The sequence below is a fragment of the Hesperophylax consimilis genome, chromosome 19 (genome assembly GCF_061612785.1).
Source record: "Hesperophylax consimilis isolate HC1 chromosome 19, BYU_Hcon_1.0, whole genome shotgun sequence".
Classification (NCBI taxonomy): Eukaryota; Metazoa; Arthropoda; class Insecta; order Trichoptera; family Limnephilidae; genus Hesperophylax; species Hesperophylax consimilis.
The window spans coordinates 17014785-18147605 of record NC_142854.1 but is presented as its reverse complement, the minus strand read 5'-3'; the positions used below and the strand labels follow the sequence as shown (position 1 = coordinate 18147605).

The following is a 1132821-nucleotide window of genomic DNA, read 5'->3' as shown; positions in this document are numbered from 1 at the left end:
AGGCTTGATAGAAGAGAGGATATTTGTTTAGAGAGGGACAACCAAAAAATATGTGATCTAAAGTTCCCACTTCTAGACCACAGAATGTACAATCTGAGGAGTCAACAACGTGAATTTTAAAAAGATGGGAAGGAACGGAACAATGTCCGATCCTCATTCGAATGAGTGAATAAATTTCTTTTTTGGAAAAATGAGGGAATTGCTGAAACCACGGTTTTGATGGAATAGTCCTTTGTATTGAGGCATAGCAGGCTCCCTTGGATTGACTAGCAATGTGCCAATACTCTGCCCAAACATTGCGGGATCTATCTTTGATGATGGAAAAAATGTCAGATAGGGGAATGTGGTTTACGAGGGTAACAACAGGGTTGGACGCTCCTTGTTTTGCCAAGGCATCCGCAATATCATGACCCATGATACCAACATGTCCAGGAATCTAAATCAGAGTTACAGTTTTACCAGAGCTTTGAATGGAGGCTATCATCTCTCGAATAAGGCATACAAAGTGATCATCAGGATGAAGAAGAGGACTGGATTTAAGTTTTTGGAGGGAACTGAGAGAGTCGGAGAGAACGAGGGAATGTTCGAAATTATTTTTGATTATATATTTGAGAGATTCTATTATTGCAATGCACTCGGCTGAAAATATTGAAAATTGATTTGAAATTGAATGAAATATTCTGTCATTAGAATTATTGTGGTAAACGTTAATACCTATACCACAGTTAGGAGAGTCGGGAGATTTGGATCCATCAGTAAATAAAAGAGAAAAGTTGGGCCATTTAGATGAAATAATGTCATTGAAAATATTATTGACAGTTCGGGCCGGGAGATTGGAATGACTTTTAAGGATTCCGATCCCTTCAAATATTGTTGGGGATAGGGTGACGTGACTATATTTTAATTTGTATAAGGGAAGTAGATCATTTTGGATGATGTGAAGCTCTGAGAGAGACTTAAAATTTTTACAGATGTCAGGAAGAGGTTTAGTTGAAGCTCTGATTGTAGATGAATGGGTTGAGTCAATGAACAACGAGACGCTGGGGATAATCTGATGACATTTAGAATTTAAACATTTAAGAACAAATTTGTCAGCAAATAGTTGACGCCTTAAATAAAGAGGAGGATCAGAACATTCTACTTGAAGGGAATTGATGGGTGACGATTGCATCGCTCCAGTTATAATTCGCAAAGATTTAGATTGAATTTTGTCTAATTTATCAAGTACATTTTTTGAGGCAGTACTAAAAAGTGGGCAGGCATAATCGAGATGGCTTCGAATAAGTGCGTTGTAAAGCAACTTAATGCAAGTAGGGTGAGCTCCCCACCAAACGCCAGATAATGATCTGATGATATTTAATTTTTTTTCGCATTTAGTAACTAAATTATTAATATGGGAAGACCATTTAAGTTTCCTATCAAATGTTACTCCCAAAAATTTTACTTCAGAAGCGTTGGGGATTGGAGAATTTTTAAATAAAATTTGAACGGGGGGTTTTTATGGCGGTTTGAGAAGGTGACACACTGAGTCTTTTGGATTGAAAGTTCAAAACCATTTAAGGTGAGCCATGTGCAAAGGGCATTCATGGCTTCGTTAAGATATTTGACGGCGAGAGGGATGATTTTGGATGATAAGAAGAAAGCTATGTCATCTGCGAACTCAATAACTTTTACTTGTGGGGGAATAGTGACATGCATATCATATGTGTATATATTATACAGTAAGGGGGACAATACATCGCCTTGTGGTAAACCCTTCCAAACAGACCTACTTTGAGGAGAAATATCTGGAAGTTCAATGAAAATTTTTCTATCTAGAAATAGATTAATAATAGATTGGACAAACATGGGGGGAAGGCCAAGGCCTAGAAGTTTTTTTTTCAGGATTGGGATGGAAACATTGTCAAAGGCGCATTCTATATCTATAAAGACGGCAAGACAAACTTCCTGTTTAGAAATTGATAAATTAATATCAGTGCTGATGATGGCAAGGTTATCTTGAGTGGATTTTTTTTTCCTAAATCCAAATTGAGATGGAGAGAGAAGCTGTTTACTCTCGACAAAAAATTCTAATCGGTTTTTAATTAATTTTTCATAAAGTTTACTGAGGGTGGATGAAAGAGCGATCGGCCTGTAGTTGGATCCAGAATTTGGTGATTTGTTTGTTTTTAAAATAGGGATGATTATTTGACAACTCCAGTCATCGGGCATTATACCAGTCTGGAAGATTTTGTTTAAGATGCTTAAGAAGTGGTTTAGAACATTATCATTACTATTTTTGATTATGCTGTAAGGTATACCATCTCTGCCTGGAGATGAGTCCTTGACTATTGATAAACAATTTTTTAGCTCAATTAAGGTGAATGGAGAGTCCAGCCAATGATTAGACATAGGAGTATTATAGATAGGCGTTATTTCATCTAAGTTAGGTACAGAAGGGGGGGCAATTTTGTCCAAGAATTCATCGATCCATTTAGAATGAGACGCTCGAGGAGATAATGAACTGAAAGAGGATCGAAATCTTCGGATCATAGACCAAACTTCCGAAATTGGAGTGTTCGGAGATACTGAACTGCAGAAGTTGTACCACCCAGATCTTTATTTTGACCTCAATACCCTTTTGGCATTGGATTCAGCGTTTTTGTATATAAGATAGTTCTCCATAGTCATATTGTAACGATAGGAAAGAGATTTAGCTTTCCGAATTCTCACTACTTTGGAACATTCCTCATCCCACCAGGGAGTTGGAGGGAGTTTTTTTAAAAGAAATTTAGTTTTAGGGGGAGGATTTGATTTATTTATTGCAGTTATGAACATTGATTTGAAGTTATTATAGTCATCTTTGACGGAAAATATATTGGTGTCGGGTAAATTTAGTAGGAACTTGTCCATATGAGAGTTAAATTCATCCCATTTGGTGTGTTTCGTTTTAATCTTTGTCGAAATATGAGACTTGTCCGATTGGAAAGAAGTTTGATAAGTAATGGTGATCGGGAAATGATCACTGGAGCAAGGGTCGGGGGACACCACCCACGAGGAGAGAGAAGCCAGACTAGTAGAACATATCGAGAGATCCACTGCACTGGGGTTTGTGCTGGGGCGTGAGATCCTAGTAGGAGATCCGTCATTCAAAAGGAAAAGGTTGGATTGATCTAGGAAATCCATCACACTTCGACCATCTCGGTCTGAGAAAGCAGAACCCCAGACGGGGGAATGGGCATTAAAATCGCCTAATATAAAGAAAGGAGGGCTTAGTTGACTTACAATTTGCAACCAAATTTGTTTATTGAAGTGGGCTGTTGGGGGAAGATAGACTGAAATAAAGGATGTGTCCTTTATTTTAGCTGCAACCATTTGGAAGTCAGCATTGGGGGGTTTGATATTATTTATTGGGGAAAATGATATGGATTTCTTAATAAAAAGGGCAGCACCGCCGCCCGAACCTTCCGGGCGGTCGTCGCGGAGACAGGAATACCCTCCCACATTAAAGTGGGTGGATGGAGTAAACCAAGTCTCCGAGATAGCAGCCAAAGAAATAAAGTTGGAATTTAATAGGTTAAGGAGATCAGATTTGTTAGAAATAGCACTTCGGCTATTCCACTGAAGTATTTTGAAATCTTGAAGAGTCATTTTGAATAAATGATTTTAATGTGGAAATAATAGTAGCAGCGTTGGACGGTAGATTAGTTTGAGAAGAAATAAGGTCAATTAGAAGCATAATGAGAGTTTGGATAAATGAAGAATTGTCTTGGGAGAGTTTTTCAGAAAGTTTTAGAGAGTTCATTGAGGACGGATTATAATTATTTGCACACCCATTTGTGGCATTTGAAAGAGGTGAACCATTGGGATTTAAGAGCAGTGAGTTGTGTTGTTGCTGATCGTATCCAGGAGCCGGTTTAGAGATAGCGTTTTTGTATGTGAATTTAGTTGAACGAGAAGAAGTTGTTGTAGAAGAGGGAAGAGGGTTGGATGAGGAGTTGCTGGATAAAGCCTCAGCAAATGATTTTTTGACAGGCGGGAATAGTTTAGAAGCCTGCAGAAAAGACAAGTTCTGAGAGGCCATAGAATTTTAATATTTTTTTGGCGAGATTGTTCTGGGCAAGAAGTGTTGATAGCTGTATGTGAGCCTGAGCAGTTAAAACATTTGGGTGAGGAGGAAGAAGGACATTGGTCAGCTGCGTGGTTTTCTCCACATTTAAAACATCTGGGTTGAGATCTGCATGCAGCTTTGGTATGACCAAAACGGCAGCAATTGAAACATTGAGTGGTGGGATAAGTATACATTTCAACTGGTAATGAGTTGAAGAATAAATATATATGGGAGGGAAGAGATTGACCTTCAAAGGTGATAACTACAGATTGGGAGGGCTTCCAGGAAATTATACCCTCAGAGGAGTCCTTGTAATTTAGCCTCCTGGCTTTTATGGGATCGCCAATGTGTTGGGGGGTTGAAAGTGAAGACAGAATTTCTTCGATGGACAGATCGGTCGAGATACCTCTGACCAGGCCCATGCGAGTGACATTGAAAGTAGGGATATATGCCTTGAACTTTGAATTAGATGAAATGAAGATATTTTTGATGAAACTGTTGGCAGCTGACCCTGAGAGGAATTCGACGGAGATTCGGAAGCGACCCTCGGCTTTTACACCTCCAGGCTTGATTGAAAGGTTCTTGCTATTTGATAGGAATTTGCCAAATTCAAGAGGGTGGATGGTTTTTCCTTGCTCAGTTTTTTGGGCGTATACTATGAATGGGCCACGGGAATGATGAGAATAAAAGTTTGTTGGAGGAAGTTGAGAAAGTGCTGGTGGGGACTGTGAAGTCGAAGGAGAGTCAAGTTTTATTGGGGAAGAAGGAGTAAATTTCCTTTTTTTGGTAGAAGTCAAAATGACAGAATCACTGTCAGAAGTTTCTCCATTTTCCCCGTCTGGGGGGTCTGGAGAGGGATCTGGGGGCTTTGTAGGGGGTCCAGGAGGGAAATCTTCCTCCATTATTCACAACAGTAAACAACTACAATAATAGTATGGAAAATGACAGAAGTAAAAAAAGTTTATAAATATCTGGAAATCAGCAGCGAAAAGTGACTCCTGGAAGATCAGGAGGGAGAAGAAACCTCAAGGCACAACACACTACACTTTTTTTTTGCCAGAAAACAAAAAAGAATGGTAAAAAATTAATTTTAGATAGAGCAAAACAAAACAACTGATGACAGCCAAATGTTATTGTTGCAATCGAAGTTAACCCATTGGCCCAGACTTAATTCCCCATGAACATTCAAATTAGTTAATAAAAATCGTTTGTCGAATTTGTTTGTCAAATATTATTTATTTATTACTCTGTACATTGTTTGATGAACACGTCAACGCTGACTACCAAATTATTGATTTATTACTCTGTAGATTGTTTGATGAACACGTCAACGCTGACTACCATATTATTTATTTATTACTCTGTAGATTGTTTGATGAACACGTCAACGCTGACTACCAAATTATTTATTTATTACTCTGTAGATTGTTTGATGAACACGTCAACGCTGACTACCAAATTATTTGACAGAATGTAAAATTTGTCAAATTGCTAGAGCGTTTTTATAAGCTATTAAATTGCTTGTAAGAGAAAGGGTCCTTTTTGGCCCAGAGCTCTTTATGCCATTATTTCAAAAAGTCACCCAGGTGTTACTTTTGTACAAAAAATTGGAAATCATATTGGTGCACTAAATCTAATATAATTTAACCAATTTAAATGTATTCATTACATAAAATTTACTTTTGGATTGGATCAAGGGAAGTAAAATAAAATATTTGGACCTAAAAAATGGGCGTGTAAAATAACTTTTACATTTTTATTTGTAAAACCACAAATACACCCTGTATACAGGGTGCACCGGGGTAAGATGCACAAACTTCGGGAGGTGATTCTAATGACAGTACAAGTAAAAAAGATATATAATTTTTTTCGGAATTCCCACATGTCTCAATACAAAGGACTATCCCATCAAAACCGTGGTTTCAAAAATTCCCCCATTTTTGCAAAAAAGAAATTTGTTCACTTATTCGAATGAGGATTGGACATTGTTCGGGTCCTTCCCACCTTTTAAAAATTCACGTTCTTGACTCCCCAGATATACTTGCCGTGTGTTGTGTCAATGTCTTTTATTTTATTCTAGATCTGATAATTTAATGTACTGTTTGACTTAACAAGTTGATGGTTATAATCAAAACAGGAAAGACTCGAGGAAGTTGTCGGAAACAAACTATAAATATTTATAGTGATTTGTTTTTGGGGTACGCTACCTCCTTCTTTATCCAACGTTTCGGACAGCATTGCAGTGTCCATCATCAGGGCAGATGTGTAATGTAAGTGTCATTACACATCTGCCCTGATGACGGCGAATTAGGATAAATCCCCATAAAAGTGATGCCTGCTTTTTCTCACGTAGATACCCTAAAAGGCCACCTAATGTTTTGAGAAAACGTCCTGTGACCCTCAACTGTAGACTAACTAGGAAAAAGCACATATAAATCAACTATAAGGCCGAAACTAACTTATGCAAGCCCCATCTGGGCAATGAGCGGGCTGATGGACTAGCAAGGAAAGGGGCGAAAGCACCACTTGCGGGATCCAAGCCGGCCGTTGGAGTAGCAATTGCCACACCAAAATACATATTGAAAGGTAGGCCAAATTCCGGCACTGGGAGGAATAGGAAAGGGCACCCGGAATGAGGCAATCCACAAGTACTCCAAACAGACCAGACCCAAGATGAACCAGACAACTACTCAATATGGACAGTGCACTCACTGAGGGAACTGGTAGGACTACTAACGGGACACTGGAGACACATGCAGCTGTAGGGAGTGGAAAACACCAACAGATGCAGGAAATGTGAAGAGGATGAAAAGACTCCAATTCACTTTTGGTACCAATGTCCCGCTCTGTTGGGAACAAGGCTCAGATACCTGGGAAGACACATTGTAGAACCAGAAGACATAGCCACATATCCAATGACAACCCTGGTGAACTTTATTAAAGGGACCGGATTACTGTTAAAGGAATGAGGTAACACGGGAGTTGGCACAATGGGCTAAGTGCTCATGGGGGAACTATATGTAAACCGTCTCTGCTCTTTTTACTTATTTATTTTATTTAATAATTAAACAGTTTACAATGTATAATAATATTTGCTAACAATAATGATATATAAAAATTAGTTTTCACCATTATTTTTTTTAAATTTTTTGATATTACTCTTTTATGGAAGCAGACGCTTCTGTTTAAAAGAGATGTTGAGTATCGAGATGAACATTATTTATGTAAGTATTCTTATTAATAATTTAAGGAGTTAAGAACATTAAAAATATAAATGTATATCAACAATGTACAATTTAACGATTTATAACGTTACATTATTTATTTGACGAATTTCGTTATTTTGATTTTTTTACATTGAAATGTTCTTTGATCGCTTTGAGTAGGGTTTTGTCCTCTTCGATTTTTCTGATATTATCAGGTAGGTTATTAAAGTATTTTTTGCCTAGAAATGTGTAATGATGTTGTGCAAATGAGGTGTTACATTTTTGTATTGGAAATATATGTTTTTGACGAGTACGTTTTTCAGTTGAAAAACTGTGATTTTGTTTTTCTTTTATTATTTGAATTATTGTTTTTTCGGATAAGATCATTAAATTTTAGTACTAGTACGAGTTGGATAATCTCTCGGTTATAATTAAATTAAATTTTTAAACACAAAAAATACCTATTAAACATTTATTTTTAGATTGCTTCCCGGTTTTAGCATGCTAGGGGTCGAGTATGTTGTCATTGTCAACAATAAAAGTTTATTGACTTATTATAAATGATGTGAAATTATCTCGGAGTAGTCAATATTTTGTAGCAACGGCCTTTGCGGTCAAGGGGTAAGGCTCTCGACTGACAATCCGAAGGTCGTGGGTTTAAATCCCTTCATGCGCAAGTAAATTTTATTTGAGCAATTTGGTTTATTCAAAATTTATTCATTTAAAAATAATAATTTAGTATACGTTTGCGACTATTGAGTCTGGAAAACTCCAGATTCGACGTAATGTGGGTGCGCGTCAATCTTGCCAGTACGGCAAGATTCTACGCATGTCTATACCGCTCACCGAACCATAGCGAATCAGACACTTCCGAGCTCTTCAAACATTTGAGCGATACTATTGATGATCTCTTGCCCCGCTACCCTTCGGCCGAGTTTGTTGTTCTGGGGGACTTCAACGTTCATAACGAACCATGGTTGAAGTTCTCAGGCCCAACGGACTCGGCTGGCCGACAGGCGGAATCCTTTGCCATTTGCTACGGATTAGAGCAATTGGTTCAGGAGCCTACAAGGGTTCCTGATGTCCAGACTCACCGCTCCAATCTGTTAGACCTATTCTTAACTACTGTGCCACACGGTTATAAGATTGACGTCACAGCGCCTCTGGGATCATCTGACCACTGCCTAGTGACGACATCAATCCCCGTTAGCCTCAGACCAACCAATGAGAGGCTGAGGAGAAAAGTGTGGCACTATAGGTCAGCAGATTGGTTCGGTATGCGGGCCCATTTCAACGCTTTTCCGTGGTCAGCTGTTTGTTTTCGGACTTCGGACCCTTCAAGATGTGCCCAGGAGATTGGTGAAGTCATCAAATCGGCGATGGATGGCTTCATACAATCGACTACTAAAGAAACTGGTGTGGGTTCAAAGCCGTGGTTCAGTCGACAATGCTCCGAAGCAGTTCGACGAAAAAACGCGGCTTACCGAGCCTACAACACATCTCGAACGCCCGAAAGCAGATCAGCATACAACAAATCGGCAAAGGAATGCAAGAGAATCATCAATAGGTCAAAATTCGAACACGACCTGCAGATCAGCAAAAAGCTGGCTGCCTGCCCGCATGGCAGCAGAGCATTCTGGTCGCTTGCGGGCTCAATAGGTCGAAATTTTTGCAAACCCAGTTTGCCACCTCTTACCAGACCTGACGGCTCACTAGCAAACACCGCCACCGAAAAGGCAAACCTATTAGGGAAAATGTTTGCGGAAAACTCGACCCTCGACGACGGGGCTGCTGTTCCGCCGTCGGTTCCTCACTGCGGCTTCTATATGAAAAAGCTGAGGATCCGGCATCGGGATGTACTCCACGTCATACGGGGGCTCGATGTTAACAAAGCTAGTGGACCTGATGGAATACCTGCCCTGGTATTGCAGAGGTGTGCTGCGGAAATAGTTCCAGTTTTGACAAAGCTCTTCAAAATGTCCCTGAAGTGTGGCACTGTGCCCTCTGGTTGGAAAAAAGCGGTCATTCACCCTATTCCCAAGAAAGGTGACCGCTCCAACCCGGCCAACTACCGCCCCATAGCGATCACATCAGTTCTGTCCAAAGTGATGGAACGTGTGATCAACGACAAACTGCTCACATACCTCGAGAAGAACAAAATTATAAACGACCGTCAATACGGATTCCGGCGGAACCGCTCGTGCGGTGATCTTCTCGCGTATGTGACGCATGTTTGGGGGCGGTGCCTGGAACGTCACGGTGAGACCCAAACGGTCGCACTAGACATATCCAAGGCCTTTGACCGGGTCTGGCACCGAGGACTTGTCAACAAATTGCATTCTTACGGACTTCCCGCATCCCTGTGTACGTGGATTGCTGACTTTTTAAGGGATAGGTCGATTCAAGCGGTTGCTGACGGTTTCACCTCTTCCTCGCACTCCATAAATGCTGGCGTCCCACAGGGATCGGTTCTGTCTCCGACTTTGTTTTTGTTGCACATCAATGACCTTTTGACATGTGCACCGATTCATTGTTACGCGGATGACAGTACAGTTCATGATAGCTTTTTGTTTGACAAGCCCCCAAAGGGCACACAAACTCCAACGGCTCGGAGGGCTTTGAAGCAGAGAATGGACGGTTATCTCGAGAGTATTTCCTCCTGGGGTAAAAATAATCTCGTCGAATTTAATGTTTCAAAGACCCAATCCTGTCTGATTACGTCTAAAAGGGATCCAAATGATAATCTAGTCTCCTTCAACGGAAGCAATTTTCCGAACAGGCCTTCCATTGATATGCTTGGTGTAACTATAAGTGACCAGCTCAGGTACGGGGGCTCCATCGAAGCCAGAGTAAAGTTGGCCTCTCAGAAGCTGGGCGTACTGTACAGGGCCCGCAGATACTTTAATAGTACACAACTGCTCACCCTGTACAAATCGCAAGTGCGCCCTACTGTCGAATTTGGCAGCCATCTCTGGTCTGGAGCCCCAAAATACCTGAAAAAAACCCTTGACTCTGTGCAGAAACGGGCGGTCCGTTTGATAGATTCCCCAATCTTAACAAACGGACTGCAATCTTTAGAGCACAGGCGTCAGGTAGGTATGCTGTCCTTGTTCTATCGGTATTACAATGGAAGATGCTCTGAGGAACTAGCGTCATTGATCCCTTCGGCACCGGTGCGTAGTCGGGATACACGCCAAACGCGCGCCCAACATTTGTACACAGTTGACACTTGTCACATGAGAACGGGTCGCTTCTACGATTCGTTCTTAAGTTCAACAGCTCGGCTGTGGAACGAACTGCCGGCCTCTGTGTTTCCTCCCTCCTACAACATGGGACTCTTCAAGACCCATGTTCACTCCTTCCTCTCCACAAAAAGACCCTCCACACAGCATCCCCAAAGATGACATAGGCCCTGAGGGAAATTATTTTCTTCAGGGCCTCCTGTGTGGAGTAAATATAAAAATAAAAAAAATACTTGCGGCACGTTCCATTATTATTTATTATTTTATGTGTGTACCACACAGGAGTCCCAACTGCTCCCAACCTTGAGCCATTGAGACCATGACATCTCCAATTGGGGAATGTTGTCAGACTGAAGGTAGTTGGGAGGGGAAGAGGAATGTGTGGAACAATGCCAAAGCCATTTGAAGCAATGTTTCTTGAAATGGCTTTATCCGTGTTTCAGCATTCGCCATACGGTGTTAGGTAGTTTATGGCGAGCGATATGCTGATACAATGACTAGGCCACGCCATGGATGCGTAATGAGTCGCCTACCTTATTATAGTACCTACCTGCCTGAAATTGTATAAAATTGACTTTTCTTTTCGTATCAATTATAACAAGATGTTTGAATGTGGGAGTCGAATGGATTCATAATAAACTATGTATTGGCTATTTATACCAATCGCCATTACATTACATTTCTTATCTTTTTTGATTAGAAATAAGTACTTTTCTTGTTCACTAAATTCAGAAATTACCCTAATTAACGTGTTACTAAAAATCCCCTTTAAATAGTAAAGTAATTTCCTTATCGGTACATGGTTTATAATCACAATTACAGCTTCAATTACAGTTTGCACAAGGTTCAATTTCTGAAAAAATTATCTTGAACGATTTTAATAATCGAACGATGACGGATAGGGTACAGAAGGGATGCTGAACAATCAATAGGTAGGTATATATTTACTATTAAATATACTGACTAGCCCACGAATAAGTTGAAACTGAAACTAGTTTTTAAACTGGCAAAAATATTATATCATCTAAATAACTAAACGAAGGATATTCAAGGTTTCAATAATGTTCAACTACATTCAAGGAACATTGTTAAATCTACCACGCAAACACTAATATACTCCATTCACACAGAGCGATTTTAGTTGATCAAGTCGAAGTTGAATGACACTTGAATGCTAATCGACAAGTGTGAACAGAGTTGATCAAGTTTTTAGTTAAACGATGAAAGTTGAAAGCCCGTCTACTTTTGTTGTTCAAGACTTTCCCGCCGAATCGAAACGTGTGAACATATGTTTCAAGTCGCTTGGGATTTTTAGTTCCCTGCCATTCCCTGCGGTCAAAGTAATTAGACGTCCCTACTGAGTGATTTATTTATGCGTACCTAGTTCCTACCATAATGGCATCTACTTCGACCTAAGTAATAAGGTATGCTATTCTGTGCATTATTCGCACAAGAATTAAAGTCGTGTTTAGCATGTTGGATGCTCTAGGACTCTAATATGCATTTGGCCTTGAAATGCCCAGGCAGGCGGAAGTGACTGATTTACATTATTTTAATAAATTTTCTGATAAAAAATCAACAATTTGGATTGTGGATGCCCAAAAGAAAATTACTACGACTGCTGTGAACGGCTATCAAAAAACATTTATTTCGATTGCGCGATGTACACTTTCACTCGAAAGAATTTTGTATGGTACGGCTACTTTGATTTTTTAGTTTCAGCTTGCCTCGAACCATTTAATCAACGTAAAAGCCTTTTTTGTGGTTAGAAAATGGATTCTAATACAAATTTAATTAGGTGCGTATAATACTATTTCTAGAGAATTATATTCCTAAATATAATGGTCTTCTTTCGCTAGACGATGCAAGGAACTGTTTTCAGACGTGTCGATTCGGTGTAAAACTCCAACGAAGACACACTTGAACAGCAAAACTAGACGGGCTTTCAACACGCATCGGGCCGCCTTCAAGATCGTGACCAGTTGGGAGTCCCAAAGGAACGATCTCTTTCACCTTTCACAAGGTACAATACGTAATATTATTATTTTTTTAGTTGATTTCCCCTTACTTATGTTTGTACATATGAGTCGAATTAAAGTTGCAAAAAAAATGTGGTAATCAGTAGTGAATGGTCGAAAAATCCGGGACACACAAGGAAGACATAAGACACTGGAATGATATACGGAGACTAGTTAAAGTCGATATAATGTGTTATTTTAACAGTAACAATATAGTGTACAGTAATGAAAGGTAGAAAAAGTCGGGGACGACTGAGAAAGACATGGCGCGATCAAGTGAAACAATAATATTATGTATTTCCACCTTAACTACACCTTTCCTCCAAACCATTAATAACCCCGAGCAACCCAGGTACACGTCAGTTATATCTTTATATATCTCTTTCCAGGCACTGTAGGTTTGTACATACCACTACATACTTTGAAAATATGACCATTACATACGTTTAACCAATGTTAAATTTGGCAGCCACCTCTGGTCTAGAGCCTCAACACACTTGATAAAACCATTGACTCAATGCATAAACGGGCGGTCCGTTTGATTCATTCCCTTGTCTTAACAAACGGATTGCATTCTTTAGAGCACACTCAGGTGAGAATGCTGTCCTTGTTCTACCTGCATTTCAATGGAAGATGCTACGAGGAACTAGTATCATATATCCCTTCGGCAACGGTGCATAATCGGGAAACATAACAAACGTGCGCCCAACATTTATACTTGGTTGACATTATTTTTAACATTCTTTAGTTCAACAGTTCGGCTTTGGAAAGATTTTCGTGTTTCATCCCTCCTCCAACATTGGTCTTTTCAAGAACCATTTTCACAGAGCCATCTTCTCAAAAAGACTCTGCGAAATGCACCTCCAATTCTCATTTTCATTGGGGCCTCCTATATGGAGGCCCCAATGAAATGTTGAAATTTGGCTTATTTCTGAATAATTATGTTGTGTTATAAATAAATTGTATTGTTTCATTTAGATGTGCTGAAATGTTAGCTGGCTATTTCGGTATGGGAAGGAGAAGGAAATGGGGAAGACATAGGTGGAGAAGTACCTGGTCACCAAATACGGATAAAGCCATTTTAAGCAACGCTTCGATTCCGAATGGTTATCTTTCACAACTTTCACCAAGGCGATACTGAAAGTATTTACCACCATGTGCGACTCTTTGTATGAATACAATAATTATTCTCAACACTTTCCCTCTCATATCCTTGTCACGATCGTTTACCAAATGAGACTTCAAAGTAATGATGTCTTCAAAGGCAATATCTACAAGACGCTAATAAAATAAATAACCCCGATTCTAGATCATCAAAGCATAAGGAACACTGCAAATATTCCTGGGATTTTCCCCTTTTATTCTTAATATTAGTTCTACTATGGTAATTAGTACAATATTACAAATGCATTATAAATAAATAATTGCAAATGCATTCTGCCACTTGTATTGCAGTAAATTCAAATCTCCCAGTGGAAATGGGCTTCTACTACGTCACGATTATCTAGCCAATCACCCATCAACATAAATATACCCCCATCATAGACATATCTGTGACCCCCATCCATCCCCATCAATCACCGCTCTATCCCCTCGACATAAATGTTTGGTGTTGTCTGTTGTCACGGAAACGGATGGCTGATGATCGGTGTTGCCATGCAATAAAAAAGTAAAGGTAGTTACACACGAGGTGCATAATATGAAAATATGTATCTCTCTATGCTCTTGAGACAGATATTGCGAATGTCGGCGCCAAGGCTTGGCCAATGTGGTATTTTCACAAACTATGAATACCGTTAAAAATATGTGGAAGATTTAAAGTTTATTTTCTCATTACGATTACTAAATCACAACGATTTTAGTGATTTTAAAATTTTCATTCATAATTGATTTAAAAAAAAAGGATCCAAAACCTCACATTCCGAAACAGATCCAACTGGATACAAAGTCATTTCCGCATCACATATAATAACCGCCACTGGCTGGTAAAATCGCTGTCACCACCGTCGCCTGGCGGCAACGCCGCCGAATTCACAAATAAAAACAATCACATCGTTTAGGAGGCAAATTGGAAATGGAAAATTTAAAATTCATATACAAACAATATTCTAGAACATAAAAAAATTAAAAATAAATACCTTCATTATCGTATTTTTTTCGGAATAAAAATTAAATAATGAAAATACCCTATGACGCACTATTCCCCCTTCCCGTTGCTCCGTGCCCCTCCCCCCTCAGCCTTGCAAGTCTTCAGTAGTATAAATAGCTTCTCATTGTAGCGTGCACATAATCCTATCTTCGCTATGAGAGATATTTATTTCCGTCAAGTAGTTCCATGGTAGGAGCCCTATATTGTGCAGAAAAATATGTATGATTATTACACCCCTCGTGTGTTTTTTCATCTTTATGTTTTCGGGAGGAAAAAACATATCAATTTAAAAAATATATATTAACTGGTTTATTATTTTAGTAATGTAGCATCATGTTTTTAAGCTTAGGAATTCATACTATTTGTACTGCGCCCTTAAAGTTATTTTTCACAAAAACAGCACTGTACAAATTCCAAATATTTTTTTTTACTGGCAGCCCTAACTTTTTATTCTACGCACGCGTCTTGCATTCATCTGAAGTGAGATACTTAACAAACAAATTGGGCATCCGAATAAAAAAGTATAAAACATTTTGTAGATATCTTTAATCAATGCTATCACCTCTATCGACTTTTTTACAAGATTTTTTAAAAATTCCACCAATCGAAAAGAAAGCGGAGGAAAAGGCGGCTAAAATGTGAAATTCTTACAAACTTTATAAGAGTGGTATCATTGCTTTAAAACGAAAACGCCGCTAAAACCAAAGCTATCGTCGAGGCGGCTCCCTTTGAAAAATATCGCTGGAATGATCAATTTTTATAGTAAACGTAGTAAACAGTGGTTGTATGGTGGTTGTTTTGATTTGAAGTGCTCAGATGTGCGTTGGGTTATCAGTTCGTGCAGTTTAAATTGAATTATCACAACAGTTTTTATACGCAAATAGCATCTTATCGCTGCTTTCATCAAGTAACCGGTTTTCAGTGAGTTTTATTTTAGTTTCTTGAACATTATTGTGAAACTGTCCTTGAGAGTTATTTTGTTTTTCTATTTCTTGTATTTTGACATCGTAGCTAAAATTGAATAATATTTCAAATTACGTGCCAAAATCTAACCCGTTAACGGAACTGAAATTTTGAAAAATTAAAAAAAAATACTCTGAGTATTGACGATTAAGTATTAATGTGTTTATTTTAAATACGTAGGTAACATTAATTTTATCTACGTTTATTTTGTCAGATAATAATATTATGTTTTCAATTAGTTCATCAATTTGTTTATTATTGTGGGCTGTTATTATTGTAGGTTGTACGTGAATAAATTCATCACCACATCGAAAAACGATAATTTATTCTGCTGGAGTGCAAAACAATAACATCGGATTGTAGATTTTCAATTCGTTTAAATTAATACAATGTGTTATTCCTCATGGTTTTTATTTTATTTTTTATTATTTAGTGAGTTAGTTTATACATTTGAATATAAACTAATATAAACAAGATCATATTTCATTTTGTAATTTTAATATTTTTACAATAAATATAACATTTCTTTTTAAATACATTCATTCTTCAGACTTTCAGGCATTTCATCATACATTTTTAGTCCTTTGTACATTAGGCAGTTCTGTGATTTTGTTTTTTTCATATGTGGCAATCTAATCCTATTTACATTTCTGGTTTCGTAATTATGAACATCTCTATTAAAAACAATTTCATCCTTAAAATATTTTGGCATTTGGTTGTTCATGATTTTATGTACAAAAATTAACACATTAAATAATAGTCTCTTTTTTATAGAAATCCAATTTAGCTGTTCTCTCATTTGATCTATGCTTGCGTATTTTCCTTTTCCTAGTATACATCTCATAGCTCTATTCTGTATAACATCTAGCTTGTTCAAGTTTCCTTCATTGGCCAAATACAACATAGTAGAGCAATAATCTAAATGTGGAGCAACTATAGTTTTATAAATCAGCTCTGTAGTGTTTCCATTTAGTTTATTTCTTAATCTTCTAAGAAAATTGACTTTTTTAGATACCTTCTTTAGCACATATTCAAAATTTGCTGCGAAATTTAGTTTTGAATCTAGTATCACACCCAGGTACTTAATTTCATTTACTTTTTCAATTTTTTCGCCGTTAATTGTCAATTTTAACTCTGTGTTATGCGTTTTGTTGCCTATTTCCATATATTTTGTTTTGTTGACATTCAGTTTTAATTTTTTTAATTTCAGCCATTTCGCTATATTTTGTAGGTCTTCATTTAATTTATTGATTGCATCTATGTATTCTTCACATGAAATATAGATTAATGTATCGTCTGCAAATAATCTAATTTTGCAATGTTTTATGGTTTTAATTATGTCATTAATGTAAATAATGAATAGAATTGGACCTAATACCGACCCTTGTGGAACACCGAGGTTGTTTTCTATCGGTTCTGATTCTGAGCTTTCCACTTTTGTTACCTGTTTTCTTTCATGGAGATATTCTTTGAAAAGATTTAGAGCTACTTCAGAAAGACCTATATCTTCTAATTTTTTCCAAAAGTTTTTTCCTTTCTATCGTTTCAAATGCTCTTTTAAAATCTAAAAATGTGGCAATGGTGATTTTTTTATTATCTGTTTCTTTCTTCCATGTATTAATCACAATGTTTATTGCAGCTTCACAAGAGTTATTATTACGGAATCCTGATTGTTCGTCACATAATATATGATGTTTTTCCAAATACTCAACGAGTTGTTTCTTTATTACAATTTCTAGTACCTGTTCGTATTTTGGTAACATATTTATAGGTCTAAATTCTTCACATTTTCTGGTATTAACAACTTTCGGAATCGGGATCACAATAGATGTTTTCCATGTGTTTGGAAATTTTCCACTTCTTAACGATTCATTTATTATGTTCAGTAGATGAGGTCCTATCACTGGCATTGCATCCCTTAAAACTGTAAAGCTTATTCCATCTGGACTCTCTTTTGATTTGGTGCTGTTTAGAATCTGTAAAAGATATGTTTCATCAATCTCTTTAAACACAAGTTTTTCTCGGTTTAGGGGAACATTTCTCACGCGGTTGTCTTCCTTCAGTATTGGTATACTCTGATGTAATTCCGTTATGCTGTTTACAAAATATTTGTTGAAGCAGTTCTGTATGCTACCCTGTATCTGATGTGAAAATTCAATGTCATGTTTCATCCCTTTATCTTCAGTTTGCATTAATCCTTTTATGGTTTTCCACATTTTTTTAGTGTCTCCTTTTTCACAGATAATTTTATTTTTGAAGTAATCGTTCTTACAAACTTTCAGTTGTTTTGAGTATTTATTTCTTGCATTTTTGAATGCTTTCCAGTCTTGTGAGTTTCTTGAGATTTTTGCAATTTTGTACAGTCTATCTCTTTCATATTGTATTGATTGTAGTTCTATGTTATACCATTTATTTTTTCCTCTTATTTTAGTAGTTTGGATTGGTATTAACTGGTCGATTACTTCTTGAAGGTTATTTATTAATGATTTAGCCTTTTCATTAAATTCCATTTGATGAAGTTTATTCATATCACCCAGAAGTTCAATTAACCTTTCACTGTTATATTTTTTATAATTTCTGTATTTTATTACTTTGCTGGTTTTCGTATTAGTTCTTTTTGTGTTATCTGTAATGTGGATAAGGTTATGGTCGGTTATTTTTGGCTCATCTAGAACTTTTACATTCAAATCTAATCTGTTGGATATGACAAGGTCAATTAACGTCCTGGATTTATCCGTTATTCGTGTCTCACTTTTAACAAGTTGTTTCATTCCCGATGCTTGCATAATTTTTTTAAGTCTTTTAGTATATGTATCATTCAAATTTTTGAAATTTATATTAAAGTCACCAGTTAGGATATTATCTTCTTCCTCTTCTAGGTTTTGGGTGCACCAGTTCTCTATAAATGATAAAAAGTCTTTTTTACTTGCATTTGGAGAATGGTAAATTACTCCGTATACTCCTTTCTTATATCCAGAAGTTATCCTGATCGCTAGTATCCAGCAGTTCTTTTCGTATTTTGTGTTAGAAATAACTTCAAATATTATGTCTTTTTTGATAATTATTATTGCTCCCCCTGTGTGTCTACTGTAGGAATCACTGTAGGTTGGAATAATTAAACCATATTTACAATACTTGACTCTAGTTTAGAGACCATCTCTCGTTTGTTTTTCAACAACTCGATAGTGAAATGTATTCACTTAGAGAAATTCAAGTGAGATTCAAGATAGATTTTTTTACCGAGAATTCGAAAATACTAAAGAAATAAATGGTCAATTTTTCATTATTGAAGACAATATTAGCGATTCTTAAACGAAAATTAGAGGGATCTTTTCAAAAGTTAAATTTTGAACTTTGAATAAAAATGGAATTGACGTAAATCGTTATTTCTTGAAGTAATTAAGTTGAAACGAAGTATTTCCAATCTGTGTCTATTGAAAGTGCGGTCGTTTAGGAAAAAAGAACCTTTTTTATTTATTTTTTGGAATAACTGAATGAGTAAAACCTCAAATTGTAATATTTAATTATTGAAGACAGAATTTAAACGAAAATTTGGCACAGAAAACGATGCGGTCACATTTAGGAGATGAACCCAGGTCCCTTGCCTTGCCGGGACGCAGCGAAAAATAGAAGAAAAATCAGATACGATATGTGACCGTATGTGTCCTAGATTTTTACTTATGAAGTTATTTTTTTACTGCTGAATTATATTTTAAATTCACAATTTAAAATATAATTCAGCAATATTTCTTTCATTATTACACTTTTAAAATAATATCATAATTCTCTAAAATAATATTAGATATCGTTTTTTTCTGCTTTCTTCTTTTTTTCTCTCCTCTTTTTTTTTCTATTATTTTTTTACAGCAATTGTCTGTAAACTGTATTTTATTTTTCTTTGTTTAAAATATGTTAAAATAGTAATTAATTACGTTCCCCAGCTCTTTAACACAAGCGTTTGCTCAAAGAAAAGGTGTGTTACTTTACTCTTTCTGATATTTAAAAAAAAAACAACTTTGTAATATGTATACATTATAACTGTACCTATTTAACCAATAAACCAAAAAAAAAACTTTATAAGTAAAATCTCAAATTGTAATATTTAATTATTGAAGACAATATTAGCGATGATACAGAAAAATCAGATACGATATGTGACCGTATGTGTCCTAGATTTTTCTCTGAATATCGTGATGGAACCTAATTTCAATTTAACATGTAAGTAATACACACGTTAAATTAAATCACTTATTATATTTATTCCCATGATAATTTTGTTTAGTTTTCGGATTTCTTAGCATTGTTGTATTCTATTTACTTGCCCTAGAAACCTGAACAAACACAGCAGAACAAACATACTAACGTTGACAACTTAGGATTTCGTATTTTTAAACTACGATTCTCTTTAAATTCTCACATAAAAATCTTAAAATAAACAATTAACAACTAGACTCTTTCGACACCAACTTTTCACCACAGATAATAATATTACGCATTAGTGTGGTTTTATGTTATGTCTATGTTGTAACTCATTCTTAACTCAATTAAATATCTCGAAAGAGATAAGTATCTACCTAAACTCAGCTATCCTTAGGAGACATATACCATGGCCGACTTTTTTGTAGGCCTTTTTAAGATATACTATTCCATAGTAGGTAAATTATTTTGATATATCTCATAGGTTTTAGCCAGCTTTAGCAATGTAAGCGCCCGAAAAAAAATTGTTACGACTTGATTACAATACATCAAATTTTCTCTACTTTCTATAAATATAATATGCTTGTATTATATACATAAACCTTCCGGAAGAAATTTTCTAAATGATAGTTAAAACGTTATCAAAATTCGTTGCGTAGTTTAGAAGAATAAAGCCCACAAACTTTATTTTTTACTATTTAGAGAATTTTAAAGAAAACCTCTGTACATTTGCCCAGTTGAAAAATTGATTATATTTAACAGAAAAATCTCAAAGTATGCTCCGAAAATTATAAAAAAAACTCATCCGGTTCTAGGTATGAACAAACTCAAAGTGTTTCTTTAAATGCTAGTTTCATTTTTATATTATTAACATAGAAAGATATTTTATACTAGCTGACGTGTACCCGGCGTCGCTTGGGGACTTATAAATGGTTAGGGGTAAAGTTTTGAGGTTATGAGATCATTTTAAGATATAAAATTCCGTAGTACATTATTTTGATGTATCTCATAGGTTTTAGCCAGCCTTAGCGATGTAAGCGCCCGAAAATAATCTTTTACGACTTGATCACAAAACATCGACTTTTCACTACTTTCTATACAGGGTGTATCGGCACGTACCCGACAAACTTTAACCAGCTATTCCTTAGCATATTTGGAGTAGAAAATCTTATGTGCACTTTGCTGTCCGGTAACGTTTTTTTAAAATAAAAAATTTACTATTCATATTTTCACCACATGTCACCACTGTTTTATCCTTTGTCAAAGTTTGAAAACCCATCTGGCAAATATTTTATTCGAATTCCGTTGAATAATGCACGTGTGTACCTATATTGGCGCACTTCTACAATCACAACGAAATGGCACGGCACCATTCGTCTCATTTTAACTATTATTATTTAGTGTGTGCGAAAGAGCGAAGACGCTTTTTGTCATACTTGCTTATAACAGCTGTTGAACACGAAACGCAATGCCAATGACAGTGATGTAGTGTGGAAATTTTAAATTTTTTTGTTTTTAATTGAAAAAAAAATGCTACCGGACAGCAAAGTGCCCATAACATTTTTTACTCCAAATGTGCTAAGGAATAGCTGGTTAAAGTTTGTCGGGTTAGTGCCGATACACCCTGTATATATAGTATGCATGTTTTATATACAGGATTTTCCAATAAGAGGTGTTATTTTGATATTCAAAGAAACTTTTCCCGTAAAAGATCAATGGTTTCGTTGCTTGTGTGGCAAGTAGCGCCGTCTTGTTGAAAGTAAACGTTGTCCAGATCAATACCATCCAATTCGGGCCATAAAAAATCACTAATCATCTCTCGATAGCGCCATCCATTCACGGTAACTGTAGCTTCAGCCTCATTTTCGAAAAAGTAAGGTCCAATGACTCCGCCGGACCATAAACAGTCACACGTCGAGGATAGAGAGGCTTTTCAACAATAACTCTTGGGTTTTCCGAGCCCCAGATGCGAAAATTTTGCTTGTTGACGAAGCCACCGAGGTGGAAATGGGCCTCATCACTCAAGATGATTTGCATTTGATTCACTCAAGTGAATTTTAATAATTTCATAGCGTTGTTGAAGCGTGTATTGTTACATTTTTATTGATGGCGTAGTTTCTACTTGTCAAATGTTAAAAAATGACATCTTCAAAAGTAACATCTATCGAAATAGCGGGATATTCAAATTAACACCTCTTATTGGAAAACCCTGTACTATTTAAAGATTGTGACTTTTCAATGGTAAATTACTCAATATTAGCGGTGGACTTTAAATAAATAGTGTACATACCTACATATATAAAATGGTGAACTTTAAATTTAGTTTGACTTTAAAAGAAAAATAAACAAGTTTTAAGACAACAAATAATTATAAGCAATAATTAGTCGCCAGAAATATCAATACAAATTGAAAATTATTTCCAGCCCGCCAAATGATTCAATATGTAACCTCAATCAACAATTACTGCTTATTATATTTTTTCCGAAATTTATTTATTTGTTATATTTGAGCCGACATAGCTCAGAGGTTTCAGAGCACCTGACTGGACATCAGAAGGCACGGGTTCAATTCCCGTCGGCGGCATTTATTTTTACTCGGGAGATATTTTCAATTAATCACACACAACCACAAATTTTAACTTCCCTACATAGAAGGCGGTCTGTGGCAGGACAACGTCTTCTATTAGAAAATGCAAGTGGTTGAGTTAAATTCTAACTGGTTTATAATCTTAATATATAAAAAATCATCTCATGCTCAATAAAACTCGAAAAGTAGTCAAGTAGTATTTCAAAGTTTGTTCTTATTAGTGTTTAGAGATGTTTAAATGGTAGAAGAATTCTGGGATTCCCGAGGAATACTTAACACAATATCTCTGCACTGGAATGAGATACAGAGTGGAATTAATGTCGTTGTAATATAGTTTTTAAGGCGATCTCATATTCCAGGTGACCTTCGAATTCGGAAGGGGCGCGGCCTATTGGGGTTGGTTATAGAAAACTTGAGAACCAATCAGAGAAAGCCGAACGCCAGATTTATATCTACCCAGTTACGCCCATAAACGCACACTGGTAAAATTTAGGATTTTAGAAAAGGTAGAAAAATTCGAGAACACATTAACAACCTCAAAACTTTACTCCAAACCATTCACAACCCCGAACAACGCTGGGTACACGTCAGCTGGTTATTTTAAAAAACATTTATATTTATCGCATGTTTAGAATAACACTACTTACCTGCTACTAACCGGTCTCGTCCTATGAAACATGATCCTCGCACTTCATATGTACGGTTTCTTTTGATATCATATGACAATTTTATATCTTCAATCGGGACTGGACCCCTAAAACCTGTATACCTGTCCTTAGAGTTTATTTGGATTGTTTATAAGTTTATTATTTTAAGATGTCTTGCTTTTAATTAATAAATAAAATAAAATAAATATATGTCACCTGTGACAGGTAAAAACATGATGTTTTTTAAAAGTACTATTGTCCCTTTATCTGCACAGACAGACTGATCTACAGCAAGGTTACAGCTAGTTATCACAATATAGAGATGTGAAGACAATTTTCCCAATCATCTAATCTTATAATTTTATTTCCCAAGATAATTAAATTTAGATCGTGCTGATATTGTTATGTCTGGACGCCGCGTGGCTTTTTGCTACGCAGTTATTTTCTTGACCTTGTCTTCCAACATGATATTAGCTACAAAACATATAAACGCGTTAATATATTATGTACTGCTGACATAATGTGGATTTTGTTATGTTTTCCTGGGGGCCGGACTTACCTTTTCAAATATTAAACTAAGGACGGGTTGTTTCGGAGAATTTGAACAATTCATCAAATTTCAACGTTCATTTTCAAGTTCTGTGAAAGATTTTTTCAAGTTCTGTTTTTATTTCAGTTTTGTCAAGCAACCAGCCTATAATGATATAATAACAGAACTTGAATTGGACTTTCACAGAACCCGAAAATGAACGTTGAAATTTGATGAATTGTTCAAATTCTCCGAAACAACCCGTCCTGAGTATTCTAAGAACGGGTTGTTTCGGTGAATTTGAACAATTCATCAAATTTCAACGTTCATTTTCGGGTTCTGTGAAAGACTTATTCAAGTTCTGTTTTTATATCATTGTAGGCAAAACTGAAATAAAAACAGAACTTGAAAAAGTCTTTCACAGAACTTGAAAATGAACGTTGAAATTGGATGAATTGTTCAGATTCTCCGAAACAACCCATCCTTAGTGTGTGGCAATCTGTACGGGCTGTGTAACTCAATCATAACCTACGGTTGCATTGGGTGGGGTGGTGCAGGAAGAACAACATTAAACCCGTTATTGAAGGCACACAAATCTATTTTACGTGTTATTATGAAGAAACTTTTCAGATATTCGAGTGACGCTCTCTTCAAGGAATTTAATGTACTAGATGTCCGACAGTGCTATATAAAAAATGTACTCCACGTTCATAAAAATAAAAACAAAATGAAAACAGCCGAACACAAACATCAAACCAGAAGTAAGGGAAGGAATGACCTTTCCGTTCCAACAAGCAACAGAGCGGCTTATCAAAAAATATTCTCATATCTCGGTCCTAAAATATATAATAAAATCCCCTCTCAGCTGAAACTGTGTGAATTGTCATCCTTCGGTCCAAGAGTGACAAAATGGTTGTTGGATCTAGGCAGGACTGATTCCGAAATGATACTAAAAAATGTAATTTGAAATCACGAACGCCTCTATGTATCTTTATGTATCTTTTTATGTATCTTCGTTTTAACATACTTATTTTAGCTAGTCTTAAATCCTGTATTCGTCTAGGATAACTTGAAACCTGTAAATTTGACTGTCCTGAAACCTTACTAATTAATATAAGTTTCAAAAATAAAATGTTATCAGATTATACGTTAAAAAGCGTTAGTATTAATAACACTTAGCTGCAACGATTTCAAGCTTCCTATGATAAATTTATCGATAATATTAATTATAAAGGTTTTAAAATGTTCAATGTACTCCATTTAAATGTTAATGCCTGGTAGGAAGCGTTCAAAGATGGTTTGAAAGAGAGATATGTAAATACGAATGTTAGAGGGAGCGCGCTAATATATAAAAAAAACGATAAAGGTGAAAATATTTAATACCACACTGCTCGTTTGAAATAGAGCAAAAATCTCTCGACAACTGCATTAGTTGCATTTAAAGATACACTGTGATTTTTTTCATGCCCAAAACATAAAATAACAGAACCAAACGTGTTTTTAATAATATTCCTAACTTAATTTGCAACATTTTTCTATCGAGGGAATTTCATATAATTACCGTTTCGGCGTAACAAATGTATAGGATATTTTCTTCAAAAATGACATACCTATATATTTTTTTTTTCTTAAAAAGATGAAGAGAAATACATTATAAATTAGTAGAAATTGGGAATGCAGGGTTTAATATGCTAGGTTACGTTAATTTTCGGAGCTTACTTCGTGATTTTTTTCAATTATAACAAATGTATAGATATTATTTTCAAAAATATATTTTTTTTGTGAAGTTCCGGTACATATATGAAAAAAATGATCGTCTGCTGACAAGGCCAAGATGTGTTCTACTTGCAGTATTTAATTAAGGCAATGCCGTAGTAATGCAAAATCATGTGTTTTTGGTTTGAAAATTTGGTCGCCTAGAAATGTTTCAGATGCTTTAATGAAATACTGCGAGTAGAATACATCTTGGCCTTTGAAATAATCGAGTATTTTTTAAGGCCAGATAAAATAATGTAAAGGCCTATGAAAACTGCTTTAAAGTTCAAAATCTCCTACTTACGAACCCATTTTCGGTTATGATTTTATTGTATGATGTGGCAAATTAAGTTATTTATAAAATGATCAAAAAAAAATTAAATTTTATGCCTGAACATCCACAAAATAAAATAAAAGGCACTTTTTGGCCATGTTTTTTTCTTGCATAAATCAAAACAGGCGGATGCTGTTAAGCGGGAATTTAAACCTTATCGCCATCTACGTAATGGTTGTTATTGATAGCGGCTCAATTTAAAATATTACACGACGTAGTGCATCGCCTTAAAGTATCTGTAGTATTTCTAAGCAATCAAATGTTCAAACCAAAAACACTTGATTTTGCATTACTTGATATTGGATCGCCTTAAAGAGTTAACGAGAAACTCCGTAGAAATTGGGTATGCGGGGTTAACATTTTTATGAATCATCATTATCTCCGGCAATATGCGGTTTGAGGCGTGACACACGATAAACCAATCAAATATTTGTGGAAATTAAAGAGAAAGAAACCAAAAAGATAACATGGAGGTTTTCAATAAAATCAAGAAAAAAATATGAAGGTGTGAATACACACTGTATACGTGTACGTTCACTGAGTATACAGGGGCCTAGACACTGATCTCTAATAGTCACGACGCCTACGGTGAGCTATTTTGTTCAAATATAATTTATTTGGTTAATCAAGTTCTTGTTATTTTTAGATGTTGATATTTTTGATAAAATTCCGCTACAGTTCGAAACAAAACTAAATTACGAAAATAATAATAAAAACTTGAACAATGATTTCGATAGTGTCATTATAATGTGAAAAAGTTATTGTATTTATGTTTTTAATGGAAAAAGGGAGTTCAAGCAAAACAATACTTGATTTGGTTGTTTACTAAATTTGATACCAAAGATAATGCTGTTTTACTTAGAGGACCTAGGGCAAGAAAGGAAAGAGGAAAAGGTTCTGAGAAGGTAAAAGGTATGAGGGTTGGGTAGGACTAGGGAATGCAATCCCGGTATACCGGGATCCCGAAATACCGAGATCCCGCAGACATTTTGCGGGATCCCGCTGGACTGGCGGGATTACAGAGAAGCTTCTACAACTGCATCGACGTCCAGTTCTTCCACATCGGCTCATTGTGAACCTCAACCATCAACAAATAAAATCACTGACCATTTTTCAAGCGAAAACATACCGTCGAAAAGAGGGTATCACGAATGGTGTCTAAAGATGGTTTACCATTCCGAGTTTTCTGTACCTCGTCGGATTTGCGAGATCTTTTTAAAGCCGGGGTTTTAACTTACCAACATCGTCCAATTTAATCAAATTAATGGTTATGAATTACGGCAAGACACTAAAAATGATGGTTATTCAAGATCTTTTAAAGCTGAAAGAGAGCAACTACAGATTTACCCTCACTTACTCTGAATTACTTCGAGTCCGGTGGATTAAAAGGCACATACCTTCAATTCACTTACAATGCGCTAATGACTATTGTGCCAACCAGCGTGGAAGCTGAACGAGCTTTTTCAGCCGCTGCAGCTGGCTACCTTGTGTCCAATATCAGAAGCCGTTTATCAGATGACACAATTAATACTTTAACTTTTTTACGAAGCTATTTCCAAAATAATGTTTAGTTAAACTTATGATTTATGATGCTCATTGTACAAGAATATTGTTTATCGTGTGAACGTTATTATTTAAATTTAAGTTTCAGTTCAATTTCAGTTTCAGTGCCGGCAATCCGGCGTTTATTTTATTTTCATTTGGGTACATAGATTTCTTTTACCCACCTCACTAGACAAAGTCTGTTCCGAGGTGGGTATGTTATGTAAATGTATGTCTTATCTTATTCTTTGCCAATTTATGACTTAGGGCGGCTTGCACCAACTATCGCAAATTTTATCTGAAATTGTATTTAACTAAACGTATTTAAGACCCTAAAAGGGCGGCTTGCACCATAAGTTAAATTTGATTTAAATATAATTTTAAACACATTATTTGATTTAAGTCGACTTGGCGTCTTGCACCACAAAATTTAAGTCGTTAAATGCGTTTAAAGAACTGTCAAAGTTAAATACCCAAAAGCGGCCGTTTAACCGAGTTAAACGTGTTTAGCCCCACTCTAAACAGTACTGTCAAAATTTTTTTAGGTTCTTCGATTTCTGATTGTGGTTAAAATCTATCTCATTTTAATTTGTATTCACAGTGAACATTTGGGATTTGTATTCTCACGATGATGAAGAAATTATGGAAATTATAAATAAATTATACTTATATATATAAGTAGACCGTTTATAGTCAGAGAAGTAAACACAAGAACAAATTTATTTGAAACACTCAGTGCCAAGAAGTTTCAAAGAAGATTTCGTCTCAGTAAAGAAACGACACCATTATTAGTGCAAGAAATTGAACCTCAGTTAAAATTCAACGCCAATAAAAACATCAGCGAGGTGCTCGTCACTGGAGCTAACGCTCCTTATCGAGGAGTACTTTGCAAGGTTGTAAACTTCTAATCATACCTACAGCATTCTTATAATACTTTAAAACAATATAGTATGTAAAAGAAATAAAAAACAAAATTACTCGGATAATTGTTTTATTTTTAATTCCAACAACATAAGCTCTTTTTGTCTTATTTCATCATTATGTCTATTTGCTTTAACTTTTTCTTCATAAAATAAATGAAAACACTATTACCACACACACAATCACAAAATATTTTGACACTTCAAGCAAAATGAAACATCGTAGCTGTTTTATTTACGCGTTAATGGCGGTAACCACGCGGTAACTGTTTTACCGACGCGTTAAACACGTTTAACTAAAATTGCCACCGAACTGCGTGGTGCAGGACGCAACTAAACGCATTTAAGTTAAATGTATTTAGGGTCTTAAATACGTTTAGTTAAATACAATTTAAGATAAAATTTGCGATAGTTGGTGCAAGTCGCCCTAAATACATTTAACTTAAATGCGTTTAGTTGCGTCCTGCACCACGCAGTTCGGTGGCAATTTTAGTTAAACGTGTTTAACGCGTCGGTAAAACAGTTACCGCGTGGTTACCGCCATTAACGCGTAAATAAAACAGCTACAATGTTTCATTTTACTTGAAGTGTCAAAATATTATGTGATTGTGTGTGTGGTTTAATAGTGTTTTCATTTATTTTATGAAGAAAAAGTTAAAGCAAATAGACATAATGATGAAATAAGACAAAAAGAGCTTCTGTTGTTGGAATTAAAAATAAAACAATTATCCGAGTAATTTTGTTTTTTATTTCTTTTACATACTATATTGTTTTAAAGTATTATAAGAATGCTGTAGGTATGATTAGAAGTTTACAACCTTGCAAAGTACTCCTCGATAAGGAGCGTTAGCTCCAAGTGACGAGCACCTCGCTGATGTTTTTATTGGCGTTGAATTTTAACTGAGGTTCAATTTCTTGCACTAATAATGATGTCGTTTCTTTACTGAGACGATATCTTCTTTGAAACTTCTTGGCACTGAGTGTTTCAAATCAATTTGTTCTTGTGTTTACTTCTCTGACTATATTATAATTTATTTATAATTTCTATAATATAATTTCTTCATGATCGTCAGAATACAAATCCCAAATGTTCATTGTGAATACAAATTAAAATGAGATAGATTTTAACCACAATCAGAAATCGAAGAGATAACCTAAACAAAATTTGACAGTACTGCTTAGAGTAGAGCTAAACACGTTTAACTCGGTTAAACGGCCGCTTTTGGGTATTTAACTTTGACAGTTCTTTAAACGCATTTAACGACTTAAATTTTGTGGTGCAAGACGCCAAGTCGACTTAAATCAAATAATGTGTTTAAAATTATATTTAAATCAAATTTAACTTATGGTGCAAGCCGCCCTTAAACTTTACCTATGTCTAACTTAAGGAATACCTATTAATAAATCATTTAAAATGTCCCAAAGAACTTGGTTAAAGTGGTTAAGGTATAAATTTAAAAGTCTAAAAGCAAGGTTGGTAGATCGAGGTCTTTATAATACGATTGATTAGATATCTAAGTCCACTCTGCTGGATCCCGCAAATACCTGGATCCAGCGGGACTAAGATTGTTCAGTCCCGCAAATACCTGGATTGACATTTTCTTGCGGGATTGCATTCCCTAGGTAGGACGTATGAATCTATCCCTCTCAATGCGGAGCAAGGCGATGGGTCGAGAGAGAGCCCGGCTGGAGAGGTCAAAAGGTCTCCCTCAATCTGTCTCTCCCGATCCGACCCGCCACGCAGTAGGTGCGCAGACACAAGGGCCGCCAAGATCAACCTCACCCCATGAACCCGACACCCATGCTAAGAAGACACCAAACGTAGCGAACGACATCCGATCGAGCTGAAACTCAGCAGATAAACTCGTTGTCGACGACAACGCATTCTCATCAACTTTTGGCAAATTGCCTAAATGCTTTAGTTGCATTTAAAGATACACTGTGATTTTTTTCATGCCTATAACATATTAAATAACAGAATAAAACGTGTTTTTAATAATTTTCGGAGGAATCTATAGTATAAAATAAAGTCGCTATTTGCGTCTGTCTGTTTGTGCGCTAAGTTCTTCTAAACTAGACAACGGATTTTGATATGGTCTTCACAGTCGTTTAGAGTTTTATTCCGGGAGGTTTATATATAAAATACAATCATTTTATATTTATAGAAAGTAGAGAAAATTCGATGTTTTGTAATAAAGTCGTAAAAAAATATTTTCGTGCGCTTACATTACTAACGCTGGCTAAACCTTATGAGATACATCAAAATAATGTACTACGGAATTGTATATCTTAAAAAGGCCCACAGAAAAGTCCGCGATGGTATATGTCTATCTCTTAAGGATAACCCCTAGCAACGCTGGCAACACGTCAGTCAGCTAGTATTATACATATAATTAACGTTTCGGCATAACAAATTTAATGTATAGATATTATTTTCAAAAACGTTTTTGGAAGAGTTAACGAGAAACTTGTTATAAATTGGGTATACGGGTACAGGAAGCTATAAGCCAAACATGTGTATATTCTTGGTATACCTTATATTGTAGGTAATAGGCATTCAAATCGCTTGACAAACGGAGTCAAGAATCGTTCGATTTCAAGCAAAAAACTAGTTTTTATTTATTTTGTAATTTTTTTTATTTATTAATTTTTATTTTAGTAATTTGTACATTAAAGTTTACAAATGACTAATTAATTTTTACATTTTAATATTCTATGTTTTTTCTTGTTTTATATGGTTTCCAAACAACATCTTGAATTTTTCAATTGGGGCAGTCTTTAGGTTTTCCGGTAGCGCGTTATAGTATTTCATCCCTTTATAGAATATACTGTTCTGTGTAATCGCCTTGTCCTTTTTTGGTAGCCTGATTTCATTGCACGTCCTAGTTTTATGTTTGTGTATGTCCTTGTTGTATACAATTTTATTTGTATACAACAAGGAATTTTTTGTTTTCTTATAAATAATTTTATAAGAAAGCAAAAAAGTTAATCAAGTGAAACTGTGACAGATTATCTTAGCTATAATACTGTATTTTTTTAAAGCTGTTTCCTTTACACTTTTTATGGTTAAATTCAAGATACTAAACAATAACGTACAACAACATTTTTGACCAAAATACAACGAATAAAAAATAATGGATGCTCAAAATTGAATGATAACATATTGTTAAAACAGTAATTATTTAAAATCTTGCTTAGAATTAAAATTTGGCATAATGTTTCTTGAATGTTGCTTGGCGTAAATATAACCTTTTCTAGCTTTGTAACCAGCAACAGAAGAAGACGCCTCTGTGGTCAACTTCAGACACCTTTCCAGTACTTTCCACTAATTGTGTGTGGCAAGGAAATTTAGGAAAATCGAACCTTTTTACATTTCCTTCATCGCACAATTTAAGTAATTCGTCAGTTTGTACGTTGCTCAGGTGTGGAGGTTCTGTCAGAATTAAATCTGTGGCCTGCCAGCAGAGATGTGCTTTATTTCAAATAAATCCATTTCAAATGGAAATGCAAAATGGGTATTTTCCATTTTGCATTTTAAATGCTTTTCTAAAAACCATTTTGCATTTTGCATTTTAAATGCTTTTCTCAATGCATTTTCCATTTTAAATGCTTTTTGCAACATTCTTCCTACTATCTCCACTCATCTTTTTTTCAAAAGCCCCAAATATCAGTCGGTCCTCAACCTCGCTATGAGAGATAATTTACATTTGTCAAGTTGCTCCCTGGTAGGAGCCCTGGCAATTGAGTGATACCATTACAAAAAATACTGATTCAAATACTGGACATGGGGCCATGACGCACAGTGGGCTAAAAATCGCCTTTCATAGACATAAAGACTTGAGTTTTCAATGGTATTTTTTTTGGCTAGAAATGGATTCTGCTGATCATTACTATGCTATAAAATTTCATACGAAGCAATTGCGTGTACAAATGAAGGAGTTATCATTTTTTTAAGAAAAAATTGTATGGCACTGACATTAAAAATGAGGCTATCTCTGGAATCATAAGGTTGGCCATTCTATCCTTACACACAGATATACTACTATTTATTTGTATTTTTTGACATACTTCGTAATGTGGCGCAACTTGCGATTTTTTTTTTAAATCCTCAAGTTGAAATTTTTTTTATGTTGATGATTCATTTTAATGCTTAACATATGAGTATGCTTTGTCTAGTTTACTATATGTTATTTACACTGCAAGCCAAAACACTGTGCACAGTGGGCTGAAAATCGCTTTGTTAATAATGATAATAAAAATGTTAGATAGCAGTTTCTATGTTTTTACGTTAGCAACATTAGTCCCGCGCAAATTTTTTGTGGTTTCATAATCTGTAGTCGTGGTGTTTTTGGATTTACCATCATGTAATATGTTTGTTCTACATTGATGTTGATTAAATGACAAAATTGTTTAAAAAATATATTATTGTTTGACCTGAGAAACCATTTTTCATTTTCAATGCATTTTGAAAATAGGTATTTTGCATTTTGCATTTGAAATGGTTTTCTAAAAACCATTTTGCATTTTGCATTTTCAAATGGAAAAGTTTTGACCCATTTCCATTTTGCATTTCAAATGGTTTTGGGTACCCATTTTGCACATCTCTGCCTGCCAGTCAATTAATTCTATGCAGCTATTGCAGTTGAAATTAATTTTGGAATTATGAACTCTCTCACTCCTGAAGTTTGAAGGGCCCTATATTTAATGATCCTTCTACATCCTAGCTCCCTTATACATTAGAATAATGTTTTCCGGGTGTGCAAAATATGCGTTCTGTTGTGATCCCACTTTTGACACTGGATTGACTGGATGTTGTTGATGTCGAGCTAAGTGAGATCTAGTTTTTAGCTCCTTCTTCAAATTTTATTTTATTTTATTTATTTGGGAAAATCAACAGATTATTTACATATATAAGAATAAACTAAATAATAAAGATAAAATCCAATAACAGATTTTCACTTAAAATTATAATAATAATAAAGAATATTAAAAAAAACTAAGGGTTCTGTACCCGTGGCCTGAGAGATTTACAAAAAATACAATATTGTAAATAATAAATAAAAAATAATAACAGATCTAGGAACACAAATAAATTAAAATTTAAAGTTAACTGATATACTAATAAGCAGTTAATTTCAAAAATTTAAATTTAACTGATATACTAATAACCAGCTAAAATTCAAAACATAATGTATTGTAAAATTTCAACACAGCAGCAATCAATAAAAGCACTACACAATAGCAATAATAACAATATAATAAATGTATACCTACAACTAAATTGAACACATGCGTATAAATTGGAAGGTAAGTAACTGGAAAGGATTCAAAGCAACAACATGATAACTTCCAGTAGAATATTTAAAATTATTTAATAGTTATTACATATCTTTTAAAGGTTCTTAAATTACATGTGAATATGTCCATATCATTAAAATTCTTATTAAATATAGGTAATACAGGCTCTGAATATAAACGCATTTTGTCTGATATTAGTAGAACATTTATGGAGATGAAAAAGTGATTTTTCTCTAGTTCTAACGCTCGGGACTCTAAAATTAATTTCAGACAGAAGGGGAGAACAATCAATAAAGCCATTGATAATTTTATGGAGATATATTATATCTGCGGAGTCTCTTCTAGTTTTTAATGGCTTAAGTCCATAAAGGTCCATCGAGCTGTTTACGTCAAGGTTTGAATTTAATTTGAAATTTAGATGATGGACAAATTTTCTTTGGATGGCTTCAATGCGATTTATGTAAATATTATATTGAGGATTCTCCTATCTAGATATCTCCTGATATTTGTTAAGTGTGAAGAGGCTGCTTTTTGGGATGTGATCCACAATAAGTAAGTACTTTATTAAAGATGTAATCAAGTTTATTGAATTTACAACAATTTACAATTGACAAGTTTCAAAGTTACAATGGTTATGGTATAACAGTGAAAAGGTGAATTACCGTGATTCGTGAGTTTGTATGGCTTATATACTATTCAGTTTTATTGCGTGTCAGAATATCCTTGAATATTTGTGGTGAAATATAATATTTTACTGGGATGTGGTTTTATAGTCATATGCTTTACCTAAGTAGCTTAACTGCGAAGTTATTTAATTAGATCATCATTGATAATCCATATTGCACATTATTAGGTAAGCTAGGTACATTAGTATGTTGGAGTACATAACAGTTCCTCTGATTCACGGGGTCGACGATAGCTTTCAATTCTGCTGAAAGATATCTGGAAATGCTAACCATTTTCTAGAGATTACGGGCTCCATCTATACAAGAACTATTGCACTTTATGGTAAACCATGTTAGAGCATATACTCTCAAAATAAAGGTGGCCAATATCTGCAAATTTTCTGTTGGGTTTTCCGTTGCAACATATAGCCGTAATATTCTGTTTGCAGTTGTTAGCCACCTGGCATGAGACATTTTCCCTGGTTGTTTCCTTGCCAAATCTACAGTTATCATACCTTTTGACACAGCCAGACACATATTATATAAATAATTTTGGTCCGTGCTTAATTTTTCTGTTATATTTTTCAGTATGGATGATTGAATGGGAACAAACCGAATAATGTTCATGTTCTCACAATTGTTTCTTCCGATTGGTCCCGAGAAAGCTACAGGTCCGCTAGTCGGTCCATCTAATGAAGATAGCAGTTCATTGGCGTGCAGCTGGCAGATAAGCCATTGCAATGACTTTCCAAGTCTCTGTTCCATTCTTGAAATGATTCCATTTTTCCGGCCAGTGTTTGTATTTCTTCCGTCACAACCAACTGCAACAATTTTCTCCATTTGACGATTTTCCTCTTCCAAAAGAGAACATATGGCATTTTCGCTGTCTTAGCAGTACCAGATGATGGCGTAGCGTGTCCGAGATACACTGATCCTGGCTCCTGCACAAGCGTTATGTGTTATTCAACTTTTATTCGTCGATAAAATTTACTTCCTTTCTTGATAATAAACATTGTTTTGTCCTTGCGCCCATCGAAAAATAAACCTTCGATATTTCGTATATTTTGAGGAGATAATGTATCATGAGCCACTGCAGATTGACGATCTTCACTTAGCGCTGGTTCCTCATCAGAATCTGAAAAACTGTTGGAAAGAAGCGGAAGAAGAGTAGATGGTTTTTCTAAAGGTCGTGACTTATTCGGATTTACAATCCTTTGCGCCCTTGTATATTTTTTACGAAGTTTTTGCGTAGTGTTGAAATCGATATTCCCCATAATCATTAATCTTTGACTACGTTGATCCTCAAAAAAAAGACGTTCTTGTTGTCGGACTGACACATTTGCAGATGGAATAGTTTGTACATTTACAGGCTGCAATATCAAAAAGTTGTTGACCCTTCACGATGAATGCATCTAGTTTATTGATGTATGCTTGGGACTTGCTGGTACTTGTTTTTAATTTTTTCAATAGTTGTTTGTATTCAGTTTTGTAGGAAAAAACAAGGAATTGTATTCTTTGAAAAGAAATAATAGGAATTGAAGATTTCTGCCATATCTCAGTCAACACTTGGGATACCTTTGTGGAGATTTCTGCGGCAAATGGCTCTTTCAATGTTGTCAGCTTCATTTTATACCGCAACCACTCGTAATGCCTGATGACATCTTCATAACTTGGCAGAGTAGTCCACTTCATTTCTGCAGGAAACTTGTCGAAAATACTTAATTTGGTACATAATCTAGTGTGGACCCCCAGGGGTCGATATCGGCATGTTGGGGGTCTATGTCAGCGAGAAAAAAATTTGGGGGTCCACTAGATTCAAATGGGGGTACATACGAGCGGACCCCTATTTACCTCAAGTCAACATTTATAAACAATACAGACAACTGCAGCGGGCGACCATCGGGCGACTAACAACTTAAACTTGACAAAAAACAAACATCTTATTGTGGCAGGAGTAGGGGTACAGTGGTAGGAGAAAGAGGTGGTGGAGCAGACGAAAGGAAAGGGGAGATGTTCATTTGAGTCTTCAAATATCAAACCAAGTCCAATACTTGAAAATTAAAGCAAACTAAATGGATTTTTTTTATTTTTTTTTATCATTGACAGTTTGATAATGGCCTCAAAAGCCGAAACAGCTGTCACATTAAAAACTGTAAAAATAACAGAAATACTTGCAGAACTTAATAATTATTATAACATTATTAAATTTGATTTATTTTAAATTTATTTAAAAAATTAAATGGAGTTCTACGAATTAAACACCAAAACAATAAATAAACTAAATGGCAATGGAAAACGTTTTAGTGGATTTTTATCATTTTTTTGTTAATTTCGGTATTCTTGTAGATTTACTTGCATTAATAAAATTGATTTTTTTATTTAATTTATGTCAACTATACGCGGTTTTCAATAATAAACAAACGTTAAAAGGTTAAATTATTGTGAAGAAAATATTAATTACCATTATTTAAAAATACATGTTTTAGGTTTTTTTCTGTTTTTCAATGCATTTTAGTGAGCTAATAACCATTTTTTTAAAAATAATTTTAAATGTAGTTCTCATTTTCTTTGTAAGACGCAACTTTTGAGACATCATGCGTTTCTGAATTCAAAAGTTGAAATAATTGACACACCCTAATGTACACTCCTCTTCCATCCACAAGCAAATGCTTTTAATGCTAGAGAATTGTATACAACAAGGAATTTTTTGTTTTCTTATAAATAATTTTATAAGAAAGCAAAAAAGTTAATCAAGTGAAACTGTGACAGATTATCTTAGCTATAATACTGTATTTTTTTAAAGCTGTTTCCTTTACGCGTTCATACATCTCTATTGAAAAATTTTTTTTTTAGTAATTTACATTAATATTTTTTATTGAGTAATTTTTTTTATTGGTATTTTACTCAAGCGAAACCATAGAAAAACCTTTAATTTATCTTAAGCATATTTTTTGGTATTCATAATGTACACCAATTCGTTATAAAGATTCATAAAAATAATGATTTAGCATTAAGTCTTGCAGTTGTTCGTGTTATTTCTCAATGTTGTGAAGAAAAAATATTAGTATGTAGGTAATAGAATATTACTATAGTAGTTTTAGAGTAGATGAAAAAATTTATAGCTCAATAAAATATACTAATAAACAATAAAAAAAAATAATGACAATATGAATGCCCGGTGAACGGAGTACCTATAAATGGCGAAATGAGACATGATCAATGAGATAAGATCAACCTCACCCCATGAACCCGCAACCCCGCTAAGACACCAAACGTAACGGACCACTTGGAGTGACCTATGGCAGCGGTGTAGGTTATCCAATAAATATATATATACCCGCTTCCCAAATTGAAATCATTTAACAAAACATACAGGGTCTCCGGGGGTAAAGTGCACTAACTTCGGGGATTGATTTGAATACATGATTTTAGAAGTAGAAAATATAAATAACTTTTCGAAATACGAATTTACGTTTGCTGAAAGGTGCCGTTTCATTCTAAATACGCACAGGTTGTTTAAATAACCCAAACTAAGAACGTTATAACCTATTTCGTGCGTGTCCCCGACGTAAATAGTTGTTTCTGTTAATTACGAGTACTTCAATAATTTGGACGTATTTAGCAATAAGCGTAGAACGCGGAATTTACCGCGATTTCTAGTTTTGTTTTTCTATTTTCTATGTTATATTTGCGCCTACGATCCGGCACTGGTTTTTGTTTTACCCAGTTAGAAAAATCAATCATTTTGGCAGATTGAATTTACACGATAAGTAAACTGACAGTCATAAATATATATTTTAGGATTGTGGCATGTCTTGGATGCCAGAAACGTTTCAAAATGCCGCTATTTTAACATGCCGGATTTTGTGAATGTGTTTTTCGATGCAGTAAATCTATTGCTATTTCCGCCAGGCCAATATAAAGAGACAGAAAGTCAACTGTTCGGGAACGTTTTTATAGTCACAAGCTATAATAAATATAACACATTTTTTTTTGTATAATAGAACTTCGGAAAGAGTCGTAAAAGAAACACGCGCTATTTTTTTAAATTTTATTTTTTTATTAATTTAACTTTTAAATGTAATATTACAATTCAGGTTTTACTTAGCTTCTGTTTGCTATTTATACTACTCTAGCATTAAAAGCATTTGCTTGTGGATGGAAGAGGAGTGTACATTAGGGTGTGTCAATTATTTCAACTTTTGAATTCAGAAACGCATGATGTCTCAAAAGTTGCGTCTTACAAAGAAAATGAGAACTACATTTAAAATTATTTTTAAAAAAATGGTTATTAGCTCACTAAAATGCATTGAAAAACAGAAAAAAAACCTAAAACATGTATTTTTAAATAATGGTAATTAATATTTTCTTCACAATAATTTAACCTTTTAACGTTTGTTTATTATTGAAAACCGCGTATAGTTGACATAAATTAAATAAAAAAATCAATTTTATTAATGCAAGTAAATCTACAAGAATACCGAAATTAACAAAAAAATGATAAAAATCCACTAAAACGTTTTCCATTGCCATTTAGTTTATTTATTGTTTTGGTGTTTAATTCGTAGAACTCCATTTAATTTTTTAAATAAATTTAAAATAAATCAAATTTAATAATGTTATAATAATTATTAAGTTCTGCAAGTATTTCTGTTATTTTTACAGTTTTTAATGTGACAGCTGTTTCGGCTTTTGAGGCCATTATCAAACTGTCAATGATAAAAAAAAATAAAAAAAATCCATTTAGTTTGCTTTAATTTTCAAGTATTGGACTTGGTTTGATATTTGAAGACTCAAATGAACATCTCCCCTTTCCTTTCGTCTGCTCCACCACCTCTTTCTCCTACCACTGTACCCCTACTCCTGCCACAATAAGATGTTTGTTTTTTGTCAAGTTTAAGTTGTTAGTCGCCCGATGGTCGCCCGCTGCAGTTGTCTGTATTGTTTATAAATGTTGACTTGAGGTAAATAGGGGTCCGCTCGTATGTACCCCCATTTGAATCTAGTGGACCCCCAAATTTTTTTCTCGCTGACATAGACCCCCAACATGCCGATATCGACCCCTGGGGGTCCACACTAGATTATGTACCAAATTAAGTATTTTCGACAAGTTTCCTGCAGAAATGAAGTGGACTACTCTGCCAAGTTATGAAGATGTCATCAGGCATTACGAGTGGTTGCGGTATAAAATGAAGCTGACAACATTGAAAGAGCCATTTGCCGCAGAAATCTCCACAAAGGTATCCCAAGTGTTGACTGAGATATGGCAGAAATCTTCAATTCCTATTATTTCTTTTCAAAGAATACAATTCCTTGTTTTTTCCTACAAAACTGAATACAAACAACTATTGAAAAAATTAAAAACAAGTACCAGCAAGTCCCAAGCATACATCAATAAACTAGATGCATTCATCGTGAAGGGTCAACAACTTTTTGATATTGCAGCCTGTAAATGTACAAACTATTCCATCTGCAAATGTGTCAGTCCGACAACAAGAACGTCTTTTTTTTGAGGATCAACGTAGTCAAAGATTAATGATTATGGGGAATATCGATTTCAACACTACGCAAAAACTTCGTAAAAAATATACAAGGGCGCAAAGGATTGTAAATCCGAATAAGTCACGACCTTTAGAAAAACCATCTACTCTTCTTCCGCTTCTTTCCAACAGTTTTTCAGATTCTGATGAGGAACCAGCGCTAAGTGAAGATCGTCAATCTGCAGTGGCTCATGATACATTATCTCCTCAAAATATACGAAATATCGAAGGTTTATTTTTCGATGGGCGCAAGGACAAAACAATGTTTATTATCAAGAAAGGAAGTAAATTTTATCGACGAATAAAAGTTGAATAACACATAACGCTTGTGCAGGAGCCAGGATCAGTGTATCTCGGACACGCTACGCCATCATCTGGTACTGCTAAGACAGCGAAAATGCCATATGTTCTCTTTTGGAAGAGGAAAATCGTCAAATGGAGAAAATTGTTGCAGTTGGTTGTGACGGAAGAAATACAAACACTGGCCGGAAAAATGGAATCATTTCAAGAATGGAACAGAGACTTGGAAAGTCATTGCAATGGCTTATCTGCCAGCTGCACGCCAATGAACTGCTATCTTCATTAGATGGACCGACTAGCGGACCTGTAGCTTTCTCGGGACCAATCGGAAGAAACAATTGTGAGAACATGAACATTATTCGGTTTGTTCCCATTCAATCATCCATACTGAAAAATATAACAGAAAAATTAAGCACGGACCAAAATTATTTATATAATATGTGTCTGGCTGTGTCAAAAGGTATGATAACTGTAGATTTGGCAAGGAAACAACCAGGGAAAATGTCTCATGCCAGGTGGCTAACAACTGCAAACAGAATATTACGGCTATATGTTGCAACGGAAAACCCAACAGAAAATTTGCAGATATTGGCCACCTTTATTTTGAGAGTATATGCTCTAACATGGTTTACCATAAAGTGCAATAGTTCTTGTATAGATGGAGCCCGTAATCTCTAGAAAATGGTTAGCATTTCCAGATATCTTTCAGCAGAATTGAAAGCTATCGTCGACCCCGTGAATCAGAGGAACTGTTATGTACTCCAACATACTAATGTACCTAGCTTACCTAATAATGTGCAATATGGATTATCAATGATGATCTAATTAAATAACTTCGCAGTTAAGCTACTTAGGTAAAGCATATGACTATAAAACCACATCCCAGTAAAATATTATATTTCACCACAAATATTCAAGGATATTCTGACACGCAATAAAACTGAATAGTATATAAGCCATACAAACTCACGAATCACGGTAATTCACCTTTTCACTGTTATACCATAACCATTGTAACTTTGAAACTTGTCAATTGTAAATTGTTGTAAATTCAATAAACTTGATTACATCTTTAATAAAGTACTTACTTATTGTGGATCACATCCCAAAAAGCAGCCTCTTCACACTTAACAAATATCAGGAGATATCTAGATAGGAGAATCCTCAATATAATATTTACATAAATCGCATTGAAGCCATCCAAAGAAAATTTGTCCATCATCTAAATTTCAAATTAAATTCAAACCTTGACGTAAACAGCTCGATGGACCTTTATGGACTTAAGCCATTAAAAACTAGAAGAGACTCCGCAGATATAATATATCTCCATAAAATTATCAATGGCTTTATTGATTGTTCTCCCCTTCTGTCTGAAATTAATTTTAGAGTCCCGAGCGTTAGAACTAGAGAAAAATCACTTTTTCATCTCCATAAATGTTCTACTAATATCAGACAAAATGCGTTTATATTCAGAGCCTGTATTACCTATATTTAATAAGAATTTTAATGATATGGACATATTCACATGTAATTTAAGAACCTTTAAAAGATATGTAATAACTATTAAATAATTTTAAATATTCTACTGGAAGTTATCATGTTGTTGCTTTGAATCCTTTCCAGTTACTTACCTTCCAATTTATACGCATGTGTTCAATTTAGTTGTAGGTATACATTTATTATATTGTTATTATTGCTATTGTGTAGTGCTTTTATTGATTGCTGCTGTGTTGAAATTTTACAATACATTATGTTTTGAATTTTAGCTGGTTATTAGTATATCAGTTAAATTTAAATTTTTGAAATTAACTGCTTATTAGTATATCAGTTAACTTTAAATTTTAATTTATTTGTGTTCCTAGATCTGTTATTATTTTTTATTTATTATTTACAATATTGTATTTTTTGTAAATCTCTCAGGCCACGGGTACAGAACCCTTAGTTTTTTTTAATATTCTTTATTATTATTATAATTTTAAGTGAAAATCTGTTATTGGATTTTATCTTTATTATTTAGTTTATTCTTATATATGTAAATAATCTGTTGATTTTCCCAAATAAATAAAATAAAATAAAATTTGAAGAAGGAGCTAAAAACTAGATCTCACTTAGCTCGACATCAACAACATCCAGTCAATCCAGTGTCAAAAGTGGGATCACAACAGAACGCATATTTTGCACACCCGGAAAACATTATTCTAATGTATAAGGGAGCTAGGATGTAGAAGGATCATTAAATATAGGGCCCTTCAAACTTCAGGAGTGAGAGAGTTCATAATTCCAAAATTAATTTCAACTGCAATAGCTGCATAGAATTAATTGACTGGCAGGCAGAGATGTGCAAAATGGGTACCCAAAACCATTTGAAATGCAAAATGGAAATGGGTCAAAACTTTTCCATTTGAAAATGCAAAATGCAAAATGGTTTTTAGAAAACCATTTCAAATGCAAAATGCAAAATACCTATTTTCAAAATGCATTGAAAATGAAAAATGGTTTCTCAGGTCAAACAATAATATATTTTTTAAACAATTTTGTCATTTAATCAACATCAATGTAGAACAAACATATTACATGATGGTAAATCCAAAAACACCACGACTACAGATTATGAAACCACAAAAAATTTGCGCGGGACTAATGTTGCTAACGTAAAAACATAGAAACTGCTATCTAACATTTTTATTATCATTATTAACAAAGCGATTTTCAGCCCACTGTGCACAGTGTTTTGGCTTGCAGTGTAAATAACATATAGTAAACTAGACAAAGCATACTCATATGTTAAGCATTAAAATGAATCATCAACATAAAAAAAATTTCAACTTGAGGATTTAAAAAAAAAATCGCAAGTTGCGCCACATTACGAAGTATGTCAAAAAATACAAATAAATAGTAGTATATCTGTGTGTAAGGATAGAATGGCCAACCTTATGATTCCAGAGATAGCCTCATTTTTAATGTCAGTGCCATACAATTTTTTCTTAAAAAAATGATAACTCCTTCATTTGTACACGCAATTGCTTCGTATGAAATTTTATAGCATAGTAATGATCAGCAGAATCCATTTCTAGCCAAAAAAAATACCATTGAAAACTCAAGTCTTTATGTCTATGAAAGGCGATTTTTAGCCCACTGTGCGTCATGGCCCCATGTCCAGTATTTGAATCAGTATTTTTTGTAATGGTATCACTCAATTGCCAGGGCTCCTACCAGGGAGCAACTTGACAAATGTAAATTATCTCTCATAGCGAGGTTGAGGACCGACTGATATTTGGGGCTTTTGAAAAAAAGATGAGTGGAGATAGTAGGAAGAATGTTGCAAAAAGCATTTAAAATGGAAAATGCATTGAGAAAAGCATTTAAAATGCAAAATGCAAAATGGTTTTTAGAAAAGCATTTAAAATGCAAAATGGAAAATACCCATTTTGCATTTCCATTTGAAATGGATTTATTTGAAATAAAGCACATCTCTGCTGGCAGGCCACAGATTTAATTCTGACAGAACCTCCACACCTGAGCAACGTACAAACTGACGAATTACTAAAATTGTGCGATGAAGGAAATGTAAAAAGGTTCGATTTTCCTAAATTTCCTTGCCACACACAATTAGTGGAAAGTACTGGAAAGGTGTCTGAAGTTGACCACAGAGGCGTCTTCTTCTGTTGCTGGTTACAAAGCTAGAAAAGGTTATATTTACGCCAAGCAACATTCAAGAAACATTATGCCAAATTTTAATTCTAAGCAAGATTTTAAATAATTACTGTTTTAACAATATGTTATCATTCAATTTTGAGCATCCATTATTTTTTATTCGTTGTATTTTGGTCAAAAATGTTGTTGTACGTTATTGTTTAGTATCTTGAATTTAACCATAAAAAGTGTTATTTTCCCCTTTTATATTTTTAACAAACACATCACATATGTATAAAAAAATATTTATTTTTCGTTCTTTGTACTGCAGTTATGGAAATAAAATTAAGTGTGCTACAAAATATAAAATATGGACCCATTGTTTTATTTTTTTCCCAAATCACGAAAACAAATTTTTTTCAAAACTTCCGGCCATTTTAGCATGAAAAAATTCATAGTGTATCTTTAAATGCAACTAAATCATTTGTCAAGAGATTTTGCTCTATTTCAAACAAATCCATTTTCGCTTAGTTATTATCGTTTTTTTAATATTAGCGCGCTCCCTCTAACATTCGTATTTACATATCTCCCTTTAACGCCATCTTTGAACGCTTACTACAGGGCCTTGGGAGTTAATAGTTAATTACCATTACTCTTGGCTATTACGTAAAATTTTGGCAAAATGATGTTTTTGTAAATTATACCGTTTTACCCATAGACATATGAATATTAGTAGACCTGCCCTAAGTGATTAAAAGCGTATTATCCCCACTCCCCATACCGGTTCCATTGGAGCCGGCTGGGCTCGCGTATGGCCTCAAGTGAAATTTGAAAACGTGACGTCATCATTCTTGTGCGAACTATGGTCGAGGCATCATCGGTTCATTTTACGAAATAACACGGCAAAATATTGACTTGTACTATGAAAACTTGTAAAAATAGATGTGAAAAAGAGAATAAACCCAATTGTCGTATTACATTCCATATATAAGCATTATTTTACTTTATTTTAAGCATATTCACATCGTATAATATGAATCAGTTGTTACTATCACATCGAGAAACGTCTGGACGCGAAACACAAAGCTGGTTGGTTGCTGGGAAGTAAATTATGAACATTTATAAAAGTGTCTTAACTAAATACAAACGAAATATTCGACTCTGAAAATATAACCGAATTTTTTTACCGAATTTGGACTTCGCAAATTTGTTCATAACGTGGCGAGTAATTTGCGCTCCCATGTAAAAATGTCTATTCATTCAAAAGCAGATTTTACTTTTAAGAAGTAAATGGTGATATTATAATGCGAGATGCCTATTTACTGTCAGATTGATTTATTGACGAATCACAGTCAGCTTCACTCCCTTCGTTCTTCAACAGTTGATTTTACCCCTCGCCATTATCTTCTCGTCTATTAATTCCTATGTCTGTGGTTTTACCTATTTATAAAAATAGTATATAATGTACACCACGATGTTTTAAGGAAAAATTAGCACAACCCATCCTCTATGTCCAAGTATGAAGTGAATGTTTTTCGCATCACAACTGTTTTCAATAATTAGTGGTAGATATACATATACTTCCAGAAATGAGATGAGTTTTTTTAATAAATATTTCATACATTTTTACCGCACAAGAGTCCCAACTGCTTCTAACCGTCTGGACCAGTGAGATTATGGCATCCCTAATCGGGGTGTGTTGTGAGGCTGAAAGTAGTGACGAGAGGACCTTGCTATTCAGATCTCTTCACCGAACACGGCCAAAGCCATTTCAAGCATGTTTCAATTCTGAATGGTGGTATTACACTAGGGTGATACTGAGAGTATCTTCCACTCTGAAACGTGCCGCAAATATATTATTTTAAATAATAAGAGTAATTTGTGAAATAACACAACTTAATCAAATAAAATTTCCTTGCGCACGCCAGGATTTGAAGCCACGACCTCCAGCTTGCTAGTCGAGAGCTTTACCCCTCGACCAATATCGAAGAAGCCATTTATTAGATGTTAAAACAAATAAAAATTTAGGAACCACCAAAAAACGTCAAGAAAAACGGATTTTTCCTGTTCACTTTCCAACTGTAGTATTCGCGAGTCAAACATAACCTCACATTTGAATCTACTTGTTATAAAATCGGCGGTACTCGGTGTCGCCATCTATATATACTTTTAGCAATGAGAATGTTTAGTTCCATTTTATTAAATTTCTTCATTTTCTTTTTTTTTTAGAAGCTGTGCAATGGCGGCAGACTGTGAAATAAACTTGGAGATGGAGTTCTCCCCCAGTATGTGGTCTAAGAGATTTTCACACCGGGATGAAGTTATTCAACACCACGTGAGGCACACCGAGAGAGGTGAGACATATTCTCAATAGCATTTAATCTAGAAAGCTTGAAGCAAGATGGCGCTAGTGTGGTTGGCGGCCATTTGCATGACATGACATCTAAGTGATACGGTTTTAAAGTTATTAAAAAGGAGTTGAGAAATGTAACTCGTTCCGCATACAAGCTGATTTAAACAAAAACGAGTCGAAGAAACAACCCATTCTTATAAAGACAACATCAACTGTGAACAGGTGTTCCGCTCGAGTCCGTCAAGTTTCACACACATGCACCGGGGATCAATGCTGCTAGATCCTTGGAGAAGGTTCCATTAAAATATCTATAGAACAGACTATCATACCTACATTGCGTCTGTACATCAGAGACGGCCTGCCCTCCTTTGTACAGAATCGTGTAGGTTCATCAGTTATTTTGGGGTCTCCAGACCAGAGGTGGCTCTCAAATTCAACTGTTAGGCATACTCGATATTGTACAAGATGTCCATTTTCTTAAAAGCCAGATTTAATCAGACCCCGATACTTAAGCCGGTCTGATATATTCTTGTGGTAATTAAGTTGAAACTTAGCCCATCGTCCCAAGGGTCGGTAAACAATCGACATAAACCAAATGCTGATAGACCTGCATTGAAAAGTTCCACACTGAACTGCGCTGACGAACCTTTCTATAACAAACTTAATGTTCTGCGCAGGGTCTTACAGCACTCAGTTTATGTCGATTGCTTACCGACTATAATGTGAGCCTAGAAGTGTGGCAGTTATAAAACATTTACCAAAACCATTTATTCGAGGTTTAATAAAAGTAAGTCAGGTTGAGAAAAAGGGAATATTAACTCCTCTAATTAATATATTTATATTGTTGTTCTTTCAGCAAGCAAAGAGGTCCTGTCACTCCTGAAGTACAAACTTGACATACCATACGGCGATAGTGAAAACCAAAAGCTGGACATTCTTGGAACCGACTTACCAGCAGGTAATAATGTATTTATCATGGTAACCGGGTAATTCAGGACAGTGACAATTCAACACACATTTTTTGAAAAGTAATATTAACCCTTGATAACTAATCTATCGTCGAGGCGACGACGCGTTACTCGGCGAAATTCGAAATCACCTACTTCCCCCCGCTCCCCGACCTTGACTCTTTCATTACCTTCCTAATTTGAGTAAACAGTGCAGCACGTGACGCGATTGCGGCCACACGCATACTAGGACGTGCCCTATGACCGTCTCGTCGTCCGCTGGACGAAACTTTAGTTATAACAACAATTTTTATTATTAAGATACGTACATTCATATATTCTTATATTTATTGTTAATGTTCACAAATCTTCTACAGTAGAAGCTCCGGTTCCATCTACGTCAAACGTGTGTAAAATTAGCTACCTGTGTCCATCCAAGGCCCGAAGGATGACCAAACACCGTTGCACCAGATGTAGAAAGGCTATTTGTGGTCCACATAATGTTGACATGTGTGGTCACTGTGTAGACTGATATTTTTATATTAATTTGTTCATTATAAACCTTACTTTTGTGCCATGTAACAAGTTCCTATCTAAATTAAATATTTTTTGATTTATTTCTAGTGTTTTATTGCAGTAGTCCACTCGACGAAAGTGTAGATACAATGAAAAAAGTTTAGTTATCTAGGGTTAAGTAATTAAAAGTGATCAAAACAAGACTAATTTAAATAGGTTACATTAGGTTAGGTTTATAGGCCTTTTTTTCATCACTCTTAATAAATTTATAATTATTACTTTTCAAAAGTGTGTTGAATTGCCACTGTCCTGAGTTGCCACGAAACCACTTATTATAAACTATTGCCATCACCGTAATATAATCGATATTAGTGTAAGAGCTCACCAATAGATGGCACTAGATTAATCTGTTAGGTTCCCATAGATGGCGTTTAGCTGTCGAGTATTTAGCCATTGAATATTTTACTTATTTATAAACATATATAATTTCCTGCTAAGGAGATTCCGGCCGTTTCGCCTGTATTTTTTATTTCATTATATCTACGACCGGACCTTCACAAACTAAATCAAGGCATAATCAAATTAACAAGTTTCTACGTACAGCACCGCTTGGAACGTGCTCATTGGTTCCCGGGTTTGCTCGAGTGGGCGCCCGGGCCATCCCGAACACGCTGGGCGAAGGAAAGCGGGACGTGGACAAGCAAGACGTCGGTATCGAAGCCCCACATAAATTTAAAACCTCCCCCGCTCCCCGCATCGTCCATTCCATAGTGAGAGCTAGAGTTACCCAACTGGTACAGAGTGTTTTGTTGGAGGCGAAGTTTTATTTAATAAGAAAGTTTGTGAGTAAACCCGAATATACAACAAAAATCCACAAACAAATTTTCAAAAATCCACAAACATTTAAGATTCTCTACATATCTTACGTCAGAAGCCACCTAGAGTATGCATCAACAGTGTGGAACCCTCATAGTTCTACATATAAATCAAACATAGAAAGAGTTCAGAAAAAGTTTTTGAAATATGTCTCTTATCGCATGCGAAATGATGAAAACAATGTGTCCATGAACCTTAAAACTCTTGATCAACGCCGAGATATCAGAGACCTAGTAATGCTATATAAGATAATCCACTATTTTATTGATAGCCCATACCTTTTACAAAATATTCATTTCAGATTTCCATTAAGAGTAACTCGATCTCCGGACACATTTTATATTCCTAAGAGCAATACTAATTATCTTGAAAATGTATTTATAAGAAGAAGCTGTAGCACCTTTAATAGATTATGCACAAATATCGATGTGTTCAATACGAGCCTCGCAGGATTCATAGCATTCCTAAGAGAGTAGCGTTCGATCGTTGCGGGAAACTTAGTAGTGTTAGTGTGTGTATTGTTTTTGTATGGGTTGAATCTGTAGTCTTTTTATTTTTATTTTTTTGGAGATTTTCTTTTTCTACTAGTTAGTATTTATATTGTATTGTATTATTTATATTCATATGTTTTTCTACCTATTTATATAATGAATCTTCTGTGGAAACTTTACTGGTTTATGCAACTTGGTAAAAATGATTTGTATTAAAATATATTTGTATAACTGTTTGTTTCCCAAATAAAATAAAAAACAATTACCAACTCTCAAATTAACCTTTTTATCTTCGTACTGTTCATCTAATTTATATTTTTTAGTATTTAGTTTCAATATAATTACACAGAAAATTACTTACATAGTTAGTAGGACTAAACACAATTAGGACAGCGATCCGTTACTTTTTCAATCAAAGAAGGTTTTGTCAGCGACCCCAGAAGAAACAAATTGCCGAATTTACAAAGGCCTTGTATAAAAATTAGAATTTATATTAAGAACAATTAAAAACTTTGATTCGTTAAAAATAATAAGACTGGTGTACACATCCCCAGTCAGAAGACTAATAGAACATAACTCCGTAGTTTGGTCGCCCTTCTATAAAACTCATATTCATTATGTAGAAAGAGTTCAAAGGAAATTGCTACTTCATCCATTTAGAGCCCATAAATTACCGGTCGTAATTGAATATTTTAAATATTCTAACTTTAGAAAACAGACGAAACTAACCTAACCTTTTTATTAAAATTGTTAAACTCTAAACTCGATTGTTGTGAACTTCTGCATTTAATAAATCTATATGTACCTATATTTGGTACATTTTTCAATCAAGTCAAGATGTCCGTTAATTATAACTATAATATATTATATTTTCATCGTAATTTTTCATAAAAAGATGCACTTATGTAAGCCCTTTGGGCGTTTAAAATAAAATAAAAAGTTATATTTAGATGAGACATGAAGCGAAAAATACGTTCCGCTCTTGTATGTCTAATCAATCAGATTTGGCCTCCAACACTCTTACGCCGAATGATCGCAATCTACGAAATCCGGTCTACTCTCACCGATTATCGTGTTCTAATAGTGGAACACGTTTCATTATACCTCAATAGCTCTTCTAATTGTATAGCTCTATGAGTTTTAGGTAGACGTCAAGGTTACAAGGAAACAGAGTTACAATCGAAGACAGATCTGCGACCAAAATTCGTATTTTATTCAAGTTCAAGATATAATTCCGATATTTGAAAATGTTTTAAGTGAATTGAAGTATGAAAAAAGGTGATGTAACTTTTTGAAATTACAGACGCCCCTATCCTCGTGTTTATCCACGGAGGCTACTGGCAGGAGCTCTCCCGGCCGCAGTCCCGCTACCCCGCGGGGCCCCTCTACAGCGGAGGCATCAAGACTATCGTGGTTGGCTACGATCTGTGCCCCCAAGTCACTCTGTTCGAAATCGTCAAGCAAATCCAAAAGGCTGTCAAGTTTGTGTTCGAATATGCAGCAAAGGAGAATTCTAGGCAAGTACCTACTTAAGTGTTGAAATTGAAATGTAATATTGTTACTAGATGGCCATTCGGCGCCATTTTGTTTATTTGACAGTTTTTTCAATTTTTATTATTTTTAATTATTGCTAGAGCAATCCCGATGAGTTACAAAACTCATGGTAAGCTGAGAGGAACTTACAATACATAGGTGGGAGTTAATAGGTACAATTTTACATTGGTATTTTGATATCAAAATTATAAGTTTCACATACAAAACAGTACACAAATAGAAAAAGGGAGGTTAAGTAGAACAAACAAAAACGAAATAGACAGGGATATACACATAAGCACAGAGGCAAGGTAGGAATTTATAAAAAGGTACTTACCCACTAATACATTGGTAAAAATAGATTATGCTCAATTACAAATACAGGGGATAGAAAAGGAGAGAGAAAGAAACAAAACAAAGTACAACACGACAAGAATTACGTATTTTCGTTTTTGTATTTTTAAAAAATATTCTGTTAAGGCCTTACTTTGAATTTTCGGATTATGCTGGCTCTTTTTATACATATCTGCAGAGATGTGCAAAATGGGTACCCAAAACCATTTGAAATGCAAAATGGAAATGGGTCAAAACTTTTCCATTTGAAAATGCAAAATGGTTTTTAGAAAAGCATTTCAAATGCAAAATACCTATTTTCAAAATGCATTGAAAATGTAAAATGGTTTCTCAGGTCAAACAATCAAAATAATTATATAATTTTTTAGCCATTTTGTCATTTAATAATGGACATCAATGTAGAACAAACATATTACATGATGGTAAATCCAAAAACACCACGACTACAGATTATGAAACCACAAAAAATTTGCGCGGGACTAATGTTGCCAACGTAAAAACATAGAAACTGCTATCTAACATTTAATATTACAGCGTCATGGCCATGTTCAGTATTTTTTGTAATGGTATCACTCAATTTCCAGGGAGCAACTTGACAAATGTAAATTATCTCTCATAGCGAGGTTGAGGACCGACTGATATTTGGGGCTTATGAAAAAAAGATTAGTGGAGATAGTAGGAAGAATATTACAAAAAATCATTTAAAATGGAAAATGCATTGAGAAAAGCATTTAAAATGCAAAATGCAAAATGGTTTTTAGAAAAGCATTTAAAATGCAAAATGGAAAATGCCCATTTTGCATTTCCATTTGAAATGGGTTTATTTGAAATAAAGCACATCTCTGCATATCTGGAAGAGAGTTATAGAGTGTGTAGGCAGTTGAAGGGTCCCCGTTAAATGTCTGATTCTAAGTCCGTTTGAATAAATTGTGATCAGCAGAAGAGGACAACTATCATGTTATTAGCTTGTCAGCTTATTACAATTTGATAAAAATATTGCCCCTCTAGAAATGCTTATTATTTTGACGTAGTTTCGTTTGGAACGCACATAAACATGATATTATTGTTCTGCACTGTTATTGGTGTTTATTCCTTTGTAATTTTTAACCTTCTGTCTGTTTTGTGCATTATAAATAAAATGAATTTCAGGGGAGTTTACTTTGCCGGCCATTCTGCCGGAGCACATCTGATCGCATCCGTCCTCAGCGCGGCTCCATTCCTGAACTCCATCCCAAACATCAACATCCTGCAAGGCGCCATCCTGGTGTCCGGCGTCTACGATCTGACCAGCATCACCGACACGTCCGTCAACAAGAACCTGCAGCTCACCCAGCAGGATGCCAAACTCCTGTCTCCGCATTTCCGAAGTTACTTTCATCTGAAAGATTACACGTTTCGTCTGTACATCATCGCTGGTCAAGATGACAGCTTCACTTTCCAGAAACAATCAAGAGACTTCTACGATATGCTGCAAGAGTGCTGCAACGTTGACAATATCAACTTTCAAATTAAAGAAGGCATGGATCACTTCGAAATCATGGAGACCATCACCGAAGAAGAGAACTATTTTAAAGCCATCCTTTTAGAAGATATTTATAAGTACTTAAGTCGGTAACCTTGAATTTTTGGTTGCATAACAAAATAGCCCCGCTAATGCCCTTGAGCTATAGCCACCCAAATTTGGGAAACTGTAGATAGGTTAATTTTATGAATTAAAATGAATTTATCTTTAACTTCTCGCAAACAGATAATGTTTTTAGTCTATCGACAAGTATTATTATTGGTTTAGGAAAACATTTATAAAAAAGAAAGTTCATTATCTCACAGTAGGAAGATCAGAAGAATTTTTTGTTGGTCTGCATGGAGAAAATTTGTCTTCCAGGAAGTTCCTCCCAACGCTCAATACTAGCTTTGTGAAGATCATTTTTCAAACACGAAATTTTGCCAGTTAGAAATATTTTAGGTAGTGGGTACTTTATCATTAATAATTTAATCAGCTATATGAATATTTAAAAATATATATACCTTATAGATTGCTTCAAGGCGGCGTATAGATAAAAATCTTACATTTCTTTCTAGCAAAACAACTATGTCACGCAATAAATTACGACACAACTTTTTAATCAAACTTATGAAAACTAGCCATAAATTAACGACACACATACATCGGTCACGGATGCCGGCATCCAACTGATAAGTGGTGCTAACCCTTGTCAAGGGCACGTGATACGTGAAGGTCATGCATGATGCACGTGTTCGGAATCAACCGCCCTGTCACCTCATCTTACGGTACTTATTTAGCACGCCTCAGTCCCAACCACATATGGTTGGGACTGATATATCATAATGACTAAACAAGAGTCCCAATCATTTTTCATCAATCAACTCTACTAATTATTAGGAATGAGTAAATTAAATTTGTAAGAAAGGAATATGAATTCTAAAATTTATTCACTAAAGATTATATAAAATGAAAAATTTACAAAACAAAACATTTATCAATACATTTATAGCCATGGAGAGAGGTTGTAGATATAAATCAAATCATAATAGAAATATAAACAATAGAGACATAACATTATTCACAAACCATCAGAAAAATATTATTTTATGGACCTCTTGTATTTGGTAAGTTCGCAACTGAAAATATCCACCTTGGATAATACGCTATTGTAATTATTGCATAGTCTGTTCAAATCAAATCGTTTATCAAGTATTGTGGGTCTCCAGACCAGAGGTGGCTCTCAAATTCAATTGCTGGGCATACTTAATTAGCCATATACAAGACGCCCAGTTTTTCCCCTTGTTACTATCATCTGTTGTTAAATTGTATTAATTTTTTCTATTCTCGTATGCATCCACCTGCTCTTTGAGCATTGCCAATAAATATAACCCATTTTTATTTAGATATGTCATTTGCCACTGAATTCTATTCCTGTATTGCTTGTTTATCTAGGTTAAGGGTTCCCCATACCAAAATATGTCCATTTCACAATAAACTCTTATAGAATTGTCATTGGCCTTATTATTTCATCTGTCATCACTAACTTATAAACACCCGGTCAGACTAACAAGTCAAATAAATATTTATCAGCTTTCCCAGTGAATCAAATTAAATTATTGAAGACAATATTAGCGATTCCTAAACGAAAATCTGAAACAGAAAAAGATACGGTCACATCTAGGACTCTCTTTTTCTCACAAATTTTAAAATAAAAATAAGATATGTTTATCTAAAGACATTGTCTAGATTGCATATAGTTCGGGCTGAATCTTGCGATCATACATAAATATAGTTGACAATAAAAATGAAGACAATGTTGGTAGTTCTTATTCGAAGTATGATACAGTTAAATATGACCGAAAGAGATAGGGTCCCATTAGCTCAGTTGGTAGAGCGGAGCCCCTTGGGTTGAGCCAAGTATATTGAGCCCCTTGATAACCCTTGAGCAAGGGTCCTTGGGTTCGAGTCCCAGTACCTTATCTTTTTTTGTTTCAGATTTTCGTTTAGGAATCGCTAATATTGTCTTCAATAATTTAATATTACAATTTGAGGTTTTACTCACCAAGTTATTCCAAAAAATAAATAAAATTAAAGATGTCAAACCATAAACATCCTAATTGATACGAACTGGAGGCAAAACACTTGACCATATTTTTGGCACCAGGAGGGTTTGAGAATGCTTTGGATAAACTATGACATCAGTCGTACATTGACCACCGAAGAGCGCACATTGAAATAACCAGAGCCTGCGCAAAAAAGTAAGGTTCGCTAAAGAAAGGCAAAGGTTTGCAGCGCTGTCCACTGTGGGACTTTTCTGCGCAGGATCTAGATGTTCGTTCTTAAACGAATCGCCTGGTGTAGCAATGCTAAAATTGAGCGTGATGGGTAAATTAAAAGAGTAAAATTAAGTTAAAAGAATGGAAATAATTCAGAACAGAGGTATGAGGTCTATATTGTGCTGTAGCAGATATATTAGAATAAAAACAATGCAACAGATTTCTTCCCGTTTCCCTGATTGGCTCATCGATTAATTTGACAAACATACTTTAACGAAGTGTATTAAATATAAACAGAGAGTGACAATATTGATTACCGCAAACTCACCGGAAGTTCAGCATTTAATAGATTCAACTTAATAGTTCTATGTCAAGAATCATGAAATTTATTAGATTGGAAAATAATAGAAAGTTAATTCTTACATAAAGGATACTCACATTTTAAAGAATATTAGACGTTATATATATATATTGTAATTTTAAAATAGACAAGTCAAAAAATGAAGACATTATGTTTGACAGAAGCTTCGATAATACACAAGACAATTTTTTTATTTATTTATTAGTCAATGGGCTGTGTTCGTAATGTAAAGTTGCAGAAAAATAAATTTATAAATACATCTATTTTGTTTTCTTGATTGAATGAATAAATTAATGAAATGGAATCCTCGAAGTAAAATAAACCCACTTCCCAGTATCCAATTGAGCTGAAACTCGTTGTCGATGACAATGCATTCTATCAACATTTGGTGGCACTCATGCACACACACAGATTTATCAGAAATTGGATGACATTATATTGAGCCCTTGAGGTGATTTTTCACAAAAATGGCGCCATATAAATCAGCCAAATATTATCATTATTTATTTAAAAAAATTTACAGTTGTTAACACATTTCGACCAGGTATTTTTTGCTAGTCCGGGCGAAAATAAAGGTCCCGTGGGAATTTCTTTAATTTGTCTTAAATCACTACATATATCTTCGAAAATAATCAAAATATTTCAATAAAAATTTCTGCATAGTAACTCAGCATATCCAAGCTATAAAAGTACTAAACGAAAATCGAATATTATTTGAAATGCAACTCAATTAACCTTGTAATATGTTTATTACGGTCCGCCTATCGGTGTTTGCCCATACCTGCTTTCTTTAAATACGCCCGACATCTCTCTCTCGCTTTTACATAGGAGTTGAGTGGGTGCGAAATGGAAAAAGAGATTCGAATCGGGTTTCAAGGTCATAAAAACCCTCATTCCAGGAATTGAATTATTTCACTAACAAATAATATACTATCCTTTTGTTTAAATACCGATGTAAACGAAAGGCACGAAAATAAATTTAAAAAAAGACTTGCATTACGATTCGATAATTATGTACATATAGTTGGGACCTTTACAAAGAGATTGGTATATAATATACGTGTAAAAACACTGAATAATTCTGTCTTTTCTGCCATTGAAATGAGGCCGGCGCAAAAGGTAGAACTACCCTTCCCGGCGTTAAGCATTAATCGACCGAACGGGTAGAACTACCTTTCCCGGCCGAAGAGTGTTAATATACGAAAAAAATGTCAGTATTATCCAATTGACTCAGGTGTTAGCTGTGTCACCTCCAGTCCCTGGGGAAGAAGATTCAATCCTCAGTCAAACTAAAAATATATCTTTTTTTTTTTTTTAAAAGAAACACAAACATTCCCGGGTTACGAATAACCTGACAATATTTGAAAATCTCCTACTACCACAACACTAAGCTGAAAATGTTGCTTGTGTTGTGATGGAGGACTTAGCCAGCCGAGGAATTGAACACACTACTTCTGGATGGCACCCAAACGCGATGTCAACTCGGCCACCGACCGGTCTATATAAATAAAACTCTTTGAAATTGGCTACTACCCGGCCAAGAGACGTGGCAACTAGATCCAAAATAAATGTGTTACAGTAAAAAAAAACATTATTTTTACAGGTTGATTTATTAATGCCTTGTAAACTTTTACATACAATTACATTATAATAAATTAAATACGGTAACAGCCAAGTTACCTGCATTTACACTTCTTTCAATATATCTATCAGCCTTTCCATCTCTCGTAATCACACTTCCCAAATACACAACTCGTCCACCTGCTCCAAGTATTCATCATTCACAATTACATATATTGCAAATAAATATAAGCAATAATTATTCATTTCCACCATTATAAACATTAGTATATCAAAAAATAAAAATAAATTATAATATTTGACAAGTCAAAATATTTCACCAAAAAATGTAGATATAATATGTCTCGACGCCATCTAGTGGGAAATTTGGCACTAACAAAGCCTTCCCTACAAAAATAAAGTTGGTTGTTTACAGGTGAAAAAATATAATAAGCAGTAATTTTTTGATTGAGGTACAATGTAGTACATATTGATTTGGCGGGTTGGAAATAAGCCGACATAGCTCAGTGGTTTCAGAGCACCTGACCGGACATCAGAAGGCGCGGGTTCTATTCCCGTTGGCGGCATTTATTTTTACTCGGGAGATATTTTCAATTTGAATTGATATTTCAGGCGACTAATTATTGCTTATAAATTTGTTGTCCTTTGTGCTATGCATAAAACCTTGTCTTATAAACATTAGTTTATCATTAAAATAAAAAAAATAACATACATTGCACACTGTTTTTATACTATCTCCCTCAAACACAATTAAACTATGAATAATTCAATGTTTGTATTTACCTGTAGTGACCGGTAAGAATATTCAATAAATAAAAATACATTTTTATCAAGTCTAACGTGTAAATCTCTAAATAAAGTCGTTATCCGCGTCTGTCTGTTTATGTGCTTAGTTCTTCTAAACCATGCAACGGATTTTGACACGGTTTCCCCGTTATCATTTAGAGAATTTCTTCCGGAAGGTTTACATATTTAATACATGCATATTATATTTATAGAAAGTAGAGAAAAGTCGATGTTTTATAATCAAGTTGTAAAAATTTGTTTTCGGACACTGTTACACTGTTAACGCTGGCTAAACCTCATGAGATACAATAAAATAATGTACCACGGAATTGTTTGTCTTAAAAAGGCCTACAGAATAGTCCACGATGGTATATGTCTATCTCCTAAGGAAAACCCCCAACAACGCCGGGTACATGTCAGCTGATAAAGTGACATTTTGATTTTTGTGTTTAACAAACCCAGTAGAAGTAATATCCAAAGGAAAAATCATTGTATAAGGTCGACACTGCAATTGCAGTGCTTTGTAACGAGCATTGGGCACAATTCTTCAACACTGCAAATGCAGGGCTCCGGTTAGGGGGTTAATACTGAGTCTTGGGATGGGATGATGTAATTTAAGAGGCAAGTCACAATAATAAAGACCTCTTATCTAATCTATATATATCTACTTATCTCATCCAGACTAATCCCTTTACATTTAGCCACAGATTTAATAATTCTCTTCAGAGGCTCTTGCTGTTCACGACTGTTCCTGTTTCGGTTGCTCAAGCGTTTGATCTGCATTCTCTGTTCTTTAATTGTTTTCTTGGCTAACTGAAAAGCAAGCGTGGCCAAAACTGGGTCTTTCATGTCATCTTCATTAAAATCGAGCACAGATCTGTAACAGAAGAAATAATTCAATTTAACTTTTTCGGACTGTATAGACTCTCCTCTCCACTTACAGCGAATAAAATTTGGTAGTTTTGAAAAACATTATTTATTATTACATTTTTTACACTAAAAACATAACTAAATGACGCAACACTGACTTTAGCATCAGTTTATGGAGTCGTATTACAAAGTACACATTAATTTCAGATAATACTTATATGGCTTGGGTATAGTGACGACTTATTTTAGTAAGAGCGGGGCCACGGTACCAGTTCAATATTTTCGTACGGCTCGAAGAGTCGAATGGGATTGAACGGGAGCCGTGAGCTCAGAGCGCATGAGCGATAAGAATACTGTGCTCCCAGATACGTTTCACCCTCGACGGTTCCCCCGATATGGCTCCCCGGATACGGCTACCAGCGTAAGCATATGAATGATAGTAAGACTCTTGGTACCGGTATGCCGTCTTTTACCACGAGAAATATAAGATACTAGGTATTTAGTAAGTGTAGGTACATATGTCCAGAAGTCAGACTGTCAGTTTGTTTGTTTGTCTGTTTCTATAATAACAATTAATACTACCGAGAGTCCTACAAATACGGTTCGATTTTGGGGCTCATTTATGAACGACTCATGGTGAGTACTATGTAAACAAAATTCACTCAAATATACAAATTATTTTAAAAGATATAGCTGTTTAAAACAATATCCATTTTTCCTAAAGGGACCCTTGTTTTCACCAGCTTGCAGTGTGTTACGTAAAACACACCCAAATGAATGTATCTTAGTTAAGTATACTCTTTCAGTAATCTACCGCTCGATTATTCGACAACTATTATAATGTGCCGTTATTTTTACTAGTTGAAAGCACAGAATCAATTCAGTAGTCTACTGAAGACTCGAGACTCGAGCGCCAAGCTTTATGCACCGACAGGTTGGGTTATCGTACTGTTACATACTCATTTACTATACCGCCATCTAGCGTGCTAGAGCTGCATGTTTTAACAGTCACCAGGGTTCATTATTGTTGTATTGCTCTGCCACTTGTTTTGTTTGAATAGGTTTACAAAATAGAGTCCTCTCGCAAGCTTAAACTTGACACCTTAACACTAAATTAAAAAAATGGATTTTACGAAAGATCGATAGCGGTATTCGTTTGTTTTTACAAAATACCTGTACTAATTTTGAGCATATTTAGTATGTATACACCATAATCTGCCGCTTTCACTAATTGGACATTCGCTCAGTTTTAGGGCTGACGGATTAGTGAGAGAGCATCAAGTATCAAACATTTTTAACCACTGCCAGTTTTAATTCTGGTCTGAAAGGGTTAAATCTTTGTACCTTGATGACCTCAATAGTAGAGTTGTATGTTTCTGACTTTGGACCCTGAGGTCAGAGATTCAAAATATTCAACAAAATAAATAAAATATTTAAAAGTTTATTACTTATAATGTGTGGTTTCATTGTTAGACGACGCTGTGAGAGATTTTGTCGATGTTTCTGCAGCAACAACAGTAGGTTTCTCACTGTAAATAAACAAAAAAAATCATTAAAGACTGCAAAAGTTAGTTAGTCAGTTAATGCGGAGTTTACACTTTACACGGGAGTAAATAGTTGATCCAGCAGGCCGCAGGCTACTTTGGCATTTGAAAACTCAAATGAACATCTTTCAATTTTTGCCGTGCAGCATCAGGTCGCATGCGGCTGACGACTTGTGTAATTCCCCCATAAGGGAGATATGAAAAAGTGCTGACTGTCGCCAAGCTATGACAAAACTGCACGCACTATCAAAGCAGCTATTCAAAGAAAGTTTGCGTTTGGTGCGTAGTCAGAATCAAAAGCGGCCGCCACTGTGCGTAGATGTGATTTGCAGTAGTATAGGTGAAAGATGTTGTAAACACTTTAGTAGGTGTTATTTTATAATTTTATTTTATTTTATTTATTTGGGAAAATCAACAGATTATTAACTTATATAAAAATAAACTAAATAATAAAGATAAAATCCAATAACAGATTTTCACTTAAAATTATAATAATAATAAAGAATATTACAAAAAAAACTAAGGATTCTGTACCCGTGGCCTGAGAGATTTACAAAAAATACAATATTGTAAATAATAAATAAAAAATAATAGAAGATGTAAGAACACAAATAAATAAAAATTTAAAGTTAACTGATATACTAATAACTAATAATTTCAAAAATTTAAAGTTAACTGATATACTAATAACTAATAATTTCAAAAATTTAAAGTTAACTGATATACTAATAACTAATAATTTCAAAAATTTAAAGTTAACTGATATACTGATGCATGGAATTATTACGGAACAAAAATTACTAAGAAAATCTCACACAAAAATGTACATATTAAACCATGGATTACACAGAATGTTATAAACTGCATAAGAAAAAGAGACGAGTTACACAAGAAACTTAAAAAAATTCCATACGATATACACATGTTAAGATACTACAAAAGATACAGAAACATTTGCAAAAAAGTTATTATGTGTACAAAAGAAACCTACTATAAGAAAAAAATTGTAGATTGTAAACAAAATCCCAGGAAAATGTGGCAAATAATAAATGAAATAACCAGTTCTAAATCTGCCAACGTTACATCAATTGACGTGCTGAATATAAACAATGTTCCCAGGACATACGCTGATAATCCTGACCAAATACTTGAATACGTCAATAATTTTTTCATAAATATAGGATCAAATCTAGCTAAGCAAGTTACAAAATGTAATGAAGATGTACAAATAAACGAACCACCTGAGCAAGGAAATCAGCTCAATTTTAAACAAATTACAGCTGACGATATCAAAAACACAATTTCTTCTTTAAAATCAAATATTTCTTCGGGGGAGGACACAATCTCAACCAACGCAATAAAATATCTCTGTAAAGAACTTATCGAACCACTTACATACTTAGTCAACATGTCTATAACGAATAGCATATTCCCTACAGCCCTCAAAAAAGCGATTGTTATACCAATATTTAAACAAGGATGTAAAAATGACATAAACAATTACCGACCAATAAGCCTACTAAATGCATTTTCAAAAATATTGGAAAGAATACTAAAAAAACAACTCTTATCCTACTTAGAAGACAATAAAAAATTATCAAAAACTCAGTATGGATTTAGGGAGAACTTAAGTACTAGTGACGCCATAGAAAAAATTACCGATATGATCACTAAAAGTTTAGACAGTGGAGAAAAAACTTTGGCAATCTTCATAGACTTACAAAAGGCTTTTGACACAATAGATAACAAAATACTTTTTTCAAAACTTTCAAAAATTGGTATGTCATGTACAACACTAAACTTACTAAAAAGCTATATGACGGAGCGTACACAGAGCGTCCAAATTAACAAGAGAAAAAGCAAACCTCTCCTAATCAACCATGGAGTACCACAAGGAAGCGTACTAGGTCCGATATTATTTTTAATATACATTAATGATATCTGTAACCTAGAAACAAGAGGAAAAATCATTAGTTTTGCTGATGACACAGTAATTTTATTTAAAGAAAAAGATTGGATAAATACCTACAAAGAAGCTGAACACGGACTTGGTCTCCTGCAAAACTGGCTTAAAAGAAACTCCCTGACGCTTAATGTCAATAAAACAAAATATCTGACATTTTCTAAAACAGCCAGAGGGCAGCCGTCAGAGGACCTTAATCTCAAATTACATTCATGCCAAGGAATTTATCAAAAAAATCAAGGCTTATCATGCCTCTGTCCCACTATAGCACACTCCAAAAGCATCAAATATCTTGGAATTGAAATTGATGATAATCTCCGTTGGAACTCACATATAGATGTAATTACAAAAAAACTAACCAGGTACATATACTTCTTTAGAAACATTCGCAATATCCTCAATATAAACGATATTAAAAAAGTATACTATGCTTTGTGTCAATCACAAATAGAGTACGGAATAACTGGATGGGGGTCTGCCTTGAGCACTCACACAGAGCGGCTCAATATAGCACAAAAAGGAGTATTAAAGACTATACTAAAAATTCCGCTTAGAACTCCGACAGAAGAAATATTCAAAAACTTCAATGTTTACAATGTACGGAAACTATATTCAAAAAATATTTTATTTAAACTGAAAAAAAACATATCCGATTACTCCACTGCCCAACATAAATACACAACCAGGGCAAAAAGCGAAAATATCCTGATTACTCCCAGTTTGAACACATCCTTTGGACAGAGAAATAATAAATTCCATGCTATAAAATTGTTCAATGCTCTACCAAATGAAACCAAAAAAATAAACGAAATGAGTATATTTAAAACAAAAGTCAAAACATGGCTTAGAGATCAAAGTAATAATCAACTTACAAACATTATGAAGACAATGTAAAGACAATTCAAAACTAAATACAAAAATTTAAGAAAAACTACAGGCCGCCTCAGAACAGGAAACCCTAGTGAGGAGGACTGTGAAAAAAATACAAAAAATATACTTATATTATACTTTAAACCTACATAATGTACAAATTTTGCTATTGATATTAATAAAAAAAAAATAAAAAAAATACTAATAACTAATAATTTCAAAAATTTAAAGTTAACTGATATACTAATAACCAGCTAAAATTCAAAACATAATGTATTGTAAAATTTCAACACAGCAGCAATCAATAAAAGCACTACACAATAGCAATAATAACAATATAATAAATGTATACCTACAACTAAATTGAACACATGAGTATAAATTGGAAGGTAAGTAACTGGAAAGGATTCAAAGCAACAACATGATAACTTCCAGTAGAATATTTAAAATTATTTAATGTTAGTTATTACATATCTTTTAAAGGTTCTTAAATTACATGTGAATATGTCCATATCATTAAAATTCTTATTAAATATAGGTACTACAGGCTCTGAATATAAACGCATTTTGTCTGATATTAGTAGAACATTTATGGAGATGAAAAAGTGATTTTTCTCTAGTTCTAACGCTCGGGACTCTAAAATTAATTTCAGACAGAAGGGGAGAACAATCAATAAAGCCATTAATAATTTTATGGAGATATATATTATATCTGTCAATATGTCTAATAATAATCTATCAATAATAATGGTTTGTGGCCCATCTCCCTTGTCCTATTATCTTGCCCGCACAAAGGCGTGTTACTGTTGCATGAATTAGAATTGGGAACTGACTTACCCCTGGTCTTCTGAAACACGTAAGAGCACATGTAAACACTCTCGGTTCTCTTAGCATTCTCAATATTATACACCCAGACGGTCACTTAACGTGTACATTGTACACTGCACAGATTGTCTTAATAGAGTGACAAGGTACCGATAAAATGTTGCAATTATCATTCATATCAGACAGGGACCGGTAATTGAGTAAAGGAATGCAGGAATTTATGTTAGAGTGAAATGCATAGTTGCGTCAACAGTTATATTATATACAAAAAATAATGAAGAAGTTATGTACCTATCTGCTTCTGTAGTATGACTCATGACTGATTTTGATTCAGAAATGAATCTAGGCTTTGGATTAAACAGAGTTGAAGAATCGGGAGGTGGCGTTGGAACAGCTTCTATAAAAATAATGAAAGCATTTGACAATAAATTATTTTTGAATGAATTATTTATTTAATACTAGCTAACGTGTACATGATGTTGCTCGCAGGTGTGGATGGTTTGGAGTAAATGGTTTGTCATTAGAAAAAGCAGTAACCTAAAAAGAGTATAGTATACTACACACTAATCCAGTTGTTAATTCAATATGGAATTATTGGATGGGGGAGGGTTATACAATAAGATTCTAACCCCGATCAAAGTGGTCCAGAAGCTAATCATCAAAGTAATCCTCAAGAAACCCTTCAGGTATCCAACAGAAACGCTATTTGCAGATTTCGGGGTGCCCCGAGTAGAAGATATCTTCAAGAAAAATGCAATTATCCAAATTTATAAAGATAATATAATCAAAAAATTTGAAACTCACCTATCTAAAAGATATCAATACAATATCAAAATTCCAAAATGTAATACCAAACAAATGCAAAATAACTATACCTATTTAGGAATAAAGTATTTCAACAACCTTCCGATTGAAATAAAGAAATTAAAGGATATTAACAAACTTAAACTAAAACTGAAGTTATACTTGTCAGAAATAATTAACTAAATAATTGCCTGTTTTTCCATTTATTGATATTTATTATCAGTCTATACTCATCTCCACTGTATTTAGATGTTCCTAATTACTCAATAATTAGTATGTAACAGAATACTATATATGTACAACTACACATATAGATAATCCAGAAGTTTCAATTGTTCCTATTATATATATATTTTTACATATACCATAATGGTATTCTATTTTTCTTATAATTAGTGTAACTCGTTCACCAAGCACAAGAACCAGTTTCTTCATTGGTGAGATTGCGAACATAAATATATTTTGTAACCATATGTACTTATATAACATCCTGTACCCACTTATATGTATTAAATAATAAAAAAAATATGTCTTAGATGTAAGTCACTAGTTTTAAGTCAGTAGTTATAGGCCTTAGTCGTAAGTCACTAGAAATAAGTCTTAGTTGTAAGTCAGCTGTATTATTTTTCTACAAGCAATAATTATTCGCCTGAAACACTCATCCACATTGAAAAATCTCCTGATAAAAGATACATGACGCCAACGGGACTCGAACCCGTGTCCCTTCGAATTCCGGTCGACAGCTCTGACCACTGAGCTATGGCGGCTTATCTCTTATCCGCGAAATAATTCAATATATACTAGTGTTTCATTCAACAATTACTGCTTGTTACATTTTTTCACTTGAAAACAACCAACTTTATTTTATATGAGAAAATTTCTCATATAGTATATGTAGAAATGAGATCCCTGCAAATGGTAGCAGAAGTCGGGGACGCCCGAGGAAGACATGGCACGACCAAGTGAATCAAATACTCGAGTCGGACCATGTCAAGAGTCAGAATAATAGAAGAGTATGTATGAGACGATGTATGAATGTGAATGAGGCAAGAAGTGTGTGCCAAGACCGAGTTGACCAAGAAGACCGCGGGAAAACGGCGTGATGGTTAGTTAGTTCTTTTATTTTTTTTTATTTTTTTCATAAAAATTGAACTTACTACTATTAAACATAATATCGCTGGTTCCAATTTGGTTGAAAGCGATTGTTGTCACTTCAATTTGACTGTTTTACATCGGCGTTTACAAAAATAATTCAGTAATCAACACTTAGAACTCTGGAATAATGACAGATAAGAAATCAAAACAAATTTTGTCAGATGTCAAATGTCGGAGTTACCAACCATAAATCAACTACTGCCAACTACCAACTAAATAAAAATAATGACATGTAGTGATGGGCATAATCAGGACAATCGATACTTTGGTTATTGGAAATGCCCGTTTGCGAAACAAAAAATATTTTCAATTTAACGACAAAATATTTTAAAAACACTTTCAGAAAAACAGAAAACCAAAAAATAATCTATTTGATTGATTCCTTGAAATCTGAACTTGTATTATTGTTGAAAATTTTACAACCAAAATTCTCTGAAGGGTATCTAACTCAATGCGAAGAACTTGTATTATTTATAATATATATGATACAATGCAAGATACAAAATTCTCTGAAGGGTATATAACTCAATGCGAAGAACTTGTATTATTTATGATGTATATGATACAATGCAAGAGACAAAATTCTCTGAAGGGTATCTAACTCAATGCGAAGAACTTGTATTATTTATAATGTATATGATACAATGCAAGGGACAAAATTCTCTCAAGGGTAACAAACTTAAAGAACTTTTGAAATTATAATGGATAGAATACAAGGCTATATATAAATATATATATATTTGTCCCTAGCCTAAAATAAAATTGTCACATCAACAATATTGGTTGGACGACTGCACGGTGCTCATTAGCAACAAAACTATTCCTCAGAAATAATCTCAGCTGACGAACAAAGTCATTAGATATAACATATATTTTATAATAATGATTGGAAAAGTTCAATATCAAATACAAAAGCTCAGATTGTGACAGTCAATATATATAGAGATGGGTTATGACACATTTAAGCGGGAGCCACGGTACAAAATGAATATTTTTTATAATGCTTAAAGGGTTAAATCAATTAACCGACGGCTCAATTGAACGGGAGCCGTGAGCTCAGAAAGTATGAGCAATTAGAATATTGTGCCCGCCTGATACGGAATCAACAACGAAATCCAGGTAATGTGGCATTTGTGAAAAAAAAATCGTCATTCTAACGGGCACAAATGCAAGACATGGGTTCAAACTTTGGAAGCGGTTTTCTCAGGATCTATAGTGCCGAAATACTGAAATTTCGGATTCCTACTAAGAATTATGTTCTGAAGTGGAATTAGAATCAAAATATCGGTTATAAGGTATTTGTGAAAAAATCATCACTCTTACGAGCACAAATGCAAGACTTGGGTTCGAACTTTGAAAACGGTTTTCTCAGGATCTATGGTGCCGAACGGACTGAAATTTCGGAATCGTACTAAAAATTATGTTCTGAATTGAAATCAGTATTAAAATATTGGTTATAAGTAGGGGTACGTAAATTTCGCAAATAAAAAATCGTGATTTCGCATTTAAAAAAACTCAAAATAGAAAATTTCGCATTTATTTTGCAAAAAAATACAGTGTTAAAAACTCAATTAAAGGCTAGCATTGTTGTAATTTCCTTGTTTGCCTGCGATCAGTTACGACAATGTTGTAGATACTAAAGTACCTCTCGGCATCAACACTATTGACAGGGTAATTGAGACATTGAATATCTGCTTTTGCAAATCCAGGGTAGCAAGATATAACTAAAACTTGCATTACATCCACAGGAGCTTCTTGGCCGACCAATCGAAGTAATTGTCTGTGAAAATGAGAGTACCCGTCAATTAGTTCTTCTTGTGGTACACTTTTGAAAAACGGCATTTTTGCGAAGCTTTCCACTATGGAATTTGAATTGACAGAAGAAGAGGGCACATTTGCTGCTTCCGATGGACAAAATAATCTGCCAATGTGCTTGTAGCACTCATTTGTTGGATTCGCCCCCCCATGTGTACCAACAATGTGCTTGTAGCACTCATTTGTTGGATTCGGCCCCCCATGTGTACCAACAATGTGCTTGTAGCACTCATTTGTTGGATTCGGCCCCCCATGTGTACCAACAATGTGCTTGTAGCACTCATTTGTTGGATTCGGCCCCCCATGTGTACCAACAATGTGCTTGTAGCACTCATTTGTTGGATTCGGCCCCCCATGTGTACCACCAATGTGCTTGTAGCACTCATTGGTTGGATTCGGCCCCCCATGTGTACCAACAATGTGCTTGTAGCACTCATTGGTTGGATTCTGCCCCCCATGTGTACCAATAATGTGCTTGTAGCACTCATTGGTTGGATTCGGCCCCCCATGTGTACCAACAATGTGCTTGTAGCACTCATTTGTTGGATTCGGCCCCCCATGTGTACCAACAATTTATCCAAGCTCTTTTGAGCTGCTGTCTTCAACATCATGCTGTGATCGATAGAATTTTCGGTTGATAAAATATTCATTGTTTTTTCGCCAAAAGAGCCTTCACATTGACGCTGAAGAGAGGACTTCAAATCTTCTAATTTACTCCACAAAATGTGTGCAAACGAATAGTTTGAACCGTCTAAATTGTCAATTAGTTTCATAATTTTCGGACAGAATTCTGATACGAATGTAAGTTGAACTTGAATTTTACTGGTTAGAATGCCATTTTCAAAACATTCTTTGAGGTAAATAGTGCTAGAATTGTCGTCTTCGTATTCATTAAGAAAATCGATAATTTGCTGCATATACTCATTCAAATAAATCACAGATTGAAACCAAGAATTCCACCTGGTTACAACAGGCGTAGGGTAAAGTTTTGGAGTTAATTGTGGAGCATGCTGTCGTAGAAAGTTTAAATAGGAACTTTTCATTTTTCTAGAATGCAAAAAGGCTGACTTTGTCTTGGCCACGATAGAGTTCAGTTCCTTAAATTCTTTTATAAAAATGTCACCCACAAGATTCACTTTGTGCGCCCAGCATTGAAAGTGCAGTGCATGGTCACCCAGTAGTATTTTTAGCAAGTTGAAACATGCACCCATGTACCTTGCAGAGTCAGACACTAAACCATGTACTTGAGAGTATTGAATTTCGTACTCTTTCAAAGAATCAATTATTGCTTGAGAAGAAGTGGAAGCATTGGCAGTGTCTAAAAAAGTTTACACTTGCTAAGAAACAAGACTGCTGTGGTTCTCAAGAGACAGTTTTAAGTAAAACTGCAAAGACACATCTGCCTTGTTTGTCAGAAGTTTCGTCGGCCACAACTACAGGCTGATCCTTTAGTTTTTGTTTCACTTCATCTTTATCCGAAACACCGCACTGTGGTACGTACTTACGTCTCAAATTATCTCCAAAAGGCAGTTTACCCGAGCAAGGCACATATTTTTCCGATACCGAAACACGATCCTGCAATCTACACAACTTCTTAGCTTTGCAGCAAACCAGAACTCGAATTTTACAATTGCTCGCGCCTACCAAAACACGATCCTGCAATCTACACTGCTTCTTAGCTTTGCAACAAACCAGAACTCGAATTATACAATTGCTCGCGCCTACCAAAACACGATCCTGTAATCTACACAACTTCTTAGCTAAGCAGCAAACCAGAACTCGAATTTTAAGGCTCAATTGCTCGCGCCTGCCAAAACACGATCCTGCAATCTACACTACTTCTTAGCTTTGCAGCAAACCAGAACTCGAATTTTACAATTGCTCGCGCCTACCAAAACACGATCCTGCAATCTACACAACTTCTTAGCTAAGCAGCAAACCAGAACTCGAATTTTACAATTGCTCGCGCCTACCAAAACACGATCCTGCAATCTACACTACTTCTTAGCTTTGCAACAAACCAGAACTCGAATTATACAATTGCTCGCGCCTACCAAAACACGATCCTGTAATCTACACAACTTCTTAGCTAAGCAGCAAACCAGAACTCGAATTTTAAGGCTCAATTGCTCGCGCCTGCCAAAACACGATCCTGCAATCTACACTACTTCTTAGCTTTGCAGCAAACCAGAACTCGAATTTTACAATTGCTCGCGCCTACCAAAACACGATCCTGCAATCTACACAACTTCTTAGCTAAGCAGCAAACCAGAACTCGAATTTTACAATTGCTCGCGCCTACCAAAACACGATCCTGCAATCTACACTACTTCTTAGCTTTGCAACAAACCAGAACTCGAATTATACAATTGCTAGCGCCTACCAAAACACGATCCTGTAATCTACACTACTTCTTAGCTAAGCAGCAAACCAGAACTCGAATTTTACAATTGCTCGCGCCTACCAAAACACGATCCTGCAATCTACACTACTTCTTAGCTTTGCAACAAACCAGAACTCGAATTATACAATTGCTAGCGCCTACCAAAACACGATCCTGTAATCTACACTACTTCTTAGCTAAGCAGCAAACCAGAACTCGAATTTTACAATTGCTCGCGCCTACCAAAACACGATCCTGCAATCTACACAACTTCTTAGCTAAGCAGCAAACCAGAACTCGAATTTTACAATTGCTCGCGCCTACCAAAACACGATCCTGCAATCTACACTACTTCTTAGCTTTGCAACAAACCAGAACTCGAATTATACAATTGCTCGCGCCTACCAAAACACGATCCTGTAATCTACACAACTTCTTAGCTAAGCAGCAAACCAGAACTCGAATTTTAAGGCGCAATTGCTCGCGCCTGCCAAAACACGATCCTGCAATCTACACTACTTCTTAGCTTTGCAGCAAACCAGAACTCGAATTTTACAATTGCTCGCGCCTACCAAAACACGATCCTGCAATCTACACAACTTCTTAGCTAAGCAGAAAACCAGAACTCGAATTTTAAGGCGCAATTGCTCGCGCCTGCCAAAACACGATCCTGTAATCTACACAACTTCTTAGCTAAGCAGCAAACCAGAACTCGAATTTTACAATTGCTCGCGCCTACCAAAACAGGATCCTGCAATCTACACAACTTCTTAGCTAAGCAGCAAACCTGAACTCGAATTATACAATTGCTCGCGCCTACCAAAACACGATCCTGCAATCTACACAACTTCTTAGCTAAGCAGCAAACCAGAACTCGAATTTTACAATTGCTCGCGCCTACCAAAACACGATCCTGTAATCTACACAACTTCTTAGCTAAGCAGAAAACCAGAACTCGAATTTTAAGGCGCAATTGCTCGCGCCTGCCAAAACACGATCCTGTAATCTACACAACTTCTTAGCTAAGCAGCAAACCAGAACTCGAATTTTACAATTGCTCGCGCCTACCAAAACAGGATCCTGCAATCTACACAACTTCTTAGCTAAGCAGCAAACCTGAACTCGAATTATACAATTGCTCGCGCCTACCAAAACACGATCCTGCAATCTACACAACTTCTTAGCTAAGCAGAAAACCAGAACTCGAATTTTAAGGCGCAATTGCTCGCGCCTGCCAAAACACGATCCTGTAATCTACACAACTTCTTAGCTAAGCAGCAAACCAGAACTCGAATTTTACAATTGCTCGCGCCTACCAAAACAGGATCCTGCAATCTACACAACTTCTTAGCTAAGCAGCAAACCTGAACTCGAATTATACAATTGCTCGCGCCTACCAAAACACGATCCTGCAATCTACACAACTTCTTAGCTAAGCAGCAAACCAGAACTCGAATTTTACAATTGCTCGCGCCTACCAAAACACGATCCTGTAATCTACACAACTTCTTAGCTAAGCAGAAAACCAGAACTCGAATTTTAAGGCGCAATTGCTCGCGCCTGCCAAAACACGATCCTGTAATCTACACAACTTCTTAGCTAAGCAGCAAACCAGAACTCGAATTTTACAATTGCTCGCGCCTACCAAAACAGGATCCTGCAATCTACACAACTTCTTAGCTAAGCAGCAAACCTGAACTCGAATTATACAATTGCTCGCGCCTACCAAAACACGATCCTGCAATCTACACTACTTCTTAGCTAAGCAGCAAACCAGAACTCGAATTTTACAATTGCTCGCGCCTACCAAAACACGATCCTGCAATCTACACAACTTCTTAGCTAAGCAGCAAACCAGAACTCGAATTTTACAATTGCTCGCGCCTACCAAAACACGATCCTGCAATCTACACAACTTCTTAGCTAAGCAGCAAACCAGAACTCGAATTTTACAATTGCTCGCGCCTACCAAAACACGATCCTGCAATCTACACAACTTCTTAGCTAAGCAGAAAACCAGAACTCGAATTTTAAGGCGCAATTGCTCGCGCCTGCCAAAACACGATCCTGTAATCTACACAACTTCTTAGCTAAGCAGCAAACCAGAACTCGAATTTTACAATTGCTCGCGCCTACCAAAACACGATCCTGCAATCTACACAACTTCTTAGCTAAGCAGCAAACCTGAACTCGAATTATACAATTGCTCGCGCCTACCAAAACACGATCCTGCAATCTACACTACTTCTTAGCTTTGCAGCAAACCAGAACTCGAATTTTACAATTGCTCGCGCCTACCAAAACACGATCCTGCAATCTACACAACTTCTTAGCTAAGCAGCAAACCTGAACTCGAATTATACAATTGCTCGCGCCTACCAAAACACGATCCTGCAATCTACACTACTTCTTAGCTTTGCAACAAACCAGAACTCGAATTATACAATTGCTAGCGCCTACCAAAACACGATCCTGCAATCTACACTACTTCTTAGCTTTGCAACAAACCAGAACTCGAATTATACAATTGCTAGCGCCTACCAAAACACGATCCTGTAATCTACACTACTTCTTAGCTAAGCAGCAAACCAGAACTCGAATTTTACAATTGCTCGCGCCTACCAAAACACGATCCTGCAATCTACACAACTTCTTAGCTAAGCAGCAAACCAGAACTCGAATTTTACAATTGCTCGCGCCTACCAAAACACGATCCTGCAATCTACACTACTTCTTAGCTTTGCAACAAACCAGAACTCGAATTATACAATTGCTCGCGCCTACCAAAACACGATCCTGTAATCTACACAACTTCTTAGCTAAGCAGCAAACCAGAACTCGAATTTTAAGGCGCAATTGCTCGCGCCTGCCAAAACACGATCCTGCAATCTACACTACTTCTTAGCTTTGCAGCAAACCAGAACTCGAATTTTACAATTGCTCGCGCCTACCAAAACACGATCCTGCAATCTACACAACTTCTTAGCTAAGCAGAAAACCAGAACTCGAATTTTAAGGCGCAATTGCTCGCGCCTGCCAAAACACGATCCTGTAATCTACACAACTTCTTAGCTAAGCAGCAAACCAGAACTCGAATTTTACAATTGCTCGCGCCTACCAAAACAGGATCCTGCAATCTACACAACTTCTTAGCTAAGCAGCAAACCTGAACTCGAATTATACAATTGCTCGCGCCTACCAAAACACGATCCTGCAATCTACACAACTTCTTAGCTAAGCAGCAAACCAGAACTCGAATTTTACAATTGCTCGCGCCTACCAAAACACGATCCTGTAATCTACACAACTTCTTAGCTAAGCAGAAAACCAGAACTCGAATTTTAAGGCGCAATTGCTCGCGCCTGCCAAAACACGATCCTGTAATCTACACAACTTCTTAGCTAAGCAGCAAACCAGAACTCGAATTTTACAATTGCTCGCGCCTACCAAAACAGGATCCTGCAATCTACACAACTTCTTAGCTAAGCAGCAAACCTGAACTCGAATTATACAATTGCTCGCGCCTACCAAAACACGATCCTGCAATCTACACTACTTCTTAGCTAAGCAGCAAACCAGAACTCGAATTTTACAATTGCTCGCGCCTACCAAAACACGATCCTGCAATCTACACAACTTCTTAGCTAAGCAGCAAACCAGAACTCGAATTTTACAATTGCTCGCGCCTACCAAAACACGATCCTGCAATCTACACAACTTCTTAGCTAAGCAGCAAACCAGAACTCGAATTTTACAATTGCTCGCGCCTACCAAAACACGATCCTGCAATCTACACAACTTCTTAGCTAAGCAGCAAACCTGAACTCGAATTATACAATTGCTCGCGCCTACCAAAACACGATCCTGCAATCTACACTACTTCTTAGCTTTGCAGCAAACCAGAACTCGAATTTTACAATTGCTCGCGCCTACCAAAACACGATCCTGCAATCTACACAACTTCTTAGCTAAGCAGCAAACCTGAACTCGAATTATACAATTGCTCGCGCCTACCAAAACACGATCCTGCAATCTACACTACTTCTTAGCTTTGCAGCAAACCAGAACTCGAATTTTACAATTGCTCGCGCCTACCAAAACACGATCCTGCAATCTACACTACTTCTTAGCTAAGCAGCAAACCAGAACTCGAATTTTACAATTGCTCGCGCCTACCAAAACACGATCCTGCAATCTACACAACTTCTTAGCTTTGCAGCAAACCAGAACTCGAATTTTACAATTGCTCGCGCCTACCAAAACACGATCCTGCAATCTACACAACTTCTTAGCTAAACAGCAAACCAGAACTCGAATTTTACAATTGCTCGCGCCTACCAAAACACGATCCTGCAATCTACACAACTTCTTAGCTAAACAGCAAACCAGAACTCGAATTTTACAATTGCTCGCGCCTACCAAAACACGATCCTGCAATCTACACAACTTCTTAGCTAAGCAGCAAACCAGAACTCGAATTTTACAATTGCTCGCGCCTACCAAAACACGATCCTGCAATCTACACTACTTCTTAGCTTTGCAACAAACCAGAACTCGAATTATACAATTTCTCGCGCCTACCAAAACACGATCCTGTAATCTACACAACTTCTTAGCTAAGCAGCAAACCAGAACTCGAATTTTACAATTGCTCGCGCCTACCAAAACACGATCCTGCAATCTACACTACTTCTTAGCTAAGCAGCAAACCAGAACTCGAATTTTACAATTGCTCGCGCCTACCAAAACACGATCCTGCAATCTACACAACTTCTTAGCTAAGCAGCAAACCAGAACTCGAATTTTACAATTGCTCGCGCCTACCAAAACACGATCCTGCAATCTACACAACTTCTTAGCTAAGCAGCAAACCAGAACTCGAATTTTACAATTGCTCGCGCCTACCAAAACACGATCCTGCAATCTACACAACTTCTTAGCTAAGCAGCAAACCAGAACTCGAATTTTACAATTGCTCGCGCCTACCAAAACACGATCCTGCAATCTACACAACTTCTTAGCTAAACAGCAAACCAGAACTCGAATTTTACAATTGCTCGCGCCTACCAAAACACGATCCTGCAATCTACACAACTTCTTAGCTTTGCAACAAACCAGAACTCGAATTATACAATTGCTCGCGCCTACCAAAACACGATCCTGTAATCTACACAACTTCTTAGCTAAGCAGCAAACCAGAACTCGAATTTTACAATTGCTCGCGCCTACCAAAACACGATCCTGCAATCTACACTACTTCTTAGCTAAGCAGCAAACCAGAACTCGAATTTTACAATTGCTCGCGCCTACCAAAACACGATCCTGCAATCTACACAACTTCTTAGCTAAGCAGCAAACCAGAACTCGAATTTTACAATTGCTCGCGCCTACCAAAACACGATCCTGCAATCTACACAACTTCTTAGCTAAACAGCAAACCAGAACTCGAATTTTACAATTGCTCGCGCCTACCAAAACACGATCCTGCAATCTACACAACTTCTTAGCTAAACAGCAAACCAGAACTCGAATTTTACAATTGCTCGCGCCTACCAAAACACGATCCTGCAATCTACACTACTTCTTAGCTTTGCAACAAACCAGAACTCGAATTATACAATTGCTCGCGCCTACCAAAACACGATCCTGTAATCTACACAACTTCTTAGCTAAGCAGCAAACCAGAACTCGAATTTTACAATTGCTCGCGCCTACCAAAACACGATCCTGCAATCTACACTACTTCTTAGCTAAGCAGCAAACCAGAACTCGAATTTTACAATTGCTCGCGCCTACCAAAACACGATCCTGCAATCTACACAACTTCTTAGCTAAGCAGCAAACCAGAACTCGAATTTTACAATTGCTCGCGCCTACCAAAACACGATCCTGCAATCTACACAACTTCTTAGCTAAACAGCAAACCAGAACTCGAATTTTACAATTGCTCGCGCCTACCAAAACACGATCCTGTAATCTACACAACTTCTTAGCTAAGCAGCAAACCAGAACTCGAATTTTACAATTGCTCGCGCCTACCAAAACACGATCCTGCAATCTACACAACTTCTTAGCTAAGCAGCAAACCAGAACTCGAATTTTACAATTTCTCGCGCCTACCAAAACACGATCCTGCAATCTACACAACTTCTTAGCTAAACAGCAAACCAGAACTCGAATTTTACAATTGCTCGCGCCTACCAAAACACGATCCTGCAATCTACACAACTTCTTAGCTAAACAGCAAACCAGAACTCGAATTTTACAATTGCTCGCGCCTACCAAAACACGATCCTGTAATCTACACAACTTCTTAGCTAAGCCTCAAACCAGAACTCGAATTTTACAATTGCTCGCGCCTACTAAAACACGATCCTGCAATCTACACAACTTCTTAGCTAAGCAGCAAACCAGAACTCGAATTTTACAATTGCTCGCGCCTACCAAAACACGATCCTGCAATCTACACAACTTCTTAGCTAAGCAGCAAACCAGAACTCGAATTTTACAATTGCTCGCGCCTACCAAAACACGATCCTGCAATCTACACAACTTCTTAGCTAAGCAGCAAACCAGAACTCGAATTTTTCGCGCCTACCAAAACACGATTCTTCAATCTACACAACTTCTTAGCTAAGCAGCAAACCAGAACTCAAATTTTACAATTGCTCGCGCCTACCAAAACACGATCCTGCAATCTACACAACTTCTTAGCTAAGCAGCAAACCAGAACTCGAATTTTACAATTGCTCGCGCCTGCCAAAACACGATCCTGCAATCTACACAACTTCTTAGCTAAGCAGAAAACCTGAACTCGAATTATACAATTGCTCGCGCCTACCAAAACACGATCCTGCAATCTACACAACTTCTTAGCTAAGCAGAAAACCAGAACTCGAATTTTAAGGCGCAATTGCTCGCGCCTGCCAAAACACGATCCTGTAATCTACACAACTTCTTAGCTAAGCAGCAAACCAGAACTCGAATTTTACAATTGCTCGCGCCTACCAAAACAGGATCCTGCAATCTACACAACTTCTTAGCTAAGCAGCAAACCTGAACTCGAATTATACAATTGCTCGCGCCTACCAAAACACGATCCTGCAATCTACACAACTTCTTAGCTAAGCAGCAAACCAGAACTCGAATTTTACAATTGCTCGCGCCTACCAAAACACGATCCTGTAATCTACACAACTTCTTAGCTAAGCAGAAAACCAGAACTCGAATTTTAAGGCGCAATTGCTCGCGCCTGCCAAAACACGATCCTGTAATCTACACAACTTCTTAGCTAAGCAGCAAACCAGAACTCGAATTTTACAATTGCTCGCGCCTACCAAAACAGGATCCTGCAATCTACACAACTTCTTAGCTAAGCAGCAAACCTGAACTCGAATTATACAATTGCTCGCGCCTACCAAAACACGATCCTGCAATCTACACTACTTCTTAGCTAAGCAGCAAACCAGAACTCGAATTTTACAATTGCTCGCGCCTACCAAAACACGATCCTGCAATCTACACAACTTCTTAGCTAAGCAGCAAACCAGAACTCGAATTTTACAATTGCTCGCGCCTACCAAAACACGATCCTGCAATCTACACAACTTCTTAGCTAAGCAGCAAACCAGAACTCGAATTTTACAATTGCTCGCGCCTACCAAAACACGATCCTGCAATCTACACAACTTCTTAGCTAAGCAGCAAACCTGAACTCGAATTATACAATTGCTCGCGCCTACCAAAACACGATCCTGCAATCTACACTACTTCTTAGCTTTGCAGCAAACCAGAACTCGAATTTTACAATTGCTCGCGCCTACCAAAACACGATCCTGCAATCTACACAACTTCTTAGCTAAGCAGCAAACCAGAACTCGAATTTTACAATTGCTCGCGCCTACCAAAACACGATCCTGCAATCTACACAACTTCTTAGCTAAACAGCAAACCAGAACTCGAATTTTACAATTGCTCGCGCCTACCAAAACACGATCCTGCAATCTACACTACTTCTTAGCTTTGCAACAAACCAGAACTCGAATTATACAATTGCTCGCGCCTACCAAAACACGATCCTGTAATCTACACAACTTCTTAGCTAAGCAGCAAACCAGAACTCGAATTTTACAATTGCTCGCGCCTACCAAAACACGATCCTGCAATCTACACTACTTCTTAGCTAAGCAGCAAACCAGAACTCGAATTTTACAATTGCTCGCGCCTACCAAAACACGATCCTGCAATCTACACAACTTCTTAGCTAAGCAGCAAACCAGAACTCGAATTTTACAATTGCTCGCGCCTACCAAAACACGATCCTGCAATCTACACAACTTCTTAGCTAAACAGCAAACCAGAACTCGAATTTTACAATTGCTCGCGCCTACCAAAACACGATCCTGTAATCTACACAACTTCTTAGCTAAGCAGCAAACCAGAACTCGAATTTTACAATTGCTCGCGCCTACCAAAACACGATCCTGCAATCTACACAACTTCTTAGCTAAGCAGCAAACCAGAACTCGAATTTTACAATTTCTCGCGCCTACCAAAACACGATCCTGCAATCTACACAACTTCTTAGCTAAACAGCAAACCAGAACTCGAATTTTACAATTGCTCGCGCCTACCAAAACACGATCCTGCAATCTACACAACTTCTTAGCTAAACAGCAAACCAGAACTCGAATTTTACAATTGCTCGCGCCTACCAAAACACGATCCTGTAATCTACACAACTTCTTAGCTAAGCCTCAAACCAGAACTCGAATTTTACAATTGCTCGCGCCTACTAAAACACGATCCTGCAATCTACACAACTTCTTAGCTAAGCAGCAAACCAGAACTCGAATTTTACAATTGCTCGCGCCTACCAAAACACGATCCTGCAATCTACACAACTTCTTAGCTAAGCAGCAAACCAGAACTCGAATTTTACAATTGCTCGCGCCTACCAAAACACGATCCTGCAATCTACACAACTTCTTAGCTAAGCAGCAAACCAGAACTCGAATTTTTCGCGCCTACCAAAACACGATTCTTCAATCTACACAACTTCTTAGCTAAGCAGCAAACCAGAACTCAAATTTTACAATTGCTCGCGCCTACCAAAACACGATCCTGCAATCTACACAACTTCTTAGCTAAGCAGCAAACCAGAACTCGAATTTTACAATTGCTCGCGCCTGCCAAAACACGATCCTGCAATCTACACTACTTCTTAGCTTTGCAGCAAACCAGAACTCGAATTTTACAATTGCTCGCGCCTACCAAAACACGATCCTGCAATCTACACTACTTCTGAGCTTTGCAGCAAACCAGAACTCGAATTTAAAGGCGCAATCGACTCGCGCCTAGCAAAACACGATCCCGCAATACGCTCGCTCCTCATCTACGCAACAACTTGGCCGTCTCTGTCTCTTTTGAACAGAGTTTTAATAATTGTTAGCGCGTCTGATCAACATTTGAAAGCACGTAACGTAAAACGGTGCGAAAGTATTTAATTTTCAAATTTCGTTTTTATCGCAAATAAAATGCAGATTTCGCTTTTATCGCATCTATTTCGTAATAACGAAATTTACGTACCCCTAGTTATAAGGCATTAGCGAAAAATATATCACTCTTACGGGCACAAATGCAAGACTTGGGTTCGATCTTTGGAAGCGGTTTTCTCCGGATTTTTTTTTTGCCGGTGCCGATCAGACTGAAATTTTGGATTCGTACTAAAAATTATGTTTTGAAGTGAAATCAGTATTAAAATATCGGTGTTACGGCATTTTTGAAAAAATCATCAGTCTTAGGGGCACAAATCAGAGGCGGATTTGCAGTCTTGGCCGCCCTAGGCCCCAGACCATGTAGCCGCCCCTTTCTCAGTACCCATCATATTGACCCGGAGTATTCAAACTTTTCAGTAAGTTCCTAGGGTCAAAACCGTTTTAATTTTCCTGCCATTATCATTCATGGTTCATGGGGTGAGATTTGTCCAGGTCTTGGCGGCGGATACGACTGCCCACCTGCTGCGTGACGGGGCGAATCGAGAGAGACTGGGTGAGGGAGGTCTTTTGACCTTTCCAGCCGGACTATCTTGACCCATCGCCTTGCACCGCAGTAGGAGGGATGTATCCATACGTATGTCACTCCTAGACACACTAATCCCCAGATTCCTACCCACCCCTCATACATTTTCCTTTTCAGAACTTCCTATCCTTCCCTTCCTTAAAAATACCCTCTACACAGCATCACCTAAGATGACATAGGTCGTGAGGGAAAATATTTTCCTCAAAGCCTCCTGTGTGGAATTAATGTGAAAAAAATACGCTTGCTAAATTCGATAGTTCAATTACTGTATAATTGTCGATTGTCGCAGGCCGGATTGATAACATTGGCGGGCCGTTGTTTGGAGACCCCTGATATAAACTATAGACTACATAATGAATTTACTTTATTGACAACTTTTATCGAAATCGATTCAGAAATTTATTTAACTATAATAGCTGCTAGTTTGTAATACTTTCTAAGGTTTCAAGGATTTGAATAAAACATTTAAAACAGTTTTAGGTTTAATTTATTTAACTAGTTTCAGGTTTATTCTCAAACAATAATATATAAGTGTTTCACAGTTACAATTAGGGTTGCCAGATACGAGCTGGATCAAAAGTTATTATTAAGTCTCCAAACAAATGAAAGAAATCAGCATCTCTTTTAAATAAAAATCAACTTAAGGTACATATTCGAATATAATAACTAAACTTAAAATACAAATTAAAACGTTGGTAAAAAAATTTACGTAAAGCATTATCTAACATAAAAAAAAACTGAACTCAAAACAAAAATCTGGCAGTTAGAATTCTCGTCTGCACTTAAGTGCAGCAAAATCATTAATTAGATCTTCGCAATCCAATTTCCTTAAAAAATCTGCCTCTATGTTAAGCAAAGCAAGATTGTTCAGCCTTTGCTCCGCCATTGTTGTGCGTAAATAATTTTTTACACGTCGTAAACAAGAAAATGATCGTTCTCCAGAACAGTTACTGCTGTGTGTGAACACGCTCTTGCATATCGTATTTCGTACGTAGAATATTTAGGTACTTAGGAAGTAATTTCTTGTTATCATCTGTGACTTTTTTGTCACGATTGGCCGCCCCTAATATCTGGCCGCCCTAGGCCCGGGCCTACATAGGCCTAAGGGCAAATCCGCCTCTGGCACAAATGCAAGACTTGGGTTTGAACTTTGTATGGCGTTTTCTCAGGATCTATTTTACACATATTTGACACAAATTACATATCGTATTTGCTACGAGAATGATTACGATTTTCAAATCAACTTCCTTCAGAGATAGTCATGTTTCAGTCAAACCTCAATAAATTCAAGATTCGAATAAGTATTCTTTCGACATGATGATGCATCGCAACTGATTAAATGTATGTAATATATTAACGTACTCGTAGGTATATGATTATTGTAATTGTAAATGTTGTGAAATGTTATTGTAATCACCGTTTATTACAAATAAACAATAAATAAATAAATATTTTTCTTTTGGCATGATAATTTTTGTTATCAATAATTAGTTCTGAAAATACGATCGTAAAATTAAAGCACTTCATATTTACTGGGACAAAAAAAAATTGTGTGTTGGAAATTTTATTTTATTTTATATGGTAGTATACTTGTTGCGTTCCCACAAACAGTTCTCCAACTCTTCGTGGAAGGAGATTTTAAATAATAGGTTATTTTTGATGGATTTATTAATACTTCGCATATTACAATGGTGGCTCCATAGTCGACCTTACTAGAAGCTGGCTAAATGAGATCTGAAAACACCAAGTTTGTCTTGGAGCATTCTAACTGGTCCTGGCGACTACTGGATACTAGCTGCCATCTTGCGGACTTTCAAGCAAGCTCTATGCACTGCCCTCTATGAGTGCATCTATGAAGCTCTTACCTAACTTACTTCCCAACCATACTTAAGAGAATTCATAATCTACTCTTTCATAGATGGTGCTAATTTAATTATTTTAGGAAAAAAGTTTCTTTATATTAGCATGAATTATTCGTTTGCACCCGTACATACGCAAATTGGAATAAATAATTTTGTCTGTTTTAAGACTCAAGTCTTTCAAAAAACTGCACACAAATACAATATTGGATGCTTTTCTTGAAAGAATTAATTTTGTATATGGACAAATTTGGTAGGCTGGTTTGGGTAATGCCGCCCCACCGCTCCACACTCACTGTGTGGAGTTATTGCAAAAAAATGTATGGGCACAAACCAATAATTCATCATTGATATGCCAGAGAGAAGATAAAAATTAAAAAAGTACCCAAACATAACTAAATTTATCATTCTAGCAACACTTCAATTCGGAATGGCAGTCAGAAAAACCAACATAAATTTTAAAATATACTTACACATATTTTTCCCAGAATTGAAACTGCAAACTCTGACTCCAAAGCATAGATCTTACAGCTCTGCTATAATAAATATTATGGCATGCTTCAGCCCTCGATGACAAAAAATATATATATTTTCAATTTAAAGCTAGAACAACGATAAAGATAGAAATCTACGTTGCACTGGCATAATATTACACATGATTAACTATCTAACGGCACACAGTACAGACCTTTCAATTTGGTTGAGCGGTTTTACCAATCTGGTTGAGTTGAACTGTGTGGAGATGTGTTGTATGCGATAAGGGGATGCGGTTGTCAAGTTGAATGGTTGTACTGCCAGAGCATCCAACCATCCAACTGCCAACCAAGTTGAATCGTCTATAGCTTGGTTGAACTAACTTTACTGTAGTTGTTTGTGAGCGTACATTTAATGAATAAAAATAGATAAAATGACAGGCGCGACTAATGATCGTGAACATAAACCAAATGCTGTAAGACCCTGCGCAGGAAAAACCGTACTACGCTGCAGACCGTTTGTGATGAACTTAATTTTCTGCGCAGGCTCTTCCAGCACTTGGTTTATTTCGATTGCTCACTGACCCATGGGACGACAGGCTAAAATATGAGGATTTAACTTGCTTGTGGGATACTACAAGCAAGATGTACTCTGATAGAGACACTAGGAACGTAGCGCTTGTGATCCTTTTGGAGCGGTTCAAACATATAGAAAAGGATGCAACGAATGGTCTATCGTCTAACGTGTAATTGTAAATACACAAAACAGAAGGAAAATTTATCTTTAGGGATGCTTTATGAGGGGTTTTTCCAAGGAAATGAGAGTGATTCTGAATCTTTAAGCCTGTCACCCCACTGGCTCGGTAACAGTACGAAATCGACAAAAATCGGAGACCGTGCGCATAAAATAAAGTTCACTACTGTTTGCAGAGCAGCCATTGTGGGTTTTTCTGCACAGGGTCTCCGGTTTTTGTCGATTTCGTACCGTTACCGAGCCAGTGGGACGACGGGCTAAGATAGTCTACTGTAATAATTAAAAACACAGCATTGTTCTTGAAACTCTAGGAGGATACTGTGTTTTTACTTATGATGGCAGTATTGTTGTAGGAGGGAGGAAACACAGAGGCTGGCAAATCATACACAATAACTAGTCATAAAGAGATCATTTCTCGTATGACAAAAAATGTCATTGATGTACAAATCGTTGTTCAATAAAATTCATGAAATTTTAATACATTTTTTTTTATTTACATATAAAATATGTACATGATTATTACATTTGATAATATTATTAAAAATTACACTTCATTATATTGAATTTCAGATCGCAAGCTGACAATATAAAACTTATCGAAATTCAAAAAGTGATTACCTAAAAGACTGCACTTACTCCCCGTAAGCACTATAAAGCATGCATAAACACATCGTCTGTAGATGGTTATTATTTATCTGTGGATAATATAAATGTTGCCACAACTATCGTTGAGTATTTTTCCCAGAAAATAAAGTAGGTACTTTATATTTATAACTACCTACTTTATAAATTTTTAAATAAGTGGTAAAAAAAAATGTCAGATCTGTGTGAAAATGGTCTATGCTGTTTTCATAGTACAGTCTACCAAACGGGAGCAGTAAATAATTATGTATTGATGGCTTCAATTAGTATTTTATTGGTTACAATACATAAAAAGTTACTTCATGTTTCCAGTAAAAAAAAACTAACAATATTACTTACATAATCGATAATACGGGGGTATAAGAACGGGTTAGTAGAAAACGTTACTCATAAACATGTATAAGAAGCCAACAGATGTTTAAACCACCCGATCCCCAGGAATAGGAACGTATTACGATCGTATTTGGTGGAAAATCTGGCTGATTTGACAAATATCAATCTTTCGCGTAATGAAAACGTAAAAAAGCAGAAATACCCATTTGCAGCACTATCGGATATTTTAAATCAAATTTTCAATTTACCAGAGCAATTTGGCCAGATTTCGATGCAATTAAAAATGGACAGGGTCGATGATATTACAAGTGTCATCTGAAGAAACATGAAGTTAGCAAAAAATGCGAAATTGACCGTGTTTTTGAGATTTGGAACAAATTGGTAACAGACTAAAACAATCTTACTTATTATGAGTAACGATTTCAACTCGAGCAGTAAACGGTCCTCTTCACCGTATAACTATACCAACGCTGTAGCGGCGTATTAGGGAATCTTTATAAGTAAGACTGTTAATGTTTAACAACAATGGATTTATTTGATGACCTTTCCTTGTTTACAAATATTATATATGATACATCAAATAAAAAACTAAAACAAATAGGTTTTTTGAATTTAAAACAATTTTATATTGTTAAAGAAAAAAAATTGACTGCAAGATTTTTAATTTAAAAAAAGGGCAAGTGTACAGAAAAATGGGACAACGTTAATAACAATGAGAAGCAACTATTTCGTTAAATGGAAAAAAAAAAAATTTTAATAGCTATTTTGTTAAAAAAGTTGTTAAATTAATTTGACATATTTTCTTTGAGCCACGTTTTGACAAAATAATATTAAATTTGCTGCTTAGGCTAGTTTTTTTATTTATAATAATTTTATTTTTAATCAAGCTCAAAGGTTCAAAGCTCAGGATAAATTTAAAAAAAAAAACTAACCTTAAAATTTTCACATCAATAACAATGGCCGCCAAATGAACAATAGATTTTAATTTTAACGAACAACTATTAAAACGACTAACTTTCAGGTGAAATAAAACTTGTTTTTTATTATTATCTAACAGCATCCTACTTATCTGTACATTCACAACAAAAAGTGTTTATTTAAAAGAATTCAAAATCTGCTCTTATATAGATGGCGCTAATTTAATTATTTTAGGAAAAACTTTTTTTAACTTATTCTTTAAGATATTAAGACAAATTATTTTACGTACGCCGTGCGTAAGCAATATAAATAAATGGTTTTGACAGTATACAAACTCAATTCTTTTAAGAATGGCATAAAAATACAATATTGGATTGAATCACCGATATAATATTGTATTATAGCCATCTAAGAAAGAGCATATTAAGAATTATTTTAATTAGACCCTTTACATTGCAGTACCCTTTTTTTTTAGGATTATTTATGAAATGGGATTTTCTGTTGTGGCACAATTCTAGGGTGTTTTGCACACTAAATTATTTAAAAGAAAACATTTGTTACCATATTGACTATTATAATAATAATGATAATATAAAGTACTTACTTACAAAATATAAAAAAGGGATTAACTAGTTTTGTATACAAATGTCTAGCAACAATAATATTACAATTTGAATGTGTGTTTTAACTAAGTCTTTTTTATTTAATATATACCACACACCAAATGATTTAAGGTGCACAGAAACAGAAATGTAATATCACACACATGGATTTAAGCCTTCAACCCTTTCAATGCCGCTGGTAGAATAAGAATAAAAGTTTATTTAATAAATAATTGATTCCAACAGTGTGCATACACTTGTAAACCTTTTCAAAGGTTCCACGATAACTCCTCAAAATGACAATTCAACACACCTATAAAAAGTGCTATAAAGTTATGAAAGTTGATGAAACAAAAACTAGGTTAAATAGGTTGCATATGTACTAATTTAACCTAGTTTTTGTTTGATGTGTTATCCGGTCACCCTTTTCAACGCAAGCCTTCAACTTCATGCGGCATGTTTCCACACCATATACGCGTTTTAGTGAATCATATATTATGCAATATCCACGTAACGTAGAAGTGTCGTTCCAGCCGGAACGAATCCGGATTCACTTTCACTCATTCCGAACTGTGGGTCAACTAAAATCCACCCACACCTAAACCTTTACCTGTATCGGCTCCGATTCCTTGTCCAGATAAGTAAATTTGAAAACTTTGTTAACTCTTGAAACTCCTATCGCTTCCCAACATCAAATTTTGTGAGTCCGGCAGAATGAATTCAATGAGTCCATTCGGCTGAACTCGGAATCAGACTTGAGTCCGTGAAATAAGTGGATCGATTCACCTCTAACGTACGGAGATAGCTGCCAATGTATCACATGTGCAACAGCCGCGTAGATAAGTTTAATACATGTTTTGTTACGACAGTCAAAAGTCAATAATGTAACACAAAGATTAACATCTCAAACTTTGGTAATAACGACTCAAAGGCAAATGCATTTACCATAGATAATAGAAAAAATGAGAGATAAGGCATGGAAGCGTGCTGACAGTCACTGAGCTTCGAACCAAAATGCACAAACTATCAAAGCGGCTATGCAAAGAAAGTTATGCGTTCGGTGTGTAAGTAGAAATGTGATTGGCAGTATTATGTCTGAATGACATTGGCGACATGCATTGTGCACATTCATACATGGGCATCTCCATTGTTTCTATAATCTATGCCTAATCTAACCTTCTATTCTTCGATAATACAACGAAAGTTGCCTTAAATTCACAAGATAAACCCTGGTACAATGTATAAGGTAACTTCTTAATTAATTTCTAATCACATAATCATTTGCACTGATTTCTGATTATTCTTTTGTCTCATACTACAATATCTAAATCAAAGCTAACTAAAGAAATAATTTCTTGATTAAAAGACTTTTAAAAACAAAATCAATATTATAATTTTTTTTTTCTTTTTAAAAATTGAAGCTAAAATAATAATGCTGCAAGAAAAAAATTACATTTGGAATGCTTAAAATATTTACAAATTTAAAATGTGGTTATTTATTTTATTGAGTTTAAATCTTAAATGTGATTATCTTAAAACTAGATATCGACTGTTCCAAGTCAAAAAGGTTAAGTTTAGTAAAGAATTTGTCACTTTTGCCCTTTATCGTGGGACAGTTGGTATTTGGACTTGCATTGGCAATGCACCGACATAGCGATATAATAAGATACAGTATTTTAAAAGCGGACTGTATTCAATTCTTCACAGCTAATCTGGCCGGCAAGAAACTACAATAAATCAACTTGTAGACAATACCATACTTGATAAAGAGAAATTTTTATTTTTGTCTTTAAATAAACCCAGTAGACGTAATATCTGAAGGCAAAATTAATGTATAAGGTCGACACTGCAATTGCAGTGCGCCGTACCGTGCATGGGCAATTGCGCTCGAACAGGGCCGGGCCCCGATTACAATAACATATAAAGAATGATTGTATGCTATCACTGATTTAGAATAAAACAGATAATATGCATTCTTATTAAATTAGATCACTTGTTTAAATTTATTTTCATGTTAAATTATCAGAAATAATAACAGCAATTGACGAATTGAAGAAATAAAGTCACATTCAAGAAAGACCAACACAAAGATGATTCACTTTTCCATAAACACCAATAATGCACAGTTTGATAGCACAAATCAATACCACAGATAAAATTAATTGATGTATTTTAGAAGTACCTACTTGTGGTGGGTAGTTACTCTCATTGTTTCATATTACTTATTTTAATAGATGGTAATACCGTGGCATTGAAAGAGTCGGAGGTATTGGCAACACGCAAGAATCCTAATTCCTGCTATATATATTTTTTTGGTTTTTCTAATAAAAATGAAAAGAATTATCAAACATTCCAATCGTACATTTCACATTTGTTTAATGTTAGAATAATATTTAGTCCGTAAGGTAAGGAATCTCTTATATTTGTAGAAAGTTATATTATTAACATTACACCTTTTATGAGAACATCACTGTAGGGCTTCAGAAGACTTCCTTCGACATAATGCTATGAAATTTAAGCTTATTAAACGGATTTTTATTATCTATTTGCGTAAAAAATGTTGTAACCAAATTTAAATGGTGTTGAATCATTGTTTGGTAAATATACAGAAAATACAGATACTCTTAATATGCGAATTTTATTTAAAAAAACACTTTGTAACAGTGAGATAATAATGAGAAGTAAGTATTACAGTTTCAGCAAATGGAAAATAATGCAATTCAGTAGCCAATTCTTAAAAAAAAAGGATAATTTGACGTCTTTTCTTCACGCCGTGTTTTGGCATAATAATATTAAAATTGAACCAAAAGTAAGAACCTATTTTAGGATCCTTGGTTAATATTTTAGTTTAAATAAAAAAAGAAAAAAAAACTAACTTCAAAACATTGACATCAATAACAATGGCTGCCAAGTGAACAATCTATTCTAATTTTAATGAAATAACTTTTAAAATGCATTATTTTCCATTTCCGGAAACTGAAATACTTACTTCTGATTATTATATAACTACTACAAAGTGTTTTTAAAATAAAATGTGCGTCCCTATGTTCGGTATATTTACCCTATGTTTTTGCACAACGCACAAATACAACAGTAATTGAAATACATTTTTGCATCATGATCTCACAATGTTATTATTTTGTTTGAAATTCGTAACAATATTTATTATTGCCAATTTTACTAGTTTAGTACAAAAAATATTTACAATAATAGAGCAGTGTAGGAAATGGGGCACTACTTCACTACAAAGTAAAATATGACATGTGTTAATCTGTGTTTGCAATAACATTGTGTGGATGGACATAATTACTGAGTCATGAACATTGTTATAATTTGATCACATGTTTAAATTCTATAATGAGTGAATGATTGCATTTTATTAGACTGGAAGTAGCTTTCCTGAAGCCAGAGAAATGACATAATTCGCTTTCCAACAAAAACCAATAAAACAAGTGATAAGGCAAAGCAATAAACCTCTTCCTTGGCCAATTCAACAAGCGTCAGACGCAGGAGTCTCCCAGCTCCAGCTCCTGGCTGGGCGGCGCGGTGTCCAGAGATTTTAGCAGGCGCAGTTGTCTCCATCCCGGCCCCTGCTGCCCTCATTGGCGTTGAGTTTTATCTGATCCGGGAACTCGTTGTACAGTTCTACTTCTGTTTCCTGGGCGAGAGCGTTGCGGGCGATCGTCTGGAAGGCCAGCTCCACGTTCAACGCCTCCTTAGCACTAGTCTCAAAGTAAGGTATTCCGTTTTTGCTCTGACACCACTGCTGGGCGCGCTTGGCAGACACAGTTCGACTCTCAAGGTCGACTTTGTTGCCCAGAATGACGAACGGGAAGTTCTCAGGGTCACGGGGCGACGCCTGAATGAGGAACTCGTCCCTCCAGCTCTCCAGAGATTTAAAGGAGGTGGGGGCGGAAACGTCGAAAACCAACACACAGCAGTCCGCCCCTCGGTAGAACGCGACTCCCAGAGACTGGAATCGCTCCTGCCCCGCGGTATCCCAAATCTGCATAGTCACCACTCTGTCGTCAACAATCACCTCCTTGGTCAAGAAATCTGCTCCGATCGTAGCCTTGTACTGATTTGAAAACTTCTTATTTACGAATTGGTTCATCAGTGAGGTCTTGCCAACGCCACTGTCTCCCAATATTATCACTTTGAGGAGGACCTTTTTTCTCGATGCCATTTTGCGAGTTATTCACGGGCACTGATATGAAAATATAAAAGAAATAAATCGTCTTTGTTTGTCGGTTGTCGATGACATAAAACGAAATTGATGAAATGCGTCACCTGTTTACAGTGCTGCCATATTGATAAATGCACTTTGCTTCTAGCTTAAGAGTAAGTACCGAGGACAAAACATAATATTAGCAATAATTACAATTCACAAAGCAATTTTTATGTTTTAAAAAATAATAACTTTATGTCATTGGGTTCTAAAACGATAAAAAAATCCGAACGAAATCATAATAAATATGAGTCACCTGTTTACTGTTATTAATAAATGCTCTTTGCTTCTAGCGAGTAGGAACTGTGCACAAATCAATTCAAGAAACTTCTGTTTTAATGTTTAAAAAGAAAATTATGCTAGTAAAATAAGTTTTTAAAAATAATATCGTTTTTATGTGAGTTCTCAAATTGAAAACTAATAAATAATAAAAAATAACACGAAAATAATGTCATAATATTGTCATGTAAAATAATTTCACGTCTGATTGCGCCTGCGCACTGAATTACGCCAGCAAGCATTTTTGGTTATGGGCGTATGTGAGCGATAGTAATTAACATTTTAACTCGAATAATGTTTTAATCACACCGCGAAAGCTCGCAGCGGCTTCTGGCTGCGCTGTGGTCTTCGTTGCGCCTTTTAAATTATTCATCTTTACAGCCAGAGCCAGGTAACTCGCTTTAAAAAAAGAATGGTTTTGACGTTCCGTTATCTGACATCGTTTCCGAATCGCTGACTGTCAAAATTGCTCTTGAAATCGTAGCTAGAAATTGTTGCAGAATGGAAGATAACTTGAGCCGAAGCGGAAGTCGGTCGAGCTCCGTGTGCGAGCTGGAGAAGGATTTCAGTGACATGGAAATTCTGAAAAAGTCACGCAGAAGCGTTATATTGAGGACGCCGCCGGCTAGAAAAGCAAAACGGGTTCGTTTTTTCCGGAACGGTGACAAGTTCTACTGCGGTGTCGTGATACCAGTGTTGGCCGAACGCTATAGGTAAAGATTAGTGGAAATACATATTGCTCCCATTCAAAGTTAATTCTATTTGTGCACACATAAAGTTTAGTTACTAATAAATGATGGTTAACAGTGATACAGTGCGAGGTGTGGTGGTAATCGGCTAATTGGTTTGCAGGTCGTTTGATAGCTTAACAGCCGACCTGACCAGGGTGCTGGTGGACAATGTCACACTCCCCAGTGGCGTTCGGACCATATACTCACTGGACGGTAGAAAGGTATGTACATTTACATTTCTAACTGCATGTTTGTATACACTAGATAAAGTAGTTGCTTATACACAGAGCATAACAGCAATAGCTGTTAATCTTACAACTCAATTAACTTAAATCCATATGAAAGTAATATCATTTAACCTCTGGTGTGCCGGAGTTGCATATCAGATACGTCATTCAGCATTATATTATCATAAGTTTTTATACTTTAAAACCTATACAAAATAACCAATCAGAAGAGGGGTTGGTAATTATTTACCTACGACTACCGTTTGAGAAAATATTCCGTACATGTTAGGTTAGGTTGGATTAGGTAGAATTAAATCACAAACCAGTCTATACAAACCTAGCGTAGCCCACAAACTACTTGAAAACTGGGATATAACTCTAAAGGGGACGCGAGCAGGCGTTATTAAAGGGGCAATTTTTTGTAGTAGTAAAAACGGTAGTCGTAGGTAAATATTTACCGAGGGGTTTTGCATTGTTTGAAGTTCGCACAATTCTGGTACTTTTTTTGGGTTAATTAAGTAATTTATGCATATTTAGATTGAAACGAAACTTTCGCAAGTCTCACTCTGTACAAAGAAAGTCCAAAATATCAGCAAAGGGATTGTTTTGTATGCTAAATTTTGAACTTTGATTGAATAAAAATGGAATTACAGTGGATATTTTACCATCTAACCTGATGTAAGTCGTTGTTTCTTACAAGAAACAGTAATTAAGTACTAATTACTACAGTGATTAAGTTAAAACAATGTGTAATTTCTATAATGTGTAATTTAAAATATTTATCTCTTTTAATTTAGAAAACACTTATTTAGCCTTAACTTCATCACCACTGATCCAAAATTTTCGCCATGCGCCAGCTGTCTATTTTCGTAATAACTCACTTGTTTTTTACAAATAGATGTTTTTGTAAATTGTAACGTCTAACCAGATATTGTGTTTATCTATTTACAAATTTGGTATAACAATCTGCCTTCAGTAGTTTCCCCAGAAAAGCTAGTCATATTTAGAGAAATGATTTTTTAAATGTATCCTTAACGATACGCTGGCATTTAAGAGGTTAACGTTTGGTGTGCCGTAGTTGCCTATCGGATACGTCATCCAGCATGATATTTTTATAGATTTCATAAATTAAAACCTGTTGGTAGCACAATATTTAGATGTACCGTAAGCGCTTGTCAACAAAATAACCAATCAGAAGAGGGATATTGCATTTAAAAAAATTTATTTAGTGATAATATATTACAAAATAATAGCAACAATATTTATAATATATTATTTCCAGTGAGTTTAAAAAAACTCTTTCGGGAAAGACAACTTTAATAAAATAAACTTATTTTTACATAAGAAAACGAATTTAAAAGGGAGTTCAATCAACAGTGTACATAGATTTTATAACAGACTAGACAGACTTTATAAAGTTAAATGGAAAATATTTCATAAATACATTAAAAAAAATAAACACAGAAGTTATTTGGGAGTTCCAAAGAAAGAATGTGTCACTCATTAATAAAACTGCTGAGGAAATAGCTTTTAAGAGTTTTTGCCAATTTTTTTTATTCGTTGCCGAAAGTTTTAGGTTACTAGGTAATGCGTTGTATTGCTTATATGCGATGTATTGTAAGAAGTTGATTCCAAATTTAGTCATGTAAGTAGATGGCGATAAGTATATTTGATTTCGTGATTGCGTTTTGTGCTGGTGTATGTCGGAATTAAAGACTATTTTAGTGTTGGTGTGTGAGGAGTGTTGAATTATTTGTAGAATGGCAGTTGTGATGTTATATTTTGGCGGAATAGTAAAATGAAGTATTTGTGTCTTTGACATGTATATCCCATGGTAGATGATATATATTCCTTACGGCTCTATTTTGAATTACTTGTGTTTCGCATCTTTGTGTTTTGGTAATGGTGCCCCAGATACTAACTAGATAACTCAGGTGGGAGTGGATCATAGCCATAGACATATGAATATTAGTAGACCTGCCCTAAGTGATTAAAAGCGTATTATCCCCACTCCCCATACCGGTTCCATTGGAGCCGGCTGGGCTCGCGTATGGCCTCAAGTGAAATTTGAAAACGTGACGTCATCATTCTTGTGCGAACTATGGTCGAGGCATCATCGGTTCATTTTACGAAATAACACGGCAAAATGTTGACTTGTGATATGAAAACTTGTAAAAATAGATGTGAAAAAGAGAATAAACCCAATTGTCGTATTACATTCCATAAGTAAGCATTATTTTACTCTATTTTAAGCTTATTCACACCGTATTATATGGATCAGTTTTAGAAACATATACTATCACATCACAATGTAGCGATTCTCAAGTGTGCTCATCGTTGTTTACTGGGGTAAGTAAATTATGAAACATTTGTAAAAGTGTCTTAACTAAATACTCTGAAACTAACTACGACTCTGCAAACAGAAGAAATTTACTTTGCCGAATTTGGACTTCGCAAATTAGTTCATAACGTGGCGAGTAATTTGCGCTCCCATGTAAAAATGTCTATTCATTCAAAAGCAGATTTTACTTTTAAGAAGTAAATGGTGATATTATAATGCGAGATGCCTATTTACTGTCAGATTGATTTATTGACGAATCACAGTCAGCTTCACCCCCTTCGTTCTTCAACAGTTGATTTTACCCCTCGCCATTATCTTCTCGTCTATTAATTCCTATGTCTGTGATCATAGCATAATATATGGGGAGCAGCACACCTTGAAGTCGATAGAGTACACCGGTTATCGGGTACTTGGAGTACATTGCTTGGAGTTGAGCACAAGTCAGTTAATAAATATTACAAATTGTTACGCGTCATAACCGGTGAAAGTAAGTTACAATTACTGTTTGTTTTTATTGAAATACTGGCACATTTTTAAATGTCTTTAAAAATAAAAATATATATATTTTTTTTATTTTGACTGAAGATTGTACCTTCATTGCCAGGGACTGAAGTCAAATTCAAATTCAAAAAAATATTTATTGCACAAAAATACAGAGTACAAAGGGTATAGCTTATAGGTTACATCCTATTTCTTCCAACTAACCCAACAAATACACATTATATTACATAACCCGACAATTACATGTTAACAAATGTATGTAAATAAAAAATAAAAAACAGAGGTATTTAATTTATGTACGGTATTCATTTAAGGTGTAGTGACATTTGTTTAAAAGAAATGTTTTTAGTGATGATTTAAATTTGTAAGTTGTTAAATTTAAGTTTTTTTTCTCTAAAATTAGCTGTAATGTCAGTTAATTTTAGAGAAATGCGTAATATGTCCGCGTGTGTGTATGTGATTGCCACCAAAAATGGATTGAATGCATTGTCATCGACAACGAGTATATCTGCCCAGTTTTAGCTCGGTTGGATCTCAGGAAGTAGGTTAGTTTTCACTTCCAAATTTGTATTCCTGAAAACATAAATGAAATTCAAGTAGATGTTTTTAAAAATAGAAAAAAATCATAGACATATGAATATTAGTAGACCTGCCCTAAGTGATTAAAAGCGTATTATTCCCCACTCCCCATAGCGGTTCCATTGGAGCCGGCTGGGCTCGCGTATGGCCTCAAGAGAATTTAGAAAACGTGACGTCATCATTCTTGTGCGAACTATGGTCGAGGCATCATCGGTTCATTTTACGAAATAACACGGCAAAATGGTGGCTTGTGTTATGAAAACTTGTAAAAATAGATGTGAAAAAGAGAATAAACCCAATTGTCGTATTACATTCCATATATAAGCATTATTTTACTTTATTTTAAGCATATTCACATCGTATAATATGGATCAGTTGTAGAAACATATACTATCACATCGAGATACGTCTGAACACAAAGCTGGTTGGTTGCTGGGAAGTAAATTATGAACATTTATAAAAGTGTCTTAACTAAATACGTAAACGAAATATTCGACTCTGAAAATAGAAGAAATTTATTTTGCCGAATTTGGAATTCGCAAATTTGTTCATAACGTGGCGAGTAATTTGCGCTCCCATGTAAAAATGTCTATTCATTCAAAAGCAGATTTTACTTTTAAGAACTAAATGGTGATATTATAATGCGAGATGCCTATATACTGTCAGATTGATTTATTGACGAATCACAGTCAGCTTTACCCCCTTCGTTCTTCAACAGTTGATTTTACCCCTCATCTTTAATTTCTAGTCTATATATTCATATGTCTGTCAAAAAATATATATTTTAAATTTTTTAGTAACACGATAGAGCAATAAATCATTTCTCCATTACCACTTGTATTATAAACATGCAGTTTTGATAAATGCGTACACACTGTATCTGTTGAGATGGTACAAATTACAGTCAGCAAAGGAAAGTTGTAGCTCAAAGGTTAAATTTAATTTTAAACTAAAAACTGTTTAATTAGTGACTGAATTAAGTAAATAGGTAAGGATCTCTGCTAGCTTAGAAAACTAAGTATTTACTCTTTCTGTATTTAACTTATGTAGTGTTGTCATTATCAAAAAATCAACATTTATTTTAACGGTGGCAAAATAAATATTCTAATATTTTTATTGGTACTCTTTACAATTTGGTTAACTAGTGCTAACACAGAAGGTCGAAGTTTTCAAAACATGATTTGAATTTCCGGAGTAAAAATATATGCCGCCAACGGGAATTGAACCCGCACCTTCTGATGTCCGGTCAGGTGCTATGGACCACCGATCTACGTCGGCTTATTCCTAACCCCTTAAATAATTTTGTACATATTGAATCACTAGAATATATTTTGTACATATTGAATCAATACAATATATTTTGTACATAATGAGTTATTTGGCCAAATAATTTTGTACATATTGAATCAATACAATATATTTTGTACATATTGAATTATTTGGCGGGTTGGGAATAAGCCGACGTAGCTCAGTGGTCCAGAGCATCTGACCGGACATCAGAAGGTGCGGATTCAATTCCCGTCGGCGGCATTTATATTTACCGTGGAGATATTTTCAATTTGTATGGATATTTCAGGCGAGTAATTAATGCTTATAATAATTTGTTATCCTTTGTGCTTTACATAAAAACCTTGTCTTATAAACATTAGTTAATCGTTAAAAAATAAAAATACAGCAAATTTATCTGGTATCGAATGTAATGCGAAAATATTTACCGAGCAATTTGCATTTTGACAGTTTGCTTAGAAAAAATGCTGTGCAAAATGTAGATGCTCTAGGAATTCAATGATTTAATTTTTTCTTCTATATACGGGTTTTAATTATTTATGTTTTTTATAAGCCAATTAAAATTGCATGCAATATGCTTATCGCAAGCATGAAGTGAGAAATGACTAGAGAGAAATAGACAGATTTCTCTCTCTACTTAACTGATTTCTTTTCAACTGAAATGTAAATTGGTTTAGATTTGCCTATCTGTACTAAATCGCTTATTTAGTACCCATAAATGTTTGGAACGAATCAGAGATAAACTCTACAATCATAATTTACGACCTGAGTTCTTGCTTTCAGAATGGTTTTTTTTATCACACAATAAAATCGTGGGGTAGTATTACTGCGACTAGTCAATTCCGATATCGGCTTTTTAGATTTACACGTATATATCCTAGCCCGTGTATGCCACAACACATATTGATGTGTTTTAAATTTTATATTCTTCTGTGTAATATATTGGTGATTTCTTGGCAATACAAGGACTGACTTCTGACGAAATTTGAAACAAATAATTTCTGTTCTATCAAGCCTAATCTAAAATTGCTTCCTTTCTTTTCATTCAACATTTCTTCTCTTCTAAGTCTGAATTCGACTCCAGTCTTCCATATAAGTTTGAATTTCGACTCCAGTCTTCCATATAAGTTTTAAATTCGACTCCAGTCTTCCATATAAGTTTGAATTTCGACTTCAGTCTTCCATATAAGTTTTAAATTCGACTCCAGTCTTCCATATAAGTTTGAAATTCGTCTCCAGTCTTCCATATAAGTTTTAAATTCGACTCCAGTCTTCCATAGAAGTTTGAAATTCGACTCCAGTCTTCCATATAAGTTTGAAATTTGCCAATTTAAACAAAGTTAATATATAAATTCACCTTCCCTCTCTCCATAATTTGAACTGATGGTCTAGAACACCCTTGAAGTCTGAAAGCCAGAAGTATTTGAATAAAATAAAAACTATATACGCAGCATAGTGAGTGTGAGTGAGTGAGCACGCACATCTGCTCTGTATCGCGCTGTGCCGCGATACGAGGCTAGAGGTGTGTGAAAAAAATAAATTATATGTTTTTGGCATACATGAGCGAGGAAATAAAGGTATTGTTTTGTGTGTAACTCGAAGAAGCTGGTTTCGGAGTTACCAAGATGTAGTAATAAATTACCCCTCAATATTATTGTAACAAAATTAGAGTAGGTATTTGTTTACTTCAAAATTAGTGGAATTTTGAATAATTCCGACAGGTTTATTTGATTGTGGTTGAATACAAACATTCCCGGGTTTCGAATGAGGCCATTTGCACACGTAGATACTTACAGGCGACTCGAGTTTATACGCGCTTCCTGTGAGTATCCGCCATACTATTTTGCTAGTGTTCGTGTACAACGCATCAACAACAATGTCAGTTGCAAGCTACTGACAGTGCTGGTAGCACGCTACACGAGTTGCATTTCTCGTTTGATAGAAATGACGTCCAAACATGATTTAAATGTTAAATTTATTTTGTAGGTGGGGAAAATATTCTTATTTATGTAACTATAATATACCAGAATACGTAAGAAAGGATTTAGCAGAGTAGGCGTGGATTGAGCTTGTGAATAAATGTTCTCCGAAGGGGTAGGCAGTGAGGAAGGACCGCCAAACAACTCGGTCTTGGCACACACTCCTTGCCTCATTCACATTCATACATCATCTCATACATACTCTTCTATTATTCTGACTCTTGACATGGCCCGACTCTAGTATTTGATTCACTTGGTCGTGCCATGTCTTCCTCGGGCGTCCCCGACTTCTGCTACCATTCGCATTTGCATCATATATCCTCCTTACACTCTTTTCTTCGCTCATTCGCTCTACATGCCCAAACCATATAAGCGTCCCTTTCTTGGTCTTACTCATTTCTCACACGATCATACTTGGTTTTACCACACACACGCCTTAGGGATCTCATTTCAACAGCATCCAATCTACTTTGATCCTTTCTCTGTCAGTTCCATGCCCCACTTCCATACATCATGGTACCAGAAAGTAGATTCCATTTTTCTAATTGGGTCACTTCTGGTAAGCACTATCTAAAGTTTAATCCGCCATGATTCATCACCGAATTAAATTGATTCACTTGTAAATAAATCACTACATTCTTGTATTTCTTTGTGACACATTTCATTGGAATAGAGTCAAGCTATGATTCATATGAAAGATATAAATTCTTAGCAAATATTATCATTGTACCATAATAATTATAACTGATAACAAATCCCTGGACTCCCGTATGTGCAAAGTTTAAGCTAAAAAAAATTATGTACTGCTCTCATTCTTTGTACAGTCGTATTATATTCAAGACTAAATTAGAATGTTGCCTCATTGAAGCGTTATAGACTAGGTTAACCCTGCGTTAGTATTTTTTTTTTTTTTTTAAAGACGGTTTACACATAGTTTCCCTGAGCACTTAGGCCATAGGTCCATTGTGCTATCTGCCATTTTACCTCAATCCTTTAACAACAACCCAGTCTCTTTTATAAAGTTCACCAGGGTTGTCATTGGGTATGTGGCTATGTCTTCTGGTTCTACTGTATGTCTCCCCAGGTATCTGAGCCTAGTTCTCACCAGGGTAGGACATTGGCACCATCGGTGAATTGGAGTCTCTTCATCCTCTTCACATTTCCTGCATCTATTGGTGTTTTCCACTCCCAATATCTGCACGTGTCTCCTGAGATGGCAGTGTCCCGTTATGCGTTAGTGTTAGGTTGTCGTTTGGCATCTAAAACTGCAGATGGACACTTTCCCAGGGCGATACTGGTTATTTTTGTGATACACACAGGAGACCCTGAGGAAAAAATTCCCTCGGGGTCTATGTCACCTTTCTGAGGGTCTTTTTAGGGAAAGGAATTTCTGGAAAAAAAGTATGAGGGGTTGGTAGGAATCTGGGAATCAAAGTGTCCAGGAGTGACAGACATACAAATCCATCCCTCCCGCTGCTTTGCAAGGCGATGGATCGAGAGAGTCTGGCTAGAAAGGTCAAAAGATCTCCCTCAACCAGTTTTTTTCGTTCAGGTTCACACGGTAGGCGGACAAACGCATCTGCCTCCAAGACCTAGAGAAACCTCACCCCACGAACCCAGGCACCCAGTCTAAGTCACCAAACGTAACAAACCACTTTGGGTGACCTATGGCAGGGGTGTTGGTTATACAATAAATGGTTCTCGGGGCAGCGGTTCCCGCCTGTGACAATAGATAATAGAAACAAGGGAGATGGACCATGAATCATTACTAAATTCAATACAGATGTCTCAATTTGGTAGGTTCAACCGTCGAGTGTTGTGTACAGACGATGTGATGGTTGGTTCAATTTTGTCAGTTGCTACTTTATAAAAAACACTAAAATTTGCAATCGTTCTACCAGCATCGTTCAGCATCGGCAAAAGACAAACCTGGTCTGTCATGTGAATCAGCAAAAAGATTTAAATAGTGATTATATATGATCGTAGTATCTCAAAACAAATTAAATCGTTATTTATCAAAAAGTACGTTAGAACTCCCGTTCATTACTCATGTCTAACATTTTATTTATTTTTATTCGTTTACACACAGCTATGCCCGACGGCTTCCTAGGCAGACTGAGTAAAGTTGATTCCACTGCTCAACCACGCTACAGACGATCCAACTTGGTTGAGTGGTTGGATGGCGCTTGTATGCTCTGGTGGTACAACAACATACAACGCATGTTGCCAACATTGTTCACCATAATGAGTTCATTGCATAGCCGCTTTGATAGTATGTGGAGTTTGGTCGTAGCTTAGTACACTGCCATTCCGTGTCTCCACTTTTTTCTTTATATCTATGAATGATGGATGTGACTTTTTCTAACCACGACGGCCACTCTTGCCTGTCCTAAATCTGTGGGGAGAGTTTTTTTGCAGTCGTTGTTTGCAAAGACACGGTTGACAGCACAACTGTTATTTGAAACTAGTCACCTGTGTTTTATTAATACGCTAAATGTAATGATTTTACACTTATATTGTACTGAGGAATGGGATAGCGGAACATTAGTCAAATGACTTTAATCAACTCTGCTCAAAAAATGTTCTTCCCAAATTTAAATAAAAAAAATGAATACCTTACTGATCAACACACCTACAGTACAAGGACGAAAACCTCAAATCTACTGAACATTACAAAATTAAATACATGTTTTGGACAGAAAAACCATTACTTCCATGCTACAAAACTATATAATGCCCTTACAAATGAAATTAAAAACATCACGAAGATAAAAAAGTTTCAAAACATCAAAATATCGCTAACTAAAAATGAAGAAATCATTGAAATTATGAAGTAACTCGAACACAACTAACAGTCGACAAAAATGAAGACAGCCTACAGTCCGCCTCGGAACAGGAATACCTAGTGAGGAGGATTGTTAATAAACTTGTACATATTTATAAAATTAAAATTATGCATCGCAATGCACTACCCTACTACCCTCGCAAAAACTGTTCCGCTATCAATAGGTTAAGGTGCTCCCATAGCCGCTGTGCCCACATGATGCACAGATGGGGCCTTAAAGAGTCGGCGATGTGTGAATGTGGTGCGGTCCAGACCACCGAACATGTGATCAACGAATGCCTGCTCCATTCATTACTTCATTCATTTGGCAGGCATCTCTGGTCCGGAGCCCCAAAATACCTGAAAAAAACCCTTGACTCTGTGCAGAAAAGGGGCGGTCCGTTTGATAGATTCCCCAATCTTAACAGACGGACTGCAATCTTTAGAGCACAGGCGTCAGGTAGGTATGCTGTCCTTGTTCTATCGGTATTACAATGGAAGATGCTCTGAGGAACTAGCGTCATTGATCCCTTCGGCACCGGTGCGTAGTCGGGATACACGCCAAACGCGCGCCCAACATTTGTACACGGTTGACATTTGTCACATGAGAACGGGTCGCTTCTACGATTCGTTCTTAAGTTCAACAGCTCGGCTGTGGAACGAACTGCCAGCCTCTGTGTTTCCTCCCTCCTACAACATGGGACTCTTCAAGACCCATGTTCACTCCTTCCTCTCCACAAAAAGACCCTCCACACAGCATCCCCAAAGATGACATAGGCCCTGAGGGAAATTATTTTGTTCAGGGCCTCCTGTGTGGAGTTAATATAAAAAAAAAAAATCCTTGGCGGGATTGATGAGGTCCACATGGCGACGCCTGAGGCCCTAGACTGGCTCGCAGACCTAGATGTCCCCCTCTGACCCCCCACCATACGAAAGAAGAAGAATAATGCACTACCTCGAATGATCTTACATCACACATAGAAGGGGCTGGACCTCTGCATTTGCAGTGTTGAAGAATCATGCCCACGCCCGCTACGAAGCAATGCAATTGCAGTGTCAATGTTATATATTCATTTTGCCTTTGGATATTACCTAATGGGAATCTAGGGATCAATGTGTCCAGGAGTGATGGACGCACAAATCCACCCTTCCCGCTCAAGGCGATGGGTCGAGAGAGTCCTGCTGGAGAGGTCAAAAGGTCTCCCTTAACCAATACGGCCCACGCGGTTGGTGGACAAACGCTTCTGCCGCCAATACCCAGACAAACCTCTTGGGGTGACCTATGACAGGGATGTTGGTTATCAGCGGTACGCAAACCTGCCTCCATTATAACATGTTTATTGAAACAAGGGAGATGGACCTTGAACCAATTCTAAATTCCCTACAGATGACTCAATTTGGTAGGTTTCCTTGAACCAATTCTAAATTACCTGCAGATGACTCAATTTGGTAGGTTTCCTTGAACCAATTCTAAATTACCTGCAGATGACTCGATTTGGTAGGTTCAACTGTTGTGTGTCAACCGTCGAGTGTCGCGTACAGACGATGCGATGTTTGGTTCAATTTAGTCAGTTAAAAAAATCATCAATCGTTCTAGCATCATCGTTAACTATTTACACGAAACGAAAAAGACAAACCTGGGTTAAAAAAATGGTTCACGGATTGAAATAAATTCAGTTGTATGATGCTACAGAAAGATTTAAATAAGTATCTCAAATACGAAAGAAGAAGAAGTATCTCAAAAGCAAGTAAAATCCTTATATATCAAAGTAGGTATCCTAGGTTCATTAGTTTGTCGATCTCCATAGTCGAGGGGTACGGTTTCAACTAGCAAGCCTATCGGTATTGCCCTGGTGTAAGACCACCATTCAGAATTGAAACTTTGCTTGAAATGCCTTTGGCCGTGTTTGGTGACCAGATCTGAATAGCCAGGTACTTACTCACCTTCCCCGTCTCCTTTTCCTCCCCACTACCTTCAGCCTCATATAACATACCCCATTGGGGGATGCCGTAGTCTCACTGGTTCCAGACGGTCGGGAGCAGTGAGACTACAGCTCTCTGGGACACTTGTGCGATTTCACATATTTCACGACTCCAAAAGCTGTTTTTAATTTTATTTTTTATTTATTTATCTATTCACTTATACATACAGTTTATAGGTACACATATTGACATTGGGTGCAAGTAATACAGATAGATGTTCCATATATAAAACATGGTAGTAGAACGAAATGTGATATGCAACTGTATATACATGATTGAAGCTTAGGTAGTAATGTTCTGTGATCACCTCACTAGGAGAACCTGTGCCGAGGTGTTCGCACGGGTGTTATTCTGCCGTCATAAGTGGAAAGACAATATCCTCCTTGGGAGTCTCCACCATAGTTCCACCCATGGTGGCAATATTTTACATTATTAGGTTAGAACTTAGAAGCTGTACATGTTGACATGTTTATAATAATATTATATAGACACAATGTAGTAATTTGAGATACGTATCAGGACACACTGAAGTACAAGAGTACAGATACATTGTGCAAATGTAGAACATGATTTAAACTTCATAATATTCAATACCTGTTTTAATTTTTATCATATTTTGTATGTACGCACTCTTAAAGAATGCTGTAATTCGACAATTTATATAGCGCCGGTTTTGTTAAACATCACCTAAAGGCCACTGTACAGTTGCATATCTCTAGGCTTTATCTACATCTGAAAATCATCATTAAAATTTATTACTGTTAAGAGGAAGCTATAAGCCAAAAATGTGTAGATTCTTGGTATATCTTATATCATATGTATTAGGCATTAAAATCGCTTGACAAACGAAGTCTAGAAACGTTCGATTTCAAGCAAAAAACTGGTTTTTATTTATTTTGTAAATAATTTTATAAGAAAGCAAAAAAGTAAATCAAGTGAAACTGTCACAGATAATCTTAGCTATAATCCTGTATTTTTTAAAGTTGCTTCCTTTACGCGTTCATACATTTCTATTGAAATTTTTTTTTTAGTAGTTTGCATTTATATTTTTATTAAGTAATTTATTTTTTTATTTGTATTCTACTCAAGCGAAGCGATAGGAAAACCTTCAATTTATCTAAATTTTGGTATTCATAATGTACACCAATTCGCTATAAAGATTAATCAAAATAGTGATTTGGCATTAAGCTTCGCCTTAAAAATAACAGTTGTAAAAATGTTATGGTTGATTTAGTAAAACAAATTATTCACTTTATTTTTTCATTTAAAGAAAGTATGATGAATAAATTCCAATGTTTAACCGGAGGCTGTAAGAATTGTATTTTTTAAATAATCGCTTACAGCTTGACACACTTAACTTTGCAATTGCTAGTCTAGTAGATTTTGTTACATAGTTTTTTTTTTATTGTGTCCCAGAGAGCCATAGTCTCAATCAGACATGTACTTTATTTCAAATGGAAATGCAAAATGCAAAATGGGTATTTTCCATTTTGCATTTTAAATGCTTTTCTAAAAACCATTTTTCATTTTGCATTTTAAATGCTTTTCTCAATGCATTTCCATTTTAAATGCTTTTTTGCAACATTCTTCCCACTATCTCCAATCATCTTTTTTTCATAAGCCCCAAATATCAGTCGGTCCGCAACCTCGCTATGAGAGATAATTTACATTTGTCAAGTTGCTCCCTGGTAGGAGCCCTGGCAATTGAGTGATACCATTACAAAAAATACTGATTCAAATACTGAACATGGGGCCATGACGCTGTGATATTAAATGTTAGATAGCAGTTTCTATGTTTTTACGTTGGCAACATTTGTCCCGCGCTAATTTTTTGTGGTTCATAATCCGTAGTCGTGGCATTCAGTGCGCCCTACTGTCGAATTTGGCAGCCATCTCTGGTCTGGAGCCCCTAAATACCTGAAAAAAACCCTTGACTCTGTGCAAAAACGGGCGGTCCGTTTGATAGATTCCCCAATCTTAACAAACGGACTGCAATCTTTAGAGCACAGGCGTCAGGTAGGTATGCTGTCCTTGTTCTATCGGTATTACAATGGAAGATGCTCTGAGGAACTAGCGTCATTGATCCCTTCGGCACCGGTGCGTAGTCGGGATACACGCCAAACGCGCGCCCAACATTTGTACACGGTTGACATTTGTCACATGAGAACGGGTCGCTTCTACGATTCGTTCTTAAGTTCAACAGCTCGGCTGTGGAATGAACTGCCGGCCTCTGTGTTTCCTCCCTCCTACAACATGGGACTCTTCAAGACCCATGTTCACTCCTTCCTCTCCACTAAAAGCCCCTTCACACAGCATCCCCAAAGATGACATAGGCCCTTAGGGAAATTATTTTCTTCAGGGCCTCCTGTATGGAGTTAATATAGAACAAAAAAAAAAATTGTATTACCATCATGTAATATGTTTGTTCTACATTGATGTCCATTATTAAATGACAAAACTGTTTAAAAATTCTTTAATTATTTCAATTGTTTGACCTGAGAAACCATTTTGCATTTTCAATGCATTTTGAAAATAGGTATTTTGCATTTGAAATGCTTTTCTAAAAACCATTTTGTATTTTGGGTACCCATCTTGCACATCTCTGGTCTCAATGCTCCTGACCGTCTGGAACCAGTGAGTCAATGGCAACTCCAATAGGCTGAAGATATCGGGATGGAGAAGGAGATGAGGAAGATTAATGTGGGGGAGTACCTGGATATTCAGAACATGGCTAAAGCCATTTCATGCAATGTGTCAATTCTGAATGATGGTGTAACATCAGGGCGATACTGACAGTATCTTCCACTCTGGAACATACTGTAAATATACTATGTATTATTTTAAATGATTAAATTTTTTATATGAACCCACTATCTCCGGCTTACTATTAGGAGGCCATTAGTTATTTTTATTTCTTTGGCCGCCTGAGCACTTGCGGATGACGAGTGCTGGTATCATGAAATTTGCTTAGATTTTTATTTATTAGGTTTACAACTATTTTTAGCTTGCATCTTCGTTTCCAGCATGAGCAACGGGGCTTATGAATAATGTCATTTCTTATTAGCTTTACATTTGCCAGAAATTTATTTGTACAGCGACCTTGAGGTGATTTTTCACGAAAACGGCGCTACACAAATTAATTAGCCAAATATTATTATTAGTAATTTTTTTTTTGCCAGCCAGTATGGATCTTCACATTTCTCACACGATCATGCATGGTTTTACCAGACGCACGCCTCAGGGATATCATTAGAAATAACATACTTCCTAAATACACAAACTCATCCACCTGCTCCAATTTTACTATCAAAAATAAACATATAAATTTTACTATCACAAATAAACATATAAATTTTACTATCACAAATAAACATATAAATTTTACTAAAACAAATAAACAGATATTTTACCATAAAAAATAAACATATAAATTTTGTATGCAAACATAAAAAAAAAATTAAATGGTAAAATTACTGATAATGGAAAATTTATTTTGTTATTTTGTTCATTTAATTGGGCAAATGTATTACAAAAGTTAGTCAACTTTTTTTATGGTTTCGTATAAAAATAATTAAAAAATTCACAAAGTGTCATAACTTCTTTTCGAATTGTGGTAGGAACTTTTGGTTTCATAAAGGTGCACATTGTAATTCTTTTGTGGTTAACTTATAGATTTTAGTATAAAGTTTCGTGTTTTCTCTTTATAACACCATTTAGATCAAACTAACTAATGTGTAACCGGCGTTGCTCTGTGACTTATAAATGGCTTGGGGTAAAGTTTTAAAATTGTGAGGATTTTTTAAAATATACAATTCCGTAGTATATTATTTTGATGTATCTCATAAAGTTTAGCCATCATTAGCAATGTAAGCGACAAAAATATATTTTTACGACTTGATTACAAAACATAGATTTTTCTCTAACTGGTAAGGAAAATCCTATAAAAAACCGTTGCCTAGTTTAGAAGAACTACTCGCACAAATAGACAGACTCGTATAGCGACTTTATTTTATACTATAGGGTTTTCTAATAGGAGGTGTTATTTTGATATTCAATCGTAAAAGATCAATGGTTTCATTGCTTGTGTGGCACGTAGCGCCGTCTTGTTGAAATTAAACGTTGTCCAGATCAATACCATCCAATTCCGGCCATAAAAAATCATTAATCATTCACAGTAACTGTTGCTCCAGCCTCATTTTCGAAAAAGTAAGGTCCAATGACTCCGCCGGACCATAAACCGCACCAAACAGTCACACATTGAGGATAGAGAGGCTTACAATAACTCTTGGGTTTTCCGAGCCCCAGATGCGACAATATTGCTTGTTGACGAAGCCACCGAGGTGAAAATGGGCCTCATCACTCAAGATGATTTGCATTTGATTCACTCAAGTGAATTTTAATAATTTCAATGCGTTGTTGAAGTGTGTATCGTTCCATTTTTATTAATGGCGTAGTTTCTACTTGTCAAATGTCAAAAAATGACAGCTTCAAAAGTAACATTTACCGAAATAGCGGGCTATTCAAAATAACAACTCTTATTGGAAAACCCTGTATTTAGAGATAAAGATTTCTCGGCATGACTGTATGACGACATGAGTTGTTCTCATAAGCGAAAAAATTTGCCTGAGGGACTAAGTAGACGGGAATCGCCCCTCTGGTCTGTGTCGCGGTGACTTTATTCAGACATGTCTACAAATAGATTTTTAATATTAGCTTATTCAATAAACCTTTAAAATACGAATTATTCTCAACGATTTCAATATTTGCTATCTTAAATGGGGTCAAACGATCGTGGATGTTTACTGAGGCAATAATCGTCTGTCTGCTCCGTAGGTTTGTGGGCTGGTGGAATAGTGGGCGGGATGCCGAGACGCCTGCACAAGCTAAGGTTACACTACCTAACTACCTCCGCTTGTTTCCTTGTAAAGTATTATTCTACTTTGAAGAGGACTTTCTGATTCATATTCAGTTATGAGCAATCTGAAAGTGTGTTGTCTGTTGTATTCAGATGATGCGGTGTTGATTTATAACATTATGGAAGATGTACCGTCTTTTATGTCCAGGATGCACCAATTATGTACGAAGTGTTAATGATGAATGTAAGTAAGTCTAAACTCATGATGTTTGAAAGAGAGAGTACGAAAACAGTCTGCAATTTAGTTGTGAAAATTGACATAAATACTAAGACGCATTATGTTCATACTAATCGAACAAAAAATATAACATGTTCTTTTTTTAGATGCAAATCGAATATTGAAACGCATTAGAAAGGGATAGCTATTCAAAGATTGTGTGTGCATGGGTGAAATAGCTATATTATTATGAAAGCCCCCCGTTTCTGCATGCGTAACAGTCTGGAACGAGTGAGACTATGGCATTCCCAATTAGAGTATGCTGTGTGTAGTAAGGAGGGCAAGGAGATGGTGAAGAAGTGTTGGAGTACCTGGCTATTTAGATCTGGTCACCAAACACCGCTAAATCCATTTCAAGCAACATTTCAATTCTGAATGCTGGTCTTACACCAGGGCGATATTGAAAGTATCTTCCACAGTGACTAAATAGTGAAATAACACAAATTCATCAGATAAAAATTATTGCGCACGTCAGGATTTGAACCTGCGACCTTCGGATTGCTATTCGAGAGCCTTGCCACTCGACCATGGAGACCTGAAATTGAAAAGTATTTATTTAATGGAAAGAAATTCTATCAGATTGGTTGGTTTTTACTCGAGAATGATTTGGGCATTTCTCAAAAGCGCAGAAAGGCATTGTTTTCACAAAAAAGAGTCTAGAGTGACGTGTTTGTGGCAGTTGTTGACCAACAGCTTGTCTGACCAACGAACTTATGTGCGATGCTAAACGCAGTAAATCTCAAGTATGTCCACTGGACAGTTGTCTAAGTAACCTATCTTCTTTTTTAATTCATCGAAGCTTGTGGATGATGAATACTAATAGTGCAAGTGGGTCAGTTTGTGTCAGTATATTATTGAGATACAACATTTTAGAATTGCTTTAGATTAGTAATAAATAGATATTTTTTGAATATCGGTTTGCATTTAAAAATGACTTCATTCATTGATCTACGGGTCATATTAAGTTTAGAGATAGTGCAAAATAAAAACAATGCAGATAGCGCGTATAGTGTGCGTTCAGTCTTATCAATGCGAGCTGCAATTTACTATCACTGCACTATAAATTGCATTTAATTAGTTTAACCTTTGGATGTATATTAAACTGAGTTTTTGATGTTTATGGGTAAGACGTCAAATATTAATCATTTTCTTTTAACTAAATAATTTTGCATTACAGTAAACTCTTATAAGTTTTTCCAAGATAAATTTACATGCAGCTTGTTAAGAGATGAACTGGACTTACTTTAACCAGTGATTGACTGACATTATTTGTATTTACATTTTAAAAGAAATTTCGGTCTCCGGCGACTTTTTTCAAAATTATTTAAACTCTTGCAAACTTTACTTTTCTGCGCAGGATCTGAATGTTCGTTCTTAAACAAATTGCCTGACGTAGCGACGTTAAAATTGAGTGAGGTGTATCCGACGTTTCTCGACTTTTCTCTACTTTCAATAAATATAATATCCATGTACATATTATAAATATATAAACCTTTTGGAAGAAATCCTCTTAAATAATAGTTAAAACCCTATCAAACTCCGTTACATAGTTTAGAAGAACATAGTTTAGTTTACATAGTTTAGTTTACATAGTTTAGTTTACATAGTTTAGTTTACATAGTTTAGTTTAGACTTTGTTTTATACTATTTAAAGATACCTTTGTATAATAAACCGAATGTTCCATACTATTCCCGAACATTCCACAACTTTTCAGAATTTTCCGGGATGTTCTGGAATGCTCTCGAATACTCTCGAATGTCCTGGACTGTTCTAAAAATTTATAGAGGGCGAAACTTCCAGCCCTTATATCTTCAAAAGCACGCCCTTCAGGTCAAATTGGGAACCTTCTTCATGGATGGGGGATAGAGGACTACCACACCATATAACTCCCTTGATCGTACCGGGACTCTTTTCTGAGATTTAACGGCACGCACATTTACAATATATATTTGATTTTTTAAAAGTGTCTCAACTAAATAGTGTAACAAAATTTTGGAAACGAGCCTGAATTTTTGTTTCCCGATTTGGGATATGTAGTTAAGTTTTTACGCAGCTAGCAAAATGCGCGTTATTGTAAAAAGGACTAGTAATTCGTAAGCAGATATTTTTTTCGAGGACTGAATAGTGTGACTCCTGTACTCCGCGCAAGTTTCCCTGATTGGCTCGTCTATTATTTTGAATATCTGTGCATATAATAATAACAATCATATCGAACCTTCCCAAACTTGTTCACTGCTGGGAATACAACTAGATGCAAATACAAACTGGAAAGAACATGTATCTAAAGTTGTAGCAAAAATCAGTAGCTCTTCTTTTATTCTAGGCACCCTTAAACATATCTTAAACATCGAGTCAGTAATCACCGCATACTATGGATACGTATACTCAATGATAAAATACGGAATAGTGTTTTGGGGAAACTCAGTAAATGCCAAAGATGTTTTTATCATCCGGAAGAGGTGCCTATGAAAAATTACAAACTCTGATCACCAGGATTCATGTTTACCAATTTTTTTAAATCTCAAACTTCTCACAGTGACGGACATATAATTAATGGAGTTATATAGGTTAGTTCGATCATCTCCATAAAAGTTCCCACAAAAAACTCAACACATAAACACGCTACAAGGTTCACAGAAAACTTATTAATCCCAAAAGCAAACAAAACTATATTTCAAAAAGGACCACACTACATGGCCATTAAAGTATATAACAACCTTCCACGCAGCATCAAACAAATAACCGACATACTTTAATTTAAATCATCACTAAAAACATTTCATTTAAACAAATGTCACTACACCTTAAATGAATACCTTACATGAATTAAATACCTCTGTTTTTTTATTTATTATTTACATACATTTGTTAACATGTAATTGTTGGGTTATGTAATATAATGTGTATTTGTTGGGTTAGCTGGAAGAAATAGGATGTAACCTATAAGCTATACCCTTTGTACTCTGTATTTTTGTGCAATAAATATTTTTTGAATTTCGAATTTACACAGAAGTATAGTTCTTTCACGTTATTATAACTGAATCCTCAAACGGTAAACATTAATAGAACAATTTATTCTGTGACGAGAATACTTAATTAGAAAGGGGCCGTGTTTGAAATTCCTATGCTAATAATGATGATTAATATTGTCCACATTGTACTACGTTTTACTGACGTTGCACTATTTCCAGGTTGACTGTACTCTTCCGTTATAGTTAAAGGTCGGAATCAGTGGTGGCTCGAGCACTTTTTCAATGGTGGGGACTGACATTTTTTTACGTGTGCTGAAATTTTTTTATTTTTCTGGGATAGTTTTAAGTGAATAATCACTCGGGGTTAATATTATGTGATATTCTCGGGGTATCATATTATGTGATATACTCGGGGTTAATATTATTATTTTTTTATTATTTTTTATTGTTTAACTTATAACATTGTTACATTGTACATAAAATAAGTTAAAAATAAGTAATAGTGTAAAACATATGTTGTTGAATTTCTACTCCAATGAAGAGTGCTAGCTCTTGAGCTTGGCGTAGGAGTTATTTGACAATTATTTCATGTTTATATCAGTAATTAACATTATTACAGTACAATAAATATAAACTTAAAAGAGGATTGTGACGTTAATTTTGGTTGAAACATGAATTGAAGTTATAACATTTGATAGGTGATATTAATTTTTTTAAAGATAAATTTGACCTTCTTTTTGAATAAAATAAAATCTGGTATTTTTTTCACTTCTTCGGGAAGACTATTAAAATATATTATGCCTTTGTAAATGTAGTTATTGTGCATTTGTTGTGTTGAAAATAGAGGAATTTGGATGTTAAAATTATGCCTTAAGGATGAGTTAAATTTAAGTTTTTTTACTACAGTTTCTTTATATATTTGTAATATTGCATCTTTTTTATAGAGGTCTTCAATTTTTGGTACTTCGAAAATTTTGAACAATGATGCTGAAGAGAAAGTTGGTTTTTTTTTCAAAATTACTTTGATAATTAGTTTTTGTACCACTTTAACAGAGCTTAAAAATTTTTCATATGCACCTCCCCACCCAATGATTCCATACTGAAGTAATGATTGGACTAGTGCGTAATAGACTTTTTTTAGGTTGTTTATCTTGAGAACATTTCTTAATCTAATGAATATATAGATACATTTTCTAATGCGTTTAACAAGTTCACATATGTGTCTGTTCCATTTCATATGTTGGTCTACAATTACACCGAGGTATTTTATTTCAGTTGTTTGGTTTAGTATGGTACATGATTCATTACAAACATCTTTGTTACATTTTTTGTTGTGTATTATTATATGAATGTTGGGGTTAGTTTTGAATTTATTTATTGTGAATGGTATATAAACTGTTTTTTTTGCGTTAATTGTAAGTAGATTTGTATCGAACCAGTTTTTTAGGATTTGGATGTCATTATTTGCATTTTCATTTACAATTTTCCAGTCATTACCCTTAATTATGATAATTGTATCATCTGCGTAAGATATAACTGTTCCACTGAGGTTTTGTTTGAAAATATCGTTTACGTACATGATAAAAAGTAAAGGACCCAAAACAGTACCTTGTGGTATCCCAAAATCACTTGTAGGTGGTAGACTAGATGCGTGATTAATTTTTACAACTTGTGTTCTTTGGTGAAGATAACTTTTTAGCCAACTTAATGCTGTGTCATTAAAACCTACGATCTTTAATTTTTGTATTAGTTTGACATGAGATATGCTGTCGAAGGCTTTTTGGAGATCAACAAAAATACCAACACATTTTAATGATTTGTCTAAAGCGTCTTGTATGGTACTAGATAATTTAGCAATGGCGTCTTTTGTGCTTTTGTTTTCCATGAATCCAAACTGATTTTCGTGAATTATATTATTAATCTTTATGAACTGAGTTATTCTTTTTTGGCAATTTTTTCAAATATTTTTGCAATGTTTGATAGTAAAGAAATAGGGCGGTAATTGGTTGGTTCTTCCGGATTGCCGGTTTTAAATATTGGTATAATTACAGATTGTTTGTACATGGATGGAAAAACTCCGCTTTGAAAACTTGTATTGATTATATGAGTTAATGGTTAATATTATGTTAATATTCTATGATAATCTTTAAATGCAAATTCAATTGACTGTTAGAAATGATGAATAATAAGAAAATTCAACCATCTTTATTTAAAATTTTGACAAATGAGAATGTATTTGAAAAAAAAAGGTTTTCACAAAACAAAATACTAATACATTTTAGTTGCACAATAAAATGATTGTTTTTGATAAAAACAGTAAAACAGTTTGCGTAAGAGCTAAATATGGGGAGGCTCTAGGGCAGGCTTTCCCAACCTTTTTGTACTCTAGAGCACATTCTAAAATATTGGTAGAGTGGCGGGCACCACCTATTTTTAATCGACAAACTTGGGGCAGCAATCGCAATCAATCAATAACAACAACGCGTGCAATACTATTTGCACATCACTCCTTGTACACGCCGAAAACCCGAAGTGAGCCGATGATCGCCGAACCGATCGGGACGGTACGAGCACGTGACGTTTGGCTGTCGGAGCCATGCTTATTGCTTTCACTGACAGACAGAACTGGCAGAGTCATGTGCCATGTGTTTTGGCGCCTTCGGCGTTCATCGGCTCAGTTCGTGCCGTTCGTTCACTTGGGGTTTTCTGCGTGTACAAGGAGTGATGTGCAAATAGAACTCTCCGTTCCAGGCTAGCGTGAAGAGTGCAGTCTGGCTCACCGCTAGACAGGTTGCGACAAGTACTGTCAGCAAAGGAACCACTCATACATACAATATCGCAAATATACGAACATATTTAATAAACCTAGGCACTCAAAAAAAATAAAACTCTAACAAATAAATTTTAAAAAATCACATTTTTAATTAATGTTTATGAAAAAATTATTTCACTGTCGATTAGTGGGGGCTAGGGCTTAGTAAAGAATTCATTCATTTTGATAAAGTTATTTTGACAGTTCGAGTAAAAGCTTAATATGGAGGCTGTAGACGTTAATAAAGAAAACATTCATTTTGATGAAGACAAAGTTTCAATAATTTTTTTCTTTTAGTAATATCTGGTAGGAATCGTCCCCATTGTCCCCCCCTTTGAAGAACCGCCACTGGTCGGAATCTTATTAGTATTCAAGCCACTGCTGTTTATTTACTCAGCTGAGGAAGTCATCAAAGTGATTGAAAGGCATTTCAGGTGTGGATTTAATGGATTATTCATGGAATTAATGGGTGTGAAATTTGTAGATTGTTAGTGATTAGAATGTTGTTAAGGGAGGTTAAGAACACAGACAAAATGTTATAAATCCAATTTATGCTGCTAATGTATATTGCATATATTTTATTTTATTTATTTACTAGCTGACTGACATATACCCGGTGTTGCTGGGGATTATCCTTAGGAGATATACATATACCATTTGAGACATTTCTGTAGGCCTTTTTAAGATATACAATTCCGTAGTACATTATGCTGATGTATCTCATAAGGTTTAGCCAGCGTTAACAATGTATCGCCCGAAAATATATTTTTACAACTTGATTATAAAACATCGACATTTCTCTATTTTCTATAAATATAATATGCATGTATTATACAGGGTGTATCGGCAAGTACCCGACAAACTTTAACCAGCTATTCCTCAGCACATTTGGAGTAAAAAATGTTACGGGCGCTTTGCTCTCCGGTAACATTTTTTTTTCCATTAAAAACAAAAATAAATAAAAAATCCACACTCCGTCACTGTCATTTGCATTGTTTCTCGTGTTCAACAGCTGTTATTAGCAAGTGTGTCAAAAAGTATCCTCGCTCTTTCGTACACACTAAATAATAATAGTTAAAAATGAGACGAATGGTGCCGTGCCATTTCGTTGTAATTGTAAAAGCGCGCCAACGTAGGTACGTACGTACATTATTCAACGAAACTCGAACAAAATATTGCCAGACGGGTTTTCAAACTTTGACAAAGGATAAAACATTGGTGATATGTGGTGAAAATATGAATAATATATTTTTTATTAAAAAAAAATGTTACCGGACCTCAAAGTGCCCATAACATTTTTTACTCCAAATATGCTAAGGAATAGCTGGTTAAAGTTTGTCGGGTACGTGCCGATACACCCTGTATATGTAAACCTTCCGGAAGAAATTATCTAAATGATGGTGAAATCCCTATCAAAATCCGTTCGGTAGTTTAGAAGAATTAAGCGCACAAACAGACGGATGCGGATAGCGACATTATTTTATACTATTTAGAGTTTTGGTTTACGTCCGGCTGCTCTGAAATAACAGTAAACCAATAAACTAAATATGAAACAATATTATTAAAACATGTAACAGTAATTTAAAATAAAATGGAAACTAGAACAATACTACATATTAGACAAATCACTAAAACTACATTACTAACGCTACTATAATTTGTAGGATTCAACAAAGTGTTGGTATAGATTACGATTAATTCTATAAATGGAATCAGTAAAAATATCAATAGTATCCCCAAACTTGTTGCCTATTGTTGAGTGAGTGTTTCTGATAGTTTTTGGGTATTTAAATATAATTTTGAAAAATTTAACCGTAAAAATTTTTTTATTTTTTTTTTACTATAATTTAAAAATATATATATTGTTTGACTGAAGATTGAACCTCCCTCCTCATTACTGGCTTTTAACTACTGTGAACTTTAAAATGTCTTTTAAAACAAAAAAATTGATGGGTTGAACCAGGGACTGGAGTCAACCGCGCTAACAACTGAGCCAAATCCTGATTGGATAGGACCGACATTTATTTTTTATATGAACTGCTGTAACGTCATCCGATTTCAGAGAAATGCGTATTAGTCCGCGTGATTGCCACCAAATGTTTATAGGATGCATTGTCATTGACAACGAGTCTATCTGCCGAGTTTCAGCTCAATCGGATGTCGGGAAGTGTCTGTAAGTGACGTTGAAAATGTCAATGGTCAATGCAGCATCTTTGAGCCGCAGTTGACTCGCTCTTTTGATTGGTACATTCTGATAGGCAAAGTCATCGCTGTCTGAGCATAAAAGGCACTTGGGATCTCCCACGAGTATACTCAACCTCTTAGGCACATACGTATAAGTTAACCCCTTTAAACATAGGTGGATCAAGTACAGTTGCAGATATTAACCTTTTTTTTACCTATTAAATGCTATTGTTTTATTTTACCTCTGACACTGACTCCCTGGCTAAACAACACTCAAAATTCTGAGGAAAATGGCTTGAATAATTTTATTTTACACATTGAAATTAGGGTTCTCCTTGGAAGAGTCTAGTTCATAACTCATTTTCATTTGCGTGCTGACTGTCGCCGAGCTACGACCAAACTGCACGCACTATCAAAGCAGCGAAATCAATCAAAGTTATGCGTTTGGTGTCGCTGTGCATAGATGCGATTTGCGGTAGTATGGGTTAACAATGTTGACGACACTTTTGAGCCCATGTTTTCTTTGCCTATCTTCCTCGTTTCTATTATCTATGACCTTTAGAGTTCATTATTCACAGTATAAATTTATTAGTTCTTTGCAAATTCCTCTACGATATTTCAGATCACAAAAGCGTAGAGTCAAATTTATTCCAAGCAGTGTTCTCACTTAATCTCAATCATTCCAGATCGCCAAACTGGAAGAGCTGGAGGATGGCAAGTCTTACGTCTGCTCCGGCAAGGGTGAGACCTTCAAGAAGCTGGATTACAACTCGCTGGCGACGCCCCGTCCTGAGAACCCCACCGGCCCAACGACGGAAAAGGTCGCCTCCAACCGGCTGTCGCGGGTCTTCAACGGGACTGGTTCGCCGTACGCAGCCGGCAATGGGACCACCCTAGCGGGCAAGGTTGGAGATGCATCGGTGGTGCAACCACGGATCGTGACAATCATTCGGAATGGCATTAAACCCAGAAAGGTAATACATACATATTTTCATGCATTCACGTCTTCTTCTCTAGTCAATTCCTCATCGCTGAGGATCGTGATTCCACTACGAATTTCCTGGTGGATAAGGTCCCTCTGCTCCTCGCGGTTCTGCGCTGCGTGGAGAGCCACAGACACCGACTTTCCAGACGCTAGTAATACTTGATCACTCCAGCGCATCGGTGATCTTCCTCTTCCACACCTGCTTTCCACTTTGCCAGCGACTATGTCATCTCTAATGGATTCACTTATAAATTCGCCCGTTCGCCAGAATTGACTTTTGGGGATCAATGGTGAGAGGCACAAAATAAAAGTCGTGACGTGAAGGTCACAGTGTTTATTGATGAGTCAGGTGGCCGTAATGAGAGTGAGGTAGGACAGATGTGGTATTCTCCAGACGCTGCGGTGATTTGCTGGTCAAGCGCGGGTCAGTGAGTCGACGCCGGGCGCTGGTGACCGGGACTCGTTGACTGTCAGGCACTGGCGATCTGGGGAATCAATACTCCAGTGCTGACGGGAAGGCCGAAGGTGCGGCGGACCTTGTAGGCGATTGAGCGGGAGCTGCGTAGACCAGTGAGGATGCTGCGTGTCCTCGTGGTGGTCATGATGCGTGGATGAAGCGCTGGTCAGAGACGCTGGAACCAGGGCGCTGTAATCCGTGTAGCGCTGGCCAGGGACGTGGCCGAGACGCTAAGATGATGTCCCGATGGAGTCCATGATTGTACGGGCGAAGTCGGGTGTCTAGTCCTTCGCGGGGGGCGCGGGGCGCACCGATCGTCACTCGTGAGATCAGTAAATCGTTGGCGGCAGATTGATGACTGACTGACTGACTGGCTGCGTCGGGCTTATTTATACTGTTCGGCCGGTGACAGCAGTAGGTAGATGAATGGCAACTAAATCGAAGCCACTCGCTCGGTCTGGGCCTTTCGCGAAGTTTCGGCGGCGCGGCAATTATGCCTAGGCGGTAGACTCGAACCTTCTGGCGAGTTCTCGTAATGTGCCAGACGGACTGCGACGTATTGTCGCCGGTAGATACTTGAAGCAGGTAGGTTGCTTTGTTTTGATTTCGGCTGCAAGTACGTACCTAAGTAGCGTTGAGCTGTCTATTATAAATGAATTAATCTGGTTTCTTCTTGATACTACAAACTCATTTGCTTGCCACCTAGCTACCAAATCCGTGCCCAGGGTTGAAAATTGTTGATAAAAATGTGGCGCCATTTGCGTCTGTTTCTCACCCATGCGCCGTGAGTTCAATTCCTCGGCTGGTTAAGTCCCCCATAAGGACACGAGCAATATTTTCCGCTTACCGAGGTGGTAGTAGAAGATTTTCAAATATTGTCAGGTTATTCGTAACCCGGGAATGTTTGTCTTTCTTTTTAAATAAAAAAAATAATAATGTATGAAACCATACCGCATGCTATTTTTGCTTTACGACTAATGTCAGGGGCCGCGGCAGCGATCGACCGAGTAAAATAGTACAAAAGTGGCATGCTTTAAATGATTAATGCGGTAAAACGATCGATGATTTCTATTTTTGTATTCAATTAATTCGAGACTGGAAGAACATACACGTTAGGCCTGAGAGTGATATACAGAGTATGAAAACGGTCTTATGGTGTAAATTATTTATTATATTATATATTTATAGTGCAGACCCATTAAAAAGTGTAGGATTTGTGAAGTTGAAGAGTATTTATAAAAATTTTTAAAAGTCTCGGTATTGCTGTTCAAAAGAATAAATTTACCTTTCGAATGTTGTAAACTTTGAAAAATATCTATAAAAATACATGTACAAACGAAATACACATTTCAAATTATTAATTAATAAAATTATTTTAGTACCTACTTTATCACTTGTCTGACATGAGTTGTTATACTTATCAGTTCCAATTTTGACAATAAAAAATTTCAATACATAATATGAATAACTATAATACGTAAGAATATTTTACATCCAACGTGTGTGCACTGATAATCGAAATTAGTATGTTTAATATTACGACTTATTATACAAAGAATCTAAATTATTTAATATTCGTAAATTATTTATATTACAAACTATGAAATATGTTTTTAAAAACAAAAATAATTTCAAAATAAATGAAAACAGAATGAGCAAAAGAACAAATAATATATTTTACACCCCCCAAACCAATACTAATTAACGCAGACACATAGCAGTTTCATTGGTCCTCGTACATTTAACCTTCTACCACTGCAAACTCAAATGATAAATAAAATGTAAAATAGGTAAAACTATGGCTTAATGATGCAGATATTGAAACACTTTTTCTATAAATTTATCTATCCTTCTACAACTCACTTGCTGTAACTTTCTAAACTGTTGTACATTATGTTTTCTCTTTACTTTTTATAAAAACAAAAAAAAACTCTTTCCCTTATTCTACTTATGTATTTAATACTTTATGTACTTGGAAATATATTAATCGTTTTTATATTACCCACACTCAGGCAGTGCCGTAGTGGGTTTTCATTTCTTGTTTATACTATTTGTTATTATATATTATGTTATTATATACTATTTGTTATAATGTATTATATGTGGAAAGAAATGAGTAAAAAATAAAATAAAAATGAGAAAATCGCATTGTTTTGCAGGTGTTCCGTCTGCTCTTGAACAAGCGCAACAGCCCGAGCTTCGAGCACGTGCTGTGCGCCATCACGGAGTGCGTGCGGCTCGACACGGGCTGCGTGCGGCGCGTGTTCACGCTGGCGGCGCGCCCCGTGCTGCAGCTTGAGCACTTCTTCCTCGAGGAGGACGTATTCTTCGCTTACGGGAACGAGAGGTATCCTTCGCTCAACAAAGTGTGGAGCGCTGCCATCGTCTAACTATATAAAATAAAAAATAAACTAAAAGATTTGTCAAAGAAAACACAATGCAACTTTAATAAAATACTATTGTATATTTTTCACATCAACATCAAACAGTAATCAGGTATTACTGTCACTTTTTAAAGGAGATATGATACCATATCATATTCTAAAGAAATTTAATATTCGAACTTGTTGTTATTTTTAAATACACTTTTTTGAATTTCATTAATTAAAATTAACCCACTTCCAGACATTCGATCGAGCTGAAACTTGGCAGATATACTCGTTGTCGATGACAATGCAACTGTCAACTCTTGGTAGCAATCACGTACACACATGCAAACATACACGCGTTTCTCTGAAATTGGATGACATTAGCTAATGTCAGTCCTATCCGATCGGCATTTGGCAAGGTTGATAGCGTGGTTGACTCCGGTCCTTGGAAAGGAAGATACAATCCTCAGCCAAACCAAAAAAAAAAATATATTAAGTTTTAAAATAAATTTGTGAACAGGTCGTTTGGTCTTTTAGAAAATGTTATGTCTCCCTTACTGTTATGGTGAGAAATATGATCTAAATGGTGTTAGAAACAGAAAATCATGCTTTATATTCAAATCTAGAAGTTAACCACAGAAGAATTCAAATTTGCACCTCTAAGGATGGGTTGTTTCATAGAATTTGAATAATTCATCAAATTTCAACATTCGTTTTTGGGTTCCATGAAAGTCCTATTCAAGTTCTGTTATTATATCTTTATAGGCCAGATATTTGACAGAACTTAAATAATAACCAGAACCTGAAAAGAAATTTCACAGAACTTGAAAATTAACTTTGAAATTTGAAGAATTGTTCAAATTCTCTAAAACACCGTCCTAAGAAACAAAAAGTTTATGAAATTGAATTTTTTATCAATTATTTTTTTTTTATATGAAACGACGAAAAAATGAAGTAACTATGACATTTGTCTAATAAAATGCGTGTGTTTTTTTAATTATTTTTTCGTTATCCATAATTTTAGTTAACAAAAAACGTGAGAAATATTATATGTTTATTTCTAATAATAAAATTTGAAAGCATATTTCATCACCTTGCTAAAACAGTTTTAAGTTTTCGGACATATTCTATTGCATAGTGAAAATACTTCGACCTTCTGAGGGAATATGCCAGAGGCCTGAGGAGTTAGCTGTTTAACACTTGGTAGCCTATTTTCAAACATTCTCGAGGAGCACAAAATCAAACTTTCGTCACTGCATAGGAATAAACAAAGGTGGACGGCTAGTACATACTCAGATCATTGCAAATAAAATTAGGAAAACAATGCATTTCTTCAGATCCACAAGGAACTTCCTTAAGAGCGTTGTTTTCGCGGACGAAATTTCGACTCCCGCAAAAATAATTATTGTCCTGTGTCCCTCTCTAACGGAGCGTGCAGCGGGGAACGGAGAGGGAGTACCTGGCTTTTAGTACGGCCGACGTTGCAAGCGATCAAAAAAAGTTAGATAATATGTGATTAAATAAAAAAGAAATTAAGTTCAATGCTTGAATATTTGCACGAAGTCGGTGAAATGTCCCTTTCGTTTAGTTCATTCCATTTGCAGACACAAGGGCTTCCGACCTATTCTTTAATAGTATTGGTATATGCGCATGTACACGTTAGGCACTGACAATATCACGCATTGAAGCCCAGTAAAAGAGAAATGCTTTTTTTCTTTTGTGCGTGAATATATTTGCATCAAAACGGGGAATCACCCTTTTGTTTAGTTCATTTAAATTAGCAGATACGTGTATTATTGTAGGAGATACGGAAATTGTACACGTGCATTGTACATGTGGCCACAGACGAAATTATAATAATAGTAATAATAGGTGTATAAGTTTATAAATTAGATAAGTACATAGAATTAACAGCAGTAAATAATATATGAACAGTAAGTAATATAATTGTAGAGAATAGAAATATACACTTACTTAAAATTTGTGTAAGTGCACCGGTAAAGGCCTTACCGTTACTGTTGACATAATCTTTTATTTTTTAATTTTTACATTACCTTTGAAATTTTTTTGTGAATAACATTTTATTTTATTTTATCTGGAAGAATGTTATAAAGTCGTGTCGCTGTGTATATAATTCCGAACACGCACTGACTTTATCACTGGGCTTTTGGTCGAGATTATTTTTAAGTGTTGTGTAAGAAGAATATTATGTGAACAACAAAATTAAGTAATACAACTATAAATAAAAATAACCACAAAAATAGCAGCACAATAACAGCAAGAATAATAGCAACAAGCATATTTTATTAAAAATGTTCAATGAATCGGTATAATTATTTCCGTCCATTCTAGGCAGTGAGGAATACATTTATGGTAGTTAGTCCCAGATTTTTTATACTGAAAAAAATCCTATTTTATAATCTACACAATACATGTGCACAAGGTGAAAAATAAAAAAAAAGTCGGACAGGTAGTAGTTGTATAGTAAGAACAGACTCCAATATAAATAAGCAAATAAATAATTACATAAATAAAATTTAATTAAAAATTTAATTTCATAAAATTTGTCAGTCAACCACAAAATTTTCAAAATTTTCTAACTAAAGGCATTACTTATAATATGTTATATAATATCGGGTGATACGTCTGACATTTTCTGCGACGATATTTCGGGTTCAATCACATCGGTACTAAAAGAAAAAAAATCAGGCATCAAACCGTGAAAACAAAAGACCGCATATTATACTATCAAGGTATGATCAATATGTGTAGTGATTACACTTACAAATTCGACAAAATAGTACAAGCAATTATAGGCAAAAATGGAGGACGGTTTTTATTCTTAAATTTAATCACTTTTAATTAAAGATCGTCGGTGTAATATTGAATTGTACCAATGTGTAAAAACACTGTCATCAAAACTAAAAGCTGAACGGCAATAAAATGAAACTCTCACTACTAACCAAAAGATGGTATCTTGATGTTATTGTGTATATTCTCGAGAGTTTGTTCTTGTGAAAATAAAATTATTTGCTTACCGTTTGCTCAAAATCCCACAATTCACATCGATGTTAGCATCGAAAAAATCCTTGTTGGCAAATTTAGCCTGACAATCTTTAACATCATTTACGGAACTGAAAACAACAAAAAAACATTACATTTTTACCGTAAAAAATAAATACTTATAATAAATATTGATTTAAATATTGCATTTAATTTTCACCTGTTCCGAGTTCTTTCTGTCTTTTTGACATTGCACTTCCTCTTTTTCCGGTGCATACTGGGTGGCTTACCACGTATCCATTTTCGACCTAAAACACAAATAACATTTTATAAAAATCAATAACGTAAGTACCCTAATTCATAACCTAATTATCATTGTTAAAAATGCTCAAATAATGATTACTTACCCATGTTGAATGAAATAAATTATTTGGGGATGCTTCGGTTAAAAACTGTGGAGTTTAAAAATAATATTATTCGTAAACAAAGTAACAAATTCGTCAATTATATGTCCGCGCGGGCTGACTGCGAATGTCACATATACATACACTAGCAATAATAATAAAAAATGAAGGACGATTGACGTAGGAATGTATGCATGTATTTGTTAGGCAGGCGATCTCTCCGAGGCCCCTGCCCCCCGGCCCGTGCTTCACCTACTCTAGCCAGCCCGACTCAAGAAAGTGCGAATGAGACAATAACAAAAAAGCTAGTTAAATATACGTTGAATTTGTGGCCACCAAATTCGGCTTTTGAAGCAAATAAAACTTTTTTCAGTGAAGATTCAAATTTTATTGTATAGTTCATTATATGCCTGAGACGGGATATGTGAGATTTTTTCAAAAAATATCTTCCATTTGGTCACAAAAAATTGCCAAAGATGCCTCGTAAAATCATGTAAAATCGTCATCTTCTGGGGCCTATATTCTATAATTTAAGGCAAAAATCGAAAATCTGATCCATATGCGTACTTTATATATACCATGTCTTTTAACTAAAAAAAAAAAAAACAGTCTACTCTAGTATTTTAGCCGTAAATCCAAATTAAAATTTTGTATGAAACAGGCACCGCAGCCGTTCCTCTTAACTTACAAATTCTAAAAACGATTTATTTTGCAATCACACAATCCATCATTGAGTATGGTATCATTGCATGGGGAGGGGGAACTTCATCAGCTCTAGATCCTTTTGAAAAGGCCCAGAAAATAATTATGAAAATTATTCTCAAACTGCAAGCAGTAACTTAATTTTCCACATAATGAGAGTATTTGATGTTCGACAGATCGATAGACAGATGTAAAAAATTGTCATTGATATTTATTATAGTATGTATGGTGCTAAAACTTGCTGTATTTGTATTGTGTATATGCTAATAAAAATGTATTGCTGTATAGGAACCTATATTAAACATTTATAAGTAAACCATAGACAAAATACAAGAAATAATTAACTAAAAAATCTGCCTCAACACAGGTTCGCCTAGTGAGGCAGGTTATGCACAACTTAAAATATAGTATATTATGCCAAATGTTTATAACACTCGTACATATTTACTTTTTCTTCTATTAGAAACTGTTCTATTATTGTAACATTAGTTTTTCAACAATGTCATTGTTACTAACTTACGTATAGGTATTTTACTTACTAATGATATATTATATATTCTGTAATTTTTTTGATGAAAAAAAAATAATAAAAGTATGACCGCCAGCTCGTTAAGCGCTGGCGAATCAGGCAATGACTGATTGGAGCATTCCAGATTACCCGCAATTGATTCATATTGTGTCGTAATGCTAAATGACTATTTTCGATTAATCTTTACCACGGATAAATTAAGCTTCGGATAAATTATAGTTTTTCCTATATTTTCCCTTGAGTAGAATTAAAATTAAATTGTTAATTACTTTATAAAAAAATATAAGTGTATGCTACAAAAAAAAGTATTTTTTCATTAGAAATATATGAACGCATTTAAGAAAAAACTAGAAAAAAATACTCTTTTTGGCGAATATTATATGTTACAGTTTCCCTTGATTATTTTTTTTCTTTCTAATAAAAGAATTCACAAAATAAATAAAAATCACTTTTGCACTAAAATCAACCGTTTCTAGACTCAATTTGCCAAGCGATTTTTATGCCTATTATGTGGTGATATGTATAAGGAACACATTATTTACAATAAATAAAGAAAAATAGAATAATTTCTAGTTACATGTTTTACTTTTCCATTTGGAATCAAGTTTTGCCGAAATCAATTCGTTTTACATGTTTTTCGTACTTTACAATTCGTCTCATATCTGTAAATGAGTTAGTTCCGAGACCTCTATCGAATAGCGGGATGTTGATTTTAATAATTGATGCATTTAATTTCTTTCCAGATATACGCAGGAGGATTTCGAATTAGAATTTGAAGAGAGCAAAGCGATACAGCAATACAAAAAAACACACATGATCAGAAATGGAACGAGGTTTGTTCAACACTCTTTACAAGATGTCTTTGACACAATGATAATAAAGTTACACCGATAATAGAAACATACAAATGCAAATAGATAAATAAATATAGTAGTTATCGGACAATCGTGTGGTTAAATGCGACTGTATTTTAAGAAGTTCCTGGTGTATGGACAACCAACCTATTAATAGAAGATACATAATTTCCTTTGTCCCTGTAAAATATTGTAAAGATGAATAATTTTCTTCTTTCTATACAGGGTGTATCGGCACGTACCCGACAAACTTTAACCAGCCATTCCTTATCACATTTGGAGTAAAAAATGTTATTGACATTTTGCTGTCCAGTAACATTTTTTTTTAATAAAAATTTACTATTCATATTTTCACCACATGTCACGAATGTTTTATCCTTTGTCAAAGTTTGAAAACCTATCTGGCAATATTGTATTCAAGTTTCGTTGAATAAAGTACGTACGTACCTACATTGGCGCGCTTTTACAATCACAACGAAATGGCATGGCACCATTTGTCTCATTTTTAACTATTATTATTTAGTGTGTATGAAAGAGCGAGGAAGCTTTTTGACACACTTGCTAATAACAGCTGTTGAACACGAGAAACAATGCCAATGACAGTGACAGAGTGTAGATTTTTTATTTATTTTTTTTTTTAATTGAAAAAAAGTGTTACCAGACAGCAAAGTGCCCATAACATTTTTTCTCCAAATGTGCTAAGGAATAGCTGGTTAGTTGTCGGGTACATTCCGATATACCCTGTATACAATAACATTTAAATAATTGGGAAGCTGGATGCAACAACAACTTACACGCGCACAATTCGTTGTTGCGCCCTTTTGGTACCTCCAATCCCTTTTTATCTACTGTGTAAATATTTGTTGTGTAGGTTTTTTATTTTATTTTATTTATTTATTTATTTAACGCCCAGAGGGCTTTTACATGGTTGGTAGTATAATTTTAATTTGACAGATACTTTGAAACATAAAAAATAGAATAAAATTACATTTGATAAAAGCTATGCAACAAGTCATACACACACAAGAAACAAAAACAGAAAATTACAGCTATTTGTACGTTTACATGATGTGTTTAGGAGTATTGTTGAAATAAATGTTTTGAATGATCCACAAAACTTGCCAAGTTGGTATTGAATATGTCAACATCACCCAAGTAATGATTTCCCATGGTGTGAAGTCGTTGTATCGGAGAGTGGGCAATGTAGTTACGCTTATGTGTGCTGCTGTAGAATATTGTATTTTGTCGTGTTCTTACTGTGGGTGTATGTATGTTTATAAGTTGAAGGAGTTCACAACAGTCGAATTTAGAGTTAAGTATTTTGAATAAGAACGTTAAATCGTTTATTTTACGTCTATCTTCTAATGTATGTATTTTTAGAGTATTTAATAATAAGAAATTGTATTTTAAGTTTTCGACAGGGATATTTAATTTAAAATTTTTTTGTATTCGCTCAATGTTGTTAATGTGAATTTTGTAAGATGGAGACCAAACTACTGAGTTATATTCAATTAGACTTCTTACTAGAGATACATATAATAGTTTAATGGCTTGTAAAGAATTAAAGTTTTTAGTTGTTCTTAATACGAAGCCCAGTGTTTTCATACCTTTGTTCACAATTTGATGGATATGATTGGTGAAACTTTAAAAGGTTTGACACAGACGGAGTTTGAAAGGTTTGACACAGACGGAGCTATGCGCAAAAGTTAGAACACTAGTTACAAGTAAATACTACACATTTCAAAAAACTTTGAAAGCATTTTACTCGAGACTTTAAAATTTATTTTAAGAGTAATTAAATAATATCTACTGTTTTAGAAATAATAAAACCATTCCTCTTGATGTACTAGAATGTCTATTCTGCCGTGGGGTATCTTTAACAAATTGGGCATGTGAGAGTATGGAGAAATTTTGACTTCTCCGAGTGCTTCCAATTCGAAATCTGTCTTATACCGAGGGATGGATCAAATTTAGGAATATGAATTCTGATCAAAACCTTGCACTCGGGTACAGCCCAGCATAGAGTTTGCTTTTCCTTTCCTAAACACGCTCATTAAAGAACATAAATACATATTATTAAAATAAATACCGGAAAGTCCAATTTTTTAATTATGTTCTGTGCGTTCGAACCGTATCTAGATTTCTCTAATAAACAATAAACAGTGTAAATCTCAATTATATTATCTGCCTGTATGAAATGTAAATAAAAAATAATAATAACGTATGTACATTCTTGCATCACGTTTATCAATGAAATGCATTGTACATATGGCTTTGTATTGGTGATCAACGAACTGGTGGATGCAATCTGTTAGACATAAATTGATAATATTTTGACTAGTCTATAGTTAGTAATAACATAGATAATTATAGAAATATATTATATATTTGTACAGCGCCCTTGAGGTGATTTTACGCCAAAACGGCGCTATACAAATCATCCAAATATTATGTATTCCAATATTGAAGCTTCAGATGTCGCTCAGAGTGATTGTTGTGGTTATACAGGGTTTTCCAATAAGAGGTGTTATTTTGAATAGCCCGCTATTTTGGTAGATGGTACTTTTGAAGCTGGCATTTTTTGACATTTGACAAGTAGAAACTGCGCCATTAATAAAAATGGAACGATACACGCTTCAACAACGCATTGAAATTATTAAAATTCACTTGAGTGAATCAAATGCAAATCATTTTGCAAATCCCATTTCCACCTCGGTGGCTTCGTCAACAAGCAAAATTGTCGCATCTGGGGCTCGGAAAACCCAAGAGTTATTGTTGAAAAGCCTCTCTATCCTCAACGTGTGACTGTTTGGTGCGGTTTATAGTCCGGCAGAGTCATTGGACCTTACTTTTTCGAAAATGAGGCTGGAGCAACAGTTACGGTGAATGGATTGCGCTATCGAGAGATGATTAATGATTTTTTATGGCCCGAATTGGATGGTATTGACCTGGACAACGTTTACTTTCAACAAGACGGTGCTACGTGCCACACAAGCAACGAAACCATTGATCTTTTACGATTGAATATCAAAATAACACCTCTTATTGGAAAATCCTGTATTATGTATTCCAATATTGAGGCTGCAGATGTCGCTCAGAGTGATTGTTGTGGTTATATATTTACTCATTTACACAATATTCTTGGATCGAAAACTAAATGAACTTATATTCCTGACACGGGCGAAGATGGACTAAAGGTATTCGTGCTGGAACTTGAAGTCTTGAAGGTTGAATGCGTTACAATATTAGTTAATGTTGTTGTTCCAGAAACGGCCCCAAGCCCAAGATGCCTGTGAAAGTTGGCAAGGAGCGAGCCAACACCATCAAGAGCGGCTCCCCCGACCTGACTTCCAGCAGCGAGAGCAGCAGCCTCGTGCTGCCGCAGCCACTCAGGGTCAAGTACTCCGTGGGGAAGATCATCGGTGAGCTTCATACTTACTATGTTATGTACGGCAGCCAGATTTGCCCACTTCTCTTCTGTACCCCCATTTCATTATATTCATATAGCTTTGAAATACGAGCAATATGAACTGATGGCAATATGCTACACTAGAACCCCTAGTGGCACAAGTTGTGAGGCTTGGTTTACTTTCATACATTGTAATAAATTTTAGGTGTGATTACGCCATGCTAAATAGCGGCCAGAGTAAATACTGACAATATTAAATCTCCGTGGACAATAAACAGAAATGAACAAACCACCTTTTACATCGAATCCTTGCAAATAGAGTAGTGGATGGATGGAACAAACTTTCACTATATGTCATCAATACTACTAATAATATAAATCAATTTAAAGCTCATTCCCGTTTAGTTTTTCTCGAGAGAAGAAAGGATTAATTTATTTTTTAATTTAATGGACTCAATTATTGTAAAACTTATTGTGAAACCAAATTTTAGCGCATCAGCAGAGTACTGCCTTGAAAACTTCAACAGTTCTTTTTGAAAATAACAGAGGGTGCCTGTTTGATGATGATTGTTTACTACAATCCTAAACTGTATAGACATTAAGATAATAGATTGATTCTGTCTTCCAGGCGACGGTAACTTTGCCGTGGTGCGCGTGTGCCAGGACCGCGTCACGGGCGAGGAGTTTGCCCTGAAGGCCATCGACAAGGCCAAGTGTCGCGGCAAGGCGTACTATGTGGAGGCGGAGGTGCGCATCATGCGCCAGATCAGACATCCGCGCATCGTCACGCTGGTGGCGGAGCAGGACAGCCCCGACTGCCTCTATCTCATCATCGAGCTGGTCAAGGGTATGTAAATCATATCTTTCCATATGTTAGGTGGTTGTGAATTGTGATAGTTCAAGCTACAAGACATAGATGGCTCTGCTGTAGATAGATCTTAGAGGTTATAGATTTATCCAACAGAGATGTCTTAGTATTTTATATTCGAAATTATTCAATAATGTATACGGCATTATAGGTTGGGGAGGATCTTACAAAAACAATCTAAACTCAGTAAAAGTTTCACAACGAATTGTCCTAATAGTAATATTTACAATAAACTCGTAAAAAATGTAAATCAGTTTATTATTGTTTAAATTTTCAAAGCCACAAAAACTACAACCAATCAGAACAAATAAATAAAATTAAACAAAAACTTAATTTTTTTATACCAAACATATTATAATATCAACCTACGTAAGAATCATGGCTTCCTTCACAGGCACAAGAGTTCCTCTTTTTTGATAAGATATAAATAATAATAATATTTGGCTAATTTATGTAGCGCCGTTTTCGTGTAAAATCACCTCAAATGACCTTAAATATAATATTTTGTAAAATAAATGCAAAATATAAAATATATATAAGTATGATAAATATACATTTAAACACTTATTTATGAAAAATTCAATTATTCAAATTATTAAAGAAAAAGATAAATACTCATTCATAGCTGAAAATCGAACCAGACTTAAATATATATTTGCATGCCCTAAACTACACACTTCTTTTGCCCAGCACCATTATACCCACCAAGGAAAACATTTCTTTAATAAATTACCAGAAGAAATTAGAAGCATTTGATAAAAAAACAAATATAGAACCATATAAACAAATATTTTAGGGAAATCGTTAACAAAAAAACTGATTCCCCTAGTTTCACTTGAAAATCTCACAAATTATCTTACTATGTATACTCTATATATCCTTCATAATACAATAATTTGTATGGATTTTAATTTTGTAATTCTTTTTACTTTGTAACCTAGTTATATTATTTTTTCGCAAATGTACACTCCTCTTCCATCCACAAGTAAATGCTTTTAATGGAAGTGTAGTATAAGTTAAAACAGTATGACTTGTAAACATTGTATATTTATTGTAAAAAACACAAATATAGTAGTGAATATTATCTGCCTGTACAAAATATGAATAAATAAGAATGTAATAACATGTGTACATTTGTAGAAATGTATTATATATTTGTACAGCGCCCTTGGGGTGATTATGCACAAAAACAGCGCTATACAAATCATCCAGATATTATTATTAGGTTTGCCCCTCCATGTTCAGAATGGAGGTGGGTTAGCAGTTAGGTTTCTGGAATCAAATAGATTTTAAGAGCGTAATAGAAAGGACATAATAACCTCCACGCCTTCCTACAAACTCATTCCTAATTGTAAGAGTTTTTACTCTAAATAAAGACCAAGTGTTTTGCTGTGAAGAAGGCGTTACTTATTTCAAGAAGTGTGTACAACTGTGCATTCATCATTCTCGTTAAATTAGTTTTCCATTATTAAATTGGCCGGGTATATTTTCCCAGGTGGCGACCTCTTCGACAGCATAGCCGCCGCCTCCAAGTTCAGCGAGGAGCAGGCGCGCCTGATGACCTCCCACCTGGCCTCCGCCATGACCTACCTACATTCCATGTCTATAGTGCACAGAGACATCAAGCCAGAGAACTTACTGGTAAGTATGCTCACTGCAAAAGTGTTGCTGTTTTTCAAAAACAACCAACTTTTAGTTCAATGAATCAGTTTAGATATATTTTCATTTATTCTTGTTTCTAGGTGGAAATGGACGGAGAACGGATAGTGGGCCTGAAGCTGGGAGACTTTGGGCTGGCGTGCGAAGTGACGCAGCCCCTCTTCACGGTGTGCGGCACCCCCACCTACGTGGCCCCTGAGATACTGCTCGAGACGGGCTACGGAGTTAAGGTATGTGTGGTACCCTAGATATCAGAATGAGCTGTTATACACAGATGTCACTTGAAGGAGTAATGTAAAGCTGTCGATAAAACAGAGATTCAGGGAGAGATAAATGCTATTGCTAGCAAGATCAGGGGCCCTGGCCTGCGATTCTGGAGTTAAACGATCAATCGTTTTCGTATGCGCCGTCTTCGAGTGAAAAACTACTAGTCGTCGCGACTAACTTTTTCCAATGTTTCAATTTTACGTATTCTTGAGCGTCGAACGGTCGAAGTTGGTAGAAGAGATGATTATATTGGCACCCCTGTAAATATTATCTATGTTCCTGATGTTTTTGGGATTTCTATGGTGTGACTGTCAAACAGACAACAGTTATTCGTTATTCAAAACAGAAATGGCTGCGGGACATATTACAAATTGCCAAAAGCAACTCTTAATTGAGCTTGTAAGCTCCGATAAAGACTTAGTAAGTGGGAAATTTTCACCCACTTTTACATTTGCGGAATCCTTATGAAGGCTTCGTCTGTCGTATCGGCGAAAGAATCGACCCTCTGATGAAACGTTCTTGCGGGTCTCAAAGCAGCCGCTTCAGCTTGCTCAACATGGTAAATTGTAGCCAACATCGCTGGTAAATTAGCCATTGTAAAATTGTAATAGGATTGTATAACTTTATAAACCTCTTTGCGGGTCCGAACGTTCGCGCGGTAAAGCAAAAATTGACAGCTAGACTAGATTTTGACAGCCAATTCCATAGAAACGCCAACAACCTACCACTCACTGCCCTGTTTCTACTGGTTATACCCAGTAGTTGTTGTGTGGAATGACTTTTGACGTTTGGCGTCGAAGTATGTACCTTCGACCAATTTCGGGAATAGCAACGACTACCAACGTACGTACTTTCGACGGCGATTACGAGCGCCCTCGATTCAGGAATAGAGCCCCAGAATTATCACTACCGCCTGCTTATTATAACCTCTGGACCGTTTTTTGAGCACATGTTGGCTTATGATATAATTTACGTGCCAATTTTTACGACTGTCCTCGGCGTTTGCGCACATGTGTGAGCTCTAATACCATCTATGCTGGAATTTTTTTTTAATGCGCTTTTAACCTTTATGCTTTGAAAACTGTATAGAGGACAAATTCAGAATCGCTTGCGTTGATGTCACTGTAGATTGTACTGAATGTGTAACCTTTTTGGCAGCTTACAAAATAATTTATCTATGAATGTCAAAATTTATTTACGTAAAACGGCGTTGCAAAAGTGAAAATATTTGAGTTATAAAAGTAGTGTAAAGGTCATTATTTCTTTGAAAACACCTTTGATTGTTATTTTTCATGTAGGGTATGTATTAACCACTCGGAACATTAGAACGTCAAAAGACGTAAATATGATAATAGCGGTCAAGACATTAGTACGTCTTTTCACGTAAACGCGCGAGATTTTACAAAAATCGATTTATTTCCATCACTAGTATACGGATTGCCATGATTTAAAAAACAGAGTATCGATAATGAATAACGCTACGCGTCTACATTCAAGAATATCTATGGAATGTAGAGGTGCTTTATCTGAGTCAATTGAATCTGTCATCTTGTTCGTTCATAATTTATTGCGTTTTTAAATAATTTATTATAAATATTTTAGTTTGGACGGTCAATATTTTGAGGTGACTAATAGTTTTTAATTATATTTCTTCAATATATAAAGTGTTATTTCTTTATGATACTCAGAAAAAAGTACATTTTTCACAGCTTTGAAATAATGGTCAGCGATTTTTACATATTTTTGACGTTTTCAGAAAATGTATATTTAGACACGCAAATATTTACGTATAACAAAACAATACGATAGTGAATTTCATAATCTTTCCAAAACATTTTTTAGAATGAGGCTACGTTTCCCAAAACGTGAGTTATGAAGCTTTTAACAAAACTCGTGAATAACACAAAAATTTTCGCGGTTTGACAGTTCGCAAAGGAACACAAAGTAAATAAAAGTCCTTTTCTGAGAGGTTAAGGTATATGTAGGAATAATAACACCGATTTATATATTCATGTAAATATATTTTTTTTACAGTTTTCTCCCTAATATTTTTTTTTTTTAGATAAAATTAGCTATTCTGGGGAAATGTCTTATGATACGAAATATATATTAATAATAAGGGTGAATGGATAACTCATCAAAATGACAATTCAACATACCTTTAAAGAGTGATGTAAAGTCATGAAAAGTGATGAAACAAAAACTAGGTTAAATAGGTTACGTATATTAGATTTATGTTAGTTTTTTTTCATCGTTTTTAAAGACTATATCACTTTTTCAAAGGTGTGTTGAATCGTTATTGTGTTGAGTTATCATGGAACCAATAATAAGATACGGTTCGGTGATAACAAAAACTAACCTATAAACCTAACCTATTAGACTTAGTTTTTTGTCCGGTTGCCATAAGATGGATTATCTGGTAAACCGAAAACATTTGCAAAAAAACATAAATTGTTGTGTAAGTTTTTAGATTCTCACGGCCAAAAGTAAATCTTCGGATCTACCGGATCTGCCCTGATGATGGACACTGCAACGCTGTCCGAAACGTCGGCTAAAGAAGGAGTTAGCGCAACACGGCATAACACCCCAAAAACAAACAACAAAAATAAATTGTTGTATTTATTCTGAAATTTGATCAAAATCATCTAGGTAATTTTTGCGCAGTTCTGCAAATTTACACCCAATTTAATTTTGGGTGTTTTGACTTTTTCCTACTCTGACGTTCAACATTTAAATGACACTGGCCTAATGGCTGTCCATCACTAATAAAAAGTCCAAATATGTTATGTTGATTTCGGAGTTTTTATTCATGAAATGAATAAAGACACTGATGGCCGTTGTTCCCAACATTTCGAACGATCAATCTCAGGGTCCGATCAGCCAAGTGATTTATTCAGTAACGTTCGATTCATCTGTTTCCAAACATCTTTACTGTTGGCCATGCCCACTTTCATAGACAATAAAATGACATCAAAGTTAAAACTTTCAATGCTAAATTAACATTGGCGAATTAATTATTGTATTTATTATTTGCATATATTTTTTTAAGTACTGTAATACGTAAACCGATATTTAATATTTAAGCGTATGAAATATGTTAAAAATAAAGTATTAGCTTGACTTTAATGCCACCGTGCCTTGGCCTCGCAAAAATGTTTCACTCTGTTGACACTTTTTATAAGTAGTCATTTACTGAGGCAAGCTTAATCCAGTAGTTTGGCTTCCTTAAATTGGTTGATCACTCAGTTGTCACTTTTCCGTTGGAAAGAGCATAGTTGTGCGTTTGAGCTGTGTTGGGCCAAAATTTCGGCTCAGCAGTTGATCAGTAGGATTGGGAAGAACGGCCGTGAGAGTTACATACGGACAACACTTGTGACATTACAACAAGATGTCGTCTGATGTCACACAGTTGCTACAATAACAAACTAAAAGTAACCTTTCCTTTAACATTTCGTTGCAGATTGACGTGTGGGCCGCTGGCGTGATCCTCTACATCCTATTGTGCGGCTTTCCGCCGTTCGTGGCGCCCGACGGCAACCAGGACGCGCTGTTCGACGCCATACTGTCGGGCCGGTACGACTTCCCGCGCCCTTACTGGTCGGGTGTGAGCCGGGGGGCACGCGACCTCATTGCCAACATGCTGCAACACTCACCGCATCTCCGCTTCGGGGCCGAGGACGTGCTGGACCACCCCTGGCTGAGCGGGACCTACATTGTGAGTATAAACTGACTAATTATAGTTCAACCAAAACAAAACACCGTTTCCTAGCGTTGTCTGAAATGGAATGCGGTGTCGGAAGCAAGTGCAGCATGGTATCAAGAGGAACGGCTGCACTGTCTTTTTCATATAAAACTTAAATTTGGGTTTGATGCCAAAATACTAGATCAAACTTAAAAATGATTTTTTTAATCAAAAGATATTGCAAAGATCTAGTACGGATATGTGCTATATTATTTATTTAAATTCTAGGAAACACTTACATACTTGCAAATAGAGTATTGGAAGCATGGAATAAACTTCAACAACATGTCATTGATTCTACTAATATTCTAAGCTCGATTAGATTCTTATTTGGAGAGAATAGATAGACAGATATGAGTGCATCAGCAAAATGCTGCCTACTCATCTATATAAATTAAAATGTAAATGTTTGTTTGTTTAAAATATTAAATCTCCGAAATTTCACACAGACAAACTGAGCCACAACAATGTGTGGCTCAGTTTGTCTGTTTGTCATCTCTTCTGAACTTTAAACATGACCCGATGCCTTGCTATGCCTTCCTCGGGTGTCCCCGAATTCTTCTACCATTCGCCTTCATGTCATATATTCTCCGTTCGTCTTCTATGTGTTACACCGTGTGTAACTAATCTTTTGTTGTTTTTCCAGGATAATCAAGATACTGACGATTCAGCTCCCGACGATGACAACGGCTCCGTCTAGCACAGCATCCAATAGCAATATAAAGTATAAGGTCTGCGCTTAGTGTGATAATTACCAAATAATGACTGCGACGGAATGTATCAATGAGGCTTGTTAGCGAGCCGACGCTTTGTAGCGACAGTCTATCCAAAATGATTCCAACACATAACCTCAATCAATCATCACTGTGCTAAATAAGTCTTAGGTTTGGGTTGTGTCAAAGAAATTTAAATGTACAGAGCTTGCAGATAGTGACGGTAACGTAACTGTGACCCTTTACAAATCGCAAGTGCACCCTTTTGTTGAGTTTTAGCATGTGTTTAGATTGGATATTCTATTTGATAAGTTCCCTTATCTTATGAAATGGAAATGCTGTTTTTGTTCTATCGGTATGTCCTATGAAAGCAGCCGTTCTGTAGGTTGGTTAAACACGACAGACGCTTTTCAAATTTTGTGACCAATGCAACAGGATTTGAATCTGAAACCATTAATGGAGTCCATCAATTATTTATTTACCTGATGTTTTCAACGCCATGTACGCTATCACGTTGCATGTTTTGACACAATGTACATATGTGATTTAGTGAAACCTCGCGGATCATCGGCATACGGCGATAGCCGCCAATCGATCGCATATGCAACAGCAGCATTTGTCAGGTTAACATTGGAAGGTTTTCGTCAGAATGATTTTGGACGACACGGTGTTTTTGGATAGGCTGTCGGGAAACCTAAGCTAAGTGTGCATGCAGCCGTGAAATGAGAGAAATTAAGATTTTAAAAGACTTATTTAAATTTTGATTACACGTACCTACTACCTTCGGCGCCCGAATTCATAATAATTTTGTAAATGGCCGGGTCCGATAATAAAAAAAAAAAACGAAAAGGAATCTAATTTACATTTTATAATATTCTTTAATTGTTTGATATTTTGTCGAAACTAAGTTAATCTACCATAATGTAATAGCAAATTATTAATATATTATTTAGTTTAGTTTGTTTAATGTAAGATTATTCTTAAGGAGTGGCCTTCTGATAAAAACATTGTTGCTTTTTTATTTTATACTTAATGCAATATTTATTTACTCTTAATAACACATTGAAATACAAATCTATAGTGAAACTCTCTTTGTAAACTGGTCACTTCAAAAACCTTAAGTTTTTCACTGTATGTACGTTAACCTCTGAGGTCTTTTGCGATTTTGTCATCAACCATTATTTATTTAGAAATATTTCCGTTTAACATTAATTTTCAAATAGATTCGCTGTTTTTTAACATATCCCAAATTGAAATACAGTTTTTGAAAGCAGATAAATGACTCTTTCCGATTATGATATTACAAAAGGACATACGCCATTAAAAATATTAAAATTTTGATTTCAATATTAGAGATTTTTTTGTGATTGTTTTGTCGCTTGCAAACTGTAAACTGTAAAAATATGTATGTACCACTTTATATGAAACTAAAACACATATTGATTTACAAACGTATGATAAAGTTTACTGATTTTCACCTTTTTTTTCGTTTCGTATTGTAAAAATAATTCATAAAAAATTCACAAACTTTGACACAACATGAAAGTCTATGGTTAACTTTTAAATGAAAATACAAAGTGTGGTGTTGCCACTTCAAAAAACTCTTCAGGCTAATTTGTTCAATTTTGAGAACAAACAGCAAGTACCACTAAAGTCAATTTGTTTTTTTTTTTGTACAACTCATATGGTCTTATAGAAATCGTTGCTTCTCCTTTACCGTCATGTTTATAAATATGAATTAAACGGTGTTAAAAACAAAAAAAACACCAAACTTAAAATATGAATATAGAAATTAACCATAGAATAATTAAAACGTACACCTCTATCAAACCAAAGGTTCCGATCATAATTTGAGAAAAATTAATGAAATTTTGTGAATTTTTTATTCATTATTTTTATATAAAACGACAAAAAAGTGAGGTGGCTATAATATTTAAAAATCATGAAAACATTTGTTTATTAATAATAATAATAATAATAATAATAATAAATTCTTTATTCCAGGATGTGGGGAGGTTAGTGCAATCCCACACATCCCATAGATGAGATAAGTACAAATAATATTTACATAGAGTAACATAAATAAAATAAATAAAAAGAGATTAAATAATTAAAAATGAAATTAAGTTAAAGCAGAGAAGCACGGGAATCCAACGGATCTAAGATTGTGGGAGCAAGTATCTTTCTCCAATGGTCTTCAATGCTTAATTAATTAATTTATTAATTAATTATTAATTTATTTATTTTTTATCAGTAATTTTCGTTCAGTGTTTTGACAAAAAATTGGAAAGCGAGCCATTTTTAAAACTTTAATATGTTTGAATTCAAAATTTTAATTTTTCAAAATTATATGGTTATTTCTAATGATAAAATTTAAAAGTATATTTTATCACCTTTCAAAAACTGTTTTTAATTTTCATATACGTTAGAAAATGTGCTATTTATTTGAATTTTATTGAGAAGCTGAAAAACACACAGCTTCTTTAAGAAGTCTTTCTTTAAGTCCTGGAGGCTAAATCATATTTCTCACAGTAATACAAAAAGAGACACGACTAAGTCCTTATCAGCTTGAACGGATACTCTAGTGCTATCGGTGTTAAGCAGGGTACTCACCTAGAGTGTAGCATGTAATGTATCTGATACTGTATCAATCTGCAAGTGGGTACGGCTCGTCCACGGTAACCGCGTATCCAGCTACGACCTCCCGGATCCGCCATTAGTGCATTATAGTGAAACCGCCGTCGGCGGGTCACTGCGAGCACACTGCGCTCCACCCGCGAGCGGCTCGCAGTAGACTCGTGCCTACGTACTCACTTGATACAGTATCAGATACGTTACAGGTTACACGGTTAGGTGAGTACCCTGCTTTATGTGTACAAAAGGACACTAAAAGACCCAACGCGTTCAACGCTGAGTTTTGTTAAATCAATTATGTACTATGAGAAAGATATGACGTGTGTACACTAAAAGAGGCATCAGTGTTTTTGTAGGATGACTGTCCCATCAACCAATAGTTTAAATATTTGTGTATCACCTGTAGTTTAATCCGTGGTTTAAGTTTATGTAAAATATACAGCTTTCTATCACTAAGTAATAATTCGTTATTGTGATTCAAATCCATTACTCTATAACCAATAATGTAAAAACTACTTGGGCGATAGCTACCCAAATTTTGGTTTACGAGCCATTTTTATAAATTAAAATGAATTATAATTTTTTTTCATCTTACCGCAGTAAGCAGTTCATATGTTTCTGTTTGATATTTGAAACACCTGCAAATCTCCATCACTCGAGCGGATAATTTCAAAGGAAACATTTAGAATTATGTAATTTCACTTCACAGTTTGCTGAGAAAAAAACTAAATTACATTGTGGACGGGTTATCAGTTGCAAATAACAATTTAGCTTTCGTTTCGGTAAAAACAGGTTTTGAAAATATTATGCTTTATGATCGACTCCTTTTCAATTATGTGCAGGGATCATTGTACAGTAATTCTTCTATACATTTATGAAGTAATGTGTTCTTTGTTTTTAAATCATGGTAATTTTCTAACTTTTATAGCATTCGTATAATGTAGGTATGTACATAGTCTAACGAACGAGGAAAATAGTTTAATATGTTAATTTATTTCACTGTCGTATTAAAAAAAAACACACCAAATTCAACCATTTTATTCCGTTTAATTTATTATTCAACTGTTCTTTGAGTATCTTTTAGTAACGATTAAAAGTTTCTCGGTGTTTATTTATTTTACGTCTACCAAGTCGTTGATCACAGTTTCCATTTGAATAAGCAGGCAGCCAACATAATGATTTAAAAACCTAACAACAATATCTTTTTTTACTGTAAAACTGCCATGGATACTTTCCGTTGCAAAAGAGCTACAAGTATTATCAACAGTCGTATCTTCAAAATAGCGTACGGTTGGCAGCAGTTATCCGTGAAGTGTGTAGTCACCGCCATCTTTATTTCTCAGGCCGTACAGTAGACTTGGCGGGAACAAAAGTTTCAAAGAAATATTTACCCGACGAGGCAAGAAATAAAAACAATATTCCAGTCTCAACAAATAAATTATAATTAAATATTGTATTAAACTTTTAGCGACACATAAATATTATTTAAACTATGTTATAATCGTAAATATATTCAAAATATCTCGTCTTAATGTTTCTACATCACCACAAATGCGTTTTTAACAATATGGAATACAAAATATTACAGAAACGTTTTGAAAAATGTTCGCATGGTGAACCCATAGAACAAACGGTTCAACGAAGTCTGAAAACAGAGAGCGTAGTCTGTATCTTTCGGGTTAACAAACCAGTAAGTTCGTGGTTTAACCTTTCCTTGCCGGTGCTGTCAAGGAAAGGTTAGGTTTTCCTACCGAGTGTATAGCATCGGAGGACGTGGATTTTTTTAACACTGTAAGGGAAGGGTCAATACGGGTTTATGACGTGACTAAACCGGCGGCAGGAAAGTTTCCAAAGATACAGAGTTTAACTGTCAGTGCATTTCGTACAGCTAGGCTTGAGAAAAAAAGATGGCGGTGGTGTTGCCAGGCTCTAAATTTTACATAATTGCCATATCTAAACTTAAAATTTGACATGAAACTAATATGATAAACCTTAACATTGATTAATCAAGGAATAATTGTGCCTTTAATTACCGTTATTAATTTTTTTAGGATACTTTTGGTCGAAATAAAAAATAACAATTTCACATGAGAGCATATTTTTTACATATTTTCTTTATGGAAAATATCTTTCTGCCTAAATATGTGTTCTCATAAAATTAAATTGTTGTGCAAGGTTTTAATATGGTTTAGTTTGGTCCAACTTTTAGTTTAGTATTTCTAACATTTCCAGAAGTTTTGTATGTGGCCAATGAATTCACAAGAAATAATACACTGCCAATCAATAAAATAACATATTATTAATATATCTAGAACTTATGCAACTATAACCATTATGTTTTAATATGAGTTTGAACCTTGTACAATTAATTTCCATCAATGCATTCATTTTCTAAAAAAAATTTAATGGCGGCCATCTTAGAGTCTCATCTTTATTTTTTATCTTGTTTGTTTTATTAGGCTGTTAGGTTATATCTAATCCAAGATGGAGGAAGCATAATGTGCCTCAACAACAACCAATAATTATTGAACATTCAGATGGCGGCCATTGTAGGGTCAAACTTTATTTTTTCTTAAGTGAAGAAAGCATAACATGTCCTAATAATGCCATCTAAGAATCAAATTTTCATCTTTGTTGGTTGTGTTTTTTTTATGTGCTAGTGAGGTTAGGTTTGGACTACACAAAGAGGAAGGAAGAATCGCAATGTAAATCAGTATGTTATAATTAAAACAAACATCTTGAATTGCATAAAAATGTCAAAAAAAATATATATCAAGTAACAAAAATGTTTTCTATATTTTAAGTAGATTAATTCAATTATTCGGTTGGACTTGATCTAGCCTACTTTTTCAACATTTAAAAATAAATTCTTATTCTTGGCTCTAGATTACAATTTTTTTTGGAAGTATGCTCACTTAGACTATAATAATTATCGTGTATATATTTTTTTTGTATTTGTGCCGTCGTCCGGTAAAACTTTAATAACTACTGTGAATTAATTATGTTAAAGGTTATCATTATTTATTTTAATTATCATAAATTATTTCTTAGCATAGGAATACCAATAATAATTACTCACGCAACACCAATTATTAAAGTTGGTGATTCGCTCGTAAGACTTGTAAATATGTTTTAGATATTGCTATACAATAAATATAAATAGTCCAGGAAAAGGTTTACCCTGAAATTATTTTTCATACCAGTAAAAAAAACATTAAAAAAAAGAGTTAGAACATAGAAAGGTACTTAACCTAAGATAACAATGAATTTGCATTAGAAAACTTTGTCTATGGTACCATTCTTATTTAGAATTTATTTGTGTTTTATAAAATTTAATTATATTTCGATATTTTTGTCATGAAATCTTTTGAGAAATTCATACCAATGTCATGTCGTTGAACACTGAGGGTTATGAAGAGAAAGAATTAGTAATCTTTGTGAGGCTGATGGTATTGTTAGAGATAATGAGGTGAAAGTTATTTGTAGGCCTGGCTGAAATGCCCATTGTTTTTTTCTAAGAGCCTCTTGCAGAAATATTTATTGTGGATTAGTGCGCCCATAGACACGTCTGACAATTAATATTATATCTAAAATGTTTCAATTTCACCTGAGAGCTTAATTCAAAATCTTTGAAAATTTATCTGTCAAACGGTGACCATCTTAAAACAGTGATTTTGCATATTTATAATGAAATTCAAAATGGCCGATGATTTTCTGAAATTTGGAAAACATCTGAATGTGTTCTCTAGCGTAACTTAGGACGGGTTGTTTCGGAGAATTTGAACAATTCATCAAATTTCAACGTTCATTTTCGGGTTCTGTGAAAGACTTATTCAAGTTCTGTTTTTATATCATTGTAGGCTAGTTGCTTGACAAAACTGAAATAAAAACAGAACTTAAAAAAATCTTTCACAGAACTTGAAAATGAACGTTGAAATTTGATGAATTGTTCAGATTCTCCGAAACAACCCGTCCTAAATATTCCAATCTCTTTTATTTTATTAAATGTCAGACGTATTGAACGCAGACCTACTTGAAACAACGAATTAATTAGTTCAAATGATAATTTCTTTAGGCATTAAGTAAATTAAGAAATGAAATATGCATGCTATGAAATTAAAATGCAAACATAGTTATGTATTACATATTTGCATTCGCTTCCATTATAAATATCCTGTAAGTACATTAAATGTATCTCCGGCATTTCTAAATAAAAATTGTTTTTAATTCTAATTTAAACGTTTGATACATAAAAGTTCAAAATGGCTGTAATATTGCCAGTGAGTAACCATATCATCTTTTTATACTTCAAAACATATCTGCGAAAAAACTAACAGAATTGTACGTGTAATTATTTTCATTGATGGATACTTATGTAATTCTTATTATTAACTATGGACCACAAAGCATTATCATTGTTTGATTCCGTTGAATCTAATCACCATTTGCATTCGAACAGTTACATGTTTTAATGAATAAAATTACAGCCATCTTTATTAGTACAAGCCATGCTGTAGAAACAGTGTAGTTTCTACAGCATGGCTTGTATTAATAAAGATGGCGGTGATAAAATGCATTTTCTGACTGGGCCTAGATTATTTCATGTTAACCGCACTTTGTTTAAAAATAAATTGACTATTAAATTAAATTTACTACACTGTCTAATGTTTCATAGTCTCTGAGAAACTTCCACTAAGTTAGTGTACGTGTGTAGATGCCACTTTGTAATGTACGTATATGTACACAGCTTTAGTGTAAAAACATTTTAAACAGTAGAACTTTTTCGTGTTGTGATTAGATTTGGCCAGATAATATATCGTGTCGGTAAGTCACCGCATCTTTTTATGGCACATTTAGCATCTGGACATCTTCGCCAACATTTCCACATGTCTTCATCATTTTTATATTTCCCATTATGTTTTATTTGTAAGTTTTCACCAATACCAGATTATTAGAAGTGAGGATTTTCTTTTTAAGTGCAGAAATTCTGGGACTAACTACCATAATAATAATATGTACTCCTCATTGCTCAGAATAAATACTATTGGAGGGTAATAATTTGGTTTCTTTGGTGGAGATCTTTAATTTATCACTTAACTTATTTTAAAAAAACAGTACAATAGTAATATATATTTTTAAACTATTCCAATGCAAAAGCCCCTAAAAAAGAATTGATTCTATATCAGAAACTTTAAACTTGATTTTGTTCAATGTTGGTCAAAATTTACATAAAAATTGCAAATTTTCAAAAAATATATTATGCTAAGATATTTAAGAAATTAATTACGTAATCAAACTTTGTTTCATTGAATGTAGAAATGGGACATGGTAAAAACACACTAACCCTCTGATCTAAATAATTGATCAAAAATATATACAGGTTAAATTTACAAACTTTGGCAAAAGTGCCCGTCTATGTATTATTAAATATAAAATTTTTAGCTTCACAAAAAGATATCTTTCCAGATGTCATAACTGGGTGCCAATTACAAGGAATGAATAATTTAAATGCCAAATTTTGACTTCAACCATTTTAATTGTATGTTTTGGTGATTTTTTCAAGTCTTCGTCGAGGTGTCCCGAATTATTGTTGTTCAAATTGAATAATTTTCATTTTAGCTACTTGTTCGTTGGTGAGATCTTATTATGTGCGCAGATGAAATTCTTCTTGATGTGATTGTACGGATAAGTTAGACTGTCAAAATGGTGCGAAAACATGTTGTTTTTATTAAATAACGTCAATAAATTATGTAAAAATGGATATATCAAGGAGTAAGGTTCAAGATGTCCAATCAATTTTTTAAACCCCAACTCTTTATATTGATTTCTGAACTGCGACTTATGAGAAAAGAAAGCAAGCAACCGCAGATGGTACAAAATGCCGCATTTGGTTGCTTCGTTCTTTTCTGCAATTCGTTGCGCGTTTTATCTCGTGTTTATATGCAGCATTATAAGGTGTATCTTGGAGGGTTTTGTTGTAAATAGCCGTTAAGTAGAAAAACAATATGAAATTGTAAATTCATTTTGGTTGGATCTCTGAAATTTATTTTGTATTTACCTTATTATTTAATATGTACGGATTATATTGTGAAATATCGAACCTTATGTCCTGAATATTTTTAAATCAGAAATATTAGTGTTATGTAATGAATGCCTTAACGTAAGAATTATTTATAATAAATTAAGCTTTTATAGAATACTTTTGCACTTTTAAGATGAAATTGTAAAACATGTAATATGGCTGTTTATAAAAACAACAATATTTCAGCGTCAATTGAAATTTATTTTAAAATTAGATGCTTTGCTATAATTATGTATAGCATTTAAAATAATAACCTCTGTGCTATGTTTGTAAAATATTGCCAGATCGTGTTGTGTTGGAAAAATCAAAATCATTTTATTTATTTTTGAAAGTGTAAGGTTTTTTTATAAAATGTTTGTAAATAAATTAAAAGTGACGTTTTGTAGAACTTTCAGAGTTATTGAAAATTAGTACCTATTCTGGTGCCAATATGTATGTAGGTATACATTTCGTAAACAGATGTTTTTATAAATTTTCATTTAATACTTTACGAATCTCAATAATTTATTTCCGCACAAAAAAAAATCATCACAACAATAAATAAAATTATAATATTGGTGCCAGAACATGAAAAATTTAATACATAAACATTCTTAGGTATAAACAGGTAAAAGTTAACTACTCAAATGAACATTTATACAAATAATGAATGTAAATAAACCCTGGAAGAGCTTTTGATCAATTTTACAAACAAAATTCTGGTTGTCGATTTGCATTCAAGGCTTTAAATGTTGTTTATTTTTATAAAATAGCCAATAAACATACTACAGCAATTTGCATTTTCATTTCGTTCCCATCTTTAGGTTCTGCGCTGATTCTGCCCCGGTTCTGTCCTCGAGAGGCCTGTAGATACAGATAACTTACTTTAATTAGTTTACTTGAAGTTGAATATGTATTATCCCCTTTACTAATAAACGTGTTTTAAATTTTACACAACTGCTAAACAACAATTAAATTTTACACAAATTGTTGTTTAGCAGTTGTGTAAAATTTAAAACACATTTATTATCAATTAAAAGTTTAACAGAGATATTGCTGAGATTTCAACCCATTGTGAAATGTATCTGTTTGTGTGCTTAGTTCTTCTAAACTAGACAACGGATTTTGATAGGGTTTTTACCATCATTTAGAGAATTTCTTCCGGAAGGTTTATATAAATATTACATGCATATTATTTTTACAGAATGTAGAGAAAAGCTGATGTTTTGTAATCAAGTCGTAAAAAAATATTTCAGGAATAATATTCACTACCTCAAAACCTTTGTCCAAACCATTCTCAACCGCGAGCGACGTCGGGTAATCGTCAGCTGGTATAACATTAAGAAAACAATAAAACAAATGTTTTCAACAAATAAATGTCTAGATACCTGCCTACGGTAAATAGACAACATCAACATTAACCTCTTGAACGCCAACGTATCTTCAAGGATACTATTAAAATAGACAACATCAACATTAACCTCTTGAACGCCAACGTATCTTCAAAGGATACTATTAAAATAGACAAAATCAACATTAACCTCTTGAACGCCAACGTATCTTCAAGGATACTATTAAAATATATATTATTATACTATTAATTTGTACCGATGGCTAGTTTCATACCTAAACGGACGCTCCCAGATAATAGCAGTAAACGGTTTCAATTCTGAGATTGTCAATGTACCTTCAGGTGTCCCTCAAGGATCTCACCTGGGACCGTTGCTTTTTACTATATTTATCAATGACATTGTAAAATGCTTTAAGCATGCTAAAGTTTTACTTTTTGCTGATGACATGAAAATATTTCTTTCTATTAACTCTATTACTGAATGTTATAAACTGCAACAAGATCTTAATAGGCTTAATGATTATTGTACTGTCAACTATCTCCACATGAATACTGCCAAATGTTATGTAATAACCTTTACAAAAAATAAAAATAAAATTGAATATAATTACCATATTACAAACAGTCAACCACTCAAAAAAGTCAATCAAATTCGAGACCTCGGTGTACTGATTGACGACAAACTTTCATTCAAGGCACATGTGGATAAGATTGTCAAGAAATCATTGAGCATGTTAGGATTTTTATTCCGTATTGGAAAGGAATTCAACAATATCCATACACTCAAAATTTTGTATTACTCCTACGTCCGTAGTCATCTTGAGTACGCTTCTGCCATATGGAATCCTTTTTTATAACATTCACACAAAACGCATTGAAGCTGTTCAAAGAAAGTTTGTACATCACTTGACCTTCAGGAGACAATTACGTTATTACGATATGGAAAGCTCTATCAAGCACTACGGACTTAAAACATTAAAAAGCAGGAGAGACACTGCGGACATGATTTACTTACACAAAGTCTTGAGTGGTCATATTGACTGTCCAGCCCTTTTGTCATCAATCAATATTAGGACGGGTTGTTTCGGAGAATTTGAACAATTCATCAAATTTCAACGTTCATTTTCGGGTTCTGTGAAAGACTTATTCAAGTTCTGTTTTTATATCATTGTAGGCTAGTTGCTTGACAGAACTGAAATAAAAACAGAACTTGAAAAAATCTTTCACAGAACTTGAAAATGAACGTTGAAATTTGATGAATCGTTCAGATTCTTCGAAACAACCCGTCCTTAGAGTCCCAAGTAAGAAAACTAGAGACAAATCATTGTTTCATATCGAAATTGCTTCAACGAGTCTCAGGCAAAATTCTTTCTTACTAAGAACTTGCAATCATTATAATAAAACTTGTGTTGATGCTGATATCCTGTCGTGTACCTTAGGAGCTTTTAAAAAAATTATTAACAGAGTATTGTAATAATTAACCCTTTTCTAAATTTAATACATTACATTCATCATTTATTCATTATCACTCTTACATATTATTTGTATTTAATATCAAATGTACGTGTGTGTATGTATGTATGTATGCATGTATGTATGCGTATGTATGTATGCGACTATGTATATGTATGTCTGTACGTATGTATTTATATGTGTATATGCATGTGTATGTATATATATGTATGTGTTTATACGTGTATATATATATTTATACATTTTCTCTTATTATTTCCTTGTTTTTAACATTTCTTTGTTTTAACCTTTCTTTGTTTGTTTATTGCTTTTTAAACTTCTCTATCTTTATTGCATGATGTGAACATTGGTTATTGGGTTGTAACCTAATTCTTTTACTTATTTTTTCTCTCTCTCTATGCATGTTATGTTATAAACCTGTTAATGTTCCTAATGAAATAAAATAAAATAAAATAAATAAATAAAATAGACAAAATCAACATTAACCTCTTGAACGCCAACGTATCTTCAAGGATACTATTAAAATAGACAAAATCAACGTTAACCTCTTGAACGCCAACATATCTTCAAGGATACTATTAAAATAGACAAAATCAACATTAACCTCTTGAACGCCAACATATCTTCAAGGATACTATTAAAATAGACAAAATCAACATTAACCTCTTGAACGCCAACATATCTTCAAGGATACTATTAAAATAGACAAAATCAACGTTAACCTCTTGAACGCCAACATATCTTCAAGGATACTATTAAAATAGACAAAATCAACATTAACCTCTTGAACGCCAACATATCTTCAAGGATACTATTAAAATAGACAAAATCAACATTAACCTCTTGAACGCCAACATATCTTCAAGGATACTATTAAAATAGACAAAATCAACATTAACCTCTTGAACGCCAACATATCTTCAAGGATACTATTAAAATAGACAAAATCAACATTAACCTCTTGAACGCCAACATATCTTCAAGGATACTATTAAAATAGACAAAATCAACATTAACCTCTTGAACGCCAACATATCTTCAAGGATACTATTAAAATAGACAAAATCAACATTAACCTCTTGAACGCCAACATATCTTCAAGGATACTATTAAAATAGACAAAATCAACATTAACCTCTTGAACGCCAACATATCTTCAAGGATACTATTAAAATAGACAAAATCAACATTAACCTCTTGAACGCCAACATATCTTCAAGGATACTATTAAAATAGACAAAATCAACATTAACCTCTTGAACGCCAACATATCTTCAAGGATACTATTAAAATAGACAAAATCAACATTAACCTCTTGAACGCCAACGTATCCTCAAAGGATACTAACCTTAACCTGACCTATTATTTTATCATGTTCTGTTTTGTGATTGTTATTTTTTTTATCCGGTTACCCTTTCATTTTGCATTGATAATTTTGCCATCATCAAATCTCTGATATCTTATATCTGTTCACTGAAAATTACGTATTAACCAATCAATGTCTTCCCAAACTAGTTGATAACACCCTCTAATACTTTCTGATAGAGTTATTTCATTATCTTCATAGACTTCCAAATTGATAGACTTGCCCTAACATGAAATCTGGGTATCATTTCGACGAGCTGGAGGCAAACCATGTGACCATTCAAGCTTTTGGCACCAAGAGGCTCTGAGAATGCTTTCAATAAATTATGACATCAGTCATAGATTAACCGCCGAAGATGAATTAACCAGACCTGTGCAGAAAAGTAAAGTTCGCTAATGTGAGAGAAATGTTTGCAGCGCAGTACATTGTGGAACTTTTTCTGTGCAGGATGTGAATGTTCATTTTTAAAGTAATCACCTGGCGTAGTGACGCTAAATTGTGGTAAACACATTTGTAAAAGTGTCTAATCTGCACGCCATTGTAAAAATGATTAGTAATTCGTAAGCAGATTCTATTTTCGAGTACTGATTAATGATTTACAATGCGGGTTGCCTGTATACTATAAGCTTTATTTATTGACAAATTACAGAAAGGGTCGCGCGGTCTCCCGCGCTCCTCGCACTTGGTTTGTTCCCCTTTCCCTGATTGACTGGTGTGTCAATTTGAATGTCTGTGATTTCTCTCTTTTAAACTATGGATCTATTTAATTTGTTTGAAAATTTGGCGTAACATCTATCTATCCTCTGGTGATTTTTGTCTATGGGTGGAAAAAATTGTGTTTGTCCGCTTATTTTTTGTGGGATGCGTGCTTATAATGGTAGTGTCCAAAAAATAATCACATTTACTAAAAATTTCTGTTTTATCTGTCCATTTTTATTTACTTACTCCCCTAGATGTTTATTTAGTTTAAATGTTATTTTTAAAGACATCAAAACCTATTCCTAAATAATATGGTATCTTTATTTTAATTATTTTTTTATCTGCATCAAGTGTTGCATTCTCAAAATTTTAAAATACTTATTTTTTGAAAATTTTCATTTTTCATCCTTTCTTGTCTATTATGGTCATCTCACGAAAAAAAAAAAATTATATCGGCGATAAAATATTTTAGTTTAAAATAATAATGTTATAATGTGTGTGGGGTATTCTTGCGTGATAACTTTTACATTTAAAATAAAATAATTATAACAAATAACAATGTGATTGATGTCTTTGAGAAATTTATGTATTAGGCTTCGTAATCGTGAACTAATTTCTATTAAATAATTCACCCTAAAAAAATTATATAACTTATTTTCTTTTCTTGTGTTTTATATCTTTATAAAATATATAGGTATATATCTATACCTACACACGTTTTAATTTTGGGAGGGGTGTTAAAAAGGGGGGTTAAATCATTCATTTTGGGAGGGGAGCACATACTCATATGGTGCACTCCTAATAACAACTGTTTATGGTGGAAGATTATTTCTTTTTTTGTTATTTTTGGTGTTTCCAGCGCTGTGACTTTTGGTTTGTCATGTCAATTTCAAAAGCGACAACATGTTCACACATTTTTACCTCTGGCTAGAAAGTATAAACAACTTTATAGCCACAAATTAAACTTTATTGATGTGAAATCATTCGAATGAAACTTTTATTTTCAAAAATAGAATGCGTATCGCTTGTGATTGGTTTTTTACTTCCAACAAAAATGGTGACACATATTTTTAGCTGGTCAAATTTTGATGTGTGTATATTAAATTCTAAAGTTACCGAGTTGTATAATATATCACTAACACGTTATTTTTATCTTCTATTTACGGCATGCAATATAAAACTCAAAGAAATGAGATAGGAGTTTTTACGGTGATTTAACATTACATTGTATTTATTATATCTATTTAATTTATTTTTATTATAATATATTAAACTGTTGAAGTTCAAAAGTCGTTTTAAAATGTTCACTTTGCTTTTACTGCTTTAATACACTGAACGTCAATGCATTGCTTTTCTCTTGCATTTTATCAGATACGTTGATCGTACAGTTCATTAGTCAGACATCTCCAAATATTGAGGTAGCAATATTCTAATAGTGATCATAAATCGAATGTTATTACTGCGGGCCTGCGTTTTACCAAGTCATTTTGTACCATAAAATAACACGCGGAGGCGTGTGGTCTGGTACCATTCGAGGGCTCAATGTCAAACAACGTTATCTACAAAAAACATGCAAGCAATTCAAGTGCTTAAAAAGTCAAGCAACGTTACCTACAAAAAAATCAAACATAAAAATATCTACATAAAAAAAAACGATACGCGAAAGTAACGACATTATCGAAATAACGCTGGTTTTTATTTTTTTGTGCAGATCCGTTCAAATTACGCACTGTATATATCCTTCTTTATTCACAGAAAAAACTGTTTTAAAATCTCATCAGTACAAGGCCTATGTTGACGACCAGTGGTCAACAAGTTATCAAGACAAGTCGGCCATCACTTAATTGAAACTGACGTTTTGTGCGATCGGCACTTGGTATATTTTTTATTATCTGGCGATAAAGTTATATTTTTGCACTGTGCTATTTATTATTGTGTTGTAACTAACTGGAGTAAAGTTTTGTTAATATATTGATTTATGGAAAAATGGCATTATTTATTTTTTCTTTCACGTGTTTCTAAAACGTGATATCTGTTATTATACCTTATCTATAAATAAAAATGTAATTGTTCGTTTGTTCAAAATCTTAAATCACCGAAAGTTCTTCACCCATTGCTTTGAAATTTTGACACAACTTTGCATTCGAATACGCTTATGTTTTTATATATCTATATTATATAGATGTCACCTGTGACAGGTAAAAACATGCTGCTATGAAAAACAGCATAATTTATTAAACATGCTTATAAAATGTTCATAAACATGCTTTTTTCATACAGCGCCATCTGTTGGACGCAAAAGCAACATGCGTGTTTGTTTTTCTATTGACACAGGCAGACAAACATAATGCGTGGCGGGGTACCGCTAGTTTCAATGTGTATATGGTCCCTGCAGTCAAATGATATCTTTAACAACCAATATCTCACGACGCACTTTTCAAATGACGCTGTTTTTCCTCATAAGGGCTCAATAATTATTGGTATGTTTATTTGTATATAACGTTGTTTGACATTAAGCCCTCAAATCAATAGCGAGATATTTCAAAACCCGGACAACATGAAGATTTTTGCCATTTATCTGCGTTGTAAATTATTCAGATGAGTGTTGAGCCAGATAGAAACTACCACTTTCGCATATATATTATTATTTAACTCAAATTTCGCATTTGTCTGACTAATGAAATGGACGATCGATACACTGTACAAATCAATTTATTTATAGTCATTGAACATTCTATGAAATTAACTTACTAAAAATGATACAAATTTGAGACTTGTTTATGAAACATAATTAAGCCAAAATATTGTATTTAATACATACTTATTTGTGAGTAAAAAGTCTGTTTTGATTCCTGGCTAACTTTTCATATACATTTTTTCATTTTAGTAAAAATCTGCCAAAGTCAATGTCGTGATCTACTTTTTCATAAATTGCACGTTATTATATTATTTAGAAAAGGAAATTTACGTAAATAATTACTTTATTTATATGAACATGATTTGGGAATATCTTTTCAGATATCACATAACTCGGGCCCTAGCACAGTCAAATCGATTTCAATATTGGATCGATAGGCTTAACTGATGACAATTTTATATCCATTTGCTGAGCAAAAAAAAAATATTTCAAAAATTATATTTTTATTTCTAATAATAATGTTTGAAAGCGTATTTCATTACCTTTCAAAAACAGTTTTTTTTTTCGGATTCGATTATTCCATTTATTTGGATTTTATTGCAATACTCCGACCTTCTGAAAATACGCTAGAGATCTGATATGAAATTAAATAAACATTCAACATTTCCACGTAATATAGTTAAGTAAAGCAATGACAAACGACAGATGTCAAATAATGTCCACCATCTTAAACTGAATGAAAATCGGTACCAAAATTGAACACATAATTTTTTTCATCCCGAAAAGATAACTCATGGAAACTGGATGAAAAAAAGCAAAGTGTAAGACGTCCATTAATTTTGTTGCCAATGATATTATGTGCTCTTTTATTCACAATTATACAAAAATCCTCATTTTCTTTAATATTTTAATGAAATCAGTTTGTCGTTCACTATTCCAGTTGTCGACGGAAGTGAGGTTAGCAGTTCGTAATGGATTTTTTTAAACAAAGTCTAATTTTTATGAATGGCATTTCAATATGGAATTGAAAGAGAAGAAACAGAAGTAAACTAAGATCTCTGAGGCCTATGTACAACTAATGCAAGACATATGTTATGCGTGATGAATGAGATTAAGAAAGAGACATTTGAAAGTTTGGTGCATGTTGGGTGAATGGACGAAGAAAAGTGTGTCTAGGGAAAATATGACAATTAAACGGAAGGGATAAGAAATCCATTGCCATTGTCAAGTACTCAAATTAGAGCTGGGTCGATTGATTATTTTGCATGACCCGGGTCGATTACGACCCACTGATGAAGTACTAAAGTACCGCATTTGATGAAAAATTCCATATATAGATCGATACATCACTGATGAAGTGAGGGTCTAAAGTACCGCATTTGATGAAAAATTCCATATATAGATCGATACATCACTGATGAAGTGAGGGTCTAAAGGTAAGGGTATCGCATTTGATGAAAAATTCCATATATAGATCAATACATCACTGATGAAGTGAGGGTCTAAAGTACCGCATTTGATGAAAAATTCCATATATAGATCGATATATTACTGATGAAGTGAGGATCTAAAGTACACCATTTGATGAAAAATTCCATATATAGATCGATACAACACTGCCAGCCACCGGGTCCAAATCGAAATTACCCAAACTTAAATAGGGTCTTTCGTTTGACGCAGGTAGAGAGTAGGTAGGTAAGCCTTTCGAAAGTACCCGACCCTTTGTTAGTTTCTTTCATTTGCCGTAGATAGGGAGTAGGTAGGTAGACCATAGATCTATAAATTGTGTAAACCGGGCGTCTCGAGTCTCTTTCTCGCGACACAGAAATCGAGATGGTTAATCTGATATGGACTCTCACTGCGTTTCCAGGTTCCAGTTACCGAAGACCGACATGGAGCCTATTCTTTATACAGTTACTTTTAGAACCGGTTCCCAGTAATAGGAAGTTTCATCATTAATACTAATTGCTAATGATCCGTTGTGCATACTAGCTCCAAACCTACCATGCTTATTTCTCTGTCGAGAATGAGATTCGAGACGCCCGGTCTACAAAATTTATACATCTATGGTTGCTCGCAACGCCCATCAAGGCAAAGGATGCTGACAGCTCATCGATCAAATGATTGAGTCTTTTTTGAAAAAATAACCCGATCGATCGTTGGTGGTTCGTGATCAGGTTAAAATGATCGGGTAGTTCACGATCGACCCGGGACTAAATCAAATCAAGTTGAGTTAGGTCACGAATTGAAATAACGGAAGAGTTGATGTATGAATGTTAGAAGAATTGATAATAGAAGAGTAGATGTATGAATGTTAGAAGAATTCCATCCTCTAGGTCCTAAGTAGAAATGAGATATACGTTACTAATTTGAGACTTACGATTATTTCAATAAATATATATGAAATTAAGTTTGAAAAAAATTAGCAAAAGTCGGAGAAACGCCACTCTGTTGGCAACTGCATCTTCGGTTAGCAAACTTTAATCGTACGGTTGGATTGCTTAACTTATTAAGTATCGGCAGAAGTTAAGTGCAGTTGCATTGGGAGGAGCATAATTGAGCGTGATTGGGATCAATGGCGTCCGTTCTCTCTTCCTACCCTTGAATCAAACACCATAATGTTAGTCAACAAAAATATATTTTTCAAGCTGCATGTCAACGACAAAAATTAGCACAATAGGTATCTATATAATGTTGAATATTTACTAACATTTATGTTTTTGTTTTTATTCACAAATTGTTTATGTGAATAACACGTACACCCATACACCATAAATAATTATTAATTCAATAATATACTCATTGGCCCTCCGCACAACCGACCTATTCCTAAAGTTTTACAAATTCTAAGATTCAAATGAAAATTTAAGACATAAGCAGCAAAAATAATCGTATTCTATAGATTTCCATTTTTTTTCAATTTATTTTGAACACTGAAATGAAACAATGAAATTACAAACTTGTAGACATGTTATTGTCTCACAAAATTAACATAAAATGTAGCAAGTAACAAACACACTTACTTTTCCAGTAAATTCTTAATTCAAACATTGGTCATGTTTGAGAAAGATAGGCTATCAATTACATAGAAACTGCACAGAAAACGATCTTAAAGGTAATACTAAAAAAAAAATAGACTGACTGATACAGACCAAATATTTCAACAGCTGTGACGTACTAGATATACGCCAATTATACGTAAAAACACTACTAAACTACATTTTTGACAAAAAAAATCATTTTCAACATACACAAAATAACACTAACAGACCAGTTAGAGAAGCGTACAAAGAAAACTTAAAAACTCCGACAGTAAATTCAAGCTTTGGACAAAGACACTACCAATACCATGCTATAAAAGCTTTCAACAGTGTAAAACTTGAAATTAAAATTGAGGAAAATAAAAATAAATTCACACACAAAGTTACAAATTGGATTAAAGAACAAAAAAGACAATATTACCAAAATGTCATAGCATAAAATAAAAATAAAACCTACACGTAACACACAAAACCAATATTAACACACATTACTCACAAACACACAAGATTATTTTCAATGTCATTATTTTTTAATTTTAAATATATTATTATGTATTATGTAGATTATATTTTCATATTATAAAATGAAGGCCTCAGCACGGACAAAGCCACCCAGTGAGGCCTACATTACTGCAAAACTTATAATGTAAAAAATATTGTACCAAATAAAAACAAAAAAAAAATAGACATTCGAAGAATATGTTAATGAAATAGATGTGGCCGAGCAGCGTTCTTTCCCTCCTTTCCCTCCTTTCCCTCCTTTCCCTCCTTTCCCTCCTTTCCCTTCTCCTTTCCTCCTTGTCTTGTCTAGAATAAATGAAAAACATGAGCATTTACATAATATGGCAATTAGTGTGGGAGAGTGAATGGGGAGGAGAGAAAGAAGGAAGGTATTCAGATCTCGACGACAGAGGCCGAGACAGAGACCACAGAGGCCACAGAGGCCGAGACAGAGACCACAGATACCACAGAGGCCGAGACAGAGACCACAGAGGCCGAGACAGAGACCACAGAGGCCGAGACAGAGACAACAGAAACCACAGAGGCCGAGACAGAGACCACAGAGACCACAGAGGCCACAGAGGCCGAGACAGAGACCACAGAGTTAATTTGTAACCGGTGGTTTGATCTTTGCATCCATGACTTGTAGTAATTTGTAACCGGTGGTTTGATCTTTGCATCCATGACTTGTAGTAATTTGTAACCGGTGGTTTGATCTTTGCATCCATGACTTGTAGTAATTTGTAACCGGTGATTTGATCTTTGCATCCACGACTTGTAGTAATTTGTAACCGGTGGTTTGATCTTTGCATCCATGACTTGTAGTAATTTGTAACCGGTGATTTGATCTTTGCATCCATGACTTGTAGTAATTTGTAACCGGTGGTTTGATCTTTGCATCCATGACGTGTAGTAATTTGTAACCGGTGGTTTGATCTTTACATCCATGACTTGTAGTAATTTGTAACCGGTGGTTTGATCTTTGCATCCATGACTTGTAGTAATTTGTAACCGGTGGTTTGATCTTTGCATCCATGACTTGTAGTAATTTGTAACCGGTGGTTTGATCTTTGCATCCATGACTTGTAGTAATTTGTAACCGGTGATTTGATCTTTGCATCCATGACTTGTAGTAATTTGTAACCGGTGGTTTGATCTTTGCATCCATGACTTGTAGTAATTTGTAACCGGTGGTTTGATCTTTGCATCCACGACTTGTAGTAATTTGTAACCGGTGGTTTGATCTTTGCATCCACGACTTGTAGTAATTTGTAACCGGTGGTTTGATCTTTGCATCCATGACTTGTAGTAATTTGTAACCGGTGATTTGATCTTTGCATCCATGACTTGTAGTAATTTGTAACCGGTGGTTTGATCTTTGCATCCATGACTTGTAGTAATTTGTAACCGGTGGTTTGATCTTTGCATCCATGACTTGTAGTAATTTGTAACCGGTGGTTTGATCTTTGCATCCATGACTTGTAGTAATTTGTAACCGGTGGTTTGATCTTTGACTTGACACAATGCAACAAGGACTAAAACAACATTAGTTGATCTATGACTTGTCACAATGCAACAAGGACTAAAACAACATTAGTTGATCTATGACTTGTCACAATGCAACAAGGACTAAAACAACATTAGTTGATCTATGACTTGTCACAATGCAACAATGACTAAAACAACATTAGTTGATCTATGACTTGTCACAATGCAACAAGGACTAAAACAACATTAGTTGATCTATGACTTGTCACAATGCAACAAGGACTAAAACAACATTAGTTGATCTATGACTTGTCACAATGCAACAAGGACTAAAACAACATTAGTTGATCTATGACTTGTCACAATGCAACAAGGACTAAAACAACATTAGTTGATCTATGACTTGTCACAATGCAACAAGGACTAAAACAACATTAGTTGGACATAATAATTACCTTTCTTCTTCATCAATTTTCTCCAGCTCCTCCCTCCTTTTCTGTCTCCTCCTTCTCTCCTCCTTTTCTTGTTGTCTAGAATAAATGAAAAACATGAGCATTTACATAATATGGCAATCAGTGTGGGAGAGAAAGAAGGAAGGTATTCAGATCTCGACGACAGAGGCCGAGACAGAGACCACAGAGGCCGTTCATTGCCTTCGCCCACATTTTAAGTAGAAGGTGTTAATTCATGTCACCTTGGTTAAATATATTTTAATGGCCAATGGTAAAAGATACGGATGAAATGGTATCTCAATTATACGGCCAGTTTGAGAGTGAAATTTGTAACCGGTGGTTTGATCTTTGCATCCATGTCTTGTAGTATTTTTATTGTATCATAATTGGCAACAATGCAACAAGGACTAAAACCTAGAAACAACATTAGTTGGACATAATAATTACCTTGCTTCTTCTTCAATTTGCTCCATCCTTTCCATCCTTTTCCTCCTTTCCCTCCTTTCCTCTTTGTCTTGTCTAGAATAAATGAAAAACATGAGCATTTACATAATATGGCAATTAGTGTGGGAGAGTGAATGGGGAGGAGAGAAAGAAGGAAGGTATTCAGATCTCGACGACAGAGGCCGCAGAGACCACAGAGGCCACAGAGGCCGAGACAGAGACCACAGAGGCCGAGACAGAGGCCACAGAGACCGAGACAGAGACCACAGAGGCCACATCTTGATCTTTGCATCCATGACTTGTAGTATTTTTATTGTATCATAATTGGCAACAAGGACTAAAAGCACATTAGTTGGACATAATAATTACCTTAGCATTACCAGGTCCTCGAACTCCTGTTTGAGGGCGATCATCTCCTCTGGGCTAGCTGAGGTCATCTTCCGGTTTAACTCTGCAATCCGTTCCTGAGAACATAATTGATACCAAACTAGTTTAAAACATGACAATGTACTATTATTTGGAATTAATATGTGAAAAGGAAAAAGCAAATAACCCATATTTAAGAAATGAAAAGTCGTTAGATAATGCTCCCGAGTTTGGTTTCTCCAATTAAATGAATAGGTGTTAATGCAAAATATCAAACATTATATTTCAAAACATTGTTCTTATTGTCTTTATTACCCTCCACACAGCATCCCCAAAGATGACATATCTCCTCCTGTGTGGAGTTAAGATAAAAATTATATATATATATATAATTTATATATATATATAATATATATAATGAAGAAAAAAATGTTAATAATGCAAATTTTAAAATCTTATCAATTATATGGAGCCATTTGAGTAAAAGCCATTGCGCTGTCCTAGTTCTTGTATGTTCAATAAGCCTTTTTTATCAAAACTGAGTTATGAATGCCATTGTGTTCATTAGCCTATTACGCATTAAAGTAGGTAAAAAAAAAACAAATTTTTCGGTTTTTAACTGCTATTTTCAGCATTTCTCGAGTGCCAATATCCACTCACGGAACAATGTGTTAGTTCTTGTATGTTCAATATTCTGTATATTGAACGTTCAAACACTCAAAGTTATGCATAGAATAGTTTTAAAAAAGTTCATACATATTTGTTCAACATTCTGCCTAGTCGTGCCGCAATTTGAGTTCTTGCATGTTCAATATTCACTTTCAACCAATCAGGAGTCGGCTTGTTACGGCTTTAGGATTGTTAGCGGCCATCTTGGTTTTTTATTGTTTTCGAACTGCCATCAGAGCTGCGCATTGTTCTATTAAAAATACGTTTAATTGTGAATAAACTGCTGTTATTGAAGTGAAAAATGACTTCACCGACTCCAGAATCAACAAACCTTAGACCAGTGGCTCAAAATTAGTCTTAAAATTATGTTATTTATACGCATTTCCAATATATTTTACATGTACTTTTTGAACTTGCTAGGCATGTACACAGGATGCTCCATTTATTATTTATTAATTAAACTATTTATTACACCTTTCGTTCTTTACGTAAAACAAGTCATAATAAATTAGTTATTTTTATTCGTAATTTGTTTGTTTTAATACGTTTTAAATATTCTAAAGATAAAATTAACCAATTTGTGGACTTTATCATTAAAAACGTATTATGTTAAATATGTGGTCAATAAATAAATTGTGTTGAACAAACAATGTTCAGTTATGTGTTTTCCGTGAAATGTTTCAAACGACTGACGGCCTCAGGCCCCTCCACCGAAACTAGTAATTTTAGTAGCTTATAATTTCGGCACATTTTTTTAAATTTTTTTTATTTCAGTGTCTGTTCCGCCTTTCCATAAACTTGTTTGTCGTATTATATCTACTCATAATGTACACGCATGTCCGCGGGAGCTCAAAGTTCTAAAATCCCGCGGGATGTTAGAAATTTGAGCTCCCCCTAGTTTATCTTAATATCTACATATCTAGTTTATCTTAATATTATACTTTTTTTTCAGAATTGAAGAAATAAAAAAAAAACTTACTTTCGATGATGACGTCGTCATAATGAATCCGGAAGAGCTTCAATATCCAAATGAATTCATTATTATAGATGATGATATAATCCGTATACCAACTAGTGATACTTCGATCGATGCAATGTTCCAAGATTTACACTCACAAGTCGCAATCCAGGAAATCACGCAAGAACAAAAAAAACATAACAAGAAAGCGACTCAGAAATCCCGAAACATGGCCGAAAAACGTCAGAAAAAAACAAAGAGAAAGCGGTAAAGAGTACATCGATGTGAAAGGAAAAATCCATCAAGCTAAAATTGTCAAACCTGGGTGAGTTAATAAATTTGTGTCACCAAAACTTTAATGAAAATGATCGGGAGCAAATTAGGGCAGAATTTTACACTCTTTCTGATGCAAAGAAGAAGCGGTTCTACGTCGCATATACCAGCAGAGAAAAATCGAACAGAATCAGAACTGATGAAAAAGAAAGCCGGAAAAAATTTTCGTTTAAGTACTTTTTCTTGAGGAATTCGGAGAAGCTGCAAGTGTGCAAACGATTTTTTTGTGCGACTTTAAATATTTCTCAAAGGAGGGTTTATCATTTCTACGAAAACTGGACGCAGAAAGGAGGAGCGGTGGCACCAACACCAGCGAAGGGAAAATACGTCAAGAAGTGCATTGACAACAAAAAAGTTGATGAAGTTATCGACCATATTTCGTCCTTTCCAACCGAGGATTCCCATTTTTGTAGAGCGTCATCTCAAAGGAAATATTTAGATAGGTCGTTGAGTATTTCTAAAATGTATGCGCTGTATGCGCAAGGAAATTGTGAGCCTGTGAAGGAACATATGTACCGAAAGATCTTTAATGAAAAATTTAATCTTTCGTTTTTTAAACCAAAGAAAGATGCTTGTGATTTGTGTGCTGAGTTCCGTGCTGCAATAGTTTCGGATGAACTACGTAAGCAATTGTATGAAGAGCATTTATTAAAAAAGGATGAAGGCTACAATGAGCGTAAACAAGACAGAGATCTTATCAGCAATCCATCATCGGCAGTCATTACGTATGACTTGGAAAATATTTTTAGTCTTCCAATGGCTAACTTATCATGTATGTTTTATAAGAGCAAATTAACTGTATATAATTTGACTGCCCATTGCAGTTCAAATAATGTTATTTATAACAGTATCTGGGATGAGACCTCAAATGGCAGGAGTGGAGATGACATAGCCAGCGCATTGACGAAAATACTTAAAGAGGTAGTGAAAAGTTTGCCGTCTCAAGTAACCAAATTGGTTTTATGGTCAGACAGTTGTGTGCCGCAAAATAGAAACTCACATATGAGCATGGCATTGCTGTCTTTTTTGAAGTCTGCTCACTCTGGCAACATCACAGAAATCCAACAAAAATTTTCAGAGCCCGGACGGACATGGAAATGTCCAAGAAGTTGACACTGCGCATAGTCTTATTGAAAGGCATCTACGACACATTGAAATATTTAGTCCGTTATCATTGCTAAGATCGCTGATAAAAATTAATTTCAAATCATTCAAATTTGAATTCATTCAACTAAAAGGTTCTGATTTTTTGTCTTTTCACGAAGAAGCAATGAAATTTTCATTTTCTCAAATCCCTTACTTTAAAACTAAATTCATTGCTTACAATAAAAGTGCTTGGAATATTATCTCTTATAAAACACGGTTTTCTGGAGACACTACATCCAGGGATATACTGGACCTAAAAAATTCTATCAAAATTTTGTCCAGTATTCAACTAAAGCCTTCTACCAGTTCTATTTCGAAAAAGAAAATAGATGATATAAAAAGCATGTACAAAGCATGTACATGCCAGAAGTTGACAAAATATATTTTCAAGCATTAAGAAAGTTTGAATTTTTTTTTTTTTATATGTGTATATTCAGTTTTTTTTTTTGTACATTATTTTCTCTTACGAAACTGATCAATCAGTTTAATTGTAAGAAATCTCTCACTTTTTCTATTTATTAGCTTATAATAATATATTTAATTTCAACTTGATATCTTGATCCACAATATTAATTATTTTTATGTTTGACGGAGGTAGAACGATCTAATTTTCGTTTTTATTTTTGAATAACATGTCTCATTTTTAATATCTTCTGGTAATGAGTTAAATAATTTCGGAATTTTATGTCTTTTTGTTCTATCTCCGTATACATTTTGCGATATTTTAATAATGAACATTTGTGCTTCTCTATGCCTAGTAGGGTAGTTATGGTTTACAGGTTTTTTGAATTCTGTATTCCAGAATTCATCTAGCGTTAGTTGGTAATCTATCCTACTATGTATAGAGAGCACATTACACAAAGAAAACATTTTTTTATAATCGCCTTCACATAATTCTATTTTTTTTGCCTGATATCAATTTTAGGAAACGGATTTGTAATTGTTCTATTTTATTTAAGTACGTTTTATATGTTAATCCGTAACTATTTACTCCGTATCCTATAATTGATTCCGCTAATGCATTATATATACAGTATAATATATTTTTATTAACAAAGTTTTTTAGGTGATAAAATTTCCCTAATATGGATCTTAATCTATTACATACATTTTCAATGTGATTTGACCAGTTAAAATTGACATCTATTGTAAGACCAAGGTATGTATATTGGTAAACTTTTTCTATGTTTGGGCATTTACATGGCAGAGATTGGTTTTTTGTGTGAAAACAATCGTATGAATGACTTTTTATATGCAGTTCTTTATCCTGATAACTTGCATATGGAGAGTGTATAAGCATATATTTTGTTTTTTTTGCGTTAAATAATAATTCCATTGTCGTGGGACCATTTAATTATGTTATTTAGGTCTGTTTGTAAAAATTCCTCAATTTTCTGTAGATTTCTGTCAGCACATATGATGCAAGTATCATCTGCAAACATGTAACATTTACAACGTTTTATTACGTTAGGTAAACTAAACAGTTTAACAAGTAAACACTTGCATTATATAACACGCAGGTCCCGATATCGACCCTGTTGCTACTCCAGTGTCTGTTAACATTTCATCACTGAAAATTCCGTCAATTTTAACTTTAATTTTTCTATTTAACAGATAATTTTTAAACATTTTATTTAAAGGACCTCTAATACCACATTCTTCCATTGCCTTTAGTAATGTTTGATGGTCCAATGTGTCAAAGGCCTTTTTAAAGTCTATAAAAATTATACCAACGTAATATTTTTCATTTAAATGACAATTTATATGGTCAGTGAAATTAGAAAATAGTTGTGTAGTACTTTTTTCTTTTTGAAATCCGTACTGTATGGGATTTATGATTCTGTTTTTTTCTATAAAAAATTGTATTTGGTTAAAGATAGCTCTTTCAATAATTTTATCAATACACGAGAGAATCGCAATTGGTCGATAGTTTGTGAAATCTTTGTGATTTCCTGATTTATAAATAGGTCTGATGATGGATGTTTTAAGTTCGTCAGGCATGATGCTTTTATTTACACAAAGGTTAATTAATTTAGTAAGGACTGGAATTATATTATCAGTATAATTACTTACTTACTAGAATTAAAGACCTGAAGCTAATGCTTCAGGTCTTTAATTCTTATTTGGTCGTTGCCTTCTGACTTTTTAACATCCATATCATTAATTATTTTTTTTTATATCTTTTTCTGTTACAGGTCTAAATCTCATTGACATAATAGCAGGAGTTGTATACATGTTACGATCTAAGAATTTTGTAGTACAATTGTGTCTTATGTCTTTTATTTCATTTACGAATGTTGTAGCAAATTTATCGCATAAAAACTTTGTGTCTCCTTGATTTCCCATATGTTGAAGGATTATTTTATCTAGATTTTGTTTAGGTTTTCCTATTAGGTTGTTTATTTCGTCCCAGAGTTTCCTCGGGTTTCCGTTTACGCTATTTATTACATTTTTGTGGAATGCGTTTTTAGTAATATTAATATGTTTGTTTGTTTTGTTTCTATATCGAGTATATTCTAAACGAAATACCGGGTTATTTGGGCTATTCTTACATTTTCGGTAAAGATAATCTCTTTTTTTAATCATGTTCTTAATTTTTTCAGTAACCCACGGATTGCTGTGCCTAAGATTATTTTCAAATGATATTTCTTTCTTCGAGGACGAATAAATATTATCAAATATATTTTTCAAAGTATAGTACAGTTCTGAGGGACATTCAGTTTGTAATAGTTTTCCCCAATTTACTAGTTTTAATTTAGAATATACCATTTTACTATCAATGATTTCCCTTTTTTTTATTTAAATCCTTTGTAAGTACCTCTTTCCCGATTGCTACTCCTGTTATATAATGGTCGGATATTTTGTTAGTTACAATACATGAAAATACAGTGTTACAACGGTTACGTATTGCAATATGGTCGATACATGAATAAACATTTTTACCGTTTAATATTTCATCCCGGGTCACATCTAGTATTACACTTTCTAAACCATTTTCACTGAGTAGATTTTGATATTCTGTAATTACACTATTTTTGGTATCCAATAAGTTCAAGTTAATGTCACCACAGTACAAGTAATTTGAATCAGATGAGGTCATTTGTAATATTTGCTTTAGTTCCTTCAGATATATATTCTTGTTGCTGCTCAGCGGACGATATACTGCAAGGATGTTTATGATATCTTGACAAACAGTGGTTATTTCCCCGCAGATTGTCTCGCAGCTTTTAAAAGAAATGTTTGTTTCTTTAAAAGTATGATGGTTTTTTAAGTACCTGATAAGTCCTCCTCCTCTTCTTTTTTCTCGAGTATTTGCAATCGCGATGAAGTTTGGAATATTGAACATAGATATTGTTTCGTTTTTAGTATTTATTTCAGTTAGAAAGATTACGTCAATTAACTGCAGAACGTCATTAATTTGTGCAATAAATTAATTAAAATTCTTTTTTAGTGATCTTATATTTAGGTGAATAGCCACAAACCTCATTTTGATCTTTGTATCATTTATCCAGCTATCCAAATTATAGCATTTTAAAAATTTATGAGTTTGAAATAGTGTTGAATCTTCCATGACGTGAATTTATAACTGATAAAATAAGTGTTCCGAGTCAAAAGGTGTTTTTATTTTATTGTTAAATATATCTGTTTATATCACTCTCATTTTTGATGTGGATGATTTTGCCTTCACCTTCACTTCTTACTAATATTTTTGCATTTTGAACCCATATATATTTAAATTTTGTTTTCATTTTTTGTTTTGTGATGTACAGGAGGTTTTTTTTTTCTTTAGTGAGATTTTCGTTGATGTAAATTCGGCCATTATTTCCATTTTCGTATATATCATTGTTTGTCAGTATGATTTTCTTTTTTTGTAACCACTCGTCTCGGTATTTTTGACGTAAGAACTTCACTATTACATTAGCCGGTTTGGAGTCTGTTCTATTCGGAAGTCTCCAAATTTTTTCAATGTTGTCGCAATTGGTGTTTAGTTTTTCCGCAATTTTTTTAATGGGTATTTCAATGTTTTCATTTTTTTTCATTTCCAGACCAAACAATTCAATATTACAGTTTTTTTCTGCTAGTTCAATCTCTTGAATCCTATATTCCAGTGCTTTGTTACATTTTTCTAGGTATGTATTTTTGTTTATAACTTGATGAAGTTTGTTCTCGTTTTCTTTTAGTTTTTTACCCAATTCCAAGTGTAGCGATATTAGCTCCTCGTATTCTTTGGATAGAAATTCAGTGGACTGTGTGAGGGTCTCCATATCTTCTTTCATACTGTTTTGATTTATTTCATTTAGAATATTCTTCATTTCTGGGATATTTTCTTGGTTTGAACCTTGTGACCCGCTATATGTATGTTCACGGCTGCGTTATCACCTGCGTTCACGTTTATCGATCGTTGTGTTTCACATATTTCGTTGTGTTGTTTGAATTTATACATAATTGATGTAATGTTCCACTACAGACGTTGCACTTACTTGATTCACTGTCTTTAACGAGATATTTTTTGCATTTTTTGCACTGCACCATTTTTGAGCACTTTGAGCGCTGCCCGTTTATTTATTTTACTTTTACAAGTTTTATTGTTCGCACTATGGTTTACACCGTACGTGTTCGCTGAGAGACGCGAGACGAACTGATTAATTAAAGTAATGATTAGATGATTAAATAAATTAATAGATGATTAATTAAATTAATTAATTAAAGACCCCGAACCAGAAATTGAAAATATTTCGGGAACATCTATAAATTCTCATAAAAAAATAGCAAAAGTGAAACATAATATTGAAGATCTCAACACGAAACTTCCAGGGACCATCTTTATAAAGACCCAGACAAAAGTACGTAAAGAAACAAATAAAAGTGCCAAAACAAAAAAAAAATGAGCCAAAAGAAAATAAAAAACCAAGAAAAAAAAGAATACCCCGGAATAAAAGTAAACAATTTTAAAAAGTCAACTTTTCCAGGTACACTTAAATTATGTTACTTCTAATAAAAAAAAGTTAGTGTTTGTTCACTTTTATGTTTATTCCTTTTTTACTTTCAACGTTTCTTTTAATTTATTTATTTATTTATTTATTTACGGACAAATAGTCCATTAACAACATATTAATTACACGAATAAGTTTTATAAACAGAGATGACAGTGAAAGGAGAGCATATATAAATGTGGAGCGAAGACAATAACAATGACAATAATAATATAAAAGTAAGAATGGGAGATAATAATAAGTCAAAGCATGAAGATGGTTCAAAGGGCATTAGAAATTAGACATTGCGTATTGACTGTCGAAAGTCATTTAGGCATATACCACAAAATTCAATGCTTTGACTTGACAGTGAGTTGACAAGTCTCGACATTCTGGACAAAGGAGAATGGTATCCATAATTGGTAGAATGTTGATTGACGAACAGCAATTCATTATTTCGGAGTCTACGGGAAGGGATGTTGAATTGGATAAGTTGCAACAAAGCAGGTGAGTCTGTAATACCATTGATAATCTTAAATATGCAAATCAGATCAGTGTCCCTTCTACGTTTCTCCAAAGAAGAAATGTTTAAAGTTTGTTCAACTTCATCATATGAGTACTCTCCTCTTTCAAGACCCAACCTCCAAGCGATTCCTCGTAGGAAGCGATGAATAATGATTTAATTAAAATATCTGTTCACTTTTATGTTTATTCCTTTTTTACTTTCAACGTTTCTTTTAATGAATAATGATATAATTAAAATATCTGTTCACTTTTATCATTGTTCCTTTTTTTACTTTCAACGTTTCTTTTAATGAATAATGATATAATTAAAATATCTGTTTACTTTTATGTTTATTCCTTTTTTACTTTCAACGTTTCTTTTAATGAATAATGATATAAGTAATTAAAATATCTGTTCACTTTTATGTTTGTTCCTTTTTTTACTTTAAACGTTTCTTTTAATAAAAATATAATTAAAATATCTGCTCACTTTTAATTTTATACCTTTTTTACTTTTAACGTTTCTTTTAATTAAAATATAATTAAAATATCTGTACACTTTTATGTTTATTCCTTTTTTACTTTTAACGTTTCTTTTAATAAAAAATATAATTAAAATATCTGTACACTTTTATGTTTATTCCTTTATTCCTTCCTGTGAGGAGTCAGATAAAAAAACCAAAAAAATATAAATATTTTTTGTTTTTACATTAACTCCACACAGGAGGCCCTGAGGAAAATAATTTCTCTCAGGGCCTATGTCATCTTTGAAGATGCTCTGTGGAGGGTCTTTTTGAGGAGAGGAAGGAGTGAACGTGGGTCTTGAAGAGACCCATGTTGTAGGAAGGAGGAAACACAGAAGCCGGCAATTAGTTCCACAGCCGAGCTGTTGAACACATGAAGAGTCGTAGAAGCGACCCGTTCTCATGTGACAAATGTCAACTGTGTACATATGTTGGGCGCGCGTTTGGCGGGTTTCCCGACTATGCGCTGGTGCCGAGAGGATCAATGACGCTATTTACTCGGAGCATCTTCCATTGAAATACCGATAGAACAAGGATAGCATTCCCACCCGACGCCTGTGCTCTAAAGATTGCAATCCACTTGTTAAGGCGGGAGAATCTATCAAGCGGACCGCCCGTTTCTGCACAGAGTCAAGGGGTTTTTTTAGGTACATTGGAGCTCCTGACCAGAGGTGGCTGCCAAATTCAACCGTGGGGCGCTTACTAAAAAATACAATCTTATAAAAGAACTACAATAAAACTAACTAGGTACACAACTAACAAGTTATTACTATTCTGGCGCGGACCCATGACCCAAATCACGGGTTATTTATTATTTATAAAAAAATAAAAATGTCTTCACGTTGTAATATAATGTCATATAAAAGGAAAAAAAATACTATTCGAAAATAAGTAAACTTGAAAAATAACAAACATAATTAAAAAAAAACAAAGCGAAAGCCCTCCAAATATATGTATGTATATAATTTATAAAATAATTTTGGTACCCACATTTTCGTTTTAATTTTAAAATGAAATTTGAACTTGAATAATTTTTTGTTTTGAAGAGTTTTATTTTAAATGTAAATGTACATTTAAAATAAAACTCTTCAAAACAAAATGTCTAGAAATTGTTACACAGTTAATGCCCAAGAAATACAAAAAATTGAATAATTTTACCTATGTTGTTACACATATGAATATTTCACATCACGCATGCACCGACAACCGAAATTAGTATGTTTGATAATGCACAGCTTACTCATACGAAACATCATTAAGACGTATCTTTGTACATAGTTACGCTTTCAAACTTATATAACCTTAATCATAATATTTGAATGATTTAAAAAGTGTCGCCTTTGTTGACAATTACCTGAAGAACGCTGTTTGTGTACATATTTCAAAGTAATAATTTAGGACAACTACTACTTACAAGATAAAATTAAATTGTTTGAAATCTGAAAATCACCCTGTACGTACAATTTACCACTATTTGGCTTATTGAATATAAAATATCTCAAAGTTTTGCACGCCGAATTGTTCAATATTCTAACAATGTGTTCAATATCCAAAAGAATTAAACATTATTTTCAACCAATATTCAATATCCACCTTTAAAGTCATAATATGGGCATATTATAGCTTCAAACTTCGAAATTAGACGTTTCAACATTTCCTGTAATGCATATGTATAAAATGAAATGACCAAAGCCGAGAATTATTTAGAATTTGCCTGTAAAAACAAAAAAAACGTCTCCTGTAAAATTTGCAAAATGGTTTATTGAACATACAAGAACTAGGGCAGCGATTGGTAAAAAAGTAATTGGTAATTACTAAAAAAATAATTATATTTAGTTTGGTCAAGTATTTTGGCTTCAAATCCAAATTAAAGTTTTGTATGAAGCCCTAGATTTACCTATTTGGAGGATTTCAATCAATTTACCTTTAAATTTGGTTCCGGCTGCAGGAACGATTGCTCAGCATCTTTATTTGCTTCCATCTTCGCTTCGGAGAATTTTGCTCTGGAATTTTCCAAACAAAAGCACTCCAAACAGAAGTTTATTGTTCGAAATTTAAAATCCTTTTCTTGCAAGGCGATTAGAGATAAGTCGGTACTGGAAAAATAACATAGTTCCTGCATAGTTATGCATTGTCGTTTCAAAACCAAACAGCTAATAAACATTAAATTATAAGTTTGGCACTATTATAAAAATAAAGTAGAATAACCATTTGAGAAAATATATCAAAGCCTTTGTTTTATCAATTTTTAGTGTTTATTTTATGAAAAATGAAGCAGGTACTGGCCATAAATAAACCACTCTCGTACTGGCCGAAAATGCCAAAAAATCTAGCTAATAAAATTTTCGTATGGTTGGCAGAATTGGAAGATGGATAATATCCTGCGGGTGGCCACACTGGACCGGCCGGAAAGGGTAGGGTGCGCCTGTTCTCACATTGCTGGAGGATTGGGGGCGGAGCTACGAAGTTTGCCGAGTGAACACGAAGGCTCAAAGCGGCTCGGAACTACGAAGTTTGCCGAGTGTACACGAAGGCTGGCAACAATCAACTTGATTTTGAATAATTTGTTTGAAGTCTTGAAGTTTGACTGTAGTTTGACGTTCGAAAATCTCTCAAGTATGAGGGAGATTTTGAGTTGAAAGAAACGAAACATGGAGGTCGTTATTAGTAAACATTTACAAGACATAATCAACCCTACGGACGAAAATAAGTATTATTCTGGATACAGGAGAAATACGCTGCATTCAATACTGACTTGAAGGCTTCAGGGTTTTCATTCTCAACCAGAACCAGTTATGGTAGAAAAGGTATGTAGCCCTACCCTACTACAATCACAGAGCGTGCAGCGTCTAGCCCTGCCCTTTTGGCCAACATAAACTAATTTGTATTCCATTTTTTTTTTTAACCTAACCTAACCTAACCTTCTACTTCCTGGTTACGAAACCATTAATAGGATAGGTTATTGTACTTTTTATTACTAACCTCCAACTTACCTAGCTCTGGTAGTTTGTATTGATATTTGAAGGTTATGTTTGTATTATTTAAGCTTTCTGCCAGAAGCCTGACCTCACAATTGTTATTTAATCTTATATATTCTAGGTTTTCCGAATAAAATCACAAAGTAGAAGAAATTTGTGTTTAATCCGTGACTGACCTATCCTGATATTCCTTTACGATAGGCCTACTTCACTAGTAACTCTTAAGATCATTTAAACTTGAATGCACTACTTGTATTTTTATGACAAAGTGCCTTCTTCGATGTAATTGTTATGCAGTCTTATGGAGAAATAACAACCAACCAAGAAAGCCAAGTTCTCATTGTCACAGGTTTAAATTTGCCGGGCAGATATGAAGTGAAATTCGGATTTCGTAGCTCCGCCCCCAATCCTCCAGCAATGTGAGAACAGGCGCACCCAGCTACTTCCCAACATGGTTCAGAGCAGTGTTGCCAACGTAGGCGATTTATCGCCATTTAGGTTACCCAGAACGAGAATCGGCGACGAAAAAATTTAAAAGAAGGCGACTGGTCGCTCATTAGGCTACTTCGGAGAAAAGTTAAAGGGAATCAAGCTCACGGAGAATATTTTTGGGGAATATGTGGGCAGAATTTATGCGAGTTCATTAGAATTACTGCAACTGAAATTCTGCTATTTAATGTTTGAAAAACGGCGACATTAGGCCAAGATCCGTTGGCAACACTGCACAAAAAGGTTCTCCCCGGATAATATTGCTGACAATCTAAAATTATGAGATTTCATACAAAATTGCGTTGTTATAAAGGCTATTTCACCATGACAATGTGCGGACGCAAGGCAGTAATCTGCCGTAAACTTAAATATATGTAGAATCTCTAAATTTTTCAGATTTAATACTAAATTAGCGTTATTAAGGCTATTTTACCGTGACAACGTGCATTGATTGCAGACCAGTACGTAGTCACAAAAGAAAAGCTGTTTTACCGGCCGCTCCACTCAAGTGACGTGTATTTTGACATGACGTGTTGGACATTTAGAAACAGTCGTTTGTTGTTTTCGTTTCCCAGGTTTATGTAGCCCGACTTATATATTTGTGAATTGTTGACAGTCCCGAAAAGCATAAAAATGGTTTTATTAACGATGATAGCGCGGATAGTCGACGGGCTCCCGTTGGCGGCAACAATCCAGGAAGACGAGCAGGTTGTGCAGATTTGTATTAATTGCACAATTAATAAGTGTCATTGCGCTGAACGAATGTCCAATAATTAACCTTTATAACTTGTTTCATGTTACAGTCCGGAAGAAATATGCTGGAATATCAAAACCAAGCTAAGATGCTATTTAGAAAGTTGGGGCCGCAATCTCCTAGTCGGTGTTCTATAGAAACTGGCGCTTATTTATTCCAGTGAGTGCTCGTTAATTACCCATTATTGCAAACATAATATGATATTGGTTGAAACTTATTTAATCATAGTTTTCTTTCTCTTTTAGCTACCTTATTGAAAAGGATATCTGTTACCTGGTACTCTGTGAAAGAAACTTTAGCAAACGCCTGGCGTACAGTTATTTGGAGGATATAGCTCAAGAATTTCACAATCAATATGGAAAACGGGTAAGTTACTGGCCTAAATGCAATTGGGAATTTTCGTTGGTACATTGCGTTTTTATCATGTCCCACCATTATGATTGGTTTTTGCAGTAAACATACAGAAAATGGGGACACACTTAACACACTTTAATCGGGAAGGGTATTTCTACCCGTTTCGTCGATTGATGCTTAACGTCGGGAAGGGTATTTCTACCTTCTGCGCTTGCTTCATTTCAATGGCAGAAAAGAAGAAATTATCTGATGTTTTTATATGAATATCATATACCAATCTCTTTGTAAAGGTCCCAACTATATGTACATAATTATTAAATTGCAATGCAAGTCTTTTTTTTGTATTTATCTTGGAGTCTTTTGTGTACATCGATATTTCAACTAAAATGATCTATATTATTGAACACCTGACACTTGATAGGTATTGCGTTTGAAGATCAACGAAATAAGTAATTTAGATAACATATTCTGAGATTCTAATAATTCAATTCCTGGAACGAGGGTTTTTATGACCATGAAACCCGAAACAAATCTTTGTTCCGCACCCACTCAACTCCTAGGTGCGAGCGAGCGGAGAGTGTCAGGCCCATATAACAAAGCAGGTATCGGCAAACACAGTTAGGCGGACCATAATAAATATTTACAAGTGTATGCCAGATTTAAAAAAGCAAATTGTCCTACGGTTGTGTTCCGAGGAGATAATATTTATACAGTAGAACCCCGTTAATTCGAACCCCGATAATTCGAAAAAACGCGTAATTCGAAATTTTCGCCAAAAAAATTTCCGCAGAAAAAATTTTTCATACAAATTTTTTTTTAATTCGAAATTCGTTAATTCGTAATTCGAAATTTATTTTTGTCTGCGCGCGAAAATTTGTTCTTGTAATTCGAAAAAATCTGATTTTTGCGAAAATAAATCATAATATTTCGTAAATCTGAATCTAAAAGTCAGCTGTGGCGGTAAAACGCCGAAAAATGTATTTTTACGTGGTTATACAACGTCCTAATTAGTATTATTATTTTGTAAATCTGAATCGATTTACACTGGAATGTTGTATTTTTTCAAATTTATTTCGAATATCCGAGTTTGAAGGGCCGAGAAAATACGTTTTACGCGGATATATATCGTAGTTTTACGAATTTACACCAAATATCTGTATTTAAAGGGTCGGCCGCGACGAAACTCGGCCGCGAAATTTCGATTTACGCGTAAATGTATCGTATATTTACGAATTTATTTCGAATATTTGAATTTAAATGGCCCGCTGCGACGGAAATCGGCGGCGAAATCTCGATTTACGCGTAAATATATCGTATTTTTACGAATTTATTGCGAATATCTGAATTTAAAGGGCCCGCCGCTACGGTAATCGGCCGCGAAATTTCAATTTACGCAGAAATATATCGTATTTTTACTAACTTTACTTCGAATATCCGAGTTAAAAAATACGGCGCGACGGAAATCGGCCAAAAAATTTCGATTCACGCCGAAATATGACATATTTTTACGAATTTATTTCAAATATCTGAACTTAAAAGGCCGGCCGCCACGAAAAACTGCCGATAAAATTCGATTTACGCGGAAATATTTCATATTTTTACGAATTTACATCAAATATCTTAATTTAAAGGGTCGGCCGCGACGGAAATCGGCCGCGCATTCTCGATTTACACGGAAATATATCGTATTTATTTCGAATATCTGCATTTAAAGAGCCGGCCGCGACGGAATACGGCCACGAATTCTCGTTTAACGCGGAAATATATCGTATTTTTACGAATATCTCAATTTAAAGGGTAGGCCGCGACCGAAATCGGCAGCGAAATCACGATTTACGCGTAAATATATAGCATTTTTACGAATTTATTGCGAATATCTGAATTTAAAGGGCCCGCCGCTACGGTAATCGGCCGCGAAAATAAAGAAATAATTGGTATTATTACGAATTTACAGCTAAAATACCACCCGGATTTGAAGTGGCGGCCGAGAAAATCGATTTTCGGCGTTTTTTTTTTTCATAAAATTTCGAATTACGTGGGAATTCGTTAATTCGAAATTTGATTTTTGATGTCCCGTGGATTTCGAATTAACGAGGTTCTACTGTATTTGCTTTTTCAAACCTTTCAAAATGGATTCTGAAAATTACGAAAATGATGACAAAATCGTCGCAGATAATTTATCTGCCTGTTCTTGTAATTATTTGCCTGAATTCCATAGTGAAAGAGAAGAATCTAGTGGAAGTGAAGAAATTCCTTGTAGAAGAAGAATGTCAGTGATGCCAAGTAGTTAGATAGTATTGTGAAGTATTTCAGTTTCCGAAGATGGAAAATAACCTATTTTAATCTATCTATATTATTTATTAACTACTGCCTGTACCCCGCCACGCATTGCTGTGGCTCAGTCTATCTGTGCAGATAGAGAGACAATAGTGCTCAAAAAAGAATGTTTGTCCAACAAATGGTGCTGTTTTTTTTAAAAAAACTTTTTTTACCTGTCATATGTGATATCTATATAATATAGGTATATAAAAACACATGCGTATTCGAATGCAACATTGTGTCAAAATGAAATTTAAGATTTTGAACAAACGAACTTTAACATTTTTTTTTATAAAAGAATATATTATCTAGATATACATTGAATTGTTTAAATGTACACTTAATGGAAGGTTGATGTAATTTAATTTGCTCTATCCGCGCTTCTAGCGTTCAATGAAGTTCCCAACCAATAAAAAATGTTGCTGTCAGAAGAATAATAATAAATTGACTGTAATAATATATTGGACATTTTGCACCTTTGCTAATGTTCAACTATTGCTTGAAACTTGCTCGAACTCATGCGTCACACCCTTCACTGTGTCAGAACGGAGCTATTGAGTAGTTGCATCGCCATGTTTTAGTAACTGTCTCTCTTGTGGTTGCAGGTTAACACCGTGACCCGTCCGTACACCTTCATAGAGTTCGACACCTACATCCAGCGTGCGCGCAAGGCCTTTGCGGACGGGGGCCGCGCGCGCCGCAACATGACTGCGCTGGCCCCGCAGCTGCAGGATGTGCAGCGAATCATGGTGCAGAACATCGACGATGTCTTGCAGAGGGGTGCCGTTCTTTCTGGTAAACAAACTTGTGAATATTTACCTTAAATTTAACAATAAGATTGTGCACCACTGCTCTTAATATGGCTTGTAATAATTAGGGATATAGCCTCGGGCATTCGATAATGTCTACAAACTAATTCTAATTATGTACAACGGATTTAACGTTTCGTTTCTAACTTAACTTTTTTATTTTTACACTGCTAAAAGAGATATCATGTAGGTGCAGATAATATTGTTGTATTTTCCAGGAATGTTAATATAATCTTTTTCTGTTTCAGAACTGGACACGAAGACACAAAACCTTTCAATGCTCTCTCAGAAATACAAGAAAGACGCCACCTATCTGAACACCAAGTCCATGTACGTCAAGGCCTCCGTAGGCGCTATCCTCGTTCTGGTCATCGTCGTCTACTTCTGGGTCTTATAAGTACGTCATCTCCCACCTCCCTTCAACCCACCCCTCTCATACAAACATTGTGCGTAATCCCCAATAAACATAACCCAGTGAATAGAAAATCTCTAGAAGTATTATACATATAAGGGAAAACCATTAAAAGCATGAAACCGCGTGCACAATGTGTGTGGCGCCCCGCATATATACCAAACGCATAACTGTTATTGCGTACAGGGCCGCCCCAAGCCAAACGGTGCCTAGGCCCTAGGTAGTAGGTAGGTGATCACTGTAATCAATAATATTTGTATGTTTGTGTAGCGCTGTTTTATGAAAAATTATCTAAAGAACAATGTATTCTGGGTCAGGTATTATCAGCGCCTTGGCGATTCGGCGCTCGGAGTGGAGGGTTCCAATTGCGCCCGATTTCGTGGCTGCTTTGATAGATTTTTCGAATTCGGGGGCCAATGTTACACTAGAAAATAGCTTTGAAACTTGCTAAAAAGAGAAAATTCTACATAGGCCTCACGAAATTTGAAATTCTGACATTGTCCCTTTTAAAAGCGAGCCACATATATTATACATCATTCACGTTCAAATTGATAGACAAGCCAATTAAGAAAAGGGAAACAAACCAAGTTGCGCGAGAGGCGCCGTTACCTTCGCCCTTTCCGTGATTTGTTAATAAAACTCGCATTGTAATAATCACTATTCATTCGAAAATAAAATCTTATTACAAATTACTAGTCCTTTTAGCAATGGCGCGCAAATTGCTGGCTGCGTAAAAAACTTAACTACAAATCCCAAATCGGGTAAACAAAAGTTCAGGCTTGTTTTAAAAATTTTGTATTTTGTTACACTTTTACAAATGTCTTATTATTTATTCACCTCATTCATTTTTAACGTCGCAACTCCAAAGAATTTGGTTAAAAACGATTCTTTGACTTCTCATAGTACTAAAGACAAGGAATCTAAACTGAAGAAACTGAAAAATGCTGTACAAGTAGAGTTTAATAAAAAAGACAATCAAGATACAATACTGTCTAAATCAAAGAAACCAAGGAACGGTCCAGAGAAAGAACCTTCTGTTCTGTCAAAAAAAGTACTTCAAAGTCTGTGAAAGACGCTAGTCCTTCTAATGCAAAGAAACAGAAAAATAATGTTGTTGAGCAAATATCTTTAGATTCTAAAGTGAAAAATGCACCTATAACCGAGAATAGTTCTTCTAAGACTAATAAATCTTCAAAATTATCAGAAAACGAAACTTCAGTTTCCAACAACAAACGCACTTCCCTGCCGTTCTCTGTTTCCTTAGACAAGAGTTCTTCCAAGACCCAGAAAACAAAGAAGTCCGTAGATCAAAAACCTTCTGAATCCAGTTCCAAACGCACCTCAAAAGGTGACCTTAACAATGGCTCTTCTAAGGGAAAGAAATTAGAAGTTCCCGAGAAAGATCCTCCCTTTTCCAAAACCGAAATCGACCGTTGTCATACTTTAGCAAATTTTAATTTTCTGCGCAGGTTCTAGTTATTTCAATATGCGCTCTTTGGTGGTCAACTTACGACTTATGTCGTAGTTTATTCAAAGTACTCCTGGCGCCAAAAATATGGTCACGCGGTTTGCCTTCAGCTTGTCGAAATGATAACCAGATTCATTCCCAGACATTCTCATCCAACAGTTTTTATGTTAGGGCAAGTCTGTCAATTTTTATATCTATGCTATATGTACATCCATTTTATAAAGTTAGCCAAAAATAAAAATATTAAATGAAACCAAACACAAAATAATTAATAAAATAACATATAATAAACAATAATGTGATGATTATAACTTAGGCAGTTTTAAAAGTGAACTAGGTAATGTCTAGTTGGAGAAATAAAATTAATGACTTTCTCATTTAAGATTATATTTAACATACACATATATGTAGGAATTAGAACAACTCCCGGTGTCTTGTCTGAGGCTGTTTTTGGCTAGAAAAACAACCAGAGTGTTTTTTTACTTCTATTGTATACAGGATATCACCTTTCTTCTATCAGTTGCTAGTTAATTTGAACTCTATTGTCTTTGATCAGAATTATAAATGCATAGAATAGTTTGTCACAGGTAAACATGAAACACATAGCAAGACAGTTGTAACAGATAACCATCAGTGCAAAGCGGGACAGTTGTAACAGTTCCTACTTGTGCACTCATAGTGGGATAGTTGTAACAGTTTATACTGGTGCGCTCATAGCAGTACAGTTGTAACAGATAATCTACAGTGCAAAGCGGGACAGTTATAACAGTTCCTACTTGTGCACTCATAGTGGGATAGTTGTAACAGTTTATACTCGTGTGCTCATAGCCGAGACAGTTGTAACAATTTCTACTACTCTTAGCGAGACAGTTTTTACTGTGCATAGCGGAACAGTTATAACAGATTCTGCTTATGTACACATAGGGACAATTGTAACAGAGCATACATTTGCGTGTTACAACTGTTACAGATAACCTTGTTTGCATAGTGGGTCAGTTGTAACATTTCATTCTTGTGTACTCATAGCGAGACAGTTGTAACAGATTATACTACTCGTAGCGAGACAGTTTTTACCGTGCATGGGGGAGCAGTTATAACAGATTCTGCTTATGTACATAGAGGGACAGTTGTTACAGACAATACATTTCCTTCTTGTGTGCTCATAGCGAAAACAGTTTATACTCGTGTGAGATAGCTGTAATAGTTTGTACTACTCGTAGCAAGTCAGTTGTTACAGATACACTTGAGTGCATAGCGGAACAGTTATAACGGATTCCACTTGTGTACATAGGTGGACGGTTTTAACAGATGGTGCATACGATTTCGCTAGTACCACCTACTGTATTTTTAGGTGGTGGTGATGTATCAGAATAATTTTTTAATATAATAAATCACTTTTTAAATGTACACGTTATTGATCGGGTGGCACCGTGCAATTATTTACATTACCTGCTTTTATATTAATAACTTTAAAATATTTGGTTTCCTCTCTGATGGTAATGTACAACATCAGTCAGTCTTTTGATAATTCTGTCCATTCTCTAATATAACAGGGTTTGTTTGTTTTAATGCTTATTCTTGTATTTTATATATGTTATGTAAGTATTTTAAAATGCACGAAAGTGGTATGTTTTGATGATGATATTATTCAATTGATTTCAAACCTGTCAAGTGCTTCATAATGACATTAACCCAGAAGAGACGGCAAGAATATTCATATGTAGACAATACCATGCTTGATAAAGTGACATTTTTGTGTTTAACAAACCCAGTAGAAGTAATGTCCAAAGTCAAAATTAATGCATAAGATTGACACTGCATTTGCAGTGATTCGTGACGTGCGAGGGTACAATTCTTCAACACTGCAAATGCAGGGCTCACGCTCCTAGATATTAAAATGTTGGGAATTTGGTAAGGAGACAATGAAAACAGGTAGGTTGTGATGTCACAGCGTTTATTAGAGTCAGTAGCTCAGTTGTGAGATCACTCCGAACCGATGCACACGTAGTTGGTGGACGTAGATCGACGTGAATTCTCCGGGCCGAAGATCTACACTGTCGGTGGATGTTATCAGCGGCGAATCCTCCATGTCGAAAAGCAACACCAAGTGTGGGCGGTGGAGGGGTCGAGGCGATAAAGTCTGTGGCTCGACACCGCATTGGTGGAGACCGGACTTGTGGATGTGTTCAGCACTGGCGAAGACGTTGAGTCTTCCAGGCACTCCAGTGTGAAGTAGGATAGCCGAAGGTATAATTGATCTGGTCGGGAGATGCAGCCAAGGTGCAGACCGGTGAAGATGTCACAGGGTCTAGGCGCGTGGGGAGCGCAGGCCATGGATGATATCCAAGGCCAGGGCGCTGATGTAATCCTGCTTTGATTTGAGTTGATGATTATCCATAGCCTCTTCTTTAAGGTCCGAGCAAAGCCAGGCGTAGTATCAGGCCACTCGCTTGTAACTGCTGATTATTGACTGACTGACTAAGTACCTTCATGCTGTTGTTTGTATAAGCGCGTGTGCATCGAGAATAATCCAGCGAGTATGTAGAGCATATCTACGATGCTTCGCTAGTAGGTTCTAATACAATGCGTTTTGCATGGCTGAACATTCTAGTAACGCGCCGCTACAAATTGACCACAATTGAATTTGTTTACCTAGAAATTATTATTGCGAGCTGTCTGCATTTGACAACGGTATAAATTCATGCCAACCATTGTATCAACGTATTACAAAACTAATATTTATTATTTTTGTTAGGTTTCCTTTCACTGTCTTAATACCGACAGCCGTCTCACTGCTGGGTGTGTAACACGCAAGGACCGTACGCAACATCTGCACGTCTGTCTCACTACTGGATGTGTATTCCACAATTGCACCTCTGTTAAATAACAATCATGTATTTTACAAACATTCAGTGCCAAATCTGTAATGGATGCGAATTTATTTAAAATATCTTTTGTAAAACATTCCCACTTTAATTGTGTTCCCGTTAGTTGTTTTAATTCGTGTAGGCAGTGGTAAGAAATCTAAGATTCAATCATATATTGCAAACAAATCTAAAATGCACTACATTCTAACATTCAATTTTTCCTGGCTACCTCGAAAAACTATTCAGCTATTGAAAACATTTTTATAGATTTGCGATTGAATCTGAGATTTCAGTTGCTAGTGTGGACGGCTATTAAGGGTAAACGTAACGTATGTTATAATCTACGCATTAATTTATGGCGTTAATTTAATCATTTAAAAATATGAATTATTTGTTTGCCCGTAAAATACGTAATATGAATATGAATAAATATTTTTTGTCAGTATACAAACTCAATTCTTTCAAGAGAGATGCAAACAAATATAATATTGGATTGAATCATTAATACTATATTGTATTTGTATGCCTTTCTTGAAAGAATTGAGTTTTTACATGGAGAAAACTATTTATTCATATTGCGTATATATTTTTTAAAGCATAACTTGCGAAAAGTGTATTTTCGTAAAATAATTAAATTAGCGCCATCTATAAAAGAGCAGATTATGAATTCTTTTAATTATTCCCTTAAGACTGTCATCTGAATGTCCCAATGTGGCCATATTCTTTCAAAAGTAAATGTATTGCTTATTTTTAATTACATTTCGTTGTTGCGAATATAAACTCGACAAAGGTCATATTAAATATTTGTATTTTGAAATCTATTTGGATATGAAATCTATTTTCATTGGTAATTATATTGAGATTTGTAAACACATTTGAATTTAAAATCAATTGGTATTTGTAATCATATTTTGATTTGGAAACACATTCTTGATTCAAAATCAATTTGCATTTGAAATTATATTAATTTAGATTTGGAAACATATTTGGAATTAAAATCAATTTGGATTTAAAATCAATTTGGATTTAAAATCAATTTGGATTTAAAATCAATTTTGATTTGGAATCATATTTGGATTTGGAAACACATTCTTGATTCGAAATCAATTTAGATTTGGAATTCAAATCAATTTGGATTTAAAATCAATTTTGATTTGGAATCATATTTGGATTTGGAAACACATTCTTGATTCGAAATCAATTTAGATTTGGAAACATATTTGGAATTCAAATCAATTTGGATTTAAAATCAATTTTGATTTGGAATCATATTTAGACTTGGAAACACATTCTTGATTGGAAATCAATTTGCATTTAGAATCATATTAATTTAGATTTGGAAATACATTTGGATTTAAAACCAATTTGATTTTGGAGTCATGTTACGATTTCACTCACTCGTGGCTGGGTAAATTATAGATTTGAAGCTACACTCTTGTTGTCATAGAACCATTTCCTTCTATGGATTCCCAACAATGGTATAAGAACTCATTTTATTTGTGCTTTGGTTTACTCTACAGTTCTAAAAATGCTCCGCACTTGCCAATTATTTCCTTTCTGTACTGAATATTATATTATTTATTAAATGCACATTTTTGTTAATAAATTATTATTATTATTATTACTGTTGGTTTGTACTTTTTTTATTAAATCAAATTGTTCTAAACATTTCAATAAAAAATGTTATTGAATAAACAAAGTTTTTCATGGACCTATCTATACCTTACAACTAAAAACTAAAATGCAATTCCTAGATATTTTTCATGTTTTATTTTTATTTATACCGGGCTACCATAAGATATGTTTTCTTTTTGCTGGGAATGGCCGCTTGTGAAAACTATTAAATGTCTTGTAAATTATGTAAGTATACAATAATTATTCTTAATAATAAAATTATTTATGATTGTTAATTCAATGTCTTTACTTTTCACCTCAGTTTTGCATTGTCAATACTGGAGGTTGTTATCCACCCTTGTGTAAGTAACAGATGGTTACTCCTTCAGGACCCTCACAAAAACTCTATTTTTTTTTTAATAAACTATAAGCTACATTATGGAACCTCCGACGTCCCTGCATAGCAGGAGTTAGTATCCTTTAACAAGGTGATGTTCTTTCTAAGCAACGATACTAAGGTTAAATACGTTTTTTTCAAGGTATTGCTTTACAATATTAAGAAGAATTATTTGTTTGCGCCCGTATATACGAAATATTAAAATGAATTAATAGTTTTATCCGCATAAAAACTCAATTCTTTCAAGAGAGGCATACAAATACAATATTGGATTGAATCACCGATACAATATTGTGCACTTGAAAGTCGACAATAAATAAAAGGTTTGCATCTACGTAAAGGCGCCTGAGAAAGATAGATTCCGCAAACTACATAGCTTCAAAGTAATGCAGATTGCGGAAATTCCGTTGGGAAGGCGCATGTTTAAATTATGATTCAGCAATGTACAGAGTTGTGAGGGTTGCATAAATTTTTTTATATTATAGAAACAAACAGTACATGATTTACAGATATGAAACAATATACAGGAATAAAATTCTTCATGTTGGGTACCTATGATATGTTTCCTTGTAATGTCTGCTAAGTGGTGTGTTTATTCCTTAATTACCAGGTGACGTGTGTAGTATATAGGTGTGTGTGTATTGTATAAGTGAGTGTTTGTGTGTGTGTGTGTCTGTATGTATGCGCATTGAACAGTTTAAATTATTGACATGATGCCACATTTGAATTTGTGCAGTGAATTTGAAAAAATGTCAATGTTAGAGAAAAATATGACAAATATTATTTAGAGTATGAAGAGCTCGGGTAATTGGTGAATTAGATGCTGCAAATGAAAGGTTTAGGCGTGTATTTAAAACTCAAAGTTTTAGGTGCTGGTTTTTCCTTCATTTTCGAACTGAGCACTTGAGAGTTGAAAGTTAATCATAGATAAACGGTTTATATCTCTCTACATCAGCAGAGCAGCAACATCATCAGCTGTAGGCAGACTGATGGAACCTAAGCGCAAGCCAAATACTAAGTTTGGTGATCGCGCTTTCGGAGCATCTGGGCCAAAGAAATTAAGATCCATAACAAGTCCAACACAATTCAGGTCTAAACTAAAAACTTTAAGCTGTCATTCCATTAAAATAAATATATCATTCCTGAGAGAATAATACAATTATGTCCTAAATCCTGTATCTAAATTTCGCTAATAAACGATTAGTTAATGTTAATTAAGTGTTAATCTCAAGTGACTTACCAGGTAAGTATTGTACTGTATATTATCTCAATATATAGTTAGTAGATGATTGTAAAAGTATTTGTACAGCGCCCTTGACGTGATTTTTCACAAAAACGGCGCTGTATAAATCATCCAAATATTATTATTATTTTACATACGGGCGCCTGTGAAAGACAGATTCCGCAAACTACACAGCTTCAATGTAATGCAGATTGTGAAAATTCCGTTGGGAAGGCGCATGTTTGACGCCTGATTAAGTTATGATTCCGCAATGTACATAGCTTCAGAGTTGTAAGGGTTGCATAAATTAAATTTCTAGGCGTATATTTAAAAACTCAGCTTTCTTTATAAAAGATGAATGATTAGTAATCACGTAAGAGTCCCTTGTGAGAGGTTGTCTGGAACCAGTGGGACTATGACTATGATGGGAGTGTGTCACCCCAGTTATTTGATTGTGTGTTTTAGGGTAAAAGTGGAATCAATGAAAAAGCTATTATTTTGTAGAATAGACATTTTTAATAACATTTTACAATCATATACGCCGGTACACTTTTCTTTTTTACAATTATTACTATTTTTACACAAATGACATCTAATCCATTATGAAACAGTAAATGAAATCATTATAATAATCTTTAACTTAAGAATAACTTAGATACAAAAAATAGTACAGAATTAACATTAGAAAATATCTATGAACAGAACAGAACAGAATAGTAAAATATGCTTATGTTATGTACAGACACTAATATATTACTATGAACATAATACCTAGTCGGTAGTTGTACCTCTCTTGTACCTGGTGACGTTGCTAACAACCAACCAACCAAACAAACAAACTATTGAAGGAGCAAATACAAAATTACAAATATTCCGTTTTGTGAAAAAATACTCAACTCTTTAATAATTACCACGTTTTATAGGAAAGCTATTTCTCTCTACTACTTCCTCGTATTAGCAAAACTATTTCATCTCCTTCTTATCACAAATCAATGGACGCACTTCTTATTTGTTGATATTCAATACATCTAACTTACTTACTTACTTACTTACTCTACTCTAGAATAGCTCCCTCAACTCTCAAACACAGTCACATCTATTTTTAAGTTACATAAACAACACACTTCCAAAAGTTGAGCGTTAGAAATCATGTATTTTATTACGCAGGTAAATGTATTGTTATTTACAAATTTCCTAGAATGTATAAAGTAAATAAACGGAGTGGAAAAACGAGCGCAGGCACCAACAATTCAATCAGCCTTTTTAATTTCTCCACGGCTAGCCGCAATCCAAACAAAATTATCAATTTCAAAAGGAAAAAATCACAGAAACGTTACATTTTTTTTGTAAAATATCTCCTAGTTTTTTTGTACATTTAATATCTAGACAAAGTTCATGAGCCCAACGTAGTTTATTCTCCAATTATTACTAACATAGATTGTGCTTTAAGTACGAGAAGAGACTGACGGCATTTGCAACAAACAAACATACATATTTAGTTATCTCCCTGGAACTATCCACATTACATCACGCAGAGAGCTTCCTAGGAACTAGTCAGGATTATTAAAGAGATATTGCGTTATATTCAATACAGGTATATAGCTGCTCACACAGGACTCTGACTATTAAACCACGATGAAGAGAAGATCCTGTTAACAAGAGGAGTTGTGTTCAAATTCCCTTAAGCATCAATTTACAAGAAAATAACATTGGATTACATTTCCCGACAACACATTTTACACTCATCATTAAAGTTTAAAAATTTGAGCTACACAAATTAAAAAAGAAAAAGCGGATTCAACAACTGGAATCCGCTCTGAACAGAATAATATTAAAATAAATAAGTTAACTATCTACAAAAAATAAGAAAAATCATTTCCAATGGATTTAACACAATGATGTATTGTAAAATATTTAGCTATATTTATAAACAGGCAATATATTCATAACTTTTAAAAATCTTCATTTAGTAGTTATTTGTTTTCAATATTTTCATCTCAAACGTTGAGATTGCAAAACAAGTTCGATATAAATTACTAAAATGTAATCAGATCTACAGAAACGTTTAAGTCGAGATAGAGATTTAGACAGGTTATAGGAAATGAAAAAGAAGATTTAAAGAATCCCTGGCTTGTGGCTTAGTGTCCTAAGCAGTAACCTTACAATAACATAATAACATTGGACCTCCAGTAATATGAATCAGGTAACGCGTCAAGGTTTCAAAACAAAGTTGCCGCAGATTCCCCCCACTAACGAAAACAAAACAATGCTTTTTCACAATAATTTATCAATTAATTCGCAATTTTGACATCAATTAAAAAACATTTATCGATCTAACATCAATAAATAATTAGTTTAAAATGTTAAAATGCACAGATATAATATATATCTAAGTATTGTTAATTTGGGTGGGTGAATTTGAATTAGCCGTTATATCTGTGTGATTAAAAAAGAAGTACATAGATTGTACTATAAAATTTACACATAATATAAATCTATCATAAAAAACTGTTAACTTTCTATTTGATTGTGTAATATATTATTATTATTTATAACAGGAAAACAATGGGATAATATAAATTTATTTGAAATATTTTTAAAATATCTGTAAGGAATAGGTACATATATATAATTATTAACAATTATTTGTTTTTCTGTTTAAATCAAGTTTCAGAGCACCAATCCTTATATTTTATACATATTATTTTAATTCTCATTTCGTTGGTTGCCAGTGAGCTTTTGTCTTCTTAAATCTAAGTTGGACATTATATTATTTATGCATCCTTCCGGTCTCCCAGCATCTCCCGGAAACGTCTATACGGCTATATATTTACAAAAACACAACACAATGAGTTATTCACTAAACTAAACGTCACATCCACCTCCCATCTCCACAATTAACACTTAATATTTATATTATTAAACCGATATATTGTGCTCGTAGCCTATTTATGTATTAAATTCACACTTAAGTGCTTGACAATGAAGTTACACAAATGTCTTTTAACTTGGTACTTAGTCAGACAAAGTAAATATATTAAATGTGAATTATATTACAGTTTGTAGTTAAATCCCATCAAGGACAAACAAAGGCATTAGTTGTACTACAATTGTATTATTTGAGAAACCAGTCATTGAGAAGAGATACAGATCTGACAAAGATTGTTTGCATTTTACAACATTACTGTTAAATCTGCTGAAAATATTTATATATTGATAAACTCTGAAACGACTAGGTTTGTAAAACTGTTGGCTTTGTCAATATCGAAGTAACAAACACGCAAGAACTTTTGAAGTAATTCCTAAAAATGTTTTAATACATCTCTTTAAATTGGCCACATTTTGGACAGAGTGTGCTCGCGGGTGTTTGCAAATTGGCCATAATATGGCCAAAAACGTAGTTAAAGATTATCTGCCTGATTTATGTCAAAATGCAGTTGTTATAAAACGCGGTGTATAAAGAAGAAAATTTATCAAATATTAAACATTTTATCGAGCTAATTGAGGTGTTAACATTTATTATGGAATATCCTTAAGAGTAACATACAGATTTTATCATTATTATTACAAATGGTTAAAATTTAAATCTCCTTTTAGTAATATAAATATAAATTTTGACCGTTTCAACTAATTTATAGAAAATTTTACTTGAGGCTCTGAAAGTTGTACTTTTGAGAATATTGAATATTTATTAATTTAAGGCAAGATGATGCAAAACGCAATTTGTTATTATTTTGTAAAAATCAACCAACAATCTTTTTATTAATTAATATTATATAATAATATGTAGTGTTTAGGAATTATCTTTCACTTCTGTATAATATAGACGTCATTATTGTTTAATATCATTCGATAAAAGTGAAACGTTAAAATATTTCACAAGATAAAAAACAAACAAAAATTAGAAATTACGTTCTATGTAAATATGTAGGAATAAAGTTTATTTAAAATGTTCTCAAAAGAGCGGAAATATTCACAAATTGTTGATAAATAATTATATACTATTATTACTCAGATTCCTTTTTCTTAACATTATAAAATTTGAATAATGTTAAAGACAAGATTTAAAAATACAAGATGAGTTATTCCACGGTTGATTATTAAAAATTCAAATAGAATAAATGAATGTAGATTCTTAACATTGGTATACATATAATTTAACATTGACGCAAGTACCAGAGTATAATGCATACTGACGGACTATCCTCGGAGTTCAGTTCCCAGTCACCAGTCAGAAAGTTAGACCACTTATGCAATATTAACCGGCGGTAGATCGGCTCAATCGACTTGTCTTAATCTAAAGGAGATCCAGTGTTGCCACGCACACGCGAGCTTATCCGCCAGTCAAATCACGTCAGCGAACAATCTATCTCCACAATGTCTTTCGGCACGTCCACAAACTGGTAAACCAATCTTTGGCCGTCAACTTTGGCCAGGATTCCTCGCTGGTAATAGTAACGAAGGGCTCGTCCCATGGTCTCGTAGTTCATGTCCGGTTTGTTCTTGTGAAGACCCCACAGACGGGAAACTGCCTTGGAGTCGACAAGCTTGAAGACTCCTTTTTCTCTGTTGGTCCACTTGATGTATCGTGGACAGTACTCGCGGTCCTGTAAGAGTTTTAACAGGAATTCCCAAAGGTACGTGGTTGATCCCTCCCTTGATTTGCGTTTGACTCCGGTGGGCTGATCTGGGTTCTTTAGCTTCTTGATTTTCTTGATCTTGTGCTGTGCGCGATTGTGGTAGTTGAGGTCCAGCATGTAGGAGAGGTCGTCGTGGGAGGGGTTGGAGTGCGGGGGCGGCGCGGGGGCGGGGGGCGCCGTGAAGTGGTGTCCCCCGTAGCCGGCGGGGCCCCCGTAGCCTAGGTAGCTGCCGTACGACTCGTTGGAAACTGAAAACAAAAACGACATTGATTAATCCCGAATTACTTTGATACAAGAATACTTTCATATAATTACAAAAATTGGAACGGAATGATTATATATTTATTAATATTATATAAGTAAGGCATACAAATACAATATTGGATTCAATCACCAATACAGTATTGTATTTTGTTGCCTTTCCTGAAAGAATTGAGTTTGTATACAAACTAATAATTCATCTTATCTTGCAAATAGGGTTTTTAATAAAATAATTAATTTGGCGCCATAAGATAATATGTTATTATAGCCTTCTTGTATGGAAGCTTGATACAAAAGACAATATTGTCTAGAGTTGGTACATCAGAAAATTATTTTAAAGACCATATGGAGCAGCTACTACAAAATAATTATTGAACGTTAAATTCCCCCTAGAAATGAAAAATTAAATTGGTTTGAACATCGGTGCTAAACAGATTGCAGATATCAGGCGTCACCCAAGCCGAAATTAACTGACTAGTAAGTGTTCAAAGATGGTTTCAAAGATATAAATACGAATGTAAGAGGGAGCGCGCTAATATTTAAAAAAACGATAATAATTAAGCGAAAACGGTGAAAATATTTAATAAAACACGACTTGTTTGAAATAGAGCACAAAATTTCTCGATAAATTCTTTAGTTGCATTTAAAGATACATTATGAGTTTTTTCATGCCTATAACATGTCAAATAACAGAACAAAACGTGTTTATAATCTCCGGAACTTACTTTGCGATTTTTTCTATAGAGGAAATTTCATATTGTAATTAACGTTTCGGCATAATAAATGTATAGATATTATCTTCAAAAATTACTTTTTTTTTGGAACTTAAACAATTAAAGAGTTAGCAAAAAACTTGTTATATTAGAAAAGTATTTATGCGATTGTAATATTATTACACACGAAAATTGAACCGAAAATAATCAATCAATAATGATTGTGTTTTTCTAGGAGATTCCCGACAACGATGTCATTTTCAATACATTGTAGAATAAAATTTTAATTTCATTACACAGACATGCGTTCAGATAAAGACTTAATTTTTTCTTACAGTAACATCTTGCTATTTATAGTTTATTATAGAAATGCCTGCTCTGCAGTATAAAGTAAACATCTTTTTAAAATTCTACAGCAAATTGATGCTTCACACAAACACAGTTTCCTCTTTTTAACAAGCTACAAAAAAGTGTCAAAGACTGTTTATTTGTCTCTAAACTCTCGAATGTTGATTGCAAAACTTTTTGTGATTGGTATTTCTAGGTTAAAATCACGACAATGTAACCTTATATAACCGTAAAAATTATTTCATAAGAATAAAAAAATTACACTGAAATCTCAGGCGAAACTTCTGATATAACTAACTAACAATCACGCTGTTTCCGCAGGGGTAGGCAGAGATGGCGAACCGCCAATCAACTCGGTCTCGGCACACTCTCCTTGTCTCATTCACATTCATACATCGTCTCATACGTACTATTCTATTATTCTGACTCTTGACATGGCCGGACTCGAGTATCTGATTCACTTGATTTCACACATTTATCATATTATTTAAATAATATCATACTTAAAAATAATAACGCGATGCCATACGTAGTAATTCAAAATCATGTGTTTTTGGTTTGAAAATTTGGTCGCCTAGAAATGTTTCAGATGCTTTAATTAAATACTGCGAGTAGAATACATCTTGGCCTTTGAAATAATCGAGTATTTTTAAGATAAATCTTTTTATAAGCCCAGAAAAAAATAATGTAAAGGCCTATGAAAACTGCTTTAAAGTTCAAAATCTCCTACTTACGAACCCATTTTCGGTTATGGTTTTATTGTATAATGTGGAGAATTAATTTATTTATAAAATGATAGAAAAAAATTAAATATTTACGCCTGAACATCCACAAAATAAAATAAAAGGCACTTTTTGGGCCATGTTTTTTTCTTGCATAAATCAAAACAGGCGGATGGTGTTAAGCGGGAATTTAAACCTTATCGCCATCTACGTAAGGGTTGTTATTGATAGCGGCTCAATTTAAAATATTACACGATGTAGTGCATCGCCTTAATATGAAATCATTCGAACAGCTTGTTGCGGTCTAAAGTCAATGAATCTCTTAGTTTTTTGGTTCTATAAATTTGGCATATTATTTCAAACTTGCCATAATATGTCAGAAATCGCTCGAGTGGATATATAAGAATATAATGTGTAATAAACATAGGTATGTAAGATTGAAGTTGAAAGTAAAAAAGCCAAGGTACCGCTGTTGCTGCGCGCATGCGCCGAGCGGGATGCAACAAACAACATGGCCGCGCTGCCATTGTAGTGGTATTGTTGTGTAGGAAATGCAACGTGCAATGACCAGGAAATGACAACCTACCGATTGACCTTCAGACCGACTGAGCTCACACACACACTGCTGATCAATCCACTATGTATTGCATACCACGCACACTCATAAACACTACCTACTTAGGTTAGAATTCGCTTCGTTCGCTTTTCGCTTTCGATTCTCCCGCGCGCGCCATATTATTATTTGCAAGTTGGTATGTGTGCTGGTTTTTATATATTTTTTCTTCTACTTTCATTCTTTCGCGCTTGTATCTTTTGTGTTACAGGTTTTTCGCTGCACTATGTTGTGAATTGTGATTAATAGTAAGCTATGTTGTGGACACGCATACGCGTTGTTGTTGCGTTTCGCGGGAGTTATCGCGAAATCTTTTTTCTCCGCTCGTTGCGGCGATAATGATTATTGTGAATTTTACAAGACTTTATAAGAAAGGGGGCTGGGAAATTGGCTTATTGTTTCAAGCATGGCTAGTCGATGCAAAAAAAAAACTTATAATCTCGGTACTTGTCTAATAAAGATTAACATTTTTTTGACCATATAAAGGGTTTTCCAATAAGAGGTGTTATTTTGATATTCAATCGTAAAAGATCAATGGTTTCGTTGCTTGTGTGGTACGTAGCGCCGTCTTGTTGAAAGTAAACGTTGTCCAGATTAATACCATCCAATTCAGGCCATAAAAAATCATTAATCATCGCTCGATAGCGCAATCCATTCACCGTAAATGTTTCTCCAGCCTCATTTTCGAAAAAGTAAGGTCCAATGACTCTGCCGGACCATAAACCGCACCAAACAGTCACACTTTGAGGATAGAGAGGCTTTTCAACAATAACTCTTGGGTTTTCCGAGCCCCATATGCGATAATTTTGCTTGTTGACGAAGCCACCGAGGTGGAAAATGGGCCCCATCACTCAAGATGATTTGCATTTGATTCACTCAAGTGAATTTTAATAATTTCAATGCGTTGTTGAAGCGTGTATCGTGCCATTTTTATTAATGGTGTAGTTTCTACTTGTCAAATGTCAAAAAATGACCGCTTCAAAAGTAACATCTACCGAAATAGCGGGCTATTCAAAATAACACCTCTTATTGGAAAAATCCTGTATTTAGCCGCCGGATATGTTTGGTGCATCCTGCTTAATGGGATAATACGGAAGTAATGACAAAAAGTCGGGAGTCAAAACACACCCCATCCGGGATGTTAATTTATATTCAATTAATAAATAATTTGTCCAGACAGTCAGTGTTGCTATTATCCTTGTGATAATTATACAAATATCAGAAAACAAACACGTTGCGGATCTATACGGAAAAGAGGAACTAACAAACGAATAAAAAAACGTTTTTTAAATTGAAGGATTATTTTATTTTCACAAAATCTGCAGTAGCGACGTCCCCAACTGTATAAATTGACACAGGTAACTTTGCAGGAGGCCATAAGAGTAACTAAGGAACGAACTAGGTTATTTTTTTATCAAACATACTTATTTTTGATTGCCTATGTTGTGCGTGAAATCTGATTCAATTAACTCAAGTTTGCTATGAATTTGAAAGTGCCATTTCATAAATTCGAACTGATTGTTTGCAGAAATCATGCGAGAGTTAAATTACTTACCTATAATATAATATTTTTAACAGAAAATAATCTGTATTGTATTTCAAAATTAGAAATGAAATCTCGAGAATTCAGGCTATCCCATGATTTTTCAAGTAAATAATATATATTAAAAAGAAGAATGTCTGTGGGTGGGTTTGTTTTTATACAAATCTACAGTTTTATTCAGAGATTGATGAAATTTTGCACACTTGATTTTCAAAGTAAGAGGAAGGTCACTACTGTATATATGATATTTCGAAAAAACCATCCAAGAATTTCGATACTTATTGATGAAATTTTGCACACTTGACGTTCAAAATACGAGGAAAATTACTAATTCGAAAAACATCTGACATCCTCATAACACATTCGTATTTAACTGATAGTTTTTTTTTAAATCTTTCAATTCATTCGTTAAAGGTCTGCAGTCCTGTTTTTAACAGGGATACGAATATTTGACCAGATTAATAATGAATTGGCAATATTTCTTACGTGTCGATCTATATCGTAGAGCAAACTTTAGGTTAAAAATTTAATATTGACAATGTTTAGAATAGAAAACAAAAGCATTTTTTTAATTTAGTTTCCATCATATTTTTTGATTCGTATTTTATTCTCCATGTGAACAAAATTATGGTAATTAAATAAATTCGATAAGAAAAACATCATGTTGTTGAAATATGAAATATTATTAATAATATTATTTACAATTCGAACAAATTAATATCAATTGAAGTTGATAAATATTAATCTAAGCACTTAAAATATAATCGGTAATTTAAATATGTTTAATTAATTAGAATTTATGGCTCTATAATTAGGACAGAAGACATAATTTAGATGTTCTACTAGAAATTGAAAAAAATGCGTAATAATTGTTGTAAAAATAACAAAACTATATCTTGGTCACATCATAGAGAGCAACAAATAAAAATGTATATTATATAGACAATAGACAGTATCTACAAATAACCATTTTAACACTTTAGGCCTCTGGCATATTGAATGTTACATTTCTTAAATATGCTGTCAGAAATTCGAAGAATTTGTGTGTATTTCCTCTTCTCAATAAAATCTTAAAAAATGTTATATTTTTGAACGTATCCGAAAACTAATGACTGTTTTAGAAAGGTGATGAAAAAAGTATTAAAATTTTATTATTAAAAATTAACATACGATATTTTTAAAATATTAAAATATTTAAATAAAAAAATAAAAGTTTTAAAAATGATTCACCTTACGTTTATTGGTCTAAACACTATTATTAAATTACTGATAATAATTAAAAATTACTTATTTTATAAGACAGATGTATTATGAACATTACTGTCACTTCAGTTTTTATCGTTTCATATAAAATAATTTATTAAAAATTCACAAAGTTTCATAAATTTTTCTCAAATTGTGGTCGGAACCTTTGGTCTCATTGAGGTGTACATTTAAAGACATTTGAATGTAAAGTTTCGTATTTTTATTTCTAACAGAACCTTCATCTTCCCCATATCTATCTTTAGCCTCACAACATACCTACCTGAATTAAATTTGTCATAGTCCCACAGAATGCAGACGGTTGTGAGAAGTTGGGATTATTGTGCTATTCATATAAAAAAAACATTGACGGACTTATAAAATATATTAATTTGTGACAATAAGAAAGCACGTCTACAAAAAATCGTTTTCGATGCATTTCGAAGCGTATAAAACCGACCACACACGACAAACCTATTTCCTGAATCAAATATTCTAAATAAATTAATTTGAATTTTTTTAATCGAGTGCGTTGGGTGCAACTCTAATAAGCGCAGTCTAGACAAGAAGTTTGTTAGTACCTACCTACCCACTTATATGCACTGTTGCAGTTTGGTGCACCTCTCGGCTGGCACTTGAGAGAAACAATGGCAGGATGCAGGGTACGTGTCCGTCCCATATCAATCTGTTTGCATCATCGGGATATTTAGAAGAATATTTTCACCACTAGTGTGTTCATAGCTTTTGATGTGTAGATTTAATGTCCAATGTGATTCCCTAACAGAATAGTGAAGAAAAAGAGCAGACAAACCTAATCAACTTTTCTAACTCAGGAAAAGAACCAACAACCAACTCACCTAACCTAACTGAACCTCACCTAGAAAAATTACAAACACAAATAACCTAACTTTTCCTAACCTTATGGGATCTAACCTAGAAAAATAATGAACAAACTAATCCTAACCTAACTTATCCTAAACTAACCGAACCCAACCTACATTCAGTGTTGTATACATATATTATTGTGTATACATTGTGTTAATTATTACAGTATTTGAATAATATTCCGCAATCTTTAACTATTTCACAGTGCAATAAATACTATTGCTCAGATAAGTAAGTCCGTAAGTCTGTTTATTTAGGTATCGAACCCGTATCCGTCAGATTACTAGCCGAGTGTCCTATTCACCGTGCAAAGAAACGCGGAATCTTGTAATCTGAAGGAAAACCTTCACCCATCACTGGGTACAGAACGACCAACAATGATGAAATTTCATACAATATTATGCACCCGAAATTACAAAATGCTACATGCAATTTCCTTTTGGTCGACGTGAAATCAACATCGATAAATTAAACGTTATATTATATTAAAGAAGTTGGGTAGGTAGCTGCGTTTGAAGAACAGAATAAAAGTACAAACGAATATCTTATTCCTAGCGCAATAAAGTAAATACAAAAAAAACAAATCGCAGCGAGAATACTATTCGTCGTGTACCTACCTCAACTGAGAATACAGTGTTCTCGGTCGACCTTGACATTGGTTATTTCTGTCCGCGTGTTTTAATTCTGTTTTTCTGGCGTCCGCTTCTTATCATTATTATCCATAATAACACAAGTGCTCGAGATTCTTGTGCAGTACCCAACACGGTACGCACACATGCGAACACTGCGTCCAGGATTCAGGGGCGGATTGGTAAAGTAAAATGTTTCTGTTACCAAGCGGATAGTCCGCATATTTATTCCATCCACAAAAATTACATCAATAGTGACTTACTCAGGTGACAAACTTCGTATCTTCTGAATAGACTTCAATGTGTAAAAGTTGAGGGAATAAGTTTAGTGTTTTTCAGTGTCCTTCGGCGTACCTCAAGGTCGTCATTTAGGGCCATTATTATTCAATTTATATATTATATAACAAGATATTCAATTTTTTACACGCTAAAATATAAGTGATTTGAAGCTTTTTTTGTTGATTGTTTTCTTGATAAATATTCGTTGCCATTAGCTACTAGTGGCATCAAGTTCAAATCAGTAAAAAGTGCCTGTGTTATTGGATATCCACGCAAATTTTTTGTCTGGGGGACATTTGAGCTATCTTATAATACATCTTTGCGTGTGGACTAGTTATACTAGACAAATGATATTGTAGTAGATTACTACTGTCAAATGTAATTATGATTATTGATAACTCATGTCGACTAATCACCAATATTGTTGATAAATACTTAATCGATGTGTTGATGTTGATTTAATGCAAGGCTCCAGAACTCTTCAAGAGAGTATAACGTCAGTGGTTGTAGCAAATTACAATGCATGCATATAAAATATTTTTAAATATGGTTATTTTTTAAAATTTATAATACCTAATAATTTATGAGAAAGTTTGCCTCTGTTTTTTTTTAAATGATCTTTTGCTCTCCGTGTATTTTCTCCTCTGCACAAATCAATGTCACAGATAACCGACGAGAGATTAGTTACTAGTTGGGTACTGGAAATTGGGAAACGGGAGAACATTGTTAATTACGAAACATAACTATATCATAGCTATTTCATAGAGCACTAGAACGCTGGACTAACGATGCATTCATTCATTATTCATTAATTATATTAATCGTATTTTTGCTGATTAATTAGTAATAATTCTATTCACAGAACTATCGACGTGATTAGTATTCAATTGAATATATTATTTATTACTGGCTTGTATTGTCACAAATGTAATGTAAAACGAATGATAAAAAAGGAGATAAAAATATAATACATATGTTTGTGCTTTACAATGCTTTGTGCTCCTGGGTGCTCCTTTGGGTTGATTGATATAATCCTTAGTTAATACTTATAATACAGGGTTTTCCAATAAGAGGTGTTATTTTGATATTCAATCGTAAAAGATCAATGGTTTCGTTGCTTGTGTGGCACGTAGCGCCGTTTTGTTGAAAGTAAACGTTGTCCAGATCAATACCATCCAATTCCGGCCATAAAAAATCATTAATCATCTCTCGATAGCGCAATCCATTCACTGTAACTTTTGCTCCAGCCTCATTTTCGAAAAAGTAAGGTCCAATGACTCCGCCGGACCATAAACCGCACCAAACAGTCGTACGTTGAGGATAGAGAGGCTTTTCAACAATAACTCTTGGGTTTTCCGAGCCCCAGATGCGACAATTTTGCTTGTTGACGAAGCCACCGAGGTGGAAATGGGCCTCATCACTCAAGATGATTTGCATTTGATTCACTCAAGTGAATTTTAATAATTTCAATGCGTTTTTGAAGCATGTATCGTTCCATTTTTATTAATGGCGTAGTTTCTACTTCTCTCTGCCGAAATAGCGGGCTATTCAAAATAACACCTCTAATTGGAAAACCCTGTAGTTGTAAGTCACTAGCTATTACAAGTCTTATATCAAGTCACTAGTTATAAGTAGTCTCAATAGTTAGTTGTTAGCTATAAGTCTCAGTTATAAGTCACTAGTTATAAATCTTAGCTGTAAACTATTAGTTATAAATCAACGAAGAAGAAGAAAATACTAATAAATCTAAATGTTACATGAAACAGAACAAGACTCATAATAAAGGGCAACGGTCTCAACTGGCAATAGAACCCAGGATATCTGTTTTACCGGGACAACGTCTCTAACCATTCGGCCGTTACGGGCAAATTAAATTAAGTTATTATAAGCAATAATTAGTCGCCTGAAATATACATACAAATTGAAAATATCTCCAGAGTAAAAATAATGCCGCTGACAGGAATTGAATCCACACCTTCTGATGTCCGGTCAGGTGCTCTGGAACACTGAGCTATGTCGGCTTATTTCTACCACGCCAAATAATTAAAATATGTACTAGTACTTCAATCAACAATTACTGCTTATTGTATTTTTTCACCCGTAAACAATCAACTTTATTTTACGGCAATAATTTTTATATTTCAGGCGACTAATTATTGCTTATAATAATTTGTTATCCTTTGTGCTATGCATAAAAAAAATCTTGTCTTATAATCATTAGTTAATCATATAAAAATAAAATAAAATTAAGTTGTGAAGCGCTTTTGAATTGATTTTTCCACGCAAACAGCGCTGTAGAAATAATCCAATCATTAACTGTTGTATTAAATTTGTTTGTGTGTTCTGTGTCCGATCAATATTGTCAAGATGGTACCTATATATATATAGTATTTTTATATTTGATAGTATTTTTTTCCGACAGATTGCTTGAGCGTTGCTAAATCACTATTTTGATTAATATTTATAACGAATTGGTGTACATTATGAATACCAAAAATATGCTTTAGATAAATTGAAGGTTTTTCTATCGTTTCGCTTGAGTAGAATACAAATAAAAAAATAAATTACTCATTGAAAAATATAAATGTAAAATACAAAATAAAATATTTTATCAATAGAAATGTATGAACGCGTAAAGGAAACAACTTAAAAAAAATACAGTATTATAGCTAAGATTATCTGTGACAGTTTCACTTGATTAACTTTTTTGCTTTCTTATAAAATTATTTATAAAATAGATAAAAACCAGTTTTGTGCTTGAAATCGAACGTTTCTGGACTCCGTTTGTCAAGCGATTTTAATGCCTATTACCTGCAATATAAGGTATACCAAGAATATACACATTTTTGGCTTGTAGCTTCCTCTTAAGCGAATTACACTGTTCACATAACTGCCAGTTATCATTATTGAAGCGAGTAATTTCCACTGTGTAATTAGATGTATAATTGTAATTATTACAGTGAGGTTGCACAAAAACGTCGCTATACAAATCATCCAAGTATTATTATTTGTATTATTTTCAGAGAGAGGCATTTGAAGATGTATATACAAAATAAGATGAAAACAGGAGGAAAAACAAATTTGAAATATTATAAATAACTACCTAAATATGAAAGTGATCAGTATAGAGATAATATCGCATAAGTGTATCGTGTTAGACTTGGCCTTTTAATCAGTGTATTCGTCTGTAGTCAAGAGAACTTTTTTTCATCTCAATTATCACTGGCTATTGCAGAGAAAGGCAACATTTTCTCTCAAAGAGAGTCTCAAAATGCACTAAAACATGTTTTTATGCCACGAACTATCATTAGTATTAATTGTATTAAACAGCGCGTACAAAAAAAACATATAATTATTTTTTAATGATAAACTAATGTTTATTAGACAAGGTTTTTTATGCATAGCACAAAGGATAACAAATTGTTTTTACTCGGGAGATACTTTCAATTTGTGTGGATATTTAAGGCAAATAAAAAAAAACATAGTTCAAACATAATATATATATTACGAATTTCGCCTTTTCTTCTACCTACAAGGCTTCTGCTTCTACGTTGAACAGGCATCCCTAATCGAGGGGTGGGGCTGTCGACTAGCAAGCTGGAGGTCGCGGTTTCAAATCTCAGCTTGCGCAAAGTAAATTTTATTTAATTTATTTCACAAATATGATGGTATATTTGCGGCACGTTCCACAGTGGAATATACTCTCAGTATCGCCCTGGTGTAAGATCACCATTCAGAATTGAAAAGTTGCTTTAAATGCCTTTAGCCGTGTTTGGTGACCAGATCTGAATAGTCAGGTACTTGCCCACCATACTCTTTGCCATCTCCTTCCCCTCCCCACTACATTTAACCTCACAACATACCCCAATTGGGGAAGCCATAGTCTCACTGGCTCCAGATTGTGGGGAGCAATTGGGACTCCTGTGCGGTAATCACATAAAAAACACACACCCATAGAATAAATAAGAACGCAAGAAAATTGATGTGGGTTTGTTTCGTGATCCAAAATGCTGGAAAACTGGGTCTTATTTTCAATGTGATGGCGATATACGATGTCCGACAAGTATAAGAGAGTCAGAGCGCGTGTTAAATTGGCTAGAATCAAAAGGTATTAAGCCAGTAGCGACATGGGTTTCTACTGAAACGTTTGTTGTTATATCTGCCTTTCTTTGCAGATTTAAGTGTTGGGAACTCTTTGTTAAAAAGTAAAAGGTTTTACTTATAATTGTGTTTATTTACGTTACAATAAATAGGTCTGGATTTAGCTACACTGTTCATTACCCGAGGGTTTGTAATTCTGTGGTTCAAGAAGCTTGTTCCCTGTCAATCTCATCTCACAATTAATGGTTACACTCTAGCGACATCTGTCGGACTCTGGAGTAAGCTTTATGTTTAGCGCCATCTATAGCTTAAACACTCAACTTTATTACCATACATCAAAAAGCATTTGTAGTGTGTATTATCTATTTATGAAACATACTAAAATATAAAACCCTGATGGAGATTCAGGTCTAATCGAAATCGGTTGCTATATATATTATACTCACATATAGTGTAGTAGTAAGTTATTTTATTCTAATTATAATTATGTATTTAAGTAATTTCTACATGTGAAAATATCTCATTATTATTATTAAAATACACTTAAAAATATATTTTACTATTAAAAAACTAATTACTAATAAAATGAAAATGGCTGATTTATTAAAATCATGTTAAAATGTGATGGTAGGCCAATTCCTAAAAAAAATACTAGCACATTCAGAATATATAGGAACACGTGTTCTGACATCCTCATAATACATTCGTGTTTTACTGATAATAATTTGTTAGAAAATCTCTCAATTCATTCGTTAAAGGCATATAATACCGTTTTTAACAGTAATACGAATAAATTGTCCAGATTTCAAATAAATTTGCGATATTTGATATCAGTAAGTTTTCTCGGCCCGCACAGAGTTTTAGCAGCCGGGCGGAAAAAACCCGACGAGTCACGAGGCTGACCGATTGAATCCGTGCAAAATATGTCCCACATAAACAATGGTTTAGCGTTCCTGCAATCCGGCACCGGTTTAAAACAAGTAGGTAAAAAGTACATTATTTTTGTTGTTTTGTAATTTGAAATCGGCAGCAGATAAAATAGAAGTCACATTCACGCATCGAAAACAATCGCCGAATAAAATATTGCTTATTATTTTCATAATAAAACATAATCTCTGAAACTGGAGATTACCGGGGAGCTATCTCTCGGCGGTCTAGACCTTTCTTCGGAAGCAATTCTCAAACAACCAATTTCATATTTTGTGTGTAATGAAATTTTGTGTGTAATGAAATTTACCTTTTAAGGGGAAGCTACAAGCTAAAAATGTGTATATTCTTGGTACACCTTATATATTTAGTAGGTAATAGGCAATTTTATAAGAAAGAAAAAAAGTTAATCAAGTGAAACTGTCACAGATAATCTTAGCTATAATAGATACAGTCTTTTTTAAAAGTTGTTTACGCGTTCATACATTTCTATTGAAAAAATATTTTTTTTAATAGTTTACATTTATATTTCTTATTAAGTAATTAATTATTTTATTTGTATTCCACTAAAGCGAAACGATAGGAAAACCTTCAATTTATCTAAAGCATATTTTTTGGTATTCATAATGTACACCAATTCGTTATAAAGATTAATCAAAATAGTGATTTAACATTAAGCTTCGAAAGTAAATTACTTTGGATACACCACTGTACATACAAATAATCGACATGTTTCATAACCAATGATTATATCTAAGAATAGACAAACTAGTATAGACAAATTTTAGTACCTGTAGACAAAAAAAAATTACAATCGGCGGTGATTAATTATATATTACTATTAAAAAAATTATATAAGGTAAATAAAAATTATTTTAAAATGTGTTTATTATAAATTAAGGATTGTCTAATAAAAATGACGAAAATTGGTTTGTTAACTATGTACTTCAAATCTTTCTTGTCACTTTCTCACTTAGGTCACCCTCACAACCAAAAATAATAGTAACAATGGGAGATATGGCATGGATGCGTTCCAACTGCCGCCAAGCTACGACTATCAAAGCGGCGATGGAGTGAAAGTTATATGTCTATTGTTTGTTCAGTTTATTAAATGCTAAGTGAGGTTAGGTTAGGTTGATATATTATAACACATCAAAACGAAGTAAAGGTAGAAAAAAGGCTAGACATTATGAAATTGTGTTTTTCTCTTTAACATGTTAGGACTATTATATTTCAATTGAAAATTTAAGATAAATAAAAATTTTAATGATGGTTTGTTCAAAATCTTAAACTAATCACTGATTGCTTTCAAATTTTGACAAAACGTTGCATTCGAATACGCGTGTATTTTTATATACCTATATTGTAATGTTTTTTTTTTTTTTTAAACAGCGCCATCCGTTTGACGTAAAAGTAAAACGCACTATTGTTTCTCTATCAGCACAGACATACTAAGCTACAGCAACGCGTGGCGGGGTACAGCTAATATTATTATAAAATTGGAACTGATTGTATTCAAGATTTCAGACAAGCGATAAAGTAGATAAATAAAATTTAATATTTTTGCAGAATATTATTTTAACATTGTCATTTTTCAAAATTGGAACTGATGTGTTAAGAATTATGACAATTGATAAAGTGGGTACCAACTTATAATACACATAAAAAAAAAATCTATATTTTAAATGTGTACTCCTATTGTTTACATTTCTTAGGGTTAATCTTGACAAGTGAGAGTTATATCTCAACTCGTAGCCTAATAATAATAATAAAGTTTTGGTTGATTTGTCTCAGATGTAATATTTCCCTTACAAAACGTTTGACAGTCTGATCTGCTTGATGGTTCTGCGTTTGAAGTTTGAGAATCCCTGTTCCAACTGCAAGCAGCACGTGAGGGTGTGTGTGTCTCTATCAGCGGTACACACACGCACTCAATGTGCATATACATAACAATGATGCACATATGTGTGTATGTATGCGCTGAGCTATGCCGGGACAAGTCGATGGTCAATGACTCTGTCGACATTGCGGACTTCGAAGGTCAGAAACTTAACTCGACGTGAAGGAGCAGCATTAGTTTGTGGGAGCATCTATATCATATAGCTGTATCATTTTCAAATGTGTGTGTGTATGCGTTTAGTTTGTTCAAGTACCTAAATAATATGCAATCTGTGGCTGTGAGCGTAGAGTGACGGACTGACACCCAGAGGGAGTGTTGCCAGTTGATAAATAAATATACACTAATTTCCCGCGCTGATTTTCTAGCTTGAAAATTGTGAACGTTGATGCGCGCCAAATGACCATTTTCCGTATTTAAGCTGGCATTATCGATGCTAACAGCAGTGCAAATGTTTGAAAACTAACAGACATGATAATTATCTGAAAAATCTGCAAAGTAAAGTAATATTTACTAACTATACGAATAACAAGTCATAATATTTCGATAATGGCAAGACCATCCCTAGCTGATATTTTCGGAACTAAAGATTTACTAATTTTTATTTTATTATTCTCACGGGAAGGTATCTATATGAAATGACATTAGATTTTATAGTTTAAAAGATTTGGCTAAAATTATTCCAAATCTCTAAATGATATTAAAGTCGCTATCCGCGTCTGTCTGTTTATGCGCTTAGTTCTTCTAAACTACGCCGCGGATTTTGATAGGGTTTTCACTATCATTTAGAGAATTTCTTCCGGAAGGTTTATATATATAATACATGCTTATTATATTTATAGAAAGTAGAGAAAAGTTGACGTTTTGTAATCCTAACGCTGGCTAAAATAATAATTAGTAGGTACCTACAAGCATAACTCGTATCATTTTTTCATCGTGGCAAGACCTTCCCCTGGCGGATTTTTCCGGTACTAAAAGGAAAGCATTTTTTTATACTTTTTATGGCAAATCAATTTGGTCCTCTATTCCTAGTTCAACAGAATAAAACGAGAAGTCGTATTTATTTAAATAATGAGGATGTATGTAATTAAATTGGAGATGATATCTTCATATTACTGCTTGTAGTGTCCGGTCCTGCTGCTGTAATGAACATTGGCAAAATACTGGACGGGAATATAATATTTGATGTTTGCGTGTACGTAACCACCAGTTCAGATCTAGGCATTCTAGGAGCCACTTAGGATAATGGCGCCATCATCCGCTGTCAATCAAAGTCATTAAACTCTTTTAACTAGTATTTGAGATGCGCCATTATGCCTACAATTTAAAATCGCTCCCTGCTAATGGTTATTTTACGTGTTGTGTAGTTTACTAGGCAGGTCCCTACCTCCAATACGAGTATATATACATATTTTTTTTTTCATTACATGGCAATACCAACATGGCAATACTCTTTTTTAACACCCTTAGAAACAATTATAGTAGATTCAACAAATGTGAGGTTGTATTTAATTTATGATCGATTCTAGATTTAGTTCAGGTCTTTATCAAATTTTAATCAGCTGCAAATCATAACAAAATAACAGTTGTGCATTTCTGCTGGTCAAAATTTATTCAAAAGCCGAAATGAACCTAGAATCGGCGTTTAAAAGGAATCTTTCAAAAAACCAAAATTGCGCTGATTGGCCATGATTTTCTATGTAACACATAAACCTTACATAAATAGTAATCGTAATCAGAAAAAAAATGAAAAGCGAGTTATAATCTAAAATAAATAATGCAAGTGATTTGCAAATGTGCTTCCATTCCCATGAAAATGACAAATGGATCAGGGAGGAAATGAAAATTAAATTAGTATAGGGAAAAATAAACTTTAAAAACGCCTTATTCTCGATTTTTAGATTTCCACATTAAATGTGCTACGAACGAGCACTAGGAAAACATATCAAAACTGTAGATAGTTTGTCTAATTCTATTAAAACTATTTTGTGATAACAATAAAAATCGACAATACAGTTAGAAAATTCTTTGTAAAGCGGGGGAAAAAGAAAAAAAGCGGCCATGTTGGCGGCCATCTTGAAAATTACTTTTCTACTCTCCAATTTTATGCACATTCATTTTAAACCCTTGGGCAATTTTGCGAGATATTCGTCAAAGACAAGAAAGAACAAGTCTTTTTAAGAGATATATATCCCAACCTGACAGGGTTTCATAAAATGTATGCTATTTCATATTGTATTATGGTCAGAAATACGATTTAAATAACGTTAGATAACGCGATCAGTTTGCATTCAAAATTTTATCATTAAAGCTCCCGAATTTTTTGAAATAATTCTATGAAACATCTATCAATGTTTGCCAAATTAAAAAAATAAATAAATTATAAAACCTTTTGCCTAATTAAATATGTTTTTAGTTTCATGTAAAGTAGTAATTATAAGATTTTAAAAAAAACATCGAGAGACTTAAAAAACTTTATCATTGTTTGCGTTCAATTTTTTAATATTTTTAATAGCATATGTCGATTTGTAATACTAAAATCTGAAACAGTATTTTATCTGCTTTCGAACACAGTATTTTATTTTGAAAAACGTTTAAAAACAGCGAAAATATCTGTAATCAAATGTAATTTAAAAATCTGTAATCTGACGGTTCTCCTTATTCAGGACATTGCAAAATAGCGATTTAAAAAATAGTAACGCGTTCCATAATAGTGATAATATTATGATGTATGGGTAGGTACCTACTTTGATAATATAATTTAGTAGTATGCACCAGGTAGCGACTTGAATACCTAATTTCAGGTAGCTACTAACTGATAAGATATGTTGAACTAATTCGTTCGCATTTCAACTGGCTACATATTATGCACATAAATGTAGTGTATCCAGTTCTAATGCCGTTCGCAAAATGACCCACATAACGAAGACTAGAAAGACAAATACGAGAATCTGGTGCAGCTGCATTGTTGCGTTCATAATAATAAATAAATATTATATTATTACTGCATTACAAAAACTAAAGGGGTTAGTTAAGACAACATTTATTATTCAACAAGGAAAAGGGCTACAAAATTATATAGGTATGTTTTTTAAATTTATTGTTCGACAGATTAATTTTATCATCCACTACCTGACGTTTACCTGGCGTTGCTCGACTTTTCTCTGCTTTCTATAAATAAAATATGCATGTATTATATATATATATATATATAAACCATCAGAAAGAAATTCTCTAAATTATAGTGAAAACCCTATCAAAATCCGTTGCGTAGTTTAGAAGAATTAAGCGCATAAACAGACATGCGCGAAAAGCTACTTTATTTTATATTTATTTATTCATTTTCGGGAAATCGACCGTTTACATTTAATCAGTTTGTACATAAGTATTATATAGTACAATAAAACCAATTATGGATTTCCTCCTTGTGACTTTACCTCTACTGAGACAGCATAATATGGAAAAAGTTATTTAAATTTGTGAGAAAGAAATATGAATTAAAAAAAATTATACAAAACAAAAGATTATATAAAACGAAAAATTTACAAAACAATACATTTATAGCCATGGAGAGAGGTTGTAGATATAAATCAAATTATAATAGAGATATAAACAATAGAGACATAAACATTATTCACAAACCATCAGAGAAATATTATTTTATGGACCTCTTGTATTTGAAGTTCGCAACTGAAAATATCCACCATGGATAATACGCTATTGTAATTATTGCATAGTCTGTTCAGGCAAGAATTCTCTTATTATACTATTTAGAGATTTAAATTACCTACAAAATTTTTAATTTTAAAGTGCTTAAAATTTTAGAATGTATGTATCTAACTATACAAAAAGGTTATAAGGTTTTGTATCTATTACTTTAGAAATTATATTTATTTATTGAATACAATATTAGCGATTTTTTAAACGAATATTTGAAATAGAATAATCAGAAAAAAGATAGGTTAGTTTCTATGACTTGAACCCAATAAAATGAGGTAATGGGACCCGATTTCCTTCGGTCATATGTAACTGTATCTTACTTCGTATAAGAACTATTTGTATAATGTTTGAGAGTTTTCGAGAAGGTTATAGAAATAAAAACATATTATAACCTCACTTTTAAATGAATATTTGCACGAAAATAAGCACTGAAAACGTGGGAACTAAACAGAAAGAGGGGTAAGTTATAATTAGTTTTAAGTCACTAGTTATAAGTAGTGTTAGTTGTTAAGTCACTAGCAATAAATCTTAGATATGCAAATCAACATCACACTACTTAGTTGCTCGTTTATGTTTTAGTCGTAAGGCGCTAGTTATAAATCATAGTTGTAAGTCAATAGTAATAAATCTTAACTGTAAGTAATTAGTTAAAAAATGAAAAATAAGAAAATACACAGATTTAGGAAATGAGATAAAAAGAATTTGGCATTCTCAGACTATAAAAATATTACCATTCGTTATTTCGGCTACTGCCATTATACTTAGCTCTCTCATTCAAAATTTAGGCGTATTAGATCTATCAAAAAAATTATATATAAAGATGCAAAAGTCGGTCATTTTGAATACATGTAGGATAACGAAAGATTTTTTAAATATTTATGTTGAGGGATCAGTAGGATTTATAGGCCCTGTTAGGAGTTCTACCGAGCCGAACCCTCTGATATGAAAATATCTGGAGTCGGTGAATTATTTTCCCATTTGATCTCTGGTGAGTTGACGTGTTGTTCTTGTATTGTTTTGTATTTATTTTGCTTATATAATGCACTTGAATAATTTTGATTAACTAGATGATCATTTGTGGAAAAGTGTGTGGAAGGGTTTAGTTTTTCCTATGTGGAAGATTTAACCCGGACATAAAATCGGAAAACAAAAGTTACAGGTTAAATAAATTAATTTGAAAGCGCTCTTGTGTTGAATTTCCAACCAAAACGGTGCTATATAAATAATCCAATCATTATGAATACAGTATCTAGTATTTATAAAATAGCAATTAATACCATATTATTATTTGTTTTTAATTTATGTTGACGTCTTTCCACTGCATTATTATTTTTTATAGCATTTGATGTAATCGCGATGACCTTAAAGTTTCGACGGAAGATATTGACTTTATCTGTGGTTGCATAAAAGTCATTTATCTGTGCACTTTCTACCAATAATTTAACCGAATAACGCAATATAAGAACACATCCATCGTTTATACTTTATAGGGTTATTGACTTATTGGTTATTTAAATAAGATAAATTTAATCGAATGTTTTTTATTTAATAAAAATAAAATAAATCTACTTGGATATTTTATACTTAAATAAGGTACGTCTTTGAGTTTATCACAAATTTTAAACAAATAACATTTCTCACGAAATTGCAAAGTCAAATATGTTGATAAGACAAAAATGATCGACTGGGTATGTTGTGAGGTCACCAAACATGGCTAAAGACATTTCAGGCAAAAATTCAATTCTCACGGAGAAAAATAAGTAATGCTGATTTATTAAAACGGGATTGCAGACCGTTTCCTGATAAAATTTTAGTAAATTCTCAATATGTGTTCAAGCACCTGAATTTGCTTTGATAATATACAATGACGAAATGTGGAAATATTAGGATCTTTATAAACCTATGAATTCGTTCTTTAATGGCCTGCAATCCCGTTCTTAACCGGATTATGAATAATTTGCTATATTCAAAATTGGCCATTTTTTAATTAACCAGGGCGATACTGAGAGTATTTTCCACTCCAGATCGATGTGCTGATACATAAAACATACTAATGTTTCGCGTAAATTTTATTGTGATAATATTACTTAAATTTATTCAAAAATTACTGAAAACTTACATGTCGCAAAATAAACTAATTTATAAATACATACTTAGTTAATAAATTCTCAACCGTCGCATTTCACAAGATTAACTTGGATTGAAAAATATCGTTTAAAAAGAGTTAGCACGAAGATTAAATAAATTATCAAAGAATGTTGAAAAATTTCACACGCTTTTTCAAAACAATTCGACAGCCAAGTCAAAATTATTAGAATAGTTCAATTTTCTTATAAGAATGTTCATTTTAGCTATATGCAAAAATTACAACATCGCCGTTCCAAAATGAATAATGAATTTCCGCAATAAATTTCACACTCAGAGCACCGAGTTCTAAATACAAACGTGATTTTGTAATTCCACCTCGAAGGGAAACTGACTCAGAATTAGTAGTTGCAACCGTTTAAAAATAAAGACTTCCTTTGCTAATAAAGAATGCCGCGTGTAAGACAGAGATGCTGCTACATTTTATATAGCTGTGTTCCTTTCGCGCGTAGTAATTTTCATCTGGGCGGGACAGGGTCAATGTCGCCGTCTCGCTCTGTCGCACGGCGATACGCGTGCCTCTCGCTCTGATTCATTTCCCTTTCTGCCAGACAGACGACGGTGCATCTGCCACGCGGAATTCACACGGTATTATAAGTTTTTAAGCCAAGTTTCAAACCATTATTTTTACTCCCGCGGAAAATGTAGAATGTTCACATCATTTTCTAGCTTGAATCATTTTATAAAACTACATTATCTTTGGGTTTAATTTCTAATAACTGTATTTTTTTAAATGAAATACACAAAAATGAAAACAACTTCACTTAAACGAGCCTATTCCATCTAGATGTTAAAAATAAACTTATAAAATATACAATTCATTTACAATAATACCGTGTTCACATCGTGATAATATATTCGTAATTTACTAAAAGTTTACCAGAAATCCAGTTGATTCAGCCGTCAGGCCTGCAATTGCATTTTTAACCGGATTCCCAATAATTTGAAGAGATTCTTAACAATTTTGCTTTTTTTTCGATTGCTTTGAAATTTTGACACAGCGTTGCATTATTACCTATTATATATATATGTTACCTACGACAGGTAAAACCATCTATCTGCACAGACAGATTGAGCTACAGCAACACGTGGTGGGGTACAGTTAATTCATAATTTAAAGAAGCCGTTTTTTTTTTATTAAAATCTATCGATAAAAATAATAGCCGGTATAAAAGAGACACCTAATTGCCTTCTAAATGATCTGTTTTTCTATGGAATTCAAGATTGACGCAGTTAAATTTATCGCAATCGGATAGATTGATATATGATAAAAATCTTCAAAGCAAAACGTTTTCTCGTTTCCGCGATTTTTGACTTGACCCAAATATCTGCTCTGAGAACTGAGGAAAGATTACAAAACCATTTTCAGTGCAACAATCTACATGCTAGAATAAATTATAGCTCCTCTATACAGTTTTACATGTTTTTTGTCGACTTTATGTGTCAGTGTGGTTTTATAATTCTTTAAAATTAATTTTCCCATTTCCTTTATTATTTTTGAACGACCGATATGTTCTGAGTTCTGACGTGACGAAGAAACAATGTTTAATGTGACATGAATATTAAGAAATTAACTTGAATCTTGTTTAGGTGGGAACTTTGTAATCATTGGGAAAAAATATGAAAACAGAACAAGACTTAGAAAATAAAAAAATGTAACGTCGTCTTTAACTAATTTTTTAAATTTATTTTGTGAATTTCCAAAGGTGAAAGATCGCCATTCAGAAACGAAAAGATGTTGCTTAAAATGACTTAAGCCGTGTTTGATGAACAGATAACATACCAAACAACATACCAAAATCGGGCATGCAATAGTCCCACCAGTGGCGGCTTTGTGCGTTATAGAATTAGCACAAAATACTTCATACAAAATAACTAAAACAACACGATCCCGGTAAAATCTTATAACCTACGCCAAAATAAGACGATCTTTGTGCGCCGCGAGAGAATGTTTGATGCCAAGTGACTTCTCTTGATTTTCTGAACCCCAGTGAAATAGATCACGAACCGCCGCCGAGTCCCACTGCAGACGAACTGTTGGGAATCATAAAGTTAATTATTTTTAGTTATATTTAGACGTTGTAAAAAATCATAATGACATAAATTAATGTATTCTAGTTATGTATTAGAAATTATTTGCCAACTGTATTTGATTTATCTACAAAAAATACCGGATACACGGAATGTACGTTTTAAAGCAATATTTTTGCAATGGAAGCACAATCTTTTCAAAATCAAGTTTACGAAATATTTTGTATGAAGCAACGTTACTTTGTATTGTTGAAAATTGAAATATTATTTCCTGACAAGTTACTTTTTATAATAAATTAATATATTATGGAATTAATTTGTTTCTATTCGGCTTCGACCGAGATTCAACACACATTGATACTATTACAAAGCTTCATAACTCAACGTGGAAAATAAAACAGTCGCGTTGACGTAGAAATTTCTGATAGAAAGTGCAAATTTCACTACGCCATAGTTCACTATACGTCTGTCTCCATAACAGCTTCCCCACGCCCTTCAGCCCAACAACATATATCAGTTTTATAGGGGATGCCACAGTACTTCTGGTTCAGGAATGTTAAGATTGAATTTATGTGTATAATATTGCAAAATCAAATGCTTTGACGTGTAAAATGTCATATTTACGAAACGCTTTTGGGATATTGATTTATTGCATAATGTGGAAAGTTCTTTAGATAATGATAGGAAAACCTTTTTTGAATTTTGTGCGTGAACATCACAAAAACAATAAAAAACGTGCATATTAGCGATGTTTTTTTGGGTATTTATATCAACATTGCCGCCATCTGTGTAAGGACTGCGTGATTTCGTCCGATTTCGAATGATGCACTTTAACCGGGACGAAATTGAGGGAATCTACAACTATGGTTGCAATGAAGCTATCGGCTGTACGGCGATATGTCTTAAGGATTGGTATGAAATAGCATATTTAGTAACATCCCGCCATCACAGCGATTTGCAAAGAATCCCGAAAAGAGGAAGCCGACGTCGCGGCAGCTCGTGTCGCAATACGAACGCCGAGCGAATAATCGGCGATTGCTTGTTGTAGTCGAGTTGCAAAAGAACCACAGCGTTGTGTAATGCGCTAACGGGGTCAGTGTTAGTTGCCCGCGTCCCACATCGCCCAAGCCAAGAGGAAAGGAGACAGACGAGAGTAATCTCCTTTGCTGTTATCCTCTCTTTAATTGCCACTGAAATAATATGTAATCATTACGATACACAATATAATAGTTAAAAAGGACTGAGATGGTTGAGAATCGACAAGAATCTACAAAGCACATATGCCCCAAGTTGGGCGCCAAAAACGAAAGAAGAAAGCGTAAATTACAATTAACTGAAAAAATAAAGTAGTTTAATCTATACTTCTCAACTGCCATTAGTTTACATAAAACCTTTCGACTCCTAGGACCCAGACCTGTCAGTAATTTTGATTATTATTTGTTTTGAAAGAATGTCGATATTTTAAAATGTTTGGTCAATTGAATTTTGAAAATTTGCTCTATTTAAAAATGGTGATTGCCATTTGAGTGGATTTTTTAATTCGTAATGGTACGCCATTTCCTCCAAGAGGAAATTGGCCCACTAAATAGAAATACAAGCTAGAAGTGTCTTCTATGTCATTTTGAAAGAATCCAACTGTAGTCTTTTGGTTTTAGCCCGTTTAACACGCATGTTGCAATTCCATTTGATCGAAATGAAAAATTCTAAATGTACGCCCTACAAGCGGACTGGAAACCAACAAGAAACCAATAGGAACAGTTCCTATTCATAAGATTTTGCCTGCATTTCATCTACAACAGCATACCTTCTCAACTTTTCTATTATTAATAAAATTATTTGCAAATTTTACATTGTAGATACCAAGTTGGGTACTTAATGACTAAACGGTCACCCTTCAGCGTTAGGTAGGTTTCTATGGTTATATACAATAATTGTCAAGTGTCTTCCATCTTCAAAATCTACGAAAAAAGATAAAATTAATTTGTTTCACAGTAGTATTCCAAAATGGTGTCTGTTTTGAAATCCGCGTGTTCCTATAATCGTTACGATGTACGCATTCCCAGTTACTAGGAAGGTAGGTACTGTATATGTTTAATGCACCGGGGTAGGTACTACCTATACCTAGTCGGTCAGTTAGGTTAAGTAAGGTTAGGTTTGGTACGTTTTTAGATCTGTTCCAAAATGGCGTCTGTTTTGAAATCCGCGGGTTGGCATGTCATCATTTCTAAGACGGACGCATTCTCAGTCACTAGGAAGGTGGGTACCTATCCATTATGCAGCGGGGTAGGTGCATACAGTCGGTCGGTTAGGTAGGTATTCTGTTGCCCACCTAACCCATACCGCGGTTGCAGTCGACGGAAAGCGGGTTACCAACCCGCACCAAGGACACACTGACTTGCGCACACAGACGCGCGCTAAATTCACGGACACATGCGCAGTGCGCACGATGCCGAAGTCTGCGTGCGAGTGTGCATCAAATCGCTAACGTTTGTATATTGCACGCGCACTGCTGCAGCGTGCAAATGTGCATACAAGTTCGCGAGTGTGTAAATGCACCGGGCAGACGAACAGAGGCAGGACAACCAAAAAAAAACAACATTAGAATATTATAAATTATATTACACATATCATTTTTAAAATGCATGTATTATAGGTATCTAATGTTATGCACCGTATACAGAATGCATAAAGAAGGCTTGTATTGGATTTTCGCCTTGTAATGTTGGGTGATTGCTGATTGTATATTATTATTGTTTTCATGTTTATTTATTTATTGACGCCCTATTGGGCTTTTAAGTACATAACAATTACAAATTTCATTTTTAACAACAGTATATAACAAACAATAGAAAATCGAAATAAAATATAATGATTTCTCATACATTATTTACATTTAAAAAGTGGTGGACTAAGTTGACTTTAAATGTATTAAAGTTTAAATTAAATATGTCAGCGACATCACTTAGTTCATTGCCCAACCTATGTATTCTTTCTAACACAGAATACGTAGCGAAGTTATTGTTGTAGAATAAAATATTCCGCCTAGTATATTTTGGAGGTATATGTAAAGATAGCAAATTTATATTGTCAGGGCAGTCCAACCTTGATTGAACAATTTTATATAATAAAAGGAGATCAAATATTTTTCGCCTTTCAGATAATTTCGATAGGTTAAGTTTATTGCGTAAATTGACATAATTGATTTCAATAATAGGAATACCAATTTTAAAATTAATACAACGTAAAAATTTATTTTGAATTTTTTCTATTTGTAAACAATGAGAGTTGAAATGAGGACACCAAATGGTTGAATTGTATTCAACCTGACTTCTAACCAGAGACGTGTATAGTAATTATATAGTTTTATGTTATTAAAGTCTTTAGCGATTCTGAGAATAAATCCAAGCATTTGTAATCCCTTACTGGTAATGCTATTAATGTGATTCAAGAAGCGTAATTTGGAGTCAAAGATAACTCCAAGGTCATTGAATTCAAAGACTCTTTTTAGATTGGCATTGTTAATTGAGTAGTCGAATAATAAAGGGGTTTTAGATCTATGGAAACTGATTGTTTGGCATTTGTTGATATTAAGATGTAATTTGTTATTTGTTTTATACAGGTTCTAAGACTTTCCGGGAAGGCGTGGAATTACCAAGAGAATTCGTGAGACGGTATTGTACACGGTGTACGGAAACTAGTAGTACGAGCGGGAAACTGGTGAATGTAAAATCGACTACAAATATGATGTAGATTCAGCAGTTTACCGCTTATACTATGAGTTTCAGAACCCCATGTATTATGGACGAATGTTGGAAATCTAATCCCAAAATGTGACGTGATATCGTACGACAAGAGAGAAAAAAAATTGACCGATGGTATAATTTTTTTCTTTCTCTGTATGTTTTTATATCGGAGCTTGATTATCATTTAGTTAAACATGATTTTTTCGGCGCTCATAATATTACTAAGATAATAAAGAGAAATATAACGAATGAACTTATGAAATTAATTTAAAAAAAAGTTTTATTGCCCCTTTGTACGAGTCAGCACTGCTCCCCCATTCGCGGTGCCTACTCCCATGAAAAAAGAAGAAGACGAAGAAAAGCGCGGCTGAAAATGGCGGGAGGAAGTGCATAGGTCTATTATTATTCTGTGCTAAAGATGGCGTCAGGACTCGACATCCGGAAAGGCCGGTCATATTATAAAGTAAGTACCTACTTACAGATTAGTGATGGGAAAATAGGGATATAGCCACATTTCGAAATTATCAGTACCTACCTATTCTAATAAATGATTTTTTAATGAACCATTGAAAATCATTTGAATGAAATTACTCACTTTGAAATATTAAGAATCCACGGTTTTAAAACAGTGCAGTTCCAGTGAGAGTATTGCAGACTGCACCCTGCACCGTTCACCAATGTGGTGAATACTTATGTAAGTTAACCTCCGATTGAAGAAACTAACAAATTCACAAGCATAACAAATTCATCTGAGTAGGCAATAAGTCACCAGATGTTAGTATTAGTATCGAACTCGGTCCGTCCGATTGCTAGCTGGTAGCTGCCGACCACGTCGGAAATCACACCAACTCTTAGTTGATTTATATTTAAAAGAAAGACAAACATTCCCGGGTTACGAATAACCTGACAATATTTGAAAATCTCCTACTACCACCACTGTAAGCGGAAAATGTCGTTTGTGTTGTGATAGAGGACTTAGCCTGCCGAGGAATTGAACACACTACTTCTGGATGGCACCCAAACGCGATATCAACTCAGCCACCGACCGATACCGATGCCACGCTTGTGTGGTGTTGTTTATATTCGAAACAAAGTTTCGTAATCTCAAAATTGCGTTTTGCCCATCACTACCCATCTACCCATAGACAACTAACTGATTATAGGTATAGATTGGTGCATTAAAAAGAGGGTAAATAAATGCGTGAGAAATCGCATAGGGTAATTTGTAATCTATAACCATAATACATTATTTTGCAAAGGATAATTTTTATTATATTATCGTGTCTATAGCAGACTATTTTAAACGCGACAAGCATTGTATTATTATAGAATCGCGTGTATAGCAGACTATTTTAAACACGACAAGCATTGTATTATTTTAGAATCGTGTCTATAACAGACTATTTTAAACACGACAAGCATTGGATTATTATAGAATCATGTCTATAGCAGACTACTTTAAACACAACAAGCATTGGATTATAGAATCATGTCTATAGCAGACTATTTTAAACACGACAAGCATTGGATTATTATAGAATCATGTCTATAGCAGACTATTTTAAACACGATAAGCATTTGATTCGTTTTCGATAAACACGCATTTTATCTTTAACTTAATTTATTTATTATTTTTTAGCCATTTGTACATCCATGTTTACAAATGACTAAGTTAATATTAATTACATACATTATAACATTTTTATTATTTGTCACATTTTCTTTTATGGTTTTCGGCAGCGCATTATAATAATGCATTCATTTGTGTATTGGCTTTGTCCTTTTTTGATAGCCTAATTTCATTGCACACTCTTGTGTTATATCTGTGAATGTCCATGTTGTATTTAATTTCATCGCACATTCTTGTGTTATATCTGTGAATGTCCTTGTTGAATATAATTGCATTGCACATTCTTGCGTTATATCTGTGAATGTCCTTGTTGTATATCATTTCATTGCACATTCTAGTATTATATCTGTGAATGTCGTTGTTGTATATAATTTCATTGCACATTCTTGTGTTATATCTGTGAATGTCCTTGTTGTATATCATTTCATTGCACATTCTTGCGTTATATCTGTGAATGTCCTTGTTGTATATAATTTCATTGCACATTCTTGCGTTATATCTATGAATGTCCTTGTTGAATATAATTTCATTGCACATTCTTGTGTTATATCTGTGAATTTCCTTGTTGTATATAATTTTCTTTGAAGTATTTTGGTTATTTATTATTTAATGTATAAATATCATCGCGTTCGTTAGCATCTCATTACTAGACTGGTAACCCTACTTTTTTATATGAAACCTATATAATGGAGACCTTTGTGAGGGAGCGGTAAGATAAACGTCTTCTTCTTCGTCTTTTGACCTCTCTAATCAGAGGATGTGACCAACGATTAACTAAACAATTTTGTGTCTAAATATTAATTATTGTTAATAATATTTGCGTAGTCATATGTAGGAACACCCATATCGGTCATGGAAGAATTTGGCCAAACAACACTTCTTATATGATTTGGGTAAACCAGTTTAAGAGCGAGGATATCGAACTTATAACCTTCAAAAACACAGTCACTGCTCGCATTACTTGGCAGGAGAAATGCAAAAGAAACTCTGGTCTGTTGCTAGCGAATAGCTTTTACTATTTTACGTAGGTTGATACACAAAAAAATTAAGAATTTTCTATGATATTTACAATTTCACATTAATCTACTCTTTCCGAGTCGTATTCAAACATTCTGCAATGTGGTAAAATTTGAATAAGTTTTGGTCTCTTTTTTAAATGTATTTAATCTGTGTAATCCAGCTTTATCCATTTCAAAATCAGCGATCGTAACCTTTATCTCATGTAAAACGTCGGTTGAAAACAGTCGTAGAATTTATAATACAGTATTTTTTTTAAATTGTGGATGCGGCATTGTTATTGAAAAAAAAGTATATTACCGGCTTACCACAAGAATCGTAACTCAAAACCACAGTATTCTAACAATATAACTATTGAAGTAGGCACGCTATGTCTTGAATATGTAATCGATAGTATTATAAATTTAAAAATAATGATGAGAAGAAATTAATGAATACGTTAAAAATACATAGATTAAATTGAATTCCATTTTAAAGAGGTATTCAAAAGTGAGTGATGTGGCGGTATAATCTATCGCTCTTATCGAATGAATGTTTCGAACGCAATCGAAAAGAAAACAAAACTAAATTTGAATCGGTAATGCTTAATCGTTGTGTAAATTATACGCGATATTTGAGAGCGATTATTCACCAGGGAAAAATTTAGAAAATCTTCTTCGCTGGATTTAAGAGCCAAGAAGTGAGAATAATGTTTACATTAGCCAGATAAAAATAATAAGTACATCAAGTACTTGTCGCCGGGAGTTTGAGAACGTATTTTATATTTGTTTACGTCAGTGCAAGAATAAAAAAAATGGCCGAAGACGTTTGACATTGTGGAAGGTCAGTATCGGTTTAATTGCGCGCTGTTTTTTTCGGTGCCCGCGAACGGCGCGGCGAGGAGAAGGGAGGGAAGACAACCTAGTGGACTTGTAGCGATTGTGATTTTTAAAGTACATTAATTTTAATAAATAATAATGATTGTGTGCTTCTTGTTATTGCACGGAATTAAACGACATTTTAGGAGAGTGCTGAGAATATTCTGACAAAATACATGATTAAATATGGGGAATTAATTCAAAATTCAAATGGTGATATTTTGAAACCAGATTAGAATTCTTCCTTGTCGCAATCTTCAGAAATTAAAAACACTCGTCACTATCAACTTATTATTTATCATGAAAGGAAACTTTAGGCATGTAGAACGAATGAGCGAAGAAACGAGTGTAATGAGGATATATGATGCAAATGTGAATGGTAGCAGAAGTCGAGGACGCCCGAGGAAGACATGGCACGATCACGTGAATAAGATACTAGAGTCGGGCCATGTGAAGAGTCAGAATAATAGAAGAGTATGTATGAGACGATGTATGAATGTGAATGAGGCAAGAAGTGTGTGCCAAGACCGAGTTGTTAGGCAGTCCGTCCTCTCTGCCTACCGAGAAAAAAAAGCCGAGATGTTTTTCAAGGGAAATATTTTATATTTAACTTTATTATGTAGGTACGTAATAATAACATAATTGAAAAATATCGTTTATCATTGAATTGAGTAGGGTTATCTTAGTAGATACTTAAATAACCTGTTTATAAAAATAAGCAGGTATAAGGTACTTATCACTTTTGGAAAAGCATGTCAAGTGTTCCTATTTATGGATGTCAAGTAGCTACTCGAAAATACAACTATCACAATAAGTTTTACTCTTTCTACAGCAAAAAGGATTCTATATTTAATCTTATCAGAAAATAAATAAAACACAACTTATCCAATTTTAAAAAGAACTGAGCTATGTAATTTTGTGAATTTAATAATAATAGTATTGAATACATAAAAGAAAAACCAAAAAGTAAAATCGATTAATCGTTAGGTACTCAAATGTATCGTTATTTGTAAAAATAATCGAACTCAACTGGTTTCTTATTAGGTGGCCCACGTCTAACTCCCCTTTGCCCGGCATTATTGTCTATGGCCTGTGGAACCGCTATGTATATAGCATAATACGCTAGCGTTCGTCTATTCACGGTCAAGGCCGTTGCGATCATAGACACTCTCACTTACACCGATAGAATAATAATAACAACATAGCATAGACACAGCGCACTAATACCGATATAAGTACCGATAGAATGTTCCCAACACTAGCGGAGAAGCTAGAAAAACATCATACACTCACCAACACCAATGGAATCATTCCATAGATATGGGTACATTCCCACTAATACCACCATTAGAGTGACCAATATACGAGAAGCTAGACTCGCCGCGGGATAGCGGGAAGCTAGTACCCAGTTAGAATATAGAACAAGATGATAGGTTAGTTAGGTACCTATCTAGCCGCGCGTGGCCTACCGAAAATTGCGCGCCGAAAGGAGCTGTAAAAATGCATTTCACAAAAGGCGATTATTCCAGAGATATTTTTAAAATAATTATGAGTAGGTACTAGAGGAGATAAATGTATACATTTATTATTTGCATGTTAGAATGTTATTTCAGCATTTATATTTCCGCCTTCGTCATCTGCTGTTTTGACCAAATTCAGAGTCACGGTCAAGGTCACCATCTTGTCTGATTCGTTTTTTAAATTCGTTCGATTTGGAATTTGTATTCAAATAGAACGGCCAAACTTGCAAATCAGGATTCAGTTACACTGTGTTATTTTTTTCTGGCAACACTATTATTATTTTATGACAGACTAATGGATTTTGAAGAATTGAAACTTGGATATTTATGATTTCGTAGGTTATTTATAAAAAAAAACTGTATTAAAAACCCTTTTAATTCAGGCACCTCTTCTGTTGATGGTGACAGACTTCCGTGAATAGGACAAAAATTATAAAAAGTAAAACTAATGAGAGTAAAGTGAGGTTAGGTTAAGTTTTCACAATTATTACAAATCATAATGCTGCAACAAAAATTCAATCGAAATGTAATTCATTTGAATTTTCCTTAGCTTAGAAAACGTGTATTTCTAATGAATAAAGAAAATTTGCTACAAATTGAGGAATTTTCTGACGTTCTTCCACACAAGCTGATCGTGCTTTTTTTGTTTGTCCAGCCGTTTGGCTGCCATATTTGTTCACCTTTTCTAAATAGGAACTGCGACGATGTTGCCACACGCAGAATGGTCCTTGCAAAACAATTCCAAAAGCGCAAACAGTACCTACCTAAATAATAATAGGTAGATACTCGTATACGTTGATGATTGATGAACAAACACGTAATACTGTAAGTTACAGAAAAGGAATATGCAATTTGTTTTATCCACTTTGATATTTAAAACAAGAGAGATAATTTAAATTCAGTTAAGCAACTCTGTAACATAGCCAAATAAGCACTGATTGACAGGATTATCTCTGTATTTCCACGCTAATCCATCGCTAGCTTAGATTTGGTGAATTTAAAAAAAAATCGTTAGTTCATCTTTTGGCCGTCTGCAGAGATATGTCTGTCAACCTGTATGTACCTACCAGAAAACGAAGTAGGTTGTTGGAAGTCTAGCACGAACAGGCGATGCCATACGTAGTAATGCGAAATCATGTGTTTTTGGTTTGAAAATTTGGTCGCCTAGAAATGTTTCAGATGCTTTAATTAAATACTGCGAGTAGAATACATCTTGGCCTTTGAATTAATCGAGTACTTTTTAGATAAGTCTTTTTATAAGCCCAGAAAAAAATAATGTATAGGCCTATGAAAACTGCTTTAAAGTTCAAAATCTCCTACTTACGAACCTATTTTCGTTTATGATTTTATTGTATAATGTGGCAAATTAAGTTATTTATAAAATGATCGGAAAAAAATTAAATATTTATGCCTGAACATCCACAAAATAAAATAAAAGACACTTTTTGGCCATGTTTTTTTCTTGCATAAATCAAAACAGGCGGATGGTGTTAAGCGGGAATTTAAACCTTATCGCCATCTACGTAAGGGTTGTTATTGATAGCGGCTCAATTTAAAATATTAAACGACGTAGTGCATCGCCTTAATACGATATTGACGAAATCCGTCATCTATGGTCAGATAGCGATATTTGCGAGCACGGTTAGAATATGATTCCGGCAGTCGGCAGACAAAAGCCGCTACTTTTAGCGCTGGTGTCGGCTAAACTGTCAATGTGCACAACTTTTTGGATAATATCGTCCGTCATACTAAATAACTGGCTTATTAAACGAGTGTGAACTAACTAAGTTCTTAGAACTGAAAGAAATCGTATACACGATCCATATACTTAATTAATTCATAAATTGTGAAGTACAGTATTTTTAACTTTTACGTAGCCGTTAGGAATGTCAATACATAGAGAGATGGACTAGTGTTGCCAGTTTTTATCGAATTCCGATTTTTTGCGTTATCGACGTCGGTTTGGATATCAATATTGTGAGTTGGCTCCGGAAATCGGTATAAAATCATCGGTGGTTACGCCTATTGATCCGACATTGTAAACTTATCAATATCAGCGTGCTAGACAAGCTCGGTAGATACTGACCAAATGTGTTAGTTATTAGTTACTACAGAAGCCAAACGTTTGTACAGATTGACAAAATATCTACAATAACGCTGCCACTGACTTAACAGATAGATATGATTCATTCGACTTACATTTGCAGTCGGGGCATCGTTACCGTATACTGAAATTTCCCAAAAATCATTACAAAATATCTATACAAGTGTAGTGCTAAAAATACCTAGCCTAAAAATTGCTAAAAAGCCAGAATTTACAAAAAATTAAATAGCACCATCTACAAAAGATCAGTTTTAAAAACACCACACGTCTCACAGACAATATTTACGTTAATTATTAAAATAATCGCTTTTAAAACCGATTTAGCGCATAGATATCAAATTTATTTGACAGACCATTTGTCAAATTAACCTGTCCGCCATCTTGGATATGGCCAAAAAACTAAACAAAATATTTTTCGATAATAAAACATACGATTTTGAAGCATTTATTGTGCTGTACAAATAGATGTACAAGTGTTCACGAATTAATTGTTCCTGTGCACAAAATGTACACGAACGCACACAAATTTATTATAACATTTGTTTGGTAAAATGTTAACTTACGTTTGTTTACAGACCGTAAATCATGGAAAGACAAATTAAAATTAGCGAAAAGCAAAAGAAAGTGAAGATAAATATTCGTTTTTAAAATAATTCTAGTTGTAGGGAAGTACCTGGTTATTCCGTCTGGAGGTGGATTCCCTTTCGTTATCCTTAGCTATGGAACATACCTATCCCTCTAATTTTAGCTTTGGCATAAACTAGAAATACAAAAAATATATGGAAATTTACACGGATATACGGAAACTATATCGGAACCCACATAAAAATCTTTGGTTTGAACTTTAAATGATAATTATTTGTCCGTGGTGACGTGATTTTATACAGATTGTTGCCATTGGAGAAGAAATGTTTTGGGATAGTACTGAATCATCAAAAATGGCAACACGTTAAACACAACCATAGATCACATGAAAACATCAAATTGCTGTCAACAAATCGTCAAAACGATGGCCTAGCGCAATTTGAAATTTCACTTTATAAGAATACTCCAGGTTATCAAATTAAAAGATGTGAAGCAACAAAATTAATGTGAATATCCTTTTTATCCATTCAAGATGAAATAAGTCATGTAAATTTCACAAGAAACATATATTTATAAAGTAAGTAATCTTTATAGATGCTTTACAAAACATGTAATTGTTTTTTACTTTCTGTGCGCTAGGCCATAGAAAAATACGCCCGAAATTCACAAAACTGAGCAGTAATACACGTTCAGAATCAGTAATAAACACATTATTATAGTATTTATTATTATCATTTTAAATGTACACGAAATAAACTTTTAAACAACAACACTTCGGTCCTCATGATAATTTTTTACGTAAGACAATGACAGACGACAGATTATGTCAAATAATGTTTGCCATCTTAAACTGCACGAAAATCATTACCGAAACATGTCTTTTTTTAATCTCGAATCCATAAGAATAAACGACACGTATGGAACTGGATGGAGAAAACATCGTGTAAAACGCCCGTTAGTTAGTTGTGTTTATTGGTGTGACTCTTGCTGAGTGACTCTGAGTGACCTCGCATTCACCGAGAAGTCAATCACTCTGCTCTTGCAACGAGACGATCGTACAAGAGGAAAAGCAGGATTTTTCAATGAAGACTTCAAGTAAATCGTTGAACTGAACGCATAGAGTCAACAAACCCTCACTTCAATGGATCATTTCAGCACGAAAAATAACAAAACTAAAAGACAAAGTTATTTTACTACAATTTATTAAAACGTCTTTTAAAGGTAATTTTGTTTGACTGCGGATTGAACCTTTCTACCAAGTGACTGGTGTCGACAATTGATTACTTAATTGGACCGATATTTATTTCGTATGCTGCAAAATACGTGTGTGTAAGTTATTTCTGAACATTTTAAGAATTTTGCAGCTTAAGGCCCCGTAGTAAGCGTTCAAAGATGGTTTGAAAGGGAGATATGTAAACACGAATGTTAGAGGGAGCGCGCTAATGTTGAAAAACGATAATAATTAAGCAAAAATTGTGAAAATATTTAATAAAACACGACTCGTTTGAAATGGAGCAAAAATCTCTCGACAAATGCTTAAGTTGCATTTAAAGATACACTGCAAATTTAACATATAAAATAACAGTAAAAAACGTGTTTTTAATAATTTTCTTATTATGCCATTTTTCTGTCGAGGGAAATTCATATAGTTAACGTTTCGGCATTACAAATATACAGTTATTATCTTCAAAAGCAACATATATTTTTTTGGGGATTTAAACACTTAAGGCGATGCACTACGTCGTGTAATATTTTTAATTGAGCCGCTATCAATAACAACCCTTACGTAGATAGCGATAAGGTTTAAATTCCCGCTTAACACCATCCGCCTGTTTTGATTTATGCAAGTAAAAAACATGGCCAAAAAGTGCCTTTTATTTTATTTTGTGGATGTTCAGGCATAAATATTTATTTTTTTTCGTTCATTTTATAAATAACTTAATTTTTCACATTATACAATAAAATCATAACCGAAAATGGGTTCGTAAGTAGGAGATTTTGCACTTTAAAGCAGTTTTCATAGGCCTTATACATTATTTTTTTCTGGGCTTATAAAAAGACTTATCTAAAAAATACTCGATTATTTCAAAGGCCAAGATGTATTCTACTCGCAGTATTTAATTAAAGCATCTGAAACATTTCTAGGCGACCAAATTTTCAAACAAAAAACACATGATTTTGCATTACTTCGCATGGCATCGCCTTAAAGAGTTAACGAGAAACTTGTTATAAATCGATAGAAATTGGGTATTCGTGGGCATAAAATCACCGAACGAATCTAAAAAATATTGTTATGTACTTACCTATATTAGTATACTTAGTTGCTTGTACATAATATTATTATAAAAACGTATGTGATGTGTATAGAATGGACGGATATGTAATTGGCCGACAGTAAAACATTAATTACATTGAGTGTACAGTGTACATCCTGGGATAAATGATTATTGTCTACGTTGGCAGTCGGCAGGGGAAGTTTAAATTTTATACAGGGTTTTCCAATAAGAGGTGTTATTTTGAATAGCCCGCTATTTCGGTAGATGTTACTTTTGAAGCTGTCATTTTTTGACATTTGACAAGTAGAAACTACGCCATTAATAAAAATGGAACGATACGCGCTTCAACAACGCATTTAAATTATTAAAATTTACTTGAGTGAATCAAATGCAAATCATCTTGAGTGATGAGGCCTATTTCCACCTCAGTGGCTTCGTAAACAAGCAAAATTGTCGCATCTGAGGCTCGGAAAACCCAAGAGTTATTGTTGAAAAGCCTCTTTATCCTCAACGTGTGACTGTTTAGTGCGGTTTATGGTCCGGCGGAGTCATTGGACCTTACTTATTCGAAAATGAGGCTGGAGCAAGAGTTACGGTGAATGGATCTCTATCGAGAGATGATTAATGATTTTTTATGGCCGGAATTGGATGGTATTGATCTGGACAACGTTTACTTTCAACAAGACGGCGCTACGTGCCACACAAGCAACGTAACCATTGATCTTTTACGGTTGAATATCAAAATAACACCTCTTATTGGAAAACCCTGTATACAAGATACAAAGGTAGGTGACACTCTCAGATATCGCATTGCTGAAAATCCACCATTAGGAATTGAAACGTTGTTGTTTGAAATGGCTTTAGCCGTGTCTGTTGCCAAGATCTGTATTACCAGGTACAACTACACGGAGAAAAATTAGATCTATTATTTATAAAGAATCTCCTCAAATTATTGCTAATCCAGTTAAAAACGGGATTGCAGGCCGTTTCCTGATAAACTTTTATTAAATTCCTAATAAAATATATCAGAACACGTGTTCACGCAACTGCATTTGCCTTGATAATATATAATGAAGAACTGCGAAAATATTAAGATTTTTGTGAACACGTGTTCCGACATCGTGATAATATATTCGCATTTTATCAAAATTTTAACAGGAAACCTTTTAATAAATTTTTTAAGGGCCTGAAATCTCGTTTTTAACCGGAATTACCAATAATTTGAAGAGATTCTTAATAAATTGGCAATACTCATTTTTCTCCGCGTACATTCACTCTCATAACATACCCCAATGAGGTTATCTTTTAATTTTTATTTTGATGCAGTTATATTGTATTTAAAAATTTAAAAACGAGAGTAAAATTAGTTTTTCGATATCTCCAAAAATGATGAAGTTACGAGCTTTCAAAGCGAACATTAGTAAAATATATGCAATTTTTGCTCTTGACTCGTGACGTCATACGTAGTTCAATTCAGAATCTGAATGTGCTGCAGTAGCGTGATGCCACACGCTTTTCATATCAACGTTTGACGTCTTATAACTTTGATACTATTACGTATGTATTAAGATTTATCCTCATGCATGAAATAATTAATATGCTACATTTGTAAATAACATGAAATTTCGTTGTAGGAGACAACCTCATTATTGGGGATTCCATATGGGATGTGCGGTATTTCTAAATAGTATAAAAGAAAGTCGGTAACCGCGTCTGTCTGTGCTCTTAGTTCTTCTAAACTACGCAACGGATTTTGATAGGGTTTTTAATATCATTTAGAGAATTTCTTTCGAAAGGTTTACATATATAATACAAGCATATTATATTTATAGAAAGTAGAGAAAAGTCGATGCTATATAATCAAGTCGTAAAAATATATTTTCGGGCAATATATTGCTAACGCTGGCTAAACCTCATGAGATACATCAAAATAATTTATTTATTTATTTCTATTCTTGAATACACATTTTACAAATGATTACAGTGGTTTATATTGTAGTACAGAGAAAAAAGTACAGAAAAAAGGTATAAAAAATAAAGAACATAGGTTGATATAGGTAAAACTGTGTGTGGGTGATATTGTATGTTACGTGAACACCTCACTAGGAGAACCTGTGCTGAGGTGTTTGTGAAAAAGTGTGACAGGTATTTATGTGTTGTAGTAGAAAGTTAATTTTTTTTCAGACATATATTGATACGTGAAAACACACATTTATATGTGAATGTATGTATTTTTGGATAATTCTTGAAGAACGTGTATACTGGTAAGTTTTTAGATTTTCACAGCCAAAAGCATTTTTGTTGTTTGTTTTAGGGGTGTTATGCCGTGTTGCGCTAACTCCTTCTTTAGCCGACGTTTCGGACAGCGTTGCAGTGTCCATCATCAGGGCAGATCCGGTAGATCACACATCTTCGGATCTACCGGATCTGCCCTGATGATGGACACTGCAACGCTGTCCGAAACGTCGGCTAAAGAAGGAGTTAGCGCAACACGGCATAACACCCCAAAACAAACAACAAAAACGTGTATACTATTTAATTTTACTTATTATATTTTGGTTATGTTTGGTTTGGAATTATAATCTTTTGAATAAAGTGAATATCTTGATTTTTTATCCAGGCAAACATATCGTAATGTTTTTTGAGAAAGTTTGTAGATGTATTTGTGGTCATTAATTGTTTCAAAGTAATGGGCATACTGTTAAAAAGTTTGGTTGCGTAGTATTGAAAGTGTCTTTGTCCGTGTGTGGTGTGTGTTATCGGAATGTTCAGTGTTTTATTTGTTGATGACCTGGTTTTTATTATGGTTTTGGTTGATCTGTAATATGAAGATTATTATGGATGAGATGTAGGAGAGCAGTTTTGCCGTAAAGTTGTCTTATTGACATGACGTCTAGTGTTTTGAAGATTTTGTTTGAGTCTGTGTAGAATGGTACTTGCAGTATGAGTACCACGGAATTGTATATCTTAAAAAAGCCTACAGAAAAGTCTGAAATGATATATGTCTATCTTTTAAAGATAACCCCATGCAACGCCGGGAACACTTAAGCATCATTTGTTTGGCTTTAAATTTATTATGTATTAAGTATTATTATTATTATTTGTCCCCAAGTGGTTATTCCATATCTTAAAGTTGATTCCGCGAGTGACATGTAAATAATTCTTAAGGTATTCACAGGAACGAAACACTTCAATTTGTTTATTCTACCCACTATCGCCCGCAGCCGTTTACAAATTTACAAATTTAACAGTTTTACCGGTGCAGGCCTTATTGTGGTATAAAATATTGATTCAGCACATATCTGACTCTGAGTATAAGAGGAAAGTTGAACATGGGCACAATACTAGGTTCTCAAAGAATGAAGGCATGCTTGTACCTAAACATAATAATAAATACGGACAGCGAACCCTTGAGTATAATGTGCCTAAAATATATAATATGCTACCTGGTAATATTAAGAAATGCGAATTTCCAAATAGAGTCAGATATTTGCTGAAAACATGGCTACTAGGTAGAGATAATTTGTATTAGGCGATTAAATGTGTAAGTTTATTGTTATTGTATAAATTAAGGTCTAAGTTGTAATCTGTAAAAAGTTGTAATAAAAATCTTGTTTGACAAACTACTTAACTGAAGTTTAACGGGATATATATGAAATAAAAAAAAAATAAAAAAAAAATTAGTCAAAACGACTCAGTTGAATGTAATATATATCGTAGGCGACACGTGTCATATAATATATATTCTCAATCGTCGATTTCGTCTCGTTGTTATATAATAATTTTTAATTTTTCACAACAGTTCTAAACTTATGTTATTTATTACGATGTGGAAATGTGGCGTCATCAGACGAGGGCCAGTTATTTAAAGTGAAAAAAGTTAAAGCATATTAAATAATATTTGAATGACTTGAACTAGACAAACAATTATTAACTTTTATGTCTAACAGATTGCATCTACCGGTTCGTCGATCACTAATACCAAACTATATGTACAATGCATTTGACCAATGAACGTGATGCGGCGTTAGAATGTACATATATTATTAATATTTTTAAGGCCACGCATACTCACTTTCTACAGATTTATAACAAGTTTCTCGTTAACTATTTAAGTTTTTAAGTTACAAAAAATATGTATGTTATTTTTTAAGATAATATCTATGTATTTGTTATGCCGAAACGTTAATTTTAAGAAATTCCCTCCATAGAAAAACAACGCAAAGTAACCTCCGAAAATTATTATAAACACGTTTTGTTCTGTTATTCAATATGTTATAGGCATGAAAAAAATCACAGTATATCTTTAAATACAACTAAAGCATTTGTAGAAAGATTTTTGCTCTATTTGAAAGGAGTCGTGTTTTATTAAATATTTTCATCATTTCGCTTAATTATTATCGTTTATTAAATATTTTCATCATTTCGCTTAATTTTTATCGTTTTTTTAATATTAGAGCGCTCCCTCTGACATTCGTATTTACATGGGGCCTTCAAGTCAGAATCAAAGAAGAAACGATGAAACTGACAAAACCAAGATAAAGATAAAAATACTGACTAGAAAGATAGAAATCTTCGTGTCACCTGTTCATGTTCTTCATTTTACTTAACTTCACTTTATTTTTTAATATTTATATTTTTTGTAATACCTGCATCAACTGTAAAGCGCCCCTGAGGTGATATCTCACAAAAGCGGCGCTATACAAACAGTCCAATAAATTAATTAATTAATAATAGAAAGCCATTTAAATGTGGCCATAGACACATCCTCAAAAGACGTTAGACAAATAAGGTAACTTATGAAAAATGTAATATTTCTACAATAATAATCTAATTAAATTCACTAATTTCGGCTGTAGGTCTGTCTGTAACTGTTTGTAACTCTGGTTCAATGAGTTCGGATTTGTTTTGAATTTAAGTGTGATTTTTACAATTGGAATGGATTACGTCAAGAATTCAGACAGGCGATGAAGTACATACCTGTAATATAATATTTTCCATTTTCAAAAATTCAGGCAAGCGATTGAGTTTTTTTTAAATGTGATTATTTTTGAAATTAGTATTTCTTTTGTTTAAATTTCTTAGTGGTAATCTTGACAAGTAAAGACAGATTTAATGAGTTAACAAGGGTCTGCGCTTTTTTCCATTTTCAAGAAAACGTTATTTAGTAACTAACTAGATTTAGGTAATTACAAAATATCCCGTGATTTTTCACGAGTCTGCGCTGGTACCAGATATAAAAATAAGATGTGAAGAATAACAATTGTTTGGTCTTTTTTATTTCTTATTTATAAATATTTTCTAAGTTGAATCCTTCACACGGAGAAAAATTAGTATAGCTGATTGATTAAAATACTGTTAAAAACTTGATTGCAATCCATTTCCTAATAAAATATATTAGTTCATTCGGAATATATCGGGACACGTGTTCAAGCAGGTGCGCTTTTCCTGATAAATATAATGACGAAATGAGATCATATTAAAATTTTTATGAACACGTGTTACGACATCCTAATAACATATTCCTGTCAAATCATTCATTAAAGGTCTGCAGTCACCTTTTTAACAGGATTATGAATAATTTCACCAGATATTTAATAAAATAGCAATAATTTATAATCAGTAAGTTTTGTACGTGAACCACTGAACATAACTATAACTAACTATACATAACTATTATTAATAATTTTACTGTAGGAAAAGTATGCGATGCGATTTTTTAAAAACGGTTCCATCGGCTGTAAGTTAAGAGGAGAAAACTGGGAATGCGAAATATTTTCGGACTTGCAAAATAACAAGTTATTTTTTAGAGTCGTCTTTCACAGTATTTTCGACTTGGCACCGTCGGCCGGAAGTTTGTCCGCAAATAGCTCGCACAACCAAAATAATAATAATAATATATATTTATTTCCCCATACTTCTGTTCGCGGCTAAGCAACGATGATCGAATTTCTTTCGTGACAGCTTTAATTTTAATGATTAGTCATCTATAAATCTGCAAATCTGTGCTTCTATACGTTTGATGTTTATTTCTATTATATTTATGTCTGTTTATCTATGCATTTGTGATTTATTTCTTGTTTTTCTTTTATTGTGACAGTTTCCCTGAATAATTAACTTTTAACAGCAATGTTTATTGATATATGTAGACAAGTGTCTAGGGAGCAAACGGGCCTGATATCCTAAAGATATTTTAGTCGATGTTAACTGTCAAATGCAATTATCGTCCTCCCAATCTCGACTAGTAACCAATATTGATGATAAAGCCTTATCGTGATGATTTTATTGATATATGTTGTCAATATTATGTAGACAAGTATCTAGGGAGCAAACGGACTTGATATCCTAAAGATATTTTAGTCGATGTTAACTGTCAAATGCAATTATCGTCCTCCGAATCTCGGCTAATAACCAATATTGATGATAAAGACGTATCTTGTTGATTTTATTGATTGTTATCAATATTATGTAGACAAGAGTCTAGGGAGCGAACCGGCTTGACATGCTATTAATATTTTAGTCGATGTTAACTGTCATTTGCAATTATAGTCCTCCGATATATGGCCTTGAATATCATGGAAATTGGAGTGGGGAAAACGATAAAAGAAGAATGATTGAGACTCACCATGAGTCCTGGCCTGGAAGGCGTGGTGCTGGTGTTGATGTTGGTGCTGCATGTGATGCGGGGACTGCGCCAGTTGGGCGGGTCGCTGGGGCGGCTGCGCAGCGGGAGGTCCCAGTGGTGAGTGGTATTGCTGCTGGGGCGGTTGCGGCTGGTGGGGCGGCGGGTAGAAGGGCGGCAGCAGCTGATGCAGGCGGGCGGCGGCCAGGCGGGAGGCGGCCAGCTCCTCGGCGGAGGCATGTCCCGAGCTGGATGAGTCCACGTCGGACACACCCGAATCGGCTGGACTCGGAGGCAGAGATCCTGCAACAGAATAAAACGTTGAAAAAAGTTAACAAAAATACTTAATTTAACCAAACCTAACCTAAACTAACCCAACCTGACTAATCGACGTTTTGCACTACACTTTCTTTTGGTCCAGTTTACATACGAGTCATTTTTTAACGTGGATTTGAGACGAAAAACAAGACGTGTTTTATTTTGGTGCCGATTTTCGTACAATCTAAGATGGCGAACGTTATTTGACATTGTGTCCTCTATCATTGTTTTACGTAAATATATTACGTTTAATATTAAAACTTTTGCATGTTTATTTCGTTTTATATTTAGGATATTGATGCAAAGACATTCGTAATGTGTTTATTACTGATTGTGAATGTGTATTATTCAGTATTATGAATTATTTCGCATGTTTTTTTTAAGATTTGTTGACGGCAACGACAGAGGCAAATGACAGATGCTTACACGTGATCTATGGTTATGTTCAAGATGTTGCCATTTTTTGACGATTTAGGTACGTCCCAAAATATAATTTCTTCGGCGTTAGAAACGTTGGTTTAAGAAGACAGAAGTGCAACACGGCATAATAACCCCAAAAATAAATCACGACAGTGTTGATTGATATTTTTTTCCTGAAAGAAGAGAAACCTTAGGGTCTGTTAATCTTTATTTTAAATTTCCCTGTAAAAAAATCTTATAGTGGGCAAACATCAAATCAGCTTCAATATATTAAACAGTTTACAAAAGAGAAAAATCATTCTTCCAATCAGAATTCTGTTGGAAATGATTAATAACATTGTTATTTCCATAAAACGAGATTAACCTCCCTTGCTTTTCAAAATGGCGCACCCCGTCGCAAAACCACCCCATTTAATAACGTTTCGCAATGCACCCCACGAAAACAACACAGCATCAGACATCCCCATTTGTCTATACAGTGGACCAATCGAGGCCCAGCATCCCTCACATCTGCCAATAAGGCACGGGGGTTGAACAGTTGAACATCGCACATCTGTTACGTCACACCCTGCTCGGATGTTGATGCAATTTGCTAAAATTAAAAGGGTGAAGGGAAAGCTGCGCTGTCCATGTGTGCAATATGCACATTGCGAAAAGCTTGCGCTCGTAATTTTGAATTCTACGGAATTTCGAACCTAACCCAGGTGGCACTATTCACGAAATGTTTCCAACTATTAATCTGCACCATTATTCACGATTTTTTTTCCATCACAGTTTTCAGAAATGCGTAATATACCAAGGTACGTATCTATCAAAAGAAGGATATATAAGCAACCCTTACGTACCCAGTTTGCAGCGTGTTATTGCGCTGCATATTGTGGATGATTGCATTTCTGCTTGATAATGCAACAATGCAGAATATAATAATGCTTAGGTACCTACTTAATAGCTGTCAAAAGCCAGCTGATGGATGTGGCACACATTTTTGGAAAACAAGGTTATAAACGGGGTGATTTTACACAATGTTGAATACACGGGGTAAACGAAATATTAGATGTTAGGGTAAAATATATATATAAAAGTATGATCCAGTTAAATATGGGTCGAATTAGCTCAGTGGTAGAGCAATGTCCCGACAAGTCCTGGGTTCTATACCTAGATGCGACCGAATCTTTTTATGATTTTTCCATTTTAAATTTTCGTTTTGAGACTCGCTAATATAGTCTTAAACAGTAAATAAACAATAAAGAAACTTTTTATACATTCGTCAAGGTTCCGCTATCGAATATTGAAAATCACATTTGCAAAAATACCTGCTTGCAAATCTAACAAATTAATAGTTCTGCACCTTTCAGGCTATTTCACGGCATTAAATAGTGATTGGAATGGGTTTTATTGGTCGATTTATAGGTAGTAATAATTGAAAAACCTTTTCGCACCCCGTAAAAACCCTCTTGGCACGTTGTAAACAATTGCTACAAATTTCACGGCGGATTTTAAGTGCATATACTCGTCACATTTACCGAAATAATGCATCTTTAATCCGTGAAAATTGATAAAATTGATTTTTTATTGGAATTGGAATTGAGTTGCAATCATTTCTCGATGTTGATGTTTCCTGAACGACTTTCATATTGCTCAACGTATATATTTGACGGCGATCTTGCAATTTTTTTTTGAAATTTAAAATCAAACGAAGATTTAAACTATCTTAAGAAAAAAATGGAAAATATGTTTATTTCCGTATGGCAATGAAATTCAAATAATCAAACATAATTTTTTTTATTTTTTATAGTGAATACCTCACAAGAGTCCCAACTGCTCCCGTCTGGAGCCAGTGAGACTATGGCATCCCTAATTGGGGGATGTTGTGAGGCTGAAGGTAAGTGGGGAAGGGAAAGAGGAAGGTGGGGAAGTACCTGGCTATTCAGATCTAGTCACTAAACACGGCTAAAGCCATTTGGAGCAACGTTTCAATTCTGAATGGTGGTCTTACACCAGGGCGATACTGGTAGTATCTTCCACTCTGGAACGTGCCGCAAATATACTATATATTATTTTAATTAATTTTTAATTAATTAATTGTGAAATAACACAAATTAATCAAATAAAATTTATTTGCGCACGCCGGGTTCGAACCCGCGACCTTCGGAATGGCAGTCCAATGCGTTGCCACTGGACTATGCCGGCCGTCAATATGTAATAATATAATAGTTTTATAAAACAAAGTTGCTCTCCGCGTCTGTATGTTTGTGCGCTTAGTTCTTCTAAACTACGCAACGAATTGTGACAGGGTTTTCACTATCGTTTAGAGAAATTCTTCTGGAAGGTTTACATATTTAATACACGCATTTTATATTTTAAGAAAGTAGAGAAAATTCGATGTTTTGTAATCGAGTCGTTAATTTTTTTTCGGGCACTACATTGCCAACACTGGCTAAACCTTATTATATACATCAACAAAATGTACTACGGAATTGTATATCTTAAAAAGGACTAAAGAAAATCTTATAATTATAACTATATCTCCTAAGGATACGGCAGCTAGTTACAGAAAACGAAAAGAAACATATTTTTTATTTTTTTTATTTTTTTTTATTTATTAAAAGTATACAATACAGAATATAGTATATTATATAAAGCATTGTACTCCCAGGAGTTAATAAACTCATTGCGGGAATGATACGCATTACATTTTATTAGACAACCTTACTTTTTTGTCGTTTCATATAAAAACCAAGATGAATTTGTCATTCATTTTGTGAATTTTTGTACAATTTTACGTGAATTATAATTTGATACAATTTACGTTATAGTGTTGCAAAGCCTAAGCATCAACAAATTGATTTTTGGTCGTAAAAACAACAAAGTTACTTAATTATTATTTCAAATATCGATCATAAAGATATCGATTGCATATAATATTACGTAGACTGTTGTAGACCATAGACAAACAACTCGCTTTTCCACAGAATGGACAGATGTGAGTGTTGTTATTATTGCGTCGGCGATCGATGTACTAAAGACTTACTTACAGCGGTCTGCTAGGGATGTCCGTTAATTACAATGAAAATTTAAAATAATAATTGAATAATATAATTGGTGAATATTTCATAAATATATTATAATGAAGCAAGTATTGTGCGCTGAGACAGAGATGTTTGGCGGTCTTTATAAGCGTAATAAAGGTTTGCTAAATAAAAACATGCTCTACGACCAACCGTTCATGTTTATTTTTATAAATATCAACAAAAATACTACACATTAATCTGTAACTACTTTTATACTACCTTATTATAAGTACTTATTTTCTACTCTCGTAATTATAACTCTTTTGCACAACATAATTCTCTATGACAACTTGTATTGTACCTGTTTAGTTTATTATGTTGTGTACTATACACTTATTATTGTACTACTGAACAAATCACCTAAAACAATATAGGTACACATGTAAAAGCCTCTAAGGAGTGTATAACGGAAAATATTATAAACTCTGTTTAAATTAAGTTAATGGTTGACTGAATTCAGATGGCGCTAACAAAAAAATGTCCAAAGAAGCGAAGTTAGCAGTCCATAATGGAGTGCTGATACCTACCCTGAATGTATGGAAGTGAGGCATGGAACTGGCAGAGAAAGGATTAAAGCAGATTGAATGCTGTTGAAATGAGATCCCTGAGGCGTGTGAGATTTATCGTGTGAGAAATGTGGAGGCTGATGTAAGCGTAATGAGTAACATTAAGAAAGGTACGCTTAGATAGTTTGGGCATGTAGAGCGAATGAGCGAAGATAGGAGTGTAAGGAGGATATATGATGCAAATGCGAATGGTAGCAGAAGTCGGGGACGTCCGAGGAAGACATGGCACGATCAAGTGAATCAGATACCTACTCGAGTCGGGCCATGTCAAGAGTCAGAATAATAGAAGAGTATGTGTGACACGATGTATGAATGTGAATGAGGCAAGAAGTGTGTGTCAAGACCGAGTTGTTTAGCGTTCCGTCCTCTCTGCCTACCCCTGAGGGGGAAACGGCGTGATGGTTAGTTATTTAGTTAAAATTATGTACATTATCAATTAAAGTAACAATAAAATTATTATTTATTGTACGTTCGAAAAATTACATCATAAGAGAATCCTTATTTCCGCAGTCAATTCAAATAATATAAATTATAACAATATCGAGATTTTAGTAGGTATCGATTGACTGATTCATACCATCTCTATGGTTCGAAAGTATTGCACCAGAGAAGGATGAAAAAAAGGCACCTTGCACACTTCAAAGGGGTTCGTTCGCATTGTTGTTTGCACAATGCGGAGATATGGAAATGTGGATGGACGGAGTACCTACCCAAATAGTAATAGTCATAGAAAAAAAATCAGGTAGGGATATATTGCCGCCAAGAAAAAATCTAGGGTTATGTTCCAAATTTCGGACACTCATGCAATGTGGTGCTTTAGGATTGATTTTCAGAGTTGGAACAACTTTTATAATATTATCATTTGAATTTGAAACATTTGGAGAATTTTATCAGTTTATGAACACAAGCGTAAATATTATTCGATTTGAATTTGGAACATTTGGAGAATTTTATCGGTTTATGAACACAAGCGTAAATATTATTCGATTTGAATTTGGAGAATTTTATCATTTTATTAACACAAGCGTAAATATTATTCGATTTGAATTTGGAACATTTGGAGAATTTTATCGGTTTATGAACACAAGCGTAAATATTATTCGATTTGAATTTGGAGAATTTTATAATTTTTGAACACAAACGTAAATATTATTCGATTTGAATTTGGAGAATTTTATCAGTTTATGAACACAAGCATAAATATTATTCGATTTGAATTTCGATTTTGTTTTCGTGGATGAATGAGTGCTGCTAATCTTGGAAATGGAAATTAATCCACTTCCCGATATCCGATAGAGCTGAAACTCTGCAGGTAGACTCGTTGTCGATGACAGTACATTATATCAACTTTTGGTGCCAATTATACACACATGCATTTTTCTGAAATTGGATTGTACATTATCTTTTAAAATTTACAGCAGCCGAATACGAATTAAATGTCGAAACTATCTATATATGTAATATTCTCCTCACACTTTTTTCTTTTTTCATACGCTTAAATCAACCATTTATTTGCGAACCTCTACATTTCACACGATCATACTTGATTTTACCATACATACGTCTCATGGATCTCATTTCTACAGCATTCGGTCTAATTCAATGCCTCACTGTAATACATCAGGGTTGGCACCAGCACTCCATTGTGGTTTGCTAGCTTCGCTTCTTGGGGAATTTTTTTGCTAGCGCCAACAATTTAATAGAATATAATTTTATAAATAAGACGAATTTTTCTGTGGTTCCGAACCCCTGGGAGTTAAACAAAAAAAGATACATAACCAATAATAACAATGGTGTATTTGTAATTTTTTTTCTGATTTGCACCTTGTCTATGCGTAGGTGCGCGCGCATTCTACATACACATATGGAAGAAAGTAATGCACACAAATAAATAAAAAAATGTAAAATCCACTATGCATTTACTGCATTGTAGGTATCTATTAAGGTGTACACAAGTAGCTAATTCCTCGTCAAAATATGAAGAAAAAACTGACCAAAAGAAGTAAAATAATAATTATGCTAAGATTAAGAAGGACAAACTCAGATAGAAGAAGAAGAATTGTTTGATATCGTTTTCTTTCTTTAATTTTTCTTTGGAAAGACAACCACTAACGATTACATGACTGTTAACCCTATTTTTCTTGTCTTATTATTCGACACTTAAATTGATCATTTAAAGCTTTGTAGCTCATAATGGAAATAAAATTGCGAGTTAAAAACATTTGCGTTGAACTGACAATTTTAGATGGATAAAATTGGGAAAATTTCATAATGCCAGTTCTCGTAATCAAAGAAATTTGGCTGTTTAAGCTCCAAAAAAACTCCAAATCGGTTTATTAATTTGCGTCTAACTCTTGACAGGCCAAGATGCCAAATAAAACGTCTGTAACCAAGTGGGTCTTCCGACGACCCCATGCTTTTTTCTGTCTTATGGGTTTTTACTCTATAGAAATCCCAATTATTCAGTCAATTATTAATGGTAACTTATGTGTTTGCGCAGAAATACGTAAAATACTAAAATGATATGTCAAGTATTTAAGCTAATGTAAGGAGGATAGTAATTTTGGTTACTACCTACTCCCCCACTTGGCTGCGGGATAGTTAAAAAATTCTGTATTACCGTCGATAAAATTCATCAGATGTGAATAATACAGATAAAAAATAGATAAATTAAATACATCCCGGCTTCGTGGATTCAATTCGAGTACTGGCTAAGTAAGAGTTTTTCAAATATTGTCAGATTATTCGTAACCTCGGAATGTTTAACTTTAATTATGATTATTTTTTTTAAACAAATTGACCATTACTTTCGGATAGCGCTGTATAAGGGTGCAAACAAAGTTATCGAAACTTTCGAAGGGGTAACGATATTGTGTCACGGGCATTGAAGTATTGTCACGGGACAGGAAGAAAGTGAAGTGAACACCTTTCACCTAGTATTTGCATCCACACCACTTTACATCTGCCTATAATTACCTATCTATCTGGCAGGTATAAACGATCCTAAGTAACTCAAATTCAAATGTATGATTTTAATGATTAAGTTGAAATTTGAAGTCGATAGCACCCATTCAAAAATTTCTAAAAAACAAAAAATTATATAAAACGAAAAATTTACAAAACAAAACATTTATCAATAAATTTACAGCCATGGAGAGAGGATGTAGATATAAATCAAATCATAATAAAAATATAAACAATAGAGACATAACATTATCCACAAACCATCAGAGAAATATTCTTTTAAGGACCTCTTGTATTTGGTAGGTTCGCAACTGAAAATATCTACCTTGGATAATACGCTATTGTATTATTGCATAGTCTTTTCAGTTCTGTTATGATGATAACTTCACGCGGTAAAAGAATTGGATTTGACAATGATAGTGATGATTTTAATGGTGTAGTTTTAATTCCGCCACATCTGCATATCTCTTACTAACTTCATGTAACCTACCTAGGTTTGAAATGTTCAGTCCTGGTATTGTTACAACATTTAAACATGATTTTGGAAAGAGTAGCTCTCGTAGGTATATGAAATTCAATAAGGTTAATAAATACGGGCTGTCTATACAACTATATACAATTTTGAACATAAATATTAAGTCAGATATAATTCTTAGATCTTAGAGTTTTGATACATTTAATTAATATAAAGAGATATGGTTGTCACCAAGTCAGACGAAAAGAACTGCGAAAGTCAGAGACAAAATTTCTTATATGTTGGATCATCTTAAAATGAAGTGAAATAATCCCCTCGAACTGTCAACATTTCGCACAACAACACGAGTTCGTGTTATTTAATATAAGTCTTTATTCTGTCCGATTTCATTGACTAATCACCCTCGAGTCCGAGCGGTTCCCACAAGCAAAGAATGCTACAATTGGGATTCGAACCTCGATCTTATTGTACAATGGCCAATGGGTCAAGCGAATTGCTTCATGAGGTCCACAGAGCTGTATGGAACTGGTTATAACTGATTATACAGTAATGTATGGCATGTGGTCTGAAATATAGGACAGTTAAATCTTCACATTATGTGCTGGTTTTTGTGAATTACATATGATGTAACTACGTTGTTTTTTTACTCTCCACAATTCAATGAAGGTGAAGATTTTAACGTATTAGTTTATTTATATACTAGCTGAGGTGTACACGGCGTTACTGGGGGTTATCCTTAAGAGATAGACATATACAACCCCTGACTTTTCTGTAGGCCTTTTTGAGATATACAATTCCGTAGTACATTATTTTGATGTATCTCATAAGGTTTAGAGAGCGTTAGCAATGTAAAGCGCCCGAAAAAAAATTTTTCGACTCGATTACAAAACATTTTCACGATTTTTCTCTACTTTTTATCATTTATCCACCAAAACATATTTGTATGAAATGCACGTTGAATGTATCTTTAAAACCTCCATGCTCGATATGTCAATATGTTTAGTTTTAATAAAATTGCTTCCTGCACTAATGCCGCGGTTTTTCTTTCTGAACTTTTGTTCAATACTACATTCCTTATTTTTTTTAAATAATTTAATATATCAGTGGACCCCGTTGTTTAAAATCTATCCACGAAGATTCCCATGCTAAGTAAACTAATAGCCGAATAGTGTCGTTATTTTTAACTGTTTAAATGTTTGACCCTTTCGTTTAAAGCATCCCGGTTAGAAGATTACAATAAATAACATTAAAATTTTTATAGGAATACCGGTTATGACATCTTTGATCCCTTAAGGGTAACCCCTTTGCTGCCGGACAATAAGGGTCCGTAACTCATTTCAATGATACGTCAGATGACCCTTGGTCGAGTGTGACCCTTGGCGACCTAAGACTTTCGACACCGGTCTATTCGGCAACCCCAAGATGTGGAATATATTGATCCCGTTGTGCGATTGTATTGACACATCAATGGGATTTCTCGATGAAAATGAAGCTGTTTTGTATTATCACTGAATAGTCGGGGTCAGGGTGATAAAATAATTACATTTCTGGCATATTGAGTGTCATTTTTGTTTACTTTTCAAAGATTTTTAGCCCTTTTACTTCGTCAATAACTGTAACAAATTTGCTACGGACATCTTGTATGAGAGAGATGATGGAATCAAAGACAGACAATATAGTTACTATAGAAGAGCGTGCAAGATTAAGATTGTCCAGTGTCTCTTCGTTATCGAGACAACATCTTGTACGAGCGAGATGGCATCAAAGACAGACGTAGTTATATAAGAGCGTGCAAGATTAAGATTGTCCAGTGTCTCTTCGTTATCGTGACAACATCTTGTACGAGCGAGATGGCGTCAAAGACAGACGTAGTTATATAATAGCGTGCAAGATTAAGATAGTCCAGTGTCTCTTCGTTATCGAGACAACATCTTGTACGAGCGAGATGGCATCAAAGACAGACGTAGTTATATAAGAGCGTGCAAGATTAAGATTGTCCAGTGTCTCTTCGTTATCGTGACAACATCTTGTACGAGTGAGATGGCATCAAAGACAGACGTAGTTATGTAAGAGCGTGCAAGATTAAGATAGTCTAGTGTCTCTTCGTTATCGAGACAACATCTTGTACGAGCGAGATGGCATCAAAGACAGACGTAGTTATATAAGAGCGTGCAAGATTAAGATAGTCCAGTGTCTCTTCGTTATCGAGACAAAATCTTGTACGAGAGAGATGGCATCAAAGACAGACGTAGTTATGTAAGAGCGTTCAAGATTAAGATAGTCCAGTGTCTCTTCGTTATCGAGACAACATCTTGTACGAGCGAGATGGCATCAAAGACAGACGTAGTTATATAAGAGCGTGCAAAATTAAGATAGTCCAGTGTCTCTTCGTTATCGAGACAAAATCTTGTACGAGAGAGATGGCATCAAAGACAGACGTAGTTATGTAAGAGCGTTCAAGATTAAGATAGTCCAGTGTCTCTTCGTTATCGAGACAACATCTTGTACGAGCGAGATGGCATCAAAGACAGACGTAGTTATATAAGAGCGTGCAAAATTAAGATAGTCCAGTGTCTCTTCGTTATCGAGACAACATCTTGTACGAGCGAGATGGCATCAAAGACAGACGTAGTTATATAAGAGCGTGCAAAATTAAGATAGTCCAGTGTCTCTTCGTTATCGAGACAACATCTTGTACGAGCGAGATGGCATCAAAGACAGACGAAGTTATATAAGAGCGTGCAAGATTGTCCAATGTCTTTTCGTTATTACCTGTCTTCCGAGATAACATCTTATATGAGAGAGATGGCATCAAATACAGAAAGCTTATTAAAAGGCTCGTCTGTTTATATAGGCCTGGAAACACATTTATCGGAAATGCGACCTTAATTTGCATCTTGTGTCGGTTTGCGTTACTAATTCACATATCCTGATTTCTACCGATTTATAACATATTCCTCTAAAACTGTTTAAGTTTTTAGTTCCAAAAAAAAAAATATATATATATATATTTTTGAAGATAATATTACATTTGTTATGACAAAATGATAATTATAAGAAATTACCTCTATAGAAAAATCTCGCGAAACAACCACACTTTTAGTGCTGTTATTAAATATGTTATAGGCATGAAAAAATAAAAATGTATCTAATGCAACTAAAGCATTTGCCGAATTTTTTTTTGCTGTATTTCAAACGAGTCGTGTTTTATTAAATATTTTCACAATTTTCGCTTAATTATTATCATTTTTTTAAATATTAGCGTGTTCCCTTTAACATTCGTATTTACATATCTCCATTTCAAAACGTTTTTAAACGCTTACTACGGGGACTTAAGTCACCATAATGTAATATATTTCTCCAACGAACATATTATCTTGAATAATTCATTTCCGAGAAGTCTGGAAAAGTGTCAAGAGGTGTTTATTATGCAAGGAGGCTGAAGGTCTAGGGTCCAATATGACCAATATGTGATGACCAATAAATAGCCACCATTACAATTACTATTATTATAAATTGAAATTTTACATTTTGGACGGTTACTTTCGAATTTAGAAGAGGCGTTCGTCGTCCGGAATAAAGCGAAGCATCAACCACCAACGAAAGCTAGCGAACTACTTGGTGATGAACTGGCTTGTAAGTAGCACAGACCATCAGGGAAATTAATTCCCTATGAAAAAAAAATGGTTGATTATTAGATTCACTCTGCAGGAGAAGTAACAACTTATAATCCAGCCACCAATTACATAAAAACAGAAGACTCACCAGAAATATCACTCGCATTGAGTTTAGCTCCTCAATCTTCAAATTCGGCAGCGGACTGGTGATCGGCACAATAATGTTTGCATTCGCAGTATGAAATTATAATCTGTCACCACCAGCTCTCAAGAGAGTGAAATTTAGAATAATAAAAGAATCAACACATTGTAATTCTAAAGTACTGTCACATAATTGTGACAAAAAATATTTTCATCATTTTAGTCTTAAATCGACCTCTTTTGACAAACGATATAATTCGGATGAATCCATCTGATTAATGCAAAGATGACTGTAATTCGTTATCACTCACCTGCAGAGCAAAATCTATACAAAACTGACCAGAGATGTCTCTTCTGTCCATTATTTTTAATTTTTAATTTAAAAAATTTAATTCAAACTAATTTTAAGTCGACTGCTTCTCCACTACTTGTAAATCACGCCCTTTCTGCGCATGGTAAGAGGCGAGCGACTGCGCACTTTTCTTTTGCTTGCGTTCTCGTTAGACCCGACTTCGCTAGAATTTCAACATTACTTAAAAAACAATTCAATAATTTGATGTCTGTTCTAATCTCATTTTCTGTCATGCGGGATTAATACAGTTTCGCTGACCTAGAAATTACCGATTAAAAAAACTATGAAAATTTTATGACGCCAGAGCTCAATGTTTGAAAGTTTTTACTGCTTCACTAAACTACAGATATTTGGTATCATAGTAAAGAATATTATTTTTAATAATCAATGAATTCCATGTTGACGCATGATGAATGTTTCGCCTGTCTTTGAAATGCATAGATAAAAGTCACAGATGCATATTTAAAAATAAACCGTTAAAAAGCGACTTAAAAAACTGATTAAAAAAGGTTTAAATAAACTACCATAGAACGAGATTACGATTAAAGCAATAATTGATTCTCAAATGAAAACATTATTAAAAATTACGCGTGTAATGAACAAATCAATCAAAAATGTAGTTATTGCACAAATTTAACACGCAACGCATTAATAATTTTAACAAAGTTCACTGCTAAAAAAACGGCAAAATATTCCATTAACGACTACCATAGGAAATATAAAAATACTTGAATCTTAAACATCCTGATGTTGCGTGTATTGGGTTGAAATTCTCTATAGGCAACCTGTTATGATGCACCAAATTATGTACGTAAATAGCACTGAATAGAGAAAAGATACTAGAAATGCCTTCCGTGTCCATTTGAATGGTAACTGATGTTGCCTCTGAACCTTATGGTTCTAGCACATTTAGCAGGCTCTATGTCTTTCTTGCACTTGCCAGGAGGCTTAGCACGGATGATCGATAAAGCCCCATTATCAATACGATATTGACGAAATCCGTCATGTTCAGTTGGCGATATTTGCGAACACGGTCACAATATGTATCCGGTAGTCGGTAGACAAATGCCGCTTCTCTTAGCGCGGCCTCCAAGGTGTCGGTTAAGCTGTTCGGATAATGACGTTAACTGGCTTATTAATGAATGGGGGTGAACTGAAGCTCTTAGAACTGAAAGAAATCGTATGCACGATCCATAGACTTAACGACAATGACAATTAATTGCGGACTGCCAATGAATATTAAAGTTAAAATTTCATTATTTTTTGGAATAACTTATTGAGTAAAACCTCAAATTATAATATTTAAATATTGAAGACAATATTAGTGATTTTTAAACGCAAATCTGAAACAGAAAAATCAGAAAAGGAAACGGTCACATCTGGGACTCGAACCCAGGACCCTTGTCTTTCCGGGACAATGCTCTACCAACTGCGCTAATGGGACCCTAAAGGGTCTAAAGGGTCCCATTAGCGCAGTTGGTAGAGCATTGTCCCGGAAAGACAAGGGTCCTGGGTTCGAGTCCCAGATGTGACCGTTTCCTTTTCTGATTTTTCTGTTTCAGATTTGCGTTTAAAAATCACTAATATTGTCTTCAATATTTAAATGTTAAAATTTCAATTCGAAATTGTCGATTTATTAGTATTTTTAACATTTACGTAGCCGTTTGACGTTTAGGAATAGGCTCTGTCACACGTACTCTTCGGAGCGGCGGTACCCAGGCCGACGCGCAGAAAAGTCTCACATGGACTTCTCTGTAAACCGTTACCTGGAGTGGCGCGTGGTACCGCAGAGCCTATTGTCAATTCATAGAGAGATGCGCCAGTGTATATCGAATTCTGAATTATTGCGTTATCTACATCGGTCTGGATATCAATAGTGCAACCGTGCAATCGATATAAAATCATCGGTAGTTACGCCTATCGATTGAACCGTGCTTAGACTCCTGACATCGCATATCGCCACCCAATTTGATCCAATATTAATATTTCATATTGATGATGAACACACAGTTCTGTACTTGAAATTTAAGCAAAGAATGGTCAGACTATTGGCTTACGAAATACGCCCACAATACATTTCTTGTTATGTCCTTTATTCTGTGGTAAATAGCATGCAGGGGTTGGAGTAATGTCGGTAAGCATAAATCAGTATTATTGCTGGACTCTTGCTTTTTTTGCAGGATTTTTTCTTTTTATTTAACGGCGAAGAGACCTTAAAACCCAGAAGCTTTCAAATTGAAAAAAAGCTAAGTAATATGTGATATATATGCGTTACTTTTGAAAAAATTTGAGTGATCAAGTATTTTTATAGCAGATAGAAGCTTTTAAAATATAATTGTTCTGGAGTACCCTCAAAATAAAGCCAAAAAACAACATAAATTTAATGCTCCGTTTTAAGCGTTAAAAAAGAAGAAGAAGATGGTTTGAAAGGGAGATATGTAAAAAGGTTGATGGAGGTAGCACAATAATATAAAAAAAATTGCAATCAAAAGGCGTAAGCGACTGTTGTTAAAATCTTAAAGAAAACACGACTTAAATCGAGATATGACTTGAGATTGCAGTAAGTTATTTTTGGTGTACTATGACGTGTTACTCTACCTTCCACTTTGGCCAACGTTTTGGACAGCATTACAGTGTCCATGGCAGATTTGTAAAGATGTTGGTGAAGTTTGTACTTATTAATGTAGATGCGATACCGTTTCGCCAACTCCAATCCTCCAGTATAATTCAAATTGATTTTCTGCGTTTAGTTTTAGTGGAGCTGTCAAAATTTGCTGGACACCAAGAAATATTGAGCTTAGCCACGTCGTTTTTATTAATATTAACAGGATTTTCATGAATTTCAATCGCCTACGTAATTAGGTGTGCTCTATGTGTTTTGGTTCTTCCTAGGACAGGACAATCCAAAGTAAGGACGGTTTGAATTAAATTGCTTGCCTTTTCTAGACGTGGAGGTGACGTGAAAAAGAGATTATCTTAAAAACAGCATAACATGTATTTTAAGAGCATAAAAACTTAAGGCCCGGGAGTAAGCGTTCAAAGATGGTTTGAAAGGAAGATAGGTAAATACGAATATTAGAGCGAAAATGGACAAAATATTTAATAAAACACGAATCGTTTAAAGTAGAGCAAAACTCTCTCAACGAATGCTTTAGTTACATTTAAAGATACAGTGTGATTTTTTTCATACCTAGAACATATTAAATAATAGAACAAAACGTGTTCTTTATAATTTTCGGAGCTTATTTTGGGATTTTTTTCTATCGAGGGAATTTCATATAATTAAAGTTTCAGCATAACAAATGTATAGACATTATCTTAAAAAATAACATGTATTTTTTGGAACTCAAAAACTAAAAGACTTAACGAGAAATTTGCTATAAATACGTATGCGGGGACTTAATGGAAGTTGTTGAATTAAATCCGGTTCGAAGGACCAAAATAATATAGAGAAATTTGTTTTAAATCGAAAGAAATTAGGAATGTGGATTCGTAACACAAACCGAAACAAGATGCAAATTAAGGGTACATTTCCGATAAATGTGTTTCCGGGCCTACATAAATAGGCAAGCCTTTTCATCCCTTGTTGAATTCCCGGAATAGGGACACAAGGTGAGGGGTATTTAAGGGTTGGTGTGTAGGCTTGGATCGAACAGGTTCGGATGGAGATACACCGGTCGCACGGTCAGTCTGCACAAAGGGAGTGCACATTCTTGAATGCATTAGCAGTTTGCAGCTTATATTGAAATAGGGGATGATTTCTTTACCGTGGAAGTAGGATGTTGGAAAGGATACAGGAAATAAATTATCGGAAACCTTTTAGGACAATTGTAGTTGGGTTTCTTATCTAGTTATGTCATTTTTGTTTGAGTTTTGTTTATTTTTCACCTATCCTAACAATTAACTAACTAACCATCACGCCGTTGCCCCACAAGAGTAGGCAGAGAGGGCGGACCACCAAACAACTCGGTCTTGCCATATTCACATTCATACATCGTCTCATACATGCTCTTCTATTATTCTAGCTTTTGACATGGCCCGACTCAAGTATCTGATTCATTAGTCTTCCTCTGGAGTCCCCGACTTCTGCTAACATTCACATTTGCATCATATGTTCTCCTTACAACCTACTTTAACAACATTTCCTTTTATTTTGATGTGAATATCGCATAAAAGTCCCAACTGCCCTCACTCGTCTGGCACAAGTCAGACTACGGCATCTCAGATTGAGGTATGTTGTGAGACTGAAGGGACTGAGAAAGGGAAGGAGATGGGAAAGATGAAGGTTGCGACGTGCATGACTGTTCAAATCTGGTCACCAGACACGGTTTAAGCCATTTAAATTAACGTTTCGATTCTGAAGAGTGGTATTTCACAAGGGCGATGCTGAGATTACCATCCATTCTGAATATGACTTTTATCTGTTTTATTTTTATTTAGTTAAGGTTATCTGTCCTGATTATGGACCTTGTACCGCTGTCAAAAACGCGAATCGCATCACGGAACGATACCCCCAAATTTAGCCGTTAAATACTCCCATATCATATCTATTTAGGTTGTGTTAGATTTAAAAAGTGATAAGAATATATAAGAACATAATTTTGTTATTGTCATTATTACTATGCACGTGTACTTTATTTTCATACGAACAGACAACAGTTCACAAAGTCTATGGACGGGTTGTTTTACAGAATTTGAACGATTCATCAAATTTCAAAGTGGATTTAAAAGTTCTGTGAAGATTATATTAAAGTTCAATTCCTATACAATTACTAGCCAGTAGCTTCACAATACTGAAATAATAACAGAACTTGAAAATCAACTTTGAAATTTGAACAATTCGTCAAATTTCAAAGTTAATTTTCAAGTCCTGTTCAAGTTCTGTTAATACACAATTATGAGCCAGTTGCTTCACAGTGCGAAAATAATAACAGAACTTGAATAGAACTTGCAAATGAACTTTTAAATTTAATGAATTGTTCGAACTCTGTGTAACAATTCGTCCTGTGTGTGTTCTTAATTTATTGGACTTGAACTATTGTTGGTACGTTAGAGATCTGTGGTCGAACTCGGGAACGATGTCCAGTTTCCGAAATTATCGAAAAATCCTTTATCTATCGACGATGCTTACTTAGATTACCCAGGAAAATACTTTACCAAATCAAAATTTGTAAAAATTAAAGCTAACCCATTTCGCAGCTGTCAGACTTTAGGATTACTTTGACGGGGTATTATAAAAATAACATCCCATAATGGTGAGCCCACCCCTTTGGTGCAAGAGCTAACGCATACCGGACACACAAAAGTGCATCAACACAAAAGGAGGTTAGAACTGCATTTTGCATAAAAGTCGTGTCGCGGCGGTCAGTTTAGCCCGAATGTGAGAAAATAGCTGACAATGGTATAGGGTCAAATAACCGGTTCCTTGCCGGACCGGTCATTTGAACTTGCATTGCTTCCTTTAATAATAATGATTATTCTTCTACTAGACTTCTGTTGTTAAACGTTTTTTCGTATCAACCCTTCTATTTAATGCATTAATTTATTCAGATAATAAAATTAAAACATATAAAAGTGTGTGTAATCATTAAAATGGTGAGGGATAAATAAAGAAAACATTCCCGGGTTTAAAAAAAATCCGGCTCGAAGGACCAAATTAATGTACATTTATTTTATTATTTTAAAGAATTTTGAAAGTAAATCTGACAATATTTGAAAAACTCCGTCTTGTAATGATGGAGTACTTGGCTATTTTTATTTATTTTGATTTTTTTTGTTTGTAACCTTAATTTTTGACAGAGTTTTTAATACAAGTTTTTAGATTTAATAAGAATTTCAAAGCGATTAACTAAAAGAAACCAAAAAATTAAAAAAATATCTGAGATGTGATATAATATTCGCGCGGCAAAATAGTATCGTGGTAGTTACTGACTGTATTGTGCGCTTCCTCACCTTATTTGTGCTAACGTTTCGGACAGTATTACAGTTTCCATGATCAGGTCAACGCTTCTTAAATTAACTGAATTAATGAGGTCATATTAACGAAAAAACATTAATATTAATATAAATTGAAAAAATCTTCCGAGAACAACTAATAAATTTATGCGGCCGACGGGAATTGAACCCGCACCTTCTGATTGCTTATATTTTATTTGTTGACTAGTTGAAGTCTCTGGCGTTTCCCGGAGCTAATACGGAATTTTTCTAAATCAGATTCAGACAGTAATTTTCCTCCAAATTTGAAAGTCAAGTGTGCAGAATTTCATCAAGAAAAATCGAAATTCTGCTGCAAAATCGTTCTAAGAAATTGACCTCTTTCCCGTTTTGAAGGTCAAAAGTGCAAAATTTCATCAATCTCAGAATAAAAATGTTGATTTTTTGAGTGTTACATTATGCCACAAGCGGCATTTCCACTTTCTGTAATGGCAGTTGGATGATTTTTAAGTATTGTCAATTGGTTATTAGTGGTACGGAAATGTTTGTATTTCTTTTAAAAACAAACCCAGGGGGCACTCGTTTTTATATAACGTATAAAGATTCTTTGCTGTGAGCATAAATTAAATTATTAATTAATTCCATGAGAATCAGATCTGACCCTAGCTAAAATAATCAAAATCTAGTCTCAGATTCCAAGGAGCACAGAAGAAGAAGAAGTAACTTCTAAAACCAGTTCAACGGTTTTCCTTATAACCAGCCGGTAATAAAGACTCAATACAGTGGAGAATGGGACGGTCCTTTTAATCGAGTCGGTGTGATGTAAAATGACGAGATGAATGGACCAACACAATGGGAAGGAAGGTGACCGTTGGTCATAGATAGAAGTACACTGACCGTCATTCGAGAAGGAGGGTGCAAGATCATTTCATATTCACAAGAGATTTTCACACGCTCTGAAGATAGAGTTAACATATATAATATGAAAGGAGGAAATGGTGTGTAACTAACTATCTAACTAAATCACAATAATAAAAAAAAAACTCGGTCATAGGCCAAACAACACTCTTAGCCTCATGCAAATTCATACACCGTCTCATACATCAAATCACTCGAGTATTTGGTTAACTTGATTGTGCCGTGACTTCTTCAGCGTTCCCGACTTCTTTTAACATCCACATTCTTGTCATATATTCTCCTCACACTCATTTTTTTCGTTGAAACCATCAGCGTCCCTTTTGTAATCAGACTTGCAATATTTGCAAATATCACACGTACGCCTCAAGCGATCTCATTTCTACATTTCTGCATCATCTGCCAGTTCCACGACGCTACACATGACATATTTCAAGGTAGGTACCAGCACTCAATTGTGGACTGCTAGCTTTGCATCTTTGGAAACATTCTCAATCATTTAACTCCATTTACCCTTCTTTCAATATCTCTAATCTGGCGAATATGACAACTGAATCTAGACGAATTGCTTGGACAGTGGTATAGAATAATATATATGAGGTGCACTCACCATTGGAGCCCTGAGTGTACGCCTGCGGCCTGTGCTGGTGCTGATGAGGGTGGTGGCTGTGATGCTGCGCTAGATGAGGGGGCTGCTGGTGCGGCGCGCTCAGCAGATTGTGCAACAACGCCTTGGGCAGCGACGGAGCGCCCGGAGCGGCCTTCTGCAGTGGCAGCACCGTGTCTACTGCAACAGGACGAGATTTCTTTAGCAAAGGAACAAGGGACTACACATATAGGAAGGAACAAATTATGAAATTAAATAGTGAATAACCGGAGAAGGTATGATTACATTTCGATTCTGATTGGTGGTCTTTCAACTGGGCAATTCTGAGAGAATCTAACAATATGGATCATGGGGATAGCACATTTTATAATACGATAGACGTAATAGATACATAATGAATATATCATTCCGGGAGTCGAAACAAACACTTTTTACTACAAGCATAAATGAACTAGAAGAATAAGGAAAATGCGTGAAGGAACAAGAATAACAATATGACACTAAAAGGAGCAAGGAGAAGCAACTTAAAAGTAGTTAGAAACAAAAGAGAAGCATAAGGAAGCCACAAGGAGAAAGGAGAAGATAGACACAAGAAGAAGATAAAAGCAAGTAGAAGAAAGAGGAAGCGTGTATGCAAGAAACCCATTGCTTTTCCACGTGTAACTTCCCACCCAAGTCTCCTTAGGGCCCCGTAGTAAGCGTTCAAAGATGGTTTGAAAGGGAGATATATAAATACGAATATTAGAGGGAGCGCGCTAATATTAAAAAAATAATAATTACTATCAAAAATGGTGAAAATATTTAATAAAAGATGACTCGTTTGAAATAGAGCGAAAATCTCTCGGCAAATGCTTTAGTTGCATTTAAAGATACACTGTTAATATTTTCATGCCTATAAATAACAGAACAAAACGTGTTTTTAATAATTTTTGGAGCTTACGAAGCTTGCGGGAATTTCATACAATTAACGTTTCGTCATTACAAATGTATAAATATTATCTTGAAAATAACATATTTTTTTTAGAACTTAAAAACTAAAAGACTTAACGAGAAACTTGTTATAAATCGGTAGAAATTTGGTATGCGGTAACTTAATGGAAGTCGTTGAATTAAATCCGGTTCGGAAGACCAAAATAAGTTTTAAATTACTTCAGCAAAGAAGTGCGGGTGAGCAATATTATGGATCGAATAACATTAAATTGAATTACAAAAACAAAATAACCTAAACAATTTTCTATTGTTTTGTTACGTCTTACCGTATCCGGTAATTGTTTGTTATTTTCAAATAGAAATAACTATTTACTCAGAGCTTTTAAAAGAAGCCTTACAAAAATAAATACTGTATAAATTAAATTAATCATTGAACTGTGTAAAGTCTATAGACGTTTATTGAACTTGTCTGGAGTAAATGCTGTCAAATAACTTTCAAAAGCATCAAAAGATTTCCGTAAACACTTTTATTTTAATAGCCCTTTAAATGAGACAAAGAGGAAGCAAGGAGGGCCGGAAAAACTAAAGGGAGATTGCTAGGCACCTATATACTTCTCGGGTAGGCACTATATTCTGGAGAGTTCATTTCAGTGCCTTCACCTCGGTTCAAACCCGTGTTTTTAAATAGGGGTGACAGAAATTTTCCTACTGGAGCGGAGGCAAGTTTTCCATCAAGTTTAAATACAGACAAGTAAAATTATTAGTCATCTATGAATCTGTTTATCTGTGGGTTTTATGCATTTTAAGTTTATTGCCCAATCTATTTATCTGTGCAATCTATGAATTCGGTTTATAAATTTATTTGCTAGTTGTAACCTTGTTACTAATAGACTTTTCTCAAATTTTCTCTCAAAATACGGCTTGCAAATCTTTAATGCACAGACGTCAGATGGAAATGCTGTCCTTGTTTTACAGGTATTTCAATGTGAAATGCTTCGATAAACTAGCGTCATTGATCCCTTTGGCACCGATGCATGGTCGGGAAACACGTCACATGAGAACCGGTCGTTTATGCTGCTCATTCTTCAGTTCAACAGCTCGGCCGTGGAACGATTTGCCTGTGTTTCATTTTCTTTTCGAGGCCCTCCACATAACATCCCCAGAGAAAATGAAAATAGCGTTTACTCTTGTTTTTTACAAAGTTCAATAGGTAAAGACGAAAATTTCGCATACAAAAACGAAACAGCTTACAGATTCAATTAGGATAAGTAAAAAAATACTCTGTTTTCTCTTCTTATTTAATCTCTTCGTTGCTAGTCGCAATGTTACGGATTTTCAGAAAAATTACGATTTGTTGAAGAATTGAGAGTCCCTGACTATTGGGATTTGAGACCTTGGCAACCTTGAAACTTGTGTACACGTGTGAACCGAGGCGACAAGGTCGAGTTCAAAGGGAGGGCGGAGAAATGGCACCCGCTTCTCGAGGGGTGGAGGTGGTGGCCGTCGTGAGAGAGGGTTGAGGATTATACAGTTCGAGAGGAAGACCGGGGGTTAGAGGGAAACAGAGGGTGAGGGAAGTAGTCGAGGGATTGGGAAATGAGAAGCAGAGTGAGGAAAACCCCTTTCGTGGTGTATGTAATGGTTTTATATATTCAAAATATTCCCTGTAACTTTTATATGTTGCGTTTTGAGTGACTTTCTTCAAGATATTATAGAATAATCTCAGTAATGTGTTAGTAAAAGTATAATTTTACATTCCTAAAAAAACAACCTAACCTAACCTAATAGAAAAAAAAAAGATTCGGTCACATCTAGGAAATGAACCAAGGACCTCATTCTTGCCAGGAATTTGCTCTACCACTGAGCTAATACGATGATATCCCCTAAGGTCAAATTTAACTGTATCATACTTCGACTAAGAACCATCAATATTATCTTCATTTCATCATTATACATGATTTTAAGATCCTACCCGAATTTAATTGCAATCTAGATAGTATCTTGGAAAAATGTATCAATTATGAATTTTAAAATGAGACAAAATCGACTTAGATCAAAGAACCGGCAATGCGGAAGTCGTGGGTTCGATTCATAGATTACACCGATTCTTTTTTCTGATTTTCTGTATCACATTCTTCGTATGAGGGCAATTTGAGGTTTTAATTAATAACATATGTAAATTATCTGTAAAAGTTTTTCGAAGCTTAATACAATATGTCCTAGACAAAGCTAAATACGAGATTTATACTAAAAGCTTTCTTGTTATAATGGCTATTGGTTTTGAAGGGTAAATTTTAATATGTAGGCAATCAAACCCAAACTATATCGATTGGAGTCCTGTGGTTCAAAGTATACAATTCCAAGAAAGGATATTATTCCATAATATCCTTTGTTACAGAATCACGAAGTTGACTACTAACCGTGATACATTTTAATACATAAAACCACCTCGTGATATTACATTTATCCAGTAGGAAGGAAAGGCAAGCCGGTATATTCTAGGAAGTGAACAATTTAGTTTGTAACCAAGTAATATTATGTATAAGCCGGGAGATTTGCAGTGGAGATGGTAGCTACCTAGCTACAAGACTTTACTGGGAAATGTATTAAATTGTACCCCTACATGGGGGTGAGAAACCCCTGACTCCTTCGATACATCCTACCAAGAAAGTGTGGTAAACACAAGATAATTGGAAAATATTATTAATTTTTGGATCGAATATCGTTGTGTTGTCCGCAAATCCGTACTTAATGTTAGCATATAGAGAAATAATGTGATAGTGAACATAAGAAAAAAATTGAAGGTCCTCGTTATACGCTGATTATATTATATTAATCAAATTTACATTTAAGAACATAATAGTTGTCCTCTTCTGCTGATCACAATATGTTCGAAAGCTGGAACGGACTTACAATCGACATTTAACATGAACATTTCTATATTTGACTTAACTCTATATAGAAGGCCCGATGAAAATGATTTCCCTCGAGAGTTGTGTCGTAGACAAACCGTAAGAATAATTTTAAGAACATGACCACCAATACTAAATTGCCCTTTTGAGATTCTTATAGTTATGCGCCCTTGAAGAGAATTGACATTAAACTGCGTTAAATAAACGCCATGTTATTATTATTATTAGTGAGAGATCGTTCATTCATATCAAATCGCATCTACGAACAACGACCCCGCCTTTGTTACGACCTACACGCCAAACGAATAACTGTCATTGAATAATCTATATTTGAACGACGATACGTTTGGATATTTAATTTCTATTAAATGAAGAAAAATCCAGCCAAAAATGTGAAAATAAAACATGTTTTTTCTTTCCAATCGGGCTGTGGAAAAGACTATAGATTCTATCTATATAGCCACCCCGAGCGGCGTCCGGATTTAGCTGTAAGTGGGGGTGGGAATTGGGGGGTGAGATCCGCTGCGGAAGGTATTTCCGGGGGGGAGGCGCAGGGGGTGGTGGGTGGGAAGTCTGCTGAAGGGTTTCCGGGTGGTGCGGCGGTCTGCTAGCGGGTCTAGACGGATCGATTTCCCGGTACAGCCTTATTCTGTGCCGCTTTCACTTCCGCAAAAATTCCGTATGGATTTTCTATGGCGGTTTTTAACGAAGGGCGTTTCATGGTAAATTGTAATTTAGGTTTATCAATGTCAAAAAATTGTTTCGTTGTAAATATGACAGCACACTTGTTATTAACATCTAATTGTGAATGATTGAATACGAAAATTCAACGTTTAAGGCGCTAACAATAATAATAATACTTGGCTAATTTATATAGCGCCGTTTTCGTGAAAAATCACCTAAAGGGCGCTACAAATATATTTCTTAAATAGTTAATACTACAACTACTGACTTAAAACTAATGACTTACCTCTAAGACTTTGTTATGAATCGAAGCTATGTTATGTTTTAATTTACATACAGGGCGGGGAGAATTATATAATAGATGCATGACGTTCGAAAGGAAGTTGCAAGGTTGTAGAATGAAAGTAATCTGGATAAACTTTGGACTGGCCGTAACAAATTATATTTGATAAATTTCACAGAGAAATACAAAAAAGGTGAAAACTTACCCCCATCGACCAGAACGTAGAATCTATCTACCCTGTCTAAAATAATAAGAACGTATTTAGTTATGAGGAACGAACACTGAGTGCCGCGAATGGCGGAGTAGATGAATCAGCCATGTAGCTAGAGGACGGCAGCATCAGGATGTGGCTGGCCGACGGCCCAGTGTGGTCCAGCCAGTAGGAGTAGACGGCATCAGAATGTGGCTGGCCTACGGCCCAGTGTGGTCCAGCCAAGAGGAGTAGACGGCATCAGAATGTGGCTGGCCTACGGCCCAGTGTGGTCCAGCCAAGAGGAGTAGACGGCATCAGAATGTGGCTGGCCTACGGCCCAGTGTGGTCCAGCCAAGAGGAGTAGACGGTTAATCCGTAAGTTGCCCTTCCACGAAGGCAAGGTGGAACTTAATAATGCTCTGAATCAAAATGCACACGGCGAAAACAGATTATCGGCAGAAATAATCACCGATCGCTTGAATAAACTCGGATTACCACCATGGCCACGCATGGTAAAAACGTTTTCATTATTCACGCCACCCGGGGCGAATTCCACTCGCGGGAAATATGACTAGACTTCTAATCTCGAAGCACAAACTGAACATTTCGGTATTAATCGCAAATCCATGAAATAACTTTCGATTAGAGCCTCAGACCTCCAGAAATAATAATTGACCCCCCGACCGGACAGCCTGTCTCTCCTGTCCGGCCGGGAAGTGCCACCATCTTGAATTTCTTCTCACTTCCTGTTAAAGTTCTAAGTTGCCAGAGCATAAACAATAGACAAGATAAATCACAGATTTGACAGGTTCTTACTTAGAGTGAAAATCATATGTTATTTTCATAACATTACCCCGGTCGCCCCCAACGTGTTTGCCCTCAAACACAAGGAGAACAAAATAAAAGCCTGAGCTAAGAGATACCCTAACTTGGTCTGATGGGTTCCTAAAACATACATGATATAATAACATAAAAAAACGAGTTATATAGCAGAAATGTACTAAAAGTAATAGTATGCTTGCAGAAGGGTGTGTCACAAAATCAGTCGCGCCCATCATGCGTAAGACATGATGGATGAGTCTGCGGCGCATCCAATTAAAGTTCAGAGTATTAGATATAACAAAATCAGAACTTAGAAATAAAGACCTTAAATTGTACACAATTAGCAGTAAGAAGATACGTGGACGGGGCCCGTAATCACCCGCAGCATGTACGACGCTGGGTGATGTATTCTGACTCTCGTCTGGGACTACCGTAGACGTAGCATCTATAACAGAATAGAACTTAAAATTAGTATACAAATATTATCACTAAAGCATGACATCAATATACATCAAAACATTAAATATGCACAAAGCATCACTGTTCAGATTCACTTTTTTAAATAAGCCAAAGTAGGCTACACTCGTAGATGGTGTACCATCTGCACTTTATCACTGATTCTAAATCCATTTTGGAAAAGAAGAGTTCCTCTATAGAAGAGTATTCCTATCTAACTCCCTAAACTGGTCTCGTGGGTTTAGTTTTTCTGACAGTTATACAATAGAAAACAACATATAAGTTTATTTTACCATTGGTATATGAAATACAGGATATAACCAACCATTGTAAATGAATGGTGTTATGAATAGTCTTACAATCATCGCAAAAATGATGCCACATTATTTAGTAAACAACCATCGTTAAAAATGGTGCCAATAGAATTGTTAGCGACCATCGTAAATAAATGGTGCTATAAATAGTCTACAACCATCGTTAAAAATGGTGCCAATCAATTAAGTATTCGTCTTTTGTCCCCGAGGGTTCAATTTGTAAATTGTAGTATTAGTGTAACTAATTACCGAGGTTCTCACAGGAACCAATCAATCACTAATTTATTTTTAGGATTGATTTACATTTTTCAAATGATGAAGTTTTAATATTATTTAAATTTATTAATATTAGTTCAGTAGTAACTTGTTTATTTTCTCCGCCCCGAATTTTTTATTCATAACATGGCGCATCAACGTGGTTGGTTCGTATTTGTTCTTATTATTTGATTTTGAGTCGAAGTTGCAAGCATTTTAGTAATCATGTGTATTTGTTTTGTTTCGACGTGTCTCACATAAAACATAACCTATAAATGTTATTAGGTACATAAATGTCAGTCAACAGTGCGAACTTATTAAAGTGCCATCAGTGCAACCAACATAAATAACGATTTGTACGCATTATTATAATTTATTTTTATTTTACGGGCAATATTATTTTATTTTACGGGCAACACAATACTATGTGTCAACTTGACAGCTAAGAATGTCAAGCGTAAACAAACATCGCGATTTTGACAACAACTGTCAAAATAATAATACACTTTGAAAGTTTCGATAATTATGTTATGCAACCAATACTATACAGTGCTTATAAGTGCATTTAATTATATATTTGCCTCGCGGGAGTACAATATATTCATAGCTATCGTCATTAGCTAATTTATAATCATTTTGTATTCAATACTTGCAGTTTCATAAGTAAACTTCAAAATGTCGACAATAATAGACAACATCAATGAGAAAAGGAGATGTGTCATACTGAAACAAATTCCTCAGGGAACAATATTTATTATTATATCTAGTGACTTACGACTAAGGCCTATAACTACTATCTTAATGACATATATATTTACATATGTAGAAACTTACAACTAGCATTAAAATTAACAATCTAATTTTACTAGCGCTAAAAGAAGAAGGAAGTTCTATTATATAAGGGTGTTTTTATCATTAATTTTAGAACACGGGTGCAAAAAGGGGCTAGCTATTGAGCAATCCTCACATACAGATTGCAGCAGGCGAAGCTTAATGCCAAATCACTATTTTGATTAATCTTTATAACGAATTGGTATACATTATGAATACCAAAAAATATGCTTAAGTTAAATTGAAGGTTTTCCTATCGCTTCGCTTGAGTAAAATACAAATAAAAAAGTAAATTACTCAATAAAAAATATAAATGTAAACTACTAAAAAAAATATTTTTTCAATAGAAATGTATGAACGCGCAAAAGAAACAACTTTAAAAATACAGTATTATAGCTAAGATTATCTGTGACAGTTTCACTTGATTAACTTTTTTGCTTTATTATAAAATTATTTACAAAATAAATAAAAACCAGTTTTGTGCTTGAAATCGAAAGTTTCTAGACTCCGTTTGTCAAGCGATTTTAATTCCTATTACCTACAATATAAGGTATACCAAGAATACACACATTTTTGGCTTGTAGCTTCCTCTTAAAAATATATGTTTATCACAACATTTTTCAGTACATTACGTTAAAAAGAGACGTCAGATACATTTTCAGCATGTGGGCGAGAGAAACAAGTAATTTATACAAGTTGTGAGGGGGAACATTGCGTTAGAGCGGGAAAAACTTATGCACTTTCCTCAAAGTCGGAACGAGACAGATATATTATTATTAGCATACTATTATAACTCGCTGTGAAAGAGACAAGTTGATGGCGGTTAGCGAGGGAGCGAGCGAGACGGATATATTCACCACGTGATGAAACGATAAAAAGAGAACTTTTGCTTTCGATTGCGGCTGTGACCTTTATTTTGCGGTCGACAAGAGGCCGGCAACGGAATTCAATACAAATATTAAATTGATAATAATAAAAGTTTTATGTAATAACGCAGACCCGTCAAAAATCACGGGATAGTTTGAAATCTCAACAAATCTGTTCCAATTTTGATAATAAAATAAAAAATAAATACAAAATAATTTTCTTTTAAAAATATTATATTTAGGGTAGGTTAAATTTGGTGTGACACATCACAAGACCACAGTGTAAAGACTGAGGAAATTTGTCACCGCCAGGTTGGGCAGCGTTGTGAGGTGGGTTAAGGCAGGGGCTGTAGGAAGGAATTTAATAATGCGGGTCTTGAAGAGGCTGACGTTGCCACAAAGCCAACATCAACAACTGTGAACGGGTTTTAAACTCATGTCCGTAAGTAGATTTAAAACTTTTAACAGTTTTTACCACACATACGCCTCAAGGATCTCATTTCTGCAGCATTCAGTCTATGGTTAATCTAACTGACTAACTTATCATCACCCCGTTTTTTATGCAGGGGTAGGCAGAGAGGACGGACCGCCAAACAACTCAATCTTGTCACAAACTTCTTGCCTCATTCACATTCATACATCGTATCATACATACTCTTCTATTGTTCTGACTATTGATATGGCCCGACTCCATTATTCGTAACCCGGTTAGAAACGGGACTGCAAACCGCTTCGTGATATTTTTTTAGTAAATTCGTATTAATATCGTAACAAGTGTTCATGCAACTGCGTTTGATTTGATTATATAAAGTGACGAAATGCGAAAATATTATGATTTTTACGAACACGTGTTCCGACATCGCGACAGTACATTCCTCGTTTACTAAAAGTTTAATTTGAAGAGATTCTTAAGAAATTAGCAATATTTTACCGGTCGATGGCTGAGTTGGCATCGTGAGTTCAATTCCTCGACTGGCCTCCATCACGACACAAGCAACATTTTCCGCTTACTGTAGTGGTAGTAGGAGATTTTCAAATATTGTCAGGAATTCGTAACGCGGGATTGTTGAAAATGAATGAAAAAAAAAATTATTTCCGTAAGTTTTTTCTGTGTCGATGGTTTGACCACACAAATGCCTCACGGATCTCATTTCCACAGCATTCAGTCTCAGTAAATTCATCGTACGTCGCCCATTGAGAACGAAAGTTAAAAAAAAACTCGGCCAAACGCACTCAACATTACTGAGAGAGAAAAAACAAGTACACAACACGTAAGAAACAAAGTTGTGTTCGTGTATATATACATTTCATATGTAACACTACAAGTACTGTATCTATGTATGTATATTTGGTTATCGTAACACCGAAATATAAACCGGCACAGAGCAAGAGTGACGTCATAGCACCGTGCAATACATTCGCACGGTAATTGGTCCATTGGGCAACACGACGTGCGCATTGGGTCATTCAAAAATGGAATGACAGGTAAAAAAAAAAGATAAAATATGTACCCGTCTCGCTCGTGCTCGTTACGGTTATGTTAGCGCTGTCGCGGTCTGAGGGCGTGCGAGCAGTAGTACGTTTTCGGAATTTGAATCTGCTAATGTTGCCATTGTTGAAAAATATATGTGTAATAAAAAAATAGGCATTGTTTTTTTAAAGTTTTTTCTGTGCAAAAATTTAAATCATAAATCAAGACAAAATGGACAATATGTGATTATTTGTTTCTTCTTCTTCTGGGGGCGCTAGTAAAATTAGAATGAGTATTTATTGATGTATTTTAAATGTAAGTATATTTGGTGTAAGTCTCTAGAGATGTAAATATATATGTCATTAAGACAGTAGTTATAAGCCTTAGTCGTAAGTCACTAGTTATTATGAATCATAGTTGTAAGCTAGCTGTATTTATTATTTAATAAATATATTTATACAGCGCCCTTGAGGTGATCTTTCACGAAAACGGAGGTATATAAATTAGGCAAATACTATTATTATTGTGATTATTTTTGACACTCAACGTGGAAAACTATTGTTTTTTTTTTTGGAGTTACCCTCAACAAAAATTATTTAAATTTTGATATAGAGTAGGTACCTACTAGTAAAATTATTTTATTTGTGATTGTTAGATATGAGGGAAGACGCAAATAAAAATACATTTTTATCGAACCTGCCTGATTGTTTGTCCCGGTGAAATCTGGTTCGATGAACTCAAATTTGCTTGAATTAATTTTCTAAATTGGAATCAGTTTTGTAAAGAATTAACACTGAACTTAAATTACTGATAACGAAAAAAACACCCATTTTATTACTAAAATACAGCATTACTGCCACCTCACTTTATTTGTCGTTTGTCTTATCTGACTATTTGTGCGCCTAGTTCTTCTTAACTACCCAACGTATTTTGATAAGATTTTCACTATCATTTAGAGAATTTCTTCCGGAAGGTTTATATATATAATACATAAATATTATATTTATAGAAAGTAGAGAAAAGTCTATGTTTTGTAATCAATTTGTAAAAAAAAATATTTTCGAGCGCTTACATCGCGTTGGCTTAACCTTATAAGATACATCAAAATAATGTACTACGGAATTGCATACGTCTATATTATCTCTTGAGGATAACTCACAAATTATCATAAATATTTTTCAAATTGTAGTCGGAATCTATGGTTTTATAGATGTGCAGATTTTAATTCTTCTATGGTTAATTTCTAGATTTTAATATAAAGTGATGTTTAGATCATATGATAGAAGGAGAGATACGACGATATGTATGATAGTACAAGGTTTTCCAATAAGAGGTGTTATTTTGAATAGCCGGCTATTTCGGTAGATGTTACTTTTTAAGCTGTCATATTTTGACATTTGACAAGTAGAAACTACGCCATTAATGAAAATGGAACGATACATGCTTCAACAACGCATTGAAACTATTAAAATTCACTATTATTAATTATTAGAATTCCATCGAAAAAATCATCTTGAGTGATGAGGCCCATTTCCACCTCGGTGGCTTCGTCAACAAGCAAAATTGTCGCATCTGGGGCTCGGAAAACCCAAGAGTTATTGTTGAAAAGCCTCTCTATCCTCAACGTGTTACTGTTTGGTGCGGTTTATGGTCCGGCGGAGTCACTGGACCTTACTTTTTCGAAAATGAAGCTGGAGCAACAGTTACGGTGAATGGATTGCGCTATCGAGAGATGATTTTTGGTGATCTGGTGAGGAGGCACGGAATGAAAGATGTTGTTGTGAAGGTCAGAGTGTTTATTTGTGAATCAGGTAGCCGTGATGAGAGTGGACGTAGGACAGATGTGGTATTCTCCGGATGCAGACGGTGATGACAGGTCAAGCGCGGGTCTGTGAGTCGACGCCGGGCGCTGGTGACCGGACTCGTTGTCTGTCAGGCACTGGCGATCTTGGCAATCAGTACTCCAGTGCTGACGAGAATGCTGAAGGTGCGATGGACCTTGTAGGCGGTTGAAGGGGGAGCTGGTAGACCAGTGAGGATGCTGCGTGTCCTCGTGGTGGTCATGGAGCGTGGATGAAGCGCTGGTCAGAGACGCTGGAACCAGGGCGCTGTAATCCATGTAGCGTTGGCCAGGAACGGCGATCTGGGCCAAAGCGCTATGATGATGTCCCGATGGAGTCCATGAGCAGAGCCGTGATGAATGTCCTTCGCGCAAGTGAGGTGCGCGGATTATCACTCGTTGAGCACCTTGTTAACTGATGGCGAATTGATGACTGACTGACTTCTTCCTGCTGTCGATTTTAAAAGGTGAAGAAGCTTCTGGAACAATTTGGTTGCTATGTAGAATTTTCCAAACAAATAAATAAAAGAACATCCAAGAAGTTTGTTTGGAACAATCGAGACTTCTAGAATTTCGTTCGAATGAAGTAGTTGCGTACCACTACAGATTAATGATTTTTTATAGCCGGAATTGGATGGTATTGATCTGGACAATGTTAACTTTCAACAAGACGGCGCTACGTGCCACACAAGCAACGAAACCATTGATCTTTTACGATTGAATATCAATATAACACCTCTTATTGGAAAACCCTGTATATGAGCTGCTCCGAAAAGCGAACAAATTAACTCTTCGAGTAATAGGTGTTTGTTCCCAAAGCCGAACAAATTAGCGCCTCAATTAGCATAATTCTAGGAAATATTCAGTAATATTCACGGATACATTGAGGTTATGATAACTGAAATCATTATACAGCAATACTACTTAATTCTTCGTGTGCCTATTTTATGCCGTCGCCCCATATGGCGAAAAGCGCGCGCCTTTTGTGTCCGTCATTGTACTTTTCATTTATTTCTCGGTTTGAATTTGGAACGTGATTCGATATTCAAACAATCGGCGCGCGTTTTCCTCTCTGTCTATGGCCGGAAGCGGAAATGCCCGACGACAATAAATAATGATACTATTACAGGATATCGATCGAACAAATTATAATTATTTTTATTTTATGGTTTCGATTTGACGATTATTGAGAGATCTACCATATTTGGATATGTTATTTAAACATTATGTAAATTACGAAGTCGGGAGCTAAGAACTTTGTAATATTACAAGTGAAAAATCACGGGATATTATAATTGTAGACTTGATAACTGCGATTTAGCTAAAGAATCCTTGAAAAATCATGAAATAAGATTAACAAGAAGTCGGGGACGCCAGGGGAAGACATGGCACGATCAAGTGAACCAAATACTAGAGTCGGGCCATACAAAGAGTCAGATTAAGAATATGTATGAGGCGTTGTATCAATGGGAAACGCCCTGATGATAAGTTAGTTAGTTAAATTAACCATAAGAAATTTAAACAAAAGAAAAATACATTTCAAAAATAGAATCAAAATAATTTTCTGGTAAAAAATAACATATCTTAGTTAGGTACTTTATCTGTTGTCTGAATTCTTCACGCATCAGTTCCAATTTTGAAAATAGGAAAATAAAAATAATTTTGTGTTAAAATATTATATTATATGTATAAGTAGGTACTAATGACAAAACAAATCCAAGTTCATTGAACTAACAGTCAGACCCATAACCGAATTAGTATTTTTATTCAAAATTTCGATAGGAAATCGTGGAAAGTTGTTGTTATATAGGAAATTTATATGTGTAGGTACTTACTATATATCTAATCAATAGTTATAGTTGATTTTGGATTTAAATGATTTGGTGCTACTAAGAAAGGATTATAAAATAGTTAGTCCAATTCTTCTTCATAATCAACTCTTGTTACTCAAGATAAATACGATTGAGTATTATTATATTAATGACTGTACATTTTAGGATTATTGTAGACGGAAGTGGCGCCATCTGTTATTTTCAAAAATAACCGTTGAAATTTTCTTAAACCGCGGCAGCGTTTTTTTTATTTGCTAGTTACAATGAAACGTATAATTTCTAATGAATAAATAGATATTATTAAATTAATGCTAAATTGTAAGAGTACAACATATAAAATATGGCCGATCCAGGAACCATAGCTATTTGTTAGGTACACCAATAGACCTATATCACTAGATGTGTAGACCTACATGTAGGTACTCTAATATATTTGTAGACCTAAATTTATAGCAGAAACCTTGTACCGGCTTGGCTCGGGCTAATCTGGTATTATCTGTTCAAGTTCCGATGCAACAAACTAATCTTGTTGAGAGGATGTGTCAAATTTGTTATTCAAATACAATAATGCATTTACACCTCATTCGGAGTTGCCGAATATTCCCAGCGTGACCAGTCATTGATGAATTGAAACGACGATGCTTGAACTATGTTTTGTGATCTAATTTTAATTGCCAGTGACTTCCCAACCTTAACTTTCCCATCTCCTGACCATTGCATTTACCATGCCATCGTTTCATTAGCTCCGCGATATGAAATAAAAATAAACACTAAAACTGCCAATTCCCGTATTCTTTTAAATATTGTCTGATATGTGCACCTACTAGATACGAATGCAGTATTTTTAAGCTTAACCAATTTCGAATTAGTATTTTTACAGGTTCTTAAATCCCACATTAGTAGGTTTTACCGCATACTAAATTCCAAATTATCGCATTCACTACAGTTCCAAACACAGATCGCAGCCTTTACCGCCACATTAATGCTATTACCGCTTTTTAAATCCCACATTAGTGCTTATACTGCTTATACTGCTTATTCAATCCCACATTAGCGCATTTACCGATTCTTCAATCCAACATTATTGCCTTTACCGCTTATTAAATCCCACATTAGTGCTTTAACCGCTTCTTCAACCCCACATTAGTGTTTTTACCGATTCTTCAATCACGCATTAGTGCTATTACCGCTGTTTAAATCCCACATTAGTGCTATTACCGCTGTTTAAATCCTGCATTAGTGCTTTTACCGCTTCTTAAATCCTACATTAGTGCTTTTACCTAATCTTCAATTTCACATTAGTGCTTTTACCGCTTCTTCAATCGCACATTATTGATATTACGTCTACTTCAATCCAATATCAGTGCTTTAACCGCTTGTTTAATTCCACATCAGTGTTTTAACTATTTCTCCAATTACACATCCCTATTATATATCTTCCATCGTTCAGCTGCATCCATTTGCACTAAACACCAACGGAGAGCGAACTTGCTTGCAGTTTGCAATGCTAATGTATTTACTACGCTCGTCGCGTACATTGCATTAACATCCTATATCCATGCATCTACATCATCCTGCCGCATCTGTATGCATTCTACATGGGTGCAGTGTTCTATGCAGTTCTGTTTTGCATTCTGAATCGTTGATCCGATTCCAAGCCTAATCAGATCTAGTCCACAGCTGGGCGCCAAATTTTTTCAGCTTTAATTGGGACAGTACGCATTGAACAGTGATGGATTCCCTGCGAACGCATACAATGTAGATCAACAAGTATATCAAATTTAATATTCAAATAGTATATATTACACGAAGATAAATCGATTTTTGCCCTCACAATAAATTAACAGCATTCTTAATAAAACATCATTTAAGAATATTTCAAATCGATATAAATCACGACGGTGCAAATAATTTTCGTTGTAAAGCAAAAATATTAGGATTTCATGACAATGTATTGGTAATTTACTGAAATTTTATAAGGTTATTATTATTGATACATTTGTGAGGGTTGAAATCCCGTTTTTAAGGCGATGTACTACGTCGTGTAATACTTTAAATTGAGCCGCTATCAATAAAAACCCTTACGTAAATGGCGATAAGGTTTAAATTCCCGCTTAACACCATCCAACTATTTTGATTTATGCAAGAAAAAAACATGGCCAAAAAGTGCCTTTTATTTTATTTTGTGGATGTTCAGGCACAAATATTTAAATGTTTTTCGATCATTTAATAAATAACTTAATTTGCCACATTATACAACAAAACTACAACCGAAAATGGGTTTGTAAGTAGGAGATTTTGAACTTTAAACCAGTTTTCATAGGCCTATACATTATTTTTTCTGGGCTTATAAAAAGACTTATGTAAAAAATACTCGATCATTTTAAAGGCCAAGATGTATTCTACTCGCAGTATTTAATTAAAGCATCTGAAACATTTCTAGGCGACCGAATATTCAAACCAAAAACACATGATTTTAAATTACTACGTAGTGCATCGCCTTAACCGGAATTACCACTTTTTATCTGCGGGAACACAGTGAAAACTTACTGATAAAAAATATTGCTAATTTATTAAGAATCTCTTCAAATTATTAGTAATCCGTTTAAAAACGAGATTGCAGGCCCTTAAAGAATAAATTGAAAAGTTTCATTTTTAAATTTTATTAAAATACGATATCGGAAAACGTGTTCATAAAAAAATTTTATAATATTTTTGCATTTCGTCATATTATGAAAAGCAAATGAATTTGCATGAACAAGTGTTCCGATATGTTATGAATTTACTAAAAGTTTATCGAAAATCAATACCAATTATTTGAAGAGATTTTTATTAAATTAGTAATAATCATTTTTCCTGGTTTGAGATGTGGTGCAAACGAAAAACCGCACACATAATAATATACGTCACCCACATTGGATCAATATTATCGCTGAGATCTCAAAAACAAGACAATCAAAACAGGATGTTCCCAAACTGTGATCCTTTTGAGGAAAAACAATATACGACACCGCAAACAATCTTCACGATCTAAACAACATATTTATTATTTTTTTTTATGTTTTCCGCGGCGTAAGGTAAGTACTGACATTTTCTTTTTCTACAACCGCAAAAATCGGAAAAATAAACAAAAACAAACTAGGTACAATGCCACAAGTAAAAATATGTCGAACTGAAGTAAATTGTGCAGTTTTATAAATGTGGATATAAACATATTCTATTATTTTAATGAAGAATAAGATAATATTATTAAATCTAAACATGAAACAGAACAAGACACAGAAAAATAAAAAGGTAACGGTCTCAATTGGGAATCGAACTCATCTTATTGGGACACCGCATCTAACATCTCGTTCATTGGGACTTAATTATTATACGTCATTTTTATCGATCTCGTATTTGAAAATCAGAATTAACAATATTATCTTGCAGCTAACCAATGGCCAAGTGGTTAGAGGCGTTTTTCGGTAAGACAGAGATCCTGTGTTCGATTCACAACAATAACTGAAGATATTTTAAAATCTCCCACTACCACCACAGTAAACGGAAAAAAAATGTTGCTTGTGTTGTGTTGTTGTTGTTGTCTTATCGCAGAGATATTGCCTTAAGAGGAAGCTACAAGCCAAAAATGTGTATATTTTTGATATACCTTTTATTGTAGGTAATAGGCATTAAAATCGCTTAACAAATGGAGTCTAGAAACGTTCGATTTCAAGCAAAAGAACTGGTTTTTATTTATTTTGTAAATAATTTTATAAGAAAGCAAAAAAGTTAATCAAGTGAAACTGTCACAGATAATCTTAGCTATAATACTGTATTTTTTTAAAGTTGTTTCCTTTATGCGTTAATACATTTTTATTGAAAAAATGTTTTTTTTTAGTAGTTTACATTTATATTTTTTATTGAGTAATTTACTTTTTTTATTTGTATTCTACTTAAGCGAAGCGATAGTAAAACCTTCAATTTAACTTAAGCATATTTTTTGGTATTCATAATGTACACCTATTCGTTATAAAGATTAATCAAAATATAGTGATTGAGCATTAAGCTTCGCCTTAAGTGTTCCTCCGGCTTCCCCGACTTCTTATATCATTCAAACTAATCTCTAAGCACTTCTGACACTAATAAGTATAAACTTTGAAATTTTCAGCGATATCAGTCCCATTTTTATATATATAAAGATTATTTACGATGTGACATATGTCTTTGTCCACGTTAGTTAACTTTTACACGTCTGCAATTCTGTTGAACGTACGTCGCTTGCGTTCACCTGCGATTGTGTTCCATTTACGATCGATTTTTCAAACTGACAGCAAATTTGGCGGGATGAACGGTGTTCGAAAGTTGAACAAACTTTCGAAGGTTATATATTATATTAGCACGTACGGCAATTTTTAAAAGCACAATACTCAGTTTTTGTGTGCCAACGAGATTGTGCAAGAAGTCATTATGAGGCAAATTGCGTTGGTTAAAAATAATAATTTATTTTAATAGAACCGTTGGAAATGTCATGTTGTTCTATTTTTGAAATTAACACATTTGAATTATGCATTCTTTATTTAGCTTAAGTTGGTATTTCAAATACATGTTTATTAATGACGTAGTATTCAATAATTTTTGGATTAATATTCTATGTACCTACAGGAAAACTTCATATTAATTTAATGCTAATATTCAAGCAGCATTTTTTGCAACACTAATCATCAGAAATATTCTGATTATGTAATAATTGGTGTTATAAAAAGTAGTTTAAAGATCCTACGTCATAGACTCAGAGAAGTCTAATATCGATAACTAGCTGACGTGTACCCGGCGTTACTAGGAGTTATCCTTAGAAGATAGACAAATACCGTGGTGGAATTTTCTGTAGGCCTTTTTAAGATATACAATTCCATAGTACATTATTTTGATGTATCTCATAAGGTTTAGCCAGCGTTAGCAATGTAAGTGCCCGAAAGTTTTTTTTTTACGACTTGATTACAAAACATCGACTTTTCTCTACTTTATATAAATATAATATGCATGTATTATATATATAAACCTTCCGGAAGAAATTCTCTATAATTATAGTGAAAACGCTATCAAAATACGTTGCGTAGTTTAGGAGAACTAAGCGAACAAACAGACAGACGCGGAGAGCAATTTTTATTAACAGATGTAAAATTAAAAAATATTTTTGTTGGGTTTGAATGAAGATTGATCCTTCCTCCGCAGGGACTGGATTCAACCGCGCTAACAACGGAGACAAACCCTAATTGGGTATGACCGACATTAATTTCGTATATTAACTGCTTTAATATCATCCAATTTCACAGAAAGGGATATATGTTCGCGTGTAATTGTCAATTATCCGATTGTCATCGATAACGAGTCAATCTGCCGAGTTTCAGCTAAATCGGATGTCGAGAAGTGGGTTTATTTTAACTTCATTCAAAACCAAAATTCAAATACAAATGTGTATTTTAAAAAAAGTCCGCAGGGGTAGGCAGAGAGGACGGACCGCCAAACAACTCGGTTTTGAAACACACTTCTTGCCTCATCCACATTCATACATCGTCTCATACATACTTTTCTATTATTCTAACTCTTGACTTTGCCCGACTGGAGCATCTGATTCACTTGGTCAGATTCCATCTCCGATCTCGATCTCTTGATCTCATCTCCGGAAAGATCAGATTTTTAATATTGCATAGATATTTACCCCACCTAGAGACTATATCATCCCCAATTGGGGTTTGTCGTGAGTAATGGTAATGTTAAGAATTATCTGCCTATTTAAAACCACCAAACACAATTAAGGCGATGCCATACGTAGTAATGCAAAATCATGTGTGTTTGGGATGCAAATTTGGTCGCCTAGAAATGTTTCAGATGCTTTAATTAAATACTGCGAGTAGAATACATCTTGGCCTTTGAAATAATGGAGTATTTTTTAGATAAGTCTTTTTTTAAGCCCAGAAAAAAATAATGTAAAAGGCCTATGAAAACTGCTTTAAAGTTCAAAATCTCCTACTTACGAACCCATTTTGGGTTATGATTTTATTGTATAATGTGGCAAATTTAGTTATTTATAAAATGATCGAAAAAAAATTTTATATTTATTCCTGAACATCCACAAAATAAAATAAAAGGCACTTTTTGGCCATGTTTTTTTCTTGTATAAATCAAAACAGGCGGATGATGTTAAGCGGGAATTTAAACCTTATCGCCATCTACGTAAGGGTTGTTATTGATAGCGGCTCAATTTAAAATATTACACGACGTAGTGCATCGCCTTAAAGACATTTAAGGCAGCGTTTCTTCATTCTGAATGATGTCCTAGGTGGTACGGCCAGGGCGATACTGATAGTATCTGTCTACTACTCTAAATGCCAATTTATCAATAAACAAAAGAGCCTTGGTTAAAGTAAATGCATTGAATAAATAATTTGAGTATTTACATCATAAAAAAACAACTCTGAAAAATTGTGTCACACTCGTCAATGATTGCAATAATGATTCCTGTCCTTCCGTATAAAATAGCAGTAAAAATGCGCAAGCAAAAATAAAGACCCAGGTAACAAGAGACCTGTTACTTTTGAGGGGCACACATCTGATGTGGTAATGAAAGATCACCTTTCGACGTGTGCCAAATTACTCGCACTTGCACTTGTATAAATGATTGCCGTATTTACCAACCTATAAATACAATTGCTCAAGTTTTTGATACAGTAAGTGGCACTTTGTCAAAATGTTGGTTTGGCAGGTAAAACAAGTTTTGTAACGCATGAAGAGACAAGAATCAATTCCACAATAAAGCCTTAATTTTATTTATATAACAGTTGATAAAGGAACACATTTTTTTTACTTATTTTTTACTATTGTCTTTAAATTTCAACGAGAAATTCCACTATTCAGAACTTATTCAGAAACGAAACAGAAGTATCTTCCTTAATTTTTGGTTTATTATGCCGTGCTGTCCTTCCTACTTATTTAGCCAACGTTTCGAGAATGCCTAGAGGCAATTGAAATCCAAAAACGACTGGCATAAGCTTAATAGTTCTTGGTATCCAGTAATTTAAGCTACACCAAAACTAAACGCCGAAAACCACATTTATTTAAAAATTATGAAATCTTATTGATTTTTGAAAGATGACTGAAATTCTGCGCAGATACCATTTTAAAATATTATTTTTGCAAATATTATAAATACATAATTTCTTATCACAAGACATTGTAATTCCGGTGGTCTGTATGTCATTGTAACTCTGGTTCAATGAACTCTGAAGTGTCATACCTACAACTCTAATATTTTAACATAAAAAATTGGAACTGATGTGTCAAAAATTCAGATTATTCCGTGATTGCCACCAAAGCCGCCAGTTGAAAGAATGCATTTTCATCGACAACGAGTCTATCTGTCGAGTTTCAGCTTGATCGGATGTCGGGATATCATTATTATTATTAGGAGTCGAACTCACGATCTGATGTCTTACCGGAACAGGCATCTTAACCACTCGACTATTGGGAACTGTTTATTAAACGTCATATTTCAAATTTAGAAATAACAATGTCATCTTGTCAATTGCAATTTTTTTACATTTTTATTGATGGGCTTATTTTATCGCGAGTTGTTCTGTTGCCGAGATCGGATATTATACAATCAGCAGAGAGCGAACAGCAACAGAGTAGCAAGTAGCAAGTTTGCCACGAATGGTAGTTCACTAGAACGTGCGTTGAGGTAGTCGAGTCGCACGGCGAGCACCTTGACCTGATTAACCGCTAGTCCGCTTGCAGTCTCGCCATCGCTGTGTTGTGCGCCATTATCTAGTATGGATGTACAATTGTACACTGCTGCGTTTGGTACAGAGATATAATAGAAGCAAGAGAGAAGAGGCTTTAAAAGTTATCATTGTCGCCAACATTACTGCCCTAAAGACTCTTGGCTTTGTTTTGAGAGCTGCAAAAGATTTCAATAATTTAGGAAAATTTATTATGTCATATAAAACCCTTGTCAGATGCCAACTTGAGTATAACTCTACGTTATGGTCTCCATTTTTCAATATTCATTCAGATAACATTGAAAAGATTCAACGGAAGTTTCTAAGGTTTATAAATTATAAATTGCATATTCCTATACAAAACATAAATTACAATTACCTCTTGGATAAAATGTCTCTATTGAAACTTTCAGAAAGAAGAATAAGCACAGATTTAACACTGTTACAAAGAATACTACATTTTAAAATTGACTGTCCCGAATTACTTCAATGTATCAATATCCATGTTCCCAAAAAATCATGCCGACATTTCTTACCTTTTTACTTCAATAACACTAGGACACTAGCTTACCAAAATTGTCCGATTCCGAGACTTCACAGTCTCGGAAACAAATATTCTGATCTGGGTGATATATTTCATTTGAAAACTAATCAGTATAAATGTTGTATATTCTATCACTTTTATTCTTCTAGACACAAATAGACCTATGTACCCATATAACTTTTCCGCTTCTACTATTTTGTTTTGTTGAATCTTTTAAATTCAATTATATGCGTGAGGATTCATTTTTGCCATTATGTTTACATTCTTCTTTATTGTATTAATTTTTAAATGTTTACTCTGATACAAAATGCTTGTATTTTTTTTAAGAAAAGCCCACTAGGGCGTGTAATAAAGAAATAAATAAATTGGATCTATGCAAAGACTCCACTTATTCCCACCTGCACACAAAACGCTTCAATGTAAATTTGATTGGAAGCCTATGTTGACTGACTTAGGCTCTGTGGTAAGGGTTCAACAATAATAATTAAAAATGAGAATGTTAGACGGAGCAAGCTTTGTCTTTAGTAGCATTTAAAGAAACACTGTCATTTTTTTCATCCACATAACATGTGAAATAACAGAATCAGATGTGTTTTTTTTTGTAATTTTCGAAGCATACTTTCATAAATTTAATTATTTTTTCAAATGGGTAAATACATGTTGTCTTAAAAAATAACATAATATTATTTTGAATTATAAATTCGGAAAGCGGTGTCTTAATACATTTTGTTTCTAGAACATTTAGTACGCGCTCTGTCTCTCTTTAACTTGCCTGACATCGTATATGATGCATTTGACAGTCCAGAATTGCAGAGCTTTCGGATTCTACCAAAGTTCAGAAATTCTGGTATTAACTACCATATGTATTACTCATTATACTTATGGATGGGAATAATTATACGGAGTTGGTGGACATCTTTAATTTATCACTTAAAAAATTCAACAGATTGTTACTGACACAGTTTAGTTAATAATAATAATACTTGGATAATTTATATGGCGCCGTTTTCGTAAAAAAAACCTTAAGGGTGCTGTACAAATATATTTCTTAAATAATAAAATGCAAAAGTAGAATGCATTGTCATCAACAACGAGTCAAACAACAAGTATTTGTAATTAATGATATTTTTAAAAGGTTACATTTTTAATGCATTTGTAATGAACGATTTTTTAAAAGGTTATATTTTTAATGTATTTGTAATGAATGATTTTTTAAAAGGTTACATTTTTAATGTATTTGTAATGAATGATTTTTTTAAAGGTTACATTTTGAATGTATTTGTAATGAATGATTTTTTTTAAAAGGTTACATTTTGAATGTATTTGTAATGAATGATTTTTTTTAAATGGTTAAATTTTTAATGTATTTGTAACTAATGATTTTTTTTTAAAGGTTACATTTTGAATGTATTTGTGATGAATGAAATGCAAGTTTCAAAGTTATTAGCGCGGAACTCGGTATATACACATTTAGTTTGTATCTATTTCATCGTCGTTGTCTTCCTCTACATTTAAGTATTAAATGCGCGATATCTCACAACGGCTGCTTTTCGTATTCACTGTACATTATTCACGGATATTCTGCCATAGAAAAAAAACACACCGTGGAAACGAATGTCGAAATACAGCGGCCATAGAGCAATACCCGTTTTTGGCTGTTGTTGGCAATAGGTATAATTTGCCAACTTATTTCGGGTATTCTAATTTTTGCAACGAATTATCATCGCAGTTCGTGTTGGTGTGTAGATGTGGATTACAGAAAAATATTTGCCATGGGATTACTTATTAAAATTAAAAAATATATATTTTACAAGACAACATTCCAAAATCAATACATATATACGAGTATATATGTAAGTCTGTGATATTAACAAGCTGGAGTACTCCGCGTACTATATTTTTTTTTTTAATTTTCGGTACCTATTTCTTTAATTTTAGGCGTAGTGTGTTCAATTCCTCGGCTCGGTGAGTCCTCCATCACAACACAAGCATCATTTTACGCTTACTATGGTGGTAGTAGGAAATTTTAAAATATTATCAGGTTATTCGTAACTCGGGAATGTTTGTCTTTCTTTTTAAAATTAAATATATATATCATTGAAGAAGTATTTTTTAGACTTTTTTACTGCAAAATATCAAACTAAAATATATCACCGCTTTTCCTAAAAAAATAACGCGAATTAAGCTAAAATAACGCTAATTAAGCCAAAATAACGCAAATTAAGCCAAAATAACGTGAAATAAGCTAAAATAACGCGAATTAAACCAAAATAACGCGATTTTTTCAGATCTCTATATGTTGCGCTATAATACTTAATAATAGATGAATCTGCCCATTCCTAAGGAGGGCGATTCAGTTGCCCCTCCTGATGTAGGTTGGCCATCATTAAGACAATACATACCATCAGGCTGTCAGTTATCAGTGGAAGTCATCGACGATGTCAGCTAAAAGCGTTTCCATGACCAAAACGATGATTTGTTCACTTATTTCGAAAGATTTATATATTGCCTTTCATATTTGCGTGTGTTAATCTTTAGTCCACGCAAGAGATTTTCCATTCAGCACTAAAAACTATCCACATTCGTCTCAAGCTAGATTTGGTAACAAAACGTGAAGTTACACAGGTTTCTTTATATCTTGATATACTTAAGTTTGCATTATGTTTACATTTTGTGATTACGAATACATAGTTGGTTAGTTCTTGCCTCATTTGAACGTCTGCAAAGATAAGTTTGTTAAGCTGTACAATAGTGCAAGGAGGAGAGATACATTTAATGGACAAGCTCGTCAAAAAGCAATCGGTGTTAGAGCTATCAAAAATAATAAGTAAAGTGACGTTTTGATAGTTTTGAAATGTTAGATAGACAGAATTCCGAAAAGTAACCACCTAATTAATCTTACATAAACATTTCAAAAGGTGTCCGTATAAAGTAAGAACTAATTAACTAATTCAACTGTGACCTTTCTATTGTTTTGAAAGTTAAGTGTGCAAATTTTCATCAATCTCGGAATAAAACTGTAGATTTGTAAAAGAAAACAAACCCATCCACTCACAGGCACACTTAGGACTTAATTCTTTAAATTTCTAAGTTCATTTTCAAGTTCTGTGAAAGATTTTTTTAAAGTTCTGTTATTATTTCAGTTCTGTCAAGCTTCTGTCAATAATTATATAACAACAGAACTTGGATAGGGCTTTCACAGAACCCGAAAATGAACGTTGAAATTTGATGAATTTTTCAAATTCTTCCAAACAACCCGTCCTTATTAATATATTTATACACAAGTTTTTCAAAATCAGATGCACTTTCCTCTCTCTCTCTTGTGCAGTATTCATCAAGAAGTATCAAAACCATGCTTTATGGGGTATAAAAAGGGATGAGGGTGGTTTACCATCAAAATTTTGAAAAACAAATAACTACTTTCATATTATAAACTTAATTAAAATAGTTTTACGAATTTGTAAATATTCGTTTTTATCATCTGCTTGTAATGTTTTCATTTTGTGGCTTGATGGGTTTTACCAAACCGCCGTCGATAAATTGTGACCGTAAGTATCTAACAAATAATTATTTATCAGTCTCTCGTGTCTAGGATGAACGAAGTATGTATGAAGAATGAGTTAATGATGAATGTAAGTTAGTCTAAAGTCATGGTGTTTGAAAAAGAGAGTATGAAAACAGTGTGCAATATAGTTGTGAATGAGGAATACTCGGAGCAGGTGGTTGAGTTTGTGTATTTAGGAAGTATGTTTACGAGAGTTGGGAAGGCTGACAGAGATTTTGAAAGAAGGGTAAATGCAGGTAACTCTATTAATGGAGCACTAAACGCAGTTGGCGCTAATAAAGAATTGTCAAAAGAAATGAAGGTAGCAGTCCACAATAGAGTGCTGGTACCTACCCTGAGTGAATTGGCTGAGGAAAGATGAAAGTAGATTGAATGTGTGGTAAAACCATGTATGATTGTCTGAGAAATGTGGACATCCGCAGATAATGCAATGCTGAAGTAAGCGTGATAAGTAATATTAAGAAAGGGACGCTTAGATGGTTTGGCACGTAGAGTGAATGAACGAAGAAAGTAGTGTAAATGGTAGAAGTAGTGTAAAGGAACGCCCGAGGTAGACATGGCACTATCAATAAATACTTGAGTCGGGCCATGTCAAGAGCCAGAATAAAGAAGAGTATGTATCAATGTGAATGAGGCAAGAAGTGTGTGCCAAGACCGAGTTGTTTGGCGGTCCGTCCTCTTTGCCTATCCCTGAGGGGAAACGGCGTGATGGTTAGTTAGTTATTATTTATTTATTTTTCGGTATTTACATTCAAGACAACGGTTCCAGTTGACCGGGTTTACGTTTTGTTTACATTTTTACTTGATATTGCGTACGCTTTTGACCTTGGCAGAGTTACAGGTATCTCCCAAACCGATAGGTACCGTCGGTAAACAACTACAGTTTTAGTAATCACGTACTTTCAGTAAGGTTGTAGGCGAAGACGTAAACAGGCTCATGTCGCAATCCTATCTGGTCAATTGGTGTTTTGTTGTCTAAACCGAACTACTTGAATATTATAGTATTTTCAATATGATTTACTAATAAATGGGAATGTACGGAGAGCGATATGGTGAAATAGGTCAAGCACAGATTTATTATTATGACGGTATGGCGCTCGATGGTGTGAGACTAGCTTAAAAATTCAATTCAAGTCCATACCCCGAACCTTGTGGGATTCTTTTATTGGTATATTCAGTGACATTGACGGTGACAGTGACGAAGGGAGGATTCTACCAAAACTGGTTCACAGTAGTTATTAAATAACGGTTTAAGTATGCTAGTCCCAGCGAGAGATCGTACATAACGTCATCTTTCTAGCATCTTCTGTCTTTTTGGTCTTTTAGGAGGTCCGTACGAGATCTCGCTGGGACTAGTTTATGTAATAAAATATCCAACAGACAAAAATTATTGAAAGTGGATGATTTTTTTTTCTTAAACTACAAAAATCGAACGACGAATTCTGGTGTAATGAAATTTGCACAAATTTTCTGTCTGGAATTTCAAGGTCAATGAAACAACTCACACTTTGCTTTTATCCGTAACTGAAAATAAGAGGAAACGCAATACCATTATCAAACCTTTTTTAATAAAAAATAAATGCAGATTATTCAACATTCATTATTTGGTAAAGTACATAACAGCGTTATACAAATTATCCAATTATTATTATTAAAATCTTCAAAATTAATTTGTATCTACGTTAGACACATAATTATTTGAGATCAGGCATGACATAATCTACTAAATTAAACACAGTCATATAAATCATGTTAGCAGTTTCGTATGACATACGAAAAAACCTCGCAATTTGTAATCGAGCATTTAACGTTGAACCACTTGAATCTATAAAGATTTTAAGTAAAACAAATATGGATTATGTATTCTTATTAAACAAATAACAATAAAAAACCTGAAAAGACTGTTAGAACAAGCGGATTATTGTAATAGTCGATTTATGTGGATGTTTTGGTGTTTCTGTCACACGTAAATTAGTTTGCACAAGTTGAAAACTTGACAAATTTGAGGAATTTTAGTTTTAAACGATCTAATACAATTGTCAATATGTATATACCGATATAAAATATTCTTCTTTGAAATTCGCAAGGCCGAGCGATTCTGTAAGAAAATGTCTGGTTATTCAAAAATTGATTCCTGATATTGCATATTTTCGTTCTGAAATGAAATTAATATTTCATGATGTAAAATAAAAATACAATATGTTTGTCGCTAAAAATTGCTAAACGAAACGCTGTTACTGAACTTTTTTTAAAATTTAATGAAAATGATGTCACTATTAAATTAGGGATCTGCCGTCGTCATGCAGCTATCAGCTGTCAACGTGACAGATCCATATTTAATCAAAATAATCGATATGTTTCGAAACCAAAAGTTTCTTCGTCAGGATAAAAGTATGATGAAAATTAACAAGTATAAAAAAAGACAAGTATGTTAAGGAAACATAATTAAAAAATATCATTTGATAATATATAATATAGATATAACGGGTAGTTATATCTTCGCTTTTAATGCCTTTCTATTAAAATTTAATTCTTTTAGTTCATTTTTTTCATATTTTTAAATTCCGTAGTTCATTATTTTGATGTATCTTATAAGTTTTAGACAGCGTCAGCACTGTAAGCGCCCGAACATATTTTTTTTTAAGACTTGATTATAAAACATCGATTTTTCTCTACTTTCTATAAACAAAAAATGCATGTATTATATATTTAAACCTTCAGGAAGAAATTCTCTAAATGATAATGAAAACCCTATCAAAATCCTTCGCCTAGTTTAGAAGAACCAAGCGAACAAACAGACAGACGCGGATAGCGGCATTTATTTTATACTATTTAGAGATATTTGAACTTGTAACTCCTATTATCATTATAATGAACTCGAGGTATTTATCTTCTCAGCTACTGAGCGGATAATGATTAACACACCAGATACATTCGAAAATTAACTCAAGTAAGCGATAGTAAAAATCTTCAAATAAAAAAACTTGATAACATCGCATCATCACGCAAGAAGTTCCAGATAAATCAAAATATATGCCAGATTAAATAAACTTACAGCTGAGTTTATATTGCAGGCATTTCAGGCCCAGATCCGCGTTATTACAGCAGATATAAAACACAGTGTTTGACCGTGAAAATTTCAAAGTCAAACGGGCCATCGCACCGGAAGAACGAGGTGGTGGGTGTTGTACACTTCGAGGGGAGTACATCCGGCGAGGGGAGGTTTCAAACGAGAAATTCACTCAATTTATAAAGGGTGTTCTCCCCCCTGAAGAAGGGGTTTGGACTTTGCGAAAGAAAGGGAAAATTCTCTTTACGGAAATATACAGAAAGGGAATTTGGATTGTATAAATAATACTACATTAAAAAAATAGCGCATTCTGTGGAACTGCGATTTTATTTGGTTTTATGCTGATGAATCGACGGCAAAAACATTTGATTTTTAAATGAACATCTATTTGAATTTGTACGATAGAGAACTGATAGAAAAGAGATAAAGACACGGATAGAGATAGAGACACGGATAGAGATAGAGAAGAGATAGAGAAGTGATAGAGAAGTGATAGTGACATGAATAGAGATTGAGAAGTGATAGAAAAGTGATAGATAGGTAATAGAGAAGAGATAGATAAGCTATATAGAAAATATAGAGAAGAGTTCATATATTTTGTTTCATATAGCCTCATTGTAAATAAATTTTGAATTATATTAATATTTTTACACTGTATAATTGATTTGAAATCCCATTTTCGTAAAATATTTTTATTCCGTGTATTTAAAGGTAACTTGATGGTCTGATTCGTAGATAAAGTAGAAATCTATGTAGGTGAAAGAAATTAATAGATGTTCCGTGTAAGCGAGAGAGATTCATTGAAGAAGAACGTGCCAGTTAATAGAGTCGAAAGTGGCTTGAATGAGATAATGTACTCGATACAGGTATCGATTACAATCTTCACGTAAATACGAGAAAAACTTTTGCTGGGTTTGTTTCGAAAATGATCCTTAATGAGCTTCCCAGTACTGATGAAAATGTACCGAGAGAGTAGTAGTGAAAAATCACGGGATATTATAATTGTAGGATTTGTGAAGCTGAAATAAAATATTGACTCAGGACTAATAATTAGAGAGACGATCAGAAATTTAGATCTGGCAAAAATTTTAACAAAATAAGTGCACATGTCAAATACATAATTATTATGGTCAAGATGTTTCCCAATCAGTTTAAATTTTGAAAATTAAAAGTTCATTGAACGCGAATAATTTTACGCATTACATTACGCGGGAACATTTCAATAAATAAAAACAGTACATATACATTTTTGTCACTGAAGCGTCTAATTTTGTTGCATGAAAATATATATTTTTTAAAGAAAGACAAACATTCTTTTACGATTACGAATAACCTGACAATATTTGAAAATCTCCTACTACCACCACAGTGAGCGGAAAATATTGCTTGTGTTGTGATGAAGGACTTAGTTTTGGTGGAACCCAAACGCAATGCCAACTCAGCTACTGACCTGTTACCTCTAATTTATTTTTTTATATTTCAAATTTAAGGTTGTTGAATATTTTTTTCAATATTTTCTTAGCCCGATTTAAGGATATCCATGTTTTTTGGCTTATAATATATGTATGTTATACATATATTATAGGATTCATATGTCTTATACTGATTTATAAATGTGGAAATACTAACTATACAATTGTAAATGTTCTCCAAAATGCCCTGGAAAGAATCTCAGACTTGTGATGTCCCGAAAGAAACCATTCATCTGTTCTGAATGCAATTACTAATGTTATCCAAATTTACCCTGGTAATAAATTACATCTTTGCGATTCTTTCAAGGATAAAGAAACCATCCTGTCACTTCGAATGCAATCAACAATGTTCTCAAAAATTGTTTTGACAGCATCGCCATTCCACTGTAAGAATATTATGTATTAAATACACAATTTGGCTGTCCTGAAACGGAAATCCTTCCCAGTTGGACAGACAAAGGTTCATTTTGTTTTGTATTGTTTGTAATTTATATATAAATAAATAAATAATAAATACCAAAAATCACAAAACGATAGTCAATAAATACTTAACAATAACTTCTGGTTCAATTATGTCATCGAGAGAATACATAGACTGTGAAATGACTAAAAGATATCGATTTAAATTTTGTAAAACCAAAGTCTAGTTGAGCACTTTTTAATTAATGTATATATCGAGTAATCATAATTTACGCTTGTGATTAGGTATTCAAAATATCTTTTTAATTTTTAATTTATTTTTTAATTTCTCGATTCTAAATTTCAAGGGTTCTTTAAAGTTAGTGTAATAATAACTTAAAAATCATATTGTATTTAATGCTTTATTTTTTTTAATGTTATACCGTTGATTTAATTTAAACTTATTGCCGTTATGTTAGTCCAATAGGACGTTTGATTTTAAAAAGTGGCTTAGGTATGAAGGAAACCAACCAACCAAGCAGTCAATGCCAAGAGATGTTGAAAAGGTTTGGTTGATAGCTTTGTATCGATTTCACAAGACAATGGTAGAAAATGGCACAGATTTTAGTGTCATTATCATTGCGAAATGGTTAGTTAATTCACGTATTTCCTAGTGTGACTATTTCGCGGTCTAGAAAATGAGTTTTTGCTCATCAAGTTGTGAGATTTGACAATAAGTTTTATCCCTTAGGATTTCCGAGTAGCCCACCGTACTTGACTCGATTTTACGGTATTTTTAAACATTTTTTTTATTCGCGTGACAAGGAAATACGGCATCTTAAGATTATTCTAATTTGTCGTTTCGTCACTTGCAAATATGTTTATTTTATCTGTGGAAATATGAGTCACAAAATTGCATGTGAAATATCCTAATTTTTCATCAAGTCATAGTAGATACTGTTTTTGTTTAAAGGAAAATCTAATACGACTTAATTGTATTGTAAAAAACGCTTGTTCAGCAGATTTTTTTCTGGTGGTATTCATTGATGTAGTATTATATTTAGATGAGAGATGAAGCGAAAAACTAGGTTCCACCTTTGTACCTCCAAATAACCTCCAACGCTCCCAACTTTCTAACTAAATCTAACGAATTCGGCCAACGCGCGCCGCTTATCACGTTCTAACAGTAGAACACGTGTTAACGAGGCATTAGTATACAATACCGCCTCTAATTGTATATCTCTGTGGTGGTATATTAGAGTTAATGTTAACCTCTCAGAAGTTGGCCTCTCAGAAGCTGGGCGTACTGTACAGGGCCCGCAGATACTTTAATAGTACACAACTGCTGACCCTGTACAAATCGCAAGTGCGCCCTACTGTCGAATTTGGCAGCCATCTCTGGTCCGGAGCCCCTAAATACCTGAAAAAACCCTTGACTGTGCAGAAACGGGCGGTCCGTCTGATAGATTCCCCAATCTTAACAAACGGACTGCAATCTTTAGAGCACAGGCGTCAGGTAGGTATGCTGTCCTTGTTCTATCGGTATTACAATGGAAGATGCTCTGAGGAATTAGCGTCATTGATCCCTTCGGCACCGGTGGTAGTCGGGATACACGCCAAACACGCGCGCCCAACATTTGTACACGGTTGACATTTGTCACATGAGAACGGGTCGCTTCTACGATTCGTTCTTAAGTTCAACAGCTCGGCTTTGGAACGAACTGCCGGCCTCTGTGATTCCCCCCTCCTACAACATGGGACTCTTCAAGACCCATGTTCACTCCTTCCTCTCCACAAAAAGACCCTCCACAGAGCATCCCCAAAGATGACATAGGCCCTGAAAGAAATTATTTTCTTCAGGGCCTCTTGTGTGGAGTTAATATATAAAAAAAAACTAATGAATGCATTACTTAACCCATACAAATTATCGTGATAATATTGTAGGATAGAAAATAAAGCAATTGTTGCAGGGAAAGATATCGCTAAATAGTATAAAACAAATTCACAATCCGCGTCTATCTGTTTGTGCGCTTAATTCTTCTAAACAATGCAACGGAGTTTGATAAGGTTTTCACTATCATTTAGAGAATTTCTTCCGGAATGTTTATATATATAATACATGCTTATTATATTTATTGAAAGCAGAGAAAAGTCGAAAAACTAAGTTCGTCTAAATATATTAAAATTCAGCTTTCGTATGTTTGTGTTTGCAAAACTCGAAAAGTGGTCGACAGACATTGCTAAGTTTCAAATATTTCAAAGCTTATTAGTGCCGGGAGTGTTTATAAAGTGGTTTTGATGGTTTTAATGGTAGAATAAGTCGGGGATGCCGAGGAACACTTAACGCAATATCTCTGCACTGGAATGAGATATGGAGTCGAATTAAAGAAGATGTAATGTAGTTTTTTAACAGTAACATTGTGGTATACAGTAGTGAATGGTGGAAGTAGACGGAGATGCCTGAAAAATAAAAACATTAGCAATAACGAAGCATCGCAGAGTACAACAGTTATTAATATTGAAAAGATTTTTTTGAAAAGTATTTTTTTCAAGTTAGGACTAATCTAATAGTGGATAACCCCTTTTGCCAAACATTTGTTAACGCATTGACAAGCGATTCTAGGAGATTTTTCATTTTACAATGAAATTCTCAAGAATCAGCTGTTTTAGAAGCATAAAAGTATTGTATTTCCCATTTCTTGTCGTAGAGGGCACCCTGTATAATCTGACAAAACCCCTTTTCTTGTAGAATCATCCTGAAATGCTGAAACGACGAAAACAACCTCTGAGCGCCGTACGATGAAAGGGAAAGCCAAATAACCCTTCCCCTCTGCCTGCAGAGAGAACAACATTTAATACTGCTAGTCTCGCAGCAAACTGAGATAAGTCCGTGATAATACATTCCAACTTCGTGGTAATATATTCCAATTTCATGATAATACATTCAAATTTCATGATAATTAATTCAAATTTCGTGATAATACATTCCAATTTCATGATAATACATTCCGATTTCGTGATAATACATTCAAATTTCATGATAACACATTCAAATTTGGTGATAATACATTCCTTTTTTTTGATAATACATTCCAATTTTTTGATAATACATTATGATTTCTTGATAATACATTCCTATTTCGTGGCAATATATTCATAATGTGGTAATAATACATCCTAATTTCGTGATAGCATTTTCTAATTTAATGATAATGTATTCTAGATTCATGATATTTATTATGAAATAATTATTTTAAGTATTTCATTTCACAGTATCACAAAGGTAGCACAATTTACCAAAATAACGCTATATACATATATTTTTAGTATCACGAAGGGTATAAAGATAAAACAAAACAGAAACAGAAAATGATAAAATAATAGGTAATGTTAGATTAAGTCAGTTTTCATGACTTTTCTTAAATGTTCTGTTTTTTTCATGGACCCATCACAAAGTTCGTTTACTCTTTGTCAGTATCACGAAGTTAGCTCAGCTTACTCACACACCGTTACAAAGGAATAGCAAGGGGTGCGATGGGGTTAGTGGAAGTGGGTGGCAGCGACGAATCGATGCCGGCGTCTGGCCGTGACGTCACCGCGCCTCGGCGGTGGGCGTCGGACGGGGAGGGGGTGGCGGGCGGCGGGTGGCGGGTGGATTGTCTGACAGTAGGGGTGGGGAGGCTTCCGGGGGAATTGTACGTGATGCCGGAACGGCTTCAGCGAGTCTCGCTGAAAGAGCACCAGCCAAATTGCCATTGTTCGACTTGGTGAAAGTTTGAATATCATAAAATAATATATGTTTTAATGAAAGTTGAATGAAAATGAACTTTTTAAGATTTTGAAGTAAATGACAAACTAACCTAACCTAACCTGAAAATTCCAGTTCATTTCTTAACCTTTTAAGGTTAAGAAAGAGACGTCTAGAATGTTCTCGTGTGTATAGATCACATTACAGTGGCATTAATAGCTAATTAGAAATCATGCTAACGTCTGGTCTTCGAGTCTCCCTCGTTTAAGCTGATATTTTCTGACGGAAGTATGAAATGTGTGATTTATACTAACAGCAGCTGACAATATTGCTAAAACTTCGAACTTGTACAGTAGGCTTGATAAAAGAGTGAACGCGAAACGGCGAAGTAATGCAAAATCATATGTTTTTGGTTTGAATATTTGATAGCTTAGAAATATTATAGATGCTTGAATTTAAATACTGCGAATACAAATCTCGGCCTTTGAAACAATCGAGCATTTTTTTGATAAGAATTTTTATAAGCCCAGAAATAAATAAAGAACCAGGCCTATAAAAACTGATTTAAAGTGCATAATTTTAATTCTACTTCGAACCCCTTTTCGGACATGGTTTTAATGTATAATGTGGCAAATTAATTCTTAAGGCGATGCACTACGTCGTGTAGTATTTTAAATTGAGCCGCTATCAATAACAACCCTTACGTAGATGGCGATAAGGTTTAAATTCCCACTTAACACCATCCGCCTGTTTTGATTTACGCAAGAAAAAAACATGCCCAAAAAGTGCCTTTTATTTTATTTTGTGGATGTTCAGGCATAAATATTTTTTTTTTCGATCATTTTATAAATAACTTAATTTGCCACATTACACAATAAAATCATAACCGAAAATGGGTTCGTAAGTAGGAGATTTTGAACTATAAAGCAGTTTTCATAGGCCTTTACATTATTTTTTCTGGGCTTATAAAAAGACTTATCTAAAAAATACTCGATTATTTCAAAGGCCAAGATGTATTCTACTCGCAATATTTAATTTAAGCATCTGAAACATTTCTAGGCAACCAAATTTTGAAACCAAAAACACATGATTTTTAATTACTACCTATGGCATAGCCTTAATTTCAAATTTAAAAAATCAAAAAAGCGGCTGGCGTCAAGCGGGAATTTCAACCTTATCGCCATCTACATGAGGAGTGTTATTGTTAGTGGCCTGCTTCCGAATGTTGTTCAAATTGGGAATTAGTGGCTACACGGGGAAAAATGACTATTGCTAGTTTATTAAGAATCTCTTCAAATTGCAGCCGTAACGAATTTATAGGTTACCTGATAATTATTTTGTGAATTACAAATACGTTATCATGATGACGGAACACGTGTTCCAATTAGAATTTACAGATAAGTATTTCTCGCGTTAAAATAGTCAATGTGTATTTTTGAGTGCTGACTTATATTTTCAACCAGCGTTTTTCGAGTCGTCAACATGATGGTCCGTTGTATTAATATACTGTCGGAGATTTTCCCTGGCGACCTTCCCTTGTCCGAGTCGCGGTTAACGTATATTAATTATTGTGGAAATCATTCCCACCTCTTCAAAGGAATACTTGTCCTTGTTGTATGAGGTAACTCTATTTGTTTTTTCTCAAAGAAAACTCATTTGATTTCCTGGATTCAAAAATTGAGAACACTAATTAATATTTGATATTTGCGTTCTTTTTAAAAGTAACTATGCACGAAGTGTTAACTTAGCCAACATATAAAATTTCGTTCTGTTTTTGAAAATTGATTATGCACGGAGTGTTAACTAAGCCAACATTTGAAATTTGCGTTCTTTTTTTGAAAAGTGACTATACACGGAGTGTTAACTAAGCCAACATATGAAATTTGTGTTCTTTTTTTGAAAAGTGACTATACACGGAGTGTTAACTAAGCCAACATATGAAATTTGTGTTCTTTTTTTGAAAAATGACTATACACGGAGTGTAGTCGAGGATTTTAACAATTTTTACAAATTTAATTTACAACCATTCTTAAATGCAAGAAAAAAATACTATTAAAGTTAAATAATTTGATTAGGTAACTGATTATTGCCCATAAGAAATGAAAACGTTAAAAAAGTTAAAAAAAATGATTTGAAATAAAATGCTAGACAGAATAAAAGTAACTTAGGACAAAAAAAGCTAAAAACAGTCAAAGAACAAAAAAAATCCCCATTTATTTCGCAGAGTACAAAATTCAATGTCACGGTCTAGGGGAGGTTTTAGGCAGAGACGGGCGGGTCTAAACTCACACTCCAACCGCCGACTGGATATCTAACGGCGCTCAGAATGTGCCCCCACCCTTAAAACAGCTGATATTACCACCCGGGAAATGCTGTAGCATAACCCAGACCGTGAATTTGAAAGCAAACTTCGCTATTTTCACGTTTTTACGCTCTATTGAGAGCAGCGATGGTTTTTGATCAAATTTATTGCTATTTTCGTGTTCGTTGATTTTTTTCTATTTTTTTTTCGGTAACGAATGAATGAAAATCTTGGAAGCGAAAATAAACCCACTTCCCGACATTCGATCGAGCTGAAACTCGGCAGATAAACTCGTTGTTAATGACAATGCATTCTGTCAACTTTTGGTGGCAATTACGTACATATATTTCTTTGAAATCGGATGACATTACATCAATTAATATACAAAATAAATGTGGTCCTACCCAATCGGCATTTGGCGAGATTGGTAGAGTTTTCGACTTAAATTCCTGTAAATAAAGTTTTAAAATACATATTACAATAGATGTATTATGGCAAAAAAAAACTTTGTTATTAACGCGTTGATTTTTTTTTTGTTTGTTGTGTGATTCTGTGCAATAGTTTTGACTGCACTAAACCTGTGCGGTCGAACGATGGAATTGCTATTATATTTGGTGGAGTGTTTGGGAAGGTAATGGTGAAGGTTTGGAAGACCTGTCTAGTGAAAACTATTACCATATTATAAAATATACTACTATAATAATATACATACACAAAAAATCCTATCAAAATGAAGGTTAGGTATATTTTTAACAGTTCGTGACGTGACTTTACTTCCGATATGCATTAAAAAATATTCAAAACCCAACCAAAAACATCAAATATTATTTCTTTTAAATATATATTTGTCTTTGTTATTTTATCGAGTAAATTATGAAAAACAACAGCTTCTGATCAATTAGCCAACGTAAATATAAAGCAGAAACAATAGAGTACTACGTGTTGCGAAAAAAACAATTAAATACCTGAATTCAAAAAGTATTATTGTACCTGCATTTTAATGCTGGCGAGTTCGTTACACTCGTAGTATTTCGGCCAAGAACTCTCTAGTCCTCAATTCGACCTTGTATCCAAAGCGCACTCCCAAAATACTATTGCCAACTTAACATAATACATTATTATGTTCATGCAATCATTTCAAAATTACGAAATTGGCGTCAGTCATTGATAATAGAAACAGAGCGAGATATGGCATAGAAGCGTGCCGACAATCGCATAGCTACGATCAAACTGCACAAAAGGGTATATATTTGAATTCTAGCACGGACGATCGACAAAGGCCTGTGTCAAAATCCGTTAGCGATAATTGCGAGCACAGTCAGAATATGATTCCGACAGTCGGTAGACAAAAGCCGCTCCAAGGTATCGATCGGATAAGCTATCAATATGCACAACTTTTTGGATAATATCGAGTTTTACAAAATAACTGGCTTATTAATGAATGGAGGTGAACTAACTAAGCTCTTAGAATTGAAAGAAATCATTTAAACGATCTATAGAACTAATTAATGACATGACTAAAGATCTCATGAACTAATGATAAAGCCTTGTGTCAAAATCCGTCATCTACGGTCAGTTAGCGATAATTGCGAGCACGGTAACAATATGTTTCAGACAGTCGTTGGACAAAAGCCGCTACTTTTAGCGCGGCCTTCAAGGTATCGGATAAGCTATCAATGGTAACCGGATAAATCATAACAATGATAATTAATCACATCTTTAAAAAGTTATATAAAGTCATGGAAAGTGATAGAAAAAAAAAACTTTCTTAACTGGGTTATGTAGGTTAGGTTAGGTTAAAAAAAAATATTTTTTCAACGTTTCTAATAACTTTATATCACTTTTTAAAAGTGTGTTGAATTGTCACTGTGTTGATTTATCATGGAACCGCTATCAATATGCACAACTTTTTAGATAATATCGTGAGTTTTTCAAAATAACTGGCTTATAAATAGAGGTGAACTAACTAAGCTCTTAGAATTGAAAGAAATCATTTAAACGATCTATAGAACTATTTGATTCATGAGTAAACTTTTTAGTGTCAAAAAGTACACGCGGACTGACAATGTATATTAAAGTTACGGTGACCGGATAAATCGTCACAATTACATCTTTAAAAAGTTATATAAAGTCATGGAAAGTGATGAAAAAAAAACTTTATTAAATGGGTTATGTACGTTAGGTTAGAATTTTTTTTTCGTCGTTTCTAATGACTTTATATCACTTTTTAAAAGTGTGTTGAATTGTCACTGTGTTGAGTTAGCATGGAACCTAAAATTACTAATCGACATTCAATTTATTAGTATTTTAAACTTTTACAAAGCCGTCTGGCGTTTAGGAATGTCTATTCACAGACAGATGCTGCAGTGTTGCCCGCTTATGTCATTTTGCATGATCAATAACGGCATGGATATCAATAACGCGAGCGTGTTCAGAAAATCGGTATAAAATCGCCGGTAGTTACGCCTATCGATTCGATATTGTAAACTTTTCGATTTCACTGTGCTAGACCTTCTGGTCGAGTTATTAGTCGAGGATTTTTGCTAAAATTTGGTTGGACAGTCATTTATAGCAAACCAACTAGTGAAGGGTTTATGAATCTACAATCGTATTAATATGAAATACCTACCTATTTCTAGTTTCGAAATAAGTTTGACTTTACACACTGGATAATAATTATACAGGCCCTTTCGCAAGAGTCCGAATCGCTCGGCGTATATCCGCAAACTCTACTCTTCAATGCGATTTGCGATACTTTCCATAGCAAACTTTCGACATATCCAAAGAATTATTATTATTATTGTACTATAACGGATAATTCTGAATACCTCAACGATACGTCGGATACCTCCCGGAGGTGATTTCGAAACCTCCCGACACTTCCGTCACATTTTGCAATAGTATTCATGACTATTTTTGATACTTGATCATTGTTACTTTGTAAAGTTAAAAGACGACCCAGAAAGTCAATCAAATGTCACGAACTAGAAGCCTATTTAGATAAAACGCACGGAGGTTTCGATCTAGAATATGTATAGGAAGACTTCTTAAAGCTATAAAGGTTATCCTATATAGAAAATTCATATCTGTTCCCTCTCATAAAGTATTAGTTACATCATTTTGAAAATTATTTAAAAAATCGTGGATTTCTTTAAGGATGTTGGGTGAAGGATCTCTTTAAAGAAAGGAAGAAGTTCCGGAAAGGAAAAAGGTATTTAGGGTGGGGAATCTGTCCAGGAATAACGGACATATGAATCCATCTGTTCCACAGGAGAGAAACCTCGGGAAAGTCCTGCTCGAGAATACAAATGGTCTCCCGATCAGTGGCGCTTTGTTCATATATCACAATATTAAGAAGAAGCTACAAGCCAAAAATGGTATACCTTATAATATATTATAATAAAACAAATAAAAAAACTTTATTCCACTTAATTTTATTTTGACCGTAACCGGTTTCAGCTCGTCAAAGCCATCTTCAGACTGGTACACAAAATTCTTAGTCTACGGTTTATATACACAACATATGGGGGAGGGGGGAGAGGGGTAGTTTATAGGGTTTTAATCAATTTTATTTGTTACTAAGTCGTTTAAGATTGTCGAATTTCTAAATATTTGGTAAATCCAGTAAGCTAATTACCTTGGGTTTGTAGCTCATTTCAATATTTATTAGGGAAAAAACCTCACAGGTAATATGCATTATTAATGACCTAATTTTAATGTCAAATCATTATTTATGATGGGTATACCTTATATTGTAGGTAATTGGCATTAAAATCACTTGAAAAACGGAGTCTACAAACGTTCGATTTCAAGCAAAAAACTGGTTTTTATTTATTTTGTAAATAATTTTATAAGAAAGCAAAAAAAAATTAATCAAGTGAAACTGTCACAGATAATCTTAGCTATAATACTGTATTTTTAAAATTTTGTTTCCTTTATGCGTTCATACATTTCTATTGAAAAAAAATTTTTTTAGCAGTTTGCATTTATATTATTTATTGTATTTGTATTCTACTCAAGCAAAGCGATAGGAAAATATTCAATTTATCTAAAGCATATTTTTGATATTCATAATGTATACACCAATTCGTCATAAAGATTAAGCTACGCCTTAATGAAATAAAAGAAAATATGTCTCATTCCGATATTCAAGACACCGCTATTTCGAATAAAAAACTTGAAAAATTACACATTACCTCCAGCGTCAGAATTTTTTTTTCGAATTGTACATAGGGTACTTCCTTACACCCTCAAATAAAATAATATTATTATATATAACTAGAACAGTTGCTTTAAACTTTTTCTGTACTTCTCCGTCTAGCATTTATTACGGTAAAAGTTGTAGGGGTAATAAACAAACCGTTGGGCGTTTGGTTTCCTGGAAATGGTTTTAAAACGTTTTTAAAAAAGTACCGCAAACAAACATGTGCTTCTGTGTGACAATGGATACCGTTGCAATGTGTTGTTGTTTTTGTGCGAATTTGGAAATTTGCGAATTCGTTTTTTGCACAATTACAGGGATGCAATTTTATTATGTTCATTGTCAAAATATCTGTATACCTGCTGTGTTTACAGTTCTCGAGGACATTACTTGTGCATTTGCTTTTTGTTGTTGTTATTGTATGATATTTTTAAAACGAGAATATGTCTGGTAGGAGTTGACATTGAATTTAGTTGTGCAACTTTAAATAAGATATTTTTTAATATGTTGAGATTTTTACGAGAGTTAAATACCATTTTAGTTTGATAGATTAGTCCGTCCTAAGGCAATGTTAGAAACAAGTGTATGTCATCTTTTGGGATGCTGTGTGGAGGATATTTTTGAAGGAGAGGTAGGAGTGAACATGTTGTAGGAGGGGGGAAACACAGAGGCCGGCAAATCGTTCCACAACCGAGCTGTTTAACTCAAGAACGAGTGCGTGTACATATATTGGGCGCGCGTTTGCCGTGTTTCCCGACTATGTACCGGGGCCGAAGGGATTGGAAGCATTGCTCGGAGCATCTTCCATTGCAATACCGGTAAAACAAGGACAGCATACCTGCGTGACGCTTTAACGAATGCAATCCGTTTGTTAAGAGGGGCAAATCTATCAAATGGACCAACCATATCTGCACAGATTCAAAAATTCTTACAGTTGTATAACTGAGAGGCTAACTTGACTGTGGTTTCGATGGAGCCTTCGTCACCTGACAAATACCAATAATTTTCAAAGTAAAAATGTTTTCTGAAGTAAACGCGTTGCGAAATTTTCCTACTATGGGTCATCTATTACGTGCGAATTTCCTTTCCAGCGACCACAATACATTTTTTCTGAATCGGTCACGGCAGCAGAACTTGACACAGATGCACTTTTTCACAACTAAATCAATTATGCATAATATGATTTATGCTGCGGTGGAAATAACATTCAGCTTCATTCGTGTCTGAACACCGACATCAATTAAACAGTGTTAATCTCAAGTGACCTCCCAAGTAAGCATATAGTTAGTAATAAGATAATATATTATAAATTTATTTAGCGCCCTTGAGGTGATCTTTTCACAAAAACGGCGCTATACAATCATCAAATATTTTTATTAACTGGGACGAGATAAATGTAGATATAGGGCGAGTTATCAGAGGAAATTAAATTGGGAGAAAATGCAAATATTTAATTTAAATAACGAAAATATGTGATCAATTTGTACTAAAATGTATTACGACATAGGTAATTATGTACACATTTAAAAACCATAAATAAACAATGTTCCGGAAGATGGTATTTCCACAGTTTTTCTTAATGGTTGCAAATATTTAAGAAAAAATATATAATAATGATAGGTTCCATGATAGCTCAACACAGTGACAATTCAACACACTTTTAAAAAGTGATATAAAGTCATAAGAAACGATGAAAAAAAAATTAAACCTAACCTAACCTAAACTACTAAAACCAGTTAATACAGTTTTTGTTTCGTCACTTTCCATGACTTTATATAACTTTTTAAAGATGTGATGAATTATCATTGTGATGATTTATCCGGTCACCTAATGATAGCACGCTTATTTTTATTTTCATGTTGACAAATGATTTTTCGATTTAAAGTGTGCCATTTTGATTTGCCACCAAAACGGCACGTTCGTCTTTATTCATGTTTATGGTGTTGTTGACGTCACGCCAACCAACGTCTGTGACAGCCGCTTTACCAGTCAATAGCGTTTTCTACGTCATAATAACTTTGTAGCCAGTTCGAATCTTTTATGAATGTGTGGTTTAAGATCGTTTTTAAAATCAAAATATAATATGAAATTACATATTTAGACAAAATTTCTTGAATCTTCAACATGTTTTTAAATGTGAAAAAACTCCATTAAATTTGCTATTTGATGTCAACTAAATTATCGACAGTATATCGGTAAAAATCATGCGAAACATCACCAAAAACTTACACAGGTTGCTTTTAGCTCAACGCTAACAGTGTTTATAGAGCGTTTTGTTTGTTACGAAGCTGCCTGTGTTTGCGTGGTTCATACTATGACCTCAGGATCAGAAGGAGCACACGCTAACCACTGTCCCATCTTCTAGTGCAAATTACTAATAAATATTTTCTCAGTTTAGCACGAAAGTAGAAGAAAAAACACACTTCAACTATTGCTAATATTCTTTCAGACTAATTGAATTTTGCATCTAAACTTCAAATAATTTAAGGCGAAGCTTAATGCTAAATCACTACTTTGATTAATCTTTATAACGAATAGGTGTACATTATGAATACCAAAAAATATGCTTTAGATAAATTGGAAGTTTTTCTATCGTTTCGCTTGAGTAGAATACAAATAAAAAATAAATTACTCAATAAAAAATATAAATGTAAGCTACAAAAAAATATTTTTTTCCAATAGAAATGAATGAACGCGTAAAGGAAACAACTTTAAAAAAATACAGTATTATAGCTAAGATTATCTGTGACAGTTTCACTTGATTAACTTTTTTGCTTTCTTATAAAATTATTTACAAAATAAATAAAAACCAGTTTTGGGCTTGAAATCGAACGTTTCGAAGCGATTTGAATGCCTATTACCTATAATATAAGGTATACCAAGAATATACATATTTTTGGTTTGTCGCTTCCTCTTAATATTAAAAATACATGGTAACGTTTTAATTCTGACAACGTCTTAGGACTGGTCAGGCTAACATATCATCAAAATACTAATTTCACTTCGTTTCGTTGTGTCAGTCTGTAACTCTGGTTTAATGAACTCTTGAACTCGGATTTTCTATGATTTTTTTGTTTTGTTTTTATTCATAACATTCCCAGGTTACGAATAATCTGACAATATTTTAAAATCTCCTACTACCACCACAGCAAGCGAAAAATGTTGCTTGTGTCGTGATGGAGGTCTTACCCAGTCGAGGAATCGAACGTACGACGCCTGGGTGGGACCCAAACGTGATGAAAATTTAGCCAGTGACCGGTCGGTGAATTTCAGTGTCATTTTCAAAATTGGGACTGATTGTGAGAAAAATTTAAACAAGCCACAAAGAAAGTACCTACCTATGACATAATACTTTATCATAAAATAATTTTAATTCTATTTTTTCAAAATTTGCACTATTAATATGATAATTGATTGATAATTCAAAATTATATCTTTAAAAAAAAGTTTTTTAAATGCTGTTGGATGATCGGTCGATATAACAACATATCGAGCCATAATCGGCAGAACAGCGTAAGCGACGTTTTTTGTCAAATTACGATTTTCAACGAAAGCCGTTCAATTTTACCTAATACATATGCGACAAAAATATAACAGTTCTATCTTATACGCCTGACGCTTTTTTGGTACCTGTGCCTTTTAGCGTGTGAACTTCCTTACAAATCTTGTAGGCGAGCAAAACAGCGCAACCGACGTCATTTGATAGCGTAAGCGACAATATGGTCGGTTACGTTCTTACGCCGAACGGTAGAGAATGTTCCAGTTTTGTCAGTTAGCGTCCATCGGATGACCAGTGCGAACGTATTAGTTATATAATTTTAGCATAATTACTGTTACCTACTACGCACTGTGCGTTTAAGGGGTAAAATGTCATTGTGTTATGAAGTAAACTAATATAAAATACTTTTCTTGTGCAGATGGCTCCACAAACTCGAACGCGTAAGATGGTAGAAATAGCATTACAGTCTATAGCCAATACCTCTTCAGGTTCACCGATTATTCTGCCAAAGATAGATAGTGATCCAAGAATGTCACCTACATTACCGAAACCTTTGACTTCTGTCCGTCTAGTAGATTACACTGATAGCGAAAGTGATTCGATGGACATTCTGGAACCCCCCGATAATAATTTAAGAACAATTTTATGTATTGAAGAGGAGCCCCATAGTCAGAAAATAGATGTTTGTGATGGGAACACTTCAGCAACAGCACATTTAAGTCCAATTGTTAAATTCTCCGGTACTGAATTATGTTTAGATTTCGAACCATCTGAAGAGTCTTGGAAGCCTGATTAAGATGATGCAGATGCAGAAATGAGCCATGAAAGCTTACTTATTGGCAGTGTTAGTGATCCACATTTATCTGTTGGATATGCTGGGTTAAGGAAATCAAAATTAGTCCCAAAGGGAGTGCGAAGGAGAGGAGAAAAATGTACTGGACAGCACAAAAGTGTTAAACCAAATCCGTGTCTAAATAAAAAATGTGGCAACAATTGTGCCATTCAATTCAGTGAAGAAGATCGCCTTCATACATGCATTTTATTGGGGCATGGCCAGCAACCAGCGGCAGAGGGACTGGCTTCTTTTGTGTATAAACAAACAGCCAATCAAAAGAAAAAGGGCTAAAAATGATAGCAAAAGAAACACATCATATAAATATTTCATAAATTGGAACAGGAAAAGAGTTCAAGTCTGTCAGCAATTTATTTTGAAAACTCTTGACATCGGGCAAATGACTATCAGGCATGCATGCAATAATATTTTAGAAAATAATTTTTCTAAAGCCGATATGAGAGGAAAGCACGAACCATCCAATAAAACGGACCAAGAAAAAAAGGACATGGTAATAAAGTTTATTACACAATTGCCCGCTGTTCCATCTCACTACTGTCGAAATAAATCTTCGAAAAGATATCTTCCTGCCGATTTGCGTAATGTGAAAACTGTGTATAAAATATACATTGAAAATGTTAATTCATTAGATGAATCTGGGTATAGTAACATTGTGAGTCTGAATATTTTTAGAAAAATATTTAATACAAATTTCAACATGGATTTTCATTTACCTAAAAAGGAAAAGTGTTCTTTATGTGAGAAAGTGAAAAATTTGTCCGGTGACGAGAAGCTTCTGAAATGCAAACTGAAATGGATATTTACAAAAGTCACCTCAGCGAAAAGGAAAAATGCAAAGAGATCTTCATTAATGATCAGGCTAAAAGCAAAAATGATAATGATATTTTGTGCGCAAGTTTTGACCTCGAGAAGGTGCTAACCACTCCCCATGGAGAAAGCGTAAATTTGTATTATAGTCGAAAATACGAAGATCAAGTATAGGGATCTTAAAGGTCTCTGCGAGAAAGGTATTATTCCTGAAAGGATGAGGCATGAATTTTTGGAACTGCCACATGGATCCACAGTGGAAGATACCTTACCTGAATCCGACCAGGAAGACATGTGAATAGTTTTGAAAAATGTGGCTCAAACCAACAAAGTTTTGAAAAATTGCCGATATTAGTGCTATTATTAAAAAATTATACGTTGTATCTATTATGTTTATTATTTGTTAAAATATTTTTGTTTTATTTTTATTGTTTGGGAAATAACTTTTTTTATTTTTATTGTTTTTAGAAAATAACATTAAATCTTAATTTTCCCTGTAAAGTACAAGCAAGATAATTAAAAATATATTACTTTAAAAATATATATGTTTTTTATTAGTAGTTACTTATGGCCTATTGCATGATAAAATTTTAAAAAAATCTACTCCAAATAGCGTAAGCGACATTTCAGAGGGAAAAAAATCTGTTAGGGTTACAGGCAAAACAGCGTTACCGCCACTATCTCGACAACTGGAGGCATTTAAATAAAAAGTATTTTCATTTCATACAGGCAGTAACCAAAGATTATTAATCTTGATTAACCTAAATCCTTTTTGGAATCAATTAAGAAAGTTAATTAAAAAAAACCTTCTCCTGTATAATTTACAAATTGTCGCTTACGCTGTTCTGCCGATTATGGCTCGATATGTTGGAGAGGAAAAAACAGCCAGCATCGTACTAATGTGTTGTTTAAATGGTAGAACCCTTCAAACAGACAATAATGACATATTAGTAAATTGACAATATTGCACTTGTTGCAGAAATTCATGCGAATGCACTAATGGGAGAAAGCAATTACTGCACATTGTACACGTGCCAAGTTCTGCAAAGCAACTATATGCGTTCTGCTTTTAAGACAAAACTATCTTCAGACGTGTAGTTATAAATCTGTCATTTAAACTGTTATTTAAAAAAAACGCACAATGACATAAAAAAGTTAAAAAAATGATTTTACGTTTTTTAAATTTATTTTTATTTAAGTCACCACGCTTATTGCAAGAAAGGGATTAGATTTAAGGCGATGCACTACGTCGTGTAATATTTTAAATTGAGCCGCTATCAATAACAACCCTTACGTAGATGGCGATAAGGTTTGAATTCCCGCTTAACACCATCCGCCTGTTTTGATTTATGCAAGAAAAAAACATGGCCAAAAAGGACCTTTTATTTTATTTTGTGGATGTTCAGGCATAAATATTTAATTTTTTTCGATCAATTTATAAATAACTTAATTTGCCACATTATACAATAAAATCATAACCGAAAATGGGTTCGTAAGTAGAAGATTTTTAACTTTAAAGCAGTTTTCATAGGCCTTATACATTATTTTTTTCTGAGCTTATAAAATGACTTATCTAAAAAATACTCGATTATTTCAAAGGCCAAGATGTATTCTATTCGCAGTATTTAATTCAAGCATCTGAAACATTTCTAGGCGACCAAATTTTCAAACCAAAAACACATGATTTTGCATTACTACGTATGGCATCGCCTTAACAGATGTAGACGAGACGTCATACAACTAGCATAGTACACACCTTTTACTTCATTCACATTTATACATACTATAAGCCACTATTTTAATTATAAGTCACTAGTTATGACACTTAGTTATGAGCCACTAGTAGTAAGTTATAAGTCTAAGTGATAGGAATAGATTAAATGCACACATTAAGTTGTTGAGCGCCCTTGAGGTGATTTTCTCACGAAAACGGCGCTATACAAATAATCCAATCATAATTATGCTCTTCTGTTATTGTTATTGTCACTACAACTCAAGATATATACATTTTTTAGACCACACAAATATCAACTCGACTCAAGTATCTGATTCACTTGATCGTGCCATGTCTTCCACACCTACACAATTAAAAATGTATATTTATTCCTAGTAAGCATACATTTATTTGTTCATAAGAATACCGCACAAGAGGCCCAACATCTCCCTCTCTAGTGCCAGTCTAATGCATTCCCGATTATTGGGGTACGTAGTGAGGTTGAATGAAGTGGGGGAAGAGAAGGAGATGCAGGAGAGAAAGATTAGGAAGTACCTGGGTTATCAAATCAGGCAACATTTAGTTTCTGAATGATGGTTTTTCACTAGTTCGATACTAAGAGTATCTACATAATATGTAGGTACCACTCAGAATAAAAATATTAATTCCGATATATTTTTTTTGTATTTTATCGGGTACCAGGTAGATCTACACAAAGGACTATTTTTATTATCCTTATAAAATGATGAAAGGTGCTTGTGTCTACAATATTAAATGGTAGTTTAATGTGACCTATATTCAAAACATAACTACCTGATTCAAGAAGAGGAAGCGGGTGTCAGAAAAAAAGGACATAAAAAAGGATCTGGCACAAAAAACATCCCGTTAGATGCTTTAAATGCGTCTAGAAAGGTAGTGGTAAAAATGGGATAAAAAATGGTCCATTTCTAAATAATATAATACTGTGATGTACTCTATATCAGTGGCGGTGAAATGTCCTTGTAAAGATGTATTTTCGATTGATATTTACAACGAATTGGTTTACACTATGAATACAAAAAAATATGCATTAGATAAATTGAAGGTTTTCCTATCGTTTCCTTTTAGTAGAATACGAATAAAATTTTGAATTACTAAATAAAAAAATATAAATGTAGACTACTTAAAATATATTTTTCAATAGAAATGTTTAAAAAATACAATATTATAACTAAGATTATCTGTGACATTTTCCTCTGATTAACTTTCTTGCTTTCTTATAAAATTGTTTACAAAATAAATAAAAGTTTTGTGCTTGAAATCGAGCGTTTCTAGACTCCGTTTGTCAAGCGATTTTAATGCCTATTACCTATATTCGTGACAATATAAGGCATAGGTACCTAGAATATACAAATTTTTGGCTTCTAGCTTCCTCTTAATAACGATTTATTCAATCTCTTACTAATGCTATATTTTTAAAGAGATTTAAATATTTGATGTACGCAGATTAATGTGCCCAATGTCTGAGAAGGTTTTTTGTGGTTGAGAACTACCTCGAACACTTGGAGTGCAGTGTATGGATGCGCCACTGTTATGAAAGGTATAAATTTATTTTAAAATACACGCTTGTACATATAATATATTATTACATAATTAAATATGTCAGGACAGAAATAATCGACCTTCCCGCAACCAGGAGATATAAATATGCAAACTATTGTGTGTTTTATAAAAATAGATGACTTTACCACAAAGAACAGTGGCACGAGTGCCAAATTCAATTCCAAATGTAAATAATACATACAGCAAGGTCGTTTATAATATTATTATACCTAGCTCTGAATTGGTTTTGAAATCCGAGCGAAACCGGTTAGTAGAATTTGAGGTAGATAATTTAATGTGTAAAAAATGTAAATAAGTAAGCTTTTTTAAAGCGATGCACTACGTCGTGTAATATTTCAAATTGAGCCGCTATCAATAACAACACTAACGTAGATGGCGATAAGGTTTAAATTACCGCTTAACACCATCCGCCTGTTTTGATTTATGCAAGAAAAAAACATGGTCAAAAAGTGCCTTTTATTTTATTTTGTGGATGTTCAGGCATAAATATTTAACTTTTTTCCGATCATTTTATAAATAACTTAATTTGCCATAGGTATTATACAATAAAATCATAACCGAAAATGGGTTCGTAAGTAGGAGATTTTGAACTTTAAAGCAGTTTTCATAGGCCTATACATTATTTTTTTCTGGGCTTATAAAAAGACTTATCTAAAAAATACTCGATTATTTCAAAGGCCAAGATGTATTCTACTCGCAGTATTTAATTAAAGCATCTGAAACATTTCTAGGCGACCAAATTTTCAAACCAAAAACACATGATTTTGCATTACTACGTATGGCATCGTCTTAAGGTCTTTTTAAAAATATTCTCCATTCATAGAGTCTTAAATTCTACAGTCTTTTTTTAAAATGTGAATTCCGCACAAGAGTCTCAACTGCTCTCAACCTTCTGAAGTAAGCAAAAATAATGTAGCATCTCCATTCGGGGTATGTTGTTAGGCTGTTATTATGGATAGGTAGACGATGTGAAAGTTCCCGGCTATTCAGACCTAATCACCAAACACGGTTATTAATTGTTGTTATTATTTTATTTTATTTTGTTAATTTAGATACGCCACTGATATTAGTGTTTTTTTTAAATATTATTATTCGTCGCATACGGGTATTACTCCTCAAACGTTATTTGAGACTTTCTACGCCCTATACAGGATATGAAATATCAGAATAAATCTAAGATTCAATTTTAAATTGACATAACTTAACGCAATCTAACCAAATCCCGTTACATATTTAAATATTATTAACTAGCTGACATTTCTCCTTACACTCCTTTATTTTGTTAATTCGATATACATGCCTAAATCATATAAGAGTCCATCGTTTTTAATTTTATTAAGGCGATGCACTACGTCGTGTAATATTTTGAATCGAGTCGCTATCAATAACACACCTTACGTAGATGGCGATAAATCTTCAATTCCCGCTTAACACCATCCACCTGTTTTGATTTATGCATGAAAAAAACATGGCCAAAAAGTGCCTTCTATTTTATTTTGTGGAAGTTCAGGCACAAATATTTAAAAATACATCAAGATAAACTCTTTCTAATTTTACTAGCGCCAGAAGAAGCCAAAATAAATAAAACAAAGTATTCGGTTATCTCCAATTTCATTATAAATAGAACAATTTAAGAGGTAAAATAATTACCTAATATGTTGTTTAAAAGCGGTCAGAAATTTTTTCGAGTTCAAGGTTAAACAGATAACGAAACAGTGACAAAACAAACAACAAAAAACACTACTAAAATGCTATTCAAATAAACCAAACATTCGTAAAAAAGTACAGATAATTATACTTTACACGGATATTTGCTGATTAGTAATGATTTAACCTTTTTATTTGGTGGTTTCTACTTTCTATAAAATTTATCTGAAAAAAACCGTCCATAAAACTATTATGTCTAGATAATTGTATGGGAGCATAATAATACATAGTGATAAAATGAAATTGTGACGTTTCAAATGTCTCTTTCTTTTTCAATGCAGCTTTAGTTTGTTGGAAAGAGATCAGTGATGATATTAATAAGGTTTTATAATGCATCTGATAGTGATTTCCTATTCAATATGTAGTTATCATTTCCGGGATAAAATGATTTGTTGTTTTTTCTTTGTAAATTGAGCGTTTGGAATTAAATTGATTTTTATACCAAACTTACATTCGTGAAATCTTTCTACGTCAAAATTATACAGGATGTTAAGTGATATACTTGACATCAGTGATTTTTTGGCATTATTTGGAGTAAAAAATGTGAATCAAATTTTGGTCTCAACTTTAACATTGTTGATGTTTTTTTTTTATGTTGTTTTGTTTCAACTAGAAACAGAAAATTTGCAGGAATTTGACATCTAGGGTCGGTGTGAGGGGTTGTCTTTGAAATAAAAATAAAAAAAACATCTAAAATGTCACCGTAGAACAAAATTTCAAGAATCGCTGGTTAAGGCGAAGCTTAATGCCAAAATCACTATTTTGATTACTCTTTATAACGAATCGGTGTACATTATGAATATCAAAAAATATGCTTTAGATAAATTGAACGTTTTCCTATCGTTTCGCTTGAATAGAATACAAATAAAAAAATAAATTACACAATAAAAAAATATAAATGTAAGCTACTAATAAATTATTTTTTTCAATATAAATGTATGAACGCGTAAAGGAAACAACTTTTAAAAAATACAGTATTATAGGTAAGATTATTTGTGACAGTTTCACTTGATTAACTTTTTTGCTTTCTTATAAAATTATTTACAAAAAAAATAAAAACCAGTTTTGTGCTTGAAATCGAACGTTTCTAGACTCCATTTTTCAAGCGATTTTAATGCCTTTTACCTACAATATAAGGTATTCCAAGAATATACACATTTTTGGCTTGTAGCTTCTTAAGTAAGTCAAGTACGTTCCTCAACAGCCTGTATAACATTTTAAAACTGGATTCGAAATCATGTGTTCCAACAACAGCACCTTAAAGGTCGAATAAATATTTTTCTCTTTTAAATTGTACAAAAACTCTTTTCTGTACAAAGCATAAAGGTAGAAAGAAATTTTACCTGTGAAATATGAAATAAAAAAACTTCCGTATAATTTATACCTCGATTAAACCCTTTCGACTTTGTATACCCGAAAAGAAGAGCTGACAAAAAACTACCCTTCGCAATTTCTCCGTTTAACCCCGCAAGAGAGAAAGGGAAAAATGCAGTATTATTTATACAACTTTTGGTATTTCTTCGTGGTGACGAATCACATACGAAGTTTTGGATGTTTGATTTAAGAATGGAAAGATTTGAATTATTAGAGGTTGAATTAAACGATCAATTTTGTCCTGAATTCGATGATTTTGCGTCAAGTTTGTAAGGGATTTTTAAACTGGGCACAGAGAATTTATTTGGTATGATGGGGTAATCCTTTGAATATTCCCTACACATTATTACATTTATATCACTAAATTATCAGATTTTATACAACTCTTCAATGAAAATAAGGAATTACGAAAACGGGATTTTTTCACAGAAATTGAACAGATTATCAAATTTAAAAGTTGATTTTCAAGTTCTGTAAAGGTTCTATTCAAGTTCTGTTAAAATTTCAGTTTTGTGAAAGAACTGGACAATAATTATATACTTTAGAAATTTGATGTTCAAATTCTATGAAACACCCCGTCCTTAGTAGAATAAAGTGATACGAGCAAATGGGTGACAATATTTATTTTTTGAATAATAAAGCTTTAATTTTTTGTAAAGCACATTTTTTTTCTATTGGCAACCGTACATGGGTCGGTGCGGCACCGTAGCGATATTAAAATAATAATAATAATAATACTTGGATGACTTGTATAGCGCCGTTTTTGTGCAAAAACACCTCATGGGCGCTGTACAAACTTATAATACATTTCTACAGTGATCTATGTTATTACTTAACTATTTATGGAGAAAATATACAGTACAATACTTACCTGGTAGGTCACTTGAGATTAACACTTAATTAACATTATCTAATTGTTTATTGGCGAAATTTAGATACAGGATTTAAGACTTAATTGAAATTATTGAATATAACTGGACTTTCTCTTAGGATTGGTATATTTAATTTAAGGGTACGACAGCTTAAAAAGGTAAGTTTTTAGTTTAGACCTGAATTCTGTTGGACTTGTTATGGATCTTAGTTCCGGAGGGAGTTTATTCCAAGCCTTCGGCCCAGATACTCCGAAAGCGCGATCACCAAACTTAGTATTTGGCTTGCGCATAGGTTCTATCAGTCTGCCTACAGCTGCTGATGTTGCTGATCTAAGCGTTGACTGCCTCAGACCAGTGTTTTCCGGGAAGCATAGTTCAGAGATGTAGGGTGGGGCCATTTCATTGATGGATTTAAACACCATCCAGCACAGTTTGTACTGAATTCTTTCGCGGCACTTGAGCCAGTGAAGGTTACGAAGGTGTTCTGAAATGTGCGAATATTTTGTAACCCCGGTTATGAGCCGTGCTGCTGCATTAAACACTGATTGAAGTTTGTCAATTTGATATTTTGGAAGGCTGGCATAAATGCCGTTGCAGTACTTCCACTGCACGCAATCTTACTGCACCCGGTTTATTTCGATTTCTTACCGTCCCGTGAGGGAGTGGGGTTAGATTCTCATGCATTAAGCTTACAAAACGTTATTTTTAAATTGTAATTTTTCCGGCATTAATAAAGGGATTCAAAATACAAATAAATACGTACAAAGTTTGTTGTCTTGAGGAAACTAATATGAATTTGATAATGTGCAATTAAAGAGGAACAATGATTGCTGTTATCATTCTTAAACAGGTCATTAATAATAGTTGACTAGGAGATAGTACCTACCACAGTGGTACTAAACGATAAAGCTGATATATCTTAAGTAGCTTCCTTATTATGTCAGCAAAACTGAGTTAATGAGCCAATTTTATACATGCCTAGCAATGATCGTACGAAAATTCAGGAAAACGGAAACATTTCGTTGATTCACAATATTGTTATCATTCAGTACCATTTGTACAATTTTCATCAGCAGATATGCACAAATGTCATGATGTTATGCTTGACAGCTGAACACAATTTGGCAGAAAGCTTAAACGGACCGAGAATCAGCGTTCAACGGAGGCCTTTTAAATGTCAAAAAAACGTGTACCGGCTGCGCCAAAATTATTTAAAGGTTTCTTTGTTATAGGAAACTCGATGGACCTGAGTTAAGATACTTTGTGACACAACAGGACAATGATTTATTTAATACGCGATAGTGTAACAATCTATATTGCGATGACTAACTTCCATTTTAGTGGAAAGCTAGATGCAAAGGAGGTAGAGTGAGCATACACTATCGAATATAAACATTAGACTACTGTTGTCCCACTCCAATACTGCTGTAGTTAAATTGACAATGTAATTATCCCACGAAGTTGATTGGCCATTTGATTACCATATTATTTTTGAATTTAAGTAAAATTCCAAACATGTTTTTTCTGACAATTTTTTGTCCAGTTTTAGCAAATCTTTCTCTAAAGACAAACATAAAAAGAAATGCAACCCTAAAACGTGTGTATTTAGCTATTTTCAAAATGTTTCTTTATGGCATATATTTGCCTGGTTTTAAAACGTATTATTCTGTCTATCTTGCGAGAAATTGTTATGAAATATTTACCATGTTGACACGTCGTAATTGATTTTGCACGTGAAAAGATCGTAGTATGAGTGCTAATAAAAGTGGTAGCGATTACATAAATAAACATAAAAAACAAGTGCTAAAAATACATACCAAAACTTTTCTACTGACGAAGGAAATGGTTCGCATTCTTTGAATAATTTTTCAAAAATTGTTTGAAAAAATATTGTTTTGTAGATGATGGTCAAATAGTGTTTTCTAAAAGGATTCCTATATTGATACAAATAACAAATCACAGGAAGAAATGAAAGAAGAGATAACGTTTCACGCTTTGTCCTGGAGAAGGGTTTTTTTTCAGAACCAGTTTAAATACATACAGTGGTTTTAAGAGAAGGTATTTGTCATTTTATCTAATTAGGGCAAACCACAGTGTTTGTTGCTGCGTTTTGCCAATACGAAATGTGTACATTTGAGATTTCCTGCTGAAGTTGACATGTAGGCGAATTGTTTTGTCGACAGCTGAAATCGCGTTCCTGGAAAAGATGCAAGAATGGTACAAACTAAAACAGCGAACATTGGAAATGAAAAGTATTAGTGCACTTACAATATCGCTTCATGAGGCTTTTCTTGTAGGCTTTTCCACCCTTTTGGGGGTCGTCCGAAGGGCTGAGCCTTCCTCCAGAGTCGTCGGACTCTGTTCCGGAATCACTGGGGTTGGTTTGTCGCACAAACTCTCGCGGGTCTCTAAATTCACCAGGAACGCCCATAAATTCGCGAGGATCTCTCGCTACAAAGTCTCTCGGATCTCTGATCATGTAGTCCTTGGATTCCCTGAGTAACACTTCTCTTGGATCTCGCATCAGTTCTCTGGAGTATCTCGAGATGAAGTCCCGCGGTTCTCGAATGGCGACTCTGGCGTCCAGAATGATCTCGCCTTTGTCCTCATTTGCGTGCGCCGCTTCCCTCGCGAAATCTCGGACGGAGATCTCTCTGGGATGTCTGAAGAACTTGTCTTCCTTTGTTGTGCTGACGCTGAGATCCAGCGGGGTTTCCGCGTCTGATTCTGTATCTTTCTCCATCTTATCATCAACTTCCACAGGGCTCATATTCTCAGCTTTGCGAATCATTTCACTTTCGCTCAGAATTATAGGTTTGTGTGACCTTTGAGGGACGTAATCGGAAATCGCAGGAACTTGTTTATAGATCACCCTCGAAAGCGCGGTTGATGTCGGTTCCCGCAGAACTGTCGGTTGTGGGGACGGGGTGTGCCTGTCGCCAGTTCTCGGACTTGTGGCTGATGTGATTTTGAATTCTGAATCATCTTGTGGATACATTTTTCTACCCGCAGCTGTCACTGGGGAGGAAGATTCTAAGTGTTTAGACGCCTTGTTGATATCGGCCGAGTGGGCGTCTCGTTCTGGAATGTTTCTCTCTGTTTCCATGTCTTCAACACTGTGACTTCTAGCGCTGGTCCTGATGGAAGGGTATTCGAACGTTTCTTTGTTCAATGCATACTTAAGGAAGGAGTCTTTCCTGTCATTGGTGACAAACTGTTTGATGCTGGAGATGTAAGTATCGTTTTTGTCTGATTGCGTAGGGGAAGCTGGTGGAGTGCTCGGTGCAAGAGAGAACCTGGGAACCTCCGCTGTGAATGTCACAGTGGAAGACTGCCTGGTCTCCGCTCCCAGCGCGTGCTGCTGAAGGAGCATCATCTTAACCTTATTGCAGAAGATCCGACACTATTAAATGTCTTCAAACGACTTATCTTTCAAAGACTATGTACATTGTCTCGGTCGGAACAACAACTTTACATGGATTCAATGAATTCCAATACTGATATGACAAACTTATAAATATAATGATTTGCCACACCCTCGCGGTCAACAGCACTATGTCTGCTAAGTTTGGAGGTAGATTAGTTTTAAGTTTGTACGAGGAGTGATATGTATTATTTGACTACGCCGCCACAGATAAAAAAAATGCAGTCGCTTTCGTAATCTGTAATGTTTATCTATGCACAATTTTTTTCGGCAATGTCAATATTGATCTCGACTACCATCAGATTAGATAATATTCTATAAAATGCGTAAATATATATTAGTTACTGTCACATGTCACGTTCAGAGCACTAACGTCAATTTCACAACCTTTCTAAAAATATCCAAAAAGTCAGAAAGCGAAAACAATAACTGTCACAGAGTTTGAATCACAAAACATAAACAACGTTTTCAGATCACACTGCAGTCCGAAAACACTCTCTTCTCATAACAAAGTTCTCGGCGATCATTTAAATAACACAATGTCACAACAAACAATAAATCCAATCACTAACATAAGTTCCAAAAAGTTATAATTTTCTTAACGGGAAAACGACGAAAAAGCGAACACCCGCGCCGTTAGAATATTTAAACACAACTGTGCGAATTAAATTATTATGGTTGTGCCGGCGACCGCTCAGTTCGCGTGTCGGCGGGTAACTGTCAGGAAAAACCGGCAAGCGAATCCTCGTGCGAATTTTCGTTGCAGATTTTTTCCTTATTATTTTTATTAGTGTTATTATCGAATTGTCTACGCGTCCTCCTGTAATTTCGTGTCGTCCGCCCGTCTCGGCAGCACCAGAAAAACTGATTCGCTGTTCCACATTCAGAATATGTTGGCCGGCGGTACGCTCGGAGATGTTCGGCAATTTCCGTCAACTTTCGTTTTTCAGTCTGGGCTGATATGGCGAATGCGTGCGTGTGTGTGTTTGTGCTTCTGGTGTGTGTACGGCTATCAAAAGAAATACAGGTTTCCAACGCATTGTGTATCTGTCTATGCTGTATATTGTATGTACGTATATTGTATAGAGCACACGTCACATTACATTAACATTATGCAGCGGATAAGTGCATATATGATGCAAAATTGCATCAAAATTCAGTGTAGGCAATTATTTAATGATAGAACGTCCAGCGTCCTGCCAGCAGGACTTTACGTACTACCGGTAGGACGTAAGTTTTTTGTTTATATGCGGCTTTGTAGGCCTGCTAGCAGGATGCCGTTAACTGCATTGCATAGTGCGTCTCTTTCTGATTCAGCGAGTTTTTGAATCGTATTTCTGCGATCAGTCTGGCCAAAATGGCGGCGAGTATAAGACGTGGGGTCCGCGTTCGCGTCAAAGCCACGTATTTCGACGAAAATGATGGCCTAAACACATGGAGTCGCAAACATTTTGGTGATAATTACGACATTAGTTATTGTTGGGGCACTGTAAAAAAGTTAGAAAACAATTATGCAAGGGTATATTGGGAAATTGACAAAAAAATATCAACCGTGCCCGTTGGAGTTCTAATTGCTGAAACCGAAAATGACAATTTAGTGGAAGCAAATACAAATGAAGAACATTGTAAGTACAAACTTTCTTATTTTATTCATAGGCTTACGTTTATAGTAAGCCTAGTATATTCCCATAGAAAAAATAGTACTTGGAGGTTGCTTGTTCGTTTCCATTATTTACGTGATTGACAATTTTTTTTTGACAGGCACAACATAAATTAACTTTGCTAAGTTTGACTTGTATGGGTATGTATGCGTATGTATTTGCGTGTCTGTGTGTGTGGGCGCGTGCTTGCCTGTGTGTCTGTGCCTGGGTGTGTGTGTATTAAAAATATTTTTATTATTTTTTAACTGATAAACTTTATTAATGTTTATAAGACAAGGTTTTTATGCATATCACAAAGGATTACAAATTATTATAAGCAATAATTATTAGCCAGAAACACCCATACAAATTGAAAAAATCTTCCGAGAAGATATAATAACTGCCGACGACGAAAAATAATAATATTTGACAATTCTAAGTATTCACCAATAAAATGTAGACATAATTTGTCGCGACGCTATCTAGTGGGGAATTTAGCAAGTAAAATTGCCTTCCCTACTATAATAAAGTATGTTGTTCTTAGGTGAAATAATAAAATAAGCAATAGTTGTTGAACGAAATATTTCTAATACATATTGAATAATTTGACGGGACAGGAGATAGGCCGGCGTAGCTCAATGGATCGATCACCTGACCGGAAATCAGGAGGGTGTGAGTACCGTCGCGACGCGTCGGCGGTTATTATTTCTTCTCGGAAGATTTTTTCAATTTGTATGGGTGTTTCTGGCTAATAATTATTGCTTATATTTATTTGGAAAATAATTTTAAGTTTAAATATATTGAGTACCTACACCCCTTTGCGTCTGTTGATCACTAATAATGGATTTTTTTTCAGCATCGTCTGAATCGGGTTCTTCTTCTTCGAGCGAAGATGACGAGACAAGTATTTCAGTACATCCGAATTCAAGTACAAGCAACGTAAATTCTGCTCGAAATACAACAGTTGCAAAGGGTGTTACCTGGACTTTTCATGAAGCAATACGTGTCGATCAACGACAACAAGGCTATTTCAAAGCTACCTTGCTAGTACCATTGGGGCCCGCACGAAGTATCAAGGATGCATTTTTCATGATATTTCCGAGAGAGAAGCTTAGTTACATAGTCCATTGCACCAACTATTCGTTTCCAGCAAGACAAAAACTGTTGAACGAGAAGGAATTATTAACTGTTTTTGGCATATTATATGCTATGACTCTTCAAGAACTTCCAGATCGACGATCCTATTGGAATACCACCTCTGATGGAATATATCCCCCTGCAAATTTTGGACAAAGATTTGGTATGAGCCGCCAAAGATTTGAGATCATTCTCATGGCATTGCGCTTCACACAATCCTCAGACCTTGATTTTTCTGATAAATGGCGTAACACTAGAACATTAGTAACGATGGTGAATGATAAACTAAAAGATACCATCCATCCTGGGTCAAAAATAACTGTAGATGAATCCATGTTCGCCTGGTATGGAAGGGGTGCGTACTTCAAAAACGGAATGCCAGCAGTTATGAAGATTAAAAGAAAACCAAAAGGAGTCGGTTGTGAAGTAAAAACAGCGTGTGATAGTGACACAAACATTATGATCAGAATGGAAATTAATGAGGGCAAAGAAGCAATGAGTACGAAGAAATGGCAAAGAGAATTTGGCGCAGGAACTGCAACTACTTTGAGATTGACAGAGCCATGGTATGGTTCTGGCAGAGTTATAGTTGGTGACTCTTGGTTTGCTTCAGTCAAAACAGCTGTGGAGTTATTCAAAGTTGGATTGTATTTTATTGGACTGGTAAAGACAGCACATAGTTTCTATCCTGTGTCTGAGATGGCAGCTCAGTGTCCTACGCATAAGGGGGCATCTGTTGTGAGTACAGCAGAAAAAGACTCTGTGCAGCTCACTGCCTGTGCCTGGAGAGACAAAAAGATTCATACATTTGTAGCCACTTGCGAAACGACACTGCCTGGCCTGCCATCACGCAAAAGAAGGTGGGACGATGAAGGAAATTTATTTTACCGAGAAGTCGATCGGCCTAAATTAGTCCAGCAATATTTTGACGGGGCTGCGGCTATCGATATTCACAATCACATTAGGCAGGATGGATTGGCATTGGAGAAAGCTTGGGGCACACAAAAATGGGAACATAGAATATATGCCTCAGTTCTGGGCATTATAGAAACGAATGCGTATTTGGTTTTTAATAATTTCTTTCGCTCCGAACATGATCAGGTGTCTCACAGGTGGTTTACTACCAACCTGGTATTAGCTCTAACTATTAATGACGATGATAACCTACAAGAGAATGAGCCGCCACCACACGAGAACATCGCTCACAGCGGAGAACACATTCTTGAGGCCCTGTCAAAATCAGATGACAGAAAGAGAGTTCAACGCAAATGTATAGTTTGCTCCAGAGTCAACAAAAAACAGCAGAAGGCGAGCTTTTTTTGCAAGACATGTGGTCCGCGATGTGTTTTATGCTCTCCACAGACAGGAAGAAACTGCTTCACCTACCATATCGCGAATGGAATTCCAGCATAATCCTTTTTTTAATTTTCTCAAAGTAAATACAATTTTCACTTACGTTTTTTTTTCTTCATTTTCTTGTTTATTTTCTACCCTGTTATATTAATAAGCGCCCATGTCTTATTTTATTATACCTTTTTTTAATTTTCTCAAAATAAATACAATTTTCACTTTCGTTTTTTTTTTCATTTTCTTGTTTATTTTCTACCCTGTTATGTTAATAAGCGCCCATATCTAATTTTATTAAATAAAATACAGAAAGTTTGTCACCTCTGCCTATTTTTAACATGCATAAAAGTCGAGTACTGCTAGAAGGACAGCCTCTTATATTCATACAAAAACCGCAAAAAATTGCGTACTGCTGGCAGGACGCACACTCGTCGAATTGTCCTTCCGGAAGCTCCTTCCGGCAGGACAAGGGTTTGGACGTTCTATCATTAAGCTACAAAATATAGACGTAACTTTTCTAAATAAACTAGGAAATTAATTTAATTTAATTTAATAATATTTGGCTAATTTATACAGCGCCGTTTTCGTGAGAAATCACCTTAAGGGCGCTGTACAAATATATTTCTTTTTAATATGCTACTTTTGGTTGCTACTCCGTCTGTCTGTCTGTAAATCTGGTTCAATGAACACTAGAACTTTTGCTTTGAATTTAAGTGTCATTTTCAAAATTGGAATAATTCAGACAAGTGATATTTTCCACTCTGGATCGTTTCGCAAATATTATTTTAAATTTTTTGCGAAATTGTGGTCGATTTGCGCGACCTCCGGATTACTAGTTGAGACACCAACCCCTCGACCAGGGGCGTCCTCAAATATAATATTTGATTCAAAAAATTATTTTAATTGCCATTTTCAAAATCGGAACTGATTTGACTAGAATTCAGACAATCATCCGTGATTTGACAGTATTATTTTCAAATTATTTGCGCGACCTCCGGATTACTAGTCGAGATACCAACCCCTCGACCAGGGGCGTCCTCAAATATAATATTTGAATCAAAAAATATTTTAATTGCCATTTTTAAAATTGGAATTGATTTGACTAGAATTCAGACAATCAACCGTGATTTTTCACAGGACCGAAATACTAGGAGCACGAAAACACGTTTATTGCACAGTGAGAGTGGTTTATGGGTCAACGCAAAATTATCAGTTAGCAACGTCATATCCAGAATGCAAATTGAAAAATAGGAGTTTATTGATTGTTGTTGTACCTGAAAACGATTTTTAGTTTTATTCAAATAACACAAATTAATCAAATTATTTGCGCGTGCTAGGATTTGAACCCGCGACTTCCCGCTTGCTAGTCGAGAGCCTTACACATTGACCACAGAAGCCATCCAATATTATATTCTTATAAGAATAACTGAAGTAGCGTACAATAATTGTGTCTAGTTCTAACTTCAATTCTAATCAATCTATTTATTTTAATGTCTTAAAAAACTTAAAATTTCTCTAATTAGTTGGAGTATTGAACATTACTATCAACCAACTCTACCAACCACGTCAAACGCCGATCGGGTAGAACCGTTGTGACATTTATATCGTATACTGCCATAATAATTCCTACTTCAGAGAAAGCTTATATATTCGCATGTGTGTGTGATTTAAAATAATTGATAGAATACATTGTCATCGACAACGAGTCTATCGGCCGAGTTTCAACTCGATTGGATGTCGAGTAGTATGTTAATTTACACTTCCAAGATTTGCATTCATACATTACTGTAAACAAAATTTAAATTCAAATAGATGTCTTTAAATCAGATAAAGACTATATAGTAAAAAAGCGAGTACATACTAATGGAAAAAGGTTATACAAAAAAAACATTGGTATTATAATATCTCTAAATAATATAAAATATATAATAATAATCGCTATTTGTGTCTATCTGTTTGTGCGTTTACTTCTTCTAAACTACGCAACAGATTTTGATTGAGTTTTAACTATCATTTAGAGAATTTATTACGGAAGGTTTATGTGTATAAAACATGCATATTATATTTATAAAAAGTAGAGAAAAGTCCAGCATCATCGAGTAGACGTCAGCTAGTATTCTTATAAGAATAATTGAAATGGCGTAATATAAATGTATCTCCTTCTAACTGGGATAGTTATTTACATCACAATCAAAAAGAAAATCTTTATTTTTTTAATGATAAAGTAATGTTTATAGACAAGGTTTTTATGCATAGCACAAAGGATAATAAATTATTATAAGCAATAATTAGTCTCTTGTAATATCAATACAAATTGAAAATATCTCCCTATTATTAACAAAATAATAATATTTGACAAGTCAAAATATTTCAACAACAAATGTAGATATAATATGTCTCGATGCCATCTAGTAGGAAAATTTAGCACGAACAAAGCCTTCCCTACAAAAATAAAGTTGGTTGTTTACAGGTGGAAAAAAATCTAATAAGTAGTAATTGTTGATTGAAGTACTAATACATATTGAATTATTTGGCGTGTTGGAAATAAGCCAACGTGGCTCAGTGTTCCAGAGCGTCTGACCGGACATCAGAAGGCACGGGTTCAATTCCCGTTGGCGGCATTTATTTTTACTCGGGAGATATTTTCAATTTGCATTGATATTACAGGTGACTAATTATTGCTTATAATTATTTTAAAAGAAAATCGTTTTAAGAAATATTAATTTATTATTTAAGGTTGTATAATATTGATAAATTCTTTTAGAAATATATTTTCTTTTCTGCAAGGCCAGTGGTATATTTTTTGCTAAATAGGCTGAAATGATAATTAATAATTAGTTTTAATTGTAAAAAATAATAACACTAATCTGATTTCAATCTTTCCCATGTGTAAACACCAGCTGTTTACAAAATGTACTGCAATAAAATATATCAAATCAGCGGAAATATAAGTCGTTGAACTTGTGGTTTATAATAATTTCATCAATTTATTTGATGGGACGTTGTTTGCGCATTTGTTTGCGACTAATTAGGAACATGTTGAGTCATTTTGCTGGTTACTGCCATTTTATTTTGAACTATTTCGATGTTTTTTTAAATATCGTTCATGAATTGACTAACTGTATCTCTAAATCAGAGGTTCCCAAAGTGGTCTATATGGACCCCCAGGGGTCGATATCGGCATGCTGGGGGTCTATGTAAGCGAGAAAAAAATTTGGGGGACAAAACAGATTCAAATGGGGGTACATACGAGCAGACCCCCATTTACCTCAAGTCAACATTTAGGAGTTCCGTAAATGACACAATAGACCTAACACATATATATAATAGACTGAGAAATTACTTATTTGATATTTGTATTTTTATGTTTCGTAAAGTTGTTAATTGAGGTATACAAATTGAGTCTACGTTCCTTTTCGCGTCAGAATTAATATATTCAAGCAAAACATTGCACATTGGAAGCCGCGAATTTAACAGCTGATGATGTTGCTGATCTAAGAGTTGACTGCCTCAGACCAAATAGTTTTACGGCTTATTCCGATTTTATAGACAGCTGAAATTCACCTAGAATCAGCACTTAACAGGAACGTTTCAAATGTCAATAAAACAAAATGGCGCTGAATAACCATTTGATGACAACGTTACATTTGTATTTCTGCGAACCAACTGGGCCTTAATCGATTTCGATAATAAAGTTTGGTTCTAATAGAAATCCAATAAGAAGCAATCATTTTTGGGTTTTAGGGGTGTCCAACATTTTAGGTACGTTAAATCAATGAATACCATAAAAATATTTTAGGTACGTTAAATCAATGAATCCCATAAACATATTTTAGGTACGTTAAATCAATGAATCCATTAAACACATTTTAGGTACGTTAAATCAATGAATCCATTAAATACATTTTAGGTGCATTAAATCAATGATTCCCATAAACATATTGAAGGTACATTAAATCAATGAATCCCATAAACATATTTTAGGTACGTTAAATCGATGAATTCAATAAACATATTTTAGGTACGTTAAATCAATGAATCCAATAAACATATTTTAGGTACGTTAAATCAATGAATTCCATAAACATATTTTAGGTACGTTAAATCAATGAATCCCATAAACATATTTTAGGTACCTTCGTTAAATCAATGAATCCCATTAACATATTTTAGGTACCTACGTTAAATCAATGAATCCCATAAACATATTTTAGGTAAGTTAAATCAATGAATCCCATAAACATATTTTAGGTACCTACGTTAAATCGTTAAGGCTCCGTAGTGAGAATTCAAAAAGAAAAAGAAGATGGTTGGAAAGGGAGATATGTAAATACGAACTTTAGAGGAAGCGCGTCAATATTAAAAGCGATAATAATTATGCGAAAATTGTGAAAATATTTAGTAAAACACGACTAGTTTCAAATATAGCAAAAATCTCTCGACAAATGCCTTAGTTGCATTTAAAGATACACTGTGAATTTTTGCACACCTATTAAATATTAAATAACGGAATAAAGTGTTTTTTAAACAATTTTAGGAGCATACTTTGCCATTTTTTTATATCGAGGGAATTTCATATAATTAACGCTTCGGCATAACACATGTATAAATATTATCTTCAAAAATTACTTTTTTCTGGAAATTAAAAACTTAAAGTGGTCAAGAGAAATCTTTAAATAGTATCAAACAAAGTTTCTATCTGCGTCTGTCTGTGTGCGCACTTAGTTCTCCTAAACTAGATTTTGATATGGTTCACTATCATTTAGAGAATTTCTTCCGGGTTTTCCAATAAGAGGTGTTATTTTGATATTCAATCGTAAAAGATCAATGGTTTCGTTGCTTGTGTGGCACGTAGCGCCTTCTTGTTGAAAGTAAACGTTGTCCAGATCAATACCATCCAATTCCGGCCATAAAAAATCATTAAGCATCTCTCGATAGCGCAATTCATTCACCGGAACTGTTGCTTCAGCCTCATTTTCGAAAAAGTAAGGTCCAATGACTCCGCCGGACCATAAACCGCACCAAACAGTCACACGTTGAGGATGGAGAGGCTTTTCAACAATAACTCTTGGGTTTTCCGAGCCCCAGATGCGACAATTTTGCTTGTTGACGAAGCCACCGAGGTGGAAATGGGCCTCATCACTCAAGATGATTTGCATTTGATTCACTCAAGTGAATTTTAATAATTTCAATGCGTTGTTGAAGCGTGTATCGTACCATTTTTATCATTTTTATTAATGGCGTAGTTTCTACTTGTCAAATGTCAAAAAATAACAGCTTCAAAAGTAACATCTACCGAAATAGCGGGCTACCTATTCAAAATAACACGTCTTATTGGAAAACCCTATAATACATGTAAAATTCTATCTTTCGAAGTGCATCGTCGTGGATATCGGAAGGTATTTATCTGTTCTGTGGTTATGTTAACGTATTTACTCACCGGGTTCATCGAACTCATAGCACGAGTCTTGTATGTAATAAAATAATATATTACGTTATATTAAAATTATATATTTATTACTAAGTTTTAGCTTTTGCTTTAACGGCGTATAACCTAGGTGGCAGCACAATTTATTATTTTTTAAAGTCACGATAAGTAGATAGGTACTCGAAATGTTCGTAATTCAAATTAGATGCCTAATTACATACGAAAGAATTTTTTAAAAACAACCAACCCGTGAAAAAGAGAGTTTTTTTACAATACAATTTTTTTTTGGTTTAACAGAGTATTGAACCTTCCTACCCAGGAAATGTAGTCAAAAACTCTACCGACTTTGCCAAATCCTTATCGGGAACGACTGACATTTGTTTCGAATATCAACTGCTGTGATATCACGCGGATTTCAGAGAAATGCGTATTTATCCGCGTGTGTTTACGTGATTTCCAAAAGTTGTTAGAATGCATTGTCATCGACAACGAGTCCATCTGCCAAGTTTCATCTCGATCAGATATTGAAAAGTGTGTTAATTTACACTTCTAACATTTGCATTCATTCATTACTGTCATGATTGCCACCATCCTTATTTCTCTGAAATTGGATAACATTACAGCATTAAATTTCGGTCCTACCCGATCGACATTTGGCGAGGTTGGTAGAATTGACGGTAGGAAGATTCAATTCTCAGTCAATAAAGTTTTAAAATAGACGTATTATTTAAAAAAAAAATTTGATTAAATGTTTGGCCAATAATTCTGACCCATCTAGGTAATATTCCGTTACAAATAATATTCATGTATATTTTTGTTATTGAAAACATAACTATCTTATATCTTTATCTGAATCGTGACGTGAGGACTTTTAGCAGCGGAAAGCGGAATTACTATATACTTTGATTGTTATGCATTTAAAATGTAACTCGACCACGAGGCTAAATATTCCAGAATCCGACGACCACAAACATTATGTTAGTAAATTAATCAGTGATATTTAATTACTGAAACCTTTAAAAGTCGTGAAAATGAAGTACCTTTATTAATGGACTTGCTCAAATGTGCTTGAATTTGAGATACGTATTTACAAAATTTACCCAAATTACAATCCAGGGGAGGAAAAATGGAAACATGATAACGGAAGCAACTACAATCAGAAGACGAGATCGGTGCATTACAGATAGACATTGCCGTGAAATTAAACTTACCAATAAAATAATTATATTGTTTATTTCTTTTAATGTATTTATGAAATATTTTCCATTTAACTGTGTTAACCCTTCAGGTTTTTAAATATTTTCACAAACAAGTCCCAACGACATGGTGAATTTTCTTGGAATTTCGGAATGCTCCCGAGGTATCTAAAACGTGCTATATATTACTTATTTTTGAAGTTTTCGTTAAAAGAAATACTATTTTAGACACTGGATTTGAAATATTTGCATTTGAAAAAAACATTGATCTTTCTAAAAAATATTTTTTTATATCAAACATGAAAATATTACTTAACAAAAAACTCACTCAAGTCTTATAAAATTATTTACAAAACAAATTTTAAAAATACTCCATTTGCCAAGCGATTTTTATGACTATTACTTATATTCGTCCCGATATAAGGCATGCTAAGAATATATACATTTTCGACTTGTAGCTTCCTCTTAATAATTCATAATGGTCATAAAAAATAGTAATTTTGGTCTGTCTGTAACTCTGGTTCAATGAAATATAGAACTAGGGTTTGCTTTGAATTTAAGTGTAGTTTTCAATTTTTTTTAAATTGTTACTGATAAAGCGATAAACTATTGATTACTGTTGCTAATTTATTAAGAATCACTTCAAATTATTGGTAACTTCGGTTAAAAGGGGGATTTCAGGCCTTACGAATGAATTAACATGTTCCCTGATAATATTTTAGTAAATTACGAATATATTATCGGTACACGTATTTACGAAAATGCGAATATTTTTCGCATTACAACGAAAGTTCTTTGTAAAACTTTGTAAGGCAAATCAATTTATCGTGATACTCACAAATGTATTTAAAAACGCACGAAAATGAACAATTTTGTAATTTTTTTAAAATTATAAATTGAATTGAAATGAAAAGGGCAAAGGAAAAAAGATGAGATGAAAAGAAATTCGTTGGTAGGTAGATGAGTCGGGAAACGTACGTAGATTAATTCTGTTAACATTTCGAGCGAATTCGTCCAGGAAAACATAAGTTTTGAGTTCAAATGTCAAACGTTGTCGTGATAATGAGTACAACGTTTGGGACTAACGTCAGAGGTGAAATAACGCACAGACTCACCCACAGCAGTGGTATTTTGATGACAGAATGAGGAAATCATACCTGGAACAAAAATAAAAGTGGTTAGAAAATGAATAAAAAAAGCAAGTTTACAATATATTTATAACTGACTAACTAATCATAAAGCCGTTTCTCCAATAGGTCTTGGCACAAACTCCTTGCCTCATTCACATTCATACATCGCCTCATACATACTCTTCATGGCCCGACTCAAGTATCTGGTTCTTTTGCTCGTGCCACGAGTTCTTCTTGTGCTTATGGTACGTATACATTTGCGAAGCGAAACGCGAACCGTACCATGAATTACGGGAAAGGAACGAATCGGTTGCTTCGTTTCTTTCCCATAAGTTGAGGTTCAGTTCGGTAGTTCGGCTCGCGGATGTACACGTAGCATTAAATACTAAAAAATACAATTACAGAATAAAGAATCTTTGACTGTCCAACTGGGAAGGTTTCCTATTTCAGGACAATCAAATTGAGAGGTTTAGTTTATATGAATTAGGTAATGTAACACAAATGCACTAAATTCATATCATTGGAAAAATTACTTTTTACATTAAATTAAATTCTGGAAATTACTTTCATGTTTACAATATAAGAGATAAGTTAGGTAAACATTTTTTTCATTGTTTTTATGATGTGTAATAATATATTTGTAAGAATTATTATTTTAACCGATTTAAAAGGTGTTTATAGTACATATTATTTGAGTTTGTGAAGTGGGAAATTTAGGTATAGTGGCCAAAATTTTTTAATAATTAGAATCTCCACATTTCTCACACGATCGTACATGGTTTCACCTCACATACGCCTCAGGGATCTCATTTCTATAGCAATGAATCTGCTTTCGTCCTTCCTCTGCCATTTCCATGCCTCACTGCCATACATCAGGGTAGGTACCAGCACTCCATTGTGGACTGCTACCTTCGCTTCTTTGGACAGTTCGTTAGCGCCGACCGCGTTCAGTCCTCAATTAATGGAGTTTCCTGCATTCACCCTTCTTTCAATATCTCTGTCAGCCTTCCCATCTCTCGTAAACATATTTCTCAAATACACAAACTCATCCACCTGCTTCAGGTATTCATCATTCATAACTATGTTACACACAGTTTTCGTACTCTCTCTTTCAAACACCATGACTTTAGACTTACTTACATTCATCATTAACGCATTCTTAAATATATATATCTACTTCGTTCATCATAGATACGAGAGACTGTAGACCATTCATACTGTTAGCAATCAGCACCGCACAACAGGCAGCATACTTTCAGATTACTCAAATTCGCGCCCAATCCCACCTCATTCAATTCTTGCATACAATTATCCATGTATAGATTGAATAACCACGGTGACATTACGCAGCCTTGTTTAACACCTTTTGTGATATCAAACCACCCCGTAAAACCACCGTTCACCCTAACACATGCAACGTTTCCCTCATACAGAGACGCAATTGCCTCAGATTCGTATTCACTCCATACTTAGACAACACCTTCCATAGCTTTTTCCTGTCGACTCGGTCGTATACTTTTTGTAGATCTACAAAGGAACAGAAAAGCATCTGGTTTTTTGCCAGAAACTTCTCAGTGAGCTACGCAACGAGAAAGTTTGGTCCATGCACCCACTTCCAAAAAATTTCCTAAAATTTATAAATCTGGCTAAAAAGGATTTTTATTTTGTTGTTTTTTTTTAAATCAGGCTGTCATTCCATATTGCACACAAAATACTGTAATCACCATTTAATAATTATAATTACTTCACAGACACGGTTTACCGAAACCGGTTTGCATTATCTTGAAAATTTACGTGATGAACAACAGTTCTAATGTTTCATAGAACGTGGTACCCTAGTAACTGTAAACAAATATTGAACAAATAATTTTTCACGATATTTTAATATTTTGCTAGATTATATAGAGTTTTCCAATAAGAGGTGTTATTTTATTATGTATGTAAATTACATTTTTATTTATTTTATATACATAAACACACACTTGCCACAAACTAAACACCACGTCTTATTGACACTTAACACTCTTCACACCACCACTTATCACTTTCTTATCACTTCTTTTACTTTATTACGTATATAAATTAAAAATGATAGCTTCAAAAGTAACATCTACCGAAATAGCGAGCTATTCAAAATAACATCTCTTATTGGAAAACCCTATACATGTTAACAAGTATCTTTTTATTATACATTTTTATATTCTGTTCACATAAAATATTCTCTGTTATTATAACATTCTATACCTTAATAGAATTTATTTTATCTATTATTATAAACACCTCATACCTCGATTTATGTCAGGTCCTATACAAACCTAGTATTCATTCAACTATTTCTACACTAATAGATATTTCTTTTAATTATGTATTTTCTCACTGCACTTCTATTAACAACTGTATCACTTGCAATAATATTTTAGTGTACACATTACATGTTCTGTAATTTATTTATTTATTTATTTATTATTATTACATTTATTACATACAAGATATACAAATATAAAAGGAAGCTTTGACTGTCCAACTAGGAAGTTTCCCGTTTTAGGACAGTCAATTTATTACTAATATTATCCTGTTTACCACTGTATGCTTATAATCCGATGTATCATTCTATTTTAAAAGCCATTTAAATAAATGTATAGGGTTTTCCAATAAGAGGTGTTATGCGTATTTAATTCCGGCCATAAAATGATTTTTTATGGCCGGAATTGGATGGTATTGATCTGGAAAACGTTTACTTTTAACAAGACGGCGCCACACAAGCAACGAAACCATTGATCTTTTACTGGAAAAGTTTCCGGACCGTGTTATCTCTCGAAGAGGTGATCGCAATTGGCCACCGAGATCTTGTGATTTAACACCTTGCGACTTCTTCCTTTGAGGCCACGTGAAAGAGAAGGTCTACGCCAATAGCCCAGCGTCGATTCAAGACGTCAAAGATGGAATTCATGAGGCTATCGAGGACGTAATCCAGCCACTTTGCGATTTGATTATGGAAAATTTCATGAAAAGGATGTGGTCCTGTAGGCGTGGTCGTGGTGGTCATTTGACTGATGTTATTTTTCACTATTAACGGCATACCTTCTTGTTTATAATGAAATAAACATTCGTTCATTTATATTAAAAAATGGCGTTTTTCTTTGAATATCAAAATAACACCTCTTATTGGAAAACCCTATACTACTGCGGAATTTCTTTTCGCAAACGAGACAATCTCTGATCTGCAGAGTGATTGTGGCGACACAGCATCCAGATTTTCATTTTCTACTAACGCGAAGAAATTAAAAGTTAAATTGCATCGTACATACGTGCATAGCTGCATAGGTCTTAAGTAGGTCGCCGTTTCCGACTATGCACTTACAAACGAGTCGCGTGCGAATAGAGATAGACTTCACTTTCACAGCTAAATGCTCGCAGATACCTGTATCTATCTGCGATCTATCCTCATGTGCATCTCAGCTATTTATCCCGCGCTTGTTTCTACAAACACAGCTCTCTCGATTGTCCGCATAATTGGATAAACTTAAACTATTAGTTAAAAATTGAACAATATCTAAAAAAAGTGAAAAAAATTAGTGCATTCATAAAACATCGATTCACATTAAGAGGAAGCTACAAGCCAAACATGTGTATATTCTTGGTATACCTTATAAAATCACTTGACAAACGGAGCCTAGAAACGTTAGATTTCAAGCACAAAACTGGTTTTTATTTATTTTGTAAATAATTTTATAAGAAAACAAAAAAGTTAATCAAGTGAAACTGTCACAGATAATCTTACCTATAATACAGTATTTTTTTGAAGTTTTTTCCTTTACGCGTTCATACATTTCTATTGAAAAAAAAATTTTTAGTAGTTTACATTTATATTTTTTATTGAGTAATTTATTATTTTATTTATATTCTACACGAACGAAACGATAGGAAAACCTTCAATTTATCGAAAGCATATTTTTTGGTATTCATAATGTACACCAATTCGTTATAAAGATGAATCAAAATAGTGATTTATCATTAAGCTTCGCCTCCAGTTAAATAACAAAACAATTGAATTTAGGAGCCCACATTACTTAATAAACCTACTTGAAAACTTCTGTGCAAAGAAGAAAGGGCGGTCCGTCTGATTGATAATCCATTTTTAATAGACCGATTGGCATCTCTAATACACAGACGCAATGAGTCTATTATACGGGTATTTAAATAGAGTCTAGTCTAAGGAGCTAATAGCAGGATTGATCCCCGGTGCGCCGGTGCATGTGCTTGAAACTCAGACACGAGCGGAACACCCGTTTGAACGAGCTACCGGTATCAGTTTTTTCCTCATTCAGAACCACATTAAAAAATCTCTTCCTACATTCCCTACCTTAATCCGCCTCACTACGCTGTGCTACCGAGTGGCGACATAGTTCTCCTGCTATTACACTGTACAGACAATGGCGCTCTTGTGAGGTGTCACATAAGGAATAATCTGAAGCCTGTGTTGGCAGCCCCGCGTGAAATTATCAACGACATAGAATCCTATTTTAGCAAGAATGCCTGCTATTGATAATAAACCGTTCATATGCTTACTAGCCATCAGCAATATAATATAATATATCAGCAATGTAAAATGTTAAAGTTCTGAATTCTAGTGTACCTGAAAACTGTGTATATTTTCAAGGTGAAAATAATATTATTTAAAAAAATTGAAAATTTTTACTTTTTATAAGTTTTGTTTCACTTGATCGTACCATGTCTTCCTCGGGTATCCCCGACTTCTTGTCCGCCATTTACTACTGTAAACCAAGTTGTTACTATTAAAAAAACTACATTATTTCGAATTCAAATGCGTCTTTCTTGCGAATTCTTCTACAATTCAAACCATTCTCTAATAAGAACAAGCTTTGAAATATTCTTGGAATTCGGTCACAAAGGACAAACAAACAAGCATTATTTATATATATTGTCTTTGACGATCGCCGTAATCCAATTTTCCTCGAACTGGACACACCGTGCACATTGAATTAACTAGATAAGTACTTATTTTAACCAGTCCTTACTTCTGCAAAGAGAATATAATAAAACGGCCCCAGCGCGCCATTTGCTGCTGTGAGTTTGTGACCTTCGCGCATTCTGTGAAAAGCGGGCGGAAATGCCGCCATCTTGGTCAGAATTACGCGCCTATCGGAAGCGTATGCATCTTGCAACACCGACCGCAGAATTAGATGCCAGATACGAGTAGCTACAAGTATAGCCAGTCTGCAGTACCCAGTACCTACCACAGTTACAGTAGTACTTGCTCGACGGGCTGCAACTATCCACTTGCTCGTAGAGAGTAGTCTCAAGGTTGGAAGTGGAAACCTATTAGAGTATGGCTTGAAAGTAAAATTGCAACGCGAGCTTCCGCTGGCTTGCTCAAGTAAAGCTCGTCCGATTTTAGCAAAGATAGTGATCACTAGATTAATGTAAGACCCGGTAAAAATTGCAACACTTCACGAATTTTACTGTACCTACAAACCTGTCGTAGGTATATCTAGTGTAAAACTGTACAAAACGTCAACAACAGCGAATAGTACAGGAGACTGAGTATTGAAAATTCCTTCCCAGGACTGGAGTAAACCGCGCTAACAACCTCGTATATCGTATATTAACTGGTACCTATAATGTTTAAATGGAGGAATAATTAACGCAATATCTCTGCATATTAATGAGATACGGAGTCAAATTAAAGTAGATATAATGTAGTTTTTTAAGAGTAACATTGCGGTATACAGTAGTGAATAGTGGTAGAATTCGGAGATGCCTGAAAAAGACATTAGCAATAGCGAAGCATTGTGGGGAATGCACTAGTATATTATAAAAACAAATTAATTGATTTCATTTCACTAGGTGGTAATATGATAGAGGTGTCATAGAAATTACCAACGTATCGCAGATATATAACAATGTCTCCGGTAGATTACCAATTACTTACAAATCTAGCAATTACTCGCCTACTAAGCTGATTGGCATGGCGAGATCAGAGTTTTAACCACTCTGGCCGCTAATATAACCACCAGATAACCGCCAGAAGATACTAATAACACTGGTAAAGTGGCAAGCAATAACACGCCACACAATCTCACTAGAACGAGAGATTTTCTACTTGTAGCTAGTATTGACTTTCTCAGCGTTTTCACTATTACCGCGGTGCACGCTTCCCGGCGGCTGCATTTTCTACTGCGCTGGCACTCCATTCAAGTGCAACGAGGGGCATTCTGAATTCTGCAAGACAAAGTCAGTTTAGTTAATTAATCATATCTATTGCAATATCTCTCATAAACGAAGGACACAACAAAAAAATGTAATTCTCCTTATCGCATTGGTGAAAGACCATCAAAATCGAAACGCTGTTTACTGAGGCCTGCGATAACCAAGTTTCCTATTGAGACAGATGCAGTTTACAAACTCAGCTATTCCGCATGTGACAAGGTTTATATGTAGGCCAAACAGAACGGACGATCTCCATAAAGATTTCAGAACATTTTCGAGCATGTAAACTCGTCCACCCTGACAAATCGGCATTACTGAGGCCTGAAAACAACCAAGTGTCCTATTGAGACAGATGGAGTTTACAAACTCAGCTGTTTCGGATGTGACAAGGTTTATATGTAGGCCAAACAGAACGGACGATCTCTATAAGGATTTCAGAACACTTTCAAGCACTTAAACTAGTCCACCCTGACAAATCGGCAATTGCTGATTTGTCAGGGTGGAAATTTCCTTTGACTATCCAAATCAAATAAGGCAATTGCAATTCATAAAAATCCCATTAATATCAATAAAGCTAAGCTCAATATTTCTTGTCATACGAAAATTGACTTAATATACTGTAATACCAGCTCTTAGAGGATTCGAATTGGACACAAGGTATCGTATCTACATACATAAGTATACACTTCACCATAATCTTAGATTACACATCTGCCCTAATGATCACACTGTTATACTGTCCAAAACGTTAGCTAAATAAGGAGGTAGCGAATCACGGCATAATACCCCATAAATAAATCACTATAAGGCATTAGCCTTGTTTGGTGACCAGATCTGAGAAAACAGGTACTTCCCCACGTTTCTCTTCCCTATCTCTTTCCCTCCCCACCACTTTAAGATCACGCCATAAGTACCTTAATTGATGACACAGTAAATGACAATATTCTAAATTCATTAACTATAATATTTATCTATATTAAGTTTGAACTAGCTGACCAATCTTCAACAAACTAAACATTATGTCAATCAAACAATTTCTTTATTCTAAATCAACACTTTTTTAAATTCGAAACACAAATATAAGTAGGAACACTAGATCTCACTACTACGAATACAACATTTGGACCAAACAGCTTCTTATACTATGGTACAACTCTACAACAAAATCCCATTCTCATCCAAAAAACACAATATTTAAAACTCAAATAAAAATCTAAATACAAAAAATAGGCAGATCAGAAATAAAAAAAACATACTGAAACCGAAACCACTCGATTGCACCAAAATAATCAAGAGACGTCCAGATTTCATGATTTTCTCTCCCTTTTTATGGGCTCAAGAGAAGCTGTTATATTTATTGTTGTTAACTGCATGTGTATGTACACTGACCAAAGTACAACCCGTAGTACGGCAAGCTCACACAAAACCTAACCTAACCTTACTTAACCGACTGTGATCCATCCGCCAATTACCAAACTGACTTAATTCATATAAACTCTAAGCAGAATTCTTGCCTGAACAGACTATGCAATAATTACAATAGCGTATTATCTAAGGTTGATATTTTCAGTTGCGAACTTACCAAATACAAGAGGTCCATAAAATAATATTTCTCTGATGGTTTGTGAATAATGTTTATGTCTCTATTGTTTATATCTCTATTATGATTTGATTTATATCTACAACCTCTCTCCATGGCTATAAATGTATTGTTTTGTAAATTTTTCGTTTTATTTAATTTTGTTTTGAATAATTTTTTTTAATTCATATTCCTTTCTCACAAATTTAAATAACTTATTCCATATTATGCTATCTCAGTTAAAGTCACAAGGAGGAAATCCATAATTGGTTTTATTTTACTACATAATAATTATGTACAAACTGATTAAATGTAAACTGTCGATTTACCGAAAATGAACAAATAAATAAATAACAGAAATAAATCACTAAATTTGTTTATGTCAATGCTTTCAAAAGCTAAAAATAGCTTAAAAATATAAATTTTACTGAAAAAACACCTGGTAGTAACATTTTGTGAAGTGTTTTAACCTAGCACTCGTATTGCCATGATTTAATTAGTGTATGACAACTAACAGCAACTCGCCAGCAATTCGTGTCTTCTCTGTAATCATTGAAACGATGATGGCTGCTGTCCACTCAGCAATGACCAAATCTACTCCAAAGCACGCGATAAGATTCAATTTCAAGATGCCAATGTTAATTAGGTTCTGCCAATACATCTATTTAACGATGAGCAAATAGTGACGATGGTAACGAAAGAGAGATTATATTTGTTGAATACTTCTCCTCATAAAAAAAGTTTTGTGAAAAATGTGTAAAAAATATAGTTCACCGTGGTTGGATGATTTTATAATATGTGTTATAAAAAATAGTTTTGTGTAAAGTGTAAACAATGGCGGAAAGAATGATGTTAAGTACAAAAACCCTTTGATTAGGTAACTATGTAATTAGTGTTATCAATTTTAAGGAGAATATCTTTTTCAGGACGCAGTGAGTAAATAAGTGTCTAAAAAAACATTTATAAAATTATTTTGACTAGGGGCTATAATGTTGACTTTGTATACATATTATGCGCTACTAAAGTGTGAAATTTCGGAATTCACCAAGGAACAATTCTAGGACCTCTTCTATTTCTATCGTTTACTAAACATTTTGAAAAGCATATAAATCATGTTTACCTCTTTTCTCTTTACTGAAGATATGAATTCAAATATATCGAAAGTATTATTAAATTCAAAATCTGTCAGAATGACTAATTTAAAAAAAGTTGAATCAGTAAAATTAGCATAACATAATTAAAAAGGGAAGTGATTGGAAAGAGAAAAAAAATTATGATATTATGCTGAGAAATTTAAACCCTAACGAGGATTGGAAATGAAAGGGATCTGATTATACTGAATAATTGGAAATGATATAATGACCAAGTGATTATAAATTATGGCGAAAGGGTTCATGATTGGCATACGATCTCGGCGGGAATGTACGTGTATACTCTGTGCCACAGAAGACTTTAAGAAAACCTAGATTGAAAAGAGTCGAAAGATGGAAGATGACACCATAAGAAAAAATAAATATCCAAGAGCGTAGATTAATTAGGTATTATGTTTGGGGGTCATTTCCAAGTAGGCAGTATATAAACAGTAATAGGAAAAAACAGTGACAAAACAAAACATGATTAAATAATAGTTTAGGTTAGGTGAGGTTTGTTTGCATTTTTTTCAGCGTTTTATTTTGTAACTAAAGCAGATTGACTGGCGCAACGTAAAGTAAATAATAAATAAAAACATTAAAGTTTAGGATCGCATTTTACTATCTGACATTGGCCTAAATTAAAAACACGAGTTAGACGTTTGAAATGGTCCTCGTGTAACACATTCTGCGCTGGCGTGATAAGATGCAATAGGACTAGTGCATAGTGCATGGCCCGTAGTGCAACATCTACATCTGCATCTGCAACATCTATATTGCAGGAGTCGACAATCTTTCTAAAAATATATATATACGTAAATATATATGTTTTTTAAGAATACGTTTTCCTGATTAGAATTACTGGCAAAATAACAATTGCCCTTCGCGAAATATGGACATCAACTTATTGATTTAGCTCAACGCTAAATCTGTTAGGAACTTAATAAATAGGATGCATAATCTAGGCAAGAAGTTTGGGGTGCTATTGATATATTTATTGACTCCATTTATAGACCTAAGCGTAATCTATACCAGCATTTTGTTGTATCCTACAAATTATAGTAGCGTTGGTAATGTAGTTTTAGTGATTGGTCTTATATGTAGTATTGTTCTAGTTTCTATATTATTTTATGTAACTGTTACATGTTTTACTAATATTGTTTTATATTCAGTTTATCAGTTTACTGTTTTATCGTGCTTTAACAAAAATTGTATGATTTTCGATAGCTCACCAGATATATTCTGTTTTTAAAATCCACGTAAAAGCCCGTCTGGGCGTAAAACCAAATATTTTTTTTTAAACTTGGGGAAGTTAAGGAAATGGCTAACGAACATTATATAAATAATATATACGAATTAGCACGCACCTGAAAGACTTTTCCATTAACCGTTTATTTTTTCCATTAAAGACCATTTCCGATAACATGTTTTTTTTTTAACAAAAAAATCCATCACACGTCGCCATTGGGTATAACCTAGCGCATGTGATATACCCTCCGTCTCGTTTCTCTCTCAAGCAACATCGCACAGATGAGACAGAGCGCGTATCACGTGATCAGTGGCGAAGTGAGATAGTTGAAAAAAGACGTCTGCATTTTTTTTCTCCAAATGTGATCAGGGATCTGTGGTTAAAATCTTTCTGGTACCTGCTGATACAACTTGTATATAATATAGTGTCCGTTTGTGGCTTACGGGTTTTTTCTTAATACAAATCTACTTGTTATTACGAGATTGATTAAATTTGGCACACATGATCGTCAACCAACATCCGCTTTTCCCACCCTTGAAGCACAATTTCGATATTTCTCAATTAAATTTTGCACATTTGACTTTCAAAATAAAAGGAACATTATTACTGTCTATAACTGATTTTGAAAAAAATCTCTCTATAAAAGGAATACGTATAACACTGTCGTTTATGAAATATACTTATGAAACGCATCGTAGGGCGTTTTGTCCTGAAATTATTAATTTATCCAACGCCGTTCATGCTCGCGACATCGATAAACAAACGTACCGATATTGCTTAGTTATCGACGGTCAGCACGCGTACCATCGATTCGTATTTTAACTACTAACCATATACACGACATCTACAGAAGTAGGGATCCCCTTTCTAGATTACGTTCATAGCCGTGACCCAGAATCATGAAACACCCGTTTAGCGTTTAAATAATAATCACTCATTATGGCCAATTGATCAGAGCTATACTCGTCAGCGTTCCCATTCACTGGCCAACTGAATATTCGCTTTTCTTCAAAGAGTGAAGCATTTTCACAAAACAGAGTTACTGTTATAAATGGTTCCATCACGAAACAGAATAATTTAGAAACAAAAAGTACAAAACTTCCGAACCTGAACAAATCGCAATTGCGCACCACTGTTGAATTTGACCGCAATGTCTGGACTGGAGTCCCAAAATACTAACCCTTGACTCTGTGCAGAAACGGACGTTCTTTAGACCACAGGTGTCAGGGTTGGAATGCTGCTCTTGTTCTATTATATATATATATATATATATATTATATCTGATCCCATCGGCACCGGTGCATATTCGGAAAACACACCAAACGCGCGCAACATTCGTACGCACTTGACAAATTTATCACATGATAATAGGTCATTTCTATGACTCCTTCTTGAGTTCAACAGCTCGGCTGTGGAACGATTTGACGCCCAGTGTTTTCTCCCTCCCACTCCTTCAAGACTCAAGACCTTTCCACTCCAAAAGATAGCAATCCCAAAGATTACTTAGATCCTGCGGGAGATTCCTTCCTCGAGTTGGTATACCTTATATTGTAGGTAATAGGCATTAAAATCGCTTGACAAACGGAGTCTAGAAACGTTCGATTTCAAACACAAAACTGGTTTTTATTTATTTTGTAAATATTTTTGTAAGAAAGCAAAAAAGTTAATCATGTGAAACTGTCGCCAATAATTTAAGCTATAATACTGTATTTTTTTTAAAGTTGCTTCCTTTACGCGTTCATAAATTTCTATTGATAAAATATTTATTTAGTAGTTTACATTTATATTTTTTACTGAGTAATTTATTTTTTTATTTGTATTCTACTCGAGCGAAACGATAGGAAAACCTTCAATTTATCTAAAACATATTTTTTGGTATTCATAATGTACACCAATTCGTTATAAAGATTAATCAAAATAGTGATTTAGTATTAAGCTTCGCCTTAATGTTAAAAAAACCTAACCTAATCTAAACCTTACCTAACAAAACTAATTATTTTATCATGTTCTGTTTTGTCATAGTTCTGTTTCATCCGGATACAATAAAAATGTGTGGAATATTTAAATTTTATTTTTGTGGTTCTGGTCGTCGCTCTGAAAATAAAATTTTAATATTTCCATTAAAATCATTGATTTAAAAAAACATCTAGAATCTCATATTCCTAAACGGTTCGAATTTGGCTATGACGTAGATAACGCTACTGGATGTTATTATAAATGTCGCCGGGACTGCACTGCGCCTACACACATTAGCCGGTGTGACGTCATAAACGCCCTCCGCCCATAAACAAACATAATATCGTTTTGGACACGTTACATCTATTTTTATTAATAGATGTATTTAAATTTATTTCTGATTTGACCGAGGATTGGGTGAAATCACTCCCCAGGAACTAGAGTCAACCGCGCTAACAACTGAGCCAAATCCCGATCTGGTAGAATCGATATTTATTTCGGATATTTAAATTTATTCCTTCCTTCCCTTAAAAAGTCTCTCCACACAGCATCCCTAGAGATGAAAAAGGCCACGAGCGAAATTATTTTCCTCTTTATTACCTCCTGTGTAGAGTTAATGTAAACAAAAAAAATATAAGTTTTAGTAAGAAAGAACCCATGTAGGTAAAAATAAACCATTTTAGGTATAAAATAGAATTAGATTTTGAGCGTGTAAACAGTTTATCTGTGAGATAAGGAATATAATGTAGGAAATGGGCTATATTTCTCGACAAGTGTTTGTTCGTGTTATTTTACACGCGTCAAAAATTTTTCATTGCAAAACAATAAAAATATTAAGTACACCATATTCAATTTTAATGTTACATGTCGGTAGATTTTTTACTCACGAAATGATAAAACTTCTTCGAATTGATAATGTTCCATTTTTTAAAACGTTTGTTTCAGAAAATTAAAAAAAATATATGTTGATCCCGCTCGAAGGACCAAATATGAACGGTTTTTATTATTTTTTTTTAGAATAAGATAAATATGTTACGAATAATCTAAAATTTGAAAAACACCTTGTGCCATCATTACAGTGGTAAGATGTTGCTTGTGCAATGAAGAAGAAATAATTAGCTAGCATACCCGACGCATCAGTTTAACTATAGTAGACAACAAAATGCTTTAGATGGACAAACTTATTGCAATAATTTAACATTTTTCAAAATGTGTTTCATTTACTTAATTAACATCAGGATATTTTTTTACGTCTCATAGAAATCGTTATATCTGCCTTACTGTCATGATGAGAAATATGATTTAAACGGTGTTAGAAAGAGACAAAACCACGCTTTGTATTAAAATCTAGAAGTTAAACACAGAAGAATTAAAACGTGCACCTATATAATAACGCACATTGAAAAAAAAAATCGTGATTTTTTTATTAATAATTTTTACATAAAATAAAAAAGTTATGTGACTAAAACATTTGTCATATATTTTTTAATAAAATGCAAAAGGTTTTTTTTTAAATATATTTTGTCATCTGTAATTTTAATTACAAAAAATGTATGGCAATTGTTTATTTTTTTACTAACATTTCAGGGTTACGAATATCTCGACAATATTTGAAAATCTTTTACTATCACCACAGTAAATGGTGCTTGTATTGTAATGGAGGACTTAGGCAGCCGAGGAATCGAATACACTATGCCTTGGTGGGACCCAAACGCGATGTCAACTCAGCCACCGACCGGTAAACAATAAAACTTGACAGCGTATTTTATCACCTTTCGAAAGCAGTTTTTAGTTTTCGGATTCGTTCAGAACTATTCCAATTATTTGGATTTTATTGCAAAGCGGAAATACTACAACCTTTTATCAAAATATGATGAGAAGATTATTTAAATAAGTGATCTATAGTGACGCCACTGACTGCACAGTTAACTGTGTTGGCCTGTAGTCCAATCAAGTACTTACCTATTCGATAATCACATTATATTGAGTAGAGTACTATTCGATTACCGGTACTAAATGTCAGTGTTACTCCAAATCATTGTACGTTTTGACTAAATACGTCTACACACCTCAACACATACTTCTATTTGGACCCCGCATATCCAATTTCTACCGATTTATAACAAGTTTCTCATTAAATCTTTAAGTTTTTAAGTTACAAAAAAAAAGTTATTTTCAAGATAATATCTTACGCCGAAACGTTAATTATATGAAATTCCCTCGATAGAAAAAAATCGCAAAGTAAGCTCCGAAAATTATTTAAAACACGTTTTGTTCTGTTAGTTAATATGTTTTAAGAATCAAAAAAATCACAATATTTGGGACATAAAGATGAAGCTCATACAGGTATGGAAAGTGAACACGATTTATTTAAAACTTATCGTACTAGAATTAAACGCAATATTTCAATAGCCCACAAAAATTATATTTCGGAGGTAGAGAATAACGTGAAAAACTATCCGAAATCATTCTGGAAATATATTTCTGACAAGAAAACGTGACAGAGGTTTCTTAAATCATGTTAATCTGAATGATCGCACACACAAAGGATCCGACATACCGGAAGCCTTCGCAAAGTATTTTCAATCTGTCTATAATTAAAAAAAAGTTGATTTTGAATCTTATGTGCCAGGACAGACTGGATCAACAAATGCTCAAAATATATCTATTCATAGCGTTGAAAATGTAGATTTCCGTTTAGCAGTAAAGAAACTGAAACCAAAAACATCGAATGGTCCTGATTTCATTCCACCCTTTGTTATTAAGGGATGTTCTGAACCATTATGTAAGCCACTTATATACATATATATTTAATCTTACGGTTAAAAACGGAATTTTTCCTAAACTACGAAGCTGAAAAAAGTCACCTCTTTACAAAAAGTATCAAACGACTAACTACCGTCCTATAGCGATTCTCTCCGCACCTGCTAAACTATTGGAAATAATTATCAATAAATATGTATATGCCAAAATGAACCATTCTTGATCGAACAACAACATAGATTTAGACATAAATTTAATGGTATTTACAGATTACTTGGCGAGAGCACTCGATAACAACGAGCAAGTTGACACATCTTACCATAACTCCGCAAAGGCTTTCGATAGAGTTGATCACTTGGTGCCCCTAAATAGGCTCGAAGAAATTGGTTGAAACTGAAATTGAAACTCTTTTGTAACTATTTGAGTGAAAGAGAACAATTCGTGTCCTATGGTGAGTTCAACTCTAATGTATATCAGACAAATTCTGGTGTCCCGCAGGGATCCAATTTAGGACCCCTATTGTTTTTAATTTTTATAAACAATATTCGGGAAATTCGTTTTCTACTTTGCCGATGACATTGAACTCTTTCTGAGAATAAGGTCGTTAGAAGACTGTAGAAAGCTCCAGGGAGATATCGATGCAATTATTGACTGGAGTATTGATAACAAACTTGGGTTCAACTTCCAAAAATGTGTCATATGATTTACAAGGGCACACAAGACCATATATTTTAATTACAAAGTGAAAGATACGTCACTGAAACACATGGTGACTTGCAAGGACTTGGGAATTGTGTAAGACATTCGCTTAACATTTCACGCTCATATTGAAAAGATCTGTAAATCAGCCACTAAGATGTTGGGTTTTGTCATAACAAATTCAAAAGACTTGACCAACCTTGCAGTTATAAGGCTGCTTTACTTTAGTTTAGTGCGTAGCATTCTCGAGAGTGGATCTCAGGTATGGTGGCCAGAGGACACTGTCTATGTACTAATGGTCGAGAAGATACAAAATATTTTTGAGAGAGTTTGGTTATTACCTATGGCTGTTTCCAACAGCATTTATCTTGGGAATACTGGGTGTATGCAGCCTTAGTTCCAGAAGGGATGTTGCATTACTCCTGATGGCGTATAAGCTTCTAAATGGTTTAGTCTCAATACCAGAAATCCCTGCTAAAATAGGATTCTATGTCCCGGATAATTTAATATAAGTTAATGCCGCCAACACAGGCTTTTGATTCTTCCTAGGTGCAGAACTAACTTACCAATGGTGATGCCCTTGGGAAGAATCACAAGGTTAATGATCCGCCTCGCAGGAAATGTGAATATTTTCCACATGTCCTACAATGTATTTAAACGTGAAATATTATTATTCAAGACTTTAATCAATCTAATTTTATACATGAGATGTTCCACCATAATAATACTAGGCTTGTGTGTATGGGGGATGTGTCATTTTAATATGCCAAAGTATTCAGTTTATATTTTCAGTCTGTTTTTTTAACGTGAACTTTTAAATCTTTCTTGTTATTAATATGTTGAATTGCCCCATTGTTTTTTTTCCATTTCAGAGTTGGGAGTATTGAAGTTCGTCTGAGTTTGTTTGTTTATTTTTTAGAATATTATCTTTGTAAATTTGTAATGTTTAGATATTTACCAAATAACGAAAAAATAATAATTCATCTATTTTATTTTATTGGAATAAATGTTATAACTTTTAATATATTGTATTTTGTATATTGAAGAAGATAATACACGGAGAAAAATCAGTATTGCTTATGAATTAGTAATAATATTGGAACACGCGTTCTGCACCTGCGTTTTTCGTAATAATATATAATGAAGAAATGCAAAAATGTTAGGATTTTTATGAACACGTTTTCCGACATCGTGACAATACATTGCTATTTTACTAAAAGTTTACCAGGAAACCTAGCGATTCATTCGTTAAGTGCCTGCAATCCCGTTTTTAACCGGATTCCGAATAATTTGAAGAGATTCTTAAGCTATATTTTTTATCCATATAGTTTTTTTCGTGTAGTAAATAAATCATATAATTAATAAATGTAAACGGAACATGAAACAGAACAAGACACAAGAAAAAAAAGGTAACGGTTTTAGCTGGGAATCGAACCCAAGATCTCTGTCTTCTCGAGACAACGTCTCTAACCACTCGGCCATTGGTAAGAGGATATCAAAAATACGATAGCAGTAAAAAATATGGGAAAAAGGATTTGAAGATAATATTGTTAATTCTGAATTTAATCTTTATAATGAATTGGTGTACATTATGAATACCAAAAAATATGCTTAAGATAATTTGAAGGTTTTACTATCGTTTCGCTTGAGTAGAATTCAAATAAATATTAAAAAATACTCAATAAAAAATATAAATGTAAACTACAAAACAAATATTTTTTCAATAGAAATGTATGAACGCGTGAAAGAAACAAGTTTAAAAAATACAGTTTTATAGCTAAGATTATCTGTGACAGTTTCACTTTATTAACTTTTACGCTTTCTTATAAAATTATTTACAAAATAAATAAATACCAGTTTTTTGCTTGAAATTGAACGTTTCTAGACTCCGTTTGTCAAGCGATTTTAATGCCTATTACCTACAATATAAGGTATACCAAGAATATACACATTTTTGGATTGTAGCTTCCTCTTAAAACATGAGATTGACAATAATTAGGTCCCAATGCAATAGTCCGGACAGTGACGAACAGTTCTCTTTGGCAGTATTCACATTTAAAACAATCTACGAATTCCTTCAATCAATCTTAAAAATTATATCATCCTTCTGAAAATATGATATGTTTGCTCCACGTACGAACTAGTGTCTTCTAAAACTTATTTAAATATTAACACTCAATGACAATCACTTTGTATTAAAATATATGTGCAAATTACGCCATAGGTTTGCCTATAGGTAGTTCAGGTACAAGCACAGGTGATACTTCAGTGTCGGTGAATTTGGGGCGAATGACATAATGTCAACGAACGCAAGCAATCAGATCCGGTAAGCACATTTACAAGTAGCCCCCGGCGACCGACAACCACTCACTAGACTAGTAGAGAACCCGTGTGTCTCTACGTGCTATATGCAGTCCAATTAATGTTATAAATACCTCAGGTCAATGATAAGTGCAAAAAGGGTAAAGTGTGTCACTGAGATTTCGCGTCCTCTTTCGTAAACGGGGTGTGTCAGGATGTACCCGAACAGAATTTAAGCGGTGCTAAGATTACTTACTAAGGGGGTATTTCACTATATCTGATTATGTTCTGACTAAGCACTAATCCGCGGATTAGTCATTTTTTCGTTTTCACTATATCTGAATAACGCTAACGCTCGGGTTAAAGTTCGATTTGACTAATCAGTGCTCGAACCTCACGTTAGGCGCTATTCCTCAAATCAAAGATGGCGTCAAAACATTCCGAGTTTGACAGCGGAGAAGTGAGTCGAATTTTGTTGAATGAATTTGAATGCTTGTATGATCCATCCTGAATTATTTGATTGTGTTCAAAATAAGAAACAATGTATTAATTCGACACGAATCTATCTAAAATGACCTGATAATCAACATAACATAACCAAAAAAATGCACACTTCACGGTGTGCGGACTGTGACGCATGACAGCCGTGGCAGTAGATGGAGTAACTGTAAACATTTTGCGATGTTGCCAGACTATTTCGAGTGTTATCTATCCGGAAGCTCGGAAACAATGGTGAAACGGTCGCCGTTGAATAACGAAGTTATTCTGATCTTTAAAGCCAGCCAACGGATAGCTAGTCAGATATTTAGCCCGACATAGTGAAATACCCAATTAATATTTCATCATATGGAAGCCAATTTTGATTTAATTAACCTCATTGAATTTCATGTACCCATAAGAGCTACTCGTTCTAAAACCCTCTTTAATTGTAACAATTCTAAGACTGAACATTTCAAACACTCGCTTGTATCTAGATTACATGAAATTAGTAATAGGTACGCAGATGTAGCGGATCTGTTTAACTGCACAGAAGCTAGGTACAAAAAGGCTTTAATATCATATCTTTTAAATCATGACCAATAAAATGTAAGTCTACTCATACTTACGTAAAAAATCAAATAAATATGTATATAAAATGAACTGCCTGGGGCAACTGAGGAAACTTGGGTCAATAAAAATAGTCAATAAGGTGAACTAACAGCTTGATTGGCACTTACCTACTTGCAACCAAAACCTGAAAATAAATGCACACATTTTAGCTATTGTAATATATTATATCAAGTATCTGTACTATCATATACTTCAATCAATACTAATCTAACCTAGTCTACCTATAAGTTTTGCATGTACTTGTATCTCTAACTTTTTATATCCATCTAGAGTTTCTGTTAATTGTATATTTTCTGATGTCACTGTTTATAATTTACTGTAATTGGTATATTTTATCCCGTTGATATTAAAATAAATAAATAAACACTAATGCCATATATTCCCACTACGAAAAATGACTACTGCAAAATCCAATCAATGTTATAAATAACTTCAAATCAATGGTAAATGCAAAAAAGGGTAATAAGTGACACTTCTAAAATATCAAGTTGACTAACTTCAATCAGTGTTTAATGCAGAAGCACGGCTCATAACCAGAGTTTCTAAATATTCGCAAATTTCACAAACACTTTTGTAACCTTCACTGGCTCAAGTGCCCTGAAAGAATCCAGTATAAATTGTGCTGGATGGTGTTTAAATCCATCAATGAAATGGCCCCACCCTACATCTCTGAACTATGCGTCCCGGAAAACACTGGTCTGAGGCAGTCAACTCTTAGATTAGCAACATCATCAGCTGTAGGCAGACTGATAGAACCTAAGCGCTAGCCAAAACTAAGTTTGGTGATCGCGCTTTCGGAGCATCTGGGCCGAAGAAACTAAGATCCATAACAAGTCCAACAGAATTCAGGTCTAAACTAAAACATACCTTTTTAAGCTGTCACGCCCTTAAATTAAATATACCATTCCTGAGAGAAAGTCCCACTATATCCAATTTTCCAATTATGTCCTAAATCCTGTATATAAATTTCGCTAACAAACAATTATTTAGTGTTAATCTTAAGTGACCTACCAGGTAAGTATTGTACTATATATTATTTCCATAAATAGTTAGTAATAACATAGATCATTGTAGAAATGTATTATATATTTGTACAGCGCCCTTGAGGTGATTTTGCACAAAAACGGAACTACACAAGTCATCCAAATATTATTATTTTTCATAATGGTATACTCGTATGGACATAGTAAGAATGATAGCAATATAGAAGTGATATTTAATTTGTTCGAGAGATAATAATGATGAAATAGACCCGGGTACATATAATAGTATCATTAATAATAGAAACAAATTTTAGTTCTATAAATATGGTTGATTCTGTTAAGATCACCTCTGACATATGACTGCTATGTTTCCGTTCCACTTTCGTAGAGTTGCAGGTAATTATTTTTTGTAATACTTAATACGTTTAGTGCCACACCTTTCTGACACATAATTACAGATTATGTACACATAATCACTTATAATTATCAAAATGTAATGAATTTTGCTATTTATATATTGAACAGAATTCGTTAATTCAAGTATTGGATAACCAACACTCTAAGATAATAAATTATCATAAGCAATAATTAGTAAATATCAATACAAATTGAAAATATCTCCCCAGTAAAAATAAATGCCGCCGACAGGAATTGAACCCGTGCCTTCTGATGTCCGGTCAGACGTTCTGGACCACTGAGCCACGTCGACTTATTTGCAACACGAAAAATAATTCAATATGTACTAGTACTTCAATCAACAATTACTGCTTATTATATTTTTTCCACCTGTAAACAACCAAATTTATTTTTGAAGGAAAGGCTTTGTTAGTGCTACATTTTCCACTAGATGGCGTCGAGACATATTATATGTACATTTGTTGGTGAAATATTTTGACTTGTCAAATATTATTATTATTTTTAATGATAAACTATTGTTTATAAGACAAGGTTTTTATGCATAGCACAAAGGATAATACATTATTATAAGCAATTATTAGCCTCCTGTAATAGGGAGATATTTTATTTGTACTGATATTACAGGAGACTAATATGTACTAGTACTTCAATCAACCATTACTGTTTATTATATTTTGTACTTCTGAGATAGGTAACCCCAAGCGTTTTGCTACATTTGGTCACTTAGCAGGGGTGCCCAGTTCATGTGGTGAGGTTTGTTCTGGTCTTGGTGGTGAATGTGTGGCAGGGACTGGTTGATGGAGGCCGTTTGACCTCTCCAGCAAGACTCTCTCGGAATATCGCCTAGCACCGAATTGGGAGAGATGGATTCATACAACCGTCACTCCTGGACACACTGAACCTCAGATTCATCATGCCTTTTGCCTTTTCAAAACTTCATCTCCTTCCTTAACTAAAAAGACCCACCACACAGCATTCCCATAGATGGCATGGGCCCTGAGAGGAATTATTTTCTTCAGTACCTCCTGTGCGGAGCTAATGTAAAAAATAAAATACCTCAGATATCTAGGAAAAAAACATAAGTATATCGTAAGCTACTAAAATTTAACTAACTAACTAGCCATCAGAAAAAATATTTTGAAAGAATCCAAAATAAATTTTTAAGATAAATATGTAAATTTTAAAATGGGCATTCCTAGAAAAAACCTAAATTACGATAACGTACTTTGTTCATTAAATTTAATAAAATTATCTGATCGCAGAATTATTTCCGATTTAACCTTTTTGTATAAAAGCATTAATTCAATGTTTGATACCCCTGATTTATTATATGTAATCTCTTGTCATACTCCAAGCAGGTCGGTTACAAGACAGTACCTACCATATTATTGTAGCAATTCTATATCAACGTCCCAATATCACACTCCTATGCGACGGATTCAACAGCTAGGAAACAAATACTACGATGTTGTTGATATATTTAGTACATCAATTTCAATATATAAGCATACCCTATTGAAGTTTTTTTCATCAAGTAGTGGAATATTTTAATAAAGGTATTTAATTTGACTAACACATAATAATTTTGTCAACTGAAACAGAAAAAAAGATTTTGCATTTTTTATGTTTTGTGCTTTTATTTTGACTTTGTATTTATTTTTCTGCAATTGTTTTAAATAGTCGTTTCCTGCACTATTTTCGTGTATAATTTCGTAAATATTTTTTTATATATATGCATGTAAAAGCCTTAATAGGCGTGAAAAAATAAAAAAATAATCATCGTTTCTCGGCAGGGGTAGGCAGAGAAGACGAACCGCCAAATAACTCGGTCTTGGCACACACTCCTTGCCTCATTCACATTCATACATACTCTTCTGTTATTCCCACTCTTGACAAGTCCCGACTCAAGCATCTGGTTCACTTGATCGTGCCAATTCTTCCTTGAGCGTTCCCAACTTCCTCTACCATTCGCATTCGCATCATATGTTATCCATACACTCCTTCCATCATTCATTTTCTTAACATCAAAGCGTCCCTTTCTTAATCTCACGCATTATTTAAATTTCTAAATTACATTCGCTAAATACCGGACAAAATATGTAAGTTTTTTTACTAAATAAATGCAATGCTATATTAAACAATGGGTTAATATTAAGTTAAAAAATACAGCCAATGCAACATGTTTTGTCTCCCGCCAAGAAAGTGCATCCCATACACGTGTTCAAATATCAAATGCCATCTTGCGGCCAAACGTCAAAGTTTTCTTTTTCTATTTGTAAATAAAATTGTAAAACGAGAGGCAGACGGCATTATTTCTGGATTTGAATTTAAAAATAGAATATTAATGGAATATTACACCCCCTGGGGGGTCGAAATATAAAACAAGGAAGAGATAATAAATTATTTATGTTTCTATACTATTATTACAAGCTCTTGCATATTCTCTGAGTATGTTTGTGGGTCAATATTTGAATATATAATTTATGTGAAATGTTGCTTCAAAAGACTAGATCGTACCCAATCCTTTTTTTCACTTTCTTTGACCACTCCAGCCGAACTATTTCGACCCGATTGCACTGAAATTGGAGGGATGGATTTAAACGTTCACCCACCCATCTTACCCATTTTCTTCACAGAAATTCCTTTCTCTCCTTTCTACAAAAAAGGTCTTTCACAAAATATTCCATCCTCCCGTTTACCACGGAGGAAAATGGCGTTAGATAAACAAACAAAACACGGAGAAAACTTACTGAAATATAATATTGCTATTTTTTTATGATAAACTTATGTTTATAAGACAAGGTTTTTATGCATAGCACACAGGCTAGTAAATTATTATAAGCATTAAAATATAATAAGCAGTAATTGTTGATTGAAGTACTAGTACATTTTGAATTATTTGGTGGGTTGGAAATAAGCCGGCGTGGCTCAGTGGTCCAGAGCGTCTAACCGGACATCAGAATGCGCGGGTTCAATTCCCGAGATATTTTCAATTTGTATTGTTATTACAGGCGACTAATTATTGCAATAATTTATAATTATTATTATTATACTGTTTTTAACCGGATTACCAATAATTAAAGAGATTCTTTAAAAATTAGCAACATTCATGTTTACCGTTTTAGATCCTTACAAAATAATAATTGAGACATTGACAACAACGATTATGATGGCAAATATATAAAAGTAAGAAAAAAGGTGTCTGTTAGTATTTTTTGTGTGTTTCTCTGAAGGACCTTAACCTGTTTTCTAAAGTGCGTGATCTAGAAATCAAACGACCAACAAAAGTGACATCAATCATTGCACACACGTTATCAATCTGCTATTTTATAGAATACGAACAACATCGCTACAGCGCCGGACCCAGAAAACAAATTAATAATTAATTATATTTGCTAATAAATATCTGGAATAGAATATACGAGAGAGATCTTAGATCTTCCATACTGTTAGAAATCAGTACTGCATCATCGGCATACAACAGGCAACATACTTTCAGATTGCTCATTTTCGCACCCAATCCCAAATTTTTTTTTCAAAGAGGGAATTTTGATTAAACCAATTAACCCACTTCTCGACATCATATCGAGCTGAAACTCGGCAGAGAGACTTGTTGTCGATTACAATGCATTGTCATCAAATATGGTGGCAATCACCCATATACGCGTGGACTTATACGCATATCTCTCAAATTGGATGATATAGGACTCAGCAGTTCATATACGAAATAAATGTGGTTCTATCCAATAAAGATTTGGTGTACATACAAAAAAAAAATTACATATTTAAATTTTCTTATAGTAAAAAATCTTTGTTTTTTACCGGTTATTTTTTTAAGCGTATTTGGGTATAAATTCGGAATGCAAGGACTAAAATAAAATATGACAAAAAAGACACTGTCGAAGCTCCAGGGGGTCTAACACAGTGACATCGACAACTTTGCAATATTGGATCGATGCGTAACTACCGACGATTTTATACCGACTTCCCGAGGACGGACGCGCTGTTGATAACTAGACCAATATTGACAATGCAAACCGATATACGTTGGCAACACTGGTGCATCGGTCTATGTAGTGACATTCATAAACGTCAGACGGTAATGTAAAAGATAAAAAACTAATAAATTAATAATGTGGAATTGAAACAATATCTTTAATATATATTGACAGTCCACGTTTAATTTTTGACACCAATTCATAGATTTAATTTTTGAGAAATGTAGCATTGATTATTGAAAAAATAGCTTTAATTTTGCGTTTTATTAAATAGCGTTTATTGCTAAATAGGTTAACGTCAAGGAATGGGAGTCGGCAAGAGGGGAAAACAATTAAATTAGCAAAATTACTTGAATTTTTATTGAATTATTGATTGAATCTCAACATGGCACATGTTTCTACAGTAGAGTGTGTCATATTCGTTCTACGATCTGCCAATACAAGATTAGAACGACACTATTCACAGGGGCCCACACTGTCATCAGAGCTGCTTCAGCAAATTCTCTGTGAACAACAGAGCTGTACACCTAAGAGTAGCTGAATTATGTCTACAGTGACTCCATCCCTCACTTGCTCTACAAGCTGTCTTTGAAAATAGCTGATACCTTAATAATAATAATGATATTTGGATGACTTGTGACAGTGATCTATGTTATTATTAACTACGAGGCGTATCCAGAAAGTAAGTGTACTGAGGTATTTAAGAGAAGTGTATTTTCGACATGTTGGCTACACTTACGTGTAGCCTGACTCTTCCCCTCCGCAACGAGACCAGTTCAAGGTCAATAGTGAGAAGTGTCAACGCGACAACACGTTTCGTATTTATGGATACAATATACAGTTCAATACTTACCTGGTAGGTCACTTGAGATTAACACTTAATTAACATTAACTAGTTGTTTATTAGCGAAATTTAGATACAGGATTTAGGACACAATTGGAAAATTGGATATAACTGGACTTTCTCTCAGGAATGGTATATTTAATTTTAGGGTATGACAGCTTAAAAAGGTAAGTTTTTAGTTTAGAACTGAATTCTGTTGGACTTGTTATGGATCTTAGTTCAAGAGGGAGTTTATTCCAAGACTTCGGCCCAGATACTCCGAAAACGATAACCAAACTTAGTATTTGGCTTGCGCTTAGCTTCCAGGAATTTATTGTCATCAAGAGATTTGAATTTATCGCTTTGATTCGTGAAAATATCGTTAATTCTATGAATGTGTGTCTCTAGTTATAACTCATCAATTGATCGCTTCTTAATTCGACCCTGCGCATCCCTTCTCACGCAACAAAACACAGAAGCAGTCTGGTTGAGTAAGCAACAAGTAGGTATTAGAAATAAGCTCGCACACTTTCATTAATCGGTTCTAGTTTAGTGGCACACTTTTTTCTGCATGATTGTTTTTACCGGCTTTTCCTTTTCTATGCAACAATTCCAGTCGCTGCACGCGAATGGGATAAAAATGCACTTTCTTCCGATAGAAGAATGGCTGCATTATGAATTATGTGCGCTCGGCGGCTGTCAGCGACGAAGAATCGATACAGACATGCATCTTTATATCTCATATTTATCCTGAAGGCGATGCACTACGTAGTAATGCAAAATCATGTGTTTTTGGTTTGAAAATTTGGTCGCCTAGAATGTTTGAGATGCTTTAATTAAATACTGCTAGTAGAATACATCCTGGCCTTTGAAATAAGCGAGTTTTTTTAGAGGGTCTTTTTATAAGCCCAGAAAAAATAACGTATAAGGCCTATGAAAACTGTTTTAAAGTTCAAAATCTCCTACTTACGAACCCATTTTCGGTAATGGTTTTATTGTATAATGTGGCAAATTAAGTTATTTATAAAATGATAGGAAAAAAAATATATTTATGCCTGAACATCCACAAAATAAAATAAAAGGCACTTTTTGGCCATGTTTTTTTTCTTGCATAAATCAAAACAGGTGGATGGTGTTTAGCGGGAATTTAAGCTTTATCGCCATTTACGTAAGGTATGTTATTGATAGCGGCGCGATTCAAAATATTACACGACGTAGTGCATCGCCTTAAATAAAGTTCGCGTGAATTTGGTGTATTTCACGGTATTTGGGCGTAATTCGCGTTATTGTGGCGTAATTCGCGTTATTTTGGCGTAATTCGCGTTATTTTTTAGGAAAAGCGGTAGTTTATTTTGGTTTGATATATTGCAGTAAGAAAGTCTAAAAAATTCGTCTTGAGTAGAATAATAACAATATATGTTTTTAATTTTAAAAAGAAATACAAACATTCCCAGGTTAAGAATAACCTGACAAAATATTAACATTTACTACTACAACCACAGTAAGCAGACAATGTTGCTTGTGTTGTGATGGAGGCTTAGCCTTAGGAGGCTTGGAGGAATTGAACACACTACTCCTGGGTGGGACTCAAATGTGATGTCTCATTGTTGAATTCCTAAAAAAAATATCATTTTCGGATACAACAACATCAATTATGCCATTGTTTGTAATATTAGCAATCTAGTACACCCAAAAGTCACGAGCCGCCACTGGCTGAAGGTAGTGGGAAGGGGAGGGAGATGGGGAATATGAAGGTGGGGAAGTACCTGGCTAATCAGATCTGGTCACCAAATTACATCCGAATAGTGGACTTACACCAGGGCGATACTGACAGTATCTTCCACTCTGGAATGTGACGCAAATACACTTTAAAGTATTTTAAATGTGTAAATTGTGAAATAAAACAACAATAAAAGAGTAAAACTTCAAATTGTGATGTTCAATAGTTGAAGACAATATTAGCAATTCCTAAACGAAAATTAGAAACAGAAAAATCAGCAAAGGATACGGTCACATCTAGGACTCAAACCCAGGACCCTTGCCTTGCCGGGGCACCGCTCTACCAACTGAGCTAATGGAACCCTATCTCCTTCGGTCATATTTAACTGTATCATACTTCGAATAAGAACTACCAAAATTATCCATTTTTCTCACCGCATATTTTTATTTATTTTTTCTTTAAAGGCAATATAAAGTAAAGTAAAAAAGATACAATATTAAGTAACATAAAGATATAAAGTGATGTAGTTTGTTCTCAGTCCTCCTCACTAGGTATTCCTGTTCCGAGGCGGACTGTAGATTGTTGTATTTGTGTTGATCATGATTTCCTCATCTTCTAATTTGTTGGTTCCCACAAAATATAAAATAAATTAAGCAAAAAGTATTTATGTTTGTTGTCTGTAGTTTGCGTTGGGGTTACTTCATAAATTTAATGATTTCCTCATCTTCATGTTTAGTTAGCCATAATTTGATGTCTTTTTAAAAATTTTCTATATCCATGGTGTTTTTAATTTCAATAGGAAGGGCATTATATAACTTTATAGCATGGAAATAGTAGTTCTTCTGGCCTAAACATGTATTTCATTTTGGAATGTTTAGTAGATTTGAGGATTTCGTCCTTGTAGTGTAGGTGTGTTGTTCAGCAAGGTACTCATATTTTTCTTTAAAATTGAGTAGTGCATTTTTTGAGTACAGTTTTATAATGCTGAACACGTTGAATTTTTTAAAAATTTCTTTTGATGGAGTCCTTATGGGTACTTTCAGGATTATTTTTATTATTACTTTTTGTGTTTTAACGAGCTGCTTCATGTGAAGGTTTGAGGCAGATCCCCATCCAATAATCCCATATTCTATGCGTGATTGACAAAGAGCATAGTAGACTTTATATAGATCATTTTTATTTAGTATATTGCGTACGTTTCTAAAGTAGCACATGAGCTTTGTAAGTTTCTTTGTAATGCTATTTATGTGAGTGTCCCATCGAAGATTTTCATCGATTTCAACGCCGAGATATTTTATATTTCTGGAGTGTGTTATGGTGGGGCAGTGACATGATTGCGTTAAGTTTTTTCCTTGACAATCATATATTTTGAGTGCATAATCCTCTTTAATATCGGCTGCAATCTTTATGCATGATCGCAAGATTCAATTCAAACTAAATGCAATCTAGACAGTGTCATAGATAAATAGATCTTATATTTTATTTCATGTAGTCCTAGATGTGACCGTATCTATGTATGGTTTTTCTGTTTAAAATTTTCGTTTAGGAATCGCCAATATTGTCTTCAATAATAATTTTAAAAAATTACTTGGGAACGCCAGGATTTTAACCCGCGTCCTGCGGCTTTCTAGTTCCCCGACTACGAAGGTTAGCAGAAGGTTAGCGACCTCTGTGTTCTTCATCTTTCAAAATTAGTATCTTTAAAATTTAAAATAACACCCTTCACTGCATTACCAAAGATGACATGCCTAGAAGGAAATAATTCCCACAAGTCCTCTTCTGTAGAGTTAGTATAAAAAAAAATAATCCAAATTCTGTACACAAATTAAAAAAAAACGCTTATAATTTAAGGCGATGCACTACGTCGTGTAATATTTTAAATTGAGCCGCTATCAATAACAACCCTTACGTGGATGATCCGCCTGTTTTGATTTATGCAAGAAAAAAACATGGCCAAAAAGTGCCTTTTATTTTATTTTGTGCATAAATATTTATTTTTTTCCGATCATTTTATAAATAACTTAATTTTCCACATTATACAATAAAATCATAACCGAAAATGGGTTCGTAAGTAGGAGATTTTGAACTTTAAAGCAGTTTTCATAGGCCTATACATAATTTTTTTCTGGGCTTATAAAAAGACTTACCTAAAAAATACTCGATTATTTCAAAGGCCAAAATGTATTCTACTCGCAGTATTTAATTAAAGCATCTGAAACATTTCTAGGCGACCAAATTTTCAAACCAAAAACACATGATTTTGCATTACTGTGTATAGCATCGCCTTAAAGAAGCCGTTTGTGGAGTTTGATTTCGTCAAAACAGTGACCCTAAATGTATTATAAGAACGGAAATGCATTGCCATTGTCAAAAATGCACATCACACAAACAATAAATAATTATAATTCCAATTATTACCATGTTAATTAATGCAATCCAATTGCAACTCCGGAATTAGCGCGACAGGTCAATGCTCTTCGTTATGATTCACAAAATAAAGGTAATGTCATTAATTTTTATAACGAGAACTTTTACAAAGAAATATTGTTGAGTATGTGCAAAATGGATGGATTTTTTTTAATATACCTAAGACCTTCTTGGGCCTCCTGTTGAATTCATTTTTAAATACAGGGTTTTCCAATAAGAGGTGTTATTTTGAATAGCCCGATATTTCGGTAGATGTTACTTTTGAAGCTGTCATTTTTTGACATTTGACAAGTAGAAACTACGCCATTAATAAAAATGTAACGATTCACTTGAGTGAATCAAATGCAAATCATCTTGAGTGATCAGGTCCATTTTCACCTCAGTGGCTTCGTCAACAAGCAAAATCGGCTCGGAAAACCAAGAGTTATTGTTGAAAAGCCTCTCTATCTTCAACGTGTGACTGTTTGGTGCGGTTTATGGTCCGGCGGAGTCATTGGACCTTACTTTTTCGAAAATAAGGCTGGAGCAAAATTTCCTTTAATGGATTGCGATATTGAGAGATGATTAATGATTTTTTATGGCTGAAATTGGATGGTATTGATCTGGACAACGTTTACTTTCAAAAAGACGGCTACAAGCTTCGTGTCACACAAGTAACTAAATCATTGATATTTTACGATTGAATATCTATAATATTTGATTACACTTTTGTTTTCGTAAATGAATATGAATGCAAATAAAAAAATTAAACACTGCACATCTTCCATACTGTTAGAAATCAGTACTGCTTCATCAGCATACAACAGGCAACTTTCCGCTCACTATCGCACCCATTCTCATTTTTTTCCCATAGAAGAAATTTCATATGATTACATTTGACGGCCGGCGTGGTCTAGTGGTATACGCTTTTGACTACAGATCCGAAGGTCGCGGGTTCGAACCCGGCGTGCGCAAATAAATTTTATTTGATTAATTTGTGTTATTTCACAATTAATTAATTAAAAATAATATATAGTATATTTGCGGCACGTTCCAGAGTGGAAGATACTCTCAGTATCGCCCTGGTGTAAGACCACCATTCAGAATTGAAACGTTGCTTGAAATGGCTTTAGCCGTGTTTGGTGACCAGATCTGAATAGCCAGGTACTTCCCCACCTTCCTCTTCCCCATCTCCCTCCCCTCCCCAATACCCTCAGCCTCACAACATACCCCAATTGGGGATGCCATAGTCTCACTGGCTCCAGACGGGAGCAGTTGGGACTCTTGTGCGGTAATACTGTAAAAAAAAAAAAAAAAATTTTTCATTTGAATGAATGCAAATAATGTAAGCCCAAATTAACCCACTTCCCGACATCCGATCGAGCTAAAACTCAGCAGATATACTCGTTATTGATGATAATACATTCTATCAACAATTGGTGGCAATCGCGTACGCATACGAGGATACACACGCATTTTTATGAAGTCTGATGATATTGCTGCAGTTGATATACGAAATAAATGTCAGTTTCATCCGATCGCCATTTGGCTAGGTTAAGGGTTGATTTAAATAAATATGAATGCCGCACAAGATTCCCAACTGTCTAGAGCCAGGGGGACTATGGCATCCCCAACAGGAGTCAGCATACTGTGAGGGAGTGGGAAGGAGAACGGCTAGAGAATTATGCCATGGTCTTTCAGCAGGGTGATACTGAAACTATTTTATATTACCTACCTAGACCTTAGACTTCTATATTTGTTCTAAATATTATGAAGGCCGTTGTCTGGGATTTCGTTTTCAAAATTGCGTTTGATATTGATTTAGCTGGGTAGTTGTCAAATATGAATAGTCTGTCTCTCCAAACCTACCTGGAACCCAATCTCCTTCCCTCCGTTAAATATTGGGGTTGCCACAGTTTCACTGAATTGACAAGACGCGCCAGGAGCAGTTATACGAATAGGTACCAAAATATTACCAATTTATTTTTAGGTAAGCTTAGTTTAGGTTAGGTTAGGTGAGATAAGTTATATTATCAATGCCAATTAAATCTATTAACACAAATCGACTTAAAATGTTCTATTATTACAATGGTCGACAGACGAAAAACAAAATCTATCATAAGCTTTCGTAAGACTATATAATTCAACAAGGGTTGGTTTAGGTGTTCTCTTTACTCCGGTCTTATGTGTCTTATGAGTACATATTTTTTAAAATTACGTTTAACGTGTTTAACGGTCTAAATTTTGCGACTAAATTCTTGTTAAAGTATTGCGATATCTCTTAGCGCGATTCAATTCAATTTTTACTTTTGAGGTTTTGATGTGTTGAGGTTTTGAGGTTTGAGGTTTTGAGGTTTTGAGATGTTGAGATTTTGAGGTTTTGAGGTTTTAAGGTGTTAAGGTTTTGAGGTGTTAAGGTTTTGAGGTGTTAAGGTTTTGAGGTGAAAAATGTTAAGGTTTTTAGGTGTTGAGGATTCGAGGTGTTCTTGAGATATTGGGGCGTTGATAACTTTGTTTTACGGGAAATCATAGCTTAATGTTAGCTAACGGTCTTAAATTATCCAATGACTGAGAATCTCTTGCGATTCAATCCAATTTTTTTTTGTTTTTGAGGTGTTGAGGTTTTGAGGTTTTGTATGTTGAGTTTTTGAGATTTTTGAAGAAGCATATTATTATTTTGAGGGTGGCTAAATTTGCTAAATTCTATAAAATTCTTGTTCTGGATTACTTTACCTAATATACAATGCTAACCATTTACAATGTCACATCTAAAATCAATAGAGATTAATTTTATAAAATTTATACTTGGTATTCATACCAAATTTTCATCAAATTTACATCAATGTCATGGGATGATATTACATAATACGGTTTATACGACGAACTACGAACAATGACACCAACTTCAATTTTTTTCACTTTGAAAAAATGCGAATTTGAAATTGAAATAGCTAAATTGCATTTTATGATAAACGATTCACAAAAAAATTTACAAAGTTGTTAACCAAAGATATTATAGACATTAGAATTACAAAATCACACTTTGAAACAGATATTTACACTTTCGCCGCATACCAAAAACATAACTTACAATATACTAACGCTCCTACTGAAAAACCGTCTCCTACAGCATTCCCAAAGATGACATAGACACCGAAGGAAATTTATACTTTCCCAACAAATTCATTCATAGATTTCCTGATAAGCTTTGAGTAAAATACCAATGTATTGTCACGGTGTCGGAACACGTGTTCATTTTACAAATTTTCGCATTTCGTCATCATATAGAAAAACGCAAATGCATAAACACGTGTTCCGATAAATATGATTTAAGATTTTCACGTATTTTTATTATTTGTTTTTGGAGTGTTATGCCGTATTGCGCTAACTCCTTCTTTAGCCAACGTTACACATCTGCCCTGATGTTGGACAATGTAAAGTTGTCCGAAACGTTGGCTAAATAAGGAGTTTGCGCAACAAAGCATAACACCCCAAAAACAAATAACAAAAATTACAACAACAAAAAACGTGTTCCGATGTATGAGGAATTTACTAAAAGTTTATCAGGAAATGACTTGCAATCCAGTTTTTAACCGGATTACTAATAATTTGAAGAGATTCTTAATAAATTTGCAATACTCATTTTTCAGCGTGTACAAAAAACGTAACAAAAAAATATTATGCTTAAAAATTTCGAAAATATTATATTAAATACATTATTTACAATCAAATGCAAACACCACTTAGCTACAGAGGTCGTTGATAAAATTATTAAAGCAAGAACATGAAAGTTAGGTTCGATTATCGTTAAGTAATTCTTCATAGACAAATTTCTATTTTCCTATGCCGAAATTAGTTCCAGTACGGACAACTCTTTGTTTTCAATATAGAGAGGTCCCAGGGGTATGGGGCGGCGTTAGGGGTGGGAATTCCGTGTTCCTGTTGCTACGGGCAGCCTTACGCCTTTATGACACACGGATATGGCCTGCCAAGCTAGAATAGACCTTGTATTTCATTTTGGCATGGGACGCGTCTCCCGACAGAATACAAGGGCCGTACGTGGAGAGAGACTTGATTATATATTTATACACATTCCTTAGGGATACGAGCAGAGGGGGCGAGGGGTTTGCAACTAAAAACATTAAAAATATATAATTATAGAATATTCTAGATGTTCTTACAAAAAAAATACTCCGTTCCTTCCAACGTTTTTAAATTCGCGTGCTTGACTCCTCAGCTTGTACATTTTACACGGAGAAAACTTACTGAAATAAAAGTTTGCAAATTTATTAAAAATGTGGTCAAATCGTTTGTTAAAAATGTACGAACCATTAGCAAAGTTCACCAACAGTTACTTTACAACAGGCTCCCTGCCTAGCACCTAGCGGTCAGAGGTAAAACTAGGGCTAACAGATAAAACAGATGTTTTGCCTTATCAATTGGCTTTCTTTAACAGTGTTTGTTTACAATTAGCTTGTCAATGTGTTTTACTTGGTTAGATTATAAAAAGCCTCGCCGACTGGATTCCTTCTTCTTCTCTCCTATAAAATAGTAACAAGCAGTCATTATGGTCTACAGACCATTAGTAAAAGTGTTTTGTCCGGGTCGGGAATAATTTAACTCTTTGTAACATTAAATAAAGTGAAATGCAGTTTTGTGCAGTAAACATAAAAAAACCATGCGTCTCTTATTGAAGACTTCATCAAGCCCAAACAAATTTTAACATCGTTCGTTTTCCTGTTAAAAACGGGATTGCAGGCCTTTAAAGAATGAATTGACATATGTCTAACAAATTACCAGTAAAATTCTAATATTGTCGCATTTCGTCCATTATATTTATCAAGAAAAGCGCAGCTGCATGAACACGTGTTCTGATAAGCCTTATCTAAAAAAGCCTCCCTCCATTCAACATCTCATCTCTTCTAAGTCTGAATTCGACTACAAAATTCCATAAAATGCTAAATTTGCCAATTTAAACAAAATTCTTATATGAATTCACCTTCTCTCTCTCCATAATTTTAAATGATGGCCTAGAACAAGGCTGCCCAACCTTTTTAGCAGTTGGGCGAAATTGACGATTTTGAATCACTGGCGGGCCACTGAATACCTGACGGTTCCTATTTCCATGGGGGGGGGGGGTTGTTAGAGAATTTCATAACATAATTCCCCACAAAAAAAATCTAAATGAGTGCTCCCCACAAAATATTTGAAATCCATGGGGGGGGGTTGTTACGGAACTTCGCTGAGAAAAAATTCCGCACACCCGAACATCGTATGTGATACCCCACAGCAATTTTTCGAATTCCATGGGGGGGGGGGGGGGTGGCTACAGGATTCCATTTCGACGCAAAAAATATTATGTCGAAAACCGGTGTATTTTTGTTTCAAAAGTAAGTTCAACAGGTTAGATTTTTTCGTCGCTGATTCTCGTTCTGAGTAGCCTAAATAGCGATAAATCGCCGTCGTTGACAACACTGGTGACTGTGCGCAAGCTGCATTGTTTGTTTTACCGCGGGCCCGCGACACTTTTTCAAATTGGCGGATTGGCGGGTTTTTTGAAAAATGTTTCACGCGGGCCACTTATAATTCGTTCGCGGGCCACATTGTGGCCCGCGGGCCTGGGGTTGGGCAGCCTTGGCCTAGAACATCCTCTAAGTCTGAAAGCCAAAAACATTAAAAAAATGTAAATAATTCAATATTTGTATAAAAAGCAGTAACTTTGTGGTTATTTTATAAAACACTATTAAATAATAACTATTGAATGGTCAAATAAATTTATCTTTTAGTCCTATTCTAGTATATTTACAGTAAACCACTCTGTTATTCCCAGAAATCCACTAATTACCCTCCCCCCTTTGAACACTTCCCACTCCAATACCATACATCTGTCAGTATTGGGTATATTCCGAATACTTCATATCATACTTCGAATAAGAGCTACTAACATTGTCTTCATTTTTTTCCTTACATAAAGATAGTTGCCAATAAAAATGTGCGGTGAAAAAAATGAAGACAATGTTAGTAGCTCTTATTCGAAGTATGATACAGTTAAAAATGACCGAGGGGAATAGGGTCCCATTAGCTCAGTTGGTAGAGCACTGTCACGGAAAGACAAGGGTCCTGGGTTCGAGTCCCAGATGTGACCGTTTCCTTTTCTGATTTTTCTGTTTCAGATTTTCGTTTAGAAATCACTAATATTGTCTTCAATATTTGAATATTATTTCAACACTCGATTCAGATTCGAGTCGTTATCGATCTTAACTATGATAGAAACAGAAAATATCATTTTTTCTAGCACGTAAAATATAGCTCTCGAATATTGAGTCATACCAAGTTTCATGTACGTCTACCATAATACTCCATTATTGGATAACCAACACCTCTGCCATAGATCATACTAAGTGTTTCGCTACGTTTTGTGATTTAACAGGAGTGCCCGGGTGCATCGGGTGATGTGTGTTCAGTATGCGCCTTCCCAACAGCTGCGTGGTGTGCCAGATCAGGAGAGGCTGGTTTGGGGAGACCCTTTGACCTCTCCAACTTATCTCTCGACCACTCGCCTTGCGTCGCAGTGAGAGGGATATATTCATATATCCGTAACTCATGGACACACCGATCCCTAGATCCTACCTAATCCTCATACTTTTTACCTTCCCAGAACTTTCTCTCCTTCCTTTCCTTAAAAAACATCCTCCACACATCAACCGAAAAGATTACATAGGAAAATAATTTCCCTCAGAGACTCCTGTGTTAGTGTGAAAATCACGAAAAATTGGACTTAATTGATAATAAAAATATGAAAAAACTGAAGTACAGCATTAAAACAAAATTATCACATAATATATCCTCTTGTAAACATATATGAAGTGGTGGCTTTGACTATAAAAATCTGCGGTTCCAACTTAATTAATTAATAATTAATTTCCTTTTGTACGGCCCTGCGTGTTAACCCTGTCCCACCCCATCGCGTTTTCGTTAACCCATCCCCGGTGGTGCCGGCCGTGACCTTCGCGCGTTCCGGGCGGCCTCAACCTTGGCTCGCATTCTGGGCCCTTGCTCTAGGTCGCGCTATCGACCCGCCCGCCCCGGCCGGCAGGGGCAGGCAGATAACGATGGTACGGGAAGTCTTCAACTAATGTATATTATATGCGTGGGTGTAATAGTTATGCTAGCGTTAAACGATGCTAAGGTCAGAATAAATAAAAAAAAACCACCTCAAGCCAGGCCGGGACGCTGAAACGAATCGGCCTTTTATTTATATGATACTCCTTCAAATTTAAAATTTAACTTTTTGAACAGTTAAAAACTACAGTAATTTTACCCTGCATTTCATTGTTTCCTTGTAGGTAGGCATATATATAGTAGTTCTGTGAACAGTAGAGTTCGCGTTCAAAAAACGTGTTACTTATTTTCTCTTATTTAAGAGAGAACAATACCAAAATTTTGATTTATAAGAAGGTACAAAAATACCCACCAACTTGATTATAAACCATATGTTTTATGTAAAATTTTGTTTAAATTTGAAATAAGTATTTATATCATTTGTCCAAAGCTACGTCACAATCTTAATGACAATTATTTTTTAAAACTTTCCTCAGGCAGGTAAGTACCATAGTTTTGAAATAATACAGGGTTTTCCAATAAAAGGTGTTATTTTGAATAGCCCGCTATTTCAGTAAATGTTACTTTTGAAGCTGTCATTTTTTGACATTTGACAAGTAAAAACTACGCCATTAATAAAAATGGAACGATACACGCTTCAACAACGCATTTAAATTATTAAAATTCACTTTAGTGAATCAAATGCAAATCATCTTGAGTGATGAGGCCCATTTCCACCTCGGTGGCTTCGTCAACAAGCAAAATTGTCGCATCTGGGGCTCGGAAAACCCAAGAGTTGTTGTTGAAAAGCCTCTCTATTATCAACGTGTGACTGTTTGGTGCGGTTTATGGTCCGGCGGAGTCATTGGACCTTACTTTTTCGAAAATGAGGCTGGAGCAACAGTTACAGTGAATGGATTGCGCTATCGAGAGATGATTAATGATTTTTTTTAGCCGAAATTGAATGGTATTGATCTGGACAATACCATTGATTTTTTACGATTGAATATCAAAATAACACCTCAAATTGGAAAACCCTGTATGACTTTGAAAGTCCAAATATACACGACAATTTAAAATTGAAAATATTATCTTTAAGGAACCTTTAAAATGGCCACCATCTTCAAAGGGAAAAGGTACTCGTACGTTCAAAAAGATTTTACAGAAAGATGAAATACTAAACAGGATTTTGCTTACGCTCAATCAATAATTACGTTACTCCGAAGATATTAAAACTTTTTTTAAATATTTGAACGCAGTAGTTAACTTATCTTGGGCATTGTCGAATACAACTGGATTGTCTACACTGATTACCGACGATAAAAAACGCCTGATTAAATTAGAAACATTAAATGAACATGAACATGTACAAATAATCATGTAGAATCTTCAGTTTTCGCCACAATTAAAATCAATTTCAATCAACGTGTACTAAGAAACCACTTTCCATATTCCTTTCCAAAGAACCAACTTAAACTACCCCCAACCCCTTCTGCAAATGTGTTGATTACATAACATTTACTGCTGTGGGAAGATACCGGACATTATTGAAATATACCAGAACTTTATTCAATTAATTTCTGGAATCTCTTGTTTTCACTTAACTCAAACTATTTTGTCTCTTGTTTTAGTTGTTTTATTTTTATACATTGTTGTACACCGATACTGAACGGTTATAATTTATTTTTTAAATGTGAACTCTCTGTTTGTCGTATTCATTATGAATAGTAAAAAAATATTGATATGTTGGAATAAGGTAGTATAGTTAATAACGTAATTATACAGGAAGATCTTACAGAAATAAGAGGCCGATTCGATTCAGTATCCTGGCCTGGCTTGCGGTGGTGTTGGGCTAGACCACTGAACATACTGTAACTAATTCCCAGAAGGGTGATCTAATTTAATATTTTTGGGTTATTATGCCATGTTACGTCAGGGCAGATGTGTAATCTGATTATGATTACAATACATAATGATTACACATCTGCCCTGATGATGAACATTGTAATGCTGTCTGAAAGATGGGCTAAAGAAGTAGGTAGCCCAACACGGCATAATACCACAAACATTAATCACTCTAATCAATCACGCCGTGAAAATCACAAATCTTATCCACGAGTATATTTAATATTGATTTGGTGTTATTTTGTACACCAGTTTCTACTTTGTTCTGTCTGTACACGAACCTAACCTTACAGATCCTAACCTAACCTATGTTAGCATAACCCAAGAGTGATTAGTCTGATCTTAACCTACTTGAAAGAAATCTGTTATCGCCATAGACATAGACATTTCGACACTCAGGCTTCAGTTAGGCTGACAAAATGAAATATCGGAAAACATCGAAATATCAATTCTAGATTTGGCGTGTCTCACAAATTCGGTCCAACAATGGGTAATTTCATAAGCAAGTTCCCCATCTGGTATCATGATATCAAAATTTGAAAATTCTAAATATTATATGTTTATTTCTAATGATAAAATCACTTCTAAAGCACAAAAGGAGAAGCCTAAGCATAGTGTCTAATATGATTGCCCGCAGATTTTGCAAAAGCAGCAATACCGTTAAAAAAATACTGTTCAACGCATTCTGTACTGGCCTGTATACGTGTGAGACATGGTGTCACTACCGAACTTGCTCGATGGAACGACTCCGAATTCAATATAATGACGCCTGTAGAATCATATTTGGATACCGAAGATACAGCAGCGCATCGACAATGTTCACAGAATTAGGACTAAATGGATTTGCTGGCCTGATGAGACACCGGGTTACTGGAGCCAGGATGCGGCTAATGGCTCCTCCAACAAGTTGGTGACTGCAGCCTACCAGCACCAAGCACCACTCCTGAGTGAGCGCTGGGCCCAAGCTCACTCAAGACCACGCCCTGCATAGTTGTTAATTACTTTGTTGTTAATTTATTCTTCGTCATATATTTTTTCAATTATACCTACTGTACAAAAAATATGTATATATATGGGACGTGTGGGATTGCACTAACCTCCCCACATCCTGGAATAAAATTTATTATTATCATAATATTTTGGGAGACAAATTTGGTCTTTGCAGACCAACAAAAGGTGAAAGGCAATGCTTATTTCGATCTTTTCACTGCGAAATAATGCACTTTCTTTGTGATAATGGCTTTCGTAACAAAATTTTTGGAACCAATAATTTTGATTTCGGTGGCATTTTGAACATTCACTAAACTTTGTTGGTCGATGTCGGAAAAGAAAGATTCTTTTTTAAAATGTAAATCAATTGTCCTGATACATTTTACCAAAAGTAAGGTAACATTGATCTTACTCAGGGAACACGAACACGTCCAAACCTGACTTATATAGATTTACCTCTTTAGTAGGGGCTATTTCTACTGAATAATCACGAACAATATAGTTTTACTGTTGCTAACTAATCATATAATAAAATAACTTTGCAGGCATTACAACACGTGAGTATTCTAGAGACTATGGGCTTCTCTAGTTGGAAATTGTTGTTCACTCGTTTAAGTCAGTATTAATTATTTAATAAATGTATTTATACAGCGCTCTTCAGGTGATTTTTCACGAAAGCGGTGCTATATAAATTAGCCAATTATTATTATTAGCTCAAAGAGGGTAGTTTTGGGCAGTGGTGACATACGCTGAAGCGCTAACAACACTGTCAGTCTATCCCTGAGAATACTAGCAATTTGCAACCTGCTGGAATTATCCCTGCGAGAACTGTGAACTAAAGTGGTGCCATCTCGGCGCGATAAATAAATGTATTGCGATTATTATCGCCGAAGAGTTCGGAGGTATTGATGAGCGCTGTTCCCTGTAGACATTTCGCGGTGATCTACATGTAATCCGCTCACACAACGTGACATATGACACGTGATACAAAGAGCGAAAATTCGAGCCGATGTAATTTAACCTTATACTTTAAATAGATCTATTTTAATTTTGATTTTGTTTTCTAGTGGAATCTAGGAAGTCGAAATTAATCATTTCCCGACTTCCGATCGAACTGAAATTCGGCAGATTGGCTCGTTGTTGATGAAAAATGCATTATATCAACATGCATATATGCAATAGCATGCAATAGGAAAAATAAGTTGAAATCGTATTTTTTAAATTCTGAATTCGAATATGAGATTGATAAAAATGACGTAGAATAATTAAATACAAATGGCAGATTGTTTAGAGGTATTGTGCCGGTAAGACAAAGATCCTGGTTTCGATTTCCAATTGAGACTGTTACCTTATTTTTCTGTTTCTTGTTCTGTTTCATGTTTAGATTTAGTCATATTATCTTCTTCTTCAATGATGAATTATTTTTCGACTGGTAGACATTTTAAAGTTCTATAGATCACACTGAAATTTACGTAACTGGATAAAAACAGTTGCTGTAAAGTCAAAGATCAACGGTGGAGAGTTTTTCCATTTTTTAACCCTTCAAGTCTTGTCTGCTCAAGACATTCGCATTTCTGAGCACAAACTCCCTCCTGTTTTATATTATGTCTTTAGTTTTAATATTCTTGTTTTGTCCTATCCTGCTATCATTGTTATTGTAAGTTTTGTCATCACTTTGCATAAACTGTATATTTAGTGTTATAATATTAGATTTGTATTGGGTAAGGCACACTGTAGGAATAATGTTTAGAACATGACCACTAATACTAAATTACCGTTTTTATGTTTTTTATAGTAAAGCGTACCTACTTGAAGTGAAATGACACTAAACTGCGCTATATAAATGCCATGTTATTATTATTATTTGTCTAAACACTGAACTAAATTTAGTGATAACCACAGACATAGGAATTAATAGACGAGAAGATAATGGCGAGGGGTAAAATCAACTGTTGAAGAACGAAGGGAGTAAGGCTGACTGTGATTCGTCAATAAATCAATCTGACAGTAAATAGGCATCTCGCATTATAATATCACCATTTACTTCTTAAAAGTAAAATCTGCTTTTGAATGAATAGACATTTTTACATGGGAGCGCAAATTACTCGCCACGTTATGAACAAATTTGCGAAGTCCAAATTCGGCAAAAAAATTCGGTTCTATTTTCAGAGTCGAATATTTCGTTTAAGTATTTAGTTAAGACACTTTTATAAATGTTCATAATTTACTTCCCAGCAACCAACCAGCTTTGTGTTTCGCGTCCAGACGTTTCTCGATGTGATAGTAACAACTGATTCATATTATACGATGTGAATATGCTTAAAATAAAGTAAAATAATGCTTATATATGGAATGTAATACGACAATTGGGTTAATTCTCTATTTCAAATCTATTTTTACAAGTTTTCATAGTACAAGTCAACATTTTGCCGTGTTATTTCGTAAAATGAACCGATGATGCCTCGACCATAGTTCGCACAAGAATGATGACGTCACGTTTTCAAATTTCACTTGAGGCCATACGCGAGCACAGCCGGCTCCAATGGAACCCGTATGGGGAGTGGGGATAATACGCTTTTAATTACTTAGGGCAGGTCTACTAATATTCATACGTCTATGGTGATAACGAAAAAAAACACATTTTATTAGGCAGATCGAAATAGCTTCATAAATTGTTCTCGTATTGTGTCGGAACTTTCGGTTTCATTAAGGGGGTATATTTTAATTATTCTGTGGTTAACTTCTACACTTGAATGTAAAAATTGGTGTTTTTTTCTTTCAAATACTGTTTAGTTCACATTTCTAACTATGGCAGTAAGCGAGACGCAACAATCTCTATGAGACCATATGATCTGTTCCAAAAAACGAACAACTTAGCGTGAGGAGTTAAGATTTACGATTTACCAATAATAAATTGTAAAATGAAGTAACACTCCATCATGTATGATTTTTAACTAATTTATATACTTAAGAGAAAGCTACAAGCCAAACATGTGTATATTTTTGGTATACCTTATATTGTAGGTAATAGGCATTAAAATCGCTTAACAAACGGAGTATAGAAACGTGCGATTTCAAGCACAAAACTGGTTTTTATTTATTTTGTAAATAATTTTACAAGAACGCAAAAAAGTTAATCAAGTGAAACTGTCACAGATAATCTTAGCTATAATAATGTATTTTTTTAAAGTTGTTTCATTTACGCGTTCATACACTTCCATTGAAAAAAAATTTTTAGTAGTTTACATTTATATTTTTTTTATTGAGTAATTTATTTTTTATTTGTATTCTACTCAAGTACAACGATAGTAAAACCTTCAATTTATCAAAAGCATATTTTTTGGTTTTCATAATGTACACCAATTCGTTATAAAGAGTAATCAAAATAGTTATTTAGCATTAAGCTTCGCTTTAAGGTGCGTGTTCTCTTTATTATTCCTAAATTAATTCCACGTTAAAGCAACACAGAAGTCAGTACCGTCTCATCTCAAACAGCCCCTGTTTAAAATGTATAATAAATGTGGACCATATCCGGAGCTTTGACTCCGTAGCGAGAGTGTTTGCATATCCATTATAAACAGGATAAGTAACATTAGGTAGTTACGCACAGTATTATTTTGTTCTAAGAAAGAAAAACACTGCGAAATCGTCAAAGTTGCAAGTATGAAAAATTATTTCAAATTAAGAGTCATGCTAAGCTCAGTGATAAAATTACGAAGTATAGGTAATGAATTCTAATGGAATTTGTTAAAATCTAAGTTAAGGTCCCGTAGTAAGCGTTCAAAGATGGTTTGAAAGGAAGATATGTAAATACGAATGTTAGAGGAAGCGCGCTAATATTAAAAAATAATAATAACTAAGCGAAAATGGTGAAAAAATTTAATAAAACACAACTCTATTGAAATATCTCTCGGCAAATGCTTTAGTTGCATTTAAAGATACACTGTGAATTTTTTCATGCCTATAACATATTAAATAACAGAAGAAAACGTGTTCTTAATAATTTTCGAAGCTTACTTTGGCATTACATATTATGTAAAGATTTTATCTTCAAAAACAACATAAATTTATTTATTATCAATATCAGTATTCGAATGAACATGTATTCGGCCGTCCTCATAAAATATTAGCTTATAACTGATATTTTCTAAGGAACTCTGTCAATTCGTTCGTTAGAGGCCTGCAGTCCCGTTTTTAACAATAAAACGAATAATTAACCGGATTTTTAATAAATTAACAGTATTTCATATCAGTAAGTTATCTCAGTGTAGAGGAACATTACATTTAAGGCTGGCATTCCGAATTTCTACAGATTTATAACAAAAGTTTAAAATAAATGTATGTAGTTTTTGAAGATAATATCTATACATTTGTTGTGTCAATACGGTAATTATATGAAATTCCGTCGATATAAATTAATCTCAAAGTAAGCTCCGAAAATTATTATTAGCATGTTTTGTTCTGTTATTTAATATGTTATAGGCATGGAAAAAATTCAGTGTATCTTTAATTGCAACTAAAGCATTTATCGAGAGATTTTTGCTCTATTTCAAACGAGTCATGTTTATATTTTTATTTTTCCGAATTTATGTCCGGGTTAAATCTTCCCCACAGGAAAAACTAAACCCTTCCACACACTTTTCCACAAATGATAATCTAGTCAATCAACATTATGCAAGTGCATTATATAAGCAAAATAAATACAAAACAATACAAAAACAACACGTCAACTCACCAGAGATCAAATGGGAAAATAATTCACCGACTCCAGATATTTTCATATCAGAGGGTTCGGCTCGGTAGAACTTCTAATTGGACCTATAAATCCTACTGATCCCTCAATATAAATATTAAAAAAAAATTTCGTAATCCTACATGTATTTAAAATGACTGATTTTTGCATTTTTATGTATAAAGCCTTTGACAGATCTAATACGCCTAAATTTTGAATGAGAGAGCTAGGTATAATGCCAGTAGCCGAAATAACAAATGGTAATATTTTTATATTCTGAGAATGCCAAATTATTTTAATTTCATTTCCTAAATCTGTGTATTTTCTTATTTAAATATTTTTATTTTCCTTATTAAATATTTTCACCATTTTTGCTTAATTATTATTAACGCGTTCTCTCTAACATTCTTATTCACATTTCTCGCTTTCAAACTATATTTGAACGCTTACTACGGGGCCTTAAGTCAGAGATAACAAAAATAATCTAATCTAATCTTCAAAGTTATTTCTTCAGTGACTGAAACATAGTGCCTTTGGCGCATTTTCTGTCCCTATTTTTTTAAAACCACTGAAAAATTGCTTCCTTCCCCTAGATTAGCTAAGGGTAAGATAAATGCACCAATTATCACGCTCAAATTGAGAATGTTTGTGCATTATTGCTGGTTTATTTTATTAGCTGGTGAATTTTACGTGATGGATTTGTTTAGAGTAGGAAATGTACGAAATTATAAAACGTTTTTAAGAATACATAGTGAATTTTGGAAGCAAAATCTTGGAAGCAGAAATTAATCAACTTCCCGAAATCCGATCGAGCTGAAATTCGGCTGATAGACTCGTTGTCGAAGACAATGTATTCCATTAACTGGTGGCAATTGGAAATATAGGCATTTCTCTGAAATCGGACGACATTACTCCAGTTAATATACTAAATAAATTTCGATCCGATCGGCATTTGGCAATGTTGGTAGAGTTTTCGACTCCAGTATCTGGGTAGAAAGGTTCAATCCTCAGTCAAACCATTTTTTTTAGTTTTAAAATAATGTATTAATATAATTAAAAAAACTATTTTTTATCGGTTTAATTTTTATTTTACATTATATATTATGCATTATGCGATGTAATGACATTATTCAATTATAATATACATAGTGTATTGTTCTATGCAATAAATATATCTACCTAAACCTGTCTAGTAACGTGTGTTGTTTAAGATGATCTAGTCTTTGTCATGAAGTAAAGTCAGGATTTGAGAGTTTGTATTTAGATAAGGATTTTTATTTACAGTGAAGATTTTAGTATCATCAGATGGCGTTCTCAGTTGAGAAATAAAAACATAAGTCGCCCACACCTATGATTGGCGGAATATTTGAAGAGAACTGCAGAAAAGAAGAGTGGGCCTAAATGAGGGCCTTGGGGTACTCCTAATCGTACAGATTAATCGGTAACATATTATATGTGACACAAACTGTTTGCTGCTTGCATGCCTATGTCCAGGGTATCAATTTTCCAATCCAGGCCACTCGCAACCGCCGTCGAAAGTACATACATTGGTCGACATTCTTATTCTTGAGTCTTGTTGAAAGTACACACTTACATACGCCGAACGTCAAAAGTAATTCCACTCGTTATTTGAGTGGAATGTCGAGAATCGAGGCTCAGAAGGTTCACGAAGAAGAATGATAAAATGTACGTTAAAACCATAATACCGAACTGTTTACTGGTTGAATTGACAAATATGTCGAGCTCGAGGAGTGGGCCTAAATGTGAGCCTTGGTGTACCCCCAGATCGTAAAAAAGGTGAATATTATATGTGACACAAACTGTCAAAAAATTATCGTTAAAACCATAATAAAAAACGGTTAGTGGCTGGATGACAAATGTGTCAGGTTCCCCAGCCGTCGGCGTCGTGGGGAAGTAAGTCCTAGCTCTTGCACAAGAAAGATTTTACGCTAATAATGATGTCAGTTGGAGCAATTAAAATATTTTCAGGTTAAGTAATTTGCGAATGTCTGGCTTTTGTAAAAATGCAATAATGCTTTGTTAGTTTTTTACCCATTGATTATACGTACAAAACATCTTGTATCATATTCCGCTCTCATTTCAAAGTAAAGATTTTCACTTTCGTTCAGCACCCCAATACAGTTTCACTTTCTTCCCTCCCCCCGTTCCACTTGTCTCCCGTCCGGTGCAACCTTGCACCCCGGCAGTACCCACTTGCGATGGGTGGGGGCGGGCAGGGTTCACCGCCCGGCGCCGAACTTTCGCCCTCCAGCCGCCCTGGCCTTCCCTCTCGCTCCCCCTAGACCGCCCCCGGGTCGCTGGCCGCCACGCGTCAAACCCGACCTTCAGGGGGGCATTAATTGAGACACATTGTCTAACCTTCACAGATGGATGATCGGCTGTTGGATGAAAAATGTGACACTTTTTCAACTTTGATAATGACTAACATATAGCAGATAAAATCGCAATGTAACACTGAAGAAAAAAATCAATTAAACGATTAACAAACCTAACCTAACCTACATATACCTGCGCACCAGATTCGTGGAGGGACGGATTGGAAGAGGCCGGTCAAGGCAGACCCTTTAACCTGTCCAGCCGAACTCTCTGGACCCATCGCCTTGCACCGCAGAGGGAGGGATGGATTCATACGTCCGTCACTCCTGGACACACTGACCCACGCCTTGTACCTTTTTCCCTCCCAGAACTTCCTTTAATTATTTTTCTCAAAAACACCCTCCACGCAGCATCCCCAAAAGATGACATGATGTGAACATTGGTTATTTGGTTGACACTTATATGTATGTCATCAGCCTTTAAAAGTTCCAAATTAAAAATAAAATAAAATCATAAAATATCAAATCTACCCTCATACATGGTTGCTTATCAGTAGAATTGTATAAAATTTGTTCTTAAAATAAAAATCTAGATTTTTCACGGTACTCAATTTTTAGTCCTAGACAATAAATCCTCCCCACCTAACCAGGAGTAACTAAGGCAGACAGTCCCTCCCACGCCCCCACCCCATTTTAACCTTCTACCCTTACAGTCGTATTGCCTCCCGTGTCAAATTGTTGTGTCTTATCCTTCAAGCATATTGTGTATTGTGTTGGGACATCTCAATGAGAGATTGTCTCAAGGATGCGAACGAGTGAGACTGTAAAAATATTAAATTTTATATAGTTTTTTGATTTGATTTTATTTCTACATGATAATTTTTATAATTTTACCTGGCGTTGCTGGGGGTTATCCTTAGGAAATAGACATATACCATCGCAGATTTTTCTGTAGGCTTTTTTAAGATATACAATTCCGTAGTACATTATTTAGATGTATCTCATAAGGTTTAGCCAGCGTTAGCAATAATTAGCAAGCGCCCGAAAATATATTTTTTGCGTCCTAATTATAAAACGTGAGTTCTCCACTTTCTATAAATATAAATGAAATATAATAGAAAACTTATCAATTCACCCGTTAAAGGATGCAATCCCGTTTTCAACCGGATTACCAATAATTTAAAGAATATATTTTATATCGGCAAGTTTTCTCCGTGCGTTAACTGATTTTTAAATATCTGATGTGCTTTTTAGTAACTTCTTTCGGTGCTATTTAAAATATCTGCAACTTCTGCATATTGGTTACCTACGCTGTGTACTCGTGGTATAAGGGGGTTTATAAACCAATTAGTATTGATATTATTGTGGCAGTGAACGATAGTTTTAGTTCACGTGACTCTATTAGGAATATGAAATGAAATCAATGGCGATAATGCAAGGCTATCAATAATGGAGTTAATTATTTTAAAAAGAAAAATGAAATGTATAAATATCAAAGAGATGTAATATATTTAGTTAGTTCTCCTCACGAGGAGATCTTGTGCTAAGGGGAACTAGGTTTTGAGTCGACAATATCGGCTATTTGTCGACAAAATCTGCTTACTTTAGTCGACGTGTACTGTTTATTTTTTATAGAGCCAGTGGAACAACGATATCCATATTTTTTTGGATGAGAAGATTGTGAAATACCTGGTTATTCAGATATAGAACCACCGCATATGACACTATTAAAAAAATTTTATCGACAATAACGGCTATTGTTGATAAAATATGTTTAAATAAGTCAACGTGTTCTATTAATTTTATATAGAGCCAGTGAAACAACGATATCCATATATTTAGGGAGGATAAGTTAGTCCCATGCTATACGACGGATAGATTCCAGCACATGTGCATCAATAAAAAAATTATCGTCAATATTGATAAAATATGTTTAATTTAGTCTATGTGTACTGTCAATTTTATATACAGAATAGAAGATTGTGAAGTACCTGGCTATTCATATGTAGGATCACCGCACACGGGCATCAATTGAAATAAAATAAAATTAACGATAATATCGGCTAATTGTCGAAAAATTCTGCTTAATTTAGTCGACTTGTAGAATTCTTTTTTAAGTCAGCGATCTGGAAAAAAAGTAGGGGAGTAGAGTGATAAGGGAAGAGAAACGTTGGCAAGTACCTGACAATTCACTAAACGGGGTGGAAAATTTAAATTTATCATTATTGAAGTACCTACCTACCTCCCACAAATGTATGGAATTCGTAAACCTTAGGTAGGGCACCTTGGTAATATAATGTAATCTAAATATAGCTACACCTACTCGCATAAAATCTACCTCCCTATTACATCAGGGTAGGCACTGATCGTTCAGCTTAAATGTTCCTTTGAGAGGCTTAAGTATGGTTCAACAAATTAATTAAGCCAGATATTTGATTCTCCCTACCACGGGACGTAATTAAAAAAATATTGCTAAATAAGTATTTAAACTGAGTTATCGTGTATTTTTAACAAATTAAGAAAATGATTTATTTAATAATTATTTTACAAGCAATAATTATCCGCCTGAAACAATCATCCACATTGAAAAATCTCCTGATAAAAGACACATGACGCCAACGGGACGTTGTTATGCTCGTAAAATAATTGTTACCCTTTGTGCTATGCATAAAAAATCTTGTCTTAAACATTAGTTTACCAAAAAAAAAAAATAATAATTGATTTATTTAATTTTTCTTTACTTTCTAATTTTTTTAATTCATATCGCCGATAGGTAATAGGCTATCGATTATGATTCCGGAGGTCGCGGGTTCAAATTCCAGCAAATTTAATTTAATTTGTCTTGTTTCATAATTAATTGATTTTAAATAACCGGTCGGTTGCTGAGTTGACATCGCTTTTGGGTCCCACCCAGGCGTAGTTTGTTCAATTCCTCGGCTGGCTAAATCCACCATCACAACACAAGATTTTCAGATATTGTCAGGTTATTCGCAACACGGGAATGATTTGTCTTTCTTTTAAAAAATATATATATATAGATATTCCAGGGAGAATGATACTTTCAGTATTGCCCTCGTAAAAGACCAATCAGAATTGAAACGTTGCTTGAAATGGCTTTAGATGTGTTTGTGCTTTACTACGGGCTTGCACATTCACATTTTAAGAATGTTTCAATTTTAAACAGATGTTTTCATGAAAGTTAGGTTAAAAAAAGGTTGATTTTGACACTATATATATTTTCAAATGTTTCTAGATTTCACTTTTAAATGGTGCCTGTAAAAAGTACTTGGCAATTCAGAGGTAGGACCGCACATGAGCATCAAACGAAATAAGATAAAATTAGCGATAATGGCGGCTAATTGTCGAAAAAGTCTGCTTAATTTAGTCGACTTATAAACGTTGTTTTTTAGTAAGCGATCTGGAAAATAACCGAACAGGAAAAATTAGGTTAAAATTAAAAAGGTTTATTTTGACACTATATACATTTTTGCAAATGTTTCTGGCTTTCACTCTTCAAGGGTGTTGTAGGCCATCATTTCAAATTACCGAGAAATAAATGGTGAATTTATACATTAATTTTGATCAAATTGGCAAATTTCAAAATTATATGGAAGATTGCATTCAGACTTAGAAGAGATGAGACGATGTATGGAGGTGGACCAATTTTAGATAAGGCTTGACAGAACAGAGGGACAGCCAAAAAATACGTGATCTAAATTTCCCACTTCTAGACCATAGAAGGTATAATCTGAGGAGTCTAGCACGTGAATTTTAAAAAGGTGAGAAGGAACGGACCAATATTTAATCCTCATTAGAATAAGTGAGACTATTATTTTTTGGAGAAATGGGGGAATTGTTGAAAGCACAGTTTTGATGGGATAGTCTTTTGTATTGAAGCATAGCAGGCTCCCTTGGGTAGACCAGCAATGTGCCAATAAACTGACTAAACATTGCAGGACCTATCTTTGAGGATGGAAAAAATGTCGGATGGGGGAACGTGGTTTACGAGGGTAACAGTATAGTTGGATTCTACTTATTTCTCCAAGGAATCTGCAACACTACACTATATTAAAACAGCAAAATTCATGACCAAAGAGGCATGGCGTCAGGAAATTTAGCTTCTTTTGTCGGAAATTCCTAGTCCCACGCAATAATATTAAATGCGGAGCGTAATTTTTCAAGTACGTATTTTCCATTTTGACAGGATATTTATTAGATGAGTGAACAAATGCGTCTAGTTTCTATCCAAGTGTCGTGATTCAGTTCGTCTGCCATAATAATAATAATAATAATAACATGGCATTTATATTGCGCAGTTTAGTGTCATTTCACTTCAAGTGTGTTTAACTATAACAAACTTAAAAACAATAATTCTGTGTTAGTGGTTCTTAAAATAATTCCTACAGTGCGCCTTACCCAATACAGATTTATCTATTCTAATATTTTAACACTAAATATACTAATACAAAGTGATGACAAAACTTACAACTTAAAAAAGATACATGAAGGAGGCAACCGAAACCAAACAATTACCGGAAGTTTTAGAATATGGCTTATTAAAAATATTGAAAAGAAGTTGAGTTTTATGAATGGTAAGATTTTTTAAATCATTTTGTTTTTAAAGCCCTTTATTAGAGATTAGTAAGAGCTGAGGGAAGTCTATTCCAGATGAGCGGGCCTGTTACACTAAAAGAACGATCATAGTAAACCCAAGTCCCCGTGTGTATAAAAAATATTTAAGTTAAAAATGTTAAATTTATTAAATAAGACATTATTTATAATTCAAATTATATATCGTTTTCTTACGCAAAATGATAATTATAAAAAAGTTTATAAATTAACACCATTCATCTAAAATCCAGACAAGATCAAAAAAACACGTCTTATTTTATCTAATTAGAAAGCATCAATACATTTAAAATCCCGTACATACGATAAATATGTTTGTACATACTCAATTCTTTCAAGAAAGGCATACAAATACAATATTGTACCGGAGATTCAATCCGATATTATATTCTCACGGACAAATCAAAGTTAGCAGTCCACAACGGAGTGCTGGTACCTACCTTGATGTATGGAAGTGAGATATGGAACTGGCAAAGAAAGGATGAAAGTAGATTAAATGCTGTTGAAATGAGATCCCTGCAGCGTATGTGTGGTAAAACCATGTTTGATCGTGTGAGAAATGTGGAGATCCGGAAAGAGTGCAAGGCTGATGTAAGCGTAATGAGTAAGATTAAGAAAGGGACGCATAGATGGTTTGGGCATGTAGAGCGAATGAGCAAAAATAGGAGTGTAAGGAGGATTTATGATGCAAATGCGAATGGTAGCAGAAGGAAGTCCGAGGAAGACATGGCACCACCAATTGCATCAGATACTCGAGTCGGGCCATGTCAAGATTCAGAATAATAGAAGAGTATGTATGAATGTGAATGAGGCAAGAAGTGTGTGCCAAGACCAAGTTGTTTGGCGGTCCGTCCTCTCTGCCTACCCATGCGGGGAAACAGTGTGATGGTTAGTTAGTTAGTTAGTTAGACAAATCATTTATTAATTAATATTATTGCTTATTTGGGGAGGGGAGATTTTGATTTCATTGTTTGTCTTAATAATTTAAAGTATAACTTGCAAGAAGTGTTTTTTCTAAAATTATTAAATTACTGCCATCTATGGACGAGCAGATTACGAATTATTTTATGTTTGCCCTTAAGTACCTAATGAGAAATAAAACTAGGTAATAAAAATAGCCTCATTTATTGGGCTGTCTCAGTCTGGCATTTCGTCTGGCCAGTGATATCTGTTATGTAAGGACGCCCTTAGCGCCGAGCCAAGGGCTGAAGGTTGGGGAACGAAAAAGGATGAGTGGGGGTAGGTTTGAGATAAGCCACGATAAGGGTGATTTGGTGGTGGGGGGGAGGGGGCGACGCGACGCAGGCTGTAAGGTTCAACAAACCCTCTGTTTTGAGAAGGGCACCCAAAGACGGGGATTTTCGCTGTGTATTTTGGTGGAAATAAATTTAATATATATACTCAGATTTCTGTGATTTACATCTAACTATTCATACAAAAACATTTATGCGGTAATAATCTGCTGAAATAATCTCACTTTTTCAAGACGGGAATTTCACGCGTCAGTCTGCTGAAATGCGACGTTGCCAGTTCTTTCGCAGCCGAGAATGTGTAACTTGATTTTTTTAGTAAGGTTCGTCATTCTTAAAATAAATCAATATTTTTTTTATATATATCCGTAAATCATTTTTATTTTTATTATTGACTAACCAAAAATGCATTTTATTTTACTCAAAAAGGTGTTGAGTCTCTTGTAAATCCGGATTTTTTTAGAATAACGTTGCCTGACTTTAAGACCCCGCATTCCGAATTTGTACATATTTATAACATACCTTGGACACTTACAGTCTTACAGTTCTTGAAAAAATATATGTTACTTTTGAAGATAATCTACGTAATTGGCTAAGCTGAAAACGTAATTATATGAAATACACTTAGAATAAAAAAAGTTAAGTGTGCTTCAAAATTATTTAACATGTTATATGTATGAAAAAAAATCACAGTGTTTATTTAAATTCTACTTAAGACATTTGACGAAATTTTTGTTCGATTTTAAATAAGTCATGCTTCATTAAATATTTTCGCTTAAGCGTATTAAAATTATAATCGGTTTTTTTTAATATTAGCGCACTCCCTCTAACATCATTATTAACAAATCTCCCTTTCAAACCATCTTCTTCTTCTTTTTGAATGCAAGGCGACATAAGACTCTAATAACGGGGGTTTGCTCGACGCTAACATTTTAATCATTTCTGATGAACGTCTTACTAAAATCTCAAATGTTTCTAGACGGATCTCTACGGATGTAAGTTATTTATATTTAAGATCAATAAAACCAGTACCTTACCATTAATATATTTTTTGTAAAACGGTTTTTAAATTTTATAAAACGTTTTTCAACTTTTAAATTAGCGGGATGTACCAGATTTTATTTTTCTAGACGTTGAATAAGCAACTTTCCTAGAGATCCCTCTAGAAACATCTTAGATTTTAGTAATACGTTCATCAGAAATCATTAAAATAAACTCCGAGGAAAGATCAATTTTACTAGGGCAAAGTCGACTGTAGGTCCGTCCATTATGCCGGACCGCGCGCCGAATGTTATTTTTACATGACTACATCACTTATATCGTTATGATTCCAACTTTATTTTAGAGATTTGCTAGGGCAAATTCAACCGTAGGTCTGTTCAACACACCAGGGTTGCGCGTCGCATTTATTTGTGCACGGCTGCTTCACTTACGTCGTTAGGATTCTAGATTTATTATAGGGTGTTGTGTCGTCTTAAGGCGATGCACTATGTAATAATTTAAAATCATGTGTTTTTGGTTTGAAAATTTGGTCACCTAGAAATGTTTCAGATGCTTTAATTAAATACTGCGAGTAAAATACATCCTGGCCTTTGAAATAATCGAATATTTTTTTAAATAAGTTATTTTATAAGCCCAGAAAAAAATAATGTATAGGCCTATAAAAAAAACTGCTTTAAAGTTCAAAATCTCCTACTTTTGAAACCTTTTTCGGTTATGGTTTTATTGTATAATGTGGCAAATTAAGTTATTTATAAAATAGTCGAAAAACATTTAAATATTTGTGCCTTAAGTTCCACAAAATAAAATATAAAATAAAAGGCACTTTTTTGCCATGTGTTTTTCTTGCATAAATCAAAACAGATGGTGTGAAGCGGGAATTTAAGCCTTATCGCCATCTACGTAAGGTGTGTTATTGATAGCGGCTCGATTCAAAATATTACACGACGTAGTGCATCGTCTTAAGCCCTCGATTTGTGAAAATACCCTATTTGGCAACGTTGCGCCCCTGAGCTGCAAAGCTTCAGACTAAAGTGTCAACTGTAGTATTTTGTGTACCTTTTCAAGGTCAGAAGTTCGTGTCCTGCCACAAACAGGGTTGCCTACATCCAATACGGGGTCACAGGGACCAGACGAGACGGCAGGCTTGATTGATTGCTGACTTGGACACCTCTAGTCCCGGGCTCCGGCCGTCTGGAGTCTGGGAGACATTAGACTTAGACGTTAGGCTCCAGAGTCTGGAGGTTATGCCTGTTTGTTAATGAGATTAATGCGTTTGGAAATTGTAATCTAGTTAGTACACTAGTGCTAAATGCGGGAATTGGTTTACTTTACTATACTAGCGCAGACCAGAGAAAAATCTTGTGATGTATATTTAATTCTAATTTTGAAAAAAAAAAAAATACTATTTTCTGATAAAATATGATACTGTAGTTAGATATCTACTTTATCGCTTGCCTGAATTATTCTTCACACAATCAGTTCCAATTTTGAAAATGACAATTTAATTCAAAGCAAATTTTAATACGTTGCACGTATAATACTTTCATGAAGGAATATCGCACATCACATACAATCGTAAATATATTTAAAAAAGGGCCATTAATGTCAAAATATAATATTTTAGCAATGTCAAAATATGCGTTGAAAATGCAAAATATAGAATACCAATGTAAAATATGCGCTAAGAGTGCCAAAATATGGGACTAGCAATGTGAAAATATGCCCAAAATGCCAAAATATCAACTAGCAATATATCAATGTTGTATAAACAATGCTAAAATATGGACTAGCAATGTCAAAATATGCTTTAACAACGCTCTCATATAGACTAGTAATATCAAAATATGCTCTAACAATGCCAAAATATTGACCAGCAATATCAAAATGTGCTCTAAGAATGCCAAAATATTGACCAGCAATGTCAAAATATGAGCTAACAATGCCAAAATACAGAAAAGCAATGTGAAAATATGCACTAACAATGCCAAAATACAGAACAGCAATGTGAAAATATGCGCTAACGATACCAAAACATGAACTAGCAATGTTAAAATGTGTCTAAATTATAAAAAAACAGGAATATATCTTTTGAAACTGGTTTTTTGTTATATTTTCATTTTAATGGTGGGTGGGCACTGTTCGCTAGTCTTCAAAAAATATTAGCATTGTGCTGTAATCACATAAAAATATTAAAATTGTGCTGTAATCACATAAAAATATTAATATTGTGCTGTAATCACATAAAAATATTAACATTGTGCTGTAATCACATAAAAATATTAATATTGTACTGTAATCACATAAAAATATTAAAATTGTGCTGTAATCACAAAAAAATTAAATATTAATATGAGTATAAGCCATTAAGATATCGCGGCATCCTGCTGTATTAATTTACCTTCGTAACAACAAAGGACCTAAGACTATTAAAAATGCCTTCCATACAGATTTGAATTGAAACCAATTCCATTACTGTCTTAGTACATTTTGGTTCCAGCTCACACTTGCCTGACATCGTAAACCGCCATCCCATTTTAATTCTACATTGATGGTGAAACACCATAGATCTTCACATGAAATTTAAGCGATGAATGATCTGACTTTCGGATCACGAAACACGCCCACAAGACATTTCTTGTGTTCTCTACTATTCTATGCGTAGGAAAATAAAATTAAAATAAACAGACTTACATGCTGCAGAGCTTCAGAGAATTTCTCGTTGGTATTATAGTTTATACTATCCCTTACCTGGAAGAAAGAAGAAAAATAAATTAGTAACATTTCGAAAATATTAAGTTTTTTTTTTTTTTTTAAAAGAAAGACAAACATTCCCGGGTTACGAATAACCTGACAATATTTGAAAATCTCCTACTACCACCACAGTAAGCTGAAAATGTTGCTTGTGTTGTGATGGAGGACTTAGCCAGCCGAGGAATTGAACACACTACGCCCGAGTGGTACCCAAGCGCGATGTCAACTTGGCCACCGACCGGTCAAAAGTTGTACAATTAACATAATGATATTTTCCTAAGGAAGAACTAAGAGCGTGAAAAAATATTTTAAAATTAGTCCAAACATTTAAGCACTTAAATAATATGGGCGGTGAGAAAAAAAAGTGAACACATTAATTTAAAAATGATCATAATTGATGAAATAATAAAAATGATAATTTTAATTGATGGGATTATAAAAATGATCATTTTAATTGATGAAATTATAAAAATGATCATTTTAATTGATGAAATTATAAAAATTATCATTTTAATTGATGAAATTATAAAAATGATCATTTATTTAAATACAGAACAGCAATGTGAAAATATGCGCTAACGATACCAAAACATGAACTAGCAATGTTAAAATGTGTCTAAATTATAAAAAAACAGGAATATATCTTTTGAAACTGGTTTTTTGTTATATTTTCATTTTAATGGTGGGTGGGCACTGTTCGCTAGTCTTCAAAAAATATTAGCATTGTGCTGTAATCACATAAAAATATTAAAATTGTGCTGTAATCACATAAAAATATTAATATTGTGCTGTAATCACATAAAAATATTAATATTGTACTGTAATCACATAAAAATATTAAAATTGTGCTGTAATCACAAAAAAATTAAATATTAATATGAGTATAAGCCATTAAGATATCGCGGCATCCTGCTGTATTAATTTACCTTCGTAACAACAAAGGACCTAAGACTATTAAAAATGCCTTCCATACAGATTTGAATTGAAACCAATTCCATTACTGTCTTAGTACATTTTGGTTCCAGCTCACACTTGCCTGACATCGTAAACCGCCATCCCATTTTAATTCTACATTGATGGTGAAACACCATAGATCTTCACATGAAATTTAAGCGATGAATGATCTGACTTTCGGATCACGAAACACGCCCACAAGACATTTCTTGTGTTCTCTACTATTCTATGCGTAGGAAAATAAAATTAAAATAAACAGACTTACATGCTGCAGAGCTTCAGAGAATTTCTCGTTGGTATTATAGTTTATACTATCCCTTACCTGGAAGAAAGAAGAAAAATAAATTAGTAACATTTCGAAAATATTAAGTTTTTTTTTTTTTTTTTAAAGAAAGACAAACATTCCCGGGTTACGAATAACCTGACAATATTTGAAAATCTCCTACTACCACCACAGTAAGCTGAAAATGTTGCTTGTGTTGTGATGGAGGACTTAGCCAGCCGAGGAATTGAACACACTACGCCCGAGTGGTACCCAAGCGCGATGTCAACTTGGCCACCGACCGGTCAAAAGTTGTACAATTAACATAATGATATTTTCCTAAGGAAGAACTAAGAGCGTGAAAAAATATTTTAAAATTAGTCCAAACATTTAAGCACTTAATAATATGGGCGGTGAGAAAAAAAAGTGAACACATTAATTTAAAAATGATCATAATTGATGAAATAATAAAAATGATAATTTTAATTGATGGGATTATAAAAATGATCATTTTAATTGATGAAATTATAAAAATGATCATTTTAATTGATGAAATTATAAAAATTATCATTTTAATTGATGAAATTATAAAAATGATCATTTAAATAATCATAAAAATGATCTTTTTAATTGATGATATTATAAAAATGATAATTTTAATTGATGATATTATAAAAATGATCATTTTAATTGATGGAATTATAAAAATGTTCATTTCAATTGATTAAATCATAAAAAGTTCTTTTAATTAATGAAATTAGCGAAATGATAATTTTCTTTGATGAGATTATAAAAATGATCATTTTAATTGATGAGATCATGAAAATGATAATTTTAATTGATGAAATTATAAAAATGATCATTTTAATTGATGAAATTATAAAAATTATCATTTTAATTAATGAAATTATAAAAATGATCATTTTAATTGATGAAATTATAAAATGATAATTTAAATAGATGCAATTGTAAAAATGACTTTAGTTGTTGTTTGCCGCCCATCCCTCGATTTCCCATATATTTATATATTTTAAAAATGTGTGTATTTTCATAAAAATGTTATTTATTACTATCCCCCTTTTCTAGCCAGAGCGGAAGATACTCTCAGTATCGCCCAGGTGAAAGATCACCATTCCAAATCGGAACGTTGCTTGAAATGGCTTTAGCCGTGTTTGGTAGTACTTCCCCATCTCCTCCCCCTCCCCCTACCTTTAGCCTTACAATCCCAATAAGGGATATCATAGTCTCACTGGCTCCAGACAGTTAGGAGCAGTTTAAACTCTATTTGATTGTATAATATTATATTCAACGAGTAAAAAAGCTATTCCGAGTACATTATAGTATTGTTTTATTAACAAAAAAATCTAGTTATTCTTCCAATTGATCTGTTCTATTATTCTGAAAGTACATTTTACGATGTTAATATTCCCTGTAAAATTTCTGCAAATTAAACATGACAAACCATAAATTAATATTGAGAGATTTGTTCTTCCTACCAACAGCAGACAAAGAAATGAATAATGATCAATAAAGGCTTCAAAAATGTTTCGTAGAAATAAGTCTTTTCCTTTATTTAAGAACATAAACTAAATCTTGAAAGTGAAATCATTAAAATACTAAAAAAATATAATCCCTTGGTGGGAAGAGAACACAGCGATAACACAATACATATTTTAAAGTTGAAGCTAATAGCTCAAGTTTTGGAAGTAGATACGAGTACTTATTCATATAACTTTTTATGTTTTAACCTCTAGTGCAGTGGGGTATGATTTTATGTAATTTATTTTTCATTCACTCACACTCACGTCACTGTATCCCTCTCTTGTGTTCAGTCTACCAATATTAATAAGAAGCTACAAGCCAAAAATGTGTATATTCTTGGTATACCTTATATTGTAGGTTACAGGCATTAAAATCGCTTGACAAACGGAGTCTAGAAACGTTCGATTTCAAGCACAAAACTGGTTTTTATTTATTTTGTAAATAATTTATAATAATTGTATATATAAACCTTAAGGAAAGAATTCTCTAAATTATAGTATATAAATTTGCTAGTGACTCACCGCACTTGCCTCGATTTTATGGTATTTTGAACCTTAAAAATTGCTCCTAGCATACTAGAAAAAAAAAATTGGCTTACAAAAAAATAATGTATCTTACTGCTAAAACATCTATTTGAATTTAATTAACATTAGCAAGCTGAGGGTTAACTTCCCATCCATATTATTATTATTATAAGCGTCCAAAGGCGGTTCAAAAGGGAAATATGTAAATACGAATGTTAGAGGGAGCGGGCTAATATTAAATATTAATTAGATAATAATTAGTGAAAATTGTGAAAATATTTAATAAAACAAGACTCGTTTGAAATAGAGCAACAATCTCTCGACAAATGCTTTAGTTACATCAAAAGATACACTGTGACTTTTTTCATATCTGTAAAATACTAAATAACAGAATAAAACGTGTTTTTGATAATTTTCGGAGCTTGCTTTGCGATTTTTTTCTATCGAGGGAATTTAATATAATTAACGTTTCAACAAATGTATAGATATTATCTTCAAAAATAACAAATATTTTTTTGGAGCTTGAACACTTAAAGAGTTAAAGAGAAATTTGTTATAAATCGGTAGAAGTTGGGTATGCGAAGCTTAATACACTTCCTAGGAGAAGTCGTGTAACTCAATTACTCTTAAATATAACTACGCATTCGAACCTCCGTGAAGGGCAAAGTCAAACACTCAACCCCAATAAATGTCTAGTAATCACATTGAACATAAAGTAATGAAGTGTTACAAAATTCACGAAAATAACCATTAAATTATATTACTTACATTTACCCTTCAGACGGTCACGGTAGTTGAGTAGTAATAACAATAACCCTTGCCTACGTACCCAAATGTAACGGGTTCAAATCCCGGAGTCATTAAGCAAATTTAATATAATTAATTTGTATCATTTCTCAATTTATCACTGAAGAAGAAGATAAAACTAATAAATCTGAACGAAACATGAAACAGATATATAGAAAAAAAGGTAACGGACTCAACTGCGAATCGAATCCAGAAACTCCGTCTTACGGGACAACGCCTCTAACTACTCCACCACAGGGATATTATACGTAAATTTAGTCGACCTCATATTTCAAATTCATAATGTTTGCAATATTTTTGTGCAACTATCTTTTTTAATGATTACAAAGTTCTAAAGAATTGGTTTGTAACCTAACTCCCTTCTTTCCTGAAAAAACCCTCCACACAGCATTGCCAAAAATGACATAGGTCCTGAGGGGAATTTTTTTCCTCAGGGCCTCCTAATTTTAAAAATGGTTCCTAGAAATAACAGTAATATAAAACCCTTATTTAAGATTAAAATATTAACATTATTAAATACTCGTGGAAAACACAATAATATCAATATTAAAACAAGACTGTTTGGAAAGAATGTAAAAAAAACAATATTAAAATAAAACATACTGGTAGAAAACAAGATACAAATATGAATTAATTTTTGTTGTAATATTTTGGAATATTCGTCCGCTACGATACGCGGAACTCTTGTTCTACCACCCCCGCCCTGGCGGGGTGCCGTGGGGTAGGTTAGTGGCGCCCTTGAACGACATTGAACCCCTCCCCCGTCTCCCCCATCCACCAAGCTCCCCACTCTCACATCTCACCACCCACCACCCCCTCCCGCTGAGCAGCCCCGGCGACAGTGCTGCGCATGCGTGGGGCCAAGTGAATTATTACCATTTTTGAGAATCCGCAATTTTTTCATTTGACTTCTGGGACAGTGATGAGTTTAAAATCTTGAGTTTTTAGTAGTACCTACACATTAATATTTATTTATTGACGTATACTCGGTGTTGCTAGGGGTTTTAAATGGTTTAAGATTGTGAATTATAGGATCAATTTTTAAGGTGGATTAATATTATCATTGTAAAGAATTAAAAAAGTTTATGGATGTCCTAGACTTCTTCTACTATTCACATTCAAGTCACAAATTCTTCTTATTAATTTCATGACGCCATGTCTTCCTCGGGCGTCAAACCAGTCTAAACACTCTTGGAACTAATAAGAACAAGCAATGAAATTTTTAGCGAGATCAGTCCGGATGTTTTTGAACTATAGGGCACAAACAAATATTCATTTTTATATATTTCTTGGATGACAGATTAATCGTCCATTTACAGAATAAGATTTCTTGGACAGTAATTAATCTTCCACTTACAGAATAAGATTTCTTGGACAAGAATTAATCGTCCATTTACAGAATAAGATTTCTTGGACAAGAATTAATCGTCCATTTACAGAATACGATTTCTTGAATAAGAATTAATCGTCAATTTTCACATTAAACGGTGTTAGAAAGAAAAAACACCATGCTTTATATTCAAATCTAGAAATTAACCGGAGAAGAATTAAAATTAAGAGCTTTATGAAACCAAAGGTTCCGACCGCAATTTGAGAAAAAATTATGATTTTTTGGGAATTTTTTAATTCATTATTTTTATATGAAGCGATTAAAAACTGTATTTGATTTAAAATGCGAGTACACTCTTTCAGAGCGCTTCTCCGCCACCATATGGGAAGCTTACGGCGCAGACTACACCAATAAAATAACAAAATCATCACTGCCATGGTTGCCTGGATGGAGTCCCCCCTGATGGCCCTCTGGAGATGGAAGATGTTTAAATATCCTCCATAAACGGCTGCTTACACACATTTTTTGTGTGTATTTTTTTCACTATTATTATTATCATCATTTATTACATTGCACTACCCCTGCATACATTCTGGAATAAAATCTTATTAGCATTTGCTAAATTTGGAAAAAAAACAATATCTCGGTGCGTAATAATATTCCGTACATAACTCTCCAATATTCTGTATTAGTGGCTTGTACTGCGTATCGTTTACCCTTGTGCCAACGCAACTCAGAAGAAAACGGAATAATAATTAAGTATCTTATCCAATGTCATTTCTTTTATAGGTGCCTTTAAATGAAATACGACTTGGTGCAATATTTTTGAATTAGTTGTCTCCCTTACCATTGTGGTGAGAACTGTGATCTAAACGGTGTTAAAAAGAGAAAACACCACGTTTTATATTCAAATCTAGAACATAACCACAGTAGAATTAGCATGTGCAACCCTTATGGAACAAAAAGTTCCGACAGCAATTTGAAAAAAGTTAGGTGACAAAACGTTTGCAATATATTTATCTTATAAAATAAGTGTGTTTTTTTTGTTAAAAAAGGTAAAGTTAGCCATTAAAAATTTATTATTTAATTTCTGATAATAAAATTTGAAAGAATATTTCACCATATTTCAGATTTCGGAAACCTTCAGAAATATTTAATTTATTTGGGTTCTATTGCAAAGTGGAAATATTATAACCTTATGTCAGAATATTCCTGAGCAGTTAATTCTCACTAATGTTGTAGGTGTGAGAAATGATAACAAAATATGAAAAAAGTGTGTGGAGAAATGAAGAGAAATTTAAATAGATGAATTTGTATGGAGATTAGACATACTTATCAAAGCAATCTGGACACAGCTATTATAGATATTGGTTTAAGTTTATTCGTTGGTTCCTCGAGATTAAGCAATAGAATCATTCTTTTCGTGTTGATCTGGCGGACTTTAAGCCCCGAATACCCAATTTCTACCGATTTATAACAACTTTTTCGTTAACTCTTTTGATGTTATTTTGAAGATAATATCTATACATTCGTTATGCCGAAAAGTTAATTATATGAAATTCCCTCGATAGAAAAACATCGCAAAATAAGCTCCGAAAATTATTAAAACCACGTTTTGTTCTGTTATTTAATATGTTATAGGCATGAAAAAATACACAGTGTATCTTTAAATGCAACTAAAGCATGTTTGGAGAAAATTTTGCTCTATTTCAAACGAGTCGTGTTTTATAAAATATTTTCAAAATTTTCGCTTAAGGTAATGCACTACGTCGTGTATTATTTTAAATTGAGCCGCTATCAATAACAACCCTTACGTAGATGGCGATAAGGTTTAAATTCCCGCTTAACACCATCCGCCTTTTTTGATTTATGCAAGAAAAAAACATGGCCAAAAAGTGCCTTTTATTTTATTTTGTGGATGTTCAGGCATAAATATTTAATTTTTTTCGATCATTTTATAAATAACTAAATTTGCCACATTATACAATAAAATCATAACCGAAAATAGGTTCACAAGTAGGAGATTTTGAACTTTAAAGCAGTTTTCATAGGCCTAGACATTATTTTTTCTGGGCTTGTAAAAAGACTTATATAAAAAATACTCGATTATTTAAAAGGTCAAGATGTATTCTACTCGCAGTATTTAATTAAAGCATCTGAAACATTTCTAGGTGACCAAAATTTCAAGCCAAAAACACATGATTTTGCATTACTACGTATGGCATCGCCTTAATTATTATCGTTTTTTAACATTAGCGCGCTCCCTCTAACATTCATATTTACATATCGAGAATGCCAGCATAATAATAATAGTCCATCCTCGAGATATGCGGTACACGAAGAAAAATGAATATTGCTGGTTTATTAAAATCCTGTTTAGAACGGGATAGCATGCCTTGTCCTGATAAACTTTTAGCACATTCCTGATATTTTGGAAAACGTGTTCATGTAACAGCGTTTGTTCTGATAGTATAAATGTCTTCGAGTTTTACTGATAGTTTATTAGGAAACCTGTTAAATCATCCGTTAAAGGTGTGCAGTCCTGCTTTTAACCGGATTTCGAATAATTTGAAGAGATTTTGAATAAATTAGCAATATTTAATCAGTGTGTTTCCTCCGTGTATTATTCATGTCTGCAAATTGACAAACAAAAGTGAAGTTCCGTTAGATATAAACGAAAAAGCTTGCTTCGTGCGCTGTTATTACGCTACCCGAATGTAAGTGTTAAAAACAGGGAGTAAAACCTCGGACAAAACCCAAACAAACCCCTATTCCTTACTTTCCATTTCATTACAGCACCCACCCCTAAGCCGGCGGAGCGTCCCAACAAACTATTTCCAGCAAAGGACGATTTGGGGGCAGACGCTGGGTACAGTGCACCTGACTGCAGGGGGTGCCAGGGGGTGCGGAACTTTACCACCCTCCTACCCCCGGAATGACAACACGGGGGTAAGGGGGTGTCTGCTGCCCCCAACCTCGCGAATCCAGAAGTATAGTCAACGTGTAATATCCAGTCACCTGTGACAAGTTGACATGCTATTTGCCTAATGGGGTCAACTCTACAAATGTAATTTAATTTCTGTTTAATTACCGCAAAGATGAATCCTCTAACGTACCAAAAAATTTAATATTTTAAAATTGACTGTCCCGAATTACTTCAATGTATCAATATCCATGTTCCCAAAAAATCATGCCGACATTTCTTAACTTTTTACTTCAATAACACCAGGACACTAGCTTACCAAAATTCTCCGATTCCGAGACTTCACAATCTCGGAAACAAATATTCTGATCTGGGTGATATATTTTATTTGAAAACTAATCGGTATAAATGTTGTATATTCTATCACTTTTATTCTTCTAGACACAAATAGACCTATGTACCCATATAACTTCTACTATTTTGTTTTGTTGAATCTTTTAAATTCAATTATATGCGTGAGGATTCATTTTAGCCATTATGTTTACATTCTTCTCTTATTGTCTTAATTTTTAAGTGTTTACTCTGATACAAAATGCTTGTATTTTTTTTAAAAGAAAATCCCACTAGGGCGTGTAATAAATAAATAAATAAATAAAATTTACTCATCAGGCTAATTTTGTCGGTTTAGAGAACGAACAGTTATTACCCGTCAATTTGTTCGCTATTGCGAACAGCTCATACGACCTCATACATCTCCCTTACTGTAATGATTAAAAATACAAAACACCGCTTTATATTCAAATCTAAAAGTTAACCACAGAAGAATTAATAACACCTACATGAAACCAAAGGTGCTAATCGCAATTTGTAAATACAATATGAAACTTTTTGATTTTTTATTAATAACTAGCTGATGTTTACCCGGCATTTCTCGGGGTTATAAATTGTTTGGAGTAATGTTTTGAGGTAGTGAATTTTAGTGTACCAAAAAACTCTATCCTATTTTGAAGGTTAAAATAATATTCTTCTAAAAAAATTAAAATTTAATTTTTATAATTTTTTGTTTGACTTGATCATACCACGTCTTCCTCGGGCGTGCTTGACTTCCACCATTCACTTCTTTATAAAAAATTATTACTTTAAAAAAAAAACACATTGTATCGAATTTTATTCGACTCTGCACCTCTAGGTAAAGCCTACGAGAGCGGACGTGTTTTAACCGCTCCAGTTTGTTTAATCCTTTCAGAAGGTTTCCCTTGTTAAGAGATCGCTGAAAAATGTTCAGCATCCGTGTTTTATATAGTGCTTACCTTCTTATTTCGCGAAATGCGCGTAACTTCTACCGTTTAGCCGGAATTTGCAATTATTATAGCATTTTAACCGATTAAATTTTGAAAGTGAACCTAGAACAAAGATTCTCAGTGCAGTCGAAGATTTTATACCTGACTCAAGTGTCAAGTGGTGTCGGGATTTACGGGACCTTTTCAACCGAGGATGTCTGCCTGGAGGACAGATAAGCCATATTTTGTTTAAAGTTTTTGTTTTTATTTTCTGTTTTTGTTTATGTATTTTGTTACAGATTGTACACATAAACTTCACTTTGACTTTGGTTCAAGATTTTGCTTATGATAGCCTGCGATAAACGAGCCCTAAGGGTCTGAGACAGAGGTGTGAAATCGTCGGATCACGACAATAGAAAGAATTTTATTTTTTTATTTTTTTTGCTGGATTTTATTTAGGTATTGGAGCCAGGAAGGAGTCTGAAACGGTCGAGAGGATGCACTAGGTGGCATGAAGGGCTGGGAGGTGACTGGAGAGACTAGGGTAGACTAGGATGAGGTGATTTTGCACAGCGGTGCTGCCAAGGTCTGTTATCTATGTGAGGATGTTGTGTCGGCGCTCTATATTGGCAGCAGACACATGTCAGCGCTATATTAGCGGCGGACACATGCCTGAGCGGATGACGAGCCTTGTGCTGGCACAGTTGGTGGACGGGGTAGTCTCTCTCCCTGCAGCAGCTGGTACAGTTCCTTCGCTACCTAAGACTCTTGCAGCAGAGTCTCCATCTTCTGTCTTTGTCGAGCGTCACAGCGGTGCTGCCAAGGTTTGTTGTCTATGTGAGGATGTTGTGTCGGCGCTCTTTATTGGCAGCAGACACATGTCAGCGCTATATTGGCGGCAGACACATGCCTGAACGGATGACGAACCTCGTGCTGGCACAGTTGGTCTAAATAACAAATTTAGATCCTAGGAAATAAATTGTACAGCGCCCTTGAGGTGATTTTTCACAAAAACGGCGCTCTACAAATTATCCAATTATTATTATTATTATTATTATTGTTCTAGTGCAGAGATGATGCGTTAAGTATATCACAGTCGTCCCCGACACTTTCTACCATCCCTACTGTATACCGTATTGTTACAATTAAAAAACTACAAAATATAGTCTTTTATTCGACTCCGTATCTTATTCCAGTGCCAAGATAATGCGTGGTCTTCACCGGGCATCGCCGCCTTTTTCCACAATTCAAACCACTTTCTAAACACTCTTGGCACTAATAACAAAAAACTTACAAAATTTTCAGCGAAATCGGTACAGTAGTAGTAGGAGTCTACAGGGGACAAACAAACAAACAGCTGAACAAACAAGCAAACAAACATACATACAAACAAACAAGTGAAGTCGCAATAATTTATTTATTTATTTTATATTATAGAAACAAACAGTACCTACATGATTAACAGTGATGAAACAATATACAGGAATAAGATATTTCATGTTGTGTACCTATGATATGTTTCCTTGTAATGTCTGCTAAGTGGTAAGTTTATTCCTTAATTACAAGGTGGTGTGTAGTATGTAGGTGTGTGTGTAATGTATCTGTGAGTGTTTGTGTGTGTGTGTGTGACTGTATGTATGCGCATTGAACAGTTTATATTATTGACATGATGCCACGTTTGAATTTTGGCAGTGAATCCAAAAAAATGTTTAGAATACATTTGTCTAATAAAACATGTGTTGTTTTTTCGGTTCCATGATAACTCAACACAGTGACAATTCAACACACTTTTAAAAAGTGATATAAAGTCATTAGAGACGATGAAAAAAAATTTTTTAACCTAACCTACTTAACCCAGTTAATAAAGTTTTTGTTTCACAACTTTCCGTGACATTTATAACTTTTTAAAGATGTGATGAATGATCATTGTGCTGATTTATCCGGTCACCGTTTTTTCGCTGTCGGTAATTTTTGTTCAGAGATTAGACAAGAAAACGAAAGAGAGCCATTAAAAAAATTAAGTTAGCTTTCGAAATCTTAATATTTCTGAAATTATATGTTTATTTCTAAAAATGAAATTACAACGCGTTTCAATACATTTCAAAAACATGTTTATAGTTTTCGGATAGGTTCAGAAAGGTCCGAGGAGTTAAGATAGAAAATTGAATTATCAATATTCAAAATAAATAATGAACTCTTTAAAATTTCCAAAGGGCGCACACATTTTCCACTAAAGCATAATAATGTACACGATATAGCAAGCAATCCATTAGCTACGTGGGGGACAATTTATATTATTGCCTTCCAGACGTCATAAGAAAACAAAAACTTTAAGCTTATATATTATATACAAAGAAAAATTTTCCTTCTGCAATTAAATTAACAAAAAAAATAACGTGTTCAATATTTTGATATACTTATTTAGACACCTAATCAGATCGCGTAGTGTGTCAGAGACTTAAATAAGTGAAAACGTAACATTATTTTTTTCTGGAAATAAGAAAATAAAAACAATTTTTACTATTTTAATTTGAACAAGTGGCATTAAGATTGTTTATTGCGAATACCGCACAATGTACAAGAGTCCCAGCTTCTCTCAACTTCTCGGAGTGTTGGGCCTAGGGAATACTAAGGCAATTTTTGTGAGGCTGGAGTGAGTCGGGAAGGAAATGAGGTGGAGATGAGAAAAATTAGGAATTTTCTGCCTATTACTGTACTATGTTTTATAAAACAAACAGTAAAATTGAGTAGAGTGTTATCTTAGGCTAGGTTAAGTTTATTTAGATTGTGGAGAGTGTTAGGCTAGGTTAGGTTAGGTTAGGTTGAATGGAGTGGTGGAGGTTAAAATGTATTAATTAAAAATAAATAAAAGTTCACTTGTCAAACTTGAGATACCATAAAAAATGTTAATAATTACACGACTTTTATCGCGGTCGTATTTTTAGACATCAAAGAAAAAATTTACTGAAACAGGACTATTTTCGTTCGAAAATAAGCAATTAAAATCCTACTATTGAAAAATTACCCAAGTTCTACGAAGGCTTGCTGGAAATGTAATTATAATAAAACGGGTTGCGTCGATAATAATATTAAGGGTTGAACAAACAATTTTTTTTCTCAATTATAAAAAATAATATTACTAACGTTAAAAAATCATACGATTACTAAAAGTAGCCAGAAGGAATGCGAACACAGATAATAGAAATCAAAGGAGATGGCATGGAAGTATGCCGACTGTCGCCGGACTGCGACCAAACTGCACGGACTGTCAAAGCGGCAATGCGTTTGGTGTCTACACGGAGAAAAATGAATCCTGCTAATTTATCAAAAATCTCTTCAAATTATTCGTAATCCTGTTAAAATCGGGATTGCAGGCTTTCAACGAATGAATTAACAGGTTTCCTGATACTTTTAAGAAATTTCGAATTTATGTCGTGATTACGATGCTGATCGTGATATATTCTAAATTTACTAAAAGATTAACAGGAAACCTGTTAACTCATTCGTCAAAGGCCTGCAATCCCATTTTTAACTGGATTATCAATAATTTGAAGATATTTTTATTTTCCAATACTCATTTTTCTCCGTGTAGATTCTGAAATGGGTTTGCTTTTGACAAGATGCTTTTTTTACATTTGAAATTTTACTGTGATTGGGAAGGCGTAATAATTAGTCAAAAGACAGTTCACGAAAGAGAGAATATGAATAAAATCAAATAATAAAGTGAAATAGAAAAATGCAAAAAAAAAATAGTACGTACGGCAGATGAATTTTTTGGACGGATAATTGGCGATTCGCCAGACGGCGGAAATTTTTGGATGGATAATTGGCGATGTTGACAAGACGGCGAAATTTTTTGGATGGATAATTGGCGATGTTGACAAGACGGCGAAATTTTTCGGACCGATAATTGGCGATGTTGACAAGACAGGGAAATTTTTTGGATGGATAATTGGCGATGTTGACAAGACGGCGAAAATTTTTGGATGGATAATTGGCGATGTTGACAAGACGGCGAAATTTTTTGGATGGATAATTGGCGATGTTGACAAGTCGGCGAAATTTTTCGGACCGATAATTGGCGATGTTGACAAGACAGGGAAATTTTTTGGATGGATAATTGGCGATGTTGACAAGACGGCAAAATTTTTTGGATAGTGGTTTAATTTAGGATTAGTAAGGTTATGTTATTGTGTTCTGTATAAATTTTTAAATTGTTAACTACATCTATAGATAAGCGATAATTTTTTATGGGTATAATTGACATTAAAAAAATCTTCAGAATTTCAAGAAATTTATTTTCAATTGTTTAATTTTGTATTTTGTTGCAGCCCTGGTCCGCTATGAAATCCAAGCGTAGGTCATGTCGCAGCGCCAAGAAAGTGAGAACAAATTTACTGTGGGACAGGTCAGGGATGTGCTATCCCGCTTTCTCCAGCGACATGACTTCATTAGTGACGCGGGAAATAATATTATTGGAACGAAACGGGGTGGGGTTCTTACCAACGTTATGATGAATTATTAAACTTGTGTCATTTTTCAATTTTAAGGGATTTTCATCAAAATATTTTATGTGCTGGATTACTTAAATGAAATAGATTGTCATTGATATTTTAAAATGTTAATTTATGTAAAAAAAATTTTTTTTTAATATTTATGTAATGGGTCGGAGCAGAAAAAAAACTTAATTTTTTGCCACAGCATTTAAATGGTTAAAACGGCCTTAAGGCGATGCACTACGTCGTGTAATATTTTAAATTGAGCCGCTATCAATAACAACCCTTACGTAGATGGCGATAAGGTTTAAATTCCCGCTTAACGCCATCCGCCTGTTTTGATTTATGCAAGAAAAAAACATGGCCAAAAAGTGCCTTTTATTTTATTTTGTGGATGTTCAGGCATAAATATTCAATTTTTTTTCGATCATTTTATAAATAACTTAATTTGCTACACTATACAATAAAATCATAACCGAAAATGGGTTCGTAAGTAGGAGATTTTGAACTTTAAAGCAGTTTTCGTAGGCGGGTAAGTTTTTAGATTCTCACGGCCAAAAGCATTTTTATTGTTTGTTTTTGGGGTGTTATGCCGTGTTGCGCTAACTCCTTCTTTAGCCGACGTTTCGGACAGCGTTGCAGTGTCCATCATCAGGGCAGATCCGGTAGATCCGAAGATGTGTTCACATCTTCGGATCTACCGGATAACACCCCAAAAACAAACCATAAAAAAAGTTTTCGTAGGCCTTTACATTATTTTTTTCTGGGCTTATAAAAAGACTTATCTAAAAAACACTCGATTATTTCAAAGGCCAAGATGTATTCTACTCGCAGTATTTAACTAAAGCATCTGAAACATTTCTAGGCGACCAAATTTTCAAACCAAAAACACATGAATTTGCATTACTACGTATGGCATCGCCTAAAACCAGGCTTAAGGAAGACTTTGACATATCAATGTTTAACGGGCGAATAAGAATCTAATTAGTAATCGGTAAGTCAATAATAAATTAGTCTGCTTTTGATAGATGAAAAAGATTTGACAGAAACTAAAATAGGGAAAATTGTATGTAATGGGTTGGTTTTGCGATTTGATGGAAAATTATAAATGTTTGACAAAGTTCAGCATTTTAGATTGAAAATTTCACAGTGAGACAAAACAATTGTCACCCATAAATATACGTATAAGAACAAACTAAAATATATCTCACAATTTGCTTCATTTAACAAATTATATAGGTAGTTGTTATGACAGACTGAAGGAATATTTACGTTATAAATATAATTATACTTTTTATATAACACCAGGTAGGTGTAATGTCAAATAAATATTGTGTGGGCTTATTCTAGATTCTAGAATATTCGTTGACGACGGTGTATTATTATAAATTAAGTAACTAAAAATTTTGGAGAAAAAATATATATAATAGCTACAATAATACAGCAAAAGACAGTAAGTATTTTAAATGTCGGGTGGTTTACATTGGTGGTTGATGTTGATGGTGGATTGACAGTGATGAAAATTATTCAAATGGCGGGTGGTTGACATTGGTGGTTGACCTTGGTGGTTGACGTTGGTGGTGGATTGAGAGTGATGTAAATTATTTAAATGTCGGGTGGTTGCCATTGGTGGTTCACGTTGTTGGTGGATTGACAGTGATGTCAAGTATTTAAATTTCGGGTGGTTGACAATGGAGGTGGTAAATTTTCTTTATTTATTTTGTGTTATTTCTTAATTTATTAATTTTAAGTAATACATAGTATACTTGCGGCATGTTCCTGGGTGAAAGATACTCTCAGTATCGCCCTTGTTTAAGACCACCATTCAGAATTGAAACCTTGCTTGAAATGGCTTCAGCCGTGTTTTGTGACCAGATCTGAATAGCCAGGTAATCCCCCACCTTCCTGTTTCCCATCTCCTTACCCTCCCCACTACCCTTCAGCTTCACAACATACCCCAGTTGGGAATGCCATAGTACCACTGGCTCCAGACGGTTGGGAGCAGTTGGTACTCTTGTGCGGTATACATAATAAACAAAATTAGATTTATTACTTTTTCGTTTGGTTTATAAACATTACCTGCATATTTGATTTCATTCTGAAGACCTGTGTTCCGAATTCCTACCAATTTTTAACACATTTTTAAGAACGCTTTAAAGTATTGAAGTTCCTAAAAAATATGTTCTTTTAAAGATAATATTTATACATTACTAGAGCCGCAACGGTAATTACATGAAAATTAATAAAAATACATTTTGTTACGTTACTAACCATGTTATAAGTATGAAAAAAATTCACAGCATACGATTCCTGTTTTATTAAATATTTTCACTTAAATATCGTTTATTTTAATATTAGTGTGCTCCTTTCAAACCAACTTCTTCTTCTCTTTGAACGCTTTCTACGGAGACTTTGGCATTAGCACATTTAATGTTAAACAGAATCATTAACAACTTTATTGACAGTCCTGCCACCGTTGCCACTATTAAATCCCATGTGCCGACTGGGAATACAAGAAAAAATATAACATTCTTCTGCAATACATACATAACCAACTATCAGACACACTCACTAACCAATAGGATTCATGATCTGGGCAACAAGTTTGGGAGTACTATTGATATTTTTATTAACTCTATATCAGCACTTCGTCGAATCCTACATTTTAGAGTAGCGTTGGTAATCTAGTTTTAGTGATTTATCTTATATGTAGTATTGTTCATGTTTATTAGACGCAAAATATATTTCCAACGCAAAACTGTGTTTACGAAATTCAAATGGGATGGAGATATACGATTGGACTAAATAGAACATTAGTTAACATTCAAATGTGTATTTGAGGGTACTTCTCGTGTTATGCTTTATGAATTTAAAATAAATACTTAAAGATTCAATTTACATATATTATTACATAAACTTATGGTATATTATGTATTTAAGTGTGTACCGTCATTAAATGATTCTGTAAATAATAAATAATATATGTAACATGTTGTTTTAAAAATCAGCTCAAAAAAATAATTCAGACCAAAGCCCAGACACGAATTGCTGAAGGTTACGTGGAAAAGTTGTTTTCAAAGCAAACCTCCCGTCAAAACAGAATCGCAGTTTATTTTTGACGGGAAATTAATCACCTACTCTTTCTCACTCCACCCAAAAAACACCCTAGAAAAGTCGCCCCGTGAAGAGGGTGGGGTATTTTTGCACCCTTCGGCGGGGGAGGGAAGTTTGTTGCCCCATAGGTCACAGCCGATGTTTCTGGTACCCTTGTCAAGTTTAGCGGTACAATGAACCTCGTAACAGCCCTTAGACAATCCGTCTGGGGCGTGTATCAATGATAAATCTAGCTGCGAATTTTCAGTTATTGAATATATATTATACATAACGTGGGGGAGTGGGGAAAATTTTTCGTCTGAGAGACGACGTGCGGTATAGACTTATTGAAACGTGGAGAGATTGCGTTACATTGTTGTGTGAATCTTTCAATGTACTACAAAGTGGAGAGAATTGAGTGATTTTTTTATTTTTTATATTAACTCCACACAGGAGGCCCTGAAGAAAATAATTTCCCTCAGGGTCTATGTCATCTTTGGGGATGCTGTGTGGAGGGTCTTTTTGTGGAGAGGAAGGAGTGAATATGGGTCTTGAAGAGTCCCATGTTGTAGGAGGGAGGAAACACAGAGGCCGGCAGTTCGTTCCACAGCCGAGCTGTTGAACTTAAGAACGAATCGTAGAAGCGACCCGTTCTCATGTGACAAATGTCAACCGTGTACAAATGTTGGGCGCGCGTTTGGCGTGTATCCCGACTACGCACCGGTGCCGAAGGGATCAATGACGCTAGTTCCTCAGAGCATCTTCCATTGTAATACCGATAGAACAAGGACAGCATACCTACCTGACGCCTGTGCTCTAAAGAATGCAGTCCGTTTGTTAAGATTGGGGAATCTATCAAACGGACCGCCCGTTTCTGCACAGAGTCAAGGGTTTTTTTCAGGTATTTAGGGGCTCCGGACCAGAGATGGCTGCCAAATTCGACAGTAGGGCGCACTTGCGATTTGTACAGGGTCAGCAGTTGTGTACTATTAAAGTATCTGCGGGCCCTGTACAGTACGCCCAGCTTCTGAGAGGCCAACTTTATTCTGGCTTCGATGGAGCTCCCGTACCTGAGCTGGTCACTTATAGTTACACCAAGCATATCAATGGAAGGCCTGTTTGGAAGATTGCTTCCGTTGAAGGACACTAGATTATCATTTAGATCCCTTTTAGACGTAATCAGACAGGATTGGTTCTTTGAAACATTAAATTCGACGAGATTATTTAATTTAATTTAATTAAATTTAATTATTTAAACAGTGATGAAGGCCTCAAATGAAAAAAGGCTCATTATATATCAGTATAAATAGTAATAATTTTAATTCAATTGTGCTTGTTACGAATTTAACCCCTTCAGCGTTTGCGGGTCATATATGACCGGGCGTCCATATTTTATAAAAGTTGTTTTATTATTTTTTCTATCATGCGAAAAAACCTAATCATTTTAACGTAAGAAAGAAAAATAATAATTCTTTCCAGTTTGCCTCTTATACTGGAATCCATTAATAAAATCCTAAAAATAGCCTTAATGAATAATTCATATTTTGCACCGCTAACAATAGGTTTAACTTTAAAAATTATTTTTTATTATGTGAACAAAATAAAAGTGAAGGTACAGTTTTCTTACAAATTCTTTAAACGTTTTCGAAATATCGAGTTATCTCAATTTTTCTATTTTTCTATCGTGCGGAAATACATAATTTTTTGACGTCAGAAAGGGAAATAATAATTCTTTTCAGTTTGCCTCTAATATTTATACTGGAATCCATTAATAAAATCCCAAAAATAGCCAAAATGAATAATTCATATTTCACACCGCTATCGTAACTTTAAAAATTATTTTTTATGATATGCACGAGATAAAAGTAACGGTATATTTTGATTGCAAATTCCCCAAATAAAATGAATGTGTTTTAGAAATATCGAGTTCTCTCATTTTTTTATGATTAAAATAAGTAAAAATGTGGTAAGCGTTTTTGACAACTATTATTTTTATTATTGTAGAAAGCAATCACTTTGTGGTTTGACATATTTAATAAAATAAAATACTTTTTGTTTTAAAATCACGAGTTTTTAATAATTTTTATGACCGACCGGTTTCGCTATACTCGGTAATAATAAGTAATCAGTACTAATTTGTAGGCTGAAGATGCTTGAGTAAAGCGATACCGGTCGGTTATAAAAAATATTAGAAACTCGTGGTTTTAAAACAAAAAGTATTTTATTTTATTTTACTATTATTTTTTTTAATGATAAACTAATGTTTATAAGACAATGTTTTTTTATGCATAGCACAAAGGATAACAAATTATTATAAGCAGTTATTAGTCGCTTGAAATATTCATCAGACATCAGAAGGCGCGTGTTCAATTCCCGTCGGAGACATTTTTTTAAAAGGGAGATATTTTCAATTTGTATGAATTGGTATTATTGCTTATAATAATTTGTGTTTTTGACAACATTTTTCAGGTTTGATATTAAAATTTTATTATTTAAAAATAGTAATGTTTATTTTAAATGCATAAAACGGAAAGATAATTTTATTGAGTTTCTAAAACAGTATTTTTTTTTACGGAAAATTAAAAAATAAGATTACATAGCGCATTTGAAATATACAGAAAACATTGTAAACTGAAAAATGTGATGAAAGTACTGAAGGGTTAAGGAGGAAATAACTTATCGGTATACGCAGTTATCTAATTGAAGCGTCTTCTTTACTAAGCCTGTGACAGACCACACTATATTCTGGTTTATTGTAATAATTCCAATTTTGGAAGCGCCACTTAAATACAAAGTAAATCCAAGATCTAGAGATCATTGAACCAGATTTTTTCCAACCACCCAGCACTACAAAAGCCTGTACCTACCTATTTACAAAACAAAAAAATCCGGATATTATCTAGGCGTATAACCTTACTTAGAAATCTTTTTCGAGTTAATATAAATGTCTTGAATATAAGATTTGACTATATTCCTCGAGTTGAAACGAGAGTATTGACATTTACCTGAAAGAAATTCCGGCTGGTTGAATAATATCGTTTCAGAGATAGTGTACCTTATTTTCAACTTATTCAGGATAATCTTATTGATATTTAAACTGTACCTATCTTGTTAAAATATAAGGCATCACTTTCAAAATGACCGGTTAGGTTAGGTGGAGTTGCGTCTGTTTTTCCTCCAGATGTCGTGGGTGCAATTAATCTGCTAACATTCATTCCAAAAGCAACATCTTATAACGATGATGGTAAGAGTTTTTCAAAACATATTGTCACGTTATTCGTTATCCGGTTATCGTTTCCTCAAAATAAAAAAATAAAACTTTAGTAAATTGGTCCTTCTGAGCCGGATTATTTTTTTTAAGCTTTTTTAAAAACTTTACTTACAAAAAAAAATCATAAAAGATACAGTGCTTAGTACTACATTTTACCGATCGTTCAACATTGGCGTTTACAATAATTTATTATTTATATTTTAAGTACTGTAATCCGATAATCTACAAAATGAAATCTGTTAATTGCAATATTTATAGGGTTTTATGTGAAACTGCACAAGAGTCTTAATTGCTTCCAACGGTGTAGAGCCAGTAAGAGTACGTTCCCAATTGGGGTTTATTGTGAGGCTGTAGGTAGAGGGGAGGGAGAGAAGATGGGGAAGTACCAGGCTATTCAGTTTTGGTCATCAATTATGGTCTTAAAGGCGTTTCTGAGAATATCTCCCACACTACGGAATATAACCGCATGAGGTGAATTATTCATTAATATTTACTAAAACAAGGTTATATATACTTTTTTTGGTGTAAGGGTTAATTGTTATCCACCCCTGACACCGAAAAATGTACATATTACATAGTTTAAGCAATGTGATCTCAAAGTCGATCTGGTCTACTAATAAACAGTGTTAAAGTGTATTTTAATAATTTTAAAATGCAGTACTTAATAAAAATTGAAAAAAGATCATTTTGTTGCCCGTGCTGTGATCCTGCAGTTGAAATGACTCAAAAATTGTCGACCTACCGAATCTTTAGGTTGGTAAAAATGTATTTGTCGCTTATTAAAAAGGAAGCCAAAAATTCTATGAACAGTGAAAAACGTGTTTTGAAAAAAGCGTAATATCGGCAAACGAACAAAGTTACACTTGAGGTAGGTTGTGAACAGTCATAATTAAAAACCACATTGTATTGCAACGTGCTCGGTGACACAGTGGAAAGAAAAAACACAGTAAATTTATTTTGGAATATTTTTTTAGGCAAAAGATATTCTTAAGGAGAAAACTCACTGATATGAAATAATACTGTTAATTTATTAAATATCTGGTCAAATTATTAATTTTCCTGTTAAAAATGGGACTGCGGACCTATAACGAATGAATTGAAAGAGTTCCTAACAAAGTATCAGTAAAAAGCAAATGTTTTATGCGGACGGCGGAACACGTGTCCATACAAATACTGATATTGATACTGACATACTTATATTGTAAAAGAACACGTGATCTCGATATATTCTGACTGACTAATATGTTATCAGGAACTTAACATGGTGTCACTTTTAACAGGATCATTTTTCTCTGTGTTTCATAGAATTTGAACAATTCATCAAATTTCAAAGTTGATTTTCATGTTTTGTGGAGGTTCTATTCAAATTCTGTTATCATTTCAATTTTGTTGAACCACTGGCCGATAATTATATAATAACAGAACATGAATAGAACCTTCACATAACTTGGAAATCAACATTGAAATTTGAAGTTTTTATTCTAAATAAAAGAAATAAAAGAAATGACATTTTCACTAATTTAATTAGAAATAACTAATACATTACACATAAATACATTACATAACAATATTATTCACTTTCATTGTTTTGTTGATTGAGCGTAAAAGTGTACTTCTTCATTTCAGTTTTTTCTGAAAGGCAATTATACATGTTGCCCCCCTCGTATCCAATGGATTGTTTACCATAGTGAGTATATATATGGTGTTTAAGAGGAAGCTACAAGCCAAAAATGTGTATATTCTTGGTATACCTTATATAGTAGATAATAGGCATTAAAATCGCTTGAGAAACGAAGTCTAGAAACGTTCGATTTCAAGCACAAAACTGGTTTTTATTTATTTTGTAAATAATTTTATAAGAAAGCAAAAAAGTTAATCAAGTGAAACTGTCACAGATAATCTTATCTATAATACTGTATTTTTTAAAAGTTCTTTCCTGTACGCGTTCATAGATTTCTATTGAAGTTTACATTTTTATATTTTTTATTGAGTAATTTTTTATTTGTATTCTACGCAAGCGAAGCGATAGGAAAACCTTCAATTTATCTAAAGCATATTTTTTGGTTTTCATAATGTACACCAATTCGTTATAAAGATTAATCTAAATAGTGATTTATCACCAAGCTTCGCCTTAAATGTATTTTAGTTGCCGTGTAAAGTGTGTGTGTAGGTACTTGGGACGTTAATGAGTTCTGTATTTGTATGTATGAGTTTATTATGTATTTTGTATATAAGGAGACATGTATTATATTCATATAATATTCTTATTGTTAATAGTTTTGTTTCCATATATATATTTTTGTGAATGTTCTAAGTTTGCAGTGAAATAGCTTTTTGATTAACCTGTAGTTAATTTATATATGTTTCACATGCGTTTCCCCAGATTTCAATCAAGTAGTTTAAATGTGAATGTACGAGGCTATAATATAGACCGTTTTTTAATTTTATTTTGTAACAGATAATATATAATATATAGTACTTAGAGAGGAATTGAACCCAGGATGTTTGGGTGTGAAACCAGTTGTTCACCCATCTACTCGGGTCATTTCATACGAATATGATGAAGAAGCGGACCCACAATGAGCACAGCAGTAAGTAGGACGCGTGACTGCCACTGTAATCTGCGTAACCTTGCGGGGACATTATAATGCGGACTCGGGCGTTCAACTTGTACTGCTGCTATCAAAAGCCGAAGGGCGAAGATGATGTAATAGAGTTCTTACCTAGAGTTCTTTTCATTATTGTAGTCGCCTGTTTGTGCAATGTTGTATAATATTTTAAATACTGGTTTCCAATTGGTTTCCAGTTATACTCGTATATATATACTTCTCGAGTACGACAGCAAAATATCAAAAAAATCTAATTAGAATTTTCGACGTAGTTGTGCCAACTAAACGGAGATACGAGAGTATTGATAATTTATTAATAATCTCTTCAAATAATTGGTAATCCGGTTAAAAACGGCATTGCAGGCCAGGCAAATGAATTAATAGGTATCCTGTTAAACGTTTTAGTAAAATACGAATATATTGTCACGATGTCGGAACACATGTTCGTAAAAGTTCTAGTATTTTCGCATATCAAGGCAAATTAGGAATTTACTAAAAGTTTATAAGGAAATGGTCTGCAATCCCGTTTTTTTAAGGATTATCAATATAGTTTTGGGATAAATTAATGAATGAATGAGTGAAAACTCAAATTGTAATGTTTAATTATTGAAGACAATATAAGCGATTCTTGAACAAAAATTTGAAACAGAAATATGCAATCTAAGAAAAAGATTATATTGCATCCGGGACTTGAACCCAGGAGACCCCCACCTTGGCGGGAGCCGCTCTAACAACTGAGCTAATGAGACCCCATGTCCTTCGGTCATACTTCGAATAAGAACTACATTATCTTCATTTTCTCACGTCACATTTTTTGGCTGCTATCTTTATGTATTAAAAAAGCGAAAATAATTTAAACTGGTTGCAAAGTTTTAATGTTTATTTTTTTAGGTGATTTTTCACGAAAACGGCGCTATATAAATTAGCCAAAAGTTATTATGGCGTGAGACATCTAGCGGAATTAAAAGAAACAATGAAATCAACATCAGACACCGTCGCTTTGAAATAATAAAAATGTTCCATCTGACAAGCCAAAGCTATGCGATTGTGACTTCTAAAGTAACTTTCTTCAAAACCCATTATCGCATAACATTTCTGTACAAGTCTGCTACGACAAAACGCGCCAAAAAAACGTGGCAGAAATGCGAGCATCATATATAAAAATCACATGTCACTGTATTCGTACACGCTCAATCTCCGAAACCGCCCAACCGTCTTGAAATGAAATTTTGTAAATGTTTTTTTTTCAGATTTCTCATCCTAATATACATACAGCCGAAAATTTTAACTTCCCTACATAGAATGCGATCTGTGGCAGGACAACATCTTATATTACAAAATGCATTATACGTGACTGAGTTAAATTCTAACTGGTTTCTAATATCTGTAAATAGTATAAAACAATATAACTTTTTGTCTGTCTGTTTGTGCGCTTAGTTCTTCTAAACTATGCAACGAAGTTTGATAGGGTTTTCACTATAATTTAGAGAATTTATTCCGAAAGGTTTATATGGTGACCGGAAAACTCATCAATAATTATAGTTTACATCTCCCGAAAATAATAACAACATTACTTTTACCCACAATTATGTGAGACTGGTATCACTGTGAACCTGCGCGCGATACCTCACGCGCCAAATATTTCATTCTCTCTCCAGTGGTCTAGCCGCCGGTTTAGCCTGAAATCTCCTCTAACGTACGCGATCTGTTTTTTTCATAAAATTATTGTAACGTGAGTTTTGTTAAAATGAAAACTAAATTGAAAATATTCCAATTCTCATTTTTACACACCAAGAGTAATCACGCAACCTTGGATTCTGCGGATTGGAGAACCACAGAATCATTTAGCCAACAACCCATTTAAATTGGCGATAATCAAAATTCTCCAAACACCTATAAAAAGTGTTATAAAGTTATGAAAAGTGAAAAAAAAACTAGGCTAAATAGGTTACCTACATATGTAACATATGTATTTAACATAGTTTTTGTTTCATCACTTTATATCACCTTTTAAAGGTGTGTTGAATTGTCATTTTGAGGAGTTATCATAGAACCCTGTATATTTCTAACAATTAAATACACTCAAATTCTCCAACTTATTACTTCGATAAATATTCCAGAGGAAGGAAAGGTTAATTTAATGTTGAATAATAATTATCAAAATTGTAGATGGGGACGAGAGTATATTTAGAAATTTCCAAATTACTAGTATGAAAAGGGATGAGGTTTATAAGTATTTAGGATATCCACAATCAAATAGATTAGACCATAGTACAGTGGTGCCTCACACAACGAACGCCTCGCACAGCGAATGCTGCACACAACGAACTTCCTTTTCGTTCATTTCACGATTCATACAACGAACTTCGCTTCACACAACGAAGTCGCCCGATCTTCTACGATCACTGCCGATTAATTGCATCCTCCCGCGCAGGCAGTCGTTAGACTCGTTAGTCACTGCGTAGTACGCTTAACTTACGCACGTATCGCAGCAATCGTTCTTCATTACGAATTAAATCGCACACGTATCACGGCAGTCGTCCTTTTAAGATAAACTCAACATTTTTTTTATATGATGGGTTCTAAAAAAAGCAGGAAGGTGATTTCTCTTGAAACGAAACAGGAAATAATTAGAAGGAGTGAATGTGGGGTAAAACAGTGTGACCTCGTCAAAGAGTTTGGCCTCAACAAGACCACCATTTTCACCATTTTGACAAACGAGGATGCAATAAAATCAGCCAAAGTAGCCAAAGGAGTATCAAAACTATTTAAGTGGCCCAAAGGTTGGAATTAGAGGTAGAGGAAGAGGATGTAGAGGAGCTTATTGAGGAACACAAAGAAGAGCTGACAACTGAAGAGCTCCAAACACTTCTGGCCCAACAACAGGACAATGCTCAAAGGGAAGCGTCATCTGATAACGAGGAGCAACAATCAAACAATCAACCAATTCCAACTGCTGACATCAAGAACATCCTGGTCAAATGGAAAGCAGTTCAGGAGTTTACCAATGCCCACTATCCGGATTCCGCTGAAGCAAACAGGATCAACGACCTGTACTCCGATACTCTTGTCCGTTATTTCCGGCAGATGTTGAAGAAAAGAGAGAAACAAACGACTTTGGACAGGTTTTTCACTGCACCATCGGCGGAAAATGGATGAAGATGTGCAAGATTCGATTATTTCTTAAAATTAAAAAATGTGTGTTTTTTTCACTATGTTTTTAGATGTATCTAAATAAAAATAATAACAAAAAATTTATCTTTTTTTATGTCATCTTACCATATTTTATGCTACAGAACGAATTTTTTTTTTTAACATGTATTGTTATGGGAAAACGCGTTTCACATAACGAACTTTTCGCATAACGAACTTGCTCCTGGAACGAATTAAGTTCGTTGTGTGAGGCACCACTGTAGTATTAAATTAAATTTCAAACTAGGATCAGGAAAATTTTAAAATGCAATCTATCTGCTAAAAATTTTGTAAAAGCAATAAATACTTGGGCAATACCTCTATTGACGTACTCATTTGGCATAATTAAATGGTCTAATAAAGATTTAGATAACTTAGAAAGATTAATTAGAACTACGCTAACAAAGTTTAACTGCCATCATCCAAATTCAGCTATAGAACGAGTTAATTTACCTAGAAATTTAGGAGGTAGAGGTATAGTCAAAATAACTTCTTTGAAACATAATCAGGTAGAAATGCTAAGAACTTTTTTTCCATAGGAAAGCTCATAGCTCAGAAATGCACAAAATAATTTGCAAGGCAGATAGAAATATTACACCTTTAAATTTATACGATGAGAATGCCAACATTTTTATAACTCCCAACCAGGAATTATTAGATTCCTGGTCAAATAAAATTTTACACGCAAAACACTTCAATTATCTCAACCAAAAGTATGTTGACAAAATTTCGTCAAACAAATGGTTGAGTATTGGAGAGTTGAGCGCAGAAATAGAAGGATTTATGCTTGCCATTCAGGATAGAGTCATTAATACTAAAAATTATAGAAAGCATATAATCAAAGATACAAATCAAATTGATGATTTGTGTAGAAAATGTTTGGCTCTTCCGGAAACTATAGAACATATTATATCGGGATTAGCACCGTCCGAGTATACATTTAGGCACAATCAAGTTTTAAAAATAATTCACCAAAATTTGGTAACTAAACTTAACTTGATTGACTGCCGTAATGTAGTACCATATTATGAATACGAACCAAATTCATTTTTAGAAAACGAATTTTATAGAATATATTATGATAAAACTATACTAACAGACCGAACGATTAGTCATAATAGACCCGATATAGTTTTACATGACAAAATTAAAAAAAATAACTTATATCATTGATGTCGCTATTCCAAATTCCTGTAATATTCAAAAATCTGTTAGTGAAAAAATAAGAAAATACACAGATTTAGGAAATGAAATAAAAAGAATTTGGCATTCTCAGACTATAAAAATATTACCATTCGTTATTTCGGCTACTGGCATTATACCTAGCTCTCTAATTAAAAATTTAGGCGTATTAGATCTATCAAAAAAATTATATATAAAGATGCAAAAGTCGGTCATTTTGAATACATGTAGGATAACAAAAGATTTTTTAAATATTTATGTTGAGGGATCAGTAGGATTTATAGGCCCTGTTAGAAGTTCTACCGAGCCGAACCCTCTGATATGAAAATATCTGGAGTCGGTGAATTATTTTCCCATTTGATCTCTGGTGAGTTGACGTGTTGTTCTTGTATTGTTTTGTATTTATTTTGCTTATATAATGCACTTACATAATGTTGATTAACTAGATGATCATTTGTGGAAAAGTGAGTGGAAGGGTTATGTTTTTCCTTTGGGGAAGATTTAACCCGGACAACTAAATCGGAAGTTTTAAAAAAATATTTCATTATTATTATTCATTTATTATTTTATTTTATCAGTACAAAAAAAACATAAAAATTGGAGAGATATATCATTATCAAATTTTCTATTAATGTTTCTCACAGTCTAAATGATATTTTTGTAAATGCTTAATCAGATTTTATTTTTTCGTGCAGAGATGTCTCTAATTGCCTCTTTGTTTTTTGAAGTAAGAAGCTACTTTAATTTTTGACTTCAGTAATAAATTCCCATTATTCCTGCGATTTTTATATATCATATTTTTGGTAAAACGAATAAAAAAATACCAAGAACAAAGGATTCAAAACATAACTTCTCTCGTCTTTATTATAATTTGTTTCAAAATGAAAATTTATGCCGTAGTCTGAATTCTTGATAAACAGTTTCAATTTTTAAAATTACAATTAAAATAATTTTCTATTAAGAGGAATCTCCAAGCCGAAAATGTGTATATTCTTGGTATACCTTATATTGTCACGAATGTAGGTAAAAGGCACTAAAATTGCTTGACAAACGGATTCTAGAAACGTTCGATTTCAAGCATGAATGTTGTTTTTATTTATTTTGTAAATAATTTTATAACAAAGCAAAAAAGTTAATCAAAGAAAACAGTAACAAATAATCTTAGCTGTAATACTGTATTTTTTAAAGTTATTTTTACGCATTCATACATTTCTAGTTTGCATTTATATTTTTATTGAGTAATTTATTTTTTTATTTGTATTCTACTCAAGCGAAACGATAGGAAAACCTTCAATTTATCTAAATCATATTTTTTGGTATTCATAATGTACACCAGTTCGTTATAAAGATTAATCAAAATAGTGATTTAGCACTAAGCTTCGCTTTAAAAATATTATTTTACTCTAGGAAGGTACTTTATCGCTGATCTGAATTCTTCAGTGACTCATATAACTCATCAAAATGACAATTCAACACATCTTTAAAAAGTGACATAAAGTGATGAAACAAAATCTAGGTCATCATTTCATATCAATTTTTACTTTTTAAATGTGTGTTGAATTGTCATTGTGTGGAGTTATCATGGAACCGTTTTCATTTAAAATAAACACTATTCTTTCTAAATAATAAAATTTTTATATCAAACGTGAAAAATTTTGTCAAAAAAGGTAACAATTTTACTGTTACAATTTTCTACCAATCATAGAAAAATTGAGAAAAACTCCATATTTCGAAAACAAATTCGTTTTATTTGGGAAATTTGTAAGAAAATTGTATCTGAACTTTTATCTCCTTCAAATTATAAAAAATAAATTATTTATTTTGGCTATTTTTAGGATTTTATTAATGGATTCCAGTAAAAATATTTGAGGCAAACAAAAAAGCATTATTATTTCTCTTACTAACGTCAAAATAATTATGTAAAGAAAAAAAGATAAAAATACTTTTAAAAAATATGAACGCCCGGCCATATATAACCCTCAAATGCTGGAGGGGTTAAAAAAGTGATTCGTCTATATTATTTCAAATGTAATTAACTTAAACGTTTTGTAATTTTATTTATCTTATAAATCAATATACCATGTACTAGATTCACCATTGTGACAATATAGAACAAATACCTGGATAATAAAACCGCATTATTTACATTTATATTTGATTCAAGAAATTAAATAAATAAATAAGTTTTGTAAGAACTGTGTTTTTTAACCTTTCCGATCGGTTTTCAAGTGTTGTTGCATCGCCTCTTAACCATCGAAATCATACATCCAAGAAAATGAAAGAATAAACAATGATAAAGTCCTAGAATGCACCTGCAATATTATTATGTATATTACCAGGTAAGTACTAGCTATGTCAGTACCTACGTATGTAAATTGCAGATAAATAAATATACACTTCTACCTTAAAACTGAACGCGTATCAGATACCTATTTGTCACGGTGACCTTTCAAAATAATGCGATTAATTTTACAGTGGCGTGGGTAAAAAAAATTGTTGATAAAAAATATTATATAATTTTTCTACATCATTGCAACAAACACCATTTTTTCGCTTATAATGATAATCGTAACAGCTTTTCTATAGCCTTCAAAAAAAAAATCTAGAAGTAATATTTTCTATTAAAAACATAAAACAGTGAATCTACATCACATTTCGACTAGATTTTGTGGTATATCTTTTTTTGATTTGGGCTTTAATTTTCGAGTAAATGGAGTCAGAAGTTGAAATTTTTGGTAACAAAACTCAACTCAACACAAGATCAGTTCAAATCACTTTTAAAAAGTTATATAAAGTCATGAAAAGTGATGTAACAAACACTAGGTTAAGTACAGGGTATTTTTTTTTAATTTTTTTTTTATATTTACTCCACACAGGAGGCCCTGAAGAAAATAATTTCCCTCAGGGCCTATGTCATCTTTGGGGATGCTGTGTGGAGGGTCTTTTTGTGGAGAGGAAGGAGTGAACATGGGTCTTGAAGAGTCCCATGTTGTAGGAGGGAGGAAACACAGAGGCCGGCAGTTCGTTCCACAGCCGAGCTGTTGAACTTAAGAACGAATCGTAGAAGCGACCCGTTCTCATGTGACAAGTGTCAACTGTGTACAAATGTTGGGCGCGCGTTTGGCGTGTATCCCGACTACGCACCGGCGCCGAAGGGATCAATGACGCTAGTTCCTCAGAGCATCTTCCATTGTAATACCGATAGAACAAGGACAGCATACCTACCTGACGCCTGTGCTCTAAAGATTGCAGTCCGTTTGTTAAGATTGGGGAATCTATCAAACGGACCGCCCGTTTCTGCACAGAGTCAAGGGTTTTTTTCAGGTATTTTGGGGCTCCAGACCAGAGATGGCTGCCAAACTCGACAGTAGGGCGCACTTGCGATTTGTACAGGGTGAGCAGTTGTGTACTATTAAAGTATCTGCGGGCCCTGTACAGTACGCCCAGCTTCTGAGAGGCCAACTTTACTCTGGCTTCGATGGAGTCCCCGTACCTGAGCTGGTCACTTATAGTTACACCAAGCATATCATTCTCTTATTGGAATGGTATTCCAATAAGAGGTGTTATTTTGATATTCAATCGTAAAAGATCAATGGTTTCGTTGCTTGTGTGGCACGTAGCGCCGTCTTGTTGAAAGTAAACGTTGTCCAGATCAATACCATCCAATTCCGGCCATAAAAAAATTATTAATCATCTCTCAATAGCGCAATCCATTCACCGTAACTGTTGCTCCAGCCTCATTTTCAAAAAAGTAAGGTCCAATGACTCCGCCGGACCATAAACCGCACCAAACAGTCACACGTTGAGGATAGAGAGGCTTTTCAATAATAACTCTTGGGTTTTCCGAGCCCCAGATGCGACAATTTTGCTTGTCGACAAAACCACCGAGGTGGAAATGGGCCTCATGATTTGCATTTGATTCACTCAAGTGAATTTTAATAATTTCAATGCGTTGTTGAAGCGTGTATCGTTCCATTTTTATTAATAACGTAGTTTTTAATTGTCAAATGTCAAAAAATGACAGCTTCAAAAGTAACATCTACCGAAATAGCGGGCTATTCAAAATAACACCTCTTATTGGAAAGCCCTGTAGTTTACGTTTATATGTTTTTTTTTCATCGTTTTTAATGATTTTATGTCACTTTTTAAATATTTGTTGAATTTTTATTAATTAATACCTGCTCTTTTAAAGTGCGTGAAATCGTAGACCCGTCTCCAAAAGTAAAAAAAAACAAATGCTCAATTAAGCGGAATTACTGCTGTTCTCTGTGTGATGTAAATTCACTAGTTTTCCGCTTGTATTACGAGTTTCCGGACACCGTGTAGAAAGATTCAAACCCTTATCCTGAAATATTGAAGAGAGAAAGCCATTTCAAAACTCCACGCCACTGATATGATAGTGGGTCAACGAATACAGAAAACAGGGTTATGCAACATACAACACACTATATACTACACACGACACAAAACACTACACACGGTTACCGAGAGTACCCACTCCGGTAATAACAACAAGTCAACAGACTGCCATGGTAACTAGTTACTGGTAGTTGCATGTATGTTACTATATGACACTTGACTCTTGACAATTGCAATTATATCATCACCTTCTGCAGATATTTTAATCGATGGAATTCATTTCCAATTTTCAGTTCCAATTTTTCCATAAACCCAGTTGTTTAATTCGCCTGTTGAGTGTTTTTAAGCAAACACAAGAAAAAAAATTTAAAAAAATTTACCACCCCAAAGGAACAATTAACTCTTGATATTTTTTTAATATAATTTTTTACATCATTATTTTTTTTGTAAAAATTTATCATTAATTGAAAAACATTATCCGGCTCGGAAGGACCAATTTTTATTTATTTTTTTATTGTAAAGAAAGACTTTCTCGAGTTACGAATAACCTGACATTATTTGAAGAACTCTTACTAACATAGGCAAAGTTTTTATAAAAAATCCGGCTTGGAGGACCAATTAATTATTACGAAAGGTTTTAAAAGGACATTTGAAAAATTCTTGCTTCAATCATCATAAGAAAATGTTGCTTGTGGATGCGACTCCACCCTGATTAACGATTTGTTCAAAGTGGAAAGCATATAATTAGGAACAAGAAGTATCTTTTGGACGTGTTTCGTCATCTGCAAAACTCTCTTTCCATGCAAAACTGTGTTTCACTATAATTACGAAATTCAAATGGCAATGTACAATTTCAGGCAAGTGTAAGGGAGACAGACTGCGTGCTAAATGATCTAGAACCAAAAGGTACTAAGTCAGTAGTACATTTGTTTCCATTAAAATTTATACGGAAGGGACTTTTAGTTTTCTTCTATGGCTGAAACGGGCGTAGAATCGGCGTTTAAAAGGAAGCTACGATACAAAAATGTATATATTCTTGGTATACCTGGTATATTGTAGGTAATAGGCATTAAAATCGCATGACAAACGTAGTCTAGAAACGTTCGATTTCAAGCACAAAACTGATTTTTATTTATTTTGTAAATAATTTTATAACAACGCAAAAAAGTTAATCGAGTGAAACTATCACAGATAATCTTAGCTATGATATTGCATTTTTTTATGTTGTTTCCTTTACGCGTTCATACATTTTTATTGAAGTTTACATTTATATTTTTTATTGTGTAATTTATTTTTTTATTTGTATTCTACTCAAGCGAAACGATAGGAAAATCTTCAATTTATTTAAAACACATGTTTTGGTCTTCAATACCAGTACACCAATTCAGTACCCCAATTCAGTACACCAATTCGTTATAAAGATTAATCAAAATAGTGATTTAGCATTAAGCTTCGCCTTAACGGAGAACTTACAAGGATTAAAACAATATATGCTGATTTGCCATTTTTGATCAAATACTTACACGTTGTAAAATGTGGCATATGTGGTGAAGATGAATAAAGAAAGGTGCATAAGTATAACGTTTGAAGTGGAAGTGAATAGAAGAAGAGGTCGAGAATGCTCTAGGAAATCGTAGCACAATCAAAGTAAACAAATACTAAAATAGTTAACTTATTCAAAAATCATGTTTCACTATGATCAAGTTGTCAATGCACTCTAAATGGGTCGAGTTCAATTCTAACTGCTTTGTAATCTTAATATTTAAAAATTCAACATGTATATGTTTGTGCTCGTAAAACTCGAAAAGCAGTCGACCGATATCGCCGAAAATTTCAGAGTTTGTTCTTATTAGTGCCAGGAGTGTTTAGAGATGATTAAATGGTAGCAGAAGTCAGGGACGCCCGAGGAATACTTAACGCAATATCTCTGCACCGTATTGAGATACGAAGTCGAATTAAAGATGATGTATGGTATTTTTTTATCAGTAACATTGTGGTATACAATAGTGAATGGTGGAAGAAGTCAGAGGCGACTGAGAAAAATATTAGCAATAGCGAAGCATCGTAGAGGATCCACTAGTATACAGGTGTATCGGCAAGTACCCGACAAACTTTAACCAGCTATTCCTCAGCACATTTGGAGTAAAAAATGTTATAGGCGCTTTGCTGTCCGGTAACATTTTTTTTCCATTTAAAACAAAAAATAAATAAAAAAATCCACACTGCGTCACTGTCATTTGGATTGTTTCTCGTTTTCAACAGCTGTTATTAGCAAGTGTGTCAAAAAGTGTCCTCGCTCTTTCGTACACACTAAATAATAATAGTTAAAAATGAGACGAATGGTGCCGTGCCATTTCGTTGTGATTGTAAAAGCGCGCCAACGTAGGTACGTACGTACATTATTCAACGAAACTCGAACAAAATATTGCCAGATGGGTTTTCAAACTTTGACAAAGGATAAAACATTGGTGACATGTGGTGAAAATATGAATAATAATTTTTTTATTAAAAAAATGTTACCGGACAGCAAAGTGCACGTAACATTTTTTACTCCAAATATGCTAAGGAATAGCTGGTTAAAGTTTGTCGGGTACGTGCCGATACTCCCCGTATTTATATATGTCGTTCCGCTGATAGAGTTGAATATAATTTGGACTATACCTTCTTGATGCTACCCCTGGTGACGGAGGTTGCCATGGGAGGGTGTTGGGTGGCGTGGGGTGGAGTGAGGTGGTTGGGTGCCATTCGTCACCCGCCCCTAAACACCTGTTATAAAAGGGTAGAACTCGCGGATGCTTTCTGATGGGCCGTAATATTGGAAAAATACACAATAGATTGAAAACCTTAAGGTAAATTTATATTAAAGTACCTACCCCTCTACAATTGTATACATTTAATAGACAGTTTTTTAAGAAAAAAATCATTTAAAGAATTGTAACATCGACTTTTTATGCAACATCACACAAGAGAGCCACTGTCCACTTGGAGAACTATGTCGCCACCCGGTTGGGCAGCGTAGTGCAGAGGGTTAAGGTAGGGGTTGTAATAGGGGATTTTTTAAAGCATAGGAAAGTCTGCGTAAATAGATGCTCGCTTCATTATCATATAAACCAGAAAATAATATTTTTACAGCGCTATTTCTGGTATTTCTCACCTAGATAGTAGAAACAGTGGGAGTTATGGTATGGAAGCGTGCGATTATCGCGAGCTACGCAAAAATGCACGGACTATCGAAGTCGTGCATTTTTGCACGTGAAAGTTTTGCGTTTAGTGTGTAGGTAGAAGCAAGGGATACGATGTGTAGTAGTATGGGTGAACGATGTTGGCGACACGCTTTGTACACGCAATTTCATATTAATAATGGTTTATGATCTTCATTGGTTTATCCCGATGGTTATCTACGTCACCGACAACATTAGACTATTTTATCTCCCGGCCTGCAGAACTAACTTGCCAATGGTCATGTCTGTGGGGAGAGCAATCTTGCTGTTGAACAGAATCAATTCGGATATCGACATTTTTAGCATCAATGAAGCTTCCTTTAAAAGGCAAGGCTTTATTATAACTGGTATAGTTGATATACACACTGTTCATATTAATCTAAGAATTCTTATTACAAAAATATTTTAAAAACGCATTGAAATTAACAATTTTGTAATGTTTTTGAAATTAATAAACAAAATTGAATTGAATTGAAATCACGTAAATAGTAAAATAATCAATCCGTAATTTTTTATTTATATTTAAATAAGCATTTTTTTTTTAAAATTTTGGCTGAGGATTGAATCTTCCTCCCCAGACTGACTAAAATGCATAAACCGTTCTATCACATAAGTCAAATACTCATTGGATGATAACGAGATTTATTCCGTACATTAACTTCATAGAAATGCACGTGTTCAAGCTGATAGAATGCATTGTCATCGACAATGAGAGTTTCAGCTCAATCGGATGTCATTAATTCATTTATTCACTAGCAGACTATCTGACGAATATTTTCCTCGGACGTCTCCAACTTTTTCCACCATTAACTACCGTTTACCACAATGTTACTCTTGAAAATACTACACTATATCAACTTTAATTCGACTCTGTATCTTAATCCAGTGCGGAGATATTGCGTTAAGTATTCCTCAAGCGTCCCCGACTTCTTCTGCCATTCTAACTACTCTCTAACCAATTCTGGCACTAATAAGAACAAACCTTGAAATTTTCGCGAAATCGGTCAAGAAGTTTTCGAGTCTACAAGGCACAAACATACGGACATTTATGCATTAGAAAGATTCATTCGAGAAAACAAAATTTAAATTATTATTTTTTAAAATTCATCTTTTTTTACAGCTGTTTGATCAATGTATCTCAATTCCAGCCGGCCCTGTCTCTATAGCGCAATTTCTTCCAGGAAACTGGATGCAGACAGCCTTGGAACTGGAAGTCTGGAGCAGGAGTATAAGTGGGTGGTTTCTGGAAGTCTGTCTCTATTCTCAAGGACTCTTCACTACTGCGCCAATCTAGTTTTCATCTCACGTCTCATAAAAAATAATCAGTTTTATAGTTCAAAGCATTTTTTTAAATATCCCGTGAGGGGCACTTAAATATATATTAAACTATTTTCCATTCTACTTAGAAAAAAATAAAGCCTACATAAGTTAAAATTTAAAGTAGGTTGGTACAGACCTGTTCCCTCAGCAATCTGTTGGAAACGGAGAAGTTGTCATCTGTACCCATTGAGAATATTAAACTCGAATCTTCAAGATCGACTATCATCTGTAATTGATTTCATCTTTACAGATTTATTAGGAGAGAGGGTCAGATCAATTGGGGGACTGCCGCGGAATATCATTTCTTTCTATGGGAGCTGTCACATTGACAGATGACAGCCGCGTAATCACGGCGCTCCGTAAATTGTTCTGATCGTAGGTAGGAGAGGGGATCGCATAATTTATCAAATATAGCCTGGCTAGCAGATCACAGTGCATACAAAAATGTGTGGTTTAAGGCCCCGTAGTAAGCGTTCAAAGATGGTTTGTAAGGAAGATATGTAAAAACGAACGTAAAAGGGAGCGCGCCAATATTAAAAAAAAACGATAATAATTCAGCGAAAATTGTGAAAATATTTAATAAAACACGACTCGTTTGAAATAGAGCAATAATTTCTAGACAAATGTTTTAATTGCATTTAAAGATACACTGTGATTTTTTTCATATCTATAACATATCAAATAACAGAACACAACGTGTTTTTTAATAATTTTCGAAGCGTCCTTTCCGATTTTTTTCTATGGAGGGAATTTCATATAATTAACGTTTCGGCAAAACAAATGTATAGATATTATCTTCAAAAATAACATATATCCTTCTTGGAACTTAAAAACTAAAATAGTTAAAGAGAAACTTGTTATAAATCGATATAAATTGAGTATGCGAGGGCTTAAGCAATATTTTTTACCAGTAAAATAATACTGCGTGGGAACCTGATGTATTATATGAGAATCTATGATAAATTTATAGAACGACTTCCTATTCGATTTCGGGTTTCTATTCCATAGAAAGGCCTAACCTAACCTAACGTAACATATTTAACCTTTTTTATCACTTTTCATGGCTTTACATCACTTTTCAAGATAAAATAGTTGAAATATCCTGAATTGCCCGGTTACCCGTGTATTTGTGTACTATTTATATTGGTGGCGCTCCCATTTTCCTTTCGACTTTAGAGAAAACGTTTGATAGTATCTCCTGAATAAAAACAAAGGGCGACAACAGTCATCGTGATGCAGAAGTTTGCATTTGGCGGTGATAATGATACTCGTTGTTACTGCAGATTTGTATGTTGTTATCAGTAAATATTTGTTATTATTATTAGCTTATTCTAAGCGTTGAAGTTTGCTTAGCGGCAGCGCTGAATTTGATTTTTGTTTTGACGTTTTTACTGCCGATATTTGTATATTGCTATGACACAACGTAAAGCGATGTTAAAGTTTGTTAATGACGGCATTATGCTGTACGGAGGCGAATATCGACCTGACCTAACCCAGCAACAGAATAAATGTTAACCTATCCCCGGCAGAGGGTGCGATCGAAGTCAATTTAACCCTTAACGACAAACCCAGGTCTCACAGACCACCATCAATATTATTTTTGTGAATAACTAAGGTAAATTTCGTGCATCTATGTAATTTCTCATAGCCATCGAGGACGCTTGTGTGCCCGTTGCATTTGGTAAGTAAACAACTTCATGGGTCTGAGAGACCGGGGGTAGGTAGAAAGTTATTAATTGTTTTGTATTTATGTGCTGATATATACATAATAATAAATACGTAGCCCGGAAAACTCCGTAGACTTCAGCTTCCAATAGAAGAATGTCAGCAAGTTTGTTTTCAATACAAATCTACAGTTTTACAGGAAAATTGACGAGAGTTTACAACATTACCTTCAAAATAAGGTAATTATCAATTTCCACGCGATATTATAAATTCATTTTTTTTAAATACCCCAGTCCCTTTTCTCACCCCTTAAAGCAGAAAAGCCCGGGCAATGATGGGTATTTCAGCTCTATAAAAAATATCCTTGAACGGATAACATCTTTCAGCTGTGAGGAATGCTGACTGAATAATTTAGGAAGGGAAACTGTTTATACTTTCGTAAAAATCAGCACGTTAAAAAATACAATCTTTCGATTTCTTCCAACAACTTATATTTTTAGGTAATTAAATACTTTTTGGAAGTTTATAATCCGACCATTAAAATGGTAAAAATCATCTCTTACGCCTGTTGCGACCACACGCCCCGTCACGTTGCAGAGATCCGTGCTGGGGGTGGTTCAGGGAAGAACGTGGGTGATTGGGGGTTTGGGGACTTCCCATCGCAGGCCAAGGTCGCTCCCCCGTCACTCCGTCTGGGCCTGCCCGGCTACCTCCCACACTTCACACTCCCCTAATATTACCTATTTAGTTACATGTTATATTAGCAGCATATCTACTTGGTATATTCATAGCCAGCAGGGTTCGAGGGATATATATATCTCACGATATATTAAACCAATGATATTTATAATTTAGTAAATGTCTTTGTTTGTACTGGATATTCCACCGTTGCTCCATACTTAAATTTACCGAGATTCCCCGGGCGCTGTTAAATAGCGTTTTTACAATGTAGGTATAAAACTCATTTAAAAAAATTCCCCTTGGTATGATGGAAATAAAAAAAATGACCGTTTGAGACGGCAACTGTTTTTCGGATTCACTGCCCAAATTTAAAAGGAGCATCATGTCAATGATAATATAAGCTGTTCAATGCGCATACGTATACACACATACACCTATACACCAGTGGAGGCTCGTGACTTTTGGGTATACTAGAGTGCTATTATATTACACAAAAATGGCATTATTGATGTTGTTGTAGCTGAAAACAATTTTTTATGTTTTTTTGAAAATTCGATTTTTTGTATGAAATTTCAGTATGGCCGAACATATTTCCTGAAAATCTTCATACAAAAATCTTTTTCAGCTACAACAACATCAATAATGCCATTTTTGTAATATTTCCACTCTAGTACACCCAAACATCACGAGCCGCCACTGCTATTATTTATTTATTTGGTTGGTACAATATTTTTTACATTTCAAGTTTTCCAGTAAGGCCTCACTGGGTGGCTTGCCCGTGCTGAGGCCTTCATTTATAATCTGAAAATATAATCTACATAATACATTTAAAGAGAAAAATTATACATTTAAAATTAAAATTAAAAAATAATACATTGAAAATAATCTTGTGTGTTTGTGAGTGATGTGTGTTTATATTGGTTTTGTGTGTTACGTGTAGGTTTTATTTTTATTTTATGCTATGAAATTTTGGTAATATTGTCTTTTTTCTTCTTTAATTCATTTTGTAATTTTGTGTGTGAATTTATTTTTATTTTCCTCAATTTAAATTTCAAGTTTTACACTGTTGAAAGCTTTTATTGCATAGTATTGGTGGTGTCTTTGTCCAAAGCTTGAATTTACTGTCGGAGTTTTTATGTTTTCTTTGTACGCTTGTCTAACTGGTCTGTTAGTGTTATTTTGTGTATTTTGATATACACTACACACTATACACTTGCTATACACTACACACGTCACCCAGTAATTACTAAATATACCTACCACATAAAAGACATTGAAATATTCTCTTCATCTATTCTATTCATCTGTAAATTGTTTAATCATGGCTACCAATATACTGTTTGGGGTCTGTAATATTAAAAAAATAAATAAAATACAATAAAAAGACAACTTCGTTTCCCTCAGCAAATTATCACTTTTCACCTAGCAACAGAAACTTGTGTTGTCACCTGTAATTAAAAGTATTGTTAACATCCATTTCCCTTGAATAAATAAATGATTGTCACTTTTATACATACGTATCAATATAATTAAGCCCCTATTTTAAGTCCTATTTATACAATAAAAAAATTCTTATTTCAATTGTGCGTCCGTCTTGCGGAATTCTTATTCAATGAACTTAAATTTGATTTGATTTTGTAAAATTTTAGCTAAAAACTATGTTAGGGTACGTATACACTTGCGAAACGAAACGCGAATCGTACCACGAGTAACGGGAAAGGAACGAATCAACTGCAAGCGGCGTTTCTGCGTGTTGAGCGGTCAGAACCACTCTCGAATTTGGTTTAGAACTCTCGAACGGTGAGCTCCGGCATCAAGAAATGTGCACTGAATTTTCTGCCTGGAATTTCTAGGTCTACAAACTTGTAATAAAATAATAATTAGATTTAGATAGCTACGTTCACAGGTTTTGTTTTTTTTTTAAATATGATTTCTTCTTTGTGAACAGATTGAAGGTTGCTGAACACTTATAAAATTTCTGGAAAATCCTTGTTCCCTGACAACCGAAAAATGTTTATTTATTATCCTACACTAATTTTCATAGCACCATTTTGCGAAAATTTACCAGTCCAAACCATTTTTTGTTTAATTTGAGTGAAGTTTTTTTTACATTAACCTTACATAGGTGGCCCTGAGGAAAATAATTTTCCTGAGGGCCTATGTCATCTTTGGGGTTGCTGTATGGAAAGTATTTTTAAGGAAACTAATTAAAGGATGTTCTGGGAAGGAAAAAGGTGTATAGGAATCTAGAAATGGGTGTGTTCAGGAGTGACGGACGTATGAACCCCGGACGCCCCTGCTAAATCACCAAATGTAACGTACCACCGCTTGGAGTGACATATGGCAGAGGTGTTGATTATCCAATAAATGGTATCCGGGGCGGCGGTACCCAAACCCGCCTCCTAAAATAAAGTAGCTCTCGGTAATGTTAGATTAGATAATATCACTTTATTAAAAAATTATACATTTATTTTTATTAATAAAGGTATTTAATTTTTTTGGATAGACTGAGGATTGAGCATTCCTCCCCTGAGAAGGACTGTCTGTCTTTAAAACTTAAAAAATATATTAAAATAATAATTTTGGGGGATTGATATAGGTATTCAGAATTTACTAATACTTTATAAATCAATGTTAATAAGACAAGGTTTTATGCATAGCATAAAGGATTACAAATAATTATAAGCAATTATTAGTCAAGTCAAGTTAATAATTATTGTATTGATATTTCAGGCGACTAATTATTGATTACAATTATTTAATATTTCATTAGAAAATGGCATTCCATCACATTTTCACAGAATTTTCAAAAAGGTTCAATGATGACTCAACACACCTTTAAAAATTGATACAAAGTCAATAAAAACAATGAAAAAAAAACCCGTATGTAAAACATATTTAACACGGTTTTTTCATCATTTTTCATCACCGTTTAATGATACATGGCTTGTAAATTGTGAGTTGTGCAGTAACCCCTCGGTGTGTTTATTAACTATTTTATTTCCGTGTTTTAAATTACAAAATTTCATCAAAGAATTTAATTATTCAGGATTTTGGAGGTAACTTTAGAAAATTATTTGTGAGTTAACAACAATTATTTGTAGAATATGATTTAAGATTTTTACGGCCAAAAGTTTTTTAGGGTGTTATGCCGTGTTGCTAACTCCTTCTTTAGCCAATGTTTCGGAAAACGTTACAGTATCCATCATCAGGGCAGATGTGTAATTGATAGTGGTGCAATATGTGCTTAAGTACGTATGTGTGATACCGTGTTGCCAGCTCCACGACTCTACGAGCTGGCTTTACAGTAAAATTTAAAATGGTTTTCTGCGTTTAGTTTTGGTGTAGCCGTCAATTACCGGATACCAAGAACTATTGAGCTTAGCTCCGTCGTCTCTATTAATATTAATGGGATTTTTGTGAATTTCAAAAATTGGCTAATTCGAAACTTAGGCTAAAAGAGCGTAACACGTCATAACACCCCAAAAACAAATAACAAAAATTACTTGTAGGTTTATATATTTCTAGTGACAAATAAAAACTCCTGCTGTCTCTCATCCATACTCGGTTGTCTCTTTCATACTTTTTGACATACGTTCCCTGACGGTTACCTTCACATAGTAACAGCAGGATAGCTTTATTTACAGGAATACAATATAATATTTGAATAATAAAGTAGCCATGTCTAGGTATAATGTATTTGGTACTGGTTGCCTTTGCAAACAAAACAGCTGAGTGGGTTTTCCTTGGGAGATTTAACTCGTATGTTATTACGTTTCCGAGAAAATAACTATGTTGATCCCCAGAGGCAACAGGCTCTATGTATAATATTATTTCAGCGCCTACAAGCTACACACAGAGTGGGACTGGGTTGTTGAGAATATGCCTAACTAACCATCACGTAGGGATAGGAAGATATCATATTTGTCTTGCCACAAATAGAGTTGCTAAATAAGATTCAATTCAATGTACTTGCGCGTTCAACACGCTCTTGTGTCATGTTCAGGGTGGATCAATGCAAAACGAACTCTAAGCAGAACTCTTGCCTGAACATATTATACAACAGAACAAAACGTGTTTTTAATCATTTTCGAAGCTTTTTTCTATCGAGGGAATTTCTTACAATTTACGTATCGGCGTAACAAATATACAGATACTGTAACAGTTATATTTTCCTCGCCTGCTAGATAGTTACAGGAACTGTTACATTTATCTCTGCTGGCTGGCGACACCAATACTAAGCTGTTTACGCCTTTCTGGTGTCGTAAATTAAAGGAAGAAGACTTTAACGCGAGAGAGTTGGGTTTTTGGCCGGTTACTACATCAAACTTACTACATATCGCTCTGTAACTACGTTCATAGTACCTTAAGAACTTATTATATAAAATTATTAACTCCTTTGAAAAACAGAACTCTCTATGACAACTTGTATTGTACCTGCTTATATCGTTCATACTCTATTTATTATGTTATGTACTATACACTAATTATTGTACTCCTGAACAACATGGCTGTAACAATGTATACTTGTAAAAGCCTGCAAGGCGTGAGTAAATAAATAGAATTCTAAATTCCCTATTCCATTAGAACCTCTGTTTCCTCAGCCTATTTTGACAGTGTCCCTCGATGTGCAGTTATATATTTTTTCAATCTACTTCCCATCTTCGGAGCACTTGTTCCATCCAAAATATTCTGTCGGTACACCCTGATACACCGGTCGCACCGCGACAGGAGTGGTGCTTTTCTATTGTATCAACATCAAATACAGCAATAGCACCCAGCCAGTCTAACCTAGAATTTTCTTTCCCAGCAGTTTCCATTGTCAGTTCGTCCCTGGGAGCTTTTCTGAAATCTCAGAATATGTAGAGTATTTGGCTTAAATCTAAAAGGACTTGTAGCCTAGGGTTATGCGAAGCGAATTTCAATTTGTCTACGAATTCAGCAACAGACAGTGTAAATAAATTCAAACCTAACACGGGAAGACTGAAAGCTAACATCTGATAGTTAAAGGGGTAGTTTTTAAGGGTTATTTTAACAAAATGCGCAATAAAAAAGTGTAAATAATATGGCTCGAAGTATGCGTTATACTTATAAATATAGGTAAGGGGTTAGTTTTTAAGGGTTGTTTTAACAAAATGCGCAATAAAAAAGTGTAAATAATATGGCTCGAAGTATGCGTTATACTTATAAATATAGTTTAGGGGGAAGTTTTTAAGGGTTGTTTTAACAATTGGCGCACTATAAAAGTGTATATAATGTGGCTCGAAGTATGCATTAAAAAGTATAGGAATTAAATTAGTATAGAACCTAAAAAGTCATTTTAATGACTACGTTACGCGGGTAAACCGAAAACATCATTCTACATATTTGTATTTTTTATAATTATTTATATACCAATAAATTTAAAAAAAAATTGGTATTATCCACCTCACGAGGCTGAGCCTGTTCCAAAGTGGATTATATATAGTTAAGGATGTAGTTTTAAAGGGTTGTTTTTAACAAAATGGCGCCTTAATAAAAGTATATATAATGTGGCTCAAAGTATGCTTCTTCATATATATACAGAAAGAATTCGAAATTTTATTCGAGATTTAGGTTACAAAACAATTCTTTGGAAGTTTTTAACTAGGCAAAAAGATACCTTCCAATAATATGGACAATATTAGTTTGCAAGATAATATTGTTGATTCTGAATTTGAAATCAACAAAAATGAAGTAAAAGATTTAGAAACATAATTATGCCGAGTCAGTTGACATCTACAATTTATCACTAAACAAATACAAAAGATTATTACGGAGTAAGTTCAGTTATATATCAGTGATACTGTATAATTTTATTACTATGTTATTATTTTAATTCTATGTAAAAGCCCCTAAAAAGGGCGTTAATAAATAAGTAAAAATTAATGTTTTGTGATTTTGAAAAACTCTGTGCAAAAATATTTTAGATGAGGAATACATATGGTAGTTAGTCCCAGAATTTTTGCACTGAAATAAGCCCCGATGTCTAGTATTACGTGTTAGTGCAATCCTAAAGTTTATCAACGCAAGTAATTCCGGAGTTTCAAAATACATTTTTAGAATTTTATACAGAAATACTAAGGACGGATTGTTTCACAGAATTTGAACAATTCATCAAATTTCGTTAAGTTAATTTTCAGGTTCTGTTAAAGTTCTATTAAGTTCTGTTATTATTTCAGTTGCGCAAAGCAAATGGTCTATAGTGATATAACAGAACTTCCACAGAACCTGAAAATTAACTTGAGAATGGTTCAAATTTTGTGTAACAAACCGTCCTTAATCAGTAAATAAAATACTTCTGTTCGAATTTGAACTTCAGGTGGGAAAAATTTCTGATTGACTGAAAAAACCTGAAAATGACTGAGGATTCAACTTTCCTCCCAAGGGACTGGCTTTTAACTGCTGTAAACTTTTAAAACACTTTTTTTGGTTTGTCGGAGGATTAAACGTTTCTTCGCAAGGACTAGAGTCAACTGCTGTAATGTCATCCCATTTCAGAGAAATACTTATATATCCGCGTTTGTACGCGTGATTGCCATAAAAAGTTGATAAAATTCATTATCATCGATAAAGAGTCTATCTGCGGAGTTTCAGCTCGATCGGATTTCGAGAAGTGGGTTAATTTCCACTTTCAAGATTTGCATCAATTTATGCATTCACGAAATAAAAGTGAAATTCAAATAAAATTCCCTTCTTGAAAAAAATATTTGGGCTTGGGTGCGAAAATGAGCAATCATCAACAACGAGTCTATATGCCGAGTTTTAGTTCGATCGGATGACGAGAAGTGGGCTAGGTTTGAATTTATTTATTCATTCATTCATTCTATGACGGCCGGCATAGTCCAGTGGTAACGCATTGGACTGCCATTCCGAAGCTCGCGGGTTCGAACCCGGCGTGCGCAAATAAATTTTATTTGATTAATTTGTGTTATTTCACAATTAATTAATTAAAATAATATATAGTATATTTGCGGCACGTTCCAGAGTGGAAGATACTACCAGTATCGCCCTGGTGTAAGACCACCATTCAGAATTGAAACGTTGCTCCAAATGGCTTTAGCCGTGTTTAGTGACTAGATCTGAATAGCCAGGTACTTCCTCTTTCCCTTCCCCACTTACCTTCAGCCTCACAACATCCCCCAATTGGGGATGCCATAGTCTCACTGGCTCCAGACGGGAGCAGTTGGGACTCTTGTGAGGTATTCACTATAAAAAAAAAATAAAAAAAATTCACCAAAAACAATTCTAAATTCAAACAAATGTATTTAAAAAGAAGTCGCAAAGTCCTGTATTTATGATTTCTTGTATTTCTTCTACAGGGTTTTCCAATAAGAGGTGTTATTTTGATATTCAATCATAAAAGATCAACGGTTTCGTTGCTTGTGTGGCACGTAGCGTCGTTTTGTTGAAAGTAAACGTTGTTCAAATCAATATCATCCAATTCCGAATTTAAAAAATCATTAATCATCTCTCGATAGCGCAATCCATTGACCGTAACTGTTGCTCCAGCCTCATTTTCGAAAAAGTAAGGTCCAATGACTCCGCCAGACCATAAACCGCACCAAACAGTCACACATTGAGGATAGAGAGGCTTTTCAACAAAAATTCTTGGGTTTTCCAAGCCCCAGATGCGAGAATTTTGCTTGTTGACGAAGCCACCGAGGTCGAAATGGGCCTCATCACTCAAGATGATTTGCATTTGATTCATTCAAGTGAATTTTAATAATTTCAATTCATTGTTGAAGCGTGTATCGTTCCATTTTTATTAATGGCGTAGTTTCTACTTGTAAAATGTCAAAAAATGACAGCTTCAAATGTAACATCTACCGAAATAGCGGGCTATTCAAAATAACACCTCTTATTGGAAAACCCTGTAAATATTTTCCAAAATAACCTTTTCCCCAATCCTAATTCTCATTGTTATTCTTCTATGTATATTTGCATAGAGAATTTAAAAAAAATGGCCTACAACAATAATTGAAAATTTCAAAAAAGACAAACAAAGTTTAATGACAAAGCAGTTTAATGAAAATTTGTTATTTTTCTCTTGACATATCTTGTTTAGATATAAACTAAATTAAATCTGTTTTTAAAATAGGTCACATAACACAATATAAATATTTTTCTATTTGTTTAAGGGCATAGAGATATACAATTAGAGGCGCTAATGCGTACTGATGTCTCGTCAAAACTTGTTAAACTATTAACTTAACTAGTCCCCGTAGTAAGCGTACAAATATGGTTTGAAAGGATGATAATATGTAAATACGAATGTTAGAGTCGAAATAATATTAAATAAACCAAATCCAAATTTAAGTTTTGTATGAAAAAGCGCGCTGCCGTTCCTCTTAACCCTAAACTTTTCATGGATAGTAAAAATCTCTTTAAAGTTGCAATTTTGGTTGTTTCCTGTTTTTTTTTCTGTTTATATGTAGATGCTGTTACCTTGTTTTGATGTTTTCACTGTAACTACTAATAAATCTACGTTGTTTGATGTGACGATGTTGGAATTAGCCCGTACCATTGGTCCGTAACAGAGTCATAGGACTTTAACTATTACGAGGCCAGCCAGTGACGTCATCGCTCAGAGAACTGCCACGGAATCGACGCTCACCTGAACAACACAGTCGATAGTCGGTCAGCATCGTTCAACCCTTCAAATCCTCCTGCCAACTTGAGATCTTCACAACAGCACGAGAACACGCTGAGAAGTTTCACAATCATAGACAACAGAAACAAGCAGATAACTGCATAGTAGTTCCGTGAACGGTAGTTTACCTCGCGTCCAAAAATGATGTTTCTAATTTATTTGATTAAAAAAAATCAAAATTTCGTATGAAATGATAAGATTCGTAAGTAGACACTTAAGGCGATGCCATACGTAGTAATGCAAAATCTTGTGTTTTTAGTTTGAAAATTCGGTCGCCTAGAAATTTTTCAGATGCTTTTATTAAGTACTGCGAGTAGAATACATCTTGGCCTTTTAAATAATCGAGTATTTTTTAGATAACTCTTTTTATAAGCCCAGAAAAAAATAATGTATAAGGCCTATGAAAACTGCTTTAAAGTTAAAAATCACCTTCTTACGAACCCATTTTCGGTTATGATTTTATTGTATAATGTGGCAAATTAAGTTATTTATAAAATGATCGTAAAAAAAAAAAATATTTATGCCTGAACAATGAACATCCACAAAATAAAATAAAAGGCACTTTTTGGCCATGTTTTTTTCTCTTACATAAATCAAAACAGGCGGATGGTGTTAAGCGGAAATTTAAACCTTATCGCCATGTACGTAATGGTTGTTATTGATAGCGGCTCAATTTAAAATATTACACGACGTATTGCATCTCCTTAAGGCGAAACTGAATACTAATTAATTTGTGAACATAATGAATACCAAAAAATATGCTTTAGATAAATTGAAGGTTTTCCTAACGTTTCGCTTGAGTAGAATACAAATAAAAAAATAAATTACTCGATAAAAAATATAAATGTAAGCTACTAAAAAAAAAATATTTTCAATATAAATGTATGAACGCGTAAAGGATAAAACTTTAAAATAATGCATTATTATAGCTAAGATTATCTGTGACAGTTTCACTGGATTAACTTTTTTGCTTGCTTATAAAATTATTTAGAAAATAAATAAAAACCAGTTTTGTGCTTGAAATCGAACGTTTCTAGACTTCGTTTGTCAAGCGATTTTAATGACTATTACCTACAATATAACGTATACCAAGAATATACAAATTTTTGGCTTGTAGCTTCCTCTTAATGGTAAACGTAATGAAGGCGTTAATTTGAATTGAATCACCGATACAATATTGTATTTGTATGCCTTTCTTGAAAGAATTGAGATTTTATCCGGACAAAACTATTTAGTCATATTCATATTTCGTTTTATAGCATAACTTTCATAAAGTATTTTTTCATAAAATTATTAAACTAATCTATGAACGCGTAAATTATAACTTACGATACGTTCAACCAGAAAACCTACCTATTTAATTATAATTCATTGTCACTATCTCGATAAAAATTCTGTTTTCAAATATTTTTCATGCCGGTAGGTGTCATAATACTGATAACTCTAGCGGTACAAAAAGGTATTATCCAACACGGCCACCACCTTGAGATGAAAATGGAACGTAAAAAAACATATTTATAGACGAGTTCAAACGGGTCTTTGATACGCACAGTCTACAAAGTTGATTTTTGTGTTTTTTCAAAATGTGAATAATTCTTGACACCATTGCTCACCGTTGGATAGTTTTTTGCTGGCGCAACACACGGATTGTATGGTAGAGATTAAACTTTCTGCTTTCGATAACTTTAATGCTGTTTTGCAATATCAATGCATCTGATTATTTATTAATGTCCTTGTCAAACGAATCTCTTTCGTTCTATACTATGACAGGTGACCGGGTATGTCATCAAAATGAAAATTCAACAAACCTACAAAAAGTGGTCTTGTAAAGTGATGAAACCGAAACTAGATAAAATAGGTAACTATTAAACCTAGTTTTTGTTTCATCACTTTTAATAACTCCATATCACTTTTTAAAGGTGTGCTGAATTTTCATTTTGATGAAATATCATGGAACCATGCTTTTTTAAAAAACAGCGCCATCTGTTGGACGTAAAATCAACGTACGACAACTTGATTAATCTACCGTAAACTGAATAAAGAAAAAATGAGTTTATGTGAAATAATAATGGGTCCGTGATAATTCCTTGAAGAACTCCGTAATTTATTTGAAGTGACTCGTTTGGAATCGTTTTTCCACTAATTTCTACATGCTGCTCTCGTCCTTATATATACTTTCCACTCAGTACAATACTCGGTATCGGTCAGTATTAGAATTCAATTGTGGACTGCTAGCTTTTCTTTCTTGAGATGAAATACGATTTTAATCATCCGTACTGAATGGGTTGACTGCCAAAATTGAATAATGCATATTAAAACCAAACGGCATACGAAATCTTTCGCAACGGACATTGAAAAAACCATCGGTTGAGCAATAACTTCTGGGAACTTCTCTGTACGAATATATGAAATAATCATTCTGCTTATATTATATCGCGGTACTTCAGAGAGAAGTGGTTGTTGAAATGTCAAAACTAATGTCGAACGGAATAAAGACAGTTTAGTTTGATTTTGTCGAACCATTGCTGGGTACGTAAATCCATAGATAAAAATAATAAATGAAGATATGACATGGAAGGATGGAAGGATGGAAGGATATACTGACGGTCGCTAAGCCACGACTAAACTGCACAGCCTATCAAAGAGGATATCCGATAAAACCTAGATGGTGTATCGTATAAACAAATATAATTAAAAGTTTGTTTGTTAGTTAGTTTTAGTTGCGTATAAAATTTAACTTTGAGTAAGAAATTATGGGTTTGAATTCGAATACCATCACAGAGTAAAATTGGCTGACAAAAAGATCTGAAGAAAGCGAAAAAGATATGGCTGGATTTCCCATGAAAGTAGATACCTGCAGGATATATCTCTATGTGCATATTTTTTTATACAGCACAGGTAGTCTCAACTACTCTTTGCTAACCGGAGCCAGCCAATATTTTAAATGTTTTTACTGATTTATCTGACTGTTTAAATTGTACTACTTCTTCGTCTTAGCTGTTATACCCTATTGATAAGGGGGTGGGTAGCCCTTGTCTCTGCTTGGCATAGGTGATGCCGTTTGTTTTCTGTATTTTGTAAGCGCTTAGTTTCCTGCGCTGTCCACTGCGCCGCTCGTGACGTAGCGGCCGTATCTTCAGTATTTTGTGGTCGTGTCGGCTGGAGTGAGTACTCAGTCCCCGGGGCTCTTCGGGAGCATCTTCTCCACTACCTGGGGTTAGGTAGTCCTTGTCTCTGCCTGGCATAGGTGGTGCCGTTTATTTGCTGTCCACTGCGCCACTCGTGACGTAGCGGTCGTATTATCAATATTTTGTCGTTTCGGTTGGAGTGAGTTACTCACTCACCGGAGTTCTTCAGGAGTATCTTCTCCACTATCCTACCGGGCTCATAGGTTCCCGGACGGTGTGACCATCATCCTATCCCACTGCTCACTACAACTGTCTCTCGTCGGGACTGCCTGTGGTGCGCCAGAAGCTAAAGCTGTTCCTGTGTTGTTCGCTGCCATGGGAACTTGTTAAAATTCTAACGCAAGTTCTTATTCATAAATGTTGTCTCTCCACTAGCTTCAAGAACATGAACAAACTACCTTGGACGAGAACACTTAAACGTTTGTGATATGTATGAGGTGTCGTCTAGGGTCAGTCGGGGGTTTTAGAATCATTTAATAGTAGCTTCATTTTTAAAATAACAGAGAAGTCTTGACGTGAGAACCGATAGAGGTACCCATCTGGTCCTTAAAACGGTTCGGGAAGCTGTTCTGTGCCCTTGACTAACCGGAGTGATTTATCTCCCACTCTACATCACGTAACTTTTCATGGGTAACAAAACTAATGGGAAAATGAGATGATAAAAAAAACACCTTTCAAATATGAAACCGTTCGTCATCAATGACTGCATTTCGACACTTCATAACTAAACCCAAATTGCAATATTTCTAATACATTAACACGTTTCCATTTAAATCTCGTATCGGAGAGGTATTTGACCCAATTAAATCGCGGTAAATTGAATCAATTCGGTAAATACATCTCAAAACGAACGGCGATTTGTTAAAAAGCGAATGGACGATAAAAAATGTTTACGAAAAGAGACATAACCTAAAAATGAATGAACTACCAGCGGTTCACGGCCGCGGGAGTATTGAAATATCAAAGGAAACGGGGCCGACAACCTTTTAATAAAAAAAAAAAAATAATCAAGAATTTTGCAATCAACAATCTATTTTTGACATACAGCGTTTTTTATGTGAATACCGCACACGAGTCCCAAATGGTTGGGAAACCGTCTGGATCCAATGAGACTATGGCATCCCCAATTGGGGCGTATTTTGAGGATAAAGGTAGTGGGGAGGGGAAGTAGATATGGAGGAGGAAGGTGTGGAAGTACCTGGCTACTAGGTCTGGTCACCAAACGTTGCTAAAGCCATTTTAAGCAGTGTTTCAATACTGAATGGTGATATTACGCCAAGGTGATACTGAGAGTATTTTCCACTCTGGAACGTGCCGCAAATATTCCTTACATTATTTTAAATAATTTAATCGTGAAATACTAATAATACAAAATTTATTTACGCCTCGACCACAGTGCATATATATTTGAGGCACAAACTTACGTTGTGTGTATTGGTGCATTATGAAGAATAACACCTTCGTAACCTTCACTGGCTCAAGTGCCCTGAAAGAATCCAGTACAAATTGTGCTGGATGGTGTTTAAATCCATCAATGAAATGGCCCCACCTACAACTCTGAACTATGCATCCCGGAAAACACAGGTCTGAGGCAGTCAACTCTTAGATCAGCAACATCATCAGCTGTAGGCAGACTGATGGAACCTAAGTGCAAGCCAACTACTAGTTTGTTGATCGCGCTTTCGGAGTATCTGGGCCGAAGGCTTGGAATAATCTCCTTCCGGAACTAAGATCCATAACAAGTCCAACAAAATTCAGGTCTAAACTAAAAACTTACATTTTGGATGGTGCCGTTTTTTTTGCAAAATCACCTCAAGGGCGCTGTACAAATATATAATATATTTCTACAATTTATATGTTATTACTATTATTGGAGATAATATACAGTACCATACTTACCTGGTAGGTCACTTAAGATTAACACTTAATTAACATTAACTAATTGTTTATTAGCGAAATTTAGATACAGGATTTAGGACATAATTGGAAAATTGGATTATCCGGCTAACCAGCTGTTTAATGTGCTTTAAAATGCATCAAAGCTTAGACCCTATTACCAAAGTGTTTTTTTAAACCTTGAGTTGCCAAAAAATGGAAAAAAGTTTAAAAAACGAAATGATTTGCTCGAAAAAGAAGGGTTTATGTTTTCTCCATGTGATAAATTCATTATTTTCCCCCTGTACTAAGAATTCCTAGACATCGTGTATAAATAGATTAAAAGATTTGGGTTGATTAAGCACCATTGGCTGTTGGTTAAAAGGTTAAAATTAATCAAATTACCGATTGCTCGCGGACCAAAGGTTTGTTCTCACTGGCCGACGAACGAAAGTAAGAACCGACTCGGTTCGTACAATGTTTCGCAACAGCCGCTCGACATCCGCGTTGCGCAACACCTGACGCTGAGAACGCCGCAGAACGTGGCCCGCCGTTTCGCAACTCCCTCGCGAAAATTTTGAAAATGGAACACAGCCGCCATGTTGTCGTTTTTTACTGCCGCTTTATTCGGCTGTTCGAGGTTAAATTATGGTAGGTAGGTACCTACCTACCCGAAACAAAATTGTGCACTTATTAGTACATATATAATTTTATTGGTAGTTGTAATTTGTTATTATGGATAAGTACCTAATTACATAGCGCCGGTTTTGTGACAAATCACATCAAGGTCGCTGTGCGACTACTGATTATTTAATTAGACTATTATTTCTGGTGCTTTTTAAGTGAGTAACGCACAAGAGTCCCAAGTGCCCGAAACAATGAAACTATGCCAGAGAAGAGTGCAAAAATCTGGTCATTCCAATCTGGTCTAAAAACACGGCTAAAGCTATTTCAGGCAACGTTTCGAATTTAGATTGTGGTATTTTATCAGGGCGATACTGAGAGAATCCAACACTGTGGAACGTTCTGTAAACATCTGCCAAATATACCCAACCTTCAGCATTACAGTATGCAGTAGTTTGACTGCCTCCGGGTAGTTGGTACTCTTGCGCGGTAATCTTTTTAAAAAGTTTTCGGATAATTAGAAAATTTTCTGTTTTAAATTTGAAGATGCACATTTCGTATGCCTGTAAATTTGTTTGTACGTTCCGCTGCCGTTTCAAGATGGTTACCGTTTTATTGGTTCTGTAAAGATTACTTTTTCAAATCTGAAATCTTCGTGTTTATTTTGATTTTTTTATTTCAATACTGTGGTACATATCCCCGCCTAAAGAAAATTTAAAAAAAGAATTGTCATTGAGTTATTGACGTTTCAATAGACAAATTGTATAGTTACTCAATTAAGCTATATAAAATATACGAATCATGGTGATCGGATAACTCATCAAAATGACAATTAAACATACATTAAAAAAGTGATAAAGTCATGAAAAGTGGTGAATCAAAAACTAGTTTAAATGGGTTACGTAGATTAGATTTCACAGATCACTTTTAATGACTTAATATAACTTTTTAAAGGTGTGTTGAATTGTCATTGTATCGAGTTATCATGGAAGCATGGTTCATAATATAGCAGGTAGATATTTAAGTACCTACTAACACATCTAATGATTTCAGATGAAGAATAAGTTATTGATTTATTAAGGCGATGCCATACGTAGTAATGCAAAATCATGTGTTTTTGGTTTGAAAATTTGGTTGCTTAGAAATGTTTCAGATGCTTTAATTAAATACTGCGAGTAGAATACATCCTGGCCTTTGAAATAATCGAGTATTTTTTAGACAAGTCTTTTTAGAAACCCAGAAAAAATAATGTATAAGGCCTATGAAAACTGCTTAAAAGTTCAAAATCTCCTACTTACGAACCTATTTTCGGTTGTGATTTTATTGTATAATGTGGCAAATTAAGTAATCTATAAAATGATCGAAAAAAATTAAATATTTATGCCTGAACATCCACAAAATAAAATAAAAGGCACTTTTTGGCCATGTTTTTTTCTTGCATAAATCAAAACAGGCGGATGGTGTTAAGTGGGAATTTAAACCTTATCGCCATCTACGTAAGGGTTGTTATTGATAGCGACTCAATTTAAAATATTGCACGACGTAGTGCATCGCCTTAAATCAGAAATTTAGAAACATACTTTTTTGTTTGTTTTGGTGTACTAAGGGTTCACAGAACTACTAGTTATAGATTGAAAAAGATCGATACATATTATTTAATACCTGGTCCATCTGTATTTGGCTCAAAATATGTTTTTGATGTTTTGTAATCGAAACACTATAAAACAAAAACAACAGGTATTGTAGATTTGATTACAAATAACATGAAATTATCTCTGCAATAACAAACACCTGACCTTTAACTGAAAATATGTTAATAACAGAACCAACAAATGATAAATAAATAAATAAATGGTGGGGTGGACATGTTACCTGTGTTGGTTTCAAAGGAAATACAATTTTACTAACCTACATACTAAAAATCACTCCTTTTCTCCGGAGGGGTAGGCAGAGAGGACGGACCGCCCAAATAACTCCGCCTTAGCACACATCCTTGCCTTATTCACATTCATACATAATACATAGTCTTCTGTTGTTCTGTATTTGGTTCACTTGATCGTGCAACATAATCCAATTGGGCATGCAATATTCTCTATTCTAAGCAGTTGGAACTGAACTCTGTTGATTCCGGTTAGTTACTCAGTTAAGAGGAAGCTACAAGCCAAAAATGTGTATATTCTTGGTATACCTTATATTGTAGGTAATAGGCATTCATATCGCTTGAAAAACGGAGTCTAGAAACGTTCGATTTTAAGCAAAAAACCTGTTTTTTATTTATTTTGTAAATAATTTTATAAGAAAGCAAAAAAGTTAATCAAGTGAAACTGTCACAGATGATCTTAGCTATAATACTGTATTTTTTTAAAGTTGTTTCCTTTATGCGTTTATACATTTCTATAGAAAAATATTTTTTTAGTAGTTTGCATTTATATTTTTTATTGAGTAATTTATTTTTTATTTGTATTCTACTCAAGCGAAACGATAGGAAAACCTTCAATATATCTAAAACATATTTTTTGGTATTCATAATGTACACCAATTCGTTATAAAGATTAATCAAAATATTGATTTGGCATTAAGCTTCGCCTTATAGAAAAATAATCACAGTATGTATCTCATTTAGCAGAAATATCATAATTATCTCATAGTTAGTGCTGCCTCCACTTATAAAATCTTCGATAAAGGTACCAGCCCAGCTACACTAGTCCCAGAGAGAGAGGCTGACGTAAATCCGAACTCCCTCTAGGACCACTTCAGCCGGACGAAGAGACGAAAGGCTGGAGATCCCGTATGGGTATTTTTTGTAGAATGGCAACACCTTGTATGGGAAACCGTGTCAGATTACGACACACCATACTGAAGTAATGCGCCCAGTGAATCATGGTAGGCAATCATTACAATTCTATGGTCTTGAGAGGTTAGGCACGGTAGAACAGATTGAATTGAGAGAGGCTTAAAGATCATTAGAACCAGGTATTGCGTTATATTTTATTGTTTCCGTTTAAAAATGATTAAATAATTAACGCAATCAAAGGATCAAAATCCAAACTTAATCTAAAAGGTATTGATTTTAATACTAGCTTTTTGCCCATTGCAGGCAACAAATATGTATACATCAAATATTAATATTTAATTACTGAAGACTTAGTAAAAAATGATTCGGTCACATCTAGGACTTGAACCAAGTACCCTTGCCTTGCCGGGGCACTTACCTAGCTTGGTAGTGCCCCGGCAAGGCAAGAGTCCTGGATTCAAGTCCTAGATGTGACCGTACCTTTTCTGATTTTATGTTTCAAATTTTCGTTTGAGAATCGCTAATATTGTCTTAAATAATTTAAAAAAAAACATTTATTTACAGATATACTCGTAGCAAGGAGTGGGTGCCTACAAATATTTTGTGAGTTTGGCAACTTTACAGGAGAAACAAAAAACTGTTTATTATTATTATTTAATGAGGCAACATTCTGCTGATGCATTCGTATCTGATAGCACAATAAGTTTACAGTAATTGAGTCGTTTTAACATATTATTAAAAGCAATAATTAGTCGCCTGAAATATCAATACAATACAAATACGAGTAAAAATAAATGACGCTAGCGGGAATTGAACCCGCATCTTCTGATGTCCGGTCGATTTCCAACACGGCAAATAATTCAATATGTACTAGTACTTCAATCAACAATTACCGCTCATTATATTTTTTCACCTGTAAACGAACAACTTTATTTTTGTGGGAAAGGCTTTGTTAGTGCTAAATTTCCCACTAGATGGCGTCGAGACATATTATATCTACATTTGTTGATGAAATATATTGACTTGTCAAATATTATTATTTTTTTTAATGATACACTAATGTTTATAAGTCAAGGTTTTATGCATAGCACAAAGGATAAAAGATTTGAAAATAATTTAATCCTTTCTTCTCTCCAAATAAGAGTCGAATCGAAATCGAATTGTTTATATTAGTAGCATTGATGATATGTTGTGGAAGTTTTTTTTATGCATCTATTACTATATTTGCAAGGAAGTGTTTCCTGGAATTAGATGCAAATGGCAGTTTATTAATTTTGCTTAGTTTGCACGGAGATTTACATTTTTGTTGGTTGTAAAGATTTCTCAAAATTCCAGATAAAATTTTAAAATCCTCAATCAAGTCATTGATTTCTTTTAACGTTGGTAATTTTAGTCTTTGATTTTTTAAACTGATATTTGAAATGTAGAAAAGTGCAGGCCAATTACTCTAAAGAGGACATTTTTTAATTTATTTACGAACACCGAATGTTTTTGAGCTATTTTGGAAAGGCCACATAAAAGTACTGGGTGCGTAACGACTTTTATCAACTATTATATTTATACAAATTTAATATTCAATTGAATTTAAAATAATAATTTTCACCTAGCATTTATGCTATGTAAATTGTACATTATTATGTGCTATGTATACCTTATTCTGAAGAAACGAAAAGTTAGCCACAAAACGCTAAATGCGAAATTGACTGTGTTTTTAAGGTTTGAAACAAAATATAAAATAATCTTTGATGAGTATTATTATGAGTAACTATTTTAGTCCACATTAAATACGTATTTTTTTACATATTGTATATTTTTTTAATGCTCGGAGGGCTTTGAAGCAGAGAATGGACGGTTATCTCGAGAGTATTTCCTCCTGGGGTAAAAATAATCTCGTCGAATTTAATGTTTCAAAGACCCAATCCTGTCTGATTACGTCTAAAAGGGATCTAAATGATAATCTAGTCTCCTTCAACGGAAGCAATCTTCCGAACAGGCCTTCCATTGATATGCTTGGTGTAACTATAAGTGACCAGCTCAGGTATGGGGGTTCCATCGAAGCCAGAGTAAAGCTGGCCTCTCGGAAGCTGGGCGTACTGTACAGGGCCCGCAGATACTTTAATAGTACACAACTGCTGACCCTGTACAAATCACAAGTGCGCCCTACTGTCGAATTTGGCAGCCATCTCTGGTCCGGAGCCCCTAAATACCTGAAAAAAACCCTTGACTCTGTGCAAAAACGGGCGGTCCGTTTGATAGATTCCCCAATCTTAACAAACGGACTGCAATCTTTAGAGCACAGGCGTCGGGTAGGTATGCTGTCCTTATTCTATCGGTATTACAATGGAAGATGCTCTGAGGAACTAGCGTCATTGATCCCTTCCGCACCGGTGCGTAGTCGGGATACACGCCAAACGCGCGCCCAACATTTGTACACGGTTGACATTTGTCACATGAGAACGGGTCGCTTCTACGATTCGTTCTTGAGTTCAACAGCTCGGCTGTGGAACGAACTGCCGGCCTCTGTGTTTCCTCCCTCCTACAACATGGGACTCTTCAAGACCCATGTTCACTCCTTCCTCTCCACAAAAAGACCCTCCACACAGCATCCCCAAAGATGACATAGGCCCTGAGGGAAATTATTTTCTTCAGGGCCTCCTGTGTGGAGTTAATATAAAAAAAAATATAAAAAAAAATGCTAAAGAATAGTATGAAAATATAACAAACTAGTGGATCCGGCAACGCTTCGCTATTACGAATATCTTCCACAGGCGTGTCCGACATCTCTTACCATTCATTGTACACCGTATACAAAAAAATTATTGTTAAAAAACTACATTGTGTAGACATTAATTCAACTCTGTATCTTATTCCACTGCAGGGATGAAATACAATATTGTATCGGTGATTCAATCGAATAGTGTATTTTCATGCCTTTCTCGAAAGAATCGAGTTTTTACACCAACAAAAATATTTATTCATATTCATAATACGTATAGGGTAAGGGAGGGCAAAGTGGAAGGGGCGGGCAAAGTGGAAAGTTCATATAAAACAAAAAACAGCGACTTCCCCCCCCGCTACGCTCACTTACCGCAAGTCACGTGTTGCCCTTATGCCCCTTCAGAAATTTAGTATAGCTACGGCGACCCAGCGCGGTGCACGTCTATGTTGAGTGATTTCTGCAGATTCCTTACGAAAACATTCAAACTTCAACGGTTGATTTTTCATTGAAAGGTAAGGATTTAGTTACATGCTATTTATTATTATATTGCATATAAGTATAATTCAACGTTATTTTAATACGTCTGTAATATTTTGATACGATTTTTCGAAATATTAATTTTTTTGTTCCTTTCACACCATTTGGGCAAAGTGGAAAGTTGTATGTGAGGGCAAAATGGAAACCTTTCCACTTTGCCCGCGCTCGTGATTTCTTAGAGACATCCAGTTTTACTCTAACGTAACCATTCAATTTTATTTTTTTTATTTTCAGATGGTTAATAAATATATCAAGCGAAGCAATCAGGGTTCATGGAGCGAAGAAAACATGAGAAGAGCCATGGAAGAATCGAAGACTACTTCCCTATCTGCTGCATCTAAAAAATATGGCATACCTCTTGGGACGCTGCATCGGCATTTGAAAAGTGGAATATGTACTAAAAAATTAGGAAGATTTCGTACTGTATTTTCCAAAGCTCTAGAAAAGCTAATTTGTGAACATGCCAAAGAACTGGATAGTTGTTTCTATGGGCTAACAAAGGAATCCTTGCAAACTTTAGCCTACCAACTAGCTGTTAAAAATGACGTGGAACATCCATTTCAAAATGAGAAAGCTGGTCGAGCATGGGTTACAGGGTTCATGAAGAGGCATCCTGAACTAGCATACAGAACCCCGGAACCAACATCTATTGCACGTTGTGCAGCTTTTAACCAGTTCCAAGTGAATCATTTTTACGATAATCTGTGGACAATGTTGGCACAATATGATTTCATCAACCGCCCTGACGATATTTACAATATGGACGAAACTGGCGTCAAGACAACTTCTGAAAGACCTCCTCGAATAATATCAATAAAGGGTAAAAAAACAGGTAGGAGTCATATCTTCCGCTGAAAAAGGCCAGTTGACTACACTTGTGTGTTGTTGCAGTGCTACAGGAAGATTCATCCCACCATGTTTTATTTTTGGAAAAAGAAAAAGGATGAACGAGCGGTTATTGGATAATGCTCCTAATGGTGCACAGGCATGGTGTTCGGATTCCGGCTGGATCGTCAATGATATATTCAATAAGTGGCTGCAAGTTTTTATTGAAAAGTCAAAACCTTCAAAAGAAAAACCCGTTTTACTTATCATGGGTAATCATTCCACCCACCAAAATCTGGAAGGATTAAATATGGCTCGCGAAAAGGGCGTTATAATTGTAACCATCCCTCCACACACTAGCCATAAACTCCAACCTCTAGATGTTTCAGTCTACAAACCATTCAAAGTTGCCTTTGAAAGAGCTGTGGACACTTTCCAAAAAAACCACCCTGGAAGACGTATAAACCAATTCGACGTCGCAAAACTTGTTCGATTTGCCTTCGAAAAAAGTGCAACAATAGAAAATGCAGCAGCTGGTTTTGAAAAGTGTGACATTTTCCCATATGACAGGAATCTTTTCACTGATTTAGATTTCGCTCCTTCTACGGTTCACTACATAGCGGAAAACACTGAGCTGACCACGAACAATGCCACATTGGTTGAAACCGTGACAATATCTACAGTTCCAACGTCTGTAGAACTGGAAAATCAACAGCCCACCGAAACAACTTTGCTGAATTTAGAAACCAACGATGGAATAAGTTTTCAAAATTTATCTTTGGACTTAAACATCACTAGCCCTACGAGTCCAAGCAGAAAAACGTGCGATATACCCCCAGATGAAATAATTGCTGTTTCTCCGAGAGACTTAATTCCAATACCAAAATTTTCTAGACCAGTTAATGAAAAACGTGTCAAACGGCCATGTCAAAAGTCAGAAATTCTAACCAGTTCGCTCTACAAAAATCAATTGGAAGAAAAAATAGCCAACAGGACGAAAATTATCAAGGAAAGAGAGCAGAAATTAGAAATATCAAAGAAAATAAAAATTGAGAAAATGGAAAAGAAAAAGAAAATTTTTAAAAACAAAAAAATTAACAAGAAAGACGAAGAAAAGATTTCTCGAAGAGAACCAGTCAAAGTGAAAATTAATTTTCAACCTCAGCCCGGCACATCGAAACAACAAAATTTGACACTTTGCATGTTTTGCCAAGAAATTTACATTGATCCTCCAACTGAAGAATGGATTCAATGTAATGTCTGTCAATAATGGTCACATGAACTGTGTGTCGATATTGACAATGATGGAAAATTTACCTGCTTTAATTGCCAATCCCATTAGAGGAATCATTCTATCGCATTCTACATTTTATTGTTCTATATTATAAGTTTCCACTTTGCCCTTTCCACGTTTCCACTTTGCCCTGCTATGCGGGCAAAGTGGAAAAAAGTGAGCTTTTCAAAACTGGGTCTCCATTACTAAAACTGTTCGTTTTTATTATTATTTTGTTTCAATTACCAAAAATATGTAAGTTCCTTATTTTAATAAAATTTTAAAAACTTTAAAAAACTTACATTTTCTTAATTAATCTGTAAGCTAAAGTTAAGTTTTCCACTTTGCCCCCCCTTCCCCTATTGGGCGCAAACAAATAATTCGTATTAAGATTTTAAAGCGTAAATTTCTAAAAGTGTATTTTAATAAAAAAAATAATAAATTTTCGCCATCTCTGAAAGAACAGTTATATTTTTATTTATTTATTTTATTGATACATGATTTTGTGGTTTTTTGTGATGTTTCACCCTCCATGCTAGGGATGACCCTGTGTTATGGCGGGTGAATTTTACAGTTTGCGGACATAGAATCTATACATTACTATAATATAAAAAAGGGTTGCAAGAAGAGAATGGAGAAGTTAGAGAATTATAAGAAGATGAAAAATGTGAGAAATTATTAGTAAATAGATCACACTAATTTATTATGTACATACTATACCGCTAAGTTAGGGAATAAGGAAAAGAAAAGATTATATTGATAGAGTGTAGAATGAATGGGTATTGTAGTTGTAATGTATTCCGTGTGTAAGGATCCATTTCGTAATTTGTTTTTTAAAGGAATGGGGTTGTCTCACGGTTTTTAGATTTTCAGGTATAAGGTTAAAGATTTTAGGAGCTAGGAAGAAAAATTGTCTTTGAGCTGACGTGGTATGTAGTGAAGGTACTTTGTAGTGACCGTTAGTTATTGTTCTGGTGGTGTAGTTGTGTTGTAAAAGAATTTTGTTTTTATATTTTAACAAGAAATGTATTAGCGAAAATTTTATGTGGAGTTGTCATATGTTTAAGACCTTATACTCTATGAGGAGTCGAGTGAAGGGGTATCTTGTCGGTCGCTTGTTAATGACACGTACTATTTTTGGGCTTTTAGAAGAGGTTCGATGGTAGATTGTGCATAGCTTTATGAATTCACCCTAAAAAGAGAGCTTTGTATGATTTTTTGAAGGCTGTGTCAATCTTGGCCTTAGAATTATATCACCTTTCACCGTATTTTGAATAATAGTCATAGCCTTATAAATAATATGCCCACGTTGCTAATGTGTCTTATTGATATATTCTCTAAATAGTATAAACTAAATTCGCTATCGGCGTCTGTCTGTTTGTGCGCTTAGTTCTTCTAAACTACGCAACGAATTTTGATAGGATGTTCACTATCATTTAGAGAATTTCTTCCGAAAGGTTTACGTATATAATATATGCATATTATATTTATAGAAAGTAGAGAAAAGTCGATGTTTTATAATCAAGATATTTTGACTTGTCAAATATTATTAATGAAATCAGTGAAAAAAGGTATCCTGAAATCCCGTCGGCGGCATTTATTTTTACTATGGAGATGTTTTCAATTTGTAAGGATATTACAGGCGACTATTTATTGCCTATAACAATATTATCGTTATTTGTTTGTTTAATGTCACCATGGTTATTCAATCTATACATGGATAATTGTATGATTGGGCGCGAATTTGAGTAATTTGAAAGTATGTTGCCTCTTGTATGCTGATGATGCGGTGCTGATTGATAATAGTATAGATGATCTACAGTCTCTCGTGTCTAGGATGAACGAAGTATGCATGAAGAATGAGTTAATGATGAATGTAAGTAAGTCTAAAGTAATGGTGTTTGAAAGAGAGAGTGCGAAAATAGTGTGCAATATAGCTGTGAATTAGGAATACTTGGAGCAGTAGGATAGGAGTTTGTGTATTTAGGAAGCATGTTTACGAGAGATGGGAAGGCTGACAGAGATATTGAAAGAAGAGTAAATGCAGGTAACTCCAATAATGGAGGACTGAACGCAGTTGTCGCTAACAAAAAATTGTCCAAAGAAGCGAAGTTAGCAGTCCACAATGGAGTGCTGGTACCTACCCTGATGTATGGAAGTGAGGCATGGAACTGGCAAAGAAAGGATGAAAGTAGATTGAATGCTGTTGAAATGAGATCCCTGAGGCGTATGTGTGATAAAACCATGTATGATCGTGTGAGGAATGTGGATATCCGCAAAGAGTGCAAGGCTGATGTAAGCGTAATGAGTAAGATCAAGAAAGGGACGCTTAGATGGTTTGGGCATGTAAAGCGAATGAGCGAAGAAAGGAGTGTAAGGAGAATAAACGGTGCAAATGTGAATGGTAGCAGAAGTCGGGGACGCCCGAGGAAGACATGGCACGATCAAGTGAATCAGATACTCGAGTCGGGCCATCTCAAGAGTCAGAAAAATAGAAGAGTATGTATGAGACGATGTATGAATGTGAATGAGGCAAGGAGTGTGTGCCAAGACCGAGTTGTTTGGCGGTCCGTTCTCTCTGCCTACCCCTGCGGGGAAACGGCGTGATGGTTTAGTTAGTTAGTTAGTATTCATTTACGGTGAAATTTAAAATCTTTTAAATTCTTATTTAAATTTCTGAATCTTTCTGGTAATGAATTTAAATAAATTACTACATTTATTATTTATTTGCATTTTCGATTCGACATTTATTTATTTATAATTTCATAGAATTTTATATTTTCGAAATGCACATAACGAATAATAAAAAGCAAAATTTAGGTATTATATATCTGAAAAAAAAAGTACGTACGTGAACTTTAAGCAGTTAAAACAATGTTGCTGAAATTAAGAAGTCATTTTTCTCATCTAGGCAACCTGTCAGGTTTGAAATCAAACATAACCTCAGATTTTGGAGGCGGATATCGGTACCGCCGCCCCGGGAACCATTTATTGGATAATTATTGGATTTGTTGGGTCACAACGTTTGGTGACTTAACAGGGGTGCCTGGGTTCATAGGGTGAGGTTTGTCTCGAATGCGCGTCTGCCCACCAACTGCGTGCAGGACGGATCGGGAGAGATTGGTTGAGGGAGACCTTTTGGCCTCTCTAGCAGGACTCTCTCAGGATGGAGACAACCCACCCATACCTTTTTCCTTCCCACACGGTGAAAAACGATCCTGTCAAAAAAGTGATAGCATGGTTATTTCCTGCTAAAATATTAGTCATTCAGAATATATCGAGAACACGTGTTCGGAATACGACAATATCAGTTTGTCAATATCAATATCAGTATTTGTATGAACACGTGTTTCGCCGTCCTCATAAAACATTCGCTATTGACTGAAACTTTGTTAGGAACTCTGTCAATTCATTATTTAAAGTCCTGCATTCCCATTATTCAGTATGTTTTTACTCTCTCTCTCCTTATTCTCTCCTTATCCTATCCTTAAAAAGGCCCTCCACATAGCATCCCAAAGATGACAAGGCTCTGAGGGGGAAATTATTTTCCTGAGGGCCTTCTGCGTGGTTATCGTTTAAAAAAATTACTTGCACTTTGTTCTAAAATCTATATTATTGGAATGAAAAAAAACAACTTTTATAAAATTTCTAAATTTTGTTGACACACTGTAGTAACTCAGAGTTGTATAGTATGTCATAGAATTATTTTTATTATTGACATTCATGACTCAGGAAAAGCCGAAAGTGCAACGCTGGAAAATGTTGGCAATTTGACAGCTGGTCCAAGATGGCGTCCGTGATCACGTGACACTACAGCAGTAGTCAGTTGGTCAACAAGGAAAATAATAAGGTTGGCAATGATGACTGCCACTGTGGGCTTGTGTGTATGTGTGTTTGGTCCGTCTGTGTTGGTGTGTGCATGAATACGGGCGTATTACTTAACGGCGACAAGGTCTTGGAGTGAACAAACTCTTCAGGTCACAGAACATTGCGGGGGACGGATTGTCCATTGCGGTCTATCTTGTGAAAGTTACCTATTTATTTATTTATTATTTATTAATTTTCGGGAAATCTAAAATTTATTTATTTATTTTGTAAGAAACAAACAGCTTTTATATAATATACAATGATAGATACAAATATACAAGTTAACTGAAGTCAAGCCACAGAAGTTTCTTATGTTAAAGTGCATTAGAAATGAAGTTTTAGTTTCTTAAAATTAATTTGGTGTTAAAGGAAGGGGAGAGGAAGAGGAAAATAGGAAGAGGATAGGAGATGCTCCCGATACATTCCATATTCTCATATTAATAATCGATCGTACGCATTACTTCATATCGATATTTCTTTAGGTTATATTTATTTCAGTTTGTACGTAAGTATTATACAGCCAAAACCAACTATAGATTTCTTCCTTGTGACTTTACCTCTACTGAGACAGCATAATAAGGACTAAGTAAGTTAAATTTGTAAGAAAGGAATATGAATTCAAAAATTTATACAAAACAAAAGATTATATAAAACGAAAAATGTACAAAGCAAAACATTTATCAATACATTTATAGCCATAGAGAGAGGTTGTATAATAGAAATATAAACAATAGAGACGTAACATTATTCACAAACAATCAGAGAAATATTATTTTATGAACCTCTTGTATTTGGTAAGTTCGCAACTGAAAATATCCACCTTGGATAATAAAACAATAGGTCGCGCAATTAGCGTTGATGCGAACAACACAAACTTGGTATACTGTGTGTTTTTGTCACTGAGAAATAGTCAATTTAATCAGAGAGAAAGAAACAACAGATATGCATAAAGGATCATCTACTTTGAAAATTTAAAATTTGGTGAACGTAGGTCGGAGACGGTAACCGACGTTTTAATCATAATCAAATAATCGTAAGCAAAAAGATCGTAAATATCATTTGATCGTAAAATTATTTTATTTTCATATATTACCTACGTAAATTTATTGTTAACTGTTATTTAGATTTCAGCAATATAAACTCTGTAAAATCAGTATTTAATACGACAGCGACAAGTATTATAATGTATTTTTGTGAATGCAGTGTACTGTATCTCATAAAATAAATGATTACACGTAAATTATCTCAAATATTTTTACTTCAACATGACACACATTGATTATTTGGTTACAATAATTTGCTAATTATTTGCTTATCATTTTGCTTACGATCATTAGAGAGCTACGATCATTTGATTACGATCCTTTTGTTTAAGATCATTTTGTTTATGTGCATTTTGTTTATGATCATATTGTTTACGATCATTTTATTTATGACAATTTTGTTTACGATCATTTTGTTTATGATCATTTTGTTATGATCATTTTGTTTATGATCATTGGGTTTATGATCATTTGGTTTATGATCATTTTGTTTATGATCATTTTGTTTATGATCATTTTGTATACGATCATTTTGTATATGATCATTTTGTTTATGATCATTTTGTTTATGATCATTTTGTTTGTGATCATTTTTTTAAAGATAATTGTTTATGATCGTTTTGTTTATGATCATTTTGTTTACGATCATTTTGTTTATAACCGTCGGAGACTATGTAACAGAGGTTTAAATACCGGTACGCGTGTTAGTCGCTCTTTCCATTGTTGACATTTAACAGTTATTGTACATCAATAATATAATATACATATCGTCTCGTAGAGAAAGGGACAACAAATGTACCTACCTATAAATTCATGGAATTTGAATATTTTAAAACTTTAACCTAACCTTAAACCAACCTACCTCTTCCCCATCTCCTTCCCTTTCCTGTTCACTCCTTTCAGCCTCACAAAATTGTGATGGCATAATCGGGAACAGTTGTAATTTTTGTGCAGTTTTCACGTAAATAAACATAAAACAGAACTAAAATGCACAAGGCAATACAAAAACGGCGCTATAAAATGGACAGGTGTTTAAATGCAGACTAGGAGTGAAAAGCTGGGTCTCGGTGTGTCAGATCTGCGCATGCGCGGTCGTGTTTATTATTACCAGGCGACCAGGCAACCTTGGCCGACTGCGCGCGCCGCACTATTGCTATTACGTTACTATCTATTATTGCACACAATATGTCATAGTCAAGATTATCTATGTCTCTACTCTATGTCAGAGTATACCTCTATCCTCTATATGTCTATGCTACGCCAATAGCACGAGCCTTTTAGCGGCGCTAGATAACTCAGTGCGGGAAGCGGAAAAAGGAAACTGCAGGAATACACAATGCACGCACGGAGAAAATGAGTTATTAAGAATCTCTTCAAATTATTGGTAATCGAATGGCTGATTAACGAATATACCGGAACACGTGTTCATACACCTGCTTTTGCCTTGATAATACAGGGTATCCGGAGGAAAAGTGCACTAACTTCGGGAGGTGATACATGACGATAGAAATAAAAAAAGATAAAAATAATATTAACTATTTTTTTCCCATACAAACAATTCAATTTTTTAGCCTAAAAACTACATAAAATCTTAAGTTATTTATTTTTTTTACTTGTACTATTATGTAGAATCACCCCCTGAAGTTAGTGCACTTTACCCCAAGACACCTGTATATAATGACGAAATGCGAAAACATTAGAATTTTTATGAACGGTTTCATGATAACTCAACACAGTGACAATTCAACAAGTCAAGAAAAGTCCAACAGAATTCAGATCTAAACTAAAAACTTATATTTTTAAGCTGTCATACTCTTAAATTAAATATACCATTCCTGAGAGAAAGTCCAGTTATATCCAATTATGTCCTAAATCCTGTATCTAAATTTCGCTAATAAACAATTAGTTAATGTTAATTAAGTGTTAATTTCAAGTGACCTACTAGGTAAGTATTGTATTGTAAGTATTATATTAAACTCCATAAATAGTTAATAATAACATAGATCACTGTAGAAATGTATTATAAATTTGTACAGGGCCCTTGAGGTGATTTTGCACAAAAACGGCGCTATATAAGTCATCCAAATATTATTATTATTAATATACCGTCACTAAGAGCGATGAAATTTTTTAAAAATATAAACCTAACCCATACGTAACTTATTTAATCTCCTTTTTGTATCATCACTTTTCTATACTTTATATCACTTTTTAAATGTGTGTTGAATCGTTATTTTTATGAGTTATCCGGTAAACTTTATGAACATGTTCCGACATCGTGATAATATATTCGTATTTTCCTAAAATTTTAACAGGAAACCTTTTAATTCACTCGTTATGGCCTTCAATCTTGTTCTTAAGCGGATTACCAATACATTTTAAGAGATTTTTAATAAATTTGCTATATTGATTTTTCTACGTGTATCTATGATATAAGGAGGATTCCCAAAACGTGTTTTAAAGTAACTACTTAAAAATAGAACAAATCCTTAACAAGCCAGGTTCAATATGGACAATGCGTGAGTGAAGGAACTAGAAGGACTACTCACGAGACACTGTCACCTCAGCAGACACATGGACGTGAGCCATTGGAAGTGGAAAATAACAATTGATGCAGGAAATGTAAAGAGGACGAAGAGACTCCAATTCATCTGTTGAGAACATAGCTCAGATACCTGGGAAGACACATTGTAAAACAAGAAGACATAGCTCAACTCGTAGATCAGCAACATCATCAGCTGTAGGCAGACTGATGGAACCTAAGCGCAAGCCTAATACTAAGTTTGGTGATCGCGCTTTCGTATCTGGGCCGAAGGCTTGAAATAAACTCCCTCCGGAACTAAGATCCATAACAAGTCCAACAGAATCAGGTCTAAACTAAAAACTTACCACTTTAAGTTGCCATACCCAATAAATCCTAATCACACTTTTCTTATTGGATTTACATTATACGAAATCTGTCTTATGCTGAGGGACGAATCACATTTAGGAAAGTGAATTCTGATCAAATCCTTTTACTGTAGTACCTCAGCATAAAATTTACTTTTCCTTACCTAAACACGCTCATTAAAGAACATAGACAAATATTATTAAAATAAATACCGGAATATCCAATTATATCCTAAATTCTGCATCTACATTTCGCTAATAAACAATAAACAGTGTTAATCTCATGTGACCTACCAGGTAAGTATGATACTGTATATTTTCTCCATATATATACTCTAGTAGTTAGTATTAACATAGATCATTGTAGAAATGTATTATATATTTGTACAGCGCTCTTTAGGCGTTTTTGCACAGAAACTGCGCTATACAAATCATCCAAATATTATTATTATAGCCGAATATCCAATGACAACCCTGGTTAACTACGAAAATACTGATTGCAAAGTTGGGAGAAGCAACTGCAGAGGATGTGCGAGGAAAATCTGGGCCTGGATGCCAAGGAGACTGGCAGGAGGTGCTTTGTTGAGGCGATAGACGAAGATGACTGCATACTGCACAGGAGTAAACCACTACACACTGTCCGAAGCCAGAAAAAAATGACTTTTCTACAAAAGAGTAGAAAAGTCAATAGATGTCACTAATTAAAATTTTGATTGATGTATTTAATCAAGACACTGTCTAGAATCTTGCAATCATACGTTAAAAGATAAAAGTCAATAATTATTTTTTAATGATAAACTAATGTTTATAAGACAAGGTTTTATGCATAGCACAAAGAATAAAAAATTATGATAACAAATGAAGATATAATATGTCTCGACGCCATCTAGTGGGAAATTTAGCACTAACAAAGCCTTTCCTACAAATATAAAGTTGGTTGTTTACAGGTAAAAAAAATATGATAAGCAGTAATTGTTGATTGATTATTTAGCGTGTTGGAACTAAGCCGACGTGGCTCAGTGGTCCAGAGCATCTGTCCGGACATCAGAAGATGCGGGTTCAATTCCCGTCGGCGGCATTTATTTTTACTCGGGAGATATTTTCAATTTGTATTGATATTTCAGGCGACTAATTGTTGCTTTTAATAAATTTATGCTTTGGGAAAATGAAGATAATTTATAGTTAAATATGACCGAAGGGGGTACGGTCAAAGCCCTGGTTAGGATGAAGTCCTGGGTTCAAATCCAAACTACGACCGAATCGAAGTCTTTAAAAGATTGTCTTCAATGAATAAAGATAAAATTGACGAATACAACATAATTTCATCGTTATATTTCAATGGTCTAAAGATGGTCCCTGTGAATTAGGGAGGTATCACTTACACTATCAGGTAGAAGTCAGGTTGGTATTTGACAAAAAGAAAAAAAACCAAGGCTAAGAGAAGAATGCTGAAGTTGTGTTTCACAATAGTATGTAAGCGGAATAGATTATTCCGGAAAACGTAAACAAATAGGTACTGAGAAGCAGCTATTGTGAAACATACGAATAACAAACATCTCAAAAGTAAAGAGAAGAAAATTTGTTTACGCGAAGCAGAAAAATTTCTCGAAAAGTTAATTTTGTCGTCATTTGCTCAGAAATTATTGATAGCTGTGCAAATTTACAGTACAAGTTCACTCTGACAACATAGACTCAAAAAGCTCAAAATTCTAATTGAAACCATTAGTTTGACAGGAGAATTATATCAGACCTAGTTTTATTCCACTTTTTTATTTCATTAACTACTTAATTGACAGTCCTGCCATAGTTGCCACTAATAAATTCCATGTGCCGACTAGGAACACAAAACAAAATGTAACATTCTTCTGCAATACATACACAACCAACTATCAGACACACTCACTAATGCATATTCTAGGCAAAAAGTTTGGCTTACTATTTATATATTTCATATAGTCATTAACAACTTAATTGACACTCCTGCCATAGTTTATGCCATTTATTTTTATTCTACTCAAGCGAAATGATAGGAAAACCTTCAATTAATCTAAAACATATTTTTTGGTATTCATAATGTACACCAATTCGTTATAAAGATTAATCAAAATAGTGATTTGGCATTAAGTTTCGCCTTAAACGGTTGTAACAGTCTCACTGATTTTGGTTGGTTGCAATAAAGCACATTTCGTTTGAGAATGAAACAGTTTTTTTATCAAGTAGATAACCGTTTATTTTGAGAAACCGGAACTGTTTCGGTTATTCGGTTAATTAATATTTCAATAATCAGAAATTCTTCTAGTAAATGAACAATTGACGGATAATATATTATTTTTAAAAGTTGCATTATGCAATCCATCTTTAAAACATGTTCACCAAAATATCCGCAATGAATTGGTAGCATTCTTACAAGCAATTAAAAATCATCCCCACATCTGTTAAGGGTCGTAATTCAATGTGTTATGACAAGAAACGTTGAAAAACTCCACCCCCCGGAGCTTAAAGCTTTCGGGAGCACGACCCCTATCGAACTTAAGTCACGAACCTAACTAACTAACTAACTAAGTAACCATCACGCCGTTTCCCTGCAGGGGTAGGCAGAGAGAACGGACCGCCAAACAACTCGGTCTACATCGTCTCATACATACTCTTCTATTATTCTGACTCTTGACATGGCCAGACTCGAGTATCTGATTCACTTGATCGTGACATGTCTTCCTCGGGCGTCCCCGACTTCTGCTACCATTCACATTTGCATTATATATCCTCCTTACACTCCTATCTTCGCTCATTCGCTCTACATGCCCAAACCATCTAATCGACCCTTTCTTAATCTTACTCATTACGCTTACATCAACCTTGCACTCTTTGCGGATCTCCACATTTCTCACACGATCACACATGTTTTATCACACATACGCTTCAGGGATCTCATTTCAACAGCATTCAATCTACTTTCATCCTTTCTCGGCCTGTTCCATGCCTCACCTCCATACATCAGGGTAGGTACCAGCACTTCATTGTGAACCTAACCTAACATATTAATTATTGTTTAAAACTAAGTCTACTTTACAATTTGAGTTCCGCCGTCACGGGAACCATTTATTGGATAACCAACACCCCTGGTATAGGTCACCCCAAATGGCTTTATACTTATAACGCATTGAAATTATTAAAATTCACTTGAGTGAATCAAATGCAAATCATCTTGAGTGATGGGGCCCATTTCCACCTCGGTGGCTTCGTCAACAAGCAAAATTGTCGCATCTGGAGCTCGGAAAACCCAAGAGTTATTGTTGAAAAGCCTCTCTATCCTCAACGTGTGACTGTTTGGTGCGGTTTATGGTCCGGCGGAGTCATTGGATCTTTCTTTTTCGAAAATGAGGCTGGAGCAACAGTTACGGTGAATGGATTGCGCTATCGAGAGACGATTAATGATTTTTCATGGCCGGAATTGGATGGTATTGATCTGGACAACGTTTATTTCAACAAGACTTCGCTACGTGCCACACAAGCAACGAAACCATTGATCTTTTACGATTGAATATCAAAATAACACCTCTTATTAGAAAACCCTGAACAATAATTACCGTATGACGTTTATAAATAAATACCAAAACTAAAGGTTTTTGGTTAACGCAAACATTAAAAAAAACAATTTTTTTTTACGCTGTGAGTCCCTTAATTTCTTAGTGATTTACAATAGGCAAGTGCAAAGGTTAAAAATGTTCGCTCCGGGGGAAAAAAATACACACAAATGCTTGGCAAATACACTATTCCTGTAGCATCACAAAACACGTGCATTCGTTCAAAAGTAAATACTGAAGAGAAGCGTTGACAGCGCACATAAATTTGCTGAAGTAATTATTGTGTTTGAAATCTATACATCTATTTCATATGCGTAATAATAATATGATTTGTATAATATAATATGTTTTTGTGCAAAATCATCTCAAGGGCGCTGTACAAATATATAATAAATTTCTACAATGATCTATGTTATTACTAACTATGTATGGAGATAATATACAGTACCATACTTAGCTGGTAGGTCACTTGAGATTAACAATGTTTATTGTTTATTAGCAAAATTTAGATACAGGATTTAAGATATAATTGGAAAATTGGACATAATTGGACTTTATGGTATTTAATTTAATAATATATATTTATATATATAAGACCGGTCAGTGGTTGAGTGGGCATAGCGCTTGGGTCTCACCCGAGCGTCGCGTGTTCGATTCCTCGGCTGGCTAAGTCTTCTATCACAACACAAGCAACATTTTCGGCTTTCTGTGGTGGTAGTAGGAGATTTTCAAACATCGTTGGGTTATTCGTAACTCGGGAATGTTTGTCTTTCTTTAAAAAAAAATATATATATATATATATATTCTTTAATGAGCGTGTTTGGGAAAGGAATAGCAAATTTTATGCTGGCGGTATTACAGTACAAGGTTTTGATTAGAAATCACTTTCTTAAATGTGATTCGTCCCTCGGTATAAGACAGATTTCGAATAATGTAAATCCGATAAGAAAAAGGTGATTAGGATGTATTATAGGCAATACAAGAATACTACTTTCAGGAATGATATATTTAATTTAAGGGTATGTAAATGCATTTTAAGTTTTAGGAAGTGTAATGTATTCTACTGACATCGCTATCGGCGTCTGTCTGTTTGGGCGCTTCGTTCTTCTAAACTACGCAACGGATTTTGATAAGGTTTTTCACTATCATTTAGAAAATTTCTTCCGAAAGGTTTATATATATAATACATGCATATTATATTTATAGAAAGTAGAGAAAAGTCGATGTTTTATAATCAAGTCGTAAAAAAATATTTTTGGGTACTTACATTGCTAACGCTGGCTAAACCTTATGAGATACATCAAAATAATGTACTACGGAATTGTATATCTTAAAAAGATCTTCAGAAAAGTCTCACGTGATATATGTCTATCTCCTAAGGATAACCCCTAGCAACACCGGGTACACGTGAGCTAGTCTATATAAAAATAAAACTTCAACAAAATATATTCCACACTTCACTCCGTGAATTAATTGGGTTAGGTTGGTAGCCAGTTTTTAATCCACTATTTGAAAAAAATATATCGTAGTTTTGGGTCATATTCTAGTTGCATCTTCCCACAAAAATACTGAAACCAAATACTTGGTGTCACAAATTACACGGACAGGCATGCCGATGACATGTGCGCGGGTCGGGTGTCGCAAAAAAAACTCACCCCATGTTTTCACGGAGTTTGGTAATGGACTAGAAGACTAGAGATTGCCAATCTAGAGCCGTTTCGGATCAAATAATAAAAAACAAATAATTCAAAATACGGATTTTGTTTAGTTTAAAATCCGGATATCCGGATTTATAAATCGCATAATCCGGATATCCGGATTACGTGATAATCCGGATGAAAGTCGCCTTTTTTGGAAAAGTTAAATTTAAAATTTCAATTACCAAAAATAATAAAATTAGATTTGAAACCTTGCATGAAGAGGCTTTAGCCATGTATAGTGACCGGGTCTAAATGGCCAGGTAAAAGTACTTCCCAACATCTTAGATCGGCAACGTCATCAGCTGTAGGCAGACTGATGGAACTTAAGCGCAAGCCAAATACTAAGTTTGGTGATCGCGCTTTCGGAGTATCTGGGCTGAAGGAACTAAGATCCATATCAAGTCCAACAGAATTCAGGTCTAAGCTAAAAACATACCTTTTTAAGCTGTCATACCCTTAAATTAAATACACCATTCCTGAAAGAAAGTCCAGTTATATCCAATTATGTCCTAAATCCCACATCTAAATTTCGCTAATAAACAATTATTTAATGTTAATTAAGTGTTAATCTCAAGTGACCTACCAGGTAAGTATTGTACTGTCTATTATCTCCATATATGTATAGTTAGTAATAACATAAATCATTGTAGAAATGTATTATATATTTGTACAGCGCCCAAATCATTCAAATATTATTATTATTATTATTCCTCTACCGAATATTCTTGTAAATCGAGGATGCCTTATATAACGACATTGTAAAAAATATCGTGTAATAAGGTAATCAATGTGCCTAAATGTTTGATGATGGAAGGGCGAAACCGGTTCAGATCTAAATAGATAATTGGAACAAAGTAATAAAGAGTTCGGACATAATTATATGTCATGGTTGACATTATGTAGGAATGATTTTAAACACATAAAAAAATACGTGAAGTTTAAATGCTATATAAATAGCTAATAAAATGTTTGAACATAATATTATTCTTTACCCCCGGGCAATAGCACATCCGACATTTAAAGTGCTTATTCAGTCACGTGATGGTTCAAGATTGTAATGATGCAAGTCAATTAAACCTGCATAAAAATCACTACATAATCTCCTTCATTAGAGTGAAAAAAATGATCAGAATACCTATGTATCTTCTATTTATATAATTGATTTTTATAAAAATCTAAAGTTTTATCCGGAAATTGATGAAATATTGCACACTTGACCTTCAAAACAAGAGGAAAGTCAACGTCTAATTCTGTTTTCGAAAAACTCTGTGTAAAGCCCGGGCAGTGCCGGGTACTTCATTAGCAGTAAATGTTTTTTTATTTATATTACATACATAATAATTTAAGTAACCATGAAATAAGATTTACTATATGCTAACAATAATTATATTTTTGACGTATGTTATTATACCCTTCTTGTAACTATATTCCGTGCAATTGAACATATTTACTATCAACTGCGAAAGTATTGCCAATTGTATGCAAACTAGGTACAAGCAAGTATCTACATGACTCAGTCCTGATATTGTTGTTGCAATTTATATAAATAAAAATGTAAATGTTCGTTTGTTCAAAATCTTAAATCTCCAAAAATTCTCCACAGATAGCTTTGAAATTTTGACACAACGTTCGATTCGAATACACGTGTGTTTTTATATGTATAGTAACTGGCAAAAATGCTTTTTTTAACAGCGCCATCTATTGGATGTAAACGCCACAAGCACTATTTTTTTCTATCTGCTCAGACAGACCGAGCCACAGCAATGCGTGCCGGGGTACAACTAGATAAAAATATTTTTTGATCGAGTAGTTCTATGTTGAATATGATTAGGCTTAGTAAATCAGGGCTGTCTATAATTTGAAACAAGTCTTCTATGAATTATTCACGTTTAAATTCATAAAGGAGAGTGTATATGGCATGGATTTGATATGTATACAAATACACAGTTTTATTCCGAGGTTAGTGAAATTTTGCACGCTTAACCTTCAACACAAAAGGAAGGATACTGTCTACATGAAATTTCGAAAAACTCTGCGTGAAGCCCGGGCAACGACGGGGAATTAAGCTAGTTTATAAATAAATAAAAACTCACCCCAAGGAAAAATCAAGAAGATTGGACGAAAGAAAGGAGAAAACTTCTTGTAAAGCATACCTGTAAGCAAAATAAACAAATATATTAGTACAAAATGCCAAATACACTTACTGGTTTAAACGAAGTAACACTCACAAACAAAGGACGATTTAGAAGGACACAACCTGTGTGGTAAATTTATTTGGAAAGGTATGGAAAATAATCTTGTTTTCATTTTAATGTAAAGAATGAATATTTTTAAATGAATTAACTTAATGTTTAAAACCTCAAATTGTAATATTTAATCAATGAAGACTAAATTTAAGATTAACGACTCTCAAACTAAAGATTTGAAACAGAAAAAATATTCATTCGCATCTAGGAATTGAACCCAGGACATCTTCCTTGCCGGGGAAGTGCTGTGACAACTGAACTAATGCGACCATTTTTAAATACGAGAGCTACAATGATTTTGATGTATCTCATAAGATTTATCCAGCGTAAACAATGTAGTAAGCGCCCGAAAATATATTTTTTACCACTTGTCAAAATCCGTTGCGTAGTTTAGAAGAACTAAGCGAACAAACAGACAGACGCGGATAGCGACTTTATTTTATACTATTTAGAGATGGTTGATGGACCATTTCCCCTGTTTCTATTATCAATGCCGTAAATAAGTAAATAAAAATATTAACACAGCATCTAGTAATCATCTCACTTGCACTCGTGGCCAACTGCATCCCACTCATCTGGGTCACCGTCTAATTTAAAACGTGAAGTCTGTTTTAAAAGTGCACGTCGCACTCTTTGAGATGGACTCGCGTCGGACTGTATAGTACGTCCTATGGTTGCATTCACATTCTCAATCTGATGTCTCTGATGTCATATATTACAACTTATAACTTTACCCGCCGAGTGTCAATGGTACAAAACGCAACCAGATATGTCTAATTGGGCGTATAAGCTTGCGAGCCGAACCGCTGACTGACCCGAACCTGTGAACGAGTGGAAAGTGGAGTATCAGGGACTCGTCAGAGAGGATTCGTCCTAAATGGTCAATAATCTGATTTTTAGGTGCTCAGACAAATTCACTTTTTTTTTAATTTTTTTTATTTATTTAGTTACTTTTTTAAATAATTAGGTACATTTTTGTATGGCACATTAAATAAAATATATATATATATATATAAAATTAAAACAGATCATTGAAGTTCTCCTCACTAGGAGATCCTGTGCTGAGGGGGACTATATATGTTAATATACGTTTTCAACAACTAAGATGATGTTTTAAATATATTAGCTAGTTCTTCTTCCGATATTTCCTTAAGCCAAGATTTGATGTCCTTAATGTAGTTATTTTTCGTTTTCCTTTGTTTGATGTTGAGAGGGAGTTTATTATATAATTTAATTGCTAAAAATTCAGAGTTTCTTTGTCCAAAGGTAGAATTACATTTAGGAATATTTAGCATGTCTGTTTGCTTGGCTCTGGTTTTATGATCGTGAGAGGGGTTTGCCTCTGGTTTATTTTTTAAGTGATGAACTAGAACATATTGTAAAACAAGCGAAAAGGTCTACAAAACTAAAACCAAGCATAAATTTAAGGGATCTATCCATTTTAAATGGAACCCTTCTTCATTTGAACTTTCCAGCCACCTTGGGACTGGAGCCCCAAGGTACTTAAAAGGTAGGTAAAAACCGTTGGCTCTTTGCAGAAACACGCGTCCTGTTCTATAGATTTCCCTATCGTAACAAACGGATTGCAATCTTTATAGCACAGGCGTCAGATATGAATGCTGTGCTTGTTCTACCTGTATTTCAATGGAAGTTGCTCCGAGGAACTAGCTTGATCCCTTCGACACCGGCGAATCACACCAAATACACGATTGATATTAGTCACATGATAATGGGTCATTTCTGCGACCTGCTGTGTAATGATTTGCCGTGTTTCCTCCCTCCTAAAACATGGGTCTCTTCAAGGCCCATGTTCAAGCATTCGTCTCTTCAAAAAAGACTCACCACACGGCATCCCCAAAAATGACATAGGCCCTGAGAGAAATTATTTTCCTGTGTGAATTTAATGTAAAAAAAAACAACAACAAAAATTCTTGGTTTCGATAAAATCATTTGATTCACGAACAGTGATAGGTACATGTTGATATATGTAGATATACAGATATTATTATAGTTTATTCATGTGCACCTTTAATCGCTGTATTATTTTAGCTTTGATGTGCAAAACACCCAATCTGGTATAATAAAGGTTAACTAAACACAAACATGCTTCACAACATACTGTTCATGTTTAATTTTACAAATACCAACAAAGTTACTATACACTGCTCTGTAACTACTTTCATAGTACCTTAAGGCGGTGAACTACGTCGTGTAATATTTTGAATCAAGCCGCCATCAATAACACTCCTTACGTAGATGGCGATAAGGCTTAAATTCCCGCTTAACACCATCAACCTGTTTTGATTTAGGCAAGAAAAAAACATGGCCAAAAATTGCCTTTTATTTTATTTTGTGGATGTTCAGGCATAAATATTTAAATGTTTTCCGATCATTTTATAAATAACTTGATTTTCCACATTATACAATAAAACCATAACTGAAAATGGGTTCGCAAGTAGGAAATTTTGAACTTTAAAGCAGTTTTCATAGGCCTATACATTATTTTTTTCTGGGCTTATAAAAACACTTATATAAAAAATACTCAATTATTTCTAAAGGCCAAGATGTATTATACTCGCGGTATTTATTTAAAGCATCTGAAACATTTCTAGGCCACCAAATTTTCAAACCAAAAACACATGATTTTGAATTCGCCTAAGTATTTATTTTGTATTGCTATTATAACTTATTTGTACAACAGAACTCTTTATGATAACTTGTATCGTACCTGCTTATATCGTTCGTACTCAGTTTATTATGTTGTGTACTATACACATAATATATTGTAAATAAATAAATTATGTAATTTCCTAAAAGATTCCTCTTTATACTGTGGTTTGCAGTGCTGCTTACCCGTCCACCCGTCCCATCTCTAAATAGTACAAAATAAAGTCGCTATCCGGGTCTGTCTGTTTATGCGCTTAGTTCTTCTAAACTACACAACGGATTTTTATATGGTTTTTACTATCATTTAGAGATTTTTTTCCGGAAGGTTTAAATATATGATACATGCATATTATATTTATAGAAAGTAGAGAAAAGTCGGTATTTTGTAATCAAGTCGTAATAAAATATTTTCGGTCGCTTACATTACTAACGCTGGCTAAACCTTATGAGATACATCAAAATGATGTTCTATTGAAATGTACATCTTAAAAAGGCCTACAAAAAAGTCTGCCATCGTATATGTCTATCTCCTAAGGATAACCCCCAGCAACGCCGGGTAGTAAGCCCAGCTTGTAACTTACATATGAATTAGTAAGAAGTACCAGGAGACTATGATACCGCAAGAGATAACACTTTTAATAAACTGCCGAAGAGAATAATATGTGACATAGACAACGAAATGAACGCGCATAATAACTACACTTATATGTTGAGATCCGTGACCTCTTTTCCTATAAACTTGCAGCGAATACCCGCGCACACATTATCATGTCCACCATACACACATTAACATACATATTAACAGCGCTGTCTGTTGTTGTTATGTGTTAATGTTAATGTTAAAGCATAGCTTCATATGAGGTAATCATCAGTGTAGATAAACAAACAATCGAATGTTTCCAACGCTGATCCTACGCTCAATAATAGCATGTTTGACCTAGTGAGGAAAAGGATGTAGGAAGGAATGCAATGCACATGATTTCATGACTTTTGATATATTAAATACATTGATCAATTGTATAGTACATTCTTTTTAGTCTTATAAATATATTAGCTGAAGTCTCCGGCGTTACCCGGGCTTTACACACAGTTAAATCAGATGTAGACGGGTCGGTAAGCAATCGATATAAACCGAATGCTGCAAGACTCTGTGCAAAAAAATATGTTTATTTATTTATTCATTTTCAGAAAATCGACAGTTTACATTTAATCACTTTGTACATAAGTATTGTAAAGCTAAAATAAAACCAATTATGGATTTCCTCATTGTGACTTTACATACAATAAATATACTTACAGATAAGTAAATTAAATTTGTGAGAAAGTAATATGAATTGAAAAATTATATAAAACAAAAGATTACGTAAAACGAAAAATTTACAAAACAATACATTTATAGCCATGGAGAGAGGTTGTAGATATAAGTCAAATCATAATAGAGACATAAACATTATTCACAAACCATCAAAGAAATATTCTTTTATGGACCTCTTGTATTTGGTAAGTTCGCAACTGAAAATATCAACATTGGATAATGCGCTATTGTAATTATTGCATAGTTTGTTCAGGCAAGAATTGTGATTAGAGTTCGTTTTGCGTAGATCAACCTTGAACAGGACACAAGAGCGTGTTGAACGCGCAGGTACATTGAATGGAATCTTGTTTAGCAACTCTGGGCGTTGAAACGTTAAACGGTTCAGTGTGAAACTTTTCTGCGCAGTCTTACAGCATTCGGCTTATGTCGGTTTATACCGACCCGTGGGACGACGGGCTTACTTTGAACATGTGTGCAAAATATTATCAATAAGTACTTTAAGGGGTGGGAAAATGAGATGGGGTGATTTTTGAGAAATCTCTGAATAAAAAAATAAAATAAAAGCTTTAAAAAAAAAAAGCTTTAGAAAATGTCAACAGGTGTCACACGTAAATAAAAATCGGATGTTTATCTGAGACACTATCTAAGTTACAAATAAATTCGTTTGTCAATCAAAAAAATATGGGGAAAATTAGTTGAAGAACGTATTGTTAATTCTGTATTCGAAATACGAAATTGATAAAAATTACGTTAAATAATTATGTTCCAATGAATATGTTGCCTTTTTAATTTTTCTGTGTATTGTTCTGTTTCATGTTTCGTTCTGATTTATTAGTATTATCTTATTCTTCAATGATATATCACATTGACAGGTATAACTTTGAAAAGTTGTTAAAAAAAGTTATTCCAATCAAATTAAATTCTTAAAAGTGGGGCAAACAAAGTGTTTAATTTATTTATAATAAACTAGCTGGCATGTACCCGGCGTTACTCGACTTTTCTCTACTTTTTATAAATATAATATGCATGTATCACATATATAAACCTTCCGAAAGAAAATCTCTAATTGATAGTGAAAACAGAAGAACTAAACGCACAAACAGACAGACGCGGATAGCATCTTTGTTTTATACCATTTAGATATTGAATTATGATTTTTCTGCCTGTGATTTCAGTGGCAAAGTATTAATCTATTTATTCATGTTATCTATAAAACGGTTATGTAAGATTACAAATTTGAGGTACATGTAAACATAAAAGGTCAACGAGGCAGTTTTACTACTCTGTATCATGCGACAAAAGATAGTCGCCGAACCATCTGTAAGTGAAGTTAAAAATGTCGATGGTCAATTCAGAATTGTTAAGCAGTTGATTTGCTCTATTGATTGGCAAGTTCCGATAGACAGAAGTCCTCCTTTCGATATAAGTGGATTAAATTCATTTCCAGAGATTAGTTTAAAATACGTTTGGCTAATTTTCGGCTTGCTTCTAAGGACTTGAAATCGAACATTCCTGTTGAGGAAGCTACAAGCCAAAAATGTGTAGATTCTTGGTATTTCTTATATCTTCACGAATATAGGTAATGGGCATCAAAATCGCTTGACAAATGGACATAGAAACGTTCGATTTCAAGCACAAAACTGTTTTTTTATTTATTTTGCAAACAATTTTACTAGAAAGCAAAAAACTGTCACAGATAATCTTAGCCATAATATTGTATTTTTAAAATGGTTTCATTTATGCGTTCATACATTTCTATTGAATAAAAACATTTTTTATTTGAATTCTACTCAGGGGAAACGATAGGAAAAGCTTCAATTTATCTTTAATATATTTTTTGGTATTCATAATGTAAACCAATTCGTTATAAAGATTAATCGAAAATCACTATTTAGCATTAAGCTTCGCCTTAAGAACAAAGATGGACACAGCAATGGATAGTACGTATATTCTCTTATAGATAACGCTTAGACTATTTTTGCCCTTTTTCTATTTCTAGAAAATGGTTCATTAGGGGCCCAAATAATGACTAAATAAAGTATACCTGATCAATACTGAAGCTCAAGATGCATATTGGTCGATGGTGTTCGATATTAAAGGCCGTTATTCCCAACTCTTCGAAGGATCAATCTCAGACTCCGATCAGCCAAGTAATTTGTTCAATAACATTCGATTCGCCTGTTTCCAAACAGCTTTACCATTGATTATCCTAAGTGGCCCCGCCCACTCTCATAGACAATAAAATGACATCAAAGTAAAAACTTTCAATGTTAAATTAATATTGATGAATTAATTATTGTGTTTTTTATTAATGCAGTTAATTTTTTTTACATAAACCGATATTTTATATATTATTTACCTGGCGTATGTAAAAGGTTAAAAATAAAGTATGTGCTTGACTTTAATGTCATCGTGTCTTGGCGTCGCGAATATTTTTCATTCTGTCGACACTTTTCATAAGTAGTCATTTACTGAGGCAGGCTTAATCCAGTAGTTTGCCTACCTTAAATTGGTAGATCGCTCAGTTGTCACCTTTCTGTTGGAAAGAGCGTAGTTGTGCTCTTGAGCAGTGTTGAGCCAAAATTTCGGCTTAACTGTTGATCAGTAGGATTGGGAACAGCGGCCGTTAGTGCCACATTTTGAGGATCCGTGTCGCAATTGAAAGCTCAACCCTTCCGTAGCCGTCAACAAGCAGCGAGCAGTCATTTGAGGGCCATCTAAATTAATGTATTGCAGAGTAGGAAATTGGCCGCCCAGACGGCTTGATTGCTGGCCGCGCTGTAATTTTATTATTTATTACCGGGCTGGCCAAAATTGCAGCGGGATTATTTATGCACTTGCAGTCGGCATTGCAGTGGAGATGAGAATGTCGCTACTACAAGTATACCATACCCGTTCACTCCATAACTTGTCTTCATGTTAAGGCGAAGCTTAATGCCAAATCATTATTTTGATTAATCTTTATAACGAATTAGTGTACATTATGAATACCAAAAAATATGCTTTAGATGATTTAAAGGTTTTCCTATCGTTTCGCTGGAGTAGAATACAAATAAAAAAATAAATAACTCAATAAAAAATATAAATGCAAACTACTAAAAAAAATTTGGACGCACAAAGGAAACAACTTAAAAAAATACAGTAATAAAGGCAAGATTATCTGTGACAGTTTCACTTGATTAACTTTTTTGCTTTCATATAAAATTATTTACAAAATAAATAAAATGCAGTTTTTTGCTTGAACTCGAACGTTTCTAGACTCCGTTTGTCAAGCGATTTTAATGCCTATTACTACGATATAAGGTATACCAAGAATATACAAATTTTTGGCTTGTATTGTATGTAACTTGCACAGTCAGTTTCTTGCTGTGGGTCTTCTCTGTTGTCAGTTTTCTGCGTGTGGGTCTTTTCAATACACATTTTCATTCCGTCCTCTCTTCAAAAAGACCCTCCACATAGCATTTCCACAGATGAAAACGGCCACGAAGAAAGTTATTTTCAAAAAAACACTGCCTACAACGTCATTATGACATAGAAAACGCCATAGTCTGGTATGACGGCTGTTACTAACGTTCGTGACGTCAACACCGCCTATCTACGAATAAAAACACGAAAATTTCACATTTTAAATCATTTTAGAATTTATCTTATAAATTATATAAATACTCTATTATGGTAGGCACAGCTTTTCAGCTTTTTATGGACTGGACCCCACTGATGAACATCTTAGATGGGATCTACATATCAAAGGTATAACGGAAAAACTTACAAAACTGATATATTTCTTTAAAAATCTAATAAATGTGGTAAATAAAAAGGAAATGAAAAAATCTATTACACTTTATGTCATTCTCGAATTGAATATATAATTATAGGATGGGGATCTGCTGTATCTAAGTATATAGATAACCTGAACACAATTCAAAAGGGAATCATAAAGACCACACTGAAAGTACCTATAAGGACGCCTTCGATTGAAATTGTTTTGATGTACCAAATGTACAACAAATATATGCTAAAAATATATTATTAAAACTATTCAAAACTAATGAATAGATACTAAGTCAAATCACAATGACATAAAAAATATTCCAGGTCATAAAACCATATTCGTGCAAAGAAATTATATTTATTTTGCGACGAAACTTTACGATATACTTCTCCCTGATATAAAGCGAATAGAAAATTCGAATGATTACAAATCAAGAATTAAAATCTGGCTGAAAGAGATTAATGAAAAAACTCTGAACAAAACATTAAAAATGACATAGAAAACTAATAAAACAGAAATGAATAACTTTAGTCCGTCTCAGCACAGGTCACCCTAGTGAGGAGGACTAAGAAATACAACTTACTATACATATATTTAATATCATATTTTGTATGTACAATGTTTAGAAAGTTGCTATTATAAAAAAAATAATAATACTGACTAGTCCTTACAAATTCGAAATTACAATTAGTTGACAGAGTCTGGCACCGGGCGCTTATCGGGAAGTTACCATCGTATGGGATCCACCCAACCCTGCATAGTTGGATTGCGGACTTTCTGAGGGAAAGAACAATTCAAACCATGGTTGACGGCTCCTCTTCCTCACCGCACCAAATCAATGCGGGGGTGCCACAATGATCTGTGCTGTCTCCGACACTGTTTTTATTGCACATCATCGATCTCGTTGAATGTGCACCAATTCACTGCTACGCTGATGACAGCACCGTTCACGAGGGTTATCTTTTTGACAGGCCCCCTTCCACCCATGATGTCCGAACAGCTAGGGAAGTTTTGAAGCAAAAAATTGACCACCACCTCGAGATGGTTCGTGCCTGGGGTAAGGCCAACTTGGTCAGTTTTAACGTCTCAAAAACCCAAGCGTGTCTGATTTCGGCAAAGAGGGAGATCAATGACTGTCTGGTGCAATTTGATGGGAGCACTCTCCCCAATAAAGACTCCATTGAAATGCTTGGAGTTACTATATCAGACCGGCTCAAGTATCGGGGATCCATAGAAGCCCGAGTAAATCAGGCCTCCAAGAAGTTGGGCGTCTTGAACAGGGCTAGGAGATTCTTCAACAGTGACCAGCTGCTGACCCTGTACAAGTCTCAAGTCTGCCCAACTATGGAATTTGGGAGCCACCTTTGGGCTGGTGCCCCAAAATACTTAATAAACCTGCTTGAATCTGTGCAAAGGAGAGCGATCCGTCTGATTGACAATCCGTTGTTAACTGACCGATTGCCTTCTCTAATGCATAGACGCAATGTAGGCATGCTGTGTCTGTTCTACAGGTATTTCAATGGAGCCTGCTCCAAGGAGCTAGCAGCATTGATTCCTGATGCACCGGTGCACGTGCGCGAAACTCGACGGACACGAGCTGAACACCCGTTCACGGTTGACGTTGGCTTCATGAGAACGGGCCGTTTTTACGACTCGTTTTTGTCTAAGTCGGCTCGTATGTGGAACGAGCTACCGGCATCTGTTTTCCTCCCTCCTATAATCCGAGCCTCTTCAAGGCCTGCATTAACAAATCCCTTCCTACAGCCCCTACCTTATTCCGCCTCACAACGCCGCCCAACCGGGTGGTGACATAGTTCCCCTGTCTGTACACTGCACAGGCAGGGACGCTCTTGTGAGGTGTCACATTAAAAAAAAAGTTGATAAACAAATATTATAATTATAATCATATAGTACTTCTCAGAATGCCGGTGAAATTATCAGGTAGTCTGAGCAGTAATTGTGGCAAAGTGGTTATTATCGTAATAACAGTATTCTAGAACCTGGAGGTCTACACACACGATAGCTGATATAGAACAAATTGTTCCTCTACGATAAACAGCGAAACATTTTCTACTACCAATTATTGCACACTAGCATACAAACATACAGCGCTGCATATTGCTGCAAGCCATTATCAATTTAATAATGAGTGTGATCCATTAGTTGGTCCAACTTAATTAGTTTTCATTTTTAAATATAGTAATAAATCATTCAATAACTATGCAGAGGCAGCTTCATACTTTAAAATTGATTCACTGAGTGTACGGAGGCATCATAAGGATGTACTATTCCTGTATAAAGTAGTTAACAATAATATTCAATGCTCAGAGTTGCTAAATAAGATTCAATTCAATGTACCTGCGCGTTCAACACGCTCTTGTGTCCTGTTCAGGGTGGATCAACGCAAAACGAACTCTAAGCAGAATTCTTGCCTGAACAGACATTGCAATAATTACAATAGTGTGCGGATATTTTCAGTTGCGAACTTACCAAATACAAGAGGTCCATAAAAGAATATTTCTCTTATGGTTTGTGAATAATGTTATGTCTCTATTGCTTATATTTCTATTATGATTTGATTTATATCTACAACCTCTCTCCATGGCTATAAATGTATTGATAAATGTTTTATTTTGTAAATTTTTCGTTTTATATAATGTTTTGTTTTGTGTAAATTTTTGAATTCATATTCCTTACTTACAAATTTAATTTACTTATTCTTTATTATGCTGTCTCAGTAGAGGTAAAGTCACAAGGAGGAGTTTTATTTTGGCTATATAATAATTATGTACAAACTGAAATAAATGTAAGCTGTCGATTTCCCGAAAATTAATAAATAAATAATAATATTTTCCATTTGAATCTATACCCATCAATGTAATATATAATTGAAGAGGACGAAAATAGTAATAATTCTGAATGAAACATAACACAGTACGAGGCACTGAAAAATAAAAAGATTACGGTCAGAACTAGGAATGTGACGATTAATAAATTGATCCCAATGGTCAAGTTGGTTAATACGCCTGTCCCGTTAAGACAAGAGATTCTGGGTTCGATTCCTAGTTGTAACCTTTATTTATTTTTCTTCATCTTGTTTCATGTTTCATGTCACGTTAAGATATATTAGAAATATTTTCTTCTTCAATGAAATCTATTTGAATTTCGTCTTTGTTTTCGTGAAGGAATTAATGCAAATATTGGATGCGGAAATTAACCTACTTTCCGTCATCCAATCCAGCTGAAACTCGGCGGAGATACTCGTTATCGATGACAGTTCATTCTATCATCGGTGGCAATCGCACATGCGCACGCGGACATTACAGCAGTTAATATACGAATCTGTCCTACCCAATCGAGATTTGGCGCAGTTGTTAGCACGATTGAGTCTAGTCCTTGGGGAGGAAGGTTCAATCCTCAGTAAAACCATTTATTTTTTTATGCTTTATAAATAGAAAACATTAGAAAACAAACACAAAAAATAAGATGCTTTCGATTATAATATGAAAACGAAACCTGATATAAAAAAAAATAATACAAGAAAATCGACCACAAATACGATGTAGATTGTACTGCGATTTTCCAGACACCATGTACATGGTCTACAAAGATAACAGAAACAGACGGAGATATGGCATGAAAGCGTGTCGACTGTTGCCGAACTACGACCAAAGTGCACGTACTATCAAAGCGGATATGATGCAATAAAAAATACGACTATGAGTAGATGCGATTTGCAGTAGTACTTGTTGGTGACACTTTAGTGTACGCGGTTCATCACACATCTAAATTGTTTCTTTTATCTATGGTGCCTACTTTTCAACATTGCCTCGTTGCAGTTTCTACCCGCCAAAGCAAAACCATAGGCGCTAGATTATAGAAGAAAGGGAAACGTCCGCTTCCCGCCAAAAGAAAGTTTTCGCGGGAAACTGCAGTGCCGCTGATGCGTGTTTTTGTCTATGTCCCTCCCCAACGACACTCTTGTCTATGGCACTTTCATTTTTTTACTATCTCACACTCATGCATCCGTTATTCGATAGATAGTTGAATTGATTGTCGTACAATCAATCATCTTTAGGCTGGCCGCATACATTCTCTAGCCACCCCCCCCCCCATGAAATTTACTTTTCTGGGGACAAATTTTATATTTTCTTGAAATTCTCTAGCCACCCTCCCCAGGAATTTTTTTTTATTTTCTGGGGACAAATTTTATTTTTTTGAAATTCTCTAGTAAACTTTTAATTTTATTCATGCATATTTTACAGAATACCTAATGATCCTATATATTTTTAGGTAGGTATAGATTTACCTGGTTGTGGGCCACCTTCTTTAATTGATGATGATAAAAATTTAAATTTAGACACAGCGATACCTGCCGGCCATTTGGCAGCGTCTAGGAATGTATCTTTCTTATTTTCTGTATTTCTTGTTTATTTTTTAAAAATAATCAAATAAAAATAAATCTCTTTTAACAATGATTTTCTTTTCATTTATATCATTATATTTATGTAGAAAACTATCTTACTTAAATGAATTCAAAATTAAACGAATTATAGGTCCCGCAAAATCGAAACATATTTTTTCCCAACTTTTTTGGGAAATACTAGGGAGCTGGTATCACTCAATACGCCTACAGTGACGTTAAGCGCTTACGTCAACGATATAGGTTGCGTATACTTGTGTGCGTGACACGCACACAAGTATTTCAAATCTGGCCTGTTCTTTCTGTTGGAATAACAGTGCGACACTCTATCTAGACATTTATATAATCAAAGCATCCATTAAAGATAACCGCTACACCTTTTGAATTTAATTTTGAATACCAATATCGCTTATTTTCTGTATAAAGTGTATTACTTTAACTAATAATACTGATATCACATCTACCAATCATATAATGTAACTATTGTTAACTTTCTCACATCCGCTTTTCATCAAACCTGCGTGGTTCCTCAAACTAAAACCTCATTCGCTCAACGGCAATTCTGGTTCATCGCGCATAAAATATACAATGCTTTGAGTACCGACTTAAAGTCAAGTAATCCTATATCCATATTCACTGCTCGTGTACATCAATGGATATTTGAAAGGGGACGACCTTTCTTTAAAGATTATATGAGTTCCCAACACAAAAAAAAAATATATAAAAACTTCTTTCCAACTTGTCTCATATCACGAAAATTAAAATTAAGTGTTGAACGTAAACATGTTGTCTTATAGATAATACCTACGATAAATAAACTTGCACACAAACAATTATATGCATTAAACAATCTATAAATCATGTTTATATTTTAATCTTAATGTTTATTATTTTTCATTTTTATTTGTATATTTTTAAATATACATATACTTTTTCTTTATTTTTCAGTTTACTATTAATTTTAATATATTTGTTTTTAGTTTTATTTCATGTGTGATTCATACTTGCATACTTATATTTCTATAAAATTGTATTTTTTAGTTCTTTTAAGTTATTTTTATTATTATTTCATGTGTGATTCATACTTGCATGCTTATGTTTCTATAAATTAGTATTTTTTAGTTCTTTTAAGTTATTTTTATTATTATTTCATGTATGATTCATACTTGCATACTTATTTTTCTATAAAATAGTATTTTTTAGTTCTTTTATGTTATTTTTATTATTATTTCGTGTATGATTTATACTTGCATACTTATGTTTCTATAAAATAGTATTTTTTAGTTCTTTTATGTTATTTTTATTATTATTTCATGTATAACTACCACAACACGGGCATTAGCCTAGTATGGTAGTTAAAAAATGTCAAAAAATGTAACATGTAAACATTTATTAAAAAAAATGTACTTGCTAAAACACGTAATACCTATCATATTATTAATTCCTTATAAATAACTACAATGCTGTACTGTGCACTCCTCTTCATGTAGAAACAAAATTGAAATATACAAATTATTTCGTAAATAAATAAAAATGGGGTAAAGGTGTTGGTTATCCAATGAATGGTTCCCGGGGCGGCGGTACCCGTGCTAACCTCTAAAATCTAGTATTTCTACCCATACACGAAACGCCTAACTTTCATTGAATAGCTGATTTGATAGTTGGTGCAATTTGGTTTTTGCACGGCGACAGTCAAAGATATCTTTTATGTATTTTTTATTGTGTAGAAGGTTGTTGTAAATTTATTTATTTATTTATTTATTTATTTACACATATACGGCACAACACGTGCCATTAACATAATTGACATACTTATAATAGTACAACAACATGAAGAATAACAGTATAATGTTAGTAAAATTTAAGAAAATAGGTAAAAAGTAAGGTAATAAGTAGTGTATAAAAACTATAATGTATAAAAGTAAATTGTAAAGTGAATAGTTTAAAATATAAAGTATTAAAGTACAAACCATAATTTATTAGGAAAAAGTATAAATAAAAATAAAAATTTAAAGATTGAAATAAAACAATAAAATGTACCAATAAGATACCTATCTCAAGGTACCGACAATGATTTAAATATAAAAGTAATAAATCCTGGATTATGTTAACCGATATGATAAATTTTACAAGTACTTATGATTTCAAGTGCATTAATAGTTTTAGAAGTACTGGTAGGCATATTATGTTTACATGATGTATTTACGTGGTACTAGCAAACAAATTTAGTTTAACGCATCTTTTGTATGAAGACAGATTACCGGCAGCGTGATCAATATTAGCATATTCATTGCCTAAAATATGCAAGCGATTGATGGTTGAGTTTTGTTCTGCGTTCGTCATAGTATTGTCACAGTGAAAAGGTGTTTTGAGTCGAGTCGGTCTACTAGGTACATGGTAATTTATTAATGAGACCAATTCAGGGGAGTCAAACCAGTTATTGTTTATTTTAAATAAGAAAATAAGATCATTGAGTATTCTTCTATCTTTTAACGATAAGAGTCTCATTTTTTGTAATAAAGATTCATAGTTTATGTCAACCGCAGGAATACCTAATTTGAAATTAATTGATCTGAGAAATTTGCGTTGGATTCTTTCAATGGAGTTTTCATGGCTTTTGTAGAAAGGGTTCCATATGGGGGAATTGTATTCTAAATGACTCCTAACCAGAGTTGTATATAGTATTTTAAATGTTTGGATATTTTTAAAATCTTTACAAATTCTTACAATGAAGCCCAGAATTTTCATTGCTTTACCCGTTATTATATCAATGTGATTGGTAAATAGTAGTTTAGAGTCGAAGGTTATTCCAAGGTCCCTTATTACAGGTACTGACAATAAACTGTGATTGTTAAAAGAGTAACTATATTTGATAGGGTTTTTAATTCTAAATTGAATAGTTCCTTAGTAATCATAGATAATAATAATATGGCATTTATAAAGCGCACTTTAGTGTTATTTCACTACATGTGCGCTTTACTATGGCAAACTTAAAAACGGTAATTTAGTATTAGTGGTCATGTTTTTAAAATTATTCCTACAGTGCGCCTTCCGCAATACAGATCTAATATTATAACACTAAATATACTGTTTAAACAAAGTGATGACAAAACTTAGAATAACAATAACAGCAGGACAATAAGGAGGCAACCTAAACCAAACAACTACCGGAAGTTTGAGAATATGGCTTATTATAAAATATTGAAAAGAAGTTAAGTTTTATGAATGCTAAGATTATTTAAATATTTTGTTTTTAAAGCCCGTTTAAATTCAGCCAAATTCTGGAGATTAGTAAGAGTTGAGGGAAGTCTATTCCAGATGAACGGGCCTGTTACACAAAAAGAGCAATCATATAAATAAATGAATAACTAAGTAACTACGCAATTTATGGCAACTCTTAGATCAGCAACATCATCAGCTGTAGGCAGACTGGTGGAACCTAAGCGCAAGCCAAATACTAAGTTTGGTAATCACGCTTTCGGAGCATCTGGGCCGAAGGCTTGGAATAAACTCCCTCCGGAACTAAGATCCATAACAAGTCCAAAAGAATTCAGGCCTTAACTAAAAACTTACCTTTTTAAGCTATCATATCCTTAAATTAAATATACCATTCCTGAGAGAAAGTCCAATTATATCCAATTTCCCAATTATGTCCTAAATCCTGTATCTAAATTTCGCTAATAAACAATTAGTTAATGTTCATTAAGAGTTCTCGAGTGACCTACCAGGTAAGTATGGTACTGTTTATTATCTCCATATATAGTTAGTAGATCATTGTAGAAATGTATTATATATTTGTACAGCGCCCTTGAGGTGATTTTGTACAAAAACGGCGCTATATAAGTCATCCAACTATTATTATTATTAACCGGTCTACACAAATAAAAAACACCCCAACAACTTACTCTAGATTATCACATAAAATCGAGGTCAAAACTTAACCAAGTAATCCCAAATTCCGACACGAAGCAAAAGGCGGAATTTTTCATTTTTTAGTGATATTTCAACTCCACCGGGAGGGGATTCTTGCTACCCTCTCCAGGAGTAGGGGTAGGGGTAGGGGTAGGCAAAGGCAAAAAATAGGGTTAAGTATCCCATTAGGGGTTGAGCCATCGCTGAGTGCCGGGGGATGTGTGGCAGTTTTTTGTTGTGGTTTTTTTGCATGATGAAGTTATGATACTTTAGTAGGAGTATTAAGATAATTATGACAAAGTCAGGCTTGCTCGTGTTACGATGAAAAATCTTCATAATTGTTGCAAAATTAAACTAAATTTAACATTTTTTCATCTACATCTCTAGAAATTTCTAAGGCTTTGTTCTTTCGTTCCTAGTAAAACTAAGGCAGTTGTTCACATCTATGAAAATTTAGTCAAAACATCGCATTTGCATCTCAATGTTGATCGTTTTATCGTATATCCGTCTATGTTTTTTTTGCCTTCGTACTGTAGTACTTGAAATGTTATTCTATTAAACCCACGCATACCCAATTACTACAGGTTTATAACAATTTTATCGTAAACTCTCTGAGTTTTTAAGTTCCTAAATAAATATATGTTATTTTTTAAGATAATATACATTTGTTATCCCGAAACATTAATTATACGAAATTCTCTAGACAGAAAAAAATCGCAAAGTAAGCTCCAAAAATTATTAAAAACACGTTTTTTTCTGTTATTTAATATGTTATAGGTGTGAAAAAATTTACAGTGTATCTTTAAATGCAACTAAAGCATTTGTTAAGAGATTTTTGCTCTATTTCAAACGAGTCGTGTTTTATTAAATATTTTCAGAATTTTCGCTTAATTATTATCGTTTTTTCATATTAGCGCGCTTCCTCTTACATTTCTTATTTACATATCTCCCTTTCAAACCATTTGAACGCTTACTACAGGGCCTTAATATTGTGAATTGACCTGCTGACGAACATTGGTCAAATGCGTTGTACATTGTACATAATACGAACCGGTGTGTGTAATTTGTTAGCTATACGTGCTTATAATAATTTGACAAGGGCGCTGTACAAATTTATAATACATTTCTACAATGATCTATGTTATTACTAACTATATATGGAGATAATATACAGTACAATACTTACCTGGTAGGTCACTTGAGATTAACACTTAATTAACATTAACTAAGTTCTTATTAGCGAAATTTAGAAACAGGATTTAGGACATAATTGGAAAATTGGATATAACTGGACTTTCTCTTGGGAATGGTATATTTAATTTAAGGGTATGACAGCTTAAAAAGGTAAGTTTTTAGCTTAGACCTGAATTCTGTTGGACTTGTTATGGATCTTAGTTCCGGAGGCAGTTTATTCCAACCCTTCGGCCCAGATGCTCAGAAAGCGCGATCACCAAACTTAGTACCTATTTGGCTTGCGCTTAGGTTCTATCAGTCTGCCTACAGCTGCTGATGTTGCTGTAGTTTGTAATAAGATTGTAGAAATATATTATATATTTGTACAGCGCCCTTGAGGTGATTTTTCACTAAACCAGGATGTTTCAAAATTACATCTTAAATTATAAAACCCTAACATAGTAACATTGTGTCAAAAACGCTACTTAAAACACTTCAACGTGTCATTTTTTCTTCTTCCTCATCAAAACGGCTTAACACGTTAGCAAAAATTCTAAAACGTGCCGCCAGTGACACTTCAACCCAATGTTGCCATCGCGCAAGTACTTACCAATGGTATTTTGTTATTTTAATGTGGTTTTTTTCACCCTTGCAACTCCCGTGATGTTTGAATTTTAAGTTGAAACACGTGACACTAAAAATGGCGGAAAGAAACGTCAAAGTAGTAAGAATGAAAAACATACAGTTGATGTGTTTTATTTCCCAAGTGTATTTGCCTTGTGTTTCTGTGAAGCGTTTTTATGAATATCTTCAATAAAAACTAAAATACAGGGTATTATTTTGATATTCAATCGTAAAAGATAAATGGTTTCGTTACTTGTGTTACACGTAGCTCCGTCTTGTTGGAAGTAAACGTTGTCCAGATCAATACCATCCAATTCCGGCCATAAAAAATCATTAATCATCTCTCGATAGCGCAATCCATTCACCGTAACTGTTGCTCCAGCCTCATTTTAGAAAAAGTAAGGTCCAATGACTCCGCCGGACCATAAACCGCACCAAACAGTCACACGTTGAGAATAGAGAGGCTTTTCAACAATAACTCTTGGGTTTTCCGAGCCCCAGATGCGACAATTTTACTTGTTGCTTAACGAAGTCACCTAGGCGGAAATGGGCCTCATCACTCAAGATGATTTGCATTTGATTCACTCAAGTGAATTTTAATAATTTCAATGCGTTGTTGAAGCATGTATCGTTCCATTTTTATTAATGGCGTAGTTTCTACTTGTCAAATGTCAAAAAATGATAGCTTTAAAAGTAACATCTACCGAAATCGCGGGCTATTCAAAATAACACCTCTTATTGGAAAACCCTGTATATATATTGTCAGCAATGTATGCATCGATTAAACATCTTGACTGCTTATAGTCCACCATTTTCAGATAATAAAATTACTTCTATCTTGTTATCTACTAATAACTTCACTCTATTCAAATCTCTGACCAATAAAACACACTTCCCCTAAAATTAGTCTTACTGCGTTTCCCTTCAAAACAAAGAGTATTGATTTCGATCTCAATATATAAAAATTCAGGCTGCGTATGTTTGCGCTCGCAAAACTCCAAAAGTGGTCGACCGATATCGCTGAAAATTTCAAAGATTATTCTCAATAGGCCAATAAAATGCTGGGATTTATAATTCGCATAGCAAAACCCTTTCACAACATAAACACTCTATATTCCCTTTACACATCATATATATTTGCCCGTACCTGGAACACTGTACACCGATCTGGACTCCTTTATACCAAGCCCTTATCGAAAGAATAGAAAGAATTCAAAAAAAAAAATTAAACACTTTAATTATAAACTAAACTTACACTTCTCAAATTATACCGAATCCATTAAATTTCATAATTTTAACTCCCTCCAAACACGACGTCTAATTTTTGATCAAATCTTATTGTTTAAAATCCTAAATAATGGTCGGAACTCACCAGAACTTACCAATTTAATAAATCTTCATACCCTCGTGTAGAACAAACATTCGAAAAAATTCCCCAATTCCTCGTATATGTGCACAATATAATACAAAATTTTACAGCATTGACATTTTTAGTAATAACCTGAAGAAATATCGATATGAAGTAATGCGTACGATCGATTATTAATATGAGAGTATGGAAAGTATCGGGAGCATCTCCTATCCTCTTCCTATTTTCCTCTTCCTCTCCCCTTCCTTTAACACCAAATTAATTTTAAGATATTAAAACTTCATTTCCAATGAACTTTAACATAAGAAACTTCTGTGGCTTGACTTCAGTTAACTTGTATATTTATATCTATCATTGTATATAAAAGCTGTTTGTTTCTTACAAAAAAAAATTGTGTCTCGTGACGTCAGATGAGACACGAATCAATAATTTTAACGGCACGTGTGTACCGTGATGTCACAGGCTTTTCGGCTGGACGCATATATCAACACTTTGACGGCTTATATCATCGGTAGGTACTATTCGGTATTTTCCAAAAAAATTTAATTATTATTTTCTCAGCACGATAGAGACTGTAACGCCTGTCCGAAACCTTGGCTAAAGAAGGAGCAAGGGCAACACGGCATGATCACTCAAAAAATAATCACGAAAATCGCAAATCATATCTTATATGGTGTTGTATCTTCATACTCTAAATAATATTTGTCTTAACTCTAACATTGACATTTCTTCGGATTCACTGCCCAAATTTAAACGTGGCATCATGTCAATAATTTAAACTGTTCAATGCGAATACATACAGACACACACATACACACAAACACTCACCCTTACATTACACACACACACACCTATTTACTACACACGTCACCTGGTAATTAAGAAATAAACATACCACTTAGCAGACATTACAAGGAAACATATCATAGGTACCCAACATGAAGTATCATATTCCTGTATATTGTTTCATCTCTGTAAATCATATACTGTTTGTTTCTATAATATGAAATATCCCACTTTTTAATGGCAAGTTAAAAATAGTTGCATTAAGCTGTAAATTTCAGGCAGAAAAATCTGTGCATTTTTCATAACGCTAGAGTTCACATTTTAAGAATTATTCGGTACAACAAACGTACAAAAATAGCAAATAATCAAAACGCTGCTTGAAATAACAGTAGCCGACTTTGATGACCAAATCTGAATAGCCAGGTACTTCCCAAACTAACTTTTCTTTATCCCCACTCCAATTAGGGATGCGATTGCAACACTGACACCACATTGGTAGTAGCAGTAGAAACTCTTATGCGGAACCAAAAAAAACTGATTTTTGCTGAATAATCAAGAATTGATAAATGGCTTTTACAACAGATTATAATCGGTTAATCTATTTAACGAAGATTTATCCATGTAACTTCTTTGTGTGATTTATGTTAACAAATTCCTGTCAGATGGAAATTTGAAGATATCTAACGACATTTTAAAATAAAAACGGGCTAAGTCTATATCGAAACCATATCCTGTATTTAGTGACCTGAATTCTGTCATATTTAAGTGTGTCAGGAGAGGAATCTGGGCTATAAATGAGCTGAAATGATACAGACATAGCAGGCTTCTAAAACTGTGCGATACAATAATAATAAAATAAATAATTGATTAATTATATATTAATTAATAAAAATCTCCTCAAGGGCGTTGTAAAATTTATTACTAGTTCCCAGGCTCTATCTAATTTATTTTTTGTAATAACAGTGATTAAAACCTCAAATTGTAATATTTAATTATTGAAGACAATATTAGCGATTCCTAAACGAAAATCTGAAACAGAAAAATCCTATAATCTATCTATTTTATTATTTACAAACATATACAGAAAAACATACTTACCTGGCAGGTCACTTCAGATAAACATACTTTTATTTTTATAAGCAATAATTGTTCGCCTGAAACACTCATCCACATTGAAAAAAAAAACACTCATCCACATTTATAAAAATAATTGTTATCTTTTGTGCTATGCATAAATAAAATCTTTTCTTAAAAACATTAATTTATCAAAAAAATAATAATTAAACATACTTTTATTAAAAAGTGTACGACTTTGCAAATGTTGCTCGACAGTCTCGATCTAATTAGTCAAAAGGTGTGACTATGAGTATTTTTTGGCCTCCGTGGTTGACGGGTAAGGCTCTCGACTAGCAAGCCTGAAGTCGAGGGTTCAAATCCCGGGGTGCGCAAGTAAATTTTATTTGATTAATTTGTGTTATTCGAAATAACTTGTAGTATATTTGCGGCACTCTCCAGAGTCGAAGATATTCTCAGTATCGCCATGTCGTAAGACAACCACTCGAAATGTCTTTGGGCGTGTTTGGTGACCAGATCTAAATAAGCCAACCTTCCTCTCACCCATCTCCTTCTCCTCCCAATTACCTTCAATCTCACAACATACCCCAATTGGGGATACCATAGTCTAACTGGCTCCAGATGGTTGGGAGCAGTTGGGACTCATGTGCAATTTCATAAATAAAAAATAAATGTAGCGACAGTCGTTTCCATTCAAACAACTTTGAAATTTGATGAATTGTTCAAGTTCTGACAAACTACTGACCAAAAATATAATTAGTCTTGGATGCAATTTTCACTATTTTTGGCACTAGAACTGCAATACCAGTAGCGCTGTGAAAAATAAGCAATCATCATTGATTTACTGACGTGATAAATCGATGCACTTATAACACTAATTTATCACACCTTCGATGAGAGCATATCGCATACTAACCTACATTATGCATACATAACTTTGTACTTACATAATATATGCATATATACGTAAAAACAAAAGACGATATTCATTTAATTTAAGAGTTTTCACCAAGTATTAAGTTTAGTCCATTTACATAAATACAAAGACGCGTTATGTTCGTACTAATTCAACAAAAAAAGAAAAGAATACCCAATAACGATGCACATATATAGTCTGCCAAGCATGGAACGGAACGCATTAGAAAGGGATAGCCATTTAAAGACTATATTTGTGCGAGTGAAACAGCTATATATTATTTATAAACGCCCTTCGTTTCTGTATGCGGTGGCCCATTAACGGGCGAGCACAAGGCAAAAATTCATGTGAATTATTGTATTTATTGAAATAACTAGTTGTAACCCGCCACGCGTTGCTTTGGCTCAGTCTGTCTATGCAGATAGAGAAACAATAGTGTGTGTTGCTTTGAAGTCCAAGTGAACGCGCTGTTTTTTTCCTGTCACACGTGACATCTATATAATGTAGGTATATAAAAACACCCACGTATTCGAATTCAACGTTGTGTCAAAATTAAGAACTTTCGGATATTTAAGATTTTGAACAAACGAACATTTACATTTATATTTATTTAGATCATTTTTGGTTACATATAAATGGAAAGAAATTCCATTAGATTTGGTTTTGCTAGAGAATAATTTGTGCACGTCTCAAAAGCACAAAAAGGCATTTTTGGGTAAGGCTGGTGACAGAATCTCAAGTATGTCCACTGGACCTAGTTCAGTGAAACTACGCGCGTTGTATCATTAACATATCTTTTATCTTAATTCATCTAAGAGCCTAAACGTGTTTTACCAATGTGCATATATAAACATTGTTGATCATTTTGATGAAAATGCTAAAGTGCATTCACAACGACGTCACTATTCGTGCATTTGCATTCGTTGCCGAAAACACGTTGTGTTATAGATCTGATAAATTTATAAGTTATAAGCCTATATTTCTGAGGGTTATTTATTATTAAATTTATCCGATACACTATCTAGGTCACAAAAAAATTTTTAGAACTTTATCATCATTCAAAAGGATAGCTGCCAAAAAATATGGGAAAAATTAGTTGTAAGATAATAATATCAATTCTGAATTTGAAATATGAGATCGACAATTCGTATAATAATTAGGTACCAATGGTCGAGTGGTTAAAGACGTTGTCCCGGTAAGACAGATCCTGGGTTCGATACCCAGTTGATACCCAGTAGTTTAATTTAGTTTTATTAGTAGATTAGCTGACGATGAGATAGACATATACCATCGCGGGCTTTTTTAAGATATACAATTTCGTAGTACATTATTTTGATGTGTCTCATTCGCTCTACATTCCTTAACCATTTAAGCGTCCCTTTCTTAATCTTACTCACTACGCTTACATCAGCCTTGCTCTCTTTGCGGATCTCCACATTTCTCACACGATCATACATGGATTTACCACACATACGCCTCAGGGATCATGACACCATTTATAGAACTGAGCACTATACCAGCAGTTGAATCCTATAAATTAGAGTAGCGTTGGTAATGTAGTTTTAGTGATTTGTCTTATATGTAGTATTGTTCTAGTATATATATTATTTTATGTTACTGTTACATGCTTTAATAATATAGTTTGATATTTAATTTATCAGTTTACTGTTACATCATGCATTAAATTTATTTTGTATAATTTTCAATAGCTCACTGGGTATATTCTGTTGTTAAAATCCATGTAAAAGCCCGGCTGGGCGAAAACCAAATAAACTAAAAAATTCTTCATACATTTCTCGTTCATCTCATGAGAGTTTGTCAAGTCCATTTGTGAAATAGTGAACAACTAGCGAACAGAAGAATTGAGCCCACGATGAGACGCCCGAACGCATTTGCCAACTCAGCCACTAACATAATAATAATTTAGATGATTTGTATAGCACCTCAAGGACGCTATACAAATATATAATATATTCCTACAATGATCTATGTTATTTCTAACTATATTTGGAGATAATATACAGTAGCATACTTACCTGGTAGGTCACTTGAGATTAACACTTAATTAACATTAACTAATTGTTTATTAGCGAAATTTAGATATAGCATTTTAGGACATAATTGGAAAATTGGATATACTTGGACTTTCTCTCAGGAATTGTATATTTAATTTAAGGGTATGACAGCTTAAAAAGGTAAGTTTTTAGTTTAGACCTGAATTCTGTTGGACTTGTTATGGATCTTAGTTTCTTCGGCCCAGATGCTCCGAAAGCGCGATCACCAAACTTAGTATTTGGCTTGCGCTTAGGTTCCATTAGTCTGCCTACAGCTGATGATGTTGCTAATCTAAGAGTTGACTGCCTCAGACCAGTGTTTTCCGGGACGCATAGTTCAGAGATGTAGGGTGGGGCCATTTCATTGATGGATTTAAACACCATCCAGCACAATTTGTACTGGATTCTTTCATGTCAATAATTAACCATAAAACATTGATTTAATCGTTCAACTAAATAGTTATTTTCGTTTTCCTCGCCTAGGTACGTAATCATATATATACCCTGCTACTTACATACTTGACAAATCGGAACAAGGCAAAGGAGCAATAACATTTTCATGTGCCAACCTAGCTCGACCCTGGCCTCTATTGAACATCAGGTTCCAGCCAAACAACATAACCACTAAGCCAACAGACACCTAACTAAAAATCGCAACCATTAGAAATAGATATCAAACGCAATCAAACAAATACAAGATGCACTTTTGCTCGGAGACGAAAAATCACAATGAAATTCTACAATTATCAGCAGCAATGCAGTCAAGCATTTATGTCGTGGATGTAATTTGAAATACAGTCAGAAAAATAGATTGTAAAGTCTTGAAACATTATCAAAAGGTGTGCTTCGTTTGTTTTTGTTGTTTGTCCGTTTCTTAGTAGTGATTTGTGCATTTTTGTATGTGTTCACAGTGCATTTGATATTATTATTGTGATTTGTGAAGTGCAGATGGCTTTTAAGGAAAGGGAAATTATAAGAACAAGACAGATGAACGGAAATGAACAATGTTTTCCATCTCGTTTATGTGTCAATTAACAGGGTGTTTAACAAAGACCTAAATGCAGTACACCGAGAATAAAAACAATATTATCGTTATATTTAAGATAATATTAAAGATTTTAAACAGAAAAAGATACAGTCGTATCTAAGACTTGAACCCAAGACCATAGCGCTGCTCTACCAACTTAGCTAATGCGAAAATGAAGATAATGTTGATAATAATAATAATAACTGTAATATTCAAAAATCTGTTATGATTATGAAAAAATAAGAAAATACACAGATTTAGGTAAAAAGAATTTGCCATTCTCAGACGATAAAAATATTATCATTAGTTAATTCGGCTACTGGCATTATACCTAGCTCTCTCATTAAAAATTTAGGCGTATTAGATCTATCAAAAAATTTATATATATAAAGATGCAAAAGTCGGTCATTTTGAATACATGTAGGATAACGAAAGATTTTTTAAATATTTATGTTGAGGGATCAGTAGGATTTATAGGCCCTGTTAGGAGTTCTACCGAGCCGAACCCTCTGATGTGAAAATATCTGGAGTCGGTGAATTATTTTCCCATTTGATCTCTGGTGAGTTGACGTGTTGTTTTTGTATTTATTATGCTTATATAATGCACTTGCATAATGTTGATTGACTAGATGATCATTTGTGGAAAAGTCTGTGGAAGGGTTTACTTTTTTCCTGTGGGGAAGATTTAACCCGGACATAAAGTCGGAAAATAATATTTAATTGGTTAATCAGCATCTAGTTGGAGTACATCTGTCGATCTGTCTTGGATGATAATCCAAGACTTGGTGTTTGTTTTATATTTTTTTAAATGTGTTCAGTCTAATGGCTAGTGGGAGAGCATTATAGTATAGCCTTGTTGCAAAATATCTAAAATTTCTCTGGCCAAAAGTTGTGTTAGCGAAAGGGATTAGTAAGAGATTATGTCCTACATTTCTACAATGATCTATGTTATTACTAACTATATATGGAGATAATATATATTACAATACTTACCTGGTAGGTCACTTGAGATTAACACTTAATAAACATTAACTTATTGTTTATTAGCGAAATTTAGATACAGGATTTAGGACATGATTGGATATAACTGGATTTTCTCTCAGGAATGGTATATTTAATTTAAGGGTATGACAACTTAAAAAGGTAAGTTTTTAGTGTAGGTAGGTAGTTAGTATTCGAAGTATGATACAGCTAAATATGACCGAAGTAAGTAGGGTCCCATTAGCTCAGTTGGTAGAGCAGTGCCCCGACAAAACGAAAATTCTGGATTCAACTCCTTAATGCGACTCTATTTTTTCTGTATCAAATTTTCGTTTAAAAATCGTTAATATTATCTTCAATAATTATAATTAAACATTACAGTTTCATAACCTTTAAAAACAGTTTTTAGTTGTTTTGAGAAGCGAAAATACACACAAATTCTCTGACTTTTTGGCAGCTTCTTTAAGAAATATAGCGGTCAATATGTCAGAGGCTTGAGGTGTTAATTCTTGAAATTTTCTAAAAATTAAAAAAAATAACGATTCGATTATTGACATCACTAGTCAATAATAAAAAATCCTAAAGTTGGTACATATCCTAGCCTAGAAGACATTTAATTTAATCATCGATGAAAACAGTTATAAATTCTACTTCGAAAAGTTTGACATCTGCAGACGGCAATTATTTCACAAAATATTAATACTTCATTTTTCAAAAGTATTTGTATAATCATTTTAACAAAAGTGCGTTGAGGCATTTTTAAAGTATAAATAAGTCGGGTGGAATAGTGAAAACGGACAAGAATTTTTGAGAAGAAGACATCTTATTTGAATATATATAAATGAATTACTTTGTTACACCACCTGTAATTAGTAATAATCTACATTTTTCAAAGGAAAAAGCTTCTTCGTCAGGATAATTAAAATAAATAGTTAATAATTAAAATAACTAATTAATAATTAAACTAGCTAATTTTTTAAAAGAATTTGGCATTCTCAGACTATAAAAATATTACCATTCGTTATTTCGGCTACTGGCATTATACCTAGCTCTCTCATTAAAAATTTAGGCGTATTAGATCTGTCAAAAAATTTATATATAAAAATGCTAAAATCAGTCATTTTAAATACATGTAGGTCTTTTTATAAGCCCAGAAAAAAATAATGTATGAGGCCTATGAAAACTGCTTTAAAGTTCAAAATCTTCTACTTACGAACCCATTTTCGGTTATGATTTTATTCTACAAGGTGTCCGGAAACTCGTAGTACAAGCGGGAAACTGGAGAATCTACACCACATGGGGAACCCAAAAAAACATAAAGTTTTTTGATTTGAGCATTTTCAAAAAAAAAAAAAAAAACCAAAAAAAATATTTTTCGGCTATTTTAGGGTTAAAGTTTTTTCTGGTGTTTAGGGTTGAATAACAGATGTTTTAACCCTGCAGAGCAGAAATATTTTATGATTACACCGGGTTAAATGAAGGGTGATTTCAAAATAATGCTTCAAATCCGAGTTTCTTCATTTGTTTTACTTTCAAATAGTTTTAATTAGTTGGGTACTTTGATCTTCAGTAATAATTTATAAGAATTTGATTAAAAAAAAAAAAAAAAAATCAACTTCAAACTCGATTTACTCGATAACGAAAGCTCAAATAAAAAAATAATATACTACAAAATCGACTCCAAATGTGATGTAGATTCACCAGTTTCCCGCTTGTACTACGAGTTTCCGGACACCCTGTATAATGTGGCAAATTAAGTTATTTATGAAATGACCGAAAAAAAATTTAATATCTATGCCTGAACATCCACAAATTAAAATAAAAGACACTTTTTGGCCATGTTTTTTTCTTGTATAAATCAAAACAGGCGGATGGTGTTAAGCGGGAATTTAAACCTTATCACCATCTACGTAAGGGTTGTTATCGATAACGGCTCAATTTAAAATATTACACGACGTAGTGCATCGCCTTAGGCTGGAAAATATATGAAAACAAAGCCAATTTTTGGAAATACAAATTTCTCTGAAATCGTATAACGTTACAGAAGTTAATATACCAAATAAATGTCGGCATTCAATCTCCAGTCAAACCAATTTTATTTTAATGTTTTAAAAGACATTTTAAAATAGACGTAATTGTAAAAACGAAAGTTGTTTTTTACGATATAATTTTTTAAAACCGAGCAATAGCTTTCTTCCCCTTAACCGTGTCCAATACAAACTGCGCAGTGAGACAAAAATGACTGTTTCCAAAGGCAACAGAGTCACCCTAGGAGTTCAACTAAAAAGTTTTAGGAATGATTTTCGTTAGAAGACTTCCTAAGGTCACATTCACTTAATTCTAGACTTCGACAAAGGGAATATTACACAAATTGTTTCAACTGACATACGCCATGCATTAGAGTTTCATAATAAAATATTATTCAAGTTCAAGGGTTTGGCGGTCGATTGTATAGCTTTATCCTTTTCGGGATAGACTAATGATTGTATCTCGTCCTTCAGACAAGACCTGCGACCTAACCATATTCTACTAACGGTCGAATGTCGCTCACTGCGAGACAATCATATTTATGTAAATCGATTGCACGTCTGGCGCTGCGCGGCACCTGACCTAACATAATGTAAGCTCATATAATTTAATCATATATTATTCAGTTTAACCGATCGAATGTCGCGCACTGCGAGACAAATGTATCTGTCTAAATCAATTGCACGTGCTGTGCGACACCTAACCAAAACAAATATGTAATTTATTTTATTCAATCTAATGTATCGAATGTCCCGCACTTTGAGACAATCATATTTTTGTAAGTTGATTGCACTTCTCTTTCTGCGCGATACCTAACCTAAGCTAATATAAGCTTACCTAACTTAACCATCTTTGATTCAGTCTAACTGATCGAATGTCGCGCAGTGCGAGACAATAATATTTCTGAATAATCGATTACTCTCCTGGTGAAAATCAAAATTCAGAATTAAAAAACGTTGCTTGTAACGGTTTTAGCCGTGATTGGTGACCATTCCGATTAGCTGGGTTCTGGATTAACGAAATTTTTCGTTGACAGTTGAAGGATATTTTAAAACGAGTTAAGTTATAATTTTTGTCAGTGGATTTGCGGGTGCAATAAAATTAACTTTTAAAACGACTGAACGATTAAAAATAATAAGATTTGTTTAGTATTAGATTAGTTTCAGTTGGTAGGGGATGTTGTAGTTTAAATGTAGGTAGTCTTGTAAAAATAGCGAATGGCAGACAGGGGCAACATTGGGCCTCGCGTTTTCATAATGTGACTTCAACCTGATTCTTTATGTGCCCCTGGGACCAGGGGAGACAAATCTGAGAGAGATAAAACTCTTAGAAAAAGTACAGAAAACTCTCGAGCCAAAAGAGAAATCATTTTTTAAACGTCAGAGAGCGTGCCTATTATATATCATTATTATTTAATTAAAGTAGAAGATAATACTAATATATCTAAACTAAACATGACACAGAGCAAGACACAGAAAGATAAAAATATAAAGCTCTTAACTAGGAATCGAACCCAGGATTTCTATCTTACCAAGACAATGCTTTGTGACCATAGACATATGAATATTAGTAGACCTGCCCTAAGTGATTAAAAGCGTATTATCCCCACTCCCCATACCGGTTCCATTGAGCCGGCTGGGCTCGCGTACGGCCTCAAGTGATATTTGAAAACGTGACGTCATCATTCTTGTGCGAACTATGGTCGAGGCATCATCGGTTCATTTTACGAAATAACACGGCAAAATGTTTACTTGTACTATGAAAACTGGTAAAAATAGATGCGAAAAAAGAGAATAAACCCAATTGTCGTATTACATTCCATATATAAGCATTATTTTATTTTATTTTAAGCATATTCACATCGTATAATATGAATCAGTTGTTACTATCACATCGAGAAACGTCTGGACGCGAAACACAAAGCTGGTTGGTTGCTGGGAAGTAAATTATGAACATTTATAAAAGTGTCTTAACTAAATACTCTGAAACTAACTACGACTCTGAATATAGAAGCTGCCTTACTTTGCCGAATTTGGACTTCGCAAATTTGTTCATAACGTGGCGAGTAATTTGCGCTCCCATGTAAAAATGTCTATTCATTCAAAGCAGATTTTACTTTTAAGAAGTAAATGGTGATATTATAATGCGAGATGCCTATTTACTGTCAGATTGATTTATTGACGAATCACAGTCATCTTCACTCCCTTCGTTCTTCAACAGTTGATTTTACCCCTCGCCATTATCTTCTCGTCTATTAATTCCTATGTCTGTGTTTGTGACCTAATTATTTTATGTAATTTTTATCGATCTTCAACTAATTTTTTCTATATTTTTGGTTGCTATCTTTTTGAATGATTACAAAGTTCTAAAAAAATTATTTGTAACATAGATAGTGTCTTGGATAAACATGTAGAGTTGTACATTTTTACAAAGTTCTAAAAAAATTATTTTTAACCTAGATAGACATAAACACACGAACATTTCCTATGTCATGTTGATCAACTTGACATCGGCAATGTTCGTGTGTTTGTGCCCTAAATACTCAAAAACTACTCGACCGATATAGCGGAAAATTTCAAACTTTGTTCTTATTAGTGCCAAGAGTGTTTAGAGAGTTGAATGGTAAAAAAGGTTGGGGACGCCCGAGGAATACTTAAAGAAATATCTCTGAAAAAGGAAAAAAATTAATAGCTGCCCTTTGGCTTATGACAATAATTTGTTTTATTTTTTAACTTTCTGTAGTGATTTTCATCTCCCGTTTTTAAGGCGATGCACTACGTCGTGTAATATTTTAAATTGAGCCGCTATCAATAACAACCCTTACGTAGATGCCGATAAGGTTTAAATTCCCGCTTAACACCATCCGCCTGTTTTCATTAATGCAAGAAAAAAACATGGCCAAAAAGTGCCTTTTTATTTTATTTTGTGGATGTTCAGGCATAAATATTTAATTTTTTTCCGATCATTTTATAAAAAACTAAATTTGCCACATTATACAATAAAATCATTACCGAAAATAGGTTCGCAGGTAGGAGATTTTGAACTTTAAAGCAGCTTTCATAGGCCTATACATTATTTTTTTCTGGGCTTATAAAAAGACTTATATAAAAAATACTCGATTATTTCAAAGGTCAAGATGTATTCTACTCGCAGTATTTAATTAAAGCATCTGAAACATTCCTAGGCGACCAAAATTTCAAACCAAAAACACATGATTTTGCATTAATACGTACTTAACGAGTTATGTCACAAGTTTTCTGTTTAACGCATGCCCATGTTTTAACGGCTCCTGTTTGAACACCCCTGCCGTTAGAAGCTGCCGACCTTGGGCCCGGAGGAAGAGGCCCAGTTCAAAGCCCTGCCGCGTCGAGTTCTTTGCAGCGAGATGCACTCTGTAGCACTATATTGCACTCTACACATACTTACTGCCATGTGGTCCTTGCACTTCATCCTTTATACACATACTAACTATACTTCTACTCCTGATTCTCTATACGTGTTTCCTTCACACCTACTTCTAGCGAATACCTACATTATATTGTATGTGTTTTATAATAGTCTTATGGGTGCACCCAGTAGCTAAATCAGATGCAATTGTGAAGAAGATGGTAACTGGATAACTTATCAATTAGTTAAGTTACAATTCGTTAAGTAAGTATTAGTTAAGTTACAATTCGTTAAGTAAGTGTTAGTTCAGTTATAAATTAATAAGTTACAATTAAACACACACTTAAAAAGTGTCATAAAGTCATGAAAAATGATTGAACAAAAACCAGGGTAAATGGGTTAATTCGGTTGAGTTTGTAGTTTAGTTTTTTTCATATCATTGTGTTGAGTTATCGTATTGATCGACTAATTCGGGAGGAGGGTATGGTTACCGCCGCCCCGGAAACCATTTATTGGATAACCAACACCTCTGCCATACTTCACCAAAAGTGGATCGCTACATTTGGTGAATTAGCAAGGGTGCCCGGGTTCATTGAGTAAGGTGTGTTTATCGTGCCAGATCGGGAGAGGCTCGTTTGGGGAGACCCTTTGAACTCTCCATCTTGTCTCTCGACTCATCGCCTTGCGCCGTAGTGGGAGGGATAGATTCATGCGTAACTCCTGGACACACCAATCCCTAGATTCCTAAACACCTCTCATACCTTTGTTATTTTCTTTACCAGAATTTCCTCTTCTTTCTTTCCCTAAAAGGACACTCCACACAGCATCCCCAAAGATGACATTAATTTAAAAAAAACGCGAGTTTCGACATCGTGATAATACATTCATATTTTACGAAAAGTTTATTGGAAAACCTATCAATTCATTGATTAAGGGCCTGCAATCCCGTTTTTAATCGGATTAAGAGTAATTTGAAGAGATTCTTAATAAATTTGCAATATTCAATATCAGTATTTTTTTCTCCGTGTGTAATGAGGGGTGACTTAGCTAGAAGAAGATTGAAACTCAACGCGTTGTTCCACACGGCTATTAACTTATACAAATTTTATTTATAGTACTACAGGCAAGTTAGTATAATGTTTTATGACTTATTTGTTTCGTTCGAGTATTGTTAGCAGGTTGGTGAACTTGTTTTCGAGTCGATTATTCAAGTATTCGAATGTCACCTCCTCTGGAAGTCAACGAATCCAATCTGAACTTCACACTGTGCTGATTCATTATTATTGTAAATTAATGGTTCCACCAAAACTCGAATTCACCTGCTAAAATAATTTACAAATTGATTTGCAAATAAAGAAATTAAGGCGAAGCTTAATGCCAAATCACTATTCGGATTAATCTTTATAACGAATTGGTGTAAATTATGAATACCAAAAATATGCTTTAGATAAATTGAAGGTTTTCCTGTCGTTTCGCTTGAGTAGAATACAAATAAAAAATAAATTACTCAATAAAAAATATAAATACAAACTACTAAAAAAAAAATTTTTTTCATTAGAAATGTATGAACGCGTAAAGGAAACAACTTTAAAAAAATACAGTATTATAGCTAAAATTATCTGTGACAGTTTCACTTGATTGACTTTTTTGCTTTCTTATAAAATTATTTACAAAATAAATAAAAACCAGTTTTTTGCTTGAAATCGAACGTTACTAGACTCCGTTTGTCAAGCGATTTTAATGCCTATTACCTACGATATAAGGTATACCAAGAATATACACATTGTTGGCTTGCAGCTTCCTCTTAAATGACAGTTTTCACAGCAGAATGCATTTTTAAAGATGAAAACGGGTTTTATTTTGAATTAGAATAAATTTACAATAGTGTTGTTGTCATTTTTTCCAAAATACTTCGCGATGCGCCGCGAACGGGAAAGAATGACGTTAGGTGATATGTTTTAAAATCGGTTCTCGGGAGCAAAACCCCAATCAAACGGAAATAAACTTTTCGAATACGCAAAAAAATATATAAAAACCACTTGTTTTCAACTTAATTACTACAAGAAATAACTGGGAGATGGTAAAAGGATGAAATGATGAAATATGGTGGGAGATGGAAAAATGCATTAAAGTTACATTGTTTTCTCAATGAAAGTGGTGTTCTCGGGTTAGGTTAGGTTAGGTTAACCCAAACTAAACCCTCTTTAGGGCATGTGCGACTTATACTTGTAAACATTATAGAGAAGTTGAAATCAAGTGTTGTTATTCGCGTTCTATTGATTTCCGCTCTTAAATTGCATTTAAAAATGTCAACAACCTGATGTCTCAATTGATCACAATGCATAAAATGAAACCTGGAAAACTTCGGAATAAATAAATTAATTTCTAACAACAGAAAATCTCTAAAAGTGTTATCCACACTAATTTTAAAAGAATATCAATGTTGCCAATTGACATAAGACCTTTCCACTCCCAGGCTCCGGGCAGGCCAACGAAACTGATCCGTCTAAGAAATAATTTCTGGATAATATGAACATTTTCTTCCAAGTTACTAAATATACATACTATAATAATCTCAGTACTAAAAAAACACTAATTTTGTGACCAGTACTGCCATCTATTGGAATTTTGTGGAAACACTGATTGGTAAGAATCTCGGCTATTTTTTTTTAATACCTGATTTCGCGACTAGTGCTGCCATCTATTGGTGCTTAGTCGAAACATTGAATATATTGGGATGAATCTCGGCCAAAACAATAATAAACAAACCAACTCTCACGCTGCTTTCCGCATTGGTGGGTAGAGCGGATGGACCGCCAAACAAATCGGTCTTGGCACACACTCCTTGCTTCATTCACATTCATACATAATCTCATACATGTGATTGACCTGACTAAAGTTCACTTGATCATTTCATGTCTTCTATCTGCCTAAACCATCTAAGTTTTCCTGTATTAATTTACTCACTACGCTTACATCAGTCTTGCATTCTTTGAGAATTTCCAGTTAGCAGCGATAATAATTTTCATATTATAATGAAACAGCGGACGTCGTTTCACAAAAATTGAATGATAAAAGTCCTACCTTTAGAGCTGCCATCTTGCTTATCACTGATGTCTCCAATTCTCTGCATTACCGACGCACTTTCATATCCAAGACTCGAATCAGCGTAGTCGTTTGAAAGAGGTTCCTGCTTGATGCCGCTAGGTGTCGCCGCTAGTTTCTCAGCCAACAGAGGATTGGCTGAAGCAATATTGTTGAATTTTCCTCCGTTGAGGTTTTGACAGTTGGAAAGGGGATATTGAAAACTGTTCCTCAGGATGGCCGAGGCTGTGCTCTGAAGGTTTTGCAATCTCTGGTGACAGTTGAGCTGTCCGTGCTGCATTTGCAGCATCTGCTGGTTATTTGAGAGCAGCATTGAGGTTTGGTGATGGTTGCTGAGATGGGACTGCGGAACATTGTTGTTTTCTTCTTGCTGTCAAATAAATAAACGAAATGTTGTATTATAATGAATAAGAGAGATCTACCACTTTGAAACTGGTCACAAAAATACTTTAATAAATACACAAAAATACTATATTAAATACTCTAAAAATACATACATTAGAAGATAGACGTAAAATAAATGATTTAACGTTCTTATTCAAAATACTTAACTCTAAATTCGACTGTTGTGAACTCCTTCAACTTATAAACATACATACACCCACAGTAAGAACACGACAAAATACAATATTCTACAGCAGCACACATAAGCGTAACTACATTGCCCACTCTCCGATACAACGACTTCACACCATGGGAAATCATTACTTGGGTGATGTTGACATATTCAATACCAACTTGGCAAGTTTTGTGGATCATTTAAAACATTTATTTCAACAATACTCCTAAACACATCATGTAAACCTACAAATAGCTGTAATTTTCTGTTTTTGTTTCTTGTGTTTGTATGACTTGTTGCATAGCTTTTATCAAATGTAATTTTATTCTTATTTTTTATGTTTCAAAGTATCTGTATAATTAAAATTATACCGCCAACCATGTAAAAGCCCTCTGGGCGTTAAATAAATAAATAAATAAATAATATATATTTATTTTTCAATTTTTATTTATAAATTTTCCCTCGCTGGTTTTCAAAATAACAACTCTTACAGACATTCTAGTAGGTACTCAAATATTCCATTGAAGTTAAAAGGTTACAGTTGAGATTCACTGGAGACTATAGATAAATAATTTTTAGTTTTGTAACTAACTAATAACATCATCCTTTCTTTGCCAGCTCCATGCTTCACTACAATACAGTGTTAGTATCAGCACTTAATTGTGTACTGCTACCTTCGTTTCTCTCTTTAATTAAATAAAGTATGTTACCTTAATCTCAATATCCCCGCATCCCGTTGCGTTTACAATCCCGCTGGCCAAGTCGGTGAAGAAATTATCCAAGAATGCCGCCTCGCCCAGCTGCTTGATGAGGTCGTCAGCGTCTCCCTGCAAGTTGCAGGAGCTGTCGTCGTGGGGTCCGGGGCCATCTTGGCCCCCTCCGCCCCCCTGGCCACCCTGGCCGCCCTGCCCCCCCTGTTGAACCCCCATGGGGGACATGTGGGGGCTCAGACTGGAGTGGCCGTTCGCTACGGCGTCCTAGTCAGAATAAAACAACAGCATTACTAAACGAACTATATATCTAATTTGATTTATTTCATATCACAGATATAAAGTTCAGTGATGTATGACCACAAAATTGTGATGGTATGTCATGTTTCAAGTAACCTTTTAATTTTGTGTACCTTAGTAATACTAATAATATGTAATTAATACTAATTGGAATTTGTAGAGCGCCGTGTTCGTGACATTAAAAAACACCCATCGAATTCCAACTAAATTACACTACGATGAGTGTAGTTGTTAAAAGGTACGTTTTACTGGTAAGGGCGACAGCAATAATATGTACTTGAGTTACTGAAAAGGGCAATTCCGAGATTTATGGGGTACCTTAGTGAACCCACTTTGGGTAATATGTGATTTTTACTTTCAGGTATGTAAAGGTTAAGGGTCAACTTAACATTATTCATAATCTGCTCGTTCGTATATGGCGCTAATTTAATTATGATTTGAAAGTCATGCTTTAAAATTTATTAATGATGATTTTTTTGTTTTAATCCGTATGAATATGCAATATGAATATGGATAAATAGTTTTGTCTTTATAAAAACTCGTTTCTTTTTAGAAAGACATACAAATACGGCGATTTGGTCCAAAATTGTAATCAATTTGCATGCCTTTCTTGAAAGCAGTGAGTTTTTATACGGACTATTAATATTGCATTATTGAAGCATAACTTGCAAAAAGTGTTTTTTCTTTAAATAACGAGCTATGAACGAGCAGTTTACGAATAATTTAAACTTAAATCTTTATATTAGGTACTACGATTGTTCGGGCCTCGAGCCACTCAACGAACCTCGGGCCCGGTGATTTATCACTCTTGAACCCACTCTCGGCGGCTCTGGTTATAATTACCTGTAGACATGACAGGTCGACCATCCTTCCATCGCTGTCGGGGCACCACAACAAATCGTCATCAAGAAATGGCATCGCCAGGGCTCCGGCTGGGCCCAGCACATGAGTTCCCGCCAATGTAATGATGAAATCCAGAGAAACAGCGGTAATCAAACCGCCGTGAACTCTAGCGAAGAGATAACAAACTAACACACTTCGTCTATTCACTCACAGATGTCTCTGCTTGTAAATTTATTAAATCGTTTGCAGCAGAAAACTTATTTCACTTTTCTACTGACTCACAGATGTCTCTGCCTGTTAAAAATATTATTAATTCTTTACGTAGAAAAACTAATTTCACTTTTTTTGTCGAAGTAACGGTGTATAATATATTATGTATATGTTATTTGAATATATTAATTTTCGAACACTTTGTTTACGAAGTATAAAATTGTAAAATTCGTTTAATTATTTTGTAAATAGTAATAATAATAATAAATAGCGAATTTGGCATCAGAGGACGGATTATCCAAGCTAGATTTATATCTATATATTTTTAGGTAATAGATGAACACATCTGACACTAGTTTAAATTCGTTATTAAATTTATAATATTAATTTGAACACTGTTTTAGTAGGGCTTTAGGATTTATTGTTATGTGGTTTCCTCGTCTGCGTTATCTCACGCCGTGCATCCAGCGCTTTTTCAAAAGCGACCTGAAAATAAAAGGAAAATAATGTTAGTTAAATATATATACTTGAACATAGATGGCAATGCAAGACTAATATTAATAAATTATTCACATATTTAGTTATTCTATTCGACAATAGATGGCAATAGTAGTCTAATTTTAATATGATTAGTAATTAGAATTTTCTCCAACAGGTGGTGTAAATTAAACAATAACCAATATTTAATTTTTGTAATTCAAAAATAATGCTGAATTTATAAATCTGGGTCTGTCTGTTTGTGCGCTTAGTTCCTCTATTACTACTCATCTCTACCGCAAGGTTTATACAATACATGCATATTATATTTTAGAATGTAGAGAAAAGTCAAGCATCGCCGGGTAAACGTCAGCTAGTTAAATGAAAATTGAGTTATTGAATTTACAAGCTATCCGCATGAAATAAAAATAGGTTATTTGCATACACAGGTTTTCCAATAAGAGGTGTTATTTTGATATTCAATCGTAAAAGATCAATGGTTTCGTTGCTTGTGTGGCACGTAGCGCCGTCTTGTTGAAAATAAACGTTGTCCAGATCAATATCATCCAATTCCGGCCATAAAAAATCATTAATCATCTCTCGATAGCGCAATCCATTCACCGTAACTGTTTCTCCAGCCTCATTTTCGAAAAAGTAAGGTCCAATGACTCCGCCGGACCATAAACCGCACCAAACAGTCACACGTTGAGGATAGAGAGGCTTTTAAACAATGAATTTTGGGTTTTCCGAGCCCCAGATGCGACAATTTTGCTTGTTGACGAAGCCACCGAGGTGGAAATGGGCCTCATCACTCAAGAATATTTGCATTTGATTCACTCGAGTGAATTTTAATAATTTCAATGCGTTGTTGATGCGTGTATGGTTTCATTTTTATTAATGGCGTAGTTTCTACTTGTCAAATGTCAAAAAATGACAGCTTAAAAAGTAGCATCTACCGAAATAGCGGGATATTCAAAATAACACCTCTTATTGGAAAATCCTATACATGAATTTTATTTCGACGATTTACAAATATTTGAGATTTTCGAAATTGTCTTTACAATTGTATGATTGAAACAGATATTATAATGATTAGGTGTTCCAGCCTATCTTCTAGTTGCAGTAAGGTGGTAGGTATGATTAGCATGTTAGTAAGGATTAGCTAGTTTACCTGGCTATATCTCTGTGGATGTCAAACCTCCTGGGCCAGGTCATGAGGCCTCGCCTCCTTCTAGCCAGTTTCGGGCCCGCACACCAACTGGAACAACACAAATACAATTTCATTAGTTAGCGATCAATTTATTTACTTTGCTTAAGGCGATGCACTACGTAGTAATTTAAAATCTTGTGTTTTTGTTTTGAAAATTTGGTCGCCTAGAAATGTTTCAGATGCTTTAATTAAATACTGTGAGTAGAATACAACCTGGCCTTTGAAATTATCGAGTATTTTTTAGATAAGTCTTTTTATAAGCCCAGAAAAAAATAATGTTTAAGGCCTGTGAAAACTGCTTTAAAGTTCAACATTCCTACTTACGAACCCATTTTCGGTTATGATTTTATTGTATAATGTGGAAAATTAAGTTATTTATAAAATGATCGAAAAACATTTGAATATTTGTGCCTGAACATCCACAAAATAAAATAAAAGGCACTTTTTGGCCATGTTTTTTTCTTGCATAAATCAAAACAGGTGGATGGTGTTAAGCGGGAATTTAAGGTTAAACGCAACGCTCGTTGTATTCTACGTGTTCACAGATGGCGTTAATTAATTAATTTGGTTTAAATACGCTTTTGCAAGGTATTGCTTTACAATATTAAGACAAATTATTTGTTTGCGCCCTCATATACGCAAAATGAATATGAATAAATAGTTTTGTCCATATAAAAACTCAATTCTATCGAGAAAGGCATACAAATACAATATTGGATTGAATCATCGGTAAAATATTGTATTTGTGTGCCTTTCTCGAAAGAATTAAGTCTTTAAACGAACAAAACTATTGATTCATATTCATATTGTGTATATACGGGCGCAAACAAATGATTTGTCTTAATATTGTAAAGCAATACCTTGCAAAAGCGTATTTAAACAAAATTAATTAATTAACGCCATCTGTAAACACGTAGAATACAACGAGCGTTGCGTTTAACCTTAAGCCTTGTCGCCATCTACGTAAAGGTTGTTATTGATAGCAACTCAATTAAAAAAATATTACACTACATAGTGCATCGCCTTAAACAATATCATTAATTTTTTGAAACTTAAAAATTTAAAGAGTTAACGAGAAACTTGTTATCAAGGTTAAACGCAACGCTCGTTGTATTCTACGTGTTCACAGATGGCGTTAATTAATTAATTTTGTTTAAATACGCTTTTGCAAGGTATTGCTTTACAATATTAAGACAAATCATTTGTTTGCGCCCGTATATACGCAATATGAATATGAATCAATAGTTTTGTTCGTTTAAAGACTTAATTCTTTCGAGAAAGGCACACAAATACAATATTTTACCGATGATTCAATCCAATATTGTATTTGTATGCCTTTCTCGATAGAATTGAGTTTTTTTATGGAAAAAACTATTTATTCATATTCATATTGCGTATATGAGGGCGCAAACAAATAATTTGTCTTAATATTGTAAAGCAATACCTTGCAAAAGCGTATTTAAACAAAATTAATTAATTAACGCCATCTGTGAACACGTAGAATACAACGAGCGTTGCGTTTAACTCGGTATTAGGAGGCTTCACACATTCGAGTTTTACTGATAGTTTGTTAGGAAACCTGTCAATTCAACCGGAATACGAACAATTTGAACAGATTTTGAATAAATTAGCATTATTTTACATCAGCAAAATACACTGTGAATTTTTTCATGCCTATAACATATTAAATAACCGAACAAAACGTGTTTTCAATAATTTTCTAAACTTACTTTGCGATTTTTTCTATCGAGGGGATTTCAAATAATTAACATTTAGGCATTACAAATGTATAGATATTATCTTCAAAATTAATAAATATTTTTTTAAAACTTAAAAATTTTACGAGAAACTTGTTATAAATCGGTAAAAATGTTTATGCGGGGCTTAAATAAATAACCAAACAAACCACTTATCCATTTTTCCAGAATGTAAACCCGTTTTTTTATTTTCGCAACGAAAGAATCACCACATTATTGTTTTCTTGACGGAATAATATGTGATTTTGTTATTGGTATTGTTATTATTTATTGTTGCATTTTATTATGTACCTACTGTTTACAATATTGCCATCTCTGTATATGCTATTATGCAAATATAGAACCAACTCTATACCTTCCTACCTATTTAATAAATTTATTAATATTATTAACCGCTCAGGCCTCTGGCGTATTGACCGCTATATTATATCTTAAATACGCTGTCAGAAGGTCGCAGAATTTGTATGTTTTTTCGTTTTGCAATAAAATCCAAATAAATTAAATATTTATGAATTTATCCGAAAACTAAAAAACTGTTTTTAAAATTTTAAGAAATACGCTTTCAAATTTTGTTATTGGAAATAAACATGTAATTTTAAAACAATTTTTTTTAATGTTTACACAAAAAGTGTTTTAAATGATTCACCGTTTTTTCGTCTAAAAATTGAACCAAAATTACTGAACTAGAATTACTAAAATACTGATGAAAAAAACACATATTTTACTATGCAAATGTATTATAAACATTAATGTTACCTCATTATTATATCTTTTCATACCAAAATAATTAATTCACCAAGTTTCAAGCGTTTGGGTATAAAGGCTTATATTTGAATTCTTCTGTGGTTAACTTCTAGATTCGAATATAAAGCGTCGTATTTTTTCTTTCTAATACCGATTAATTCACATTTCTCACACGTACACACGCAATATGATTATGAATTGTTTTGTTAGTTTAAAAACTGAATTCTTTCGAGAAATTCATACAAATATAGTATTGAACCGATTATTCAATTCAATATTGTATTTTCATGATTTCTTGAAACAATTCAGTTTTAAACGAACAAAACAATTTATTCATATTCATATTGCGTACATACGGGCGCAAACAAATAAGTTGTCTTTATATTGTAAAGCAATACCTTTCAAAAACGTTACTTTAATTAAATTTATTAATTAACGCCATCTACGAACACGTAGATTATAACGGGTCTCACGTTTAACCTTAAGTTTAATTCTATTTCTTCTCTTTTGTAAATTTAAAAACTATTATGTTTTTAAAGTTTGTAACTTTCTGTTAATGCGATGCACTAGGTCGTGTAATATTTTAAATTTAGTCGCTATCAATAACAACCCTTACGTAGATGGCGATAAGGCTTAAATTCCCGCTTAACACCATCCAGCTGTTTTGATTTAGGCAAGAAAAAAACATGGCTAAAAAGTGCCTTTTATTTTATTTTGTGGATTTTCAGGTACAAATATTTATTTTTTTTCCGATCATTTTATAAATAACTTAATTTGCCACATTATACAATAAAACCATAACCGAAAATGGGTCTGTAAGTAGGAAATTTAAGACTTTCAATTAGGCCTTATTAATTTTTTTTTCTGGGCTTATAAAAAAACGTATGTAAAAAATACTCGATTATTTCAAAAGGCCAAGATTTATTCTACTCGCGGTATTTATTTAAAGCATCTAAAACATTTCTAGTCGACCAAATTTTCAAACCAAAAACATGTGATTTTACATTACCACGTGTTGCATCGCCTTAATAATTATTATATTATTAAATATTGTGATAATTTGTAAAAAAATGTAATTTTTTTATAAATATACTAGTTACTATTTAAAATAAAGAGCGTTAGAACAGATTTCGTATTACACTCGCTGTATTTAATTAGGAAATTTTAATTAGGAAATTTTTTTGAGCGCAGAGCAGAGATTGAATTATGATTATAATTTTTATACTAGACTTTCTGCCGATTTAAAACCTGGGGGGGTAAAAACGTGCTACGCTTTAATTTTCATATAATGCCATAATTAGAATTTAAAATCTTTTCTAACTTGAAATTTTATCGTTTGAGTTCAGAAACTTTTAGAACTTCCTTTATACGTTGTTGTTGTTGTTGTTATTGTCGATAGCGTTCTCATTATAAAGTTGAGATAACCTTTCAACAAGACCGATTGTTAGCAAGTTAACAGAACCGTAAGTTATCTAACCGTCTGGTTACTTTCACGAAAGCAACTGCTACTGGTGACTAGTGACTTGTGACTTGTGACTAGTGACTTGTGACTCGGTGTGGGCGTCAGTTGGAGTTAGACTGGGCGATAGTTAAAGACTCAGTTAAGTTTAACTGTACCAGTTAAGGCTGAGAAAGCATGGAATGAGCGCAGGGTCACACTAAGTTAAACCAATCGAACTTGGAGAGAGGTTATACAGGGTTTTCCAATAAGAAGTGTTATTTTGAATAGCCCGATATTTCGGTAGATGTTACTTTTGAAGCTGTCATTTTTTTGAAATTTGACAAGTAGATACTACGCCATTAATAAAAATGGAACGATACACGCTTCAACAACGCATTGAAATTATTAAAATTCACTTGAGTGAATCAAATGCAAATCATCTTGAGTGATGAGGCCCATATCAACCTCGGTGGCTTGGTCAACAAGCAAAATTGTCGCATCTGGAGCTCGGAAAACCCAAGAGTTATTATTGAAAAGCCTATTTATCCACAACGTGTGACTGTTTGGTGCGGTTTATGGTCCGTCGGAGTCGTTGGACCTTACTTTTTCGAAAATGAGGCTGGAGCAACAGTTACGGTGAATGGATTGGGCTATCGAGAGATGATTAAGGCCGAGTGTAGACCTGTCAAAATCAACTATTTTCGACACACAAGAACTCTGTTGTTCATTTCCAAAACAATATTTTTTCTAACTAGAATTTATTTTAAAAACGTTTGCCTGAAAACAGTAAGATGGCGGTAATGTAAATCTTCGTTATCATCGTTATAAAAGTTATGAATTTCAGTTACCAGATGGCACTATTTTTTTGTATTATTACGCATTGTAAAAAATATACCTACATTCCTCTTCCTAGCATCCCATGTTTGTATTGACATAAAAAAGATAGTGCTATTTATTTGTCTTTGAGAAAGGAATGAAGCAACCGCAAACAACGCATAACGCTGCTTGCGGTTGCTTCTTTCCTTTCGTTTCAATGTGTTTATAAATTAATACTGTCACTTTTTCATACAACATTTTACATTTTATCTTTGGTGACACCTATAGCGGAGCGGGTGGGACTTCAACACTTCTCATTTTAAGCAGCCATATAATGTTGGAGATTTATTGCTTTCCCTACTTGAGATAGACAATAGATAAGCCGCCACCATTCTCGCCTTCACCGCCACCGTTATAGACATCTGTGGGCCATATAGCCTGTCCGTGTTTCCGTCACTGAATCGCCAAAGACCATCGCCCTTACAAGAGAATCATCTGGCGATTCCTGCAACCCCGCTGCACAACCCCCGCGTCCCTACGCCCTTGGAAGTAAGAAATCCAACTGAAGCCGCGCCCTTTGTCTTCTGTCGATACGCAGTAATATTTTCAACAGTGAAATGACGATGAAATTAAAAACCGATTTACTTAGAAAATCATCGAGTGAAGAGTGCCTCACCATGAGTACCGTTAATTTACCCCCCCTTCCTTTAATCATAGCTGGTTGATTTTAATTTCTTTGTAATATACAATTACATTTTTACAGCATAACATCCCTTTACTACTTTGTTTTATTGCAAATCATCGATCTTTTACCATGTTCACCAATTCATTACTACGCGGATGACAAAACAGTTCATGATAGATTTTTGTTTTACAAGCCCCCGAAGGACACGAGGGAAGAGTTTTTTTTATTAAATCTATTTTTTTAATTGTTTTATCTACCTATTCTTAATCAAGGTGTCAGATGTTTTTTTAAATAAGCAGAGCTTGGTATGTTTATTTAATTTTTAAATTTGTTTTAAACACTCGAGAATTTTTTGGCATACAAATATGGCGTGTTTGCAAAACATCTTAGTAATACTATTAGGTACTACCTAGAGTACTTATAGAACCTGAAAATATAGACGAGCCAATTTTGTAGAAAAAACTCCAAGTTAGGACAAATAACGATAAAAGGTCTGTGAATGTTTTTTTTTCATGACCAGATTTTTTCATTATTACTTCGACGGTCTCCGTGGTCGAGGGGTAAGGCTCTCGACAAGCAATCCGAAGGACGCGGGTTCAAATTCCGGAATGTGCAAATAAATTTTATTTGATTATTTGGTGTTATTTCACAATTTAATTAAATATAATATATAGAATATTTGTGGCACGTTCCATAGTGCAAGATACTCTCAGTATCGCCCTGGTGTAACACCACCATTCAGAATATTAAGCTAGCTTGGAATGGCTTTGGCCGTGTTTGGTGACCAGAACTGAATATCCTGGTACTTCCCCACCTTCCTCTTCCTCGTCTCATTCCCCTCACCTACCTTCAGTCTCGCAACATTCTCCAATTGGGGATAGGCCATAGTCTCACTGACTCCAGACGGGAGCGATTGAGACTCTTGTGTGGTATTCAATTCAAAAATGTACTGCTAGACGTAAAAAGTAGAAGAAAAAAATAATATAACTGGAAGTGGGTGTACAAGCGTGTCTCCTGGGCCACGGAAAAAATATCATTGTGGTCCTGCCCCATGGTTGACCTTGGTTAATCTCGGTAAACCATGGTTATCGTAATAAATATTTAGAAAAAATAATCTACTTATTTAGCCCTGAGGGGTTTTACATGTAGGTAGTACAATTTTAACATCATTATTTAAATTTAGACCGCAGAACGGGTATTATTTATTGAATAAGTGAATCTACCTGGCTATTTGCAGATTTGGTCACCAAACACGGCTAAAGCCATTTCAAGCAACGTTTCAACGAAAGATCTGTTTTTGAAAAAATAATAAAATACACAGATTTGGGAAATGAGTTCAAAAGAATTTGGCATTCTCACTATAAAAATATTACCATTTGTAATTTCGGCTACTGGCATTATACCTAGCTCTCTTATAAAAAATTTAGGCGTATTAGATCTATCAAAAAATTTATATATAAAAATGCAAAAGTCAGTCATTTTAAATACATGTAGGATTACAAAATATTATCATATATGGCTTGTAGAGCATTGACAACATGGTCAGGTTCTCTAATTTTCATACCGCGTTGAATTCGGCTATCCGCTAACTCTGGCAAAAGTGATTCGTTGAAAAACTTTGTCAGGCGTGGTAACACTTTTAGCTCAAATTCATTGTCAGGATATATTCTTATTACTTCTACTCCACTTACAGAATAAATTATAATGTCACAGAAGTCCTTTCTTGTAATGAATAATTGTCCTTGAACTTGAAATGAATAATTATGTGACTTCTTCAACACAAGTATTCCATTCTGCACGGCAACGAAGATATTATCTTCCAGAGCTGCGTCAAAAATAGTTTTGTTTCCGCTTGAGGGCAGGCATTTTACTTCCGCTATACCATTTTCTCCAACCAATCCATCTGGACTTGCCCCCAAGTATGGCCATTCCTTTCTCACAAAAATACCACATGGCGACACTTTTACCTTGTATCTTTCCTCGTACAAGTCAATCGCAGTCTTTTCTTTGATTCCAAAATATTATCATATTATTAATATTTAATTTTTAAAAATATGGTATAATATCATATAATTTAATAATAATAATATTTTAATATAATTAAAATTATAATATATATTTTAAGAATTATCATATATTATTTATTAAATTATATGATAATTATTAAAATATATATTATAATTTTAATTATAATATATATTTTAATAATTATCATATAATTTAATAAATAATAACTTAATAATATAATCGGTTTGAAAAATAAACAATAACCAAGACTCCGACCATGATAGCGCCATCTGTTGGGATATTTAAAAGAAGCTTTTAGTTCGATGTTCTACCGTATTCAAATTTTCAAATAGGCGCCACCAGACGGCCTATTTTAAAAGTCATTTAAAAATCTAGTATTCTTTCTTAAATTATAGTATAAAAAATATTAAATTAACTTTAAAAAATGGAAAAATATAATACCAATAATTTATCGTTTAGTTTTGGTAAATAAACGTATCCAAAGTTTTATAATCTGCATTTTAAAAACAAGAACAATTAGTGTTTATGAAAAAATTAAACTACGAACCTATTTTATTTATTTTTAAGTTTTTTTTTTGTACGTTTAAAAAAAACCCCTTCAGGTATTTTTTGACGATATTCAGCCTTTAATAGTGTTTTTTAAAACGCACGTATTACGGTCTGAAAAAGGTCATATTTTCGATTTGATTTTGATAATTACTAAGCCTATGTTAATTTAAAAAATGTATAAAAAAATTTTTACTTGTTGAAAACACTATCATTATCGATTTGCTTAATAATATTATCATTATTTTAAATTAATAAACAACTACACTCGGCCTTAATGATTTTTTATGGCCGAAATTAGATGGTATTGATCTGGACAACGTTTACTTTCAACAAGACGGCGCTACGTGCCACACAAGCAACGAAACCATTGATCTTTTACGATTGAATATCAAAATAACACCTCTTATTGGAAAACCCTGTACTATTAATATATGTTAAAAAGAGAAATTATAACTTAGTAACTCATATATCTTTGTGTTTTTAGTATTATGTCATTGAAATCATTGTACGACGGATAAAATTACAGTATAAGATTTCTTATTTATAACTTTTGTAAGATAGGTGTTCACACAAGTTATAAGATGATTTAAATAGTAATAAAAAATGTATTGTATACAGTTTTAGAAGCTTCGTAGTAAGCGTTCAAAATGAAGAAGAAGACGGTTTGAAAAGGAGATATTTAAATACAAGTTTAAGAAGGATAATAATTATGCTAAAATTGTGAAAATATTTAATAAAACACGACTCTTTTAAAATTGAGCATAAATCTCTCGATTAATGCTTTAGTTGCATTTAAAGATACGCTGTGAATTTTTGCATGTCTATAACATATAAAATAGCAGAACAATATATATTTTTAATAATTTTTGTGCTTACTTTGAGATTTTTTTAATTGACGCTTCGAGATAACAAATGTATAGGTAGATATTATCTTAAAAAATAACATTAATTGTTTTGGAACTTAAAAACTTAGAGAATTAAGAGGAAGCTACAAGCCAAAAATGTGCATATTCTTGTTATACCTTATATCGGAGGTAATAGGCATTAAAATCGCTTGACAAACGGAGTCTAGAAACGTTCGATTTCAAGCACAAAACTGGTTTTTATTTATTTTGTAAATAGTTTTATAAGAAAGCAAAAAAGTTGATCAAGTTAAACTATCACAGATAATCTTAGCCATAATACTGTATTTTTTTAAGTTGTTTCCTTTATGCGTTCATACATTTATACATAAAAATTTATTAGTTTACATTTATGTTTTTTATCGAGTAATTTTATTTTTTAATTTGTATTCTACTCAAGCGAAACGATATTAAAACCTTCAATTTAACTAAATCATATTTTTTGGTATTCATAATGTACACCAATTCGTTATAAAGATTCATCAAAATAGTGATTTGGCATTAAACTTCGCCTTAACGAGAAACTTGTTATAAATCGGTAGAAATTCGGTATGTGGGGGATTTACTGATAATTTGTTAAAAAACCTGTTAATTCGACCGAAATACGAACAATTTGAACAGATTTTCAATAAATTAGCAATATTTTATATCGGCAGGTTTTCTCTGTATAGCTAATGAATTAGTTTTTTGATAAATAGTTTTAATCCAACCAAATAACAACAGTACAGGCAGTATACGCGGTGAAAGTCTCGGTACTGCAATCATCGTAATGGTAGGTAGTACACCATCCATCGACTGCAGCTCGAACCTCTGGGGGTGGTTGACTTGCAACTTGCAACTTGCAACTTGCAACTAACCACTTTTAGCAATACATCTAAGCAGTACGAATCAGCGATATATATAATAGAAACAATTGATGCATGTACAAATCTATACCTACCTACATATTAAATACATTTATTAACATTATTAACCGCTTATTTCTTATAAACGCTTTCAGAATTTGTGTGCTTCAGATAAATTGAAGGTTTTCACTTCGCTTGAGTAGAATACAAATAAAGTAATAAATTACTCAATAAAAAATATAAATGCAAACTACTAAAAAACTATTTTTATTCATTAGAAATGTATGAACGCGTAAAGTAAAAAACCTTTAAAAAATACAGTATTATAGGTAAGATCATCTGTGACAGTTTCACTTGATTGACTTTTTTGCTTTCTTATAAAATTATTCGCTAAATAAATAAAAACCAGTTTTGTGCTTGAAATCTAACGTTTCTTGAATCCGTTTGTCAAGCGATTTTTATGCCTATTACCTACAATATAAGGTATACCAAGAATATACACATTTTTGGCTTGTAGCTTCCTCTTAACGAATGAATTGATAGGTTTCCCAACAAACAACAGTAAAACGCGAATGTGTTATGGCGATGTTGGAACACGTGTTCCATAAAAATTCTAATATGTTCGCATTTCGTCATTACATTTATTAGGATATACGCAGTTGCATGAACAAGTGTTCCGATACATTTTGAATGTACTAATATTTTATTAGGAAATGTGCTGCCATCACGTTTTTAACAAGATTTTAATAAATCAGCAATACTCGGTTCCATGATAATTCCTCAATATGACAATTCAACACACCTTTAAAATTTGATATAAAGTCATTAAAAGTGATGAAACAAAAACTAGGTTAAATCGTTACATATGTAACCTATTTATATAACTTTATAACATTTTTTATAGGTGTGTTCAATTGTCATTTTCATGACTTATCCGGTCACCCTTTTTAAGATATACAATTCCGTAGTACATTATTTTTATGTATCTCATAAGGTTTAGCCAAAGTTAGCAATGTGGTGCCCGAAAATATATTTTTACGACTTGATTATAAAACATCGAATTTTCTCTACTTTCTATAAATATAATATGCACGTATTATATATGTAAACTTTTCGAAAGAAATTTTCTAAATGATAGTGTAAACCTTATCAAAATCCGTTACGCGGCTTAGAAGAACTAAGCGCACAAACAGACAGACGCGAATAGTGACTTTACCACATTTTCATATCTGTGTCTGAACTTCACAAAATAAAATAAGACAAAAAAAAAATTGCTCAATTTTTATTTATGTCTCCAGCCCTAGTTTGTCGCTCCTCTCCCCCCACCGAGAGATGAATATCTAGTGCATTTCAACCCCACCCCCATTTTTAACAATCTCCCTCCTCCCCCGTGCTTACAATCATACTATCGGAAATTTGGGAGGAAGGAGGGGGTGACAGCCAATTGACAAAACGGTGTTAAATTATTAATTTACAATCTTACTCAGAGAATTCAATTAATGATAGAATTAACATTTATTACAATATCTGCAAGTTGTGTACATTCTCCTTTCGTTTCGCCGCTAATTTACGACTCTATAACGTAATCAAATAATGCTAAAGATAAAACGGGGTACCTACGCGGGCTGGTCTAGGCTGGCTTGGCTGGCTAGGTAAGGGCCACAACTAGTTTTTACATCACTAGCGCGAAGTGCTAGCCGGAACGTACTAAATTCTAGCCTCTCGTTTCGCGATGACAATAGATAATTTGCCGACAGCGGCGTGACTAGAACTTTCTACGGCCTGCATGTAAACCGCTAAAGGAGATGCATTGTGCTAAATGGCCGGGAAACTGGATGTAGACTGAATAATTACAATTATTTTGAATAGAAAGGTTGATCCATTGAGAGCTTTAAGATTAGACGCTCAGTTTTAATCTGAAAATAAGGTCAGTATTAATACGTTGGAGTAGGTAAGAGAGATGGAACATGAGTATCATCATTTTTAGAACGACATCTCCACCCATCTACCTACACAACAAACGCATAACTATCGTGGCATATATATCCGTTTTGATAGTGCGTTCAGTTTGGTTATAGCTCTGTGACAGTCGGAGAGCTTCCATGCCATACAGCCCTTTGTTTCTATTATCTATGGATCTACTTTACTCTAAAATGTAATAGGCGGCGGCACTAGGGATGTAGGGAAAATCTATGGATTTAATAAAAATGAATAAAGTGGGATATCCATGGATTTAATAAAATTGAATAAATGGGGAAATCCATGGATTTAATGAAGGGGGAAATCGATGGATTTAATAAAATTGAATAAATGGGGAAATCCATTGATTTAATAGAGGGGGAAATCGATGGATTTAATAAAATTGAATAAATGTGGAAATCCATGGATTTAATAAAGGGTGAAATCGATGGATTTAATAAAATGGAATAAATGGGGATATTCAAGGATTTAATAAAATTGATTAAAGAGGAAAATCCATGGATTTAATAAAATTAAATAAAGGAAAAATCTGCGGATTTTTATACAATTGAAAAAGGGGATCTAAGATTTAATAATATTAAAAAATGGGATTATCTATGGATTTCATAACATTGAAAAGGGATGAATTCTATGAATTTAATAAATTTGACAAAAAAGCATTTAATGAAATTATTCGTTGTTCTTTTGGCTGCCTTTTTCTCTATTTTATTTGGTAATCGCATAAGAGTTTCAACTGCACGAAGCCGGTAGGATTATCGCATCCCCATTTGAAATTATGTACAACGACTGGTGGTAGTGGTGTTCTTCTGCGTGTAATTTCCAAGTCAACACCAGCAACGCTATTTCCATCGTGTACTTTGGATCTTTACAGTCATTGAAAGGGTGACTGACGTCACTTCAACATGGTTTGTTCTTCTCACCCTTATCGTCCTGTCTACTATTTCTCATGTCTATGGTTCTGACTTTTGTTCTCCTCACCCTTATCGTCCTGTCTACTATTTCTCATGTCTATGGTTCTGACTTTTGTTCTCCTCACCCTTATCGTCCTGTCTACTATTTCTCATGTCTATGGTTCTGACTCAATAACTGTCAAGACGCCATATTGTATGTTCCACGATGTTTCAATCAAAACCGGATAGCAAAGCGAGAAGCTAGTTTTAAAAATATATAATATACTTATTATTTGACGTGAAGATGGCGGCGCACATAGGAAAAAACTAAAATTCAACACTCATTTTCATTATTAAAATAATTTTCTAAAACGCAATTAAATACGTAATACAATAATAAATATTTATCACCGTAGATCTAGCGCCCCGGCTAGCGTTACAAACTTTCACCGGATTGCATAAGTAAGAAATGCATCAAATTAATTTGCAAATATAATCACAAACGAAATTATGAAATTCACCGCTAAAAACGTAAATTTAATAACAACGTTTGACCATAATAGTAATAATACTAATAATGAAACATCGCTATTGCGTTCTAGTCTAGCTTAGGAGTCGGCAGACAGTGGGTCGCGAGCCGAATAAGGCCATTCGGTTCTTGAGGGCTACATCAAAACTAAACGTAGAAAACCACAATAATTTACGTGATTATTATACTGACTTAACTGACACTTAATTGAAACCGGCCATTACTTTGGATTTAGTCCTGAAGTCTTGGGACGACCCAAAACGCACCGAGCACGATTAATTACCGAGGCAGTAATTACATAGATACGATGGGGCTGCTTTATAGTTCTTGTTATCCGGTACTTGACGGTTATAATAAAACTAAGCGCCGAAAACCACACTAATTACATTGACTTAACTGACATTTAATTGATACCGACCAAAACATTGTATTATTTGTTCCTGAAGTCTTGTAAAGACTTAACACTGAAAAATAGGCAATTTAAATCCGCAAAAAATATTAATAGATACAATCGGCTACAGCAAAACTAAATGCCGAAAACCGCATTAATTTAACTAATTATTTTACAGAAACAATCACTTGTACATACATGAACACACACTTCTCTGACCTGAATCATCAGGACACTCTAACTATGTCCTAAACGTTGGTTAAAAAATGAGGAAGTGCAACACGGCATAATAACCCAAAAATTAATCACTGTAGCAATTAGCAATGCTTATTATCAACTTGCGTGTACGCACTAGTGTCTACAGTATCAAAATATAACCAGGAGTTAATACATCGATATTATCAGTACCTAACTGCATACTAATTTTATACAACGCAACAACACAACGCAGTCTATGAATATGTATTGTTTTTTAGCAGCTTGGTGCCTAGTAAATAAAAAAGGGTTAACGGTTTATTCTCCGTAAACGATATTATGCGTTATTCACATTGGTATGTTGATTGTGTTTGGTCTTGAAATAAAAATAATATTCTTGGTTCCTACCGGAATGTCATTTATCCAGTACCTACCCTTACTTAACCACAGCCAATAGCCGGTAACTATTCAAATAATGGAACATTTTATTGCAAGAAAATAACTCCGATCGAAAATTTGAACCGAAATATTGTGACGTCACATGATTGCCTAACTATATCCACCAATGAAAAACTCTGAAAATCTATGGAATAAACTTTTAGAGTTTTTCATTGGTGCATTGTATAATAGGTAGGAATGAGAACTGTGCTGTATATAAATATTGGCGTATCTATGGTTTTTTAGGACCAATTTGTTTCTTACAAAAAGCCCGAAGATATCGATCTAGTGGATGGTTTATTTATGTTTTAGACAAAGAAGGAGGATTCGGACTGTCATGGAAGCAAGTTGTTTTTGTTGTAGTAGTGTATTATAATCGCATTCGAACTGATTTCTAAAATAATTCGTTCGTTTTGCGAATATTGCGATAGTGTTAACATTGTGTGTTCTTTTGCAGATATGTTTAAGCCGATGGGTCATCCTTTTTCCTATTTATCTGACTTATATCATCATCCAATTCCATCAAACACCTTTTCATTTCGTGTCGTCTAAAGTCAGATTTAAAAATTGTCACGCTTAAAATGTGTAATTTCAATATTTACATTCATAATTACTGATTTAAATAACGATCTAAAACTGCACATTCCGAAACGGTTCCAACTGGCTACAACGTCATAATGAAATAGAAAACAGCAGTCACCAACGTCGCTCGGCGTGACATCAACGCTTTGGCGACAAATCAAAAATGGCACGTTTAAAATCTTTATAGGTAGAAAATGTATTAGTAAACATAAAAATACCTTCACTATCGTAATATTTTTCGAGAGTAAAAAAAAACAGTGAAAATACCATTTCCGTATACAGTTTCGAGTGCAACAGGTTACCTTTCTTCTAGACTTTTTTCGTCATTTATAAATATAGAGCTACAGTGAAAATTAATGTAGAGGTTATAAAAAATGTTTAATATATTTTTACATAATATTTGACTCTTACTAGAATGTCTGCCGACCCCTGGTTTAGCTAAATGAAAACATTGCAGTGTTTTTTGGTATGAATTTACATTGTGTGCTCCACGCAACACGAATGCACGATTTTCTATTGAACTTTTACATAAGGGTCATGGAACTTGGTACTGTTTGACCAAAACGATAATCTGATAAGTTTTTAAAGGCCAATTAAGTGCAATTTTAAGGCCGATTGAAGCTTGTATGTAAAAAAGAACACTCTTAATTAAGTAATAAATGATTTTCGTTTATAATATGTATGAATATTTATTTCTTTGCAGAAATTCTGGGACTAACTACCATGTGTAATCCTCTTTGCCCAGAATACTAATGAAGGGAGTAATTATACCGACTCTCTGGACATTTTCTATTTATCAGTAAAAAAATAAAAAATGTTATTACTGAGGCAGTTATGTTATGTTTAATAGCTCTGTATAATTATTAACGATGTATAAGAATTGAATGTGTATACTATTCGTATGTAAAAGCTTCTAAAAAGTACATTAAGAGGAAGCTACAAGCCAAAAATGTGTATATTCTTGGTATACCTTATATTGTAGGTAATAGGCATTAAAATCGCTTGACAAATGGAGTCAAGAAACGTTAGATTTCAAGCACAAAACTGGTTTTTATTTATTTTGTTAATAATTTTATAAGAAAGCAAACAAGTTAATCAAGTGAAACTGTCACAGATGATCTTAGCTATAATACTGTATTTTTTTAAAGTTGTTTCCTTTATGCGTTTATACATTTCTATTTAAAAAAAAAATCTTTTTGGTTTGGATTTATATTTTTTACTGAGTAACTTATTTTTTTATTTGTATTCTACTCAAGCGAAACAATGGAAAAACCTTCAATTTATCTAAAGCATATTTTTTGGTACTCATAATGTATACCAATTCGTTATAAAGATTAATCAAAATAGTGATTTGGCATTAAACTTCGCATTAAAAGCGGAATTTCAACAACTCTCGGAGGCAGTTGGCATCCCCTATTAGGAGATGTTGTGAAGCTGAAAGGATAGGGAAAGGAAGGAGATGGGGTAGAGAAAGGTTGGGAAGTGCCTGGCTATTCGGATCTGGTCACAATGTACAGCTGAAATCATTGCTAAAAATTTGTATGAAATAACAGCCAAATTAAATAAAATGCCATTATAAAGACCAACATAACAAATCCTTTCGCAGTTTTCCAGTGGGTAAGAATGTAATACGCAGAATGCATAGCACCGTAGATAAGTGCAGGAGAGAAGTGCCTCGGAACTAAAGTGCATCTAACCGCTGCGGAATATAGCCGATGCACTCAGGGATGGACTGACGATTTAAATAACAAACTAAAAAAAACACTTAAAACTAACTTATAATTTTTTTAATTTATAGAATTTGTAATCACGCTTGAAGAATGTTATGTTTTTCGATTTTTGCAAACGATTATAAGCATTCGATACTAACTTTTGTATTTTAAGATATTATGTTTTTCTTTATGCTTATTCTTATAAGTACAAATTTGTGTATTTAAATAAAGCTTTTAACATGAATTCTATCTTAAGGCGATGCTATACGTAGTAATTCAAAATCATATGTTTTTGGTTTGAAAATTTGGTCGCCAAGAAATGTTTCAGATGCTTTAATTAAATACAAAAATAGTAGAATACATCTTGGCCTTTGAAATAATCGAGTATTTTTTAGATAAGTCTTTTTATAAGCCCAGAAAAAAAATAATGTAAAGGCCTATGAAAACTGCTTTAAAGTTCAAAATCTCATACTTAAGAACCCATTTTCGGTTATGATTTTATTGCATAATGTGGCAAATTAAGTTATTTATAAAATGATCGAAAAACATTTAAATATTTGTGCCTGAAAATCCACAAAATAAAATAAAGGGAATTTTTTGGCCATGTTTTTTTCTTGCATAAATCAAAACAGGTGGATGGTGTTAAGCGGGAATTTAAACCTTATCGCCATCTACGTAAGAACCCATTTTCGGTTATGATTTTATTGTATAATGTGGCGAATTAATGTATTTATAAAATGATTGAAAAAAAATTAAATATTTGTGCTTATTTACAAAATAAAATTAAAGGCACTTTTTGGCCACGTTTTTTTCTTGCATAAATCAAAACAGGTGGATGGTGTTAAGCGGAAATTTAAGCATTATCGCCGTCTACGTAAGGTGTGTTATTGATAGCGGCTCTATTAAAAATATTACACGACGTAGTGCATCCCCTTAATTTGATTTAAAACTTTAGTGTTGATGTTGGCTGTCATGCTAGGGCCAGAGTCTAACCTAGTCCGACCCTGAAATGATTGCAGTTTGTCTTTAGTTGCAGTTGCAGTCGGCCAATGCAAGTGCAGGTACAAACGCGTCATGCTGGAAAGAGAAAGTATCAACTATGAAAGTGATTCTCTGAAGAAAACACTCCACGGAGGCTGGCTGCAAAATGAAACTCATCGAGAGGGAAAAATCTACGTTGCATTTTCTACATTAGAAATATACTAGCTGACGTGTACCCGGCGCTCTGGGGGTTATTCTTAGAAGATATACATTTACCGTTGTAGACTTTTCTGTAGGCCTTTTTAAGATATACATTTCTGTAGAACATTATTTTGATGTATCTCATAAGGTTTAGCCAGCGTTAGTAATTTAAGTGCCCGAAAATATTTTTGTACGACTTGATTACAAAACATAGACTTTTGTATACTTTCTATAAATATAATATGCATGTATTATATATAAAAATCTTCCAGATAAAAATCTCTAAATTATAATGAAAACTTTATCAAAATTCGTTGTGTAGTTTAGAAGTACTAAGCGCACAAACAGACAGACGCGGTTAGCGACTTTATTTTATACTATATAAAGATTTACAGATTACACGGTGACAATGAAAGTTGCACTTTAAACATTCTCATCAATTTATTGATAATTATTTAAATTATTATTAGAATATTTCAGTTGTGGATCGACTTGTCTGTCTGTAACTCCGGCTCAACTAACTCTAACTTTCGTTTTAAATTTACGTTTCATTTTCAAAATCGGAAGCGTTTGTAGAATTGCACACAAGCGACAAAATACCTACCTATAATATAATATCATGTTAAGGCGATGCACTACGTCGTGTGATATTTTAAATTGAGCCGCTATCAATAACAACCATTACGTAGATGGCGATAAGGTTTAAATTCCCGCTTAACACCATCCACCTGTTTTGATTTATGCAAGAAAAAAACATGGCCAAAAAGTGCTTTTTATTTTATTTTGTGGATGTTCAGGCATATTTTTTTTTTTTTCGATCATTTTATAAATAAATTAATTTGCCACATTATACAATAAAATCAAAACCGAAAATGGGTTCGTAAGTAGGAGCTTTTGATCTTTAAAGCAGTTTTCATAGGCTTTATACATAATTTTTTTCTGGGCTTATAAAAAGACTTATCTAAAAAATACTCGATTATTTCAAAGGCCAAGATGTATTCTACTCGCAGTATTTAATTAAAGCATCTGAAACATTTCTAGGTGACAAAATTTTCAAACCAAAAACACACGATTTTGCATTACTACCATAGACATATGAGTCTGTGATTACTACGTATGGCATCGCCTTAACCGAAAATTGTTTTAATTGTCATTTTCAAAATTGGAACTGATTTGTCGAGAATGAAGGTCGTCTTCTACGATGAAATTTTACGTTGAAGATAATTTTTTTAAAAAAATTTTAGACAATATACCGTAAAATATAGATACTTGTGGCCAGCCCGAAAAGTATGTGACATGGTGATACTGCAGTACTCCATTCGATTTTATACTGAATCGAGTTTCGTCTGACGTCACGAGACACAATTGCATACGTTTTACCCAAGTTTACTTTGAAAGCTTATAACTTCGTCATTTTTGAAGATATCGAAAAAATAATTTTACTGTCATTGTTATCTCATTTAAAATAATACATTTTCATCAAAATAAATTGGAGATGACCTCTTTCAGACTATTCCGTGGTTTACGATTTTGTACTAGTGTATTAATACATTTCTATGCTACACTTCTACAACAAGTTTCATACTAATCTAAGTTTCATTTCAGTTTCAGCTAATTTGTAATTGATACTCTCAGTATCGCCCCGGCGATGGACTAAACGATCAGAATCAAAACGTTGAGTTTTATAAAGAGTTCTAAATGCTTCCTCTGTGATGTAAGTCTGTCTGTAAGCCAGCGAGTCTGTGATATCACCAATTGGGCAGGTTTGTCGAGGCTGTAGGGAATGGGGAATGGAATGGTAGAGAAAGGTTAGCAAGTACCTACCTGGCTACTCAGATATAGTCACCAAAAATGCGGCTATTGCCAATTAAGTCATTTAAACTTATTATGATATTACCATGAAATTAACAATCCGACACGAATTCAGGATATCATGCTAGCCATTTGGCCACGAAGAGTAAAAAATGCACGATAGAAAAAAATATATCCACAATTGGACATATTATTGTGTGCAATAATTACTAGAGATGTGCCGATTATGACTTTCGCCGACTAGCCGACTAGCCGATTAGTCGGTTGTATTATTCTAGTCTAGACTAGTCGGTCTTATGACCGACTAGTCGGCTAAGCCGATTACGGTTTGAAGCAGAAGCTTTAGTCTTCTTACATCATAATTTACCCTTAATTAAAAAATATAAGTAAGTTATAAAAAATATAAGGAGATTATGATATTTTTGGTTGTCACAATTGTGACTTTGATTTGATTAGATTATGTAGGTATGGTTATAAGAAATATGTTTTTTTTTCATTTTTTTTTTGTTTTTTATCAAACAGTTCATGTTTAGAATTTTTGGATATATATATATATATATAATATATACATATATTACTGTGCATCTTGTACATACAATCTTGCTTTAATACATATAACTGAGTTTGTTAATTTAAAAAATCCACTTTTTATTTTAATAATAAGAAATACTTATAAATGTTCATTGAAGATAAGAAGATATTATGTTGTTTTTTATGTTAATTAGGATAGGTACTAATTTTGTTCAATAAATGTCATAATTATGTTTTCTTTACAAGCAAGTAATTTTAAAAACTGATTATCAAAGGAAAGATTGCTTTACATTTTTTAATGTATAAGACTGATTATAAAATAAAAAAAATAATATATAATCAAGGTTTTTATTTCATGTAGTTCCCCGCATTCATATTATTGAGAAATACATACAACGTAAGAAGCCGGATAGTCGGCGCTCTCTGCCGATTAGTCGCCGACTAATCGACGACTACAATAGTGGCCGGATAGTCGGCTTTACCGACTAGTCGCCGACTAGTCGGAACATCTCTAATAATTACATTATTATTGTAGCGAGAGTCAAACAGTAAGACAGTGGTTGAAATGGCGTTCAACCGTTCCGGATTTTCTTATTCGGTTCCGGAATTCAAAAGATTCCGCTCCTTGTGGAACAAAAGGTTGGGGGTTTATATAAGACTACTTATATAAATAAGAAAAAGAAAATTTACTAGGCTTATGTATTACAATATACAGTATTGTGCGGTAGGTACCTATCGAATTCTTATTTTTTTTTCAAGTAATCACTAAAGCCTCTGACATCTTACAATGTACGACTCATATTTATGGTTCCAGATAAACCAGATAACTGTTTTTGAACTATTAAGAGGAAGCTACAGGCCAAAAATTTGTATATTCTTGGAATGCCTTATATTGTAGGTAATTGGCATTAAAATCGCTTGACGAACGGAGTCTAGAAACGTTAAATTTCAAGCACAAAGGTGGTTTTTATTTATTTTGTAAATACTTTTATAAGAAAGCAAAAAACTTAATCAAGTGAAACTGTCACAAATAATCTTAGCTGTAATACTGTATTTTTTTAAAGTTGTTTCCTTTACGCGTTCATACATTTCTATTGAAAAATGTTTTTATTAGTAGTTTACATTTATATTTTTTATTGAGTAATTTATTTTTTTATTTATATTCTACTCAATGCAAACGATAGGAAAACCTTCAAATGATCTATCTTTCTTATATGTTCATTTTTAGACCTGGCCGTATTTTTCGTTTGCTATAAGAAAGATAGGTGAAAATATATATAAATATATTTTCATCTATCTTTCCATATATACATATATATATTACAAATGTTTATCTGATATCCCTGGTTCATTCCGCACAATTAAAGACCACGTAAGTTGCACGAAACAAAAACATGTATGAAATAACAATTAAATAACAGATTAATAACACAAATAATAATAGTTTTTGTTCGTGTTGTGAGTGCTATTATACTCAATTCGTTACAATTGTTTGTCTGTTATAATTGCTGTGATGGCCGTGCCATGAACAGAGAACGGTGAACGGAGAAAGTTGGTGCCGACCAGAATAAGACGGAGAAAATTAGCTAGGTTACCGTAATGGTTGATAGATAATTCATGTACTTAGGCTCTGTACAGTACGTACTCTATACCAGGGTGGCCACTCTACAAAGCAACATTGTCTTTGGATCGCAGCGATACCTCAATACCTCTGAAGTGTGCCAAGGGTAAAAATACCACGAACAAAATTTATTAAGTTGTTAAGTTCCAAATGTATGTTTTGTTCTGTTATTTAATACTAGCTGGAACCTTCTTGAACTTTCTCCTTCCAGAACCTTCAAGAGCATTCGAGAAACTTCATGAACTTTCTGGAACCTTCTACTGGGAGTCCCACCCACGCTCAGCCACCCCCATCGAACTCTCTTACTTTCGATGTGACACCAAGGGTTATCTAGCACCGATGGGTGGCAGTGGCTGGTTGTGAAGAAAATTAGACGCGTGGGGAAACACAGGTTTCTTTTTATAACTTATAAATGGCTGGGGGTAAAGTTTTGATGTTGTGAGGCCCTTTTAAGATATACAATTGCGTATTACATTATTTTGATGTATCTCATAAGGTTTAGCCAGCGTTAACAATGTGGTTTCCGAAAATATTTTATCATCATTTGATTATTAAACATCGAGTTTTCTCTACTTTCTATAAATATAATATACATTTATTATATATATAAATCTTTCTGAAGAAATTCTCTAAATGATATTAAAAACGCAATCAAAATCCGTTGCGAAGTTTAGAAGAACTAAGCGCACAAACAGACAGACGCGGATAGCGACTTTATTTTATATTATTTAGAGATATTAGATTAGATTTTACAGGTATGAAAAAAATCAGTGTATCTTTAAATGCAACTGTCCAGATTTTTGGTCTTTTTCAAACGAGTCGTGTTTTATTAAATATTTTCACCATTTTCCGTTAATTATTATCGTTTTTTAATAATAGCGCGCTCACTCTATACGTCTTTACATATCTCCCTTTCAAACCATCTTTGAACGCTTACTACGGGGCCTTACAGCGAAGCTTATTGCCAAATCAGTATTTTGATTAATCTTTATAACGAATTAGTGTACATTATGAATACCAAAAATATGCTTTAGATAAATTGAAGGTTTTCCTATCGCTTCGCTTGAGTAGAATACAAATAAAAACATAAATAACTCAATAAAAAATATAAATGTAAGCTACCAAAAAATATATTTTTGCAATAGAAATGTATGAACGCGTAAAGGAAACAACTTTAAAAAATATAGTATTATAGCTAAGATTATCTGTGACATTTTCACTTGATTAACTTTTTTGCTTTCTTATAAAATTATTTACAAAATAAATAAAAAACAGTTTTGGGCTTGAAATCGAACGTTTCTAGACTTCTTTTGTCAAGCGATTTTAATGCCTATTACCTACATTATAAGGTATACCAAGAATATACACATTTTTGACTTGTAGCTTCCTCTTAAAGCGTTCTAATAGCTTAACACGTTTTGACGAGACATCAGTACGCATTAGCACCTTTAATTGTATAGGGCTATGTCCTTAAACAAATAAAAATATGTATTATGTCAATGTAAAATCAATCATAAAATTTAGACACGAATTACTGTAGATTTATGTCATAAATATGTTTAATTTAGGACGAGTTGTTTCGGAGAATTTGAACAATTCATCAAATTTCAACGTTCATTTCCGGGTTCTGTGAAAGTCCTATTCAAGTTCTGTTATTATATCATTATAGGCCAGTTGCTTGACAAAACTGAAATAAAAGCAGAACTTGAAAATGAACTTTGAAATTTGATGAATTGTTCAAATTCTCCTCTTGGGACGGGTTGTTTCGTTATTTTCTAGTTTTTCTGTTATTTTGAATAAAGTATTGGATACATCGTTACTTCCGTTTTAAATAATTGAATCAAACAATGAGAAAAATGTTAACGCGATTTGAAGAAACGGAGAAATGCATTTTCTGCTAGATGCAATTAATTGTAATGCATTCTCTATTTTTCAAGCCAGAGAATTTTCAATGCAGTTTTGTGATACCTACTAGCTTTTAAATGAGTCCAAAATATGTATATTATTAAAAATAAGATTTATTAAAAAATTTAAATGCGACCAAAATATGTATATTATTAAATAAGATTTATTAAAAAAATAAGGGAAGTACATATATAATAGTATTTACATTGTGTTTGAACATATTGTGAGATTTGAATACTAATCTTTCGTGGAAGCGTTAGCTTGGAAGAGCAGTGTACAGTACACTATTGTAGTTATTTATAAGAAATTAATAATATAAATGTAGGTAGTTAAAATTTATCTAAAATAATGTAAATAGTCATAATGACATATATTTGGAGAAGAAATCGTCACAAATGAATGAGATTTAGGATATTCTCAAGATCAATTCATGTGGATACAGTTTTATTTTTAGATTGTCTTTATAGTATTTGTTCAGTGTTCAAAGTTTGGATTTTGTCAATAATGCTTCTAATTTCCTCCGGTAGTCGATTGAAAAAGTTTTAACTTGGTAAGAATAATAATTTTGTGCAAATGAAGTATTTAATTCTGGGTAAGGAAAATATATTTAAGATGAGTAGAGGTTTTCGGTAAAATATTGGTAGTTGTCTTTTTTATGATTTGAATTATTGAATTTTGAATGTACACACTTTATTTTTAGAATAAAACTAGCTGTACCGTGCCTTTGGCTCCTTCCAGAACTTTTAAGAGCATTCTCAAACTTTTCGGAACCTTCTAGACTCACTGAACACTCCGCCACTCAGTTTGGAACCTTATAGAACCTTCTTGAACATTTTCCTTCCGGAACCTTTAAATTCAAAGCATTCGAGAACCTTCATGAACTTTCTGGAACCTTCCAGACTTACCGACACATTCGGCGGGCACATTCTGAAATAATCTAAAGCATTCGCAATCCTACCCACGCTCAGCCCTCCCTACCAAACTCTCTTACTTTCGATGTGACACCAAGGGCTATCTACCACCGTAACCATCGGTTTATTTGCAGGCGGGAAGGGAAACATTGGTTTCTTTTTATAATATATATTACGTTAGATTAGTCGTAATTTAAATTTCAATTAGTAACACAACATTAGTAAGTCATCAATATAAATTGTTAATTTATTTATTCCTGTTCTCCGAAAACGGTTATACACCAATATTACGAAGAAAATCACAAATTTGAGGTACGTAGAATTATAAAAAGTCAAGGGGACAGTTTTACTATATTGTGACATACGTCAAAAGATCTTAGCTGAACTGTCTGTAATGTAAAGTTGAAAATATCGATGGTCAATGCCGAATCGTTAAGCAGTTGAGTCGCTCTGTTGATTGGGGAGTTCTGATAGGCAGAAGTCCTGTATAAAAGCAATGTAATGACTTGATTAATTCTATATATACATAAACCTTCCGGAAGAAATTATCTAAATGAAAGCGAAAACCCTATCAAAATGTGCAGTTTAGAAGAACTAAGCGCACAAACAGACAGATGGATGGCGACATTATTTTATACTATTTATTATTTAGAGATAAAACAATTCGCAAATTTTTTGTTCGGTTTCTTCAACTAAATTCTCAGACAAAACCGCGTAGTAATAATAAAACAGAATTATTGTAAACAAATTAAGTTTATTTATAATTTATCAAACAGTGGCTGACAAACATGGCCCGGCAATAGGAAAAAGAGATGCGATAGGAAAAATGAAAGTGAATCATCTGTTATGTCAGAAGAGTGATTGACACCAAGCGGTAACAGCAGATTCCCCACCACTGCAGTTTAGTGCACGGCCAATCATGTCTTGTTATTTTAGCGGTTTTAACCCATAGCTTAGTGTGCCAAGAAATCCACCGTGGATTTGATAGATTTACATCGATTTTATGGTATTTTGAACCATAAAAGAAGCTCCTAGCATACTAAAAGATATTTAATTCGCTTGACAAGGAAATAATGTTGGCTGCGTCAATTGTTATATCTGTCTTCTTTGCAGATTTAAGAGTTGGAAACTCTTTGTTTAAAAGTATAATTGTGTTTATTACGTTACAAATAATAGGTCTGGATTTAGCTACACTGTTCATTACCCGAGGGTTGGTAATTTTCTAGTTCGAGAAACTTGTTCCCTGTCGCTATAACCTCACAAGCATCTGTTACATTCTACCGACATCCGACGGACTCTTGAGTAAGCTTTATGACTAGCGCCATCTATCGCTTAAATACTCAACTTATTACCATACATCACATTATTCTAGCTTGCAAATGTGTTTATTTTTTCTGTGCAAAACGCGTCACGAAATTCCAAGGCAAATGTCATAGTTAAGATTTTCAAAAGTCATGGTACTGTATTTTTTTAAAGGATTTCCTCATAAAACTTATTTTTATTGTGAAGAACGATTATTTAGCTGGAAAATAGAATAAAAATCAAGGAATTTTTCGTATAATTTTAATATTAAAAATATTATAAAGATGTCATCTGTGGCAGGTAAAAACATGTTTTTTTTAAACAGCGCCATGTATTGGACGTAAAACCAACACTCGCCATTGTTTATCTATCTGCATAGACATATTGGGCTACAGCAAAGCGAGATGGAGTACAGCTAGTAGATAATAGAAACAAGAGAGCAGAAAATATGTAATACTCATTTAGTGTGGAATCCACATAAAAAATCGTTATCGGTAAAGTCCCTAATAAATGTTGCATCATTACAAAACTAATAAAACTGATAAATCAAACACTTGAATTAATTCAAGTTGGTTGATATGAACACCAGACAGATAATATGTAATTCCCAGCCATTAATGTTCATCGTTTTACCTTCAATAAGGCCTTAGAATTGATAAATAAGCGGCAAGGTCTCCACGAGCGTAAACACCTACAAGTATAAGTAAAGACGTGTGGACTTACCTCTATAAACATAGGTATCTACATAGTACAGCAATATACAGGCCGTCAAAAAAGTCTAGAAATTTTCTTAATAAAAAAGTAGCGAAATTTTTTTCATCACTGTGGCAACTTCGATTTTAGAACAAATTATAATACATTCAAATGAGAGATTATATTTGATTTCGTAATCTAAACGATTGGAAATGGGCACGAAGACAGTAAAATAATTTATGAATGTTTTTTTTTTAAGGCGATGCACTACGTCGTGTAATATTTTAAATTGAACCGCTATCAATAACAACCCTTACGTAGATGGCGATAAGGTTTAAATTCCCGCTTCACACCATCCACCTGTTTTGATTTATGCAAGAAAAATACATGGCCAAAAAGTGCCTTTTGTTTTATTTTGTGGATGTTCAGGCATAAATATTTAATTTTTTTTTGGTCATTTTATAAATAACTTAATTTGCCACAATATGCAATAAAATCATAACCGAAAACGGGTTCGTAAGTAGGAGATTTTGAACTTTAAAGCAGTTTTCATATGCCTTATACATTATTTTTTTCTGGGCTTATAAAAAGACTTATCTAAAAAATACTCGATTGTTTTAAAGGCCAAGATGTATTCTACTTGCAGTATTTAATTAAAGCATCTGAAACATTTCTAGGCGACCAAATTTTCAAACCAAAAACACATGATTTTACATATTACTACGTATGGAATCGCCTTAATTTTAATTGATATGTAAAGCAACCCGTAAAAAACGACTTTTTTACTATAATACATCAATTTTAAAACTTAAATAAAAATGCTTTTACTGAGGATTGAACCTTTCTACCCAGGCACTGGAGTGGACATCTCTAACCACCTTGTAGGTCTGACATTTATTTCATATATTGACTGCTGTAATGTCATCCGATGTCAGAGAAATGTGTGTGTACGTGATTGCAACCATCATGAAAGAATGCATTGTCATCGTCAATGAGTCTATCTGTTGAGTTTCAGCTCTATCGAATATCTGGAAGTGCGTTAATTTCCGCTGCCAAGATTTGCATTCATTAATTAATTAAGGAAAACAAACCCTTCATTGCAATTATCACTTAAAAAAATAACGACAAACCCAAATATTAAATTTTCTTCTAATTTCAGGAAGCACCTTTTTATGTGAGTACTACACAAGAGTCCCAACTGCTCCCAACCGTCTGTGTTCAGTAAGACTATGGCATCCCCAATTGGGGTAAGTTATGAGGCTGAAGGCAGTGGTGATGGGAAGAAGCAGCTGGTGAAGTACCTGTTAATTCAGATCTGGTTACCAAAGCCATTCAAGCGAATGGAGATCTTTCAACAAGGCAATACCGAGTAAAAATAAATGCCACCGACGGGAAGATTTGTATGGATACTTCAGGCGACTAATTATTGCGTATAATAATTTGTGATCGTTTGTGCTATGCATAAGAAACATTGTCTTATAAACATTAGTTTATCATTTAAAAAAATAGTAAAATTACAATATTTTTCTATGTTGGTGATGCCATTTACACGATCGCTGCGACTTCCATTTTTGTCCACAATTTCTTTACAGACTGTACAATACTAACTAGTAATACTAGTAGTAGTGCGTTCTGTGATCACTTATAATAATAGTAAGTATGAATTCATTTGGCGTGGAGGTCTGCCAGACTTGAAGGAGGAGGGGTAGGAAGAGAGAGAAGTACTTATCTGTTACCATTGGTTCTAAATTGACGAGATTGGAGCATGAATCTCTTTTAAAAGATTCTATTATACTTGAGTTTACTTGTTCAGACGGCAGGAAAAAAATGTTTTTCTGTCCAACTTTTTGAAGACATTAAAATTTTAATTTAATTAAAATTATCAATACTGCTTCATTATTCATGTATTTTTCACTGTATTGAAGCATATTTCGAGATTTTTAATGTTTCCTAGTGATATGTTTATAGTGAGCATTTTTAAGGTTCTAAATCACGTCAGCTTATATTGTTATACATACAATGAAATAACGAAGACCCAAGAAGCAGCTTTGTGGTAAGAATAATAATAAGATAATTTAAATTAGCCCTAAATCTAGTCAACTTATTTTGTTTTACATACAGTGAAATAACGAAGACCCCAAGAAGCAGCCCTGTGGTAATAATAATAATATTACAATAATTTACATAGTTTTTGTGAAAAATCACCTCAAGGACGCTGTACAATTTCTAGTGTTCTTCTTTATTCGATGATTAGAGCAAAGGATTGTTTTCTAGCGCGGGTAACACCTATTTTATTTTATATCAATGATGGTATTTTATTTTCAATGTCGCTTGAAAATTATACACTTCATAAAACCCTTTTGACACCGAAGAGTTATTTAAGATTTGGCCTTTGAAAAGTCGGAGCTGACGCATGTACCTGTGAGTTATTTATAAATATAAAATATACTGATTTTGTGCGTATGAGCCAAATTTAAGCAGAGAGGTCGTTTAGATTCAGTGTTTACAAATAGGAAAGAGTTCAGTTTAGTTTCACTGTTTACATATAGGAAAGAGTTGAGTTTAGTTCCACTGTTTACACATAGGAAAGAGCCAAGTTTAGTTTCACTGTTTACAAATAGGAAAGAGTTGAGTTTAGTTTCACTTTTTACATATAGGAAAGAGTTGAGTTTAGTTTCACTGTTTACACATAGGAAAGAGCTGAGTTTAGTTTCACTGTTTACAAATAGGAAAGAGTTGAGTTTAGTTTCACTGTTTACATATAGGAAAGAGTTGAGTTTAGTTTCACTGTTTACACATAGGAAAGAGCTGAGTTTAGTTTCACTGTTTACCAATAGGAAAGAGTTGAGTTTAGTTTCACTGTTTACATATAGGAAAGAGTTGAGTTTAGTTTCACTGTTTACACATAGGAAAGAGCTGAGTTTAGTTTCACTGTTTACAAATAGGAAAGTGTTGAGTTTAGTTTCACTGTTTACATATAGGAAAGAGCTGCGTTTAGTTTCACTGTTTACATATAGGAAAGAGTTGAGTTTAGTTTCACTGTTTATATATAGGAAAGAGCTGCATTTAGTTCATTTGGAAAACGGGTAACCTTCTGATTTCCGGTCAGGTGCTTTACCAATTGCGCTACGTCGGCTTATTCAAAACCCGCCAAATTATTCAATATGTACTGGTATTATTTTTCATTCAAAAAGAAGGCTGAGGGTTCAATTCCCGTTGGCGGCATGTATTTTTCTCGGAAGATTTATTCAATTTGTATAGGTGTTTCAGGCGCTTGAAATTGCTTAAAAATAATATATAAACTAAATAATTAACCGCCATGTTTTTTCCCCCAAGGGGTAATCAGAGAGGATGGATCGCCACAAAATGTTTTTGGAGTGTTTTTCTGAAATAATAAGAAGTTATCCTTTATGCTTTTCCGGTCGTGAAAGAGTTAAATAATGAAATAAACACAATAAAGAGTTAGACAGACAAAGAATACTACATTTAAATTATAATGAGTCGACAAATTGTAATTTTTCCTTCGCTGCCAATAGACAACCTACAGAATAGAGAATAATTTTACCATGAAATCAATGACAATAATCATTGAGTCAATGCTTATGCAGTTGCTCAAAGGTACCTAATAAATTGATTTTGTATTACGAGATGTGCTTTCCTACCCGGTTTCGCCCGAGAATACAATGCAGTTTTATTTAATTCCTTTTTATTGTTATTGAACGATCAAAAATAACACAAACTTTCTTTGGAACTCTCTAACTTCTGTATAGATCGTAATCAAATGACCGTAATCAAATGATCGTATTCAAATTTACCCGCCTCGGAACAGACTTTGTCTAGTGAGGCGGGTAAAAGAAAAGAAAACAATGTAAACAAAAGATCGTAATCAAAATATCGTAATCAAAAGATCGTAATCAAATGATCGTAGCTCTCAAATGATCGCAAGCAAAATTATCGCAAGCAAAATGATCGTAATCAAAGGATCGTAAACAAATGATTGTAGCTCTCAAATGATCGTGAGCAAAATGATTGTAGGCAAATAAGGAGCAAAAAATAGTGTCCGTGTGTCAAGTTAAAGAAAAAATATTTTGTGTAATAATTTATTATATGAGATAATGTACAGTTTACGATCAAATGGTAATTAAATTATGATTTTTACATACGATATTTTGCATACTATATTTTTACTTATGATCAAAACATCGGTAACCCTTTATTAGTAAGTCCCAATATAGTATATAATTTAGTCGTGTGAAAAGTGTAGGTACATATTAGAAGTCCTTGAAAACGGATTTGTATTCCATTTCACAATGGGCCCCTATTATATATATGCATTACAAATTAGAATTGCATTGCTCGTGTTTACAAATTATCTATTATTTTTCTTGAGGCAACACAATCCATATCGTGTTATTTTTAATTTAGCCTATTAGAAGAATCCCACAATCTTGCGTGCACAAGATGCCATTATCTCCCATCTTTATAAATCATTATGTTTTCTCTTTCATCTTATCAAGATGCAAAACATGTAATAAAAATGCGATTTGAAATCAACATTAAATCGTAATCCTTCAAAAATTAAAATATATATCAATTATGAACTCTCGGGTCATCTGGTTTTTTAAAAGGTCATTGTCAGACACAATTTCACCGTGCATCCATGTCATAAAACATAACCATGAAAACAGTGTGAGGTCAAAATGTATTTTTAAAGGACCTCGGTATTTGGAAAGATTTTCGGATGTGGATTTCATTACCTTGTTATTATTTCTATCAATGCAGTTTTTTAATTCTAATAATTTAGGTAACATAAAATCTACACGGAGAAAAATTATAAAATATTGCTAAATTATTAAGAATCTCTTCAAATTATTCGTAATCCGATTAAAAACGGAATTTCAGGCCCTTAACGAATGAATTTAGTGTACTAATGAACTATTGTCACGATGTCAGAAGACGTGTTTATATAAATCTTAACATTTTCTCATTACGTCATTTTATATTATCAAGGCAAACGCACGTGCATGCACACGTGTTCCGATATTGGCCTGCAATCCCGTTTTTAACCGGATTACCAATAATTTGAAGAGAATAATACATTAATAATACTAATTTTTCTCCGTGCATAATTTATTTATTATATAATCAACGCCCAAATGGACTTTTACAAACATTTGATATGCATAATAGCTTAGTCCAACAGTAATCAAGAAAAAAAGTTTGCTATTATGAATAAGCTTAGCTTAGTTATTAATATTATTGAGGTATGTTACTATAGCCTTCTTGTAAGTATATGCCGTGCAGTTGAACACATCTACAATTTCTGTGAAATTATTGACAACTAAATGACTCAATCCTGATATTGTTGTTGTAATCAAAAATAATTTTCGATCGAGTAGTTCTAGTTGGTATGTTGAAGGTGATTAGGCTCAATTAATCAGGACTGTCTATAATTCCATTAACAATTTTACCATTTACAGTTTGCACCAATTTTGTAATTTATTTAAATTTATTAGAATTTTAATACAATCATGTGTTTTATTAGTTTAAAGTGCTTTCGACCGTCGTCGGAAAGCAACACTTTAACATTATTACCAAATACAGTAACGATATCATTGATAAACAGTAAAAAAAAGCACTGGACCTAAATACGACCCTTGTGGTACACCACTTGTGGCCATGAAATTGTATGACAGGTGAGAATTATTTCTTACTTGTAGAATTCTATTAGTTAGGTAGATCTTTATCCATTCCAATAATTTACCCTCAATTCCGATTATGCTATGTTTATTGAGAAGAATTTAATGGTTTACTTTTGAAGACGATACAAATTGAGTCACGTGATTGAATTTTGGTTTTTCACCAGGGCGATACTGAGAGTACCTTCCACACGAGTCGGGAGAATTCAAATACCAGTGACGCGATGAATGTCAAAATTAATTTATTTTTAAATGTTTTGCAGACATTCAAAAACCAAGGTTAATTTTAAAATAAAACTCCGCCACTTAAATTCTTTACTTACTTACATAATATTATATATGATTAGAAATATAATAAATTTTATCACGACTTCATATACGTATTATATATGCATGAAATAAAAGCTGACATTTCATAAATGATAGTTCAGATTTGTTGAACGTTAATTAACCGTGAATTAAAACTAATGTCTTTCAATTTTAGATAAATTGTGTACGTCCGATTGTGTGTATGCGATTGCCACCAAAATTGTGTAGAATGCATTGTCTTCAACAACGAGTCTATCTGCAGAGTTTCAGCTCTATCGGATCTCGGGGAGTGGGTTAATTTCCGCTTTCAAGATATGCATTAATTCATTCCCAAAAACAAAAGTGAAATTCAAATAGATATATGTTAACTAGCTGACGTGTACCGGCGTTGCTGGGGGTTTTCCTATATCTGTATATTTCTATTAGCCTTTTTAAGATAATATACAATTCCGTAGTACATTATTTTGATGTATCTCATAAGGTTTAGCAAAGTAAGCGCCCGATAATATTTTTTTAATAACTTGATTACAAAACATCGACTTTTCTCTACTTTCTATAAATGTAATATGCATGTATTGTATATACAAACCTTCCGGAAAAAAATCTCTAAATGATAGTAAAAACCCTATCAAAATCCGTTGCCTAGTTTAGAAAAACTAAGCGCACAAACAGACAGACGCGGATAGTGACGTTGTTTTGTACTATTTACAAAAATATTTATTATGTTTCTAATTTTTTTTCTTATTACGTCGGAACCTTTGGTTTCATAAAAGTGTACATTTAAAATTTTCTATAGTTAACTTCTAGAGTTGAAAATAACGCGTAGTGTTTTCTTTTTCTAACTCCGTTTAGATCATGTTCCCAAAAGCGAACAAATAAGCTTGGGTTAGGGCAAATTAAATTAAATTGGGTTAGGGTATTGTTCAATCGGTAACCAGATAATAAGTGACCGGATAACCCATAAAAATGTATATAAAGTCATGAAAAGTGATGAAACAAAAACCAGATTAAATAAGTTATGTATATTAGATTTATATGTTAGTTTTGTCAACGCTTTTAATGACTTTATATCACTTTTTTTAAATGTGTGTTAAACATAATAAATTAAACACTTTGTTGACACCATTTTGAATTAATAATAATTAAATGTTTAATGTAAATCAATAATCTGCTATGATTTTTTCTAAAAGCGGGTTTACTCGGTTTGCCATAGAAATGAAGAAATATATAACAATTGTATTAAATTTATACACTTTGTTGACGGACTACAGCAATAAATTTTATTTTAAATGTATTAATTGAATAGTTGAAAGATCGCTTCTCCTTATCGCTGAAAGCAATAATAATTTTAATTACATCCATATATAATTATAATTTGTCCATATGCATATATTCCGTGTACTAAATAACATTAAAATACGCGTTCAGCTACAGATATAATTTATAATGTTTTTATTAGGTTTATCAAATATTTGCCTTCAAACAATTCATAATTTTAAAAAAATATCAAAAACATCAGGAATCATTAATATAGCGTCAGTAGAACAAAACGACACGTGCATAAGTACCTTTAACAAATAATATTATGGTAATAATACAAAGAATCAAATATCGTACCTTATGATGTAAGCCTTGCTATTTTAAAAGATAAAAATAACAAACAAACGGAATATATTAACAACTTTTAACAGTTACTAGGCTTTGTTTCAATACTAATTTATAAATAAATAATCAAAGTACCTACGCGCGTTAATTAAAAAAACTCGCCACACTCGCGTAATTTATTCATAATGGCGACCCAACGAACAACAAACACGCACGTGAATTCGATGCTTTGTTTCAATAAACAAACTAATCGTAAGTATCTACTCGCTCCATCAAAACTTTCTACACTGGGAGAGCAAAAGAGTGAATTAGTAATAATAATATTATGAAAGTAAAACAAACAAATTGAATAATTCTTAATGTTATAAAACATCAGGCGTTTTGTTTCATCATATTTATAAACCAATCGCAGTACCTACGCTTGCGATGAATTTGTATAAGAACTCGCCACACTGAAATATATTATTCACGCTGGCAACACCGGTTTTGTTTAGATTTTTGACAGCTTGACGACATGGCATCCGAGGATGACAAAAGTCCGCCTTCAAGCGACGAAAATGATAGCAGTGGCGATAGTTTAGACTTTTCGAGTTCTCGGTTTAATCCAATGAAGGCCCTTTATGCCAAGGATGTAAAGATTCCCGTTCCAAACGCGCCGGTCTACGATAATATCGCCATATTTACATCGCGTTTGAAGGCTGGCACGTTGAACATGTCGGTCGGTAACGCAGCGCGCGTAAGAGCCAAGCGGCAGGAAGAAGAACTGCAGAAGGAAGATATTGCCGCCAAAAATATTGAACGTTTTCCGGAACATCAGAGTGAGTACTGCTTCTATTAGTTTAGTTGAATGTTTATCTGTTATATTTTATTGTTTAATTCAATATTAGACGATACAACTACGCATCATAATACTTTTGACTCTTCAAGCCTCATCATATTTTGACAGAAGATAAAATATTTCCGCTTTGCAATATAATCCAAAAAGTGGAATATTTCTGAACTGAAACTAAAACCGGTTACCTTGTAATCTTTATAAATAAAAAAATAATTAATAAAAAATAATTAATAAAAAATAATTAATAAAAAATAATTAATAAAAAAAATAATTAATAAAAAAATTCAAAATGTTTCTTAATTTTTTAAATTCAAATTACGTTCGGAATCTTTGGTTTCATAAAAGTGTACATTTAAATTGTTCTATAGTTAACTTCTAGAGTTTAAAAAACGCGTAGTGTTTTCTTTTTCTACCTCCGTTTAGATCATGTTCCCAAAAGCGAAAAAATAGTGTTTTCTTTTTCTAACGCCTTTAGATCATATTTCTCACCATGACAGTATGGAAAATGCAACTATTTCTATGATACCTTGTGAGTTGTTCCCAAAAGCGAACAAATTATCCCAAAGGGTTATGTTATGGGTTGTGACGGCCGGCTTAGTCCAGTGGTAACGCATTGGACTGCCATTCCGAAGGTCGCGGGTTCGAACCCGGCGTGCGCAAATAAATTTTATTTGATTAATTTGTGTTATTTCACAATTAATTAATTAAAATAATATATAGTATATTTGCGGCACGTTCCAGAGTGGAAGATACTACCAGTATCGCCCTGGTGTAAGACCACCATTCAGAATTGAAACGTTGCTCCAAATGGCTTTAGCCGTGTTTAGTGACTAGATCTGAATAGCCAGGTACTTCCCCACCTTCCTCTTTCCCTTCCCCACTTACCTTCAGCCTCACAACATCCCCCAATTGGGGATGCCATAGTCCCACTGGCTCCAGACGGGAGCAGTTGGGACTCTTGTGAGGTATTCACTATAAAAAAAAATGTATTGTTAAATAGGTAAACAGATAATAGTTGACCGGATAACTCATCAAAAATAAAGTCATGAAAAGTGATGAAACAAAAAACAGATTAAAAAGGTTTACATAGGACTATATATCATTTTTTAAATGTGTGTTAAATTATTATTGTTTTGAGTTGTCGTGTAACCAATATCATCTTTTGGGATGCTGTGTGGAGGATATTTTCGAGGAAAGGAAAGAGTAAACCTAGAGTCGTATAAACGACCCGTTCTCATGCGACAAATGTCAACCATTTACAAACATATTGGGCGCTCATTTGAACTGCTGGATGTTTGGCGCTGAATGACGTTAGTTTCTCGGAGCATCTTTCATTGAAATACTGGTAAATCAAGGATAACATTCCCATCTGACGTCTATGATGCTCCAAAGATTGGAATCCGTTCGTTTTAAGATAAGTGGAGGTAGAAATGATATCCCTTTGGCGAATGAGTTGTAAAATCATGTATGATGAGTGAAAAATGTGTAGATACGAAAATAATATGAGGCTTATGCAAGCGTGTAATGAGTAAGATTAAAAAAGGGGCGCTTAGATGGTTTGGACAAGTAGAGCAGATGAACGAAGGAGTGCAAGGAGAATATATAATGCTAATGTGAATATTAGAAGCAGCGGTGACAAATTTCCTTAGTCCATTATTTAAATAACACTAAAACATTTCAAATAGAGTGCTAATTTCCCTTGTCTAAACATCTTTTGCCGATATGTTGCATTTTTGTAAGTATGAAGTGAAATTTGCCGAAACGTTCTGCTTCAATCTAAATGCGCACAAATTATTCATATAACTCGAACTAAGAAACTAATAACGTGTGTTTTTCGGTAACCGGGTGTCTCAAGACAATGACAATCCAACACACTCTTAAGAAGTGATGTAAATTCATGAAAAGTGATGAAAAAACTATGTTTAAAAGGTTACACTATGTTAGGTTTAATTTTAAGTTTAGATTTTGTTGTTTCTTGTACCAAACAATGTGTTATTTCAATAATATGTGCGTATTTAGCAGTAAGTGGGATAAAGAAACATTACCGAAGTGACACGGCACGATCAAGTATCAAATACTTGAGTCGGTTCATGTGAAGAGTCAAAACAACAGAAGATTATGTATGAATGCGAATGAAACAATGGTCTGCCCTCTCTGCCTACCCCTTTAGAATCTATCAAACTTTTACCCGTTTTTTTTCTGTTCAGTGATCTGCGATATGACTAACTAACCATCACGCCGTTACCCGTAGAGGTAGGCAGAGAGGACGAACCGCCAAACAACTTCTGTCTTGGCACACACTTCTTGTCTTATTTACATTCATAAGTATCTTGTTCACTTGATCGTACAAAATCTTCCTCGGGCGCCCCCGATTTTTTCTGCCATTCGCATTTGAGACCGATATTATTCTCCTCACACTCCTTTATTCGTTCGTTCGCTCTACATGCCCAAACAATCTAAGCGTCTGATTCTTAATCTTACTCATTAGGCTTACATCAGCCTTGTATTCTTTGTGAATCTCCACATTTCTCACTGTATAATCTAATCTAATTCTACAAAATAGAGCAATGAGAACTATATTGAAGACAAATAGATACACAAAAATTAAGAACATGTTGAAGGAGTTAAATATCTTGTCATTTAAACAAATTATTTACTTTAATACCATATTTTTAATCTACAAGATAATCAATGGCCATACGTCTAGTGAATTCCTAAGAAAAATTGATAAACTACAGAACAAACACACACATGAGACGAGGAAAAGAAATGAATTGAGACTCCCCTTCAGGAAAAAAACACAGAGTCAAAAGTCATTGATGTACGGAGCGTTGAAGATATTTGGAGAGCTACCAGAAGAAATAAAATCAGAAGAATACATAAAAACATTTAAAATTAAATTACTAAAATATGTGATTGATTCATTCTAAATGTGTTACTACACTACACTATTACTACACACATACTCGTCAGGGATCTCATTTCTACAGCTTTCAGCCTATTTTCATCCTACCTCTGCCAGTTCCATGCCTCACTGCCATACATCAGGGTAGGTACCAGAACTCCGCTGTGGACTCATAGCTTCGTTTCTTTGGACCCTTCTTTCAATACTTCCCAAATATACAAACTCATCCACCTGCTCCAAGTATTCATAATTCACAACTATATTGCACGCTATTTTCGTACTCTCTCTTTCAAACTACACTTGGTGTTACCTCAGGGAACTCATTTGTACAGCATTCAGTCTGTTTTGGTCCTTCCTCTGCTAATTATGTCACATCCCAAAAGCTGGGTAACGTCTTTCTAAAACTCGCACTGTCACTATAGAGAGATTCGCATTCATTGCACAAGTCAGGAATGCCCATGCCCGTTCCAACTCCCCTCCCCTCCCCGTACTAGGAGTGAGGGTGTGTGTGTTGGGTGGTGGGGGGAGGGGAGCCGGGGTCAGCGGCCGAGCCGGGCATCGAACCCGGGACGTCACAGCCACAAGCGTTCGCGAGCGGCGGCGGGCGCGATGCACTTTCAGACCAACATGCAATCAAATGCACTTTAGTGACGTGAAAGTTTGCACTGAACCGAGTCTCGCAGTTTTGTGATGCAACAAGCTGGAATTTATTCTTTCAGAAACGATAATAGATCAGTTTTTTTTTGTTCCTTAACAAAGTTTGTCACTAAGATCAATGACAGAAATATTAATATATTTGTAAGGGTCCATTTCGTAACTCAAAACTAACAATTCAACACATCTTTAAAACGTGATATAGTCATTAAAAGCGATGAAAAAAAACTATCCTGAAAACCTGTTTTTTATTTCATCAAATTCCCGACTTTATCATGTTTTAAAGGTGTGTCGTCAAGCAATTGTAATAGAGACAGAGCGCATGCTAATTTGGCAAGAACCAAAAGCTACTGCAATGTCAATGGCGACATTGGTTTATTCAATACTAAACAATTCAGAATATTAAGGCGATGCCATGCGTAGTAATGCAAAATCATGTGTTTTAGGTTTGAAAATTTGGTTGCATAGAAATGTTTCAGATGCTTTAATTAAATACGGCGAGTAGATTACATCTTGGCCTTTGAAATGATCGGGTATTTTTTAGAAAAGTCTCTTTATAAGCCCAGAAAAAAATTATGTAAAAGCCCCATGAAAACTGCTTTAAAGTTCGAAATCTCCTACTTACGAACCCATTTTCGGTTATAATTTTATTGTATAATGTGGAAAATTACGTTATTTATAAAATGATCAAAAATAAATTACATATTTATGCCTGAACATCCACAAAATAAAATAAAAGGCACTTTTTGGCCATGTTTTTTTCTTGCATTAATCAAAACAGGCGGATGGTGTTGAGCGGGATTTTAAACCTTATCGCCATCTACGTAAGGGTTGTTATTGATAGCGGCTTAATTTAAAATATTACACGACGTAGTGCATCGCCTTAACACGTTTTCGTTCAATAGGGTTCAATAAAACATTTTTCTACTCTCACCATTGTTATTACTTACAAAATCAAAAATGTAAAAGAAAAACACGCCTTAAAAAAGTTAGGTTTAAAAAAACCGTTACATTTTCACTCTGATTAAATGAATACTCCTTTTTGTCGAATTCCCTTACCAGTTGTAAGTTTTAATTCAAACCGGGTGCATGGGCCTCGTATTAAAAAACGAACAAAATTAATAGAAATGTGTATAAAATTACCGTCCCTTACAAAAGGGAGAATCCGCGCCAAATTGCGAAAATCCTTGACCTATACAATAGAAAACCACCTTTTGCATTGCGTAATAATAACTTTCTTTCAGAATGCAGTACTGCAACTCGGGAGCAAAAGCCCGGTCGCGAAACAGCAACTAAGTCGACAGCAAAAAGGAAAAACTTAAAAAGGCTGCACCATTTATATTGCCCACGTTTGGAGCCACATCATTTTCTTACCAAGTGGTTTAAAAATGCTACGTTGGCGTGTTGAAAAATTTGCCAGCGTAAGTTCAGGATTACGAGTGCATAGGCCTTAACTGCAAATCGCAAAACTTGAGTCAAGTAAACATGATAATATCGAAAGGGGCGAAGCAGTAATGTGTGCAGTTTTATATTATGCCCATGTTTGGTAGTGTTTTTTTGTGTGTGTTGTTCGTTTTGCTGGCGGATTGTTTGTGGTGGAGGTCGGGCAATGCACATCGCGGAGAAAGCACCAATACCAAGCGCATGCGCGTACTGACGAGTGGGGGGTACCCACCTGATGTGAATGATATTATTAGTCGGGGTTGTGTGGGTTCTTGCACTTCGGTCAAACAGGTGCCTCCACACTCTCTTCGCTTCTCTTAATCTTCTGCTATCACGCTTCTCGTTGCCAACTCCACTATTTTCTTCTTCTCTTTCTCTCTCTCTCTGATTATCACTTTCTGCACACTTTTCTCTCTTGGCTTGCCGGACTTTGATTAACTTGCCGATGATAATTTCGTTGAACGATAATACATTTATTTTTTTAATGTAATATGTTTAAAAAATTGTCTTATAAACATTAGTTTATCACTAAAAAAATAATAATATTTGACAAGTCAAAATATTTCACCAACAAATGTACATATAATATGTCTCGACGCCATTGGCACTAACAAAGCCTTTCCTACAAAAATAAAGTTGGTTGTTTACAGGTGAAAAAATATAATAAGCAGTAATTTTTGATTGAGATACTAGTACACATTGAATTAATTGGCGGATTGGAAATAAGCCGACATAGCTCAGTGGATACAGAGCACCTGACCGGACATCAGAAGGTACGGGTTCAATTCCCGTTGGCGGCATTTATTTTTACTCGGGGAAATATTTTCAATTTGTATTGATATTTCGGGAGAGTAATTGTTGCTTATAATTATTTGATAATACTGTTTTTAATATTACAGATCAAGCGTTCAATAAGAAGAAGAAGATGGTTTCAAAGGGAGATGCGTAAATACAAATGTTAAAGGGAGTGCGCTAGAATAAATGAAAAAAAAATTAAAAAGTCACAAAGTATGACTATTTAAAATAGAACAAAAAATCCTTCGATATTTTGCATTTAAAGGAACACTGTGATTTTTTTCATACCTATAACATGTAAATTAACAGAACAAGATGTGCTTTTAAAATACGTATATTTGTATTTTGTTAATGAGCGACGCGGAAATTAACACACGTCAGATCGAACTGAAACTCAGCAGATATACTCGTTGTCGAATACAATGCATTCTATCAATGGTGGCAATCACGCGTGCACACGCGGACTTATATGCATTTACACACATAAATTTTGGTCCTATCAAATTGGGATTTGGAGCAGTAATTAGCGCGGTTGAGTCCAGTCTCTGGGGAGGAAGATTTAATCCTCACTCAAAATGTATAAGCTGTTTGTCTCTTACCTTTATCAATAAATAAATAAATAAAATCTTTGAAATTGGCAACTAGATTGAAAATCGAAAATAGATTATTATAGTAAAAAAAAAAAATTTTTCGAGTTTTTTACTTAAATTTTACTTTTAATTAAAGTACCTTGTCATAATATTCGCATCTTGTCCGGAATGGAAAGATTCTCCGAGTATCACCCAGGTAGACCATCATTTTACGTAGAGATATAATAATAATAATAACTGGATAATTTGTATAGCGCCATTTTTTGCAAAATCACCGCAAGGGCGCTGTAAAAATTGATTTAATTTTTTTATGCGAGTAGGTTTCGCACGGGAATCCCAACTTCAACTAACCTAAAGTCTGGAGCCAGTGAATCTACGGCATCCCCAGGAAGGTAGTGGAGAGGAGGATTAAGAGTTTTTCACTGGGGTGATACTGGAAGTATCTACCACTCTGGAACGTGTCGCAAACATACTTATATTACTGCTCATGACGGTCGAGAGCAGTTGGTACTCCTGTGCAATACAACTAACTAATTTACGCCGTTTCTCCGCAGGGGTAGGCAGAAATGACGGACCGCCAAACAACTCGGTCTTGGCACACACTCCTTACTTAATTCACATTAATACATCGTCTCAATTATCTGATTCACTTGATCGTGCCATGTCTTCCTCGCTTTATTTGCGTCATTTTATATTCTCCTTACACTCCTTTCTAAAGAGCGTCCCTTTCTTAATCTTACTCATTACGCTTACATCAGCCTTGCACTATTTCACAATGAAATTATAAATATTAAAAAACTACAAGTTATTAGTTATTTTCTAGTCTTTTGAATAATCAATCAAAAATTACTTGTTTTCATAGAATCATTTTCTCTTTAAAGTCCTATGCAATATTGCAGGTACAAATGGTTTTGTAGGGTTCTATAACTAAACAGAACTGTGATAAAACAGAACACTTCAAAGTGAAAATGTCATTAAAAGTGATTAAAAAAAACTAATCGAAGTTACCCTAGTTACCATGTTTTTTTAAATCACTTTTTTGATTTTACATCACTTTTCAAAACTGTTCTGTTTTGTCACTGTTCTGTTTGGTGCTGCTACCATTTGAAAATAAGTAGGAACATTTTGTTTTACATAACCTGCCTCACTAAGCGATGCATGTTGCCAGAGCTAAAATAAAAGCATAGAGTACCTACTTCAATGACTGTAACCTCTGTTCAAAGCAAAATGAAAGGAGAAAATATTTCTCCAATGGCCTACGCTACAGACCAGGGCTACGAACATTATATTTATATCATAAGATTTAAAAAAATACATTATTTAAAAATAAGATTATTCTAATAAATTTAAACGAAGCATGGAACAGAACAAGACATGGATAATACACTATCTAAATTACAAATAAATTCTCTAGAACTTGTAATCATTCAAAAAAATAGCAGTTTAAAATATTCTTAAAATTATTTGAAGATAACTAACTAACCATCACGCCGTTTCTCCGCAGGGGTAGGCAGAGAGGACGGACCGCCAAACAACTCGGTCTTGGCACACACTCCTTACTTAATTCACATTCATACATCGTCTCATTCTCATCGTCTCTTCTATTGTTCTGACTCTTGACATGGCCCGACTCAAGTATCTGATTCACTTGGTCGTGCCATGTCTTCCTCGGGCGTCCCCGACTTCTGCTATCATTCACATTTGTATCGTATATTCTCCTTACACTCCTTTCTTCGCTCATTCGCTCTACATGCCCAAACAATCCAAGCGTCCCTTTCTTGATCTTACTCATTACGCTTACATCGCCTTGCACTCTTTCCGGATCTCCACATTCATCACGCGATCATACATGGTTTTACCACACATACGCCTCAGGGATCTCATTTCAACAGCATTCAATCTACTTTCATCCTTTCTTTGCCAGTTCCATGCCTCACTTCAATACATCAGGGTAGGTACCAGCACTCCGTTGTGGACTGCTAACTTCGCTTCTTTGGACAATTTTTTGTTCGCGCCAACTGCGTTCAGTCCTCCATTAATGGAGTTACCTGCATTTGAAGATAATATTGTTAATTCTGAATTTGATATATGAGATCGACAAAAATGATTTACAATAATTAGGTCCCAATGGTCGAGTGGTTAAGTACGTTGTCCCTGTAAGACAGATATCCTCGGAAGTTAAAACGTGTTTTTTTTTTTAAATTTGATTTTTGGATGAATATTTTGAGGAAATCCCTACGGCGCGCGGCCAAACTGAAATTTCATGAAAATCTTCATACAAAAAAAGAAGACGTTTTCGGCTACAGCAACAATAATGACATTTTTAGTAATATTAGCGCTATAGTACACACAAAAGTCACGATTCCTGGGTTCGATTTACAGTTGGGATTGTTTCTTTTTATTTTTCTGTATCTTGTTCTGTTTCATGTTTCGTTTTGATTTATTAGATTGATGGGTGTACTGTAAAAATTGAACATAAATAAGTAATCATTGAAACACCACAAATGATGCAGAAAAAATTGGCGTTCAATCCTCTCTATAATAAATCAATCCATTACATGTCGATAAATAATAATATCTGCCGCTTTCAATTCCCGCTTATCCGCTCGCAATCCGCCGGATAACCGGAACTGCATAATATCCCTCAAGGACGTTACACATCCCTAAGTCGCAGTTTAACAAAACCCACGCGCAATAAACTGCATGACCTTCCGTACGGACCGACCACGCACGCTGCATAGAAATACAGTACAGGTACACCGACTTTAGTGAGAGGGCGTCTTGTAATATGCACATCTACTGGATCGTTGTCCTAGGTTAGTTCTCGGTCTGTCGGCGACTTTCAAACATTTTTTCCAGTACTGTGGTACTTTGTAAAAAGGTATGCCTATTAATAAGTAGTTAGTTATTTTGAGGGAGTCTTTTTTTCGTTCTTTTTTAATGATTGCGTGTTTTATGGTAGTTCTTTTAGTTATTTTTTACTTTATTTTATGGGATCAAGCAACGTGCGTCGATGTTTTTTTTTACTTTTCTGTCATCGTTTTCTACAGGATTTTCCAATAAGAGGTGTTATTTTGATATTCAAAGAAACTTTTCCCCTAAAAGATCAATGGTTTCGTTGCTTGTGTGGCATGTAGCGCCGTCTAGTTGAAAGTAAACGTTGTCCATATCAATACCATCCAATTCCGGCCATAAAAAATCATTAATCATCTCTCGATAGCGCAATCCATTCACCGTAACTGTTGCTCCAGCCTTATTTTCGAAAAAGTAAGGTCCAATGACTCCGCCGGACCATAAAACGCACCAAACAGTCACACGTTGAGGATAGAGAGGCTTTTCAACAATAACTCTTGGGTTTTCCGAGCCCCAGATGCGACAACTTTGCTTGTTGACGAAGCCACCGAGGTGGAAATGGGCCTCATCACTCAAGATGATTTGCATTTGATTCACTCAAGTGAATTTTAATAATTTCAATGCGTTGTTGAAGCGTGTATCATTTTTATTAATGGCGTAGTTTCTACTTGTCAAATGTCAAAAAATGACAGCTTCAAAAGTAACATCTATTGAAATAGCGGGCGATTCAAAATAACACCTCTTATTGGAAAACCCTGTAAAATCATTAAAATTGTTTTTTTTTCTAGGGCCTGCTAAGATTGACAAGCCGTTTGTAATGGGCACCAATCTGCTGACAAGGATTGCACGACAAATGGGACCTCTGGCACGGCTTAAGCTGTGCATGGACACGTGCATCAAGGTCAAGGTGAGGTCACACGTGCTCTTTTATTTCCTTTTCTTCGTGTTATGCTGCTGACAACGGGAGGTTGGATAACAGCAAGAATAGAATCAAGGGGCCACAGGTAGAAACTCCTCAATTCGTCATACGTCGACTCCACTTAAGGTCACAACAACGTCTTAAGGCGAAGCTTAATGCCAAATCACTAGTTTTATTAATCTTTGTGTATGTACTGGTGTACATTATGAATACCAAAAAATATGTGTTAGGTAAATTGAAGGTTTTCCTATCGCTTCGCTTGTGTAGAATACAAATAAAAAAATAAATTACTCTATAAAAAATATATATGTAAACTACTAAAAAATATGTTTTTTCAATAGAAATGTATGAACGCGTAAAGGAAACAACTTTTTAAAAATACAGTATTATTGCTAAGATTATTTGTGAAAGTTTAACTTTTTTGCTTTCTTATAACATTATTTACAAAATAAATAAAAACCAGTTTTGTGCTTGAAATCGAACGTTTCTAGATTCCGTTTGTCAAGCGATTTTAATGCCTATTACCTACGATATAAGGTTACCAAGAATATACACACTTTTGGCTTGTAGCTTCCTCTTAAGTCGATGTTAGAACTCTATCTAACTAAAGTGACGAACTGCACTGCGCTTCGTAAAAACGATCAACTGTCAGCTACAAACAAAATTGTAATATAATACAAAATATTCAAAATGATGTTAGAACTTTTAAAATAAGAAGAAACATTAAAAACTTGATGGCGGAAATTTGTCAAACAAGCATCTATAGTTGGTTCTGAAAGTTATTTTGGATATAGAAAATTGTTTTGCATTCGAAAGTCTTTTTTTACTGTCAGTTAGAACCTTGTCCAGAGATGGCGATATATTATATATTTGTCCAGCACCCCTGAGGTGCGTTTTCACAAAAAACGGCGCTATGCAAATCATCCAAATATTATTATCAGCCTTTATTAGCAACCGACCAATGACCATTGGCAGGACGGCGCATAGCAGCACTCAACAGTCAACACTGCATAGTGTATGTAACTTTAGACTCGTCGGGTTTATTTAACCCGGAAGACTGCATACAGTGCATACTGCATACTGCATGCTAGGCATAGTGCATAGTGAGGCGACGCGGGTGTTTACGGTCCGACCCGATGGCTATAGACTGATTGTTGCTTTTATGCACAGCACACATTACTCGGCTTATAGTTCTAGATTCAGAAAGGCTTGCTCTAGCTTTTACTTCGACGGTTGTAAGGATACACTTCGTATAGTTGTTGTTTATTGCTGAAGCGGCGTACGTTTTACACTAATTAGTCATTCTCATTAGTCGTTATTCATTAATGAATGAGATTAAGTAAATGGTTATTGTGTTATGAGAGATGGGAAGGCTGATAGATATATTGAAAGAAGGGTAAATGCATGTAAAGCCATTCATGGAGGACTGAATGCGGTTGGTGTTTTCTGAATGGCTTGCAGCAACATTCAAATCTGTCGATGACAGTAAATTGCTGGAATTAACAGCTTTTTCAAAGACAGCTTGTAGAGCAAGTGAGGGATGGAGTCACTGTAGACATAATTCAGCTACTCTTAGCTGTAAAGCTCTGTTATTCACAGAGAATTTGCTGAGGCAGCTCTGTTGACTGTGTAGACCCCTATGAATAGTGTCGTTCTAATCTTTTATTGACAGATCGTAGAACGAACATGACACACTCTACTGTAGAAACATGTGCCATGCTGAGATTCAATCAATAATTCAATAAACATGTTTCAAGTGATTTTGCTTTTTCCCCTCTTGCCGACTCCCATTCCTTGATGTTATCCTATTTAGCTATAAACGCTATGAAAACGCAAAAATAAAGCTATTTCTTCAATAATTAATGCTACATTTCTCAAAAATTAAAGCTATGAATGGGTGTCTCTAAGTAAGCCTATATACCCTGAGGTATGGAACTGACAGGGGAAGGATGAAATGCTGTAGAAATGAGAGCACTAATTCCTAAGGGCGTAACCGTATATGATCGTGTGAGAAATGTGGAGATCCGCAAAGAATGCAAAGCTGATGTAAGCGTGATGAGTGATGAGTAAGATTAAGAAAGGAATGTAAGGAAGATAGAAGAAGTCAGGGACGATCAAGAGGACCATGTCAAGAGTCATAGAAAATAATATAAGAGTATGTATAAGATGATGTGTGAATGTGACGCAAGGAGTGTGTGCCAAGACCGAGTGATTTGGCGACCTCCCTGCCTGCCCCTTTTGAGTTGAGAAGTACCTAACTCTTCAGATATGGTTACCTAACACGTCTGAAGCCATTTAAATCAACGTTTCGATTCATAATGGTGGTCTTTCACCAGGGTGATACTGGAAGTGAATACCACCCTGGTAATGAACGTATATAGGTGCACCATTGGTCAGTTTCTAACAAATGGCTGTTGTTAGACTGGGCATACGTAAACTCGCATGTGCAACGAGTACGCCATAAAAATTAACGCCCCATCACCGCGTTAAATCTTACACTCGAGAAAGTTGCAGCACGCACCGGCACCTTTTTATAGACACCGAGTGCATCTCAAATCTCATGCCAAAGTTATTAAGAAGTAATAACTAATAACAAAAACTAATTTAGATTGTGATAACTCCGGTTCAGTGAACTCTAGAACTTGGATTTTATTTGAATTTAAGTGTCATTTTCAAAATTAAAAGCATTGATTGGAGGATTCAGACTAACGATAAATTACCTACCTTCAATATAATACTTTTTACATAAAATTATTTTAATTTCAATATTAAAAATTGGAACTGATTTGCCGAGAATTCAGACTATCCTTATTTTCACGGGTCATAAAGTTAAGAGGAAGCTACAAGCCAAAAATGTGTATATTCTTGGTATACCTTATATTGTAGGTAATAGGCATTAAAATCGCTTGACAAACGGAGTCTAGAAACGTGCGATTTCAAGCACAAAACTGGTTTTTATTTATTTTGTAAATAATTTTATAAGAAAGCAAAAAAGTTAATCAAGTGAAACTGTCACAGATAATCTTAGCTATAATACTGTATTTTTAAAAGGTGTTCTCTTTACGCGTTCATATATTACTATTGAAAAAAAATGTTTTTTAGCGGTTTACATTTATATTTTTTATTGATTAATTTATTTCTTTATTTGTATTCTACTCAAGCGAAACGATAGGAAAACCTTCAATTTATCTAAATAATATGTTTTTGTATTCATAATTCGATAACACCAATTCGTTATAAAGATTAATCAAAATAGTGATTTAGCTTCGCCTTAACCTGTCGACAGGAACAAAACACAAGGAGCACAGAAATGTCATAGGATAATTTGTGTTTCCGCAGTTACGCTAATGTCACAATTATCTACATAAATAAAAATGTTAATGTTCGTTTGTTGAAAATCTTAAATCTCCGAAAGTTCTTTTGCTTTGAAATTTTGAAACAACGTTGCATTCGAATACGCGTGTGTTTTTATATTCCTATACTATATAGATGTCACCTGTGACACCTTTTAAAACAGCGCCATCTATTGGAAAAAACATTTTTTTTACATCGCCATCTGTCTGATGTAAAAACAACACGCGTTATTGTTTCTCTACCTGCACAGACAGACTGAGCCACAGCAAAGCGTAGCGGGGGTACAGCTAATATACAAAAAATAATAAACGTCAAAATGTGGGTTAAACGACAAAATTGGGTATTTCCATAGACATATGAATATTAGTAGACCTGCCCTAAGTGATTAAAAGCGTATTATTCCCCACTCCCCATACCGGTTCCATTTGAGCCGGCTGGGCTCGCGTATGGCCTCAAGTGAAATTTGAAAACGTGACGTCATCATTCTTGTGCGAACTAAGGTCGAGGCATCATCGGTTCATTTTACGAAATAACACGGCAAAATATTGACTTGTGATATGAAAACTTGTAAAAATAGATGTGAAAAAGAGAATAAACCCAATTGTCGTATTACATTCCATAAGTAAGCATTATTTTACTTTATTTTAAGCTTATTCACACCGTATTATATGGATCAGTTTTAGAAACATATACTATCACATCACAATGTAGCGATTCTCAAGTGTGCTCATCGTTGTTTACTGGGGTAAGTAAATTATGAAACATTTGTAAAAGTGTCTTAACTAAATACTCTGAAACTAACTACGACTCTGCAAACAGAAGAAATTTACTTTGCCGAATTTGGACTTCGCAAATTAGTTCATAACGTGGCGAGTAATTTGCGCTCCCATGTAAAAATGTCTATTCATTCAAAAGCAGATTTTACTTTTAAGAAGTAAATGGTGATATTATAATGCGAGATGCCTATTTACTGTCAGATTGATTTATTGACGAATCACAGTCAGCTTAACCCCCTTCGTTCTTCAACAGTTGATTTTACCCCTCGCCATTATCTTTTTTTTTTTTTTTTTTTTTTTTTTAAAGAAAGACAAACATTCCCGGGTTACGAATAACCCAACAATGTTTGAAAATCTCCTACTACCACCACAGAAAGCCGAAAATGTTGCTTGTGTTGTGATGGAGGACTTAGCCAGTCGAGGAATCGAACACGCGACGCTCGGGTGAGACCCAAGCGCTATACCCACTCAACCACTGACCGGTCAAAATCTTCTCGTCTATTAATTCCTATGTCTGTGGGTATTTCCATTTGGTTATTGTAATAAACATATATTGCTTAGTGACAGTGGTAGTTTTTTTTACCATAACACATATATTTTCAAATTTCTTTTATTAGTTCATTATTTTGTTTTTTGGTTTGAATGATTGAGATTTCCTACCTAGGGACTGAAGTCAACAACTTCGCCAAATGCCAATCGGGTAGGACTCACTTTTATTTGTTATATTTACTGCTCAACGTGTGTGTACGTGATTGAATATTATATTGATAGAACGCATTGTCATTGCTAACTAATCTATCTATACAATTAAAAATCACATAACAATTTATATAAATATTTTATAAATTTTCCCGTTATTTTTTATAGCTAATAATCTTATCAGAAAAGTGTCGTCTAAAAACATTTTTAATATTCCTAGCTGCACGAAAATCCTTCAATGTTATTATAACTTCGTGTTTTTATTGGACAATTTGAAAAAAAATCAATCCGGAAGTCACGACTTGATTGCTTACTTAGTTTTTTCATAATCGTCAAATTGTTTACTTCGAGAAGTATCGACATTTTTAGCAGCGATATTAGAATGAAAAATTTGTAAGAAATAAACATAATTGAAGATTAATTGATCGGTAATCCTTGATCATATATTATTGAAGTAAAAATTTAAAAAAATATTGTAAAGGTTATTGCTGACATTCTCCGTTAAGATGCATTTTATGTTTATACTAGCGCAGACCCGTGAAAAATCACGGGATAGCCTGAATGAGGTCATCTCTTAATTAATTTTTATAAAATATATTATATTTTATTGTACCTAATCAGAATCGAGGTTTTGTATTCCTCTGCTTTCTCCTCCAAAACTGGAACAATTTTTAAGATTGTATTTTAAGAGGAAGCTACAATCCAAAAATGTGTATATTCTTGGTATACCTTATATTGTAGGTAATAGGCATTAAAATAGCTTGACAAACGGAGTCTAGAAACGTTCTATTTCAAGCACAAAACTGGTTTTTATTTATTTTGTAAATAATTTTATAAGAAAGCAAAAACGTTAATCAAGTGAAACTGTCACAGGTAATCTTAGCTATAATACTGTATTTTTCAAAAGTTGTTTCCTTTACGCGTTCATTGAAAAAAAAAATTAGTTTACATTTATGTTTTTTATTGAGTATTTTTTTTTAATTTTATTTGTTTACTCAAGCGAAACGGTAGGAAAACCTTCAATTTATCAAATGCATATTTTTATGGTATTCATAATGTACACCAATTCGTTATAAAGTTTAATCAAAATAGTAATTTAGAATTAATATTTAAATTTGAATAATATTGGTTCGCTGTCCGTATTTAATAATAAAAATATGTTTTTATATAACCCTGATGAAGGGTTTGCTACATGTGAATATATTTGCACTAGTTTCAAAATCCTGAGAGGAAATACAGAATTACGTTTTTAATAGGATCAATGTGGAACAACATAATAAATTTAAAGTTACCAGGAAATGTTTCTGAATATGGACATCAAATTTCAATTTAGTGTTTACGTTGAACAGAATGTTATCTCAATTGTACCTACAAGGTCCACGTTCAACCTTCGGCTAGCGGTACTAGAGGTAGTTAGACAGATCGAAGACAGACCGCAACATAACAATGCTAATATTAAATTATATAAAAATATTTACATTTTTTATTCAATAATTGATTGCATTGAAAAAAATATGCAAAAAAACGTCACGTAGTGATCTCGCAATGGAAGCAGGAAAATAAAATTAACTAGTTAGTTTACATTATTATTATATTATCTTAAAAAGGCCAATAGAAAAGTCCGCATATATATATGTTGAACAGCCCAGGACATTCGAGAACATTCCACAACATTCCAGAACACCCTTGAATGTAGTGGATTGTTCGGGAATAGTCTGGAACGATCGGGAATCTCCCGGAACATCCCAGATCATAATGAACTAAAAACGGGATTACAGGCCGTTTCCTGATAAACTTTTAGTAAATTCGTAATCGTTGGTATCTCTAAATATAATAAAAGAAAGTCTCTATCCGCGTCTGTCTGTTTGTGCGTTTATTTCTTAAAAACTCATCGGAGTTTGATAGGGTTTTCACTATCATTTAGAGAATTTCTTCCGGAAGGTTTATATATATATAATACAGGGGTAACATTGTTCAGATCAATACCTACCATCCAATTCCGGCCATAACAAAATCATTAATCATCTCTCGATAGCGCAATCCATTCACCGTAACTGTTGCTCCAGCCTCTTTTTCGAAAAAGTTAGGTCCAATGACTCCGCCGGACCATAAACCGCACCAAACAGTCACACGTTGTCGATAGAGAGGCTTTTCAACAATAATTCTTGAGGTGGAAATGGGCCTTATCACTCAAGATGATTTGCATTTGATTCAATCAAGTGAATTTTAATAATTTCAATGCGTTGTTGAAGCGTGTATCGTTCCATTTTTATTAATGGCGTAGTTTCTGCTTGTCAAATGTCAAAAAATGACAGCTTCCAAAGTAACATCTACCAAAATAGCGGGCTATTCAAAATAACACCTTTTATTGGAAAATCCTGTATATGGATATTATATTTATTTAAAGTAGAGAAAAGTCAAGCAATGCCGGGTAAATTTCGGCTAGTGAATAATAAATTAATATTATTATATTTTTATTTATAAATCTCAATTAAAAATACGGCGCCGTTTGTTTAAGTTTGTATTACCTAGACTAGAAGCATAGATAGTACGGGGACGAAAGACTCTCATAAGAATTCCGTGTGCATCAGCACAACATAATACGTAACACAAAAACACTACAATTTGACGTCATTTTGCCCAAGGAATTGGTATCTACGAAATTCTCGTACGGCCATGAAAATGCATTGCCCCTAGGCTATTTTGTGAACAGTAACAGTCCAACAGGAAAAAAACAACATTAAGGCTATACGTAAAAGAATTCATAATCTGCTATTTTGTAGATGGCGCTAATTTAGTTATTTTATGAAAAACATTTTTGGAAAGTTACTAACATGAATTATTGGTTTGCGCACGTACGTACGCAATATGAATATTAATAAATAGTTTTTTCTGTGTACAAACTCAATTCTTTCAAGAGAAGCATACAAATAGCATATACAATTGTTTTTTTCTTGCTTAAATCTTGGAAGTAGAAATTAACCTACTTAAAAGCCTAAACCTAGTTAAAACTCGACAGATAGAACACTAACACACGCGGACACATGCGCATTTCTCTGAAATTTGATGATATTATAGCAGTTAATGAACGAAATAAATGTCATTCTAACAGCAGTTGTTAGCGCAGTTGACTGTTAAGTTCCTGGGGAGGAAGATTCAGTCCTCAGTCAAACAAAAAATAAATTTAAATTGGCCATTATTATACACAAGAGATGGCGCAATTATGACGACATTTGAAAATAGATGTATTATAGCACCGCCATCTTTTTTTTGTATTCATAATTGAAACCCCCTCGAACCGCTCTAATAAAAAGCAAGGTTTAAGGGAGAGGACAAACAACTCTGAAAACGTCCTTATCATGGAATCCCGACAGAGTCCAGACTCAAGCATCACAGCGCACCGGAGAATATTGTTGGCCCCGTTTATCTAATGCTTAACGTCTTCTCTTGATGTTGTTATTTTTATTGTATATTATTGTAATATTATTGTATATATTTTATGGGATGTGTGGGATTGCACAAACCTCCCCACATTCCGGAATAAACTCGTTATTATTATTATTATTTTGTATATATAGTAGTGTAGGGTAAATTATAGGGAGTTTACATCTCCCGAAAATAATGACAACATTACTTTTACCCACATTTTTGTGAGGCTGGTATCATTGTCTGGAATAAACAATTATTATTATTATTGTGAACCTGCGCGCGATACCTCGCGCGGCAAATAATTCATTCTATCTCCAGTGGTCTAGCCGCCGGTTTAGCCCTAAATCGGTTTTGTTCATAAAATTATTGTAACGTGAGATTTGTTAAAATAAAAACTAAATTGAAAATATCCGAATTCTCATTTTTGCACACAGAGAGATCACGCAACCTTGGATTCTGCGGATTGGAGAACTACAGAATCATTCAGCCAACAACCCATTTAAATTGGCCATAATCACAATCCTTCAAAGTAGTATAGGTTAGTAGCAAGGATCAGTACGAAACCCCGATAAACCCAGTGCACAAGTCCGAAAACAGTTTTCTTTAACTTTCAGTTAATTTTCTACAGCACAGCTTGTATTAATAAAGATGGTTGTCATTATAGTAAAAAAAAACTTTGTTCTTTTCGGGTTTTTTTTCTACAGGCTTTTCCAATAAGAGGTGTTATTTTGACTAGCCCGCTATTTCGGTAGATGTTACTTTTGAAGCTGTCATTTTTTGACATTTGACAAGTAGAAACTACGCCATTAATAATAATGGAACGATACACGTTTCAACAACGCATTGAAATTATTAAAATTCACTTGAGTGAATCAAATGCAAATCATCTTGAGTGATGACGCCCATTTCCACCTCGGTGGCTTCGTCAACAAGCAAAATTGTCGCATCTGGGGCTCGAAAAATCCAAGAGTTATTGTTGAAAAGCCTCTCTATCCTCAACCTGTGACTGTTTTGTGGCATAAAAGGCACTTTTTGGCCATGTTTTTTTCTTGCATAAATCAAAACAGGCGGATGGTGTTAAGCGGGAATTTAAATCTTAACGCCATCTACGTAAGGGTTGTTATTGATAGCGGCTGAATTTAAAATATCACACGACATAGTGCATCGCCTTAACTTTTGAACTTCAGTTTGCCAAAAGCCCTGTGAATCAATTACAAGCCGTTCTCTGCATACAAAAATCCACTCGGCCCTGATATTCAAGAATAGACTTCCTAGTCTGCCGTGATACCTCAACTACTGCGCAAGTCTTCATAAATAGAAGAACAAACCGATAGTTAAAATAATATAATAAACAAATTGCTTTTATTGAGAGGCGAAATCGTGTTCATTGGAGGTCACTAAGCGAATGTAGTTATACATTTTTTTTCGTCAATAGTGAAAACACAGAAGGAACTACATAACGTACATTTTACGAAGAAATCAAAACTATGTTATATTACATACATATAGAGGTATTTCGTAATCTGAAACCGTTTCAGCAACTACAGGGTTTTCCAATAAGATGTGTTATTTTAATATTCAATCGTAAAAGATCAATGGTTTGGTCGCTTGTGTGGCACGTAGCGCCGTCTTGTTGAAAGTAAACGTTTTCCAGATCAATACCATCCAATTCCGGCCATAAAAAATCATTAATCATCTCTCGATGGCGCAATCCATTCACCGTAACTGTTGCTCTAGCCTCATTTTCGAAAAAGTAAGGTCCAATGACTCCGCCGGACCATAAAACGCACCAAACAGTCACACGTTGAGGATAGAGAGGCTTTTCAACAATAACTCTTGGGTTTTTCGAGCCTCAGATGCGACAATTTTGCTTGTTGACGAAGCCACCGAGGTGGAAATAGGCCTCATCACTCAAGATGATTGGCATTTGATTCACTCAAGTGAATTTTAATAATTTCAATGCGTTGTTGAAGCGTGTATCGTTCCATTTTTTATTGATGGCGTAGTTTCTACTTGTCAAATGTCAAAAAATGACAGCTTCAAAAGTAACATCTACCGAAATAGCGGGCTATTCAAAATAACACCTCTTATTGGAAAACCCTGTATTTAGAGATTACCTTTTTTACTTTTCACGTTCATTTTAAATCCACACATTTGAACATGAATATTAATTTCCCCAATAGGTTTTACTTGCAATTTGCAAGGTAAAATTAACAAAGCCTGACCCTAGTTCACGCATATATCGATGGTAGTTGTTGATGGCTTTAAATTGGCAAACTCATCACGTTTGATAATTCCTTAAACGTTAATCATATTTCTAAATATCTTCCATTTCAATGTCTTTTCAGAGTACGTAATGAATTTTCACTACTTGTTAAGAGGAAGCTACAAGCCAAAAATGTGTATATTCATGGTATGCCTTAATATCGTCACGAATATAGGTAATAGACATTAAAACCGCTTGGCAAACGGAGTCCAGAAACGCTCGATTTCAATCGCAAAAGTGGTTTTTATTTTTTTTTGTAAACAATTTTATAAGAAAGCAATAAAGTTAATCAAGGGAAACTGTCACAGATAATCTTAGCCATAATATTGTATTTTTTAAAGTTGGTTCATTTATGCGTTTATACATTTCTATTGAATAAATACATTTATATTTTATGTTGAGTAAATACATTTTTTTTTATTCTACTCAAGGGAAACGATAGGAACAGCTTCAATTTATCTAAAGCAATTTTTTTGGTACTCATAATGTAAACCAATTCGTTATAAAGATTAATCAAAAATAGTGATTTAAAAATGTGTATATTCTTGGTATACCTTATATTATAGGTAATAGGCATTAAAATCGCTTGACAAACGGAGTCTAGAAACGTTCGATTTCAAGCAAAAAACCAGTTTTTATTTATTTTGTATATAATTTTATAAGAAACCAAAAAAAGTAATCAAGTGAAACTGTTACAGATAATCTTAGCTATAATACTGAATTTTTTAAAGTTGTTTCCTTTACGCGTTCATACATTTCTATTGAAAAACAAATAAAATTTAGTAGTTTACATTTATATTTTTTATTGAGTAATTTATTTCTTTATTTGTATTCTACTCAAGCGAAACGATAGGAAAACCTTCAATTTATCTAAAGAATATTTTTTGGTATTCATAATGTACACCAATTCGTTATAAAAGATTAGTCAAAATAGTAAGCTTCGCCCTAAGATATTTCTGGGATAGCAAAATTAAATACCCACTCAAAACATTTCAAAGTGTATTTGTATTGTGAAGTGAGGTATTTGTAGTTGTGTCAGTAATTTCGCATACGAATTTCATTTGGCCTTCTATTCAAGTTTTTCGGGGTTATCCGGTATTCATTGTCCCTAACACTAACGCAATACGGTGATAATGTTATTATCACACATACAAATGCAAATTTCTTAGTCTTACTGGGGTCTAATATTATTACCATCACTCATACAATAATGTAAATTCCTTGGTGTTAGGGAGGTCTATCTTGCTTTGGACTGTGGTGCATTATTACATTCGAATTAAAAGGAGATACGAATCAGTTTTCTATGATTTTTTTTATGCTGTTACAAGGGTATTTAATACTGTAACAATGGATATTTTAGCGAAATTAGGAACTTAGATTTTGACTTCAGATACTTAGAAATCATAAAGTTATCGTAATCGTTCGGTGATCAAATAAATTATCGTAATTGTACAATTATTAATTATTAGTATTTATCTTAGTGGCGCGGTTTAAAAAAAATCATAATGCAAATACTACGATTATTGTACGAATTTAAATATTATTAAGAACGAGTGGTTAGTGACAAAATATCTAATACTTGCAATCAATCGAATTTTGACTAAATGATCATTAGTTAAATGATCTTATGCTCTAAGATACTTACAAAATAATCGTAATCGTGCATTAATAGAAAATTACTGACACAATAATCGTAACCGAGCGATTATAGACAAAATAATCATAATTGAACGATTGCTGACAAAATAATCGTAATTTAACAATTACTGACAAAATATTTGTATTTGAACGATTACTGAGAAAATAATCGTATTTAACGATTACTGACAAAAGAATTGTATTTGAAAGATGATAAAATAATCTTACCGGAGCGAATATTGACAAAATAATCATAATTGAACGATTACTGACAAAATAATCGTAATTGTACTATTACTGACAAAATAATCGTAACTGAACGATTACTGACAAAATAATCATAATTGAACGATTACTTACAAAATAATCGTAACTGAACGATTACTGACAAAATAATTGTATTTGCACGATTACTGACAAAATAATCGTAACTGAGCGATTACTGACAGAATAATTGTAACTGAGCGATTTTTGACCAAATAATCATAATTGAACGATTACTGACAAAATAATCGTAACTGAGCGATTACTGACAGAATAATTGTAACTGAGCGATTTTTGACCAAATAATCATAATTGAACGATTACTGACAAAATAATCATAATTGAACGATTACTTACAAAATAATCGTAACTGAGCGAATATTGACAAAATAATCATATTTAAACGATTACTGACAAAATAATCGTATTTGAACGATAACTGAAAAAATAATTGTATTTGAACGATTACTGACAAAATAATCGCTATCAAACGATTAAATGCAAGTGAAATCCGTTGATATCGACCATTTTAGAATTTTCTTCATTTTAATTGAAGTCCTCGACAGTGGCTTCAGGCTCTTAGCAGTCTTTTTGAGGCCTTCGAGATCTAGTCACGAATCGGAGAATTAATAAAATTAAAAAGTATAAAAAATACGTCTTGTTTAGGCAAGGCCGGGTGACGCTGCGCCGCTAACTGTCAAGGTTCCAACGAACTAACTTGTGTTTGGTTTTGGGGCTCAGGATGATAACGGTGCACGAAAAAAAAACAAAAAAAAATATTAAATAAAAGTAAAAAAACATATTTTTTACAAACTCCAAGTATTAAAAATGCCACTTCCAAAACTATAATAAAATTTATCCCCACCAGAATAAAGCATACTTTCTACCAAAAAAACAACTGAAAGATTTGGTTCCACAAAGAGAAAGAACAGTGACAAAACAAAACGTGATGAAATTTATAACAAAGAATTTGAAATTTTTATCTACAAAGTTTTTAAGATAAAACATTAGACTAAAAAGATTGGTTGCTCTATAATGGCATCTCTAAATAGTATAAAACGTATAAGTCGCTATCCGTGTCTGTCTGTTTGTGCGCCTGGTTCTTCTAAACTGTGCAACGGATTTTGATAAAGTTTTCAATATCATTTAGAGAATTTCTTCCGAAAGGTTTATATATATAATACATGAATATTATATTTATAGAAAGTAGAGAGCAGGCGATGTTTTATAATCAAGTTAAATAATATTTTCGGGCGCTTACATTGCCAACGCTGGCCTTATGAGATACATCAAAATAATATACTACGGAATTGTACATATTAAAAAGGCCTACAGAAAAGTCTCCAATGATATATGCCTATATCCTAAGGATAACCGCCGGGTACATGTCAGCTAGTAATAAATAAAATAAAAGGGTAGGTTTGTTTAGTTAAGATTTGTTTGGTCTTTTCTCTCTCCTTTCTTCAATGTGCTGTTTTACCATTGTTTTGTTTTTTCAATTTTTATTTTATTTTCAATAAGGTGTTTAATATTGAAACATCTTCTTCTTCTTCCTAGCACTATCCCAACTCATTGCCTAGGTAGGCTGTTGGGGTCGGCTCTTCTCGTTCTCAGGTTATAGCTTCTTCGGTTCTGAGTGTCGCTTTCATCTAGGCCGTTTCTTTGTAGGATTTTGGAGCATTGGGTCATCCAGGAGTTCTTTGGTCTACCTCTGGATGACTGTCTTTGAAGCTCTATAGACATTGCCTGCTTCACTGTGTGGTCTGGTGGTCTCCGTCTTATGTGCCCATACCATCTTAACTGTCGTTCCTCTAGCTTACTGTTTATGTCAGTGACACCCAGGCTACCACGAATGCGTGAGCTTTTAATTCTATCTTTTAATGATACTCCTGCCGTCCATCTAAGCATTCGCATTTCTGCTGATTCGAGTTGCCTAGAGTAGGAGTTGTACATAGTCCAGCATTCGGAGCCATACATTATCGCGGGTCTAACAATAGTCTGGTATGTCTTTCCTTTAAGTTTTATTGGCATTTTCGTGTCGCACAAAATTCCTGTTACGGATCTAAATTTCATCCATCCCACTCCTATCCTATGGTTGACATCCGCTGCACATCCTCCGTCTCTGTGGATGAGTGAGCCCAGATACTTAAATGAGTCACAGTTGGCTAATGTTACTCCATCCAGTTGCATCGAAGGAGTTACAGCATTTATAGTTTTACATTTACAGTTACAGTTTTGGGACTATTCATTATCCCAAGGTCCTGTTAATATTGTCACCGCCTCTGTTTCTCCCCTTCCTTAAAATATTACCTGGGAAGAAAGAAGACAAAGTATTGTGGTCGTTAGTGATGTATCTTATGTTTCTGCTAGGATCATTATTCTCGTAAAAAAGCCATTAAATAGTGTATATTGCATCCCCATATCAATTTTATGTCGTCGTGTGGTAAAGTCCTGTTGTGAAAATATAACATTAATTGTAATTATATGAGGTGTACACCTATAAATTTTATGTCGTCGTGTGGTGAAGTCCTGTTGTGAAAATATAACATGTGATATATGAGGTGTACACCTATAAATTTTATGTCGTCGTGTGGTGAAGTCCTGTTGTGAAAATATAACATGTGATTATATGAGGTGTACACCTATAAATTTTATGTCGTCGTGTGGTGAATTCCTGTTGAGAAAATATAACATTAATTGTTATTATATGAGGTGTACACCTATAAAAATTTTTTCGTCGTGTGGTGAAGTCCTGTCGTGAAAATATTACAATATGAGGTGTACACCTATAAATTTTATGTCGTCGTGAGGTAAAGTCCTGTTGAGAAAATATAACATTAATTGTGATAATATGAGGTGTACACCTATACATTTTAGGTGATCTATACGATGGGCTTTTTTTAGTAACCATCAAGCCAAGGTGAGGCTTTCTCCATCTCTCCTAGTTTTCCCTTTGATTTTAATCCGATCACAGAACCACATAAGGCAATCTGACAATTTTGGATTTCAGTTTTTAAAATATATGTATTGTATCTCGAAAATGTCAAAGCAAAACTCTTTCAAATGCAATATTATTAATTTACGCTAGCCAAAATTCTTGACAATAGCTTGCTAAACCTCGATGGCAATCTAACATAATTGTAACCTCCAGATCTGATGTCAGTATTCCTCTTACGTCGCGTATCTTTTTTACCATTTATATGAGGGTTCATTATTGTAGTGGGTCAAGTGATAAACTTGAGTGAAAGAGTTCCGAATGAATGCTAATTGTCAAGGTTTCAAAGCCAAATTACTATTTCCCACCTACTCGGCTCTGGAAAATAAAGGTACAAGTTTATGTGATTATATTATTTAAATATAAAGATCAATATAAAAGAGTGACATCTAATAAATGATAAGAAATTGTCGATGTTGCATCATAGCTGTTTGCCTCTTTGGAAATCATCGATCATGCGTATCTTAATCAAATATCGGAATTTTGACAGCGGCAACACTCGATTTTCTTCAAGGACCACTGCGTCGATTTAACAAAACAAAATTGTTTAAATTATTAATTCTTGTAACTTTGAAAAATGCATTAAACATATAAAGTGGCTCGGTGGGCACCGAAATTTTCAATTGATTACTAAAGTGGCTGACTTAAACGGGCTTTAAAAATAAAATTATTTAAAAAAATCATTCATAAATCTTAACTTCTTTTCAATATTTTATAATAGCCATATTCTAAAACTTCCTGTAATTGTTTAATTTCGGTTGCCTCCTTATTGTACCTTTTTAAAATATCTGCTTAGAAGATTCTCATTTCTGAGCACAAACTGCCTCCTGTTTTACATTATGTTTTAGTTTTAATATTCTCATTTTGTCCTGTCCTGCTGTTATTGTTATTCTAAGTTTTGTCATCACTTTGTATAAACAGTGTATTTAGTATTATAATATTAGATCTGTATTGGGTAAGGCACACTGTAGGAATAATTTTAAAAACCACTAATACTGAATTACCATTTTCAAGTTTGTTATAGTTAAGCCACTTGAAGTGAAGTGACACTACACTGCGCTATATAAATGCCATGTTATTATTATTAAACAATATATGAAATATGGAACATGCAAAATGACGTTTTGTCTTTTATTTGTGTACAGTAAATGCATATTTCATTACTATGTTGAAAATAACGTCGCTAGTTTCAAAAATCAACCCGAAAAAAACAAAGTTTAAAAAAATGATAATACCTATATAGTACATCTATTTTCAAATGTATTTTATTTTTATTTTTTGGTTTAAGTAAAGATCGAACCTTCCTACCCAACATTTTGGAGTCGAAAACTCTACGAACCGAGTCAAATTCCGATCGGATAAGACCGGCATTTATTGCGTATATTAACTGCTGTAATGTCATCGAACCTCATAGAAATGCGTTTATGTCCGCGTGTGTGCGATTGATTACCACTATTATAATGCAATTACATCAACAACGAGTTTATCTGCCGAGTTTCAGTTCGATCGGATGTCGGGAAGTGGTTTAATTTCCACTTCACGAAAAAAAAAAACGAAATTCAAATAGATTTATCTAAAAATAGTTGAGTTGTGATATTTGATTCCAGACTGTGCAAATTTCATGACGTTGGAGCTCACGACTTGTGAGTTTGTGCTGCTTTTTCTACTTTATAGGAATGTATTCTGTAGCCTTGGAGCTCACCAAGGTTTAATTACGCGGAAATTAACAATATTTTAGCCTGCGGCGCATAAATACCATCGAACCCTTTGTAGATGCGTTAAAGTATGTGAACAATTTTTAAATATTGCGTTAAATATGACTGCACCTTGTAAAATCAGTTATTTTCAAAATGTCCAATTATGAAAAAATAACATTACGAGAGAACTTATTGATAAAAAATATTTCTAATTTGTTAAGAATTTCTTCATTTTTTTCTTATTCTGATTATAAACAGTACTGCAGGCTTTTAATGAATGAATTGACAGAATTCATAATAAAATATCAGTAAAACACGAATGTGGTATGGCGATATCGGAATACGTGTTCATAAAAATTCTAATATTTTCGCATTTCGTCATTGTGTATTATAAGGACAAACACATGTGCATGAACACGTGTTCCGATATATATTGAATGTACTAAAAGTTTATTGGTAAACGGCATGCTATCCCGTTTTTAACAGGAATTCAATAAAACAGTTTTTCTCCGTGTGCAATGTTTTTTTTTCAAGGACCACTGCGTCGATAACCAAATTGAATTGATTTACTTTTTTAAAATATTTATTATGATAAATTTCTGATTTGACACTGACTTACTTATTAAGTAGACCACTGTCAGGTCTTTGTGACAATGAACCAAATCTTTCTACCAAAATGCAAAAGCGTAAATTTATTGCATAAAAAAACAGTGTGTGTGCGATTTAAATATGTAATGATATTCTGAAGGCTTTATTGCGTTTGTCGAAAGTGATTTCATTATCGCTGCTATGTTAACAATAATATTATTATATTACATATTGTGTAGGGAGAGGCCTGCAAAATGATCTTTTTCGAAGAGGACTTTCATTCTATCATATAATATATTATTACAAGGATGAGGTTTGTTTCAAAATCGTTAAAAAAAAATTTAGTTTGTTTGTGTTTTTAAAGTAAATCTTTTTTACGAATTCTAATTTATTTAGGAAATAGAAAGGCGTTTTTTATGAACCTACTGAATTTTGATTTCATCATTTTATACGCTCTAAGGAGGGATTGTTTCATAGAAATTATAATGTAACATTGTCATCAAATGGTCATCCAGCTACAATTAGGATGGGTTGTTTTAAAAAAATTGAACAATTCATCAAATTTCAAAGTTGATTTTCAAGCTTTGTGAAGGTTCTATTCATGTTCTGTTATTATAGCATAATTGGCGTGTTGTTTAAAAAAACGGAAATAATAACAGAACTTGAATTGAACCTTCACAGAACTTGAAAATCAACTGTGAAGTTTGATGAATTTTTACCGTAATGCGGAATTTAAGTACGTTTCAGCTTTTAAACAAATTGTGATCAGCAAAAGAGGACCCCTATCGTATGGTTAAAGCTTGTCAGCTTATTAAAATTTGATAGAAAGCTGAAACGAACATTGAATCTGCGTTTAACGGGGACCTTTTAAATGGAAAAAAAAAACAAAATGGCGCTGAGTGGCCAATTGATGACTTTGTCACAAATGAATTTCTTTGAAACAACTGGACCTAGATAGAGGTTTTGTTTATAATAGAAATTCAAATGTAACGTTGTCTCAATTTTTCACACTAACTGCAGACTGCAGAGGACATGACGAAAAAATTCCTCAGGCCTATGTCATCTTTGGGGATGCTGTGTAGGAGTATTTTTAAGGAAACAAAGGAGCGGTAATTTTCGGAAGGAAAAGGGTGTGAAGGGTTGGTAGGAATCTGAGGTTCAGTGTGTCCAATAGTGACGAACATTGGAATCCATCCCTCCCACTACGGTGCAAGGTCGAGAGACATCCTGGAGAGATCAAAAGGTCTCTCTCAATCTGGCCCACCAAAATTGGTGGGCAAACGCATCAGCCGCCAAGACCAGGACAAACCTCACCCTATGAACCCGGGCACCCCTGCTAAATCAACAAACGTGGCGATTTATAACCTATGTCAGAGTAACGATTATCCAATAAATGGTTCCTTGGGTGGTGGTACCCGTGATGAAAATTTGTTGATTGTTGTTTGTAATTTTAATTGAAATAAATTACACCAATAAGAATTGGTTAAAAACTATACAATTTGTATGTAAATTGATCGAGTTATTTTTTTCGTCGTTTTATTCAGCGCGTAGTTTTTAAATGGAATAATTATAATAAGTCTGATAAAAATAAAACCACATTGCTATGTAAGGGCTTGCGATCGTTATGGTTCAGGGTCGATTCGGTCATTTAAATGCGGCATCGTTTGTTAAAATATTCAATTATTTATCTGGCCTTGTCAAACTTTAAGATTATACATTCCTCTAAAAAATCTGTGACCGAATATTTCTCGAAGAAAAGAATTAATGCTTGATAGATTGAGAATCATTTAGTACCGGTTAAAAATAATATTATCAATTTATTGTAAGCAATAATTAGTCTCCTGAAATATCCATACAAATTGAAAATATCTCCCGAGTAAAATTAAATGCCGCCACACAGTGGGCTGAAAATCGCCTTTCATAGACATAGAGACTTGAATTTTCAAGGGTATTTTTTTTGGCTAGAAATGGATATATGTAGCAATTGCGTGTACAAATGAAGGAGTCATCATTTTTGGGCTTGCAGTGTAAATAAAATATTGTAAACTAGACAAAGCACACTCATATATAAAGCATTTAAGCATTAAAATGAATCATCAACATAAAAAAGTTTTTTTTTATTCAACTTGAGAATTTAAAAAAAAAATCGCTAGTTGCGCCACAATACGAAGTATGTCAAAAAAAATACAAATACATAGTAGTATATCTGTGTAAGGATATAATGGCCAACCTTATGATTCCAGAGATAGTCTCATTTTTAATGTAAGTGCCATGCAATTTTTTTCTTTAAAAAATGTTAACTCCTTCATTTGTACACGCAATTGCTTCATACGAAATTTTATAGCATAGTAATGATCAGCAGAATCCATTTCTAGCCCAAAAAAATACCCTTGAAAATTCAAGTCTCTATGTCTATGAAAGGCAATTTTCAGCCCACTGTGCGCCGACGCGGATTGAACCCGCGCCTTCTGATGTCCGGTCAGACGCTCTGGACCACTAAGCCACGTCGGCTTATTTCCAACACGTTAGTACTTCAATCAACAATTATTGCTTATTATATTTTTTCACCTAAAAAACAACCAACTTTATTTTTTGTAGGAAAGGCTTTGTTAGTGCTAAATTTCCCACTAGATGGCGTCGAGACATATTATATCTACATTTGTTGGTGAAATATTTTGACTTGTCAAATATTATATATTTTTTTATAATGATAAACTAGGGTTTATAAGACAAGGTTTTTTATGCATAGCACAAAGGATAACACATTATTAAAAGCAATAATTAGTCTCCTGAAATATTAATTCCTGAAATAATATTTTCACTTTGTATGGATATTTGAGGAGACTAATTATTGCTTATAATAATTTGTTATCCTTGGTGCTATGCATAAAAAACCTTGTCATATAAACAATAATTTATTATTATAAAAATAATATTATCAATTTATTGTAAAGTAGCTGTACCTGTGTTACTGTGGCTCCGTCTGTATGTGCAGAGAAACAATTGCGCGTGTTGCTTTACGTCCAACAGATGGCGCTGTTTTAAAAAAACATGTTTTTACCTGTGACAGGTGACATATATATAATATAGGTATATGAAAAACACAAGCGTATTCGAATGCAATTTTGTCTCAAAATTTCAAAGCAATTGGTGATGAACTTTCGGATCTATGTCAGTCTGTAAAATATTGTATATAAATAAGTAATAGTAATAAGACAAATGTCATGTTTATTATAAATATTTTACAAGTTTTAAATCTTTTTTTAATTTATAGATAATTTATTTCTAAGTTTCTCAGTGACGCTAACTGAATTGTCTCAAATCCGTTTACGGTCATCATCCTTGGAAATACGTTCGGAAAATCTTTGACAAGCTTTGTTCAGTGGTTCCACAACTTTTTCTATTTGGTACCTACTATACAATCTCAATTACAGAAAAAAAGAAAAATTATTATTAATATTAAAACAAATTATAATTGCGAGATAGGATGAAGAACTGTACTTTTCATTCTGATCAACGAGAATTAAAAATACTAATTTTGGTTGTGCCTCTGTCTGTAAATCCGGTTAAATAAACTTTTGCTTTGGATGTGTCATTTTAAAAAAGTGTCTGTAGAATTCAGAAGAGCGATAAAGTACCTGCCTATTAATATAACATTTTTAACAGAACATTATTTTAATTTCCACTTTTAAAATTATAATTGATTTGAAGAGAATTCAGACTTTCCCCATTGATGAATTACAATTAGATGAGAAACGAAGGTAAAAATTGGTTCCAATTTTGAACCTCTTCCAATTGATCCAATTTGACCTTCATTGATAAATCTATATCTGAATAATTATTTTTACTAATGGTGTTCATTGGTTGTTTTCTAATTATTTTTTTGATAGTCAACAATCCCGAGGAAAACAATTAATAAATGCTTACTTTCAGCGCTTCACAAATCCTACAATTATAATAACACGCGATTTTTCACGAAAAAAATCGATCGTTTATTAAAACCAAAAAAAAGCATAACATAATTATTATGAAAGTCCCTGTAAGAACTAACACTGACGAAATCTTTAACAATCTTAAAAACTCTATTATAAAACTTAGATATACTCCCTAAATACAAAACACAACAAACAAACAACTAACATGTATATTAGAAACAGTAGATCTCAAGGTCAAAAACATATCCAACAAGCAACTACAACATATAGGGTTTTCCAATAAGAGATGTTATTTTGATATTCAATCGTAAAAGATCAATGGTTTCGTTGCTTTTGTGGCACGTAGCGCCGTCTTGTTGGAAGTTAACGTTGTCCAGATCAATACCATCCAATTCCGGCCATAAAAAATCATTAATCATCTCTCGATAGCGCAATCCATTCACCGTAACTGTTGCTCCAGCCTCATTTTCGAAAAAGTAAGGTCCAGTGACTCCGCCCGACCATAAAACGCACCAAACATTCACACGTTGAGGATAGAGAGGCTTTTCAACAATAACTCTTAGGTTTTCCGAGCCCCAGATGCGACAATTTTGCTTGTTGACGAAGCCACCGAGGTGGAAATGGGCCTCATCACTCAAGATGATTTGCATTTGATTCACTCAAGTGAATTTTAATAATTTCAATGCATTGTTGAAGCGTGTGTCATTCCATTTTTATGAATGGCGTAGTTTCTACTTGTCAAATGTTAAAAAATGACAGCTTCAAAAGTAACATCTACCGAAATAGCGGGTTATTGAACATAACACCTCTTATTGGACCGACCAAATTTTCAAACCAAAAACACATGATTTTGCATTACTACGTATGGCATCGCTTTAAGAAGAAATCTGGATGATCGGCACGGAAGATCACCACAGATAATACAACGAAAGTAACATCTCTCATTCAGAATAGATGGATTTCTTTATCAATTTTAACAGTACTCCAATATAAATAAGTTTCTCATCTCAAAACAGTTTGAGGATCTTTGTTCATGGACCTTGCATACAGAATCCAGTCGACCTCGTCGTGTTTTTGGCATTGCTTAAATTGCCTGTACCGCCTCTTGCACTATACTGTTTTGATCGATAATGCTTCAAGTCGACAATTTACCAACACTTTTCCTTTCTATTATAAGTAATACTTATAAATTTAATATGTACCGCCGCCCCGGCAACCATTTATTGGATAAATAAAGCCTAGGCCGTAGGTCACCCCAGTGGTGCGCGGTTCCATGGGGTTAGACGTGTTTAAGATGCGCCCAGGAGTCAATTTGACCTCTCTCATTCAATCGCCTTTCACCGGAGTAGGATGGACTGACTGATCCCTAGATTCTTACCCAACCCTCATACCTTTTACCTTCCGAGATCTTCCTCTCAAGGCTTCAACTAATGTAAAAAACCAATCCAATAAGAAAAGTGTGATTAGAGATTAGAAGAAAAAGGGACTAAAACCAATGCAAGAATTATACTCTTAGGCAGGTATATTTAATAGTACAGTTAAATGGTGCTAACAGGACGATACTAAAAGTATATTTAACTAAAAAAACCTTCATACACGCATAATCCGGAATCTGTAAGCGGAAAATCGAGAACAACATAATGATTATTTATTATTTACACAACAGAATTATACTAAGGTACTCTCAATCGCCGCACAATCATTTTCACGACTCATAATACCGCTTCAGGACGAATATATAAAAAAAATACTTCTTCCATATAAATAAGCCGATCAAATTATAATCGATCGTCTTGAAACGGTATAACGATCGCACGTGCACGATTCGTGTACAAAAGTAGGAACAATTTTTTACATCGCGTTCACTCTTCAAACAAGGTCGCAACCTTGTAAGTCAGGGTTGAGTGAGCGAGATGGCGCAATACAACCGAGCGCTTTTCGTATGGCGGCGTCGCATTCACACCACCGAGAACTGATAATTATTTTATAATTTGATTATTACACTCATGTGTAAGGAATTTTTTTTGACCCTTTAAATGCCAATATTTTGAAAAATAATATAATTATTTACATATTACGTAGGTATTTTTTTGTCGATTTTTTTAACTATAATGCATCTACTTTTTCGTTTGACTGAGGATTGAAGCGTCCTCCCCAGGGACCGAAGTCAACCGCGCTTACAACTGAGCCAAATGTCGATCGGGCAGAACGATATTTATTTCGTATATTAACTTCTGTAATGTCATCCAATTTCAGATAAATGCATATATGACTGCGTGCGTGTGCGTGATTGCCACCCAAGGTTGATAGACTTATCGACAACGAGTCTATCTGCTGAGTTTCAGCTCGTTCGGATGTCGGGAAGTGGGTTAATTCCCACTTCCAAGATTTGCATTAATTCATTTACGGAAACAAAATCTAAATCCAAATAGATCTATTTAAAAAGAAACCGGGATGGCCCGAGGAAGACATGAGACGATCAAATATGTGTATTTGAGTTGGGCCATGTAGAGAGTCAATATAACAGAAGGGTAGTAATGTGCACTCGGGAATATCCCCAGGTCTAATATAAATTCCCCAAAATCGGGAATTTATTTATTTTTATTAAAAAGTCTTTTTTGATGAACTCTAAATAGTATACAACAAAGTCGCTATTCGCGTCTGTCTTTTTATGCGCTTAGTTCTTCTAAACTACGCACCGGATTTTGATGAGCTTTTCACTATCATTTAGAGAATTTCTACTGGAAAGTTATAAATATAAAACATGTATATTATATTTATAGAAAGTAGAGAAAAGTCGTTGTGTTGTAATCAAGTTGTGAAAAATAATATTTTCGGGTGTGTACATTGTTAACGACCTCAAAACAATGTACTATGGAATTGTATATCTGTAAAAGGCCTACAGAAAAGTCCGTAATTGTATATATCTATTTCATAAGGATAACCCCTAGCAACGCCGGGTACTCGTCAGCTAATGTATTACATTTAAAGAGGTAATAACTACAGTAAAATTATTTTTTCGATATCTCCAAAAATGACGAAGCTATGAGCCTTCAAAGTGAACTCCGCGAAAACTTATACAATCGTGTCACGTGACGTCACTCGAAACACAATTCATTATTCGAATGGCAGTGCTGCAGTACTGCTGCGCCATTCATTGTATGTACTATGCTTATATTTTCGGTACAATTCGATATAATTTTTAATTCTCTACTCAGCATGCTCAAATTAATATGATAAATTTGTAAATAACGTGAAATTTCGATGTAGGAGACAACTTCATAGAGATTACATCATTTAGATTAAATTTTCTGCAATATTTCCTATTTATATAAAAATAAATTCCCGGGAATTTACAGAAGGGTTTCGTCCGTGCAGTTTTATCGTCGCTCGGCGACAGTCGACATGCTTCCACGCCATATCTCTCATTCTTTTTATAATCTAAGCAAATTACAATGGAAAGGTCCGTCTTTTGGCGGAAAACACAACAACCGTAATAATATAACGATCATTGTAAATTATAAGGTATGGCGTACGAGGTCGTTGATATCATTATATTTAAAATATATTCTAGTGGGACTATTAAACCTACTAGACGTAAAATCGTAAAACAAATAAAATATTTATTTACTTATGTCAACATATTGTTATTATTTATAATTCATGCTCCTGGTTGGTGATGATCTAATGGTTTGTGATTCTATAGAATTATAATTATTATTGTATGTGAGCAATACTATATGAAAACAAGTTTTTAGAGTGGCGCGCATTTTGAGCTATGACAATGGCACAAAGATTGACGACCACTGGCTCATTCGCCTTTGGGACCCTAGCATCAAATCACGATAAAAGTCTCTAATCAATCAAATTGACTTTTAGTCGAATGGAATATTCCACTTTTTTATATTTTTGTACGATTAGTAGTACTTTAATTTAGACATACTTAATTAAGGATGTTAGTATGCCCTCCTATCCATCGGCACGCTTTAATATTGGTCAATATTCGCTAGGAAAGTGAACATTTTGTGTCAAAATGTTCACTTTTCAAACTCCCCTTCAGGAAAAAAATACAGAGTCAAAATTCATTTATGTACGGAGCGTTGAAGATATTTGGAGAGCTACCAGAAGAAATAAAATCAGAAGAAAACATAAAAACATTTAAAATTAAATTAAGAAAATATGTGATTGATTCATTTTAAATGTGTTACCATAATTATATGTATATTTATATGTATATAATGATTGTATTAGGACATAGATAACTATGTACCTACTTAAAATACCACAATAAACAATAAACATGGAATATTCGCATCTGTCCTATTTGTGCATGACCAGGAATACCCCAAGGCTCTAATTGAGTCCCACTATTCTTTTCCATGTAAGTTAACGATGTTTCAGATGTTATTTTGTACGCTAGGCCTCTTAGATTTCCACATACTTAGCATCATTGAGGCTATTTTTAAACGGGAAGCTTAAACATTGGTCGATATTAGTCGATATTCGCTAGCACAGTTTGGCAGATGGAGTATTCACATTTTTTCTAGCTTTTGTACGATCAGGAGTACCCAAAGGTTATAATTTGGGCCCCACTCTTATTTTCCACATTTATTTCGGACGTTATACTGCACTCTAGGCGTCTTCTCTTAGATATCGACATATTTTGTATCAATGAAGCTGGTTTTAAAAATGGATACGCCTTCTTCCTTGATACGCCTGTCTACATGTCAAAAACTTGTGAGATTCGATAGTTATTCATGATATCATGGGTAACACGTAACGATTGGTCAATAAGCAATCAACAAATGCCTGATATAATAATTAAAATCAGTTTTAAAAATTATTTCGCAAATTTTTGACGTTTAAATGCGCCTTTGTAATAGATATGCATCAGTATTGCCACCGTAGAGCGGTTTTTTTTTCCAGACTAATTAATTCATTTATCGTCTACAGCTTAGTTTATCCAACCGATATTGCTTCGCTATCGATTCTCAAGTCGGTCAAAAATTTGGTTAGATGTTTTCTCTTCACTTTTATTAACACCACGACAGTGAGTCGGTGAAGAGTCATCTTTACTCATCCCACCATTGCGGCAGACTAGTACCTACTTAGTTTTTACTAGTTTAGTTGTTATTATGAATAGTTAATATAAAGTACATTATCTGCGCTGACAGGCGGCGGCCGTGACTGCTGATGTTAAATATGCGGAAGATTTATGCAATAGTGCAGTGATGGTTGTAACACCTTGAGTCCCGCAAAAGAAATAATTATTATAATTGCTAGCGCAGACCCGTGAAATATCACGGATTATTTGAATTCTCAACAAATCATTTTCGGTTATAATATTATACCTATTATATATGTGGGTTAGTTATTCACACAATCAGTTCCAATTTTTAAAATGATTCTTAAATTTAAATTAAATTTGAGTTCATTGAACAGCACAGCACAGACAACCGATATTAGCATGTTTGATCATTAATGTTGTGTTGTGTTTGATTTGTTGTTATTATCTTATAAAAAAATCTGTAGCTTTTGTTTTTATCTAGACCGAAACATTATGTTTGGTTATATATGTATTTTTGTATTCTGTGTCTATTATTTCAATAATATAGGCATTTGATTATAGATTTTATTTGGTTAGTAAAATGTCTTTGTCCTTGGTTGTATATTATTTTAATGGGATATTAAGGATAATAAAATCTGGTTATTATTTTTGAGTGGGATTGTAAAGGAATATGGAGATTGGATGTGAGAGATGAATTATTGCTGATTTAGCGTAAAGTGGTCTAATTATTATCATAACATCTATGAAAGGGTGACCAAGCAAATTGCTGGACCGTCAGATGAAATTTTTGTGTTTGCTATACCGTCTATATTTCAAGGTTCTTTGAATAACTGGTGTCATTGATCCATTTGGAACTGTATGATATAGCAATATGATATGTTGTCCTATTTATTGACAATAAGATATTTCAACATTTCATTCTACCTACTAGTGTCATATTTTTGTATGAACAGGAATACCCCAAGACTCTAATGTAGGTCAACTCCTATTTTAAATATTTATTAACGAAGTTATTTCAGACATTATTCAGCACTCTAGGTCTCTTGTCTTAGATATCGACATATTAAGCGTATTAGCATTTTTTATACTTTAAAGCACTCTGCTTAATATGTTGTTAAAGATTATTTTCTATAAATTAATTATTATTATTATTACATATTTATATTTTTTCCTGCGCCCCAATGAGTTAGCATATCGGAAGTGCTTGCAGCCAGCGCAATAGTCCTTGCGATGATTGTTATTAATATTAGCATTTATTGTCCACGTCTCAGATAAACAATAATAATAATATAATTGTAAGCATTGCAGCCACTTGTCTAACTACTGTTTAGCCGCTTTATGTGTCATTGCTAATGATTGCACTACTGAAGAAAAGTCATATTGAAACATTGACATCAGTTTTCCTCACAAAAAATGGTATTTTCATCATATTTTCCGGAGCCTGTGGGAGTATGACAATTGGAGCAAGATAAATTAAAAGAGTAACGATGAAAAATTGTCCGACTTTTCAGATATTGCGATTTTATTAATAAAATAGCATACAGAACAAAGTGTAAGGAACATAGCTGATGCTCTTGTGAAAGGTAGAAGAAGTCAGAGACGCCCGAGGAAGACATGTCACGATCAAGTGAACAAAATACTTGAGTCAGGCCATCTCAAGAGTTAGAATGAATAATTTATTTATAAAATTATTATACTTGTAAACTTAGTTATTGTATGTAAACCATAATTTGTTTATTACCGTGAGATAGGGTGGCAACAATTAATAAAATTGATTTGTGAAATAAAAACTAATGCTCTGTAAAGGGTGGTTTTTTTGTATAACGAAAGAGTTACGCATTTAAGAATTATATTCAATAAAAATTGCTTCATATTAAACTGTCTGGAAAAAAGGGTTCGTGACGTGTGTGAAGAAAGTTTATCACAGTAATTCATCTGGGCTTGAAATGCAACAAATAATCTTTTTTCAGTTATAGCCTTGCCTTGTCAATGTAAGATTATAAGAACCTGTGATAGTGCAGGATCGGAAGATGCTTTTAGATTATTAATTGTACAAGGATGAAGACACCAGTTTGTGAAATTTAATGAAGACGAATTTCAGTGGATCCTTTGATCAACAGAAAAAGGATGCCCACTACTCTAGGCTGTTGAATAAGGAATTAATCCTGCTTCGATTTGAACTCCTCAGGTTTTGTGATTAGATCGCAGGTGTGACAATCGATGTGTCCCAAAAAATTTCAGGGTCCCCAATTTAACATAACATATGGCAAAACATGTGCCATTAACATAGGTATAAAGTTACACGTACAAAGGATAAAGTGTAATTAAATATAAAAAAAACAAAAGACAAAAAGAAAAATGCATAATTGTAAGAAAATCAATAATCTCTTAAAAGGAAGCTACTAGCCAAAATTGTATATTCTTAGTATACCTTATATCGTAGGTAATAGGCATTAAAATCGCTTGACAAACTGAATCTAGAAACGTTCAATTTCAAGCAGAAAACTGCTTTTTACTTAATTTGTAAATAATTTTATAAGAAAGCAAAAAAGTTAATCAAGTGAAACTATCACAGATAATCTTAGCTATAAAACTGTATTTTTTAAAGGTTGTTTCCTTTACGCGTTCATACATTTCTATTGAAAAAATATTTTTTGTAATTTGTTTTTTATTTGTATTCTACTCAAGCGAAGCGATAGGAAAACCTTCAATTTAACCAAAGGATATTTTTTGGTTTTCATAATGTACACCAATCCGTTATAAAGATTAATCAAAATAGTGATTTGGCATTAAGCTTCGCTTTAAGTGGGAACTTTAGTAAGGGACAATATACATGTAACACCATCAGATAAACAAGGCAGTTTACCTGGATCAAAAACAAGAAATACAAAAGGCTTCACAAACATTGTCATATCAAACAACTATACTTTGCATATGTATGAATGAAGAGTTTGCATAGACTATGGTTTCATTTATGCATTACATATTATAATATAATATATAATATTATTCAAATAAAATTCAGAAATAAAAAATTAAATACATTTCTTACAAATCGCACAATTGATCTTATTTTATCTTGTTGCACGGTGTTTTTCAAAATTTGAGTCATTGAGTGTACGTAAACAGTTTGCCTAAATACTGGAGGTACAAAAGGATCCACACACATTGTTACAAATCCTTTTGCGGCCCGATTATCCAACGTGCCCGGGGACTGAACACATATTGTAACGCCACTGGTAACCTTCCTATATTTTCCACAGTACTCTATTCGTTATCTGCGCAGGCTAGAACACAGTGACTACGGCTAGTCAGTATCGTATCTTTGACCATGGGTTCCCATTGCCACATGAGTTTATCTGGCCTAGAGAGTGACTCCTCTACTTATATGGCCCCTGTCGCAATCGTAGCTAGTATCTAAGTACCTACCTACAATTTGCTTACAATACCCACTGTTGTTGTATAATATGTATTTATTAACTAGCTGACGTGTACCCGGCGTCGCTGAGTTTTGATTAAAGTTTTGAGATTGTAAATTCTAGTGCACCTGAAAACTGGGTGCACTTTTTAAGTGCAGTTCACTTCCACGTCATTCATTTTCCTTTATTTACACCTTTCTTCGATCATAAGGTATTCCACATTTGTATTTGATTCATGTCTTCCTCGGGCATCCCCGACTTTCTCGTCCATTCACTTCATGTATTAGCATGAAATTCACTTTAGTCATTCAGAATATATCTGAACACATGTTCACGCAGGTGCTCTTGTCCGAATAAATGTAATGAACGAGATGCAAAATTTTATTAGTTTGAACAACATGTGTTCCGACTTCCTCATAACATATTAGTGCTTTACTGATAATTTGTCAAATCGGCCTCTAGTCCCGTTTTTAACAGGAAAACGAATTATTTGACCAGATTTTGAATTAATTTCGTATCAGTAAGTTTTCTCCGTGTACGCGAACGGAACGAAGCAACCGCAAATACGTCGCTTGCAGTTGTTTCGTTCCCGTAATTCGTGGCTCGTCTAGCGTTTCGGTTCGAACATGTATACGTACCATAAAACTTATTGTGTATGTATACACCGCTTGTTTACGAGAGATGGTAAGGCTGACAGAGATATTGAAAGAAGGGAAAATGCAGGTAATTCCATTAATGGAGGACTGAACGCAGTTGGCGGTAACAAAAAATTGTCCAAAGAAGCGAAGTTAGCAGTCCACAATGGAGTTCTGGCACCTACCCTGATGTATGGAAGTGAGGCATGGAACTGACAGAGGAAGGATAAAAGTAGATTGAATTCTGTTGAAATGACATCCCTGAGGCGTATGCGTGGTAAAACCATGTATGACCGTGTGAGGAATGTGGAGATCCGCAAAAAGTGCAAGGCTGATGTAAGCGTAATGAATAAGATTAAAAAAGGGACGCTTAGAAGGTTTGGGCATGTAGAGCGAATGGGCAAAGAAAGGAGGATAAATGATGCAAATGCGAATGGTAGCAGAAGTCGGGGACGCCCGAGGAAGACGTGGCACGATCAAGTGAATCAGATACTTGAGTAGGGCCATGTCAAGAGTCAAGAGTATGTATGCGACGCTGTATGAATGTGAATGAGGCAAGAAGTGTGTGCCAAGATCGAGTTGTTTGGCGGTCCGTCCTCTCTGCCTACCCCTGCGGGGAAACGGCGTGATAGTTAGTTAGTTAGTAGTTTTTACACCACTTTATTTGAGTTTAAAGTCAACTAGTTCGGGACACAGCCGTGCTTTTATAAGGGCAGCATATGAACAGATGTTGCACTAACGTGATGATAATTAATTATCAACAATAATAAATATTTAATACATCGTAATGACCTCCAGTGGCGTATGTAGTGGCATTGTTACTATGCGTTGTCCGCATTAATTTAACTCTCCAAGTTCCGCAAAGGTTTATATAATAAAATTTCTATATTTGTAGAATACGTCCTTTTTCATACAGAATCTATATGAAAAGACGAACCGTATGGAAATTGGACGAAGAAAATCAACCCGTTATCAACTATTTGATTTTTTTTTTGTTTGAAAACTTCCTACGCCAAATGCCGATCGGGTGGGTATATTAACTGCAATAATGTCATACGATTTCAGAGAAATGCTTATATATCTGCGTGTGTGTACGTGATTACAATCATTACTGAAAACAAAATTGAAATTAAAATAGATATATTTGAAAAGCCTATTATATCACGTGATTATTGATTAGTTCGTTCTTTGACAACCTAGAAACGTTTTTTTATTAGTTGTTCTGTGAACAGTTGTACCTACACCTCGCGTCCAAAAAAAGTATGATGTTTCTTATTTTCTCTTATTTAATAAATGAAACTAATTTTTTTCTCTACATTAAAAGAAGATTTGTAGATTTGAAGTACCTACTTAAATACCTACCTACTTAGTTATAAACCATAAAATATTTTATGTAACGTTTTTATATTTCCAATAAGGAAATTATTCATTAATTGTTTTCAAGTTTAATTTGTAGAACTCCATTTTAATTTAAAGTTTTTTTTTAGTTTAAAAAAAATAGTTTATTTATAAACAAGCTGTGTAATTAATATTACGCGTGACAGCTGTTTCGCTTTTAGAAAACCCAAATGATAATAACTACGCAGCAGAACTTCTTTATAAATGAACGTTTCTTTTTATAATTGAAAATGTAAATGAAAAACTTTAAAATAAAGAAATAAAGATAATATGTAATTTTTCCAAAGAAACGTCATTATCTCAATGACAGTTCTTTTTTCAAACTTTCTTCAGGCTGCGGTAGATACCATAATATTTAAGAGGAAGCTACAAGCCAAAAATGCGTATATTCTTGGTATTCCTTATATAGTAGGTAATAGGCATTAAAATCGCTTGACAAACGGAGTCTAGAAACGTTCGATTTCAAGCAAAAAACTGTTTTTTTTATTTATTATGTAAATAATTTTATAAGAAATCAAAAAAGTTAATCAAGTGAAACTGTCACAGATAATCTTAGCTATAAAACTGTATAAATGTAAAAAATAATTTTTTTAGTAGTTTACATTTATATTTTTTATTAAGTAATTTTTATTTATTTGTATTCTACTCAAAAGAAACGATAGGAAAACCTTCAATTTATCTAAGGCATATTTTTTGGTATGCATAATGTACACCAATTCGTTATAAAGATTAATCAAAATAGTGATTTGGCATTAAGAATTAAATTCAGTAATGAACCGACTGCACAGTGCAGGGAATAAATATAACATGAACACCAACGGTATTGAATGTCTGTCAGCCTATAAAAACATTGTTATTAAATCTGTATGTCTATCTTGATTTTTTTGAGATTCATTGTTATTAAATCTGTATGTCTATCTTGAGCTTTGTAATGTTTATAATTTTCAATGTATCTAAAGTTATAGAAATGTGCATCCTATAGTTTACTCTGTTTGTTGTTTTTAACTTAATATTTTTATACTCGGTACATTTTTAATTGTTTTATCTCTTCTACTCTCTGATTATATCAAATGTATTATAATTGTATCATATGTAAAAGCCCTAATTGGGCGTGTACAAACAAACAAATAAATAATTAAGCTTCGCCTTAAAACAAGACTTCACTACGCAGTCAAAAATAATTTTGTGCCATCTTTTGACCAAACGTGCCCGGCAATTCCGTTTAAACAAACCATAAAAAAACAAATATACCGTCGTAACAGTAATTTCATTATGTTTACTTCTAAAAATCTAATACTTTGAAACCTTTTTGCTTGGCGAAAGTTTTATGATAAACGATCCCATAAAAATGTTCACCGGTCCCCCATAGTAAGGTAATAAAAAAACTTTCGGAACCCTTTCGGTACTGGTTTTGTTGGGTAATTTGCAAAAATATTTTTAGTCCTTAAAATCAGGTAAAAGGGTAGTTCTTCTGTCGTAGGAATAACGTGCAATTGCTGTTTTTTTATGACAACCATTTATTTTTTAAATCTCCTGTTTTGTAAACAGTGTAATAAAAAATTCGCCGACAGTTTTTCAACGACATTTTACAAAATTAAAAAAGGATAGAATCTTTGTCGCTACCCTTTTGGAATAACATTCTACTGCAACCATCTCTTTAGCACCGGTGCATAGTCGGAAAACACATCAAACACGCGCCTAACATTTGTATATGGTTGATATATTGTTATATGAGAACGCTCGACTGTGAACGATTTGCTGGCCTCTGTGTTTCCTCCTTCTTATAACATGGGTCTCTACAAGATCCATGTTCACTCCTTCCTCTCTTCAAAAGAACTCCAGACAGCATCACTAAAGATGACGCCTCCTGTGTGGTGTTAATTTAAAAAAAGTATATATCTCTAAACGTATCTGTCTGTTTGTGCGCTTAGTTCTTCTAAATTACGCAACGTTCTTTGATAGGGTTTTCACTATCTTTAAGGCAATTTCTTCCGGAAGGTTTATAGATATAATACGTGTAAATTATATTTATAGAAGGTAGAGAAAAATCGATGTTTTGTAATCAAGTCGTAAAAAAAATATTTTCGGGCACTACATTGTTAACGCTGGCTAAACCTTATAAGATACGGAGATTTAAGATTGAGAAAAAACGAACAATTACATTTTTATTTATACCTATATATAGATTTAGGTCGTTTTGAGTTGTGTTGATAGTTTTTTTCGAAATATATTATGGCCGGAGATGGCATATCACTCCCTTTAGAAATTTACCGAATTTAATAAAAAAATGTTAACAGAGTAGTGGCGGCTTGTCCTCGGGATCATTTGACACTGACCCTCCAAAAACAAAAGACGACATTTTTCATCTAATTTAATATAAAAATCAAATATAAATTTATTAGGAACCAACTGATAGCAATAAATGTATAAAGCGCGCAACACAACACAATAGCAATAAATAAATAAATTATAAAGCGCAGTTTTTTTATAGATTACCTCAAGTCTGCATTGACCTTCCACTTCTGAACTTCTAGAACCTCCTCTGATACAGATATTGTATTAAAACTTTGAATTAACAAAAAACGTTTTTTTTCAGGTCATTACAAGGAATGAAAAGGGAATAAGGGGTCACTGTACTGGATTCTTGCAAGCCTTTGACAAACAATGGAATATCGCCATGTCTGACGTCAGCGAAGTTTGGACTCGAAAGATCAAGAAAAAAATCCCTGCATTAGGTAAGCTAGAATATTCGATATATCTTTATTACTATTTAAGTTCGCAAATGTATACGTACCATAACGTAGCATAACGTTCACTGATCAAATGCCATTTATTTATTTATTTATGTCTATTCTTGAATACACATTTTACAAATGATTACAGTGGTTTATATTGTAGTACAGAGAAAAAAGTACAGAAAAAAGGTATAAAAAAATAAAGAACATAATTGATATAGGTAAAACTGTGTGTGGGTGATATTGTATGTTACGTGAACACCTCACTAGGAGAACCTGTGCTGACGTCTTAACGTGTTTGTGATTAAGTGTGACAGGTATTTATGTGTTGTAGTAGAAAGTTAATTTTTTTTTTCAAAAACATATATTGAAACATGAAAACACACATTTAATTGTGAGTGTATGTATTTTTGGATAATTCTTGAAGAACGTGTATAATATTTAATTTTACTTATTATATTTTGGTTATGTTTGGTTTGGAATTACCTTTGGACAAAGCACTACCTTTGGACAAAGACACCATAAATACCACGCTATTAAAGCATTCAACAGTCTTCCACTTGAAACAAAAATTGAGAAAAATAAAAATAAATTCAAACACAAAATAAAAAAATGGATTAAAGAACAAAAAGACAATATTACCAAAATACTATAACATAAAAGAATAAAACATATACACGCAACACAAAAAAAATATATAAAACACGCAACACGCACAAACACATATATCATTATAAATGCCGATTTACATTCTCCTTTGATATTTTTCTTTTAGTGTTATAATTATATTTTAATTTTTAATCTTTATTTTTTATTTTAAATTTATCTTTATTTTAATGTTGTTTTTCTTTTATTTTCTTTTAATTGTATAAATTCTTAAATTATAAAATGGGGGCCTCAGCACGGGTAAACAACCCAGTGAGGCCAACATTACTAAATTGAAATATGAAATATTGTAAAAAAAAATGTATCAACAATAAAAAAAAAATAAAAAAAAAATTATAATCTTTTGAATAAAGTGAATATCTTCATTTTTTATCCAGGCTGCGATATGTTTTTTGAGAAAGTTTGTAGATGTATATGTAGTCATTAATTGTTTCAAAGTAATGGGCATACTGTTAAAAAATTTGGTTGCGTAGTATTGAAAGTGTCTTTGTCCGTGTTTGGTGTGTGTTATCGGAATGTTCAGTGTTTTATTTGTTGATGACCTTGTTTTTATTATGGCTTTTGGTTGATTTGTAATATGAAGATTACTATGGATGAGATGTAGGAGAACAGTTTTGGTGTAAAGTTGTCTTATTGACATGACGTCTAGTGTTTTGAAGATTTCATTGTACGTATAGTTTGTATTATTGATCAACGAACCGTTGGATGCAAATAAATCGATAAGTTGATAATAGTTTGACTGTCTATAGTTAGTAATAAGATAGTTCTTTGCAGACATATACTATATATTATTTGCTTATTATTGATATAATTTCAGGAACATTGGAAGCACCCCCAGTTACCAGGAAACAGCGAGTAGCGGTCGAAGTGCCCGTTGTTATAGTTAAATCCGCAGAGAAAGGCTTCGAAACCTGTGAACGACACATTCCCCAGTTACTGATGAGAGGAGAGCATGTGGTCATGATAGTCATTCTAGCGTAATAAACTAGGTACTGTCAGTATCGCCCTGGTGTAGACCACCATCCACAACTAAACGTTGTTGCTTGAAATGGCGTTAGTCGCACGGAGACAAACGATTATGGTTCTTTTATTAAGGCGATGCACTACGTAGTAATGCAAAATCATGTGTTTTTGGTTTAAAAATTTGGTCGCCTAGAAATGTTTCAGATGCTTTAATTAAATACTGCGAGTAGAATACACCTTGGCCTTTGAAACAATCGAGTATTTTTTAGATAAGTCTTTTTATAAGCCCAGAAAAAAATTATGTATAAGGCCTATGAAAAGTGCTTTAATTTCAAAATCTCCTACTTACGAACCCGTTTTCGGTTATGATTTTATTGTATAATGTGGAAAATTAAATTATTTATAATATGATCGGAAAAAAATTAAATATTTATGCCTGAACATCCACAAAATAAAATAAAATCACTTTTTGGCCATGTTTTTTTCTTGCAAAAATCAAAACAGACTCTCCAAGTCGATAGAATCAATATTTGGTGAGATAAAACAGGTTTTTAGTAAAGTTTATAAGGGTTAAAACCCCATCACTTAATTTTGGGCAGGCCAAGAAGAATGTATGAACACATTGTCATTTTGGTACTATTTTATCTGAACTGTAATATACCTACTAAACGGAGAAAAGTGAGTATTGCTAATTTATTAAGAATCTCTTTAAATTATTGGTAATCCGGTTAAAATGGGATTGCAGGCCGCTTCCTGATAAATTATAGTAGAGTCTTAATATATCAGAAGACGTCTTCATGCAGCGAAATGTTAAAATATTAGGATTTTTAGTAACATATTTATTAAATTATTATCAGGAAACCATCAAATAATTATAAGCAATAATTAGTCGCCTGAAATATCAATACAAATTGAAAATATCTCCCGAGTAAAAATAAATGCCGCCGACGGGAATTGAACCCGTGCCTTCTGATGTCCGGTCCATTTCCAACCCGCCAAATGATTCAATATGTACTAGTACCTCAATCAACAATTATTGCTTATTATATTTTTTCCACCTGTAAACAACCAACTTTATATTTGTAGGAAAGGCTTTGTTAGTGCTAAATTTCTCACTAGATGGCGTCGAGATATATAATATCTTCATTTATTGGTGAAATATTTTTGACTTGTCAAATATTATTATTTTTTTAATGATAAACTAATGTTTATAAGACAAGGTTTTATGCATAGCATTAAGGGTCTGCAATCCCGTTTTTTTTAAAGATTGTTTTAAATTAGCAATACTCGTTTTTCTTAGGAAGGATTGTTTCGAAGAATTCATCAAATTTCAACGTTCATTTTCGGGTCCTGTGAAAGTCCTATTCAAGTTCTGTTATTATATCATTATAGGACAGTTACTGGACAAATATGAAATAATAACAGAACTCGAAAAGATCTTTCACAGAGCTTGTAAAATAACTTTGAAATTTGAAGAATCGTTCAAATTCTCTGAAACAGCCCGGCCTCAGTGTAAGATAAATACGGAGGAATATCTCGAAAATTAAATAATATGCCTTAATAATTTAAGTATTGAATACATACAGTATGTAAGTAAGAAAAGTGATAGATCAATGTTTTTTTTAAATACGTTATTAAATTTGTATTTGTAAATATTTATATTTGGCTAATAAAAAATCTAACAGTAATGATTTTGTTCTTTCAAATTGCCTTGTTTTTTTCACATAATTAATAATAGCAACAATCATACAGTCTCTGTATTTGTATTGAGTCATTAACAACTTAATTGACAGTCCTGCCACTGTCGCCACTGTTAAATTCCATGTGCCGAGTAGGAACACAAGACAAAATGTAACATTCTTCTGAAAAACGTACACAACCAACTATCAGACACACTCACTAACCAATAGTATGCGTGATCTGGGCAACAAGTTGGTGGTACTATTGATATATTTATTGACTCCATTTATAGATTTAAGCGTAATCTATACCAGCACATTGTCGAATCCTACAAATTATAATAGCGTTGGCAATGTAGTTTTAGTGATTTGTCTTATATCTAGTATTGTTCTAGTTTCTATATTATTCTATATTTCTATATTACATGTTTTACTAATATCGTTTTATATATAGTTTATCAGTTTAACGTCATTTCGTGCTTTAAAAACTTTGTTTATAATTCGATAGCTCACTAGGTATATTATATTCTCAAAATCCATGTAAAATCCCAGCTGGGCGTAAAACTTGAAAAGTTACACACAGCGTAACTTTGGTCATAGAGCAATGCTTGCTACTGGTAAACAGTAATCTAATAGAAAGTGTCCTACCTCTCTCGCCTTGCAATTCTGCCTTCCTTCCTAGCTGGCCAGCTGATGTCTGCTGCTTTCGACTCCAGCTGTTAAAAATCCTGAAAATAAAACAAAAATAACTATAAATATTTATATTAAATTTATTGGAATAACTTTGGGCATAACACACATCAGTATATATTGGGAGAATTGATGTTTGTCTGAGTTTTACATATTGGAGTTGGGAGAATTGGTGTTTGTCTGAGTTTTACATATTGGAGTTGGGAGAATTGATGTTTGTCTGAGTTTTACATATTGGAGTTGGGAGAATTGATGTTTGTCGAGTTTTACATATTGGAGTTGGGAGAATTGATGTTTGTCTGAGTTTTACATATTGGAGTTGGGAGAAATGATGTTTGTCTGAGTTTTACATATTGGAGTTGGGAGAATTGATGTTTATCTGAGTTTTAAATATTGGAGTTGGGAGAATTGATGTTTGTCTGAGTTTTACATATTGGAGTTGGGAGAATTGATGTTTGTCTGAGTTTTACATATTGGAGTTGGGAGAATTGGTGTTTGTCTGAGTTTTACATATTGGAGTTGGGAGAATTGATGTTTGTCTGAGTTTTACATATTGGAGTTGGGAGAATTGATGTTTGTCGAGTTTTACATATTGGAGTTGGGAGAATTGATGTTTGTCTGAGTTTTACATATTGGAGTTGGGAGAATTGATGTTTGTCTGAGTTTTACATATTGGAGTTGGGAGAATTGATGTTTATCTGAGTTTTAAATATTGGAGTTGGGAGAATTGATGTTTGTCTGAGTTTTACATATTGGAGTTGGGCGAATTGACGTTTGTCTGAGTTTTACATATTGATGTTTGTCTGAGTTTTACATATTGGAGTTGGGTGAATTTATGTTTATCTGAGTTTTCTATTCTTTTTAAATGGTGCAGTTTTATGTAGAATATTATCTTTGGAAACTTGTAATGTCGCTTGTAGAAATATAATGCATTTAGTTTTCTACCTTTAAATTCTTTAAACAGTAGTTATTATGAATGTATGGTTTAAGTTGAATTGTTTTTAACATTAGTTTTTGTGCTATATTTGATAATTGAAGAATAATATAGTATTAATAAATCTAAACGAACATATAAAATAAATAAAAGATTAAGGTCGCACGAGGGGATCGAACCCAGGACCTCTGCCTTACCAGGGCAACACTCTTACAATATGAAATTTATCAAAGTTACTCCACTTTACGGTTAGTATTCCTCAGACTCCATAACATAAGCTCTACGCTATACTAAGTGCGCCCACTGTTGAATTTGGCAACCACCTCTGGCCTGGAGCCCCTAAATACTGCAAAAAAAACTGAAACTGACGGTCCGTTTGATAAATTCCCCTCTCACAACAAACAGATTGCAATCTTTAGAGCAAATGCATTACGTAAGAATGATGTCCTTTTTCTACCTGTATTTCAATGGAAGATGCTCCGAGGAAATACCTTCATTGATCTCTTCGGCACCGGTTCACAGTCGGAAAACAAACCACACGCGCGCCCAACATTCACTTGAGAATGGATCGTTTTTAGGACTCGTTCTTGAGTTCAACAGCTCGGCTGCAGAACGATTTGCCGGCCTCTGTGTTTCCTCCCTCCTACAACATGTTCACTCCTTCCTCTTCTCAAAATAAGTTCCACACCAGGATCCACAAAGATGGCCTCCTGTGTGTAGTTACAATACGCTGTAAATCTCTAAATGTATAACCATGTCGTTTTTAAATTAGTTGTAGTTTATAAATCTAGTCTGCGTCGTCCAGTGACGCAACGTTCGCATTTCTCCACCCACCTCTTTCTCCTCTCCGGTGGCTATTTTCTCCTCACGACGTCTATACTCGTACCGTCGATAGACGCCCGGGCGCCGACCCCGTGACGTCACAGACCGAGATCTTCCTGAGTTTGACCAGGAAAATCTTGTATCTTTTCTTGTGTACTTTGTGATGTAAAGTGATGAAACAAAAACTAGGTTAAACGGGATATGTACATATGGTTTTGTATGATTTTTTTTCATCCTAGACTTGCAGAAAAGTCAATAGATGTCGTACATTAAAATAAAAATAATATATGTTTATCTAAAGACACTGTCTCGATTGCATTTAGTTCAAGTTGAATCTTGCGATCATACATAAAGATAGTTGTCGATAAAAATGAAGACAATTATATTAGTTCTAATTCAAAGTATGATACAGTTAAATATGACCGAAGGAGATAGGGTCCCATTAGCTCAGCTGATAGAGCGGTGTCCCGCCAAGGCAAGGGTCCTTGGTTCGAGTCCTAGATGTGACCGTATCTTTTTTTCTGATTTCTCTGTTTCATATTTTCGTTTAGGAATCGCTAATATTGTCTTCAATAATTTAAAAAAAATCATCATTTTTAATTACTTTTTAAAAGTGTGTTGAATTGTCATTGTATCGTAGAACTATTTTTTTCATAGCTTTCCTTCGGAACTGTCTCTCAGGAAAAGGTATTCAGTTTCCAGGAATATTTCTTTAAAAATAAGGTTCATAGACAAAAAATAACAGTGACAAAATAGAGCATTAAAGAAAGGTTGAGAAAAAGAACAAGCAAACAACAAACCTAACCTAATGTATTCATTTATTCTGTTTTATCCTGTTACCAATATCAATAAAAATTACTAAATTTGGTTGTGTGTCTGTTTGTAACTCTAACCTACCCTAACCTATTCATTTGTCATGTTCCGTTTGTCGCTCTCCGTTTTATCAGGTTACCAAAAATACGTATTCTGGTTGTGTGTCTGTTTGTAACTCTGGTTCAATGAACTATAGAACTCGTATATGCTTTCATTTTCATTATCTATTTATTTATTAGTTAACGCCCTTTTTCGGGACTTTTACACATTAATATTAAGAAATCTACATAATTGAATTGCTTCATTAAAAACATTTTATATTTGTTTAAAGATAAATTGAAGATGTCCACTGTTTTGGTATTATTATTTACCTCCATTAGTATTCTGGGCAAAGAGGAATACATATGGTAGTTAGTCCCAGAATTTCTGCACTGAAATATATCCTGACTTCTAGTATTACATTTTTTCATAATTTTTTTATGTCATTTTCAAAATTGTAACTGTTTATTGATAATTCAGACGAGCTATAAAGTACCTACCAATATAATATAATATTTTAAAAGAAAATTATTTTCAAATTCGTAGGATTATTATTATTAGGACTACCCCTGATTTTTCACGGGTCTGCACTAGAAAAAAATACTGATTTCAAATGTGATTGTACAATGAATTCAGAATCGTTTTGAATTTAAGTGTCACTTTCGACACTGACAAGCGATAAAGTACCTACCTAAGAAAATATTTCATTAGCAGAAAATTATTTTTATTCTAAATTTGAAATGTTTGATATACATTGTTTAAATTCCTTTGGGTTAATCTTGAAATTCAAAGACTGATTTCGTGATCAATCCTAGAATTAGTGATTTTTCTGTACAATACTACGAGAATGGCCGTAACCAGTGGCGACACGTGGTGACAACATAAAAATATTCTACATCCTTAAAATGTCTTAAACTGTATTCAATAAAAAAAAATCATCCCGTTAAAACAACTATTTTTTTTTCTTCAAAAAAAATTCTGTTTACTGATTGTTGTGCTTTCTTTCCCATGGCCTGGAGTCAACTGCGTTAACAACTTCGGCAAATGCCGATCGGGTGGGACCGACATTTATTTCGTATATTAACTGCTGTAATATCACCCGATTTCAGAGAAATGAGTATCTATATGTTCACGTACACAGTATTGAATATTGCTAATTTATTAAGAATCTCTTAAAATTATTCGTAATCCGGTAAAAAATGGGATTGCAGGCACTTAACGAATGAATTGATAGGTTTCTTAATAAACTTTTAGTAAAATACGAATGAATTATTCTTATCATATAAAAATCCAAATATTTCCTCATTTGGTCATTGTATATTATCAAGACAATTTATTAAGAATTTACTAAAAGTTTATCAAGAAATGGCCTGCAATCCCGTTTTTAACCGGAGTATCAATAATTTGAAGAGATTTTTTAAAATAAATTATTTATATTCATTTTTCTACGTGGTTGCAAAATGAGTATACAAATCTATCTGTTGAGTTTAGCCTATCAGCTTAATCGTGGATCGCGAAGTAGGTTAAATTCCGCTTACAAGAGCGGAATGCATTCATTCATTAATTCCCGAAAACGAAAGTGAAATAGATGCATTTAAAAATGAAAACCATCAAACAAGTTATAATATTTTATTTACCAACGTATCCAATCTTGAAAGGCCCATCATAATGTTTCCATCACATGTCGTGTAACGTGGAAATAGCTCACGAACACGTGGCACGCAATAGCACGTAAAAGTGTTGGAGCCAGAAGTTGGAAAGTGGAAAATTACTAGCTATGCCGGAAAGTTAGTTTTCCGGCAATAATCGCGCCACTGGCACTTTACTGTGTGGGTTTATTAAGGGTCATAGGTCATTGAACGGTTCGCAAACGATATATTACAAAACTTAAAAGGTTAGGTATTTAATATTAAAACAGTATGTAACACATAACGCATTTTGTAGTACCCGCAAGAAGCCATTTTCAATGTGGTTTTTTGGGGTTAAGGAACAAGGTTAGGAACTAGGAACTGGGGTAGGTAAGATAAAAATCAATGATCAATTAAATAAGATAAGATATAAAATAAGAAACATCAAGAATTTTAGAACGGTGAGCTCTGGTTTTATTTGTTTTATACTAACTGACGTGTACCCGTTGCTTGACTTTTCTCCATTTTAAATAAATATAATATCCATGTACAGGGTTTTCCAATAAGAGGTGTTATTTTGATATTCGATCGTAAAAGATCAATGGTTTCGTTGCTTGTGTGGCACGTAGCGCCACAGTGTTGAAAGTAAAAGTTGTCCAGATCAATACCATCCAATTCCGGCCATAACAAAATCATTAATCATCTCTCGATAGCGCAATCCATTCACCGTAACTGTTGCTCCAGTCTCATTTTCGAAAAAGTAAGGTCCAATGACTCCGCCGGACCATAAACCGCACCAAACAGTTTTAACAATAACTCTTGGGTTTTCCGAGCCCAAAATGCGACAATTTGCTTGTTGACGGAGCCACCGAGGTGGAAATGGGCCTCATCACTAAAGATGATTTACATTTGATTCACTCGAGTGAATTTTAATACTTTCAATGCGTTGTTGAAGCGTGTATCGTTCCATTTTTATTAATGGCGTAGTTTCTACTTGTCAAATGTCAAAAAATGACAGCTTCAAAAGTAACATCTACCGAAATAGCGGGCTATTCAAAATAACACCTCTTATTGGAAAACCCTGTATTATATATATAAACCTTCCAGAAGAAATTCTCTAAATTATATTGAAAACCCTGTCAAACTCCGTTGCGTAGTTTAGAAGAACTAAGCGTTTAAACAGACAGACGCTGGTAGTGACTTTGTTTTATACTATTTAGAGAATCCAATGTATTGTCATGATTATGAATTTACTAAAAGTTTATCAGGGAACGGCCTGCAATCCCGTTTTTAGTTCATTATGATCTGGGATGTTGCCGAACGTTCCAGATTATTCCCGAACATTCCACACATTCCAGACAGTATATTTGAACCATAACTACTTATTAATCATTATTCCCAAGAATAAACAAATAGATAATAAATACAGTTAGGGTGACATTCAGTTTTTAGCGAATGGGACAGTGGGAAAAATCTTATTATTTAAGAAAGGACAAGGATGAAAAATATTAAGACATTCGTCTGTCAATACAAACATCTTAATTTACTTTTTAAATTTAACAAAGGAATTATTAGACTTAATATGATTTAGAAGAATATTAAACATCAGTGGTGACTGATGTAAATAGTTTATTTGTTGTGTTCTTTCAGCAAATTTAATATTGATAAAAAAAAATCGGCAAAGTATTTGAGTGACATATAGCTGTTTTATACACATAACATTACATTCATATATCCATACTTTTCATTTCATTTATTTTTCTAAGCTAAAATTTGATATACATATAGTTTGGAAGCGATTCGAAATCATTTTCTCGTAAAGAGCCAGTAAGACTCCACTTCTAGGACTGACAAAAATGACCACGAGTATCAACAACAATCGCCGACATTTGCAAACTGATCATTGATCGATGGCACTGACTTGATCACACTTGTAGTCGGCCTTGCGCTACTGGTTGATAACACAAATGTATTGTAATCGGGAATGCCTTCGGATTAAACTTGTCTTCATCGACCACGAATAAATGATAAGTTTTGTAGATTTCAATGCCGCACTGAATTCAACATTCAGTTGGATGTTGTTTAGAGCGATTAGGTTAAAAAAGTATCGGAGAAAGTTTAGCGGAGAGTCAGGATAGAAGTGAAAAAGGTCAAGACAAGAAAAACTATCAGTTTTATTTGCCTTTCTGAGTTATTTTGATGAATTCATGGTCCATTGCATGTTAAATTAAAGACTGCAGTTAGGTTTGAGCTGAACAGTTTCTAATTAGTCTTTTTTTCTTCCAACGGCGTTATTTAGCAGATTGATGTATTTTTAAGAGGAACAGCTACGCGGCCTTTTCACAAAAAATAAATTTGGATTTAAAGCTAAAATACCTATAGTCAGAAGCTTCAACGGTTGACGTCCCAAAGATTAGATATTTCATCAAAATTACAGTTAAATACACCTTTAAAAAGTCATATAGAGTCATTAAAAGTGACGAAACAAAAACTAGGTTAAATAGTTACCTATGTAACCTATTTAACCTAGTTTTTGTTTCATCACTTTTCATGACTTTATATCAATTTTTGTAGGTGTGTTGAACTGTCATTTTGATGAGATACCCGGTCACCATCAATTAAAGGGAAATATGACATGAAAGGGTCCCGACTATCGCCTACAAAACTGCACGAAGTATCTAAGCGCCTATCCATTTGGTTTGTATGTTGTAACAAAGATGAGCGCCACTCTGCGTAGATGTGAATTTTAGTTGCGCAGCGCGCGGGCGCGGCGCGACTGTCCCAATTTTGGTGATTTGGCAAAAAAATTCATTTGACAGAATACGAGTAACACAGATTATAATATCACCATTCGATCGTCGGAAATAAAATCTAGTGACGAATAGTGGACATTTCCAAAATCGGATGAATAGAGTTCAGACTTGTTTGCGACATGATGTTGGCGACACATTTATACTAATAGTGGTTCGTGGTATATCCTACTATCACTTCTTTATTTATTGTACTTGAAGAAGAAGAAACTATGACTAGAGGATCTACGTCCCTAACGTAGTCCGTACTGGAAATCTAAATCAAATATTCTAAAAAATTATCATAAATATCAAAACATTAAGGCGATGCACTACGTCGTGTAATATTTTGAATCTAGCCGCTATCAATAACACACCTTACGTAGATGGCGATAAGGCTTAAATTCCCGTTTAACACCATCCATCTGTTTTGATTTATGCAAGAAAAAAACATGGCCGAAAAATGCCTTTTATTTTATTTTGTGGATGTTCAGGCACAAATATTTAAATATTTTTCGATCATTTTATAAATAACTAAATTTTCCACATTATACAATAAAACCATAACCAAAAATGGGTTCGTAAGAAGAGATTTTGAACGTTAAAGCAGTTTTCATAGGCCTTACACATTATTTTTTTCTGGGCTTATAAAAAAACTTTTTTCAAAGGCCAAGATGTAAATGGATATGATTGAAAAACGATGATCCAAGATGGATATGTAGATGGCGACCAAATTTTCAAACCAAAAACACATGATTTTGCATTACTACGTATTGCATCGCCTTAAATCCTTTCGGTAACTGTCTGAGAAAGTATTACATTAATTTACAACTTACTTCTGTGAATATCCTTAGTTTAGTTTCATCAAATCTGAGGGTTTTTTGTAACAAATTTAGACAGGTACGTAGCATACAATTTCACAGACTCAATCTGCGAAATTGTGGAATGGCGTTTTTTCAATTTGAAGATAACAGTTTCAACAATGAAAGAAGAGTAACTGAAATTTAATGATATCAATTGGCTTTATGTTTAAGCATGGTCGTGAAATCTTGACATTTCTGGTCATGATCATCTATTAAACTGTTAAATAAAAATGTAGGTCTGATTTTGCTGTTTTTATATCGTCATTAATGTCATGATTTACAGAAGATTTCACAGAAATAATCGACTAACAATCAAGTTATTATAAATATATAATAGTTTTTGGCCAGTGTAATAGCAGAAAAGTTTGTAAGAGACGATGTATGATTGTGAATTAACCGTTTAAGCCCCAGTGTTAATTCAAATTAACATGAACTTTGTGATTTTTTTTTACCGTAACGGTAGCGATTTTGAAAAGTTATATTTTTGTTTTCTTATAGCTTGTAATCTTTTCTGTAACGTCTATTTTTTTCCACTCGGTTGAAATCCTTATTCCCGCCACAACAACGATAAATATTTTGACATCTGCTGATTTTGAGTTTCATCGAATTTCTGCCGTCATTGATTACTTAATTTAAGGTGAGATATCAATATTTTCTACTTGAATTACAAATATTTTAACGCATTAAGATGTGTTCCATAAAAATAACATCAGTTCAATTTACTGTTCACAGTCATTTGCCAGAATATTGTAAATGAATTTCAATGTTCATTCAAATTAACACTGGTAGTGACGGACATGTTTTCGACTACTATATATAAAGATTTATAATCCATTATTTCTTTATTTCTGAATGAATTTTACTTAAAATGTTATTTGTTTGTACCTTAGAGATTATCACTATATGGAAATGTGCATTTTTACGATGAAACAGTTATTTGTATAACTTTTTTGTTATGTTTATTTTACCTTACTATGTAAAAAATACCCTCCAATGTTAATCCAAATTAACATAGAATAATTTCAAAAAAAAAAAATTTTTAAATACATAAAATTTTCAAATAATTTTCGGAGGTATTATTTATTTATTTATTAAACGCCATGAAAGGCTTTTACAATAATGTGATACATGAGATTATAAGTACACAGTGGTACATAGGCGAATATAAGTATTACAATTAAGAACACAACAATATGTATACAAAACGACATTAAATGTGATACAGCTGAAATTTTCTTAAGGCATAGAATGCTTCAATAATAGAAAACACTTCATTTAAACAGGATAAAATATACAGAAAAGGTGACTTGCCAACAGATATAATCTAGCTAAATATTATAATAGCGAAAATAGTAGTGAGTTTATTGTTACGATCAAATTTATCTCCACTTGGCCACTACGGCCGGAGGGTATGGCAAAGTAGCTTCAAAAATTCAGGGCTGTCAGAGACTTGACAATTTAAAATAACATTATCAAGCATTACATATTTTATATATGTGGAAACAATAATGCGGGTGTGAATGGGTTAAGAAAATAATGTAACATTTAGAAATACGTGTACAAAACTAGAAAAACCTGAATTAAAAACTATGGTTTGAATTCAAATCTACTTGGAAGGCATTACGTTAAAATTCTAAAAACTTAATACGCACTATGTGTATGTATTGAAAATTATATTATTATTATTATTTTTCGTTTCAACTTAATTACTACAAGAAACATTTAACAGATTAAATTTTCCCGTGTTTTAACCGTATTGCCGCCATGTTTTTTTTGCTGTTATTATAATCCTACCGCACCAATTATTTGACGTTTGCCGGAAGGTTCCTCTTCAAGTTGATTTGATCAAATTATATCCGTGGTCATAATAAAGCCCCGGCAAGACAGAGCTCCTAGGTTCATTTCCCAGATGAGATCGAAACTTGTCTGTTTCACATTTGTCGTAGGACTGTGGTTAATATTGTCTTCAATGGTTAAATAGATTGTGTTTTTTAAAATCAGTAGGTTTTGATCACAGTCTTCGATGAGGGGGTATAACTCCGCTCGAAAATTGAAACCGAAATACAGTATCGTCATATGATCGCCTAACTATATCCACCAATGAAAAACTCTGAAAGTCTATGGAATAAACTTTCAGAGTTTTTCATTGGTGTATAGTGTAATAAGTAGGCTCCGAATGAGAATTTTATTGTCTATATATTGGCAAATCTATGGTTTTTTAAAACCAATTTGTTTAGTACAAAAAGCCCGAAGATATCGATCTAGTGAGTGGTTTATTTATGCTTCGGATTATCTGCGCAGCGACAGTAGCAGAACGGTAATGGCTTTGTATCTCCACGCTCGGTTGCGGATCGTGAAAGAAAGTTGGCGATAAGCGCAGATAAAAAACGCAATAGACTGGGGACTGGCGGGTAAACTGTTTCTCGACCGTAATGGCGGCTGCATGGACTGAAATCGAAAGTGACAGTTGTTCGGTTGATTGTCTTTGTTTTTTGAGATTTACTGTTAGACTTGTAGATGTCAGGAGATGTCTTCATTATCATGAATTATATTGACTTGCCTACCAATGGACAATGAACAATATCAGCGGAAACATAACACGTCAATCGATTTAATTGTTGGCAGATTAATCATCTAAATGCGTCAAAGATCGACGATTAATTTCATTCATTCGCTTCATTCATTTAAGAGGAAGCTACAAGCCAAAAATGTGTATATTCTTGGTATACCTTATATTGTAGGTAATAGGCATTAAAATCGCTTGACCAACGGAATCTAGAAACGTTCGAATTCAAGCACAAAACTGGTTTTTATTTATTTTGTAAATAATTTTATAAGAAAGCAAAAAAGTAAATCACGTGAAACTGTCACAGATAATTTTAGATATAATATTGTATTTTTTTAAGTTGTTTCCTTTATGCGTTCATTCATTTCTGTTGAAAAAATTATTTTTTTAAGTTTTTTACATTTATATTTTTTATTGAGTAATTTATTTTTTTATTTGTTTTCTACTCAAGCAAAATGATAGGAAAACCTTCAATTTATCTAAAGTATATTTTTTGGTATTCATAATGTACACCAATTCTTTATAAAGATTAATCAAAATAGTGATTTATCATTAAGCTTCCCATTGGACGTATTTGGCACCCGTGTTCTAAAATTAATTATAAAAACACAATACAATAGAAATTCCTTCTTCTTCTGGCGCTAGTAAAATTTGATTTTTAATGTTAATGTTAGTTGTAAGTTTCTACATATGTAAATATAAGTGCCATTAAGAAGACATATATAGTTATAGGCCTTAGTCGTAAGTCACTAGATATAAGTCTTAGACGTAGTTACTACACGGAGAAAAACGACTATTGCTAATTTACTAAGGATCTCTTCAAATTATTGGTAATTACAGTTAAAAACGGGATTGGAGGCATTACGAATGAATTAACAGGTTTCCTGTAAAATTTTTAGTAAATTACGAATATATTATCACGATGTCGAAACACGTAAATCCGAATATTTTTGTATTACATCGAAAATTCCTTTGTATCGTCATAGTATGTTAAAAAGGCAAATCAATAAAATATTACTACATTGATGTTTTAATAATGTGGTCTGTAAATTTATCGTGAAGGCAAAAAAAGATTTCTTTTCGTGTAGTCTTGTATTCCTCCTACTTATAATTGGAAAATATTGCTCGTACATTTATGACGCACTTGGCTAGCAGAGAATTGAACCCACAACGCCTGGATAGGAAGCCAACTCATTTTTCAACTCGGCTATACTATGTACCTTCAATCTACAATATCGGCGATTAACGGAACAACTCAACGCTCTAATAAATCGCTCAAAACTATTGTTTTTTTTGTTAAGGTATTTTGCAGATAGTTCAATATCTCAGTTTTACAAACTCGCTGAAGAGGTGAACCGATATAATTTTATATACGTATTTTCGCCGTGTCTGTGCTTGTGTTCAAATATCGAAATTCTTTCTTGAAAGGATAGATTTATAATAATCATTTTAATAAATAAATAATCATTTTCCGTTTGAATCTAAAGGTCCTACTTACATTCACGACAGTTTTATTACAAATTGGTTTAGATCACAATTCTAGTTATGTTTTTGTTCAGTGTCTAAAACTGAACTAGTCGCTTTGAAGAAAAATCAGTTTCGGCGAAAAAAAGTGTAGCGATTTCTCTCTTCGGTGCCAAAACACGAGTCACGATTTTAGAATCATTGTTCTACGTTAAACATGTAGTTGTATTAGTTGTTGTAGTTGGATAGACCCAGAATCTAGCGTCTAGAATCTAAAAGACCAACGGTAAAACTCTGGATTTCTGATCTAGGTTACAGAATCATTGTTCTACGTTGAATATAGGGTTGTATTAGTTGGATAGACCCAGACTCTAGCGTCTAGAATCTAAAAGACCACCGGTAAAACTCTGGATTTCTGATCTAGGTTACAGAATCATTGTTCTACGTTGAATATAATTGTATTAGTTGGATAGACCCAGAATCTAGCGTCTAGAATGTAAAAGACCAACGGTAAAACTCAGGATTTCTGATCTAGGTTACAGAATCATTGTTCTACGTTGAATATAGGGTTGTATTAGTTGGATAGACCCAGACTCTAGCGTCTAGAATCTAAAAGACCACCGGTAAAACTCTGGATTTCTGCTCAAGGTTACAGAATCATTGTTCTACGTTGAATATAGTTGTATTAGTTGGATAGACCCAGAATCTAGCGTCTAGAATTTAAAAGACCACCGGTAAAACTCTGGCTTTCTGATCTAGGTTACAGAATCATTGTTCTACGTTGAATTTAGAGTTGTATTAGTTGTTGAACTTGGATAGACCCTGACTCTAGTGTCTAACATACAAAAGACTAATGGTAAAACTCTGGCTTTCTGATCTACAGCTTCGACTGGTTTTGATTCAAAATTAATTTATATTAATTATACCGCAACAATTGTAAAAGTACCAACAATGGCAAAACAAAATATTTTTGTTAATACTGTTAGAACTTCACTTGAGTACAATTCTTCCAAAATTCTTATGTTAGTTTTAAAATGGGTATTCCAGCAATTTTGTTGAACTACAACACTTTTAAATTATATGAATATGCTTAAATTATCGGATAAAAATATTTTGACTAACTTGGTATTTCTTAAAATTTTAAATGGTGAATTTAATACCCTAGAATTGTTTACATTCGGATTCCACTACGTAATACTAGAAATCAGGATTTATTTCAGTGCAGAAAATCTGGGACTAACTACCATGTGAATTCCTCATTGCCCAGAATACTTTTGGAGGGAAATAATTATACCGTGGCTAGAATCTTGCAATCATGCATAAAGAAAGAGCCTGACGAGAAAGAAAATAAAGATAATGTTGGTAGCAATTAGGGTCGAATTAGCTCAGTGGTAGAGCAAATCCCCGGAAAGGCTTAGGTACTGGGTTCAATTCCAAGATGCATTGCCAATTTTAGTGAGAATTGAAGAAAATATACCGCACAGACTTTTGGTGGCCGGGCAGAAAGAGCCGAAACAGACGGTTTTACCTGTGTAGGCGAGCCAAAAGATGTTTCACATCAATAATAATAATAATGATATCATCAGTAAGTGTTCATCATAAAGGTGAGTTCAGTAAATGTGGTAACAAGCTGCTTACGACCTTCAAAACTGTGATTCTTCATTCGATTCTTATTTCCGCCCTAAACATTTAGTTATTATTTGATCTTTTTCCCGCCCAAAGGTCGCCCGTCCAAACAAAAGGCCGCCTCCAAAGCGGGTGGTAAGTGGCCTCGTGCGACACCCCCCTCTCCCACCCACCCGGGGAGGTAGAGGGGGTGTTGACCCTCTGTGGCCCGCGAGGGCGGAACGCAGAAAAACTTGCTATCAACAAGATGTGAGGTGGGCGTAGCTAGGGCCACCACAATATAGAAAAATAATTCAAAGTACAAAAAAAAATATGCATAGAGACAAATATCTAAAAGATTTTGAAAACCCTATCAAATTCCTAACTAAACACACAAACTGACTTTGTTTCATACTATTAAAATATGTATAAGAAATTAATCCCGCAATGTTTTGACTGGTCACGCTTATATTTACCATCGTGTAGATGTTATTTGGTTGTAGTGTTGATACCGCCCACCAGATGTCGGTAGAGTTTGTTGATCTATGTAAGTTATCATTATCCAGTTAATATAGTTTCCAGATATTTTAATAGATGTCAGTACTTACAGAGTGCCACATGACAGAGATAGCGTGTCGGTTGTACCCGATGGGTTACGAAGTACAGCCGATCTCTAGCATCCCAGCTCACTTGCAGTTGCTTGCCTTATCTGAATTAAGACGTTCCTTTGAATTTAATGAATTCCCTAGAAGAATAACTGATAGTCTTTGATATAACAGAAGTATGTCCCGCAAGACATTCATTGTAATTTTCTTACGATAATAAAGTACCTACTCCTAATCTTTTATTGAATTCTCTCGAAATTAAGTCTATTCCATACTAAGATTATTGAACAGTACACTAGTACATTACACATCGACTTCGATATATCGTTTAGTACATTGTCAATTGTATATATTTTAGACGTGGATTGAAGAACACTTAAATATGTTTTGTGATCCAAAAGTATAACCGTTATTTCCTTAAATTTCAGATATTATTTTTTTTAACCTAATCTCTGGAACTATACTTAATCCACCTAAGCGAGGACTTCTACCTATCAGAACGCGCCAATCAATAGAGCGACTCGACTGCATTGGCCATCGATATTTTTAACGTCACTTACAGACGGTTCGGCAATAGTAAAACTGTCCGCATGACCTAATCTTCTCTGTAATATATTGGTGCATAATCGTTTTTTGGAGAATATAAATAAATAAATAAGTCAGAAAGATTTTCTAGTGTTCTTTATTCTGTGATTTTAGACACATTGTTGCTTGATCTGACTTGTAATCTGATGGATTAATGTATTTGTTTTAAATGTTGAAAGATGTGTCAACCCTGGTCAACAGGGTAGATAACAGACGCGAGCGCGGGGCGTCGGCCCGTTGCCTGGCAACGCGACGACGCCGACGCTCGACGTCTTGCCGGGGGCGAGGCTGCGTGGGCCGCACAGCACTACACTGTACACTTTACACAGCCTCCCTCACTGAACCGGCCCTGTACTCTGTTGTAGTCCTACATACCCTTAGCCAGCGCGCAGAGGTAGCAAACAGGTTAACCAATACAAGAATGATCTAAAACCAAAACAATTTTTTACTCATTATATCGTTTTTAGATACAGGGTTTTCCAATAAGAGGTGTTATTTTGAATAGCCCACTATTTCGGTAGATGTTACTTTCGAAGCTGTCATTTTTTGACATTTGACAAGTAGAAACTACGCCATTAATAAAAATGGAACGATACATGCTTCAACAACGCGTTGAAATTATAAAAATTCAATTGAGGGAATCAAATGCAAATCATCTTGAGTGATGAGGCCCATTTCCACCTCGGTGGCTTCGGCAACAAGCAAAATTGTCGTATCAGAGGCTCGGAAAACCCAAGAGTTATTGTTGAAAAGCCTCTCTATCCTCAACGTGTGACTGTTTGGTGCGGTTTATGGTCCGGCGGAGTCATTGGACCGTACTTTTTCGAAAATGAGGCTGGAGCAATAGTTAGGGTGAATGGATTGCGCTATCGAGAGATGATTAATGATTTTTCATGGCCGGAATTGGATGGTATTGATCTGGACAACATTTACTTTCAACGAGACGGCGCTACGTACCACACAAGCAACGAAACCATTGATCTTTTACGATTGAATATCAAAATAACACCTCTTACTGGAAAACCCAGATCATAAACACACACTTGCCACAAACTACACATCACTTCTTATCACTTATTTTATTTTATTATGTATATAAATTAAAAATGACAGCTTCAAAAGTAACATCTACCGAAATAGCGGGCTTTTCCAAAATAACACCTCTTATTGGAAAACCCTATACTTAAAACATGAAAACACGTGCTAAACGGTGCACAGTTTTGCAATAAATCAAATTATATAATCAAAATTATGACTTTTTTGTAATAAAAAAAATGGGACAAAGTAATTTCAACGACGTAAATAAAAATAGATAATAATCACTATTATTTAAATCTATATTATATGTAAGCATAATAAACATAAACTGATTAATTCCCGTACCCACTAAATGCAACGTAGAATCCTTGCTTCGTTTCATGTAGTTGCTTCTCGCAAAGAGGTTATTTATTTTACTAAAATTACTTCCCTTAAGGCGATGCACTACGTCGTGTAATATTTTTTATCGAGCCGCTATCAATAACACACCTTACGTAGATGGCGATAAGGCTTAAATTCCCGCTTCCACCTGTTTTGATTTATGCAAGAAAAAAATATGGCCAAAAAGTGCCTTTTATTTTATTTTGTGGATCAGGCATAAATATTTATTTTTTTTTCGATCATTTTAAAAATAATTTAATTTGCCACATTATACAATAAAATCATAAGTAGGTTCGTAAGTAGGAGATTTTGAACTTTAAAGCAGTTTTCATAGGCGTATACATTATTTTTTTCTGGGCTTATAAAAAGACTTATTGTTTCAAAGGCCAAGATGTATTCTACTCGCAGTATTTAATTAAAGCATCTGAAACATTTCTAGGCGACCAAATTTTCAAACCAAAAACACATGATTTTGCATTACTACGTATGACAACGCCTTAAAAGCATTTTTTAAAGTTTATTATGGAAACAAGCAGTAATACATATCTTATTGAAATAATTACATGTTACATGGTAGCATTCAAATTCATTTTATATAAAGAAAAACATAGAATTGAACTGATAACAAAATAAAACATAAAAAATTATATACATAGATAATGTAAAATTTCGTTGACTCAGTATTTCTATACAAAATTGTAAATGATTTAGTTGATAGTCAGGTATTCCTAGAATTGATAAGCTTCCAGATTCCACAATGTAATACTAGAAGTCGGGATTAATTTCAGTGCAGAAATTCTGGGACTTACTACCATATGTATTCCTCTCTGCCCAGAATACTAATGGAGGGATACAATTATATCATAAGGTAATGGCAAGCTATCCCATCTTGAACAGGTTTTTAATAAATTAGCAATACCCATTTCTCAGATCTCTCTAATTTGTTAACAAAATTACAATATAATTAATAACAGAAATTCTGGGACTAACTACCATATGTATTCCTCTTTGCCCAGAATACTGATGGAGGGAAACAATTATATCCTAAAGTAATTGCAAGCTATGCCATCTTGAACAGGATTTTAATAAATTAGCAAACCCATTTCTCAGATCTCTCTAATTTGTTAACAAAATTACAATCAATTAATAAAAAAAATTTGACAATATCCTATATGGTGACCGAATAAAAATGATAATTCATCACATCTTTAAAAAGTTATATAAAGTCATGGAAAGTGATGAAACAAGAACTTTATTAAATGGGTTTAGTAGGTAAGGTTAGGTTAGGTTTAAATTTTTTTATTCATCGTTTCCAATGACTTAATATCACTATTTAAAAGTGTGTTGAATTGTCACTGTGTTGATTTATCATGGAACCATCCTATATATAGTATAAAATCCTGTAATTTTTCACTGCTCTACGCTTGTTACGTATAATATGAAGGTACTAGCTACAACTGGAATTTATAATTGAAATGTTTTCGATCTCTAGAAAGTACATAGAACAGCTTGCGCCCTACACACGCTTCTATACGGCCTTGGGGAAGGTTCCAAGGTCCTCCACATCTCCACACCACCCAACCACCCCATCGCCGACACCCTGAGGGGTCGCACGTGAAGAGGTAGGTTGCGATATAAGGATAGAATCTACTTCATTTAATAACTGTTACACAGGTAGTCATAAGTTCTGGTTTCAAAATATTATAAACAATATCATGTTTTTACAAATAAGGGATGGTACCTACCGTTAAAAATGTTTAGAATTAAAGAATATTTAAATACCTATTAAAGAATATTTTATAGATTTTCCTTGATAATACGAGTATATCATGACGATTTACTAAAAGTTTATCAGGAAATCTGTTAAATCATTCTTAAGGCCTGCAGTCCCGCTTTTAACTGGAATTACTGATAATTTGAAGAGATTCTTAATAAATTAACAATAGTCATTTTAGAAAGGGTGAAAGTAGACAGAATGCTGAAGAAATGAGATCCATGAGGCGTATGTGTGGTAAAACCATGTACGATCGTGTGAGAAATGTGAAGATCCGCAAAGAGTGCAAGGCTGATGTATGCGTAATGAGTAAGATCAAGAAAGGGACGCTTAGATGGTTTGGGCATGTAGAGTGAATGCGCGAAGAAAGGAGTGTAAGGAGAATATATGATGCAAATGCGAATGGTAGCAGAAGTCGGGGACGCCCGAGGAAGACATGGCACGATCAAGTGAATCAGATACTCGAGTCGGGCCATGTCAAGAGTCAGAATAATAGAAGAGTATGTATGAGACGATGTATGAATGTGAATGAGGCAAGAAGTGTGTGCCGAGACCGAGTTGTTTGGCGGTCCGTCCTCTCTGCCTACCCGTGAGGGGAAACGGCGTGATGGTTAGTTAGTTTAGTCAGTTTTCTTCGCGTATGCATGTGTCACCGGGATCTGGAACTGCTCTTTACAAACATTGGCTATTGTGACGTCCCAAACGCCCTGACAAGGCCGACTAGAGTACAGGCCTGGGAGCGCGACCGTTTTTGAAGTGTCACGTGATCAAGTCAGTGCCATCGAACAACAACAGTTTATAAATGGGGGCGATTCTTGTTGACACTCATTGTTGCTATCGACCTGTCTGTTGTTTACTGAGGTGTGAGTTGTAAACAGAGAGACTTAACTATTTTAAACAGTGAAGATTACTTAGCGACAACACGTGACTTCATAATTTGGCAGGCCTACTCTAGTAAGCGTTCATTCCCTCCGAACGAACTTAAACGAGCATATCGTTCTGATAGCAAAGCAAAAATTGCATAATTTAATTCTTAAAAATTATATTTTATACTTGTATAACTTAACGAGTAAAACCTCAAATTTTAATATTTAAAAACAATATTCATCCTTGATTTGTAGAATTGTCAATAGATGTCGCACATTAAAATAAAAAAAAAATGAATATATCTAACCAAGATACTATCTAAATTGCATGTTCGGGAAGATTCTTGCAATAATACATAAAGATAGCAGCAAATAAAAATATACATTAAGAAAATGAAGATAATGTTGGTAGTACAGGATTTTCCAATAAGAGGTGTTATTTTGAATAGCCCGCTATTTCGGTAGATTTTACTTTTGAAGCTGTCATTTTTTGACATTTGAGTAGTAGAAACTACGCCATTAATAAAAATGGAATGATACACGCTTCAACAACGCATTGAAATTATTAAAATTCACTTGAGTGAATCAAATGCAAATCATCTTGAGTGATGAGGCCCATTTCCACCTCGGTGGCTTCGTCGACAAGCAAAATTGTCGCATCTGGGGCTCGGAAAACCCGAGAGTTATTGTTGAAAAGCTTCTCTATCTTCAACGTGTGACTGTTTGGTGCGGTTTATGGTCCGGCGGAGTCATTGAACCTTACTTTTTCGAAAATGAGGCTGGAGCAACAGTTACGGTGAATGGATTGCGCTATCGAGAGATGATTAATGATTTTTTATGGCCGGAATTGGATGGTATTGATCTGGACAACGTTTACTTTCAACAAGACGGCGCTACGTGCCACAAAAGCAACGAAACCATTGATCTTTTACCATTGAATATCAAAATAACACCTCTTATTGGAAAACCCTGTACTTAGTCGAAGTATGATATAGTTAAATATGACCGAAGGGAACAGAGTGGTAGAGCAAGGTCCTGGGTTCAATTCCTAAATAATTAAATATCGGAAATTGACTCTTTCTGAACACACACGGAGAAAAATGAGCGTTGCTGATTTATTAAAATCCTGTTAAAAATGTGATAGCAGCCCATTTCCTAATAAACTATTAGTGCTTGCCGAAAGCCCTTCTGGGTGAAAGGAGAGAGGCTCCTCAGATTACATCTCACCCCAGAAGATAGGTGGAAACTTGAGTGGCAAACGGCCAACGTGGGAAATGCCCATCTCATACAGGAAACTACCGACAGACAGCCTGGGTTCTCATTGCCTCGTAAAATCTGGTACGCCATCAATTGGTTAAGGTGCGCCCATAGCCGCTGTGCCCACATGATGGACAGATGGGGCCTTAAAGAGTCGGCGATGTGTGAATGTGGTGCGGTACAGACCACCGAACATGTAGTCAACGAATGCCCGCTCCATTCATTCCCCGGCGGGATTGATAAAGTTCGAGAAGGCTTAAAAATGTCTCGCAGACCTAGATGTCCACTTCTGACCTCCCCACCATACGAAAGAAGAAGTGCTTTCAAAATGGTTCCATGATAACTCAACACAGTGACAATTCAACACACTTTTAAAAAGTCATATATAGTCATTAGAATCGATACCTAACCTAACCTAACCTACTTAACACAATTACTAAAGTATTTTTTATCAGTTTCCATGACTTGAAATAACTTTTTAAAGATGTGATGATTTATCCGGTCACCTTTCAAAATATATCGGAACCTTAGAGTAATAATATACCGGAACACGTGTTTATGCAGCTGCGTTTATATTATGTAATAACGAATATGGGATTTTTTTCTGATAGTTTATAAGGAAATCAGGCAATTCATTCGTCAAAGGCCTGCAGTCCCATTTTTAACAGGAATACAAATAATTTGAAATAAATTAGCAATATTTTTAGGCTTTGTTTTCTCTGTGCACGACTAGGCCAATAGCGTTCTTGGGGTGATTTTTCTCAAAAACGGCGCTATACAAGTTTTCCAATTATTATTATCAACATCAAATTATTGATACTACAGTAGCTTCAGCTTACTCATGAATAAAATACCTACTTTACGAAATGTTTAGTCCAATTAATCTTTTTCCGATAGTTACCTACAAAATTTTTACCATTTTTCCAGTTATTGCGTAGGCGACCCTAACACGTGTAGATATCGTAGGCAATTTAGAATTTGCTCTTCGTATTACACTGCTTTTGTAGCGAACGTTTTTCCGTTCTTTTGATTTCACTTGTACAGATGGCCTTCAACTCTTGCCCATGGACTTGTTTATTGTTGAATTATCTCATCTCCCAGAATTCAATAAGGTTGTTTTGGATTATTTCATGGTGCTTATGGTTCCATGGCAACTCATTAGGACAGTGACAATTCGACATATGATATGAATCCATTAAGAAAAACTTTCAAGTAAACCTAACCTAATATTATGTATAACCTATTTTACCTGGTTTTATTCACCACTTTTGAAGAGTGTGTTGAATAGGCACTGATTATAATTTTATTTGTATAAACCAGTATTTAAACTTATAACTTTTGCTAATAAACGTGTTTTAAATTTTACACAACAGATAAACAACCACTATATACCCTATTTTAATGGTTGTTTACCAGTCGCTGCACGAAGAAAAATGATCATGTTAAAAAAGTGATAACATGCCAATTCCCTGATAAAATATTAGTCATTCAGAATATATCGAGAACATGTTTTCTTTTCCTAATAAATATCATGTCGAAATGCGATAATATCAGTATATCAATATCAATATTGTATGAACACGTTTTCCATCGTTCTCATAAAACATTATTTTTAAACTGATACTTTTTAGGAACTCTGTCAATTCTTCGTTAAAGGCCTGCAGTCCCCCTTTTAACAGGAATACGAATAATTTTACCAGATTTTTAATAAAGTAGCAATTTTTCATCCTTTCTGCAATAAAATATTTACCATTTAGGAGTGACATAAACTCGTTGACTCCAGTCAACTAGGAAACCAACGTTGTATAAAAAACGGTTGCATCTTAAAAAATTGGCAGGATTTTAATTTGTAAAGTGAAAATAAAGTAGAAATGGTTAAACCGTTAGTAATTTTCGAATGGAATCATGAACTTATTCAAGAAAAAATACGAAAAACCAAGTGATTTAAGTATTAAAATATACATTGTTGAGGTTCATAATGATAATGGATTATGTCACCCAAGTAACCCGGCGACTGTCACCTGTTTGTGTTATTAAAAGAGATTGATAGATTCAGTAGAAGGAGGTTTTCAAAAAATTCCGACACGTGTCAGTTTTTTTTTGCCTAAAACATATTTATATCGTGTAAAAGTTACCAGTAGCGTCCTAACAAAAACATATTTTATGAAATTTCGTACAAAATATCAATTTCTGTTTTACTTGGTAATATTATTATTATGGTCGTGTACATAAAATCCATATTGAAAACTAATAATAAAACAACATCAAGTTCTGCTCTATTAAATATCTTCACATAATCAAAATTTATTACAAGCATTGTCCTATTTATCACTTTTACGACATTATTTAATGTAAAATCCTTAAATGAGACAGTCTAAAGTACTCATAATCGAACCAGACAACTACGCAATGAATTGATAGGAATACTAACGGGATATTGCCACTTCAGGAGACACATGCAGCTCTTGTAATGTGACGAGAATGAAGAGACTCCAAGGATGAAGAGACTGCAAGGATAAGGTCCTCCCACAGCCACTGTGAACCCTTAATAGGAAGCTACAAGCCAAAAATATGTATATTCTTGGTATACCTTATATTGTAGGTAATAGAATATTCCCTTATTAACTTTAACATACCTTTGAGACGTACACGACATACAGTGCTATTCCACTCGCTAAATTATAAAACAAATGCAGCATCTAATTCGACAATTAACCGAGCTCTTCATACTCTAAATAATATTTGTATTAACTCTAACATTGACATTTTTTCGGATTCACTGTCCAAATTCAAACGTGGCATCATGTCAATAATTTAAAGAATTCAATGCGCATACATACAGACACACACACACACAAACACTCACACACACATTACACACGTCACACACACACACCTATAAACTACACAAGTCACCTGGTAATTAAGGAATAAACATACCACTTAGCAGACATTACAAGGAAACATATCATAGGTACACAACATGAAGTATCTTATTCCTGTATATTGTTTCATCTCTGTAAATTATGTACTGTTTGTTTCAATAATATAAAATAAAAATAAATAAAAAAATAGGCATTAAAATTGCTTGACAAACGGAGTCTAGAAACGTTCGATTTCAAGCAAAAAACTGTTTTTTTGTTTATTTTGTAAATAATTTTATAAGAAAGCAAAAAAGTGAATCAAGTGAAACTGTCACAGATAATCTTAGCTATACAGTATTTTTAAAAGTTGTTTCCTTTACGCGTTCATACTATTTCTATTGAAAAAAATTTTTTTTAGTAAAAATATAAATGTAACGACATTTATATTTTTTTATTGAGTTATTTATTTTTTTATTTGTATTCTACTTAAGCGAAAATTGCTATTGGCGAACAGTCTCGGATTTAATAATAATAGGTAACAAGCAATATTGAAGACATCCAACAAACTAATTTTCAGCTTATAATCATGACAGCAGAAGTTTTAAAAATGTAATAAGTTATTGGTAATGTTTGTCGTTCTTTTTAAATGAAAGTAGACCAGACAAATATTACAGAATAATACTGATTCAGTTCCTTAACCCTTTGACTACCACACACAGTCACTTGAAAAATAGCTGGCGTTTGAAGAGGTCATTATTCCCTGCCTGATAATTTAAGGTTAAACGCAACGCTCGTTGTATTCTACGTGTTCACAGATGGCGTTAATTAATTAATTTTGTTTAAATACGCTTTTGCAAGGTATTGCTTTACAGTATTAAGACAAATTATTTGTTTGCGCCCTCATATACGCAATATGAATATGAATAAATAGTTTTGTCCATATAAAAACTCAATTCTATCGAGAAAGGCATACAAATACAATATTGGATTGAATCATCGGTAAAATATTGTATTTGTGTGCCTTTCTCGAAAGAATTAAGTCTTTAAACGAACAAAACTATTGATTCATATTCATATTGCGTATATACGGGCGCAAACAAATGATTTGTTTTAATATTGTAAAGCAATACCTTGCAAAAGCGTATTTAAACAAAATTAATTAATTAACGCCATCTGTGAACACGTAGAATACAACGAGCGTTGCGTTTAACCTTAAGTAATTTATCAACGTACAAGAAAATCACGTAAAGGGTCAATGAGTTCACGCATCAAATGATTTTTAGAACTTTGCAAGTTCGCTGAGATTAGGGATTAATAAAAAATATAAAAACTAATAGCTACGAATTTTAATAAAATTTTTATTTCTTAAAACTATATAAATCACTGTACAAATAAAAAATATATGGTGAGTTTAGTAATGGTATTTCTTAGTAAAGTTATTTAAATCTACTTTATTTGTCTTAGATGTCGTTTTTGTATTTTTTTAAAGTCTTTTCATTGACCGTCAGACTAGCTGACGAGTACCCGGCGTTGCTAGGGTTATCCATAGGAGATGGACATATATCACAAATTTATAAAGATAATATAATCGAAAAATTTGAAACCCACTTATCTAAAAGATATCAATACAATATCAAAATTCCAAAATGTAATACCAAACAAATGCAAAATAACTATAAATATTTAGGAATAAAGTATTTCAACAACCTTCCGATTGAAATAAAGAAATTAAAGGATATTAATATACTTAAACTAAAAATGAAGTTACTCTTTCAGAAATAATTAACTAAATAATTTCCTGTTTATCCCTTCATTGATATTTATTATCAGTCTAGCATCTCCACTGTATTTAGATTTTGTCTCTTTAAATATTATTGTTCCTTTATTTTATTTTGTTTATTTTGTTTATTTAGGAATATTATGCTATAAGTGCTATAAGTAAGTTATTTTTTTTTTTTTTTTTTTTTTTTACAGTATTACCGCACAAGAGTCCCAACTGCTCCCGTCTGGAGCCAGTGAGACTATGGCATCCCCAATTGGGGTATGTTGTGAGGCTGAGGGTATTGGGGAGGGGAGGGAGATGGGGAAGAAGAAGGTGGGGAAGTACCTGGCTATTCAGATCTGGTCACCAAACACGGCTAAAGCCATTTCAAGCAACGTTTCAATTCTGAATGGTGGTCTTACACCAGGGCGATACTGAGAGTATCTTCCACTCTGGAACGTGCCGCAAATATACTATATATTATTTTAAATTAATTAATTGTGAAATAACACAAATTAATCAAATAAAATTTATTTGCGCACGCCGGGTTCGAACCCGCGACCTTCGGATCTGTAGTCAAAAGCGTATACCACTAGACCACGCCGGCCGTCAAGTTATGCTATAAGTAAGTATTATCATATATATACTTACTTATAGCATAATGATATTCTATTTTTCCAAGTGTAACTCTCTCACCAAGCACAAGAACCAGTTTCTTCATTGGTGAGATTGCGAACATAAATATATTTTGTAATGTAAATATATATTTTTATGTACTCATATTATCACGCCGTTTTCCCGCAGGGGTAGGCAGAGAGGACGGACCGCCCAATATATAGGTCTTGGCACACACTTTCCTCATTCACATTCAAACATCGTTTCATACATACTCTTCTATTATTCTGACTCTTGACATGGCCCGATTCAAGTATCTGATTCACTTGATCGTGCCATATCTTCCTCAGGCGTCCCCGACTTTTGCTACCTAACACCTCAATGCTAAAGAAGGTCGATGCAATAAGTACAAGTATCAGAAAGCATTGTAGGCATATGGTGGTTAAGGCGATGCACTACGTCGTGTAATATTTTAAATTGAGCCGCTATCAATAACAACCCTTACGTAGATGGCGATAAGGTTTAAATTCCCGCTTAACACCATCCGCCTATTTTGATTTATGCAAGAAAAAAATATGTCCAAAAAGTGCCTTTTATTTTATTTTGTGGATGTTCAGGAATAAATATTTAATTTTTTTCGATCATTTTATAAATAACTTAATTTGTCACATTATACAATAAAATCATAACCGAAAATGGGTTCTTAAGTAGGAGATTTTGAACTTTAAAGCAGTTTTCATAGGCCTTATACATTATTTTTTTCTGGGCTTATAAAAAGACTTTTCTGAAAATACACGATTATTTCAAAGTCCAAGATGTATTCTACTCGCAGTATTTAATTAAAGCATCTGAAACATTTCTATGCGACCAAATTTTCAAACCAAAAACACATGATTTTGCATTACTACGTATGGCATCGCCTTAAGTATTTTAACCAATAGCTCTCCACGTGGTTCTTGTTCGTGGCACGTGGGCGCAGTGCGCGTGTGTGCAGCGGCCACCAAATCTGAAATAGTCGCAGCCGCAGTCAGCGAGTGCCACAGCTTACAGTCCACAGTGGTGGTTATGTGTTATGGCATCCCAGAACCGTTCCGCGAAACCAAAACGAACAAATAGTTAAAACGGGACGGTTATAGGACTATATTGAGGGAAGGGGTGACCCAAGAAAACCATATCACTGGCAGTTCTGTGAACAGTAATACCACTTTGAAAGGGAGATGTGTAAATACGAATGTTGGAGAGAGCGCGCTAATATATTATTTTTATTTTTTTTTTATTTATTCTTTAATATATTTGTTATACAATGGTATAGTATATTGTCCTCCACGCTAGGAGTTCACCTGTGTTGTGGAGGACTTTTTCAATTGTAAAGTTATATACTCGTAATTCTAAAACAATACAGTGGAGTTGGTTACACAGAGAAACATTAAAAATTAAAATATAAAATCGATTTTTCCATAGTTATAACAGTAGTTTTTCCATAGTTATTCCAAAAAAAGTGAAATATAAAAAATTTAATATTAAAAGGATTGAAGCCAGTTCCGTATGTGTTTTTTGTATTCTGTAAGATTAGATGTTTTATATTGTGTTGGAAGTGAATTGTATAGTTTTATAGCCTGGAATCTGTAGTGTTTTTGTCCAAAGGATGTGTTGGTTTTTGGTATTAGTAGTTGGTGTGCAATGTGCATGTCTTGTTCTGGTATTGCGAGAAGTTTGTGAAGTTTTAAATGTGTTTAGGTTCTTGTAAAGGAAAGTAAGTATTTGTTTTGAATATAATTTTTGAATCTTCAACACTGGGAATTGTTTAAATATGGTTGAAGTGGGTGTTAGTATTGGTACTTTAAGTATTACTTTTATAAAGGTTTTCTGAGCTTTATACAGTGTGTCTGTGTATTTTTACTGGCATAGCCCCAGGCAATAATGCCGTATTCCATTATAGATTGTGCTATTGCGAGGTATATATTCTTAATATCAAATATGTTTAGTATATTTCTCACGTTTTTGAAAAAATAAATCAACTGGTTTATCTTTCCTTTAACCGACTCAATATGTCTGTCCCATTTTAAATAACGGTCGAAGTATATACCAAGATATTTGATATTTATAAGATAACAATAATAATTAAGCGAAAATGGTGAAAATATTTAATAAAACACGATCCGTTTGAAATAAAACAAAAATCTCTTTACAAATGCTTTAGTTGCATCTAAAGATACACTGTGAATTTTTTCAGGCCTATAACGTATTAAATAACAGTACAAAACGTGTTTTTAATAATTTTCGGAGCTTACTGTGCGATTTTTTTCAATCGAGGGAATTTCATATAATTAACATTTTGGTATAACAAATGTATAGATATTATCTACAAAAATAACATAGTTGTATTAGGTACTTACATATCTACCTACTTCATTATAAAACATATAAACCCTTACGTAACATTCTAAAATAAGGAATCATACAATTTATCAGAAGAAATGTCACCATTTCAATGGCAATTATTCGTTTAACTTTATTCTGGCCGCACGGAGTAAAAAAATGATTAGGTTTTGCTAATTTATTAAAAATCTCTTCAAATTATTGGTAATCCGTTTGTATATTAACTTATGTATACTATTACTTAAAACTTCTTCAATAAAGATATTATTTATTTATATCTTTGTTATGTCGGCTACTGGCATTATACCTAGCTCTCTCATTCAAAATTTAGGCATATTAGATCTGTCAAAGAATTTATACATAAAAATGCAAAAATCAGTCATTTTAAATACATGTAGGAAAACGAAAGATTTTTTTAAATATTTATATTGAGGGATCAGTAGGATTAATAGGTCTAATTTGAAGTTCTACCGAGCCGAACCCTCTGATATGAAAATATCTGGAGTCGGTGAATTATTTTCCCATTTGATCTCTGGTGATTTGACGTGTTGTTCTTGTATTATTTTGTGTTTATTAAGCTTATATAATGCACTTGCATAATGTGGATTGACTATATGATCATTTGTGGAAAAGTGTGTGGAAGGGTTTAGTTTTTCCTGTGGAGAAGATTTAACCCGGACATAATAAACTATAAACATTTAAATAGATAGAATACATAACAATTAGATACAGTTTAGAATTCTCATAACCTGCCTCACTAGGCTAGTAAGGCCAGCCTGTGTTGAGGCAGTCATTTTAATGGCTAGTTTAAATACTTGTGAGTATACCTACACTTATATTATATAATATAAACATTTTACTAACGACAGAGCTGTCGATGGAAATATTGTATAATTATGATATTTTGCTTACTTGAGGTAAATTATCATATTCATAAATTATCTACTATTATTACAACATAGTTATCGTTGTCAGCACAAACTAATACGCTGACAGCAGTCGATAAAACCTTAAAATCGTTGCTTGTTGACAGCTAACTGTTCAGGAACTCGTACCGCAATTTTGTGCTTATCCAAGAAGCACTATGATACATATAATTCATCCTTGATCTATCAAGACAATTTCACCTAATAACATATTATAATAACTTTGTCACTTCCTGATGCGAGCTTTCGACCATCTGCAAAGTGCGTTCTAGACCAATTCATATTTCAAAATGTACTTAAATTCTTCAAGCGTATGTATCACAAATTCTCGAGATGACATTAATGCATGACTAGGCACAACGTTTGGGCCCAGTGCTGTGCGATCTTTGTCAAACAGGAGAGTTGGTGAGGAGCCAAATCAGAGACAAGGTCGATTATTTCTGAAATCAACTTCGTTATGCGACCAAATGTGGAATTTTTTAAAGTCATATTTAGCGTGCGTATTTAGATTTCTTGAATTCTTGACCATCGCAATTCAGAAATAGCTGATTTCGTCAATGGTTCAGAAAGTATGCAGTATCGCAGCTACTTTTCGATCCTATGCGGGATTGACTTCTTCCACAGATGTGTTCTAGTGGCTACATTCCCTAGGAATTTGCCTTCATAAATCACTTCTTGCTCCAATTGTAGGCAACGCGTTAAGATACCTGTACAACTTACAATGATTACTTGTTCTACGGAAATAAATGATTTAAAAAGACACTTGTCACACACGACGCAATCCTACAATCTCCATTAAAAGATGATCTGGACAGCGTAAATCTAAAAAATCTTTATGGGACACGTGAAAGAAAGATGGGATTGGTGATTTGTTTGACATTTATCGCTAGTTTGGTTGCTAAGACATTACGAAGTGATTTATAGGGAAAAATCCATTGAATATCGCAATACTACGATTCCAATTTGCGTTGCTAGTCTAGGACAAGTATGCATGTCGGTTTGGGAACGTAGAATTGCATACTTCGCGTACGTAGGACCAGTGTGTCTTACTTTAATTTGGAGTCCAACCCTAGCTTTGGGACCTACAGAATTCCACCATGGTTTCATCCTAGAGTTTGTCTAATTTTAATTTCTTCCTTCGTTTCCTCATTCTTTGAGGATCGTGACATTCTCTCCAATCACCCTGGTGAACATGCTTCTTCCACTCTTCGTGGTCTTACGTTGTGTGGAGTGCCAAAGACACCCTAGTTTCGGACTTTTTTGAAAAATTAAAAACTGTCATAATAAAATCCATTTTGGTCGATTTTTCTTGGGCCATCCGTCATAGGTTCACTAACCCAAACGACAAATGGAAGAGAGTTAAAATAGATTGAGGCTTTAACCCAGTTCTGGGCTCCACGAATAAACATCATTCTGGGCGTGGTCCTCTCTCATTATTCTAACTTTTCTATCATCAAAATTTTAGTATGACACTCAAATGTGCACGATTGCGGGATATTATTACTGTGGATTTAGGACCGCACGAGAGTCCCACTGCTTCTAACCAACTGGAGCCAGTGAGACCATGGCATTCCCAATTGAGGTATGTTGTGATGCTGAAGGTAGAGGGAGAGGAAGATACCCGGCTGTTATACAGATCTGACCACCAAAAAGACCAAAGCCATTTTAAGCAACTGCAACGTTTCAATTCTGAATGGTGTCTTACTTCAGAGCGTATACTAAATATTATTTTTTGATGACACAAATTAATCAAATGAAATTTATTTGATGAAGGACCTCCGGCTTGCTAATCGAGTGCCTTACCCCTCGACCACAGATGCAATGTATACGGTATTATCGGATAGGGCAGTGCAAATAAAAAATATACTAAATCCACTAATTAAAACTCAAAAAGCCACTATGAAAATTATACTGAAAGTTCCTGTAAGAACTATGAAGAACTAGCACTGTCGAAATCTTCACCAATCTTAACATCATGTCAATTAAACAACTATATTCTAAAACTATACTCATTTACATGCATAAGTACAAAACCCAAGAAATAACAACAAACACGTACAATAGAAATACTAGATCGCATGGTCAAAAACTTATCCAACAAATAACTACTAATACAACTTTTGGGCAAAAAAGCTTCTTATATCATAGTATTAAACTCTACAATAAAATACCACTCTCACTCAAAAATCTCAACATTTTAACATTTAAATCTCAAATAAAAAGCTGGATACTTAATATGGGGAGATCTGAAATAGAAAATATACTGATATCAAACAGAGACTAAAACCGAATCTACTAAACTGAACTATACAAAAAAACACTATCTTACTAATTTTAAAATTATTTGAAACAAAAAATTATACTACATGATATATGTTTATAATTAAATTCATATGTTACTTTGATGTAATATTAATTTCTTATAATTAAATTATAATATGTAAATGACATCCTCAGCACGGGAGATCCCAGTGAGGATATCATTATCTCTATATGTTACTAAGAAAAGAAGACGATAAATCATTATTATTATTATTATTATTATGTGAAGTAGCTGGCCGTTTAGATCTGGTCACCAAAAACGCTAAATTCATCTCAAGCAACGTTTCAATTTTTGCTGAATTTAATTTCCAATTTATAGCTCAATTTTTGCTGTATTTAATTTCCAATTTATATTTAAATTTTTGCTGTATTTAATTTCCAATTTATATTTCAATTTTTGCTGTATTTAATTTCCAATTTATATTTCAATTTTTGCTATATATAATTTCCAGTTTATATTTCAATTTTTGCTGTATTTAATTTCCAATTTATATTTCATTTTTTGGTTTATTTAATTTACAATTTATATTTCAATTTTTGCTATATTTAATTTCCAGTTTATATTTCAATTTTTGCTATATTTAATTTCCAATTTATATTTCAATTTTTGCTGTATTTAATTTCCAATTTATATTTCAATTTTTGCTGTATTTAATTTCCAATTAATATTTCGATTTCGTCAATATTTTCTTCTGGGATGTCCCTGATTTCTTACACCCACTTTCTCGTCGTCTCTCTCCACCTGCCACTTGTTTCTTCAACTATAACTGTATTTAGATGATCATATAATTTTGCAGTTACGAAAACTTCAACGTCTTCCGCATACATAACACCTTCACCTAATAGATATTAAGTTTTTCCAGCCCCCATTTTCCTAACAAATCGATCCTTTTTCAGAAGTTTTAGTAGTTTAACACCTGCAATCTTAAGTGTCATAATAATCTGTTACAAAGTTAGCTAGATGTGGGTTGCGTCTTAAGTGGAATTAGCGATAAAACAATTCTAAAGCCAGTGCTTTTAGTTGAAGAAATGTTATGTCAACAGCAGAGGCGTAGCGAAAAATCAGCGCTCCCAGGCAAACGTTAACCCCATACCTAAAAATATTACACAAATGTTGTAAATTAACTCCTCAAGCTAACTTGTTCGGTTTTTGGAACAAACAAGCTATTATAACCCGTAGAGTCAATGTGTTCGCTCTTCAGAACAGCTCATAGATATCGTTGTGTCTCCCTTGCCGTCATAGTTAGAAATATGAACTAAACGATGTTAGAAAGAGAAAACAACAAGTTTTATATTCAAATATAGAAGTAAACCACAGATTATTTAAAATTTACATGTCTATGAAACCAAAGTTTCAGACCGCAATTTGAGAAAAAATTGTGAAATTTTGTGATTTTTTATTAACAAATTTTATATGTAACGATAAGAAGTAGGTGTATATAAGCAAATTTGAAAGCCTATTTCATCACCTTTCGAAAACAGTATTTATTTTTCGGATACGTTCATAAATATTCCATTTATTTAGAAGCCGAAATACACACAAAATCTATTTAACACAAAACTTTCTAACGGCATCTTTAAGAAATTTAACGGTGCATATGCCAGAGGCCTGAAGTGAAATTATTACATGTTAAATATTGAATGAATAAAATCAAAATTAATCGTTTTTAACAGTTAACTTATTTACCAACCGGTTTCGCTTGGCTCAAAAGCTTCGTCAGAGTAAAAAGTTTTTGTTTTTTTTAATTTAATAATGCGTCAATTCACAAAGCGATAGCTTTCTACGAAAAAAAATGAAAAATATAAATTAATAATTGATAAAATTATATACTTTGCGATCCCATCATATTAAAAGCTTTTTTTAATGATAAACTAATGTTTATAAGACAAGGTTTTTATGCATAGCACAAAGGATAACAAATTATTATAAGCAACAATTAGTTAGTTGTTCGCAGGTGAAAAAAATATAATAAGCAGTAATTTTTTATTGAAGTACTAACGTGTTGGAAATAAGCCGACGTGGCTTAGTGGTCCAGAGCGTCTGACCGGACATCAGAAGGCGCGGGTTCAATTCCCGTCAGCGGCATTTATTTTTACTCTGGAGATATTTTCAATTTATATTGATATTTCAGGCGAGTAATTGTTGCTTATAATAATGTATTAATATTAAAAGCGCCGGGGACAATTGGCTTTATATATCACTAGCTGACATATACCCGGTGTTTCTCGGGGTTACGATTGGTTTGAAGTAAAGTTTTCAGGTAATGAATTTTATTAAACCTGAAAACTGGGTGTAGTTTTTATTTCACTTTTCGCCATGTCTTCCTCGTGGTCCACGACATCTTCTAACATTTACACACCTTTCTTCTTTCATCACATATGCCTAATTTTACCACTTTAAATTTTATAATCTCGTCCTCCTCGGGCATTCCCTACTTTGTTTACCATTCACTACTGTTTACCACATTGTTACTGTTAAAAACACTACAGTTTTATAGACTTTAATTGAACTCCGTATCTCAATCCAGAAAGAGAAAATCATATTAATGAAACGAACATACGTAGTTACAAAAAAACTTCGATGAATATACAGGGTTTTCCAATAAGAAGTGTCATTTTGATATTCAATCTTAAAAGATCAATGGTTTCGTTGCTTGTGTGTCACGTAGCGCCGTCTTGTTGAAATTAAACGTTGTCCAGATCAATACCATCCAATTCCGGCCATAAAAATCATTAATCATCTCTCGATAGCGCAATCCATTCAACGTAACTGTTGCTCCAGCCTTATTTTCGAAAAAGTAAGATCCAATGACTCCGCCGGACCATAAACCGCACCAAACAGTCACACGTTGAGGATAAAGAGGCTTTTCAACAATTACTCTTGGGTTTTCCGAGCCCCAGATGCGACAATTTTGCTTGTTGACGAAGCCATTGAGGTGGTAATGGGCCTCATCACTCAAGATGATTTACATTTGATTCACTCGAGTGAATTTTAATAATTTCAATGCGTTGTTGAAGCGTGTATCGTTCCATTTTTATTAATGGCGTAGTTTCTACTTGTCAAATGTCAAAAAATGACAGCTTCAAAAGTAACATCTACCGAAATAACGGGCTATTCAAAATAACACCTCTTATTGGAAATATATAAGATGTAGATAAATTTAAAATTAACTAAATAACTATGTCAGATATAAAATCATCTGTGTTATTACTGTTGAAGTAAATAGCAGTAAGGAAGAGGCAACCTTAACAAAAATAATACATGTTTCCCGGATAAATTTAAGGATTTCAACTAGGATTCCAGAATAGCGTAGGAGTAAGTCGTGACATCGCAAACATAAAGGAAGTGAAATAATCACAATTGAATTTATTATTGCAATATAACGTCGTAACCAGGAGGAACAAAGGGCAGGTGCATCTGAAGATATTCACAAGTACAATACGAACAGACAGACAGGCTGATATAACATTATATATATATGTATTATTATGCGGAAGGTAATGGATTCTAACGACGGCGTGGGTGATGTTTTGCTAAGTCAGTATTTTGGAAGAGATTTTAGTTTACTTGGCAGAATGTTCAATTACTATTCAAGGTGATGGATTTAAATGAAACAACCAATTCAGAAACATTAAACTATTAGGACGGGTTCTGTTGGGAAGTAAGAGCTTTATAGATGCACGCACAGATGGCAGTGCATAGAGCTTGCAGGGAAGTCCGCAAGATGGAGCCAGTGTCCAGTAGTCGCCAGGGCCAGTGGTAAGGCTCTCAGAGAAACTTACTGTTTCAGATTCCAATTAGCCAGCTACTAGTTAGGTCGACTATCGAGTCACCATTATAATACGCGGAGTAATAATAAATTCCTGATTAATCTAAAAGAACTATTTAATTATAAACTCCTTCCAAGACGAGCTGTTTGTACGAACGCAACAGGTTCTTTCACAAAATTTGAACAAATCTTCAAATTATATAAGTTCTGTCAAGTAACTGGCCTACAATGATATACTAACAGGACACGAAAATGAACGTTGAAATAATTTGATGAATTGTTCAAATTCTATTAAACAACCCATTCTTAATATATAAAAATTCAGCCTGTGCATAATTGCGCTCGTAAATCTCGAAATAGGGTCGACCGATATCGATTAAAACGTCTGAATTTGTTCTTATAAGTGCCAGGAGTGTTTAGAGAGAGGTTTGAATGTTAGAATTTGGGGACGCTCGAGGAATACTTAACGAAATATCTCTGCAACGTAATGAGATTCGGAGTCGAATTATGTAATGTATTTTTAATGTAATATTTTTGTAATGTAATGTATTTTTTATGTAATGTTTTTGTAATGTAATGTATCTAATGTACCTAATATATTTTTAATGTAATGTTTTTTAATGTAATATATTTTTAATGTAATGTATTTAAATGCAATGTATTTTTAATGTAATGTATTTTTAATGTAATATATTTTTGATGTAATGTATTTTAATTTTATGTATTTTTAATGTAATTTTTTTGTAATGTAATGTATTTTTAATGTAATGTTTTTGTAATGTAATGTATTTTTAATATAATGTATTTTTTAACAGTAATATTGTGATACACAGGAGTGAACAAAGGCCATTAGCAATAGCGAAGCTACACATATACGAAGTTACATAACATTTTCATATATGAATACCACACCAAGCGTCCCAACTTCGTACTGTCTGGAGCCAGTGAGATTATGGCATCCCAAATGCCAATAAAGGAGTCGAGGATGAGAAAATTTGAGAACTACGAGTATCTAGCAATAAATATATATTTTTTACATTAGATCCACACAGGAGGCCCCGAGGAAAAAATCATTCAGGAGCAATGTCAACTCTGGGGATGCTGTGTGGGGGGTCTATAAATGAGGGGTGGGTAGGAATATAGGAATAAATGTGTCCAGGAAGCTTTAGAAAAGTTAAGACTTAAAAACAAAAAAAAATTTGTTCAAATCACGATTTTTATTTTAAAAAATCTACAAGTTTCAGAACCAATGGTAAAAACAAAGATAATTGATAAAGATAATTTGCATGTATGCCACAAAGTAAAATAACAATAATTGAACAAGTGAATATTAAAAATGCTATGGAATATACAAATCTGAGGCTTGCTTCTAAAAAGGCCAATGTTGAAAATTGGCCAAGTTCGAACACTGATACACTAGAATTTTTTTTTTCTTAAAATTAAACCTTGAACGAGGTAATTCTACATAGGCGTCGTGAAATTTGAAAAAACTAACATTGACTCTTTTAGAAGCAAGCCAAATAAATGATAAACAGAGTTTAAAAATAGTTTTACAAATACAATATTATATCGGAGATTCAATCAATATTTTAATTGAGATGAATCGCATACGAAAAATCTATTCATTCATTTTCATATTGCGTGTGTACGGGCGCAAACAAATAATTCATCTCTATATTTTAAAGCATAACTTCATCAAATAATTACTAACGCCAATATGGACGCGTAGAAAACGTAAGTCACGTTTAACCTTACGGAACACATTTTTACAGACAATGAAATCCAAAATGGGCGAGTTAAACAACACTTTATTTTATCAGCCTTCATTTTCCTGAAAATTAATTGAAAAGTACGCTTAAGCCTAGCCTCGTGTAAAAGTTTAAAAAAACCTGTGTTGAATAATAATAACACAGAATCTCCAGTTGTCATGGTTACACCCACATCCCCCACACCCCCGGAGAATCCTTGAACCTACCCAGTGAACTTTCAGGGCCGCACGCAATGTGACGTATAACAGTAAAACCCACCCCCTGATCTTTAAACACAGGTTCAGGGGCGCATCGTAAAAGACGAGAAGATCTTTCAAGTTATTCGTAACTCACCCGGGTTACGTATAACTTGAAAGATTTTTAATTTACTTTCTTTTGCTAACAGAAATGACGAAGAGACCTAGTTATAAATGTCGGGATTATAACAAGATTAAGGCGATGCACTACGTCGTGTAATATTTTGAATCGAGCCGCTATCAATAACACACCTTACGTAGATGGCGATAAGGCTTAAATTGTCGCTTCACACCACTGTTTTGATTTATGCAAGAAACAAACATGGCCAAAAAGTGCCTTTTATTTTATTTTGTGGATGTTCAGGCACAAATATTTATATTTTTTTCGATCATTTTATAAATAACTTAATTTTCCACATTATACAATAAAAACATAACCGAAAAAGGTTTCGTAGTTAGGAGATTTTGAACTTTAAAGCAGTTTGCATAGGCCTATACATTATTTTTTTCTGGGCTTATTAAAAGATTTATCTAAAAATACTCGTTTATTTCAAAGGCCAGGATGTATTCTACTCGCAGTATTAAATTAAAGCACCTGAAACATTTCTAGGCGACCAAATTTTCAAACCAAAAACACATGATTTTAAATTACTACGTAGTGCATCGCCTTAACCAGAAATTACAAAAATATAGTGAATTCTGACGTTTTAAAATGGGTATTCCAGCAATTTTGTTGAACTCTAAGGACGTGTTGTTTCCTAGAATTTGAACAATTCATCAAATTTCAATATTGATATTCAAGTTCTGTGAAGGTTCTATTTAAGTTCTGTTATTATATCATTATTGGCCGGGCGTTTCACAAAACTTTAATAGTAACAGAACTTGAATAGAACCTTCAATGAATTTTTAAATTTGATGAATTGTTCAAATACTATGAAACATCCCGTCATAACACTCGTTTAAATGAAATGGCAGAAGTATTTTCACTGGCTAATAATTAAATTGCTAAATTATGCATTTTATAGTCCGGAATTGTTGATAAGCTTTCGTATTCCACTACGTAATACTAGAATTCGGGATTTATTTCAGTGCAGACATTCTGGTACTAACTACCATATGTATTCCTCATTCCCATAATACTTATGGAGGGAAATAATTATACCGAGTCAGTGGACATCTTTAATTTATCACTAAAGCCCTCGCAAACCCAATTTCTAACAAGTGTCTCATTAACTCGTTAAGTTTTTAAGTTCCAAAAAAATATATGTTATTTTTGAAAATGCCGAAACGTTAATTATATGAAATTCCCTCAATAGAAAAAAATCAAATGACAAAGTAAGCTTCAAAAATTATTAATAACACGTTTTGTTCTGTTATTTAATATGTTGTAGGCATGAAAAATTCACAGTGTATCTTTAAATGCAACTAAAGCATTTGTCGAGAGGTTTTTGCTCTATTTTAAACGAGTCGTGTTTTATTAAATATTCAACATTTTCGCTTAGTTATTATCGTTTTTCTTTTTAATATTAGCGCGCTCCTTCGTATTCTCTATCTAGTCGTAATTACATATCTCCCTTTCAAACCATATTTAACTGTATCATACTTCGAATTAGAACTACCAATATTAGGGCTCCATCATAGACATATGAATATTAGTAGACCTGCCCTAAGTGATTAAAAGCGTATTATCCCCACTCCCCATACCGGTTCCATTGAGCCGGCTGGGCTCGCATATGGCCTCAAGTGAAATTTGAAAACGTGACGTCATCATTCTTGTGCGAACTATGGTCGAGGCATCATCGGTTCATTTTACGAAATAAAACGGCAAAATGTTGACTTGTGATATGAAAACTTGTAAAAATAGATGTGAAAAAGAGAATAAACCCAATTGTCGTATTACATTCCATAAGTAAGCATTATTTTACTTTATTTTAAGCTTATTCACACCGTATTATATGGATCAGTTTTAGAAACATATACTATCACATCTCAATGTAGCGATTCTCAAGTGTGCTCATCGTTGTTTACTGGGGTAAGTAAATTATGAGACATTTGTAAAAGTGTCTTAACTAAATACTCTGAAACTAACTACGACTCTGAAAATAGAAGCTGCCTTACTTTGCCGAATTTGGACTTCGCAAATTAGTTCATAACGTGGCGAGTAATTTGCGCTCCCATGTAGAAATGTCTATTCATTCAAAAGCAGATTTTACTTTTAAGAACTAAATGGTGATATTATAATGCGAGATGCCTATTTACTGTCAGATTGATTTATTGACGAATCACAGTCAGCCTTACTCCCTTCGTTCTTCAACAGTTGATTTTACCCCTCGCCATTAGCTTCTCGTCTATTAATTCCTATGTCTGTGGGCTCCATTAATATCGCGGAGTATACAGAAGTGAATGGTGAAGTCGGGAAGGCACGAGAAAGACTTGTCACTAACTATTGAAACAAAAACATTTAAAAAGTAAACTTTTATCAATTATGAATAATATTATTGCCACCTAGTCCATACTAGAATTTACATCATTAAAAACTCACCCCTAACCATTCTTAACGCCGGGTACAGCTAGTATTATATATTAACTTTGTCTAAAATGTATAAAAGTTAGTCAAACGCATTTCTTTGATCCCTCCCTGGTCTAATTCCCATCACCTCCCGGGGGTGGGTAGGACAATTCCGTGTAAGGTGTGGGTTTGGTTTTCCTTGTGTCGGTGAGGGGGGTGTTTTCCTGGGTGGTTTGTGGGTGGCGGGTGCAAGTAGCAGTGCAGCGTTAACCCACTGAACTGACGCAAGAGGGGGGTGGAAATCATATTGATTCGGTTAGGTTAGGTTAGGCCTCTTGTGTTTGTTGTGTTTTGAGGGAGGTTTTATAAGTGATTCAGTGGGGTTGGGTGCAATCTAACCCACTGCAGTCTACGCAAGAAAGATTTTGGAGAGTTGTATTATATTTTAACCCTTAGAAGCCGGGTAATAATTGAAGGCAATGTCCACGTTTTACGTAGGAATTTTCATGGACAGTATTGAAATGCGTTAAAAACTTGTAAAACCTAGCTCTATATTCTGAACATTGCAGTGTACCTGAAGGTAGTCATGATTTGTCATTAAGCTCCGATTTTTATAGCATTTGGCAATGGTAATTATGATACAAAAAGCGGTATTTGATAGAACATCCCGCTGTTTACAACATTTGATATTAGGAATGGTAGAAAAATAGCAGTTTTTGACAAAAAGCTCCGATTTTTATAACATTTTGCATTGGCAATGATATAAAAAAGCAGGTATTTGATAGAAAGTCCAGCTGTTATAACATTTGACATGGTAGAAAATAGGTAGGGAATGGTAGAAAAATAGCAAGGTTTGACAAGAAACTCCGATTTTTATAACATTTGACACTGGGAATGGTAACAAAGACGATATTTGACGTACTTATAATATTTAATATTTATAAAAATGAGGCAATTGAACTACAAATATCATCGAGTAAAAATAAATGCCGCCAACGGGAATTGAACAAGCGTCTTCTGATGTCCGGTCAGGTGCTCTGAGAGCATGAGCTATGTCGGCTTATTTCCAACACGCCAAATAATTTAATATGTACTAGTACTTCAATCAACTGCTTATTATATTTTTCACCTGTAAACAACCAACTTTATTTTTGTAGGAAAAGCTTTGTTAGTTCTAAATTTCCCACTAGATGGCGTCGAAACGTATTATATCTACATTTGTTGGTGAAATATTTTGACTTGTCAAATATTATTATTTTTTAATGATAAACTAATGTTTATAAGACAAGGTTTTTTATGCATAGCACAAAGGATAACATTTTTTTTTTAAACATTAAATATGTTTTGTTCATTATAGATGTATCTAACAACTTCAGGAAATGAATTGATGGAAGTTTTATGCAAAGGGCGAAAGCGGTGGGGGTGTTGGTGCGAGGAAGGCAGTATATAGTATATTAGGACACTGCGTTGGATCGTTGGTTCACCAAAACTCGTAGAGGAAGATGTAAGATCTGAAGGCCGTTGGCTATTTTGATGAAGTTATAAAAGTTTTGTTGTCCTTTGATGTTCGTGGGAAAATTAAATCTGGAGGGTTGACGCAGAATGCTGCTGGCAGTCAGTTAATAGAGATCTATAACTACAACAATTACTTACTGACTTATTTAATTTAAATAAAAGATTGTGTATTTCATTCTTAATAAAAATACAACATTCCTAAATTAATATTTTAATGAAAACTGATTTTTTTTTTTCAAAATGGTTGCAATTCAGAAGCGTTTCCGGTTTGCCGATTTCAATTACAATAATAATAATAATTTTGATTATGTATATTACCTCTAATGTATGCAACAGTTGAATTAAAAATATGCCGGAGGAAGCGAGGTTTTATTGTTTTATCAATTGATTATCATTAAAAATCGGCCTTGCTTACAACATTATCAGACAACTTTCACAGTACGTTTGTGCAGGGTGCTGCAAAACAGACAGTGTAGTTTTGAAGGGCCAGGAACCTCGGAGGGTTATCATTGTGTCGAGAGGGTCGTGCCACTTTCAGTCGTTACCATAGTTTGGTCCGGACAACACCGGGGCACCCAGCGGGCCTTCCGGCTGCAATTTGCGACTTATTCACGTGGAGCTACCTCAAGGAAAATGTTTTTAAATATCGGCCTCACACCTTGGAAGAACTCAAGGATCGAATTCGGGAGGAAATCGCCGCTTTATGGAAGCGTGCTCACTGTTGTCGAACTACGACCAAATTGCACGACTATCAAAGCGGCTATGCAACGAAAGTTACATGATTTTTGTGTAGATAGAAGAAAAAACATCGCTGTGCGTAGATGCAATTGCAGTAGTACGGGAGTATTTATTTTTGTTTATTTAGGAAACAGACAGTTGTACATGTAAATTAATTTTACATTTAAGTTTAATATAAGATAAACCAGTTAAGTTCCATTTACAATATTTTTTACGGTTACAGGTTAGGAATAAAGTAGATATTTAAAGACATTGGTAAAGAATGAATCAAAAGAATAGATGAACAATAAAAAATAATCGTTATGATTAAGGTACATTGTAAGGTTAATTTGTTTTTAAAAGTCAAACTATTGTAAAACTTGAATAAGATATCACAAAAATTCCATTTTCAAAACAACAATAATATAGCAAAGTAATTTTAACATTTTACGAGACGTATGATCTGCGATAACTTGATTAAAAGTAATTTGTTTACCGAAAGTTATAAAATCATAGAATATTTTAAATTGATTGCTACATAAAAATACTATTATGATTAAAAAATGTTTAAGTGAAATGATTGGAGTATTTGAAAGGAGTCATGCTATTTTGTTTATATCTGCCTCAGAGGAAATTCGAATAAAAGGAGAACTTAAAAGAAATTTAAAAGAAGAACTAAGTAGCAAGTATAAAAATGGAAGTAGAACAAATTTAATAAACTTATATATTGCATTAGACAAGAATATATGTGTTTATAAGTATACAGGACTGATAGAGTGGGAGACAGGTTTTGGTGTTGTAGCGGGATGGGGGAGGAAAGGGATGCTAAATAATAAATAAGCAATTTGAAAATAAAATAAGGTTCTTAATAAACTTCTGTAACGATAGTAACTCGCAGTGAAGAGGAAGCTTCAAGCCCAAAATGTGTATATTCTTGGTAGGCCTTCTTATATCGTCACGAATGTAGATAATAGGCACTAAAATCGATTGGCAAACGGAGTGTGGAAACGCTCAATTTCAAGCATAAAAGTGGATTTTATTTATTTTGTAAACAATTTTATAAGACAGCAAAAAAGTTAATCAAATGAAACTGTCACAGATAATCTTAGCCATAATATTGTATTTTTTAAATTGTTTTATTTATGCAATCATACAATTTTTAGTAGTTAACATTTGTATTTTATGACCGGTCGGTGGCCGAGTTGACATCGCGCTTGGGTCTCACTCGAGCGTAGTGTGTTCAATTCCTCGACTGGTTAAGTCCTCCATCACAACACAAGCAACATTTTCAGCTTACTGTGGTGGTAGTAGGAGATTTTCAAATATTGTCAGGTTATTCGTAACCCGGGAATGTTTGTCTTTCTTTTAAATAAAAAAAAGTTAAGTAATTAATTTTTTTATTTGAATTCTACCCAAGGGAAACGATAGAAAAAGTTTCAATTTATATGAAGCATACTTTTTGGAAATCATAATGTAAACCAATTTGTTATAAAGATGAATCGAAAACATTGATTTAGCTTCAAGCTTCGCCTGAATATTTCAGCATGTATGTCTATATTTGCAAGTTTTTTGCTGTACCAACTGCAGGTTCTGTTCATAAATTCATTTTGATTGGAGTTGGTGTTGCGTTTGTCAATATAGAAAAGAGTTTTCTGTCTGCTATATAAAAGTGATTCATTGAACAACTTCTTTGTTTCCATTATCTATGACAATATTTTTTACGATGCCACAGAAAGTGTTAAAATAACCCGAAAACGTGTGCAATATTTAATCGCTTAGTTACAAAATCATTATGACCCAATCGGAAAAGTACACGCACCTTGCAACATGTGCTAATTAGCAATTATCATTTTGCAATAAATTAGTGTTTAAAATTTTTCGTTATTGTAATAATGCTGGGGGGCTTTACACGAAGACACTTAATTATTAATTTCACGTCTGGGGGTCTTGCACAGTAAATCGATGAACTTTACAATATCAGATTGATAGGCGTAACTATCGACGATTTTAAACCGATTTTCTTAGCACGGTCGCGCTATTGATATCCAGGCCGATAATGATAATGCAAATCGACATACGCGGGCAACACTGGACATTCCTGAAAGTACTAAGCTACTAAACATTCCTAAAATACTGATAAATAGACAATGTCAAATTGAAATAATAACTAATATTTAATATGTCCGCGTGTACTTTTTGACACTAAATAAAGAGTTAATTAGTTTATGACGTCATTAGTCCTTAACTAACAACTTTTGTTTCTCGATGCTTTGCATCATAGAACAAATAATATAGTTTATGGATCGTATTTACGATTTATCTCAGTTCTAAGAGTTTCGTTAGTTCATCCCCACTCAAGTCAATTATTTTGCATAACGGCAAAAGGGACGCCCGAGGAAGACATGGCACAACCAAGTGAATCAGATACTTGAGTCGGGACATGTTAAGAGTCAGAATAATAGAAGAGTATGTATGAGACGATTTATGAATGTGAATGAGGCAAGGAGTGTGTGCCGAGACCGATGTATTGACGGTCCGTCCTCTCTGCCTACCCCTGCAAGGAAATGGCGTGATGTTAGTTAGTTATTTCCTCAGTGAAGTATTGTGTCCACAGTTCAGACGTATATAGGGTAGTGGAGTACTTCTTAAGGCGAAGCTTAATGCCAAATCACTATTTAAAACTTTATAACGAATTGGTGTACATTATGAGTATCAAAAAATATGATTTAGATAAATTGAAGGTTTTCCTATCGCTTGGCTTGAGTAGAATAAAAATAAAATAATAAATTACTAAAGAAAAAATATAAATGTAAACTACTAAAAAAAATTTTTTTTTCAATGGAAATGTATGCACGCATAAGGTAAACAACTTTTTAAAAATACATTATTATAGCTAAGATTATCTGTGACAGTTTCATTTGATTAACTTTTTCGCTTTCTTATAAAATTATTAACAAAATAAATAAAAACCAGTTTTGTGCTTGAAATCGAACGTTTCTAGACTCCGTTTGTCAAGCGATTTTAATGCCTATTACCTACAACATAAGGTATACCAAGAATATACACTGTTTTGGCTTGTAGCTTCCTCTTAAAGAGAAAATTGAAAGAACCGCATTGAAAGCATTTCGGTCCTTACTGATTGCTCTTCTTTGTCGTTCCATATATTCTATATCCTTCCGTACGTTGTCCCCGTGCGCGAAATTTTACGAGAATCGCAAATGGAAATTAAAATTAAAACAAAAAATTATGAGTTTAACAACTGGGTAATTAAGAAGAAATTATTACAAGTATATATATAAACGATAAGTTTTGTCGTAAGCGATAAGAAACGTAATATTGCAATAAAATATAAAGATGACTCCATAATATATACCCACGTTAATATCACAATAATTATTATTATCAAACCTGCTCAAGTGACCACAGCTTACAATATCAACTGTTACTACTGTGTAAGGTCAAAGGAATCCCCACTATAGAAATAATAAAACATTACGCTATCACAAGTAGTACCTAGTTGTTGGCTGGTTACGAAATGTGGTGCCAATGTCACACTCAATGCCAAAGTTACCAAGTCGACATACTTAATAGCACTTCGTTTACTGTGGAATCAGCTAGCCACCATACAAAAAGCACATGACCGATATAACTTTACTATTATATATAGGATTTTCCAATAAGAGGTGTTATTTTGAATAGCCCGCTATTTCGGTAGATGTTACTTTTTAAGCTGTCATTATTTGACATTTGACAAGTAGAAACTACGCCATTAATAAAAATGAAACGATACACGCTTTAACAACGCATTGAAATTATTGAAATTCGCTTGAGTGAATTAAATGCAAATCTTCTTGAGTGATGAGGCCCATTTCCACCTCGGTGGCTTCGTCAACAAGCAAAATTGTCGCATCTGGGGCTCGGAAAACCCAACAGTTATTCTTGAAAAGCCTCTTTATCATCAACGTGTGACTGTTTGGTGCGGTTTATGGTCCGGCGGAGTCATTTGACCTTATTTTCGAAAATGAGGCTGGAGCAACAGTTACGGTGAATGGATTGCGCTATCGAGAGATGATTAATGATTTTTCATGGCCGGAATTGGATGGTATTGATTTGGACAACGTTTAGTTTCAACAAGACGGCGCTAAGTGCCACACAAGCAACGAAACCATTGATCTTTTACGATTGAATATCAAAATAACACCTCTTATTGGAAAACCCTGTATTATCATAGATGCCGGGTATTATCATTGTGTGGGATAAAGTTTTAAGGCTTTGAGGCCCTTTTAAGATGTACAATTCCGTAGTACATTATTTTGATGTATTTCATAAGGTTTAGCCAGCGTTAGCAATGTAAGTAATATTTTTTTACGATTTGATTACAAAACATCGACTACTTTCAATAAATATAGTATGCAAGTATTATATATATATATATATAAACCTTCCGGAAAAAATCTCTAAGTCATAGCGAAAACAGTATCAAATCCTTTGCGTAGTTTAGAAGAACTAAGCGCACAAACAGACAGACTACAGCGACATTGTTTTATACTATTTAGAGATAACATACTTTTAAAAACTATATACAAATCTGTTTGGAACCCATATTACAATATTCATGTACAAGCTATTGAAAGAATACAAAATAAATTGCTCGTTTTAAAATGGGTATTCCACCCAACGGAAAATCTCCTTATTACAAATAATATACTAGGTAGATATTAGGAAACTATTCATTAAAAAGATCATTCAAATAAACTGCATAAAATCCTCACCATGCCACGTAACTCCCACATAACACAAGGGCAAAATCACAGAATCAACTTCAAGTGCCAAAAATTAATTCAACCTTTACCAAAAAGCACGAATCCTTCCTAGCACCTTACATCTTCAACACCTTCCTAAATGAAACCACTTACTGCAACACTCATAAACACCCAAACAGTTTACTTAAACATTTCAACACATGATTACTACACAAAAAAGGGCATGCATAAGCAAGTTACTAGCAATCCCATCTTAGTCTAATTCTCATTCCTTATTTACATATATGTGGTATTTACATTTATAGTGATTTACTCTATCTTATTAAAACTGCTTATGTTTTACGCATGCCTAGTTTATCAATACCTAATTTTCTACTTCCGATTTTATGTCCGGGTTAAATCTTCCACATAAGAAAAACTAAACCCTTCCACACACTTTTCCACAAATGATCATCTAGTCAATCAACATTATGCAAGTGCATTATATAAGCAAAATAAATACAAAATAATACAAGAACAACACGTCAACTCACCAGAGATCAAATGGGAAAATAATTCACCGACTCCAGATATTTTCATATCAGAGGGTTCGGCTCGGTAGAACTCCTAACAGGGCCTATAAATCCTACTGATCCCTCAACATAAATATTTAAAAAATCTTTCGTTATCCTACATGTATTCAAAATGACCCACTTTTGCATCTTTAAATATAATTTTTTTGATAGATCTAATACGTCCAAATTTTTTTTTTAAACTATTTTTTGATTTGTTATTATTATGAGATTTAGACGCTACCATTTTGTAAATCTAAAGTTCCTACGAAATTCCTGTTTTTATGTAACTATATATGTATGTAACTATATACGGAATGCTCCATGTATATATTGAAATATATATATTTGTATAAATGTATGTGTATGTGTAAGCAAATATATGTACCCGCCTCCGAACAGAAATCTTCTAGTGAGGCGGGTTACTTTCATGTATGTAATTTTGATCATGTTATTTCAATAAACGCCCGGGTTGCCGGCAATTAAAAAAAACTACGTCACACTTTTAAAGGTAAACGTAACGTTTGTTAAAATCGTAAATTTAATTGTTTTATGAAAAAGTAATTTTTCGCGTAAACTTGCGTAAACTTAATTGTATTTTAATAAAACACTTAAATTTACGCTACCTGTGAACCAGTAGATTACAATGTACGTTACGTTTAAGTTTTGAAATGATCTGAATATGATTAAATTGTCTGATAGAAGGATTTTCATTGACTAAATATTTCTATATAAAATTGTAAATGAAGCATTTGTCAGTCCAGAATTGTTTGCATTGATAAGCTTTTATATTCCACTACGTTATACTAGAAGTCGTGATTTAATTCAGTGCAGAAGTACTGGGACTATCAGGGGAATAATTATACCGAGTTAGTTGACGCTTTTAATTTATCACTTAACAAATACAAAAAAACTTACTGATGCAGTTTAGTTTAGCATAAAAAATGCTGTAAAATTTTTACTATTCATATGTAAAAGCCTCTAAAAGTGGCGTTAATAAATAAATATACATATTTGATTTTTTTTGCATAGTTTTTTGGCTAAACCCAACGTTGTGTTTGCATAGAATGTTCTCAAACATTAAAAAAAACTCATTTCACTATTTTATTAATATTTTAAAAAATTGTTGTTTTTTGTATTTCACACAAATGACAGATCATACCTTCTTTTCAGAATGGTATTCGCTTGTAAATATAATGCAAATGAAATCATGTTGCTCCAAAAATATGTTATCTATGGCAAAACTAGGTTGCCCGAAAATTTTCAAATGAAACCATGTTGTCCTGAAAATTAATATAGATATTGTTTTAAATAGCAAAAAAAGTTAATTTTGACCAAATTAACATCGCTCTACATGCCCAAACCATCTAAGCGTGCCTTTTTAAATCTTACTCATTACGCTTACATCCGCCTTGCACTCTTTGCGGATCTCCACATTCCTCACACGATCATACATGGTTTTACCACACATACGCCTCAGGTATCTCATTTCAACAGCATTCAATCTACTTTCATCCTTTTTTTGCCAGTTCCATGCCTCACTTCCATACATCAGGGTAGGTACCAGCACTCCATTGCGGACTGCGAGCTTCGCTTCTTTGGACTATTTTTTGTTAGCGCCAACTACGTTCAGTCCTTCATTAATGGAGTTACCTTCATTTATCCTTTTTTCAATATTCTTCTGTCAGCCTTCCCATCTCTCGTAAACATACTTCCTAAATACACAAACTCATCCTCCTGCTCCAAGTATTCCTAATTCACAGCTATATTGCACACTGTTTTCGTACTCTCTATTTCAAACAGCATTACTTTAGACTTACTTACACTCATCATTAACTCATTCTTCATGCATACTTCGTTCATCCTAGACACGAGAGACTGTAGATCATCCATACTATTAGCTATCTGCACTGCATCATCAGCATACAACAGGCAACATACTTTCAGATTACTCAAATTCGCGCCCAATCCCACCTCTTTCAATTATTGCATACAATTATCCATGTATAGATTGAATAACCACGGTGACATTACACAGCCTTGTTTAACACCTTTTGTGATATCAAACCACCCCGTAAAACCACCGTTCACCCTAACACATGCAACGCTTCCCTCGTACAAAAACGCAATTGTGTTAGTCAGATTCGTATTCACTCCATACTTGGACATAACACTTTATTTTTATTATCTCTTCTTGAGTGAATATATTAGTATAGCCACCCAGTTGGGCTAAGTTGTGAGGCGGGTTGTTTAATAATAAGCAGTGTGTAGTTATTATCTACAACTAATTGATGTTACAAGCTTTCTAAATTAGGTTTATTATACATTGATAACCCTGAAATATTGTTTTAAAAGTACCGCTTATCGATTAAAAAAATGTGCAAAAAGCGACTTATTTTATAGTATCACGATTTCGTTTTAGTTTTATAGCATTTTGTAGAAATTTTAATGATATCAATAAAGTATGAGGTCTCGGTAATAGTCAATCGCACGATCGCTGGGCCAACAACACGATGATGCAGAATTGATTAACATTTGTTTCATTTTTATGAAAAGGAAAATACTGAATTTGATTACATTAAGAACACCTTTGTATCCTTTACTGGCTCAAGTGCCCTGAAAGAATCCAGTACAAATTGTGCTGGATGGTGTTTAAATCCATCAATGAAATTGCCCCACCCTACATCTCTGAACTATGCGTTCCGGAAAACACTGTTGAGGCAGTCAACTCTTAGATCAGCAACATCATCAGCTGTAGGCAGACTGATGGAACCTAAGCACAAGCCAAATACTAAGTTTGGTGACCGCGCTTTCGGAGTATCTGGGCCGAAGGCTTGGAATAAACTCCCTCCAGGTCTAAACTAAAAAATTACCTTTTTAAGCTGTCATACCCTTAAATTAAATATACCATTCCTGAGAGAAAGTCCAGTTAAGTCAAGTTAATTAACTGTTAATCTCAAGTGACCTACCAAGTAAGTATTGTACTGTATATTATCTCCATATTTAGTAATAACATAGTAGAAATGTATTATAAATTTGTACAGTGCACTTGAGGTGATTTTGCACAAAGACGTCGCTATAGAAATCATCAAAATATTATTATTATTATTATTATTAAAGCTAGTAGTTTAGTAGGTTAAGCAAAATAACTGTAAACGAACCGTGAATACTAGATTTTCTAAGACAGGAGTCGGCTTTCTGCAAATGATTTTGCTGCACTTCAGATGTCAGGTCCAATTTCACTTCCAATCAACCAGCATCATGAGATTGAGCTGCCGAACGAACATTGACTCGAACAGCATCAATGTTGCTAACTCTACTCTTTTACAGCTAGATTCTTTAAGATATTCTAGCTCTTTATTTGACACAGAACTCATAACGACGAACGAATATCAGTAAATTCAACTGGGCGTTGAACAAGGCTAGCATATTCTTTAATAGTGACCCAGTAATTGAATTTGAGAGCCACCTCTGGGCTGGAGCCCCACAATCGCTAAATAGTATAAAATAAAGTCGCTATCCGCGTATGTCTGTATGTGCGGTTAGTTCTTCTTAATTACTAAACGGATTTTTATAGGGTTTTCACTAGTATCGGCTCGTGCATTTTGGATGTACTAGAGTTCTAATATTACAAAAAAGGCAGTATTGATGTTGCTGTAGCTGAAAACAATTTTTTTTGTTTCGAAAATTTGATGTTTTGTATGAAGATTTTCAGGAAATCAGATTTTCAGGAAATAAACTGAAATTTCCTGAAAATATTCAAACAAAAAATCGATTATGCAAAAAAATTTTAAAAACTTTTTCAGTTATAACAACATTAGCATGTATTATTATAAATCAACACAATGACAATTACACACATTTAAAAAGTGATATAAAGCCATTAGAAACTATGAAAAAAAAAATTAAACCCAACCTAACCTACTTAACCCAGTTAATAAAGTTTTTTGTTTCATCACTTTCCATGACTTTATATAACTTTTTAAAGTTGTGTTGATTTATCCGGTCACCATATAATACATGCATATTATATTTATAGGAATTAAAGAACTGTCGATGTCTTGTAATCAAGTAATTAAAAAAATATTTTCGGACGCTTATCTACATCTCTAACGCTAGCTAAACCTTATGATATACATCAAAATAATGTACTACGGAATTGTATATCTTAAAAAGGCCTACAAAAAAGTCCATGATGGTATATGTCTATCTCTCGAGGATAACCCCCAGTAACGCCGGGTACCCGTCAGCTAGTTACTTTTAATTATCAAATAATCGAAGAAAGCGAATACTTGGTGGCTTGACATTATATAAATGATTTTTTGTTTTAAACCACTTTCTGTGAGTTATACAGGTCGACCGGTTTCGATCCCGATATTATCGATAAGGTGACCGGGTATGTCAACACAATGACAATTCAACACACCTACAAAAAGTGATATAAAGTCATGAAAAGTGATGAAACAAAAACCAGGTTACATAGGTAACTATTAAACCTAGTTTTTGTTTCATCGCTTTTAATGACTCTATATCACTTTTTAAAGGTATGTTGAATTTTCATTTTGATGAAATATCATAGAACCTATCGATAAAACCTTTTTCTACGTGTTTCTGCCATGAGGTTGGGCATGAATGGAAAACCCACTTTATGCGGTGTAATATTATCACATTATTATCTACATCCCCGGATCTACATCCTCTAAAGTTATAAAAATCCAGATACCTACGCATTAGGCACATCTGTAACGTATCCACTTGGCAATCCCTTTGATGTACCTACCTATATTAATTATTATCACACCTCACAAAATACAGGGGGAAAATTCTGTTCATTCCTAAACTATAGAATTCATGCAGTAACGTTAGTAACACTTTTTATTTTGAAACCACTTTGTAGTTAGATAATAATGAGAATTATGTTTCAGTTTCTGGAAATCGAAAATATTGCATTTTAACAGTTTTTTAGTTAAAATTTGGCGACCATTGTTATTGAAGTCAAAGTTTTAAGCTTCATTTTTTCTTCTCTTATTTAAACCAAAATATGAACCTATGACCCTAAAATAGGTTCTTAGGTTGTTAGTTTGGGTTTAATAAAAAAATTATAAGATTATTATTATGTTTAAACATGGTGTGGATCATAGACATATGAATATTAGTAGACCTGCCCTAAGTGATTAAAAGCGTATTATCCCCACTCCCCATACCGGTTCCATTGGAGCCGGCTGGGCTCGCGTATGGCCTCAAGTGAAATTTGAAAACGTGACGTCATCATTCTTGTGCGAACTATGGTCGAGGCATCATCGGTTCATTTTACGAAATAACACGGCAAAATGTTGACTTGTACTATGAAAACTTGTAAAAATAGATTTGAAAAAGAGAATAAACCCAATTGTCGTATTACATTCCATATTATGTAAGCATTATTTTACTTTATTTTAAGCATATTCACATCGTATAATATAGATCACTTTTAGAAACATATACTATCACATCGAGAAACGTCTGGACGCGAAACACAAAGCTGGTTGGTTGCTGGGAAGTAAATAATGAACATTTATAAAAGTGTCTTAACTAAATACTTAAACGAAATATTCGACTCTGAAAATAGAACCGAATTTTTTTGCCGAATTTGGACTTCGCAAATTTGTTCATAACGTGGCGAGTAATTTGCGCTCCCATGTAAAAATGTCTATTCATTCAAAAGCAGATTTTACTTTTAAGAAGTAAATGGTGATATTATAATGCGAGATGCCTATTTACTGTCAGATTGATTTATTGACGAATCACAGTCAGCCTTACTCCCTTCGTTCTTCAACAGTTGATTTTACCCCTCGCCATTATCTTCTCGTCTATTAATTCCTATGTCTGTGGTGTGGATACTTATTTATCATTATTCTCTAACTCTAACTCTGACAAAGTATTTTTAAAATAAAATCTGCCTACAAAGCGTGTCTCTATTTTCTGTATTTTCTGGGGGTTATCTTTAGGAGATAGACATGTACCATTTAATATTTTTCTGTAGGCTTTTATAAGATATACAATTCCGTAGTAAATCATTTTGATGTATCTCATAAGGTTTAGCCAGCATTAAGAATGTAGTGCCAGAAAACATATTTTTACGACTTCATTATTAAATATCCACTTTTCTCTACATGCTATAAATATAATATAAATATATTATGTATGTAAACCTTTCGGAAAAAATTCTCTAAATGATAGTGAAAACCCTATCAAAATCTGATGCGTAGTTTAGAAGAACTAAGCGCACAAACAGACAGATGCGGATGGCGACTTTGTTTTATAGATAGATACAGCAGTCTAATCGATGTTGTTATGCTTATTTAGGTACTTCCCTACTTTTCTCTTCCCCATTTCCTTCCCCTTCCCACTACCTTCAGCCTCTCAACGCACATAGTCTCACTGGCTCCAGATGGTTGGGATTTTTGTGCGATATTCGCATAAAAAGTTGTTTTGGCGTTGTCAATTCGACTAAGGTCGAAATTCTAAGGTTAATCAAAGTGGTTAAAAGTTTTTCCGCTATCGAAAGCGCTTGCGAATAGTCCCCGTCAGTGACGCGTCACAGCAACGATCACAAACCCAATAGGTACCTACACACTACACAGTCTCAGTATGTTGTATTTGTGATGTTGACTGTTTTGGGAGCCACGAAGGTCGCTATCGGCTCGCAAGGCCGCGGCACGAAAACACTCGCTTTATTTATCGGTTCTGCCGATAGACATAGAACGATAGGGGCGTGGGAAGAAGCGCTGATATAATATTGTCTAATGCCACGTTTCAATCTGCAATTTGAATTCTAATATAAGAACGTTCTTCCGATGTGGTTGCGAAAGAATCGTTCGTGCGGATATTGGCTGCGAACCCTAATATAAACTGACTAGCAGATAAAAACCAGCTTACGCGGTTTGAAAACTTCGACGGTTCTTTCTGAAAATAACAGATGGCGCCACTTCCGTTAACAACAAACAAACTGTACAGACATTATGATAATAATACTATCAGAATAGCGTGTGATATTATGTGGTTTAGTGACAATAAACACACCTTTAAAAAAGTCATCGAAATCGATTAAAAAAAGCTGGGTTAGGTTAGGTTAGGTTTATAGTTCTTTATCATTTTATGTATACAGATCATAGATAACAGTTTTTTTTTACATTACTTCCAAACAGGAGGCACCGAGGAAAATAATTTCTCTCGTGGGGTTGTTGTAGGAGGGATGAAACAGAGGTCGGAGCTGTTGAACTCAACAACGAGTCGTAAAAACGACCCGTTTAAATTTTATACATACCGAAATTATTTCTTGAACTGATAATCAATTTAATTGGCTGTTGAAGATCTTTTTATATTAACTCTATACAGGAAGTTTCAGGGGAAAAAAATCCCTTGGGGCCTCTGTATCTTTGAGGATGCCCTGTGAAGAAGAAGGTGTGAAGATATTTTAAGAGGGAGGAAACACCAAATCGTTCCAAAGCCGCACTTTTGTACTCAATAACGAGTCGTAAAAACGATCCGTTCTCATGTGACACGCACACACTCTTCTCAAGGATACCATTTCTACAGTGTTCAGTCGACTACATGGTTAATATGTCAGAGATCATCAAAGTGAATTTCCTGAGTTCTTTAAGTCACGTTATAGTATGTTGATAGTGTTGTTGCAGTATGCATTTATTTATCAACGCATCTTATAGTATAATAAATAAATAAAATCCGATCGGCCTTGCGTTTGTTTACAATATCTCCAAATACAAAATACGTCTTCAATAATTTTAATAATCCGCTGGCAAACAAACCAGTTACCCACATAAATTCATCATTTCTAATTAACCTGTCATTTCACAAGCCAACTGTATTAATACAGGGAAAATATTTGTAAAAATAGAAATCATCATTCTAATCGATTTTTATCAAACTGTCCCTAAAATTCTTTCAAGGGCACTTCTAAAATTCGTGGCGAAGAATAAATCAATAAATCCATTTGATTCCTAAAATGTTTTTATTTTTGTTTAAGATACCACACGGCAGATTAAATGTTCTAACACAGTGTAAAAATTATACGAGACCCTGTTTCACAGAAGTTCACGTGTGACAAAGTCACCAACCGGCAATTAAGCGCATTTTTTTGACAGTTGAAATGATATCGATTCTAAGATCGTTTCACCTTTTAACAGTTGAAGGAATGCCGATTCTAATATCGTTTCAGCTTTTGACAGCTGAAGGGATACCGATTCTAAGACCGGATGAGCTTTTGAACAAATTGTGATCAGCAAAAGAGGACAACTATCACGTTGAAGCTTGTCAGCTTATTACAATTTGATAGAAAGCTAAAAAGCACCTAGAGCTTTCAAATATCAAAAAAAAAAAATGACGCATAATGGATGACAATATTACATTTGAATTTTTGCGAAACAAATTGGTGTAAATAGAGTTTTTCGAAATCAGATGGAGTCAATAATTTTTAACTTCAAGTGCGCTAAATAGTTTTTCGAAATATCGCGTAGACAGTGATCTTCCTCTTGTTTGAATGTCGAGTGTGCAAAATTTCATTAATCTCGGAATAAAACTGTAGGTTTGTATAAAAATCAAATCCAAACCGTCCGCTACAGATATTCTTCTTTATACACGGTGTCCGGAAACTCGTAGAACAAGCGGGAAACTGGAGAATCTACACCACATGGGGAACCCAAAAAAACATAAAGTTTTTTGATTTGAGCATTTTCAAAAAAAAAAAAAAACCAAAAAAAAATATTTTTCGGCTATTTTAGGGTTAAAGTTTTTTCTGGTGTCTAGGGTTGAATAACAGATGTTTTAACCCTGCAGAGCATAAATATTTTATGATTACACCGGGTTAAATAAAGGGTGATTTCAAAATAATGCTTCAAATCCGAGTTTCTTCATTTGTTTTACTTTCAAATAGTTTTAATTGGTTGGGTACTTTGATCTTCAGTAATAATTTATAAGAATTAGATTAAAAAAAAAAAAAATCAACTTCAAACTCGATTTACTCGATAACGAAAGCTCAAATAAAAAAAAATATACTACAAAATCGACTCCAAATGTGATGTAGATTCACCAGTTTCCCGCTTGTACTACGAGTTTCCGGACACCCTGTATAAATAGATAAGTAGATAGATAGATAGAAGGAAAGAAAATAAATAGAAGAGAGATAGATAGAAGAAAGATATAAAACATATAGATGGAAGAAAGATCGAACATAAATAGAAGAGAGATAGATGGAAGAAAGATAGAAAACAGATAGAAAGAAGAAAGATCGAAAATAGATAGAAGAGAAATAGATAAAAGAAATATAGAAAACAGATAGAAAATAGATAGAAGAGAGATAGATAGAAGAAAGATATAAAACAGATAGATAGAAAATAGATAGAATTGAAATAGATAGAAGATGGTTGAGCCTTTTTTTAATACATTTCTCTTGAACACTTTTTTAATTGCATAAAATCAACTTTTTTTTTCAAATGTTACTGGCTTTCACCCTTCAATGGTGTTCTAGGCAAATGTATCTGTTGTTTTTTATGATTATGTCTATTTATTTGTGGAGCCGAAATGTTAATTATATGAAATTCTCTCGATATAGAAGCAAAAACTCGTTGGATTTCTTCAAACAAGCTGAAGCTGGATCTGGATCCATCTAAGACTGATTTTTCTGGGCGGCCACAAACAAACGTCAACACTTCATAAACGATTCACCTATTTCTATTTCCGGCAGCGATATCATCCCAAAAACAACAGTCAAACTTCGCGGTGTCAATTAAGATTTGGACTTTCCGATTAAAAGTCAAATAAATAGGACTGTAAGCACCGGTTTTTTTTTCACCTAAGACATCTCAAGTCTATCCGAAGAAACCTTCCTACAGAAACAACAAAACTACTTATCAACTCTTACACAGTCTCACGTCTCGATTACTGCAACGGAATGTATGCCAGCTTTCCAAAATATCAAATTGACTAACTTCAATCAGTATTTAATGCAGCAGCACGGCTCATAATCAGGGTTTCTAATATTCGCACATTTCAGAACACCTTCGTAACCTGCACTGGCTCAAGTGCCCTGAAAGAATCCAGTACAAACTGTTCTGGATGGTGTTTAAATCCATCAATGAAATGGCCCCACCCTACATCTCTGAACTATGCCTCCCGGAAAACACTGGTCTGAGGCAGTCAACTCTTAGATTAGCAACATCATCAGCTGTAGGCAGACTGATGGAACCTAAACGCAAGCCAAATACTAAGTTTGGTGATCGCGTTTTCGGAGTATCTGGGCTGAAGGCTTGGAATAAACTCCCTCCGGAACTAAGATCCATAACAAGTCCAACAGAATTCTGGTCTAAACTAAAAACTTTTAAGCTGGCATACCCTTAAATTAAATATACCATTCCTGAGAGAAATTCCAATTATATCCACTTTTCCAATTAAGTCCTAAATCCTGCATTTAAATTTCGCTAATAACCAATTAGTTAATGTTACTTAAGTGTTAATCTCAAGTGACCTTCCAGGTAAGTATGGAACTGTATATTATCTCCATATATAGTTATTAATAACATAGATCATTGTAGAAATGTATTATATATTTGTACAGCGCGCTTGAGGTGATTTTCCACAAAACGGCGCTATACAAACCATCCTAATAGTATTATTAAAAAAATTAAAAGTAAGCGTTGAAAAATATTAAAAATTTTGTATTGTTATTTGACATGTTACATGTGTGAAATAATCAACAGCGTATCTTTAACTGCAACTTACAAGTTGCAAGGCATTTGTCGAGAAATTTTTGCTCTCTAACATTCGTATTTGCATATCACCCTTTTTAATCGTCTTCTTCTTCCCTTTAAATGCTTACTACGGAGCCTTAATTACAAAAATTTGTAAACGAACTCAAAATAATCTTGTTTAAAATTTAAAACCACTAATTAAAGCATGGTAAATGGTTATTTATCAGTTGTGTAGAATTTAAAACACGTGTATTAATTAAGTAAGGAGTTCCTTCCTTAAAACACGTAAGGGAGTTAATGTTTAAAAGTGTAGCGTAGGTATATTGAAATAAATGCGTTCAATATATCATTTTTTTCTCTTCTAGATTATACGAATTTGTAGGTTCTACCATCAGAATTAAAATCTGTGTTTTCTTGTTTACTTTACAGAGCATAAGGAGTAATCCGTAGTAAAGATGCGGAGATTGAACCATTACTAAGGAGCCGAATATCTCCAAAGTATCTAGAACTTATCTTTAAATGTCTGCAACCTAAAAATTTGCAATCCAACTCTGCCTCCCAATAGAGTAAAAAAACTTACATAGGGGTACTAGCAATTCCAGGCGAGGACATGGTCAGTTACACGACCTTTCTATAATCGCATGACACACTGATCTTGAATTGTTGTTATCAATTTAAAAACTATGCAATTATCACTTGCAGTTATTGCATATTACATCCGATGCGTGATGCATTTAATGCACTTTCGTTATCGGTAATCTGATCTATATGAAATACTTTGCAGGGTTTTTTTTCTATCACAACCTTACTGACGTCATTTATTGTGATATTTTTATTATTTCTCAACGTCCGCTACAGAGGTCAGTCATTTGATTCCAGTGAAAGTCCTTCAATAACTACTATGTTTTTTTAGTAAGTACAGGGTATTCCAATAAGAGGTGTTATTTTGAATAGCCCGCTATTTCGGTAGATGTTACTTTTGAAGCTGTCATTTTTTGACATTTGACAAGTAGAAACTACGCCATTAATAAAAATGGAACGATACACGCTTCAACAAAGCATTGAAATTATTAAAATTCACTTGAGTGAATCAAATGCAAATCATCTTGAGTGATGAGGCCCATTTCCACCTCGGTGGCTTCGTCAACAAGCAAAATTGTCGCATCTGGGGCTCGGAAAACCCAAGAATTATTGTTGAAAAACCTCTTTATTCACAACATGTGACTGTTTGGTGCGGTTTATGGTCCAGCGGAGTCATTGGACCTTACTTTTTTGAAAATGAGGCTGGAGCAACAGTTACGGTGAATGGATTACGCTATCGAGAGATGATTAATGATTTTTTATGGCCGGAATTGGAAGGTATTGATCTGGACAACGTTTACTTACAACAAGACGGCGCTACGTGCCACACAAGCAACGAAACCATTGATCTTTTACGATTGAATATAAAAATAACACCTCTTATTGGAAAACCCTGTATTTACGTAAGCGAAACTAGCAGTTCATAATGGAGTGCTGGTACCTACCCTGATGTATGGCAGTGAGGCATGGAGCTGGCAGAGGAAGGATGAAATTAAACTGAATGCTGTAGAAATGATATCCCTGATATGTGTAGTAAAACCATGTATGATCGTGTGAGAAAAGTGGAGATCAGCAAAGAATGCAAGGCTAATGTAAGCGTAATGATGAAGATTAAGAGAGGGACGCTCAGATGGTTTGAGCATATAGAACGAATGAACGAAGAAATTAGTGTAAGGAGAATATATGTCGCAAATGTGAATTATAGAAGTGAAGCCACTTTTTATTTCATGTTTAAAAATGGTTATTTTTGTTCCTAATACTTGATCTCCATTGTTGTTATTATTTAAATTTAAATTTACGAATCTTTTGCGAGATTTTATTTCGATGACTCTATAATAATGACTAGCCATTTAATAAGTAAAGATTCTAAATTTTAAAATTTTAAATTCATATGTCATACGGCATATATTCTGAAAAAAGAAATTCTAAAAATATAGTACTATAGAATTCATATGTCTTATACTGATTTATACTATACAATTGTAAATGTTCTCCAAAATGCCCTGGAAAGAATCTCAGACTTGTGATGTCCCGAAAGAAACCATTCATCTGTTCTGAATGCAATTACTAATATTATCCAAATTGACCCTGGTAATAAATTACATCTTTGCGATTCTTTCAAGGATAAAGAAACCATCCTGTCACTTCGAATGCAATCGACAATGTTCTCAAAATTTGTTTTGACAGCATCGCCATTCCATTGTAAGAATATTATGTACTAAATACACAATTTGGCTGTCCTGAAACGGGAATCCTTCCCAGTTGGGCAGACAAAGGTTAATTTTGTTTTGTATTGTTTGTAATTTAATATATATAAAATAAATTATATATATAATTATATATATAAAATAAATTTTAAAAAAGAAGTCGGTGACGCCCGAGTGAATCAGATACTTGAGTCGGACCATGTCAAGACTCTCTGTCTCTCTGCCACATGAATTGCATGATGGTTAGTCAGTTAGTTTTGTCGTTGTCACCACGATTTTTTCAAGATACCACACTTCAGAACAGATGTTCTAACTCAACAATTTGCAAATTCACATCGCGCATACTCATGCGTTACACCCACCTATACCAGTAACCTCACCTATTTAATATTATCAAGGAGAGCATCTGTGCCGGGTGGTTTGAGTTGCATGCAAATCTACAGTTTTATTCCGAGATTGGTGAAATTTTGCACACTAGACCTGCACAGCTCGAGGAAGGTCACTGTCTACAACTAATTTCGAAAAACTCTGCGGAAAACCCGGACAACACAACTGCGGTTGGTATAATATAAATTGATAAAAGCGACCAGAGAGTGCTTCCGAATTCAGTCGCGTGATTTGTTTTGAAGTCAACAAAAATAGTGACAAAGGAAAGGAGTAATTACGCGCTGCACCCAATTTTGAGAGTCAACAAATATTTTTAGAAAATGACGCAAATATGAAAAATTTATCTTAAAGCAAGGCTGCCCAACCTTTTTAAAAGTTGGGCAAAATTGACGATTTTAAAGTCACTGGCGGGCCACTGACTACTGACGGTTCCTTTTTTGGTTACATAAGCTTTTTTAATGTCTTGTTTTATGCAACAAACAAATAAACATATTGAAATTTTATTGTCGTTTATTAAAATAGTAGAATAAATAGCATCTACTGCCAAATAACGAAACAACATTTTATGTAACAAAAATCTAAATCCAATTAATTGGTAGAATCAATGTGATTTCTGACATTGTTTTTTTTTTAATAATTCTCCTATGTTAGGAGTCAGTTCAGATGTTGACAGTAGCAACAAAATGTATTTTGTCGTATGTAGCTCAGTTAGAGAAGTGCGGTATTTATTTTTTACAAAATTAAGATTAGAAAAAAACTTTTCACAAACATACTCGTACGTTGATCCAAAACTACTTAAAAATTGAAACGCCAGTCTTCCTTTGGCACCAATTTCCATAAATCTCCAAATTCTTTTGAAGAAGTTTGTGACTTTGAAAATTTTATTTTTTCTGCAAAAAAGGTTTTCAGTGCAGAATGATTTTGCAGTTCAGTGAGTTCCAACTGGATATTGGCAGGATAACTAATTATTTCAGTCAAACTGATTGTGAAAGGATTAACAAAAAATTATAAATTTTGTTTTGTACTTTCAAAGTCCTGGAATCTGCTTTCAAACGACTGTAATAAGCATCTAATTTTAGCTTCGTACTTTATGGTGGCAATATTGAGCTTCTCTTTCAAATCTTTGAGTATTGGAAAAAGGTCAATATTTTCGTCGGCTAAACATAGTCGGAAGTGAACAATCTTTGCCTTGTAATTTGAGATTTAAAATATTGAGATAATTGGCGATGTCAACAAGAAATGCAAGATCACTCAACCAGTACTTATTCTTGAGTAAATCACTTTCCAAAGGTAACGCCCCTTTTTCTTCTAAAAATTCCAACACCTGCTCTCTCAAGATGAAGTGAAGATTATGTTTTAAAATATTGCCCCTTGAAAGCCATCGCACAGCGCAATACAGTTGTAACTCTCCAAATTCATTGATTTCTTCTTGAAAAAAAAACTCTGAATTGACGTCGGTGAAGAGCTTTTGAACGTATGTAATTTATGTAGCGTACTACCGGCTCCATTATATAATTCAACTTTATGTCCTTTGCACACAACGCCTCCTGGTGGACGATGCAATGATACGAAAATATTTCTCGATCTAAGTCATTTTAAAATTGGCGGGTATTTTGAAAATAGTTCACGCGGGCCACTTATAATTCGTTCACGGGCCACAATGTGGCCCGCGGGCCTGGGGTTGGGCAGCCTTGTCTTAAAGTATGAATATTGTTCATATTTTCATCTCTCATCTTTGCTTTTATCAACATGGTATTTAATCTTTCAGATTTGTGTTGTGATGTAGGGGATGTTGTAAAGGATTTATTAATGCGGGTCTTCAAGAGGCCTGGAATATACGAAGGATGAAAAACAGACGCCGGTAGCATCTACTATGAACCTGGTGTTCTGATGCACCGGGATCAATGCTGCTAGCTCCTTAGGATATCCATTAAAATACCTGTGTAACAGACTCAGCATGCACAAATTGTGCCTGTGCATTAGAGATGGCAATCGGTCTGTTAAGGCGAAGCTTAATGCCAAATCACTATTTTGATTAATCTTTATAACGAATTGGTGTATATTATGAATACCAAAAAATATGTTTTAGATAAATTGAAGGTTTTCGTATCGCTTCGCTTGAGTAGAATACAAATAAAATAAAAACAAATTACTCAATAAAAAATATAAATGCAAACTACTAAAAAAAATATTTTTTCAATAGAAATGTACGAACGCGTAAAGGAAACAACTTTTAAAAAATTCAGAATTATAGCTAATATTATCTGTGACAGTTTCACTTGATTAACTTTTATGCTTTCTTATAAAATTATTTACAAAATAAATAAAAACCAGTCTTATGCTTGAAATCGAACGTTTCGAAGCAATTTTAATGCCTATTACCTACAATATAAGGTATACCAAGAATATACACATTTTTGGCTAGTAGCTTCCTCTTAACAATGGATCAGACTCCATCCTTTGCACAGAATCAAGTAGGCTTATCAAGAATTATGGGGATCCAGCCTAGAGGTGACTCCCAAATTCAAATTTTGTGATTAGGATTTGTATAGGATTAGCAGCTGCTTTCTATTGAAGAATCTGCTAGCGCAGTACAAGACGTCCAGTTTAATGGAAGCCAGATTTACTCGGGATTCTATAGAGCTCCGATACTTGAGCTGGTCTGATATACTACTTATTCCAAGGATTTCAATGCAGAGATGATATCGCTGATCGCTGGGTACTCTTATAAACCGCGTACTCGTAAAAAAAACCCCACCCTGCATGTCCTGAACAAATGAACTGTCTATAGAGACAAAAAAATATGAAAAAATCTGATTTTTTTTTGGGTAATTTGGCGAGAAAAGGAACGTAGACTCTATTTATATACCTCAATTAACAACTTTACGAAATATAGAAATACAAATATCAAATAAGTAATTTCTTAGTCTATTATATTTGTGTTAGGTCTATTTTGTCATTTACGGAACTGCTAAATATTGAGTTGAGGTAAATGGGGGTCCGCTCGTATGTACCCCCATTTGAATCCCGTGGACCCCCAAATTTTTCGTTTTTGTCGAATTTAGCATTCAAGTAACGGACAGTGACGATAGCCACAATAATTGTAATTGCATAAACCGACCACGCAGAATAATCTCGCCGAGCCAGTGGCGCGTCGGTTGGTATTGACGATTGGCATTGGCCGTGGTACTACATATTGAAGTGCCTACCGCGCTAAAACTGTGTCACGGCCGCGTACGCATGCGCGGATATCTCTGACTGTACAATCTGTGTCTTTGTGTTGGTCACCCATACCACTAAACCAATCGGTGATGATGATGATGATGATGACATTCGGAATGGTGACGCTGATAATGACGTTCGTCAAATTCCATTAAATTTGAAAATCGGACTTATTTTTGAATTAGGAAACTTTGGGACTATAGACACTCAGCATAAAAACTCGATTCATTCATAGCGCAAACAAATAATATTTGTCTTAGTATTTTACAGCATAACCTGGAAGAAGTATATTATAGGATTATCTTTAAATAAACATATGATTTTCGTGTGTTCAAGGGAAGTTATGGAGGGATTGCTAGGAGGCTAGGATTGGAAAAACTCAAATACTCATATGATGAAATTGAACTAACTCTAAAACTCTCTCCTTTGGAAGTCCGTCGGGAAAGAAATGACCTCATTTGCTTCTTCAAAATCATAAACGGTATTATTGATTCACCTACTCTACTACAACTCATTCCCTTCAATATTCCCTCGCACAGACTCAGAAATAATGAACTGCTCTTCCTCAACCATCATTCGACAAATTTTGGATATTATTCACCATTGTCCAGAATGTGTAGACTGGTCAACTCAAGTCAAAACCTTAACTTTTTTGGGATAAGTCTGAATGATTTTTGTCGGTCGCTAAATAAGTGACGGAATATTATAAGTGTCCTGTGTACCCATGGCGTAGTCTTGACTTGATTCGACTTGTCACTTTATTTTCTTATATTATATCTGCCTTATGTCTTTGCTTTCATGTACCTTTGTCTACTCCTGTATTTTTCATTTTACTGTATTCGTGTTATTATTTTGTAATTTAGACGATGTCCGTTAATAAATAAATAAATAAAGTATGTTATAAATCGGTATAAATTAGGAATACGTGAGCTTAAATCTCTAAATAGTAGGAAACAAAGTCGCTATCCACGTATTTCCGCTCTTTTAAACTACGCAACGGATTTTGATCGGGTTTTTTTACTATCGTTTAGAGCAGAGGTTCCCAAAGTGATCTATATGGACCCCAGGGGTCGATATCGAAATGCTGGGGGTCTATGTCAGCGAGAAAAAAATTTGGGGGTCCACGAGATTCAAATGGAGGTACATACGAGCGGACCCCCATTTACCTCAACTCAATATTTAGTAGTTCCGTAAATGACACAATAGACCCAATACAAATATAATAGAATGAGAAATTACTTATTTGATATTTGTATTTTTATATTTCGTAAAGTGGTTAATTGAGGTTGATAAATAGAGTCTACGTTCATTTTCTCGTCAGAATTAATATATTCAAGCAAAACATTGCACATTGGAAGCCGCGAATTTTCCTAGTTCCCCAACTTCTTTTTGAAAAACATCCAGGGTAATAATGACGTTCAACATTTAAATGTACTTCACACAGACTTCAAAACTAAGTTTGAGGACATTTTGACTATGGAAATGCAACGTTGAAGAATCGTATATCATGTGACAAGAAGAACTGACCGGAATAAGCACTGACAAAGAACTTAAGGGGCAGTTCTGTAGGGCCAGCTACAGAAAGAAATTACTGTTGCTTATCCTGCTGCATTTTCATTTGGTGTAATACCTCACAAAGGTGACCCTGTCTGCACAATGTAAAGACAGAGCAACTATACCGCCACCCGGTTGTAGGGCAGGCAAGGGAAGGGAATATTTTTTCTAAAAAAATAAATGATTATCACATGGGACGTCAATAGTTTTAAGAAAATTCAATATTCGGCAGACAGGTGGACTACAAAAAAAAAAGTTGGCAAGTAGTCTTCGGGGTAAATAAGTTTGGGAACCTCTGCTCTAAATGGTAGTCGCTATCGACGCCTGTCCGTTCTTTTAAACTACGCAAGGGATTTTGATTGGTTTTTTTTTTTACTATCGTTTAGAGAATTTCTTCCGGAAGGTTTACATAAAGGGTTTTCCAATAAGGGGTGTTATTTTGATATTCAATCGTAAAAGATCAATGGTTTCGTTGCTTATGTGGCACGTAGCGCCGTCTTGTTGAAAGTGAACGTTGTCTAGATCAATACCATCCAATTCCGGCCATAAAAAATCATTAATCATCTCTCGATAGCGCAATCCATTCACCGTAACTGTTGCTCCAGCCTCATTTTCGAAAAAGTCAGGTCCAATGACTCAGCCGGACCATAACCCGCACCAAACAGTCACACGTTGAGGATAGAGAGGCTTTTCAACAATAACTCTTGGGTTTTCCGAGCCCCAGATGATACAATTTTGCTTGTTGACGAAGCCACCGAGGTGAAAATGGGCCTCATCACTCAAGATGATTTTCATTTGCATAGTTGAACCGTGTATACCATTTTCATTAATGGCGTAGTTTCTATTTGTCAAATGTCAAAAAATGAGAGCTTCAAAAGTAACATCTACCGAAATAGCGGGCTATTCAAAATAACACCTCTTATTGGAAAACCCTGTATATAATACATGCATATAATATTTATAGAAATTAGAGAATAGTCGAGCAACACCGGGTACACTTTTGGAAGTACTTCATAAATTAAACTGCGCCATTACTCAATGAAATAAGCAGCATTGATATAACTAAACCATTGGCCTTGGAGTATCCGCTTTAATTTAAATTTGGTATATTTTTGAACAACATTTGATAAGTGGAACTAATAATTTATCTATCGCGGTTCAGTTGTAATTATCTGCAGTGCCAAGGACAGTAATACCTAACTATAATATTATTATTAATTAGGTTTAAAGAAAAAACTTTATACTCCAGTAACCTACTGATTTATATTTTTGTAATAAAAATACAAACCAAAGATAAGACATATTTATACTTCTTAGTTATCACAAAAAAAAATATTTGTCTAATTATTGAAGACAATATTAGCGATTCTTGAACGAAAATTTGACACAGAAAAAGATACGGTGACATCTAGGATTTGAACACAAGACTGGTTGCCTTGTTTTAAGATGAGGGTCCTGGGTTCAAATTCCAGATGTGACCGTATCTTTTTTTGATTTTTCTGTGTCAAATTTTCGTTTAAGAATTGCTAAAATCTTCTTCAATAATTAAATATTACAATTTGAGATTTTACTCATTAAGTTATTCCAAAAAATAAATATATATTTATCATTAAATTATACAGATATTTCAGTTAACCTGCTCGGATAGAAGACAGGATTACAGCATCAAAATTGTTAGCAACGGAAAAATATTTGACACACGTGGGTGCTAAATCAACCATTTGCGCATGCGCCGGTCTGCCGCCGGTCTCTCTTCCAGACAATTTATATGGTGAGAGGATTTGCGGCCATTGAAAAGCACCCATAAACGATTCCACGACGCTTGATCCCCAGAACATTTGATCCCCCGGTTAGTTGGTCCCTCGGAGACTTGATCCCCCAAAGGATTGATACGAGATGAAATTATCGTGATTTATTTGTATGGTATTTCGCCATGTTGCTAGCGCATGCGCCGGTCTCTCTTCCAGACAATTTGTATGTTGAGAGGATTTGTGGCCATTAAAAAGCACCAGTAAACGATTCCATGAGGCTTGATCCCCGGCAATTAATCCCCAGAACATTAGATCCTCCGGACAGTTGATCCCCCAAAGGATCGATACGAGTTGCAATTATCGTGATTTATGTTTAGGGTATGACGCCGTGTTGCAACTCTACCTTCTTTAGCCAATATTTCGGACAGCGTTACACCGTCCATCATCAGGATGAGTCCTTGATCTGCGGATCTAAGGGATCCAGAGTCGAATCACCCCCGAAAATAATACCAATAATGATACCAATAATACATGTATAAATATCTTTTCCAATTACTGATAAATACAACATTCGTATTTATGAGTGCTATTCCAAAGTGAAGACGTTTAGCGGTCCAGGAGAAACAATACCAGACGCTAAACGAGGAGGACTGGACCTGTTGACGGACGGAGGTCAGTGAAGTAAAGGGATGCCAGGGGTTGCTTGTTCGATGCTATGGGTCCCCGGCGACCAGAAAAGATGTATGTAGAATATGTCCACGATTGTTCTTTAATTATTTTCGGGCGTTCCCTGACCTACACCAGACATTTTTGAAAGCACAGTTTTACCACTTCACGATTCCCGACGAGGCCTTGAACATAGTTCAACACGAATCACAGAAGGTACCTTCGTCATGCCGGCAATCGATTTAACTCTGTCTTCGAAAAAACCATGCAAAAAACTGAACGATGCAAAGCCTTATGATAGATTTCGTATAGTGACAAATAAACTATTTAATCGATGGGATAGTCACACAGAATGGACACCATAATAACAATGGCCAATGGATAATATAAAATAGGAGATATTATTTATACAGCTTGGAAGCTACGACCAAACTACACGGACTCGCAAAACCGCTGTAATGAAGGTAATGCGTTTGGATTGAAGGAGAGAAAACTCTCTTAAGACTCATAAGAAGTTAGACAACGATTTGACAATTACGATTACTGTGTATAATTGAACAACTTAATGAATGATATGAAAAGATAATAATTGATCAAAAAACTAATTAAAAGATAGAACTAAGCAAACAAGTCCATAGGTCACCCCAAGAAGTTCTTAATGAGAGTACTGTAAGAGTTCAAACTACTCCCAAACGTCTGGAGCCAGTGAGACTATTGCATCCCCAATTGGGGCATGTTGTGATGCTGAAGGTAGTGGGTAAAAGGAAGTAGTTTGGTGAATTAGAAAGGGTTTTCCAGGTTCTTGGAGACGAATGCATCTGCCAACAAACTTGGCAGGCCGGATACCCTATAACCCCTTCTACTGTAATCTCTTGGCATATCACCTTGCACCGCAGCGAAATGAACGGATTCGTACGTCCTCTCATCATACATCCTACCCCTCACACGTTTTTCTTCCCAGAACTTCCTTTATAAAGACCTTCCACACAGCATCTGCTCACCAAATAACAGGTCGATAATGAGAGCATCTACAACAATCGTTTTACAATCATACAAGTTGTAACTACTCCTAAAATGTGAGTCATGCTATCTACGATGGCAGACACAGCCTTCCAAATGCATAGTATTTTTTATAATTAATTGGCACTGGTAAAACAGTAATGCCAATGTGTCCGCGCACCTCAGCGGCAAATTGTAAGTATGATTGTAATGAATAAGTAACTGCCTGGCGACCTTGTGGTTTGGGAGCGTGCACCCAAGGTTCCGTTCTTGGTTACCAACCCGACGAGGCCATCGGTTTTTGGTTTGCTAAGCGGATCCTGCTCAAATTGAGAGCGACGGAATTGTAATTTTTCCTATCTGAATCTAAACAATAACCAACAAACTAATCTAAAGGTTAGATGTTGGAGAAAAATTTACTTTGGCGATTCTGTACTAAGATTTTTAGTCAGAATTTGTAATGTATGGAGTATTATCGTGCCTTTATTGTAGCGTATCGGGAAGTATGCAATAATACTCTTAGTTGATCTATGTACTGTTATTTATTGGGGAGCTGCTTGTAGCAAAAGAGGCACACAACTAACGTGCATCGCCTTTTATAAGATCTTGCAAGCATTCCATCTCGCTTGCACTCATCCACATTCGTACAGACATCACAGCATTCAAGAAAATCTAATATACATAAATTGTTGAAGATTTTAGAATATCACCGAAATGATCTGGAACTTTTATGCTGATAGTTTGTAAGATATTCAGCATTTTATGTGACATTAGACATTTTTGCTTTTAATTTGCTCCACACAGGAGGCCCACAGTAAAATAATTTCCCACAGGGCCTATGTCACCTCATTATAAATTTTAATTAACTTTACACAGAAAAATTGCAGGAACTCTTTATCAATCCAAAACACGGAAGTCGCCATCAGTCGATTTACAACCTATTTCTCTTGAACACTGTAAGTTTTTAAGATCTTAAAAAAATATATGTCATTTTTGAAGATAATATCTACGCATTTGTAGAACCGAAAAAGTTATTAAAATGAAATTCCGACGATAGAAAAAAATCGCAATGAATGTTACGAAAATTATTAAAAACACATTTTGTTCTGTTATTTACATATTATAGATATGAAAAAATTCACAGTATATCTTTAAATGCAACTAAAGCATTTATCGAGAATTTTTATTAAATATTTTCACAATATTAGCATTCGTATTTACATATTTATTCGCTTTCAAACCATTTTCTTCTTCGGAACCTTAATCAAGCATCCGCACACGCGCCGATCTGTCTCTAGGGTTGCCAGATGGTCGAGATAAAAAAACCGAACATTTTTGACAAATTGTACCAAAAAAAATCAAAGGGTCCTTTGATAACCATAAACCCCTTTGATTTTGGCCAAAACAAACAGAGAAAATTTCTGAGGGTGAACACAATGAAACACTAAAAGTTATATTTATTACTGCTGTATGCATAAAATCAATTTTTACCACTAGATGCTACTGCTTTAAATAATCGTTTATTGTCTGAAATTGTATCTTTAAATTCAGTGCAACTGACATTTAAATTGAAGAAAACATAATTCGCTTTTTATGGTATTCACACCTAGTAGATTTCTTTTGTCAGTCCATACATTACCCATTACACTAAAAACTATTTCTACGAAGGCATTGTAGGCGGGAACACTGAACACATATTGTACCATTTTGAACAGACCCGCCAGAATCGCTCACGGCTTTTACTCTGTAAATTATCTCGTGAGTGAGGTATATATGTCGCGTATTTTAAAAAAACCGGACATTCTATTGTCCGGTTTTACAAAATTTTCTAGACCGGACAGCCGTTCAAAAAACCGTACTGTCCGGTCCAAAACGGACAAATAGCAACCCTATCTGTCTCTCTTCCAGACAATTTATATTCTTGCGTCCATTGAAAATGCACCGATATCCAAAAGAAACGCTTACGATAATAAATAAATCGCAAATTATATTATATTTGAGGAATCGTGAGTAATACATAGCTAAGAGTCTAAGGAGTGCCATGATATTTAAGTTTGCTCTAAAATTGCTTTCTTTCACGGGCAGTGCATTTGTAACAAGAAAAAAGGTAGGTCAACCTGTTATTATTATAAATAATGGTGGATTGTGGTTGAAGTCTTCCGAGTTTTTTAGAGTTATTGTCCTTGGCTTCGTTAACCATTGAAGGTGAACTATTGTAGATTGGGCTAGGTTTAGAGCAAGACAGATAGCTACCAAAAAAGGAGTTGATTTATTCTAATGTTGCCTGTATTAAAATATTCCTTGAGTCTTAAAAAGGAAAAGACAACTACACTAGAAATTTAATCTATTATTTGATTAAAGAATTAAGGCGATGCACTACGTCGTGTAATATTTTTAATTGAGCCGCTATCAATAACAACCCTTACGTAGATGGCGATAAAGGTTAAATTCCTGCCACCATCCGCATGTTTTGATTTATGCAAGAAAAAAACATGGACAAAAAGTGCCTTGTATTTTATTTTGTGGATGTTCAGGCATAATTTTTTTTTTTTTTAGATCATTTTATAAATAACTTAATTTGCCACATTATACAATAAAATCATAACCGAAAATGGGTTCGTAATTAGGAGATTTTGAATTTTAAAGCAGTTTTCATAGGCCTTTACATTATTTTTTTCTGGGCTTATAAAAAGACTTATCTAAAAAATACTCGATTATTTAAAGGCCATGATGTATTCTACTCGCAGTATTTAATTAAAGCATCTGAAACATTTCTAGGCGACCAAATTTTCAAACCAAAAACACATGATTTTGCATTACTACGTATGGCATCGCCTTAAACAGCAATGCACTAATTTCAAATTCACAATTAATTTAATTAGGTTAATAATAAATGTTGGAAAGTGAGTTAACTAAGACCTTCATAGATGCACTCATAGAGGGCAGTGCAAAGAACTTGCTTGGAAGTCCGCAAGATGGCAGCTAGTGGCCAGTAGTCGCCAGGGCCAGTTAGGCTGCTTCCAGACAAACATGGTGTTTTCAGATCTCATTTAGCCAGCTCCTAGTTAGGCCGACCATCGAAGTCGCAGTATTGAATAAATCCCTGATTTAATATAATGAACTTATTCTCTAAAATCTCCTTCCACGACGAGTTGGAGAACTGTTTGTGGGAACACAACAGAAAATAATATAGAAATGGACTGATAGATCCGTTTTGAGGCGACATAAAACGGGGGTTTGCTCGACGCTCACATTTTAAATTATTTCTTATGAACGTATTACTAATATCTCAAATTAAAAACCAGTTATTTCATTTAATCGAACGTTTCTAGACTCCGTTTGTCAGGCGATTTTAATGCCTATTACCTACGATATACGGTACACCAAGAATATACACATTTTTGCTTGTAGCTTCGTCTTAACCGTTAAGAAAAAATGTACGGTTTTATATCGTTTTAAAAATCAAAAATGTTGATGTAAATATTAAAATGACAGTTTTTTTAAAACGACGCTCAGAATCAGAAAAATAACTTTAAACTTTCATAATTTTTGTGTGCGAAAATACCCTATGTTATAGCGTAATACGTTACACGATAATCATCAAGTCATTACATAACAGTGAAAATCTATCACTTCATATGTAGAACGTATCCGTGAAAAAACTTCAGTACAATATTAACAAACTATTAGCAATGACTACGTCAACAAAGTCATAGAAAAGCTGCCTGGTCCACGTTGATTCTCTAACAAGGTCACTTGAGTTTTGGAACGATTGAGGCAGGCTTGTACAAGGAATGTTGCAACCAATGAATGGTTCCTCCGCCAAAATTAATGTAGGTAGGTGGCTGCCAATATTAAGGACAAGGCCATTGAAAAAATTGCATGATTTGAAAAAAAAGTGTTACAAATATATAATTTTAATTCATTGATGAATAATTTTGATGATTTAGAATAATATATTTGATACTGAAGTCCCCAGCGTTGCCCGAGATTTATGTACAATTTTTCGAAATCACAAGGAGAACTTCACTTCCAATATATGCCATAGTCCTACTGCATCCGGACTATAGGGAGCACTGGTACTCTTGTGCAGTATTGACATAAAAAATGTTTAAAAAAATGGTGAACCTTGGTGAACAATTGACTTCATACACCGAGAAAAATGAGTATTTATAATTTATTAAAACTCTCTTCATATTATTGATAATCCGGTTAGAAAGACTAAATTCGTAAAAATATCGGAGCACGTGTTCATGCACCTGCGTTTTTCAATGACGAAATGCGAAAATGTTAGGATTTTTTATGAACACGTGTTCCGACATCGTGGCAATTCAATGGTATTTTAATTTTTTTTTCAGGAAACCTATCGATTCATTCGTTAATGGCCTGCAGTCCCGTTTTTAATCGGATAACGAATAATTTTAAGAGATTCATTATAAACTATCAATATTTTTTTCTCCTTACAGATGAAGTTTGGAAATTTTCCAACTTAAAATTGCCAAATTTGGAAATTTGACAACTTAAAATTGCCAACTTTGGAAATTTAACTACTTAAAATTGCCAACTTTGGAAATTTCGTGAAAAAAACCCTTTTCAGTTGAAAACATTCCCAAACAGGTTTTGAAGTAAAGTTTTGAGATTGTGAATTCTGGCGTACCTGAAAGCTGGATGCATTTGTAAGGTGGTAATAACACTATCGTAACCAATGAAAAAGCTTACTTTTAAGGACTTTTTTCATTTGACGAACATGCACAGACATAGGAATTAATAGACGAGAAGATAATGGCGAGGGGTAAAATCAACTGTTGAAGAACGAAGGGCGTAAGGCTGACTGTGATTCGTCAATAAATCAATCTGACAGTAAATAGGCATCTCGCATTATAATATCACCATTTACTTCTTAAAAGTAAAATCTGCTTTTGAATGAATAGACATTTTTACATGGGAGCGCAAATTACTCGCCACGTTATGAACAAATTTGCGAAGTCCAAATTCGGCAAAAAAATTCGGTTCTATTTTCAGAGTCGAATATTTCGTTTAAGTATTTAGTTAAGACACTTTTATAAATGTTCATAATTTACTTCCCAGCAACCAACCAGCTTTGTGTTTCGCGTCCAGACGTTTCTCGATGTGATAGTATATGTTTCTAAAACTGATCTATATTATACGATGTGAATATGCTTAAAATAAAGTAAAATAATGCTTATATATGGAATGTAATACGACAATTGGGTTTATTCTCTTTTTCACATCTATTTTTACAAGTTTTCATAGTACAAGTCAACATTTTGCCGTGTTATTTCGTAAAATGAACCGATGATGCCTCGACCATAGTTCGCACAAGAATGATGACGTCACGTTTTCAAATTTCACTTGAGGCCATACGCGAGCACAGCCGGCTCCAATGGAACCGGTATGGGGTGTGGGGATAATACGCTTTTATTCACTTAGGGCAGGTCTAATAATATTCATATGTCTATGCGAACATGTCATTTTTGCATTGGATTTCCTCGACTTGATCAATGATGATCCTGCAATGCTGTCCGAAACATTGGCTAAAGAAGGAGGTAGCGCAACACGGCATAATACCCCAAAAACAAATCACTATAATACTCCTGGCCTTGAATATCTCAAATCATACCTTTATACATACAGATTAATCCATCTCTCTTACATTGAACGCCATCCGAAATGGAGCGCATATTCTTCGGTGCGAAAAAACACTTAGAATTTCAATTACGATATATTAATTCAATCATACTCCAAATCAGACATAAACCCCAATGTGTTTGTCGGCGAATAATAGTTCTTTGTTTACTCCATTTCATTAAATTAACATACATTTCAATTTAAATCGATAAATGCCGCCATTAGCGGTGCGCCGTTGTTCCCGTGACAGCTGTGTACATATTTTGACATGGTGGCAATATTTAAATTACAATAATTCACGCAGCGTTCTTGAAGCTGTTAATTATTTATTAATTTATGACTGTGCTTTCAACGACTGACGGTATTTCATGGGAGTTTAAAAAAATTATGGACAGAAAAAAATAGACAAGATTGTGTGAGAAAAAAAGGGAATTAAGGGTAAACGTATTAAGAGGAAGCTACAAGCCAAAAATGTGTATATTCTTGGTATACCGTATATTGTAGGTAATAGGCATTCAAATCGCTTGACAAACGGAGTCTAGAAACGTTCGATTTCAAGCAAAAAAACTGTTTTTTTTTATTTATTTTGTAAATAATTTTATAAGAAAGCAAAAAAGTTAATCAAGTGAAACTGTCACAGATAATCTTAGCTATAATACTGTATTTTTTTTAAAGTTGTTTCCTTTATGCGTTCGTACATTTCTATTTATTAGTAGTTTGCATTTATATTTTTTATTGAGTAAGTAATTCAATTTTGTATTTGTACACTATTCAAGCGAAGCAATAGGAAAACATTCAATTTAACTAAAGCATATTTTTTGGTATTCATAATGTAGACCAATTCGTTTTGAAGATTAATCAAAATAGTGATTTGGCATTAAGCTTCGCATTAAAATACACTTTTTGCAAGTTATAAAAACTCAATTCTTTCAATAAAGGGATAAAAATATAATTTACAAGCACGTAATCATCATCTTATTTAGTTAGGATATTATTTGACCATTGGTTCGGTGGTCTGCAATGCACCGCATTCACACATCGCTGACTTTTTAATGCCAAACCTGTGCATCATGTAGGCACGGCGGCTGTGGGAGGACCTTATCCTATTGATGGCGGACCACAGTCAACGAGGCAGTGAGAATCCAGGCTGTCTCTCAATGGAATCGTGCACGAGATATGCATTTCTCAACTTTCCACATATCTTCTGGAGTGAGAGGTAATGCGTGGAGCCTCTCTCCTTCCCGTGGACACTAAAACCCTGGACAGAACATTTGTGTGATTTTGTATGAATGGCATTAAAGCCAAATCTAGGGTGAGGAGAAATTGCCTCGCAGCCATCTCGTATGACTAGCTTTTGAACTGATTTGTATGCAAAATGGTGCATAATGAACTATTATTTTTGTGTTGCTAATGCAGTTATAACAGATCGTGATTTTCATTGATCTACTTGATCGTGTATTAGATGACACAAGGAATGGAATACGTCATTAAAAAAATTAAGTGTGTTTTGGCATTTTCCGTAAATCTTCCCCATCATCACGCGGCATCAAATCGTTCTCGAATTGCTCAGTCCAGAGCTCTTTAGGTTCATGCTCCTTCAATCCAGAAGGGTTTTCTGGACTTCAAGTGAGAGATGTAGGGTGAGAGACGACATCATCGTGCAAAGGCATTGCACTTTTTTGCAGTGCCTTCTTGTATACCCTCAGTGTTGCAATCCCTCGCCTCATATTTGGCGGGGCTATATTTGCAAATACGTTCAAGAGAGAGGTGCAGATTTTAAAGTCCTTCTGATGGTTCGCAAACCCCTTAATTTTAAGCCCTAAAACATACCCTTTAATTTTAAGGATGGTCTAATTCCACGAACTTGTGGGAACCCGCCAAACATCTCTTTAGACCTACGCCATCTTTTGGGATGGAGTTTTTCGAGTCTTGTGGAGAGCTGTGGGAATCTAGTGCGGTAGTCACATAATATTTAAGAGTATTAGAAAAGTGTGTCAAGGTTGTTTCGTATATGTCTCAGTATAGCCCGAAGAGAACTCGGATTGGTGATATATTTCAACACGCTATCATTTCAGCAGAGATTCAGTAAACATTATATCCTGAAAGAACATCTACTCTCTACTGACCATCACAACTAAATGTGTTTATTAATATTTCGCAATGTTGCAAGGTTTTTTCTCCACTTTCTCGGTAACGTAATATCCACACTACTGTTTTTGCAATCGTTGGAATTACGAGAATTTCGTATCGTGATTTCCTGATGATCTGTATGTCGAGATGAAGTATGTTCATACATCTTTACGTTTTTCGGTGTAAATTCGTTACAATTTCTCATATCGTGTGCGATTCCGCTGCAAAATCAATGAATGAATTCTTTGAATCATTGAGACAAAACCAACTGAACTTTTTGTTAAATAAATCTAATTGAATTAGACTTTTGTTTTTTTAATTGTATGAATGAAGTGGAATCTTGAAAGTGGAAATTAATACACTTCCCGACATCCGATAGGGCCGAAACTCGTAAGATAAAGTCGGCGTTAGTAACAATGCAATCTACCAACTTTTGGTGGAAACAAAATCAACCTTAGTGGTGAAAATATTTAAAAAATAATACCACCACCATAGACTAAGAGAAAGTAGTCCCAGAGTGACGTAATTGTCCAAGTATCTTCCGTCTTTTTTCATTTTCAAGCAATCGATGACAAATGAACGACCTCTTTCTGGGACCACTAGTTATTTTTGTTTTAGTTTAATAAAAAAAAGATTTAAAAATGACTCACTCTCATCGCTTTAAAAATTACTGATTACAAAAAAAAATTATTAGACATATTATGTATTATACAAATTACTGTCACCTCAATTTTTGTCGTTTCAAATAAAAATAATTAATCTTCGGTTAGCTTATAGATCTGAAGATAAAGCGTGGTCTTTTCTCTTTCTAACAATGTTTAGACCATAGATTCTCAAACTTATTTCGACCACCGCCTACTTTGAGATTTAAGAAAATCTAGTGCCCCCATATTTTTTAACTTACCTTTTTACATTACCATCTGTTGGGCATCTTAAAAACAGTTATTGCAAATATAATTTTTAAACGTGCATTATTATATGGATAGGATAGATAGGGTGTGACCTATATCCTATTTCTGAGATCAAATAATGTTTCAATGAAAAGAAATAAAACTCTTACTTAATCATATTTAGAACTATTTATACTAGCATTAAAAGAATGCTTTGAATTTAAGACTTATCTAATTTGAAGGAAGAATATGATGCTTTTCGGCGAGTTTGTTAATACATATCAGATTCTAATTCACTTAAAAACAGTAAGTCGCCGCGTTCAGTAACTTGCAGCCCATTTCTCATTTAGTTAGCAACGTTGCTACGGCAAATAAGTTGTAAAAATCGCGTTGTTAACAAAAACTTGATTGCCACAAACACGTCACGAACTGAGGGTGGATAGGCCAATACAGTTTTCCATAAAAACTTTGAGAAACCAATTACGGTGATAAAAAATTTATAATTCCATTATTAGTGTTTTACTTAATTTGAAAACTAAATAACATATTGGCGAATACCCAGTTTTGTTATTAGGAAGTAAAACAAAACTATTATTATGTAATTCAACTAGAATCCGTAGGATTTTTATTGATATAATTTGTCTGCCGTCGCCCCTCTAGATTTCCTTAACGCCCCCCCCCTTTTCTTTGAGCCTTCTACCGCCCTCAAGAAAGCCTTCAGCGCCCACAAAGGGGGCGTTATCGTCAGCTTTGAGAAAGACTGGTTTATATCATATAAGTAAGGGAGACCATATGAGCTGTTCCCAAAACCGAACAAATTAAATTGAAGGGTTAACTTTAACGAAGCAGAATTTAGACGGCAAGTTTTTGCTGCTAGTAAAAATCTGCTTTTATATTCATATTAACCCCCTGTTGATTGATGGCTGTGTTTTGCGATTAAAGATACATTAATGATTGTCTGTTAGTTTTGTAGGCGCATTTATTAGTGATGTTTTATTGTGTCATAATGTTTGTTTCAATCATTATTAAAAATAAAAAAGTGGGTGTGTCAAGCCTACGCAAGACAGAAGTGAAACTTCTAGTATTCCTCTCTCTCTATTTTCATTTCATCATCTCTATTTTCTCTCTTAGGTTAGTTTGAAAATTAGAGGTTAAATAATTCAACGACGAAGCATGGATTTGCTTTTTCTAATATTTTCTTATAGATGAATGACGTTCGATTAATGTATAGTTCCAAAAATTTTCAATTTATTCACAAGTATACAATATTACATAAATAACAATATTACAATTAAAAATTACAAAGAAATTACAATGACAATGATGTGTTCATCACCTCTATCTCGTCACTACTCATTTTTAACACTGAAATTCTGTACCAAACCGTATGAACCACAATCAATTACGTATTTCACTCGTATTACACTCACGACGCAGTATACTAACCAAGCAGCTGATGCTTGGCGTGGCGCAGTTCGCTGGTGTCTGAGAGAGAGGAAAGAAGAGAAGAGAGAGAACGTTCGTGAGCGGCTCCCCCACCTCAACAAGCGCATATGGTGAGAGAGGGACAGTGAACGGTGAGCGGTGGTGGGGGTACCCGCATTTTCGTGTCGATCCTGACTCGGTTTTACTCCGTCCCCGAAAATCCATTACGCGCCTAAAGAAGTTTCACTTCAAAAATTAAAGTAGTATATATGTTAGCGTCTGTCTGTTTGTGCGCTTAGTTCTTCTAAACTTCGCAACGGATTTTGATAGGGTTTTTACTATCATTTAGATAATTTCTTTCGGAAGGTTTACATATATAATACATGCGTATTATATTTATAGGAAGTAGAGAAAAGTCGATGTTTTATGATGAAGTCGTTAAAATATATTTTCGGACACTACATTGCTAACGCTGGCTAAACCTTATGAGATACATCAAAATAATGTACTACGGAATTGTATATCTTAAAAAGGCCTACAAAAAAGTCCAGCATGGTATATGTCTATCTCATAAGGATAACCCCCAGCAACGCCGGGAATATGTAAGCTAGTTTAAAAATAAATTGAAATGGATAAAGTGGTCGAATTAATTACATTGTTAGGCTAGATTATCAAATTGTTTCACTTCTCCGCATGCCCTGTTGCCATCCAGACAATCTGCCGAGGTATTGGTAGTGAGTATATCTAGGTATAGTCGATCGAGCAATACCGTGCACCATGTAGCAGCGAATCTGTGTCATTATCATTAGGTTAAGTTCGCGAGAACTTCGGACGAAGGCCGACGGCGCGACTGCCGCTGGCGTAACGCTCTATTCGCCCGACGCGAACACCGGTGACGAAATGTACAACAGAACGCAACACGTGGATCGTAGTGCCTACCCTATTGATAATAATAAATAATAATAATTGGATGACTTGTATAGCGCCGTTTTTGTACAAAATCACCTCAAGGGCGCTGTACAAACTTATAATACATTTCTACAGTGATCTATGTTATTACTAACTTTTTATGGAGATAATATACAGTGCAATACTTACCTGGTAGGTCACTTGAGATTAACACTTAATTAACATTATCTAATTGTTTATTAGCGAAATTTAGATACAGGATTTATGACATAATTGGAAAATTGAATATAACTGGACTTTCTCTTAGGAATGGTGAATTTAATTTAAGGGTACGACAGCTTAAAAAGGTAAGTTTTTAGTTTAGACCTGAATTCTGTTGGACTTGTCATGGATAGTTAGTTCCGGAGGGAGTTTATTCCAAGCCTTCAGCCCAGATAATCCGAAAGCGCGATCACCAAACTTAGTATTTGGCTTGCGCTTAGGTTCTATTAGTCTGTCTACAGCTGATGATGTTGCTGAACTAAGAATTGACTGCCTCAGACCAGTGTTTTCCGGGACGCATAGTTCAGAGATGTAGGGTGGGGGCATTTCATTGATGGATTTAAACACCTTCCAGAACAGTTTGTACTGGATTCTTTCAGGGCACTTGAGCCAGTGAAGGTTAAGAAGGTGTTCTGAAATGTGCGAATATTTTGAAACCCCGGTTATGAGCCGTGCTGCTGCATTAAACACTGATTGAAGTTTGTCAATTGACGAAATTTTAACACATGTGGAGTTTTTTTAATGTATGGAAAGAGATGAAGATCTGGAAGGCAGTGTGTCCAAGAGTGACGGACGTTTGAGTTCATCTCTCCCATTGAGGTGCAAGGCGATGCGCCGAGAGAATCCCCTGGAGAAGTAAAAATATCTTCCTTAAGCAGTCTGCTAAGTCACCAGAAGTAGCAAACGGCTTTAACCACAAGATCTAGCAGTGTATGTTTTTCTCCAAAATTGTATACATTGTTATTGGTAAGTTCTTCAGAAGTACAGTAATAAGTGTGTACATAACATAATGAACTAAGTACAAACGATATAAGCAGGTATAATACAAGTTATTATAGAAAATTCTATAGTACAAAGGAGTTCAACAAGTGTTTACAAAACAAGAGTACAAAATAAGGTAGTATGAAAGTAGTTACACATCAATGTGTAGTAAGTAACTTTGTTGACCTTTAAAAAATAAACATGAACAGTTGTTGTAAAGCATGTTTTGCATTTAGCAAACTATTATTACGCCAGATTGTGTGTTTTACAGAACATAGCTAAATTAATACAGCGATAAAAGGTGCACACGAAAAATTTATATTTATGGTAATATAATAAGTAAGTTTGTTAACATAATTATAAAAATAAACGTGATCAGTCTGTTGTAAAGCAAGTTTCTTTATTACGCTGATTTGGTGTTAACAGAACATAGATAAATGAATACATCTCTAAATAGTACAAAATAAAGTCGCTATTTATGTCTGTCTGTTTTTGCGCTTAGTGCTTCTAAACTACGCAACCGATTTTGAAAATGTTTTCACTATCAATTAGAGAATTTCTTCCGGAAGGTTTATGTATATAATACTTGCATATTATATTTATAGAAAGTCAGTTAGTATAAAGATTAAATGATCACATGCAAAAAAATTATAGATATTTTACAAATATTTTAAACAGACTGAATTTTAGTTTTGAAATGTAATTCTAATATTACGTGAACTACCGTCAAGTTCTACAAAAGTAATAATACAAACTTGGCTAATTTATATAGCGCTATTTTTTGTGAAATATCCGTTTAAGTGGCGTATGTGTGTTAGACCACGTATGCTTGTATTACGAGAGGAGATCTGAAAAGAATGCAAGGACGATTAAAGCGAATTAATTACTGGATTTAAAACGAAACGAAACAATTGTAGGAAGAAGATATAACGCGCTGGTTAGCAGATGGGAGATGTATTCGATGACGTTCGGGTAGACATGGCACGATCAAGTGAATCAAATAGATGAGAAGTTTTTCTTGCGCAAATGAAAAGGAGCAAATGAATGAGGAAATTTAAACCTTATCGCCATCTACATAAGGAGATTTATTGTTAGAGGTCTGATTCTAAATGTTACACTAAGTGGCGCATCGCCATAACTTATAGCGACAAACAAAGTTTAAAGCACTTGAATAGAACCTTCACAGAACTTGAAATTCAACTTTGAAATTTGATGAATTGTTCAAGTTCTGTCAACAACACCTCAACAGAACTAACCACCCCAATGTATTAACTTATGACACCGCCTTGCGTAACATAATACAATAAAAACTGTATTAATAACCCCAGACCTTATAAATAAAATATGAAAAAAATTACTCTCTTGCTACAAGAGTATTATTTTTATATAAAAGCCGCACTCACACATTAAAATCACACCAATACACGCAAGCATGTAGTATGTAATACAATACACACTATAAAACTTGCACACATGTAAGCAAGCGTACAGTCGCGATATTTGGGAGAGACCCTGACCCAGTTAGGTGGCCCCGATTTTTATTCACTTCACCAATACATGGATCAGACTGTACTTCGCCGAGTAGGACGCCCATAATACTAGTTTTATTAAAAGATATTATCGTAGAATACACTTGCCTTGTGACGTCATAAGTACCCGGCACCAAAAGGGGAGAATTCTCAATACGTACAAACAGATTGATGTGTATAGGAATGATTCGAAATTTTATTGATAACTTTTACTTTTATAATTATTATACTGGTCGCTTTCGATACAATGTTAGGACACAGTGTAAAAATGATTGTGTTTTTTAGGTGCATGAATTTTGCTCGCTGAATTGCTCGTTGATCGCGTATCAACGTACGCATTTTGGTATTATCTCCAAAGTTTGTATTTTGAGGACTTTTCCATAGTTATTTGTTACGGAAATTGGAAAAATATATGTTTTAAACCTCAAAATTTATTCATTTTCTTTTCTTTAGTCTATTAAATATTACTGTCGAACTGAAATATATTTTTTAATTCATTATTTAGCTCAAAAAGTAGTGTGTTTTTACTCATTTCTACATTCAATGAAAGAAAATCTGATTTGGTAATTAATTTTAGGTCTGTAATATTAATTTGGTTATTTTTTTAATAGCTCGCACATTAGAAAACAGAAGAAAAATAAACGACCTAACCTTTTTATTGAATAGAACTCTAAATTCGATTGTTGTGAACTCCTGCATTTAATAAATCTACACATACCTACACGAACAACTAGGCAAATATCAACATTTTACATACATACATCTCATTCCAACTATAGTTTTCACTCTCCAATACAACGTTTACACAGTCTTGGTAACAAATACTTAAATAATATAAATGTATTTGACAATAATTTGAACTTGGCCAACTTTAAACGGAGTATGTGCGAACTATTTTTACCTAATTTGTAAACTATTGTTATACTTTCTTATTATCATTATGGTTGATTTTGTGGATTTTGGAAGATTTTATATTTTTCGTCTCACTTACTCTATCCATACCTATATTTTTAAAATTCTTATATTTTATGTAACATATTTTGTCAACTCTGATATTTTTTTATGTAACCTGTATTTTGCTAACACTGATTTTTTTTTTTTTTTTTTTTTTTTTTATATGTAATCTGTATAACTAAAAAATAAAGATGTACATTATTATAGGTAAAAGCCCTATGGGCGTTTAAATAAATAAATAAAATAAATAAATAAATTATATATTTTAGTAAATATACAACTTTAATTTTTATTTTTAATTCTATAATTTTTTTATGATAAATTAATGTTTATGAGACAAAGTTTTTTATGCACAGCACAAAGGATAACAAATTATTATAAGCATTAATTATTCGCCTGAAATATCCATACAAATTGAAATTATCTCAGTAAAAATAAATGCCGCCGACGGGAAATTGACCCGCACCTTCTGATGTCCGGTTAGATGCTCTGGACCACTGAGCTACGTTGGCTTATTCCCAACCCGCTAAATAATTCAATATGTACAAGTTATTCAATCGACAATTACTGGTAATTATTTTTTTTTATTTCATATAGTAATTCATGCATATAATCATTTGTTATCCTTTGAGGCGAAGCTTAGTGCCAAATCACTCAATTGAAGGTTTTATTACTCAATGAAAAATATAAATGTACACTAGTAAAAAATATTTTTTTCAATAGAAATGTATGAACGCGTAAAGGAAACAACTTTTAAAAATACAGTATTATAGCTAAGATTATCTGTGACAGTTTCACTTGATTAACTTTTTTGCTTTCTTGTAAAATTATTTACAAAATATATAAAAACCAGTTTTGGGCTTGATATCGAACGTTTCGAAGCGATTTGAATGCCTATTACCTACAATATAAGGTGTACCAAGAATATACACAATTTTGGCTTGTAGCTTTCTCGCATGACAACATGACGGATGTACTTTTCTGCTGATCAAAAATTGTTCAAAACCCGAAACGGTTTTAACGGGGACCTTTTAAATGTAAATTAAAATGGCACTGATCGACCATTTGATGACAATGTTACATTGCCAACAAAACTTTAGTTGATAACGAGTTCTTATAGAGACTTTTTCGGGTTTCTTTTCCATTGAAGACAATAAAAATTCTACTATAAAAAAATAATATCTTCTAAATAAGTATCTATTTACCGAGTAGCGATTTTTTATTTGCCATTTAAAATATAATGTACAGGGTTTTCCAATAAGAGGTGTTATTTTTAATAGCCTGCTATTTCAGTAGATGTTACTTTTGAAGCTGTCATTTTTTGACATTTGACAAGTAAAAACTACGCCATTAATAAAAATGGAACGATACACACTTCAACAACGCATTGAAATTATTAAAATTCACTTGAGTGAATCAAATGCAAATCATCTTGAGTGATGGGGCCCATTTCCACCTAGGTGGCTTCGTCAACAAGCAAAATTGTCGCATCTGGGGCTCGGAAAACCCAAGAGTTATTGTTGAAAAGCCTCTCTATATTCAACGCGTGACTGTTTGGTGCGGGTTATGGTCCGGCGGAGTCATTGGACCGTAATTTTTCGAAAATGAGGCTGGAGCAACAGTTACGGTGAATGGATTGCGCTATCGAGAGATGATGAATGATTTTTATGGCCGGAATTGGATGGTATTGATCTGGACAACGTTAACTTTTAACAAGACGCTACGTGCCACACAAGCAACGAAACCATTGATATTTTGCGATTGAATATCAAAATAACACCTCTTATTGGAAAACCCTGTAGTTTTATGAAGCTGGCTGCAATAGAAAGTGTGCGATTATCAGTCAGAACAGAGCGCCATCTAGTGGCTACTGGTGTTCAGTGTTAATACACACAACTGTAGGAAATTGTCCAAATCACTTCACTCTCTCCGACGACTTGCAGATTCTTATAAAATGTTCACAGAGCAATGGCTAAAGATCTACAGAGGATGTCGTCTCAAATTTATCACAAAGTAAAGGGTTTGACGTTAATTGAAGGTTTTAGACATTTTTAGAAGTTATTTTGGCGTAAGTAATTTGACGTTTTTCGGCATTATTTACGTTATTTAACATTATCTGATGTCATTTGATATTTCAGACATAATAAAGTTGACGTTGTTAGAAATCTTTTAAAATTAAATTTGTTTTTAGACGTCATTTGACGTTTTTGATGTTATTTGACATTTTGACCAAAGTAATTTTACGTTTTTGGCATTATTTAACGGTATTTGGCGTTATTTGATATTTCTATATGTCGTTTGACGTTTTTTTCCGTAGGTAATTTGATGTTTTTATACATTATTTAACGTCATTTGACGTTTTTGATGTTATTTGATATTTCAGACATAGGAAAGTTGACGGTTATAGACATTTTTTGAGTTATTTGATGCCTTTAGACGTCATTTGATGTTATTGATGTTATTTTCCGTAAGTAATTTGATGTTTTTAGACATTACTTAACGTCATTTGACGTTTTTGTTGTTATTTGATATTTCAGACATAGGAAAATTGATGTTCTAAGACATTATTAATGTTATTTAGGAAAAAATTCGGTTTATGGGAGTCACTCGAATAACCGAAATTGAACTTGATTTAGACTATTTTTGTTGTTTGTTTTTGGGGTGTTATGCCGTGTTGCGCTAACTCCTTCTTTAGCCGACGTTTCGGACAGCGTTGCAGTGTCCATCATCAGGGCAGATCCGGTAGATCCGAAGATGTGTCACTGCAACGCTGTCCGAAACGTCGGCTAAAGAAGGAGTTAGCGCAACACGGCATAACACCCCAAAAAAAAACAACAAAAATGCTTTTGGCCGTGAGAATCTAAAAACTTACTTGATTTAGACTAATTTAGGGCTGGGGAATCCGAATCTGAAGTGCCAACCAAAAAATAAAAAGTGTTGCCATATAATAATAATATCAATGCATGGAAAATTCAGAAAATTAAATATCATTTGCCAGATTTGTAGTTTATTATTTAAAATCTTGTAAATATTAAATTTATATATATATAACCTAACTGTGATTTTCTATAACAAAAAAATGACCCTTTAATAACGCCCACTCGCGTCCCCTTTAGAGTTATATTCCAGTTTTCAAGTAATTTGTGGGCTACGCTAGATTTGTATAGACTGGTTTGTGATTTGATTCTAATACCTTTTTTCCATGTTATTTCCTGTTACAAAAAATTGCCCCTTTAATAATGCCTGCTCGCGTCCCCTTTAGAGTTACATCCCAGTTTTCAAATAGTTTGTGGGCTACGCTAGGTTTGTATAGACTGGTTTGTGATTTAATTCTAATACCTTTTTTCCATGTTATTTCCTGTTACAAAAAATTGCCCCTTTAATAACGCCTGCTCGCGTCCCCTTTAGAGTTACATCCCAGTTTTCAAATAGTTTGTGGGCTACGCTAGGTTTGTATAGACTGGTTTGTGATTTAATTCTAATACCTTTTTCCCATGTTCTTCTGCCTACTCTAACCCAAACTAAAAACCTAACCTATTTTGTAAAAAAATATTATTATTATATGGCAACACTTTTTATTTTTTGGTTGGCACTTCTGAAATGTGAGACTAATAAATCGTCACTAATTTGATTTTCTTATGTCATAATTGATAAATAAACCATGGTTTCTATGTATTGCGTACGAAATTTCAAAACCCTATAACTCAGTTAATAGTGCCGACCCCCACCTAATTCTTACAGATTCGGATTCCCCAGCCCTAAATTAGTCTAAATCAAGTTCAATTTCGGTTATTCGAGTGACTCCCATAAACCGAATTTTACCCGTTATTTAACATAGTTAAACGTTATTTGACGTTTTTTACAATCATTGAAATCAATCTCTTGAGATTGAGAAAAAGACGAGAAAATTAAATTGAAAGCGTTTTCTACTGTATTAACGAGGAAAATATATATATTTTACGTTAAGCAATGAATCTTACTTGCACGTTGTTCTTGTATGTCATCAATGAATAATTGAATACTGCTCCAGTGTTTCCTATGCGATTTATCAACGTTTTTTTCTTATTTTTTTACAACTTTCTCAACAAACCTGCGCTGTCATCTCTACATCTCTATAATGATATTAAAGTAACAAGTCACTACATTATTAGTGTGCAATATACAATCACAATAGTGCGCATGTATTTGATCGTATGGCTGTCGTAACATATTATTCGCTTCGTTTACTTTCGTACACCTCTTCTCTCTCACTCTCTCTCTCTCTCTAGCCAAACGAAAATGAAACTGAATTGCATTTTATAAAATGGACATTAATTACGACGTGAAACAGGTAGGTAGTCAACTTATTGAACGGACAGTTAAATAATAAACTTCTCTTTTATTCATTTTAATTTTTTTATTAATGTATACAGTTAAATTAATGCGGTGCCGTAACAACTTAACACAGTGGCAAATCTACACACCTTTGAAAAGTGATATAAACACATTAAAAGCGATGAAAAAACTAATCTATAAACTTATTGAAACTGTTTAACCTAGTCTAACCGCATAATCCATTGCTTTTCATGACTTTATATCACTTGTCCGGTCCTGTGCAGGCGCAATTGGAGCAGTCCGCTCCGAGCGCCGACTTATCAAGGCGACAAGAAGCCCAGAAGCCAAGGCGCTGATAATACCTGCCCAAACCTAACACAGCATCCTTGAATGTGTATTTAATACAAGTCCCCGGCGTTGCCCGGGTTATATCCAAAAACCCAGTTTTACGAAATCAGAAAAAGTTGACAATATATTTTCTCTTGTTTTGTCAAGTGTGTAAAATTTGATCAAGAAGTATCAAAATTCTGCTGTATCAGGTCTAGGAGAGGTTCGTGAGTGGGGGTGGTTTTTCAAAATCTTATTTAAACAGTGATCTTCTTCCCGATTTACAGGTCAAATATTCATAATTTCATCAATGTCAGAATAAAACTGTGGGTTTGTATTAAAAAAAAAACTGTATAATTATATTAAAAAAAACTGTAGACTTACAGATAAAAAACTATACATTTGTCCAAATAAAACTGTAGTTTTTTATAAAAAAAACTTTAGATTTGTATAAAAAAAACTGTACATTTGTATTAAAAAAACTGTAGTTTTGTATAAAACAAACTAGAGATTTGTATAAAAAAAATTAACTGTAGTTTTGTATAAAAAACTAACTGTAGATTTGTCCAAAAATCCACGTGGCCTGCCGCTAAACTTGAGAAGATAAATTTCTCATTCATCCAAACATAATAATCAAAGATAGTTAGTTATAGTAGTCAGAAAGATTGTACGTGACGTTATTGTTATAGTATCTTGTCTTTTTGGTTTTAATACAAGATTTGTCATCGATGCCGTACGTACAACTTCTCTCTGTGAATACTGTATGCTGTGTTTTACCTCTGAAGCACGAGTTGGATATATTTTATTGAACATAATAGCGGTAAGTTGAAGGAGAAACGTTTCTCTAAGCGTGGACCGAGTCGGAACAAACCCGCAAAGAGAAAACCGAAAGTATATGACGCTGACTTGTATTTTATACTCTACTGTGAGTTGTAATGATACTTTTTACATATTTTTACTTCCGAAAAAGCAATAGCGGCATCTGCACTATGCTTTCTTGTCACAAGTTGGTGCGATCGTTTAAATGGTTTTAAATGACGGCACCAAGACGGTTTACACAAAGGTTTTTTTAATATAATACATCAATTTTTATAGATCTACTACATGGAGGAAATGAGGAAGATGAGAAACTGTCTCAATCTGTCACAAGGCCGGGACACACATTCAAAGCAGCCTCCTAACTTGTATGGGATTTTACAAATATACTAGTTTTATTTATTTTTTAAATTTTTTCTTCATTATTAAAACTTATTATTATTTTTTTTATTAATTTTACAATACATTTTTTGGAGGTTCCCGTACAAGTTATTAGGCTGATTTGATTCAGTGATCTAGGAGGTTTTTACCTTAAGGCGAAGCTTAATACCTAATCACTATTTTGATTACTCTTTATAACGAATTGGTGTACATTATGAATATCATAAAAAATGCTTTAGATATATTGAAGGTTTTCCTATCGTTTCGCTTGAGTTGAATACAAATAAAATAATAAATTACTCATTAAAAAATATAAATGTAAACTACTAAAAATTTTTTTTTTTCAATAGAAATGTATGAACGCGTAAAGGAAACAACTTTTTAAAAATACAGTGTTGTAGCTAAGATTATCTGTGACAGTTTCACTTGATTAACTTTTGCTTTCTTATAAAATTATTTAGAAAATAAATAAAAACCAGTTTTGTGCTTGAAATTGGACGTTTCGAATCGATTTGAATGCCTATTACCTACAATATAAGGTATACCAAGAATATACACATTTTTGGCTTGTAGCTTCCTCTTAAGCAAAACCTCCTAGATCACAAGGCCGGTATACTCATTCAATGCAGCGTACTAACTTGTATGCGATTTTACATATATGTTCGTTTTTTTCAATTTATTCTTAATTATTAAAACTTCTTAAAATGTTTTAATTAATTTTACAATACATTTTTTGGAGGTTCCCATACAAGTTATCAGGCTGATTTGATTCAGTGATCTAGGAGGTTTTTACCTTAAGGTGAAGCTTAATAGCAAATCACTATTTTGATTACTCTTTATAACGAATTGGTGTACATTATGAATATCATAAAATATGCTTTAGATAAATTGAAGGTTTTCCTATCGTTTCGCTTGAGTTGAATACAAATAAAATAATAAATTACTCATTAAAAAATATAAATGTAAACTACTAAAAAAAATTTTTTTTCAATAGAAATTTATGAACGCGTAAAGGAAACAACTTTTTAAAAATACAGTATTGTAGCTAAGATTATCTGTGACAGTTTCACTTGATTAACTTTTGCTTTCTTATAAAATTATATAGAAAATAAATAAAAACCAGTTTTGTGCTTGAAATCGGACGTTTCGAATCGATTTGAATGCCTATTACCTACAATATAAGGTATACCAAGAATATACACATTTTTGGCTTGTAGCTTCCTCTTAAGCAAAACCTCCTAGATCACAAGGCCGGGATACTCATTCAATGCAGCGTACTAACTTGTATGCGATTTTACATATATGTTCGTTTTTTTCAATTTATTCTTAATTATTAAAACTTCTTAAAATGTTTTAATTAATTTTACAATACATTTTTTGGAGGTTCCCATAGAAGTTATCAGGCTGATTTGATTCAGTGTCCCGGCCTTGTGATCTAGGCGGTTTTGCCTTAAGCCCCCGCATACACAATTTCTACAGACTTATAACATTGTTAACTCTGACGTCAACGTCCGAACCTAAGCAACGACTTAAAAATTCAATGATGATTCGAATTATTTTTTGATAAACTTTCTTATTGTTGTTTTCTAGAACTGAATAAAAATCTCACCGTAGTTGTTCTTTGTTAACGCTCGCGAAAATTATATTGAGAAGTCTTGTATATTTTCGATATATTTTGATTGTTAGTGTTTTAATATTAAATTACCAACCTCACTAGGTCTAAACCAGAGTTAATCAGAGAATCTACTCTGGATACTGATATTGCTGATAAGGCTTACTTTCTGCACGATCAGCATAAACGAAAGTCAAACTTACTTTGTCTATTTGTAGATTTAAATAGCAAAAAATAGACTGCTTTTGCAGTGCACGAATATTTACTCGGAAATGGAAAATGTTAGGTTTCACTTCACTCAACTCTACTGCTGAAATAAAAGCAAAATAAGGAAGCTTCAAATGCACTTTTACCCACTAAAATTCCAGTATTCGTAATACTATTCAGTAATTTGCCGAATTCTCATCGTGATTAATTTATGATTTTTTTTTAAGTCAATTGAATAAACACTCTTCTGTTATTTAGACTGGTCCAACTCAAGTATTTAGTTCTCTTGAACGTGCCATGTCTTCCCCGGGCGTCTATTCACAATCTAACAGAAGCCGTGAATTATATATTATCTCTGTAAGGGCATTTAACACAAAAAACTAACGGTTATTTGAGGGTCAACATTCTCTTATCGCTGTATACCTGATATATACGAGACGCACAGTGGACAAAGGGATAAATTTAAGAGGTATCAAATGAATTTTCAATCAACCATGAAATAATTTTTTTTTGCAGATTATCATCACTGTTTCCTTTTCCACAATCTTCCATATTTTAATTCGGTCGCAATCAAGCTTACATTGCGAGAAGTCATGTACACATTATATTAGATAAAATAATTAAAGTGTTTTTTTTATTGAAAACATTGCTATTAAAATAATGAGCAAGCAGCATTCTACTGATGAGCTAATATCTGATTTCACAATAATTTTAACAGTAATTGAGTTGTTTTAAATTTAAAATAAATTAATCCTTTCTTCTCTCCAAATAAAAATCAAATTGAGCTTTAAATTGGTTTATATTAGTAAAATCAATGACATGTTGCGGAAATTTGTTATTTTCATACAAATATTTAAGTTTAGTCGAAAATAGCTGACGTGTTCCCGGCGATGATCGACAATTATATATATAAAAACCTTTCGAAAGAAATTTTCTAAATGATGGTGAAAACCGTTGCGTAGTTTAAAAGAACTAAGCGCACAAACAGACAGACGCAGATAGCGACTTTATTTTAGTATAATAGAGTGAAAGAGTTTGTTTTCTAAAACTGAATAAAATTCAGACCGTAATTGTTCTTTGTTTACGCTCGCGAAAAGTATATTGAGAAGTCTTGAATATTTTCGATATGTTTTTTTAATGTTTTACTATTAAATTACCAACCTCACTAGGTCTAAACCTCTATTTTTCTCGATCAAAAAATCTCGATTTAAGATTATATCCAGTTAATCGGAGAATATACTCGGATGCTGATATTGCTGATAAAGACGTACTTTCTTCGAGATCAAAATATATATTTATTTTTTTCATTAATAAATTGTTTCGTCTAGTTTCGCAATTTAGCCCACTGTGTGTCGGTGGTATATCTACCAGACTAACAATACCAAAATAAGATATTGTGTTTATGAATAAAATACGAGTAAGATCTCACCAGGACCTCAAATGACACCGTCTACGTGAAGAGAGTCAGTGACTCCGAACTGCAGTAATTAGTTTATTATCAGTAACGTACAGAGTAACCCGAAACTGTATAATACTGATAAAGAATTAGGAAGCCAATGCACTTGCAGTTGCATCCGATTGTGTAGAGGATGCATTTTTATCTTGTTTTGATGTAAGGTGAGCGGTATAAATTTATTTAATATTGTTTGGTTCAATGTCCTCAGCGATACAGAAAAAAATTGCTTAAAAATTACTATTAATTAGTCAATATTGTTAATTTATTAAGAACCTCTTCAAATTGTTCGTAATGGAATTCTTAACGAATGAATTGATAGGTTTCCTGATAAACTTTTAGTAAAATACAAATGTATTATCACGATGTCAGAATTTAAAAAAAAAAATAATTAAAATCAAATTAATATAATTATTAAGTTCTGAAAGTATTTTTTTTCTCTTTTAAAAAAATAATTATATTATTAAATTTGATTTTAATAAATTTAAAAAAAAATTAAATGGAGTTCTACAAATTAAACACAAAAACAATAAATAAAATACGATGTCAGAACATTCATAAAAATCCTAACATTTTCGCATTTCGAATATATATATATATATATATATTTTTTTATTATTTAACATTATAAATGATAACAATATGCAGACTTATAAATAATTTGTTCATTATTATTCTATTTCTCCATAAGTTGAGCTCCAGGAGCTCGTGTTTATGGGAGGAGTCTTTACATTTAGTTCTAATGATTTTTTAAACAATAATCAAAAACTTTTGAAATAAATACAAACATACTATTAACATAGGTACACAAATTAGAAAATTGTTTTTTTAAAGATAATTAAAATAATTCATCTTTTTACAGATTAAGTAAGCGTGAGGAAATTAAGGGTACAATATATCAAGAAAAATTTAGAAAAGTAGTTTTTTTTAAAGACAATCAAATTAATATATATTTTTTACAGATTGAGTAAGTGTAAGAAAATTAGGGGTACAATATATCATTATCCAATTTTAGGGACTTAATTAACTTTTTGAATTGTTCATAATTTACAGTTTCGGTTACACTAATTTTATTTTTGGACAATAATATATTGTACCATCTCACACCTAAATACGAATAGTGGTGTTGAGCCGTGGTCGTTCTAAGCATAGGAATGGCTATTAAGCCATTTGTTTTGAATCTATTATCAAGACAGACGCAAGTGCACCACGTGTTCCGATATTATTATGAATTTACTAAAATTTTATTAGGAAACGGCCTGCAATCCAGTTTTTAACCGGATTATATTAATAAATGAGCAATACCAATTTTTCTCGGTGTATGAAGCCAATTGCTTACCAAGGTTCGCCTTTTTTTGCTTTTTTATGTGAATATCGCATAGGAGTACAAACTGCTCCACGTAGTCCTGTTGTAGCGGGATTATGGCATCCCAAATTTGGGTATGTCATGAGAAAACCTTCAATTTATCTAAAGTATATTTTTTTGCATTCATAATGTACACCGATTCGTTATAAAGATTAATCAAAATATTGATTTAGCATTAAGCTTCGCTTTAAAGCAGTTTTATATAACATCTATATTTGCCTTAGAGGATTGTTTGGTATTGAGATGCAGTTTACAGTTGTTACAGAGCTGGTGCATTCTGTGTTGTGTGTATAGAGTTGGAGTGCAGTCCTGCGCGTCAACGACCCTTGTGGAAGTGCTCGCACGTCCTATGTAGATTAGCCGAGGCTTGAATTACTAGACCAGCCAGCGGAATATCAGTCTCGGCTCTCCTTGGCTCGTGTCGGACCGAGACGAGCCAAGGACCTCACCACTCAATAATGTTTAATAGAAACGGTTCCACGATAAAACAGAACAGTTACAAAACAGAACAATGAAGAAAAATAACAAATAATACTGTGCGAATACTCTGGCATTCTTAATTGGGATATATTGTGATACTGGCAGTACCGGACTATTCACCAAAGAAGTCTAATTTTTCCATTCAGGATGGTGGTCCTAAGGTGAGTAAACTATTTAAAAAAAAACTTTCCATGTTCCTTTACAAAGAACCAAATTAAACATTTTTCCAACCTTTTGTGTGAATGTATCAATTATATAACATCCACTGTATTTGGCAAGATTCCAGACGCATTTAGCAGAATTTTTACTAAATCTCTCGAATCTTTTGTTTTTCCTTGACTTCACTTGACCCAAACTTTGTTGTCTCTTGTTTTTGTTGTTGTTCAACGCACTTATTGTATTACATATTGTTGTACACAGTTTTTGGACGGTTAACCCCTCCGAAAATCGCCATGTAAGCACTTTAACTGTCTTTAACGAAATGACATTTTACGAAAACTTTTTGTTATTACCGCTTCACAATTAAAGCTCTATAAATGAAACATTTCTGAACGTAGCCGAATAGTAAAAACTGTTTTAGAAAAGTTACAAAATAAGCTTTCAAATTATTATATTACAAATAAATATTAGCATTTTTAAATATTAAAATTTAGAACGCAAACATTAATAATAGGTTAAAAATGACTCACGTCATGTTTTTAGGTGAAAATGGTACTAAAATCACAGATTATGTAAACAAAAATATTTATTGTATTGTATATATGTGTAATAAACACTTTTATCACCTCATTTTTTTATCATTTCATATAAAAATATTTTATAAAAATTTAATATGTGAAGCGCGCGGCGCTACCGGCAGACATTTTGCGCGGGTAAAAATGTTGTGTCAATTATGCGACTGTCAGCAGATTCCTGTTTTGTATTTCCATAGACAACTTGGTAGTGATGTGTAGCTTGATCTATAATCGACCTTTTAGTTTTTGTTTGAGGGATGTAACTAAAATAATAACGGAGTAAGAACGATTTCTATGGAGAGACACGCGTTGACGTGTAAACACGCTTATTGTACTTGACTGCTATCGTTATTTTATCGTGTATATCTGCTTACGTTGCTGACCGGTTAATATTTATCCTTTGTAATTTTGTTTAACCCTTTCCTTACCAGAGTTCTTCTGGAGGAACACGAAGGAAAAAAATATATTTCTCTTGATTTTACGAACCAAATAGCCCCGTATTTTGCAAATCGCTTGAGGAAGATATTGCTTATAAGGAATTGAACAAATGTCGTACTGGAAACACATAATATTACTGTTATTTCGAATTAAAAACGCGTGTTTTGCAGCTTTTAACGGTTTGACATTTCTCGGATTTCAACATTATTTTAAAGGTAAGATATCGCATATTTCTGTTGAAAATAATTATTATATTGTATATACATGTCTAATCTGATATGTCAATATGATTTCCATTCAAAAACATTGGTTTTTCATTTGGTTTTCGGTAATAACATTCATGTTCCTGAGCTGGCACTATGGTCGTTCGTGGATGTTTTTCATAGAAATCTTTCTTTGGCCTTTAATATTGTTTTACTTGTTTTTATTTGATTCTTTCAAGATATATTAATTTATTTTATTATTTTCCGGTAGACTTTGACTTATTTTTATAGATGGAGCATCGTGGTTTGACACATGAGGAGATCACCGTGATGCTGGAAGGAGATATTTCCGACGTGGAGTTGGAGTTGGAAGATGAAGATGAAGAGGGCTAGTCAGTTGAATATTTCCAGGATGCTGCAGAGGAAACCAATGTGGAGACATTGAGCCAAGCTCTTGGAATGGATGTGGAAGTCCATGTAAGTACTTTTGTCATTATTTATTATTGTTATATTACAGCGATTATTGCGTTTGAAGTAGATTTAAGTATGAACAAATTTGGGTTTTAAATTAAACCATAAAGTATATATTTTTAATTATAGACTTTGGAAGAGAGGCAGCAGCCAGTGGAAGACGCGCCAGAGTCCTGCACCGTGCCGCAAGGACAGCCCAGTGAAGCCTCAGCTTCCCATGGACGGAGAACCGATCTACGGTGGATCAAGAAAGATGTCGATCATGTGGACTCCTACTGTGATGTTACTTTCTCAAAACCACCACTGGATATATCTGCTCTACAATATTTTTTATGTTTCATAGATGAAAATATTATAAAAAATATTGTTGAGCAGACAAATTTGTATTCAGTTCAAGAAAATAGCACCAGCGTCAACACCACATCATGATGGGTATCCTTAAGTATCCGGCATTCCACCTTTACTGGGCCAATGATACGAGGCTCTCTCTCATCGTTGATGTCATGCCTAGAAATCGTTTCACTAAGTTACGCTGGTGTTTTCATTTAAATTACAATAGCTCGTTGATTCCAAGAGGACAAGAGGGTTACGACAAATTATTTAAAATAAGGCCGGTGGTAAATGCCCTCCTTGAAAATATTGCCAAGATTGAACCTGAGGAATTCAATTCTGTAGACGAGCTCATGATACCGTTCAAAGGGAGAAGTAATTTGAAACAATATATTAAAAACAAGCCACACAAGTGGGGCATCAAAGTCTTCTCCCGAGCGGGAGCCAGTGGGCTCGTCTATGATTTTGAAATTTACACGGGCAAAAGCACGAATGTGGGTGTGTGTGTCCCCAAAGAGAAAGAAATTGTTTTGTTTTATTTCACCATTAATATTTTTTGTTCTATTTAAATTGTATTTGTTTGTCTTACGTTAATTAAATAATGATCTGTTTTAAAAAAAATATATATTTTGATTTTTTCTTTTTTGGTAAAATTATTTTAGCATAATATTAAATTGCAATTTAATATGCTTGCCTTTATAAATTAATAGAATTGATTTTTGTGTATTTATTTTCTATTTAAACAATAAAAAACACTTTAAAATTATGTATACTCCTTGTATTACCCGTCCTTTGACTTACACCCCCTAAGCCCCAATGTTCTTCCTCAGGAACATGAAATATTTCGAAAACCGTATGGAAAAAAAAAAAATTTTTTTTTGTAAAAATATTGAAAAAAATCACAGAACTCAAAAATGTAGACAAACATTTTTTTCGTTGGCTGGAAAAAGTCTGGTATTGAAAGGGTTAAAATATGTACCCTTTGTCTGTTTTGATGGCAAGTTCCAGGTTTCAAGACGAGAATAATAGTTTTAATATTTTACAAAAAGTGTCTTTTCTCACTGATTTTTGATTTCTTGTCCGAAAGGCGGAAATTCGAATCACATAATCATTCCAACTCTCCCACGAATAATCTAACTCGGTTAATCACTTATAGATTTACGTTTTTGTTAGTTAACCCAACGCACCATCTAGATTTTGTGATGTTGACTTTACTATCAAAATGATGCATTTACTGTAGATAGATACTTTTGGGTTCGTTGACTTTAAAATGTTATCTTTTTGGTTTCATATTTATTTTCGTAGTATTTTAAATGGTAAATATGATTACAGTGGCATTCCCGATTAAAATACCGGTTAGTAACGGAGTGGACGAGAGCGTCAGGTTCCCATCCAGGCGTCTAGGGTTCAATCCACAGACATAGGAATTAATAGACGAGAAGATAATGGCGAGGGGTAAAATCAACTGTTGAAGAACGAAGGGAGTAAGGCTGACTGTGATTCGTCAATAAATCAATCTGACACTAAATAGGCATCTCGCATTATAATATCACCATTTACTTCTTAAAAGTAAAACCTGCTTTTGAATGAATAGACATTTTTACATGGGAGCGCAAATTACTCGCCACGTTATGAACAAATTTGCGAAGTCCAAATTCGGCAAAAAAATTCGGTTTTATTTTCAGAGTCGAATATTTCGTTTAAGTATTTAGTTAAGACACTTTTATAAATGTTCATAATTTACTTCCCAGCAACCAACCAGCTTTGTGTTTCGCGTCCAGACGTTTCTCGATGTGATAGTATATGTTTCTAAAACTGATCTATATTATACGATGTGAATATGCTTAAAATAAAGTAAAATAATGCTTATATATGGAATGTAATACGACAATTGGGTTTATTCTCTTTTTCACATCTGTTTTTACAAGTTTTCATAGTACAAGTCAACATTTTGCCGTGTTATTTCGTAAAATGAACCGATGATGCCTCGACCATAGTTCGCACAAGAATGATGACGTCACGTTTTCAAATTTCACTTGAGGCCATACGCGAGCACAGCCGGCTCCAATGGAACCGGTATGGGGAGTGGGGATAATACGCTTTTAATCACTTAGGGCAGGTCTACTAATATTCATATGTCTATGGTTCAATCCAATAAGCTAAGTAATTACTATTTAATTAGAATGCATTTCCTCAATTAAGGAGACGGGTGTGTGTAGCGCCAAGGAGCCATTTATTGGATTGCCAACACCCCTGCCATGGGTCACCCCAAGTGGTTTTCTACGTTTGTTGACATAGCAGGGGTGCCCGGGTTCATGGATTAAGATTTATTTAGGTCTTGACGGCGGGTGCCTTTTGCCTACCTCCTACTGCGTGGTGGGTCGGATCGGGAGGGACTGGTTAAGGCAGACCTTTTGACTTCTCCAGCCGGACGTTCTCGACCTATCGCCTTGCACCGCAGTGGGAGGGACGGATTCATACCGCTCATACCTTTTTCCTCCCCAGATCTTCCTTTTCTACCTTTCCCTCCAAAATATCGTCCATAAAGCATCCCCAAAGATGACATAGGCCCTAAGGGATATTAAAATAGTATTCTTAAATAAAATAAGAAAAGGAAATTACTTAACTATTTTGAAAATCTGTTATTTTGAAATGTATCAATTTAAAATAATGTATAGTATATTTTCGAAATGTTTCAAAGTGGAAGATATTATTATTAACGCCCTGGTTAAAGACCACCATTCAGTATCGAAACGTTACTTGAAATGGCTTTAGCTGTGTTTGGTTACCAGATCTGAATATCAAGCTACTTCCTCACCTTCATATTCCATCTCCTTCCCCTCCCCACAACTTCAGCCTCACATATACCCAAATTATTAATGTTGCCATAGTTTATCTGGCTTGAAACAGTTAGGAGCAGTTGGGACTGTTGTTGTGAGGGCTATGCGGCTAAATCAAAGTAGGACATGTTTATTAAAAAATTAGTAATCTAGTTCACATAATATTATTGTGTGCTCATTAAAAACCAATATAAGTACTAAATAGGCAAATATTAAAATCTAGTTATAGAAGAATATATATTTATTGTTATTTACTACGAATTAGTTTTGTTCTTTGTTTACGTTTGTTCGTTGCAAAACTGCATTTGCTGCATTTTAAACGAAGACGCCCTGCTTTAAATTGGGTTACACTTGACACAATTACAAATGCACCGAGTGACATCAATTTGAGGTTTTTACACAAATAATAATGCAGTTTTGGAACAAAATCTTCGTGTGACATGTTTTACTTTAAAAAAAACAACCTATCATATAATAAAATAACAAACCTATCCTAACCTACCCTTTTATTTATAACTAGATGACATGTAGCTGACATATACCAATGGAGACTTTTCTGTAAGCCTTTTTAAGATATACAATTCTGTAGCACATTATTTTAAGGCGATGCACTACGTCGTGTAATATTTTAAATTGAGTCGTTATCAATAACAACCCTTACGTAGATGGCGATAAGGTTTAAAATCCCGCTTAACACCATCCGCCTGTTTTGATTTATGCAAGAAAAAAACATGGCCAAAAATGCCTTTTTATTTTATTTTGTGGATGTTCAGGCATAAATATTTTTTTTTAATCATTTTATAAAGAAATTAATTTGCCACATTATACAATAAAATCATAACCGAAAATGGGTTCGTAAGTAGGAGATTTTGAACTTTAAAGCAGTTTTCATAGGCCTTATACATTATTTTTTTCTGGGCTTATAAAAAGACTAATACACGATTATTTCAAAGTCCAAGATGTATTCTACTCGCAGTATTTAATTAAAGCATCTGAAACATTTCTAGGCGACCAAATTTTCAAACCAAAAACACATGATTTTGCAATACTACGTATGGCATCGCCTTAAGTTATCTCATAAGGTTTAGCCAGCGTTAGCAATGTAAACGTCCGAAAAAAAAAATTTACGACTTGATTTACAAAACATCAACTTTTCTCTACTTTCTATAAATATAATAAGCATGTATTATATATGTAAACCTTACAGAAGAAATTTTCTAAATGATAGTGAAAACCTTATCAAAATCCGTCGCGTATTTTAGAAGAACTAATTAATTAAAGAAGAAGATATAATATTCAATTTACAACAACAAGAAATCAGTTATAAAAAATATTTTCTGTGCAATCATTAATACGACAAGCTTTATGTTTTATTTTACGACCTTTGATTAGATTGAAACAATTCAATAATGGAGGGAAACTCAAGGCTAATTACTAATTATGAATACACAACCGTTAATAATTTTTGATATTTTACTCGGAAATCAATAATGGCGTAGGTAATAATATAAATATATCGTCCATAAGTGGCTTGACCACAGTTTGATAATGCCTTCAGAGAGCGAAACAGCTGTTACGCGTAATAATAACCACACAGCAGGACCTGTAGTCAGTAGAAATTCAGAAAGCGGAATCTTAAACAATGGAAATGGAAAATAAAATTAATGTTTGTACTTTCCTATTACTGTTATAAATATTTGATTTAATATGCAGCTGTTTTTGGTATTACAGTATGAGCAATAGAAATTTCATTACTTCATATAAAATAGGTCACATTTATATTTGCATTTTTTCTGTGTCAAATGACGTCACAAACCAGGCTGACTTAATTTGGTTCGTCAAAAATTTAATCTCTTTGCTCTAGACTGAGGTGGCTTCTAAATTACATACCGATATATCAGAGTGAATTAATGATAAGTCCAGCTGCGATTAATAATATATATGACAGATCATAATTATTTACAATGGAAGGTTTAACCCCTCCAGGGTTTTAGGGTCATATATGACCGGGTGTCATTTATGACCTTAATTATTTTACAAGTATTTTTATCATTTTTTCTATCATACGGAAATACGTAATTTTTTTGACGTTAGAAAAAGAAATAATAATTCTTTCCAGTTCGCCTCAAATATTTTTACTAATTGCCATTAATAAAATCCTAAAAATAGTCAAAATGAATCGGTTAAACTTTAAAAATTATTTTTTATTGTATGAACGAGATAAAAGTGAATTAAAGTTTTTTTTTCGAATTCCCCAAACAAAACTAATTAAATGTGTTTTCGAAATATCGAGTTTTCGCAATTTTTCTACGATTGGAGTAAAAAATTAAGTAAAAATGTGGGTAGCGTTTTTGACAACATTTTTAACGTTTGATATTAAAATTTTATTATTTAGAAATGGTAATGTTTATTTTAAATGCATACACCGGAAAAATAATTTTATCGAGTTTTTAAAACAAAATTTGTTTTTACGGAAAATTAAAAAATAATATGTAGGTATATGGCACATTTTAAATACACAGAAAATATTATAAGCTGAACAAAAGTGTTGAAAGTAATGAAGGGTTTTATTTATACGACAGACAAGTAGTAGCAATATTAGAACTGGTTCACACAAATTACCGCTCTCATTTTTGTATCCCTGTCTCACTCTACCAAACTTACATGCACTACACAAATACAACAGAAGTTTTTTTTGTTTTATCGTGGTTTTATCGATGGTTGTGGGCGAGAGACGGGATTGGAAAATAAATATAGCTAAATCCATCAATTTACTGCAGTGATGCAGAACCTTTTTAGCAGAAAAGATTTTTCTGTCTCGAATGGTAAATATCCAGATACACTGTACATCCTCAATACAAACAAATTATTTTAAAAACACTTCGTATCGGTTCAATTACAACGAGGAGCATCTTATTCAGTCTCCGGAGAAACAAAATAATGCATTTTAATAGCTATTTCGCTAAAATTAAAATGTAAAAAATCGTCGATTTCACTTTGCGGCCATCTTCAATGTTCATTATTAAATTGGAGTGATATGTTAAGAAAATAAATTTAAAGGATAGTTTTTTTTTATTTAACCCAAACTAATAACCTAAAATATTTCCTAGGTTATTAGTTTGGGTTTAATCAAAAAAGAAAATAATTTAAAAAATAAACTAAAAGCTTGTTTCAATTATGCCAAAACATGGCGTGAACAAAATACATTAAATTATCATTGTATTAATTTTAACGAAATGGCTATTAAAATTCATTGTTGTTTCTGATAAAAAAGTATTTAAGAAATTTCCAATATATCTAGATATTTACAGTAAAAATATTAATTTACGACCGAGACTCGAACTCTGAACCTCTACTTCGTGTTAATACCTTGTGCTATCGACAAGTTTCGACTATCGTAATTTTCGATTATATTACATTAAATAAGACAGAATAACATAGTTTTAATCAAATTTTAAATTGTTAAAAAATATGTAGAAAATGAACGTTGAAAGTCGGACAAAGCCGGATTTGATTTAATAATGTCGTCATAACTGTAATAATTTATTTTCGTGAGATACCCCGTGGCCTGAGCTAACATCGAAAGTGAAAAAGTGAAAAAAACGAGCGTGAGCGGCTTAATGAAAGTGAATTAAGAAAATTTATTTACACTGTTTAAAAATCAAGTATTTTATCAACTAACTAACCAACTAACCCTCACGCCGTTTCGCTGCAGGATTAGAAAGAGAGGATATACAGCAGCATAACTATTTTTCTGCTTTATTCACAGTTATACCTTCAGTAATTCTTGATATGACCCGACAAAAGTATTTGAGAATTTTATTCAATTCTATTTTTAAATTTAAGTAGAACCTCCATTATCTTTTCGATTAGACGATCTATCGATTATTCCGGTTGTAAAAAAGAAAACGGAAAATCCAAGAAAATTGCACGTGATTTGGTAAGTTTCTCTTTAACTCTTTAAGTTCCTAAAAAGATATATCTAATTTTTTAAAGATAATATCGGTACATTTGTAAAGTAAAAACGGTAATTATATGAAATTCCCTCAATAGAAAAAAATCGCAAAGTATGGTCTGAAAATGATTAAAAACACAATTTGTTCTGTAATTTTTGACATGTTATAGATGTATGATAAAAATCACAGTGTTTCTTTAAATGCAATTTAGGCATATGTAGAGAGATTTTTGCTCTATTTAAACGAGTCATGTTTTATCAAATATTTTCATAATTTTCGCTTTTTTATATTAGCGCGCTCTCTCTAACATTCTCATTTACATATCTCCCTTTCAAATCATCTTCTTCTTCTCTTTAATTGCTTAGTAAGGAGCCTTAATTACAAAAATTTGTAAGTGAAAATCACAAAATAATCGTGTTTAAAATTTAAGACCACTAATAAACACCCATTAAATCATGATAAATAGCTATTTATCGGTTGTGTAGAAATTAAAACACGTGTATTATTAGTAAGGGAGTCAATGTTTAAAAGTGCAGCGTAGGTATACGAAGTTATATTGAAATAAAAGCGTTCAATAGAACATTTTTCTCTTCTACATTATACGATTTTGTATGTTCTACCATCAGAAGTAAAAATCTGTATTTTTCTTGTTTACTTTACAGCACACTACCATTGCAGTGCACTGTAAACAAGAATTTGTCCAACTACATGAGCAGTGAACGCAGCCAAGAGGTTAAGTAACATTTTTGTGATTGCGCGTTAAATTTAAGAAATTTCAAAATAAAAACTCACCAAATTATATTCGATTATAATCCCATGTCATCTGTAATCCATAATATTTCACAAATCAAATACGTCACAGTCATTTTCTAATTCAAAAACAATCACAAGTAATTTGCCACTTCGAAATAACGACACAAAATGTTTTAAAAAAACCAATCACTCTCAAAAAAACGATAATCCGAAGAAAAACAAAACGTTGTATTGTTGAGAACACAAAATGGTTTAAAATATGTTTGTATTTATTTGTTATTATAACTGTTTTAATAAAAATCCATTAGAAAGAAAATCAATTTATTAAACTGTGTTATTTTTATGTTTGTCATGAAAGTAAATCTCCCCGTATTATTTCTGTTTTATAACAAACTGTCCATTAATGCTGCATTAAAATCAAAAGTGTTTCTAGTCTGTAGGAAAAGAAAGCAAAATTCACTTTCACATTCAATACAAATCACGTTTGTTTATTTCATATTTTCCGTTCAGTCGCTGAATTGTATGAACACATAAATTGCACAAAAACTCTGTTGATCACGTTAATAAATCCATTTATTGAAACAAATATCCTTGCAAAATTGTTGAGGATATTAAAAAACGTATAATTCAATACAATCGGTGCATTTGTAAAATGTACACGCCCGAAATTTGGGGTTATGAAAATGTTTCCCGCCAAACACGAGTGGAAAAACGAAGGGAAGGACTCGTACTAGCGAGTGAGAACTCGATTCGTACTATCGTGTCCTTAGAAAAAAAACGGAGCAACGAGCGGCACAACCTTCCCGCGCGAAAGACTAAAAGTCACTGACTTTTCTGGCTAAACAGAACCGATTTGAAAGAGCGCTTCCATTCTAAACTTTTACCGCGCGATAAAGACTGAGGTGTTGTGTTGTTGTCTCGTTCTGCCTCGTGGGCTGGGAAGGGTATCTCTTGCTTTGTTTGGTCGTGAGAAGTAAGCGGTCGAGCACCGTTGAACGCCGAAAGAATTTTCAGTGTATTATCAGATAAATATCGTGAAAAATTAATAAAACGGGATATAATTATTGTTAGATTTCAGAAGCGTAATGTATTTATGAAAAAATATTAGCCTCAGGATTATGTATTACCTTTCAAAAGACAGGTAAGATAATGAATTGACCTTCCAAATGTACACCGATAGTTAACCTTAAAAATTACGACATCCGTCAAAAATTTATCAAAAGAAATACGCATTATTAATTCAAACATATTTTTTATACTGATTGTCTGAATCGTTCCCACAATCAATTCCAATTTTGAAAATCAAAGTAAATCCCAGTTTCTGAGAACATTTAACTCGAGTTACACATAGACATAGAAATACGCAACAGAAATAATTATTTTTAAATCAGTTTGTCTTTGAGGTTATTTTTATAAATTTTAAGGTTTTTTTTTTAAATTACAAGTTTTCAGGAAATTTTCCATGATTTAAAAGATTTATTCGAAATAAAAAATTAAACAAACAAATTGATTACCATTTACTAGATTGTTTTAAATATTTTTTTATTATGTGAAAATCTGAAATATCATAAAAGTTTTAAGCATTTAGTGAAAAAAATCAAGAAAACAAATTAAAAAAATTAAATTATTATTTGCCAACTTTTGTGTTTCCTCTCTCCTACAACATTGGTATCTTCAAGGCCCTGGTTAACCCCTACGGGTCATCAAAAATACTCTCGATACAGCACCGCCGGTAACCGGGCAACTAAACACACTGACAATTCAACACATCTTTAAAATGTGATATAAAATCATGAAAAGTGATGATACAAAAACCAGGTGATAATGCAAGATGATGCAAGTTAGAAGGAAAGTTGTTTTTCTCGTGGGGTCTTTTTGATATTGAATATTAAAAAAAAATTACAGGACGGGTTGTTTCGCAGAATTTGAACAATTCATCAAATATCACAGTTGATTTTCAAGTTCTGTGAAAGTTTTATTCAAGTTCTGTTATTATATAATTATTGGCCAGTTGTTTCACAAACCTGAAATGATGGAGTAACTTGAAAAGAACCTTCACAGAACTTGAAAATTTGATGAATTGTTCAAATTCTGTGAAACAAACCGTTCTTAGTTTAAAATATTCAGTTTTTTTCTCATAATCCTCTGCAGAACTTCAATTACACACTTTTTGAAGCTTTTCTTTAAAAATAAATTATCTTATAAATTTTTAAAAAATGTTTCCGAGCCCATATTCACAACACTCACACCACTCTAACCACAATGCATTTCACATAAGTGTGTCTCTTTTTAGGAAAATCATTCTACGTAACATGCGTCGGTCTCTTTTCTTCGGTTGCAAAGTGTCTAGCTCCGTCCCTGTCGACGTGCGTAGTAAACTCTTTACGATTTTACTATAGAATTACTGTCTCTTTTCACCAAAAGTCATTGCTTCTTGGATTCAGTGAAGGCATTGTTTGCTAAAAGCATATTTTTATATTACATAATATTAATTAATTACACAAAGGGTGTTAGGGGACGTACCTTACTTACTCCAGTGATTCTTGAAATTATTAGGGCTAAATATGAAAAATAAAAATAAATTATCCGGTGACTTTTTTGATGTTTTTTTTTAATTTTTTTTTTTTTAAATCCAACCAAAAAAAATATATTTTACATTTCATCACTGTTAACTCAACCTGGTACGACCAACCCCTCACCCAGATCTTAACTGTCCAATACCTACTGATTTTTTATGTTTTAAATTGAAACAAAAAATTATTTATAATGTCACCGGATTACAAAATTTCTTTTACACTTTTTACTTCAAATAATCAGGAATCATTGATTAAAATAAATCAAGGGATTGAAGTAATAAATGTCCATAATTTTAGACACGTTACTCGAAAGGGACAAATATTATTTATTTATTTAAACACTCGGAGAACTTTTAAATATTATATGGCACATCTTTAATAACATGGCACATCTTTTATAACATGGTACATCTTTTATAACATGGCACATATTTTATAACACGGCACATCTTGAATAACACATATTTTATAAAGTGGCACATCTTGAATAACATGGCACATATTTTATAACATGGCACATCGTTTATAACGTGGCACATTATTAATAACACAGCACATCTTTTACGTACCTGAAAACTTCAGCTGTAGTCGTCACTACAACTTATTCAAGATTCCACACGGCAGAACAGATATTCTAGCACAGCAAACAAACAAAGAGTGAGGAAAAATTAATTTAATTCGAGCACTGGGATTTGAAGACAATATAGTTCTATCGTTTAACTCTTCAGTGGCTGGGTTACTGAGGTAATGCCAACAAAACTTTCTTTTGAATACAGATTTAAAAAAAATTGTTTGTTTTCAAGTTTTTTCAGAAATTTTCAGCAAACTGAAACTGGGTGCTGAGAGAGATTGCTGAAATCTTCAAACCACAAAATAACATCATTTTTCTTGGTATCGCTGGCGCTCAATACGATTATTTTTAAATAAAACCTTTTGATTGACGTTGGTTACTATAAAAGGAAGGCATCTGCATTCTAATTTTTAATTACGTAAAATGAACATTCGCTTATGTTATATGGGATGGCAGCCATTTAAAATAATCTGTTGATGACATTTTCTTGTGTTGGTATTCCTTATACTATACGAGTGGCTAGAAGAGACGTTATTACCATTTACTCAATGCAAATTAGATAGGTACTATTTCAGCGAACTGTGAAAATAAAATATATTTATTTAGGCAGTTTTTTTTTAAAAAAATAAATATTTTTTAAAAGGTTAGGTTAGGTTAGTATAGGTAAGGTTACAATAAGAATAATGAAAATTGAATACCGACAAACGCAGACAATTCTAATTTTGAAGTATATTAACAAAATAGATTAAATGCAATTTGCTGTACATTCCGATAAGCACTTTAGATTATAATAAATAATAATATTCGGATGAATTTTATAGCGCCGTTTTTGTGCAAAATCACCTCAAGGGCGCTGTACAAGTATATAGTACATTTCTACTATGATGTATGTTATTACTAACTATATATGGAGATAATATACAGTACAATACTTGCCTGCTAGGTCACTTTAGATTAACACTTAATTAACATTAACTAATAATTGTTTATTAGCGAAATTTAGATACAGGATTTAGGACATGAAAGGATATAACTGGACTTTCTCTCAGGAATGGTATATTTAATTTAAGGGTATGACAGCTTAAAAAGATAAGTTTTTAGTTTAGACTTGAATTTTGTTGGACTTGTTATGGATCTTATAACTATATATGGAGATAATATACGGTACAATACTTACCTGGTAGGTCACTTGAGATTAACACTTAATTAACAGTAACTAATTGTTTATTAGTGAAATTTAGATACAGGATTTAGGACATAATTGGATAGAACTAGACTTTCTCTCAGGAATGGTATATTTAATTTAAGGGTATGACAGCTTAAAAGGTTAAAGTTTTTAGTTTAGTTTAGGTATTAGTGCACATTATTAATACATACAGGATTAAAACACATTCTTTGTGGTACTTATTTAAAATATTAAGGAATATTCAAATAAACCAAACAAAATAGAAATTATATTATTGTTAACCAACATTTTGTTTTAAGTTTACGACTTTGCACGTAGAGGACACTATAGTAGATACGGCGACCGGGTATCTCATCAAAATGACAATTCAACACACCTACAAAAAGTTATATAAAGTCACGAAAAGTGATGAAACAAAAACTAGGTTTAATAGTTTACATAGGTAACTATAAAACCTAGTATTTTTTCATTATTTTTAATGAATCTATACCACTTTTTAAAGGTGTCTTGAATTTTAATTTTGATGAAATATCATGGAACCATTTTAAGGCTCGAGAATTTAGGACTGGAGAATTCTTATGAAATGTCCTTAAAAAGCTGAAAAAAATTCTTAGCTGATTGCAGTTTTTACACAGTTTTACAGTTTTTTGAAAAGGTGAGTTTTAAGTTTAACTCCGAATTATTTGTGATTAAAAAGACGATATTATTGATTTTGTTTTAGCCCAAAATAATTAGATTTTTGTGAAAATTTTCAGGAATTTTCAGTTTTGTGATTTCTTGAAAATTTTAACCAAAATCAATTTCTTGAAAAATAATAAAAATCGTTTTTGGAGGAAACAACATCAATGACGCCGATTTTAAAATATTAGTACACTCAAGCCGCTGATAATAATATATTTATAATAGATACAAAAAAAGAGATATATGGTATGGAAGCGTGCCGACACTCGCCGAGCTACGACCAAATTGCACGGACTATCAATGCGGCTATACAATGAAAATTATTCGTTTGGTGTGTAGGTAGAAACAAAGGTGGGTGCTGCTGTGGGTAAATGCGATTTGCAGTAGTATAAGTGACCCATGTTGTCGCGAAACCTCCTAGATCACAAGCATGTACTGATATGGGATTCTACAAAAAAATTGGTTGATTTTTTTTTTCATTTAATTCTTATTTATTAAAAGATCTTAAAATGTTACAGTTGATTAAAAAATTAATAAATAAACATTTTTCTAAGGTTCCCATACAAGTTACGAGGGTGAAATGATTCAGTGTCCTGGCCTTGTGATCTAGGAGGTTTTGATTGACGACGCACATTTTGTGCAAGGATTCAGGATTCATACTAGTAACCTAAAATATAAAAAAATAAAAAAACTTTCTTAAAAATATACGAATGGCGGAAATTTTGTTTTTATTTTATTTTTTAATACTATATTAAATCATAAATAATGAATATTATTAATTTATTTCGGTTAAAGTAACCGTTTCTTTCATAGATTATTGTAGTGGAATATTAAAATTTGTGCTTGTCTCTGTTTTGTTGGCAATTTTCTCATAGTGCTCTCTCTTTTGGCCGATGCCTGAAAATTGAAACACAGTAAGCGATAAAATATTAATTATTGTGTATTAAATAAATACATTAATTAATTGTATCTATTTAATGATATTAAAATAATTTATTAAATTAATTATATTAAATTAGTTGTATTTACATAATTATATTAAATTAACTGAATATAAATAACAATACTGATTTAATGGTATATAAGAAATTATTATGTATTATATTGAATACATTAAATTAATTGTTAAATTAATTATATTAAATTAATGATGTTAAAATAATTTTTTAAACTAATTATATTAAAATAAATGTATTAAATTAACAGTATGTAATTAATTATAATAAATTAATTGTATTTAAATAATTGTATTTTATTAATTATATTAAATTAATTATATTTAAATAATTATTTTAAATTAATTTCATTAAATAAACTATACCAAACACGGAATAATGTAATTTTATATATAAAATAATATTTTTATTATTACATTGAATTAACTACGTTAATTTCTTTACATGAAACTAATTATAATTATTAATTGTATTTAATTAATTATATTAAATTAATTACATTAAATTAACTACAACAAACACATAATTATGTAATAAATTATATATGTACATATAATTAATTACGTTATTATTAAATTATTGTATTGAATTGACTACGTTCATTTCATCACATTAAACTAATTATATAAAATTAATTATACTAACGTAATTACGTAGGTACAATTAATTCAATTAAATTAATTAGATGAAATTAATTACATAAAATTAATTATATGAAATTAATAAATATGCTAAATCGACCGGTCGGTGGTTGAGTTGACATCGCGTTTGGGTCCCACCCAGGCGTAGTGTGTTCAATTCCTCGGCTGGCTAAGTCCTCCATCACAACACAAGCAACATTTTCCGCTTACTGTGGTGGTTGTAGGAGATTTTCAAATATTGTCAGGTTATTCGTAACCCGGGAATGTTTGTCTTTCTTTTTTTTTTTTTAAAAAGCTATAATTTGTAAAGCAAAGAATTGCTTGGTTTTTTGAGTCTTATATATTTTTTCATTAATTAAATTAGAATTTATGTGAATAACCGGAGTCAGTGGAACGTGGGACTATTGCATTCGCAAAAGGGATATTTTATAAAGCCGAAGAGAGTGGGGAAGGGATGGAGTTGGGAAGAGAAAGGTTGGGAAATATCTGGTCATATTTTTACGTACGCAATATTATTTCCATCCAAACGTTCATTAAGAACATAAATAAACGAAAACTCAGTATTAAATTAAGAATATCAATTGTAGACGGATAGTAACCACTTACTTTATTAAATTATTGTCGCCGTTTTGTAGAAAAAGTGTAATAATTGAAGTGAGAGAATTAACAAAACATAATAATAATCTCCACGTACAACTCATGTTTAGAAACATGTACCGATTCGGGTACAATTTACAAAATAGGAAACGTCCATCTTTAATACAAAAAAACATGATTAAATAATGTGTAATATATTATTTTCCGCGTACGGTGTTTTTTCTTCCAATCAGAACTTTCCCCTGGGCAGCCTTGCCGAACGAACGGCGAGGCCGATTGCTGCCGACCTTTACCGAGGTTACCCGAACACTTCCAAAGACACCCGAGCGCTTCGGAAATACGCGAACGGCTCCGAAAACTACCGAACACTGCCGATGTTGCGCGCCATAGAGAGTGACGTAGCAGCAACGAACTTGGCTAGGAAAAATGCGCGGGCTTTTCTCGGTGCATAGTACATCCATTTTTTTCAGCGCGGTAAACATATTCAGGAACTTTTCAGATTGCTCTACGGATATCTGATTTACAGACGTTATTAATGCATTGATTATAATGCTTTTTGAGCTTTTCACTCCTCAGGCTTATTTGTTCTTTTTACGGGAACAAACCTGTAGAGTCAAATTGATCGATTTTCGAAACAGGTCATATGGTCTCACAGAAATCGTTGTGTCTCCCTTACTGTCATAGTTAGAAATATGAACTAAACGAAGTTAGAAAGAGAAAACACCAAGCATTATATTCAATTACAAAAGTTGACCACAAAAAAAAAAAAAATGTACACCTGTATGAAAGAAAATGTTTCGACTGCAATTTGAGAAAAAAATGTGAAACTTTGTGAATTTTTTATGAATTATTTTTATATGATACGACAAAAAAGTGAGGTGGCAAAAATGTTTATGATACATCTTTCTAATACAATATGATTTTTTTTATATTATCAGTAATTTTTTAGTTCAGTGTTTTAACGAAAAATCGTAATGTGTATCATTTTTAAACATTTTTCATGTTGATTTGAAATTTTATATGTTCCTATGAAAATAAATACACAACCATAGTTTTAGTAGTAGTCACACATAAAACACAATATGGAAACATATATTAATTGTCTAATTAATTTTAGATAAGAAATTCACATTGGAAATGAGTAACCATTATTTATTTTATATTTAGGAATCTGCATGTCTAACTATTCACTTGACTTCACTCTGTAACCTTTCACTTTGTAACTTTTCACATTAAACTTCGGTTTGAAGAATAGTACTTTATAAATTAACTTTTAAAAATTTCATTTCATAACTTTACACATGTCTAACTTTTCACTCTGTAACCTTTCACTTAAAAAAATCCCCTTTGTAAATCTTCTCTTTAAACTTTAAACATCGCTTTGAAAATCATCACTTTATTAATTAAAAAACAATAATTCAATAACTTTTCACATATGTATATCTTTTCACTTAACTTCACTCTGTAACCTTTCACTTTAAAACTTTACATGTCTAACTTTTCACTTAACTTCACTCTGTAACCTTTCACTTTAAAGCTTCACTTTTGTAACTTTGTAATAAAATTTACGGAGAAATACAAAAAAAAGTTTTGGCTATTTATTCAGGTATAGCCTCACAATATAGGCACCCCGATTGGGGATGCCATAGTCTAATTGGCTCTAGACGGTTGAGAGCAGTTGGGACTCTTGTGCTGTATTCACACTCAAATTAAAAAAATATTAATTCCAACAAACTTTTCACAAATATCAACCATGCGCCCTTCTTCTAAAAGGCTCTTAACAAAAAAATCATTATTGAAAATGATTTATATAAACTTTAAAAAAAATGAATACTCCACTGCACAACATAAATACTCAACAAGACATAGAAACATGTCATGGAGTGAAATCGTGAAATGCCATACCAAATCAAACAAAAACGTAACGGAAATTAAAACTAAAGTAAAAACATGGCTGAGAGAATAGTGTGATAATAATGATATTTTGATGATTTATACAGCGCCGTTTTTGTGTAAAATCACCTCAAGGGCGCCGTACAAATACATAATACACTTTTACAATATTATGTATTTTGATATACTATATATAACTATAACTTATAATATATAACTATATATGGAGATAATATACAGTACCATACTTACCTGGTAGGTCACTTGAGATTAACACTTAACTAACATTATTGACGGCCGCCATTTGACGGCCGGCGTGGTCTAGTGGTATACGCTTTTGACTACAGATCCGAAGGTCGCGGGTTCGAACCCGGCGTGCGCAAATAAATTTTATTTGATTGATTTGTGTTATTTCACAATTAATTAATTAAAATAATATATAGTATATTTGCGGCACGTTCCAGAGTGGAAGATACTACCAGTATCGCCCTGGTGTAAGACCACCATTCAGAATTGAAACGTTGCTTGAAATGGCTTTAGCCGTGTTTGGTGACCAGATCTGAATAGCCAGGTACTTCCCCACCTTCCTCTTCCCCATCTCCCTCCCCTCCCCAATACCCTCAGCCTCACAACATACCCCAATTGGGGATGCCATAGTCTCACTGGCTCCAGACGGGAGCAGTTGGGACTCTTGTGCGGTAATACTGTAAAAAAAAAAAAAAAAAAAAACATTAACTAATTGTTTATAAGCGAAATTTAGATACAGGATTTAGGACATAATTGGATATAACTGGACTTTCTCTCAGGAATGGTATATTTAATTTAAGGGTATGACAGCTAAAAAAGGTAAGTTTTTAGTTTAGACCTGAATTCTGTTCATCTTAGTTTCTTCGGCCCAGATACTCCGAAAGCGCGATCACCAAACTTAGTATTTGGCTTGCGCTTAGGTTCCATCTGTCTGCCTATAGCTGATGATGTTGCTTATCTAAGAGTTGAGCTATGTCTCCTTGTTCTACAATGTATCTTCCCAAGTATCTGAGCCATGTTCCCAACAGATGAATTGTATCATCATCCTCTTTACATTTCCTGCATCTATTATCTCCTGAGGTGACAGTGTCTCGTTAGTAGTCCTTCCAATTCCCTTAGTGAGTGCATTGTCCACATTGAACCTGGTTCCTCTCGGATCTTATCCATTTTTAAGTACATTATGTTATCACATTTTGGGTACCCTCCTCAAATAATCGATACACGGAGAAAAATCAGTAGCTAATTTATTAAAAATCATATATAACTAATCCTGTTAAAATTTCAGGAAAATACGTATGTATTATTACGATGTCAGAACATGTTCATAAAGGTTACCGGATAACTCATCAAAGTGACGATTCAACACACGTTTAAAAAGTGATATACAAAGACAACCAGAAACTTAATACAAAAATAAATAAATAAAAACTTACCTTATTCTTACTTTATGCTTACTTTATGCTTACTTTATGCTTACCGTGATTAGTGACTAGATCTGAATAGCCAGGTACTTCCCCACCTTCCTTCCTCTTTCCTTCTTCCTCCTTCCTCTTTCCCTTCCCCACTTACCTTCAGCCTCACAACATCCCCCAATTGGGGATGCCATAGTCTCACTGGCTCCAGACGGGAGCAGTTGGGACTCTTGTGAGGTATTCACTATAAAAAAAAAAAAAATAAAAAAAAAACACATTCAAACATTGCCAAATAAACTAATAATGAATCAAAAAGAAACACTACCACAAAAGTCCACCCTGTGGAGAACTTTTTGACTTACATTTTCTGTCCGCAGCTTTGTATACAATATGGGTCGTTCAACTTGCCGCGGGATGTTTTTTTAGACGGTTTATTTTTGTGATTTTTAACTCTGTAATAAGGTCACCTTTACACCTGACGCTGGCAAGGGCGACGAATTGAAATACATTTTTTATTTCTTATTAGTCTCATTACTGTTTTTAAAAACATCTTTTTGAATATCACTTTAGTTTTCGGTAATGAATGAATGCAAATCAAAGTGGAAATTAACCCACTTCCAGACATCCAATCTAGCTGAAATCTAGACTCGTTGTCGATGGCAATGCATTCTATCAGTGTGTTTGGCAATCACACAAAGCATTTCTCTGAAATTCGACATTACTACAAGGAATATACGCAATAAATTTCGGTCTCATCCAATTGGGATTTGTCGAAGTGTGTAGAGTGGTAAAACTGAGGCAAATATATTTTTTTATGATATATTTATTTTATAATAGATATGTAAGAAAAACTTTGATTTTAGTCTGTTATTTTTTGTTTGTTTGTTATTTAGACATCTTGGTTGGTCCTTGAGGTTGTTGTTAAATACATTTGATTGATTTAGTTTACAAATTCCACTCAGACCTTGTGATCCACATTCCTCTCCTAACTGAAATTAAAAATACCATGGAGAAAACTACATAGTTTAAAAATAACATGAAAGTATTAATAAGTAAACACGATTATGTGGAAATCAACAAAAATAGTTATATAAAACATTTATATATGGAAATCAAAAAACATGAAGATGAGGAAATCAATAAACATAGTCAACGAACATCAAGATGACGAAATGAACAAAAATGGAGGTGAAGAAATCACTATATAACACCGACACAACTACATACAGTCAATAAACACTAAGATGTGGAAATCAACATAAAAAAATATAAAAAGCAACAACTACAGTTAACAAACATGGAAATCAACAAACATGTAGATTAGGAAATCATGTCGTAACACCATAACAATAACCTACAGTCAACAAACACGAAGATGTGGAAAGCAAAAAATATTGTCAACAAACGTGAAGATAAGGAAATCAATAAACATGAAGATTGGGAAATCAACAAACATTAAGATGAAGAAATCAACAATCACGAAGGTGAGGAAGTCATGACGTAACACCAACACAATAACCTACAGTCCGCCTTGGAAGAAGAATCCCTATTGAGGACTGCGATTAAACTACTATACTTTCAGCATTACTAATAAAAAACACTTCCCAATGTTGAACGGTGTTTTTGTTACTATTTGTATAATAAAGACTGTTTTTATATCGTTGTTCAGAGAATATTTCGAATTATTACGAATAAAAAAAATCTTTAACTGGCTGCGAGAGAACTGGCAACATTGGATATTGGTAGACTTACGCATGCGCCATGCGCATCAATTTCCCGAAAAAATGATGGTTTTTATTTGTGATGTCTAATTCAATTGATGTTTTGGTTCATAATTTCTATTCTAATGCCCAATTCACTATTATATTAGAATTCATTATATTTGTGTTATTTTACGTCAGTTTTAATCCACCATAGTTTCATGTTATCTAAAAGAGGTTATTTTGGACACATTATTTTCTAATTGACTTTTACCGCTTAAATTTTTATAACACTTCCAATAATTTGATTTGTAATAAAAATGTTGATATTATGCAAAAATAATACAAAGTGTCAGTTTTTTTATTATTTTCTAAGAATTATTAATATATTTTTCAATAATTTCTGTAGATTTCCAGTAAGACTGTGTTTTTTGAATTTAAATTCTCTGAAATCATTTTGATTAAAAATATTTCTTGCAAGCTTGTTTTTCAACTTTTTCATGATTGAAATTAAAATATTGCACTTTTTTAACTATAAAAATATATTAAAAAAAATCTAAAATGGAATTTTATCTAGTTTCCAAAATGGTATTTGTTTTTACGACATCTTCATAAAGAAGAAATATATAGAACATTTAAAACACCTTGAAAATCCGGAATTTGATGATTCATTATTATTTCAAGTTTATGTGACAGATAAACTACCCTCCTTCGCTGGATAAGCAATGTTTATATGCGGTTTTCCAATACACGTTCGTTTATCGAATGAATAAGTATTTAAATAGTCATAAAAAATACTAATTAAAGTCCATCATTACTTAATCGCAACCTAATTCCTCCACCATTGCACAAACAACATCTTCTGCTTACAATGAGGGTAGTATGAGTTTTTCAAATATTGTCACTTTGTTTGTAACACGGGAATGTGCGTTTTTCTTTTAAGAAAATCTTTGCCTAGTAATAGCGAAATGGCAGCCCTGTAGAGACATTTCCAGTCAAGTCGGCGATACTTGGTTCGATGCCAGAGATTTATGAGCTAATTTTTATGTTTTTGGTTTATTTTTGTCGCGTGACATAAGCGACAAGAAGCTGGCATGTGTCAATGCGAACACGCATAAACTGGGTTCAACTAGCAAACTTAATGGGCCCATTGAACCTAGACAATCAGCGAAGGTTCAGAAACGAACCTAAAACGACGGAAGTATAATACAACGGAAAATTAGATTTAGAGTTCTCCTTTTGGTTCTCAACACAATGAAAATTCAACATACCTTTAAAAAGTGACATTGAACCATTAAAATCAATAAAAGACGAACCTATAAACTTAACCTGAAAACTTATTGCAAATTTATTAAGAATCTCTACAAATTATTCGAAATCCGGTTAAAAACTGGATTGCAGGCATTTAACGAATGAATTTACAGGTTTCTTAATAAACTTTCAGTAAAACACGAATGTAAAATAGAAATATTTTAGCGTTTCGTCATTGTATATTATCAGGACAAACGCAGGTGGATGAACACGTGTAGGAAACGGCCTGCAATCCCGTTTTTAACAGAATTTTAACAAATCAGCAATTCTCACTTTTCTCCGTGTGCGTAACCTATTTAACAAAGTTTTTTATTTATCCCTTTTCATGACTTTACATCACTTTTATAATGTTGTGTAGTTTTCATTGTGTTGACTTGTCCGGTTGTTCACTGATACTACTGCAAATTATATCCCCGCCTTCGTTTCTACCTACAAACACGCATAACATTCATTGATATCATATCATTCATATCTCCCTTTGTTTCTGTTATCTGTGTTTATTTGTGAAGATATGTGTATATATTTTTTTTAATTTTACAGTTAAATTATTTGAATTAAAATAATAATATAAAAATTTCCTCATACATAGATTACACGTAGATTTTGTTTACGTTTTGTTCTATTAAAGTAAGAACTAGCAGATAAAAACCCTAAAATGATATAATAACAGATCTTGAATGGAACTTTTACAGAACCAGTAAATGAACTTTGAAATTTGACGAATTGTTCAAATTTTCCGCAACCCGTCCATCGATTATTTGAAAGATTTGTTCAGTATTTAATAAAAGCATCCAAAATATTTAATATTTCAAAGCGATCATATTTTCAAACACAAATCACATGATTTTGGATTACTTCGTCTTAAAGAAAATTATAAGAAAGACAAAAAAAAACAGATTGATGATGTAAATAATGTTATTTTTTAATATTACTGAGATAGCTAGCCCGTCTATCTCTCGGATAGTGTTTTGGTTCACTGTCCTGTCCCCCAAACTAGGACTAGTGGACTGTGCACACTAGGACAGTGCTTTGGGAACTGGGACAAACCAGTATGATATGAATATTATAGTGTTTCGCGAACACTTCACTAAGACAGTGGTTTCGGAGCTGGGACAAAATAGTATAATATGAATAATATACATAATTTCGCGAACACCCCACTAGGACAGTGGTTTCGGAGCTGGGATAAAATAGTAAAACATGAATATTATAGTGTTTCGCGAACACTTCACTAAGACAGTGGTTTCGGAGCTGGGACAAAATAGTATGATATGAATAATATACATAATTTCGCGAACACCCCACTAGGACAGTGGTTTCGGAGCTGGGACAAAATAGTAAAACATGAATATTATAGTGTTGCGCGAACACTTCACTAGGACAGTGGTTTAGGAGCTGGGACAAAATAGTATAATATGAATAATATACATAATTTCGCGAACACCCCACTAGGACAGTGGTTTCGGAGCTGGGACAAAATAGTAAAACATGAATATTATAGTGTTGCGCGAACACTTCACTAGGACAGTGGTTTAGGAGCTGGGACAAAATAGTATAATATGAATAATATACATAATTTCGCGAACACCCTACTAGGACAGTGGTTTCGGAGCTGGTACAAACCAGTATAATATGAATATTATAGTGTTTTGCGATCACCTCACTAGAACAGTGCTTTGGGAACTGGGACAAACCAGTATAATATGAATGGTATAGTGTCTGTCGGAGAGAACATGCATCATTTAAAAAACTCAAAAATTCAACATAATTAGATAATCTACAACCTATCTAACAAACTTCCAACTGAAAACTTTTAAAGTATTTTCCTTATAACTACTAGTTACTTTGTTTTGTTTCGTCCACCCTAGAGCTCTCTCTCTCAAACGCAACTCGTCCACCGCCTAAGGCAGGCCCGGAGCGCCGTAATAGAGGAGGAACAATTTTTGTTTAAATACACCGTTGAAAAGAAAAGAATGTCTTGATTTATTATTTAATGCTTAAATAAACGAATAATGATCATGTTACCATAATACCCAGGCACAGTCGCGTAGAATAAAACTGATTGACAAAAAAGATGTTTAAAGAAAATAGAAATTAAAGTATTAAAATACATACAAAATTATTTTATCTCTTTGAAGAGAGATCTCTTTTGAAGAGACATCTCTTTGAAAACTTTATAAACTTTATGAGCTACTAGCACTAGAGACATCTTTTGAATAATTTTGTAAACTTTATGAGCTACTAGCACTAGAGACATCTCTTGGAAAACTTTATAAACTTTATGAGCTACTAGCACTAGAGACATCTCTTTGAAAACTTTATAAACTTTATGAGCTACTAGCACTAGAGACATCTCTTGAATAATTTTGTAAACTTTATGAGCCACTAGCACTAGAGACATCTATTTGAAAACTTTATAAACTTTATGAGCTACTAGCACTAGAGACATCTCTTTGAAAACTTTATAAACTTTATGAGCTACTAGCACTAGAGACATCTTTGGAATAATTTTGTAAACTTTATGAGCTACTAGCACTAGAGACATCTCTTGGAAAACTTTATAAACTTTATGAGCTACTAGCACTAGAGACATCTCTTGAATAATTTTGTAAACTTTATGAGCTACTAGCACTAGAGACATGTCTTTGAAAACTTTATAAACTTTGTGAGCTACTAGCACTAGAGACATCTCTTGAATAATTTTGTAAACTTTATGAGCCACTAGCACTAGAGACATCTATTTGAAAACTTTATAAACTTTATGAGCTACTAGCACTAGAGACATCTCTTGAATAATTTTGTAAACTTTATGAGCTACTAGAAATAGAGACATCTCTTTGAAAACTTTATAAACTTTATGAGGTACTAGCACTAGAGACATCTCTTTGAAAACTTTATAAACTTTATGAGCTACTAGCACTAGAGACATCTCTTGGAAAACTTTATAAACTTTATTAGCCACTAGCACTTGAAAAAACTCTTGGATATACTTTAAACTTTGAATTACTAGCATTAGAAACGTAACTCGAACTATCACTGAAAGAAATTCAATATTTAAAAAATCGTGATCAAATTCACCGAGAGTGAATAAAATTCGAGCTTACTTCGGGCACACTGACACGCTCACAACACTGCTCTAACGACTTATCTCTACTCACCTACTCAATATAACGTTAAGGCGATGCCATACGTAGTAATGCAAAATCATGTGTTTTTAGTTTGAAAATTTGGTCGCCTAGAAATGTTTCAGATGCTTTAATTAAATACTGCGAGTAGAATACATCTTGGCCTTTGAAATAATCGAGTATTTTTTATAAGTCCAGAAAAAAATAATGTATAGGCATATGAAAACTGCTAGTTCAAAATCTCCTACTTACGAACCCATTTTCGGATATGATTTTATTGTATAATGTGGCACATTAAGTTATTTATAAAATGATCCGAAAAAAAATAATTATTTATGCCTGAACATCAACAAAATAAAATAAAAGGCACTTTTTGGCCATGTTTTTTTCTTGCATAAATCAAAATAGGCGGATGGTGTTAAGCGGGAATTTAAACCTTATCGCCATCTACGTAAGGGTTGTTATTGATAGCGGCTCAATTTAAAATATTACACGACGTAGTGCATCGCCTTAAAGCGAAACTTCAGACAGGCAACTTCACGAGAAACCTCTTCACTACCCAACAGTGAAAATGGACGAACCGTGACTGTCAACGCTCAACGTTATGTTTCCAGGTTGGATTTTTTTTGTACCTCAATTGGAAGAACTAACGGAGCAAACAGATCTGGAAAACAATTGGTTTCAACAGGACGGTGCTACGGCCGAGTTTCAATGACGAAACTGTGACATATGTTCCCTAACCTAACCTAACCTGACTTTTTAACCTAACCTTAAGGAAAATGTTTTCAAACATCGGCCCTACACTTTTTAAAGTGCAGCCTGGAGGCCCGCAGAGTGGTGACGACGTAGTGCCAGTGTTGCCCTGACCAAATCATGGTAACGACTGAAAACAGCACGACCCTCCCGACACAATGAGACCCCTCTGTCGCCCGGCCCTACACTGTCTGTTTTGCTGCAACCTGTATCATGTCAGGGCCCCAGATAGCCACAGATACAAGGTCCGGCCCTGCTTCTCATAGACTCGTTCCACTGAATATTTTAAGCGTGGGAATGTCCATACAACATTGGCATAGACCAATGCGCCCAGAGCCGCTTAGACCCGCATAGAGTCGCATATAACATCAATGTGAACATTTCTCTTCTAAACTGCGAATTCCTGGGTTGGATTTACACTCCCAGCTAGTCCGACTGCACGTGGTGTTTAGAGAGATAAGGAATCGATGCATCTTGGTGCATACATTCTGCTTAACCCTCGGAAACCAGGATTAAAATGACACTATAGGCTGACACTATTTTCGTAATAAAATAATTGTTTTTTTTTTTTTGCAAAATTATGTTTATGTAAATTGTACCGTCTTACCATCGGTAGTGATATGGCAAAGGATTGTAGATGCATTTTAAATATTTAGGAAGTTTGAAAAGATATGACTTAATGCCATCTGAAAATCTGAAAAAAGTGCAAATGTATCTTTTAGTCAAACTTTTTTATGTGTGAATAAAAAATGTTTGTTATTTACTTTAATAAATAATAATATTGATACTAGTATTTGTAATAATAGGCGTAGTGTGTTCAATTCCTCGTCTGGCTAAATCCTCTATCACAACACAAGCAACATTTTCCACTTACTGTGGTGGTAGTAGGAAATTTTCAAATATTGTCAGGTGATTTATAACCTGGGAATGTTTGTATTTCTTTTTAAAAAATACTTATAAATAAATACACGGAAATGAGATTAAAATAATTTGGCATTCTCAGACCATAAAAATATTACCATTTGTTATTTCGGCTACTGGCATTATACCTAGTTCTCTCATCCAAAATTTAGGCGTATTAGATCTAGTCTCTAGTCAAAGAATTTATAGATAAAAAATCATTCATTTTAAATAAATGTAGGATTACGATTTTTTTTAAAATATTGAGGGATCAGTAGGATTTATAGGTCTGAAAATATCTGGAGTCGATGAATTATTTTCCCATTTGATCTCTGGTGAGTTGATGTGTTATTCTTGTGTTGTTTTGTATTTATTATGCTTATACAATGCACTTGCATAATGTGGATTGACTCGATGATCATTTGTGGAAAAGTGTGTGGAAGGGTTTTTGTTTTTCTTTTGGGGAAGATTTAACTCGGACATAAAGTCGTAAAATTACATAATAAGCAAAAAAATCGTTCTTTACAATTAAAATAAGTCATATGAGACTTCCCTGTAAATAAACGCTGTACTAGGACTTTTTAAATCTGAATTATAACTACATTTAACATGGAATTTTACTACAAGCTTTTTCACAGATAAAAAAATATTTTGTAGTAATGAATCTAGAGTCATAAATGACTTATTTTTATTACGAAAAACGATCATTTGGCTGGAAAATATAATAAAACTCAAAAATAATTTTGTATGTCGGTAGTGATATGGCAAAGGATTATATCTTTGGTTGACACAATTTTACAGGAGACCAAAACAAAGCTTTGAAATCGGTTGGACATTTGCACAAATATAATTTCAAGCTTAATGCATGAAAATCCCAACACAACTTCTTTATTATTTTTCTTAATCATATTGAGGTTTTTGGATACTTTTAGCAGATACATTTTTTGTCATACCAAAATGTTCACAAGTCACCTAAATTCACAATTTGCCACCACCTGTACTGTAAGATTAAAAAATATTATTGTTGACTGAGTATTGAACCTTCATATTCAGGAACTAGAATCGACAACTCTATCAAACTCGCCAAATGCCGATTGGATAGTACCGACATTTATTTTGTATATTTACTGCAGTAATGTCATCCGATTTCAGAGAAATGCGTTTGTGTTCGCATGTGTAAACGCGATTGCCACCAAAAGTTTATATAATGCATTGTCATCAATAACGAGTCTATCTGCCGAATAGCAGCGCAATCGGATGACGCGAAGTGGGTTAATTTCCGCTTCTAAGCTTTGTATTCATTCATTACCGAAAACAAAATTCAAATTAAAATAGATGTTAGTAACATTATTTTTATTAATGACTATTAAACGACATTTTAAAATAGATGTATTATAGTACAAGAAAAAAAATACGTGTTCATTTTTTAAGGTTCAAATACCGTAAAATCGGGGTAAAAACGATGAGCTACTATGATAGAAAATCCACGGTGGATTTCTCGGCACTCTAAGGGTTAAAAACTCTACTGCTTACTTACAGGACGTGAGAAGACTTAAAAATTAGATTCATAGATGTCGAATAAGAACCCTGGTAAAGAGTTTATGTTACTTTCGCCTTTAATGTGAACACACAAGAGTACCAACTGCTCTCCACTGTCCAGAGCGAGTGGGGAAGGAAAGGAAGCGGTGAAGAGCTAGATTGGGAAGTACCTGGCTATTCAAAACACGGCTAAAGCCATTTCAAGCAACATTTCAATTCTGAATGGACGGGTTTTTTCACGGATATTTATTTATTTAATCTTTTTATACGCCCATCCCATGGGGCTTTTACATTGGGTACATTAAAATGTTTACAATTTTATACAAAGGGTTAGGTATAAAAAATGATTGCAAAAAACATTTTTTAACATTATAGTGGTTTATTAACATTATAGTGATTTATTAACATTATAGTGATTTACAATTGGATAAAATAAAAAAATACTTATAAACTGAAATTAACATTATAGTGGTTTACATTTGTAGTGATTTATTAACATTATAGTGATTTACAATTGAATAAGATAAAAACAATACTTATAATTTGAAATTAAAATTATTGTGGTTTTCAATTGTAGTGGATTATTAACATTATAGTGGTGTACAATTGGATAAAATAAAAACAATAATTATTAACTGAAATTAAAATTATCGTGGTGTACAATTGGATAAAATAAAAAAATAATTATAAACTGAAATTAACATTATAGTGGTTTATGCTAGTGGTTTATTAACATTATAGTGGTCTACAGTTGAATAAAATAAAAACGATAATTATTAACTGAAATTAACATTATAATGTTTTACAATTGTAGTGGTTTATTAACATTATAGTGCTTAACAATTGGATAAAATAAAAACAATACTTATAAACTGAAATTATCGGAAAAAATATTCCAACATTATTTTTTTTTTAATTCCCTGTTAAATTTTAAAACTCTTAATAGTTGAAAAAAAAACAGTTTTTGTGCCTACTGAAAAATTTGATGAATGGAAGTTACGCATTCTACGAATCAAGCCCGCATACCCAATTTCTACCCATTTAATAATAATAATATTTGGATGATTTATATAGCGCCGTGTTTGTGCAAAATCACCTCAAGGGCGCTGTACAAAAATATAATACACTTCTACAATGATCTACTAACTATATATGAAGATAATATACAGTATCATACTTTCCTGGTAGGTATTTAAGTTCCTAAAAAAATATATCTTATTTTTGAAGATAATATCTATGTGTTTATTATGCCAAAACGTTAATTATATGAAATTCCCTAGAAAGAAAAAAATCGCAAAGTAAGCTCCGAAAATTATTAAAAACACGTTTTTTCTGTTATTTAATATGTTTTAAGCACGAAAAAAATTTCAGTATATCTTTAGATGCAACTAAAGAATTTGTCCACATTTTTTTTGTTCAATTTCAAACGATTCCTTATTTATTAAATATTTTCACCATTTTCGCTTAATTATTAACGTTTTTAACATTCGTATTTACGTATATCACTTATATTTTTTTATGATTAAATTAAACAAAATTTTGTATCTTACACAAAAAATGCAGGTTTGACAGGGAATAGTTTTTTATAATTTTTGACAAGAACATTTAAGTGTGTTTGAATTTGTTACATTAAATATGTCGATATTATTGGTATATTCATTTGTTTATGTATTGTAAAATTGAAATATGTCCTCATGCCTAGTGTGTCGAGTAGGTACTCTTAAATTGACCAGACTCAGAAGTTTGCAACATTCGAGATCCGAATTTACAATTTTGAAAAAGAAGCATAAGCGTTTTGAACAACTGATCAAATTTCAAAGTTAAAATTCGAGATCTGTGAAATTTCTATATAAGGCGATGCCATACGTAGTAATGAAAAATCATGTGTTTTTGGTTTGAAAATTTGGTCGCCTAGAAATGTTTCAGATGCTTTAATTAAATACCGCGAGTAGAATACATCTTGGCCTTTGAAATAATCGAGTATTTTTTAGATAAGTCTTTTTATAAGCCCAGAAAAAAATAATGTTTAAGGCCTATGAAAACTGCTTTAAAATTCAAAATCTTCTACTTACGAACCCATTTTCGGTTATGATTTTATTGTATAGTGTGGCAAATTAAGTTATTTATAAAGTGATCGAAAAAAAATTAAATAAATATTAAATAAATATTAAATAAAAATTAAATAAATATAATTAAATAAATAGGCATAAATATGCTTGAACATCCACAAAATAAAATAAAAGGCACTTTTTGGCCATGTTTTTTTCTTGCATAAATCAAAACAGGCGGATGTTGTTAAGCGAGAATTTAAACCTTATCGCCATCTACGTAAGGGTTGTTATTGATAGTGGCTCAATTTAAAATATTACACGATGTAGTGCATCGCATTAAATTATTATTTCATCAAGGGCCGTTTTTTTACAGATAATAACAAAACTTGAATAGGACTTTAATGGACTGTTCAAATTCTGTGAAATAACCTGTCATAAGAATATTTTCTACTCTGAAACATGATGCAAATATAGGTAGGTACCTACCTAGTACCTACTCATTCATTTACCTACTAATTGAATTTTATCTGAAATTAGAGACAATTAAAGAATGGCAAATTTGATTGGGGCAACAATTTAATAACGGTAACATGGTATTTTCTCTAACTATGAATACCGTTAAAAATGTGTGGACGATTTAAATTTTCTTTTTTCTGAATCATTGTACGAAATATGTTTATTATTTTAATATTTTCATTCATAATTATTTATTTAAAAAACCACACATTCCTAAACGGTTCCAACTGGCTACAACTTCATTATGACATAGAAACCGTCACAACGTTGCCCGGTCTGACGTCAAAGCAGCCCAATTCACAAATAAAAACGAACGTGTCATTTTGACGACCAATCAAAAAAGACTTATTTTAAATTTATTCGTCAACATAAAAATGACATTAAAAAATTTTAAAAAAATTGTCAAGGCAAAAAAAAAACAGTTGGTTTACGCATCTAACAAAAATAATATTATTGTAATTCTTGACAGATATTAGCGGTTAACCCTATCTCTTTCACCGACAGCTTTCTATCTCACTCTGTGGCTGGGACCCACTGATGAAAGATCTTTGGAGAACGTGTTTATTATCTATATTCGATTATTTTTAATACATCTGTTTGAATTTTGATTTTGTTTTCTTAATTGAATGAATAAATAAATGAATTAATGAAATGGAATCTTAGAAGTGGAAATCAACTCACTTTCCGACAACCGATCGAACTGAAACTCCGCAGATAGACCTGATATCGATGATAATGCATTATATCAACTTTTGGTGGCACTAACACATACACACGCGGATATAAAAGCATTTCTCTGAAATCGGAAAACAGCAGTTAATATACGAAATAAATTTCGGAAATATACAATATTAGGATTTAGCTTAGGTGTTGGTAATTTTGACTCCAGTCCCTGGGGAGGAATGCTCAATCCTCAAGCAAAACAATTTATTTTTAATCATCGAAGACAATATTAGGGACTTTCAAATAAATTTTGTTAACAGTAAAATCAGAAAAAAATACCGTTGCATCTAGAAATTGAACCTAGAACCTTAGCCTTGCCGGGGCTCTGCTCTTACCACTGAGCTAATTCTACCCTACTATCATACTTTTTGACTAAGAACTATCAACATTGTTTCATTTTCTTAAGGCGACATTAGACTCTAATAACCGGGGTTCGTTCGACGCTCACGTTTTAATTATGTCTGATGATCGTATTACTAAAATCTTAAATGTTTCTAGAGAGATCTCTACGGATGTAAGTTATTTATATTTAAGATTAATAAAAACGGGACCATACCATTAAAATATTTTATGTAAAACGGTTTTAAAATTTTATAAAACGTTTTTCAACTATAAAAATATAAGTAAGCACCAAATTTTATTTTTCTATATGATGAATTAGTAACTTCCTGATGAATTCCTCGAGAAACTTTTGAGATTTTACTAATACGTTCATCAAAAATAATTAATATAAACCTCACGGAAAGTTCAATTTTTTAGGCCTGCTAGGGAAAAGTCGACCGTAGGTCCGTCCATTACGCCGGGCCGCGCGCCGATTATTGTTTTGCACGACTTCATCACTTACATCGTTCAGATTCCCACTTTATTTTAAAGATTTGATTTTGAGCAAATTCAACTGTAGGTCTGTTCAATATACCAGGGCAGCGGGTCGCATATTTTTGTGCACGGCTGCTTCACTTACGTCGTTAAGGTTAAGTCTGGCTTTATTTTGTGGTATTGTATCGTCTTAACGCATGTTTTATTATATTTATGCTCGGGCAAGGCCAAGGTCTTTAAATGTTGTTCAATTCAATTCCTGCAACCGTATTTTTTATGTATAATGTTTTTGTAATTCGTAAATATTGTCTTAATTATTAAATATTACAATTCGAAGTTGTTCCACTATTAAAAACGCTTGACTGCTGGACCATCTAAACCAGCCTTGGCCAACCATCGGCCCGCGGGCCGCATGCGGCCCGCGGCACCCTTACATGCGGCCCTGTTAAACATGTTGATTACTATAAAAATACATTTTTTGTTTGTTCAATGTGTGTTTTCTTTTCACATCTGGCTGTAGTATTGTTTTCTGCACATTTACCTGATTGTACTTTCAGAATACCTCTGCAATCAAATTATTTATAATACTCACAAAAAAAGAATTAAGTATGAAATTTGTTGTGATAAAAAAATGAAATTATTTTTGTATAATGTCTGTATGTGCGGCCCTTTGTAAATTTTAGGTCGTCAATGCGGCCCGGGGTGCAATTTGGGTTGGCCAGGGCTGATCTAAACAATTGTTGAAGCACAGTTGTACACTCTGATTGGATACCTACCAATAACAGAATATAGAAGAGCAAAAGAAATGGGATATTGGCGTGTTTTGTGATTCAAAATTCTGACCTTTCCTTGCTTAAGGCGATGCCATACGTACTAATGCAAAATCGTGTGTTTTTGGTTTGAAAATTTGGTCGTCTAGAAATGTTTCAGATGCTTTAATTAAATACTGCGAGTAGAATATATCTTGGCCTTTGAAATAATCGAGTATTTTTTAGATCTAAGTCTTTTTATAAGCCCAGAAAAAAATAATGTATAAGGCCTATGAAAACTGCTTTAAAGTTCAAAATCTCCTACTTACGAACCCATTTTCGGTTAAGATTTTATTGTATAATGTGGCAAATTAAGTTATGTATAAAATGATCAAAAAAAATTAAATATTTATGCCTGAACATCCACAAAATAAAATAAAAGGCACTTTTTGGCCATGTTTTTTTCTTGCATAAATCAAAACAGGCGGATGGTGTTAAGCTGGAATTTAAACCTTATCGCCATCTACGTATGGGTTATTATTGATAGCGACTCAATTTAAAATATTACACGACGTAGTGCATCGGCTTAATTTAAATTTCATTAATTTTAAAAGTCAGTACAAATTCGAAATCAAATGGAAATTGCAAATACGATTTCAGGCATGTGTAAGAGAGACAGATCTCCGTGAACTCTTCCCTTGTGGGGCCTTCAGGGAACCAAAGGGGAAGGAGAGAAGAGGTAAGGCTCTCTTCCCTTGTGGGGCCTTTAGGAAACCAAGGGGGATTGGAGAGGAGAGATGAGACCTGGGAATACACATTGTGGAACCAGAAGACATAGCCGCATACCCAATTACAACCCTGGTGAACTTTATAAGAGGGACCTGGTGACTGTTAAAGGAATGAGGTAAAATGAGGGTTTACAGAATGGGCCTAAAGTTCAAGTGCTCACGGGAACTATATGTTAACCGTCTCCGCTCTATAAAAAAAAAGAGACAGAGTACACAATTTGGATTAGCTACTTCGATCTAATATTCAAAATTTATCTAATAATAGTGCCGGCATAGATTTCCATTCAAATCTTCATGGAAGGCATTTCTATTTGAAATTGTGTGTATTATCTTTTCTGTGGTGGTCACTCTCTCTCTATCGCTACTATCCCCGGCATAAGCGACCTTCTACCACTTCACTTCACTCTGTACTCGATGTACTAAGCAGTTCGAGCAATGTGTGGAGTTAAGACCGCCCCGGGTGCTGACAGGTTTTAATTTTAATTTTAATTTTAATTTTTAATTTTAATTTTGTCTGTTTGTGTGCTTAGTTTATTTTCGTAATAATGCACAACATACACAACCTCAAAACTTTACTTCAAATCATACAAAACCCCGAGCAACGCCGGGTGACACGTCAGCTAGTTAATTTATAAACCATATATAATTTGTCCAAAAATACGTCGCTATCTCAATGAAAAAAAATTGCAAACTTTCTTCAGGAGGTAGGTAGATATGTCACACATAATATTTTAAAATGTCTAAATAAACACCATGCAACAAATTTGAGAAAACGGATACGGAACACACAAAAAATGTACAGACAGACGAAATGGTTATTAGTCGAAATTCGAGAACGCGATAACTTTCAGTGTATTTTTTAAAGTCGAAAAAAATTAGGATAATATAGTTATTTGCATTTTTTTACTTGGTAAAATAAATCTTCTATACCGATATAAATTATCCAATTTTTGATTTTACACTAAAACGATGTATTAATAAATAGATTATTATTAAAAAAAATTCGATAATTTGTTGATCGCGCTTTCGGAGTATCTGGGTCGAAGGCTTGGAATAAACTCCCTCCGGAACTAAGATCCATAACAAGTCCAACAGAATTCAGGTCTAAACTAAAAACTTACCTTTTTAAGCTGTCATACCCTTAAATTAAATATACCATTCCTGAGAGAAAGTCCAGTTATATCCTTTCATGTCCTAAATCCTGTATCTAAATTTCGCTAATAAACAATTATTAGTTAATGTTAATTAAGTGTTAATCTAAAGTGACCTAGCGGGCAAGTATTGTACTGTATATTATCTCCATATATAGTTAGTAATAACATAGATCATTCTAGAAATGTATTACATATTTGTACGGCGCCCTTGAGGTGATTTTGCACAAAAACGGCGCTATACAAATCATCATATTATTATTATTATTTTTTAAGACATCAGAATGAAGCAATGTAAAAGTGTGGAATAAGTATGGATAAGATACATTAGGTGAAGGTTAGGTTAGCTTAGTAACTAGAGTTAGGTTATGTTGGGTTAGATTTGTAACTGTCCGGCATCCTTAAATGGGATATGTTGTAAGGATGAAAGGAGGGGGGAGGGAAAAAAGATGGGAAGAGAGAAGTGGGAAAGTACCTGTCTATTCAAAAACGGCTAAAGCCATTTCGAGCAACGTTTGGCGATACTGAGTAGATGCTTACCACTGTCTAGATGGGTAGGTTAGGTAAGGTTATGTAAGGTTAGCTTAGTGAAGATTGTGTTAGGTTAGGATAAGCTTGACTTGGTTAATTAATTAAATGAATATAATTTCTCCCCCCGTCCTGGCAGCACTGGAGATAGCAAAGCCGTTCATTGCACCCAGCCGAGAGGTGAACGACTTCTCTTTCTCTCGCCGCTCCCGCTCTCTCCTGCACCCTCACCGCATAGCGCCGTCCCTCTCCCACGCGCGAAAACTAATTTCTTCGCGCGATGTTACGTGTGTCGTGCGAACAACAAACAGGGATGCGAAAATGCACGGTGACGTAATTATTTGTTATTGTAATCGTTTCATCACCAAAACAGAACTGTAACTAAACAGAACAGTGACAAAACAAAACAATGCGCCCCTGAGGTGATATCTCACAAAAGCGGCGCTATACAAATAATCCAATAAACAAATAAATAAATAAATGATAAACCATTCCACAGTTGACCACAAGCACGAATCGTAGAGGTGACCCATTGACATGATATGTAACAATGTCAACACTGTATGCACAGATGCAGAATGGATTGATGACGCTAGTTCCTCAGAGTATTTTCCATTGAAATACTTGTAAAATACCCGCCGTTTATTAAGATAAGAGATTGCCCGTTTCTGCACAGAGTCAAGGGGTTTTACAGGTGATTTTGGGCTTCAGACCAGAGATGGCGGCCATATTCCATAGTGGGGTACACTTGCGATTTGTACAGCGTCAAAAGTTTTGAAAAGAAAGAAGAAAAATTAAACTTGAAAAATGAAAGCAAAGATAGAAAATATGGAAAAGAAGAAAAACAAGGAAAAGGAATGAACACATAAAACATACAAAAGAAAGAAAAGAAGGAAAGGAAGTAAAATAAAAAAAGGAAGAAAGAAAGGAAAGCAAAGAAAGAAAAGAAAGAAAAGAAAGAAAAGAAAGAAAAGAAAGAAAAGAAAGAAAAGAAAGAAAAGAAAGAAAAGAAAGAAAAGAAAGAAAAGAAAGAAAAGAAAGAAAAGAAAGAAATGAAAGAAAATAAATAAAGGAAATAAAAGAAAGAAAAGAATGAAAATAAAGAAAAGAATGAAAATAGAGAAAAGAAAGAAAAGAAAAGAAAGAAAATAAAGTAAAGAAAGAAAGAAAAGAAAGAACGAAAGTAAAGAAAAAAAAATTAAGAAAAAAAATAAAAGAAGTAAAGGTAATAATAGAGAAAAAAAAAGAATGAAAATAAAGAAAAGAAAGAAAAGAAAAAAAGAAAATACAGAAAGAAAAGAAATAAAAGAAAAAAAAGATAGATAGGAAATAAAAGAAAAAAAATGAAAGAAAGTAAAGAAGAATAGAAGGAAAAAAAGACAATATTGAAAATGAAAGTAAAAAAAAAGAGAATACTGAAAATATTATTATTTTGCAATGACAAAAAAGATAAGCCGTTGTGCCAACCCCGCAGCATATCGGCACAAGCAACAGGCCCAATAATTGTGTGTGCAATGGCAGCAGTGATTAGCTGCAAACACACCAACCAACGTACGTATTACTTGTTGCTTACTGGACAGGCCCATTGTGTGTGCACACAGCACAGCACAGTCCCTTAGTCTGTCAACGCCAGGCCGCGAAACCGGTCACCACCCGGCTTATCAGATCTGGTCACCAAACACGGCTAAAGCCATTTTAAGCAACGTTTCACATTTTGAATGTTAGTACTCTAGATCGATAAAGCCCTACATCAAAACGATATTGACGATATCCGTCTTCTGTGGTCAGTTAGCGATTTTTGCAAGCACGGTCAAAATATTAATCCGACAGTTGGTAGACAAGTCGCTGCTTTTATCACGGCCTGGAATTTGACGGATAAACTGTCAATATGCACAACTTTTTAGATAATAACTGGCTTATTAAAGAATGGAGGTAAACTAAGCTCTTAGAGTTGAAAGAAATCTATACACGATCCATATACTTAATTAATTCATCTAAGACGTGATGAATTGAATCCGTTTTAGCTTTGAGAAACAAAACTGGTCAGTTATAACTGTTATGAGGTATGACTAATGACCTCATAAACTAAATAACTACCTTTGAGTGTCAAAAAGTTCAAGCGGGCTCCCAATGTATATTAAAGTTAAAATTTCAATAAAATTGTCAATTTCTTAGTATTTTTAACTTTCGCATAGCTGTCTGACGTTTAGGAATGTCAATTCACAGAAAGATGTGCAAGTGTTGCCAGCGTATATCGAATCTGATTCATTGCGTTAAGGAGAAGCTTAGTGCTAAATCACTATTTTGATTAATCTTTATTGCGAATTGGTGTACATTGTAAATACAAAAAAATATACTTTATGTAAATTGAAGGTTTTCCTATCGTTTCGCTTTAGTAGAATACAAATAAAAAAATAAACTACTCAATAAAAAATATAAATGTAAACTACTAAAAAAAATATTTTTGAATGGAAATGTATGAACGCATAAAGGAAACTATTTAAAAAAAATACAGTATTATAGCTAAGATTATCTGTGACAGTTTCACTTGATTAACTTTTTTGCTTTCTTATAAAATTATTTATAAAATAAATAAAAACCGGTTTTGAGCTTGAAATCGAACGTTTCTAGACTCCGTTTGTCAAGCGATTTTAATGCCTATTACCTACAATATAAGGTATACCAAGAATGTACACATTTTTGGCTTGTAGCTTCCTCTTAAAACATTGGTCTGTAAATTGGTATAAAAATCATGGTTACGTTATCTTTCCGATATTGTTATCGGAAATTATATTTCACTCTACTAAAGACCACAGAACGAACCGTAAATATCAATCATCATTTTTTTAATACAGCTACGCTATCAAGTTACATCCCGTGATTTTTCATGAGTAAAAGTAGTATGAAAATAATAACAGCTAGCATTAGAGAAAACGTCTTACAACTATATTGTTATCAAAAGAACAGTGTGTTATTAACACGCAGCAATATAAGAGACGTTAAACGACAGCCATAACAAGAAAGGCGAGAATCTCTCTTGGTCGAGATTTATGTAGCGTTGCCTTACAACAGTTGCAACACGAGCCATAATCAATTCGAATCCAATAAAACTAACCTAACCTAACCCGAAATACATACGCCTATCCTAAGCGAGACTTGTATGGTTGTAGAGTGAAGTCAGAGTCTCATTTTCAACGGTAGATAATATCGTTTTTTGGAATGATTAACTCACTGGAGTCCCCTACGTTGCCCCGACTTAGGCCAGTGTCCGCCAAACTGTGGAAGCCTAAAAATTGTATATTTTAAACTAGCTGATATGTACCTGGCGTCGCTGGGGATTATCCTTAGGAGATAGCCATATACGATGACGTACTTTTCTGTAGGCCTTTTTAATATGTACAATTCCGTAATAAAATATTTTCATATATCTTATAAGAATTAGCCAGCATTAGCAATGTAAGCGTCCAAAAAAAATTTTTTACGACTTGATTACAAAACATCGACTTTTCTCTACTTTCTATAAGTATAATATGCATGTATTATACATATAAATCTTCGGGAAGAAATTTTATAAATGAAAATGAAAACCGTTTCAAAATCCTTTGCGTAGTTTTTTAGAGATAATTCTAATCCTATCTCTAAATAGTATAAAATAAAGTCGCTATTTGCGTCTGTCTGTTTATGCGCTTAGTTCTTCTAAACTACGCAATGTATTTTAATAGAGTTTTCGGTAACATTTAGAGAATTTCTTACCGAAGGCTTACATATATAATACATGCATACTACATTTGTAAAAAGTATAGAAAAGCCGACTTTTTATAATCAAGACGTAAAAATATATATTCGGGCACTACATTGTTAACGCTGGCTAAACCTTATGAGATACATTAAAATAATGTACTACGGAATTGTATATCTTAAAAAGGCCTACAGAAAAGTCTTACGTCATATATGTCTATATCCTAAGGGTAACCCCCAGAAACGCCGGGAACACGTCAACTAGTTAATTTATAATGTATTCATTTTTAAGTAAATTCAACATTTACCTCAATATTCAAATAAATATTTGTCACGTTTATAGTGGTGGACGCGACACATGAGAGGGATACATTCCCGCTGGTGTACACTGTACAGTGACTAAGCGTGGTGAGTGTGAGCGAGTGTGAGTGAGTGAGCAAAATATTTATAAAAAAACGTTTACTTTAAGGCGAAGCTTAATGCCAAATCACTATTTTGATTAATCTTTATAACGAATTGGTGTACGTTATGAATACCAAAAAATAAGCTTTAGATAAATTGAAGGTTTTCCTATCGCTTCGCTGGAGTAGAATACAAATAAAAAAATAAGTTACTCAATAAAAAATATAAATGCAAACCACTAAAAAAAATATTTTTTCAATAGAAATGTATGAACGCATATAATAAGCAACTTTTAAAAAATACAGTATTATAGTCGAGATTATCTGTGACATTTTCACTTGATTAACTTTTTTGCTTTCTTATAAAATTATTTACAAAATAAATAAAAAACAGTTTTTTTCTTGAAATCGAATGTTTCTAGACTCCGTTTGTCAAACGATTTTAATGCCTATTACCCACGGTATAAGGTATACCAAGAATATACACATTTTGGCTTGTAACTTCCTCTTAAATGCATTTTTATTCGACGTGCCGCGGAAGAATCCCATTAACCAGAGTGCTGTAAAGTAAAAAATGTTTGGCAGACACTGCCTTAGATGAATTAATAGAGTGAAGATAAGTTACTGAGACAACGCGCCAGGTTTTACTGAACTAGGTCCAGTGGACATACTTTAGCGACCCATTCATATCGGCCATCCTTTTCATATGCAGTGCTACATTTTTTGTTTGATTAGTATGAATATAACTTGTCTTGTATTTTTACAGTGTCATTGCTTTTTTACATCACAGTACAGTAGACAGTAATTTTGCTCTTATTCTGAACGTTAAGTGTGCAAAATTTCATCAAGATGTCTAAAAAAAATCTGCTTTAAGTGGTGGCAAAAGGGGAAAGGAGGTGGTTTTTCGAAATATTTTTACACAGTGTGCAAAATATCATCAATTTCGGAAGGAAACTGTAGATTTGTTTAAAAACAAACTCGCACGGGGCACTCCCACTGCTATATAAGGCGTTAGAGAGGTCAAAGAGCCCCCAATCCAGCCACGCAGTTACTGTACAGACGCATCCACAACCAAGGCACGGACTAATCTCACCCTATGAACCCAGGCACCCCTGCTAAGTCTCACAACGTAGCGAACCAATTAGAGTGACCTATGGCAGAGGTTTTGGTTACACAATGAATGGTTACCGAGGCAGTGGTACCCATACCCGCCTGCAAAAGTGTAAACTAAACTGCTGCCTTTCATTATAAGATAGGTATGAAGAAATCAACTCAAATCAAGCATTGCAATAATAATAATAATAACAATAATTGGATGACTTTTATTGCGCCGTTTTTGTGCAAAATCACCTGAAGGGCGCTGTACAAACTTATAATACATTTCTACAGTGATCTATGTTATTACTTAACTGTTTATGGAGATAATATACAGTACAATACTCACCTGGTAGGTCACTTGAGATTAACACTTAATTAACATTATCTAACTGTTTATTAGCGAAATTTAGATACAGGATTTAGGACATAATTGGAAAATTGAATATAACTGGACTTTCTCTTACGAATGGTATATTTAATTTAAGGGTAGGACAGCTTAAAAAGGTACATTTTTAGTTTAGACCTGAATTCTGTTGGACTTGTTATGGATCTTAGTTCCGGAGGGAGTTTATTCCAAGCCTTCGGCCCAGATACTCCGAAAGCGCAATCACCAAACTTAGTATTTGCAAGCCTGGCTAATAGTCACCAATCAGTATTTAGTGTCAGTAGGTAGGTACTGACAGGTTAGGTAGGTACCTGCGGAACAATTCAACCTAATTTTTGACACGTGCTATATTTATTTGGGTCGCAGAAGGTATAATCCAAGACGACAAAACTACAGAGGACTAGTTACATTTTTAGCTAAGATTAATTTAATTATGAAAATATAAAATAAATTATATTGTGTAATCAATCGTCATTAAACACATTAATTTCCGTTGTTTGTCTGTAGTTGTATTGTAACTCTCGTTCGAAATAATGCAAAATTGGTTTGAAAATTTTATCGAAAATTCTTCGAGTAGAACACGAAGCCGACGTAGCTCAGTGGTCCAGAGCATCTGACCGGACATCAGAAGGTGCTGGTTCAATTCCCGTCGGCGGCATTTATTTTTACCCAGGAGATAATTTTAATTTGTATGGATAATTCAGGCGACTAATTATTGCATATTATAATTTGTTATCCTTTGTCCTGTGCATAAAAAACATTGTCTTATAAACATAAGTCTATCATTAAAAAAAATCCAATGATGGTTTTTGAGGATTCTATGCGTCTTAAACCGGCAACTTTTGTGTTTTTTAATCGATATAACTATCAATCCTCTACATCTCTACAATATATTATTGCAAGACGATATTCGGGGAATAATAATAATTTCATAGTGTGCACTTTTTTATTGTTTCTCGGCGACCCAATTAATTCGACCGTGTCACAAAGCGCATATTTTTCAGTTTCAAAGTTCTAATCAACGCAAAAATACCGAAAAAATAAATGCCCGTAGCCATGTTTAATTGCATGCCGAGTTTTTTTGGCAAATTTTCAAGCACTTTCACGTTATTTCGCGACTTTCTTTAAATATGTGAAAAAATGCGATCGGAGACAATTGGCCGCAAAAAGCACGGGAACGAAACGTCTAGAACTAGATATTATAATGGTGCTGTATAGACACAAATAAACTCAAGTAAAACTGTAAAATGTGTATTTATTTATTTATAGCTGCCCCCCGTATCTCCAAAAAATATAGGTACGGAATTACAGATTGTAACGAACGTGAGACTGACATCTTCTATGAGAGGGACGGCGCACAGTGGGCTGAAAATCGCCTTTCATAGACATAGAGACTTTTCATTGGTATTTTTTTTGGCTAGAAATGGATTGTGCTGCTCATTACTATACTATAAAATTTCGTATGAAGCAATTGCGTGTACAAATGAACGAGTTATCATTTTTTTAAGAAAAAATTGTATGGCACTGACATTAAAAATGAGGCTATCTCTGGAATCATAAGGTTGGCCATTATATCCTTGCACACAGATATACTACTATTTATTTGTATTTTTTCGACATACTTTGTATTGTGGCGCAACATGCGATTTTTTTTTTAAATCCTCAAAGTTGAAAAAAACTTTTTTATGTTGATGATTCATTTTAATGCTTAAATGCTTTACATATGAGTATGCTTTATCTAGTTTGCAATGTTTTATTTACACTGCAAACCAAAACAGTTTAAGAAATCATAAAAGTTAGTTTTTTATTTATTGTTTTTGTGCTTAATTCGTAGAACTCCATTTATTTTTGAAAAATTCAATTAAAATTAAATTTTATGGCATCAGCAGAATCCATTTCTAGCCAAAAAAAAGACTCTTGAAAATTCAAGTCTCTATGTCTACGAAAGGCGATTTTCAGCCCACTGTGTGGCGTGAATTACGATTGTCCAGTATCTCTTCGTCATCACCTGTCATCCTAGACAAGTCCTAGCGTTAATTATCTAGCCATTGACTCCAATTATGGAGTGAATACAAAGCTGACTCAGGCAATTGCGTCTCTGTATGATGGAAGCGTTGGATGTTTTAGGGTGAACGGTGGTTTTACGGGGTGGTTTGATATCACAAAAGGTGTTAAACAAGGATGCGTAATGTCACCATGGTTATTCAATCTATACATGGATAATTGTATGCCAGAATTGAAAGAGGTGGGATTGGGCGCGAATTTGAGTAATTTGAAAGTATGTTGCCTGTTGTATGCTGATGATGCGGTGCTGATTGCTAATAGAATAGATGATCTACAGTCTCTCGTGTCTAGGATGAACGAAGTATGCATGAAAAATGAGTTAATGATGAATGTAAGTAAGTCTAAAGTAATGGTGTTTGAAAGAGAGAGTGCGAAAACAGTGTGCAATATAGTTGTGAATGAGGAATACTTGGAGCAGGTGGATGAATTTGTGTATTTAGGAAGTATGTTTACGAGAGATGGGAAGGCTGACAGAGATATTGATAGAAGGGTAAATGCAAGTAACTCTATTAATGGAGGACTGAACGCAGTTGACGCTAACAAAAAAATCTCCAAAGAAGCGAAGTTAGCAGTCCACAATGGAGTGCTGGTACCTACCTTGAAGTATGGAAGTGAGGCATGGAACTGGCAAAGAAAGGATGAAAGTAGATTGAATGCTGTTTAAATGAGATCCCTGAGGCGTATGTGTGTTAAAACCATGTATGACCGTGTGAGGAATGTGAAGATCCGCAAAAAGTGCAATGAAATACTCGAGTCGGGCCATGTCAAGAGTCAGAATAATAGAAGAGCATGTATGAGACGATGTATGAATGTGAATAAGGCAAGAAGTGTGTGCCAAGACCGAGTTGTTTAGCGGTCCGTCCTCTCTGCCTATCCCTGCGGGGAAACGGCGTGATGGTTAGTTAGTTACTTAGTTAGTTGACTCTCAAAGTGGGCAATATTGCCCACCAGTGAGCAATTCGAGTAAGCTTGATGATATTGCTTTGGGGGCGATTTTACGTACATAATTTGGTAAGCGATAAACATACTTTGTAACTGACTAACTAACTACTAAGCTGATTACCCGCAAGGGTAAGCAGTGGGGACAGACCACCGTCAACTTTGTCTTTGGCACACACTCCTTGCCTCATACATGGTACATCGTACCATACATGCACTGAGAAAAATAAGTATTGCAAATTTTTTAAAGTATCTTCAAATTATTTAATACGGTTAAAAACGGGATTGCAGGCCTTTAACGAATGAATTAACAGATTTCCTGATAAACTTTTAGTACATATATTATCACGATGACGTGATAATATATGTACTAATCAATTTGGTAGGCGGGAATGGGTACCGCCGCCCTGGGAACCATTTATTGGATGACCAACACCTCTGCCACAGGTCACCCCAAGTGGTTCGCTACGTTTGGTGACTTAGCAGGGGTGCCCGGGTTCATGGGTTAAGGTTTGCCCAGGTCTTGGTGACGGGTGCGTCGGCCCACCTTCTGCGTGGCGGGCCGGTTGGGAGATGCTGGTTGGGGGAGACCCTTTACAACCGGTTACCGCTGTCCGGGCCGCTCGATAGTACAGGGGCCCGACCCTCAGGCTCACGACTAAGGGTGGGCTGCCCCATCAGCGAGTGAAAAAACCCCGCCACTGCTGTTGTGCCGGTTCGTGACCGGAGGGGACCCAGCAGCAGCGTTTGGGGCGCATTGGATGCCCTCTCCAGCCGGACTCTCCCAGCCTATCGCCTAGCACCGCAGTGGGTGGGCTGGAACCAAACGCTCATCACTCCTGGACAGCCTGAACCCCAGATTCCTACCCACCCCTCATACCTTCCATTCCAGACCTTCCTTTCACTTCATACCCTTAAAAAAAAAAAAAAAATCATGAATATACATAAAAACATACATAACATATATACAACACATCTCGAACGCCCGAAAGCAGATCAGCATACAACAAATCGGCAAAGGAATGCAAAAGAATCATTAATAGGTCAAAATTCGAACACGACCTGCAGATCAGCAAAAAGCTGGCTGCCTGCCCGCATGGCAGCAGAGCATTCTGGTCCCTTGCGGGCTCAATAGGTCGGAATTTTCGCAAACCCAGTTTGCCACCTCTTACCAGACCTGACGGCTCACTAGCAAACACCGCCACCGAAAAGGCTAACTTATTAGGGAAAATGTTTGCGGAAAACTCGACCCTCGATGACGGGGGTGCTGTTCCGCCGTCGGTTCCTCACTGCGGCTTCTATATGAAAAAGCTGAGGATCCGGCATCGGGATGTATTCCACGTTATACGGGGGCTCGATGTTAACAAAGCTAGTGGACCTGATGGAATACCTGCCCTGGTATTGCAGAGGTGTGCTGCGGAAATAGTTCCAGTTTTGACAAAGCTCTCCAAAATGTGTAGCACTGTGCCCTCTGGTTGGAAAAAAGCGGTCATTCACCCTATTCCCAAGAAAGGTGACCGCTCCAACCCGGCCAACTACCGCCCCATAGCGATCACATCAGTTCTGTCCAAAGTGATGGAACGTGTGATCAACGACAAACTGCTCACATACCTCGAGAAGAACAAAATTATCAACGACCGTCAATACGGATTCCGGCGGAACCGCTCGTGCGGTGATCTTCTCGCGTCTGTGTCGCATGTTTGGGGGCGGTGCCTGGAACGTCACGGTGAGACCCAAACGGTCGCACTAGACATATCCAAGGCCTTTGACCGGGTCTGGCACCGAGGACTTGTCAACAAATTGCCTTCTTACGGACTTCCCGCATCCCTGTGTACGTGGATTGCTGACTTTTTAAGGGATAGGTCGATTCAGGCAGTTGCTGACGGTTTCACCTCATCCTCACAATCTATAAATGCTGGCGTCCCACAGGGATCGGTTCTGTCTCCGACTTTGTTTTTGTTGCACATCAATGACCTTTTGACATGTGCACCGATACATTGTTACGCGGATGACAGTACAGTTCATGATAGCTTTTTGTTTGACAGGCCCCCAAAGGGCACACAAACTCCAACGGCTCGGAGGGCTTTGAAGCAGAGAATGGACGGTTATCTCGAGAGTATTTCCTCCTGGGGAAAAAATAATCTCGTCAAATTTAATGTTTCAAAGACCCAATCCTGTCTGATTACGTCTAAAAGGGATCTAAATGATAATCTAGTCTCCTTCAACGGAAGCAATCTTCCGAACAGGCCTTCCATTGATATGCTTGGTGTAACTATAAGTGACCAGCTCAGGTATGGGGGCTCCATCGAAGCCAGATTAAAGCTGGCCTCTCAGAAGCTGGGCGTACTGTACAGGGCCCGCAGATACTTTAATAATACACAACTGCTGACCCTGTACAAATCGCAAGTGCGCCCTACTGTCGAATTTGGCAGCCATCTCTGGTCCGGAGCCCCTAAATACCTGAAAAAAACCCTTGACTCTGTGCAAAAACGGGCGGTCCGTTTGATAGATTCCCCAATCTTAACAAACGGACTGCAATCTTTAGAGCACAGGCGTCAGGTAGGTATGCTGTCCTTGTTCTATCGGTATTACAATGGAAGATGCTCTGAGGAACTAGCGTCATTGATCCCTTCGGCACCGGAGCGTAGTCGGGATACACGCCAAACGCGTGCCCAACATTTGTACACGGTTGACATTTGTCACATGAGAACGGGTCGCTTCTACGATTCGTTCTTAAGTTCAACAGCTCGGCTGTGGAACGAACTGCCGGCCTCTGTGTTTCCTCCCTCCTACAACATGGGACTCTTCAAGACCCATGTTCACTCCTTCCTCTCCACAAAAAGACCCTCCACACAGCATCCCCAAAGATGACATAGGCCCTGAGGGAAATTATTTTCCTCAGGGCCTCCTCTGTGGAGTTAATATAAAAAAAAAAAATATATATGTATATATATTACGGGAACTCGATATTACGGATAACCAATAATTTGAAGAGTTTCTTAATAAATTAGGAATATTCATTTTTCTTCGCGTACTCTTCTGTTGTTCTGAATCTTGACATGGCCCGACACAAGTATTTAGTTAACTTGATCGTGCCATGTCTTCCTCGGGTGTCCACTACTTCTACCATCCACATTTGCATCACACATCAAGCTCTATGTGACCAAACCAAAGGGTTAAATTCCTAAATGCGACCAATCTTGTTCTGATTTCACATCATATCGTCTTCAGAGATTAAACTATTATATTTGGAGAAATAGTGAATATAAGAGGAATCGTATGTTGCGCCATCTTTTACGTGAATTTGTCTGGTAATACTTATCAAATTATTTATAACACAACAATCTAATACTTACACACATAAATATTCAAATTAAATAATAATACATTTCACTTTCTCTTCGACCGCTCTTCCTACTGTGCATAAAATGAAAATCGTAACAAAATTATATATTATACAGATCGACATAATACATTATAACTTTGCATTAGTTTTTCATATTTTATCTTGATTATTTTTTGGGTAACCAAGCCGTGTTGAGCGTCTTCCTTCTAAAGCCAACGTGTTTCAGATTCAGAGATGTGCTTTATTTCAAATAAATCCATTTCAAATGGAAATGCAAAATGCAAAATGGGTATTTTCCATTTTGCATTTTAAATGCTTTTCTAAAAACCATTTTGCATTTTGCATTTTAAATGCTTTTCTCAATGCATTTTCCATTTTAAATGCTTTTTTGCAACATTCTTCCTACTATCTCCACTCATCTTTTTTTCATAAGCCCCAAATATCAGTCGGTCCTCAACCTCGCTATGAGAGATAATTTACATTTGTCAAGTTGCTCCCTGGTAGGAGCCCTGGCGATTGAGTGATACCATTACAAAAAATACTGAACATGGGGCAATGACGCTGTAATATTAAATGTTAGATAGCAGTTTCTATGTTTTTACGTTGGCAACATTAGTCCCGCGCAAATTTTTTATGGTTTCATAATCTGTAGTCGTGGTGTTTTTGGATTTACCATCATCTAATATGTTTGTTGTACATTGATGTCCATTATTAAATGACAAAATTGTTTAAAAATTCTATAATTATTTTAATTATTTGACCTGAGAAACCATTTTGCATTTTCAATGCATTTTGAAAATAGGTATTTTGCATTTTGCATTTGAAATGCTTTTCTAAAAAGCATTTTGCATTTTCAAATGGAAAAGTTTTGACCCATTTCCATTTTGCATTTCAAATGGTTTTGGGTACCCATTTTGCACATCTCTGTATATAATACAACAGTGTCCAACATCAGGGTAGTTGTAATGCTGTCCAAAACGTTGACTAAAGGAGAAGGAAGCATAACATGGCATAGTAACCCAAAAATTAATCACGATGTGTGCATTGATGTTAGATAATATTAAAAAAAAAACAGCTGAACGTTTCAAAGCACAATTAGCAAAGTAACTCTTAGATACGAATCCTTCAATAATAAATAATTGGTAAAATCGCATACCCAATTCTACAGATTTATAACAAGTTTCTCGACAAATATTTAAGTTCTAAAAAAATAAATGTTATTTTTTAAGATAATATCTATACATTTGTTATGCAGAAACGTTAATTATATGAAATTCTCTCGATAGAAAAAAATCGCAAAGTAAGCCCCGAAAATTATTTAAAACACGTTTTGCTCTGTTATTTAATATGTTATATGTATGCGAAAATTCACAGTGTATCTTTAAATGCAACTAAAGAAATTACCGAGAGATTTTTTGCTCAATTTCAAATGAGTTGCGTTTTATTAAATATTTTCAACATTTTCACTTAATTATTATCGTTTTTTTAATATTAGCGCGCACCCTCTAACATTCGTATTTACATATCTCCCTTACAAACCATCTTTTAACGCTTACTTTGTTAAATAAGTTACTTTGTAAACACCACGACTAGCAATCCGAAGGTTGCGGGCTCAAATCCCGGCGTACGCAAGTAAATTTTATTTGATGATTTTTTTCACAATTTATTAATTAAAAATAATATATAGTACCTATTTTTGCGGCTTTAAATGGCTTTAGCCGTATTTATTTATTTATTTATTTATTTATTTTTCATGTTCTCCGTAAAACGGTTATTCACCAATACATTATAGAGAAGATTACAAATTAGACAAAAAGTATAGCAAAACACATAAAAAGGTCAGTTTCACTACTTTGTGACATACGTCAAAAGATAATTGTTAAACTGCCTGTAGGTTACGTTAAAAATGTCGATGGTCAATGCAGACTCGTTGAGCAGTTCAGTCGCTCTGTTGACTGGGGCGTTCTGATAGGCAGAAGTCCTCGCTTTTGGAGCATAAAAAAGGGTATGGGACCTTCCACGAGTATACTTGTCTGGGACATATAAGTTAATCTCTTTCAAAATAGGTGGATTATGTATAGTTCCAGAGATTATCTTAAAAAAATGTTTTCCTAAAAATATTTTTCGGCGGGCTTCTAATGTATTAAGATCGAGCATTCCTGCCAAGAATAAGGATGGATACAGGAAAGGGTAGTACATATATTCCCTCATATATAGGTAACGCATGAATCTCTTTTGTACTTTTTCTATTTCGAGAATATGGTTTTGCTCAGAAGGGGCCCAAATAATGGAGCTATATTCCAAGATACTGCGAACAAGTGCTTCATACGTTCTTCGGATTGCGATTCCGTTGGTAAATGATCTTGAATTACGAAGAACAAATCCAAGCATTTTGTTGGCACGGGAGACAATATCAGATATATGGGATTTGAAAGAGAGATTTGCTTCAAAAATTACGCCAAGGTCTCGAATCTCATTTTTACGTGTTAATTCATGTTTATTAATGTGGTATATTATACGTATTTGGTAACCAGATCTGAATATCCAGGTACTCCCCACCTTTCTCTTCCTATCTCCTTCACTCCCCGCTACTTTTGACCTCATGCCATAAATTTATATTTGTATTTTTCATACCATTCTTAGTTGATTAGTTAGGACGGGTTATTTCACAGAATTTGAACAAATTTTCAAATTTCAAAGATTAAATTCAAGCTCTGTGAAAGTTCTATTCAAGTTCTGTTATTATATCATCATGGGCCGGTTCTTTCACAGTATATGTATAATAACAGAAATTAAATATGAATTTCACAAAACTTGAATACTAACTTTGAAATTTGATGAATTGTTCAAATTCTGTGTACCATCCTTTCCTTAATATTTCATTTTCTTAAACAAATTGCAACCAATAAACGTTATATAGTACGAGATTATTAGATAAAATAATCCCTAAATATCTTACACACAACAGGGGTAGAGGGTACGAACTTATTTTTTTTCCAATATCCATTTAGTAAATTGACCAGAGAAAAAATTAAAAATATTAGCGTGAAAATATATTATTGTTTTCCACGATAAGCTTCCAAAATGACATTAACATCCATTTTCTTTGTCAAATTTACGTTATTTTGTTAACTGCTTTCTTTAGTGCTTGTTTGTAAAAAATTAGCCGGGCAAATTATCTGGTGTTGACATTATTTGAAGGAAACGCCGTACACGATTCTCGCCATCAAAAATTTTGCACCATCTATGGTCAAGTAGCATAATCATTTGGTTTGAATCTTCGCTAGAACTCCCGAAAATATCCTCTTCGAATACCCGATAGTGTCGCTACTGTTAACAGTTTGTTATTATTATTATTATTTATTGGATAATTTGTATAGCGCCGCTTTTGACAGATATCACCTCAGGGCGCTTTACAGTTGATAAAGTGAAGTTAAGTTAAGTAAAATGAAGTACAGGAACAGGTGACACGAAGATAGAAGATGGAGACTCTGCAGCAAGAATCCTAGGTGGTGAAGAAACTGGACCAGCTGCTGCAGCGAAAGAGTCCACCACGTCCACCAACAGCGTCCAGGTATGTGTCTGCTGCTAATAAAGCACTGACACCTCACATAGATAAGAGACCCAATTGGACAATGTAATTCGTTATAATCTACGTATTCATAAATGGCGTTAATTTAATTGATTTATTAAAATGCGCTTTTTGCAAGTTATGCTTTACAATATTTAGACGACCAGTCAGTAGCTGAGTTGACAATGGCATCGCGTTTGGGTCTCACCCAGGCGTGGTGTGTTCAATTCCTCGGCTGGCTAAGTCCTCCATCACAACACAAACAACATTTCCAGCTTACTGTGGTGGTAGTAGAAGATTTTCAAATATTTTCAGGTTATTCATAGCCCATTGATAAATAGTTTTGTCCGTATAAAAAATCAATTCCTTCAATCACCGATACAAAATTTGTATGCATTTCTTGAAACAATTGAGTTTTTTTACGGAAAAAACTGTTTATTCGTATTCATATTGCGTATGTTTGGATGCAAATAAATAATTTGTCTTAATATTGTAAAGCAATACCTTAAAAAATCGTATTTTAATAATGTAAATTAATTATCGTCATCTATGAACGCGTAGAATATAACGAACGTCGAGTTTAACTTCAAACATGCTTGCAATGTTGTTGTGTTCTCACAAACAGTTATCCAACTCGTCGTGGAAGTAGATCATAAATAAATGGTTCTTTGTGATAAATCAGGGATTTATTAATACTTCGCGTATTACAGTGGTGACTCGATAATCGACCTAACTAGAAGCTGGCTAAATGAGATCTGAAAATAGTAAGTTTGTCTGGGAACATTCTCACTGGCCCTGGCGACTACTGGTCACTAGCTGCCATCTTACGGACTTCCAAGCAAGCTCTTTGCACTGCCCTCTATGAGTGCATCTGCGAAGCTCTTACTTCCCAACAATCAATAAATTCTAGGCGTATGTTATGTTATGTAAAAGTAGTCCCTCTTCACTTTATTATTTTTTTAATACATCTTTGAATTTGGATAGCCAACACCTCCGCCATAGTCACTCCTAGTGGTTCGCTACATTTGATGAATTAGCAGGGGTGCCCGGGTTCATCGGGTGAAGTGTGTTCGGGCGCCTGCCCACCAGCTGCATAGCGTACCATATCGGGAGAGGCTGGTTTGAGGAGACCCTTTGACCTCTCCATCTAATCTCTCGACACATCGTCTTGTGCCGCAGTGGGAGGAATATACTCATATGTCCGTCAATCCTGGAGACACTGATCCAAAGGATGACATAGACCGTGAGGGAAATTATTTTCCTCAGGGCCTCCTGTGTGGCATTTTCACCTCTGTTTTCGGTGATGACGAGATAACATGGCAACCTAACAAGCCAATATTGGTATTTAGGATGGGCAGGAACAAAGGAATTGATTGAGCACTTTGGCTCTTCTTGGGTCTTTGTGGTTGTTCTTGACTCTTCTCGGGTCTTCGTAGCCTGCCGTAACTCTTCTTGTATCTTCGTGTATCTTCTCACCCCTTCTTGACTCTTCTTGTTTATTATTGGTTCTTCTTGAGTCTTCTTGACTTTTCTTGGCTCTTTTTGGCTCGCTTTGACTGTTATTGCATCTTTTCGGGCCAATCTGGTTCAATCTAGGCTTTTCTTGTTCTTCTTGGCTCTTCATGGTTCTTCTTGGCTAGCCGTGACTCTTCTCGATGCTTCTTGATTTCTCTTGCATCTTCTTGGTTTTTCTTGCTTCCTCTTGTTTGCACCTATACATACGCAAGATGAATATGAATAAATAGTTTTATCCGCATTCACACTTTATTCCTTAAAGAAAGGCTTACAAATACAATATTGTATCAGTGATTCAATCGGATACTGCATTTGCATGCCTTTCTTGAAAGAATTGAGTTAGTATATGGAAAAAACTATTTATTCGTATTGCATATGTACGGGTGCAAAAAAAAATTCATCGTGTTTTATAAACATAACTTAACAAAAATAATTCAATTAGCGCTGTCTATGAAAGAGCAGATAATGAATTATATCCTTAAGGTTAAACATAACGTACGTGTTACCGCCACCGATGACCTCTGTACCAACAGTGGAAGATTTGTTTCTAGAACAGAACTAATTGACCGATTAGTCCAACAGCTGGAATGAGGCAGGACGGCAAACAAGCTGAATACTTCTTCAGACAGCAGTTTAGAGTGACCTACCCCACAAGGGAGGAATGGGACACGGTTCCAGGCCCTACCCACAAACAGGAACTAATCTGGTTCACATATAGGTCCAAGATGGAGGATGGAACAGGGACCGTGTTCTGTTTACAGGGTTCCAAGAGGGACCTTAGAATCAGTGGCGGCTCGTGACTTTTGGGTGTACTAGAGTGCTAATATTAAAAAAAATGGCATTTTTGATGTTGTTATAGCTGAAAATGATTTTTTATTTTTTTTTCGAAAATCGATTTTTTGTATGAAGATTTTCAGGAAATTTCAGTAAAGCCGTGCGCCGCACGGAATTCCTGAAAATCTCCATACTAAAAATCAATTTTCGAAAAAAAAATAAAAAATCGTTTTCAGCTACAACAACATCAATTAAGCCATTTTGTGTAATATTAGCACTCTAGTAACCCAAAAGTCATGAGCCGCCACTGCTTAGAATACCTCAGGCAATGTATTTCAAGCTGAGATGGAGGCCATCTTAGTTTCTGCACATGAGAACATATGTATCGGGTACAGGAATAAGAATATAGGCATATGCTCTGATAGCCAGGCAGCCTGGCCATCAGAGCATAATGGCACTGGAAAGTAACCGATGCGACTCCAGACTGGTGATGAACCAGCTGGTGCAGGACCATTTTTGAAGAACTTGCTACCATCAATAAAATAACCCTATTCTGGGTACCAGGACATACAGGAATTAATGGCAATGAGCAGGCTGATGGACTAGCAAGGAAAGCGGCGAAAGCACCACTTGCGGGATCCAAGCCGGCCGTAGGAGTAGCAGCTTGCCACACCAAAATACATATTGAAATGTAGGCCAAATCCCGGCACTCGGAGGAATGGGAAAGGGCACCCGGAATGAGGCAATCCACAAGTACTCATAAACGCACCAGACCCAAGGCGAACAAGAAACAACAACAAATACTCAATATGGACAGTGCACTCACTGAGGGAACTGGTAGGACTACTAACTACTAACTAACTGGAGACACATGCAGCTGTAGGGAGTGAAAAACACCAACAGATGCAGGAAATGTGAAGAGGATGAAAAGACTCCAATTCACTTTTGGTACCAATGTCCCGCTCTGTTGGGAACAAGGCTCAGATACCTGGGAAGACACATTGTAGAACCAGACGACATAGCCACATATTCAATGACAACCCTGGTTAACTTTATACAGGGGACCGGATTACTGTTAAAGGAATGAGGTAAAATGGGAGATAGTACAATGGGCCTATGGCCTAAGTGCTCACGGGAACCTTACGTAAACCGTCTCCAATAAAAAAAAAATTGAGCCCTGTATCACTGCTTATTAAATACCTGTACATTTCATTTTACCATACATGTTGTTCGGAAACTCATAGTACAAACAGAAAGCTGGTGAATCTACACCACATTTGGAATGGTTTTTGTATTATACAGCGTCAAGTTTTTATGCTCGCAATCTTCGAATCTGCAGCTTATAAGTGCCTACCTTTGCTGAAAGCATTATGGAGATCTGAGATTGGGACATTTCTTCAAACAAATGGCGAGCTGCCAATAATAATCCAAGCTTTATGATCAAAGTTTATCTATATTATATCTATTTGTACCTATTAATTTTGTGACTGACTCCCAAATTTTTTTAATAACTAGCGCAGACTTGTGAGTTATTATGTTAGTTTATAACATTTTCTCGAAAATGGAACCTTTGAAAAACCAGAAAATGTATTTGTTTATTTATTCAATAGCTGACGAGTACCCGTCGTTTCTGGGGGTTATCCTTAGGAGATAGATAAATACCATGGTCGAAATTTTTGTAGGCCTTTTTAAGATGTACAACTCCGCGGTACATTATTTTGATGTATCTCGTAAGGTTTAGCCAGCGTTTACAATGTAAGTATCTGAAAATATTTTTTTTACCACTTGATTACAAAACACCCACTTTTCTCTATTTCCTATACATATAATATGCATGTATTATATATATATATATAAACTTTCCGGAAGGAATTCTCTAAATGATAGTGAAAACTTTATCAAAATCCATTGCGTAGTTCAGAAGAACTAAGCGCACAGACAGGTAGATGCGGATTTGACTTTATTTTATACTATTTAGAGATAAACAAATCAAATTCAATAATATTATTTAATGATTTACACTAAATTTAAAAATAAATTATTTTATACTATTACACATAACCAACTAAACTAACCATCACGCCGTTTCTCCGCAGGGGTAGGCAGAGAGGACGGACTGCCAAACAACTCGGTCTTGGCACACACTTCTTGCCTCATTCACATTCATACATCGTTTAATACATACTCTTCTATTATTTTGACTCTTGACATGGCCCGACTCGAGTATCAAATTCACTTGATCGTGCTATGTCTTCCTCGGGCGTCCCCGACTTCTGCCAGCATTCACATTTGCATCGTATATTCTCCTTACACTCCTTTCTTCGCTCATTCGCTCTACATGCCCAAACCATCTAGGCGTCCCTTTCTTAATCTTACTCATTACGCTTACATCAGACTTGCACTCTTTGCGGATCTCTATATTCATCACACAATCATACAAGGTTTTACCACACATACGCCTCAGGGATCTCATTTCAATAGCGTTCAATCTACTTTAATCCTTTCTCTGCCAGTTCCATGCCTCACTTCCATACATCAGGGTAGGTACCAGAATTCCATTGTGGACTGTTAACTTCGCTTCTATGGACAATTTTTTGTTAGCGCCAACTACGTTCAGTCCTCCATTAATGGCGTTACCTGCATTTCCCCTTGTTTCAATATCTCTGTCAGCCTTCCCATCTCTCTAGAACATACTCCCTAAATACACAAACTCATTTACCTGCTCCAAGTATTCCTCATTCCCAACTATATTGCACACTATTTTCGTACTTTCTCTTTCAAACACCATTACTTTAGACTTACTTACATTCATCATTAACTCATTCTTCATACAAACTTCGTTCATCCTAGATACGAGAGACTGTAAATCATCCATACTATTAGCAATTAGCACCGCATCAACAGCATATTTAGAAATGTTCTTCATAAAACGGTTATGCACTAATTTGCTACGGAGAAGGTTACAAATTTGAGCTACATATAAGTATAAAAGGTCATGGAGGTAGATTTACTATTTTGTGACATGCTTCAAAAGATAGTTGCTAAACTGTGTTTAAGTGACATTAAAAATATTGATGGTCAATGCAGGATCGTTAAGCAGTTGAGTAGCTCTGTTGATTGGCGCGTTCTGATAGGTAGAATCGGAGTATAAAAAGTGCATGGAATCTCCCACGAGTATACTTGTTAGGCACATGTAAGTTAGCCTCTTTCAGTATAAGTGGATTAAGTATCGTTCCAGAGATTAGTTTAAATAATGTTGCCTAAAAATATTTCCCGTTGTGCTTCTAAGGTTTTAAAATCGAGCATTCCTGTTAAGAACAAGGATGGATACAGGAATTGATAGTACGTATATTCTCTCATACTTTTTCTTTTTCTAGGATATAATTTTGTTCAAAAGTGGCCCAAATAATGGAGCTATATTCCAGGATATTGCGAAAAAGGGCTTATATATGTTTTGTGTATTGCGATTACGTTAGTAAATGATACGAAGAATGAATACGAAGACTAAATCCAAGCATTTTGTTGCGGCGGGAGACAATGTCAGATAAGATTAACATCCCTTAGAAATTTAAACAAATGAAATACACATTTCAAACACAGAAATAATTTATTATTATTATTTATTATTACAGGACTGTGACAAAGACCATGCCAACAGCAAATTTAGAAATCATAGACTGGGTCGTTCAGAATTAACATTGCTATCGTTCATGACCACGTCATTATTGTTGTTCCCCCCGTGTGGAGTGTGAGGTTGGTGAGGAGTGTGGGCGTGGGAGCCGTGGGAGGCGTGGGGCCCCACGGTGGGCTGCGGGGCGATGGGGATGTCCAGGGGCGGCGATCCCACCCGAAGCCCTCCCTCGGGACCCCGAGTGTAAACTATTTCCTCTTCATCCTCATCGTCGTGCGTGTCTTCTGTATCATCAGAATCGTCATTACCTGAAAGAACATATAAAACTATTATAAAAATAGTCCTCGGGCTACCTCTAATTATAGACTCGGACTCAATCTTTAATACAGGGTTTTCCAATAAGAGGTGTCATTTTGATATTCAAAGAGCTATCGAGAGATGATTAATGATTTCTTATGGCCGGAATTGGATGGCACTACGTACCACACAAGCAACGAAACCATTGATCTTTTACGGGAAAAGTTTCTGGACCGTGTTATCTCTCGAAGAGGTGATCACAATTGGCACCGAGATCTTGTGATTTAACACCTTGCGACTTCTTCTCTTTGGGGCCACGTGAAAGAGAAGGTCTACGCCAACAGCCCAGCGTGGATTCAAGACCTCAAAGATGGAATTCGTGAGGCTATCGAGGACATAAGGCAGCCACAGCAGCGATTTGGTTATGGAAAATTTCATGAAAAGGATATGGTCCTGTAGGCGTGGTCGTCATTTGACTGATGTTATTTTTCACTATTAACGGCATACCTTCCTCTTTATAATGAAATAAACATTCGATCATTTATATTAAAAAATGGCATTTTTCTTTGAATATCAAAATAACACCTCTTATTGGAAAACCCTGTATTATGAATGTGTTTGACGTTCGGCAGATATACGCAGAAACGATCCACTCGCATAAAAACATACATAAATACTACGCAAAAAGATTAAATACTCGCTGTGCTAGAAACAATAACAAAGATTTACTCTAAATTCCTGTGTTACATACTACTTTCAGTCGACAAAACTTTAGACAGGAAAATTTTACAATACTTTTCCACATACATAAAAAAATGGGATACACAAGCTAGTCGCTGGCCGCTAGCCACTGGCCTAGTGAGGTGAGGTATGAGAAACTTCAAATTATGACTATACATTTCTATTTGTTACATACTGTCTACTTTTTATATACATAATATATTTTTCTGTTATTTATTTCATTACCTAATTTGTACACAAATGTGCGCTGTGCATACTTAACATGTATTTGTAGTTATAGTTGCAAATTTTGGAAAACATACAGAAAATGGGGACACGCTTAATACGCACATTAAGTTAGTACATATTTCAGTTTCCGGAAATGGAAAATAATGCATTTTAAAATCATTTATTTAGTTAATTATTTCGATTAAAATCAAAATCGATTGTTACTTAGTGGCCATTGTTATTAATGTCAAAGTGTTAAGGTTAATAGTTGTTTTCCTTCCTTTATAAAACCAAAATATAAACCTATGACCCTAAAATAGGTTCTTAGGGTGTCTGTTTGGGTTTGAATAATAAAAAAACTAGCCTAAGAAAACAATTTAAAATTATTATGTCAAAATAAGGCGTGAAGAAAAGATGTCAAATTATCCGTTTTTTTAAGAAATAGCTGCTTAACCCTTAAATGCATACTGTTGCAAAACTGCAACATACCGTTCAAACCACCTTTAACTCTTTGGTGTATACTTAGGACGGGTTGTTTCGGAGAATTTGAACAATTCATCAAATTTCAACGTTCATTTTCAAGTTCCGTGAAAGATTTTTTCAAGTTCTGTTTTTATTTCAGTTTTGTCAAGCAACTAGCCTACAATGATATAAAAACAGAACTTGAAGAAGTCTTTCACAGAACCCGAAAATGAACGTTGAAATTTGATGAATTGTTCAAATTCTCCGAAACAACCCGTCCTTAATGCATGCCGTTTTAGAATTATCAAGTTCACGGTAATATATTTTATCGAGTGGCATCACCTTTTTTTTCTTTTGCGAATGTCAAATGTCACTTTTTCTTTAACAAAGTGAAGATTCTCGAAAATTGGTTGGAGGTTAGAATTACAGTTTTGTTTTGCTGTTATTATTTTGATTTTCTTAGGTTAGTAGAAACAATAATACAATACTTATATGTAATAACTCGTATTTTTCCGGTACACTTATTAGTTTTGAGAATTTTTTTTAGGTTTTTTATTTTTTTTTCATACGTAAATTGTTCATATTAATTTTTATTAAATACATGGTGTTGTAAACCTGCAACAATTTTTTTTTAATCAAATATCATTAAAAAATTACAAAAAAATAAAATTCTTTATATTTCCTTGCATATGCATGTAAATATCTACAAAATATATTTTTTTCCAGAAAAATAAATAAATCATGCATTTAAGGGTTAAGCAGTATTTTCCATTTTCTGAAAACTAGAATACTTACTTCTCATTGTTATCTAACTGATACACACTGGTTTATCTATTAAAGATACATATTAACCATGTCCCTATTTTCTATAAGTTTACACAATAAAGATATATTATTATTACATAGTACCGTAGGGAGTGTGGCAAATCCATCGCACGGGGAGTGGAAACACGACCTGCGATAGCCATCCCAAGCCAAGTTATATGAGCTAGCTTTAAAATTGAGCTTGTCTCTATGTCCTGTATATTTACCCCAATTTATTCACTTGCGTGTCTCATCTAAGTATAAGTCATAATTTTAACTCCCTCCAAACACGACGTCTAATTTTTTATCAAATCTTATGGTTTAAAATCATAAATAATGGTCTGGACTCACAAGAACTTAGCAATTCAATAAATCTTCATACTCCGTTTAGATCAACCCGACAATCTGATTTATTTTATCTACCCTCGTGTAGAACACACATTCGAAAAAATTCCCCAATTCCTCGTATATGTGCACAATATAATACAAAATTTTACAGCATTGACAATTTTGGTAATAACCTAAAGAAATATTGATATGAAGTAATGCGTACGATCGATTATTAATATGAGAGTATGGAATGTATCAGGAGCATCTCCTATCCTCTTCCTATTTTCCTCTCCCTCTCCCCTTCCTTTGACACCAAATTAATTTTAAGATATTAAAACTTCATTTCAAATGAACTTTAACATAAGAAAATTCTGTGGCTTGACTTCAGTTAACTTGTATATTTATATCCATCATTGTATATTATATAAAAGCTGTTTGTTTCTTACAAAATAAATAAATAAAAAATACAGTGTGTGGCAAGCCTACGCACGACTAGTGATGTAGACCCGGGAATATTCCCCGGGGAATATTCCCGGGAACAGGAATATTCCCGGGAATATTTCTTGACCTGTCATAAATTCCCGAAAACGGGGAATTTATTTTATTTTTAATAAAATGGTTTCTACACTTCTCTTGGATGCTTTATTGAGTGTTAGCAGTTATCTAAGACGACATCCCCTGATCTAGGGACTACCACTTGCTATTGCTCCAATACATCTGGCTGCTGCCCTACTAGATCCAGGTTCCCAAGGACATCTGCTAAGCCACGCACAGCCGGCACAGCAACTTGAAGCACTTGAATTCATTGACCAAGTAGCAAGTCATATGGAGACTGTTGATAGTGCAAATGTTCTTGTTGATTTAGCCAATTATAGGGCTAAAGAAGAATCATGGAGCAAGGCATTCCTATGGAAGTGTGTCGATAAAATCACGCCAGTGACCTGGTGGAAGGGGATGTGCGGATGTTCTGATTTGTTACAGGTTGCCATAAGAATATTGACTACTCCCATTACTTCAGTAGCCACTGAGAGATCTTTTAGCACGTTTAGTCGCATTCATACAACACGGAGGAATCGTCTAACAACTCAAAGAGCAGGGAAAATAACATTTGTGGCACACAATTGGAAACTTCTTTCCTCGGAAAGAAGCTCTCAAGTTGCTCCCAAGAAAACCCTCTCTTCCACGGATGAGCAGATTGCTTCGCATCATAACGTTTCAAACCTATCTGGTACTCGCAAACGCAAACATCCAATTGACTGTGCTGAGGAAGAAGAAAACGTAGATAATCCTGAGTCGGCAACAACTTCGTCTGGGTCGGATGAAGAAGAAGAAGAAGAAGAATATGAAGGTGAAAGTGGAAGCGAAGTTGATAGTGTCAGTGTCCAATCGGTATCATCAGATGAACAGTAACGATCTGTGAAGTTGTATCATTTTTACAGTTTTACGATTGATTTTTTATATGTACCGTTTACAAGCATAAAGTGTATATAGGCTACTAATACTGTACGGTATACAATTATATAGAAATACTACTCACTTTAAAATAATTTTGATCGGTGTTTTTTTGTTATTTTTCTCTTGGATTCTATTCCTATATATATTATATGGGAATAGTTTTTATGGATCTATCCTGCTCTATATGTACCATATGTGTGTATATTTTATTTTTTATTTAATAAATATTATTATTTTTGAGGTATTATGTTGTTAAAATCAAAATTCCCAAAATTCCCCATCCAGGGGAATATTCCCGGGAATGTTCCCGGGAATATTCCCCAGAAATAAATTCCCGGGAATTTATACATCACTACGCACGACGGAAGTGAAACTTTTAGTATTCTTCTCTCTCTCTTTTCATTTCATATTATTATTATTCAGAATGCTGTACATTATAGTTTTAAAAAGCATAAATTTATTTATAGGCGTGTTGTTAACAAATGAACGTTTAACTAGATTCCTAATATTGACATATTTATAAGTAGCACGTGATAAAAAAAAATTAAAAGTTATAAAAATATGAGATTCGAACCCAGGTCCTGCATAACGAGTGTCGAATGCTCTGCCTCTAGACCGCGAGGAGAGGTATCTCGCGCGACGAGAACTGCGTATACAACGTGTACTCCTATCACATAACGTCTTGTTAACGCTTTACATAGGGTCGAATCGAAGATATATCGGCAGTGTGAAGTCATATCTGTCGTTTTTCAAAATATTTCCGTATATTTGTCCGTTTTGGAAAAGATCTATCGTGTTTTAACAGTCTCATACCCGTATGGAGTCTGAATTTGAAAAACATTTAAATTTTGAAAAACTCACTTACGGCTCTGTTTTTTACTAAAAAAACTTGTCACGCACGTCTGCGAGGGTAATTAGTCGCGTTATCGGCCTTGATTAGTAATTTTAATGATTCAAAATAAAAATAATTAATCAAAATACCGAGCGACTCTACCGGCTCGATTTGTAAGCTATATTTCGACCAAAATATCATATAGTCAAAATATCTAAAAGTCGCAGCACGAGAGCATTTTATCACTTTTCTTCGTATTAAAAAAATCACAAAAAGAATAAAAAAATTAGTTAAGGCGGAGATCGAACCTCGGTTCTTCGCGACGAGAGTCGGGCGCTCTGCCTCTAGACCGCAAAGCTGAGTTTGGAGAGTGACCTAAACTAGGTATATAATATTAGATAGGCTCCTATAGCGAAATGATCACGGTTTTTCGTGACGGTCATGAGTCGGTTTTACTCCGGTCCTCGAAAATGCATAACGCGCGTAAAGAAGTTCCACTTCAATACTGAAATTTTTACAAATTTAAAAAAATGAATGTAATTTTATGTACCTTCTTCTTCGTCAGTTTCAGCTTCTTCTTCCATAGGTTCTGGCGCTACTTTCCCAAGAGGGTTCATATTCAGGTATCTTTGTCCCACCGATGTGAGCTAAAATTATAAGAACATATTATTTAAACTTCATCTTACTGTTGATTATCACGATTTATTAACTCGCCAACCGAGCAATAAAATCGATTTCTTTTTTTAGCAATCTTTACCCATATTTGAAATTTTTGTTCAATCATTGCTACTTCTATTTCTTCATCGCAGGGAGTGTCCGCAGTGAACCATCTAGGATCTACTATTCTAGGAGTTAGTGTCGGAAAAGGTAAATTCATTATTAATGACGATTCAAAAACGAAAACGCGTAAATTCAAAGTAACAACGGATTTCCGTTTTTGATGTATTCAACGTTTGACATTTGACAGAAGATCGGGGTTGCCAATTAATAAAAAAGGTTTAAAAATACCCACAATAAGAATTCCTCAAAAATAGTAATAATAACATGATATAATATAGCACAGTTTTGTGCAATTTCACTTCAAGTGCGCTTTAGTAAAATAAACTTAAAAATAATAAGTTCAGTGGTCAGATTCTTAAAATTACTCTTGCAGTTCCTTGCATGTTATTGATCAAATAAGATATAATTGAACAGTAAATATAAAGCAATGATAAGATAATAATATAATATCTTTATTGTGACAAATTTTCAAACTATAACTACAGAAATACATGAAAGACTGTTTTGTATACATTGGTTTATAAATTAGATGAGTATATAATTTTATCAACGGAAAGTAATATATAAACGGTAGGTAAAATAAATGTAAATAATAGAAATGTTAATGTTGTTATGTGTTAAGGTTTATCATAGCCCGCCTCATTAGGCTTAGCCTGTGTTGAGGCAGCTATATACCAAGTTTATTTATAGTCCTATAAAGTACGTACAATTCTATAAAAATACGAACACTCAATAGTTAGGTAGGATCAATATCAATACATAATTTACCAAGTTCGTTTGTAGTCCTAATAATATACCTACAATTATATGAAAATACACACAATAATTAGGTTGCATCAATAACTGCGAATTTGGATGAGTGCACCGGTAAAAGCCCTATCATTACTTTTGATCCAAATTTTTACGCTATCCTTGAAATTTTTTTGTGAATGACATGTTTTTATTTTATCGGGAAAAATGTTGTATAGTCTTGTCGCAACTGTCGCAACTGTCGCAAGATATCTAAAGTTTCGTTGACCAAAAGTAGTGTGCGTTACAGGAATTTGAAGTAAGTCTTTGTTATTGCTTCGAGTACAGCGAGTATTAGATCTTTTTTCGTAGTATGTATGTATATTTGTGTATAGGTGAGTGAGTATTGTTTTTGCGTATATCTGCCGAACATCAAACACATTCATAATATTAAAGATTAAGTTCGAGTCAGTAATTAGAGGAAGCCTAATAAATATTTTTATAATAGTTTTATGTGCCTTTATGATTGGGTCTAGTGCAGATGAAGTTCCACCTCGCCATGCTATGATACCATACTGAATAATAGATTGACAGAGTGCAAAATAAAACATATTCAAGTGTTGTGAGTTGAGGAAGTTTCGTATCGTTCTGAAGAAGTGCATGGTTTTTCTTATATTGTTTGCAATTATTTGAGTGTGAAGATTCCATTTGAGGTATGGATCAATGGTGAGGTCGAGGCACTTCATCTGAGCAGTGCGCTCAATGTAGGGACACTGACAACATTCTTCATAATTCAAACATGTGTGTATGTGTGTATTCTAATAGAGGCATATTCTAAGAGAAAAAATAACTAAGATTATCAGGGCTTTTGATAAACCAAGTACATTAAAACATATATATATAATATAAAACAGGAGGCAGTTTATGTTTGGAAATAAGAACACTCTGAATAGACACTGAACATAAAAAGTATAATAAGGAGGAAACCGAAACCAAAAAATACCGGAAGGTTGAGGAAAATGAGATTTATGATTAGTAGGATTTAAAAATTATATTGTTTTTAAAGCCCGTTTAAATTCAGCCAAATTGGATATTAGTGAAAGCTGAGGGGAGTTTATTCCAAATTAATTTATTTAATTATTTTTCATAAAAACAGCGCTACACAAAAGTACAAATCATCCGAATATTACTAATTACAGTGATCACCTACCTAGGCGTCTACTGACTTTGACAATGGTTGCCAAAATTGTTCTTGCGCCAGGCGCCTTTGGCCCAGGGCTGGCCCTGAATGACCGGGCCAGTTACACAAAAGGAGTAATCACATAAAACGTCTCGATTTGAATTAGAAAGTCAGAGTAAGCTGTCTATCTCTTAAGTTTTGTCCAACACATAATTAAGATATATATGCTGGCGCCATTCCTTGCAGTGTTTTGAAAGTCATTACGCAGATCTAGAATTTTATTCTTTCAAGACATCGACTGGCTGGATTACATTGAATTGTTTCTGAGGTAGGCCAGCATACGTACTATTACAATAGTCTATACGCGAGATGACGTACGAATTAGTGAATGGTTTGCTCATCAGAGGGAAGGCATCTCCTGGTTGATTTATCTGCCTTTGATAGAAAAACCGAGAACTCATCATCATCATTATTACATTATTATTATCATTATTACATTCTCATTTTTAATTGTAAGTATTATTTTTCAACATGGTTAGATGGTCGAGACAAAATGCTCTTTCAATCGATATTACATCAATTTTCATATTGTAGAATCCCCGCATTTTCCCTCAAAAAGGTTCTCCCCTCAAAATACACAATCAGTTTCAATACTTAGAAATTTCCCGCAATTTGGGGAATTCATAACAAGTTGGTAACCCTGTAAAAGACAACTCATACAGTAGTTAAGAAGTACAGAATGTTTCTATGGATTTACTAAAATAACATGTTGCCATAAAAATAATATGAAAGTAGGCTATTTCAAAAATACGTTTCATAAAAATTAATAACATGCTCACAAACTTATCTGACTTTATTTCCCTGGGGCCTGCTGTGTGGAGTTAATTATGTATTATAAATTTTATTAAATAATGTATTATATTAGTTGCAACAAATTACAACAACCGCAATGAGCAGGCACTCTTTTTATTGTATATTTGATTTAGAATGTGTTGTGGCATCACTGAGTCTGTGAAGGGGGGGGTAAATAAGAATGGCGCCTCCTTTTTCGTGCTCGGTGACGTTTTTGTGAGCGTATTTTTGTAATGTAAGTTAAATATTTACACGATAATCGTGAATAAACAATATGAAAATGTTACTTTAGTTGTTCTTCCTTTCGTCTCAAGGATTGGTTCAAATCGGTACTGTCGCATACGTATGATACGCTTTACATTGTTTTCCAATAAATGAAAGGTTGGGTTTCCATTATATTCATTCTCTCGTTTTAATGTTCCATTTAAACATGCGATTCGACGTTTAGAAGCATTATCCCCGAGTCACGCTCCAATGCAAATACTTTTACAGTAATTTGATTAATGTTTTGTGTTTTTTGGCTAATATTGAAGGACGTTTTCAGATAAGTGTCGGAGATATGCCTATAAGTCCGACAACAATCCAAACCGGTACAACTTCTAGCGTAAGAGAGGGCAAGAAGACGGCCAGCGAGGCCATGTGCGACACCGACATCGGGCACAGCGAGGGAGACATCCCGGGTGTGCGGCGCCTGCTGTGGGGTGACAATATCAAGGAGGACGTGTTCCGGCGGTGGTCACAAGGCTTCCGCTTCAGCCGCGCCGAGCCCAGCGCGCTGGTGCAGGACGAGGGTGGACCCTGCGCCGCCATCGCGCCCGTGCAAGCCTTCCTACTCAAGATCCTGCTCGCCGAGACCCCCGGACACTGCTTCCAAGACCTGACCCCCGAAAAGTGCAACTCGCTCCTGGTACGCGCCATTTGTAATGTTCTATCGCAGTGCAACGTGCAGAACTTTAAACTGGCAGTGCTGAGCGGCAGTCGCGCGCATCCCAGCGAAGAGGGCTGCTCCTCGGACCCGGAGGCGGCGGAGAGCCCGGAGCACTTACCCTGCGGCTCTCCGGAGCCCAACCTTCTACATTCCGACTCCTTCCACGAGAGACTCTCTATAGAAGACTTTGCGGGAGGAATTCATGACGTGGAACGATTCTACAGCAGAAATTTCCGAGTTCTGACGGATCAGTACGGAGTGCTTCTCCTGTTGTATTCGGTGATCCTTTCCAAGGGGGTGGAGAATGTGAAATGTGAACTGTCGGACTTGTCCGATCCGCTGATCCACGGCACCTATGGGTACGGCTCGCAAGGGCTCATCAACCTCATGCTAACGGGGCGCGCAGTGGGACACGTATGGGATCACGACCAGCACGTGGGGGGACTACGTCTTAGCGGGATCGACCGCCAGCCTGACGTGGGCTTCATCACCGTCATGGAGCACATGCAGTACTGCACGGTGGGCTCCTTTTATAAGAACCCCAAGCATCCCGTGTGGGTGATGGGTTCGGAGACCCATCTCACAGTTCTCTTCAGCTTTGAAAAGAAGCTGGTCTCTCCGGAGACAGCGGCGGAATCGGCCCGACGGATATTCCGCTCGTTTGATCCGGATGGTAACAACTTCATTCAGAGCGTGCTACTGCAAGACTTGCTGTGCGCCGTGGACCTGGTCAGCGACCCGGAGTACGTGGACATAATGAGGAAAAAGCTGGACTCTGAGAACCTGGGCATAATCCTGCTGAACGCCTTCATGGACGAGTTCTTCTCGGGGCAGATCCGGTCTACACCAGACACGTTCAACCTGTTTCACTACAACGGGCTAGCGCGGTCCAACATCGGAGGGGTGGTGGCCTACCGCAGTGGGAATGCAGTTAGGCTGGAGGGGGACCTGCGGGCCTCGTGCGAAGACCCCATGTTGACGTGCCTGCAGACCAAGTGGGCGGGGCTGGAGGTCAGCTGGATGGGCGGCAAGCCCCCCTCCCTGAACTGACCGAGGCGCCCCCGCGGCCGCTTGTTTATCCGGAACCAGTTGGAACGTAACCCTCGGTGTTTGTAGTTTCGATGCCTTATCGTATCCAGCGGAATATCGATATTGTCATCCGTATCGCGTAAATATATTTTTACAAGTAGCTGCGAGGCATTTGTCGTTGTGAATCGTCGGACCGTATCGCTGTATATAAGAATCCTCGGAGACAACTACTCGGTGAAGGCGAGTAATTAAAATATTTTTATTCTGTAAATTTAATTTTACCCATTATTGGTATTCCAAATTTGTGTGATGAAAGCGAGTGCAAAAGTGCAAAATGTGTGGCATCTAACAGTGGTACCTAGAGTGGCAAAATGTAACCAAAAACTGCATCATTTATGTGTTATCCATTCGAGTGAAAACGTACCTTTATTATTATTTGTTAGTTTCGCCCTAGAAATGAAATTATATTACTACAAGTGAGGAAAATTTTAATTAATAATATTGTATAAATATAAGCTGCAATTGTCAATAATGTTGTTTTTTACCCCATTTTCTTTTTATCTTTAATATTTTTAAAATATTTAAATTTCTTCCATTTTTATTTTATTACATAAAATTAGATTCCCCCCTATTTTGTTTTCTTAATGGTTCTGTTTTTAAATAGTTAGCTTCCATAGAAAGTAGCGTTGAGTGTTGCCACGTGTAAAATATTTGCCGCAGCCCAAATGATTGTGTAATCGGGCGCAGGCGGTTGTAAAGAGATTGGTATGAGACTGACAAGAGTGTAGGAAATAAAACGAAGAGTATTGATTTATTGTTTTTTATGAATTATAAGCTATAATTGTGTTGGCAGACGCTAAATTCTATTGACTTAAATTCAGGTGCATATTTCATGACAATTATATGTTTTTACAGCCAACTTTGTAGTAACTGCAATTTTCTTATATGACCAAATAAAGTAGACATTACTTTGTAGACGCTTGGCATCATTACAAGAAAACAAGTAAAAACATTATTGGTTTTACAGACCTTTTGTGCATTCTGGTAAGAACAATCTTGGTTTTACAGAACCTTTTTGTGCCCCTAGTAAAATGTTATCGGTTTTGCAGACCCTTTTGGTGACAACAGCAAGACATTGTTGGTTTTACAGACCCTTTTTTGTGCCCCTTGTAAAAGATAATTGGTTTTGCAGACCGTTTTGGCGACAACAGTAAAACATTGTTGGTTTTACAGACCCTTTTGGCTACAACAGCAAAACATTGTTGGTTTTTGCAGACCCTTGTTCCCTTTGATAAAAGATAATTAGTTTTGCAAAACATTGTTGGTTTTACAAACTCTTTTTGTGTCCCTAGTAAAAGATTTGCATAACCTTTTGGCGACAACAGCAAAAATTGTTTGTTTTACAGACCCCTTTCATGCCATCAGTAAAAACATGGTTTAACATACACTTGGTACACTTGGTTTGCAAACTGCATGTTGTGTAGATTATATAATATTATATTATGAAATAGAAAAAGAGAGAAAGTAAAAAGATTAGGTTGTGACCAAGACGGAATAGTCTTTCAATAATTAAAATCACAATGAAAAGCAAAGCCGACAAGTAAAATGTATGTTTTATTAATTAATTGTTCACAGATCATTAACATGAATATACTAAACATTGTTTTCAGACTTTAGTAGGTAGATTATGTTCTTTCCTCATATTTCTTTCTTATAATTGATTTAGCTTATTCAGGGGCATAGTTTTACTGTAATATTGTCTTTGGTTTTTTTCAAGAGCACTATTGTCAGGTTTGCCTCAGAATCCTTATTTTGTATTCCAACTAATTTTCCTGAAACAATGTAAGCATAGCTGCAATTATTATTGTTTATCTAGCTTCTTTGCAGAACTACGTTAGAATTTCAATTTCAGAATTAAATTCAAAAACCCTACAATTTTTATTAACATTGCAATCAAATCTTTTTGAACAAAATAATTTGAAACATTTAGGCCCAGTTGTTTCGCAGAAATTCACGTGTGACGGAGTCATCAAATGGCCGTTCTGTTGAAAGCTTTCTGTTAAATGTCGATTTTAGGTGCGTTTCAGTTTTCTATCAAATTGTAATAAACTGACAAGCTTAACAACATGATACTTGTCTTCTTTTACTGATCACGATTTGTTCAAAAGCTGAAACTGACTTAGAAACGGCATTTAACGGTAATTTACATTGGATGATACATTTTGAATGTTATTTCAACCGCCGTGGATGCCCCTGTGTCAATGTTACATGTGAAACAATTCGTCTTATATTTCACTAGTTTGTTTGGTTTGGCAAACCATTTTAGTAATATAGAGTCATTCTTATCACATACCTTACACACTGTTTAAAAACATTATAATGGGACCTTTTTGTGAACATTGTTTATTTACGACCAATCTGGTTTCACCACCGGTGAAATACTAAATTTTTTAATTGTATTATTGCAATGGAATTAACTTGTAGCTGAAATTCAAAAACTAACTATTTTATAACCGATAAGTGCACAATAATTTCAAATTTTTGCTTTTTACTTTCCGAGCACCATGTAACAGAAATTCATACACAATATTAAAATTAATTATAATTATAAATCATTATCTTGTAGACATGCAAATTGATAGAATTGCCCAACTTGAAATCTGGGTATCATTTCGACGAGTTGGAGGCAAACCATGTGACCGTATTTTTGGCACCAGGAAGAAAAAAAATTGCAAGATCTGATCTTAAATGAATCGCGAATTTTGAAAAAAAACCCAAACTTGCACGCCATTGTAAAAAGGACTAACAATTCATAAACAAATTTTATTTTTAAGTACTGAATGGTGATATTATAATGCGAGTCGCCTGTATACTGTCAGATTCATCTATTAACAAATCACCGAAAGTGGGACAGTCACGTCGTCACTCCTGCACACTTCGCTGATTGTCTTGTCTATTAATTTGGATGTCTAAGCATTATTTGAAAGAAAAAAAATAACGCTCCCTACAAGCATTTAATAATGAAATATAATTTGATCAGAAAACTTCCGCATTACTAACGCAATTATGTATTAAGAATAATGCACACATAGATAACCAATTTGTGAACCAGTGACAATAGGTAATTATGTAACAATATGATTATCATCAGTCATTGAATTTTACTGTAACAGAAAAACCTTCAAATTATTTACAATTTTACTTTGTATCAAAATTTAAAACTAACTCTAAAGTTCCTCGATATAAGCTGGGTTATCTATAGACCATAGATAATAGAAACAAAGAGGATGGGTCGTGAACCATAATTAATATGATATAACAACGCATGTCGCCAAAATCAATTATATGCCAAATGGGCATTTTTGCTAAAGTTTGTACATGTTCTCCATTCTGTTATTTTTTGTTACCATTAAAATTTCATATGATTGGTCTGCCCATGGGAGTGATTGTCACTAAACCTGTTGAAGACACTGTTAACACCTAAAATTAATTACAAAAAATTGTTTAATTGAATGTAGAAATCGGACATGCTAAAAACACACTACCTTGTTTTATCTAAATAATTGATTAAAAATATAACTTTCCAATTGACCAGTATCTCTGAAAATCTCAAAGTTTGTTCTAATATAAAATATAGTCAATGTAATGTAGTTTTTTAACAGTAACATTGTGGTATACAGTAGTGAAAGGTGGAAAAAGTCAGAGATGCCCGAAAATAGACATCAGCAATAGCAAAGCATTGGGGGATCCACTAATATTCTATAATACACTAGTAGGCCCGGGCAGAAGTTGTCCTGCCACAGACAGCCTTCTATGTAGGGAAGTTAAAATTTGTGGTTGTATGTATTTTAGGATGAAAAAACTGAATCTTAGATCTCGACTACTGATCACCTATCGGGTCCAAAGCTGTCCTTTATTTCAAGCTAGAACCAAACATACATCTTCACAACATTTCATTGAAATTGTTTTGCGGTTTCGGAGATTAGCACGTACGAACGCAGTGACGTGTGATTTTTATATATTAAGATAACTATAATTAAATCGGGGGACGTGCGTAGAACTATACAATTAGATGCGCTGTTATGTACTAATATCTTGTCTAAACAAGTTCCACTAGCGACAATCGGTGCGTACTACGCGTAGACCGGATTTTTAAATTTCCTATCAGTCAGCGAGCAGTCGGCAGGCTCATTGAAGACCAAATCGAACGAAAGTTGAACCTGTTTTTTCACTTCATGTCTCGACTAATTATAATACATCAATGGGGACACGACAAAAAAGCAATGCACAAACTTTGGCAAAAATGCACGTCAGTGCTCTGCCGTTATTTCTTCCTACACACCAATAGCTCGGCGACAGTCTGCACGCTTCCATATAAAATATCCCCCTGTTTCTATCATCTATGACCAGTTTACTGTAACTTTAGTAATGCTTATTTTGTTTGTACTCTTGGTTTTTGTGCATATATTATGTTAGATGTTGTTGCATATATGTTTACATGATCCGATGTATGAAAAATCTATAATACATACAGACTACTTTTCCCAGTGAAATTCTGCAAATCAGATACAGACCCCAGCTTGCTGTGATTAAAAATTAAAATACGAAATCTTCACTTAAATACTGTTTTTTTATTTTCAAATTCCATATCGTTTGTGAACTGCGAATTTTTTATTTACATTAACTCCAATTTAACCGTTTGACGAGGGTATTTTTTACTGTTGTTTTTTAAAATAAATTAAGAAAACCTCTCGTACTACTACATTATTTAACAGGATTCTTTTTTATTTTTGCAGATTGCATAATTTTTGGTGAAGTTATGATGCTGATAACGGTTTTCATCAGTAGTCCATTTAATTTTAACCCGTAACAAAATAATGTTAATATTAAAAGAATTTTTTTTTTTTTTTTTGTTAGTTGAAAAGTTAATAAAAAATGTGGAATCAACAATTAAAAAAAATTATCACCATATAACCTTTATAATTATTTTTCAAATTTACTCCGTTTTCAGCGTGCGCAAGGTGTATGTGAGCGCATAAAAAAACCAACCTCACAGCACCCCAAAAATGACATAGGCCGTGAGGGAAATTATTTTCCTCAGTGCCTACTGTGTAAGGTAATGTAATAAAGCTCCACACAGGAGGCCCTGAAGAAAATATTCCCCTCAGGGCCTCGTTATCTTTGGGGATGCTCTGTGGAGGTCTTTTTAAGAAAGAAATTCTGGAAATTTTTTTTATATTAACTCCACACAGGAGGCCCTGAAGAAAATAATTTCCCTCAGGGTCTATGTCATCTTTGGGGATGCTGTGTGGAGGGTCTTTTTGTGGAGAGGAAGGAGTGAACATGGGTCTTGAAGAGTCCCATGTTGTAGGAGGGAGGAAACACAGAGGCCGGCAGTTCGTTCCACAGCCGAGCTGTTGAACTTAAGAACGAATCGTAGAAGCGACCCGTTCTCATGTGACAAATGTCAACTGTGTACAAATGTTGGGCGCGCGTTTGGCGTGTATTCCGACTACGCACCGGTGCCGAAGGGATCAATGACGCTAGTTCCTCAGAGCATCTTCCATTGTAATACCGATAGAACAAGGACAGCATACCTACCTGACGCCTGTGCTCTAAAGATTGCAGTCCGTTTGTTAAGATTGGGGAATCTATCAAACGGACCGCCCGTTTTTGCACAGAGTCAAGGGTTTTTTTCAGGTATTTAGGGGCTCCGGACCAGAGAGGGCTGCCAAATTCGACAGTAGGGCGCACTTGCGATTTGTACAGGGTCAGCAGTTGTTTATTATTAAAGTATCTGCGGGCCCTGTACAGTACGCCCAGCTTCTGAGAGGCCAACTTTACTCTGGCTTTTGGATGCCTTTTAGACGTAATCAGACAGGAAAAAAAAAAAAATTTCAAACAGTCTTTGAAACATTAAATTCGACGAGATTATTTTTACCCCAGGAGGAAATACTCTCGAGATAACCGTCCATTCTCTGCTTCAAAGCCCTCCGAGCTGTTGGAGTTTGTGTGCCCTTTGGGGGCTTGTCGAACAAAAAGCTATCATGAACTGTACTGTCATCCGCGTAACAATGAATCGGTGCACATGTCAAAAGGTCATTGATGTGCAACAAAAACAAAGTCGGAGACAGAACCGATCCCTGTGGGACGCCAGCATTTATGGAGTGCGAGGAAGAGGTGAAACCGTCAGCAACCGCCTGAATCGACCTATCCTTTAAAAAGTCAGCAATCCACGTACACAGGGATGAGGGAAAAGGGTTAGTGTGTCCAGGTATGTTCCAATACCTCCTAAGTTGCACTCTTTTAAGATTTAGCATTTTTGCACAAATGCACGATGCAATAATATATGGATCTAAACTAGAAAATGGATCTTATGAACTAGTGATGAGTAGTTCATAAATGAGCTAGCTCCTTTTGATGAAACATTCGTATAACTCCCGATAAACCATAACACGGCTAAATTGCATGGTTACTCATTTTCATCAGGAGATATTTTAGAAAAATAACACCATTAAAATTATCCAAGTATTGAACGGCGTCTGACAGTCCGACAATACCGCCGACGGGAATTGAACCCGTACCTTCTGATGTCCGGTCAGGTGCTCTGGATCGCTGAACTACATCGGCTTATTCCCAACACGCCAAATAATTCAATATGTACTAGTACCTCCATCAACAATTACTGCTTATTATATTTTTTCACCTGTAAACAAAAAACTTTATTTTTGTAGGAAAGACTTTGTTAGTGCTAAATTTCCCACTAGATGGCGTCGAGACATATTATATCTACATTTGTTGGTAAAATATTTTGACTTGTCAAATATTATCATTTTTTCAATGATAAAGGTTTTTTATGCGTAGCACAAAGGGTGGCATTTATTTTATTTACTGGGGAGATATTTTCAATTTGTTTGGATATTTCAGGCGACTAATTATTGCTTATAATAATTTGTTATTCTTTGTGTTATGCATAAAAAACCTTGTCTTATAAACATTAGTTTATCATTAAAAACCTAGCATCTTATTTTTCTCGTGGTACGAGGTGACGTACTGGTACCAAGAGACGTATGATCATTCATACGCTTCTGCTGGAGCTGGGAGCTATATCGGTTGAGCACAGTTTTCACATTGCTTCTGAGCTCACAGCACCTATTCAATTGTGCTGTGCGACTCTTTGAGCTGGTACCGTGTCTCCAGCTCTTAATAAAATGAGTCATGACCCATCGCTATTATGCGCCGACATCAGAATAAATAGACCTGCCCCAAAGCCAAGTGTGCGTACCATTTGGATGGCCAGGACGCAACCATGTGACAACCTGTTTTGGCACGAGCAGGGTTCGCATTTTATTGAATAAAATAGTCAACAATCATATTTTGCCTCCCGACTTGTGCACATTAAAACTCATCAGAATATCGCAATACATTCCACAGGAATGTGTTATTTTACATAGGATGGGGTTTTTCATAGAAATTTAAATGTTGTCATGAAATGACCATTTTGTTTTTTTGACAATTGAAAGGTCCCCTTTAAATTCCTATTCTAAGTCAGTTTTGGTTTTTGAAAAATATTGCATGGTGCTAGTACAGGGTTTTCCAATAAGAGGTGTTATTTTGATATTCAACCGTAAAAGATCAATGGTTTCGTTGCTTTTGTGGCACGTAGCGCCGTCTTGTTGAAAGTAAACGTTGTCCAGATCAATTCCGGCCATAAAAAATCATTAATCATCTCTCGATAGCGCAACCCATTCACCGTAACTGTTGCTCCAGCCTCATTTTCGAAAAAGTAAGGTCCAATGACTCCGCCGGACCATAAACCGCACCAAACAGTCACACGTTGAGGATAGAGAGGCTTTTCAACAATAACTCCTGGGTTTTCCGAGCCCCAGATGCGACAATTTTGCTTGTTGACGAAGCCACCGAGGTGGAAATGGGCCTCATCACTCAAGATGATTTGCATTTGATTCACTCAAGTGAATTTTAATAATTTCAATGCGTTGTTGAAGCGTATATCGTTCCATTTTTATTAATGACGTAGTTTCTACTTGTCAAATGTCAAAAAATGACAGCTTCAAAAGTAACATCTACCGAAATAGCGAGCTATTCAAAATAACACCTCTTATTGGAAAACCCTGTATAAACCCCAAGGGCACTCTGGTAGGAGTTAGGTATTATCAGCGCTTTGGCAAGTTTGCGCCCCGAGCGGACTGCTCCAATTGTGCCCGCACAGGGCCGGCCGACGGAAAATAATTTCCCTCAGGGCCTGTCATCTTTGGGGAAGCTGTGTGTAGAGTCTTTTCAAGGAGAGAGAGAGAGAAAAGGTATGAGGGGTCGGTAGGAATCTGGGGTTCAGTGTGTCCAGGAGTGACAGACATATGAATCCATCCCTCCCACTTCGGTGCAAGGCGATAGGTTAATAATTTGTTGTATGTAGGTATGTGTACTATGAAGAGGTTTTTAGATAACCAATTTTTCCCTACAGAGAAAAATACAAGGCCTAGCCTAGTCTATAATAGCCAGGTAAAATTTTAAACACCCATATGAGGTAAAAATTGTGAGGCGCATATGACGCTGTTCTATTTGTATAAAGAACATTAACTTTAAATTCAGTAAATTTAAATGATTCATCACTTCATGGCAAATAATAATCTAGAAAAAAGTACTATGCTGGGCAAATAAATAAATTTATTTATTTTTTTGTATATGTTGGTACAATATTTTACATTTCATAGTTATCCAGTAATATTGGCCTCAGTGGGTGGCTTACCTGTGCTGAGGCCTAAAACACAAAGAACGAACAAAAATGCAAGTGTTATAATGCCCGTTCTACACTCTCGGCGAGATCGCACTTGAGGGAGCTTGTCACATTTCCTCTCGATTTTTGTGTCTGAAACCATCGTCCATCACTACTCAGGAAGTAACTTTAAAAAGGTTCCAGTACCTTGGAAAAGTTCATTTGAGTCAACAATTTTCGCAGTCGATTAGGTTGGACGCCTGTCATAAAATCCACAATTCCGTAAATCCCCCACCAATACTTGCTTACCAGCCTTAAATTATTAATAAGTAGTTATTTCTGACTTTAATTAATCATTCGAGTTAAAAAATCTAAGTATTTCAACCAACATTTTTAGCAGACTTTAAAATAAAACTACTTTTCTGCGTGAAGCTTTTATTTTCCCTCATCTGTCAAAGTAGTATTATTTGTCGTAGGTACTATAAACTGAACATTTCGTGAAAAAGTTTTGACTGGTCACATCGAACTTAATAAAATAAGATCAAACTAACTATCTTTTTTACTACGTGTCTCGGATTTCAAGAAATATTTTATCTATGTATAAGGAGTTCAAGATAATCGGGTTGCGAGTTGCGAGTGGTCAGTGGTATATTTATGGTGGTATATTTATGTGCTTGCTTGTTGTGCGTATATATAAATCTCAGTGAGTGGTTTATTATCTATGTCAGTTCTCATTATCTTATTTGGTTCTAATAAATGATCATTTGGTTCATTTATGCCATATATTATGTTTTGTACTCAATAGATCCATGTATACAGGTTAAAAATTAATAATTTGAAGTCTAAATTTTGTTGTGAAAACAGTGAATTGTGAACGAAATGTAAACAGAGCTGTCATTTTTTTTAGGTTAAAACTGAATGGACTACAAAGATATCAAGGGCCGAAGAAGTCTCCGCGAGGAAAGTGATTCGAATTATCTTGCTGAATTAGAAAAAACTATCATGGCCAAGTTTAAAAATCGATCTCCAGGAGCTTCGTATGTATTTTATCCATTCAAGTGCAAATATTATGTACTTATTATTTATTTATTTATTAATCTTAAGTTAGCTCACATCTTCGTGTGTGCTAATAGTTTTATAAACATATAAACATGTACATTGTTTGGCAAACATAATCTTTCTTTAAATATTTCACTAAAGTCACAAAAAAAAGAAACATTAATAATTGAGATAGACATATTTTCTTAATTCATTTTTGAACTTATTAATATTTTCTATCACAGCAATTTCCTTCGGGATTTTGTTATAGAGTTGAACGGCCTGGTACATCAGAGATTTTTGGGTGCTTGTTTTTTTTCTTGTTGGCAATCTAATTTGCTTAGAATTTCTCGTCCCGTGTCCGTGTATCTCGTTATTGTAATTTATTTTTCTTTTCAGTTCCTTAGACATCATCCCTAAGTTAATTTTATGTATAAAAATAAGTACATTCAAATACACAGTTTGCTTGATTATTGATGATAACGTAGTCTTTACTGCGACAATTAGTAAAAAAAGTGTATATAGTGACCCATACATACGATCACGCCCTAAATACGAATGAATGAGTACCTAGTGTTTTTATTTATATACACACAATATGTATTTGTGTTGTTTTCCTCACTTATTTGATTGAGAATTGGACATTGTTCCGTTCCCTCTCACTTACTTTCTGTGTCTTGTTCTGTCTCATGATTCATTTAGATTTATTAGTATTATCTTCTTCCTCAATGATATCAAAACATAAACTATTTATTTTGATTTTTCTTTCCAGGTCTTCCAAGTCTGATGATAAAATTTCTTTTACTGCAGAATCACAAGCCTTGCGTGTGACTGTGGAATCAATTCCAATAACGAAATCAATACATCCAAAGCTTCCAGATAATGTTACCAGTTATGAAAGAGAATCAGACGGCATTGATGAAACTGAATCAGACGGCATTGATGAAACTGAATCAGATGGCACTGATGAAACTGATCAAAGAAAACAAAAGTAAGAAAGAAGTATGATAATTATAATAATGGTTTTGTTCCAGGCTAAATGCAGGGACTGTGCAATACAATGTAATCTATATTAATTATAAGCAATCATTATTTGCCTGAAATACAAATTGAAAAAATCTCCCGGGTTAAAAGAAATGGTGCCGACGGGAATTGAACCCACAGCCTTCTGATTTCTGGTCATCTGCCCTACCAATTAAGCTAAACAATTATTTTTTAAATACATTCATTTTTCAGACTTTCAGGCATTTTGTCGTATGTCTTTAACAATTCCTTTTTACATTAAGAAAGTCTGTGATTCTGTTTTTCTTATATGCGGCAATCTAATTCTATTAAAATTTCTGGTTTCATAATGTTAGATTGAATCACAAAGGCATTCAAATACAATATTGTATTGTAACATTTTCACCTGTTCTCATCTTATTTTACTATGCCTCTGTGGGGAATTAAATAAAAGATGATGACAATTTTAGCTTTTATTAGCAAGTGAAACATACTCGTGTTTTTTAAAACAAAACCCATACACTTCATAACCCAGACTCTATATTTTATTAAATTAATTTACCTCAGGGTGTGAACAAGATTCCAAGAATCCTTGTAAGTTGGATAAATTGCAACTTACTTCGTGACATGTGACATTATTAACGTGAAGTACTGACCTTACAATAAATAGTCGTGTCATGTAATTATCACAGTCAGAGTAATTATAACTAGTATTAAGATAACCTGTATAAAGAAACTAGATAACTCCTTTTACGTGTCGACTGAAGATTCACCCATCAGTGGCTTGTTCGCTGAGCACTGACTTCTTCAGTTGCCGGCTGATGCCGCTAGTCTCTTTCCTTTCATACGAGCGGCTACACTCTCGCTTAAGCAAGGCGCTCGATGAACTCAACATCCAGTAACATCAGTAACTATTAGAGTCAACATTCAAATTACCGGGGTTGCAAGTATAACTGCTACAGTATTTTTATGCCTTTCTTGAAAGAATTGTGTTTGTATACGGACAAAACTTTTTATTCCTGTTCATATTGCGCATGTACAGGTGCAAACAAATAATATAACTAAAAACACAGCCTAAAAAATACAGTCTAACTTGGTTAAAACAAGCACGGCAATAGCGAGTTCACGGCTATAATGAGCAATTACAAAATGATATTTTGGTTCAGGCTTATCTACATATAATTGTTGGCTGTTATAACGAGGTCGATTCACTGATATAACGTGCAAATAATTTTGTCAACACAATTTCTGAATACTTGAATGGGTCGTTGGGTCTGAAGAAAAAAGAATAATTAGGAATTATTTTCGAAGTAAGTAGTAACAAAGAAAGGGGCGGTATAGCGCGGCGATTAGCTGCACAGCGCACAATGGCGGCTGGTGGGAATTCACCATCCCGTTAGGGACAGATTAATATTTTCATGACACTTTGCGCTTTATTTGAGCTATGCCAATTTCTTCCCTTTTTACGTCTTTTGTATTACAACTCATCGTAAATTTTGTTTTAAAATCCAGTAAATATGTTTATGAAGGTACCTAGTTACAAATACCTACATCCCTGCATGGGGTAAATTTATGAATGCACAACTTTTTCAGAAGGAGTACCACTTTGCCTATTTTTAAAACAGGCCGCGACCCACAAGTTGATTTTTTTTTGTTTTCGTTGAGTGGGAGAGTTGACAGCGAAATTCATGATTTAGGGTTTCTATTGATTTTTTAGAATTTGGTGTTATTCAATCCGGTTCTTCAAATTTAGTTTCGTTTAGAACATGCACTGTATTAAATTAACCAAAACGCTATAAAAAAAATATTCTCAGCCAAATGTTCAAGAATTACCCCAAACATTTAGATTTTTATCTATAGCCAAGTGGGCCGTGTGAAATTGACGTGCGGGCCACAAGAATTGGGCTGTAGGTTGTGCATTACTGGATTACGACAAGTAAAATTCTACAGCCGAAAAGCATAATAATCCGGCAAGCTAGTTATATTATTAATGACAAGTGAGATTTTACAAGCAGTACGATACGCACAAGCTAATGATGATATGATAGACAATTTAGTGATATTATTCTTGGAAGCCTAGAACCAGGTGATGATAGTTAGTATATAGTGATTGTGCGATGACGCTGGAATTGCTTCACCGTAATTTTGGGCAGAGAAAGGCGTTATTCTTTGGTTTGATGTCCAGTGGGTCCTGCACTCGGGAAGATCGTTCGATTAATCACAAGTCACTATTTTTCACATGAACTAATGCACACAATCGACGAGCATGTGCTACGAATAATGATATTAAAACGGCAGGTTTTCTCTCCGGTCTTTATTCTCTTGTTACTTGCTACACTTTTTTCTCGGTGCGGGTCTGTTTCATTTACAAAATCGAGCGCTTAGTTTGGGTTCCTGCCCTATTGTTGGTGGGAGCAGAACAAAGCTGATGATGCCAGAAAAATTACAAACGTCGTAACGAAACAGTGATAGTTACATGCATTGATTGTTTTGAGGAGGAAATTGAGAAGCATGAAAGCCAATTTTTTAAAACAATTATTGATTATAAATTTGGTTAATAAAAGTGAATTTTTCCAATTTCATTTTTGAATAATTAATACTTACTTGTATTTTGAAAATATACTGTACATATAAAATTATAATAATATTTGTATAGCGTAATATATTGATAATTGAGGTAGGCAGGTAGGTACATACGACTTTTAAAAAACCTATTTTGGATACAAGGATTAACGGCTATAAGTAGCAAATTTAGTCGGTCCCGTCGTGCTCGTTATAACCAAGTTTGTCTGTATTTAAATTAACGACATCTATGAATGCGTAGATTGTAATGTACGTTACGTTTACCCTTAAGGTTACTATTCAAAAATCATTTCTCTGAATACAACGAGATCTTCTGAGGAAACTACTTATGGTAGATTGTATTCAATTTTTATAAATATATAAACAAGCTATCTGCTAAAACAGTATGATTTACAAAAATATATTTTTGAAAAAAAAAGTAAATTATTAGGAAAATAGAATGGCGGTAATTTTGCATCGGCGATAAAGAAGTTAATTAAGCATTGCGAGAAGAACACATCTTGTCCTTTGCTCTAATTTAGCATTTTTTTCAAGTCTTTAATAAGCTTTGAAAAAAATAAAGTATCAGAGTTATAAAAAATGTTTTGAAGTGTGAAATTTTCATCTTTATCTCGTTAAGATCCATTTTGTTGTGTAGGTCCATATCGCCTTTATTTATTTTAATAATATTACATGTATATATCTCATTCTAGGAAACGTGAAAAACGTCAGAAAAAAGAAGAAGAAAAAGCTAAAAAAGAGAAAGAAACTCTTGACAGGAAAGTTTTCAAACCAAAACTGCCTAAAAATACAAACTTACTGAATTACTTGATGATATTAATTGTTCCGATTATTGCTATTATTGTTGGAATAGTCCACTGTTTTACATCTGTTGATCATCCAACTTCAGATGGTTTTGGCTTTAATATGACCACGGCTCTGGCGGATTTGGCCAAAGACTATCCCAGACAACTGCCATCTACGTGGAGCCGTTTGAATTTTGGAATTGAAGAAGTGAAAACGCATTCAAGGCCAACTGTGTTTCTGTTGGTCCATTCTGGTAGCGATGATTCCTCCAGTCGGATTGCAAAAGCTGTTGGAGGCATTGCATCCAAGTATCTGCGTAAGTTTTAACTTAAATTATTATGCATGTTATCTTCCTTTCCTGCACAATCATCTTCTCCAAGAAATCTCAATCCTTTCCAATCAAAAATTTAGCGTCAGTGAAGATAAACCAGATTTTGATTTTTTTTTTTATTATTTGCGCTATCCATTTTTTTTTTACTGTTGGAATTGAATTATAGAGCTTAGCGGAGAGGTATTTTTAGTTCCTCTGTTCAAATGAAGTTTTTAATTTAAGTATATTCATATTACCATTCTGGTTAGCTTGTGTTGGGAAAGTGTGTTTTTTGTTTGTTAAATGTTTGATCAAAACATTCTTAGTATATATATTTTTAATGTTTAGGACTGAAAGATACTTCTTTTGGTAGCGTTCTTATGGGAGTTTTTAGATTGTCTTGTTCACCAGAGACCCAGCGGCATTCCACTAGTTAACAATCTAAAAACTCCCATAAGAACGCTAACAAAAAAACTTCTTATGGGAGTTTTTAGATTGTCTTATTCTCCAGAGACCCATCGGCATTCCACTAGTTAACAATCTAAAAACTCCCATAAGAACGCTAACAAAAAGACTTCTTATGGGAGTTTTTAGATTGTCTTACACTCCAGAGACCCATCGGCATTCCACTAGTTAAGAATCTAAAAACTCCCATAAGAATGCTAACAAAAAGACTTCTTATGGGAGTTTTTAGATTGTCTTATTTTCCAGAGACCCATCAGCATTCCACTAGTTAAGAATCTAAAAACTCCCATAAGAACTCTAACAAAGAGACTTCTAATGGGAGTTTTTAGATTGTCTTATTCTCCAGAGACCCATCGGCATTCCACTAGTTAACAATCTAAAAACTCCCATAAGAACGCTAACAAAAAGACTTCTTATGGGAGTTTTTAGATTGTCTTGTTCACCAGAGACCCATCGGCATCCCACTAGTTAACAATCTAAAAACTTCCATAGAACGCTAACAAAAAGACTTCTTATGGGAGTTTTCAGATTGTGATGATGATGATTTTGATGACTTTGTTACACGTGAATTTCTACGACACAACTTGACCTAACCTTACTATTGTTATTATTTATCATTTTAGGTTCTGCAAAAGAGAGTCCTTTGATTCTAAATGCTGAGGATTTTCACAGCATGGATGATCACGGTGAACTAAACACCAACTACAGGGAGAAGTTGGAAGCCAGCGGCTCTATGGTGGTCCTAGACCTCGAGAGCACTCCAGGCAGCATAGCCCAAGGACTGAGATATTACTGCGATGAATACAATCCACTGGTTAAGAGCGCAGCCATATTTTTAACGGTCAATCTCAATAAATGCAATGCAGACTTGGAAAAATTCCACAGAGGTAATAATACATGAACAATTTGTAACGCACTACAGATCTGCATACTTATCTTTGCAGTCGGTGGAGTCACTAGTGTAGATAAAAATCTAGCTACAGTCGAACGTGGTTATGACGATCACGGCAAAAGCAAGTTCACAGCTATAAAGAGCAATTATAAAACGGTATTTTAGTTCAGCCTTGTCTTCATATAATTGTTGACTGTTATAACGAAGTCGATTCACTGACATACCGAGCAAATAATTTTGTCAACACAATTTCTGAATGGTTGGGTCATTGGGTCTGAAAAAATAGTTAGGGAAGAATTCATATTTTGATGGCACTACCTGTGTAAGATTTTTGGCTATGTGAACCATTTGCTATCCATCGGGAAAATGTAAAATTGTCATCAAATCTGCAAAACTCATTTGTTCTCTCTTTACTTCTTCTTTTGTATTACAACTCATTGTCAATGGCCAGACTTGTCTACTGAAGTCTTGAATTTTTTGGTGTACACCTAAATGATTTTTGTAAGCATATGCAAGTAATATTTTGTATTGATATGGCTGAAGTCGTGAACCTATTTTTTTGTCCTATTTTTGTCGTAGCATCTTTTATTGTAACATTTCTCCTTGTATTAACCTTTCCCTTACTGTGCTAAAAAATCCACGCGTTCCGGTGCTGTATAGTCAATACACATCTCAAAATAAGCTATTTAATGTCGGAAACATATGAATATTCATAGCTAATCGCTTATGTTTATTATATTTTATATCAAATGTGATAATAATTGTAATTTAATTGCTGAAAACATGAAAAAACCATCGGCAGATGCTAAAAAAAAACGTGCGAGGGGTCCACATCTAACGACGGTCCGCGACCGACTAGCTGGCGGCTAGCACACACACAGCTATACGGTCGTAGGTATCGATGGTCTAAATCAAAATACAACTGCGGACGTGTGGATTTCTCATGTTCCCGCATAGCGAACTAAAGCGGGACATCAATAGCGTGTCATTTCCTCGCACACTCTTCGCGTAGCAGTGTCACACGGTTGATTGTATTGGTGTGTTTGTTTCCGATTTTTAACAAAAATCTTCTGATTTTTAATTGAATTTGAAAACTATGTAAAATTTTATTTTTTAATTCAGTGCATAAATGTATAACGGAGGAATACCTATAATCTGAACCCAGAATTTATTATATTTATAGAGTTATTAAAGTTATTAGAAGCAATGTGTAGTAAATACACACCACAGATAAGGAAAGGTTAACTTCGTGTAATATGTAATGTGTTAATTGGACTTCGTCCGTTAGTAAATAAATAAATAAATATCTCACCATAGTACAAAATCAAAATAGCATGACTTTTATGAGACCGTCTTAGGCTGGGAGATATATCTTCCAAAAAGACTCTATGGGTGTTTGTTGTCTGTGAAAAATATCTCCAAAAATTGCTGACTATACTTATTTTATAGTTAAAATTTGTGTATTTCAGATCCTGAGGTGGCCGCCAACGGTATAGCAGAGAAATGCCTGACGAACAGCTGGAGCAAAGAACTCGGTCCTGATATATTGCAGCCTCTTCTCTCCGCTAGAGTAATGGGGATAGTGTTGAAGATAGAGCGTGAAAATTAACCCAACCCACACGCGGCTGTCTCAAAACTGATCCGTCGGCGGCCATCCCGTACGCGGATGTCGCATATCATCTGCTTAATTCGTAGAAAGAGTAACTTGAATTAATTTTTCTAAATTTTCAGTAGTCACAAATAAATTTTTGTGTTGATTTTTTTTAAACTAGTAAGAATTTTTAAATTTTGAGATACACTTTGAAGATGGTAAAATCTACATCACATTTTCAGTCGATTTTGTGATATGAATTTTTTTAATTTGATCTTTGTTTTCGAGTGAATAGAGTCGAAAGTTTTTAGGTCAAATTTGTGTTTTTAAATGCGTCGAAGCGTAGCCCCGTCTCCAAAAGTTTTTTTAACCCTTTGGTTGCTGGAAGCATTGGAAAAAAAGATTTTTCGGTTTCTTGTGATGTTGATTTACCAGTATCCCGTTTGTACTACGAGTTTCCGGACGCTGAGTATTATATTATACACAGTACAATAATTTTAAACTTTTCTTTTGTTTCAAATATGAATTGTATTATACCCTAACACAAATATTTTGTTTGTTAACAAGCAATCATTTTTTTTCATATTTATAAATTAATTATTTATTTCTTCCTATTATTGCTTTTACTTGAAACGATTTTTAGCTAAATTATAATTAATTACCATACAGGTATGATGTTTTTGTAGTAATTATGTTTAAAAAGAGATATTGCTAAAAGATGGCGTTATAATCAAAAAGACTTTGAACAAAATAGACTTATCGCATTCTACAAATTAAGCAGACGATAATATGTGATCCATGAAGTTTCACTAAAACACGTACATTGTATCAGAACTGTGGTTTTTGCACCTTTTGTAAAACCTGCGGGATTGCGGGATAGAATTAAGAAATCCTACGGGATTCGTGGGATTTTCATTAAGGGATATTAAAATTAAAATAATGCCAACATTACATAAAAAAATATTATTTTGTATCAATTATCTCTGATACTAGTGTATTATTAAAAAATCTATTGAAAATGTAATATAATTATATATAAGTATTTTACGAAAACTTTGATTTAAAAAATGGTGACCGGATAAATCATCAAAATGATAATTCATTGCATCTTTAAAAAGTTATATAAAGTCATGGAAAGTGATGAAACAAAAACTTTATTAACTGGGTTAAGTAGGTTTGGTTAGGTTTAAATTTTTTTTTCCATCATTTCTAATGACTTTATATCACTTTTTAAAAGTGTGTTGAATTGTCACTGTGTTGAGTTATCATGGAACCAAATAAATATATCTCACTGACAGGACTCTTCAGTCATTAGATATCAATCATTTTAAGTTCTAGTGATATTATAAAAGATGTTGAAAATGTTACATTTTAAGTAAATTTTGATTTGAAAAATAAGATGTAAAAAAATATACACTATGGAGAATCCCGGCACACATATGTACGAAGACATTTATGCCCAAAAGCCCGGCAGAGGAAAACACTCTCGCTGACTGAAATTGTTTCCCTCTGAAGTCTGTTCTATAAAAGGGACTTCTGTTTCTACAAAATCGATCCCAGTTCTTGAAGGTATGATTTGAAATTTTCACGGCCAAAAGTATTATAGTGATTTGTTTTTGGGGTGTTATGCCATGTTGCGCTACCTCCTTCTTTAGCCAACGTTTCGGACAGCATTGCAGTGTCCATCATCAATTACACATCTTCCCTGATGCAACACTGCATAATACCCCAAAAACAAATCACTATAATTCAGTTCTTGAAGTTTCTGAGCTTGAGGTGCGACTCTATCCTCTCTTCCTCAACATCATTCCTCTTTCATTGCCAGAGATTGACCACTGCTTGTTTCACTCCAGCTCTGCTCATCTCAATTGACATATCTTCATTTCCTATCTATTGATCTCATTAAAATTTTTTAACTTCTTTCCTGATACAGGCTCAAATATGGTAGGCAGTCATCTTCATTGTTATGTGCTAACTTTAGGACATTCTGACGCTTGCGTATCCCGTGATTCGCAACTCGCGAGGATGTGCAAATCAAAATGGCATGTATATGGTGTAAATTTAGTTTTTTTTTTCAACCCCGGACATGAAAATCCTGCAAATTCGTGGAATTAAATATTGCTGGAATTCCGCAGAATTGGGGGATTGACAACCCTAAAACATTCCACATGATGGGATAGATTACATTGAAATGACAGTATTGTAAAGGTAGTTATTTGAATGTTTTGAGGATATAACCGAGTAAAAAGACTTGCCAATCAGTGTTGAATTGCGTCACCTCCACTACAGGGGTGCTCGTACTCACCGAGATTCACTTTCAAATTATTAGGAGTCAAGCGATCGACTGTTCGCTACAGCTTAATAAACTTAACTTTGGAGTCAAACGATCAACTGTTCGCTACAGCTTGATACACTTAACTTTGGAGTCAAGCGTTCGACTATTCGCTACAGCTTGATACACTTAACTTTGGAGTCAAGCGATCGACTGTTCACTACAGCTTGATACACTTAACTTTGGAGTCAAGCGATCGACTGTTCGCTACAGCTTGATACACTTAACTTTGGAGTCAAGCGATCGACTATTCGCTACAGCTTGATACACTTAACTTTGGAGTCAAGCGTTCGACTATTCGCTACAGCTTGATACACTTAACTTTGGAGTCAAGCGATCGACTGTTCACTACAGCTTGATACACTTAACTTTGGAGTCAAGCGATCGACTGTTCGCTACAGCTTGATACACTTAACTTTGGAGTCAAGCGATCGACTATTCGCTACAGCTTGATACACTTAACTTTGGAGTCAAGCGATCGACTGTTCACTACAGCTTGATACACTTAACTTTGGAGTCAAGCGATCGACTGTTCACTACAGCTTGATACACTTAACTTTGGAGTCAAGCGATCGACTGTTCGCTACAGCTTGATACACTTAACTTTGGAGTCAAGCGATCGACTATTCGCTACAGCTTGATACACTTAACTTTGGAGTCAAGCGATCGACTGTTCGCTACAGCTTGATACACTTAACTTTGGAGTCAAACGATCGATTGTTCGCTACAGCTTGATACACTTAACTTTGGAGTCAAACGATCGATTGTTCGCTACAGCTTGATACACTTAACTTTGGAGTCAAACGATCGACTGTTCGCTACAGCTTGATAGACTTAACTTTGGAGTCAAGCGATCGACTGTTCGCTACAGCTTGATACACTTAACTTTGGAGTCAAGCGATCGACTATTCGCTACAGCTTGATACACTTAACTTTGGAGTCAAGCGATCGACTGTTCACTACAGCTTGATACACTTAACTTTGGAGTCAAGCGATCGACTGTTCGCTACAGCTTGATACACTTAACTTTGGCTAAACATGGAAATAACAAACCAATTAACTAGGTTTAATAATTTAGCCTCTATTATTTATATTATTATTGGTATTTTGTAATTTTTAATTTATTTGGAAATATTCCTGGATGGTATTAATTTTCAAATAGATTCGCTGTTTTTAAATTTATACCAAAATGAAATACTGTTTTTGAAAGTAGATGAATGACTTTCAGATTTTAGTATTACAAATCGACATATGCAATTAAAAGTATTAAAAATTTTAAATCAAAAATATACTTAGTTATTGGTATTTAAAGCCGCTTACCGATGGTTTTTATTGTGTAAACTGTAATTATTACTTTACACAAAACTAAAAAACATCTTTTACTAGACAAAGGTATTATAAAAGTTATTGTCACATAGTTTTATATAAAAATATATACTAAAAAAATTTACTAAACTTGAAACATATCTTTCAAATGCTAAATGTTGTTTTGTAGAATTATTTCAATTTGTTCTGGAGCGTCTATAGTAAAATTTTAAATGCATATACACTGTGGTGTTCTCTCTATCTAACATTATTTAAATAATATATCTCACATTAACATAAAAGGAGATAGAACTACTTTACAAGTCAATCTCAGTTTGTGCCGTAAAGAACACAAAAATGTGGGTAATGAGTTAGGCAAGAGGTTGAATTGCCATACAATTTTGTCTTGGCATACTCTACTTGCTTCATTCACATTCATACATACTCATTGTTATTCTGACTCTTGACATGATCCGACTCAAGTATTTGTTTCACTAGACCGTGCCGTGTCTTCCTCGGCCATCCCCGACTTGCTTTACCATCTACTTTTGTGTCATAATATATTCGTAAAATCTACGCTAATGACATTAGAGACTACAAAGTTAAGTGTTTCAAGCGATTGGTAAATTTAAAAAAAACTATTAAATCACACTTTATTCACTACATGTGTCACATGTTATTTTTAAAATTTTAATAGTATGGTAAAATTGGATTCTATTAAAACACACAATAGGAAAAACCAGGTTAAAAAAACATGAAAGAAAAATGTGATACAGAAATAAGATTAACAAAATGTTGGATGATTGTACTTACGAGAAGAATTTGTCTATTTTATATTTGAGGAGTGTTTTCACAGTGAGAGATATTTACAACAAAAAAATTATTGCGTAAGACAGTAGTGAATAATCACTTTGAGTTAATAATTTATGTTAATCTTTAAATGCAAATTCAATTAACTGTTAGACATGACGAATAATAAGAAAACTCAATTGCGTATTTTGACGAGAGAGAAATATGTACACACGTACAGGGTGCTTTTATGTTCCAGGTTGATTTTTTTTTTAATAACTTTTAAATGAAATACATTTTTATAATTAATATTTTATTATATAGGGTTTTCCAATAAGAGGTGTTATTTTGATATTCAATCGTAAAAGATCAATGGTTTCGTTGCTTGTGAGGCACATAGCGCCGTCTTGTTGAAAGTAAACGTTGTCCAGATCAATACCATCCAATTCCGGCCATAAAAAATCATTAATCATCTCTCGATAGCGCAATCCATTCACCGTAACTGTTGCTCCAGCCTCATTTTCGAAAAAGTAAGATCCAATGACTCCGCTGGACCATAAACCGCACCAAACAGTCACACGTTGAGGATAGAGATGCTTTTCAACAATAACTCTTGGGTTTTCCGAGCCCCGATGCGACAATTTTGCTTGTTGACGAAGCCACCGAGGTGGAAATGGGCCGCATCACTCAAGATGATTTTTCGATGGAATTCTAATAATTAATAATAGTGAATTTTAATAATTTCAATGCGTTGTTGAAGCGTGTATCGTTCCATTTTTATTAATGGCGTAGTTTCTACTTGTCAAATGTCAAAAAATGACAGCTTCAAAAGTAACATCTACCGAAATAGCGGGCTATTCAAAATAACACCTCTTATTGGAAAACCCTTTATTATGTATAATTTCCTATTACACATAAAGCAGGTTTTTATTGATTTTTGATAATCTGAATACGCCATTTCGTAGACACCCACAGAAAGAAGAATAATAAAAAACCGTTTTGGGTAGATATCTCTTGGTGAAAACGCTCCTCATTTGATGTATGGATGTTTATTTAAAAATTACCAAAAATTATCTTCAATTATTTATTGTTATAAATTGAATTTGTTATTATAACTTCTAGTATCGAAAATGTTTTATATATAAATTTGATTATTTAATTACTTATGTAAAAATGCAATATTTAATGTTACTTGCCTATTTTGTACTTTTTGAAATATAATTAATATTTTTAATTAATTGTGTATTCGCAACTATTATGGATCTCCCTATAACATAAGTTTATGCATTCCCTTAATTACCTGAACCAGTGTGGAGTACCTACTTCATTGATATTTGCAACAATTTATCTATAATTGTCTGACCAGTCTGTTAAGAAAACCGAACATGAAGCTTGTGTGGTGATAACCATGCAGTGTCCCTCAAGTCCATAATATCGATCGAAAAGACCAAGGGTAAGTCTGAATCCTATCCAATTCTAACTGTTAACTACAGCTACCCCAACAGTTGTGCCTAATATTGATTAGTCCACACTAAAACCACAATCTGATTCACTTTATAATATTGGATATCATTTCGACGAACTGGAGGGGTAAACTGAGATTCTCAATTATGTGTCGTTCGGGCACTGCAGCTTATTCTTACTTTATTGTATACCTATATCCCCCACCTTCCCGATCCTTTTGTCACCGGGAGAAGTTATAGTGCCAGTAATCAGTACAATTCAACCGTTCAACAATCAAGTACAAATGACGAGATCAATGCCGCGTTGCGTACAAAAAGGCAATTCGAATTCTCTGTGAAGTTTTAGTGCACACAACGGAACGAGAGGATATCCACCAAAAGGTAGGCCTATTTCACTTTTCTGGTGGCATCCACGCAGCTGGACCATTCTTCTTTCCGTTCCTAAATATCCTTCCATCAATTGGTTATTGAAATCAAATTAACTTTGCTGCCCAGATTGCAGTTTACAAGTGCTATCGAAACATGGTAAAAAGAACTAGTTATTCTTATGTTGGTACCAAGCATCGTATTACCTACACCTTTCCTTTGATTTCCTTGATGAATATTATTGTTGCCCATCTACCCAATTCCTACCTTTCCTATGCAGACTTAGCGTAACTTCAGTTCAGTTGAAAAAATCGTCCTGTCAACATCTAAACTGTGTTTGATTACGGAGCCCCCTTTTTGGACCGTGTCGAAACTTGAAAAGCCATCGTGAGCTCACGCATTTTGATGAAAATTAGTGTATTGTGTTTGAACCAGCGCAAAGGAGAGAAAACACGGATGAAAAGAAAAAGGGTAAGTCAGCATATCCGAAGTTTCCATTCCTTTTGTATTCCGCACAGTAAGCATATTTTATTTTAGAAGACAAAATAGTGATTCTACAATGCGAGTTGCCTGTAGACTGTCAGACAAATCACTGAAAGGGACATGCTCACGCCACTTCCTCCGGTCTGCACAACTCACCTCGCCCTCATGGGCAGGTCTATCTTTTCTTTGGTCTGTGCTTCGTCCATAAATAATAAAGCCATCAGAAGGTAAAATAAAGTGTGTAAATAAAAATCATTTGTAATAATATATTTGGATATTTGCGTTAACCACTCAGAACATTAGAACGTCAAAAGATGTAAATATGATAATAGCGGTCAAGACATGAGAACGTCTTTTCACGTAAACGCGCGAGATTTTACAAAAATTGATTTATTTCCATCACTAGTATACGGATTGCCATGATTTAAAAAACAGAGTATCGATAATGAATAACGCTACGCAGTATTCAAGAATATCTATGGAACGTAGAGGTGCATTATCTAAGCCGATTGAAACTGTCAAGATGTTCGTTAATAATTTATTGCGTTTCTAAATAATTTATTAAAAATATTTTAGTTTGGACGGTTAATATTTTGAGGTGACTAATAGTTTTTAAATATATTTCTTCAATATATAAAGTATTATTTATTTATGCTACTCAGAAAAAAGTAAATTTTTCAAGGCTTTGAAATAATGGTAAGCGATGTTTACATATTTTTGACGTTTTCATAAAATGTATATTTAGAAACGCAAATATTTACGTATAACAACACAATGCGATAGTGGATTTCATAATCTTTCCAAAACATTTTTTAGAATAAGGCTGCGTTTCCCAAAACGTGAGTTATGAAGATTTTAGTAAAACTCAAATATAACACAAAAATTATCACGTTCTGACAGTTCTCAAAGGGACACATAATAAATAAAATTCTATGTCTGAGAGGTTAATGTTCAACTATTGCTTTATTGCCTTCTTGTCTAACTCATGCATCAGACGAAGCTATTGAAGTGTCTATACACTATGACAAACCAAACAGCACCCTATGACATGTACGAATGAAATACCTACATGAATGGCCCGCTAAAGTATGTCCACTGGACTCACATACATAACATATAGATCACATCGAGTATGGGGCTCCTAAGGAGATTCATAACAGAAGCCACGATATGGGCAATCCAACAAACATCACCCCTCTCAGTCAGTATGGAATTTTTTACCGTTTTCTTGAACAGATTCAACGCACTTATAGTTTTTATATTTTCACCGAGCATATTATAAAGAAACGGAGCCTTATAAGAAAAACTCCTTTGTCCAAAGGATGTTCTGGTATTCAACGGCTGATACATTAAAGAAGAACCCAATCGAGTGATCTTTTGGCAGTATCAATGTTGTTGGAAAATTTACAGAGAGCCTGTTTTATATACAACTGCCTTTTTGACATAATTTTACTTTCACTATATAATAACTGTGATGAATACAGAAAACTTTTCTTAAACATACATTTTTTAAAACCTGGCCAAAACATTATCCTAGAGCAAGGCTGCCCAACCTTTTTAACAGTTGGGCGAAATTGACGACTTAAAAATCACTGACGGACCACTGAATACTGACGGTTCCTATTTCCATAGGGGGGGGGGGGTTGTTACAGAACTTCGCTGAGAAAAATTCCGCGCACCCAAAAACATCATATGTGATTCCCCACAACAATTTTTGGCTGGGGGGTGGCTACAAGATTCCATTTCGGACGCAAAAAATATTAGTTCAAGAGGTTTCTGTTGTGTTTTTTTTTTTTTTTTCAAATTGGTGGGTTTTTTTGAAAATGGTTCACGCGGGCCACTTTTAATTCGTTCACGGGCCACAATGTGGCCCGCGGGCCTGGGGTTGGGCAGCCTTGTCCTAGAGATAAACGACCCGGTTATCTCCTGTCTTACCCACTCCAGCGCACATCGCCCGCATGTGAAAGCGCACGGATAGGACAATAGCCAGTTCGCTTCCGCACACTTATGGTACCTGGAATAGATTACTAAATTGATAACTCTAGTGTTGTGCTGATAGGTGTGTCTGTAATAAGATAGTTGCGAGACGTAAGAATCGCCGGAGATTGCCGAAGGCGGCAAGGGGCCTTCGGTACGGAGTTGTCCCGGGGTGGACAGGCTCCTCAGACCAAAACTGCCCGCTCCTCGAGCTATTCAGTGATTGTATCTACAGTAGTAATAAAGTTCCACTGTTCAGTAAGAACCTACGTGTATTATTGGAAAATACCCATCTTCCAAGAGCATCGTAGACTGGAGATAAAGGCCCAGTCTAAGTGATAAATATTAACGGTATTTCTGGAGAGATACCGACAGAAAACCCACTGCGGTATATTACAATAACCATAACCACTCAAGCAATAGGTGTTCAGTTTTAGAATTGGCATTTCAATTTGATTAACTGCTTACTGCAATGCAAGCCAATGAATCCACCTAGATAGTATTGTCCCATTATTCTGTCCTGCGCGGTCGAGGCTGTGCACGTAGCTGGGACAGGACAATATTAAATTATCTCAGAGTAACTAAGCATTATAGCTGGCACTTCTAATTCACTCGTCCATTCAGTGGTTAAAAAGCAAACACAATTAATTGAATTTGAAGTCAGTTTATTTAAAAACATTTTACAATAACATACAGTGGTGTGCCTATTATCAATCAATACATGCTTACTTCAATAGTAAAACTAAAAACTGTTAATCAATACACATTATAATATAATAATAATTCTCATCTATCTAAATCATTACATCAACAAAATATGTCATACTAGGTTCACCATCCACTTTATTATATTTACCTAAAATAAATAAATTTTATTTTAACAATAATATTAATCATAATTACACATGCTTAAAATAATAAATATATTAACGGCAAAATGATTAGGCATCTAGAATACACAGAAATTCTGAGAAAAGTAGTGATTTTGTAAAAAATAAATTATAAACATCATTTTTTTTTCATAGTGGTATATGGTCATACAATCCTATGCTAATATGTTTATAAACACTATTTAACTTTCTTAATATGTCTGGGAGAAACCGCTTTGGTCTAAAATAAACAAATTATTGTTAAGAAAGTTTTATCGTAGTGTTTTTAATCATATTATTTATTACAATGGAATTCGACAAATTAATAGAAAAAATATTATAAAAAGCTCCCTTATTTATTTATTAACAAGGCATCAAGCGCATGTAGCTATTTTTTGAAGTCACAAATCATTAAAACTGTGCATTTAAAATATGTACACTTAATTCTGTTTTTTTTCAAAGTGTACCTTGATAACGTGTAAAAAAAGTGCTGTATAGGGAGATACATTCTATCGTATTGTATGATTGATTCTAATAAGAACGCATATTGCCATTATGCTTTGTTGACAGTGTTAAATCAGAATTGACCGTAGCTTATTCGTTAGTCCCTCTTTCGATTACGATCATAATGCGCAGATGAAAGGAAGGTATTAAATATTTCAATGGAACCCGTTGGGAGTGACTAGCATTGATTTCCAGCGTACCGATGCAACACCGAGAAACTCGTCAGAAAACACAGATCACCCTTTCTTATTTGAAATCGGCTTAACGAGAATTTACTTAATCCTCCTCGCAACGTTACTCAACTACAGTTACCCCCGATGTACGCAGTAGGAGCCACGGTCCCAGCTCAATAATTTCGTACGGCTCAAACGGGAGCCGTTAGCTCGCTTGCTTGAGACAACTCCTCCGATACGGCTCTCAGCTCCTAGCTCCCAGGGTATGAATGATCCAACGACTCTTGGTACCGGTAGGCTGCCTTGCAACACGATAGAGAGGTACATACATCCAAGACCAGATTTCGGACTGTCAGATGCCGTTCAAGTCTCTGAGTATGTAATAACATTTAATACTTGGATAATTTTAATGGCACTATGTTTTTAAAATATCTCCTGACAAAAAAGAGTAACCGTAGTACAGTTTACCGGGGGTCGTATGAATACTGTTCATCAAAAAGACTTAGTTCAATTATGCAGCTCGCTCATTAAAGACTCATCGCTAGTACACAGTATAGATGGGCAACTAATGAGAGGTATCCATTAATTTATGGTGTTAAATTAGATATCATCTTGTGAAACCAGGAGATATAACCGGTGGATCTAGCAGATAACGATTTCATTTTGTTTTCTCGAGCACGATCGTGCTCGTTAGGCTTGTCGATAGCCCATATTGACAACGAAATAAATAAGAAATCGCCCTACGATCGCAACACTGGCAGGTGTTGTCTATGGATCGACAATCGTAAATGTCAAATTGCTACGTACATTTGAATGAATTAACAATGTTGAAGTGAAATACATTCAATTTAATATACATGGGCAGTCCGCATGTTTTCGACACTAAAAAGGGAGCCAATTGGTAAATGAGATATTTAGCCATAACTGGTGATATTCTGAACATCACCAGTTATGCAAGCTCAAACGGATTCAACTAGTCACATATATGAGTCTTTCAATTCTATGAGCTTCGGTAGTCTGCCTCAGTTCATAAATAAGCCAGTAATTTTGCATTTTTGTATATTGACAGCCTTTAATTAGGCAGCATTTTATATAAATTGCCGCCTAATAACCAGACGACCCATTTAATCAATATCGTATTGATATAGGGTTTCATCGATCGTCCGTGCTAGGGTCCAAGATTCCAAATGAACTTTAGAGAACATTATCAACGGAACTGAAACAGGTCAAGCAGGTGCTCGCAGGAACCATGGAACAGTCACTTAAATGACGAGAATTTTGTGAACTTACTTTTGAAGGGAAATTAGAGAAGAGATATTTTACCTAGAGTAATATTATAATGTACACTATTTTATATTTCTATTTGATGCTAAAACAATAGGAATTTTCATTTTAATTCTAAATGTCAACAACAAAATTAACAACTAATGACATTAAATTAAGGCGATGCCATACGTAGTAATGCAAAATCATGTGTTTTTGGTTTGAAAATTTGGTCGCCTAGAAATGTTTCAGATGCTTTAATTAAATACTGCGAGTAGAATACATCTTGGCCATTGAAATAATCGAGTATTATTTAGATAAGTCTTTTTATAAGCCCAGAAAAAAATAATGTATAAGGGCTATGAAAACTGCTTTAAAGTTCAAAATCTCCTACTCACGAACCCATTTTCGGTTATGATTTTATTGTATACTGTGGCAAATTAAGTTATTTATAAAATGATTGAAAAAAAATTAAATATTTATGCCTGAATATCCACAAAATAAAATAAAACGCACTTTTTGCCATGTTTTTTTCTTGCATAAATCAAAACAGGCGGATGGTGTTAAGCGGGAATTTAAACCTTATCGCCATCTACATAAGGGTTGTTATTGATAGCGGCTCAATTTAAAATATTACACGACGTAGTGCATCGCCTTAACCGAAATGATTTTTAGAAAATTTTCGCAGTAATCTAATTTCAAGTTTCTATAACAAATGACATTAGGTACTATTATTTGTTGTAAAACTATTTCAAACGTTAAAAGCATCGTCAAATTATTCAGCTAACTATAAATTGAAAAACAAACATAGAATAATTAATATTTTTACTAGTAATATCTCCACTAATCCATGAAAAATGACGATTAACCCCCAAGACGTCTTTCATATTGACTGTTATACAGGGTTTTCCAATAAGAGGTGTTATTTTGAATAGCCCGCTATTTCGGTAGATGTTACTTTTGAAGCTGTCATTTTTTGACATTTGACAAGAAGAAACTACGCCATTAATAAAAATGGAACGATACACGCTTCAACAACACATTGAAATTATTAAAATTCACTTGAGTGAATCAAATGCAAATCATCTTGAGTGATGAGGCCCATTTCCACCTCGGTGGCTTCATCAACAAGCAAAATTGTAGCATCTGGGGCTCGGAAAACCCAAGAGTTATTGTTGAAAAGCCTCTCTATCCTCAACGTGTGACTGTTTGGTGCGGTTTATGGTCCGGCGGAGCCATTCGACCTTACTTTTTTGAAAATGAGGCTGGAGCAACAGTTACGGTGAATGGATTGCGCTATCGAGAGATGATTAATGATTTTTTATGGCCGGAATTGGATGGTATTGATCTGGACAACGTTTACTTTCAACAAGACGGCGCTACGTGCCACACAAGCAACGAAACCATTAAAATAAATTCTTCAGTGGATTTGAATATAAAGCTTGGTGTTTTCTCTTTCTAACATCGCTAATTCATATATCTCACATTGACAGTAAGGGAGATACAAAAATTTATATGTAATAGCTGCTTGTTCGAAAATCAAACAAATTAGCCTGGGGAGTTAGTGACTGTACAAAGTTATTTGAAAATTCAACTTTCAGAATGACGTTATTATCTTTGCACAAAATGCTTTATTCATTTCGGGGTTCACATTTTGATAATATGTATTTAAGTAAGATGCAATACACAAGTGAATACATTATACACGACTAAAGTGGATGGATTGAGAAAATAAGAATTGGGTGTCAATTTGATTGAATTTCTATTAAACCGGGTGTGATAAATATCTGCCTAATAACTTAACTCTGATAAAACTTCTAAGTACCTCTTGCGGCAGATGCATACTGTTCAAATACATTATTTTTTGTAACAACATGCAAACGCCGTCTAAGTATGAAAGACGGCATGAATAAAGGACTATAATGCTACGACTACGTGTACATCCGCGAGCCAAACCGCCGAACTGAACCTCAACTTATGGGAAAGAAACGAAGCAACCACAAATGGCGCGAAACGCCGCTTGCACTTACTTCTTTCCTTTCCCGTAATTCGTGGTACGGTTCGCAAATGTATACGTACCCTAAAAGAGTGAAAACGGCTGTCCAATGTCTCTTCATCACCTGTTGGTTGTGTTGATTCTATAGACTATTATTCAGTCATCCCTTGGCTGTCGATGCTTAGAATTTTATATGGGAAATATTTTGTTGAGACTCAATTTAAGTTTTACTTGGTAGTTTTGCATAAAGACTGATTGAAACTATTTTGTTATAAAAAGATACGAAAGCTGGATTTAACGTGAGACATCAAAGAATGTGAAAAAAATTAATTTTACACTAGGATATAAGATAAAACTTTTTTTATCATTCGTAAATACTATGGGTGATAAAACACGTCGGAATAAAAAAACTTTCTAAACTTTTCTGTGGTAAATACAAAGCTCCGAACATATAAAAAGTACAACTTGGATTTACATTACAGAAACAAATTATTTTAATAAATAAGTTACAGCCAAAAACTTTACACGTCTATCGAGTAGGTTTGTCTACGGTGGAAGATCTAGAGCTAGACACGGTTAACTTTGGAGTCAGTGGTGTCGCTATGGCTAGAACGCAAACAAAAGAAGATGCGCACGTCTCTCGTCACGAGCAGAAAGAACGAGATTTATTGGTAGTTCACAAGCGCAGGTGGCTGAACTTTCTACATAATTACAGATCGACAAACTTATACAGTAAAGAACGTCGCCAATGTAGATATTTTGTTTGAAGTCGGTTTTAAAAACAATTTATGGAACTTTCTCTAACAAGCCATTAATACTGAACATTTTTTTATATGCTCTCCTCTAAACTGATTGTATTTTGAGCAAACATTTAATTGCTCACGAGCTTCGCTCCATCTTTTTTAAATTCAAAGATGTAATTTTAAAAAATATATACAATAACAAAATATTTTGAAACATACTCAAAAATTGAGCGACGGGGAAGACAGCAGAAGTATGTTATTAGCCTTTACAATGTAATCTATCCCAAACTTCGTGTATCACATAGGCAACAGATAGAGATGGTTGATATTGTATAGAGATTCCAGTTACCTGCGACCGATGTGGAACCGGTTCTTTATCCAGTGATTTTTGGAACCGGTTCCTCAAAAAGAAAAAAAAAACCATCGGCAAAAAAAAGTAACAATTTTTCATTTCCTCAAAAAAATATTATCTGCTGTTACGTGATATCAAAGGAACCGATTCCTTGTAACCGGGACAGGAATATCGAGCATCTCTATCTACAGCTGCGCAAAAAGATTAATAAAACAAAATATGTGATAAAATAAAATTTGTTGCCAAAACTATTAATAAAAACACATAATTCCAATAATTGTCATTTAATACCTGATTTAAATAATAATAACCATTGGAATCATGCATTTCTGTAATTTTATATTATTTAAATTAGAGTTGATTTCATCTCAGTTCATTTTAGCATTTCAACAGCAAGCCCCCAGTTAACTCTATAGACATAGGTTGTATTAAGACTATATAGTTTATGTTTAAAATATTGCCCGGGTTTTTTACATAAATCATAGCAGTACATACAACATGCACTTATTTATTGATCTTGGTCTCCGTAAAACAGTTAATACACCAATCAATACATTGCAAAGATGTACATACACGGCCCAAAAAATGATGGTTTCCTATGCATTAGCCTACAGCCCTCGTTATCGAGCCTCGAAAGGCCTCAGATCAAATTATTACATCCTCGTACAAAAATATAACACTTCCTCGTTACAACAATGTTACAAACACAAAAAGAATATGTCATCGAAGCGAATCCGTCCAATAGTTAAGTCATTCAATTCAAAAGTAGCAATATGTTTGCAGATATAAAATTGGTACCGACTCTTCTCGGCAGTTCATAAAAGTTGCCTAGATAAAAATAAACTTTTTTCTTGTGTTATTTTCTGATTCACAGAACTCTCTCAGTAATCCCAATTTCGCATTAGAACTATGTTTGAATTACTGTATTTTCCCATTTTCCTGTCCTGCGCGGTCGAGGCAATTCACGGAGCAGGGACATGACTATATTGTCCTCTGTATTGTCCTCGTGTGAACTCGGCATTACGTGAGAAATAGTCGATGGTCTTTCACTTATCGCAGAAACTAAATATGACTTTTGCCGAGACGGATTAGCTTAGACGACATATTGTACGCTAAATTGTCAAAGTTAATACAGCCCTCCTATTTTTTAGTGAGATTGATAAAAAATTAATTAAAAGTTATCACATATTGCCGAAGATTCGCTAAGCAAAGAGTTAGAAAATATATCATTATCATAGAGCATCATTCTTCCACACTATGGCAAACACAAAACAAGCAAGTACTTTATAAAATGTGAGCAGATTATCGTTATGTGTTTCTTGTGATTTGTGCTCTTGCGTACAGACAGTAGTTATATCATACAACAAAATTATTATTGCTACTAAATCAATGCCCCTCACCACCGCCATCATTATCAATACAGGCTATGTTGTAGAAACTGTTTTCGGACTTCTTGCACTGGGTTTAGCAGATTTTAGTACTAAACCTGATGCAAGAAGTCCGTAAACAGATCGCTTTAACTGTAAGTATAGATTTTAGTACCAAACCCAGTGCTAGAACTATCAGAGCAGTTTCTACAGCATGGCTTGTATTAATAAAGATGGTGGTGGTCTGAAATAAAGCACAATCCGTTTACTTTACAGGAACAAACGCAGAAGTTTTATATTATTCTGAAAAGTTTATATTTCATTATCTTACTGTAAATACCGTGCCACTAACGTCTAGTACAGGAGTTCCCAACCCTGTGCCCGCGGGCGCCATGGTAACGATTTGTATGTGCCTGCCACTATTTGACAGTGAAATAATTTTTTCATAAACATTAATTAAAAATGTGAATTATTTTTATTTATTTGTTAGTTTTAATTTTTTTGAGTGCCTAAGTTTATTAAATACGTTCGTATGTTTGCGATATTGTATGTATGAGTGGTTCCTTTGCTGACAGTACTTGTCGCAACCTGTCTGGCGGCGAGCCAGACTGCACCCTTCACGCTAGCCTGGAACGGAGAGTTCTATTTGCACATCACTCCTTGTACACGCAGAAAACCCAAAGTGAACGAACGAACTAAGCCGATGAACGCCGAAGGCGCCAAAACACATGGCACATGACTCTGCCAGCTCTGTCTGTCAGTGAAAGCAATAAGCATGGCCCCGACAACCAAACCGACAGTAGTCACGTGCTCGTACCGTCCCGATCGGTTCGGCGATCATCCGCTCACTTCGGGTTTTCGGCGTGTACAAGGAGTGATGTGCAAATAGCATTCCCCACCTGGAAACGCGTTGTTGTCATTTTGATTGCGATTGCTGCCCAGAGTTTGTCGATTAAAAATAGGTGGCCATCCTACCGATATTTTAGAATGTGCTCTAGAGTACAAAAAGTTTGGGAACCCCTGGTCTAGTAGGTCAAAGATGGCACAAGAGAGCGAGAAGGACTATAAAAGAGTGTGACCGAGTTAATACAGAGTGCTCATTAGTGCGTTGACTATTATTCTACCACCTCAAAGAACGCTATAAGTCATCACGCCTAGTAACACATTGTCGCTAAAACATTATTTTAGTTAACAATAGAAAAACACTATTTTTCGCCACTACAATTACTTCCTTTGATTTTTTAGATACATATTATGTTGGAAATACATATTAGCACAAATACTCACATATTTGGTCAGATCAGGAACTTAGAGATGAAAATTTAATAATATGTATCTTATATTTAAAAATCTAATGGTTATATTTATATGCATAACCCTCAGTTTCTGTATATGATTATTGTTAAATCGAGGGCTAAACGTCAAAAAACGATATCTAGAAAAAAACATCCAATAATTCGAGAGCTTAAAGTCAAACAAAGTTATCGACCAAAAGACATTCCAATTATTATAATTGGTACATTTTTTATGTGGATAAAGTTGTTTGACTTTAAGCTGTCGAATTCTTTGAATGTTTTTTGTAGATAACGTTGTTTGACATTAAGTCTATATATGAAGAACTACTTATTGAAAATGAAAACTTCAACATTTATTTGTTCCTGCAAAATATAATACGAAAGGTACTTTAAGGGCGCGTAGGTAGTTACTAATCTTGGTTGAGAAAAATAGAAATATGCGGCGCCCTGTGGGCAAACATTCAAACCTTTCATCGGATTACGCCGAGGCAATTTATCACATGTAAATTTTATACAATAAATACTAAATGGTCACATTACTTCTTGGTGGGGGTGCCGCGTTGAGTCAGCCCCTCGAAGCGCTTGAACGTGTAATTGATAAACACCCAGTCTTTGTAGGTCACTTCTTCATCCTGAGGAGTGGGGGCGGCGGGTATCTCTAGCTTCACATCGGGGAAGTCGTCAAAGTTGGACGTGTCGTCGATGGACTTGACCTGGACGGGAATGGCAGCCGGACGTTCCCGGACGTGGCCCCAATCCACGCCGCGGAAGAACGTGGTGGAACGGACCTCGTCTATCCCCCTAGTGGCACCCAGCCTTCGGTCGGGTTCGCAACAGAAGCGAAGGATCGTCTCTTTGGCCTCCTCGGAGATGGGCACCTCGGGGGGGAAGATCAGAGTGTCCCGCCACGACATGACCTTGCGATACGTCTCTTGTGGGTTCTCTGAACAGAACGGCGGGTAACCGATGAGCATTTCGTACATAATCACGCCCAGACTCCACCAGTCTGCTTGCGGACCGTAGCCCGTCTGCAAGAACACCTCGGGGGCAATGTAATCGGGGGTTCCCACAGTGCTGTAGGCTAGAGCTCGTCGGTTTTTCTTCCAAGATTCCGCCCGGCGCTTTGAATCCATGGGGCTGCCGCTGTTCACGATGAAGTCCGAAGGATTGGCTCGGGAGAGATCCCTGTAAAAGTCCGTACGATGGCTTTTCTTCAGTCCCGTACACAGTCCGAAATCGCTGAGTTTAATATGTCCCCGTGCATCCAGCAGCAAGTTGTCGGGCTTGATGTCCCGGTGGATAAAACCGAGCTTGTGGATGCTGTCGATGGCCAGGGCCGTCTCCGCCACGTAGAACTGAGTGCAGTCTTCACTGAGCGTATCTTTCTTCATGAGCAGCGTCATCATGTCCCCACCGGGCAGGAATTCCATGATAAGGTAAAGATTCATCGGATCCTGGAAACTATAATACATCTTAACAACCCATTGATGGTCGGCCTCCACGAGCATGTCTCTCTCAGCACGTACATGAGCCACTTGTTCCTTCTCCAGCATGTCGGCTTTACGCAAGATCTTCATGGCGTAGACATGTCCAGTGTCCTTCTTTTGAACGAGGCGCACCTCTCCAAAAGCGCCTCGTCCGATGACTTTGAGAGGTTCAAAGTCTTCGACGCCTAGACGGGATCTTTTGAGACGTAGAAACTCGGTTTCTTTCTGAGCGTGCTGCTGGAGTTTCTCCTGCTTCTGTGACTCGGTGAGGCCCTCGTCTTTGAGGGACTCTTCGAGCTTGGCCAGGCGCTGCTTCCGCTCCAGGTGCTGGGCGATGAGGTTGCTGTAGTAATTCTCCAGGGTGACCTTGGCTTTGGTTGCCTTGTCCAGCGTGTGGCCGCTGAAGCGGATGGGCGTATCGGTGGCCATGGCCTCCCCCTCCAGTTTGCTGCTTTATTGGCTGGAGGACGATGAGCTCATTGCTACACCCAACTTTCTGGAAACAACAAAAACCAGATCAGATTGAGGGTACAGGGAACAGACTTTCAGAACAGAGATTCTTGTGAACATTAACTCTAAAGGAAGAGGGGAAAAGGAAAGTTGGGAGGCACCTAAATATTCAACCACTCGGGGTGACTTACGGCAGGGGTGTTGGTTGTCCAATAAATGGAACCCGGGGTGGACCACCATTCCAACCCATACCCGCCTCCCAAACTGTAATACATATTGCTCTGTAAGTACTTTCATAGTACTGTTATTATGTGTAATTATTGAACTCCTTTGTACAATATAACTTGTATTGTACCTGCTTACATTGTTTGTACTCAGTTTAAGATGTTATGTACTATACACTTATTATTGTATAAGGAGTGATTAAATAAATAACAATGCTTTAGGTATGATTTGAGATTATCACGGCCAAAAGTATTATAGTGATTTTTGGGGTATTATGCCATGTTGCGCTACCTCCTTCTTTAGCCAACGTTTCATCACCACCAGAAATTTTAAAATTATATGTTAATGTCAGCTCTTAAGAGTTGGAGCTGGCAAAACGGTATCACATCTCCATACATAAGCACATACTTCACCACAACCTTAGATTACACATCTGCCCTGATGATGGACACTACAATGCTGTCCGAAACGTTGGCTAAAGAAGCGTAACACGGCGTAATACCCTAAAAACAAATCACTATAAAACATTGGTTTATATTTCACAATGGTAAGATTATTCATCAGAGATAACAGGAATATGGTAGAGTAATTGGCATGTGCGTAGGTTGTATTTGGGTCAATCCGCACCAAATCATCCAGGCCATGTCACCCACCATCTCAGATTTTGATGAAACTTTAAATTTTTAATCCTTCCATATAGATAAGAAAATATACCAAATTTTACCTTCCTACCTCAACTCGTTTTTTTTTTATGGGCAGTTGAAGTTTGGGCAAAATAAGCGTTTTTACATAATCCGAGCACTCCGGAAGAGCTTGTACCTTCAATGAAAAAAAATTGTATCTTTGTCATTTATAGTGCAAATGCAATGAAAATTTTCAATATTATCAAGAAAACTATGCTGATTGCAGAAAAAAATAAATAAACCCTTTACATTTATCTACTTGACTTTAAAAAATTACCAAAAGTAATTTTTTAAGTAATTTTTGGGACGGAAAAGGTACTTTACAAAAAAGCAATATCTCGGGAAGGTACAGTGTTAATGAAGTAATTTTTTTTTTTATTCATATCTACAAATAGCATAGAATCACATACAAAAATAAAATTCATGGCATTTTACTTGCTTCAATAAATAAAATCCATTTTAAACTTTTTTCAAACTTTTTGTAATTTTTTTTTATTCTTATCTACAATAAACATAGTACAACCTAAAAAAATAAAACTCCTGGTATTTTGTGTGCTTCACAGTGTAGAAACGTTTTTAAAATAAGAAATCTTTATCATACAGAATTGTTCTAGGTTTTTTTAAATCTAGATACAAAAATAAATAAAATCCATTTTAAACTTTTTTCAAACTTTTTGTGATTTTTTTTATATCTATTTGTAGTTTGTAATTGGGCAAGTTATAGTTTAGGTATATAGCTAGTAATATAGGTTGAATGAATGGACTAATATCAAAGAAACAGTCCTAGAGACAAGTCACTACATGGAAATGATGTATCTGCAACAAGAACAAGACAGAACATGAAAATTACTATCTGCCTCATCACTAAGTTTGCAGGATACTACATGCTTTGTTTCCTCTGACATGCTTAGTTCTGAGTCAGCTTCAAAGCAGTGATCATCTATATAAATACAGTAGTTGTTTCATGTTATGGTGTACGTTGTTAAAATGTCTCTAATCGAAACAAGTTTAGTTAAATGTAGTGTGGGACAACATAATGGTACTGAATGTCACAAAAAAAGTTATACTAAGTCAGAGAAATTAACGAGTGTGGATTTGTTAAGTGAATTTGAAAAAAAGCTTATTCAACAAAGAAGTTTTGTATCTACAGACTTGGTTTTCAACATTTGTGAGCACCACAGAATATTTAACTTAAATAAATATGAAACATTTCAAAAAGCTTGTTTTGACCCGTTCCAAAGCCACAAAAGGAAAATTACAAAAACTTTAAGAACAGTGTCCTTGGAATTTTCAGAGAACATTAATACCATTCTAAAAGTAACTAATAAAGCAATCCCTGGACAAAAAATTTGTAATGCATGCAGAGCAAAAATTAGTAAGAGCCAAAACCTTAACAATGAAATTGAAGAGCTTAACACTTTTCAAGAAGACATAAGTGAAGTTGAAAATGTTTTAAACAAAGAAATTTTTTTACAAGAAATCAACACTTCTTTAACTGACATTGGAGAATCTCCATTTAAACTACATGCAATACCATCCCACAGTAAGTCTAGTTACGCTAAACGGAAGTTAGATTCTGCTTGTTCAACCTTAAAGAAAAAAGTAAGTAAAGTTTTAGAAAAAGAATTTTCCCCAGTAAAATGTGATGCAAAAATACCAAGATGTATTCAAGAAAAAGCTAATGACATGGACAGGCTTGTTGAGTTGGTTAAAAAAAAATTGGAAACACAAGTTACACGCCGTGAGAGAATTCAGCTTCTAACTCTCGCTCCAACTTCGTGGAGTAGAAAAAAGGTTGCTGAAGAATTCAGTGTTGGTGAATACTCAGTTCGTAAAGCACGAGAGCTACTAAATGAAAATGGTATCATTGCTTTACCTGATCCAAAAAAAGGAAAACCATTAGACCAAGGAACAGTTACTTTGGTTAAAAATTTCTACCAAAACGATGAATTTTCTCGTGTTATGCCAGGGAAAAAAGATAAAGTTAGCATAACCAAAAATGTTTATGAACAAAAAAGACTATTGCTTTGTAACCTGAATGAACTTTATGCTACCTTCAAGTTTGAATACCCTGCTTCAAAAATTGGGATTTCGAAATTTTGTTGGTTGCGTCCCAAATGGTGTGTGCCAGTAGGTTCTCCAGGCTCTCATTCTGTCTGCGTTTGTGCAATTCATCAAAATGTAGTGTTGCTTCTTAATGCTTGTGACAGTGAAGAAACGTACAATGATTTAATGGACTACTTAGTGTGCTCAAAGAACAATAGAGACTGTATGCTTCGACATTGCGATAAGTGTTCAACATCTAGTGAAAATCTTAAGAAACATTTGTTAGAAAAATTTGAAGAATGGGACCAAGAAGATGAAATTACATACAGTGCATGGGTAACTACTGATAGAACACAGCAGGTTTCAGTTACAGTTCCCTTTCATGAATATGTAGAACATCTTGTGAAGAGTCTTGTAAAACTTCTTCCTCATTCTTTTATAACAAAGTCTCAATCAAAATATCTCAAAGAGTCCCTAAAAGCACAGCTTCAGATAAATGAAGCTGTTGTGTTATTAGACTTCAGTGAAAACTTCTCCTATGTTATCCAGAATGAAGTCCAGGGTTACCACTGGACGCAAGACAGTTGTTCACTCCACCCAGTGGTAATTTACACTTGTGAAGAGCCTGGCAAAGGTCTCACAGTGTCAAGCTTGTGTGTAATTTCAGATGACTTGGAACATGATGTAAGTTTCGTTTACGAAACTCAAAAAATTGTTGCTCAATTTTTAAATCAAAAATTTCCCCAAATTCAAAGTGTTCATTATTTTACTGATGGTTGCGCAGCGCAATATAAAAACTGCAAAAACTTTTTAAATCTGTGTCACCATCAAAAAGACTTCAACTTGAAAGCATGTTGGTCGTTTTTTGCTACGAGTCATGGGAAATCTCCCTGTGATGGAATAGGTGGAACAGTAAAACGTCTTCTAACTAGAGAAAATTTGCAACTTGGCCCTGGCAACACTATCACAACTGTAGACAAAACTTTTAAGTTTTGTCAGTCGAGAGTAGAAAATATATATTTTTACTTGCTGAGAAAAGAAAGCTTATTCACTTGCAGGCAACAATTACAGCAGCGTTTTTCACAAGCTAAAACAATACCAGGCACTCGAGGTTTCCACTGCTTTGTTCCTCTGTCTGAAAATGAAGTTGGCACAAAAAGGATAAGTTCAGATTCAGATTATGCTTTGATTTTTAACTTCAGTGGGGAACGAAATCGCTCTGAGCAACTAAGTATGGTACAAATTTGTACAAACTCTTATGTAGCTTGCGTATATGACAACCATTGGTTTTTTGGACTTGTGGTTTCCAAAGATGAAGACGAGTGTGATGTATCAATCAAGTTTATGCATCCTTTTGGCCCAGCTCCATCCTTTTACTGGCCACATCAAAAAGAAGATATTTGTTTTGTTCCACTACAAAATATTTTTAATATCGTTGACCCTCCCACAACAAAAGGTTCAGGAAGAGCTTACTACTTTCTTGAAAAAGACGTTCATCATGCTGATCAAAAGTTCAACCATCTTATGGGTCAGATCAAGAATAAAAGTAAAAAATGAACTTGAACATTTATTTGTAAACAATATTATTGTAATGTACTTTCATTTAACCTAATCCTACATTGCCTGTTTTATTTTTATTGTATTTGTTTTTTAAAGAGTTAACTTTGTATTGAAAAGAGTTAAAAAGTTGATCTTGTTATAAAATATTGCTATGGTGTATGCATTCAGGGTAAGGAACAAGGTACATTATTTTGTTGGTGCCTTAAGCTTACATTGCAAGCTTACCAGCATGTTGTAAAGGACCGAATAAGTTTGACTTTTTTTATTTGCAAATACAGTATCTAGATTTTTAAAAACTTGGAACAATTCTGTATGATTAAGATTTCTCATTTTAAAAACGTTTCTACACTGTGAAGCACACAAAATACCAGGAGTTTTATTTTTTTAGGTTGTACTATGTTTATTGTAGATAAGAATAAAAAAAAAAATACAAAAAGTTTGAAAAAAGTTTAAAATGGATTTTATTTATTGAAGCAAGTAAAATGCCATGAATTTTATTTTTGTATGTGATTCTATGCTATTTGTAGATATGAATAAAAAAAAAAATTACTTCATTAACACTGTACCTTCCCGAGATATTGCTTTTTTGTAAAGTACCTTTTCCGTCCCAAAAATTACTTAAAAAATTACTTTTGGTAATTTTTTAAAGTCAAGTAGATAAATGTAAAGGGTTTATTTATTTTTTTCTGCAATCAGCATAGTTTTCTTGATAATATTGAAAATTTTCATTGCATTTGCACTATAAATGACAAAGATACAATTTTTTTTCATTGAAGGTACAAGCTCTTCCGGAGTGCTCGGAATATGTAAAAACGCTTATTTTGCCCAAACTTCAACTGCCCATAAAAAAAAACGAGTTGAGGTAGGAAGGTAAAATTTGGTATATTTTCTTATCTATATGGAAGGATTAAAAATTTAAAGTTTCATCAAAATCTGAGATGGTGGGTGACAAATCCAAAATTTTCTGGATGATTTGGTGCGGATTGACCCATTTGTCATAGATTTATCACCAACAAATTGACAGTATTTTCCTGCATGAAAATAATATTAATGTCATTAAATTTGTGATTTTCAAAAAAATAATTTTTAGTTAAATATAATAGGGAATTGCATTCGGCAAAGATTCCGTAAAATTTTCATTATTTTGGTTTATTTAGGAAACATACATTATCCGGGCGAATTAATTTTACATTAATTATTATTATTTAAGTTAAGGGAAACGGTTGCACGGCCTTTATATATATGTGCTACTTTATTAAGCAAAGGTTGTAGCAAATATCTAGTAGGGATATGTGCTACTTTATTAAGCAAAGGTTGTAGCAAATATCTAGTAGGGATATGTGCTACTTTATTAAGCAAAGGTTGTAGCAAATATCTAGTAGGGATATGTGCTACTTTATTAAGCAAAGGTTGTAGCAAATATCTAGTAGGGATATGTGCTACTTTATTAAGCAAAGGTTGTAGCAAATATCTAGTAGGGATATGTGCTACTTTATTAAGCAAAGGTTGTAGCAAATATCTAGTAGGGATATGTGCTACTTTATTAAGCAAAGGTTGTAGCAAATATCTAGTAGGGATATGTGCTACTTTATTAAGCAAAGGTTGTAGCAAATATCTAGTAGGGATATGTGCTACTTTATTAATAAAAGGTTGTAGCAAATATCTAGAATGGATATTTGCTACTTTACTAATCAAAGGTTGAAGCAAATATCTAGTATGGATATGTGCTACTTTATTAATCAAAGGTTGTAGCAAATATCTAGTACGGATATGTGCTACTTTATTAATCAAAGGTTGTAGCAAATATCTAGTATGGATATGTGCTACTTTATTAATCAAAGGTTGTAGCAAATATCTAGTATGGATATGTGCTACTTTATTAATCAAAGGTTGTAGCAAATATCTAGTAGGGATATGTGCTACTTTATTAATCAAAGGTTGTAGCAAATATCTAGTATGGATATGTGCTACTTTATTAATCAAAGGTTGTAGCAAATATCTAGTACGGATATGTGCTACTTTATTAATCAAAGGTTGTAGCAAATATCTAGTACGGATATGTGCTACTTTATTAATCAAAGGTTGTAGCAAATATCTAGTATGGATATGTGCTACTTTATTAATCAAAGGTTGTAGCAAATATCTAGTACGGATATGTGCTACTTTATTAATCAAAGGTTGTAGCAAATATCTAGTATGGATATGTGCTACTTTATTAATCAAAGGTTGTAGCAAATATCTAGTATGGATATGTGCTACTTTATTAATCAAAGGTTGTAGCAAATATCTAGTAGGGATATGTGCTACTTTATTAAGCAAAGGTTGTAGCAAATATCTAGTAGGGATATGTGCTACTTTATTAATAAAAGGTTGTAGCAAATATCTAGAATGGATATTTGCTACTTTACTAATCAAAGGTTGAAGCAAATATCTAGTATGGATATGTGCTACTTTATTAATCAAAGGTTGTAGCAAATATCTAGTACGGATATGTGCTACTTTATTAATCAAAGGTTGTAGCAAATATCTAGTATGGATATGTGCTACTTTATTAATCAAAGGTTGTAGCAAATATCTAGTACGGATATGTGCTACTTTATTAATCAAAGGTTGTAGCAAATATCTAGTACGGATATGTGCTACTTTATTAATCAAAGGTTTTAGCAAATATCTAGTATGGATATGTGCTACTTTATTAATCAAAGGTTGTAGCAAATATCTAGTATGGATATGTGCTACTTTATTAATCAAAGGTTGTAGCAAATATATAGTATGGATATGTGCTACTTTATTAATCAAAGGTTGTAGCAAATATCTATTAAGGATTTCGTACAAGTCATCTGGAGTTTGCATCAGTTGTTTGGTCTCCATTTTACAAAATCGAAGCAATTCAAAACAAATTCCTAAAATATCTTTGTTACAAGTCATTTGTAAGATTTAATAATTATGCAGAGGCAGCTTTATACTTTAAAATTGATTCACTGAGTGTACGGAGGCATCATAAGGATGCTCTATTCCTGTATAAAGTAGTTAACCATAATATTCAATGCCCAGAGTTGCTAAACAAGATTCCATTCAATGTACCCGCGCGTTCAACACGCTCTTGTGTCCTGTTCAGGGTGGATCTATGCAAAACGAACTCTAAGCAGAATTCTTGCCTGAACAGACTATGCAATAATTACGATAGCGTATTATCCAAGGTAGATATTTTCAGTTGCGAATTTACCAAATACAAGAGGTCCATAAAAGAATATATCTCTGATGGTTTGTGAATAATGTTATGTCTCTATTGTTTATATTGTTTATTATGATTTGATTTATATCTACAACATCTATCCATGGCTATAAATGTATTGATTAATATTTTGTTTTGTAATTTTACGTTTTATATAATCTTTTGTTTTGTATAAATTTTTGAATTCATATTCCTTTCTTACAAATTTAATTTACTTATTCCTTATTATGCTGTCTCAGTAGGGGTAAAGTCATAAGGAGGAAATCCATAATTGGTTTTATTTTGGCTATATAATACGTATGTACAAACTGAAATAAAGGTAAACTATTGATTTCCATCGATTGAAATTTTCAATAGTTTTGATGTTCCAAATGCACAACAAATATATTCTAAAAATATACTATTGAAACTATTCAAAAATACTGAATCCTCTACAATACCGCGTAATCATCAAACAACGTCAAATCACAATGACAAAAAACATATTCCAGGTCATAAAACCACATTCAGACAAATAAATTACATTTATTTTGTGACAAAACTCCACAGCATCCTTCCCCCTGATATAAATCGAATAGAAAATTTGAATGATTACAAATCAAGAATAAAAATATGGCTGAATTAATGAGAAAACATTTAAAACAACATAGAAAATAAATTAAACAGAAATGAATAACTTTAGTCCGTCTCAGCACAGGTCACCCCAGTGAGGAGGACTAAGAAATACAATTTAATTTCATATTTTGTATGTACAATGTTTAAATAGTCGCTATTTAATTATATTCTTTAAATTTAATTTTTAAATGACAGATTTATGTAGACACATAAATTTTTTGTATTTAAACTTTTAATTCCGACACAAAATCTTCTCTTTTTTAAGATGTTTTATTTTTTTATATATTTATTTCACTGTATTTACATAGTAAGTTGGATAGATAATTTTTTTAATAATTATCATGAACTTGCAAAAAATTGACAAAAGTTCCCTCGTGATTCTGGCCTATATTTTATAATTTAAAGCAGAAATAAATAAAGCAGCACATATCCATACTAGATATTTGCTATACCGTTTGATTAAAAAAATAATTATACAGTTTGGTCAATTATTTTGTCCTCAAATCCAAATTTAAGTTTTGTATGAAGAAGGCGGTGCAGTCGTTCCTCTTAAGTTCAATTTAAAATCTTTTTTGTATGGTTACAAATTACGAAGCTAGTGGATATTAAAAGTTATCAGTAAAAAAATAATGAAAAGAATAGACAAACAATAAACAATTAATTTTTAAATTAAGTACATTGTGAAGGATAATTTGATTTTGAACATTTTAAGGGTATACTTAGGACGGGTTGTTTCGGAGTATTTGAACAATTCATCAAATTTCAAATTTCATTTCTGGGATCTGTGAAAGTCCAATTCAAGTTCTGTTATTATATCATTATAGGCTAGTTGCTTGACAAAACTGAAATAAAAACAGAACTTGAAAAAATCTTTCACAGAACTTGAAAATGAACGTTGAAATTTGATGAATTGTTCAAATACTCCGAAACAACCCGTCCTTAAAAATACCAATATGTCTTAGGGTATTGTAAAATTTGCCGATTTGTTCCTAGAAAAACGTCTTGTGCGTATTTTGATTTAAAATGTTGTATTTAATCTGGTATTGCGTTCAGGGCAATGAAATGCAATCCTTTCTCATGGAGCTGGTAAGTCAATAATCACCATATTGCTTTCAATGTTAGAACATGTCATAATAAGGAAGTTGAGTCCATTTTTTTTAATTTTTTTTTATCAATGTTCGCATTCAAACTTAAATACTGGTATTTTTTTTTTTTTTTTTAAAGATTTTTTTCATAATTAAATTAATTCTCAAAGTTTAAATTTTATTAAGCCGCCAAAACAAGCGGAATCCGAGCGGTAAGTGGCGGGGTGTGGGTGTGACGTCATTCGAACTGTGAAAACCACGTCGCTTAAGCATTTTGTATGGAATAAATTTTAATTCTTCAACAAGGAATTCCAGTAATTTTTTTACCAATGTTAACCGTCTATTAGAATTGATGTTATTAAAAAAAAAAAGAAAATTGATTAAGATTTCATAGTTAAATTAATATTTTAAGTTAGAATATTTGCTTTTCCCGCCCGGTACGGTATTTGTTGACGTGCCCCGCGCGAATTCAGGACCACCGCGCAGAAAAGTAAAGACCAAAAGTAAAATAACGGTTTACAGCCCAGTTCACTGTGAGACTTTTCTGGGCGGCCGGCGGCCTGAAGTGTATCACATGTTATGTGACATGTATAATAATAAAAACTTCTAAGTTATGCAATAAACAACATATTATTATAAAGCACTATACGAATATGTATCTTTAGAAATCCATTTCATATAATAATAACAACAAATACGTTCATATATTTGACAAACCCAAATAAACGTTTGGCCTATACACCTCTCTCATCTAAACCGACCATCTCTCATGTAATAGAAAGAGATGCACCATAGGTGATCCGTTGTACGTACAAGTCACGACACATGTGACGTCAGAATTCTTTCGACCAATCGTGGAGCGTATACAGTCTATTGCTATTGAATGCTTTTTCAAGAACGTTTAACTAATTCTAAGAATAATGATATAGAAATATATTTATATATTTAGAATCGATATTTCTTGATCTACATGAACATATTTTTTATAAGTCAAAATATTTTTCACTCAACTCCTTATTGGAGCCCAATATTCCTTCAAGATTTTGATTGACTTGTGCATATTATTCAATGTTAGAACATGTCATAATTGGAGCCTAATATTCCTTCAAGATTTTGATTGACTTGTGCATATTATTCAATGTTAGAACATGTCATAATTGGAGCCTAATATTCCTTCAAGATTTTGATTGACTTGTGCATATTATTCATTGTTAGAACATGTCATAATTGGAGCCTAATATTCCTTCAAGGTTTTGATTGACTTGTGCATATTATTCAATGTTAGAACATGTCATAATTGGAACCTAATATTCCTTCAAGATTTTGATTGACTTGTGCATATTATTCAATGTTAGAACATGTCATAATTGGAGCCTAATATTCCTTCAAGATTTTGATTGACTTGTGCATATTATTCAATGTTAGAACATGTCATAATTGGAGCCTAATATTCCTTCAATATTTTGATTGACTTGTACATATTATTCAATGTTAGAACATGTCATAATTGGAGCCTAATATTCCTTCAAGATTTTGATTGACTTGTGCATATTATTCATTGTTAGAACATGTCATAATTGGAGCCTAATATTCCTTCAAGGTTTTGATTGACTTGTGCATATTATTCAATGTTAGAACATGTCATAATTGGAACCTAATATTCCTTCAAGATTTTGATTGACTTGTGCATATTATTCAATGTTAGAACATGTCATAATTGGAGCCTAATATTCCTTCAAGATTTTGATTGACTTGTGCATATTATTCATTGTTAGAACATGTCATAATTGGAGCCTAATATTCCTTCAAGGTTTTGATTGACTTGTGCATATTATTCAATGTTAGAACATGTCATAATTGGAACCTAATATTCCTTCAAGATTTTGATTGACTTGTGCATATTATTCAATGTTAGAACATGTCATAATTGGAGCCTAATATTCCTTCAAGATTTTGATTGACTTGTGCATATTATTCAATGTTAGAACATGTCATAATTGGAGCCTAATATTCCTTCAATATTTTGATTGACTTGTACATATTATTATCCTGGGCCATTTCGATTCTCAAATCATTTTCGATGTGAAAGTGAAGATATTATATCTACTTTCTTACTATAACTAATAACACTAATCTTAGCAACTTCTAATCCAGTTTAATTATAAATCATTTTAAAAGTGTATTTTCTCAACTCCGTTAATCTTAACCCTGTTAACAATAATTTACAACCCTATTCCCATCTCTCGTGAGATAGCCCATCTCTGATATTTTATAGATAAGTTACATTATGACAATTAATGTTAAAAGGACATTGTCGCACGAGAATGAGTTGCTTTTACGACTCAGCCTGCCGTTCCACGGGTCGGTAAGCAATCGACATAAACCAAATGCTGTAAAACCCTGCGCAGAAAAAATCCAAACTGAACTGCAGACTGTTGCCTTATTATAGGAAACTTAATTTTCTATGCAGGGTCTTGCCGCATTCGGTGTATGTCGATTGCTTACCGACCTGTGGGACGATGGGCTAATTCTTGTGTTCAACAACTCAACTGCATGATTTGCCAGCTCCTGTGTTACCTCCCTCCTACAATTCCTCCACGATCTACGTACTCCCTTCCTTCCTTCAAAAATACTCTCCAATCGGCATCCCGTAAGATGACTCCTGTGTGATTTTAATATATACATCTCTAAATAGTGTGAAATATATAAGTCGCTATCCACGTCCGTCTCCTTGTGCGCTAAACTACACAACAGATTTTGATAGGGTTTTTCAATATCATTTAGAGAATTTCTCCCGGAAAGTTTATATATATAACACATGCATATTATATTTATAGAAAGTCGAGGAGGGTAAAGTTTTGTAATCAAGTCGTAAAATCAAATATTTTCAGGCTCTTAAATTGTCAACGCTGGCTACACCTTATGAGATACATCAAAATAATGTACTACGGAATTGTACATCTTAAAAAGGCCTTAGATCCTCGAACCATTTATAAGTCTTCTAGAAACGCTGGGTACACATCAGATAATTTTTAAATAAGTTACACTGAAACGAAATATTCCTGAATGATATTATTTATAAAATTTCACAGAAAACAAGTTCCCTGATGTTTCCAAGTTATTAAATCATTCACTTGAAACACAGCAAGTTACGGAGGTTGAAGTTGCTCATTATTACCATAGTATTAATATCACATTAAATATGTTGTATTTACAATTATAGCGGACAATATATCAAATATATAACATATAAACAAAAGTCTTATCTCACTTCCTATGTTTACGAGATACTTGTTTCAAAACGAAACCTCGTTTTTGAGAACTATTAATTTAATACTTATCAGAGTAGATGGAAATTTGCAATGTCGAATTTGCAGTTAAAGATGTAAAAATAAAGTACAGGTTTCAGAAGGTTAAAAGTAAAGCATATTTAACGTCTTATTCGCCAGCATATCCTTAAATATTATTAAAAAATTATTTTTCTGAATATAACTAGCTATTCTGGGAAAACTACTTATGATAGATTATATACTATTATTATAAATTATAATAATTATCTGGTAAAACGGTATAATTTAAAAAACAAGTATATAGAATCATCTGACACACGGTGAAAAAATAACAATTAAATATAATTATATACTATTATTATAAATTATAATAATTATCTGGTAAAACGGTATAATTTAAAAAACAAGTATATAGAATCATCTGACACACGGTGAAAAAATAACAATTGTTATATAATTATATACTATTATTATAAATTATAATAATTATCTGGTAAAACGGTATAATTTAAAAAACAAGTATATAGAATCATCTGACACACGGTGAAAAAATAACAATTAAATATAATTATATACTATTATTATAAATTATAATAATTATCTGGTAAAACGGTATAATTTAAAAAACAAGTATATAGAATCATCTGACACACGGTGAAAAAATAACAATTGTTATATAATTATATACTATTATTATAAATTATAATAATTATCTGGTAAAACGGTATAATTTAAAAAACAAGTATATAGAATCATCTGACACACGGTGAAAAAATAACAATTGTGCATAAATAACAAGCTGACACACGGTGAAAAAATAACAATTGTGCATAAATAACAAGCTGACACACGGTGAAAAAATAACAATTGTGTATAAATAACAATGTTATAGTTTTTATTGATTGAGCTGAATGAGAAAAATAGGTTTATTAGGTACAGTTAAAGAACACAAAATTCTTATGTAGCACTGTAAAACCATGTACAGGGTTTTCCAATAAGAGGTGTTATTTTGAATAGCCCGCTATTTCAGTAGATGTTACTTTTAAAGCTGTCATTTTTTGACATTTGACAAGTAGAAACTACGCCATTAATAAAAATGGAACGATACACGCTTCAACAACGCATTGAAATTATTAAAATTCACTTGAGTGAATCAAATGCAAATCATCTTGAGTGATGAGGCCCATTTCCACCTCGGTGGCTTCGTCAACAAGCAAAATTGTCACATCTGGGGCTCGGAAAACCCAAGAGTTATTGTTGAAAAGCCTCTCTATCCTCAACGTGTGACTGTTTGATGCGGTTTATGGTCCGGCGGAGTCATTGGACCTTACTTTTTCGAAAATGAGGCTGGAGCAAGAGTTACGGTGAATGGATCTCTATCGAGAGATGATTAATAATTTTTTATGGCCAGAATTGGATGGTATTGATCTGGACAACGTTTACTTTCAACAAGACGGCGCTACGTGCCACACAAGCAACGAAACCATTGATCTTTTACGATTGAATATCAAAATAACACCTCTTATTGGAAAACCCTGTATTATACAATTTTGTTGTTGTTCTTATTTTGAGGAAGACAAACATTCCCCGGTTACAAACAATCTGACATTTTTTGAAAAATTCATACTACAATAACTATAAGCCGAAAATGTTTCTTGAATAATGATGGAAGACTTGGCATTTGTCTGCTATTTGAATATAAATAGAAACTGACTGACCAAAATTACTGATAAAAATCTATTGTTCAGAGTCTCCATAGACGTTTTCTATTCCCAAATACAGAAATAGTTATTTATTTCACTATATGCACAAAAATCTATTGTTTCCTCTAATACAAATGGATGACCACTCAAATGGAAGTACCAGAAACTCACACTTATTTACGACAGTACTAAAAATTATTGCAGCTGTAGGATTTATAGTACATTATTTTTCATTGTTATTAATTTATGCAACGTATTTGCTAAAAGTGGACCAGTCAATAAAATGTCAATACCAATCGGCTAATAAATATTACATCACACATCGTTAGTGTTTGCCGAAGATGGTTTCAAATAAATAAAAAAGTAAACCGCTTAAGTTTGACATATTATAATACAATATCGGATAAAACAAAAGATTTAGAAGTACATAGGAATTGATAATACCTTTGTAAATACGATCACTTTGGAGCTTTCGCCTTTTTAATCCTCCTTATAGAGAACCATCTTCCATTGTCCTTCCAGAAAATAACTATAACGTAACACGTTAGATCACGGTATTGTATGTTATTTGTTATAAAAACACGTTATACAGAAAGATAGGTATTGAGTTTTGACAATACAAGTGTCAAAGCTTACTCTATTTATAATTATAATTTTTTGCGGTGTTTACAGATCGCGAATTATAGCAAAGGGTGTTATGTAAAACTGAATTAAAACGATTTTATGGAATATAAATGGATGCGCTGATCTGATAAATGTAAAATGAAGGAAATATAATGAACACTTTGTACGCTAGCAGAAATGCCAGAATACCGTAATATCACGAATCACGACACAAACAGACAAAGTATGAAAGTAATGCGATGTGGCAAGCATACAAAATACATTTTTAAAAAATGTACGGTACGTAAAGCAGGAATTAGGAACTGAAGAAATTCAATGCCATTGGGCCGGTATATCAGTATTTTTCAGTAACGGTATTGCTAGGATTATCTTGCCAGGGCTCTTACCAGAGAGCAACTTGACGGACGTAAACACCTTTTAAAAACAACTGAGCAGGCCACGTATTTACAAAGCCTATACCGATGTAACTGTAACGATGACGACTGAAATAGAGTAGGTTTTGCACAGCAAAAGCTACTCTATTTCAGTTTTGTTTGTTTGTGCAAAATCGCTTACAAATCATATACCTATTCAGTCACAGTGATAACTGTAGAAATAGAGTAGCATTTGCAATCCTAAGTTCGAATCCAAGCCCTGCATTTATGCCCGTAAGAATTATGATTTTTCCACAAATGCCACTTTTCAGAGATTTCTAATTGATTTCACTTCAGACCATAATTTTTAGTACGAATCCAAATGTTCAGTCCTTTCTACCATAATTCTTAGAATGTATATATAATACGAGCCCTCTGGGCCTGTCGTAGCCCTTTAGCAAGCCTCCCCTCTCGCTGAAAAGAACCTGCTCAGCAATATGGAGAGGATTAAAATAAGCTATGAACTATTTTATTTATTTAAGCTGGGCCGTCCCTGAGCTGAATAGCGCCTGGCGCGAGTAAAACTATGTGAGTACATTAGTGAGGTGATCACTGTGATCAACAATATTCGGATGATTGGTATGTTTTCGCCGTATTTACCGCCGTTTTATGAAAAATAATCTCAAGGGCATTGTGTTAGGACTATTAGCCGTTTTCATATCTGCCTTGGCGGACTATTTCAATTGCGCCAGCATGGGGCCTGCCCTATATTTAAGTCCCAACCACAGTAAGAAAGCCGCACACTTGACTTTCAAAACAAGAGAAAAATTACTCTCTTCATTTAATTCGAAAAACTCTGCGTAAAGCCCGGTCAACGCCGAGGACTTCAGCTAGTAACATATGTATATTTATTTATTTGAGACACAAACATTACATGCATGTAGGTAAACATGCAAAAATGGTAAACATGCTTGTAGGTAAAATAAAAATGATTACTCTATACAAATAGAAATGTCCCTAGACTAATGCGTCTGCTGTTTTCGTATTAATACACATTCACAAAATAAACAGTTAAATATAAAATGAATGTATTCAACATGACACGCGCACAAAACACAGAACGTGTTTGCACGATAAGGAACTCCAGTGAATAAATATTATGGCTAAAAAAATATATATTCATATTGTGCAATAAACAGTTCAGATATACATAACTTTTATTATATATTATTATACATAGAATTTATAAGTCATCTAAAATCGAATAAAAAACTATTACATTAAAACACACCGTTTGGTTGGTACGACTGAATCCGCTGATTCATCACAACCAGTCTACGAGAGTAATTTATCTATGGTCTACAAAATCCGGGAGTCGCTATACGCACAGCGACTAGTCGACAGGGGGCGTGGCCAACATATCCGAGTTTTTTTTAATGTTAAATTCCGTCAAATGAGTATTTACCTAATATGCATGCATTGTGTGCGTTGTGATTGAAATTTATTAGCTGGATTTTATTTTTTTACGTTCAAATTTTATTTAAGTTAACTATTTCTGCGATGTTGAGCGGCTACGCTAAGTTCGTGTAACATGGTTTATGATGAAAAAGAAAATGTCCCTTTTATACCGCCTGCTCGCGTCAAGGCAAGAAAAACATCCCAGTTTTCAATTAGTTTAGCGGCTACGCTAGGTTTGTGTAACATGGTTTGTGATTCAAAAGAAAGTGTCCCTTTTATACCGCCTGCTCACGTCAAGGCAAGAAAAACATCCCAGTTTTCAAATAGTTTATCGGCTACGCTAGGTTTGTGTAACATGGTTTGTGATTCAAAAGAAATTCTGGCTTGTTGAAGCTGGAGTTTCCTCAGTACGAGATGTGTCTATTGTTGGAGCAATTTATTAAACATAAATTTCAGGATGAGGCAGAACCTGATCGGCTCAATTCAGGGTTTATCTGTCATGTTTTTAAAGGGGTTTGTTCCCTCAATGTTTATATTTCCTTTGTGTGGTGTAATGTATTATTTTCCATTAGTAAAATAATATCAAATATCAAATATGCAGCTTATATGTATCAACTTAAATTAAGTTTTTTTGTAATATTTATATTTTTGTAATACCTGCATCAACTGTAAAGCGCCCCTGAGGTGATATCTCACAAAAGCGGCGCTATACAAATTTTCCAATAAATAAATGTATCAATGAATTGCCCAACTTCCTTCATTGCTCACTTATCCTTCAACATGCTATATGGCATCCAAATTTTCACATTGACTCCAAATAATGCTAGTTTTACTTTCCCATAGGTGTACTGTTTTTTAATGTAAAAAGATTAGATACTTTGAGTATATATAGGCCTAATACGAATCTGTACAAAAGTTGAACATAGGGGACCTACCACAAGTCTTTTATTGTCCAAAAGTTAATTATATTTGCAGGAATTAGAATGTGGTTGCCATACCAAACAGTCTTTATTAAGGCGTTGGAATCGACTTTATGATATTGGCCCTATTGTAATGTAATCTAACCAAATGAAATCAATGTGCAAGAATCGTATGAAATGAAAGATGAAAATTAGCTATCGGCTGCTCGGCAATATTCGGAAATGCTCGGCCGTGACGTCACAAAAAAAATCTGAACGTAGAACCAATTTCAAATAAAGCGCCGAAACACTTCACTTCGGGTATGCTCGGAAATGTTGGCCGCGCCCCCTGTCGATTAGTCGCTGTGCATATAGCGACTCCCTACAAAATCCACATTAGGGTTGCCAAATCATGGAGAATTGCCCAAATGGGGGGGAATTTCTAAAATGTTTCGAGAATTGGATTTTCGCGGGAGAACTTTTTTGTGGGGAAAATGCGGGGATTCTGGGCATTTCTTGATCATCCAACCACACTCAAAAATAATATTTACAATAATTGTGAGCACGTACTATATTTCGTTTTCTTTTGCAGCACATTAAAAAAATCTATTTCTAAATCCTGAACGAGAGAGAATCCGAAATTGACCAGATAATAAAAAAATAAATACCGATTTCAATAGAATTTTGTTTATTTTGGAGATAGAGGAACTTGTGGGATTTAGAATATCTCTTCTTCTCTTTTGTGTATTTTAGAACATGAGAATTGGCAACCCCGGTCTACATTTACCCGATGAAAATGCTGTAATGAAGGTTTTTAAATTTCGGTAAATTGTCAGTCAGTTGTGGTCATGCATGAATTTTTCTACTTTGGTTCAATACACTACCATTAGTGACGAGATAAAAAAAATAAAAAAAGCCTTTGAAGCCGGGTAAATAAAAAAAAATGATGTTTATCATCAAAATAACTACCTAAAAATATCGCCCATCTTTTTTCTCACTTATTCTGACCTACGTGTCAGTGTTGCCAACGAAGGCGATTTATCGCCATTTAGGCTACTCAGAACGAGAATTGGTGACGAAAAAATCTAAAAGGCGACTGGTCGCCGATTAGGCTACTTCAGAGACAAGTTATTTAAATCAGACAAATTACAAATAATAAATAATTGAAATGAAATTTTTTAATTTTATTGGAAAAATGTGAGGAATTTTTCGAAATGGAATTCCGTAGCCACCCCCCTCCCATGGATTTGAAAATTGTTGTGGGGAATCATATTTGATGTTTTTGGCTGTGCGGAATTTTTTTTAGCGAAGTTCTGTAACAACCACCCCCCAATGGATTTCGAATAATAAAAGGGGGAATCAAAGCTTACGTAGAATATTTGTGGGGAATATGTGGGCAGAATTTATGCGAGTTCATTAGAATTACTGCAACTGAAATTCGGCTACATTAGGCTACTTAATGTTTGAAAAACGGCGACATTAGGCCAAGATCCGTTGGCAACACTGATGCCTAGGTCCAAGCATGGTCCAAGATTCGTAGAAAACGAAAAACAAGTTTAGCTCATCGAGGGGATAGAGCGGTGATTGGCTAGATAATCGTGACGTAGTAGAAGCCCATTTCCACCGGGAGATTTGAATTTACTGCAATACAAGTTGCAGAATGCATTTGCAATTATTTATTTATAATGCATTTGTAATATTGTACTAATTACCATAGTAAAACTAATATTAAGAATAAAAGGGGAAAATCCCAGGAATATTTGCAGTGTTCCTTATGCTTTGATGATCTAGAATCGGGGTTATTTATTAGCGTCTTGTAGATATTGCCTTTGGAGACATCATTACTTTGAAGTCTCATTTGGTAAACGATCGTGACAAGGATATGACAGGGAAAGTGTTGAGAATAATTGTATTCATACAAAGAGTCGCACATGGTGGTAAATACTTTCATTATCGCCTTGGTGAAAGTTGTGAAAGATAACCATTCGGAATCGAAGCGTTGCTTAAAATGGTTTTATCCGTATTTGGTGACCAGGTACTTCTCCACCTATTTCTTCCCCATTTCCTTCTCCTTCCCATACCGAAATAGCCAGCTAACATTAGCACATCTAAATGAAACAATACAATTTATTTATAACACAACATAATTATTCCGAAATAAGCCAAATTTCAACATGGATAAAGACCTTTTTAACATCAACTCCATATAGGAGGCCCCGATGAAAATGAATTCCTTGGGGCCTATGTCATCTTTGGAGGTGCAGTGCGGAGAGTCTTTTTGAGAAGATGGCGCTGTGAAAATGGTTCTAGAAAAGACCAATATTGGAGGAGGGATGAAACACGAAAATCTTTCCAAAGCCGGACTGTTGAACTAAAGAATGTTAAAAATAATGTCAACCAAGTATAAATGTTGGGCGCACGTTTGTTATGTTTCCCGATTATGCACCGTTGCCGAAGGGATATTATGATACTAGTTCCTCGGAGCATCTTCCATTGAAATGCAGGTAGAACAAGGACAGCATTCTCACCTGAGTGTGCTCTAAAGAATGCAATCCGTTTGTTAAGACAAGGGAATGAATCAAACGGACCGCCCGTTTATGCATTGAGTCAATGGTTTTATCAAGTGTGTTGAGGCTCTAGACCAGAGGTGGCTGCCAAATTTAACATTGGTTAAACGTATGTAATGGTCATATTTTCAAAGTATGTACAAACCTACAGTGCCTGGAAAGATATACCAGAGATATATAAAGATATAACTGACGTGTACCTGGAGTTGCTAGGGTTTATTAATGGTTTGGAGGAAAGGTGTAGTTAAGGTGGAAATACATAATATTATTGTTTCACTTGATCGCGTCATGTCTTCCTCACGCGCTCTCCAAGTCTTCTATTATTAAATTTCACGTCATACACTATTTCTTCGGTCATTAGATCCGCATATTTTTCTACCTTTCATTACTGTACACTATATTGTTACTGTTAAAATAACACATTATATCGACTTTAACTCGTCTCCGTATATCATTCCAGTGTCTTATGTCTTCCTTGTGTGTCCCGGATTTTTCGACCATTCACTACTGATTACCATTTTTTTTTTGCAACTTTAATTCGACTCATATGTACAAACATAAGTCGGGGGAAATCAACTAAAAAAATAATAATATTACGTATTGTACCTTGTGAAAGGTGAAAGAGATGGTTCCTTTGGGACTCCCAACTGGTCACGAGCTTGAAAGCGGCCCAATGCGTGTTGAAAGCCCGTCTAGTTTTGCTGTTCAAGTGTGTCTTGGTTGGAGTTTTACACCGAATCGACACGTCTGAAAACAGTTCCTTGCATCGTCTAGCGAAAGAAGACCATTATATTTAGGAATATAATTCTCTCGAAATAGTATTATACGCACCTAATTAAATTTGTATTCGAATCCATTTTCTAACCCAAAAAAGGCTTTTACATTAATTAAATGGTTCGAGGCAAGCTGAAACTAAAAACTCGAAGTGGCTGTAGGTACCATACAAAATTCTTTCGAGTGAAAGTGTACATCGCACAATCGAAATAAATGTTTTTTGATAGCCGTTCACAGCAGTCGTAGTAATTTTCTTTTGGGCATCCACAATTCAAATTGTTGATTTTTTATCAGAAAATTTATTAAAATAATGTAAATCAGTCACTTCCGCCTGCCTGGGCATTTCAAGGCCAAATGCATATTAGAGTCCTAGAGCATCCAACATGCTAAACACGACTTTAATTCTTGTGCGAATAATGCACAGAATAGCATACCTTATTACTTAGGTCGAAGTAGATGCCATGATGGTAGGAACTAGGTACGCATAAATAAATCACTCAGTAGGGACGTCTAATTACTTTGACCGCAGGGAATGGCAGGGAACTAAAAATCCCAAGCGACTTGAAACATATGTTCACACGTTTCGATTCGGCGGGAAAGTCTTGAACAACAAAAGTAGACGGGCTTTCAACTTTCAATTAACAGCCGCCGCTAAATGTAATAAATTTTAATAGGTATTTTTAGTGTTCTAACTCCATTATAATTTTTTTTTTTTTTTTTTTTTTAATTGCCGGAAACCCGGGCGTTTATTGCAATTACATGATAAATATTACAAATGTGAAAGTAACCCGCCTCACTAGAAGATTTCTGTTCTGTTCTAATAAGAATACTTACATAAATAATGTTCATCTCGATACTCAACATCTCTTTTAAACACAAGCGTCTGCTTCCATAAAAGAGTAACATCAATAAATTCAAAAAAAAAATTGTGAAAACTAATTTTTATATATCATTATTGTTAGCAAATATTATTATACATTGTAAACTGTTTAATTATTAAATAAAAAAAATAAGTAAAAAGAGCAGAGACGGTTTACATATAGTTCCCCCATGAGCACTTAGCCCATTGTGCCAACTCCCGTGTTACCTCATTCCTTTAACAGTAATCCGGTCCCTTTAATAAAGTTCACCAGGGTTGTCATTGGATATGTGGCTATGTCTTCTGGTTCTACAATGTGTCTTCCCAGGTATCTGAGCCTTGTTCCCAACAGAGCGGGACATTGGTACCAAAAGTGAATTGGAGTCTTTTCATCCTCTTCACATTTCCTGCATCTGTTGGTGTTTTCCACTCCCTACAGCTGCATGTGTCTCCAGTTAGTTAGTAGTTAGTAGTCCTACCAGTTCCCTCAGTGAGTGCACTGTCCATATTGAGTAGTTGTCTGGTTCATCTTGGGTCTGGTCTGTTTGGAGTACTTGTGGATTGCCTCATTCCGGGTGCCCTTTCCTATTCCTCCCAGTGCCGGAATTTGGCCTACCTTTCAATATGTATTTTGGTGTGGCAATTGCTACTCCTACGGCCGGCTTGGATCCCGCAAGTGGTGCTTTCGCCCCTTTCCTTGCTAGTCCATCAGCCCGCTCATTGCCCAGATGGGGCTTGCATAAGTTAGTTTCGGCCTTATAGTTGATTTATATGTGCTTTTTCCTAGTTAGTCTACAGTTGAGGGTCACAGGACGTTTTCTCAAAACATTAGGTGGCCTTTTAGGGTATCTACGTGAGAAAAAGCAGGCATCACTTTTATGGGGATTTATCCTAATTCGCCATCATCAGGGCAGATGTGTAATGACACTTACATTACACATCTGCCCTGATGATGGACACTGCAATGCTGTCCGAAACGTTGGATAAAGAAGGAGGTAGCGTACCCCAAAAACAAATCACTATAAATATTTATAGTTTTTTTCTTACAACTTCCTCGAGTCTTTCCTGTTTTGATTATAACCATCAACTTGTTAAGTCAAACAGTACATTAAATTATCAGATCTAGAATAAAATAAAAGACATTGACACAACACACGGCAAGTATATCTGGGGAGTCAAGAACGTGAATTTTTAAAAGGTGGGAAGGACCCGAACAATGTCCAATCCTCATTCGAATAAGTGAACAAATTTCTTTTTTGCAAAAATGGGGGAATTTTTGAAACCACGGTTTTGATGGGATAGTCCTTTGTATTGAGGCATGTGGGAATTCCGAAAAAAATTATATATCTTTTTTACTTGTACTGTCATTAGAATCACCTCCCGAAGTTTGTGCATCTTACCCCGGGGCACCCTGTATACAGGGTGTATTTGTGGTTTTACAAATAAAAATGTAAAAGTTATTTTACACGCCCATTTTTTAGGTCCAAATATTTTATTTTACTTCCCTTGATCCAATCCAAAAGTAAATTTTATGTAATGAATACATTTAAATTGGTTTTAAAAATTATATTATATTTAGTGCACCAATATGATTTCCAATTTTTTGTACAAAAGTAACACCTGGGTGACTTTTTGAAATAATGGCATAAAGATCTCTGGGCCAAAAAGGACCCTTTCTCTTACAAGCAATTTAATAGCTTATAAAAACGCTCTAGCAATTTGACAAATTTTACATTCTGTCAAATAATTTGGTAGTCAGCGTTGACGTGTTCATCAAACAATCTACAGAGTAATAAATAAATAATTTGGTAGTCAGCGTTGACGTGTTCATCAAACAATCTACAGAGTAATAAATAAATAATTTGGTAGTCAGCGTTGACGTGTTCATCAAACAATGTACAGAGTAATAAATAAATAATATTTGACAAACAAATTCGACAAACGATTTTTATTAACTAATTTGAATGTTCATGGGGAATTAAGTCTGGGCCAATGGGGTAACTTCGATTGCAACAATAACATTTGGCTGTCATCAGTTGTTTTGTTTTGCTCTATCTAAAATTAATTTTTTACCATTCTTTTTTGTTTTCTGGCAAAAAAAAAGTGTAGTGTGTTGTGCCTTGAGGTTTCTTCTCCCTCCTGATCTTCCAGGAGTCACTTTTCTCTGCTGATTTCCAGATATTTATAAACTTTTTTTACTTCTGTCATTTTCCATACTATTGTTGTAGTTGTTTACTGTTGTGAATAATGGAGGAAGATTTCCCTCCTGGACCCCCTACAAAGCCCCCAGATCCCTCTCCAGACCCCCCAGACGGGGAAAATGGAGAAACTTCTGACAGTGATTCTGTCATTTTGACTTCTACCAAAAAAAGGAAATTTACTCCTTCTTCCCCAATAAAACTTGACTCTCCTTCGACTTCACAGTCCCCACCAGCACTTTCTCAACTTCCTCCAACAAACTTTTATTCTCATCATTCCCGTGGCCCATTCATAGTATACGCCCAAAAAACTGAGCAAGGAAAAACCATCCACCCTCTTGAATTTGGCAAATTCCTATCAAATAGCAAGAACCTTTCAATCAAGCCTGGAGGTGTAAAAGCCGAGGGTCGCTTCCGAATCTCCGTCGAATTCCTCTCAGGGTCAGCTGCCAACAGTTTCATCAAAAATATCTTCATTTCATCTAATTCAAAGTTCAAGGCATATATCCCTACTTTCAATGTCACTCGCATGGGCCTGGTCAGAGGTATCTCGACCGATCTGTCCATCGCAGAAATTCTGTCTTCACTTTCAACCCCCCAACACATTGGCAATCCCATAAAAGCCAGGAGGCTAAATTACAAGGACTCCTCTGAGGGTATAATTTCCTGGAAGCCCTCCCAATCTGTAGTTATCACCTTTGAAGGTCAATCTCTTCCCTCCCATATATATTTATTCTTCAACTCATTACCAGTTGAAATGTATACTTATCCCACCACTCAATGTTTCAATTGCTGCCGTTTTGGTCATACCAAAGCTGCATGCAGATCTCAACCCAGATGTTTTAAATGTGGAGAAAACCACGCAGCTGACCAATGTCCTTCTTCCTCCTCACCCAAATGTTTTAACTGCTCAGGCTCACATACAGCTATCAACACTTCTTGCCCAGAACAATCTCGCCAAAAAAATATTAAAATTTCTATGGCCTCTCAGAACTTGTCTTTTCTGCAGGCTTCTAAACTATTCCCGCCTGTCAAAAAATCATTTGCTGAGGCTTTATCCAGCAACTCCTCATCCAACCCTCTTCCCACTTCTACAACAACTTCTTCTCGTTCAACTAAATTCAAATACAAAAACGCTATCTCTAAACCGGCTCCTGGATACGATCAGCAACAACACAACTCACTGCTCTTAAATCCCAATGGTTCACCTCTTTCAAATGCCACAAATGGGTGTGCAAATAATTATAATCCGTCCTCAATGAACTCTCTAAAACTTTCTGAAAAACTCTCCCAAGACAATTCTTCATTTATCCAAACTCTCATTATGCTTCTAATTGACCTTATTTCTTCTCAAACTAATCTACCGTCCAACGCTGCTACTATTATTTCCACATTAAAATCATTTATTCAAAATGACTCTTCAAGATTTCAAAATACTTCAGTGGAATAGCCGAAGTGCTATTTCTAACAAATCTGATCTCCTTAACCTATTAAATTCCAACTTTATTTCTTTGGCTGCTATCTCGGAGACTTGGTTTACTCCATCCACCCACTTTAATGTGGGAGGGTGTTCCTGTCTCCGCGACGACCGCCCGGAAGGTTCGGGCGGCGGTGCTGCCCTTTTTATTAAGAAATCCATATCATTTTCCCCAATAAATAATATCAAACCCCCCAATGCTGACTTCCAAATGGTTGCAGCTAAAATAAAGGACACATCCTTTATTTCAGTCTATCTTCCCCCAACAGCCCACTTCAATAAACAAATTTGGTTGCAAATTGTAAGTCAACTAAGCCCTCCTTTCTTTATATTAGGCGATTTTAATGCCCATTCCCCCGTCTGGGGTTCTGCTTTCTCAGACCGAGATGGTCGAAGTGTGATGGATTTCCTAGATCAATCCAACCTTTTCCTTTTGAATGACGTATCTCCTACTAGGATCTCACGCCCCAGCACAAACCCCAGTGAAGTGGATCTCTCGATATGTTCTACTAGTCTGGCTTCTCTCTCCTCATGGGTGGTGTCCCCCGACCCTTGCTCCAGTGATCATTTCCCGATCACCATTACTTATCAAACTTCTTTCCAATCGGACAAGTCTCATATTTCGACAAAGATTAAAACGAAACACACCAAATGGGATGAATTTATAATTTATAAGGAAATAAATTATAATGAAATCAAGGATCTGGCGACATCTCGAATCTTCATCGGGGAAGAATTAAGCCCGTATCATAAAGAAATCCTATGGAAAACAAAACAATTATCAAAAGAAAAAAATTACCAATATGTATGGTACAAACAGGGTAAAGTTATGATACGCAAAAAACAAGATGATAAAATTATCTACATTAAGCACCTTGATGATATGGTGAAAATAATTTAGTGAATAATATGAACAACATTACTTAATCCACTTAATAATTTAAATTGAGAAAATGAATAACGCACTAACAACAAACATACCAAACATATCATCCATAAACAATAATTTTAACATAATGCACCAGAATATTAGAAGTATCAATAAAAACTTTGATGAACTACAAATATTGATGAAAAGCTTAAATTTAAAATGGGATATTATTATTCTTACTGAATGTTGGCTAACTGATAAATACTACCCCCTACAAATTGGGAATTATGTCCCTTACTCTACAATAATGAACAACACAAAAAATGATGGTGTCATCGTATATATTAAAGAAGATATAGAAGCTGATGTCAGAGAGATCTGTATCAATAATGCAAACTGTCTAAGTATATCAATCGGTAATAACACAACAATACTCGCAATTTATAGATCTCCTTCTACACAAAATCTAGAACCATTCCTCAACTCCTTATCTAATCAACTAAGTCTACTAAAAAGAACTAAAGATGTATTTATCATCGGTGATATAAATATTGATATTCTTGAAAATGGCCATCCAAAAAAATTTGATTATATGCAAACACTAGCATACCATGGATATAAAAGCCTAATTGATGAACCAACACGTGTATATAATGAAAGCAAAACTTGCATTGATCATATCTTTTGTAAAACTAATAGAAAAACTCAAGCCATTATTTGTACTACCACACTGACAGACCATTATACAATAATTCTATCTATTACAAAAAAAAATACATATGTAAACCAAAAAAAGAAATCACTCCTAACGAAATCTGAAACAAATTGGGAAAACGTCAAATGCGAGTTAACAGTGAATGACTGGACAAGCCTTCTGGAAAAAGATGATACTGATACTGCTTGGAGTTATTTTATAGAAGTTTTACAGAACATTATCCTATCAAACACCAAAACCATAGAAAAAAAGTTATCTCATAAAAATTTACACATTAAACCTTGGATTAGTCAGAATATTATAAACTCAATCAGAAAAAGAGATGAACTGCACAAAAAAGTCAAAAACAACCCTTATGATATCCTAACACTTCGATTCTACAAAAGATATCGTAATACATGTAAAAATGTAATACGTTATGCTAAAGAAACATTCTATAAAAACAAGATTGATGAATGTAATAATGATTCACGTAAACTCTGGCAGATCATAAATGAAATAACTAATGCTAAAGCCTCACATAATGACAATAGCATTAAGGAATTAAACATTGATGAGATTCCCACATCTTTTACAGAACACCCAGACAAACTTCTTGACTTTATAAACAACTATTTTTGCAATATAGGCTCAAACTTAGCAAATAAAATTAAACAAAATTCAATTAGTACTATCGAAAATACAGTGAGGATTGACGATGTAAATCAAGAAAACAGCCTCAATATTGTCAAGATAACAAGTGATGAAATAAGAAATATTATAGCCTCCCTAAATATAAATACTTCATCGGGAAATGAACTGATATCAAGCAAATCAATTAAATATCTACAAAATGAGTTAATCCACCCACTGACGTATCTTATAAATCTGTCAATATCAAATGGTATTTTTCCTGCTTGTCTTAAAATTGCTACGATCATTCCAATATATAAAAACGGTCCCAAAAATGATGTATCAAACTATCGACCAATTAGTATTTTAACTACACTATCAAAAATATTAGAAAAAGTTATAAAAAAACAAATGCTTACATTTTTGGATTCTAATAAAATATTATCATCTACGCAGTATGGTTTTAGGGAAAACCTGGGTACTGGTGACGCTATAGCTAATGTAACAAATACAATTATTAGAAAATTGGATGAAGGCAAAAAATGCCTAGCAGTTTTCATTGATCTTCAAAAAGCTTTCGATACCATTGACCACGAAATACTGTATTTAAAACTAAAAAAAAATGGAATAACCGAAACAACCCTAAACCTACTTAGAAGTTACTTAACGGGAAGAGAACAATTTGTACAAATTGGTAGAAGAAGGAGCAAAACTCTACCAATTAAGTACGGTGTCCCCCAGGGAAGCGTATTAGGACCTATACTATTTCTAATTTACATAAATGACCTTATGAATCTTCCCATCAAAGGAAACATAATGAGCTTTACAGATGACACTGTAATTTTATTCCATGAACAAGATTGGACAAGCACATATAAGGAGGCTGAACATGGCCTAACTGTTCTTCAAAACTGGCTTAAAGCAAACTCCCTTACATTAAATGTGAATAAAACCAAATATTTAATTTTCTCCAAAAACAAAAGAGGACAACCAATGAATGAGCATATACTCAAACTACATGAATGTCAAAAAAAATTTCCTCAATGTTCCTGCTCGATTATAACTCAAACCAAAAGCATAAAATATCTTGGTATTGAAATTGACGATAAACTACACTGGGATTCACACATTGATCGAACTTCAAAAAAGTTAACTAAACTCATCTACTTCTTCAAAAAATTACGGAACATTTTGTCAGCTAGGGATTTAAAGAGAGTTTACTATGCTTTATGCCACTCCAAATTGGAATATGGAATAATAGGATGGGGCTCAGCAGTATCAAAACATATAAAACAGCTGAAGGTAACTCAGAATTGCATCATAAAGACCATACTAAAGGTTCCCATAAGGACATCAACAACAGAAATTTTTAAACAATTTGACGTTCCAAGCATACAGAAAATCTATGCCAAAAACATTTTGGTACAACACCTCAAAAATAATTCTCAGGAAAACACCTCACATACTCATAATACCAGAGCCAAACAAACAGAGATACTAACTATACCAAAGTGTAACTCTACCTTTGGACAAAGAAGCTCTGAATTTTTAGCAGTAAAGGTATATAACAAACTCCCACTTAGTATCAAACAAATCAAAACAAAAAACAACTGCATTAAGAACATTAAATCTTGGCTTAAGGAATTACCGGAAAAAGAACTTACTAGCATATTTAAAACATCGTCGTAGAAGTTTCTGGAAACCCTTACCCAAAACATGAAGTCGAACCATAGAAGTCGCTGAAAAATTATTCAAAACCTAGTCCCCCTCAGCACAGGATCTCCTAGTGAGGAGGACTATAAAAATCTATATCAATTAATCATATAAATATATATAATTCTTATAAAAATGTTTAAAAAAATGTAATATAGTAACTAAATAAAAAAAAAAAAAAAAAAACTCTCATATGGACAAGTTCCTACTCAATTTACCCGCCACCGATATATTTTCCGTCAAAGATGATTATAATAACTTCAAATCAATGCTCATAACTGCAATAAATAAATCAAATCCTCCCCCTAAAACTAAATCTGTTTTAAAAAAACTCCCTCCAACTCCCTGGTGGGATGAGGAATGTTCCAAAGTGGTAAGAATTCGGAAAGCTAAATCTCTTTCCTATCGTTACAATATGACTATGGAGAACTATCTTATATACAAAAACGCTGAATCCAATGCCAAAAGGGTATTGAGGTCAAAAAAAAAGATCTGGGTGGTACAACTTCTGCAGTTCAGTATCTCCGAACACTCCAATTTCGGAAGTTTGGTCTATGATCCGAAGATTTCGATCCTCCTTCAGTTCATTATCTCCTCGAGCGTCTCATTCTAAATGGATCGATGAATTCTTGGACAAAATTGCCCCCCCTTCTGTACCTAACTTAGATGAAATAACGCCTATCTATAATACTCCTATGTCTAATCATTGGCTAGACTCTCCATTCACCTTTTTTTTTTTTTTTTTTTTTTTCCATTATTTCTGGCTTTCACCCTTCAAGGGTGTTCTTGGCCATCATTTAAAATTATTGAGAAATGAAAGGTGAATTTAAATATTAATTTTATTTAAATAGGCAAATTTCAAAATTATAATGAAAATTCGAGTCGAGTTCAGACTTAGAAGAGATGAGATGTTGAATGGAGGGGAGGCAATTTTAGATAAGGCTTGATAGAAGAGAGGATATTTGTTTAGAGAGGGACAACCAAAAAATATGTGATCTAAAGTTCCCACTTCTAGACCACAGAATGTACAATCTGGGGAGTCAACAACGTGAATTTTAAAAAGATGGGAAGGAACGGAACAATGTCCGATCCTCATTCGAATGAGTGAAGAAATTTCTTTTTTGGAAAAATGAGGAAATTGCTGAAACCAAGGTTTTGATGGAATAGTCCTTTGTATTGAGGCATAGCAGGCTCCCTTGGATTGACTAGCAATGTGCCAATACTCTGACCAAACATTGCGGGATCTATCTTTGATGATGGAAAAAATGTCAGATAGGGGAATGTGGTTTACGAGGGTAACAACAGGGTTGGACGCTCCTTGTTTTGCCAAGGCATCCGCAATATCATTACCCATGACACCAACATGTCCAGGAATCCAAATCAGAGTTACAGTTTTACCAGAGCTTTGAATGGAGGCTATCATCTCTCGAATAAGGCATACAAAGTGATCATCAGGATGAAGAAGAGGACTGGATTTAAGTTTTTGGAGGGAACTGAGAGAGTCAGAGAGAACGAGGGAATGTTCAAAATTATTTTTGATTATATATTTGAGAGATTCTATTATTGCAATACACTCGGCTGAAAATATTGAAAATTGATTTGAAATTGAATGAAATATTCTGTCATTAGAATTATTGTGGTAAACGTTAATACCTATACCACAGTTAGGAGAGTCGGGAGATTTGGATCCATCAGTAAATAAAAGAGAAAAGTTGGGCCATTTACATAAAATAATGTCATTGAACATATTATTGACAGTTCGGGCCGGGAGATTGGAATGACTTTTAAGGATTCCGATCCCTTCTATTATTGTTGGGGATAGGGTGACGTGACTATATTTTAATTTGTATAAGGGAAGTAGATCATTTTGGATGATGTGAAGCTCTGAGAGAGACTTAAAATTTTTACAGATGTCAGGAAGAGGTTTAGTTGAAGCTCTGATTGTAGATGAATGGGTTGAGTCAATGAACAACGAGACGCTGGGGATAATCTGATGACATTTAGAATTTAAACATTTAAGAGCAAATTTGTCAGCAAATAGTTGACGCCTTAAATAAAGAGGAGGATCAGAACATTCTACTTGAAGGGAATTGATGGGTGATGATTGCATCGCTCCAGTTATAATTCGCAAAGATTTAGATTGAATTTTGTCTAATTTATCAAGTACATTTTTTGAGGCAGTACTAAAAAGTGGGCAGGCATAGTCAAGATGGCTTCGAATAAGTGCGTTGTAAAGCAACTTAATGCAAGTAGGGTGAGCTCCCCACCAAACGCCAGATAATGATCTGATGATATTTATATTTTTTTCGCATTTAGTAACTAAATTATTAATATGGGAAGACCATTTAAGTTTCCTATCAAATGTTACTCCCAAAAATTTTACTTCAGAAGCGTTGGGGATTGGAGAATTTTTAAATAAAATTTGAACGGGGGGGGGTTTTTATGGCGGTTTGAGAAGGTGACACACTGAGTCTTTTGGATTGAAAGTTCAAGACCATTTAACGTGAGCCATGTGCAAAGGGCATTCATGGCTTCGTTAAGATATTTGACGGCGAGAGGAATGATTTTGGATGATAAGAAGAAAGCTATGTCATCTGCGAACTCAATAACTTTTACTTGTGGGGGAATAGCGACATGCATATCATATGTGTATATATTATACAGTAAGGGGGACAATACATCGCCTTGTGGTAAACCCTTCCAAATAGACCTACTTTGAGGAGAAATATCTGGAAGTTCAATGAAAATTTTTCTATCTAGAAATAGATTAATAATAGATTGGACAAACATGGGGGGGGAGGCCAAGGCCTAGAAGTTTTTTTTTCAAGATTGGGATGGAAACATTGTCAAAGGCGCCTTCTATATCTATAAAGACGGCAAGACAAACTTCCTGTTTAGAAATTGATAAATTAATATCAGTACTGATGATGGCTAGGTTATCTTGAGTAGATTTTTTTTTCCTAAATCCAAATTGAGATGGAGAGAGAAGCTGTTTACTCTCGACAAAAAATTCTAATCGGTTTTTAATTAATTTTTCATAAAGTTTACTGAGGGTGGATGAAAGAGCGATTGGCCTGTAGTTGGATCCAGAATTTGGTGATTTGTTTGTTTTTAAAATAGGGATGATTATTTGACAACTCCAGTCATCAGGCATTATACCAGTCTGGAAGATTTTATTTAAGATGCTTAAGAAGTGGTTTAGAACATTATCATTACTATTTTTGATTATGCTGTAAGGTATACCATCTCTGCCTGGAGATGAGTCCTTGACTGTTGATAAACAATTTTTTAGCTCAATTAAGGTGAACGGAGAGTCTAGCCAATGATTAGACATAGGAGTATTATAGATGGGCGTTATTTCATCTAAGTTAGGTACAGAAGGGGGGGCAATTTTGTCCAAGAATTCATCGATCCATTTAGAATGAGACGCTCGAGGAGATGGTGAACTGAAGGAGGATCGAAATCTTCGGATCATAGACCAAACTTCCGAAATTGGAGTGTTCGGAGATACTGAACTGCAGAAGTTGTACCATCCGGATCTTTTTTTTGACCTCAATACCCTTTTGGCATTGGATTCAGCGTTTTTGTATATAAGATAGTTCTCCATAGTCATATTGTAACGATAGGTAAGAGATTTAGCTTTCCGAATTCTTACTACTTTGGAGCATTCCTCATCCCACCAGGGAGTTGGAGGGAGTTTTTTGAGAGATTTAGTTTTAGGGGGAGGATTTGATTTATTTATTGCAGTTATGAGCATTGATTTGAAGTTATTATAATCATCTTTGACGGAAAATATATCGGTGGCGGGTAAATTGAGTAGGAACTTGTCCATATGAGAGTTAAATTCATCCCATTTGGTGTGTTTTGTTTTAACCTTTCTCGAAATATGAGACTTGTCTGATTGGAAAGAAGTTTGATAAGTAATGGTGATCGGGAAATGATCACTGGAGCAAGGGTCGGGGGACACCACCCACGAGGTGAGAGAAGCTAGACTAGTAGAGCATATCGAGAGATCCACTGCACTGGGGTTTGTGCTGGGGCGTGAGATCCTAGTAGGAGATCCGTCATTCAAAAGGAAAAGGTTGGATTGATCTAGGAAATCCATCACACTTCGACCATCTCGGTCGGAGAAAGCAGAACCCCAGACGGGGGAATGGGCATTAAAATCGCCTAATATAAAGAAAGGAGGGCTTAGTTGACTTACAATTTGCAACCAAATTTGTTTATTGAAGTGGGCTGTTGGGGGAAGATAGACTGAAATAAAAGATGTGTCCTTTATTTTAGCTGCAACCATTTGGAAGTCAGCATTGGGGGGTTTGATATTATTTATTGGGGAAAATGATATTGATTTTTTAATAAAAAGGGCAGCACCGCCGCCCGTACCTCCTGGGCGGTCGTCGCGGAGACAGGAATACCCTCCCACATTAAAGTGGGTGGATGGAGTAAACCAAGAGAATTTAATAGGTTAAGGAGATCAGATTTGTTATAAATAGCACTTCGGCTATTCCACTGAAGTATTCTGACATCCTGAAGAGTCATTTTGAATAAATGATTTCAATGTGGAAATAATAGTAGCAGCGTTGGACGGTAGATTAGTTTGAGAAGAAATGAGGTCAATTAGAAGCATAATAAGAGTTTGGATAAATGAAGAATTGTCTTGGGAGAGTTTTTCAGAAAGTTTATGAGAGTTCATTGAGGAGGGATTATAATTATTTGCACACCCATTTGTGGCATTTGAAAGAGATGAACCATTGGGATTTAAGAGCAGTGAGTTGTGTTGTAGCTGATCGTATCCAGGAGCCGGTTTAGAGATAGCGTTTTTGTATTTGAATTTAGTTGAACGAGAAGAAGTTGTTGTAGAAGAGGGAAGAGGGTTGGATGAGGAGTTGCTGGATAAAGCCTCAGCAAATGATTTTTTGACAGGCGGGAATAGTTTAGAAGCCTGCAGAAAAGACAAGTTCTGAGAGGCCATAGAAATTTTAATATTTTTTTGGCGAGATTGTTCTGGGCAAGAAGTGTTGATAGCTGTATGTGAGCCTGAGCAGTTAAAACATTTGGGTGAGGAGGAAGAAGGACATTGGTCAGCTGCGTGGTTTTCTCCACATTTAAAACATCTGGGTTGAGATCTGCATGCAGCTTTGGTATGACCAAAACGGCAGCAATTGAAACATTGAGTGGTGGGATAAGTATACATTTCAACTGGTAATGAGTTGAAGAATAAATATATATGGGAGGGAAGAGATTGACCTTCAAAGGTGATAACTACAGATTGGGAGGGCTTCCAGGAAATTATACCCTCAGAGGAGTCCTTGTAATTTAGCCTCCTGGCTTTTATGGGATTGCCAATGTGTTGGGGGGTTGAAAGTGAAGACAGAATTTCTGCGATGGACAGATCGGTCGAGATACCTCTGACCAGGCCCATGCGAGTGACATTGAAAGTAGGGATATATGCCTTGAACTTTGAATTAGATGAAATGAAGATATTTTTGATGAAACTGTTGGCAGCTGACCCTGAGAGGAATTCGACGGAGATTCGGAAGCGACCCTCGGCTTTTACACCTCCAGGCTTGATTGAAAGGTTCTTGCTATTTGATAGGAATTTGCCAAATTCAAGAGGGTGGATGGTTTTTCCTTGCTCAGTTTTTTGGGCGTATACTATGAATGGGCCACGGAAATGATGAGAATAAAAGTTTGTTGGAGGAAGTTGAGAAAGTGCTGGTGGGGACTGTGAAGTCGAAGGAGAGTCAAGTTTTATTGGGGAAGAAGGAGTAAATTTCCTTTTTTTGGTAGAAGTCAAAATGACAGAATCACTGTCAGAAGTTTCTCCATTTTCCCCGTCTGGGGGGTCTGGAGAGGGATCTGGGGGCTTTGTAGGGGGTCCAGGAGGGAAATCTTCCTCCATTATTCACAACAGTAAACAACTACAACAATAGTATGGAAAATGACAGAAGTAAAAAAAGTTTATAAATATCTGGAAATCAGCAGAGAAAAGTGACTCCTGGAAGATCAGGAGGGAGAAGAAACCTCAAGGCACAACACACTACACTTTTTTTTTGCCAGAAAACAAAAAAGAATGGTAAAAAATTAATTTTAGATAGAGCAAAACAAAACAACTGATGACAGCCAAATGTTATTGTTGCAATTTAACCATTCACCTTAATTGAGCTAAAAAATTGTTTATCAATAGTCAAGGACTCATCTCCAGGCAGAGATGGTATACCTTACAGCATAATCAAAAATAGTAATGATAATGTTCTAAACCACTTCTTAAGCATCTTAAACAAAATCTTCCAGACTGGCATAATGCCTGATGACTGGAGTTGTCAAATAATCATCCCTATTTTAAAAACAAACAAATCACCAAATTCTGGATCCAACTACAGGCCAATCGCTCTTTCATCCACCCTCAGTAAACTTTATGAAAAATTAATTAAAAACCGATTAGAATTTTTTGTCGAGAGTAAACAGCTTCTCTGTCCATCTCAATTTGGATTTAGGAAAAAAAAATCCACTCAAGATAACCTTGCCATCATCAGCACTGATATTAATTTATCAATTTCTAAACAGGAAGTTTGTCTTGCCGTCTTTATAGATATAGAAGGCGCCTTTGACAATGTTTCCATCCCAATCCTGAAAAAAAAACTTCTAGGCCTTGGCCTTCCCCCCATGTTTGTCCAATCTATTATTAATCTATTTCTAGATAGAAAAATTTTCATTGAACTTCCAGATATTTCTCCTCAAAGTAGGTCTGTTTGGAAGGGTTTACCACAAGGCGATGTATTGTCCCCCTTACTGTATAATATATACACATATGATATGCATGTCACTATTCTCCAACAAGTAAAAGTTATTGAGTTCGCAGATGACATAGCTTTCTTCTTATCATCCAAAATCATCCCTCTCGCCGTCAAATATCTTAACGAAGCCATGAATGCCCTTTGCACATGGCTCACCTTAAATGGTTTTGCACTTTCAATCCAAAAGACTCAGTGTGTCACCTTCTCAAACCGCCATAAAAACCCCCCCCCGTTCAAATTTTATTTAAAAATTCTCCAATCCCCAACGCTTCTGAAGTAAAATTTTTGGGAGTAACATTTGATAGGAAACTTAAATGGTCTTCCCATATTAATAATTTAGTTACTAAATGCGAAAAAAATTTAAATATCATCAGATCATTATCTGGCGTTTGGTGGGGAGCTCACCCTACTTGCATTAAGTTGCTTTACAACGCACTTATTCGAAGCCATCTCGATTATGCCTGCCCACTTTTTAGTACTGCCTCAAAAAATGTACTTGATAAATTAGACAAAATTCAATCTAAATCTTTGCGAATTATAACTGGAGCGATGCAATCATCACCCATCAATTCCCTTCAAGTAGAATGTTCTGATCCTCCTCTTTATTTAAGGCGTCAACTATTTGCTGACAAATTTGTTCTTAAATGTTTAAATTCTAAATGTCATCAGATTATCCCCAGCGTCTCGTTGTTCATTGACTCAACCCATTCATCTACAATCAGAGCTTCAACTAAACCTCTTCCTGACATCTGTAAAAATTTTAAGTCTCTCTCAGAGCTTCACATCATCCAAAATGATCTACTTCCCTTATACAAATTAAAATATAGTCACGTCACCCTATCCCCAACAATATTTGAAGGGATCGGAATCCTTAAAAGTCATTCCAATCTCCCGGCCCGAACTGTCAATAATATTTTCAATGACATTATTTCATCTAAATGGCCCAACTTTTCTCTTTTATTTACTGATGGATCCAAATCTCCCGACTCTCCTAACTGTGGTATAGGTATTAACGTTTACCACAATAATTCTAATGACAGAATATTTCATTCAATTTCAAATCAATTTTCAATATTTTCAGCCGAGTGCATTGCAATAATAGAATCTCTCAAATATATAACCAAAAATAATTTCGAACATTCCCTCGTTCCCTCCGACTCTCTCAGTTCCCTCCAAAAACTTAAATCCAGTCCTCTTCTTCATCCTGATGATCACTTTGTATGCCTTATTCGAGAGATGATAGCCTCCATTCAAAGCTCTGGTAAAACTGTAACTCTGATTTAGATTCCTGGACATGTTGGTATCATGGGTAATGATATTGCGGATGCCTTGGCAAAACAAGGAGCGTCCAACCCTGTTGTTACCCTCGTAAACCACATTCCTTTATCTGACATTTTTTCCATCATCAAAGATAGATCCCCGCAATGTTTGGGCAGAGTATTTTATTTTATTTATTAGCGTTATAAACAGTCTTTATACATGCATATTTGACAGTGATCAGAGTAGTTATGTCATTGACCAATAAAATAACGACAAAACAAACCATAACAGAAAAATACATAACAACATACCTAATACAAACAATTTTGATAAAGTACATCAATTATCAAAAATGTATTAATCAATTGAAATATTTAAAAAAAATCAATGAACTATTAAGTTTTTTGGTTAAATAAGATGCAGTATCACTTTTTTACGGATGCTGTGAATTTAGCTAGGTTCGTGTTAAACACATCGATGTTTGGGCATAATCTATTAAATGTGCTACAGCTTCTTCTTATAAATACATTTTCAAGGTAGTTTGTATTGCTTTTAGGTATATAAAATGTATCCAAAGATCGAGTAACTCTTTTTGGACATTTGAAATGAATATTTTGTAGTAAGTATGGGCTATCAATATGGTTATGAAGTATCTTATAGAGCATCAATAGGTCTCTGATATCACGGCGTTGTTCAAGAGATTTAAGGTTTATAGGGACATAGTATTCATCATTTCGTACGCGATAGGAGACATATTTGATAAACTTTTTCTGAACTCTTTCTAGATGTGCTTTATAAGTAGAACAATGAGGGTTCCACACTGTCGAAGCGTACTCCAGGTGGCTTCTGACGTAAGAGATGTAAAGAATCTTAAAAGTTTGTGGATTTTTGAAAACTGAACTTACCCTAAGTATAAATCCCAACATTTTCAAAGCCTTTGACGTGATATGCTCGACGTGAGATTGAAACATAAGCTTACTGTCTAATAGAACTCCAAGATCTCTTATTACATTTACCCTGTTTAAAATATTGTTCTAAATTAAGTATGGATATAATATTGTGTTTTTCTTTCGAGAAAAAGAGATGACGCTACATTTATCTGCATTCAGAAGAAGACGATTTTCTAGACAATATACATTAACCAGAGAGTTCAGATCATTCTGGAGCTCCATACAATCCCTCTCAGACTTAATTATTTTGACAATCTTTTTGTCATCCGCATATAGATACAGCTGAGAGTTATGGATAGTTTTGTTGACATCATTTATAAAAATATTAAATAAAAGGGGACCAAGATGAGAACCTTGGGGAACTCCTGAGGTTACAGGGACGAAACTAGAGCAGAACCCTTGTACCGTTACAGCTTGAGTACGATTGTCGAGATAAGAGGCTAACCAACGTAGCAGGTCACCGTGAATACCCATTGCTTCGACTTTATCGATTAAGATGCTGTGTGGGATTTTATCAAAGGCTTTGGAGTAGTCTGTGTATACTACATCAACTTGATATCCGTTATCCATAGCAACAAGAACTGTGTCAACAAACTCACATAGATTAGTTTCTGTTGATTTTTTGGTGACAAAACCGTGTTGATTCGAAATTATGTGTGGTCGTATACAAGGGAAAATGATATCAAAAACTATTTTTTCAAAAAGTTTACCTATTACATTTAACTTAGAGATTGGTCTGTAATTTTCAATATTGTGCTTGTCTCCTTTTTTAAATATGGGCACAATGTATCAATGTATTGGCACATTGGTAGTCAACCCAAGGGAGCCTGCTATGCCTCAATACAAAGGACTATTCCATCAAAACCGTGGTTTCAGCAATTCCCTCATTTTTCCAAAAAAGAAATTTCTTCACTCATTCGAATGAGGATCGGACATTGTTCCGTTCCTTCCCATCTTTTTAAAATTCACGTTGTTGACTCCTCAGATTGTACATTCTGTGGTCTAGAAGTGGGAACTTTAGATCACATATTTTTTGGTTGTCCCTCTCTAAACAAATATCCTCTCTTCTATCAAGCCTTATCTAAAATTGCCTCCCCTCCATTCAACATCTCATCTCTTCTAAGTCTGAACTCGACTCCAATTTTCATTATAATTTTGAAATTTGCCCATTTAAATAAAATTAATATTTAAATTCACCTTTCATTTCTCAATAATTTTAAATGATGGCCAAGAACACCCTTGAAGGGTGAAAGCCAGAAATAATGTTAAAAAAAAAAAAATGGGTTAACTTAAATAAGTCAAATTTAATTTACTTTTTTCAGAATAATTAAAAAAAAACTTAAATAATACAATAATAAAGGCAATCAACACATAATATTTTATTCTGGAAACTTTTGGTACAAATTAAAATAGCGATGGTCCTTAAAAATATAATAAAAATGCATTGTTTTTAAATTTTAATCGCAATCCATTTCTAGTGCTAGAGCATCTTTTTTTAACGGGTCGTCATCGGTGTTTTTGCCCAATAATCCTTTAGAATCTAAGAACTTGGCGTATTGGTTGGGTATTTTCATGAATTTCTTTGCCTTTTGCCGAAGTTGTTTCCAGGTTTGTTGTTTGTAGTTTCTTCTGTCCTTTGCCATAGCTTTGTAGTCGTTTCCGTATTTATCCATGAAATATGTGATGTGTTTAATGAGATTTGGGTAGCCTGGAAAGAACACAAAAAATGACATGATACATTAAAATTAAACTAATTACATAATATTAACCTCCCGGTTGTCAAAAAGGGTAACCAAAATCTATCTTCCATGCATCAGCCTAACCTTTGTTTTTTACTGCCTTAGCGTGCCAAGGGTAAAATGCCGAAGGGTCCGCTAACACTATTTTCTTAATGTGCTTATACAGGGTGCTTATACAACATTCATCGGAATAGAGCTGTTCCCTCTCGAAACACCATCCTTCGTTGGGTTGAATCACTTCGCAGGCGTGGTGAACTGATCAACAGAAGACCAAGAGGAGCTCCGCGAACATCCAAGAGCGCCTCCAGCACTGCATCAACGATTTCGGCCACCACATGCCTGATGTGATTTTCCACACTTGACTGTCTCAAATGCTATTTCCCCGCGAACCTGATTCCATCAATAAATTTGTTTTTGAGTAAAAGTTAACTATTTTATGATTTTTTTAAAACCGTCCGTCCTCTCTGCCACACCCTGTATATTTATAAAAATTGTGAATAACTATCCTATGTATTTTCCTTAGAATGGCTACAGAAATGATAAAATAATCTAAACCAGTGGCTTCCCTCAAGGATCAGTTGGGTATATTTTGTACATCACAGATATGCATACCGGCTCGAGCTGTTTCACGGTATATTTTGTACATCACAGATATGCATACCGGCTCGAGCTGTTTCACAGTATATTTTGTACATCACAGATATGCATACCGGCTCGAGCTGTTTCACAGTATATTTTGTACATCACAGATGTGCATACCGGCTCGAGCTGTTTCACAGTATATTTTGTACATCACAGATATGCATACCGGCTCGAGCTGTTTCACAGTATATTTTGTACATCACAGATATGCATACCGGCTCGAGCTGTTTCACAGTATATTTTGTACATCACAGATATGCATACCGGCTCGAGCTGTTTCACAGTATATTTTGTACATCACAGATGTGCATACCGGCTCGAGCTGTTTCACAGTATATTTTGTACATCACAGATATGCATACCGGCTCGAGCTGTTTCACAGTATATTTTGTACATCACAGATATGCATACCGGCTCGAGCTGTTTCACAGTATATTTTGTACATCACAGATATGCATACCGGCTCGAGCTACAAAATTGACTTATATATTATTAATTAAAAGTGGTGTATACAAAGTGTTATGGCGTCATTTTCATATAATTAAAATGACGTCACAAAGTTATTTTGCGATTATTGAAGAAGTAGTATTAGTTTCTTTATTTGGTTTCTGTTCTTCGGGTTTTGGCTCAAATAACCGGCCGTCCCAAGATAAACCTGTGTAGCAATTACGAGGAATCGACTGTAATTTTCTAAGCACTTTTGCACAGATAAAATAAATATTTTTGATAGTGATGAAACGTCAAGCTAGAAACATTATTTCGTTGCCAAGCAAGTAGTTTAGTCTGCTAGGAGCACTTTATGTCCAAAATACCATAAAATTGAGGCAAGTGTGGTGAGCTACTACCGTATCCGTTACGATAAATGGATAGAAGAACACCGCACAGTTACAATATTTCAACTGGAACTAAGTTGATGATTTAATACACAAGGGATAACTAGTGCTATAAAGAAGTGGACATATATTTTCATAAATAGATAAACTAGTCACATATAGGAATAAAATACAACTGATACAAAGTGTTTTTGGTAAAATTTTACCAACGACTACCCTTCTTTATAAGCATTTAAAAAAAAACATTTGGTTCAACTTAATGATAATAAACAACAACTTTATGCATTTATGATTATGGAAAATAGTACAATTTAATATTAATTTCGTAAAAATTATTACACTCGAAAATCTAATAACTGATGCACCATTTTGGAAGAAAATCGATTTGAATTAGATTGGCAATATCGGCAGTGCCTACAAACAAATGCTAATTTCCTATGTTCTTTGAAAATGCTGTGTCAGTTTGCAGATTTGGTAAATATACAGAAAATAGGCACGCGCTTAAGAGGAAGCTACAAGCCGAAAATGTGTATATTCTTGGTATACAAATATTGTAGGTAATAGGAATTAAAATCGCTTGACAAACGGAATCTAGAAAAATTCGATTTCAAGCACAAAACTGGTTTTTATTTATTTTGTAAATAATTTTATAAGAAAGCAAAAAAGTTAATCAAGTGAAACTGTCACAGATAATCTTAGTTATAATACTGTATTTTTTTAAGTTGTTTCCTTTACGCGTTCATTCATTTCTATTGAAAAATTTTTTTTTTTAGTAGTTTATATTTATATTTTTTATTGCGCAATTTATTATTTTATTTGTATTCTACTCAAGCGAAATGATAGGAAAACCTTAAATTAATAAAATCATATTTTTGGTATTCATAATGTACACAGATTCGTTATAAAGATTAATCAAAATAATGATTTAGCATTAAGGGGAACGTTTACGCTGCCAACTTCGGCCTATCGGATATAAAAATATAATATTGTGTATACCGCTCTAGTTAAACAAAACAGAGCTTTTAGTTTCATGCTTAACCCTATCCCTGCGGGAGACGCACGCCTGCGACGCACTGTAAATGCCCTGTACGCGGGTGGCACATCTGTGCGACGCAAAGTTTCTTCGGCGTTATGGGTATGAAACATGCTTGAGCACGGTCAAACTTATACTCCTAAAAAATCTCACATCTTTACAATACTGACATCTTACGATATTTATCCATAATACGTATCCTAATCATGGATACAAAGATTTGAAGGGATCTTCCAACTCAGAGCGAAAAATGAATCAGTTTGAATTCTTCCCGCGTCTTTACACACGTTATTGCGCAGGCGCATTTTATAAGATTCTCAAACAGAGACGCTCGCCGTGTAGATTACATTGTTTTATCGAATTATTGTTTGCTTTTTCGTGGATATGAACTATTTTAATTTCAGTGTACATTCATCTGATTTATCATATTTTAAAATAAGTTCAGTTACATACATTCATTCAAACTATTGAAGAAATATAAAATTTCGTCAGTGTTAGATTATTTTCAAATAAAGATACGTGGTTAAAACTTTTTTTTAGTGAAAAATCAAGTGTAAAGTTGTACAAGTTTGACTTTTTATCAATTTTTGAAAGTATTTTTACTGCCAAAATACAAAATGTCGGGTCGTGGTCTTAATGACGAAGAAATATTTGGTGCTACTTTAGAAATAGATTCAGATTTTGAAATAAGTGACAGAGACGTCGATAATAATTGCGAAGCTGCTGAAATACATGAAAGCCATGATTCTGCCATTATGCGTTGAGAACTGTTTCAAAATTTATCACGATAAAAAATATATTAAGTGATACATATTTACGGTGATATAATAACAGAAAAATTATTTCATTATTTTTGTAAATTTAACCGGTCAGCAACGTAAGCAGATATACACGATAAAATAACGATAGCAGTCAAGTACAATAAGCGTGTTTACACGTCAACGCGTGTGTTTCCACAAAAATCGTCATAACTCCGTTATTCTTCTAGTGACATCCCTAAAACAAAAAGTAGAATATTCGTATTGAATGAAGCTTCACATCTCTATTCAAAGTTATCCATAGAAACCCGTAAAAAGACCTACTCAGTGGAAGCAAATTTTACCCGCCAAATCGTAAAACGACGCCAAGAAAGCCGTTTGACGTGCCGACCCGCCTCGCAAGTTTAATTATTTTTTTAAAAATATATTTTGTATGAAATGGTCAAAAAGTGAAGTGACAGAATTGTTTATTGTACATTTGTACGATGAAATAAGTGTTTTTTTTTTACATTATCCGTGATTTTAGTATCGTTTTTACATAAAACATTACAGGTGAGTCATTTTTACAATTTTTTCATGTTTCCATTCTAAATTTAAATATTTACAAATGTTAATATTTATTTATGATACAACAATTTGAAAGCCTATTTTGTAACCTTTCTAAAACAGTTTTTACTATTCGGCTCCGTTCAGTAATGTTTCATTTATAGAGCTTTGATTGTGAGGCGGTAATAACACAACGTTTTCGTGAAATTGACATTTCGATAAAGACATTTTAGCTTCAAGTTCGCGAAAAGTCGGAGGGGTTAAGTGTAGTTATTTTTTATTATATGAACCTTTTTAAGTGTGTCAATATTTCATGTATCCAGTCAAACGCGACATCGCACCCATAAATCAACCACTTACATCGCACCACAGTTGAAGAGCTCTACTCCGGTATGTTTATGCATGTGTATCGTTATCCTTGAAATATTAACATGGCCGCCCGGGTATACCGTATCAGTTACGTTATGAATATATACTTCGAATTTTCATCAAGTCCCATTGATGTTCGGATTGTTTATTTATACTTGAAAAGATAATTCAAGACATAAGCGACGTATTTTTTAAAACAAATTTTAAAATCCATGCGTGATTATTGTTTAAAGTCATAAATTAGATTGATGATAAATAGCCCCGCGTGTGAACGAAGTGATACAAATTTATGACGCATAGAAAAGGTTAAATAGTTGCACGAAGACGGTGAAATACCCTTTGGCTTAGTTCCGTAGCTATAGCGTTAGTAATAGTGTTAGTGGTATGTTATGGGTACCACACTCATTCTCTTAGTGTTATTATGCATAAGGTGGACAGTAATTTACGAAATTATAACTTTCAGTAAGGTCTGATTCATTCAACATCTATTCAAATTTATATTTAGCCAAACTTGATGATTTTAATAAGGTCTGGTCACCAAACACGGCCAAAGCCATTTCAAGCAATGTTTCAATTCTGAAAGGTGGTCGTCAGGGCGATACTGGGAGTATCTACTACTCTGGAACCTGTCACAAATATATAGTTTTTTAATGTGAATACTGCATAAGGATACGGATAAATTTGGAAACTGAAGCGTGAACCGTACCACGAATTACGGGAAAGGAATGAATCAACTGCAAGCGGCATATCGCGCCATTTGCGGTTTCTTCGTTTTTTTTCCCATAAGTTGAGGTTTAGTTAGGCAGTTCGGCTCGCGGATGTATACGTAGCATAAAAGTCCCAACCAGTTGCGGCTTGTGACTTTTGGTTGTATTAGAGCGCTAATATTACAATATATGAAAAAAAAATTATGAAGATTTTCAGGAAATTTCAGTTTGACTGTGCGCCGCACGGTCTCATAAATCTTTTGGGATCAAATCGCAATTTCTTCAAATCGGACACATATATTCTTTATACATGACACACCTATTGATTAACCCTTACAGTGCCGAAAAGATCCGTGGCGCTTATAGGTAGGTGTGCGAAAAATGCTATAGACGCGGTAGCGCTCTTTTTGACAGTTCACTTTTGGCCCGATTTCACCAAAATGAAAATTCAACACATCTTTTAAAAGTAATATAGAGTCATTAAGTGGTGAAACAAAAACTAGGTTTAATAGTTACCTATGGAACCTTGTTTTTGTTTCATCACTTTTCATGACTTTATTACCACTTTTTGGAGGTGTGTTGAATTGAATTGTCATTTTGATGACATACCCGGTCACCATGCAGCAGTAAGGACAGTAGCTCTGTGAAAAGATCCAACCTGATTTGCTCATTGTGTTTGTGTAGGAAAACAATCTTCTACGTTTTCCATATATCTTCTGTAATTTTCTTGTCAATAAATATGTAGTATTTAATTTCTGTGCTTTTATTATCATAGTTTGAAACGTTCTGAAGCGAATGTTGTTAAAATTATGAAAATTAGTGTATTGTAACAGAAATAGCAAGTATTTTTATTTTTTATATAAATTATCTATAAAAATGCACTTTTTTACTAGCATTCTCAGCATATTTTGACAAAATATTTATGGCAATAAAAGGGTTTAAAAAAAGATGAATCAGTTTAATTTGGTATTTTGGCCATAAATCCAAATCTCAATTTTGTATGAAACAGGCCGCGCAGCCGTTCCATTTAACACACTTCAAGCGGACCAAAACAAGGGTCCCACATTCAAGAAAATGGATTTTGTATGAAACAGGCCGCGCAGCCGTTCCATTTAACACACTTCAAGCGGACCAAAACAAGGGTCCCATTCGAGAAAATGGATTTTGTATGAAACAGGCCGCGCAGCCGTTCCATTTAACACACTTCAAGCGGACCAAAACAAGGGTCCCATTCGAGAAAATGGATTTTGTATGAAACAGGCCGCGCAGCCGTTCCATTTAACACACTTCAAGCGGACCAAAACAAGGGTCCCATTCGAGAAAATGGATTTTGTATGAAACAGGCCGCGCAGCCGTTCCATTTAACACACTTCAAGCGGACCAAAACAAGGGTCCCATTCGAGAAAATGGATTTTGTATGAAACAGGCCGCGCAGCCGTTACATTTAACACACTTCAAGCGGACCAAAACAAGGGTCCCATTCAAGAAAATGGTTTTTGTATGAAACAGATTTCTTTGGAAATAATACATATATTTTAATTAAATTTTTTACATAGTACTCACCCACACCCCAACTATAAAATGATTGTCTGAAATTAAAAACTACTTAAACTGAAGTCAGTGGTAGGACATTTAGTGGTGTTTTATTTGAAACAAATGTATGCATTTTATCACATTACAAAAACAAATCGTTTTGACACAAATCTTAAAAAAAAAAACTTCCGCATCTCCGGTGAGATATTGTGATTGTAAGCACTATTTTCCATAATCGTAAATGCAAAAAGTTATTGTTTATTGTCATTAAATTAAATCAAAGGTTTTTTTTTAATGCTTATTCCAAACGGTAGTAAGTCAAGTAAGGTAGTATTGTGTATTGACGATTCAACAAGTTATAACAATATGTTTTAAAAGTCGGTACCTTAATTTAGAGGTTTTTGGTGCTTTCGCTACTGTTTCCAGTTCCCGGACAACTTCTGGTTTGGCATCGGTGACGCATCTACCAGATGGCAGAAAAAGACAGGTTACAAAGGAGTTCTCAAAGGCAGGACAAAGGTTTCATAACACATAAGATATTGTGCACTACTTACTTTGGTGGGGGCGAGACATTAGGATCTTCTTGGGGCGTTTCCCCCATCTCCGCGTCTTAATTTTCTTTCTGTAAATTTAATATCATTACACATAAGTTGGGTTGTTTCTGGTAACAAGTTTTATTTGTACAACATAAATCAACGGTTTCAAATAATTATAATAATGTAATGTGAAAGACTTAATTCCTGCACCATGATGCATATCTGATAAAGCAACATATTGTTGCTAATGACCGTTTGGTTCAATTTGAAGTGTTAAATGCAGAATTTGAAATAATAATAATATTGTTGATGCTTCATATTTGAAAGCCCTAATATGTTACATAATCTTTAAAATGGGGTTGTGAAGTTTATGTAATGGAAATTTCAAAGTTTTATCTATCCGTATAATAATACAAAAACAAATGAGATTATTTCTCACAACAATATTTTTATTTGCAAAACTGCAAGCTAAAATAATAAAATCTTACTTTTCAATATTACACTTCCTCTCTTGCTTCCTCTTCCCGCTGCTCCCTCCTCTCCCTCTTTTATATTCTCCTCCTCTCTTGATGTTCCTTGGCTTGTCTAGAATAAATGAAAAACATGAGCATTTACATAATATGGCAATTAGTGTGGGAGAGTGAATGGGGAGGAGAGAAAGAAGGAAGGTATTCAGATCTCGACCAGGCCGTTCATTTTCTGTTGGAGCCTTTGCCCACATTTTATGTAGAAGGTGTTAATTCATGTCACCTTGGTTAAATATATTTTAATGGCCAATGGAAAAAGATACGGATGAAATGGTATCTCAATTATACGGCCAGTTTGAGAGTGAAATTTGTAACCGGTGGTTTGATCTTTGCATCCATGACTTGTAGTAATTTGTAACCGGTGGTTTGATCTTTGCATCCATGACTTGTAGTAATTTGTAACCGGTGGTTTGATCTTTGCATCCATGACTTGTAGTAATTTGTAACCGGTGGTTTGATCTTTGCATCCATGACTTGTAGTAATTTGTAACCGGTGGTTTGATCTTTGCATCCATGACTTGTAGTAATTTGTAACCGGTGGTTTGATCTTTGCATCCATGACTTGTAGTAATTTGTAACCGGTGGTTTGATCTTTGCATCCATGACTTGTAGTAATTTGTAACCGGTGGTTTGATCTTTGCATCCATGACTTGTAGTAATTTGTAACCGGTGGTTTGATCTTTGCATCCATGACTTGTAGTAATTTGTAACCGGTGGTTTGATCTTTGCATCCATGACTTGTAGTAATTTGTAACCGGTGGTTTGATCTTTGCATCCATGACTTGTAGTAATTTGTAACCGGTGGTTTGATCTTTGCATCCATGACTTGTAGTAATTTGTAACCGGTGGTTTGATCTTTGCATCCATGACTTGTAGTAATTTGTAACCGTTGGTTTGATCTTTGCATCCATGACTTGTAGTAATTTGTAACCGTTGGTTTGATCTTTGCATCCATGACTTGTAGTAATTTGTAACCGGTGGTTTGATCTTTGCATCCATGACTTGTAGTAATTTGTAACCGGTGGTTTGATCTTTGCATCCATGACTTGTAGTAATTTGTAACCGGTGGTTTGATCTTTGCATCCATGACTTGTAGTAATTTGTAACCGTTGGTTTGATCTTTGCATCCATGACTTGTAGTAATTTGTAACCGGTGGTTTGATCTTTGCATCCATGACTTGTAGTAATTTGTAACCGGTGGTTTGATCTTTGCATCCATGACTTGTAGTAATTTGTAACCGGTGGTTTGATCTTTGCATCCATGACTTGTAGTAATTTGTAACCGGTGGTTTGATCTTTGCATCCATGACTTGTAGTAATTTGTAACCGGTGGTTTGATCTTTGCATCCATGACTTGTAGTAATTTGTAACCGGTGGTTTGATCTTTGCATCCATGACTTGTAGTAATTTGTAACCGGTGGTTTGATCTTTGCATCCATGACTTGTAGTAATTTGTAACCGGTGGTTTGATCTTTGCATCCATGACTTGTAGTAATTTGTAACCGGTGGTTTGATCTTTGCATCCATGACTTGTAGTAATTTGTAACCGTTGGTTTGATCTTTGCATCCATGACTTGTAGTAATTTGTAACCGTTGGTTTGATCTTTGCATCCATGACTTGTAGTAATTTGTAACCGGTGGTTTGATCTTTGCATCCATGACTTGTAGTAATTTGTAACCGGTGGTTTGATCTTTGCATCCATGACTTGTAGTAATTTGTAACCGGTGGTTTGATCTTTGCATCCATGACTTGTAGTAATTTGTAACCGGTGGTTTGATCTTTGCATCCATGACTTGTAGTAATTTGTAACCGGTGGTTTGATCTTTGCATCCATGACTTGTAGTAATTTGTAACCGGTGGTTTGATCTTTGCATCCATGACTTGTAGTAATTTGTAACCGGTGGTTTGATCTTTGCATCCATGACTTGTAGTAATTTGTAACCGGTGGTTTGATCTTTGCATCCATGACTTGTAGTAATTTGTAACCGGTGGTTTGATCTTTGCATCCATGACTTGTAGTAATTTGTAACCGGTGGTTTGATCTTTGCATCCATGACTTGTAGTAATTTGTAACCGTTGGTTTGATCTTTGCATCCATGACTTGTAGTAATTTGTAACCGTTGGTTTGATCTTTGCATCCATGACTTGTAGTAATTTGTAACCGGTGGTTTGATCTTTGCATCCATGACTTGTAGTAATTTGTAACCGGTGGTTTGATCTTTGCATCCATGACTTGTAGTAATTTGTAACCGGTGGTTTGATCTTTGCATCCATGACTTGTAGTAATTTGTAACCGGTGGTTTGATCTTTGCATCCATGACTTGTAGTAATTTGTAACCGGTGGTTTGATCTTTGCATCCATGACTTGTAGTAATTTGTAACCGGTGGTTTGATCTTTGCATCCATGACTTGTAGTAATTTGTAACCGGTGGTTTGATCTTTGCATCCATGACTTGTAGTAATTTGTAACCGGTGGTTTGATCTTTGCATCCATGACTTGTAGTAATTTGTAACCGGTGGTTTGATCTTTGCATCCATGACTTGTAGTAATTTGTAACCGTTGGTTTGATCTTTGCATCCATGACTTGTAGTAATTTGTAACCGTTGGTTTGATCTTTGCATCCATGACTTGTAGTAATTTGTAACCGGTGGTTTGATCTTTGCATCCATGACTTGTAGTAATTTGTAACCGGTGGTTTGATCTTTGCATCCATGACTTGTAGTAATTTGTAACCGGTGGTTTGATCTTTGCATCCATGACTTGTAGTAATTTGTAACCGGTGGTTTGATCTTTGCATCCATGACTTGTAGTAATTTGTAACCGGTGGTTTGATCTTTGCATCCATGACTTGTAGTAATTTGTAACCGGTGGTTTGATCTTTGCATCCATGACTTGTAGTAATTTGTAACCGGTGGTTTGATCTTTGCATCCATGACTTGTAGTAATTTGTAACCGGTGGTTTGATCTTTGCATCCATGACTTGTAGTAATTTGTAACCGGTGGTTTGATCTTTGCATCCATGACTTGTAGTAATTTGTAACCGGTGGTTTGATCTTTGCATCCATGACTTGTAGTAATTTGTAACCGGTGGTTTGATCTTTGCATCCATGACTTGTAGTAATTTGTAACCGTTGGTTTGATCTTTGCATCCATGACTTGTAGTAATTTGTAACCGGTGGTTTGATCTTTGCATCCATGACTTGTAGTAATTTGTAACCGGTGGTTTGATCTTTGCATCCATGACTTGTAGTAATTTGTAACCGGTGGTTTGATCTTTGCATCCATGACTTGTAGTAATTTGTAACCGGTGGTTTGATCTTTGCATCCATGACTTGTAGTAATTTGTAACCGGTGGTTTGATCTTTGCATCCATGACTTGTAGTAATTTGTAACCGGTGGTTTGATCTTTGCATCCATGACTTGTAGTAATTTGTAACCGGTGGTTTGATCTTTGCATCCATGACTTGTAGTAATTTGTAACCGGTGGTTTGATCTTTGCATCCATGACTTGTAGTAATTTGTAACCGGTGGTTTGATCTTTGCATCCATGACTTGTAGTAATTTGTAACCGTTGGTTTGATCTTTGCATCCATGACTTGTAGTAATTTGTAACCGTTGGTTTGATCTTTGCATCCATGACTTGTAGTAATTTGTAACCGGTGGTTTGATCTTTGCATCCATGACTTGTAGTAATTTGTAACCGGTGGTTTGATCTTTGCATCCATGACTTGTAGTAATTTGTAACCGGTGGTTTGATCTTTGCATCCATGACTTGTAGTAATTTGTAACCGGTGGTTTGATCTTTGCATCCATGACTTGTAGTAATTTGTAACCGGTGGTTTGATCTTTGCATCCATGACTTGTAGTAATTTGTAACCGGTGGTTTGATCTTTGCATCCATGACTTGTAGTAATTTGTAACCGGTGGTTTGATCTTTGCATCCATGACTTGTAGTAATTTGTAACCGGTGGTTTGATCTTTGCATCCATGACTTGTAGTAATTTGTAACCGGTGGTTTGATCTTTGCATCCATGACTTGTAGTAATTTGTAACCGGTGGTTTGATCTTTGCATCCATGACTTGTAGTAATTTGTAACCGTTGGTTTGATCTTTGCATCCATGACTTGTAGTAATTTGTAACCGTTGGTTTGATCTTTGCATCCATGACTTGTAGTAATTTGTAACCGGTGGTTTGATCTTTGCATCCATGACTTGTAGTAATTTGTAACCGGTGGTTTGATCTTTGCATCCATGACTTGTAGTAATTTGTAACCGGTGGTTTGATCTTTGCATCCATGACTTGTAGTAATTTGTAACCGGTGGTTTGATCTTTGCATCCATGACTTGTAGTAATTTGTAACCGGTGGTTTGATCTTTGCATCCATGACTTGTAGTAATTTGTAACCGGTGGTTTAATCTTTGCATCCATGACTTGTAGTAATTTGTAACCGGTGGTTTGATCTTTGCATCCATGACTTGTAGTAATTTGTAACCGGTGGTTTGATCTTTGCATCCATGACTTGTAGTAATTTGTAACCGGTGGTTTGATCTTTGCATCCATGACTTGTAGTAATTTGTAACCGTTGGTTTGATCTTTGCATCCATGACTTGTAGTAATTTGTAACCGTTGGTTTGATCTTTGCATCCATGACTTGTAGTAATTTGTAACCGGTGGTTTGATCTTTGCATCCATGACTTGTAGTAATTTGTAACCGGTGGTTTGATCTTTGCATCCATGACTTGTAGTAATTTGTAACCGGTGGTTTGATCTTTGCATCCATGACTTGTAGTAATTTGTAACCGGTGGTTTGATCTTTGCATCCATGACTTGTAGTAATTTGTAACCGGTGGTTTGATCTTTGCATCCATGACTTGTAGTAATTTGTAACCGGTGGTTTGATCTTTGCATCCATGACTTGTAGTAATTTGTAACCGTTGGTTTGATCTTTGCATCCATGACTTGTAGTAATTTGTAACCGTTGGTTTGATCTTTGCATCCATGACTTGTAGTAATTTGTAACCGGTGGTTTGATCTTTGCATCCATGACTTGTAGTAATTTGTAACCGGTGGTTTGATCTTTGCATCCATGACTTGTAGTAATTTGTAACCGGTGGTTTGATCTTTGCATCCATGACTTGTAGTAATTTGTAACCGGTGGTTTGATCTTTGCATCCATGACTTGTAGTAATTTGTAACCGGTGGTTTGATCTTTGCATCCATGACTTGTAGTAATTTGTAACCGGTGGTTTGATCTTTGCATCCATGACTTGTAGTAATTTGTAACCGGTGGTTTGATCTTTGCATCCATGACTTGTAGTAATTTGTAACCGGTGGTTTGATCTTTGCATCCATGACTTGTAGTAATTTGTAACCGGTGGTTTGATCTTTGCATCCATGACTTGTAGTAATTTGTAACCGTTGGTTTGATCTTTGCATCCATGACTTGTAGTAATTTGTAACCGTTGGTTTGATCTTTGCATCCATGACTTGTAGTAATTTGTAACCGGTGGTTTGATCTTTGCATCCATGACTTGTAGTAATTTGTAACCGGTGGTTTGATCTTTGCATCCATGACTTGTAGTAATTTTTAACCGGTGGTTTGATCTTTGCATCCATGACTTGTAGTAATTTGTAACCGGTGGTTTGATCTTTGCATCCATGACTTGTAGTAATTTGTAACCGGTGGTTTGATCTTTGCATCCATGACTTGTAGTAATTTGTAACCGGTGGTTTGATCTTTGCATCCATGACTTGTAGTAATTTGTAACCGGTGGTTTGATCTTTGCATCCATGACTTGTAGTAATTTGTAACCGTTGGTTTGATCTTTGCATCCATGACTTGTAGTAATTTGTAACCGTTGGTTTGATCTTTGCATCCATGACTTGTAGTAATTTGTAACCGGTGGTTTGATCTTTGCATCCATGACTTGTAGTAATTTGTAACCGGTGGTTTGATCTTTGCATCCATGACTTGTAGTAATTTGTAACCGGTGGTTTGATCTTTGCATCCATGACTTGTAGTAATTTGTAACCGGTGGTTTGATCTTTGCATCCATGACTTGTAGTAATTTGTAACCGGTGGTTTGATCTTTGCATCCATGACTTGTAGTAATTTGTAACCGGTGGTTTGATCTTTGCATCCATGACTTGTAGTAATTTGTAACCGGTGGTTTGATCTTTGCATCCATGACTTGTAGTAATTTGTAACCGTTGGTTTGATCTTTGCATCCATGACTTGTAGTAATTTGTAACCGTTGGTTTGATCTTTGCATCCATGACTTGTAGTAATTTGTAACCGGTGGTTTGATCTTTGCATCCATGACTTGTAGTAATTTGTAACCGGTGGTTTGATCTTTGCATCCATGACTTGTAGTAATTTGTAACCGGTGGTTTGATCTTTGCATCCATGACTTGTAGTAATTTGTAACCGGTGGTTTGATCTTTGCATCCATGACTTGTAGTAATTTGTAACCGGTGGTTTGATCTTTGCATCCATGACTTGTAGTAATTTGTAACCGGTGGTTTGATCTTTGCATCCATGACTTGTAGTAATTTGTAACCGGTGGTTTGATCTTTGCATCCATGACTTGTAGTAATTTGTAACCGGTGGTTTGATCTTTGCATCCATGACTTGTAGTAATTTGTAACCGGTGGTTTGATCTTTGCATCCATGACTTGTAGTAATTTGTAACCGGTGGTTTGATCTTTGCATCCATGACTTGTAGTAATTTGTAACCGGTGGTTTGATCTTTGCATCCATGACTTGTAGTAATTTGTAACCGTTGGTTTGATCTTTGCATCCATGACTTGTAGTAATTTGTAACCGTTGGTTTGATCTTTGCATCCATGACTTGTAGTAATTTGTAACCGGTGGTTTGATCTTTGCATCCATGACTTGTAGTAATTTGTAACCGGTGGTTTGATCTTTGCATCCATGACTTGTAGTAATTTGTAACCGGTGGTTTGATCTTTGCATCCATGACTTGTAGTAATTTGTAACCGGTGGTTTGATCTTTGCATCCATGACTTGTAGTAATTTGTAACCGGTGGTTTGATCTTTGCATCCATGACTTGTAGTAATTTGTAACCGGTGGTTTGATCTTTGCATCCATGACTTGTAGTAATTTGTAACCGGTGGTTTGATCTTTGCATCCATGACTTGTAGTAATTTGTAACCGGTGGTTTGATCTTTGCATCCATGACTTGTAGTAATTTGTAACCGTTGGTTTGATCTTTGCATCCATGACTTGTAGTAATTTGTAACCGTTGGTTTGATCTTTGCATCCATGACTTGTAGTAATTTGTAACCGGTGGTTTGATCTTTGCATCCATGACTTGTAGTAATTTGTAACCGGTGGTTTGATCTTTGCATCCATGACTTGTAGTAATTTGTAACCGGTGGTTTGATCTTTGCATCCATGACTTGTAGTAATTTGTAACCGGTGGTTTGATCTTTGCATCCATGACTTGTAGTAATTTGTAACCGGTGGTTTGATCTTTGCATCCATGACTTGTAGTAATTTGTAACCGGTGGTTTGATCTTTGCATCCATGACTTGTAGTAATTTGTAACCGTTGGTTTGATCTTTGCATCCATGACTTGTAGTAATTTGTAACCGTTGGTTTGATCTTTGCATCCATGACTTGTAGTAATTTGTAACCGGTGGTTTGATCTTTGCATCCATGACTTGTAGTAATTTGTAACCGGTGGTTTGATCTTTGCATCCATGACTTGTAGTAATTTGTAACCGGTGGTTTGATCTTTGCATCCATGACTTGTAGTAATTTGTAACCGGTGGTTTGATCTTTGCATCCATGACTTGTAGTAATTTGTAACCGGTGGTTTGATCTTTGCATCCATGACTTGTAGTAATTTGTAACCGGTGGTTTGATCTTTGCATCCATGACTTGTAGTAATTTGTAACCGGTGGTTTGATCTTTGCATCCATGACTTGTAGTAATTTGTAACCGGTGGTTTGATCTTTGCATCCATGACTTGTAGTAATTTGTAACCGTTGGTTTGATCTTTGCATCCATGACTTGTAGTAATTTGTAACCGTTGGTTTGATCTTTGCATCCATGACTTGTAGTAATTTGTAACCGGTGGTTTGATCTTTGCATCCATGACTTGTAGTAATTTGTAACCGGTGGTTTGATCTTTGCATCCATGACTTGTAGTAATTTGTAACCGGTGGTTTGATCTTTGCATCCATGACTTGTAGTAATTTGTAACCGGTGGTTTGATCTTTGCATCCATGACTTGTAGTAATTTGTAACCGGTGGTTTGATCTTTGCATCCATGACTTGTAGTAATTTGTAACCGGTGGTTTGATCTTTGCATCCATGACTTGTAGTAATTTGTAACCGGTGGTTTGATCTTTGCATCCATGACTTGTAGTAATTTGTAACCGTTGGTTTGATCTTTGCATCCATGACTTGTAGTAATTTGTAACCGGTGGTTTGATCTTTGCATCCATGACTTGTAGTAATTTGTAACCGTTGGTTTGATCTTTGCATCCATGACTTGTAGTAATTTGTAACCGTTGGTTTGATCTTTGCATCCATGACTTGTAGTAATTTGTAACCGGTGGTTTGATCTTTGCATCCATGACTTGTAGTAATTTGTAACCGGTGGTTTGATCTTTGCATCCATGACTTGTAGTAATTTGTAACCGGTGGTTTGATCTTTGCATCCATGACTTGTAGTAATTTGTAACCGGTGGTTTGATCTTTGCATCCATGACTTGTAGTAATTTGTAACCGGTGGTTTGATCTTTGCATCCATGACTTGTAGTAATTTGTAACCGGTGGTTTGATCTTTGCATCCATGACTTGTAGTAATTTGTAACCGGTGGTTTGATCTTTGCATCCATGACTTGTAGTAATTTGTAACCGGTGGTTTGATCTTTGCATCCATGACTTGTAGTAATTTGTAACCGGTGGTTTGATCTTTGCATCCATGACTTGTAGTAATTTGTAACCGGTGGTTTGATCTTTGCATCCATGACTTGTAGTAATTTGTAACCGGTGGTTTGATCTTTGCATCCATGACTTGTAGTAATTTGTAACCGGTGGTTTGATCTTTGCATCCATGACTTGTAGTAATTTGTAACCGGTGGTTTGATCTTTGCATCCATGACTTGTAGTAATTTGTAACCGGTGGTTTGATCTTTGCATCCATGACTTGTAGTAATTTGTAACCGGTGGTTTGATCTTTGCATCCATGACTTGTAGTAATTTGTAACCGGTGGTTTGATCTTTGCATCCATGACTTGTAGTAATTTGTAACCGGTGGTTTGATCTTTGCATCCATGACTTGTAGTAATTTGTAACCGTTGGTTTGATCTTTGCATCCATGACTTGTAGTAATTTGTAACCGTTGGTTTGATCTTTGCATCCATGACTTGTAGTAATTTGTAACCGGTGGTTTGATCTTTGCATCCATGACTTGTAGTAATTTGTAACCGGTGGTTTGATCTTTGCATCCATGACTTGTAGTAATTTGTAACCGGTGGTTTGATCTTTGCATCCATGACTTGTAGTAATTTGTAACCGGTGGTTTGATCTTTGCATCCATGACTTGTAGTAATTTGTAACCGGTGGTTTGATCTTTGCATCCATGACTTGTAGTAATTTGTAACCGGTGGTTTGATCTTTGCATCCATGACTTGTAGTAATTTGTAACCGGTGGTTTGATCTTTGCATCCATGACTTGTAGTAATTTGTAACCGGTGGTTTGATCTATGACTTGTCACAATGCACTAAAACAACATTAGTTGGACATAATAATTACCTTTCTTCTCCCGGGGGCCGCCGCTTCCGGACACCAATGATGTCCAGAAACTGCTGGGTCAGGGCGGCTTCGGCCTCTTCGGGAGCAGCTCCCATCATTCTCCGGCCTAACTCTTTCAGCCGTTCCTGAGAACATAATTGATACCAAACTAGTTTAAAACATGACAATGTACTATTATTTGGAATTAATATGTGAAAAGGAAAAGCAAATAACCCATATTTAAGAAATGAAAAGTCGTAAGATAACGCTCCCGAGTTTCGTTTCTCCAATTAAATGAATAGGTGTTAATGCAAAATATCAAACAACATTATATTTCAAAACATTGTTCTTATTGTCTATATTACCCTCCACACAGCATCCCCAAAGATGACATAGGCCCTGAGGGAAATTATTTTCTTCAGGGCCTCCTGTGTGGAGTTAATATTAAAAAAAAATATATATATATAATGAAGAAAAAAATGTTAATAATGCAAATTTTAAAATCTTATCAATTATATGGAGCCATTTGAGTAAAAGCCATTGGTAAAAAAGTAATTGGTAATTACTAAAAAAATAATCTTTTTTGCTATGCAAGTACCTATAGTGAAATAAATTATATGAATTGTTAAAAAAACTATAGCTATATAGCTATTTCCGTTTAAAAAAAAAAATTATATTTAGTTTGGTCAAGTATTTTAACTGCAAATCCAAATTTAAGTTTTGTATGAAGAAGACTACTTTACCAATTTGGAGGATTTCAATCAATTTACCTGCATTATCGTATCAGCTGGCTGGAGCAATTGCTCAGCATCTTTGATAATTTCTTCGATTACTTTCGTGTGCTTTTCAGAAGCTGGCCCCACGCAAGCTTGCAGACTGGGGCCGTGTATTTTCCAAATGCAATCTATTAAATAGAAAATGTTAATAAAAACGTATGTATGTTATTAATGTATATGATACGGTGCGGTGTGTATAGAATGCAATTTCATACCATATCCCACGGAAGATGGGTCGCCCTCCATCGATGAGTCCGATTATCATCTATGGGTATATATTTGGTCTTCCTCCGCAGCATTTTCAGGAGATCCCTTTTATCTTCTGCACTTGATGTGGCACCCATCTTGGCGTGTTTAAATTTTGACCTAGAATTTTCCAAACAACAGTTTATTTTTCGAAATTTAAAATCTTTTTCTTGCAAGGCGATTGGAGGTAAGTCGGTACTGGAAAAATAACATAGTTCCTGCATTGTCGTTTCAAAACCAAACAGCTAATAATCATTAAATTATACCTAAGTTAGGCACTATTATAAAAATAAAGTAGAAAAACCATTTTAGAAAAGCCTAATTTATCAATTTTTAGTGTTTATTTTATGAAAAATGAAGTAGGTACTGGCCGAAAATGCCAAAAAATCTAGCTAATAAAATTTTCGTATGGTTGGCAAAATTGGAAGATGGATAATATCCTGCGGGTGGCCTCATTGGACCGGCCGGAAAGGGTAGCTACTTCCCAACATGGTTCAGAGCAGTGTTGCCAACGTAGGCGATTTATCGCCATTTAGGTTACCCAGAACGAGAATCGGCGACGAAAAAATTTAAAAGAAGGCGACTGGTCGCTTATTAGGCTACTTCGGAGAAAAGTTAAAGGGAATCAAGCTCACGGAGAATATTTGTGGGGAATATGTGGGCAGAATTTATGCGAGTTCATTAGAATTACTGCAACTGAAATTCGGCTACTTAATGTTTGAAAAACGGCGACATTAGGCCAAGATCCGTTGGCAACACTGTTTACAATACTGGCGCACGGCGTGTGTTCGTGACAGCGCGGCTATTCGCAAATATAGTTTTTTGTAAATTCTAATTTTGCTTAAAATCGTCCAAACAGTTTTAATATCTTCATTCCAAACAGCAAAGTAAGTTTTTTTTCCATTTTTAACCGCCATAGCTAGTTTTGTGATGTTTTTTTATGGATTATGTGAAATCTACGTTAAAAAATGGCGATTGTGGTAAAATTGAAATCAGGTTCGATAATTGTGTTTTTTTTGCAGGATGTCAAGATTTGGAGAGTGGGATCTGCACTGCAAGGTGAAATGTCGGATCTTCTGCTTCAAAATACGAAATGGAGCGTGTCTTGGCTAAGTATGGTCCGATCAGTTGCAAGAAAGGTTTTGCCTTTGTTGAATTTGAGGATACGAGAGACGCAGTCTTCTGCGTTCAGAGTCTTCTCTGTAAGGGGTCTGGATGGCACGTGAGTATATGTTACCGACACAACGCGCGTGGTTTCACCCAACTAGGTCCAGTGAACACACTTGAGATTTACTGCCTTTAGTATCGCACACAAGTTCGTTGGTCAGACAAGCTGTCACCAGTGCCACAAACACGTTGCTCTAGGCTCCTTTTTGTGTTAAAATGCCTTCCTGTGCTTTTGAGAGCTGCACAAATCATTCTCGAGCAAAACCTACCAAATCTGATGGAATTTCTTTCCATTCGTATGTGCTCCAAAATCACTTATTATTTCAATAAATACAATTATTCATAGCATATTCAGGCATATATAGATATTTGGTCTATTCACGCATCGTTATTGGCTATTCGTATGCATTTCGTTATATAACTTTAAATGCAGCATATTTCATCCCTCAGATGTAAATAATTGGCTTATAGTAATTAAGGGTAAACATTTAGAATCGCTGTTCACGCTCAATAAGAAAACATGGCTGAGCTATCAAATTGCATTAAATTTTGAAACTTTGATTGACAAAAAATGGAACTTTAACGCATTATTTTCCACTCCCCTGGATTTAAATATGGTTTTTATTGTAATTAAATCAAATCAAAAGTGTTATTTCTGTCTATTATTGTATATGGATGAGATCCCATACGTTGAAAGCAAATTTTCATTTTATGTAATTTTCAATACAATATTCATATTAAGTGTGGCTAGCAATCCTGAAAGTTTACCAAATATTCAAATTAAGTGTGGCTAGCAATCCTGAAAGTTTACCAAATATTCATATTAAGTGTGGCTAGCAATCCTGAAAGTTTACCAAATATTCATATTAAGTGTGGCTAGCAATCCTGAAAGTTTACCAAATATTCATATTAAGTGTGGCTAGCAATCCTGAAAGTTTACCAAATATTCATATTAAGTGTGGCTAGCAATCCTGAAAGTTTACCAAATATTCATATTAAGTGTGGCTAGCAATCCTGAAAGTTTACCAAATATTCATATTAAGTGTGGCTAGCAATCCTGAAAGTTTACCAAATATTCATATTAAGGCGATGCATTACATAGTAATTTAAAATCATGTGGTTTGATCCTAGAAATGTTTCAGATGCTTTAATTAAATACCGCGAGTAGAATACATCTTAGCCTTTGAAATAATCCACTATTTTTTAGATAAGTCTTTTTATAAGCCCAGAAAAAATAATGTATAAAGCCTATGAAAACTGCTTTAAAGTTCAAAATCTCCTACTTACGAACCTAAATAATAAATAATAATAACCTAATAAATCTGCAGTTGATTTAGCTTGCTTGATATGAACGTACAGACACGGATCTATTGTGAGGATTAACTTGGCTTTTGTCTTGGCATCGTCAGCTACTGATATATCAACAGTTTTCATGCACTGTTCCATACCTTCCAATATAAGTAAATTTTCCACAGCGAACGCCAACTCATCGTAGTTTTCTCGTCCTTTCAGCTTGGTTATACTTGCGAGGTATGAATTTGACGCCATTTCTGTTAAAATGTCCAACACTTTATGAGTTCGTAACAACTTCTTAACCCTATTCCTAACACGAAAAATATATCCGCGACAACAAGAAATTAGTTTTTAACACAAACACAATTTGACTATTATCGCAACTGATTATAACGCCTGGAATTATCTGGGCCCATAACCTGTTAAAAAAATGCGGATGAACAATGGATGAACTAACGTTTATTGAATAGGTTATCGTACACAGATGGCGTTAGTAGTAGTAGTATTTTGATAATTAATATAACATGATGTTTGTGCTTCTTGAGGAAATAGGCCTCTTTACTTTGAATTTTGACTTCCAGCCAAATCTACAGCACGACTTGTAAATAGAGACGGCAGTGCACTGTGTCACATTTCATGAAGGATAAAGACACAAAGGTGTGAATAGATTAATGATATTATGGTAATATAAATAATTACTTTTTGTGTTGTGATGGAGGACTTAGCCAGCCGAGGAATTGAACACACTACGCCTGAGTGGGACCCAAGCGCGATGTCAACTTGGCCACCGACCGGTCGGTGCGTATATGATACGGTGCGGTGTGTATAGAATGCAATATCATACAAAATCCCAAGGGAGGCGAGCAGCTCTTGTTTGGTGCATTAGGTGATCATTTTGGGGAATATACAGTCTGTGAACTCTTGTCACATTGACATCATAAATAATTCTGAGCCATTTTGAAAATTGAACGGACCCCGTTAAATCCATTAAAGCATTATTATCAAAAGCGGAAACGGATCAAGAATCGGCATTTAACGAGGACTGTAAAAATTCAAAATGAAGCTGATTGTAAATTTGATGAATGTGATGGGAGTATGGAACACCCTAATGTAAGTCTAAGGTGTTAATTCATGTCACCTTGGTTAAATATATTTTAATGGCCAATGGTAAAAGATACGGATGAAATGGTATCTCAATTATACGGCCAGTTTGAGAGTGAAATTTGTAACCGGTGGTTTGATCTTTGCATCCATGTCTTGTAGTATTTTTGTTGTATCATAATTGGCCACAATGCAACAAGGACTAAAACCTAGAAACAACATTAGTTGGACATAATAATTACCTTGCTTCTTCTTCAATTTGCTCCAGCTGCTCCCTCCTTTCCCTTCTCCTCCTTGTCTTGTCTAGAATAAATGAAAAACATGAGCATTTACATAATATGGCAATTAGTGGGGGAGAGTGAATGGGGAGGAGAGAAAGAAGGAAGGTATTCAGATCTCGACCACAGAGGCCGAGACAGAGACCACAGAGGCCACAGAGGCCGAAACAGAGACCACAGAGGCCGTTCATTGCCTTTGCCCACATTTTATGTAGAAGGTGTTAATTCATGTCACCTTGGTTGAATATATTTTAATGGCCAATGGTAAAAGATACGGATGAAATGGTATCTCAATTATACGGCCAGTTTGAGAGTGAAATTTGTAACCGGTGGTTTGATCTTTGCATCTATCATCATCCATGTCTTGTAGTATTTTTATTGTATCATTTTATTTCATATCAATTGCCCACAAGGACTAAAACCACATTAGTTGGACACAATAATTACCTTGCTTCCTCTTGAAGCTCCTCCCTCCTCTCCCTCCTTCTCTTTTTGCTCTCCTCCTTGTCTTGTTGTCTAGAATAAATGAAAAACATGAGCATTTACATAATATGGCAATTAGTGTGGGAGAGTAAATAGGGAGGAGAGAAAGAAGGAAGGTATTCATATTTGGTCACTAAATATACCTAGGTCTACCCCTAGAGCTGAGCGGAGTGACCTTCAGCTTGTGTCCAGGTATTACTAACATATGTATTTTGCTATTTTTTATACTTGTTCAGCGTGCAAGGGTGACCTATTCTTACCCGTGCGCATTTCATGTGTGCATATGAATGTACATAGTACTAAATTTTGTAAATTTATATATTCAAGTCATCAAATTTTGAATAAGTTTGGATGTGTGTGAGTACATTGTACATCCGTTTGGGATTTTGATGATTTTCATATGTACTTTTATCATATTCATTTTGGAAATGGTTATGTAATTAACTGTTTTCAAGATGCGCTTGCTAGTCCGGAATGGTGGGCGTATCTTCAAGATAGTTTATAGTAAAATACAGTTGGGTTTTATGTTTCGTTATCTTGTTCTGTTTCGTTATCTTGTTCTGTTTCTTTGTCTTGTTCTGTTTCATTATGCCCTTTGGGATGTTACATACTATAAGCTGGAGAAATAGTGCATTTTCAATTGCTAGGAACCATACAACATTTGTATTTCAAATGGGGAGACATTCTAAGAAATATAACGACAAAAACTCAAGCAAATACACTCGTAAACAGACAATAAGTACCACTGAGTACCACTATCACGTACTGTCAGAAGCCGGCTAGAAAATGGGAATACGCTTATGACGTCACACGAGATAGCCCCGCCCCAACATTTCCTTTTGGCAGTATTTCAAAAATGGTATTTTAGACTCGCTCTAGAAAATTTATTCGTCAACATAAAAATAAAATAAAAATTCCGTAATCATCGTAATTTTTTGTACCATGTTATTGCAAAAATGTTGTCATTATGTACCTGCTGACAAACTACATAAGTAATAACTACATATTCAATTTGGTAGGCGGGAATGGGTACCCCCGCCCTGGGAACCATTTATTGGATGACCAACACCTCTGCCACAGGTCACCCCAAGTGGTTCGCTACGTTTGGTGACTTAGCAGGGGTGCCCGGGTTCATGGGTTAAGGTTTGCCCAGGTCTTGGTGACGGGTGCGTCGGCCCACCTTCTGCGTGGCGGGCCGGTTGGGAGATGCTGGTTGAGGGAGACCCTTTACAACCGGTTACCGCTGTCCGGGCCGCTCGATAGTACAGGGGCCCGACCCTCAGGCTCACGACTAAGGGTGGGCTGCCCCATCAGCGAGTGAAAAAACCCCGCCACTGCTGTTGTGCCGGTTCGTGACCGGAGGGGACCCAGCAGCAGCGTTTGGAGCGCATTGGATGCCCTCTCCAGCCGGACTCTCCCAGCCTATCGCCTAGCACCGCAGTGGGTGGGCTGGAACCAAACGCTCATCACTCCTGGACAGCCTGAACCCCAGATTCCTACCCACCCCTCATACCTTTCCTTTCCAGACCTTTCCTTTCAAAAAGAAAAAAAAAACTTAAAATTCATGAACTTACAACACAACAATTTTAACATCGTTACAGCGGCGAGTAGCAGGCGTCCCCGGTGCGGGCCAAAACTGTTGGTAAATTTTGCCAACATTCGCGGCCTGCACACAAATTTAAATTCCGTCCATCACCATCTTTTGTCCCAACGTCCCAACCTTCTTTTCCTATCCGAAACTCAGATAGCCGAGCCGCCAGACTCCTCCTATCTGGACTGCCCGGGCTTTACCCTCGCAAGCAAATTCCGACTCAAAGGAGGAGTCTGCCTCTATAGTCGAGCTGACGTCAACTGTGTACGACTATTGAGTCTGGAAAACTCCAGATTCGACGTAATGTGGGTGCGCGTCAATCTTGCCAGTACGGCAAGATTCTACGCATGTCTATACCGCTCACCGAACCTTAGCGAATCAGACACTTCCGAACTCTTCAAACATTTGAGCGATACTATTGATGATCTCTTGCCCCGCTACCCTTCGGCCGAGTTTGTTGTTCTGGGGGACTTCAATGTTCATAACGAACCATGGTTGAAGTTCTCAGGCCCAACGGACTCGGCTGGCCGACAGGCGGAATCCTTTGCCATTTGCTACGGATTAGAGCAACTAGTTCAGGAGCCTACAACGGTTCCTGATGTCCAGACTCACCGCTCCAATCTGTTAGACCTGTTGTAATATGGCAATGAAATAACATTCAGTTGGTAACACTACATGAACAGGAAGTAGGTGTCAAAAGTATAAGTCTCTGTAATGGCTGTAATGTGTGTGCTCTGCTACAATAAACGTTATTTTGGTTAAAGATCACCATCTATTATTTATCAAGACTACAAGACCTATTCTTAACTACTGTGCCACACGGTTATAAGATTGACGTCACAGCGCCTCTGGGATCATCTGACCACTGCCTAGTGACGACATCAATCCCCGTTAGCCTCAGACCAACCAATGAGAGGCTGAGGAGAAAAGTGTGGCACTATAGGTCAGCAGATTGGTTCGGTGTGCGGGCCCATTTCAACGCTTTTCCGTGGTCAGCTGTTTGTTTTCGGACTTCGGACCCTTCAAGATGTGCCCAGGAGATTGGTGAAGTCATCAAATCGGCGATGGATGGCTTCATACAATCGACTACTAAAGAAACTGGTGTGGGCTCAAAGCCGTGGTTCAGTCGACAATGCTCCGAAGCAGTTCGATGAAAAAACGCGGCTTACCGAGCCTACAACACATCTCGAACGCCCGAAAGCAGATCAGCATACAACAAATCGGCAAAGGAATGCAAGAGAATCATTAATAGGTCAAAATTCGAACACGACCTGCAGATCAGCAAAAAGCTGGCTGCCTGCCCGCATGGCAGCAGAGCATTCTGGTCGCTTGCGGGCTCAATAGGTCGAAATTTTTGCAAACCCAGTTTGCCACCTCTTACCAGACCTGACGGCTCACTAGCAAACACCGCCACCGAAAAGGCTAACCTATTAGGGAAAATGTTTGCGGAAAACTCGACCCTCGACGACGGAGGTGCTGTTCCGCCGTCGGTTCCTCACTGCAGCTTCTATATGAAAAAGCTGAGGATCCGGCATCGGGATGTACTCCACGTCATACGGGGGCTCGATGTTAATAAAGCTAGTGGACCTGATGGAATACCTGCCCTGGTATTGCAGAGGTGTGCTGCGGAAATAGTTCCAGTTTTGACAAAGCTCTTCAAAATGTCCCTGAAGTGTGGCACTGTGCCCTCTGGTTGGAAAAAAGCGGTAATTCACCCTATTCCCAAGAAAGGTGACCGCTCCAACCCGGCCAACTACCGCCCCATAGCGATCACATCAGTTCTGTCCAAAGTGATGGAACGTGTGATCAACGACAAACTACTCACATACCTCGAGAAGAACAAAATTATCAACGACCGTCAATACGGATTCCGGCGGAACCGCTCGTGCGGTGATCTTCTCGCGTATGTGACGCATGTTTGGGGGCGGTGCCTGGAACGTCACGGTGAGACCCAAACGGTCGCACTAGACATATCCAAGGCCTTTGACCGGGTCTGGCACCGAGGACTTGTCAACAAATTGCATTCTTACGGACTTCCCGCATCCCTGTGTACGTGGATTGCTGACTTTTTAAGGGATAGGTCGATTCAGGCGGTTGCTGACGGTTTCACCTCTTCCTCGCACTCCATAAATGCTGGCGTCCCACAGGGATCGGTTCTGTCTCCGACTTTGTTTTTGTTGCACATCAATGACCTTTTGACATGTGCACCGATTCATTGTTACGCGGATGACAGTACAGTTCATGATAGCTTTTTGTTTGACAAGCCCCCAAAGGGCACACAAACTCCAACGGCTCGGAGGGCTTTGAAGCAGAGAATGGACGGTTATCTCGAGAGTATTTCCTCCTGGGGTAAAAATAATCTCGTCGAATTTAATGTTTCAAAGACCCAATCCTGTCTGATTACGTCTAAAAGGGATCCAAATGATAATCTAGTCTCCTTCAACGGAAGCAATCTTCCAAACAGGCCTTCCATTGATATGCTTGGTATAACTGTAAGTGACCAGCTCAGGTACGGGGGCTCCATCGAAGCCAGAGTAAAGTTGGCCTCTCAGAAGCTGGGCGTACTGTACAGGGCCCGCAGATACTTTAATAATACACAACTGCTGACCCTGTACAAATCGCAAGTGCGCCCTACTGTCGAATTTGGCAGCCATCTCTGGTCCGGAGCCCCTAAATACCTGAAAAAAACCCTAGACTCTGTGCAGAAACGGGCGGTCCGTTTGATAGATTCCCCAATCTTAACAGACGGACTGCAATCTTTAGAGCACAGGCGTCAGGTAGGTATGCTGTCCTTGTTCTACCGGTATTACAATGGAAGATGCTCTGAGGAACTAGCGTCATTGATCCCTTCGGCACCGGTGCGTAGTCGGGATACACGCCAAACGCGCGCCCAACATTTGTACACAGTTGCCGGCCTCTGTGTTTCCTCCCTCCTACAACATGGGACTCTTCAAGACCCATGTTCACTCCTTCCTCTCCACAAAAAGACCCTCCACACAGCATCCCCAAAGATGACATAGGCCCTGAGGGAAATTATTTTCTTCAGGGCCTCCTTTGTGGAGAAAATATAAAAAAAAGCAGGTTTGAATGTTAATAAATAAATAAAAAAAAATAATAATAATTACTTTGCTTTTTCCGGGGACTGCCGGCCACTCATTATATGAGAAAGCTCTCGGTGGAGGGCGGCCGCCTCCTCGGGATCAGCTTCCAACAAGACCACGCCGATCTCTTTCAGCCGTTCCTGAGAACATAATTGATACCAAACTAGTTTAAAACATGACAATGTACTATTATTTGGAATTAATATGTGAAAAGGAAAAAGCAAATAACCCATATTTAAGAAATGAAAAGTCATCAAACAACATTATATTTCAAAACATTGTTCTTATTGTCTATATTACCCTCCACACAGCATCCCCAAAGATGACATAGGCCCTGAGGAAAATTATTTTCTTCAGGGCCTCCTGTGTGGAGTTAATATTAAAAAATATATATATATATATATAAAAAAATGTTAATAATGCAAATTTAAAAATCTTATCAATTATATGGAGCCATTTGAGTAAAAGCCATTGGTAAAAAAGTAATTGGTAATTACTAAAAAAATAATCTTTTATACTATGCAAGTACCTATAGTGAAATAAATTATATGAATTGTTAAAAAAACTATAGCTATATAGGGTCAATCCGCACCAAATCATCCAGGCCATGTCACCCACCATCCCAGATTTTGATGAAACTTTAAATTTTTAATCCTTCCATATAGATAAGAAAATATACCAAATTTTACCTTCCTACCTCAACTCGTTTTTTTTTATGGGCAGTTGAAGTTTGGGCAAAATAAGCGTTTTTACATATTCCGAGCACTCCGGAAGAGCTTGTACCTTCAATGAAAAAAAATTGTATCTTTGTCATTTATAGTGCAAATGCAATGAAAATTTTCAATATTATCAAGAAAACTATGCTGATTGCAGAAAAAAATAAATAAACCCTTTACATTTATCTACTTGACTTTAAAAAATTACCAAAAGTAATTTTTTAAGTAATTTTTGGGACGGAAAAGGTACTTTACAAAAAAGCAATATCTCGGGAAGGTACAGTGTTAATGAAGTAATTTTTTTTTTTATTCATATCTACAAATAGCATAGAATCACATACAAAAATAAAATTCATGGCATTTTACTTGCTTCAATAAATAAAATCCATTTTAAACTTTTTTCAAACTTTTTGTAATTTTTTTTTTATTCTTATCTACAATAAACATAGTACAACCTAAAAAAATAAAACTCCTGGTATTTTGTGTGCTTCACAGTGTAGAAACGTTTTTAAAATAAGAAATCTTTATCATACAGAATTGTTCTAGGTTTTTTTAAATCTAGATACAAAAATAAATAAAATCCATTTTAAACTTTTTTCAAACTTTTTGTGATTTTTTTTATATCTATTTTTAGTTTGTAATTGGGCAAGTTATAGTTTAGGTATATAGCTGGTAATATAGGTTGAATGAATGGACTAATATCAAAGAAACAGTCCTAGAGACAAGTCACTACATGGAAATGATGTATCTGCAACAAGAACAAGACAGAACATGAAAATTACTATCTGCCTCATCACTAAGTTTGCAGGATACTACATGCTTTGTTTCCTCTGACATGCTTAGTTCTGAGTCAGCTTCAAAGCAGTGATCATCTATATAAATACAGTAGTTGTTTCATGTTATGGTGTACGTTGTTAAAATGTCTCTAATCGAAACAAGTTTAGTTAAATGTAGTGTGGGACAACATAATGGTACTGAATGTCACAAAAAAAGTTATACTAAGTCAGAGAAATTAACGAGTGTGGATTTGTTAAGTGAATTTGAAAAAAAGCTTATTCAACAAAGAAGTTTTGTATCTACAGACTTGGTTTTCAACATTTGTGAGCACCACAGAATATTTAACTTAAATAAATATGAAACATTTCAAAAAGCTTGTTTTGACGGGTCAAAAACTGCAAAAACTTTTTAAATCTGTGTCACCATCAAAAAGACTTCAACTTGAAAGCATGTTGGTCGTTTTTTGCTACGAGTCATGGGAAATCTCCCTGTGATGGAATAGGTGGAACAGTAAAACGTCTTCTAACTAGAGAAAGTTTGCAACTTGGCCCTGGCAACACTATCACAACTGTAGACAAAACTTTTAAGTTTTGTCAGTCGAGAGTAGAAAATATATATTTTTACTTGCTGAGAAAAGAAAGCTTATTCACTTGCAGGCAACAATTACAGCAGCGTTTTTCACAAGCTAAAACAATACCAGGCACTCGAGGTTTCCACTGCTTTGTTCCTCTGTCTGAAAATGAAGTTGGCACAAAAAGGATAAGTTCAGATTCAGATTATGCTTTGATTTTTAACTTCAGTGGGGAACGAAATCGCTCTGAGCAACTAAGTATGGTACAAATTTGTACAAACTCTTATGTAGCTTGCGTATATGACAACCATTGGTTTTTTGGACTTGTGGTTTCCAAAGATGAAGACGAGTGTGATGTATCAATCAAGTTTATGCATCCTTTTGGCCCAGCTCCATCCTTTTACTGGCCACATCAAAAAGAAGATATTTGTTTTGTTCCACTACAAAATATTTTTAATATCGTTGACCCTCCCACAACAAAAGGTTCAGGAAGAGCTTACTACTTTCTTGAAAAAGACGTTCATCATGCTGATCAAAAGTTCAACCATCTTATGGGTCAGATCAAGAATAAAAGTAAAAAATGAACTTGAACATTTATTTGTAAACAATATTATTGTAATGTACTTTCATTTAACCTAATCCTACATTGCCTGTTTTATTTTTATTGTATTTGTTTTTTAAAGAGTTAACTTTGTATTGAAAAGAGTTAAAAAGTTGATCTTGTTGTAAAATATTGCTATGGTGTATGCATTCAGGGTAAGGAACAAGGTACATTATTTTGTTGGTGCCTTAAGCTTACATTGCAAGCTTACCAGCATGTTGTAAAGGACCGAATAAGTTTGACTTTTTTTATTTGCAAATACAGTATCTAGATTTTAAAAAACTTGGAACAATTCTGTATGATTAAGATTTCTCATTTTAAAAACGTTTCTACACTGCGAAGCACACAAAATACCAGGAGTTTTATTTTTTTAGGTTGTACTATGTTTATTGTAGATAAGAATAAAAAAAAAATTACAAAAAGTTTGAAAAAAGTTTAAAATGGATTTTATTTATTGAAGCAAGTAAAATGCCATGAATTTTATTTTTGTATGTGATTCTATGCTATTTGTAGATATGAATAAAAAAAAAAATTACTTCATTAACACTGTACCTTCCCGAGATATTGCTTTTTTGTAAAGTACCTTTTCCGTCCCAAAAATTACTTAAAAAATTACTTTTGGTAATTTTTTAAAGTCAAGTAGATAAATGTAAAGGGTTTATTTATTTTTTTCTGCAATCAGCATAGTTTTCTTGATAATATTGAAAATTTTCATTGCATTTGCACTATAAATGACAAAGATACAATTTTTTTTCATTGAAGGTACAAGCTCTTCCGGAGTGCTCGGAATATGTAAAAATGCTTATTTTGCCCAAACTTCAACTGCCCATAAAAAAAAAACGAGTTGAGGTAGGAAGGTAAAATTTGGTATATTTTCTTATCTATATGGAAGGATTAAAAATTTAAAGTTTCATCAAAATCTGAGATGGTGGGTGACAAATCCAAAATTTTCTGGATGATTTGGTGCGGATTATTAATATAGCTACTTCCGTTTAAAAAATATATATATATTTAGTTTGGTCAAGTATTCTAACTGCAAATCCAAATTTAAGTTTTGTATGAAGAAGACTACTTTACCAATTTGGAGGATTTCAATCAATTTACCTCCATTCTTATTCCATTTGGCTGGAGCAATTGCTCAGCATCTTTAAGTATCTCTTCCATGTTTCTGGACTTCCGAACACCCTTTATCAGCTGGCCCCAGGCAATTTTACATACTGGGGCCGTGTATTTCCCGAAAGCAATCTATTAAATAGAAAATGTTAATAAAAACGTATGTATGTTATTAATGTATATGATACGGTGCGGTGTGTATATAATGCAATTTCATACCATATCCCACGGAAGATGGGTCGCCCTCCATTTATGAGTCCGTTTATCATCTGTCGGTATATGTTTTGTTATCCTCCGCAGCATTTTTCGCAGATTTTTTTTTTCTTCAGAAAGAAACTTTGCGTTGGCACCCATCTTGACCTGTTTGATCTAGAATTTTCCAAACAAAAGCATGCAGTTTATTGTTCGAAATTTAAAATCATTTTCTTGCAAGGCGATTGGAGATAAGTCGGTACTGGAAAAATAACATAGTTCCTGCATAGTTATGCATTGGTAGAGTGGGGCGTCTCTGTAGCCGCTGTAGAGCTGGTCCGATCGCTTGTCGCTAGTTCTTGTAGCTGATCCCGGGTCTGGTCCGAAGGGGTAAGCAAGTCCGTGGTCCAGGGTGAGGCGGGGGTCAAAGTAAAAGAAGGCGAGCAGAGGCAGAAGTCGGAGCGAGGTAGAGGGCAGAGCAGAGAGAGAGGTCTAGAGCTGGTGGTGGTTGCTGGCTAACTCTGCTTTCTGCCCGCACCTCCCGCGACACGATAAGCGGCGCGTTGTCTTGGCCGATTAGCAGCCTCGGCTTCACTGATCGACGGCCGGCCACTGTTTGTCGCGGAAGGTTCAAGTCTGTAACGGTGTGGGCCGTCACCGTGAACTCGCTTCCGTCGCCGCGCACCGACAGCTTCACCCGCCGGGACGTAGCGTCGGACGAGCACATCCCGTTAGTGCCCTAAACTAAAAAGGTCAGCAATACTTTGAGTGTCTTTGGCCTTTTTACCTGCATATTCCAAGTTGGCAACTACATAAGTAGTTTAGCAGGTTTGAATGTTAATAAATAAATAAAAATAAAAAATAATAATTACCTTGCTTCTCCCGGGGGCCGCCGGCCACTCATTAAGTCGGAAAGTTCTCGGTGGAGGGCGGCCGCCACCTCGGGAGCAGCATCCAACAACAACTCCCCAATCTCTTTCATCCGTTCCTGAGAACATAATTGATACCAAACTAGTTTAAAACATGACAATGTACTATTATTTGGAATTAATATGTGAAAAGGAAAAAGCAAATAACCCATATTTAAGAAATGAAAAGACGTCAAACAACATTATATTTCAAAACATTGTTCTTATTGTCTATATTACCCTCCACACAGCATCCCCAAAGATGACATAGGCCCTGAGGGAAATTATTTTCTTCAGGGCCTCCTGTGTGGAGTTAATATTAAAAAATATATATATATAATGAATAAAAAAGTGTTAATAATGCAAATTTTAAAATCTTATCAATTATATGGAGCCATTTGAGTAAAAGCCATTTGAGTAAAAGCCATTGGTAAAAAAGTAATTGGTAATTACTAAAAAAATAATTATTTCAATCAATTTACCTTTACGTCCTGTCGGGGATGCTGAGACGACTTCTCAGCATCTTCGACTATCTCTCGCAATGTTCTAAATTTTCTTTCATTTTTTCTGATACTGGCCCACGCATGCTTACACACTGTGGGCGTGTAAATGCTGAATGCCACCTATTAAATAGAAAATGTTAATAAAAACGTATGTATTGCTACGGGGAATGGAAAGCTTTCTAAATTCGTTGTAGGTAATATAATATATGGTACATAGATGCAATCAATTTGCACAGTGAACATTTCCTTCAATGGAAACTTGGACGCCAAACTATGCCACTGAAGACAGACAAAGTATGCTGAACAGTGTGGTAGAATCTGAGAACTATACAGTTTATTGTTCGAAACATAACAGTATGTTATTTTTTTTTTATTTTTTTTTTTTTTTATTGAAAATTTTTTTGATACATATATATACAGGTACATACATAATAACAAAAAATAAAATAGAGTAACAAAAAAATCCCACAAAGGCGAGGCCTGTGCGTGGGCATTATTATTTGTATGTGGATATTTAAAACAGTGGTTTAAATAAAAATAAAATATTGTACATGGTGATTGATTTTACCGTAATTTCAGTTACTTTTTACTAAAATTCCAAAAATATTTAAGTGCTCAATGAATATTAATTGGTACAACAAGTATTAATTGATACAACAAACACATAGCAGACTTTATTATTTTATTTATTTATTTTTTTTATTTTTTATTATTTAATAAATGTTTACAAGTTACATGTTTAGACATTTTTTTTAACTACCATACTAGGCTAATGCCCGTGTTGTGGTAGTTATACATGAAATAATAATAACAATGACATAAAAGAACTAAAAAATACTTATAGTAACATAAGTATGTAAGTATAAATCATAATGAAGTAATAATAATAAAAATAACTTAGAAGAACTAAAAAATACTATTTTATAGAAACATAAGAAAGAATTAAAGAAAAAAAAAAAAGAAAAACAAATTTGATGATAAATAAAACTAAAAACAAGTATATGAAAATTAGTAGTAAACTGAAAAATAAAGAAAAAGTATATGTATATTAAAAAGATACAAATAAAAATTAAAAATATTAAACATTAAGATTAAAATTTAAACATAATTAATGTAGATTGTTTAATGCATATAATTGTTTGTGTGCAAGTTTATATAACTTAGGTGTTATCTATAAGACAACATGTTTATGTTCAACACTTAATTTTAATTTTCGTGATATGAGACAAGTTGGAAAAGAAGTTTTTAATTTTTTTTTTTTGTGTTAGGAACTCATATAATCTTTGAAGAAAGGTCGTCCCCTTTCAAAAATCCATTGATGTACACGAGCAGTAAATATGGATATAGAATTACTTGACTTTAAGTCGGTACTCAATGCATTGTATATTTTAGGCGCGATGAACCAGAATTGCCGTTGAGCGAAAGAGGTTTTAGTTTGAGGAACCACGCAACCCAGGTTTGATGAAAAGCGGGTGTGAGCTTGGTGTTGTGGAGCCAACAGTAGGTTATTTTTTCGTATGTAACAAATGCTTACCTTAGTAAATAACTGTCGTATATCTAAGACCCTGATTTTAGCAAAGAGTTCATTAGAGGGATGGAATTATATATCTACTCTTAAAGCTAATTAGTTGTAAGTATAATTAATGGCTTTGTTAATAACTTATAAGAAAAAAATATCTATTTTGGCTGTTTTGAGCCAAGTTTTGATATATTTTTTATATGAATGAAGATTTTGACGAGTGGTCTCTTTAAGGGTTGAACATACTGAATTATAGATTTTTGGAGCAATAAAACTAATGTGTCTCTGGGCCTGTCTAGTTTTACAGTGGGGTACAACATACTCACAGGCGCCACATCTTCGACTGGAACGATTAGAGTTTTTAATAAAATTGTTTGGGTGCTTGTAGATAAATTTAAGACATTGAAAACTATAGGTTTGTCTAAGGTCCAAAATATCGGTTTCCCTAAACAATTGTTTGGAGGGATAAGATTTACTTTTCTGGTACATAATCTTAATTATTGATTTTTGGGCAATTTCTAATGGTTTGAGATGATTATTGTAACTTCCTCCCCAACCAATTATTCCATAGGAAATAGATGAATGAACTAGTGCATCATAAACTAATTTTATGGTTTTTATATTAACTATATTACACATTCTTTTAAAAATATAATTTAAATATCTCAGTTTGTTAACAGTTTTTTCTATATGGCTGGTCCATTTTAGTTGAGAATCTATGGTTACACCTAAGTACTTAACATTTTTTCCTGATTTCATCTCTTTACAGTTTGAGCATGCGGTAGGGTTACAATTTACATTATGAAATCTTAAATTAAGATTAGTTTTGGGAGCTGACTTCAGTGTGTTATAGAAAGGAATACAGAGAGTTTTTTCATAATTTAAAGTAAGAAGGTTTCTATCTAGCCACTCTTTGACAATAGTAATACATTTGTTAGCCTTATTAGTTGTGTCTTCCCATGTATTTCCTTGGACTGTTATTGCAGTATCGTCAGCAAATGAGAAAATATTACCAGGTATAACAATGTTACATAAATCATTTATATAGATTAAAAAGAGTAGCGGCCCTAATACAGTCCCTTGTGGAACACCGTGATTTACTGTATCAAAATTGCTCAAACACATTCCAATTTTTGTACATTGTTGTCGATTCGAAATGTAATTTTGTAAAAGCATGAGACATTTATTTTTAATTCCAATGTTGGATATTTTATTTAAGAGAGTACTATGGTTGACTGTGTCAAAGGCTTTCTTCAAATCTAAAAAAATTGTTAGGGTTTTAATATTTGAGTCTAGGTTAGAATAAATTCTATTGGTTAAATTAAATATAGCATCGTCAGTGCCGAGTTTGGTTCTAAAGCCATATTGGTTAGCTGATAGGAGTGCATGAGATTCCAGAAAATCGATGATTCGTTGTTTTATACATTTTTCTAATATCTTGGACAATTGAGAAGTTAAGGTGATTGGTCTGTAGTTGTCTGTTTTACATCGAGGTCCTGATTTGTGTATTGGAATGATATTCGCAAGTTTAAATAAATCAGGGAAAATACTCTTACTGATACATGTGTTAAATATATGATGTAGTGGTTTGATTATATGTTGTTTTATGGATTTAATTGTAGCATTACTTAAGTTATCAGGACCATTTGCAGACCTAACGCTTATGTTATCAATATGGTTTGAGATTTCAACTTCTGTAATTTCCATGAATTCAGATAGTTCAGAGGTAGAATTTTTAGTCTCTAAATAGTCTGAGAATACATTCTGAGAGTGTAAGCTAAGAGAAGGGTTATTGTCTATTAGGGTAGATGCAATGTTTGTGAAAAAGTGATTGAAATTGTTTGCAATATCTTCAGCATTCTCTAATATTATATTATGTTCGGTTACAATTTTTTGGGGAATTTTGTGATCCTTTTGTTTCCTGTTTGAGATCTCATTTTTGATGTTCCATGTTTTTCGTGAGTCGTTTTGTGCTTTTTGGAGTTGTTCAGAATAGTACTGTTGTTTGCATTTTTTTATAAGAGTATTAAGGTAATTTCTATATATAATATAATGGTTCCTTTTGCTGTAATTTTGTGTTTCATTGTTGGTTATGCAATGGTTTTCGTAAGTTTTGTAAGATTTGAACAGTTTATTTCTATGATGTATTGATATTATTAGACCACGTGTGATCCATGGTTTTATGTGTCTATGTTTACTTTTAGGTGGTTTTCTTTGTTCATAACATTTTTCAATGTGGTTTTGAATAATTTCATAAAAGTTATTTAGAGACATATTAGGGTCGTTATTAGAAAGCACCGAATCCCATGTTTCGGTTGTTAGTGATATGTCTAGTGATAGGTAATTAATTTTTGTTTTTATTTCCTGCTAGTTATTGGGATCGATGTTTCTGGGAGAATTTATAACGCAATGACCGTAGAAGGTGGGATAGTGGGTCTGTAATGTCAATTTTTAAGGTAGCAGATCTATTTGGGTATTTTTTTTTGCTTTCAGAAATATGTGATCAAGACATGAATCATTAGGATGATTGGGCCTAGTAGTACTGTTCAGGTAAGATAGGTAACCTTTGGTGTACAGTAAGTTTAAGTATTCGTTTGCAGATGGATTTAGTATTGCGTTTTGTATATTTATATTAATGTCTCCCATTAAAAATGAAAAATCAAATTGATTTGAGCTATGTTCGTCAATAAAAGTTTTAATTTCGTGTATGAACAAATTTGTGGATAATGAGGGAGAGCGGTATGCTGACAAAATAGAATACTTTTTTCCTTGAGAGGTAAAGATTGCATGGACAGCATTTGAATATTTGAAATTTGGGCTGACAATGTTAATATTAGATATAGAGTGTACATTATAAAATATGGTAATGCCATCATGAGAGGTGTGTCTAGCTGGAATTGAAAAAGAAATATAGTTTGGTAGGCTGAAAGGGATACATTCGCGCATTTGCGTTTCGGTAAGAGATATAAAATCAATTTGGAAAGATAACGAGTTTAAAAGGATACAGAACTCATCAAAATGTTTCCTAATACTTCTGATGTTCATATTTAGTACATTGAAAGATGTGTCTTCGAAGATTGAGTTTAGGTCTTGATAATTTTCGCATTCATGGTTTTCCGGGATGCTATATACTTCTAAGGAGGCCATTTTTATTGAGTCTGGGAGGTATCCAAAGAAGTTGTAGAAGTGAGGCACGGTTACTGGAGTGGAATGTCGCTCGCATCTTTGACATATATTATTGGTGAATCCTTATTTTTACGGAGAAGGACGTTCCCGTTTTTCGTCCACGCATATTGGTATGCCATTGATTTTGTTGCTCTCGCTAGCCAGAGTAATTGCTTGTTTTGTGGCGTCAGCTTTTCATTTATGTAGATAGGGTTTATCGAGGTGGAGTGATTTATATCTTTGGCGGAGAAATATCCCGCTTTCTTTTTTTGGGAAAGGATCCTGTCTTTCAATTCTTTTGTAGCCATCTTTATTGTTATACATTTCTTTAGTGAGTTGGTGTAAATGTTTATTATGGAATTATTATTTAGTAAATCTTCACACCCTATTTTTTTAAAGATGCATTCTATAGGTATTTTAGGATTTTCTTCTTTTTTAGTTTCGATTCCGTTGATTTTGAGCGATGTTTCAAGGCAATTTTGTAGAGATTGATTTACAACAGATTTTAAATTTTTGTTTTCTTTTTCCACTTCCTTAATTTTTATGTGGAGTTTATTTCTCTCTACTTCATAGTCATCGATTTTTAGTGAAAGAAAGTCAATGGTGTTGGTGAGTTCGCACAGCTGGTTCTTGAGGTTTTTTACATCTTTTAATTCAGCAGAGAATTTTTTTTCTATAATTTCCGACATATCTTTTTTTAAGCTATCGATGTTTTTTTGGTATTCAATGTTTTGATATGCTATTTGAGACATTATGTCTTTTTTCATTGCGTCCATTTTTTTTTCTAGGAACTGTATGATTTTATCTTCGCTATCCAGAATGGTTGTCTTGCCTCTGGTGCTGCTCATTGTGGATTTTTAAAAATAAGTTTATTGTTTAATTAGATGCTCTATTTTTTTTTTTTTTAATAGGGTTTCAAAAATATCACACGTTACAATCCAGATTAAAATTAAATTTAAAAGAAGAAAAAAATGCAGTTGAAAAAAAAAAGCAGCAAAGTTTTTTTTTTTTGGAAACTGTGGGGTTTGAACTGACTTCCCGTATTCCACGGAGAGTATTGGCGAAACGTTTATACCACCAGGCTACTGACCGCCTGTGACGTATCGATAAATAATTATAATATTAATTGTGAGGGCACAGGTCCGTTTGTATTTGTTGTAATAAAAGGTTTTGATTGAGTTTGCAAGCCGGTCACTGTCACTTCAAATTGTCACTTTAATCACTTAAAATTGTAATGACTAGGCCGTTTAGACTAAACTAAATTGGATGAATCACTTCACTGGTTTTACAGGTAAACATCAATCGTCGGTTGTTTGATTTTGGTGAGATTTTAACTGTGAATTTGAGCGATTTTTGTGGAGCGATTATTTGACGTGCGCACTGTTTTAAATGTTGTTATATTGTGATATAGTTATTAATGTATATGATACGGTATAAAATGCAACAACATACCAAATCCCATGGGACTCGCGCCTCTCGCCATTTATTTGTATGCTTATCGTTAAACGGGGCATATTTTTTTATCTTCCTCAGCATTTTCATTTTATCCTTCAATAATTCGCTGCTCATGTTCGAGCCCATTTTGACTTGATTAAATTTTGATCTTGAATTTTCCAAACAAAAGCATACAGTTTATTGTTCGAAATTTAAAATCTTTTTCTTGCAAGGCGTTTGGAGATAAGTCGGTACTGGAAAAATAACATAGTTCCTGCATAGTTATGCATTGTCGTTTCAAAACCAAACAGCTTATAAACATTAAATTATAAGTTAGAGGCACTATTATAAAAATAAAGTGGAATAACCATTTGAGAAAATATATCAAAGCCCTTTTTTATCAATTTTTAGTGTTTATTTTATGAAAAATGAAGCAGGTACTGGCCGAAAATGCCAAAAAATCTAGCTAATAAAATTTTCGTATGGTTGGCAGAATTGGAAGATGAATAATATCCTGCGGGTGGTCTCATTGGACCGGCCGGAAAAGGTAGCTACTTCCCAACATGGTGCTTAGCAGTGTTGCCAACGTAGGCGATTTATCGCTATTTAGGTTACCCAGAACGAGAATCGGCGACGAAAAAATTTAAAAGAAGGCGACTGGTCGCTTATTAGGCTACTTCGGAGAAAAGTTAAAGGGAATCAAGCTCACGGAGAATATATGTGGGCAGAATTTATGCGAGTTCATTAGAATTACTGCAACTGAAATTCGGCTACTTAATGTTTGAAAAACGGCGACATTAGGCCAAGATCCGTTGGCAACACTGTTTACAATACTGGCGCACGGCGTGTGTTCGTGACAGCGCGGCTATTCGCAAATATAGTTTTTTGTAAACTCTAATTTTGCTTAAAATCGTCCAAACAGTTTTAATATCTTCATTCCAAACAGCAAAGTAAGTTTTTTTTTCCTTTTTTAAGAAAATATAAAAGTTTAAGTTAAGGTGGCATTAGAAGGGTCTTGTAAGAAATATGTCATCCTACGGTAGGTAAACAGAATGATATAATATCAGGTGATTCCCAACGAATGTTTTGAAGATTCTGTTGTCATCTTGTAAAATTTCAACACGCATGCTAAGAAATATGTCATCCTACGGTAGGTAAACAGAATGATATAATATCAGGTGATTCCCAACGAATGTTTTGAAGATTCTGTTGTCATCTTGTAAAATTTCAACACGCATGCAACTGTCGAAATAGATTAATATTATATTTATTGAATATTGATTGCATCTCTGTGGCAGGATACACATTTTGTAATTTTAAAGCATATTCGATACAACTTTGTACATTTTTTCAATTAATCTAATGTTTTTCCTGCATGTTTTCACAATTAACAAGTATGATACTGAAAAATTTAATTTGATTGAACCTGTTATTATTACTTCAGATACTAAAAAAATGTGGGAAAGTTGCCGAATTCCGCTGTAATACGCAAACAGTAGAAAATTACACTGGGTTTCAACTTAATTACTACAAAAAAATAACTATTTATGTCGTGGGAGATGATTAAAGAAACATTAAAGTTCTGTTTTTCTCAAAGTTATGTTTGGGGATTAGGAAATATGCATAAATTATTTAAATAACCCAAACTGCTTGTTTTTCCATCTCCCCAACTTCAATAATTGTTTCCAGTAATGAAGTTGAAATTAAGTGTTATATAAAAAATTCAGCAGAATTAGGCAACTTTACCAAAATGGCTGTTGTTTTCACAATAATCAAAAATGTATTTTAAATATTACATATTTTATTGTTTAAACAACATTTTATAGCTAGTGGAAAGTAGGTACCACATTTTAAGATTCCTTTCTTTTCTCACAAATCTAGCTGTGACACTTATCGGAGGTTAGGTTGTTTTTACTTAAGACAGCTGCTCTGGACAATGAAGTTATCCTATATCTCATATATAATAGAAACAAGTGAGATTGGCCATGAACAATTATTAAAATGAACATGTGCACTCAGTCGCCTACTCGACTCAAGTTGTCAAGTTTCGCCAACTTCATTCACCCACACTACTGCAAATCGCATCTATGCATAGCGGAGCCTTGCCTTTGTATCTGCCTAAGCACCAAATGCATTACTTTCACTGCCTCGATAGGCCGTGCAGCACCGGGGTATAACTCAGATCGAAAATTGGAACCGTGAATATTGTGACTTCATATTGTTGCCTAACTGTATCCACCAATAAAAATCTATGGAATAAACTTTCAGAGTTTTTCATTGGTGTATAGTATAATAAGTAGGCTCCAAATGAGAATTGTACTGTCTATATATTGGCATATCTATGGTTTTTTAGTACCAATTTGTTTCATACAAAAAGCCCGAATTTAATTTTGAGTAAGTATCCAATTATGTAATTGTTTTATAAATTGCTACGAACTGTGAACTCGCTATTGCCGTGATCGTTTTAACCAAGTTCGACTGTATTGAAATATTTAATTTTATCAACTTCATCCTTGGTATTCTTTTTCTTAATTGGTGTCAGGATTGAAGGACTGAAAACATGGCGAAATTAGTACCTGTAGAAGTGTCGACAGGTTTTTTTTGTTTTATATTACGTTATTTTCAAGTTACAGGTCTGTGAACTCTTGTCACAAATCATTGTAAAAGATACGGATGAAATGATATCTCAATTATACGGCCAGTTTGAGAGTGAAATTAGTAACCGGTGGTTTGATCTTTGCATCCATGTCTTGTAGTATTTTTGTTGTATCATAATTGGCCACAATGCAACAAGGACTAAAACCTAGAAACAACATTAGTTGGACATAATAATTACCTTGCTTCCTCTACTATTCTCTCTCCCTCCTTTCCCTTCTCCTTTCCTCCTTTTCTTGTTGTCTAGAATAAAAGAAAAACATGAGCATGAGAAAGAAGGAAGGTATTCAGATCTGGTCACTAAATATACCTAGGTCTTCCCCTAGAGCTGAGCGGAGTGACCTTCAGCTTGTTAGTTGAGAGCCTTACCCCTCGACCACAGAGGCCGTTATTCAGATCTGGTCACTAAATATACCTAGGTCTTCCCCTAGAGCTGAGCGGAGTGACCTTCAGCTTGTTAGTTGAGAGCCTTACCCCTCGACCACAGAGGCCGTTATTCAGATCTGGTCACTAAATATACCTAGGTCTTCCACTAGAGCTGAGCGGAGTGACCTTCAGCTTGTTAGTTGAGAGCCTTACCCCTCGACCACAGAGGCCGTTATTCAGATCTGGTCACTAAATATACCTAGGTCTACCCCTAGAGCTGAGCGGAGTGACCTTCAGCTCGTGTCCAGGTATTACTAACATATGTATTTTGCTAGTTTTTATACTTGTTCAGCGTCCAAGGGTGACCTATTCCTACCCGTGCGCATTTAATGTGTGCATATGAATGTACATAGTACTAAATTTTGTAAATTTATATATTCAAGTCATCAAATTTTGAATAAGTTTGGATGTGTGTGAGTACATTGTACATCCGTTTGGGATTTTGATGATTTTCATATGTACTTTTATCATATTCATTTTGGAAATGGTTATGTAATTAACTGTTTTCAAGATGCGCTTGCTAGTCCGGAATGGTGGGCGTATCTTCAAGATAGTTTATAGTAAAATACAGTTGGGTTTTATGTTTCGTCATCTTGTTCTGTTTCGTTATCTTGTTCTGTTTCTTTGTCTTGTTCTGTTTCATTATGCCCTTTGGGATGTTACATACTATAAGCTGGAGAAATAGTGCATTTTCAATTGCTAGGAACCATACAACATTTGTATTTCAAATGGGGAGACATTCTAAGAAATATAACGACAAAAACTCAAGCAAATCACTCGTAAACAGACAATAAGTACCACTATCACGTACTGTCAGAAGCCGGCTAGAAAATGGCAATACGCTTATGACGTCACACGAGATAGCCCCGCCCCAAAATTTCCTTTTGGCGGTATTTCAAAAATGGGATTTTAGACTCGCTCTAGAAAATCTATTCGTCAACATAAAAATAAAATAAAAATTCCGTAATCATCGTAATTTTTTGTACCATGTTATTGCAAAAATGTTGTCATTATGTACCTGCTGACAAACTACATAAGTAGTTTAGCAGGTTTGAATGTTAATAAATAAATAAAATAAAAAAATAATAATTACCTTGCTTCTGCCGGGGGCCGCCGGCCACTCATTAAGTCGGAAAGTTCTCGGTGGAGGGCGGCCGCTACCTCGGGAGCAGCATCCAACATCTTACTGCTTAACTCTTTAATCCGTTCCTGAGAACATAATTGATACCAAACTAGTTTAAAACATGACAATGTACTATTATTTGGAATTAATATGTGAAAAGGAAAAAGCAAATAACCCATATTTAAGAAATGAAAAGTCGTCAAACAACATTATATTTCAAAACATTGTTCTTATTGTCTATATTACCCTCCACACAGCATCCCCAAAGATGACATAGGCCCTGAGGAAAATTATTTTCTTCAGGGCCTCCTGTGTGGAGTTAATATAAAAAAAAATATATATATACAGGGTGTATCGGCACTAACCCGACAAACTTTAACCAGCTATTCCTTAGCACATTTGGAGTAAAAAATGTTATGGGCACTTTGCTGTCCGGTAGCATTTTTTTTTCAATTAAAAACAAAAAAATTGAAAATTTCCACACTACATCACTGTCATTGGCATAGCTTTTCATGTCCAACAGCTGTTATAAGCAAGTATGTCGAAAAGCGTCTTCGCTCTTTCGCACACACTAAATAATAATAGTTAAAAATGAGACGAATGGTTCCGTGCCATTTCGTTGTGATTGTAAAAGTGCGCCAATATAGGTACACACGTGCATTATTCAACGGAATTCGAATAAAATATTGCCAGATGGGTTTTCAAACTTTGACAAAGGATAAAACAGTGGTGACATGTGGTGAAAATATGAATAATAAATTTTTTATTAAAAAAAAACGTTACCGGACAGCAAAGTGCACATAAGATTTTTTACTCCAAATATGCTAAGGAATAGCTGGTTAAAGTTTGTCGGGTACGTGCCGATACACCCTGTATAATGAAGAAAAAAATGTTAATAATGCAAATTTAAAAATCTTATCAATTATATGGAGCCATTTGAGTAAAAGCCATTGGTAAAAAAGTAATTGGTAATAAGGAAGTTGAGTCCATTTTTTTTATTTTTTTTTATCAATGTTCGCATTCAAACTTAAATACTGGTATTTTTTTTATTTTTTTTTAAAGTTTGTTTTCATAATTAAATTAATTCTCAAAGTTTAAATTTTATTAAGCCCGCCAAAACGAGCGGAATCCGAGCGGTAAGAGGCGGGGTGTGGTGTGACGTCATTAGAACTGTGAAAACCACGACGCTCAAGCATTTTGTATGGAAAAAATTTTAATTCTTCAACAAGGAATTCCAGTAATTTTTTTACCAATGTTAACCGTCTATTAGAATTGATGTTATTAAAAAAAAAGAAAATTGATTAAGATTTCATAGTTAAATTAATATTTTAAGTTAGAATATTTGCTTTTCCCGCCCGGTACGGTACTGTACGGTATTGCCGTGGCTACTTGTTGACGTTCCACGCGCTAATTCAGGACCACCGCGCAGAAAAGTAAAATAACGGTTTACAGCCCAGTTCACTGTGAGACCTTTCTGGGCGGCCGGCGGCCTGAAGTGTATCACATGCTATGTGACATGTATAATAATAAAAACTTCTAAGTTATGCAATAAACAACATATTATTATAAAGCACTATACGAATATGTATCTTTAGAAATCCATTTCATATAATAATAACAACAAATACGTACATATATTTGACAAACCCAAATAAACCTTTGGCCTATACACCTCTCTCATCTAAACCGACCATCTCTCATGTAATAGAAAGAGATGCACCATAGGTGATCCGTTGAACGTACAAGTCACGACACATGTGACGTCAGAATTCTTTCGACCAATCGTGGAGCGTCTACAGTCTATTGCTATTGAATGCTTTTTCAAGAACGTTTAAATAATTCTAAGAATAATAATATAGAAATATATTTATATTTTTAGAATCGATATTTTTTTATCTACATGAACATATTTTTTATAAGTCAAAATATTTTTCACTCAACTTCCTTATTACTAAAAAAATAATCTTTTTTATTATGCAAGTACCTATAGTGAAATAAATTTTATGAATTGTTAAAAAAACTATATTGATGGGTTTAAAATGAGCTATTTCCGTTTAAAAAAATAATTATATTTAGTTTGGTCAAGTATTTTAACTGCAAATCCAAATTTAAGTTTTGTATGAAGAAGACTAGATTTACCTATTTGGAGGATTTCAATCAATTTACCTTTATATTCGGGTCAGACTGCTGGAGCCATTGCTCAGCATCTCTAATTATCTCCTCCAGCAGCCTGAACTTACGTCGGTCTTCAGTAGCAGGCCCCACACGTGTCTGCACAGTGGGGCCGAATACCCGTCAAAAGCATATCTATTAAATAGAAAATGTTAATAAAAACGTATGTATGTTATTAATGTATATGATACGGTGCGGTGTGTATAGAATGCAATATCATACCAAATCCCACGGGAGATGAGAAGCTCTCCATTGATGAGTTCTTTTATCTTCTTTCGGGATGTGGTGCCTCATCCGCGCCAGCATAGAATCTAAAAGAAGGCGACTGGTCGCTTATTAGGCTACTTCAGAGACAAGTTGAATTATAATTATGTGAGGAATTTTTTCGAAATGGAATTCCGTAGCTACCCCCCCCCCCCCCCATGGTTTTCGAAAAATTGTTGTGGGGAATCACATACAATATTTTTGGTTGCGGAATTTTTTTTCAGCGATGTTCTGTAACACCCCCCCCCCATGGATTTCGAATAATAAAATGGGTAATCAAGCTCACGGAGAATATTTGTGGGGAATATGTGGGCAGAATTTATGCGAGTTCATTAGAATTACTGCAACTGAAATTCGGCTACTTAATGTTTGAAAAAGCGGCGACATTAGGCCAAGATCCGTTGGCAACACTGTTTACAATACTGGCGCACGGCGTGTGTTCGTGACAGCACGGCTATTCGCAAATATAGTTTTTGAAAACTCTAATTTTGCTTAAAATCGTCCAAACAGTTTTAATATCTTCATTCCAAACAGCAATGTAAGTTTTTTTTTCCATTTTTAACCGCCATAGCTAGTTTTGTGATGTTTTTTTATGGATTATGTGAAATCTACGTTAAAAAATGGCGATTGTGGTAAAATTGAAATCAGGTTCGATAATTGTGTTTTTTTTGCAGGATGTCAAGATTTGGAGAGTGGGATCTGCACTGCAAGGTGAAATGTCGGATCTTCTGCTTCAAAATACGAAATGGAGCGTGTCTTGGCTAAGTATGGTCCGATCAGTTGCAAGAAATCCACCAGGTTTTGCCTTTGTTGAATTTGAGGATACGAGAGACGCAGAAGACTCTGTAAGGGGTCTGGATGGCACGTGAGTATATGTTACCGACACAACGCGCGTGCTTTCACCCAACTAGGTCCAGTGAACACACTTGAGATTTACTGCGTTTAGTATCGCACACAAGTTCGTTGGTCAGACAAGCTGTCACCAGTGCCACAAACACGTTGCTCTAGGCTCCTTTTTGTGTTAAAATGCCTTCCTGTGCTTTTGAGAGCTGCACAAATCATTCTCGAGCAAAACCTACCAGTCCTTTCAGCTTGGTTATACTTGCGAGGTATGAATTTGACGCCATTTCTGTTAAAATGTCCAACACTCTATGAGTTCGTAACAACTCCTTAACCCTATTCCTAACACGAAAAATATATCCGCAACAACAAGAAATTAGTTTTTAACACAAACACAATTTGACTATTATCGCAACTGATTATAACGCCTGGAATTATCTGGGCCCATAACCTGTTAAATAAATGCGGATGAACCATGGATGAACTAACGTTTATTGGATAGGTTATCGTACACAGATGGCGTTAGTAGTAGTAGTATTTTGATAATTAATATAACATGATGTTTTTGCTTCTTGAGGAAATAGGCCTCTTTACTTTGAAATTTGACTTCCCGCCAAATCTACAGCACGACTTGTAAATAGAGACGGCAGTGCTCTGTGTCACATTTCATGAAGGATCCTTAAGTGTGAAAAGATTAGTGATGTTATGGAAATATAAATAATTACTTTTTTTTAAGAAAGAAAGACAAACATTCCCGGGTTACGAATAACCTGACAATATTTGAAAATCTCCTACTACCACCACAGTAAGCTGAAAATGTTGCTTGTGTTGTGATGGAGGACTTAGCCAGCCGAGGAATTTTTTTTTTTTTTTTTATTGTCAATTTTTTTTATACATACAGGTACATATATAATTATACAAAATATAAGGCAGTAACAAAAAAATCCCACAAAGGCGAAGCCTGTGCGTGGGCATTATAAGGTGAAAATCAAAACAGTGGTGGTTACATTATCTATGGTTTAAATGAAAAAAGAGATATGAATAAAGAAAAAAAATAAATCATATAGTACATTTGGTTATTTTAATAAAAAAACAGTTTAAACGAATTTAAACTTTTTTTTTTTTTTTTTAAATTTAGATGGTAACATATTATCATATACACGGTGTCCGGAAACTCGTAGTACAAGCGGGAAACTGGAGAATCTACACCACATGGGGAACCCAAAAAAACATAAAGTTTTTTGATTTGAGCATTTTCAAAAAAAAAAAAAACCAAAAAAAAATATTTTTCGGCTATTTTAGGGTTAAAGTTTTTTCTGGTGTTTAGGGTTGAATAACAGATGTTTTAACCCTGCAGAGCAGAAATATTTTATGATTACACCGGGTTAAATGAAGGGTGATTTCAAAATAATGCTTCAAATCCGAGTTTCTTCATTTGTTTTACTTTCAAATAGTTTTAATTAGTTGGGTACTTTGATCTTCAGTAATAATTTATAAGAATTTGATTAAAAAAAAAAAAAAAAAAAAAAAATAAATCAACTTCAAACTCGATTTACTCGATAACGAAAGCTCAAATAAAAAAAAAATATACTACAAAATCGACTCCAAATGTGATGTAGATTCACCAGTTTCCCGCTTGTACTACGAGTTTCCGGACACCCTGTATGGGTATCATATTCGTATAACTTATAGAAAAATTTCTCTCACTTCCAGATACTTTTTTACCCAGCTTTTGACATTTATTTTATATGAGTTTAGGTTTTGGCACATCTTGATGGAACTCGGCAAGGAATTAAACAATTTTGGGCCAATATAGTTAATGTGTCTTTGGGCTAGCCTAGTTTTGCAGTGAGGCACTGTGTACATGCATATGTTGTGTCTCTGGCTAGAACGATTTGGATTTTTACAGAAATTATAAGGACAAGTGTATATAAATTTAAGACATTGGACACAGTAGATCTGCCTTAGTTCCATAATGTCAGTTTCCTTAAACAATTTATCGGTGGGATATGTCTTGGTCTTCTGGTGCATTATCTTAATGATAGACTTCTGAATAATTTCTAGAGGTTTCACATGGTTATTGTATGTTCCTCCCCAGGCGATTATTCCGTAGGAAATGGATGAAAGTACCAATGCATCATAAACAAGCCTCATAGTTCTTATGTTAACGATATTGCTCATGCGTTTGAATATGTAAATTAGGTGCCTCAGTTTATTGACAGTTTTTTCTATGTGATAAGTCCATTTGAGTTGACAGTCAATAGTTACACCTAGGTATTTGATATAATTTCCTAATTTTACATCTTCGCAGTTTGAGCATGTTTCAGGGTTACAATTGACATTATGGAACTTCAGGTTAGGATTATTTTTAGGGGATGCCTTTTGGGAATTATAGAAGGGAATAAAAACGGTTTTCTCATAATTTAGACTAAGAAGATTTCTATCTAGCCAATCTTTGACTATTGCAATGCATTTGTTGGCTTTACTTTATTGTATCTTCCCATGTTTTATTATTATTAATTGAACACACTACGCCTGAGTGGGACCCAAGCGCGATGTCAACTCGGCCACCGACCGGTCGGTGCGTATATGATACGGTGCGGTGTGTATAGAATGCAATATCATACAAAATCCCAAGGAAGGCGAGCAGCTCTTGTTTGGTGCATTAGGTGATCATTTTGGGGAATATACAGTCTGTGAACTCTTGTCACATTGACATCATAAATCATTCTGAGCCATTTGGAAAATTAAACGGACCCAGTTAAATCCATTAAAGCATTATGTATTATCAAAAGCGGAAACGGATCAAGAATCGGCATTTAACGAGGACTGTAAAAATTCAAAATGAAGCTGATTGTAAATTTGATGAATGTGATGGGAGTATGGAACACCCTAATGTTAGTCTAAGGTTCATGTCATCTTGGTTAAATATATTTTAATGGCCAATGGTAAAAGATACGGATGAAATGGTATCTCAATTATACGGCCAGTTTGAGAGTGAAATTTGTAATTGGTGGTTTGATCTTTGCATCCATGACTTGTAGTATTTTTATTGTATCATTTTATTTCATATCAATTGCCCACAAGGACTAAAACCACATTAGTTGGATATAATAATTACCTTGCTTCCTCTTGAAGCTGCTCCCTCCTCTCCCTCCTTTCCCTTCTCCTTTCCTCATTTTCTTGTTGTCTAGAATAAATGAAAAACATGAGCATTTACATAATATGGCAATTAGTGTGGGAGAGTGAATGGGGAGGAGAGAAAGAAGGAAGGTATTCAGATCTCGACGACAGAGGCCGAGACAGAGACCACAGAGGCCGAGACAGAGGCCACAGAGGCCGAGACAGTGACCACAGAGGCCGAGACAGTGACCACAGAGGCCGAGACAGTGACCACAGAGGCCGAGACAGTGACCACAGAGGCCGAGACAGAGACCACAGAGGCCGAGACAGAGGCCACAGAGGCCGAGACAGAGGCCACAGAGGCCGAGACAGAGACCACAGAGGCCGAGACAGAGGCCACAGAGGCCGAGACAGAGACCACAGAGGCCGAGACAGAGGCCACAGAGGCCGAGACAGAGGCCACAGAGGCCGAGACAGAGACCACAGAGGCCGTTCATTGCCTTTGCCCACATTTTATGTAGAAGGTGTTAATTCATGTCATCTTGGTTAAATATATTTTAATGGCCAATGCTAAAAGATACGGATGAAATGGTATCTCAATTATACGGCCAGTTTGAGAGTGAAATTTGTAACCGGTGGTTTGATCTTTGCATCCATGACTTGTAGTATTTTTATTGTATCATTTTATTTCATATCAATTGCCCACAAGGACTAAAACCACATTAGTTGGATATAATAATTACCTTGCTTCCTCTTGAAGCTGCTCCCTCCTCTCCCTCCTTTCCCTTCTCCTCTCCTCCTTTTCTTGTTGTCTAGAATAAATGAAAAACATGAGCATTTACATAATATGGCAATTAGTGTGGGAGAGTGAATGGGGAGGAGAGAAAGAAGGAAGGTATTCAGATCTCGACGACAGAGGCCGAGACAGAGACCACAGAGGCCACAGAGGCCGAGACTGAGACCACAGAGGCCGAGACAGTGACCACAGAGGCCGAGATAGAGACCACAGAGGCCGAGACAGAGGCCACAGAGGCCGAGACAGAGGCCACAGAGGCCGAGACAGAGGCCACAGAGGCAGAGACAGAGGCCACTGAGGCCGAGACTGAGACCACAGAGGCCGAGACAGTGACCACAGAGGCCGAGATAGAGACCACAGAGGCCGAGACAGAGGCCACAGAGGCCGAGACAGAGGCCACAGAGGCCGAGACAGAGGCCGAGACAGAGGCCACAGAGGCCGAGACAGAGGCCACAGAGGCAGAGACAGAGGCCACAGAGGCCACAGAGGCCGAGACAGAGACCACAGAGGCTGAGACAGAGGCCTTTCATTGCCTTTGCCCACATTTTATGTAGAAGGTGTTAATTCATGTCATCTTGGTTAAATATATTTTAATGGCCAATGGTAAAAGATACGGATGAAATGGTATCTCAATTATACGGCCAGTTTGAGAGTGAAATTTGTAACCGGTGGTTTGATCTTTGCATCCATGACTTGTAGTATTTTTATTGTATCATTTTATTTCATATCAATTGCCCACAAGGACTAAAACCACATTAGTTGGATATAATAATTACCTTGCTTCCTCTTGAAGCTGCTCCCTCATCTCCCTCCTTTTCTTGTTGTCTAGAATAAATGAAAAACATGAGCATTTACATAATATGGCAATTAGTGTGGGAGAGTGAATGGGGAGGAGAGAAAGAAGGAAGGTATTCAGATCTCGACGACAGAGGCCGAGACGGAGACCACAGAGGCCGAGACAGAGGCCACAGAGGCCGAGACAGAGACCACAGAGGCCGATACAGAGGCCGAGACAGTGACCACAGAGGCCGAGACAGAGACCACAGAGGCCGAGACAGAGGCCACAGAGGCCGAGACAGAGACCACAGAGGCCGAGACAGAGGCCACAGAGGCCGAGACAGAGACCACAGAGGCCGAGACAGAGGCCACAGAGTCCGAGACAGAGGCCACAGAGGCAGAGATAGAGGCCACAGAGGCCGAGACAGAGGCCACAGAGGCCGAGACAGAGACCACAGAGGCCGAGACAGAGACCACAGAGGCCGTTCATTGCCTTTGCCCACATTTTAAGTAGAAGGTGTTAATTCATGTCACCTTGGTTAAATATATTTTAATGGCCAATGGTAAAAGATACGGATGAAATGGTATCTCAATTATACGGCCAGTTTGAGAGTGAAATTTGTAACCGGTGTGGTTTGATCTATGACTTGTCACAATGCAACAAGGACTAAAACCACATTAGTTGGACATAATAATTACCTTTCTTCTGCAGGATGCCACCGCTTCCGGACATCGATAATTTCCGAAATCTCCTGGTGGAGAGCGGTTTCCTCCTCGGGGGTGGCTCCGATCATGATTTGGCCAATCTCTTTCAGCCGTTCCTGAGAACATAATTGTTGCCAAACTAGTTTAAAACATGACAATGTACTTTTATTTGGAATTAATATGTGAAAAGGAAAAAGCAAATAACCCATATTTAAGAAATGAAAAGTCGTTAGATAACGGTCCCGACTTTCGTTTCTTCAGTTTTACTGTTTTTATTTCTCCAATTAAATGAATAGGTGTTAATGCAAAATATCAAACAACATTATATTTCAAAACATTGTTCTTATTGTCTATATATATATAATGAAGAAAAAAGTGTTAATAATGCAAATCTTATCAATTATATGGAGCCATTTGAGTAAAAGCGCTATACAAATTATTCAATTAGTAATGGTTCTATATCATTTCCTTGTAATATCCTTGGGAATTACTATTTCGTTAAATAAAAGAGTTTAAACAAACCAAGTGAAATTGAGGGATATCCTAATTCGCAAAATGATTTCAAAATTGCCTTTGATAGTAAACAATTACATGTATTGTGTTTTTACAAAATATTAATTGTTATATTTAATCATTGAAGACAATATAGACAATTATTGAAGACAATATAGACAATTATTGAAGACAATATAGACAATTATTGAAGACAGACAATTATTGAAAACAACCTAGATATGACCGTACCTTTTTCTGATTTTTCTCATTCACATTTTCGTTTAAGAATCGCTAATACATCTTCAATAATTAAATATTACAATTTGAGGTGTTACTCGTTAAGTTATCCCAAAAATAAATATTCATCCTAGACTATTATTAAATGTTTTCTTTCCGGTCTCTTGGAAAACTTTACGAGGACTGTACTCTGCAAGGATTCCAGAACCTAACATTTTTTTAGAGTAAAGATTATGTTGGATGGTGGCTTGACCGGTTTCCCATTTTGTCGGTCGTGCCTCTTCTTCGCGGCCTTCGTTAACGTTGACTTGGCCAAAGGATCAGTCTAAGAAAAATATTATTAAAATATGTGCCCACATTCATGAACTCATGCACTGGCCTTGCATATGTGTGATTTTTTGTTATGGTTACATTAAACAATGAAAAATGTAATTATATACGTACAAATACATCTTATATTTTCTGTTATGGTTACATTAAACAATGAAAAATGTAATTATATACGTACAAATACATCTTATATTTTCTTTTACATTTTTATTTTATTTCTATTACTTTTCATTTATTCCCTATATTATTTTTTTTGTTATTTATTGCCGCTTGTAGAGATGGCTTGTTTTTATAATATGTATATAAATAAATATATGTAATAAAAAAAATATTAACAATATATGTTTTTAAATAAATACATTTAATAAAATTATTTAAAGAGACTTTGATATTTAAAAAAAAAAAAATAATGGCGCTATAGAAATAATACAAACATTATTATGAAAACATACAAACAATTCTAGGGCTTAAAGTCAAACAGCGTTTTGTACAAAAAAACATACCTATAATTCGAGGGTTTAAAGTCAAGCAAAGTTTATCTACAAAAAACATACCAATAAAAATAATTGGTGCCTTTTTGTAGATAACTTTGTTTGATTAAGCCCTCGAATTATTGGTATTTTTTTTTTGTAGATAATGTTGTTTGACATTAAGGCGAAATAGGTAGACTTGACCTGAAATTTGGCATTTTTGAGGCCAGTTTTAGACGTATGGACACTTTTCTAGAGAAAAACACAAATTGATTTCGAAAGATCGTTATTTTATCTATTAAAGTAAGATGTTAAATTTTGAAAAATAATATTATTTTCATACCATAATAAAGTGTTACCGTTGGACGATGCGCAGATTTGTTGCATTTTCAAAGGCGAAGTTGTATTATACAACAAATATTTCAAATCATATAATAATTCAGTATAAACAATCAATAAATTATCTATCATATGTATGTATAAGAATTTTGTTTTTATTTCAAATAAAATTACTAATAAATAAATCCGAGGACGCGTTTTGTGACGAAAATCATTTAATTTGACTATTTATTTATGACCTTACAAATTGGTATAGTTGAGATTTTTTTACAAAAATAATTTACTATGATATTATTGAAACATTAAAAATAATTTATGACCAAGAAATATATTCTTAAAGTATAAAATAGTAATTAATTTCGATTCGCGTTTATTGTTTGTTCGTTGTTTCTGATTACCTCGGCGCAAGCCGAAATTTTATCATTCCCCGCTGCGACAGGGCGGCGAGCGGACGTTTATTCCACGCCAGTCTACTTGATAACATTTTAACGAAATTCCTCGTTTAAAAATGGGGAGAAAAATACTATCGGACAAAAGTTTTATAAGAAAACAAAAATTTCGTCATCAAAAACGTACATGGGAGAAATATTTGCAGAAAAAAAAGGGTTAGTCATATTTAATTATCCTTGTACATTGTACGTACTCTATATGCTACAGGGTCGTTCAAACGAATCAGTCAGAATACGCATATATTTTTTATAACATTTAGCGATAATTTTGTGTTGTTTAATTTTCAGGGAAAATAATCACCTACCGACGAATGATTGTGATTCTGAAGCAAAAATTGTCTCTAAAATTCCGTCGGTATGTGTAATTTACATTAATATTATTATTATTTTATTATGTAAATAGGTAATACCTACAATATATTGTGAATCATGGATATTATGGTGACCGAAACCGTCAATATCGGGGTATTTATAAACTAGCAATTATTCCCGGCGTTACGCGAGTTACACGCACAAAACCATACCCTTGTATACATGGTGTTGGGAAACGCGTAGTATATTACTGTGACCGATTCAACTCTAATTACCGCGGTAATTATAAAAAAGCATTTACAACCCGGTGTTGCGCGATTTACGCGCATGCAACATTACCACGTGTACACGGTGTCGGGAAACTTGTGGTGAAATTACGGTGACTGAAACCGTAAATATTGCGGTAATTATAAAATATCAATAATTCCCGGCATTACGCGAGTTACACGCACAAAACCATACCCTTGTATACCAGCGCCCTTGAGGTGATTTCAGCGCCCTTGAGGTGATTTTGCACAAAAACGGCGCCATACAAGTCATCCAATTATTATTATTATTATGGTGTCGGGAAATGCATGGTATATTACGGTGACCGATTCAACTGTAATTACCGCGATAATCATAAACCATAATTGACTAGCCGGCGTTGCGCGAGCAACACGTATGCAACAGTACCTTGTACACACGGTGTCGGGTAACTCGTGGTAAAATGTTTCCAGTCATGGATTCAACGTTGGGATAAGTATATCTCTAGTCAAGCACAGTACTTCGAAGGAGATTAATTCCATTTCCATGTAAACTTATTTGTAATAAAATTTTCTTAGTTAAACATTAAGCTGTACAATTTCTGTTTCGAAATCTTCCTCACATAAATATATTTAACTGGCTACAAAAGAGCAGGAAATGCCGCATTTTAGTCTATGCGTATATGATTCCCGTCAAAATAACGGTTTTGATTCGTGATGTGCGATTCAAATCATGTTTTTGTTAACCCTTGAGACGTTGTTGATTTGCACGGATCGAACCTTCTACAAGCTTCCATTTTTTCAAAGACAATAACAAGCACTATTTCGTTCTCTTTCTGACATAAAAGAAATAATTAATTTTTAGATGAGAGGAAGAGAGATATATGCATTTTAATAATGTGCGGTCGTTCTGGGGCAAATATGGTCTTAGGAGAGTATAATGCGCGCACGGCATTTGGGACTGTTTGGGTCTTAGAAGGTCCCAAGGTTTAATAATTTCTATTCTATTGTCCAATTCCCTATTACATTGGTATAATTCAACATATTTAGTATTTTTAGTGTTACTTTTTGTCAGTTTCATAATGTCATATTGTGAATTGAGCTTCTTGTTTTAGAAGAAAAAAAACGAGGTTATTTTGATATACTTACTTTAAGTATTAGAAATAAAACTTACTGGTAATACCTATCTTACAAACGGATTAATATGTAAGACGAGAGATTTTTTACAATCAAACTTAATGTTAATCACTTTTGTAAAACCTATGTAAACAAAAATTTTAAAAAAAGACAAGTGAATAAAAATATTTGAAAAATTAAAAAAAAATGTTTATTCAAATACCTACCTATTTTGTACCTACTATGTCAACGCACTGCATTTGTATTTATTTATGTTTACGCACTCCGACGTATAATTTACAAATATGTATGTAACTACTTATAGTCCAGTCAAGTTAAACATGAAAAGGGGGTTGTGCTTGCAAAAGGTCCAGTCATTCTGAATTTTTTCTATGTTGTTAGGACCTAAACCAGTATTAAAAAAAAAAATTTGCAACTTCGAAAGTGCTGTGCGAGCGGCGGTGGACCTAAAAAACCAGGAAATTTTCGGATTTTTTTCAGTTTTTGCTCAATATATAATATTATATAATATTATAAAGAACACAGAACAATTCCCAACTATATGGCATTCAACAATATTAGAAGAGATTGCAAAAAAAATGACAAAAAGATGTTATAAAAATTACATTAATTCTGTTGAGAACACGATACTTCATGATGTAAAATACTTTTGGAAATACACAAAATCAATGAAAAACAATGATGCTGGTATTTCTGGTAATATACGTTACAGACAAAATAGCTCCAGTAAAATTTATGAAATTGTTAACATGTTTGCTGATTACTTTAAGGACGTGTATGAACCTGATATTCCAGATGACTTAATTCCTTACTTCAATACGGATTTAAATTTACACTTATCGCAAATACACATTGATATTGAAGACATTATATAATAGTCTGTATTAAATCACTTGAACCTAAAACAAGCTCGGGACCTGATAAGATTCCTTCCATCTTACTTAACACGTAATACCCGGAGGTTGAAAATGAAACACATGCGGCGGTGGTGGGTCCAGATTGACCCGGCTGAAATGATGAAATTAAAAGGCTTTTTATGCATTTTTCGTTCATATTCTTACTTTTATATGATATTATTGTAGTTCCTCATTAACTCATAACATATCCCCTGTGTTTCTTGTATGAACATGAAAGTTTTAGAAATTAGTGTTCCGTAAATTTTGCGGTTCGTCGATATACAGCGGCGCGGACATCCCGCGCAACAGCTAATCAACGACTGAATCGAAGACGGCCCCGACGGCCGATGCGGGTGCCGGGCGATGGTCAGGGGAATGAGGAGGGCAGCGCGGGAGAGGGGGACAGGAAGCGTTCGTCAGCGGAAACAAACATTTTTATTTCTATAATTATTAAAATTTTCGATGGTGTGCATTTACAAGAATATCGTGTATTATTTAAAATACCAGAAATAAATCACGTATTTGATAATTTCCTTGTGGCTGTACCTCTAATAGAAAGATGTGTAAAGAGAAAATAAATTCAATTTATAGCCATATTAAACGATGATTGCTTATGCAAATATTAGAAAATATTATATAATGGCATTCAAATTCAAGTTGAGTATTTACTTCCTCACACATTTATTTGTCACAATTAAAACCATTGAATGACACACATTAAAATATACTAAAACTTTTATTTTTCAATATAACAAATTTAAATTAACAATTTTCATTTAAAAAAAAGGAATAAAAGCAATATTCTAAATACGAAAATACAAAAATGATTCGACGATTAATAAAATTTATATACATACACAAAACACCAAATGGATTTATTATTACAAATTCAGCGGCAAAATAATTATATAGCACTACCAATTATAAAAAGTTTAACAGTTTTTTATTAGTTAAAATATATTAAAAATGCTAAAATTCACAAAAATAATTCATCGATATATTATATCATTCAATAAATGTCATCGAAACGTATATTGCTAAAAATATAGCGGAAGCGATCTCTAGATAAAGCGGAGGGGAAAAAATGCTGCCGGAATAAATCCTCGGTAGTCCAAAGTTCGCTTAGTTCTAACTTTCGGCCGTGATTTCTTCCTGAAGCCAAAAGAACTCCAAAAAATGCATACATTTCTGTCTTCGTAATGTTAGGAAAGCTGGAATTTTTCGGATTGAGCTGACAGAATTTATTCGTATTTTCAATAATTTCCTCCACCATTTCATTTGAAATAAACAAATCAAAAGCATCTCTGATGGATACTATGTTCTGGCTACCGTTTTTCAATCCAGGGGTAGAAGAAATAATGTTATGGCTTCTGGTACGTAAGCTGGCTGGTTGCGCAGAATTCCATTGGAATCCGGAATTCGACACGTATAAATGTTGATCTGCAACGGATTCATTCGAATTTCCTACACTAACTTCATTATCACTTCCATTTCCACTTTCAGATATTTCCTCTAGTAATATTTCTTCCGGATCACTTTCAAATTCTGGATCTAATGTTTCGAATTCCAAGTCGCCATCATCACTGATCTCACTGTTCGAACTATTAAGTAGCTTTTTGATCTCATTATCAGATAAATAATTTTGCTTTGCCATTGCGTTCGTACGCTACGAAAAAAAAAATTAAAACAAAGTCACAAACAAAAATCACAATACTAGAAATGTGCCCGAATGGTTGACAACATCTGCGCGGGACTGTGAGAGACAAAGACGGAAGGACAGAGCGAGAGATATGCTGTTTCGTCGGCTGCTCGAATTCAACTGAGAAGAAATGAGTTTTTGCGTGTTTTTAAACACAATTATTCTTATAACTTTTTTAAAACGTGTCCGATTTTAATCATTTTTGAGTCGAAATATGGGTAAATATTTGATGAAAGAATAGACAAAAGGAAATTAGCCTAAACGAGATATTTGCGGCAAAATCTTTTTTTTTAAAAACACTGGGTCAAACCAGACCCACCACCGGAGTCGAGGTGTTAAGAATTGTGTCCAAAGTTTATCTGTTCCGCTTAATATACTGTTTAATAAGTCACTCTCCACAGGACACTTTCCAAAAATATGGAAACTTAGCTACTTAACTCCTGTATTTAAAAGTGGTGATAAATCCTTTGTTGAAAATTATCGGCCTATCTGTATTCAATCGTCTATACCTAAACTTTTTGAGAAATTGATTCTTAAGAAAATCAGCTTCTTTGTAAACTCTTGTATCGCAACTTGTCAACACGGCTTTATCTCCGGCAGATCAACTTTGACTAACCTAACATTATATGAAAATTTTATTTCCAATGCACTTGCCAACAAACAACAAGTTGACTCTATATATACCGACTTCAGTAAGGCGTTTGATAAGGTCTGTCATAAAATCCTCATTAATAAACTTTTGAAACTCGGAATTAATGGAAACCTTTTATCTTGGTTTAAGAGTTACTTACTTAGGCGTCAGTTAACTGTCTGTATTAATGATCACTTATCCTACATGTTCGAAGCTACCAGTGGCGTACCCCAGGGTTCGCATCTTGGTCCTATACTTTTTAATTTATTCATTAACGACGTAACAAACATATTCACCCGTGTTCTAATTCTAATGTTCGCTGATGATATGAAGATATATAGAATTATTGACAATATAGAGGACTGTCTAACACTTCAATCTAATATTAATAGCTTTAACGATTGGTGTCTTAAAAACAAATTAACACTTAATGTAAAAAAATGTCAACTTATGAGATTCCACAGAAAAAAAAACCCATTGTTGTTCACCTACTTTCTCAATAATCACACCTTATTATCTGTTGATGAAATAAGAGACCTTGGTATAACCTTTGACACTAAATTAACATTCATTAAACATATTAATAATATAACCAGTAAAACAATGCAAATGTTAGGATTTGTCTTACGGATTTCAAAGGATTTTAAAAATTTAAAAACTGTAAAGATTTAAATTAATTTAAAGAAATTACTTTACACTTCACTTGTTAGAAGCCAACTAGAATTTAACACCACCATTTGGAGTCCTTACTACAGTGTACATGAGAATTCCCTTGAGCGCGTACAACATAAATTTTTACGTTATATTAATTTTAAATTGGGAATACTTATCGAAAACATTAATTACCCCTCTCTGTTACATTTATTGGGACTCGATACATTAAAAGAAAGAAGAATTTGTTTTGACCACAGACATAGGAATTAATAGACGAGAAGATAATGGCGAGGGGTAAAATCAACTGTTGAAGAACGAAGGGAGTGAAGCTGACTGTGATTCGTCAATAAATCAATCTGACAGTAAATAGGCATCTCGCATTATAATATCACCATTTACTTCTTAAAAGTAAAATCTGCTTTTGAATGAATAGACATTTTTACATGGGAGCGCAAATTACTCGCCACGTTATGAACAAATTTGCGAAGTCCAAATTCGGCAAAAAAATTCGGTTCTATTTTCAGAGTCGAATATTTCGTTTAAGTATTTAGTTAAGACACTTTTATAAATGTTCATAATTTACTTCCCAGCAACCAACCAGCTTTGTGTTTCGCGTCCAGACGTTTCTCGATGTGATAGTAACAACTGATTCATATTATACGATGTGAATATGCTTAAAATAAAGTAAAATAATGCTTATATATGGAATGTAATACGGCGATTGGGTTTATTCTCTTTTTCACATCTATTTTTACAAGTTTTCATAGTACAAGTCAACATTTTGCCGTGTTATTTCGTAAAATGAACCGATGATGCCTCGACCATAGTTCGCACAAGAATGATGACGTCACGTTTTCAAATTTCACTTGAGGCCATACGCGAGCACAGCCGGCTCCAATGGAACCGGTATGGGGAGTGGGGATAATATGCTTTTAATCACTTAGGGCAGGTCTACTAATATTCATATGTCTATGGTTTTGACCTATTTTATTTATTTAAAATCGTTACCAACCTGTTGAACTCCCCTGAACTTCTTTCGCTAATATGTTTCCGTGTACCTAGTCGATCAGTTCGTTTCAAATTACCCTATCACTGCAACAATACAGGATCTAACGCTGAACTCAATTCCATAATGAATCGCCTACATGTACTTGGTAATAAATATGTTTTGGATGAATCTATAAACATTGCCAGTTTATCCTCATACAAACACCACTTAATTAAAACTGTATGTCAGCGCTTCTCTGATTGAATATAACCAAATACAGTTTTAAAGTATTAGTTTATCCGGGATTTATTGTAAATTAATTGTTTATTTATTTATATATACACATTGTTGCATTGTATTTATAATAACCATTTCTATTGTTCTCTTTTATGTATTTTGTATTTATATTTTTTTATCTATGTATATTCTGTATTTATAATAAGTAAAAAAAATTGTTATTCTTTTGTAAAAGCCGCTATAATCGGCGTTAATAAATAAATAAATTTAAAAATTTTAAATTTTAAAATTTAAAATTTTAAATATCTCAGTAAAGGAAGGGTCTGACCGGTGTAATTGTTATGCATACTTTTAAAGTAGACTAAATTTTCTATAATTTGAGACCAAAGCAAGCCATACACAGCCAATAGTTTTCAAGATACAGTTCTTCAAAAATAGGCAATTTTTTCCAAAAAGTGAAATTTTTTCGAAATGGTCACTTATTTTGTAAAATAACTTCTAAAATACGCATCCCACGTCAAATATTATAGGAAATAAAGTTGTTGTAAATTTAATTAGCTTTCATTTGAAACTAAATTAATATCTGTAGACTTAACGGTTCTCTCAAAAGTGGCAGATAACCAAAAACAGTCATAAGTGGATTTTGGGTGAAATGCAAATAAACTGTTCTCACGTCTTTTTATGGTTTTATTTATCAAACAGTTAACAAATTTTTGATGAAAAAAAGAAAAGATATTACATCTATCGGGAATTACGCCATCTTCAAACATTGTTTTATATACCTACATACCAAAATGCTTGTACAAACATCATGGTACCTACTATAAGGACAAATTACATGTACACAAAAAATAAAACTAATATAAATCATGTAGGTATTGTGTCTTGGTTGCCAAATCACGTCTTTCTTTTTATCTTAGCTGGGAGAGGCGCCCAGTCTGTAGCCGGGTTATCTTCATCGTCCGAGCATTTCAGCTCCACATCCGGGACGTTAATGCAAAATTTGCCACCGCATGACTGACAGAGGACTGAGCAGTGGAGACCAGCCTTTCTACACGAGCAGCTCCCAGAGCATCCTTTATTGCATTTACACGAAATTTTTCGCAAAAGGGCAGGAGGTACGGGATCCATCGTAGTGGGGATGGGGGTGAGTCCTTGAGAAGACAGCTTCCACCCCCATTCAGTGGGATTCAAGTTGACTCCCCGCCACTTCTGCACTTGGAGGTAGCACCTTGCTGCATGGTGGCCTGCAGTATCTTCCGTCGGTGGCAAAAAGGCGAGGTTTATGTTTGTTGAAGTGACTAACTTCTTATATCTCAGGAAATCCAAAGTATCCCTCGCGATGTCACCCCCATATAGAGCCACGAAGCACTTGATGCCTACTTCACTCACGGCTTGTGGGGTAGAGTCTGGCCGAAGGAAGACCTCCACTTGCTCAGCAAGTGGTTCACTCTTGCTCAGAAGTGTGCTGATTTTGGTCTTTCCTTGGCCAAACGGTGCTGAGGTGGTATCGCACCCGGCAAACGCGTGGGTAAATAGTACCGTTCCTGGTAATTGTCGGGAGTCCTGGTTGTTGTAGGAGGTCGTAGAGTAGTGACAGCAACCAGCTTCACCCTTCGTGCTCTTCTGAAGACAGACGTTTGTCTCTTCGGCGCCTAAACCATTGAGAAGAACGAGCAGGTCGACATCTTCTCCCACTATGACGACCCGATCGGCATCTGCTCTTTTTGATAACGCCATCATGACGATCTCTCGATCAGCATCTTCTTCGGCAACAGCTAATTCTACTCCCTCCTTCTGAAAGGCGTCACAGAGAAGAGTTATAAGGCGTCTCTTATTGTTTTCATTGCCCAAAACATGCTCTTGAGCAATTTGAATTACTGTGGGTTCATCGAAAGTCAAGTCAGTCGTTCCGCTGTTTTGATGTTTTTTTTGGTAGCATCTTCGGGGTAGCCGTCAAAAACGATGGAGACGTTCTTCCCAAAGTGGTTTCGGACGTAGGTGGTATAACGCGCCAAAAGTGCTTGAACCGTGCTTTTCCGCTGCCACACGACCTTGTGCAAGAGGTAGCCAACATCCAAAATGACGTGAGTGCTGGCATCTATCGGCGTGTGGCTGGAAAGAGGAGTGAATGCAGAGTACAGAGTAGATTTTGTGCTCTTGCGCATCCCTTGTTCATTGAACAGAGACATCGGGAACGGGGCCAACTCATACTTGAAGTCATCCTGTAAATCCTGTTCAGATTTCTTTGCAATACACACTCGCTGAAAAATTGTGAGCGGATCCACAGCCACTCTTCTGTTTTTGTCCGGCAGTTTAACGGTTGAGGTGATCGATACCAGCGTGGTAACTTTATTTTTCCGTTTTATTACTACCTTGTCGTACATTTTCCCCACAATTTTCATTACTCCTTCCGTTCCAACTCTCTGGGCTGTGTGGCAATTAATTTCAGGACCTGCCAGTAAACCACTACTGATAGAAATTAAACTGTCAGTTTTGGGAAATGGAGGGTGGAGAGCAAACCAGTTTTTTAGTTTTTCCACATCACTATTATCTCGGATGATTCGAGAAGGTCTCATGTCTACATGCTGATCTCCAGTATGACATGATAAGCTGCAAAAACTTTCCAGTTCTTCACAAATGTTCAACATAAACACCATTCCTGTTGTCCACCTTGCCAGAGAACTTTCGGAGATTCCTCTTCCTTGGGTCAACCCACCGTAGGTTTTCATGGATCGCATCAGCTTCTGCTCAATTGTTAGGTCTGACCACAACCCAGACCAAAACTTGTCAGACCGGCAAATGGTGAAGGATCCTTTTGTGAACATGTCGTATTCACTTTTATCCATCCGATCTTATAGAGCCATCATATCCTGAAGATAGAGGTGCGCGCTCTTAGCATACAAAAAATGTCCAGCTGCGTGGAAAAAAGGGAGCATCTTGTGGACAATGTACAAATGAAGGTTCCAATCACCAGCACGCTCTGCCTGGATGAATAGTTTTATCAAAGTGGTCATACGAAAGTATTGGACCCACAACTGTGATGTTGGACCATTCGCTTTAATTTTCTCCAAGGCACTTTTAAATTTTGCCTTTAGTATTTGGTAGGTATCAATTTCTTCTGCTTATATAGTGAGAGACCTTTCAGTGTCTCGCAGCAATTTTTCAGTCTCGTCTCGCTCCTCAGGAGTTATGTCAACCTCATAAAAAACAATGCTCGCCAGTGTGAGGTTTGCCAAAATGTGGGCTCGAATAGCTCGTGAATATGCGTGCCCATTCATATGGGTACCCATGGGTATAGGTACTAATGGGTACTTGAAATTTGAAAGAGTCGTAATTATATTATAGCCCTAGGATAAACCCATGATGATTAATGGATTTACTTCACAGCACAATACAACCATAAAAAGACACGAGAACAGTTTATTTGCATTTCACCCAAAACCCACTTATGACTGTTTTTGGTTATCTGCCACTTTTGAGAGAACCGTTTAGTTTACAGATATCAATTTAGTCTCAAATAAAAGCTTATTAAATTTTCAACAACTTTATTTCAAACAATATTTGACGTGAGATGCGTATTTTAGAAATTATTTTACAAAATAAGTGACCAATTCGAAAAAATTTCACTTTTTGGAAAAAATTGCCTATTTTTGAAGAACTGTATCTTGAAAACCAATGGCTTTATATAGCTTGCTTTGGTCTCAAATTATAGCAAATTTAGTCTACTTTAAAAGTATGCATAACAATTACACCGGTCAGACCCTTCCTTTACTGAGATATTGAGCAAAAACTGAAAAAAATCCGAAAATTTCCTGGTTTTTTAGGTCCACCGCCGCTCGCACAGCACTTTAGAAGTTGCAAAATTTTTTTTTTAATACTGGTTTAGGTCCTAACAACATATAAAAAATTCAGAATGACTGGACCTTTTGCAAGCACGGATGTACATCTTGACTGGACTATTATTAGGAAGAAAGCTACAACCGAAAATTCAAACACAATAATTGTTATTTCATCGGAACCATGCTGTAGGTTTGGACCGCCGCGCGGAGTGGACGGCTGGCAGTGGAATGAATATGGTATTTCTGTCTCGTTCTAAAAAACCTCCGATCGCGAGACTGCCTTTTGACGAAATAAGAATTCTCGGTCGCTGGTTAATACGCCTTAAGGGGAACGGATGTGCAGCCTTTTTCATGCAAAACTTAAATTTGGCCAAAATACTGAACAAAACATAATAATATTTTTTTTTATAAATCAAAGGGTGGTGATGTGCTAGTTTATTTATTAATGTTTAAAATTATAAATATAGGCAATAAAAAAAAACGTTTTTTCATAATTTTAGAGGCAAGTTTGGCAATTATTTGTGACTTAAAGTAATTGGTAATTACTAAAAAAATAATCTTTTTTATTATGCAAGTATAATGAAATATAAAATAAATTATATGAATTGTTAAAAAAACTATATTGATGGGTTTAAAATTAAATTTTCAAATGTTTAAAAAAATAATTATATTTAGTTTGGTCAAGTATTTTGGCTGCAAATCCAAATTAAGTTTTGTATGAAGAAGACCGCTCAGTCCTAGATTTACCTATTTGGAGGATTTCAATCAATTTACCTTTAAATTCTGCTCCGGCTTCTGGAACGATTGCTCCGCGTCTGCAATGATCTCCAGCAGCCTGTATCCTCGCTGTTTCTTCAGGATCATGCCCCACACATGCCTGCACAGGGGGGCCGTGTATCCATCGAAAGCAATCTATTAAATAGAAAATGTTAATAAAAACAAAATGAAAATAATACTATGGTTTGCGCAGCTACTGGATTCTCATGAAAGTATTTTAATTGATTGCTAAAAAGAAAAGGTTACAGAACTGGAGTCCAACATTAGAAATTCCCCACTTGGAAAGACAGCTGTTCCAACTGAGCTATTAGAGCGGGAGCACACAGAGAGCGGTAACAACAACGCACACAGCGGGCGCGGCGGTCAAAACGGAACGGCGCGTTCTAAGAGTTCTTTTCCCGCCGAGGCAGAGAACGCCGCGATGTCAAAAGTTAATTGAATTGGTTAGGGAAAGGAGTTTATTATACGATTTGAGTGATGTAAAAGCCGAAGCTTGGTGTGAAATTGCTACAGAAATGGAGATAGTAAGTAAAACAACACATTGTTGTGTTGATTGGGTGCACCCAATACTTCCTTTTCTTTTTAGAAGCTGCTAAGCTCCACAAGAGCAATAATTCTTCATCGGATGATGGATCAATGATTGAAGTGGTTATTCCCCAAAACGAGTTTATGGTCACAATTTGTTGGTACGATATCATATTATTAATATAGATGACAATGTTAATTATGACGACAGAATACTGTAAATAATCATTTATTAAAAGCTCATATTTATTTAAAGTCCGCACTAGACTCTGCCAGTAGTCTTGAATATGAATTTAAAAACTCTTCTTTTAGATCAGGTTAGTTTATAACATCAAAAAGGAGACAATATAGTACTACCACTTTAATCTTGAATGCCTTTTTAATTGTACTGTTGCTTTCTATGGTAAATATATCTCTCAGATCTTGAAATTGGGCATGTCTTATTATTGAGTTGTCGTCAAAATCTGGATATGAGAATGAAATCTTTTAAATTGATCCAATTATTTCTAATATTTTTAAATATGTGCACAAAATCATAAAACATAAAAATTGGCAGATTAGTGTGTAAAGGATTAACAAAATTATCCAAGGGAGATATTTGTTTGTACATATTTTGGTTCACCCGATTATTGTCAGTAATAATGCAAGGGACCGTAGTTTTTTAACAATAATTTGCGTGACGTAGCTCTGCATTGTATCACAAGTTTCAAGGCGAATCGATATTAAACTCCTTAATAAGGTAATGCGTCTAGAAAAACCATTATCATCGAACATTTGTTTCAGCCTTTTCCATAAATCTGCAGTTGATTTGGCTTGCTTGATATGAACGTACAGACACGGATCTATTGTGAGGATTAACTTGGCTTTTGTCTTCGCATCGTCAGCTACTGATATATCCACATTTTTCATGCACTGTTCCATACCTTCCAATATAAGTAAATTTTCCACAACGAACGCCAACTCATCGTAGTTTTCTCGTCCTTTCAGCTTGGGGGTAAAATTAGGTTTAGGGGAGTCACTCGAATAACCGAAATTGAACTTGATTGAGACTAATTTAGGGCTGGGGAATCCGAATCTGTAAGAATTAGGTGGGGTCGGCACTATTAACTGAGTTATAGGGTCTTGAAATTTTGTACGCGATACATAGAAGCCATGTTTTATTTATCAACTGTGAAAAAAACAATCAAACTAACAACTGTTAGCAACTGTTTTTTTTTGAAATTTCAGCAGTGCCAACCAAAAAAAGAAAGGTGTTGCCATATAATAATAATATTTTTTTACAAAATAGGTTAGGTTTTTGGTTTGGGTTAGAGTAGGCAGAAGAACATGGGAAAAAGGTATTAGAATTAAATCACAAACCAGTCTATACAAACCTAGCGTAGCCCACAAACTACTTGAAAACTGGGATAAAAGGGGACTGACATAGACTGGTTTGTGACTTAATTCTAATACCTTTTTCCCATGTTCTTCTGCCTACTCTAACCCAAACTAAAAACCTTACCTATTTCCTTTTTTTGGTTTGCACTACTGAAATTTCAAAAGTATTAAATAGTTGTTAATTTGATTGTTTTTAATTCACAGTTAATAAATAAAACATGTTTTCAAAGTGTCGCGTACGAAACTTCAAGACCCTATAACTCAGTTAATAGTGCCGACTCCCACCTAATTCTTTCAGATTCGGATTCTCCAGCCCTAAATTAGTCTTAATCAATTTTAATTTCGGTTATTAGAGTGACTCCCCTAAACCGAATTTATTCCCTGGTATTTTCGAAACATAAGCACTCGAAGTTTTTTGTTCTAATCCTTTTCTTGCAAGGCGATTGGAGATAAGTCGGTACTGGAAAAATAACATTGCAGTACGAGTTCCTGCATAGTTATGCATTGTCGTTTCAAAACCAAACAGCTAATAAACATTGAATTATAAGTTAGGCACTTTTCTAAAAATAAAGTAGAATAACCATTTGAGAAAATATATCAAAGCCTTTGTTTTATCAATATTTAGTGTTTATTTTATGAAAAATGAAGTAGGTACTGGCCGAAAATGCCAAAAAATCTAGCTAAAATTTTTTTCGTATGGTTGGCAGAATTGGAAGATGGATAATATCCTGCGGGTGGCCACATTGGACCGGCCGGAAAGGGTAGCTACTTCCCACCATAGTTCAGAGGTTCAGAGCAGTGTTGCCAACGAAGGCGATTTATCGCCATTTAGGTTACCCAGAACGAGAATCGGCGACGAAAAAATCTAAAAGAGAAGGCGACTGGTCGCTTATTAGGCTACTTTAGAGACAAGTTAAATTATAATTATGTGAGGATTTTTTTCGAAATGGAATTCCGTAGCTACCCCCCCCCCATGGATTTCGAAAAATTGTTGTGGGGAATCACATACGATATTTTTTTTTTTCAGCGAAGTTCTGTAACAACTCGCCCCCCCCCATGGATTTCAAATATTTTGTGGGGAGCACGAATTATGTTTTACAGAAATTCTCTAATAACCCCCCCCCCCCCATGGATTTCGAATAATAAAATGGGTAATCAAGCTCACGGAGAATATTTGTGGGGAATATGTGAGCAGAATTTATGCGAGTTCATTAGAATTACTGCAACTGAAATTCGGCTACTTAATGTTTGAAAAACGGCGACATTAGACCAAGATCCGTTGGCAACACTGCTCCGTATATCTATGCCTGTGTGATTTGACAGCTGGCAAGTGCATAGGTTATGTTTAATGTTTATTATTTATTTCTTAATAAAACTCATATAATAACTAGCAGAATCATCACATTTTGTAAGTAAGTCATAAATATCTTTGACATATATTTTTGTGCTAAATGCAGAAGTTTGGAAGGCCATATTGTTTAAGCAAACTTCGCTTTTATGAGTTTTCTGGCAAATAGATCAGCACAATAATATAACAAGCTGATTTTATGTGTAAAATGTCAGTTTTTGAACGTTCAGCATGTTTTTATTTATCGATTGAAGATTTTATGAAAATGCGGCGCTTAACCGTGTATTTTTCATGTTTCAGGCTTAAGATGGATATGTCAATATATTTCTCACATCCACTCAAGTTGGATGAGGTCTGTCGAGCGTGCTTGGGGAAGAAAGGACAGATGCAGCAGCTATATGGGTCCTGTCTTGATGATATGATGATGTCCATCACAAACTTGGAGGTAAAATAAATTTCTCGTAAAAAACTAACCAACGAATCTCGTAAACACAGTTCTGTATTGCAAATTTAAAGTTTGGTTAGGCAAATATTTGGCGTACGAAACACGCCCACAAGGCACTTCTTGTGTTATTCTTTATTCTATGCATATTACATAATATAAAGGTTTAAATTCTATTTTAGTCTGATTTGGCATGGTAATTTGCAGGTGCGTGAAGATGACGGGTTACCCAAGCTGCTCTGCAAGCAATGCGTAATCGCTATCAGCCGCTCCTTCGCCTTCAAGAAGATGAGCGAGCGCAGTGACAGCATCATCCGCACCTACATCAGCGACGACTTCCAGGTTATATTCATCTCATCTTTGGTTTGATTTTTCTGAAAATTTATTGAAACTGATTATCGGAAAAGAAGGGAACAATTCGTTTCCTATGGTGAGTACTCTGGCACATATCCTACGAACTCTGGTGTGCCACATGGATCCAATTTAGGACTCTTATTATTTTTAATTTTCTGTAAACAACATTCGCAAAAATATCAAACTATTCTTGAGAATAAGATCTTTGAAAGATTGTTGAAAACTCCAGGAAGATATTAAGGCAACTATTTATAATAGAAAAAGTGTTCAGTTATGTGCTTTACGAGGCCTCCACTCCAGTAGAGACTTGCAAGAAAGCATTTACTAGGATTGAATGCAAAAGGTTTGTTAATTTTTGTGTCTAACGTTTCCATGGATATTTACATTAGTGTTGGTGGTGAAGATTTCTTGAATACGTCCATTTTTGGAAAGCCTATTCCAGGAGAGGCACACAAATTTATTTTAACCTTTCCCTTACTGTGCTAAAAAAATCCACGCGTTCCGGTGCTGTGTAGTCAATACACATCTCAAAATAAGCGATTTAATATTGGAAAAATATGAATATTTATAGCTAATCGCTTATGTTTATTATATTTTATATCAAAAGTGATAATAATTGTAATTTAATTGCTGAAAACTTGAAAAAACCATCGGCAGATGCTAAAAAAACGTGCGAGGGGTCCACATCTAACGACGGTCCGCTTCCGACTGGCTGGCGGCTGGCATACACACAGCTGTGCGGTCATAGGTATCGATGGTCTAAATCAAAATACAAATGCGGACGTGTGGATTTCTCATGTTCCCGCATAGCGAAATAAAGCGGGACATCAATAGCGTGTCATTTCCTCGCACACACTTCGCGTAGCAGTATCACACGATTGATTGTATTGGTGTATTTGTTTCCGATTTTTAACAAAAATCTCTGATTTTTAATTAAATTTGAAAACTATGTAAAATATTATTTTTTAATTCAGTGCATAAATGTATAACGGAGGAATACCTAAAATCTGAACCCAGAATTTATTATATTTATAGAGTTATTAAAGTTATTAGAAGCAATGTTTAGTAAATACACACCACAGATAAGGAAAGGTTAATATAGATATAAGTGGGTACAGTGGTGTTATATAAATTACATATCGGTACAAAATATATTTATAATCGCAATCTCACCAAAGAAGAAACTGGTTCTTGTGCTTGGTGAGTGAGTTACACTAATTATAAGAAAAATTGAATAACATTATGCAATAGGTAAGCATATATTTATATTTAATAGGAACAATTTATACTTCTGGATCATCTATATGTGTAAGTGTACATACATAGGATTCTGTTACATACTAAATATTGAGCAACTAAGAGAGTAATTAGAAACATCTAGATTAAGTAGAGATGAATATAGACTGATAATAAATATAAAGAAAGGGAAAAAGCAGGCAATGATTTAGTTAATTATTCCTGACAAGTATAACTTTAGTTTGTTGATATCTTTTAATTTCTTTATTTCAATCGGAAGGTTGTTGAAATACTTTATTCCTAAACAGATATAATTTTTTTGCATTAGTTTGGTATTTTGATGTAGTATTGATATCTTTTTGATAGGTGGGTTTCAAAGTGTTTTGATGATATTATTTTTGTAAATTTGGATAATTACATTTTTCTTGAAGATATCCTCCACTCGGGGCACCCCGAAATCTGCGAATAGCGTTTCTGTTGGATATGTGGAGGGTTACTTTAGAATTACTTTGATGATTAGTGTTGTGTTCGTACAAACAGGTCTCCAACTCGTCTTGGAAGGAGTTTATAAATAAATGGTTCTTTTAGATTAATCAGGGATTTAATTAATACTCCGCGTATTATAATGGTGACTCGGTAGTCGACCTTACAAGTATCTGGCTAATTGGAATCGGAAACAGTAAGTTTCTCTGGGAGCCTTCCCACTGGCCCTGGCGACTACTGGCCACTGGCTCCATCTTGCGGACTTCCACGCAAGCTCTATGCACTGCCATCTGTGCGTGCATCTATGAAGCTCTTACTTCCCAACATTTAGCTTCTGGACCACTCTGATTGGTATGATTTGTATATTTTTTACATCATTTCCGTTGTTAGATCAAGTAAGATGAAGCCTTTCTGTTTCAGGAAAGACTCAAAGACCACCTCAAAATGGAGGACGATTACTCGGAAGAGAACATATTCCTCGACTCGGAAGACCAACAGGGAGGTTAGTCAAATAATATATTATCATTTTGGTAGAATCCCAGAAACCATTCAATGGGTAACCAACACCTCTGTCATAGGACACCCGAAGTGTTTCGTTACATTTGGTGACTTAGCAGGGGTGCCCAGGATCATGGGGTGAGGTTTGTCCCGGCTTTGGTGGTGGATGCATCGGCCAAGATGTAGAGGCCAGTTGAGCGAGACCCTTTCACCTCTACAGGTGGACTCTCTCGACCTATTGTCTTGCATCGTAGTGGGAGGGATTGATTCATACCTCTTTGGCTCCTGAACACACAGGTTCCTACCCACCTCTCATACCTTTTCCATTCCCATTCCCTCCTATCATTTCCTTAAAACACTTAATAACAAGGTTACGTTGCAATGTTATGCTGGCAGTAATGGCAATGCCCTGGCCCAAAGTATACAGGACCAATTGGCGTTTAGTGTGCCAACCCGATTATTGTCGGTTTTTCGTGCACACATCAAAGGATCTTGACGCCAACAGCGTCCAAACGTTGGCCCAATATGTGGGGCATTAAATTATTTATATGTAACATGTTAACGGTTATATTTGTTTTACATTGCAGCTTGCATTGAGATAGGAAGTTTTGACATGGAAACAGCTGAACTGTCACTGGATCACATGGCAGGTAAAATACATTTAAAACAATAATACAAACTCTTGATATTATATTCCCCTAATGTAGTGAACAGATTGCAATCTTTAAAACCAGTGGCATGCATTGATCTATGACCAAAGGTAGGCTGTGTGCAGTTTTTCAAGTTTGTGTACCAATTTGATGGGTGATAAACACAAAAATGTATCTACAAAAAGTCAAATGTTCAGGAGAAAAGAAAACATCTATTTTTAGAGTTTGATTTAATTTCTTTGCAAAACTATATAAATAAAAAATATTGATATTATTTTTTAATGATAAACTAATGTTTATAAGACTGTAGGGTAACTTAAAGGGAGTCCATATCTCCCGAAAATAACAATAAAATTTACAGTTCTCCACATTCACATGCGACTGGTAACATTAAAACCTCGCGCGCAATGCCTCAAGCGGAAATCATCTCATTCTCTCTCCAGTGGTCTCAGCCGCCGGTTTAGCCCTAAATCCCCTCTAACGAACGCGATTTGTTTTGTTCATAAAATTATTGTAACGTGAGTTTGTTAAAATAAAAACTAAATATTCGAATTCTAATTTTACACACCGAGAGTAATCACGCAACCTTGGGTTCTGCAGATTGGAGAACCACAGAATCATCCAGCCAATAATAATCACAAACCTCCAAAAGACAATCAGAAGGACAATCAAAACAAACATCAGAAGGCACGGGTTCAATTCCGGTTGGCTGCATTTATTGTTTTACTCTGGAGATATTTTCAATTTGTATTGATGTTTCAGGTGACTAATTATTTTTAAAATATTGAGTTCTAAATTCCATTCCTTATGTCGGGATAAGGACAATACAATATTGTCTTGTTCCTGCTCTGTGACCAGCCTTGATCGCACAGGGCAAGACAATGAAACAATATAATGATTCTACAGTAGTTCAAATGTGGAACGCTGCGAAAATGAATAGACGACGACGTGCGTTATGAGTGAGTTTGCGAAAAATATTAAGTCTTTTATACTGAGATGTATTGTATTCTTCAATTTATGCGACATTTTTAAGCCGAAATACGAGATCCAAGATCAGAGAATGACGAGAGCCGAGATACAGACGCGTGGAGCGACTAACTATTGTCCTACTGTCTTCTCCAACCGCACAGACAATGTGCGGTGGTGGGGTAAGACACCATCCTGTGGATACAGCTTGCCGTCTTTCTCTAGGACAATGTCTTAGTTCATTGTCCTGTCCTCCAAACTGATTGAACTGACAAATGATTTTTTGTTGTTCTTAAGTTTGATCCTACTTAATTTTTTTTATTATTATTTGAAATGGGGATCCTCTTTCGTTTTTGTGTTTTTTATGTCTTAATATATATATTTTTTAACTATTTCATAATTAAATGGCTACTAAATTGTATTGTAATCTAAAAGGGGGAAAACAAATGATTTGGTAGTAAATTATTGCGATATACTGTCACCACGCGATAGTGTCGGTCTTTTCGTTGGTAACACAAAATTGTTAGTGCCCGATGCGTTTCTAACTTTTCACGAGACATACGGAATAGCATCAGAAACACAAAACATAAGAGGCGTTGTGTTTCTATGTTTACATGTGGATAATGAGATACATTTTAGATTATTTTGACTGTTATTCCTCGCACATAGCAAAGACCCATTGGTTTTACTATGCCTCTCTAAATAACCTAATTATAATTTGTCTGCCATCAGGATATGAGGGAACGCCCGGTGTATCCATTACCGACAACCTGGATGACAATCTGGACGAGAATCTAGACGACGACGCCATGAACGATGTAGATGAGGAAGACCCCGGCAAGATGCAAGGATCTGATCTACAGCCTCAGCAAACGGTTATCATGAGCAATGACAGAGCGCGGAATCTAAAAATTATCGAGATTTGCAGCGACGGTACCGCTAGAGTTATAAGTGAAAAAGGTTAAAAAAAAATTACTGTCTTCTGACCAGTTTTGGGGAGCACAATTCTCTATCTTTCTGATGACTAGGACCTGGATTTGCAGAGATGGTGTACATATAATTCTCGTGAGCACTCAGGTCATGGTGCCATTGTGCTGTCTCTCATTTCACCTCATTCCTTTTAGTTTATTTCCAGGTCTCGTGAGGGTTCCTGTTTTCCCGCGCATGAATCCTCTAGAGGATCCTGTAGCAGTAAGGGTTTTTCCATCGGAAGTCCCTCTTTGTTTGGGTTCCCTGAAGGCCCCATGAGGAAAAAGTCCACTCCCCTTTGGTTCACTGAGGTGGCCCCGGCTCTCATCTATCACAAGGTTCCCCAAAGCCCCCTAGCTTGATTGAATGGTCCAAATTTCATCTCACTAGTATCTGGGGAAATTGAAGGTCCACTCCAGTAGAGCTCCGAGTGCTGGAGTAAGGTCTAAATACTCCGAGATGCGACCCTGTTTCTCGGAGGCACCGTTCGTGACACTGTTCTGTCATTCAGCCTGAGCACGGTAGCTCACGCCTTAGCTTGGGATGGCTATTGCAGGTTGTGTTTCCACTCCCTGAGCAATGGGTACGCTAAGCTGTTAAATAAAATAATTTTTAAAATTGATTTATAATAAGATACTTGCAAATTGAAAAAAAAAAGACATATTTGCTTTATTGACCTTGGAAGAGGTGTTATATTACACACTCAGCTTTCTGTGAATGAAAATGAATTGAATGGTTTGAAAATTTTATTGTTCAAAACATTTGCAGTATTATAATTGTCCTTGAAAGCGGTGCTACATATTTGCCAGCATAACGATTTACTTTTAAAATTATGATTTTAATAATTCCATTTTCTTTACAGAGGAAAGAGAGATGCGTCTTTTAAAAACGTTGTCGGCAGACCTGATGTTCAAGTTCAAATGTCCTGTTTGTGAGGATCTCTTCAATTCCAAAGTTGACCTTAAGGTATCTATATCACATGACTTAAATACAATTATCTTCTTGATGATTATCCTATTGATGCAGCTCCTCGTGGCGTCCCTGTCCTGGAATGTGTCAGTGGCCTCCGTCCAATGCAAGCCACATCACTATGTGCACCGGGGAATATTCCCCGACCTGATTAGGACGGGTTATTATGTTAAAGTAGATTTTGAAGTTCTGTGACTGTTCCATTCAAGTTCAATAATTAAAGCGTCAATAATGACAGTAAAATTAATTTTTCAATATCTCCAAAAATTATGTTACGAGCTTTCAATGTTTTGCAAAGTGGACTTTGTACACACTTCTGTGTGACACACTTCTGTGTGACACACTTCTGTGTGACACACTTCTGTGTGACATCACGCGCTTATTGCCCGGCTGTAAATATCAATATTTTGACAGCTTATAATATTTTCGGAATATTCTCTAATAAATATGATACATTTGTAAATAATATGGAATTTCGCTACGAGACAACCTCATTGGTTAGCCTGGAGATTTCACCATTTAAATCAGAAGTTCCCATTTTCCATTTTTCTTTGCTTTATATTTTTTTAACACCCCCTCTCCCCACCTCTCCGTAACTAAAGTATATCAGCATATATGAAGAAAGCGCCGCAGACCTAAATTTTTTAAAGTGAAAACTACATGCTATGATATGAAATATCACGACCAACGGGATGGTAGAGTGGTAGTTATTGGTTTCCACTTGGGCATTGCGGGTTCGATCCTCTTCATCTACTAGTTAGTCCTCCATCATTGCACAATCCACATTTTCCACTTATAATAATGCAAGTAGGTGGGTTTTCAAGTCTAAAAAAACAAGATTTTTTCTTGACAATATTATCAAAACACTCAACATATTATCAAGTCCATCAAAAATACCTAATCACTAATTGAACGGTTCAAATTCAAGATTCTTGCAATAGTGTACCTATGACTTATTTGAATTCATTATGTTAAATGTTTTTTTTAAATTCCTCTGACTGCCATTTCAGCCCTTTATTTTTTAGTTTTATTTTAGTAATTTGTACATTTAAGTTTACAAATTAGTAATTAATTGTTACATGCATGTATGCTATATTTTCTCCTGCTTGAAGTGCCTTCTACACAACATCTTGAACCTTCCAATTGGTGCAGACTTTAAGTTTTCCAGCAGCGCATTATAGTACTTCATCCCTTTATATAGTATACTATTCTGAGTATTCGTCTTGTCCTTTTTTGGTAGCCTGATTTCATTGCACGTCCTTTTTTTATGTTTGTGTATGTCCTTGCTTTACCTATACAATTTTATTTGCGAGATATTTGGGTAACAGGTTGCTGCCCCCTCGTAGCCTTTTACCGCCCCCAATTGCCCTTGAGAACACCACCGCCCCCCTCGATCTTACCAACGCCCCCGGGGGGACGGTATCGCCTCATTGGGAATCACTAATTTAGATGAAATGTCATTTGACGTATTGCCTCATTCAATTTTATTTATTTATTGGCTAGCACAGAATATCCAGCATAATTTTACACATGACAATAATTATTTATTGGTATCTATATTTCTACTGTTTTATGTTTCCGATTCCAGATGCACTCCACCGTCCACCTGGAAGAGTTCAAGTGCGAGGAGTGCGGCAAGTCCTTCCCGGCGGGACGGGCACTGCGCCGCCATCTGAAGACGCACCAGGAGGTGAAACCTCACCGCTGTCCTGTCTGCCTGAAGACCTTCGCCGAGAGCAGTAACTTGACCAAGCACAAGAAGCGCCACACGGGCGAGCTGCGCAACGTGCAAGGGAAGCCGCATCTCTGCAGCGTGTGTGGTAATAATGCACTTGATATATTATAAACTTGCTCAGTTAGAACGTTGTCTCATGGGTCAGCGAAGAATCAACATAAACTGATCGCTGTAAGGATGTGGTAAAGGTTTCGCGAAGAATTCTGCGTGGTCTCCGCACACGGCAGATATAAAGTAATCATTTTGTGGCTTGTAGCCCAGTAAACTGTCAGTATTGCAAATTTATTTTTTGCATTTACCGCCTATATACTGAATATCATTATCTTATCATCATCAAATTAACTCACGGGTACTATCGTAACAGGTAATCTATCTTATTAATAAAAATGTAAATGTTTGTTTGTTCAAAATCTTAAATCTCCGAAAGTTCTTCACCAATTGCTTTGAAATTAGGACAAAACGTTGCATTCAAATATGCGTGTGTTTTCATGTTTATTTATTTATTTATATATACAGTCGACTCTCGTTAATTCAAACCTGCGATAATTCGAACCTCTCTATAATTCAAAGTTATCACGAGTTCCCTACGAAATCTCTTTATATTTCGAACTAAATCCATACATTTTTGTACACTTGGTAATTCAAACGAAAAAATCATTGCTATATAACAAAACGACGCGTTAATTCATCCTGAAAACAACCTCGAGAAATTGCTCTGTTATAATTTTTGCATTCTTCAAAAGTGACTAAAAACACATGTTTCAAAAGTGACTAAAAACACCGTTGCAGTACACAAATTGTCAGAGAACACTGTGCAATTAGCTACTAATACTCTAGTTCTGTGATTTAATACATCATAAGTTTATAAACCTGAAACAGTGAAACAGTGTTGTACATATAAACAAAATGAGCTGTGAAGGCTGTCTTATCACGCTATCCAAAAACGACAATGCACTCACCTGTCTGTGCCAACTGTAACATCTCATTCCACAATCACTGCGTCAACATCTCAGACTGAAATTTCAAACGAATGGCAGTTAAAAATAAATTATCTTGGAACTGTCCGAAATGCAAAAGTCGACCGAGCTCACCCTCTTCATTTTCCGGTACAGATACTGATGTATTATTTGAACGAATCACCAAACATTTTGACAGAAAAATAACTGAAATGAAAAAAATGTTTGAAGAAGAGATAAGCGAATTAAAGAGAAGTAGTGAATTCATCGGTAACCAATATGAAGAATATGAAGACCTAGTCTCAAGCTTCAAACAAATGCAGGATCTTCACAAAGAAACTAAGTTCTTACGGGAGGAGAATGACAAGAAAAACATAAAAATCTCGAGCCTTGAATCCAGACTTGCAGAACTTGAACAGGATAACTTGTCCGACAGTGTGGGGCTGCAGCCGGGCGAACATCCTAAGGAAGCTGTACTTCGGGTAGCCAGCTCGCTGGGACTGTCCCTACCACAACAGGACATTCGTCTGGTGACCAGGACTCAAGACCGCAGGAGGAATACCCCGGATAAATTGCACATCTCTTTTAACAATCCAAAATCTAGGGAGTCAATTCTCTCACTAAAAAATGCGGCTAAAACACAAAACTCGAACTCGCCAATATATATTAGTGAAGTGCTCACACCCTATTATAAAGAACTATTGTGGAAAACAAAGCAAACGGCAAAAAAAATGCTCTACCAATTTGTGTGGTTCAAAGCCAACAGACTACTTGTACGCAAAGGACCCGGGGAAAAAACAATCCAAATTAAACATGAAAACGATCTAAAAAAAATAGAGACACATTCGTAAATCACTAAAGCTTCAAATTTACATTAACTATACAAAATTAAAAATGGCTAGACTGATTTTAGATAATGAAACAGTATTTTCTGATAAAATTAATTTTTCACCATAATGTTCGATCCATAAATAAAAATTGGGAAGAAATTCTCTCATTACTGAATAATCTAAAGGTTAAATTTGATATAATTATTCTATCAGAATGTTGGATTAACGAACTATATGTACCAAAACACCTTCCTGATTATACTCACTTCTCCACAGAAACCCATCACAACCAGAACGATGACATTATTATATACGTAAATAATTTACTGAATGTTCAGACTTTGGAATTAATAATCCGGGGTGCAAATTGTCTACAAATATCGTACGGTGACACATGCATACTAGCAATGTATAGATCTCCATCCTACCACAATATAACCTTGTTCATACAAAACCTAAATGAAAAATTATCACAAATTGCGCACAAAAAACACATAATTTTAGTCGGAGACATTAATATTAACATTTTACCAAATAATTCACACCCACAATGCCAAGATTACCTAAACCTACTTAGCTAGCATGGATTAATATCTACGATAAATCACCCAACTAGGGTCACCAAAGAATCCAGTTCTTGTGTTGACCACATCATGATAAAAACGAACTATCCATATAAAACACTTGTTTTTGAATCTACCATTACTGACCACTATGCAACTATGATTTCATTAAACATACCATCTAAAAATACAAAAATGAAACACAATTATTGCATAAAACGAGTTGATTATGAGAATCTAAAAAAATCCTTTTCCAGTAATTATTGGCACAACTTAATTACACATACCCAACGCTGATGATGCATGGACATACTTCATAGACAAACTACAAACTGAAATAAATAATAACACTAATTCTATATTAAAAACAATCCCTCACAAATTTAAACCTCTAACTCCCTGGATAAATCACACCATTATAAATTGTATAAGAAAAAGAAACTTACTCCATAAAAAAACTTCATTGAATCCTTCTGACACTATACTTAACAACTTTTACAAAAGATACAGAAACATATGTACAAAAGTCATCAGAAATGAAATGCTAAGGAATTGTATTATAGACATAAAATAGAAGAAAGCAAAGGTAATCCAAAAGAAATGTGGAACATTCTACGCGAAGCTACTCATATTAAGCCTAACTTAAACACTGACCTAAAACAACTCATTATTGATGGACAGACCGTTGACTTCTCAAGGAATCCGGAAAAAATCCTAAACCATGCCAATGACTTTTTCACTAATGTCGGGAAAAAATTAGCAAACAAAATGTCCTCCCCAAATTCTAATACAAAATTACAGGAAAAAACACATATACCCTTTTCTAAACAATTTAAATTTCAAACGGTTACACATGACGATGTTAAGAATACAATTAACTCATTGAAAGACACAAAGTCCGCCGGTATGGATGGCATCACCGTAAACTTACTCAAGACACTTGTTCATGAACTATTGGAACCTCTCACTTACATAATTAACCTCAGCATAACACAGGGAATTTTCCCTAAACAATTAAAGCAAGGGCTCGTCATATCCATATACAAAAGTGGTCTAAAAGTGGACATTAACAATTACAGGCCCATAACAATACTTAACTCACTCTCGAAAGTAGTTGAAAAAATAATGAACAAACAACTGAAATCATTTTTGGAAAGCAAGCAGCTACTCTCCGAAAATCAATTTGGTTTTCGGTCAAATAAGAGCACTGCCGATGCTATTATTGCTGTTACAGACTTTCTTGTTTCAAATTTAGATAAGGGTAAAAAATGCATTTCTATCTTCCTAGACCTCTCAAAAGCTTTTGATACTATCTCCCTTGACCATCTTATTAATAAACTAAATGCCATTGGTATAAGAGGGAAAGACCTAGAATTTCTTCAAAGTTACTTAACTAATCGAACCCAAAGTGTCAAAATCGAAAACAAATTCAGCCAACCCCTCCCTATAACCTACGGAGTTCCCCAAGGAAGCGTCTTAGGCCCTACTTTATTTCTCATCTACATAAACGATCTTTGTAACCTAATGATAGATGGACAAATTGTAAGTTTTGCTGACGATACTGTGCTACTCATTCAATCAGACACTTGGTTAAACGCATACAAAATGGCTGAGAAATCAATTAACTCTGTTAAAAAATGGCTAGATATTAACTCTCTTGCACTAAATACTTCCAAAACAAAATACATTACTTTTAGTATGAATATCGTTGGCCAACCTAATCAACATGTTGAAATAAAAGTACATGAATGTTCTTGTACTCACGATACATTCTGTCAATGTCCTTGCCTAGATCGAACGGACCATATCAAATACCTTGGTCTTACATTTGATCAATATCTTAAGTGGAATACACATTGCCTACTTATCACGAATAAACTTAGAAAACATATTTATTTCTTCAAAAACATTAGAAATATACTAGACTCCAAATCTATGAAAATTGTTTATTACTCTCTTTGTCGATCTATCATTGAGTATGGAATAATCGCATGGGGAGGTGCAACACTATCAGCTATAGATTCATTATCGAAGGCACAAAAATTAATTATGAAAGTTATTCTTAAAGTTCCCTTAGAAACAAGTACTGCAGATATATTCTACAAATTCCATGTATTAGATATTCGACAAATTTACACAAAAACTATCTTAACTCATCTGTTTAAAAATAAAACACATCCATTTTATGAAAATACACAAAATATTGTAAACACGAGGCACAAAACCAAAGAACTCATACAAACACCTAAAACAAACACAACATTTGGTCAAAGAAATTTCAAATACATTGCGTCAAAAATATACAATAACCTACCTGAAAAAATAAGAAAATCGAATAATATTAACAAATACAAAATCCTTACCAAACAATGGATCATCGAAAAAGGTCGTGCAATAATTAGTCATCTCACCCAAATATAATCCTCTATCTCATTATTGTTACCACTACCTACCAACCTGAAAATTTTTGTCAAATATTTTTGCTTTATTGAAAAATGTACTATATTTTAATATTATAAAATATTTGTAAACTAGTCTGTCTCGGCACAGGATTTCCTAGTGAGACAGGCAAAGTAAAAATAAAAATATGTAAACATTTTTATATAGATGCACATAATAAATAAATAAATAAAATAAACTCATCGGCGTTCAACATTCGACAATTCAAAGTTGCAGAGAGAAAGAGGCGGAAAGATTGTTACACACACATTAGTACAAATACAATTTTGCGACAAGTTCAAACGTGTATTGTTTTTGTTATGATTAGTTTGTGACACACACTCTAACGAATTGGTTTGTGTTATTATTCAGTTACTGTTACTCTTTCGTTGTGTATACAGATTAAAATTTTCTGTTAGTCATGAGCCCTAGAAAGTATAAATGTTTGACGATTGCTGAAAAGAAGAAGTTAATCGAAAAAGTAGAGGAAGGTGAGAAGAAAAGTGATGTTGCAAAAGAATTTAAGATTCCTCTGAGTACTCTCTCAACCATAATAAAGCACAAGGAGAAAATTAATGCTGCTCAAACTGCTGGAGTACGGAAAAGAACTACTAAAGGTGAATTTCCTCGTCTGGAAGAAAGCCTGGTCATTTGGCTAAGACAGTGTAGAGGATAAAAAGTGTCTATTAGCGGAAACTTGTTGAAGGAAAAAGCAAAAGAGTTAGGTCTATTCTAAGCATCAAAAACTTTGCGGCAAGTGAAGGGTGGCTTACAAATTTCAAAAAGAGAAATGGAGTTGTGTTTAAAAAAGTTTGTGGGGAAAGTGGAAGTGTTGATGATGCAGTTTCCTTAGATTGGCACGGTAAATTGAAGACCTTGATTGAAAACTATCATGCCCGAGACATTTTTAATACTGATGAAACTGGCCTATTTTTCAAATGTTTACCGGACAAGACGCTTACTTTTAAAGATGAAAAATGTCATGGGGTTAAACATAGTAAAGAAAGGTTGACAGTTTTACTTGCAGTAAATATGGACGGATTGGAAAAACTTAAACCCTTAGTGATAGGAAAAGCAATGAAACCGCCATGTTTCAAAGGAGTGAAGTCGTTTCCTACTGATTATCGTGCTAGCAAAAAAGCTTGGATGAATACAGAACTTTTTAACAATTGGCTTTTAACAGTTAATGGGGACATGAAACGCCAAAAGTGGAAAATTTTACTATTTTTAGACAATTGCACTGTCCACAACAGTCCTCCTACATTGTCCAACGTGGAACTCTACTTCTTTCCACCAAATACAACTTCCAAATTGCAACCATTGGACCAAGGGATCATCCATAATTTTAAGACGTTCTATCGCAAAGAAATTGTTAAGCTCGTTTTAGAATCTCTCGACAAGCAGCTAACTGCAAATATCACGGTTCTGACAGCTATTTTACTGATTGACAAGGCATGGAGAGCTGTAACACCCCTAACGATTCTCAACTGCTTCAAAAAATCTGGTTTCTTAAAAGAAGATCAGGAAAATCTTCCAATACTTATGGATGATGAAGAACCAGCAATAGAACCATTAATTGACATCAGCGATGTGAGTTTTCTTGACTTTGTTCAGGTGGATGAAGATGTTGCTGTCTCAGGTTCACTAACCGATGGCGAAATTTTATCTGCGACAGATACTAATGAAAAAAGTAACGATGAAGATGAGGACGATACATCAGAACCTTTGGCAGAAGTGTCAGTTAAGGAAGCAAGATCCTCATTCGATACCTTACAAACCTTCTGTCTACAAAACGAAAGTGATGAAAAAGCATTTCAGGCACTTTTTCTCTTAAAAAAAATTATTGAGAAGTCTGAGCAGCAGCAATGTGCTTTGAAGCAAACCAGTATAACAGAGTTCTTTCTTTCGAAAGATTAATTAATTCACATTATGATTACATGTATGTACACGAATGTACCTATAAACTTTTGTCATTGTTATAGAATAGGAGTTAATAAATAATAATTGATCAACACTTAAGAATTCGAAGTTTTATTTATTTACTCTCACAAATTTCGAACCATTTGATATTTCAAACACTCGATAATTCGTAATATTTTAAGAGTCCCTCGAGTTTCGAATTATCGAGAGTCAACTGTATATATAAATTACAAACAATACAAAACAAAATGAACCTTTGTCTGTCCAACTGGGAAGGATTCCCGTTTCAGGACAGCCAAATTGTGTATTTAGTACATAATATTCTTACAATGGAATGGCGATGCTGTCAAAACAAATTTTGAGAACATTGTTGATTGCATTCGAAGTGACAGGATAATTTCTTTATCCTTGAAAGAATCACAAAGATGTAATTTATTACCAGAGTCAATTTGGATAACATTAGTAATTGCATTCAGAATAGATGATTGGTTTCTTTCGGGACATCACAAGTCTGAGATTCTTTCCAGGGCATTTTGGAGAACATTTACAATTGTATAGTTAGAATTTCCACATTTATAAATCAGTATAAGACATATGAATCCTATAGTATGTATCTATATTTCCAGAAATAAAAATAAAACATTATTTAATTATACTTTAAATAACATCAACATTGCAACAGTCTCAAATATTCGTGATCTTGGAATAACTCTTGATAATAAACTTCAATATAACCTTCATATACAACAAATCACAAATAAGGCTGCTAAAATGTTAGGTTTCATCATTAGAAACACAAAACTTTTTAATAACATCAATATCATTAAGCAACTCTACTTTGCCTACGTACGAAGTCATCTGGAGTTTGCATCAATTGTTTGGTCTCCATTCTATAAAATCCACATAAACAAAATCGAAGCAATTCAAAACAAATTCCTAAAATATCTCTGTTACAGGTCATTTGTAAGATTTCATAATTATGCAGAGGCAGCTTCGTACTTTAAAATTGATTCATTAAGTGTACGAAGACATCATGCAGATGCTCTATTCCTATATAAATTAATTAATAATAATATTCAATGCCCAGAGTTGCTAAATAATATTAAATTTAATGTGCCTGCACGTTTAACACGGTCTTCTATCCTGTTTAAAATCGATCAAAGCAAAACGAACTGTAGACAAAATTCTTGCCTGAACAGAATATGTAATAATTACAATAACATATTATTCAATATCGACATCTTCAATTGCGAATTTACTAAATATAAAATGACCTTAAAAGAGTATTTCACTGATGTTTCTTGAATTGATGTTTCTGATGTTTATGTTTCTAGTATTTATATATTTATAATCCTGTTATGGTATGATTTATATGCACAACATTGTCTTCTTATGGTTATGATTATGATATGATTTATATGCACAATATTGTTTGTATTCTTATGGTTACCAATGTATCGATAATCTTTTATTTTATATAAATTTTAGTTTTTTTTTTTTTTTTTCCCCTTTATTTTTATTTTTGTTGTATTATTTTTTTCTATTATTTTATACAATTCTTTTATTTTATATAATTATAACTTCACATTTCTCATAAATTTAATTATTTCTTCTAATGCTGTCTTACGTAAAATCACAAGGAGGAAATCCGTAATTGGTTTTATTTTGGCTATTTTACTTATGTACAATCTGTAAAAATGTAAACTGTTGATTTTCCCAAAAATGAATAAATAAATAAATAAATAAATATATTTTTCATAGAAGTCACCTATGACAGGTAAAAACAAACAGTAGGTTGTGGAATATTTTGTGACATTCTAATTGTGCCTAAATAATACATTTTTAGGAATATTTTAAGTCAAATAAATGTAATTTGCTAAAATGATAATTAGAAGTTCGTTATTGCGATATTGGCGATGACGTAATAAATATCGAGCACCCACTGAAACCTTTTACCGCTAGCTGTATACGGGAAGTACATCGCATCGCTCCCTCTCCCCCTATCCGTTTGAACTGTTTGCAGGCCCTGTACAAATATATGGATCGGTGGCTTTCAGTATAATGCACTCAGTTTTTGTCGATTCTTTACTGACCTGCGGGATGACTGCCTTAGTTGTTGCGCCGCCACATGATGAAGCACTGGTTCTCGGGCCCCTTGGAGTGAAATACAACAATGCACCCTTCCGAACCATATGTATATTCAGTATAGTCTTTATAATACAAACAAATAATGAGAAAATTCAAGTATGTACAACAGATAAACAACCCTCTTTGGCTGTGTAAACAATTTATCTATCTTTCCACAAAGTATTTTTTGGCAATTTAAATTTCAGTAAGGTCTTTTCAAACAGAATTGAATACAATATTCACCATGTTAGTAAAGCTGAACAAATAATTCTACAGGTCGTTATCAACGTTTACCACTTCCAGTTTTAATTCAGGTCTGAAAAGGTTAAAGCAATATTGGTGATGTTATCATTGGATTCACGTGAATAATATCCTCACAGAAGTGTTGGCACTAATGTTGAATGCTTACAGTAATGTGTGTGTGTTGACAGGGCGCGGCTTCAAGTGGGCCACGTCTCTCTCCAAGCACAGCAAGTACCACACGGGCAACAAGCTGCTGACCTGCAAGTACTGCCAGAAGCAATACGTGGAGATGAGATCTCTCCGCATTCACCTCAGGTAATTATGCACTTTAGTTCAACAAAAAACCGTATCCTAGCATCAGCGACATCGACAAGTCACCAATGAACGCTAGTGAACTGCTAATAAATCACGCGCTTTATGCGAATGGCAAGAGACGGGCGTCTGCGGACCTACTTTTGCTTATTGAAATGCTGTGATGGATAGAGAGGTGTAACGTAGGGAGTGTGGCCAACAATCGCTCAGGGAGTGAAAACACAACCTGCAATAGCCGTCCCAAGCCACGAACGATGCCTCTGAGATACAGGATCGCATCTCCGAGTATTTAGATCTAACCCCAGCACTCGGTTCTCTGCTGGGGTGGATCCTATTTTCCTAGATACTTTGGGACCAAAAAAGAACGATTCAAAACAAACTAACTGCTCTTGGAGAACCTAGGCTGGAGTGTAGAGGAGAGCTGAGGCCACCTCCGTTGATTCTTCCCTCGTTGGGCCTTCAGGAAACCCTAACAAAGAGGGATTTCCAATGGGGAAACCCTTACCGCTACAGGATCCTCCAGGGGATCTACACGAGGGAAAACAGGGACCCTCACAGGACCTGGAAAGAATCTTAAAGCAATGAGGTGAAATGGAAGATAGCATAATAGGCCCATCCGTATACCACCGTCTCCGCTTTAATAAAATGAATAATATATTGGTACTTAAATGTTAAATTTGCAATAAATTGATCTCCTTTTATTGTATAAAATTGTTAATTCAAGATTTGACTGCCCTGACGCTATAAATTTGCTTTTATAATGTATGGACTCCCCGGTCAGATCTGTCCTTCAGAGCCTCTAATGAAATATGATGTTAGTGGCTAGTAATGTCCTTCTAAGGCCTGAAGGGTTTAGACGTAAATTGTATTTAATGCTTAATTTATGATTAGTTTTCGATTTAATTTATAATCGTTATAAAGCCCAATGGGGTGTTGATAAATAAATAAATGTTATTTTCTCGTTTTGCATAGCTTGGAAACATTTTATATACTTGATGTATTAATATTATATAATATTAATACATCAAGTATAATATATATTCAATACCTTCATTTATATTAATCCATTTAATTCTTAAAATTTTAGTGTCTTATTATAATTCTTCAAATATTTATAATTTTGCAATTATGTTAAAATTTCTATTTATTCTTACATTTTATATGATTATTTTACTATTTCAAAATATATTATCTGTCTGTTCATCTTTTTTAACTATATTGATTACACTATTGGTTCGAGAGGTTTTTATTATCCAAATTACTTTAATTATGTGTACATTCTTTGTGTATCCTTTCTAATCCTTGCAATACCTTCATTTATGTTAATCCATTTCATTCTTAAAATTTTAATGTTTTATTATATTTCTTCAATTCACTATACATATGCAATTCTTTTAAAATTTCCAAATTCTAATTATTTTAATTATTTTATGTACACTACTTGTTTTAAATGTTTTTACTACCCAAAAGATTTTAATTCTGTTTACATTCTTTCTCTACCTCTTCTAATATATTCAATACCTTCATTTATATTAATCCATTTCATTATTAAAATTTCCATGTCTTATTGTAATTACTCAAATCACTATAATTATGCAATCCGGTTAAAGTTTCCAATTTCTACATTTCTATTTATTCTTATATTTTATATGACATTCTTGATTGTCATAAAACATACATTCTGTCTGTCCATATTGGATATTTTTGTGCATTTTATTAACTTATTTGTCGCAAATTATTATTATTTTTTTATTCTTCTTATTCCCCTGATTGGTTTTGCTATTGATATTTTATTATTCTTAATTCTCTTATTTATTCATTTTATATTAGATGGTATAATAGTGATATCTCTTGATTTTATTCAAGATTCTCGTACAATCATAGATGCATACACAAATAACGCTTACTTTATGAAAATTATTTCAACATACAAAACTATTGCTGAAGCAATTGCTATATCCTTAAGAGCAAAAGGGTTTATATAAGTGCCGTATAAAAATGGATTCTGTAACTACTAAAATGACAACTAACAATTCGAACCTATCAATATACCATCAAAACATTAGATCAATAAACAAAAACTTTGACCAATTTCTCATCCAACTCGAACTTACTAAAATCAAATATGATATAATTATCCTGACAGAATGTTGGCTAACACCTTCTTATACTCCCAAAATTATTCTTGATTACACTCACCACCAAACCATAAATCACTACAGACAAAACGACGGTATAGTAGTATACACACTAAACAATACTCATAACGCGTGTAACGTCAAAGAAATTACCATTACAAATTCAAACTGTCTCCAAATAACATACAACGTCAACACATGTATCATCGCACTTTACCGCTCTCCTTCTAAACCAAATATATCTCCATTTTTGTTTGACTTAAATAACTGTCTTACTGAGCTAAACAAAATAAAGAACTTAGTTTTAATTGGAGACCTAAACATCAACATTTTAACAAACAATGAACATCCTCAGTGTCAAGACTATTTAAATACAGTAATGTTTCATGGAATGGTAAGCACTATAAATTCACCAACTCGATGTACGCAATACTCCTCTTCCTGCATCGACCATATTATGGTAAAATCATCCAATCTATACACCTCTGAAATTCATACATCATCAATTACAGATCACTATGCCACCTCCTTCACAATGGGTTCCAAACACAATGTACACAATAAAGCTTCAACTACAACAACTAAGAAAACAATTGACTATGACAATCTCAACAAAATGATTAAATCCAAATCCTGGGACATACTACATAATATAACAAACACAGAGGATGCCTGGAATTACTTCTCTAACTACCTACAAGACACCCTTAACCAAAACACCAAAATCACCACCAAAAACATTCCTAAAACTATCAAACCCCTTAAACCATGGATAAACCATACAATCATTAACTGCATTAGGAAACGCAACTCCTTACATAAAAAGTGTGCCACGAATCCTTACGATATCACACTCCATAATTTCTACAAAAGATACAGAAATATTTGCACACAAGTAATTAGGAAAGCCAAAAATTTATACTATAGTAAGAAAATTTCCGAATGCAACAATGACCCTAAAAAAATATGGAGAATCCTCAAGGAAGCAACCAATTCACACAAAGCTACCGACGTCTTAAACTCTCTCAACATCAATGATAAAACTGTACACGTTACATCGAACCCTAACACAATTGTCAATCATGTAAACCATTATTTTGCAAATATAGGGTCAGAATTAGCAAAAAAAATCACAACAGATAACAATACACCTAACACTAGAGACCCCTCTACCAATGATGAAGTCCCAACACGTTTTGTTCTTAAAACGGTTACAGAGAAAGATGTTTCTGTAGCAATAAACTCTCTCAAAAACACTTCATCTGCCGGCATAGATGAAATACCAAATACTGTACTTAAAAAAATTGCCCCTGGTATAATTCAACCAATAACTCATCTTCTTAATATTAGTTTCCGCCAAGGCCTTTTTCCCACTATTCTAAAACAAGGTCTTATTATCCCAATTTTTAAAACAGGTTCTAAACTTGACATCAGCAATTACCGTCCAATTACGTTGCTCAATTCCATTTCAAAAGTATTTGAAAAGATCGTGAATAATAGTCTGATGGAATACCTAGAAGCCAACAACCTTCTATCGCCTCGTCAATTTGGCTTCAGAAGACATAAAAGCACTAACGATGCCATAGCCACAGTAACTGACCATATTTCTGGCCAACTAGATAAGGGCTCGAAATGTCTATCGGTATTTCTCGACCTCTGTAAAGCGTTTGATACAATCTCACATATCAAATTGGAACGCAAAATGTTCAATGTGGGTATTAGAAATAAAGAACTAGACCTTCTCTCCAGCTTCTTATCTGGCAGATCCCAATGCGTTAAACTCGGAACAACAAAAAGTCAATTTTTGCCAATTAGTTATGGTGTCCCACAAGGCAGTGTTATAGGTCCAACGCTCTTCCTAATATATATAAATGAGTTGTGTAACCTAGATATCGATGCCACTATTGTCAGTTTTGCCGATGACACAGTCCTTCTATTTCAATCAAAAGACTGGCCTACCGTATACGCCAAAGCGGAAGAAGGAATTCAAAAGGTAAAACATTGGCTCGACTCTAATTCACTAACTCTTAATATACCTAAAACAAAATACACACTATTCAGTCTCATAAATATCGCAAAGTCAAACCTAAGTCTGACTTTGAAAATACACAGATGCAAAAATTCATCTCTTAACCGAAATTGTGACTGCCCATGCTTAGAACAAGTAAACAATATCAAATATTTAGGTATAACTTTTGACACAAATCTTAATTGGAAACAACATATTCATAACACCACGAATAAAATCCGCAAATCTATATACTTTTTCAAACAAACACGCAATTTTATTGACCTTAAACTTTTAAAATCAGTCTATTACTCACTATGCCAATCACACATAGAATACGGAATTCTAGCTTGGGGTAATGCTTCTTCTAGTGCCCTTGACCCCATTATAAAAGCACAAAAATTAATCATTAAAATAATCCTTAAGGTTCCTCTTTCTACCAGCACTGATACGATCTTCAATACTATCAATGTTATGGACATAAAACAGCTGTATGCAAGATCCATCTTGGTCAACTTACACCAGAACAATAAATCACTATACAAACCAACACAAACTATTCACAATACCCGAGCCAAAAACAAAGAACTTCTTCAAACTCCTTTTGCTAAAACCTCATTCGGACAAAGACATTTTAAAAACATAGCTTGCAAACTATACAATACACTACCAACTACGATCAGACAATTAGAAACAATGACAAAATTTAAACACGAAATAAAGAAATGGATTGCAATCACAGGGCGTCCCACTATTGCAAGCATATGTAAACCAAATTGCACATAGACAACAAGTACTATTTACACACGACCAAATTCAAACTTAATTAAAATGATCTATTTACATTTTCCCACATACTAATAATGAACACAATCTTAACAGGATTAACCCAATCGTTCTTTTGATTGTATTGAAATTATTTTGTATTATTTTTATATTTTGTATTTACCCTTATTGATATTCACTTAACTATATGTATATATATCGATGTACTCTATGTCTGTCTCGACACAGGTTTACCCTAGTGAGACAGCCATCGAAAAACCACTTATAAAAAACTTTATATAGATAAATAAAAAAATAAAATAAAAAATACTCGCGTCAACATAACCTCACATTCCCAGGAGCCACACGGGCGAAAAGCCGTTTGTGTGTAAGATCTGCGACAAGGGCTTCACACAGCAGTGCAACCTAGAGAAACACCTGCGTGTCCACACTGGCGAGAAACCCTTCGTGTGTCCTGTCTGCAGCAAGCGCTTCTCGCAGAGAGGTAAGTGACCATAAACAACTCTATGTATTGGGAAAAAAGTTTTTTTTTTGTATTTTTTAAGTACACATACATATTATTAAAGAAGCCATTTGTTCACTGTTAAATCAAAATAAAAACTATGTGAAAGAAATGTGCACCTTTAGCAATTTATAAAATGTATAAACGTAAAGAAAAATTGAGTCTTGCCATTTATCTTGTCCATTTTCAATCTGTTCGAATCTTAAGTCAAACATAACCTCACATTTCAATCTACTATAATTTTATAGTGATTTACTTTTAGCCAACGTTTCGGACAGCAATACGGTGTCCATAATCAGGGCAGCGTAAGGCTGCGCTTTCTTGCCTTCGTGTTGAGGATCTCCAAAAGGACATCAGAACTTTTTAGAGCATATAAACTTGGCCATCCGGACATCCGGCCATTCTAGAAAGTATTGCCAACTACATGCAATCTAGGTACAAGCGAGTACAGTTCTAATTAAAAATGTTTCTAGTTGGTACTATATGGAAAGTAAATGAGGGCTGTCTATAATATCATTACCAATATTTTGTTTGTTTATTTTCCTCTTCTACGGAAGCAGTTAGAAGAGGAGTGAGAATCATGATGATTAGAGTTAATGTATCTAATTTAAGTAATTGCTTTTGGAAGCTAATGCAGTAAAGTTTTTTTTATATTGAATTGGTCTAATTGCTTTTACTAGGCATTTATCTATTTTTTTAGGTTATGTCACGGTTCATATGAGAACCCATACTGGAGAGAAGCCATTTTCCTGTCCCACTTGTGGAAGAGCCTTTGCAGGTAAACGCACTTATTATTTCAACACACTTTCTAAATTAGGCCACGTAGTAGGCAACCTCCGCCCATTAATTGGATAACCAACACCTCTACCATAGGTTAGCAAGGGTGCCCGGGTTCATGGGGTGAGGTTTGTCCAGGTCTTGGTGGTGGATGCGTTTGCCGGACTCTCTAGACCATCGCCTTGCACCGCATCAGGAGGGTTACATTCATATGTCAGTCACTCCTGGACACACTGAACCCTCCTGCTTCCCTTAGTTAGACCCTCCACACAGCATCCCAAAAATATTTTCCAACGGTGGCGTTGATGTTAAAAAAAAATTAAATAAACAATTCTCTCAAAATATCTTTTTTCAAGAAGTCTATATTGCTTTGATTGCTCGGTATCTTTACTAACTCGGCTGAGGGGTTAAGTCTGTATTTTTTACTTATTATTTTTTTGGTAAACTAATATTTAAGACAAGATTTTTTATGCATAGCACAAAGGGTAACAATTATTTTACAAGCAATAATTATTAGCCTGAAACACTCATCCACATTGAAAAATCTCCTGATAAAAGATACATGACGCCAACGGGACTCGAACCCGTGTCCCTTCGATTTCCAGTCGACAGCTCTGACCACTGAGCTATGGCGGCTTATCAAAATAAAGTTGGTTGTTTTCAGGTGAAAAAATGTAGCAAGCAGTAATTGTTGAATGAAACACTCAGACATATGAATATTAGTAGACCTTCCCTAAGGACGGGTTGTTTCGGAGAATCTGAACAATTCATCAAATTTCAACGTTCATTTTCAAGTTCTGTGAAAGATTTTTTCAAGTTCTGTTTTTATTTCAGTTTTGTCAAGCAACTAGCCTACAATGATATAAAAACAGAACTTGAATAAGTCATTCACAGAACCCGAAAATGAACGCTGAAATTTGATGAATTGTTCAGATTCTCCGAAACAACCCGTCCTTAGTGTATTATTCCCCACTCCCCATACCGGTTCCATTGGAGCCGGCTGTGCTCGCGTATGGCCTCCCGTGAATTTAGAAAACGTGACGTCATCATTCTTGTGCGAACTATGGTCGAGGCATCATCGGTTCATTTTACGAAATAACACGGCAAAATAGTATCTTGTGGTATGAAAACTTGTAAAAATAGATGTGAAAAAGAGAATAAACCCAATTGTCATATTACATTCCATATATAAGCATTACTTATACTATTTTACTTTATTTTAAGCATATTCACATCGTATAATATGGATCAGTTGTAGAAACATATACTATCACACCGAGATACGTCTGGACGCGAAACACAAAGCTGGTTGGTTGCTGGGAAGTAAATTATGAACATTTATAAAAGTGTCTTAACTAAATACGTAAACGAAATATTCGACTCTGAAAATAGAAGAAATTTATTTTGCCGAATTTGGACTTCGCAAATTTGTTCATAACGTGCCGAGTAATTTGCGCTCCCATGTAAAAATGTCTATTCATTCAAAAGCAGATTTTACTTTTAAGAACTAAATGGTGATATTATAATGCGAGATGCCTATATACTGTCAGATTGATTTATTGACGAATCACAGTCAGCTTTACCCCCTTCGTTCTTCAACAGTTGATTTTACCCCTCATCTTTAATTTCTAGTCTATATATTCATATATCTGTGGAAACACTAGTATATATTGAATTATTTCGCGGATAAGAGATAAGCCGCCATAGCTCAGTGGTCAGAGCTGTCGACCAGAAATCGAAGAAACACGGGTTCGAGTCCCGTCGGCGTCATGTATCTTTTATCAGGAGATTTTTCAATGTGGATGAGTGTTTCAGGCGAATAATTATTGCTTGTATTTTTTACGTTAGCTAACGCAGGTTAAAAGATATCAGAGTGGTAGATACCCTCAGTATCGCTCTGCTTTAAGACCACCATTCAGAATTTTTTTTTTAAAGTTTCTTTATTCATTGAATTGTTTGTTACATGCATTGAGGATTTTTCGACCACCCTAGGCACATGCCCGTGTTATGGTGGTCGATGTGAATTGAAACGTTTCTTGAAATGCCTTTGGCCGTGTTTGGTGTTCAGATCTGAATAACCAGGTCCTTCCCCATCTTCTTCCCTTCCCCACTACCTTCAACCTCACAACATACCCCAATTGGGGATACCATCTGGAGATTGTTGGGAGCAGTTGGAACTCGAAAAAGACTCGTTCTCTAGGAGTTCAAATCTAAGTTACACGCGACCCAATTAATCATAACTCATCCCCTCGATTGATTGACATCTATATTGAGTTGACTTATTGTATGTTCCAGGTGCGAACACGCTGGCAATCCACCAGCGCGTGCACAGCGGGGAGCGTCCGTACCAGTGCTCAACATGCAGTAAGGTGTTCACGCGCCAGGAGGGGCTTATGGTGCACCAGCGCACACACACTGGCGAGCGCCCGCACGTCTGCTCCGTGTGCAACAAAGGTCGGCTTGCATCATAAATAAACCATTCACTAGTTCGATATCTTCGGGCTTTTTGTTCAATTCAGGAGCCTATCCTGCACCTCCACAGCGATATCCTTGCTGGCATACTACGGGAGGTTCATTTAAAAGACAAACACTTCTTGACTCCATCTCCGTATGCGCTGAAAGCAACCCGAGCGTAATCTGCAAAGTATTTTTCGATCAAGGGTTTCGGCCATCCTCCGGTATCGGCTATTACACGGCCATACTCCGCGAGCCACAAACAGACTGACATCTCGCTAATATCGTCTAAACAATATATAAATCTCTACAACACAACGGCGTGCTTCAAGTTCAAGATGTCAAACGAAACCACCACAGATATCCACTCAGCCAATACTCAGCTGTCAAAATTCAGAGTTTTTCATTGGATAGTTAACTTGATGACATTTTATACCACAGAGATTAGGTAACGTGTCTTTTTTCGGTTTCACTTTCTATACCCACCTGATAATTCCGATCGAAAATTTGAACCGAAATATTGTGACGTCATATAATTGCCTAACTATAACCACTAATGAAAATCTATGGAATAAACTTTCAGAGTTTTTCATTGAGAATTTTACAGTCTATATATTGGCAAATCTCTGGTTTTTTAGGACCAATTTGTTTCATACAAAAAGCCCGAAGTTATCAATCTATAGAAGTTGATTTATGGAAATTATGCCCCCCTGCTCATTTATAAATAGAACGATAATAGTAGATTCCTCTTTTATCATAGTAACTAGTTTCTTTTATTTGTCACCAAAGCGACATTAGTAGATTCCTCTTTTATCATAGTAACTAGTTTCTTTTATTTGTCACCAAAGCGACATTAGTAGATTCCTCTTTTATCATAGTAACTAGTTTCTTTTATTTGTCACCAAAGCGACATTAGTACAGTGAATCCAGCATGTCTAGAAATGTATTAAATTGGAACTAAATTTTTCATTACTATGGCAACACCGAATTAGTTGCTTTGTCTATGACGTTTCGTATGTCTGTCATGTTATGGTCATGTTGCTCCGATTTACTGTCTTAAATCCGTGTATGATCCGCTCATTTAATAATTATTTTTTCATTGTTTGCCTGTATATTGTTTGAATTTAATTAAAATGAACAAACCGATACGTAGTGGTGCAAGAGAAGTTATATACAGCGTTTTTCAACGCTGCCTAGCCGAATATCGCGCGAAGATGCTCCTATCTAATTTAGAAGATGTTTACAAACGAACTGCAGAAATGACTGGTACGTAGTATAGTTTTTTTAATAAATTTCATTAGTATTAGAAGATTTATGCCAATTTTCGAGCGATTATAACCGTTACAATCTGATTTGAGGTTATGCTTAACAATCCGAATTTGACATTTCCTTTTGACAGTTCATATGAGGCCACAGGAAAAAGGGAATAACTCAATTAAAAAAAAAAATTTGCAACTTCTTTAAACTCATAGAAAAGTAACTTTTTTCTTAATTTTATCTTTCTTTCTTTCTTTCTAAATGAATATTATCTAGTATGTGTTTTTTTAACTATAATTTTTTTCTATAATACTAATTTTAATGATGTTTTTCACACACAGGAAAATCTGAATCAACGGTAAGACGAATCGTCAAGGAAGGGGAAAAGGCAGACGGAAAATTTGAAACACCGGGAAAACGGAAAATAGGACGCCCTAAAAAAGAGTTGGATGATTTTGATATTTGTGCCATTCGACAAAAAATTCATTTTTTTTACATAGTGCGAAAAGAAGTCCCAACTTTAAGAACATTACTAACTGTACTCAAAGAAGACATTGGATTTGATGGTAGCCGGGAATATTTAAGAAGAATTTTGCATTCCATCGGCTTTGTTTATAAAAAGTGCAAAACAAACAGAAGTGCTCTTATTGAAAAAACAAATATTGCGGCGAAAAGAGAGCATTACTTAAAAATTATCATGGATAACCGAAATTTACCTGAAGAACTGCAAAAAAATATTATTTACTTGGATGAAAGTTATATCCATTCATCCTACAAGCTAAAGAAATGCTGGCAATCTATGGATGTGACAGGAGTTCAACACGATATTTCAAAAGGTAAGCGCTGGATCATTGTTCACGCTGGAAGTGAAATGGGTTTTGTCCCTAATGCCCTATTAATTTTTAGTGGAACAAACAAAAAAGAGGATTACCATTCTGAAATGAATGCACATAATTTTAAAAAGTGGGTTGTTGAGAAGCTCATACCCAATATAGCAGAGCCCTCCATTATTGTCATGGATAATGCGCCTTATCACAGTGTTGTGAGAAACAAGGCACCAACAACCTCAACGAGAGTTAATGACATAAAAGCATGGTTATTACATAACAACATTGTTTTTGACAATTCATTAAGGAAACCATCATTGTTGGCTCTGGTTAAAATGCATAAGCCAGAGCCTGTATATGATATTGATGAAGTATTAGGAGAGCATGGTCACACGGTTGTAAGGCTTCCCCCTTACCACTGCGACCTTAACCCGATTGAGCTAATTTGGGCACAGGCCAAACGAAAAGTTGCATCTCAGAATATTGGAAACACGGTCAATATAAAAGAGCTGACAGAAAATGCTTTTAATAGCATAAGTGCTGATGATTGGAAAAATTGTTGCAAACACGTGATGAAAATTGAGGCAGAATATTATGCACGAGGCAGTACTCTGTATGATGATATCGATGAACTGATAATACGTTTAGATGAAGATGAAGATACGGAAGAAGAAGAATCGCATGAGGACGAAGATAATAATTACATGTCAGGTGTTGAATTAATAGACTCAGATTTTTAAATACCTTTTGTACCTACGTTTTTATAGCGAAATAAACGCCCACTTAAGACTTGTTTTGTTTTATTTTACTTCCATTTAAATTACAGTTTTTTGTGCAAAATTTTTGAAAATACAAATACGTTATGAAATATGCATTTTGGCTGAAGTGTTTTTTTTTTAACATACATTCATTGTCCTATGAGCCATCTTGGTGTTGCCATTTAAAACCTAGAAAACGATTGCAGCGCCATCATTTGTTTTCTACACTTAAATGTCGAGCTGTAGATTCCTACTTTACTGTAGTAACCATTTTGTTTTCTGATATATTTTTTCTCAATTTTTCACACTAAACAAACAACAGATTGTTACCAAAGCCTCCTTCTGTTTTATCATTGTAAATGGAAAGGTAGTGGATATAAATGTGATTGACACTGTAAAGTTGGAATCTGTATTTGTTTTGTAAATGTTTGACAGATATCGTAATTTTTCATGTTTACCTACTAACATTCGAAAGGTAAATTTCTTCTTTTATAAATGCAATGATCCTGAAGCAAATATTTTTTTATAAATACTTTCAATTTCACAAGTCCTGTGATTTTTTTATAAATACTTTCAACTTCACAAGTCCTGTGATTTTTTAACGGGTCTGCGCTATTTCCATTTCGTTTAATTTATAGACTTTGTTATAATAAAACTTGTTAATAATTCTGTTTGCAGGGTTTACCAGCGCGGGCCATTTGACAGGGCACATGAGATCTCACACGGGCGAGAAGCCTTATATCTGCGACGTGTGCAATAAAAGGTTTGCCGGAAAGGGAAGTCTCAAGGTAACTCTACAATGCTCATTCGAATAATTTACGCCTGGTTACAATCGCAATCGCCTTATATAAAATGTACCTCCAGATGTGTTCCAAAATTTAATATTTTTAAAGTGTAATCTTTAGTATTATTATTATGTGTGTCGTTGCTTATCCAGAATATATAATGTGAGAGATATCGCGCTTATTTCTCGCCAGCGCCGTCGCATCTGCTGCTGTAATCTTGAATTTCCCGCCTTTCTTTTTGTAACACCCTTCAGTTGTCTATTGTCACCTTAGCAGTTGGCGTCCTGAGACGCCATCTTGATTAAATTTTGGCGTTTTTTCACCCACGCCGGTCGTGTAATTTTCGTTTGGGATTGTTTTAACGAAAAGAATATCTGTTGCTACCCGCAAATTGTCGTAATTTTTTATGAAAATTAGTGCTAAGTGATAGTGCGAACATTTTTGACAGTTATTAGCGTCTTCATTTTGTGCACGGGGTTAAAATGGCCTCAGACAAGGACCATGTAGAAGATGACGTAACCTCTAAACGACGTGATCGAAAGAGGCGACGCCGTTCAATATCAACAAGTTCGTCGAGCTCGCAATCTAGCGGTTCGGCGTCGCAAAATAGTAGGCGACGCAGGCGCACAAAGAGACGTAAGCGGAATGACAGACATCTGCTCAAAAGATTAGCATGTCAAGTCAAGACCCTGCAAGATTTTGTCATGGACAGGTCAACGCAGGAAGCCACTGTCAGCACGCCAAGTATAGTGGCACCCTCGCATGCATCTGGGAGCGTTTGCTCGTTGTCGCCTGAAAGGCAGTATCAGATGCCGGGTCCCTCTACTGTTCTGAAGGAGTCTGCAGCGCCAAAACCTTCTGCAACACATCTGGGTTTGGTGGAGAATCTCCAACGCTTCAACTCGAGCGAGTGGGCCAATGTCCGCTACGCATCCGCTTTAAAAGAATATGTAGCTGATCCAGGCTTCAAGGAGCTGGAGGTGAACTGCGAGGTGCTGGCATTTGACTCCGCCTCACCAATATTTCCGGCTATGGAAAAGATGCTGGCTGCGGTAACGCATGCCTCATTGAAGCAGAGAGAGTGCCTTCAACAGGCTCTCCAAAAACTCATTAAATGGGAAAGCAGTTCAGAAAGTTCTCTGTCAGGCGAGGCTTTAGAGGAACAACTGGACAGCCTGTTAGGAGAGGACTCCGAGTTTATAAAATGCTCTGACGATATCTTGCAGATAACCTTCGGAAAGCGAGCTGAAATCATTCAGCACAGAAGGGATAAGATTTTGAGCAGCTGTAAGACTGGAGTGGAACGGAAGCTATTCAGCAGAATTCCTCCTTCTTCCACTCATCTTTTTGGGGAAGAAGCACTGTCCGCACAGTTGCAGAAACTGGGTGGTATAACAAAGTGCTTTAGTCCAGTGCGCCTACCTCAGGGTAGCCACTCGGCGCACAACCGCCCTTCAACATCTAAGGAGGTTGTTGCCTTTCCCCCCAAGCAGACATCAAAGGAAAAGATGGCATTTCCCTTGTTTCCCCGGCGGGCAGACCACGGGCGAGACCCCCAGTATTCCTCCCGAGCGAGGGGTAGGGGTAGGGAACAGAAGCGTGGCGCGAGGGGGCAGACCTCTCGTGGCCGCTTCAACAGATGACTATCAACCATTTCGGGCCGGTCAACTACAGGATTATTGGATAGAATGGCGGACCCTAGATGCCCCAGAGACCATCTTACGTATGATAAGGGGATACCGCATACCATTCATCCGAAAGCCCTTGTTGATAAGTCCAAGCCAAGCTCTCGCAAGGAGATTCAAAACAAAAGTAACCCCGGAAATGACACTCGAAATAAGAAAGATGATGAGAGACGGTACATTGGAAAGAGCTGGCGACAATGCCTCCTTCCTATCAACACTTTTTCTGGTTCAAAAGAGCGACGGCTCAAGAAGACCAATCTTCAATTTAAAAGCTCTCAATTTAGATGTAGCTTGGAAAAAGTTTTCTCTGATATCTCACCACAAGGTCCCACACTTTCTTCAAGCCAACGATTGGATGACAAAAATAGACCTCTCACAGGCCTACTTCCACATACCGGTCGCAAAAGCTCACCGTTGCTTTCTGAGATTGTATTACGGAGGCCTTCACTTACAGATGACATGCCTGCCTCAAGGCCTGAGCAGTGCACCACAGGCCTTTGCAGCCATCACAAATTGGATTGCAGAAATCCTGCGGAGACGGGGTATCAGGATCATTGTGTACCTAGACGACTTTCTCCTGGCTCATCAGACCAGAGAGGTCCTCCTCAGTCAAACACGAGAAGCTCTTCAATTATTGGAGCGGTTAGGTTGGTTGGTAAATTTCCAAAAGTGTGTCTGTCAGCCAGCACAGTCAGTGGAATATCTAGGAATTGTTTGGAACCCCCATCTGAATCAGAAGACCTTAACCGAATACAGACGACAAGGTCTTTGGAACTCACTTCAGAGCCTCGTGACAAAGGGAAGATGGACTCTGAAAGAAGCTCAGAGTATTTTAGGAAAGTTGAATTTTGCTACCTTTGTGGTCCCCAGAGGTCGACTCCATACTCGACTGATACAATTACAGTTGCAGTTAATGCTGAAGCTGACCCCTCAGCAGAAATCTCCGATAAAGAAGGAAGTCTTGTCGGAAATGAAATGGTGGATGAACAACTTAGATCATGTTTCAACTCTTCATGTTCCCAGCCCAACACATTTTCTGACCACAGATGCGGCGGATCACGGCTGGGGAGCCCTGATCGACGATGTACCTCTGTCGGGTTGTTGGACAGACAGTCAGAGGGGGGGACATTGCAACATGAAGGAGATGACAGCAATCTTAAATGCCTTAACATCTCTGACTCAGAGTTTGAGAAGTTCTTCGTTACTCATTCAATCAGACAACAGGACAGTTGTAGCCTACTTGAGGAACGAGGGAGGCACCAAGTCAATGGGTCTCCTTCATCTGACATTTCAGATTCTCGCGCTTTTGGACAAGCACAGAATCTCTCTACAAGTGCAGTATTTGCCGGGACGCTACAATGGCCTTGCGGATCATCTATCCCGAGGGATGACGTTACCAGAATGGCACCTCCTACCCCCAGCGGTAGGAGCTGTCTTTCACAAGTGGGGCAGTCCAGTAGTGGATCTATTCGCTTCTTCGAGGGCTCACGTCGTGGATCAGTATGTCTCGATAGATCCCCACGACAAGAGAGCGATGTTTCACAATGCGTTCAGCAGGAGTTGGCATTTCCCCTTGGCATGGATCTTTCCTCCCCCCTGCTTAATGCCACGAGTGCTGGCACACCTGAACAAGTCGTCAGGGGTGTATCTGGTTGTAGCCCCAGATTGGCCAAAAGTGTTTTGGTTACCAGACCTAAAGAAAAGAGCCCTAGACCAACCTCACATAATACCCATGTTGGTCGACAACTTGATAGACTTATCGACAGGACTTCATCCTCAACAGGTCCAGAAGCTCCAACTACAGGTGTGGAAGATTGGGGGTGGAGTGAAGCATTGAACGATTGGTCACAGCAAGAGAAAGCTCTGTTGAATGCGGGTTGGCGCAAATCTACGCTTTCAACTTATCACATGGCATGGAAGAGCTGGAAGGAATGGTGCTCCATTAACAATACCTGTCCTAATAACCCTTCGGGATCTCAGCTGGCACGGTTTTTAGCATACCTAAGAGTGAAAAAAGGCTTGGCTCCCAGTACCATAGCGCTTCACAAGTCTGCAGTGTCGGTTTTGTGTGACCCCAATGGCGATTTGAGGACTAGTAATCATCCCTTGGTCAAGCGAGTGATGAGAGGTATAAGGAATTCTGTAAATGAGAAGCCTAGAGCATTTACTTGGGATCCAGGACTCTTGGTGTCTTGGCTTTGTAAAAATCCTCCAAAGGACCTGACTCTTTTCGAAGCATCTCGTAGATGTGCTGTTATTTTACTACTGGCGTCAGGAAGACGAGTACATGATCTGACCTTGCTACATACATCTCCTGATAATCTTGTTGACAATGATGATCACATTATATTATGGCCAATTTTTGGTTCTAAGACGGACACCTCTACACATAGACAGTCTGGTTGGAAGCTTTGCAAAGCAGAGGATCGTAATATAGATCCTATATTTTGGTTGAGAAAACTTATGTTCTTGAGTGAGAACAGGAGACATGAAGCTGGTGTTGAATGTCTGTTTATTTCCACACTGGGGCCTGCAAGACCAGCCTCAAGAACTGTTATTGGTGGATGGATTAAAACTATTTTGAAGGACGCTGGGATTGACGCCTCCCCTGGGAGTTTGAGATCAGCAGTAGCCTCAAGGAGTTGGCTGGAAGACTGCCCTATAGACACCATTTTGGAAAGAGGAAACTGGCGTTCAGAAAACACTTTCAAGAAATATTATAAAAAGCAAATCAGAGTTCTCAATGTTGAGGTGCTGAATCCCCCCATTCACTCTCAGTCTTTGACTAAGTTATTTCAACCAATACAGTAATAGTCACAATTTTGGCTTTAGAATTGTCACCAAGCGATAACAAACACTTCTCACATTATATATTCTGGATAAGCAACGACACACATAATGATGGAGTTTTACCTACCATTAAAACTCTTATTATGTTGTCTTGCTTATCCAGAATATACTTAAGCTCTGCTTGGTGAGTCCAAATTGAATCAAGATGGCGTCTCAGGACGCCAACTGCTAAGGTGACAATAGACAACTGAAGGGTGTTACAAAAAGAAAGGCGGGAAATTCAAGATTACGGCAGCAGATGCGACGGCGCTGGCGAGAAATAAGCGCGATATCTCTCACATTATATATTCTGGATAAGCAAGACAACATAATAAGAGTTTTAATGGTAGGTAAAACTCCATCATTATTGAGTATTACTGTTTGAATTCTAATATTAAAGAAATCTCACTTTATTTATTTTTTTTACGACATTCAATAGTAAAATTTTATCTTGTTTCAGGTGCACATGCGTCTGCATGTCCGTCCCGATTCGCTGACGGGACCGTACACGTGCCTCGTCTGCGGCAAGGTGTTCTCGCTCATGTCGCAGCTCACAGCACACAACATGACGCATTGCCAGGCTACTGCTGTCATCATTCAGGGGACTGACGGGTTGTGGGCGGGTGAGCATCTGTGTGTGCTTTTTTTTAAAGAAATAACAATATTCCTGGGTTATAAACAACCCGACAATCTTTGAAATGCTCCTACTATCATCATACTAAACGAAAATATTGCTTGTGTCATGATGGAGGACGTAGCTAGTGGATGATGAAAAATGTTTGAAACTTGTCTCGATCCATGAACTATCTTGGAAACATGACAGTTTTGATAGTAGGCTGACATTTTATGCTCATATTAGTACAGATGGCTTGTAGCACTTCATTGAGAATGCTGGGTTTTGTTCTTCGCACTGCAATAAAATTTATAAATATGTAGCAAGTTGGAGGCTTCTCTACGCCAAAGAGAATAATCAGGAAACTCAGCAGAAGATTTTACAGATTTATTAAGTTAATAACCATTAAGTACAGAGTGTTCGATCGTGCAGAGTAACGTTATGCCGAGTCAGACTTGTTGAAGCGAGTGGAATGATGCAAGTACTTAGGTCCTCCTCCGCTTATATAGGTAATGATTCCTTTGTTCTCGTCTTCCACGGGTTGAAGCAAAGCATCTGGACATCGAACCCGCAGGATCGCTGACTCGGTTCATTGTATGAATATTTTGCATCACCCTGCATTCCTTTTTCGTATCGCGGTATCAATGGTCGATATTTCAATTTTGTAATACATTGTAGTCTGATTGTTGATTCAGCATTTCTTCGCCTTCCTACACTTGCGGTCTGATCTTATGATATGATGATCCTAGCAGCGGTGACGCAGCTGCTACAGATATCCGGTTCTTATATCTTTATTAAATTCCTTAGTAAAGAGTAGACTTCAGAGTGGGTCGGTAATTTGGAGTCCACACCGGCTAAAATGTTCCCTCATGTTGGAGAGAGTTCAGAAGAAGTTTCTATAGAAGAGAGTATGGCTACTTCCCGTGGCTCTATCCTATTGACTTTCTCTTGGGTATGCTCGGAATGAACCGTCTACTATTTTATCTCCCGGCCTGCAGACTTATTTAACCGTTCAGGCTAATTTGTTCGCTTTCGGGAACAACTCATATGGTCTTACAGAAATCGCTGCGTCTTCCTTACTGTTGTAGTGAGAAATATGATCTAGACAGTGTTAGAAAGAGAAAACACCACGCTTTATATTCAAATATACAAGTTAACCACGGAAGAATTAAAATGTGCACCTATATGAATACTGCAATTTGAAAAAAACTTATGATTAGAGACTTTGTGAATTTTTTTATTAATTATTAAGTGTATTTTTATATCTTAATTTCTTTCTCTTAAGAGAATCATAATTTTTTTTTTGTGATTGCTTTCAAAATTTTAGTATTTAAAAAAATATATATTTATTTTTAATGATAAAATATGAGAGCGTATTTTATCACCTTTCAAAAACAGTTTTTAGTTTTCGGATACGTTTAAAAATATTTAATTTATTTGGATTGTACTGCAAAGCGGAAGTACTCTAACCGTCTGACAGAATATGGCCGAGGAGTTAAACTTCAAGCCTTGTTGCTGCTAGTATAGTACTTTAAAAGTTTTTGTTTCATACAAACTTATACATCTGCTGTATATAATTATATTTATAGAATTTTTCTTTATAAATTATGTGTGTTATTTAAAATGGACATTTTGTAATGTTTTTTAAATAATAAATTTGAATACAATTGAATGAATTGATCCCACGATGCCTCGGTGGGAATCCAACGCGTTTCTCCACTCAGGTACTAGTGGTTGTTCATGCTTTATTTAAGTTACATTTTAATCATGTTTCAACAATAATTCTTTGTTTTTTATCAGCCCAACAATCTGAAGAACCACAGGCGGGAACTTCCACATCTTTCCACACCTTCTTCAAGGCCGAATCTTCCACCAAGGATTAGCTACCCTGTTTCTATAATCAATGTTTAAGTCAACCAATTCCATTTATCTAGAAAGCGAGAACAGACTCTATAAATAAACTAACCATATTTGAGTTGTCCAGTTGCGGTGTTTCACATTAATTCGATACATTTAATGTAACATTGTAACCAAATAGCCAATCAGCGCCATTTGTTTTTGTTTCATTTGAGAGTTCCCGTTAACCTTTGGAACGCCGAGCTCCTACGATTGAATACTCCACAGTGTGCCAGGGGTATATTTTGCTCACCGCCGTGCATGGCTGAGTCTATTTCCATAATAACTTATTTACTATCATAAGTATTTTATAGCTGCTTATATTCAGAGAAATGTGTTTTATTTCTCTCGTGTTTATAAATATTTAAAAGAAATAAGAAAATATTCTTGCGGTTTAATTATTTTTTCCATAAAGCTAAGTAAGTGTTCTTCACAATAAAAAATAAAGAAAACTAACAACACAAAGTCCACGTTAGACGGTCGCGTTGAAGAATGACACATTAGTAACTTTGTTATTATTTTTAAATGGCTGCTCTTTACGAAACGAAAAGCAAGATCTTTTATCTGATTTATTATTTTGTTGACAATCGAATATGATTTATTTTAGTATGCCGATGTCGATGTCGATGTCGATGAGGTTCGCTATCCATCACATCGCCAACCCTTCGGTGGCGCAAAGAGGAGGACGGAACGTGATCAATGTCGAATTGGTACATGGAACATTAGAGGAGGAATGGAAAGAAAGATGAACGAACTGTGTGATACTATGGTGAGCAAATGTTTGGACGTACTTTGTATAACAGAGAGTATGAAAAAAGGTAGCGGTACAATGCAGCATAATGATAGGCTCGTCATTTGGTCTGGGAGACCAGATACGGAGAGGGCTTGTCAAGGTGTTGCAGCGCTACTGTCTCCCAGAATGATTGAATGTATGTTGCAGTATGAATGTGTAAGTCCGAGAATAATGTGGATCAGATTTAAAATCGGTTTGACAAGGGTGTTTCTTGTTATTTGCTACGCCCCTGTTAATTCTGAAAGCGATGAAGTGAAAGATGATTTTTGGACTGGTGTGAATGTTGTAATGAGACTAAAAAATATGAACGAAAGGATTATAATGGCAGGCGATTTGAATGGGTGGGTGGGAATTAGACGTGACGGATTTGATTCGGTCTTAGGTATGTTTGGGGATAAAAGAACGAATGACAACGGGAACAGAATGCTTGAAGTATGTTTAGAGTGGAACCTGTTTGTGTCGAATACTTTCTTCGATCATAAAGGTATCCACCAATATACGTGGGAAAGAGGAAATGAGAGGTCAATTATTGATTTTGTAGTAATTGACTCTAGGTTGAGAGCTGTTACCGAGGACACAAGAGTTTTCAGAGGGGCTGAGGTCGAAACTGACCACTTTCTTGTAGTGTCGAGAGTAAACCTCTTTCGCGGTTGGCGCTCTAAAGTGAAAACGGTACCAGCTCCGACAAGAGTCAAAATAGAAAAACTGCAAAACGATAATGTGAGAAGTAAGTATGTGAATTGTGCAGAGATAAGATTGAATGCGAAGGAAATGGATGGTCTAAGCATAGACGAAACATGGAACCACATAAAAGTGTGTCTTTGTGAATCTGCTAGGGAGGTTTGTGGAATAAGTACGCAAGGTAGGAAGAAAGGTGATGCATGGTGGGATGATGAGATTAAAGCACTGGTCTCAGAAAAGAAGAAAGCATGGTTGTGTCTGATTGCGGCTGGCAGTGCTTCCAGCGAAGAGAAGTATCGAGCGAAAGAAGTATATAAGGAATGTAAGAAAAAAGTAAGAGTTGGAGTGAAAGAACGAAAGAAACGCCTGGAAGAGGAAGAAGGAATGAAAATGACAAACCATTTCCAAGAAAACATTAAGTTGTTTTGGAAAGAAGTCAAAAGGTCCCGGAGTGGCCCAGAAAACGGAAGCATGAAAGTGATAAAATCAAAAGATGGAAAAATGTTGACGAATGAGGAAAAAATAAAAGAGAGATGGATGAATTATTTCGAGGAAGTCTTCGAAAGCGAAGTGAATGACAGTGATTCCAGTGGCGAATCAGATATGAATGACGATGGAGTGAATGTTACCGAAATTAGCATGGATGAGATAGAAAGCTCGATTAAATGTATGAATAATGGTAAGGCTGTTGGGTTTGACAATATTGCTGCTGAATATTTTAAAGGAGGTAGCCGTGTAATTCTCACATGGTTGTGCAATCTTTTTAACCAATGTTTAAAGGAAGGTTACACGCCTTTAGATTGGAGAAGGGCTGTGATCATGCCATTATACAAAGGTAAAGGGTCACGTATGGAATGTGGGAATCATAGGGCTATTAGCCTGCTTAGTTCAGTTGGCAAGCTGTATGGTAGAATTTTGATTGAAAGAGTAAGAAAGGAAACAAAGGATAAAATATGGGATGTGCAAGGTGCTTTCATGAGTGGAAGGGGGTGCATGGACCAGATCTTCTCATTGCGTATGCTCACTGAGAAGTTTCTGGCAAAAAACCAGAAACTTTTCTGTGCCTTTGTAGATTTACAAAAAGCATACGACCGAGTCGACAGGAAAAAGCTATGGAAGGTGTTGTCCAAGTATGGAGTGAATACGAATCTGATTCAGGCAATTGCGTCTCTGTATGAGGGAAGCGTTGCATGTGTTAGGGTAAACGGTGGTTTTACGGGGTGGTTTGATATCACAAAAGGTGTTAAACAAGGCTGCGTAATGTCACCGTGGTTATTCAATCTATACATGGATAATTGTATGCAAGAATTGAAAGAGATGGGATTGGGCGCGAATTTGAATAATTTTAAAGTATGTTGCCTGTTGTATGCTGATGATGCGGTGCTGATTGCTAATAGTATAGATGATCTACAGTCTCTCGTGTCTAGGATGAACGAAGTATGCATGAAGAATGAGTTAATGATGAATGTAAGTAAGTCTAAAGTAATGGTGTTTGAAAGAGAGAGTACGAAAACAGTGTGCAATATAATTGTGAATGGGGAATACTTGGAGCAGGTGGATGAGTTTGTGTATTTAGGAAGTATGTTTACGAGAGATGGGAAGGCTGACAGAGATATCGAAAGAAGGGTAAATGCAGGTAATTCCGTTAATGGAGGACTAAACGCCGTAGGCGCTAACAAAAAATTGTCCAAAGAAGCGAAGTTAGCAGTCCACAACGGAGTGCTGGTACCTACCTTGATGTATGGAAGTGAGGCATGGAACTGGCAAAGAAAGGATGAAAGTAGATTAAATGCTGTTGAAATGAGATCCCTGAGGCGTATGTGTGGTAAAACCATGTTTGATCGTGTGAGGAATGTGGAGATCCGCAAAGAGTGCAAGGCTGATGTAAGCGTAATGAGTAAGATTAAGAAAGGGACGCTTAGATGGTTTGGGCATGTAGAGCGAATGAGCGAAGATAGGAGTGTAAGGAGGATATATGATGCAAATGTGAATGGTAGCAGAAGTCGGGGACGCCCGAGGAAGACATGGCACGATCAAGTGAATCAGATACTCGAGTCGGGCCATGTCAAGAGTCAGAATAATAGAAGAGTATGTATGAGACGATGTATGAATGTGAATGAGGCAAGGAGTGTGTGCCAAGACCGAGTTGTTTGGCGGTCCGTCCTCTCTGCCTACCCCTGCGGGGAAACGGCGTGATGGTTAGTTAGTTAGTTAGTATTAGTATGCCAGGAGCATTTTTTAAGGTACAATATCCCACAAAAAGAGAGTATGTTTTTACCTGGCAGGCAAGGCTGGCATTCAACTGATAAAATTTTACATTGCCGATCGGCAGAGCTAGCGCACAACCCGTTCAACATCGATTATAAATTAATTTCGGTTTTTGAATCCATTGTGATCATCAGAAAAGGACAATTCTCGTGTTCTTATGCTTGTGAGCTGATAACTATTTGATTGAAAGCTAAAACGGACTTACAGTCGGCGTTTAGAGGAATCCTTTCAAATGTCAAAAAAACAAGATGGCGCTGTTTGGCCATTTAATGACAACGTTAGCTTTAAATTTGTGTGAAACACTCCAACTGGCTATTTAAATAGTATGTAGTAAACTCGAAAAGGCAAGTCTTAATTTAGATAAAATTAAAGTTATTTTGCTGCTAAAGCATTTTTAAAGGCTTGTTTTTGTATATACTTGGTCAACGATCAAACTCCTAAAGCCGCATATTCATCTGCGAGCTATAACCGTAACCATGCATACACGGTAACCAGGCTGTAGCATGTACGCTAGGGCTGTTATTCAGGCGTCAGCTCGCAGCGAGTCGCCCACGAACCACGTTTTATTAGTAACAGTAACATGTTACTTACCGCTCACAGATGAGTATCCTAATTAACTGACTGATGACTTGCACGTACAGATTATAATATTCCATTAATATTGAATTTAAAATACATATTTTAGATTTAAAACTATTCTCTGTATATTTTGGTCCAAATCATGTACTATCTATTAATTGTAAACACCTTTAACTTAAATTGTAGATATAACATATTAATATTATAAGAATAAATTTATGGTAATTATTGATAAGTTTAATTATATTGTTGATCGCCAAAAAGCTCTCGTTGCCCGTTTCTTTGATTTAAATTGTTTCAAAATGATCTCTATTAATTTAGGGTAACCTAATAAATTTTCCTTGTCTAAATTTTACTGTCTCACTACACAAGTGATAAATAGTAATAAAAGTTTTATCTCAATTTGTAATTTTATTTTATTAATTAACCCTTTCACAGGTCCTGGACGCCATGTTGCGTTCATTTTACGAATGAAGTTTTTTACATCATCGTAAACAAAGAAAAAACTAACGAAAATATTCATGTAGGTATATCACAGAAATACATACAGGGTGTTAAGGGACGCACTTGACTTACTTTAACCAGTGATTCCTGACATTATTTGGAGTAAAAAATGTAAATGAAATTTTGGTCTCCGGCTTAGCAGATACCAAGGTGTCTTTGATTTTATGAAAATCTCCTTTTTACCTGGAACTCTGTTTCACCCAAGATCTGGGGAAATATCCCCGGTATTGGCAATGTTGTTTCCATTAAAATCTACATGAAAAGCCTTGTTCAGAATTCATCCCGTTACGCTTATGCAAAGCATTTACTGCATTACTTTTGACGCCGTTGTCAGCATATATATTGTTACGTAGCGGTTTGAATCGAAGTAAATAATAATAATAGTCATACTCGCCATTTGCTAGTTCTTGCAATCGCCGCAAGTGGCAGCACCTTCGGTCTATAAATTCTGGCCATCAGCATCTGCGTGGCAAAACACGGAACCAATCGCCCCTTTGGGATCCTGACCTCAGCGCGTCAACACGTTGCTCCGGAGTCGCGTCTCGCGCTCTGGGAGCGTAATCCACATACAAAAGAATATCCAGACTAATGTCAGAATAATCACACTAAAATCATTACCTTTTAACAGGGCAATATAGTATAAACCCAAGGCCGAACTTCTCGGCGAAACTAACTTGTACGCTCATGGATCGATGTGCACGCCACTCGTGGACAATGGCTGTCCACCGATTAAAGAAACATGTAAGCTTGACCATTCTACCCCCTTCAATGTGCTTTCATGAACTCAGTGCCTATTTTGTAACTAAAATTCAGAGAGAGAGAGAGATTGAACTTAGTTAGGATTATATTTTGTACCCGTAGTGTTTTTCATGTCCCATGTGTATAAAAATGTGATTTATGTTGTAACATTGCCCTTTGCTATAATATAACGTTGAAACCTGACTCCTTTGTCTCTACTGAACCTCTTGTCTCGTTCTGAATGATGGGAGCAGAAGCTGATAGCTGACTCGACGCCTCGAGAGAATCGACATCATGCCTTTATAAGAGCTAGTCTGAGGTAATGCTCAGGGATAGAACCCCTGATGCCATCTATGTCTATCGAATTATATTCTGAATTCTACGTATATTACACTGTATTATTGCAATATATATATATTTGGCCTTGCCGTTCGCCCCATAGCCATTCCCTTCCAAGAGTTTTAACATGTAGGTACTGTAAAAATATATATCCATCCATGAATTCCAATGACTAAATAAAATACATATTCAATGATGAATTCGTTACCAAGGTTGCAGGCATTTTCATTTGAAGTGTATGTGCATTATGTGTCTCTATTCGGTGACTGTATGTGTTTAAAACTGTCAATTTTCATAAGTAAAACAAATAACCTATTTAAATAATGCTTTTTATTCAAATACTATTAAGGTTATACGTAACGTACATTATAATCCACGCGTTAACAAATGATTCGTCCAAACGTTTACAATCCCATTGTCTTGTGTTCTGGAACCTAAAAAAAAGATTAAAAATTTTTGTTATTCCATTCATATTCAGATTTATATGATTTTTGTACTAATTGGAATGTTCAGAGGTGATAAATCGTTTTGCTTGAATCATGATTATCATCGGTTAGCAAAGGTCATCATAAGATTAGGAGGTAAAGAAAAGAGTGATGATGTTTATACATAAATAATAAACAACCTGTTACCAAGATTAAAGCCCAGCTACACTACTCGCGAAGTTGATCGAAGTTGACCTAATACGATAGTGTGGGCACGAACTTCGCTTCGCTTCGGGCATCTTCGCTTCGCTTGGCCCGACTTCCGATTGTTGTCGGTAAATGCGCCCGAGTCAAAGGACTCGAAGTTCGAACACGAAGTGTCTGGCCACACTACTCGGTTCACTTCAGTTCGCTTCGAGACGTCGTGTTTGGTGGTTGTGCGTGCGCAGAGTCATAGTGACTATACGTAATAAAATATGGCTTCTACACTGTGGTCACAGGACCTAATTTTTTTGTTCCTAGAAACACTCCAATCCGAGGCGGTTATTTGGGACCCAATTGAAAGGGACCATAAAGATAACTAACTAACCATCACGCCGTTTCCCCGCAGGGGTAGGCAGAGAGGACGGACCGCCAAACAACTCGGTCTTGGCACACACTCCTTGCCTCATTCACATTCATACATCGTCTCATACATACTCTTCTATTATTCTGACTCTTGACATGGCCCGACTCGAGTATCTGATTCACTTGATCGTGCCATGTCTTCCTCGGGCGTCCCCGACTTCTGCTACCATTCAAATTTGCATCATATATCCTCCTTTTTTATATTTTTTTTATAGTGAATACCTCACAAGAGTCCCAACTGCTCCCGTCTGGAGCCAGTGAGACTATGGCATCCCCAATTGGGGGATGTTGTGAGGCTGAAGGTAAGTGGGGAAGGGAAAAAGGAAGGTGGGGAAGTACCTGGCTATTCAGATCTAGTCACTAAACACGGCTAAAGCCATTTGGAGCAACGTTTCAATTCTGAATGGTGGTCTTACACCAGGGCGATACTGGTAGTATCTTCCACTCTGGAACGTGCCGCAAATATACTATATATTATTTTAATTAATTAATTGTGAAATAACACAAATTAATCAAATAAAATTTATTTGCGCACGCCGGGTTCGAACCCGCGACCTTCGGAATGGTAGTCCAATGCGTTACCACTGGACTATGCCGGCCGTCACACTCCTATCTTCGCTCATTCGCTCTACATGCCCAAACCATCTAAGCGTCCCTTTCTTAATCTTACTCATTACGCTTACATCAGCCTTGCACTCTTTGCGGATCTCCACATTCCTCACACGATCAAACATGGTTTTACCACACATACGCCCTTGAGGTGATTTTTCACAAAAACGGCGCTTTACAAATTATCCAATTATTATTATTATTATTATTATACGCCTCAGGGATCTCATATCAACAGCATTTAATCTAATTTCATCCTTTATTTGCCACTTGAACGTCCATGTTGCCTAGTGCACGGACTCCGAGAGACTGAGCTACTCGCGAAGTTGCACGAGTGTGTGGGCACGCACTTCGGACTTCGGCTAACTTCGTCGAGGACTTCGTCGAAGCGCCGAAGCGAGTAGTGTAGCGGCCGCTATACACTTAATTCTATGAATGGAGTCAATAAATATATCAATAGTACCACCAAACTTGTTGCCCAGATCATGCATTCTATTGGTTAGTGAGTGTGTCTGATAGTTGGTTGTGTATGTATTGCAAAAGAGTGTTACATTTTGTCTTGTGTTCCTGGTCGGCGCATATATATATGGTGTTCTTATTAATTAATGGTCTCGTCTAGGACTTGAACCCAGGTTCTTCGCCTTGCTGGGGCGCTGCTCTACCAACTAAGCTAATGGGACCATATTTCTTGCAGAAAATTTAATAGACGTCGCACATTAAAATAAAAATAGTATATATTCAAGACGCTATCTAGATTGCATTTAGTTTGAGAAGAATCTTGGGATCATACATAAAGATAGAGCCAATAAAAATGTGCAGTGATAAAATGACGATAATGTTGGTAGTTCTTATTCGAAATACTAGCTGTACCCCACCACGCATTGCTGTGGCTCTGACTGTCTGTGCTGATAGAGAAACAATAGCGCGTTTTATTTTTAACTCCAACAGATGGCGCTGTTTTTCAAAGAAGCATGTTTTTACCTGTCACAGTTGACATCTATATAATATAGGTATATATTAACACAAGCTTATTCGAATGCAAAGTTGTTTCAAAATTTCAAAGCATTCGGTCAAGAACTTTGGGAGATTCAAGATTTTGAACAAACAAACATTTACATTTTTTATTTATAGATAGATGATACAGTTAAATATGACCGAAGGAAATAGGTCCCATTAGCTCAGTTGGTAGAGCAGCGCCCCGGCAATGCGAAGGTCCGGGGTTCGAGTCCTAGATGCGAAGGTATCTTTTTCTGTTTCAAATTTTAAAGTAATATTGTATTATTATAATAATAATAGGTTGAATAACCATAATATGTACCTATACATAAAAAAAAACTTACTTCAAATATGTTATATTGTTGGTTTTCACTGATAAACCATCAACTGTTGTACTTTTATGCAACTCAGATTGGTTCTCCGTGCTGATACAATTTGGATGAGATCCTTTCGCATGGGTCTAGCGTCACCAATCAGCAGTTCATCCAGGAGATGTCCGACAATCGATTGCTAAACACACAGCTTGTATGTCCTGGTTTTTCATCCATCCCAAACTTCTATCAGACATTTGTCACACTCTGTAGACAGCATTAGGTTAGAAATATTTCTTGGATGGAATATAGTGCGCCGACTAACTTCACGAAGGATAGCCCTGAACCTTCCATCCTCTACTATACTAAACGGCTGATAGCCCGTGGTAAATAGTAGCATTAACTGGCTATCAATAAATTTCAATGCACAAGTTCTGTACATTTTCCAGTCTTCACTAGATATAACTGGTAACGCCTTTATCGATTGAACCTACGGTGGATCCGATTGTCTCCCCCGGGACAACAAATCTCTCCAGCATAAAATAGTTGGAGTTCCACCACGATGCATGAGTTCCTTTGGATGCACTTCTCCCATTACCTAGTACTGAAGCAATTTCTCAGTGCACACGCTTTTTAACCTGCAAACATAATGTTATATGTGATTCAGAAACCTAGTTAATACACATGATTAAAAAGTTCAGTAAATATTTATTTATATATAATATAGATAATTTGACGTCCTTTCTAGAAACAGTTTTTTTAAGGACATAGCTACTAAAATGTTAATAGTTGTTTCTTTTAGTAATTAAGTTGAAACGAAGTGTAACTTCCATAATCTGTTCTTATTAAAAATGCGACGGTTAGGTAAATATTTACCCAAAACGCATGGCTTTATTTGGCTAATTGGACAAATATTAATCCCACAAACAGAAGCACACATACCCTGGGTTAGCTTTCTCAAGCTGAAGAATATTTTCGAATATTCGCGAGCAGTGCCTCAAAACTATCTCCAAAACAAATTGTATTAATTTTCTCCTATTCCGCTTCACTCTTAATACGCAATATTTCACTTTCAAATAAATGGATTTAGCTTTATTAATTCAAAACATGATTTATTATGTCGGGGGAGACGGAAATATACGCACTTTTAATTTTAATTTCGTTTATTGAGTCACTTACGCGATATGTCAATTAAGGTGCCTGTAAACGATCAAATTTGTTTGTCAAATTTACGTGTTTGTCAAATTATTTGAACGTCTGCGGCCTTGTTTGATGTGTCTGTCAAACAAACTACGTGTTTGATGGTGTTTGTCAGAAATTCTGATTGACGGAAAGTTTGATCCGTATCCGTCATTATCAAGAAAAACAAAATACTACACTATTTACCTCACTTCAGACTGGATTCAACAAATGTCAACAGACAATCTCCGGCGAAAGCTGTAAATAAATAAACTGATATTTGACAAAATTTGGTTTGAACGTCTGCGGCCTTGTTCATCAAACACGTGAAGAGCAAACGCAAAATTTGACAAACAAATTTGATCGTTTACAGGCACCTTTAGTATGCGGCGCCTCCGACGGCGACTATATTCATATCAAGAGTTGGATTATATTCATAATATCGTAATTCAGACCTACAAAATATTTCATAGACACTGCTGCCCACCAAAAAAAAATTAGTATTGCCATATAAAATAAATAATATCATTGTGTATAATTAATCCATATTAATATGTAAGTCAATGTATTATTTATAACAAATAATCAACATATAATTAAATTAAATAACCCGAATAACAAACAAATAGAATAAAATGTGATTAAACGTATTCCGTTTAGGTAGTTTAGGTTAGGTTAGAACATGGAAAATAGGTATTAGAATTAAATCACAAACCAGTCTATACAAACCTAGCGTAGCCCACGTACTATTTAAAAACTGGGATGTAACTCTAAAGAGGACGCGAGCAGGCGTTGTTAAAGGGGCATTTTTTTTGCTATAGAAAATCACAGTTAGATTAGGTTAGGTTATATATATTAATTTAATATTTACAAGATTTTATTTTCTTTAACTGAATTAGTTCGTAGGTAGGTACTGTACCTAACCCGCGCACTGGCTAGGTAAATAACTAGTTGTGGTATTTCCGGCAAATGTCACATTATTTTGTTTCTTTGAAATCTTGTGTGACATATCGCGTAAGTGACTTAATAAACGAAATTAAAATTAAAAGTGCGTATTTTTCCGTCTCCCTCGACATAATAAATCATGTTTTGAATTAATAAAGCTAAATCCATTTATTTTAAAGTGAAATATTGCGTATTTACCGTGAAGCGGAATTCGTAATCTTAAAATCTTTACCATCAACAGAAATGGCGTCTTTGAGTGCCGGTTTAGACCGTCTTTTTAGAAGTTTCGTTAAGTAATTTCAAAAAGAATTCAGAGACAGGTGTTATCAGTGGATACATTGACAATGAAGTAAATTATGAAGCATGTCTGTGTTCTGTGAACGCGTTGGGGCACTCTTTTTCAACGAGAGACAGTATGAAAAAGAAGTTGGGAGGTAAGTTCTAAACCTTAGGGCCTAGGTCTAGGGTAGGCCTTCCCATTTCTTCAGTTCATAAGCAGCTGCTGATATTTACGAGTTATTCGAAATTAACATTTCCAATCTTTCAGATGCAGTATACACGTTCTGCCCGCCTACAGTGGAGTTCTTTGGGATGCCATTTACATTCGGTATGAATGCGTACAGAGAGTGCGCCCAAGGCCCCCGACTACACCGCCCAAATAACAAGAAGAAAATAAAGTTGAATTGGTATGTTAATACACCCTTGAACCACATCAGCTAGGCCTACTCCCCCTCGTCTTTCAATAGTAGCATTGACAGAGCACCGAGGACTCTCTGGTCCAAGATTAATGTCTATAACCCCAAAATGATCACCGTATTGTCGGTGATGTGTTTAAAATAAAATAAAAAGCGATGGGCCTGGGCCTAGGTAAGCTAGGACTAGATTACACCAGGGGCCTTCCTAATATGGCAGTTGCAGCTCCGTCTCATTTAGATTATCATGACAATCACACCAATCACAATTCATCTTTGTGTGTTAAAAAGTGTGCCGTGGCTCGTAACACATCCTCCTGTCGTGTTAGTCTAAAGAAGACCATGCTCAAAGTGCCAAATTAATTAAAGCCCCTGCAGCTATATCTCATTTCACAATTTTAATTCATATCACACTGGATTATAACCACACTTGTAATTTTATACTAATGTCAACATTGCATAGGCCCTAACAACTTTTGTAAAAGTTAATCATCTGGGTCAAATAAGTTAACCATGGGCAATTTATTTGCCGCACAAATAATAGGCGTCTTATACGTATAAGCCTATTAGACCCTATACATTGAATTGTTCTTTCAGGCTGATCACCCAAACCATAAGAAGAAGAGGTTCCGAGTTTTGGACTCCAAGAAGCTTGGTTATCCCGCAACGATGAGTGGGAAACAAATAAAATATTTTCCATAATTTCCTGTTCCACCTCAAATTGCAGAAAGAGCAAAAACCAAGGTATGATAGTTTCTTTTCTCTGCTTATCCCTACATGGGCAATCACTTTATAACATTATTTTAATGTTTTCACTATAGTTAGATGCAGTGTTGTGTCAGATACTAAGTATCTAGATACAGATACTTGGCAAAATTTGTAGCTAGATACAGATACAAGATACATTGTAAAATTGTATCTGTATCTAGATACATATACTTTTTAAAAGTAACTCACAGATACTCGGATACTTTTCTTCTTTTTTGGGGGAAAACTTAAAAAATATATATATATATATTATCGAAAACAGCGATTACTTTAATTTCTTAAAGACGGTAGACGTAAACGCTTGTGATTATTTTACATATTTACACTTGCTTGTTTTATTCGTTGCCCAAAAAGATATTGGCAAATTGGCCTGCAAGCGGTGATACTCGCGAGTACCCGGGTAGCATATTACTACCCGGGTACCCGATGCCCCTTGGATAAATTAAAAATACGTGAACTATGTGTAACTTGATTACTTTGGGTTCTGATGGAAAATTAAAAAAAAAAAAAAATTATTCATTATTTTTATTTTATTTTTTAAATTCTTTTTTTTTATATACGGGGGTACCCTGGTACTCGGTTACTCAGGTTAGGACCCATGTATATAAACTGCTATAAAATATTATACACTAGATGGACAAAGGTACCCACTAGCTGAATCTGTGTCATGAATCTGTGAGAAAACTTTAAAATTAACTAGAGAAAATCGGTAAAGAAGTTCACTTCTCTTTCACTCTATAAATGCTGGCGTCCCACAGGGATTGGTTCTATCTCCGACTTTGTTTTTGTTGCACATCAATGACCTTTTGACATGTGCACCGATTCATTGTTACGCGGATGACAGTACAGTTCATGATATCTTTTTGTTTGACAAGCCCCCAAAGGGCACACAAACTCCAACGGCTCGGAGGGATTTGAAGCAGAGAATGGACGGTTATCTCGAGAGTATTTCCTCCTGGGGTAAAAATAATCTCGTCGAATTTAATGTTTCAAAGACCCAATCCTGTCTGATTACGTCTAAAAGGGATCCAAATGATAATCTAGTCTCCTTCAACGGAAGCAATCTTCCGAACAGGCCTTCCATTGATATGCTTGGTGTAACTATAAGTGACCAGCTCAGGTACGGGAGCTCCATCGAAGCCAGAGTAAAGCTGGCCTCTCAGAAGCTGGGCGTACTGTACAGGGCCCGCAGATACTTTAATAGTACACAACTGCTGACCCTGTACAAATCGCAAGTGCGCCCTACTGTCGAATTTGGCAGCCATCTCTGGTCCGGAGCCCCTAAATACCTGAAAAAAACCCTTGACTCTGTGCAAAAACGGGCGGTCCGTTTGATAGATTCCCCAATCTTAATTAATTCCCCAAACGGACTGCAACTTTAGAGCACAGGCGTCAGGTAGGTATGCTGTCCTTGTTCTATCGGTATTACAATGTAAGATGCTCTGAGGAACTAGCGTCATTGATCCCTTCGGCACCGGTGCGTAGTCGGGATACACCCAAACGCGCGCCCAACATTTGTACACAGTTGACATTTGTCACATGAGAACAGGTCGCTTCTACGATTCGTTCTTAAGTTCAACAGCTCGGCTGTGGAACGAACTGCCGGCCTCTGTGTTTCCTCCCTCCTACAACATGGGACTCTTCAAGACCCATGTTCACTCCTTCCTCTCCACAAAAAGACCCTCCACACAGCATCCCCAAAGATGACATAGACCCTGAGGGAAATTATTTTCTTCAGGGCCTCCTGTGTGGAGTTAATATAAAAAAAAAAAACTTCGAAAATAAAGTATCTGAAAGTATCTGAGGTGTCAGATACTAGTAAAAATGTATCTAGATACAGATACAGTTATAGAAATATAGCTAGATACAGATACACAAAAATGTATCTAGATACTTCACAACACTGGTTAGATGCAAGGTTATACAAATACCGTTTTGGACAACACACATTTGTTTAGAAGGAAATGTGGTGGGAATACGCAACTTCCCATGGCTTACTTAAACACATTTTCAACATTCGTATCTATTAAATTTGACTGTGCTGCCATGGTAGATGTCAGCACAGTACCATGGCCGGAAATATGATTCCCAGGGCCTCAACACTGCAAAATAGAAGGTGTGAAGCATACTTCCCTGTGCCCTTCAGGAAATCAGATATTTTTTTGTTGAAAATATTATTTTATATTTTTTACTGCCTACCAAACCAATAAAAACTGTTTTTGTAGGGTTCTGTTATTTTTATTTATAGTAAAACATTGTGGCTTGTTTTCAGATTCTGAAACAAGTGAAGGCAGCCCTTCAATCCACCTAAATGTGTGCTACGTTATTACGTCTTGGCAATCGGAGAAGCGAGCCACAACCACAGCAGAGACGCGGCCAAGATGACCCAACAAATTCATCCTGACCTGATACAGGAGATCAACAGGCTTGTTGAAGCTGGAGTTTCCTCAGTACGAGATGTGTCTCTATTGTTGGAGCAATTTATTAAACATAAATTTCAGGATGGGGCAGAACCTGATCGGCTCAATTCAGGATTTATCTGTCATGTTTTTAAAGGGGTTTGTTCCCTCAATGTTTATATTTCCTTTGTGTGGTGTAATATATTATTTTCCATTAATAAAATAATATCAAATTTTATTTTATTTTTTTATTGGTTTTCAAGCTACAATCCCGTTAAACTGCAATAAAGCAGTTTGTTAACAGGATGTTAATGATCAATTACCTACATACACACATACTATAACTATACAATTAACACACCTAAATTAATATAAACTATCTCTATTTAGTAACCATTGTTTCAGCATATATCTCAATCTGTTTGTAGAATCGCAATTTTTTATATTAATGGGTAACATGTTAAGCATTTTTGGCACGTTAAATTCTAGGGTTCGCCATCCGTATTTATTATTATATTTTGGAACAAGCATTCCTTCATTCTTTGTAAACCTTGTATTATATTCATGTTCCACTTTCTTTTTATAATCAGACTCAGATATATGTTGAATCAATATTTTGTACCATAATAAGTCCTGCACCGGTAATATTGTTAAATTCCGATACAACAATGATATGTTTCGTCTCTGTGAAAAAATATGTTTTTGAGCTAATAACTTAACCATAGAATTTTGTACTGATTGCAGGTGGTTTAAATTAGTTTTACAAGAGTGACCCCAAGTAGTTAAACCATACCGTAAAGTTGATTCTGCGAGTGATAAGTAAATAATTTTTAAAATATTCACCGGAACGAAACATTTCAGTTTGTATATCCTACCCACTATCGCTCTCAGCCGCTTGCAAGTTTTGTTTATTTGTGTATCCCATTTGAAATGACAATCAACAGTCACCCCCAAATAAACGTATTCATTTACCAGTTCAATACTTTCACACATACAGGGCTGTAAAATGTTTTGATGAATACATATAAAGTTATGTGAAATTATTTTAGGCATGATCTGAAATGAAGCATGTGGAGACCGTATGTGCATCAATTTAGTTTTCTTGGTATTAATGATTAGACCTGCGTCATGTGACCATTTTATCAGGGATGTAAAGTCATGTTGCATATATTTAATCGCAATGGATAATTGTTCATCGGATATGACAAGAGCAGTGTCGTCAGCATATACAAAGTGTCTTACATATTTAAATATTTTTTTCATTATTGATACAAATATAATATAAAGGGTTGGACCCAAAATCGACCCCTGCGGGACTCCAGCATAGATTTTTTTCCTCCAGCTCATTTTTTCTAATATTTTTACACAGATATGTCTATTAAATAAATAATTTTTAAACAAATTAAGTAGGTTACCTCTAATTCCAATTGCTTCTAAGATTTTTAATAAATTCTATGGGTCAATTGTATCAAACGCTTTGGAGTTATCTATAAATAGTACTAAAACATGTCTTTTATGGTTTAATTCATTATTAATATAATTTGAAAAATCCTGTAATAAATTCTCTGTGCTTTTTTTCTTTTGAAAGCCATATTGTTTTTGGTCTATAATGCTAAATTTTTCTAAGTAAGTATATTATGAATCAATGAATTGCCCAACTTCCTTCATTGCTCACTTATCCTTCAACATACTATATGGCATCCAAATTTTCACATAGACTCCAAATAATGCTAGTTTTACTTTCCCATAGGTGTACTGTTTTGTAATGTAAACAGATTAGATACTTAGAGTATATATAGGCCTAGTACGAATCTGTACAAAAGTTGAACATAGGGCCTACCACAAGTCTTTTATTGTCCAAAAGTTAATTATATTTGCAGGAATTAGAATGTGGTTGCCATACCAAACAGTCTTTATTAAGGCTTTGGAATCGACTTTATGATATTGGCCCTATAGTAATGTAATCTAACTAAATGAAATCAAGGTGCAAGAATAAGGAAGTTGAGTCCATTTTTTAAATTTTTTTTATCAATGTTCGCATTCAAACTTAAATACTGGTATTTTTTTTTTTTTAAAGTTTGTTTTCATAATTAAATTAATTCTCAATGTTTAAATTTTATTAAGCCCGCCAAAACGAGCGGAATCCGAGCGGTAAGAGGCGGGGTGTGGGTGTGACGTCATTCGAACTGTGAAAACCACGTCGCTTAAGCATTTTGTATGGAAAAATTTTTAATTCTTCAACAAGGAATTCCAGTAATTTTTTTACCAATGTTAACCGTCTATTAGAATTGATGTTATTAAAAAAAAAAGAAAATTGATTAAGATTTCATAGTTAAAATAATATTTTAAGTTAGAATATTTGCTTTTCCCGCCCGGTACGGTACTTGTACGGTATTGCCGTCGCTATTTGTTGACGTGCCCCGCGCGAATTCGGGACCACCGCGCAGAAAAGTAAAGACCAAAAGTAAAATAACGGTATACAGCCCAGTTCACTGTGAGACTTTTCTGGGCGGCCGGCGCGCGGCGGCCTGAAGTGTATCACATGTTATGTGACATGTATAATAATAAAAACTTCTAAGTTATGCAATAAACAACATATTATTATAAAGCACTATACGATGTATCTTTAGAAATCCATTTCATATAATAATAACAACAAATACGTACATATATTTGACAAACCCAAATAAACGTTTGGCCTATACACCTCTCTCATCTAAACCGACCATCTCTCATGTAATAGAAAGAGATGCACCATAGGTGATCCGTTGTACGTACAAGTCACGACACATGTGACGTCAGAATTCTTTCGACCAATCGTGGAGCGTATACAGTCTATTGCTATTGAATGCTTTTTCAAGAACGTTTAACTAATTCTAAGAATAATAATATAGAAATATATTTAGAATCGATATTTTTTGATCTACATGAACATATTTTTTATAAGTCAAAATATTTTTCACTCAACTTCCTTATTGACTCGCGCCTACCAAAACACGATTCCGCAATCTACACAACTTCTTAGCTAAGCAGCAAACCAGAACTCGAATATTAAGGCGCAATTATTGACCGTTCAGTGGTTGAGTGGGCATAGCGCTTGGGTCTCACCCGAGCGTCGCGTGTTCGTTCGTTCGTTATTCCTCGGCTGGCTAAGTCTTCCATCACAACACAAGCAACATTTTCGGCTTTCTGTGGTGGTAGTAGGAGATTTTCAAACATTGTTGGGTTATTCGTAACCCGGGAATGTTTGTATTTCTTTTTTAAAAAAAAATTTAAAAAAAAAAAATTGACTCGCGCCGACCAAAACACGATTCCGCAATCTACACAACTTCTTAGCAAAGCAGCAAACCAGAACTCGAATATTCAGGCGCAATTGCTTGCGCCTACCAAATCACGATTCCGCAATCTACACAACTTCTAAGCTAAGCAGCAAACCAGAACTCGAATATTAAGGCGCAATAAGGAAGTTGAGTCCATTTTTTTTTATCAATGTTCGCATTCAAACTAAAATACTGTTTTTTTTTTTTTTTTAAGTTTGTTTTCATATTTAAATTAATTCTCAAAGCTTAAATTTTACTAAGCCCGCCAAAACGAGTGGAATCCGAGCGGTAAGAGGCGGGGTGTGGGTGTGACGTCATTCGAACTGTGAAAACCACGTCGCTTAAGCATTTTGTATGGAAAAAAATTTAATTCTTCAACAAGGAATTCCAATATTTTTTTTACCAATGTTAACCGTCTATTAGAATTGATGTTATTAAAAAAAAAATTGATTAAGATTTCATAGTTAAAATAATATTTTAAGTTAGTATATTTGCTTTTCCCGCCCGGTACGGTACTTGTACGGTATTGCCGTCGCTATTTGTTGACGTGCCCCGCGCGAATTCGGGACCACCGCACATAAAAGTAAAGACCAAAAGTAAAATAACGGTATACAGCCCAGTTCACTGTGAGACTTTTGTGGGCGGCCGGCGGCCTGAAGTGTATCACATGTTATGTGACATGTATAATAATAAAAACTTCTAAGTTATGCAATAAACAACATATTATTATAAAGCACTATACGAATATGTATCTTTAGAAATCCATTTCATATAATAATAACAAAAAATACGTATATTTGACAAACCCAAATAAACGTTTGGCCTATACACCTCTCTCATCTAAACCGACCATCTCTCATGTAATAGAAAGAGATGCACCATAGGTGATCCGTTGTACGTACAAGTCACGACACATGTGACGTCAGAATTCTTTCGACCAATCGTGGAGCGTATACAGTCTATTGCTATTGAATGCTTTTTCAAGAACGTTTAACTAATTCTAAGAATAATAATATAGAAATATATTTAGAATCGATATTTTTTGATCTACATGAACATATTTTTTATAAGTCAAAATATTTTTCACTCAACTTCCTTATTGACTCGCGCCTACCAAAACACGATTCCGCAATCTACACAACTTCTTAGCTAAGCAGCAAACCAGAACTCGAATATTAAGGCGCAATTATTGACCGGTCAGTGGTTGAGTGGGCATAGCGCTTGGGTCTCACCCGAGCGTCGCGTGTTCGTTCGTTCGTTATTCCTCGGCTGGCTAAGTCTTCCATCACAACACAAGCAACATTTTCGGCTTTCTGTGGTGGTAGAAGGAGATTTTCAAACATTGTTGGGTTATTCGTAACCCGGGAATGTTTGTCTTTCTTTTTAAAAAAAAAATTAAAAAAAAAAAAATTGACTCGCGCCGACCAAAACACGATTCCGCAATCTACACAACTTCTTAGCTAAGCAGCAAACCAGAACTCGAATATTAAGGCGCAATAAGGAAGTTGAGTCCATTTTTTTATTTTTTTTATCAATGTTCGCATTCAAACTTAAATACTGGTATTTTTTTTAAAGTTTGTTTTCATAATTAAATTAATTCTCAAAGTTTAAATTTTATTAAGCCCGCCAAAACGAGCGGAATCCGAGCGGTAAGAGGCGGGGTGTGGGTGTGACGTCATTCGAACTGTGAAAACCACGTCGCTTAAGCATTTTGTATGGAAAAAATTTTAATTCTTCAACAAGGAATTCCAGTAATTTTTTTACCAATGTTAACCGTCTATTAGAATTGATGTTATTCAAAAAAAAATTGATTAAGATTTCATAGTTAAAATAATATTTTAAGTTAGTATATTTGCTTTTCCCGCCCGGTACGGTACTTGTACGGTATTGCCGTCGATATTTGTTGACGTGCCCCGCGCGAATTCGGGACCACCGCACATAAAAGTAAAGACCAAAAGTAAAATAACGGTATACAGCCCAGTTCACTGTGAGACTTTTGTGGGCGGCCGGCGGCCTGAAGTGTATCACATGTTATGTGACATGTATAATAATAAAAACTTCTAAGTTATGCAATAAACAACATATTATTATAAAGCACTATACGAATATGTATCTTTAGAAATCCATTTCATATAATAATAACAACAAATACGTACATATATTTGAAAAACCCAAATAAACGTTTGGACTATACACCTCTCTCATCTAAACCGACCATCTCTCATGTAATAGAAAGAGATGCACCATAGGTGATCCGTTGTACGTACAAGTCACGACACATGTGACGTCAGAATTCTTTCGACCAATCGTGGAGCGTATACAGTCTATTGCTATTGAATGCTTTTTCAAGAACGTTTAACTAATTCTAAGAATAATAATATAGAAATATATTTATATATTTAGAATCGATATTTTTTGATCTACATGAACATATTTTTTATAAGTCAAAATATTTTTCACTCAACTTCCTTATTGTATTAAACTAAAGATGAAAATTACTTATCGGCTGCTCGGCAATATTCGGAAATGCTCGGCCGTGACGTCACAAAAAGAATCTGAGCGGAGAACCAATTTCAAATAAAGCGCCGAAACACTTCACTTCGGGTATGCTCGGATATGTTGGCCACGCCCCCTGTCGACTAGTCGCTGTGCATATAGCGACTCCCCCTTGCATTCCCTGCACTTTCTATGGTCATGAGCTGGGTTGCCAATACATATGTTATAAAATTCCCATAATAGATGTTCTACCTCCAAAAAGAAACAAAATTCTACTAAAATGTGCAATTATTTTTTATTATCTAGTTATTTTCTCTTTCGTTCTGGCTTAAAAGATAGGAAGTTTTTTGAAAATTTGCTGCTAAAGAAAACTAAATTATAGTACATTTTACAATTATAATGGGACAGTCCGACAATTCTACCGTTTTTCAAAGGTGGAACGCTGCAAAAATGGATACACAGCGACGCGCGTTACGAACGAGTTCACGAAAAATATTGGGTCTTTTATTTGGGGGTAAGCAGGGGGCGTGGGGGTAAGCAGGGCTGGCCCTATGCGAGTGCAATTGGAGCAATCCTCTCCGGTCGCCGAATCGGCAAGGCGCCGTGGTGCTAATATACAACACATAACAGTCCTAATACACCGCCCTTAAGATTTTTTTCACTAAAACGGCGCTATACAAAAATACAAATCATCCAAGTATTTTGATTATAGTGTTCACCTACCTAGGCGTCTACCGTTTTTGACAACGGGCGTCAAAATATTACTCGCGCCAGGCACCGCTTGGCTCAGGGCCGGCCCTGGAGGTCATTCCCGTCTATGTCTAGGATAATGTTTTGGTGCATTGTCCTGTCCTCCAAACTACCGTTCACACGAAGACAATATGGGTCCCGAACTAGGACAAAACAGTATTGTACTGTTCTCGTGTGATCCTTGCGTCATTTGCATTTTCCACACAAAAAGGTTCTCTCCGCAAAATACCCAATATTTTAAAAATCTCCCGGAATTCCCACGAACTGGCAACCCTTCTTAAAAGCGAAAATCGTATCGCTACTATTTGACACAAGTCTGACAGAAGCGCAGATTTTCGAATATATCGCTTGTAAACATCAATATGTTTTTACAAATTGTGCATAACAATATAGAATTCGAATGGCAAATCTACCGCGCGGATAGCACGGTCAATGTCACCTTACCGTCTGTGTTTACATCTTGAATTGAATTTTGACGTTTGTAGCGGCGTTTTAATAAGATCAGAATGTGCGAAAAACCATTCGATACGACGTTCCGCATACGCGGGAGGAAGTATTTCGCCCACCGCAATGTCCTGGCATCGAGTTCGCCATATTTCCAGGCCATGTTCAGCTCGCAGTTCAATTCGAGCGAGCGGAGTGTATTTCGCTTGAAGACCTTTGACCCTCGAACCTTCCTTGACATTCTGGCTTTTATGTACACTTACGAATGCGACTTTTCCGGCGATATCGTAGATCTGTTGATGATGAGCGAGCTGATGATCCTCCCCAACTTGTTTGTCTACATATCTGTGAATGTAGAAGCGATTCTAAACCAGGACAATTGTCTGGATATCCTCCATTACTCTCTGTACAGCGGCTACGAATACATCAGCCAGACTGTCACCCAACTGATTATAACAAACAGGATGTTGATAAATTGCTCAAAACCTCACAAAGACTGGAACTTTGACATCTTGAGGATGGTCCTCACCGCACATTCCATGCGCTATTGCCACAAATTACGACTGCTCAAGTATTTTAAGTATTGGATAACCGTGGACCCTTTAAACCGCGTTCCTCTGTTGTTCAAAGTTATCAACAGCATTCTTGTTGAAAATGCCAAGCCATCCATCAGGGAGTACGCTGAGGAGATGCGCAACCTTCTCCTGACTAGCGAGATTAAATACGTCATCTCGAACAAGCCAAACTTCGATCTCTACGTGATCGGGGGCCACGCTCATAACCACATAGTACCGGATCCGTTCATCTCTCACAACGAGTTGCTGACTTTGCATCCCGGCAAGAACAACACCTACAGCAAGAGATATAGTATTGGACATATGATCACGCAAAGAATTCACTTTGCCAGCGCGTCTGATATGAATGGCTTTTTTTTAATCGGCGGAATCGACGCTAAAGGAACCATTCTAGCATCCGTCGAATATTACGATTACGACGATAAGACTTGGACTCAAATCCCGGAGTTGAGGAAAGGAATCGTTTGGGGAGCCGCCACTTCGATGAACAGCCGGATATATGCTTCAGGAGGACTCACGAGGAAGAGGCATATATCATCGGCCTCGTATCTCTTCATTCCTAAGCACAGCCTCTGGAAGCCGCTGGGCAGAATGAATCAGCAGCGTAGAGGTCACCGGATGGTCAACGTGAACGGGGTTGTGTATTCCATCGGCGGACACGATGGCCGCACTCCGCTCAACTCTGTGGAGATGTATAATCCATTCCACAATTTTTGGCGAAACGTATCGTCGTTGAAGATCGCACGTCATCGCTTCGGAGCGGTTGCAGTTGGAAGATTCATCTTTGTGTTTGGTGGGTTAGGTTTGTCGGGGCCAATAAAAGCCGTTGAAATGTACGACACCTTCAACAACCAGTGGCAAATAGTTGCGGAGATCTATCCTGCGTACGATCTGGGCGTTACAGCTTGGGGGACGGATATCTACGTGTGCGGAGGATTCAACGGGATCCACGACCTGAATAACATCATCTGCTTCGATACTGTTTCGTATGTGAGTCGTCTTATCAGTCAGTTGAAGATTGCACGCCACGGACTCTCTGCCTTTATCCTTCCCAATAACAAGCCGGGCAATATCTGGGGGCAGATTTGATACAACGCCCGGGGAATGTACAATATCGTGTACACGCCCCCAAAGTGTTTGGATTTGACCCTCTGAACTGAGCGTGCTAATGGTGTTTGGCTTTAAGTCATGACCACTAGAAGTGTGCACTAATGGTGTGTTGCCGTAAGCGACTATACTAGTCATGTGTGTGTACTAATGGTGTGTGGTTAGACTAGAAATGTGTACTAATGGTGTGTGGCCTTAAGCGACCGTACTAGACATGGTGAAAGTTGTTATAATTCACCATGATGAAAAGGTGTGTTAATAGTATTTGAACTCATTTTTTTGAGCTGGAATAGCGTATAAATACTGTATTAGGTTATGAATCTCCTAACTGAGCACTGTAACAGTGTTTCTGTCTGCAATAGTCTTTAAAATGAAAGGGCCTATTTATTGTATCAATTAAAATATATGAGTTGAAAAGGTAGTTAAAATGGTGATGGGTTTTGGCTTAAGAGGAAGCGTGGGGTGCCGAAATATTAGAGTAATAGGTATATACAAAACTGTTTCTGTTTCTTGCTCCCTTCCTAGCGAAAGGGACACCTTAGGATGATTATACCTAATTGTCAAAATCCATTAATGGATGACTAGACGTGGTTGGCGCTATCAAAAAACTGTCCAAAGAGGCAAAGCTAGCAGTCCACAATGGAATGCTGGTACCTAACCCGTTGTATGGAAGTGAGGCATGGAATTGGCAGAGGAAGGATGAAAGTAGACTGAAAGCTGTAGAAATGAGATCCCTGAGGCCTATGCGTGATAAAACCATGTATGATTGTGTAAGAAATGTGGAGATCCTCAAAGAATGCAAGGCGAATGATGTAAGCGTAATAAGTAAGATTAAGAAATGGACACTTGGATGGTTTGGACATGTTGAGCGAATGAACGAAGAAAAGGAGTGTAAGCAGAATATATGACGCAAATGTGAATGGTAGCAGAAGTCGGGGATGCCCCGAGGAAGACACGGCACGATCAAGTGAATCAGATATTGGAGTCGGGCCATATCAAGAGTCAGAATAATAAAAGAGTATGTATGAGACGATATTTGATTGTGAATGACGCAAGAAGTGTGTGCCAAGACGAGAGTTGTTTTGCGGTCCTTCCTCTCTGCCTACCCGTGCGGAACAGTTATTTAGTTTAATCAAAATCAAGGTTTTGTTTTCTCTGTTTTCTCCTTCAAAACTGGACTGATTTTTTAAAGATATTTTACACCAACTGTATTAGAAAAAATATTCTATATCTATACATTTTGCTTTCTAAAAATGCATTTTTTAATTTGTATACTGAACGTCTATTGATGGCGTTCAAACTAGGCATTTTTAAGTGCTCTTTGAGGGTCCTGACTCCTATAAGAAGTAACTTATCAAAAAAAGCAAAATTGTAAACAGTTAAACCAGTTATCGATATCTGTATGATATTAAAAATTTGTTTGCATACTTGTCAAAATCCAGAGAGGAAATAGGGGAATATGTTTGTATGGACATAATGCCGTCTGCGCTTCCTCTTAAGATTGGCTTCAATATCCAATTGAGAATTTCATCTACGCAATACAAACATGTTTCATTCTGTTCACATTGGTACACAGTATCTCCCCTGTAAAGGAGCACTATTTATCGAATCATTGCTTGAAATAACTTTAAGCGTGTTTAGTGACCATGTCTGAATAGTCAGTTACTTCCATAACATGCCATAGTCTCACTGTCTCTGAGCAGCTACGGTACCATTGTTATTATGCCACCAATTGTGAAATCAAAATGACTGATCTCTATAAATTCTAGTCGAATGAAATCTTTTCTTGTACAAATTGATACCGTCATTATTAAGTATTAAATTTATAGTAACGGTCGGTTTTCAGTATACCGTAAAATGGGATGACTTTGATCAATCATGGTGATCAATCAGCTTTCGAAGTGGGGTGACTTAGATATGCCATTTCTTATAAGCTTATTTAAATGCTTGTTTGAATATTCAAGTAGTCCTATTTGTATATTGATAGACATTGATATATTTTACAGTATAAATGACGCAAAACTACTATAATCGTTGAGTAATTTACAAAAGATGTTAACATTTTTCTCTGTCTGAAAATAATTCAAAATCATCTTCACAATTCAACCGGCAATATGTTTAAATATCGATGACTACTGCATATAATCGCTTAACTAAACTTTCAAAACATTTTGAAAACACTTCAGTTAAGTTAACCAAAATTAAAATAAAAAAAATTGTTTTGTTTTGATACATAAAAGCGGTCATTTGCATACTCTTTAAATAAATCACGACCTTCAAGCGTACATTAAGTTACAAGCAGAGATGTGCTTTATTTCAAATAAATCCATTTCAAATGGAAATGCAAAATGCAAAATGGGTATTTTCCATTTTGCATTTTAAATGCTTTTCTAAAAACCATTTTGCATTTTGCATTTTAAATGCTTTTCTCAATGCATTTTCCATTTTAAATGCTTTTTGCAACATTCTTCCTACTATCTCCACTCATCTTTTTTTCATAAACCCCAAATATCAGTCGGTCCTCAACCTCGCTATGAGAGAAAATTTCCATTTGTCAATTTGCTCCCTGGTAGGAGCCCTGGCAATTGAGTGATACCATTACAAAAAATACTGATTCAAATACTGAACATGGGGCCATGGCGCTGTAATATTAAATGTTAGATAGCAGTATCTATGTTTTTACGTTGGCAACATTAGTCCTGCGCAAATTTTTTGTGGTTTCATAATCTGTAGTCGTGGTGTTTTTGGATTTAACATCATGATTTACCATCATTATATATTTGTTCTACATTGATGTCCATTATTAAATGACAAAATTGTTTAAAAATTCTATAATAATTTTAATTGTTTGAATAAGAAACCATTTTGCATTTTCAATGCATTTTGAAAATAGATATTTTGCATTTTGCATTTGAAATGCTTTTCTAAAAACCATTTTGCATTTTGCATTTTCAAATGGAAATGTTTTGACCCATTTCCATTTTGCATTTCAAATGGTTTTGAGTACCCATTTTGCACATCTCTGGTTACAAGTATGTTCGGCATTCTGCTGAGGGTGCTATTGCGGCAAATATGTGAGCAACGTTCAGTTGGCCGGAATGTAGGACTTTTTTTTCGCATCGTGGGACAAACATTCAATTTATCGATAGTTTGTGATGGTTACAATAAACATAGCCCCATTTCAAAGTTATTTTGATATGTGATGATTGTAGTCACTGGCATATACGGCCTTGTACCACTTGAACTGATAAGTAAGAAAGTAGGAATCGATGGATACAGGTGCAACTACATTTCTTTCTTAAAATACAATTAATTTAAGAAAATAAAAGCCAACGCTGAAGTAAGTTTGTACTGAAAATATCAAATCGCTTGGTGAATAGTTTAAGAAGTTCTAACATTTCTTACTTTAAACTTTTTAGACCGGTTGGTGGCTGAGTTGATGTCGCGTTTGGGTCCCACCCAGGCGTAGTTTGTTCAATTCCTCAGCTGGCTAAATCCTCCATCACAACACAACCAACATTTTCCGCTTACTGTGGTGCTAGTAGGAGATTTTCAAATATTGTCAGGTTATTCGCAACCCGGGAATGTTTGTCTTTCTTTAAAAAAAAAAAAAAACTGTCAGCCATTGATATAACTAAAAATCAATTATTTTGACATTTATTTTAGAAGCATGAGTTGTGCAGATAACCGTGATGATCAAAGTCGCCCCATATTACGCTACTCGATAACGTTACGCATGAATCTGATTGGGTTGTCAGGTTTGCTACCAGAAAGCAACTTGACAAATGTAAATATGTTTCTCTTAAGACGAGCTTAAAAAGCGACTGAAACACCGGCCCTTAGTGTCTAAAATCTATCCAAATTTATATGAATTAAGTTATAAAATATATTTAATAAAAGCTTTAACATATTTTTCCAAAGATTACTGTTACGAAGATGCAATTAATTGTTTATAATTTATCAAACATACAATATTAGTTTCTTATGTGTTAGCTTTTTGATTCTGTTTTGTTGTTTGTTTTTTTTTTATTATTGGTTGTATTTATACAGTGCTATTTGGTGATTAAATCACCACAAAGATGTTTTAAATACATAATTATAAGCTGTTTAATTTAGCGCTCATACTTGTTGTTGAATAACTTTTGTATAAAAATGAGATACCTGACTATGGGCAGAGTGATTTTTTTTTATTATTAGATTTTCAAAATCCCTATATGACCCTGCAGTACTACATGAGAAAAAAACACAAATTTTTATTGATCTGCGTTGACCTCAGGAGATCTTCTGGTGGTGTGGTTAACCTTAAATTTACACAAAATCAATTTTTTACATGTCGCTAGATCTCTATAAAAAGTACAATTTAAGTAACTTTTATTATTATTATTTATGGTGGCACTTTTTGGACTGTTGTTCCTTGCTCTTGCAAATCTTTCTAGTGATTTCTGTTAAGACGATGCACTACGTAGTAATGCAAAATCATGTGTTTTTGGTTTGAAAATTTGGTCGCCTAGAAATGTTTCAGATGCTTTAACTCTTTGCACGCGGCCGTATCAACTGTTGTTACGGCAAAAAGTCTATACTCACACGCGGCTGTATCAACAGTTGATACGGCAACTTTGACGGCCGATATTCCCGCTCTCTTTCGTCATAAATGTATTTCTTGCTCACTTGGACATTTGTAGAACTATCACGATGCTGACATCTACAAGAATTTCTCAAAAATAAAATTGTATTTCATAAAAAAAGATCGATAACCAAGTGCGCCTCTTCGCGCCTTTTAGTCCTTTAGTTTACATTTTTGTCAACGGATGGCGTTAGTACTAGTTTGTCATTCACAACTTTTCATAACTAAGAATGATAAGTGATCATGGTGTCCCACTTGTGTCTATAAACACAGTGGCCTAAGTACACACACACCGAGAGTGGTTTATTTATGACGCCGAGTGAATGGCGGGACCACATTCAAAAGATACGGTACGTCTTTGTATGAAATTTTATGTTTTTGTTTTTATAAACATCTAAGAGTGTTGACACACGAGGATTTGTTTTCATATTGTGGAGAATAATCTGTTCTGTCTATATAGTCCAATAAATCATGCAACAATGCTATAATTTGACATTTAATTGCATGCATAGGTATTTGAAAATATGTTCCGCGTACGGGTATAGATAAAACGGAGCAAATTAACGCGTTCAAAAGGTTAAATAAATACCGCGAGTATAATACATCTTGGCCTTTGAAATAATCGAGTATATTTTACATAAGTCTTTTTATAAGCCCAGAAAAAAATAATGTATAAGGCCTATGAAAACTGCTTTAAAGTTCAAAATTTCCTACTTATGAACCCATTTTCGGTTATGGTTTTATTGTATAATCTGGCAAATTAAGTTATTTATAAAATGATCGAAAAAAAATGAAATATTTATGCGTGAACATCCACAAAATAAAATAAAAGGCACTTTTTGGCCATGTTTTTTTCTTGCATAAATCAAAACAGGCGGATGGTGTTAAGCGGGAATTTAAACCTTATCGCCATCTACGTAAGGGTTGTTATTGATAGCGGCTCAATTTAAAATATTACACGACGTAGTGCATCGCCTTAATAAAAAATAATGAAAATTTAGAAACATATTGTTTTAGATGCAATGTCTACTGTTCACAGGTATACTATTTATTTACATGTATACATATTATTTGTATACTAGTCCCAGCAAGAGCTCATACGTACATCATCAGTGATCGTTCTCTTCATTCTCACATATCTTGAATGAAAACAAAAAAACAGAAGATATTAGAACGACGACGTCACGTACAAACTCTCGCTGGAACTAGTTTATTGCATGACATCATCTTGCAGTTTCATCTTCGACCATTTAAAGGCCATTTATGTTATCAAAATATATTCGAAAGTTTTGCTGCATCAAATTGACCCGAGATACTGCGTACAGTAAATGAGGGTTGACCTGTGATAGCTCTTTGTAAAAGCGGTAATTAGATGGGATATCGCTTTTTGGGTCAAATGATAGCTCATTTCTTAATTGGCATGTGCCAATACAATGATGTCATATCGGGCTGTGCCATCATCGTATTAAAACATAATAAATAAGTTATACCTATAATAATGATAACAAATGTACATTCCTCACTTTTATAATTTCCATATTTGTGTTTTATTCATAGTGTGCATTATCTAAATATAACGAACCTTTGAAAATTATAATTATTAATTACGTAAATACCCTTAGAACTCTTTACTGCTCCTTGGTTCGCCCCCATCTTGAATATGCTTGTGTTATTTGGTCTCCTTTTTATGCTGTCCACATTCGACGCATTGAATCTGTTCAACATCGGTTCTTAAGAGGGATTGCTAGGAGGCTAGGTTTAGAAAAAGGCAAATACTCATATGATGAAATTGAACTAACTCTAAACCTCTCTCCTTTGGAAGTCCGTCGGGAAAGAAATGACCTCATTTGCTTCTTCAAAATTATAAATGGTATTATTGATTCACCTACTCTACTGCAACTCATTCCCTTCAATATCCCCTCGCACAGACTCAGAAATAATGAACTGCTCTTCCTCACCCATCATTCGACAAATTATGGATATTATTCACCATTGTCCAGAATGTGTAGACTGGTCAACTCAAGTCAAAACCTTAACTTTTTTGGGATAAATCTGAATGATTTTTGCCAGTCGCTAAACAAGTGACGGAATATTATAATAAGTGTTCTGTGGTCCTGACCCACGGCGTAGTCTTGACTTGATTCGACTTGTCACTTTATTTTCTTATATTATATCTGCCATATGTCTTTGCTTTCATGTACCTTTGTCTACTCCCGTATTTTTCATTTTACTGTATTCGTGTTATTATTTTGTAATTTGGACGATGTCCGTTAATAAATAAATAAATAAAATAACAGCCAGATTCCATCAACCCCTAATGCTATTGATGAAAATTTGCATCGTCAGTTGGTTATAATTTTTTTTTGCAGAGACGATTTACCATTTTTCCCGGGAGCACTCAGGCCATGGGCCAATCGTGTTATCTCCTGTTTCACCTCATTCATTTAACAGTAACCCTGTACCTTTGATAGAGTTCACCAGGGTTGTTGCATTGAATACTTTTCACAATGTGTCTTCCCAGGTATCTGAGCCTAGTTCCCATCAGGGCTGGACATTGGCACCAAAGGTGGATTGGAGTATCTTCATCCTCTTCACATTTTCTGCGACTATTGGTGTTTTACAATCCCAAGAGCTGCATGTGTCTCCTGAGATTGCAGTGTCCCGTTAGTAGTCCTATCAGTTCCCTCAGTGAGTGCACTGTCCATGTTAAGTAGTTTTCTGGTTCATCTAAATCTGGGTATCATACTGCTGGGATTTGAGCCACCTATCATCATGTAACTTCATGTATCAAACTGCCACTCCTATGGCCGGCTCAATCCCGCAAATTCTGCTTCCACCCCTCTTCTTTCTAATCCGCCATCCCGCTCCGTTATAATTATTGATACTATCAGTAACTACATACAAATACAATTCAACACATCTCATCGCAGTCAATGTATTTTATTAGCTGTTCTGGCGCTAAATAAATAAAAACGTATAACAGTTTACACATTATGAACATGATTATGCAATTGGTCCTATCTGATACGGCTGATCGTGAACGTCAAGCAATGTATGTTATGTCCGATGGCAACCAAAATTATAGCTTCTTTCGTTATGTTGGAACTCCCAAAAGTTGCGATTCCCTAATGTTATTAGGATACTAATTTATGATTTTTGTTACTGCTCGCGTCAATGTCGACGTTATTTCCAGTGGTTATCTTCAACAGTTGATAAAGTTGTTGTGATTCTCCCAAAAATGTAATATAAAATATGCTATTTACTTTCCTTGAATATCAAAAGTGTTGGCATAGTATTGTTTTGATAGTATTTAAGATGATTTTATTAATTTAATAAGAATTTATTGATTCTCCTTATATAATTTATTTATTAATTTTCGGGAAATCGACAGTTTACATTTAATCAGTTTGTACATAAGTATTATATAGTAAAATAAAACCAATTATGCATTTCCTCCTTGTGACTTTACCTCTACTGAGACAGCATAATATGGAATAAGTAAATTAAAATTGTGAGAAAGGAATATGAATTAAAAAATTTATACAAAACAAAAGATAAAACGAAAAATTTACAAAACAATACATTTATAGCCATGGAGAGAGGTTGTAGATATAAATCAAATCATAATAGAGACATAAGCATTATTCACAAACCATCAGAGAAATATTCTTTTATGGACCCCTTGTATCTGGTAAGTTCGCAACTGAAAGTATCAACCTTGGATAATAAGCTATTGTAATTATTGTATAGTCTGTTCAGGCCAGAATTCTGCTTAGAGTTCGTTTTGCTTTGATCAACCCTGAACAGGACACAAGAGCGTGTTGAATGCGCAGGTACATTGAATGGAATCTTGTTTAGCAACTCTGGGCATTGAATATTATTGTTAACAACTTTATACAGGAATAGTGCATCCTTATGATGCCTCCGTACACTCAGTATAATTTGATTTGTTTATAATACTTGACAATGTTTATTTCAGATTAAAATAAATAAATACAATGACCTAGGTAGTCTCCTTAATTTTGTTACCGAATGCATACAGAGATCTGTTTAATCATTAAAGAAGCTAGTATTAAAATACATTTTGTATTTATTTAAATTAAAAAATCTATCAAGCCCAAAGAATTGCCAAATTTGTTGAAAAGAAATCCCATTTTGGAATTCAAGATGGCTGCCTTTATATTGTTAGAATTATTCCAATTTTACTATCTTTAATTCAACAATGTAATATAATGTTTACAAATATATATTATTAAAAAATATTTAGTTTTTAGATTCAATCCATATGAGTGATTTTAAAATGTTTGGCTGTGGAAATGGAAAAGTTTGTTAGTCAAAACCATAGACATTCAAATTCATAGACTAGCCCATCAGGGAAAGAACAAACCGAGTTGAGTGCGGAGTGTGGAGGGGGCGTGACCGTCTCCTTTTCTATAATTTATCCATAAATGTATCTGATAGTATACAGGAAACTCGCATTGTAATATCATCATTTAGTCTGCATACGAATTACTAGTCCTTTTAATCAAATTGCTGGCTGCGTAAAACACTTAACAAATCCCACATTGGGTGAACAGAAGTTCAGGCTAGTTTCCAAAACTGAATATTTCGTTACACTTAAAATTTAGTTAAACACTTTTATACTGGTAAATGTTTTATAGTTTTGCCTCCTCACTAATTTATATCGTGGTTACATAACCCGATTTGAAGGTTATTTAATCATTTTTATGAACATTCCGATCCTGCACAGAAAAGTCCCACAATGGACTGCGCTGCAAACTGTTGCCTTAGAGCAGTGTCTGGTTATTTTAACGTGTGCACTTCGCTGTTCAATGTCGACTAATGTCATAGATTATTAAAAGCATTCTGGTGCCTTTTTTGTTTTTGTTTTTTTTTAAAGCGTAGACGGTTTACACATAGTTCCCTTGAGCACTTAGGCCATAGGCCCATTGTTCCATCTCCCATTTTACCTCAATCCTGTAACAACAACCCAGTCCCTTTAATAAAGTTCACCAGGGTTGTCATTGGGTATGTCTTCTGGTTCTACTGTGTGTCTCCCCAGGTATCTGAGCCTAGTTCCCACCAGGGCAGGACATTGGCACCATAGGTGAATTGGAGTCTCTTCATCCTCTTCACATTTCCTGCATCTGTTGGTGTTTTCCACTCCCAACATCTGCATGTGTCTCCTGAGATGGCAGTGTCCCGTTAGTAGTCCACAAATATAGTCACGTGGTTTGCCTCCAATTCGTCGAAATGATACCCGGATTTCTGTTAGGGCAAGTCTAATAATTTGAATGTTTATGATCAAGACAGATATTATGTGTACTGCTCTGGCCTATATAATTTTTGTATGTATAAATATAATTTCTCATCGCAATACTAAGAACATATTCGACTGTCTTTATTCGAGCTACAATAAAAACCATATCAATAATAAACCTGGTGTTGCAATTTAAAACCTTTTTAAACAATTGCAGCGCCATCAACTTCTGTCTACTATAAATGCCAGACTGTATGTTGTGTTAATTTTTATTTTCTCAATAAAATGATGTTGAATAATATTAGTTTTAACTTAATTTTTAGATTTAATCACATATTTTTACAACCCTTTAGATCTGGCAACTCGGAGGTGTTTGGAATGATGCTAACAAATTATTTATTTGTCAAATACTGAAATTTGAACCTTCAACCTCTGTGTATCAGACGCAAGTCCTTTACATTGACTGTAAATAAGGGGTGCTGAATCTTCTAGTCGGTGAGCTGCTTTATGTTCAGGGCCTTTTCCGGTTGCTGTGATGTCGTGTATCCAAGGAGAGAGCAGTAGATAGTCCAAGGAAGCGCAAGGTCAGAAGTCAAAGGCGGTTGTAGTGGTTCCAGCGGGAGAAGCAGTCCAGAGTGAAGCGGTCAGAGTAGATGTCGGAAGAGAGAGACTTGAGATCGCTTTACGCGCGGTATATATAGGACTAGCGGGAGCGTGCTCACATCGGTGTGCGCGCGTCTGAACCGCCCCATGTAAACGAGGTGCATTTTTGTGCAGCTTCGTGTGTTTTCATATGACTTTAATAGTCAATATTAAAATTATTATGTACTGCCGTTCCTCATCCAGAACATATATATTATGTGAGAGACGACATGTCGATTCTTGTCATAGTGGTCTGATCCTACTTCCTTTTTCCTGTTTTGGTAATCCTGGGATGACATCATTTACTCGCTCTGTGATTGGTTGTTTGTTTTGTCACCGGCAGTTGGCGTCTCGCGTCGTTTCATTTGTCAATTGACATCGAAATTCTTTCGAATGTGGTCGAATTATCTCGCGCTAAGTTTTTTCAAATACATAAGTGCTGAGATAACTCAAAAACGAGTGAAATAACTTCCTTGAGAGTGTTTCCTTTTCGTGAAAAGAAAAAATAGTGCTTTGTGTAGATTACGCGTTGTGCATTTGGCGGGAAGAACGCAGTATAACGGTCAGATTTGTTGCGTCATAATGTCTACCGTAGTTCCGACGAAATCTACGCACAAACGCCGTAGCGAGGATATCGATTCCTCCTCTACACACAGACGTCGCAGCGAGAATTCGGATTCGTCTTCGAGTTCGGGTTGTTCGCGGCCTAAAAACAAAAGGCGCAAAAAGAGATCGCAAAAGAAGATGCTCAAGAAATTGACGCGCCAGTTAAGCGATCTGCAGCGTTTCGTGTTCAGGCGAGATGCCGCGGCCGCCGGCAATTCTGACGCGAGTGAGTTTGAGGGTTCCGAAATTGACGGCGAGTCTTTGTCAACCCCTATAGACGCGCCAGGCACCAGTGCTTGTGGTACATCCGCTGCTCCGATTTTTCGTGTGCCGGATCCCACAGTTGCGTTAAAGGAACCGTTAATGGGAGCACCGACAGATGCTATGTTAAAGATGGTGGAGCGCCTGCAAAATTTTGATACTCCCGGTTGGTGTAACGTACGCTACGCAAAGGCATTAAAAGAATATGCAGCAGACCCGGGATTCAAAGAGTTGGAAGTAAATTGCGAGCTCAATTCCCTCACGCCGGCATGTGCTCAACTCACAGGAATGGAAAGGGCCTTTGCAGCAATCACTCACATGGCGCTCCAACAAAGGCAGGTCATCCAGGACTCTATACAGAGCGTCCTAACCTGGAGCTGTCAGCCTGACACCGAACTTTCGCCGAAGACCCTAGCGGAGAAATTTCAGGATGTCCTTGGGGGAAGTATTGCAAAAAACGATGCAATCCTTCAGATAGCTTGTGGGAAGCGGGCGGAAATCGTTGAGCGGCGACGCCATCGTATCCTGGAGTTGTGCAAAACTCCATCGGAGAAATCAGCCCTGGATAAAATTCCTCCAACGGTATCGCACCTTTTTAATGAAGACAAGCTTGTCTCCCAGTTGCAGAGACTTGGTGGGGCAAGCAAAGTCTTCAGGGCTCAGATCTCGCAGACCCCAAGGGTTGCGAGGCAACCCTTGGGGTCTGCGAGATCTGACTTGGAATCTGTGTCAAGGCCAAATAACAGAACACAGACTCAATGTGCTTCTGCAGGAAATCTGGGTTTCACCCAATTTCCATATCAGTACCGGCGGGCAGACCCCGGTCACCACTCTGGCCCTTCCTCCTCTTCCAGCAGAGGACGGAAATTTCGGAGGCCGACGGGGCGTGGGCAGACCTCGCACCGTCGTCCCCGAAACAATTGACAATCAGCCCAGGCGATTTCAGGGAGGGCAATTGCGAAGTTCTTTAGAACAATGGCGTATCGCAAATGCCCCCGACTTCGCCCTAAAAATCCTCAATGGCTATCGGATCCCATTTTGGTTGAGACCTCCATTGTCCAGACCCACTCAGGTGAGGTTGCACAATTTCACCACAAGACAAACACCCGAAATGGACATACAAATAAAGGAGTTGCTGAAGATGGGAGTGCTGGAACCAGCACCCATGAATCGGGGTTTTCTCTCCCAGATGTTTCTGGTGCAGAAGAGCGATGGGACCAATCGTCCCATCATCAATCTGAAAGTGTTGAACGATTTTGTGCGAGGGAAAAAGTTTTCCCTGATCTCCCACTTCAAAGTACCCGACTTTTTGCAACCCGGAGACTATATGACAAAAGTAGATCTGGCGCATGCGTACTTTCATATACCAGTGGCAAAGACCCATCGACGTTTTCTGCGTGTCGTGTACAGAGGTCAATGTCTGCAGATGACATGTTTGCCCCAGGGCTTGAGCAGTTCCCCTCAAATTTTCGCAGCAATAACCAATTGGATCGCAGAGATCCTTCGATAAAAAAGGGCATTCGAGTTATTGTGTACTTGGACGATTTTCTCCTGGCTCATCAGAGTCAAGAAACTCTCCGACTGCAGACACTAGTAGTGTTGAATTTCTTACAGTCGCTCGGCTGGACCATCAACATAAAGAAATGTGTTCACCTACCGACACAGGCGATAGAATATCTGGGAGTGTTATGGAACACTGGCCTCAATCAGAAGATGCTAACAAGGAACAAGTGCCGGGCAATATGGAAGTCGTTGCAAAAGGTTACGACAAGGAAGGAATGGTCCCTGAGGGAGGCGCAGAGCATCCTAGGACAACTGAACTTTGCAGCGTTTGTGGTTCCCAGGGGTCGCTTGCACTGCAGGCAGATGCAGCTCCAGTCACTTGCCATGACAAAGCTCCCACTCCGGAAGAAGGTACCTGTAAACCTTGCAGTACTGGAGGATCTAGATTGGTGGAGGCACAACGTGAGTACGCATTCCCTTATCCATTTCCCCAAAGCATGCCACTTCATTGCGACAGACGCAGCAGACAGCGGGTGGGGGGCGCAGGTAGACGACATCCCACTCTCAGGCTGTTGGACACAACAACAAACCAAATGGCACAGCAACCTAAAAGAAATGTTTGCTATTCTCCATGCATTGAAGTACCAGAGAGCCAGTTTGAGCAATTCTACTTGTTTCATTCAATCGGACAACAGAACGGTACTAGCATATCTACGCAACGAAGGAGGTACGAAATCAGTGAACCTCCTTCAGTTAACGTATCAGATTCTGGAAGTAGCGGACGCGCACAACATAAGGATGGAAGTGTATTACCTCCCGGGACGATACAATGGACTCGCCGATCATCTTTCCCGAGGGACCTTGTTACCAGAATGGCACCTTCTACCTACAGCGACCGACCAGATATTCTGCCTTTGGGGCAGACCCATGGTGGACCTATTTGCATCCAAGAGAGCTCATGTTGTAAAGAGTTATGTATGCATAGACCCCACCGACACAGCAGCCCTATATCACAATGCTTTCAGCAGGATTTGGTGCTTCCCACTGGCATGGGTATTTCCACCGCCTTGCTTGATACCGAGAGTCCTGGAACATCTAAACAAGTGTGTCGGTATTTACCTATTGGTAGTACCGAGGTGGCCCAAGGTGTTCTGGCTGCCAGATCTCCAGTCGAGAGCACTAGCTCCACCTTTACAAATAACCAACCTACTCGACAACCTGGTGGATATCTCGACAGGTCTTCATCCTCCTCAGATTCAAAAACTGGAGATGGAAGTATGGAAGATTGGGGCTGGAGAGGAGCGCTCAATGAATGGTCAGAACACGAGAGAGGCCTCCTCAATGCTGGATGGCGATCTTCAACGGTCACCGCATATAAATTAGCATGGAAGAGGTGGGGCCAATGGTGTGTCAAGAATAAGGTGGATATAGCTGATCCTTCAGGTTCCCAGTTGGCAAGATTTTTAGCCAATTTAAAACTTAAAGAAGGCTTGGCTCCTAGTACCATTGCTCTTCATAAGTCAGCCATTTCAACATTAACCAACCCAGAGTGTGAATCGCTAAGCAGCCATACCTTAGTTAAACAAGTGATGAAAGGTATAGTTAATACTTCTAGAAAGAAGAAAGCATTGCCTATCTGGGACCCTAGACAAGTGTCTGTATGGTTGAAAGAAAACCTTACAGAAACAGTTACTCTGTTTGAGGCTTCTCGAAGATGCGCTGTCATTCTTTTACTCGCATCTGGACGAAGAGTGCACGATCTTACTCTGTTACGATACACACCAGACAGTTTCGTGGACAATGGGGACCATATTATACTTTGGCCAGCTTTTGGATCTAAAACTGATTCTACTACTCGTCAGCAGTCGGGATGGAAGCTTAAAGCTTCCTCAGACCGAGCTACAGATCCAGTATATTGGCTCCGTAAAGTATGCACCTTATCTAGAGTAAGAAGACAAGAATCAAATTCCATACCAAATTTATTTATTTCAACGACGGGCCCGCCAAAACCTGCCTCAAGAACAATAATTGGAGGATGGGTGAAAACAGTACTAAAAAGTGCTGGCATTGATAAATCAGCAGGGAGTACAAGGTCTGCTGTAGCATCACTGAGCTGGTTAGAAAATTGCCCCATTGAAAAGATCCTGGAAAGAGGAAATTGGAAGAGCGAGAACACTTTTGCAAAACATTACAGAAGGGAGGTAATGGAAGGAGGTAACTCTTTGACATTGCCATCTCTCACAAATCTGTTTGAACCTATAACCTCTCACAATTGACATCAGTTCTGTCACCAAGGCGATAACAAACACTTCTCACATAATATATATGTTCTGGATGAGGAACGGCAGTACATAATGATGGAGTTTTACCTACCATTAAAACTCTTATTATGTTGCCTTCCTCATCCAGAACATATATTTAATCACTGCTTGGTGAGATTATAATTGACAAATGAAACGACGCGAGACGCCAACTGCCGGTGACAAAACAAACAACCAATCACAGAGCGAGTAGATGATGTCATCCCAGGATTACCAAAACAGGAAAAAGGAAGTAGGATCAGACCACTATGACAAGAATCGACATGTCGTCTCTCACATAATATATATGTTCTGGATGAGGAAGGCAACATAATAAGAGTTTTAATGGTAGGTAAAACTCCATCATTTATTCAATAGTACTCTTTACGCCGCTTCATCTCATGAAAACTGTTTTTCCCTAGCATTTTTAATGTTTTTATAATAAATTGTACAATATGAATCAGTGGGTCCTCAGACCGACATTGGTGTGAGGAAATCCTTATAACTACTTAATATTAATGTTTACACATTTCAATATTACTTTACAACATAGACGCGAGTCCAGCCTTTCAACCTGTATATTTTTATTTAGCATTATTGCGGCTAGACTCACGCAAATCTAACATTAATTTGCGCAATTATATATGAAAAGAGAAATATTTCTAGCATTATCGTGCTTTGCGGTGATTGGCTAACCGTCGCCGTTCATTGTTTGGCCTGGATTCGCCTGGGCAAAGGAGAGGGGATGCGACGTAAATACTGTGTCCATGGCTTACGTTGTGCCCAGTGTTCTCCAGCCGGGGATGGGATACCATATAAATACTGTGTCCGGGCGCGCGTTGTGCTCAGTACTCGCCGGCTGAGGAGGGGATACAATGTAAATACTAGCTTTCTTATCCTCCCATGGTCAGAAAGCTGCTTTGCGGCCTTTGGGTAGCATTGCGTAATGCGTTCGATACACTCTGGTTTGGACTGGCTCTGGAGCCAGGGAGTTTTTCACCCTGCCATGCTATAGTAGTCAAAGAGAGAGGTTGTATGTGACGTCATAATTCTAGTATCATTTGTCTTTTTGAATGAATAAATGCAAATCTTGGAAGCGTAAATTTACCCACTTGAAGCTGAAACTTGGCAGATAAACTCGTTGTCGATGAAAATGCATACTATCAGCTTTTGGTGGCAATCATGCACACAATATTTGCAGACTTAGAAGCATTTCTCTGAAATTAGATGATATTACAACAGTTAATTTGGCGCAGTTAGAGCGGTAAACTCGGGGAGGAAGGTTCAATTCTAAGTCCAACGAAAAAATAAAAAAGTTTGAAATTGGCTACTAACCAACCCAAGAGATGGCGCAACTAGATCTTTTGAATTTGAACAATTCATCAAATTTCAAAGTTGATTTTCAGGAACTGAGAAGGTTCTGTTCAAGTTCATATAGTTCCCGCATACCCAATTTATAACATATTTTTCAGTAACTCTTTAAGTTTTTAAGTTCCAAAAAAATATATGTTATTTTTGAAGATAATATCCATACATGCGTAATGCCGAAACGTTAATTATATGAAATTCACTCGACAGAAAAAAATTGCAAAGTAAGCTCGGAAAATTATTTAAAACACGTTTTGTGCTGTTATTTAATATGTTATAGGCATGAAAAAATTCACAGTGTATCTTTAAATGCTACTAAAACATTTGTATAGAGATTTTTGCTCTATTTCAAACGAGTTGTGTTTTATTAAATATTTTCACTTAATTATTATCGTTTTTAACATGCGTTTTTACATATCTCCCTTCCAAACCATCTTTCAATGCATACTACGGGACCTTAAGCTTGGAGAAGATACGACTTTGCACGCAGAGGACACTAAATTACAAATACAGTATATTGCATGATTTACAGTTGCTATTTTTATCCTCCATTACTTTACATAATTTTTTATACTACAGGGTTTTCCAATAAGAGGTGTTATTTTGAATAGCCTGCTATTTCGGTAGATGTTACTTTTGAAGATTTGACAAGTAGAAACTACGTCATTAATAAAAATGGAACGATACACGCTTCAACAACGCATTGAAATTATTAAAATTCACTTGAGTGAATCAAATGCAAATCATCTTGAGTGATGAGGCCCATTTCCACCTCGGTGGCTTCGTCAACAAGCAAAATTGTCGCATCTGGGGCTCTGAAAACCCAAGAATTATTGTTGAAAAGCCTCTCTATCCTCAACGTGTGACTGTTTGGTGCGGACCTTACTTTTTCGAAAATGAGGCTGGAGCAACAGTTAGGGTGAATGGATTGCGCTATCGAGAGATGATTAATGATTTTTATGGCCGGAATTGGATGGTATTGATCTGGACAACGTTTACTTTCAACTAGACGGCGCTACGTGCCACACAAGCAACGAAACCATTGATCTTTTACGATTGAAGATCAAAATAACACCTCTTATTGGAAAACCCTGTATAATGTGCAATATCCTTGATATTAGTGTAAACGTTTACCCATAGATGGCACTAGATATTAATTTAATAGGTTACCCATAGATGGCGTCTAGCTGTCTATACTGTACAGACCGAGTATACAGGGTGTATCGGCACTAACCCGACAAACTTTAACCAGCTATTCCTTAGCACATTTGGAGTAAAAAATGTTATGGGCACTTTGCTGTCCGGTAGCATTTTTTTTTCAATTAAAAACAAAAATTTTTAAAATTTCCGCACTACATCACTGTCATTGGCATTGCGTTTCGTGTTAAACAGCTGTTATAAGCAAGTGTGTCAAAAAAGCGTCTTCGCTCTTTCGCACACACTAAATAATAATAGTTAAAAATGAGACGAATGGTGCCGTGCTATTTCGTTGTGACTGTAAACGTGCGCCAATATAGGTACACACGTGCATTATTCAACGGAATTCGAATAAAATATTTGCCAGATGGGTTTTCAAACTTTATCAAAGGATAAAACAGTGGTGACATGTGGTGAAAATATGAATAATAAATTTTTTATTAAAAAAAAACGTTACCGGACAGCAAAGTGCACATAAGATTTTTTACTCCAAATATGATAAGGAATAGCTGGTTAAAGTTTGTCGGGTACGTGCCGATACACCCTGTATAATAGATAAGGTGGGAACCTCAAGGTCGGGGTCCAGGTCATTCCAACCGCTAACTAAATAAGATATCAGAGCCCATTGTCAATCCATCACATTAAAAGTTCAAGTAGTTTTTTTTATTGAACCGGAGTTTTATTTAATAAGAGAGTTTGAGAAAACCCTGAAAAAATTGACAATATTTGTTTTTATGAGGCCCACAAACCTTTCTTTATGTCAATACCGCACAAGGAACCAGTAAGACTATGTCATCCCCAATCGGGGTATGTTGTGAGGCTGAAGGCATTGGGGAGGGGAAGAGGAAGGTGTGGTTGTCCCTGGTTATTCAGACCTGGTCACCGAACACGGCTAAAGCCATTTTATGCAACGTTTCAATTCTGAATTGTGGTCCTTACACTATACATATATTATTTTTCATGCGCACGCCGAGATTTGAACCCGTGACCTTCTGCTTGCTTGTCGAGAGCCTTACCCCTCGACCATGGAGGCCATCAATCCTACAATAATTATAATATCTCGTGATTTGTCACGTCATTTATACATTTATAGTTTCTGCAATATTAGTATTTTTTTGCGAAATGTTTCCAAAGTTTCACACAGATGGCGGTAGTATTTATATGATAGCGTAAGAAATTTCCAACAGATGGCGGTAGTATGCAAAAGTCATAAAAATGAGAGGTATGATGTTGAAAACAAGATTCGCGCAGGTGCAAAGCTGATAGCTAACAGGTTGTCTTTGTATAAAAATTATGGTGTATGGTCATGGATAAAATGGGCGTAACTCGTTCAATGAATAATATTATTATGTTCGTGATTTATAATACTCATTGCTCACGGAAAGCACTGAATAAAAAACACAGATTCCGCTCGAACGATGGTTGACTAAATTGTTCACCTTGTCATGAAGCATTTGAAATCATATAATATGTATGTTTAATCCACCAACTATTGAATTAATTACTACGCTGTAGGTATTGAATACGTTTTATACAGGGTGTATCGGCACTAACCCGACAAACTTTAACCAGCTATTCCTTAGCACATTTGGAGTAAAAAATGTTATGGGCACTTTGCTGTCCGGTAGCATTTTTTTTTCAATTAAAAACAAAAAAATTTAAAATTTCCACACTACATCACTGTCATTGGCATTGCGTTTCGTGTTAAACAGCTGTTATAAGCAAGTGTGTCAAAAAGCGTCTTCGCTCTTTCGCACACACTAAATAATAATAGTTAAAAATGAGACGAATGGTGCCGTGCTATTTCGTTGTGACTGTAAACGTGCGCCAATATAGGTACACACGTGCATTATTCAACGGAATTCGAATAAAATATTTGCCAGATGGGTTTTCAAACTTTATCAAAGGATAAAACATTGGTGACATGTGGTGAAAATATGAATAATAAATTTTTTATTAAAAAAAAACGTTACCGGACAGCAAAGTGCACATAAGATTTTTTACTCCAAATATGCTAAGGAATAGCTGGTTAAAGTTTGTCGGGTACGTGCCGATACACCCTGTATAATATATATTAGGTTTTAAAGTTTGCAAGATGTGAATATTGGTTATTGGGTTGTAATCATCGTTGATATCGCTGTATCCCCAAGTGGTTCGCTTCGTTTGGTGACTTAGCAGGGCTGCCCGGTTTCATGGGGAGAGGATTGTCTAGGTCTTGGCTGCGGATACGAATCTCTGCCTACTGTGTGGCGGGCTGAATTTGTAGAGACTGGTTGGTGGAGATCTTTTTAGTTTTCCACCAGGACTCTCTCGAACCATCGCCTTGCAACGCAGTGGGATGGATGAATTTAAACATCCGTTACTCTAGGATTCACTGACCCCAGATTCTTACCCACCCATCGTACCTTTTTCGTTCCCAGATCTTCCTCTCATTCCTTTCCTTAAAAAAAAAATTCATCCCCAAAGATGACATAGTCTCTATGCACCTAGTATTTTTGGGCATTTGCGGGGTAAAAGGGGATTGTGAGCTGTGGTTCCAAACTAGTTTTGAACATGTTTGTACAAATAGTTTGTTCAAACTTGTAAACTCTTTAAAACGATTTGCCTGTAACTTCGTCTTTTATAGAGCGCATGGCGTTCATAGGTAAGTACCTACCTCATTATTTATCAAGTTTTCATCTTTCCTTATAATACATTCTTTTATTTTTAACATACAATAAAAGAAGAACACAGAATGTGGACGTGTTTCGTGGTTCAAATGTCTGGCGAAGTGGGCCTTAAATTTAAAATACAAAACTGTGGTCCATCGTTTCTCATGTCTATGGTTTCATCTTTATTATGAAATTCAAATATTGTGACGTCATATGATTGCCTAGCTATATCCACCAATGAAAAACTCTGAAAGTGTATGAAATATTTCATTGATGTATAGCAGAGGTTCCCAAACTTTTATGCCCCATAGACCATTTGCCAACTTTTTTTCCGTAGGCCCCCTGCCTGCCGAATATTGAATTTTCCTAAAACTGTTAACGTCCCATGTAATAATCATTTATTTTTTTAGTAAAAATATTCCCTTCCCTTGCCTGCCCAACAACCGGGTGGCGGTATAGTTGCTCTGTCTTTACATTGTGCAGATAGGGGCACCCTTGTGAGGTATTACACCAAATGAAAATGAAGAAAGATAAGCAACTGGAATTTCTTTCTGTAGCTGGCCCTACAGAACTGCCCCTTAAGTTCTTTGTCAGTGCTTATTCCGGTCAGTTCTTCTTGTCACATGATATCCGATTCTTCAACATTCCACTTCCACAGTCAAAATGTCCTCAAACTTAGTTTTGAAGTCTGTGTGAAGTGCATTTAAATTTTGAACGTCATTATTACCCTGGACGTTTTTCAAAAACAAGTTTTGGAAGTAGGAAAATTCGCGGCTTCCAATGTGCAATCTCTGGCTTGAACATATTAATTCTGACGAGAAAAGGAACGTAGACTCTATTTATATACCTCAATTAACAACTTTACGAAATATGAAAATACAAATATCAAATAAGTAATTTCTCAGTCTATTATATTTGTGTTAGGTCTATTGTGTCATTTACGGAACTCCTAAATGTTGAGTTGAGGTAAATGGGGGTCCGCTCGTATGTACCTACCCCCATTTGAATCTCGTGGACCCCCAAATTTTTTTCTCGCTGACATAGACCCCCAGCATGCCGATATCGACCCCTGGGGGTCCATATAGACCACTTTGGGAACCTCTGGTGTATAGTATAATAAGTAGGCTCCGAATGAGAATTGTACTGTCTATATATTGGAGTATCTATGGTTTTTAGGGCCAATTTGTTTCACTCAAAACCTCGAAGATATCAATCTAGTTAGTGGTTTATTTATGGGGTTGGCGATGTACGGTGTCAGGCAAGTGTAAGAGAGATAGAACGCGTGCTGGAGGATTGTACCTTCCTTCCCAGGTCAACCTCAGGCATGCCCTTCATCACATTCTGGGCAAAAGTTTAGCAATAATCGCTTGTTTGTAAAACTGTCCCCTCGTGAGAATTAAATCAGTGGGTAGGTATTTAAATTACTCACAGACCTGTATTAACCAGTCACCACCAAAACCACAAGATTGTACACACAATAGCCTTATACAACGAAATACCTACTTGGAATTCTTTTGGTGTTTACGCAGTAGGTAGGTACCTACTGCTGAGATAAAAAAAAAATATATATATATGCGCGGGTGGTCCGGGCTTTGGCCCAACTTTATAAATTAATTACACATGCTATCTGATGCGAAAATTCATCTACATGCTTATACCTACAAGCATCGCATTGCAGGCGGTCAAGAGATGAACTAATCTATGAACGTATCTACTATATTTTGAATCAATAGCTTTTGCACCAACAAAAAAATTGCACAAAGAAGTGAAGCTAGTTTAGCTAGCAGTCCACAGCTGATATATGGCAGAGAGGCGTGGAAGGATGAAAGTAGACTGAATGCTGTAGAAATTAGATCCCTGAGGCGTATGTGTGGTAAAACCATGTATCTATGATCGTGTAAGAAATGTAGAGATTCGTAAATGATGCAAGAAAGGATACGCTTGGATGATTAGGGCATGTAGATTGAATGAATGAAGAAAGAAGTATTAAGAGAATAATGATAAGTGAATGGTAGAAGATGTAGGGGACACCCGATGAAGACATGGCACGATCAAGTGAACATTTGAGATGATCATGTCAAGAGTCATAATAACAGAAGGATGTGTATGAGACGTTGTTTGGATTCTAATGAAGCAAGGAGTGTTTTCGAAGATCGAGTTGTTTGGCGGTCCGTCCTCTTTGCCTACCCCTGCAGGGAAACGACGTGATGGTTAGTTATTAGATTTGCATCCACTAAATCTACAACACCTTCTTGAATGCATATAATTCAGTGCCTATATCTATGATCATTATGTTGCTTGCAACATTTTGATAATGATTTAGTTTTAAAATTCCTAATAGTAGGTTAGGTATGAGGCAGTAACTACCCGTGGTTCTATCCTGCCGACTTTATTTTGGGTATGCCTGGAATGAAACATCTACTGGTCAGAAGGGATGTATACATTGGATTCGTGGATGGTTTTAAAACTCGGTTATCCACAGACATAGGAATTAATAGACGAGAAGATAATGGCGAGGGGTAAAATCAACTGTTGAAGAACGAAGGGAGTGAAGCTGACTGTGATTCGTCAATAAATCAATCTGACAGTAAATAGGCATCTCGCATTATAATATCACCATTTACTTCTTAAAAGTAAAATCTGCTTTTGAATGAATAGACATTTTTACATGGGAGCGCAAATTACTCGCCACGTTATGAACAAATTTGCGAAGTCCAAATTCGGCAAAAAAATTCGGTTCCATTTTCAGAGTCGAATATTTCGTTTAAGTATTTAGTTAAGACACTTTTATAAATGTTCATAATTTACTTCCCAGCAACCAACCAGCTTTGTGTTTCGCGTCCAGACGTTTCTCGATGTGATAGTAACAACTGATTCATATTGTACGATGTGAAAATGCTTAAAATAAAGTAAAATAATGCTTATATATGGAATGTAATACTACAATTGGTTTTATTCTCTTTTTCACATCTATTTTTACAAGTTTTCATAGTACAAGTCAACATTTTGCCGTGTTATTTCGTAAAATGAACCGATGATGCCTCGACCATAGTTCGCACAAGAATGATGACGTCACGTTTTCAAATTTCACTTGAGGCCATACGCGAGCACAGCCGGCACCAATGGAACCGGTATGGGGAGTGGGGATAATACACTTTTAATCACTTAGGGCAGGTCTACTAATATTCATATGTCTATGCGGTTATCATTTCTATGTTCCCGGTAGTTATCTGCGTCACCAACAGCAAAGACTCCATAGACTGTTTTATCTCCCAGCCTGCAGAACTAGCATCTTGCTGTTGGACATAATTAATTCGGATTTAATTTTTTTAGTATCAATGAAGCTGTCTTTAAAAGGCAAGCTCTGTTATTACAAGTATAGTATTTTTCCTTAACAGATGTGTTTTAAAACGTATTAAAATGAAACAATTTTGTGATGTTTTTAAAATTAATAAATAAATTGAATTGAATCGAAACTGCGCGTGTTTTCATTTTTCTGAATATTTTTTTGTGAAGTCTTCCTCGTGCTTTAATAATTTAAAAGTCATTGTATTCTGCTATCAGTACAATAATAAGTAATAATTATAACAAATGATATTAAGCTTGTCGCAATCAGTGAGTAATGCAACGGATGCCATTATTTTTCTTATAAACAAATGAAAAAAAAACACAAAGAACCGCGCTATAATATTGTGTATTATAATTAATACCTTTTATCGATAGCCAAGGTCACAAAGGGACGCCATTATTCATTCCCAAGTAGGTACTTAACTGTCCAATACTAAGGCCCGGAATATCCGTTTGTTTTAAGCTCGGCTTGCTTATAATATCGAGCTTAGCGCGGCTTGGAATATAATCCTTATATTTTAGGTCTTAAGCCCAGATACCAGCAATATTTGACGTATTGTCTATGATTGTAATAGAAGAAAGGAATTGATTTTAATAAAAATAGTATTTGTTTTGCTGGATTCAGTGAACTATTAATGAACTTATGAAAACAAACTGCCCGGATTTGAAAAATCCCTCATAATACCTTAGCAGACTATTTGCTTATTTTAGATTGTAACATAAAACACCCCTCATCGTTTAATGGATATAATAGTCCACACAAATTAGGTAATGTACCTAAATTTCAATTAAAATGTGAGATGAAAGTATGTAGGTAATTACTTACGCAAACGTCAGATTCGACATTTGTTACGTTTAAAAGACGAACTATTATCCACTCGAGCGGTTGGTGTCATATATGTACATTTGCCATAATATTTCATTAATGCCATTATTCAAAATATTAATACGTAAACATATGAAACTGCTTACGTCGGTTTAAAACCAATAAATCCACCAAGATTTCAACGTTTATCCCATATTTTTAGAACCTATAATGGCAATCAATCGCTCAAAACGTTTTTGCAAACGTGGCAAAAAGCCACAAATCGTTCGAGCGGTTATGCCGCTCACCAAGGCTTAAGCGGCTGATTTAGCCCGCTTAAATTTGAGCGAGGAATGTGGCATATAGCGAGGAGATCGACTGATATACCGGCCGTGAAGCCTTATAGATTCATAAGTATGTAGGTACTTTTTTGCCCAACACAGAGGCATTCTGTTGTATCGTATGTAGTGTACAGACTTCGTTGTACGAATCATTGGCTAAGGTTAAAAACATTGCATTCTTTTTGACATAAAAGGTAAAAGAATGAATTAAATATTATATTATCAAGCAAAGTTAGCAGTGCTACTGGTTTTTCCTTATATCTTATAAATCCACAATAGGTACCTACCCACCGTGAATCTGTCAAGAAGGTTGGACAATGATAAAATTGAATTCCTTTTTATTGTGGTGAGACCTGCTACGCCGGGATTTTAATTTTCAATTGCCCGGAGCAAGGGAACTATGTCACCCCCGTTTTGAGAAATGATTGAGATCCTTGAGGTTATAATTGTGGTAAAACCATTATGATCGTGTGATAAATGTGGAGATTTGCAAAGAATGCACGGCTGATGTAAGTGCAATGGACGATTAGATGGTTTGGGCATTTGGAGCGATTTAACGAAGAAATGAGAGTAATAAGAATATATCACGTTAATGTGGCACGATCGAGTGAATCAGAAACATGTGTCATGGCCATGTCAAGAGTCAAATATTTTTAATAAAACTATACAGGATGTTCTTTTGTCGTTGGAACAACCATTCATTGAAATTTGAAAAAAAAAATTATACTTACATTTTTTTTGGTTTGACTTAGGATTAAACCTTCTTCACCAGGGACTGGAGTCAACCGCGCTAACAACTAAGCCAAAACGCGATTGGGTAGGAACGACATTAAATTCGTTTAATTTCAGAGGACTGCGTATATTGATTGCCACCAAACGTTGATAAAATGCATTGTCATCGACAACGAGTCTATCTGCCGAGTTACAGCTTGATCAGATGTCGGGAAGTGAGTTAATTTTCACTTACAAGATTCCACTTCGTTCATCGTATATTCATATATTTATTCATTCAATCAAGAAAACAAAATCTAAACTGAAATAGACGCATTTAAAACAAAAACAGCCAGTTTAATAAACTGACAAATCAGACAAGTTTTTTTTATAAATAGTAAAATGAACACATTGAAAACATTCGAATAACTTTATACACTTTTATACAAGACAAAAGGCTATCGGAAGGGCAAAAACACCAAACACCCTTATCATTGTTCGCCTCAACTATAATTATTGCTTGACATACGCATTATTAATGTCTTATTATTTATTATATTCGTAGAATAATATTATTATTATGATTGGCGCTTCGATTTCAATAATATACAAATTTAAAGAAAGAGTGACAAAGAGATTATTGCGTTGAAACTTGAAATTATTGCGTTGAAACTTGAAATTATTGCATAATATAAAATATAATATATATAAGTAATGCATTCTTTGACATGACACAACATGGCATGGCGTTCTGCGCACAAGGGCGAGAGATAACGTTCTTAGAAAATGATAATATTATTTTTTAATTACGTTGGTAGGTACCTACGTACCCATGGCTTAGCGTTAGTCATTCGTCATTCTCCATTTTACATTTTGAATTTTTTAATATACCTACCGCAGAAGAATTCCAACTTTTCTCAACGATCCGGAGTACGTGGGTCTAAGCACCGCCATCTTTATTAGCCGTGCTGTAGAAAATGAACTGACAGTTAAAAGGACCTGATTTCGGACTTGCGCACTGGGTTTGGTACTAATCCCTGCTACTAACCTATACTGACCATACTACTATATACGGGTTTTCCAATAAGAGGTGTTATTTTGATCTTCAATCATAAAAGATCAATGGTTTCGTTGCTTCTGTGGCACGTAGCGCCGTCTTGTTGAAATTAAACGTTGTCTAGATCAATACCATCCAATTCCGGCAGTAAAAAATCATCAGTCATCTCTCGATAGCGCAATCCATTCACCGTAACTGTTGCTCCAGCCTCATTTTCGAAAAAGTGAGGTCCAATGACTTCGCCAGACCATAAACCGCACCAAACAGTCACACGTTGAGAATAGAGAGGCTTTTCAACAATAATTCTTGGGTTTTCCGAGCCCCAGATGCGACAATTTTGCTTGTTGACGAAGCCACCGAGGTGGAAATGGGCCTCATCACTCAAGATGATTTGCATTTGATTCACTCAAGTGAATTTTAATCATTTCAATGCGTTGTTGAAGCGTGTATCGTTCGATTTTTATTAATGGCGTAGTTTTTACTTGTCAAATGTCAAAAAATGACAGCTTCAAAAGTAACATCTACCGAAATAGCGGGCTATTCAAAATAACACCTCTTATTGGAAAACCCTGTATGTACAAAACCCAGTGCAAAAGTTCGAAAATAGTTATCTTTAACTGTCAGTTCATTTTCTACAGCACGGCTTGTAAATAAAGATGGCGGTGGTCTAAAGCATCCCCCATCGGGGTATGCTTCTAAGTTGGAGGAAAGGTTAAAAAGTAGGTACTTAGCTATTCAGATCTGGTCACAAAACAAGACTGATGTCTTATAGTGCTTTATTTTTAGGGTATTATGCCGTATATATAGTCGCCATCATTAGGCAGACGTGTAATCGAATGATTGAAGGCCTCGTAGTAAGTGTTCAAAGATGGTTTGAAAGGGAGATATGTATTTAAGCAATTTATTTATTTAATTAAGCGAAAATGGTGAAAATATTTAATTAAACAAGACTCGTTTGAAATAGAGCAAAAATCTGTTGACAAATACTTTAGTTGCATGTAAAGATACGCCGTGGTTTTTTCATGCCTATAACATATTAAATAACCGAACAAAACGTGTTTTTAATAATTTTCTGAACTTACTTTGCGATTTTTTAACTTACTATCGAGGGAATTTCATATAATTAACGTTTCGGAATTACAAATGTATAGATATTATCTTCAAAAATAACATCTTGTTAAAACTTAAAAACTTAAAGAGAAGGCGATGCACTAAGTCGTGTAATATTTTGAATCGAGCCGCTATCAATAACACACCTTACGTAGATGGCAATAAGGCTTAAATTTCCGCTTAACACCATCCACCTGTTTTGATTTATGCAAGAAAAAAACATGGCCAAAAAGTGCCTTTTATTTAAATGTTTTTCGATCATTTTATAAATAACTTAATTTGCCACATTATACAATAAAACCATAACCGAAAAATGGTTTGTAAGTAGGAGATTTTGAACTTTAAAGCAGTTTTTATAGGCCTTATACATTAATTTTTTTGGGCTTATAAAAAGACTTATCTAAAAAATACTCGATTATTTCAAAGGCCAGGATGTATTCTACTCGCAGTATTTAATTAAAGGATCTGAAACTGAAATTTTCAAACCAAAAACACATGATTTTGCATTACTGCGTAGTGCATCGCCTTAACTTGTTATGAATCGGTAGAAATTTGGTATGCGGGGACTGAATTGCCCTGATGATGGGCACTGTAATGTTGTCCGAAAGGTTGGCTAAAGAAGGAGGTAGCGCAACACGGCATAGAACCCCAAAAGTAAATCACTATAAAAGGTACTTTTGGCCGTGAAAATCTTAAATCATATAAGACTGATGTAATTTCAATTCGTTTCTAAATATCTGAATGGCAGTCTTTCAACAGGGTGATACTGAAAGTGTCTACCAATATGATCACACCTGAATGGGCGATATTTTAGCTGCCAATCCGGCACTGTTTGTAAACGAGAAAGTCAATAAAAACTCCACTGACCGGGAACTTACGGTGACGTCAATCGAAAATGAACATTTTTGTTGTACCTAATTAGTAACCAGTCGTAAGCCAAGAAAGATTCGTCACTATTTAGCTATTTGACGCAAAGAGATGTCAAAGACTTGACGCTATTTCTACTAGCCTACGTAAGTTGAGATCGTAAAAAAACTAGTCATTTGATAAAAAGAAAATAAAAAACTATCACATTAAAGATGTCTGAAGGAGGTACAGTTTTAAAATCATATCTGGGCAGTGAGAGGCCTAACTACTGTACAGCTTGACAACATTTTTTGTGTCAACGCCGCTCAAGAGTCCCAACTTTCCAGAGGCAGTGCAATGGCTAAGCGCTCATCAAAATACCCTCGCAAATGTCAATCGCTTCAATTGACTCTGTAAACGAATTAGAAAATTACGTAGCTATTGACAGTTGATATTGATCATATTATATACCCCCGGGCGCATAAGGCTGAAGGAGATGGTGTAGAGGAAGGTTTGGTTGTACCTGATTATTTAGATCTGAAACACGGCTAAAAAACAATGTCAACTGCATAGATATCAATGGGTGACTGTAGGTATCAGAGGCGGCTCTAAGGATCCAGTCGTGGTAGGTCATTTGAAAAAAATGTGTGCCCATATATTATTATCTATATCAATTTGTTATAATATTTCCATTGAAATAAATACACAATCCATGTACCTACTTACGGCAAATTATTTTTAAGATGTTTAGTTTTAATGTAGTTGTGCACAACATTAAAGTAAATAAAATAAGAGTTTGATTCTATTTGACAATGATCTTTTACTTTTTTTTGTTTTGTTTCATTCTACAGCTTCATTCTAAATCGATAATAACATAAATAATTATTCCAAACGTTTCTCGAACTATCCAATTGAAAAACAACCATCGTTCCACACACTACAAGCGTGTAAATGAAAAACCGACATTTGTTTATGTCACCATCTCTGTAAAACATATAATATTCATCGTGTTGTCACCCCCACGGTCATGACCTAAACGTCCCTAAGTTTTCTTCGGTACCTAATTTTTACTTCGACGAAAAATATAGTGCCATCTCGTTTATTCTATGGCGCGCATAGGGACAGAAGATGCCAAAGAGGACATTCTTTAAATTGACCCGGCCAATCGTGTGGACTTGTGAATGAAAGCTTCTATTAGAGACAACAGATGTCACTGGTAGTCACTCGCCGCCGCCGCTGTTTCGCGTTACATTTTAAATAAAATAAGAATTAGACCAGTTGTTTTGATGCACATAATTGATTATTATTGTTGTCTTATAATTTTGGGGGGTCAAACACCAATTGACCTAAGGGAAGAACCGCCACTGGTAGGTATACTACACTACCACATCTAATTAGGCACCCAGGATTATAAAAAAAAAACTGCCCGGTTCCTAACCTAACTAATATTATAAATATATTATAAGTGACCCGTTTGGTAGCCCTGGCAATACTGATGCTAATAATACGAGGCTAATTCCGAAATGGTTGACAACAGCATCCGTTGCCACTGTTGCCAGACCATCAGCCCACAGGCGCCAGCCACCTTGTGTGCCGTGTGCTTGTTTTGCTATAATTCATCTTAATATCAGGTATCTAAATATGTAACAGAAAGTGAGGTTACAACGATAAATATTATTCTGACTTGCTTAGTTATTTGCCAGCCGCTTATTTGGCACAAAATTTCTATTCAAACGAGAACGAACAAGCATTCAAATTACACGATAAAAGTATTTATTATACCATTACGCCCAGTTCAAGATGTACTCGGTCACAAGTCAAACAAGCGATAACCCGGCGAATCGGCAAATAATATCAAACACATGTAGATGTTATAACATGTCATGATGGAAGAATTGAAACAGTGTGCGTTGAAATAACGAAGCCCGCTTCGGTAGACATCTTGGCGACTTGACTTGACTCCGCTCTCGGTCGGTTGGAGAATAAACACACAATGATATACAATAATAATAATAAGGCTGCCCGTTCGTGTTGTGTTATATTTCGTATTTATATATTATTATCGTGTGTGTGGGAGACTGTGAGGCTATGTTGATGGTATTAGCGGTATCAGTTGGCAGTAGGTTTTCACGATAATATCATTATGGTTATCTTCCCGGTGGGTAAGCGTACGTGGAAGCTCTCACAATACAATATGATGATAATATTATATCATACTGCAAGATTACAATAATATATAATATTGTAAAACGATGCTGTGTTGAAATGCACGAGTTGGATTGTTTTTGAATTATGTTTACAGATAAAGAATGCTTTGTACTTTGTACATATGGCGGGGTAGTGATCCACTCTGAACTCGCGGTAGAATAAATATTAGATACGGTGGGAAGTAAAAACTGGAAACGGGAAGCAAGAGGAACCTGGATGCTTGAAACGGGAAGCAAGAATCAGTGATAAGCGGAAAGTGGGGAACATTTAGCAAGAAGCATGCGAAAGCGTGAAATGGGAAACGTGAAGCAAGCAGCTAGAGGCACGAAGCTAGAATCAGCAAAAAGCAGCCAGAAGCGCGAAGCGTATGAAGCAGGAAGCAAGAGGCAGGCGAAAGCGTGAGATGGGAAACATGAAGCAGGAGGGTAGAACCAACGGGAGGCAAGAAGCAGCCCAAAGCGTGAACGGAAGATCATGTAACAGGAAGCTAGAAGCAAGATTCAGAGAACTACGTAGAGCCAAAAATAAAACAAGAAGCAAACCTAGAACTGTTTGCTGGGGTGGTACATTCGTATCATATCGAATAACATTGTCAATCGCAAAGCAATGACGTCTCATTATTTCGTTATAAAGGTGTCTTATTTGAAAATCATGTACAGGTCTCGTCACGTAGTTAGGTACCCACGTAAATACTTGCGAAATAACGTGCTTTCAATGTTGTGATAATGACGTGATAAATTAATTTTCAAAATGACAGCACGTAAACAAAAATACATCTAGTCATAGAAGAGATAATGGGAACAAAGGGAGACATGGAAACGTGCCGCATGTTGCCGAGTTACTTGCTTTGTTGTTGTATGGGTGAATTATGTTGGCGACACGCGTTTTGCGCGCGGTACCATAACTAATAATGCGTCACTACCTAACTCCCTTATTTCTATTATACGGGATACTAGCTTCCCGCTAAGTTCCTGGCGTTGCCCGGGCTTGACAGAGTTTTTCGAAATCAGATGTACACAGTTATAATTTTCTTCTTATTTTGAACGTCTTCAACTTAAGTGTGCAAAATTTCATCAAGAAGTTATGAATTTTTGTTGTTTGTTTTTGGGGTGTTATGCAGCGGCGTAGCTACCTAGGGGCTACGCGGGGCAGTGCCCCGGGGCCCTCAAGCTCAGGGGGCCCTCGAATCCTTACCAGAAATCTCGATCGAACTGAACTTTTGGAAATTTCTCCCATTTTCAAAATAAATTTGACAGGTTGCAACTTGCAACCCCACTTTAATCATGACAACTCAGTTGAGAGAAATTCAAAAGTTATGCCTGGGGAATTCCCATAAATTCTTTCTGTAGGTTGGCAGTGTTGTAATTTTAAAAAGAAGAAACCCAGTGGTGCATTTAAACGCAAACAACGCCAAGAAAGAGAAGATAGTAAACAAAAATGCCTAAAATTGACAAGTTTTTTAGTCAGCCTTCTGCTAGTACATCTGGACAAAATATTTCTATTGATAGTGACTCGAATAATGTGGTAACTGCAGTGTTGGTTGAGAAGCCTACTGAAGAAGATTCGACAATTATTGCAGTTGGAGACACCTCCGCCGCCGATCATGTGAACGTGGATGATGTTTGCATGACACACATAAGAGCGGAGGATTTGGAGGAACCACAGACCTCTACATTTTTCGAAAATGTGTACGACAAATCTTCTTATGACTTGGGAAACTTCACGAACAAAATATTAAGTGATAACAAAACACGTCAAATTCTTAATATGGGGCCTTTACAGCCTTCAGGACCTTTTCCAACAGACATCAACCAGAAAAATAGGTGTTTTTCAAAATCGTACTACTTTTCGTGTTCTAAATATGGGCCAGTTAATCGTATTTGGTTGTGTTATTCCAAAATACTAGACGCTGCCTATTGTCAACTCTGCTGGTTATTTGCTTCACATAGGAATAATGTTTGGTGTACGGGAATTCGAGATTGGAAGCATTTATCAGAAAGAAAACAACACAGTTGTTCGAGTGGCCATTCGGAAGCATGTGCTGTGTATGAATTTTTGAAAAAAAAACGATATTACAAGGAACTTGAAAATGAAATGAATAAATCATTTTATTTAAACGTCATTGATACTTTTGCGAAAACTAAAGCTAGGAAAAAAATGTAAATATAATTGTTATTTAGTCAGTTGGTAGGCCCGACCTTCATATAATAAACCCTTGAATCTTCTCTATTTCGTTTTATTAGCCAAACCTACACCTAGTATTAATTGTAATTTATGTTGTTACTGTTTAATATTTTTATTACTTGCCCTGCAGTCTGCAGTGCACAAAAAAGAGCTAAGTAGTTAGCATTTTTAAAGTGTTTGTATATTTCATATTTTTATTTGATAAAACCTAGTCAGTTTACATAGCAGTGGGGCCCCATTTTTTAATTTGCCCCAGGGCCCTTGGTTACCTAGCTACGCCACTGGTGTTATGCCGTGTTGCGCTAACTCCTTCTTTAGCCGACGTTTCTTTAGCCGAAGTTATCAAAATTCTGCTGTAAATGGTGGAAAAGAAGATGGAGGCGGCTTTTCGAAATCTTACATAGACAGTGACTTTCTTCTTGTTTTAAAAAAATAAAACTGTAGATTTGTATAAAATTCAAATACTTGCCCGAACCGCGTTCTGTGAAGGTTCTATTCAAGTTCTATTATCATATCATTATTGGCTAGGGGCTTCACAAAACTGAAATAATAACATAAATTGAATAGAACCATCGCAGAACTTGAAAATCAACTCACAAATTTGATGAATTGTACAAATTATTTAAAACAACCGTCCTTATAATTGATATAGTGATAATAATTTTCTGTTAAATTATTTTATACTTTATGGCATGTCTGAATTATTGACACAATCAGTTTCAATTCCAAAATGAAAATTCAAAACAAATCATTGAACCAGTGTTACAATCGCTCAGAACAGACCCATAACTGAAATTAATATGTTTGATTATTATGCTGCGTACATAGAGTATAATACATCAATGGCTGCGTAGGATTATTATTTGTCAGTGGGAGTGTTGGTACTTGCGAACGGCGTTGGCACTGGCAGACAAGATGGTGCCTAGTGCCAGCGCTCACGGCTGTGATATAGCCTACATACTAATGCGTACTAATACCACAAACAACATAATGCTACGAAACCCTGTTGTTGCAGAGTTGAACTTGGCAAACTAAATACTAGTAGGTAACTAGATCTGATGTAAGTAGTGGGAAACATTGTGATCTTAGGGTCAAAAACACACCCAGCAAGCAACGACAAATGCAACTTTTGAGCAGCAAATAGTACTTTGGTACTTAACTATGTAACAAAATCCCACTCTTATTCAAAACTCACAACAATATGAGATCGGCAATAGACTCTAGGGCCGGCTATGACCGAACCAGTAGACGTCAAGGTAGTTGATCACTTTAATCTGTAATCAATCATATTGATATCATCACTCAACTGCACTAAAAAAGTACGATGTAATACGTTTATAATTATTTAGAAAAAACACTTTTTTTACAGCACAACCAACTGCTCCCAACCGCCGGGAGCCAGTGAGACTATGGAATCCCCAATTATGGTATTTTGTGAGGCTGAAGGTACTGGAAAGGGGAAGGAGATGGGTAAAATGAAGGTGGGGGACTACCTGGCTATTCAAATCTAGTCACCAAACACGGTTAAAGCCATTTGAAGCAATGCTTTAGTTCTGAATGGTGCTCTTACACCAGGGCAATACTGAGAGTATGCCGATACTATATATTATTTTTAATGAATAAATTTGTGAAATAACACAAATCCATCGAATAAAATTTACATGCGCGCGCCGGAATATGAACCCGCGACGTTTGAGGCGGTCATGCTTAAAATATTTATAATTACTTCTTATTATCGACACTAATAAATTTTTAATAATATATGTATAAATGAAATGCACGGGAGAACCCAGTAAGGAAAACATTATCTCTATTTGTTACCAAAGAATGAAGATAATAAAACGTTTATTTATTATTATTATAGCAATAATTAGTCGCCTGAAATATCAATACAAATTGAAAACATCTCCCGAGTAAAAATAAATACCGCCGACGGGAATTGAACCCGTACCTTCTGATGTCCGGTCAGGTTCTCTGGACCACTGAGCTATGTCGTCTTATTTCCAACACGCCAAATAATTCAATATGTACTAGTAACAACAACAGCAACAACAATTACTGCTTATTATATTTTTTCACCTGTAAACAATCAACTTTAATTTGTAGGAAAGCCTTTGTTAATAATATGATATTTGGCTAATTTATATAGCGCCGTTTTCGTGAGAAATCACCTCAAGGGCGCTGAATTTTCAAGGATGCTAAATTTCCCACTAGATGGCGTCGAGACATATTATATCTACATTTGTTGGTGAAATATTTTGACTTGTCAAATATTATTTTTTTTAGTGATAAACTAATGTTTATAAGACAAGGTTTCTTCTGCATAGAACAAAGGATAACAAATTATTATAAGCAATAATTAGTTGCTTCAAATATCCATGCAAAATTAAAATATAACTAGCTAGTCTATAACTAGACTTTCCTCTGCTTTCGAAATATAACAAGAAATGATAGTGAAAACCCCATCAAAATCCGTTGCGTAGTTTAGAAGAACCAAGCGCATAAACAGACACACGGGGATAGCGACTATATTTTAGTACTAGCTGTACCGCCACGCGTTATTGTGGTCAAGTCTGTCTGTGCAGATAGATAAACAATAGCCGTAGTTTAGTACGTAGGTTATAGAATATTAGTCGTTTTAAAATCGGCATAAAATATTAAAATTATATAAGTCATTTCTAGTGACTAGTGATAGTATGTTACACCTGAAATCTAGTGGTCCATGACCAATAATGTGACATCTAGTGGTCCATGACTAATAATGAGAATATTATGTGACATCACTTGATGATGACAAGACTTGTGATGTCCCGAAAGAAACTATTCATCTGTTCTGAATGCAATTACTAATGTTATCCAAATTGACCTTGGTAATAAATTACATCTTTGCGATTCTTTCAAGGATAAAGAAACCATCCTATCACTTCGAATGCAGAGAATATTGTGTGACTTGATGATGGCAAGACTTGTGATGTCCCGAAAGAAACCATTCATGTGTTCTGAATGCAATTACTAATGTTATCCAAATTGACCTTGGTAATAACTTACATATTTGCGATTCTTTCAAGGATAAAGAAACCATCCTGTCACTCCGAATGCAATCAACATTGTTCTCCATTTGTTTTGACAGCATCGCCATTCCATTGTAAGAATATTATGTACTAAATACACAATTTGGCTGTCCTGAAACGGGAATCCTTCCCAGTTGGACAGACAAAGGTTCATTTTGTTTTGTATTCTTTGTAATCTATATATATATATCTATAAAATAAATAAATCACATCTAGTAGTCCATGACCAATAAAGTGACATCTAGTGGTCTATGACTAATAATGAGAATATTATGTGACATCACATCTAGTGGTCCGTGACCAATAATGAGAATATTATGTGACATCTGACATCTAGTGGTCCATGACCAATAATAAGGTTCTTCCAGGAGATTTCTCTCGCTTTTATTTAATCTCTTTTATTCATTGAACAATAATTAAAATGTGAAATTGTCTTTTCTATATCCGCTTCATTTTCTATATCAGACATCATAATTATTTCGTACCTCAGTAGTTATCAAATGCTTATTTCAAAGCTCCATAGCTCATGAAAGAAATGACGTAGCGAGCACAGCATTATTGCGTTGACCTATAAATTTCACACCGAACAAACTATGCTAATTTCATGACGTTGGTAAACGCTGTTACAGAGTTATAGCTGTTTTACAAAACTGTTATCTGTAAGATCCAAATGTCATACAAACGTCTCATGCCGCCCCTGTCTAGAATAAAGCAATATTATTATTCGCTAAGTTATTTTTTAATATTCGTGTGGGAAGTTTAAAACATAAAATTCTACACTCCTTCGACTGCAAAATCAATGATCGTTGTATTAAAAAATCTATAATAATATCTAATCAAGCATTATGAATCAGAAATAATAATAATAATCGCAATGACGTCGGTATCCTGTACCTACTTAGGAGTGTTGTAGTTGCCTACATATTTCAGAATCACCTGACGCGACGCCATCTTGTTTTATATATCTACAAGTAGTGTCGGTATAGTGGTACATGATATTTTAATTGCACAACGGTTTGTCATCGCTTCACATCATAAATAAATAATCAACAAGATAAATGGATAATAATATTGATATGATGGCGTACGTGGCAAAAGGTATTAACTTGGCATAGTTAACTCTGCAACGCAACCGTAGAAAAGAGGAAATGCGACGCCATGTTTTCATTATGTGGTTATTTTTAAAAAATCATCTGGATTTTGTCAATCTTGAGTTGTACGATATAAAGTTATGAATTGAATAATTTATGAAAAGTGATGCATATTACGTTGTTCTTTAGATTTTAGCGTTCACGGACTATAAATAATAATAACGATAGCGTTTGTTTATTTCAGCTGAACAGATCGGTGAGTGTAATACTCTGTCCATAAATATCACCTTGATTGATAACTTCGGGCTTTGTATGAAACAAATTTGTCCTAAAAAACCATAGATATGCCAATATATAGAAAATAAAATTCTCATTCGGAGCCTACTTATCCATAGATATTCAGAGTTTTTCATTGGTGGATATCGTTAGGCAAACATATGACGTCACAATATTACGGTTCAAATTTTCGATCGGAGCTATACCCTCTGACTCTGTCTACCATATAAATACATAAAATGTCCGGAAAAATTACGTATTAGTGTTGCCAGCTTCGGGGACAATCTTCTATCTATATAATATATAAAAATGTAAATGTTAGTTTGTTCAAAATCTTAAATCTCCGATAGTTCTTCACAGATTGCTTTGAAATTTTGACACAATGTTGCATTCGAATACACGTGTATTTTTATATACAGACTACATTATATAGATTTCATCTGTCATGTGTTGTTTCTCCATTGCACAGACAGGCTGAACCACAGCAACGCTTGGCGGGGTACAGCTAGTAATTAATAAAATTGGGTACCTACCATTGGCGTACACAAATGCTGAAAAGTGTGGTCTTTCCCAGTTGTTTGACAGAATTATGAAGTAAATTTTCAAGTTCTGTAAATATTCCATTTAAGTTCTGTTACTATACCATTTTTGGCCAGTTGTTTCGCACAGAACTTCAGTAGAACCTTTACAGAACTCGAAAATTACCTTTGAAAATTGATGAATTGTTTCAATTTCTTTGAAACAACCTATGCTAACTTTTATTACGTATATTTCACTATAATTCCTTTATTGCACCTACACGCCTTACAAATGAGGTGTGTACGTGTGTAGGTCCCATTTAAAACTTCGAAATAGGATTAAGTAAATATCTAGTTATATAGATAGGTAGGTAAGTAAGTACCGATTTTCTCAAACTAGGTAGGTACTTAGATATTTCACAGAAAAACCCAGAAAATTTCAAACAATGAATAAAAATGACAATAGAAGCGGCTATATGACACGAGTTTTGTGGCTTATCTTCCTTCTAACCCTCACTCTAAATAGATACAATCATGTTATTTGTAAAAATGCAAATACGTGGGTTAGTTGTAACTCTCTAGTTTTAAGCGATACATAGTCATATTACCACAGTAAGCAGTTTGCAGTAGGTTATTATGAATAAGACCCATAAAAAAAATATATAAGTTAGTTACTAGTTATAAGTGTTAGTTGTCAGCCTTAGTTGTTTTAAGTCACTAGCTATAAGTTGTTGATGTAATTCACTATACAGGATGTCAGGGGTTAAAGTGCGCTAACTTCGGGGGGTGATTCTACGTGACAAGTAAAAAATATAAATGACTTTTTCAAAAAATTTTAAGTAAAAAAAAAGCTAAGTTGTTTGTATGGTAAAGTAAATATTCTTCTATGGAAAATATTTTTGTATGGGAAAATAAACATAAGAATTTCTAAAGAAGTTATTTATCTTTTTTACTTCTACCATCATGTCGAATCACCTCCCAAAGTTAGCTCCCGGGCACCCTGTATAGTCTCAGTAGGTACTAAGTAATAATATTAATAAATAATAAAATTTGGATGATTTGTATAGCGCCGTTTTTGTACAAAATCACCTCAAGGGCGCTGTACAAATTTATAATATGATTTAAGATTTTCAGAGCCAAAAGTATTTTTGTTATTTGTTTTTGGGGTGTTATGCTGTGTTACGCTCCTCCTTATTCTCTAACTCCTTCTTTAGCCAACATTTCGGACAGCATTGCAGTCCATCATCAGGCTAAGTGATAAGTTATAGGTTAAATAAATTATTTTGCAGAGCGCTCTTGTGGTGATTTTCTTAAAATAGCGCTATAGAAATAACAAAATCATTATAAGTATAGCTAGGTTGTACCTACCTACCCAGATAGGTGCCCTAATAATAATTCAAATACAATGGAGATCCAACGATTCGCGGTTTCGGATTCTGTGTGACCGGTACGAATGCAGTTCCAGGTCGCAGTCTAACAGTAGGAAATTTCCCTAATGATAGACTAGCTCTGATGGAAGAGGTGCCAGAAAATAAAATACTTATGTACCTACTTACCTCTTCTTTAGCTGTTCAATTGAAAATATGCAATTCATATAACCCATATAGGTACCAACACTTAGGAATTTGTAGGTCAAAGCAACTATTTTCAGCTGGGACCCTATTTCCATAAAGATTTCATCAGATTCCAGATTTGAAATGTTCCGATAAAATAATACACAAACGAGACGCCATTTTACCTACATAGTTTCTTCCATATTTTGCTTTTTAACTGATTCAAACACAGACATATGAATATAGATTCAAATCATTTTTACTTATTCGTAAGTAGGTATGTAGGTAATATAAAAGATAGGTACCATCAAAAAATGTGTTGAAACTCTGGCGAAGCCGGGTAGTAACAACTGTAAATAATGGGAGCGGCTCTGAAAACTGAGAGCATTTTTACAAAAAGCCATTCACGCGTACCGAGAAGAAATCAATGCATTAAAAAAATCCCGCATTCAATCTACAATGGCCTCGAACGGTGCCGACATGACATGGGCCCGAAGTTTCTCAGAAGAACATGGTGGCGCTTAGCCGAGCTCTATTGAGGAAGGTAACACAAGCCAAGCCCCAACCGGCCTCTCCCAATGGACGATCATTTTAAAATCATTCAAAATGCTACGAAAATCTATCAAAAATAAAGCATTCACATTGTAAAACACACCTATAATTGTATGTGTTAATATTTAATATCCATTGCTGGAAATTCTCTTTTTAAATAGAAATATTTAAAATAATATACGTCTGATTTTGATTTCATAGCGCTTAATTTCGTCCCCGGCGCTAAGCACTTGTAACATTTTGAATTCCAAACGCCCGCGCGCCGCGGTCAAGTGTTCAATATCCAAAATGTCGTAAGTTCTTCTCCCGTGGCGTGTTATTAGGCCTCTGTGCTGTAGGACTAGAAGCCACGCGAAGGCGGCCATACCAAAATAAAACATGTAGGTATTGTGTAAGTAGGTACTGCTGAGCGACGAGTTGTCTGGGCCGAGCGGCTGGCGACACCGTGTCTGGCCCGACCGTTGCGGCGTTGCCGGACTTCTGCAACGCACCCACATTCCACAGCACGACACAAGCGAGCTTTTCTTCATTTTACCGTCCACAACTAAGATCAAACTTTATATACCACTCATTTGCCGATGAGCTGTCTATATCACGTGATTTTTAGAGGAATAAGTCTATAAAATGTACTTATATTATGCATTGAAAATGATCTGACAACGCCGCGTCTAAACTCGTTTCACAAACGGATGTCGGCATATACCTCGGCAGATAAGAGGTCGGACAAGCGTCTCGCACGCTGTCTCCTTCATACGCGGCGGCCAGTTGGCGCGGTAGAGCGAGATGGGAATATTTCAGGTTGTCTGGGATTCACGTTCGGCCGCAGCGACTCCCCACTTACGGCATTTCTGAGTTGGAGAATGAAGTGAGATTACCGTTTAGTCATAAGCCAGTAGGGGTTTACGATGGTCGATCTGTAACCTTCTCAATAACATATTTGCGTCGTTTTCGGTTGTTTTGATTTTGTAAAGTGTTATAATACAGTAATTGTACAAGTTATCGCCATGGCCAACGGATTTAACTCTGCCACGAAGAGAGTAGCGGCGGTCCGCGCGCCCGGGGAAGGTTCCAAGTTGGGATCTCGGCGAATCTTTGCCCCGATGTTCAAGCTTCAAGTATTGGACTCGTACAGACACGACGTCGACTGCAAGGGCAATCAAAGAGCTACCGCGAGGAAGTACGGGATCCACAGGAGGCAGATACAGAAGTGGTTGCAAGCTGAGGCTGCGTTACGAGGGGCGGCCAAAGGGAGAGTCTCTCCCGCCTTGCCTTTAGATTGCACTACGGGCAGGCGGTCAGTTTCTCCGCCACCTCACGCCGCCTGTTCCCCCGTCGACCTGAGCCTCAAGCGACCCGCGTCTCCCGCTCCGAGAGACCCGGCAGCCTGGGATTTATCATGGAAGCCAGCACTACCTGTAACCGCTTCCTACGAACACTTGTTCCACAACAACAACATCTCTCGCAAGTATGGATACGAAGTTGAAGCTCCAGCACCCCTTATTCCGGCGCCTGCACCCACTCCCGCCCCCCAGCAGAAACCCTTCAAGTTATTCAGGCCGTATTTACTGGATGGAGAAGAGGACGAGCCCCCGAGCTCTGCCTTCGAGCGTGTGGTTCCCTCGGCAGGCTGGCAGGAACAAGAAGTCCACCCTAGGAGCTGCTACAGCTTGGACTTCACCATCAGGAGCTATTACCAGGAGGACGAGATGCGAGCGTCAGCCAACATCCACAGGAGACAGGTCCAGAAATGGATAAAGCAAGAGCCGACGCTCGTGAGCTAATCCCTAGACTTTAAATTTTCAGAGCCATTTGTATAAATTAATCGACGCTATATTCCTTTGTCCGCTGGACTTGGGACGTATAGATAGGATATAATATTACTGTGGTGGAAAACGCCAGCACTCTGAAATATTATTATCTTTTGGTGTTGTTGAGCTATTTCCACCGCATTATTTAATTTAAATGTCGGGGATTTGTCGTGATCCCCGCGCGACGTCTGTGATTTATATTAAAACGAGTTTATTGCTACTTTTTTGCCTTCTCACCAATATAATATGGGTTTTACATTGTAATTAACTATTAAATAGGCTAATATATTAATTTTATCGTCAACCTGAAGTGATAATCGTTACTAGGCTAAGCATTTCTGATGATTCTGTATGTCCCGGCTCACTAGCTCGTGATGTCAAGTGCGATCATTGCCACGTTCGTCCTGACAAATAAATAATTATAATCTCAGTGTTACAGTTGTAATGAAAGATGCTTTATGAATTAAGAAAACCAAACTAATTTTGTAGTTATATTCGCAATATAACTTAGATATCAATTTTTATGCGTCCAAATAACTTGTCATTCTCATTTTTATGACTTATCACCTTGTCATTCTCACTGCATGATTTTCCGAGACGGATGACGTCAGAACTCATCCCGACCGTTTAGGTATTTTAGTGTTTCAAATCATTTCTCAAGACCGATTTATTAATGCTACGTATAATTTTATACAATGAATCTGTTTGTTAATCTATATATTGTAATATTGTTTTTCATTGAACTATGGATATATACGCTGTAATGTCAGAATAATGAAATTCCCAATGTGTGTGTGTGGCCGTCCAACGGTCGACGCAGACCGAGCGGCGTATTATAACGCCATTTATTAGTCATGCATAAAAAATGTACGCCTGTCATTATTTTGTTTCCACACATAAATGTGTCTATTTTTAAAGATTATCTAACCAGCGAGAATAAAAAATAACTAACCTGCTAATTAGGCGGCGGTTTCCGAAACTAAACTTGTATTTTTGAATAAAATTAAAATGTTATTTCGCGCCGAGCGGCCATTTAAAACATTTGAATATCGACTCTATGAATAAAATTGCCTTATTATAAACATATACAATATTTACAAGTGTCGCATTTTATCTGTTTTAAAATTTTCTGTATCTGTATTTTAAATAGCAGCTTTATCAAAAATGGCTGTTGATATTTGCTCAGTTGATGTAAATTAAATAATATATGTGCAAGTTCACATAAATAATGTTATAGGTATATCGGCTTTTTAGCTGTAAGATAAATTGTCCACCGTTTTTGGGTAATGTGCCTTTTTATGTGCCAACTAATAATATAACCTACATATCCATTCATTATAATATACCTATATTTATATTGTAGTTACATATATATTATTTATGGTTGACTTTAAATAATTTGTACATATCTTTGACAGTAGGCAGCTTAGAATTATAATGTAATGGTTATTATTATTATTATCAATATTAGATAGGTACGATTGAATCTATCATTCAGAACAATGTGTATTTTTATATAAAATTTATAAACATATTATATTATAAAAGACATTATAAGAAATAATAATAATTCCTGTTTTATAAGAACTCTCTGGTTTTATTTCCCACACAAAAAACACTAATTCAAAAAAGAAAATTCATTACAGTTCTATTTAAATGTTTAAAAAAAGAACTACATACATTATACAAGTAATATTCTGATATCAGGGTTGTCACCCGCTGGAGAAAGATTTGGTATCGAACAAGATTACGTGCCACGTCACCAAACTTGTTACATTTACAATCTATGTAGGTAAGTACGTCGTAGATGATATAAAACATATCATTATTGATAGTATAAAATTGACTCAACATAACCAAGTTTGTTTTACTCTTCTAGAAGTAGGTTCTATTCTTACTATTTTAACTTTAAAGATAAGAACGCAATTTAAAAGAAGGATAGGTACCTACACAAAGAAAGAAGACCACAGTTAGGTATTCCTGTCGTACACATGTGTGACCTCTAGCGTCAAAAAAATTGTTTTTATGTGTTTTTGGTAATGCAAATATTTACAGTTCGCAACAACATTTGCGTCGTGGACTATGGAGATTTGAAATTTCATTGTCTGTCAATAAATACGATAAGACGGCATAAAGCAGTTGAGTGGGTACCGACCCATTGATTTCTTGATTATTATATCGGACGTACAGAGCCAAAGTCATTATGAGATAACAAGATCTCAAGTTTTTACGATGTCCTTAATATTTTTGATAAAACCATTAAGATATCTGCGTCAAAATAAATATGATACTATAATATTATTCCACGCCTCAATGCTTATCCCCCATCCTTAATGTGCGACTGCTATAGTTAATATTAATGGATTTTCGGCGCCACCATACATTTAAAAACTAATGTTTTGTTTTGTTCAACACAGTGAAGAGATAAGGGTGATCGCTAATTACTCTCATTGAACATGTGTGAAATTTAATGTATAATTTTGTCCAATAAATAGAGAAGTAACTGGTACAAATAGTCACTTCTCATCCGAGAGTAGGTACTCGGGAAAGTAATACTTGTTTAATTTAATGTTTTCCTACTGCCTCAAAAACTCTCAGATCAAGGTGTCAATGTGTGCCGGTGCCCTATTGAATTTGCAGTATTTGTGCGGGCTTCACTAACTTGGTCCCGTACAATTATCGTAATTATTGTAATATCCTAGTATTAAAACAATGCTAAAATGTTTCTGTTCCAAATGGGAACTTCCTTTACTCGTTAGTAAGTTGTTCAGCCACTGTCATATTTTAAATTTTTAATCTAATATTCAACTATCGCATAAAGAGAAAAATGTAAGTAATAAAATAAAAAAGCATTATAGGTAACTATAAACTACCTATGCTACCATAAAATATGAGGCCTTCAGGGTGGTCGTCGTATTAGAGGTAAGTAGTACAATTTTTATGGCACGACGGTGGACAAATTCTACATGAGATTTTTAGTAGGTATGGGTGAACGTTGTTGAGAACACGCATTTTGCGCGCGGTTTCATACTATTAATGTTTCATGGCTCATCTCCCTTGTTTCTAAGTGTTGAAAAATCCAACACATAAATATAAAATTTACATGTGCTAGTTTTGGCCGTGTGCAGTGTGGCGACGACATGTCTAGCTTTGCGTAAAGCGCCCTTGAAGTGACGTAAGATGTAATGTGATGTTATGTCATAAAATGGAGTTGAAGAAATCAGCCAAGAATATTATTTTCATTGAATAACAGCATTGAGTAGGCGAAAAAGACTGCCAAAACTAAAATTTATTGAGTATGCTTACCGAGACGTAAACACACAATATGCACTCCAGATGCTCTATTTTATTTTGATGTCTGCAAGCTATTTCTCCCACTTTCCATCCATTTATGCCAGCTTTTCTTCCTTCTTTCCTGCCATTCAGACCGAGAAATTCAGAATTATAATTCTAGTTTTCCCTAGGAAATTCCCATGGTGTTTATTATTATGGTTGCATTGTTATGTTGCCAAGTATGGTGTATATAAGTATTTATTACGCAATTATATTCTTCCTGTTCAAACAATACGGGTATTCCTACACTCTGCTGGCATTTTTTTAGATTTTTAGAATAATAAGAAGATCACCCAAGTGGTGGATGTTGCTTTTGACTTTTTGATAAATTCTTGTACAGAATACCTGACCAATCAGGCTCTCCGCTCTTTCAAAAGGATTATCAATGGCCGTATTTTATTTGTATACAGGTACACTTGTTATTTTTTTAGGTACGAAACAAACGTTTCTGCCACGAAAACCACCCCGGTTAGCTTTAAATTTAATTAATAAACTTGAACCGCTTCAATAGCCACCTCATGACATTCATTTTGTATGTAAATTTTTAGTTTGTATCAGTTACATGGCATAGAAGCTTAGAATAAATCATAAGAAAAACGAACTAGTGTTAGAAGTGTGATCAACACCGATTCGAAAGAACACTGATGTAGCTAATTCTTTCGACTCCTAGGCCCTAGACAGGCGAATGAAATTGACTTTTAGTTTCCTAGCCTTTTTAAGCACCCTTGATGTAATATTTCACAAAAAAATATGCTTCATATCGATATAAGTATATTGTGGAAGTTTCCTGCCCGGCGTAAGTTCAACATGACCGGCCAGTGGCTTTTCCATCACGACACAACCAACATTTTCCGCTTACTGTGGTGATATTAGGATATTTAAAAACATTGTCAGGTTATTTGTAGCCCGGGAATGTTTGTTTTACTTTTAAAAAAATCGTTAGGTTGTTACTTTTGGCGAAATTGATCAAATATATCAATATTCCTTCTTCACAATACACTTCTATCTTGTATTTCTTAAGTTCAATAAAACATCGAAACGATATAAAACATACAAAAGCACTCATTTATTTCATTACATTGATGCAAAAACATTACTAAAGAAATCACACAGCAATTTAGGTACCCTCAATGGTAGAGTAAAATGCACACGTAGCAGTGACAACCCTGCGTACAAAGCATAGTACAGCGTAGGGCCGGCGGGCGAAGATCGCTTTGCTAGACGCTCCGGCGCCTGTGACTGGGAGTTACAGGAGGTAACTATCACAACACCCGCCGAACTGTTGTCAATAGGTAGGTACCTACTCCAAAAACATTTTATAAACACACATCAATCATAATGTTATTTTTATATAATAAATGTGGCCACACCGAGTTCCATGGATTGTGGAACAAAATTATAGCAGATTCAAATGTGAGGTTTGATATTGAATGGGAATATAAAAAAATGATACTTAATTGATTTTTTCTTAACGTTTTAATTTGATAAATTTGCGCTTTTCTTCCACATAAGTAGTTATTTTTTATTATATTTACGAAAAATCAAATTTCATATTTCTTTGATAATGTGGAATTTCATCAGAATATGGAATAGAATTATTATTTCCTTCTGGAAGTAGGTAGTATCTACCACTAATTTCTGAACACCGTTTGATGTTGATGTGAAAAATGTTCACGTTGATCAATACCCTACTTCTACAAATTTATAACAAGTTTATCGTTAACTCTTTAAGTTTTTAAGTTCCATAAAAATTATGTTATGTTTTAAGATTATCTCTATACATTTTTATGCCGAAACATTAATTATATGAAATTTCCTCGATAGAAAAAAATTGCAAAGTGAGCTCAGAAAATTATTAAAAGCACGTTTTGTTCTGTTAATTAATATGCTATTGGCATGCGAAAATTCACAGTGTATCTTTAAATGCAACTACAGCATTTGTCAAGAGATTTTTTCTCTATTTCAAACGAGTAGTGTCTTATTAAATATTTTCATAATTTTCGCTTAATTATGATAGTTTTTTTTTTCAAATATTAGTGCGTTCCCTCTAACATTCGTATTTACATATCTCCGTTTCGAAACATCTATGACTTAATTATTCAAAGTTAAAATCTTTTCCTTTGAACCACCTTGGTGTTGCCAGTTAAAAACATTTAAACGATCTATCCCTCCAGTTTTATTTTTTTTTGCACTTTCTCAACGGAGAGCAGTGCAAGCCCTGTGTCCCATGGTTCGGTAAGGAATGGACATAAACGGAGTGACTAAGACCCTGCGCAGACAATTAAGTTCGCCATAAGCATGTGTGTCACTGCCGGTAGGTACTCGCAAAATGTAAATTAATGAAAAAACAATACCGACCACCTTTATTAAAATTTTGTTTTTCACCAAGTTACTTAGGTACTTTATTTTGTCTAATAATCTGGCCATACGAATTTGACTGCGGTTTAGGCATCCCAGCATCAAATTGAATGGTAGGAACTGGAGTCGACAACTCTACTAACCTCGCCAAATGCCGAACGTGTGGGACCGCCTATTATTTCGTATATTAACTGCTGTAATGTCATCAAATGCGTATATGTCCGAATGGGTTTACATGACTGCCACAAAAATTTGATAGAATGCACTGTCATCGACAACGAGTCTATCCGTCGAGTTTCAGTTCGCTAGGATGTCCGGAAGTGGGTTAATTTCCGCTTCCAAGATTTGCATTATCCATTGTCGAAAATAAACCCCGCCCCTCTCTCTTACCGAACCCCCGTGTGAATGCTATAGCAACCTCCTTGATGATAAGTACCTCTTTGGGATTTTTTTCAATTATTATTATTATATCTAAATAATATATGTATATCGGACGTACAGAGCCAAAATCATTATGAGATAACAAGATCTCAAGTTTTTACGATGCCCTTAATATTTTTGATAAAACCATTAAGATATCTGCTTCAAAATAAATATGATACTATAATATTATTCCACGCCTCTATGCTTATCCCACATCCTTAATGTGCGACTGCTATAGTTAATATTAATGGATTTTCGGCGCCACCATACATTTAAAAACTAATGTTTTGTTTTGTTCAATACAGTGAAGAGATAAGGGTGATCGCTAATTACTCTCATTGAACATGTGTGAAATTTAATGTATAATTTTGTCCAATAAATAGAGAAGTAACTGGTACAAACAGTCACTTCTCATCCGAGAGTACTCGGGAAAGTAATACTTGTTTAATTTAATGTTTTCCTACTGCACCTGCAAAAACTCTCAGATCAAGGTGTCAATGTGTGCCGGTGCCCTATTGAATTTGCAGTATTTGTGCGGGCTTCACTAACTTGGTCCCGTACATTATAAGTCGCTATATGCGTCTGTCTGCTTGTTCGCTTAGTTCTTCTAAACTACGCAACGTATTTTGAAAGGGTTATAACTAGGGAATGCAATCCCGCAAGAAAATGTCAATCCAGGTATTTGCGGGACTGAACAATCTTAGTCCCGCTGGATCCAGGTATTTGCGGGATCCAGCAGAGTGGACTTAGATATCTAATCAATCGTATAATAAAGACCTCGATCTACCAACCTTGTTTTTAGACTTTTAAATTTATACCTATAGTAAAACAAGTTTTTTGGGACATTTTAAATGATTTATTAATAGGTATACCTTTAGTTAGTCATAGGTAAAGTTTAAGTCATAAATTGGCAAAGAATAAGATTAGACATAAATTTACATAACATACCCGCCTCGGAACAGACTTTGTCTAGTGAGGTGGGTAAAAGAAATCTATGTACACAAATGAAAATAAAATAAACGCCCGGATTGCCGGCACTGAAACTGAAACTTAAATTAAAATAATAACGTTCACACGATAAACAATATTCTTGTACAATGAGCATCATAAGTTTAGTTAAACATTATTTTGGAAATAGCTTCGTAAAAAAGTATTAATTGTATCATCTGATAAACGGCTTCTGATATTGGACACAGGGTAGCCAGCGCCAGCGGCTGAAAAAGCTCGTTCAGCTTCCACGCTGGTTGGCACAATAGTCATTAGCGCATTGTAAGTGAATTGAAGGTATGTGCCTTTTAATCCACCGGACTCGAAGTAATTCAGAGTAAGTGAGGGTAAATCTGTAGTTGCTCTCTTTCAGCTTTAAAAGATCTTAAAAACCATAATTTTTAGTGTCTTGCCGTTATTCATAACCATTAATTTGATTGAATTAGACGATGTTGGTAAGTTAAAACCCCCGGCTTTAAAAAGATCTCGCAAATCCGACGAAGTACAGAAAACTCGGAATGGTAAAATCTTTAGACACCATTCGTGATACCCTCTTTTCGACGGTATTGTTTTCGCTTGAAAAATGGTCAGTGATTTTATGCTTCTTTGCCAAAGTTGATGGTTGAGGTTCACAATGAGCCGATGTGGAAGAACTGGACGTCAATGCAGTTGTAGAAGCTCCTCTGTAATCCCGCCAGTCCAGCGGGATCCCGCAAAATTTTCTACCGAGATTAGTCCCGCAAAATGTCTGCGGGATCTCGGTATTTCGGGATCCCGGTATACCGGGATTGCATTCCCTAGTTATAACTATAATGTAGAGAATTTCTTCCGGAAGGTTTACATATATGATATTTATGTACATAATACATTCTTATTATATTACATTCTGTGATATAGAAGTGGGCACTTTAGATCACATATTTTTTGGTTGTCCCTCTCTAAACAAGTATACTCTCTTCTATCAAGCCTTGTCTAAAATTGCCTCCCCACCATTCAACATCTCATCTCTTCTAAGCCACTCTTCTTGACTCCAAAATTAAAACTTAAACAAAATTTTATATATAAATTCACCTTCCCTCACTCCGTAATTTGAAATGATGGCCTAGAACACCATTGAAAGCCAGAAACAAAACATTGAATTAAAAAACTTCTACTTTCTATGATATGCTGTTTTCAAGCGCTCGTTTTTACTTGCGCAATTTTCATTTAGACATCTTTTGAACTTGAAATATATTTTACGTATTGTATGTCTACCATGTAAGCATTTAGTATGTATCGCATTTTTATATTAAGCTGAAAACATTTATATGTGTTATTTTTTAATGATAAACTAGTGTTTATAAGACAAGGTTTTATGCATAGCATAAAGGATAACTAAGCAACAATTGGTCGCCCGAAATATTAATACAAATTGAAAATATCTCCCGAGTAAAAATAAATGTCGCCAACGGGAATTGAACCCGTGCCTTCTGATTTCTGATGTCCGGTCAGGTGCTCAGTACCCACTGAGCTATGTCGGCTTATTTCTAACCCGCCAAATGATTCAATATGTACTAGTACCTCAATCAACAATTACTGCTTATTATATTTTTTCCACCTGTAAACAACCAACTTTATTTTTGTAGGAAAGGCTTTGTTAGTGCTAAATTTCTCACTAGATGGCGTCGAGACATATTATATCTACATTTATTGGTGAAATATTTCTGACTTGTCAAATATTATTATTTTTTATTGATAAACTAATGTTTATAAGACAATATAACTTTGTGCATTGCATTGTATTGTATATTGCAATGTTCGATTTGTTATTTACACGTGTTCATTATAATCCTTAGCTGTAAACATGCTAACAAGTGCTCTTTATTACGTTATTCTCACTTCTCGTAATATTACAGTTTATATCTATGTAAAAGCCTATATCTTTACTATGAAAAGGCTTTACTAAGTGGAGTCAAGTCAGCAAGTATGACCTAAATTAAAATTTCAGAACGATAGATTATGCATATTTATAATAATACATATATAGCAGTCAATGTATTTATTTAATTGGTTAAGGGGATGCACTACGTCGTGTAATATTTTAAATGGAGCCGCTATCAATAACAGCCCTTACGTAGATGGCGATAAGGCTTAAATTACCGCTTAACACCATCCGCATGTTTTGATTTATGCTAAAAAAAAACATGGCCAAAAAGTGCCTTTTATTTTATTTTATGTATGTTCAGGCATAAATATTATTTTTTTTTCGATCATTTTATAAATAACTTAATTTGCCACACTATACAGTAAAATTATAACCGAAAATGGGTTCGTAAGTAGGATATTTTGAACATTAAAGCAGTTTTCATAGGCCTTATACATTATTTTTTTCTGGACTTATAAAAAGACTATTATTTCAAAGGCCAAGATGTATTCTACTCGCAGTATTTAATTAAAGCATCTGAAACATTTCTAGGCGACCAAATTTTCAAACCAAAAACACATAATTTTGCATTACTACGTAGTGCATCGCCTTAAGGCATTAAATTTTAAGCGTATTGTCTAATCATTCTTTTCAGATTTCTTGACTAGGTATATGTTTCATTGCCATTTTTTTATTTATTTTTATACCTATATCAGTTGAAAATCGCTTCCATAATTTTATTAAATTTATTTATCGACAAGTAGGTACCTACTTCTCCGAGAGTTCAACGGGGTGAATACAGTATTATTTTTTTCGGTAAATCGACAGTTAACACATTCTTTGCGGGAAACGAGAAAACTCGTCATCCGCCTTTTTACAGTAAGACGCGGGAGACGAGTTTACTCGTTTAGTTGCGAAAAGCGGTAAGGAGCGGGAAACTTATAAACGAAGGGTTCTAAATGGGTGCGGGGTCATGTGTTTTCTATTGTCGGCGGTACCCGATCTATCTACCTGTCAATACAATGAGTTTGAAACACAACAAAAAAATAAAATCGTTGTCGCGTATGTTCCGCTCACAAACTACGCAGTGAAACGCGGTACATATTTGCAAGTTTTGCAATGTGCCCCCCTGCATTAAGGAAAGTGTTTCGAACGCTATCACACATTGAATCACTATTAGGTTATAGTTTTTTTATATGTATTGAAAATTTCTAAATATTCTTGTAATTTTGTATGAATAAATTTCGATATGTTTTTTTGATTGTGAAATAAGTACTGTTTTTTCTATGATTCCCAAGAAAGTAGAAAGTTTTTGTTCATAACAAAGGAATTACACATACATTGCTAAGTAAATAAATAGATACATCTTTTTAAAGTAAAACACTGAAAGTTTCACCGAAAAATATCAAATAGATCATAAGATATGAATATTTTCCGGAAAGTCTAATTTTGGCGCTAAAATTTAAAATATGACCCGCGCTTCGACCCCAATTTGGCGGTAAAATGCCCGACCATATAGTGTTAACATTTTATCAGTTTGTTCATGAGTATATCGATAAAAAACATATTATAGGTAACGTTAACCTTGATGATAACTTTATATTAGGTTAAAGCCAAATAAATACGTCTAAGGTCAACAAATGAAATAAAAACTGTTATAAAGTAACGAATACGAATTGTAGGTACAAGGTGGCAGTTATTATTATTTTTAAACTACATTTTTAAGTAGGTACTGTAAATACATCAATGATTATAATAATTCATTTTTGCACAGTAAAATAAATAACTTAAATTGCTAATTTATTAAGAATCTCTTCAAATTACTGGTAAATCCGTTAAAATCGGGATTGCAGGCCTTACGAAAGAATTAAAAGGTTTCCTGACAAACTTTTAGTAAATTACGAATATCAGAATATTTTAGCATTACAACTAAAATTCTTTATATCGTCCTGGTAAGGACGGCAAACCGATAAAACATTAATAAATTGTTGTTTTATTAATAAGGCCTGTTAATTTATCATGAGGGCAAAAATTGTTTTCTCTCCGTGTATGCACGTATAAAGGCAAGTAAACGTAAAAGTTTCTACGACAATTTCTTGCCGGCAAGTTTTCCGTATTGTCAGTCAATATTGTCGTACATTGCTCTGTCTTGCCGGTAAGTTCTATCGGCCATAAATTTTCTTCTACTGTTCACCACCTACCCGCTACATAAACTTATTTTAGATGCTGTGTTTTTACTTATGGCGGAATGATAATACTTTAAGGCAAAGCTTAATGCTAAATCACTATTTTGATTAATCTTTATAACGAATTGGTGTATACATTATGAATACAAAAAAATATTATTTAGATAAATGAAGGTTTTCCTATCGTTTCGCTTGAGTAGAATACAAATAAATATATAAATTACTCAATGAAAAATATTAATGCAAGCTACTAAAAAAAATATTTGTTCTATACAAATGTATGAACGCGTAAAGGAAACAACTTTTAAAAAATACAGTATTATAGCTAAGATTATCTGTGACAGTTTCACTTGAATAACTTTTTGGTTTTCTTATAAAATTATTTACAAAATAAATAAAAACCAGTTTTGTGCTTGAAATCGAACGTTTCTAGACTCCGTTTGTCAAGCGATTTTAATGCTTATTACCTACAATATAAGGTATGCCAAGAATATACACATTTTTGGCTTGTAGCTTAATCTTAATAATAATATTTGGCTGATTTATATAGCGCCGTTTTCGTGAGTAATCACGCCAAGGACGCTGAAGTTACTGATTACTATGCCCCCGCATTTAGAATTTCTACAGATTTATAATACATGTCTTTAAGTTATAATTAATATATATGTTATTTTTGAAGATAATATCTATACATTTGTAATACCGATACGTTAATTATGTGAAATTTCCTCGACAGTAAAAAATCGCAAAGTAAGCTCAGAAAATTATTAAAAACACGTTTTGTCCTGTTATTAAATACGCTATAGGCATCCAAAAAATCACAGTGTATCTTTAAATGCAACTAATGCATTTGTCAAGAGATTTTTGCTCTATTTCAAACGAGTCATGTTTTATTAAATATTTTCACCATTTTCGCTTAATTACGATAATTTTTTTAGATATTAGCGCATTCCCTCTAACATTTGTATTTTCATATCTCCTTTTCAAATCATCTATGAACGCTTACTACGGGGCCTTAACATTTTTTTGTGTAACTGTTACTTAAAACGTAAACTGCATATAAGAGAATGAAAAAACAATATTTAATAATTTTTTATTTACGCGCAGACAGGATTTACATGGATTTTAAGAACAGAATATACCTAATGAGTAGGGGTACGTAAATTTCGCAAATAAAAAATCGTGATTTCGCATTTAAAAAAACTCAAAATAGAAAATTTCGCATTTATTTCGCAAAAAAAAATACAGTGTTAAAAACTCAATTAAAGGCTAGCATTGTTGTAATTTCTACATTTTCATCTTCATTGTTTGCCTGCGATCAGTTACGACAATGTTTGTAGAAGTAAAACATAAAATACCTCTCGGCATCAACACTATTGACAGGGCATTTGAGACTTTGAATAGCTGCTTTTGCAAATCCAGGGTAGCAAGATTTTGATGTAACTAAAACTTGCATTACATCCACAGGAGCTTCTTGGCCGACCAATCGAAGTAATTGTCTGTGAAAATGTGAGTACCCGTCAATTAGTTCTTCTTGTGGTACACTTTTGAAAAACGGAATTTTTGCGAAGCTTTCCACTATGGAATTGGAATTGACAGAAGAAGAGGGCACATTTGCTGCTTCCGATGGACAAAATAATTAATCTGCCAATGTGCTTGTAGCACTCATTTGTTGAATTCGGCCCCCCCATGTGTACCAACAATTTATCCAAGCTCTTTTGAGCTGCTGTCTTCAACATCATGCTGTGATCGATAGAATTTTCGGTTGATAAAATAGCCGTCTCTGTCTGTTTTGAACAGAGTTGTAATAATTGTTAGCGCGTCTGATCAAAATTTGAAAGCACGTAACGTAAAAAAGTGCGAAAGTATTTAATTTTCAAATTCGCTTTTATCGCAAATAAAATGCAGATTTCGCTTTTATCGCATCTATTTCGTAAAAACGAAATTTACGTACCCCTACTAATGAGCTATCGAAAATGATACAAAAAAATTACAGCATGATATAACAGTAAACAGATAAACAGTATATGAAACAATATTAGTAAACCATGTAACAGTTACATAAAATAATATAGAAACTAGAACAATACTACATGTAAGACAAATCAATAAATTATATTACCAACTCTACCCTAATTTGTAGGATACAACGAAGTGCTGGTGTAGATTACGCTTAATTCTATAAATGGAGTCAATAAAAATGTCAATGGTACCGCCAAACTTGTTGCCCAGATCATGCATCCTATTGGTTAGTGAGTGTGTCTGATAGTTGGTTGTGTATGTATTGCAGAAGAATGTTATATTTTGTCTTGTGTGCCTAGTTGGCACATGGAATTTAATAGTGACAACGATGGCAGGACTGTCAATTAAGCTGTTAATGACTCCGTGTAACACAACCAGGTCTGACATAATTCTCCTGTCAGACAGTGTTATTAGATGCAATTGATTCATCAAATCGACATAATTAATGTATTCAATTGCAATTCTGAGCTTTAAATTTACGTTTACAGCGTCTTTGAGGTGATTTTGCACAAAAACGGCGCTATGCAAATCATCCAAATATTATTATTACCTAAGAAATTCGCGCTGAACTCTTTCTGTATTGTTAGAGTGATTTTTATATATATAGATATATCATTTCAAAATATGTAATGTATTGCATTGCACTACCCTTGCATACATTCTGGAATAAATTCTTATTATTATTTTTATTATAAAATGTTATTATTTTTGTCACGGGTAAAAAAATTAATAATTTTCATAAATTTAGTGACGTAACGGGATAAAAGCACGTAGGTACCTAACTACCTGTTTAATTTATTTAAAAAAACTCACATTTTTTTTTAGGAATGCCTTATTCTTAGTAGAAATAGTATAAAAGAGCAGGTGTAAGTACCTACCTGTTTCTTCCAAGTAATATTAAATAAAATTTGTGCGCAAATACATAAACTAAGGTTTCTAACCGACAACATAAAAAATAGTGAATTATGAATGAAGCCAGGTATTAAGGCGAGGCGACAGACTGTCTGGCAGGTTACGGACTGAATACCACCAATTCATGGCTAGGAACGCCTAATCCCCATTTCAAAGGGCCCGTTTCCCTTTGTCCCCTAAAATCACAGACCCACTTCGGTTAACGCCACTATTAAAATCCCGGGATGTACCTCAACTTGACTTGCATCTTGCATATTATGTAGTTCCACCATTAAAGTATATTTTTTCAGACAATTATTATTATTAATTCTATATTTGAAATATGTGTACATTATGGCTTATGTTTGCAGATCATTATTAAAATAAAATTGAAAATATCCAAGGTTGATATTTTCAATTGCGAATTTACCAAATACAAGAGGTCCATAAAATAATATTTCTCTGATGGTTTGTGAATAATGTTATGTCTCTATTGTTTATATTTCTATTATGATTTGATTTATATCTACAACCTCTCTCCATGGCTATAAATGTTTTGTTTTGTAATTTTTCGTTTTATATAATCTTTTGTTTTGTATAAATTTTTGAATTCATATTCAATTGAAATTTAATTTACTTATTCCTTATTATGCTGTCTCAATAGAGGTAAAGTCCAAGGAGGAAATCCATAATTGGTTGTATTTTGGCTATACGATACTTATATACAAATTGAAATAAATCTGTCGATTTCCCGAAAATTAACAAATAAAAGTATAACTACATAATATATATTTGTACAGCGCCCTTGAGGTGATTTTGCACAAAAACGGCGCTATACAAATCATCTAAATATTCTTATTATTATTATTATGCAAGTCAAAGAAATAGGATTGTTCTTCTTCATTCTATGATGCAAGTAAAGTTTAGGTACATCTCGAGATTTTCGCGGCTTATTGCATAAAACATTTATTTATATAGTTGATCCACATTTGAATCACCAGTTACTTTTTCCAGCCTTCATCTTTCGCTTCTCATTTTCCTCCATCAATTCTTTTCTCCTTACTACATTCCCCAAAATTGGGAATGCCTTGTTAAATTATTTATTGCACAACAAAAGAATGTTACAAAGACATGACGTATTGTAATTTTGTCTGAACAATTATTTTCCTTTGAGATAATACATTTTAAAACATAACAAACAACTGATAACAATAATACCTAAATATAAGGTACATATACCTACATTTTGTTTTATTTTGAAAGAAAGAAAAATAAATTACATTGTAATAATTGCGACTTATATTGGTTGGTACTACTAGCAATAATTATTTTGATCTGGCTAAATTGAGATTGTTTCTGTTTTAATATTTTCTGGGAGACAATAACAATCTTATAGACTGTCCACCTCGTAGCCAATGGATTGCTTACCGTACCGTATGTACGGTGGTCAACCTTTCCTTTCCGGTGCTGTCAACTGAGATGATATCCCCTATAATCATTTAAACATTTCTGCAAATATGCTAAACGGTATTCGGGATACATAGACTAATTAATACATCAATGAATAGACTAAAGGAAGCACAGACATAGGAATTAATAGACGAGAAGATAATGGCGAGGGGTAAAATCAACTGTTGAAGAACGAAGGGAGTGAAGCTGACTGTGATTCGTCAATAAGTCAATCTGACAGTAAATAGGCATCTCGCATTATAATATCACCATTTACTTCTTAAAAGTAAAATCTGCTCTTGAATGAATAGACATTTTTACATGGGAGCGCAAATTACTCGCTACGTTATGAACAAATTTGCGAAGTCCAAATTCGGCAAAAAAATTCGGTTGTATTTTCAGAGTCGAATATTTCGTTTAAGTATTTAGTTAAGACACTTTTATAAATGTTCATAATTTACTTCCCAGCAACCAACCAGCTTTGTGTTTCGCGTCCAGACGTTTCTCGATGTGATAGTAACAACTGATTCATGTTATACGATGTGAATATGCTTAAAATAAAGTAAAATAATGCTTATATATGGAATGTAATACGACAATTGGGTTTATTCTCTTTTTCACATCTATTTTTACAAGTTTTCATAGTACAAGTCAACATTTTGCCGTTTTATTTCGTAAAATGAACCGATGATGCCTCGACCATAGTTCGCACAAGAATGATGACGTCACGTTTTCAAATTTCACTTGAAGCCATACGCGAGCACAGCCGGCTCCAATGGAACCGGTATGGGGAGTGGGGATAATACGCTTTTAATCACTTAGGGCAGGTCTACTAATATTCATATGTCTATGAAAGGAAGTAATGAATAAATTCTTCAGGCCGGTAGGTACCATAATATTTAAAATAAAGTCGCTATCCGCGTCCGTCTGTTTGTGTGCTTAGTTCTTCTAAACTACGCAACGGATTTTGATAGCGTTTTCACTATCATTTAGAAAATTTCTTCCGGAAGGTTTATATATATATATATATACAGGGTGTATCGGCACGTACCCGACAAACTTTAACCAGCTATTCCTTATCATATTTGGAGTAAAAAATCTTATGTGCACTTTGCTGTCCGGTAACGTTTTTTTTTAATAAAAAATTTATTATTCATATTTTCACCACATGTCACCACTGTTTTATCCTTTGATAAAGTTTGAAAACCCATCTGGCAAATATTTTATTCGAATTCCGTTGAATAATGCACGTGTGTACCTATATTGGCGCACGTTTACAGTCACAACGAAATAGCACGGCACCATTCGTCTCATTTTTAACTATTATTATTTAGTGTGTGCGAAAGAGCGAAGACGCTTTTTTGACACACTTGCTTATAACAGCTGTTTAACACGAAACGCAATGCCAATGACAGTGATGTAGTGCGGAAATTTTAAAAATTTTTGTTTTTAATTGAAAAAAAAATGCTACCGGACAGCAAAGTGCCCATAACATTTTTTACTCCAAATGTGCTAAGGAATAGCTGGTTAAAGTTTGTCGGGTTAGTGCCGATACACCCTGTATAATACATGCATATTATATTTGTGAAAAGTCGATGTTTTATAATCAAGTCATAAAAATATATTTTCGGGCACTACATTGCTAACGCTGGCTATACCTCATGAGATACATAAAAATAATGGCTTACAGCAAAGTCCGAGAAGGTATATTATGTATATCTCAGCTATACATAATATACCTTGTCAGCTAGTATATTATAAAAACAGGAAGCAGCATTCCTGTGAGATCTGTTTGGCTTGACTTCACTGCCTACTAATACTAAAATCCATTCCATGACTTATCTTTTTGCAACTCGCGGCACTTTTAATGATCTTTCGAGGAATGGCGAACATCCTGCCGGCGTTTTTTTTATCGCTCATGAGCCGGGCTTAGTTCTCAAACCTAACCTATTTCGGGCATAACCATGTGCGAAAAATGAAAATGGATTCCGAAGAAACTTCGATTCAATTCCTAGTGCAAACACACGATAACATCAGATAATAATTTATTTGTTTCCTGTCAATATCTCTGCCTTACAATCAGATACATATTAATATTGCTAGCCATATTGATTATTTTATATTGGTGGGTATTTTTGATTTCTTAGACACGTAGGCGTATCAGATACCTGTTATATTATATGGTCGATGCACGTAGGTCTGTTTTTAATTGTAGACATTTTGTCTCCGCGTGGTTTTTTTCATGCCGATACGTCTCACGGATCTCTTTTCTGCAGTATTCGGTCTTTTTTACATTACCTCCACACAGGAATTTTTTCCTCAGGGCCTATGTCATTTTTGGTGATGCTGTGGTTTTAGGAAAAGAACGAGAGGAAATTGTTGAAAGGATAAAGGCATGAGAGGTGGGTAGGAATCTGCGGTGCAAAGCGATGAGTCGAGAGAGTCCTGCTGCCAAGATCAAAAGGTCTCCCTCAACCAGACTCTCCGGATCCAGCCCGCCACGCAGTGCGTGGACAAACGCATCTGCCGCCAAGACCTAACCAAACCTCACCCCATGAACCGGGGAACCCCTGCTAAGTCACCAAACGTAGCAAACCACTTGGGGTGAAGATTTTTGGTTCGTTCCTCTGTCAAGTACATGCCTCACTGCTGTACATCAGGGTACGTATCAGCTCTCCATTATGGACTGCTAGCTTCAATTTTGAACATTTTTTTACTAACATTAACCGAGTCAAGTCCCCTTGTAAGTAGTTTATCCTCTCTGCCTACCCGGAAAAAGTATGATGGTTAGTTTGTCTATGCAGTAGCATTTCGCAAAAAAATTAACATTTTTCTCGGAAACACTAAAACCATGTTTGAAATTTCAACCGACAATTTTTTGGCTATGTCGCTATTGACACGCATAGAATAAAGAAGAAAACTAGAGGTGCCTTACATGTAAATTTGAACGGAAACAAACGTGTAACTGACTTAAATTTTTCGTATGTTTAAATTCATATTTATAAATACAGCAAAACGACAAAAATATCTTTTTTTCATTGTTTGCAAAATATGTTTTTAATGCTTTCAATAGTCCGGTAAGCAAGTCCCATAGATAAAAATAGAATGTATGTACAGCGGATGTAATATTCCATAAATAATGCAGGAAATCACGTACCTACGTATCGCGTACTTAACCTACATGACAATTCTATATAATGATGAATCGATAAATCACAAATCATGCGAAACCATCGAACTCAAATACAAAATAATGGAGTTATCAAAGTTGATTCACTGGGAACACAACATAGTCAACTCAATAAGTGAATATCATGTCAACTTTACAGTAGAAACAAAAAAAACTGTTGATCTAAAGTTCAAAGATTCAAGACATTTCAACTAAATTAAGCATTTTTCTTCATCTTCAGATGGCAGGTGCAAAAATAATGAACTGGTCATTCTTATTATTATTTACAGTCGAGAGTCAAAAGTGTTTGAGGAAACTAGAAATAAAAATTTGTATTAAATTACTCTTTTTTTATAAATTATCAGTACTATAAATACATAATATGTTGTTTGGAATCATTTTGAAAACTTTAGCTTAGGTTAGGTGCTATATCCATACGATCAAACATACAAATTTCGCGTGTAGGTCTGTCTGTGAGTGATTATACTATTCTGGTTCAATGACCTCGGATTAGTTTTGAATTTAATTGTCATTTTCTAAGTTGGAGCCGATTGCGTTCTACTCACGAGCCGAAAAGCGATAAAGTAACTACTTAATTATCATTTTCAAAATGGGAACTTATCTGTCAACTAGTACATTTCGTGAATATGTTTTTTTGATCATTCTGCAGCAACTATTGTCATTTTCTGATCTGCTCTAGTATATTTAGTATATCTTATCGTCATTTTTTATGTAATCACTAAGTAAGTACCTCCACATTACTTATAATTATAATATTTAGTTGAGAGATATGGTAGAATAAGTCGGGGTCGCCAGAAGAAGACGTAGCACGCTCAGATTACCAAATTCTTGAGTCGGGCCATATCAAGAGTCAGAATAACAGAAGGTTATGATGGTATGATACAATGTATGAATGTGGATGAAGCAAGGAGTGTGTGCCAAGACCAAGTCGTTTGGCGGTCCATACTCTACCTAATCCTACGGAGAAACGGCGTGTTGGTTAGTAAATTAATTAGTTAGTTAGGTAATACATCTAAAACTTTGGATGTAGGTAACTCAAACGTTGTAAATAATTGCGCATGATAAGTTAATAGGTACATACATACACTCTATATTATAGTATTATATTGACTCTAATTGTATACATACCTCAAATTCTTTACAGTTTGCTGAATCTGAATGATTTGTCTAAATATTTCGTCGTGCCACTTATTTTATATAAGCACTTGCCTGCATAATAATAATTGTAAATACATTACAAATCTCACTACATCCCGCAACATGAAATAACATAATAATAATAATAATAATATTTGGCTAATTTATATAGCGCCGTTTTCGTGAGAAATCACCTCAAGGGCGCTGTACAAATATATTTCTTAAATATTTAATACTAGAACTACTGACTTATCTCTAAGACTTATATCTAGTGACTTACGACTAAGGCCTATAACTACTATCTTAACGACATATACACGAGTATTTACATATTTGGCAACTTACAACTAAAATTAAAATTAACAATTTAAACTTACTAACGCCAGAAGAAGAAGGAAGTTCTATTATATTAGGGTGGATTTATTGTTAGCTGGATATATTATATGTTAAATGAATTAAATTAATGAATAAAATCAATCAATCGCCAATCTTAAACGCATTTAGATGATTCATCTGCCAACAATTAAACCGATTAACTTGTTATGTTCCCGCTGATATTGTCCATTGTCCACTGGTAGGCAAGTCAATAGCAAAATTGAATGAACGGAATCGCTAGATAATGTAACAATTACGGTATAAAAAAATGAAAAAAAAGAAATATTTGGATAGAATGACGGATTTATGGAAATGAGTGTCTGAAAAAGTGAGTTTTTAGTTTGGATCTAAATTCTGTTGGGCTGGTTATACATCTCAATTCCATAGGAAGTTTATTCCAAGCCTTGGGGCCGGATACTCCGAATGCACGATCACCAAACTTAGTGTTCGGATTTCGCTTAGGCTCTTTCAACCTTCCAATTGCAGATGATGTCGCTGATCTAAGAGTTGACTGCCTTAGACCAGTATTTTCCGGAATGCATAGCTCAGTAATATACGGTGGCGCCATTTCGTTGATAGCTTTAAACACCATCCAGCATAGCTTGTACTGGATCCTTTCAGGACACTTCAGCCAGTGAAGATTTCGGAGGTGTTCCGAAATGTGCGAAAACTTGGGTACCCCGGTGATAAGCCTTGCTGCGGCGTTGAACACTGATTGTAGTTTATCAGTTTCGCATTTAGGAAGATTTGCATAAATGCCGTTGCAATAGTCAAGACGTGATACTATATATGAGTTCACAAGTAATTTAGTTGCCTCTGTTGAAAGGTTTCTACGAACTGACTTAAGTTGTCTAAGGTAGAAGAACCCCGTGCTAACGGTCTTATTTACCTGACTTTTTAAAGAAAGGTCTGAATCCAGATAAACTCCCAGAAGTTTGACGGTTGTTTTAGCAGTTACGTCGTTGCCGGAAATAGCGATTGGTGAGTTTTCTATTAAATGTTGGCGTCTATGTGTGGCTGCCCAGAGAAACTCCGTTTTTGAAGGATTTAGCTTAAGTTTATTTGAGGACATCCAGAGATTGATTGCTTCTAGACACTCAGCTGTGCGAATTTTTAGGCCGTCGATCTCATTTGGTGAGCAGTAAAAGTATATTTGCTGATCGTCAGCATAACAGTGAGATAAAAGGCCAAATGACTCGATAATTTTTGCGACGTCATTTGTAAAAAGAATGAAGAGAAGTGGACCCAAAACGGATCCCTGGGGTACCCCTGAAGAGAGTTTTGAGAAGTTGGACTGTTTATTTCCAACCTTTACTGCTTGCGAGCGATTGGATAGATAGGATTCTAGCCAATATTTGATGTTAGAATGTAAGCCAAACGTTACTTCTAGTCTCTTAATGAGAAAGTCGTGGTCAATGGTATCAAATGCAGCGCTCATATCCAAAAGTGAAATAAGTGCTAACTTACCTGACTCTATGGCAAGGGTTATATCTGACAGGACACGAAGTAATCCGGTTTCTGTTGAGTGGAACCTCCTATATGCAGATTGATGATTTGTGATTAATTTATTAAGATTTAAGTGGGAGATTATTTGAGAAGCCACAATTTTTTCTAGTAGTTTAGCTACGAAAGGCAGATTTGATACAGGTCGATAATTACCCAGGTTGTCGGCATCAAGCTGTGGTTTTTTAATAATTGGGGTAACTACAGCAGACTTAAGTGGCTCCGGGAAGTCACCTGTGCTTAGGGACTTATTAAACACGTGAACCAGGAAAGGGGATAACACGTTGCAACATTTCTTGAGAAGCCACGTTGGGATAGGGTCAAGAGTACATTGTTTGTTTGGCGAACTAAGGATCAACTTTCCTACTTCTTCCAGCGTTGTAGGTTCAAAAGATGACAGTATCCTTGTGGAATTGGCTGTAAATCTTGGCGGAGGGGCAGAAGATGTGGAGGCGCGTATGGTTTCTATTTTTTCACAGAAAAACTTAGAAAAGGCCTGCGGTGTAATTTCTGTAGCAGTTGGAACAGTATTACCAGCGATGATAGTTTTGACCGAGTTCCAGAGACGTCGTGGATTTTTCCGCTCAGAGTCAATTTTATTGATCCAATAATCGGATCTTTTGGCACTTATTTTGCTTCTGTACTCATTTTGAGCATTTATCCACTGATCTCGTGTAGTAACATCTGGGTTTCTTCTATATGACCTCTCTAGTTTCCTCATTCGCCTTTTCTGGCTTCGGCACTCTTCGTCGAACCAGCCGTCAGACTTTCGAACTTTCCGCGTTTTCGAGGTGGTTGGAGCATATTTTATTAATAAGTTTGAAAGAGTGGTGTTATACTCCTCGATTAGATCTGTCGTCGTCTTAATTTCCCAGTTGCTTTCTATGCATAGAGAAGAATTTTTGAGATCTTCAAGGAAATTTTCGAAATTAAATTTACGCCATTCCCTCGATTCTATTGTTTTATAGGACACTTTTGGCGGGTTGAAATGAATTTCGGTGCGGACAAGTCGATGATCTGATAAGCCTATATCACAGACTTTAGCGGTCAGTGGTGGGCTACTACACATGGATACAAAAATGTCTATAATTCCACCAGCATCATGAGTTGGTTCGTTGACCCATTGCCGGAGTCCAAAACTATCCAGTAGGTCAATGAATTTGATAACATAGATAACATAGATTGATAGTATTATGTAAGTATCTAACCTAACTAACAATCAAAGGATGTATAGTGTATGTGGATCCTAAACATGGGAAAATAATAAAATAATTGAAATCAAACAAAAGAATTTTAACAAAACGTCAAGCTTCGCGCCATTTCCTGTCTTCTGGCGGTAATAGTAGGTACCTACCTATTTATGAAATTTTCGGAACTTATTGTTTATGCCACGTCGTTTGACCATAGACAGCTCATAAAGGCGAAGTAGGTACCTAAATTAGTATCGCGGTCCTTTCACGCCGTATAATTGCTTGCGGATTTGTTTGAGCATTTCACCTGCAAAGACGTGTGAAGGCATCCTTTAGAAATAGTTTTACAACCATATTTATTGTCTGTGTGTCCAGCGCTAGAGGAGACGCCTGTCTTTCTCTTTGTGGACCGCTTAACCTTGAAAACGGGGTGAGAAGGGCGGCACGTGAACTTATAAATTGACTCAAACAAATAAAACTTTTTCATTTCTTAAAATTGATAAACCTCCATAACATTTCGATTTTATAGGATTATACTTACATTTAGTGTATGTCTGATAATATGATTTTTTTTTTAAGTTTTGGTAATTTTAAATAAGAATTTAAAAAATTTAATTGAATGAAATAATAAACCGCGCTCTATAAACGAAATTTATTTTTTTTACAAATATTGAGGAGTAAGACGAAAGGTTTTTATAAAACTTTAAACTTAAATAATATATAACTCAATACGAAGACAATTTAACACTCCTGTAAAAAGTGATTTGTCCGGTTACCTTCTTGAACATTCCAAACTAATCAGTTAAATAAATAAGTATTGACATTTGACAAAGCATGGGAAATGTGGTTGTTTGATAAAACAACATTTTTTGTATAAATTCAGGGTTATGTTGAAATTGACAAACTTTAATCTGAGGTTGCAATTAGAACTGATACTTAGGTATAGTATATTAGCTATTTTGAAGGTTAAGTGTGCAAAATTTCATAAATCTCGGAATAAAACTGTATTATACAAATCAAATCCACGCGGCCCGCCCGCCACAAATATTCGCCTATAAATATTAGAAGGAGAAAAATTGTGAGCTAGGTAATTTTTTGTTACATTCTATCCCGCCTTCATACAGCCAACTACAAAAGAGGTCTTTAGTGGGGTTATTAGTGTTTTTTATTACTTAAATTTATGATGTGGTAACTGGTAACAAAAAAATGATTGGCTGAAATCTGTGATCATCGAACTTCAAACATTGACTCATTACGCCGAGCCTCTGTATTCTCAATAACTGGGTTAAAATAAAGTACTTTTAGTATGAAAAAAAATCCACTAATTCGAAAAAACCGTGTATTTTTTAACGAAATGATATCATACCAATGAACCGACGATTCCATATCAGTGATATGTACTTATTTATTGATTTTACATTATTAATTAAACTAAAACGATAGAACATCAAAGTTCAAAAAGCAAAGTTGTGGTATTTTTAATGATTATGTCATTTTGTGAAAATACTTATCACTTTATCAGTTCACTATCTCGACTGTCCGTAAAAATACTTACAAACATTTATTATTATTACATATCAAAAAGGTACCGCGTTATCGAATTGGCAAGCTTCATGTCACAAATAAGTTGTCAGCGCTCGAATTCATAAAAGATAACACATTCGAATGTTTAACAATATTCTCCAGCAGAAACTTATTTTTTACGAAGCAAGGCATATCATTTGTTAGTCCGTTTTATATTATCAATATTATCGTTTATTTTTGTGGCAATTCACTGACGGGATCAAAGCACCGCTAAAGCGGGGTCAACTGACTTTGATAAACATTTTGCTTTTAGCCGACAAAATCAATAATAATAATTGATGCAGTAATCTTCATATGTATACATAATACTGACCATTTATATCGTATTTATTGTTTGTGATACCAACTGGTGTGATATTTTACGTTGAATTCGTTAAATTATGCAAATACATCTTTGGAGGTACCTACTTAGTATACATATCGCTATTAACAATAATATATTATACAAAATAATAATCGACGATATCACAGGCCAGAGTAACGTTATACAGGGCCGGCCTTGTAAATGCAAAATTCGAGCAGTCCGCTTGGAGCCAAGGTGCAGATAATAATGTCTAGCACCTAATAAAGAGGCAGGCGCCGTTAGGCTCAGGCCTGCCCTGCCGATATAACCTAACATACTATATAATTATTATAACATTACCAAAAACTGCGAAATGGAAGCAGCTGTGAAAAAACTCTAATGGGGGTGACATAATTTTATTTATTTATTAATCTTAAGTTAGCTCACATCTTCGTGTGTGCTAATAGTTTTATAAACATATAAACATGTACATTGTTTGGCAAACATAATCTTTCTTTAAATATTTCAATAAAGTCACAAAAAAAGAAACATTAATAATTGAGAAAGACATATTTTCTTAATTCATTTTTGAACTTATTAATATTTTCTATATTTAATATCCCAGCTTATATGTCTAATTGACGATCTAGGAGGAGATTTGTGGAAAACGTCGTAGAGGATGATTGAAAGAAAGCCTCTGGAGATAAATGAGTATTGCTTTATTAAGAATCTCTTCAAATTATTCGAAATTTGGTTAAAAACGAGATTGCAGGCCTTAACGAATGAAATTAAAAGGTTATCCGAATTAACCATAATTTGAAGAGATTTGTAATATTTTAGCGTTCATTTTTCTCCGTGTGTTGACGAAATTTTCAATGAAATTTATTGTTATCAAGTTTAATTTGTAGAACTCCATTTTTTTGTATATATTCAATAGGTAATATTATTATTGGGTTTATAAAAACAGTTTATTTTTAAACAAGTTCTGCTGTGTAATTATTATTACGCGTGACAGCTGTTTCGCCCTCTGAAGGCATTATCAAACTGTGGTTGTGACTGACAGTTTCATAATGCCTTCAGAGGGCGAAACAGCTGTCACGCGTAATAATAATTACACAGCAGAACTTGTTTAAAAATAAACTGTTTTTATAAACCCAATAACAATATTATTGAATATATAAAAAAATTCAATGATATTATTTATTTATTATTCGTTAACCAAGATAAATATATTTGTTGGTAGATACCACCTCACTACCTCACATGGTTATTTATACATAGTTCCACATGCTTTAGTTATCTTTTAAATACACATCTCACGTCGTTAAGTTAAGTTCACAAGAACTCTTCAAGATAATAATATATATCTTATAAAATGCTTACGCAATTCATAACAGGTTTGTAAGCATGCATATACAATTTAGATGCCTAGATAAATGCAATAGTCATCTACAACAGACGCAGAAGATTCATCGATACGCGGAACTAATTAGTTGATTTATTAAATTAAATGTTTAAAAAAAATTACATTACCACGAGTCTCCTTTCGTCCAGTGTCGTCAGTATGTCTGGCCGGGCCGAGAGATGCCGGCTAGCGCCGTTCCCAGAAATTTTCAAGTGCCATAACCGAGCCAGCAAGCGAAACCAGCCCGAACCGACACCACAACGCATACAACCCCATCGACAAATTCCCATCACGGCGGGTCACGGATTAACGACGTTCTCGATATTCCCGCGCAAAACCATGGAAAAAAACGTTGAATAGGTATTGAATGGCGGACAATTTTGAGCCGTAGGACGCTGGCGTTTGGGTGTAGAATCCCGTGGGTGTTTGGGTGCGTGGGTTTGTTTCAAATTTAAATGCGCCCATTCTATAATTCTAGGAAAACGATCGGTTGATCCGAGTGGGTTGTAGTTTTTACTACATTCTTAGTGGCAGGGGCCGCCATTTTAGAAGAATGCACAGAAATAACAAAACCAAAATTTCTCCTGAAATCATAAGATTTGTAAGTAGGTACTTAAATACTTACCTACTTAAATTATGAACCTCATATTTTATGTAACATTTTTTAAATTTCAACTAAGAATTATACAATTTGTCAATCAAAATATACCATTCCTGAGAGAAAGTCCAGTTATATCCAATTATGTCCTAAATCCCGTATCTAAATGTCGCTAATAAACAATTAGTTAATGTTAATTAAGTGTTAATCTCAAGTGACCTACCAGGTAAGTATTCTACTGTATATTATCTCCATATTGCTTCAACGATGTCGAGGTATTGCTCTTTGCAGATGACATCAAACTATACAAGAAAATAACTGACATAAATCATTGCCATATACTACAATCAAATATTAGTAAGCTTAGAGATTGGTGCGTTCAAAATAATTTATTTTTAAATGTAGTAAAGTGCAAAACCTTGACTTTCTTCAGAAACAAAAATCCTGTTTTATTCGAATATTCCATCAATAACATAGCTTTAGAAAAAGTCACGGAAATGAGAGATCTTGGAATTATTTTGGATGAAAAACTAAGTTTCACCAATCATATCCATCAAATTGTGAACAAAGGTATGAAAACACTAGGCTTCGTATTAAGAATAACTAAAAACTTTAATTCTTTATAAGCCATTAAACTATTATACGTATCTCTAGAAAGAAGTCTAATTGAATATAACTCAGTAGTTTGGTCTCCATCTTACAAAATTCACATTAACAACATTGAGCGAATACAAAAAAAAATTCTACGTTTTATAAATTTTAATTTAAATATCCCTGTCGAAGACTTAAAATACAATTTTTTATTAAATACTCTAAAAATACATACATTAGAAGATAGACGTAAAATAAACGATTTAACGTTCTTATTCAAAATACTTAACTCTAAATTCGACTGTTGTGAACTCCTGCAACTTATAAACATACACACACCCACAGTAACAACACGACAAAATACAATATTCTACAGCAGCACACATAAGCGTAACTACATTGCCCACTCTCCGATACAACGACTTCACACCATGGGAAATCATTACTTGGGTGATGTTGACATATTCAATACCAACTTGACAAGTTTTGTGGATCATTTAAAACATTTATTTCAACAATACTCCTAAACACATCATGTAAACCTACAAATAGCTGTAATTTTCTGTTTTTGTTTCTTGTGTTTGTATGACTTGTTGCATAGCTTTTATCAAATGTAATTTTATTCTTATTTTTTATGTTTCAAAATATCTGTCAAATTAAAATTATACTACCAACCATGTAAAAGCCCTCTGGGCGTTAAATAAATAAATAAATAAATATTTAGTTAGTAATAACATAGATCACTGTAGAAATGTATTATATATTTGTACAGCCCCTCAGGTGATGCACAAAAACAGCGCTATACAAATCATCCAAACATTATTGTTATTATCAAAGAAACTTTACTATTTGAATGACAATTATTTTGTCAAACTTTTTTTAGGCAGGTACCTACCATAATATTGAAAAGCTCAGTTAAAATTAGCAATCCAGACAAAGTAGATACGTAAGGCTTGCTTGAATACTAAACTTTAAATTTGCAGACAAATGAAATTCCGAAAGATCGAGTTAAAACAGGACTTCGCTACGCCATACAACACTGTTTTCGAACTCCTTCTCTTTCTTAAATTATTTTTTACCTACCTATTAGATTAAAAAAGCAATGCCTTCAATCGTACCTACCTACTTGTTTTATTTGACAGTTAGTTGAGTATCCCTGCTAGGCCGCAGGCGACAGCGCGGCTGGCAAGTCTCTTTCCCCCTCCCCCCGTCCATCTCCCCAACACCCCTCTTGCCACCATGCAGGCGCACCAGCGCCTACTCCACCCATCTACCCGTCCACCCGTCCACCCGTCCACCCGTCCACCGTCCCCTGGCCATGGCTATAAGGCGAGCCGTGTCGTGCTGTTGCTGCATCTACACCACGCTACACCACGCCACACCACGCCACGACACCACGCAGCGGATCACGTAACGCCTGAATTTGTCAGGGCCGCATTGGATTCTCCCATGAAAAAACAAAGGACCAGAATTTGAACAATTCATCAAATTTAATTTACAAGTTCTTTTAATGACCTATTGAAATTCTGTTATTATATCAACATTGCCCAGTTGCTTCACAGAACTAAAATAATAATATAACTTTAACAGAACTTTCACAGTCCTTGAAAATTGACTGTGAAATTTGTTCAAATTCTCTGAAACAACCAAAGAGTTGTTTTTTTGAAAAATTTGAACAATTCATCAATTTCAAAGTAAATATTCATGATCTATGAAAGTCTTATTATATGTCCTATTATATTATATAATTATGGAAAAGTTGCTTCACAAAACTGAAATAATAACGGAACTTAATTATAAATTTCACAGAACTTGAAAATTAACTGTAAAATTTAATGAATTGTTCAAATTCTGTGATACCCGTCCCAAGGACCAGAATTTGAACAATGCATACATTTTTTCAGAGTAAATTTTCTAGTTGTGTAAAGGTTTTGTTATTATATTTTAAGATTCTAAGGTCCTACTGGTTGTGAAGCTTTTTAAAAAGAAATAATATCTTAAAGGTTGGGACTATTGACATCTGGGAATAATCCCGTGTTTTGCATCTAACGACAGCTGCACAACAAACAACATTACGAATACCGTTGCCAAAAGCTTTTGAACGATTTACCTGATGAATTAAAAAGTGAGATAGGCTATCACATATTAAAAAAAACAACATTTCAAAGTTAAATTTCAAGCTCTGTAAAAGTTCTTTTCAAGTTCTGTTACACACCAAAGACATATGTATATATTATTTTTAAATGGACTGGGGTGTTGTTGTAAGGTTGCACATTTTGACACAGGAATTCCCTAGTGGGATTTTATTTAATTTGCATTTATTTGCTTTTACGCCCAGCCGGGCTTTCATAAGGATTTTAAGAACAGAATATATCTAGTGAGCTGTCGAAAATTGTACAAAAAAATTAAAGCATCATAGAACAGTAACAGTAAACTGAATTTAAAACAATATTAGTAAAATATGTAACAGTAACATAAAACAATATAGAAACTAGACCAATACTACACACAAGATGAGTGACTTATGATTTTATAGTAATTTACTATTTTTAAAATAAATCATTATTTCGTTCTACGTTAGTCCGCTCCTGCTCTCACCAATACCAACACACCGCTGATGACTACTCCACCCCCCTTCTCCCCTGGCAGTCAGCCCACTCTTCAAGTCATCCGGTTGTCCCGGAGACAGGTACCCGGTTCTGGTACCTACCCAGATGTGTGCTGTGTGTTGGACCCATTCACGAATACACGGCTACTCGTTTTTAAAAATAATAATTATTATTTTGTAGTATATAGGTACTCACTTGAATTATTTTAGTTAAATCATTTATTTTTTATATGTAGAAGCACACAGAAGGCCTTGGAGAAAATTCTGCTTAGGACCTATGTCGTCTTTGGGAATGCTGAATGGAGGATCTTTTGAGGAGAGAAAAGAGTGAACCAGTTATAGAACACAACAATGAGTCGTAAAAGCGAACCTTTCTCAACGTTCGAATGGTAACCGTGTTGGAAGGCGCGTTCGTTCCGCGCAGCATCTTTCATTGAAATACCGGTAAAGACTACTAATTTAGTTAGGATGTTTTTCAGATATGTTGGTGTTCCAAATCAGAAGTGACTGCCCAAACTCAACAGTGAGCAGCAGAAAGCTATTATAACACGTATTATACACTCGCTTGTACCTAGATTACATGAAATTAGTAATAGGTACGCAGAAGTATCGGATCTGTTTAAATGCACAGAAGATAGGTACAAAAAGGCTTTAATATCATATCTTTTAAATCATGACCAATAAAATGTAAGTCTTCTCATACTTACGTAAAAAGTCAAATAAATGTATATATAAAATGAACTGCCTGGAGCAACTTGGGTCAATAATAATATTCAATTCGGTGAACCAACAGCTTGATTGGCACTTACCTACTTTCAATCAAAACCTGAAAATAAATGCACACATTTTAGCTATTGTAATATATTATATTACATATCTATACTATCATTTTTATTGCAATTAAATATCATGGTCACCCTACATGTTTACAGCATTATACAACATTTAGGTACCATGTAGGTATCCAATTCGCAGAAACGTCAATGTAACAATATTGTTATCTTAATATTTGAATTATTTTTTTTAATATTTGTACTATTTTAAATCTCATATAATCTTTGTACTATTTTTTTTAATCTTTTGTAAAATTATTAACCTCAACACAGGCTTGTCCTAGTGAGGTTAAAAATTATAACTTAAAAAAAAGATACAATGTAAAGAAACGATAAATAAAAAAATATATATATATTTCAATCAATACTAAACTAACCTAGTCTACCTATAAGTTTTGTATGTACTTGTATCTCTAACTTTTATATCCATCTAGAGTTTCTGTTAATTGTATATTTTCTGATGTCACTGTTTATAATTTACTCTATATGGTATATTTTATACCGTTGATATTAAAATAAATAAATTATAAAAGTATCTGCGCGCCTCTACAAAATACGCCTTGTTATGTAAGAGGCTTGATTTCGTCTGAGTGTCTGAAGTATTCACTTTAGAATTACACCAAGCATTTCAATCGATTGCTTCCGTTGAAGAAACTAAATTGCTGTTTCGATAAGAAGTAATCAGACAAGATTGGGCCTTTGAAACATAATTTTTGATAAGGTTATTCTCTCTAGAGGAAAGCCTCTCGAGGTTCCATTATCTTCTTCAAAGCTCTCCAAGCTGTTGGAGTTTGTGAATCCTTTGAGGGCATCTCAAACAAAAAGATATGATTGACTATACTGCCATCCGCGTAGCACTGAATTGGAGGAAGCGACAAAAGAACTCTCCATTATAACTTGTATTGTACCTGCTTATATCATTCAAAATCAGTTTATTACGTTTTTTACTCCTGAAATTAGCAATATACACACGTGAAAGCCGTCAAGGCGTGAATAAAAAATATATTTTTTTAAAGTCATTGATGTGCATCATGAACAAAGTCGAATCGAAGGCAGCATCGATCCCTGTTGTATGCCAGCGTATTTTTTTTTAATGCGAGGAACAGGTGAAACTGTCGGCATCCGTCAAAAATAACTGAAAATTGCGTTGAAATCGCTTCAGGGAATAAGCCGCCACCGACTTTGTTCAAGCCGCAAGCCGTGCCGACAGGTCTGACGTGACCAGTTCGGAGGCTACAAGGAATTATTCCAGTAAGCAACCATCTCAAAAAAAGGTACCATCCTGCGACCTACAAAGAGTAAAACCCTTGGAGTAGGTTCACACCATTCCCCCATGTTGCCTTTTTGCAAAGTGTCTTCATTTTGTCGGTGTTATTTTTAATCACGTTAGAAGTAGGTCTATAATTCTATAATAGTTCCAATAATTGCCGATCAGTTGGCCTTCTAGGAACAAGGTACTAAGAACATCCGTTGACGTTGTGGTTCTTATCGATTTCTACCTACCTATAACTCCTCGCCACGTGTTAAAATGCAACAAATGAATGTGTGCCACTGAGAGCTTCCCTGTGACGCTAACCCCTAGTTTTGCAAGAATGGGGGAGGAGTATTAATGCATCTAGGAGCAGAAATTTAGCATCTTTTCTTACTAATGGCAACTCCTTTACCAATAAAAGCGATAATCTAAATTATACTTAAGTTGTAGCACCTTAGGATGGTCCTAATTTCATCATTGCTCATTTTAATCGCCGATTTTGAGTTTTTTTTGTATCCTGAAGAAAGCAGATTGTTCCGATGTTAGCCAGAGGAGAGGGAAACAAGAAGAAATTAAAATCTGAATCTGCAACAACGCAAAAGTGTTTACTTATCAGACTTATCACAAGTACTACGCCGTATGCAAATCAGATGTTATTATTTTATAGAAATATGTTCTTTATAAAATAGTGTTCACAAAGAAACTGATAACACGGCTTTATAGAGCCAAACCTTTGATTCATCCCATCGCATACTTTGTTTGATAAACATTATTTTAGTTTTAATTAAACAAATGCTATTATACTTGCATTTTATGATCAGATCATTATTGAAAAAATGATAATTTTCGTGCTTTGCAAGGTTGGGATTAGTTCTACAATATCTTTAGCTACATGACTCCAAATTAATTCATACATGGTTTTATCCTGTCCGGCCCTGAGAAAGTTTGCCATAAGTCGGAAACATTGAAATCCCAAAAAAATTATGTATTTTGAGAGCTCGATAATCATTATGACATGGCGGCCATTTTAATAATTCCACGCCCTCCCTGACATGGGTAGGTACTACCTTACCAGCAAAAATCTTATCGCAGTAGTGTTTATAATTTCTATCTGATCTGGTTGTCATTTAGAGAAGCTGGAGGCAAACCATGTGACCATATTTTTGGCACCATGAGGGTTCGAGAAAGCCTTGAAAAACTACGACATAGTCGTGCATTGAGCGCCGAAGATCGCACATTGAAATAACCAGATACTAAGTTAGCTAAAGCAAAGCAAAGATTTGCAGCGCAGTCCATCGTGGGACTTTTCTGTGCAGGATCGGAATGTGCCTGAATGAGTGAGATGGGTAAATTATAACACACCCGTAAAAGTGTCGATAATGTAACAAAATATTAAATTTTGGAAACAAGTCTTTGTTTATCCGATTAGGGATTTGTAGTTTTTTTTTATGCAGCTAGCAAATGGGCGCCATTTGTAAAAAAGGAGTAGTAATATGTAAGCAGATTTTATTTTTGAAGACTGAGCAATTGCCCGTATGCCGTCAAATTCATTTATTGACAAATCACAGAATGGGAAATGATCACGCCAACATGGTTTGTTTCCCTTTTCCTGATTGGCTGGTACAGAGGCGGATTTGCCCTTAGGCCTATGTAGGCCCGGGCCTAGGGCGGCCAGATATTAGGGGCGGCCAATCGTGACAAAAAAGTCACAGATGATAACAAGAAATTACTTCCTAAGTAAGGTCAGTAGGGGCAATTGCGTCATATTTTTTGATTTTTTTTGACAGTCATCTTTACAGATCACCTGAATGCAACTCATTGGATTTTGATTTGTTTTTTTGTGAATAACTCATCAACAATAATTTGTTTATCAGAAAATGTTTGCTTTAATTAACAAAATGCTCTGGATTTCGTTAAAATGAAGTGAAAGTAAAAAATGGAAATTACACGCATTTGCCCCTCTTTTGGCCCCTCTATGAGGTAAATGCGTCAAAGATGTATTTTTCATACCTAAATTTCAAATTCCTATAACAAATATTATTATCTTAATTGTTCATACATTTTTACTTCTGATCAAAATATAACAATATATTTCCAGATAATGACAGCCGAAATATATTGTTTTTAGAAATTTCGGGGCAAATGCGTCAATTTAGTGAATGCCGCATTTACCCCTTCTACTAAACATGCATTGCCAACCTTTAGTTATGTGCCTACATAATTAGATAGATGGAACCCCCCCCCCATACACACAAGCCCTGCTTATTTTGGGGGTAAATCAAATATTTAGATATATACATATTATGTTATTAATTATTTTATAAAATTTTGTAATTTATGTACCTATCTTATATGAATAAAAAAAATGTATATATATATATATATATATCAAGGGAATATGTATAGGGAACTTATCTTCTTTAAATATATTGCGACTGACTTTTTTTCTAATTTGAGTTGTTTCAAACACACGCGGTATATTAAAAACAGCGGTTAAAACCTTTAGTATTTAAAAAAAATAAGTAAATAAGGTAAGCAGAAGGCCGTGGGTTCGAGTCCCATTGGGGGCATGTATCTTTTCTCGTGAGATTTTTCAATTTGCATTATTCTTCTCTTACAATAATTATTGTTATAATAATTTTAAAAATATATATTATTTTAAGGTAATTTGGCAATTTGTAACCATTACCAGAGAGTTTAGTTATGTTTTTCTCTTGTAATTACGCACCATTTTGTATAAGTTATACGTAGAAGATAGTTGAACCTGTAAACAATAACAAATTAATAGTTTTTTTTGTTTCAACAAATTAACTTGACAATATTAAACAGGCAACTTATGTTTGTTTGCTTAAAGAGGTATATTTTTTTATAGAAGGGCAAGTAGACAACAATTCAAAAAAATTATAGCAATCGGATGAAATTTTAATCGCAATCGTATGAAAAGTGTTGGAAATAATTTCATAACGCCAGAGCTCACTATCCTATAACCATCCCGAGTATGCGCACATCATATTTCCAAAGTTTCATTGCAATCGGATGAACGGTATGGCCGCGCATAGGGTACGAACAAACAAACAAGCAAACTAATATTAATTTTTATATTACAGATGTATTATACTTTACTTACTTATGTAAGTAAATAAATAAATAATGAAAGAATATGCTTCAATGCACAATTGAAAAAATATACCATTTATGGTTGTCGATATCTGGAAACGGGGTAATTGCGCCTACTAGACGCATTTGCCTCAAAAAAATAGTCGCATTTACCCCGGGTCACTACTAATAAATCGTATTTTTTCAGTTGTCGTATCTCCAAAATACGCAATGGTTTCTTTAAAATAATTATTTTAATTGAAAACAGTATTACTTTTTCTTAACTCACCGTAAATTCAAACTCCACACTCTAGTGATCACAGAGATATTCAAGAATATAGAAGACCACAAAATGCGACACGTCACTCGTTTTTCAGTCACTTTTTTTAAATGGCGAATTACTTCCAACCTGTCGCCAAAAGCGTTGCCTGCAGACTTCTGAGTTATGACATAATACACAAGAAAACCGCTAGATGGATATAATTACACTTATTGTAAACATTAAACGAAGCAGGATGGATATACGCAATAGCCCCGTAGACGGATTTACCCCGGCTGACCTTACCTAAATATTCTACGTACGAAATAGCGATATGCAAGAGCGTGTTCACACACAGCACACAGCGCGCCCCCACGCCCCGCAGCCGCCCTCGCCACACCTAAGAACAGAAGAAAGCCGTTATATGTGAAGCACGAGGTATTCGTTTAAAACTGGAACGCTTTGAAACGGCCATCATGACTGTATTTTGGGGATTTTTACTGAATCGTATTAACGCCACAAGTAAAAAACTTCAGAGTATGGAAATTGACATCACCATTGTAATAGAACTGTATGAGGTACTTATACATTTTATTGGCGAAATGCGAGATAATTTCGATGATTTCGAAAACCAAGCCAAAAAACTGTCATTTTTACAGGAATATGAAAGAGATTTTCGACGCAATCGAAAGCCTAAGCTACTTCCTGGCGAGAATAATACAGGTGAAGAGATGCAACAAAAAAACGGCCGCGAAAATTTCAGAATCGCTACTTTTTTTAGTAATAATCGATTCCTTATCAGCAGAACTAAAAAAACGACTGGGTGCTTGCAAATCACTTTATAATAAATTTAATTTTATTACTCAATTGACAAAACTAAGGCCGTCTGAAGTCGAAGAAAAGGCAAAATCATTGCAAATGATTTATTCTAGTGATTTAGAAGCCCATTTTTCAGAAGAATGTCTCCATTTTCGTGCTCACTGCAGTGTGAAAAATAAGGATCGAAACAATGCTGTCAGTTTGTTAAAATGGTTACGAACTGAAGAAATTAAAACCATTTATCCAAACGTGGATATTGCTCTTCGAATGTGTGTGTGTACTTCCGCCAGTAACTGTTCTGGAGAACGATCATTTTCTTGTTTACGACGTGTAAAAAATTATTTACGCACAACAATGGCGAAGCAAAGGCTGAACAATCTTGCTTTGCAACATAGAAGCAAATTTTTAAAGGAAATTGGATTGCGAAGATCTAATTAATGATTTTGCTGCACTTAAGTGCAGACGAGAATTGTAACTGCCAGATTTTTGTTTTGAGTTCAGTTTTTTTTATGTTAGATAATGCTTTACGTAATTTTTTTTACCAACGTTTTAATTTGTATTTTAAGTTTAGTTATTATATTCGAATATGTACCTTAAGTTGATTTTTATTTAAAAGAGGTGCTGATTTCTTTTATTTGTTTGGAGACTTAATAATAACTTTTTATCCAGCCCGTATCTGGCAACCCTAATTGTAACTGTGAAACACTATGGAACATATGGAAACACTTATATATTATTGTATGAGAATAAACCTGAAACATGCCTGAAACTAGATATATAAATTAAACCTAAAACTGTTTTAAATGTTTTATTCAAATCCTTGAAACCTTAGAAAGTATTACAAACTAGCAGCTATTATAGTTAACTAAATTTCTGAATCGATTTCGATAAAAGTTGTCAATAAAGTAAATTCATCAAAGTCTATAGTCTATATCTCTCTATGTCTATGTCATCAATCCGGCCTGCGACAATCGACAATTATACAGTAATTGAACTAGCGAATTTAGTAAGCGTATTTTTTTACAAAAATTCCACACAGGAGGCTTTGAGGAAAATATTTTCCCTCACGACCTATGTCATCTTAGGTGATGCTGTCTGGAGGGTCTTTTTAAGGAAGGGAAGGATAGGAAGTTCTGAAAAGGAAAATGTATGAGGGGTGGGTAGGAATCTGGGGATTAGTGTGTCCAGGAGTGACATACGTATGAATACATCCCTCCAACTGCGGTGCAAGGCGATGGGTCAAGATAGTCCGGCTGCAAAGGTCAAAAGGCCTCCCTCACCCAGTCTCTCTCGATCCGGCCCACCACGCAGCAGGTGGGCAGACGTATCCGCCGCCAAGACCTGGACAAATCTCACCCCATGAACCATGAATGATAATGGCAGGAAAATTAAAACGGTTTTGACCCTAGGAACTTACTGAAAAGTTTGGATACTCCTGGTCAATATGATGGGTAGGTACTGAGAAAGGGGCGGCTACATGGTCTGGGGCCTAGGGCGGTCAAGACTGCAAATCCGCCTCTGGGCTGGTATATCAATTTGATTGCCTAGGTCTAAATACGGTCCTGGCTGTGTAGAGAATACTTTTAAATTTAGTGAACAAAAACATTTACAGTGTGTGAATGTGTTCTAATATAGATCTGTACTAACTGATGCAAATACACCGGGCGTTTCTGATGGGAAACATGCCAAACGAATGGTTTACCGTGATGTCATGATGTCTACAATTACTTATAACGTCTACCTACAACGGTTTGTATTGTATTCAATACTTAATTCTGTTTTCACGGGGGCTAGGTAGGTATATATTCCACAAAATAAAGTGCAATAGTCAAATAGTGCATACGAAAATGAGGGACAGAACATGAGTTTTTGCTCACCATTTTCTACTATAGTTTGAAAATCATTCAAGATCAGAATGTAAAAATTAAAGCATATTTTAGTTTATTATACAGGGTTTTCCAATAAGAGGTGTTATTTTGAATAGCCCGCTATTTCGGTAGATGTTACTTTTGAAGCTGTCATTTTTTGACATTTGACAAGTTGAAACTACGCCATTAATAAAAATGGAACGATACACGCTTCAACAACGCATTGAAATTATTAAAATTCACTGTGAATCAAATACAAATCATTTTGAGTGATGAGGCCCATTTCCACCTCGGTGGCTTCGTTAACAAGCAAAGTTGTCGCTTCTGGGGCTCGGAAAACCCAAGAGTTATTGTTGAACAGCCTCTCTATCCTCAACGTGTGACTGTTTGGTGCGGTTTATGGTCCGGCAGAGTCATTGGACCTTACTTTTTCGAAAATGAGGCTGGAGCAACAGTTACGGTGAATGGATTGCGCTATCGAGAGATGATTAATTATTTTTTATGGCCGGAATTGGATGGTATTGATTTGGACAACGTTTACTTTCAACAAAACGGCGCTACGTGCCACACAAGCAACAAAACCATTGATCTTTTACGATTGAATATCAAAATAACACCTCTTATTGGAAAACCAGTTACTACTCTAGTATGCTATATATGCTGTGGAAATGAGATTCCTGAGAAGTTCGTGTTGTCACGAAAATAATTCCTATTGTCGAAAATAATATTTTTTCTGACTTGACCTGGCCAGTGAAGGAATAAATTCACTAGCTTGAATTTGAATGGCAACATTTTTTGGGGAATTATGGCACCGTTTCCGCCAGTGACGGCACTGCTTGAATTCTGGGAGCGACGACTATTCGATTAGGTCACATAATTCAAGTTATGGACTTGCTTTTGAATTTTCGGGCAATCCTTGTTGTTAGTATGATTGTGCCGCGTGCCATAGTGATAATTTGAGTTTTCAAAATGAGTACTCTCTTTTCGGTTTTAATTTAAAGTGTGCTGAGTGACACCGGGAGTTTTGCTTTTCCTTGCTAATCGAAAGCCACCTGCCGCTGGAGATGATGGAGTACTTATTTAATAAGTAGATAGGTACTTATTATTAATTAATTATTAAACCACATATTTAATGTTTATATTTTTAAAATTTATAATAAAGAATTATATAATTTGTTCAAAGAAACATCATCATCTCAATGACAATTATTTTTTCAAACTTTAACAAAATGTTTCTCAACAATTATCTTTTCTACAGACAGGTAGGCACCTACCATGAAATTTAAAAAAAAAACGAATAAGAAAGTCTTAATAAACACGACGATTTTACATTTGAGAAAAGAATCTTTACTGAACCATTAAACGGTCACCATCTTGAACAGGAAACAGAACGTAAAAACTAATTTACGCAATGCGAAATGGTTGAGTCAAAACAGGGCTTCTCTACGCTCATTGTGTCATTTCAAAATGGTATAAAAACAGAATTGACTGTAATTGGATAAAAAAAACACAGAATAACACAAGAAGTGCCTTGTGGGCGTGTTTCGTGATCCAAATATTTGCCTAAACGAGGCTTAAATTTCCTATACATAACTGTGTTTATACGAAATTCAAATGGGATGGAATATTTGATTTCAGGAACGATATCCGATCTACGATGTCACGTACAACCTACGATGTCAGGTACATCTACGATGTCACGTCTCTGATGTCAGGTACATCTACGATATCACGTCTCTGATGTCAGGTACATCTACGATGTCACGTCTCTGATGTCAGGTACATCTACGATGTCACGTCTCTAATGTCAGGTACATCTACGATGTCACGTCTCTGATGTCAGGTACATCTACGATATCACGTCTCTGATGTCAGGTACATCTACGATGTCACGTCTCTGATGTCAGGTACATCTACGATGTCACGTCTCTGATGTCAGTTACATCTACGATGTCACGTCTCTGATGTCAGGTACATCTACGATGTCACGTCTCTGAAGTCAGGTACATCTACGATGTCACGTCTCTGATGTCAGGTACATCTACGATGTCACGTCTCTGATGTCAGGTACATCTACGATATCACGTCTCTGATGTCAGGTACATCTACGATGTCACGTCTCTGATGTCAGGTACATCTACGATGTCACGTCTCTGATGTCAGGTACATCTACGATGTCACGTCTCTGATGTCAGGTACATCTACGATATCACGTCTCTGATGTCAGGTACATCTACGATGTCACGTCTCTGATGTCAGGTACATCTACGATGTCATGTCTCTGATGTCAGGTACGACCTACGATCAGAGATGTGCAAAATGGGTACCCAAAACCATTTGAAATGCAAAATGGAAATGGGTCAAAACTTTTCCATTTGAAAATGCAAAATGGTTTTTAGAAAAGCATTTCAAATGTAAAATGCAAAATACCTATTTTCAAAATGCATTGAAAATGCAAAATGGTTTCTCGGGTCAAACAATTAAGATAATTGTAGAAATTTTAAACAATTTTGTCATTAATGGACATCAATGTAGAACAAACATATTACATGGTAAATCCAAAAACACCACGACTACAGATTATGAAACCACAAAAAAATTGCGCGGGACTAATGTTGCCAACGTAAAAACGTAGAAACTGCTATCTAACATTTAATATTACAGCGTCATGGCCCCATGTTCAGTATTTGAATCAGTATTTTTTGCAATGATATCACTCAATTGCCAGGGCTTCTACCAGGGAGCAATTTGACAAATGTAAATTATCTCTCATATCGATGTTGAGGATCGACTGATATTTGGGGCTTATGAAAAAAAGATGAGTGGAGATAGTAGGAAGAATGTTGCAAAAAAGGATTTAAAATTTAAAATACATTGAGAAAGGCATTTAAAATGCAAAATGGTTTTTAGAAAAGCATTTCCATTTGAAATGGATTTATTTGAAATAAAGCACATCTCTGCCTACGATGTCACGTCTCTGATGTCAGGTACATCTACGATGTCAGGTATATGATGTCAGGTACGACCTACGATGTCAGGTACATCTACGATGTCATTTCTATGATGTCTAGGTCTACGATGTCAGGTCTATGATGTCAAGTACATTTACGATGTCAAGTACATATATATTATGATGTCAGGTACATCTACGATGTTAGGTCTACGAAGTTAGGTTTGACCTACGATGTCAGGTACATATACGATGTCATTTCTATGATGTCTAGGTCTACGATGTCAGGTCTATGATGTCAAGTACATTTACGATGTCAAGTACATATATATTATGATGTCAGGTACATCTACGATGTTAGGTCTACGAAGTTAGGTTTGACCTACGATGTCAGGTACATATACGATGTTAGTTCTACGATGTCAGGTTTGACCTACGATGTCTGGTACATATACGACGTCACGTCTACGATGTCAGGTACGACGTTAAGAATCGGAAATGCACCCAAATTCTCAGACTTTCTGACACCATCTTTAAGAAATATAACGGTGAATATGCCAGAGGCCTGAAGGGTTTCGGTGTGATTTCCATATGACTGAAGCCGAGTTTGCTGCTCCTTCTGTCTCTGATAATATAACTATTGAAGAAAAAGATAATACTAATAAATCTAATTGAAACATGAAACAGAAGAACTTGTCACAATTAGGAATCGACCCAGAAATATGAATTAATACATTTATTATTTCATATTTCCACAGCACTTTTCACAATTTCCAGCAATAAATAAACATGTAATCAATGATGGATCCGATACCAAAGGTCGTTCATTATCACCGTTTATCGGGCACTGTAGAGTACTATCAATTATCATCTATCCACGGTTTTGCATTTTTTTATCAGTAAATATAGAAATAGGTGATAATAATGAAATAGCTTCACGGGAGACATGCCGCACAGCACGGACGCCAGACCCTCTGTTGCTGATTTATCAGTATGACGTTATCATGCGGCCTTGCTGGCGTGTGACTAATTCGCCAATGCCGATTAAAAGTACAAATGATAAAATACAGATGAATGATGAAAAGATTTAAAGATACCGTCTTTGTGACGCAATTGGAAATGATAGCGGCGCTAGGAACGTAGCGCCACACAGCAAATAGAACGTTCTACAGCAGGTATGTGCAAACCGCGGCTCGCAAGCTATGTGTAATGGTATCCATAAATAAACCACTCACATCGTATTTCAAATTACCACAATGGTGACCGGATAACTCATCAAAATGGCAATTCAAACCAATACCCTCTAATATTAATAATACATCCAACTAAATCCAACTCGAATAAAATGTTGGCGATAGCAATAACTTTTATCGCTAGAGGCGCTAGTGTAGAATATTGACGTTGACAGTTCTTTCAATGGCGGCAAATTGAATTTATATTTTATTTATTATGCGCATCTATATAAAAAGGTTTACATATATTTTGTTAGCTTTGCCTGTCTCACTAGGAAATCCTGTGTCGAGACAGACTAGTTTAAAAATATTTTATAATATTAAAATAAAGTACATTTTTCAATAAAGCTATTTTTGACAAAAAAATTCAGGTTGGTAGGTGGTGGTAACAATAATAAGATAGGGGATTATATTTGGGTGAGTTGACTAATTATTGCACGACCTTTTTCGACTATCCATTGTTCGCTCATGATTTTGTATTTGTTAATATTATTCGATTGTCTTGTTTTTTCAGGTAGGTTATTGTATATTTTAGACGCAATGTATTTGAAATTTCTTTGACCAAATGTTGTGTTTCTTTTAGGTGTTTGTATGAGTTCTTTGGTTTTGTGCCTGGTGTTTACAATACTTTGTGTATTTTCATAAAATGGATGTGTTTTATTTTTAAACAGATGAGTTAAGATAGTTTTTTGTAAATTTATCGAATATCTAATACATGGAATTTGTAGAATATATCTGCAGTACTTGTTAGGGAACTTTAAGAATAAATTTCATAATTCATTTTTGTGCCTTCGATAAAGAATCTATAGCTGATAGTGTTGCACCTCCCCTTGCGATTACTCCATACTCAATGATAGATTGACAAAGAGAGTAATAAACAATTTCCATAGATTTGGAGTCTAGTATGTTTCTAATGTTTTTGAAGAAATAAATATGTTTTCTAAGTTTATTCGTGATAAGTAGGCAATGTGTATTCCTCTTAAGATATTGATCAAATGTAAGACCAAGGTATGTGATATGGTCCGTTTATATAACTGGTGGCGGTGTTCCGCGCTTCCTAATTTATATTTTGATCAATATTGATAAAATAACACATTTAAAAATGTCCCAAAAAGGAGGTTATGTGTGTGCAGGATGTAATAATTACAAACAACAAAAACACTTCAAATCGTAATTACAAAAATATTTGGATGATTTATATATCGCTGTTTTCGTGCAAAATCACCTCAAGGGCGCTGTACAAATATATAATACACTTTTACAATGATCTACTAACTATACATGGAGATAATATACATTAAAATACTTACCTGGTAGGTCACTTGACATTAACACTTAATTAACATTAACTAATTGTTTTTTCGCGAAATTTGGATACAAGATTTAGGACATGATTTGAAAATTGGACTTTCTCTTAGGAAAGGTATATTTAATTTAAGGGTATGACAGCTTAAAAAGGTAAGTTATTAGTTTAGACCTGAATTCTGTTGGACTTGTTATGGATCTTAGTTTCTTCGGCCCAGATACTCCGAAAGCGCGATCACCAAACTTAGTATTTGGCTTGCGCTTAGGTTCCATCAGTCTGCCTACTGATGATGATGTTGCTGATCTAGTGCCTAGGTATTTTATTTCGGTTTTGCTTTACATTACTAAATAACAGCTTGTTCGAAAAACCGTGGTTTATCGTGGAACCGTAAATATAAGCCAATTACTTATTTTTAAGATTATTATAAATAATTCAGTTGTTTAGTATCTAACGGTTTTTCATTTGAGACTCAAACTGATTAAATATCACATTCAAAATTTTGGAAAATCTATAAGGATCACTAGAACATGAAGTAACACTTTTTTTTAATATACGCCAAGAAATATCATTACTGCAATTCTCATAACTTTCAAGCTATGTACATTGCAGAATTAAATTACCCAGGCGTCAAAAATGTCATAATAAATAATATTTGGATGATTTGTATAGCGCCGTTTTGTGCAAAATCAAGATTTTTATTAGTTATAATGATAAAAAAATATTAGTTTCCCTACAAAGTTTTTATATGATGTATGTAAATTACCTATAATATTAGTAATACGTCAAACTCAAGTGAAATATTGGCAATATCAACAACACCCGCTAGAGGCGCTAGTGTAGCATATTGAATATGACATTCCTCTATGGCGGCAAATTGAATTTAGTTATTACTTGGCGGTTTTTTGCGCTTTCTAATTTGTATTTTGATATTGATAAAAATGTCCCAAAAAGGAGGTTCTGTGTGTGCAGTTTACGGATGTAATAATTATAAACAAGAAAAACACTGTAAGTCGTTTTTTCACATGCCAAAAAACGTTGACAGGTTAGCTGGTGAAATATAATATGAATTAATAATTATAAAAAAATTACGGTTAATTCAGGAAAGCTGTGTTAGCATTCTGTATTCATGCTGAAGTTATAAATCATCGTCAGTATTGATGTTTATTTATTTTATTGATACATTATTTAGAGAGTACATGTGGTTTTTTGTGATATTTCAATCTCCATGCTAGGGATGACCCTGTGTTATGGCGGGTGAATTTTACAGTTTGCGGACATAAAATCTATACATTAATATAATATAAAAAAGAAAAATAATAAAAATGATGTATAGCTAGTTTGGGTTGCAAGAAGAGGATGGAGAAGTTAGAGAATTATAAGAAGATGAATAATTTGAGAAATTATTAGTAAATAGATCACACTAATTAATTATGTACATACTATACCGCTAAGTTAGGGAATAAGGATATATTATGTTTTGTCTGAAAGGTGATTAAATTTAGAGTGTAGAATGAATGGGTATTGTATTGTAATGTATTCTGTGTGTAAGGATCCATTTTGTAATTTGTTTTTTGACTGAAAATATATAACACATACAAAAATATGTTTTCAACCCTCCGTGTACATATATAACATATTTTTGTATATGTTTTGAATTATCGAAAATTAGCTGACATGTACCCAGTGTTGCTCAAAGACTTTTCTCTTCTTTCTATAAAAGTAAAATGTATGTATTTGTAGTGGTACACCACTACGCCAAACGCCTAGGTACCACGCCATCATAGAAACATTTTGGAAAGTTCGGCCGTTGCCTAGGTTTGTTTGGCAATATCTGTCATAGCAACTAGAATGTTCTTCATCTTATAAAAGCGACAGTTGGAAGAAATTCGACAGTCAGTCATGAATTAGCAGTTCGCCAGTCATCAATCAGCAATCCACTGCGCCCCGGCTCTGCACGGACTACGGATTACCATGGACTCCTCTGAACACATCCGCGAGTCCGGTCACCACCGCTTCGACCACTCCACCGCAGTCATCGCCGCGTACACCTGGCATCAAGTCAACGGTCAAACTCATTACTGAACGTTATGTCCGGCCGCCCATTAAAGCTAACACAAGAAAATTCACGCAACTGCGCTACTGACTCACCCAAATAAACGCTGTGTTACAACAACCTCATCTTTCATTCTTGTCGCTCCCTGATCCCCCCAAAATATAAATAAACCTTCCGGAAGAAATTCTCTAAATGATAGCGAAAACCCTATTAAAACCGTTGCATAGTTTAGAAGAACTAAGACTTTGTTTAATAATATTTAGAGATAATATATTGATATATTTATAACATCAATATATTATAATGTTTAAATTGTATAAATATTTTTTTACCTTTCTAAACCATCAAAGACAGTGTTAATAGACGGTTTAATATTTTTTTATACATATGGTTGTTATCTAGTTTTCGTTTTTCGATTTCTATAATTTATTAACGTAAAATAAAGCTTACGTTTCACATAAAATCCATAAAAATCTATGAAAGAAAACCAAAGCGAACAACTCATTTCACTAGGAGGCACGAGTGTAGCATGTAAGCACCACCCCTATGATTTTATATTTTCACTAAGCATATTATGAAGCAACAGAGCTTTATAAGAAAAACTTCTTTGTCTAAAGGATGTTCTGGTATTTACCGGCGTTAGTCATTTCACGCATCTAAACATAAGTTTTGTTAACTTTTAGGATCCATTGGATGGTTGTCAGAGAAAGATACATCGGAGCTAAGAATTATAAAGGAAATGGTTGGCGAAATATCTGGAGGGAAGATTGGACCACCTTTAAGTTGATCACCCAGACTGGCGATGTACCGCGCAATCCGCTTCAGCAATGTGGAACTTCTGCACACGCTCCTGACACTCCTCAGTAACTCTGCGTGTCCTGAATTACTGGATCAGCTTCTCTTAATGTCCCTAGAAGAATTACTCTTGAAAAATGTCCTTATAGAGGATGATGGTTCCCTGATATTTCATCAAAATGAAAATTCAACACACCTTTAAAAAGTGATTAAGAGTCAGTAAAAGTAATGAAACAATAATTAGGTTTAATAGTTACTTATGTAACCTATTTAACCTAATTTTTGTTTCATCACTTTATATCACTTTTTGGAGGTGTGTTGAATTGTCATTTTGATGACATACCCGGTCACCATTCTGCGGTGCCTTGGGATTAAATTGAGGTTTTTGTTTTATCTGTGTGTACTGAGAAAGGGTCCATTGCTAAAGGCTTTGGCTGACTTTTCTCAGGCAATGCGTGATTTGGAAGGATCCACCCATAGTTCTGACGTCACCAAGCTTCCTTCCAGAGTCCGTTTGAGCCGTGAAAAGGTTATTGCAGGCATCTTCAGTAAATACCCCCAATTAATGGATTTATACACTGATTACAAGGTCATATGAGATATCTATTCTCTGGAGATCAGAGCTACATTGATTCTGCCTTGCCGGTGGATCCTGCGACAAAAGAAGGGCGACTGACCATCAAGAGGACTCTGCAGGTGCTGGGAGAACACCTTACGGACACCCTAGGAAGTCCCAATCTGTCCACGGCTGTGAGTGACCTTCTACGGTCGATGGCACCCAAGGCAACCAGAAATGTTCTTAAAGACTTATGCAACTCAATATTACCCATCCACTTTATCCAAGGCACCGACAATGCAATATAAGTTTCTGAATTATACCCAAATATTCTAAGCGAATCAAATGATTGCCAGAGTTATAAGTGAAATTGATAATATGTATGAATAAAATTAATGTTTAAATACAATTAATTTCAAATGAACAAATAGATAGCGAAAATTCAAGGAGATATTGCAGTTTTAAAGAGCGTGGTAGACTTTTAATACATTATGGATATGGAAAAGTTAATTAAAGTTGGGAACTTGAACAAGGATTAACTCTCAAGTTAAAACGAGTTTTGTGTTAAGAATGTAACTATAAAATTTCAGTTGTGTATTCATCTGCTAACCCATTTTGAACAAAAACATTATCATGTTCGAATTGCAGTTATAAAAAAAGTCAAGATGCAGTCTGTATGATGCAAAAATCGGAGGAAACCATTTTCTTGTGCTGGGTGTAGTTTTTATCAAAGTTAACTAGCTATAAGTTAACCTGTGTTTGGTGACCAGATCTGATTAGCCAGGTACTTCCCCACCTTCCTCTTCTCCTCCCCATTACCTTCATTCTCACAACATACTCCAATTTGGGATGTCATAGTATCACTGGTTCCAGACGGTTGGGAGCAGTTGGGACTCTTAGCGGTTTCACATTAAAAAAAGCGATAGAATCTTTTGCGAACACAATATTTGGTCACCATTTTCTATTTAATATACATCAATATTATAAAAAACATATACCTGAATTGCGAAGCGAGGATCCAACTAGAAACTTGGGGAAAAAGTTCAAGATCAAGAGAGGAGTAAGACAGGGAGACCCTCTATCACCAAAATTATTCTCGGCTGCTCTAGAAAGTATCTTCCGCAAACTAGATTGGGAAAAATATGGTATCAACGTGCAAGGTGCAAAACTGAACCACCTAAGATTTGCAGACGATATAGTCCTATTCGAGGAAAACCCAACGCACCTAAATAAAATGATAGAATCACTAAACGAGGAAAGTGTGAAAGTCGGCTTATGCATGAACAAAGACAAAACAAAATTACTTACAAACTCTGATCCAGTAACTATAAAAATTGACAACCAACCACTCGAATATGTGTCAGAGTACATCTATCTTGGACAAATAATATCACACAAAGATCAAACCACTAAAGAAATCGAGCGAAGAGTAGCAAATGGATGGAAGAAATACTGGTCTTTGGAAGAAGTCTTGAAATCCAAGGAACTAAGTATGCAAATAAAAAGGAAAGTCTTCAACACGTGTATAATTCCAGTCATCACCTATGGATGCGAAACTTGGGCACTCACCAAACGCCACAGAGAAAAGTTGGAACGCTGCCAGAGAGCCATGGAGAGAAGTTTGACAGGAATAAGAAAACAGGACAGAGTGAGATGTAGCAAAATAAGGGAGATAACTAATGTTGCCGATATAGTTACCCAAATAGACCACCAAAAATGGAGATGGACAGGTCATATGATCCGAGACCCACAAGAGAAATGGTGTAAAAATGTCACTGACTGGTATCCCAGAGATGGCAAGAGAAGTAGAGGACGTCAACACATGAGATGGGAAGACGACCTAAAACTCACGGCTGGACATCAATGGAGAAGAGTAGCGCGTGACAGGTCCCAATGGAAATTGTTAGAGGAGGCCTATGCCAAGAGGCAAACTGAGCTTCGGGATATATTATAACAAACAAAATATTTCTAATATTAATGTACCTAACAGAAGTTCAGAATAAAAGGCTTATTATTATTATTATATTCTATTTATATAAAAATAATATAAAATCAATAAGTTTCCGAATATCAGTTTAAATTAAAATTGGTATAGGTATGTTGTGTGATAAATATACGAACCTTTAGTTTGTCATCATTGTTTAGTTTGTTTAATATTTCGGCAGCGATGACTTTTGCAGTATTATCTTTTGGTGTTATTAGCTTCCAGAAACATTTGTCTTACCGTTACGCACGTTATCTTGAAATAACAATAAGCTGCCGAATTGTCGAACGGTCAGTAGTTTAATCAGCTTGGTTAGCAACGAAATCGGCTGCGTTCTCCTGCTGCATTATGTGTTGCACTTCTAACATTCTAATTTGCTATCCTGCAAAACCCTGCTTCCCGAGAATTGTTATATAATAGACTGATCGATTTCGGATATGAAATCCACAGTTCGGTACATCCCCGTATTCATTGATTCTGAAGATGATGTTTTTTTTTATTTTTTTATATTTAAAGAAAGCAAGACAAAAATATAAAAGTTAAGTTAAGTTAAATACAAAAGTTAAAAGAGAAAGATTGATTACTCAATTTCACACCATGCTGAATTGCCTCCGAAAACTAGGCATGGAAAGTAAAGTAAGTGTTTGGTTTCCTCAAAACCCTATAACCAAGAATACTTCAATGTGATATGATTGGAGACTTTTTACATGTATAAATTTATGCTACTCTTGAAATTGTAATGCAAAATATAATAACAAAAAAATATATATTTGATTATTTTAACCCTTTCAGATGCGAATTAAAACTGGCAGCGGTAGAACACATTTGATGCTTGATAATAATTGGAAGTTATTTTAAAATTTTGGCTGTTTTTCAATAGTTTGGAAGTTATTGCTAATTTCGTTTGAAAGAAAATTAGGTTTCAGAGGGCGTATTTCACACACAAATGACAAATAGTACACTGTGAACAAAAAAATATAACATTTTATTAAATTAAAAAAATGACATACAAATAAAACATTGAAAAAAATACCTTCATTTACATTTTAAAAAAAATGAGGAGATTGAACACAAAAATTAAATATTAAAATGGCTACTGCCTAAACAAGTAGCTAAAATCCAATAAATAAAAAATAGCATGCAAAGCCAGTTATATCAGTAACTGAAACTCGAAAACTGCCAACTTATATTCCCTCTGAATAGGGAGGAAAAAATTATCAAATCTGTGTATTTTCAAATATACACAAGGTGCGAAAGGGTCAATATTATAAAACATTTTATTGTGGAAGAGTGTTACATATATATTTTATTATTATTAAATATTTACAAGCTTATTTACCTTTATTATCTAAGAGTTTTGTTATTTATAACTTTATTTATTTAGTAGGTTGGTACATACGTGCCCAGCATACGCTTTACTGTACAAATCCTTAACGTTAATAATTCATCTGTGTTTTTTTGGAAAGCAAAAATAGGTTTGTGAATATGCAAATTTTTGCGCAGAATTTTAAATTTTTACATGTAAAATGCGTATTTTGATATTTTCACGAGAATAAGGCGATTTTCGCAATTTTCAGGGAAAAAATGCGAATGTCAGGTATTTTAAAATTAAAAAGTAATTTTATACACTTTTGTTGCTACGTACCATTGCTTTTGCTAAAAAATAACATCGCTTTCCAAAAATTTCCACAATCGACACATTATTTACGTCCAACTTAGCACCCGTTAAATATCAGCGGAAATTACTTAAACAATCAACAAATGCCTAAAATAATTAATAAAATCACTTTTGGAAAAGTATTATGAGACATTTTGACGCTGAAGAAATAGATGGAATGCGTCGGTTTAGAAACTGTAGGACAATTTTTTGACTCGGGACTTCGATAAATTATCCTTTATCTTACTGATATTGTTTATTGTTTATCGAAATGGCCATGCTAGTGCCATTGCAGACATGTTCACTTCTAGAAGTATTTATTTATTGTTGTATAAGGGACAATCGGTGCTGCGTCAGAAAGGCAACGTCCAGCATGACGTCTGGTTTGAGCAGGTCCTTGGCGGACTCGTATTTCAAGCTCTCCTCGTAGGCGCACAAGATGGTGGTATCGTACAGCATCACCTTGCTGGCGGCCAGTGCGTGAATGCAATTCTTCAGACGTGCCATCACTTCTCTGTCCGCTTGCGGAACAGCCTGAAAAGTCATATTCATTAACAATACAAATTAGTTGTTCAAAAGATCGATAAGTTTTTCATGTCTTATAACGCACTCACAAGGTTTTCGGCTCTGCAAATACTTTGTTTAAAAGGTAAATTGTAACGACTTAGACCCTAAATTTGTATTGTTATTAAAAATTGTACAAATTGAATTGAATAAATAAATAAATATACAATGTGGGGCAGTGAAACAGAGACAGAGTGGGCAAAGTTGATTGGCTCTCGATCTAATAGTCAAAAGGTGTTGTGTCATTTAGCGACATTGGATTTCAGTCAAATTTCCATGGAAGACAGTATTATCTATAGTTGTATCATACCTCTTCTAGGTTCTGTACAAAGCCGCCGCCAGGGGTGTCTGATGAGGTGGTAGGGTAGAGCCAGATGAAGCCGTTGTTTCCGATGACCAGCGATACTCCGCAGGGGAGGCTGTGGAAGTGGGTCTTCCATCTTCTGACCAGCGAGGGGAACACCTTCACCATTACTCCTTGACTTAGCTGAAATTAAAGTCACGTTGTTAATAAAACACACAAAAAATATTGCTTAACCTTTTGAACGCATCAATTTGCTCCGTTTTATCTATACCCGTATGAGGTACATATTTTCAAATACCTATGCACGCAATTAAATGTCAAATTATAGCATTCTGGCATGATTTATTGGACTATATAGACAAAACAGATTATTTTCCACAATATGAAAACAAATCCTCGTGTGTCAACACTCTTAGATGTTTATAAAAACATAAAATTTCATACAAAGACGTACCATATTTTTTTAATGTGGTCCCGCCATTCACTCCGTGTGTGTGTACATAGGTGATAGACACAAGTGGGACAACATAATCACTTATCATTTTTGGTTATGAAAAGTTGTGAATGACATTCTAGTACTAACGCCATCCGTTGACAAAAATGTAAACTAAAGGACTAAAAGGCGCGAAGAGGCGCACTTGATTATCGATCTTTTTTTATGAAATACAATTTTATTTTTGAGAAATTCTTGTTGATGTCAGCATCTTGATAGTTCTACGAATGTTCAAGTGAGCAAGAAATACATTTATGACAAAAGAGCGCTGGAATATCGGCCGTCAAAGTTTCCGTATTAACTGTTGATACAGCCGCGTGTGAGTATGGACAGTTGATACGGCCGCGTGCAAAGAGTTAAGGTGAAGGGTTGGTTTGCAATCTTCACTTAATGTCCCTCAATACTAGCGATCCAAATTCAATCTATCTATCTTTAGAAATGGCCTTGTACAGTGGTGTCCCTTTCCTTGGGTCAATTAGTCAATGACCTCTCAAAATTATAAGATGACAATAAATTATAATACATATTATGAAATATATTAATATTATTGGCATTCTCAGACTATACAAATATTACCATTTGTTATTTCGGCTACTGGCATTATACCTAGCTCTCTCATTCAAAATTTAGGCGTATTCGATCTATCAAAAAATTTATAAATAAAAATGGAAAAATCAATCGTTTTAAATACATGTAGGATTACGAAAGATTTTTTAAATATTTATATTGAGGGATCGGTAGGATTTATAGGCCCTGTTAGAAGTTCTACCGAGCCGAACCCTCTGATATAAAATATCTGGAGTCGGTGAATTATTTTCCCATTTGATCTCTGGTGATTTAACATGTTGTTTTTGTATTATTTTGTATTTATTATGCATATATAATGCACTTGCATAATGTGGATTGACTAGATGATCATTTGTGGAAAAGTGTGTGGAAGGGTTTAGTTTTTCTTGTGGGGAAGATTTAAATAAATCAAAACAACAAACTAACTGGTCTTATTCTAATTTATTTTAAAATGTACCGCGAGATAGCGGGCAGCGGCGAATAGTGACATCTGTCGCCTCAAATGGAAGCTTCCATTCCCACGCACCTATGATTGGCTGGGTCAATTTATCAAATGTTCCGCTATGATATCTTGTCTCTTTACGCGTCATACAATAAACGATATGGCACTATGTTGCCTAATAAAAATGCTCTCGCATGCTTAAGACAGTTTGGGTCTTTGCAGTGAAGGAGACGGCACGATGTATGTTATTTGTTTGAATGAATAAACGTAGGTTGTTTTTGCATATTGCATTCTTGTCGCATGAAACAATTTATTATTGAATGTAATTTGACTCTCGAATTCCTGAGGTACCTACTAATGAATACATTTGGATAATATCAGCGCATATCACAATTTCAAATGACCTTCCACTTCTGGACACCTGGAGCCGCCTCTGGCCTTGGATGTTAGCGCCTCACGGACAGTGTGTCATATTTTTATACAATTTGTGATAATATTGTGAAATGTTTCTGTCTTTATGCAATATTAAACTCTATGCTACATTAGCCTCCGGCCTTCGTATGTGCGTGAAAATTGAGTTCCTTTAAACTGTGCATTTTTTCAAAATATTAACATTTTTGTTGAATTTTTGAGTCCCTTTGCGTTCGATTTTGTTTACGTTAAACCTACAAAAGAAGCCCTGAGAAAAATAATATCCCTCAGGGCTTATGACACCTCTTGGTGTGTCTAGAAGACCACCAAGAGGAGAAAACATGGGTCTTGAAGAGACCCATGTTAAGGGAGGGAGGAAACACAGAGGCCGACAATTCGTTCCACAGCTGTTGAACTCAAGAAAGAGTCGTAGAAATGACCTGTTCTCATGTGATAAATGTCAATTGTGTACACAGGGATGAGGGCGAGCAAATATTGATTTATGTAAGTACATTTTTGTACTCACAACTATACCTTTGTCAAGATTCAATCGATTGCTATCTACAGATTGTATATTATGTAGTTTTAAAATATTCCTTTACCTCAATATATAGGAATTCAAAAATGCATTAAAGATAGAGTATATATAGAGTGCATTGCAGCGTTTATTCTGAAGATTTTTGAAAACAAATCTACTATTGAGGGCTATTAACTGTGTTTCCCTTTCCTATACACAACGCAACTTATACTCGTATTAGATGCATTCTCCAAAGAACCCGAAGAGCAAAATAGATTTATCCTCACCTTTCCGTACTTAAGACTCCGGGTGTGAAGGGACAGCGCCCCGTCGGAGTAGACACTCTGTACCTCGGCGCTGATAAGGTCCCCTTCCTTCAGGTATCGCCGCATCAGCTGCTCATCTTCGGAGGAACGGCGCCGCTGGGAAATGAGATACAATACGATAAGTTATTACGCTGTGGTGGTTCCTAGTCTCTCGCTTTGTACTGTTCTATCATGCCCGCCACTAGCCTATGACAGATAATGTAGAATGCTCGAGTCAGGCGTTGGCGCTACAATGCAGTAATGATTTTTTTTTACAGAATTGTATTAATAATTATAATTAAGAGGCCTCAATTTTGTATTATGCCTTTGTGCTCCTTGAACGTCAGAAAATTTCAAAAATTATGTGTTTATTAAATTATTCTCTAAATAGTATAAAATAAAGTCGCCATCTGCGTCTGTCTGTTTGTGCACTTAGTTCTTCTAAATTACGCAACTGATTTTGATAGGGTCTTCAATATCATTTAGAGAATTTCTTCCGGAAGGTTTACATATATAATACATGCATATTACGTTTATAGAAAGTAGAGAAAAGTCGATGTTTTGTAACAAGTCGAAAAAAAAATATTTTCAGGCGCTTACATTGCTAACGCTGGCTAAACCTTATGAGATACAACAAAATAATGTACTACGAAATTGTATATCTTAAAAAGGCCTACAGAAAAGTCCTCGGTGGTATATGTCTATCTCCTAAGGATAACCCCCAGCAACGCCGGGTATATGTTAGCTAGTTTCTAATAAAACTGATTCATTACTTTTCAAGAACAGTTTTTATTTTTCGGACACATTCAAAATTATTCCATTTATTTGGATTTTATTACAAAGCGGAAATACTCCAACCTTCTGATGGGGTTAAATCCTTAGAACAATAGCTTTTAAACTGTATCACATCATGCAAACGACCCCCGACCTCACTAGCACCATCTGCTTCGAGCTGTCCAGATTACCCGTTATTAGAAATGGACTCACCAGTTCCCCGCCGGGCAGGTTGACGGAGGAAAGCAACAGGATGGAATGCAGGCGCGAGCTGGTATCCACTTTCCAGCGCTTCTGCTGCACCTCCAGCACGCGCGCCACCACCACATCCCCGATCTCGCCCACGTAGCGGCTCTTCAGAGGGCGCACGCAGATCAGCTTGTTCACCTGCTCCATCACGCCCGCCACCGAGGACTTGAGGCAATCGTCTTCCATGTAGGTCCCATGACCTCTGGAAATAGCATTACAATTTTGGAGTGGAGGCCAATATCAGCACAGAATCAAAATATAACTAGCCGTTGGAAATAACAATTTCTAATGCTTTTCAAGAAAATTTGTCTCAACAGGTGGATATACAATCGATACATTGTGCCCAAAACAAAGTACATTTTTAAAACATTATTTTTAAGCTTTTTTTATATGTACATCTTAACTAATTTTATAAATGCGAAAGTGTGTTTGTTTGTTTGTTTGTCCTTCTTTCATTGATGTGATATTTTACATAGGGATAGTTGGAGGACTGGAAAGTGACATAGGATACTTTTGATCCGGGAAAAATATTGATTCCCACGGAAAAATTGTTTGTACAGTAACTTCTCTCGAATATGATACACGATAATATTAGATTTATTTGAGTTCTCTTGAGTGTTTTTAAAATTTATAGAAAAACAATATGTAATAACTATATTATGAATATGAAAACATAAAATAATCAAATAGGTACAAATAATATATTTTTTAAAACATGTGCTAACAAAAACATAATATTTTAACAGTAAACCAAATAAATATAAAAAGAAACTGCATACTTTGTATATATATGGGGGAATTCTTCAATAAATTGTAGCCTGTCTTGTGTTTTTGTAGAGTTGCAATTATACAAAATCTTACTAATACAATTGATGTCTTACGCTGAAACACTTAACTGAACATTACGTTGATGAATGCCGGTGAACGACGAACATCCGGCGAATGAACCCGAAACTTATCCCCTTTGCATACTGCACGCCTTCCCTCCCTAACTAAAATTGGTTTGTTTACGAAGACACGTTTTACATGGACTCCTGATGGGAATTTGTCCCAATTAAATGGAATGTTGTCCCAGATAACCGAAGTAAATTAGTATTAGTTTCTGTTCCTTGGGTTTTGGCCCAAATAACCAGCTGTACCGATAAACCGGTGTACCAATTAAGTGGAATCAACTTTAATCGTTATTATCAATAACTACACAGGAATATTATTCAAAACAACACAATGTAGTTTATGTATGATATTATGAATAATTTTCAATGGTTTTTCGATTATGTGCCTTACTACTAGACGTCTTTGTGGATTTTTCTATCCGATGCAGCCAAAACGTAGTGCCTAAGCATCAAAGCGATTCTGCCGGTGGCAAGTAAAATATAACTGATGTCTAACTAACCACCAAATTGTTTCACAGCAAAGATGGGTAGAGAAGACGGACCACGCAACAACTTTGTTTTGGCACACACTCCTTGCTTCATTCACATTCATAGATCGTCCCATACATACTCTTCTATTATTCTGACTCTTGACATGGCCCGAATCAAGATTTGGTTCACTTGATTGAGCCATGTCTTCCTCGGGCGTCTCCGACTTCTTCTATCATTCACATTCGCGTATGTGATTCTCGATACACTCCATTCTTCGTTCTGTTGTCCTTATAATAATCCTAACAGAAACAGTTACCATTATTATCCTGGCATTTCTAAGATTGTACAGAAATTATCACAGTAAAGCGAACTTGAATTAATACAAAACTGCGATAAACAAATGTTACTATCATTAAATTAATAACCTTTAAAACCTCAGAAATAAACCTTCACTGTTATTGTTGTGATGTGGTATTATTATTGTTCATATTCTATAATAATTTGTTGTGCGAAACAACTTCAGGTCTAGATGTAATTTCAGGAGCTGACTGGTCATTATAGGTATACAGGATTAGCTGAAATGACAGAGGGCTGATAAAGAATCCTTGCAGCACTGGAAATCATACTCGTTAAGGATTAGAGGAACTAAAATGAATCGACAAAAACATAATGTGTATCCTAACCTCATAAAACCTTGTTGTTCAGTTACGATTTCACCCGGCGTGAAAAGCCGAGGAATTTCATCGGAAGTGGCAACGCAGTGGTTCACCCTCTGCGAAGCCAAACGTATATTAACGTTGCTGGTCATTTTTATAAATGTGTAAACTATTTATTAGATCAGTACTATGAAAACAAATACGAACACGCCGCCTTTTTAGATTTATCTATGGGGCTAGGGTGGGCTAGGGTCCCAAATGTCAAAACAAATGTTGTTGCCAGAGCACGGAAAAATCAAAGTATTGCCAGAGCACGGACTTAAATTATTGTTATTACTCATAATATATAAATAACTTTTTATTAGGCTTGACACATTTTACGCTATATGTGAGTGGTTTATTTATACGCTATATTATGGGCGCATAATTGCGCACGGTGTGGCATATACGTATAATATCTTGGGGTGACACAATACGCTATAATCTTCCTCAGGAGAGAGGGTCAGATCAATTGGGGGACTGCCGCGGAATATCATTTCTTTGTATGGAATCCGTCACTTTGATAAATGACAGCCGCGTAGTTAATTGTTCTGACATCCCACGGGTCGGTAAACAATTGACATAAATCGAATGTTGCAAGACCCTGCGCAGAAAATGAAGTTCTTTATAGTAAGGTAACGGTCTGCAGCGCAGTTCAGTGTGGAGGTTTTCTACACAGAGTCTTGAAGCATTCGGTTTACGTACATTTCTTACCGACTAGTGGAACGACGGACTTAGTTGATTAACTTGACACTTGAAAGAAAATCGACAAGCATGAACCTTCTTTTAATAAAATTTATAGTTAGAAATCTTGTACTTCAATAAAAGTTAGTCATCTAAAATTGAAGCATCTGAATTCACTAGTTCTAAGTTACATTCAACACATGCTAAGATGGTGGGAGGAAATATAAAAAAAATAAAGACAATACCTGTTATTTAAAACGAGCAATACCAACAGTTTGAAATCTAATCTTGAGCTAGGACGCGATGGCGAGAAGTAAGAACAAGAATGTCAATCTAACGAAACGTACTAAATTATTGTAAAACGATGGCAACACTAAAATAGCAGTGTTTTGAAGTGTCAAATAAGAAAACGTCAAACTTTTGTGCAAACTCGCGAACCCAAAGATTAAAAATCTAATCATTGATCTAAATAACGTATATAAGTTGAAGTTCTCGCTCAGTAATCATAGCGCTGATAACGTAGATGATGCTTAGCCGAATCTGTCATTACCAGCCTGGAAAATTATAATAGAAGATGGCTTCTAGTTTTCTATTACCCATACGTAAATACAGCGCGAGTGCCTTGGCTAAAAAACATGTTTGCATCGTTGGGGCCGGGCCGGCGGGTTTCTACGCAGCCCAGCATATAGCCAAGGTTCTGGACGATGTTAGAATTGACATAATAGAGAAACTTCCCGTACCGTTTGGCCTCGTCAGGTATTCATTAATATTCATGTTATTTTTCAGCCCTTTGATCCCTCACCTTCGACTGCCCTTAGAATGAAAATAACTTGGGTAAACTTGTCGAATTCCGCTGCATGCATTGGCTCTTTTAAAAAAACACATTATTTTAATTTAAATATCTAATGGAGACAAACATTAAACATGCCCAAAATAGGTTTTTTAGGGTTATTAATTTATGCGTATTTCCTAACCTTCAAACATAACTTTGAGAAAAATAGAACTTTAATGAATCTTTTACCATCGCCCACCACATAAATAGTTATTTCTTGTAAGAATTAAGTTGAAACCAAGTGCTATTTATATATTTTTTGCGTATGAAGCGTGCAGCAGAATTCGACAAATTTAATATAACTTGTTGTGCTATAAATCTCGTGTATTATCAAACATATTTTTAAGTAAAACAATTCACAAAATGGAAAGCCTCGATAATAAGTTGAACGGTTACTCTGCCTTTTTCATACATTACTTTTTGGGGATCTGGTGGTGGCACGAAATGAAAGTCGGTCGTGAAGGTCAGTGTTTATTTGTGAGTCAGTTGCCGTATTGAAGAGATGACGCTGGACAGATGTATTCACCGGATGCTGGCTGTGATGGCAGGTCAAGCGCGGGTCAGTGAGTGACGCCGTGCGCTGGTGACCGGGACTCGATGACTGTCAGGCACTGAAGTCGAAGAACGTGAGTCTTCAGGCACTCCAGTGCTGACGGGAAGGCCGAAGGTGCGGCGGACCTTGTAGGCGGTTGAGCGGGAGCTGCGTAGACCAGTGTGGATGCTGCGTGTCCTCGTGGTGGTCATGATGCGTGGATGAAGCGCTGGTCAGAGACGCTGGAACCAGGGCGCTGTAATCTGTGGTAGCGCTGGCCAGGGACGTGGCCAAGGCGCTAAGGTGATGTCCCGATGGAGTCCATGATTGTACGGGCGAAGCCGGGTGTATTGTCCTTCGCGGGGGGCGCGGGATGCTCCGATCGTCACTCGTGAGATTTGTCCACAGACGGCAGATTGATGACTGACTGACCTACTGCTCGCTGTGTCGGGCTTATTTATATTGTACGGCCGGTGGCAACAGTAGGTAGATGAATTGCAACTAAATCGGAGGCACTCGCACAGTCTGGGTGTTTCGGGAATCTTCGGCAGCGCGGCAATTATGCATAGGCGGTAGACTCGAACCTTCTGGCGAGTTCTCGTAATGTGCCAGACCGACTTGCGATCGTATTGTCGCCGGTAGGTTGCTTTGTTTTGTTTACGATTTCGGCTGCAAGTACATAACTCAGGAGTAGGTACTAAGTAGGTCGAGCTGTTTAGTATTAAATGAATTAATCTGGATTCTTCTTTATGCTACAACTTAAATTTGGATTTGAGGCCAAAATACCCAACCAAACTGAATAATTACTTTTTTAAACAAATGGTATAGCATTAATCTAGTACTCATATTTGCTACTTTATTTATATGTATTTCAAATTATAAAATATGGGCAATTAACCCATTGACACACGAAGCCGGCGAATTGCCGGTCAAGTATACTATGGTATTAAAGCACTAAGCGGGCGAAACGCCGATCTGTCTTTGCGTAGTCATTTTATGCATAAAAAATCATTGACAACAACTTTAGTCATGTAAATATTGTTGATAAAATAATTACGAATTATATTTTGATGAAAAAATATAATTACTTAAGTTTTTTTATGTATTATTTTCAACTTGTATTTTGACAACCAACAGCGTTTCCAAATAGTGATTCTGAAGTGTCAAGTGATAGTTCAATAGAACAACATGTAGATCGCAAGTTACCTATCAAAAAAAGCATAAAAGAGGAATGAATTTGGAATACAGACTCAGTTCAGATATCCAAAATTCCTTTCACTGGAGAACCAGGCTTCTGTCGCTTGGCAAAACTAAATTTAGGACGAAATCCTACTCCGTACGACATCTATAAAATAATTTTTGGCGACGATTTTTTCCAAATGATTGCAGATGAAACTAACAGATTTACAAAGCAAAAGCACGCAACAAAACCTGATGACAAGTGGTTCGATGTATCTGCAGATGAAATAAAACCATTTTGTAATTTTATGTGAAGTTTAGTGCTAAGGTTTCTTTGAAATAAAAGTTGAAATAATTAAATAGTGTTTTTAATTAAAAAATCAAGTCATATTATTAGTGGTGGAATGGGTTAAAGAAATGGTTTTTTCACGATTTTGTAGGCAAGTTTGGCAATTATTTGTGAGTTAATGGTAATTACTAAAAAAATAATCTTGCCTTTTTTACTATTTTAAAATTTAAAAAAATATGAATTATAAAAAAAAAACTATTTTGATGGGTTTAAATTTAATTTTCAAACGACCGACCGATTTACGTTGGAACACAAAAATCAAATTTGAAAATTCCAACACTAAAACTTATTTTTTATGATGTTTTATTTTTAAATTTATATTTCATTGTATTTACATAGTAGATTAAGAAAGATTATTTTTTTAAATAATTATATTAACTTGCAAAAATTGTCAAGGTTGCTTTTAAAATTGTAAAAGATTGAATTTTTTAATGGCCTTTTTACGATTTGAAACACAATTAAATAAAGCAGCACATATACATACTAGATTTTTACGTACTTTTGATTAAAATTAAAAATATAATTATTCAGTTTGGTCTAGTATTTTGTCCTCAAATCTTAATTTAAGTTTTGTATGAAAAAGTACTAAGTGCTATTTTAAAATTATGTTTAGGTACTTACCTCATAATAATATAATGGTAAATATTTACCTAACAGCCGCACTTTTAATAGGCACAGATTATGGAAACTACACTTCATTTCAACAAGTATTTACATACATGAAATAGGTTCTTAGTTTGGGTTAATTACGTATTTTATGCATATTTCATTCTTCGAAAGTGTCACTTTATACAAAAAATTGGCATCAAAGGAATCGTTTCATAAGGTAAATTTTGAACTTTGAATACAAGTGGAATTATAATGCATCTTTTACCAGCTATCCCGATGTAAACTGAGTTGTTTCTTGTAGTAATTAAGTTGAACCGAAGTGTAATTTAATAATCCGTGCCTATTAAAAGTACGCTAGTTGTGGAAATATTTACCATAACCTATTTGGACTTCTAAATAGTTGTTTCTTGTAGTAATAGTTGCTTCTAAAAGGCCCCCGTGGTCGAGGGCAAGGCTCTCGACCAACAAACTGAAGGTCACTGGTTCAAATCCTGGTGTGCACAAGTAAATTTTATTTGATTAATTAGTGTTATTTCACAAATTACATAATTTATTTATAGTATATTTCCGGCACGTTCCAGAGTGCAAGATACCCTCTGTAGCGCCCTGGTGTAGGACCACCATTAAGAATTGAAACGTTATTTGAAACTGCTTTTGACGTGCTTGGTGACGATTGGTGAGATCTGAATAGCCAGGTATTTCTCCCAACTTCATCTTCCCCTCCTCACAACCTTCAACCTCACAACTTACCCCAATTTATTAGAGATGCCATTTTCTCACTGGCTCCAGACGGGTGGGAGCAACAAAATTCAGGGTTTTCCTCATATATTTGATTCATACTGTCGTTTTCTTCCAATACTACTGTAAATCACACTTACTAATACTGTTTGCAGATTTGGCGTGGCACCCGACCATCCAGAAGTGAAGAATGTCATCAACACGTTCACCAAGACGGCGCAGAATGACAAGGTCAACTTCTACGGCAATATCACTCTTGGAAAAGACATCACCCTAGCGCAGCTCAGAGAAAACTATCATGCTGTTTTATTGGTTAGTATTTTTTGGTTGTCCCTCTCTAAACAAATATCCTCTCTTCTATCAAGCCTTATCTAACATTGCCTCCCTTCAATATTAATTAAATGATGAAAATTTAATTTGTGTTAATAAAATTATTGATCTAGGCATTATGTTCGACAGTAAACTCAGCTTTGTATGTCATATTAATAATATTATCAACAAGGCCCTAAAGACTCTTGGCTTTGTTTTGAGAGCTGCAAAAAATTTCAATAATTTAGGAACATTTATTATGTTATATAAAACCCTTGTCAGATGCCAACTTGAGTATAACTCTACGTTATGGTCTCCATTTTTCAATATTCATTCAGATAACATTGAAAAGATTCAACGGAAGTTTTTAAGGTTTATAAATTATAAATTGCATATTCCTATACAAAACATAAATTACAATTACGTCTTGGATAAAATGTCTCTATTGAAACTTTCAGAAAGAAGAATAAGCACAGATTTAATACTGTTACAAAGAATACTAAATTTTAAAATTGACTGTCCCGAATCACTTCAATGTATCAATATCCATGTTCCCAAAAAATCATGCCTACATTTCTTACCTTTTTACTTCAATAACACCAGGACACTAGCTTACCAAAATTCTCCGATTCCGAGACTTCACAATCTCGGAAACAAATATTCTGATCTGGGTGATATATTTCATTTGAAAACTAATCAGTATAAATGTTGTATATTCTATCACTTTTATTCTTCTAGACACAAATAGACCTATGTACCCATATAACTTCTCCGCTTCTACTATTTTGTTTTGTTGAATCTTTTAAATTCAATTATATGCGTGAGGATTCATTTTTGCCATTATGTTTACATTCTTATTTATTGTATTAATTTTTAAGTGTTTACTCTGATACAAAATGCTTGTATTTTTTTTTTTAAAGAAAAGCCCACTAGGGCGTGTAATAAATAAATAAATATTTCCTTCCCTCTTTTCGTAATTTGAAATGATTATTATTGATAGATTGGCATACAGAGTGCCAGGCCAATTAGCAATAAATATAATATTTGAGTATCAAGGAATTCGTCAGATATAGTTTGGATTTTCACGGCAAAAAATCATTATCATGATTAATTGGTTGGCCATGAAGTTTATAAACTCATCTGCTCGGTATTTGACAGGGTGTATGTAGGCCAGACAGAACAGACCATCTCCAAAAGAATCTCAGAACATTTTCAAGCATACAAACTCGACCAACCGGACAAATTGGCAATTGACGAACACTTAATTGAAACTGGCCGTTACTTCGAATTTGTTTCTGAAGTCCTCAAAAGACCCAAAACGCATCGAGCATGCCTAATTATGGACGCAATTGAAGTCCACAAAAACCTCAATAACATTAACAGAGATGACGGGCTAAGGTTAATAGTTCTTGTGACTTCATCAAAACCACATTAATTTAACTAATTATTATACTGAAATACCGGCCCCAAGAAGATTAACGCACGCAACACGATATCACCTCTACATAAATACACACTTCACCACAATCTACACATCTGCCCTCATGATGGACGGAAAGAAGGGGGAAGCGCAACAAAAGCATAATTTGGTATAATAACCCAAAAATTATTCACGATATCTTGGACTTCATCTAACACCCTTTGGTTTCCAGGCTTATGGGGCGGACGAGGACAGAAGGCTCGGCATTCCAAATGAAGAGTCGGCCAATGTCTTGTCTGCCAGGAAGTTCGTTGGCTGGTATAACGGAGTCCCTGGTGACCAACAAGTAAAGGTTTGTATCTGTTTTATATCCAGAACGTTTTAAAACGTGTTGATATTATGCACAAATTCCCTCGACAATATTCTCTGTCCATGAATTTTTATTTTTTTAAAGTTATTTCAGTATGAAAATGTATTATATTTTAAGAGTTAATAACAAGAGTATAATTGGTTTTTCGATATCTCCAGAAATTACGATGTTATGAGTAAAACGTTGTGTCTCGTGACTTAACACAAGACACAATTCATAATTCGAATGGTAGTGCCGCAGTACTGCTGCACCAGTCATTGTAATGTACCTTAACATCACACGCTTATCGAATTGGCCGCAAATTGAACATTTTCACAGTTTATATCTTCGGTACTATTGGGTATTTTTCAAAAACTTTATCCTCAAATTAATATGATACATTTGTAAATAACATGAAATTTAGCTTCATGGAGATTTCACTATTTAGATGAAATTCCCAAAAACAAATACCCGTCACTATTGCTGGATGCTGTAAATTTAAAGTAATGTATGTCTTTCTAGTCGATCATATTTCAGTTTATTTGTAGGTGGATCTTTCGGGAGCATCTGTAGCTGTTCTCGGCCAAGGCAACGTGGCGATGGATGTCGCCAGAATACTCCTCACTCCCGTAGACATCCTGAGAAAGACCGACATCACGGAGCACGCTCTGGCAACACTTGCTCACTCCAAAGTCAAACACGTCCATCTCATCGGTAGGAGAGGACCCCTGCAAGCAGCTTTCACCATCAAAGAACTGAGGGAACAAATCAAACTCCCGGAATGTAAAACTGTTTGGAGAAGTTCAGACTTCTCCCATATAGAAGACATAGTCAAAGACTTACCTCGACCGAGGAAAAGAATTACGGAACTCATGCTTAAAAGCTTGTCAGAAATGGGCGGCAAGTTACCACCGCATAAAAAGATCTTTTTCCCTATTTTCTGTAGAAGTCCGGTTAAATTTCTAACATCGGATTCGGGAAGACTAAAAGGAATAGAGTTGGCACTCAACAAGTTGATAGGAGATGATATTCTTACAAAATCTTGCATCAGTACCGAGCAAAGAGAGATTTTAAACTGTAATATGGTGTTGCGAAGTATAGGATATAAAAGCATTCAAGTCGATAACGATATCAATTTTGATACAAAACTTGGACATGTTGTGAGCAAGTTTGGTAGAGTTTTAACGGCGGATTCAAGTAGCGGAACGGAAATGGACGGAAATATCATAGATCCAGGTCTCTATGTAACCGGATGGCTTCGAACCGGTCCCGTTGGCGTGATTCTATCGACAATGTCTAGTGCTTTTGAGGTTGGCGAAAATATCTGCAAAGATTTTGCTACCGGTTTGTTAAAAGGCGATGTTAAAAAAGATGGTTTTAAGGGACTTGATCGTATTTTCAATGAAAATAATACGCAAGTCGTCAACTGGGACAGTTGGGAAAAGATCAATAGGGAGGAAGTAAAGATGGGGGAAAAAATCGGTAAACCCAGAGAAAAGATTTGCGATGTGAAAAAAATGTTGGACTTGTGCAGTTAAAATTTAATTTGGTAGTAGAGATTTACTTTATGAGCTTAAATCATTTTTGATTAACCTTTTCACTGCATTCTTGATGTACAATGTACATAAAATATCACTAACTCTTACACTGCACTCTTTTTGACAATCGGATAGTTATGCAGAAGGCAGCCAGCCACAAAAAGATAAAAACACTTACAGACAGAGATTACAAAGACAGAGATGTTGAAAGAAGGGTAAATGCAGGTAACTCCATTAATGGAGGACTGAACGCAGTTGGCGGTAACAAAAAATTGTCCAAAGAAGCGAAGTTAGCAGTCCACAATGAAGTGCTGGTACCTACCTTGATGTACGGAAGTGAGGCATGGAACTGGCAGAGAAAGGATGAAAGTAGACTGAATGCTGTAGAAATGAGATCCCTGAGACGTATGTGTGGTAAAATCATGTATGATCGTGTGAGGAATGTGGAGATCCGCAAAGAGTGCAAGGCTGATGTAAGCTTAATGAGTAAGCACGTAGAGCGAATGAGCGAAGAAAGGAGTGTAAGGAGAATATACGATGCAAATGTGAATGGTAGCAGAAGTCGGGGACGCCGGAGGAAGACATGGCACGACCAAGTGAATCAGATACTTGAGTCGGGCCATGTCAAGAGTCAGAATAATAGAAGAGTATGTATGAATGTGAATGAGGCAAGGGGTGTGTGCCAAGACCGAGTTGTTTGGCGGTCCGTCCTCTCTGCCTACCTCTAAAAGATTAATCAAATCTACCCAACACCTAGAATGTTTAATAAGTGGATTTAAATGTATAGATTTTTACAGATATTGGTATTTTTCAGGTCTCTCTGTTTTCTGTAGAATACATATTAGTGAATGTAAGCTCTGCAATCAACTGGCTGACCTTACTATGTGAAATATGCGTTCTATAGAAAGCAGCTAGAACTGATATAGCATATACAGAGAAAATATTTATTTATAAAATATGCCTAAATACCATTATTATATTTTTCGAGTTTGGCCAAGATAGTACCTACCTAACCTAAACTATAATAACTCAACCTAACCTAACCTATAATAACCCAACCTAACCCAACCCATCCTAACCTACCCTATAATAACCTAACCTTCTTTTAAATATTTATAAAACATGCCTAAATACCTTTATAATATTTTTTGAGTTTGGCCAAGATAGTACCTACCTAACCTATAATAACCCAACCTAACGTATAATAATCCAACCGAACCTATCATAATCCTACCTAACCCAACCTAACCTAACCCATCCTAACCTACCCTAAAATAACCTAACCTTCTTTTAAATATTTATTTATTTATAAAACATGCAGTTACCTACCTAATTTGCATAGAGTAAATGGTAAAAATTCTAGCCACTCATTTGGTATCAGGAATACCAACATAAGAAAATGACATCAACAGAAATTATTTTGGCTGTCATCCCATACAAAGAAAGCGAATTTTCATCTTAGGTAATTAAAAATCCCCCAAATGCAGTCAGTTTCCTTTTATAGTAATTATAGGTAAATCGAAAGGTTTTATTTAAAAATATTTCGTATTAGCCGTGGCCAGCGATTCCGAATAATTACTGAACATAAAATTGACCTTAATCCGTCAGATATTATATTTTTGTCAAAATTATGAACTGGCTGGTTTCTGCATAACTACATTCAATCACAACTCATTTTTTAAACTGCTTTAACTTTCTTATTTCTTTATGAATTGCTTATCACAAATGGTTCATTAATTCTTCTGCATTATGTTAAAACACCATCTTTCTCAAAATGTTTTATGATAACAAAAATAATATTTTAACTGGTGAGGTTCAAATAATTTTTTGGTTTTGACTTTATGATCTTTTCTGAGTTTGTTGAAGATCCTAAACTGTAGTTAGTTCTTTGTTTAATTTGAACTGACATTATATGTAATAATAATACATAATGATTGGATAGTTTGTGTAGCGACGTTTTTAAGAAAAACACCTCAAAGGCGCTAGACAAATATGAGTTTCTGGCTCTATCTAATTATTTACAAACAGATATAGAAAATATACTTACCTTACTCACTTCAGATAAACACACTTATATTAGAAAAATTTTTAAGCTTGGAGAAGTTAGAACTTTACATGCAGAGGATACTATTTACTGTAATATCTTTCATATTAGTGTAAAATCTCACCCATAGATGGCGCTAGATATTAGTCTATTAGGTTACCTGCAGACGGCGTTTAACTGTCGAGTATAAAGTTGGAATCGAGGTAATTTAAAATACACTCGGTCTCTACAATGCTCGACAGCTAAATGCCATCTACAGGTAACCTAATAGACTAATATCTAGCACGATCTATGGGTGAGCTCTTACACTAATATCAAGGATATTACATACATTAGTCCTAGCGAGGGATTGTGCGTGATGTATTCGTTCTATTATTTTCTATCTTTCTTTTTTAAACAAGACGTGTGATAAGGAAGAGGACGAATGTCGATTACGACCGTACGAGCTCTCGATGGGACTAGTTTATTAAAAACACCGCACATATACATTGCATAGTCGAGTGTTTTTGGTTTGAATTTTAAAGATTACAATTTAAGGGGATGCAACACAAAATAATGCAAAATGTGAAAATTTGATCATATTATACTGCGAATAGAACACATCTCGGCTTTTGCTTCCACCTGGCATTTTTTTATCAAGTCTTATATTTCCTGCATAAATGCTTTGAAGTGAAAAATCCCCTACTTTTTTCGAATTTGGTTTTTATTGAATATTGGGTTTTTAGACTGTGACGGGAAAACAATTTAATTTTTGTGCTTTAATTTCACAATATAAAATATGCTTTTTGGTGATGTATTTTTTTAATGATAAACTAATGTTTATAAGACAAGGTTTTTTTATGCATAGCACAAAGGATAACAAATAATTATAAGCAACAATTAGTCGCTTGAAATATCCATACAAGTTGAAAATATCTACAGAGTAAAAATAAATGCCGCCGACGGGAATTGAACCCTCGCCTTCTGATGTCTGGTGAGGTGTTCTGGACCACTGAGCCACGTTGGCTTATTTCCAACACGCCAAATAATTCGATATGTACTAGTACTTCAAACAACAATGACTGCTTATTATATTTTTTCACCTGTAAACAACCAACTTTATTTTTGTAGGAAAGTCTTTGTTAGTGCTAAATTTCCCACTAGATGGCGTCGAGACATATTATATCTACATTTGATTGCTTATAATCATTTGTTATAAATCGTAACAGTTGCAACCTTATCGCCACCAGCAAGGAGTGCGTGATTTCGTTTAAGTTTCAAAGACTCGAATGGCATCGCCTAGAATATTTTTTATGATTTTTATTAAGGGCAATATAATGATTTATAATATGATATATAGATAGGTGAATACAATAATAATATTTTTATAAAAACACACATAAAAAAGTAAAATTTTACATTATTTTTAAAAGATCTTAAAATGTACATTGGTGGCATTTTGTCACACTTGTGTTATGTATATCTTTCGTACTAATGTGGGTATGTACTTATTAATTTCAATAAACTTGTTGACTTGTTAAAATAATTTTGTTTTATACTGCAATTAAAAAAAGGAATTAACAGGGAACGTGCTTACCTCTTAACCTGACGACTTCGGCGGCATGTTGCTAAGCAAGCTTCTGGGTTTAGGACCAAGCGATTGCAGGTGCAAATCCATGCACAGGTAAATGAGAAATTATTAGAATAATGAATATTTTTACCTCATTTCAAAGTGAAATGTATAATATGTTCTCACTTCACTGGACATCAGAACAGATAGACTTGTACTCAGCGGCGTAGCTACCTAGGGGCTACGCGGGGCAGTGCACCGGGGCCCTCAAGCTCAGGGGGCCCTCTAATCCTTACCAGAAATCTCGATCGAACTGAACTTTTGGAAATTTCTCCCATTTTAAAAATAAATATGACAGGTTGCAACTTGCAACCCCACTTTAATCATGACAACTCAGTTGAGAGAAATTCAAAAGTTATGCCTAGGGAATTTATTGGTGATAAATGATGCCGTTAGCAGTTGTGTGGAAATACAGATTTTTTTCGCAACGTTGCAGATTTGTATAACTTTTTCGGAAACAGCATCAAACGTTGGGATCTACTGTCAAAATTCACTGGCGAATCGGACACCACTCTAAAAAAACCAAAATCCGACTAGATGGTCTAGTAGTGTCAATACGATATCTGCAATAAAACTTCATTATTTTGATATTTTCATAGCATTATCAGAAATAGTTCTAAAGAGTCCTAATAAAGATGAGCGTAGGGAAGCAGTGAGTATTAAAACAAAAATACTGAATTTCGAGTTTGTGTTGCTTTGCGAATTCATGCACAGTGTATTGAACGACATCAATTGTGCATCCAAAACTTTACAAAAATGCGACATCAATTTGGGCGAGGCGAGTAAAGTTTTAGCAGAGACCAAAGCAAAGTTGCAAATATATAGAAATGATTTCGAATTATTCAAGTGCAAAGCCAGTGAAACTGCAAGAAAATATGTATTGATACCAATTTTGAAGAAAAAAGGCAAAGAAAAGTTAAAAAACATTTTGATGGATTAGCTGCTGATCACCGATTTCCAAACCGAGAAAAAATATTTAAAATTGAGATTTTCAATAATGTACTAGACACAGTAATATATCAATTAGATACACGTTTTATTGGTATGAGCGCAGTCTGTCGTATTTTCTAACACCAACATTTTTATTACATGTTGATGAAGCAACTTTATTACAAAAGTGTGACTAATTCCAAAGAAAATATTCAGATATAATAGGCCCTAGTTTTTCACTTCAATTTATTAATATTTACCATCTAGTTTTACCTCAACTAACTCAAGCATGGACTGTTCACCAATTATGTAAGGAAATAATGAGCAAATATGGAGTGCTAGAATGCGACCTAACGGAAGTATTTACAGCAATATTATTATTCTTTACAATTCCTGTCACTTCTGCAGCAGCTGAATAAAATTAAAAATAATAATAAATTATTTAAGAAATAAGATGGGCCAAACTCGACTCTGACATTTATCGCTAATAGCAATTGAACAAAATCGCATCAAGCCTGGATTTAAACGAAGTCATTGATACTTTTGCGAAAACTAAAGCTAGGAAAAAATTGTAAATATAATAGTTATTTAGTCAGTTGGTAGGCCCGACCTTTATATGTATAATAAACCCTTGAATCTTCTCTATTTCAATTTATTAGCCAAACTTACACCAAGTATTAATTGTAATTTATGTTGTTACTGTTTAATATTTTTATTACCTGCCCTGCAGTCTGCAGTGCACTAAAAAGAGCTTGAGTAGCTTAGCATTCTTAAAGTGTTTGTATATTTCATATTTTTATTTGATAAAACCTAATCAGTTTACATAGCAGTGGGGCCCCATTTTTAAATTTGCCCCAGGGCCCTTGGTTACCTAGCTACGCCACTGCTTGTACTAATGCCAAATTTAGGTATCATTTCGACTAGCTGGAGGCAAATCATGTGTCAATCTGTTTGACACCAGGAGGGTTCAAGCATTTCTTAAATAAATTACGTCATTTGTATATTGATCGCCGGAGAGAAATAAGTTTCAAGAATGCTTTGAATAATCTACGACATCAGTCGTACGTTGAACGCTGAAGAGCGCTCGCTGGAACAGACCCCGAAAAATAATTTTCGCTTAAGTAAGGCAACGGTTTACAACGCAATGTCTCAATGTTAATTTCTTAACCGTACCATCAGGCACTCATCGTTCACATGTTCGTTTACTGCAGTGAGTAAACGATAAAAACTTTTGTTAAAGTATCAATAAAATATACCTTAACAAATATTCGTTTTTTGAAACTACTTTTTGTTCACCCGATTGATTTGCAGTTATGGTTATTACTAAAATAGCAATACTTCAATACAAGTCCAAAGACTGTCGAGCTAAAAGGGCATGTGCAACCCGGTTTGTTCCCCTCGCCCTTATGGGCAGCTCTGAATCTTATTTACTCTGTGACTCAGCTGCCAAATCTGAATGGCTTCCTCTTCTCTACACTTCCTTCATCCTTACAACATTCCTCCAAGTAGGGATGTCTCAGTCCCACTGGCTCCGGCAGTTGTGAGTCTTGTGTGGTGTCACAAAAATATAAATTGAATAACAAAAACAACATTGAATTTCAGATATCATATTTATTGAATTTAATATGACATGATAATTCATGATGGGCCAGACATTCTCAACTTTTGAATCACATGAATTTAACCTAAAAAATTATATTGTACTGTGAAATCTCAATAGATTTTATCATTCTTTATTTATTACCAGTGTGTATGGATAATTGAGTCAGCCTTCTGCGCACTTCTGTACACCAGCAAGCAACACATTGCATCAAGTGCCATCACATGAATGACCTAAGTTCTTTAAGAACCCGCAGTAAGGAATATAGCGATTTGACTGTAAATAAAGTATTTTTTTGATAAAACTATTTCAAATTGAACCATGTTCGGAATAGCCGTTTTATTTGAGCTTTTGATCAGCCTGATCTAACAATAATTAGATTACGGCGCATCAGTAAACAAGATATCCCAAAAAGAGTGCTGGATCAAGATTGAATGTTTATCGTGAAAAGATTCAAGTTGGCGCTGTTAAGAATGCAAATGGTGACAGGAAAGCAATAATAAACCACAGATAATAGAAACAAAGTGAGCTATAGCATGGAAGCGTGCTGCCAGTCGTCGACTACCAAAGCGGCTGTGCAATAAAAGTTATACATTTGGTGTGAACCCCTCATACCTTGTCCTTCCTTTCACTAAAAATGCTCTCCACACAGCATTCCTAAAGATGACACAAGCTCTGCGGGAATTTTTTTCTTCAGAGCCTCCTGTGTGAAGCTAATGAAAAAAAAAATGCAGGGCACCGTTGTGCATATATGCCATTTGCAGAAGTAGAGTTGAATGATATTACCAACAATCATTTTGTGTGCACTTTTACACTAATAATGCATCATGGCCCATCTTCCTTGTATCTATTATCTGTTGAGTTACAGAAATATGCATTTATTTCATGTGACAATACGTAACATAAGTATACAATTGAGGTCTTTATAGAGGGTTTTCCAATAAGAGGTGTTGTTTTGAATAGCCCGCTATTCCGGTAGATGTTACTTTTGAAGCTGTCATTTTTTGACAATTGACAAGTAGAAACTACGCCATTAATAAAAATGGAACGATACACGCTTCAACAATGCATTGAAATTGTTAAAATTCCCTTGAGTGAATCAAATGCAAATCATCATCTTGAGTGATGAGGCCCATTTCCACCTCGGTGGCTTCGTCAACAAGCAAAATTGTCGCATCTGGGGCTCGGAAAACCCAAGAGTTATTGTTGAAAAGCCTCTCCATCCTCAACGTGTGACTGTTTGGTGCGGTTTATGGTCCGGCGGAGTCATTGGACCTTACTTTTTCGAAAATGAGGCTGGAGCAACAGTTACGGTGAATGGATTGCGCTATCGAGAGATGATAAATGATTTTTTTATGGCCGGAATTGGATGGTATTGATCTGGACAACGTTTACTTTCAACAAAAAGGCGCTACGTGCCACACCAGCAACGAAACCATTGATCTTTTACAATTGAATATCAAAATAACACCTCTTATTCGAAAACCCTGTATAAAGTACACTTTTGCCCAAAACACTTACCCCTTTTACTAATAAACGTGTTTGTTTTAAATTTTATAACTGATAAAAACATCTTATTGTAAATGGTTGTATAAATTTAAAACACGTTTATTAGTAAGGCCCATAGTAAATTAAACAGATTCAAATCATAAGCGTTTTCTTTTTTATTCATCCCTCAGTTTCCAAAATATGCACTAGGAACAATATTAATTCTAAATATGTATTATTTAATAAAATGTTATGTACACCATGTATAACTATTTACATTGATTGTTTTTATTATGTATTCATTTCATTTGTAAAAAAAAAAAAAACTATATTTATCTAATTATAATATTTACAAAATTTATAAGTACTTAAAATATAATATATTCCCGTTATTGCAATCAATATTATCTTTAAAAATGATGCATTTAAAAATTAATAAAATATTGTTATGAACTAATGTGAAGTTTCGTTTGATACAAACTATTAACAGCATGTAATTTCACAACAGGCAGTCATATTGTAAATTCATTGCTTCCTTTAACTTTGACTCAATTTAATAATTTATATAAAATCAGTTACATTGCACTTGAATATAAAAGTGGGTAATTTTAGGGGTGTTTTACCATCTCCGAGTAAACAATCGATTGGCGCTAATCATCAGGTAGCCTCCATGGTAGTGAGGTAAGGCTCTCGACTAGCAATCGCGGGTTTAAGGCGATGCACTACGTAGTAATGCAAAATCAAGTGTGTTTTTGATTTGAAAATTTGTTCGCCTAGAAATGTTTCAGATGCTTTAATTAAATACTGCAAGTATAATACATCTTGGCCTTTGAAATAATCGAGTATTTTTTAAATAAGTCTTTTTATAATCCCAGAAAAAAATAATGTATAAGGCCTATGAAAACTGCTTTAAAGTTCAAAATCTCCTACTTACGAACCCATTTTCGGTTATGGTTTTATTGTGTAATGTGGCAAATTAAGTTATTTATAAAATGATCGAAAAACATTTAAATATTTGTGCCTGAACATCCACAAAATAAAATAAAAGCGGTAAAATATGCGGTATTCGCATAAAAACTAATCTGTTTTACAATCTCTGCGTAATATCACTTGTCAAGTAAATACCAGTTAACCCTGTGATTAAAGTTACTTGACAAGTAGTTACTCAAAAATGGTAAAACACCCTTGTAATGTTTTAAAACAAAAATATAACCTTAAAATTAAGTCTATCCAAATACTATGTTCACATTGTTAATTATTTTAAGTCACATTTGTTACCAATCCGTTCATCTCGTAGTAAATAACATTAAATATTTCTGGCACTTGGCAAATTGCTTATCAACTAATTGCACAAATTTTATAAACCCAATCGCCCCCAAACTTTAAAATAACTATTCATAACCACTTTTCAGATGGCCTTGCGTTTATAAAAAAATCTTATTTAAAAATATTTTTTTTTTTTTCAAAATTCATCCTTCTAATTGAAAATGATTTACTGTTTTGTTGGAAATGCAAATGAGATATAAACTTACCGTCGAAAGAAAAAACACAAAATATCAATATGTATGTCAATTGAGGAGCGGGATCCATAGCAACTTAACCCGTTGAACGTCAGAGTACGAAAAGTCAGTTGACAATTTGCAGAACCGCGCGAAAATTACCTCGATGAGTTTTGATCAAATGTCGAAATAAAAACTACGATTTATGTTTTTAATTGTTTTATGTTTGCCGGATAATGTACCTGATTATTCGTAGATACTTATCGTAAGACATTTCCCCAGAATAGCAAATTTATTAAAAAAAAAAAAAAAAAGAAACACGCGCTTCGTAGACAGCTAGTGTTAAAAAAACTATGTTTGTACAAATATGCAAGCTGGTATATAAACCTGAATACATTACATACACTAAAAATAACAATCAAAAGGTGTTTTTAAAGAAATAATGATTATTGAATGAGCAGGCAGCATTCTGATGATGCGCCCATTTCTGATTTCACTATAAGTTCAACAGTATTTGAGTTATTTAAATTTAAAATAAGTTAATCCTTTGTTGTCTCCAAATAAGAATCGAATGGAGATTTAAATTGGTTTATGTAGCATCGAAGGCAGAAGATTGTTGCATATTTCCACTACTCTATTTGCAAGTAAGTGTTTAAGAAAGAAAGGATTGGATGCTAGCGCAAGCGATTCTGATTTTCTCCTCTATAAAGTTTAAAATCACATCGAAAAAAATTCCAGTGGAGATGGTATTAAAGCTCACACATGTGTGCGAGCGCCAAGCACGGTCGAAAAAATTGGCGCACATTGTGCTCGAAAAGTATTGGTTAAACGTGTACAAGCTCTTTTTGCCCCCATCGCCTTTATTAGGTATTACACGCAGAAAGAGCTACACGCAAAAGTTTATACACTAGTTGCAAGCGAATACTACAATTATTTTCATTAAAAGTTGTAATTGCATCCCGCTCCTCAATCAAAAATAAATAGAAAAAAAAAGAAAATTAGTACGGAAGCATGACGGGCTACAACCAAACTGCACGGGTTGTCAAAGCGTCTATACAATGAAAGTTGTGCATTTGGTATGTAGACAGAAACAAAGGCAAGATGCCACCACGCATAAATACAATTTGCAGTTCGACATGCGTTGCATATGCTATTTCATACTAATCACAGTTCATGGCACATCTGCCTTGTCTTTATTATATTTGTATTCGGTGTTTTAACATTGGACAGCCAAGTTATGTATTATAAATTAAAATAATTTATTTAAAGCAAATTTACTTATAAATTATTACAGTTCCTAAAGAAATTAAAATGGCACACAGAATTAGAATACAATCTGAATGCAAAACCGTAAGTGACTCTGTAGGAATAATATTATCCATTTATTATTGGAAGACATGTCATTTTAATCCAATTAATATAAAATAGAAAAATAAATCACCGTTCATGTATACACCAAAATTCTTAAAGAAAGAACAACTGCGATTTGTCATCGAGGGATCGATTCCTTGAAGCAATTTACACGGTGTCCGGAAACTAGTGGTACAAGCGAGAAACTGGTGAATCTAAATTACATAAAAAATGAAGAAAAAAAAAATTCCATTTGAACATTTCAACTTTTTTGAATGAAACCTCAAATCACAAAAAGTTATATGTACCACAAAATTGACTCCAAATTCACTAGTTTCCCCGCTTGTACCACTAATTTCCGGACACCGTGTATATTATGTAAAGAGTAATTGTGGAATTATTTTAATACTTTCATCGCAATCTAGGCAGTATTAGTAACTTCACATCACATTATTGTGATATCAGCTGACAAGCATTGAAACAAGAACGTTATGCTCGACAGCTGATCACAATTTGATAAAAGCTAATACAGGCTGATAATCGACGTTTAACGGGAACCATTCAAACACAAGCAGGTGTATCTCATATTTGTAAATTTTTTTCATTGATTCTATTAACCCTTGAGACGTTGTTGATTTGCACGGATCGAACCTTCTACAAACTTCCATTTTTTCAAAGACAATAACAAGCACTATTTCGTTCTCTTTCTGACATAAAAGAAATAATTCATTTTTAGATGAGAGGAAGAGAGATATATGCATTTTAATAATGTGCGGTCGTTCTGGGACAAATATGGTCTTAGGAGAGTATAATGCGCGCACAGCATTTGGGACTGTTTGGGTCTTAGAAGGTCCCAAGGGTTAAACGTTTCGCTGATAAGGTAAAAAAAAAGCATTATTAAAACCTGGAAAAAGCGACACAGCGAATTAATACGAGCCATTCACAGCGCAACTTAGAATGTTAGAAACTTCCAGTATGATCCACGCACAGCGTAGCCTGGAAACTTCGTAAGACGCGACGAAGGCGCTCCGCTCTACCTGCAACATCTAGAATTCTTCGGGCAGTTCTAAAAGGCATGAGCTTCTTTATAAAAGCTGCCGCTTTAGAACTTGTTTCGAGTTTAGAACTTAAAGCCAGTCTAGTTCCATCAAACAACTCACTGTCTGTAGATAAAGACATATTGATTCATCATTATATCTTTCATTTGTTTCTACTTACTGTTTTTACCCACACAAAAATTTACAAATATGAGATACAACTGTTTGCATTGTGGGTGATGAAACGTGATTAAAGTTTGAAGCATCCCGACTGAAGTCACCCAAAGTTCAAGACATCTCAATGATACATATTAAAAAAAAAACTAGCTGTAGTGTACTAGCTGTTGCTCGGAGATATGTATACATAGTTTGAATTCTCTACACTTAAAACCAATTCTCCTTTTTTACCGACAGGGTGAAAAGAGAGTTATCCTTTTTACCGCCGGTAGTGAAGAAATCAGCGCTATTGCACTCTGGAGGTAAAACGGCGTACCAAGCGCTCTTTATTTTTAAAATGTGCTTTTCGTAGCATGTATTGCTGGTTTGTGTATCCATTCTGGAAGAATTAGGCCATCCACAATAATATACAATCAACTGTCTGCCTATAGTGTATCCTAAGATATTTTAAACACATTGCTCGTCGAACTGAGAACTCAAACCAGGAGAAACTCGTGATCACTGTCAAGTGGAAAGCAGAGGAAGTTCACTGAGGCGTTGGAGTGATGGAATATCACAGAAGTCCAGAAGGTGGGTGTCATCAGCTCTCTGTGCAGCGTAGGAGTTGATGAGCCTTCTCCACCAGGGAAATGCAGTAGGGCGTCAGTAGGGGGATAGAAGGGTTAACATTGTGGCTAGTTAGCTACCAGTGGCTCAGCTCAGGGGGGTGCTACAGTCCTACATGCTCTGCTGCTGGATGCCTTGCTCCTGGACTTGTTGCTCCACTGAGTTCTGCGAGGTGGGATTCGCTTCGACCGAAGCCTGCTGCTGTTGTCTCGATTGTATGGGAGTGGTTTGACCTGGAACAAAATTATGAGAATTAGTCCTGCAGGCTGGGAGATAAGGGTAACGGAGATAACCACCGGGAACATAGAAATGAATGCGTTCCATGATAGACAAGTTTTCAAACCATCCACGAATCAGTCTGAAGAATTATGTACATCCCTCCTGGCACGAAGATGGTTCATTTCGAGCATACCCAAAAGAAAGTTGGTAGGATAGATCCACGGGTGGTAGCCATTCTGCCTCATGCAGAGAAATTTCTTCTGAATTCTCTCCAGCATGATAAGATATACATATAAAAAACATGCTACTATAATTTGTAGGATTCAACAAAGTGCTGGTATAGATTACGCTTAATTCTACAAATGGTGTTATTAAATATTTCAATAGTACCCCCCAATTTGTTGCCTAGATCATGCATCCCATTGATTAGTGAGTTTGTCTGATAGTTGGCTGTGTATGTATTACAGAAGAATGTTACATTTTGTCTTTTGTTCTTAGTCGGTACATGGAATTTTATAGTGGCGACAATGGCAGGGCTGTCAATTAAATTATTAATAACTCTATGTAATACAACCAGGTTTGACATAGTTCTCCTGTCAGACAGCGTTATTCAGTGCAATTAATTCATCAAACTGACTTAATTGATGTATTCAATTGGAATTTTGAACTTAAAATTTATGTACCTAAGACATTTGTGATGAACTCATTCTATATTTTTAGAGTGAACTTTATCCACTTGACTTCTGACTAATGAAATATAGAGTTTTTTCCGTAGGCCTTTTTAAGATATACAATTCGGTAGTACTTTATTTTGATGTATCTCATCAGGTTTAGCCAGCGTTAGCAATGTATTGCCCGAAAATATATTTTTACATCTTGATTATAAAACATCAGCTTTTCTCTACCTTCTATAAATATAATACGCATGTATCATATATGTAAACCTTCCGGAAGAAATTCTCTAAATGATAGTCAAAACCCTATCAAAAGCCGTTGCGTAGTTTAGATGAACTAAGCGCACAAACAGACAGACGCGGATAGCGACTTTATTTTACATAATATTATGCCATCCCATTAAACAGATATTACCGAGAATAGGTTGTTACCGTATTTGTCGTGTATCCCCCGGTGGCGCTTGAGCGCAAACCTGTCGGCGAATGCTGCCGTGCAGATGTCACACTTGAAGGGCTTCTCGCCAGAGTGCACCTTGGCGTGGTTCTTCAGGTGGGCGGCTTGGCTGAAGGCTGACGAACAGATGTCACACCTGAACAACACACAATACATATTATAATATAGTACTAGCGCAGACCTGTGACAAATCACGGCGAATTAGAAGTAGGATTTGTGAAGCTGATAGTTAACCGTTTGAGTGCCAATCGTCGACTTTCGTCAATTCGTGTTTTAACGAAGATTGCCGATCGTCGATTTTCGTCGATTGCGTCAGTCGTGTTCTGATTCGCGCGTACATCTGTACGTAAAATTCTCATTTTTTCGAAACGCCTGGACTTCGGGATCCTCCTCCGCGTGATTCTAAACCAATATTCTTTAATAAAACACCGAAAAAATCATCGAAATCCTTGAAAATTTAAAGAATTTATGGGGTTTTAAAAAAATATATAGTTTCATAAAAAATAATGTTTTTTTGGTGGCATTTTACAAGCAACTGTATGAATTTTTTTGGCACTCAAACGGTTAATGGAAAGAACACAATTGCTGCAGAATGATCTAGAAAAAATATTCACAAATATGTCTTATATTATGTGAATTCTTCACATATTATATAATTTTTAAAATTCAAAGCAAATTCGAGTTCCAGAGTTCATTGAACCAGTCACACAGGACACACACAAAACGAAAATAAGTATTTTTGATGATTAACACAATACATACTTCAGAAGGCTGATCTTCTGACTTCTCAACGTGGAGATGGTTCGGTCTATTCTGACAGATTCGTAGATAATAAAAACAAAGAGAGATATGACATGGAAGCGTGGCGACTGTCACCGAGTTACAACCAAACTGCACTCACTACCAAAGCACCTATGCAATGAAAGTTGAGCTTTTGGATTGCAGGTAGAAACAAAGGTTACACCATTCCCTGTAGGGGTAAGCAGAGAGGATTGACTGCTACACAACTTTGTTTTGACTCAAACTCTTTGCTTCATCCACATTCATACATACCTTTCTGTTATACATGGTCCGACACAAGTATTCAATTCACCCGATCGTGCTCTCGGGCGTCTTCCTAAGTCTTCCTTGGGCGTTCCTGACTTTTTTTACCATTCTCATCCATGTCATATATTCTCCTTACACTCCTTTCTTCATTCTTCAGCTCTATGTACCCAAACCATCTAAGCGTCCCTTTCTTAATCACCGCTGTTGTAAAAACCTTTATCATGTCAATGTTAACGAGTTGAAGGCGGTCGCACTAGCCCTTTTAGATTTCTTTGAAATCGATACAGATCAAACTTCTGGGTATTTTTTGTTCACTGCATTAGTCAGTGGTTGGTTGGAGGAACGAGATGGGTGAAATATGACTTACTTGTATGGTTTCTCTCCTGTGTGAATCCTTCGGTGGTTCCAGAGTGTCGCGTGCCGGGCAAATCCTTTGTCACAAACCTGACGGACAAACACATACATATTACTTTATTGCAACTAAATAAATACACATAATGCTACTTTCTCAGATATCTTTCTATAGATTACTAACAGAGTGTCCTAAAACAACAATAATGAACCCTGGTGACTGGTAAAATGATCAGCTCTAGAAGGCTAAACCGCTATAGCAAGATAACCCAACACGTGGGTGTACAAAATGCAGTACTCAAGTTTAGGCATGCGGCAGTCTGCTGAATTTGACAAACGATTACTGGCAAATTATAGAGCTTGATTTTGTGTTTCAACTAATGGTCAAAATAATGGCAGATTATAGTAGTTGTCCGATAATAGAGTGGCGGATTACTGAGAGAGTATGTGGGAAAATTTTGCAATACATATGTAGCGATGCTACTAGAATATTTGGGAATGTTCGCCCATGCAAAACGCATTGTAGCTAGAACTCTCTAGATACGATGCTATTCGGCGCATCTACCTACAGGCCCGAAGATTCTCGACACACTGGGCGCCTATAAAACGGGCCACATCGAGACGTAGTCAGTTAGTCTGCAGGCCCTGCGAGTGCTAGCTGCCTACTGAGCCCCCGCGTCGCGCCCCGCCGTTACTCCACCGCGCCACTACAGGCCACAGACCTACTCACCACGCCTGGCTTTGCACGGACCTTATAGGAGAGACTACAGATTATCATGGGGTCCGCGGGATTACATCAGCACCCTGGCCCCAGATATCATCCCTGGCCTGCACTCCTTCGCGACACCTTCTCCGGTTTGTCCTCGGCCCTGCGACATCGACGCCGGCCTGCATCTCCCGCGCATCTGCCGACCAGGTCAATCATACCTTCGGCACATACCTTGTTTCACACTGGAGTACCCGGGAGACTCCCCATCTTCGCCAGTGCTGAACGCATCCTCAAGTCCGGTCTCCACCAACGCAGTGTCAAGCCACCGACTTTATCGCCTCGACCACTCTACCGCCGTTATCGACGCTTACACCTGGTGCCATCGTCATCGGTCCGGAGTCATCTCACAACTGCGCTACTGACTCAAATAAATGCAGCGACATCACAACCTTCCTCTTTCATTGTCTCCTTACCAACTCCATTACCAAACATATTTCAATTTCAGTCTTCAAGGGACCGAAAAACCATACCTACATAAATAATCCAGTTGGTCATGATTGAATGAATCGAAGGTGAATCCAAGACTGCAAGTGCGAGAGAAAGGAAGAGGAAAGAATACTCACTTCACAAACGTAAGGCTTTTCACCGCTGTGTGTTCTTTCGTGATTTTTCAAATGCGGGGATTGGGAAAACTGCATACCGCAAGTGTTGCATCTGGAAATTGAAAACATGTCATTATAATTTTCATTTTAATATTAATAAGTTGTGGAGCTAAAATATCAGCCATCACCTCCGGATTAATTAGGCACCAAAAATTTCAAATCTGCAGCGGTGTACTAATATTTTTTATTTATTTGTATTCAATCAAGTTATATTTTTGTATTGGATCAAGTTATATAAAAAAATAATATTTTGTGTTTAAAAAATTATAATTATAATATGGGTGGTATAATATAAAAAAAAAGTTTCTATTTTTAATCTTTTTTTACTTAAATACAAAAAAGTTGAAGATTGGTCAATCTTATTGGGATAAATTTTATTTACGTATAAATATAATATATGTTTGATGAAAAAAAGAATTTCCTGATTGCCGGTCAGGTGCCACTGTGCTACGTCGGCATATTTTTAATAATTGTCAGCAGCATTTATTTTTCTCGGAAAATATTTTTAATTTATTTTTGTGTTTGAGGCTAATAATTATTGCTATTATTATTGGTTCTACATATGTTTTTATATTAGCTAAATTTACTCCACGAATACTGTTGCACTTATTATTATGTCATAAGCATGTAAAAGCTCTTAAATGTAACAAGTAAATAAATGTAAAACGAAAGAAACACACAACATTCCACATAATATAGTTATGTAGAACAATGAGAGACTGATGTCAAAACTGTACGAAAAATAAAATACGTCCTTATTTTCATCCTGAATCCACATGAAAATACGACCCATGTGAAATCTGGACAAAAAAAAGCATTGTGTAAAACGTCTACAAGTAAATATCCAGGCAACAGAATGCCGCGACGGTTAAACCAAAAATAAAAGACCGTTCCCTAGCATCGTCCGGAATGAAGCGCAGTGTGGCATAGCAAGCCCCTAATATGCACCATCTTTTGCTTTCCCTCTAGCTATATCTCTGCATGCTGTAATTAGGAGACCGGCATCATATATCAATGTATGTAGGGATGGATGATGGATGTTACCTGTAGGGTTTCTCGCCTGTGTGGATACGCGAATGATTCTTGAGGTAGACGGCCTTGGCAAAGGCCAGTCCGCAGATGTTGCACTTAAAGTTCTTCTCGCCCGAGTGCAGCTTCTTATGTGACCATAGCGACGAGTAACGCGAGAATGTGCCACCGCAGATGTTGCAGTGGAAGGGTTTCTCCGTGCTAAAAACAACAATAACACACACACACACATTATATATTGCAGAATGGGGTAGATCCTGTCTTCCACAGGGATATGATACCTGGCGATTTAAATATGTTGGAGACTACTGCCGTGCATCTGTGTGGAGATTCATGCACAGGCTCCACATTTTCTCATTCTATAAACACATTTTATAAACTTGTCGGCAATGCCAGTCTCCTGTACTATACTTTAAACATGGCATCACTCATATCAAACATGGCACCACTTGTAACAATGCAAGTACTTGGGTTGTGAGTTATGACATTGCGAGTGAGGCCATGACATTCTAGATTTTATCTATTTATTTACTCTTTTATACACCCATGGGGCTTTTACATTGAGTGCATGAAATATTAACAATTTTTTAAACAAGAGTTTTTAATAAACAATGGTTGCAAAATATTATTATGTACTTACATCACAATTCTCGAAATATCAAAGGAATTTTGATGTTTTGAGACCGAATGCAACAATGATTGGTGACGACACGAGGTCTAGTGGTTTCAGTAGTGATATCGCTACACGTACACACTATGCACTAAATGATGTTTGTGACGTATGTGATACTTGCGTATATTTACTTGGAAGTCATTAACCTTTTCATTGCTGATCTTATCAACGCAATCTAAACCACCACGCATTACTTTTTACACAATGTAAGAGTTTTGACACTTAAGTGACAGGCGTATAGAACAGGTTAATGATTAGGTTCACATGAGATTTATTATGCTTCGACCAAAGAATGTATAAATAGGTAGGTTTTGCTTACTTGGCTGTGTGCATCTTGTTTTTGTTTCCCCCGATGAAGATAATTCCAGACCCGTTACATTTGTGGCACTTAGTTACAGAGGCAAGGTTTCTCTTTTTCACAGGATGGTGGCCGGGTACTGAAATCATAAAAATTCATATTAACGTTTACGCATTTCACGGTGAGTGAGTGTGAGTATTGTGAATACTTCACAAGAGTCCCAGCTGTCCCAAGAACCGATGGGCCTATGGTGTCCCTAATCTGGGCGTGTTGTGAGGCTGAATGAAGTGGGGAAGGTAAGGAGATGAGGAAGTGTTTTGAAATGGAGTTTGTTTTCTTTACACAGAATGTCATCTTTGAGGATGCTGGGTGGAGGGACTTTTTACCGAAAAGCTGGAGAGAAAGTTCTGGGAAGGATAAAGGTACAAGGGGTGGGTAGGAATCTGAGGGTCAGTGGATCCAAGAGTGACGGAAGTATGAATCCATCCCTCTCGCTGAGGTGCAAGGTGATGGTTCCAGAGAGTACTGCTGGAGAAGTCAAATGGCCTCCCTCAACCAGTCCCAATCTCATATTATTGTTATAAAACAGCATGAATGGTATGTACTAATACTTGAATGGTATGTACTAATACTTGAATGGTATGTACTAATACTTGAATGGTCTGTACTAATACTTGAATGGTATGTACTAATACTTGCATATTTTCTGTCCGATGGGTATGACGTTCTGTGAGCCGAGCGCGTCGATGTTGCCCGCGTCCGGCTGGTGCTGGTTATGCGGCGTGGACGGCATCTCGCCCATCTCGAACTTCACGTTCCCATCGGCTGCCACGAAGATCTGCGTGGCTTGCGATACTGCCAAAACACAACACTATCAATTAACATAGCCGAAACTATTACATATTAAATGATTTGAATCACACTGACCCGGTATATCAGTTGATTTTAAGCTCGGCTTGGTTGGAATGTCCAGCTTAGCGCGGCTTGGAACATAATCCGTATATAGGTCGAATTTAATAAAAGAATGTTTATTTCTCTTTGTAAAACCAAACTGCTGTCTACGTGAGTGGTATATCTATGCTGTCTACTGTCATCGCGATCTTTCAATATGACAGCATATTTTTAGGCGGGTTTAATTTAAGAGCAGATTTTTTATAAAGTTCCCCACTTAAAAACAATCACCATGGTGCTATATGCGAGGAAAATGATTTTAAATAGTATTTGTTTTGCTAGTCAGTGCGCTATTCATGAAATTACGACAGTTTGTTATTTCCGACAGATTTCGTAATTTACTAACGGTGTTCATTCGAAAGGTAATTTTTAATAAATACTTTCAGCTTCACAAATCCTAAAATAATAACATCCCGTGATTGAATGGTTTGACTTACTTCTCTGCTGATGGCTGAGATTGTCCTGGTTGATACATTGCTCGCACCGAATGAGCTTGGGTCCTTTCCTCTTGGGGTTCAGGGTGATGGGGCCGTTGCACGTGATGCATTTCTGGGTTTTGTCAATGATCACTGCTTTTGAAGTTACTGGAAAGAAAGGTTAACACTGTTGTGAAAATCACATACAAGATTGAACGTTAATCCCGGGTAAATCATAGACAAACAAAATATCTTTCACATTTAACTACAAACTGTTGTCTCCAGATTTTAACTCCCGCTCAATAAAAACACTTTGAACTTTAACTCTTCAGTACTTTCATCACTTTTGTACAATTTGCAATGTTTTTTGTGTATTTCAAATGCGCTATATACATCATATTTTTTAATTTTCCCAAAAAACAAATACAGTTTTAGAAACTAGATAAAATTATCTTTCCGGTGTAGGCATTTAAAATAAACATTACTATTTTTAAATAATAAAATTTTAATATCAAAAACGCTAACCACATTTTTACTCCAATCATAGAAAAATTGAGAGAACTCGATATTTCGAAAACATGCTCGTTTTGTTTGGGGAATTTGTAAGAAAACTGTACCTTCACTTTTATCTCGTTCATATAATAAAAAATAAGAAATGATTTTTAAAGTTAAACCGATTGTTACAATAGCGGCAATAGCGAAATATGAATTATTCATTTTGGCTATTTTTAGGATTTTATTATTGGATTCCAATACAAATATGTGAGGCAAACTGGAAAGAACCATTATTTCTCTTTCTTTGGTAGAAAAAAGATAAAAACACTTTTATAAAATATGGACGACCGGTCATATTTGACCCTCAAACGCTGGAGGGGTTTATGTGATAGATTGACAATGGACTCTGATATTTTAATTAGCAGGTGGTTGGAATAATCTGGACCCTGACCTTGAAGTTCAACAACTAAATGCCATATGTGGGTAACCTAATAAGACTAATATCAAGGATATTACACAAACAATGCAACTTATGGCATTTATATTATTTTTCGTGTATTTTCAGCCTTTCAGTTACTCGGACTAGCGAAGGGAGGGTCCCAACGGCTGGGATTGGAAATGAGCAACTTAAGGCGATGCACTATGTCGTGTAATATTTTGAATCGAGACGCCATCAATAACACTCCTTACGTAGATGGCGATAAGGCTTAAATTCCCGCTTAACACCATCCAGCTGTTTTGATTTAGGCATGAAAAAAACATGGCCAAAAAGTGCCTTTTATTTTATTTTGTGGATGTTCAGGCATAAATATTTAAATGTTTTCCGATCATTTTATAAATAACTTAATTTGCCACATTATACAATAAAACCATAACTGAAAGTGGGTTCATAAGTAGGAAATTTTGAACTTTAAAGCAGTTTTCATAGGCCTTATAAATTATTTTTTTCTGGGCTTATCTAAAAAATACTCGATTATTTCAAAGGCCAAGATGTATTATACTCGCAGTATTTAATTAAAGCATCTGAAACATTTCTAGATGACCAAATTTTCAAACCAAAAACACATGATTTTGCATTACTGCGTAGTGCATCGCCTTAACGTTTTTATTGTCATTTAAAAAGTGAAGACAATACTATACTTAGGATGGGTTGTTTCACAGAATTTGAACAATTCATCAAATTTACAAGTTGATTTTCAAGTTCTGTTATTATTTCAGTTTTGTTAATCAACTGGCCCATAATGATATAATAACAGAACTTGAATAGGACTTTCACAGAACTCGAAAATTGACATAGAAATTTGATGAATTGTTCAAATTCTGTAAAACAACTCATTCTTAGTGTTTTTTTGCTTTTAAAGCAGGACATATTTTCTTATCTGTAGGTGGAATTTTGTCTAAAAAATGAAAATCACGTGAAGACTTTTTAGCCTGATTGCCGAGACGTATATTCTACTGTATGGTGGGACTTTTGGTGACACTGAATACTTGGCATTTAAAGGGTTCGGTTAAAGCAATCAACTCTGGAAAGTGCTGCAAGTATACTTTATAATATAATTGTGTTTGAATGAGTTTTTATACCTTCTGTGATCTGCACCCCGTGTTGCTGCTGCTGTTGTTGTTGCTGGTGATGCTGCTCCGGCTCTGCGGCCACTATCTGTATCTGCCCCTGCACAATGCCGGCCGGGGTGCCGTCAGCCTGCACGGCCTGCAGTCCCCCGCCTCCCGTGGTCTGCACCAGGCCTCCGCCAGTCACCACCGTGATGTTGCCTCCTAACGGGTACAAATCAAAACATTAGTGTACTGCTGGAGAAAAATGTTCAGGATATCATGGACAGCTAAGCGCAATGACTTGTCTATTTAATAGATTCCCATATCTTTCTTTTGGGTATGCTCGGAATGAACTATCTACGGGTCAGGAGAGATGTGCGCATTGCTACACATTTCTTTAGACTGATTCGTGGATGGTTTGAAAACTTGCTCATCATGGAGAGCATTCATTTCTATGTTCCCGATGGTTATCTACGTCACCGACAACATAGATTATTTTATCTCCCGGCCTGCAGAACTAACTTGCCAATGGTCATGTCTGTGGGGAGAGCAATCTTGCTGTTGAACAGAATCAATTCGGATATCGACATGTTTTGCATCAATGAAGCTTCCTTTAAAAGGCAAGCTCTATTATCGCTGGTATAGTTGATATAGACACTGTTAATATTAATCTAAGAATTCTTATTATAAAAATATTTTAAAAACGCATTGAAATTAACAATTTTGTAATGTTTTTGAAATGAATAAACAAAATTGAATTGAATTGAAATCTTAACAAACAGAATGCGATATTTAGAGCACAGTCAGGTGGGAATGCTGTCCTTGTTCTACCGGTATTTTAATGGAAAATGCCCCGAGGAACTAGCATCATTGATGCGTTCGGCAGCGGTACATAGTCAGGAAACACGCCCAACATTTGTAAACAGTTTACATTTTGTCACATGAAAACAGGTCGTTTCCAAGACTCGTTCTTGAGTTCAACAGTTCGACTTTGAAACGATTTGCCGGCCTGTGCTTCCTCCACACAGCATCCCCACATGCATGACACATACCCGAGGAAAATTATTTTCTTAAAAATAAATGTACCGGTGTCTTGACTGTGAATTCTTTTATGCGCATTCAGCAGCGTGAGGTGGGCAAACATCAGTCCACACACGTCACACTTGAAGCTGATGTTGGAGATGGTGTTTTGCACAGTGCGGCCGTCGATGGTGACCCCGTTCTGGGCCAGCTGCATCTGGTTGACCAGCGCATAGTTGTAACTGAATGGCTGCGCGATGTAGCAGGTCTTGGTGTCCTCGGCAGATGCCAGCTGCGTCAGGTTGACGGTGCTGCCGTGGCCCTGCACGGCCGGAGTTAGCTTCTGGATCATGTTCACGTTGGTGGTGTAGCAGAAGGTCTGGAATTCCTGGGGATTAATTAATTAACCATTAGAATCTAAAACTTTAGTCGCAACATTCTCTTACACTCAAAAAATCTAGAAATTTTATGAAAATAATTGTGGATCGATTATTTTTCATTAGGGAATTAATTTAGGACGGGTTGTTTCGGAGAATTTGAACAATTCATCAAATTTCAACGTTCATTTTCCAGTTCTGTGAAAGATTTTTTCAAGTTCTGTTTTAATTTCAGTTTTGTCAAGCAACTAGCCTATAATGATATAATAACAGAACTTGAACAAGATTTTCACAGAACCCGGAAATGAACGTTGAAATTTGATGAATTGTTCAAATTCTCCGAAACAACCCGTCCTTATTGTACAAAGAATTCAAAATATATTGACAATGGACAGGAAAAATAGCATAACTCCAATGATGTTACAAGATATATAGAAATCTCAGTGGCAAGCCGAAAGCACGACAATTGTATTGCTTTCGATTTTGTAATTTTAGTACTACACTGCCAGGCGTCGCGTAAGGTTGTGTGCTACCTCTAAAAAAGTACCAGAATGTCCTCATGTGTGATGAGATAATGTTTTTATTACTCTGCAAACACTAGTAAAAGCCAAGAAATAAGATTTCATTTGTACATACAAACAAATTATTAAAAATACAATTATTTCAATTGTTCCCTGTAGATTTTCAGCGCCATTAGAGAAAGAGAGATGGCAAACGTAGCAACACATAAGTATAAGGACAACCTAATAGCAGTAGATTGTCTCATACAGTATTCCGTGTTCGCCTTATTGTGTAAACGAGTAAGCTTTATCTTGTTATCTCAGTCACACCTTTGATATAGAATGTAGTATTCAATGTAAATTCGAAAATGCCTCCCGCTATTATTTATTTCTTTCATGAATGCCTATCTTTGTCATACATGAACTATGTTTGAATTAATAATTTACTGGAAACATAAGAGTGTTTCTTACTTGCCACAGTTTGTGAGACAATAATGAGTGTACATGTATTGTAACGTCATTGCATAATTCAATTATGTTTTATTTCGTTACTTGCTGATTTTTTTTGCATAGTTTTTATTTTGATTTAACATTTAAAAAACATGGTTTCTTTGATATTATGTATATTTTAATGCAATTATGTTAAATAATAACAAATTGCAAATATTTAATTTCTTTAAAATAAATTTTTGAATACCGTTGAATGCTTTTTTTAAAGCAACATTAATTTTCTTTATCATCTTCAAGTTGCCATTACAGATCATTTAAAATCGCATCGCAGTGTAAAGAATTGTCAATTTTATTAATTTATTGTCTGCAATAAATTATAATATGTTATGTTACATTATGCATTTAAAACAAAATTGTATCTGTTATAACTTTTACTTGCCCTGAACATAAAAAGTTTTTTAGGCAAAAAAATTTTCATCATAAAAAAAACTTACCTAACCTAGAAGCCAAATACAACAAACAGTTTGTTGTTGTGCGTACAAATTAATAAATTTCTGTCAACTACATGCGTATTGCGCAAAGAGGTAGACACACTAAAGTGGCACCAAATATTAACGTTATGTTATATTGTAAACATTATGAAGTATTATAAATTCACTTTTTTTAATGTTGTAAAATAATGTAGCATGTTTACTGGAATCTTGAAAGCAGTAAACATACCATTAGTCATGTCTCTAGATAAGTATGCAGAGAGGATAGTGACCATACAAATAGTGACAATGGAGTCCTGACTTGCAATATTTTTTGTTCATCCCTGATACATGCCTTGCTTTGCTCTTTTTATGTTTATGAGGTATTGAATAATGCAGTTTACTGACCTGTTGCCCTTGTGAATTTTGCTGGGTCTGCTGTGTATTTTTTTGTTGTGAATTTTCCATGTTTTTGCCTTGGGACTTTTGTCCAGGGTGCTCTTGGTACTGTAGGGTAGGTACCCCAGTGGTCACAGTATTGGCGGTAAACATGTTTATAAAAAACACAACACACTTTCACATAAATGTCAACACTGACTCACTGATAAATTTTCAAACATGTTTCGAATCGGAGATGTTTTTCAATTTTTATATTTTTTAATATATCTAACCAAAACCACACAGAACACTTTTAACCAACTAAACTTTGGACGAAAAAAAACGTAAACAAATGCACAATTTATTTTTTGAACGCGGAATACAGTTGACGGCGGGTGAAAATATACAAATGGAGGATAGAATGGTGGTTGGAGTAACTTGATTATAAAGCAGTCCGCGTTTTTATGATGTATTATTTACTATGAGTAGTAAATAAAAACGGGTAGAATTTCGAATTCAACAAGACGTGAGATAATAAAAGTGTCGAGCGACAAGAGAAGAGAGAGAAGGCTACAATACAATCGTGCGAATGTAATAGGAATATACTTTATCCTTTGTTGAAAAGTACGTTTCCACGAGAAGCGCGCCGACTTTTACGTTATCAATATGCGCGAGAAAGGGATAACGGGTGTCTGAAGAAGCGTCTGAAACTTTGGAAAGACGCCATGCACGGAGCGATGAACAAGGTGACGCTTGTCTCTCAAAAAAATTAAATACGTAACACCGGCGGTGTACCGACACCTGGACGCCACAAACACTACGAAAATCACGCTTTGGCCGAGTATTACCTTTTATTTAACTTATAAATCGGTTTTACGGCGGATAATTGCCAAAAACTATTGGTTTTCTATCTCGCTTCAATGGCGACTCAACCTTTCTCACGAGAAAAATGAAATGGCTATAGAAAAGATGGCGTGTGCGGGGAGGCCAGCCTAATAAAAACTAATGACAGTAAAACTTATTTCGGTGCAAGTAAGAACTTTTATGTGGAATTCATTTTACGGCTCATAAGTGTGACAAAAGCATGCTATTTTAACACTTTCAAAAGTGATACATGTAATAAATATTATACTTTCTCATATATTATCACTCAGCAGCTGTTTTAATTTTTCGTCGAAATCTAAACTATTTCTGCAGAATGTGATTTTTATTTTTAAGCTCATAGGGCATTATTTTTGGACTAGCGATTGAAACTCTCAAGACTTTTTAAGGACAACTGCTTTCATATGAAAATAAATATCGGTGGCAGAAATTTTGAGCATTCCAGACTTCGTAGTAGATATTTTTGAAAACAATCTGCAACAATTCAGAATGCTCCGAAATTAGGGCAGTACAAAATGTGATATTAGTTTTTTTTAGATTGTTCAGTCATACGATGACAATCCAAACAATTGGGTCTCGGGGATGTATTTTCAGTTTACTCGATATAATGTGATACTGTGTAAGTTTGAGACGTTTGGTATGAATTGAATATATAAAATATGTTTTTCAAATTAAAGTAAAAAATATTGAGGTTCATTTCCTGCGACAACGTGTTTTCAAAACATCCAACAAAAATAATTTTTAAAAAGCACTAGGGAAGGGCTTAGATGAACTAATAGGGTGAAGATGCGTAACTGTGACAACATGAGTGGTTTCACTGAAATAGGTCAAGTGGAAACATGTTAGCGGGTCGTTCATATAGCTATTTCATCCGTACACACACACATTATTTGAATGGCTATTCTTTCATAAGCGGTTCTACATTTTTTGTGATTAGTATAAATTTATTTATTTAATATCAACGGCATAAATATACCATTCACAATAATTATTTCACCGAATACAACGTGACTTGTATTTTTGTGCTGTATTGGGGCACGACCACAATGTTTTTTTTTTTATTTTCCGTGACCGATGGAAAAAAAAAACATTGGTGATCCCGATCAATGTTTTTGTTTTTGTCGGATGTTTTGAAAACATTTTGTCGCTGGAGTCGGAGACCCGATTTGACCTTGAAGTTGAGGAAGTACATACACGTTATGTCTATGATTTTAATAGAGGAACGTATTGAACAGTATTGAACGTATTTCTGACGTTTTCTATGCAAAACTAAACTGTCAATGTAGTTGACCAGGGGCATTTAACTAAGCTTTGGCCTCGAAACCCATTTGAAACCGCCACGCCCACCTCAAAATTCTTATAGAAAACGAATAATATGGCTAAAAGCTCAGATCTCATTGGTGAGAGCAGAATGATTGGTTTGATCTCTCGCTCTCTATCATAATGACTCGTGTAACAGAAAGAGATGACGGAATTTTGCCGTTTGACAATTTCAAATCATTCAAACAAAATGAGAATGGTTTATTTATACACGCGGGTTGTCATTTGCTGCCGAAATACTATCATTTCCGTCGAAAATATTGCGTGTTAAAGTTGTTCGTGATAAAAATACAATATAAGCCAGTATAGTGTTAGCGAGTTACAAACATATATTCAACCTGATATGTCCCTAGGTATATACATGACTTGAATTCACAGAAAGACCAAAGCGAACACGTGCTCCAGCATTTGTCTCTGTGATTTTACACGCAGATGGAGGCGGCAGTTCGAATTATTAGACATTAAGTATTTAGTAAAGAGCCTGGCCGGAAATCGCAATAAAAATTTAGAAAGCCAACTCAAGCAATACACCCATTAGTCGGCAGATTTAGCTCTAGACCCTCATCAAGTCGTAATCCGAAATGGGTGTATTGTTAAACCAGCGACCCGGCAATAAAAACCTTCGCCCAAGGCTAGGCCATATTGTAATTGTTTGAAAGCTTTGTACAAATGTCATTTTAGCATCTTTTAAAATAATAATAACGACTACGGTGAGAATGTCGATGCCAGCGCCATGGACTCAAGACAACGCACCGAAGTGGTGTAAAGCGGAACCACTTTAGTTCCAGCACCCCACGACAGGTGCGCTACGGTCGCCGGATTGCGCAGCTCAACACATTCCGCAACCAAAAACAGTATCCAGTATCCAGTACCCAGTCAGAGAGTGATCATCTCGCCTCCCCTTGGGGCGGCCGCCGAGGCGCCTCCGCCCAGGAGGCTGCCCTCTCGGCGGTCACGATCTCGCCTCAACAGCTGAAGACAGATTCCGCAACCAACAGTCCCGAGTCAAGAGTACCCAGTCAGACAGTCATCATCTCGCCCCCCTTGGGGCGGTCGCCGAGGGGCCTCCGCCCAGGAAGCTGCCCTCTCGACAGTCACGCTCTCGCCTCTCAGGAGTCACCATCTCGCGTCCGCCGAGAAACCTCTTGCCCTCCCCCTTGGAGCGGTCACAGAGGCTCTTCCCGTAACCCCGCGAACTTCCGCCCAGGAAGCCAAAGTGGTCGCCAGACTTCCGCCCAGGAAGCTGCCCTCTCAGAAGTCGCTGCCTGCGGACTCCGCCCTTCGGAGCCTTGGCCCACCCAAGCTGAACTGATTCCGCCCTTCGGAACCAGCCCAAGTTGCCGCTTTTTTTTTGTGTATCAGTGATAAGTGCGAACGTGGAGTACGCGGTTCCAGAATCATCGTAAAGGGAAGTGCCTGAACAATTTTTCCATATTTATCTCGTAACGTGACCCAACTTTTAAGACATTGAATGAACAATAATTTAGGATTAAGAAAAAGGACAATTAATTTTAAGAATTACAATTTAAAACTATCATTAAGCTAGATTAAGACTAACCCTTCTTTATACATTTTTTTTAAATAAAGTTTAATCGTGTTTGAACTTAAGTAACTTCTTTTTTTTGTACTCGTTCCTCCTTATCTTTTACATGAATAATATTAATTATTAACTTCCCTTAAGTAGAATTGTAACAAACCTACCTACGTAAGTTCAAGTTTAAAGTGAATTGACAGCTTTTAGGTTATTCGTTCGGTTTTTTGAACAATGCTAAAAACGTATAAATGTTATTTATTATATCGATAAACTTATTCATGTTATTGATTAGTGTTATCCTGTATTATCTTATTGTTTTGGTGAAATTAAAGATTTTTAAACATATATAACCATGAGTTCATGAGGCTGAAAAATGTCGGAATTCTTCGTCGTACTGCCGGACAATCATGTTTTGGAAATTTTCTTCAGTGTTTTTGCAAATTTCTTGTCATTTTGGGTTTCTTCTTCTCAGATTAACAAGTTTCATCTTAAGGAAATGCACTGTAAAAGTTTATTTTCTTAGTCAGATGAACCTTGCCCTTGGAAAACATTTCGACATTTTTCTGCTTCAAGGACATTTTTATTTTTATAATAGTTTTTTTGGGCTAGTGAATGAATAGAGTAGGCTGAGAGCAATTATGTTGTCTATGGTCGAATCTTTTTTTAAATGGCCTTGAGTTTCCTCTACCTTGTCTACTGCTCTGCTCCGCACGGTAGGTACTGATTGTATTTCTGTGGTTAAGTACTGTATAATTCCGTTACATACAAAAAGCCCGAAGATATCGATCTAGAGAGTGGTATATTTATGTAGTTGACATTGACTTTCATCAAATAATGAAACAAAACAATTCAAACGTCAACGTTGAGTAGTTTATTTATGGCATTTATGCGTCAATGTCTGCCATGTCATTTACTACGGTCAATGTTTTGCTATTTCTGGTAAGTTTTGCACGTATTTTATGTAGGATAATGATGATTTTAAAAGCTCAGTTGTCGTACAGTATAATATTATGGTAATAATCCAGAATTACTTGACATGTAATACGCACAAATTATTTTAAAAACACTTTGAATTAGTTTGATAACAACATTAAGGTATATAGATAGAGCTAACCTTAAATAATTACCTTAAATTTTTGCATTTTAATTTTTTATTACACCCAAAATATGTTCTGTTGATGACATTTTCTTATGTTGGTATTTCTGATACCATACAAATGGCTAGAGTTACCATTTACTCTATGTAAATTAGGTAGGTACTATTTTGGTGGAACTTTCAAAATAAAAGGTATTTAGGCATGTTTTATAAATAAAGAAATATTTAAAAAAAGGTTAGGTTATTATAGGTTAGGTTAAGATAGGGTGGGTTAGGTTAGGATAGGTTAAGATAGGTTAGGTTGGGATCAGTAGCGGCTCGTGAGTGTGGTAGAGTGCCAAGTTTGAAAAATTAGAAATTTTTGATGTTGATTAGTCCAAAATGATTTTTTATTTTTTGTCGAAAATTTGATTTTTTGTATGAAGATTTTTAACGGAGTTCCTGAAAAGTCACGAGCCGCCACTGGTTAGGATAGGTTAGATTAGGTTAGGTTAGGACAGGTAAGAATAGGTTAGGTTAGGACAGGTAAGAATAGGATAGGATAGGTTAGTTTAGGTTAGGTTAGGTTAGGTTGGTTTAGGTTAGTATATGTTACGTTAGGTTAGATCAGGTAAGGAGATGTTAAGTTAAGTTTTTTTACATACAAAAATTGTTAAAAGAAACTTACCTTAATACCCTAATTTAATTTTATTTTATTTCCAGTGTTCCTCCGAAATAGTACCTACCTAATATGCATGAATTAAATGGTATGGTTTCAACTTGCCCCGCATGTTGTTTCGGGAATACCAACATATAAAAATATCGTTGACACTTAACAGAAATTATTGGAAATGGTTGTCATCCCAAATAATTTACATTTTACTTAGTTAAAAATTAAAATGTTAAAATAAAAATTTCCCAAATGCAGATAGTTACCTTTTATTGTAATTAAGGTGAATCAAAAGGTTTTATTTTTAAAAAAATCGTATTAAGCGTGGCTAGCGACCCCGAATAATTACCCATCGGTTACTTGTCCGCTGTGAGATACCATAGGCTTCAGTCGGTTACAAGTGCTCGCGCGGTCAGTTCTCCGGCGATAACTTCATGATGCTTCAAGTTCTCCGGGCCGTGGCGCACCAGGCGGTCATCGGCGACTCCGTTCGTTGAGTTCGCTCAACATCAACAGCCACCACACCCCCTTCCTACTTCCCACACGGGAACAATATTTTACACAAATTTTGCAAGGAATGTAGACTCTATTTATATATAAATCAATGAATGACAATGCGAAACAACTATTTCAGCCACCGGAAATAGTAAATAATGCATCTTAGTACCTTTTTTTTCTCTTATTTAAGCCAAAATATTTATTTATTTATTATTATTACACGCCCTAATGGGCTTTTACACACTACAAAGTTTAATATAGAGTATCACAGTTATTATAGATTCTACAAAATTAAAACAATAAAGGAAACATAATACAACGAAAAAAGAAAAAATATTAAATGTTACAACAAAAGCATATAATAAAATAAGATACATTAGTAAAAATGATAAGAAGTCTCACATAAATAGATATTCAAAATAAAAATAAAAATATATATATTGCGGAAATTATAGATGTCTATTTGTGTCTCGATCTATAAAAGAATTGAAATAAACAATATTTATATTGATTATTTTTAAGATGAAATATATCTCCCAGATCAGAGTATTTATTTCTGAGACTGTGAAGTCTATAATATAATATATATATATATATATATATATAATATGAACCTAAGAACCTAAAATTGGTTCTTAGTTTGGTTTAACAAAAAAATAAATACAAAAAACTAGACAACAAAAAAACCTATTTTAATATTATTATGTAGTTGTGCTATTATTATTGACAAGACATGAACAAAAATGTCAAATCTTAATATATAAAAATTACATGTAATTCAATGAAATTTTGTGAATTTGTATGGTTGGTTCCAGCTTGAAAGATAGGATAGTTTTGGACCCGATAGGTGACGCTGTTTCAGATTTCTCGTCCAAAAATACATACAACCACAAATTTTAACTTCCCTACATAGAAGGCGGTCTGTGACAGGACAACGTTTTATATTAGTTGACTTATATTCTGAATGGTTTCTAATCTTAATATATAAAAATTCAGCATGTGAAAAGTAGTCAACCAATATCACTGAAAATATCAAATTTTGTTGTTATTAGTGCAAAGAGTGTTTAGAGATGTTTAACCTTTCCTTATCTGTGGTGTGTATTTACTACACATTGCTTCTAATAACTTTAATAACTCTATAAATATAATAAATTGTGTGTTCAAATTTTAGGTAGTCTTCCGTTATACATTTATGCACTGAATTAAAAAATAATATTTTACATAGTTTTCAAATTCAATTAAAAATCTGAGATTTTTGTTAAAAATCCGGAACAAATACACCAATACAATCAACCGTGTGATTCTAATACACGAAGAGTGTGCGAGGAAATGACACGCTATTGATGTCCCGCTTTAATTCGCTATGCGGGAACATGAGACATCCACACGTCTGCAGTTGTATTTTGATTTAGACCATCGATACCTACGACCACACAGCTGTGTTTGTGCCAGCAGCCAGCCGCTAGCCAGTCGCCCGCGAACCGTTGTTAGATGTGGACTCCTCGCACGTTTCTTTAGCATCTGCCGATGGTTTTTTCATGTTTTCAGCAATTAAATTACAATTATTATCACGTTTGATATAAAATGTAATAAACATAATCGATTGGCTATGAATATTCATATTTTTACTATATTAAATCGCTTATTTTGATATGTGTATTGACTACACAGCACCGGAACGCGTGGATTTTTTTAGCACAGTAAGGGAAAGGTTAAAAGGTAGAAGATGCCGGGTACGCCTGAGGAATCCTTAACGCAATATCTCTGCACCGTAATGAGATACTGAGTGGAATTAAAGTCGACGTAATATAGTTTTTAAACAGTAACATTGTGGTATACAGTAGTGAATGGTGGAAGATTTCGGAGGTGCCCGGGAAAGAAATTAGTAATAGCGAAGTATTGCGTTGGATCCACTAGTGTATTTATAATTTAAAGTGACGTTATTTCAAAAATTTTCAGACTCTTTACCCGAGCTAATAAAATTAAGTATTGAGTAATTATTGGACCGTTTTAATGTTCATATCTGGGTGGGATTTCACTTTTCAATTTTGGTCTCAGAAATGTATATTACGTCTTCGATTATTTGTCCAACTGCTCCTTGGGACTAGGAGATACTGGTGTGACTTCTCATAATATATTTATGGTTAATTTTTTTAAGTTTTTCGATGTTTTTTCCTGTGATAACTCTTTATGTAAACATGAACATCAAGGATATTACACACTTTGAATGGCTCGTCGCTAGAGAATCATTATGGTATTTTGTCTCTCATCTTAGATATAGATTTAATACTTTTTTTATTTATGGCGGTCTGCGGCATGACAACGTCTGCCCAGGCCCACTAGTGTATTATATTTATTTTGAATGAAATAGCTAAAATGCATTATGAGTCGAATGTGGTGCGCTGGAATGCAAATAAAATGATGTGTCTCTCGTGTCTAGGATGAACGAAGTATGCATGAAGAATGAGTTAATGATGAATGTAAGTAAGTCTAAAGTAATGGTGTTTGAAAGAGAGAGTACGAAAACATTGTGCAATATAATTGTGAATGAGGAATACTTGGAGCAGGTGGATGAGTTTGTGTATTTAGGAAGTATGTTTACGAGAGATGGGAAGGCTGACAGAGATATTGAAAGAAGGTTAAATGCAGGTAATTCCGTTAATGGAGGACTGAACGCCGTTGGCGCTAACAAAAAATTGCCCAAAGAAGCGAAATTAGCAGTCCACAACGGAGTGCTGGTACCTACCTTGATGTACGGAAGTGAGGCATGGAACTGGCAAAGAAAGGATGAAAGTAGATTGAATGCTGTTGAAATGAGATCCCTGAGGCGTATGTGTGGTAAAACCAAAGATATTAGAAGAACGAGATGTGCTATGAGCAGTTCATACTGTGTGGAATTGTTTTGCCGAGTGTCGCCGGTTTTGTTCACCAATACTACTGCAAACCTTCGCTTACGCTAAGGTATCCGCACTAATACATAGAACAGATTTCTGTACGTACACGTCCCGATACCGTTCAAAGTACCCTAATTAGGTAGTACTCCGGCTACGGTCCGGCGGCCAACATAGCATATCTCGTTCTTCTAATATATTTGGGTAAAACCATGTTTGATCGTGTGAGGAATGTGGAGATCCGCAAAGAGTGCAAGGCTGATGTAAGCGTAATGAGTAAGATTAAGAAAGGGACGCTTAGATGGTTTGGGCATGTAGAGCGAATGAGCGAAGATAGGAGTGTAAGGAGGATATATGATGCAAATGCGAATGGTAGCAGAAGTCGGGGACGCCCGAGGAAGACATGGCACGATCAAGTGAATCAGATACTCGAGTCTGGCCATGTCAAGAGTCAGAATAATAGAAGAGTATGTATGAGACGATGTATGAATGTGAATGAGGCAAGAAGTATGTGCCAAGACCGAGTTGTTTGGCGGTCCGTCCTCTCTGCCTACCCCTGCGGGAAACGGCGTGATGGTTAGTTAGTTAGTTGGGAAAAGCTAGCAAGCTAGTTTAATGGCAAGTTAGATTGCAACTATTTTCTTCGCTACTTAAACCATCGAAAAATGCGATTGCACTTCCCCCAATTTTTTCAGCCGGTTGGCTATGACCGTTAACGGATCGGTAATTTCAAATAAATACTAAACCTTTTTAAGAAATAAATCAGATCAACTTTACCAACAAACAAGTCTTGTTATTACTTTCTACCCCTGAAAATCCCCCCAGAACCACCAGCTCCCACACCACGCCTAGTCTCTGCTTGAAGATATTCTGGAGCTTACCTCTTCAAGATCAGCCGGCCTTGTTAGGTCACCGCAAGGTGCCAGAATCAAGCAGACACAAAGCACCTCCCCTGCCACTACCTTCCGAGCACCTGGTGCGGGAGGCAGCCCATAGCCCATCACAACCATCAGCATCCCCAGAAGTGGAAGAAACGGAACCGGCAGCTCTAAATTTATAGTCTTTTGCAGACATATCGTCTAGTACAAATACCACCGGGACTAAAATATGGAAACTGCCTTGGAATTTCGTGGTTCAAACATCAGCTATATCGACATCAAATATCTCTACACATGAAATATAGGTTGGGAAGCGCTGCCTTACGTGTATGGAAACATCTACTTTAAATTATTAGGTGAATTTTTAGGTTATTGCCATAGACATACGAAACAACAGACCCACCCATGAGGGAAAGGGGAACAAACCAAGTGCGCAGAGCGGGGAAGTAGCTTGACTGGCTCCCTTTTATGTGATTTGTCAATAAATGAATGACAGTATATAGGCAACTTGCATAGTCCCATTAGTATCTAGTCTTCAAAAATAAAATCTGCTTATGAATGCGCAAATTGCTGGCTGCGTAAAAATCTCAACTGTAAACCCTAAATCGGGTAAACAAAAGTTCGGGCTTGTTCCCAAAATCGAATATTTTGTTACACTATTTAGCTAGCCACTTTTACAAATGTGTTATAATTTACTCACCTCACTCATTTTTGCGTCTCTATGCAATCCGATTTGTAGATGGTTCGGTTAAAAATGAACATTCAGACCCTGCGCAATAAAGTCCCACAATGGAGTGCGCTGCAAACCGTTACCTTACTTCAGCGAACCTTACTTTTCTGTGCAGGGTAAGGTTATTTCAATGTGCGCTCTTCGGTGGTCAACATACGACTGATGTCGTAATTTATTCAAAGCATTCTCCAACCCTCCTTGTGCCAAAAAGATACCCAGATTTTCAATTAGGGCAAGTCTACTCTTTTGTAGTTAGTGTCTATGGTTATTGCCCAGGTAGGTTTTAATTTTCTCGTGTTAAGTAGGGGAAAAATAATATCAAGCAAAGTAAAACAGTCTTTAAATGGTAATAGCTTCTTTATTGTACATTTAGCTAAAAAGGAACATAACAAATAGCTCATAAAATTCATTAGAAAACTCAATTTTTCAAAAAACAAAGTGTTTACATTTGCTCGCCCAAACACAAACAAATAATATGAATACATTGTACCCCTACTTTACTAAGTGTAACATTAATCCTGTTGCACACGGTTGGTTTGTGGTACTTTAAGAATGTGGTTGTTGCATAATGCAGGTAACTTTAAGTTAGTATAATAATAATTAAATATGGGAGACTTCCGCATCATGGCAACACAAATTCAATTTTTAAAACTCTTTTAGAAAGAAGTTATTTCACTAGAATGTTCTTTTCACAAACAAAGACAATAAGATTGTTTCTTATGATTTATAATCATTCAGAAGCCATGTTAATTTTTCTTTCTACTCCATTTTTATAAAAATAAAACAAAGATTACAAACCGATAATTTTTTCATCAATATGGTTGATAATACTACAATTTGATACATATATTATAGAAACATGAAATATTAGAAAGTCAGTTATGTATATGATTTTTGAATAGACGTGGAAATCTCCCAAGCCCTTATAAATTAAAGCAAAGTAACATTTTATCATATTGGCATCATTGGTAACTCGTGAAATATAAAAGACAAGAAAACAAACTAGCCGCAGGCGCGTACGGACACCCGACTGAAAACGCGCTTGTCGGCGGACCGATGCACGTACCATTTCATGAAATCAGTAATGGAAAAAAATGCAAAAAACCTACAAGTAACCTAATAAGACAAATTTAATTTGTTCTTTACATAAAAAATACTTATTTACCATTTCACTGGTCTATTTTGCATATTATCATCCATAAATAAATGAATATATATTCATAAGGACATTTATCATTCTTTCGACCGACCTAATCAACACATTGTTATTTAAAATATATAAGATTTAAATTTTATATTTTTCATCAATGTTTTTCATACGCGCGACATTAATTTTAAAATCGGTAGTATTTTTAATTTCTATTTACAAACACCGTTTTGCGTCGAACAATTATTATTATTATCGTAATAATATATTATTCTCTTAATTGCTATTACAATGATCTATAAAAAAGTCTTATGCCTTCGGACACACAAGCGGGCTGAGAACGACATCTTGTCATAATTTACAACAAATTAATCTTAATCCAATATAACATTAATAATCTTATCTAAACGGCTGTCGCATATGTGATTCATTTATGGACGCATCATATATGATCCGTGAAGTTCTACTAAATCATAGGTTTTATCAAAATGTGCCGCGTGGTGGGATAGATTGAAAAGGTTAATGGTTGTCGAGTTCTGAAGGTTAAGATGCACTATTGTGACCTAAATAAGAATTTTAGAAACAGTAATCAATAGCGACTCTTAAGTTCATCTTAAAATGGAAACAAAATAACCTAACCTAACATGTTAGTCCTACGGTAAGATGTTGTCAAAATTAAAAGATTATATCAAATACTGTAGAATAGTTATGATATCTCCAACTTCTGACATTTCACATACATTCTGATGGCAGCATGCTACGCTAGCGCTTCCTAGCGGTACGACTTGTGAGACTTGTTTTACTTTATGAATATTATGCATGATTATAGCGGCCAGAGTTGCTAGCCAACACAAGTAAATACTGCCATCATTTTACTGAAGTTGGAAATGTTATTAATATTCTAGGGTATTTGGTTATATTAATTTAATTTGTCTTTTAAACAAAATTTCCACAGAAACTTTCACTTGGTAACCCAATCAGTCGAACATTAAAGATAAGCCGTAATGAATATAGCTAAATACTTAATTTTATTGAATCGCAATCTGTTTCTAAGTGAACTCAAAATAGGAGTAATTTCTAAACGAATTAGTGAAAATTGTAGAAAAATGAAGAGCGTTAATTGAATAATAAATATGTATATTACACGAAGATACTTGCTCTGCCCGCTTGCTAATCAACAACAATTTAACTTAACCACTATTAAGAATTTATTAACATTAATATTTTTAACAATTAAAAAGGCAATCCCCGTCAGACTTGAATTAATTTTTGAGAAATTCCGTTTTCCGCTAAAGTAGAAAAACGAAACACGATTCTCTCAGTATTTTTATATTGTGTTTGTTGAAACTCACTGTTTGCAACTTAAATGATGATGAAGAAATGGGTGAATTTATTCCAATCTGACACTCTCTTGTGGATATCGTGTGAAAACATTTCAATAAATTTACATTAAAAAAATGTCAATAATGATATTTTACACAAGGTATTGCATACCTAAAAATCAAAGAATGTTAGTTCATTATGTAGGTACCCACTTAAAATAAGAAAGTATTAATCTATTGTGTAGTTAGCCACCCAAAAATAAGAGAATATTCATATATTATGTAGGTACCCAACTAAATATCATTGAAACTCATCTATTATGTAGTTACCTACCCAAAAAAATTTTCAGGTGTATCATTTTATACAGGTACCAACACATCCACTCAAAATCTGAATATTTATCTGTTATGTAGGTACCTACACAAAATAGGAGAATTTAATCTATTTTGTAGGTACCCACCTAAAAATTAGAGAATATTCATATATTTTGTGTGGGTACCTACCCAAAAAAGAAATTTTCTGCTGTATCTTTATCTAGGAACCTACATACCCACCTAAAAATCAGAATATTCATCTACTATGTAGGTACCCACCCAAAAATAAGAGAATTTAATCTGTTATGTAGGTACCCATCTAAAAATCGGAAAACATAAGAGCATTGGGTAGTTGATTGAAAGGTGAAACTGATTTACCATTTAGTAGTTTTGAAAGTGTTCTTTAGTAGTATCTACATATTTTTCTCTTTCTTATTACTATTTCATTGAAAAAATCTCTAATATTTGTGATGCAATGGCTGAATGAATAATGAAATTTTATTAATGCGCTATGTTCATGAATTTAGATACTATTGGCAAATTTGAGAGATCATAGTTTTATAAATGCAACAATACAATTTTTTTTAAATAATTTTGAGATTATTTTTTCAACACATTAATTTTAAAACTAGCTTAGGATCAGCAAATATCAACTATTTAATTTATGCGTATTGTATTTATGTGTGATTTTTTACAAAAATTGACTCTTTACAAAATAATTAAAAAATATCGCTTTACTTTTAACATTTAAATCTAACTATTTAATTTATCCCATTATAACGAAATGATGTTGAAAATAGGTTCCTTAATAAACGGGGAGATGTAAAAACATACATATTAAAAAAGGGAATAATAAATAATTATGAATACAATGTGTAATATTGTCACTGTTATAGCGTGCAAGTGTTTTTTCTAAGGACAGGAACTGTATTGTGTTTTTTTACGTTAAGTTTTAAGTGATACAAAGCGCAAAATTATTTAATTTGTATATTATGATTGGTGGAGCACATCATTTGTGGACAGTAACCATAGAAAAATAGACAGAAAAGATTGGAAATCATTGAAATTATCTTTATAGTCTGAGCCAAAATTTATGCATTTTTTATGGTTTTACTGAGATTTTTTGTATGTTTCAATTTTTTTAAAAGAAATGCCACTATAATACAATGGCAGAAATCAACTTAATCTCTCGATTTCGGTAAGCCTTATAAGAATTTGTTGCTTAAAAGGATGTAATGAAAGTTGCACGCAGCATGTGATATTAGAAAAAAATTTAATTGTCGAATACTTCTAAGATTTGTGTTTTATTCATTATGTGAAATATTATTATTTGGGGGTACAATACTAGGTAGTTTCTTTAAACATAGGCAGAGAATCTTCAATAATAATAATAGTAATAATAATAATGCATATTGCATTTGGTTAACAAATACATTGGGTTATACAAAAACCGCATAAAACGAATGAAAACATTTGGAGATACCTCGGTATCGTGCAATTACCTTACACCATCAATATTAATTATATGATAGACTGAGTATTGACATTTCATCATTATAATTATTATAGTCTTTCAATAGTGCGCCATCTATTTAATAAATTTAAAAATAATTTTCTGCAAACGAACGTCCGGGCATTTTGTTTTTTGCACATAGAATAATAAACATATCCGCATTGTAAAAATTATTAAATTTACGTTATCTTAGAAGAATAATGTGATGTGAAATATGTTCATTGTTTACTTAAATCATCATTTGTATTTCACGATATTCTGTTATCATCAATTATAATTATGTGGCATTAACCACGTGGCGTAAAATGTAATTTTGAAATATTCAGAACTTATTGTTAAAAGAGGCTGAATCTAAAAAACAAATGTTAAGTTAATAATGAAATTGAATAATTTTCAATAGGAAAGTTACAACAATGATAAGGTATTATACATACAAAATGCAACCATCTTTTTGATAAAGTGACCTTTTAAACACAAAATGGGCTAGAAATATTGTATTTCTACAATAATACAATCTTCAAAATAGTTATGTAACATGTAATAGAAATTAGAGAAGATTAGAGAAGAAAGATTAGAGAAGAAAGGAAATAATAACTTGGTTCGTAAAATAATTTAAAAAAATGCGTTGAATCTTATAAATAGTTGAATAGGAAAATGTGAAATGAAGGTAATAATTATATTTACTGTTAATTACTATGGTGAAATTATAATTACGTCCATGGAACTGGAAAATGTTTATTATTATGCATGTTAAAGTTACATATCCCAAAACAAGTTTTCGGGTTAATACGATAACAGAAAACTAGAACATAAAATAATAGTGCTGTACTGTTTACTCAATAATAATTATAATAGATTGTTTGCTAATTATAAGCTAGAAGCTACAAAAAAAAACAACTTCAAAGAGACAGCATGGAGGTTAATTAATTTCTCTACAAAGTCAAAGGCATGCTGGCCTCAATCATAGATGTTCAAATTAATGAACGAGCCAATCAGGAAAGAGCGCGGGAGGCGGCGTGACCGTCCCACTGAATCTGATAGCATTTGCAAATCTCACAAGTCCTTTTTACAATTGCTGGCTGCGTAAAAAACTTAACTACATATCCCAAATCCGGTAAACAAAAGGTTGGGCTTGTTTACAAAATTTTATATTTTAGTTACGACTCTTACAAATTTCATGATAGGGCAAGTCTATTAATTTGGATGTCTATGTATATCATATGCTGATTTTGTAGTCATCGATCCATCAGTGACCACCTCTCGCTGACGACTATGAGGTCAGTGAGGTGCGACCCAGTCGTAACACGAACCATGATGACGATATGTGCGGCGTATTTGTGGAATAAACGGCGACGCAAGAAAAGAATACAGACGCGTACTATGATTACTCAAAGATTGCTGATTGGAGCGTTCTTAATGTAAGTTGTTTTCCGGTGACTTACTTGGTATTTGGATTTTCAGGGTTAACGTGATGTGCCAACGTTATTATTCAATATTGGCTCCGAAGAAGTGTAAAATGCCACGAAATCACTAGTATTGTCAAGCATGACTATAAAATTGGCCTCAGAATAATAAAGTTACATCTGACACAACATTGTTATGAAAATTTTCAACAAGCTACTTTACAGTTCAATATCGCATAATAGTGCTGTGTCACACGCAAGTTTGTGGGGCGATTTTCAAAGATGGTCGGTTTCTTCGAAAGTAATTTCGTTTCTAGGTGTTGAATTTAAATAACTCCATGGTGTCTGGTTTTTGAACTGGTAGGCGTGGCTTTGGCCTTTCAATAACATCGCTATTACATCTATTTCCTAAAATACAAAGGTAACTTAGCACTGTTGGTTTGTGCGTCACGTTATACAAACGACGCACAAATGACTACCTAGTCGCGTTAACATAATAAGGTGCAATCATTTTTCACACTAACAATAGTAAATATAACACGTTTTTAAACTAAAATAATATAACCACGATAATAATATATTAAAAATGCATTGTGTTGAACACTAAGGGTTATTTGATTTTTTTTCAATGATTTTCACGGGTTTTTTTTTTTAATAAAATAATTTTTTTAAATGATGTCAAGTACGGATTTTTGTTTTGAAGAAGGCTACCTTTGTTTAAAAACAGTCGGACATTGAAAAGATGTAATAAAATTATATTCAAATGTGATTTAAAGAGAAAAAGAAACAAAATTTTAGTTAAGTGGTCAAACTAAGAAAAAACTAATTTTGTAATAATTATGTAATTATATACTAATTAACTGATACATAATATTACTTAGGGATATAGTTTGTTCAGTTCAGACACCTTCAAAATGATATATTATGTAGTTTAGTAAATAAATGCAAGAATCATTCACATTCTTACGCTAGAAAAATTTATGTCCAACTGTCTTTAACCTTATAGCTGTGTATATTATAAGTCTAACAATGTTACAAAATTTTACTTTATACACAACAATTACCACTTTACACAATAATACGTAATAAATGTTTTTCCAATTAAGTTAAAAATATCACATTTTTATTAACAATACATATTTACTTATAATATAATATTATTTACACATTTACTTCCCCTCACACTGGTCCATAACGTTCAGTCACTTCTCATTACAGCTCGATATGATGTACGCATCCCTGAGTATGTTTTAATCATTCCAGCAATTGACCGCAAATCTTCAATAATGTTTGTTCCTCGCGAAACCCCGTATACCTAGCAGTCTTTTAAATATGCATCCCGAATCAAATTCAATATAACACAAGAATCCATTCAAACCCTGAACAAAATAACTACACAATTCTAATGTGCAAAGTATGTTGGGTAGCTTCGTTTGCAAGTGTTAAATTTGACGAAGGCAATAATATTATGTGAATTTTCTATATTATAATTAAGCCATTTTGCATTTTATTGCAATATATTTCAAGTGCAGTAATTCTACATACAGATCTTTTTTCTGTAACTCCGTGGTTCAATAGTTTTTATTCTTCAAAACTCCTAAAATACATTTGTACGTAACGGCGTATGCTCTTGATAATTCTGTACAATTTTCAGTCGTTGATACTATTTTTACAATTTTAAAGCATAATCTCAAAGAATTATTTAAAGACAAGACTTAAAATATCATCTTGTTGAAAATTAAAGAGATCATGTGAGGAGATTTTCATATTCTAACACTGTTTCAATGTGTATTAATTTCAACCAATAATAATATTACAAAGGATTGAAATAAAGTTTTATTCCAATGTCCCATTTTTGAATCTTTTCAAAACCCTTTCCACACACACCTGTCTCTTATGCTTTTCATTGCTACGGGCAAGTAGTTACTTCACTCTTTAACTGCCTCAAATTATTGGGGGTAAAGGGGTTATTTTATTCTTCAGCTGCCTCAAATTATTGGGGGTCAGTTGTTCTTTTATTATTCAACTGCCTCAAGTTATTGGGGGGTCAGTCGTTATTTTATTATTCAACTGCCTCAAGTTATTGGGGGTCAGTCGTTATTTTTATTCTTCAACTGCCTCAAATTATTGGGGGTCAGTCGTAATTTTATTCTTCAACTGCCTAAAGCATGGGGGGCTAGTTGTTTTACTCTATAACCGGGGTCGTTTGATTCATTTCAACTGTCTGCAAGCATTAGTGGGGTTTCAGCGAGGAAGATCCTAGTGGCTACGAACAAATTCCGCCACACAGGGCCAGCCACTACCTAACCTCGGCCGAGTTCAGTACGAAGGGCACGTAGAACATCTTGCTCTCCAATAGTAGGGCGGCTGCTGCCTGAATCTGAAAACAAATAGTCATTAAAGAAAACGTAAACAAATCAATGAGAGAGCAGTTAATGAATAAAGACTCAAAGTATTGAAAGGATGGTTCATATTCACGTAGGATTAAACATTAGTGTGTAAGGAGTTACATATGTTTGTGTAATATGTAGATATCGCAGCGAATGTTGATGCAAACACTGTACAGTGGACCAGTGTAATGGGGAAGGGCGGTTAAACTTGTTATTCGAAAAAAGAAAATTCCAGTAAAATTGAACATTTGCAGATGTCAGGGGAGTGGAAAGCATTGATAGCTATAGAAAATGGGATAAAGAAATTGCGTTAATTCACCTATGGTGCCAATAACTTAATTCAATAAAAAAAAAATTTAAATACATAATAAATAAGCAGTGTAGCATCAATAGAGCTTGCCTTTTAAAGGCAGCCTCACCGATGCTAAATATGTCGATATCCGAATTGATTCTGTTCAAAAGCAAGACTGCTCTCCCCACCGGCATGTCCTGCAGGCAAGTTAGTCCTGCAGGCCGGGAGATAAAACAGTCTATGCTGTCGGTGACGGAGATAACCATCAGGAACATAGAGACTAATACTCTCCATGATAGTCGGATTTTCAAACCATCCACGAAATAGTTTGAAGTAGTGTGATACAATATACACATCTCTTCTGACGCGTAGATGGTATCATACCGAGCATGCCCAAGAGAAAGTCAGTGGGATAGAGCCACGGGTAGTAGCCATACTCCCTCAAGTAGAGGAATAGGAACTCGGATACCTGGGAAGTCATCTTGTGGAACCAGTAACCCAATTTGTTATTGGGTTACTGGTTGAGTTTAAAACCCTGGTAAAGTTTATCAAAAGGACTGGGGAACAGTGGCAGCTTGTGACTTTTGAGTGTGATAAGGTACTAAGTTTGAAAAATTGTACATTATACAACAATATCATTAATGCCATTGTTTGTAATATTAGCGCTCCAGTACACCCAAAAGTCACGAGCCGCCACTGCTGGGGAATAATGTAGACATAAGAGGAAGCGCCAATAACTGCAATGCGTAGTATATGAAGAATTTGACATTTGAAACATTGCAATGCTAATGTCACAATCAGATATCTGAGAATCCACGTCGTGGAACCAGTAGATAAAGCTGAATAATAATAATAATAATAATAAATAAGAAAATACACAGATTTAGGAAATGAAATAAAAAGAATTTGGCATTCTCAGACTATAAAAATATTACCATTCGTTATTTCGGCTACTGGCATATACCTAGCTCTCTAATTAAAAATTTAGGCGTATTAGATCTATCAAAAAATTTATATATAAAGATGCAAAAGTCGGTCATTTTGAATACATGTAGGATAACAAAAGATTTTTTAAATATTTATGTTGAGGGATCAGTAGGATTTATAGGCCCTGTTAGAAGTTCTACCGAGCCGAACCCTCTGATATGAAAATATCTGGAGACGGTGAATTTTTTTCCCATTTGATATCTGGTGAGTTGACGTGTTGTTGTTCTTGTATTGTTTTGTATTTATTTTACTTATATAATGCACTTACATAGTGTTGATTGACTAGCTGATCATTTGTGGAAAAGTGAGTGGAAGGGTTTAGTTTTTCCTATGGGGAAGATTTAACCCGGACAACAAAATCGGAAGCATAAAATAAAATACTTGGATGACTTGTATAGCGCCGTTTTTGTGCAAAAACACCTCAAGGGCGCTGTGTTAATAACAAGCCCGGTGAAGTTTATCAGAGGGATTGGGGATAAGGTAAATATAGGAGAAAGCACTAATAGCTATAAGACATAGTATGATAAATCTAAATTTCATCTATGGTGGCAATGCTAATGTCCCACTCGAATATTATCGAATATTATATTATCGAACCAGGAGACATAGCTGAATAGAATGAAGTGAAGCGTATCAAGGACTGGAGTATAAGGTAAATATAGGAGGGCAGGTAAGAGATATGGTAGTGGGCATCTCTAGATAGTATAAAATAAATTCGCTATCCGTGTCTGTCTGTTTGCGTGCTTAGTCCTTCTAAACTACGCAACGTATGTTGATAAGCTTTTCACTATCATTCAGAGAATTTCTTCCGGAAGGTTTATATATAAAATACATGCATATTATATTTATAGAAAGTAGAGAAAAGTCTATGTTTTGTAATGAGGCGTAAATTTTTTTTGTTTGGGCGCTTACATTGCTAACGCTGGCTAAACCTTATGAGATTCATCAAAATAATGTAAAACGGATTTGTATATCTTAAAAAAGACTTCAGAAGAGTCCTCGATGGTATATGTCTATCCTCTAAGGAAAACCCCCGGCAACGTCTGGTATACGTCAGCTAGTAATCTATAACTTACCTCAGGTATTCTGGCGAACAGATCGTGTAGCCGGGCGGGGTGGTGTGGGGCGGTGTGCTGAAGGAAGCTCCGCAGCGCCTGGACGTAGCGGTCCTGGATGCCTTCAAGCTCTTCTTCTGAAACAAAGCCGGAAAATACATTTATTTACATTCTCGTATTTTATGGCTGGTACGATACCCATAGATAATAGAAACAATCGAAAATATACTGTGATGTATAAGAAATACTGTTGCCGAGACGGACTATCAAGCAGATGCAATGAAAACTATGCGTTTGGGGTGTAGGTAGAAATAAAGGACGGGCGCTGTTGTGAGTAGATGCGATTTACAGTACTACGGGAAGGTTAGAAAACACTCATAAATTATTAAAATATCCCAAACTAAAGAACTGATAAGCTTTTTCGTGTATGTTTTTCCATCCCCCAACGAACAGTTGTTTCTCATAGTAATTAAGTTGAAACTAAGTATTATTTTTGCATATTTAAACGTACAGCGGAATTCGGCTACTTTACCAAAAAAAAAATCTTTTTCATTCACAAGAAATACTTAATATTATGTAAGTACAGGATTTTCCAATAAGAGGTGTTATTTTGATATTCAATCGTAAAAGATCAATGTTTTCGTTGCTTGTGTGGCACGTAGCGCCGTCTTGTTGGAAGTAAACGTTGTCCAGATTAATACCATCCAATTCCGGCCATAAAAAATCATTAATCATCTCTCGATAGCGCAATCCATTCACCGTAACTGTTGCTCCAGCCTCATTTTCGAAAAAGTAAGGTCCAATGACTCCTCCGGACCATAAACCGCACCAAACAGTCACACGTTGAGGATAGAGAGGCTTTTCAACAATAACTCTTGGGTTTTCCGAGCCCCAGATGCGACAATTTTGCTTGTTGACGAAGCCACCGAGGTGGAAATGGGCCTCATCACTCAAGATGATTTGCATTTGATTCACTCAAGTGAATTTTAATAATTTCAATGCGTTGTTGAAGCGTGTATCGTTCCATTTTTATTAATGGTGTAGTTTCTACTTGTCAAATGTCAAAAAATGACAGCTTCAAAAATAACACCTACCGAAATAGCGGGCTATTCAAAATAACACCTCTCATTGGAAACCCTGCATAATAAAAAAATATTATTTCAACCATAAAATAAATTATTCATTCTATGATTTCAACCTATTCATTGTCAAGCGCCGCTCGTTCAGGTGATTTTCAACAAAAAATGGCAGTATAAAAATGATTTTCAAATAACGCCGGTAAAAGCATTTCCTGATGCCCTACATTGTAAAGAAATAATAATAACCATAGATATTATAAATCTTTATTTCCGACGCATAATGAAACTGCATTACCGACGTGACGCAACTACCGGCCGCTAGATGGCGTTGACGTATTTTCCCGCGCTACGTAACAAGTCAGCGAGGAACGCAACCGCCAACAATGCGCGACGTAACGGTCGTGTAGGATTGTAGGCTGTCGCAGTCGGTATTATTATTATATTATATTTATTATTGGCGTTCGCTCAGTGGGTCAGGCGCGCGGGGCAACGACCGCCGGCAGGCGTCGACCTCACAAGACACTAATACACGCGCGCAACACAGGGTTGACACCCCTTTTGCTTTTATGTAATAAATAATTAATTAACTATCTTACATCATCACTCGGATGCACTGCCATGCGAAACAAACTGTTTTACTTATAGATTGTTGAGCACTGGTTCAGCGTTGGGTTAAAGCTTTTCGCTATTCTGATCTTACGCGCGGCGTAATATTTAAATCCCGTTTATTTATTCGATTTGTACAACTTTTCAAAATAATATTACAGATGTAAGTCGTTTTAATTGTACCGTTTAAATAATGTATCTGCAATTCCAAAAACATTGTAAGTTTTTTATACACGGAGAAAAATGAGTATTGCTAATTTATTAACAATCTCTTTAAAATATTTCTAATCCGGCTAAAACGGGATTGCGGGACCTTAACGAATAAACTTTTAGTAAACTACGAATATATTATTATCACGATGTCGGAACACTCGCTATAAAAATCATAATATTTTCGCATTTCGTCATTATATATTACCAAGGCAAATGAACACATGTTCCGATATATTAAGAGTTTACTAAAAGTTTATCAGGCAATGGCCTCCAATCCCGTTTTTAACCGGATTACCAATAATTTGAATATCTGTATATAGGTTACTTAAAATCAAAATAATTCGGACAGAAGTGATGGAAACGTTATTTACACGTCTATTTAAACGAAACCATCGATATATTAACTGTACAAAATTGTCTTACAAAATCGGTCGATTAATTCGGCCTACCTATGAGTAATTTCATCATTTGATTCCGTCACCTCGCTACGAAAGCATAATATTTTAGAAGACAAATTTGGTCCCTGGGACCAACAAAAGATAAAAAGCAATGCTTCTTGCGATCTTTTGACTGCGATAATGCGATTTCCTTTTGATAAATTTTTTCGTAACCCAACATTAGAAACCAAAATTAATGTTAGTTTCGGTGTCATTTTTAACATCCACACGCCCTGTCTAAACTTTGTTGGTCGATGAAACGAAACTCTACATTTAACGTCTCACTTATTAGATTCTTTTCAGCGTTCGCATACATAAACAAGGCATAGGGTGGTTTTACTTATATATTAATCCATTCTCACGCGCCGCATAATATTTACTCTGCGTTTAAGACGGTTAAAACGTGATCGCGCCGGGTTTTCCTGGGGCTTGTTACCCTGACTTATTATTTCATTCAATTGCGCATCATATTTTGACACTAATTTTTACGTCCTTGGATAAATACTATCCAAAACCATCATAGCGTAATCAATCTAGTTCATTACGCTTACATCAGCCTTGCATTATTTTCGAATCTTCATATTGTTCGTAATACGGTCTTACATAGTTTTGCCACAAATCTGCATTTGTCATTCCTGTACTATTTTAAACCCCTTTTAAATTCCACTGCGGAGTCAACATAGATAAAGGCTTTTATATAAATATTTTTAAAAAGAATTCGGCTGCATCCTAAACTATTTATAAAAGATAAATAGTCATATCATAAATCAGGGTTCAAGTCAAAAAATTTATTAATACAAATATATTAATTTCGTATTTCTTATCCCTATTGTGGCAACCCTGGCTTTCGTTACCCTTTCTACGGAGTGTCACCAACACTTTCGCGTTCACTGCACGGCCATTTGCACTCGACTATCCGCGAGAGAATTCTGCCTTCTGTTATTCGATCACACGTTTTTTTAATGATTGAGGAAAATTGTAATGACGCGCCATTCATAAAACGTTAGACAGTACCTTCAACTAATTAAATATGCCATTCAACACGAGGCAGACACAAGATACAAAATAATATTGAATCAGATATATCAAATAATCAGTTTTCTTTTAAATTTTATTGATTTTCGTCAGTAAGTGCGTAGGTATCTACCGAAAATGTATTCATTATTATATCGCTGAATTTTGGAAGGCTCACATGCATACACGCATACACACGACCTCACTTTATTACAATATAGTGTGGCTCTTGTATGTATTAGTGCAGCAAATAAATTATCTAGAGGAAAGTGAGTTTATGTCCTTCGCGTTGCGAGATGCGATATAAAATGTCGTAGTGAAGCGGCGGAACTTTTTTGAAGCTTTTCAGATAAATTATTTTTAACAAGCTTAGTGTTTTGGGTAAAATCAGAAGATTAATATCAATAATTAGACGAGGGTTCAATAAAATAAATCACGTTTATTTTACAGAAAAAAATAAACTGGTGTTTAAATAATTTATCGTCGTCCGTGATCGTTAAAATCATGGACATGGGCGAATGAATGATCTGAATTATTCAGAATCCATGCGTTTCTTGAAATATTCAGTCCCTACTTAGATAAATTTGAATGGCGCGTTACACAATATCTATCCGCCATTTACATTTTCAACGATGCGATACAACCTTTCCCAACATCGTGAGCAAACAATAAAAAAAATCGTAAAAGTATCTACCTACTTACTTCGTACAAAAATAATATAAATATTTATGTGTAGTAAACACTGAAGTAATTTTACAAAACCACGCGCAGTAACGCATGAAATGTTCGCGATGCTAAAAAATATGTATTATTGCATCTTGAGCAGCGAGTTGTAACTTTGATGCGTTCTTGTAATTCGCACGGGCGTCAAATTTACGAGCTTCCGCGCATGCGCTAATGGAAATGGCGGCTCGCTGTCAGTAGTGGGGTAATATTAATTATATTTTGTCGTAATGTTTGCAGCTTTTAACCCACTTACAGCAGTGATAGGCAGTGACAACGAATCGTAAATGAAGCGTTATTCGTCCATTAATAACGGCGGCATGCTTTACACTTGAAATCATTCTATTCCGCGTATTTCTTTCTACTTTTCCGACGCGTCACGGAAAAATCCTCAACCTTGGCACTTGTCGGAGGTGAAAAAGTTTTTCACGAATCAAATTTTTCAACTTTTTAAAAATCCATTAAGGCTACGCAGTAAGCGTTCAAAAAGAAAAAGATTACTGAAGATGGTTTGAAAGGGAGATAATGTAAATATGAATGTTAGAGCGAGCGCGCTAATATAAAAAAAATATTTTCTTCTTCAAATTTTGCAATTTCACTTTGTGGCACCATTTTATTAATAAAATAATTAAAACACTTTGTTTTTACCACGATAATCTTTATTTTTTATATAAAGTCAACATGTTTCGAGAACGATGTTCTCTTCATCAGAACAATTAATTTTTAGTACATTAATTGTCCTGATGAAGAGAACATCGTTCTCGAAACATGTTGACTTTATATAAAAAATAAAGATTATCGTGGTAAAAACAAAGTGTTTTAATTATTTTATTAAAAAAATATTGTAATTGATAGGCGTTGTTGTGAAAATATTGAGCAAAACACGACTTATTTAAAGAGTAAAAATGTATCGACAAGTGAAGCATTTAAAGAAACACTGATATTTTATAAACATTAAACATTTCTGGAAATTACACTGTTTTAACAATTACTATAAAAAACTATTTACACGCACAAAATAGGTTGTTAGGTTCTCAGTTTGGGTAAATTCTTTAATTTATGCGTATTTAGATTGAAACAAAACTAACGCAAGTGTCACTTTGTACAAAAATCTAAAATGGCGGCAAAGGGATCGTTTTATAGGGTAAATTTTGAACTTAGATTGAATAAAAATTGAATTATAATGCATCTTTTTTAATATATTCCGAAGTAAATCGTTGTTTCTTGTAGTAATTAAGTTGAAACGAAGTGTAATAATAATAAATGATAATATTTTGCTAATTTATAACGTTGTTTTCGTGATAAATCACCTGTAATTTCCGTAATAAGTGCAGCGGTTAGGGAAATATTTATCGGGAATTCTATATTAATTTTTCAACTCAGCCAATATACATAGATTATCTTAAAAAAATATTGTTTTTTTTAAGAGCTTAAGAACCAAAAAGCATTCAATGGAATATATGTCATATATCGATAGATATTCTGAATACGGTATCCCAATGCCAAAACTTTAAGAATAATATGTGTCCATGACTTTTCTTAGGTTATTATTTTATAGGTTAAGTCGAATAACAAAAAAACATGGCGTGTCTTTAGTTTATCTTGAAGAGACCTCATCTGGCTACCCGCAAAGTTAACATAAGTGTGTCAAGTTGTAATTTGACGTTTCTGATTTGATTTAACTTGTTTACATGTACGAAAAGGATTGTAGTTGTTTTCAAGGATTGTAGGCTGCTTGTTTTCGTCGTAAGTCAAATAAATAAATAAAGTTTTTCATTCACAGTTTGGGTACAAAGATGAGGTTCTATGAAAAGTTTTTTGAAAATAAAACCTTGAGCAGTACCTAACAATCTACTAAAATAAAAACAAAATAAAAAAACAAGAAAACATTTAAAAAAAACTTTCCATTATCTTATTTTTGGTTAAAATCGTCAATTTCAAAATGTCAATCGTAATTCGTTTCATTGAATAATATCACAGTAAAATTTTAAAATAAGAATTTGTATTTTAAAATATTTTCAAAATAACATTCTGATTTCAAAATTTATGATGGGTTGTTTCAGAGAATTTGAACAATTCTTCAAGTTAATTTTCAAGTTCTGTTATTATTTCAGTACTGTCAAGTAACTTATCTATAATGATATAATAACAGAACTTGAATAGGACATTCACAGGACTTGCAAATGAACGTTGAAATTTGATGAATTGTTCAAATTTATGAAACAACCAATCCTAAGAAATTCAAATGTAACATATTAAGGCGAACTGAGTTCTGCATGTTTCTGTAGGCGAATGTGTGGATGCACGGTTAGGTAGAAACTGTGCAGGTGTGTGGGTCGAGCGCGATTCGGTAATCCTCGGCAATGCTCGTGCATTGATGTGAATCATTCTGAATCGAATCGCGCGCTCGCGAACAGCATTTAATTAAGCTCATGTAAAGACTAAATAAAGTAACACTTTTCATTTAAAATAGATATTATTATTCAATTCAATCCATTCTCTTAATCCTGCTCAAACAGGTTATGGGCCCAGTTCGCCCCTCCTTAGCCAACCTGGCTGCCCAGGACTCCTCCCGGGCAGCCATATTGATGGCAGGCTTAGTGCGGACGTCCGGTCAACATGGGCCACTCGCTAGCAGGAGCCCCGGCCTCAACGTATAACTAAAAATTAAGAGAACGCGAGTGAAATTATTCGACAAGTCTCACGTGGTGCGGAACGGAAGTCGGCCATTGTTTTAGTGTCAGAGCTAACTGTTTGAAAACGAGCGTGAAGTGTGAATAAAATTCACGATGTCGGTCGGCATCTCGGTGAAGGGTGTGAAGCCTTTCGATGGAACAAACTTCCAGGGCTGGAAAGCTCAAGTGAGTGCACTATTTGTGATGAACGATGTTCTCGATGTCGTCGATGGCACGAGAGAGAAGCCTGCTGCCGGCGATGGACATGCGGCCGCGCTGAAGAAAAACGTGAAAGATGACGCAACGGCAAAATTCATAATTCTGTCAAATCTTGACGAGGCTCAACAAGTGTGTGTGTTGTCGTGCATCTCTGCGAAAGAGATGTGGGACAAATTGTGTCTCATTCACGAGCAGAAAACCGCGTCAAACAAGCTGGGTCTGCTACAAAGATTTCACGCTTATCGGATGAGCGAAGCAGACACTGCGGTTCAGCATGTGGCCAGGGTGATGAATATGGCGAGTCAACTGAAGGACGTCGGTGAGAATGTATCAGACGCTACGATAATGGCAAAAATACTCGCGAGTCTCACCAAAAAGTTTAGCACGCTGCAGGTGGCGTGGGACAGCGTAGACCCTGCGCGACAAACTCTTGATAATCTCCAGGAACGGCTAATAAGAGAGGACACGAGGCTCAGCGGCGAAGAAGAAGAAGCGTCGGAAGCGCTGGCTGCAATAGCCAAAAATCGTCGTGGGCGAGGAACAAAAAGTGCTGAAAAGGACATGAAGAAAGTGCAGTGTTATAAATGCCAAGGCATGGGACATATTGCGAGTCAGTGTCGGAATAAGCGGAAGCCACGTGACGACGGCGAAACATCAAGTGATTGCGCGTTTGTAGGACAGACAGGCACCTCGATCGCGTCGGGCATGAAAAATAGCGCGCTTATACCGTGGACGGAGAGTGGCGTAATGGCGATCGATCAAAGCGAGGTCTGGCTGATCGACAGCGGCGCATCGAAACATCTAACCTACCGACGTGACTGGCTGACTGACTACAAGCCGGATAACACGGGCGCTACAGTATCACTTGGTGACAATCAGATATGCGACGTCGCTGGTGAAGGCACGGTGCGAATTAAAAAATTGATCGATGGAGTGTGGCAAGATGCGAGAATTGAAAAAGTGCTACACGTTCCGAAATTGAGAAAAAACTTATTCTCCGTCGGAGTATGTACAAAGAAGGGACTCGGAGTGCGTTTCGAAAATAATCGGGTTATTGTGGATCGCGACGGTGAAGTGCTCGGGACGGGAATGAAACAAAACAATGACGTGTATCGCATGTTCTTCAAGGTCACGAAACAAGGAAGCACAGAAGAAGCTAACGTAGCTACGACAAATTTAACTGTGTGGCACGAGCGATTGGGACACGTCGGGAAACGAGCGATTCGTGAATTAGCAGAAAAGGGGCTCGTGAGTGGAGTAACATTTTCAGACAAAAGTGACGTCTTCTGTGAACCGTGCCAATTTGGGAAATCGCACAGGCTGCCCTTCAACAAGAAACTGGAGCGAAATAAGAAAATAAAGCCAGGCGAGAAAATGCATTCAGATGTCTGTGGGCCGATGTCAACGAATTCTGTCGGAGGATCGAGGTATTTTTTGACATTTAAAGATGAAGCTACCGGCTACAGACACGTGTACTTCATAAAAACGAAATCCGAGGTGTACGAAAAATTCAAGATCTTCGAAAAAATGATCGAAAATAAGTTCGGAAGAAAAATGAAAACTCTTCGCTCCGACAATGGCCGAGAATTTTGCAATGACCAGATGGATAAATACCTCGAAGAATGCGGAATAAAGCGAGAGACAACAGCGCCATACAATCCGGAGCAAAATGGCAAAGCTGAACGCGACAATCGGACGATTGTTGAAAGTGCTCGTACAATGATAATCGCGAAGAATCTTCCATTAACCCTTTGGGCGGAAGCAGTGAATTGTGCCGTATACGTTCTCAACCGAACAGTGTGGACAAGTGGTGCAGTAACGCCGTACGAAGCGTGGATTGGAAAAGCTCCGAATCTGAAACATCTTCGAATCTTTGGATCAGACGCGTATGTGCACACTCCCAAACAATTCACACGAAAATTCGATGCACGAGCGAGCAAAAAGATATTCGTCGGATATACGGAAGAATCGACGAATTACCGGGTGTATGATCCTGAAAAGAAAAAGGTCAGTGTGGTTCGAAATGTTGTGTTCAACGAAAAAATCGGGGCGCCAGTGGCGAAAGAAAACGAGAAGGAGGAGGAATACGAAACAATTCTTTCACGACCCGAGGAACGAGAGAACGAGGCACGAGAGAACGAGAACGTGAACGACAATGTGATCAACAACGAAGAAAACGACCAAAACGAACAAGAGGACGATCAAGACTGTGAAGATCGAAGAATCCTGCGAGATCGAGCACTGATTAAAACTCCTAGAAGGTATCAACACGAGGAAAACGACCAAAACGAACAAGAGGACGATCAAGACTGTGAAGATCGAAGAATCCTGCGAGATCGAGCACTGATTAAAACTCCTAGAAGGTATCAACACAATGCAAATGTGGCGGAGTACATAGTCCCATTAACGTACGAAGAAGCGACGAATAGCACTGAAGCTGCGCAGTGGGCGGGTGCTATTAAATTCGAATTTAAAGCACATGAAGAAAATCGTACGTGGGAACTCGTGAAGAAAACGCCGGAGATGAGACTAATTGACTCGAAATGGGTGTTTCGGGTAAAGACGGATGTCGACGGGAAGTCACATCGTTTCAAGGCTCGATTGTGCGCAAGGGGCTTCTTGCAAAGAGAGGGGATTGACTTCAAGGAAACGTTTTCCCCAGTGGTGAGATATGACTCGCTGAGAATTTTGCTGGCAACGATAGCCGCGGAAAATCTTGAAGTAATGCAATTTGACGTTCAAACTGCATTCCTGTATGGCAAACTAGAAGAAACAATTTTCATGAAAGTTCCGGAAGGACTGAAGCTGAAAGAAGACAAAAGGAACGTCGCATGCAAGCTCGAGAGGGCTCTCTACGGGCTCAAACAAGCCCCAAGATGTTGGAATCAACGATTCAACAAGTTTTTGAAAGAATTCAACTTCGTAGAATGCGAAGCAGACAAATGTGTATTTACTGGAAGGATTAAAAACAACAAAGTATATCTGGCGCTATTCGTCGATGATGGGCTAGTAGCCTCGAACAATATAGAGACCCTTAAGGAAATTATTCAACGACTAAGCGAAACATTTAAAATAACAGTCGAGGACTCGAATATTTTTGTCGGCTTACAAATAAAAAGGGATAGAGAGAGAGGTAAACTGATGATTCATCAGAGCGCGTACACGCAGAAAATAATTGAAAAATTCGGAATGGCGGATGCGAAAACAGTGTGCGTGCCAGCGGATCCGCACGCAGCACTGATTCCAGTTGTGGAAAACAATAAAACTAAAAATGTACCGTATCGCGAAGCAGTAGGGTCTCTGGTTTTCCTAGCGGCTGTATCGAGGCCAGACATCGCGTTCGCAGTAAATGCAGTAAGCAAGTATTTGAACGAGCACAATTCATCGCATTGGCAAGCAGTAAAGAGAATATTTGCATATCTAAAAGGCACAACTGATTATGGTATTGAATATCAAAGCGGTGGTAGTGAACCAAAATTGATAGGTTTCTCGGATGCTGACTACGCCGGGGATGTAGAAACGCGAAGGTCGACAACAGGATACGTTTTCTGTCTCGCGAACGGGGCCGTAACGTGGTCGTCACAGCGTCAAAGACTGGTGACGCTAAGTACAACGGAAGCCGAGTACGTAGCTGCATCGGCAGCAGCTCGGGAAGTAGTCTGGATCAGAAAGCTGTTATCGGACATCGGATGTCCATGTAATGAAGAAACAACGCTTTACGTTGACAACCAAAGTGCAATTCAATTAGTCAGAAATCCAGTATTTCACAAAAGAACGAAGCATATAGACATACACTTCCATTTTATCCGCGAGAAAGTGAATGATAAAGAAATTGTAGTTAAATATGTTCCATCTGCAAATCAGAGAGCAGATATATTTACGAAGGCGCTGCCGCGAGACCGGTTCCAGGATCTATGCTATAAGCTAAATATGGTAACGAGAAATGAGAAACACTCGAACGGCGGTAGTATTAAGGCGAACTGAGTTCTGCATGTTTCTGTAGGCGAATGTGTGGATGCACGGTTAGGTAGAAACTGTGCAGGTGTGTGGGTCGAGCGCGATTCGGTAATCCTCGGCAATGCTCGTGCATTGATGTGAATCATTCTGAATCGAATCGCGCGCTCGCGAACAGCATTTAATTAAGCTCATGTAAAGACTAAATAAAGTAACACTTTTCATTTAAAATAGATATTATTATTCAATTCAATCCATTCTCTTAATCCTGCTCAAACATAACATTGTCAATAAATGTCCAATCATCGCCATTTTTTTAAAGGTTAAAAGTCGATTCTAGATACGTTTCAGCTTTCTATCAAATTGCTCATCAATCAGCTGACAAGAATAAAAACATGATAGTTGTGCATTTCTGCTTATAACGATTCGTTTTCAAGTCGAAACGGACTTGAAATCTTTTAAATGAAAGAGAAAAACAAAATGGCCTTCTGGTGATAGTGTTTGAATTTTTGCTAAAACACCCCGATTAAGAATTCTACAGTTTTTTAAAATCATCACCTACTTGAATGATCAATTTACCATCACTGTCACAGTCGGCTATTTCCCAGTTAGTATCGGTACTATATCATACCAGCGATACGCCGCGTCGGTCGTATCAAATCGGCATTTGAAACAGATGCACTCCGATAATAGACCCAGAACTAGGGCGGGTTCAGACAGGTTCACGTGGACGGATTACACAACGGTCGCGACTATACATGTATACCGTATACATACGTCAACAATACATTTTAATATTTCCACTTTCCTAATAGCCGGGGAAATTATAGATTTTTATCGAAGGTTGTTATTTTTTAAGCAATAGCGGAAAAAAATAATTCTTAGCGGGTTTTTTTGATTTTTTAAACGGGTGGGTATAACAGCCCTCAACAACAACAGTAGATTGATTTTTAGAATTATACTGAATGAACTCTCTAGTCAGTAGGTAGGTACCGCTGTGCGTTTAGTTCGGCAACCGCGTTAGCTGCCGTGTATAATGAATTAATTGATTTTAATATCCCTACTGAGGCACAGGATTATGGCACTTCGCACACAGAGATAATTACAAGCTACGCGACTGTGACGCAACCACAAGTAGTCTACCGATATGCTACTCGTGAAAGTTGGTTTTCGCATACTGTGCTAACCGAATTATACTGAAATTAATGCGTTGTCGAGTGACTCTAGCGACGAAGACAATAATATTATTCGTCTTTATATTTACCAGCATATAAAACGAAAGAAGATTTCGGGGGCACCTATACAACGAAATAAATGTTCATTATAGGGCGTTCGAAGCCGCCAAGGAACTACATGAGAATTATGTCAAATTGACTTTCTTTCCAACATAATCCACGCCTTCTCAGTTAAATCCTTTTTGCCAATATATATATTAAAGATCCCACTAGAAGACTTACAATATCATTTCTTATTACATACTCTAAAATACACACATTGGAAGACAGGCGTAAAATAAACTACTTAACTTTTTTATTCAAAATTCTAAATTCTAAATTCGACTGTTGTGAACTTCTGCAACTCATAAACTTACGAATACCTACAATAACAACACGACAAAATACGCTATTCCACTGCAACACACATAAGCGCAATTACATTGCGAACTCCCCAATACAACGGTTTCACACTATGGGAAACCAATACTTAGGTGATGTCGATATATTTAAAATTAACTTTGCGAATTTTGTGGATCACGTAAAAGATTTATTTCAACACTATTCCTAAATGGAAGTTGTATTTTTGTAAACAAGTCAAATCGCTGTATTTTTTTAAATTTATGTTCTTGTTCTTTTATTTTTGTTTCTTGCATATATTATTTTTTTATGTATTTTATTTTTACTATTTCTTTCTCATGTTTCAAAATTATCTGCTATCAAAATTGTACCACCTACATGTAAAAGCCCTCTGGGCGTTAAATAATTAAATGATTTGTCAGTAGCCTGTAACTGACGTCAAACATGTATTCGAGGCTTCTCGTCTTGTACAAACACTAGCAAAATAGTATGCTACGCGCACAAAACTCGAGTCGCTTGTAAGTATCACCGTGTGCGAATAGCCTATAACATAGTAATCGATTGAATCGACGAATTTATAGTTTATTTATTTATTTGTAAGAAACAAACAGCTTTTACATAATATACAATGATAAATATACAAGTTAACTGAAGTCAAGCCACAGAAGTTTCTTATGCTAAAGTTCATTGGAAATGAAGTTTTAATATCTTAAAATTAATTTGGTGTTAAAGGAAGGGGAGAGGAAGAGGAAAATAGGAAGAGGATAGGAGATGCTCCCGATACATTCCATACTCTCTTATTAATAATCGATCGTACGCATTACTTCATATCGATATTTCTTTAGGTTATTACCAAAAATGTCAATGCTGTAAAATTTTGTATTATATTGTGCACATATACGAGGAATTGGGGAATTTTTTCGAATGTTTGTTCTACATGAGGGTAGATAAAATAAATCAGATTGTCAGGTTGATCTAGACGGGATATGAAGATTTATTAAATTGGTAAGTTCTGGTGAGTCCAGACCATTATTTAGGATTTTAAACATTTTAAACAGATTTGATCAAAAATTAGGCGTCGTGTCTGGAGGGAGTTAAAATTATGAAATTTAATGGATTCGGTATAATTTGAGAAGTGTAAGTTTAGTTTATAATTTATGTGTTTAAATTTTTTTTTAATTCTTTCTATTCTTTCGATATGGGCTTGGTATAAAGGAGTCCAGATCGGTGTACAGTGTTCCAGGTGCGGGCGAATATATGAGGTGTAAAGGGAATATAGAGTGTTTATGTTGTGGAAGGGTTTTGCTATGCGAATTATAAATCCCAGCATTTTATTGGCTTTGTTAATGATGTCATCAGTGTGTTGGATAAAGTTTAATTTAACATCCAGTGTTACCCCAAGGTCCCTGATATATTTTAGTTATAATTTATAATGGTAATAATTTTCAACATGCGAAAATATTACTACATGCTTAACTAGCATTTACCACATGTAATTAATATGATAGATTGATGTGTGTAAGCGAGAAGGAATGCTTGCAGAGTTCTATAAATAAGGGTACACGTTTGGTAAGGGCCTCTTTTGTCATTCGGCTTAAACCCACGTTGAACAATTATACTCTCTAGTTATTTCAAAGAACCCACGAACACCACATTGGCGCAGCCGGCAGGATAGAGTGATTTTCAGAATTTTGCGTGAAGACGGAAATATTTCGCAAGAATATTCAAAATTGTTAACAAATTTGAAAGACCGGAGGAACTTTTTTCACAATAAAAATAGATCGTATGAGGCTTTCCTGTAAATAAATACAGTAGGTACTATGAGTTGTTAAAATCGAAATTATGACATTTGAAATGGATTTTTGCTACGGACTTGTTCACAGATAAAATAAACATGATTGCGAGTGACGAAACAAAAAGCTTTAATAATATTAAGATATATATTTCCTTGCCAAGCGAATAAAATATATTTTAGTATGGCTTGGATATTTTTTTAACGTTCAAAATACCATAAAAACGAAGCGAGTGCGGTGAGCTACTATGAATTCTATGGTGGATTTCTTGGCTCCCTAGGGTTAAACCTAGTATTCACGGGCAAGCATAACGTCGCAGGTCGTATCCGGACAGATCCATCAAAGCTTACAGAAATGCTCCTGTGACGTCATGTTTTATCGGATTAATAAATTCAGAATTGAATAGAGCAGAACTCACCATTGTTGAGCAGGATGTACACCTTGAGACAGACGTATTCCTCCATGCGCAGCTTGATGCGGCGGAACATGATGGTGATCTGCGTCATTCGCTCGACCACCAGCCCGACGTCCAGTCGCAGCTGTTCCATGGTGATAGGGCGACCCATCAGCGTGGTCAGGCACGTCTGCAAGGTGCGGAGATTGGCGTTCACCTGGAGAGAAAGAAAACACGTTAAAGATATGGCCGAAAATATTTACTTGTTAAGGTTATGAATTGCTTGGGGTAAAGTTTTGAGTCCTCCTCGGGCGTCCCCGGCTCTTCTACCATCAAAACCATTCTCTACCATCAAACAGTCCTGGCATTAGTAAAAACAATGCGTCTGTCACCACTAGCGGTGACAGGAAGGGAATAGATATTGGAAACATAGAGATATATGGCGTGGAAGCGTGTCAATTGTCACCGAGCTACGATCAGACTGCACGGAATACGCAAAAAAGGATGATTACCGATCTCCTTTTATCTATTAACTTTGATAGGACCCTTGTTAATCGACATACGTATATTGCGTGCGTAAATAAGACAGAGTAATTGCTCGATTTCAACTGCCCCAGTGTTTCAACTGCCCCGGTCTCCCCTACAACGTGTCTATTTGGAAAGCTGTCAATAATAAAGGTTACAAAACGGCTCCGTTGGGTAGGACTTTAACTAACTTCACTTAACTTAGCGATCCTGATTGGTTTGGTATTTATTTGCGATTCATCGCGTCGTGTAACATTTTTAATGTAACACTCCTCATGTAAAAGACAATGAGGTTTAAATTCCCTCTTACCACCAGCCACCTGTTTTGATTTAAGCAAGAAAAAACGTCGATAAAAAGTGTGTTTTATTTTATTTAGCGAAGTTCAGGCACAAATATTTAAATGTTTTACGATAATTTTCTAAAGAACTAAATTTGCCACACTATACAATAAAACCATAACCTAAAAGGGGTTCGTAAGTAGAACATTTTCAAATACAGAGCAGTTTTTTATTGGCCTAATATTTCAATTTTTCTGGGCTTATAAAAGTAATTGATCAGATCAAAAAAATACTCGATTATGTCAAAGGACAAGATTAGGCTTCGCCTTGGTGTGGGTTTAAATAAACTGAATTAGAATTGGGAACGAAAAAATGGAACGCAATAATGGTGTCCAAGAAAGTTAAATATATTATCAGTATCTCTTGTGCTTTTCTCAAAGTTTTTGTCCCATTTATTTTGTTTTCGAAGCAGTTGTTGTTATGACATTTAAGACGTGTGCAGTTGGACGTAATTTATTATGACTGAGCTATTTTACAAATATATCATAATTAGCTTCATAAAAACAACACAGGAAATTTCACGAAAATATGCGAAACGACAACGGGCTTCGTTGCAAGAGACTTATTTTTTACATTGAATTACTCGACCAACAGTAAAGAGTTTGGAAAATATTTTATTTTATACAATAGAAACTTAGACTTAATTTCCGATTTTTTTTAAGATCATCGTTAGAAAGGCATAATCAGAATTTAATTTTGAACCAATGTCTTTTATGAATATTATAAAAAGCAGGGGGCCAAGATTTGACCCCTGTGGTACACCAGAATTTACAAAATTGGGAGATGATTTGTATCCATTAATAAGTACTAGTTGTGTTCTGTTATATAAATACGATTTCACCCGATATAGTTCTCTATGTATTCCTATTTGATCAAGCTTTTTCAGCAAGATAAAGTGGTTAAATTTATCAAAAGCTTTTTGGAAATCTGTATAAATTGCATCTACTTAATTTTTCATAAAAATAATTATACTCATAATTAAAAGTATTTACATATCTCCATTTAAAACCATCTTCTTCTTCTTTTACTACGCTTACTACGGATCCTTAAGATTCGAGGGTGCCATTGCCGGAACATGTGTATTACTCGCAAAAGTAGAGTTATGTAGGTAGGTAGTAAAATAAAGCCTTCCCCGGGGAATCAATATCACTCGCGCATCCAATAAATCATTTTGCAAAACAAAAACAACCTGTTTTGTTGTTCCATTCCTGGTCCTGTGTATTTTAGAATGGCGTCCCTCCCGACCAATCACCGACCGGCAATAGCGGAGTGGGGGGGTTGCGACCTATATAAGTATCGATCGGGGTAACTGCAGGTCAGAACGCGGTGCCAGGGCAGTCGCATCGGTCACGTAGGCGGGTGAGATGCTATTTATAATGGCAGACATACCTGGATAAGATGGCATGGAGAAACTGGCTCGATATGACACGAAGAACACATAAATTATTTCTTCATAAATGTTTTCTAAATGTACGTTACCGAAGTTGAGGGCAAACTGCATTAAAAATCGTAAATAATAGGCCTCTTGCACCCCATTTTTTTATTTTATTTTCCGGTTTAGGCAAATATTCTAAGACATTCTGTATTTTTTTTTTTTTTTTAATCGTATTTTTGAAACCATGGCGATTTTTTGAAAATTTTAATCCGAAAAATCGGACCATTTTTTCATAAACCGGAAAGACGGAACATAATTTATGGGTGCGAAAACAAAATAATTACATAGCCCAAAAACATTTAAAAAAAAAAACGACGCATTTCACACGAATGGCAGAGGAGAATAACGAGGCATACCAAAAATATTACATCTCATAAATATTTTTTTCCTTGAACCTTCTTATTGATCATTAATCCTTATTAATTTATTTAAAGTTTTATTCCAGCAGTACTGGGAGGATATTGCAATCTCAGTCTGCCATATTAAATGAGATGACATATAATATAAATATACTTATACACAATATTATAGGATTGGTGAATATATACGATTATAATGTTCAGTCACTTAATCCAAATATTTTACAATAAAACCTAATGTAAATAAAATTAAATGAATTAAAGGGGAAGGTTTATCAACAATATGAAATATATAAACAAGTATAAAGAAGGTTCTCATAAAATATATTTAGTTGGTCGAAGTACCTATATATTCTATATGTACCAAGGTTGGTTTTTGTTTTTGCAATGAGACTATTTTTAACAGCTGCACATTCTAGTTATATAACATATAACTTGATATTGTACCTCTTGTTTGATATTATCCAAATGTTGCGATTTAAATTATTCTTGTACTCATAAACTCATAATAATATATTATAAAATTTGATTTTGTTAAAATCAGGACCATCACCATTATACTTCTAAGACAGCCGCCACGGAAGGATAATCTGTACGATTTTCACATCATAACATCTGTCACTTCTGAATAATATCTGTCATGTCAAAACGAAGTACTTCCAATTCTAACGCTGCGTTTTGTTACTGTTTTGTTATTTAATTAAACATGGATTCGTGTAGTAACCGTAGGATCCGAGATCGTAAAAATAATTATAAATATTGTATGGTTCCTTTGTGCCCAAATACTTCGGCGACTACTAAGGAAAAAAGATTTTTCGTTGTACCGCGAATTTCAGCAATTAGAAAACAATGGTGTATTGCAATTCATAGGTCCAGTCAATTGGGTGAACTGTCAAATAAAACCGTACGATATGTCTGTGAAGATCATTTTAATGTAAGTATATTTTTTACAATATTATTGTTTGAACACAATATTTAAAAAATACATATTTTTCTTTGTTGCATGCTTCACGAATAGTTTGCTGAATAGTACAGTAGGTTGAGTAGGTGGGTCTATTACCTAGTGACAACAAGCCTACACACATTACAATATTGTTACACTTTTGCAGGCTATTCTCAAATGAAGATACTTATTATATTTGCATTGTTAAGTTTGTATTGAATAAATACAATGTCTCTTGATAAGTTGTATTTTTATTTTCAGTTAAGCGTGGATGCTCGGAAATGGCCCCAACATCTAAGTAAAAGGGTGCTTTTAAAAAAAGGAACCATTCCTCATAAATTTGAATGTCAAATTGGAGCTGATGGGCGAGATCTACTCAATGTGGTGGATCAGCATCCAAGCTCATCTAAAGGCGGTGAAGTGTTTGTTGCAAGTCTCGAGCCAATGTCTCCTTGCCTGTCTGATGTGGATGAGTCTGTGCCACAACAGATCATCAATCAACCTCAAGACTACGTTGAACTGGAAGTGTCGTTTCCTCTCGAGAAGCCTCAATGCTCTGGACTCCAAATACTTCAACAACATGTGGATGGACCACAAGATACATCAAGCTCCGAAGAAAACTTTCACATGTTGATAGTTGAGAACGCAACTGATTCGAAAGCCATTCAATGCAATTTGAAAAAGAAATTCAAAAGTAAATTGACAAATACAGGAAAAGAACACAGTAGGGGTCCAATCGAGTGTTTAACTACTCGTGACGTAAGTACTTCTCCTGTGAAGCATAATAAAAATACCAAGAATGTACAACTAAAGCATGTCACTCTTCAGCCAGACAGTTCTGCCTCGGAATCGGCATCTGGTTCAGAATACTCCCAACAAGCTACGTCAGATTCGTACGTTGATAGTAGTTCAAGTAGTGATTTCAAAAGTCTGTCATTGAAATTAACTCTGCAGCATATTGAAAACAAACCAAAGCTGTATTTAGGAATCCTTAAAGATTTTTATTGGATTGTTAAAACCCTAGCACTCCTTGAAAATATAAACATTTTAAATGTTTTAATCGTTTTAAAAAAAATTAAATTAAACTCTAGTTTCAGCATTTTAGGTGATGAATTTGGCCTTTCTGAGGCTCAAGCTTCAAGAATCTTTAAGCAAAGTTTACCGAAGTTATCTCGTCATCTTGCAGAACTGGTATTTTGGCCTAAGTCAGAAACAATAGAAGCCTTACTACCAATTCCATTCAGAGCAAGATACAAACATGTCGTATCAATCATAGACTGTTTTGAAATTCAGATAGAGAAGCCATCAAATCCACTGCAGCAGGCACTAACTTGGTCAGAATATAAAAAATGCAATACACTCAAGTACCTAATATCAATCACTCCTGATGGCTTTATTAACTTCATTTCAAAGGGCTTTGGTGGACGTACTACAGATATGATGATTGTGGAAAAGTGCGGCTTCTTGGACAACTTGTCTGAAGGCATGTCGGTGATGGCAGATAGAGGTTTTAAGCAACTAGCTACTATTTTAGAAGGCAAACATTGTCAACTTGTGCGTCCACCAAGTGTTGTTACAGGTGTAAATAGCACTAAAAGAGAGGTGAAGTTATCCAAGCAAATAGCAGCCCTGCGTATACACGTTGAACGTGTAATAAGCCGGCTCAGAGAGTATAATATTCTAAAGCCACATTCTTGTATAGACTTCCATTTGACTCAACAAGTTGACCATATTGTTATGATTGCATGTGGACTCATAAATCTACAAAAACCAATAATTTGATCATATTAGTCTTATTAATATTATTAGTCTTTTAGTGTTTTGTGCTCTACGCTAATGCTTAGTTTAAAATGTTATGTGCGCTTCATTATCATATAAACTTTAACTTGAATATAAATATTCATAATATGTACCAGTGTAATTTTGTTTATCCTTCATGTAATGTATATAGAATAAGTCTAAAGTGTATAATATTATGTAATTATAGCGCCAGTATGTGTTTTTTATAAAAACATATGTTGGAGCTTTTACTTAGAGTTTATAGGCAATGAAGCCACCAAAAGGGATAATATCAAATACTGTAGAATAATTTATGTTTAACACCTTCAACTTCTTACATTTACCATACATTCTGATTATGCTATACTAGCGCCTCCTAGCCCCGTGACTTCTGTGGGTTGGTTTTTTTTAATGCATGTTATTTGAAATGTTTTCTTTATTTTACGTTAATAAATTATATAAGTCGAAAATAAAATATTTAGTAACCTACATACGACCTTACTGTTCTTATGCTCACACGTAAAAAGAATATTAAAGCCCGCCATTAGGTTTGTATTGTCCCGAAGAAATGCAACATGCTACACTAGCGCCATCTAGCGGCCAGCGTTACCAGTCAGTGCAAGTACTGACTATAATAATGCTTCCAATATTTTACTGAGAGTGGATTGATTGCTATTCATTCATTACGCCTTACTTTTACATCAAGTTTATATAAATACAGTTGTGTTGTAGCAAAGTGATCATGTTCCACTTTTTAATACATATCTATTTGTGTTAGAATTTCCACTTTGTAATCATTTTCTTACTTCCAATAATAAATACAAAAAAAATCTATGCGATAATACAATAACATGTGTACGTATTATCAAATAAATACTAGGTATAAATGTAAAAATATGTCTTATGTAAACTTTTTGTTTTTGTTTTTCTGTCACTTTATACAAATACATATTATACTATGGTGGATGGGATGAAAATAATATGATGCTATTGTACATAATCAATATAATCATGTATTATTATGAATAAAGAAGCGAGTGTAGTGCAGTAAATACGTGATTTATTTCAAATAATGTATACCTATACATTTTTTTTAAGTACAGGAAATATAGCTCTGGACCAAAACAGCATGGCTTTATTAATAGCTTCGACACAGAATTCTTCATCGTAATCGATGTGGAAAACATTTATTTTGCCAGATGATTCAAAGTTGGGTTCAGCAACACAAAACACTCCCTTGAATTTGTTCAGTACGAACATTTGTATTTGCATTTGTGCATAATACTTTCTGGCAACAACACCCTCAAAAAAGTAATTTTTCATTGTACTATGTTTGACTGGACACTTGACCTCAACAATATAATCATCAGTGACTGCATCCGGGGAGCCACCGATAATTGGTAATTTGCAACTGATTTTGAAACCACATTCTTTATATTTGTGTCCCAGTTGGTTTGCTAGTACCTTTAACACCAGAGGTTCTAAAAGCCGACCTCGTTGCATAGCCTTTGTGTCTGGAATCTTGGCTGCCCCTAAGATGACTTCAGTCAATGTTCCATCCAATGTTTTGCAGTTAGCTGCCTCGTATAGTTTGGATGCAGTAATTCTGCCATATCGCATTTCGTACCATAACGGGCAGTTAGCCTGCTTTCTTGTTAATGAAAAAACTTCCTCGAAGATATTTGGAGGAATATTTAGATCACATGTAATAAAATTGATGAAATCTGTAGCACTTGTATTGTGCAGGTTTCGTGTTTTCTTAAAAGCAGAAATCATCCTGTGCATGGACAAACAGTCAGTGGGCTTCGGATCCATGTAAAGTTGAGTCAGTTGGCATCGAAGCCCCTCCTTAAGACTCCTTTGGAGTACTGCTGCCAGGAAATCTCCATTACCTTTTTCCACGCTTTTTACTGCGTTCTTGCCAACTTGGGATGCCAGAATGAACTTTTGGGAGGTTCCGACACACGATAACTTTGATTTTCTCCAATAACAGTCGACAGATGTCGACGCTGGTTCTTCACTTCTCCTATGGAGCCATGTTAGAAATGCCAGTGCATGTTTACAGCCACCTGAAAGCAAAATGTTCCAAATATAAATTATTTGTCAACAGGTAGCTGGCAGAGACCCTCGCAATGATTCTGTGTTTGTTACATCACACAAGAGTTTGCTCTTCCCCACATCTCCATAGGGTAGAAGAGTGTAGAGGTTAGAGGAGAGAAACATATTTTACAATATAGCGACATACAGTTCAACTAACCTCTAGAAGCTGCACAGTCTTGACATTCTAAGACTTGTATTTCATCTTCCATCTCATCACACAAAAGTACAACAGAGTATGCTTTTTGGCGGACACGGTGCTCGGGGGTTATTTTTGCTTTCACTGTGCAGATAGGACCTTCTCTTTTTACCTGCACATACCCGATAGCATTATCACCATAACTTTCACGTGCAGACCTTTAAAATATATAATAATAACACGTTGAAAACAAAAGACAGTTGCATATAACTGAATGTTAACAATTGTCTTAATAATAATAATTGACGGAAACATAATATATAAGTACATATTAAATGTTGTCAAAATATATAACATAATATTCGTATATTAGAAGATACAGAAAAAATACTAACCTTTTTGTTTTGACATTTCTAATTTCGCTTCCAATGAAATTCATATTATTACTTAGAAAAGTAGCCATCATAAATGAATCTATGTTCGGCAAATTGTCAGACTGACCCTGAACAAAACCTACTTCAATCATTTCCAAATAATATATGCTTAATTTCTCAACAAAGTTAGCGGACTACAATACAAACAGCCAAACCCCAAACAAGTGTCAATATTCAAATTCACAAGTCGCCGGAAATCAAGGTGTTGCCATATAAAAAAAATAATCAGTGTGGAATTTTACAAAAATTAATTCAATAATATTGGAGACGGAACATTTTCAAGTGGTGACGTCACAAGCCAAAAATAACAGATTTATTTATTTTATTTAAAAAAAACTATACATTTCAAAATTTTTTGAGTAACATTTTCGTAATCTTAGTAGAGAAATCTATCCACTCATTTTTTTCCAAGTCATTAGAAAATCCTTGCAAGTGGCCTATTGTGTGAGGAATAATTCAGACAAGCGATAAAGTATGTACCTACTCATAGTATAATATTGAAGTAGAAAATTATTTAAATTGTTTTTGCAAAATTCACACGAGTTTTTTTTACACACATGATACCTAAATGAGTGTTTATAAGTTTTATGAAATTTAAAACACGTTTATTATTAGTAAGGCGGTTAATGTTTAAAGAAGAACTTCTGTAAACCCTAAGAAGAACCTAACCAAGGACTTTGGCCAAATGCTTTTTGGATATTAGTAGATTCGCATTTAATTTAAGATTTACCTTGCAAACGCATGTGAGACTTCAATTTCCCTTCATAAACGACATTTCCTCTTACCCTTCAGAATACCATCGAGCGTACAGCGTGAAGGGAATCACGTAGCCGTTGCCACCCTGACCTAAAGTACATCCTGTGCAACTCATTGCGTTGAAAGGTTTCTTGATGGGCTGGAAACGAAGATGAGAGGAAATTGCTTTGTACAGATGCATCTCAGCACGTAGACAACAAAGCAGAAAAGTAATTAAAGTAAATAAAATATACCTACAGATTAGAATCGTTCTAAATAATATACGATTGAAGATAAATAAAATACACAACTGTTTTGACAGTACGGTAAAAATAACATCAATTAAAATAATTGTAGAAAACAACGGTGATAGCCTTAGATAGATGCCATTCAGGACAGTAACCCCTGGAGGCGCCTTGTCGAAGTGATACCTGAATAAGTTAAAAAGAAGCTACAAGCCAAAAATGTGCATATTCTTGGTATGCCTTATATTGTCACGAATGTAGATAATAGGCATTAAAATCGCTTGACAAACGGAGTCTAGAAACGTTCGATTTCAAGCACAAAAGTGGTTTTTATTTATTTTGTAAATAATTTTATAAGAAAGCAAAAAAGTTAATCAAAAACTGTCACAGATAATCTTAGCTATAGTACTGTATTTTTAAAACGTTATTTCCTTTACGCTTTCATACATTTATATTGAAAAATATTTTTTTAGTAGTTTAAATTTATATTTTTTTATTGAGTAATTTATTTTTTATTTGTATTCTACTCAAGGGAAACGGTAGCAAAACCTTAAATTTACCTAAAACATATTTTTTTGTATTAATAATGTACACTAATTCGTTATAAAGATTAATCAAAATAGTGATTTAGCATTAAGCTTCGCCTTAAGGGGAATAAGAGATATTTTCAATGGGCCGGAAGAGGTTTGATATTGTTTTTGTCGTTAGTAATTAATCTATACATACTAATAAGTGGCAACCAGGATGAGATAGGCGACACATTACGCCATAGGCATCATTGCTTAGGCTTGAAATAGGCCACCACGAAAATATAGCACGGTCTGTCACAGACTTGAACTGTGCGCTAGTTCTGCGTGAAACCTGATTCAATGACCCCAAATTTGTTTAAATTTAAGTATCATTTTCAGAAGCCTATGCCTATGAATGTGTTATGCTGTTTACCTTTGAGTGTGTGTATGCTTATTAGTTTTTGACTGTCTTATCTACGAGTATATATATCTGTCTATGTATTGTATGTCTTTGTATTGTAGTCCCTTAAAATGTTATTCTTCTGTATCTATTTGATTGTGGCTTCTCGTGATATAATTAATATTGTGAACATGACCTGCTGACAAACTTCTTTGGCAGCTTAGCGGGTGTTTATATTGAAGAAAAATAAATTAATTCAGACAAGCGATAATGTAAGTACCTACCTTTAACACAATATTTCAACAAAAACATATTTTAATTAGCATTTTCAAAATTGGAACGGATTTGTCATTCATAATATGACGTGTCTGCACTAGTGCATACTAATTGTTCAGGGAGCGCCATCAATAACAAGATTTATAAAGCTGGGGCGGCTCTGTTGGTCAGGACGCCTATTGTTGATGTAGCAAGAATGTAAGAATATGGACCAACAAAGAGACTTTTCTATAATATTATGCCTGCAGGACGAGGGATAGGAACCGTAAACAGAATGAACTAAACGCCAGAACTCTCCAAGGGTGAGGTTGATAATATTTGTACTTATATGTTTGAACATACCTCTTGTGCCAATTCTGCTTCTTGATCTTGATGCTGCATGTGTAAGGGTGCAGCATTTTTCCCGTGCATGGCCTGGTAGGCAGCCGTGGTCAGCACTGAGATCTCGTGCCACTTGTCCATCAGCAGCTTCGAGTGGATCTTCATCGGAATCTCCAGGATGAATGGCAGCTTCTTGGTCCACGCGACCATCTTATGGACTATCGAATCTCCGATCTTGCACAGTTTGTCTCCAATCTCCGACTTGTCTTCTAACAGATCTGGTAAATGCTGGACCGTTGCTATATCTTCCATGGCGTCGCAGTCTATCAAAGCTTGGATCATTTGTGCCGCACGCTCCGCAGGTAATGATCGTTCTCTCTCCCATTCACGCTCTCTACTCGATGAGGAACTAACGGCAGAATCGAGCCTGTGTCTGAGATGGACTATCTCGCTAGGGTTGGTTAAGGCAGTCTTGAGGATCGTCCCGTTGGCTAATGGCTCTTGGCGTTGCGGGATGGACATTTGAGAGGGGTTCCCTACTGTTCCCTTTTGGCCAGACTTCTTGTGCTTTTTGTACTTGACTTTGTAAAGGTTGTAGACGGCGCCACTGTTGCGGCCTCCGGGCATTCGGTCCTCGCGAACCGCTATTGAATAACACATATTTTTTGTTAATTTTACACAGTCAAGTTAAATGCTAGAAATATAATCAATGTACCCCCATTAACCAAAATTTATTGCACATACTTCGCGACTAAAACCTTGCGATTGCATTCCCATAAAATCAAAATAAATAACAGAAAAATCATCCACGCATAAACACAAACATATTTCCTCATGTATTAAAAAAAATCAATCTCAAACATAACAAGTACGCAATCAAAGCAGCTAAAAACTTTGTAACACACACCAATAAACCAATAATACAAGGGTACATCTTTTAAACATAGACTATTGAAACCTGGGAACTGATCAATCACAACACACATTACACATTTACAGTAATTTCATCCATACGCTAACTTTACAATCCAAAAGAAATTATTTTTACCTTGCAATACCATTCCTTGCTCGATGCATTTTTTGAACCGGCAGTACTGACACCGATTTCTCTGCGCTTTGGTGATTTCACAAACTCCATCAGCGACGCACGTGTACACTCTTCTGTTCTGCACTGTCCTCTTAAAGAACCCTTTACATCCTTCACAGGTGATGATGCCGTAATGCAGGCCGGTGGCCTTGTCTTCGCAGATCATACAGATCATGGGTTGCTCCTCTTCATCTGGGGGTGCTTGTGGTTCGGGGGGAGCATAAACTAAAGCTTTCATCGGAGGGGGCAGACCACCGAACTGCGCGGCTCCCGCTACGCTCGCCGCGCTGAGGTTCAAAGCGTGGAGTTGCTGCGCTGGAGGTAATTGAGACAGATCTCCAGCCCATAATCTTTCCATGTTTAGTGGTCCGTGCGACTGTCCTCCCAAACCCAGCAATAAATGCGCGGCGGATTCATCATTAACAGGTGGAGGAGGTCTGGGACTTCTAGAAGGTCCGCAAGCCGGCATTGAAGATTCACTCTGCGGAGGGGTGATCGGTGGGGGGGCAGGAGACCAGAACATAGTCCTAACACCGCCAGACTCTCCCATGATGACTGTGGGAGTCGTTCTTGGACCTCTGCTTTGCTCGTGCATCATTCCTCCCGGAGGAAAGTTGCCTCCTATCAGTTCTGGCTTGACCCCGTTGATACGGCTTGCTTGCACCCAGAGATGATGCTGTTGCGGAGATAAGGGTGGGAGGATTTGAGACATTTGGGGCGGCATCTGTTGTGTTTGCGGGAGAGGTGCCCTGGGGCGTGGTGCTGGACTGAGACGCGAACACACAGGGTTTTGTTGCACATGTTGTTGTTGTTGATGTTGTTGTTGCTGTTGTTGATGTTGCTGCTGTTGTTGTTGGTGTTGTTGTTGTTGTTGTTGTTGCTGTTGTTGTTGCTGTTGTTGTTGTTGCTGATGTTGCTGCTGTTGTTGTTGTTGTTGTGTGTTGGATTGGTTGTTGGAGTATTCTCGTTTGACGAGGACGCCCGGGCAGCCCTCGCTCTTGACGAGGGCGCCCGGGCAGCCTTCGCTCTTGATGACCGAGCAGGAGGCGATGGAGCGAATGACGCCCGGGTTGGCGGGACAGGGGTGCTGGGGGGGCCCCGGGCCGGGGGGCGCAGGAGGGGCGGCCTCAGGGGACCCCCGCCCAGGCGGCCCATCGCCCCCCATGCGCGGCGGGGACGGCGGCACGGGGTCCGGGGACGATGTGCTCGTGTCCGCCACAGATTCGCCTGAAACAAACCAAAAAATATTATGATTACTTATAAATCATTATAAAGCTGTGTGGTTTTGTCCGGTTTGTCTGATGGGCGCTCTTAATTGAATTATTTCAAGTGCCCCGAACATTCTATCATAGATGTGGCAATTTTTTGTAAAAATAGTACGTCTGCGGAATTTCTACGACTTTCCATTGACGAAATCCTGAAAAAAGCGGCCTAGTCCTATTGACATAGATGAGGACATAGCCACACTCATTTATTAAACTTAAAATAGTTCCACTTTCATTTTTAACTCTTGTTTTCTAGAATCTTGGAAGTGGAAATTAACCCATTTCCCGACATCCGATCGAGCTGCAACTCCCCAGATAGACTCATTGCCAATAACAATGAATTCTATCAACTTTTGGTGGCAATCACGCATAAACACGTGGACATACATGCATTTTATGAAATTGGATCCTACGGTCCTACCCAAGTTGTTAGCGCGGTCGACTCCAGTCTCCGAAGAGAAAGGTTTACTCCATTTATATTTAAATACATCTATTAATAAAAACTGATGTATTATACTAAATATGTCATATTTCTTCAGGCAGCTTGGTGAGTTTAAATATTAACGTAACATTTAGTGATACGACGCATACAATGTACTTATGTATCAACATATTCCGAGATATTAGTGAGCAATGTAACCAAGCAACTAGAATCGACTATTTTGTTACAAGGACATCACCATTTCGTCACTATATCCTGAAGCGAAAATGACGCGTAGATGGTAAATTAATTCTTAGTGAATCACTCTCTCTCTCTCGATTTGTTTCTCGGGAATTGGTCAATGCCACTCGAATACCTACGATTATACCTGGAAATAATACGTAGGTACTGTGCTACTTTGCAGGGGCTTAGCACGGTTACAATGATAGGATAAATAGAGCTGTCGACGTTTGTCCATCGATGTCCTGAACTTAATACTAAACTTACGATAGCAACACTGGCGAATTTTATCATTTGTATCGGTAAGACAAGAGAACCTGGATTCGATTCCTAGTTGTTACCGCTATCTTTTTTATTTTCTGTGTTTTGTTCTGTTTCATATTTCCTTATTAATTAGTATTATCTTCTTCAATTAAGACGATATTGCTGTCAACTTCAAATGTAATGGTCTACTATTCGCCAAAATTGTTTATTTAATACTTTTTTTTAGTTAATGTTGGCTTTCATGACTTCAGAGCATCATTTTTATGGAATTCTTGTTAAATTCGCGCTGTGACACTTAATTCAAAAATAATATGTCAGAAATAACCTAAGTTTTTCTCATGCGTCAGTCTGTCAAAACGCGACGCTGCCAGCTCATTCGCAGCCAGTCAAAAAAAAATTATTAGTAATAATTCGAAATTGAGCTTGTAGAGTCTATGTGTAACTAAAACACCGTTCAACGGTTCGGAAGTGTATATTTATTAGTAAGGTCGTTTTTATATTCGGTTGTTACTCTAATTACATAAATATTTATGAACTTCTGTTTGAATTTATTGCCATGAATAATAAGAAAAATATATCTTTTGATTTTGGGTCGATTCGCTATATAATAATATGAGCAATATCAACAACGTAGTTTATACTATGGACGTGGTTGCCTTGAATGAAGAATAAACAATCCTGGCTCGAAAGAACGTTGCATTAAGTTCATTGTCGAACAAAACAAGTTTCTACGCAATAAGGAAGTTGAGTCCATTTTTTTTATTTTTTTTTATCAATGTTCGCATTCAAACTTAAATACTGGTATTTTTTTTTTTTTTTTTAAAGTTTGTTTTCATAGTTAAATTAATTCTCAAAGTTTAAATTTTATTAAGCCCGCCAAAACGAGCGGAATCCGAGCGGTAACAGGCGGGGTGTAGTGTGACGTCATTAGAACTGTGAAAACCACGTCGCTTAAGCATTATGTATGGAAAAAAATTTAATTCTTCAACAAGGAATTCCAGTAATTTTTTTACCAATGTTAACCGTCTATTATAATTGATGTTATTAAAAAAAAAAGAAAATTGATTAAGATTTCATAGTTAAATTAATATTTTAAGTTAGAATATTTGCTTTTCACGCCCGATACGGTACTTGTACGGTATCGCCGTCGCTACTTGTTGACGTTCCCCGCGCGAATTCAGGACCACCGCGCAGAAAAGTAAAGACCAAAAGTAAAATAACGGTTTACAGCCCAGTTCACTGTGAGACTTTTCTGAGCGGCCGGCGGCCTGAAGTGTATCACATGCTTTGTGACATGTATAATAATAAAAACATCTAAGTTATGCAATAAACAACATATTATTATAAAGCACTATACGAATATGTATCTTTAGAAATCCATTTCATATAATAATAATAACAAATACGTACATATATTTGACAAACCCAAATAAACCTTTGGCCTATACACCTCTCTCATCTAAATCGACCATCTCTCATGTAATAGAAAGAGATGCACCATAGGTGTTCCGTTGTACGTACAAGTCACGACACATGTGACGACAGAATTCTTTCGACCAATCGTGGAGCGTATACAGTATATTGCTATTGAATGCTTTTTCAAGAACGTTTAACTAATTGTAAGAATAATAATATAGAAATATATTTATATATTTAGAATCGATATTTTTTGATCTACATGAACATATTTTTTATAAGTCAAAATATTTTTCACTCAACTTCCTTATTGATAAAAATACAGTGACGTTGCAAATAACGTGGCAGAATGGGCAAAAAAAACATTAACATCGCACGAGACTGTGGCATTCCAATTGGGGTGAATTGCGAGGCAGAAGGGAATGAACAGAAGAGGAGATATGGAAGAGTTAGGTTGGGAAGTACCCAGCCATTCAGATCTGGCAATTAAACTTGGCTAGTGGCATTAATAATAATACAAAATTTTACAGCATTGACGTTTTTGGTAATAGCCTAAAGAAATATCGATATGAAGTAATGCGTACGTTCGATTATTAATATGAGAGTATGGAATGTATTGGGAGAATCTCCTACCCTCTTCCTATTTTCCTCTTCCTTTAACACAAAATTAATTTTAAGATATTAAAACTTCATTTTTAAATGAACTTTAGCATAAGAAACTTCTGTGGCTTGACTTCAGTTAACTTGTATATTTATATCTATCATTGTATACTATGTAAAAGCTGTTTGTTTACGCCAAATAATGGCTAATTGTCGTGTCATAGAGAATTGTTTATGGCAATGAATTTTGTTCCTGAACCCCGTTTTCCTCTCTTTCATACCTCTCCTCTTTGTCCGAGAGTCAGTCAAAAACCAACAGCCGTGACGCGAGGTGAACATTATTACCCAAAACGCATCGCATAGCAATAAAATTTAACGCATCGCAAAAATAAAGTTTTGCTAATACCACAACTATCGTGCAACCCAAGTGCATCCCAACAAGTGAATGTTCCTCCACCTCCGTAAGTACCCTCATACCTTTATAAAACTCATTGCCAAAGAATAATTGATTATGTTATAAAAGGTCCACAGCTTAAACACTGTTTGTTTCTTACAAATAAATAAATAAACTACAAATTCGTCGATTCAATCGATTACTATGTTATAGGACATTCGCACACGGTGATACTTACAAGTGACTCGAGTTTTGTGCGCGTAGCATACTATTTTGCTAGTGTTTGTACAAGACGAGAAGCGTCGAATACATGTTTGACGTCAGTTGCATGCTACTGACAGTGCTGGGTAGCAGAATACAATGCGAATAAGAAACTTCTGTGGCCTGACTTTAGTTAACTTGTATATTCATATTTATCATTGTATATTATGTAAAAGCTGTTTGTTTCTTACAAATAAGTAATTTTCGTCTAAAACGTTGCTTAAAATGTCTTTAGCCGTGTTTGGCGACCAGTTTCTGAATAGCCAGGTACTTTCCCCCCATCCTTTTCATCAGCCTCACAATATACCCCAATTTAGGATGCCGTGACAGTTGGGAATCATTAGCGGTATTCATAAATAATAATTTAAAAAATTGATATATTTAATAGAATGGTGTTGCAAACAATCCAATGCTGATTGGTAAGTGATTAAAATGATAGATTGCCCGATGGTTCGTCCTTCTGGAAGCTTTCCAGTAAGCAACTTTTTTCTGTGCTGTATGAAAGAGAAATAAAGGTTATCAATTTTCATTCAAATTTGAATCATATGCTATAAAGAATAACTGAGAAAAAACTGTGTCCTTCCGCAAGTACTTAAAGCTTAAAGTCCTGCTAGCAGGAATCATTAAATACTAGTAAATATAGAATTTCATACGGAAAAGCTCGTGGCTCAGCCAGTGACGTAATGCTCGCCCGTGAATACTAGCCTTAAGCCTCCACAACATAAGTGTTTACGTTAAGTTTGGAGGTTCGAGTTTCGCAACTCAGAAATTTGAGGTCAATAATGACCGGGGCCGATCCGGTCGTAACTTGTAGTCAATGTTACATTATTTTAAAGTAATGGCATGGGTTTAACGTGCATTCATACAAAATACGGAATATTTTTTTTACATATTGAGTTATCTGATGCGTAAATATTAAATATCATCTAGAATGGATGGATCAATGCAAAACGAACTCTAAGCAGAATTCGTGTCTGAACGAACTATGCAATAATTACAATACCGTATTATCCAAGGTGGATATTTTCAGTTGCGAACTTACCAAATACAAGAGATCCATAAAAGAATATTTCTCTGATGGTTTGTGAATAATGTTATGTCTCTATTGTTTATATTTCTATTATGCTTTTATTTATATCTACAACCTCTCTCCATGGCTATAAATGTATTGTTTTATAAATTTTTCGTTTTATATAATCTTTTGTTTTGTATAAATTTTTGAAATCATATTCCTTCCTTACAAATTTAATTTACTTATTCCGTATTATGCTGTCTCAGTAGAGGTAAAGTCACAAGGAGGAAATCCATAATTGGTTGTATTTTGGCTACATAATACTTTTAATAAATAAATAAATAACAAGCCAATATTCACAGTATGTACTCTACTCGTTGTTAATTGGGATAGCTGTAATAAATGTGATGTACCTATAAGGAAATACCTTTTAATATTAATAATACGTCCAACTCCATTAAAATATTGGCAATATCAACAACGCTGGCCGCTAGAGGCGCTAGTGTAGCATGTTGACGTTGACATTCTTTTCGAAAGGCCGGAAATTGAAAAATATTTTTGAATAATTGAAAATATTATATATTGATGAACAATATCAATATACATATAATACATTTTTATTTGTTATAAATATACGGATTTTTTTTGTAAAATTGCTCACATATTAGTATTTTTTACATTTCTAAACCATCAAAGACATTACTTAATTAGTGTAGAATGTTGTTATCAGCATGTATGGGATGTGTCAGAAGTTGGAAGTATTATTAATGTTATAGGGTATTTGCTATAAGCTATTTAAATACCCTATGTACTTTATGATTGCTTATTTTGTACAATAAAGGTTTTCAAATTTGAATACTATTCATAGTTTTATTTTATTTAAACTGTTTGAAAGTCGGTAGGTACTGCAGATTTATCTAACATACAGTGCCACACCATTGACCTGGTATTATTTTATCTCTGTTTTCAACTTGCCCTAAATATTAATAAATTATTTTAACATTGTTTTGAAAATCGTGCGTCTACTTTACACAACGATAGCTTTATGAGGAAAGTCATACTAATTCGTAATACTGAGTAGTATGACGCCATAACTAATTTATTTTCATCACTGATTTATTACTGAAATAAAGTCGCTATCCGCGTCTGCCTGTTTGTGCGCTTAGTTCTTCTAAACCACGCAGCTGATTTTTCACTATCATTTAAAGAATTTCTTCCGGAAGATATATATATATATTTTTTTGTTTTTTTTTTGTGATATCGCTTAAGAGTCCGAACTCCTCCCAACCGCCCGGAGCCAGTGAGATGAAGGAAAGGAGATGGGGAAAAGGAAGGTTCAAGCAAAGTTTCAATTCTGAATGGTGGTCTTACACCAGGGCGATACTGAGAGTTTCTTCCACAGTGGAACGTACCGCAAATATACTATATATTATTTTAATTGAGAAAATTGTGAAAAAACACAAATTAATGAAATAAAATTTACTTGCGCACGCCGGAGTTTAAAGCCGTGACCTCCGGCTTGCTAGTCGAGAGTCTTACCACTCGACCACGGAAGCTTAGGCCTTCCCAAGCCGGACAACATACCCCGAGAATAATGCGATGGTTCAACTGGCTTTGGAGAGCTGGGACTCTAGTGCTTTTAAAAAAAATAATAAACTCATAATATAGTAAACGCAAAAGGGGTGTCTTAATCTCACTGTCTCCGGTAAGCAAAACTCATTAAAAAAAAACAATGTTTAGTTGGCCTATAAAGTAAAACGCAATACCAAAATCGGACGCGTAGTTAATTTTCTTATCTATAAATACATTTAAGATTAACATGAATTGAGGTTAGACTGGGTTATACCAGGTTAGACCCATTTCATTGTTTGTACAGCTTGACACACTTATATTTGCAGGCGGCCAAAGAAGGAACTAACAAAAGGACGACGAACTATTTTTTACAGCCATAGATTTTTTGTAATCATAAAATCTACACTAGCGACGCCATCGACTGCAAAGATAAACATTGATTGCCGATCTGAATTTTAGGTTAGTGTTTTGGAAAATGGATTAACCTATAAAATATCAAAGAAAAGTTAATAACTACACATATTATAAGACAAATTCAATAAGAAAAATTCATTTTCTTGACAACAAAGTGATTTTTTTTTATGTTGAGTGGATTGGAACTAAAAAAACAAACATCAACAAGTCATCGATTATCAATATTTATTACCTCCCATGGACAATGGGCTCATTTCTACTCAACGCAGTTGGAGTCGATCTATAAATGTTTCAATTGAATTTAAATTTTAAGATAAATAATAATATTTTGTATTTACTTGGTCCTCCATTGCTAGGAATAACGAAAAATCTGGTCCGGAACAAACTCCGAGTCACCAACTTGTTGCGCGCTTTGTATAAACTGAACGAAGTCGGCAAAATAGCTCTCCATCGTAATTTGAAAAGTGAGGTTATGTGGTTGTTTACGTTTTAACTGGCCTTGCAAAGTAAATGTAATATGTACGTTGTTAGAAAAGTGAGGTTATGTGATTGTTTACGTTTGAACTCGCGTTCCAAAATATACGTAGTTCGGAATAGTTGCGTGTTGCGTTGCGACCGTACAGTTTGAATTCCGCGTAAGTACTGGGTCGTTTTCTTTTCGTTCGCAGTTGCTTTTGGTACCTACCCGACGCACACAATACAGGCTGTTTTTTTTTAAATGGTAAACATTGATAAATTTTCTCACCTGTCCAAATTTCGCTATCTGCAAAGAAATACACAATAACTTAGTACATTGAAAGAACTTCGTAAGTTTATACTTACGACGCTTTAAAAACATTTAGCTAATATTAGAGTACTTTTAAGAGGATAATGTACTATGAGCATGATCATAAAATATTATCTATCTATGTACATATATGAAGTGAATAATGTCAAATCTACAGTTTTATTCCCAGATTGATGAAATTTTGCACACTTGTTCTTCAACACAAGAGGAAGGTGACTGTCTACATGAGTTTTCTAAAAACCACCTCCCCCCACTTTCCCACCCCTTTTGATACATGAGGAAATTTTACAGTTACACAGAGTAAACAGATATAAAATATTGCAAATTTATTAAGAATCTCTTATAGATTATTTGTAATCCGGTTAAAAACGGGACTGCAATCCCTTAACGAATTAATTGTCAGGTTTCCTGTTATTTTTTTAGTAAAAGAGGAATGTATAATCATAATATTTTCGCATTTCATTACTATGTCATAAGGCATGGTGCAGGTTCATGAACACGTGTTCCGAAATATTAGAAATGTACTCAAAGTTTAACAGGAAACGGTTTGCAATCCATTTACAACCGGATTTGGAATAATTTTAAGGTATTTTTAATAAAACAGCAATACACATTTTTTTCCATGTAGTCCTTATCTGATTTCAAAAGGTCTGCGTAAAGTATAGGTAATGCCGGGGACTTAAGGCCCCGTAGTAAGCGTTCAAGGATGGTTTGAAAGGGAAATATGTAAATACGAATGTCAGAGGGAGCGCTCTAATATTAAAAACGATAATAATTAAGCGAAAATAATGAAAATATTTAATAAAACACGACTCGTTTGAAATAGAGCAAAAATCTCTCGAAAAATGCTTTAGTTGCATCTGAAGATACACTGTGATACATTTTCATGCCTATAACATATTAAAAAACAGTAAAATACAAATTTTTAATAATTTTCGGAGCTTACTTTGCGATTTTTTTCTATTGAGGGAATTTCATATAATTAACGTTCGGCATAACAAATTTATAGATATTAACTACAAAAAGAATTTTTTTTTTGGAACTTAAAAACTTAAAGAAGTAATTATAAATTTGTTATAAATCGGTAGAAATTGGGTATGCTGGGGCTTAAGCTAGTACAATAATAAAGGACGCTTAGGTTATTTCGGCATATACAGAGGATGAACGAAGAAACGAGTGTAGGACAATTTATTTATAGTATACACTTTTACAGACATGTGATAATATGTACATAATAATTTAGTGAAACTTATCACGAAGTAAAATTTGAATTTAAAATTATATAGAACGATAGATAGAAGAAATATTACACGACGTATGGCATCGCCTTAAAAAGAATATTTGATCAAGTACTTCCAGTTGGTATGTTTTAGGTGGTATTACGCGGAGGCAAATGGTAGAAGTTGGGGTAGCTGGAAGAAGATATGATACGATCAAGCGAATACTTCACTCCCATAACAGATTCAATCGATTTTAAAAAGTCTTGCGATAAAACAAGATTTAAAAAAAATCGTCCTGTATGTATTATTTCTTTTGTGGGTAGAAAAAATATATGCCGTTAGAGAAATGTCAAGGATTTTCCTGGCGTATTATTATTGAACGAAGAAAAACAAGGACCGGTCGTGGGTTACTTAAAAAAATATTTCTGGGTCACACAGAATATGTGCATAAGTTATTTTATCATTGGGAGTAGGTACTGTATCATTTTACAAACATACATTCATACGTGTTTTAATGTTGAGAGTTTTATTGGTTTGAGTTAGCTTGCATTGCTTGGGAGGTTAAGGACAGCGAAAACTCTAGGGGTCTCACTAATAAACCCTGTTGTAAACTTAACACAACTGATAAACAATCATTAATGTATGGTAAATTGCTGTTTATCAGTTGTGTAAAATTTAAAACAAGTTTATTAGTTATAAGGTAGGTATCTTACATTTTAAAATGTCTTTTATTTAAATTTGATTGTAACAATAAACTCACTACTATTTGCGCTGTTATAATATTTTGCTAGATTATATCTGTTGGCAAGTCACCTTTTCTGTATATTTTATCCTGTTTAAACGAAGTTTTTTCTATTATTGCAACATTCTATGGCTTAAGAAAATTTCAGCTGTATCACATTCAATGTCGTTTTGTATACATATTGTTGTGTTCTTAAATGTAATACTAATATTCGCCTATGTACCACTGTGTACTTATAATATCATGTATCAAATTATTGTAAAAGCATTTTATGGCGTTTAATAAATAAAATCTTGGTTTGATTGAGGATTGCACCTTCCCTCCCAGGGACTGGAGTGAACCGCGCTAACAACCTCGCCAAATGCCGATCGGATAGAACCGACATTTATTTCGTATAATACATATCATCCGATTTCAGA

At 34.8% G+C, this 1132821-nt stretch overlaps 23 protein-coding genes and 1 long non-coding RNA gene across 33 annotated transcripts; 12 read left to right on the top strand and 12 right to left on the bottom strand.

The window, feature by feature from the left end:
• The first annotated feature begins 15375 nt into the window (after nt 1-15375).
• On the top strand, nt 15376-53701 carry KFase (kynurenine formamidase). The gene is made up of 5 exons (XM_089643263.1): nt 15376-15626; nt 45845-45969; nt 46825-46926; nt 50102-50315; nt 51835-53701. Exons 2-5 carry the CDS (start codon nt 45855-45857, stop codon nt 52298-52300), a joined length of 897 nt encoding a protein of 298 aa, XP_089499389.1. The 5' UTR covers nt 15376-15626; nt 45845-45854; the 3' UTR covers nt 52301-53701.
• Nucleotides 53702-56480: 2779 nt separating this feature from the next.
• On the bottom strand, nt 56481-65386 carry LOC149414925 (uncharacterized). The gene is made up of 4 exons (XM_089643251.1): nt 65227-65386; nt 63557-63662; nt 59512-59592; nt 56481-58070 (listed from the first exon to the last, which is right to left on the bottom strand). The coding sequence occupies exons 1-4, from the start codon at nt 65237-65239 to the stop codon at nt 57848-57850; spliced, it is 423 nt and encodes a 140-aa protein (XP_089499377.1). The 5' UTR covers nt 65240-65386; the 3' UTR covers nt 56481-57847.
• Nucleotides 65387-85990: 20604 nt separating this feature from the next.
• Rab7 (RAS oncogene family member Rab7) lies at nt 85991-89356 on the bottom strand. Its single transcript, XM_089643570.1, has one exon. The coding sequence runs from the start codon at nt 89267-89269 to the stop codon at nt 88643-88645; it is 627 nt and encodes a 208-aa protein (XP_089499696.1). The 5' UTR covers nt 89270-89356; the 3' UTR covers nt 85991-88642.
• A 461-nt stretch (nt 89357-89817) lies between these two features.
• Nucleotides 89818-137156, top strand: LOC149414923 (serine/threonine-protein kinase GA29083). Its single transcript, XM_089643622.1, has 12 exons — nt 89818-89981; nt 90091-90303; nt 90443-90542; nt 115830-116117; nt 118745-118932; nt 124336-124425; nt 127714-127868; nt 128484-128702; nt 130219-130364; nt 130466-130612; nt 134110-134364; nt 135038-137156. Exons 2-12 carry the CDS (start codon nt 90092-90094, stop codon nt 135089-135091), a joined length of 1854 nt encoding a protein of 617 aa, XP_089499748.1. The 5' UTR covers nt 89818-89981; nt 90091; the 3' UTR covers nt 135092-137156.
• A 27200-nt stretch (nt 137157-164356) lies between these two features.
• Nucleotides 164357-165001, bottom strand: LOC149414922 (uncharacterized). Its single transcript, XM_089643414.1, has one exon. It carries the CDS (start codon nt 164999-165001, stop codon nt 164357-164359), a length of 645 nt encoding a protein of 214 aa, XP_089499540.1.
• A 5676-nt stretch (nt 165002-170677) lies between these two features.
• Sec22 (vesicle-trafficking protein SEC22) lies at nt 170678-181085 on the top strand. The gene is made up of 6 exons (XM_089643605.1): nt 170678-170900; nt 170996-171105; nt 171192-171312; nt 174225-174414; nt 174677-174825; nt 179064-181085. Exons 1-5 carry the CDS (start codon nt 170826-170828, stop codon nt 174823-174825), a joined length of 645 nt encoding a protein of 214 aa, XP_089499731.1. The 5' UTR covers nt 170678-170825; the 3' UTR covers nt 179064-181085.
• Nucleotides 181086-185719: 4634 nt separating this feature from the next.
• Nucleotides 185720-677125, bottom strand: Eip74EF (Ecdysone-induced protein E74). 3 transcript variants are annotated; one of them, XM_089643115.1, is made up of 9 exons: nt 676358-677125; nt 572748-572827; nt 488809-488895; nt 486951-487646; nt 485808-486074; nt 484518-484908; nt 248842-249015; nt 229462-229761; nt 185720-187296 (listed from the first exon to the last, which is right to left on the bottom strand). In XM_089643115.1, exons 4-9 carry the CDS (start codon nt 487023-487025, stop codon nt 186758-186760), a joined length of 1746 nt encoding a protein of 581 aa, XP_089499241.1. In that variant the 5' UTR covers nt 487026-487646; nt 488809-488895; nt 572748-572827; nt 676358-677125; the 3' UTR covers nt 185720-186757. The 3 variants fall into 3 exon arrangements, with proteins under 3 accessions (XP_089499241.1, XP_089499239.1, XP_089499240.1); XM_089643113.1 differs by lacking the exons at nt 484518-484908; nt 485808-486074; nt 486951-487646; ... (1 more) ...; nt 572748-572827; nt 676358-677125 and adding an exon at nt 304285-306285 and having other exon boundaries at nt 248842-249018; XM_089643114.1 differs by lacking the exons at nt 484518-484908; nt 485808-486074; nt 486951-487646; ... (1 more) ...; nt 572748-572827; nt 676358-677125 and adding an exon at nt 304285-306285.
• On the top strand, nt 523403-572081 carry Lsm11 (U6 snRNA-associated Sm-like protein LSm11). The gene is made up of 4 exons (XM_089643104.1): nt 523403-523719; nt 533765-533883; nt 568653-568791; nt 570275-572081. The coding sequence occupies exons 1-4, from the start codon at nt 523416-523418 to the stop codon at nt 570436-570438; spliced, it is 726 nt and encodes a 241-aa protein (XP_089499230.1). The 5' UTR covers nt 523403-523415; the 3' UTR covers nt 570439-572081.
• Nucleotides 677126-724950: 47825 nt separating the features above from the next.
• LOC149414918 (uncharacterized) lies at nt 724951-731057 on the bottom strand. The gene is made up of 3 exons (XM_089643272.1): nt 730856-731057; nt 730649-730745; nt 724951-725278 (listed from the first exon to the last, which is right to left on the bottom strand). The coding sequence occupies exons 1-3, from the start codon at nt 730973-730975 to the stop codon at nt 725010-725012; spliced, it is 486 nt and encodes a 161-aa protein (XP_089499398.1). The 5' UTR covers nt 730976-731057; the 3' UTR covers nt 724951-725009.
• Nucleotides 731058-733803: 2746 nt separating this feature from the next.
• On the top strand, nt 733804-740497 carry LOC149414917 (ubiquitin carboxyl-terminal hydrolase MINDY-3 homolog). 2 transcript variants are annotated; one of them, XM_089643084.1, is made up of 2 exons: nt 733804-733874; nt 734184-740497. In XM_089643084.1, the coding sequence occupies exon 2, from the start codon at nt 734199-734201 to the stop codon at nt 735615-735617; it is 1419 nt and encodes a 472-aa protein (XP_089499210.1). In that variant the 5' UTR covers nt 733804-733874; nt 734184-734198; the 3' UTR covers nt 735618-740497. The 2 variants fall into 2 exon arrangements, with proteins under 2 accessions (XP_089499210.1, XP_089499213.1); XM_089643087.1 differs by lacking the exon at nt 733804-733874 and adding an exon at nt 733937-734020.
• A 4520-nt stretch (nt 740498-745017) lies between these two features.
• On the top strand, nt 745018-753015 carry LOC149414916 (uncharacterized). The gene is made up of 6 exons (XM_089643413.1): nt 745018-745033; nt 745238-745367; nt 746141-746359; nt 749646-750055; nt 751138-751401; nt 752876-753015. The coding sequence occupies exons 2-6, from the start codon at nt 745249-745251 to the stop codon at nt 753013-753015; spliced, it is 1152 nt and encodes a 383-aa protein (XP_089499539.1). The 5' UTR covers nt 745018-745033; nt 745238-745248.
• A 12763-nt stretch (nt 753016-765778) lies between these two features.
• On the bottom strand, nt 765779-787481 carry trc (Serine/threonine-protein kinase tricornered). The gene is made up of 2 exons (XM_089643558.1): nt 787098-787481; nt 765779-772257 (listed from the first exon to the last, which is right to left on the bottom strand). The coding sequence occupies exon 2, from the start codon at nt 772188-772190 to the stop codon at nt 770811-770813; it is 1380 nt and encodes a 459-aa protein (XP_089499684.1). The 5' UTR covers nt 772191-772257; nt 787098-787481; the 3' UTR covers nt 765779-770810.
• A 24756-nt stretch (nt 787482-812237) lies between these two features.
• Nucleotides 812238-819541, bottom strand: LOC149414914 (nucleolar protein 16-like). The gene is made up of 3 exons (XM_089643412.1): nt 819495-819541; nt 812758-812858; nt 812238-812488 (listed from the first exon to the last, which is right to left on the bottom strand). Exons 1-3 carry the CDS (start codon nt 819539-819541, stop codon nt 812238-812240), a joined length of 399 nt encoding a protein of 132 aa, XP_089499538.1.
• Nucleotides 819542-819964: 423 nt separating this feature from the next.
• Nucleotides 819965-879646, bottom strand: LOC149414913 (uncharacterized). Of its 3 annotated transcripts, XM_089643133.1 has the most exons (8): nt 845174-845301; nt 844656-844771; nt 843811-843960; nt 843583-843723; nt 839838-839953; nt 835086-835154; nt 834603-834663; nt 830786-830919 (listed from the first exon to the last, which is right to left on the bottom strand). In XM_089643133.1, the coding sequence occupies exons 3-7, from the start codon at nt 843943-843945 to the stop codon at nt 834615-834617; spliced, it is 510 nt and encodes a 169-aa protein (XP_089499259.1). In that variant the 5' UTR covers nt 843946-843960; nt 844656-844771; nt 845174-845301; the 3' UTR covers nt 830786-830919; nt 834603-834614. The 3 variants fall into 3 exon arrangements, 2 of the variants coding, with proteins under 2 accessions (XP_089499260.1, XP_089499259.1); XR_016303871.1 differs by lacking the exons at nt 830786-830919; nt 834603-834663; nt 835086-835154; ... (3 more) ...; nt 844656-844771; nt 845174-845301 and adding exons at nt 857690-857823; nt 857911-857999; nt 863488-863536; ... (1 more) ...; nt 877929-878066; nt 879380-879646; XM_089643134.1 differs by lacking the exons at nt 835086-835154; nt 839838-839953; nt 843583-843723; ... (1 more) ...; nt 844656-844771; nt 845174-845301 and adding exons at nt 819965-820061; nt 829799-829923; nt 830548-830681 and having other exon boundaries at nt 830769-830919; nt 834603-834649.
• A 1490-nt stretch (nt 879647-881136) lies between these two features.
• On the top strand, nt 881137-918997 carry LOC149414912 (uncharacterized). 3 transcript variants are annotated; one of them, XM_089642927.1, is made up of 15 exons: nt 881137-881241; nt 881482-881626; nt 881831-881965; nt 884117-884198; nt 884782-884844; nt 886543-886770; nt 887642-887745; nt 889337-889568; nt 898750-898876; nt 904144-904289; nt 905008-905085; nt 907380-907538; nt 911059-911168; nt 916140-916302; nt 918093-918995. In XM_089642927.1, exons 2-15 carry the CDS (start codon nt 881489-881491, stop codon nt 918173-918175), a joined length of 1848 nt encoding a protein of 615 aa, XP_089499053.1. In that variant the 5' UTR covers nt 881137-881241; nt 881482-881488; the 3' UTR covers nt 918176-918995. The 3 variants fall into 3 exon arrangements, with proteins under 3 accessions (XP_089499053.1, XP_089499052.1, XP_089499051.1); XM_089642926.1 differs by having other exon boundaries at nt 881147-881245; nt 916140-916312; nt 918093-918997; XM_089642925.1 differs by having other exon boundaries at nt 881147-881245.
• A 5408-nt stretch (nt 918998-924405) lies between these two features.
• Nucleotides 924406-928604, bottom strand: LOC149414911 (uncharacterized). Its single transcript, XR_016303898.1, has 3 exons — nt 928001-928604; nt 927092-927696; nt 924406-924524 (listed from the first exon to the last, which is right to left on the bottom strand). It is a non-coding gene; the product is annotated as an uncharacterized LOC149414911 (long non-coding RNA).
• Nucleotides 928605-939941: 11337 nt separating this feature from the next.
• On the top strand, nt 939942-942207 carry LOC149414910 (kelch-like protein 38). The gene has a single exon (XM_089642929.1). The coding sequence runs from the start codon at nt 940114-940116 to the stop codon at nt 941713-941715; it is 1602 nt and encodes a 533-aa protein (XP_089499055.1). The 5' UTR covers nt 939942-940113; the 3' UTR covers nt 941716-942207.
• Nucleotides 942208-954542: 12335 nt separating this feature from the next.
• On the top strand, nt 954543-956012 carry LOC149414909 (uncharacterized). Its single transcript, XM_089643410.1, has one exon. It carries the CDS (start codon nt 954543-954545, stop codon nt 956010-956012), a length of 1470 nt encoding a protein of 489 aa, XP_089499536.1.
• A 26700-nt stretch (nt 956013-982712) lies between these two features.
• brk (transcriptional repressor brinker) lies at nt 982713-985168 on the top strand. Its single transcript, XM_089643089.1, has one exon. The coding sequence runs from the start codon at nt 982821-982823 to the stop codon at nt 983595-983597; it is 777 nt and encodes a 258-aa protein (XP_089499215.1). The 5' UTR covers nt 982713-982820; the 3' UTR covers nt 983598-985168.
• Nucleotides 985169-1033931: 48763 nt separating this feature from the next.
• On the bottom strand, nt 1033932-1041174 carry Rrp4 (exosome complex component Rrp4). The gene is made up of 5 exons (XM_089643544.1): nt 1040974-1041174; nt 1038891-1039128; nt 1037886-1038020; nt 1035175-1035351; nt 1033932-1034834 (listed from the first exon to the last, which is right to left on the bottom strand). The coding sequence occupies exons 1-5, from the start codon at nt 1041096-1041098 to the stop codon at nt 1034622-1034624; spliced, it is 888 nt and encodes a 295-aa protein (XP_089499670.1). The 5' UTR covers nt 1041099-1041174; the 3' UTR covers nt 1033932-1034621.
• Nucleotides 1041175-1042071: 897 nt separating this feature from the next.
• Nucleotides 1042072-1051116, top strand: dare (NADPH:adrenodoxin oxidoreductase, mitochondrial). The gene is made up of 4 exons (XM_089643601.1): nt 1042072-1042425; nt 1046064-1046220; nt 1047870-1047989; nt 1048535-1051116. The coding sequence occupies exons 1-4, from the start codon at nt 1042244-1042246 to the stop codon at nt 1049522-1049524; spliced, it is 1449 nt and encodes a 482-aa protein (XP_089499727.1). The 5' UTR covers nt 1042072-1042243; the 3' UTR covers nt 1049525-1051116.
• A 4496-nt stretch (nt 1051117-1055612) lies between these two features.
• Nucleotides 1055613-1075533, bottom strand: LOC149414905 (transcription factor Clamp-like). 2 transcript variants are annotated; one of them, XM_089643067.1, is made up of 12 exons: nt 1075437-1075533; nt 1074619-1074914; nt 1072480-1072801; nt 1071424-1071615; nt 1069369-1069515; nt 1068680-1068835; nt 1068002-1068119; nt 1067025-1067210; nt 1065942-1066032; nt 1064626-1064702; nt 1063190-1063347; nt 1055613-1062097 (listed from the first exon to the last, which is right to left on the bottom strand). In XM_089643067.1, exons 2-12 carry the CDS (start codon nt 1074760-1074762, stop codon nt 1061976-1061978), a joined length of 1713 nt encoding a protein of 570 aa, XP_089499193.1. In that variant the 5' UTR covers nt 1074763-1074914; nt 1075437-1075533; the 3' UTR covers nt 1055613-1061975. The 2 variants fall into 2 exon arrangements, with proteins under 2 accessions (XP_089499193.1, XP_089499194.1); XM_089643068.1 differs by having other exon boundaries at nt 1074619-1074909; nt 1075437-1075524.
• A 12521-nt stretch (nt 1075534-1088054) lies between these two features.
• Nucleotides 1088055-1130282, bottom strand: LOC149414903 (hormone receptor 4-like). Of its 2 annotated transcripts, none has more exons than XM_089643222.1 (6): nt 1129992-1130282; nt 1121756-1123021; nt 1120729-1121351; nt 1110196-1110388; nt 1095512-1095627; nt 1088055-1093146 (listed from the first exon to the last, which is right to left on the bottom strand). In XM_089643222.1, exons 2-6 carry the CDS (start codon nt 1122957-1122959, stop codon nt 1093066-1093068), a joined length of 2217 nt encoding a protein of 738 aa, XP_089499348.1. In that variant the 5' UTR covers nt 1122960-1123021; nt 1129992-1130282; the 3' UTR covers nt 1088055-1093065. The 2 variants fall into 2 exon arrangements, with proteins under 2 accessions (XP_089499348.1, XP_089499349.1); XM_089643223.1 differs by having other exon boundaries at nt 1095512-1095624.
• On the top strand, nt 1114316-1117241 carry LOC149414904 (uncharacterized). Its single transcript, XM_089643224.1, has one exon. The coding sequence runs from the start codon at nt 1114400-1114402 to the stop codon at nt 1115552-1115554; it is 1155 nt and encodes a 384-aa protein (XP_089499350.1). The 5' UTR covers nt 1114316-1114399; the 3' UTR covers nt 1115555-1117241.
• Nucleotides 1130283-1132821: the final 2539 nt, after the last annotated feature.

Excerpts from the sequence above, each read along its gene's own strand:
- KFase (XM_089643263.1), top strand. The coding sequence starts at position 45,855 with ATGGCGGCAGACTGTGAAATAAACTTGGAGATGGAGTTCTCCCCCAGT. Across the intron at positions 46,927-50,101 it reads TGGAACCGACTTACCAGCAG|ACGCCCCTATCCTCGTGTTT; the intron begins GTAATAATGTAT and ends TTGAAATTACAG. Across the intron at positions 50,316-51,834 it reads GCAGCAAAGGAGAATTCTAG|GGGAGTTTACTTTGCCGGCC; the intron begins GCAAGTACCTAC and ends AATGAATTTCAG.
- LOC149414925 (XM_089643251.1), bottom strand. Across the intron at positions 59,593-63,556 it reads CATACTACAGAAGCAGATAG|TGAGAAACCTACTGTTGTTG; the intron begins GTACATAACTTC and ends GTTTATTTACAG. Across the intron at positions 58,071-59,511 it reads AATGAAACCACACATTATAA|ATCTGTGCTCGATTTTAATG; the intron begins GTAATAAACTTT and ends CTTCTGTTACAG.
- Rab7 (XM_089643570.1), bottom strand. The coding sequence starts at position 89,269 with ATGGCATCGAGAAAAAAGGTCCTCCTCAAAGTGATAATATTGGGAGAC.
- LOC149414923 (XM_089643622.1), top strand. The coding sequence starts at position 90,092 with ATGGAAGATAACTTGAGCCGAAGCGGAAGTCGGTCGAGCTCCGTGTGC. Across the intron at positions 90,543-115,829 it reads ACTCACTGGACGGTAGAAAG|ATCGCCAAACTGGAAGAGCT; the intron begins GTATGTACATTT and ends CAATCATTCCAG. Across the intron at positions 130,365-130,465 it reads TCAAGCCAGAGAACTTACTG|GTGGAAATGGACGGAGAACG; the intron begins GTAAGTATGCTC and ends TCTTGTTTCTAG.
- LOC149414922 (XM_089643414.1), bottom strand. The coding sequence starts at position 165,001 with ATGAAAGAAGATATGGAGACCCTCACACAGTCCACTGAATTTCTATCC.
- Sec22 (XM_089643605.1), top strand. The coding sequence starts at position 170,826 with ATGGTTTTATTAACGATGATAGCGCGGATAGTCGACGGGCTCCCGTTG. Across the intron at positions 171,313-174,224 it reads ACAATCAATATGGAAAACGG|GTTAACACCGTGACCCGTCC; the intron begins GTAAGTTACTGG and ends TTGTGGTTGCAG. Across the intron at positions 174,415-174,676 it reads GAGGGGTGCCGTTCTTTCTG|AACTGGACACGAAGACACAA; the intron begins GTAAACAAACTT and ends TTTCTGTTTCAG.
- Eip74EF (XM_089643113.1), bottom strand. The coding sequence starts at position 305,392 with ATGATGCTCCTTCAGCAGCACGCGCTGGGAGCGGAGACCAGGCAGTCT. Across the intron at positions 249,019-304,284 it reads AAGCCTCATGAAGCGATATT|TAGACACGGTGCTGCCACTG; the intron begins GTAAGTGCACTA and ends GTCCTGTTGCAG. Across the intron at positions 187,297-229,461 it reads CTTCCAGGCCAGGACTCATG|TTTCCAACGAGTCGTACGGC; the intron begins GTGAGTCTCAAT and ends TTTTGTTTTCAG.
- Lsm11 (XM_089643104.1), top strand. The coding sequence starts at position 523,416 with ATGGCATCCGAGGATGACAAAAGTCCGCCTTCAAGCGACGAAAATGAT. Across the intron at positions 523,720-533,764 it reads ACGTTTTCCGGAACATCAGA|GGCCTGCTAAGATTGACAAG; the intron begins GTGAGTACTGCT and ends TTTTTTTTCTAG. Across the intron at positions 533,884-568,652 it reads ACACGTGCATCAAGGTCAAG|GTCATTACAAGGAATGAAAA; the intron begins GTGAGGTCACAC and ends GTTTTTTTTCAG.
- LOC149414918 (XM_089643272.1), bottom strand. The coding sequence starts at position 730,975 with ATGAATTTACCTTTTCCGACACTAACTCCTAGAATAGTAGATCCTAGA. Across the intron at positions 730,746-730,855 it reads AACAAAAATTTCAAATATGG|CTCACATCGGTGGGACAAAG; the intron begins GTAAAGATTGCT and ends TTATAATTTTAG. Across the intron at positions 725,279-730,648 it reads TGAAACTGACGAAGAAGAAG|GTAATGACGATTCTGATGAT; the intron begins GTACATAAAATT and ends ATGTTCTTTCAG.
- LOC149414917 (XM_089643084.1), top strand. The coding sequence starts at position 734,199 with ATGCCTATAAGTCCGACAACAATCCAAACCGGTACAACTTCTAGCGTA.
- LOC149414916 (XM_089643413.1), top strand. The coding sequence starts at position 745,249 with ATGGACTACAAAGATATCAAGGGCCGAAGAAGTCTCCGCGAGGAAAGT. Across the intron at positions 745,368-746,140 it reads AATCGATCTCCAGGAGCTTC|GTCTTCCAAGTCTGATGATA; the intron begins GTATGTATTTTA and ends TTTTCTTTCCAG. Across the intron at positions 751,402-752,875 it reads CTTGGAAAAATTCCACAGAG|ATCCTGAGGTGGCCGCCAAC; the intron begins GTAATAATACAT and ends TGTGTATTTCAG.
- trc (XM_089643558.1), bottom strand. The coding sequence starts at position 772,190 with ATGGCCACCGATACGCCCATCCGCTTCAGCGGCCACACGCTGGACAAG.
- LOC149414914 (XM_089643412.1), bottom strand. The coding sequence starts at position 819,541 with ATGGGGGAAACGCCCCAAGAAGATCCTAATGTCTCGCCCCCACCAAA. Across the intron at positions 812,859-819,494 it reads AATGTCTCGCCCCCACCAAA|GCATGTGGTGGCCGAAATCG; the intron begins GTAAGTAGTGCA and ends AAATCACATCAG. Across the intron at positions 812,489-812,757 it reads CAGTTCACCACGCCTGCGAA|GCTACCCAAATCTCATTAAA; the intron begins GTGATTCAACCC and ends TGTTCTTTCCAG.
- LOC149414913 (XM_089643133.1), bottom strand. The coding sequence starts at position 843,945 with ATGGGTGCCAACGCAAAGTTTCTTTCTGAAGAAAAAAAAAATCTGCGA. Across the intron at positions 843,724-843,810 it reads CCCATCTTCCGTGGGATATG|ATTGCTTTCGGGAAATACAC; the intron begins GTATGAAATTGC and ends TCTATTTAATAG. Across the intron at positions 835,155-839,837 it reads CAGTCCCCGGAAAAAGCAAA|ACAACAAGACAAGGAGGAGA; the intron begins GTAATTATTATT and ends CATTTATTCTAG.
- LOC149414912 (XM_089642925.1), top strand. The coding sequence starts at position 881,175 with ATGTTTAATGTTTATTATTTATTTCTTAATAAAACTCATATAATAACT. Across the intron at positions 898,877-904,143 it reads TCTCTCCGCATTCACCTCAG|GAGCCACACGGGCGAAAAGC; the intron begins GTAATTATGCAC and ends TCACATTCCCAG. Across the intron at positions 911,169-916,139 it reads CCGGAAAGGGAAGTCTCAAG|GTGCACATGCGTCTGCATGT; the intron begins GTAACTCTACAA and ends ATCTTGTTTCAG.
- LOC149414910 (XM_089642929.1), top strand. The coding sequence starts at position 940,114 with ATGTGCGAAAAACCATTCGATACGACGTTCCGCATACGCGGGAGGAAG.
- LOC149414909 (XM_089643410.1), top strand. The coding sequence starts at position 954,543 with ATGTCTGCAGATGACATGTTTGCCCCAGGGCTTGAGCAGTTCCCCTCA.
- brk (XM_089643089.1), top strand. The coding sequence starts at position 982,821 with ATGGCCAACGGATTTAACTCTGCCACGAAGAGAGTAGCGGCGGTCCGC.
- Rrp4 (XM_089643544.1), bottom strand. The coding sequence starts at position 1,041,098 with ATGACCAGCAACGTTAATATACGTTTGGCTTCGCAGAGGGTGAACCAC. Across the intron at positions 1,035,352-1,037,885 it reads GGAGTCTTAAGTACGGAAAG|CTAAGTCAAGGAGTAATGGT; the intron begins GTGAGGATAAAT and ends CTTTAATTTCAG. Across the intron at positions 1,034,835-1,035,174 it reads TTGTACAGAACCTAGAAGAG|GCTGTTCCGCAAGCGGACAG; the intron begins GTATGATACAAC and ends ATGACTTTTCAG.
- dare (XM_089643601.1), top strand. The coding sequence starts at position 1,042,244 with ATGGCTTCTAGTTTTCTATTACCCATACGTAAATACAGCGCGAGTGCC. Across the intron at positions 1,042,426-1,046,063 it reads GTACCGTTTGGCCTCGTCAG|ATTTGGCGTGGCACCCGACC; the intron begins GTATTCATTAAT and ends TACTGTTTGCAG. Across the intron at positions 1,046,221-1,047,869 it reads ACTATCATGCTGTTTTATTG|GCTTATGGGGCGGACGAGGA; the intron begins GTTAGTATTTTT and ends TTTGGTTTCCAG.
- LOC149414905 (XM_089643067.1), bottom strand. The coding sequence starts at position 1,074,762 with ATGTTTACCGCCAATACTGTGACCACTGGGGTACCTACCCTACAGTAC. Across the intron at positions 1,067,211-1,068,001 it reads AACAAGATGCACACAGCCAA|CACGGAGAAACCCTTCCACT; the intron begins GTAAGCAAAACC and ends TGTTGTTTTTAG. Across the intron at positions 1,064,703-1,065,941 it reads AAAAGCCTTACGTTTGTGAA|GTTTGTGACAAAGGATTTGC; the intron begins GTGAGTATTCTT and ends TTTGTCCGTCAG.
- LOC149414904 (XM_089643224.1), top strand. The coding sequence starts at position 1,114,400 with ATGTTGATAGTTGAGAACGCAACTGATTCGAAAGCCATTCAATGCAAT.
- LOC149414903 (XM_089643222.1), bottom strand. The coding sequence starts at position 1,122,959 with ATGGGGGGCGATGGGCCGCCTGGGCGGGGGTCCCCTGAGGCCGCCCCT. Across the intron at positions 1,095,628-1,110,195 it reads GTACATCCTGCTCAACAATG|AAGAAGAGCTTGAAGGCATC; the intron begins GTGAGTTCTGCT and ends GCTTTGTTTCAG. Across the intron at positions 1,093,147-1,095,511 it reads TGTTCGCCAGAATACCTGAG|ATTCAGGCAGCAGCCGCCCT; the intron begins GTAAGTTATAGA and ends ATTTGTTTTCAG.